Raw genomic sequence first — 955,591 nt, forward strand, 5'->3', positions numbered from 1 at the left:
AGTGATCTGTGTTCAATTCCGGCCGCTGTCTGTGAGGAGTTTGTACGTTCTCCCCGTGTGTCTGCGTGGGTTTCCTCCGGGTACTCCAGTTTCCTCCCATATTCCAAAGACGTACGGGTCAGGAGCTGTGGGCATGCTATGTTGGTGCCGGAAGAGTGGCGACACTTGCAGGCTGCCCCCAGCACATTCTCAGTAATGCAAAAAGATGCATTTCACTGTGTGTTTCAATGTACATGTGACTAATAAATAAATATCCTATATCTTATCATATCTAATGGATGGTTGATGGTTGGCATTGATTGGTGGGCCAAAGGGCCTGTTTTCGTGCTGTATTGTATCTCTCTATTGTTCTAGGACTTTTAATCATGTGCTATACCCAATCTGTGTCTGATGGCCTGTTATCTGAAAACATGACTTCTGGTCATATGGAATACACAAGGACTGTTGCGTTTACCCTATGAAGGTTGGGAGTTCCTGCTGAGAAGTTCCAGTGGTAGAAATTGAATTCTACCAGTAGCCAATAGTAACAATAAAACTCCACTAATAATTAATGTTGCTGAGACTGAGATTCCTCTCTTAACCAACAATAATGGAATGACTGTATGTAGTGGGTCATAATTGGGGTAATGCTGGTATCCCAACTGATATTGTCAGCCATAACTTGCTGACAATCATTAATAACTTATGGCACATTAATATGACAACTCTGTACCGACAGAACTTGCGGACAGTGGTTAACACATCCCTGTCCATCCCAAGCTCATCACTTCCTTCCATCCAGTCCACCTTCATGGTGTGTTGCTTCAGGAAGGCAAATAACATCATCAAGGATGCCTGCCACCTTGGCCATTCCCTTTTTTCCCTTCTGTCCTCTAGGAGAAGATACAGGAGCTTGAAAGCCTGGACAACCAGACTCAAGGACAGGCTGTGTCACCCCATTTCTGCTGCTGATTCCAAATCTATACACTCTCATGTTGTGGAGAAACTCCTGGGAATAGCCAGACTGGGAAACCAATGGCCTATTTCAGGAGACTCCCAAACAATCCTTGGGGATTGAGAACTATTGCATCTTCTCCCAACCTTGTAACAGATGTATTTTCTATGTTATTTATGAGTGCATCCATGTCTGTGCCAGTAACCTATTATTTGTCCCATTATGCCCATCTATAGATTAATCACCTTGGGAGTTTTTAATTGTGCAGGGTAAGCTCCCAGTTTCCAAATGGTTCTTCCTACCTGAAGGACAAGCTCTGCCAGCAACAATGCAAAATCAATGCTCTCAGGCACACCATAGTTTCTACAGTTGTGATGTAGTGATTGATATTCTGCTGTAACTATCTTATGTTAATAAAGCTATGAGCATCAGTTTTGGAAAGTAAAATCGATTCATCTTTTGCCATCTGCAGTACTATTTAAGAATTTGCATTTTAGACACAGGGCTTACTAGAGGCGAATTTCAAGATTTTGTGTACAATTGGATAAAACTGAGCACTTAGAATTCCTAAATTTCCAGTTAGAGAAGATGAGTGGTGTGCTGGGAGTGAATCCTCATTACTGTTGGCTTCAAGCCATCCCAAGCTTGGTGTGGATGCAGAAAAAACTCAACTCGTTCACAATACAATTCGCCCTTATCACCAGAATTGCAGCCTTGACCATATTTACAAACTTCTTCCATTTCCTGCATGTTCCTGTATCCTGTTTTGAGTGTAACAGACAAAAGTCAGGGCCAAATTATGGGTAACTGCAAAATGAACACTCACCCACTTGAAGTTGAGCTTAGGTGCCCTTGACGAACAGCGAGAAGGTTGGACAAGGTGAGAATGTTAGTCTGGGAGGTGAATGAAGATTTTTCCAACGTCCAGCTGGTTGGATGGGGGAACAGGACTGCTGTACTTTAAGAACTTTTATCATAAGATTAACAGAGATAATCAGGTTTCACTTATTTAGTAACTGAAAATTTAAAAAAAATCATAAAACTTCAGGTAACCTGAATTCTCTCTGTACGAGCCATCCATCTGTGATGACACGGTAGTGTAGCGGTTAGCGTAACGCTATTACAGTGCCAGAGATTGGGGTTCAATTCCCGCCACTGTCTGTAAGAGTTTGTACATTCTCCCTGTGTGTCTGCGTGGTTTTCCTCCGGGTGCTCTGGTTTCCTCCCACATTCCAAAGATGTACGGGTTAGGAGCTGTGGGCATGCTATGTTGGCGCCGGAAGAGTGGCGACACTTGCGGGCTGCCCCCAGCACATTCTCAGTAATGCAAAAAGACACTTTTCACTGTGTTTTTCAATGTACATGTGACTAATAAATAACTATCTTATCTTATTTATTTATTTTTCCCCTTTTTTTCTTCTGTGAGTGGAGAACATGTCCAGCTGACCTGCAGGACATGTCTTCCTGCTCTACATTTCGCAATCCCACGTTCTTTTGTCCAGGCCCTTTTGTCCATGTTCTCCCTCTCTAATGCCCCCATTTACTTATTGACCAGATAACCTTGTTTACAGCTCACTCCTATGGTCACCCCAATTTCATCTTGCCAGAGATATTCCCCCTCCCTCGCCCTCTCTGTTGCTTAACAAGTTTCTTTTCTCTCCTTCTTGGTTCTGAGGAACGGTCTTCAACCTGGAACGTTCACACTGGTTCTCTTCCCACTGATGTGGCCTGACGTGGTAATTGGTTTATTATGGTCACATGAACCGAGATAAAGTGAAACGCTTTTATTTGCATGTCATCCAGACAGTTCATTCCATGCAGAAGTACTTTGAGGTAGTACAAAAGGGGAAAAAAAACAGAATGCAGAATATAGTGTTACAGTTACAGAGAAACCGCAGTGCAGGTAGACAATAAGGTGCAATTGACAAGCTAGATTGGAAGATCAAGAGTTCACCTTTATTGTATAAGAGCTCTCTTCAAGAATCTGATGACAGCAGGACAGAAGCTATCCTTGAGCCTAATGGTACGTATTCTCAAGCCTTTGTATCTTCTGCCCAATGGAAGGGGGAGAAGAGAGAATGACCAGAGTGGGAGGGTCCTTGATTATGTCCTTAATTATGTTGGCTGCTTTCCTGAGGCAGAGTATTTCCAGCATTTTCTGTCTTTATTCATTGAGCCATGGTCAGAGCCAAGGTTGGGTACAACAAAAGTAAAGAAGAACTGAAAGCAGAACATTGATTACATGACAGCAGAAAATGGTAAACAGTTAGAATGCAAAGTGTTTCAAGTTGAAAAAAAGGGGAAGGGATGTGGAGGACAAAAGGAATGTCTGTGGTGGGGTGGTGAGCAAGAAAGACTTAATTGTGAAAATAATGGTGGTGCTGGCCAGGAGAAGTAGCAGAAGGCCATTCAGCCCCTCGTACTTTACTATTCAATAAGATCATAGTTGATTGTTTACCTCTGCTACTTACTGCACTAACCCCTATCACCTGATTTCCTTAATATCTAAATGTCTATTGATCTTAGTCCTGAATATACTCGGCCACTGAGGTTCCACAGCTCTTGAACAGAAAATTCCAAACATTCTCCATGCCTTGGGTAAAGGAATTTCTTCTCATCTTTGTCCTAAATGGCTAACCATCTTATTTTGAGACAGTGATTCCCTGATTCTGGGTACCTCAGCCAGGAGAAATTGTACCTTCTCATGGTATCACTTCTCTCCCTCCTAAACTCAAGACAGCATCAGCCCAGGCTGCCAATTTCTCCTCAGACAACAAACCCACTAAACTAGAAATCAATCTGGTGAACCTTCGCTCTACTCCCTCTATCACAAGCATAAATATCTAGGACATGGAGACCAGATACAGATATAGAGTCATGCAGCACAGAAACATGCCCTGCAGCCCCCTGACTCTACACTGACCATTGTATTGTGGAGGTTGTGGCTGTCACGTGACAACACTGCCCCCACCTGGTCGGATGACAGCACTGCCCCTACTTGGTCGGAAGACACACCACTGTCAATCAAGGTTTGGCTCCACCCCCACCCATCTGGGCACACTTGACCATTGGTCCTTTTAAGCACCTTTGTACCTGGCACACTTGACCATTGGCCCTCTTGAACTACCTGGGCTGGACCACCCCCAGCCCTCCAGCACCATAAGGAGTGCCGCATGTGCTTGGTTCTCTCTCTTTGTCTCTGAGGGATGCCCTGTTGGTAAGCTGTGAACTGTTTAAGAGAAGTTAGTTAAGGACCACTGGGAGCATAGAGGCATGCCTTCACTGAGTCAAGGGGGGTGGCGGGTAACGTATTGCTTTTCCTTGATTGTTTGTACCCAGTTCTTTGTGTGTATGTGTGTGTGTGTGTGTGTGTGTGTGTGTGTGTGTTTTACCCTTGTTGCAATTTTCCCATGCTCACTATCACCTGTGTGAGAGTGTGAGTGTGAGTGTGTGTGTGTGTGTTGTGTGTGTGTTGTTCCCGTTATCCTTTCCCTGCGTTTGTCTTTGTAAATAAAATCCTTCCCTGCCAGACTGTGTTCGGAGTGCTTTACTTTTGAGACCTCAGACTTGTCTCACAACAACCATCAAGCACCCATTTACACTAACCGTACACTAATCCCTTTTCAGTCTCTCCACATTTCCATCAACTTACTCCAGATTCTATCACTCACCTACACACTAGGAGCAATTTACAGTAGCCAATTATCTTACATTTTTGGGATGTGAGATGAAGCCCACAAAGTCACAGGGAGAACATGCAAACTCCACACAGACAGTGGGGCAGGTCAGGTTTGAACCTGGGACTCTGGAGCTGTGAGGCTGCAGCTCTACCAGCTGCACCAACGTGCTGCCCTGAGCCTCACAAAACCTCTAAGTAACTAGAGCAAAGTACCTCTGTTCATATTCAAATCCTCTTGTATGAAAGACCTACATGCCATTTACTTTCCTAATTGTTTGGTGAACCTTAATATTAACTTCAGTGTCAGAGAGTTGTACAGCCCAGAAATGGGCCCTTCTGCCCACCACATCCACGCTTATCTTTTTGCTGATCTGTACTGATCCCATTTGCCCACATTAGGACCATATCCTTCTATATCTTGCCTATTTAAGTGTGTGTCTAAATGTCTCTTAACCTTAGTAGTGCAAGGTTCATGGACACCCAGCTTCCTCTGCACACCTTCCAATCTGTCTCTGTTTGAAACATGCTTCGCCTTTCAATTTTTTCCTATCAAAGCAGATGACATCATATTTTTCCAGATCATATTCCATCTGCCGTGTCCTTGCCTAGTCACTCAGCCTGTCTATATCCCCCTGAAGCCTCTCTGTACAGCCCACACTGCCACCTGGCATTGTATCAGGTGCCGAAGTCTCCTTTATCACTGAGCTCTCTGAAGGATCTAATCTGAAAATACAAGTGGGAAGAGAAAATAACATGCTGGAGCTATAAGATACAAGACAGTGTCGAGTCATTGATCCACACAGCACAGAAACAGCCCCTTCACCCTACCATGTTTATGCTGACCATCAAATAGCTGATGAAGTCCTGATGAAGGGTCTCGGCCCGAAACGCCAACTATTTATTTCCATCCATGGATGCTGCCTGACCTGCTGAGTTCCTCCAGCATGTTTTGTGTATTGCTCCAGATTCCAGCATCTGCAGATTTTCTTGCATTGCTGTCTCTACTAATCCCATTTACCAGCACTTGGTCTGTAGCCTTCAATGCCTTGGCAATTCAAATGCTCATCCAGATGCTTTTTATATGTTGTGAGAATACCTATCTCCGTCACCTTCTCACGCAGTGTGTTCCAGATTGCAGACACGAGAGACTGCAGTTGGAATCTGGAGCAACAAACAATCTGGACTGATTCAGGGTTTCAACCCAAAACACCAACAATTCCTTTCCTCCCACAGATGCTGCTCGACCCGCTGAGTTCCTCCAGCAGATTGTTCCAGATTGTGAGCAGCATCTGAGTGAAAAAGTTCTTCCTCAAATCCCCTCCAACCTTTTTACCCGTCACCTTAAACCAATGCACTCTGGTTTTAGGTGTCTCCATTATGGCGAAAAGTTTTTTATTATCTGTGTCCCTCTAATCTATATACCTCTATGAAGTCACCCCTCAGCCTTCTCCATTCTAAAGAAAACAAACCCAGCCTCTCAGTTACTGCAAATCTGAAAAATAAGAGAAACCAAATTCAGAATGGGTGATCACTTTGCAGAACACTTCTGTTCAGTCTAGATCTGTTCTGTTCAGGTTGAAACCCTGCATCAGTCCAGATTGTTCAGCGATCTAGTTTCCAGTTGACTTTAATTTTCCAACCCACCCCCATTGTGACCTCTCTACCTTTGGCCACATGATAAACAGGGAAACTGAAGACGGTGACTGAGGAAGGGATACTGGAGGACATGGCATGGAGCCATAATGGTTAAGTCCAGAGGCCTGAACTACAATTCCAGAGTTACAAGTTCAAATCCCACCAGGGATTTAAATTCAGGTAATTAAGTAAGTCTGGAATAAAATGCAAGTAATGATAACTGTGAAATTAATGGATTTGTAGCGGCTGCTACTGCGATGCGAAAGTAAGACACTAGTCGATGAGCTGCAGAACAAAACTGATTTATTTTCCCGCCTTGCGCGAGCCTTTTAGGAGGAACAGTTCCTGCCCACCGAAAACGGAAATGATGTATGCGCTACATCATCAAACTTTTCCTGCGCTTGGGTTCTCCCCATCGCTCGGGGAAAACGAAGGTCCAGCGCCATCTTGGGCCTCACCACTCCGATGACGCGCGACCCGACCGCCGAGCCGGTTCTCTTGCTCGGACCGTGAGTCGCTACAGATTATCATTTAACAACCCATCTGAGTGACTGATGTCCTTCCGGGAAGGAAATCTGCTATCCTGACCTGGTCTGGCCTGTGTGTAATGCCAGACCCACCAATAGATGCCTCTGAGGCAGTCTAGAATAGATAAAAATGTTGGTCTTGCCAGTGACATAACATCCTATCGCAAATAGATATAAGTATGTGTGTATATTGAAGCCTGAAAGAATTATAAGAGGACAAATGTTGTCAAAAGAAACAATTGTGCAAGACAGAGGCTTTAGGAAAGAAGGGATCCGTTTCCATTTCCTACTTATCTTTGAAGGGAAAGTAACAAATGCCCATTGGGAACCCCAGCAGAGCCTGACATTTAACAGAATGTTGGATTGTTGTCTGTGATTTCTTTTTGTAATCAAGAAGGGATATTACATGTATGGAAAGCTGTCATTGCGTGAGGCAATAAGAGGCAGGGTTTGGCCACATGAATCACAAAGGATATTCATCTTGCTTGCAACCGTCAGCACATTCTTCAAGTTAATGCATGCTTCCCAGGAAACTGTCACAACGTCTCCATTTTACCAAGTGATTCCAAGGGGAAATCAAATGCATGGCACCAGAACATCAGTTGAATGTGGATATAATGAAGTGTGCACCTTTGACAAGTATTATTAGAGCCCACAATGCTGAAGTAGTCCTTCAGGGATGGGATGCTTTGCAATACAACTCAAGTGTTTGAAGGATTTTTCTCTTTTACCATAGATTGATTCAGAGCAAATTCCCAAATGGACTAAAGAAACTATTAAGTGATGTCAGAGCAACAGCCAGCAGCACTCAATGTTTTTTAAGTCCGCAAGAATAATTCATTAGGCTCTAATGAGAAGAAGTAAAATTGCAAATATACTTAAGGACTTGCCTAAGATGCAAGATTGCAGGAAGTGCTGAATATGCAATATCAGGTTTCTCCTGCAATGGCCTGGATCCTCCTAATTGCTCTCACTTTCAGGGTCTCTGATCTCATTCTCAGCTGTTCTCAAGGTCTCTGATTTCTATCTCATTCACTCTCCACCCTGGCGTCTCCTGGGTCTCTAGCCTCGGCCATTCTCAGGAACTCTGTCACACCCAGGGCTTCTGGCCTCCATCCCAGCTGCCACAGGCTCTTTGACCTCCATCTTGACCATTCTTGGAGTGACTTCCTTCTTGGCCACTCCTTCTGTCTCTTGCCTCTGTGCAGAGCATTTCTGGTTTCCATCTTGCCCTTTCCTGGTGTCCATTCCAGCTACTCAGAATCTTTGGCCTTCTAAAGGTCAAAGCCCCTCCATCTAAGCCCCTCTTGTGTTGTCCTTCCTCCATATGGGCCATTCCCAGGTTCTCTGACTCCATTGGTCCCAGGAATATCTGATCCCCCACCAGGATGCCTCTGACCTCCATCGGCCCCAGGGATGTCTGAATTCCCACCAGGATGTCTCTGACCTCCGTGGGATACCAGGAATATATGATCCCCCACCAGGATGTAACTGACCTCCATGGGACACCAGGAATATCTGATTCCCACCAAGATGTCTCTGACCTCCATGTGACACCAGGGATGTCTGATCTCCCACCAGGATGTCTCTGATCTCCATCGGCCACCAAGAATATCTGATGCCCACCAGGATGTCACTGACCTCCATTGGCTACCAGGGATGTCTGATCTCCCACCAGGATATTTACCTTCTGTCCATTCACCCCAGAATCACCTGTTCCTGCAGCAGAACCCACAAATCAATAAAAATAAATGCTTATAGTGTAGCTGGTGGTATATTGACATGGATAGAAGATTGGCTGGCTAATAGGAAACAGAGATTCAGCATGGATGGTTCTTTTTCTGGTTGTCAAGATATAACAAGTTGTTCTCCACTTTTTACAATTTATAAAGATGATTTGAATGAAGTCACCAAAAGTATGAATACTAAATTTGATGATGACACAAAGATAAGATAAAATATCTTAGTGACATGTACATCGAAACACACAGTGAAATGCATCTTTTACGTAGAGTGTTCTGGGGGCAGCCCACAAGTGTTGCCACTCTTCCGGCGCCAACATAGCATGCCCACAACTTCCTAACCCGTACGTCTTTGGAATGTGGGAGGAAGCCAGAGCACCCAGAGGAAACCCACGCAGACACGGGAAGAACGTACAAACTCCTTACAGACAGCCGCCAGAATTGAACCCGGGTCACTGGTGCTGTAATAGCGTTACGCTAACTGCTACACTACCGTGCCTGCCTACAGGCTGGTTAGCCTTACATCAGTGGTAGGGAAGTTGTTGGAGAAGATTCTGAGGGACAGGATTTATGTTCCCTTGGAAAGAAATGGACTGAGGAGTCTGCATAGTTTAGTGCAGGGAAGGTAGGTAGGGAAGTAAATTTTGAAGAGGACTTAAGGAGATTACAAAGAGGTAAAGATAACTAAGGAAGGAATAGGTACCCTCAGGTACCAGAGCGGTAATCTATGCCTGGAGCCGGGGATATGAACAAGATCCTAACTGAATACTTCTCTTTGGTATTCTCCAGGGAGAACGACATGGAGGCTGGACAGTTCGGGGAGATTTATGCTGATATTCTGTAACATGTCTGTATTAGGAAGGAGGAAGTGCTGGAAATATTGGAGCACATTAGGGTTGGTAAGTACCAGGGCCAGATGGGATCTATCTCAGGATGCTAAGGGAGGAGATTTCTGGGGCCTGCTGGACCATGTTTAGCCATGGGTGAAGTACCAAGAGGCTGGAGGACAGCTCCCTTTGTTCAAAAAGGGCATTAGGGATAAGCCTGGAAGCTACAGGCTGGTTAGCCTTACATCAGTGGTAGGGAAGTTGTTGGAGGAGATTCTGAGGGACAGGATTTACATTCACTTGGAAAGACATGGACTGAGAAGTCAGCACAGTTTAGTGCAGGGAAGATTATGTCTCAAAAATCTGACTGAGGTTTTTGAGGAGGAAACCAATGAGATCAATGAAGTAGGACAGTAGATATTGTCTATCTGGAATGTGGTATAGTTCTTTAAACTTTAAAACTTTACTTACACTTTATTTATACAGCATGGTAACAGGGCCTTCCAGCTCAACAAGTCCATGCCGCCCTTTAAACCCATATTAACCTACTAACCCATATGTCTTTGGAATGTGAGAGGAAACCGGAGCACCCGGAGGAAACCCACGCAGACACGGGGAGAACGTACAAACTCCTTACAAACAGCGGCCGGAATTGAACCCGGGTCGTTTGCACTGTAATAGCGTCACACTAACCGCTACACTACCGTGCATGGGAGGCTGGTCCAGAAGGTTAAGGCACAAGAGATCCAAAGTGTGTTGGCAAACTGGATCCAAAATTGATTGGGTGATAGGAGGCAGAGGGTAGTGCTGCAAAGGCATTTTTCTGACTGGAAATCTATAACAAGTGGCGTACTGCAGGGACTGGTGCTGGGTCCATTGTGGTTTGAAATATATATATTATTAGTAAGTTTGACATAAAAATTGGTGGAGTTGTAAATAGCAAAGAAGGTTGTTCGAAGATACAGTAGGACATAGGTCAGCTGGAAAGTCAGGCGGAGTAATGGCAGCTGGAACCTATTCTAGACAAGTGTGAGGTAATGCACTTAGGGAGGTCAAATTCTTGAAGGACACATAAAGTAAAAGGTAGGGACTTTGGGAGTATTAATATACAGAGAGACCTTGGGGTGCAAGTCCATAACTCCCTGAAACTGGAGACACAGGTGGATAGGGCAGTGAAAAAGACATCTAGTGTGCTTGCTTTCATAGGCCAAGGCATTGAGTACAAGAGTTGGTATTGGTATTGGTTTATTATTGTCACTTGTACCGAGGTACAGTGAAAAACTTGTCTTGCATACAGATCATACAGGTCAATTCATTACACAGTGCAGTTACACTGAGTTAGTACAGAGTGCACTAAGGTAGTACAGGTAAAAACAATGACAGTACAGAGTAAAGTGTCACAGCTACAGAGAAAGTGCAATGCAATAAGGTGCAAGGTCACAACAAGGTAGATCGTGAGGTCAGAGTCCACCTCATCGTATAAGGGAACCGTTCAATAGTCTTATCGTAGTGGGATAGAAGCTGTCCTTGAGCCTGGTGGTACGTGCCCTCAGGCTCCTGTATCTTCTACCTGATGGAAGAAGAGAGAAGAGAGAATGAGAGAATGAGAGGGTGGGTGGGGTCTTTGATTATGGGATGTCATGTGCAATTGTACGACACATTGATTAGACCCCACTTACAGTATTGTATACAGTTCTGGTCAGCACATTACAGGAAAGATGTGGTAGCAATAGAGAGAGTGCAGAATTGATTCACCTGGATATTGCCTGGAATGGAGGGCTCTAGTTAGAGGGAGAGATTGGATTGGTTGGGTTTATTTTCACTGGAAAGTAGGAGGCTGAGGGGTGACCTTATAGAGGTTTACAAAATTATGAGGAACATAAGTAGGATAAGTAGTCAGAATATTTTTCCAAGGGCAAAGGAGTCTAGAGGGCACAGGTTTAATGTGAGGGGGAAGAAATTTGAAGGCGATCTGAGGGGTAGGTTTTTCACACAGAGGATGGTGAATATTTGGAATGGGCAGCCAGGGGAGGTAATGGATGTAGATATGATTACAACACTTAAAAGGCATTTGGATAGCTAAGTGAGTGGGCAAAGGTCTGGCACATAGAGTATAATGTGGGAAAAAGTGCAATTGTCCAAGATTGCTGCTATGACATTCTAAAGATGTAGTAAGCAGAGTCACTAGTGAAGGCTTGAAAGACTGCAACACAGCCACTATACAAGCATAGGATAAAAGATGTACAACTTGATTAACCATCCCTCTCCAAAATTCAGCTAGATTGGTATTGGTTTATTATTATCACTTGTACTGAGGTACAGTGAAAAGCTTGTCTTACAAACCGATCAGACAGGTCAATTTATTACACAGTGCAGTTACATTGAGTTAATACAAAGTGCATTGATGTAGTACAGGTAAAAACTGTAACAGTACAGAGAAAAGTGTCACAGCTACAGAGAAAAGTGTCACAGCTACCACAGCAGATCCAAACCAATTCCCAGTTCCAATCCACCTGAAATCCAGTGGAGTCTGGGGTGTAAGAACTAACATTACGTAGGTAGTCAGTCAGCTTCTGGTGGTTCTGTAGGTGACGTACTTCAAATAGCTTTTAAGAGACAATTATACAGACACATTAATGTGCAGGGACTGAAGGGATATGGATCATGTGCAGTCAGAAGAGATTTAGTTTAATTTGGCATAGAGTTCAGCACAGACATTGTGGGCCGAAGGGCCTGTTTCTGTGGTGTACTGTTCGATGAACTGAGTTCTATGTTCCATGTTCTAAATACCATGCACAGGGCCAGCAAGGGATTCAGGGTTAGTGCAGGAAATGGCACTCAGGTAACAGACCAGCCAGGATTTTATTGAATGACAGAGCAGGTATGAGGCACCTAGTGGCTGACTCCCACTGCTATTTCTTACATCTTATGTTCAACCACACTCCACCAGCCTTTGCTCTTTGCTGTGGGTGATTCAAAGGACCATGCTGAAGAAGACAGCTAGGAAAGAGAACTAAGGACAGTTAGGGAAAGACAGGGAATAAAATTAATTGCATCATTGGAAGGGGCTCAATGAGGCCATAGAATGACAAGCCAGCTCATTTCCATGCATTACCTGACCAACTGCGATTGCAAACTTCTTGGATATTGGATTTCATTCAGCAGCAGGATCACAATGGGTGTAACCAACGGGAGACAACAATCTACATACGCTGATAGAATTGTGCCTGGTGTTCCACTCTGCTGCTGAACTTGATGTGGCACAGACCTATCAAAGCAAAGTCTCTGTGACCCCTGTTCACTACAGCTGTTTCCTGACTGAAATTTTCTGCAGGTGCCTGAAGGACGCAGTCAACATCTAAGGTTAGTTCTTTTCACTCTGTTACCATGGCTGAAAGTACAATGCCAGTCAGGGTCCTTGACTGAGCGTCTGCTTCTCAGAATTTCCAGTGCAGGAGAGGTCATTTGGCCCATTGTGGCTTTTCTAGTACAGTGTCCATCCACCTTGGCCCCTCTGGAGAAAATGACTCAGAAATAGCAAAATAAATAAAAACAGAAAATGCTGGAAACACTCAGCAGGTTAGGTTCATCTGTGGGAAGAGAAACACTGTTTGTGTTTCAGGTCGAAGACCTTTTTTTGCAGAGTAGAGCTTCTTCAGGTTAGGCATTCTGGAATTCAACAAGTAAGTGAAAATCAAAAAAAAAACTGAAGATGCAGGAAATCTAAAATAAAGTTGATGAGCACCTGAACTCTGGTACATATCAAAAGGATTTAAAAAATAATTATAAAAATGGAAACCATGAGCAACATTTTTTTGAATGCATAACCCAGTAAAAGATAGGAGGAAGCAAGTTAGTACAACTTTAAGGATGATATTGTAGCGACTCACTGTCCGGTCAGGCAAACCGGCTCGGCAGTCGGGTCGCGTGGTGTCGGAGCGACGAGGCCCAAGATGGCGGCGGGCCTCGTCTTTCCCGAGCGACAGGGAGAACCCGCGCGCTGGAAAGACTTGATGACATAGTACTTATGTCATCGCCGGTTGCATTGGGCGGGAACAGTCTCCCTTAAAAGGCCCGCGCAAGGCGGGAAAATAAACCAGTTCTTGTTTGACAATCCTCCGACTAGCGTCTTGTTTTATTTCGTGGTAGCAACCGCTACAATATCATATATAAAGTCAGTATTCCAAGCGTAGCTTAAATTTCCAATATAAATGTAGCCTCTTACATTATCTAGCTAATAACGTATTTGTTAAATATAGAGTTCCCAAATAGCATGCCTGATAAAGGATGGTCTCCTTGTTGACCATTTCTTGATGACTTAACTCAGTCCCCAAGCTTAGAGATACTGTCTGAGCAACAGTAAGCTCTTTTGACCTCAATGTCCTCTCCTACCAATCGTCTTCCAATATGTCCAGCAAAGTGGATCTGCTTCCTTTTTACAAACTTCCCCAGCTCCACAAATATCTCTTAATTTTTAAACCCCTGGCAGCTTTTTTGAACAACTAGTTTGTTGCTGGTGTTGTTGTCACAATGTGCATGTAATGTCAAGCCTGAGTAAATTTGCAAGAACGTCTTTCATTGTTACATAACTAGTAAAAGAAAAATCCCCAGTAGTGATGCGTTTGTGTTCCAGAATCTTTCATGCACCGGGGGAATGGTGGCTCCCTGCTAGTGTTAATATACAGAATAACTTGCTTAAAATGTACATTTAAAAACAAACATAGCTCTGGTGCACAGAACCATTTCTTGTCATTAATCTTTGGGTCATAATTGACTTAGCGATGATGGCAATTGATTTTCTCATTGGATTTTGGAACTAGCAATGAAGCAGAAAGGTCAGCTTTGGGGTAAACACTTCGAGGCAATTGGTGATGGCTATCCCAAGTTTTCTTAAGGCTGCACAGGGCTTACAAGGTGATGAATAATAAGCAGCAGATGTGTGGTTAACACACATGGAATCCATTGACTTTGTTAGCTCCAGGAATGAGAAGAAATATCTATGGAAAAAGTGTAATACACACAAGGTAACAAGTAGTCACTATAAGAGACATATAATTGTATTTGAAGATATTAGGAAACTAAAAGAGAAAAGGTTATTTCTTATTATTTCCTTACCTGTGGTGAAATGGAAGGTCAATGCTACTGAACAGAAGTAACATTTACCATGAATAGGCAGGCACGGTAGTGTAGCGGTTAGCGTAACACTATTACAGTGCCAGCGACCCGGGTTCAATTCCCGCCGCTGTGTGTAAGGAGCTTGTACGTTCTCCCCGTGTCTGCGTGGATTTCCTCTGGGTGCTCCGGTTTCCCCCCACATTCCAAGGACGTACGGGTTAGGAAGTTGTGGGCGTGCTATATTGGCGCCGGAAGCGTGGCGACACTTGTGGGCTGCCCCCAGAACACCCTACGCAAAAGATGCATTTCACTGTGTGTTTCAATGTACATGTGACCAGTAAAGATATCTTATCTTATCTAAAGGTAGCCCTTGTATATGGCCTCAATTTTTAACCATCATTAAAAGCTATTCTACAAGCTATTCATCCAGAGATGAAATCCCAATCCTGGAAACCCCAATTTAACAGAGACTTTTATTCCCCCTATTTAATTGTTGTGCTTTGAATGAAGTGGAAGAATTTGTAAACCAAGTAGTTGGTTCTAATTAGTGGAGCCAGGTACTTACCACAAGGCTGATTCATGAATTTTCAGAATTGTTACAAAAGCACATATTGACAGGGAGAACGTCATTGGCTGTTTCTTTGAGTCCTCTTCAAAATGCCAACTTCCCAACAAGTAAACAAATTGAGCTCTGGAGATAATTTTTCTCCAAATCTGTTTTGGAGCTAACCACTCAATTGGCTGCCTCAGCGAAATTCAATCTCTAGATCCAAGCTCTGCTTTGAACTCTAAGCACTGTGTAGATGGAGCTTGACTTTCCTGATCTCTGCTCTCAACCCTGTAAGTCACACAAATGTCAAAATGATATAACCAGCCCTTTGTAAAACTGAGATGTTTCCAAAAGCAACTACTGTAGTAAAAGCAGAGAGGGACAGCTTATGGAAAGCTTCAAGTTAGCAGCAGCTTAATGCTTCGGTACAATGAGAGTGCAGTGTTTAAAATACTGGAACTAGCAAACTAGAGGCTGTCTTGATAATCCAGATGTATGTGCTCAAATCCCACAAATACAGAAGATGGGAATTTAATCTGTTAAGGAAAAAGGAATTCTAGACTATAAAAAGCTTCAGTGAGCATGAAACTGACAGATTGTCATAAATATCCAATAGGCTCACTAATGTCTCTTGAACGAAACCTGACCTATATGTGACTCCAGACCCATACAACAAAGCAGTGTTTACTGTTAAATGTCCACTAAAATTTCCCAGTAAAACAACTCAGTTCAAGGGCAATCAAGAATGGCGTTAAAAAACAACCTTGCCAAATACACTGATCCCATGAATTAATTAAAATCTTATTCTTTATTCTGCTTATTTATCTATATTATGGAAAGAATTGTGGCTGTTAGTGCTAAACATATATCAAAGTACCGAAAATGAAAGTCTACAGTTTCAATGCTTACAGTGATCAGGGTTGTTCTTTCCCTTGTGTCTACCTGTCCTGAACCATTAGGTCCCTGTAGTTCCTGCACTCCAAGATATAGCCTTCATACAGCAGCAGATGTATGACTTTTGCACATGGAATCCACCTACTTTGTTAGCTAGAGGACTGAGAAGAAACATCTACCATACTGTCCATCTGGAGTCAGGAGCTGGCAGTGCCCTTCTGGTCGACTTCCCTTGCTTCTGAGTAACCTGATAGCTAATCCCACTGAGATCAACAACCTGAGACAGACCACAGACTGGATCCAAGGTTTAGCAATAGCTTTTATCGACAGAGTATTCTGCAAATCATCTTACTGTTAATGTGGACTGACAAAGGATCTCCTAATAAGTGGCGAGGAGTTATTTCTTAAGAGACTATCAATGGTGAATTCTCTTAGAGGTTTTTTCAGTCTTTCTCTCCACCTATCCCAAGCAGTCTAAGACACTGGATTAAGCCTTCAATCTCCACGGAGGCATGTGTTTGAATCCTACCACTGCCAGATGGGTTAATTTGATGTGTCTTGAAATGATCTGTCTGGAATGGCATGCAAAACAGAGCTTATCTCGGTATATGTGACAATAATAAACCAATTACCAATTACTAATTACAAGCTTCTTGGAGCCAATCTACAGGACTAATGGGAAATTGTTTAACCTATGTCACTCCTACTCCCACAGAAGTAATGTCATCCCAACCTCAGTAGTTGAACTGCAGTATGCAGACGATGCCAGCATTTGCATGCATTTAGAGGCCTCACTCATTCGTCAATCATTCACTGAAGCATATGAGAAAATGGGACATACACTCCACATCTATCAAATAAAGGTTCTCTGCCAACCTGCCGCCACTGTACAATACTGTCCTCCAACAATAAAGATTCTCAATGAGACCCTGGAAGGTGCGAGCCACCTCTCAGTGAAGGCCGACATCGGTGAGGGAACTCACTGTCTCCTTCAGAGCACCAGCACAGTCTTTGGCCATCTGTGTGAAGATCGAGACCTCACACCTGGCACAAAGCTCGAGGCATACAAGAAGCAGTGATCCCTGCCCTTCTGTACCCTACTGACCTACTGAGATGTGGACTACCTACCACCTCAAAGCACTGGAGATATATCACCAATAAAGTCCTTCAGATCCACTGGCAGGATAGGTAGATCAACTTCTGACCCCTTCTCCCAGGCACCAAAGTCCTAATTGTACTCAGTCCACCCCAATGAACGTGCCTGACCCTAGTGTCCCGAAACAGATACTTTGTCCAAGCTTTGTCATGAGAAGAGATTACCAGGCGGACAGAAGAAAAAATCAAGAATGTCCCCAATCCACTGGGAAATTCAAGGCCCATGACCACTCAAAGTGGAAAATAAGTGGGTTGGCATTGAGAACTTTCAGTCCATGCATCAGGTGAACACAGAAACCCAGTGTAAATAAGACCATAAGGTATAGGAGCATGGGTAGGCCATTCGGCCCATCGAGTCTGCTCTACCATTCAATCATGGCTGATATTTTTTTTCAATCCCATTCTCCCAACTTCTCCCCGTGACTCTTAACCCCCTTACCCATCAAGAACCTATGAATCTCTGCCTTAAATACACCAAATGACCTGGCCTCCACAGCTCTCCGTGGCAACAAATTCCACAGACTCACCACCCTCTGGCTGAAGAAATTCCTCCTCATCTCAGTTTTAAAGGGAATTTATTTTGAGGCTGTGCCCTCGGATCTTAGACTCTCCCACTAATGGAAACATCCCATCTATGTCAACATTATCTAGGCCTTTCAGTATTCAGTAGGTTTCAATGAGATTCCCACCTCATCCTTCTGAACTCCATCGAGTACAGGCCCAGAGACATCAAACATTCCTCATACCTTTAATTCCTGGGATCATTCTTGAGAAGCTCCTCTGGACCCTCTCCAACACCAGCACATCCTTCCTTAGATATGGGGCCCAAAATTGTTCACAATACTCCAAATGCAGTCTGACCAATGCAGATGCAGAATGAGTCCACTGACTCCCAATCTGCCCATCCTCCCCATCTCCTGTCCCTCCTGTGGCCCTCCTCAAAACCCACAGAACCAGAGAAGAATCAGGTCATCCTCAATCTTGAGGAACCACCTAAGAGTGAGAGGAAGAAGAGGAGTGGGTAATCCAATTGGTTTTGACCAGGGGGCATGAAGACTGAACGTGACCTTGTTTGACCTCTGGTCTGCGCTGTCACCTGACATCAGGTGGAGAAGCAGCTGGGGTGCAAGGACAAGCACATCCAACTCACCCGTGAGTGAAGGATATCAGCCGTGCACATTGCTGACAGAACATAAGTGTTCCGCAAAATGGTTGCCTGGTCTGCACTTGGTCTCGCCAATGTAGGGGAGGCCACGTTGAGAGCAGGGAATGCAGTAGACGAGGTTGGAGGAGGTGCAAGCTCCCAGTTCCGTGTCATTTCAGTTAACCCACGCCCCCGTGCACCTTTCTCGCTCCTTCTGGTCCAGCCAGGTTCTCTCACCTCCCTCTCTCCAAACTCCCCTCCCCCCCCCCCCAAAGCCACCAGTCGTCCAGTTTTCCTCCCCTCTCTCACCTTATTCCATCCTGCTTATCACCCACACACTTAACCTACTGAGTCTCCAATCCCCTCCCCCAACTGGTTCCACCTGCCCATCTCCCCTCCCTTATCTGGTTCCACTTTTGACCTTCCTTACTTCTCCGATTCCAGTATCCACAACCTCTCCACTTATCACCTCCCGGCCCCGGTCTCTACCTTCACCCTCCTCCTCCCCCACCCGGCCCCATCTGCCCATCATCTCCGTCTTCACCTGGTTCCAGCCTCCAGCTCTAGCCTCACCCCTTCTCCTCACCTCTTTCTACTGGCTACCTCCCTCCTACACCCTCCGTCCTAATGAGAGGTCTTGACCCGAAATGTCGACCGTCCCTCTGCCTCTACAGATGCTGCCTGACTCGCTGAATTCCTCATGCAATATCTTTTTTTGCTCTGTATATCTTTATCTACATTTCCACTATAATGCCAGCAAGGGTCTTTTATTGATCACCTGCACTACTTAACACGATTGCCCACCTGAAGCTGACATGCTCAGGGTAGCAGGATGATATTAACATATTACTTACATATAAATTGCTCCATGTATCACAAGTTGTGGAATTTTAGATTCAAATTGTTCTTTGAAGTGTACAGTATAGTACTGTCCTGTAACCAACACTGAAAGCTCACAGCTGTTCACACTCTCATGTAGAGTAACAGCGCCATCCTGTGTTATGCTTCTCTGATTTTTTTTTCACTTTATTTTCGCTGAAACCCTGGATGATCGAATGTTTGTGTAAACAGTGCAGTCTTAAGTTTAGTTAATATACATGTAATTTAAGAGTGAAAAGTAATTCTTCTTGCCTCACTACACGGCAGTTAACTTTGTAGATGACACCAATGCTGCAGGGACAATGTATGGAACACAATGTGAGTTAGTCCTGTCTATCAGCACCCTCTACTGTTCACTGCTAACTGACTGTTATTGCGAAACAGTGATGCCACAAAGGAACAGAAATAGCAGAAAAATGGGAATGAAATGAGAGTATACTTTTTGCATAATCTGTTCACACTTAGGAAACTCCAATGCACAGGATCGCAAGAGGCTACAGAGAGTGGTGGACTCAGCCAGTTCCATCATGGGTACAGCTCTCCCCACCATCAAGGACATCTACAAGAGGCGATGTCCCACAAAGGTGACATCCATCGTCAGGGATCCCCACCACCTGGGCCATGCCCTCTTCTCAGTGCTGCCATCAGGCAGGAGGTACAGGAGCCTGAAGACCCACACCTCAAGGTTCGGCAACAGCTTCTTCCCCACTGCCATCAGGTTCTTGATCTGACCTGAAAAACCTTAACACTACCTTGGATCATATTTCTTTGTCATTATGTTTATATTGTTGTTTATTTTGCACCTGTGTAAGTTATGTATAATTTATGTTAACTTATGTTAACTTACGTTTGTCAAGTTTGTAATGTACTGTAATGTTGCAAAAAGCTAATTTTCATGGCGTTTATACCCTGAGCATGTATGTATGTCTATGACAACACAGAACACTTCAGCACAGGAACTGGCCTTTCAGCCCATAATATTGTGCTGAACTAATTAAACTAGTAATTAAAAGCCTACTAAACTAGTCCCTGCGTACACAATGTCCATATCCCTCCATTTTCTGCACACTCATGTGCCTATCTAAGAGCCTCTTAAATGCCTCTATTGTACTTGCCTCCATTACCACCCCTGGCAGCGCATCCCAGGCACCCACCCATCTCTGTGCAAAAAAAAACTTACCCCCCCTCACCTTAAATGCATGCCCTCCAGTATTCGACATTTCGACCCTGAGAAAAAGATACTGTCTATCTATGCCTCTCATAATCTTATGAACTATCATGCCTCCATTCAGCCTCCGCCTCTCCAGAGAAAACAACCCATGTTTGTCTAACCTCTCCTCACAGCACATACCCTCTAATCCAGGCAGCGTCCTGGTAAACCTCTTCTGCAACCTCTCCAAAGCCTCCACATCTTTCCCATAATGGGGTGACCAGAAATGAATGCAATACTCCAGGTATGGCCTAATCAGAGTTTTATAAAGCTGCGACATAACTTCCTGACTCTTGAATAACAAAAAAACTTGAAATTGAGTTTGTTTTAAAGAATTAGGTGGTTGCTTGTCTTATACTTTGATACTTATTTCTCATATTTCATTACCACATGGGAGGAGGCGACCCAGCTCAACAAGTCTCTGCTGGTTCTCTGAACAATCACATCAATCCCTGTAACCAATTTGCTTTTACTTTCCCATCAACTCCACCTTCATTCTCCCACTAGGCACCTTCACAATTTATAATAGTCAATTAAACTACCAACCAGCACATCTTCTGCGACGTGGAGGGAGACTGGGACATGCCAGGGAAACCCAGGCCATCGTGGTAGAACATGCAGGCTTCACCTAGGCAGCATCAGAGGTCAGGATTGGACTCAGTGAACTTAGGGGTGAAATCAGAAATCAGTGGGTTGTGGAGATCTCAAGAACTCTCTACCCAAAGGCTGTTCAGGTTTGGGCAATAGTACATTGCAAAATTGAGACTGACAAGTTTTAATTTGGCCCAGAACAAGTTGATTTATGTTTCAGTATCTATCATTTACTTCCTAAGTTAATGTAGGTACTTATAAAAGAACTTGGACTATGTAAAGCAGAATTTCTTATAGTGGTTTCCACTACAGAGCCAGACAGACCCTGACAGCTCCCCGTGGATGAACTGGGAGATCCACTCCCTACTGACGTCGAGAACTGCTACATTCCAATCAGGTGACCCTGACCTTTACAAGAAATCGAGATGCAACCTCTGTAAAGCTATGAGAGATGTCAAGAGACAATACCAATTCAAAATAGAGTCCCAGACCAGCCGCCAGTTGTGGCAGGGCTTACGTTCTATAACAGGCTACAAAACAATCAGGCAGCATAGTTAACAACAGCACATCCCTTCCCGATGAGGTTAACACATTCTATGCACGTTTTGAACAGAAGGGGAGTGGATTGTCACCACCCACCCTGACAGCCTCCAATGCAACTGAACCCATGTTCACCACTGAGGACATAAGATCAGTCTTCCGGAGAGTGAACTCAAGGAAAGCATCTGGCCCGGATGGTGTCCCTGGCCGTGTGCTCAGATCTTGTGCTGATCAGCTGGCGGGGCTATTTGCAGACATTTTTAATCTCTCCCTGCTTCAATCTGAGGTTCCCACCTGTTTTAAGAAGACCGCTGTCATCCTGGTACCTAAGAAAAACAAGGTAACATGCCTCAATGACTCCTGACCAGTCGCTCTGACATCCATCATCATGAAGTGTTTTGAGAGGCTGGTCATGGCACACATCAACTCCAGCCTCCCAGAAAACCTCAACCCACTGCAATTTGTCAACCGCTGAAGCAGGTCTACAGTGGACGCCATCTCCCTGGCCCTATACTCATCTCAGGAGCATCTGGACAGTAAAGACACCTACATTAGACTATTGTTTATTGACTACAGCTCCGTTTTCAACACTATAATTCCAAGCAAACTCATCACCAAACTCTGAGACCTGGGACTCAACACCTCCCTCTGCAACTGGATCCTTGACTTCCTGACCAACAGACCGCAATCAGTGAGGAGAGGCAGCAATACCTCCAGCACAATTATTCTCAACACTGGTGCCCCACAAGGCTGCGTCCTCAGCCTTCTACTCTACTCCCTATACACTCACGACTGCGTGGCCAGATTCTGCTCTAACTCCATCTACAAGTTTGCAGATGATACCACCGTAGTAGGCTGTATCTCAAATAACGATGAGTTGGAGAGCAGGAAGGAGATAGAGAGTTAGTGACATGGTGTCATTACATCAACCTTTCCCTCAATGTCAGCAGAACAAAAGAGCTGGTCATTGACTTCAGGAAAGGAGGTGGTGTACATGCACCTGTCTACATCAATGGTGCTGAGGTCAGAGGGTTGACAACTTCAAGTTCCTAGGAGTGAACGTCACAAATAGCCTGTCCTGGTCCAACCATGTAGCCGCCTTGGCCAAGAAGGTTCACCAGCGCCTCTACTTCCTCAGGAGGCAAAAGAAATTTGGCATGTCCCCTTTGACACTCACCAACTTTTATCGATGTACCATAGAAAGCATCCTATCTGGATGCATCATGGCTTGGTATGGCAACTGCTCTGCCTGGGACTGCAAGAAACTTCAGAGAGTTGTGGACACAGCCCAGTGCATCATGGAAACCAGCCTCCCCTCCATGGACTCTGTCTATACCTCTCACTGCCTTGGTGAAGCAGCCAGCACAATCAAAGACCCCACCCACCCGGGTCATTCTCTCTTCTCTCCTCTTCAATCAGGCAGAAGATACGGGAGTCTGAGGGCACATACCACCAGGCTCAAGGACAGCTTCCATCCCACTGCTTTAAGACTATTTAACGGTTCCCTTATATGATAAGATGGACCTGTGACCTCACAATCTACCTTGTTATGAGCTTGCACCTTATTGTCTACCTGCACTGCACTTTCTCTGTATTGTTATTGTTTTAACCCTGTATTACCTCACCGCACTGTGTAATGAATTGATCTGTATGAACGGTATGCAAGACAAGTTTTTCACTGTACCTCGGTACAAATGACAATAATAAACCAATAAACCAATAACCAGTAACCAATAATCAATGCATCAGCAGCAGAGAGAGCAACTGGCCACATGCCACAATTCTTACAATGGTACCAACCAAAAATACAGATGTCACTGAAGGCATGGTATATTTTGGTGTCACAGAGTGAAATCCAAATAACTGTTGTCTTGAATGAGTCTTTGCTGTTGGCTCTGCATTTTTGAGCATCGTTGTATCTCTGCTTTAATATTGCTTGGCTGTCTAATATCTATTTATACTGAATCATCACTAACTCTTAGCGTTTCAATGCCCTGCTTATGTCCACACTAACTATCTTGCAACTGAGAATGTTCAACTCTGGAGTTTTTCCTCAGCTGAGAGTTTGGCACCAGCATGTTCTCTCTTTTGTACCTTTGTTAATACATCCTTAACACTACAGTGTCCAAAATCACCCCACAATATCCTAGACGCTGACCAATGCTAATTTAAAATGTCTTTTGATCATACAGTAAAATGTTTGAGATGTAACTTGGTACTTAACCAGATTCATTAATTATCACCTTTCAGAAACTTTTAACACAGTATCAATTATCATTCAGTGAACCTATTTTCTTCATATATATAGGCAGTCATTCTAGTAATTGAAGTATAAAATCCATGGCTGCTTTGCTAACATGTTGGAGGTGTCTTCATAATAACTTCATGTACAAATGAATTTTTTTCCTTGCATTCATTTCCTGTTCCAGCACATTTTACTTTGCATTTACTTTCAGTAGTCGCTATTCATGATTAAATATGAACATTCAGCTGCCATCAATCTCTTTAAAAACATTTTCTCCATTATGTGTCACAGTGACAAAACTAGACATGGTGAGCAGGCTTCCAAATATTGCAATGACAACCATTTGCCGCATAGATTATAAATAATGTGATCAAAAACAGGCCCTTGTTTGCAACCTCCTCCACAAACACAGGAAGAGAAAACCTCACATGGGCTAATGAATAGGTTATACTTTGAAGAAGGGAATAGTATAAATATTTCCATTTGGGTAACCAGTTCCAGTACTGGATGCTCCCAAATTACACTCCAAGCTGAGTAATGCTCCCTTCACGCTGCACAAACAATGTACTGGGAATGTCTCAATCTCAAGAGCAGTATTACAATTTCTCATTGCTACTTGAGACACCAAGTGTCGCTGATTTTGCATTTAAATTTGTTTGCAGAGTAGGCGGTTTTGGATTTGTTTCTTCTCTTAGCCCCTTGGAGAAGGTAGGAGATTCCAGGGTATTGACCCAGCAGCAATGAAGGAATTATGTGCATCAGGATGGGGAGTGACCTGGAGGGGAAAATGGAGAATTTGGTTCTTCCTATTTACCCTTTCTTGGCATCTCAGTTTTATACACCTCAATTGTATCTCCTCGGCTACCTGCTCCAGCCTATTCAATTTCTCCCCATAGCTTCTTTTTTGCTCCTGACAATATCCTCATCCATCTTCCCTGGACCCTGACCAGCATAGTAACATCTATCTTATAACGCAGCAACTGGTAAATTGGTTTATTATTGTCACATGTACCGAGGTACAGTGTAAAACTTTGTTTCGCATGTCATCCATACAGATCATTTCATCACATCAGTCCAATGAGGTAGTACAAGTGAAAATAACAGAATGCAGAATAAAGTGTTGCAGCTACAGAGAAAGTACAGTGAGGTCAAGAGTCCATCTTATGGTACAAGGACACTGTTCAATAGCCTCATAATAGCGGGATAGAAGCTGTCCTTGAGCCTGGTGGTGCGTGCTTTCAGCTTAGAGAGAATGTCTGGGGGTGGATCTTTGATGATGCTGGCTGCTTTACCGAGGCAGTGAGAAGTATAGACAGAGTCATTGGAGGGGAGGCTGGTTTCCGTGATATGCTGAGCTGTGTGCACAACTCTGACCACACAGTGTATAACTGGAACTGTACCCTAACTAGTGTTGTATACAATTCAAGCACAACTTCTCTGCTCTTATATTCCATGCCTTAGCTGATAAAGGAAACCATCTGGTGTGCCTTTTTAACCACCTTATTGGTCAGGCCTGCTTCCTTTACAGATCAGTGGGCATACTCTCCAAGTTCCCTCTATTGCTCCACACCACTCAACATCCTCCCATTTTCTGTGCATTTCCTTGCCTTGTTGCGCATTCCCTTACACTCTCTGGATTAAACTCAATTTTTTTCTTTTCAATCCAAATGATCAAACCATTTACACCTTACTGCTGTCTAATGCTTTAATCATGTCAAATATATGGTTAATTTTTGTATTATCTAAAAACTTTTTCCATGTCCCCAACATTAGAAAGAGCAAGGGACCAAGTACTGACCACTGTGGAATCCCACAAGTTAACAGCTTTCTCGTCACAAGATCACTCGTCAACCAATATCCCCTTTGCTTCATGCTGTTGAGCCAATCATGGATCCAGTTTGCCACCCTTCCTTGGATCCTAGAGGCTTTTATGCTTTTGACCAGACTGTCAAAAGCCTTAGTAAAATTCACGTAGGATACATCAAATGCATTGCTCTCATTGATCCTTTATTACCTCACTAAAACATTCAGATAAACTATTCAGACATGACCTTCCCTTAATCTCCAAGAATATATTAAATCAAACTTGTCAATCCTTTTTATGAGCCTTTGAATCATGTTAATGGTTCCGAATTTGCAATTACCATGAGAAAAAAAAAGGTGCTTGCTGCTGACCTTATAGGAATGCAAGAATTTAAGAAAATCAGAGCAGACTATGCTACCTGGCCCTTCAAAACTAACCCATATTCAGTGTGATCACAGCTGATCTGTCCCAGGTCTCATCTCTTCTGTGCCAGTTCCCGAGAGTTCTCAATTCCCTGATCTTTCAAAAATATCTCTACTTCCCCTTTAAAAAGTCCCAATGATCCAGCCACCACACTCTCCTGGGAATTTCAACACCAACTGCAAGAGGTTCCGATGCACCCATTTTAAATATCTGCTCCCTAGTCTTGTAACTATGTCTCTTTGTTCAAGATTCTCCCCCAAATGGAAGCCCCTTGGCATCTAACCTGTCATGCCTACTTATGTATTTCCCACAAAAACCTGTCAAGCTCTATGGGAATCACAAAATAAACAGAAAATGCTAGAAATACTGAGCATCTGTGGAAAGAGAAACTGAGTTAATGTTTCAGGTCAAAGCCTCCTTGCTAGAACTAGGGAAATGAAAAAAAAAGTTAATTTTAAGCTTCAGCAAAGTCGGTAGAGCGATAAACAGGGCAAAGGGAATATTTCTGATAGGGTAAGACTGGGGTTACCCTGGGAGTAAGCTGTTGATGTTATCTGATTAACAGGTTAATGAGGGCAGCTGGAGAGAGAGAGAGAGGACCAAAGGAATGTAGAAGCTGTGAAATGCAGATATTTTTTCAGCTGCAGAGAGATTACTAAATATTATAGATACAAATCACAACAGGAAAGACAGCCCTGTTTATAGAATGCAATGCCAAGCAGAGCTTATTTCAGAGACTTTTCCTCTTTGTTTAATAAATTAAGAAACTCAACCAGTAGGCAGAAAAGAACACAATATGTTCCAGAGTTCCTGAATATCCATCTACATATGAATGCCCTGAAATCCATTCTTCTGAATCTAGTGATCACCATATTTTGATTTGGTGGCTGAGGTGGTGGGAGTAGAGAAAGGGAACACAGTTGGCATCAAGGTCAGTTATCGATAATACAGGATTTGTTATTCTCATGAAATTTCATTAATTTGAAACGTTAACTATTTTTCTCTCCATGGATGCTACCTCACCTGCTGAATATTTCCAACACCCTTGTTTTTATTCAGGAGTTTCTTTTTTTTTTCAAATAACTCCCCATCTGGCAAAATAAGCCATGAAACCATCTTCAGCTTATGAAGGCAACACTGATTTGTTTGAAAAGGTGAAAATAAAAAAACCCCACAAAGATCAGAATTATGAAGCAATTTAAAAATGAAATAAAACAATATTTATAGCTTTGTACATTGATACACCTGCAGCAAATAAGACAGAGATTTCACAAATGTAACTGGCTTGGGAAGGAACCCAATTTCACATACACACACCCACAACAGATGAGGAAAACATCACACTAAATTTGATGTACATAATAGATTTTAAAAGCATATTTTCCAACTATATACAACACATGCAAAGCAGATGGACAATAATCTTGAATCATTTTATTTCCCCAAGTAATTAAAAAGGACGAAGGAATATTGATCACATCTTAACTTTCTAAAGTCAGTGAATGGTTCCCACACATTTCCAACCAGCACTGATATACTCAATAACTTAAAGTCAAGACAAGACATCTTTATTAGTTACATGTACATCGAAACACACAATGAAATGCATCTTTTGTGTAGAGTGTTCTGGGGGCAGCCCGCAAGTGTCGCCACGCTTCCGGCACCAACATAGCATGCCCACAGCTCCTAACCTGTATGTCTTTGGAATGTGGGAGGAAGCCGGATGACCCAGAGGAAACCCACGCAGACACGGGGAGAACGTACAAACTCCTTACAGACAGTGGCTGGAATTGAACCTGGTCTCTGGTGCTGTAATAGTGTTACACTAACCACTACACTTTATTTAAAGTGTATTTACATCTTTATTTACATCATTATTTAAAGATGATTTATGTTCTAATAATATAGGCTAGAACCCAAGTGTAGCTGATAGATTCTAACCTTTAGCACTGTGACCAACATGAACTGATTCATGGAATACCAATTTTTATTTAAAAAGTTATTTCCAAAACATTGTCCAAGGTAATTTGACATTATTTGCCCCACTACCAGTTCCTTTCATCTTGCACCATCATCCCATTTTATAATTTAATTTCTCCCACCTGTTCAGACCTCCCCTTTTGTTCTCCCCTCCCAAATTCCCAGCACCATTTATACCTGTTTATCTAACTTTTCCCAGATCTCATAAAACTTATGAACTGAAATAATTCTGTTTGTCTCTCCAAAGATGCTGCTTGCACTGCTGTGTGTTTCAAGTATTTCGCACTTTATTTCATAGTATCACTGTCACGGGTATGGAAGAAATTTAAAAAGCATTTTGCCTTAAGAATGCCCAGTTACAACTGATCTGCTACAAATGGCACCAAGCATCTTTACCTGTATTAGGTAAGAGGGTGCAATGCACTGTCCAATTAAACCTTTATTTTTTAAATTAAACTTTATTTTGAAGCTTAGTTAGTACAAACAAGTTCAAAACAGTTCAGAAGGCTATTTTGAGCTCATGGGCAGTGGGGGAAGGGGTATTTTGATGCTGAAAGCTATACCCAGCCTCTAATTTAATTTGGTCTCCAGAAAATTCAGTCCATAGCATCTCTTTTTATTTGCACTTCCCCTTTTAAAGCAAAATGCTTCAAAAGGTTCAGAAGTTTCAATAAAGGAATCAGAATCAGACTTATTATCACTGACATATAATTTGAAATTTGTTGTTTTGCGGCAGCAGTGCAGTGCAAAGACACCGTACATCTATAGAAATTTGTAAGAGCCTTTGGTGACATACCAAATCTCCTCAAACTCCTAATGAAGTAGAGCCACTGGCATGCCTTCTTCGTGATTGCATTAATGTGTTGGGCCCAGCATAGATCCTCTTGAGAAGTTGACGGCCAGGAACTTGAAGCTGCTCACCCTTTCCACAGCTGACCCTCAATGAGGACTGGTGTGGGTTCTCCTGACTTCCCCTTCCACAATCAGTTCCTTGGTCTTCCTGATGTTGAGTGCAAGGTGGTTGGTGCGACACCACTCAACCAGCCCATCTATCTCACTCCTGTAAGCCTCCTCATTGTCATCTGAGATTCTACCACCAGTGGTTTCATCAGCGAATTTATAGATGGTGTTTGAGCTATGCATAGTCACACAGTTGTCACGAACCAGCAACAAAAGAAACACACTGAGCATGATTCAGTGTTAAAAACTTTTATTAATTACTACTTATGATAATACGTAAAATAAAAGTAAAAATGTTAGTATGTTAGAGTTCAAAAATGTTAAACCTTGAACGTTAACCCCAAAACTAAACTCGTTGTGTGTGTGTGTGACAAAGTCCCAAACTCCAAATTCTGGAATGGTTCTTAAAGTTCAGTTCTGCAAGCCATAAGGTGAAACATGAGCAAGGGCTTCTTCAACAACCACCATTGTCAGAAGATAAGACGTAGATGTAGAGAACATAGGGAGAGTAAATACGAAATCCAAATGTTCCACGATGGAACCCAAACGACACTTCAGGGTTTACTCGGTAGTGACTTCCTCACCCCGAAAAGCATCCGAATCGTGGTGGTCCACACACAAATACCTGTTTCCTTCTACAGGTCAGCAACAAAGTGAACTCCACCGGATTACTTCCAACTTCCATACATGGATTTCAGTGGCAAACACAGTTATTGTTTCTCATCCATCGATAGAGAAAACAAGCAGGCTGGTGTCTCTCTCCCTTCTCTCTCTCTCTCCTTCTTCTAACTTCTACAACGTCATTATGTCCTTTATCTTCTATTGACGTAAGCACGCCCCACACACACATACACACACACTCTCTATCTTAAAGGGACTTTCACTGAGTCTGTAACACAGTCATGAGTGTAGAGCAGTGGGCTATGCACACATCCTTGTGGTGCGCCTCTGTTAATAGTCAACAAGGAGATGTTATTGCTGATCTGCACTGACTGTGGTCTCTCTATAAGGAAGTTGAGGATCGAGAACAGAGGCCCAGGTTTTGAAGCTTGGTTATTAGTACTGAGGGAATGATGGTGTTGAACGGTGAGCTGTAATCGATAAATAGCAGCCTGACGTATATTTTGCTGATGTCTAGGTGCTCCAAAGCAGAGTGGAGAGCCAGTGAGATTGCATCGGTTGTAGACCTGTTATGGAAGTAGGCGAATTGCAGTAAGTCCAGGTCCTTGCTCAGGCAGGAGTTAATTCTAGCCATAACCAATCTCTTGAAGCACATCACAGTAGATGAGTGCTACTGGGTGAGGCAGCTCACCCTCCTCTTCTTGGGCACTGGAATGATTGCTGCCCGTTTGAAGCAGGTGGGAACCTCTGACTGCAGCAGTGAGAGGTTGAAGATGTCCTTAACACTCCAGCCAGTTGGTTGGCACATTTTCAGTACCCTGCCAGGTACACCGTCAGGGCCTGATGCCTTGTGAGGGTTCACCCTCTTGAAGGATGTTCTGACATCGGCCTCCGAGACAGAGATTACCGGGTCATCGGATGCTGTGGGGATTCGCACAGGTGTAGTGTTATTCTCCCTTTCAAAGCGTGCATAAAAGGCATTGAGCTCATCGGGGAGTGAAGCATCACTGCCATTTATACTGTTAGGTTTCACCTTGTAGGAAGTAATGGCATGCAAACCCTGCCACGGCTGTCGTGCATCCGATTGTGTCTCTAGCTTCAATTGGAATTACCTTTTCACTGTCACGCTGGCCTTCCGTACGTCATACCTGGACTTCTAGGGTTCTGGATCGCTGGTCTTGAACGCCACAGATCTAGCGCTCAGCAGACTGCGAATCTCCTGGTTCATCCAGGGCTTCTGATTTGGGAGAACTCAGCACGTCCTCGAAGGCACACACTCGTCCATGCAGGTCTTGATGAAGTCAGTGACGGCTGTGGCATATTCATTCAGATCCGAGGATGAATCCCTGAATATGGTCCAGTCCACTGATTCAAAGCAGCCCTGTAAACAGTCCTCCACCTCGACCAGACCTTCACAGTCCTCACCACTGATGCTGTGGTCCTCAGTCTCTGCCTATATGCTGGGAGTAGAAATACAGCCATGTGACCAGACTTGCCAAAGTGTGGGCATGGGATGGCATGGTAGGTGCTCTTGATGGTTGTGCAACACTGATCAAGTGTGTTGGCTCCTCTCATTCTGCAGGTGACGTGTTGGTAGCAATTGGTCAGAGACTTCAAGTTAGCCTGGTTGAAGTCGCCAGCGATGATCAGGAAGGCAGGCATCAGGGTGCGCTGTCTCAAGATTGATTATGGTGCTCAGCTCCCTCGGTGCCAGCTTGACATTTTCCAGGGGTGGAATGTACACCGCTACCGGGATGACGATCGAAGATTTTCAGTTAGAGGATCAAAATTATGCATCATGCTTGACTTCTCTTAAACATTAAGGAATTAATTTCTTTTTTCTACAATGGTTATGTGGGCAGAGTGAGAAGGATATGTAGAAGCCCTAATTAAGAAAGAAAATAGAGAAGTCTACAAACTGCCCTACCATTTCTGTATGTCAAGACCCAAAAATAATGACTCATTACTTTAAGACCCAGCTTTCCACTGACTGGGACAAGGTTTTCTGATCTTTCTCCAGGCATTGTTCTATTTCTACTTGGTTGCCCTTTAAAGATTTAGTGAATTATTGTTAAGTGTAGTAATAGGGTCAATTACTGGACATTTTAGCCATTTCCAGCATTAATTGTTTGTAATAATTCAGTTTAGGACCTTACTACACAGTAACTCCATGCAAATTAAAACCTGTGGATACTGGGTCGGCAGGAATGAGTTTGTGCAATAAAAATATCATGTCCAAGAAAACTCGATCCAGAACCTGAGGGTACTTTCTCAGAATAAGGTGGCAGCCACTTAAAAATGAGAAATTCTTCCGAGTGTTGAGTCTTTGGAACTTTTTGCCATAGAGATCTATGGATGAGGACAGTGAAGATAACAGTAACTACAGCTTTGAATGTAGTTCAAATCGTCAAAAATAATTTTGAATGTACATCAGTAAATCACATAACTTTAAATTTGTGCATCATCCTAGTCTCCAAGAGCCAAGGAATGATCTGCTTAGAAAACCCTACATGTATGATAGTGTTCACATACAAAAGATGTGAAGAGATAATGTAATATCCCTTCTGGGCAGACTATCAGCTCCACTGTTGCTTTAAGAAATGAAGGAAACAGTTTAGGTGCTTGTGTGTATAGTTTTAATAGGTCACAATTTTACATACCATGCTTATATTTGAATCCATCAAAAAAGAAATCAGCTACACCAGAGACAGACTTCACTTTTTAAATAACATGCACTAATAGGTGGGAAGACCTTCTTCATATTCCACATACAGCAATGACCAAGCACAATCTGGAATCAAAAGCTGCGAGTGAATCTGCCCTTTTGTGGGATCCACAGCACGAACAGTTTTTGTTTAAAAAGTCAAAATTGCTTCCCCAACCATTAATATAACAAAGTGAATACTGTACTCTTATTTCACAGACTTCCACAAAAATCTTCAGTCTTGGATATGGAAGTTACTCTGTTGCTCGTATTATGAGCCATGTCTTAAGTGGGGTTTCCTTCAAGTAAATTACACCCACTTTGCAATACACTTGGCACCTGAAATTTAAATCTAACAACATTATGAGGGAGTGCTGATCACTGCTATGGTGCAAGTGCGAGGTGCAGTCATTTGCACAATCAAAATATCTTTGAACAGACCAAATTTTAAAATATTTGATCCTCATAAGGCAACTTTTATAAAATGCCCTCTTGAAATTTCAAGTACACTATAAAATACTCACCTAAAATATGAGCCTGAACCATTTGCCCAATACCCCCCCTCCCTCTGCCCAGAACTTTTAGATTAATTGCTTCTAAAGTGACCACAAATTGTGTCCTTTCACAGCACACCTTTAATGATTAGTATGGAGAAAGGAGGTTTCTGTCTGCCCTGACCACAATAGTGTTATGTCTTCAATAAAAGACTCAAATTGCCTGGCCCGTTTCTGCTACTGCACATCAAATACTTGTGCTTCACACTCTGGGGACAACTCTTGTTGCATATATTGTAGACTCTGGTTTTCTCTGAATGACAGATCACAATTTAGTGTTCCTCTTTCGTTCCCAACGCTTCCTGGGAGCATAAAATACACGTCTGCAGTCTATGCACCAACATACAAATAAACGATGTATCTAATAGGGTTTCCCTTATATGTATATGAGGATTTGCAAAATTTCCAAAATGTATTCCAAACTGGGTTCATTAGTTTTTCTAATGTACCCACCATGTACTACTCAGCAAAGGCAGCAGTGATACTATGATACCACTGACAATAGCAGCTTTGTGCTAGTAATTAGACAGCCTTTTTGGTGGCCTGACTTTCTTTAGAGTACCAAAATAAGAAGGCCCTTTCAAAGTTTAGAAACCACTTGGTACTATACGCCGACATTAAATACTGTACTAGTATAGAAAACATCAACTTTGCTAGAGATCAGAGGATATTTAAAAAACATGTGCAGTTATTCTGAACAGAGTAATTTTATCCTATACCATTTTAAAACCTCACACATATACAAAGTTAGTTCGAGTTCTTCTCTGATCATTCCTACAAAGTGCAACGATGACAATGGTGAGACTGATTGCATTGCAGCAACGTACGCGAGTACGAGCGCAGTATGGAGCAGGGGAGAAGCACCGGTCAGCAGCAGCGAACGTTCGGCCGAACTGGTGGGAGTTCTGGTGGAATTTCAGGCTCTGGCTGTAGTGACAGGATGCTGTTTGATAACTCGCGCTTGGGTACTTCAGGCATCTGAAAGTTTGGGTAGGGTAAAACATTACAATTCTTTAAGTTTCAGATATCAAAAGAGAACACAGATAAAAGATGAACGTAGATTCCAGAAAACTAACTTTATACAATGTTCCATGTGCTTTGTGATTTCAAAGCAATTTTCCCCAAGTTAAAAAGACTATCAGTCAACATAAACACCAAAACAAATCCAATGCATTTATGGGATGCAAGACAAACACATGGAGTACAAAATGGAAGGCAGTGTTAATGGGGTTAGATGAAGAGATGCTGGAGGAAGCTTATGTGAAGCACTAATACCAACGAGGAGGTTGCCAGTGTGTTATCTACAATACTGCACAGGGTACAATGTGGAAAACGGTGATTTGCAACAATTTTCATTGTTGGCTATTCCCCATTGCTTTAAATTGCCTATTTACATAATCAGACAACAGCTGTCGCTTCTGCTGCTGGAAGTTATGCTCAGTGTACCAAAGATGCCAAGTTTGAGTGGGTTGTTGTCAGTGGTAATGTCACGAGATCTTAGAAAAACAGATAATTATTGATTGAAATCATACTATATTGTTTTTCCTATTTATAAGCACATCTATCACTAATGTTGAAACATGCACCATTTATTAGATTATCTTTTCTTTTCCAAACAAATTCAAAGAAAGAAATAGAAGTGTTTTGGAGTTGCTGCCATGTATAAAATACTACCACAGAAGTATGCTACAGAACAATCCATGACACTTGCTATTGACTTGAAAGAAGCCATTCACAGATGTTTAGCAATCCTTGGGATGAGGATTTCTTTTCCCATGACGCTTACTGTCAGGGATTAGTTCAAAGGGATCACAAGTGTTCAACAGCTGGAATGTTAGCAAGCTGGTCTGCAGCCAGACACATCAAGGAATTCTCAGATAGCAAGCCAGGAAGGAAAAAGTACAATTTTTATTCAGTATACTAAGCATGCTACAGAGCACTAAGTAAAGATTGGAAGCAGCACATGATTAATGTAGGAGCTGAAATATCAATACATTTTGAAGTATATCCGAGGGAACTGTAGAACTGAGGGAATAAGATTAGGAATTTTGAGAAGCCGTATCAGTCACAGAAGTGTAGCGGTTAGCATAACACTATTACAGCACCAGCGACTCGGGTTCAATTCCAGCTGCTGCCTGTAAGGAGTGTGAACATTCTCCTGTGACTGTGTGGGTTTCCTCCGAGTGCTCCGGTTTCCTCCCACATTCCAAAGATATATGGATTAGGAAGTTGTGGGCATGCTATGTTGGCGCCGGAAATGTGGTGACACTTGCGGGCTGCCCCCAGAACACACTACAAGATGCATTTCACTGTGTTTTGATGTACATGTGACAAAGAAATCTTATAAGACAATACATCAATAATAAAAAAAACCTCTTGCAGAGAAAAAAAATCAAGATTTTGTTACATATTTCACAGCCAGTCTGGTTCATAAATAGCTTATGTCGTCATCAATTCAAATGATTACCCTTCATTCCACTGGAGTAGGCTGCAAAACACTGCAAACCCTCCAACAGCAGGAGTCATTCATTACAGCAACTTTGGGATTTCCATCTTGTGTGGAATGTACAAAAAATCCCAATATCGCTGTCAGTTCATGAGGTAATGATGCAGAAAGTATTGTTCTATTTAATTAAATCTACAAAATGTTATAGCTTAGTCCATGTTTACACACCAATTTTGGGCATTTTTATTCATTCCCAGGAAGTGGGCAATTGCAAGATCTGTCCTTAAAATGTCATCTAGAATCACATGGTCCTTGTGCTGAAGGTAGTTCAACAATGTTTTTATACAAGGATTGCCAAGATTTTGATCTTTGACAACGAGGGAAAAGTAATTAAGTCAGGATTGTGTGCGACTTAGCAGGGAACTTGCAGGTGTGTTGCCATCCCCATGGTCCTATTGCTCTTAGAGTCTTACAGTATGGAAATAGGCCCTTCGGCCCAACTTGTCCATGCCAACTGTGTTGCCCAGTGAGCTAGTCCCATCTGCCTGCATTTGGCCCATAGCCCTCTAAACCTCTCCTATCCATGTACTTATCTAAATGGCTTTTAAATGTTGCTAATGTACCCGCCTCAACCACTATTTCTGGCAGCTCATTCCAAATACGCACCACCCTTTGTGTGAAAGCTGCTGCCCCTGATATCCCTTTTAAATCTCTTGCCTCTGACCTTAAACTTATGTCCTCTTGTTTTTAAGCACCTCCTTCGTGGGAAAAAGACTATGTGCTTTCACCCTGTCTATGCCCCTCATGCTTTTATATACATCTATCAGGTCACCCCTCAATCTCAGGGAATTCCAGGGAATAAAGTCCTAGTCTATGCAACCTCTCCTTGTAACTCAAGCCTCCCAAGACCAGGCAACATCCTGATAAATCTTTTCTGCACTCTTTCTAGTTTAATAACAGCTTTCCTATAACAGGGTGACCAAAACTGTAATACTCCAAGTGATAAAAAATAAGGAACAGGTACTCCTTGATATTTCCAGCAACATATTCCATTATCTGCTGATGAGACAGGCTCCAGTGCAATGAGATATCTTTATAGGTCACATGTACATTGAAACACACAGTGAAATGCATCTTTTTGCAGAGTGTTCTGGGGGCAGCCCACAAGTGTTGCCACACTTCCGGCACCAACATAGCATGCCCACAACTCCTAACCTGTATGTCTTTGGAATGTGGGAGGAAACCGGAGCACCCGGAGGAAACCCACACAGACATGGGGAGAACATATAAACTCCTTAGATAGCGGCTGGAATTGAACCCAGGTTGCTGGCGCTGTATTAGCGTTACGCTAACTGCTACATACTTGCCCTTCTAGATGGAAGACTGGGTTTGGAAGGTGGTGCCGATGAAGCCTTGATCATTTGCTGCTCTGGTACATGATACAGACATGCTGTGCTTGTGATGTGGTGGTGTGTGTATGTAGCGGTAGTGTGGATGGTATACCAAAAAAAAGCAGCTTAGGCCTGCATGGTACTGAGTTTCTTTAATGTTGTTGGTGCTGATTTATCCAGCTGTTTGAAAGCATCCATTACACTCTTAACTAGAGCTTTTCAGATCGCAGAAAGCTTCTGGGGAAATAAAGTAGTGAGGTGGTGGTTAGTCTCTCTTTTTGGAGAATGCCACTGCCTAGAACTCATGGTGTGAATGTACTCATCATTTATCAACATGTTTTTGAATATTATCCAGGCTTTTTTTGATTGCACAGATGTACTACATCATTACCTGAGGAACTAGAAAAGGGAATTCAGCTATTTTCCCATGTTTGAAATAACGGTGTAGAGAGGTCAGGAGTGGCCCTGGCAGAATCCAAAATGAGTGCCGGTGGACAGACTTTGGTGAGTAAGTACTTTTTGATATTACCGTCATCAACACATTCCATTATCTGCTGATAGACAGGCTCCAGAGCAATAACTAGTCAGATTTAATTTGTCCTGACCAAAGATTTCTCAGTAATCCCTTTCACTAATTCCTCCCTACTCTCCCTAATTACAACAATTTAAGAGGCATTTGGACAGGTACTTGGATAGGAAAGAGAGAGAGGGGGCCTGGTGCGGTCAAATGGGATTGGCGTAGATAGGCATAATGGTCAGCAATGGATGAGTTGAGCTGAAGAGCCCCCTTTAGTGCTGTACAACTCTATGATTCTGACTTAGTGATAGAAGCCAGTTTTGTAGCTATACTAGAACAGCTAATTATAGTGATATATCTATACTAGCTTTAGCACTACAGCTGGAATGTTGATGGAGCCCATGGTTTCTGTTCTATCAATGCACACAGTCATTTCTTCACATCAGAAGGCACAGTGAAATGAGTAGAGCTGCTGCCTTGCAGTGGTAGAGACCTGGGTTCAATCCTGACTACTGGTGCTGTCACTGTGGAGTTTGCATGTTCTCCCCCTCACTGGTTGGGTTTCCTTTGGGCCATCTGCTTTCCTCCCACATCCCAAAGAGATGTACTGGCAGGCTAATTGGCCGCTGTAAATTGCCCCTCGTGTGTAGGTGAGAGGTAGAATCTGGTGGGGGAGCTGACGAGAAAGTGGGAGAATAAAAGAAATGGGATTAATGTAGGATTAGAGTAAATGATTGGTTGATGATGGGTATGGACTTGGTGGACTGAACAGCCTGTTTCAGTGCTGTATCTTTCCATGACCATATCACGTGAGGTGAATGTGACTAATGACTGCCTTTTATGATGTAGAGGATCTCAGCAAGAATCACTTCTGCTGGGCTCTGACATTGCCCTGGATGAGGATGTTCTTGAAGTTTCCTCCTCCATTTAATTACCGCAACTACTTATGATTGGTGTTGTCAGGAACGATATTTATAATGCGACATTGCTAACTTCTTAAGTGACATAGTCTCAATTGGCCTTGAATTACACATGAAAGACCACAAATTCTACAGTAGACTTTGATGTTCAAAAGCTTTGTTCTTCGTTCAGAATGAACTTGCCTTATTTAAGATGTCATCCACAAGCTTCAAAAATATCTCACTGACATTGTAGTTGTCCTTTGCACTAGCTTCACAAAAACGCATCCCAGTTATCTGCAGGGCAAACTGAGGAAATTAAGAGAAATGTTCATTTTTGTCTTTAAATTATTTCACGATAAATAAATAAGGGGTATTATAAGCAAATTACAAAAGTATATGCACAGAGCAAGTCAAACATATTAGGAGGAAAAATATGAATTACATAAGAGTTTTGGTGCAACATTATTTTATGAGGATCTGGTTACCTCAGATCCTTATATCAGGAATTAAGCTTATTTTTTTAAAATTTATTTCAGAGCACGTGGATTTAAGCTTATTTTTTAAAAATTTATTTCAGAGCACGTGGATGTCACTCTTGTGGTCAGCATTTATTGTCCATCCCCAATTGACTCCAGAATGGAGTAGCAGCTTGAGAGTCATTTCAGAGGAGAGTTAAGAGTCAACCATATTTCTACGGATCGGGAGCCACAAGTAGACCAGATTGATTTAAGGATTTTCATCCCCAAAGGATATTAGTGAAGATGCTTTTTATGACAATTCAGCAGTTTTTTTTATTATGATTACTGATGCTAGTTTCTTATTCCAGATGTACTAATTACTTGAATTTAATTTCCTCAGTTGGGCTTCAAATTCATGCCCCTGGATCAATGGTCTACACCTGTGGAGACCTGTCCAGTAACCTAACCACAGTGGTATCAATACCCTCTTCCCCATCATATTCTTTATAATATTCTGATAATACTGGGAGTCATTTCATGAAAAGTCAAATTTCTTTAACATTTCTAAGACAATAAAAAAAATCCAATTGCATGTATTTAATGTGCAATGTACTTATATTTACAGATCAACATCACACTAAGAGGCACTGGATTCAGGAGATAAGTGCGAGTGAGTAGTCAGAACATTGCCAGACGTAAATGGAGATGGGTAAAACAATGCACATAGGAAGAAGGAATACTTGACAGATATACTCCAGGAATAGCCATGGATTGACTTAACATGCAGTGTATTGGATCAGAGAGCAGTAATTATTAAAGCTAATACAACAATGAATAACAGTCAGAATAGTAGAACATTAATCACTTTGTAACTGCATCATCCATGAAAGAAATTATCTTATCGAAGTGTACAAAACTTCTGAGGATGACAAAGTACTGTCTGCAATACAACTTAAAATGCAGATGTAGAATAGTGCACAAAGATAGCAAAAGAGAAACTTGACATTGATAGTTATAAGTTATGCATATCGCATAAAGAGACTAGATGAATACCCTAGAATACTAAAATGAAAACATTCTCTCTCTTGATCAAACCAGCCAAATAGCCTTCCTGAACCTGCGACCAACATGGCCTACTCAATCTTTGCTATCCAAGTACCAGAGACTTGTGACTAACTCCTCATCGTTACAGTCTGAGCAAGAGTTCTTCAAAAATACTTTGAACACTATTACCATTTAAAGTTCTACTTCATGAGAGGGCCATATTCCTTGATTATTTCTTACCTTTTCTCCCTGTTGGCGAGTGATTGCTCGGTCAACTTCACAATCTAGTTTATTTCCCACTAACAGAAGCTCTGCATCCTCTGAAGCATACTTTGCAACACAACAAAGTTAAAAAAAAACAATTAAGAGCAGTTAAAAGGTTATGTGATGTACAGATGGACTACACTTTAGACATTTGGTCAAAAAGCTTGATCTGTATGAACAGTATGCAAGACAAGTTTTTCACTGTACCTCAGGATGTGGAGGTGTTGGAAAGGGTGCAGAGGAGCTTTACCAGGATGCTGCCTGGATTAGAGAGTATGCATTATGAGGAGAGCTCCTTTAGAGCTAGGGCTGTTCTCATTGGAGAGAAAGAGGATGAGGGGAGACATGATAGAGGTATACAAGATATTGAGAGGAATAGAATGGACAGCCAGCGCCTCTTTCCCAGGGCACCAATGCTCAAAACAAGAGGACATGGCTTTAAGGTAATGGGTGGGAAGTTTAAGGGAGACGTCAGAGGGAGGTTTTTCACCCAGAGTGTGGTTGGTGCATGGAATGCGCTGCCTGGGGTGATGGTGGAGGCTGATACATTGGACAAGTTCAAGAGATTGTTAGATAAGCATATGGAGGAATTTAAGATAGAGGGATATGTGGGAAGAAGGGGTTAGGTAGTCTTAGGTGTGGTTTGAAGGGCAGCACAACATGGTGGGGCGAAGGGCCTGTATTGTGCTGTATTGTTCTATGGTTCTACGGTTCAGTACAAGTGACAATAATAAACCAATACCAATAATTCCAGAATTAACAACATTAGAACCTCAATAACAGTTTGCCTCCCCTTCCTTTTAAATTTTGTGGCAACCCTGCCACTGAATATCAATAGTGTAAGTACAGGGCACATTCACTTAGTTGAAGTTACCATTGACACCATCCCAATTCACTAAATAAAAATTTTTATTCCCCTGCCTATTTTAGCATAAATTCTGGAAATCTGAAATAAAAACAGAAAAATGCTCAAAAGCTTAGCAGGTCAGGCAACAAAAGAGAGAGTTGAAATATGTGGTCAAAGACCCTTTGTCAGAACGGAGGAGAGAAACCAAGTTAGTATCAAGCTGTAGGAAGGATGTGGGAGGGATGGGCAGGATAAAGGGAGAGACTGGGGTTGCACTGGCCATGTTGTAAATGAGGTCATTTAGTTGATGGGCTAATAGGGGCAGTGAAGAAGGGAGAACATGATCCTTTGTTCATAAAAGCTATAAAATGTGGGGATAAAGAATGAGAAAACAGACAAAGACAACTCTGAACTTCCTATTACCTGTCACCTTAATTCTACATCCCACTCCAACTCTGACTCACCTGTCTGTGGCCTCCTGCAATGTTTTAAGGCAGCAGAATGCACACTTGAGGAACAGCATCCTACTTTGCACCTGGGTGTGTTGCAGCCTTCCAGGCTCAATGTAGAACTCTACAACTTCAGGTAACTTGCTTTTGATGTCCGTATCAGAATGGGCCAGGTCATCTATCTTGTGATATTGGCTCAGTTTTTCCCCTCTCCAAAAGCGTAGGCCTCCATTTTGCAACTCTCACCTTTCTTCCTGTTCTCACTTTCTAATTTCCCTCATTAAACTATCGGCCAGATGACCTTGTTTACAGCTTATCCCCATGGCAACCCTGGCATCATCCTATCAGAGATATTTCCTGTCCTACCCATTCCTCCCAAATCCTCCCTGCAGATTGATACTAACTTGGTTTCTCTCCTTCCCAGTTTTGACAAAGGGTCTACAACCTGAAACATTAATTCCATTCCTCTTTCTACAGATGCTGCCTGACCTAATGAGTATTTCCAGCATTTTGTTTTGTTTTACCCTCTGTGAGATGGGTTTCCTCCAGTGCAACAATTTCTTTCCATGTCTCAAAGATGTGTTGATAGGTTAATTGTCTACTGCAAATCACCCTTAGTGTAGGTAGGTGACAGGAGAATACGACTACCACAGAGCAAATAATTATGCATCAATAATCATTTCAATCATCAGGTAGGTGTTGTACCCAACCACTATGATTGGGAAAAAAAAGGAATCTATCCATTCATGAGGTCTAAACTTATCTCAGAAAGCAAGGTTGAAAGGTCCATAAAAGTTCCAAACTAGAGGCTATAAACATCCCATACAAAACTACCAACTACTTCTGAATTAACTGCAGTTTTACTTGACTCAATGGATGGGATAGAAAATATTGCATTCATGAAGAAAACAATGAATTATCCTGTACATGAATAAGTAGATAGATACGCTGCGAAGAGTGAACACAATTCCAATTCTGCATGCATAAAATGAAAACCATTTGCTGCTCTCACCTGCTATACTAGTAAAAATGTGACCATCAGAATAGCCTCATTCTACAGAATGTTGGAGAGGGTAAAGAGAATAAGAACTTCACATTTAAGACCATCTTTTATATCCAAACCACAGAGACCATCCTATATGTGTGGTCACAGGTCTGAATTTAGTAAAATCTCTTTGGCTATGACAACAGTCAATATAGCTGTGTTTCCCCCCCTCCCTCCCCAATAAAAAACAAAGGGCTTTACATCTGGCATTAAGATAACTTGCAGGGCAAGTAGTGGTTCATTTATTAAAAAAACACAACAGAAAATGCAATTGCATACCATTTTACAGCTCAAATAAAACAAAGCAAGTTTGCTATTGCAGAATAGATAGTCCAGCCCAAGATTTTTTTGGAAGCAGCTGGAATCAAAGTATATTAAAGCCAGATTCAGCCAGAATAAATACTGGACTTTTACAAATTCTCTGGAAATTTACAAATCCTTAACTTGGTACTAAAACTGATATAAATTTTAAGATACTTTGGATTAACACTTCAAAGAACTTGTACAATATCATCTTCATTACCTTGTCGATCATTTTCATCCATTTGGGTACATCTTCAAATGTTTCTTTTTTTGTAATGTCATATACCAAGATTATTCCTTTGGCACTCCTGTAGTATGCTGAAGTAATGCTGTTGAATCTCTCCTGCCCTGCAGTATCCCTGAGGAAAAAGTGTGATTTAAGAAGTTAAGAATCTTTACAAGGTCCGACACAATGAAGCACATTCATTATAGTACATGTCCAGTTGGTTGTTTTTGCCCTGCCACCACCTAGTTATGTCAGTAATCCAGGACTCCAAAACAGAGATCTACACAGTGGGTTTAATAAAATAACCTTGGTCAAAAAAGTACTTAAACTACATACTCAGCAGCTGGTAAATGCCAGCCTGTTACGTATGGAGAATATAACAAACAGGGGCAATTGAATATATTGTCAAGACTGAATGGATCTTTTTTGATTAAATTATTACAGCACCAATGCCCAAATAACCATCAGCTATAAATAATGAAGTTGGACAGGAAAGCGGCCAGTTGTATGTAATTCAGAAAAGTGTGAGTTAATAGATTTAAGGAGATCCAACAAGCCAATGGAATATATAACAAATGACAGGATATTTTTGTGGAGGAAAAAAAGGAATGTATATCCAACTATTCTTAAAGACAGCGTGACTATTTAATTAGATGGTTAAAAAAGGCATCCAGGATGTTTTCCTTTATTTGCCGAAATATGGTATTAAGTGCTGAAAGGTTATTCTACAACTGTAAAGTTAAGGTACAGCTTGAATAATGTACCCATTTCTGATAACCACGTCACAGGAAAGATATAATTTGGTTAAGGAACATGCAAAGCAGATTTACAAGGATGCTGCCAAATTTTAGCCAAGAGGAACACTTGGACAAGCTAGGGTTGTTACGTTTGGAATAGAGGTGGCTGAGGGAAGATTTAATTGAGGTATATAAAATCTCATAATAAAATTTAAATCCCCCAGCACAAGAGTCAAAAAATTGGTCAAAGGATTACAAGGGAGATAGGAAAAGTAGAGGTTTAAAAGACTATTTATATGTGTACTTAATGAGCCATGAACTACAGGAGTACAGACCTGCTGCTGGAAGATGGAATTAGAAGGTCAGCTGTTTATTGACTAGGACAGACCTGATGGGCTGAATGGCCTTCCCAGGTCAAATTTTTCCGATTCTATAAAAGGAGCTGCAATGTTATGTATTACTGATCTTTTTGGTTAAAATATCCAAATAGTTCAGTAACTTTTATTTCGATCTGGATGGGGCAGGTGAATAACCACAAGTCATATCACAAATAACATCAAACTCACAATACAGCTTGAATAAAGTAGTACATTTTACCTCCACATGCTCCAGTAGAAACAGTGCTATTATTTGCCAGCCTCTTGCAGCCAGATCTTAAGAGTCACACAGATGTGGGATGAGAACACACAGACAGTTAGAAATTAGACTACTGTTAACTGGAGACTATGGATGAGAAAGGAATCTCAGAGTAGTGCTGCAATCCAAAGCCAAAATCCTGCTGGGAAGTGGGGTGGGTGGAGTGGAGTGTTAGTAAGCTTTTTTTTATCATTCACAAGAGTTCATGAAAACAAAGACAACTGACAACAAACCATGTGTCACACAGACTATCTGCCACAACATCTGCATTATTCATTCTCACTGATGGAACAGTATGGCAGCCAGATGTAGTTTAGAAATACTGAAATCCTACGTACCATATATTAGTACACACAGCAGCAGCGGTCCTACAGGCTTATTAAATGCTTTGTGTTAAATAAGACCAAGGAAAATTTCCTGTAACACTCAATGTTGGCACAGGTGGTTTATACTCTGAGAACGTCAAGACAGATGTTTGTTTTCTATTGCTTGCAAATCCTTGCATTTTGAATACTATTTACTCCTATTGAAATGAAAAAAATATTTGCACAAATCAAATGCATTATCTGATAATTGGAATTACACGGCATGAATTAACGTTGCTTTCCAGCTTAGAAAATTGAATAAAGATACTACTTTAATTAGCAGGATTGACACTAATTGAAGACAGATTATTTTAAGTTGCTATTTCAAGTTCTTACACTACAGGCTGCTGCCAGTCTGCTTTAGTAGAAATGCCACGTGTCACAGATGTAATGTTTCTGCTACAAGTTGTAATAATCATTTATTTTCCCCTCCCAAAACACAGGCAAAATTACAGGAAAAGGTCCAGTGGACACCCAGGGGACCAGAACAAAAGGAGTGATTTAGCCTTGTGGCTGATCAGAGATGCAATCAAGGCAACTGGAAAATGAATCGCCCAATGCAGTCTCAATAGTGGGATGATAGTCCTGGGCTAGAGAAATAACGTGGAAAAGCCCTGTGAAGGGATGGTAAGAACATAGTGAACAGAACGTTTAGCATAAATAAGATCTGTCCAATAACATTTCAATATTTCTGTGTCTTGACTCTTTCAAATGACAAAAGTAGCCAATATAAAGAAAATTGGTTAAGGTAAAAACAAAACTAGAGTTTTAAAAATCTCGATAAGAATTATGCAATGAAGGTTAAAAAGATAAAAATCTAAATTAAATCGACATTGTGCAAAGGCTAGAGTTTTTTTTAACAATGTGTTTTGAAATTCCAATTGAACCCAAAGTGTACTGGATGAGATACTTCACAAAACATTACTGCAGATCCTTACTAGAAGTGGAAAACCAGCCTATGCCAAGGATGAGATTGCAAGTGAAATTTCAAGTCAGAGGCAACAGGAATATGCACAACAGTTGGAAATGCGTTGGTCACTTACCAGATTTGTAATCTAATTTTCTTCCCTCTTAGCTCTATTGTTTTGATTTTAAAATCAACACCTATAAACAAATACAGTAAAAGGAAAAGGAGGAATAAGCAGCAAAAGCAAATACAAAGTTGAATTCAAAAAGCAAAAAGCAAACATTTCCGACAGGATATATAGCACTCTGTAAAAGCAAACTTTCATATCACAGGAAAAGAATAGGGAAAGATAGGCTGCCCAAACATGAGGGGATACTGTAACTTTCTGCACATATGCTATGTGTGAGTGAACCGAACACAATATTGTGCATTAAATATTTTAGTAACATTTGCCAAACAAATCACAACATACTACCAGCACATTACACGGATAGGCCAGTAAAAGAAATATACAGTGCATTTGCAGACTAGCACATTACAGTGGTCACTTGTCATGGTCAAAACCATAACATACTATGCTTCTCACCCACATTTACCTTGGAGAAGGACATTGAAGCTAGTGACTTCAGGGGAAGGACCAGTGATATCCTGGAGTATACCAACATTATGAAGGAAATGGTTTTGGAGGTCTTGCAATGTAGAAAGGTGGATAAAAGAGGATTTTTTTTTCCAATTTGGAAAGGCAACTGAATAAGGACAGTCAGCATGGCTTTGTGCATGGGAAATATTGTCTTACGAATGTGATTGAGTTTGTTTTTGAAGAGGTGACCAAGGGGATTGATGAAGGCAGTGCGGTAGACATTGTCTACATGGATTTTAGCAAGGTCTTTGACAAGGTTCTGCATGGTAGGCTGGTATGCAAGGTTAGATCACATGGGATCCAGGGTGAGCTCAACTGGCTTGGTGGAAGGAGTCAGTGGGTGGTAATGGGAGAGCTGTTTTTCAGACTGAGGCCTGTGACCAGTGGTGTGCTACAGGGATCAGTGCTCGTCATACATATTAAAGATCTGGATAAGAGTGTAGGTGGCATGATTAGTAAGTTTGAAGATGACACCAACATTAGCAGTATAGTGTACAGTGAAGAAAGTGTCTAAGGTTACAATGGGATCCAGATCGACTGGGAATGTGGGCAAGGGAATGGCTGATGGTATTTAACTCAGAAGTACAAAGTGATGCATTTTGGGAATACTCTTCTAGGCTGGTTACTGTCCTTTCGGTCCACCTTGAATTTCATTTGCTTTGTCACAAATGCAACTTCCAAGGTGATCTGCATATTCATTTTGCAAAACAATTTTTATACAGGAGTCCTTAATGTGCTCTAGAACATGATGCATGTGTTGCAGCAAATAATTACAGTATCCTTCTGAAGTAAATGAACACCCATAGCAGGAAAGAGCCAAACCCAAGTGAAATGATGTGCAGTTGTCACAAGATAGCCAAGAAACAAACAAATAAAATGATCATGTATCCAAGTTTCAAAGTTGAAATGTTGCGTTAAATATAAAGAACTGCCTTTTTATTGCACAAGACCCATTAACTTCATAGCTACTACTTATCTCAAATGGTTAGGTTAGAGAGATACAGAACAGAAACTGAGTCTCCACTGACCATCAGGCACCCATTTAGACTAATCCCATTTTTTTATTCTACCCACATTTTCATCAACTGCATCCAAATACTACCACTTACCTACAGACTAGAGGCAATTTACAGTGGCTAATTAACATATCAACCTGCATGTCACTGGGATATGGGAGGAAACTGGAGCACCCGGAGGAAACTCACACAGTCACAGGTGAACTGGCAAGCTCCACACATACAAGACCCGAGGTCTGGATTGAACCCAGGTCTGTCACTGAGACAGCGACTCCACTAGCTGCACCATTGTGTCACCCATTGCAATACAGCAACTTTATGATAAGAAAATACCAGTGGGAAATGAGTTTTAATCACACAAAGCTTGCTCAGACATATGGGCAAATTAAATTAGCAGCATTAAAAAGTTGCCCTCAAGTAATATGTTACAAATGAAATACTTCCATATGGTATCTACACTCAACATCAATAAAGCTTGCAACATGGAACCAGAGAAAAACTGAGAATAACGCGAAAATCAGTGAACAGTCATACCTGACATACAGGAAGGTGGTTGCGATTATCATAGGCCAAGCATCTTTACTCCAGAACATTTGTTAAGAGTTCCAGAGGACACAACCCATCCATCTACAAAGATTTCATTAATAATCTTACCTCCATAATTTAAGCATTGGGAGTGGAGCTATTCACCAACTATTCCAAAGGTCCTTTTATAAATGTTTCAATAAAACACCAACTCCTTCATGTTCAGCTTCAGAAAGCAACCTACATATCAACAGGCTTGTTGATGTCAAGAGGCAGATAACAATTAAGCCATGTTAAGAACAAGGCAAAAACCATCTTCAAACAATTTCACGTGTGTCATAATTGCTAAAACATCACCAACATCCTGGTTTTGAACAACAGGCAGATGATAATCTGTACCATAATATCAAGGGGGTTGTAATAGCTGTCATCTTGCCTTCTGATCCTGTAGTGCTTCTCCAATACATGTGTGATAGGATATCATCATTTACCTGGATGGTTGCAGCTCTGGCACTGAACTCCTTTGGTACTGACATATACACACCATGTGCTATCAAGAAGATGTATTGAAAAAACTCACCAAGGTTACTTTGATGATATCTCAACAACTAAAGACAACAAGAGCCAAGACAATGGGAACACCAACCATTACAAGTTCTTTTCTACATTATACACTACCCTGATGAAACCATGGTAATGTTCCTTCATTGTTGCAAAACTGAAATCCTTGAATTCCTTACCCATCACCACAGAGGAAACAACACACCAGAAATACAGCAATTAAGAAATGCCACAATCACGTTCAAACAGGCTTGAGCAAGAAATATAATATTGCAACCAAGTCCTTCAAGAATATCAATCTGTGAATCAAAGGCATAATTAAAATACTGTAACATAGTCAAGCGACAGTGAGGTTACTATACACTAACTAATGGTTGCAGCATGGAAGCAGACCATTCGGCCTGTCACATCCATACTAGCACTGTACAAGGGCAACCCAGCCAGGTGCATGTTTGCCTTCCTCTCCCCATAGTCTTGCAAATTCTTCCCATTCAGGTACTTACCCAGTTTCCTCTAGAACAGTACAACTAAATCGGGCTCTACAAAAACCACTCACTGTATAAAAATGCTCTCCCTCATGTCATTTTTGGTTAATTTGCCAATCACCCTCACTCTATGTCCCTGGCTCTTGACTATTCTCTTCAGGATTTTAAAAACTTCCATCAGATCTCCTAGCAACATCATCTGTACCAAGGAGAAGCACCTCAGCTTCTCTGGTCTCTCACATAACTGATGTCTCCCATCTCCGGAATCATTTCAGTAAATTCCTTCTGTATCCCCTCTAAAGCTTTTACCTCTTTGCTAAAGTGTTGTGTTCAAAACTGGATATAGAATTCCAGTTGTGGCCAAACCAGTATTTGATAAGTGTCAATTATTACTTCTATGCTCTTGTTCTCTATGCCTCCCAAGCCCAAGATCTCAAATGCCATTTTGAATGACCTTCTCAACCAGCCCTGCTATGCTCACATAACGGAATCACAGAGTGGTTAACAGCACAGGTGGTCATTGTGTCTACGTCAGCTCTCTACCAGACCTACTCACCAGTTTCAGTACCTCTATCCTTTTCTCCATAGCCTTGCAAATTTTTCTTCATACATTTCACCTGAAGAACAATGGAAGCTGCATCCACCACATCTGCAGAAAATGCCTTTCAGATTCTAACAAAATGCCGAGTAAATAGGTTTTTCCTTATGTCACTCGTAATTCTCTTCCCCTTTACACTGGTGACCTCTAGTCCTCAACCTCTCTACCAAAGGGAACAGCCTCCCACTATCCACATCATTCCTATTTTATAAACTTCTCCTAAATCTACTTTCTTTCCCCAAAAGAAATAGCCCAAGCCTCTCTGTAATGCCTTCTGGATTTTCATTTATATTGGTGGCTATTCTTTTCTTGCAAACACCTTGCCTCTTATTTTAATTTTCACTTTCTGTCCATTTCTTTTATAATCAGCCTGGTTCACACCGGAATTTGCACCTGTCATAAAAAGCCTTTTATTCTGCTTTATCCACCACTGCAATTTTGTCCCTTCCTTGCTTCATCAACCTCAGATGCATCTCTTTTGATTTATCCACCAAGTGCTGCTAGCCTTTCTAGAATCTCCCGTTTTAAAATCAATTTTGGCCCATCCAGAAATCTCATCTACATCTTCTGTTGCCGAGTCTCCAGCAGTATAATTTTCCTTGGTGAAGATTGATGTAATGTACTCATTTAGCAACACAGACATGTCCTTTGCCTCCATGCATATTTCCTTTGTCTCTGACTGGCTGCCTTACAACTTCTTCTGTTCACATTTCTACAGAGTATGTTTTATACATGCTGCCAGTCTTTTCTCTCTCATTAATTACAACCTTGTTTTCTTTTTGACTTCCTCTCTGAACTTTCTGCAACCAGCCTAGTACTCACTTGTATTGACAACCTGCTATCAATTATATGCTCTATTTTCTGCTCTGTTTTGCTCTCAAGCATTTTGGGTATTCAGAAAGTTTTCTTTAAAATTCTTACTCTTCTCCCTTACGGTAAAGTACATAGATTATGGATGACCATTTCTATCTTAAAGGCACCCCATTGTTCAATTACATTTTTGCCTGCCAAATTTTGTTTCCAATTAACCCAGGCCAGGTCTGTTCCCATCCCATTGAAACTGGCCCTTCATCAGTTAACTTTTTTTTACCTTAGAGTTGTCTCTATCCATTTTCCATTGCTTTTTTAAACCATATAATGTTATGATTGCAGTTTCCAATCCATTGTCCACTGATGCTTGCTCCACCTGGCCTGCCTCATTTCCCAGAACCAAGTTCACCACTCTCACCTTCTCAATAGGCTAAAAATATACTAATCAAGAATGTTTTCCTGAACACACTTCAGACCTCCTCTCCCACTTTTCCCCTTGCATTATTGTTCTCCTTATATTTGGATGGTTGAAGTCCCTCAGCAGCAAGATTTGATGGATTCTACAATTTCCCTGCAAATTTGCTCACCAATACCCTTCTCATTAATTGGTGGCCTTTAGAACAATTCCTGTAGTGTAAGTGTATCTTTATTCTTTGCTTAATTCTAAAAAGATTCATTTTATCCTCTCTCCAGCATTGCAACGTGATCCATAATAATGCCATTTCCTCTTCGTCTTCATCCCTTTCCTGAACACATCCTGCTCTTAAGTCATATATGCTATTGTCATGACATTGCAATCTCACATGGTTAGCTGCATGAGCAACTAACGCTGTTTTATACAATTTTTGCATTAACATACATTGCAACATAAACCTTAAACATTCTTGCCCTGTCCAAAATCTTTGTTATGTGTTCTAGTGCTACTTGTATCTCCTTTTCACACCCTTTTTTCTTTTTCGATGTTACCTTCAAGGGCTTAACTTCTGCCAAATCAACTTAAACCTCCCGCCAATGTACCAGTGAACCTTCCCACAGGGACGAATGGCTCAGCCTTATTGAGATGCAAACTCTAAGTGATGCCAATATGCATTTTCTCCATGGGTATTAATTATAAATCAGTGCAGCAAACTAACTCTCCACAATGCAACCCACTCACCAAATACGTTTGAAAGATCACATTGCTTCAAATAGTTAAGTACATATAACTGTGAATCCTTACTATTCGAGACATCAGAATTTACTCCTCTAATTAGTTTGCAATGTAATTATTTCTGCACACACAGGCACCTACTACTCCACCATTTTTGTCAGACTTAAGATTGTAAGTTTATTGTACACCTTTCCAGATATTGGAAATAAAGGCACAGAACACTTTTTTTCCCAACCCCACTCTTTTATTCATTTGTTGCTGTATAGCCTCTCAAGGAAAACGTCGACTCTGAATTAAGTCAAAGATAAGAGACTGAAGATCCTGGAACCTGGAGCAAAAATAAAAATTGCTGGAGGAACTCAGATGGACTGACGAAGGGTCTCGACCCAAAACGTCGACTGTCCATTTCCCTCTACAGATGCTGCCTAACCAGCTGAGTTCCTCCAGCAGTTTGTTTTTTGAAGTGATCATTCTCTAAAAACACAAGAAGAATGTCAGGCAAAGACCTATCACAGCACTCCTAATCAAGTCATATTTTACAGGCTACGTGCAAGCTCAACTGTACATCGCGAAGTCTATGAAGGGGGTCTACCAAAAAAGTGCAACCCCTCCAGTTATACAATTCTGGCAATGGGAAGAGGTACTTAAACATTAACAAAGGAGTACATGAGCGAATAAGTCATGATGAATCTTTATAAAACACTAGTACAGGCTCAACTGGAATACCGCGTCCAGTTCTGGGTGCTACACTTTAGACAAGATGCAAAGACATTGAAACTATTTCAGGAACGAGGGACTTCAGTTATGTGGACAGGTCAGAGAAGCTGGGGATATTCTCCTCAGAACAAAGCAGGTGTGGAGAGGATCTGAAAAAATAATGTTTTTATGGCAGAAGCATTAAGATCCACAGATTATAGAATAAAGGATTGGCAAAAGAACCAGAACTATCACAAGGAAGTTAATAAAATACAGTGAGTAGTTTGGGTGTGGGATGCATTGACAGCACAGTAGTGGAGGCAGTTTTAATTGCAACGTTCAAAGGGAGCTGGATAAGTATCAGAACAGTAAAGAATTTGTAGCTTGTTGCTTCAACTGTACTGAGATTCTGTAACAGCACACTAAGCATATAAGCACTTAATTCAGACTTTTTCCCACCCCTTTCCTTCTTTCATCTCTTAGAAACAGCAGATGCAAGTGGATGACTGACCTAGGGTTATGCAATTGGAGTTTAATTTAAGTCACAATTTGATAATATTTGTTACAAACCATGCTCTAAAATGTGATTTTATGTTTGCAGCATTAAGTTGCTTTAGTTACTACAATGGACAAACCTACCTCCTGCCCTCCTTGATCAGAGAATAGTCTAAAAATCACGGCTGCAAATTATGGGTCAAATTTAACAAAAGTAAAAAAAAATTACAAAGTACACCTTAGCTTTCTGTTTAGGAAAATCTGGAGCTGCTCTTAATAAAGAAAAATTTTAATCAGTACTGAGTGTTCTAATAAAAAGCAGGAATGGGTGCAGCAAAGAGAGATCTGATAACTTCTAGAACAATAAAAAAAATTGTGGCTAACTACAAGCAAAAATTACAAACCACGTTCTACCATGCTACAGGAAGGATGTGATTAACCTAGCCAGGGTGCAGAAAAGCTTCACAAGAATGCTGCCTGGACTGGAGGGACTGACTTATGAGGAGAGATTGGATAGGCTGGGACTGTCTTCCCTGGAGCAAAGGAGGCTGAGGGGTGACATTATAGAGGTTTATAAAATTATGAGCAGCATAGATAGTCACGGTCTTTTTCTCAGGATAGGGGTGTCCAAAACTAGAGGGCATAAGTTTAAGGTGAGAGGGGAAAGGTTTAAAGGAGATCTGAAGAGCAAGATTTTCCACACAGAAGGTGGTGGGTATATGGAACAAGCTTCGAGAAGAGGATGAAGAGGCAAGTACAATTACAACATTTAAAAGACATTTGGACAGGTACATGGATAGTAAAGGTTTCAAGGGATATAGGCTAAATGCAGGCAAACAGGATGAGTGTAGACAGGCATCTTGGTCGGCATGGATGAGTTGAGCCGACATACCTGTTCCCATGTTGTATGAATCTACTCAATCTATTCTATAAGTAATTGAGTAAAGTTTTTTTTTAAAAATGGCAAAAACCGAAATTCCAAATTTTCAAGGGATGCTGTTACAGACCATAATGGAGCACCAGGAAGAGAAGCAACATCAGTGGAGTTAATGAACAGCAAAATGAAAAAATGATCCTTCATTGGTATCGGTTAGATTTGCTTAGATTCTTGGTCAGATCCTATGGGAAATATTACATTCAAAGATATATTGTAAGGGTTATCACAGAAATTCACAAACATGGTTTAGGGCTAAAGGCCAATGCCATGAGGACAAGTTTGTTTAAAAAAAATTAAGACAATCTAATCAAGATGTATAAACTGTTAAAGGGATCCAATAAGGCAGATAGTCAAATCATTTCATCTGAGTAAAGCTGTTATAATGCTAACTTGAGCTAAGCCTTTTAAATGAAATCATAAAGGCATTTTCACACAGGGGAAATGCAATGGAGAAACTAAACGCAGATTGATTGATCACTTTGTGGCGCACCTACACTCATCCCACGAGGTAATCCTGAGCTTCCCATTACAAGCCACTTTAATTTTCAATCCCACTCCTATTCCAAACCATCTGTCTGCAACCTCCTCCACTGCCATAATGAGGTTCAACGTAAACTAGAGGAACAACATCTTATGTTTGGGCATTTTGCAATTTTCTGAAAAGAACACTGAATTTTCCAACTTCAGGTAAACTTCTCTCTCATTTCTCATTATCATGCTTGTGTCTCTTTCTCACCTCATTTCTATAAAATGCCTTCCTAACAGTCAGTTCTGATGCTCCTCATCACTTGACCTGTTTTAACCAATTTGCATTTCATCCAGTCCAGACATAGCATCTCAATCCAAAATATCGACTGTCCATTTGCCTCCACAGATGCTGCTTAACTGGTTGAGTTCTTCCAGCATTTCTGTTGTTGGTTCAGATTCCAGCATCAGCCGTTTTGTTTGTTTTCCGGAACCCACACTATCTTGGTCTGAGAATGCTAACTCAAATGATATTTGCAAGATGGGGATTGTGGGGGAGAGGGGGGCGGTGGTGGTGGAAGGGAGAGAATCAGAAATATTGGACATAAATTGTAAGTCGTTCAACATGGAAAATGATCAAATTGGATTATCACAAATAATCCCACCACATGCACTTCCAGCTTGCAATGGTGTTGTCATGTCTGTCCCCTTTTGCATCCACTGCATATACGAATTCCATTGTGGGTAATCCAACTCATTTCATTCCCAAGCTAACGAGGTCCAACACCATTTATTTTAGTTTTTGTTGAAATTCTTTTATGATCTTGGCCCTCCCAACCCAAAGCCTCTAGCAACCCTACAATGCACAGAGAACAGCATCTTTCTAACTCAGCTGTGGATCATTTGGTCGCATCTCACCTCTGAATCAACAGAATCCTAGCTCAAGTCTTACTTCTGAAACAACCACCAACGTTTGATGATGCACTGCCTGAGATACCAGCTTTCAGAAGAAATGTTGGACCAAGGCACGTTTTGCTCTCTTGGGTGGATGTGGAAAAAGCCCAGGACACTACTTCAAAGAGTAGTGGAATTATTCCCAATATGCTGAGTTAACATTATGAAAAAAATTGCAAGTTGATGTATTGACAGGCCTTGTACTCATTCCTCCTACATCATAACTTTTAAATACAAGGGCAATCACTACTGGCAATGATTCTGATGCCTTTTTCACAAATATGTGGTCTTCATTTCTACTATTTCCATCAAGGGATAACCCAGCCCTTCATCGATTTATCCTTTTGTTCTATTTCCTGCCTCAATTTGCTTAAGCCCTATTGCCCCTTTGACTTTGACGCAAACACCAACCACACACATTAGCTCTTTATACTGAATGTAGTATTTCCAGAATTGTTTTTTTCCCATTTATTGGGGACCAATAATACATCCACCACTGCCCCGAGCCAAAATATCTGATGTTCAAAATGCAGTACAGAATAACCATTTTAACGATTATATATTGCACAACATAATTACACTTAACCACTGAACTTGCGTGACTTTAATATTTTCAGTGCCTTGAATGCTGCAGCACAATCCTGGGCTTGGAAGTTCGTTTTGCTGGCAAACTTGCAACCACATGGGATTGTGTAGTCTGAGCGCATCCAGCATACCTCATTTTCCAGATCGAATTAGTGCCATTCAATCTGTTTACAGAATAGCAAATATGCTACTTCAACAGCTGTTTTAATCAGACACTGTGATTTGGTAATTGTGAAGTGTAAAGACTCCTAATACAAGTATGTTTATATTAAGACATGACAACTTTAATTAGGCCTTTGTTGACTCCAAAGTACTGCGCTAATTTTTCAATGTCAACAGTGAAACTTTTCAGCTGCCTTTCCAGCAATCTTACAGGTTGAGCGTGAGCTAAATAATTTTTCAATGGTGATCAATCCCAACAAATTAAAGGAGAAAGATGGGAGAATATGCATGATTTCTATCCCTAGAACTGCACACCAGCTTCCTGCACAGTGCTGATAAATTATAACTCAACAAATTTGTCACCTTGTGCAGTAGTGCATTATTTCCAGCAGTCAGTGAAGAACTGCTGTCTTGTTTTACTCTGATCACACCAAGGATGATGTTTCAAAACATAGAATCTGAAGTAGGCGCATAGGCTTACACAATGTCATGACCAGCAAGCACGGTGCTCTCCCCAACTTTCAATCAGCTCACAAAAATCAAATGATCCGAGGAGTTGAAGTTCTGGTGGCCTGGGAGGATGGAAGAGGGCAATCTGAGTCTGACCAACAAAACAAAAGAGTTCAAGTTGATAAGCTATTTCTATAAAATAAATGGGCCATGCAAGTCTTTGAGACGGCAGCCTCATCTTGGATGTGGAATAAACATTTCCTTCACTAATACTAGCAACATCCAGAAAGGTGTGCAATAACCTCTACTATACAAGCATATACTTGTACAGGATAAACCGTTTCAACCTGAAAAGCTAATTCAGTTTCTCATTCCACAGAGCCTGACCTACTGAGTGTTTCCAGCACCGTGTTTTTATTTACAGCATCTACAGTTTCTCTTTGATTTTCTAGATAGTACTTGTTGCTTTCACATACTCAATAATATCTTCTGATCCCAGTCCATCCATTAGCTCTTTACATAGAAGCTCAAACTACAATATTAATCAGAAAAGTTTGATTCAAAAATAATTGCCTGAAAATCCATTCATTAGGAGTAATTTGAAAAAAAATTAATAAATTACTTGTCAGATTTGCAAATAACCATCTTCCCCACACTTCAATATCCAAGGTACAAGTTGCAGTGAAGCTGCTAGCAGATCAGGCCCACGTAGAGTATTTTGAGAGGAGCAGTGGAAAGAAAGAAAGGTAACAAAAGACCAATGGCAGGGAGGAAAGGTGACCACTGAGTGAGAAAGAGAGGGAATAATTGCCTGCAGACCTCTGACCAGAATGGTGACAGAAGTAGAGAATAGAAGAGGATCACAAGAAGGGTTGACCCAAAATGTTGACTGCCCATTTCCCTCCATCGATGCTGCCTAACCCACTGAATTCCTCCAGCAGTTTGGTTTTTTTGCTCCAGATTGCAGCATCTGCAGCCTCTTATCTCTCCTGGACCACAAGACTGTCAGACTCCAAGCTAATGAGGCAGTGACAACAGGAAGGCAGAATCCTCAGACTAGAATGACAGGAGGAGAGGGGTCCAGAGAAGTGTCAGACTCCTGGCTTGTGACTGGGGACTACAGGAAATCCAGCCAGCCTATCCAGGGTAAGTGGAGTTAAAAAGGACCAGCACTCCTGGTTAACATCCTGGTGGTATTTGGGGGAGGGGGGGTGGTGAATGCCGTTGGGAGTGGTGGGTGGGTGGGTGGGTGGAGAGGGGAGAGGGATCTTGGGTGGGGAGGGGGATCTTGGGAGTAGTGGGAGAAGGGGGGGGTCTTGGGAGGGGTGGGGAGGGGAAGGGGGGGGGTCTTGGGAGGGGTGGGGAGGGGAAGGGGGGGGTCTTGGGAGGGGTGGGGAGGGGAAGGGGGGGGTCTTGGGAGGGGTGGGGAGGGGAAGGGGGGGTCTTGGGAGGGGTGGGGAGGGGAAGGGGGGGTCTTGGGAGGGGTGGGGAGGGGAAGGGGGGGTCTTGGGAGGGGTGGGGAGGGGAAGGGGGGGTCTTGGGAGGGGTGGGGAGGGGAAGGGGGGGTCTTGGGAGGGGAAGGGGGGGTCTTGGGAGGGGAAGGGGGGGTCTTGGGAGGGGAAGGGGGGGTCTTGGGAGGGGAAGGGGGGGTCTTGGGAGGGGAAGGGGGGGTCTTGGGAGGAGTGGGGAGGGGAAGGGGGGTCTTGGGAGGGGTGGGGAGGGGAAGGGGGGGTCTTGGGGGGGTGGGGAGGGGAAGGGGGGGTCTTGGGGGGGTGGGGAGGGGAAGAGGGGGTCTTGGGGGGAGTGGGGAAGGAAGCACAGCAGTCCCAGCCAGGCTGGGAACGCCTGTAAGATCAACAACCCGTCAATAAGCAGAGTTTGGGCCGGAGAAACAGCAAGGCCCGCGGCCCAGCTGCCTCCCTCCCTCCCACCTTTCCCTCTCCACATACCGACGGTGGATTTGCAGGCCTCGCTGAACGTGTCGTCCGTGAAGCGCTCCATCAGGCTGGTCTTGCCCACGCCGCGGCTGCCGATGATGATCACCTGCAGCTTGTAGTCGGCCGGCCTAGGCGGCTGCCTCCTGCGGCGGGAGTTGGCCGGGCTCGGCGAGGCCCCGCTGCTCGACAGGCTGTTGGCCGACACCGACCTGGAGTTGGCACTCAGCCCCCCGCCCCCGCCGACCCCCTTCCTCCGTGGCACGGCTGCCCGCTCCATCGGCCGCCCCCGCTCTCAACCACCCCCAGCCCTTCCTTCCGCCAACAACAAACCACCCCAGGCTGACCGTCCGCACTCTTCCAGTATCCCACGAGGCACCGCGAGGGTTATCTGACGTCATGCACACTGCTCATTAATATTAATTAACAAGGCCACGCCCCAATTTGGGAGGTTGGTGGAAATTCAATGAAATGATAGTAAGAGTGTTTTTCCCAGGGTAGAAATGTCTAATACTAGAGGACATAGTTTTAAGGTGAGGGGGTGGGGGGAAAGTTTAAAGGAGATTTACAGGATAAGTTTTTTTACACAGAGAGTGGTGGGTGCCTGGAGTACACTGCCAAGGGTAGACGTGGAGGGAGATAGGATAGTGTTGTTTAAGAGGCATTTGGACAGACACACGTACATCAAAACACACAGTGAAATACACCTTTTTTGCCTAGAGTGTTCTGGGGGCAGCCTGCAAGTGTTGCCACGCTGCCGGCGCCAACATAGCACGCCCACAACTTCCTAACCCGTACATCTTTGGAATGGAGGGATATGGATCACGTGCTGGCAGATATATTGAGTCTAATTTGGCTTCGGTTGGCCCAGACATTGTGGGCTGAAGAGGCTGTTCCTGTCAGTACTGTTCTGTGTTCTGTACGGAAGGGATCCAAACGAGCTGGATCCTGACAAATAAGGCAGCACTTGTGGAGATAAAACTTGACCGAACACATCATGTTGGAGGTCTTTATCAGAAATGCCAAAAGGCATTTAGAAGGAAGTAATTTGTCGGACTGTTGGGAAGAAGCAGGGAATGGGACTGAGTACAAAATGCCGATAATTTGGCATCCTTGAGACTTTGGTCATGCTGCATTAGCAGAATATCCACACTATTGGATATTACTTCTATTAATACACAAATACATTTATTTCATTTTTTTATAGTATAATATTTTTAATTCATTCAACGGATGTGGGCTTCACAGGCTGAGCCAGCATTTAATTCCTCGTTCCTAATTGCCCTTGAGAAGTTGAGGTGTTTTCTTGAACTGCTCCAATCCTTGAGGTGAGGATATACCTACAACGTTGTTAGGGAGGGAGTTCCACGATTTTGACCCAGCGAAGGTGAAGGAATGGCGATATACTTCCAAGCGCGGAAGTTGTGTGGCTTGGAGGGAAACTTCCAGGTGGTGGTGCTCCCATGGTTGTGCTGCCTTTGTCCTACTAGCTGTTAGAGGTCATGGATTTGGAAGATGCAGTCTAAAGAGTCTTGGTGAGGTGCTGCATTACATCCTGTATATGGTGCAAACTGCTTCCACTCTGCGTCAGTGTTGGAATGAGTGAATTGTGGATGTAGTGCCTCAAGTGGGTGCTATGTCCTGTATGGTGTCGAGCTTCTTGCGTGTTGTTGAAGCTGCATTCATTCAGATAAGTGGAGAGTATTCCGTGACACTTCTAACTTGAGCCTTGTAGATGGTAGACAGGTCTTGGGGAGTTAGGAGGTGAGTTACTCACCACAGAATTCCTATCTTCTGACCTGCTCTTGTAGCCACATTGTGTATATGGCTACTCTAGTTCAGCTTCTGGTCAATGGTAACCCCCAGGATATTGATAGTGGTGAATTCGGTAATGCCATTGAATGTCAGTGGGTGATAGCTGGATTTTCTCTTGTTGGACATTGTCATTACCTGGTGGGTTTAAAGAGAGCAGGAAACATATAAGTGCTCCAGATTGTGGCTCCAGCTGCAGTTTCCTGATCCCACTTTCCTGACCCCGGGCGTTCGGGACCCCAACCCCAAATCAGGCAACACAGAACACAAACAAAAATGCATTACCTAACTGCCACATGAACTCACTCTACCCAGAGACACTTCTTTTGTTCACTCCATCATATTCTCTGCTACTGAAAATTGACTTGTTTTCTCTCTTTCCCAGTTCTGACAAAGAGCTTTGGACCTGAGACATTAACTCTGTTTCTCTTTCCCTGGGTGCTGCCTGACCTGCTGAGTGTGTCTGGCACTTTCTCTTTTATTTCAGCTTTCCAGCATCTGCAGGTTGTTTTTGTTTCTCCTGCTGTGCTGTTCTGATTCAAAAACTGGGAACTCCTAGTACTGGTGATCTATGGAGATGGACTGCTGCTGTTGTGAAAGGTGGCAGGAGTAGTGAACCTCAGGTTTGTCATTCCATGAATACCAATGGTTGGCTGATTCGTTGATAAGCAGATCAAAGAGGCAGCATTAGAAATATTGTGGCCGTTGGTGTTGGACTCTAGTATTTAGGTACCGTATGCTCCTTCCACTTACTGTCACCTGAGCTAGAGATTTTGCTTCCACAATGAACAAACAGTGTTCATGTTGTTGAACCAAATGAGAGGCTACTCAGGTGATGATTTATGTTGGACATCTCTACTCATCAGTCTGACTCTCATAAGTGACGTGAGCTTTATCTCTTCCAAGGAGTTTGAGGCAGTTACCCGAATAGAGTAATATCTGGCAAGGAAGGGATGAAGTCTGAGATGTAGTGGTATGATCCTAAGAGAGTGGACAAAAAGAACCATCATGTTCTTGACTCTGCCTGCACAACCCTAATCCTACCTCAGCAATGGAACACTACAGACGACCTCAGATATCTTGGACTTGAATCCAATTGTGTCTTTGTTATTTTTTTGCACTAAGATCTTGTGTTTGCGTAGTCTTTTTTTCTTTTTTCACTGTATGGTATAATTTTATGTATAATTTATATTTTGTGTGTCGTCTGTCCCTACATGCCTGTGATGCTGCTGCAAGCAAGTTTTTCATTGGATGTCACAATAGACTCGACTTATATTGGTGAAAGGGGAGACAAGTATTCATAATCTGTGATCTTGACCTAACCACAGCCCCATTAATCGTTGTGAAGGGTTGTTTGTACATATGTTATCGTTACAGGTGCCCCCAAGATGCTAAAGGAAGAAATGGTTGGTGTGCCACCTTTATGGTCATTATCAGGTTTTTGTACTACATGTAGTATTACTCTTCAATTCTGGAGTGAACGCATTGCTAGTCAGTGGCAGTGACACCTTCTCAAATGTGGCACATAACAATTGTGGGTAGGTTTCCTGGCAGAGGAACCACGAGCTGACAATTCACTGTCTGAGCCAAGCTAAATTCCTTCCTTCCTAGTGACTTCCCCAGCCAAAGCTCTTTGCGTTATAAGTTCCATCCACCCAACGTAGGTCTTATGCCACTACTGCTCCAATACGTAAAATATTCAAAATAGCACAAAAGTTGGGTCAGAAGCACTAATTTTTTTCATTCTCAGGATTTGTTGCATGCCTTTAGTAACCTGATGTAATGGTTTGCTCTAATTGAGTAGTTTGCTGGAGGGTAGTTAAGAAGCAATCACAGTGGTGTGGGACTGGTGTTGCATAAAAACCATAATGGTAAGCATCATGGATTTCCTTCCCTAAAAGACATTACAGAGCCAGCTGTGTTTTTATGACATTCTGACAGGTTTATGGTTGTTTTTATGGAACCACCTTTTTATTTCCAGCCTTTTATTCTATGGTTAATGGATCCCTCTACCTATGCTTATTGTCCCAGACACCAAAGTTATATTTTGAGCACCTTATGGCTGATGTAATTACTGTCACTTATTTCTTATAGTAGCACTTAATAATAACTCTTGGACTCAGAGAAGAAGACAAGCTGTGCTTTTTCCCTCTCAACACATCAAAGCCATTATCTTTAGCTTGCAAAGTCTATTGTTCTGATATGCAATGAATTTTGACAGTTAACCCTTATCTCCCCAGGATGTCCAACATATACTCTTTGTTGAAAAACACTATGATGCTGGAGGAACTCAGCTGGCCAGGCAGCATCCATGGAGAGAAGCAGGTGGTCAACGTTTTGGGTCAGGAGCCTTCTTAAGATAGGAAAAGGGGAAGCCCAGTATATAGGAGGGAAAAGCAGAGCAGTGAAAGGTGGACAAAAGTGGGGAGGCGGGGTGGGCACAGGGAGGTGATAGGTAGATGCAGGTAAGAGATAGTGAGAGGCAGGTGCGGGGGAGGGGAAAAGAGGGGCTAGGAAAGGGAAGAAGGGAAGAAGCATGGTGGGGGGGAAGAGGGGGTTTGTGGGGAAGGTGGGGTGGGGATTACCTTAGGAGGGAGAATTCAACATTCATCCCGTTAGGCTGCAAGGTTCCAAGACGGAAAATGAGGTGCTGTTCCTCCAGTTTGCGCTTGGAATTTTTCCGGCAGTGGAGGAGGCCGAGGACTGACATATCAGTGATAGTGTGGGAGGGGGAGTTGAAGTGACTGGCAACTGGAAGATGCAGGTCGCGGTTACGGTTACGGACAGAACGCAGGTGTTCTGTGAAACTCCCCTGCCATGCCCCACCCACCATGCTTCTCTTCTTCCCTTTCCTAGTCCCTTTTTTTTCCCTCTCTCTTTTTACCTTTGACCCATCCCCCAGTAGATCTGCTCTCCCCTCCCCCACACCTGCCTATCACTATCTCTTACCTGCGTCTACCTATCACCACCTCACCTCCCCTCTTTTGTCCACCTATCACTGCTCTGCTTCTCCCTCCTATATATTGGTTCCCCTTTTCCTATCTTCAGTCCTGAAGAAGGGTCCTGACTCGAAATGTTGACTGCCTTCTTTTCTCCACGGATGCTGCCTGGCCTGCTGAGTTCCTCCAGCATCATCGTGTTTTTCATCTAGATTCCAGTATCTGTAGTCCTTTGTTTCTCCTATATACTCTTTGTTCATGATTCTGAATGAAAATCCTATCATGAGAATTGAAGGGGTAAGTCTTCATCCTTGTCACCTGGCCACTAACCTGATTTTAATTCTTCAGTGTGTTGGAAATAAAGTGGATTCTTTAATAGCCCATCTCCTCCAGGTTATACTGAAGGTGATGAAGATAAAAATTTACCATAAACTTCATTATCATATTCATTAATATAGCATTTGTATATCATCTCAAATAACCAAACTAAAAGGGAATGCATTTTCTGAATCATCAATATTTTAGTTCTTGGGAAACAACGAAGACAAAGGGACTGTCTGTGATAGGTTGGAGACCAAGTTTGTTCAGGTGACACAAGATTTTTGAAGCTGGTTAATAGATGAATGAGAACAATTAGAGATTAAATAAAAACAAAAGTGTATGCAGAAACTGTGAGAGGCAGGACACTGCAGTTGCTGGAAAGTTGAAGTGAAGGGGAAAGCTGGAAATACTCAGCAGTTCAGGAAACATCTGCAGAGAGAGAAAAACTGAGTTAAGAAGCATGACCCCATATCAGAACTGGTCACAACCAGGAAGAAGTCATCGTTTGAAATTGTTGAATTAAATAGAGTCCCATGAGCTGCAACATGACCAGATGGAAGGTCAAATGCTGATCTTTGAGCTTACATTGGTCAAGCCAACAGAATAGTGTCTGGTTTCAGAATAGCACCAGGCAATCTGGTAGTTAATTACTGTGCTGTTCAATTTGATCTTGACTATCCATTGGTAAATATTGTTGGTAAATAGAGAAGAACCATTATTTCATGTCAAAAATCTGATTGGGGAAGGAAAAACACTGGTCATAGTTCGGATTTTGAAGTTTGTTTTATCACCAATGAAAATTTATTAATGGATGCACACCAATACATTTAAGAATCAGATTTATTATCACTAACTTATATGACGTGAAATTTGTTGTTTTGCGGCAGCAGTACAGTGCAAAGACATAAAAGTACTATAAATTACAAAAATAAATAAATACAAAAAAAAGGAAATAACAAGGTAGTGCTGATGTCTTCATTGACTGTTCAGAAATCTGATGGCAAAGGGGAAGAAGCTGTTTCTGAATTGTTGAGTGTGGGTCTTCAGGCTCCTGTACCTCCTCCTCAATGGTAGTAACAGGAAGAGGGCATGCCCTGTATTGTGAAGGTCCTTAGTGATGGATGCCGCCTCCTTGAGGCACCACCTCTTGTAGATGACCTCGATGGTGGGGAGGGTTGTGCCCGTGATGGAGCTGGCTGAGTCTACAACCCTCTGTAGCCTCTTGCAATCCTGTGCATTGGAGCATCCACACCAGCTGGTGATGTAACCAGTCACCATACATCTATAGAAATTTGTAAGAGTCTTTGGTGATACACCAAATCCCCTCAAGCTCCTAATGATGTAGAGCCTTCTTCATGATTGCATCAATGTGTTGGGCTCAGGATAGATTCTCCAAGATGTTGAAGCTGCTCATCCTTTCCACCACTGACCCCTCAATGAGGACTGGTGTGTGTTCTCTGACTTCCCCTATATTTGGAAGAAAATGGGGAAGGTTTAGGTTAATCTTTAGCCAAGAGATTAGCATCAGGTTTCTCAGATTCACTGCCTTAAGATCTAGATAATGGGAAGAAAAAAGCAAACTGCTGGAGGAACTCAGCGGGTTGGGCAGCATCTGCGGAGGGAAATGGACGGTTGATGCTTTTGGACAAGACCCTTCACCTGGACTGTCCAGACTTGCAGCCCAGATGAAGGGTCTCAATCCAAAATGCTGACTCTCCATTTCCCTCCACAGATGCTGCCTGACCCACTGAGTTCTTCAGCAGTTTGATTTTTGCTCCAGATTCCAGCATCTGCAGTCTCTTGTGCCTCCCAATAAGATGAACTTCTTTGCCTCCATCAACTTCTTATTGATGATGACAACGTCACTGTCGGACAAATCACAGATTTACTGTTGAAAGTATCCAACAGGTTGCATCATGGTGGAACAGCAATTCAAATGCACAGGATTGTAAGGGGCTGTAGAGAGTAGTGTACTCTACTACTGTGCCACATCATGGGTACATCCCTCCCCACCACTGGTAGTACCTACAGGAGGCGTTGCCTCAAGAAGGCAACATTCATCATCAAAGATCCCCACCATCTGGATCATGACATCTTTTCACAGCTACCATCAGGCAGGAGGTACAGAAGCCTGAAGTCCCACCCCACCAGGTTCAAGAAGAGTTTCTTCCCTTCAACTGTTCTTTTCTTGAACCAACTGGCATAACCCTAATCACTAGAGTTTACCAACACTATGACCACTTTGATCAATTTGCACTAAAACGGACTTTTTTTTGTTCTAATTATGTTCTTTCTTGTAAAAAATGTGTATAATTTATGTTTAATTTATATATTTCTTGTGAAAGCTTCTTATCTGATGCTATGTGCCTGTGATGCTGCTGCAAAGTTCTTCACTGCACCTGTGCACACATGTACTTGTGCATATGACAATAAACTCAACTTTGACTTTAACTTTTGATGTGAAATGTGGATGTCACCTGCAAAACAGGCATTTATTGTTCTTCCCCATTTTCCCTGAATGGATCAGGTAGTTTAAGAGTCAACCACATTTGTCTGTTTGGAACCGCTCAAGAGACAGACCGGACAAGGATGGCAGATTAACCCCATAAAGGACATTACTGAACCAGATTGGTGTCAAGTTTGGCTCCCACTGAGACTCCAGGTGCTCTGGTTTCCTCCCACATCCCAAAGGTCTGCAGTTGGCAATGGTCAATGTTGAATCAATGAGGAGCGAGCCTGTCTCTGTGTTGTATCTCTTCATGACTCTGTGATTTTAAAATATGAAAAATAAACACTTAACAACTTTTTCCTCCTATCTCTGGTTCAGGAATCCCCATTGAAATGACTAATGCAATGCCGGGGAGCTCAACAAGACTGGACACAACTGATGGACTCCGCTCGGTGTCCAGCAATGGAGCAAAGTAAAGTTGGACTTGCATCTGTTACTTAGCACAAGTCCAGGTTTTCCTTACCTGACGGCAACTGATTCAGAGAACATAGAACAGTACAGCACAGGAATAATAGAAATAGCATGATCAATTTTCTAACTCAAAGTTGATCCTTGCAAAGTATTCAAATAACTCCATTTATTTTAATTTATTTTCTCATTGATTTGTGTAGATTATGATTAAAGTTGCACTTGACTAGCTATATTATCTAAAAATACTTTTTGCATAGGGGCAGGACCTATGTACCAGCTTAGAGTAGACCTTGATCTGATGAGACGCATTAGGACTAGTGACACAGCTGGAAAGAACATCATCCAATTGAGTCATTTTGCAGCTGGGGTTGCAAGATTTGCTCTACATGGACCGGCCCTTTAAAACAGGTGCCCAACATTAGAAAAGAGTGTCAATTAACCTTCAGTGTTTGTAAGCCAAGTTTTTTCTCAATGGACAGTCTAGAATTTCTATGGATCTTCCAGCTGTCTAAAAGTGAATAAACCATTCACAGAAGTTTCATATTAGAACACTTAAAGAAGTGGAGGCTTGTGAGGCCAAGACTGTTTATTGTATTCAATATAGAAACCATAGAACCATAGAAAAACTACAGCACAGAAAACAGGCCATTCGGCCCTTCTAGTCTGTGCTGAAACATTATTTGGCTAGTCCCATTTACCTGCCCCCAGCCCATACCCCTCCAGACCTCTCTCGTCCATGTATCTATCCAATTTACTCTTAAAAGTTAAGAGCGAGCCCGCATTTACCACATCAGATGGCAGCCCATTCCACATTTCCACCACTCTTTGAGTGAAGAAGTTCCTTCTAATGTTCCCCCTAAACCTTTCCCCTTTCACCCTAAAGCCATGTACTCTCATACTTATCTCTCCTAATCTAGGTGGAAAGAGCCTACTTGCATTAACCCTGTCTATGCCCCACATCATTTTATAAACCTCTATCATATCTCCCCTCATTCTTCTCCGCTCCAAGGAATAAAGTCCTAACATGATCAATCTTTCCTTATAACTCAACTCCTGAAGACCTGGCAACATTCTTGTAAATCTCCTCTGCACTCTTTCAATCTTACTGACATCCTTCCTGTAGTTCGGCGACCAGAACTGCGCACAATATTCTAAATTTGGTCTTACCAATGACTTATACAACCTCACCAAAACATTCCAACTCCCATACTCAATACTTTGATTTATAAATGCCAGGATGCCAAAAGCCTTCTTTACAACCCTGTCTACCTGTGACTCTACTTTCAAGGAATTATGTATCTGAACTCCCAGATCCCTTTGTTCCTCCGCACTCCTCAGTGCCCTACCATTTACTGTGTATGTCCTCCCTTGATTTGTCCTTCCAAAATGCAACACCTCACACTTGTCTGCATTAAATTCCATCTGCCATTTTCTGGACCATTTTTCCATTTGGTCCAGATCCCTCTGCAAGCTTTGAAAGCCTTCCTCGCTGTCCAGTACACCTCCAATCTTAGTGTCATCCGCAAATTTACTAATCCGATTTACCACATTATTGTCTAGATCATTGATATATACAACAAACAACAATGGCCCCGACACAGATCCCTGAGGCACACCACTAGTCACAGGCCTCCAATCTGAGAAACAACCATCCACAACCACTATCTGTCTTCTCCCACTCAGTTAATTTCGAATCCAGTTTACAACCTTTCCATGGATACCCATTGACTGAACCTTCTGAACTAATCTCCCATGTGGTACCTTGTCAAAGGCCTTACTAAAGTCCATGTAGACAACATCCACAGCCTTACCTTCATCTACTTTCTTAGTGACCTCCTCAAAAGACTCCACAACATTCCTTAAACACGATCTACCACGCACAAAGCCATGCTGACTATCCTTAATCAACCCTTGGCTGTCCAAATACTTATATGTCCTATCTCTCACAACACCTTCCAATAATTTACCCACTACTGATGTCAGGCTCACTGGTCTGTAATTACCCGGTTTACTCTTCAAGCCTTTCTTAAACAATGGAACAACATGAGCTATCCTCCAGTCCTCTGGCACTGCACCCGTGGCTAAGGACATTTTAAATATATCTGCCAGGGCCCCTGCAATTTCTACACTAGTCTCTCTCAAGGTCCAAGGAAATATCTTGTCAGGCCCTGGGGATTTATCTACCTTTATTCGTTGTAAAGCATCAAGTACCTCCTCCTTTTTAATCTCTATATGTTCCATGACACCAGTGCTTGTTTCCCTTCCTTCCATATCCACGATGCCAGTTTCCTGAGTAAATACTGATGCAAAAAACTGTTTAAGACCTCCTCCATCTCCTGAGACTCCACGCATATACGATCACTCTGATCTTCTAGGGGACCAATTCTGTCTCTTACTATCCTTTTGCTCTTAATATACTTGTAGAAACCCTTTGGGTTTACCTTCACATTATCTGCCAAAGCAGCCTCATGTCTTCTTTTTGCCTTCCTGATTTCCTTTTTTAGTATTTTCTTACACTTCCTATACTCTTCAAGTACCTCATTTGGAAAGCCAACTCTGTATGTAAACCAAAAGGATGCCAATATTTTTAAGGGCCTCATAGGGAATATATAAGCATTTTAATAAGCAGAATAAACATTTTAATATTTAAAAATTGCTCAAATTAATTGAAAAAATATCCTTGAGAAGGTTGATGCCCTCATCCAATCCTCATCTTTGCTAACACAAGAAAATAGGTGCAGGAGTTGTCAATCAGACCCTTCAATCCTGCTCCACCATTTAATATGATCATGGCTGATCTATTCTATGTTCATCTCCTCCTCTGTGACATTTCTCCAAACTCTTCTTTTCCTCGATCTATCAAATAATTATCCATCTCCACTTTGAATACTTGACCTAGCTCCACACCCGCCAGGGCAGAGAATTCCAGAGATTCATTGCCCTACACAGGAAAAAATTTCTACGCACCTCAGTTCTAAATGACCGGCCCCCTATCTTGTTGGATGTTCCCTTGTTTGATACCCTCTCAATGGTGGAAACATCCCAACGTCTATCCTGTCAAGCCCCCTTAGGATCTTATATGTTTGAATAAGGTCACCCCTTATTCTTATACAGGCCCAAACTATTTAGTGTCTCTACGCAGGATCACACTCTCATCCCAGGAATTAGCCTGGTGAATCTCCAATGTTACTACATCCTTTGTTAGGTAAGGGGACCAAATCTGTATGCAGTATTCCAGGTGTGGCCTCATCAACAGCCTGTATAATTGCAACAAAACTTCCCTATTTTTAAACTCCAATCCCTTTGCAATGAAGGCCGAAATGCTGATCACTCATTTGCAGTCTCTCTCCGTTTAGATTATAATCTGCCTTTTGATTTTTCTTCCCAAAGTACGTGACCTCATATATATCCCCACCATTAAACTCCATTGCAATAGGTGAGGCAGGGAGATAGGCAGATGGAGTGAGGGAAGAGTGGAGGATAGTACAAGAAGATGGGAGGTGAGTGTTGCAAAGGGCTGCAGATGGTGGAATCTGATGGGAGAGGAAGGTGGAGCTTGGAACCAAATAAGGGAGGTGGGGAGGGCAGATGGGAACAGCGGGGGGAGGGGACCCAGTGGGAGGGGTGTGTGGGGGACGGACAGATGGAGTGGGTGGAGGAGGGGAAAGAAACAGGGTGATGGAAGGGGGTGATTTGGGTGTAGGAGAAACTGGGTAGATCAGGAGGAGGGAGTGGGGGCAGGAGTACGATGGAGACACAAGAGACTGCAGATGCTGGAATCTGGAGCAGCAAACAATCTGCTGGAGGAACTTAGCAGGCTGAGCAGCGTCTGTGGGAGGAAAGGAATCATCAACGTTTCAGGTCGAAACAGTCCTGATGCAGGGTTTTGACCCGAAACGTTGACAATTCCTTTCCTCTCACAGATGCTGCTCCAACAGATTGTTTATTGCAGTAGTACAGTTGGTTATACCTTCAGCAAGCCTTTGGAGGGATCTCTTTTCCCTGAACATTACAGAGAAGCAATTTCTTGGGTATCAAGAAGAATATCATATCAAAAGTTATGCCACTTGCAATGGCCATAACTCAAGGTTCATTCTAGGACATCAGGACAGCAATATCCATGGCAGAAAAAGTCAGGAATAATGACTCTTAAGCTTGATGCCACTGGATCGTTACAGGCTGGAGTTGGTGACATTGCATAGATTGCTGAGCAGCATTATATCAGAAATTCACCGAGGTTCTCATCTTTGGAAGAAACACCTATATTACTTCTCAATGGTCAGAACAAAGTCGGGCAAGAGAGGCACAAGAGACTGCAGATGCTGGATGTCTGGAGCAACGCACAAAGCACTGGAGGAACTCAGCAGGTCAGGCAGCATCTATGGAGGGAAGTGGACAATTGACATTTCATCTACTCTACTTCAGATGCTCCAGGAGCCAAAGTGCTACCTCGACACCCACCTTGTTCTGCTTGCTCTCCATGAGCGGACTGCTACAATTCTCAGTGGATGAGGGTACCACTTCATGAGCTTTCATCCTGTTAGCAACTCCAGTAAGTTGGTTGTGCAGTTCTGTACCTGACTTAGCCTAAGCCAATACTCTGTACCACTTCTACAGGCCTTCATGTCTCAGGCTGGCTATCAGGTGTCATCAGTTAATTGCTGCATTCAGAGTTATGACTATATCAGCAACCCAGACACATATAGTGCACATCTACATTGAGAGCCATGCTCCCAACATTAATATTATTGAGCAGACCATCAGCACATTTCATTGCCTGGATCATTGGGAGAACCTTGTATTTCATACCTTAACAAGTAACTAGCTCCAAGGATGCAAGAAGTTGGGAGGGAATGGAAGAATACAATATAAACATCATAATCTTTAACCAACCTTACTGTACTGTGGGACCAGGCCTCATCTGAACGGCAAGGAGCAAGAGAATGTGCAGCAATAGAAACATCACTTTTTATAAATATGAATATCAGTACCTTGATATTTGGGCAGCGTGGAGGGTACAATAGAACATATGACTCAGAATCATAGAATGGTTACAGCATAGAAGGACACCGTTTGGCTCATTGTGTCCGTGTGAGCTCTCTGTCAGAGTTCGACCCTCAGCCACTTCTCCGGAGCCTTGCAAACTTTTTACCCTGTACTTGTTCATTTCCTTCTTGAAGGCCACCATGGAATATGGCTCCACTGCACCAGCAAGCAGTGCATTCCAAGTTCCAACTACATGCTGCATAAAAAACGTTTTCATCATTAATTCTTTTCCTCTTTATCTTGTACTTATGATCTCTTGTCTTCAACCCTGTCACCAATGGGAAATGACCTCCCACTATCCACTCAGTCCAGACCCCTCATCATTTTAAATACTCCGATCAAATCTCCCAAAGAAAAAGGTCCCAGCTTCTCCAATCTATTCCTGTAATTGTAGTCCCTCATCACCATTATCATCTATCTCCTCTGGACCCCGTCCATTACCTCCAAGTCCTCCAGCTCCAAGGTTTTCAGAGTAGCTAAATAAAAAGGCACCAAATTACAATAAAAGTGTGAAGTGATACACTTCGGGAGATCGAATTTGAAGGCAGAATACAAGGTTAATGGCAGGACTCTTAGCAGGGTGGAGGAACAGAGGGATCTTGGGGTTCACGTCCATAGATCCCTCAAGGTTGCCACACAAGGTGATAGGGTTGTTAAGAAAGCGTATGGAGTGTTGGCCTTCATTAGTCAGGGTATTGAGTTTAAGAGCCGCGAGGTGATGTTGCAGCCTTATAGAACTCTGGTCAGACCACACTTGGAGTATTGTGTTCCGTTCTGGTCGCCTCATTATAGGAAGAATGTGGAAGCTTTAGAGAGGGTGCAGAGGAGATTTGCCAGGATGTTGCCTGGATTGGAGAGCATGTCTTATGAGGATAGGTTGAGTGAGCTAGGGCTTTTCTCTTTGGAGAGAAGGAGGATGAGAGGTGACTCGATAGAGGTGCACAAGATGATAAGAGGCATAGGTCGAGTGGACAGTCAGAGACTTGGATTTGGCGGTGATGTCTCTACTTTCATAGAAGCTTAAGGAGATTTGGCATGTCACCAAATACCCTCACAAACTTCTGCAGATGCGTTGTATCCTGACTGGCTGCGTCATGGCCTGGTACAGCGATTCCAATGCACAGGAACGCAAGAGGCTGCAGAGAGTAGTGAATACAGCCTGATCCGTCATAGGCACAGCCTTCCTCACCACTGACAGCATCTACAGGAGGAACTGCCTCAAGAAGGCAGCATCTATCATCAAGGATTCCACCATCCTGGTCATGCCCCCTTCTCCCTGCTACCATTGGGCAGGAGGTACAGAAGCCTGAAGTCGCACACCATCATGTTCAGGAACAGCAACTTTCCTACAACCATCTTGAACTGACCTGCACAACCCTAACCCTACCTTAGCAGTGAAACACTACGGGCCACCTCTTGTACTACCATGGACTTGGGTCTGATTGTGTTTTTTGCACTAAGGTCTTGTTTTCACAGTCTTTTTTTCTCTCTCTCTTCACTGTCTTGTATAGTTTATGTATAATTTATATTCTGTGTGTTGTCTGTACCCAAGCGCCTGCGATACTCCTGAAAGCAAGTTTTTCATTGTATCTGTACCTCACCATACTTATGCATTTGACAATAAACTCGACTTGACTTGATATCCAAATTTTATTGCCTCACAGTATTGAGGGATTAAAAATAAAAAGACACTTTTTTTCGCATTTTATGTTTATTTATTTTTTCCCACATAAATACTGTTCGAGCAAATTCTATTCAGTATCTCATATTTTCTGGTAGTGAGGTGAATTCCGTAAGGGCACATTTCCATAACCCAAATGGCCATAACGTGGGGTTGCCTGTTTTGATGACTGCATTCATGGGGAAGTGGCTCCTGGGATATGGGAAATGGTCCACATTTTTCAGAGTTTCATTGTGGATCTTTATAGTCAGTGTTGTGCAGATGTGAAATGTAAACCACCTTCTCTTGTATCCTTCAGTGAATGAATCAGCAATGACATGGAGCCCAGTTCACATACACAAGCATTGACTGTGACTGGCGGAGATCGTGGTTCTGGAGTGGTCGTGACATAGATTGAATTTAACAATGAATTGTTGATTATCTAACCTCATATTCAAGTATTATACAATGCTACATTCTATTCTATGAACACAAAAAGACACTAGAAAATAGGAGCAGGAGTAAACCACCAGGCCTATTCAAGCCTGCCCCGCCATTCAACATGATCGTGGCTGATCTACGTTGCTCTTCTGTGCCAGTTCCCCATAACCCTCAATTCCTCGCTTTCAAATACTTACCAATCTCCACCTTAAACGTCTCTAGTGATCTGGCTTCCACCTCCCTCCAGGGAAGAAATTTCTATACCCCTCAGTTTTAAATGACCAGCCCTTTATTTTATAACTATGTCCCCTAGTTCATGCCTCTCCCACTAGTGAGAACATCTCAAAATCTAACCTACGGTAGTGTAGCAGTTAGCGTAACGCTATTACAGCGCCAGCGACCTGGGTTCAATTCCCGCTGCTATATGTAAGGAGTTTGTACGTTCTCCCCATGTCTGTGTTGGTTTCCTCCGGGTGCTCCGGTTTCCTCCCACATTCCAAAGACGTATGGGTTAGGAAGTTGTGGGCATGCTATGTTGGTGCCAGAAGTGTGGTGACTCTACACAAAAGATGCATTTCACTGTGTGTTTCAATATACATGTGACTAATAAAGATATCTTATCTTATCTTTTCTTACCAAGCCCCTTAGAATCTTTGGATCTGCAGAGCTTTTGATGCATTGTAGACATTGAATGAGCTTGAATTTGGTGTGGCATTGTGTGGATGAGACTCTGGAAGGGCAGCAAGTGAAACAAAACAAGAGTTATGATTCACATCCCAATGACTCATTGGGAAGAGCCAGGAAAGGGAATTCACACAATGTGAGAAAGTGAGAGCATTAAGAGTGACTAGCAAATATGACATACAGAAGTGGAATGTTGGTGGGTTAGCGGTATAGCCACAGTCTAAAAATAGAGGACATAGATTTAAGATGGGAGGGGAAACATTTAAAGGAGATTTGAGGGGGAAATTTTCCACACAGAGGATGATGGGTACACAGAACAAGCTGTCATAGGAGGTGGTAAAAACAGTTATAATCACAGCATTTAAAAAGCATTTGGACAGGTCCATGAATTGGAAAGGAATAGAGGGATATGGGCCAAATGCAGGAAAATGGGATTAGTGTGGATAGATACCTAAGTCAGTATGGAGGAGTTGGGCTGAGGGGCCTGTTTCCATGCTGTGCGACACAATGAACCTATGACTCTACCATTAGTGCAGCTCTGCAGATGCGATATCATGTACAACTTGAAGGAAAGGTCAGAAGTGTCCATGTCAACAAATGGTTGCAGAGGGAGTCAGATCAGAACATGTTGAAGAAATTTGTGATGACAGATTTATTCCAGAAGTGGACATGAAAGCAAATATTGAAGGAGGGAGACAAGTCAATGGTGTTAAGTGAGAATGTCACAGTTTCTTCAGATTAAAAAGTAATAACAATCCCAGAGTTCAAAACACAGTTCAAAAGTTCTAAGAGAAAGGTTATCAGAGAAAACCAGTTAACAGATTGAACCTGTAATTGCTAAATGTATGTGAAAGAGAGAAAACAGTTGTATGCAGACATATGAATAAATCATATGAGTCATCAATATAATGGGCCAGAACATGCTTGGCTTGGCTCACACCTCACAGTTGCACCCCCGTGACTGCACATATCCTAAGGTCCTGCTCCCATTGTTCCCACAGTGGTTTTGCAAGGTCTAACACGTCGCATGTGGTGACTTCGTTGCAAGTGGCAGCAAACTAGGCCTCACCCACAGACTGCCCTGATGACTTCCTGACAGCTGAGTCCACAGAAGTCCAGGACATTCTGCCATGTAGACTGCAGTTAACCAATGGTTCTCTACAGGACTGCCAGTTAGTTGGCAGTGAGTTCTGGCCCATTGATAGCATCATACATGAGACACAGGCACATATGTTAGAAGTTGTTAGTCTGCAATGAGGTATACAGTTTTTTGGTGACAGTCTTTTTCCCAGGGTGGGGGAGTTTAAGGCAAGAGGGAAAAGATTTAAAGGCGACCTGAGGGACAACATTTTCACACAGAGAGTGGTGGATATGTGGAATGAGCTGCCAGAGGAAATGGTAGAGGCAGGAACCAATGCAACGTTTAAAAGCCATTTGGACAGGTACATGAAACATAGAAACATAGAAAACATACAGCACAATACAGGCCCTTCGGCCCACAAAGTTGTGCTGGACATGTCCCCACCTTAGAAATTACTAGGCTTACCTATAGAGGGCTCCATGTACCTATCTAAGCTCCATGTACCTATCCAAAAGTCTCTTAAAAGATCCTATCGTATCTGCCTCCACCACCGTTGCCGGTAGCCCATTCCATGCACTCACCACTCTCTGAGTAAAAAACTTACCCCTGACATATACTCTGTACCTACTCTCCAGCACCTTAAACCTGTGTCCTCTTGTGGCAACCATTTCAGCCCTGAGTAAAAGCCTATGACTATCCACATGATCAATGCCTCTCATCATCTTATACACCTTTATCAGGTCACCTCTGGGTCATCTCTGAATAGGAAGGGCTTAGAGGGATATGGACCAACTGCAGGCAAATGACACCAGCTCGGATAGGGCCTGTTTCCATGCTGTATAACTATGATTCTATGACACTATGCATCCTTACTCTGAATCTTCTTTTGTCTTGTAACACCTCAAGACTGGTTCACAGATAGCCTGCACATACACCACAGACCTTCCTCGTATGAGTGGGGTCACTGACCTAGAATAAAAAGGAAAATGGTTCACTTAATCTTAAGTTTTAAAATCTTACTTTGTGTTTCTAAGTACATTAATTTTTAAACATTTAAAAGATATTTTTATTGTTTTAATTATTAAAGCAGTTTTTAAATGTGTCCAGGGTGTTCCAGTGGTGGGATCTCAGGATGTGGTGCCTGAGGCTTGGTTACCATTCACTGCCCGCTTCACCTCTCAGGGCCAACTCACAGGTATGAGGGCCGGGGGAGCTGGATCACATATGTGCAAACTCTGTGAGCAGCCAGAAACAGAAAATGCTGGAAACACTCAGCAAGGTCAGGCGGCATAGAGCAGGGTGGAAATTGACAGCAGAAGTAACAAAGTTGTCACGTTCTGCATTTGTGTAGGAGGTAGCACCGACACGGTAGTCGATGTACTGGAAATAGAATTGAAGAAGTGGGCCCTGAAGCAAAGACTGTCCCAGGTATCCCTCAGGAAGACAGATGTAGCTTGGGTCCTTGAGAGTGCCCATTGCTATACCTTCCATCTGGAGAAAATGGATGGAGTTGAAGGACAAGTTATTCAGTGTGAGAACACGTTCAGCCAAGGGAATGAGTGTGTCAGTGGAGGGGATCTTGTTGGGCCTCTGTGCAAGGAAGAAGTGGAGGGCCTTAGAACATGAGACAGAGGGGTAGAAAGGTTGTACCTCCATGGTGAAGATGAGTTGGTTAGGACTAGGGAATCAGAAACTGTCAAATTGGTGAAGAGCAGCAGAAGAGTCACGGATGTAAGTGGACCAGGGTTGAAAAAATGCAGTCAAGGCAGGACAGAATAAGTTCAGTGGGGCATGAGCAGGTTAAAATAAAGGGTCGGCTCTACAGTCCTCTTTGTGGATCTCGGGCAGGAGGTAGAAGCAGGCAGTGCGAGCAGGGACAGTCTAAATCTGGAAGCTGTGCGGGGATCTCCTGAGCAAATGAGTTCTGTGATCTGATAATCGGTGGAAGGGTCACGGTCCAGAGGAAGGTGTGAAATCTAACCTGCTGAGTGTTACCAGCATTTTCTGTTTTTGTTTCAGATTCCTAGCAGTTTGTCTGATTTACTGGGCTGTCAGCTCAGGTCTCAGCTAAATCACTGGATGAGTATTTAGAAGCCTGTAGACTACTAATCTGAAGCCAGGAATTTGAATCTCACCATGGCAGCTGGGGAACTTAAATACAAATAACTCAATAAATCTGGAATGATAAGTTAGCAGTACAGTGATACAGCTAGTAGAGCTGATGCCTCATGAATCCAGCTACCTCCGTACAGAGAGTCGTGCAGTGCTGGTCTGAGGAAGCAGATGAGCTCCTACATGACTGCTTTGAGGCAGTGGACATGTTCAAAGACTCAGCTGCCAGCCTTGATGAGTATGCCACCACCATCACAGACTTTATCAGCAAGTGTGTGGAGCACTGTGTACCAAAGAGGACAATACGGGTGTTCCCAAACAAGAAACCATGGATGAACCGGGAGATCCACTCCCTGCTGAAGGAGAGGACTGCTGCACACAAATCTGGTGATCCTGATCTGTACAAGAAATCGAGGTATGACCTTCAGAAAGCTATCAAGGATGCCAAGAGGCAATACCAACCGTCAGTTATGGCAGGGCTTACATGCCATGACAGGCTATGAGACGAAGTCAGGCTGCATAGCTAACAACAGCGCATCCCTTCCTGATGAACTTAACGCATTCTATGCGCGTTTTGAACAAAAGGGAAGTGGATTGTCACCATCCACCCTGACAGCCACCAACGCAGCTGAACCTGTGATCACAGTGGAGGATGTAAGATCAGTCTTCCGGAGAGTGAACACGAGGAAAGCACTTGGCCCAGATGGTGTCCCAAGCTGTGTGCTAAAATCTTGTGCTGATCAGCTGGCAGAAGTATTTGCGGACATATTCAACCCCTCCCTGCTTCAATCTCAGGTTCCCTCCTGTTTTAAGAAGACCACTATCATCCCGGTACCAAAGAAAAGCAAGGTAATGTTGCCTCAATGACTACCGACCAATGGCTCTGACATCCACCATCATGAAGTGCTTTGAGAGGTTGTTCATGGCATGCATCAACTCCGGCCTCCCAGACAACCTGGACCCATTGCAATTCGCCTAATGGCGAAACAGGTATATGGTGGATGCCATCTCCCTGGCCCTACATTCAGCTCTGGAGCATCTGGGCAGTAAAGACGCATACGTTAGACTATTGTTTATTGACTACAGCTCTGCCTTCAATACAATAATTCCAAGCAAGCTTGTCATCAAACTCCGAGACCTGGGACTCAACACCTCCCTCTGTAACTGGATCCTTGACTTTCTAACAAACAGACTGCAATCAGTGAGGATAGGCAGCAATACCTCCGGCACGATTATTCTCAACACTGGTGCCCCACAAGGCTGCGTCCTCAGCCCTCTACTTTACTCACTATACACTCATGACTGTGTGGCCAGATTCTGCTCTAACTCCATCTACAAGTTTGCAGATGATACCACCGTTGTAGGCCGTATCTCAAACAGCGATGAGTCAGAGTACAGGAAGGAGATAGAGAGCTTAGTGGAATGGTGTCATGACAACAACCTTTCCCTCAATGTCAACAAAACAAAAGAGCTGGTCATTGACTTCAGGAAAGGGGGCAGTGTACATGCACCTGTCTACATCAATGGTGTCGAGGTCGAGAGGGTTGAGAGCTTCAAGTTCCTGGGCGTGAACATCACCAACAGCCTGTCCTGGTCAAATCACGTTGATGCCATGGCCAAGAAAGCTCACCAGTGCCTCTACTTCCTCAGGAGGCTATGGAAATTTGGTTTGTCCCCTTTGACTCTCACCAGCTTTTACCGATGCACCATAGAAAGCATCCTATCTGGATGTATCACGGCTTGGTACGGCAACTGCTCTGCCCAGGACCACAAGAAGCTGCAGAGAGTTGTGGACACAGCCCAGTGCTTCACGGACACCAGCCTCCCCTCCTTGGACTCTGTCTTTACCTCTCATTGTCTTGGTGTAGCAGCCAGCATAATCAAGGCCCCACCCACCCGGGACACTCTCCCTTCTCTCCTCTTCCATTGGGTAGAAAATACAGGAGCCCGAGGGCACGTACCACCAGGCTTAAGGACAGCTTCTACCCCACTGTGATAAGACTATTGAATAGTTCCCTTATACAATGAGACGGACTATGACCTCACGATCTATTTTGTTGTGACCTTGCACCTTATTGCACTGCACTTTCTCTGTAGCTGTGACACTTTACTCTGTACTGTTATTGTTTTTACCTGTACTACTTCAATGCACTCTGTACTAACTCAATGTAACTGCACTGTGTAATGAATTGACCTGTATGATCGGTTTGTAAGACAAGTTTTTCACTGTACCTCGGTACAAGTGACAATAAACCAATACCAATACTGGCTTCCAGCGGCTTCTGTGTGGAGTCTACATGTTCTCCTGTAACTGTGTGTGGATTTCCTTTAAGTGCTCTGGTTTCCTCTAACATCCTAAAAATTTACCGGTTGGTAGGTTAACTGGTCACTGCAAGTTATCCTTACTTTGTAGATGAGTGGTAGAATCTGGGGGAAGTTGATGGGAATGTAGGGAGAATAAAATGGGTGAGGATAGGATTAGTGTAAAAATGGATGGCATGGACTTCGAGTCATAGAGTCAGGTATGATACAGCACAGAAACAGGCCCTTCAGCCTAACTGGTCCATGCCAACCAAGATGCCCACCTAAGCTAGTCCCATTTGCTCGTGTTTGACCCATAACCTTCTAAACTGTTCCTATCCATGTACCTTTCCAATTGTCTTCTAAAAGTTGTTACTGTACTTGGTGGGCTAAAGGGCGTTTCTGTGCTATATTCCTCCATATGACTTCATGACGCTATATATTGGCCACCGTGAAATGACTAGAGAGTGATAAAAGCACATCTAGTTCTCTAAAACCCTTCAAGGAAGGAAATCTGCCATCTTTTACCTGAGTCTGGACACTACTGGACACTGAAGGACTGGGCCCTGAGTAACAGCCTCTCAAACGCTTCACAGGTGTCTGACTTGTGCGTGTCCCAAACTTACAGCAGAGCGACGGACAATTAATTTGCTCTGAAACGATCTCAGTTCAAGGGCCTTTAAGACTTAGCAATTAATGCTTACCTAACCGGCTGAGTCACATCCCCTGAATGAGTAAAATAAAACTTCCAACAAAGTTTGGGCAACAGGGGCAGAGCAGCTTCAAGGAAATTTCAGTCCTTATGCCTTTGAGAAAAGAAGTTATGAAAAATGCAGAAGAACGAAAAGTCATTGAAATACTGTGGGAAGCAAGCATCATGATATATCAGTTGGAGCACAGTTTCCAATTTAATAACTAATCAGAGTCACCCTAGAAGATAAGATATATTGATGTCATCTATCCTTATTTCATGTTGAACTTAAAACTGACCCCACAGAGAATAATTACGTCCCATCAGATTGTGTTTGAATTAGTGCAAAGTATCCACCTGCTTTGTTAAAATCAGCTGGACAGCAACAGCAAACTCTTAGCAAAAGGCAGGTCATACTGGACGATAACAGAGGATGCTTAAACACTGCAACCTAACACTGAACATGGGGTATTAACACTGACACAAATCATTAATGGGCGGCACATTCTAAGGTGCTGACGGATGGACTGAAGCTTGGAGCAGACGCTACAAAAGCTCTGTGGGGAAGGACCACAGACTAGGGACCAGCTGGACACTGAAGGACTGATCCTGTGTAATAGCCTCTCAAATGCTTCACAGGTGCATTATTTAAGGAGAAAATATGAATGGTGTTGAAGCATTGTAAGAGAATGTATTGAATCGATGGTACAATGAATGGAGAGGATGACGCTTTCTGATTTTACTGACTGTTCATACATTATAAATTAAGTGCACTTTTGAAATAAAAATAGTCAATAGGTGGCAGCAGAGGATCACAGACCACTGCTTGAGTACTGTGTACAGTTCTGGTCTCAGGGAGACTGATTGTTCTGGAGAGAGTGGTATTAGGATGTTTTCCTTGAAACAGGGGAGGCTGAGGGAAGACAATGAAATTATGTATAAGATTATGAAGGGCCTAAAAAGGAAGAACTTTCCTCAGCAGAGGGTCAAATCCATGGGGTGGCACAGTGGCCCAGCTAGTAGTTTGTACGTTCTCCCCGTGTCTGTGTGGGTTTCCTGCGGGTGCTCTGGTTTCCTCCTACATTCCAAAGACGTACAGGTTAGGAAGTTGTGGGCATGCTATGTTGGCGCCGGAAGCGTGGCGACACTTGCGGGCTGCCCCCAGAACCCTCTACGCAAAAGATGCATTTCATTGTGTGTTTCGATGTACATGTGACTAATAAAGGTATCTTATCTTTCACAGCACCACCTCCGGTTCTGTCTGTGTGAAGTCTGCATGCTCTTCCTGTGACCGTGTGGGTTTCCTCTGGGTACACCAGTTGCATCCCACATCCCAAAGATGTGCAGGTAGTAGGTTAATTCGCTGCTATAAGTTGCCCCTTGTGAAGATGTTTATTGGTTATTGGTTTATTATTGTCACTTGTACCGAGGTACAGTGAAAAAACTTGTCTTGCTTACCGTTCATACAGATCAATTCATTACACAGTGCATTGAGGTAGTACAGGGTAAAAACAATAACAGAATACAGAGTAAAGTGTCACAGCTACAGGGAAGTGCATTGCAGGTAGACAATAAGGTGCAAGGTCACAACAGATGGGGGGTAGACTCTGATGGGAATATGAGGAGAATAGGTTACAGGGAAAATTAGTGGCAGAGTGGGAATGCTCTGAGAGCCAACATAGACTCGATGGGTGAAATGCTGTAAGAAAATACGGAAGAGTAATTGTTAAAAGATGAGGAGGGAGATATTAAGTGTGTGGAGGGACAAGGGAACTTTGGATTATACATCCACATATCTTTAAAGGCAGCAGGCCAGGCCAATAAGATGGTTAAAACAGTACAGTATATGGGATATTTTCCTTTATTAGCCGTGACAGCAGGGAGTTGTGCTGTATACAACACTAGTTAGACACAAATAAATATTGTGCATAGTTGCGTCACCATAATAAGGGAAAGTTGCTATTGTACCAGAGAGCGTGCAGAGGAGTTTTACATGGAAAATTTAAACAATGAGGAAAGATTAAATAAGCTTGTTTTGTTTTTTCTGAAACTGAGGCAACTGAGGGAAATGAAATTCAGAGGGTCCTATTTCCTTTAAGAAAAGGGTTACAAAACTGGTGGGAGGGGAGATGAAAAAAGTACTTTTCACCCAGAGGGTGGTCAGTGCCTGAAACATGGTAGAAATAGAAACCCTCATCATGCTTAAGTAAAGCTTATGTGTGTACTTGTAGAGTCATGACCCGTGGGGCAACAGAGCAGTGCCAAAACATTAGGCATTTGGTCAAGAGCTCTTTTCCAACCAGCATGGGAATAATGGCCTGCATGGTATCCTTCTATGTGCTATATTTTCTGCAATTCTGCTTCCGTGATTCACAGACCAGAGACTGCACAAAGCATAGCAATGGCAACTGGCTCTGCGGATGCTTTACAAAAATGAGCACCTTATTAAACAGTGTAATTAAGAAATACAAAGGAAGTACTGTGCTTCACATTCTCTCACAAAATAAGAGCCACAGAACAATGCATTTTCAAAGTAAAGGACGAAAGTGCTTTGTATTTGCGATGTGATACTTGTAATGTAGGGAATATGTAATGGCAGTCAATTTGTGCACAGCAAGTTGCCACAAACAAGCAAGTGGCAATGGTGAGGAAATTTATTTTAGAGATTTTATTTATATTGAACTTATCATGTCGAATTTTGTATTATGAAAAAGTTGTTTGCAACCAATAGAGTAGATTGTTCAGTGCAGTCACTGTTATGATGCAGTGAATTTGTGCACAGTGAGGTTTCACTTGCAGCAGTAACAGTGTTGTCTGATGGATTAACACACAAAGTGTTGGAGGAACTCAGCAGGTCAGGCAGTGTCTATGGAGGGAAATGGACAGTTTTTGCTTTTGTTTGTTCATTTAGATTTCTTCGGAGTGTTTTAATATATTTTAAAGTGTTTGAGTGTTTTTAAGTTCATTAGGTGAGGCAGATGATGCTAACGGCACTCTGCTTTAAGAATAAGCTTTGGGCATATTTGTGAAATGGTTAGCAATGTCAGTCATCAGTCTAGTGATATGAAAGCTATAAGAGTCAACATCAAGCATAAATGCATAGAATTTTGTGAATCTTTGTCCAAACTGCAGGCTGCATCTGTGTTTACTCCTGGGTTGAATTTCTACGGCAGTTGGCAGAGAGCTCAAAAAGATTTTGACTCCGGGTGGATGACGCAGATATAACAGCAAGGCAAAGCCAGGCAAATGATGACCCAGAATGGGGGAAAAAAGAGGTGTTTCCATCTCTGCGTACTTTACTGGACTTATGTTAAGATATATCCATCAAGAGACTGTTCAACAAATTTTCTTATCCATTGACTGGGGTGGAAAGAGAATGGAATGGAACATGACTGACATAAACGGCAATAAAAGCACTGCTTAAAAGGTAATGCAAAAAAACAAAGCAATTTACAATAGCTGACTTACAATTTAAGTAAGAAAATAAACCACATGCTCTTGTCTGTTCTTTTGGGGTCAGAAATCATTGTCAAACTTAATGAGATTGTACCAAATTCCACTGTTTGCTATTGCTACAAAGCATTAACCTGTTTCTTTTAAACCAATCCATAATTCATAATATCAACATACCTATAAAATTCATCATTCTTAACAGATTATAGATATAACTAGAGAACAGGAATAATATAACCTGGAGCACAGAAACATAGATCATTAAAAGTGGGAATGAGGACAAAAAGAAACATAAAATGGTAGCTCATATGACGGTCACTAGTTATCAGTGGTACATTGGAACAGTGGCTATGTTTCAGAAAATAGTAATTCTGAGGCCTGGACTAATGATCCAATGACATGACTTCAAACCCCACTGTAGAAGCTGTGAAAATATATTCAGTTAATTCAATAGTTTTGTTTCAGTATTGGTGTCCATAGAAATGTAAAAACCCATCTGGTTCACAAATGTTTTTCAGTAAAGGAAATCTGATTTTCCTTACCCAGTCTGTTCTTAGAGGTGACCAGGCTCACCAATGTGGTTGACACTTAACTGTCCCCCTTGGAATAGGTCAGCAAGTTACTCAGAACAGTGGTTGTGACAAAATTACATAATTGTTAACAACACAGGAGGCTATTCAAGCTGTGGAATACGTTCCAGCTCTGCAAAAGGGAACACAAGAAATTCTGCAGATGCTGGAATCTGGAGCAATACACAAAAAGTGCTGGAGGAACTCAGCAGGTCAGACAGCATCCATGGAGGGAAATAAACAGTCGACGTTTCGGGCCGAGACCCTTCATCAGGACTGGAAAGGAAGAGGGCAGAACCAGAATAAGGAGGTGGAGGGAGGGGGAGGAGCACACGCAGGCAGGTGATAGGTGAGTTCAGGTGATAGGTGAGTCCAGGTGATAGGTGAGTCCAGGTGAGAGGGGGAAGGTAGGTGGGTGGGGGAGGGGGAGAAGATGTAATAAGCTGAGAGATGATAGATAGAAGAGGCAAAGGGCTGAAGAAGAAGGAATCCAGTAGGAGAGGGAAATTCAGCTTGTCCCACTTCCCTGTCCTCTCCCATAGCCCTGAAAATTCATTCCTTTTGAAGACTCACTCAGCTACCTTCTGAATGCCACCCTTGAATCTATGTACAGTGCTACCCTTGACACTGCATTCCAGAGCCTAATTACTTGCTGTGTAAAAAAAAATTCTTCAAGCACTTTTGGATTCCTCATGAAAATCTAAAAAGACTGCAGATGCAGGAAATCTGAAATAAAAACAGAAAATGCTAAAAAAGCTCAGTAAGTCAGGCAGCATCTGTGGAAAGGGAAACAGTTAACGTTTCAGGTTGAAGACCCTTCATCAGAACTGAGAGAGAGAAAGGAAATTAGTTCAGGTAGCAGAGAAGGTGGGAGAGGGCAGTTTTATTTCAGGTTTCCAGCAACTGCAGGTTTTTTTATTTTCCATCATTTTCTGTTTTTATTTGCGTCCTCCAGAGTGGTACTAGAGGGTTGGAGGATGGCAAATGTTGTTCCCTTGTTCAGAAAAGGTAATCGGGATAATCCTGGGAATTATAGAGCATATAGCAGTGTGGAGGAACAGAGGGATCTTGGGTTCCAAGTCCATAGATCCCTCAAAGTTGCTGCGCAATTTGACAGGGTGGTTAAGAAGGTTATGGTGTACTGGCCTTCATTAATCAGGGGATTGAGTTTAAGAGCTGCAAGCTAATATTGCAACTCTATAATACTCTGGTTAGACCACACTTAGAGTATTGTGTTCAGTTCTGGTCACCTCATTACAGGAAGGATATGGAAGCTTTAGAGAGGGTGCAGAGGAGATTTACCAGGATGCTGCCTGGATTAGAGAACATACCTTATGAGGAAAGGCTAAGCGACCTAAGGCTTTTCTCTTTGGAGTGACACAGGATGAGAGGCGACTTGATAGAGGTGTATAAGATTATGAAGTGCATAGGTAGAGTGGACAGCCAGCACCTTATCCCCAGGGTGGCAATGGCCAATACCAGAGGACGTCAGTCTAAGGTCAGAGGAGGAAAGCTTAGGGGAGATGTCAGAGGTAGGTTTTTTACACTGTGAGTGGTGGGTGCCTGGAACGCACTGCTGGGGATGGTGGTACAATAGGGACATTTAAGAGACTCTTAGATAGGCACACGGATGTAAGAAAAATGGGGGGTTATGGACTGTGTAAGGAGGGGAGGGTTAGATTGATCATGGAGTTGGTGCTTATAAGGTCAGCACAACATTGTGGGCCGAAGGGCCCATACTGTGCTGTACTGCTCCAGTTCTATATGTTCTTTTTGGAATTCCTGATGTCACTTTTGGGTTAGAGATTGGCATTAGGTACTGGCCTTGACAGCACTGCCATGAATGAGTAAAAACAAGTAATTATGTCATATTGAATTGGGTTCAAACATTTGTTAGATCACAGTTGGAACATGTTATGTAGCTTTGAGGATTGTACTCCACAAATGATATTAGACTCTAATACCATTTTGAAGACCCTACATCATCATCCATGCTGAGCAGCTCACACAAAAATTAATGCCTATGGTTTTATAATAAGCTGTCTGTTTTATGTAAGGCATCATTTGTGCGTGGGAGTGGTTGTAGGGCATGTGGGGTTCTTGGCAATAAGCCAAATAGTCATCCTCTATAACCACTCCCATATATTTAGTGGCAATGGCTGTCTCAGTTCAGTGCACTGTGGATCACTACTGTAACAAATATCTTTGAAGAGCACTCATGGACTAAATGATTTATCTACACCTAATGCTCACTGCCAGCAGCCATATCTGAACAGCAGAGTGAACAATTACCCTGATCTCTTTGCAAACTGGAAAAAAATACATCATAATTAGTTATGAATTTTTTTTAGATTGTTTATTCCTTAATGTTTGAATCTAGCAATAGATCATATCATTTGATGGGTTGATAATAGATTAAGCTACTGCCATATTAACTCCAACTGTGCCTTCCACTTGTAGTCCATTGTAACTTTACCCTTACTGCTCTGAAATGTATTGCTTTCTCAGCTGCAGTTTGCCAGATGGAAGAACCAGCCTTCTTTGGAAAAACAACCAAGCACACACAATTTAATTCAGTAAGACTGTGAAAATCAGTAAGTGGTGTATCATGCACTCCAGTTCAAAACTTGTAGGATTCTTGGCTGGGTTTATAACTCAGCAGTGGATTAATTTGGGATCAGCACTAAATGTCAGCACAGGTTTTGATGCTTATATAGCTAATGATACTCCACTTCATGTCCCAGGAAACTCGGCATTGAGCTGCAATGAATATTTAAGGGGTAGGCTGCTTACTATTCTCTCCTAAACTGGAGAACAAGGCGTAGGAATGAAAACAGAACGTAGAACGGTACAGTACAGGAACAGGCCCTTTTGTCCACAATGTTGTGCTGAACCAATTAAACTAGTAATTAAAAGCCCAACTAAACCAGTCCTTTCTACAGAAGCAAGTCCATATCCATTCATGTGCCTATCTCAGAGCCTGTTCTACACCGCTATCATATTTGTCTCCACCACCAACCCAGGCAGCGCATTCCAGGCACCCACCACTGTCTGTGTAAAAAAACCTGCCCCACACATCTCCTTTGAACTTTCTCCCTCTCACCTTAAATGCATGCCCTCTAGTATTAGCCAGTTAAGAGGATAAGAAAGCTACCTCATTTGCAGTGCAGTTAGAAAAGGTAACTTTAAATTATGTCTTCATTGATGTTGGTGTAAATTTAATTCAGCTGTTGTTTTGAATAGAGAACGTCCTTTCAAGGTAACCAGTTGATCAGACAAGTAACTAATGAAGAGATGGCATTTTGCTTTCCTGGCTAGAGAGAATAATGAACCTGGATAGATCTGTAACCCCAGGGAAGTGAGATCTGTAATTAGGAGATGATGGTGGTCAGGAAAAGGTTTTCTACACACACAGCTTTAAGAGTTTGCGAGCAGCTTGAGGCACATTTTATTCTTTGGATCTGACAGTAGGAAGCCTTGCTAAACTGAAGTCTGTAAAAAAATATAAATAGAACAAAGCAAGGAAGTTACAAACATCAGGGAAAGGGTGGGGTACAGAGACAGGAACAGAAACAAATATGTGAATCATGATATAGTAAATAAACATAAACTAAGCACAATGAAGCTACCAATAAACAAATGTCTGTGGATAATGCCCTTACTCCAAGTGCTCCCTACCAAAAAGCACTTTTGAAACATCTTCATTATAAAGAGGCATAGATAGGGTGGATAGATTCTTTATCCCATGATGGGGGTATCAAAAGCAAGAGGGCATAGGTTTAAGGTGAGAGAGAGGAGATTTAAAAGGGATCTGATCGGAAAGTTTTTCACACAGAATTTGGTTGATTTCTGGAATGCGTTGCCAGGATCATAGTCATGTAGCTACAGAGCACAGAAACAGGCCCTTCAACCCATTGAATCTGAACTGACCATGAACCACCCATTTACACCAATCCCATATTTTTCTTCTCCCCAAACTCCCCTCAACTCTCCCCAGATTCTACCACTCACCTACACACCAGGGAAATTTTCAGTGGCCAATTTAGCCTACCGACCCACGTGTTTTGGGATGTGGGAGGAAACCAGAGCACCTGGAGGAAACCCAAGCAGTCACAGGGAGAACATTCAAACTCCACGCAGACAGCACCAAAGGTCTGGATTGAACTCAGTTCTCTGGTGTTGTGAGGGCGTGGCTCTGCCAGCTTGCACCACTGTGCTGTGAGGAGGTGGTCAATCAGATACAGTCACAATGTTTAAGAGACGCTTAGACAGGCACTTGAATAGGCAAGGCATAGAAGGATCCAGACGGAGACACAGGAGACTGCAGATGCCGGAATCTGGAGCAACAAACAATCTGCTGGAGGAACTCAGCGGGTCGTGCAGCATCTGTGGGGGTGGGGTGGGGAAGGAATTGTCGATGTTTTTTGTTGAAACCCTGCATTGGGACTCAGACCCAATGTGCGCAAATGGAATCAGTGTAGATGGGCAAAAAGGTCAGCATGGACATATGCGTCAAAGGGCCTGTTTCTGTACTGTACAACTCTATGAATTTATGACATGGTTCAAGAAGACAGCTCAGAAAATAAACATCGGTCCTGCCAACCACACCTCAGAATTATCTTGTGTATAAATAATAACATACCTTTATTAAGAGACAATGATAATTATCAAATCATTTCTCAGTTTGAGAAAATGTTTCATTCATGCCATAGTAGTCCTTATACTTCAGTCCCCCTTTCCTCTGCACCGTGTTTGCGTGATTACAGCAGGATGCATCTACCTGGATACAAAATGCTGGAGGAACTCAGCAGGTCAGGCAGCATCTATGGAGGGAAATGAGCAGTCGACATTTCGAGCTGAGACCCTTCATCGGGACTCTATGACATGGTTCATTTCTTGATGAGTCCTATTCAGTCCTGATGAAGGATCTTGGCCTGAAAAATCGACCATTCATTTCCCTCCTTAGATGCTGCCTGACCTGCTGAGTTCCTCTAGCATTTTGTGTGTGTTGCTCCAGATTTCCAGCATCTGCAGAATCTCTTGTGTCTGCATCCACCTGGATTCATTTTTCCACTATCCTGGGTGGTTTGGGGGAAAATCTAAAGTTGCTTGACTCTGGTATCACATGTTACTGATGTATTGGCTGTTTGGAACAGCAAATATTCCCAGTTGTCTTTCTTTGCCCTTTGAGGTTAAGACTGGTCAGCCAGCTGTTTACAGTTTGAACCGAATTGCTTTGCTGACTTCCAGCTATTGATTATCTATAGTCATTTTCAAATGCTTATCTGGGATTATTTTTCATTTGGAAACTTGCTTTGAGTTTTAAACTGAAGCGTGTTTCTCTCAGCAATGACACTGAGAGCTCATAGTTACTGCTCTGTTACTATCTTTACATTTCATATAGAAGACTTGAGGCAAAGGCAATACACCTAGCATCAGTGGTGGTTGGCCAGAATCACTGTGGGCTATCTTGTATGCAGGGGAGTAGAGACTGGTATGTGTTGCATAACAACATAGTGTTTTTCAGCCTCTTAAACCTGTTCTGTTATTCAATGATGTTATGACAGACCTCAACATCAGGTCCATTTACTTGACCTAGTTCTATTTCCAGTCCATCAGTTTAATTTGGAAAGTTTCATCTGGCCACCTAGAGCTTTTCCAAGGAGTCAAGGAATCTATTGGCACAGAAGGAGGCCATAATTTGTCCAAGCCGTCTCTTTAATGATTGAAACCCACTTCACTGTTTGTTCCCCAGAGCTGTAACTTTTCTTTCCTTTCAAACATTTATCTGACTCCATTTTGAAAGTACTGTTGCAAAATTGTGCAGTACAGAAACAGGCCATATAGGTCTAACAGGTTTATGCTCAATGGAGTCTCCTTCATTTGCTTTCCATCGAACCTTATCAGGATATCTTTCCATTTATTTCTTCATCATATTTTTATCTGGGTTTCACAAATGTTTCTGTGCTATTCATATCAAATACTCCTTGTTAGGAACTTTCCATATCCAAACCACTCTCTGGTTAAAGATGTTGCCTCTAAATTTCTTATTAAATGTCAATGTTATATTTAATGACCTCAGGTTCAGGTCTCCCACACAAGTTCTTTAAGTCTACTCAATCATAATCTTCCCTAACCACAAAGATCTGTATCAGGCCACCCCACTGCCTTCCTTTCTCTAAACAAACAAAATACAGCCTGTTCAATCTCTACTGACATGCATTTCCTTTTAGGTCTGGTATCGCCTGTGTAAATCTTTTCTGCACCTGCCTCTATATCCTTCTATAGTGCATCCTGGAAGATAATGTTTGATCAACAATCCTCTTGCATCCATTCAGAAATACCATGTTTATTGACTTTACTGTGTGGTTTCCTGAATCAGTTTGAACTTTTAAGATAATCCAAAATTGAATCTCTTGCCACTGCCTTACAGGTAGTACTTTTTGATTGTACTATGGAAGTTTTATGAATGTCATATCTGGTTCTGGTGCTGTGTTAGTGGTTATTGAGCCAAAGTCTAGGCCACTGTTTTTTATATCAGAAAGCACAGTTGTCCCAATGCTTTCCCAGGGGTAATCAGTTCATTTATAACTACTGTGTCACAGTCCATTTAATTGTACAGGAAATTATCAATTTTGCTCAGATGTCATTTATGTGGATTTTTGAAAGTCAATGTACACATCACTTCATCAGGGAGCACAGTCAAGTTAGTCAAACAAATCCATGCTGGACTTTGTTTATTGGCCCATACTTTTCCAAGAATCTATTAACTTTGTCCAAGATTATTGTTCTTAAAGGTTTCCTCATCATGGATGTCAGGCTGACTGGACTGGATTATCCCTTGTTCCTTTTTTAAATGGTAGTGTAACATTTGCAATCCTTCAGTGCTCTGGCACCATCCCAAAAATATGGCAACACAGTGGAGTTTGTTTGTGTCAGGTGGGAGAATAATGTGGAGAGAATTCTTGATTTCCATTGCCCTCTGCTCAAATTCACTGCAAAATGACCTGCCTCTGATTTTAAGTTTAAACCTTCTGTCTGTGGAGTTTCCCACCAAAATCATTTCCATCCTAACAAATTTTTGTAAAGGTTTTGAAAATAACACTACCCCAACAACCCAGCAAACCCCATTCACCTCACCTACACCTTCTAACTTCAAATTCATCCATCTTCATCATTTATTCATTTAAATCCTGTTGATCGTCTGTCCTGCCCAAGGCCAAGCTACCTTCCTGATGACCATTGCCATGTACACTGACTGAGGTCTGACCATGTACTAAATAATAATCATGCCTGTATAGCTGCCATATCTGCAATGGGACTGTTAATTTCAACCCCATGTCCAGTTTATCCTCTGAAAACATTTTTTTTTCCTTTAAATGTGTATCTAACCCCTCTGAATTGTGTTGATCATCTCTGCTTCAGCAGTTACTTATGGGAATAAGTACTTCATTGAAATAATTCTAATAGACATCACTTCCTTGCATTGAAAGCCAGGCTCCTTAAGGGAAAAGCTAACATATCATTACTCCCTTAGATTACTTCTTGCACCAATGCACTAAATTCTCTTTATTTCATGTGCACGATCACCTTGACCTAGGTTGGCGATACACACATTTTACAGGCAAAAGTGTGCTTATGAGTCAATACATTGGGTGACTTGCAAGTACACATCCCACCCCTGCACTCTGCCCATCCTCTCCTGTGAAGTTAGTAAAGACTCCTGTAAGAAGTTGCTGGCATGGACTTGCAACGGTTATTCATCAAAGAAGGGGTCCATTTGACCCATTTAGAATAAGGAGGCTGGAGAATCTAGTACCATGGAATAGACCAGGAAATGTTGACTGTCCATTTCCCTCCACAGATACTGCTTGACCTGCTGAGTTCCTCCATCTTTTTGTGTGTTGCTGTCTCTTGTGTCTCCATTAGGGAATAGTGTCACAGTAACAGATTGTTTAGGACTGAGAACGTTCTTCCAGCTGAGAGTTGTAAATATTTGGAATCGTCTCCCTCAGATGCCTGTAGATGCTCAGTCACTGAGTACATTCAAGGCCAAAAGTGTGACCACTAATGGAGGCAGGAGATAATGCCATCAGGCAGAAAAATAGATGAGGCACAGGGTCAGCCATGGTCTTAGTGAATGGTGGAGCAGCTGTAGGGGCCTAATTTATGGCTGCACCTAATTCTTGCGTATTATGTTCTTATCATGTCTGTGCAGCTACCGTCCCTTCCATGGGCTGAAAACTTCAATCCAATGTTCATATCATCCTCTGCAACCTTTACCATTTTTTCCTTCAAGTGCTGATCTAATCCCTCTGAAATGTCACAATCAGCTTTGCTTCAACGGTTACTTATGGTAATAAAGAAAATTCTAATAATTCCTTCCAGTGAAATGTCTTGCATGAATATTTCTAACTTTCCATCCGCCTTTGTTTCTTTGACCCACCAGCCATTTAGAAATAAGTTTTCATTTTTTATATCCTTTTCTTTTACCCACTTGTAGTATCGCTTTACAATGTACAGGGAATTTTCGGAGTCTTTTTAAAATGCTGGCATGACTGTTCACACCTGCATCTGTCACTGAGGTGAATTCCTAACTCTTGGGGACTCCAGGACAGTCCATGGGCAGACAATGAAAGTAGCATGACCAGCTCTCAAACACCCTTGCAACACATGTGTTCTTGTTACTGATGCCACTGCTGATATAATGTTTGTTTAGAAAGGATAGGTGGATGCTACTTCGTGCAAATGTATTGCAGGAAGGACCAATCAGAGATGCAATAGACATTTTGTTCTATTTATTTGGCAGGATAAAGATTACAATGCTTCTTGATGAGAACTAGTTCCCATTTCTTTGTCCTTTAGATCATCTTTCAGACTTACACATCAATGGGTCTTGGTGATGAGCTTTTAACAATAATTTGCTACAGTGTTTGACATATTACACTAAAAAAAGGTATTATTCTTGATGAAAAAGAGTGGCGAGAAAGACTTTCAGTGAATGATTCAGCCTCAGAATGCTATAAGGAACAGCAGGTGACCTGACTGAGTGAGAGCTGGAAGTAGTGCCATTATACCTTCTATTCTGGTACACTGATGTGCTTTGTTCCTGGCACTTGAAAATAAAATACACTTGACATTACAATAAAGCAATCACAAAGGTTTCTTGATGAAGTGCAATTACCAGAGCCACAGGCTCTACACTTACCCTCACTGGGCTATGACGTGGAGACGCTTTTGCCATTGTGTTAAGCTTCTATAGAGTGCCCTATGTGCAGATACAACAACTTTACAGAACTGCACCTCTAAATCCATCCAAATGATCAAATTTTGCCTCTGCTGGATCTGCAAAAATCTTCATGTTAAGATTATACCAAGATCAAGAGTTGGGACATCATGTTACAGGTGTAGAAAATATTGGTAAGACAACACCTGGAGTATTGTGTACAGTTCTGTTCACCATACTATAGGAAGGACATAATTATACTGGAGGGGGTACAGAAAAGATTCACAAGGATGTTGCCAGGACTGGACGACTTGAGTTATAAGGAGAGACTGGATAGCCTGAGACTGTTTTCCTTGTAGTGAAAGAGGCTAAGGGGTGACCTTATGGAGGTTTATAAAATCATGAGGGACACAGATAAGATGGATTGTCACAGGGTAGGGGAGTATAAGACTAGAGGCAGAGATTTAAGGTGAGAGGGAAAAGATTTAAAGGGGATCTGAGGGGAAACATTTTCAAAGTCAAGGTCAAAGTCGAATTTATTGTCATCTGCACAAGTACATGTGTGCACAGGTGCAATGAAAAACTTACTTGCAGCAGTATCACAGGCACATAGCATCATAAAAGCAGCATTCACAAGAAAAACATAAATTAAACATAAATTTTGTACAATATTTACAAAAAATATCACAATTAGAACAGCAAAAATGGAAGTCCGTTGTAGTGTAACGTTATCAAAGTGGTCACAGTGTTGCTATACTGAGGTAGTGATTAGGGTTGTGCCGGTTGGTTCAAGAACCAAATGGTTCTTGAATCAACCAACCAACCAAAAGAGAAGTAGCTGTTCCTGAATCTGGTGGTGTGGGACCTCAGGCTTCTGTACCTCCTGCCCGATGGTAGCTGCGAGAAGATGGCTTGGCACAGATGGTGGGGATCTTTGATGATAGATGTTGCCTTCTTGAGGCAGCACCTCCTGTAGATACTACTGATGGTGGGGAGGGATGTGCTGGTGATGTATTGGGCTGAGTCCACTACTCTCTGCAGCTTCTTATGTTGGTATTGGTATTGGTTTATTATTATCACTTGTACCAAGGTACAGTGAAAAGCTTGTCTTACAAACCGATCGAACAGGTCAATTCATTACACAGTGCAGATACATTGAGTTAGTACAGAGTGCATTGATGTAGTACAGGTAAAAACAATAACAGTAAAGTGTCACAGCTACAGAGAAAGTGCAGTGCAATAAGGTGCAAGGTCACAACAAGGTAGATCGTGAGGTCATAGTCCATCTCATTGTATAAGAGAACCGTTCAATAGTCTTATCACAGTGGGGTAGAAGCAGTCCTTAAGCCTGGTGGTACTTGCCCTTAGGCTCCTGTATCTTCTACCTGATGGAAGAGGAGAGAAGGGAGAACGTCCCGGGTGGGTGGGATCTTTGATTATGCTGGCTGCTTCACCAAGACAACAAGAGGTAAAGATAGAGTCCAAGGAGGGGAGGTTGGTGTCCGTGATGTGCTGGGCTATGTCCACAACTCTCTGCAGTTTCTTGAAGTCCTGGGCAGAGCAGTTGCCGTACCAAGCCATGATACGTCCAGATAGGGTGCTTTCTATGGTGTATCTGTAAAAGTTGGTGAGAGTCAAAGGGGACAAACCAAATTTCTTTAGCCTCCTGAGGAAGAAAAGGCACTGGTGATCTTTCTTGGCCATGGCTTCTGCGTGATTTGACCAGGACAGGCTGTTGGTGATGTTCACTCCAGGAACTTGAAGCTTTCAACCCTCTTGACCTCAGCACCATTGATGTAGACAGGAGCATGTACACTGCCCCCTTTCCTGAAGTCAATGACCAGCTCTTTTGTTGACATTGAGGGAAAGGTTGTTGTCATGACACCATTCCACTAAGCTCTCTATCTCCTTCCTGTACTTTGACTCATCGCTGTTTGAGATACAGCCTACAACGGTGGTATCATCTGCAAACTTGTAGATGGAGTTAGAGCAGAATCTGACCACACAGTCATGAGTGTATATGGAGTAGAGTAGAGGGCTGAGGACACAGCCTTGTGGGGCACCAGTGTTGAGAATTCCTGTGCATTTGAATTGCCGTACCAGACCATGATGCAACCAGTCAGGATACTTGTTAGAGTGTTTGGTGATACGCTGAAGTTTCTTAACCTTCTAAGGAAGTAAAGACGCTGGGGCACCTTCTTTGTGATTGCATCTATGTTTTGGGTCCAGGACAGATTACCCGAAATGTTAACGCCCAGGAAGTTAAAGCTGCTCACTCTCTCCACCGCCGATCCCGCAATGTAGATTGGCGCGTGTTTGCCTTCATTCCCCTTCCTGAAGTCAACAATCAGCTCTTTATTTCTACTGACGTTGAGCGAGAGGTTGTTGTTGTGGCACCACTCACCCACGTGTTAGTGCAATATGACATTGCAGCTGTGCTTAGCCATACAGTCATGTGTATACAGGGAGTAGAGCAGGGGGCTAAGCATGCAGCCTTGAAGTGCACCTGTGTTAATGGTCAGCGAGGAGGAGATGTTGTTACCAGTCCTCACTGATTGAGGTCTGCCGATGAGGAAGTCGAGTATCCAGTTGCAGAGGGAGGTACTGAGGCCCGGGTCTTGAAGCTTGATGATAAGTTTGGATGGAATGATTGTGTTGAATGCTGAGCTGTCGTCAATGAACAGCAGCCTGACCTATGTGTTCCTGTTGTCCATGGGTATGTGGAACAAGCTACCAGAGGAAGTGGTAGCGGTCGGTACAATTATAAGGTTTAAAAGATATTTGGGCAGGTACATGGAAAGGAAAAGTTTATAGGGATATGGGCCAAATGCAGGCAAATGGGACTAGTTCAGGAACGCACCTTGGTTGGCATGGATGAGTTGGGCCGAAGGGCCTGGTTCCATGTTGTATAACTCTATGATTCTATGCAAATCAAGATCCTGTAAAAATTGTTGAGGAAGTGTTGGTAGTAGATTAGGATTAGTTCATTCATGTCAAGGCTATCTTTTCCATCCTTTGCACTGGTTTATCATATTAATTGAAATACTTATTAATTTTAGGTGGTACAGATTATCACAGCTTGCTTACTTGTAATAAACAATGAATACTAAAACTCAGAACAGCATCAGTTTTGCTTTCTGAAATATAAGAACAAAACAAAGAAGAGCTAATGGCCTAGAAATTTGTCTGCATTACACCAGATTAACATGTATTTTGCAAACAAAAATCACTTTAATCAATTTGGTGCCCACTTGTCAGTAAGTTAATGTATGGATTTATTAGTATGAGATTTATGAATCAGTATGATGTCAATAGCAGTGCAAGGCCCAAAATCATTTCTGGTGAGATCTTGCAACTACATCAGTCTTTTATAGAACACAGAACATGGAACAATACAGCACTGGACAGGCTAACTGGCCCACCATGTTGTGCCGATCTTGATGCCATTTTATACTAAATGTCCTCCTCCTGGGTATCATCCATTTCTCTCCATACGCTTCATATTCATGTGTCTATCTAAAACCCTTTTAGACTCCACCAGATTGCCTGCTTCCATTACAACCCGGTTACCCATTCGAGGCACCTACCATTCTCTGTGGAAAAAACTTGCCCCTCATGTTGCCTTTATACATCCCCCCTCTAACCTTAAACGCATTAATAGTGATAGGTGTTCCTCTCTAATGGAAGTAGCTGCCAGAGGAAGTGGTTGAGGCAGGTACAATAACAACATTTAAAAGATGTTTGGACAGGTACATGGATAGGAAAGGTTTAGAGGGATATGGGCCAACATGAGCAAATGGGACCAGCCTAGATGATGGGACTAGCCTAGATGGGCATCTTGGTTGGCACAGATGAGTTGGGCTGAAGGGTCTGTTTCTGTGCTGTGCTGTATTACTCTCTGACTTCACGATTCTCAAAAGAGTCAGCCTTTAATAGCATTGAAGGCTCAAAATGAACATTATTTCTGGTGTCAGAGATATTACTCCTGTAGTCATAGATAAAGTGCTGCACAAATCTCTGCAAAGCAACTGGCTCAAAGTTGGATCTCAGTCACCAATCCCCTAAATGGTTTTTATTCAAAGTATAGTGACCAGCAATGCCAGAATAAATCTGACAAAAAAAGATACGGTTTCATGTTCTCACAGTTTGGTGTGGCAACTGCTCTGCCCAAAACCACAAGAAATTGCAGAGAGTTGTGAACATAGCCCAGTCCATCACGAAAACCAGCCTCCCCTCCATTAACTCCGTCTAAACTTCCTGCTGGCTTGGGAAAGCAGCCAACATAATCAAAGACTGCTCCCACCACAGACTCATTCCCACCACAGACCATTTTCTCTCTTCTCCACCACCCCCCCCCCCCCACCCCACCTTCCGTCAGGCAGAAGATACAAAAGCTTCAGAACACGTGCCACCAGGCTCAAGGACAACTTCTACCCTGCTGTTGTAAGACTCTTGTATGGACTTCTTATACTATAAAGATGAACTCTTGATCTCTCAGTCTACCTTGTCATGGCCCTTGCACTTTATTTGTCTACCTGTACTGCACCTTTGCTGTAACTGTAACCCTATGTTCTGCATTCTGTTATTGCTTTCTTTTTGTATTACCTTGATGTACTTATGTATGGAATGATCCGGCTGGATGGCATACAGACAAAGCTTTTCACTGTATCTCGCTACATGTGACAATAATAAACCAATTGCCAATTACCAGGTGAGAAATGAATAAACAAACAGGAGAAAGACATTTCACAAAAAAAAGTTTGGGACCTAAAAGCGTCTCCACTCAGGCTTCAGGAAATCAACGTTACCTGCAGGAGCAATGTCCATACAGGATACCCTTCCACAAGATAATTGTGGCTCATACCTGTAGCCTCTGAAAACCATAAGTACAAACTTACCCAAGTACAGGCATTGCTCTCAAAGTCAGAATTATCCTTCCTTGTCTTGGGATCCTTGCAGAGACTGCCTCTGCCACAATATAATGCTTTGCTGCTCACTTCTGCAATGCAGAGTCAAAATAAGCTCAACTGCCATGATGGAAAGCTATGATTTTTGGTCAATGCACCTTTTGCATTCACACCTGAAAGGAGCATTTGGTTGAAGTGCAAGGGACCCAAAAGTGCCGGTATTCATGGAAGACACTCTTGTCCTTGCAGGCAATCTCCTGCCATGTGTGTCTTTTACACAAGGATGCTGCCTCCTGCCTGCAGTGTTCTTCAGAAGCCTGTGCAGGTTCTCCTGCCCTATGGGGAGGGACTCTGATGCCTCCATCCTAATTCCCCGTCTGCAGATGCTGAAAGCCGGAGCTAAAAACAAGCTGCTGGAGTTCCTTCCAGATGTCAGAGCTGTGAGGAAAGGTGTTACAAACACTGGAAGTCTGATCTCTATCATCTGTTCTTCCTGAAGCAGAATGAACTCACCAAGCTCAGTTTTGGAACTAGCACTGATGAATTTTGCAGTTTTTTTATAGCTTTTTAAAACACTATTTTAGAAGGCTGCTAATACATTTCTAATGCTGGAAAAATGTGTGGGCAAATTTATAGGCCTTTATCTTAGAGTGCTTGTTCCGTTACATATGTTGTTACTGGTAATAACACATCACCTAGTAAGACTGGAAACGATCCTGATAAGAATTTAGAGGAGGGACTTTATAGTTGACCAGTAACAAGTCAACCAGGAAGCTGACAGAATGTAGAACAGGAGACAGAGGAAAGGATGGAGCTTCGGCTAAAAGGAACCCACATTTTCCCCTGTAATTGGGCAACTGAGATGGTGGATATGATTAATACACTAGTTGCCATGGGGTTCACCAGGACTAAACCAAAGCACACAAATAAAAACTGTTAAGAAACAAAGATTCAGAGGCATAGGGTTGGTGAGAGGAGAAATGAGAAGTGAGAGACAGAGAGAAGGCAGGTAGAGAAGTCAGAATGAACTATCCTTGAGATGAATTCTTTGAATAACTACTGAGCCCTCCGCAATGTGCTGTGATACCAAAATATACATTCCATATATATCATTGCTTACCTCATGCAATTTTGGCATAATGTTAGCTTGGCTCTGATTCTATTAGAATGTCAATTACAATGTTGGAGAAACAAAGGAATGCAGATGCTGGAATCTAGATGAAAAAACAACAAGATGCTGGAGGAACTCAACAGGCTAGGCAGCACCCATGGAGAAAAACAGATGACTGTTTTTCTCCACGGATGCTGCCTGGCCTGCTGAGTTCCTTCAGCATCTTGTGGCTTTTTTCATCAATCCGAATGCTGTTGTCAATCAAATTCTGAATTAAGATTAAGAGTCACAGAGAGGTGCAGCACAGAAATAGGCCCTTTGGCTCACTGAGTCCATGGTAACCGTCACATCACCCATTTATACCAATCCTACATTAATCCCATTTTTTATTCTCCTTACATTCTCATCAACTCCTCCCCAGATTCTATCACTCACCTGCACACTGAGGCCAATTTGTAGTGGCCAATTAACCTACCAACCCTCACATCTTTGGGATGTTGGATGAAACAGAGCATCTGGAGGAAACCCAGCAGACACAGGGAGGACATGCAAACTCCATACAGACAGCACCCGAGGTCAGGATTGAACCGGTCAGGATTTCTGGCACTGCAAGGAAGCGGCCCTACTAGTTGTGCCACTGTGCTGCCGTTTTAAGTGTAAATCTTTCAGTAATAAGTGTGGTACTGAAGATATGACTTTAGTTGCAAATGAAAATGTTATAAAGGATGTTGGGACACTGGGATTCTTCAAACGCGGTGTGAAGGGTGAGGCAGATGAACACAACATTGGCCTTGCTTCTGTTATCCTCCATTTCGAACAAACAGTATTTTGACATTCACTGCACCCTCTCATGTGATTCACAGCCACTTCTTTCAATGTGTTATGAAAATTTATTCTTATTGAACTGGTTTGTCCAACTAGGCAGTTAGAATTTTTGATGATGAGAAAGTGAGGATACAATATGCTCCTCTTTAGAGTGGAGGTAAGTGTTCTCAGTCAAGCAATAGAGTCATAGAGTCATAGAATTTCACAGCATGGAAACAGGCCAATGTGTCCATACTGACCAATATATTTTATCATCACTTTTAAACTTGGGAGTGGCAGATAGAAGCTGGCTGTGTTCCTATTCCTACTGGCATTCCAGAGATCCCAATGTACTGCACTTGTAGTGAACAGATTTCTCCACTTAACATGTAAACAAGAAAGCAACATAGCTGAAAGACTTTCAGGTTTGCTGTTTCAAGTGAAACAATGAAAGTATTTGAAATTAACACCAATAAGTTTGCAGGAAATGTTGTCCAGGAGTAACTTCCTCCGTGCACATTGTGGGACTGAGCTGTGATGTCTTCCAGATAGGGCTTTCATATTGACGTTCCTCATATATTCTGGCATGCCATTCATGGCCATAACTTATTTTTAAGCATGGACTCCATCTCCATGTGCCCTTATATTGTGATCCTATTGGACAGGAGAATCATATAATGTGCCTGCTTTGCAACAATATAATAGTGTCACAGAGAGACATTCAGTTTACAGTGCATCTTAGAGACTCAACATGTAACTAGCCTGTGTACTGTCCTATAAATAATACTCCAACTCTTTGGCTACCCATGTATATATGCTGTCTCTCAAAGCATTCATGAAGACACTACAATAGTTGCCTGGAACGGGAATGGAATTTGTGCCAATGGAGAGATATTCCAGCAGAATGTAAAGTTGGGAGAAAGTTGGGGAAGAAAATATATATTGATGCATAAAATGGAGATACAAGAGATTCTGCAGATGCTGGAATCTGGAACAATACACACAAGATGCTGGAGGAACTCAGCAGGTCAGGCAACATCTATGGAGAGAAATAAACAGTTGATGTTTCGAGTCATAAAAATTATTTTGTCTCCCCAGTTGTTGCTATATTGCTTAATAAATGGCTGAAATCTAGGATTAATTAAGTAATCAGCTGATCAACTGGATTGAATAGGGTATTTATTTATGTATCAGTATCAATGTCGAAGAGTAAACTCACATCATTGCTACCAGTAAATCAATGCCCTATATAGTTTTAACTTTGACCACTCATTGACCCTATGCACTAACAGCTTGTGCCAACTGCAATCAGATAAGAAAAAATATTATGGCAAGGAAGTATTGCACAATGAAATGTCTGGGACATGTTTCTATCATCTCCGTATTCTGAAATTTCTTTGAAAAATTATTTTGGTTCTGGATGTGGGAGAATTACAAGCAAAGGTATCAAAGATTGATCCTCCTAAAAAATCCATTAGGCTCAGACTTCACCAAATGTTCATATTAGTGGCATTTCTCCTGGATTGCTTCAAGACACTTATGCGAATGCACAATACTTAAGGGGAGTTCAGTATTTTTCAGTCAAGGTGAACGACACACAGACATGGAAAATGTTAAATCTTATTATTTAAGAGAGAATAGCTGATAAGGCTTAGAAGTGAAAGCTGCTGCAATGTTATGTCTGTGTGTGTGTGTGTGTGTGTGTGTGTGTGTGTGTGTGTGGGGGGGGGGGGGGTATTTATGCTTATGTCTTTCTGTAGGTGGTCCGTGTATGTGTATGTCTGTTTGAGTCTGTGTATAGTATTTCTGTGAGCTTGCGTACCTCTGCATTTATGTTCATCTATCTCTCGATTGTTCAGTGACAGTAGTTGGGGACATCTTTCCTAGTTCCTCCTCAACTCTTTAAATGTTATTAAAGCTGTTACTTCAAAGTTGTTAAATAATGTGGCCAGGCATGAGGTTCATCAAATTAGAGAATCATGGCTTGTTATAACACCAGAGGATCAACCCACAAAGATATTTTGAGTTATTGGCCTTTCATTAATTATGATGAAATGTTATTGACCTGAAATGTTAATTCTGTCCCTTTCTCCCCAGATGCTGTCTGACCTGTGAGTATTTCCAGCATATTCTGGTTTTATTTCAGATCTGCAGCATCTGCAATATTTTGCTTTTGATGTGTTCATTTTCCGCAAAACAAACTAAAGCTCCACTAATCTGACACCCTTTGGATTTTGGTGCTGCCAAACTGGCAGATTCCAGACTATTGGATATTACTCCTATTAATATTCCAACACATTTTTAATTCACTATTTTTGATGTTACTTGGTTGTAAAATAGGTTTTCCAGTGAACCAGTGAGTTTAAAAGGAGCATTGTAAACAGAGTCCCAGTGAGCTTAAAGGGAGCATGAGAAGTAAAACCCTTTGAGTCCAAAGGCATTTTGGAAAAGGGAGTGTGGGAAACAGGGCCCTGATGTGTTTAGTGGAACTAAAACCTGGTGACCCAAGTGTCGAACCATTGGGATTTCTGAACAACTAGATACCAGATTATTAGAGTTTTATTTTATGATCTATCTCCAATAAGAGCACTCTCGAGGTGGAGTGGGAGGTTGATGGGGGCTGGTGTGTGTCCAATGCTGCTTCAGTAAATAAGGTAGCAAGATTCAAGAAACTGATGCGTCGTTATTAATGGTCTTTTGACAGATGTCAAAAACTACCTTTCTGACAAAGTACACTGAAGACTTTACTATTGTTATTATATTGCTGTGGCAATTTCAATTGTTGTATGCCTGCTGCTGGACCCAATAAACACATTGTTTGCAGATCTACCAACATGCTTTTTGACAGTTCAATCCATCAAGGTAGTTACACAGGAGTCCAGAAGATTAATTTAGAGGAGATGAGAAACCATCTGTTTGTTAATGGACTGTTTGTAAGGTTGGAAACAAGAGTGAAGCTGAAGCAGTGTGTGTAGTAAGACATATCCAGGAGGGAGAAACAAGGTTTGTTTTCCTTTTTACCGCTGGACAATTTTACAAGGGAAATAATATACCTCAAAATAAAGTTTTCTTATTGTAATGACTATCTAAAGAAAGCTTCATTTGTCAACTTCAAAAATCACAGAAACTCCCACCGTTTATGAATTAGTACGAGACAGGGGTTCATATATCCGAATAGACCATTCGACCTCTGAGTCCACGTTGACTTCCAGCAGAGCAACCCTGTAAGTTCAATTTTTCTTTGTCTTATTTCCCCATAGTTCTGCAACTTTTTCTCTTTCACATGCCCATTAACTCTTCTTTTAGTTCCTTTGTCCTTTACCTGCACCAGGGGGAACTTATAGTGGCTAATTGGGCAGGCACAGTAGTGTAACAGTTAGCGTAATGCTATTACAGTGCCAGCAACCTGGGTTCAATTCCAGCTAGTCTGTAAGGAGTTTGTACCTTCTCCCTGTGTCTGTGTGGGTTTCCTCCAGGTGCTCCGGTTTCCTCCCATGTTCCAAAGACGCACGGGTTAGGAAGTTGTGGGCATGCTATGTTGGCACCGGAAGCGTGGCGACACTTGCGGGCTGCCCCCAGAACATTCTACATGAAAGATGCATTTCACTGTGTGTTTCAATGTACGTGTGACTAATAAAGAAATCAAATCAAATCAAATCTTAATTGATCTGCAAGTACAGCTTTGGGATGTGGGAGGAAACCCACATGGAAAACATACAAACTCTACACAGACAGCATCCAAGGTCAATATTGAACTCTGAAGCCAGAGCCTCATGTGCGCCATTCATCGGCCACAAACAAATAAAACTGGAAAGGAGCAGAAAAAGGGGCAAAAATGGAAGGAGCAGACAGATTAACTTTTGGAGGTATAATGCTGAAGGGACCTATAAAATAAATTCTTGAGCTAGAAGTGTATGATTTATCACCCTAACTTGACACTGACATGAAATCAATCCCTTGTAGAAAGCAGTTTCATGTCAATATGGGCCCAGAACCTGCAATTTGGCATGGTTTATCAAGCACACTAACAGCAAGGCATCTAGTGCGTAAGATGTCAGAGGGACCAGAGAAACTTGGGATATTCTCCTTGGAATAGAGAAGGTTAAATGAAGATTTGACAGAGGTGTTCAAAATCTTTTGTTTTGTACCTTTAGTAAATGAAGAGGAAACGTAATAAAGCCAAAACCAGGGGCATTGACTTCAGATAATTTAGGTCACTTAAGAATTACCACAACATGAAAGAAAACAAAAGTTGCAATGCTGTTATGATCTGCAGCATCCTGCCTGTAAGGAGGAGTAGTAAACTGTGAGGAGTACAGCAATAGGCTTTAAGGAGATATAGATAGGTTGATGGGATGGGCAGATAGGTGGCAGATGAAATTTAATGCTGAGAAATATGAAATGTGACATTTTGGTTGAAAGAATGAGAAACTTATCAATGAATGTAACAAACAAGAAGCTGGGTGAATTCAGTGGGTCAGGCAGCATTTGTGGAGGGTCTCGACCTGAAACGTTGACTGTCCATTTCCCTACACAGATACTGCCTGACCTGCTGAGTTCCTCCAGCACTTTGTTTTTGCTCCAGATTCCAGCATCTGCAGACTTCTGTGTCTCTACCTATGGATGTAACCTGATCTATGAGGTTTCTTAAAATTCACTCCCAGCACAGAAATGTAGCAAGGCCAGCTTTTATTGCCCCTGGACCAAGGAGTCTTGTAGGGCATTTCAGCAGTTTCTCTTGTTCCTATCAATTCTAATCATGGAAGCAGTGGCCTAGAAATTGGATTTTACCCATCTTTGGTGCTCTATATATGTGTTGTTTGTCCTAATGCCAAATCAGAAGTCACCACAAGAAACTGCAAAATTGGGACATCTGCTTTGAGATAGTGATTTTTATTGTGATTTATTCCATTTAAGGGACATTAACTCCCAACCTGTTTCATACATACTGCTGCTTATGAGGTAGACACAGCCACAGCAGCAGCAAACACATACTGATTCAAGGTAAATGGATCAGCACTGTTAAAGTGATCTCTCTAGGAAGCTAAAATAGAGGTGTATTCAAATGGTTGAGTGGAGAGAGTGCAAAAAATGGGAGCAGGAGGATGATAAGAAGGGGATAATGAGAAGGGGCTAACAATGTAAGGATTTCACAATGGAACCCACCCCCAACCTCAGCCCCCAGCTACAGGAAGGCATAGAAGCCCAATCTGTTCAAAGGTCTGACAGCAATCAAGTTTTATAGAAATAAAAATTACAAAGGATTATTTCAAACATAAAAATTATACCCCTGAGCAACACTGTACATTGCACAGGTTTCACTACCTTCAGCCTTGTTGAAGTGTGTGTTCATTACACAGGCTGTTAATCACAACATTTTGATCTATTATCTGCCATTCTGGGAATAAAATGACATCATTACATGTACAAACTGTGATGGAGAAATGATATCAGCTTCAGGCTGAATCACCACAGGAAGTGCCTGGTCTAATTTCCTGATGGACAGGTCTCCATCAGGAAATGTGTGCAGTCATCGCAAATCATGACCAAAACCACTTGCACTGTGCTACTTAAGCATAAAAATCAACTAAAAATGGCTTTTCTATAATTCAGTTTCAAAGCTAGTTTCTTCTTACTTGGACACATCAAAGCTCTTTGTCAATGTTCACTTTATTGGGCAATGTTGAGTGATTTTAGACAACAGACAATAGACAATAGGAGCAGAAGTAGACCATTCGGCCCTTCGAGTCTGCACCGCCATTTTGAGATCATGGCTGATCCTCAACAATCAATATTTTATATTTAGTCTCCTCACAACCCAGATGAATTAAATCACATTCAATTAGTATGGCATCTGAGGTCACCAAAGTCAGCATTGTAGCAGGAGCCTGTGTTGTGTATGGCTCAGACTGGACAGCAGGTATTCTGTTGATAGCGCAGAGATTTGAGGATGAAAATCTAGGCTGGCACTCCGGTGTGGGTCTGAGAGAATGCTGTACCGACAGGTGCCATCTTTCAAATGAGGCATGAAACTCCTATTGCTTTACCAGGGGAATGTAAAAGATCGTAGTGAATCATTGGAAAGAGTGAGGGAGGCAACCCCACTTTTTTGGCCAACGTTTATTTCTCACTCAACACTATTCATACACAATATTTGGTCATTATCACTCTGCTGCTTGTGAGAGGTCGCTATTCACAAACTTTCTATGTCATTTCTTACTTTATAACAATGACCACACTTCAAAAGCTTCCCATTAGCTATAAAGTGATTTGACATTTCTTGAAAAGGTCAGGGAAGGAGCTATAAGAATGCAAGTTCTTTATTTCTTCATTAGACCCAATAGTTTTATCTATCAGTTTGCATACAGGTGACCACTGCGTTAAGGGAGGAGGGTGTTGTGCTCCTAGATAATGGGCTTAGATATTGCGATTTTCTGTAATGCAAACCTGCAGCATCTGCGCATGCATCAAGAAACATGGTTGAAGAAAAAAATTGTGCTGATTAAATTACTTTTTCTTCATGTTAATTGCATGAGTGTGAATCTTATTCTGTATCTCGAATTTTTGGGTAGTGTTTTCTGAATTTTGTGAGGACGAATTTATGTAACCTGAACAGCTGTAACATGGGGGTTGCCTGTATTATAGGTGACAAGAGTTACCCACTTTAACAAAGGCATTCATTTTGATTTTTGACATTTTTCAAAGGCTACCATTGTCAAATAATCAAAAGAGAGCTTCCCGTGGTAAGGTATCGTGACCAAAATTCCAAGCAGAAGTCCAGGATGTTTTTATTGCAGTTTGGTGAGCAAAGCACAAAGTAACTCAGAACAGAGTTAGATGATACATATCTAATATACTTTTCAAGGAAAGATGAGATGTTATGGCAACTGATGTTATATTGAATAGGGGTGAATGGAATTGTGGCCTTTACTATTCTTGGGGAGGATAGCAGAAGGTTGGATATTAAAATCCAAAGGGTTCAGGCTGTCTTCAGCTACTCTGGCCTGTACATGACTCCAGACTCAACAAGGTAGATAACTTTCAGTGAATAACAAATAAGATACTGGAAGAACTTAGCGGGTCAGGCAGCATCTGTGCAGGAAAATGGACAGTTGATGTTTGGGTTGAGACCCTTGATCTGGACGCTTTATCAAGCTGAAGGGTCTCAACCAAAATGTCGACTGTCCTTTTCCCTCCACAGATGCTGCCCGACCCACTGAGTTCCTCCAGCATTTTGTTTGTTGCTCTACCTTTCAGGATCTGCAGTCTCTTGTGTCTCTAACCTTCAGTGAACTTCTTCAGTTCAGTAACCATTAGGAAGGGACAAAGGGGAGCATTGCCATTGATGTCCACATCCCATGGTTGCTTAAATTAAAAAAAAACAGAGGGAGAAAGAAAGGAGTGCAAGTTAACTTACAGCACTGTACTTTAGACAAGATCAGGTTTAACAAGGGGGAAGTTGAGAGGCTGCAACACAGGCCATTAGAAAAGATACCGAGTGACTCAAGTTGTTTGGATAGAGCACAGAACAAACTGCTGGAGAAACTCAATGGGTCAAACAGCACCTGTGGAGGCAAAGGGATGGTTGATGTTTTGGGTCAAGACCCCATATCAGGAGTCAGCCTGAAATGTCTCCCATGTTTTTGCCTCCACAGAGGTTGCTTGACCCATTGAGTTCTTCCAGTGGTTTGTTTTTGTTTCCATTGTTTGGATAGAGACTGATTGAAGGAGTGCCAGAAATGTGCTCTTCACACAGTGATTCAATTTGTTTCTCTTTCTTTTCTATTGACACCCACACTATCATAAGCATGCATGTCTATTTATATTTAAGATGGCAGGGGATTTTTGTAACTGATCCACTGAGAATTTTGATAAGATAGCCTAATAGGAAAATTCTGCAGTTAACAATCTTCTACTGCAGTTCAGACGTCATAATTTATTTATGTATAACTTATATTCTGTATGTTGTTGTCTGAATCTATGCACGGGATGCTGCTGCAAGCAAGTTTTTCATTGTACCTGTATCTCACCGTACTTGTTCACATGACAATAAACTTGAATTGATTTAAAAGCTTGGAATCTACTTCAAGCTAATGGGTCTGGGCAGACTCCAATAACTTATTCCGACTAAACAAGTGTTTTTATCTTAGAGGGATGTGAAATGCTACATACCATTTGAATGGGACAGTTTCGCAATTTTGATGCTTTACTGATGAAAATTGAGATCTAAGCTCCTCATGATTACTCAGAGCTAAATGTATAAATACTGATTTTAAGTTTCTTATGCTCACAAGTTTAACAAGTACATGAGGTGACAGAAAAGGTGATGTTATGCCTGGTGCAAACATTCCAAATAATCTTTTTCTGGCTTGCCCTCCAGAAATGTTTATTCAGATCTTAGCTGTTTTCCTTAAAACTTTATCTAAGTTTAAAAAACTTCGAATAAACTTACTGTTTCTGGATAGCATATGAAGTTGAATGCTGGAAAGGCTAGTTTGTAACGTGTTGGGAGCTCAAGGAATATCGAGGGCTGGTTAAAGAAAAAAGAGTATTTGGCAGGTATAGGAATCTCAACACAATGAATGCCTTCAGGTGTATCGGAAGTGTAGTGGGAGAGTTAAAAGAGGGCAAAGAAGGTGCATGAAATTTCATTGGCAAACAAGATTAAGGAAAATCCCGAAGTATATGTATATTAAGGGCAAGGAGGAAAGTGTGGGGCCCATTAGGGACCAAAATGGCATTCGTTGAGTGGAGCCAGAGGATGTACATGAGGTCTTAAGTTCTTGTCTGTATCTAGCAAGGAAAAAGTCATTGTAGTTGGAGAATTCAGGGAGAAGGGCGGTGAGATCCTAGAACATATTATTATTGAAAAGGAGGAGGTGTTAGATGACTTAGCAGGGTTAAATGTGGAATAGTCTGCAGAGCTTGATAAGATGTACCCTAAGCTCTAATGGGAGGCAAGGGGGAGATTGGTGAAGCAGGAAAGAGATTTTTAAATCTTTGTTGGCCACAGATGAGGTACCACATGATTGGATGTCAGTAAATCTGGTACACTTGTTCAAGTAGGGCAGCAGGGAATTATAGGCCTGTGAATATAATTTAGTGGTAGGGATGTTATTGGAAAAAATACTTTGAGGGGCAGGATTAATATGCACTTGGAAAGGCAGGCATTAATAAAAGTCAGCATGGTTTTGTTAGGCAGAAATCTTGTCTGAATAATTTGAATGATTTTTTTTGGAAGGAATAAAAAATGCATTGATAAGGGCAGTGTGGTTAATGTAGGCTACATGGACTTCAGTAAGGCCTTCGACCAAGGCCCCTCATGAGAGACTAGTCCAAAAGATTAGAGCCCATGGGATCCAAGTCAAGTTGGCAAATTGGACCCAAAGTTGGTTTGGTAACTGGAGGTAGAGAGTAATGGTGGAGGGTTGTTTTTGTGATTGGAAACCTGTGAATAGCAGTGTATGATAGGGATTCGTAATGAGTCCCTTGCTGTTCATTATATACATGATCGACTTAGATGTGAAACATTACCCTGCACTTACTGGGAATCAGATTCAGAATCAGAATCAGGTTTATTATCACTGCCTTATAATGATGTGAAATTTGTTGTTTTGCGGCAACAGTACAGTGCAAAGACATAAAATTACTATAAATTATAAAATAAATAAATAGTGCAAAAAAGGAATAATGAAGTAGTGGTCATGAGTTCATGGACCATTCAGAAATCTGATGGTGGAGAGGAAGAAGCTGTTCCTAAATCACTGAGTGTGGGTCTTCAGGCTCCTGTACCTCCTCCCCAATGGTAGTAACCAGAAGGGGGCATGTCCAGGATGGTGAAGATCCTTAGTCATGGATGCCACCTTTTTGAGCCACCACTTCTTGACGATGTCCTCGATGGTGGGGAGGGTTGTGCCCGTGATGGAGCTGGCTGATTCTACAACCCTCTGCAACCCCTTGTGATCCTGTGCATTGGAGCCTCCACACCAGGCTGTGATGCAACCAGTCAGAATGCTCTCCATCGTACATGTGTAGAAATTTGCAAGAGTCTTTGGTGACATACCAAATCTCCTCAAACTCCTAATGAAGTAGAGCTGCTGGCATGCCTTCTCCATGATTGCATCAATGTATTGGGCCCAGGATAGATCTTCCAAGATGTTGACGCCCAGGAACTTGAAGCTGCTCACCCTTTCTACCGCTGACCCATCGATGAAGACTGATGTGTGTTCTCCTGACTTCCCCTTCCTGAAGTCCACAATTAATTCCTTGGTCTTGCTGATGTTGAGAGCGAGGTTGTTGTTACAACACCACTCAACCAGTCGATTTACCTTACTCCTGCACGCCTCCTCATCGCCATCTGAGATTCTACCAACAACAGTGGTGTTATCAGTGAATTTGGTGTTTGAGATATTGCTGTAATTTGTTTCGTCCACTCATCAAACAGACCGAATGAAAAAGGTAATTGTAATATCCATTCAGGTGAAGCAAACTAGAGCAGCATAAATTATTCGGCAAGTTTTCAAGATTCACTGATCAGTTTTATCTCTTTATCCTTTGAACTTGCCTCCTCGGTAATTTTCATGAGGCAGAGTTGTTTCTGTATTGTTACACCAGAAGAAGGAAATACTCCATAATTGTAGCAGGCTTATGGGTGCAAGGATCTGTAGTGGGATCTGATAAAAGTGAGTGGGCCATACCTTGTTGGTTGATATATGCATCAATAATGATGCGTACCATTATTTTTCCTCAAAGCTGTGTCTCATTCACTTTATGCCATTCAGCTTTATATCTTTGTGCCCCCAGAGCCTACTGTTTTTATCCTCACTAAATGAGTATAGTATACTAATGTTATAATGCCACAGTCAAGAGATGGACCAGAGCTTACTGCAGGAACTGGAGCTCAACATATCTTCTGGACTTAGACTTTAATTGAGCAGTTCAGTTCAACTTTATTTACAGCTGACTTAAAATTAATTCCATAATATAGTTAATCAAATTCATTACCTCTTCAAAAATCTCCATGCAACCTTTGCTTCTACATCCATGCCATTTATTTCAGCTGTCTGGTGAGCTCTTTGATGGAGGCAGATAGCAGGACCTTCAATGTTCAGGTGACTTTTTATCAAGTTAATCAACATCTTTAATACTTGGGATAATAATCATTGCTCTTTGATTTTGACCTAAGCATTAGCTACAATTGAGTCCTGGCATGCAACTTTGCTTCAGGTGGGCTACATACTGCAAGTTAAAGGGTGTCAGGCCAAATCAAATTCATATAGATATCTTAATAAACGAGATTAAATAGGTGTGTACAAAGTAATTAAGTAAATTAATTTTGGCTTCCTTTACACTCTTCAGGTGGGTATGCATGTGATTTACACAGCCATAGGCAGACAATCATTTTTGGTTCACAGGCAAGTGTTGTCTACCTGGAGAATACTGACTATTCCACATTGACATAATATGTCATCCAGAATCCAGGATCTATAAACAGGTGATTGTGCACTATTAAAGGAAACGTGAATATTTGGGAGTGCTCTTTCCACATAGGAAGGAACATTCATGATGTGTGATGGTGAAGTCAAAGTTCTCCACAGGGTAGTACGGAATGAGAATATTAGTGGTCAGTGCAAAGACTCAAGGGCAGAAATATTATCTGTCTCCAGGAGTCTACTATCTTGCCAGAAATGCACTGTCAATCATTATTTTTTCTTCAAATAGTTTTTTTTCTTCAATGATCACTTCTACATGACCATAAAGTTCAGAGGAAAGGCAAAATCTGTAACTTGATTAGTAATAATTTTGAGAGTACATTAGCATATCTCACAGGAAGTGTTGCACTTTTAACTTAGGAAGAGCAGATTTGATGACAGATTGGAAAACAAATACACTGGCTTTCCAGAAAGCTTCCTGTTAAATAATAATGTTTGTTTAAGAAATGGAGAGGAAGCGTGGCACAACTAAGATAAAAGAAGGGCATAAGTGGGACGTGACTGAATCTGCAGCCTGCAACATGGCGGGAAACTCCATTTACTCCATTACTCCATTTGATTTGTTCTTGACAGGAAGCAACTTGATAAGTATTTATTGTCCAGGGATACAGGAGTGTATGGGAGAGAGGAAGTGTAAACCACCAAAGGTGGATGGAAGAATGCATGTGTAACACATGAACTTCATAGGGTGTACCTTCCCACAGGTTGTAAGGGCATGAGATAAATCAGAATCTTGTTGAGAATGGTTGATTGGAAGGTCAGACAACTGCAAAGGAGTGTGTCAACACATGGACGGAAATAATTATGTTCTCACATTGTTTACTTTCACCTTTGTCCTGGCAATACAACATGACATATCCTTGATAAACTCCTTTACTTTGTTTTACTGTGAGGATCTTCAACTTACTCTTTAAACCAGCAGTAATTGAACAAGGATCTGCTGGGTGATTTTTATACACTTGTGTATCTGACGTCAATGCATTCATGAGCATCTGGTTTAAGTGGCTCACTCCTCCTGCTGGGACCTTACATGCTACTGAGAGTGAGGATGTTTCACAAGTTCTGTTTCATTGGGTGGGGAAGTGGACCAGTGTTTGAAAATAATAAAAAATTACATAGGCTGGAAATCTGAAAGAAAAAAGAAAACAGTGGGAGAACTCAGCAGGTTAGGCAGGATCTGTGGATAGAGAAATAGAGTTAATGTTTCAGGTTGAAGACCCTTAATAGGAACTGGAAATATGATAAAACAAGTTAGTTCTGTTGCAAAGAGGGTGGGGGATGGACGGATAGAACAAAGGGAACATATCTGTTAAGGTTAGGTCGGGATTGCCCAGGTGATTACAATACTTACAGAGCCATCTAGTTAATAGATTAATGAGGGAAGTCAGAGAGAGAAAGTGAGAGAGAGAGAAAGAATAAACAAACAAAGGGACACGATAAAATAGGTCAGGACTTGCTGAATCTGAAACCAGAAGGAGAGTGCAGCAGAACTGGACCATCACACCCTCATCCCACACCAGAAGGGTCTGATGGACCCCTACATCTTCCTTTAACAGGATCCCAACCAGTTTCCCTCCACCAACACACTCATTCACCTCGTTAAACTTGTTCTCACATCGAACAACTTCTTCAACTCTGCTCACTTTCTCCAGATCAAAACTGTAACTATGGGAAATAGCAAGGGTCCAAGCTATCCTGTATCCCAGCCTTTCTTTCAGTCCCACTCAAGCCCCCTCAGTCAATTCTTTTTCCAGTACATCAATGACTATATTTGGTGCGGGTTCCTGCAATCATAGGTAACTTCAGCATTTCATTACTTTTTTTGCCAATATCCACCTTATTCTCACTTTCGAATGGTCAATCTTTTCCCTTTCCTTTCTGGATCCCTCTGTCTCCATCTCATGGGATAGATTACCAACCAATATTTATCAGAAGCCCACAGACACCCACAGCTATCTTAACTATATTTCCTCCCACCCTGCTTCCTATAAACATTTCATCCCATTCTCCCATTTCTTCCTTCTCTGTTGTATCTGCTCTGATGATGAGACTTTCCCTACAGGTGCCTCCGAGATATCCTTCTTTTCCTTAACCGTGGCTTCTCCTCTTCCACAGAGGAAGAGGACTTGACAAGATGATAAGAGGCATAGATCGAGTGGACAGTCAGAGACTTTTTCCCAGGGCGACAATGGCTAACATGAGGGGACATAATTTTAAGGTGATTGGAGGAAGGTATAAGGGGGATGTCAGGGGTAAGTTTTTTTTACACAGAGAGTGGTGGGTGCGTGGAACTCACTGCTGGCAGAGGTTGTGGGGCAGATACATTCGGGACATTTAAGAGACTCTTAGACACACGAATGATAGAAAAATAGGGAGCTATGTGGGAGGGAAGGGTTAGATAGATCTCAGAGCAGGATAAAATGTCGGAACAACATTGTGGGCCGAAGGGCCTGCACTATGCTGTAGTGTTCCATGTTCTATGTTCTAGAACCATGGGGTTCTCCCGGTCCTTACCTACCAACCCATCAGCCTCCATGTTCAACAGTTTACAATTACCATCATCACCAACAAGATTTCACAAACAAACACATCTTCCCCTCCCTTCCCTTCAAGGATTCTGAAGCGGCTATTCCCTTTGCAACTCCCTGGTTGGCTCTTCCATCTCCACCAACCACTGCCCCTTGCAAAGCATCTTACCGTGCAATTGCAGGAGATTTGAGGCCTTTTTCGCTTTGTCTGTACCAACTATCCAGGGACCTAAATGGTCTTCCAGTTGAAGCAGAGATTTACTTGCATTGTTTCCAATCTAGTTTAATGCATTTGGTGCTCTTGATGCATTCTCTTCTACACAGGAGAAACCAAATGCAGATTGGGTGACCTCTTTGCAGGGCATGTCTGTTCAATCCATCAGGGTGATCCTGAGATTCCAGTTGCCTGTCACTTTAATCCCCTATCCCACTCCCACTCTAATTTCAATGAGGCCCAATGTAAGCTTGAGGAACAACATGTCACCTTCTGTCTGTGTATATTCAGGACTCAGTATTGAAATCAATAAATTTGGCGAACTCGTGCTCTAAGTTTGTGTCAGAGCTGGTCAGTTCTGTTTGTAAGGGTATCCATCTGATATATTAACTCAGTTTTTCTCTCTCCACCAACATTGCCTGTTTTGCTGGCCATTCTCAGCGTTCTTCTTTTGTTTTCTGGTTCGGCAAAAACTCTGACCTGTATCTCACAGCTTTGACATGTCCCTTTATTTATTTTCTCATCCAGTCTAACATTCCTCATTAATTTATCACCCAAATGTCTCTGCAAACATTGGAAACACCTGAGTAACTCTGGCCTCAGATAGAGATATTCCCTTTCTCCACTGCGACCCTCCTCCTCTTTCTCTGTGACTTAAAACTAACTTGTTTTCTGTTTCCCAGTTCTGATGAATCATCCTGCATCTGAAGCATTAACTCTGTTTCTCTTTCCGCAGATGCTGACCAACCTGCTGGGTGTTTCCAAGATTCAGTTTTTATTTCAGGAGCAGTGTACCCTTGAACTAGCAATCCCCTCAGTTGCATGGAAGACAGCACTGGATCTTTATCCCCACATAATCAAAGTTCCTGCTCCCAATTTTCTGCTGAACTTGCTTTATTTCACCAACTAGATGCACATCAGGTGTGTGCAACTATACACTTAAAATGAAGTTCGTTTCTTCATGAATTTCACTTTTTTCGGCTATTTTGATAGCAATTGATTTTTTTTGAAGCTAATTATGCTGGAAATTATGATGACAACATTTGGATTTAGTTTTGCTGCTAAGGTTGATATTGAGAAGGAAGCCTACAGATATTTCCTGATAATCAACAGTGAACGATGATGGAAAGAGATCATTGATTACATTGTAATAGTTAATCCCCACTGTGTCTGCAGGAGTTAGTTACTTGGAGTGTACTGGCACTGTTACTCATCATCAGCAAGAACCCCACATTTCCAAATTTGAATAATAGCCCTTCCTCCTCCAAATAGAAAATGAAACATACGTAAAACATGAGACCATCATCCATCTCCTTTTGGTGTGTGCTGCCACAAGGTCTGGAAAGGTATGCAGTGGTCTTTGTCAAGATTCAGTCTGAGCATCTTTGTAAGGCAGGACTCTCTCTGCTCTGTGGGCTGTTCCCAGTCATGAGAACAGCAAGTTAGTTGCTGTTGGGCCAGAGTTACACAAGTGCTTCCAATGTTTGCAGAGACATTTGTTTGGTATATTAATGAAGAATGTTATACTGGATGAGAAAATAATCAAAGCTGTGAAATACAGGTCAGTGATACATATCATCTTGTGTTAATTCTCATTTATCCTTTATTTCAGATGATTTGCACCCACTTCCTGTTACCTGCATCCTGTTTATATTTGGATTCATAGGTTAATAGAGTTATACAGCGCAGAAACAGGTCCTTGGCCCATTTCATTCATATGGGCCTATCTAAGCTAGTCCCATTTGTGTGTGTTTGGTACATATTTCTCTAAACCTTTCTTATCCATGTACCTGTCTAAATGTTTTTTAAACGTTGTAGTTGTACCCGCCTCTACCACCTCCTCCGGCAGCTCGTTTTACATACTCACCAGAGGCAAAACTTGCCCCTCAGATACCCTTTAAGTCTTTCCCCTCTCACTTTAAACCTATGCCCCTAGTTTTAGACTCCCCTCCCCTGGGAAAACGCCTGTGATTATCCACCTCATCTGTGCCCCTCATGATTTTATAAACCTCTACGTCATCCGTCAGTCTCCTTCACTCCAGGGAAAACAGTCCCAGACTCTCCAATGTCTCCTTATAACTCAAGCCTTCAAGTTCTAGTCTCCTTAAACAGTTTTCGTTTCCATTCTCCGCGGTCTGCTCCCATTTATGGTGACAGCCTTCAGCTCCACTTTCTGCATAAAGGACAGACGGCAGGAGGTTTAATCAACTTTCTCTGCCTGGGCTATTGTTAATCTAAGTCGTGCACCTTGGAACCTCCTGTGTTCTTGCTTCCTGCCCAGGAATAAATCACAAGGCCTCTCGTTACCACGTTCTTTCCTACCCACCACACTGTGAGGCTCATGAAAATAGTACCAGGTGTGACATTTCCATTCCATTTTGCACTTTGAATTCCAGAAAATCGTGCTCTGAAATTTGTAAAAGGCTGCAAATTAATTACTTCATCTCTGAGTCACAAAGAATAATGGAATAATGAACAAGGTGCCAATTCCTCTATAACTATTGCTGTGGGCATTATCTCTGCTGCTTTAATTTTTTTCACTCATTCATTCACTCTGCCAGTCACTCAGCCATATCTCATTCATTCATGTAATCAAAGAGTAATCACACTACCAAATGAGGCTATTCAGCCCAACTTGTCCATTTTGGCTCTGTGGAGCATCAAGTCAGTCACATCCCCAATTCTATCCCCATAGCTCTGAATAAGCACTCATTCGGTCAGTCACTCAATCTCCTTTGAACTTTTGCCCTCTCACCATACCAGAGGTTGTGCATCTAAGGTGAGAGGGGGTAAGTTCAAAGGAGATGTGTGGGGCAAGTTTTTTTTACACAGAGAGTGGTGGGTGCCTGGAATGCGCTGCTGGGGGTGGTGGTGGAGGAGGCAGATACGATAGGGGCATTCAAGGGGCTCTTAGGCACATGAATGTGTGGGAAATGGAAAGGCATGGATATTGTGTAGGCAGAAGGGATTAGTTTAGTTGGGCATTTGATTAGTAATTTAATTAGTTTGATACAACATTGTGGGCCAAAGGGCCTGTTCCTGTGCCGTGCTGTTCTATGTTCTACTCCCCCAGATCTATTCACTTAATCATTCATTCATTCCTCATCCAGTCACTCAATTATTTACCTGTTCATTCACTCACTCAGGGTTGGATGAAGAGCAGGTGTGGTGAATCAATGGGCAGGTGGGATTATAGTCAGTGACTGAAAGTCAAAATTTACCCGAGTGGTTCCAATAAATCTGAGATGCACTTCAGATCCAAATGTGTTTCTCAGTCTCTGTCCCAAATGTCTCTCCCGCTCTCTGCAGTTCTGGATACCATCAATGAACATAAGCTCGAATGACCAGTCACATTTCTTCAACATGGAACACAGGTGAGAACACAAAAGCAGATTTCTTTGAAGGTTGAAAATAAGAATGATAATGTGGAAAATAAAAACAGCAAAAGAAGCTGCAATATCTGGAATAAAAACACAAAATGCTGGACTTACTCAACAGGTGAAGGAGCCTCCATGGAAAGAGAAACACATTCAACGTTTTAGGTCGATGAACCATTGTTGATTCTGTTTCTCTTCATACAGATGCTACCTGACAGCATTTTTAGTTTTTATGTCTTAGTGACAGGAAGGGTGAGATGTAATGAGGAAAAGTCTTTCTTGTAATGGAAATTATCTTGATGCTCTTTGGTGCTCCAGCTGTTGAAATTGTATACCATAAAGGCTTTGCATGTCTACATAAACAAAGCTTGATACTCAAGGGGTGGAGTGTCTACTGATGACCTCCATTAGTCTTTCAAGATAAGCCTTCTGTTTCTCTTTGAAAATTACTGGAATAATGTACATCTATAAACTGTGTTACCACTAACTTTCTCATATCTAGCTTGAGTTTGTATTTACCATCCAGTTTTCCAGCTCTTTCAAACACATTTACAGATTTATCTGGCAGCTGCTTCTTGCTGAATGTATAATTTGTCACTCGTAACCTGTATTCCCATTATGTTCTTGATAAGTTATCAGTTCTATTTAATGGGCTCCATGGCTACCAGGGATTGGCACATACTCTGATCAAATACAACAAACTCTACATTTTCCTCTTCGCATTCTTTCATATTCATCTTGCATTGGTACAGGAGTGCTATATTTGTATGATTTTGTCTCTTTAGGTTTTGTCAGGGATGATATGACATGTTACACCCTCTCTACCTGGAGCTCTATTGCCCTTGATTTTACTTCCACGGTAGCGAAGATCTGTGTTGCATACGTGGCCTCCTCTACTATGTTCATGTTTCCAGTTCCAATTGGGCCTGGTCTGATATTGCTGCGTTGATCTGATCATACTCTCCCTCAGATGTCTCACATAAGATCAAAGGAACTGTAGTCAGCTTGTGCGAACTAGCCTTGTCCCTTTACTAAAGCCCTTCCACTTGCAACAAGCCTTCTTTCCTTTACACTGGGATAAAAATTGATTTATTTTTTTAACAATAATGGCATTTCTTCTCCTTGCTCTTTGTTTCGCCATCTGTCATTCATGCTAATTCACGCTAGGTGTAAACATCACCAATAGCTTGCAGTGGTCCAACCATATTGACACCATGGCCAAGAAAGTGCACCAGCGCCTCTACTTCCTCAGAAGGCTAAGAACATTTGGCATGTCCCCTTTGACCCTCACCAGTTTTTATAGGTGCACTATAGAAAGCATCCTGTCTGAAAGAATCACAGCTTGGTGTGGCGACTGTTCTGCCCACGATTGCAAGAAATTGCAGAGAGTTGTGGATACAACTCAGTCCATTACAAAAACCAGCCTCCCCTCCATGGGCTCTGTCTACACTTCTTTCTGCCTCAGTAAAGCAGCCGATATAATCAAAGACCCCACCCACCTGAGTCATTCTCTCTTCTCCCCCTTTCCATTGGGCAGAAGATACAAAAACTTTAAAACATCCACGACCAGGCTCAAGGACAGCTTCTATTCCGCTGTTATAAGACTATTGAACAGACTTCTTGTACAATAAAGATGAACTCTTGACCTCACAATCTACCTTGTTATGGTCCTTGCACCTTATTGTCTACCTGCACTGCACTTTTGCTGTAACTATAACAATATATTCTGTTATTGCTTTTCCCTTTTACTACCTCGATGTACTTGTGAAATAATCTGTATGGATGGCATACAAAACAAAAACTTTTCACTGTATCTTGGTATATGTGACAGCAATAAATCAAGACTAATACCAATAGTACTATTTATGTTGGCTGTCTTTTTCATTAGGAAATGGTCCTGGATATAACCTCAAATGTCTGAGTATGTTTTAACCTAGCTCTGGAAGTCTGATGGTGCTGACTTTGTTATAGTTAAGACCAGGGACTAAATTTTGAATTTTATCTGGCCTGGATTGGTCACTGATCCACTATATTTACCCCAAAATGCCAATGTAAAGAGTAGCTGGGGAGAAGACATGGTTTGAACAGTGGTGAATTGTGACAAATGGTTGTTTGGGGAAGAAGAATTGAAAGAAGAACCTGGAGCATTCTGTAACAAATCTTAGGCAGACTGCAAATTAGATAAATGGTTCCATGGCTGTAACTTCACTACATATTTATCGAACAGAATTATTTCCTAATTATCATCTTCTTAAATTCCAAACATTAATCTAAAACAATATGGTATTTGAAAACATTGCAAAGTATTGACTAATAAACTTATTCTAGATGAGATTGGAACATCTTATTCTGTGATCCATTGTTTGAGGAAATGGACCATGGCTTTGAATTATATATTTTCATTAACAATGCTACAGCAGCAAGACAACAGAAAGGGGAAGATGTAGCACCAGCAAAGAACATCCAGAATGCTGGTCTGATAATTCTTTATTGCACGATCAATTACTGTAATACAAGATAAACAAAAAGTTAACAATATCATTCTGTGGACAATACTAAGGTTTCGGGAAAAATGATTGTCACTCACTGTGCTTCACAAAAGGAGTTTTCTTCATGAATAAATAATCAGATGCTTCATAAATATTTACAATATAAACAAATGAAGAAAAAAAAGCTTTGGCTCATTCATTGAGGGTCCGACGAATTTCTGGCTTTTGCTGTTGTTATAGCTGCACTCAGCAATTATTCTTAAGTTGACAAGCTGATGGGTAACAATCACAACAAAAGGAAAGGAAAACTTTCACACATACAAATGGTCCATTAAGTCTATATAAGCCACATACACTAAATGTTATTGTTTTTAATATAAGGATTATAAAGGTAACCAGGGACTGTATTCTCCACAAAATTGAAATGCATACTGTGCCTCGAACAGCAGCGTGTTCAGTGACCCAGTACAAGCAATTGAATTCCTCATTAGAAGTTGACTAACACCAGAGCTAACTGATAACACTGATACTATTAAATCCTTATCAGTGGGTAACACTGAAATATTGGTCTGTTTAAATCTATTTATATTAAGCCAAGGAGTCAGTGCTAATACCGAGTTGTCTTGAGGGAAGAAAGCTTTATTCTATCCTTTTCCTTCTCTGCAGCCATTTTCTCATTTCGTCACTTTTGTTTCAAAGTGGTTTCTAAAGGTGTGGAAGATCACTATCACAGTGTCTTTCCTCTTCATTCATAACAGAGAACAGAAATGCAGGAAAACATTGAACGTCGAACACTTCATACGAAAGTAAGGAAGGACATGAGCAACATTTGTTTGTCTACTTAAATCTACTCCTTTAAATATGATCAATTAACTTTATAATTTATAGCTCAATCGCTACAACACCCACCCTAGTACATAGCAGCCTTCCTTCCTCGGGTTGTGGTACAGATAGAGAAGAGAGCGTTTGGCTTGGTATGGCAACATTATAGTTAAGTGACTGGATTGACATTCGGAAGCTTGGACCACTGAGTCTGGATGTGTTCAAATACCATCCAGCTCTGCATAAGAACATCAGTGATCAGTCAGACAGGCACAATGAAGGAGAAACACATCAGTGTCCCACTTTCATTGACATATGATTGGTGACTTGGTGCAGTGTTTGCTCATTGTTTAACAATGAGTGAGAAAGCCCTGGTCAAATGGTGAACTTTTCTGCACCAGAGAGGGCGTGAGCACCGCGCACATTGATGATGTCGTCACATGCATGAGAGATGTTGCAGAAATGGCACTTGCAAAAATCACCCTTGGGAGTGCCCAGTCCAATTTATTGGTGGGTTACAATGGGCTTACTTGTGTTAAAACATACACAAGTCATTTTTTATATCCATTTTACAAAAAAAAGAGCGCAAATTGGTGCAATTTCAGGACATTGGAGCTTGACATTCTGAACACTACAGAGCACCATTGCTGCTGCTTCAGAATGCTGTATGTTAAACTTGCTGGTTAATGTGAGGTTCTCACACTTCCAAATTTCCCCATGACAAAGAAGGAGACCAGTCAGCCCGTCGAGTCTATGTTGGCTGTCAGAGCAATCCCATTCTCCCACATTTTCCCTGCAGCATATTTTCTCCCTCCTGTCTATTAGCTCCGCTCAAATTCCCTTACCACTCATTTACACTGGGGATAATTTACAGGGACCAATTAAGCTACAAACCACCACCCATCTACACAAGGGACAATTTACAGAAATTAACTGATCTAGAAACTGCAGCACTGGGAGTGGGGGTGAATCTCTGCTGTCATAAGGAGGAAGTGCAAACTCCCCAGTGACAGCATCAGAAGTCAGGATTGCACCTTAGTCACTGGGGCAGTGAAACAGCGGCATTACCTACACCAATGCTGTGCTGCTCAGGTTAACTTGAGAACATCAAAATCTTTCATCAAAATAGTAACTTTAATGTAGGAAAATACTTCAACACTCCACAAGGGAGACAAATCATTGAAAAACAAGATGACACTGAACCAACCAGGACAGATGGCCAAAAATCTGGCCAAATAGTTTGGTCTCAGAAACTTTCTGAAAGAGGAAATGGAGAGTTAGCAGATGTATGGTCGATGGCTTGTTTTCAGTGAGGACGTGGGCAGCAGAAGTTGGATGAGTTCAAGTTTATATCGGGTGGGAAATAAGGAGGCCAGCCATGAGGACACTGGAAAAGCTCAAACTGGAGATGAGAACAGAGCAGATAAGTGCTTTAGCAGCAGATTGGTTGAGGCAGGTGTGAAGACAAGCTATATAACGGAGATGGACGAAGGTGTACTTGTGAGGGACACAGTATTGGGATTGGAAGCTTAACTCAGGGTTGGATAGGACACCAAGATACAAAGTCTGGTTCTGCCATTAACAGTAGTCTGGGAGGGGATGGAATTAAGATCTCAGGAATGGAGTTAATGACTGACATGAATTCCTGCTGATCCATAGCCTTTGCTGATGAATTTCATACTCCAGGATTAGTTGGATTCCTGCTTGCTGCCCATTCAGCACCAGCCACTGGCAAGGGGAACACGTTATGGGGGACAAGAGTTCGGGTGGCATAGGGCAGGTGTTTTAAAATGATGCTTACACAAAATGCTCAGGCCCTCTTATTTATCCTCATTTGTGGCAACTTACAAGTCAGGATCTCAACCCACGTGTCCAGTTGGAACAATAAACAGCTTTTATCAGTGAGATTGGTGATTAACAATTCAACCATTGGATTTATATCTGCCCCCCCCACCCCCCTGCATCCCCCACCTGTCATATCTGTCCACCATTTAGGAATTCAAAGAGGGTTAGAAATCTGAAGTTCACTCTCCCAATAGTCTGTGGAGGGTAGGCCAATTTCAATTTTTTGGCATTTCTTTTGGATACAGTGATGTAGGGATTCACTGGAGGCAAAACACAGATAAGCTGAGATCTAATTGAATGGGTGGACTGAGCTGAAGTGACTGAATTTGTAAATTGCGCTGATGTAGAATCTTTAATGCAAGGAAAAACTTCAAACTGTTTCTCAAAGAACATGAAGTTGGAGGTTGGAGAGAGAAAGAAAAACAGAATTAAGTATAATATTATGAAGGAAGATTGGATTTAAAAGGAGCTAGCTAGAAATGGTGACTGTAGTTTATAATGTACTGTAAAAAGCTAATTTTCATGTCATTTATATCTTGTGTATGTAGGTCCATAAAAATAAACTTTAACTTGAAATGTATAATAATTAAGACTTAAAGACTCAATGTCTTTTCAACTAGAATCATTCATGTAATAAATAAAATGATTCCAAGTGACTGGAGAGTACTTGAAGATTTTTTTACATAGGTAAGAAATGGAACAGCTCCTGGTCAGTGAGTGAGAGTCAGGGAGGAGACTGTCTCAGACTAAAGGGAGGATTATGGTTGGAAAAGATTTAGAAAAGTATTTAGGGCTTGAGTTTAATGGATTAACTTTTGCTCTTGGCATTAGTCAACTCCTCTGGACTGTCAGTAAAATACTTTGCATTTAAAAAAATTATTGTGCTCTTTAGTTACAACAGCTAACTAACAATATTTTGAATAATGTGTATACATTTACTATGAATATCAATTTTATTTTAAATATTAAACAGCTACAGTATAGAGAGCTGGTGGATTAAAGTAAATGTTTGGCAGTGCAAGCAGATTTTTACAGTCTCTCTCTCTCTTTCTCTGAACTCCCAGAAGGGACCCAGTGAGTGGAATAAAAACTAAGGAGAAGCATTGGCTTGTAGAACTGATGGCTGATGACGTGAAGCTCTCTCATCACAGTTTACCAGGAATCAGGGAGTTGCTTTCTCAATGTGGACGGGATGGGTCTTGTCAGCTGCCACAGTATCTGCTAAATCTCGATCAACCGGAATTCAAGCATTCAATCGCCACCTCATAGCAGAACTTGTACTGATCCTGAAAGACAAACGTGAAGTAAGTATACCAACAAAATCCTTTTCTTTTTTTTATAATTGACTCCTTTTTAATGGAATGCATGGACTAATGGATCAAGAGGGTAAGTTTTCTTTATTCCGAGTATGGGCGTTGCTGGCAAAGCCAGCATTTCATGCCCATCCCAACTGCCTTTGATAAGACAGCTAAAATAGTGGGAAGGTATGTGTATAGTTCATGTCAGTGCAAAATGATTCTGTTAATGAGTATCTTCATGACAGAGATCGAAGTGAATCATAGGATATGGGGTGAGTGCAGAAAAGTGGCAGTGAGGTAACAGATTGGCCATGATCTTATTGATTGGCAGAGCAGGGTTCTTCTTCTATTTCTAATTGACAGGGTAAATGCTGAGACTTTATCTCCTTAGAATGGAGAATCCGGAACTAAGTCTTGGGGTAAGGAGTTGGCCATTTAGGAATGAGTTGGATTGCAATTCTTTGGAGTTCTCTACCTCAGAGGAGTTTAGTTACTCAGTTTTATTGCATATTCAAGGCTGGGATTGATACGTGTTTGGACACTAGGAATGAATGGATATGGGGACTGGATGGGAAAATAGATCTTATTGAGTGGCAGAAAAGGCTCAGTGAGAATAGGGTCCTGATGCAGGGTTTCGACCCAAAACATTGACAATTCCTTTCTTCCCACAGATGCTGCTCAACCTGCTGAGTTCCTCCAGCAGATTGTCTGCTGCTCAGTTAGCCTATCATTGCTCCTGTTCCCTGATCCTGTCATCGAGGAAAATGTTCATGGAACCACTTCACATGTGTTCCTAATATAAGCTGGACAATGGACCAAAATTTTAATGGCAGCTATTATAATGAAAGAGGGCAGAATAAAGGACAACCATCCCCAACCCTAACTGTCCCAAAGTGAGATATAGCCCATTTGATGAGAATAACTGTTCCCTGAAAACTCTGTGTAGAATTGGGTTCTTATCATCTCCTCCTGTTGGGCTTTCTGCTGAGCCAGCACAGAACTTACAAGGAATGTAGAGGGATTCCCACTGGGAATTCTAAGCTGGATGTGTAATTATAGTGCCAAGCGATGAATGGATGAATGGTCGGTGTTTGTTATCTGTGAGTTAAACATCGCAGTGTAGTTGGCTTGCACTTACCAGCAGGTCAACCATATTGGGCTTGTTGTTTCGCAGTGTCTTCACAGCGTGGAACACATCTACTGCCCGCTGATGCCGCAACATTTCACATACAATACTGATTGCACAGAATGCTCCACTGCGCCCTCCACCATTCCTGCAGTGTTTGGACATGATTTAATGCTCAGGCCACAATTATATCACAATCAAGATCCAAACATGCACGCGCGCGCACACACACACACACACAAAGATCTAAAATGATTCACTCCTTAGCCCACTCTCCTCTTCATCTCCACAGTCTCTTTGATAGGACATAACCTTTAGAGGCTGTAATGCAGTGGAGTAATAGGTGGGAGGGATTAACCCTGGGAGTCCTCAATACCTCCTCCAAACCCCATGAAGTCTCATGGTATTAGGTCAAATATGGACAAGGAAACCTCCACATGATCCATGCATGCCCTCCTTCAGCTGATGAATCCATGCTCCTCCATGCTGAACATGACTTGGAATTACTGAGAGATCTCAGAAAGGGGAATTAATATTTGTCATCAAGAATGATTCAGTAGCACCACCATGGAACAGGCTGGGTGAGTTCTGGACATAGCCGTGAGAAGGGCTTGTGTCAGGCAACGTGAGGGCTAACACAAGTGATAGACATACTGTACCCTGTCCTTATGCCTTTTGACAGTACTGTAAATTCCCACATGTTGTGAAGATGGTGTGCATTATTATTGAATGACAGGGCATGTTTGAGGGGCCTGGTGGTCAACACCTGCTTCAATTTTCTTGCCTTCTTGTGATGGGATGAAGCAAATGAAAACGCACACAACAGAAAAAGAGTGGGCCACACCAGTCATGATCTCATTAAGTGACAGGGTATCCATGTTCAAGAGAAAGGGCATAAAATAGAACCCATTACTGGAGGCCATATCTGAAGAGTTAGATGCTAACAAGAAATGGGATTCTGAGATTTGGAGCAAGCTCAGCTGTGAGAAAATAAATAATGCTAATTAAATGAGGAAAGGAAAGTAATGGCAGAGGCAGCAGGAAATTTCTTCCACACTGACTCAAAAGTTAAGCCAGTCTTCACTTTTCCAAGCAGGCGCTCCCATTTCCCACACCATGTGTTACTTGAGTGAGGCTGGCTCTGCAATGCTAAGCCCTGACACATTTCTGTGCAGGTTTGTGCTGATGACTCACTGCCACTAGGCTTCAGGCAGCACAAACTAATTGCATGCAGTCAGCAAACAGTGTGATTACTTCCATTACATTAACCTAAACCGGAGTCAGATCCAATCCCAGAGATGTGAGATCATTCTGTGCTCCTCCACCTCCAGTGAGAAAACTACATTTGGTGGGAGCACAATGAGTCACTTGGCTAATGGATTTTCAGGTGTATAATCAAGATGTTGCCCTTTCAAACAAAGCTTCTGTCAAATTATTTAAATAACTCCCAAAAGTGAGCCTATTATTCAAAGTAAACTGTTACAAACCGCAAAGTCCGAGCCTTTCAAGGGGAAAAATGGAAAGATTTATCAGGCACTATAGTAAACAATTAAGTCTAAACCAGGATCATCAATCTTTGTACCACAGTATTACATCCACCTTTATGGTGAATTCAATTTGTTTGATGCACTTTCCATAGCATTTAATAAAGTACAAATTATCAGAGAGAAATGAGTGTGAACTTACAGACAGTGTACAACCGTGCGACCCTCCCCACCGTCGTACTCCTCCTGCCATTTTTCCACCTGTCTGATGAGTTTCAGGAAGGAACGTTTGGAGACGGGATTGTCTCGATACATGGGCCATCCCAGAAACTGGAACTGCTGCACCATCCTATAGCCATCTTGAGGCTGAATGGACACAAAGGGAAATAAATATCGTTAACTAACCTGAACTAACTGTTAACCTTACTGAGCTCTCTAAGGTTATCATTTATTTTGTGTGTCAACCCCTTTCTATTTTCCGAGAGGAGAACATAAATATGTTCTTTTCCCATCCGCTGGACTCCAAATAAACTTGAGAACAATGACAGATTTTCTTTAAGCAAGTCTAAAGCAAAAATTTTAACGACATACCCCTTTACTGTCTCTATCAGAAATATGTAAAGCAAAATACTGTGAGGAATCTAAACTAAAACAGTAAATGTGGGAAAGGTAGTTCTGTTAAGGGAGACAGGGAAAATTAATGTTTTGGGTAGATGGGCTTTCATCAGAATTGGGAAAAACTATTGATAAACAAGACCAAAATGCAGAAAATGGGGAAGTGAGAACAAAATGATATGTGATTGGGAACAACAGAGATGAGATTAAGTAGGAATTAGGGTTTCCTGTATTTAACCCTATCACAGATCTTTCCCCATATCTTCATCTCCCCTTCCCACTTTCTCTGCATTTCATGACATGTCTCATCTCTAACTTTTTCCAATTCAGGCGAAAAGCCATGGACCTGAAACATTAACTTGACTTCTCTCGCCAGACATTCTGCCTGACTTGCTGAGTATTTACTATCAATATTAGGAGATATTTAATACTTTCCATCAGCAAAATGCATCAATTACTGTTCAACTAACACTTTGTTGGAAGCTGAAATGAAATATTAACACTATTTGTATTAAAAGGAGATTTTGATGGAATGCGAGATAATGAGAAAGACCCAAGGTGAGTGGTGTTTACCAGAGCAAAACACAGTTGATTGCAACAACAGTGTGATTGACAGGCTGTCTGGCCAATTACGTCAGCTGGGATTGTTGCTATGAAACCTTAACCATCATTTGCTTTTCCTGAAGTGACCAAGCTTTGGGAGATGATCGGGAAAATTCTGATCACCAGAATCATCCTGTCATCCCCAATCCATATCCCCCATGGGTCTGCCCCACTTTCTCTTAAAGGCAATGACCAGAGCAGTCATTAGTCCTCCAGAATATCTTGTTTTAAATTCCAATCTATTCTTCTGCTAATATAACAGACCTAATTTATTTCACTGAGCTAGTCACTGGGAGGATGGATTTACAAATTGACAATTACAAAGCTGTCCTTTCACATGAAACTACTGTTAAAACTGAATCAGTTAAATGCCTCCTAATTACATGACAATATTGTTCAAATTGAGAAAAAATAACATTGGTAAGAGTGGTGATTGAGATCTGCCTGCTCAACCCCGGCCACATCAATAATGAAGAGGTTATAAATGTATCCTGCACCACTGTAGTTAGATTCTTTCTTCATTAAACAATTAGCACGTTATAAAACAACAGAATTTTTCCATACAGTAGCTCCCTTTTGTAATATTTCCACTTAGTCTAAATATTTTAACAAACCAGCGTTGATGTTCAGTAGCTATAATAAGCTTATGACAAAATGTTAGTAATGTGTGGAAAAAAAAGTGCATTTTATGCTTTTTAAATGGTATTTTTAACACAATGCTTAATTTAGAGCTATAGATCAAGGCATGATTATGTATTAAAATTGAAGATGTTTCAGGCTGTAAGTACTATCCAGTAAGGCTGTTGAGATATGCGGATTCACAGGACTGACAGATACTCATTCTTCTCCTCAGCACCCTCAAGTTACTGTCAAGTGCTAGTGAGGAATCTAAAGCTCAATGTTTAGATATGGTGAGTGGAATTCAAAAGGGCTTCTGAAGATTTTAATTGATTGTTTTCTCTCAGCGTGACACAAAGCAGCTCCTTACCCTGGCTGCATTGTATATTCGGAATATTCTGCTGATTATGTCCTCCTCGAGGTCAGCTGACACAAACTCCACCTGGAGGGGTCCATGCCGATGGACACCATTTTCCGGCCAGTACTGAGGACAAAGCTGGTTGGAAAGATAATCAACATTTAGGTCCACAAGCTACTACTACAAAACATTTGCACTTTAAGAGAAAACCCAGTGTTGCAATGTGCTCCACACATAATGAACTGCTTTGTTAATTTACTTTGGTTACAAAGGTAAATGTGGCAATTGTTCCATAGCCAAGACTTAATAAATGCTAGATGTTTGTTGAAGGCTTTGAGGGAGAGCTTTAGAATGTATCACTGGGGATGCCACTGCTTGTCTTTAAGAATTTCCAAAGACATCTGAACCTCAGTGATTCATTTTCAATGGATAATATGATGCACAATGTGGCACTGATCCTTGGGGGTAATTGATGGGATATGAAGTGGTGAATATTGACTGATAATATTGACACATGATATACAAAGTACTCTTGCTTTGGTCACTATATTGTAATCTCCAATGCCATATTTACATAACAGGGTGTCACTGAAGATTGCGATACCTCTGACAGCAATGTAGGAACTTGTGAAGCCATGATCATGTCTGCAGCCTCAGGAGATGGCAAGGGAAGTAGAACGTTAGCAGCCACCTCTGGTGGCAAGCTGCCATCATCTGAGGTCACATGCATGTTGAGCAATCACTCAGATGTACAAATCAATAATAGCTGGCTGGCGAAAACTGGCCTCTGACATTAGGGGAAACCAGTGGGTGAAAGGTTAAAGGCATGGAAATGACATAGACAAATGTAGATATTGGCAGCTGCTTTTGTGCTTCCTCAGTGTGAATGACATAGAGTCCAGAATTCCCGATGTATTGTTTCCATTAGAAACGGATCCACACTGTGAACTAGCCACTCATGGTGCAAGTTAATATTTTCCCCTTCACACACTCAAAATAGTACTCCCAGAGCTGCAGATTAAGGACTGTATTAATGTGCTAGTCAATACTACACATGTGGTGAATTTTGCCAGGGCCTCTTCTACAAATGTAGTCTAGTTAAAAAATCTTACAGCTGTCGCTGTTACAGAAAATCTCTAACCCATCTGTCTGGACCTGATCCAAACTTCATCCCCTGATATAAAAGGGCAGTGATCCCATATGCCGAACTTTCATTGAAATGCTGTGGCCAAATGATAACTGAGCAGAACGAATACAGTGAAACTCAGGTCAATAGTGGCCTTCCCTATTTAGGAGCAGATTATTGTTATTTGCTTGTGGTTCTGGTTCCACGGTTTCCTGAGGCATTTTACTCCATTGCGATCTCAGTGCAACAATCCCCCATACATCCACTAGAGTTCAGTAGCACTATTTCCAGATCTGGTACTTCAGTAACACCAGGCTTTGGATAATAATGTCACTGCAGGTCACAGAGTGCAGCAGTGAAGGCGGATTAGAAATATTATGATTCATGTTTGCTGCCAGGCCAAAATGGCTGGTCTCTCGAGGGTGGTCAAAGACTTTAAACTGGGCCAAACTATGACTTTTAGAACGTGTTTATTAGTTACAACCTCAGACATCCAGTTCACAACAGTTCAAAGCACATTTCACAAATGAGCAAGTTAATGGTCCTAAAAAGAATTTGTTCTACTTCACTCTTAAGAGAGGCTAAGTGAATAAGTACTTCCTATCAGAGTGATAAAGGGGAAAAATAGGTGAGACTGAAGAACCAACATTTAAAATCAACATTTTTTATTTGACTGTGCAAAACCTGGCCGCTTTTAGGTCATTAGAGCTATCTCTGCAACTAATTGAAGAACATGAGTATGTTCATTGATGTTTATTGCCTGCTGAAGTGTGCTTTTATCTGTCCCTCACACAGCTCTGGTAGTTTGCTTCCTAATACTGAAGCAGACAAATCAACTTTCATGGTGCTCCCTGTTGGCAACTTTCAATCTCCTGCTATAACCTTTGCAGAAGCTGAGTAGCTTCCCTGAAGTCATGCATTGAAATAGCACTTGACGAAATGTTACCCCAACATCCTTTATTCAAAGTCAAGGTTTCTTTGCTGGGGTGAGTTGGATTTTCTGATAATTGAATCTGGCATTGGAGGCTCTGTGCCAGGACTGCCTACTGAGCCTGTTTTATTTCTTTCCCCATGTCGGTGAGTAAACGTTTCTTTAAAATATGAGAGTACGCAGCATTGATGTTTCAAAGCCATTATAACCACCTACATCTATATCAGACTGACACCATACTGACTGTGTGCCAAACCTAATGATATTTATAAATCAACTGAGGCAGAGGGGCATGACAAAACTGGAGAGATTCAATGGCTATGAGTGGACACACAGTGGTGCAGCCAATAGAGCTGCTGCCTCACAGCTCCAGTGACTCTGGTTCAATCCTGCGGGTGCTGTCTGTGTGCAGTTCGCACGTTCTCTCTCTGACTGCATGGGTTTCCTCCAGGTGCTCCGGTTTCCTCCCACATCCAAAGATGTGTGAGTTGGCAGGCTGATTGGCCACTGTAAATTGGCCCTAGTGATTGGTGAGTGCTGGATAAAAGATGGTATTAATGTAGGATTAGTGTATATGGGTGGTTGATGGTCAATGTGAACTTGGAGGGCCAAAGTGCCTGTTTCCATGCTGTATCTCTCGATAAAACAAGGGTCAAATCTTAAAGGAAAATCAAACTCTCTGAATTCCTGTGCCTTTGCTGCTTTGTGAATCGTAGTTATGACATTGCTTGCTTTTGAAATTTTTACCATTCAGACCTGATAATCTGGACCTCAATTCAGTAATCAGACCAAAACATTTTCAATAATAGGTTTAGGCAAAGTGTCCTTAAGAATATCCTCTGCAGTTCCTCAGTTATTGAACTCAATTTCTTTTTAAGCTTATTCACAACCTTGCAGAAAGCTTTACACTGATGACACTCATTTTCTTTCAATCCTGCAAATATCAGGCACACAATAGATAGTGGAAAATGTTCTTTTACACCACTACTGTCAAATAGAATTTGGAGGAATTAAATATGCTTCCAAGAGCCTCTTGGGTAGCAGTGCTCAAAGGAGTTTATGAAACACCATCCGAAATAGGGAGTATTAAAAAATATGTGGAGGTTCTGCCACAACATCCCCTCAATAGTCCAAGTCTGCATAATCTGAACTAACAGCTGTCCAACAGTTTCAAGAAAGTTAACAACTCCCAAAAAAAAATGACCAGGTATTGGATGAGGCCATGATGTTGTACAGAAGGGCTCAGGCCAGTTATAACTAAAGCTGTAGATGTACATAATATTTAACGTCTGATGTAATTGGGGCAGAAAACCTTCAGATTATTGTGTAAATTATGTGGTATTCACTATTTCAATTGCACCATTGACTGTAAAGCAATTTTCGATATTTTGTGGTCATGAACACTGTACAAATTTGTTTCTTTTGTTTGACTTTCTTTATCTTTGTTCCTATCAATGCATAGCTTTGCACAATTTTTTAAGTATTTACCTCCAGGTTCTATGTAATCTGAACAGCTAACCACAATAGCATACGCACTTTGCAGGTGAATCTTGATGGTGAAGATACTACCACTGGCACTTATGTAAAACTGGCCTGTAATCTATACTGATTTGATGCGTTGGAAAGGTCATGGATTTGAAACTTGATTGCACAGATGCTCCCTGATTTGGTGAGAATTTCCCATGGCTTTTATTGCTTTATGCAGACACATACCTGTGCAGGGTCCACATCATTCAGCATGACAATTGATGTGCAGTGATAGTCCAACACCAATCTCCAGAAGTCCTTCACAGTGTTTGGTAATGGATGTTGGGTAACAATGAAGGCTGAAGGCTGCTTATAGCTCTGAAAATGTGAACAAGGAATTAGACTGACAGGGCAGAGTAGGTGGTTCCAGTTCTGATGAAACATTAACCTTGGTTCTCTCTCCTCAACTGTTACCTGATCAACTGAGAATTTCCAGCATTTTCTGCTTTCATTTTAGATGATCCCAGTCCTCAGCTATTAGCAACACACATCAGGAAACCAATGGTCAGCATATTCCTAATTTGCTAATGTCCGCAGACAGCAAACCAAGGTGTTCTTCAGCACTCTTGGACCTTCCTGAACTGAGCAGTCAAACCAGGAAGCTTCCAATTTTGTGTTTGTTAATCCCAGCTGGATTAACAAACACTAATTGGCACAGGGGCAAATGCTGTTGGTCTGTCTAAACAAGTAAAATAAGATAAGATTTCTTTATTAGTCACATGTATATCGAAACGCACAGTGAAATGCATCTTTTTTGTGTAGAGTGTTCTGGGGGCAGCCCACAAGTGTCGCCACGCTTCCAGCACCAACATAGCATGCCCACAACTTCCCAACCCGTACGTCTTTGGAATGTGGGAGGAAACTGGAGCACCCGGAGGAAACCCACACAGTCACGGAGAGAACGTACAAACTCCTTACAGACAGTGGCTAGAATTGAACCCAAATTCACTGGCGCTGTAATAGCGTTACGCTAACTGCTACACTACTGTGCCTGACAGTTCCTCCTCACAACTATTGGGCTTAAATACCATGGAAATGTTGTGTGTGTGATCACCTCATGGCTCATATCCAAGTTTCAGTGACAGAGAGAGACTGTAATTCTGACGAAGGGTCTCAGTCCTGAAATGTTAACCGTTTCTCTTTCCACAGATGCCGACTGACCTGCTGAGTTTTTATTAAAGACTGGAGCATGAATGGCGGTAGAGGCTGATGAAGTACATTTACTTATACAGTGTGTGCAGGAATTTACTACTGTAGCCACACTGGGAGAGGCAGTAATTTCAGTTGGACAACATACCTGCAAAGGACCTGCATCCATAGCATATGAATTGCTAATTCAGGTGCTATTGTATCATGAGTAATGGGATTAATTCAACACTTTACTTCAAATTAAATATTCAATGAAAAAATAAAAACTGAAGCCTAGAAATTTGATTTGATCCTTTGTTGACATGTTCAACAATTGTTGCATTTCAGACCAGTGGCCAGTTAGGCCCTCATAAAAATAATCAGGTCATTGGCTGAAACAAAAATCTGACACAATTTTAGGATTGTGTTAAATGGGACCTACATGGTTCCTGATGGGACAACAAGCAATTTAATGTATCTGCACCAATTTGTTGTGCACCAACAACGGCAGGCACGGTAGTGTAGCAGTTAGCGTAACGCTATTACAGCGCCAGCGACCCGGTTCAATTCCCGCCGCTGTCTGTAAGGAGTTTGTACGTTCTCCCCATGTCTGCGTAGGTTTCCTCCGGGTGCTCCGGTCTCCTCCCACATTTCAAAGACGTACGGGGTAGGAAGCTGTGGGCATGCTATGTTGGCGCCGGAAGCGTGGCGACACTTGCGGGCTGCCCCCAGAACACTCTATGCAAAAGATGCATTTCGCTGTGTGTTTTGATGTACATGTGACCAATAAAGATATCTTATCTTAGGATGGTCTCCCATTAAAGGCACACTCCCCATGGCAACCAGAGTTCCACAACACACACAGTGGCTACCATGGAGGGGAGGGAGAGGGAAGGAAAGAGGGGAGAGAGCATCCAGATTCATGTGGAATGCCACAGAAATCCTGGAAATACATGCTATTATGATGACCAAGAGTGCAGTCCTGAGAACCCATTGCACAGCCTTTGGCTGCATCCTTGTAAGGAATCCAATGTGGGGGCCTACTGGAGGACTGGGAGGTGGGGAGACTAAGAGAAGCATCTAACCAGAGGACTCAGCAAGGTCCCTGACAAGGCAAAACACTTTCGGGCTTGCCTCGCCAAAAGCAGGAGATAACAAGGGATGTGGAGGAATCTTGCAGGGGGTTGCGTGGAGCCAGGAGACTGTGACCCTCTCTCCAGATCTCATGGACACTTCTTCACTGGGGATTCCCTCACACATCTGGTTCAGCTGACAGCCACCCTGAAGGCAAGGATGGAGGCCACAAGTATCTTGTTGCTATGGAGACCTGCCCTGATCCATTTAGAGGTCTGCTCTCGGCCACACTGGAGTAGCCTGAAGCTCTAAAGAAGCAGTGTTATGCCACCATGATGTCTTCATGTCTTCACGGAGAAGAAAGATGCCATTTGTGAGTAGACTGCTGTTCTCAATGGACATGGAAAGGTCCCCTTCAGCAGCTCGTCATTCTGCAGGACCAAAGGGAAGATGCACGCTGGCAGTAAGCTGTTCCACATGAGCAGAGAGATGCTGTGTGTTAACACATTGTACTGCTGCATGAATAAGGAGATACTTCATGTCAGCATGTTATTCTCCTGAGATATATACCGCTAGGCTCAAGGACAGCTTCTATCCCGCTGTTATAAGACTCTTTAATGGACCTCTTGTACAATAACGATGAACTCTTGATCTCTCAATCTACCTCATAATTGCCCTTTCACTTTATCTGTCTACCTGCACTGCACTTCCTCTGTAACCTTAACACTATATTCTGCATTCTGTTATTGCTTTTCCTTTTGTACTACTTCGATGTACTTAAGTTTGGAATGATCTTTCTGCATGGCGTGCAAAACAAGGCTTTTCATTGTATCTCGGTACATGTGATATTAATAAACCAATTACCAGTCACCAATATGGGACACAGGAACTTGTCTCTCTCCTGCAATCTAACCTGTGTAGTCGATCTGATTTCCAGACATCCACCATTACATATGCAATATGTTCTCAAAAAATACTCACATCCATTAGGGCAGCGTTGATGTAATTGCTGCTCTCGCCATCTATAGTGATCAGGAATGGAAGACACCTGTCTGGTGGAAGGACATCCATGCATCGATTCTTCTCGTGGTTCCGGGGCAGCAGGGCTATACTGCAGTCCTCAACTCGGAGCGTTGGGGTCACCATATTAAGAGTCTGAAAGAGGAAGATTGTAGAATGTTTTCTTATTTACCTGAAACCTGAGAGTTAATGGATTAAGGTGAACTCATTTTGACTGTTCCCTTTGTCAATATTTCCCTTGATATTGGCCATACCTATTCATGTACGAGACCACCCTAAAGGTATTGCCTCTTGTGTCAGGGCATTGATTTTATCATTAACATCAGTATCATTATTGCTGGAGGCTTTATGAATGTGGCATTTGAACTGTGTGTTCATTCAACATAGGGCAGGCATGGTAGTGTAGCGGTTAGCGAAATGCTTTACAGCGCCAGTGACCCGGGTTCAAATCTGGCCACTGTCTGTAAGGAGTATGTACATTCTCCCCGTGTCTGTGTGGGTTTCCTCCTGGTGCTCCGGTTTCCTCCCTCATTCCAAAGACGTACGGGTTAGGAAGTTGTGGGCATGTTATGTTGGCGCCGGAAGCGTGGCGACACTTGCGGGCTGCCCCCAGAACACTCTACGCAAGAGAAGATGCATTTCACTGTGTGTTTCGATGTACATGTGACTAATAAAGATATCTTATATCATATTCAAACTTTAGGCTTTATAATTGCTCACAGTTAACCTCCAGTGCCGCTATGGATTGAGTTTTGGTCTTTGAAGTTTGCTTTATAATATTTTCTCTCTCATTTGAAAACTCCCCACATCAACCATTTTCATCAAACCTGGGAAGTCGACAAGTGTGGACTGAAGTGACCGATCCATCAAGCTTGCCTCAACTTCCCTCCATGGCTGATCTATTTTAATGAAGTAAACAGGGGCATGGTGTTACACAGCTTTTGAATTACCCAGACTAACAACCAAGAGAGAGATGCAAAAGACTGCAGACACTGGAATCTGGAGCAACAAACAAGAAGCTGGAGTAACTCAGTGGGTCAGGCAGCATCTGTGGAGGGAAATGGACAGTCGGCGTTTTAGATTGAGACCCCTCATCTGGACTGTCCAGAGATCTGGGTTCAAATCCCACCACAGCAGCTGTGGAATTTAACTTCAGTTAAAAAGATGGAACATGAACAACAATGTCTTAGAAATGACGAGCACAAGAACTACTGGATTGTCGTAAAAACCCATCTAGTTCACGAATGCTCTTCGGAGAGGAAATCTGCTATCCCATATATGAGACTCTGGACATATTTCACCTGGTTAAGTCGCAAGGGGCCTAGTAAGCCATTCAGTTGTAGATGGTGACTCAACACCACGTTCTCAATGGGCATTTAGGGATGGGCAATAAATACTTGTCTTACCAGCAATGCCCAGAACCCCAAAATGACTTGTAATTGATAGTTAATGTTTCAGGTCGAAGACCCTTCGTCAGATCTCAGTTCTGAGGATGGGTCTTCAATCTTAGACATTAGCTGTTTCCCTTCCCACAGTTGTTGACTGACCTGCTGAGTATCTTCAGCATTTTCTGTTTTTATTTTAGATTTCCAGCATCTACAGTTTTTTTGTGATTTGTAATTAATTGACGATGTTTCGGATGGGCAAGCATCCTGTTTTCTTTGTCCAGTGGTAGCAAAAAGGGGAGCGTTATTCACTTGCAGTGAGATAGACCCAATTTGATTCAAAGTGTGTGAGCTATTCAGGGGTATAAGATTGCAATAAATAGCCATGTATTAATGGGCTTTTGACCTGAATCAACCCAAAGCAAAACAAGTCCAAATGTATCCTATCCGCACCTGGTGGTGACTTTCAGCTGCACATAAGTAGAGATTGAGAAGTATTCCTCCACTCCTTCTGAGGGAAAATCTCCCATCCCATCCCAGCAGATTTTAAATATTTAAAAGGACATTCAATAATCCTTGGAGATATGGGGTGTTTTGATTAGTTTTGAACATGCATGCATTCCATTTTATAAAAAAACCCTCTGTACTGTGAGAAATGTTGGAAAATGACTTTGCATACCCTATACTCCTCCTTTATCTGCGAAGAATTAGTTTGTGGCTCCAATTTATTCATCTCATAATAAGCAGACCTGAGCTGAGAGGCAGGAATTGCTGTGTCTCCACACAGACAAGCTTCTAGTATGGCATCATGGATGAATACATACTGTTCCTGTTGAGTTAGAGGAGAGAACAGTCAATTTTCAATCAAAGTGGAATCAATAAATGTGCAGGAATTAAAGATTGAGAAAGGTTTTCACAGCTGTACTTTTGAGCATGAGGTTTAATGATTTCTTGCTGAGTGAGATGTAATTCATATCACACCACATACTCAAAATTGCTTTGAGAGAAACACGAATTAGTGGCAATGTTTCTGGTTGGGAAAGGCATTTTCTGACCTCTGTAATGGTGCATATATCTGAGTGGTGAATTTCTTTGGATGCAATATTGTTAAGGGCATTAACTCAAAAATAGCTGGGCTGAGGTTGTTCCTTGAGGTAAAACATGAAACGAATCCCACTTCAAATCCACCTAGGAGGCAGGAAGAATGAAAAGTAGCCAATGCATTCACTGGAAATGGGTTGGTCTTGTCAATGTCATCATGAGGCTGCTCGTCTGACTGGTTGCATCATGGCATGGTGCAGCAATTCCAATGCACAGGAACGCAAGGGGTGGCAGAGAATAGTGGACACAACCCGGTCCATAAATGGCACAGCCCTCCCAACCATTGATAGCATCTACGGGAGGCGCTGCCTCAAGAAGGCGGCATCTATTATCAAAGATCCTCACAGCTACCATCGGGCAGGAGGTACAGAAGTCTGAAGTCCCACACCATGAGGTTCAGGAACAGCTACTTTCCTACAACTAACAGGTTCTTGAACCGACGTGCACAATCCTAACCCTACCTCAGCAACAGAACACTGCGGACCACCTCTTGCACTACCACGGGCTTGTCTCTGATTGTGCCCTTTTTTGCACTAATATCTTGCTTTTGCACAGTTCTTTTCTCTCTCTTCACTGTCTTGAATAATTTATGTTTAATTTATACTCTGTGTGTTGCCTGTGATGCTACTGCAAGCAAGTTTTTCATTGTACCTGTACCCCACTGTAGTTGTGCACATGAGAATAAACTTGACTTGACTTGACTTGACTTGACTTAACAGCTTTTCTTGTTGAAAATGGCTGGTTGTGTAACCTGAACCTCAGGAAACGGTCTGAGAAGCGATGAATTCATGAGGTGACTTCCTTTTGTGTGGATCAGAAGTTCATCCTCCAGGCCAACTAGTGACACATTACATCATACCCACACATCCATCAAAACTTCTGCTTCCCCCATTCCCCACCCATTTGTCTTTCCGATCATTGCTGATGTCTGACCCTTGTGATCAAGCCTCCTTCACCATGACACAGAACTCTATGTGCTTCAGATATTCCACTCATCTTCATCCCAGTAGTACCTGACCTCGCCCACTAAACCCAGCACTCAGAAGTTCCTCATTAGGAGGATGCCCCTTCCTACTAATTCCATGTTCTCACTCACGACCCAAATCACCCACCCGTTCCCATGGGCTAACTGGTCTTTATGCTTCCAACCTGGCCAATTAAAGGTAGGAACCCTTCAAAACTGAATGAAATAAACCTGCAAGTGTTTTCTGTAGGACATCTGCAGACCCAAATTTTTGGGGCTCCTGATTCTGTGAAAGGATCCAATCCCTGCCCAGAATCCTTCTCCGGGCAATGATCCAGGCCCGAGCGACAAAATGGGAAAAGTGCTTCAGGCACCAGCATTGACAGCCCTCATAGGATACTGTTACTCAGCTGTGTGGCTTTGTGTGTTGTGGGGAAGGGGACCCCCACTATTCTGTTCCCTCTCCATCCCAACCCCTATGCATTCCAGCGTTTGGTTGGTTGATGTCATGCAGGATCATGGAGATCCCATCATGGAGGCAATAGACACTTCGTCCCCTTTACACTTAACTTCTGAGAGGAGATTTGGTTAGGGAATGTTGGAATTAAGGGCGACCACTCTTTAAAAGATCACTTGGAATCCGTACCTCTGTCTGGACCATGTTGACCCTGCGTGATCGCAGTTCTCTGACACAGTTGTAGATATCGACAACCCCTTCTCTCTCTGCCATGTCCAACATGATGTCAATGACTATGAAGCACCCTGTCCTTCCTGCTCCAGCACTGAAAGACAGAGAATTAATATCATTGGACCATCTGCCACAACCTGCCAGAAACACTCACATATTGAATGTAATAGAATTATCCATTTTTACATTTCTTAGATACTGCACTGTCCATGAATGGAATATAATTTATGTCAGACTAAATCACCTTGGGTCTGTTAATGTTCTGCATTAATTTAGATATTGTCAGATAGGCACAATTCTTTATTGCTTAACCCTCCTCTCATCTATAATGTTTCTTTGGAAAATTAAGTCTGTGTGGCCACCTGAAATCAATCATATATAAAAAATAAAGTTGTGCATTTATATTGCACCTTACACGACCTCAAACTTTCCTGAAGTGTTTTATAGCCGTGGATATTTTTCTGACATGGGATTGTAATGTGGTTGATGCAGCTGGTATTTCCCACACAAATGAAGTCCAACAAACTGTAATGAGGCCTAAAATTGGACAAGTTGTGATGTTAGTTGCAGGAAATAAAGGATAGGGTGAAGAAAGAGAGAAAGAAAAATAGAGCAAACAGGAGAGAAAGGCAGAAGGAAAAAAAGAAGAAAGATAAATAATCACAGGGATATATGAAAAGGAAATAGGAGTAGGCCATTCAGCCCTCATGCCTGCTCTGCTATTCAGTAAGGTCCTGGCTGATCTATAACTCAGAATCAGATTTATTATTACTAACTTTTATGACATGAAATTTGTTGTTTTGCAGCTGCAGTACAGTGCAGAGACATAAGATTACAAAAATAAATAAATAATGCAAAAAAAAAGGAATAATGAGGTAGTGTTCATGAGTTCATGGTCATTCAGAAATCTGATGGTGGATGGGAAGTGGCTATTTCTGAATCATTGAGTGTGAGCACCACTTTCCTGCACTAACCCATATTACTTTACTTATTACCTTTTAACATCTAAAAATCTATCGAGCTCTGAAAGTAAGAGAGAAAGTAAGAAAGAAAGAGAGGAAGAAAAATGTATGTCTGGAGCCTCGCTTAAATGTCTCATCCAAGGAATGACACCCATTACGGAGCACTGGCCCCTCAAAAGATGGACTTTCAGTCCAGATTTTTGTGTTCAAGTCTCTGGTACACAACAGTCAGATCACTGGGAGAATTCCCTTGGTCTTTTTTGAAAATCACTCTAGGATATATTAAATCCGCCTGAAAGGACCCAAAAGGTTGGGTTTAATTGTTTGCTGAAGTGTAAGACAAGATTCAAGCCTTTGGTGTCTAAATCTTTACCATCAGTCTCAGGTGGATCAAGACAAAACCTTCGAAAAGGCAACGAAGTTGAGACAAATTCATAACGTGACACAGTGCAAGATCTTTAGGATGAGTAGTAATGTAAATAAAGTCCTTCTCATTTGAATAATTACTAATTGGAGCACAATACCAGTTTTATGCTCAGTCATCAACTTGAAAGCACACAATACTTAGGACCGAACTAAGATGAAAGTAATCACATTACTGCATCCATATTATTGAAAATGTCAAAATTGAGGTTACTGGGTTTTGATAGATGAGATTATTAAGGGATATGGAACAAAGCCTGGAAATTGTACTGAATGATGGAATTGAGTGGGCTGAATCAACTACCTCGTCCTTGTGTACTAATGAGATTGCACCTACCTGCAATGTACCACAATAGGTCCAGCACCTGCTGGATTCTTTGTCTTTACACGTCGAACAAAACCCAGGAGCCCTGTAGCATGATATGGAACACCATGGTCTGGCCAGCCAGTGAAGTGGAGCTGCCTGATCTCTCGTATCTCATGGGCACCCCTCTGTTAAAAAGATGGGAGGAAACGTCTCCTTAAGAACCGTAGACACACAGGTGGAAAGTGCAGACACACAGCGAGGTGCAACATAAATTTGGAAGTCACCAACAATACTGTAAAGCGAATTTCCCATCTTCTGAAAATGGTCAAACGTAGAATCACAGAACTTTACGGCACAAACTGAAGCTGGTTTTCCCACTATGCCCATTCCGGTCCAATGAAGTACAGAGATCAATCCCTTGTCCCAGCTCTCGATCTGCGGCCTTGTAGGTTCCTTTAATGTGATGAGAATTTCTGCCTCCAACACCTTTTTAAGCAGGGAGTTCCTGACCCCTAATACTCTTTGAGTGAAAATCTTTTTTCTCTTTAGTCCTTCAACCTATTGCCTTAAATTTATATTCCACAGTTGTTGACCTTTTTATTCTGGGAAACAGGCCATCCCTATTCACCATATATAGATCTCTTGCCTGTTCCAAAGATAACAACCCCAGTACAGACAATCTTTAGTCATAATTAAAATTTTCAATCCCTGGCAACATTCTCATAAATCTCTGCAGCTGCTTTGGAGCTATCACATACTTCCTGGAAAGTGGTTACCAGAACTGCATGCAATAGTTTATGGTCTAACATATTTTATGCAATCCCAATATAAATTCTCTGCTCTTGTTCTCCGTACCTTGGTCTATAATGGAATATATCTTCTCTGGCACTCCATCTACCACCCCAAAGATTTACTCAAAATATATATCTGCCCAAACATATATCACCAGTGCAAAGTACCTGCAGGTGTACCATACAGAAAATGCTTTGCAGTTACATGCCCAGGTTACTCCGACAGTATCTCCCAAACCTCTACACCGAGATGGACAAGGGCAGCGGGCATATAGGAAAACCACCAACCGCAAACCACACACACGTTCACTTGAAAATATATCACCATTCATTCATCGACAGTTGGTGTAGATCTTGGAAATACAATATCACTGGAGAGTCCCTTCACCAGAATGACTGCAGTGGTCCAAGAAAGTGATGAACCACCACCTTCTCAAGAACAATAGGGAATAGGCAATAAGTGCTGATTTGGCCAGTGACACTCACATCCCAAGAATTAATAATGAATCAATACCTTCTTAACCACTGTCTTGTTACCTATGGGGATTTGTGGACATCCCCTGGTATAGTAAACATTGCATTATAAAAGGTCACATGGGGATAACTGAAAGTGATGGGTGTAATTGGGCGGTGCGGGCTTGTTGGGTTGGAAGGGCCTGTTACCATGCTGTATAAATAAATTTTAAAAGCTTTGTATGTAGGTGGCAAAAATTCACACTGAGACAGGTAAAATGAGACAGAAATTCATCTCACATGCACTGTAACCCAACTTCAAGGTGCCTTGATTAAATGGTGGCAAAATCATAAGCTTTCTCCTTGGAAACCACAAACTATTATGTGGAAAGAAACAAACTATAACAGCTTTAAAATATATTAAAGATTTAAACTCTTCTCTCCCAATCGACAACGTACAGCCACTCCCTCTCAGATGTGAACTATACCAGAAAAAGTTTATTTTAATTTTAAAAAATGGTGCAAAGCTGAAATAAAATCAGAAAATACTGGAGACACTCAGCATGTCGGGCAGCGAAAGAGAAAGAGAGTTAACATTTCAAGACCCTTCATCAGAGCTGTTGCCCTTTGAATAATCAGCAATTACTGTCATTCTCAATCCATTGCTGAGGAACAAAAGAGTTGTCCAAACATGATGCTTCAAGTGGGGCTCTAGCTCTTGGGCAACACTAGACCATGAATTAATTTCAGCAATGGAATGGCCTCAAGTTTGACATAAAGCATTTTCCTTACCTTCTCCACTGCAAATGTTCTGATGACATATTCTGCTAACAGTTCTGTCTCAATGAGAGTTACTTTGATGTCTCTGTAGATTTCTGTATCATCAGGCCAATACTTGCAGCACTTCACCTGTTAACCAAGAGCAGTATCAACGTAATCAGCAATTGGAGATATGTTCTCTTTATATAGCGATATTAGAAGGCATAATTAAAAGAGCTTGTTCACACAGATGAAGAAAGCAAAGTTATCTTCAGAAAAAAAACTGAAGCAATGTCTTGTTACTGTTTCAGCTTTTTTTATTAAAATAGACACAACCCTATCACTTCCTTCACTTCTAATATTGCTGCTGAACTTACCTCTTGACTATTTTAAGCTGCTTTTCTGAATTGCTTTTGCAGAATTGTGAAATTGCCCTGCAAATTTTCCACATAAGCTACAGTGCCGAACGCCTGTAGAGAATTCATGCGGTGCACCTGAATAGCAAACACATCTTCCTACTGAGCTGCTGAGTCCTGACATTATTCAGAAGGAAGCACTGACCCCTACATTAGTATTCCTGCTCTAGTCACTGAACTTCAATGATGTGAAAAGTGGCAGTTTAACTGAGATTTCAATTGACGGCCATTACTTCAACGTAAACCCATATACCGCTGGCCTTCAGATGAACATGTAATTACCTGATAATTTTCAATCCATTGCTTAGAAATAATGGAAATGCCCAAACATGATGCTACAGACGAGACAAACTATAGGTGGTGTACAGTACTGGCCATAAATAGCTTTCACTAACATGAGATGATCGCAAATTTGAGATTAAGAGGGTATGTTAATTATCATTTTAAGCATAAAAGTTTGAAGTGCTCATCATTGACCAGCAATGCATATTGGTAGCACATTTTACTTGGAACTTTCTTTCTACATATGTCTCTTCTTCTTCTTTGAAGGGGGAACAAAATGAGAATTTCAGTACAGCAAACCAACCTTTTCTGCATTCTCGGGAGAAGCTATTCTGTTTAATAATACTTCCAGGAATGGATAAATCTGATTAATAAAGAGAACATTCTTCATGGATGACTTCTGTTATTAGATCAAGAGGGTCTACCACGGATATACTTCAAATCTCCTTTCCTTTATACTGGAAGGTCACAGTCTTTTCAGCAGTGCTTAAAATCTTTAAGTGATGGCCATGTTGAGCTTTTAAAAGAACATTTTGTCTTTTATTTCTGGCACCAATTGTGTCTGTAATCTCTTTCCACTGCTGGGTGAATCTCAACTATTAGAAGTTCCTAGATCTTCACATGTTGTTTTTTGGCATCCAATTACCTGGCTTTCTGGCCAAGTGCAACTGCAACAGCAGGTTGAATATAAATTCTACCCTATAAAAGTTGTCTGTAAGTCTGGTGCATTCTGCCTGTGACAGAAAAAGGTACCGTATCTCATAAGATACTCTAGGTCTAATGATAATCATGTTCCCTCAGTTTCCTTTTAGATGAATAGACACAAGGCAAATATCAGTGCAAGCGGGAAAAGTGCTGGTGCACTGATAGCAGCAGGTAGAAATGCAGACATGAAGTTAAGAAAGTGCACAACCTTTCACAACAGAGTTTTCCTTGTGTCAACTTAGGAAAAGCTCACAAACCAGTTTGCAGGAAGTTATCAAAGAAGCTTTGGTACCAAGATACATATACAAGGTACATATAAGGAGATATTCAGGCAGCTAGGCAGGTTTGGAGTGTTTTAAAGGAGAAAAATGAAGCCTAGGATGGGAACAGCATGGGTTTAACAGCAGAAGCAGTGCTTGACTTGAAGGAATACAGGGCTGGAGAAGGTCCAAAAGATAATGAAGGATGAAGTCATGAATGAATTTATGAACAAGAAAGAGAATTTTAAATTCAAGGTCAGGGGTGAATGGGACGGTGTGTTTTGAGGTGGAAGCTTGAGTAGCAAGTTAATAGAAGGTGGAAGATATGAGGCTGGACAGGAGCATGGAATAGTCATGTCCAGAGACAGGTGTGAATTTTGGCAGCAGATGACCTGAGGTGCAGCAAAGTTCAATGACGTTATAGAGATGGAAATAGATGGCCTTAATAATGATGCAGATAAGTGCTTGGAAGCTCAAGTACAAAATTATGTCCACGTTAGATGTGTCTCAACTGACTTTTAATCATGTTGACAACCATTTTTTTAACCAATTACTCTGAGAAAATGAAATGTGGGCACACCCTCTTGGCCTCAAGGATTTTACATTTCTTGGTTTTTGTTAAGATTAACAACAATGCGAACTTTTTGCTTTAGATTATGGTTTCAGTTTTGCTCATGTGAATATGGGGTCAGACCCTCTTGTAGAAATAAGAGTGATTCTACTGTCATTGAAGTGTAAGGCAGAGAGCAACTTCCAGCAGCCACACATGCAGTTAGATGCAGGAATCAGGCATTGCCTGGCCCAAGTGGCCTTGCTCCTCTGGAAACTAGGCAATGTCTATATCCTGGTGAAACACTCACCACTCCTGTAACAGCCTGAAGCTCCTGCTGTATGCCCACTAAACAAGCTGGGAAAGGTTTGGGACTGTACATTTTATCCTAAGTAAATTTTTAACATGATGAGTCTTAATTAATGATAAACACCCTCCCCAGCATTGAAAATGATATTTTTCTGGGTGCAGAACATCATTCTTTCATATATTAATTATCGTTGGAGATTTTTAATGAATCACATTTTTTAAATGATCCCTCCCTTTCATAAGATACCTTTATTGGTCACATGTACATCGAAACACACAGTTAAATGCATCTTTTTGCGTAATGTCCTGGGGGCAGCCCGCAAGTGCTGCCACGCTTCCGGCGCCAACATAGCATGCCCACAACTTCCTAACCCGTACGTCTTTGGAATGTGGGAGGAAACCGGAGCACCCGGAAGAAACCCATGCAGACACAGGGAGAACATACAAACTCCTTATAGACAGTGGCCGGAGTTGAACCCGGGTCGCTGGTGCTGTAAGGCATTACGCTAACCGCTACACTACCTTGCCTGCCCAGATCCCTCTTTTATTACAACTTGTTCTCCCTCTTTCCCTTTTACTTTCTGCACCTGTTTTGATATTGAAGTAAATATCTAAATGGGCTTGATCCGGGGTCTCTGCTGCTCATTAATAATTCTTCAATCGGATTGGTGAAGGAGAGAATTATTTGTCTTGTCCGTACAAGGCTCAGATCCCCTGTGTAAGGTGTTACACTGAAATGACTCTCTGAAGTCCAGTGTAAAAGCTCCTGCAGATATGATTGTAATGAATGCCTGATTTTACTATTGGGTGCAAGATCAGGCCCAGAATAATATAAATATACATACCTATTATAAACCCACAGCACAGTTTGAATCTCTTTAGGTACATTATATTAAAAGGATGTAGAACTTACTGACCAATATAAGAGATCTATAGGTAGAGTAACTGAAGCAACGACTGTTGATGCATTTTATCCTTTAGGACAATTGTTAAGAATTGTATGGGAGTTGCCATTTTAAGTAGAATAGCTTCCACGGGATTATAATGGCATGGTCAATATCCTAAATAGAGGCAGTTTATTGGGCAACAATTTCCTCTTTAATTATTTCACTGGGCAAAGCAAGATGACCGTACAAAAGGAGAAGTATACCGGTTACCTTTTAAACTCTCCAAATACTGTAAACTACCTCCAATTGATTACTTCATGTGTAATGGATGAAGAAAGGGAGACTGGGAAAGTCTGATAAGGTGCCTCACATTATTACATGTAGGTTTAAATCACAATTCAATGCACTTACCCTTTGATACACAGCTGCTAACAGAGCAGTCACAAACTCTTCCTCCCCACCCCCACACTCCACAGCCAAACCTGGCTGATGCCAATTTAAAGCAGCAAATTGCCATCAGCATATTGATTACCACAAAAGATTTCATTAATGTTTCATTAGAATGCTGCTGGCAGTGATCCAACAAATAAGATGCCTTTGTTAATTAGGTGATTACATTTTAATTTTTGAACAAATTACAGCCATGAAAATAAAAAATGAGAATCCATGTTCTCTATCCTTTCTAATTGACTTTGCCTTGCTCGTCATCTCCTGCCAAAGATCGACCACCCTTGCTGCTGTTTCTAAATACCTTGCTCTTTAACTTATGGATTTGACCATTAATCATGATTCAACTCCATTGTAAAAGACGTGTGTTGGGAATTAGGCAATGTCTCAAAACACAGACACACAATCTCTATGATCACAGGCGCACAGAGGCACAGATGCCAACATATGTGGGAATGCACACACATACAGAAACAGTGACACACATATACAGAGAGACATGAGTGTGTGCACACGCACACATATACAGTTTCTCACACACGCACACAAGACTGCACACACACAAAACACATTCATGCACACACATACTTACCCAGACACAATCACACACACACACACACACACACTAACACACAAGCACTGATAGATAAATATGCACACTCAAACACCTAAACCTACAATATAAAAATGGAAAAAGAAGCACATTTATCTGGTGAAAAAAACACTTGTAGTATGAGGTTTAAAAAAATGAATCAGAAAATTTTGGAAAGGCCCATAAGGTTAAAACAATTTCTATGAGACAGACAGATTAATATTTTAAAACCTGTTAGGGAATCATAGAAGTACAGCTCAGAGAAAGGCAATTTGACCATCGTGTCAGTGCCTGTTCTAGCTTTTCAACTGAAGCTATCTCGTGTAATCCCATTTCCCAACCCTTTTGGAAAATGCACAGGTTGTCGAGGTTTTTCCCTGAGACCAATACACTGAAAAGGTCAAAATCATTTCTCTCATCATCAAGTGATCCCTTGCACAAGTGAAAGAAAGAAGTACAAAACTGAGAAGATTTATGTTTTAAAAAGAGACAGTTATGCTGGCAAGGCTAAGGTGAGGGTAGGTACTGGCAGACGTGCTTGGGGTATTGGCCAATCGCTGATTTTTACAAGCTTAAGAAGAAAAGAAATAGAAGCAGAAGAAGCTTGCTCCATCCCTGAGTAAGAGCATGACTGATCTTTGACCTGGTGGTACTTTTCCACACTAACACCATATCCTTTGATTCCCTTAACATACATAAGATCTATCAATCTCTGCTAGCTAAAGTTAGGGTGCAGTAGTCCACAATGTCATGACTGGTGCTTCTTGCATAAGAAGAGTCGTGTCTGAGTAGAATGGCAAGGTATAAAGTCAAAGGCAGCTCTCAGTGTCTCCTGTCCCCTGAGTTGGTGTATTGTGCCTTCTGAGACTCCTGAGTCTTAAAAAAGGGATGGACTTTGACTGTAGCTCCACACCCAATACTAATTGCCATCAATCGATATAATCTATATTAACAACAATAACGGCAATGTGAAGATAGTTAGAAAGCAAATTGTGAGGAAGGCCCAAAGACTCTGCAGAGGATTAAGAACAGGCTAAGCGAGTAGACAAAAAAAATGATAGTTGGAGTTTAAAGGGGAGAAATATAAGATTAACCACTTCAGTAGAATGAACAAAAAAAATCTGTAAGTGTTACTTAAACACTGTGAGACTACTGAATGCTGCTGCTCAGAGACCTTAGCAGTGACTCATACAAGAACTACAGAAAGTCAGCATGCAGGTACAGCAATTAATGGCATTATTGCAAGAAGAGTACCAAAGTCTTGCCACAAATGAAGTAAAGCAATTTTCGTAAAACAACATCCAGAGTACTGAGTACAGTTTTTGTCCCACGTAAAAAAGGATATACTTGCCTTTGAGGTAATGTAGGGAAGGTTCATCAGAGTGATTCCTGGGATGAGGGCATTGCCCAGTAGGGAAAGATTGAGCAGAATGTTAAAGTTCTACCTAAACTGCAGGAAGAACTTCAAAACATATTCAGCTGTACTGCAGGCAAGACATTTGTGGAAAGATAATATTTCTTTCAATTAGTTGCTGTAACTTGTAAAGTCAGTGGGGATTTTCATTTCTTGGAGAAGAAGAGGGGAAAACAGTTTAAACTACATCAACATTTTTAAAAACATTTAAGTTGTGCAATTAAGTCATGTGTGCGGAAAGTTTTACCTCAGTAACTTGCTGCTTTCTCAATGCACGTCCATTGCACTACTGTTTAATGCACCAATCCAGGGACGATGGGGTTGGCTCACAGAATCTTATGTAGATATTGGTGAGTCTGGGAGCTGGGATTGGGTAGGCAGAGGACGAGCCCTGGCAGTGGATAAGAAGGAGATAGCATACCCCGGACCGAGCAGCAGAGATGGAGTTCTGAGACACCCAAAGTGGCAGCATGCTGGATAGTCCAGCCAAGGCAGTAGAATCCTGATATTGTGGAATCCTTATTTATCGTAATTTATGCAGGGTCTTAAGAATGGGCTTCTACTGTGTAGAGTTTAGAAGAATAGGATGTGATCTTATTGAAATGTGTAAGATTCTTGCTGGGGTTGGCAGATCTGATGCTGCAAGGAAGTGTCCCATCACAGGAGTGGAAGCACAATTTCAGAATAAGACTGACTTAAGGAGGATTTCGTTTCTTTCAGAGTGCTGTGAACCTCTGCAATTCTCTATCTCACAGAGTATGGATTTTAAGTCGTTTAGTATATTCAAGGCTGAGATCGATTTTTAGATTGGGGGAATCAAAGGTTATGGGGATCAGGCAAGTTCTGATCAGCCATGGCCTTCCTGAATGGTGAAATAGGCTCAAGGAGCTAACTGGTCTGTTCCAGCTCCCAGTTCTCAAGTTCTAAATAATTAAATTAAAAATATAAAAGAGATCAATAGAACTAGTTCCCTTCCAATTTTTTATAGCCAGAGGAGATGGATTCAGATAAAAATATTTGACAGAGAGTGCACAAAGGAAACAAAACTTCAGATCTGCAAAGGTTGCTATCTAGTCATGCATTAAAATAACTAAGGTATATGGAAGGCATTTCACAAGGAAAAAAAGGGGAAGGTTTTAATATAATTATCCATGGTACTTTCTGATGGTACATTTTGCATGTAGATTAAATTCACTCAGCATTGTCAGACACAGTACAGGACTAAAAATTCAGAAGTCTCTTTCTAAGTAGATAAGACCATAAGATAAAGGAGCAGAATTAGGCCACTCAGTCCATCTACTCTGCTCTGTCATTCAATTATGGCTGATTTTTTTCAACCCCACTATCAGTCTCTGCCTTAAATACACCCAATGACTTGGCCTCCACAGCCCTCTGTGGCAACGAATTCCACAGATTCACCACCCTCTGGCTGAAGAAATTTCTCATCTCAGTTTTAAAGGGACGTCCCTTATTCTGAGGGTGTGCCCTCGGATCCTAGACTCTCCTACAAATGGAAGCATCCTCTCCATGTCCACTCTATCCAGGCCTTCCAGTATCCAGTAGGTTTCAATGAGCTCTCCCTCATCCTTCTGAATTGCACTGAGTACAGGCCCAGAGACATCAAACATTCCTCATAGGTTAAGCCTTTTATTCCTGGGGTCATTCTTGTGAACCTCCTCTGGACCCTCTCCAGGGCCAGCACATCCTTCCTTAGATATGGGGCTCAAAATTGCTCACAATATTCCAAATGCAGTCTGACCAGCGCCTTAAAAAGCCTCAGCAGTACATCCATGCCCCTTTATCCCCACTCTCTGACTTCTGCCAGTCAGCCAATTTTCTATCCTTGCTGGTACCTTGCCTCTAACACCCATCTTGTTTAGCAGCCTTTTGTGAGGCACCTTGTCAAAGGCCTTCTGAAAATCCATGTAAGTAACATCCACCGACTCTCCTTTGTCGAACCTGTTTGTTACCTCCTCAAAGAATTCCAACAGATTTGTCAAGCAAGATCTCACCTTCACGAAACAGGGGAGATCTTACCTTCACCAACAGGGGAGATCTTGCCGAAACTGAATAAACAAGTAAAAACAGAAAATGCTGGTCTTGAATGGAATAAATATATCATTTAAAAAGTCTGTAATGAACGTTACATTGCTACTACTGTGAAAAAGAGAAATTTATTAAAAAACTGCTCAGAATGACATAGAACAGGAACAAGCCATTAGGCATAATTGTTTGCAGTCCCGACAGGCCTTGGAATTGGAATTAGTTTATTATTGTCACATGTACCGAGGTACAGTGAAAAACTTGTCCTGCATACCGTTCGTACAGCTCAACACCAGTGCATTGAAGTAGTACAAGGTAAAACAATAACAAAATGCAGAATAAACTGTAACAGCTACAGAGAAAGTGCAGTGCAGGTAGACAATAAGGTGCAAGGTCATAATGAGGTAGACTGTGAGATCAAGAGTCAATCTTGTTGTGCTAGGGAACCATTCATTAGTCTTATAACCATGGGATGGAAGCTGTCCTTCAGCCTGATGGCACATTCTCAGGCTTTTGTATCTTCTGCTGAATGGGAGGGGGGAGAAGAGAGAATGTCCAGGGTGGGTGGGTCTTTGATTATGCTGGCTGCTTTACTGAGGCAGCGAGAAGTGTGGACAGAGTCCATGGGCGGTGGGGGGAGGTGGGGGAGGCTGGTTTCCATGATGTCCTGGGCTGTGTCCAAAACCCTCTGCAGTTTCTTGAGGTCACAGGCAGAGCAGTTGGCATACCAAGCAGTGATGCATCTGGACAGGATGCTTTCTATGGTCCAGCAATAAAAATTGGTGAGGGTCAAAGGGGACAAGCCTGCTCCTCATTCTAATTATCTTTAACTACTCTGCTACATTCTCTTCCTGACTCCTTTCCATATTGCAATATCTCATCCAAAGACCTGCAGTGACTTCGGCTTCAACGCTCTACTCTAGAATCTCATCCCTCTCTCTGTAAAGGAATTCTTCCCCATTCCACCTTTTAGGCTAGTAATGACTACTTTCTATCAGAAGCTGCTTGAAATACTCTGCAGGTCAGGCAGCATCTGTGCAGAGTGAAACTGCAAATGTTTATAAAAAACGCAAAAAAGTCAGAGATTTAAATATTAAGTTGCAGAGATAAAATAGCCTTGAATGGAATACGTTGACAGGGAACTCTATCTCTGTTCTGTCTGGAGGGAGGTGAGGTGAGAGCAGAAGTCTGAGAAAAGGAGGAAACGTGAGAGAGAGCTCCGTCAACCACAGTAGAAGGGAAGCCATGTTCTGAAAAAGGAGGACATTTCAGATGTCCTGGAATGAAAGGTCTCATCTTGTGAGCAGATATGGCAGAGGAGGAGAAACTGGGAGAAATGGATGGCATCCTTATGAGAGACAGGGTGGGAAGAGGTGTAGTCTGGGTAGCTGTGGCAGTCAGTGAGTTTATAGTAAATGTCAGTGGATAGTTGCTCCCCCGAGATGGAAACAGAGAGATCCAAGAAAGGGAGAGAAGTGTCAGAATAGTCCAAGTGAATTTGAGAGCAGAGTGGAAGTTGGTAGTGGAGGTGATAAAATCGATGTTCTGCTCAGGTGCAGGAAGCAGCACCAATGCAGTCATTGATGTAGCAGAGAAAGAGTTTGGGAGTGGTACTAGAGAAGGATTGGAACAACGACTGTCCCACGTAGCCAATGAAAAGACAGATGCAGCTGGGACTCATGTGAGTGCCTATGGCTGCACCTTTGATTTGTAGGAAGTGGGAGGAGTCAAAAGAGAAGTTGTTTCGGGTAAGAACAAGTTCAGTCGGGGGAGGACAGCGTTGATGGAAGGGGACTAGTTGGATCTTTGTTACAGAAGGAAGCAGAGGGCTTCAAGACCTTCTTGATGGGGGATGGTAGGTGGTGGGGGAGTGGAGAAGTTGAGGCAGTAGATATCGCGATGGCAATTGGAGATGAAAAGGTGAAGAGTGGGTAAAAGGCCCGAGGGGGGGGTTCCGAGAGGAAGGAGTGTTGGAGACATGAGAAAGGGTCATCAGTGGGGGGTGAAAACTCTTTGCCAAAGAAGTAGGCATGGAGGCTGAGGCGACGGAAGAAGAACTTGACATCATGATGGACTCTGGTTTATTACTGGTATTGGTTCATTATTGTCACTTGTACCAAGGTACAGTGAAAACTTGTCTTGCATACCGATCGTACAGATCAATTCATTACACAGTGCATTGAGGTAGTACAGAGTAAAAACAGTAACAGAATACAGAGTAAAGTGTCACAGCTACAGGGAAGTGTGTCTCCATTTTCATGGTCCATGTGTCTTAAAGTATTTGTGCGATTCTGAGAGATTGTCTGTAAAAGCTGTCACAGTGAAAGATGGAGTTTCAAACCAAAACTAATGTTTGAGCCTATAGCACTGAGTTCATCACACAACGTGGCTAATTTCTCAGTTGGAAAATTCTTGGCCTCTGTTCACTCTGTCAATGAAAATAAAATACTAATGGCTTCCCTGTGGCTTTAAGTCTGTTGGGTTGTATGGAATTTCATTCCTCTGTGCTGGGTTAATCTTTCTCAACTAATGAGCTTCTTCCAGGAATAACGAAAATAGAGCTTTCTTTGAATGCCGTTGCCACATTTGGGAGCTGGCTGACAGACTCAGCTGGTGGAGCAGCCAAGCACACTCTTTACATCGCCACTCTACTACCACTGAAATAAAGGTTTTGAGTTTGCTGACATCTGTGGCAGTGTGGGCATCTCAAGGCAACAGATGCTGGTCTGGAAAACCGACATGCTCGAGTTCTGATTAGGGACAACAAGGTTTCCCGACTTGCTTCCAAAAACTCACTTAAATTTCACGGTGCAGGCCCTTGGTCAGGGGAAGTGGTCTGGGATGGAAGAGAGAGGCTAGACTTCAAGAGATTGCAGAGATAAGGAAGGACAGAGTGGGGATTTAAATTCAATCATCAGAAACAAAGCAACAAGATCCCTTAAACCTATTCCACCATTTAATAAGATCCAGGTCCATACAACTGCCCTTTCTCCAGAATCCTTAATATTGTTTGGTTAACAAAAATCCATGAATCTAATTTAAAGTTAACAACCGAGTTCACATCAATTGTTGTTTGCAGACAGGATAATAAATTTCTACTACCTGCTACATGCAGAACTGCTTCCTAACTTCAGTCCTGAAAGGCCTGGTTGCAAGGTTCACACTGTTGTCTGAGGCCTAATCTCTCCAAACAGTGGAGACAGTTTCTCTCCATTTGTCCCAACTGTTCCACATAATAGCTTCAGTACTTCAACCAAATCACCCCACCTTCTAAATCCTAAGGAATACAATCCTCATTGGTGCAATTTATCCTCATTATTTAACCCCGATATAATTCCGGTACGTCTTCCTTCAAGGCCCATCTACCTTCCCTAAGAGCTGGCGCCAAGAACTACTCACAGTGCTCCAGGTGTATCAGGATTAAATCTGAGGTATTGGGCAACCAAGGGCCAGTGTGGATCAGTGAAGACAAGGTGGTGAATAAGACTTGGTAGGGTACAGGATGGGAGGTACAGGATAGGTTGTACAGTATGTGAGGTATAGGATGCAAGGCTTCATACACAATTGAATATTGCTCTTCAGTTTGTCACACGGCACCTGGTTTTCTGAGCATTGAAGATCCTTGAGTACAAAGGTTGGGAGGTCATGGTGTGGTTATACAAGACGCTGGTGAGGCCGCACTTGGAGTATTGCGTTCAGTTTTGCTCACCCTCCTATAGGAAAGATGTTCTTAAACTGGAAAGAATGCAGAAATGATTTACAAGGATGTTGCCAGGTCTTGAGGGACTGAGTTATAGGGAGAGGTTGGACAGGCTAGGTAGTGTAGCGGTTAGTGTAACGCTGTTACAGCGCCAGTGACCCGAGTTCAATTCCGGCCACTGTCTGTTAGGAGTTTGTACATTCTCCCCGTGTCTGCGTGGGTTTCCTCCAAGTGCTCCGGTTTCCTCCCACATTCCAAAGATGCACGGCTTAGGAAGTTGTGAGTAGGCTGTGTTGGCACCGGAAGCGTGGCGACACTTGTGGGCTGCCCTCAGAACACTTGACACAAAAGATGCATTTCACTGTGTTTCAATGTATATGTGACTAATAAAGAAATCTTATCTTTATTCCTTGGAGCATAGGAAACTGAGAGGTGATCTTATAGATAAAATCATGTGTATAAAATCATGAGGGGGATAGATAGGGTAAATACACTCTGTCTTTTTCCCCAGGGTTGGGGAATCAAGAACTAGAGGGCATAGATTTAAGGTGAGAGGGGAAAGATTTAATAGGAACTTGAAGGGCAACTTTTTTTACACAGAGGGTGGTATGTATATGGAATGAACTGCCAGAGGAAGTGGTTGAGGCAGGTACAAAACAACTTTTCAAAGATAGTTGGAGATGTACATAGATAGGAAAGGTTTAGAAGGTTATGGGCCAAACACTGGCAAATGGGACTAGCTTGGATGGGGCATTCTGGACCAGTTAGACCCAAGGGCCTGTTTCTATGCTATATGACTCTGTGACTCCTTGACCCTCCAGACCAATGTCTTCCGTATAAAAGGAGATCTTTTATTCAATGTACTTGTACCTAAATATTCCCAGAGTCACAAGACACCTGAGTAATTATTCAGGCAATGGGGGTCCAATAAGCCTTAATTAGACACCTCAAGTTACCACGGACCTGAAGCACAAAGAGACTCTGGTAAGTAATAACAAAAAGACAGCTTTTTTTTTGAGACATGCCAGTTCACTGTCTCAACAGACAGCCAGCCAACCCTCAGCCATCCATTAAATTAAATATATTTTACTGCTAAACATATTGAAAAGTCATTAAGTAAAATTGCCACTTGTGTTTTTGCGATTCAGAGCAATGGGAGGGTTGGCAAAAGCAGCAGATGGATCTCTGTTAATAGCACATCAGAGGTTTTAATCCTATTACAAGCAGGGCAGATGTGAGCAGCTACATGATATGCCATTGTAGAACTAGTTTATCGGGTAGGTTCATCAGAGGAAAACAGTCAAAACACAGCTTTCCTGTGACTTTGATATCAGGGATAGGGAGGGCAGTCTGGATCTGGGAAAACAATTCCTTTACTGGCAGCACAAAAGGAGGGAACAGAGCCCAAATTCAAGCGGAGCTTCTTGGTAAAGATAAGCAGTGACATGTGAACCAAAGACCTTTCTGTGGCTCTTGAATCCTCTGTAGTAGGCACACACTTATCTGGAGTAAGGTGAGTGGAGAATGCTTAAGTTATAATGATTAAAAATTGCTTTGGGAGTGAACGTGCTACAGGGAGCTCACAGCAGATTTTTTTGTTTATGCACTGGTTACTTATTTATTCATTTGCAAGATGTAAATATCACTGGCAACGCTGCCATTAATTATGATCTTAAACAGAGGAGACCTAAGAGTCAAGAATCATACATCAGCTGGACCAGTTAAGGACAGCAGATTCCATTGCTGAATCACATCAGCCTACCTGGTAGGTGGGTTTCCAAAGTAATCTGATGGTTTCATGGGCACCATTATTGAGACTAACTTAAAAAAAAGATTTATTGAATTATTTGAATTTAAATTCCCCAGCTACTAAGGTGGGATTTGGGTTCATGTCTTCAGTCCAGTGCTATTCAATAATTTAACTGCAATATTACCACACCCCTGCTTCTATCTCCTATCCAGTGACATCGACACTGTGGATATTGAGAGCTCATTCTTACATCCGTTGCACTCTGTGGTCAAATGCTCATGGTCAGAGCTCAGGCCTAGAACCAAGGCCTTGGTGCCTAACATCCCAGGAACCAACGGCCATCGGGTCATAGAACACTACGGCACAGAACCAGGCCCTTCAGCCCATCTAGTCCATGCCGGCCTGGCCTTCTGCCTAGTCCCATCTACCTGGACCAGAGCCCACCTTACCTCTCTCATCCATGCACCTATCCAAACTTCTCTTAAATGTTACAATCAGTGAAAGAAATCACTCTGCCCCATCCAGTGAAAATGAAGCCATAACAAGTCTCTCAAGAAGATTCATTTCACGTTCAGGCACACTCACCCTTCCAACTTCCACCAGGTTTGTCACCATGACAATGGTAGCAGAATTTTCTTGCCAAATCATCCTCCAGAAATCGTAGACTGTTTCTTGCATTGGTCCTGCACACAGATTAAAAGATCCCAAGCATCAGTACAAGATAAAAAATACATTCAGACAGAAACTTATTCTAAACTTTTATTCTATATTCTGAGTAACTAAAATAGCAACTAAGACAGCAATCTCACTGGCCACATTCCAGTCTCTGAAGTGATTGGATTTTCACTGTAAAAGATTCTAGAGGTAAAAGCTGACTTAATTTATGAATATTTGAAAATATGAATTAGAATCAGGAGTTGGCACATGGCTCCTGAAGCCTGTTCCGCCATTTAATAAAATCACAACAGATCTAATTATAACTTCAATTCCAGGCTCAAGGACAGCTTCTATCCCACTGTTATAAGACTATTGAACAGTTCCCTAGTACAATAAGATGGACTCTTGACCTCACAATCTACCTCGTTATGACCTTGCACCTTATCGTCTACCTGCACTGCACTTTCTCTGTAGCTGTGACACTTTATTCTGCATTCTGTATTGTTTTACCTTGTACTACCTCAATGCACTATGTAATGAATTGATCTGTATGAACGGTATGCAAGACAACTTTGTCACTCTACCTCGGTACAAGTGACAATAATAATAAACCAATTCCAATTCCACATTCCTGTCCACTCCCTGTAACCTTTCACCCTTATTTATCTACCTCTGATAAAGATCCTGCTCTCATCTCCCATTGTGAGAAAGGGTTTGAAGGACTCTCACTCATCTCTGTCTTGGATTTATAAATTGTGACCCTAATTCTAGACTCTCCCACAAGAGGAAACATCCTTTCCGCGTTCATCCTGTCAAGATCCCTCAGGGTCTTGTGTGCTTCATAACTCCCCTCTCATTCTTCTAAACTTCAGCGTGTACAACCATAACCTGCCCAACCTTTTCTCACAAGACAACCTGTATTTCCAGGGATTTGTTCAGTAAACCTTCTTGAAATTGTTTCCAACATCTTTCCTTAAACAAGACCAGTATAGATGTGGTTTCATCAGTGCCCTACATAACTGAAGCATAATCTCCCTACTTTTGTATTCAATTCCCCTAGTAATAAACAAAGATAAACATATAGAACAGTACAGCACAGGAACAGGCCCTTCGGCCCATGATGTCTGTACCGAGCACAATACCAACTTCAGACTGAACTTCTGCCTTCACATGATCCATATCCCTCCATTCCCTGCATGTTATTGTCTATCTGAAAGCCTTTTAAATGCCACTATTATGTTTGCTTCCACCACTACCCCTGGCAGCCTGTTCCAGGCACCTACCAATCTCTGTGTAAAAAAAAAACTTGCCCTGTACATCTCCTTTAAACTTTCCCCCTCTCACCTTAAATACGTGTCCTCTTTTATCTGATATTTCTACCCTGGGAAAAAGACTCTGCCTGTCTACCCTATCAATGCCTCTCATAATTCTGTAAACTTCTTTCAGATCTCCCCTCAGCTTCCAGCACTCCAGAAAAAACAACCCAAGTTTGTCCAAGCTCTCCTTACATGCAAGATAATATTTGGTTAACTTTCCTAATCATTCACTGTACTTACATACAAGCCTTCTACAAATCATTCATTAGGATACTCAAATCCCTCAGGAATCTCTCACCCCACTCACTTATTCCACCTATTTCCTTTTGTAGTCTCTTTATGCCCATGTTATGACTTATGTTCCTATCTCTAATTGCACCATCAGCAAATTAAGCAACTAGATCTTTGGTCCATACATCCAAATAAGCAATGTGATTAAGCAATTTAATTCTTAACATTGTGCATTTCAATGAAAAAAATTCAATTAAAGACATATTATAGCACCATATTTATGAGAATGATCCCCACATGTTGCACCAAATATTTAAAGATTAAGAAATGCAAATGGGTCAATAACCAGGAAGCACAGTCTATAGTTGGTCACAGGATTAGAGGGGAAATGAGGGAAGATTATTCACCCATAAGGTGTTCGAGGTCTGGAACTCACTGCCTGAGAGGCATTTAAATGGCGCTTGGATGAAAAATTGTGACCTGCAGTTGAAGGATCAAGTGGAAAGTGGAATTAGTTTTTCTCAACCAGAAACAATCATGACAGGATGAGTTGCCCCCTTGAGTGTTGTAAATTTTCTATGATCTTATGACTATGCTTGATCATTTTTCACCTTAATAGACAAAAACTTTCCCATCAAATCATTAAATAAATTTGAGACATAAAATATTCACATTGATAAAGAAATAATGATGTTGCTGTTCTATGCCCTTATTCTGAATTTGTCACTCCATTAGGGAGCTGAGTCCAAGCATGGATCTAAATGCCTGCCATTCATGTTGAGCTTTGACACTGGAGGTACTTTTGCCAACTGATATAGGTGTAAATTAAGGGACCATGTCATAGGAAATCACAAACGGAGCAAACCTAAGGGCACAATGTTATGGGATCATCATTTTAAGAGCTCCACCTGTTCGTCTCCATCAATATTTCCCTCACCATTAGATATATTTGAGTGGGAAAAGACTCACAGGGAGAATGGATCAATTGCATTGTTGCATTAATCACAGAATTATTCAACAGTAGGGTCTCTAGGACCTCTGTGGAAGTGTGGTCTCCTCAAAGAGCTTCTTCTTCTGGTTCTGAGACTTGCCTTGATCCAGAGCCTTCAATCTAAATTTCCACCTCCTCAATTCAAGCAGGTCTGTATCAACGTTCGATACCACCAAAAGGAACCTGAAAGTGCCATGTGATCCATAACAGAGCGCAATCCATGGAAACATTTGAATTCTGTTGAACTCCATAAAAGCAAAGTTCTGAAGCTCTTTCTCCTTCCACAATTTTCCACCATTTTGTGCTGGTTCAATGCCTCTCCAGAGCTCTCATTAGCAGCTTGTCTCTGCTGTTTGATCCCAAAACTGGTTACACTGAAGTAAACTTAATCTTTGGTGCCTTGCTTTCAATTGAAGCATACTACCTCTTGAAATATTAATGCTTTACTTTCTGCCCAGAATTGATGGAAATGAATGGTTTTGAAAGCATTTTTCCTTTAATGTTGCACTTAATAAGTATTACAAAAATAACATGTTAATCAGTTCCACCCAGGCTGTCTGTGAAATTACTTTCATACTGTTATCTTTAACAAGTTCTTTGATTTTTTTATACAAAAAAGAAACTGATTGATTCAGTTTCTTTGTCATGCTTTTTCTGCATTCCTTCATTAGTATTCATCCCCTCTGTTATTTTAACATAAGATAGACATTAAAGTAATCTCTGTCCCTTTGTTCTGTTCCCTGGCAGCCATTCCTGCTCTTTGTTGATGCTGCAAAGCTGCTTTCCTTGGAAGCAATTTGACAACATGTAGGGTCACTGGCGATCTAGACTGTTCCTGTTTATTTTGGCACTTGGACTTTCGAAGTGTTCCAGCATTGTGATACCTGAACAGGCACTCAAATGGGATGAAGTATCGTTCCCTTTGCGGATACAACGAAGATCGTAATATAAGGTTCCATAGTGCTAGTTGGCAGTGATGCCTGTTAGAAGGTTGTAAATTCAAGCCTCGGAATAGGACGTTTACATGAGATTGACTGCTGTTGACTGCAGAAGCAGCAGCATACCACACTGATGAAGGTACCACCACTCAGCTGGAAGAACAAAGGCACCTTCGAATGTTTTTCCACAGATTGTTAAATCCAATAGCACAGTTTAATAAACTGGTATAACAGATACTTCCCTTAATTATAGAGTCATAGAGTCAGATGGCACAGAAACAGGCCCTTCGGCCCAACAGGTCCATGACAACCAAGATGCCCATCTAAAGTAGTCCTATTTGCCCATGCTTGACCCAAATCCCTCTAAACCATTCATATCAGTGTACCTGTCCAAATGTCTTTTGAAAGGTAATATTGTGCCCGCCTCAACCACTTCCTCTGGCAAGTTCGTTTCATACACGCACTGACCTCTGCATGAAGAAGTTGCCCCTCTGCATGAAGAAGTCGCCCTTCATGTCTTTCACCTGTCACAAACCTATGCCCTCTAGTTCTTGATTCCCCAACCCTGGGAAAAAGACTGAGTGCATTCACCCTATCTCTGCACCTCATGATTTTATACACCTCTATAAGCTCAGCCAAAATACAGAAAATAAGAGCTTGGAGGTTATGCTAGAAATGTATGCACAATGGTTTGACCACATTGCAGGATAGACGCGATTGCACGAAAGAGAGTGCAGAAGACATTTAGGAGGATATTGTCAGGACTGATAAGTTTTAGTAAAAGCAAAGATTAAATGGACCAGTGGAAAACAAATAAAATTGCAGGTACTGGAATCTGAAACAAAAATAGAAAATGCTGGAAAATCTCTGCTAATCAAGCAGTATCTGTGGAAAGAGAAACCAGTCAATGTTTCACATGAGGCACCTGTTTTAGATGGCTCAATGTTGTTTTCTTTGGAAGAGAGATGGCTGAATGGAGACTTAATTGAAGTGTGTTAACTTCTGAGGGGCTTCGATTAAATAAGAAGGACTTATTGGCTGAGAAGCCAAAAACCAGGAGGCACGGAATGGAAGCTATCGGTAGAAGGATTAGAGGAGACAAGGAAAATAAATTCTCCTTGGAAAGCAACTTAACTTGCATTAAACATCTCTGAAAGGATGGTCGAGGCAGAAACCCTCATCACACTTAAAGACCATTGATCCACAGGGTTGACAGAAGTTCTGTCAGAAAATGGGATGAGGCTGGGAAGCCCTCTTTTGATTGGCAAGGACATGATGGGACAAACTGTCTTCTCGTGCAGCATAAACTTTCTGAGGATCCATCTGCCCCCCCAGGTGGCTATCAAGAATGTCACTATATGTAAATAACTCCTTTAACCAACAACATTAGAAACAGTTTAATTGTCCTTGAGACCTTGCTGTGCCCACATTTCCCTACATCAGTGAAGTGATCGTATATCAGTAAAGGAATCATGAAGCCATTTTTTCAAAGGATGTACAGTCTGTCTACAAGAGGCTTTTGGTACGCTGGCCTTCATCAGTCAGGGCATTGAGTATAAAAGCTGGGTGGTCATGGTGCAGTTGTACAGGACGCTGGTGAGATTGCACTTGGAATATTGTGTTCCGTTTTGGTCATCCTGCTATAGGAAAGATGTTATTAAACTGGAAAGAATGTGGAAAAGATTTACAAGGAGGTTGCCAGGACTTGAGGGACAGAGTTATAGGGAAAGGTTGGACAGGCTAGGACTTTATTCCTTGGAGTGTAGGAGACTGAGAAATGATTTTATAGAAGTGTACAAAATCATAAGGGGGCATGGATTGGGTGAATGTACTCAGTATTTTCCCCAGGGCTGTGGAATTAAGAACTAGAGGGCATACTGTAGGTTTAAGGTGAGAGGGGAAAGATTTAATAGGAACTTGAGAGGCACATTTTTTACACAAAGGGTGGTATGTGGAATGAGCTGTCAGAGGAAGTTGTTGATGCAGGTACATTAACAACTTTTAAAAAACAGGTGCATGGATAGGCAAGGTTGAAAAGGTTAGGGGCCAAACACTGGCAATTGGGACTAGCTTGGATGGGGCATCCTGGTCAGCATGGACCAGTTGGGCCGAAGGGTCTGTTTCCTTGCTGTATGACTCAATGTACACACTAAGTGGAGAATATGAAGGATGGATCACTGGGGCTTTTGTCACATTTATAACTTCAGCATGGTCTATTGCTAAAACAGGAGAGACAGAGGTACACATCTATCTATTCATTTACATTTTGCAAAGATGGATTAATTCTGCATTCACCCACACCAAATGTGAAAAAGGTCAATTGATACAAGAAATACCATTGGGCTGGAGCTCACCCTGTATCACAGAAAACTAGACATGGCAATTACAGTGAGTGGAATGTCAGGAGACTTGAATCTCATGAAGTATAATATCTGATGTTTAGGACACCACTTGTATTCCAAGCTCAGCAGGCGAACATTCACCATTCACCTTTAATTATTTTAAGCCCTGCAAGCATTTTGGAGTTGAAAAATAAATTGTCACTGTATCATTTACATTCACTTTCCATCTCCAGATCTGTGACTCCAATAGTTGACTTTACATATGCAAATTGGCTACATTTATATTATGAAGTGCTGGTAGTTTTTTACCCTAATTAAGAACTATTTTGTTTAAATTGCTTTCAGGAAACAAATTATGCCACAGCACATTACTTGTTAAATGTCATGCATGCCTGATTTCATACATTTCCCGGGGATACATAACAACAATCTACAGTAAATTACACTAATGACTACCATATGTGCTCCTGCTCAATGAGAAAGCAACACTTGCATTTATATAGTGCCTTTAACAAACTCACGATGTCACAAAGTTCTTTACAATTAAGCAAAAGGTTTTGAAGTGTAGTTACTATTGTAATGTAGGAAATGCCTCAGCATTAAGTGAAAGGAGGTACTGGCCAGATTATCTGTTTTAATGTTAATTGAATTAAATATTGGTCAGGATTTTGCATTCACCTGAGAAAGCAGATAATGCTTTGATTTAACAGCATCACAGATAGAGCAGCAGTCCTTCAGCACTGCACCATAGTGTTAATAAGGATAAGTGAGTGACTGCTGAGCTGTACCATGATATATTTTAATGATAGTTAAACTGCTTTGACAATGTACCCCATCAGGTAGTTGCTGTCTATGGCACTGGTGGTCAATATGATCTTGTGAAGGGCCAGTCAGATTTAATATGTTAAAGATACTATATAAATGCAAGCACTTATAGCGACGGCATCAAAGTGGCATATTATGCCCCCTAAAGGGGCTTGGGTCCAAGCTACCATCAACCACTGTTTTGAGTTGTTATTCACAATGGACATCCATCTGTTTCCATGTTGGTGCCAAATAGCTACAATTGTGACTTTCAAGCAGTTACTTTGTGACTTCCAATTAACTTCTGATGCTTATCTAATGGCCATGGTGCAGCAGAGGCTTTGTATTCCCGACCTCGCGTCGTCTTTAGTGGTTACCCCGTCCCCGATATTGATAAAAGGTCCAGAACATATTTGCCATGTCTAACCTTTGAATTTTCAGCAGTGAGAAAAGTTTGGTATGTTGTGGCCTAACTTTAAGAATAATTTAAGAAATAGAGATTTACAAGCAACATTGATGTTTTTAAATGTACAAATGAAAATATGCATCACAGTAACTTCTGGAACATGTCTGGTGTCCAACAAGAATTATTTAAAGAAGGAAAATCTAGTGAGAGTTCTTCCTGCTCTAATTACTCACTTTTTTATTAACAGGTTTCTTGGCATAAAAAGAAATTTTTGAGTTACTATTATATTTTACTATTAATAAAGGACAGCACTTATAAAAAAATTCTGTCCCTAGACTTTCACTGAGATTTTATGAGCATGGCTGAACAGAAGCAGACTTGCAACTTAATCAGCTCCATACTGAACTACATCTGGAAACTAGCCTGGTGTTTGATGGGTGTTTAATAACCTACAGGCAAAAATGTTCCTGGCAGAGGTGAGCTGCCTGTGGTCCCCACGCACCAACCTGCTAAGCCCACATTAATGTTGTGTGGATCCCGCAGCATGCTCTTTATAAATCTCATTATGTGCTGGGACCAGAACAAGCCCTGCTACAGGGACACTTAAAAAAAGGTTTGTCATCTGGTAAAACCACGCCCCATGCTTGGCCAGCTGTCAAAATTTCCAAATCTTAAATATTTCTGAATGCCTCTGAAATTTAGAAACATTCAGAAACTATTCAAAACCAATCAATTGCTTGTTTGAATTATTAATATTTAAAAACATCATTTAAAAAGCTTAAAACACTAGAGAACACTTGAAACAATGTATAAATTAATTACAACTTGCCTTTCTCCCTTGCACCCATCCTTCTCCATTTAAGTGGATTCGCCGTTCCTGCACTGCAATAAACTGGTTCAGTTACAGCGCAAGTGCTGGGAATTGCAGGAAATTGTCACCCCATCACTGGACTCGGGGGGGGGGGGGGGGGGGGGGCGCGGGGAGTCCCTCGGCAGTCTGTAACCAGCCAAGCCCCAGCGAACCCCTATCAGGAAGTCTGGGATTCTCGTGTTCATGCATGCTTGCGCAGAAGTTACAAGTTTCGTGACAACGAAGTTGGGAAATGCCAGAAATATCTTGTAGAACTCAGTATCTTGTCAGGAACATCATCCCACTGTAAGTGCCAGTGCAGAGCCCAGCAGATCCAACAGACCAACTGACTGTTTCTGCAGTCAATTTGATTATCAGTGAGCTGCTGTGCTGAGTGACCTGCTTCTTCACCTTCGGTAACTGGGTCTAAAGTCTTGCGAGGATATTGGTCACTGGTTGTAGCAATGTTAACTCTAGTGAAACAGAATATGCTGATGTGAGTACAACCAGTAGCTCTCATGCATACAACCCTTGTGTTCAGATAGAGACACAAGAGACAGCAGATGCAGGAATCTGGAGCAACAAACAATCTGCTGGAGGAGATCCATCCTGATGCAGGGTTTCGACCCAGAATATCGACAATTCCTTTCCCCCCACAGATGCTGCTCGACCCGTTGAGTTCCTCTAGCAGCTTGTTTGTTACTAGTGTTCAAAGATAGATTTACCCCAGGTGAAACCAGAGGCAAGTTAACAGACTTATAGATTCATAGAGAGGTATAACACACAAATAGGCCCTTTGGCCACTGAGTCTGCAATGACCACCAACCACCCACATACACTGATCCTATATTCATCCCATGTCTTATTTTGCCCGCATTCTTGAAGATAAGATATCTTTATTAGTCACATGTACATCGAAACACACAGTGAAATGCATCTTTTGCTTACAGTGTTCTGGGGGCAGCCCGCACAAGTGTTGCCACCCTTCCGGCACCAACATTGCATGCCTACAGCTTCTTAACCCGTACGTCTTTGGAATGTGGGAGGAAACCGGAGCACCCAGAGGAAACCCATGCAGACACGGGGGGAACGTACAAACTCCTTACAGACGGTGGCCGGAATCGAACCCGGGTCGCTGGTGCTGTAATAGCGTTACGCTAACCGCTACACTACCATGCCTGCCCTCGCCTCCATCCAGATTCTATCATTCACCTACACACTGGGACAATTTATAGTTGCCAATTAACTTACCAACTGCATCTTAGCAACGACTGATTTTATCCAATTTTCAATCATTAGTTTAATAAACTGATACTGAGATTAAAGAATGATGAGTCTGTGCTTATAAAGGAAAGCACAACACATTACGCTTTATATTACAATTGTGTCTGGAATACCAAACTACAATGGTGTATGAGCACACAATACTAAGAAGGGCACGAAAACAGATTGGGTGTGGGGAGGCAAAATATACGTCCCTAGTTTGTAGCAATTGGCAGAACAGTTTGAGAAAGTGGTTAAAGAAAAACATGGAACGTTGGTCTTTAGGCATCGAGAACAAGAGCAAGAACGTCAAGATGAACCTTTATAACACACTGGCTTGGCCACAGCTAGGGTATTGTGTCCGTTTCTGAGCACTTCACTTGGGAAAAACGTAAATGCTTTGGAAAGGACGCGGAAGACATTTACAAGGATGATTCCAGGGATGAAGGGCTTTAAAAATGTGGATGGACTAGAGAAGCTGGGATTGTTTTCCTTGGAACAGAAGAGCTGAAAAGGGGTAACAAACAAGATGCTGCAGGAACTCAACGGGTGAGGCAGCATCTGTGGAGGGAAATGGACAGCTCTGAAAAAGGGATCTGATAGAGGTATTCAAAATCATAAAGAATTATAGATGGAGAGAAATATATTCCCATTTGTGTAAGGGTCAAGGTCCAGCAGGCATAGATGAAGCTGATAACAAAATAAAACTGATATGAAGAAAATTGTTATGGAACAGCGAGTGATTCGGGTTTGGAAGGCACTGCCAAGGGTAGCAGTGGGGGCAGATTCAATTAGCATTCAAAAGAGAGCTAGATAAGTATTTGAAAGGAAAGAATTTGCAAGGATGTGGGGCTAGGGTGGTTAGAGTGGGACGTTAGATTGCTTCTACATTGAGCCATTGGTGAAGCATTTTAACATGTTCAGTTCTAATTGATTTGCTTCTGCATAGCTTTCCATTTTATTCAATGTTCCCAACAATGCGGACCAGTATGACGAAAGTCTCTGGTGCTAAACTGGTACTGTCATGGGACACCTAATGGTGAATCTATGTCACAGAGTAAAATGAAAGACCAGAGCTGGCTTATATAATGCAGTGATTTGACATGTAAGACACAAGGCACTGGAATTAGACTCCGCCTACGTTATTTGTTTCTCTAGTTTTCAATATCAATCCCCAAGTTGTTGCAAAATTCCCACTCCTGCTGCCTGCAGAGAAAATTTGATAGAAATCTTATCGGTTAACATGACTAATGAATGTGTAAATAATGTCTCTATTAAAAAGTGGATGGAGAGCTTTCAAATATTGTTAGCCACCATGACTACAAGAAGCAATCTACTCATAAAATAATCCAATTAAGGGTGATTTTGGTTGCTCTGAAGTTTATGCTGTTGTTGCCAGATTACGCTGACATTGCAAACCAGATATGCACCAATGTGATTGACTCTTAACTGCCCCCTCTATTTAGGGGCAATTGGGGATGCACAATACGTGCTGGTATGTCCACATCCCATGAACAAGTAAATAAATGAAAAAGACAGCATCAGAGCAAAACAAAGACAGACTAATAAACATGCTTGGGAGAACTGGGCTACAGAGTACTTTGTTGTAGCTTTCACCTCTGGGTCCTGTGTTGCAATCCAGCCCAGACTAATGGGTGTATCATCAAAAACGCTGTCACCTTTGTGTATTAACAGCTGGTGATTCAATCCATGTGTCAACTTGTCAGCTTTTTATAACAATAACAGTGAGGGTAGAACTTGTCAGTCTGTCAGGAGGTTGGAACTGAAGACCGTTTGAAGCAACCCTTTCTACCATGATTCGTTGTGCACAAATTTCAGGCAGCAAAATTTTAAAATGAGTTGATGATTTCTGAGATTAGAGTTACAGATGTGCTTACTCAATGCTTGTCTACAAAGAAGTCTACATGACAAGTGAGCTGTTAAAATGCAGCTTTTAAAAGCTTTTAACTCCCTTCAAAGGAGTTTTCACAGGCATGTTCAATTGAAGATTTATTTTCATTCAAGGCTAGTTGCAGCCATTTTTTTAAAACAGAGCAGACTTCTAGGCTAAGAATGTGTCTTCTATTTGGGTATTCCTAACAATTCACCTCTAGAATTGATGGCACAGAAACAAAATATACATCAGGGTTAAACAGTTCGTGATATACTGTGCTGATGCTGCAAAAAATCTAATTTTCATACCATTTGTACCCTGTGTATGTATGCCAATGACAATAAACCTGAACTTTTACTTGATTTAAAAGTTACTGAGGTTCCTTTCATGGTTTATTCCCCACTTTACACTCCAGCTAATTTCTTGGTATGTCTCTCTCTACCTACTTTTTCTCACCCTTTGGCATGTGCACTTCTTCATTCCTGGTCGCCAGCCACTGAACTTGTGCCGCAGTGCTGGGAGAAGAGCAAACAACTGTGACTGAAGTAATTAAATGCTACACATCAAAGGCAGACACTCTGTTTGATTAAAGCGACAACTTCATCATCCTCTGAACATCACGATGCCCAGGCTGACGTCCAGGTCTGCTGGCATTATTTCCACCAGGTAGCGGGAGTCATCCATTCGCTCTCCGGACCTGCTCCACAACTCACGATCATGGCTCATCACCCACTTCCGTACCCTGTTCCTTCTTTCTCCCCTTATCCCTGCACCCCTTGAGCACTAAGAAATATATTCCCTCTCTCCTAAATGGATAGGAAACAGTTGGAGGGATATGGGCCAAATGCTGGCAAATGGGACTAGCTTAGATGGGCATCTTGGTCGGTGAGGACGAGATGGGCCAAAGGGCCTGTTTCCGTGCTGCATTACTCAATGACTCTAAATATATTTAATGCCTCCAATGCTGTTTGTGATGGGAGATTCCACAGGTTTACACCCTCTCAGTGAAGAAATTTCTCTTCTTTTCAGCTCTAAATGGCATACCCAAGAACTTGAGAAACAAATAAAGCAGGAAGAGCCGAACTCCAGTGCCTTGTGTCTTTACACAGCAAATAACTGCATGAAGTAAGCCTGCTCCAGTCTCTCGTTTGACACCTTGATGTGGATTCACATCCTAAGGCTGTGACCTCTGGTTCTGGACTCTCAGCTGTTGGGAACATTCCTGTATCTAGTCTGCCACGACTGTTAAGAGTTTTATAACATGAGGTCCTCTCTCATTCTTCTATACTCCAGTGAGTTTAGGCCTAACTGACCCAAATCTCTCCTTAAATATCAGCCCTGTCATCATGGTAAGTTGTTGTTGCACCCCCCCCCCCCCCCCATGGTAAGAATGCAGTATCTCTCTGCTACTAGAAATGTTCTAGAGTTTTTGACTCCTCTGCTTAACTGCGTGTCAACTTACTATCACACAGGAGGCCACTCCCCTCATTGGGTCCATGCCAGCTCCCAGCAGAGCAATCCCATCGTCTCATTCCTCCTCTCCTTACTTTCCCTGTAGTCCTGCAAATTATTCTCTCTCACACGCCTTTCACCCGATTCATTTGCAATTTACCTTACACTGAGGGGTAATTTGCGTTAACCTATTTACATGAACCAATCAGCATGTCATTGCGACGTGGGAGAAAACTCACACAGTCACAGGGAAAATGTGAAAACTCCAAGCAGCCAGACCTCAAGGTCAGGATCAAACCCAGTGACTGGAGCTTTGGGGCAGGTTCATTAACTGCCGCATCACCGTGCCACCTTTAAACTTGCTCCCCGCTTAACAGGTTGTGATATCTGTTAACACAATTATTTTCAACTGCATACAATATACTTTTTCTCTCTGCTTCCTGCTTAATGGAGTACTAGAACACCTCCTTCCACTTGCTTCCAGAGCTTATGCAGTCCTGATCTGGCATTCACATTTTCCATTGTGCTTTTTCTTAAGGAGCACTATTTACTTAACAGTTGTTTCAGAAGCACATTGACAGAGCCAATAAAACATCTGTTTGCTGAGGCAGGTAGACATGCTCTTAGGATCTGTGCTAATGAGATGAATCTGTTGTCTCAATAAAACACTCTCATTAACTATGTCTGAATAGCAAGACAGATCTCATGGGTCTCCCCATGGGGTTGCCAGTGAGAAAGTAATCTGTGAAAAGCTGCACTCATCTATGGTACAGAGAAGCAGATGCCTGAGAGACATCAAGATATCTTTTCCTGTTGTTAATCCATGTCAGAAACTCTACAGCTATGTTAAGGATTGCACTTGTTTTATCATCTACCTCAGAAAATGGCGAGCTGTGATTACTTTGACTGAGAGTTTCCAAATTTGCCTGTGTTCTGATGCTGTTGGAATCCTAGGACTGAGTTTGCTTGTCTTGTATGCTGGGAGGGTTAAGTGGGACCGGCTAACTGTGCAAGTAGTGGAGAGGAATCAAGAGACTGAGAACTGGGAGTGGACTCCCAGGGGCTAATTTCCTTCAGAGCCCCAGTGCCCCGCTCTTCTGGTGAGCTGAAGTATTTGTATCCATTTCATCCATGAACCTTGTTAAAATTCAGCTTTGAAGTAAAAATAATTGAAATGAACATGGCTTGCTGAAGTTTATCCTAGCTTTGGACTTCTTGGTGTGTTTGTTTAGAATGGACTCAAGGGAAGTCTCAGAACTGAAGGAACTCATAAATATTTGTTTAAAAGTTTTTACTGCAATGTTTATATTATCCATTTGGTCCAGTGTTTTTGGTGGGACAATTTTTTCCAGGGTTTGGATATTTTAATTAAAATATCAATAGAAATGGGAAACTCATGGTGGCTAATTTGCCCCTCCTTGAAGTTCTAATTGAACGCAAGAAGTTAAAACAGTCAAACCTGAATTTGTAGCACAGGCCAGCTATCTAATAAATGGTGCTGTTGGCTCATTTTATTTCACCAGATCTCTTGAAGAGGGCCAATATATGTTGTACTCAGGTTCTGCATATAGGGCGTTGTCTGGCCATCTGCCTGTGTAGCGTAATGCTCTCCTCTAGATAAAGTTTCCTGAGGGTAAACCTTGTCAAACATGCTGCATACACCAGCATGTTCTCTTTCTCAATGACCAAAGAGCGAATCAGGGACGACACGTCTTCTGCCACTTACCCCTACACTAACTCTGGGCTCTGAGGCATTCCTAATTTCCATCATTCCACCACTGATGGCTCTGCCTTCACCCAAGCCTTGGAATACCCTCCCGAATCCTTGTCACTGCTTCTTTCTTCACCTTGGTTACTCCTTAAATTCATACCCTTTGACTGGCCATTTGGTTGGCTGTTCCAATATCACTTTATGTGAAATCCCTGGGGAAGTTTAACCATGTTACGTAAATGCATATTGCATTTGCACATGACAGGAATGTACATGCATTTGTATATGCACATGAATTTGTCTGTGTGTTCATCTTTGTCTGTGACCATTTGGCACCTTATAATGGCTTCAGGGTCTCTCTAAGAACTGAAAGTTAATTTTAATGCCCAATCATTGTTCTGAGGTCAGCAAACAGCATGAGATAAGTTTGTTTATGATCTCACTAGGTAAAGGAGGAAGGTGACTTGGATGACAGATGGAGCTTTTTGGACAATATATTTCATGCATTGCAGGGCCGTGGAGAAATACTGATGCAATAAATGGACCCACCAACACCAAAGCACATGGGAATGTCAAGCTGGAGACACTTTTCTTAATCCAGAGGTGAGCATGCTACTGACTGGGATCAGTTTACAACCTGAATACAGCCGCGAGTTTGTGAAATCTGTGTTCCAAAGACGCATGTTTAATCTGAGCATTACGGTATCATTATTGTGTGGCTGAGATGAAAGGGGTGGAAATGTCATGATAAGTTATCTTGTTCCCAACAGAAATAACACCTTGATCACAGATTAGAGTATAACTTCACCTTGCCGTTGTCTTGCAAACCAGTACTAGACTGAAAGTCAGCCCAGGGGTTTTAATAAATCCTAGCATACCACAGAAATGGCAACACACTAATGAACAGGTAATTATGTAACTCCCCAGTCTATTAAAACCAGATTGCAAGTCTATTACCACTGATTACATTTGCCAATTTCAGCTACATCCATTTACATTTGTGCATCAAGACTTTGTGTTAACAAGAACTCAATAAAAATTGTGAAACAATTAGATGTCATTGAGTAGAACTCCAGGGAAATTCTGTGCTATGGTTTGAGCAAGGATGATGAATGAGTACAATGTCATTTGAGCAACTTTCCAGACCAACTAGGCTGTCAGTTTCACCCTTCATTCAGAAACTGCTGTTGTGACCAGAATGCTGGTGCTTTATTTTCCCTGAGTGACTCATCTCCTGACTCGCCAAAGCCTTTCCACTATCGACAAGGCACAGGTCAAGAGTGCAAAGGAATACTCTGCACCTACCTGGATGAGTACAGTTTCATCCATACTCAAATCTGTCCAGGCCATTTGATTGGTACCTTATTCATTATCTTAACCATTAATTCCTTGTCACACTGATACACTATCGTTACAGCATGTGCCATCTGAAAAATGCACTGTTTTAACTGTCAAATCCCTTCTACGTCACTTCCTAAATCTACAACCTCCACCAGCATGAAGGACAAGGGCAGAAGGCATATGGAAACGCCACAGCTTGTAGGCTTCCTTCGGGTCACACTCCATCCTCACTTGGAAATATACCGTCACTACTTTATTGCTTCTGGAGCCAAATCCTGGAACTTCCTGCCCAATAGTATTATGGGAGTCCCTTCAGCTGAGGAACTGATGTTGTTCAAAAGGGGTGCTGATCTTTCTGCCAAAACATCCATCCCATAAATGAATTAAAACATTATTTGCCACCCCACCCCCTCACCTACAATCTCCACCTCATGTGTTTCTGACCTTTTATATTACAGAAACTTCACTGCAGAAATCTGATGTAAAAATAGAAAATAGTGAAGTTCACAGAAAAATACACAGCAGGTCACAGAGTACCCCAAGCATTAGTCTGGCTCCCATGTTCCAGTTACTGATCTACCTGCTGTGCATTATGGCATCTTCTACTTCTGTTTGAAATTCACCACTTATTCTTTCTCATCAACCCCACAACCCGACCCTGCATGTGACAAAAACCATGGAGTCTCCACATCAAATTTATTGCCTGCGCTGTGACAATGCTTCCCCTTAATTCTCCACGGCAGCATCACTCTGTCAGATTTATTCAGAGTAGCACTCTGACTGGACTTGGCTGAAAACAGATTAATGAAGTGAGAAATTAACACTTGACAGATTTAGCACACTGATGCTTTGGTTTGATTTGGATATTGTGCAGAGTGACGTTGTGGTTTAACTCAGAATTATTAGGTTGATGCCATGGCTTAACTATGATTTATTACAGAATAATGGTGAGGATGAACTTGAATTTATTGTGGTGGGATCTCGTGACTAGATAGAGATTTACGAGAGAGTGACACTGTGGGACAATTCAATTAATTACCAGTGACCGCTGGGACAAAGAGTTAAGGCCCAGATTTTGCAGAAAAATGTTAGAATTTCAGTATAAAACCATGAGCAACTTTGGGATTTCCATGTAAGTGTGGGAGTACACACAGTGGTCAGTGACTTACCGCCGTTTGCCCAAATTTGCTCCAATGTTGTACACCTCCTGCAGCCCAGTGCAGAAACAGGAAGCTCAGCAGATTCCCTGCCCCTTTGTATTTCTATGGCAGGGACGGCTGTAAGTGCATTAACTTTTTCCTTAATTGTTTGAGCATCTTGAAATATTTATAAATATTTAGGAATTCTGTTTCTTTAAGATTTTAGAATCTTTATTTATCTAAAAGAGAGTTTGTTGAAGTTTGACTGTTTATAATAGTTTTTGAATGTTTCTGAATGTACTTGCATGGCAGAAACATTCGGGCTATTTGATGGCAATCTAATTGGGGTATGGCTTGGCCTTATTGAGGATGGAGTTTATTTTGCCCATATGTTGCCGAAAGCCATGTCAATGAACAAGAAGACCACAAAATAGGGCAGTGAGCTGCTTCCCAACTATGTGTTCCTGCTGGAGAACTACATTGGATAATTCTGTACATCATTGATCAGTGGCGATCAATTACAGATTAACAACATTCGGGAAAGGTGATTCAAAAAGTGATAATGCTGGAAATAATCTCCGGAGTGTTGGAGGTTGAGGGGAGACCTGATAGAAGTTTATAACATTATGAGAGGCATAGACAGAGTAGACAGCTGGTATCTTTTTCCCCAGGATGGAAATGTCTATTACTGGAGGGCATGGTGAGAGGGGTTAAGTTCAAAGAAGATGTGCGGGGCAAGTTTTTGACACAGAGAGTGGTGGGTGCCTGTAATGTGCTGCCAGGGGTGGTGGTGGAGGCAGATATGATAGGCATTTCAGTGGCTCTTAGATAGACACATGGATATGCAGAGAATGGAGGGATACGGACCATGTGCAGGCAGAAGGGATTAGTTTAATTAGGTGTCATTAGTTTAATTTGTTTGGCATCATATTGTGGGCCGAAGGGCCTGTTCCTATCCTGCACAGTTCTATGTTCTATGATCAGCAGTTTAGGCACCTGCTGAGAGTGACCGGTGTAAAGATTTCAGGTCAGTGACCTTCCCTCAGAAACCAGGACGAAGAAGCAACTTTCAGGATGTAGGAATACGAGCAGATGGTGGGGATGAGAGGGAACGGAAGGAAAGCTCTATGACAAGGTGGTAGGCAGAACCAAAAGCTACTTTTTTGCCCTTTCAAACTTTGTCAATTCTTGGGGGATGTTAATGTTTATCCGGATCTTTCTTCCTCATCCCTGTCCATCTGATTCCATGCCTTCCTCCAATCTAAACTGTTTCTGTGTTTTCACTAATCCTTCTGACCTCCTTTTTCCAAAACTGACAAAAATCAGCCCCTGCTGATCTCCTTGCTTCAACCCCTAACATCCCCCTCCGGGGTAACGTGATATTGAGCTTTTCTCCTGCCACCTTTCGCTCGTGGAATCTTCACTCTTCCTGATTTATCCAGTACTGACCACCCACCCTCCATGAATCCTTTCACTCTGAATGTTGGTTAACTGGGATGTCTGCATTTCACTGGGATGACTCAACTCTGTTCCCACTCTGAATCTGCAGCACTCATTCAATTTGCTCATTGGGCTATTGCTGTTATCTAGCAGAGGTTGAATGCAAATTTTATAACACCTACTTGTATCTCCCCAGATCATGACTCCATTACTGAACACAAGGTCATAGTTTCCCAGGTGCCACTCCTCTCGTCTGCTCTGGAGATCTTCCCACCTCTAATATCAAACATGTTTAGCCAATTTCTGCTTCCTTCCTGGGATCCACAAGCAGAGCTGCTCCAGTGTACCCAATGTTTCAACATGTCCTTGGCTGTTTCTCTTTCTGCCTTGACTATTTTTTTCTCCCATTGTCTATAAAACATTGACAACACTTCAAGCATCTTCTGCGGACTTTAATAGTTTCCTATTCCTAATCATGTCAGGGCGCAATACCTCTAGTCTCCTATCCCTTACCAGGATGATCTGAGGACTTTCCGATAATCTCTTCCTTGAACAGAGGTCCAAAAAGTTGCCATCTTCTAATCTCCTCCTTTGCCTGGTTAAATTTGTTCTCATGTTGAGAAACCTCTCCTTTGATTCCAATGACCTTCTCCAAAAAAGATTGCCAAGGATGCAAGTTGTGTTTGCATCTTTGAGGGTTATATGGAACATTCTTTGCTCCAGTCCTACTCAAGTCCTCTCACCCTCCTTGTTCCTGATATACTGATTCTGCATCTTGTGCCATTTACTGCTCTCACCCTGAGGTGGAAAATTTCACCACCCCTGCTGCAAATTTCCATCGTCCTCACCTTTCCTTCCTTGACTTCCCTGCTTCCGTTTTCATGGTTAGGTTAGCGATCAATATCTTCAATGAACTCGACTTCCCCAGCTGCCTTGACTACACTTCCTCCCATCCCACTTCTTGCAAGGGTTCCCTTCCATTCCGAGCGTTTCTCCATCTTAGTCACATCTGCTTTGATGATGGCACCTTCCTTACAGTGCTTCCAATATACCTTCCTTTTCTCTCAACTGACAACCCCCTTCACTGTTGTTCACAGTGTGTGTGGCTGTGCCCCTTCCACTCCCTCCCTCCTCTTTCCCTTTCTACCAGGACAATATTCCCATGATCATCTTCATCATCTATCCACCAGCCTCCATTATCCTCTGGCATTCCTAACATGATGTGGCCACTAAAGTCACTTCTTTTGTCCTTCCCCTTTCAGTGTTCCAAAGGGACTGCTTCCCTAGCAACTCCTCACGTTTACTCCCATGTCCAAGCTTCCTTCTCCTGAGATCTTCAAAGATGCCATTGGCTCCTGTGATCACTTTTCATTCTCTTCAATTCCATCCAGTCCATAGGAGTTGGAGTTAGCCAAATGGCCCTCCTCATTTGTGCTGTCATTAATAAGATCCTAGTTTCTTCCACACTCTCTCCACCTTTCAGGCAAATCCCCATATCACTGATTCCCCTTGACTGCAAAAATATAACACGCTCAAGCTTGAGAATACTCAATGAATGAGCACTCACAGGAATTGGGATTGAACATTCCAACCCTCTGTGTAAAAGAATTTCTCAATCATTCCTAAATAGTTGATCTCTTACTCTAAGACTATGCCCATTGGTTTTAAACAGGAAATGACCACTCAGCATTTACCCTGTTTATCCTTCTTGAAATTCTACATGTGCCATTATCCTCAGTCTCATTGAGTCATAGAGTTATACAGCACGGAAACAGGCCCTTTGACCCAACTAGTTCATGCCAACCAAGATGCCCCATTCAGGCTAGTCCCATTTGCCAGTGTTTGGCCCATAACCTTCTAAACCTTCCCTGTCCATGTACCTGGCCAAATGTCTTTTAAAAGTTGTTATTGTACCTGCCTCAACCACTTCCTCTGGCAGCTCGTTCCACATGGATACCAACCTTAGTGTAAAAAAGTTGCCCCTCATGTTCCTCATAAAGCTTTCCCCTTTCATCTTAAACCTGTGCAACCTAGTTCTTGATACCCCAACTCTGGGAAAAAGACTGAGTGCATTCACCTCATCGATGCTCCTCAAAGGTGTACACTGTGTGGTTGATGGTAGGGATGCAGGCAACAGGAAGGTAACAAGTGTTGATTATACAAGGGACTTTGAGTCCCTTTGACAGCAATAGTGCATAGTTTTGGTCCCCTTTAAAAATGGATGTACTAGTGGAGGGTGTCCAGAAGAGCTTCTCCAAGCAAATTCCTAGGATAAAAGGGTTGACTTATCTTTGGAATTTAGAAGAATGAGGGGTGATCTTATTGGTATCAGCTGATCTCACTCATCTCTCCTCATATGATGATCCATAATTGGAATCAACCTAACAAACATACACAAAAGCAGGTAAGTCTTACCTGGGGTGCAGAGGCCAGTGTTGCAGCAAGTTCTCCAGGTGTGGCCTCACTGAAGCTCTAAACAATTGCAGCAAGAATTCCTAGCTCTTGTACTCAGATTCCCTTGCAATAAAAGGCCAACATACCAAATGCCTTCTAATTGCATGCTAGACTTTTCGAATGTATTTACTTTCTGCACTTTGTTTGCCGGCACGCCTGATCCCTCTGAATCCCGGCAGTTAATGGTTTCTGCTTTGCCATCCAACCAGGGGGGTCCAACACTGACTTTATCTCTTCCCCTCTCTCTCAGAGTGGGGGGAAGAAGGGGGATGGTAGCAGAGAAGGGAGAATGAGGAAAAGGACCACAACATTTCTTGCTCAATGTCACATTTATCTTACACTGCTGTTGAAAAAAGCCATTCTGAAGCAGCAGCCCAAATATCCCAGAAATTAAAGAACTCCACGTTGTTTGAAAAGCTTCTGTACTGTCAACATAACGCATGCTGCACTTCCCTTTTTACATGTTGATGAGTAGCCAAGTCTATGTAAAATATGTACATTGTCTGGTATGTAGCCTGATTTTGCTTACTCATATAGATGAATGTATCACTTACAGAGGTTTATATACTTGCTTACCTTGTGTGGCGATATAGTGGTTCGGTCTGTGATAGCCCTAAAAGAGCAAATAAGAGCTTAGTAAGATAATGTAGGAATTCCTGTCAAGAGAGCTTTTATTTGTTCTAATACAGTCATATCATAAAAGTGTTGAGAATCAAAACAATTGAAAATTGCCAAAATGCTTCTGAAGAAAAAAAATTGCAAACAGACTCATTTTCTGTAGCTCAACAGGCTGGAAATCAGATATGTTCAGATGCTGGTTAATCTCTTTTATATTTTTCAGGAATTTCTCTTTTTATATTTATAAATCTAAAGGTATATACATATATTTTTTTTATTTTCAAAGATGGGACTTGTTTCTATCTAGTCGATAGCATCTGATTTGCAGAAAGGTGAGCCTGTTGCTTTATTTCTTCCTCCCAATCCCACTGTAACCACCCTACCTTCGACCTCCTACTTTGCTCCGAGAAGCTCAGTGTAAGCCTGAAGAGTAGCACCTGGGCACATTGCAATTCTCGACGCTCAATCATGAATTCAGCAATTTCAATAACCAGCTTTTTCTGTTTGTATCAGAACTGGCCAGCACAGTTGTAAGTTCATCAGCCTGTAACTCAGGTTTTCTCTCTCTACAGATGCAATCTGGCCTGCTGAGTACCTCTGGCATTTTTGGTTTTTGCTTCGGATTTCAAGCATCCGTGTTTTTTTTTTGCTTTTCCAATTCGATATAGGACCAGAAAGCAAACTAGAGTCCTTCTAATTCCCTGCTACTTGGTGATTATTGGTTATTGATTATCTTTCAAATAAAGCCAAAAATAAGACTATTAATTTCTGTTGCATTAAACATAAGTCTAGGGGGAGAAAGTTGCCTTTGGCCATGAGTATTAAAGGCATGTGAGAGTATCACCCAGCAGTTGTGTAGACCTCAATGGTTGGTTTCCATTGCCTCTAATCAACTGAATGCACAGAAGGTGAATTCAACTGCCAGGTGATACTCTTGTATGTCTTTGATGTGAGCAACCAAAGACAAATGTCTCCCCTGTCCTTTTGTCATTGGGAAACCATCATTAAAATACTACAGATTCTTTCCATATGAACCCTTCATTATTAATATTAATAATAAACTTTAGAAGGTACCTCATACCTGATGACTTTTCAATGTTTAAAAATTGAGATAACCATGTTCCACACATGCAGTTAACCAGCCCAATAATTACTTCTCAGAACTTCGGACAGATGTATTGCATGGGGGTGGGGGTGTATGCAATTCAGAGTACAATCCTTGTTTTGTACATGCTGAAGCCATTTGCTTCCACTGGTTTACATGAGCCTTCACAAAATTACTTTAAGAGACGTCATCACTGTGAAATAAACTGAAAAATCCATATCTTTCAGTACCAGCTTCAGGCACTCTCAGGCTAGGTAGAAGATGGATTGGATGCAAAATAATATTCTCCAATAATGGATAAAGAATTCTTCTGGTCAACATTACAGAACAATACACTACTTCCACATCTCTGTTCTTTCAGAAAGTAGTTACAATTCCATGAAAAGCTGTGAACCAGAATGATCAACAATGAATTTACATTCTTACATAAGGCAATCACGGGTATTCGTTGCCTCTTGGGGCTCAACCTTACTTAAAAGAACCCCCTGTGGCACAATAATTCAACCCACAGCTCAGGATAAAGGGTATCTGCTAGAAATTGACCAATCAATAGTCTGATTCTGACAGCCACATTGTCACTGAACAAAACTGCCTTTAATTAACATTAAACCAGGAGCCTCTCTTTGTGAAATCACAGAATGGCAGGTGCGGGAAAAGCAAATGTCATGCTGGGAAGAGCGTGACACGCTGTTCAGAGACTTTTAAGTTGTTAGCAGAGTAAAAGGAGTTTTAATCTGCCTTTGTTCCATGTCCCACCTGATCTGGGAACATACATGTAAAAGAGTTCTCTATTCACCTACACTGGCCCTTAATTAGCTGAAGAATACCTCGAAGATACACCCCAGCTTTTAGCCACTTACTTCCACGTAGTTTGCATTAATGTAATCAGAATTTGAGTCACCCTCCAATGGTTGCAGTCTGACCCGAGAATGATCATCTGAAGAAGAAAACAGCCATCGTTGGTTATTAAATAAATATCACAGACCTTAAGAAGATTCAAAGTAGGTCGTGCCCACTTTTGGTTCAAAGTGAAAGAAATGAGATGGAGTTAAGGAGCATCGAGTCTCCCATTTATCAGGCATTATTGCTGACAGTTCAGATCCAAGTACCGTTGGCCCAGACATCTTCCACAACCTTTGCCTCTCCATCAAAACTCCAAATCCCAAACCCACATCCACCACCTCCCAATTAAACTTTGAGCTGGGAATGGACCCAGGAATTCTCCCCCAACCTCCTCACTCACAACTCTCAAACATCAGAACAGACTGAGAGAAGTTACAGTCACGACAACACACTCAACTTGGAGGTATGTGGTAATGGGTAATTGGTTTATTATTGTCACATGTACTGAGATACAGTGGAAAGCTTTTGTTTGCATGTCATCCAGACAGATCATTCCATACAGACGCACATCAAGATCACGCAAACGAAAAAAACAGAATGCAGAATACAGTGTTACAGTTACAGGGTAAGTGCAGAGCGGGTAGACAAAGTTCAAGGCCATGATGAGGTAGACTGAGAGAGCAAGAGTTCATCTTTAGCATTTAAGAGATCTATTCAAGAGCCTTATAACAGCAAGACAGAAGCTGTCCTTGAGCCTGGTGGTACGTGTTCTCAAGCTTTTGTGTCTTTTGCCCAATGGGAGGGAGGAGAAGTGAGAATGACCAGGGTGGGAGGGATCTTCGATTATTTTGGCTGCTTTCCAGAGGAAGTGGAAAGTGTAGACACAGTCAATGGATGGGAGGCTAGTTTTCGTGATGGACTGAGCTGTGTTCATAACTCTCAGTAATTTCTTTGGGTCTTGGGCAGAGCAGTTGCCGTACCAAGCTGTGATGTATCCAAATAGGATGCTTTCTATGATGCATCTGTAAAAATTGGTGAGAGTCATGGGGACAGGCTGAAAGCTTTTTTAAAGACTTCAAGTGACACATTAAGATTCTTGCTGTAATGGCAGAATGGAGAATTTCCAAAAGGATTCACTGCAGCTTAGTGATGAACTGAAAATGTGGCAGATCATTCCACAAGGAAAGAATTCATGCATTTTCTGTCTGTTACTCAACAAATATTCCCTTGCTCCAACATGTTGACTACCAATACATAAATGGCACAGGGATCTTCAGAGATTTATCATCCCACAAGGAATAACCTCTGCAACTCTGCAATACTTTGGAGGCTAGCAGGACCCAGCTTCCTCTGTGAAACCCCTAACAGCCACATTTCTGGGCACATTTATAAATGGATGGAGAAGAAAGTCTACAGGCAGTACGGAGCTCAACAGATAGTTGCAGGAGCAGGAATGAGTAAGTTCTTGGATTTGGCAGTGAATACTATCAAGTTCAGCAAAGTGCTGAAAGCTAACTCCAAATCATACATTGCATGTGTTTGTTTGTATTTATTCACTCATGGGATAGGGACATGACTTGGGATACTGGGATTTATTATCCATCCATGTAGGTTTCTGAACCAAAGTGAGCATTAAGACAACATCATACTGTTGGCTCTGGAGTTATTTATAGGCCATTTCCTTATAAATTATTTCCTTATCTGAAGGCCACAGTGAACCAAGTGGAGTTTTGCAACAATCCAGTAGTTTCATGGTCACCCTAAGTGATGAAATAATTTTAAAAAATCTAGATGTATTTAATTCCTTAAATTTAAATTCCCCAGCTACTGTAGTGGGATTCAAACTCACATCTCTGAGTCAGTGGCCTTTGACTATCAGCCCAATAACTTCTCCGCTACTCTATTGTGCCACACCACACACCAAACTGCATCCTTCCATTGCAGATGACAGCTGGAGGGACTCATTCTGGTCATACCCACACAAAGCTGTCATTATGAACAAGCAATACACAAAAAGTGCTGGAGCGACTTAGCAGGTCAGGCAGCATCCATGGAGGGAAATAAACAGTCGACGTTTTGGGCCGAAACCCTTCACCAGGACTGGAAAGGAAGAGAGCAGAAGCCAGGATAAGAAGGTGGGGGGAGGGGGAGGAGCACACACAGGCAGGTGATAGGTGAGTTCAGGTGATAGGCGAGTCCAGGTGATAGGCGAGTCCAGGTGAGAGGGGGTAAGTAGGTGGGTTGGGGGGGGGGGGTAAGATGTAATAAACTGAGAGGTAGCAGAGGCAAAGGGCTGGAGAAGAAGGAATCCAGTAGGAGAGGGCAGTGGACCATGGAATAACAGATGGAGGAGGATGAACAAGTCCAGCAGGTCATAAGGAAGATGCCTGAATTCTTTATCCCAAAGAACCCTGCTCAGTGCTTGCTTGGTTTGTCTCCTGGAGAGACGAGGGGACCACTCGTCATTGGCAAGAAGGCACAGGTTCCCCCGAGAAGATAGTGGACCTCTGTTGGCATAGCATGGACTATAAGTCTACCACCAAGGACAGAGAAAATGGAGAAAAAACAAAAGGTTCTGGTATTGCTAAGTCCTGGTATTCTCATCTAAAAAGAGGTGGCAACCTCATCAGTTTCTGCTATAACCAGGGGCGTTACTGTTTCTACACGAAACAAAATGTGACTGAATGTTGCTGCAAAGCTCTGAATTCTATTTACATATAGACAACATTGCTGATAGGGGAAAAGAACCAATATAAATCTGGAAGTTCTCTGTGCATGACACAGGGAAGTGGATCGGGCCTTCAATAACTAATCTGCATGTCAAACGCACAAATCATCCAATGACGTGCACCAACCAGTTTTATCACAGCGATGGCCTTCACAATTTTACAGCCTCTTCATATCAGAAGAAATAATGGTGATGCAATTACAAGAGTTGTCCTACCTTAATTCAATTTTAAACAAATGTACTTGATATCCTTGATATGAGGTATTGTAAAGTTAGCTATTAAACAAGGAAATAGGAAGAACAATTGGAGGTGAAGATTAATATATATGGGCAAGTGTAAAATATTGCTTGTAGGAAGGAGAGAAATAGTAGAATAATTAAACAAGTCACTGAAAGAGATCTGAGGATATGAATTGTCATGAAACACAAATGGGTAGAAATCGATTCTCATTCTGCTCATTTTCCTGGGCAAAAAATGGGGTAAAAGTCATCATCATGTGGAAACAAGCCTTGAATTTCCCCAAATGCAGCATAATAACAAATTCTTTTCTGCACCTTTTCAATTTCAATAAAATTATTTGGTCTTTTAAGCGGCATAGTTATCTTTTATGTAAAAGTTCATTCACATTGCTTGTAAGACTGTGAATGTGGCTGTGCGGCTAATTGCTAAACCTCAACAAATCATGGTGGGGAAAGAAGCCAACCTTACATAAGCACCATATCTCATTTAGTCAATTGAGCGGCGAAAATGTGGAACTCCTTACCACTAGGATTAACTGAAGTAAATAAGGAGAGGCTGGACAGGCATAGGAGATAAGAGGGAATAAAGGAATACACTGATAGATTTTACTCAGGAAAAAGAGGAAACTGAAGTGTGGAATAACATCAGTAGGTTTTGGATGGGTGGAATGGCCTTCCCCTCTGCCATTCTATAAATTGACTTGTAATCACTGTGGATCTTTGTGAACTGGCTCATTATTTGTGACTTTTGCACACATTTTTCAGCCTCTTGTTTGACTGAGTTACTAGTAGGGGTGTGTGTGTGTGAGAGAGAGAGAGAGGGAGGGAGGGAGGGAGAGAGAGACAGAGAGAGAGAGAGAGAGAGAGAGAGAGGATACTACACTTCCCTACAGTATTGGGTTCTTTGACATATATAGAGTACCTCCTCCTCACTTTTCCCTGCAGATTCTAAGCATCATTTGTCAGCCTGACTGCACGTGCAACTATTAGCCACAATGTCCTTCTCCCCTTTTTTCTTCAAAGAATGTTCAATACATGTGATTGAAAATAAACTTCATTAATTCTACATGATTTGCATCAGCTTCGATGAATCCCTTCCCTTCCTTGCTGGTCCTTTTCAAGTTCTCTCATAAGTACTAGTAGTCTATAGTATATGCAAGGATATTGGTAATAACTCACATCTCTGGGTCAATGGTCTAAGCTTTGACTATTCGTCCAATAACTTTACCACTACGCTATTGCACTATTATAACAGAGGCATTGGTAAGAGTCTTGTAGTGGGATAAGGGTGGAATTAGGGTTTAAGACTAATGACCAGATAGAGGGATGGGAACTGTCCTTTTCATTCTGTATCCTGTGTAGGGTAAAACAAATTAAGGTCCACAACCCAGACTTTGCAGCTGCGTCATCCAGTGGAAGTTGACGAGGTGAAACAGGATGGATGGACTCCTGTAAGTTGTCAACAGAAGAGTATTGACAAAGCAGTGCTTCAAAGGCAAAAATGGGCGTGGGGACGGGGGGGGAGGAGTTGATATTTGAGAGAAGGGAGGTTGGCAGGGTTAGTGTAATCAACAGAAACAATAGTTTTCTCTTTTAATTGACCCTTCCACTTGCTATATTGAAGCTCTGACAACTCAGGCTTACGATAACACCACTCTGCTTCTTTTTCTCTACAGAGGAGAAGTGCTTTGAGACTGATGAGTTGGCATCTCACAGCTGGATAAAGACAAGTGTGCGGCCACAGGCAAATGAAGCAAGAGATCTACCAAAGATAACAGACACTGGGCTGCAAATGGCCTCAGGCATTTATAGTTAGCACCAATACAAGAGACATGAGATGAATAATCAAAAAGCTTAAAACTTTGTATGCTCTGAGGAGTAACTCAAACTAAGATCAGTCAGCAAAGTCACAGCTGTGTTGCTGCTTTTATGATGTACTGTAACCTTTATCAGGAGTGGGGATCACTTTCCAGAAGGAGTAGTACTCACAAGCAATGATATTCCCATATCTGTTTTTCATCCTGTTTTCATCTTTCTTGGCAGAATCCCATGCGGCAGACTGTCCTTCGTAGAAACTCTGGAACAGACAAAAAAAATTGAATGTTATAATTAGTGAGAGTGTTCACAAAGGACATGTAATTTTGAGATTTTAAGAAAGGAACACGGTAGACACAAAGACTGCAATAATTGCACCGAGTTCCAGTTCTGCACGGACAGCATTTTGCATGGAAAGGAATTGTAAAAATATCAACTTTGTATCACAGGAGACACGAGAGACTGAAGACGCTGGAACCTGCAGCAAACAACAAACTGCTGGAGGAATGTGACGAGTCAATAGCATCCACGGAGGTGAAAAAATGGTTGATGTTTCAGGTTGTATCAGGACAGAGTGCAGAGGCAAAATGGCCAGTATAAGGAGGAGAGGGTGAATGGTGAGACAGGGGCCAGTGGGCAATTAGTGGTCTGAGGAGGGGTGGAGGGCAGATAGAGCCAGGTAGGGAAGGGGCAGGGTGGAGTATTTTTAGCCTTTTCTGTTTTTATTTTTGATTTCCAGCAACTGCATTTTTTAAATTTTCAATGTATACTTACTTACTCAGTAAGCCACTGATAACGTGAGCTAGAAGAATTCAGACTGCCACTTTAAAAGCTTACTGGATTTTAGTACAACAGCATTTGGTGAAATGTTTGCTTTACAGTCATCAAAGCCAACGCAAACATCGTCTTAAATTCAATCTATACAATGCATCATGAGAGTCAAGCTCTTGCCTCTATGGCAATGTGTTTGGTCCTAAGGGAACTTTTCATGAGCTGACAGATTCTTCAAGCATGAAATAGTTTTATTTCTCCTCAGAGAATGCGTGGTATTTCTGTGCAAAGTGTGCTTTTTCAAAATCGTTTGTTGCCAGATCTTCTTTCGTTTGATTCACAACATAAAACAAAAATTAAGGCAGAAGCAGCCACCACACTGCAATTTTAATTAGGATAAAAGGGAAAAGTTATAAAAGCTAGAAATCTGTATTGAAGTGGAAAATTGTGTAAATATTGGGAGCTACATTTGACAACTCCCCACAACCTGTGCAATAAACTGGAAGGTTAATCACCTGCCCTTTCTAGTGCTGACAAATATAGACCATAAGATATAGGAGCAGAATTAGGCCATTCAGCCCATTGAGTCTGCTCCGTCATTCAATCATGGCTGACTTTTTTCAACCCCATTCTTCCGCCTTCTCCCTGTAACCATTAACCCCCTTGTCAATGAAGAACCTATCAATCTCTGCCTTAAATGCACCTAATGGCTTGGTCTCCAGAGCCTTCTGTGGCAATGAATTCCACAGATTCACCACCCTCTGGCAGAAGAAATCCCTCTTCATCTCAGTTCTAAAGGGACGCCCCTTTATTCTGAGGCTGTGCCCTCAGATCCTAGACTCTCCTACTAATGGAAACATCCTCTCCATGTCCACTCTGTCTAGGCCTCTCAGTACCTGGTGGGTTTCAATGAGAACCTCCCCCCCATCCTCTGAACTCCATCGAGTACAGGCCCAGAGCCATCAAACCTCCTGATATGTTAAAGCCTTTCATTCCAAGCATCATTCTTGTGAACCTCCTCTGGACCATCTCCAGGGCCAGCACATCCTTCCTTAGATACGGGTCCCAAAATATCATCTGACTTGTACAATGGGTAGCCAATCTCATTGGCCTGTTATCCCCCAGGGATCAATTATTTTAAAAAAAACACTAGGGCTAGTGCATTGTGCATTGGACATCTTCTTAGATGAATATGTCTTATCATTTACCTACTTTGCAGCAGTAGTAGTAACTGGAACAGTTAAACTAGAAGAGGAATTTCAGGAGTGACGTGTTCACAGTCTGGGCATTTTAAGTGATCAGTCTTGTTGACAACCATTACTATTTGTTGACTTCCATTGTTAGCACCACTTACAGAAGACATTGCAAATGCATCATTAAGTGAAGCCGCAAGACCACCCTGTAGGCACTGAGTTCAGACACTGTAACATTGCTCCTAACCCAGTTGACTTTGCAAAGTCCTCTTCACAAAATCTGGGGACTGGTGTAAAAATTGAGAGAGCTGTCAAGAATTGCACATACAGGTCGTCATTTCAGAGATTAGACAAGCAACAGTCTGGCATAGTTGTATTCACTGAATCATGCTATCATGATGCTTCCACACACCCTGTTCCACCAGCAATACAGGCCTACCAGAAGAGACTATACAACGGTGTGCAGCTGGCAGTCCTCAACATTGACTCTGGACTCCATTAAGTCTCGTGATATAATATGAAACATGGGCAATGAAACCTCCTCCTGATCACCATCTACAGCAATCCTTCAAATAGCAAGGCCACAAGATGTATTCTGGGTGGGGAGCTTCAATGTCTATCACCAAGAGTGACTTGGTAGTACCACCTCTGCACTGAGTGGCTTAGTAGAACCACCACTGACTGAGTTGGCAGAAAATTGGAATTAAATGAACTAACATAAGGGATAAACCTACTTGACCTTGTGCTCACCAATTTACCTGTCCCAGATTGCTCATGTCCATGACTGCATTGCGAGGAATGACCACCACACACACCTCGTGGAGATTAGTCCCACCTTCAGATTGAAGGCACCCTCCATTAGGTTTTGAGGCAAGACAGTTGTGCTCAGAACACATCTGGAAGCTTGAAACTGAACATCCATGAGGTGACGTGGAGACCACCACAATGCATAACTTCCTTGCCTGACGTATCCCTCACTCTACTATTTCAATCAAGCCAGGGAATCAACACCAATTCAGCGTGAGGTTCTGGGAGGTGCACTTGTAAATGAGGTGCCAACCTGACACTTCAACACAGGACTACATGCATACTAAAGAGCAAAAGCAGCATGCAACACACAGGGCTAAGTGATCTCAGAACTAATGGATCAGATCAAAGTGCTGGAGTCTTGCATACATTGAAAGCATCTTATCCAATTGCATCACAGCTTGGTACAACAACTGCTCTGCCCAAGATCGCAAGAAATTGCAGAGAGTTGTGAACACAGCCCAATTCATCATGCAAACCAACACCACCACCCACCCGTGCCCCCCCCCCCCCCCCCATCCATTGACTCTGTCTACACTTCCCAATGCCTCGGGAAAGAAGCCAACATAATCAAGGACCCCTCCCCACCCCACCCCCAAGTCATTCTCTCTTCTCCCCCTTCCCATTGGTCAGAAGATACAAAAGCTTGAGGTCATGTCCCACCAGGCTCAAGGACAGTTTCTATCCCACTGTTGTTAGAGTCATGAACAGACCTCTTATATACTAAAGATCTACCTCGTCATGGCCCTTGCACTTTATTTGACTACCTGTACTGAATTTTCTCTGTAACTGTAACACTATATTCTGCATTTTTTTCCTTTTTGTACTACCTTGATGTACTTATGTATCGAATTATCTGTCTGGATGGCACACAAACAAAGCTTTTCACTGTATCTCGGTACATGTAACAATAACAAACTAATTACCAGTTGCCAATTACATTGTCATGAAAGGTGGTAGACAGTTAATCAGTTCATGGAAGGATGCTGCTCTAAAACTTCTTTATTCTTAATATTGGTTGGGTCCATCATAAGGTGAAGACAAATCTGAAGCATTTACAACCACGTTCAGCCAGAAGTCCTCACTGGATGATCCATTTCAGCTCTGTCTGAGATCCTGCCAACATAGAAGCCAGTCTTCAGCCAATTCGATTCCTTCCATGTGTTTCATGAAATGGTTGAGAGCCCAACATACAGAAAAGCTTGTGGGACCAGACAACATCGCTGCTGTAGCACTGGAGACTGGCAATCCAGAACAAGCTGCACCTCTAGCCAAATGGAATCTACTTCGACAATGTGGAAAATTGCCCAGGTATGTCCTGTTCATAATAAGCAGCACAAATCCCATCCAGCTAATGATAGCACATTCACTCAGCAAGATAATAGAAGATGTCGTTTATGTTATTCTCCAATCACCTGCTCACTGATGCCCAGTTTGTGTTTCACCAGGACCACTTGGCTCCAGACCTCACCACAACCTTGGTCCAAATATGAACCAGAGCTAAATTCCAGAGATGAACAAAGAGTCACTGCTCCTGCCATCAAATCAGCATGTGACTGACTGAGTGTAGCATCATATTGTTATATACAGTACACCAGGGTGCAATGAACTTCCTTGTACACATGCCAGATTTCATAAACAAGCACCAAGACCTCACTTGGCTGCCAGTGAGAGGGGCCCTAGAGGAACAAAGGACTACAGATACTGGAATCTGGATGAAAAACACTATGATGCTGGAGGAACTCAGCAGGCCAGGCAACATCTGTGGAGAAAAGCAGGCGGTCAACATTTCGGGTCAGGACTGAAGAAGGCCCTCCCTTCAGGCCCTCCCTGTCAGACCCTTCATGCACAGTCAAGGCCTCAATCCCACTGCACGCTTGGACAAACACCATGATATCCACGGCCTGAACCCCTGATGACCTCCAATGGTCAAACCTCACCTTTTAAGCTGATCCCCTGTCACAAACTGCCACACCCCATCAGGCCTGATCCTCTGATGACCGAAGTCCCCCAGTATGTTCCTGCTCTCGTCCCCAAGAGACCAATTATCCTTTGGATAAATTGAACCTCACCCCCTACTACAATCCTCTAGGCCTCATTCAGGCTTCCTTCCTCTGACCCCCTGGACCTGTTCTTGGTCCTGGGCAGTGTAATCCCAATTCATTAGAGTATCTTGGGCACTGCTAAAGCTTGCAGTGAAAGAACCATGGACTTTGTGTCCACTGCTGGTTTAAATGTTGATGAAAATGACAAAAATGTACACTGAAACATTGCAAGAACTTCAGTTATGAACACGGATTGGTTCCTCATTAAGTCTAATATTTTTTCCACACAGAAAATCTTTTAAAAGCTGGTCTACCTAAGAAAACAAGGATAATTTGAAGACTCTTCTGAACTGGATGCACTGGCACGACCTTGCAATTCCCACCTTACTATCTTTTTTGTGATTTCAATCTTAAATCAATTTAACTCACATCTCAGAAAACATGGGGGACGTGCAGGAGGATGGGACTAATTTGATGACTGATGGTACTACAGAGTACCAGCACAGTCTCATGGGCTAAACAGCCTCTGTCTGCGCTGTAGCAAGTAAATGATTCTCTGACATCAGTTCTAAAATTCCCTCTTCCTTCAGTCGGGACATTTTTGTTCGGACAGCACTGAGAAAATTAGCAGGAGTCTGGACCTCAAGATATGGTGCAGCGCAAAAGCCCTTTTGCATAGTTGCAACAAGAAAAGGAATTGAAAATGAAATGCATTTGTGCCTTTTGCTTTCACCCAAAACTGTAACTTGCCACTTGCTGAGGATGATCAAGGTTTTACTTTATTCGGAACAAAAGGTGTTGAGATGGCTCCATATGAAGGCCTTTCAATAAACTGCATGAAGGAAAAAAACCCTCAGGCAAAACTGAGGCTAAAACTGTGCTGTTCTGAAACTGAATATTCATTTCACCCCCACAGAGGCTATGTAGCCAATACTGATAATTATTTCTAATTATGTTGATGTAAATCTAAACAAATCAGAACCGATTATATCAGTTTAGGCTTTTATCTTCTGTCCCTCACTAATTTGCTGTCAAAGGCCTTGTTGGAGTTTTTACAAATTCTTGCATGTTTCAGAAAGAATTCAGTGTTTTCAACAGTGAAACTTGGGAATATACTTTCCCATCTGATACGGCAACGTAAGTACAAACATTTGTTTCTTAAGACCTTAGTAACTCTTTCTGAACTGTACCATCTTTTCCAGTTCCTTTCTACAACTAGAAATCAATTCCCCATCTACTTGCCCACTGTGTTCCCAAGTATAAAGTGAAAGCTTCAACTGAGATATGCCACTCAGATTCATAAAAGTAAAGCTTCTCAGATACCAAAAAAAACGGTAATAGACTTTATGTTAAGTTGAAGAAGATCTAAAAGACACATTGTCTGGTCCAACTTACTTTTAAATAGCAAATCTGTTTTACTTTTTCTTTAAGAATTTATAAGATCCCCTCAGTTGCATCAAAGGATGTCATTGTTACAGAGGAAGTCTAACGAGAGTTCCTGGGTTTGCTGAATGAGAAGAGATTGAATAGACTAGGACTACTTAGAGGAATGCATGGAAATCTCATCAAAACTATCGGGGCTGCACTGAATTGATGCAGGGAAGATTTTTAAGATAGGAAGAGTATCTATAGATATTTTGAAAAGGGAGTGTTAACATTGCAGGTGTTCTAATGGAAAATGAGTTTGGGGAATTACTGATGTAGAAATAGATGACAGTTGAACTAAATAGGTAAGTTGCGTCAGTCTTCATTATAGAAGATACAAGTAACATGCTGGAAATGGGAAAAATCAGGAATTGGGAGAGAGGGAGAGCTCAAAAAAATTACAATAACCAGGGAAGTGAAACTGACAAATAATTGGAGCTATGGGAAGTCAAGTCTTCGGGTTCTCATTGTCTTCATCTTGGAGTTTTACGAGAACTGGCTGATGAGTGTTGTGTGTTGTTTTTAGTTTTACAAAATTCCCTCGATTTGGGGACGGTTCCATTAGATGGGCAAATAGCTAATTAATTTGTTTGTTTAAAAGGGAGAGAGGCAAAAAGGCCAGTTAGTTTAACAAACAATCTGCTGGAGGAACACAGCAGTTAAGCAGCATCTGCGGGGGGGGGGGTGGGGTGGTGGTGGTGGGGTGGCAGGGTGGGGGTGGGAAGGGGATTGTCGGTGTTTCAGGTCTAAACCCTGCACCAGGATGGACAAATCCTTCCCTCCCCCTAGATGCTGCTCGACCTGCTGAGTTCCTCCAGCAGATTGTTCGTTGATCCAGGTCCCAGCATCTGCAGTCTCTTGCGTTGCCAGTTAGTTTAGCATTAGTCACAGGTAAAAAATTAGAAGCTATTAGTAAAGGCATAATAGAAGGTCACTCAGTAAAAGTCAAATTAATGAGGCAATCTCAGCATGGCTATATGTAAGGGAAATCATGTCTGACCAGTTTATTGTTCTTTGAAGAAACAATATGTACCATGGAAAGAGAGGAGCCATAGACATTCAATACTTAGATTTGCAGAAAGCATTTGTTAAGGTGATATATTAAAGGTTATTGCAGAAAATTAAAAATTATGGTGTAAGAGGTAACATTTTGGTGTGGATAGAAGAATGCTTGACTAACAGGAAACAGAGAGTAGGCAGCAATGGATATTTTTCTGCTTGGCAAGATGTTATGAGTAGTGTGCCATGGTGCTGGTGTCTCAACTTTTTATAACTTTTGGTAACTAAGTAATTCAGATGAAGGCATCAAAGGCTTGGTTGCAAAATTTGCTGATGATGCTAAGATAGACAGGGGTGTACATTTTGAAGACATAAGGAGGCTATGAAGGGATACAAAGAACATAGAACGTTACAGCGCAGTACAGGCCCTCAGCCCATGATATTGTGCCGACATTTTATCCTGCTCAAAGATCCATCTAACCCTTCCCTTCCACATAGCCCTCCATTTTTTTTATCATTCATGAGCCTATCTAAGACTCTCTTAAATGTCCCTAATGTATCTGCCCCCACAACCTCTGCCAGCAGTGCATTAAATTCTGGCCGCTGTCTGTAAGGAGTTTGTGCGTTCTCCCCATGTCTGCGTAGGTTTCTTCCGGGTGCTCTGGTTTCCTCCCACATTCCAAAAAAAACATACAGGTCAGGAAGTTGTGGGCATGCTATGTTGGCGCCGGAAGCGTGGCAACACTTGCGGGCTGCCCCCAGGACACTCTACACAAAAAGATGCATTTCACTGTGTGGTTCGATGTACATGTGACTAATAAAGATATCTTATCTTACCCACCACTCTCTGTGTAAAGATCTTACCTCCGACATCCCCCCTATACCTTCCTCCAATCACCTTAAAATTATGCACCCTTGTGTTAGCCATTGTCTCTGACTGTCCACTTGATCTATGCCTCTTATCATCTTGCACACCTCTATCAAGTCACCTCTCATCCTCCTTCGCTCCAAAGGGAAAAGCCCTAGCTCACTCAACCTATCCTCATAAGGCATGCTCTCCAATCCAGGCAGCATCCTGGTAAATCTCCTCTGCACCCTCTCTAAAGCTTCCACATCCTTTCTGTAATGAGGTGACCAGAACTGAACACAATACTCCAAGTGTGGTCTAACCAGAGTTCTATAGAGCTGCAACATTACCTCACGGATCTTGAACTCAATACCCCGACTAACGAAGGCCAACACACCATACGCCTTCTTAACAACCCTATCAACCTGTACGGCAACCTTGAGGGATCTATGGATGTGGGATATAGATTAATGAAGATCAGGCAAAAGGAATATATGGCTGAATAGCAGTGGAAGCAAATCATACTTGACCCTGAGGGACTGCCTAAAAAGAGGTGAAGAAGATAGCAGAAAGTAAGTATATAGGTTTTCTGACATCGGTCTGGAACACAAGAATGCAAGAAAATAGGAGCAGGGGCCTGCCCCAACATTTCATATGATCATGCCTGATCTATGTTGGTTTCAGCTCCTCTTCTGTGTCATTTTACTAAACTCTCTATTCCTTGATCTTTTAATTATTTATCCACCTCCACTTTAAGTACTTCTGCTGATCCAGCTTCCACCAGGTCCCATATCTGGAGAAGGACAGGAGGTCCCCTAGACATAACAACAAAGTAAGGAGAAGCAGGACTTGACCAACCACCCAATGTATCATTCAATATGATCATAACTGATCTTTTACTTAAGTGCTACTTTCCTGGACTTGGCTAATATCCCTTGATTTCCCATCTAAAGATCAGTCAACATCTATCTTGAATGTAAATTGGTAAATTGGTTTATTACTGCCACATGTACAGAGGTAGAGTTAAAAAAGTTGTTTTGCATACCGTTCATACAGATCAATTCATTACACCAGTGTATTGAGGTAGTACAAGGTAAATCAATAACAGAATACAGAATAAAGTGTGACAGTTACAGTGAAGGTGCGGTGCAGGTAGACAATAAGGTGCAAGTCTATAACAAGCTAGGTTGTGAGGTCAAGAGTCCATCTTAACATACTAGGGGACCATTCAATGCAGGAGAGAAGCTGTCCTTGAGCCTTGACAGTTTCTTGTGGAAGGGGGCAGAGCAGTTGCCATTCCAATCTGCGATGTGTCCAGAAAGGATACTTTCTATGGTGCATTGATAAAAATTGGTGAGGTCAGAGGGGACATGCCAAATTCCTTTAGCCTCCTGAGGAAGTAGAGGTGCTGGCGAGCTTTCTTGGCTGTGTCATCTACGTGGTTGGACCTGGACAAGCTATTGATGATGTACACTTCTAGGAGCTTGAAGCTCTCAACACTCTCAATGTCATCATTGAAAAGGCCTCCACAGCACTTTTGGGGAGAGAATTCCAAAGATTCACTGTTCACTGGGTGACAAAATGTCTTCTCATTTCTGTCCTGAATGGTCAACATTTTATTCTGTGACTGTGTCCCATGGTCCATCCAGGGGAAACATCATCTACTCTGTCAAGCTGTTAAGATGTTAGGGACAGTGAAAAGCCAGTGGGGGCTGAAAGCTATTGTGGTCAATGCCAGGTATCCAAGCCCAAGGACCTGAATATAGTGTGGGGGGGGGGGGGGGTTAATAACCTGACACATGTAGAAAAGATCAATGAGCACATCTTCAACTAATGAATACATTAGTTTGCCTGAGTGATCAATTCACCATACTCACTTCACTTCATTTTTTACCAATCAGGATACATAACTGACCTGTGTCTGCTTCATTTGAACCTCACTCTGAGCACAGTCTCACATCATATTTCATAACGTGTACACCCCATGTAACCATTTAACCATAGGAGTCACCCAGCAGACAAATAGATTGCACTGACATATTTCCCTCTCTTGGAGAAGAAGATCGCACATAAAGCAGGCAATATGAGCAACCAAAGGTCATGAGGTGCATCAACATGCTCCAATCTCATGGCCCATTATCAGAAGGTCCATGTCTGGGGCGATGGGCAGTGGTGGGACTGAGACTATCAATGAAAAGGGGAAGTTTGTACTAATCCTCCTACATACACACCCTTCTTCCTCATCCACAATCAACAACTGAATCACAAGTTGCAGAAGGTATCAATGCAATCCAATTTTGGAAGTACAATGCCGATGTGCTGCTATGTGGAGCATTTAGTGCATGGAATTGAGGAACAACATCTGTTCCCTCATTGATATCTGAATTGCTTTGTATTTTTAAGTTCTGCCATAAAACGTAAACCAAAAACTTTGATTTGCAGAATTAAATCTTGGTTCTTTGATTTAATATCTCCCTGCATCAATGCTAAGGTCCTTTGTGACCTAGTAGTGAAATTTCTTTAATCTTTAAAGCTTTCATTAACTGTCATATTTATCAATACAATTTTCACCACTTCTTGTTTGATTTAATTATTCATTGTAAGGAGACATCCAAACTTCAATCATGGATTTGTGTTCAAGAATCATAAAAGAATTTTCTCTGAAATATTTACCAGATAAAAATATATGTGAGTTTTTTAAAAGTGAAATAGAGAGAGGTCAGGGCCAACGTTTTCCTATAATGAGTGGCCCAGGGAATCCTGATGTTAAGGGATATCAGACGTTTGATAAATCGTTTGAAGAATATGGTATGTATTGAGTACTGAAAATGAGGGGGGGGGAGCCTTCAGGAGTACAGAGAATGTAGGAGGATGCTTGAAAATAAATTAGGAGGGCAAAGAGAGGCCATAAAATATCACTGGTATATAAGATTAAGGAAAATCCAAGGGATGTTAAGAGGGTAACCAGAGAAAGAGTGAGACCCGTTAGGGACCAAAATAATAATCTGTGCAGGGAGCCAGATTATTATTTTTCATCTGTATTCACCAAAGAGAAAAATATTGTAGTTGGAGATTTCAGTTTGAATGGTGAAATTCTACAGCGGGTAAAGGGGATAAGACTAGATGGGTAACTTGGTTGGCCTAGACGAGTTGGGCCAAAGGGCCTGTTTCCATGCTGTATTACTCCATGACTCTATGAGATGGGCAAAAAGGTTGGCATGAATATGGTGGGACGAAGGGTCTATTTCTGTGCTCAGTGACTAATCCATTCAAATGGGATTAGTAAAGATGGGCATCTTGGTCAGCATGGACAAGTTGGGCCAAAGGGCCTGTTTCCATGCTGTATAACTCTAAGGATTTATGAATGGGGCTAGTATGGATTGGTAGTTGATGGTTGGCATAGACATGGTGGCTGTAGGGCCTGTTTCTGTGCTGTATGACTATGACTCTATAACATACTGCAGTTTGTGGATTTACAAATGACCATTCTCAAATATGTATTAAAATATCCTCTGACAGTTGTGCTGTCAACCTGGGTAAGCAGCAAATGTCCATAATTCAAAGGTGTTGAGAAGCAAAAGATGAGATCAACTAGAGAACAGAGGAAAGGGACTAGGATTGTAGAGGAAAGGTTTCAAGGTATACCTCTCGAGAGGGTTGAGAGCTTCAAGTTCCGAGGAGTGAACATCACCAATAGCCTGTCCAGGTCCATGCATGTAGATGTCACAGCCAAGAAGGCATACAAGTGCCTCTACTTCCGCAGGAGGCTAAAGAAATTTGGCACGTCCCCTTTGACATTCACCAATTTTTATCGATGCACCATAGAAAGCATCCTATCTGGATGTATCATGGTTTGGTACGGCAACTACTCTGCCCGGAACCGCAAGAAACTGCAGAGAGTTGTGGACACAGCTCAGCACATCATGAAAACCAGCCTCCCCTCCATGGGCTGTCTACACTTCTCGCTACCCCAGTAAAGCAGCCAGCATGATCAAAGACCCCACCCACCCCAGATATTCCCCCTTCTCCCCTCTCCCATAGGGCAGAAGACACAAAAGTCTGAAAGCACATACCACCAGGCTCAAGGACAACTTCTATCCCACTGTTATAAGACTATTGAACAGTTCCCTAGTACAATAAAATGGACTCTTGACTTCACAATCTACCTCGTTATGACCTTGCACCTTATTGTCTACCTGCGCTGCACTTTCTCTGTCGCTGTGACACTTTATTCTGCATTCTGTATTGTTTTACCTTGTATTACCTCAATGCACTGTGTAATGAATTGATCTGTATGAACGGTATGCAAGACAAGTATTTTACTGTCTCTCGGTACAAGTGACAATAATAAACCAATTCCAATTCCAATCTCACAACCAGGCTGAATGAAGTGGAATGAAGTAGAATTTAGGGCCAAGGGAGAGATGCAGCACAGTGATGCAGCTTGTAGATCTGCTGCCTCAAGGTTCGAGCAAACTGGGTTCATTCCTAATCTCTGCTGTCTGTGTGGAGGTTGCACGTTATCCCTGTGATTGTGCAGATTTCCACTGGAAACTCCGGCTTCCTCCCGTCCTCAAGATGTGCAGGTCAATGTGCTAATTTGCCACTGTCAATCACCTGTTGCATTTCAATGAATGGTAGAGTCTGTGGGGAATTGATGAGAGTGTTGGGGAGAATAAAATGTGTTTAGTGCAGGATTAATGAGCATGTGTGCATAATGGTCAGCATGCATTTGGTGGACTGAAGGGCCTGTTTCCACACTGAATGACTCTATAAGTTATACTTCTGGACTTTAAATTTTTCACAGGACTCATTTGGACAAGGAGATGCTCAGGAATGGAAAAGTGACAGCATGGTTGTGTAGGGGCAGGCACGTTAGTGTAGCGGTTAGTGTAACGCTATTACAGCGCCAGTGACCCGGGTTCAATTCCGACCACTGAGTGTAAGGAGTTTGTACGTTCTCCCCATGTCTGCGTGGGTTTCCTGCGGGTGCTCCAGTTTCCTCTCACATTCCAAAGATTTACGGGTTAGGAAGTTGTGGGCATGCTATGTTGGCGCCAGAAGCGTGGCGACACTTGCGGGCTGCCCCCAGAACACTCTATGCAAAAGATGTATTTCACTGTGTGTTTCGATGTACGTGTGACTAATAAAGATACCTTATCTTATCTAATTAAAAATATAACCAACAGTTCATTACACGCATCACATCGTCAACATGCGTCTCCAATTGCTTTGCATTCGATCAATTACTCCTTGTACACAGTAAGGTCCCACAGACAGCAAATCGAATGGATAACCAATGTAATTGGTTGAGGGCTGAACATTGTCCAGAATGCTGAGAGAATTTCCTGCTTTTTCTCTTTCAACGTCCTCTCTTACACTTTTAATATTTGGTTCAGAAAACCTTTGGCCTTAGAGCACTTCCTCAGAACATATTGTTATGTCATGTACTAGGCAGGGATGTAAGTTCAAATGTGGGGCATGATGAGACAATTGTTAAGATATTCTCAGCAATTTCTCACTTGATTTTAAGTTATTTTGCTTTAGGAAGAAATAAAATATTGTGTAGACCATGCTGGATAATAATTTGGACTTTACTCTGCTTCAAGCCAATAGGCCTCTGCTCATGTCTGGTTTGAACAATCATTTCAAGTTAACTTTTTTTTGGTTATCTATTGAGGCATAATAATAAAAAAGTGAACAAAGATTGCACTCAATGTCAGCAGTTTTCATTGGAACAAACTGTGGGCTCGGTGAAATACAACGCTTGCACTTTATTGTTGCATCCAGATAAATCAATTGGACCCTTCCAAATTATTCTATGGTCTTATGAAAGGAGTATTGAGTGCAGGCAGTGTAAAGGAGGATTGTTGGAGGAAGGGGTGTGAGAGAAGTTCATTCAGAAACCCATGAATAGTTTTGTCATGGGTTGCCGTTCAAATCTTCTCTTCCCTCATTTGACAATAGTGATTTTTCTGCCATGACAAAAACTTTCCACATTTGATTCTTCTGATCAGCGTTCAGTTTTTCCCATTCTACAGCAGGGTCGCCAAACTCAGTGCTATTTATAAGGATCAATGGGTGAGTCAGCAACACCACTGCAGTGCTTTGAATGGCATGCTCAGTAGTATTCGTTGGAAAGCATCTGGCCACCAAGCAGACACAATTAAGTCTTTAGCCTGAGCTTGATTCAAGGCTTTTGTTAATAATTTAAATCACCATAATATCAAGGGCACTGATCTATGTGCCTGCTTCTCCAATTCATGTTCTTGTCAAACAAAGATTGTACTGTAAAACTCCACAGCAACATTAGGGTGACACAGTGGTGCAGCTGGTACAGCTACAGCCTCATGCCACCAGAGACCCAGGTTCAATCCTGACCTCTTGTGCTGTCTGTCTGGAGTTTGCGCATTCTCCCTATGATCACGTGGGTTTCCTCCGAGTGCTCAAGTTTCCCTCCACACCTCAAAGACATATGGGTTGGTAGGTTAATGGCCACTGTAAATTGTCCCAGTGTGTAGGTGAGTGGTAGAAACTGTGGGGGGAATTAATTAAGGATGGTTGGTGCGGAATCTTTGGGCCAAGGATTCTGTTTCTGTGCTGTACTTCTCTATAACTCTATAACTTCAGCAACTTAATACCTTATTAATTCTCCATCTACAAAAACTGGCATTGGAAACGTACAACCACTATTACTAGAATCAACAGCTCAACAGGACATAAAATAGCTTGACAGCAAAAAAAAGAGATTTATATTTTCATGTCCTTACCATCCTTACCATCTATCATCCTAGGAATTAGCTTGGTGAATATTTTTTGGACTGCCTCCAAAGCTGCTATATCATTTCTTAAATAAGGGGACCAAAGCAGTACACAATATTCCAAAGGTGGCTTCACCAACACCCTATGCAATTGCTTCTCTTTGCTTCTCTATTTCCAAACTCCAATCCCTTCCAGTAAAGGCCAATATGCCATTTGCCTTCTTAACAACTTGTTGCACCAAAGACAATTGGACAAGTACATGGATAGGAAAGGTTAGAAGGTTATGGGCCAAACGCTGGCAAATGGGACTAGCTTGGATGGGCACCTTGGTTGGCACGGACCAGCTGGGCTGAAGGGCCTGTTTCCGTGCTGTATGACTGTGACCAGCCTGCTAACTTTTTGTGATTCATGCACAAGAATACGCAGGCCTAGAACCATAGAACACTACAGCACAGAAAACAGGCCATTCAGCCCTTCTAGTCCGTGACGAAACTTTATTTCGCTAGTTCCATTGACCTGCACCCAGTCCATAACCCTCCAGACTTCGCCCATCCATGTATCTATCCAATTTATTCTTAAAATTTAAGAGTGAGCCCACATCTACCACCTCAGATGGTAGCTTGTTTCACACTCCCACCACTCTCTGAGTGAAGAAGTTCCCCCTCATGTTCCCCCTAAACCTTTCCCCCTTCACCCTAAAGCCATGTCCTCTCGTACTTATCTCTCCTAATCTAAGTGGAAAGAACCTACTCGCATTAACTCTGTCTATACCTCTCATAATTTTGCAAACCTCTATCAAATCTCCCCTCATTCTTCTACGGTCCAAGGAATAAAGTCCTAACCTGTTCAATCCTTCCCTGTAACTCAACTCCTGAAGACCCGGCAACTGATATCCTTCCTATAGTTAGGTGACCAGAACTGCACACAATACTCCAAATTTGGCCTCACCAATGTCTTATACAACATCACCATAACATCCCAACTCCTATACTCAATACTTTGCTTTATGAATGCCAGGATGCCAAAAGCCTTCTTTACAACCCTGTCTACCTGTGACGCCACTTTCAGGGAATTATGTATCTGAACTCCCAGATCCCTTTGTTCCTCCGCACGCCTCAGTGCCCTACCATTTACTGTGTATGTCCTACCTTGAATTGTCCTTCCAAAATGCAACATCTCGCACGTGTCTGCATTAAATTCCATCTGCCATTTTCTGGCCCATTTTTCTAGTTGGTCCAGATCCCTCTGCAAGCCTCTGGACTTTACTCAGTTAAATCTCTCAGTTAAGATAATAATCTGCCTTTTGATTTCTCTTAACGAAGTGCATAACTTCACACATTCCCACATTAAATTCCATTTGCCAAGTTTTCACCCACTCACTCAACCTATCTATATCCTATTGCAATCACGATATCCTCATTGCAACATGTCCTTCCACCTATTTTTATATCATCGTCAAACTTGATTATCTTATATTTTGCTTCCTCCTCCAGGCCATTAATATAAATAGTAGGTAACTGAGAATTTATCTCTGAGGTACTCGAGTAGTTATATCCTTCCAGCCTGAAAAAAGGCATTTACCCTGACCATCTGTCTTCTGTGTGATAACCAGACTTCAATCCATGCCAGCATACATCCCCAATACCGTAAACTCTATCTTTGAACCAGCCTCTTAAGTGGCACCTTGTCAAATGTCGCAGGGAAATCTAAATACACTACTTGTACAGGTTCCTTTCTATCAACTCTGTTTGTTATATGCAATATTCTGTCTTCTCTTGCAAGGCAATGGGATTAGAAGAAGTGATGGGATGACTGGAATAATTATTAGGAGCCAGCACAGATACAATTCACTGAATGTCTTCCTTTGGTGCCATATGTCTGTTGATTCTTCCAAGAGTCCTCTTTAGCTTGGTTTATATTTTGCCAAAGTTGATAAATGCAAGAGAGGTATATGGGTTCTGAATAACAAATTGGCAGAGAAGTGCATTGTAATAAAGAGCCCATTCAGAATATACAAGCACAAGAAAAGAAGATGCAGAGTTGATGTTAGCAAAGAACGATCCATTTTTTTTAGAGAAGATAAAGCATTTTCTGTATTGATACAATCACAAAGCACCTCAGGTCAACAGTTCAACTGCATAATCCCTGTTATCATGCGACATTCAGAGATGTTTTTGTTTCCCTTGTCCTAGAAAAGATACACAAATCATTCACAATGAACTGCAAACCATCTGAAGTCTGATACACAGCAATCTACTTGTTTGTTGCGATAATATTCGTGCATACACACACACACACACACAAATCTCACAAGAAAACATTAATCAACACAATGCAGCAGTTGTGCTATGTTGGTACCACACCTTGTCTCACAGACTGCTGAGAATAAGGAAAGTCAGATAACAGCCATTGCAAGAATGAATCCTTTGATCCTGTGATTAGGATCATTTCAGAGCAGAGATGTCAGAATTTGATCTAATTTTTATCATCTCTCCTGAACCCATTGGAATGTCTTCTATTGGATGCTACGTTTCTAGTAGGGCAGGGAAGGACTCGTGCCTACCATCCAGATGCTCCTAATTGTAATTCTGATCTGAAACCATGCAGGTGGGAGCAGTGCACTGGGGAGCAAAAGATTGGCTGGATCAGGCTTGGGCAGGTGGATGGGAAATGTTGAAGTGTTTGAGAAAATTATTGGCAGGATCACAAGAAGTCCCCAGGCAGGTCCAACAAGTGGTTAAGGTAAATGCACATTGGCCTTTATTGTAAAGGGGTTGGGGTGTAAGAATAGGGAGGTTTTATTACAATAGTACGGGATGTTGATGAGGCCACATCTCGAATAGTGTGCACAGTTTTAGTCTCTTTACCTAAAAAAGAACAAGGTAGCATAGGGGGCAGTCCAAAGGAGATTCACCAGGTCAACTCCTGGGATGAGAGGGTTGTTCTATCAAGAGAGACTGGACAGTTTGGACGCTGTATTCTTTGGAGTTCAGAAGAATGAGGGGTAACTTATTCAAACACATAAGTGGGGCTTGACAGGATAGATGTTGGGGGCTTGATGGTGTTGCTGTTAAGATATTTTTACTTGTGGGAGAGTCACAAACCAGTGGATGTAGTTACAAAATAAGGGGCCGGTTATTTAAAACTGAGGTGTGTAGAAATTTCTTCTCTCAGAGGGAAGTGAATCACTGGAATTATCTGCCCCTGAGGGTGGTTCATTTGATATATTTAAGATGAAGATAGATAAACCAGTGGCTCTGACATCCACCATCATGAAGTGCTTTGAGAGGTTGTTCATGGCACGCATCAACTCCAGCCTACCAGACAACCTGGACCCATTGCAATTCACCTATCGGCGAAACAAGTCTACAGTGGATGCCATCTCCCTGGCCCCACACTCAGCTCTGGAGCATCTGGACAGTAAAGACACATACGTTAGACTATTGTTTATTGACTACAGCTCTGCCTTCAATACAATAATTCCAAGCAAGCTTGTCACCAAACTCCAAGACCTCGGACTCAACACCTCCCTCTGTAACTGGATCCTTGATTTTCTAACAAACAGACTGCAGTCAGTGAGGATAGGCAACAATACCTCCAGCACGATTATTCTCAACACTGGTGCCCCACAAGGCTACATCCTCAGCCCTCTACTCTACTCCCTATACACTCACGACTGTGTGGCCAGATTCTGCTCTAACTCCATCTACAAGTTTGCAGATGATACCACCGTTGTAGGCCGTATCTCAAACAGCGATGAGTCGGAGTACAGGAAGGAGATAGAGAGCTTAGTGGAATGATGTCATGACAACAACCTTTCCCCCAATGTCAACAAAACAAAAGAGCTGGTCATTGACTTCAGGAAAGGGGGCGGTGTACATTTACCTGCCTACATCAATGGTGCCGAGGTCGAGAGGGTTGACAGCTTCAAGTTCCTGGGAGTGAACTCAGAATTCTCTCTTCTCTCCTCTTCCATCGGGTAGAAGATATAGGAGCCTGAGGGCACGTACCACCAGACTCAAGGACAGCTTCTACTCCACTGTGATAAAACTATTGAACAGTTCCCTTACACAATGAGATGGACTATGACCTCGCGATCTACCTTGTGACCTTGCACCTTATTGCACTGCAATTTCTCTGTAGCTGTGACACTTCACTCTGTACTGTTATTGTTTTTACCTGTACTACATCAATGCACTCTGTACTAACTCATTGTAACTGCACTGTGTAATGAATTGACCTGTATGATCGGTTTGTAAGACAAGCTTTTCACTGTACCTTGGTACAAGTGACAATAATAAACCAATACCAATACCAAATATTTGAAAGATCAAGAAATTGAGGGTTATGGGGAACTGGCACAGAAGAGTTGAGGCCAGCATAGATCAGCCACGATCACATATGGCAGGGCAGACAAGGAGCCTGGTATAAAATAAAATGCTCCTATTTTATTGTGTTGTGTTCTTGAGAAGATATTCTTGATACTAATGTAATAGGTGCAATGCCGAAAGTCAACAGACAACCACAGACCTCTCCTCATTCATATTTCCCAGCGTGTCCACTGATGAATGAAGTGTAGTCAAAAAGCACTGAACAGCAGTTTCTGATTCACTGAGGGCAAGTGGCAGGAAATACTCTGGTGGCCTTACATGTGTCTTCCAAAATTATTGTTAACTTATATTCATCCACTAACACATGAATGTGCATTTCAGACGCAAGGAGTGCCCACTAGAAAGTTGGGATAAGGCAGATCAGATTCCTGAGGAATTTTCCATCTGCACTTTGTCTATTATGAGGATGTTGCCAGGACTAGAGGGCCTGAGAGGTTGGCCAGGCTAAGTCTTTATTCCTTGCAACCTGGGAGAATGAGGGGTGATCTCATAGAAGTTTATAAAATCATGAGGGTCATTAGATAAGGTGGATGGTAACAGTCTTTTCCCCATGGTAGGGGAGTCTAAAACTAGGGGGCATAGGTTTGGAGGGGAAAGATTTAAAAGGGACTTGAGGGGCAACTTTTTCGCGCAGAGGGTGGTGAGTATATGGAACGAGCTGCCAGAGGAAGTGGTTGAGGCAGGTACAATAGTACCATCTAAGAAGCACTTGGATAGGTAGATGAAGGGGCAAGGCTTAGAGGGATATGGGCTGAATGCAGGAAATTGGCACTAGATGGGTGGGCACCATACTTGGCATGGACATGTTGGGCCGAAGGGTCTGTATCTGTGCTGTATTGCTCTGTGACTCCTTTGAAAAATCAGTAGGGAGGGACAAGTGTAAAACCTAACTATTAGCTAGTGTTGGGGCACAGTTCCACATCAGCTCTATGACTCCAATTTTTTTTCCTTTCCCTTTTTTTCCCTCAGCCCACCGGTTCCCATCACCCCATCTCTTTCCTCTCTCGCGTCCTCTCGATCTGCCCATCACCCACATATTCCTCCCACTGGTTCTCTTCCCCACCTCCTTCGTTCTACTCCACTCTCCTCTCCTATCAGATTCCGTCTTCTTCAGCCCTTTGTCACTTCTACCTTCCACCTCCCAGCTTCTTCCATCATTCCCACTTCCCCCCTCCCCCACCTGCCTATCACCCTCCTCACCTGGATCCATCTATCACACCCTCACACCACCCCCCCCCCCCAAACCCCACCCTCCCGGCTCTTCCTCCATCCCTTCCTCCCACCTTTTTATACTGGCTATCTCGCCTCTCTCTTTCCAGTCCTGATGAAGGGTCTCAACCTGAAATGTCGACTGTCCATTTCCCTCCATAGATGATTCCTGACTCGCTGAGTTCCTCCGGCTTTTTGTGTGTTGCTCCAGATTTCAGGCATCTGCAGTCTCTTCTGTCTTCTATACTCCATGCCCTGACTGATGAAGACCAGCATGCCAAAAGTTTTCTTCACCACTCTGTGTACCTGCAATGTCACTTTCAGGGAACCACGTACGTGTACTCCTAGGTCCCTCTGTTCTACAACAGCCCCCGGTGTCAAAGTCAAGTTTACTGTCATGTGCACAAGTACATGTATGCACGGATGAAAAACTTACTTACAGCAGCATCACAGGCACACAACATCAGATATATAACGTTCACAAGGAAAATATAAATTAACAACATAAATTATACAAAATTATACAAGAAAGAACATAACTAGATCAAAAAATACCAATGTCCATTGTAGTGCAAAATTGGTCAAAGTGGTCGTAGTGTTGCTATACTGAGGTAGTGATTAGGGTTGTGCCGGTTGGTTCAAGAGCTGGACGTTTGAAGGGAAGTAGCTGTTCTTGCTATACTGCCTTTTAGCCTGCTGTCTCGGAACAACCTTACTACAAGCTCACTTGTTCAACCAAAAACTGTGGCTGAGGAAAAATGCCTTGCAGTTTATTATTATTAAGTAATTGGTCAAAATATCCTGTTTGCCTGCAAACAAAACATCATGCCTTTGCGTGTGCTCCCATGCTCCTTTATTCACAGTGCTAATGGAAAGCTCATCTGCAATGCAAATGCTTTTCACCTTACCTTCCTTGATATGAAGGGAACACCCCCCCATACTAATGAAACTGGTCAAGGTTGTCCAACAGAAAGCACTCTTGAAAGTGGGGAGAGGGAAACTGAGATCAGGGAAGACCCCAGGTAGCCCCATGGTACTTGGAGCAGCATCTGCAGTTTTAGTGGTTTACAATGAAACTTAAAGAATAAACCTTATTTGGAATCCTCTGGCCACATTCTTGTGGTTTGGCAATTATTTTTAATTTCTTAATTTTTTTAGAATCTGGGCATTGCCAGCCGGGTCAGCATTTATTGCCCATCCCTAACTGCTCTTGAGAAGATAGTGGCTATTCACTTTGTTGAACCACGGTTGTCCTTTTGGTGAAGGTACCACGACAGAGCTGTGGTGTTGGGAGTTCCAGGATTTAGACCCAGACACAAGGAAGGAATGGCAATATATTTCCAAGTGACTGAGAGGGATTCTGCATGTGGTGGTCTCCATGCACCTGAGGCCCTATCTTTCTTGATGTTAGGGATCAGGGGTTTGGTAGCTAGTAGCTTAGATGTGTCGTCGTGGCTATCCCTCAAGGTCGAGGATGATGGTCTTCATTCCGTTGATCTATTTATGGGCTCTCAAGTGAGTAGCCCACAGAGCGAAGACGCCTGTGCGTGTATTTGTTTACCGTGTACTTGATGTTGCACTACAAAAGGCACACGATACTTCACAAGTCAACCAACTGATGGATGTGTTGCAGCCTTTATCCTCCTTCACAGCTGTTGAGTTCAAAATAACTTTGTCCACCTGTTCCACCGGTGAGGTCTTGTAGTAATGAGTAAATGCAGGTCAATTGTAGATAATACACACTGCAGCCACCAAACACTGGTGGTTGAATACTCAGGGCGATGGATGGGATATTAATCAAGAAGGCTGCTTTGTCTTGGATGGTATCAAGTTTCTTGAAAGTTCTTGGCATTTAACTCATGCAGACGTTGTGTTTTATTGTTAATAGTCCCTGTAAAATTGGTAGCAATGCCACAGACTGAAACAGGGATTCATGATGTTGCTACACAAGCTGTGCTGATGAACATCAGTAAATCCCATTACCCCATCCATATCCTTTCCAAATGTTACCATGACACTGTTCCTGAAACATAACCATTCTCTCACCTTGTTAGTCGATGAAATAAATCAAGGACCCCTCTTACTCCAGTCATTCACTTTCCTCCCTCTCCCATTGGGCAGGAGATACAAAAGCTTGAAAACGCATACCACTAGATTCAAGGACAGCTTCTATCTCACTGTTATCAGACTTTTGAATGGAGCTCTCATATGTTAAAGATGAACTCTTGATCTCCCAATCTACCCCGTCATGGCCCTTGCGTTTTATTTGTTTACTTGCACTTCACTGTCTCTGTAGCTGCAACATTATATTCTGCATTCTGGTTTTTTCACTGCCTCAATGTACTTATGTATGTCTTCACCTGCCTGGGTAGCACACAGACAAAAGCTTTTCACTGTATCTCAGTATATGTGACAATAATAAACCAATGGCAAAACCAATAAGGTAATGGAATGAAAAACAGAAAATGCTAGAAATGCTCAGCAGGTCATGTAGCATTTTTGGAAAGAGAAACAGAGTTGATGTTTCAGGTCAAAGAGCCTTTGCCTCGTTCCCAATTCTGACGGGAGGTCTTCAACCCGAAACATTAACTCTGTTTCTCTTTCCACTGATATTGCCTGACCTGCTGAGTGTTTCCATCATTTTCTGTTCTTATTTCAGATTTCCAGCATCTACAGTTTCTTAATTTTACCTGAAAGAATAGAACCTAATGCCAATAAAACAAAGCAGGTTAACTTAACTGGCGTCAGCAAAAATAAAACAAAATGATGCTCTTGGGCTCAGGAAACCTTCTCCTGTTCTGATCTTGTTATGCAGAGGAAATGGACTGAAGCAAGCAAACAACTCTTTGGAAAATGGTTTTAAAATGATTTGCCGTAATTCGTTGAAAAAAGCTCCACACACCCTGAGATCTGCCTGCAGGACACTTATCCTTAAGTGATAACTAGATAACTCATACTGTTCATTTAAGACGATTTATTATTTCATCCATGAACACACTCCAGCAATCAGACAGTCATCGTACATGACACAGAAAAGATTCTCTTAAGCCCAAGAGTGCTACCTCTCTTGCTCACTCATGGATGATGAAAGCCTCACTATCATTTTCCTTCCCCAATCCATGAGATTGAATCCTGTCAAACTCTTGATCTTAAAGTATAAACAAATAAGGTGATGTGAAATGCCAAAAGTGAATGTCATCATTCATTAAAGAGCAGTTGCTCAAACTAAAAGATTATAATCAGTGTAGAAAGGTGTTTAGGGATATATTATTGTGGTTGTCATTTCTCTGCAGATGACGCTGACACTGATCAGTTCAAACAGGAAAGACTAATAAGCCGTCACAAAACATTGAATTTTATTTATAACTATACCAAATGTCTCAACTAAAATTAAAGATTACAAGTGGCAGACCGCCAATCGCAAGTTCTTGACAAGAGACATTTAAATTTTGGAATATGTTTTGAAAGTTCTTCAAAAAGGATTGGGTGACAAAATTTAGCTACAAAGAATGAAAAGAGCAAGTAGTTCAAGTGAATTGTTCCATCCTGGGTTAGAAAGAAAGACCTGCATCTCAGCAGCACCTTCCACATCGCTTTCAGGACATCCAAATGCACTTTGCACCAACAAAGTACCTTTGAAGTGTAACTACTTTCGGAAATGCTGCAGCCAATGTGTACACAACTGGTTCACACAAATAACAATGTGATAATGACCAGGTAGTCCATCTCAGTAATGTTAATGGATGAATAACCATTGGACAGGACTCCAGGAATAACTCCCCTGCTTTTCTTCAAAATAGTGCTGTGGGACCCTTTGCACTCAACTAGTTGAGCAGCAAGGTTACGATACACTTTTATGAAACATTGGTTAGGCCAGGGTACAGTTCTGGTTACCACTCTATAGGAAGGGTGTGATTGCAATGGAGAGGGTGCAGGGCAGATTCACCAGGACGTTGCTTGGTATGAAGTATGTCAGTTATGAGAAGAGACTGGATAGATTGGGTTTGTTTCCCTTGGAGCGCAGGAGGCTGGGGGACCTGATAGAGGTATACAAAATAATGAGAGGCACTGATAAGATAGATAGTAGGAAATCTTTCTCCATAGCAAAGGTGTCTAAAACCAAGGGGCATAGGTTTAGAGTGAGAGGTAAGAGGTTAGAGAGGACCTGAGAAAGAACATTTTCATCCAGAGGGTGGTTAGAACCTGGAATGCATTGCATGAGTGGGTAATGAAGGCAGGTTCTCTCACAAAATGTAATAATTATACAGACATGCACTGAATTGCCAAGGCATCGAAGGCTGGCAACTTTAGTAGCTTTACCACTGGAAGAGGATCTCAGAAAAGGAAAGCAACACTTTTTAATATACTCTCTCCTCTTGCCCTTTAGAAATGCAGGAATGGTGATCATACCAACTCCTTAGCCTAAAGAAATATGACCCGTATTCATGATAGAGAAGGCAATTTGAAATAATGGGCTGGAGTAATGACATCCAAGGAGGGTTCTCCTTTAACAGATGCATCACTGCTTAGAGTTAAAGATCAGTTATTTTTATACACATCAGCAGATAAGGTAAAATAAATGTTTCCAGTTGATAAATATCAGTGCCACTGAGTGCCAGTAATTAGTCAACTCTGAAAATTCTATCATGCACTCTGCAGCGTCTTTTCACTATAAGGAAAGAGCAGCACTTGTTGCTCTCTGCATGTGTTTATTGACTTGAACAAGGCAATATTGGAAGGTATTGTTAGTGATATTGCAGAATATTCTGACCTTGAGCTGAAATTGGGTTCAGTAAAGGTAATGTGAATGAAGGTTTGATAATAATATTGAAAGTCAGCGTCTCTAATGTTCTGAATATTGACTTCAGTTTAATATGGGTGAGAAGCTGCACTGATTCCTCCTCTCATTTCAGAAGAAAAATCACAGAAATTTACAGCACAACAGGAGGCTGTTTAGCCCATTGTGACTGTGCTAGCTTTTTGGATGAGCTATCCAATTAGTTCCTACCTTTTTCCTTCAGCTTTTTAGAATCCCTCCTTCCCCCCACCCCCACCCCAATCAAGTCCAATCCACTTTGGAAAAGTGTTATCAACTCTGTTTCAACTACAATACATTCCATAACAGGTCAAAAGACAACCTCCCCATTAGCTCTTGCAATTTAAGTCTGTATCCTTCAGTTACTGGTCATTCTGCTACTACATAAAGGTAAGTGTAGCGGTTAGCGTAACACTATTACAGTGCCAGCAACCCGGGTTCAATTCTGGCCGCTGTCTGTAAGGAGTTTGCATGTTCTCTCCGTGTCTGTGTGGGTTTCCTCCGGGTGCACTGGTTTCCTCCCACATTCCAAAGATGTACGGGTTAGGAAGTTGTGGGCATGCTACGTTGGCGTCAGAAGTGTGGCGACACTTGTGGGCTGCCCCCAGAACACTCTACGCAAAAGATGCATTTCACTGTGTGTTTCGATGTACATGTGACTAATAAAGATATCTTATTTTAAACACAGTGAATGAAAGAGAGAAAGCCCCCAATAATTTAGCCCTTGAAAGTCAGACACCAGGGAACAGTAAAACCAACCAGCCTCTCCTGCACAAATTAGACATTGGATCATAAGATGTAGGCTGAAAGATTGGTAAGGAACCTGTCAGTCAAGCATGTTAGCATTTTAGTCTTACACTTGAAGTTCATGAGCTCAGACCTAATCTTACTCAGTTTTCCACTCCGATGATTTGTTGATACTGTTTCTCTCTCCATGGATGCTGAATGACCTGCTGATCGTTTCTGCTTTTATCTCAGACACATTTGACGCACCAATGAAGTGCAGAGGGAGAGCTCCAGTAGCCATTAATATTGGGCAGGATACCAGGTCAACTCCCTTCCAATAACATCCAAAGTATGCTTTACATCGACCAGGGAGGGAAGATGGAGCCTTGATTTAACACCACATCCAAAAGTAGAAGAGTTACGAGGATGATTCCTGGAATGAAAGGGCTTACATATGAGGAGCGTTTGTTGGCTCTTGGACTGCTTGGACTGTATTCACTGGAATACAGAAGAACGAGAGGGAACCTCATAGAAACATATTGAATGTTGAAAGGACTGGACAGAGTAGATGTGGCTAAGTTGTTTCCCTTGGTGGGTGAGTCCAGGACAAGAGGGCACAATCTTAGAATTAGAGGGTACCCATTTAGAACAGAGATGAGGAGAAACTTCTTTAGCTAGAGGGTCGTGGATTTATGGAATTCATTGCCACATACAGCTGTGGAGGCCCGATCATTGGGGGTGTTTAAGGAAGAGATTGATAGGTATCTAATTAGTCAGGGTATCAAGGGATATGGGAAAAGGCTGGGAATTGGGGCTAGATGGGAGAATATTTTAGCTCATGGTGAAGTGGCGGAGCAGACTCGATGGGCTGAATGGCTTACTTCAGCTCCTTTGTCTTGTGATCTTGTGATAACAGTGCAGCATTCTGACAGCAATGCACAAAAGCACTGGTCTGGATAGTATTCTCAAGCCTTTGGATAAGCACAGTGGCACAATAGTTAGTGCACACAGTTCCAGCGACCCAGGTTCGATTCTGATCTTGGATGCTGTGTGGAATTTGCATGTTCTCCCTCTGACTATATGGGTTTCCCCCAGCTGCTCCGGTTTCTTCCCATATCCCAAAGACATGGGTGTATACTAATTTATTTCTACAAATTGCCCCTAATGTAGGCAGGAGCATCAGGAAAAGCTGATGGGCATGTGAGGGAGAATAGATTACAGGGAAATAATTGGGTAATGAAACCAATGGGAATGCCCTGAGAGACAGCACACTCATTGGGCCCAATGGCCTCCTTCTTGGTCATAAGGAAATATGATAACATGATTAACAGACTTGCCATGTTTCAGAAGGGATGTCAAATTGAAGGCCCCTTTTACTCTGATAGGTGAAAGTTAAAGATCCCATTGCTTTATTAAAAAAAACATTGTGGTTCTGGCTGCTTTTTTGTGATTTTCCTTCTTATAAAAGAATATTTCTTTAAGAAAGCTTTGATGAACTCAACACTGTCAAGTGGGGAATTGCAGCAGTCAATTTGCAAACATCCAGATTCAACAAACAGCAATGATGAACATGACCTGAGTCTGATTTTATTAACCTTTGTCCATTAATGTTGCATGCAATGCTGGGGCAAACCCCTTCCAAAGTACCAATGGTATTATTTACATCCTCCAGTGAGGGTTAGTGGAGCTTTGATTTAACACCACATCCAAAAGTGAATGTGCTGCCAGGGGTGGCAGTGGAGACAAATACAGTAGAGGCGTTTAAGACAGATCGGCACATGAATGTGCAGAGAATGGAGGGGTTTGGAAATTCTGTACACAGAAGGGATTAGTTTATTTAGATGTTTAATTACTGTTTTAATTAGTTCGGCACAAAATTGTGGGCTGAAGGGCTGTTTCTGTGCTGTACTGTTCTGTGTTCTATGATAGAGCAGCATTCTGACATTACTGCATGAAAACATTGGCCTGGATTACACCCTCAAGCCTCTGGAGAGGAATTTGATCCAATGATCTTCTGGCAGAAGCAGGAGCCTTGTGTTTTAAGCCAAGACTGATGAAGGAGCAGCCAGCTGCCTCAGTTGGGTAGAGCACTGAAAGACTAAAGAGGTGAAAAAAATGTCAGAGACTCCCCCACCTTGTCGAGAACAGAAGCCAAAGGATGGAGAGATAGTGGATTGAAAAGCAGAGAACCTACGTTCACTCTGGATCAAACCTTGATTAGACCACACTTAGAGTACCATGTACAGTTCTGTTCTCCATATTATGGAAAGGATATAGGGGCACAAGAAGGAAGGATTTACAAGAATGATACCAGAAATACAAGACGATATGTATCAGGAAAGGGTAAACAGTTCCTTTCTCTCAAGAAGGGAAGCCTGAAAGTTGATCTAATAAAGGTATTTAAAATACTCAAATGTTTTGATAGAATGAATGTAAAGAGAATGTTTCTACTTGTGGGGGAAAAGCACAATCAGAGTCCATCAATTTAAGACCAATTTAAAACCAAGAAATCCAGAAGGGAATTCAGAGTAATCTTCTTCACAGAAAGAGCAGGGAGAATGAGGAACTCGCTTTCACAGTCAGTGACTGAAGTAAATAGTGGAGATGCATTTTAGGACCTTATGCAGAGTTTCAACTCAAAATGTCGACAACTCCTTTCCTCCCACAAATGCTGCTCGACCCACTGAGTTCTTCCAGTAGATTCTTTGTTGCTCCAGATTCCAGCACCTGCAGTCTCTTGTGGCTCCATTCAAGGACCAGTTGAACAAGCATATGAGGGATGAGGGGAAAGAGAGGTACACTGATAGATTTAAATGAGAAATGCTAGTAGGAGGCCTAGTGGATCATTCACTGTATATCCTATGTAATCCTATGGAACTAAGTTATCCCTTTCATGATTGCAATATCCTGCCTTAAGTATGAAGAATGGTAATTTGAAAGTGTTGGAAAAAGTATTTGTGGAATTGTCCATAGTAATACTCAGTCCTTCGCCCACAGTAAGAAAAAAATATTGTAAGCATAAAGAGATAAATAATGTACTTAAGAGGCTTCTTTCCTTTATTACAGCAGCTTGTTCAGTGATGTACAAATGCATCTCTGCAACAGCTTCCCACTGCTCCCACTGATTAATTATAAAGCTCTTACTTCTCACTTTCAGTCTGAGAAGATGTGATCTACACACTGACACATTACTGAACACAATGCATTTTGTTGCTGGTAAGTCACTGTCAGTCTGCACTTGAAATCTCATTGATTTCCATGTGAGGCTTGTCATGTTTGCTAAGTGTAGATCATCTTTCAGTGCCAAAGTAACAGCTGTATCATGTTTAGTGCAACTAATCGTTATTCTCTGCTGGCATTGACCTCCCTCTGAGGCTGTTTTGATTTGCAGTATAATTGCAGCCGTCTGTGAGGTATATCTCTTATTTTGCATACCTTTATTAGTTTAGTGCATTCTTAGAACAAAGAACTGTGCAGCACAGGAACAGGCTCTTCAGCTCGTGATGTCTGTGTCGACCATGATGCTAATTAAACCAATCCCATCTGCCTGCACATGATCCATATCCCTCCATTCCCTGCCCATCCATGTGCCTGTCTAAATGCCTCTTAAATGCTACTACTGGATTTGCTTCCACCACTACCCCTGACAATGTGTTCCTTTAAACTTTCTCCCTCTCACCTTAAATTTATGCCCTCTAGTATTTGACATTTCCACCCTGGGAAAAAGTTAACCCTATCTTTGCCTCTCATAATGTTATAAACTTCTATCAGGTCTCCCCTCAGCCTCTGATGCTCCAGAGAAAACCTCTCCTTATAGCTAATTTGTCCAACCTCTCCTTATAGCTAATTCTCTCTAATCTAAGCAACATCATGGTGCACCTCTTCTGTACCCTCTCCAAAGCCACCACATCCTTCCTACAATGTATTGTGGTGACCAGAAGTGCACAATACTCCAAATGTGGCCTAATCAGAGTTTTATACAGCTGCAACATGACTTCCCAACTTTTATACTCAATGCCTCGACCAATGAAGGCAAGCATGCCGTACACCTTCTTTATCACCCTATCTATTTGTGTTGCAACTTTCAGGGAGCTATGGTCTTGCACCCCAAGATCCCTCTGTACATCAATGCTCCTAAGGGTCCTGCTATTTATTGTATACTTTCCTACTGGATTTGACCTCCCAAAGTGCAACACCTTACATTTGTCCAGATTAACCTCCATCTGGCAATTCTCTGTCCATACTTCTGAATGATCTATATCTTGCTGTATTCTCTGACAACTTTGCTCACTATCTGCAACCCTGCCAATTTTTGTGATATCTGAAAAGTTTCTAATCAGCTCACCTACATTTTTGTCCAAATCATTTACATATGTAACAAACAAAAGAGGTCCCGGCACTGACCCCTGTGGAACACCACAGGTCACACCCCTCCACCTTTCCCTCGAGCTCCTGTTCTATCCTCATCCATAATTATCTTAAAACTTATAGAATTATGATCACTGTTCCTAAAATGCTCTCCCACTGAAACTCTGATCACCTGACAAGGCTCATTTCCCAATACAAGCTCTAGTATGGCCCGTTCCCTGGTAGGACTATACAGGTACTTGTCAATAAGCCCTCTTGGATGCACCTAACAAATTCTGCCCCATCTAAGCCTCTGGCACTAAGGTGGTCCCAGTCAATTTTGGGGACATCAAAAAGTCACCCACTACAACGACATTGTTGCTTTCACATTTTTGCATAATCTGTCTACATATCTGATCCTCTATCTCCCGCTGGCTCTTGGGAGGCCTGTACTTTAAACCCATCATAATGATTGTACCTTTCTTATTCCTGAACTCTCCCCATATTACCTCACTGGATAGTAATATAATATAAACTGGCCTGCCACTGCCCAGTTAAGAAGCAGTGAAGTAAGCAGCAAATTCACTACTTTATGGATCTGCCAAAACTGCCCAGCTTTGCCAGTGCATTGGGGGTAAGGAGCAAATTTACTCAAAGGTCCACTAGATTTACTCCCGTTCAACTCTAAAAGAGTAAGTTTTACAAAGGCCCTTTACCAACATAGGCCTTGTGGGGTGACCAAACTCCTTGGACTGGTATGGATTCAGCAGGAATGAAAGACAAATCTATCGGAGTGCGATGAGAAACCTGAGAGGGAAATTGCCTGGGCAACAAAAGAAATGTGTTTTAAAATCATTTTAATTACTGGTGGTAAATATATCAGACAAGGGAAGAATTATCCAATTGTGTTGCATGAAGTGCATTCACCTTCTGATTTCACAGAAGGGTGGTGAGTTATGAGCATGGACATGTTAGGCAGTTGGTGGCATAAGTGTATACAGTTGGTTGGGATTGGAATGTGGGTCACTTGGAAATTATGTGCTAAAAGCTCCAGGAATGTGTCCAATCAGTGCATTTTGCAAAAATTACAGATGGACTCACAGAGAGCAGAGAAGTAATTTTCCAGTGCGCACCAAGTATATGTCAGGTTGCCATCTGTGCCAAGCAGTGGAAACTTCCCCAATTAAGTCACATGTGCATTTACACTCAGAAACACAGATTATACAAACATAAATCGCTGTAAATAACAACACTGTGCAGTCGGGTGAGTTAAATACCAGCCCTTCCACTCTGAGGCCTATCTTCAAATCAAGCTCACACTCAAGCTTGCTGCTGTTATCTAATGCACCACTAAAAACTGCTTTGAATCAAGCTCAAAATTCCCTGGCCCACTTAAGGAATGGTATTTGGAGAAATGGGAGTAAAACCCCCCTATGTTGTATCCACTAAATTTGCTTCCATTCATATGTTACCATTTTGCAAGTATAGTGTGTGCAACAGAAGTGAATATGGGGTCTCCCCAGGGCAGGACATAGTGAATGGCAGGGCCCTGGGGAGTGTTGTTGGACCCAGAGACCAAGGTGTACAAGTACATAGCTCCCTGAAAGTGACAACACAGGGTGGTGAAGAAGGGGTATGCCATGCTTGCTTTCATCTGCCAAGGCATTGAGTACACATCGGATGTCACATTACAGCTGTGCAAAGCGTTGGTTAGGCCACACTTCAAGTATTGTGTGCAGTTCTGATCACCACACTACAGGAAAGATGTGCTTAAGCTAGAGAGGGTGGAGAAAAGATTCACAAGGCTGTTGCCTGGATTGGAGGGCTTGAGTTATAAGGAGAGATTGGATGGGCTGAGTCTGTTTTCCCTGCAGCAAAGAAGGCTGAAAGGCGACATGATAGAGGTATATAAAATTGTCATAGACATAGATAGGGTAGATAGCCAGAGTCTGTTTCCCATGGTAGGGATGTCCAAAACTAGAAGGCATAGGTTTAAAGTGAGAGGGAAGAGGTTTGTAGGGTATCTGAGGGGTAAATTTTTCACATAAAGAGTAGTTGGTGTCTGGAATGAGCTGCTGGAGGAGGTGGTGGAGGCAGGAACAGTCACGACATTTAAGAAGCATCTGGTGAGGTACTTGAGTGAACAGGGCATAGAGGGATATGGAGTTAATGCAGGCAAGTGGGATTAGCATAGATGGGGAATGATGGTTGGCATTGATGCTGTGGGCTGAAGGGCCTGTTCCTATGGTGTACGATTTTATAGCTGTATGTTTTTCGTTGTGGAGAGAGAGAGAGATAGAGGGAGTGAGAGAGGGAGCGAGAGGGAGATAGAGGGAGTGAGAGAGAGAATGGGAGAGGGAGAGACGTTTTGTATTAACTGTGCTGTACCTCTTCTGAGCGTTCTTGGTGTTCAATGCTGATACTGGCCATACCATATTGAAAAGTTTCTGTTCTTTGCAACACATAAATTAAGTGGATAAGGGGGTGTCTTTGAAACTGATGTGTGAGGCTGTTAAACTGTAGAGCCTATCCAACTATTGCTTCACATTAGATTAAGCGAGCATGAAGAATAACACAAGTCACATTTCTTCCTTCCTAATCGCCGGTCTTACCTCATACTCCTCCTTGAACCCATAACCTTCGGAACATTTCATCTGTGTAATGTGCTGCAGCAGGTCTGCGACTCGAATGGCTGGGTGAAGCTGCCCTGTTTGGTATGGCACGTCCACAGGTTCTCGTTTCTTGTAGGGGTGGGGCTGTGCCAAGTTGCTGGCCTCATTGTTGACAGTGTGATTTTCATCTACATGCAGACAACAAAATACATTAGCTCTCCCTCAGCTGGACTGGTTTGTAAAAGCTTCACTTTCCAAGTAAATTAGATTCAATTGCAATTAATCAAGCAATGTGAATTGTTTTGAAAGGTATTTTTAAAGCTGCAGTATGATAGCCATTCCCAAAAACCACAAAGAAGGTTGATAGTAAAAAGTTTCCGTGATCAAAAGAGAATTTCTCCAATTAATACTTCTTATTAATAACACCTATTATGTTGGCCAAATTGATTTCAGAGTTCATAGAATCATAGATCATAACTTAACAGACGCATAGTGACAGAGGATTCTGGTCTAGTAATCCAGAGACCTCATGAATCAAAGGCAAGAACTCAATGCCTGGAAATTCATCCCTCATCCATAAAGTATGTGCAGTGTGGTTCTTTGCCTCTGAAGTTTAATTGCATTGACTTCAATCAAAATAATCTTTGGAAGCAGTGTGTAAATTTTTGCCCCTATTACATGTTTAACCTAATATTACTGACCTAGATAAAATTTTAGACCCACATCCTTTCGTAGATGTTGTGGAGTCTAAATTTAATTAAATGACCTGGAATAAAATTTTAGCTTCACGGTAACAATGAAGCTGTTGGATTTTGTAACAATACAGCTATCCTTTACAAATGAAAATTGTCCTTAATCACTCAGGCCTTGGTGTGAATACAGACCCACAACAATATCTTGGACTCTTAATTGACTTCTAAGTGGCTTACCACCATCTTCCCAGCGCTATTAAGAATGGGTGATAAGTGTGGCCATTCTCAGTGATTTCCATACCCCAGGAAGGAATTAAAAGTAAATGTTCATTCTGTAACATGTTAGGGATAGAAGAGTGTTATCAAAATACCGAGAGCAAGGGAAGCAATTCAGTGTTTCTTAAAATAGGGATTGGTAGTGGAGGAGATTGGGAATGGAGTAAAGAAGTGGAGCATATGGATCGTGCATACACTCAGTGTGGGATAGCTGTCAATGCACTGAACGGCTCCTGTTTTCCCACTTTCTTTTAATCTTAGCTATGGATCAGCTGAAGTGCTGAGACCACACTCAGAGCTCATTGTTTTCCATTGTAAAAGCACAGTTGAGGTGAACTCTGATACTTCTTACAGCTGGAGAAACTGCCTGTTTGTATATTTAACTTACACTTCATGCACAAAACTACTGCAAATGCTGGAAATCTGAAAAAAAATAACATTCTGGAAATACTCAGCATGTCAGGCAGCATCTGTGGAGAGAGAAGCAACGTTCTTTTCACTCTCGCCTGCATCATAGAAATTTGATGAAGCTACTTGAAAAGGACCAGCAAAAACAAGTCGGCATCATCACGGATGGAAGAGAGACAACTGTAAAACGCACATGACGTGTCCAAATCCAGGCAAATGAGACTAGCTGAGATAGACATTTTGGTCGGCATGGATGAGTTGGACCGAAGGTCCTGTTTCTGTGTGACTTCATGACTCTATGTCTCTCAAAAATTGTTCTCTAAATAAAAACTGTGCTTGAGTCAGCTTTGATTTGTTTAAAGGGAACATATATTTCATTTTTTGCATGCTCAAAAATTTGTACTGCATGACTTTCTGGGGCATCTATAACATACGACAGCTTTAAAATACTACAATCGCTGTAAAATCTCTGTAAAATGTATCTCCTCCTTAAGGCCATGCTATTCATTAAACAGGGTACATTTCTTGGACAAGGTGACCACCTATGGTCAGAAATATTTAATGTTCATCACAAAGGCATAAGAAAAGACATGGAAATGATATGTTCCTGAATTAAAATGAAATCCAGGTCTAGAAATTATTAATTCTTTTAATTTAAAGGGATCTAGAAGCAAATAAAAATAAATCAACATTTCTCTCCAGCTGAACGAAATACACTCAAGGAACGTAGTTGTAATCTTTAGGCAAGGCCAATTTATTTCCAATTGCAAAAGAAAAAACAATCAATCTTGCAATTGCAACAGATTCTAACACATTTCTTAAGGCCAGTTTGTAAATAGGTTTTAATTTCCAGCCTTGATTTCATTAAAAAAAGTATTACAGCAAGCCATAATAGTGCACATCAGGAATGAGGATGAGATGTTCAATGCTACTCCAAGTTTAGCTTAAAAAAAAAGTTTACAATGAAAAGGCCAGGCACAAAAATTATTCAATAGAATATAAAATGGCAAATGCAAGAGGTAATCCATCTTGGGAAGGGTAAGGTGTGTGGTGGAGGTAGGAGGTGAAAGGATCGGTGGAGGAAAGTGGGGGAAAGGGCAGAGAGGGTTAATGTCTTGAATAATTGCTTTGCATGCCACATAATCAATGGCTTTATGGATTGTCACACAGGGCATGAAATGCTATATGTCAACTGCCATGCAAGTCAACACACAACAGAACTGGCCAGAATTGGGTGAGCTACGCAATGTGCCTGTGGTACAGGGCAAACAAGAAACTTACCATTTATTGGCACTTTTTTTAATATAGATATATAACAGGTTAATGTGGAGAAGGAGAAAAGGAGAAAAGGAAACAGGGCATAAGCAACAGTATTGTGAACATTGTAAAATATATGTAAAAATTAATTTTATATCATTTTGTTTTTAAAATTGTACAGTTCTTAACTAGTTCAGTAAACTAATCACATAATAGATTATATTACAGTTGGTTTGATTTTTCAATTTGCTGCTTTTTAAATTGAACACGTCACTGGGGTGCTTTACACTACAATAGTTATGCCCGGATAAGTCAACTTGATTGAAGGACAGAAGAGTGTCCAAATAGTTAGCTGGCAGGAATATCCTTTAACCTGATATGATTTGGATCTCGGTACAAATCGATGGGAACTGTTATGGGACTAGTGACACGGGGGACATTGCATTACAATTCCAATAGCAAGTCATGCTCAATTCTCTTAAACCAACCATGCTCAGATTCAATACTTCCACCTTTGACCAAATAAACTGAGAAAAAAGAACAGCTGTTTAAAATAAGAGAAATAAGATCTCTGTTTCCAAGGGAATGTTGCTTATTTTAAATTTAATCTGAATTATCGGTTCAAGATAACGTCAATTGTAAGGTGACAATTGCGTGCATTTGCTTCTCGGGTTTTCTGCCCCTAAATTCCCCTTTCTCTCTGGAAGAGTGGGCTCCTGTTGGAATGTGATCCCATGGGTGCCAACAACTTTCTGGTAGTTAAACAAGCTGTCATTCTTCATGTGTGAGTGTTGGCGAGCATCACAGCTGAACCGAGCTTATCCTCACAGGACATCCGTGGAATCATAGCATGGTTACGCCAGAGAAGGAGACTAATCAGCCCATCAAGTCCGTTCAGGCTCCTGGTCGAGCAATCCCATCAGTCCCATTCTCCAGCTCTTTCCCCATGATTTGCTCATTGTCTGCAAATTATTCTCTCTCATATGCCTACTCAATTCCCTTTAGAAAAGCCTTAAATGCAGGTGCACACATGTGCACTTTTTCAGCAGGTGAATGGATGGGACAAACAAGGAGGGGTTTGGACAGAAGGCAGTGGTCAGGAGCAGGAACCCCGGCTGATTTTTCTCCTCCTGGACCCATTTGTCGCACCCTTTCCTTTCACCCTATCCAAGACCAGCTAACTCAGCACAGACCCGGTACCAAACTTGGGAACTTCCTGGGCTATTTGATTGATAATGAACATCTCGTGTGAGAAGTGAGTGAAATTAATTTCTCTTATGCCATGTAACAAATGAGACACAACGTACTGAACCAATTTATTTCATCTTACAAATGCACAAAAACTCCGGATGCTGAAAATCTGAAATCAAAACAGAAAATACTGGGAATAGTTCAGATCATTGGCCTGAAATGTTATCTTTCTCCAGCAGATTCTGCCTGACTTGCTGAGTATTTCCAGCATTTTATGTTTTTGATTTATTTCATCTGCTTGACTTGCGGTAAACTGGGAAAAAGTAAGAAAGGTCCTCACCTAATATTGCTGTTGGCACGAAAGGATCTGCTGACCAGGCATTAAGTAGAACCAAGACACAAGGTGGTACCAAACCAGAGAAAAAACTAAAGTTAGTTTCCATCTTAATTTTCTGCATAGCATTTATATCTTAAATATTTATTAGAACACTATTAATGAATTAAAAACTGGTGACAAAGTAGTTAACTTTACATGATCGGATTTGTATACATCAACCTAAAATATCTGAAGTAATGGATACCTAAGAGTGATTTCATGGATTAATTGAAAGGCTTGGAAGTTGTAAATGCAGAATCTTTAATCTTTGAATTAATAAACCAGGCAGGAGTCTATCCTCCATCTGTAGTTTATATGGGCAGCAGTGGTTTATTGGGCATGATTACAATGCAGTAATCTAATCAAGCACAAACACTGATCTGAATATGATGGTGTGTGTGAAGTTCAATTTAAGATGTTGAATCAGAGAGTTGCAGTTTTTATAAATTTAGCTATTTTGAAGTGAAGGACAAGGAGAAAATACATAGAGGCTAATAAGTTAAATGTGAAGAATTGAATATAGAATTGAATTGGCTCATGGACATTTTCTATGTCCATTTAAAACATGCACTTAAAAGCTAGACAATACTGTTGGCAAAATTAGTAAGCAGATGTTATTTTGATGGAGGAAATACTTCATCAAATTAACACCACTATTAAAATATTAGAGACAGAGATATATGAATTCCTCGAGTTTATTGATTAATGAACCCAACAGTTAATTTGCATCCAATAGAAAATAATAACTAATAGTCTGCTCTGTGTCTCCATGTTTGATGTCTTTCACAAAAATATGATTGAAAGATCTAATGTTATCACTTTGCATTTGTTATCTTCAATTATCTTCAATTTATCATTTGGAAATTTTGCTTTCAAATAAATATGCTGTTGCCAACACAACAGCAGTTGCTATATTGGTTGGAACTTCAGGAAGCTCTGAGGATATACTCAATATTTTTGCTGAGAAATTCATTCCTAATTGGTGGTACAAAATGTGCCATATACCGATGCCAGTGCATTGTATTCTGCCTCCGAAGTATATTCCAAAGTTTTCGATAGAATAAGAACATAAGAAATAGGAGCAGGATTAGGCCATCTGGCCTGTCGAGCCTGCTCCGCCATTCAACAAGATCACGGCTGATCTGGCCATGGACTCAGCTCCACCCACCTGCCTTTTCCACATGATCCTTAATTCCCCTACTATGCAAATTGTAGAATGTGTTTCGGAGGCATACTCAACTTGCCAAAGTTGCTATATGGTGTGTTTAATACTTCTGACTCGAGATGAATTTCTAGGCAAAGCCCTTTATTTCTCTTCTTCTTGTATAGTTATGGACTGTCTAGCAGCTCTAACTGTTATGCTCCAATTTCATCAGCATCCTTGCCTTAACTGTGTGATAACAGTAAAAGAGCTTATCATTTAGTTTCCTTCAGTCCCCTCTAATTTTCTCCCCTCTTCTTTACTGACTCTTCATGGCGTGCAGTTCCACGAGCATCAGTAGTACTTTGGTTCCTCATCGAAGTGATTATTGTCCATGTTTATGCCAAGGAGATGAATGTCAGCAGGCTACTTTACCAAAAGGATCAAGCGTGAAGTATGACATCCACAATTGTGCATTTACTAGGAGGGAGGATTGAATAGCAATCAGGAGCAGGAGCCCAGGATGTTCTTTCACCCTCCCTAACCCACAGCACCTCTAACACCAACCCAACTAATGATAGATGGAATGACACAGTTCAAATGACAAACCGAACTTCACAAACGATTGTTTATGAAACTCTGATATGAAATTAAATAAATACAATCCACGTGATAGAACTGCAATATGAGCCCACCTTAATGAATCTATGAATCCGGTGAGGTATTGGAACTTTTCAATGATAATGCATGAAATTCCTCAGCCTTCCATGTATTTAAACTTACATCTTGACAGCCCTTTACATTATAAATTTATGTGTTCACAGTTATATAGAATTTGAAGTTAAAACCTTCACTTATAAAGCAAAGCCTTGCCAAGGTGCTTCCCAAAAGGGTTATCTAATAAAACAAGGAGATACATCAGGAGATCTTATGGCAGGTGACCAAAGTGTCTTAAAGGGATAAATAAAATCAGAGGGGCTTTGGGAGTCAGTTCCAGAGTCCCAGTCTAACAATCTAATCACTCTAACATTGAACATGTCTCCCAACGTTACAGTGGGGAGTTAGACGGGGGCACATCAGCCATGAGCATATTGAATGGGAGGGCAGGCTTGAGGGGCAAAGTGCCCTTTTTTCTGCCCCTACATTCTTACATTCTTATATTCAGGGATGATCAAGAGGCCAGACTTTGAGAAGAGTAGATACTTCAGAGACAACTTGAACCAGAGAGGGACTTGAAAACAAGGATGAGAATTTTAAGATGCAGCTTATCAGGAAATCCTGTAAGACAGGGCGTTCCCAAGGCTGACTGTTCCAGACATTTGAAGGTTGCTTCAATGCACCACCAGTATATTTGATAAGTTTAGTTGTCGAATGAGTTTCATTTCACCTCTGCTGCCCTTGGTTGGCATGTGTAATCAGCCTTGGTGATGTACTATCACATTTGTCTTCTTGATTGCATTTACAGCTCCCTATCCTTCTTCAAACTGATGATTTTCTTAAAACTTCAGGAAAATAGGCATTTACACTGCATGATTCTATAATAGGCTTCACATAAATGTCTACAAAGACATAAAAATAATGCTTAGTTGGTAACATAGGGCATAATGAGCGTTTAGTGATGACTTTGATGGTCATTGGTTCTACAGAACTGTGGTGCCCTTTCACTATATCATAAGTCATTAAGTAGTGTAAAGGTTGAATTATCTGACCCAGATGAAGAATGGAATTGTGGTCTGTTGCATATTAAATGGGCAGCATATTAGCTGGTACTAGAAACATTCTTGGTCCTGACTGGCAGAGAGTCAAATATGTGTTAAAATTGAAGAGTATGGTGAGTTCAATGGCCTCTAACTGTGCTGTGATAACTGCAACCTTCCTCACGAAACTCAGCTTCCTTAAGTATTGCTATCATTATCGGTAGCCATGTCCAACGGAGAACATATACTGTAGAGTGGAGTGCTGGCGATTTGCAACACGCCACTCATTCCTACTGATTGAACAAGATATCCAGTCTTGTAAGAATCCACTTCTCTATGAAGCACTGGAGAAACCACATCCTTGTCTTCCCCGCTATGTCTTGGTGATTAACTGCAGCTCAGTATTATATAGAAGGCAAGAACAATAGCAGGTTTGCAAGTGAACCATAAAAATGGCAAGATCAATGCTACTCTTGTTTTCTTTCTCTGCTGGTGCAGCCCAGCCATAGCCAAAAAAACCTAGAACACGGGGTAAAAAACATTGACTCAAGTTGCCTTTAAATGAGTATGCTTTTCTCCCTGAAGCCTCTCCCTTAAGGATGGCCCATGTGTATGAGAGCATGGATGTCAGTGACACAGCACTTCAGTAAATGGTATGGCTCTGCCTTAGGATACATAATGTGACTTGTTACCTCCAACATCACTTGAATTGAGTGCAAAAGCACATCAGCAATAGTCCTGACTACCATATGTATTGTCTGTGTCAAGGACAGGCGTAGGCAGCAAGTACTATGCCTCTAATCGCGTGACGGCTGCCTCCAACAACGCAGTCCTGGAATAATTTACACTAACATCAATTTCTGCAGTTATATATCTAACACTAAAGCTGAATTATAAAGTAATATTCAGAGCCAGGATGGCTGTGAGCTCTGCTGAAGGCTCTCACATATGGAACCCTTCCTGACTTGCTGTGTCTTTGCGTTTCAGAGTTTATTTTTTATTGCCCACCGCATTCCTCATTCCCACCCACCCCACCTTTGTTTCTGTTTTACATGATTGGCCGGTTTGGTACTGAGCTGTACTCAGAAACTTTGACGAAGGATTAAGTTCCATATAGGTTAAGTTCCTGGAAAAGTATCCAGAGTACTGGACGATTGGCCAAAGACATGTTGGGATCTTATCATACAATCTACTGAATTTAAATTGTTAATTAAATAATCTGGAATAAAGAAAGTACCAGTAATGATGATGATGAAACTCTCAGAATAATCATAAAAACCTACTCAGTCACTCAGTCCCAGGGCAACTGTGGATGGGTAATAAATGTGGCCTTGCCAGCCATGTTCATATGCAATGAAAAAAATAAGCAAAAATTACGACTGTTCAAAGACAGTAAATGGTAAAAGGATAAATGAGAAAGCGGTCACCTAGCAGCACCATGCTTGGGTTGTAAAGGACCATTGCATGCAAGAAGAAAAATTCCGATGAGATGCAACGACTTGTACTGGAGAGGACAGAAGGAACCAGTTTTGGTTCATGATGCAATGTGATATGAAGCCAAGATGTCAACTGGAGATCCGTAATTAAAAGTCACAATGTGGGGGAGGAGGGGGTAGAATGCAATGTTTTGGAAAGAATTAAGAACAATAAGCAAAAAAAAATAGAATTTGTTGCATTTCAAATCAAGAAAGAACATATTGATGTATTAATATAGTGTTTTCCAACTTATTACAGTATTGACAATAAGGCATGTTGTAAAAATCCACAGGGCACTTAGTCTACTGATATACAACCTACATTATAAAGGATTAACAGATCAGGATGTGACAATCCCTGTGCTGCTGGGGCTAGGAAGGATGAAGTGACTTGCTTCCTGTGCAGTGTTTATGAGTGCAGATGTAGAAGTTGACACTCTGAAATTAATTTCTTATTGCTATGAGAGCAGGAGATGTGCTGGCAATAATGCCACACATATCTATACTGGCTCCAAATGGAATAAAACATTCCAAGGTACTTCACAGAGGCACAATCATAGAAATATTGACACAAAGTGTAAGAAATCGGGATTACCATAGAACCGAAGAACCATAGAACAATACAGCACAATACAGGCCCTTCGGCCCACCATGTTGTGCCGCCCTTCAAACCACACCTAAGACTATCTAACGCCTTCCTCCCACATATCCCTCGAACTTAAATTCTTCCATATGCTTACTTATTACTAAAGGCTGCACTTGATAGCATGCTTTAGATGACTGTAATTCAGCCGTCAGTCAAGTCTGGGTGGCACAGTGGTGCAGCTCGTAGTGCTGCTGCCTCACAGCAGAGGGCGGGGTTCAATCCTGATCTTGGGGGCTGTCTGCGTGGAGTTTGCATGTTCTTCCTGTGGCCACGTGGGTATCCTCCGGGTACTCCAGTTTCCTCCCACATCCCAAAGACATGCAATTGGTAGGCTAATTGGCCACTACAAATTGCCCCTAGTGTGTAGGTGAGTGGTAGAATCTGGGGGGAAGTGATGTGGGGAAAATTAAGACGGGATTAATGATTAATGTAGGATTAGTGTAAACAGGTGATTGATGGTCGCCATGGACTCGATGGGCTGAAGGGCCTGTTTCCATGCTGTATGTCTCCAATACTAGCAGCAACCAGAAATGTCTGGTGTGGATTTTATGGGCATAATTTATATGTAAATATCCTGTACTCATTGCATGTTTCTGGAATCTTTACTGGGAGAAGTCACTGCAGTTTGTTTCAACTGCTCTTCGCATGGACTGCTTACTGAGTTGACTGCTGCATATTACACTGCTTTGAGCTACCTGGCACACCCACCTCCAAATCATCGGCTGACAGAGGGCTGGCCCTAAATCGTCTGATTAGGAAATGTGACTTAAAGCATAGTACGTGAAAAGAGGGCCAAGATCCAAAGGAGGAGAAAGCAGTGAAAATGACACTCCTCAAAAATTATATCCAGGCCCAAGGTTTTAATTGTATGTCCTAATATCCCTTGTTTTTATGTTAATTTTTGTTTATTCTGTGTCTGTAATGTGCCATAGAATGCTGTCACCTATTAAGCATGCTGTAAAAATAAAGTATCTTTTAATCTATCCTGGCACAAATCCAGAATTTACAAGTAGGAAATCATGTGGATAAAAACATACAAGCCTTTGTTCTGGGTCACTCGACTGTAGGTCTCCTTGGGTTCAAAGTGGCCCATTCTAATTATACTTAAACCCTAGTGACAAATTATGTGGATGTACTCCCACTGTGTTCCTAGCAGACGAGGTCTAATGCATAGTGGGCATCTGGTACTAAAATTAACCTCAGTGACAATGGGAGAGTAAAGACAAAAGTTATCATGCAGGGTTGCTGTTGCCTTACCCTACTGTCTTCTCTCCTACAAGTTCACTGAAGACAACAGGATTGGGTTTGCTGTGTTGCCCCTATTCTTCCAATTTCTTGCCAATATTCTGGATTTAAATCTGCAATGAATGTGGTATGGTAGCATGGTGGCTAACACAAACACCTAAATTGGTAATCCAGAGCCAAGAGTTCAAATCCCACCACATCAGTTAGGGGGTTTTAAATGGAGATAATTAAATTAATTTTGGAACTAGAAAGTGAGGATCAATAATGGTGACCATGAAAACTACTGGATTTACAGAAAAACCCAACTGGTTCACTAAATGTACTTCAGGAGAGGAAATCTGCCAACTTTACCCAATGTAGCCCATGTGTGATTCCAGACAGCTAAATGCATGATTCTGAATTCTTCTCTGAAATGGCTTAACAAGCCACACCATTCAAGCGTAATTAGGAACGGCCAAAGCAAACTGACCCTTGCCAGCGAGTGGTCACATCCTTGAATGAATATGTAAAAAGGGTATCAAAAAGCTAACTAATGTCTAGGGATCTGTATCCACAGTATTAAATGTAAGATGTTGTTTTCACCAAAGGATGGGAAAATAGGAGCGGGGAATAATTTTAAGGAACAGTTTGGAAATTGTAGTTTGCTGCTACCCTTGTTATAGTAAATATATGGAAAATCTGGCCCTGGGAGAGCCTTTACTACTTGTTCATTGATAGTTATGCCTCACCGTTACTGTACCTGGATGCATGTGATTATAGATGAAAACAGCATCATTATTTTGAAGGCACTTATCCTAATGGACAGATTGTCAGCATGGAACAAAACACAGCTTAAAGAGCATTATTCTAAACAGGATGATGTTGCACACTGTATTATGCACAAGGAGGAAGAAATACGAAGAACTGGAGGGTTTGAATTGTGCATGCGGTGAAATCAAAACAAGTCTTTGTGCCGCTTGTAAAATCAAAACAGGCTTGTATCCAGGAGACAAGCTTTTGTTGCTAATGGGAGCATCAAGGGGAAGTAGGTGGTCAGTAACATCAGCTCATAAAATATGTCAACATCTTCTGGAATTACTCTCTACAACTTAAGGCCATCAGTCAGAAATATAAATATTTCTATATATTTTCTTTTAACTAATATTTCCATTGGCACTTCCAGTAAAATTCATTTGAATTCCCTCAAAAAAGGGAATTATTCTCAGGAATAAATTAATTCTTTCTTATCCATTGGAAAATAACTGGATGTCCTGAAATTTGCAATTGACAAAGGACTAGAGTTCATTGGGAAGATCTTGACTTTGAGAAAAATGAGTGATTGCAACAATGCAAAAATCAGGAGAGATGTTGGATTGCTGATGAATTGTTGTACCCATCTCAGAAAAAGTCCATCTCCACACCAAGAAACTTCTGTCTGCATTTTCTAATCCCAGTAACTTCCTTTGGTTCCCTCGATGGCTTGAGCCCATCCAACCAACACAATAGGTCCCTGTTTCATTCCCTCTGAGCTCATCTCAGCCGGTGAGGCGATTAGTGCATGATACTTCACCCCAGAGTCCAGTGGGGAGGGGGAAGACATAAAATCAGCCAACGTCCTGCTCCTGACTTCTATCAGTTTCCCTGCTGGAACGTGTGGACAGCAGGTGAGGATAGGATTTAGCTCACCTGTGAGGATCTCAAGTGATTGTATCAGAAGGCTAATCAATCAATGCTCACACAACAAAGAACACTGAACACATTCACACGTGAACAATGGTCACTTGATTGAAGCACCATAAAACTGTGCCTTGGAGGAGAGAAAGCTTAAGTGGAGTTTTAAAAATAACAACACAGTCTCTTATCATTTTAGCTGTTGGATGCTAAGTGCCCCATTTTCAGCAACATTAAAGCAACCTGAAACTATATGGACCTGGGCTACACCTTATATTTATACCACTCATTAAAGACTGGGAAGAGGAGAAAAACCTTCTCTCAAAAGGATAAGGATCTTTAACCCAGGAAGTTGTGGAAGCTGCCTTCAAGAACAAGATAGATTCTTAAACTGCATGGGTAGGTATGTGGCATCGATGCCTAATCAGATCAGCCATGACTGTGCATGGCAAATCAGGCTCGAGAGGGTGTATGACCTTCTCCTGCCTTTACTTCTTATATTTATCTGGGAACTTTAGAGGTTTTTGTTTTGCAACTGTACCTGCAAAATCAATAAATGATAAATTCGTTTTAAAAGATGTTCAAAAGTGAAGTACAAATGGAATACATTAGGCACAGCAGCAAGATGCGATTGATTTTTCCAACCATTACGCCATCAGCATTGGTAATATGGTTGCTTGTGGGCGATCTAGTCAGTTATTGTTTGATTTATGGATTATACCTCACCATGGGCAGTGACAATTTCCACAGAAACCCACAAGTGGACCAAAACTTGGCTGCTAGGTTGCGGGAGAGATTTGAGCGACTCTTGACTTGTTCTAGCCCCCCCTTCACTGGGAACATCTGACTTGTCTACTGGATGTACTTGCTAATTATTGCAAGAGAAATAATTCTTGAAACTCCAACGGAATAGAAATATGAAGTCCTACAAAGCTCTGACTGAAAAGTTAAAAATCACACTGACATAAACAAGGACATTTTACAAATGTGCACACATTATAACAGCAAGCAACTCAGCTACCTGGATAGTAGGAATTCTGCATTCCTGGGCTCTTCAGTGTATTTGTCTTCACAGTAAATGAAGATGGTGAGGACATGGCTGAAGGAAAATGCGAAAGAGTTGTTCAGTGATTTACAAAAATTGGGAGCAACCTCATCGAAAGATGCAAAAAGTGCCAATCAACCACCATATATTTAAATAACCTTACATCAATCCCATTTTTTAATTCCCCCTGCATTCTCATCAACTCCCTCTGATTGGTACCGCTCACCTGCACACCAGGGGAAATCTACAGTGACCAATTAGCCAATCAATCAGCATGTCTTTGGGATATGGGAGGAAACTGGAACACCCAGAGGAAACCCACATGGTCACAACTTCACACAGACAGCACAGGAAATCAGGATTGAACCTGGGTCTCTGGCGCTGTGACACAGCAGCTCCACCAGAGCACCACAGTGCCTTGCTAATTAGGCAATGGAATATCTTCTTAACTCACCTCTTCCATTCACATTATGTGTATCCATGAAGGAGAAAGCCTCGTCACAGTTAGTTCCTTGCTCAGTAAAACTCTTGTCCATTGAATTTACCATCACCGTCATCTCTTGCCGGGTACTGCTCAGGGTATCCTTTCGCTTCTTCGCTAGTTTTCTTGAAATATTAAGAGGGCATAACAAAGAACATTAATTTTTCATGAAACATGGAAAAATAATTTGTCTTGTAAATTGAAGGTATCTGAATTACCAATCTATGGTGTAAATTCCCAGAGAGACTTTTTACATTTGCTCAATGCCGAAAATAACTGTGATCTTACTGAATTTGGGACTCTTAAAAAAAAAACCTCTGTACTTATCATGAATGCCTTGAAAAAACAGGAAATGATCCTTTTAATTCTGGACACCCAAGATGCATGGTCAACAAAATAAAATAACATTAAATGGAGGTAAAAACTACTGTAAGGCGTGTGAATAATACAAATGTGCATTCACTTATGTTCATTTATGTTACAAACTGCTTCAACAAGCTCATAATAACTCCAATTACTTTGGACAAGGTAAACATTGAGGATTACTGAATATCAAGCCCATATTACATCCAAACATTTGATATGAGCAATTAGGAAATTGATCCTTGGATCCAAAATGACTATTAGGAAGGATGTCAAGAACTTGGTAAATTGGTTTATTATTGTCACATATAACTTTGTTTCACATGCCATCCATACAAATTATTTCATCACATCAGTACATTGAGATTGGGAATTGCAATAACCAAATACAGAATAGTGTTCAGTTATAGAGAAAGTGCAGTGCAGGCAGACAATAAGGTGCAAGGCCACGACGAGGTAGATTGTGAGGTCAAGAGTCCATCTTATCTTACAAGGGGACCATTCAATAGTCTTAAGATAACTTAAAGATCTAGTTACGAGAAGGGTAGTTGTGATGTGGAGAGATGATGGCATTCTATTTTGACCAGGGATTTCACATCGGTGTTGAAGATCATGCATGGTTTTGATGAAGTATGAAGAGAAAATGTTTTCACTGGAAGGAAGGTCAGTAATCACAAGACACAAGTCTAAATTGAGATCAAGGAAACTTCTCCATAAAGAATTTGATTGTACTGTGGACAACCTGTCAATTTCCACAGACAGTGGAAAGCCAGCTGTATTGACTGCAGTTCTACTCAGCCACATGTGTCTACATGTGTGCAGTCCTGTTTCTTAGCAAATGTTTTTCATCAAGGTCAACATGGTGTTCCATAGGCATCTTTTGGACACATGGAAAATGGTCATTTTACTGCCTGGAAAATTGACACACTGATGATTGATTTCTACCCCAATCCTCTCCAGTTTGGCCTACATTAACTAAGAGGCCACAAAGTGGTTAGATTACTTGATTAGCAAATCTAAAATCTTTGCCAATAAATGGAGACTAAGTACAAATCCCAGCCTGGGAATTTAATTTCAGTTAATTGAATAAATCTATCATTTTATTTACAGAGTAGTTAAAAAATCATTAATTCTGATGGCATAACCATTGGATTGTCATTAAAACGCATCTGGTTCACTAATGGCCTTTGGGAAGGAAAGTCTGTTGACCAAGTACAAAAGTATAAGAGTTGCAACTGTTGCATGTTACAACTGTACAAGATGTTGGTGAAACCACACTTGGAGTATTGTGTGCAGGTCTGGTCACCTAGCTACAGGTAGGATATCATTAAGCTGGAAACAGTGCAAAAAAGATTGCAGCAAGTATGGTACGAGGCCTGGGGGACTTGAGTTATAAAGAAAGACTGGACAGGCTGGGGCTTTTTTCCCTGGAGCAGAGGAGGCAGAGGGGTGACCTTATGGAGCTATATAAAATATTGAGGGGCATAGATAGGTGAATGGTCTTTTTCCCAGGGTAGGAGAGTCTAAAATTAGAGGGCATTGATTTAAGATGAGAGGGGAAAGATTTAAAGGGAACCTGAGGGGCAACTGTTTTCTGGACAGAGGGTGGTGGGTATGTGGAACGAGCTGGCAGAAGAAATGGTAAAGTCAGGTACAATTACAATGTTTAAAAGACATTTGGACAGGCACATGGGTAGGAAAGATGTAGAGGGATATTGGGCAAACACAGGCAAATGGGAATAGCACAGGTAGGCAACTTGGTCAGCATGGATGAGTTGGGTCAAAGGGCCTAATTTCATGCTGTATAACTCTATCACTCTTATCCAGGCTGACCGATATGTCAGAGGCACCCAATGCCGTGAAGCTATACTGCCCTCAAAAATGGCACCAGCAGGCCCTCCAAGATAGAGAACTCCAAAGGTTCACCACAGTCTGAGTGAAGAAACCTTTCCCTATCTCACTCATAGACAGCCTTATTCTCAAACTATGCCCCTTGGTCCTACCTCCTTAGTTGAGGAAATGATCCTTCCTGTATCTACCCCCTCAAACTCTTTCAGAATTTTGTATGCTTCATTAAGATGACCTCTAATTCTTTTAAACTCTAAAGAATACAGTCACAGTCTACCCAATCTCTTGTTATTTGGCAAATATATCATCCTACTTTCACTAATCATTCACTAAACTAGTTTAGTGAATCTTCATTACACTCCCTCTAATACAGCCTTTCTTCTTTCTTTTTCAATCTTTTTATTAATTTTCAAATTAATACGGATTAATACATATAACATCGGTAATTATACCTGTAATACAAAGAGATCGGGAGGACAATCATGACATATATAGTCATAAAGAATAAAAAATATATTCTAGGCCCCACGGTTTCTTAGTAAACGAATATATTACAAAAAAAAATCAAAAAGAAAAAGAAAAAGATTTATTACATAAAAAAACCCAAATCAAAAAATATTATAAATAATAAAATGAAACAAACTAAAAAAAAATTTCAAAAGAAAAGAAAAACTGGACTGATATTTCTCGATGAACAAAGAGCATTATTATGTCGTCAACTCTGCTCGTCTATGTTCAAAGATTATCGAAAAGGGATCTATATCATATGAAAATATTGAATGAATGGACTCCAAACTTCCTCAAATTTAAGCGGAGAATCAACAGTGCTACTCCTAGTTTTTTCTAAGTTTAAACATGATATAGTTTGAGAAAACCATTGAAAAGTAGTGGGAGGTATCAGCTTTCCTTCTGTCGGGAGACCAAATCTGGACCTAATGCACCAGGTGTGGTCTCACCAAGGCCCTTTAAAATTACAATAACGCTTCATTTCTCCTGTAATTAAAACCACTGGTAATAAAATCTACGATTCTATTTGCCCTCCCAATAGCTTCCAGCGTCTACACATTGGCCTTCAGTGACTTACATACAAGCACACGTATTATTATTTTTTTTATTATTATTGGTTTATTATTGTCACGTGTACCAAGATACAGTGAAAAGCTTTTGTTTGTGTGTCATCCAGACAGATCATGCCATACATAAGTACATTGAGGTATTAAAAAGAAAAATAGAATTCATAACTTTTCCTTAGAACATCAGCACTACCCAATCTTTCACCACTTTACGAATGTTCTTCTGTTATGTGTACCAAAATGGATGACCTGACACGTTTCCACATTATTTTCCATCTTTCATGTTCTCGTCCAATCATTCGTCCTGTCCATATCCCTTTGAAACCTCTTCATAACCTCCTCCATTCTCACTTCATATCATCAGTAAACTTGGATATATGTCATGTGGTTTTCTGAGCCAATTTGTTGATATGGATTATGAATAGCTACGGGCCAAGCTGTGTGTGGCAACCCACTACTCACAGTCTGCCAACCTGAGAAGGAACCGAGTTTTGAACAAATGGTGAAATGTTTTACCTCACGAGCAACGATGATAGTGCCAAAATCAGATGGGCTTCAGCTGTTGAAGGAAGAGGGCACATCGCCCCTTTAATAGAGAAACTCATGAAGTATAACAATTACAGCCTTGCCAAAAGTCACTCACATCTTGAGAATAAGCTAAAAAGAACAAGGTGCACTCTTAAAGCATTGTCAAAATAATCAGTTTTAATGATCTACAAATTAATTCCAATGTTAGAAAACATTTTGCTGCATTTTTTGCAAAGCTTTAGTAGCCAACTTGCCTGCACCAAATATTATCTGGACCGATTTCCTTTTGTAGAATATTCAATGAAGGATTTTGTATAAACTTCTATATTAAAAAAGATTTACAGCATTTTTTTCTTCCAGTCTATTTGTAAACCCAAAGAATTCTTTCAAACATAAAAGTCAATTTGAATCACTGATCGAACAAAAATGAAAACTTGCTGAATAGTTACCCAAGCCTATAAATTTTTTCCTTGTATTAAATCTCTTCTGCATATTCCATCACAAATTAGTTCCACAGCAACTGAGTGGTTTGGGTTATATTTTTTTTCATATCTCAACAGTAAATGATTTAGAGGGAGCTAGAGCTGAATAATAGCATTTTGTAATCTTCAGGACTCATTTAAAAACCGCAATTCCCAATAGCTGCTTTGCTATAATAGTTTGGACTGACAAGTATAGGTTAAACTTGCTGATATCTTGATTTAAATCAATTCTACTTTTTAAGAGATTGCAACTGAAGTGCTCTTGAATTGTGATTGAAATTTTCCTAGTATAGCAGGCTTTTCAATATTTCCTTGATTGATTTCCTGACCTTTTTATAAAATAAATACCCCCACTCATTCACAATTCATACAGTACAGAAACAAATAGATAAAGATATATGCACACATACATATACGTGGGCAGTGCACAACTCACACACCGTACAAACCCACACTCAAGGTCGTACGCAAGCTGTTATACAAACCCAAATTCACAGACATATCCACGCACCTATTGAAATCCAAACCACGCACAAACCCACATTCAAATATATCCCCATGCACCAACATAATCCCACCAACACACACCTATTTTCTTTCACAAACCTATACTCAAAAATACATCTCCGCTGCTACACAAACCCACGCTCACCCACCTTAAAAGCATACTCAGACACCAACACAAAAGGAAGCAAGCACCCAGACATCAAACCACTCCCATCAACAGCTGCACCCCTACATAGATAGAGATTCATACATATTTCCAGGCATCTCCTCAATCTGAACTAACATACCTATTCAAACCCAAACACTCACATATACCTATAGATCAGTGGCTGTGAAGTACTTCAGGTTGTCCAGAGGTTGTATAAAGCACTTAAATACATGGAATTCTTTTTCTTTCTGGTCATGTTACCACCTTTCTTATCTCAAATGCTCATTGCTCCTTTGATGTTTCCTCACTCATTCCCCTTGCTGTGAAATGATATTATCAGTATCCTAGCCCAGAAACCACTTGCCAGAAACATAACCTGACACCTCTCAGAATTACCAATGGCAAGAGGACTCCCTTCCTGGCCCTCAACAGTACCTTTGGTCTCCTCAACATATGGGATGAACCTCCCATATTTATTTACTATCTAGAAGGACAAGGGCAGCAAGCAGATGGGAACACCAGCACTTCTTGACCCAGTCCCTTTGAGTCATGTGCTATCCTGATTGTGAAATATATTGGCCTTCCTTCATCATTATTGGGCAAATTAATCCCTCAGTCCAATCACCAAAATGTATTTTCTGGTCACCATCACACAGCTGCTTGTGGAACCTTACTGTGTGTGCATTGTCTCTCATGTTCCCTGCAGTATAACAATGACTACACTTCAAAAAATACTTTGTGGAAGTACTTGGTGACACCTTGATGGTAAAGATGCCATATAAATCCAACTCTGTGTTCTGGGTGCTGGGAGTATCTTCACTACACTAGACAGCAGTGACCAAAAAGAAGATGGGCAATTAGTGCCAGTAATTGTCAGCAATTCTCTCATCCGGACTCTCACATTGCTTTTCACTTTCTTGCATGCTACAGTATTAGAGAGGGGTGCAGAGATTTATGAGCATGCAGCCTGGGTTGAAATGTATAATTACATTAAGAGGCTAACTAAGCTGGAGAGGTTTCTCTAGATAAACATTGGGGTGGGAAGGAGGTGTGTGATTTAATTGAGGGGTGTAATATAATCAGAACCTGAATGGTGTGATCTTCTTGGTGGATGGAGACTATTCCATCCCACTCCTTGGTGAGACCGACAAGGCTTCAGGAACCAGGAAGGGAGTCCTTGTAGCTGGTATTTCTAAAAGGGGTCCAGTTATGTCTCTAGGTCAGTAGTCACCTCCAGGATGTTGATAATGTTCTTTTAGAGAGTGAATAGGTTGAGAGCTCAACAAACAGGGGACATGCTTTTAATGATGAAATGATAGAAAGGAGTTCAGGAAAACAGCTTTCACTCAGCAAGTCGTGGGATTCTGGAAATGACTGCCTTCAATGGCGATAGAGGCAGAAACCCTCACCACAGTTAAAAAAGACCTGGATGACTCCTTGAAGTGCATAACCCATAAGACGTTGGACCAAGAACTGGGATTAACCTCGTCCATGTTTAGCCAGCATGCTGCACCATAACTTTCTGTGATTGAATTGAAGTTATCACACAGTTTCCTGCTCTAATTCTATCTTCCTAGATCTCTAAGTCAAGAGATTTCTTCCTTCATTTCTCCCAGGTTATTGCTTTTCAACAACAATGGTGGAGAATGCAAAATCATCATGTCCTGCTTTACCTTGTCCTCTCCTGCTCTTTTCAGAATGTCCAGCACAATGCCTTTTAAATTCCCCAGCTTTCTCAACCAAAAAAGATACACATCTATACAAAACCATGGATGAAATATTCATCCTCAGCTCTACACTTCTGTATGCCTGTACAAATTATGACAATAATGGATGACCTCATAATTAATTCTATAGCACTGAAACACTAAGATATATTTATTCATTTAAACAGAATTTGCATTCATTATGGCACATAATTTCTGTTGGGTAAAGCTGCCATCTAATGTAAAAAACGCAACAGGAAGCTAACAGATTAAGCAATGTATAATTTATGTGTAAGAGAAGTAGCTTTTAATGCTTTAGTTCATACTGCCTTCAATGTATATTACACTACCCATGGTAGCAATAATCATGCTTACCTCTTTAAGTTAATTGTAGAATTAATATTCTGGGCTCAATGAAAAAATGAGAAGTTCTGATGCAATTATTTAATTCCAAATAAAAGCAAACGATTAAGTAAGACATTTTTAAGGTGTCTTGGTGTGTGAGGATTTTATGCAACATAATTTTGAATTTTAGTTTTAACGTAGTAAACTAGTTTCTTATGTCAAACTAATGGCTTGGAAAACATATTTCCTGCTCCTCAGCAGACATGAAGAGAGGTCCCAGCATGCAAGAGTTCTGGACCATTGATCTAAACACATGAGTTTGAAACCCACCATGGCAGCTGGGGAATTAAAATTCAGAAAATTAAATAAATGTAGAGTCATAGCATTATGCGACACAGGAATGGGACCTTCAGCCCACTGAATCCATGCTGATAGTTTTTCCCCTCTACACTAATCCTACTTGCCTGCATTACTTGCCTGCCTTTCCAATTCAAGTGTCTGTCTAAATGCCTCTTAAACTTTGTGTTTGTATCTGATTCCACTACTTCCTCTGGCAGGGCATTCCTGATATCGTTCACACTCTGTGTAAAAATGTCCATTCTTACTCAACCTGACCAATATGTCCAGAACTCTTGCATGCTGTGCTCCCTGGTCCTAGACTCTCCCACTACTGGAAACATTCTCTCCATGTCCACTCTGTCCAGGACTTTCAATATTTGGAAGGTTTCAATGAGATCCCCCCTCATCCTTCTAAACTCCAGTGAGTACAGGCCCAGAGCCATCAAACGGGCTTCATATGTTAACCCTTTCATATGTGTCTGACCAACAACTTGTAAAGTCTCAGCATTACATTCTTGCTGTTATATTCTATATCCTCTGAAATGAATGCTAACATTGCATTTGCCTTCCTTACTACCAACACAACCTATAGTTAACCTTTAGGGAATCCTGCACTAGGACTCCCAAGTCCCTTTGCACCTCCGATTTCTGAATTCGCTCCCCATTTAGAAAATAGTCTATGTCTTTATTCCTTCTGCTAAAGTGCATGACCATACACTTCCCTACACAATACAGAAAGTACAGGAAGGAAATCAAAGTGGTAATTTGCAAAGCAAAGTAAAGGCATGATAAAATATTGGCAATTAAAAGCAAGAAAATCCAAAGATGTTTTGTAAGTTAAAAAAGAGCCAGAAGATTGCCATGAAAAGTGCGAGACATTTAAGGATCAAAAAAGATGATCAAAAAATGGAGTGTGCTTAAATGATTCCAAATGATTTTTTAGTGATTGTTTTCACAAGAGATGGGGATGTTGCTGACATTGTAGTTAAAGCAAATGAGTGTCAAATGGAGTAAATGGTAAAAAGTACACTGAGGGGTATATTGCCTTTGAAAATGGATAAATTGTCAGGTTCAGACAAAATATATCCCATGCTTCTTATAACAGCATGGGAGGAAATTGCAAAGGCTCCAATTACAATTTTTCAATTTTTCTTGGCTACAAGGGTGATGCTGGAGGATTGGAGGTCTGCTAATGTTGCACTGTTGTTTAAAAAAGGAGGTAGGAATTAATCAATAGGGCAGTTAGTTTGGCGACAATGGCAGGGAAATTACAGGAATCCATTCTAAGGGACAGTGAAAGACTTCATTAAGAAATGTGTAGATTAACTACTGTCAATCAGCATAGTTTTGCCAACAGAAGATTGTGTCTGACTGACTTTATTGAATTCTTTCAGGAGGACCAGTGAGGGGAGTACATTTGACATAGTCTACAGGGATGTTAGCATGACTTTTGACAAGGTACCATTTGGAAGGCTGGTTAAAAAAAAAATCCATGTGATCCAAGGGACAGAGACAGACTGGTTCCGAAATTGGCTCAGTGGTAGAAAGCAAAGGGCAATGTTCTGCGGGTGATCTTGTGCCTGGAAAGCTGTCATTAGTGGGGTTCCATAGGGCCATCACTCTTTGTAACAAGTATTAATAGATTAGACATAATTGTGGGAGGCATGACACTGTGACACTTTACTTTGTACTGTTACTGTTTTTACCTGTACTACCTCAATGCACTCTGTACTAACTCAATGTAACTGCACTGTGTAATGAATTGATCTGTACGAATGGTACGCAAGACAAGTTTTTCACTGTACTTCAGTACAGGTTACAATAATAAACCAATACCAATACCAATAAAAGGTTTACAGAAGCTCCAAAAGTTGGCCATGTGATTGACAATGAGAAGACTGCAGGAAGATAGGAAACAGAATCGGAGAAGTGTGAGTTATTGCTTTTGGGCAGGTGCAACAAGGTGAAAGGATGGACAATAAATGGAAGGACGTTGAATGGTGTGGAGCAACGGAAGGACCTTGTATTGTCTTTCCATAAATTCTTAAAGGTAATAGGATAGGTCATTATAGTGAATTAAAAGTCATATGAGACATTTTCCTTCACTGGATATGACAGCAGAGAGATTTGAGTAAAACTGCGGGCAATTCTGGTTAGACCACAGCTTGAGTACTGCGCACAGTTCTCGTCCTCACACTTCAGGAAAGGTTGGTATTGGTATTGGTTTATTTTTGTCACATGTACCGAAGTACAGTGAAAAACTGGTCTTGCATACCGTTCGTACAGATCAACTCATTACACAGTGCATTGTGGTAGTACAGGGTATAAACAATAACAGAATGCAGAGTAAAGTGTCACAGCTACAGGGAAGTACATTGCAGATAGACAATAAGGTGCAAAGTCATAACAAGGTAGATTGTGAGGTCAAGAGTCCATCTCATCGTATAAGGGAACAGTTCAATAGTCTTATCACAGTGGGATAGAAGCTGTCCTTGAGTCTGGCGGTATGTGCCTTCAGGTTCCTGTATCTCCTGCCTAATGGGAGAGGGGAGAAGAGAGAATATCCTGTGTGGGTGGGGTCTTTGATTATGCTGGCTACTTCATCAAGGCAGCGAGAGGTATAGACAGAGTCCATGGAGGGGAGGCTGGTTTCCGTGATGTGCTGGGCTGTGTCCACAACTCTCTGCATTTTTTTGGGTCCTGGGCAGAGCAGTTGTCATACCAAGCTGTGATGCATCCAGATAGGATGCTTTCTATGGTGCATCGATAAAAGTTGGTGAGTGTCAAAGGGGACATCCAAATTTCTTTAGCCTCCTGAGGAAGTAGAGGAGCTGGTGAGCTTTCTTGGCCATGACGTCTATGTGGTTGGACCCAGACAGGCTATTGGTGACGTTCACTCCCAGGAACTTGAATCTCTCAAACCTCACTGGAGAGGGTGTAGAGGAGATTTAATACACTGCTAATCTTCTGAGCATTTCCTGCAGCTCTGGCTGACATTTCACAGCCTTAATGTGTCCCTTTGTTTGTTTCCTCTCTCTCACTGCTTTCAATCTATCAACAGCTTATCTTCATTGCAACCTTGGTCTCACCCTATCAGAGATATTCCATTTGTTCTATTCACCTCTCTCCCCCTTCGTCAGCAAATTAAAACTAATTTGTTTACTCTGATACAGGGACTTCAACCTCAAACATCAGCTCTGCTTCTCTTTCCCCAGATGCTGCCTGACCTGCTGTGTGTTTCCAACATTTTCTGTTTTAATAACTAAAAAATGCCACCCATGCTAGCAATATGTACATCCTGAAAAATGGGAAGTCAGAGCTCATGAGCCTCCTGTACATATCTTCAATGTCTAAGTAGGGAGGCACAAAACTACGGTGGGAACAGGTATGGAGCAACTCGGGGAGAGGGGCGTTTCTCAATTTTCAATGATGTGAGGCGATAATGGAATAGAAAAAAAGGAATTAGACAACCAAGCAATGGAGTATGGGAATCTTGGCCCAAGCAGAGCTGAGAAGTAAGACAGGGAGCTTGGGAGAGCTGTCAGAATGAATTGTGGACCCCAGTAGCATGGCTAGTCCTAATAATTCATGGTGGACTCCTTTAGAAGGGAGTGGAGCAGAGTAACAATTGAATGTTTGGGCAGCTCTTAGATTGGGGAAAGAATCAATCAGAGTCTGGAGATGAAGCTCGTGCCCTCAACAGCAGCGATTCCGGACTCAGAATACCTGGGCCAGTTTGGGTAAAGAACAGTGGTCAGGGTCAGTGTCTTTATGTTATTGTATCCATTTTAAGAAAGAAGACCGTGCTTGTTACTCTTTTAGGAACACTGGACAGGTTGCAAGCACGTGCAGTTGCTAATGTCAGGCAGTAAAGGTGCAGCCATTATCTCAATTTTACTGAGCAGCCATGTGGAAGCTTAATCACTAAAACAGGAGCTAACTTATCAGAATTTACAACAGGCAAGATAGGTTTAATTAATGGGACAAGGATGGAATATAGTGTCTGAATATTGTCAACCAATTTTGGGTTTTGAAATAATGCAGAAGGTGCTGGAAACACTCAACAGGTCAGGCAGCGTTTGTGGATAGAGGAACAATGTTTCAGGTCAATGACCTTTCATTAATATTTTCCGTTTCAATTTCAAGTTTCCGGCATGTGCAGTTTTTCATGTCTCACCTTGGGGCTTTGGATAGTTTATGATGCTCATCTTTGACTTATCAACAATATTAGAAACTTTCTATGATGTTACAAACAGATTTGGTACAAGATTATAGTCAGGATTTTTACTGAGTCACAGTTAGACAGATGGACAGTGGATTGATTGATTGACAGATAGAGAGATATTCCATTGATTTTTCGTCTTATTTTGGTTATTCAACCTCAAAGACAAATGAGTTATTAGAATTGATGCTGTTTAAGACAATTTTCTTTCTCTTCCTCTATTTGGACCCTCTTCTCCCTCATCTCAATAGTCTGGCCAAAACTGAGAAGGAATTATGAGGAACATCCTCTCTGTACGATACTGTACATTTATACAGCAAAACAGAGCACCATATTGCTTTACTGTTGCTTTTTCAGAACTTGTTATGTAAATGCGAGCTTATATCCATGCACAGAATATTCAGAAATGCCACAAGCACTTTCCAAAATGTTCCTGACTTATTGGAGAACCAGAATGGGTAGTGAACCTGCAGTGAAAGCTTTCACACACTTGGCAGATACTGGATTGTTAAAGACAAAACTGAAGTGAAGCTAAGCTATCAACCTAATATCAAAATTCCTGGGTCACATAATCATGCAGCGAAATTGGTTTAACCTCAATGCTCTTTTTCAAATGAAAGATTCTTTAGCTGTGCCTTAAAAAAGAATTACATTAGCTCTACAATAATGAAATCTGCTTCATTTCACTTGTGAGAAGCTGTGGATAATTCCAGTGTTCAGGAGTTCCAGGTGCTGCAGTAATTTGAATATCAGAGTAAGGCAAATGATACTTTCTATCATCAGCCCAGCACCCCGAACTCCAAACCCTTCATGTACCTTTTGCAGATTTCATGCTGATTGTGATAGCAGATTTGGACCTATTTCCATTTCTATTATCAGAGTACCTCGGTCTCAATCTTAACCACAACTTGAATGACAAGGTTACCATTAACACGCACCTAGATCCCCTGTGAATGACAGCAACCATTCAGGGACAACTTATCTAATGGGGAGCTGTGATTGCTAAGAATTGGATTTGGATTTCCAAACGTGACTTAACACTGAAGCCATGCAACTTGCAGACTGGGGAGATTTTCATCCTATTAAGCTGTCTGATGTGAACCCATGCCCTGGAGGAATAAAGCCACTGCCCAAATGCACTACACCAACATCTCATCCAATCATCATATTAGAAATATAATTTGAGAAAAACTGCACTAAATTAAACAGACAGCCTTTTATTTCGAGTTGTATGATTAAAGAACCCCAACCTTAATCTGACACCACCTGGCCAGAAACTCCACAATCAGACCTTAAGTAGACAATTGGCTGCAAACTCACATCCCAGTGTGTCTAAGTGCATATTGCAGGAATAATGAGCAATGTAGCAAATAATATATTAGACTGTGAAAGCCATAACAGTAGCATCATTAACCCTTTGACCTCTTGTTCTTATCCTACGATATGTTCATCACTTAAACAAAGTGAAGAGATAAATTGATGCTTTAGGATTATTTCACTAATCTGTTGAGCAATGCAATGCCTGATGAATCAGATGTGAGGTCCTTTTCTCCTCAGCTGCCAGGGATGTGGATGTTCCTCAACCTTGGAATTACCTACATTCACCTTCCTCCAGGCAAACCAAACAGTTGTCTTGACCCTGCAACCGCCACTTGCCCCTCATACATGGTACATTTCTATGACTTTTTTAAGAAGCATAATTTATCATCAACCAACATTTTGTTCTGGTTGATTAATTCCAGTTGACTTTTCACATGCCAAGTATATCGTAAAGTGAAAAGCCTTTGCACCTTTTAAACTATTAAAAACAAAAATGGCACCCCTGGGCACTAAACCGGCTCATTGCCCCTTCACTGCAGCCTTTTTACCAGCTGGGCCTTTTTAACTGCATCATATGTACTAATTTGTGAATTGTTACACTTTGGTCCAACTTGTATTGATTTACATTTAGAAAATGTTCTGGAATATTTCTTTGTATTAATAAATATTGATTAGAACATGGCAGTTATACTAATCTCAATAATTGTGGACATGAAGTTACTGTATCATGATCCACAAATGTCCTTCAGGGAAGGAAAATTGTCATCCTTACCCACGATTGTCCTGCAGAATAAAACAGGGGACTCAGTGGGTCAAGCAGCATCTATGGAGGGAAATGGGACAGTCGATGATTTGGGTTGAGACCCTTCCTCTGGACTGAAAGATAGAGGGGAGATAGCCAGTGTAAAAAGGAGGAGGGAAGGGGTGGAGCAAGAGCTGGCAGGTGATAGGTGGATCCAGGTGAAGTGAGTTGATAGGCAGATGGGGGAGGGGAGGGTGGGAATCGCGCCAGAAGTTGGGAGGTGATAGGTTGAAGTGACAAAGGACCGAAGATGATGGAGTCTGATAGGAGAGGATGGTGGACCGTGTAATATAGGGAGGGAGGTGGGGGGGGGGGGGTAGATAGGACCAGTGGGGGAGGGGAACCGGGAGGGGTGAGTGTGTGGGTGATGAGCAGATGGGGAGGGTGGAAGAGGGGAAAGAGACAAGGTGATGGGGGGGGCAGCTAAGTAGATCAGGAGGAGAGAGAAAAGGGACAGAGGGGAAGCAGTATTGCATCTGGTGCTCCCAATGTGGCTTCCTCTACATTGGTGAGACCGGATGCGGACTGGGTGACCACTTCACCAAGCACCTGCGCTCCATCCGCCGTAGTTGTCTGGATCTCCCGGCTGACAGCCATTTTAATTCTTCTCCCCATTCCCACACCGACATGTCTGTCCTCCATCTCATCTACTGCCAAGATAAGGCTAAATACAAACGAGAGGAACAGCACCTCATATTCCGCCTGGGTAGTCTACAACCCGATGGCATGAACATTGAATTATCCAACTTCTGGTAAACTGCTCCCCCTCTGTCCCTTTTCTCTCTCCTCCTGATCTATCCAGCCAGTTCTTGCCTCACCCCTTTCCTCCACCTTTTTATTCTGTCTATCCCCCCTCTATCTTTCAGTCCAAATGAAGGTTCTCGATTTGAAACATCGGCTGACCATTTCCCTCCATAGATGCTGCCTGACCTGCTGAGTTCCTCCAGCTTTTTATGTGTCAAACCAGAGCTTATCCTACTAATGCACTGGGTTAACTCTGGCTAGTATATTTATGCACTAAGCCACTTGCAGAAACAAAGTCCCAAACTATATGAATGAAAAAAGTTAAAACAATGAGCTATCACATTTCAGACTCTTGTTACATTTAACCCTGCAGTGCAATATCTGAACTGGCTTCTTGATCGAGTAACTTGTAAGTTAGAATTGCAGATTGATGCTGTTATGGTGACAGATGTTTTCATTAATTCTGGGAACTCTTAGCATGTGTCAGGTTAAGCAGAGCAAGCGTGAAAAATGGGCTGTTCTGCGTCCTGAGAGAAAAGCACCAGAATGTAACATCACCTGCATTTTTATTTCCCCACCTTAACCCAGACTCTGCGATAACTCATCATTTCACCCGACTACTTCATAGGATTCCATTTGTCACTGCCAACTTCAGTCTGCTTCAGTTATGTTGAGCCGAAAGCTCAGAGCAGGAATCCTCTCCTCTGCGACATGGAGGGCAAGCTAGAGATAAACTAGCCTGCTTTATAATGCATCAAACCACAGGCCCTGAGGTCCCAATGTTGTTGTAGCAGGCAAAACACCATGAATATAATGAAACACACCATCCTACAAAGGACTGGGAAAAATAAATCACTTTACTTTTCCTGCTAATGAATGGATCTTATTAACGTTGTAGAAGGAGGTAATTCTAACTGCTTTTACTGTTCCTGCACCTGGGGCTTTCAGGTTGCAAGTATAGGACAATCTCTCAGTCAGAAGCGCATGCTGGTTAGCAGTCACTCAATTTTCCTACCATAAGGAATGAGGAATGGAAAACTGAGCAAATGCCATCAGGATGCAGTCTTTCACTCCGCATGAAAAAATAAAAAGATGGAAAATTGGAAGTTGACACAAGCGATGGTGGAATCTGGAGCAAAAAACAAACCGGTGGAAGAACTCAGCATGTCAGGCAGCATCTGGGAAGGCAGAGGAATGGGTGACGTTTCAGGTGAAAACCCTGCATCAGCACTGAGAATGTAGAGGGGAGACAGTCTGTACAAAGAGGTGAGAGGGAGGGGTGAGACACAGGGCTGGTAGGTGATAGGTGGTCCACGTGAAGGAGGGGGATGATAGGCAGATTCAGCCCAGGGGGGAGGAGAAGGGGTAATGTAGGTGATAAGTGGGACTGGATAAGGGAGGGATGATGGGCAGATGGATCAAGGTGGAGGAGGGCACAGGCAAGGTGATCCAAAGGAGAAGAAACCGAGGAAGATAGGAATATGGGTGATGGGCAGATGAAACTAGGTGGAGGAGGGGAACGAGTCTTTGTAATGGTGGGATGGGGGGGGTGGTTAGAGGGATGGAAAAGGTGAATAGAGCAATAGAGAACCCGGGTGGACTGGTGGGAGTGGGAAAGGTACACAGGGGGTGTGGGTAACCTGACATTAGAAAATTCAATGGTCATACCATTAGGTTGCAGGCTACCCAGGTGGAATGTGAGATGCTGCTCTTGTAGTTGGTGTTTGGCCTCACCATGGCGGTGGAGAAGGCCAAGGACAGATGGATCAGTGTGGGAAGCTCTGAAACTAACTAAAGAAAGCAAACAATATCACACTGATACAAATTCATAATTCACTACGTTAATTGTAATTTAATCAGAGGCAATTTTGTTCCTGAGGCCATGGGTTATGAGTTTGAATCTTGCCCAAAGCCTAAGCTGACACTCTACATAGGGATGACCGCACTGTTGGGGTTACTGACTTTCGGCTGAGCCATTAAACTCCGGTGCCATGGAAGATCCCATGACTGCTTCAGAGAAGATCAGGGGAGTTTTTCACAGTGTTCTGGATAATATTAATCCCTTGTTCTATATCACCAAAACAGATTCCGGGCTTATTATTACATTTATGCACATGGGAGCAAGCTTGCTTCAAAGTGGTACCCACATTTAATTAAATTAAAGAAATAGAGGACTGCAGATGTTGGAATCTAGCTGAAAAACACGATGATGCTGGAGGAACACAGCAGGCCAGGCAGCATCCGTGGAGAAAAGCAGGCAGTCAACATTTCGGGTCAGGACCCTTCTTCAGGACTGAAGATAGGAAAAGGGGAAGCCCAGTATATAGGATGGAAAAGCAGAGCAGTGATAGGTGGACAAAAGAGGGAGGCGGGGTGAGCACAAGGTGGTGATATATAGATGCGTTGGTAGCTGTGAGGGGGGAAGATCTTCTGAGGTGATGAGGTCAGTGATGGTGTGGGAGATAATGTGCTGGTGATCCTTGGTGGGGTCATAGTTCAGGGATAGGTAGGAGGAAGTGTCTGAGAGATCGAGAGCATCTATCACCACCTTGTGCCCACTCTGCATCCCCTTTTTTGTCCACCTATCACTGCTCTGCTTTTCCCTCCTATATTTTGGGCTCCTCTTTTCCTATCTTCAGTCCTGAAGAAGGGTCCTGACCCAAAATGTTGACTGCCTGCTTTTCTCCACGGATGCTGCCTGGCCTGCTGAGTTCCTCCAGCAACATCGTGTTTATTATATCAAAACTGTGTAATACTTTAAAAATACTTTGGCTGGCTGTGACATCCTTGGTTGCCTTTTCTTTACAAAGCATTGTTGAATTTTATCGATCAGAGTTATTAGAATAGGGCTACACTTATGCTTAAAACATTTTCTGAGACTGAGAAATGATTTTCTCGTTTTCTCAGCTTCAGAAAATGTTTTTAAAAGTGGTCTTTATGAGTAAATTTAAAAAGAGAAAATTCTCTTTTTAAGTTCACTCATAAAGGCCACTTTTAAAACCAACCTGACTTCATTTGACATGCCACTGAAATTCTTGCTGCAACTTGCCAAATAGCAACTCGAATTTAGAATACTCACAAGGCAAACAATGGATCCAATTCAGCTCACATACGAAGCTACAGAAAAATGTATTAACTGCAAAAAGCAAGCACACTTCTGGCAGTCACAACAGTTGCAATTGTGGTGCAGACACTAGTCCTATTTGGACAGTTGTATTTAAGAAGGATTGATGCCAGCAGTCTGCTGTAGAAAGGAATCACAGAGGTGTATATATTACATGTACATTATTATGGATTTTTATAGTTGGTTAGGATCTGAACTTGAAGCATTAACTGTTTTTCTTTCCACAGATGCTGCCTGACCTGCTGAGTGTTTCTATCCTTTACTGTTTTTATTTTAGGTGCCAGGACATCTGGTCTCAGTAACTGTGAAACTAGCACACTTACCAGCCTTCTACAAAAAGGAGAACAATTGTCAACTCCCATCAAACAAACAACTCAGAATTCAAATAGGAGCAAATGGAGAGCCTACAGACAAGTTAACATATTAAATTGCCACTTTACGGGAAACAAGGCAATATTGAGTCAATTCTCTTGTTCAATTGTTCACATTAATGACAGATTTCAAACTGAAGAAAAATATCTAATTCCAAATTATTTATTCTTCATTCATTCTTTTCTGAAAAAGGACAGTTTACTCTTTCCAACTCCATACTGGCTAATATACACTAGCCTTCATTGTATTAGAAACAAGACAGAAACTATTGAGCCCCAAAGAGGATAGACTAAGTGAGCAAAAATAGTGCAAAGGATAAATAGTTGAGGAAATCTCTTCAAAGTGGAAAACATGATATGATCCACTGAAAGTCAATGGACCAAATTGTCCTGGACCCAGCCTCCACGTTCTTTATTCATATGTGGAGTGATAAACAAGCTAACTCTCAGACCTAAAGGCAAAACACACTCTGAGTGGGCCTCATGAGTATAAGTACATTTAAAAACTATCAATGTGGATTTAACTGATGTAACAAGGGAGAATAAAACAGCAACAAATAATTAAAATAAGAAAATAAAGAACAAAACACTTCCCTATGCTTGCTCTTCTCTACAGGGTTGGAACCTTATTCAGATGAATGGTATTATACTCCAGCCCTCCCTGCTAAAGGCCGAGGACTGGATGTGCTGGATCTGGATCCTCTCTATCCTAGTGGGTTCAGCAGTTAAGCAGGCAGTCAAATGACCCAGGATCTCATCTCCAGGGCACCTTGGACTTCTGTGTGTGCAGACATCTGAAATTTCCTGAGGTGCGAAAAGCCAGTTCAGAACCACTGGCACAATTCAGTCCATTGAAGATAATAATTTTGTAATTTGTTTTCTTGAGGTAATACTGATATGGTAGCATTTAACAACCATCTCCAGTTGCTCTGTGGGCTCTATGAATTAATCACATTGCAGATAATTGAGGTCACATATGGACCAGACACAGTGGAATGTGGAATGGTTAGCAAGCAAAACTTCTTTCTCCGAATGATGTTTGAAATATATGAAGCAAGGCAAAAATATCAAAGCATTGGAGTTATTCAATGTATAATGGAATAATCAGTATATTAACGTCAAGGCTCATCAATAAGCTAAATGGTCTTTTCTAACACTCAGTTTTACTTACTTTCTAAATTGTAGAATCATTATTACAGCATTGAAGGAGGCCATTCAGTCCATTGAGTTTGTGATGGCTCTAAGTACAATGAGTTCATTTGTCCCATTCTCATGCTCTTCCACAGCCCTGGAAACTAGATTCCCACTGGTTTCTGTCAAGTTTCCTTCAGGAGCTCTGACTGACAATGTTTCACTATACTTAAAGCCAATGAATTCTAACTTTCCCATATACAAGGTTTTCTCTTTCATCCTCCTTGCGTCCTTTTGCCAAAACATGTGCCCCCTGTTGATTGAACCAGATGGTAATGGGAACAGCACTCCTCCATTTATTCATGATCTTCCACGCTTCTATCCAATCAACTTTCCGCTTTTTGTTCCAAGGAGAACAACCCCAGCTTCATCCCATCTGAAATCCCTCACCCCTGGACCAATCCAGTAAATGGGACATTTCTGACCCTCTCTGGGATATTCACAACTTCCCCTAAAGTGGAATGGTCAAACTGGGTGTAACACACAAGTTGTGTCCTAATCAGTGCTTTGCTCTGATTCAATATAACCTCCCTGCTTTTGCCTTTATTTATCAATCCCATGCTTTACTAAACCACTTCCTCAAGGTACCCTGCATGTTACCTTAACTGTGCAGTAATCTATGGCCTTCCAAATAAGAAAAAGACTAAAAGATCTTAGAGGGGTTCATAAGATCATGAGGGGCATGGACAGGGTCAATGCGCACAGTCTTTTTTTCTCAGGGTTGGGGAATCAAGAATGAAAGGACATAGGTCTAAGGTGAGAGGGGAAAGATTTAATAGGAACCTGAGGGGCAACTTTTTCACCCAGAGGATGGTCAGTATATGGAATGAGCTGCCAGTGAAGTGGTTGAGGCAGATACATTAATAACATTTAAAAGGTAATTGGACAAGTACATGGATGGGAAAGGTTTAAAGGGATATGGGCCAAATGCGGGCAAATGTGACAAACTTAGATGGGAATCTTGGTCAGCATGGACCAATTGGGCCAAAGGGTCCACTTCTGTGTTGTATTACTCAATGACTCCAATTTACAAAGGACACAGTTGTCAATGGGGCAAATAATCTTACATTGTCCACAGATTTTGTATATCACAAATGAAAATAATGCAAGATTAACTGCCAGTTATATATGGTAGCAGGAAGAAAGCAGGGCCATTTCTAGCTCAGCAAGGATGCAAGTGGATATAATTTACTACTGGTAATATTTTCTATTTGGTAAGAACAGCTGGAACACATCAGTGGAAGGAGAATGGAGTCATAATACCTCCCGCTTCTGCTATTTTCTATGAGTTGTGTAATAAATCACTCCAGCACGACCATAAAACAAATAAATGTACCTATCAAAAATACCCCATGGTGCTGCTGACAAGAAGTGAAGAACTGCTATGTACTCAATGACATGTAATTTTTTTGTTACTGAATATTTGACAGAAAATTGTGGAAACATTATTATTACGTGTTTGTTGAAAGACCATCTATGATTTAACCAATGTAATTTTTACAGCCTTCAAAGTTTCTGAGAGGAGAACAGTGAAAAGGCAGATGGAAAGATACATCTACGTCCAGAATAAGCGACAGATAGATACAGAGCAAACAAAGTCGCTGCACAAAAATATCATCATGTGCAACAAGTAGATAGTAGATAGACAAAGCAAAATGGTACAATGGTCATATAGAAAAAATGACTTAACTGGCAAGGGAATTGTAACTGATAACTGTACATGCGTTATACTATTCATACATTTTTATAAAGTAAAAGAGAGTACAACTCACATTCGAGTACAGCATATTGCATTTCTTAGAAATACCTCAAAATGCTTTTGGGCTAATCCTTCCCTTTTGCAGAAGTAGATGGTACTATCAGTGTTAATTACCCAGTCCTACTTGCCTTCATTTAATACAACTGCACAACCAGCCAGGTAATTTCAAAGAACAGTTAAGAGCCAGCCAGACTGATTGGAACTGGACTGCTGAGTAGGTTAGATCGGGCAAGGATAGTTTGGGTTTCTACAACTATTCAATACATTCATGGTCACTTTAACTGGTAACAGATTTTCATTTATGGATGTTTTTACAATTGAATTCAAAATCTTACAGTTCCAAAGTGGGAGTTGAACTCACGTTGTCCCAATGTCAGATGTGGCTCAGTAGATGGTGTTTTTGCATCTGAGTCAGAAGGTTGTGGGTTCGAAGTCCTACTCTAGTGACTTGGATGCAGAAAGCCATCTGGCACTCTGGTGCAGTACTGGGGACATGCTGCACTGTTGAAGGTGCCATCTTCCAGTAAATCATGGCTCTGTCTGCTCTCTCAGGTGGATGCAAGGAATCCCATGGCACTATTCCGAAGGAGGACTGGGGAGTTCTCTCCGTTGTACTGGCCAACATTTATCAATATCCCGAGATCATATCTGGTAATTATCATTTTGTTGTTTGCAAGAGCTTGTTGTATGCAAAATGGCTGTTGCATTTTCTACATTCAACCAGTGAGCATGCTTCAAAATTACTTACTTGGCTATAAATCGCATTGGAATATCCTGAGGGTGACATGAAGGGCACTGTATAAATGCAGATAAGAAACAAAAATGCTGAAGATACTCAGCAGATCAAGCAGCATCTATGGAATGAGAACGTGATGAAAGGTGATCAGTCTGAAATATTTACTTTGCTTCTCTCTCAACAGATGCTGCCTGACCTGCTGAGTATTTCCAGTGCTTTTTGTTATGCTAGCTTTCCAGCATCTGCTTTTTTTTTATTTTCAACTACTACTTTTTTTTTGTGTTGAATTATTGGTTGGACCCAGTCTATTACCAGCCACTACACCAGAGTAATTAATGGCTCCACACACATTGAATTATTTTGATGGGCATTTTGTGGTGTTACATCTGCAAACTTACAGACAGCAAACCAGGATGACACAAAGCAACAGCTACAGCTATCCAGTAAAATGATCAGGAGAACAGCTGTTCATGAGAGGGTTACTGACTGCTGTTATTATGGTTAAGACAAATATTTTGAGGGGTTTGGGACTTCAAGCAGGAAAGTGCATTTGTATTCATTAATCCTCTTCACCTTCACAATGCAAACCTAATCCCAGCCAATTTCCCTCATTTTCTTTTGCACCAAGAAATAGGAGAAAGAGGATATTGAATCTGAACAAAGGCTTTCAACTATTCTCCATTTATAAAGCACTATAAATGTTTGGGGATTTACTGTTTAAACCATGATAACCGAAGCTTGTACCCCGATACTCGGAATCCTAATACTTCATCCTTACAGATTTTAATTCCATTCCATTGAAAGCAGGTTCGCATGACACCTTGCATTGAATGCTCAGCAATTCAGATTTAATTGTCAAATTAACCTTTTCTCTCCATATCTCCAGTGTGCTCAAGATCTTTTTAAATATCATTTGGCCATGAATAAAAACTCTGCTTCGCTGGCTATTTTTGTGAAGATTTATAGCCTGTACCATTCAAAACTGGTCTAATCTATCCAACATAAATGTTACCGTTCAAATTTGGGCTTGCAGAAGACTCTTCACTGGAAATGGATTGAGTTGCGAAGGACATGTTCAATTATTTTCAGGGTTAGCAAGTGGGTTGGTTTACAACGCCCAACTTTCTTGAAGTTATGCACCACCAAGAATTCCTTGCATATTCCTTGCACATATCCTTGCATCCTTATATGCAAGAATACCTTGCACACAAGAATTCCTTACATATATTAATGCATCTCCAGACTTTACCCACTGGATCCACCCTTCCCCCCATCTGCCTCTGGTTCCATCTACCCCTCTACCTCTCCCCTGATGGTTCTCATTATCAGCTCACTTGTCAGATTCCAATGCTGGTTGCCTTTGTGTTCCTGCTTATCACCCTCCTAGCTGTCTCCATCCTTATCTCCGTGCCCTCCCCCCCTCCAACCTGGCTCCATTTGCCTTTTACTTGTCTGCCTCCACCTGTCATCCACCTGCCCCTCCCCTACCTGGCTGCATATGCCCGCCATCCTTCACACTTCCTCGCTCCACCAATCACCCACTTGCCCCTGTCTCCCCCCCTCCCCCTCTCCCCTTTAAACTGGCCACCTCCCCTCTCCACTCTCAATCCTGGTGCAGGGTTCCGACACGAAATGTCGACAATTCCTTTCCCCCCACAGATGCCGCTCGACCTGTTGAGTCCCTCCAGCAGATTGTTTGTTGCTCCAGATTCCAGCATCTGCAGTCTCTTGTGTCTGCATTATCTTTGAAAAAAACTTTATTTATGCAGCACAGTAACAGGCTCTTCCGGCCCAATGAGTCCATGCCACCCATTTAAACCCATGTTAACCTACTAACGCGTACGTCTTTGAAATGTGGGAGGAGACCGGAGCACCCGGAGGAAACCCACGGGGAGAATGTAAAAACTCCCTACAGGCAGCGACGGGAATTGAACCTCGATTGCTGGCACTGTTATCTCACCATGCTAACCGCTATGCTCCCGTGCTGCCCATCCTTCACTCTCATTGACTTGTGAATCACAAGTTTAGCATTGCTTAATCAGATTTGCATTATGCTTCCTCCAAATCTATGTAAAGCCGTATTAAGGCTCCTGAACTCTTCCTTAATCTTTTTTTTAAATGTGGTGGAACTTAAATCTGTAGAACCACAGTAAAACTCTAATAAGCCAGCACGCTTGGGACTTTGGTAGTGATGGACTGGCAGAATTCCTGGACTATTAGATGTTATTTCAACACATGTTTAATTCACTTTCATTTTAAGATGTTACACAGTACTATAGTAAGTTTTCTGGTGAACCCGGTAAGTTTAAAGGGAGCATGTGAAACAGAGGCCCGGTGAGGCTAAAGGGGCCAAGGGAAATGGGACCCCAGTGGGTTTAAAGGGAGAGTGGAAAATGGGATCATAGTGAGTTTAAAGGAAGCATGGGAAACGGGGCCCTGGTAAGTGGAAGGGAGTACGGGAGATGGGACCCCAGTGAGTTTGAAGGGACCAAAGAAAATGAGACACTGATGAGTTTGAAGGGAGCACAGGAAACAACATCCAGTGAGCCAGATGCTGAACCATCGGGATTTCCAAATGGATGGATCACAGATTATCAGAGTTTTACTGTATTAGTTCTTAACAGAAGCAATGTCTGCATTCATGTAGCACCTCTCACAGCCTCAGGTCATCCCAGAGTATTTAACAGTTAATGAAATATTTTGTCGTTTATTGTCACTGTAATGCAGAGTTCAATTTGTATACAGCAAGCTCTGGTATTGTGACATAGACTGAAGATTAAATATTTACAGGAACACCAGGGATAACTCCCCGGATCAGGAGTGGCATAGTGGCACAGCTAGTTGTGTTGCTACCTCAGTGACCCAGGTTCAATCCTGACCTCTGGTGCTGTCTGCATGGAGTTTGTATGTTCTCCCTGCAACCATGTGGGTTTCTTCCAGATGCTCTGGTTTTCTCCCACATTCCAAAGATGTGCAGATTAGTAGAACCATAGAACACTACAGCACAGAAAACAGGCCATTCAGCCCTTCTAGTCTGTGCCGAAACATTATTCCGCTAGTCCCATTTACCTGCACCCAGTCCATAACCCTCCAGACCTCTCCCATCCATGTATCTATCCAATTTATTCTTAAAACTTAAGATTGAGCCCACATTTACTACATCAGATGGCAGCCCGTTCCACACTCCCACCACTCTTTGAGTGAAGAAGTTCCCCCTAATGTTCCCCCTAAACCTTTCCCCTTTCACCCTAAAGCCACGTCCTCTCGTACTTATCTCTCCTAATCTTGGTGGAAAGAGCCTACTCGCATTAACTCTGTCTATACCCCTCATCATTTTGTAAACCTCTATCAAATCTCCCCTCATTCTTCTCCGGTCCAAGGAATAAAGTCCTAACCTGTTCAATCTTTCCCTGTAACTCAACTCCTTAAGACCCGGCAACATTCTAGTAAATCTCCTCTGCACTCTTTCAATCTTACTGACATCCTTCCTATAGTTAGGTGACCAGAACTGCACACAATACTCCAAATTTGGCCTCACCAATGTCTTATACAACTTCACCATAACATCCCAACTCCTATACTCAATACTTTGATTTATAAATGCCAGGATGCCAAAAGCCTTTTTTACAACCCTGTCTACCTGTGACGCCACTTTCAGGGAATTATGTATCTGAACTCCCAGATCCCTTTGTTCCTCCGCACTCCTCAGTGCCCTACCATTTACTGTGTATGTCCTCCCTTGATTTGTCCTTCCAAAATGCAACACCTCACACTTGTCTGCATTAAATTCCATCTGCCATTTTCTGGACCATTTTTCCAGTTGGTTCAGATCCCTCTGCAAGCTTTGAAAGCCTTCCTCGCTGACCACTACGCTTCCAATCTCAGTGTCATCAGCAAACTTGCTGATCCAATTTACCATGTTATCATCTAGATCACTGATATAGACAACAAACAACAATGGACCCAGCACAGATCCCTGAGGCACACCACTAGTCACAGGCCTCCAGTCTGAGAAACAATCATCCACTACCACTCTCTGTCTTCTCCCACACAGCCAATTTCGAATCCAGTTTACAACTTTTCCATGGATACCTAGTGTCTGAACCTTCTGAACTAACCTCCCATGTGGGACCTTGTTAAAGGCCTTACTAAGGTCCATGTATACAACATCCACAGCCTTTCCTTCATCTACTTTCTTGGTAATCTCCTCAAAAAACTCTACAAGATTTGTTAAACACGATCTACCATGCACAAAGCCATGCTGAGCGTAGGTTAATTAGCCACTGTAAATTGCCTCCAGTGCATTGGTAAGTGATAAAATGTTTGGGGAGCTGAACGGAATGTGGGGACAATAAAATGGGTTTAGTGGAGGTAAGTGGGTGCTTGATGGTGGGCCAAGGGGCCTGGTTCTATGCTTTGTGACTCTCCTGCTCTTCTCCTGTGGAGAACAGGCAGGACCTAGGTGTGGGGCACAGTAACATAATGGTTAACTTACAGGTCCAGCAGTCAGAGGTCTGGATCAGAGATCCAGAGACATGAGTTTGAATTCCAACATATCCGATAATTAAAATAATCTGGAATCTTTAACTAAAGCTAGTTTCAGTAATAGTAACCATGCAATTACTGGATTCTGGGATTATTGGAAAATCCCATCTTGTTTACCAGTATCTTTCAACGAAGGAAATTTTCCATCCTGACTTGGCCTGGCCTAAGTGACTCCAGACCTACCAACATGGTTGACTCTAATCTACATCTTCAGTTCAGAAGCGATTAGGAATGAGCATTAAATGTTGACAAATCCAGTGATAATCACACCATGGGTGTTCTTCTCGTCTCTACTGCACTGGAGCATCAGCCTAAAATTGTATGTCTGGTCTCTGGTGCGGGATTCAAATCCACAACACTGGGAGAAATATTAACCGAGGCAAGACCAATACTTGATTGGAAAATTTGAGGACTCATTTGAAACACAAAGCGAGCAGAGTGGGAGTGTAGGAATATCTGAGTGCCAGTCACTGTCTGGCATGATAAAAACATACAGCTTCATGAGAAATGTTCAGCTTATGTGTATTTAGTTAATAAAAGGCCATAGAAATATAAAGATGTTGCTATCATTCTTTCTGGAAGTGTCCTATTAGTGGGCATGTTATTCACATATTTAGGTTACTTTTGGCCAATGGTATCCCCTATATTACAACAGATGGAACAACAGGGCTCATCTTTGCAACAAGATTCCTAATCCTAATTTTTACAATTGCTTTAGTCAGGAGTAAAGGTTCTGCCATTATGTTATTTTTTGTCTTCTTCCTGGATTCCTGCTGTGTCAACATCAGGACTCCTTGTGCTCTCTCTTCCTTTTACTCTTTTCTGGAGATCAAAACCAGGAATTCTTAGCCTCAGTCAATCTTTTCTTTCTTCTAAGATTTGCAGGTTGTTAAAAGCTAAGCTTAAGTACATTAGAAATCAGAATAGCTCATTTGCTCCTTCGAGCCTGCTCCGTCATTAAATGAGATCATGGCTGATCCTGTGTCTTATCCAGCTCAGTACCCAGAGCTCCTGATTCCCCTGATGCCCAAAAATCTGTTAAGCTCAGCTTTTGGTTTACTTAACAGCTGAACATCTTCAGCACTCTGGGACTGAGAACTCTGAAGATACACAGCCCCCTGCATAAAAAAATTTCAAGGCGGTTGATCCCTTATCCTGGTACCATGCTTCCTTGTTCTAGACTTTCCACCCAGAGGAATCCCCACTCACTCTGTCAATTCCTATCAGTCTGGTACATCCACACAAAATCACCTAACCCTACAGAGCAATCACCTGTAGAGCCATCTTACTCACTCTCATCTCAGAAGACTACCTCAATATCTCTGGAATTAACCGAATGTATCTCTATTGCATTGCCACCAAGCTAAGTATTAGGAATTTCTCCCTTCGGAACACTAGAAGTCCAGTAAAATATTGCATAACAGCAAAAATGAACAAAGTGCTTTGCTTTCATTAATGCAATAATGCAATGGTCGTCAGACAAACACTGCACCTCTCCAACATTTCCACGTTTTCTGGAACTTGAATATGTTTCACCAGCAACATTACAGAAGCTTTGTGAACACAACAGGATTGTCAAAATTCCACAAAAGGAATCAAAGTATTAGCAGAACAGGAAAGATTACATTACAAAATGCATCACCCATTCTCAAAGAACTATTAATAATGTTATTACACACTCTACACAAGGTCTTTGCTGGAAGATGAGGAAATTAACATTACTGAATCATCTATTCCAAAATACCTATGGACACTCTCATGTGTCTTTATTTCCTAATGATATAGGACGTCATTGGCCCATTGAGTTTATGCTGGCTCTCAGATTTCATTCACCTTCTTATTTCCCAGAACCTGTTTTTAATCAGGTATGCCACAAACACCCCAGATTCTCCCAATGCCCCTACACAAGGGAAGATTTACAGTAGCCAGTTGACCTTTAGAACGTGGGAAGAAACAGGAGCATCCACAAGAAACCCAAGCAGGCAGAGGAAGAATATACAAACTCTACAGAGATAGCATCTGAGATCAGGATCGAACCTGGGTCACTGGAGCTGTGGGGCATCACCTCCACTTGAAGCACCACTGTATCACTTTGCTCATAGAACATAGAACAGTACAGCACAGGAACAGGCCTTTCAGCCCATGACGTTGTGCCAAACTAGTTAAGCTAATAATGCATAACTAGACTAATCCCTTCTGCCTGCACACGGTCCATATCCCTACATTCTCTGCATATTCATGTGCCCATCTAAGAGCCTCTTAAACATCTCTATCATATCTGCCTCCACAACCATCCCTGGCTGTGTATTCCAGGCATCCACCACTCTCTGTGCAACAAGCTTGCCCCGCATTTCTTCTTTGAACTTTCCCTCACTCACCTTAAATGCATGCCCCTAGTATTGGACATTTCGACCCTCAGATAAAGATACCAGCTGCCTACTCTTTATCAATGCCTCTCATAAATTTATCAGGTCTCCTCTCAGCTTCTGTCGCTCCATAAAAAAACAATCTTAGTTTGCCCAACCTCTCCTTATAGCACATTTCCTCTAATCTAGGCAGCATCCTGGTAAACCTCTTCAGCATCCTGCCTATAATGGGGCAACCATAATTGAATACAATGCTCCTGACTCTTCAACTCAATGCCTGGACTAATAAAGGCAAGCATGCCATACACCTTCATTACCACCCTATCGACTTCTGCAGCCACTTTTAGGGAGCTATGGATGATCATCTAATTGTTGCAATCTGCCCTGCCTTTCACATCGACTATTCTTTTGGTAATGCAAGGAAAGCCAATTGCATTGTAGTTCAGGAAATAATTTGTCACTTAATGGCAAAATGCTTTCCCAACAGGTCCCATGGTGCAGTTTCCTGTGAGCCTCAGTCGGACATGACCAGACTCCAACGTTGAAAAAAAAACAATAACTTTCGCTGAGTTCTCATCAGGAATAGACGAAGCTGGTGCTGCAGTGAGGAAATTTCCGATTCTTTCTCATGGTTCCTTCAATGTGGTGATTTCCTAAAAATAGTCAACTTTTGTGCCATGAACAGCAACAACAGCTTTGATTGCTAGAGCATCTTTAACATGGCAAAACAACCCAAGGTGCTTCATGGGTGTATTAAGAAAGAAAAATTGGTAGAACAGATTGTGTGTTGTGTGTGTCTTGTGTGTGTGTGCCTGTGTATTTGTGTGTGTGTGTGTGTGTGTGGGTGTGCATGTGTGTGTGGGGGGGGATGGTTGTAGAGGACGGGGGAGGGAAGGGAGGTTGAATTTTCCAAAAGGCTCTTGAGAGGAGTGCAATAGATGGAGTGATGATGATATTCAGGGATAAGCAGACAGTCAGCATTAGAGGACCATCAGGTGTAGGTCTGGGAGAGATTACAGAGGAAGGATGAGACCACAGAGAGATTTGAAAACAGGGATTAGGATGCTCCCTGGATTGGAGGGTATGAGCTATAAGGAGAAGTTGGACAGACTCTGGAGCTTTGGAGGCTGAGGGGAGACCTGATAGAAGTTCATAAAATTATGAGAGGCATTGATCGGGTAGACAATGAGAATCTTTTTCAAATAGAATAAATGTTAGAGGACATGCATTTAAAGTGAGAGGGGGAAAGTTTATAGGAGATGTGCAGGGCAAGAATTTTTGCACAAAGCGTGACAGGTGCCTGGAATGGCTGGCAGGTGTGCCGGTGGAAGCAGACACGATGGTGGCATTTAAGAGGCTTTTAGACAGATGTATGAATTTGCAGGGAATGGAGGTACAGGGATCAAGAAACTTAGTTTAATTTGGCATCCTGCTCGTCACAGACATCATGGACCCTTGCTATGCATCCTTTGCTTCTTCCATTCCTTTGCTTCTATGTTTTCTGTTCTATGTTAGAATATCAAAAGTGAGGGCTTGGCTAAGCAGAAGGCAATGGAAGGTCACCAAGCAAAGGGGTAATAGGTGAAGAAAATATTGGTGTGGGTTAAGACATGGACAGAATATCTTGAATTATCTTGCATTTACAGAAAATAGAATAAGGGAGAGACAAGTTCGGGGCTAGCAAAGGCGTGGATGAGGGTTTCAGTGCCAGGCGAATGCATCAGTGGAGTCAGGTGATGTTACAGAGGTTGAAATAGCTGGTCCTGGTGATGGTATGGATATGAAATCCAAAACTCATCGGCACAAATGTGGCACTACGGTTGCAAACAGAAGGTACAGCAAAATATCGTGCAATTAAATGAAAGATATTTACCAATTCAGTTTTTCAAGAGTTTTACAAGAGACCGCAGATACTGGAATCTGGAGCAGCACAGAAACTGCTGGAGGAACTGAGCGGGTCAGGCAGCATCAATGGAGGGAAATGGACAGTCGACATTTCGGGTTGAGACCCTTCATCTGAAACATCGACTACCCATTTCTCTCCATAGATGCTGCCTGACCCACTGAGTTCCTCCAGCATCCTTAAAAATGGAGCTACTCAGCCATTTATGAGAGTTGCCCTTTATATCTATGGACGTGCTTGCTCTGCAGCTCACAAAGACTGGGAATAAAAAATCACAGCAAAATGTAAGAAAGCTGAGAACTGAAAAGAGCACAGAATTAACTGACAATCCAATTGAAAGCAGCACAAAAGAGCCTCAATGATATCAGTCCAGAAGGGAAACAATAATCCTTAAAATAAGGAGTACAGAGAATCAATTGTGATGCCCAGGCAGATCTATTTTAGAGCTCTTAACAGCCAAGTTGACCTTTTCAAATTTCTCTCTTGCGAATAGGAGATCTTGTCTCTTACCAGATATTAATTTTTGCAGTTCTGAGATAAAAGGGATTCACTTCACTGAGGTTCAATGAACACTTTTCCCACATTCATTCATCTGGAAATGAAACAGCCACCACTGTTGTAACAACTTGCCCAATTATACCAGTTATGGAAGTCTTCATAGAAGTGTACAGGACGTAAGGAGCTAGTTGCCTTGTGATTAGGGCAAGACTTTTGTATGAAACAAAATCAGTCATTTTATGTTCAAGTGATTGAACATTCACATTTGTCAGTGTAATAAAGGTTGCAAAGTACTCACAGGCCATACAACCAAAGGCATTCTTGAACTGAGGAATCACGTAAACACTGGGCCATTTATCATCCTAGGAACTTGGTGGAACCATGAATTTGATGCGAAGAGGCTACAACCTTGGAGCCAGGGGAACATTATCCAACAATTAAAAGGAGGGCTTGCAGGTGAGCACAGAGGCTGGATCTTTGGAGGAGCTGATCGTTACGCAGAGCCTTGTGATGATCAGACTGTGGAGGTAGTGGGGAAACTGGAGATTGAAGTGGGGGAGGCTGGAGGGGATGAGGGCAGTGTCATTCACAATTTTGGAGCTACTGCCTTAACAATGTAGACTGGGCTTTTTTCAGGACATGGTGGGGCTGACTGTCTAAATCAACGCTGATCCATTTCCTGCAATTGGAATTTGGAACACATGATGGACTCCTGGTAGAATTATAAGTTCTTAACCTCTTGTAACATTGCAGCCAACTTCAATCACTGATTAAGTACGTCTCGTCTTCTGAACACACTGCAGTGCCTCAGGCAGAAAACTGACTTCTGCCCTAGCTTCCTGTTCTCTTCTCACCTGAGGGCGCTGGATATGCACAGTGGGGCCATCAGCATTCAGAAGCAGGGGCAGGTTTACTTTCTCAGTGCACAGTTTGATGATTCAAGTTTGGTTTTACTTTGGCTACTTATGGTGTTGGTAATGCTCCTTAACCATTTTTCGATAATGATTTCAAATTTCCAGCCTAGTTTGTTCATTATAATGCTTCAGGAAGACTAATATTATTGTCAAGGATGCCTGCAACCCTGGCCACTTCCTCTTCTCTCTTCCACCTTCTGGGAGGATACAGGAGATTGAAAGCTCGGATATCCAGACGTAAGAACAGCTTCTTCCCCAATGCTAGCAGATGCTGAACCAATCACCTTTTTCACATCCCCTTCCCACGTTCCCTTACTCTTAATTCTACCTCTCTCGGTTATTCCGTTAATGTCACTTTAGCATTTCTTTTTGCACTACTATCTTTGCACCTTTCTGTTGTTTTGTGCTTGTTGTTGTATTTATTGTTGTATTTATTATTACTGCCATGTTTACTGCTTACTCTGTGAGCTTCATTGAATCCTGGTGTATAAACTAATCTGCAATCTGTTGAGATAACTTCAATTCGTCTTCCCATCTGGTATCATCCCTTTGTCCGAGATTTCTGTAAAACCTCATTGAGTATGACACCAAGTGACTCTGCACCCTTCTAGTTTCCTTTGAATACTAGTTCTGATGAAGATCCACGTCTGAAATGATTGCCTTTCATTTCTCTTTGTACAGTACATGCAACACAGTTAGCTGTAACCAGCCTGTGACCCTCCCCAAAAGGATGAGGGAAATGCAATTCATGGACCTTGACAGCTGGTCACCAGGGACATTAGAGCAACTGAGCAGCTTCCTGAAGAGGCTGAGGAGAAGCAGACCTCCTGGAAGGCCCTAAGCTACCTGTGTACTCAACAGCCGCTCAAGCGTTAAAATGGGGATGTGCCACAATACCCAAGACCAGTAGGGAGAAGCAGACCACCCAACATGTTGCAGTCTTCCTACAGCTTCATTATGGGCTATACACAGTTTGGGATCTTGCCAAAGTAAACTCACAACCTATATTTTGAACCCCTCAATGGAAAGGTCCATGAACATAAGATTTCTTTTTAACAAATGCTAATTGACTTGCAACTTTTTTTCAGAACAGTAAAACTCTGATAATTCAGCACCATCAGGATTATGTGTTGATGGACTGGCTGACTTTCTGGACTATTGGATAATCCTCCATTTAATACTCCAACTTGCTTTTAATTCTTTTTTTGATGTTGCACAATAGTATAATATATTTTCCAGTGAATTTCATAAATTTAAAGGAAGTAGAAAACAGGACTGCAGTGAATTTAAAGGGTCTGTTGCACAAAATAATCAATGAGCTTATGGGGAGCTAAAACAAACTGCTAGAGGAACTCAGTGGGTCAGGCAGCAACTGTAGAAGGAAATGGACAGTCCACGTTTCGAGCCGAAACCCTTCATCTGAGCTGAAAGAGTAGAGGGGAGATAGCCAGTAATAAAGAGGTGAGGGGAAGGGGTGGAGCAAGGGGTGGCAAGTGATAGGTGGATCCAGGTGTCGAGGGCTGGTAGGCAGATGGAGGAGGGAAGAGTGGAAATAGCGACAGAGGCTGGGAGGTGAGAGGTGGAGGGGACAAAGGGCTGCAGATGATGGAATTTGACAGGAAGGGGAAGGAAGGTGGAGCGTGGAACTAAGTAAGGGAGGTGGGGAGGGCAGATGGGAACAGCGGGGGGAGGGGACCCAGTGGGAGGGGTGCGTGGGGAATGGGCAGATGGAGGGTGGAGGAGGGGAAAGAAAGAGGGTGATGGAGGGGCAGGAGCAGGGGTTGGAGAGGGGGTGGGTTGGCTGTGTTAGGAGGAAATGTGTGGACCAGAAGGAGAGAGATAGGATCAGAGGATTTAGAGGTTACCTGAAACTGGAGAATTCAATGTTCATGCCTTCGGGTTACATAGAAACCTAAAAAAACCGACAGCAGAATACAGGCCCTTCAGCCCACAAAGTTGTGCCAAACATGTCCCTACCTTAGAAATGACTAGGCTTATCCATAGCCCTCTATTTTTCTAAGCTCCATGTACCTATCCAAAAGTCTCTTAAACGAGCCTATCGTATCCGCCTCCACCACCGTTGCCGGTAGCCCATTCCACGCACTCGCCACTCTCTGAGTAAAAAACTTACCGCTGACATCTCCTCTGTACCTACTCCCCAGCACCTTAAACCTGTGTCCTCTTGTGGCAAACATTTCAGCTCTGGGGAAAAAGCCTCTGACTATCCACACGATCAATGCCTCTTATCATCTTATACACCTCTGATAGATTCCCCCATTCCCCCACTGACCTGACCGTCCTCGGCCTCCTCCACTGCCAGGGTGAGGCCAAATGCAAACAAGAAGAACAGCACCTTTTATTCCGCCTGGGTAGTCCACAACGACAGAGCGACGGAGGATGAGAGGTGACCTGATAAAGGGCAATGGCCAGCAACCTGGAGCTCCAGATGGCCATAGCGGATGGAGTGCAGGTGCTCAGCAACAGGAAGCGGGACTCCATTGAGCTTAAAGGGAGCACGGGAAATGGGGACCTTTGTGAGACTGAAGAGAGTGTGGGGAATGGGGCTTGCGAGCCAGATGCCAAACCAATCAGATTTCCAAACGATCAGATAGCGTGATATCTGAGCACCACTCGAAAACCACTTACATCTTCTTTGGTATGTTATCTTTGTGTAATTTTTATGCTGATAAAATAATAAATGGATTCTGCTGGGGAGAATTTGCTTCAACTCAATATCAATGAAGAAACAGCTGGGTGACAATTGCTTAAAGTGGGTTGGAGAAGATCCAGATGGAGAAGATGGCTGCACGGTAGTGTAGAGGTTAGCATAATGCTATTACAGCGCCAGTGACCTGGGTTCAATTCCCGCTGCTGCCTGTAAGGAGTTTGTACTTTCTCCCCGTGTCTGCGTGGGTTTCCTCCGGGTGCTCTGGTTTCCTCCCACGTTCCAAAGACGTACAGGTTAGGAAGTTGTGGGCGTGCTATGTCGGCACCGGAAGAGTGGCGACATTTGCAGGCTGCCCCCAGCACATTCTCAGTAACGCAAAAGGACGTATTTCACTGTGTGTTTCGATGTACATGTGACTAATAAATAAATATCTTAATATCTTATATCACTTCACCTACTAAATGTTTCACCAAAATTACTTAAGCACAATTTGAAGATGTATGGGAAGATTAATTAGATTTTCAAATACCAGTGGCAATGATTTTTATACCGCATTTCCTGTCTCTATTCAGTTTTTTTATTATTTACTGCTTATCCTGATTCATGAAATATTTGCAGTCATCTTGTAGCAGCCGTTACCAGAAATGGCAACGTATTCAAAATGTTTGCTTCATTTCAGTACAAAGAAATCACTCGTCATTTTCTACCTGAAAGATCAAAGACTGTTACTTAGATTGTTAGGGCACTTTAAGGCAAGTTGTTTCCTCATGCTATTTGCTTTTTAAAGTTAACTTGATTGCTCTTCTGTTTATTACAAGCTGGAAACCAACTAAATATTCACCATCACCATGCCTCTAGTGCAAAAATCATCAGCACCAAATTCTCCTCAACAGAATCCATTTGTCATTTTATTAGCATAAAAATAACATTCCAAAGAGGACATAAATGATTTTCGCATGAATGCAAAATGATACAACTCTGCTAATTTGAGTAGGGGCACTTTTTGAAGAGGGATGCGCAGATAAACTAATCATGTCAATGTAGATCTATAGGATTGTCACAGAGAGAAATGTACAAGCCTTGCTGCAATTAATGCAATTTTTCTTTACAAGCTATACCAGTAGAATTTAATTAATGCTTTCATCCAATATGTCTATTTGAAACACTGGAAAGTGATAGCTTTGCTATTTTTCTATGAATAGAGTTTCCAAACAGTGAAGGTTACCAATTCTGACACTAACCTGACTTGACAGTAAGCAAGGAGCTATTATCTGCAACAAGATTTTAATTTACTTCCTCTTTCTGGTTTTAATGGATTTTTCTAGAAATTTGCTCCTGCAGTGAAGATATTCATTAACTTCTTCTATTTATTAATTCTATTTTTACATGGCTTGCAACTTTCCCCACATCAAACAATTTATCATTATAACTTATAAAAAGTAGATCCAACAATATATTCTGGAACAACACATATAGTTGTATCCCCCCAGAAAACTAATAATACCTTAAAAATACATCAGCACAATCAACAGCTGAAAGGTTGAGTGATTGTCTCACTTGACCTCTTTCTTAAACTGTACACAACGCCAAACCATGGACAATATCAGCTGTTAAACAGCCATTTAAAAATAAACTAGCTCACAAAATACGACAAGGCTGGCACTTATTCATCGCTGGTTTCCCTGGAAGAGCACCTTGCTAAACTAGTGCAGTTTGTATGGTCTTCTATCTCTAAATGGAGGTAGTCCGGTATTTTGATAAAGCAATGATGAAGGAATCATGGCATATAACTAAACCGCAACTGCGTGTGACTTGAAGGGGATCTTGAAGCTGAGTATCCATGACACTACTTCCAATGTCCCTCAAGGTAGGGGTTATTGGGCATTGAGAGGTCCTGTCAAAAATTGTTGATCTCCCGCAGTAAATCCTATGGATAGATCATACCGTAGCCACGGTACATCAGAGATGTTAAAGTTGGTGAATGAAGCATCAGTTAGTTAGGATCTAGATATCACAAAGATTGAATTAAATTGGATGAACACTGGTAGGTGAGGTATTTTGGATCTCAGGTGGAAGCTGAGAAGGATCGTCCACACTCTATCCCTGTCTGTAGATGTTACAACCTCAGTAGATCTGTTCTGAGCACTGTCATTGTTAGGGTCAGCTTCTTCCTGTTGACTTTTTTCTGTTCACCACTAGATGTGGGATACCCTTCAAAAGTTTAACCTGATTCATTAATTGTGGGATGTCCTTGTTCCTGCTACAACTTACCCTTAATGTTTCGGGGATGTCTAGTTTTTGTATAACTGATCCTAAGTGTTTCCTATTAAATATTTTAAATATTGAGGAATTGTTATGGACAACTGGCATAGAAGAGGAGTTGGGGTCAGCATAGATCAACCATGATCATTTTGAATAGTGGGGCAAGCTTGAGAGGTTGAGTGGCCTATTCCTGCTTCTGTTTTTTTTCTGTTCTTATGTACTTAACAGATGGAATTTTCCATGTATATGCTGGAGAAGGACTTCCAAATTCCCTCACTTTTGCAAGTAGAACACCTCCATAAAACTGTCATCCACTCCTCAATGAGTTCTTTCTTTTCTCATGCTGGTCCTGGCATTTACCCCATGTTAAATCAAGTGTTCACAAAGTTACTCGCTCTTAACTGATGCTTTCCCACAACCTTAATACCATGGCCATGAATTTGTGATAAGAATAACAGTGAAGCTATCGGTGTTTATTGATAAATGGAGAACATCATCTTCTGAAGTACATGTGCAGTTAAACACAAAATCTAGAAATTACACGTGATGATTCCTTATTCCTTCAGGAACATGCTGCTTTGGGCTTCCCTGGCATAATCTGTTGAAGCCAATAAAGTTATGAGAACCTAAAACTATTCTGACTGCAAAAGACATTGACAAAATTACCCTTTGTGGAATGAGGCATAATAGGGTTTCTAATGGCTTATTAAGCTGCAGTTACTGGCTAACCACCTCTCTGACCTTAAAGCTCTAGCATCATTTGTGTTGACTGTCATTCCCTCAGATAAATATTTCAAAAATTCCATGCTTTCTTAAAATCATTACAAAATTATTTTGTACTTTTGAATTTATGAAACTTCACTTACTTTATTTTAATTTCAGCCTTGTAAAATGCTTAAAATGTTAATTCAATATATTCACAGAGCCAAGGTCACCACAACTTCAGTCAGCAAGCTACAGTACACAGAATCACAGAAGTACAGTATGGAAACAGGCCCTTCAGCCCACCAAGTCTGCACCAACCCTTCTCCCATTTACACTAATCCTACATTAATCCAATTTTTTTTTTATTCTCCCCACATTCTCATCAACAGATTCTACCTCTCATCCACACACTAGGGACAAGTTACAGAAGAAAATTAACCTACTAATTTGCATGTATTTCAGATGTGGGAGAAAAGCCATGCAGTCATAGGGAGAATGTGCAAACTCCATACAGATAGCACCTGAGGTCAGGCTTGAACACGGGTCTCCAGAGTTGAGAGGCAGCAGCTCCATGAGCCGTGCATAGCTAAAACTTGCACGAGCTGACTGGAAGCACACAGAAGCCCAGTGCAAATGGTGGAAGGACTGCACCACTCCCAAAGTGCCCACCCACCCACTCGTGTCAAACAACTCCTGCCCCACCAGTGGCAAAGTCTGTGAGTCCATACTGGCCTCATCAGCCACCTCAGAATGGCAGTGGAAGCAAGTTTACCCTTAATCCTGAGGGGCTGCCCAACAAGGCAGAAGAATTGTGTCTAGTGGTGTGCCGCAGGGATCGGTGTTGGGTCCGTTGATGTTTATCACCCATATTAATGATCTAGATGATAATGTGGTGAACTGGATCGGAAAATTTGGGGATGACACCAAGATTAGGGGCGTAGTGGACAGCGAAGAAGGCTATCAAAGCTTGCAGTGTGATCTTGACTAACTGGGAAAGTGGGCGGAAAAATGGCAGACGGAACTTAATGCAGACAAGTGTGAGGTGATGCACTTTAGGAGGACAAACCAGGGTAGGACTTACACAGTGAACAGTAGGGCTCAGAGGTGCGTGGTAGATCAGAGGAACCTGGGCATACAGGTCCATAGTTCCTTGAAAGTGGCGTCACAGGTAGATAGGGTTGTAAAGGGAGCTTTTGGTACATTGGCCTTCATAAATCAGGGCACTGAGTACAGGAGTCGGCATGTAATGTTGAAGTTGTACAAGACGTTGGTGAGGCTGAATTTAGAGTATTGTGTGCATTTCTGGTCATCTACCTACAGGAAAGATATCAATAAGCTTGAAAGAGGGCAGAGAAAATATACAAGGATGTTGCCGGGACTTGAGGACCTGAGTTATAGGGAAAGGTTGAATAGGTTAGGACTTTATTCCCTGGAGTCCCTAGAGGTATACAAAATTATTAGGGATATCAATAGGGTGAATGCATGCAGGCTTTTTCCCCTGAGGCTGGGTGAGACTAGAACTAGAGGACATAGTTTTAGGGTGAAAGGTGAAATACATAAGTGGAATCCGAGGGGAAACCTTCACTCAGAGGGTGGTGCGAGTGTGGAACGAGCTGCCAGAAGAAGTGGCAGATGCAGGTTCAATTGTAACATTTAAGAGAGGTTTGGATAGGTACATAGATGGGAGGAGTTTGGAGGGATATGGTCCAGGTGCAGGTATATGGGACTAGGCAGACGATCAGGTCAGCACGGACTAGATGGACCGAAGGGCCTGTTTCTGTGCTGTTGTACACTATGACTAAAGTGATTTGTTTGAGTCAGTCACTGAATGCGTGAAGCCATTGTTAATATTAGGATCTCTTTGTTGGACAAGATTTTGGTCTTCAGCATACTTATTTCAAATAGGCACAATGATTACGTTAGGGCGATTAAGAATAGTTATATCGGAAATAATTTCTGTATCCACCTATTTAAATAAGTAATTCATTCATAAATAGACCCTGGTGAGGTCCATTACCACTGCCTTTTTGCTTTGTTCTGTACATTATCCTCAGATAAATTGTAAACCTGTTGAATTGTAAAGTGTAAATTGTAATCCTGTTTTGGAAATAAACCTTGGCCCAATGAATCTGATTTGACAAACTTGTTTATTGTTAGATGCTTATTTAATATTATTATGAAGAGAGAAGAGGAAAAGTATGAATAAAATTATCTGGAATATAAAAAACTGTTTGATAAATTTTACTGAAGCAACTAAATAAGGAAAATTACTTTCTGTTTTTGTCTCATGAAGGAATGTCTACAGTTCTCACTCTCTGGTTATTACTTGCACAAGTCGGTTTGTACTGAATAAAATTTCATGATGTTTGTGGAAATAGAAAGGTATATTCATTTATATGATGAGCTTCTGAGTAAGTAACAAGAAGGTACATTTAACATATGAAACTTCCCACAAGCATTATCCTTCAACATAAGCAGATAAAGGAATAGAAGAGAAAAGAGGTTTACGGAGAGAATTCCAGAGCCCTGGACCGAAGAAACTGAATGGACAACTGCCAGTGGTGAAACAATTAAATATGCGGTTGCATAAGAAATCAGATCTGGAACACAGGGACCTTGGAGAGTAATATGTTTCAGAGAGAGTTGTGCAATACTGGAACAAAGATTTCTTCTTCAGATGAAATAAAAATACTCCATTGTCTCAAACAGCTTGTACATTTTAAGGTCAATAAAAGGCAACTAATTATTTAGTCTCTTGATTTACATATTTCCTTTCCACATAGAAGGAGGCCATTTTAGCCCAGTGAATGAATGTTGGCTCACAGAGCAATTCCATTTCCTGCAACCTAATCTTCCCAATATTCCCATCAACTCCCACCAGAACCTATCACTCACCTAAATACCAGGGGCGATTAACCTGGCAGCCACCAAGTCTTTGGAATATGGGAGGAAACTGGAGCACCCTGGGGAAACACACAGGGTCACAAATAGAATGTGCAAACTCCAGACAGACAGCACCACAAGTCAGGATTGAACCAGGCTGCTTGAGCTGTGAGGCAGCAACTAAACTAACTATGCTCCTGTGCTGCCCATAGGAATATGGGAAATCTACATTGTTGCTATACTGTGCAAACCTTACATATATAGCTTGTCTCTAAACATGAGTACATAATTCAGTGCTTAAATTTCTCTATGTAATGAAAAGATAATACTAAATCAGATTTATTAAGTTTCAAATGTATTAAATGCAACAAATATCATTTGTTTTATTCAAAGCACTTGATTACTATATGCTTGTGATCAAGATAAAACATTTCAACTGCAATTGCTTTTGTTGTATGTCCTACTTTCATTAATGTTTTTGCACAGACCGGATGTATCTGCCTAAAGCTATAAGCCCAGATTTACGCTGATGTTGTCAATTCATATTTGGATTGTTTCTGAGTCTCAAAGTCAGGTGCTCAGTCATTCACGCAAAATATAATGGAGACACAAGAGACTGTAGGTGCTGGAAAATGGAGCAAGTTGCTGGAGGAGCTCAGCAAGTCAAGTGGCATCTGTGTAGGCAAAGGAACAGTCGATGTTTCAGGTCGGGACCCTACATCAGGACTGAGAGTGGAAAGGCGTGATAGCCATTATAAGGAGGGGATGAGCTGGCAAGCAATAGGTTGGTATGCAGACGAAGCCAGGTGGCAGAGAGAGGACAAGAGGCACCTCCTCCAGCCTTGTCTATTGCATTCGGTGCTCTCGATGTGGCCTCCTTTACATCAGCGAGACCAAGCGCAGACTAGGCAACTGTTATGCTGAGCACCTGCACTCTGACCGCAATGGCCATCTCAAGCTGAAATGTACTAAATTGGACTTTGTTCTGTTCTACTTGTGTTCTTTCTTGTAAAAATTAAGTATAATTTATGTTTAATTTGTGTTTCTCTTGTGAATGCTGCTTATCTGATGCTCTGTGCTTGTGATGTGGCTGCAAGCAAGTTTTTCATTGCACCTGTGCATACATGCACTTGTGCATATGACAATAAAATATGCAAAGAACATGTATGCACAGGTGCAAATGTTTTTGAATTTTTACTTTGAAGCTCCCAGTTACGAGCCATTTTGCCTCTCCTCCCCACTCCCACAGCGACCTGTCTGTCCTCGGCGTCCTCCACGACCAGGGTGTGACCAAACACAAACCAGAGGGACAGCACCTCGTATCGTCTACAACCCGATGGCATTAACATTGAATTCTCCACCTCCTCTGTTCCTTTCTCTCTCCACCTGATCCACCAGGGTGCTCTCACACACATCCCTCTTTCCAACCTCCCCACCTCCATCCCCCTGTTACCCAGTTCCCTTTCCCTCCCCCACCTGGTTCCGTCCTCCCATCGCCCACACACCCCTCCCACTGTGTCCCATGTACCCACCATCCCTCCTTTATCTGGTTCCATTTTCCTTTCTTATCAGATTCAATAATCTGCAGCCTTTTGTTGTCTCCACGTCACCTCCCAGCCTCTGTTGCTATCTCCACCCCTTCCTCCCCCTCCTCACTCCATCTGCCCTTCACCTGGATCCATCAATCACCTGCCAGCTCCTGCCTCCCCCCTCCCCCTCACCTCTTTCTATCGACTGTCTGCCCTTTCGACTGTCAGTCCCGATGCAGGAACTCAACCCGAAACATCCCACTTACCTCCACAGATGCTGCCCGACCTGCTGAGCTCCTCCAGCAGCGTGTGATTTACTGCACAAAACGCAAGACTTCTGTGAAGGGGCGGGGTGGAGGGGCAGGCGTAAGATATTTCACCGACGAGCACATGGAGACCAATTGACATTAATTATCCACAACAGTTATTAGTTCAGGGTCAGGTTGCCATCATAACCTGCCACGAAGACGTCAGCTGGAAATTTGCTCCCTTTCCACAGTTAGCTCAGTGGAGCAGGGGCAGCTACAAGGAGATTTCTGGCCCTTATCTCTCCAAGCATGAGGGAGCACAGGAAGCACTTCCTCTGCACAGAGAGGGTACTAATGTATCTTTTCGTCGATTATATTATTTGCTGAATATACATTTTGAAACCTTTATTCTCTAAAGACACTTGAGTTGAACTGCACCATACCAATACCTGCATTTCTGTAATTCCACCCTAATTATTACTACTATTACCACCCTAATGTTCACATGTTACCTGGCTCCAAAGCTAGTGATGCCTGCCCTGTCATGTTTCCAGTGGGATTTTCCCCACTGAGGAGACATACCAGGTGATGTTTCACCACTCCTAAGAACCCAAAGAGTTGTGGACACAGCTCAGCACATCACAAAAACCAGCCTCCCCTAAGAGAAAAATAGAGGGCTATGTGGGAGGGAAGGGTTAGGTAGATCTTAGAGCAGGGTAAAATGTCGGCACAACATTGTGGGCTGAAGGGCCTGTACTGTGCTGTAGTGTTTTACGTTCTATGTTCTATGTTCCATGGATTCTGTCTACACTTCTAGCTGCCTTGGTAAACCAGCCAACATAATCAAGGACTCCTCCCAGCCTGGATATTCTCCTTTCTCACCCTTCCCATCGGGCAGGAGATACAAAAGCCTGGAAGCTTGTACAACCAGGCTGAAGGACAGCTTCTATCCCACTGTTATAAGACTATTGAACGGTCCCCTAGTACGATAAGATGGACTCTTGACCTGACAATCTACCTCGTCATGGCCTTGCACCTTATTGTCTGCCTGCACTGGTATCGGTATGGGTATTAGCATTGGTTTATTATTGTCACTTGTACCGAGGTACAGTGAAAAACTTGTCTTGCATACTGTTCGTACAGATCAATTCATTACACAGTGCATTGAGGTAGTACAGGGTAAAAACAATAACAGAATACAGAGTAAAGTGTCACAGCTATAGGGAAGTGCAGCACTTTCTTTGTAACTGTAACACTTTATTTTGCATTCTGATATTGCTTTTCCCTTGTATTACCTCGATGTACTGATGTGATAGTCATCTGTGTGGATGGTGTGCAAAACAAAGTTTTTCACTGTACCTCAGTACATGTGACAATAATAAACCAATTTACCAATTTTTACCTCCAGAGTCTTTGAGTATTAGTGTCCATTGGCTCTTCTATGCTTTCCTCGCAATCTTTGCTGAATCTTAGCTGATGTTAATCAGCTATTTCCTACTGTTGTTGAAAGTTGGATCTGACTCAGTTTTCTCACTTGAGGCTTGCTCACTTCGCACTTAGATTCCTCTCTGACTCCCACTCCTTGACCAAACCTGTTTAATCTGAACAACTAACCATATTAGGCTCTCAGTCATTGCCACTAAAATTTTGAAATAGCACCAGAACTCACAATAAAAGGACTGGATGGAGGAGTGGGTAGTGGGGCAGCAAAATACTGGGATTAATATCAATGGGAATATCAACCACCATTGAAGGAGAAAAGCTGCCAAGTGGCTTCAGTCTTGAGTAGGAAAGAAATGCTCGCGCACCGGATTCCTCATTAATATAGTTCAATAAGGGGGCAGAGAACTCAGCGAGTGGACGAAGTTCAAAACCGTTCAGGATCGAATGCCCTTTAAATTTCTTCTCATGCAGGCTAACGTAAGGGGGAAATTGCTTCTAAATCTAACCAGCCTTTCATCCAGATACATGCTCTCCCCATCTGAGATGTTCAACAGGAAAATTAATCAGCTGCAGGTGTTTATAAGAAAAAAAGTCTTTCAGTCCTTTCTGATGGTCTTTACTCTGAAAGACTAAAGGCAACGCTTCAAAACTGCATGAGACCATTCTGAAAACTAAAAGCTCAATCCAATTATAATCGGTCTTTCACAGCATCATAAATTACTTAGCCAGCCTGTCTTGGATCGTACAGATAACAGGGACAGGTGGAGGAATGATTTGTCACCCGGACACCTACAGCTCATCATTTTATGTTTTACAGCAGGCTAGATTTGAAAATAAGTGCCAAGAAATTCTTGGGGGATTTATGCAGTTGGGATTGAAAGCCAGACAATAGTCCAAGCTGAAATCTCAAGGCTTTACACACAAGTACTCCTCTGTCCAAATGCTGCCACTATGGACTGAAATTTAAGTGCAAGCCTACAGACAAAAAAAAATTGACAAGCCTTTTGGCATCACTGCTTTTAATAACAATCCATTCTCAATAAAAATCTGTTCAAAAGAATTAACACCCAAATCAAATGACATTTCAGGCAAGCTAAAACAGTGATGATTATTGAAGGAACACAGTCACTTCATTCCTTTTGTTTAAAAGGAATTAATCAGTTTCTAAACTCAACCATTAATTTTACAATCGTTTTGCTTCTGTTGCTTTGATGAGTATTTCTGCCTGAGCTGAGAATATTAATAGCACAGAGAGGAAATTTGTTCTTAGAAGACATTGGGTTTAAACCTTTGGTGCCTGGCCAGAAATCTGGCCCAGCAAATCACCCAGCTGTTATGGCACACAGCCAATTTTCATCCCATTGAATTCAGCAGAATAGAAATCAGACTAGTTCGAGAACAAATGGAGCATCTCTTCAGCAGGTGGTGAATGTAAAAACATATTTCACCCTGCCTGGTAGTGGAACAGAATCGATGGCACGATCAAAACCAAAACTTCTTTAGAAGGGAGTTAATATCAAGGGTCCAAAATGGAGCAAACTTCTAGACATACACAAAAAGACAGGTCAACTGCTTCCCACCAAGACAAATCCCTTCCTTCCTTCCTTACTCCTTCGAGCACATCTGCTCCCCACAAACCAGGGTGGGAATCCACACACAACCTCTAACACAGCGTTGTGCAGTTACACATTACCAAAATCAGGCAAACAAGGCTCAAAGAGCAAAATAACTCTGGCCTCCAAGTGCACGGGTATCACACGCCCTGCACCCACTGTTCAACCTGACCTGCACCTCAAGTTAAATCGCCTCTCACATCACCAGTCACCCACCCAGTCAACGGCCCCCTGTGAGAAGGTCTCTTAATGGTCCCATGTTAATTGGCTCCACAGCAAGTGGAGGGGAGACTGTGACTCCCCATTGAGGGGAGACTGTGACTCGGTAGTTCTGAGCTTAGGCCACTAGGCGGTGCAGTGAGCTACCTTCATGTCAACTTTCCATGAACAACCATTTTGCTGTCATTTATCCTTTGGTTACTCTAATTTTCAATGTCAAAACTTAAGGTTTTAAATAGTTCTAAAATATAAATAAGTTACATATATCACCATTATGTGATTAAACATCACAATTAACTATTATAACTGTAGTTTTCTACATTGAAAGCTGTGAGGTCAAAGGTTACGCTCTTTCCTTGAGTTGGGAGATGTGGGTTCATGACATACAACACAGGAGGCCGATCCACCCATCATGCCTGTACTGGTCCATTGAAAGAGCTGTTCAAAAAACCCCTCTCCCTCAACTTTCCCCATTAACCTGCGAGTGTTTCAAGAAATTTGTCTTCAGTGACTAAACTGGGAATGCTGTAGCTGCCTCATGTGCCCTGTCTCTAAAGTCAGTGGAACCAAAAACAAAGTGTAGCTCCTATTATATACTGTGCATATGGCACATACAGCTCAGAAGCCACGGAAAGAGATTGTTTGGACTCTGTGCCTTTGCTATGTCCTTGCAGAGCCAAAATCATAAGATATCTTTATTAGTCACACGTACATCGAAACACACAGTGAAATGCATCTTTTTGCGTAGATTGTTCTGGGGGCAGCCCGCAAGTGTCGCCACACTTCCGGTGCCAACGTAGCATGCCCACAACTTCCTAACCCTTACGTCTTCGGAGAACGTACAAACTCCTTACAGACAGCGGCTGGAATTGAACCTGGTCGCTGGCGCCCTACTGCCCTGCAAATCAACCCATCAGAGACATTCCCTTTGTCCTGGCCATCTCTCCTCCACTCTTGCTGCAACTTAAAACTAACATGCTTTCTCCCTTGGGTCTTTGAACTGAACAGTTCACTCTGTTTCTCTTATAACAGATGCTGCCAGACCTGCTGAATATTTCCAACATTTTTTGTTTTGTATTCAAATCTGCCATGGCAGCTAAGCTTCTTAAATCCAGTTGGTTAAAGACATCTGAAATTAAAAAACTGGAATATAAAGGATGAAGGTGAAACTTAAGATCAGACTGTTGTAATAACTTGTCTGGATCCCAAATGCTTTTTTTTTTGAGAAGGAAAGCTGCTGACCTTAACCAAATACCAGAGGACATGCATTTAAGGTGAGACGGGAGAAGTTTAAGAGGGATGTACGGGGCAAGTTTTTTACACTGAGAGTGGCGAGTGTCTGCAATTGGGCTGCCAGGGGTGGTGGTGGAAGCAGATACGATAGTGGCATTTAACGGGCTTCTTAGATAAACACATGAATATGCAGGGAGTGGAGGGATATGGATCATGTGCAGTCAGAAGAGATTTAATTTAATTTGGCATCGTGTTCAATGTAGACATCGTGGGCCGAAGGGCCTGTTCCTGTGCTGTACTGTTCTATGTTCTTAAACAGTCTGGTCTCCAGGTGCCTTGACACTCACAGTGATGTGGTTGGTTCTCAAATTCCAACTAAAGTGGTTGAGAAGTTTATTTTAGAGGGAACTAGTCAGTTTAAGGTTACTCAAGGATAAGACCATAAGCCATAGGAGCAGAATTAGGCTTTTCGGCCCATTGAGTCTGCTCCACCACTTGATTATAGCTGATTTATTTTTCCGTCTCACCCCCATTCTCCTGCCTTCTCCCCATAACCTTTGATGCCCTTACTAATCAAGAACCTATCAACCTCCTCTCTAAATATACCCAATGACTTGGCTTCCACAGCAATCAGTGGCAATGTATTCCACAGATTCACCACCCTCTGGCTGAAGAAATTCCTCCTCATGGATGGAGAAAAAATGCTTGTGTCATTACCCACACACTAAAAATGAATTAAAAATATGGTTGTATGTAGATTGCGCAAGGCATGCTATGTCTTGATTGGTTCTTTCCCCTGTCTGTGTTTTTACTTGGGAAGTAGGGGTCAGAAAAAAACATTTTCCACAAATATTTTAAACTTTTGAACACCAATGATACCAGCAACATCTGTTAACATCTGTTAATCATTTGACTACTAAACTGAGGACCATTGCCTGTTCACATTAACCTGTGGAAACTCTTTGCTATTTTAATGGGTTAATGAAAGAAGCACTTTGAACCTGATCAGTAAACCTATAATTAAGGAGCCCACTCCAGTTTAGGAATAACAAATGTTGTGAAACAGAATAAGGGAGAATAAAATAAAGAAGATTCAATAAGGCTACAGTAGAACCACAGTAAAACTCCACTAATCGGGCACCATCAGAACTTTGGTGGTGCTGGACTGACTGATTTTCTAGACTATTGAATATTATTCCTATTAATAGACTTATACACTTATAATTCACTTTTTTTATTTTACATTGCATTATAATAAATTTTCCAGTGAAGCAGGTGAGTTTAAAAAGTGTGTGGGAAGCAGGGCCCCAGTGGGCTTAAAGGGGGCCCAGTGTATTTAACATGGGTGTGGGAAAGAGACCCTGTCGAGGTAAAGTGAGTGTGGGAACAGCCCCCACCTGAGTTTAAAGTAAGTGTAAGATTTCTTGTGAATGTTGCTTGTATGATGCAATGTGCCTGTGATGCTGCTGCAAGTAAGTTTTTCATTGCACCTGTGCAGACATGGACTTGTACATATGACAATAAACTCAATTTAGAGTGGGGCCCCTGTGTGTTTATGAACACCTGATTTATGTGCAGCTCAAGGAGTGTTTGGGAGACTAGAGGGATGGATTTGCCAGCTGCTGCAGGACTGGAAGTGACGGTTCTTGACACCAGCTGGAATTTTGTCACATTAAGCCCAAGAAGAATACATTCTAGTTAACATGTTGATATCCATTTTGTGAATCTAGGGACACCCCAGTGAGGTTAAAGTGAGCGTGGGAATGCGGCTCCAATGAGCCAGATGCTGAACCTTCCAGATTTCCGAACAACAGGATAGTGGACCATTGGAGTTTTACTGCACTAAGGAATGAAGACTGTGTGTGCTTAAGATGAGATGCAGAGAGCAGAGCACAAACCTGTTAACGTGGAAACATCAACGGCAGATCATATTGGCATTTGTAAGACATTAACTAAAGCTTTTAACTGCTCTTCGAAATAATAAATCTTAATCTGACTGTGATTCAACCAGCAGTGATATCTGGAGCATGACTGCACTCAGTTCAATTGTCTTGAGAATATAAATGAATAAGGAGGCATGGTCGTGACTCTTTCAGTCAGTGCCTAATCAGAGCTGTGCTGAGCAGAAATGGTCCAAGTAGAGACACCAACACATTGATGCAATCACGAAGAGGCACGTCAGTGGACGTACACTGGAGAGCACTCTGACTGGTTGCATCACTGCCTGGTATGGGAGCTCCAATGCGCAAGATTGCAAGAGGCTGCAGGGGGTTGTAGACTCAGCCAGCTCCATCATGGGCACAACCCTCCCCACCATCGAGGACATCTTCAAGAGGCGGTGCCTCAGGAAGGTGGCATCCATCACTAAGGACCGTCACCATCAGGGACATGTCCTCTTCCTGTTACTACCATAAGGGAGGAGGTACAGGAGCCTGAAGACCCAGACTCAATGATTTAGGAACAGCTTCTTCCCTTCCGCCATCAGATTTCTGAATCATCCATGAACCCATGAATACTACCTTGTTATTCCATTTTTTGCACTATTTATTTTGTAATTATAGTAATTTTATGTCTTTGCACTGTGCTGCTGTTGCAAAACAACAAACTTCATTACATATAATTCAGTGATAATAAACCTGATTCTGATTCCGCACAAGAGAGGAGATAACCAGAGTGCAGCTACTGTCTGCCCGAGGATTGTTCAGAGGAATTCCAAATATAGTCGGTGAAACTAACATGTAAGTGACACAACTAGTAAACAAATGGGTGGAATGCAGGAACAAGAAAGGGACCTTCTTCCCTTCATTGGTTCCACCGTTCAGTTAGATAGTTGCCGATCCATTTGAATGGTCGCTGGGTTTAAAAAATGGAGCTCTCCACCCAGCAATAATGTGGGAAGGCCTGTAGCAGCAATTTGAGAAGGCGACTCACCTCCACCTTCTCAAGGTCAAATACGGATGGTCAATAAATGTTGGCTTTGCCTGCAGTACCCAGATCTGGTAAATGAACAAAAATAATCTGCCTACCTATCTTGGTTCTGTAACCCCTAATATCCTTATCAACTGCACTAAACATTTTCAACCGATATTGCTTCAGTGGCATAGGGGCAGGAATTCCAGATTACCACAAACCTGTAAAGAAGTGTCTCCTGACACCAACCCTAAACAGCCTCGCTCAAATTTTAAGGTTCTGCTCTTGTTCTAACTCCTACCAGAGGAAGAAGGTACTTTCCACCTTTGCAAAAAGCACATGTATTCATCTTAAACTCATATTAAATCACAGTGTAAGCTGCAAATTCAGTCATATCCAATGAAAACATTATGGGAGTAATTTTCATCTGCACAATCCGGGGAAAGGGGAGGGCAGGGTGATCTAGCGGTGTGCAATCCCCACTTGATTTTCATTCCAATACGTGAATGGAAATCAAGTAGGGATTGATTTCAATGAGTGAAAACTGACGTTATGCAGGGCTTCCAATCCATTTGGGAAGAATACCCCTGCTGCTATATCCAACCCACTCCCCTTGATTCAAGGATGTCCATGATATATTGTGTTGGTTTGCCTGAGAAGACACAAAATTAATCTAATTTTATTTAGCTATCAATTTTTCAAACCAATTGCAGCATATTCTATTTGTGAACAAGGTCCTGACTGGTAACATGGTAAAGACAGGACATTGTATAATTCTTTGGGAAAAGATGACAAATGTTGCATTTGGTAGTGCTCTTCTATAAGCTTAGTGGATCAATTGCATTACTTATCAAGCTGGCAAGAATATGCATATTGCAGTAAACAAACCTAAAATATAGTTGAAGAAACAAAACAACTTCATTATCTCCTTGCCATGCACCAATCTATAATGTCCATTCACAACATCAGAGTGTTCGCATTATGCGATGGTGCAGCTTCACTGCAGAGTTATTAGTGGCATCAGAATCTCATTTGTTGTGAGGTGAGTTTTATTACTGGCAAAAACCTCATAGTGGACTCCTGGGTATCTGATGATATGTCAAGTGTGCTGCAACCTTGCAAAGAAAATATTGCTTTAATTTCCTTTTCAAATAAACTAACAAAAATAAAAATAACAAAGTAGACTTGATTGCACTTTATCCCTACTCCAGAATCTGGACACATGACTGAGTAACGAAATGGATCCCAGCCACCAGCGCCTGTTTCCGAATTCTCCCGATCACCCTTCAAATCACCTCACGTTTGCCCTTTGTTTTTTTTTTATTTGCACTTACTGATGGGTTTTAAGTTAGATTCCACTACAAAAGCTAGACTTTAGTGATGAATCTGTGGCTGTTTAACACTACATGTTAGCTCTTGTCTATCATAGGAACATTTCCCTGCACCTGTCTTTTGAACAAAGAATATTCTGATCCAGAAAGGCCTATTTCATCATTTGTTTATGGAAGTGAATATTTAGTAAACCATTTCCAATCACTTTCCTTTCTTTTCCTTTTTCAATGCTTCATTTTCCCCTGCATTGTGGCTATGTGGTTACACTGTGAATGACTTTCTCCATGTAGTGATAATCTTCCCTTATTCATAATATAAAAATAGCACTTTTCAACACACCCTTAATGCTCTTTTCTCTGTCATGTGGAAAGGTCTCAGGTACCCTGTCAAAACCTTGGGCTTTGTCTTTCTTGCAGCAGATTCCTGAAACCTGAAGTTTCCTTTCATTTTCCGGTTTTATTTTTCTCAAGCTGAAGATCCATTAACCTGACTGCATCTTGTTTGAGAGTGAGTCCTGACAACAGGATAATAGACAGCAAGATTATTGTGGTTGAGCCCCTTACCAGTAGCAGAAACCCTTACCTTTAGCATTTCTCTTCAACCATTTGCTTTTTGCAAATTTCTACCTCAGTATAGCCACACGATGATCACTTTGCACTACAATGGACTTTGTCTTCTTTGTTCTAATTGTATTCTTTCTTGTAAAAATTGTGTATAATTTATATTTAATTTATGTTTTTTTCTTGTGAATGCTGCTTATCTGACACTTTGTGCCTGTGGTGCTGCTGCAAGTAAGTTTTTCATTGCACCTGTGCATACTTATATTTGTTCATATGACAATAAACTCAACTTTGACTTTGATACATGGATACAGTGAGAATGACACATTAAGCCTCATGATTTCAGATTGATGACTCAGTTTGATAATGAAAAAATACTTACACTCTAAACCAGAGAGCAACAGAATCTCTCTGCTAAAACCATGCAAGGTCAACAACATCATTAATTAATACAAAAAAATAGGAAATGCTGGAAGTACCCAGCAGATCAAGCAGCATCCATGAGGAGAGAAACAGAGAGGGTTTTTCAAGTCAAGAACTCCTTCATCAGAACAGTTTGGTGAATATTTAGTGATATATTTAGGGTGGCACCATGGTGCATCTGGTAGAGCTGCTGCCTCACAGCGCCAGAGACCCAGGTTCAATTCTGACCTTGGGTGCTGTCTCTGTGGAGTATGCACATTCTCCCCGTGATGCATGAGTTTCCTTGAGGTGCTCTGGTTTCCTCCCACATCCCAAAGACATGTGGGTCAGTTGGTTAATTGTCCATTGTAACTTGCCCCTAGTCTGTAGGTGACAGTTTGAGAGGAATGTGGAGATTAATGTAGCATTAATGTAAATGGGAGGTTGATAGTTGGAACAGACTCAGTGGGCTGAAGGGCCTCTTTCTGTGCTGTATTTCTCTATGACTCTCTACGACTCGAAACCATTTGTAATCATTGTCATCTCTTTCCCTTTCTCAATACTTATAAGTTTCGATGAAGGGCCCTTGACCTTAAATATGTGTTTCCCACTTCACAGACAATGACCGACCTGCTGGCTGCTTCCAGCATTCTCTGTTCTTCTTTCGGATTTCCAGTATCAGCAGTTTTGTTTTTTGTTGCAATTCCTTAATTAACATCAACAGGTCTACAAAATTTGGCAAAAATTTTAGTCCAAAACATTCCAGCATGGTTTGCTGCTTTTGCATACGGATCTTAGATTGTACATTAAGGCAATTAAAAAATCAGATAGCAAAGCTGGAAAACAAAAATGTGAATGAAACAAATGTTTTGCATGAAAAAGAATGGATAAAAGCATGGAGCAGTTCATTATCAAAGCAGTTACTTACAGGTAATAAGTGTAGGACTGAGAGCTTCTTCTGCCAGGTGAGATGGTTGAAGGATTTAGGCAGGTGGGAAAGGATGGAATGAAAGGAAAAGAAAAGCAAATATTAATGAATTAAAAGAAAATCTAAATTAATTCCTTCCTAATAAAATATATTAAAAAGCAGTGGTGGTTGAAGCTTAAGTGAAGGTACATAAGTATGACAGCAGATTCAAAACAATACAATGTATATATTCTAATATTCTGAAAAAAAGATATCGAGGTTTAATAACTTACATATCCTTCCCTGAAATCTTTGGTTAGGCCACACTTGGAGTATTGCGTGCAATTCTGGTCGCCCCATTACAAGAAGGATGTGGAGGGTACGGAAAGGGTGCAGAAGAGGTTTACCAGGAAGCTGCCTGGATTAGAGGGTATGAGCTATAAGGAGGGGTTGCATAAACTTGGGTTGTTTTCAGCGGAGCATCGGAATCTGAGGGGAGACCTGATAGGAGTTTGTAAATTATGAGAGGCACAGATCAGGTAGACATTCCGAATCTTTTTCCCAGAGTAGAAACGTCAAGTGCTAGATGACCTGCATTTAAGGTGAAAGGGGGAAAGTCTAAAGGAGATGTGTGGGACAAGTTTTCTTAAACAGAGAGTGTTGGGTGCCTGGAACAGGCTGCCAGGGGTGGTGGTGGAAGCAGAACCGATAGTGGTATTTAAGAGGCTGTTAGATAGATACATGATTATTCATGGAATGGAGGGATATGGATCATGTGCAGGCAGAAGAGATTTAGTTTAATTTGGCATCATGTTCAGTACAGACATCTTGGGCTGAAGGGCCTGTCCGTGTGCTGTACTGGTCTATGTTCTATGAATGGTAGATGATAAACAGTGAGGTGGGGAATAAAGTGGAAGGACTAGCATGGGGAGGTGTGAATCCGTTGACCATGACCTGACGCCCAGCATTGTACACCTAAACCTTTTTCTCTCATCTTGACCACAGATTGAGGCAATTGATGGAGTGAGGGAGCTGGATTAAATGCTGAGAGTCAGCTCATTAATGCCACTAAACGTAGCTGAATCTGAATTTTCCATAATAATCACTGCTGCAGAGACATTAAGCAAGGGTTCATTTAACCCATGCCTTAGATGGATGGATTTGGCAAGTCCTATTAATTTCTGTTAAAATAGTTGGCACTGAACAGCATTAGATTATAAACCTGTTCAAAATGAGGAAATTTTTTTGGCATCAGTATTTCCAAGAAACAATGGAAGAATCAATGTGGGAAAGCTCTTTCCAAATTTACAGAAGGTGGAGGTGACATCAAGCAGCATATGAAGAAAGAGGCCTTTCCCTGCTCTGAGTGGGAGTCACCAACTAATGGTTGTGGTAACTTCTTGAAGAGTGGGCAGGAGTAAATGACGACACAGAGATTGCCTTGTACTTTCTAGTGTGTGGCTAGGGGAGAAATTTGTGTATGGCAACCGGCATTGATTTCTGTGTGAGAATATTAGCTGCCAGTTGTATTTGTCTCCACAAGTGCTATTCCAGCAACTTCAAAGGAAGTTAATGTGTGGAGGTGATGTCCATGGTAGCCAATGCTCTGGCACATATTTAGGGCTAGTGACTAAAGGTGACTTTCTAGATGTCCAGCAACCTGAGAATAAAGTAGCATTAGTGATACAAGTCCACCTGAATTTATCAATGTATTCAAAAAAGAGCAGCAAAATACTGCTGAAAATCAGAAATAAAAATTCAGTGGGTGAGACATGATATGTGGAGAGACAAGAAGTGTTATTAACAATTTCTTTCAGGCCATCACTCAGAAATGTTAACTTCATTCATCTCTCTACACATCTTGCCTGATCTTCGTGCTTTCAGCATTTTCTGGTTTATTATAAATTTAATTTAAACATTCTGGTTGTGAAATTCCACAGTGGTTCCTGGTCATCGAAATTTGGATGGAAGCTTCCATAGGTGGAATGAAATAAAAACCTGGACTCCTCTGCTCCGTAGGGCTTATGGGCAAATTGAAAAGGGTCAATTGAAAAGGGTAAAACTGGGATTAATTGTCTTTGTTCAGGAAAGGGTGCTTGAGAGGGTGGAACCAAAGTGAGCAAATGGAAGATCATCTGATAAGCACCAAGAAAAGCTCAGGGGGTCTGAATGGCTTGTTTCTGCTCCTATGTTCATTAGGTAGCTGCCATTATAGTCTTTAGCCCATGCTGTGTTATACCATGATTAATGTCAAAGACAATATCCAGCTATTTTGTTCCTGAAGTTTCACTTTCTTATTTGAACTCATCTGACCTCTGAATATCACACCAAGGAATCAGCTTTAGAAGAAGTGAGTACAGCCGTTTCTAAGCTTTCATAACATAATGGATGGAAATCTCATCCATCTTAAATTGACGTCTTTGGTTAACATACCTTTCACCATAGGACTGATATACTCATAAACTTCACAAGTACAAATCAACTACTCTAGTTTGCATTACTTCCTGGGTTTTGCTTTAGTTTGATTTCTTGCACTGCTTTTTTTTGAGGGTAATTTTTATGCTTATTGTATCACCCCTCCATTACACAATCTTTAGCTAAGAATATGAATTATGTATCTTCCTCAAGAAACTCTGGTAGCATCAGGAGAGGTCTGCATTGCATTTGGCGCTATCTATTACATTGTTACATGGAAAATCACTAAAGTTTAACTTGCATCCTTCTACTCTGTGCTGTCAGTCCGCCAGCCAGAAAATACTCAATTATTATTACTTATTGTCATAATTTAGTTTCTTGTCCCTGAGATGCCAATTGTCCTGTTGTAGTCAGCTGATGTTCAATGCAATGAATAATACAAAGGATCACTGCAATAATTATTAAGGGTTCTTGAATTAGTTAGCTCAAAATAACAAATAAATATTTCTTTCCAAGAATAAACTAAATACCAACAATGAACTGCAACATTGGAATTACTATTCCAATTTATTTTCTGCAAAGAAAAGGTGAAACTCTCTGACTGCACAAAAGAGTCAGTGGTTCATGAAGAGACTAGTCAAGTTCACAAATTATGAAGTTTTGTGATGCCCAGTGACTCTGTCATTGAAGTCATAACATGACAGGCAAGCCTCATATAATAAAGGAGTGGTCTGAATCTCCACGTGGTTGAGATAAATATTTGGATCTTCTGGTGACTTTATGAAATGCTTACACACCGGTTTCCAAAGTCATGTTTTACATTATTTTGTTATTTGTGTGCACACTGTAATCACTCTTCATGGGAACCTGTGTCAAAATTGGTGTAACCAGATGAGCAACCATGAAAACAATTGTCTGCTCATTCCAGCATCAGTCCAAAAGGTAAAGGACAATGCAGTAGAAGTCTCACTCACTTGGTTTCCAGATAACTTCACCGCATCTTCCAGTGACGTTTTCATTAAATTATGTCTACAATTGGGTCATCCACATAATATATCAACAAGGCAGCCAGATATGACATCACTTTGGAACTGCACCACTTAGCCCATCTGGAGAAACCTCAGTCTCACAACTCCCTCAGTCCCAGGGCAAAAGGAGGTTCAACAACCTCAGCAGAAGAAGCAAGGTAACAGACTAAGCACTCTTCCTTGCTCTGTAGACTACTTCAAGCTTTTAAAATGACACACAGAACAAACGCTTCAGAAACATATAACAGCAGCAGGAGATTTCTTAACCCAGGATTTTGCACAATGCCCACCTGTAAGAATATAGGAACTTAATTCCTCAAGTCTATTCTGCCATTTAATCAAATCATGGCTGATTTGTACCTTCGTCCCATCTGAAATAACTGGACATAACCTTAGGATAAGGGATTGACCTTGTAGTATCCAGAGGAGGGTAAATTTCCACACGTTGAAAATTGTAAGTCTTAGGGATTCTATAGTTCTAAGGGTTGTGCGTGTAGAGACATTTAAGGTCAGGGCTGATGAGTCTCGGATGCTTCCCTTATTGTTCTTGTTGTCCCTCCATCCTTTCTCAACATCTTAAAGCCTGTTTATCTCAGCCTTACCTGGTCCTAAAGAACAGCCTTTGGCCTGAAACACTGACTTCGGTTCTCTCTTCACAGATGCCGCCTGGCCTGCTGAGCATTTTCAGTTGTATTTCAGATTCTGCAGCATCTGCAGCATTTTGATTATGGATTATTGTTTAATTTACTGCCATTCCTCTTCCAGGGATGCCCGCCTTGCAAAAGTTCTGGTCCTCTCTCCAAAGGGAAGTCCATTTGTCTCATTTACCTTGTTTACTTACCTTGGTTTCTGTTTCCCTTCTTGTCCTTGAAGAGATATCTCACTACTTTGTCACAGGTTATTTTCTTTGTGTTTTCTCTGACCCCTGCACCCCTTTGTACATATCTTTATAAACTGCGTAACAGCAACGTTTCCAGTACAGATGATGTCAGCAAAGTGAAACCTTGACACCGTTTCTCTCTCTACAGATGCTACCTGACCTGCAGGGTACATCCAGCACCTCCTGTTTTTATTTCAGATTTTTGCTTCTAGTTTCTCTAGCCTGAAAGAAACAACATCTTGGCATCTGTACTCTGTCAATTCTGTTCAGAGCCACATGGTGCACTATTCCTTTGTGAGGCATTTGTGTGAACTGGGCTGATTATATTTGCATGTGAGGTTGGGGTTTATATTTAGCAGGGTGCACCCTCTTCATACACCTACAGCCTAACTCTATTTTGCTCTGTCCTCTGACATACAAGCTCACATGGTCTTCCTCCTAAGGAACGTCAAAGCTGGTGCTTGAGACCAAGGAAAATGTGACACTCTTAAGTCTGTAGGCTGATAAAAAGCACAAAGAAAATGCTCTTAAAATTGCAGCAGAAGTTGCAAAATTGTCTGTGTCAGGATGTGTTCACTTTTAACTGCATTGGTTGAAACTTGGAAGCAGTTGACGCTCGTAAATTTCATTCGAGGTTACCTATCCCAACTGAAGCAGTAGATGTTCCTGGAAGCGTCGCTCACATCATCTTCTGCCTCTAAATGCTCATACCTTAACACATTCCCCACATCCTGTTATGCAGAAGATTAACTCTGTTTCATTTTCCACAGATACTACCCGCCCTGCCGAGTGTATCCAATATGACTTGCTTTGACAGCCGGTCAACTGGTCATCTGCCATGACTAAACTCATTTTCCACATCAGCTGGGAAAGCCATCAGTCTTCATTGCCTCTTTGAACAATTCTCAATTGGCAGTCCCCATTGCCTTCCACATCCAATGTTTTTCAAATCAGGAGACTAGAGACTTTTGAAACATACATCTTAAAAATAGAGTGCATAATGCTAGTGGATTTTTCAGCATAAGTTGATTGAAAATCATTTTAAGCCGGTGTAGGTCATATTTACAACCATTTTCAGGAGAGCACTCCTCTTGTTAAATGCCATTGCAATTTCCTGATGTGATTTCAACATCAGTGTCACGTGAGTACTGTTAGGGCACGTTCTCCCAGAAGTACCCGTGGGTAGTCACTCCCAGGGCAGCATGGTACCATGCTGAGCTAGAAGGTCTGACAAGAAGCAAAATACTTCCAGACATTCTCAGCCTAACCCCCACCCCTGAGCACTAAACATTCCCATGATTTCCAGTCTATCCCAGGGTAACAATGGCTAACATGAGGGGACGTCATTTTAAGGTGATTGGAGGAAGGTATAAGGGGGATGTCAGGGGTAAGTTTTTTACACAGAGAGTGGTGGGTGCGTGGAACACACTGCCGGCATGATGTGTGGGGGCATGTACATTAGGGACATTTAAGAGACCCTTAGATAGACACACGAATGATAGAGAAATGGGGGCGATGTGGGAGGGAAGGGTTAGATAGATATTAGAGCAGGATAAAATGTTGGCACAACATTGTGGGCCAAAGGGCCTGTACTGTGTTGTAATGTTCTATGTTCTATGCTCTATCCCGATTCCCAGACCTGTGCCCTCAATGTTCCTACCGTTCTCTTCCCCCTGTCTCCATAATCCTTGCTACCACTGCCCCATCCCTCCATATCTGCTCCCTAGCCCTCTGAAACCATCTGTTAGAAAATGTTGGCCTTGTTGAACCCACCTTTGTCCAAATTCTGGGTCAATGTCCCCCACCATATGTGACTATCAGGAGTGTCTCCCTCCGCACCCACTCAACACAAGAGAGTGCTGCTAATGTTGGTAGGTAACCAGTCCAAGGCCTCTCCCTCACCCCAGACTCCTGCTCCATGACTGACCACTTGAACCAACCCACAGGAGGAGAACTGATAGCAACGGGAGAACAGCCCAAGCTGTCATTGTTGCACCAACTAAACACCACCCTCAGACAATGTTTCACGTGCATTGGAATTTCTAGGCAGCTGCACGTAACATCCCCTGTGCTTTTTCTCCTGCGTTGCTCACACCAATGTCCTGAAGATTAGGCTTAAAGGCCTGGAGATTAACAGAAGGTCCCAAGAGGCTGTCCACACCAGGTATGGTGACTTGGACTGAAAGAACAGGCCTGCAGAAATTCTGGGCTCCACTTAGTTGTATACAAGTGGAGTCATTCTGGACTTGGACCACAGATCAAGTGAATGACCATGAAAGTGGGGATTGCAGGAGAGGTACTTTAATGCAGTCATGTAAATCCCTGGGCTGTTTAGACAAAGCCAGTGCAATGACCACAGAGATTGGTAACACTGTGGTGAGCCCTGCTGCCATTCTAAAATAACAAGCTCTACTTTTGCAAGATAAAACTCGCTCCCCTATCCCTCATTCTTTAAGTAAACTGTACATCCAGTGAATAGGGAACAGATTTGTGACTCTTAATGATATAACCTGAGTAAATCTTGTCCATATATACTCAAGGCTTCAAACTACTACCTTCTAATCAAATTATTCTAGCTTGGCTTCATTCATCTTTCTTTTAAACTGTTCTTATCAACCTTGATAGGTTTATGCATCATCCCACTTGCTGCCTTAGGCTTCTCAATAAAAAAACTCAATAAACTGTATTCAGCCTCAGCAAAGAAAAACTAATCGGAAGGGGTTAAAATAGTTAATCTTTTTTTATCACAGACGACCAATCAAAATCTAAACTGTGGACACATTTACATAGGTCACATTCTAAGTTCATTTGGCAAGTATGGTGAGTTTTACTTGACCACAGAGCCAGATACTCTTTGATAAGGGCAGTAATCCACTCTACCTTAAATATCAGTATCTTCCTTCGAGTTGTCTCTGCAGCTCACCCCTCACAATTAATTTGAAACTGCAGGGGATCAAACATGATGTATTAAAGTGAAGAGGACAATGTACACATGAGGACTTGGCTGCATGGAAGTGTCTTGAGGTTAGGACATTTAGAAAATGGTGTTTGCTATGTGATGTTTATTGGGTTCTCTTTGAAACACATTTGGAAAACAACTGTGGCGTATTTCACAGATTGTATTGAAAAGCCTTGTTAATTTCACAGTCACATGAACTCCCCTGGAGTCATTTTCCTTAAGAAGCACTCCAACCTCTGATTCTGTCCAAGACACAATCAGGCACAGCATTCATAAAACATTGACCTCAGATATCTTCCTCTTTGCACCTTTATTCATACTTTAGACATTGTGGTACCATAATGGTTATTTCTGCATCTCACTGACATTTCTTTCAAAATGCTGAACCTTTAATTGAGACTAGTTTCAGATGAGCTGTATTGCTATGGTAATATACAGTGCGCCACCATTTCCAATTAGAACAATGTATTTTTAGATGAGTTTTTTTGTGAGAGCTAATTGGGGTGATCACACAGCCCACCAATACCATATGATCCAGGCAAGAAAATTTCCTACTTTAGGGATTGGGCACTGCTTTGTATAATTATGTTATTACTGAGCACGGATGCAATATTGTGAATCGACATGGCTTGTGATTGTATTCTGATGGTAGCCCTGACGGCTGGCAGTAACACTGCACTTTGTAGGGTAGTAGAAACAATGCTGTTTTCTGCAGTGATTTAAACCATGTACAGCTTTCAATCTATGTACAATATGGGTGTAACATATACATGTATATCAAAGACAAATTTCCACTCTATGAAGTCATTTCTCATTGCGTGCAGTCCCTTGAGTTTTATCAACATTCTGGGGGCTTATTTTGTAATTTTTGAATGCTTTTTTTCCTTAAAAATATAAAATTTGGGGATGCACATATTTACTTTCCATAAGAGATATTAGTGATTGCTTTTTAATAGAGGGAACCAATCACTGAAATTACTAGCAACGAATGCAAAGGAATTTCTATGGATGCACTGCGGTGTTAGAACAGCACTAAGACAGGGTTAGTGTGAAGTAATAGAATTCATCTCGCTATGGTTGCATTGCTCTTTCTTTCCTTTTTGCCCCACATACCTCTTCTTCATGATCAACACAATGCCGAGGAAAATGATGACAAACAGAAGAATTCCAGCTATAACCCCGGCGATCTTCACTGTGTGGTCTGTCTGTTTCTCCGGCTCTTCAGCGCTCGGTTTACGAGTCGCACTTCCTGAAAGGCAGTGAATTCACACAGGAGGAAGATTAAAGAAGCAAGATGCCCACACTCTCTTCCACTTTTACCTGCAACATATAAATCTCTATGCACGTTAAAGACTAAGGAAATGAATCCTGGCCTTGAGAGTTCGCTACACATGTGATCACATCAATAGGGTCACATTAGTTAGAAATAGTTGTGTGGTACTTTGGCAGACATACTAAATCATTCATTTCAAATTTTAGCTTGTGTGTTAAAATAAATGCTTGTGCATTCACCTTTAAGCAACATAAACAAGGTCACTAGATCTTATACAAATAACATATTTTTGTTGATGGCTCTTTCTCTGGGCTGAATTTCATTGGGGAATGTAATGCTGTAGAAAGGCAAGGTAAAACAGACAATGTCGTTTGGCCATTTCAATGTTTTTTTTCCATAAAACTTATCAACCCACAACCGGCAGTTAACCTTCAACAGTTCCACATTAACTGTCATTTCTATACCTGAATACAGTTGAATGAGAAAAGAATAAATCCTCTATCTACTGTTGATTGGCTAGGACTTAACCCTCAAATATATTCTATTAAAAAAGAGTAATTTTTTTCACCAGTTGCTCCAGTGGTTGAAAGAGTGAGATAAGCTTATTTGCCATGCATTCCATCCCCATTGTTTCTTTTAGACAATATAGTCCCTTCCATCTTTTAGAATTCCAAATTGTGGCCACATTTTGCACGCAAATAGCTACATCCGAGCTACTTATTCATAACCCAGGCAACCACCGAATGATTTGAGTCCTGGCAGAAACATTTAATATCTGCCTGAATGAGATAACTAGCAGGGAGCATCTTGGCACATTGGAGCTTTCTTTATCAACTATTACTTGTACTGTTTTCTGTGCAGTGTGAAGGAATGTCAGAATAGCATTTGCTGAAATACCCCTTCCCTCAGAATCAGTTGATGAAAGTGTGTGGGGGAGGGCTCATATATATTTTTCCCCCCAATATTGAATTTGACTCACTCCCTCCCATCCCCACTGACTCCTTTTCCATGATGGTATCCTAGCATGATGCATCAGGGTAAAGGGCCATTCAGTTCACTGTGTTTGTGCTATCTCTTTGCCAGATGCTTCCAATTAGTTCCACTCTCTTGCTCTTACCCCACATTGCCTGTAATATTCATGCCTTCAAGTGTTTGCCCTGTTTTTATTTGAAAGTTGCTATGAAATCTGCTAAAAACCTGCTTTCAGGCAGTACAGATCCCAATGCTCTATAAGGAAAATTACTTTGCCAATCACCTGGAGGTTTGGTCATTTCTCCATTATTTCTTGTTAAAACACTACTATATAACTTATCCAAGTTTTCTCACTGTTAGGCAACTTATTATTGCTATGTTATTATATTGTTATCATTTATTAGCTTATTCTATTAGACAGATTGTACTGGATTCTGACCATAATTTTCAATTGCTTGCATTATATCCCACCCCTCTGTAAATTTCAGTGAAGCTCTACAATCATTTTCCCTTTCTCCTATGTAGGTTTTTGTCAAAACAGGGCCAGCTTTATCCAAGTGTGAACCAAGATACTGGGCACCGAGGGAATATTTAACTAAGGGCATCAACACTAGTCTGAGCCCATCCTCAAACTGGGCAGCATGTCAACAGAGGTCTGTGATAGTGGGGGAACCTGTCCTACTTTTCTGTTTCTTAGTTAGGGATAGAAAGATGTCGCTAAAGTGGATCTGAACGGGACTTGGCTAATGTGACCACTTACTGCATGTGGCAAATTAAATCCTCTTCTGCCTGCGAATGTGGAAACCCAGATCAAATAGTACACCATATCATCACACCCTGCCCTTGGTATGAATTTTGAGGGAGATATCTTTGAGGGAAACTCTATCTCTGGAAAGGCCATGCCGTGGTTTAAAAATCTCAAATCCATTTATAAATGTTGCTCCATTCAAATGGAAGAAAATCTTATATACCGGCAAGATTAATGTAAGTGATTATATTTTGCCTATTCTTTGAAGTCGACAATATATTGGCCCAAAAGCGAAAGAACTTTCCATTTTCAGTTAATTTGCTTAAACAATATATTCAGAATGAGTTAATTTTTGCATCAATCCATCCTGATATTGTAGGAAAAGCAAAGAAATATTGCCAGTCATTTGTTTCAATAAACTATCATAGAACATTCTTACACCCTGCACAATATGTAGGCTCTTAATATTTTCACATTACTGTGCAGTGTCATAGCTTGGATAACCATGGTTGAAATGACAAATTTATCTCACAAATACAAGAAAAAGAGGAGCAATAAATCTTAAATGACACCGGAGAGCATTAAAATGCATTTGGTTTGTGTTGCAGAAGGTACGAAAGTCTGTTTCAGTTTACATCAGGCTCCTGTGAGACAGATAAACCTGACCCTCTGCAACTGTGCCTATAGAGGAGCACAAGATTAAAATATAAAGCAGTTCTGACTTCACCCAGCATTTCAGGACAGCGGAGAGAAATTAACAATTGCCAAAAATTTTGCTCGGAAGAGTTTAGGTTTAGATGAAATACCACTTCTATCAAACAAAGTAATGCCTTTCAAGCAATTTGAGGCTTCCCACACCAAGTGTTGCATACAATAATTTGATCAAGGTGTTGCATTAAAAGTACTCCAATATAATTGTATTTTACATATTCTATGCACTGTTTATGGCTTGTTTTATTTGGACCTTATTTTCATGTTGGCTCTGGTGCCACTTAAGTTTTGCATTTTCCTCTTGCCCATGTTTGTGTTTTGTCAACACTGAACCATTCAGGTTCACCCAGAAGTCTTTACAAGGCCATTCGTGCTTCAGACTTTGCCACCAACCACTGTCATTCTGGTACCTGTTACCCCCTGATCATTCTCACTCCTCAGAGTACTTATTCATTGAAAAATTTATACAGTAATTTTCCACCTCGACCTTAACCTCCGCACAAATGACTTGGAAAGAGGAGAAAGCCCATGCATGCTGATCAAAATAATTCTTTTGTTCATATTTTTCATCATTATCTAGTCACATTTGGGTGAACTACCAACAGATTAAAGGCCTGCAGGACAGTCCATTCCAGGTAGACATTTTCCTCAGCAAATTGTTCATGTGAAATTTGGCAAGCAATGTAAATATATAAAGGTGCTAAACTACTAATCCCATGACACCCTTTGATACACTTAAAAGTTGTTAATTGGATCCATGTATTGGTTGACCTTCCAGTGAGATTCTTGCAAAACAGGGAAAAAAAGGACTTCCCACCTTTCACAACCTCAGGATGCTTTAAACCCAACAAAGCCATTCTGTAGCATGGTCGCTGTTGTTGTGTAGGAAAAACAACAGCCAATGTGCGCACAGCAAGATCCCACAAATAGCAATGTGATGATAACCAGGTAATCAGTTTATAGTGATTGTGGTCGAGAGATACACGTTGGCAAGGCCATCTGGGATATCTCCCCTGTCCTTCAAAGTAATGCAATGGGATACTTTACGTCCACCAGAGAGGGCAGACAAAGCCTCAGTTTAACCGCTCATGTCCTCCAAAGACAATACTCGGCTGGAACATCAGCCAACCTCCTGTGTTCAAACCTTTGGAGTGGGACTTAAACTAACAATCTTCTTCCCCTTGGCGATTTGCTACCACTGAGCTACAATTGATAATTGCATAGCTTTAGATATAAGAAAATGCATGAATGAGAAACAGCCAATTAACTGGCAGTGTAATATAGATTTCCTCCCAAAAAAAGCTGCCAAAATTTTTGATGACTTATAAAATCAGATTACACTTACAATTCCTAAGCTCTATTTTAAATTGGCCAATAAACCCACCAGTTAATATGGTGCAAAGTCACAGGTGCCAGCAGGGCTTCTTTACAGGAATGAACTAAGATTACTCGAGGCATTACCACTGTTTATAGGGTAGCAGATGAGAAATCTCTATCCTAAACTGAGAGGACATTTTGTGGCCAAAGGTCTGGAAATGGATGTGGTATGCCCACATTTGAAAAGTCTACTCTGTAAAGACCTCAAAATGGAAAATGGTCATTCACTGAGGGACTTGAAGTGTCTGTTGAGCAAAGTATGCTCTGGTGCATCAAAGCCCCACCCCTCTACTTTGTTGTAACTCAATCAGCACAATACTACACTCATGGAGGTACGAACACAGTGTGATTTTCAAAATTCTTGATCTATTTGTGCCCAAAGTATTCAAATCGTCCCATGATTGACTGTCCGGTAGGCCAACGTAATAATCTTTTTCAAGGAACTATGCACAAGCAAAGATAACTTTGGGGGAGAAATTTGCCTCTGGTCACCAGTGCTAAACATGCAACAAAACTGGTTCACTCACACCTGCATGTTTATTGCCTTCAGTGGAACTGGATGCAGAAAGCAGTGCAACTGGGGACCGTTTCTTGCACGTGCATTTGGGGTTGACAACTAAAGACTAATTTCTCCACCATAGTATTTCTCTGTCCAGTCACGAGTTAGTGTAAGGTCAGGGTAGTCATACATCTACGCACACCAGGCCCAATGAGTCATTCACAGACAAAATGCAATATGAAAGCATGCAGTGAAGAGATATCCTAAGTGTGTGGGTTAGTTGCAGACTCCTAAGGTTGGGGTGAATGTCAGGAGTGAGAACAAAATGAGCTTGCTGTGTGGAAGGTAACAGAGCAAGAAAAATTAAACCTCAGAAACTGAAGGGAGAGAGTGAGTGACGAAGAGGCAAAAAAGAAAGGCACTATGACTGGTCTGTAGTTGAACATCTGACCTGTTAGTTGGTTGTCGCCTGGAGCGGGGGCGATGCGAATGTATGGTGTTGTAAGCTGAGTCACAATTATCGCAGCTAAGGCAAAGGAAGATTTCCAGGTCAGCATGCATGAGAAAAAAAGCCAGACTGAAGCTAGACTAGCAACAAGAATTACTCAGCGTCCATACTCCTACATACATGTTACTACATTTCTCTCTCAAAGAAAGTGAGTGTTACAGACAATGCAACTCATTTTGTTGATAACCCATTTCTCTTGCACAGAAAATAATTTAAACTCTTACATTAATTTATTAACCCATAAAGAACTGCATTGCTTCCAGAAAATATTCAAGGCAAAAGAAATAATTGCTCAGTTTATATCATGGCTTACCTTTATGCAGCTTCTATACAAAACAATGTGACTGATTATTGGTCATTTTCATTTAGATACATCTCTCCTCTAGATACTCTTTTCTGACTATTCCTCACTGGGGAAATGTCTGTTCATCTGCACTCCAATTAAAAACCAAGCAAGGGTGGTTCGTATTCACCAGACCTCAAATTTCTCTCCCCCTTCAATAAGGGTAGTGATTTGCTTCCCTGCTCTTCCTTAGCATCTTCCCTTCTCAACTCACCCAAAATCACTGAGTCTGGTGACCTTTTCCCTCTATCCCTCATTGCATTATATCTTCCAGGAGCCTTTCATTACTTTGTTCTGCTCGGGAGTTCTCTATGCAAACTGAATGGACACATAGACTTGGATGTGCTAATAATATATTGATGGACTTAAATAGTGCACACCATCATTAATGCATAACTCTCGCACCATGAATTGGATAATTTTCAAGGTTCCACTGTCAGATTCATGAAAGTGATACCTCACCCTCAACATCCTACAAGATATATACCCCAGGAAGTTACATCCAATAAATTATAGAATTAGTCCCCTTTAACTATGTGATAACTGTTACTCAATGAAAATCAATCAGACTGGCTCAGAAAGTGAATGATACAACTGAAGTCTCTCATTCTTTCAGATCAAGAATTGTTAAAGAGCTTCAAAATGTTAATATATTAACTTTTTTCCTTTATGTTTTTCCTTTGAAGCAAATGTTTCTGACCCTTTATTTCTCTGGACTTGGTTTTACATTGAATTCACCCATTTGGAATGATCCTCCCAAGTTTTCACACTCCTAAATCTCATCTTGTCCAGTAGCTCACTAAGGTGCAAGATGCCGTAATGCCCTCACTATGAAGATCTTCTCTTGAGCTTCCAGCATTTAACAGGCCAAAGCACCCTTGAACTGCAGACTGCAGGAAGTAGTTTAACCATACCCAGCCAGTGTGAGGCATCCTGCCCAGTAAATTCCTGCTCACAACTTGGATGATCATGGGCATTACCCCATATCCTTTTAGTCAATACATTATGATATCACATGCCCTTTAAATCTTTCCCCTCTCATCTTAAACTGATGTCCTCTAGGTTTAGACTCCTCTACCCTGGAAAAAAGACTCTGTGCATTCACCTTATCTATGCTTCTCATGATTCAATATAATTGGAATCTATTTTCCCCCTTATCTCCTACAAGTCAGCTCCTCAAAAGATCTTCCACTCCACTGTGGGATGGGTTCTTCAGCTCATTGTTTTTATCCAGGCTGTTAATTTTACTCTATGAGTCGCAGTTCAAGAGGTGATTTTCAGTGAAATGCAGCCTTGTGGCCATGTGTAGTGAACAGATTCCTCCTAATTATGTCACTGATGGATTGATTGACCAGCCCTGAGACACACAGACACTTCAAACTACTGAGCTGCTGTCTCAACACCTTGAGATTTAAAACATACTACTGTGTGAATTTGAACAATGCTGGATGAGAAATCAAATGCTTCGGAAGCAATTTATTTTTCCACCTGGGTTAATTCCACTTTGAGGTAAAAGATGCTTGGCAATATGCAGTGGGGTTCTGCATTTCATGGACCACACCAGCACTAAATAGATTTGTTAATTGACCTAGCAGGACTGATAGCATTGTGCAAGGACGGGGAATTTTGAAATGACACCATGCAAACTTACTGACATATCATGGGTACAGCAGTCAATCCAGATTTAAGCTATTGTCACATCAAGCCACTTACTTTTAACACAATTCACACAAAAATTATGAAATGACTAGTTTAATTTTTTCTGATGTAATTTAAGGCTGTCTATCTGATCACAGACCCTATTTAGAATACTCCATGAAACAGCCATGCCTTTCAGCCCATTCTCCCTCCCTCCCTAGAACATGCTCATCTTTGGAAGGATATACTTTCATGGGGACACTAACTGGTTTGCAGTAACTCACCCAAATTGCTGTTTACCTGTGGAAAATCTTGGACATGACTGGTCTCAATGTCTGATTGGGATTCTCCCAGTTATCAGAGGAAACAGGATAAATAGTGCAATGTGTTTATCAGTCTGTGGCTCACCTGCTCACCATCTGTGAAAATTCACTGTTCACATTGCACGTGCCTTATTTAATCATGGAAGATTGCACTGAAAGCTGATTTTCTCCAGGCCTTATGTGCACACAACCCTTAGAATGAATGTATGCACTGGCTGAGACTAAATGCATCCAGTCTACCGTAACTGTCACTGCTGAGGTCATGTAACACACCAGGGTGCTAGGACAAAATTATAAGTCCTGCTTGGTTTGGTATTATGCTAGCCTCTGGTTACACCCACTAAACTTAAAGGCTAACAAATATCATCAGTAAACCCAAAAGAGTTGGTGAAATGTTAGAACTAAGAACTGAATTTCAGCAGCCAAGTTGAGGGATTCTAATTGCAATCTATTTCAGGATTCAGAAGTGCAGATTTTTCAGCTTAAAAGCGGTCCTTTGAGGGTTAATAAAATCACATTAAGTAGATATTTAAGAACAATGAAAGTAATAGAAGCAGAGAAAAAGTCTTCTTAGAATCCATTGGATCACTGATACCAGACTGTACATGAAGATTAATTGAAGTGGGGCAGATTGCTGTTATACAAAGAGCAACTGCCATAGTATTAGTTTTTAGAATCACTTTCAGAACCCCAAAAGTAATTTAAAATAAATAACATTTTCAAATAGAATGTTTGTTGAAACATTAATAGTTGCCTAAATAAGTTGATAAAAGCAGAGATGCAAATTTGACTAATGTAACAAAGCAGCATCAAGAAATATGGGAAACATTTTTTTAAAGTTTTAAAGTAATAATGCATTTATGCCAAAAGCAAATGGTTATATCAGGATTCTGGCTGTCTAGAATTTTACATACTTTGCATATCTTTTTAGCCAGAAATAACTGGAATGCTCTGACAGTGGAATAAAAGAGGGGACAGCCAAGACATACCTTTTGTAGCCACCCTGACGCAGTCAATTTTGGTTTCCTGTTTCAAATAAAGAGGAAAGATGTAATTTCTGTTCTTCAGCTAAAATAAACATAACTTCATCATCATTTCTATTTACAATCCATCGATAAGATTGACTTGGAGGTAAAGCAACGTGTTTGGTCACTTATTAGCAAAAGCTCTCAGCAAATTCAGCATGTATCCCAGTCACTGACAATTGGAATGAAATGTACTTGGCATTTCAGATAAATACTTCAGTTAACATTTATCTGCACAGCGGAAGAAATTAATTGGCAAAGGCAGCAAGCAGTCTTCAATTCAACAATACGTTGACCTTGAGTGCTGCAGAGCAAGCCTCAATAACATATCTGACATTTTTTTCAAGAAAAAAAATCAATGGTGCTTCAGGCTTTGGCATTGTCACAGCAATGTTAAGAGGAAGCCATTGCATTGCATGGCAAAGCCACCTCTAAATCATATAAACGGGCAAAGTTCTTTTACACAGAACATTGAAGAAAGAGTTCATTCAGTCCATCATAATCATGCTGGTCAAAGACTCAGTTCTTTGGGATGTTCTCACTGCCTCACTATATCCTTGTGGGTTACGGCTTCTCATCTGCTCACCTAAATGTGGGGAAGGTTTCGCTCCACCACCTTTGCAGGCTGTGCAAAGGAGACCCGCCACTGCATGGCTGAAAAAAAAATACTTAACTATCCCCTAATTATTCCATTAATTAACTTAAATCCATCTCAGTCTTTCTGCCAAATGAAAAAGATCCCTCTTGTTCACCTGTAAAGCATTATGACAAATATCAGCCATTATGACAAATAAGGTAGATAAAGGGAAAGATGTTATTTCTGTTCTTCAGCTGAAGTAAACATAACCATGAACAAATCTACTTGCAATATTATTTGACTGTATTTCATAATGCTTCCTTCAATAAAGGAAATTCACAAGGCAACAGACAAGCACTAGCTGTTGCTTTGAGTTAGTTTTGAATACATGTACAGTATTGGCATTGGTATTGGTTTATTATTGTCACTTGTACCAAGGTACAGTGAAAAACTTGTCTTGCATACTGTTCGTACAGATCAATTCATTACACAGTGCAGATACATTGAGGTAGTACAGATAAAAACAATAACAGAGTACAGAATAAAGTGTCACAGCTACAGGGAAGTGCACTGCAGGTAGACAATAAGGTGCAAGGTCACAACAAGGTAGATTGCGAGGTCATAGTCCATCTCATTGTATAAGGGAACCATTCAATAGTGGGGTAGAAGCTGCCTTTGAGCCTTGTGGTATGTGCCCTCAGGCTCCTGTATCTTCTGCCTGATGGGAGAGGAGAGAAGAGAGAATGTCCCGGGTGGGTGGGGTCTTTGATTATGTTGGCTGCTTCACCAACGCAGTGAGAGGTATAGACAGAGTCCATGGAGGGGAGGCTGGTTTCCGTGATGCGCTGGGCTGTGTCCACAACTCTCTGCAGTTTCTTGCAGTCCTGGGCAGAGCAGTTGCCATACCAAGCCATGATACACCTAGATAGGATGCTTTCTATGGTGCATTGATAAAAGTTGGTGAGTGTCAAAGGGGACATGCCAAATTTCTTTAGCCTCCTGAGGAAGTAGAGGCACTGGTGAGCTTTCTTGGCCATGGTGTCTACGTGGTTGGACCAGGACAGGCTATTGGTGATGTTCACTGCTAGGAACTTGAAGCTCTCAACCCTCTCAAGCTCAGCACCATTGATGTAGACAAGTACATGTACACTGCCCCCTTTTCTGAAGTCAATGACCAGCTCTTTTGTTTTGCTGACATTGAGGGAAAGGTTGTTGTCAGTGAAGTTTTGGATAGAAGAAAGTAAGTGTTCAGAATTAATTAACCTATGTCCATAAGAATGAAAGGAACTAATGAAGGCCATTCAACCCATCCCATTTACTCTTTCCAAATATGTTGTATCACAAGATCTAGCTGAATCGCTCTGTCTACAGAGATGTTGCAAAGTTACCCCCTGGGATTTTGACCCTGCTCTCAAATAAAAGAAGACACCATAGTTCATATGTAACTATATACTATGGACCAGATTTGCTGAGAAACATATTGGCATAGTCCAAACCATTTCAAAATCATATTATTTAATATAATTTTCAAATCCGTATTATTTGATGAGTTATATGTGCTTTGGTTAAAGTTTTATTATGACATTGGTTTCCATGATCAGGCTTGCTAAATATGCATTGCTTTTCTGTAGCTCTATTGCAGAAAGGCTTCACAAAGAAAGGGTAGCTGTGAGTAACAAAGTCTTATAGATTTACTTTAAGAATTCTCATTGTGGATATTGATAAAGATCTGGATAAAGAATGAAGTTGGAAGTCATTACGTGTTCAATTTACAAAGGCTCCTGAGAATTGGAATGGTTTACCTCTTTGGATTATGTCAACTACAGGGACTGTGGAAAAACATAAAAATCAGAAAGCATAAAATTAGCATTCATGGAGGGAATAAGACGAGTCATTATGTGGTCTGAGCCCTAAAAGGTGGCTGAATATGGTGAGGGAAGGGGAAAAAGTGGGGAAGGAACATACAATACAAAGAAGAAATGCGAATGGAATAAGTATTGGGTGAAGTGACAGATCATCGCTTATACATTGGGCAATGGGAGGCCTGACTAAGAAAAAGGGACAATCAGTAAACACAGAACTGTCCTATAGATTGGAAATAAAGCAAAATCAGAAAGCATGCTAGGCTTATCGGTTCTAAAAAGGGGCAGCACAAATTAATGATGCTTCTGCAGCCAAAACGTGGTAATATATCCCTCTTCAAATTGCATACCAATACTCTCTGATTCTGAACCAGTACTAATTAGCTGCTGTATATGAATAATGTTTGTGTATAAGGTCTGAAGTTAATGATTGAGGGTCAGAACAGAAGGCTACAGAGGGCCCAGCCAATAGATCCCAGATCGTATGTTGAGCTTCGTGGAATAGTTGGTCAGAGCAGGAGTTAAAGTTTCAAGACACAAAGAGGCTAGGGATGTACTTGTGGACAGAATAAGAAGTATATGTCAAAGTGACCTCCTAATTTACATCTGCTCCCACAGTGTACAGACTATGATAAAATCAGACAGCCGGGCAAAGGATAGAATACCACTCTTTAGTTGGTCTCAGGCTTTTATTCAGTGAGACAAGAATTTTATGCTGTGCAGCCCCTGGGGAAGCTCACATCCCTCATCCTAAGTCTGCTCCCATATAAATGGATATGAGAGAGTCCCCAGCTGGTAGACACAGCATGAATACAACTGGCACCAGTTGCTATAAATCATGGGGACTGCACAGTGAGCACAGAGTTCAGTGTAATAAATTGAAGGCATGTATAAATTGAAAGACTTGCATTTATATAATACCTTTCACCAAAGAATCTCAAAACACTTTACAACCAATGAATGAAGATCAGCATTACCGTCAGGTCTTGAGAAACAAAAACACATCAGAAAAATGCAATTGTAAAAGTGAATTAACATTATCCAAAAATAATTTCCTAAACATTAAAATTCAATGCGATTTATCTAGAAGTGCATCAAAAGGAACAGTATTTTCTTTCAGTGTCTCTGCAGATCTGGGGAACGCTGATAGGCAATTGCTTTTAAGTTTAAACTACTTTTCCAGAAATATTTACCCTTTATATTTGGAGAAGAAAAGGGAGATGAAAATAAATATATACTTAATCTGTCACAAACGGATATGCTTCAGAGATTTTTAATTAGTCTGTCTTTAAGAATTGTTTTTCCTTTGCTTTGGAAGTTGCGTAAATTCTTTTTATGCCTCACATCAATCCTCCTTTTCACCAAACCTTAACCTAATCAAGGAAAATCCGAATTGACTAAGTATCCTAGTTCCCATCTCCTCCCATGGAACTCAGTTGAAGTTGATGCAACTGAGAAGAAAAAAAAATTGGGCGGTTAATATTCTCGCAACAGCTTGGTGACCACAGATGAATTTTTATCGAAGTAGTAAAACTCATTTGTGTATTGTTATTTACCTTCATGTATGTGTCAAAGGCTATGAGGTTGAAAAAAGCCTACGTATAGTGGCTAGTGCTGCTTCTGGCATTTTACCTGGAGTTGTCACATGATGAAGAACATGTCCACTGTGTCTCTAGATGGACAGAATCAATTGCATAATTCAGGGAGTAGTTCTTCACCCACTGAAAGAGGTCAATTGAGGAGAACCCTGGAAATGATTTTCCTTGTGGTAGGTAGCAGGGAGATCCTCTATAGTTAACAAAGTCTCTTCACAGGTACCAATTATGGCAGATGTCAGGGCAATCCATAAACTATGGACACTTATTGACCCCTGTAAGCTGGGAGTTTAAAGGTTCACTGTGAAGTGCTGTTTGATGAGAACCACCTTTGACATTGAACTTCAAGCAGCATGCAGCAGTTTGATTGAGACAATAGAGAGGATTAAATGGTGGTTAGCCCATGAGTCATTGGTACCTGTCATGGCGCAGGTGAAGTGGACATCTTTCTGGTCCCTGACATGGGTGATGATACATCTGTGCTTGGATTGGGTTATTGCCAATGAGCTCCCTTGATTGTCTCCTTGATGAAATGGCATTTGTTATAAATAGACCTTACTCCAAGCATTTTCTTAGGAGAAGGACCCCAATGGCATGAACAATCCCTACATTTGGGATGGTATTGAGAACATCAAGGCCATGCATTGGGAACACACAAAGGCCCTGCACATGTAGTGAAAGGAGTGCATTACCTCACAAACTAGCCACCTGGTTGGTCCACCAGCTACCTCCTGCCCCACCTGTGAAAGAATCAGTCGTCCCAATTTGGCTTCATTAGTTACCTCAAAACCCATAAAACCAGATTGGAAGAAAGTTAACCTGGAACCCAAGGGACTGTCTGAGAATAAGATCAAGATTGTTATGTGCTCTTCTGTGTCTATTACAGCTATCAAGATTGACATAACTGCCTCTAAGATGTCTTTGCCCAAAGATGCTGACAACCTGAAATTACTTTCAGATAAAAATAGCTACATAGTGTGACAGAGCCATCCAGAGTGCAGGTGAATGGGCAATTCACCAGTCAGTCAGTCAGTTTGTGAAATGTCTACGGAACGGCTTTTTGGAACAACTTGTTGATGAGTCCACCAGGGGATCGGCTGTTTTGGATTGGGTGCTGTGTAATGAGCTGGAGGTGATTAGGGAACCAAAGGTAAAGGAACCATTAGGAACTAGTGATCACAATATGATTGAGTTCAGTTTCAAATTTGAGAAGGAGAAGCTGATAACTGGTGTATCGATATTTCAGTAGAACAAAGGAAATTACAGTGGCATGAGAGAGGAGCTGACCCAAATTGATTGGAAGAGTAAGCTAGCTGGAGGGATGGCAGAGCAGAAATGGAAGGAATTTCAACAAGGAATAAGGAAAATGCAGGATAGATATATTCCGAGAAAAAAGGTTTTGAATGGAAAAAAAGGCACAAATGTGGATAATGAGAGAGGTGAAGGCTAAAATAAGAGCAAAAGGGAGGGCATGCAAGGAATCAAGGATTAGTGGGAAAACAGAAGACTGGGAAACTTTTAAAAACCTGCAGAAAGAAACTAAGAAGGTCATTAGGAAAGAAAAGATGAATTATGAAAGGAAGTTGGCAGATAACATTCGAAAGGATACTAAGAGTTTTTTTAAATATATGAAGAGTAAAAGAGAGACACGGGTTGATATAGGACCAATCGATAAAAGTGAGGGAGAGATTATAATGGATGATAAAGAGATGGCAGAGGAACTAAATGAGTATCTTGCATTAGTCTTCACTGTGGAGGACATCAGCAATATACAGGATAGTCAGGGGTCTCAAGGGATGGAACTGAGTTCAGTTAAGATTACTAGAGAGAAGGTGCTACGGAAGCTAAATGGACTAAAGACAGATAAGTCTCCCAGACTGGATGAGGTGCATCCCTGGGTTCTGAAGGAGGAGGCTTTAGAGATTGCGGAAGCACAGGTGATAATTTTCCAGGAATCGATAGACTCTGGCATGGTTCCGGAGGACTGGAGGGTTGCAAATGTAGTTCCGCTGTATAAGAAAGGTGGGAGGCAGCATAAAGGAAATTACAGACCTATTAGTCTGACATCAGTGGTGGGAAAGTTATTAGAATCGATCCTCAAGGATGAGGTTATGGAATACCTAGAGGTGCAAGGCAAGATAGGCCTAAGCCAGCATGGTTTTGTGAAGGGAAGATCCTGCCTGACCAACCTATTGGAGTTTTTTGAGGAAATCTCAGGTAAGGTGGATAAGGGAGAGGCAGTAGATGTTGTGTATTTAGACTTTCAAAAGGCCTTCGACAAGGTGCCGCACAAGAGGCTGATTACTAAGATGAGAGGTCATGGAATTACAGGTAGGATAACAGAATGGGTGGAGCATTGGCTGGTTGGCAGAAAACAAAGGGTGGGAATAAAAGGATCCTGTTCTGGTTGGCTACCGGTTACTAGTGGTGTTCTGCAGGGGTTGGTGTTGAGGCCACTTCTTTTTACTCTGTACATTAACAATGTGGATGATGGAGTAAATGGTTTTGTGGCTAAGTTTGCAGACGACACCAAGATAGGTGGAGGAGTAGGGAGCATTGAGCAGACAGGAAGGTTGCAGAGAGACCTAGATAGTTTAGCAGAATGGGCAAGGAAATGGCAGATGAGATTCAATGTTGAGAAACATGTGCCGTTGTACACTTTGGAAACAGAAATAAACGGGCAGATTATTATCTAGAAGGGGAGAAAATTCAAAGGACAGAAGTACAAAGGGACCTGGGGGTACTCGTGCAGGATACCCTAAAGGTTAACCACTAGGTCGAATCGGCAATAAGGAGAGCGAATGCTATGTTGGCATTCATTTTGAGAGGTACAGTGTATAAAAGTAGGGAGGTGTTGATGAGGCTCTATGGGGCACTAGTGAGGCCTCATTTGGAATACTGTGTGCAGTTTGGGCCCCATATCTTAGGAAAGCATGTGCTGATGTTGGAGAGGGTTCAGAGGAGATTTACGAGGATGATTCCCGGAATGAAAGGGCTTGCATATGATGAGCATTTGTCGGCTCTTGGACTGTACTCACTGGAGTACAGAAGAATGAGAGGGGACCTCATAGAGACATTTAAAATGTTGACGGGACTGGACAGAGTAGATGTGGCCAAGCTGTTTTTCTTGGTGGGTGAGTCCAAGACCAGAGGGCACAATCTTAGAATTAGAGGGTACAGGTTTAAAACAGAGATGAGGAGAAATTTCTTTAGCCAGAGGGTAGTGAATTTATGGAATTCTTTGCCATGTACAGCAGTGGAGGCCCGATCATTGGAGGCATTTAAGGAGGAGATAAATAGGTATCTAATTAGTCAAGGTATCAAGGGATATGGGGATAAGGCCAGAAATTGGGGCTAGAAAGGAATAGTGTTTTGTTTTTTTTCCTTTAGCTCATGGAGCAGACTTTTTCCCCCATTTTTCATTTCTTTTTCTTTTTCCCTTTCTTTTTTCTTTTTCCTTTTCTTTTCTTTGGAGCAGACTCAATGGGCTGAATGGCCTACTTCTGCTCCCTTGTCTTGTGATCTTGTGAAGCTTGGTGGCCACACAAAAACTCCATTATTCTCGGTATGTCTTTACTGAGAGAAGTTGCAGCACTTCCTGTTTTCACCACCATTTTCTCAGTAAATTGTTATTGCTGTTGACGAGACATAGCCTGCCTCACCTCCAGCTTATCAGTAAATACGTGTGAATGTTATCAATTAGTTGAAACATTTGAGGGGCAGATCCGTGAAGGCAAAGGGATAGTGGACGTTTTGGGTTGAAACTCTGCATCAGGATCCCATGTGCTTTATCTTCTAGATCGGCCTACCAAAAGGGGCATGTTGAATGCTTTACTGAAGTCCACATAGACAACATCCACTGCTCTACCCTTATCAACCAACTTTGTCACATCGTTAAAGAACTCAGTCAAGTTTGTAACATTTCCCTCGCATAAAGCCATGTTGACTAATTCCAATAAGTTCATGATTTTCCATATATGAGTAAATCCTATCCTTAAAAATCTTCTCTAATAATTTCCCTACCACTGATGTAAGGCTCACTAACCTATAATTTGTTGGATTTTCCCTATTGCCCTTCTTAAAAAAAGGAACAACATTCTTCAGTCTTCTGGGAGCTCACCTGAGGCCAAAGAGGATACAAAGATCTTTGTCAATGTCTTAGCAATCTCCTCTCTTGGCTCCTTCAATAACCTGGGATAGATCCCATCCGGCCCTGGGGACTTATCCATCTTAATGCTCTTCAAGAAACCCGACACCACCTTCTTCTTGATATCAGCATGCCCTAGAGTATCAACATACCCCTCCCTGATCTCACTGACCTCAATGTCCTTCTCCTTGGGGACCACCAATGGAAAATACTCATTTAGTACCTCACCCATTTCCTCTGGCTCCAGGCATAAATTCCCTCCTTTGTCCTTGCGAGGTCCTACTCTTTTTTGTAGTTGCACTCTTTTTAATGTATGTATAAAATGCCTTGGGATTTTCCTTCATCCTTCTTGCAAGGATATTTCATGGCTCCTTTTAGCCCTGTATAAGTTCTTTCCTGCTTCCTCTGTATTCCTTAAAGGACCTGTCTGATTTCAGTTTCCTAAACATTATATATGCTTCCTTCTTTTTGACTAAATTTACAACTTCATCCAAGGTGCCTGAACTTTGCCTTTGTTTTTCTTCCTCACAGGAGCATGGTAGTCCTGAATTCTAGTCAGCTGGCCTTTAACTGACTCTCAGATGTCAAAAGTGGGATTACCTAATAACAGCCTTTCCCCTGAGGTCCAGGCTTATCCTTATCCATAACTATCTTAAAACATGCAAAGTTATGATCAGTGTTCCAAAAATGCTCTCCCACTGAAACTCCGATCAGCTGGACAGGCTCATTTCCCAATACAAGGTTTAGTATGGTCTCTTCCCTGGTTTACTGAAGAAATTGTCATAGGTTTCTCTGAAGAGACGATTAGTTTTGAATCACATACCCTGCCCCCAATTGACAAGAATGGGTAGGAGTTATCTTCTGGAACATTTCACAGGTCAGGCAGAAGTCCAACACCAAAGGACCAAACAAAACATTTCCCTTTGGACAACACCCTCAAGCTCGAACCACAGGAGATCTTTAGTTGATCCTAAGAAGTGCTCATTAAATTGCCCAAGAACAACCCGCAGTGCAGTAGGAGTGATTGGCTTCAATACAAAGACATTTTTCCATTTTTACTTGGAAACAAATGTGCAAACATTAAGTAGATACAAATACGGGCATCAGTGGGTATTTTATTAGTTCCTAACACTTGCAAATATGGACACTTACCCCATTGGCTTTGCTCACTGCTTGAAAGTAAATGCTGTAACTCTTATGCGGGAGGAGTGGAGCATTCCAGTAGCCACCATACGTTTTGTTATCTCCAATGGTAAATGGCTGGGCCACTTTGAGGGCTGTTGGTGGAAATTCAGCAGCAAAATAATGAGGGGAGTCTGAAATAGAGATGTTCTGGTAGGTGATGGGAATAAAGTAGCAGTCCAGAACGTCTGTGGCCTTCTTTGTCCTATGTGGGCGCTCTTCTTCCACAATGACCTGGTAGACACTGAAAAAGAAACAGGAGGAAACTTGAACCTGCACATTATCAAGCAACTGAAACAACCTTAGCACTGTCTTTTTTGAGGAGAACAACTCCTTTCTCATGGACACAAGAAACTGCAGATGCCAGAATCTGGAACAACAAATAGGAACAACGCTGGAGGAACTCAGCTGGTTGAGCAGCATCTGTGCAGGGAGAGGAATTGATGATGTTTCAGTTTGAAACCCTGCATCAAGACTCCTTGACCCGCTGAGTTCCTCCGGCAGATTGTTTGTTGCTCCTTCCACGTAGATGCAAGCTTGCTATGAAGTTCAAATTTGATCCATGTTTTGTGATTTTAGCCTATTTTTCCAAGAAAAGGACTTTGGTTCAACTTGCACTAAAAAAATGTTTACTTTGGATTAAATCTAGCTCTCAAGACATTAAGTTTAACAGAGAAAGCAGAAAACAGATATGTCGTAAATCTGTTAACAGCTAAATGGATCAGTATATTACTATTCAACATTGCTTCGAACTAGGACATTAATCGTCAGGCTCCATTCCAGAGGGCTATGAATGTTCATTTGGTGAGTATATTCAAGGTTGAGATTAATAATTTATTTTTGGACACCAATGTATTCAAGAAATATTTCAATTAGGTGGCAAATGGATTTGGGGATTAGGATCATCATTACTTTGCACAACAGTGGACCAGGCTAAAGAAGCTGGCTGGCTTAACCCGTCTTCTATCTCTTATATTATTAGTACATTCATGTCATTCTTGGTGGTCCCATTTATTCTGAGAACAGTAAAAACTTGTGCTGGAAATTTCTGGGACTCTGAAACATCTGATGTTCTTGAAGACCGCTGAGTCTTAAAATTTTTCTTCAAATCTTATTAGGTTAAGCACAACTTGGCTTGCAAAATTAGCTGAAATGAGTGCAAAGAGTCAATGCCAATGAAAGCACAGAACGTAGACCATATATCTTATTTAAGCCTTTCATTAGTTTACTGATGTTATGAAGATTAAAGATCGAAGCCATCAAACCTTAATTTATGCCACATTTTAAAAAAGTTATAATTGTGGAAACTTTTCTCTTTTTATTAATATGGATTCTGAAACCATTAAAAAAACATTCAAAGATATGGGAAATGAATCTTCCATCAAAAGTGGAACATGTTCAGCTTTTATGTAAGTACAAAGCCAGGGAAAATAGGTCTGGGAAAGAACAAACAGCAGGGACCTATGATCAAGTAATGGTGGGATTGAGCTGGGTTGGTGACGAAAACGATGAAGGTGCTCGAGAAAATGAGGTGAGAATGGGACAGATGTAAAAATTGGCCTTGAGGATGTGTGAATGATTACAGAAAATAGCAGGGGGAGTGAAGTGTGGAAACTACAAGGCATAAGTCAAAGGAGCAGATGTAGGCCGTATGGCATGTCAAATGTGTTTCACCATTCAAAAAGGCATGTTTGATCTGACCTTTGGTCTGAACTCCACTTTCCTGAACGATCCTCATAATTGTTGTTCCTTCACCATTACTGGGTCAACGCTCTAGAAGTCCCTCCCTAACAGCATTGTGAGTGTACCCACAGCTCAAGGACTGCAATGGTTCAAGAAGGCATCTCACCGCCACCTTCTCAAGGGCAATTAGAGATGGGCAATTAAGTGCTGGCTCAACTTGCAAAGCCCACATCCCTCGAACGAATAAAATAAAAACCCTTCTTTTGCCTTGGTCCACAAATTTGTGTTTTTCATGTATACACTTAATGGTTCAGTACCCATGACCCAATGAGAGAAGAAATCCCTTTTTATCTCAATGTTAAACAGATAGATGTTTATCCTGAGATGATGGCCCTAATCTAGTTTCCCCCACCAGGAGAAACATCCTCATGGTTAAGCCTCCATGGAATCACCCACTTCTCAATAAAAATGCTTCAAATTCTTCTCATCTCCAGAGAAGAGAATATTTCATTGTCATCTGTGAATGTGGAGACAGGTGCACCCCAGCGATGCCAAACCATTCTGCTGGTCAAGAGCCCACACAAGGCACCAGCTCTCAGTTTGTCCCATGCAAAAACTAACAAGATGATGCAGTAAGCATATTATTCAGCAAAAGGAAAAGCAGGTTGACTGAATATCTTTTTGTAGAGAGCAAACCATTCAGCCAAGCAACAAGTTGAGCTGGGCAGGCTACCAATGAACCTCCTTCGTCTTTTTCAGGTATTTATCTCAGTCTTACTCTCCCAGAGGTAATCACACCTCTGCGCTTAACATCTCCCATTCATCATTGGGTTAAAATGCAAAAAGGCCCAGGGGGGAATTAAGAACTTTTTTGTATATCAGGTGATTTTTTACTTCCATTGCTTTTTTGGGAGAGATGCTAAATGAATCACTGTTGCTCACTTCATGAGTAACACTCAGCCTCACTGTCTCAATGACATCCTTCTCTGGTCAGTTTGCTAATGGAACCCACTTGCACAGGAAGAGTAAACTGTGTAAATTCTGATGGGATTGCCTTGGGTATGTCACCTAGAATTATAGGCTTCCTCGAGAAATCAAAATGCCTTCAGCTGATTTTATCTAAGTTGTGCTTAACCTAAACATCAGGCAAAAGATACAAAAGCTCAAGGACAGCTTCTATCCCACTGTTATAAGACTATTGAATGGTTCCCCAGTACGATAATATGAACTCTTGACCTCACAATCTACTTCGCTATTACCTTGCACCTTATTGTCTGCCTGCACTGCACTTTCTCTGTAACTGTAACACTTCATTCTGCATTCTGTTATTGTTTTCCCTTGTACTATCTCAAAACACTGTTGTAATGAAATGATCTGTCTGAACAGTATACAAGACAAGTTTTTCACGGTACCTCAGAACACATGACAATAATAAACCAATTTACCAATAAGATTTGATGAACAATTTTAAGACTCAGCTGTCCTGAGGAACATCAGATATTTCAGTGACCTAGAAATTTCCAGCTCCAGTTTTTGCTGTTCTCAGAATAAATTTCACCATGAATGGCATAAATGGGCTAATAATATACGAGAGAGAAGACGGGTTAAGCCAACCAGCTCTTTTAGCCTGGTCCACTGTTGCGCAAGGTAATTACGATCCTACACCTCAAATCCTCCTGCTGTAATATAATGGCACTGTCAGAATATAACCATATTTGCTGGGTTTATTAATTTTATATCTTCCATACAACATATCTGTGCAGGGAAAAGGGCAAAAGAAAATCCAGATCATTTGTATAACAAATGGTGAAAACCAGCATTCATGACAACAGTGTGAACAAAATCCCAGCGATCCTTGGAAAATGAACCATACAAAATATGAATCAGAGTTAATCACGCCAGATTGGCCACCCTATGGTGTGATTCCCCTTGAACTGACGACTAGACGAGACAACTCAGAAAACCCACACAATGTTATGGACCAGAACTGGCCTATCCATATTAATTGCACTGCAGACCAGTACTGGGAGAAATGGCATCACACTGTGAAACAGAACAGTTTGCCCCAGGTATACCGCATTGCACAGATAAACCAAAACACGTACACTGCTGATGAGAACTCTTCCCTCCTCCATCTTCCAATCACCCCCCCTCACGTGGATCCACCTATCGTTCGCCAGCTCCTGCTCCACCCTTTCCCCTCACCTCATTATACTGGCTATCCCTTCGGTCCATTAAATCCACGCTGACCATCAACCACTCATTAAACCCACCCACGATGTTGAGTCTGCTTGATGGCCTTATGATGTTTCAAATGTCCTTAATAATGGATCCCAACATTTTCCCAATGACAAAATGTTGGGCCAACTAGCTTATAATTTCCTGCACTCGCTCTCCCTCCTTTCATGAATAATGGTTTTACAATTGCAGTTTCCTAATTCAATTCCCAATTCAGGGAATTTTGTCGGATTACTATCACTATCACTATCTCTGCAGCTACTTACCTTAAAATCCTAATATGCAAGCCAATGGATCCAGGGGACTTGTTGGATATCACCCCCATTAGTTTACTTATTACTTTTTCTCTGGTGGTACAGACTGTTTAGTTTCCTCCCTTCCATTGCCCTTTCATTATCTATTATTATTGGGTTGTTCTTTGTGATTATACTGTGAAAATTGATCCAAAATAATTATTTAGAATCTCTGCCATTTCTCTATTTTCCATTATTACTTCCCCATTCTTAGTCTACACACTTTAGTGAGGACCTGCTCTATTCTGGTAAACCACACCGTACTGTTGAACAAAACTAGCCGACTCAAATAACTGAGATACACTATCGACTAGTAGGGCTGCAATCAGATAAACCACACTGTACAGTGCACCTGAACTAATCCACCAAGATAAATGACACCATACTGCAGACTACAACTGCTCTACCCAGGTAAATCTGATTTATTTTACTGTTAACAGTTCAGCCACCACAGAAATACTTCCTGCAAAAGGTTAGCAATGAAAAATTAAGTTGATTTTTTTCCAAATGGGCAAAAACCTGTTCAAAATTAAAACGTGGGTTTCTGTCAATGAAATAAGCTACTTCTTAATTTGTAAACAGCATCTCACTCAGGCTTATTTTTCATCAGTGTGGCTATTATGGAGGATGTCTTGTATCTATTGTGATGGGCAGTGCCCAACAATTTCTAATGAACATTTCAAACAATGACACATGTCCATTGCATGAGAGATTTGGCAACAAACATTGCAGATATTTTTTAGTAGGCAGCTGTCTAAAGGATTATTTGCAGCATCCTACAGTTTCCTATCACCATTCATATCTCATATCTATTTACTATGTAATAATTTAAGTATGTGAAGGTCAAACTTCCCATTTTCCTTTTATGCTCAGTTGAGAAAGGGAACAACATAAAAAGATGCTTGAGATTTCTGCACGTCATTGTCACACATACAAGGTGTAACTTGCTCCATAGTCCAATCATTTCAAAGGTGTTAGCATTTGCTTCATTACACCTCTCCTGATGGCAGTATCCCAGATTATTTGTTCGGAGTGAATGGGTTTTCATTAACTAGATTCTGGGATTTTATTTATGTTAAATCCATTAAGTTTCTACCTTGACTTACTTTAAAGTTCTCCTCTACTGCTAGCATTTTGTCCTCCTTCTTTGGATACAAAGCCATAATTAAACCCATTTACAGGTGCTGTTGGCAAGCTGTTGAACATTTCATGCTATTTCTAATTGACTCTAAGCAGGTGGTGATGAGCTGCCTTATTGAACTACTGTCATCCATGTGGCAAAGATACTTCCATAGTGCTGTTGGGTAAGGAATTTCAGGACTTAGATCCAGTGGCAATGAAGGAACAATGATAACGTTCCAAAGAAGGTTGATGTGTGACTCAGAGGGAAACCTGTACGTCATGCATTTCTCATGCTCCTGCTTCTCTTGACCTTCTCAGTGCAGGGAGTTGTGGGATTGGGAGATGCCATCAAAAGTCTTGGACTCAGGAATATTTCACATGCGCTCTGTCAAAGGTGACCATTTTGCAGAACGCCTGCGCTCTGTTAAACTTTACATTGGTGAGACAAAATGCAGGCTAGGTGACCATTTCGCCGAACACCTGCGCTCTGTCAGGACCTTGCTCACATTTCACCTGTCTTTCATGGTCTACATTCCCCCTTACCACAATCTTTCTCTTAATATATTTGTGAATGCTTTTGTTGTTAGATTTGATTATAGTTTTCAAGTTTTTTTTAAATATTCCTTTAATCAGTTCAATAATCTCTTTATAGCTCTCCCAGTCAGGGAAATTTCCACTTCTCCTTACATTTGTGTAAACTCCCTAATGATATTGTTATTTTACCTCATTTGTTCACTATGGTCATCTAAATAGGCTAGTAGAGCCTTCATTGGGCAGGTTACAGTTCTGTACGATAATAAAATCTGTGAATTCTCATTGTTTGCCAGTAAGTTTACCCATTGACTGTTAAATGAAGTCAGTTTCTTTTTCAATCCTTCAAAGTTTACATTATTGATAGTCATAGAACAATGCAGCACAGATACAGGCCCTTTGGCCCAACCAGTCCATGCCGACCACAGTGCCCACTCAACTCATTCCAATTTCCTGCATTCGGCCCATATCTCTCCAAGCCCCGCCCCTCCAAGTGCTTCTTAAATGATACTATTGTACCTGTCTTAACCACTTCCTTTGGCAGCTCATTCCATATACTCACCACCCTCTGCGTGAAAAAGTTGTCCCTCAGGTCCCCTCTCATCCTAAACCTATATCTCCTCGTTTTGGACTCCCCTACCCTGGAGAAAAGACTGTTACCATTCACCTTATCTGTGCCTCTCATAATTCTAAACACTTCTATAAGGTTGCCCCTCATTCTCCTTTATTCCAAGGAATAAAGACCTAGCCTGGCCAATCTCTCCCTATAACTCAGGCCTTCTAGTCCTGGCAACATCCTCGTAAATCTTCTCTGCACTCTTTCCAGTTTAACCACGCCTTTTCTTTCATAGTGTGACCGAAACTGTACACAGTACTCCAGGTGTGGCCTCACCAATGACTTATACGACTGCAACATAATGTCCCAACTCCCATACTGAGTGCCCTAACTGATGATATTTAAAACGTTGTGCTTTTGATGCTTATTCTCAAATCTAACATCAAATGCAATATTACTTTTCGCTTTATTTGCAAGATGCTCCACTATCAAGAATTTTGTCCCAAATACATTCGGGAAGTTATTTATCTTTTCTACTTCCAATGTTATTTTTCCAATCCATACAAAAATTAAAATGTCTCATTCTAAACATATAACTTTGCAGCCTTGGTCTCTCTACATTTCTCTATTGATGAGCAGGTCTGAAGGAAGATTGTAGGAGTGTATTTTCAACCCTGGGGAAAAGATACTGGCTGTCTACTCTATCTATGCCTCTCATAATCTCATAAACCTCTATCAGATCTCCCCTCAGCCTCTGCCGCTCCAGAGAGAACAGCCTAAGTTTGTCCAACCATTCCTCATAGCACATGCCCTCTAATCTAGGCAGCCTCTTGGTAAAATTCTTCTGCACCTTCTCCAAAGCCTCGACATCCTTCCTATAATGGGGCAACCAGAACTGAATGCAATACTCCAGATGCGGCCTAACTAAAGTTTTATAAAGCTGCAGAATAACTTCCTGACTCTTGAACTCAATGTCTCGACTAATGAAGGCAAGCATGCCATATGCCTTTACCGCTGTATCAACCTGTGTAGCCACTTTCAGGGAGCTATGAACTTGGACCCCAAGATCCCTTTACTATCTCTTTACATTTGATCCCCCAAGGTGCAACACTTCACATTTGGCTGGGTTCAACTCCATCTGCCATTTCTCCGCCCATATCTGTAACTGATAATAACCCACTGTATCCTTTGCCAGTCTTCTATGCTATCCACAACACCACCAATCTTCGTATCATCTGCAAACTTACTAACCTGCCATTGTACATTTTCATCCAGGTCATTTATATACATCACAAACAGCAGAGGTCCCAGTACGGATCCATGAGGAACACCACTAGTCACAGACCACCAGCTAGAATAAGTCCCATTGACCACCACCCTCTGTCTTCTGCGGGCAAGCCTGTTCTGAATCCAAATGGCCAATTCACCGTGGGTCCCATGCATCTTAATCTTCTTGGTGAGCCTCCTATGAGAGACCTTGTCAAACACCTTACTAAAATCCATGTAGACAACATCCACAGCTCTACCTTCATCAATCACCCTCGTCACCTCGTCAAAAAACTCAATCAAGTTAATAAGGCACGACGTGCCCTGCACAAAGCCATGTTGGCTGTCCTTAATTAGTTTGGTTTTCCAAATGCTCATAAATCCTATCCCTAAGAATCTTCTCCAGTAATTTCCCTACCACTGACATGACACTAACCGGTCTATAGTTTCCAGGATTATCCCTGTCTCCCTTCTTGAGTTCACAGGCAACTTCCCAAAAAAAAAGCTGTCATCATATGTTAGATTATTCCCATGGTATTTGACCATAGAGTGTGGGGAGTAGTGAAGAAAATCAGAGAAATGCTATTCCTTCTAGTTCAGAAAGTTATTTTAAAATGAGGAAAATAGAATTAATATTATCAATCAAATCTGGTGTTAACACAATCTGCTGAATAGAAGCTGAAAATAGAAAACCAAGACGTCTTAATTTCTTTTGGACCAATTCAGTGTTTTTTTTGACATTTTTTGCTTTAATGTTGGAAGCCTTGCATTTGTGGATTTTATTTTGTTATTTCTAGACCTTATTGGACCAGAATGAACTGTCTGCAGGCATCAACTCCTTGTGGTTTGCCCCTTGGCTTCACTTAGTGTTCAAGGTGATGCAGCTCCCAGCACACAGCTGGTGTCATTGCTGTGGTCATCCTGTAGGGGTGGAGCAGTCCATGAGTGGCAAGCAAGGAACAGGTGCTGGAAACTAAGGCCCCACCCACAGACCACCCTCATGGCCTTCTCGCAGCTTGAGTTGCCAAAGGTCTTTTAGTTGTTTCCAAGTGCCTTTGCTAATTAGAGGCATTTAGAAAAATTAATAAAAAATTAAGACATAATCAGTTCTCTAAAGGACCAATTTAAATGGCAAATTATGTAAAAGCATCATCATTCAATGAAACAAAGTTTAAGATGAATGACACTTGCCTTCACTCTTCTTTTTAACGAACAACACACAAAGTGCTGGAGGAACTCAGTGGGTCAGGCAGCATCTATGGAGGGATATGGACAGTTGACCCTCCACGAATGCTGCCTGACCCACTGAGTTCCTCCAGTGATTTGTGTGTTGCTCCAGATTCCAGCATCTGCAATCTGTTGTGTCTCCTATTTTAATGGTGGCTGGCAGCCCTCTCCAAGTGCATGGGGCTGTGCAAGAAATACCAGCTACAGAGTGCATCCCGCCCCTAAATTGGGCAGTCCGGGAGGTCCTTCTCTATTTCAGTGCTGATCTTCACAGGCATTGAAGTCTGCAACACACTGATGCAGGTTGCAGCTGTCCAGCTGTTCTCACCAGAACCACCAGCTGTGGTCAACCAATTAAACACTTCTCATTCTGGGTATCACCATTTCAGCATTAAAAAAGGAATAAAATGGCAAAAGAACAGTTTGATGCATATATCAGTTATGAGACAGCATCAGTCCTGTTATAAAATGCATATCAATGGATTTAATATTTATCATCAATATACACAGGGTGAAATGTGTCTTTAAACATCTAGACATTCATTGGATCAGTGCAGACTACACATTTTGGTATATTGGATATCTGGCACAGAGTATAACAGCAAAACCGAATATGGAATTTCTCAAGAGAAATAAAGGACTGCAGATGCTGGAATCTAGATGAAAAACACGATGATGCTGGAGGAACTCAGCAGGCCAGGCAGCATCCATGGAGAAAAGCAGGCAGTCAACGTTTTGGGTCCTGACCCAAAACATTAACCGCCTGCTTTTCTCTATGGATGCTGCCTGGCCTGCTGAGTTCCTCCAGCATCAACGTGTTTTTCATGGGATTTCTCAAGCTCAATACTGTAAAAGACTAAATCCATTGCTAAAGGTGAACATGTCCAGGTTCATAACTGGGATCCCTATTGATGTTAATTCAGATCTTTTGATGTGTTGGGTTCAATACTTCCTTTGAGCCAGTTTCTCTGGTGATATGATCCGTAGGTCACTCAGCACAAACTAAGAAATAAACATTGGTCTTTCAGGCCTGTATTCATTGCTGGCCTGAGTTTTAGGAATTAAAAGGCTCAGGAAAGAATCACTGACCCATTTGTAGCGTACACAGCAGCCTGAATAAACAAAAAAGTGCTTGAGTGATTTCAGGCTTAGTGTTGCAAGCCAAGCAATGAGAGTGAGGAGCATTCACTACAACTCCTCTTCAAAGGGACTGCTGCTTGAAAAGCTTTGAAAATCTTAAAAAACACACTCCAGATGAGATGAGAAGAAATGTACTCTTATACTTGTAAATGTTATGGTAAACAGAAACTGTTTTTGTGCAAAATTTATTCAGAAATTAGCATCGCACTTCAGATGAACTTCAGCATTTCAAACAGTAGTTTAGTACCAACACATTTCATTTTCCCCTTTAGATATGATCTCCAGATCATATGAATGCGACCTAGGGCAGTGAAATGTCCCTGGAAAGCAGTTTTGCTTTTTCCCCGAGGAAAACAAATGCAGTGAAGAGAAGCTGAAAAGTTTAATAAGAGTAAAGCTTGTCTATAAATCAAGTCGTTTTCTCCATGAGGTCAGAAACAGAAACAGAAACAGAATCAGCATCAGATTTATCATCACTGACTTGTATGACGTGAAATTTGTTGTTTCACAGTTGTTTAGTGTGCATGATTAGCATTTTGCGCTGCTCCGCAGGATAGCTCAATACCCTCAGTAATGCCCATCTGGGATTCCCAATGCAATAACCAAATCACAGGCTTTCCTGACATATAGAGACAAATCCTACAGCTCGCTAGCTGGTGGCTCCATGTTAGCTGCAGTGTGAGGGTCAGCTCGTGCCCGATTTCTGCCCCCGCCCATTGCCAGGGACGTGTTGGAGGTCAGAGGCTGGTGCTAGAGGTCAGTGGCCAGTGCATCCAACCTGAAGGGTCCCAACCCGAAACATCGACGGCCCATTTCCCTTCATAGATGCTGCCTGACCTGCTGAGTTCCTCCAGTGCTTTCTGAGTTGCTCTGGATTCCAGCACCTGCAGTCTCTTGAGTCTCCATCCAACCTCTCCTGATAGTTTATATATTTTTAAAGTAAAATATTATTCCTACTCTGCTGCTCCGTAGCACAATCCCATTCATTTGAAACGTTAACTGTTTCACTTGCCACAGATGTTGCCTGACCTGCCCAATGTTTTCTAGAGTTTTCCAGCAAAAATGTATAACATTTTACAGTTTTAATTATTATTACTGTTTGATTACTTAAATCCCTTTGAGGTGTGTTTAACTGTCTGGTCATCCACAACAGTGGGGTCCGAAGACCAAGGAGCAAGTGGCCACGGGAATGCTGGGGAGAGAGAGCAGGAATGGTGGACAGATCAAACAGGACTAGGCCCATGAAATCACTCTCTTGCTTCAGTGCTGAGCTCACCAACACTGGTGAGGGACCTTGGTGTTCAGGTACATGGTTCCCTGAAAGCAGAGTCATAGGTAGACAGGGTGGTGAAGATGGCTTTTGGCATGCTGGTCTTCATCAGTCAGGGTACTGAGTATAGAAGGTGGGAGGTCATGGTGCAAGACACTGGTGAGGCCACACTTGGAGTACAGTGTTCAGTTTTAGTCACCCTGCTATAGCAAAGATGTTATTAAACTGGAAGGAGTGCAGGAAAGATTTACAAGGATGTTGTCGGGACCTGAGGAACTCAGTTATGGAGAGAGGTGGAGCACTTGGACTCTCTCATTGGCGTAGGAGAATGAGGGATGAACTTATATTGAGGTGTGTAAATCATGAGGGGCATAGATAGGGTGAAAGCACGCAGTCTTTTTCCCAGGGTTGGGGAATCAAGAAATGGAGTACATAGGTTTAAGGTGAGAGGGAAAAGATTTAATAGGAACTTGAGGGAGAATTTTTTTTTACACAGAGGGTGGTATGTATGTTGCATGAGCTGCCAGAGGAAGTGGTTGAGTCAGTACATTAACAGTATTTAAAAGGCACTTGGACAGGTACATGGATAGAGGGATAGGGGCCAAATGAGGGCAAATGGGATTAGTTTAGATGGGAATCTTGATTGGCATGGAGCAGTTGGGCTGAAGGAATACACAAGAAGTGCTGGAGGAACTCAGCAGGTCAGGCAGCATCTATGGAGGGAAATAAACAGTTGACGTTTCGGGCCGAGACCCTTCATCAGGACTGGAAAGGAAAAGGGCAGAAGCCGGAATAAGAAGGCGGGGGGAGGGGGAGGAGCACACACAGGCAGGGGATAGGTGAGTTCAGATGATAGGCGAGTCCAGGTGAGAGGGGGAAGGTAGGTGGGTGGGGGAGGGGGAGAAGATGTAATAAGCTATCCCCTGCCCGAAACGGCCCGAAGTGTTGACTGTTTATTTCCCTCCATGGATGCTGCCTGACCTGCTGAGTTCCTCCAGCACTTTTTGTGTATTGCTCCAGATCCCAGCATCTGCAGAATCTCTTGTGTCTCAGCTGGGCTGAAGGGTCTGTTTCTATGCTGTATGAGTCTATGACAGTTCACAATGACAGCTTATCAATTAGCCTTAGCTTTCGCATCATTGAAATGTTGCACACAATGGCATCCAGTGACTATTGTTTTATACAGGTAGATAAAGGATAGCATTCACAATGGCTGTACCAGACTTTTTTAAAATCACCTTTTCTTTGATGCAATGGTTATAATACAGGCAACCCCCCCTGTAACGCAGGGATCACCTGCATATAGTTTCCATTGACTTGAATATATGAAAGGTAAAATTTGCATATTTTCTGATCATTTATTTACAGTAGAGTGGGGCAGCTAGTAGAACCACTGTTTCACTGTGCCAGAGACCTGGGTTCGATCCTGACCTCCGGTCCTGTGTGTGTGCAGTTGACATGTTCTCCCTGAGACCACCTGGGTTTTCTCCAGATGCTCCGGTTTCCAAAGACGTGTAGGCTGGTAGGTTAATTGGCCACTGTAAATTACCCACAGTGTGTAAGCAAGTGGTGGAGTAGGGGAAGAGTTGATAAAAATGTGGGGAGAATGAAAAAATTAGGATAAATATAAGATTAGTGTAAATGGGTGGTTAATGGTGGGCGTGGACTGGGTGGGCCAAAGGGCCTGCTTTTGTGCTGCATTTCCCTATAACTCCATGACTCTGTCACCCAAAGCATCGCAAACTCAATGTAAATTGACTATAAATTTAGGTGGCCAAAGCAGTGGGACCCCAATGACTATTTTGAGTGTGGCTCTTCACAGGAGATGTTCCTGAGGCCCAAATCAAAAATATACCTTTCCTGAGGTTGGGCTCAGGAACGCATTGCAGAGATTTGAGGAGTGGCAGAGTGGGAAGGTGAGGGGATGGAGGAGCAGCAGTTGGTGTTGCTGGGTGGGGGGTGGAATCAGAGCAAGAGGCCAACAGCTTGTGAGGATTGGGGGTAAAACAGTGGGGGTTGGGATATTCAGACCAGGGTGGGGTGGAGACTGGGTCAGAGTTGGGGGTTAGGGTGAGAGGGTTGTCTAGGAGGTTGGTAACTTATTTTCTCACGTTACAGATCTTCTAATTCGGCATTGTGGATTTAAGACCACATTGAACTAATGGTTCCCAAGAACGAATGCCCTAGTTCCTGTTTGGTACTCTGAAATGAGCTCATGGCGACCCACGCACCCTTAATGCGCAAATCGCAACAAGAATGCAAGAATGACTGCCTGGTTCAATTTTCCCAATGAGTCCAATGCAGATCCGGAAAGAGTCACAATCAGGGTGTAAAAGATTTTCAGTTGAACAGCGCTGAAGGAAACCAAAACTATCAAAATAATTTCAAGGCATATACAAGCTGAATTCTTAACACCAATGTCTATAATTAGCATATAACAAACCATCAATTGGTGTTAACAGGTAAGAAGCAAACACTAGACCCAAGGGAAAATTTGGCTCTTCTTCAAAGTAATTCCAAGCTATAGTTTTGTTCAGCTGAATCTCCAACAATCCAACACAGAAATGTTGACCGTGGATCCAGATATGGGACGAAGATGCAGGACTCAAACCATGGCTTCGGATGCAGGAATGGGGCTGATCTCAGAAGCTTCAGACTCAGAGAGATGAGAAGAACTGGATCAGGCTAGCACTGGTTAAATTGTACCTGCATTAACAATTTTCTACAGAATTTTGATTGTATAGGTATTGACGTTGGGGAGCAATCTGAGAAAATTAACTCACTGTTCTGATAATAATATTGTCAAATGATATGGTACAAATTTTCTACCTTATCATTAGAAGTTGCCAGACAACTGAGGTTTTTTATTTCTTATTTCGGTGAGTTAGGACTGGAGACTAAAGTTCTAACAGCAAATACTCAGGGCTCAAGACAGCATTTACAGAGATGGTAACAGAGTAAATCTTTCATCAGAACTGCATATTGTTATGGATGGAATGAACCTTGTGCAAGCAAAGGGGCAAGGAAAGGCAAAGGGAGGGAGGTAGGAGAACAGAAGGAAGGTTTGTGGTAGGATGGAAAGCATAGGTTTGATTGATCCACCTTTTATTTCTTAGCCCATCACTACATCCTTCCTCATCTATTTTAATAATTAAGCACTCCTTCCCTCTATCTCACCAGAAATCTAAAGGAATTAGGAGACATAGGGATAGGACAGGAAAGTGGCAGTCTTACAGGAGCAGACTCAAAGGGGAGCACATACGTCCCACTCCTACTCCTGACTTTTCTGTTGTTATTCCTCCACGGCTACTGAAATTTCCAACATCTGCTGTCTTTTTCTTTTCTGTTTCAGAGTCTTAGGAACAAACTGTCTGGCACCAGCAGTTTGGTATTGGCATTGGTTTGTTCTTGTCACATGCACTGAGATACAGAGAAAAGCTTTTGTTTCGCATGCCATTCAGACAGATCATGCCATACATAAGTACATTGAGGCAGCAAAGAGAAACCAGAACGCAGCGTCTACAGAATTTCTTGTGTCTCCGTGTTGCAGAATATCATGTTGGAGTTACAGAGAAAATGCAGTGCAGGTGGACAAATAAAGTGCAAGGGTCCACAGCAAGGTAGATTGGGAGGTCAAGAGTTCATCTTTTAGTGTATGAGAGGTCCATTCAAGAGTCTAATAACAGCGGGAGAGAAGCTGTCCTTGAGTCTGGTGGTTCATGCTCTCAGGCTTTTGTATCTTCTGCCTGACGAGAGAGGGGAGAAGAGAGAACAATCGGGATGGGAGGGGTCCTTCATTATGTTGGCTGCTTTCCTGAGGCAGCAGGAAGTGTAGACAGAGTGAATGGAGACAATAGTCTTGTACTGGGATTGGCCTGATGACACGTCATTGATTAGTACAAATGCGCAAGGTCAACACTACGTGGACCACGATTGATGTTTGATGGACTTAAATCTTCTGTTGACATCTCAACTGCCCCTTTGCCAGTCTAATGCTATTTGGCTGCTCTTCAGCACTGCCTCCCACTGATCCCTCCTCATATAGCTCTGGCATGGCTGAAAATGGCCCAACAGAGGAGTAGGTCTTGAATGTGTTGTACTTATAAAAGATATGGCTTAACTACATGCTCATTTGTAACCACAAGCTTCTGTTGAAAGCACAGACTCATTTCAGCCAAGAAATCTGTAACCTTCTGTGCAAGCAAGAGATGCAGTGCTTCAGTACACAATGCACTATTTTCCACTAAGACTTTGGAGGAAACTGACACACAGAAGCCAGCTTATCTCCCAGGCATTCCCCTACTCTGACTCTCCCCCATTACTCAACACTGCACTCCACTACTCCCCAAAGCCTTCCCCTCCACCATTCCCCGAACACTGCCTCCCCACCATTCCCCAACATTCCCCCATTCCCTAACACAGCCCGCTCACCATTCCCCAACTCTGCCATCCCACCTGCCTTCCCACCATTCCCCAAACTTCCTGCCACACCGATCCCCCCACCCTGTCTCCCTCCCACTCCTCCACTGCTGCCTTGCAGGGTTGGGCTGTTGGAACGGGACTCTATAATGGTGCAGCTGCAGCTACCTTCCTTGCTGCTCCCCTGACTGCCCAGTGATCTTGGCCCTGCTTCTGATGGCCCACTCACCTTGGCTCTACTTCTCCACCACCCCTCTGAGGGCCTGTAAATTCTCCCTGATCGTACAGGAGGAATAAGTCACGAGCTGGTGCAGTAGGATCTTCCAGCTGAGAAGTCTCTGCTTGTGCACGGGATGCGAAGTTTGGGCAGCTAGCAGCATAAGCAGCACTGTGGAAGTTGTCACAGCTGGCTTACACCAGTGCCTATACTGCTCTCTGGGACTTCCATATGGATATGGGGGTAATTCCCAACACAGTTGCAAGCATTTCCATGGAAAACCTACCTCTTGAACATGGGGCAATTTTAGACTAAACAACTTACTAGGAAGGATTCAAGGCAGGATAAGCATGACCAAGGCATAGAAGACTCTGGACCTAATGTGGGTGAATGGGATTAGTGTAGGCGGGTACAATGGTTGGCATGGACGTGATGGACTGAAGGGCCTGTTTCAGTGCTGTGCAACTCTATGACTCTCTAGGGATTCTGCATCTTCTCCCTTTGGGAGAAAGAAGACCCAGTCAGCACTCTTTGAAGGGGAAATACAATGGCTCAGGTAGAAGCCATGAATTGATCTGTAGTGCAAACTAAATTGATTAAGTTTCAAATTCCCTAACTTCTTTTTATAAGATATCTTTATTAGTCACATGTACATCGAAACACACAGTGAAATGCATCTTTTGCATAGAGTGTTCTGGGGGCAGCCCACAAGTGTTGCCGCGTTTCCGGTGCCAACATAGCATGCCCATGACTTCCTAACCCATACGTCTTTGAAATGTGGGAGGAAACCAGAGCACCTGGAGGAAACCCACGCAGACACGGGGAGAACATACAAACTCCTTACAGCCAGTGGCCAGAATTGAACTCGGGTCGCTAGCGCTTGTAATAGCGTTATGCTAACTGCTACACTACCGTGCCTGCCCCACTACACCACTGTGCCTGCCTTCCATCTTTACACATTAACCAATGACAAGTTACTTACAACAATATGGAAATAGTGAATATTTTCCTAGAAATTCAATTGTGTAATGCTACTTCTTTAACTTTCAGGAAATTGAAGATCAATTATTTCCTTGAGTGAAACATGAAAATCTGACTGACACTTGTGAGTATCTGTCACCCTTGCACCCCTGCTACGAATTCCATGTGAGGGGTTTATGGGATGGTATAATTGATAAGATATGTATTTATTAGTCACATGTACATCGAAACACACAGTGAAATGCGTCTTTTGTGTTACTGAGAATGTGCTGGGCGCAGCCCGCAAGTGTCGTTACTCTTCCGACACCAACATAGCATGCCCACAACTCCTAACCTGTACGTCTTTAGAACATAGAACACTACAGCACAGTACAGGCCCTTCGGCCCACAATGTTGTGCCGACATTTTATCCTGCTCTAAGATCTATCTAACTTTTCCCTCCCACATAGCCCCCTATTTTTCTATCATTCATGTGTCTTTGGAATGTGGGAGGAAACTGGAGCACCCGGAGGAAACTCACGCAGACACGGGGAGGACGTACAAGCTCCTTACAGACAGCGGCAGAACTGAATCCGGGTCGCTGGCACAGTAATAGCATTACGCTAACTGCTACACTACCATGTGTCTGCCATGGAATAATACAAAATACAAAACGCTCCTTTCGGAGTTTACAGGGGAACTTGGGAGATGAAAGATGAAAACTTTCAGGAAAATGAGGAATACACACAAAATGCCGGAGGAAGTCAGCAAATCAGGCAGCATCTATGGAGAGAAATAAACAGTTGATGTTTCGGGTTGAGACCCTTCATCCATCACCTGCAGAATCTCTTGTGTCTCAGGAAAATGAGGGCCTTCCATTATCTGCTAACAACGTGCCTTTCATCCTTCTGGGCTCCCACTCCTACTGCACTTTTAACCTCCTACCACCCACCTGCACCAACATTGCATGGTTCTCCCATGTCCAATGCCCTTGCTGCTCAATCTGTCACTCCCCTTCACCCCCAGTAAGCCAAAACTCTGGTGGCATTCTGATTTTCACCAACCCCCTCTTCCACACTATCCAAATGTGAGTGCCAATATACCAATCCATGCACTCAATGGCCGTTTCCAAATATGACTACAGGTATCCTGGTTCCCCCATCCCAACCGTCTACCACCTATGCAGACCAAAGTTCAAGGTCCTCACCACCCCCATCTCCTGGGTACAACACTGGCTCAATGGGACCTGTGACTGCCAGCCCTTCCTTATCTGGTCTCTGAACCAAGTGGGAAATTTACAATGAAACCCAGTCAACTACATCTGAATTTTTGAGATTAGGTCCCATTGAAGTTTACAGTAGAAGTCCAGGAGCTAAAACAGTCCTTCGCCTCCCACTGCTATGCCCCTTTCTTGTGTCCATATAGGATGTACTTAAATTTCTGGGCCATCATCCTTCAAATTTCCAAAGTACACATTCTATGTCCTTTATCTCTACATTTCCAGTTTAGATTTAAGCCTGAAATGTAGTCAGCTTTGAGCTGCCTCAAAGCAGCTGTCTAAAAGCCCCAGGTAGTGACATTTTGATGAACAGCATGTGCTCTTATTATAGAACAAAGGGGAAAAGATGTCCATCTGCTGCCACTGAAAATAAATCGGATTTACGCTCCTTGGTATGTTTAGGAGTAGTGCTTTCTATTTTAGAGCTTAGTGCTAAATTTTGCCATGTTCGTAAAGAAAATGTGTTGGCACTGTTTTAAACTGAAAGACTGTAAACCAGTTGATGCCAGGAAACATCAATCTATTTCTTTTCAATGTCAACCAGATGGATTCCCACCCACAACTAAACATGGAAGAACATACTGTGTTGGTCATTTGCAGTGAGCTGTGAATCTGAATCTAGTTTTTAACTTGCTTCAAATGTGAACAATGAAGTCTGGCATAAATACAGTCCACATTATAGCTCCTCTTTGTTCAGTTCAGTGCTCTTGTGGCTTATTAGGTGCAAACAATCTAAAATTCAGCACCTCCAGGACTTCACTGGTGCTGGATTTCCAGAAGATTGGATGCTATTTTTCTTTCACATGTTAAACAGTGGTTTCAGAAATTCTTCAGAGAAACTAGTGAGTTTAAAAGAAGCAGGGAAATTGAGTGCTGATGAGTTTAAAGGGAGTGTGGGAAACAGCACACAGTTTCAGCTTGCAAGTATCTACCTGTACATTTCAGCACAAGTTGAGACATACAAGCATTTCTGTCCCCAGTTTTGGCTGCACAGCTGGTCCACACTCCAGACCCTGGCTCTGGCTACAAACAAACCCACGTTCCTGACCCCCAATGTCCCCGACGCCAATCGCAGTCCTGGCTGCAAACCCACACTTCCACTAATACACAGCCGACCTTGAGAGGACTTAGTGTACTAATGAGTGAGCCAGTTGCTGAATGATTGGGACTTCTGAACAATCAGGTACTGGATTATTGGAGCTTTACTACATTTGACTTTGATTTTCTGTGCATTCTTAAATTTCATAGGTCGCAATTGTTTTTCATTGAATCCTTTAGAAGCCAAATACATGGTCTTTCGAAATACCAATTTTCAAGGATATTGCCGGCTCATAGAGACAACTAGAAATTCAATGTAGATAATATCATCAATCAAAACACTTCAATGGACTTAAAAGTGATTGCCTTATATTTAACAAGTATTCATGTCCATGTAAGTACTTGTATGTTAAGTATAACATTTAGTGAAGACCACAATATTCATAGCCTAAACCAACCTTGCAAATTCCATTACATTTGGATTGATTTCAACAATTAATTTGTTTGTAAGTCCTTGGAGCAATGGTTATTCCACTCCAAAGCCATGAGAACATTCAATATGACATTTTAAGAAATACCTCAAACATTGTCTTATGCAGTTTGCAATCAAAGTTCACCTAAGGCTTTATGTTGATGTGGGGAAGGGGGAGGGTGGGTGAGTTGTGTCTGTTCAGATGTAAGCAATGCCATATTATTTCAAGCCAAGTCCCATCTAAAGGCAAGAGGGACATGAAAATGCCATCTGTAAGTGTGACATTTGATCAAGGAAACCCAAATGTAGAAAGAACTTACATTTAAAAATCATATTTCATACGCTCTTCATTCCTTTTTATCTATTGTCACTAGTATAACCTGGTGAAAATATTGACAAGGATACCAGAAAAGACAGGGTTGGGGTGTGGATAAATGTGTTAGAAGTTCATTTTCTGCTAAATCCATGCTTGTAATAATGCAGCATGTTGAACTACACTTCGAAAATTTGGTTTCATTGAAGTCTTGAATTTCCAAGTTGGAGTTCAATATGTAATTTTCTATATCACTCATATAGTACATCAACAGAGGGTGAATTTTAATCTCTGAATATGAGACAAGATTTCTTTATTAGTCACATGTACATTGAACCACACAGTGAAATGCATCTTTTGTGGTTCTGGGGGCAGCCCGCAAGTGTCACCACGCTTCTGGCGCCAACATAGCATGGCCCCCACCCCTGTCTTTTCTGGTATCCTTGTCAATATTTTCACCAGGTTATACTAGTGACAATAGTTAAAAAGGAATGAAGAGCATATGAAATATGATTTTTACATATGGAATACTCTCTAGTATTTCATGACCTTACCTGTACACTAATGTATGGGCATTAACTAGATTCTGGTTAAATACTATAAACATGAATACAGCTAAGAAATGCACTCCTACTGGTTGCTTTTTGTAAAAAAAATAAGCAACTTTGGTAATAATTCCATGCTCCAAATATATGAAATCTTTATTGATCAACACTACATATTATGGAGAAGATCTCAGATACATATTTGGAAGGCCATATACACTCTGAGAAATACCCAAAAATGAACTTAACTATCAGGGGACTTGCATGGGTAAATTATATCTAATTTGGCAATATCTTAAATGGTAAGGTTAAAGCTATTAAAATTCTCGCACCGTTAGTATTCAGTATTTGTGACTTTAATTCCTCACTGTCCCTTCATTATTGGGATTAAATCAGTCATAGGTTCCAATGGAATATTACCTATATATTGTAAATGGGCTTTGTGCTCCTTCAACCATAACTCATTACAGAGAACTTTCACTGCATCAATAACTCACCATTGCCCTTTTGGTACAGCTCAATACTCTGCCTACTGTTTAGTGATAAAATCTGATACAATAAAATATTAATTATGACTGAAAGGCTGCACTGGAAATATGAACTCAATTATGGCTCACATATTGTGAAGAAAGGGCAAGGTAAAAAAAGAAGCCTTATGGTTTTAGAGGACCCAATATATAAAAGAGTTCTCAAAGATTAGAATTGGATCTGTCTCATTTTTTTTAAGAGTTTAACAGCACACTGTGGATTTGATGGAATTTTACAGCAAAGTTACTTTCTGCCCTAATTAATACTTAACTCAGGAATTTTCTACATAAACTTCATCTATTCTCGCCTTTCTATATTTAGTGAATGTAGAAATCGCAAGCTTTGAAGCAAAAACTTACAATTGGCTTAGACTGGTCTTGACACCGCAGATCCCGTTGAATCATACATTTCTTACAACCTGTGCAGCTCCCTGGGGCTGATAGCTGGTAGCTTACGGCAATGAAATAACAGGAATCATTGTCAATGCTCTGGGCAAGCAAATACACAAAGCACGAAGGAAGTGAGGTGCGATCAAGTCTACTCATTCACCGCAGTTAACTATTGCCTGATTTTGTTTCTGTAACGGTGATACTATGCTGAAGTTGCCTCATTTCACATCTCTTTTCAGTCTGGTTTTATGCAGAGTGCATTAAATCATGAAAGTTGTTTGTGACAGATAGGTTCAGAGGATGGGGATTTGTTCCCAAGACACATTTATATTTGGTTTATAGGAGCAAGTAAAGCTCATGGGGACTGATCTAGGTTCTATGTCAGAACCATAGTGCTGCATCCTTATAGCTGTACACGATCCAGTCAACTGCTCCTGGAAGTGTTAAAATCAAAAACATTTGAAGGTTTCACTTCAGCTGCAATATTTGTGTCCCAGCGATCTGGGCAAATGGAGATCTATTCCTATCCATGCATGTTAATATAGCCGTTAAATTGAGTGAAATAAATAGGCTATCAGCTACACTAAATTGCACAGAGAGGAATTTAATGCGAACATGGTAACCAGATTGCCAGCAATAGAATGACTAGTTTTTAAGTCCTGTTCTTATTACAAAACAGAAAATTATGAATACCAACTGTGCAAATTAATTTTATTTGAATCAATCATCAATGGACAGTGCAATGACACATGGATCCTCTTCTCTACCCTATAGAGGCTTCAGGGAGTAGCTGCCCTCATTGTTAATACACTGTGATGATTATACTTCCCATCACCTCCCACCTATGTTGTGGCTAAGTCATTTTTGTTTCATTTATTCATTTCTGCAAGTGCCCATTCCCAAGTGCCCAAAAGAAGATGGTGGGGAGCTACCTTCTTGAGCCACTTCAGTCCTTTCAGCGAAGGCACTTTCATAATGTTGTTGGAAAGGAGTTCCAGGATTTAGATCGATGACAATTAAGGGCTGGTGATACACTTCCAAGTCAGGATGGTGTGCGACTTGGAGGGAAACAGGAGTTGGTGATAGTCCGTTGAGCCTGAAGCCCTTAGTGGCAGAGGTTGTGCGTTTGAGAGGTTCTCATAGTCATAGTGGAAAAAGGACAGTTGGCCCATCTCTTCCTCACCTACCAGTGGGCACCCATCCATATTAATTCCATCTTCAAGCACTTGGCCCATCGCCTTCTTTGCCTGGTTAATTCAAGTTCTCTGTCAGAGTGGCCTAGCAAGCAGCCATAGTGCATTGTGTAGATGGTGCACACCACAGCCACAGTGCATCGATAGTGGATGGAATAAATGTTTAGTATGCTGGAGACGGTGCCATGAAGTGGGCTGCTTTGACCTGGATGGTGTCGAGCTATGAATGTTTAGTGTGCTGGTGAGAGTGCCATGAAGTGGGCTGCTTTGACCTGGATGGTGTCGAGCTATGAATGTTTAGTGTGCTGGTGAGAGTGCCATGAAGTGGGCTGCTTTCACCTGGATGGTGTCGAGCTATGAATGTTTAGTGTGCTGGTGAGAGTGCCATGAAGTGGGCTGCTTTGACCTGGATGGTGTCGAGCTATGAATGTTTAGTGTGCTGGTGAGAGTGCCATGAAGTGGGCTGCTTTGACCTGGATGGTGTCGAGCTATGAATGTTTAGTGTGCTGGTGAGAGTGCCATGAAATGGGCTGCTTTCACCTGGATGGTGGCAAATGGAAAGTATTACATCACACACCTGTCTTGTGCCTTCTAGGTGGTGTAAAGATTTTGGAGCGAAAGTTTAACAAAACTTTCTGGTACTCCAAGCAGTAGCTGCTTACAAACATTGTGGGAAATACAACTTTGCTGCTGATTTTAATAAGCATAGCTACTGACCATTTCTGGAACTAACTGTGTGCTACTGCAGGCACAGTCTTCAAGCACATTACCTGAAAAATAGAATGCTTGCAGACCAACAGTGCACTCGAACCTGTTATCTTTGCTTCCACAACCTCAGCCACATGACCTTTCTTACTCAATTCTGGGGTTGGTTACACACCAGAAAACTAGGACTCTCCCAGATAGCTGCAGGAGAGTAGCTATCAGCAGCACAGGTATAATGAGCTGACTGGACTTCTTCTGTGCTTGTATTTCTGTGATGTCTGTTTTCTCATTCCACTCTGTCACTTTACGGAAACTATTGTGACATTTCCCTGCTCTCGGTGTCTATAGGGTAAAATTGTGAGAGTCACGTTTCTACTGCTGTCATTATTATTTCTACAAAATACATCAGCTTGCAAGGATCCTTGTAAAATATTTATTGATTGAATCATTATGTAGATTGGGTGATTTCCCAATACTAGGTGCAATTAAACTGGAATGTTCTATCTGCTTCTCAATTACTGCATTTTATAATTAAAAGAGTAATATTGTAGGGGAAGAGAGATGCAACAAACACAACAGAAAATAACATTAGGGTTGAGTACAGAGTTGGACTGAAAAATGAGTGCAGAACTGAACGAAAAATTGTAAAGGTGAATGGAATATCATTCTGTACAATTTGCTGCTGTTAGGCAGCACACTGAGAAAAGTATCAGAACTTTTATAGAGAATAGTATTCACCGCTAAAAAATATAAACTACAAGGAGTAATAAATCAATTGGAATTTGCAATTATTTTGAGCTTGCCCCTGGTTGCTTAAAAGGGCAGATACAATTGAATGAGAATTGGAATAGACTTGTCTAAGCTGTAAAGTTCTCAGAATTAATTTTTAATTTTGTGTGTGTCTATTATAGTCATCTGAGGTATCTGTGATCCTAAGCATGTTACCAAAAAAGGAACCAATGATTCCAATGAAACCAACCAATGGCTGGTTCAATTGCTTTCAACCGTACCTCCGAATCAGAAAACAATGGGTTCAAGCCCAAATTCCTACCACTCTGCCTAACATTTAGAACTCAAAAATAAACTAATTATTCATTCATCTCATTGTTGGGATTTGGCAGTGTTTACAGTAGCTACCTTATATGCTTATATGCTTACACAATAACAATGTATATTTTCCTTATATGCTTACACAATAAAAATGTATATTTTCCTTATTTCTGTATTCTCCTCCAATTTTATGACCCTCCCTGATGTCTGCTCTCCTCCAGTTTTGTTCACCTTACCACTAGCAGTGTGTCTACATTCTCCAATTCCTTCCTGGGCATTCTCTGTCTCTCTTGCATCTTTTAAGTTGCACTTTAAAACCCAACTCTTTAACCAAGCTTTTGCATCAACTCTACTATCTTTCTTTGTGGATTGCTGTCAAATTCTATTTGATAATGTTCCCAGGCATGATATAAGTACAATCTACTATTCTTCTTATCATTGTTGTATTCGGTGTATGGTCCACTAAAATGAGGCAGCAAGGTTGCTAAACTAGACAGTGTCTTTTAGTGGTTCGAAATTTGCAACGAGAAACACTGATGGTTTATGTCCGTACCTCAACACTGTCTGGTGAGATGCAGTGCATGCCTAATTACATAAAGTACAAATAGCCTGAAGGTAGTGCATGAATTAGATGTAAAAGGTCAAGACTGCTGAGAGCTGCCAGTCGCATCATTACCTGCAAACCTTATCTACCTCTTTCCAGTACTGTTCAGATGCCAGAAGATACACCTGGCTCGGTACTTTTATTTAACTTCACCCCTTTCCACCACCAAAATCCAGTATTTAAAAAGGTTCTTTCCCTTCTCCTCTACAGTTTCCTAAAGTGCAAGGATCCTAAATGACAAAAATTACCAGCAACAGATAATGCAGTTGGTAAACCAAATTAATTTCTCGAGAGAGATCCTGTGATCCAGGCTGACACCAATTAGATACTGCAATCGTGCCCTGCCAGATATATTTCACTATTCAGATTAAGAGTTGACAACCAATTATCTGGTTTTGATATGGCCTTGACTGAATTGTGACCCAGAAAACAGATTTGTTTTTTATATACTTTGACAGAAAAGGACTTCTTTTCAATTTCAACGGTTGAAGAAGAGCATTTAAATCTCATTTCTGGGCTTTTAATGTTAATCATTGAACCTCTTACATATCACTGCCATTGATCTCCAGAACATGTAGCATTAACTCACCAGAGGATATTTCTATGTCCCTGCTGCCTTGCTACTTTTAAAGGTCTAGTAGACCGATACTGCCTGATCCCTACATGCTCACTTTCAGAGCAGCAGAATAATTGTCTTTTAGATTTTAAATGAATTGGGAAAAGCATACAGCACAGGCTACTAAAGGAACATTTTCCATAATCACCCAAATCCCACTGCAAGGACCAGTGGAATATTTCATGCTTGATTCTATTTGATTGGGGTCAAGGTTTACAGGGTTTTAAATGCCTTTTAATTCTACCTTCTCTACTAACTTTTTTCAGAAAATAGGATAAGACATGCCTTTCACTGTCTGATGATGTGCTCAGAATCTTAATAGTGTCAGTCTATTCAAATAGTATAGGTGTCCTAACAGTAGCTTTGTTTTATTCAGGAAAGAAGTTCCAAGAACGTTGTAGACCTCAGTGAAGGTAGAGACCAACAAAGAACAAGACTGTCGCATTTAGAGCTTTTATTAGTTTAAGGTGCTGAATGAATGATTCTACCTGGCCAACACCTGATATCCACCCCTCTTCCTGCCCCCTGCCCCCTCCCCTCCCACCCCACCCCCTCTCCCTCACTCCCTCTTCCCCCCGCCCTCTCTCCCTCACTCCCTCTCCCCCCCGCCCCCTCTCCCCCATACCAAAACACACCTTCATTCAGCATCACTTATGCACACTCTGTGCCATCAAGAAGGAGCTCAGTACACTGGGCATGGCAATGCTAATGGGCCCCAATGACATCCCAGCAGTTAATAAGATATCTTTATTAGTCACATGTACATCGAAACACACAGTGAAATTCATCTTTTGCGTAGAGTGTTCTGGGGGCAGCCCACAAGTGTCGCCACGCTTCTGGTGCCAAAATAGCATGCCCACAACTTCCTAACCTGTACGTCTTTGGAATATGGGAGGAAACCGGAGCACCTGGATGAAGAACTGCCTTGTTGGCTGTTTATGTACAATTACAACAATCTAACAGTTTGGAAAACTGCCTGGGTTCATCCTGCCAAAAATTGCAGGGAAAATACAAAACACCCAATTAGAATTATCACCCAATTATATTATCATATGAAAAGTCATTAGGCTTATCAACTCTCTGCCAGCTTCTCAGTGGGCAAAATGATCAGTCCCATGCCCTTCCCCTTTGCTCACAGCCCTGCAAATTATTTTCCCTTCCATGCCATCCAATTCCACCTTGAAAGCCATGATTAATTTTCTTAATGAACTGATTGAAAGAAGAAACAAGAGTGGCTTGTCACTGTTTTGCTGTTACTGACAACATTCTATCACTCGTGCTGGGGGTTACTAACCAAATGTGGGTCAAGGGAGGGGGTGGGACAGTAGTTTCATGCTAATGTTTTAATTTTCTAGTTGACTGGGTAAGTAGGAATGCAATAAATATGGATGTTAAACAGTGCATGTGAAGGAATGGGAGTGTCAGATAATAGCACGGGTTCCTGTGCTTTATAGATCACAATGGTCCATGTGCACCATATAGTATGGGTGATGACAGATGTGGGTTCCTAATGCTGCACAGATCATTTTGAAGACCGTGTGATGATATCCTGACAGTAATAACATAAATGAGACAACATGGGTGCAGCCACTCAATGCAGAATAATTCAGTGTGAGGTGATTGTCCAGCTGTAAGTAGTTTAGACTGTCAGTTCAATTTCAGAACAAATGAGTGATCTCTGTGCATACAAGGGAAGGGCTGGCGATAATTAGACTTATCAGAGCTAATTAAGCTGCTGTAATAAAAATTAAATGCTTTGTCAAACAAAACAAAATGACGATTAGAACTGTATAGTGAGAACAAATGAAGCTAATGTAACAATTTGACACAAAATATTTCAAATTTAAAAAGGACACATATTACAATTTTTGGAAAAAACATTTAAGTGTGTGTATCAAAGTAAGAAAGACTGACAACTTCTGCTCTCTCCTCGCTATACCTGAAATTTACCCAACTGGACAGTTTTATCCAACTGCACTCCAGGAGAATGTGAAGGTCCTGCACTGGGTGCATAAAAGATTGAGCAGAGTGTCCCTGGGGTGAGGGATTTCTGTTGTATGGAGAGATCAGAGGAGCTGGTATAGTTCACCTGCTGGCAGAGAATGTTGAAAGCTGTTCAAAATCATCAAGGGTTTAGACAAAGTGAAGAACGAGAAACTGTTCCCAATGGTACACGGAGAACAGATTTAGAGTCAATAAGTGATACAGCATGGAAACAGGCTCCCCAGCCCACCAAGTCTGTGCTGACCATCAACCATCCATTTGCATTAATCCAACGTTAATCCCTTTTTATTCTCCCCACATTCTGACCAACTCCCTCCAGATTCTGCCACTGACCCACATACCATGGGCAATTTACAGTGGAAAATTAACCTCACAATCTGCACATCTTTGGGATGTGGGAGGAAACTAGAGCACCTGAAGGAAACCCACATAGTCACAGTGAAAACACGTAAATTCCACACTGACAGCCTCAGAGTAATTGGTAAAAGAACCAAGGGTGTCAAGAAGAAAACCGCTTTTACACAGGGTAGCATTGATCTACTTGATCTGCCTGAAAGGGTAGTGCAAGCAGATTTAACAGTGGCTTCCAAGAGGAAATTGAATTAAAAGTTGAGTAAAAAAATATAGGCCTATGATGAACCATCTGGGGATTGGATTCCACTGGACTTCTCTTTCAGAAAGGTGCCACTAAGTTAATAAGGCAAATAGCCTCCTTGTGTGCTGCAGTAATCCTATGATTCTAATTACAGTCATTGTTACACTGTAGAAAATACAACAGCTAATTGGTACACAGCAAGGGCCCAGTAACATCACAAGATAATGACCAGATATTCATTTTTGAGGTTTTGATTGGGGGACAAATGTGGACCATGATTGCAGGGATAATTCCCATGCTCTTCTTCAAAATAGGATCTTGTGATCTTTCTCCTCAACAGAGTCATAGAGTTATACAGCAAGAAGACAGGCCCTTTGGCCCAACTCATCCATGCTGACCAAAATGCCTATCTGAGCTAGTCCCATTTGCCTGCATTTAGCACATATCCCTCTGAGCCTTTCCTATCCATGTACCTGTCCAAATGTCTCTTAAACATTGTAATTGTACCCATGTCTACCACTTCTTTTAGCAGCTCACTCCACTTACCCACCACCCCCTGTGTGAAAAGGTTGTCCCTTGGGTGCTCTTGAAATCTTTCCCCTCTAATCTTAATCTTTTCCCTCTCATCAATCTGAGAAAAAAAGACAGCTTTGGTTTAACCTGTCACTCAAAAGTCTGCACTTTCAATGCGACAGCACTCCCTCAGTACTGCACTCAAGTGCCAGTCCGGAATATGGGTTTAAGGCTCTGTAATGTTATTGAATTTAAGGCCACATAATATAGGAGCAACAGTAGATCATTTGATCCGTAGAGCCTGCTTTCCCATTCAGTAGACTGTGGCTGATAGCTTTCCCACAATGCTTTCTCAATACTGAGCATCAGAAATAGAACAGTGTTACATTAAGCATTGCTAAGTTGATAGCAGGAAAATGCAAAGAATTTATTTTTTAAACAATGGCACTAAATGCAGTATTTAGTACCTGACTGTGCATTTAATTCAACTCCTGGAATTTGGGTCCATTGACCTCAACAGAACTAATCTTTGGTAGTGCTTTACAATATATTGGCATCCAAGGATGAATATTGTCAATATGTCAGATGCTCTGTTCACTATCACTGGTATTGCACTGTCACTTTCACCAACAGTTGGTTGGGGAACATATGATATCAGTTGCCATTTCCAATGGATGATCCCAGAAGTGTCAGCACATATTGGTACTGGTATTGGTTTATCTTTGTCACATGTACATTGGTAAATTGGTTTATTATTGTCACATGTACCAAGGTACAGTGAAAGACTTTGTTTTGCATGCCATCCATACCGATCATTTCATTACAACAGTGCATTGAGGTAGTGCAAGGGAAAACAATAACAGAATGCAGAATGAAGTGTTACAGTTACAGAGAAAGTGCAGTGCAGGTAGACAATAAGGTGCAAGGTCATGATGAGGTAGATTGTGAGGCAACAGTCCATCTTATTGTAGTTGGGAACCATTCAATAGTCTTATAACAGTGGGATAGGAGCTGTCCTTGAACCTGGTGGTAAGTGCTTTCAGGCTTTTGTATCTTCTGCTCAATGGGAGGGGGAAGAAGAGAGAATGTACCAAGATACGGTGAAAAGCTTTTGTTTGCATACCATCCAGAATGATCATAAGCACATTAAGTAGCAGAAAGGAAAATCAGAATAAACTGTTACAGTTACAGAGAAGGTGCAGTGCAGGCAAACAAATAAAGTGCAAAGGCCACAATGAGGTAGATTGGAAAATCAAGAGTTCATCTTTTATTGTATAAGAGGTTCTGTTCAAGAGTTCAATAACAATGGGATAGAAGCTGTCCTTGAGCCTGGTGATACATGCTCTCAAGTTTTTGTGTCTTCTGCCCAATGGGATAGGGGAGAAGAGAGAATGACTGGGCCGGGAGCGGTCCTTGATTGTGTTGGTTGCTTTCCCGAGGCAGCAGGAAGTGTAGACAGAGTCAATAGAGGGAAGGCTGGTTTGCAAGATGAATTGGGGTGGGTGCCAGTGAAACTGCTTTCCATTCATTTCTGATATTCTATTACCACAATAATTCAGGGATTGGCATGGGAAAGGCTACATTGCTTTTCATTCATTCACAATGTCGCTCAGAGTGGGGTAAAATTTATTTTATTTATTTATTAGTCACATGTGCATCGAAACACACAGTAAAATGCATCTTTTGCGTAGGATGTGCTGGGGGGCAGCTCGCAAGTGTCGCCACGCTTCTGGCGCCAACATAGCGTGCCCACAACTTCCTAGCCTGTACATCTTCGGAATGTGGGAGAAAACCGGAGAACCCAGAGGAAACCCACGCAGTCACGGGGAGAATGTACAAACTCCTTACAGACAGCGGTGGAAATGAACCCGGGTCGCTGGCGCTGTAATAGTGTTACACTAACCGCTACACTACCGTGCCTGCCCTAAAGAACTCAACTCTGCCAGGACTCGAACCTGGAACCTTTGAATCACTTCAACTGCTGGAAGTCCAATGCACTATCCATTGTGCCACAGAGCCTGGAAATACCTCACCATGATGTACTGGGGGGGATTCTAGACATCCCCCTGCTGTTGGGGTAGAGGCACCTGTGGCAATGGAGAGAGTTTTACTCTGCACTTTTTCTACCATGCAGAATCATTCTGCTGAATGAGAAAGAAATCCCATTTCTTCAGCACTTACACTCACCCTTCACTTTGATGAACACTACCAAAAAAATAAAGTACATTTACACATTAATAAGATGACAGTGGTGGAGCACTGCAATTTTCCACTAATCTGCTACAGATTAAATTCCAATAATTTCACGTGGCAGCAGCAAGTTAGTCATTCAATAACAATGTCACCACACATCAACGGAATGGAGCTACTTAGTGTGATATCAGCCATGACACATGCTGTCAATGACACATTTTTTGACCTTCAACAGGTGACAATCCAATGGATCAGAAGTTTTCTCTTGTTGTAGAGAACACACTTTAGTAATCAAAGATAATGGGAGCATGGGAGTGACCATGATATTAGCTCGGTTGAATCAGGGAGTAAATAATTCTTTTATCATCACTCACACTCTATGGTTGTCACTTTTTTCGAATGACATTGAAGGAGGCCATTATGCCGATCATTCCAGGCTGTATTCCCAGTAGAACCATCAGTCCTGTCCCCCTCTCATGTCCCTGTATATTTGCGACTTATTCTCTTTCACATGCCCACTCCCCTTTGATTCCTTTCCCTCTTACCGACAGAAGGAAAATCTATGGAGGTTAATTAACCTACCACTATGTCTTTGGGAGGAAACCAAAGGATGGTATGGAAATCTCCATGGTCTAAGGTTGAAGTGCACACTCCATATAGACAGCACCTGGGGACAGGCTCGAACCTGGGTCCCCGGAGCTGAAAGTCAGCAGCACTAACTGCTGCACCACTGAGCTGCCCTCTTTGATATAATGACAATTCCTTCAAAACTGCACAATAGTCACTACCAAAGCAATTAGAGAAAGTAATGAATGGGCCTGGGGTGCTGCTCACAGAATTCAGAGGACACCATCCTCAATAGGAACAAAGCTTGAGCCAGTTCTAATCACTGCCTGAGTTCTGTGATGGGATCCAGAGAACATGTTCAATGGAGGCGTTGGTCACAGTGAATCTTAGCACACCTGGTCTTACCTCACCTACCTCGTAACAGGCCACTGATCTCCAGAGGTTGAACATATATTATTGCTTGAGTATCAATGTGCAAGTTCTATCACTGGTTTTGACAACTCTTAAAGTTAGTTTATCTGGATAGAGTGGATGTGGGGAGGACGTTTCTGTTAGTAGGAGAGTCTGCGATCTGAGGGCACAGCCTCAGAATAAAGGGAAGTCCCTTCAGAACTGAGATCAGGAGGAATTTCCTCAGCCAGAGGGTGGTGAATCTGTGGAATTCACTGCCACAGAGGGCTGAGGCCAAGTCATTGGGTGTATTTAAGGCAGAGATTGATAGGTTCTTGATTGGTAAGGGGGTTAACGGTTACGGGGAGAAGGTGGGAAAACGGGGTTAAAAAAAAACAACCGTGATTGAATGGTGGGCCAATGGAACAGTACAACTTGATGGGCTGAATGGCCTAATTCTGCTCCAATATCTTGTGGTCTTATAGACCTATGCTCCTGTATCATATGGACTCTGTGCTTAGCTGTAATTCTAATTAATTTTAGGGAAGGTGAGACTGATTGTGGCTAGATGTTTACTGTAATTTCCTGAAGTAGCAGTGGGTTGGTGGAGGGGCTGGTGAGGAACAGTTCATTGTGTAGGTTCATGACGTTCAGAAAATAATCTTTGGTTTCTACAAGGGGGTAATGGTAGACATGAAGGAACTGGCATGGCTCAATGGGCTAAGTTGACTCTGCCATAATAAGAGGTCTGGTTGGGGCAGTGACAGGTGGGATGGTGACAAAGGCCCCATCTTCAGCCTAAACCTCCAGAAGCATTTTGGAAATTGCTAAGGACTTTCCACTCGGGAATGGGAAGAGTGCCCTGTGTTTCACCAAGTTACAGAAAGAAAGAACCTGCCCACGATCAGTTCCGTGTCATGAGTAGGGATGTTAATGTATCAGTATGACAATCCCGGGTTAAAATAAAACCACAAGACTCGTCACTGAGGCCAGCACATGAATGAAGATCAGATGGAAGTGATGCCAGAGGTTGACCTGAGGTTAAACTTTCATGAAAAGAGGGACAGAAGAGCACCTCAATGGCAAATCCTAGCCACAGAACTTTTACTAATGGCAAATCCTAGCCACAGAACTTTTACTTTATTCAAATCATCAACACTTGATCCCAGAGGAGAAAGTAAGCCAGTGTGGACCGATAATGTGTACTGGCAAAAAGGGGGCCGGTGCAATCAACTTGTTAGCAATGTGACCTTACTGATAAATTACTTTCAGCCCTGCTAGATCCAAATTTAAAATAATCCTTAATTTTCTGTTTATTCCAAATACTGAACAAATTGAATATAATTGATACATTGCCAAATGACAGCTGGATGCAGCAATGTAATTTGAATATTTAATTAATGTATGAAGTTATATTATATTAATTGTTTTCTGTTGTCCTGGGTTTGATGGAATGCTTGAATGAGAGGAGGTGCAAAGTTGTACAAAGACTACTTTTTTAACACTCTGTGGAAGTGAAATACAGAGAAAATCTTTGCAGTAAGAGGATTTTCAGAACTTCGCTGCAGAGTTTCAGAAATGTGCACTGCCTCCCCATCCATCAGCACCGCAAGACAAAATATCCCAGGACTAGAAAGCAATCTACATACTTGCTGTATTCAGCAATTTTCACCTCATGTTTTACCTAATCCTGAAACCTGAGGTTATTGGTTGTTCGATTCTTCAGGAAATTACAAAAATGTTGCCAGTACTTGAGGGACTGAGTTGTAGAGAGAGGTTGGACAGGTTAGGACTCTCTTCCTTGGAGCATAGGGCACTGAGAGGTGATCTTATAGAGATCATGAGGGGCATACATAGGATAAATGCACTCAGTCTTTTGCCCAGGGTTGGGGAATGAAGAGTGAGAAGGCATAGGTTTAAGCTGAGGGGGGAAAGATTTAATAGGAACTTGAGGAGCAACTTTTTATACAGTGGGTGGTGCGTATAGAGTCATAGAGCAATACAGCACAGATACAGGCCCTTTGGCCCAGCCAGTCCATGCCGACCACATTGCCCACCCAGCTAGTCCCAAATTCCTGCGTTCGGCCCATATCTCTCCAAGCCCCGCCCATCCAACTGCTTGTCCCTGTCTCAACCACTTCCTCTGGCAGCTCATTCCATATACTCACCACCCTCTGTGTGAAAAAGTTGCCCCTCAGGTCCCTTTTAAATCTTTCCCCTCTCACCCTAATCCTATGCCCCCTAGTTTTAGATTCCTCTACCCTGGGGAAAAGACTGTTACCGTCCACCTCATCTATGCTTCTCATAATTTTAAACATTTCTGTAAGGTCGCCCCTCACTCTCCTACATTCCAAGGAATAAAGACCTAGCCTGGCCAACCTCTCCCTACAACTCAGGCCTTCGAGTCCTGGCAACATCCTCGTAAATCTTTTCTGCACTGTTTCTGGTTTAACCATGTCTTTCCTGTAACAGGGTGACCAAAACTGCACACAGTACTCCATGTGGCCTCACCAACAACTTATACAACTGCAACTTAATGTTCCAGCTCCCATATTCAATGCCCTGACAGATGAAGGCCGGTGTGCTAAGTGCCTTTTTCACCACCCTGTCTACCTGTGACACCGCTTTCAATGAACTATGCACTTGAACTGGTCGGTCCCTCTGTTCCGTTACACTTTCTAGTCCCCTGCCATTCATAGTACAAGTCCTATGCTGGTTTGACTTTCCAAAATGCATCACCTCTCACTTATCTGTATTGAAATCCATTTACCAACCCTCAGCCCACTTCCAAAACTGATCAAGGTTCCCCTGCAATCTACGATAACCTTCACTCTCAGCAACACCTCCTAATTTTGCGTCATCCACAAACTTACTGATCAAGCCTTGTGCATTCGCATCTAAATCACTTATATAAGTAACGAATAACAAGAGTTCCATGGAAATAGAGAAACATGGATCCCAAGGATGCCATGTATATGGAAAGAGCTCCCAGAGGAAGTGGTTGAGGCAGATACAATAACAACTTTTAAAAGAAATTTGGACAGGTAATGAATAGGGATGGTTTATAAGGATATAGGCCAAACTTGGGTAAATGGGACTAGCTTGGATGGGCATTCAACCAGTTTCCTTGCCTGTTTCCATGCAGTACGACTCTCTAACTCTCTGACTCTAAATTAATAGATATCGGGTTAGTGCAGGAAAATAGAGCTGAGTGTGGTAGGCACAAGGGCCTGAATGTCCTACTCCTGCTTTTATTTTTTATGTAACCGAATGCCGCACAATACTGCAAGACATCAAGGAATTCCTTGGATTGGAGGAAAATCCAAGAAGACCCTGCAAGAAGAGGAAAAATAGTTAAAACAACATATCTGTAGCTTTGGTGGGAGAGAGAAGTTCATGGGGAAATGACCATAATGGCCACAGTAAAGAGAGAGGGATTGTGATGAGGAGGGAGGGAGGGAGAGGGTGAGAGAGGGAGGGAGAGGGTGGGACAGGGAGGGAGAGGGAGGGAGAGGGAGGGAGAGGGAGGGAGAGGGAGAGGGAGAACAAGGATAGAGACCAGAGAGGAGGAGAGGATATCACTCAAATAGCTGTTTTCTTGCATCCTTACCTAGAAAAGAGCTTCACCGAATATAGCAGCATTAGTTACATGAATAGACATTTACGGGAGGTAATAAGTAGCTGTTATCTAATTGACTCAGATGTGGAATTTATTGCACTGACTAGAACTGTTTATCCAAAAGCTACCAGCACTTGAACAAAAGAACATGAACACTTATTGCCATCCTTGAGGTCAGCTATTGCCATAGCAACACACACCATAATATTCGTCACTCAGTTCTCTTTGTGTCGGAACCACAAAGAATGCACAACACAATATGTAGCTGACAAAATCAAACATCTTCATGCTGAGCTACCTCCAAGTTTTATATCAGGTTGGCTTGCGACTGTGTAACACACAGCAGAATGTCACAGGTTCTGGATCTACCCTGAGGTAGTAGATCCAAGCTTGAGGTTGCAGTAGGAGTCCAACTAATGATCTCAGCAGTCTTACCTACAATGACGAAAATCAGTTGTGTTGGACCTGATTGCTATCAAGCCCCAGTTGGAAAATCCAGTGAATGAATACTGTTGCCAACAGCTGAGTGGTCAAGTCATACATTAAATTTAGCCATGTGTCAACTTCAAAATTCTCATCCCTCTGTTCAAGTTCCTAACTAGTCTCTCTGTCCCTTTCTCTGTAAACTCATGGAGTCATTGAGTCATACAGCATGGAAACAGGTCCTTGTCCTAACTCGTCCATGCCGACCAAGTTGCCCATCTAAGCTGGTCCTATTTGCCCACACAACTAAATGCTCTCTCTGCCCCTTTCTCTGTAAATTCCTCCAGCTCTACAGCTTTCTGATCTCTCCCAACATTCTGCCCTCTTGAGCACCTTGAATACACAATGCTTCACCATTGGGGCTGATTCCTAAGCTCTGGAATTCCATCCCCTAAACCTTTCTCCTTCTCTACCACTCTCCTCTCCATGAAGATGCTCAATAATGACTGCCTCCTTGATCAAGCATTTATTGCTTTTCTCTTGCAATCGAATACTTCATATGATATTCCTCAAGGACTGCTAAATACCTGGACATGCTGTTTGACCATGGCCCTTCAGGCCAAACCATTGCTGCGACATACTACACTAACATTCCCTTGCAACTCCAGCTTCCCTTTCCTTGCTTTCAAATAATTTGGGGAAAATATCTGTATTGTCATAGATCATAGATTGAGTTTATAGAGTCATACAGCCCAGAAACAGGCCCTTTGGCCCACCAATCCATGCTGACCATTAAACACCCATTTACAGGAATCTTATGCTAGTCCCATTTTATTCTCCCTGCACTCCCTTCAGTTCCCCATGAATTCTAGTGCCCACCTACATGGTAAAGACAATTTACAATGGCCAATTAACCAACCAATCTGATTGTCTTTGGAATGTGGGAGAAAACCGGACAACCTGGAGGAAACGCAAGCGGTCACAAGGAGGATGTGCAAACTCCACACAGACAGCACCTGAGGCCAGGACTGAACCCAGGTTAAGGGAGTGGTAGGGCAGCAGTTCGACTAACTGCGCCATCGTTTGTCCTGATTATCTTGTTTTATATCAACGAATAATTTTTAGAAAATCAGATGAAGGCACTTAGGCTGTACATGTTACTGAGCTGATAGGAGGATGGATCCTCACCTGAAAACACCTTCATAACAGGACCAAGAAATTGAACAGGGAACTCAGTAAACCCAAAAAGTGGCAAGAACATGGGTCTTGCTACCACAGAGAGTGGTTGAAGCAAATAGTTTAGCTGCATTTGAATGGTAGTTGGGCAAGCAGACAAGGTAAAAGGGAATAGGGAAGCTGATAGATTTAGTGGAAGAAAGACCAAAGAGGCTTTAATGGAGTATAAGTGCCTCATGACATGTGACATGACAATGTGTTTGGGCTCAATGACTGTTCCTGTACCCTATGTCCCATCCAAGCCAATGCAGTGACCTAACATTACCTCTCAATTATAGTGACCTTTTACATGATGGGGGCCATTTTCAGGATAGTCAATCCTGTTTAATTCACTCTTTACACTGGTGATTGCCTGCATTAGTACAGATATTTCCAGTACTTTTTTGGTCATGAATATAACATGTTCACCATTTATGAGGTTAGCCACAGAAGTTAATGAAAAGATAGTTCTTGTAAAGAAATGTGCAAATAAGCAATTGATATTGGAGGAAATTGAGCATAGATTTAAAATGTGGTGCCTTAAAAATCTATAACTAATCAACACAGTAAGGTTGGTGGATGCACTCCAAGTTAGCAGGAAGTTTCCCAGCTCAACAATGACCACTTTTGGAAGGGACTGCTGATTGGTTTATTATTTTCACATGTACGAAGAGACAGTGAAAGCTTTTGTCTGACATTAAAAGTCACCCCTGCCAATGTGAGTCTGGGATGACATCTAGGCCAGACCAGGTGAGAACAGAAGATTTCCTTTCCCCATCTCTGCTAGGCGGCCACTGTGAGTAGGGGTGATATTAGGTCATTACAGAGACTTACATCAGACATGTGGCACGGAAGCAGACATTTGTACTCCATTAAAGCTCCCTCTGACTTTCCTCCAACAAATCAGATAGGCTTTAGTGGCATAAAAAGAAAAAAGAAGTTGGAAACACATAGCAGATCAGGCAGCATCTTTGGAGAGAGAAACAGCTAACATTGTTAACACCAGTTAACATTTCTGGTCCAGGATTCTGTATCAGAAGTGACAATTCAACACTCCTCTGTCTCGATTACTGATACTGTCAGCTTCTGGATTCAGATTTATTGAATTATCTGAATTTATAGTTGCAGCTGTTGTGATGGGTTTGAACTCATGTCTCCAGACCAATATCCCAGGACTTACTTAACCATCATTCGACCATTCCATGTGGGTTTTATCAGTTAACATCCCAAATGTGCTCTCTGTGGCATTGTCACTCATCCTTAGAAGAGCCAGAGGAAGGTGGAATGAGGTTACCAGAGAAGATTCCTAGCCAAGACACTACTGCTGGTTTAGTTCAGAAAGAAACTCAATGGAACTCACAGACATTGAGTTCACTCAGTCAAAAGAAGAAAACAACTTATACTTCTATAACACCTCTAGTGACCTCAGAACACCTTAATACACTTCACAGCTGCAAAAATAATATTAACATCTTTCTGTGTCAATACATGGAGATACGGCAGCCAAATATACAATGCAAGCTCCCAAGTGCTATGAAGATAAATTGTTTCACTGTTGTTGGTGGACAACTGCTCTGCTTTTCTTCCAGAAAATGAAATGAGATCCTTTTAGTTCAGCTGAGTGAACAGCCCTCAGTTTGAGGTCTCACACACAACAGTGTGGTACTTCCTTGCTATAGCACCAAGTTGGATGATCAAGTTTCCCCTGTACTTCTGCTATAGAATCGTTGGAACAATCGCAACAGCCCCAGATACACTGCGAATTGGTTATACCGTCTTCCAAAGATTTTCACAACTGTTCTAGCCAAGTTCTAACTGGCAATGAGTTTAAGTCTCTGGAGTGGTGCATTGTGGCTTCACAGGTAGTGGTGGTGCCTAACAACACTAGCGACCTAGGTTCAATCCTGACCTGTGGTGCTCTTGGTACGGTGTTTGCATGTGTACCCTGTGACCTGTGGCTTTCGCCTGAATGCGATGGTTTCCTCCCATGTGGCTGGTTGTTATTGTAAATTATCCCTGGTGTAGGTGGATCAGGGTGGAGCAGATGGGCATATGAGAAAGAACGGATTACAGGGAAATAGATGAGGAAATGAACATGAACATGATATAATTGCTCAGCATCGTCTCAAGGGGTTGAATGGCTCCTTCTATATCATAAGGAAATATGAATATAAACCTGTCTCAGAACTGATTGCTATGTCTGAATCAAGATTGGCACCTTTGATCATTCACCAGCAACCTTAAATATGTTTAACCTTTTCCTTTTCTCCCCAGTTCTCCCTGCTTATACTCATTTAAGAGAAGTGTTGAACTTTGGTTAAGTGCTGGAATTCTGATCAATAAGCTGGCAGCAATTACTTTGTCCTGCATGCTTGAGGAGCAGAACTAAAGTTGCATTGTAAGAATGCCACAGGATCGATAAGAAAGCTATCCTCACTGAAGAGAGATTTAAAAATGAATTGAGATAAATTTGAAAGGCAAGAAGAGATGGGGTTTAAAAAGAGCCAATTTACTTATTGATTGACAGCAAAGATGCTGAGTGCAAGGCTGTGTCCTGTTATCATCACCATCAATGTAAAGGCTAGGGAAGTGAAAAGAAGAATGAAGTTCTAATAACTGGACCAGAATCATGCTGTTTATACTGGAGGCTTGAATTTCTCTTATGGTACGTATTGTATGTTTGGGCTAGGGACAGATGTGTCAAAGGTGTAGGGATAGAAATTCATCCTTGGATGAAATTTTTCAGATTTTTCAGATATATAAAGAGTAAAAGAGAGGCAAGAGTGGACATTGGACCACTGGAAAATGACGCTGGAGAAGTAGTAATGAGGAACAAAGAAACGGCGGGTGAACTGAATGAGTATTTTGCGTCAGTCTTCACTGTTGAAGACACCAGCAACATGCCAGAAATTCGAGAAAGTCAGGTGCAGAAGTGAGTGCAGTCACTATTATTAAGGAGAAGGTGCTTGGGAAGCTGAAAGTTCTGAAGATGGATAAGTCTCCTGGACCAGATGGACTACACCCCATGTTTCTGAAAGAGGTAGCTGAAGAAATTGTGGAGGCATTAGTAGTGATCTTTCAGAATCACCAGATTCAGGAATTGTTCCAGAGGACTGGAAAATCATAAATGTCACTTCACTCTTTAAGAAGGGAGGGAGGCAAAAGACAGGAAATTATAGGCTGATTAGCCTGACTTCAGTAGTTGGTATGATTTTAGCGTCCATTATTAAGGATGAGGTTTTGGGGTACTTGGAGAAATACATGATAAAATAGGCCGGTCAGCATGGTTTCATTAAGAGGAGATCTTGCCTGACAAATCTGTCGGAGTTCTTTGAGGAAGTAACAGGCAGAATAGACAAAAAGTTAATGGATGTTGTTTACTTGGATTTTCAGAAGGCCTTTGACAAGGTGCCGCACATGAGGCTGATAAACAAGATAGGAGCCCATGGTATTACAGGAAAGGTACTAGCATGGATAGAAGATTACCTGACTGGCAGAAGGCAAAGAGTGGGAATAAAAGGGTCCTTTTCTGGTTGGGTGCTGGTGATTAGTGGTGTTCCGCAGGGGTCGGTGGGTCCGTTATATGTTGATGATCTGGATGACAGAATTGATGGCTTTGTGGCCAGGTTTGCAGATTATATAAAGATAGGTGGAGGGGCAGGTATTGTTGAGGAAGCAGGGAATCTGCAGAAGGACTTGAACAGGTTGGGAAAATGGGCAAAGAAGTGGCAGATGGAATACAGCTTAGGGAAGTGTATGGTCATGCACTTTGGTAGAAGGAATAAAGACGTAGACCATTTTCTAATTGGGGAGCAAATTCAAAAATCAGAGGTACAAAGGGACTTGGGAGTCCTGGTGCAGGATTCCCTAAAGTTTAATTTGCAGGTTGAGTCAGTAGTAAGGCAGGCAAATGCAATGTTAGCATTCATTTCGAGAGGACTAGAATATAAAAGCAAGAATGTAATGCTGAGGCTTTATAAGGCATTGGTCAGACCACATTTGGAGTATTGTGAGCAGTTTTGGGCCCCATATCCAAGGAATGATACGCTGGCATTGGAGAAGGTCCAGAGGACGTTTATGAGAATGATCCCAAGGATGAAAGGATTAATGTATGAGGAGCATTTGATGGCTCTGGGCCCGCACTTACCAGAGTTTAGGAGGATGAGGGGAAATCTCATTGAAACCTACCAAATATTGAAAGGCCTGGATGGAATGGACATGGAGAGGATGTTTCCAGCAGTGGGAGAGTTCAGGACCAGAGGGCACAGCCTCAGAATAGAAGAACGTCCCTTTCAAACAGAGATGAGGAGGAATTTCTTTAGCCAGAGGGTGATGAATCTGTCGAATTTATTGCCACAGACGGCTGTGGAGGCCAAGTCATTGGGTGTATTTAAAGCGGAGGTTGATAGGTTCTTGATTAGTCAAGACACCAAAGGTCACGGGGAGAAAGCTGGAGAATGGGTTGGAGAGGGAAAAATAAATCAGCCATGATCGAATGGCGGAGCAGACTCGATAGGTTGAATGACCTAATTCTGCTCCTATGTCTTATGGTCTTATATATTCTTGCAGAGAATGTGCATTCTAGTAGCAGCTGCACATTGTATGAGGTGACCAAAATTCCATTGGCTTTGACGGATCTGAATTTTGGAAGCATAGAAGAACATCCATCCATTACATTACAGTTAGCACAAACAAACAAGGATGGTTTGTTTGCGTGGAAAGCTTTGAATTGTTAGGAACTTGACCTCACTGCCTTGAGCGAGCAGAACGTGGCATGAACGCTCCTGGGTTAAGGCACTGAGAAAAACTTGGGACCTACACCAACAAGAACAATTTGCATTGATTACAGCACCTTAAAATGTCCCAGGAATGAACACTAGCAAGGGAATAATCCCTGGGGTCTTGGCCAACAATTATACCTCAACCCCCATTGGGTTCTTGATAATATGGACAGGATGGGCTAAACAGTCCATTTCTGTGCTGCATGCCTCTATAACTCTGTGTACCATTATTATTAAGAGAATACCTGGTCATTAGCACATTAATAACAATGGATGCTTGTTCTATGCAAAATGATTGCTCCATTTCCTTCATTACAATGATAATTACACATTCATGAGCATTTCACTAGGTGTAAACTATTCCAGGAGGTCATGAAGGTACAGCACAAGTGTAAGGCTTTGATTTCCCTTCTAAGGCTCACTATCTCTCCCCATAGCTAACCTGTATGTCGTGTTCGAGCAAGCCTGGAGGCAAAATAACTGCAGAGAAGTCATTCTCCCCATATAGTCTTCACAAGTCCACAGATCAATCAACAGTTTGCTCATTACTAAGATATTACTTAAGCCATTCACTGGGATTTTAGGTAGATACACTTTACTAAGGACGGTCACTAGCTGCTGCTTGGACTGAGTGGATGGTATATGTATACAAACGGATGATTTACCCTCACTCCTTTTTAGTGTGCACCTTGCCCCTGCTCATGTGTTCATGAACAAATACATCAGAAAGGTTACAACAGAAAATGAAAAATGTGTATATACGTCTACAAACTGGTGAGAATAATAATGTTGGAAAAAGTTCTAGAAGCCAAATTTTGCAACCATTGTTTTCTAAAGCTTCTTAAGGGACCTGCAATTTGGCACCAGATATTCTAATACAACTTTGATATATAGACAAGTGACTGAACTTGTCCAGTTATAGTTATTCTTTGAATAACAGTTATCATCATAAGTAATTGCTTTATATTATTTTGTTCATATATCTTTGATATTATGGTTTAAAGTCTTTCAGTGTAATTCTTTCTAGTTCACACTACAATGTTTGAGAATTGTCAATTCAAACTGCAAAGAATACATTTTTCTTGTATCCACCTTCCTTTCATGAGGATACATTCTATTTATTAGTGTCCATAGAGGTTAACCACATTCTGACAGAGTTAAAACTGTGGGAACCACAATTCTGCCTGGAGTAACAGCTCCATTTTATTGTAGAATCATAGAATTGTTGCACAGGAGACCGTTCCACTTATCAAATCTGTACATGGTCTTAGTGGAACAATCCCATCAGCCCCTTACTCACTCTTTCCTCATAACTCTGCAAATTAATCTCTCTCAAGTTTGTATCCTCTCTTTCTCCCAAGTTCTTTCATTGGCATCGATTGGCTCTGTTTCCAGCAACCTAACAGGCAGTGAGTTTCAGATGATAACCGTTTTCTGCTTAAGAAAAACTTTTACCTTAAATCTTTTGCCCAGAATTTTAAATCTGTGTCCTCTGGACCTTAAGCCATCTGCTAATGGGGAGAATTACCACTACCCCATCTAAACAGTCCTGATCTTGTAGAACAATCCCAACATCTCAATTCTCACTTATAGCTGAAATCCTTGATCCCTAGATGCATACTAGTAAATCCTTTCCAAATCACCTCTTCATATCCTCCCTAAAATTACGTGGCCAGAATTGGATGTAATACTCCACTTGTGGCCAATCTAGTGTTTTATAAAGATTCAGTAAAACCTCTCTGCTTTTGTACTCCATGTCTCTACGAAGCTTCATTGACCACTCTCTCAGTATGTCCAGCCATTTTCAAGGGCTTATGCACAACTACAGCCAGGACCTCTGTTCCTGTACACCCTTTAGAACTTTGTCTTTTAGTCTTTATTATCTCTCCTTATTCTTTCTGTCAAAGTATATCACTTCACACTTCTCCATATTAAGTTTCATCTGATCATCAACCTGAAAGTTTTGGACTGTTTCTCACTCTCCACAGTTAGTCCCTGGCCTGCTGAGTATCTCCTGTATTTTCTGCTTTTACCTCTTAAGCCAGTAGTCTGCTTGTTCCACCACTTTATCTGTGTTCTCTTTCAGTCTATTACTAGTCCTCCTCTCTGTTGACCACATTTCTAAGTTTTGTCTCATCTGCACTTGTGAAATGTGTACCTTACACACCCATGTTTAAGTCACTAGTAAATATCAGGTAAAGCAGTGCCCCCAGTCCTGACCCTGGTAAAACCACTGTTTCCCATTCACAAGCGTGATTTACGAGTGTCCACCACTACTCTTCCTTTATGACAAGTTTTTGATTTACTGCTACTGAACCTTTAATCCTGTGTATATCAATATCCATAACCACATTTTTGTGTGGGATTTTATCAAATACCCTTTCAAAATCCATGCAGAAGACATTTACTGTATCTTGTCATGAGCTTACTCTGTTACCTCATCAAAAATCCTATCTATTTAGTCTGTCAGGATTTGCCTTCAACTAATCCATTCCTGCTCTCCTTTAGCAGTTCCTTCAAGTGCTCACTAATAATTTCCCTGATTACTATTTAACCAACTAATATTGTACCATTTGATCAAGCCAATTCCCATTGCTTCTCCATACACAGTGGAGTGCTGGCTTGTGGAAGTCGAATGGAATCCTTCCATGTAGGCGACAGGTCCATTGTTTCAGTCTGTATTAATAAGCTTGGCTGGCTAATCATTTAATCAGCCTCCCCCAGCATCATTTCAAGTGTCATATCACCTGGATCAATTTGTTTCCAAGTTTATTCCACCAGGAACTTTGTACTGGAGACATTTCAAGCCAGCTAACTAGCTAGTTATCAGACAAATAACTAGAAAAAAGTGCAAGCTTTTGTTCAATGGACAGCAAGTACCAGAAATTACTCAGGGTTAGTGTGACGAATGGTGTGCCTCGTCATATCGAAGTGCATCATTTTGACTGTGGCATGAGCATACAGCATGCCTTGAGCCAATTATTATTTCAGCATGATTGCCTTTGGCGCTTTGGAGACTGCAATCATGGGCTGAATTAAAGCTTTGTCAAACTATAGGATAGGTTATGCTGTCAGAAGCACTCAGAAGGTCTTTAGCATTAATATATGAATCCCATTTAGCAGCTCTCCCAGAAACATCTGAAACTTCTGGAGACAAACCTGCAAGTCTGGGAGGGGACTACTGTCTGACCAGAGGATCCATTAATGGCATAGGTTGTCCTCAAATAGAGGAACCCATTGATTGTCACACACGCATTTTGATCCATTGCATTGACTATTTGGGATTAAGGATTAATATCAAAACATTTCATAAAATCTCTTCACCCCCAGTATAGAAAGATAAGAAACAACACCAATTGCTAACCAGAATTTTCTTCCCAATGTAATAACATCTACAAGCAAGCCATGTATTATTTCTTCTACCTGACAGGTGCACCTCTGCTCTGGGCCGGCTTCAGCAGAACAGTCACAGTGCTGTCGGTCTGGTTCAATGGCGTATCATAGTCATATGCGGGCATGGATGGTGCTGGAAAATGGAACAATGAAACATCTATATTGTCAATGTTTTACATTATGAAAGTTTCTCACATACAGAATTTGAAAGCAGTTCATCATTATTCCCACCAGCAGATGATAAAATCACAATAGTGCAAAATGCAAACCTGTGCTCAATAACTTTGCAATCATAACTACCCTGATAATGATGGCAGACTTATTACAAGCACCAGAAAACAAATAATGGAGTTGGAAATAACTGAAAACTGTAATGCATAAACTAGAGGATGGAACACAGTGAACTTTGGTGCCTTTCTTTACTGCTGTGCTTTGATCTACATCCAAACCCTGTGAGCATGCTTCATAGAGCACTGAGTGGCTGCAATCCTCTACTCAGTATCAGAGTCAAAGTTTGAGGGTGGCATCATAAATTTTAAGAGGAGTGTTTCCTCTAGTTGTAATAAATTGTCACACCAGAACAAGGGTTATGAAGGGCATAGATAGGGTAGATAGTAGAAGCTTCTCCCCAGGTGACTAAAATCAGAGGGCATAGCTTTAGACTAAGGGGCAAAAAGGTTTAGACTAACCATAAGACCATAATATCATAAGATATAGGAGCAGAGTTAGGCCATTTGGCCCATCATGTCTGCTCTAGCATTTAATCATTGCTGATTTCTTTTAACCCCATTCTCCCACCTTCTCCCCATAACCCTTAACCCTCTTACCAATCAAGAACCTATCAAACTCTTCCTTAAATACACCCAATGACTTGGCTTCCAAAGCCCTCTGTGGCAAAGAATTCCACAGATTCACCACCCTCTGGCTAAAGAAATTCCTCCTCATCTCAGTTTTAAAGGGACATCCCTTTATTCTGAGGCTGTGCACTCAGATCCTAGACTCTCCTACCACTGGAAACATCTTCGCCATGTCCACTCTACCCAGGCCCTTTCAGTATCTGCTAGGCTTCAATGAGACTCCCCCCCCCCCCCCATCCTTCTGCACTCCATCAAGTACAGGCGCAGAGACATCAAACGCCCCTCATATGTTTAGAGGTGATCTGAGCAGGCACTTTTTTACCTTGAGGGTGTTTGGAGTCTGGAATGTGCTACTTAAGTGACTGCTGGAAGCTTAAGAAGTACCTGGAAAATGGGATTGGTGTAGATGGGTATTTGATGATCGGCATAGGTCTCATGGGCCAAAGAGGCTGTTTCTGGGCTGTATGACTATGACACAGAAACACACCTCATGTTAAAATATTCATAATAGTTATGCAAACCTTCTTTATACTAGCTGTTATGTAATGAACCAGGTCAGGTGACAGAACTATTGGTGGGTGAGCATTTGGGGGACAGCTACCACTGCTCAATAACCTTTAGCATTGTCATGGATAGGGATAGGAGCAAAGAGGACGGGAAGATATTTAACTGGGGAAAGGCGAATTATGAGGCTATAAGGTGAGAACTTGGGAGTGTAAACTGGGGTGACATTTTGGAAGGGAAATGTGCTATAGAGATGTGGTCGATGTTCAGGGATCTCTTGCAGGATGTTAGGGATAAATTTATCCTGGTGAGGCAGAGAAGAAATGGCAGGGTGAAGGAACCATGGGTGACAAGAGAGGTGGAAAAACTAGTTAGGAAGAAGGCGGCAGCATACATAAGGTGTAAGCAGCAAGGATCAGACAGGGCTTGTGAGGAATATAGAGTAGCAAGGAGGGAACTTAAGAAGGGTCTGAGGAGAGCAAGAAGGGGACATGAAAAGGCTTTGGCCAGTAGGATTAAGGAGAATCCCATGGCTTTTTACTCGTACGTGAAGAGCAGAAGGATGGCTCGAGTAAAGGCAGGTCCAATTAAAGAAAAAGGTGGGAAGCTGTGCCTGGAAGCTGTGGAAGTGGGTGAGGTTCTCAATGAATACTTCTCTTCAGTATTCACCAAGGAGAGGGGTCTTGATGACGCTGAGGACAGTGTTGGTAAGGGTAATGTTCTACAGATTGTAGATATCAAGAGAAAGGATGCGTTGGAGCTGTTAGAAAATATTAGGACGGATAAGTCCCCGGGACCTCACGGAATATTCCCCAGGCTGCTTCGGAAGGCTAAGGAGGAGATTGCTGAACCGTTGGCTAGGATCTTTGAGTCCTCGTTGTCCACGGGGATGGTACCGGAGGATTGGAGGGTGGCAAATGTTGTCCCCTTATGTAAAAAAGGTAGTAGGGATCGTCCAGGGAATTACAGACCAGTGAGTCTAACGTCTGTGGTGGGTAAGCTGTTAGAAAGGATTCTAAGAGATAGGATCTATGATCATTTAGAGAATCATGGACTGATTAGGGACAGCCAGCATGGATTTGTGAAGGGAAGATCTTGCTTCACAAGCCTGATAGGGTTCTTTGAGGAGGTGACCAGGAAGATTGATGAGGGTAGTGCAGTAGATGTGGTCTACGTGGATTTTAGTAAGGCGTTTGACAAGGTTCCGCATGGTAGGCTTCTTCAGAAGGTCAGAGGCCAAGGGATCCAGGGAAGCTTGGCCATGTGGATTCAGAATTGGCTTGCCTGTAGAAAGCAGAGGGTTGTGGTGGAGGGAGTGCATTCGGATTGGAGGGCTGTGACTAGTGGTGTCCCACAAGGATCGGTTCTGGGACCTCTACTTTTTGTGATATTTATTAATGACTTAGATGAGGGGGTGGAAGGGTGGGTTAGCAAGTTTGCAGATGACACAAAGATCGGTGGTGTTGTGGACAGTGTGGAGGGCTGTCGAAGCTGACAGAAGGATATTGATAGGATGCAGAGCTGGGCTGACAAGTGGCAGATGGAGTTCAATCCGGAGAAGTGTGAAGTGGTACACTTTGAAAGGACACACTCCAAGGTGAAATACAAGGTAAATGGCAGGATTCTGGGCAGTGTAGAGGAGCAGAGGGATCTGGGGGTTCATATCCACAGATCACTGAAAGTTGCCACACAGGTGGATAGGGTAGTTAAGAAAGCTTATGGGGTGTTAGCTTTCATAAGTCGTGGGATCGAGTTTAAGAGCTGCGAAGTAATGATGCAGCCTTACAAAACTCTGGTTAGACCACACTTAGAGTACTGTGTCCAGATCTGGTCGCCTCATTATAGGAAGGATGTGGAGGCATTGGAGAGGCTGCAGAGGAGATTTACCAGGATGCTGCCTGGATTAGAAAGTATGGATTATGAGAAGAGACTAAAGGACCTAGAGCTTTACTCATTGGAGAGGAGAGACATGATAGAGGTATACAAAATATTAAGAGGATTAGATAGAGTGGACAGCCAGCGCCTCTTTTCCAGGGCACCAATGCTCAATACAAGAGGGCATGGCTTTAAGGTAATGGGGAGGAAGTTCAAGGGAGAAGTCAGAGGGAGGTTTTTCACCCAGAGAGTGGTTGGTGCATGGAATGCACTGCCTGGGGTGGTGGTGGAGGCTGATACATTGGTCAAGTTCAAGAGATTGTTAGATAAGCATATGGAGGAATTTAAGATAGAGGGATATGTGGGAGGAAGGGGTTAGTTAGTCTTAGGAGTGGTTTGAAGGTCAGCACAACATGGTGGGCGAAGGGCCTGTATTGTGCTGTATTGTTCTATGCTCTATGTTATTTTTCTGTTTCACATTCCAAACTGACGGACATTCTCTCAAGCACATTTCAGAACAATCGGTACTCAGAGTAACATGCTCTTGAAAACAACTATGATTCTCTCTTAACACACCTACAGTCATTTAGTTTCCCTGGTGTAAGATATCCAGTCACTGTTTTTCCCCAGATAACAAACCCCCAGTTGATTTCAATGTAATTGATGTCAAAGGGCTAATAAGAAGTTACTGTATAACATAGACTGCATTTTCTTTATAGTTAGTTCTGTAGAGTCAGGAAATTCCCTTCCATAAAATTAATTTGGAACACTGAAGTAATTTTATTCTGTAAAAATGCACTGGGTTGCAATAAGTAACTATACAATTTGGATTAAAGGGATATATCATGACTTTCTACTTTAGACATCTCTGCACCTTAAATGTTTTGCCTTGTACAATTTCAGCTGAAATGCTTCATAGGAATAAAACTACCTTGACAGCCTCCACATGTCGCATAACAGCAAGTTGCAAATTAGTAAAGTGGGCCGAAGGGCCTGTTTTGTGCTGTATGGTTCTATGGTTCTAGTAAATAATTGCAAGAATGAAAACTGCTGATTTAAATGTTTAAGGAAAATTCCAGGTCTGTCAATGTTTTCATAACTACCTTCCCAGGAGAGAGTTCAATTAAAAGGCTGATGCGAATTTGCAAGGAACCCAGGGTTTCAATGATTCCAAATGCACCTTGAAAGTATGAAGTGACTAGATTGTAAATTATTTCATCACAGTAAGGTGTGACAAATCAAACAGTTTGCAATAAACTATTGCTTTGACAGTTTTGTTTGAAAAATCTTCAATGCCATCTCCTTCTTGGAATATAAGAACATAAGAAAAAGGAGTGGACCACTTGGCACCTCAAGCCTGCTCCGCTATTCAGTAAGATGGCTGATCTGATCATAGCTTTAAATCCACTTTCCTGCTTCTTCTCCATAATTCTTAATTCCCCTTTATTTCAAAATCCTTTCTGTCACAGCCTTGAATGCATTCAATGCCTCATCTTCCACAGGACAAGAATTCCAACAATTCACAACTTCCTGAGGGAAAGGGACCTCATTACCTGTGTCTTAAATGGTCAGCCCTTCATTCTCCCTGCTCTGTATTCTCCCACAAGGGGAAACTTCTTTTCAGCATCCCCCTGCCAAATTCCATCAACATTTTACACTGCAAAACTCTGATAATCCAGCACATTTGGGACTATTAGATATTACTCCTAATAACACCCCCAAAAGACTTTTATTTCACTTTTTTTTACATGTTATACAGAGATAGAATAAATTTTTCAGTGAACTTAGTAAGTTTAAAGAGAGCAGGAAACATACAGGCACTCCAGATCCTGGTTCTGGCCACAACCCTACCCACGGTCCTGACCCCGCCGTGTTCCCGACCTTGGCAGATCAAGTCCACAGTCCAGACCCCAGTACTAGCTGCACACCCCACTCTCACACTGGACTCCTATCTTACACCTTAGACTAATAAAATAAGCTAGATGCCAAATCATTGGGATCTCCAAACATCTGGGTACCTATCAGAGTTTTACTGTAATTCAATGAGATGGTCCCACTTACCCGCATTTGGCCCATATCTTTCTAAGCCTTTCCCATATACATATGTACCTGGTTCAACTGTCTTTTAAAAGTTGTTATTATACCTGCCTCAGCCACTTCCTTTAGTAGTGTATTCCTTATATGTACCACCCTCTATGCAAAAAAGTTGCCCCTCAAGTTCCTATTAAATCTTTCCCCACTCGTGTTAAACCTATGCCCTCTAGTTCTTGATTCCCTCTCATTCTTTTAAAGTCCAATGAGTATCGGTTCTCAAGTTTTCTTCATAACTCCTTTACCCTATAAATTAACCTGGTAATTCTTCCTTGAACTGCCTCTGATATAATAAGGACATCTCTCCTTAAATAAGGAGAAGAAAACTGTGCAGTGCTCCAGATATGGTTTCACTAAAGCAGTGTACAGTCTCAGCAGGAGTTCTATCCCACTTGCAATAAAGGCCATCACTGCATCACCTTCCTCTTGAGCTGAGTAAGAGGAGATCAGGTCCTTTGGCTATGTTGTCCAAGTGGCCACATTTTGTTGGTATGCACAGCCAGTGAGAGTGAGCAGTGTATTCTATTAGGGGCTTAATTGGCATGGTTAATCCTTTTCTGAACACAAATCTCACTTGAATGCACTTGCACAGCAGGAGTTGCTGAAAGTGATTATAAGAAGGAATGCTGATTTGTTATCCCCTCTCTCCTGAACCTAAGGTTCCTGTAAAATATACTTGGGTGACCTGTATGTTGAAGCCAATTGTGAGGTCATCATATTTGTTGACAATGGAAAAAGTAGAGGCTAATAAAGACAGAGATGTAGTAAAAGATCTGCAACAGGGTTTAAATTGGTTATGTAATTGCACAGACATGTGGTCAATCAACTATAACACTGATAAATGTAAAATATCACACAAACATTGAAGAGAAAATATGCTGCACATAAATCAGGCTCAGGGACAGTAATGGTTATGTTACAAGACTTGCAATCTGGACTAATAATCTGACAGAACACGAGTTCAAATCCTATTTTGGGCAGTTCTGCTATTTGTGATTCATTCTAAAAATTGTTTATGTTCTGCTTTTTTCAAAGGCAGAGCCATCACAAGCACTTGAGCTACTGTGAAATAAATGAAAGCAAGAATGCAAAAAGGTAAGACTCCCCAAAGTCCCTCTAAATTCAAAAGTAAAGATCTTCAACTCTAACTTTCCCACTCCTGGAATCAAACTCACTGTATGTAATTCCAACTTGATGTTATGTAGAGATGAACAATATCCATTTTCCTCTATGGATTCACAAACACACCTAATTGTTTTAAATGTTCACATAATTTCTCCCGTCTCTCAAAGCTATGGTTCCTGTAAAATATACATTGGTCACCTGCACTTGAAGCCGGTTGTGAAGTTGTTACATTTGTTGACTGGCAAATGGGACTACCTTTGATGGGGGGTATCTTGGTCGGCATGGACCAGTTGGGCCGAAGGGCCTGTTTCCGTGCTGTATCACCCTATGACTCAATGAATAGAATAGACATCCAAGCAGGAAATTATAAAATGAAACATTCTCCTCAACATTTAAAACTGATTTCAAGTGTAGCAGTTATTCGTTGTGGATTTTTGCCAGAGATAGACTTTATCAACAGTTGGCACATTTGAATATTTAACAGCTTTTATTAGGGAGGTAAATTTTTGCAATTGTGAGTTTACAATATATTTGCAGGGTTGGTATGCAGTGTAGCTTTAAGTTATCTCTAACTCTGTTCCAACAATATACCTGATCTCCTGCACATTAGGAAAACGTAGCAACCAAAGTCACTTTGGATCCACAGCCTTTAATTCTAATTCAGTGTGTGAACATGATCAGTTTGACAGTCATCCCCACTTCTCCCTATCCAGAGTGACACTGACTGTACAGCACAGGTTCATGCTCCACTCTGAATCTCCTTCCACTCTTCTTCATTTAGCCCTATCAACATGTCCTTCTATTCCTTTCTCACTAATTCACATCCCTATGCTACTTGCTTTGACTAATCCTAGTGGTCACATGATCCACATTTCAATTACTCTGCTGAATTCCCCATGGAACTTGGAGGGGACCAGCTTGTATTTATGGTTCTTTAGACCATAGAACGTAGACCAGAACAGCACAGGAATAGGCCCTTTGGCCCATGATATCTTTACTGACCATGAAGACAATTTAAACCAAGCCAGAACGTACATAGGGAATGGCAGGAACCTGGGGAATACCATTTTGCTACATATTCCCTGAAAATGGCAACACAGGTAGCCAAAATGGTAAAGAAGACATATTGCATGCCTACAATCATCGGCCGAGGCACTGAGTACGAGTGTTGAGACATCGTGAATGTTGCCAGGGCTGGAGGGGGTGTTATAGGAGAGATTGGATAGGCTGGGACTGCTTACCCTGGAGTGAAGGAGGGTGAGGTGTGACCTTTTTGAGATTTCTAAAATTATGACTATCTACCCTATGTATGCCCCTCATAATTTTAGAAACCTCAGAAAGGTCACCCCTCTGAGTGTTTTTCCCATGGTAGGAGAGTCTAAAACTGGAGGGCATAGGTTTAAGATGAGATGGGATCTGAGGGGCAGGTTTGTCACACAGAGGGTGGTGAGTATATGGAATGAGTTCCAAGAGGAAAGGCAGAGGAGGGACAATTGCAATATTTAAGAGGCATCTGGACCGGTAAGTGGATAGGAAAGGTTTAAAAGGATATGGGCTAAACTCAGGCAAATGTGATTAGTGTAGGTATACATCTTGGTCAGCATGGATGAGTTGGGCTGAAGGGCCTGTTTCCCTGCTGTGTAACTCTATGAATCTCTGTGAAGTAATATGGCGCCTTGGTGAGACACACCTGAGATATTGTCCAGAGGTCTGATCTCCACATCAATGATCTACTTTTGATGAAGGGAGTACAACAAAGGTTCACAAAATTGATTCTTGGTTTGAGAAAGAACTATGAGGAGAGATGAAGCAGACTGGAACAATGCCTGTTTCGAAGAATGAGAGTTGATCTCATGGAAACACAAATGGAGCGATGAAGAGAGGCAGAGTTTCCTCTGCTTGGAGTGTCTAAAATGGAGTTACAGCCTCAAAGTAATGTTCAGCTATTCAGGACATTTCTCCACCTGAGGGTTGTAAACACTCTACGCAAATGGGTCGTGGAGCCACTGAGTATATTCAAGACAGGGACCAAAAGATTTCTAAATATTAAGAGGATCAAGGAATATGGATTTAGAGCAGGAAAATGGCACTGAGATAAAATATCAGCAGTGATTTCATTGAACAGCAGAGCAGGCACGATGGGCCAAATGGTCCCCTCTCACGTCTATTCCTCATGTTATGTTTTTACCTTCTCAATGCCCTGTGTTATCATTCAGAATAAAGCAACACAATGGCCAGCATATACTGTATACCCTATCCATTTTAAGCAAAGATAAATTGTACATTCATCATCCAACCAAACACCCTCAGACAACTTGTTTTACATCCTTGTTGAGAACCAGATAGGAAATATTCAAAATATAAGACTGAGGCTTGCTGTATTTCTTTCCCAGGATTTTGTTTTAATGTAAAACAAAACAGAAAGTGCTGGAATTACTCAACGATTCAGGCTGTAACTGTGGAGGGAGAAACAGAGTTAATATTTTGGGTCGATGCATCAGCAGTATTTTGCATTATAGATCCTCTGAAAGTCTGAACCTTAAACATTTTTCTTCCCTCTCAAACAGCATGCTTACTCAGATTATAATCAGCAGAAATGCATTATGAGAATGTGTTGGGATGCCCATACCTGATATCTTTGTGGTGAACGACTTCGTGACGGGGAGCCCACAGCCTTTGACAGTGCTGGCCCGGAGGGTAAATGAATAGGTTGTTCCTGGGTGCAAGCCAACAAACAAGTGGTGGGTCTCATTTCCTAACTTGAACACTCGACCACTTTGGTTCGATAAGTCAATCTCAGGCTCAAAGGAACTGATGGCATTGTAGGAGACCTGTTGGAGAGTTATAAGAGAGAGAAGTGATAAAATAGCTGTGGAGATGAGAAGAGATTGTATCATTATCCAGTAAACCCTCTTGATGTATGCTCTGTCAGGATTCTGATATTGCATTTCTGCAAAACCTAGAATCAAATGTGCAGAATGTAGGGCATGGCAATAACCCTAATAAATTATTACTAATACATATGCAGGCCTATTTTCAAAGTAGACAGAATAGTTCAAGGTTCCCCTTTAAAAAACCTTGCAGTTACTTGATGTGGTTGTGTCAAATTCCAAATGCACAATTGGTGTATTTTTTATTCTTTGTCCAGTCTTAGAATAGATGTAAGACGATGGCCAGCAGAGGTCATTTCATAGATCAAGATGGTTAAATGACTGATTTAACATCTTTGCACTTCCAGGTAATGAGCAAACTATCAGAATTTGATCTTGCTGAACAGCTAGCACCCATTGAGGAAAAATGATATCTCTACAGTAACAATGACAGTTAATACAGGTCCAAACAGCAATAGTTTTCCAAGGCAAGTACGTCTTAAAATCACTTTCGATACAAAGGTCTATTTAATCACATTTCAAAAAGTATTGGCAGGTTCAATCTTTGCCCTTTGCATTTATCTTTTTTTCTGTGGAAATGACTTTCGAGCCAATTTTGTTCCAAGCATGTAACTGAATCTGCAAAAAGATTTGTTAATGCAGCAATAGAGCAAAGTGTTTCACATTTTGACAGATTATCTCCTTCCTTCATGTCCTGAAAATGAATTTAACTTAATTGAAAATTAAAATGGGTGGAGATGAATAACAGGTGGTGTTTTAACACCATCTATTTCCTATTTGACTTCTGGTAGGTCATAATTTCATGAAGGGTAATGTGCAAGGCTGCTTCACATCACAGTACAATTAAGAAGGTGCATGTATCGGTGTATCTGTATTATATGCATCTGTTTAACGTATCCCTTCAAAGGTTATTGTTAAATTGGTATTGGAATAGGCTCATTATTGTCACTTGTACTGAGGTACAGTGAAAAACTTGTCTTGCATACCATTCATACAGATCAGTTCATTACATAGTGCATTGAGGTAGTACTGGGTAAAACAATAACAGAATACAGAATAAAGTGTCACAGCTACAGAGGAAGTGCAGTGCAAGGTCATAACGAAGTAGATTGTGAGGACAAGATTCCATCTTATTGTACTAGGGAACCGTTCAATAGTCTAACGTAGGAGTCTTTACTCTCCAGATGCTCCAGAGATGAGTGTAGGGCCAGGGAGATGACATCCACTGCAGACCTGTTTTGGCAGTAGGCGAATTGCAGTGGGTCGAGGGTGTCTGGGAGGCTGGAGTTAATGTGTGCCATGACCAGCCTCTCGAAGCACTTCATGATGGTGGATGTCAGAGCCACTGGTTGGTAGTCATTAAGGTATGTTACCTTGTTTTTCATAGGTACAGGGAGGACAGCGGTCTTCTTAAAACAGGTGGGAACCTCAGATTTAAGCGGAGAGAGGTTAAATATGTCTGTAAATACCCCCACCAGCTGATCAGCACAAGATCTGAGCACACCGCCAGGGACATCATCCGGGCCAGATGCTTTCCATAGGTTCACTCTCCGGAAGACTGGTCTTATGTCCTCAATGGTGACCATGAGTTCAGGTGCATTGGAGGCTGTCAGGGTGCATTAAACTCATCGGGAAGGGATGCACTGTTGTTGGCAATGCTGCCCGGCTTCGTTTTGTAGCCTAATTGTCCTCTTTGGTACACAGTCCTCCACACACTTGCTAATAAAGTCCGTGACAGTGGTGACCTACTCATCTATGTTGGCAGCTGAGTCTTTGAACTTGGACCAGTTCACTGACTCAAAGCAGTTGCGTAGAAGCTCATCTATTTCCTTAGACCAGCACTGTACGACTTTCTGTACTGGATCCTCCCGTTTCAGTTTCTGTTTGTATGCAGGGAGGAAGAGCACAGCCTAGTGGTCTGATTTACCAAAGTGAGGGTGGGGGGTGGCTCGGAAGGCAGCTTTGATGGTTGTATAGCAATGGTTAAGGGTGTTTTGGTCCCTGGTGGAGCAGGAGATGTGCTGGTAGTAATTTGGTAACACACTCTTGAGGTTGGCCTGGTTGAAGTCACCTGCAATAATCCCGTTTCAAGGCTGTTGACCACAGAGTATAGTTCATTGAGTGCAGGCTTCATGTCTGTCTGGGGTGGGATGCAGACTGCCATCAGGAAGTGAACTCCCGTGGCAGGTAGTATATGCAACACTTCACCTTTAGATATTCCAGGCTAGGTGAGCAGGAGCTCACCAGGACTGTCATATCTGAGCACCACAAGTTATTGATTAAGAAGCAGACCCTCCCACCTCTAACTTTGCCCGAGGACGCTGTGCAGTCCATTCGGTGGATTGAGAAGCCCTCAGGTTGTATGGCACAGTCAGGTGACAGTCACAAATTCCTGCAAATACCCCTGATTTCATGGCTCTGAGCTGGCCTTGGAACAGTGCTTACTTTTTCATATATTAACTCTTTCTAGTGAGCAGACGCAGGCTACTTTGTTGAGCATGGCACCACAAGTGGTAGCAACATTATGCCCCCTCAACATAAGCACTCATTGCACTCGGAGGTGAATGTGTAGAGGTCAGTAAAAGGAGTCCCAATAGTTTACCTTCCCTCTTTATTCCTGAAACCAAATGCACTTGCCCAGCTGCAAATTACAGATCAAGCACAAAAATTTGGGATCTAGTTACTAGCTCAGTCACCTGGAAATTCATTCTTTATTCATAACCATACCACCAGGTTCAGGAACAGCTACTTTCCTGCAACCATCAGGTTCTTGAACCAACCTGGACAACCTTAATCTGACCTCAGCAACAGAAAACTACTGAGCATCTATGACTCTATGACTTCTTGCACTACCATTGACGTGTTTCTAATTGTGTTTTTGCACTCATCTTGTCTTGCAGTCTTTTTCTTCACTATCTTGTGTAATTTATGGACAATTTATCTTCTGTGTGTTGTCTGAATCTTCATGCCTGTGATGCTGCTGCAAGCAAATTTTTCATTAGCCTGTACTTGTGCGCATGACAATAAACTCGACTTTAGACTTAAGACTCAAATCAAAGAAACATCAGTGCATTCTGATCCACCTCTGAAATTCAGTCTTATCTATTTGGTTAAAACAAGTATATTACATTTGACATTCTGAAATTCATCTTTGGCTGCTAGTGCTGGATGCATGGGAGATTCTTAGCCATTAATTGTATTTGTCTCTGTTCATTTGGTTCCATTGGCTTCATGGAACTGAACACCAAGAACTTAACAATACTCTTGCAGGTGTTTAGCTTCAGTGACCAAAGACTGCCGACATTTATACATTTTTTTAAATCTTCTGTTTTATTTTTCTGAAGTCATGAAGTATGTGCAGGAAACACAAAATAACAAGGCAATGTCAAAGAAAACAAATGCAGTGTTCGCACATAAAGAAACAGAGCAAAAAGGTGCAGTCAACACGAGTAAAGTCAGTATAAACGTGCTACAACATGGGGTACTTCTTTCATAGGTTCAAATAACAGAGGCTTCCTCAGTTGTTACTGTTTCATTCATCAACAGGACCAGACAACTTGTCACAGTGCAAGCGCTTAGGATTGAATACTAATTTTCAAAAAAACAGTGGGATGCAGTGATGTGGGATGTTGCCAAGTAAACTGTTAGAGTCTGAACAATTCTTGTTCTGCCCAGTGTTAATTTTAATGAAAGTGGATGAGGGGGCAGGTACCTATCTACTTGCAGTATGCAGGCAAGTCATTTCAATATTAAAATAAAGTTGTGCGCCTTCATTTAGCTGAAGGTAGATGAGAGAGAGAAACACCTTGAGGGATGTGGCTTTGCAGAATGGCTTGTGGGGCAGGAAGAGCAGGAGGACCTTCAGATCCAACAGGCTATCTGCAAAGTCTACCACACCCCCACCATTTGCCTTGACCATCATTTATCCCCAGCCTAGTGGTGCCCAGATCCTGATCTGAGAACCCTTTGCCCCTCTCCTATCCAATCTAGACCTCCAGCGCCTTCCATCTCCAATGCTCCTGTGCACACTTTGACCAAGAAAGCACACCAATGCCTCTACTTCCTCAGAAGGCATGTTCCCAATGACTCTTACCACAGAAAGCATCCTATCCGGATGCATCACAGCTTGATATGGCAACTACTCTGTTCAAAACCGGAAGAAATTACAGAGAGTTGAGAATGCAGCCCAGTCTATCACACAAACCAGCCTCCCATACATTGACTCCATCTACACTTCCCACTGCCTCAGGAAAGCAGCCAACATAATCCAGGACACCTCTCACCCCACTTATTCTCTCCTCTCCCCCTCCCATTGGGCAGAAGATACAAAAGCTTGAGAGCATGTACTACCAGACTCAGAATCAGAATCAGATTTATTATCACTGACTTATACGTTGTGAAATTTGTTGTTTTGCAGCAGTAGTACAGTGCAAAGACATAAAATTACCATAAATTACAAAATAAATAAATAGTGCAAAACAAAGAACAAAGTACTGTTCATGAGTTCATGGACCATTCAGAAATCTGATAGCGGAGGGGACAAAGCTGTTCCTAAATCATTGAATGTGGGTTTTCAGGCTCCTGTACCTCCTCCTCGATGGTAGTAATAAAAAGAAGGCATGTCCTGGATGGTGAGGGTCCTTAGTGATGGATGCTGCCTTCTTGAGGCACCGTCTCTTGAAGATGTCCTCGATGGTGAGGAGGGTTGTGCCTGTGATGGAGCTGGCTGAGTCTATAACCCTCTACAGCCTCCTGTGCACTGGAGCCTCCATACCAGGCTGTGATGCAACCAGTAAGGATCCTCTCCACTGTACATCTATAGAAATTTGTTAGAGCCTTTGGTGTCATACCAAATCTCCTCAAACTCCTAATGAAGGAGAGCCACTGTCATGTCTTCTTTGTGATTGTATTAATGCTTTGGGCCCAGGATAGATCCTACGAGATGTTGACGCCCAGGAACTTGAAGCTGCTCACCCTTTATCCCACTTTTATCAGACTCTTGAATGGATCTTTCATATACTAAAAGATGAACTCCTAATCTACCTCGTCATGGCTCTTGTGCTTTATTTGTCCACCTGCATTGCACTTTCTCTGTAACTGCAATACTATATTTTGCATTCTGTTTTCTTTTTACTACCTCAATGTACTGATGTATGGATAGCATGCAAAACAAAGTTTTTCACTGTATCTCGGTACATGTGACAATGATAAACTAATACCAATACCAACACCCCACATTGTCACATGGTTTTTTGCACTTCTCTAATACACGTAATAATTCTCTTACACTTTGCTCGTGAAGCCTGAAAGTTTTCTAGCCTGCTTATGGGTGGGAAACCCTGTGCAAACAAAATACAGTGGGCCTGCAATTAAATTTTGTGGGATATTTGGTGATCCTACTTTTCCAGATCTACACCCCCACTGCAGAGTAAATCAACAACACCTTCACACAGAGGACTCGCCTCCAGGTTAAAATCTAGGCCCCAAGCAAAAGGCATTCAGAGAGCACCAATAGCTCACACACCCGAAATATTTGAAAGGCATCCTGTGGAAATGCAACAAATTAAAATTAAATTGGATCCCCTGAACAAATAACTGGAGAATTAGGGCTTTAATGTGTGGCAACATGGAGTGTTACAACACTTACTGGACCAATGTGTTCAGATATAAAACAGACAGATGGCCATCTGATAATTTGCCAGCCAAAGGAACACAGTGAAGTAGACCCTGTCAGCAATTTTTTTATTGACTGCCCAAGAAAGTAATTTGAACAAAATAAAGTCATAAGTTATGCAAGTGTTGAAGTGCCTAACCTTCAGGATGGTGGACCCTAAATGTATGAAATTATATTTATAATTTGATGAATTTCTAATTTCAGCAGTTTTGCTTAGGGATGAGGAAAGGATGGAGCAATGGTGTGAAGAAATGTTCCCCTTCCCTGCACATAGAGTCTGAGAGGGGGAAAAAATCAAGCAGCACGTGCAGGGGTGCTGATATATTGTCACAAGTTTTGCACTGGTGATGACTGGAGATGACTTTCCATTCTGCAAAATTTAACAAGCAAGAAGCGGGTGGATTGTACAGGCGGTAGAGGGGAGGATGGGTGCAAGAGAAGGAAATCGTGATGATGGGACCCCACCCAGTATTTCAAAACAACGTTCGTCACCATAAGAGGTTCTTCCACTTACATTCTGTGTAAAGGGCTGAAAAGATTATAACTGGTAATCTGTAATTTGAACCTGAGTGCATGTATGTTGGGTTGGAGATCAATTATCAGTTCCATTTATGCGTTTCCACTTCCACACAAAGTTCTGATTATTTCCCTTGGGACCCGTAAGAGTTATAAGGCACGGTTTCTCTTTGTGGGAAAGCGTCCAGGAAAGAGCCCTGAGAAATGAGTTATGCCTGCAGTCAATAAACTGTCATTGCAAGACTCACATCAACACATGTCAGATGCATTTCAAATCTACCACCATAAACTACAATCCCACCTGAGTTTGAAACAATCAGTCTTATTGCCTGCTGTAAAACTGTGTACGATTCCAAAGAGAGATAAAATGTGCCCTCACTTAGTAACAAATATAAAACTGGCCCCAACACAATGGTTTATCACTGTGCCCTTCGCATTTGGAATCTGGAATCAATCAATGTCAGACTTGTGGGATGAAACATTTTCTGTGGCATTCTCAGCCACGAGGGCACTGTATGAAATAAGTGCGGATGGCTTTAGTACGCTCTAGTGAGCACAAGTTTATGGCATGAAGCCCTAATTCATAGCAAAGCTGCCCATCCCATTCAGAGAGTCCACGAGGACAGCGGCCGTATAAAGTGGAACAATTAACAATGGTGCATTGGTGAGAGATGCATTGAAAGAGCCTGAGTGTGGTGCAGACTACATGTTCTGCCTGACCAAATATCAATGTGGGCCTGGTGATTACTGTGCTCTTAAATTCGACTTTGCAATGGCAGCACAGGGTGAGTCATACCTTATTGTTACTTCTCTCCACATGGTAGCTCTGAAAGTGGAGTTCCTCCATCTTCCCTTCAACATGTGACCCCATGCAAGCATATGTCAAATGCCCCCTGCAGAATTAAGTATAATTGGTATATAATGCCCCTCTTTACAGTTTAAATACTTCTTATTCTAATAATAAAGCTGCAGCCTTGCACTTTTGGAAACAATGGCCCAGAATTTTACGGAGCTGGTCATCCTGCAGTGATCCCTATTAGTCCTCTCACCATTTAGCTGTGAAATATTTTGACCTGTAAATTGCTGGGAGAGCAAACTGAAAGTGGCATGGAAAGGACAATGGAGTGTGATGATTGATGGGACCATCAATTTACTTAACCAATGAAATCAAAGGATTAGAAAATAAACAGAAGAACAACAGAAGATGTAATACAGTGGAGACACAAGAGACTGCAGATGCTGGAATCTGGAGCAATAAAAAATCTGCTGGAGGAACTCAGTGGGTTGAGCAGTGGGGGGAAAGGAATTGTCCCCTAAATTCAGGGCAGTTCCCAAAGTTCAGAAATAGAGTGAATTGGCAACCAATCAGATACAGCAAGAGAAATAAACTGAGGGAAATAAAAGCTGAATTAAGAGAAAGAATAAAAAGAGATAGAGGGAATTATGAGAAAAAAGATTATATATCAAAATATTTCCGAGAACAACTGACTTCCAATAATAGCGAGACTCCAAGATTTTGATTGTTTCTTTTCTGAGCCAGAGAGGTTATCCGATGTTGAAGGACATTAACTCTCCTTACTAAAATGGTACCTATACTGAAATGTAAAAATCCTAGCTTTTACAGCAAGTTTCATTGGTCATTAGTATGCAAAAGTGGAAACTTCATGGAGATTTGGAGGTGAGCTCCTGCTCTCATGAGGCTAATGGCAGAGCGGCAATTTGTGGTGACTCCCAACTCAAAGGATATCTCTTCCCTGTCGCATATTCCTGGATGATTTACACATCAAGGGGCCCAAACTCCCTTGACCATTGCTACACAACCATCAAAGACGCCTAACGAGCCACCCCCACCCACACTTTGATAAATCAGACCACCAGGCTGTGCTCTTTCTCCCTGCGTACAAACAAAAGATGAAACGTGAGGATCCAGTACAGAGAGTCGTACAGTGCTGGTCTGAGGAAACAGATGGGTTTCTATGCAACTGCTTTGAGTTGGTGGACTGGTCCATGTTCAATGACTCAGTAGCCAGCTGAGTATGTCATCACCATCATGACTTTATCAGGTGTATTGATGACTGTACCAAAGAGGACAATCAGGGTGTTCCCAAACCAGAAACCATGGATGAACTGGGAGATCCACTCCCCAATGAAGTCGAGGATTGCGGTGCTCAAATCAGATGATTCTGACCTATGCAAGAAATTGAGATACAACCTCCATAAAGCTATCAGGAATGCCAAAGACAAAACCAGTCCAAAACTGAGTCCCAGACCAGCCGTCAGTTGTGGCAGGGCTTACATGCTACAAAGGGCTACAAAACAAAGTAGGGCAGCATTGCTGACAACAGCGCATTCCCTTCCCGATGAGCTTAATGCATTCTATGCATGTTTTGAACAGAAGGGTGTTGGAATGTCACCACCCACCCCACAGCCTCCAATGCACCCGAACGCACAGTCACCATTGCGGATGTAAGATCAGTCTTCTGGAGAGTGAATCCGCAGAAAACAGCTGGTCCGGATGGTGTCCCTGGCCATGTCCTCAGATCCTGTACAGATCAGCAGGCGGGGGTATTTGCAGACATTTTTAACCTGTTCCTGCTTCAATCTGAGGTTCCCCCCGCTTTAAGAAGACCACTATCATCCCTGTAACTATGAAAAACAAGGTAATGTGCCTTAACGAATACTGACCGGTGGCTCTGACATCCATCATCATGAAGTGCTTTGAGAGGCTGGTCATGGCACGCATCAACTCCAGCCCCCAGACAACCTCGACACACTGCAATTCACCTACCCCTGAAACAGGTCTATGGCAGATACCATCTCCCAGGCCCTACACTCATCTCTGGAGCATCTGGACAGTAAAGGCACCTACGTTAGACTATTGATTCTTCGGTGCTGTAATTCCAAGCAAACTTATCACCAAACTCCGAGACCTGGCACTCAACACCTTCCTCTGCAACTGGATCCTTGACTTTCTGACCAACAGACCACAATCAGTAGGGATAGGCAGCAACACCTCCGCCACGATTCTCCTCAACACTGGTGCCACACAAGGCTGCATCCTCAGCCCCCTACTCTACTCCCTATATACTCGTGACTGTGTGGCCGGATTCTGCTCTAACTCCACTTGCAAGTTTGCAGATGGTACCACCACAGTGGGCCGTATCTCAAATAATGATGAGTCGGAGTACAGGAAGGAGAAAGAGAGCTTAGTCAGATGGTGTCATGACAACAACCTTTCCCTGAATGTCAACAAAAGAGCTGGTCACTGACTTCAGGAAGGGGGGTGGTGCACATGCTCCTGTTTACATCAACGGTGCTGAGGTTGAGAGGGTTGAGAGCTTCAAGTTCCTAGGAGTGAACATCACCAATAGCCTGGCCTCGTCCAACCATGTTGATGCCATGGCCAAGAAAGCTCACCAGCGCCTCTGCTTCCTCAGGAGACTAAAGAAATTTGGCATGTCCCCTTTGACCCTCACCAATTTTTATCGATGCACCATAGAAAGCATCCTATCCAGATGCATCACAGCTTGGTATGGCATCTGCTCTGCCCGTGACCGCAAGAAACTTCAGAGAGTTGTGGTCACAGCTCAGCACATCACGGAAACCAGCCTCCCCTCCATGGACTCTGTCTATACCTCTCGCTGCCTCGGTAAAGCAGCCAGCATAATCAAAGACCACAGCCACCTCGGACATTCTCTTTTCTCCTCTCTCCCATCAGGCAGAAGATACAAGAGCCTGAAAGTACGTACCACCAGGGTCAAGGACGGCTTCTATCCCACTGTTGTAAGACTATTGAACAGTTCCCTAGTACGATAAGATGGACTCTTGACCTTACAATCTACCTTGTTATGACCTTGTACCTTATTATCTGCCTGCACTGCACTTTCTCTGTAACTGTAACACTTAATTCTGCATTCTGTTATTATTTTCCCTTGTACTACCTCAATGCACTGTGTAATGAATTGGTCTGTATGAACAGTATGCAAGACAAGATTTTCACTGTACCTCAGTACATGTGACAATAGTAAACCAATTTAGAAATAGCCTGTGCATGTTAAATTTCCCACAATCACCCCAACACATCCTGAACAAGAGTTTAATGCTGCGCACAGTAAAGGATTTGCTGTTAACAAACTGTTTCTTGGAACAAGCATTATGTTAAAGGGCTGTTCCCCATATTTTGTTCACATTTTTTCCCCAAAAGCTGTGTGATAACTGCAGTGCACACGTTCAGGATGTGCAGAATTACTGGGAGTAGTCTCTCTGCTTGCTTACTGACTCTAAGAGCATTAGTACACACTAGAGTACACACATTAGTACACATTAGAACAACAGTACCTCTCTAACCCAGATCTTTAATATTAAGATGAACAAGCCGGCAGACCCATAGGAACGACATTACCTGTCAGTACTCTCCCAAGTCAAAACCCACCCTGTTCGAAATATGTCACATTCCTTCATTGTCACTGGGTCTAAATCCTGGAAATCCCCACCCAACCACACTGTGGGGTGCACCTTCACTTAAGGACTGCAGCTTTTCAAACAGATGGCTAACCACCGCCTTCTTAGGGGTTAACAATAAATACCGGCCTTGCTAGTAACACCCACATTCACTAAATATGTTTTAAAGAATGAGGATGATACGCAGACATGCGATGTTCAGCATTTTGTGGAAAGTCTTCCACTGCAGATGGTGAGGTTTAGCGATATTCTATTAGTCGCACTGTCTCTGGAGTGATGATATTCGACATGGCATCACCACACTCCTGTCACCCTTTATGAAACTCGCTGTGTGTGCGGTCAAAATAGAAGGGGCTGCTTTGCAGCGATGCCTCTTGGCAATATTTTGCACTTTTCCTCCTTCAGTGGAGCATTCCAAAAGGTATAACATTTCCTAACAAGATCTGCCCCTTCAGCGAGAAGTGATTTCTGCCTGCCTTCCCACACTACAGCTCTGGACAATGCCCCGGTGACCACCAAGTAGGAGCAAGCAAAAGTGACCCTTTGTTCATTGAAACTCTTCCTTACCAGTGAGCACTATGAGGGATCATCTACACAACTAACTCAAGCAGAAGCATACTCACTGACCACAGAAATATTCAGTCGAAATGGGTTATGCGCAACTTCATTAATGTCATCTTTAAGAGTACTGTTGAAGAAAGCTTGGTTGCATTCATCATTTTTATTCAAGATAAAAAAAAATTATATGGGAAATTGTAGACAATAGAATGGGTGGGCTGCCTTATGAGGGAAGGTTGGACAAGGTAGGTTGGAGTTTTAGAAAAGTGAGAGGGGACTTGATTGAAACATTTAAGATTCTGTGGGGTCTTGATAAAGTGAATGTGGAAAAGCAAAGGACTGCAGATGCTGGAATCTAGATGAAAAACACAATGCCGCTGAAGGAACTCAGCAGGCCAGGCAGCATCCGTGGAGAAAAGCAGGCGGTCGACGTTTCGGGTCAGGACCCTTCTTCAGGACTGAAGATAGAAAAAGGGGAAGCCCAATATATAGGAGGGAAAAGCGGACCAGTGATAGGTGGACAGAAGAGGGGAGGCGGGGTGGGCATAGGGTGGTGATTGGTAGATGTAGGTAAGAGATAGTGATGGGCAGGTGTGGGGGAGGAGGGGAGAGCAGATCCACAGGGGGATGGGTCAAAGTTAAGAAGAAAGAGGAAAAAAAGATTGAAAAAAATGGGGCTAGGAATGGGAAGAGGAGAAGAAGCACAGTGGGGGGTGGTTGTGGGGAAGGTGGGTGGGGGTTCCCTAAAGTGGGAGAATTCAATGTTCATGCCGTTAGGCTGCAAGGTTTCAAGACGGAAAGTGAGGTGCTGTTCCTCCAGTCTGCACTTGGAATTCTCCTGGCAGTGGAGGAGGCCAGTGATATCAGTGATAGTGTGGGAGGGGGAGTTGAAGTGACTGGCAATGGGGAAATACAGATCCCAGTTACAGACAGGGAATGTGGAGAAGATGTTTTGTCCTGTGGGAGAATCTAGAACTAGGGGTTGCTGTCTACAACAAAAGGAGTCATCCCTTTAATGCTGAGAATAAGAGAATTTTTTTCTCTCAGAGGATTGTGAGCCTTTGGAACTCTCTTCCTCAAAGGGCAGAATTTTTAATATTTTTAAGACAGAGGTATTTAAATTCTTTATTAAGCAGGGACTTGAAGGTCACCAAAGGTAGAAGAAGGCAGAGTTGAAGTTACAATCAGATCAGCAATGATCTTATTAGAGTAAAAACTCTGTTATGGTTACCGAGTGGTCAGTATATGGAATGAGCTGCCAGAGGAAGTGGTTGAGGCAGGTACATTAACAACATTTAAAAAGTACTTGGACAGATACATGGATAGGAAAGGTTTAGAGGGATATGGGCCAAACGCAGGCAAATAGGACCAGCTTAGATGGGAATCTTGGTCGGCATGAACCAGTTGGACCAAAGGGCCTGTTTCCATGCTGTATGACTCTAATTGGTCACACTCAACACTTCGGTGGTGTTGGACTATTGGATATTATTTTGTTAATACTCCAACACACTTTTGATTCACTTTTTAAAAAGGATGTTACACAGTAACATTTCAGTGAACCTGGTAAGTGACAAGGGAGAGCACACAACAGTGAGTTTAAAGGGAATGTGGGAATCGGGGCCCCACTGAGTGGATGGGGACTGTGGGAATCGGGGCCCCAGTGAGTGGATGGGGACTGTGGGAACCAGGACCCAGATGAATTGAAATTGCAAACTATCACCTGATGAGCCAGATGTCAAACCACTGGGATTTCTAAATGGTGTGAGAGCAAATTCCCTGAGTTTTACACGGTCCAGCAAGCTTCAGGGGATGAGTGCCCTCCTCCTACTGCCAAATTGGCAATGTCCATGTCTTTGTAATTTTCCTGACTGTTAAGACCTTTTAGTTCTCTACAAGAAAATGTGGTTTGATACTGCTGTCGGCCAGATTAAATCTACAAAATAGTTGGAATTAATTATCTTGGGAAGGTCTTAACAGGGCTTCACATATCACTTTTATGTTACAGTACTTCAGAGTCAACGGTTTATTTAATAGGGCTGTCTCGAAAAGACCAATATGTACCTTACAAATTTATAATTTGTCACAACTTAATTTACATTAAGAGGAACATAGTAAGATTCATGCCTTCAAGTCTCTTCTGCTACTTCATTAGATCACTGATGCTCAGAATCTTAACTCTATTTATCTAATTTGATTTCACTTCACATAATGCCTCACCTATACTGTATTTAAGAGGCATTTAGACAGATACATGAACATGAAGGGAATGGAGGGATATGAATTAGTTTAATTGGGCATCATGGTCAGCACAGACATAGTGGGCCAAAGGGCCTGTTCCTGTGCTGTACTGTTCTATGTTCTAAACAAATCTGTCAATCTCTGCTTTGAAATGTTTAATTGACTAAGAATCCACAGCCTGTCAGGGTTCAGCATCCCATATCCCCATTGGTTTTTGTATGAAGAAGCTTTCGCTGACGTAACCACTGAAATCCCCACTCTGTCAAGTTAGAATGGGGCCTTTACTGACCAAATAGCATCTCTTTACCTCGTGAATCAAAATGCTCAGAAATGACTCAAATCACTTAACCAAAGATTCACTTCTGTTACATAGTATTCTTAAGGGGGAGGGTGAGCAGCCAGAAGTCATGGTGCACATTGGATAGGAGCTGACATTATGGGAAAGTATTTAATTGGGGGAGAGCAAATTACAATGGTATTAGGCAGAAACTTGGGAGTGTAAATTGGGAACAGATGTTCTCTGGTAAATGCACTGCAGAAATGTGGAGGTTATTTAGGAAACACTTGCATAGGGTCCTAGATAGGTTTGTCCCACTGAGACAAGGAAAGGATGGTAGGGTGAAGGAACCATGGTTAACAGGAGAGGTGGAAGGTTTAGTCAAGAGGAAGAAGGAAGCTTATTTAAGGTTTAGGAAGCAAAAATCAATTAGAGCTCTTGTGAGTTATAAGGTAGCCAGGAAGGAACTTAAGAGGGGATGTAGGAGAGCTAGAAGGGGCATGAGAAGGTCTTGGCAAGTAGGATTAAGAAAATCCCTAAGGCATGCTACACGTATGTGAGGAACAAGAGGATGACTAGGGTGAGGGTAGGACCTCTCAGCGATAAGGTGGGGGGGGGGGTGGAATGTGTCTGGAGGTGAAGGGAGTAGGGGAGGTCCTGAATGTATACTTTGCTTCAGTGTTCACCAAGGAGAGGGACTTAGACGAAGGGGAGATTAGCATAGAACAGGCAAATTTGTTGGAGCATGTTGAGGTTAAGAAATAAGCAGTGCTGGAACTACTAAAAAGCATTAGGATAGATAAGTCCCTGGGGTCGGATAGGATATACCCCACGGTACTATGGGAAATGAGGGAAGAGATTGCTGGAGTGTTAACAATGATTTTTGAGTCCTTCCTGGCCACAGGAGTGGTACCAGAGGATTGGAGGATGACAAACCTTGTTCCATTGTTCAAGAAAGGTAAAAGGGATAATCCTGGGAATTATAGACCAGTTAGTCCTACATCAGTAGTGGGCAAGCTATTGGAGAGGATACTCAGGGACAAGATTTTTGAGCATTTGGAGATGCATAGTCTTATAAGGGGTAATCAACATGGCTTTGTGAAGGGCAGGTTGTGCCTCATAAGCCTAATAGAATTTTTCGAGGAAGTGACAAGACAGATTGCTGAAGGTAGAGCGGTGAATGTGGTATAAATGGATTTTAGCAATGCATTTGACAAGGTTCCCTATGGTAGGTTCATCCAGAAGGTCATGAGATATTGGATCCATGGAAAATTAGCTGAGTGGATTCGGAATTGGCTTGCCCACAGAAGGCAAAGGGTGGCTGTAGAAGGGGACTATTCGACCTGGAGGTCGGTGACTAGTGGTGCTCTGCAGGGACCCCTGCTCTTTGTGATTTTTATAAATGACTTAGATGAAGAGGTGGAAGGGTGGGTTGGTAAGTTTGCAGATGACACGAAGGTTGGTGGTGTAGTAGACAGTGCAGAAGGTTATTGATAGGATGCAGAGCTGGGCAGAGAAGTGGTAGATCCAGAGAAGTGTGAAGTGATACACTTTGGAAGATCTAACTTGAAGGCAGAGTACATGGTGAATGACAGAATTCTTAGCAGTGTGGAGGAACAGAGAGATCTTGGGGTTCTAGTACATAGATCCCTCAAAGTTGCCGCACAAGTGTGGCAAGGTGGTTAAAAAGGCAGATGGTGTGCTGGCCTTCATTAGCCGGAGGATTGAGTTCAAGAGCAGAGAGGTAATGTTGCAGCTCTGTAAGACCCTGGTTAGACCACATCTGGAATATTGTGTTCAGTTCTGGTTGCCAGACTATAGGAAGAATATGGAAGCTTTGGAAAGGGTGCAGAGGAGATTTACAATAATGCTGCCTGGACTGGAGAACACATCTTATGAGGAGAGGCTGAGCAAGTTAGGGCTTTTCTCCTTGGAGAGGCGGAGGATGAGAGGAGACTTGATAGAGGGGAATAAGATTATGAGAGGCATAGACAGAGTGGACAGCCAGCATCTTTTCCCCAGGGCAGTAATGGCTAATACTGGAGGTCACCCGTTTAAAGTGTGTGGAGGAAAGTTCAGGGGAGATGTCAGAGGGAGGTTTTTAACACAGAGAGTGGTGGGTTCCTGAAATGCACTGCCAGGTGGGGGAGGGGTGGTGGTGGAAGGGGCTGATAAGATAGGGTCAATTAAGAGACTCTTAGATAGGCACATGGATGAAAATAAAATAGAGGGTTATGGGAGGTGAATCAGAGATGGGGATAGGTAGAATGTGGATAAGGTTTATATAGGTCGGCACAACATCATGGGCCGAAGGGCCTGTACTGTGCTCTATTGTTCAATGTTCTAGATAAACAAGGGAATGGTTCCAAGTTACTCCAGTGCAGATACAACACTGGCATCTACCTGACAACATAGGCAATTGCCCAGGTCTGTCCTGTGACAAAAAAAGACAAGTCAAATCTGACCAATTATCATCCTTTCAGACTATCCTCAGGCACTTATTCGTCAACTCAAATTGTGTTCTACTTGGATCATTTAGCTCCTGACTTCATTAAAGCCTTGTTCTAAGCATCAAGGCAGTGATTGAGTGTAGCAACAATAACAACATTTGACTAGTGACTGGTGTGACTAGTGGTGTGCCGCAGGGGTCAGTGTTGGGACCCTTGTTGTTTGTTATTTATATAAATGACATGGATGCGAATGCACAAGGCTTGATCAGTAAGTTTGCAGATGACATGAAATTAGGAGGTGTTGTTGGTAGTGAAGAAGGTTATAGGGGGTAGTTACAGGTACAAGGTTACAGTAGATTACAGAGGGATCTTGATCAGTTAGGCAAGTGGGCCAAGGAGTGACAAATGGAAGGTGATGCATTTTGGAAAGTGAAACCAGCCGTAAGACTTTTACTATGAACAGTAGGACACTAGGAATATAATGGAACAGAAGGACCTAGGAGTACAAGTGCATAGTTTGTTGAAAGCAGCATCACAGATAGACAGGGTGGTGAATTATTGAAATGTTTAAAATTATGAGAGGCATAGATAAGGTGGATGGTAACAGTTTTTAACCCAGGGTAGGGGAGGCCAAAACTAGGAGGCATAAGTTTAGGGTGAGGGGGAAAGATTTAAAAGGGACCTGAGGGGCAACTTTTTCATGCAAAGGATATTGGTATTGGTTTATTATTGTCACTTGTACTGAGGTACAGTGAAAAGTTTGTCTTGTATACCGATCGTACAGGTCAATTCATAACACAGTGCATTGAGGTAGTACAGGGTAAAACAATACAGAGTGCTGAGTAAAGTGTCAGAGCTACAGGGAAGTGCATTGCAGGTAGACAATAAGGTGCCAGGTGCAAGGGTGGTGAGTATATGGAATGAGCTGCCAGAAGAAGTGGTTGAGGCAGGTACAAGAGTACTATTTAAGAAACACTTGGATGGGTACATGGAGGGGCGGTGCTTGGAGGGATATGGGCTGAACGCAGGAAATTGGGACTAGTTGGGTGGGCACCATGGTCAGCATGGACTGGTTGGGCAGAAGGGTCTGTATCCATGCTGTATTGCTCCATGACTCTCTAACACTAAAAGACATTTGGGCTAGGACATGGATAGTGGGGGTTTACAGGGATGTGGGCCAAATGCAGGCAAATGGGACTAGCTTGGGACTAACACCATTGTTGGCATGGATGAGTTGGGCTGAAGGGACTATTTCCATGCTGTATTACTCTCTGACTCTAGTATCAAGAAGCCATTGTTAAACTGTAGTCAATGGGAATCAGATGAGATGTCCCATTGGTTCGAAACATACCTGGCCCATAGATAGCTGACTGTGGTTGCTGGAGGCCAATTCTCACAGCCCTACGACATCACTGCAGGAGATCTAGGCACAACCATTTTCAGTTGTTCTGTCAATGAACTCCTTCCATTATTAGGTCAAAAAGGGAGACTCCCATTGATAACTACAGCATACAATTCCATTCCCATATTTTTTATTTCCTTGCAACTTTTCTGGAGACCATTGAACCAATTGAGTCTTCGCTGGATCTCAGATCAATCCCTTCAAACCTATTCTCCCACTTATTTTTCCACAGTCTATCCAGTCTTACATTCCCACTGGCTCTTCCTGATTCTCCTACCACTCACCTATGCTTGGGGTAATTTACCAAATAACCTACCAACCGACACTTCTCTGGTATGTGGGAGGAGACTGGAGCATTCAGGACAAACTATGCAGTCAAGAGAACATACAAATCCCACCAAGACAGCACCTGATATCAGGATCAAACCCAGGTCAATGGAGCTGTGGGATACCTAGCACTATTTACTGCACCACTGATTAGTTCTGATAAGTGGCATGTACCATTGTTACAGAAGTGCAAGGCAATGGCCATCTCTAGCTATTGGAAAACCACCAATGTGGTACACTTATTCAAAAATGGTTGGAAGCAAAAAGCAGATAACTATGGGCCGATTAGCTAACATTTATTATTGGAGGAGCATTAGAATCATTTATTAAGGATGTAATAGCAGAACATTTGGAAAGCCATAATGTGAGTCAGCATGGCTTCTTGAAAGATAAATTTACAACAAATGTATTTTTTGAGGAAATATCACCCAGAGTAAATAGAGGGGAAGTTGATAGCGAGCAACCAGTAGATGTAATTATATTTGGATTTTCAAAAGGCTTTCAACAAGGTGCCACACATAAGGTTACTTTGCAAGATGAGCGCTCATGATAATGGATAAAGTATTGGTTAATTCGCAGGGAACAGCGAGTAGGGATAAAGAGACCTCTTTTAGGTTGACAGTCTGTAACTAGTGGGTGTGGCTGGAATCACTGCTGGTAACACAGCAATTTACAATATATATTAGTGACTTAGAGGAAGGAACCAAATGGACTGCACCCAAATTTACAGATGACACAAGGGTAAGGGGGAGGCAAGCTGTGAGGAGCACACAAACAATTTAGATATTGATATGCTAAATTGGATAAAAGATTGACAAATGAAGGAAAACGTGATGTTCACTTTGGAAGGAAGAATGATGAACAGATTATTACTTAAATAAAGACTGCAGAAGGCTGCAGCACAGAAGTTTTATTTTGAGCCCTTGTACATAACACACAGAAAGCTAGCGTAGAGTGCAGCAGGTAAACAGGAAGCCTAATGGAATGCTGGCTTTAACTTCATGGAGCTGGAGTATAGAGGCAGGGTACTCTACCTCTACAACTATACAGGCACTAGTGAAGTCTAGTTTAGTTCCCTTATTTAAGGAAAAAATAGATTATCATTGGAGACAGTTCAGAGAAGGTTCACTAGAAAAATTTCAGGTATGGAGGGATTGTCTTATGAGGAAAAATTGAACAGGTTGGGCCTGTACTCACTAGAGTTTAGATGAATGGAAGGGAATCTTCTTGAAATAAATGAGATTCTTTGGAGGCTTGACAGAATAAATGCTCAGATGATGTTTCTCCTCATGAACAAATCTAGGACCAGAGGACATGGCCACAGAGGGTGTTGATATAAGACTGAGATAAAGGAGAATTTCTCTTCTCAAAGGGTTGTGGGTCTTTGGAATTGATTGATAAGATATCTTTATTAGTCACATGTACATCGAAATACACAGTGAAATACATCTTTTGTGTAGAGTGTTCTGGGGGCAGCCCACAAGTGTTGCCACGCTTCTGGCACCAAAATAGCATGCCCACAGCTTCCTAACCAGTACGTCTTTGGAATGTGGGAGGAAACCGGAGCACCCAGAGAAAACCCATGCAGACATGGGGAGAACGTACAAATTCCTTACAGACAGTGGCCGAATTGAACCCGGGTCGCTGGCACTGTAAGGCGTTACACTAACCGCTACACCACTGTGCCTGCCTGTCCACTGCCGTGCCTGCGTTTCTGAAAGCTGCAGTGGCTGAATCCTTAAATATATTCAAAGCTGAGATAGATGCTTCTTCAATCAGTAGGGGATTGGGTGGGAACATGGACTTCAGGATCAGTCAGGATCTATTGAATGCTGGAGCAGGCTTGAGGGATCAAATGGCCTGCTCCTGTTTTCACTTCTTATGATCATATTAGTTTTTATTTCAGATTTCCAGAATCATATTTTTGTTGAGAATTAAATTTCAGAGATTACCAAGGCATGAGGTGCTTTCTGAATCGAATCCATTACACAATTGAGCTACAGTTAGTTTTGTGAGGAATCTAAAAGATCATTTAAACAGACAAATCTTTTTTTAAAACTCATTTTACAGGATGTAGGTGTCACTGTCAGGGCCAGTATTTAATACCTATCCATAAATCTGTCAGAGAGCCATCAGAAACAATGCTGCCAGTTCACATGAGGCTTGGAAACATCTCCTAACATGATGCTCTTACAACTGGCTAGGATACCCTCTACTGTGTTTAGTTCAAGCCATTTCCCAAATCAAAACCACAACAGCATTCCCTATATAAGAGAAATATCTTAAGAAAAAAATATTTTTTTCAAAAGTGAATCGAATTAGAGAATTAAATATACACCATTATTGTGTATATTAGTAAAATTAAGACAAAGAAGTGCTCAGATAAAAAGGGGGCAATATACCATATTTACTTGCATAAAACAAACTGCTGGAGGAACTCAGTGGGTCAGGCAGCATCTGTGGAGGCAAAGGGATAGTTGACGTATTGGGTTGAGACCTGCATCAGGACCTCCAGCAGTTTGTTATTTGCTCCAGATTCCAGTATCTGCAGTTTCTTGTGTCTCTACTCTAATTTATCTATTGAGAGGCATTGCTGACAAGGCTGGCATTTATTGTCTATCCCCAGTTGCCTCCTGGGTCATTCTACAGGTCAGTTAAGGATCAATGACACAAGTGGATCTGGAGTCACGTATAGTCTAGACCGGTTTCCTTCCCTGAAGGGTACTCGTAAGACAGATACATTTTTTATGATGATCCAGTGGTTACAAGGTCACTCCTACTGATGCTAGACACTTATTCATTCCAGCTTTATTTAATTACTTGAATTTAAATTTCCCAGCTGCTTTGGGAGGTTTCAAACTCGTTGCCTCCTTATCAGTAACCCAGGCCTTAGAATACTAATCCAATAATTTAACCATTATGCAACCTCTTTCCATGCAACTAAAGGCAGGCAGCAATAAATATAAAACATATTAAATATATCCATATAAATGTAGGTTGGCAATATTCAGTTTACATAAATATAGAGGAGGACCAATATATATCTATGCTGACAAATGGAGGGGAAATACTCTGTTTATATAAGTAAATGTATAAATTTACATTTGTAGCTCTAACGAAACTCTGTTGAATGTGTGTGTGTGTGTGTGTGTGTGTGTGTGTGTGTGTTGGAGCAACTTAGTAAGAGCTACATGGACTTGGGCAATCAAGACAACAGTTCTGTTTCATCATTTCTGAGCTCTTCTTCACTGAATTTTATCAATTCTTTGAAGAATAATGTGTTTCGACAGTAAAGACCGTTGACATGATTGCTTTGGAGAAGTTACTGAGCTGAACAGGTTGGTACATCTGTTGTCTACTTTCACTGATGAGCTGGAGGAACAGGACGATGAGAGGACATCCAAAGTGACTTCATTGTTTTTGACTGCTTTGTGATGGATTAATCTGTCAACATAATCCAGTTTTAGCAAATCTGCTCATTTATATTGCAGTAGCAACTCGGGAAAAGGTCCACACATGGTAAAAAACACATGTGTGCCTGTGGGAGCAGTCCAACAACTGAACCATTTCTGACCAGCCTAAATGATAGTGACAATAGCTGTTTACTTTTGCTTCTAATGGTACCCTGTAAATAGACCCCTGCCTGACACAGAGTGCAATGCTGCCGACAGACCTTCTTTCACAACACCACAAAGCATTTTATTGCCAATGCAATACATTTCCTGAATTGCAATCACTGTTCCAATATAGAAAATGCAAAGGCCTATTTATACTCAACAAACTCCCAAACAGCCGTATGATAATGACCAGATAATCTGTTTTTCTCAGCTGTGTTGTTTAGTGGGATATATACCGATCATGTTTCTCTACAAAATATTACCATGGGATCTTTAACATGAGGGTGCAGGTGTGGCTTCAATTTAACATCATCCTGAAGAAAGAATTGCGAGCAAGCAGTACTCCACCAGCAGAGAGTCAGCCTAGATTTTCATGCTCTTGGAGTGGAATTAGAACTGAAACCCAGAGCTTTCTGAGTTGGAGGCAGCAGTGATAGCAACTTAGTCACAGCTGACAACACACAGAAGCAATAATAAAAAGTAATAAGTTACTCACTTCCCATGTATAGCTAACTGGAAATTCAGATATGTCTATTTTGAAGTATTGAGTAATGTTGAATATGAGAAACAGTTGTTAGGCATGTAAGTTTGTCCTCCAATCACAAGCTATCTCCATTTGTTCTTCAATCTTTTTGTTTTTTTTATAAAATGGTAAGGTGAAAGGCAGAATGTGCAAATCACTTGCAAATCACAAAAAAAACTGCTGGAAATCTGAAACAAAAGTAGAAAATACTGGAAACACTCAGCAGGTCAGGCAGCATCTGTGGAGAGACGAATGGTTAATGTTTCTGGTTGAAGACCTTCAGTTAGAACACTGATTATCAATTGTGCTTTACTCCTTTTGACTATTGCTTATTGGCCATCTGCCTAAATGATGCATAATCTGAGTACAAAATAGCTTGGAAACATTATAACCGATGAGTGATGGAGGGTGGTTAATGTGGCCGGTTCGACCAATGGAAGGAACCACTCCAGACCATCAGGAGCCCAACCAAAAACAAGCATGTCCAACAACACTTGTCATGGCAGTGGATAAGAACCATCCAATCATGCTCCAGAAGAAATGACTCTGTATCACTTTAATGTGCAAATCAACATTCATATCAACCAAATTTAATGCCTCACAGACAATAGACAAGCTGAGAACCTGTGTCAGCCACAGCTCAGTGGATGACCCTCTGCCTTTACCTCAGTTGAGTGTAAGTTCATGTCCCATTCTAGAAAATGAAGCACCATCATCCAGGCTGATGCTCCAAGGTGGTTGAACTGTCAGAGGCTCCTTCCTTTCAATATCTTAATTACTTTTTTTTCAATAAGGCAGATGAGTTAACTCCTTTGTTCTGGCCAATATCTATCTCTCAATCAACATCACTAAGACTAACTATTTGATCATTAGAATTCTGTGATTGGAGGCAGCTTGCTCAGAGAAATTGATTGTGCATTTTTTACATTACAATGGTGATTCGAAGATTTCACTGGCTGGAAGGCAGTTTGGGACTGTTTCTAAGAGGAGCAATGTAAATGCAAAACTGTCTGTCTATTTTTCTTGGACTGGGTCTCTTCCGTTCATGCCAAAATTCCAAACAAAATAAGGGGAAGACTGTAAAACTTCACACTGAAATGGTGATGAATGCTTGTTAGTGTACCCGCGAAGTGCATTTGTCAGCAATATGTGAATGTATTAAAATTACCAGCCAGTTGAAATAACGTTGAGTAGTCACAGCTGTTAGTGATTTCTGCCTTGAGTCACTGTTAAAGTAAAAAAACCTTTATTGAAATTCAATTTTTAGGATCCAGCCTTTGTTGACAAAACCAGCACTAATTGCCCTTGAGAAGGTGGTGGTGAGCCATCTTCCTGAACTACTGCAGTCCTTTGGTGAAGGTCTTTCCACTGCGAGTCCCAAGATTTTGACCCAGCAATGATGAAGGAATGGAGATATAATTCCAAATCAGGATGGTGTGCAACTTGGAAGGGAACTTGCATACGGTGGTGTTCCTATGCACCTGCAGCTCTTGTCCTAGGTGAGAGGTGTAGCCAGTTTGAGAGGTGCTGACACAGTAGTCTGAGTGAGAAACTGCCATGCATTTTGTAGATGGTATGCACTGTAGCCTCTGTGCACTAATGGTGGAGGGAATGAATGTTTAGGGTGATGGATGGACTGCCAGTCAAGTCAGCTGCTTTATCCTGGTTAGTGCAAAGGAATTGGGGTGGCAGGAGTTGAGTCATTCACCCCAGGAGAACCACTTGAATCACTGCAATCCTTCATCAAAAGGACTCTACATATTCAAGAAGATGGTTCATCACCACCATCTCAAGGGCAATTAGTGTTGGTCTTGTTAACAAAGCTTAGTTCCCAGAAATAAATTACAATGAAGATTCTTTACCAAGTGGTCTACAGCAGAAGTCACTAACCACTTAACGTTGTTCTGGTCAATGGCAACCTACAGAATATTGATGGGTTATGTCACTGAATGCCAAGAGTAGATAGTTAGACATCATCTACAAAAGGCACTGCCTTCAAGAAGGCTGCATCCATCGTCAAAGATCACCACCATCCAGGTCACACCCTCCTCTCACGGCTACCATCAGACAGGAGCTACAGAAACCTTAAGTCCCACACTTTCAGGTTTCTTCTTCTCAAGTGTCTTCTTAAGATGCAGGCAAGCAACAAACCTTGCCCAGTGCGAGCCAACTGAATGTAATTAGGGCCACAATGCTGGAGAAATTGGGCTGGAGGTGATGCTGTCATCAGTTTGTGTATCTAGCCAACAGATTTGGAGGATTTGTGGAGAGAGTGCTGATGGTTCTTCTGCAGTTTACCTTCGTCTCAGGAGTATACAGGAGGGCAAGAGTTACTGATGTCCAGTAGATAATGAGCTTTGTGTCAGGTTTAAAGTCTAGATCTTCAAACATTCTTTTCCTCAAATGGCCAAAGATTGTGCTGGTGTACTTAAGGTGACAATGAATTTCATCATTGATGTCAATATCTATCCTCACTGGGAGGTGGCTCTCAAGATATGAAAGGTCATCAATATAAAGGTCTCATCATCAGGGACTTTACTAGTGGAGGGGGATGGTGTTATACATTGTGGATTAGTCAGTACAGGACATTTGTTTTGTGAATGTTAAGTGTGAGACCCATTTTCTCATGTGCTTCATTCTAGGAGTCAACAAAGTCTTGGGTGTCAGTCTGAATCTCTGTTGCCATGAATTCTTGTGCTGAGTTTCTCTGATGAAAAAGGACATTGGTTATGAAATGACCTTACTCCAAGCATTTTGTCAGGAGGACTCCACAAGAGTTGTCCTTCCTTACCATTCTCAATTCCATCTTTTCTGACCCCAGTGTTGAAGTCACCCAGCAGGATCAGTTTGTCTCCGTTTGGTTCAGGCCAGGGTGTACTCAAGGTCGAACTAGAAGTCCTCCTTGGCCCCATCCATAGCTTCCATATGGGGCATATGCACTGATGAGTATGCTGGCTCCATGTTGGAGTGAACTCAAGGATCATGAGATGCTCACAGGGGAAGTTGCTGAGGTACCAGATCAGTCTTTATGGTGAATCATGAAAACAGTGTCCTTCTTCAATTTCCACCTTGTACTTTAAACTGGCTGTCTCCTTCCTGTTATCTCTCATTCACGGTGGCAATGTCATAGAACATAGAACAGTGCAGCACAAGAACAGGCCCTCTGGCCCATGATGTTATGCTAAACTAATTAAACTTGTAATTAAATGCCTGAGTACACTAATCCCTTCTTCCTACACAATGTCCATATCCCTTCATTCTCTGCACAAACCTAAGAGCCTTTATTGTATTTGCCTCCACTACCAACGCTGGCAGCGCATTCCAGGTACCCACCACTCTGTGTAAAAAAAATTTACCCCGCACATATTCTTTGAACTTACCTCCCTCACCTTAAATGCATGCCCTCTGGTATTAGACATTTTGACCCTGGTATGTCAATGTCAAAGCATCTGGGTTTTCAGGCTAATTTAAACAAGGTTTGAGTTCCTGGCAGCTAATACTCCTAATCCAGGAACCATCCTGGTGAACCTCTTCTGCACCCTCTCCAAAGCCTCCACACATTCTTGCTGTGACTGCATGGGTTTCCTCCCAGTGCTCCAGTTTCCTCCCATGTTCCAAAGACCTGTGGGTTGGTAGGTTAAACAACCACTGTAAATTGCCCCTGTTGTGCAGGTGGCTGGTAGAATCTGAGGGAAGATGATGTGAGTGTGGAGAGAGTAAAATGGGAGTCGTCTAGCATTAATGGAAATGGGAGCTTGAGAGTCAGTATGAACTTTGTGAGCCGAAGGGCCTGTTATTGTGCTATTTCAATTTCAATATCCTTAAAGATCTCGAATGTCTCAATTATCCATCTCAGTCTCTACCTCCACTCAACATTTTATAACATTGATACAAAAATCAATATAAAGAATAGATTTTAGACAGAATTCTTTCCACCTTTTTGTTTGCACTTTAGTCTTGAACGAGAAGTAGACAAAAGCTTATTATTGGAAGAGATACAATTGAAAATAAAGATGAAATGCTGAGCAAGGGAACAGTTGTCACTCTGAGCTCATTAATCCTGCAATCCCATAATGATTTGATGAGCAAAAGGTCTTCGGATAATCTAATAATACCAATCTATTTTCTGTCATGTACTTCAAATGGTTTTCCAGGTTTTACAGTGGGATCAAAGAAGTCTTTGGAGCAGGCACTCTTGGAATCTGAATTGGAATTTGTTTATTATTGTCACTCATATCGAGGTACAGTGAAAAACCATTCATACAGATCAATTCATTACACGGTGCATTGAGGTAGTACAAGGAAAAACAATACAGAATGCAGAATAAAGTGTCACAGCTACCAAGAAAGTGCAGTGCAGGTGGACAATAAGGTACAAGGTCATAATGAGGTAGATTGTGAGGTCGAGTCTATCTTATCGTATAGGGAACCTTCTTGGTGTGATCATTATTAGTTGAGGACTCCAAGTGAAGTTTGAGGCACTGAAAATAGAAGCACCTGGATGGGTGATATTGTCAATCTGTATGGGACTGACCAAAGCAATGAAGGACACAAGGCTATGCTGGGTCACAGCACCACCAGGATACAGAGGTGTGAAAGAGACAGTCAGCATTTGTGAACATACAGGCTGTCAAACATCCATGGGACTGGTGGGGTGGAGTAAGGATAAGATTTATGAAGATCCCTTTGGCCACTAGTTTCTCACAGTGTGAATTCAGGTGAATGATTTGGATGTGGATGGGGGAGGCATGATCAGTAAATATGCAGAAGACATGAAGATTGGTGGAATTGACAGAGTGGAGTGTAGTCTTAGGCTACAGGGTGATATTGATGTGTTGGTGAAATAGGCTGAGAGATGGGGTGAAGTTTAACCCTTAGAAATGAGAGGTGATGCATTTTGGGAGTACGAATGAGGCTGGGGTATACACCATGAATGGCCCTAGGGAGTAATGAGGAATGGAGGGACCTTGGTGGACAAGATCCTTGAAGGTGGCAGCACAGGCAGGTAATGTGATTTAGAAGGCATGTGGGATATTGGCTTTCATTAGTTGGGGCACTGACTACAAGAGCAGTGGGGGTTTATGTTCCAACCTTCTAAAACTTTGATCAGACCTCAGCTGGAGTATTGCGTACAGTTCTGTCAGCACACTATAGGAAGTATGTGATAACACTGGAGAGGGTGCAGAGGAGGTTCATCAGGATGTTGCCTGGGATGGAGCGGTTCATTTATGAGGAGAGACTGGAGAGGCTAGGACTGTTCTCCCGAGAGTGGAATAGTTTAAGAGGGGGCATGATTGAGGTATATAAGATTATGAGCGATATGGACAGATTAGACCCCAGGAAACCTTTCCCAGATGTAGATAAAACTAGAGGCCATAGATTTAGTCAGGGAGAAGAGATTTGAGGGGATCTGAGGAGGACCTTTTCCACCCAGAGAGTGGTGAGTACCTGGAATATACGGCCTGAGAGATTGGTGAAAGCAGAACCGCTGACAGGATTTAAGTAGTATCTACATGAGCATTTGAATCATGTAGGCATAGAAGGCTATGGGCAAAGTGCTGGAAGATGGAGATAATATGGACAGGTGCCCATTGGTCAGCATGGACGTGGTGGATCGAATGGCCTGTTTCCATGCTATATAGCTCTATGACATATTGAGACTGAGCTCCTGGAGCCAGACATCAATGGTTTAATGATGCATCCCTGCAAACATCGTCAGTCTCCAGCCCTGAGGAGGCAGAAGGAAGCATCTGGTGTAAACTCATTGACTTTCAGAAAGCACTAACTGGCAGCCAGACTGGAATTAGCTGGCATTTCTTGAAGGAATGACTCAACTCCACCAAAGACCTGTAACTGGGGATCTTGTGTGTATTTTGCTTGACCATGTTAGAAAAGATGTCACCTGACCCCGAGTAAAATTGCCCATGCAATTTATTCAAAAAGTCAATCTGGACCGATCTATAATCAAGATCAAGTGATAGTTTTGAGGTGGCTCTGTCCTCCAGCTGAGGCCCACAGAAAACATGCTTTTGACTGCAGGACCTTTACAAGGCAAAGAGAAATAATGCTAACTAACACTGTTCCTTGGAGACACAAGAGACTGCAGATGCTAGAATCTGGAGCCACAAACCATCTGCAGGAGGAACTCAGCGGGTCGAGCTACATCTTGGAGGGAAAGGAGTTGCTGACATTTCAAGTGGAGACCCTGCATCAGTCCAGATGCAGGACCTGAAATGTTGACAATTCCTCTCTGCCTCTATAGATACTGTTTGACCCACTGAATTCCTTCAGCTGATGGTTTTTTTGCTTAAGCTGATACTTCATTGGATTCAATGCCATGCCTGGTGCCCAGGGCTCTTGCCACATGATTTCCACAACTGGCAACAATGCATGCTTGTTAAATCACACGAGGGGCAGGTGAGTTGAGACATTTATTACTGTGCAACTGGAATTTGTAAATCCATCATTAAACTAAACGTTGGCTCTTGCTACATAAATTCTGCCTATCAGAAGCCAGGATTTTAAAAAATGTATTATCTTTAGGATCACCAACAGTGACATAAATTAGCACTAACTTCAACAGCCACAGTTTCCCTGTGCCTTTACCATTGTTTAATAGTTTTATTCACATCAATGACATCAAAGCAAAAGGTATCAAAGAGTTACTGAGTGTACCAGAACAAGGAAGCTGAATCATTGTCAGCAGAGATGTGACCATTAAACCAGTCTGTTTTACTTTATCTGTTAATTCGTTTTCCTCAAACTAACTCTTCCTGTTCAGGTGACCTCTCCAGATTACTAATCATGTTTTACAGACTTACAATCAGTTTGTGTCAAATTCTATATCCTTTATTGTAACAATGGTGCTACTGCATTTATGCTAAATGTACCATAGATTTTCTTCAAATGAGAATTGAATAAGATAAGGCAATATTGGAACTGATATGACATGGAATGAATTCAATGGACAGTTGAATAATAAGATAATTAAATAATAAGAGCCTAAGAACAGAACAAAATAGGAAAAGGAGTAGGTTAATTGTTCTTATTCCTGCCCCAGAATTCAATACGAACATGGCTGCTATGCCCCAGACCTCAGCTGTGCCAGTTCCCCATAGCCCTCAATTCTCTGATCCTTCAAAAACTTATCTACTTGCTAGTCAGCCCCCGTGACCAAATGCAGTTTTTGCGTGAGTTAAGAAAATCAGGATAACAGTTCCAAGAGATTCATGTGTCATTCAGTCCCACATGTTAAAATTAAAGCTGCTATTCTTATTTATGTTTCTGTTATAAATTCTACCATTCAGATGGATATTTCCGATATGTTGCAGTTACAGCCTCCCGTCATTGGTGGCACTGCTGTGTCTACACTGGAGGTGAGCACAATTATTCAGTTTACCAGTGTGACTAACTGAATCTTTACATTGGCAAATGTAAACAGGAGAGAATGAAAGAAAGTGCACACAGAAGCAGTATGTTTCAATATTATGGATAGCAGTGCAAAAAATAATCTTACTAAACAACCTTGTCCCCAGAGAAAAAGACACCAGAATAAAATTATTTATGGGATATTTATCCTTTCAATTTCCACCCTTTTTCTGTGAAGGCACTGAGTTCGGTTGCATTATGGTCCCATGTGACAAATGGTCCCCAGTGGTTGCTTAAAAGTAAACTCAGGTCTTCAATACCAGTATGCACTTGATTGTAACTCCAGTGAAGCCAATTAGCTAGCCACTTTGTGTGAGATATAGAATTATAAACTGCAAAATTGAGCAAACATAAAATAATATATAGTCTTACCTCATAAAGCGTGATGATACCAAATGTTTCAATCGGCTCTTTCCATTGTAGATATATCTTCTCCTCAAAGGTGCTTCCTTGCACTGAGTCTTTTGGGATTGCACCAGGCACTAACAGACAGACATTAAAAAAAAGTCAGTAGAGAGAATAATAGATTTTCTCTATCTACTTGACAGGAATATAGCAGCTTCAGGTCCATAATGGCAGGTAATGGTGTGTAACCTTCACTCATTGTGACTGACAGCTCAACCTGCAGAGTTGAGTTTCTTGACCTACATCTACATGGTGCTTAGCAACACAGAGGGGTGTGGAATTTCAGAAGCAAACTGGCACAAAAAGGGGGCATAGCCCCTCTGACACTTGCTGGATAACTCGTAACTGATTTGGCAACAGCCACGCTCCACATTATTGGGATAGATTAAAGTCCTTGAGGAACAGAATTCTAGATATACAACTTCCTTGAAGAAAAGTCTTTTCTACTTGGAGGAAACAGATGCACATATGAAGAACCATTGTATCGTAACTTCTTTTTGCTGCATATGGACCCATTGTGGATTGGTCTTTTAAATGTCAAGTTATGATGTAATGTGGTTGTTAGCAAAAGATTGGCCCATCCAATGAGAGGGGCAGTTGCAATATGGACACAAAAATGTCTTGGGAACAAAAAGCAGCAAGGATATCCAAAATGGAGGTAAATAGACTGTGAAGTTTTCAGAATTAGTTTTGAAGTTTTCAGAAGATGCAGCTTGGAAACAAATAATTAAAAGGGTGGCAATAGACTTCAGGAGGAAAGGAGCAGGCACATGTTAGATAAAATCGATAGGAAGGAGTAGCATTAATATCAACTAAATGGTGCAATCTTAAAGAGGATGCAGGAACACAGGGACCTGGTAGTACACAGAGGGAGACCTGGTAGTGAATATACACAGAGAGACACTAGGTAGTGGATGTAACAGATCTTGGGTGGAAGGCCAAAACTGCAGGATTATGGTGTTGGAGTAAATTCAACCACAGGTGCTCAAACAACCACCACCTTTGCTGTAAAATTCTATGTGTAAAGATAAAGCATCCTTGACTTTAGTAATGGAGGCACTGGGTAAAAACGTAAGGAAGTTATGCTGAAAGGCAGCCGGAGTATGGTGCACAATTCTGGGCACCACACTTCAGGAATTAGGTCAAGCCTGAGTGAGAATGCCAAAATGTTTCACAAGAATGTTACCAGGGATGAGGGGATATCGCTATGTAGAGAAAAGGCAGGGTTGTTCTCCACAGAACAGATGATTAAAGGAATTTTGATAGAGACGTTCAAAATTATGAAGCACTTTGCTCGAGTAAATAGGGAGACACCTTCCATCAGCAGAAGGGCTAATAACCAGAGGCCACTATTTTAAAATGGCTGGCAAAAGAGTTGAAGGTGACATGAGGAAATATATTTCACATAGTGAGCTGTAGTGAACTGGACTGCACTGCCCGAATAGGCAGATTTAATAGTAACTTTCAAATGGGAATTGGATAGATACTGGTATGGATGATAAAACTGCAGGGCTATGGGGGGGGGGGGGGGGTGGAAAGAGCAGGGAATTAAAAGTAATTGGAAAGGCAATATTGAAACATCTCTCATAGCCATAATGGGTTGAATGGCTTTCTTCTCTGTAATAAAGAAGCTTACACCAGAAGTTGCTAGTGGAAGATATCTTGAGTATATTGGAATTAGCAAAGTTTAAATGTTTTTATTGGTTCTCCTGCAGAATTCTCATGGATAATGGAAGGAGAGAAGAGGAATGGTAATCTATGTGACCTTCACTTGGAATCCATGCTTGGAGGTCCTCAAAGCACAAGACAGAAGACATTGTCCAGTTGGTGATTGGTGAGATTATGTGGAGGGAGCCCAGAGAAAGCAGTTGAGGTGTGTACAATAATGACATTTAAGAGATATTTGGATAAGTATATAGATAGAAAAGGTTAAAAGGGATGTGGGCCAAACACGGGCAAATTCCTAGCTTAGGTGGACACCTTGGTCGACATGGATGAGTTGGGCCGAAGGGCCTGTTTCCATGCTGTACTACTCTATGACTCTCTGATTCTATGTTGTATAGCATTCAGGAAAGGGGTAATATTGTCCATGATCATAGTTAGGTGGTCATCTATGTGACTTCAAAGGATAAGTAATGTGTTACGAAGAATACAAAGACAACATAAGAACATAAGAAATAGGAGTGGGCAATTTGATCTCTCAAACCTTCTTCACCATTCAATATGATCGTGTCTGCTGCTTTACCTCTGGAAACATTGGTCTTGATAACTTCAGAGGAAAAAAGCCTTTGGTTTAGATGAGTTTAGAACCTATAGCTATCCAATCTTGGAAAGTGAACCAAATTCTTCAAGGATTTAATGGAGTGTGTAGACTATTTCCGAAAGACTGAATATCTGATCGGGGAAAAAAACATTGTCAAAAGTAGGTTACGATAAGAAGAATTTGAATACCGCTTTAATATCTACCATTTTCAGACCACACAAAGTGTGATTCAACTGTCAAAATGTCAACTAGCAGTAGCAGTGGCTTAATATTAGCTGAGTGCTAGAAAAGGCTGACTCAGTAAGATGTAGAAAGTGCTTGTTAACAGAAGTTAATCCAAATTGACTTGCATAAAAAATTATTGGCTGCATCGAAGAAAAACAGAATCCTGAAAATACTCAGAAGTCAGTCAACTCTTAAAGAGAGTAAATCTGGCTGTGATTCTGTGGCTCGTCCAGCATGCACAAGCCAACATCCTATTAAGAATTTGACAGGAGGGGTGGGACCCAGATAGTCATGTTGAGGCCACGTGTCAGGGTTTCTGAGACAGTCTGTTTGGAAAAAGGCTGTGACCTCCCAAAACAAGGTACCAAAGGATTAAGGAAATGAGGAATTCAACAAGAATCTGGCTTAAATCTGGCAATGGTCCACTTGGTGAGTTTAACAACACGCACACCTGCAAGAACACATGAGGCAGGGTTTATTTTCAGAATATTCAATTCTGTTCCCTTCTTTAAAGGGAGCCAGACTAAGACATTTTACTGGTGGAGGCGGGTCATGTAGCCAAGACCTCCTAAGAAAAAAACTGCAGATGATAGAAGTCTGAAATAAAATCAGAAAATACTGAAAGCATTCAGCCAGTCAGACAGCATCTGTGGAAAGAGAAACAGAGTTAATGTTTCAAGTCAAAGTGTATTGACAGATGGTCTTCAGCCTGACACGTTAGCTCTGTTTCTCTTTCCGTACATGCTGTCTGACTTGCTGCTTGTAGCAAACAATGAAGATGTATCGGACTTTCCAGCCATTAGGAGAAGATGGACCTATCAGACACATGCACTATAGAAAGCATCCTATCCGATGCATCACAGCTTGGTACGTCAACTGTTCTGCCCAGGACCCCAAGAAATTGCAGGGAGTTGTGATCGCAGCCCAGTCCATCACGCGAATCAGCTTCCCTCCTCTGATTCCATCTAGATGTCCTGCTGCCTTGGCAAAGCAGGCAACATGATCAAGAACCCCTCCCACCTCTGTCATTCTCTCTTCTCCTCCCTCCCACCAGGCAGAAGACACAAAAGCTTGAAAGCACGTACCACCAGGTCAAGGACAGTTTCTATCCCACAGTTATCAGACTCTTAATGGACCTCTCATATGCTAAAGATTAACTCTTGATCTCCCAGTCTCTCTCACTGTCGTCCTGGCACTTGATATGTTGACCTGCACTGCACCTTCTCTGTAGCTGCACCACCATATTTCACTGAGTGTTGCTCCAGATTTCCAGCACCTGTAGTCTTTCTTGTGACACATTCTGTTTTTTGTGTTACTACCTCAATGTGCTGATGTATGGCATGATCTGCCTGGAAGGCACACAAATAAAAGCTGTTCCCTGTATCTTAGTACAGGTGACAATAATAAACCAGTACCAATAACAACACAACCCCTCTTCTGCAAGTTCCTGGCAGCAGACATCTATTTGACCCTGAATTTTTGGATGGCTGGAGCACCATAATGTTTGCAGCTAACTAGAACTCCAGTTGAACCCCCCCAGTCACTGAGATTTGGTCCCCTGATATTTGGGCACGGAACCCAGAAGTATATCCAATATGTGGAAGTAAAATTAACAGGAAAGTTGGGAAAGGAGAGAAAAGCAATGAATAAATATTAGCAAATAAAATTAACATAAATCCATAGGTACTCTGTGAGCACATAATGTCACATTGTCGAGCGAAGAGTGAGCTCGCGGAGAACCCAAATGCGGTGCACTGGTACGAGACTGGAGTCGGGATACCTCCTCAGAACCAAACGCAGGCAGCAACCGGAAGGAATCTTGACTCGGGGCTTTGAGGTGGGGTCCCAACACGAAAACTGGATATCCTAAGAGGAACAGTGAAACTGGGACTGCTCTAGAGTTGACAGCTCTAAGCAGCCAAGAGACAAAGTATACCCAAAGGTTGACCAGTCTGGTAGCTAGGGAGATCAACGTATCCATGTTGGTTGTCTCATCTCATGCCGCCACCTCATCCTTTATCCTGTTGCAGAGGCCTTGCCAAAAAAAAAAAACCCTAGAGAGCCACTGATGGGGCTCAGGTGTGTGTTGTTATGCGATTAGTGGTGCATGGAATCCATGTGCTGCACAACGAGGCACCATCAATGGAACTGAATCAAGGGCCAGCACTTGGAACCATGACATATAAAGTACAACAGATGATTTAAGGGAATGTCAGGGTCTATTAAGGAACTGAAAGATTGCCCAAGGAAGCAGAGAATGTAGGTAACATTCCTAATGAATACTCTGAGGCTCTCTTCACAAAAGAGGGACGTGACATTGATGCTGATGCTAAGGCTGATGACTGCAGTAAATTGGATGGGATAAACACTGTGAAAGCAATTATAAGCTTTTACATGTTTGAAAATGGATAGATCATCAGACCCAGATGAAGTATATCCTAGGCTGTTGAAAGAAACAATGGATGAAATTGTAAAGGCTCTCATTATAATTCTTCAATATCCCTTGACTATAAGTATTGTGCCAGAGGATTGGAGGACTGCTAACATTATACTGTTCTTTAAAAAGGGAGGCAGGGATAAATCAACTAATTGCTGATAACTCTGGAAGGTCAGCAAATTAGTGGAGTTTGCTCTAAGGGACAGTGTAAGGCTTCATTTAGAAAAGCACATTAATCAGAGACAGTTGGCACAAATTTGTTAAGAAAAGATGGTCTCTAACTAATCTGATTGAATTTTTGAGGAGGGAGCAAGGAGGTGGATGTGGTCAGAGTGTCTGATGTGATCTATGTGGATTTTTAGCAAAGCTTTTGACCAGGGAAAGTAGCAAATTGGATCCAAAATTAGCTTAGTGGTAGGAAACTAAGAGTAATCTTTGACAGTGCTGTGTTGACTGGAAAACTATTACCAGTGGGTTTCAGAGGGCTTGGTACTTGGTCCCTTACTTTCTGTAATATATATTAATGATTCTACCTAAATGTAGAAGCTGCAATAAGTAAGATTGCTGATGGTACAACAATTAGCTGTGTGTTTGACAGAGAGGAGGAAGGTTGCAGAATGCTGGAAAGTCAATGGACAGAGAAGTGGAAAATGGGATTTAATCCAGTGAAATGTGAGGTAATGCATTTGAGAAAGTGCCTCAAGGCAAGGGCATATACAACAAATGGCAGGGTATTGAATGATGTCAACTAACAGACCCTGACTGTATGTCCTTGAAGTCAACAGACCAGGTCAATGCTTACAACCGAGTAGAATGCTTCCTATTATTAGCCAATAGCTAGAATGTAAGGGCAAGCAGAATATAACGTTAGTCCACAGTCTAAGTACTGTGTATACTTCTGGTCATCACACTGGACAGGATGCAGAGGAGATTTACAAGGAGGTTGCTGGAACTGGACAATTGTACCTATGGAGAAATAATGGATAAATTCAGCTTGTTTCATTGGAACAAAGGGACTGAGAAGAGACATTATAAAATTGAGGGTCCCAGATAAGAGTAATTAGGAAAGATCTATAACCCTTTGCAGAGAAGTCAAAAACAAGACAGCATACATTTGAAGTTATTGGTACACTAGTACCTTTGCTTGGTATGCAAGTTACATTCCAAGGATCCAAGTGAAAATGGAATCAACACTAAAAAGGATCATGATAGTATTATATATAGAGGGGTACATCACTGACAGTGGTGTTGGGCCAGGAACTTAGCACAGATCCAGCAATGAATTACACCAGCACTCAGCGTAGAGAGGTTCCCTGTGAATCCTCAAGTTGTGGGGACTGGAGGCAGCGATGAGGCCACTCAGTATGTGGCCAGAGCCAGAGCTACAGCCTGGGTGACTCGTTGAGTGTGAGCTTTGGCTGAGGACTGGCAGCGTCTGCTCCACGTGTTGACAGGCCACCTAATAATGCAGTCTTTCTCATCACTTCCTGTTGGATGAGTCATAGAGTCATACAGTGGAGAAACAAGCCCTTCAGCCCATTGTGTCCATACCAGCCATCAAGTACCACTTCCCCACACATCTCCAGTAAGCTGCTTTGTGAACTATTTTAGGGTGTTCTGCCATTTAAAAGATGCTCCTGTTGTGGAAATCTGAGACTTTGTGACTCTAGAGAGCAAATCTTATGAGGATCTGGATCAGAGATCAGGGCAATAAAAATGGAAGATAAGATATCTTTATTCATCACACGTACATTGAAACACACAGTGAAATACATCTTTTGCGTAGAGTGTTCTGGGGGTGCCGCACTTCAGGCACCAACATACCATGCCCACAACTTCCTAACCCGTACATCTTTGGAATGTGGGAGGACACCGGAGCACACCGGAGGAAACCCATGCAGACACGGGGAGAACGTATAAACTCCTTACAGACAGCGGCCGGAATTGAACCCAGGCCGCTGGTGCTGTAATAGCGTTACGCCAACCACTACACTACCGTAGACTTGCATTTACTAAGTACCTTTCACGTGTCTTTGATGATATCCCCAAGTACTTTACACCCAATGAAATATTTCAGGAGTGCGGTCACTATTGTAGGAAGCACAGTGGCAAGTTTGGAAAGTAATGTCCCACAACAACGATGCAATAATAATTAGAAAATCTTATTTTGCACTGGTAGATGAGGGGAAAATTATTGGCCAGCTCACCAGGAAAAACTCCCCTTCTCTTCCAAATATTATCATGGGATCTTTTACATCTAGTGAAGAGACAGAAATCATCATGCCAAATTTCACCACATAATAATTCTCTAAACCTTGCTCCCTTCTGATGAATCTCTGTGTTGGAAGCAGAGCTGTATAAACTCTATCTTTTTAATCATAGAAGGAGGCCATTCAACCCATCATGTTTACGTTGGCTCTCTGAAAGAGTGGTCCAATTAATCCCACTGCTCTGCTCTTTCCTCACATCCCTGCAATATTTCTTTTCCAAGCATACATTCAAGCCCCTTCTGAAAGCTGCTATTATAGCTGCAGTGTACACCTCAAAATGTTCCTGTATTTCTGATGAGAATGGGATTTGAAATCATTAGTTAGAAGTTACAGGAGCAATGTTTGTTGGAATTAAAAATTCACAAACAAAACAGGTGCTGTGGAATTGGACCCGTGGCATTGGCACAAACAGGGAACCCCCCACTGCCAACGGTCAGTGAAGCTAATAACAAGCAGATGGTTATTAGAAATAGGATTGTAGGCAGTCTCTTGTGGAGTACACTGCTGCCCTAACATGTCTGTGCTTCAGTATCATAGCCTGAGAGAATCTGGCTGGAAACTGTCTCTATTGAAGTTAGAAATGTGCATCAGCCAGAGGACATGTTCCAAAATTACATTTCTGTTTACTTTCCAAGCCCTCACAAATATGTGAGACATGAAAACCAGCACCAATCCTACTTGACGTACTCCCGTTGAAGTCAACTAGACCAAAAGTTGGGAAGTGAGTACAGCCAGGGGTTGACACATTTGCAGCCATTCAGCAATGGCAACCAAAGGCAAATTATATTGCCAATACTTTGTTTAAACTACACAATCACACGGACCTATGTGTTTGCTATTTAGGTTCATTGTTTTTCTTTTATTTTTCAATTCCTTTGCAGCAGTTTCCCAAAGGTGCTGCATCATACTGAGATAGGGTTCCCTGCTGCTTACCACAGTCTGGTACTTCAGTATATCACCTACCCTTTCTCTTGTCAACATTTGCCATTAATTCTCTTACAAACTCCAATAACCCAGTACCCTTGCTAGTGCCGCACCAGCAGATTTTCTGAAGTATTAGAAGTTACTCCTATTAATATTCAAGCAGGCTTTATTTCCTCTTCTTTGCCTGTTAAATAGCTGTATAATAAATTTTCTAGTGAATCTGCTGAGATCTTAAAGGGAGCAGGAAATGTATAAGCACCCTGAACCCCAACTCGGCCACAAATCTAACCATGTTCTTGACTTCTGGTACCCTGTAGCCCTGTCTCTGTCTCTGGCCCACAATTTGGATCCTGTCCCTGGCTGTACAACCCGCTTGCATTCTGAACCTTCAGCTCACATTCTGGGCTAATGAGTGAGCCAGACGCTGGATCATTAGGATTTCTGATCAATTGGACGCCTCATTATTGGAGTTCTACTTTGGATAGGTAGTGTTAAACGGGGCACCAATCCAGATAGATTAAGTGAATGGGGAAACATTTTGGTAGATGGCATAAAGTGTGGTAACATGTGAGGAAACTTTCACAACCTTCACTCCCAGTTGAGGTGTGGTCCCATCAGCAACCATTTCCCAAACCCAAGTGGGCACTATTTGTGTGTGACTCTTTGAATATGCGCATCAAAGTAGGATCGTTTCCAGTCCTCATCTGATGACCTAGCAATTACACTTCCAAAGGAACCCAAACCAATCACTTTCTTCATCTTACCACAGGAACCTTTTGGTTTAACCAACATAACACAGCAATGCACTTGAAGCCGATTTGGTATTGTGGTTCAACCGCACACCAGTGGGTGAATAAAATGTTGAATGATATTTCAAATTTTTAGGTATGCTTTGTTGCTCAGTCAAGCTGTCAGTCATTCCTCAACTTGTATTACTCTTGCCTCAGTCAAAAGATGGTGGGACCAAGCCCCACTCCAGAGATCAAGGTTGCAATTCAGTCCAGTGTGGAGGGTTTACTGCACTGTCAGAGGTGTCATCTTACAATGCAATGTTAAACCAAGGCCCCACCTGCCCTCACAGGCATTCAAAAGAAATCCCATGAGACTATATCGAAGAGTTCTCCTAACATTCTAACCAATACTTACTCCTCTGTCAACAGTTTGAAGCAGATTATCTGGCCATTATCACACTCGTATTTCCTACATTGCAAGAGTTACTAAACCTCAAAAGTTGTAAGGTGACACAAGAGACTGCAGATGCTGGGATCTGGAGCCACGCACAAAAAGCTGGAGGAACTCAGATCCAGTCGAGATGAAGGGTCTCGACCCAAAATGTCGACTGCCCATTTATCTCCACAGATGATGCCTGACCTGCTGAGTTCCTCCAGCTTTTTGTGTGTTGCTCAGAAGCTGTAAGATGTTTTGGAATATTTTGCATTGTGAAACTAACTACATAAATGCAAGCTGAAAATGCTGGAAGCACTCAACAGGGCAGGCAGAATCTGTGGGGAGAGAAACAATGTTAACATTTCAGGTCGAGGTGGCGAAGGGTCTTCAGTCTGAGACATTAGCTCTGTTTCTCTTCCCACAGATGCTGCTTGACCTTCTGAGTGTCTCCAGCAATTTCTGTTTTTATTCCAAATTTCCAGCATCTACATTTTCTTTGTTTTTGGATAAAAACTAGGGCAGGCATGGTAGTGTAGCGGTTAGCATAGCGCTATTACAGCGTCAGTGACCCAGGTTCAATTCTGGCCACTGTCTGTAAGGAGTTTGTACATCCTCCCCGTGTGTCTGTGTGGGTTTCCTCCGGATGCTCCGGTTTCCTCCCACATTCCAAAGACGTACGGGTTAGGCAGTTGTGGGCATACGTGCCGGAAGCGTGGCGACATTTGTGGGCTGCCCGCACAACACTCTATACAAAAGATGCATTTCACTGTGTGTTTTGATGTACATCTAACCAATAAAGATATCTTATCTATATCTTATCTTAACTGCAAACCTTTAAGTCATTATCTATTACTATTGATGGTGGATGAAGAGTCATACCTGATGGCTCTGTCGTACTGTTGCATTGAAATTTACAGTGTTTCTGTAAAGAAGGCCTCAAGAAAAATCAACCACAAACCCAATGCAAAATATGTTTGTGCATGTATGGATATGTCTGTACATTTCATGAGGGTGTCAGTGAGAGTCATATTACACACCTTACATATACAAACATATTTGTGTGTTATGAATCTGGAGAGCCTTAATTCTAACCCTGAACTGTTATTTCAGGCTCTGGGTTGCTTAGCTCATGCCTTGGAGCTAGTTTGTGCAGAATGAATCAAATCCAATCAGTATTCCAGCATGGGGTTGGTTTTCATCTGTATTGCCCTGGTGCTAATCTGACAAAGTGATAACCCTGCGATTATAGACATTCCTGCTTCAGCACTCTACACAGGGCATGATCCCCTCCATCAGATTACTGCCAGGCAGTGAAGATAAAAATCCACCCCCTTCCATCCACTACATCAACAGTCCGTTCACCAGCTTAAACATTCATTGTATCAAATATTCACATCACATTGCTGCTGTGTGCACCAGCTACAGGTATTGGTCTTGGTTTATTATTGTCACGTTTACCGAGATACAGTGAAAAGCTCTTGTTTGCGTGCCATCCAGACAGAGATCACGCCATACATAAGTATATTGAGGTTGTAAAAAGAGAAACAGATTGCAGAATTTAGTGTTGTAGCTACAGAGAAAGCGCAGTGCAGGTAAACAAATAAAATGCAAGGGCCACGACGAGGTAGATTGGGAGATCAAGATTTCACCTTTAGCTTAAGAGAGGTCCATTCAAGAGTTTGATAACAGCAGGATAGAAGCTGTCCTTGAGTCCAGTGGCACGTGCTTTCAAGCTTTTGTATCTTCTGCCCAGTGGGAGAGGGGAGAAGAGAGAATGACCGGGGTGGGAGGGGTTCTTGATTATGTTGCCTGCTTTCAGGCAGCGGGAAGTGTAGACACAGTCAGTGGAGGGGAGGGTGTTTTTTGTGATGGACTGGGCTGCGTGCACAACTCTCTGCAGTTTCTTGCAGTCTTGGGCAGAGCAGCTGCCATACCAAGCTGTGATGCATCCGGATAGGATGCTTTCTGTGGTGCATCTGTAAAAATTGATAAGAGTCATTGGGAATATGCCAAATTTCCTTAGCCTTCTGAGAAAGTAGAGGTCCTGGTGTGCTTTCTTGGCTGTAGTGTCACGTGGCTAGACCAGGACAGATTGTTGATGATATTTACACCTAGAACTTGAAGCTCTCATCACCTCACCAATACTTCTTTTGCACTACCTCAAAATCTGTGACCTGTGCAGTGGAGGCATTTCTACTACTGAACATTTTTTTCCTGTAATGAAACAGGTTGTGTCCAGCAAAGATTGGATCTAACACATATTGCAGAGAATTGCACGGCGTGTAGCACTGAAGCAAGGCCTTCTGATTATCTCATCAGTTCTGGTGGCCATATTCAATGCAAATCTTTTTAAAGATTTGAAATAATGATTAAACTCAGGCTTGCTTCACCTGAGACCTTGGAGGAGATTTTAACCGTCAATGGGTCTCTTTAGGGAATACACTGGTTTTCATTAGTTTGCCCACAGAGGTAAAGGCCAGAGTAAAGAGGCTGCAGGCCTATGCCAAAATCTGGCCACCTCATGCCTCCAGCTGGCAATCAGGCCCTGGGGTTCACAGTAGAAGGGGAGGTGATGAGGGAGCTGAGGAATCTGTACCTTTACTTGTGTAGCCTAACATCTTCTTGATCTCAAACTACATACAGGTAATGGGCCCACAAAAGCCGGCTACTTCCACTGGCAATACAAAAGAAAGCTCACAAATTAAACTCCAATGACCCCATCCATCTCTAATCTTCCTCTTGGGAAAGATGGAGTCACTTCCTCACTGAGGGCAGAGTTAAAATAACAATTGTGATAAGGTTCTTGAGGTAGTATGAAATTATTCAAAGACTTATGTTTCTCAGTAAACCATCACAAATCACTTCATTAGGTAGACAGTCAGGATCTTTCTCCCAGGGTAGAACTGTCAAATACTAGAGGCTATAGCTTAAAGGTGACAGGTGGAAGGTTAAAAGGGGATGTGCGGGGCAAGTTTTTTTACACAGAGAGTGGTAGGTTCCTGCAATGGCCTGCCAGGGGTGGTGGTGGAAGCAGATACGATGGTGGTGTTTAAGAGGTTTCAGATAGACACATGACTATGCAGGGAATGGAGGGATATGGATCATGTGCAGGCAGAAGGGATTTGTTTAATTCGGGCTGTTCCTGTGCTGTACTGTTCTATGTTCTATCTGGCGACTCTGAGGCATTTGTCTTTGCCACCTACCCAGAAGCTAGGTTAATATCAAAGGTAGCTAGATCCAGGCGGAACATGAGAGAGTGAATCACAGGGTATACAGGGTTAAAGTTGAGTCCTACATACTGGGGCTGGGTATTTTGAACATTGCCATCAATCACAATTAACGTTCAAGCTTCCACAATACCACGTCAAATTTATTGCTTACCATCCTCGTCTGTCTGGATCACAAGCTCCTCACTTTCTTTTCTCCCCTCTGAGTTCATCAGGACCAGTTTCACACTGACATTGGTATATGGTGAGAGACCGCGCAGTGTGTACTGTGGAGGAGAATGCCCAGTGTCTTGGCAGACTTCTTCGCCCACGTGTTCTTGATCTCCCACCACGTACCGGTAATGAACCGTGAGGTTAAAGCTGTGGCAGCGGGTCACATTGTAACCAAACGGCTCCCAGCGGATTGTGATTTGTCTCGACTTGATCTCCATAACTTCCACGTTCCTTGGCCCATGCATGGGATCTTTTGAAAGGAAAGAAAACATCTAGCTTTAGTCCAGAAAATGCAGTTTCGGAAAAGATTTCATCTGTGCTAGGAAATCATAAGCCTTTAATACGGATCATCTTTATGATTATGTTCAACAGAGAACAACAGGTAAACTTATTCATTTGATTTGTATGTATGAACTAATCCACTATATTCTCCAATAAGGTTCAAAGTCTTATCTAGGAGTCTTTAAATATTCATAGACTGATGTTCCTCAGTAAATCATCACAATTCACTTTACACTCACTTACGCTGTGTTTGGGAAGAAGACAGTAAAGAACATAAGAAATAGAAGCACCAGTAGGCCATTTGGCCCCTTGTGCTTGCTCTGGCATTTGACTAGCACATGACTGGTCTGCTACTTGAACTCCACTTTCCTGCACCAATCCCAGATCCCTCAATTCTCTTAATGTTTGGGAGAAATTAAAGGTCAATCACCATGTGTTTGTTTTTGCATACCTGATCACAATTAATTTAGGAATGCTATTGGTTTGTCTCTTTTGGGTTCAGCCCCCTTGAATGGATGTGGCAGAACCATTAAAACACATAGGTTCAGTCCCTGCTTTGTGATGAACTTCCAGTCTCAAACAGGGCAGCAGTGTGGGCAGTTTGGCTTCAGCAGCCTTGGCCTAGCGGTGGGAGTACTAACCAAGACTTCTGATTGATAGAGACACAAGAGACTGCAGATGCTGGAATCTGGAGCAACAGACAAGATGCTGGAGGAACTCAACAGGTCAGGCAGCATGGGTGGCGGGAAATGGACAGTCAATGTGACATCTGGACAAGATGAGGGGTCTTGACCCGAAATGTCGACTGTCCATTTCTCTCCACAGATGCTGTCTAACATGCTGAGCTCCTCCAGTATCTTGTTTGTTACTCCTGACTGATTCCAGTGTCCTGTTGAAAGTGAAGATGTGGGTTTTGGGTAAGAAACAGATCTGTCACTGGCATGAAGCTGCTGAGATTGAATAGAGGAAGTGGTTGAGGCAGGTACATGAACAACATTTAAAAGTACTTGAACAGGTACATGGATAGGAAAGGTTTAGAGGGATATTTGCCAAACATGGGCAAATGGGACTAGCTTAGATGGGCATCTTGATTGGCATGGACCAGTTGGGCTGCAAGGCCTGTTTCCATGCTGTATGACTCTCCGACTCTATTCTCTTGACACTCACTGTCAAGCCTCCCCATATAAATTGTGACCCTTCTGAGGGTTGAAGAACTGTATTCCTGAATGAAGATATTACCTTTGGGGGAAAACAGAAGCCTGCTGGGAGCTAAGGGAGTGGTATTGGTTGATACCAAGAGACAAGCACTTTTTCAGAATAACAGAAGAAAGGGATAGACATGTAAAAGAGGTAAAACTTACTAAAAAAAATTTTGTAGATCTTACTGTGAATCTACAAGGCAAATTGCCCTGCTGAGCTCCTCCCATCACCTTCCCTCCATTCCAGTTCATGACTGATGACGTATAATGTTGTTCTTCCCCGGGAGCTGGTCAGACCAGCAATCACGGACCCCACAGAGTGTCTTGCAAAGCTAACCCAGCAATGCAACAGGATGTCCTTTGCACTTGACCAAATATCATTCAATCCGCCTGCTTTTACCCCCAGATAATACAACTGGTAAGTCAGTAACAGTCTCCGTGCAGTTAAGTAAAACCAGCATTTCACACAAAATGTTGAAGCAGATGCTTGCTTGTCATCAGAAAGATCTTAAACTAATGATGACAAGTAGCTAGGTTAGCCCCAACAACAGCTTTGTGGATTAGGTGCAGGAAGGTGGATGAGGAAGAAGTTATTAGGCTCTGTGTGAGCTTCAGCCCCAGTAAATACCATCTAATATTCAATTATATTTCTGTCAAAAGCCATCATCCTGATTAAACAACATGTTCTAACCTACCATTGATCCTGAGCTGAAAACATCAATTTTTGATACTGATAATGTATTACAGAATTTCATATTTTCATACTTGTGAAGATGTATTATTTGATTATTAATGGCATAGATATGGAGGACATTGACTTTAAATGTCTTTATGTAATGCACAGCCACATGTTTTGAAAAACTGATCTTCAAAGATTGAAAAGGAAATTCCAGTCAACACAAACATTTTCTTTTATAACTGCATTACGTAGAGGAAAGAGAATACAAGTATAAATGAATTCAAATATCTTAACTTTTTCTTATTTTGAAACAGTTAGCTGTAGGGCATCAAAATCATCTGTGACAGTGACAGACAGTAATCATTTACAATGGGTCATGCATGAGAAAGCATATTTGTGAGGGGAATACATCAACTAAATGGTCTTGATCGATGTTCAGTCGTACTCAAGCATGTACCAGGCTTTTGTACAAACTTGTATTTTACATTTTCATTGACCTGGTTGACAAAATATACCTGTAGGGAAATAAAAAGCCTTCTGTATATTCATTTAAAGGAACACAGCCCCAAGTCAATCAATGGAGTGTTTTAGATTGTGCTCATTTGCTGGCTTGTAGATAATTACTTTGAGACTGTGAACCAAATAACACTGGTTGACATTAAACAGAAAAAGAAGTGTTTGTAGTCAGCTGAGTGGAGTTGCTTTTTCAACAGACTCGACTTTGTGGGGCTTAATATTATATACGATCACTTGTGCAATGAAGAACAAATCTTGGCCTTGCAAGGGATCTTCTCTTTGTGAGAAGAGTGCATATAAATGTACTTCTAAGACGAGTAGAGCTGCTCTGGATTACTGTGGGTAAGCAGGGGCTTTGTGTGCTTTCATATTGCATACAAATACTGGCACAAACAATATTTTGTGGACTGTTTTCTAAGCCTTATTCAATACTTGGGCTAAATAGAATTTATTTTCAAATCTTCTCCTCACAACAAACCACTTGAAAGAAAAAGTTCCCAAAACACAACAGAGAGAAGGAACATTTTTAAATGAGAGAAGTTGCTGCAGCTGTTTGTGTAAAGGACAGTTACATAAAAAAAGTTATCTGAATTACATAAGAAACTCATTAAAGTATAAAATTCTAGCATGATAGCAATCGTCTAAATAATTATGCTACTGAGAAAATATAATTTGAGAATTAGATCCTTACAGGTTTTTAGTAATACTCTTTCAGTATCCATTTTAATTGGTGTACAAATATTGTCATCAACATAAATTATTTGGGTAGAACTGATGAACAATCTGGCAACAAGAACACAAACTGTTTTCTGTTATATTTGGCACTGCTTAACTCTAAGGTAAATTAGAACATTTAGTGCTCAATAATAAATGGAAAAACATTGCACAGGCACTAAACACTATGAATTTCCAATGAATGCTACGCAGCAACAGTTGTTCAATTAATTCTCAATCCTTGACTCCTTCAACCCTTGCACATCACTCCAGAATTGCTCTTTACTGTTCCAATTATCTTCTCATTTGGGACAATGGCCCAGAAATGCTGGGTTGTTTTGCATTGATTAGAATATTCAACAAGGGTCTTGGTGGGCTATGGTATGAGCTTAGTGGGCCAAAGGGCAGGTTACTGTGGTGTATGACTCTGCCACACTTTCTGGCATTGATGTGCCATGATTTGGAATATTTCAGGAGAACTTGGACCACACTGTTCTGGGATATCTATCATTAGACATGTCCTGTACAATGTGGGCTTACACCTGAAATGTTGCCTTGAGATGGCCACATGATTAGTGATGTATTTCCTCACATCCTCAGGTTATCTCCCCACACACCAGAACAGACCTCCCACCAGCCACTCCTAATCTTCTGATCTGTGCCACCCTCCAACCCCATGATTTCTGTCCAGATGAAGGGTCTCGACCTGAAACATTGATTGTCCATCCTCCACAGATGCTGCCTGACCCACTGAGTTCCTCCAGCAATTTGTTTGTTAGAATGAACAAGAATGGTGCAGTTGTGGTGGCTCATTTGGGTCAATGTCCCATCACATAAACCTTCAATGGCAACAGAACAGGCTGTGATCAAGACCACAAGATCACAAGACAAAGTGGCAGAAGCAGGCCATTCGGCCCATTGAGTCTGCTCCATGAGCTAAACTAAACTATTCCTATCACGCCCCAATTCCCGGCCTTTTCCCTATATCCCTTGATACCTTGACTAATTAGATACCTATCAATCTCCTCCTTAAACACCCCCAATGATCGGGCCTCCACAGCTGTATGTGGCAAGGAATTCCATAAATCCAGCCTATGATCTGGGATTGAGGTCATCAGAGGTCGATAATTAGGGTCTGGGGTGGGGTTGGGATTGTGAACAGGGACCAGCAGAATGCTGTGGAAGTGGGGGGAGGGTGTGTGTGGATGGAGGTAATTGGAGAGTGAGAGCTTGTTGTGGCTGAGTAAGAGGTTGGAGGACAAGAAATTGAGCCGGGTTTTTCTTGAGTGGGGGGTGCAGCAGTGGGAATGGAGGGGACAGATCGTTGTGGCATGTCAAGGGGAAGAAGTCATGGAAACCCAAGAGACTGCAGATTCTGGAATATGGAGCAACAAACAAATTGCTGGAGGAACTCAGCAGGTCGGGCAGCAGCTGTGGAGGGAAATGGACAGTCAAGGTTTCAGGTTCGAGATCCTTCATCTGGACAGAAATCATGGGGTTGGAGGGTGGCACAGATCATTGAGGGGAGAGTCAGAAGATCAGGGGCGGCTGGTGGGGATTCTGTTCTGGTGTGTGGGGAGATAGCCTGAGGATGTGAGGAAATACGTCACTAATCATGTGGCCATCTCAAGGCAATATTGCAGGTGTAAGCCCACATTGTACAGGACATGTCTAATGACAGATATCCCAGAACAATGTGGTCCAAGTTCTCCTGCAATATTCGAAATGAAATTCATGGCACATCAATGCCAGAAAGTGTGGCAGTCATACACCACAGTCACCTGCCCTTTGGCACTAAGCTCATGTCATGGCCCACTAAGTCCCTGGTTGAACATTCCAATCAACGCAAAACAACCCAGAATTAGTTACCACCATGTTTGACTCTGGAAAAGAATCCATTCTAAATTGGGTAATGCTGAAGGCATAACAGCATCATGCGACTGAATGTCTGGGCTAACACCCGAAGTTGGGATCAAACAGGAAAAGGTTCAAACAAAATGGCTTCATTGCTTTGGAAATATGGAAACAGGAGCTGAACTGACTGAAGTTTTCACAATAATGAAAGGGATTAACAAGTCTTGGTACAAGCAAGCTGTTCACTGTTGATGCAAAGTTCAGAGGTCATAAATTAGTAATAAAAAGGGAAGTCAACTGGAAGATTTCCACCCACAGGATAACTTTGTAGAATAACTTGCCAGAGATACTAATATACAAAAGTATATGGACAATTGAGTCTGAAATTCCCTTTCTAGATGACAGCACTACGCAAGTGCAAAAGTATCGACTACAGATCGTACTTTCCTCTGCACAAGTAGTTCCATTGAAATCAGTGTCCAGAGGTAAGGAGCTGACACATTAGCAGCTAAAGCCAAATTTGTCTGCAAAATTTCTGGAGGGGACAGTGAGGGAGATGTAAAGTAGATCTTTTGAACAAGTGACAGGGACACAGGGTGTACTGTTCTAGAAATTTGATTGATGTTATTTCTTGTATTTTGAAGCTTTGTCTTTCTTTGCACCATTTTATTTAGAAACAGGCACTGGTCACACAAATTCTTGAGGAGTTGTGGTGTGCAACAATGAATAAACAATTACAAAGCTACAACAGCACAGTGGATGGAGAAAGCTCATTTATTTTCCCTGCTAGAACACAGGCTTAATTATAACGTGCAGCACACAACACCAGCCACAGACCAATTGCCTTGCGGCAATGAGAATTAATGACAGGGTGACCAACCTTTCCTCTTACTTGTCTGCCTTAAATAATCAGTCATAACATTCAAAATATAAGAAAAGGAAAAGAAAACAAATTGTTTTCCTGGTTGAAAGAGGCAGAGGAAGCAGTGGTACATTGATAGGAGAGCAGAGAGCTACAGCATTCCTTTCCCTCTGCTCATCATTGAGAGGCACTCCAGCTATTGAACTGGATAACATTTCTGGCCAGTAACAGCTTAATGCAATAGCCATGACAGGGGCAGACCTGATCTGTACAGGCACGTTAGTGTAGGGGCAGCCACGGTAGTGTAGGGGCAGACACGGTAGTGTAGCAGTTAGCACTATTACAGCACCAGCGACCTGAGTTCAATTCCAGCCACTGTCTGTAAGGAGTTTGTGCGTTCTCCCCATGTCTGCGTGGGTTTCCTCCGGGTGCTCCGGTTTCCTCCCACATTCCAAAGACGTACTGGTTAGGAAGTTGTGGGCATGCTATGTTAGCATCAGAAGCATGGGGATACTTGCGGGCTGCCCCCAGAACATTCTATGCAAAAGATGCATTTCACTGTGTGTTTCGATGTACATGTGACTAATAAAGAAATTTTATCTTATCTAATCTAACTCTATTACCAAATTCCCCTGCAAGTTTGCAGATGATACCACCGTTGTAGGCCATATCTCAAACAGCGATGAGTCGGAGTACAGGAAGGAGATAGAGAGCTCAGTGGAATGGTGTCATGACAACAACCTTTTCCTTAATGTCAACAAACAAAGGAGCTGATCATTGACTTCAGGAAAGGGGGCGGTGTACATACACCTGTCTTCATCAATGGTGCTGAGGTCGAGAGGGTTGAGAGCTTCAAGTTCCTGGGAGTGAACATCGCCAACAGCCTGTCATGGTCAAATCAAGTACAGTAGATGCCACGGCCAAGAAAACTCACCAGCACCTCTACTTCCTCAGGAGGCTAAAGAAATTTGGTTTGTCCCCTTTGACTCTCACCAACTTTTACTGATGCTCCATAGAAAGCATCCTATCTGGATGTATCACGGCTTGGCATGACAACTGCTCTGCCCAGGGCTGCAAGAAACTGCAGAGGGTTGTGGACACAGCCCAGCGCATCACGGACACCAGCCCCCCCTCCTTGGACTCCCCTCCAGTCTTTACCTCTTGCTGTCTTGGTGTAGCAGCCAGCATAATCAAAGACCCCACCCACCCCGGTCATTCTCTCTTCTCTCCTCTTCGATCGGGTAGAAGATACAGGAGCCTGACGGCACGTACTACCAGACTTAAGGGCAGCTTCTACCCCACTGTGATAAGACTATTGAACAGTTCCCTAATACAATGATGGACTATGACCTCACGATCTACCTTGTTGTGACCTTGTACCTTATTGCACTGCACTTTCTCTGTAGCTGTGACACTTTACTCTGTACTGTTATTGTTTTTACCTATACTACCTCAATGCACTCTGTACTAACTCAATGTAACTGCACTGTGTAATGAATTGACCTGTACGATCAGTATGTAAGACAAGTTTTTCATTGTACCTCAGTACAAGTGACAATAATAAACCAATACCAATACCAGTGTCTCAATTGCTACTTATATGACCTGTTGTTGTGACTTTGTTCATTTGCTGCCAATTAGAAAGCAGGAGAGCTCTAGCGTCATGACCCCATTTGGACCTGCTCTGAGAGTTCCCAGACTCCATTCACATAGGAACATCAAAACCACCATAAAGAGTCTTGAACCCAGGCTCAGAAGGTGGGGAAGACAGTGCTAATCAGGTCTACTATTCTCATTGTGGCCAGGCGACAGCTGTTTCTTTGCTCTCCATCTGTCACCTGTCACGGTCTTTGCCTTGCAATGTATCATCCCATGATAGGTACAATAGAAGAACTATCAGGTTTTCTTTCCATTTATCAGATATGGGACAGCTCCAGGTAGCTCAGCGGTCAGTCCTGGTTAATCTAAAATCACTTTAATTTGTCTGTGCAACAGAACATAAATCACATCATTAACCACAAAGTAATCACAAAGTTCTAATCATACTGTGCATTTTTAGAAGACTGTGTTAAGTCTACATATAAATCATCTTGAACAATACATTTTATTGAGAATACCAGTTGGAATTGATGATAAACAGCCAAGTTGCCCAGAGCATACGTAAAAATATGATGCCCCAGTTATTATTTTAAGGAAGTTATGAAGTATAAGGATAAAAATGGATCTACTCGACTATGAAGTAACACACCAAGGATAATGCATGGACTGTGGAGGGATAACAGTCTGGCTCATTTCCCATAATAATGAAGTCTCAGTTATCTTTTGTGGAGGGAGGTTTAGAATCAGGGTCTTGGTGATCAGCAGGGGGATCAAATGGTGATTGGCAATCTAATGGTGTTTGAGGGAGGGGTCCCAAAGCTGGACGGAGTGGGCCTGGAGTTGGACATGAGGGGGGGTTGTCTGGTGGTGGTCAGGAGTATTTTATGCTGATCAGAGGATAGTCAAATGCCGATGATGTAGAGGAAGGTTCATGGTTGGCGGGGGGGGGGGGGGGGGGGTGGTGGGGTGGAATCTGATGCATTGGTGGGAGACATTAAATATGCATGGAAGGATAGCAAAATTAGGGAAGCTTTATCTTTATCTTGCTCCCTGTTCCTGAAATCCTATAAACTACCTTGTAGCCTTCTCACCTGCTTTCATCTTCCAGTTTCACAAGGCCCAAGAAAACTGATCACTGCAAGGTAAGACAAATCCACCATTGAAGTGACGGCAGAGTGCCTTATTATGATATCTACATGACCAGTCCACCTTCCAGGGACCTGCCTCTTGTCCTGCCTCCATTATGACCAATCAAGGGCATGTTTGAGGGGTCTGAGTCCTGATTCAGAGATTTTTGTATTTTCTTCTGACATAAATGCAACCCCTCCAGCTACAGTATCATGTGAAATGATCACATATCTTCTTCCTGCCACCTAATAAGAATCCAGTGAAAACTCCAGGATATCAAGGATGCATTATAATATGCATCATTTACAAAGATCAGAAGTAGAGATTTGGTAAGGAGGATGACTCATCTCAGCTAGTTCAATCTTCTGCAGAAACAAATTGTTCCACTATCAAAGCATCTAACTGGCTTTTGAATTATTCCAGACTTCTTTGCCTTCAACACCACAGCTCTAAACTTATTAATCACTCCTTGCATTATTGAGTCGATTTTCCTTTCTGATGGTGCTTGGAATTAATGGCCTAGATTCTGGTGGTAGTTGCTGGTTTCTGATTAGATCCGCCTGACTTTACCCATTTAATTGCCAGCAAGCCAGGACTTCCATGCATGCATGGTCAAGCACAGGAGTCCCAAAACTCATGTGCTTGACCACTGTTTAACACTGATACTGTTTCTCTTCCCACGGATGTGGCCTGACCTGCTGAGTATTTCCAGCATCTTCCGAGATCAAGCTGCAATATGAATAACCCCAAAAGGTTTCAGCCCTTTTACTCTGGACCAACTGATGAGCTCTGAATCAGCACTGAACAATTATCGTGACATCAGTTAGTAAGCAGGTCATACGACAAAGGTAAGATTGCTCTTGAGAGTTCTTACAGATCTGATCATGATGAAGCTTTAAGAAGTCTGTTGCTTCATTTCATTAAGTTGTATTGATATTTTCTTAGGCTTAAATAAAACATTGGTTTCTCTTTAGACCAAATCTCAACTGCACTCATTATTTATAAAGTGGAGTCAAAATATTTAACATGCTTGGAGGTTATTTCAAAAGGTTCTTTGGCTGTTTAAGTTTTCCAGGTATGTTGTCTGAGATTAATTTTTCATTTATTACTGATTACCCACTACTGAAATGCCGAAAGGGAAACTGAGGTGGGATGGAAGAAAATCCATGGGGAGCACAAACACCAACAAAGGCAAGTTGGGCCAAATGGTCTGCTTCTGAAATTTTGATGGGATTCCACAAAACTTCCATTTATGCCCACTGGTTTTATCTTTTCTCACTTTTTAGTAATATTTTTCAATTTCTTTCTTTGGATCATTGAATATTTTCAGTGCAATCTCCCTTCAATAACTTTTCGACAAAAAGCAAACTTTTGTATGTTTCCTTCTAAAGTGGTTCAGAATCAGTCTGGCTTCCTTTCCCTTCCCGCTTAATGTCAACTTTTCCTTTTGGGAATCAAAACTGAAGACTGCGGGGCTGATTCCACAAACAAGTAGGGCCAAAAGACATGGAATTCACAGGATGCATTGCAGCCTCTAACTTTACTTCCACTCATTTAAGTCAATGGGAAGTCAGAAGCTCCTGCCTTCTCTTTAACCACTCTGGACTCTTAAATTGGGAAATCATATTAAGAGACACAAAGGAGAAACATACAGATGCAAAAAAAACATGTGAAGCCATCTGATGAGTTCCAAATCACCATAACACCTGTTAGTAGACGGCTCAGGTGACCCAAGGTCAAATAACCCCTTAGTTCGAGAAAATTTGCAGGGATCTGACAATGGTGAAGCTTTAAGGAGTCTGCTTCCTTCATTTCATGTGTTGATGTTTTCTTGTGCTGGTGGGAGTTCACGATAGGTCAGCCAATATCTGGGCAATGAGCAGAACCCTGGTGAGTTGGGGTAAGGTTTTGGATTGTAAGACAGGTAATCATTTTAATGGACTAAATTAATGAAGGGAGGAGGACATCCAATTAAAAAGGAACACCAGTGCGGAAATGTATGGAAGACTGGCATTCATTATGGAGAATTTATGGATTCCAGTGTGGTGTCAACCTTTTCCCTTGTTATGGCTCTGGTGGTCTCATTGGGGGAGTAACTCAGCTTTGATTCTTTGTGCACTTCATTGTCTTCAAATATGCAAACAGACAATACCTTAACGCTAATGGTCAGATAAATTTCTCAGCCAATTTTTTCTGTTCTAATATCAGATCAGCACCATAAAGCTTTTCTCTCAATGGCCCCCACCTTTCTTCAAGTCTCAGCACCTTTGGATATCTGAGTGTTTTTCTCCTTTGATGCTCTTCCCTATTGCCTGACTATAGTCCTCAGCTTGAAACAGAATAAATGTCAGTCAACCTGAATCCAACTCACTGATGCCTCGTCCCTTTCTTGTTTGCTTCTACTGCTTTGTTTACCCATCTTTCAACATTTAGGCTCTAAAGCGGCTTGCGCCTAAAATGTCACCCTGCCTTTTCTCTCTCCATGACACAGGCTGGGCTGTTGCATCCTTCTAACCTTCTTGGACTTTGGTATTCTATACTTAATCCAGCTAATGAATTATAAAGCTGTAGCATAGATTCTGCAAGCTATATTGAGAGTGCTGAAATAAATTAATTCATTGACAACAGTGCTACTGACTCCATTATAATATATATGTATTCCTATACACACTTGATACCAGCATTCCTCTTGAAGGAGATTCCACTATTTTAGTTTTGAGCTCTCTCTCTCTCTCTCTTTTTCTCTCTAATGTGCAGACTCAATGGCACTCTGTGACTTTTCCAATTAAAAGAACACCATTCCACACATCTCCACACCAGCTTCACTCAGCTCCAAGAAACATTTCCTGATGTCCCCAGGATATCTTAGTCTTAAGATGACTTTACTTCAAACTTTTCTTCCTTAAAATGTGTTCATGTAAATTGCCTGAGATCAAACAATAATCACATTGGATCCTTCCCTTTCCAACTGTGCCAATGGAGATTGTGGTATGGGGAAATATATTATTCGTAGTAGCTCCCAACCTGCAATCTTTACAGCCTTAAAGGACAAGGAGAGCAGGCACATCAGAAGTACCCCCTGCAAGTTCCTCTCTCAGTAATGCACCATTCCCAATTTGGAAATAAATCCTTCATCAACACTGGAGTCTACATTTTGAATCTCCTACTGAACCTTCAACAGATGGCAGTGGCTTAAAAGAGCAGCTCTTCATCAACTTCTCAAGGGCAATTAGAGCTGGTCTTGTCAGGATGCCCACATTCTGTAAATGAATAAAAATTAATGTGCGGAGAGTAAGTACCATCAGTCATGTGTCTAATGTTGAAATCAAAGATGAATTTCTCCCCTTACTTTGTTTCTATTCCATTGTAATGGATTACATGATTAATTTTCCTCATGTTTAAGGAAAGGCACAAAATATAGCTTTTTCAATGTGACACCAATCTCAAACACCATTGGGCTTGTTCTACACATATTTAGAGTGACACGGAAGGAGGACATTCAGCCCATCAGATCCAGGCCAGATCCCAAGGGCATAATCCCATTTATCTCTTTTTCCTCATTTCCCTGCATCCCTGTAGCTTATTGTCTCCCACACATACCCATCAACTCCCCTTTGATTCCTCCTGCCATTACCCACACTTCCCTGGTTTCCCTCTCCCAACTTTCTTAAACGGCAGAGTGATGTGTGTAATTTTCCAATCTAAAGGAATAATCCCAGGATCAAGTCAATTCCTGTTCAATTCTGGAAACATGAAAAGCAGTCACTGCAAAGGCAAATTTAAATCCCAGTTCCTCTAACTTCTCCAAAATATTAAAGCCTAGTTCATGAACATAACAGAGCAATGAGTATCAGCAAGCAAACTCTTGTTAACCAAAGGAACTTCAAGAAGCTATCTACTGCATCCTTGAGACAACTCGTCTTGCAAATATCATCAAAAGGCAGCTCACTGACATCACTGGAGAAACAGTGGCATTGCAGTATACACTTGGATATTAGAAGCAACAGTATTACAGAACTAATATGGAGATAATTCTAAAACATTAAGCAGCCTCTTAATGTAGTAGTTCTTTATTACAACACTACATCAATGTTCAAATAATGTTGCCCTCAACCAATGCTGCCTAAAGCACGATGTTTTCAAGCACACTTTCACAAATGGCTTGGTTAATTGTCTCACTTGCATCAATTACACAATCAATTTGGTACATTTCAAAACAACACAAATATTTAAACGGTTCTCACAGCACAATAAAACATGATCAGCTTGTCACACAAATCACTTCAATTTCATGGGGGAGAAATCACACTATCTCCAAGCTGCTACCAGGGAGCTTTTTGGGCATTGCACCTCAGCTGAAACTAAACCGTTTTTGTCAAGTTGCACTAAAAGTTTTAGAAGGGGCACTTTATTGTTTGTTTTACACCAGCAACAAAATGGCAATTGCTGGCGAAAGTTTAAAGACACTAGCTCTTCCTCTCGGTGACAGAACAATGATCGGTAGCTAGGATACATTCCATCTGTTATTATGATGAACAGAGACATGGAAAGTAACAGATAACTAAGTACTTGAATGTACCATGAAGCAATGGCTTCTAATGAATATTTATTGCCAAGTACTTTGCATAACTACCCACTAGGTACAGGCACAATTAACATTGGGTAATTGTGTCATTAGTCAGTCTCACAATGTAATAGTACTGTGTGCCAATATCGCAGATTAATAAATGGATTCTTAGCACGTGACTGCCAGCTCAGGCCATTCAATATCGTATTTGTCAGCTAATTTAAAATTAATGCTGTCGCACAGGCATCTATCACAGGGCTTTGAAAGTTATAGCACTGAGAAAATAGTTGAAGTTCAGAATAAAATTCTGGATGAGAATAACTTTGTCGTAAAATGTTTTTTTGTCATCTGGTTGCTTTTGTGACCTTCAAAGTTATGATATTCAAGTTGCACAATAACAGCAATTTAATTCCGCAATTGCTGAGGTCCCACTCAGTAAATCCCAACCATATGCAAATGCCTTAGGGCCAAATACTGACTGGTGTTGAGATGGGTTAATCTCAGCCAAGTACTGCAAATTGTTCTTAGTCCCCTTGGGCTAAGGAAAAGTATATTGATTAAGATGCTGCTTGCTATCCCAGTGACTCCTGCTAGAAACAAGGCATGGGCATGAGAGATGCGGGCAGCAACAGAACTAGCTCCATGACAAGCCAAAAGATCAGCATCCATTTTAATGAATGGCAAGCAAAGCTCATGGTAAATTGGTTTTCCATTGTCACGTGTACTGAGGTACAGTGAAAAACTTTGTTTTGCATGCCATGCATACAGATCATTTCATCACATTAGTACATCAAGGGAGTACAAGGGAAAAGCAATAACAGAATGTAAAATATTGTGTGACAGTGACAGAGAAAGTGTACTGCAAGCAAATAATAAGGTGCAAGGCCATGATGAGGTAGATTGTGAGGTCAAAATTCCATTTTATCATACAAGAGGTCCATTCAATAGTCTTATAACAGCGGGATAGAAGCTGTCCTTCAACCTGGTGCTACTGTCTTCAGGCTTTTGTACCTTTTGCCCAATGGGAGAGGGGAGAAGAGAGAATGTCCAGGGTGGGAGGGGTCTTTGATTATGTTGGCTATTTTACCAAGGCAGCAAAAAGTGTAGACAGAGTCCATGGAGGGGAGGCTGTTTTCTGTGATGTACTGAGCTGTGTCCACAACTCTCTGCAGTTTCTTGTGGTCCCAGGCAGAGCAGTTGCCATACCAAGCCATGATGCATCCGGATAGGATGCTTTCTATGGTGCATCAATAAAAATTGGTGAGGGTCAATGGGAACATGCCGAATGTGTTTAGCTCCTGAGGAAGTAGAGGCGCTGGTGAGCTTTCTTGGCCATAGCATCTCCATGGTTGGACCAGGACATGCTTTTGGTGATGTTTACTCCTAGGAACTTGAAGCTCTCAACCACCTCGACCTCAGTATCACTGACGTAAGCAGGAGCGTGTGCACTGCCTCACTTCCTGAAACAGCTCATGGAACTGTACCCCTGACTGAACAGGTTTATAGATTCAAGAAAGGAGGATAAGAAATTCAAGGAAGAACCTCAATATCAATGATCAGCTGCATTCTATAATGTTTGTTCAATATTTAGATACTTAGTTATCTCTTTATAAAGGTCATGAACATTGTGTGAGCCAACCACCCAGTCAGTTACTCAGCTTGGTTCATGTTCAGAGATGTTATGGGGAGAGATTGGAAACGCTAGGTTTGTTTTCCCTAGAGAGAAGGAGACTGGTTGGGGGGGGAGGGGGTGACCTGATAGAAATTTATAAGATTATTAGTGACATAGCTAGGTAGATATTTCAAATCTTTTCCCCATGGTAAGGGTGTAGGGGGCACGGTTTTAAGGTGAGAGGTAGAACGTTTAAAGGGGATCTGAGCGGTAGGTTTTTTACACAGAGAGTGGCTGCCAGTGGAGGAGGAGGAATCAGATACAAATACTATATTTAAGAGGCAATTAGACAGACACTTAAATAGGAAAGACATACAAGGATACAATCCTAATGCGGGCAAATGGGATTACTGTTGATGGGCAAAAAGGTTGGGATAGACATGGTGAGATGAAGAACCCCCTCCCTGCTGTACAACTCTATCACTCCTCACAGTAAGATTTATGAATGAGGTTGTACTGTTCACTAGATCTCAACTTGCCCTGTAACCATACAAAGACTTTGTTAGGAATTACACTGCCTCAACTCTGAAAGGGCTGAGCCTTTGACTTCCTGCGATTCCAAACACAATTGCCACAGTGCAGAGAGGCCATGAACAAGCCAGTCAGCCCTAAACCTGACGGTAATATTCCCTTACGTACTTATCATACCCCCTTACATACCTATCCATACCCCTTACATACCGATCCATGCCCCCTTACATACCTATCCCATATCCCTTACATACCTATCTCATAGCCCTTACATACCTATTCATACCCCCTTACATACATATCCATGCCCCCTTACATACCTATCCCATACCCCCTTACATACCGATCCATGCCCCCTTACATACCTATCCATGCCCCCTTACATACCTATTCATACCCCCTTACATACATATCCATGCCCCCTTACATACCTATCCCATACCCCCTTACATACCGATCCATGCCCCCTTACATACCTATCCATGCCCCCTTACATACCTATCCCATACCCCCTTACATACCGATCCATGCCCCCTTACATACCTATCCATGCCCCCTTACATACCTATCCATACCCCCTTACATACCGATCCATGCCCCCTTACATATCTATCCATACCCCCTCACATACACATCCATGCCCCCTTACATACTTATCCATACCCCCTTATATACCTATCATAACCCCTTACATACCTATCCATACCCCTTACATACTTATCCATACCCCCTTACATATCTATCCATGCCCCCTTACATACCTATCCCATACCCCTTGCATACCGATCCATGCCCCCTTACATACCGATCCATGCCCCCTTACATATCTATCCATACCCCCTCACATACACATCCATGCCCCCTTACATACTTATCCATACCCCCTTATATACCTATCATAACCCCTTACATACCTATCCATACCCCTTACATACTTATCCATACCCCCTTACATATCTATCCATGCCCCCTTACATACCTATCCCATACCCCTTACATACCGATCCATGCCCCCTTACATACCTATCCATACCCCTTTACATATACATCCATACCCCTTACATACCTATCGATACCCCCTTACATACATATCCATGCCCCCTTACATACCTATCCATACCCCCTTACATACATATTTATACCCCTTACGTACCTATCCATACCCCCTTATATACCTATCATAACCCCTTACATACCTATTCATACCCCCTTACATACATATCCATGCCCCCTTACATACCCATCCATGCCCCCTTACATACCCATCCATGCTCCCTTACATACCTATCCCATACTCCTTACATACCTCTCCATGCCCCCTTACATACCTATCCCATAGCCCTTACATACCTATCCACACCCCATAACATACATACCTATCCATACCACTTACATACCTCTCTAATTCCTGTTTGAGAGGAACAATTGAAACTGTATTCTTGTAATTTATTTCTTCATGGCACTTACTGTCCTTCCTTAATTATGCCCTAAATTGAGTGGATTGTTAAACCATTTCAGGGTGTAGTTAAAGGGCAACCTCTAGAGTGTTTTTTACTGTCTCCATTTGGTTCATAATGGGTCTAGAGTAGACAGTGAAGAACATTGATGAACCAAATGGAGTTTTGCAGCTTTGTGATTTGTGGCATTACTTGAATTTAAATTTCCCAGAAGCCATGATGGGTCTGGAACTCACATCGCTGGATCAATGGTCCAGGCTTCTGCTTTACCTGTACTATAACTCAATTATTGCACTGCCATAGACTCACCATTGTACACTCTTATAGGCTGTGAGTTCCAGATCACGATGACCAACTGCATGAAAACACATTTCTTCATGTCACCCTCTTGTTAGCAATTCCTCCTTCACAACTTCCACCAGCTCCATCGAGATTCCACCACCAGACACATCTTCCCCTCCACTTCCCTTTGAAGGGGCCATCCCTTTCATGACTCTCTAGCCTGCTCTTCCCTCTCCATCAACCACTCCCCATCTTATGACACTTTCCCACCTAGCTCCAAAGAACTTGCTTAATCCATCTGGGTCATGTCACCATGGTCTGCAATTCACTGCCCCTTACATGTAAGGGTGCATAATGGTGAGACTATGGCAGCATAATGACTGAGTTACTGTGCAGGTAGTGCAGCAACTTGAGTTCCAGTCCCACCATAGCAGCTAGGAACTGTAAATTCAAGTTATGTCACAAATCTGGCATAACGAGCTAGTTGCAAAAATCCTTCTGGTTCATAGATGTCCTTCACTGTCTGCTCTAGACCTACCATTGTGGTTCCCTTTCAACTACCCTCTGCAATGTCTTAACAATTCATTCAACTTAGGGCAAAATTAGGGAAGGACAATAAGTTCCAGCCTTGGTAGTGATGTCCACATCTCATGAATAAATAAATTAAAAAATACAGAATTAAATAGGAATTGGATAGTTATGTAAGGACCATTTCTGTTGTAAGTCATCCATCTGTGATATTGGCTCAGTTGTTCTCTCTCCATTAGAACTACCTGACCAGCTCAGCATGTCCTACATCCCTGCTACTTACAACACAATACGCTGCTTTGTTTGTATTATCACCCTCTCTCTGCCCCTATTAACCCATTTGACAGTAGGACCTCCACAACTTATCCCCATGGCAACCCTGGCCTCACCCTATCACAGATATTCCCTTTGACCTATTCATCATTCCTCCCACCTTCTCCGCAACTTAAAACTAACTTGGTTTTCTCTCTTTCCCAGTTTGCATAAAGGGTCTTCGACCTGAAATTCTATCTCTCTTCCCATGGATGCCACCTGATCAGCTGTGTGTTTCCAACACATTTTGTTTTTACTTTAGCCTTTAGAAAGGGTTTCTCTTTCCTCAATTAGTCTGGACCATTGGTGAACTTAACAGTGCCCTCAGATCACCTCTCACCTTTCTCTGCTCCAGGGAGACCAATGTCATTTTCCCTTTGGCCATCACATTGGCTACTTGGCTGCACGTTAATGACTAAGAAACCAATGGTATTCCTAGGTTTTAAAGCCAGGGTAGGACCCAACTAGAGCTGAATAGAATGAAAAATTCCAGTGGATGAAGACTCAAAGAGCCTTAAGTTCATATTCTACAAGTTGTCCTGTCAAATGAAGGCAAAGTGCAAGCAGAGATTGGCAAAACATTTAAGAAGGACATAGACGAGCATTTGAATCACCAAGACGTTGAAATGGGCCATGGGCTGGAAAATGGGGTCTGTGTAGATATCTGCATGGACATGGTGGGCTGTGGGATTTATTTCCCATCTGTATGACTCTGAGACAAGCTTTTTAGCTGCAAATCTGGAATTGCAATATAATTGCAGCTAAATTCAGAGCCATAGTATTCCCAGACTAATTGTACTGCACAGAGTGGGTTTATGTAAAGCAGCTTAGGTTTTGTGTGTGCACACACACTGTGCAGAATCAATTGGTTATAAAGTTGACTTCAATTGACTTGCAGGCAGTGGTGAGGAACAGACTCCAACAGGTAGCCAGGCTCTGATCTGCTCCTCACTGATGTACAATGGCAAACTGGGAAAAGTAAAGTTTGTAAAATTCCTGGAGGTTGCAGCAGAACTTGCGAAGTTTTCAGACTTCACTATTCAATGTTAGCAGACAAAGCTAGCTCCCCAGTAATAGGGAAATGAATCAAATGCCAGCAGTGAGACACCTTCTTCCAAACTGGAGCAGGTGGAGATAGGTTGAGTGAGCTTGGGCTTTTCTCTGTGGAGAGAAGGAGGATAAGAGGTGACGATAGAGGTGTACAAGATGATAAGAGGCATAGATTGAGTGGAAAGTCAGAAACATTTTCCCCAGGGCGACAATGGCTAACACGAGGGGACATAATTTTAAGGTGATTGGAGGAAGGTATAAGGGGGATGTCAGGGGTAAGTTTTTTACAGAGAGAGTGGTGGGTGCATGGAACGCATTGCCGGCAGAGGTTGTGGGGGCAGATACATTAGGGGCATTTAAGAGACTCTTAGATAGACACATGAATGATAGAAAAATAGGGGGGCTATGTGGGAGGGAAGGGTTAGATAGATCTTAGAGCAGGATAAAATGTCAGCACAACATTGTGGGCCGAAGGGCCTGTACTGTGCTGTAGTGTTCTGTGTTCTATGTTCTAGGTGACTGGCAGGGGAGGACCAGCTATCCATCAGGCTTGTCCTGCATCGGAAGGGCTGGAGCTTGCAGTCTGGTTCATTGCAAACTGTCCCAATCCCCACCACTTCCATTGCCCAGGTTTATGTCATCTCCTTAAAACAACACAAAACATCCAAGACCTAAAATAGAAACATTCCCCTTCCAACCCAGGTGCACAAAACCAGGCCAGCAGATTAAACGGCATCTGTAGCAACCTTCAATCTCTGTAGTACAGCTCTCTTTTGAAAATACAGAGATTCAACGCACAAAGATTGCTCAATGTAGGATAAGATGGGTTCTTGACCTCACAATCTACCTCGTTATGACTTTGCACCTTATCGTCTACCTGCACTGCACTTTCTCTGTAGCTGTGACTCTTTATTCTGCATTCTGTATTGTTCTACCCTGTACTACCTCAATGCACTGTGTAATGAATTGATCTGCATGAACGGTATGCAAGACAAGTTTTTCACTGTACCTTGGAACAAGTGACAATAATAAACCAATTTCAGTTCCAAGATCCAGCTTGCAATGTATTTCAGAGTACCAGTACTGTCCCAGGACAGCTTAATTCCATACAAGATAGAAGAAAGCTATTTGGCCCTTCGAGTCTATGACGGTTCACAGAGCAATCCCATTTTCCCACTAAATTTCCCTATAACCTCTTCTCCCTACATTCCTATCAATGTCCCCCAGATGCTACTACTTACCTGTACACTAGGGGTAATTTACAGTGGTCAATTAACCTACCAACCTGTTCATCTTTTGGGATGTGGGAGGAAACCGAGGCACCTGTAGGAAACTCACCTGGTCACAGGGAGAATTTGCGGACAGTACCGGAGGTCAGATTTGAATCCGGGTCGCAGGTGCTGTGAGGCAGCAGCAGGTCTGCTTGCTGCACCACTGTGTCATCCAATATCAACTCTATCCCTACTCTTGTACATGTAAAAGTGTCATCTGATCCAACCCCAATCTGTGAAACGTGTAATCCGGCTATATGTAGACTATCCAGCCCACACTCTTGTGAATTCTAAAGCCTATTCTTCAGTCGATTCCACAGACAGTGTGCTCCACTCTTTATGACAGTTCTTGTCCTGTCATGCGGTTTCTGGATCAGGGAGAGGCCACACCAAGACATAAAGGAAATATGGGGATGAACCTAAATAAAAGTTCTCCTGCCGTCCACTAGAACCGTGAAAGAAGAGCTGCAGACATTCCAGAGAAACGGTGTGGACGAGTTTTCTCCTGAATTTCTGCCAATATTAGCATGGGTGAACACAAGAATATGAACTGGAAGTCATCACCCACCCCATCTGATATTTTAGAAAATCCGTGTGTGTCTGAAGCAGACCCAGATCTAATTTCCATTTCCCTTCAAAGTTCTTGAATGGGAAAGGAATTTTTCTCAAGGTTCGGAAAGAACATTACACTGTTGCCTTTCAACAATGGCTAACGGGTTCTCTTTACAGAAGGGTGCATTAAATTGACTGTCGAATAGATATATTGTCAGATATAAATGCTGGTGGATCTTTTAATATGCAGCCTCGCTAATCCTCTTTTGTACAATTTATTTATTTTTGTAACTTATGGTAATTTTTATGTCTTGTACTGTACTTTTGCCGCAAAACAACAAATTTCACGACATATGTCAGTGATAAAAAACTGATTCTGATTCTGTTCTGCTAAATGACATTAGCAGCATGTGAAATGTACACCAATACAGTCCTGCACAAAGGCACAAAATCAAGCAAGGTCTCAGTAGTTTGTACCAGAGAAGTACAAGCTGCAGCAATAATTCTGCTTCATACATGTAAAAAACCGTCTGTTTCTAGCTCTTCACCATTTCACCGACATGGTGACAAGGTCTGCTCTTTACTAGTTTACTTTCTGACCTTACATGGAATTCACCACAAGTGGATAATTGCAACTAAATGTCAACTGCTTTCACCTTCCCCGCTCACTCAAAGACTAATGGAATTCTTCTTTCCAGTTAACAACAGTGAGGGAGACAGAACAGCTCCAACAGGTCTCATCATTGTCGAGAGTGCAGTGAGAGGCTTCGTTCGGGAATAAAAGCCGCATTCGAGCCCATGGAGCCTGACCCAATGCAAATTTGCTGCTGCTGCTCAGAATTCTCTCAGCATTTCCTGTCTTCCTTTCAAAGGCGTCTTCAATGGCAATGTCAGCCCAGCTTCCGGCAGTAAAACCCTGTCGTGATGCAGAAGAATGCTTCAGCCTGGTTTCCAGCCCCTGGCACTTTTCGTTCCACATTTAATCTTCACTCCTATAGATTGAGCTTTGTTTTTCCAGAAGGGAATGAAATGGGACAAGAAACAAAAGCAGCGTTCCGATCAATTCTCATTTCAGGTTCAATTTGCAGCACAATCTTGCGGAACTTTACACTTTAAATTCCATTACAACAATCAGTGTTATTTTGGATGCTCAAATTTGAGCACCCAGGTGGCTTATTTTCAAAGTGCCGTGGTCAAGAGTTGAGAGCAGATTAAAGCTTTTCTGTGCTCCCTCTAAATAAGTATTATAATTTCTGACTTAAAAATTGCACATTTTGTTCAATTATTGTGAAGTGTGTTATTACTGCACAGGGAATTTTTTGATATTACCAAAGCCCATTTTGGGAATCAAGAGATTATAAAGGCTTATTAACGTAGACAGAATCTTTTCAGGATTTCTGTTCTCCTTTTAACTATACATAAATTCCATCAAAGTCATGCAATACTCCATGTGGTCGAATAAATATTTGTGCTGCCAAAGAAACTATGTTTATTATGACACAGGGATTTGGAATTTGATCTTATTCCCTGTTTGTATGAAACCAACTGCAAAGCAAAGTTTTTCTGTTGCTCAGTGCATGTTTCGCCAACATACTTCAGTGAAATCTGTACACATGCACCTTCATAATGCTCTTTAATCTGAATTAAACACTCATTTTGTACAAACTGTACCAAAATAAACAAGTAAACAAGCCAAACGTTTCAGCCTCCACAAGTTTAACAGAGGAACAGGATGTTCAGCAGAAATGCTTTGTAATGGAAAATGTTTGCAGGAGACATCTGGATTCTCTCCATTTTCAAGTAAAATGAGGTCAAAGTTTCAAAATCAATGTACTGTTTGATATTAGTCTGAGCCCATATTGGATACAGAGGAAAAATGGAGGAAGGAAAAGCAAATATTAATAGTTTTGTATAGTATTTTATGGTATCAGCTGCATTTTTTCACTTACAATACAAAGCGTAATATACTTATTTATCAAATTTGTACCAAATTAATATCAGAATAAACATATTCTGGCTAATTTGTGTTAAACTTAGTTCATATGTGTCTTGTCTGACAGCATTAATTTGTTCACTCAATTTACTCCTACCATTGTTGTTGTTAGTACTGTACTGTGGTTCAGAATCACAAACAACATACAATAGAGGAAATGGAAGCAGAAGCAGACCACACAGCCACTTTTGTTGCTCCATCATTCAAGAGGATCACGTCTGATCTTGTCCCTTTAGTCCCCTTTGCTTCCTGACTCCCATATCTACTGACAGGTGTGGGGATCCGGAAGCAAAGAGTTGTCTAAGCACCTGTCAATCTCATCTCAGAATGTAATAAGAAACTGAGCGTCCACTCAGGTAGAGAATTCCAAAGATGCACAAGCCCTTTTCATAAAAATATTTCTCCCCATCTCATTGCTGAGTGGCTGACCCCCGTTATCGTGAGACTATGCCCCCCCGTTCTAGACTCTCCAGTCTGAAAAAAATTAGCCTCTTGGCATCTATCCTGTCAATCCCTTTCAGAATCTTGTGTGCCTCAAAGACAAATATCTATTCCTGTGCTGACAGATGCCTTTGTGCAGCTCAAGTGCACTCAAGAGGAGCGGTTCACTTGCCCATGATTAGGTTTTCTTAAGAACCTGCCAACTCTGCTAAATCTACAGCTACTTCTCCCATCTATACTGCTGCTTTGAGTCACTTCGATGCATTTGCTAGCATAAAAACGATTTGGAATTTGATCTTATTCCCTGTTTATATGAAACTGATTGCAAAGCAAGGTTTTTCTGTTGCTCAATGCATGTTTCACCAACATGCTTCAGTGGTACCTGTACACACGTACTTCATAATGCTCTTTGGTGTCTGTTTAATCTGAACTAAAAACTCATGTTGTACAAACTGTACCAAAATGAGCTTTAAGCAGTAAGCAAGCCAAGCATTTCCCTTCTGCTGGAAGTTTAACAGTGGAACAGAACATTCAGCAGAATGGTTCAAGGCTTGGAATATTTTAGTTACCTGTGCACTCTATCAAAGATATCACTTCTGGTTCAAACTAGAGGGGCTGAGCAATCCAGAAGAACTCGACAGCTCACCCACATCAAGAAGCTAAAACGCTTCTTAACTGATTCTGAATTCTTACCTTTGCAGTCCCTCTTGAAGATTTATTCAGCTAACAACCACTTTTCAAATGAAAGAAATTTTCTAAAAATTCTAACTTTGCCCTTTTCCTCATTCAGACTTGGACTGTAACAGTCTAGTCTGCCTTCTGCTGTGTTACTTGTTACTTCTTTTATGTCTATAACATCGCCTTTGTGTGTCCTTGCTACAAAACAACAAAACCCAAACTTCCCCTCGTGATTCAGGCTTCTGACACAAATCCTCAGCTTTACAATTCATTTCTGAACTATGATAAGGACTTGAAAGTCTGCCTTGATTATGAATGACTAATTTTGCATAGGGTAGTTGGCAAAGAACATTTGGCCCAATTACAGCATGCTCGTCCAACTCGCTCAACCCTTCTGTCTTTGGTTCCTGTTCCTTTGCATTTCTTTATACTATCATTAAGCACAATTCTTCTGTGGATTTCCTGTGTGTGACAGCCCTGCAACCCTGAATTCACCATCCTTCTAATCTTGGTCTATTTAGGCATTCACGTCATGGGCCCCTCCTTTGACTGGCCTGAACCCATCCTCTCGAATTCACCCTCAAAAACCCATTCACCCACTCCGCCTTCAACATTCATTACTTTAGCTGAGCTCTTCCACCCAAACCCCACCCCGGCCCCAAACCATCACCCAGTTCTGATGAAAACGATCATGGGTTTGAAATGTTAGTGCTGCTTCCCTCTCCACAGATGCTGCCTGACCTGCTGAGTATCTCCAACATTTTCTGTTTTTATTTCAGGTTTCTAGCATATGCATTCTTGTTTTGCTTTTTGATCCATGTTGACTTGGGGCCCAGCTTTCATTCACACCTCTAGGAAATGCCTTGAAACATTTTTCAACCCGAAGAATCAGTGAGTTTTGATTGTAACAACCTACAAGTAAAGCGATTCACTAAAATTTATTTTTCAGGATCTTGATTAAAAAAAAACCTCCTTATGAACATTAGGCATCCCTCATCCCATTGTTTTAATCATGGTAGATAAATCTGTTGGTGAGTACACTGTCCAATATTGTTCAGAAACTGGGTTAGAAGTTGACCCCATCTGATAAACTGAAAACCTCCTCTTGCTGGTCCCTGAAAGGTTCTTATCTGAAAAGTTTCAACTACAACACATCCAAGCACAGAGCATAATATCAGCCATAATTCAACATAAAATTACTATTAGATTGGTGAATCACTCTGGTGCAGCTGAGATTCCTCTCCTGCAGGTTGGATTAAGGCAAAACGTTATTCTGTAACTGAACTGACAGTTTGTGATGGAAATACCCAGTGATATTGGGGGCATAATCCTTAATTTCAGGTGTAAGTCTTCACCAATCCTGCCAGACACTAATTCCCACATAAAGTTAACTTGAAAAGTTACGGTTGCTATATAAACACAGATGTGGATTTTTACTGGGTGGATGCTTTCCAAGTGCTGACCTATTCTTGTCATGTACCCAATGGTGGTCACAATGTGATTGGTCTGTTTTTGAAGAAGGCATCATTAACACTGGGCCTACATGGGAAGTGTAAAGCTTCTGTCAGTACAACGGCCCTGGGTCACTGTGCTACAGGGCTGCCTGGTGGGACAAATCCATTTTAAGGACAGTTTGATGCTGGGGCTCATCATAGGAAGTCGATGGGGGGGGGGGGGGAATGTTATGGGGAGAATTCAGTACATACAAAACCAAAATATGAATCTTTGGGATTTTCTACCCAAGAGGGCAGTGGTTGTTCAGTTGTTCAGTACTTTCAAGAATGTGATTGGTTCTCAGACATTAAGGGAATCAAGTGATATGGAGATTATGTGGAGTGAACATAAAAAAAAAGGAGCAGGAGTAGACCATTTGGCTGCTCAGGCCTGCTGTATTATTCAGCAAAATCCTGGATGACCTTCTACCAAAACACATTTCCCTATATCACATCCCCTGATGCCTTTAATATACAGAAATCTATTGATCTCTGTTTTGAATGCAGTCAATCGGTTTGGCTCCACAGCCCTCCTGGCTAGAGAAATGCAAAGATTCACTCTCTCACTGAATGAAGATATTTCTCTTCATCTCAATCTTAAATGGCTTACCCTTACTTTGAGAATGTGACCCCCTGGTTCTGAACTCCTCAGCTAGGGGAAGCATGTTCCTTGTATCCAACTTCCACAGTACTGACTCTCTAAGAATTTTGTACATTCGTTCCAAACTTTGAAGAGTACAGGTCTTCTCTACTCATATGACAAACTTGGTATTGGTATTGGTTTATTATTGTCACTTGTACCGAGGTACAGTGAAAAACTTGTCTTACATACCGATCATACAGATCAATTCATTGCACAGTGCAGTGACATCAAGTTAGTACAGAGTGCATTGATGTAGTACAGGTAAAAAAAAACAATAACAGTACAGAGTAAAGTGTCACAGCTACAGAGAAAGTGCAGTGCAATAAGGTGCAAGGTCACAATAAGGTAGATCGTGAGGTCATGAAGTCATAGGTCATAGTCCATCTCATTGTATAAGGGAACTGTTCAATAGTCTTATCACAGTGGAGTAGAAGCTGTCCTTAAGTCTGGTGGTACGTGCCCTCAGGCTCCTGTATCTTCTACCCGATGGAAGAGGAGAGAAGAGAGAATGTCCCAGGTGGGTGGGGTCTTTGATTATGCTGACTGCTACACCAAGACAACGAGAGGTAAAGACAGAGTCCAAGGAGGGGAGACTGGTGTCCGTAATGCGCTGGGCTGTGTCCACAACTCTCTGCAGCTTCTTGCAGCCTTGGGCAGAGCAGTTGCCGTACCAAGCCATGACACATCCTAATAGGATGCTTTCTATGGTGCATCGATAAAAGTTACCAGTCTGCTGAAACTTCACTGCACTCCCTATGTAGCAAGTGTCAGTTTCTTTAGGAAAGACAACCAAAATTGTACACAGTACTCCAGGTGTAGCCTCACCGAGGACCTATGTGATCAATATACAACATCTTGATGAGATAAGATATCTTTATTTGTCACATGTATATCAAAACACACAGTGAAATACATCTTTTTCTTTATTGATTTGGGGGGCAGCCTGCAAGTGTCGCCATGCTTCTGGCACCAACATAGCATACCCACAACTTCCAGACCTGTACGTCTTTGGAATGTGGGAGGAAACCGGAGCACTCGGAGGAAACCCACGCCGACACGGGGAGACCATACAAACTCCTTACAGACAGCGGCCGGAATTGAACCTGGGTCGCTGGCGCTGTAAAGCATTACGCTAACCGCTACACTACCGTGCCTTCACTCCTTACCCAAATCTTCTTGCAAACAACACCACCATATCATTTACCCTTTTAATTGATTGCTTCACTTGTATATTAGTCTTCAGAAACTTGTATTCAAGGATCCCTTTGAACATCAACATGTCTCCATCTCTCTCCATTTATCAAACACTCAGCATTTTGTTTATTCCTATGGAAGTGGATGGGCTCACACTTTTCACTCTGTCCTCCATCACCACTCCCCCACACACACACTTGTAAGCACACCCCCATCCCTGCTCTTGCCCACTCACAACTTGTCTATATCCCCTTGAAACCTCATTCTATCCTCATCATTATTCACACTCCTACTTAATTTCATGTCATCAACAAACTTGGAGATGTTACAGTTGATCCTTGCAGCCAAACTGCTGAGATAGATTGTGCAAAGTTGGGACCCATGCAGTATCCTACTGGTCAAGACTTGCCAACCTGAGAAGAACCCACTTATTCATCGTTTTCTATTAGTTAACCAGTAAAATCCAAACTAGCATATTATCCCTAACCTTGTTCACCAATCCCTTGTGTGGAACCATATGAAAAACCTTCTGAAAATCCAAATACACCCTGTCCACAGGTTCTCTCTCATCCACTATACTAACACCCTTGCAAAGAACTCCAGAAGATAGTCAAACATGATTTCCCTTCCATAAATCCATGTTGCGTCTCCTCAATGAAATCATTGGTGGTGGAGGTCAAAGTTATTGAACGGTGAAGCTGGTTGGCCAACACCTGCTCCAAATTCTTATGTCGTTCCTATGGAGACTAGACTCTTCCAGGTCATACTGAAATAAAGAAGTACTTCGGACCACTTCAGTTGGCCCACCAGCCTAAGCTCAGCCCAACACTCACACCCACCAGCCAGGAGAGTCAAGTCAAGTTGCATTTATTGTCATATGTACAAGTGCATGTAAGATAAGATATCTTTATTAGTAACATGTACATCGAAACACACAGTGAAATACATCTTTTTGTGTAGTGATTTGGGGGCAGCCCACAAGTGTCGCCACACTTCCGGCGCCAACATAGCATGCCCACAACTTCCTAACCTGTACATCTTTGGAATGTTGGAGGCACTGTCATAAGGCATGGACCAACTGGTCCATTCAATAACGATGGTGGCTACAGAAATGGCAGCGATGGGCCAATGATTCACTGGGTGCTGGGGATGATGGACATTTACTGCCAGCTGGGAGCTCTCAGCAGATCCCTGTGTGTATCTGTGCCATGAATTAAAGCAAGTGTTGAGAAGAGTTTGAAGAAACTAATCTGGAGACGGGTGCCTCTTCAACCAGAGCACCGGAGGAAACCCACACAGACACGGAGAACGTATAAACTCCTCAAAAACAGTGGCCAGATTTGAACCCAGGTCACTAGCGCTGTAAAGTGTTAACGCTAACCGCTACACTACTGTGCCTGGAAAACTGACCTGCGGCAGCATCAGAGCCACACAACATCAGAGACACAACACTCACAAGAAAAACATAAATTATACACAACTTTTACAAGAACGAACACAGTTAGAAAAAAAAATAAATGGTCCACTGTAGTGTAAAGTAGTCATAGTGTTGCTCTACTGAGGTAGTGATTAAGGTTGTGCTTAAGTTCCAGAGAACGTCATTAAACCCCCTACTTAAGTAAGTCAACCAGTTGCTTCAAGTAGCCATCAGGCTGCCACTCCCACAGGCCCTGAAAGAAGAACAGAAAACTGTCGTAAGGCATGGACCAACTGGTCCATTCAATAACGGTGGTGGCTACAGAAATGGCAGCGATGGGCCAATGATTCACTGGGTGCTGGGGATGATGGACATTTACTGCCAGCTGGGAGCTCTCAGCGGATCCCTGTGTGTATCTGTGCCATGAATTAAAGCAAGTGTTGAGAAGAGTTTGAAGACACTAATCTGGAGACGGGTGCCTCTTCAACATCTTAATCTTTCACCCCAACCTTTGGAGAAAATTAATGATTTCCATAATTTGAGCAGCTTTGGTGGGGATGGGACCACTGAAGCTGAAGATATGCTCAGCTCCAGTCAACCTCAAACTCCACTTCCATTCTGCTGGAGATGGTGAAGGAGCAGACTTCTCACTTCTCCCCCTCCCTCACTATGGCCTGCCCTTGTGATTTTCACCTTTCAGATCGACAATGCTCTCAAAACAATGGCAGGAAAACTGGGCAGAACTGGCCTGTCCGACACAAACAGTAAAGGCTGGTTAGCTGAAATTGTTGGATTCAGTATTGAGTTCCAAGGGCTGCAACTTGTTGCACATTTCAAACAGGTTCCTTTGTTTCAGATTTACAGCAACTCTGATTCTGCCTTTCACAGTTCCAGCATATCTTTCTTTAACTGCCCTCATTTATTTACCAACTATATGGTTCCAGAAGCATTGTGTTACCTGGTCAACCTTGGTATCCTCCCTATTCTAGACATTTCCTTTTCCTCCCTATCTCCACACCTTCTCGGCAACTTATAACACACTTGTTTTCTCACTTTTTCAGTTCTGATGAAGGATCAGTGACCCAGATTGTTAAATAAACACAGAAAATGCTGGAAACACTCTGCAGATCGGGCACAACATTGCAGCTTAAAGACCCTTCGTCAGAACTGGGAAAGAGAGAAAACAAATTTAAGTTGCAGAGATGGTAGAGGAAAGGTGGAAAGGCCAAAGAGGATATAGAGAGGGAGAGGGTGCAGAGGAGATTCACTGTATGTTGCTTAGACTGGAGGACGTTTATTATAAAGAGAGATTTGATAGGCTGAGCTTGTCTCCCCTGGAGCAAAGGAGGCTGCAGCGTGACCTGAGAGAGGTAAATAAAATTATGAGAGGCATAGACAGGGTAGATATTTAAAATATTTTTTTCCCATGGTAGAGGTATCAAAATCAAGAGGGCATAGGTTTAAGGTGAGAGGGAGGGTATTTAAAGGGGATCTCAGGTGGTAGAGGCAGATTCAATCATGATGCTTAAGTGGCATTTAGACAGGCACTTGGGTAGGCAAGGCATTACTGTAGATGAGGAAAATAGTCAGCATGGACGTGATGGGCCGAAGGGCCCATTTCTGTTCCCTGCAACTACATGGCTCTAAAGGGACTATTTCTGCAAAGGTGAGGCAGGGTCGCCACAGGGTTAAGGAAAGAGATGTGGCTATAGAAGCGAGTTTGGTCAACAACTTATCAACCGCATGGAAACCATTGAGGGTGAACAAAGCAAAAGTGACGCACAGAAATCCTGTCGGAGACTGGAGCAGAATTTCTTCAAGAATAGCATTCCTGAAAGAGGGGTGGTAGTGAATTCAACAGTAAGTGTAAATGAAAAGAAAACTGCAGATGCTAAAAATCTGAAATAAAAACAGAAAATGCTGGAAACACTCAGCAAGTCAGGCAGATCTGTGGAATGAGAAATAAAGTAAACGCTTTGGGTCATAGACCCTTCATCAGAACTGGGAAAGAGAGAAAACAACCCAAAATGTTACGATTCTCTCTGCACAGATGCTGCCTGACCTCTGAGTGTTTCCAGCACCATCTGCTGTAAGCTCAAGTTTCCATCTTTATGCTTTTTATCCACATTGCACTCCTGATACAATAATTATTTTGGGGTTGACTTCTAAATTCTGCCCCTTCTGCCCCACAACATGACTTCTTTTGAGGAGGCATTTACCTTGTACACTGAATGTGAATATTTCCGCACTTAACACACTGTTATTCCTGAATTCATTGGTCCAACATTGGAAAGAAGAGAAATTTAAAGATCATTTGCCGTAGCTGAGAACAAAACAATACAAAACCTGGCCTTGAATTTAATGATGCCTGCAATCTTATACAGAACATTATGAATTCTTCAGCCCTTGTTCTATGCAGCAGGACCGTGACAATTGTTCCGGTGTTATATTCGGGAAAGCTCACCTTTCAAGTTCTTTCACCCCTGGGTTCAACTTTCAGAGATTACTTCTGAAGAGAGCAAAGAACAGAGTTCACTGTTTTTTTTTGCAAAATCCAATCCATCTCTACATTTGAAATCCAAATCATTTTTGAGGGATGCTGGGAATTGCAGAGTTTTTTTTTAATAATGATAGGCTCCCTAAAGGAAACTAATTTAAACCAATCTGAAATAGTCAAAATAGCACCATTTTAATTCAGCATGAATCACTTCAAAGGCAAAGAGACCATCCACTTTACAGGAGTTAACCATGGTGACAGTGACACCACTGACCTTCATCTTTGCTCCCTGCATCATTAAAATTTGATTTGAATTTCAAGATGGCACAAAAAGCATTGCAGTGCTCTGTTTATATTAAATTGCCAGAAGCAGCCCCAGCTCACAGGTGGCAATTCTGCGGTATAAATCAGAAGCTTCCACGATCACTCAGACACAATCTGAGAGGTGAATTTTACTGGTGCAGCTGTTAGACCAGCACTGGCAGCAGCACATACAAACAGCGTCTGGGAACTGCTACCTCAACCCACCCGACAAGTCACTGATGTGATATGAATGCTCTGTGAGAACTTGCCCTTTCCAAACAAGCCTGATAATAGGGAAGCACAACAGCAGAATACATAAGTTTGCAACAGCTACAGCAGAGGTGACCAAGAGGTCCTGTTTTAGGTGCTGCTGGGAAACTTGGACCCAAATTGCACCAGTTTTGAATGACTTTGGGGTTCAATTCATTATTATTTATGAATCTGCCATCAGCTAACATAACTGAGAAATGTCTTAAGTTGTAAATTTTTTTTTCAGTTTTGCTTCAAAATATTCCTTGATGTTTCTAAGAGTGGTAGTTGGTGCAGCCTGATTAATGCTACTGAAGATGATTTAAAACAATTTAATCTAGTGTCAATACACCACCTGTGAACAGCCTCAATTTAAATGACTGAAAATTATTCCTAAAATACCTCAGGATCTTTTTCTGACCATGCTGAGATGCCAGTAATCAATTTAAAAGAATGCTATGTTTTTGAAAATATCACAGAGCCCAATAGTGCCCATAGGACTGGCCTGCAAACAGGCACAATCAGTCAAAATGTGCAATAATAATTATTCACATTGGTGGTGTGGCCAGTCACGTGGACAGGGTCTGCTGAGAGCACAATGTTTTTAAAACCGGCACAGATTTTGGGAGCTCGATTTATACCAACTAAAAGTACAATTGAAATTACAATAATATTGATTGCAGTCTTTCACTCTAATTATGCTCATTTTTGGCGGGTTATGCACTGGTGATGCTAAGCAGAAACTCTGCCTGCTCCACTGTTGTTACACTGTGACATTGCATCAAAGCAAATGCAATTTTATTGCTTAATACTAAAAGCCTTTCCTAAAGCAATTTTGTCCAAAATATACCTAAACAATGTTAGATTGTTTGTTTTAATGGAGCTGACATGGTGATCTTACACTGGTCAGTTCCTCTTGAGGTTTTAGCATGACTGAAAAGCTCTCATCTGACACTGTGCCATAATTAGAGGCCAACATCCATCTGCACCCTCATGTTGCCAGGGTGAAACATGATCAGGAAGTGAGCTTTAAGAAATGGCTGGTGGCCTGTGAATCAGTGGGCCCTGAAAGAGGAATGTTACGATTGGACCATTAAGTGAAATGACTGTCTTCCAGGATGCATATTTAGACTTCCTGCAAGAGGTGCTAATGCATGAAGTAACCAATTTTGGGCTCAGTACCAGAGCTACTGGGATGGTGGTTGCTAGAAATCTCTTTACTTTCTTTCATCTCTGTTCTGATCCAGGTTTTAGGTACATTACAAACATACTAATTCTGAAAGGTTGTTGAGCTTGGTTTTATTCCTATGCAATCTGCCTTTGTGGAAGGGTATAAATGTTAATGTAATGGGGTCATGTAACAGGTATAAAGAAAACACAAAGGATGCCATTTCAACAGCCTGAGACACAAGAGACTGCAGATGCTGGAATGTGGAGCAACTAACAATCTGCTGAAGGAACTCAGCGGGTCGAGCAGCACCTAAATGGCGACAATTCCTTTCCTCCCAAAGATGCTGCTCGACCCACTGAGTTCCTCCAGCAGATTGTTTGTTGCTCCAGAGATGAAGTCTGAGATCACTTCCAAAGTTTTGGTGGAGTTTTAGCAAAATGATCCTACAAGATCCCACAACAGCAAGGTCCCACAAATATCCAAGTTATATCGCCTCAGTGAAATGCTGAAAATTCTCAGCAGTGAAGGCACTATCCCCGGAGAATGATTGAAGAATTGACGTCACCCAGGGCACCAGGTACAGCTCCATTGATAGCATTTGTTGCATCCATCTGGGTGAGCAGATAGTACTTCAGTTTTATGTTTCATCTGAAAGGTGTGCCCTGACAGTGCACCACTTCCTCAATTTTGCACTGGAGTGCCTCTTTAAATGTTTTCTCATATTTTCTTATGACACGAAGGAAGCTGTTCGATCCATTGAGTCTATGCCAGCTCTCCAAACAATCCCACTCTCCAACTTATTCCTGGAAACTATTCTATCTTACATACATTTTAACTCCTCCTCATTCTCCTACCACTCACCTACACTAGGAGTAATTTACAGTGGGCAGTTAACCCACTAACCAGCTTGTCTTTGGGATGAGGGAGGAAACTGGAGCACCCAGAGGAAACCAGTGCTATCAAAGGGACAACGTGTAAACTCCACACAGCCAGGAGCAGAGGTCAGGATCAAACCCGGGCTACCAGACTTGTGAGACAGCAAAACTACTTGCTGCACCACTGTGCTATCCTTTATTTGACAAGAAAATGCACTGTTCAAGCTGGACCATTGCAGAAGTCACAAGCCTCCCAGCAGCCAGTCTCAGGTAAGCTGCCTGAAATTCCGATGAAGCCTGCGGATTAGTTCTATTGATCCATTGGCTTCCTGCTTTGGAAGCACAATGGTGTATCTGCATTTACATAATGCTGAAGGACAGCCTTCCCATGTGTGCCTTCTGGCATTTAAGCAAGAAATGAATTTGCTGCTTTTTGAGATGGTCAAGAGTTTAAATCCGAACAGCACTTTAAAGGCTATCACTTACTTGAAGGGTTAGGCAATCTGTCGTATGGTTTTCCTCCACACTGCCTCAGGAAAGTTCAGTTTGTTGGAAAAACAAACGGGAAAATAAAGTGGAATGTGGCTGTATTTCAAGTGGATAGGTTTAAAATATTTTCTTAACTACTATTGTCTCCAAGAAACTGTTGGTTATATTAAGCTATAAGTCAAAACAGCAAACTCATTAGATAAGTGTAGGAATAGCAGAAATGGATACTCGATGGTTGGTGCAGATTTGATGGGATGAAGGGTCTGTTACTGTGCTGTATCAACAACAAGCATTAGGGCCACCATCTCCCCACCATAAAGTTGCAGGTCTCCACCGGCACCATCAACACTTCTGGGCAAATGTCCACCTGCTGATCTCTCAGATGGAAAGTTAGTCCATGTCATTTAAAATGTGGCTGAGGATTTAGAATAACCTTGCCTCCTTGTTTGTTGAAGTAGGCACATTTTGGACTGACACCAAAACTGGCCTGCAGTTAAAATTTGCTCTAAAAAAAGTGAATGATTCCTCATTCTGGAATATGTGAGAGGTGGAGACCAGTTTTGGGAGAGTTGGAGGAATGAACAAGGGAACCAAGTTACAAGGGGCTAGTCTGAGGTACATAGAAAGTTCTTCCCTCACAGGGCAGTGAATCTCTGGAATTATCTGAGGGTGGTGGAGGCCAGATCATTAGAAATATTTAAGGAGGAGATAGATATATATTTGAAAGATAGAGAAATTGAGGCTTTTGAGGAACTGACACAGAAGAGAAGTTGAGGCCAGCATAAACCAGCCATGATCATATGGAATGGAGGGGCAGGTTTGAGGGTCCCAGTGACCTACTCTTGTGGGGGCAAGTATTTAAGCATAAGGAGGATCACTTCAACCATGACATCCTCCTATTTGTGCCGATGAAGAGTAGATGAAATATTGGAGGACTGACAATGTCTGCTGAATTGAAACCCAGTAGGAATCGGCATCTTCAGAAGAAGGACAAAGCCCGGGGCACTACAATCATCCCCTTGAAGTGACAGATGCATAAGGAGCTCTGATATGCATCCAAAAGACAATCAATTTAAGATTTTGGGGAAAAAGAAGCATTAGAAGTAGACAGCTTTTGAACATTCATCCATAAGGTTCTAATTAATGATGCCACTGTTTCCAAACTGACGTCACTCTACATAATAAACACTTCAAGAAATCTTAATATTATGAAGCTCAGATGATTCAAAGCTTCTGAAGCTGTCTGCTCCCTTTCAAAATGAGCTCCTATTTTCTTAATTTTATGCAATCCTGTTGACTGCAGTCACCCCTGTAATGGCTTGAAAAATGAACTGCACACTTTCATATCACCTTCTGCATTATGATTGAGAAGATTTACATTGATGCATTGCTGCGCGCTTTGTGCTGTGATCTGAATTTAGCAAACATATGCACTTCATAAAACATGAAGGGCTGCTTGGAGTCAGCATCATCTTTCACAGTCTGGCTGTTCTCATAAAATGTTAGTTTGGTAGTTGTCCAAAATACTCAAGCTGGAATTGTTTATGGAACATCTCAGCTAAACCCCACAATAGTAGTTTGCAACGGTGGCTCAAAACTCCACCACTTCCTCCCTAGATCTCTATATCTATTTCCTCCTTGTTAGGTATCCCTTAAAACCCATCAAGTTTCTGATCCTTGACTCCTTGGTGTCAATTGCTGTTTGATAACACACCTGTTGGACAGATATGGCAGTGTAGCGGTTAGCATAACGCTATTACAGTGCCAGCGACCTGTGTTCAATTCCAGCCGCTGTCTGTAAGGAGTTTGTACGTTCTCCCCGTGACTGCGTGGGTTTCCTCCAAGTACTCCGGTTTCCTCCCACATTCCAAAGACATACGGGTTAGGAAGTTGTGGGCATGCTATGTTGGCGCCGGAAGCATGGCGACACTTGCGGGCTGCCCCCAGAACATTCTATGCAAAAGATGCATTTCACAGTGTGTTTCAATGTACATGTGACTAATAAGGAAATCTTATCTGTATAGCACCTTGGGTCATTCCACTGTGTGGGATGGGCTGTATAAACAACAGGCATTGCTTTCGGTATCTGTTTGGAAGATGGTCATATAATAAAAATGTGATTTTCAGTACACCCCAGAAACTTAAGGTTTGCCTTTCGTTCACTGTACTGCACAGCTTGTGAGGATTACAGAGTTTTGCAATAATCCCAGATTTCAACTTTTGTTTACCTCCTCTCACTGAACCAAACTCCAATCCACTTATCATGATCCCTGGGCGACTGACCTGCTGCCAAATGACAATCCTATAATCATCTCATCTCCCTCTGCTTCATAACCTCCTCCTACATTTACTGCAATCCTCTCTCCACCATGATGGACATGATTCCCTGAAAGTGGCTTTACAGGTAGACAGGGTGGTGAACAAGACTTTTGGCGTGCTGGCCTTAGTCAGCCAGGGCAGTGAGTATAGAAGTTCAGATGTTACATTGTAGTTGTACAAGACGTTGGTGAGGTCGCGTTTGGAATACTGTGTTCCGTTTTGGTCTCCCTGCTATAGGAAAGAGGCCATTAAGCTGGAAAGAGTGCAGAGGAGATTTACGAGGATGTTGCTGGGACTTAAGGGACTGAGTTATGGAGAGAGGTTGAATAAGTTGGGACTTTATTCATTGGAGCGCAGGAGAATGAAAGGTGATATTATAGAGGTTTATAAAATCATGAGGGGCATAGATAGGGTGAATGCGCACTGTCCTTTTCCCAGGGATGGGGAATCAACAACTAGAGGACATAGGTTTAGGGTGGAAGGGGTTTAATAGGAACCTGGGGGGCAGCCTTTTCACCCGTAGGGTGGTCCGTATATGAAATGAGCTGCCAGAGGAAGTGGTTGAGGCAGGTAAATTAACAACATTTGGAAGGCACTTGGACAGGTACATAGATAAGAAAAGTCTGGAGGGATATGGGCCAATGCAGGCAAATGGGACCAGCTTAGATGGGAATCTTGGTCGGCATGGACCAGTTAGGCCAAAGGGCCTGTTTCATGCTGCTATGATTCTATGATGCTCTCTTCTTTTCCTATGCTGTTCCTTCATCCAACACACTGCCCAAAAGGTTCTCTGTGCAATCCACTGTGCTGGGGGATCACAGCTGAGAGGTCTTTCTGTATGTTGAAGTGTGCAAGATGTTTTTGCCTTCTGCATTATAAAGCATCACTGTCAGGTAAATCTGCACAAACTTAGCATCGTCTCCTCTAGGCAGTGACGTTTTAATATACCTTTTCTACACCAGACAGACCAGCCAACATTGACTGAAGTACTGAATTCAGACACTGCAAATGACCTGTCACAAACACCTGAGGTCTGGTGTCTAAGTTGGTAGAGCTGTCAAGCAAGCTTAAGAGACTCTTGGATAGGCACATGAATATGCAGAGAAGGGAGGGATATGGTCAACGTGTGGGGAAGAGGGATTATATTAATTAGGAGTCATTGGTTTAATTAGTTCGGCACAACATCGTGGGCCGATGGGCGTGTCTTGTGCTGTACTGCTCTATGTAACAGCCTATCAAAGTCGTACTCATGGAATCATACTTAGAGACAATATGCCAGACTTCTTGGTACGCCTTGTCCCAACAGTAGGGACAGACCCACCAGAGATGGTGGTACAGTTGTATACAAGCAGGGGGGAGAAGCCCTGGGAGTCATCAACACTGACTCCAGACGCCATGGAATCTCATGGCATCAGATCAAGTGTGGGAAAGGAAACCCTCCCGTTACCACCTCCCATCCTCCCTCAGCTGATGATTCAGTGTTCTACACTGATGGCACAGAATGTTCTGGGGGACTTCAATGCTCAACACTAGGAGTAGCTCAGTAGCACCACCACCGACCGAGCTGGCCAAGTGCCGAAGGAAATGGCTGCCAGTTTGGATTGGTGACGGATAGCAAGTGAACCAACAGGAGGGATACTTTGCTTGACCTCGTCCTCACCAGTCTATCTGTGACAGGTGCATCTGTCCAAGATATCATTGGTAAACGTGGTCACTGCACAGTCCTCATGGAGACAAACTCCTCTTTTCGCAGTGAGTACGCAGTCCATCGAGTTGTGTAGCATCAAAATTATGCTGCATGGGATAGACTCAGGACAGATCTGGCAACTAAAACTGGGCATCCATGCTGTGGACCATCGGAATTGTACACCAATGTATAACCTCATGGCTTGGCATATCCTTCACTCTTAGCAGGTCAGGGGATTAACCCTGGTTAAATGGGGAATGGAGAAGGACATGCCAGGAGCAGACTTTGCATGCTAAACAGCAAAAACAGCAGGCACTATGCAGTTACCAGTCTCACATTCAATGGATGAGATCAAAGCTCTGACACATCTAGTTATAAATAGTGGGAGAAGGGGCCAAGAACATTCCTATTCTCAATGATGGTGGGGTTTGATGAATAGGAACTAATATTGATTTCTTTTCCCCTCCTGACTCTGTTGCCATTGGAAACTGACTACATCATTCAGACCCCAGATTCTTACCTGAACACTGGGACACCAAAGCAAGATCTAAGGGGTCCAATTTTCAGATGGACCTGTTTATGGGAAAGTGACTTGCCAGCTCTACACCTGCGTAAATCTGCACACATTCACAAAATACTTGTCAATCATGTGATGCTAATTGCCATCTTTGGATACAAATAGGTAGCATGTGCTGGATGGGAATTGTACCCCATTGTAAGGGGAAGCACTAGCACTTATGTTGCTAGGTATTGGGTTGGATCATGCTGGATCTGATTCATGGCTCACACCTATCCCCTGCCTTGCTAACCTTTTGCAATTGCTTGCCTCCCATTGACCCATGCGCTCATTATCATGGCCTCCCATGAGCAAAGCAGTTTGCAAGCAGTGACCAGACATCTCTGGATGGAGACACAAGAGACTGCGGATGCTGGAATCTGGAGCAAAAAGCAAACTGCTGGAGGAACTCAGTGGCTCAAGCAGCATCTGTAAAGGCAAACAGATGTATGGGTGTTGCATTCTGAGACTCTGCAATAGCCCTGACAGCCTTTGACAGTGTCTGCTGATATTACTTTAAATAATTAATAAAAGTAAAATTAGCTATATCTTGCCTTTTTGATTAGAATTGGCAAACCCATCTAAATGAACAGAGCTGCACCAGAACCTCTAAACACGGTTGAATAAAGCTGAGGAGCCCAGTAAGAAGCACATTTGGGCACATGACCTCCAGCGAATTGCGCTACAGTGCACAAGAATGTGCCAACTCTCTTCAGATTATCCAGCTTGCCATCCAGCCCACTGCCACACAGTCACCTTCAGCCGAGATAGACAGTTATGAATGGACCTGCCAGTGGTTGACAGGTGCCAGTTGTCAAATGCATTGTAATTGCTTTAGATGTTTAAAAAAAAAGTGAATGTGAAATTTAAAGGCCAGTGATTAAGTGAAAACACTGTGCTGCTCAGAAAAGTACAGATGTAGAAATTGTTCTGGGACTGTCTTGCAAGTCTTACAATCTAGGATTGACCATCCATTATAAGCAGAAGCTGATATTTATTTCGATTGACTGTACCCAAGACAAATTTCTCCCCCACTGTTCCTTTGAGAGATAACCTTTTGTTAAATGCTTGGCATCAGTGTATTGATCTTATACATGCAATGTCTGCATTTGGAAAGATCTGTGCTACAGTTTCAAAGAAAAGCAATTATTACTGATTAAAAGTGAATTGATTTACCTTTCCATGGAGATGTTAGTATAGCTAACGTAGTGTTGCATGTAAAGCATTTGTTTTCTGCGTTAAATCCCATTTGTATCCCGAAATACTATAATATTTAGGGGGAAGATTTTCATGAGCAACCTTCTCTCATTTATTAAGTTAACAGCCTTCTCTGTGAAACTGAAACTACTCTCCATCATTATAGCACATCCTCCAACTGTTGCATTGGAAAATATGACAATCAGATGCATATGTAGCATTGAATATAGATGGGGCCAGCTGTCAGAATGTAAGAAATAGTGTGAGATACGTGTCATATGCATTGTGCCTGATACAGAATGATTATTGACAGATCTGCACGCTTTCAAGAAAGTAAACCATATAGATCCAACACACTTTCTTCAGCATTCCACGCCAAGGGGCAGCACTTTCTTTCTGTCAAATGGATAATTAACCTTCTAACCTGTCGTGTGGATGACTGGGAGAACCTGGGGGCAGTTGGTGGGAATGTGGGAAGAATGGAATGGCATTAGTGTAAGATTAATGTTGATGCTCGATTTGTCAGCGTAGACCCAGTGGTCCAAAGGATCTGTTTTCATGCCGTATGACGCTCTAAACGTGTTTGTAATTTCACCAAATGTAGCAATTGGACCAATTCTTCTCATTGGTTCAGTCAGGGAAGAGCTCATGGAGAGAGAGGAACTTCTTCAGCAGAGAGCGCCTCACCAAGGCACTGCCAGAGGTCAGGTCATGAAGTCAATACTGGCACAGGTGGTAAATTATTCAGGAAAGGAATGATGGAAGGGATTAGGTACTTGGAAGTGGAGGGAGGAATAGGAAGAAGGTTCTTCAGAGAAAGTGAGAGAAAACAGCACAAAACATCTTCAAACTGATTGGCCTTTTCATGGTTATGAAAGTTACTTTGTGGGAAGAGATTTGAGTCAGATTTTTTTTTAGTTATTCCTTCACATGTTCACATGCTGATGTTACTGGCAAAGCCAGCATTTATTGCTTATCCCCAACTGACTCCCGTGAAGATGATGAGCTGACTTCTTGAACCACTGCAGTCCATCAAAAATGTATTTATTGTTCACCCTGTAAGCTAATGCCAGCAGAAGCAGAGATAGAACTGTGGCATCGTCAGTCCCAGAACTTGAGGAGATGGAGGTTCAAATGCAATTTCATAACTAACCTTCTTAACCTTCATGGGAAGTTAATTCCTCTAATAAGTGGAGATTAAGTTGTTGTCAGTATTAGTCTGGTATCTTGAAACGTTACACACTGCAATTATAATTTGAGGCTGCTATGTTGGGAGCCATGAAATGTGACGTCACCAAGAATAACATAAATAAATTCAGCTCTAGGTGCCTGGCACAATAAACAAGATGAGACAATCATCGTGAGACTTTCACCTTGCAGAATCTGATTTATGGAAAGTTCAGTTTTAGTTACGATTGGTGCCTGAACATCTGTTTGCCACATTACAGTTCCATACATGTAAACAGCAGGGCAGAAATTGCCAAGTCTTTGATCAGTTTTTGACAATCATCCAGCATTTCCTCAGAGTGATGCAAACACTGAGGTCAAATATGAGCCAGACAAATAATACTGAGCAGGATAATGGTAGAGGGCTTTGGAAGTACATCCTGTTTCCTTCACACTGCCTGACTGTTGGGCACAGCATTGTACCTCTCAAAGAAAAAAACTCAACGCCTCATGTTGTGGGAAAATACAAGGGTTATAAATGACCAAATAGATAAAGATGCAGAACAATGGATGGGTGGGTGAATTAAATCCTAATCATCTCAGTTAAATGTTTGGAACATTACAGACAGATATTGGGCTGGATTCTATAATTAGTGGTGAAGCAATGGCACTCACTAAGTTACAACATTTCAGCAACAAATCCTTCACCACAATGCCAATGTTGATGGGTGTCATGATGTAACAGAAGCCCAACCAAAACAAGTCTGGGTTGGCCCAATGCAATTTCAGTCCATCTGGCTTAACATAAGGATAGCCTAATTCAAGATTTAGGTCTCTAAAACTGGAGAGCAAAGGTTTAGGGTAAAAGGTAAAGGGTTAGAAGGGATATGAGGGAAAATCTTTTTCATTCAGAGGGTGTTTGGAATCTGGAACACATTGCCTGTAAAGATAGTGGAGGCAAGTACCCCACAACATTCAAGAAGTATTTAGATAAGCACTTGAATTGCCCAGGCATAGAAGGCTATGGACCAGGTGTTGGTAAATGGGATTGGTACACATGGATAACAATGAGGGGAACCTTAGAAAGTTAAGGAGAAAGGGCAAGTGCAGGGCAGTGAAACGGGTACTGATAAACAGAGACAGCGTTATATAAACACAACAGTACAATGCCAATTAGAGTCAAATCAGAGAAAAACTTAAAAAGACTAAACTGAGACTTCTTTATTTGAATGCATGCAGTATCTACGAGACAGATTAATTCAGAGAACAAATAGAAATAAATGATATAATACTTGGTTATACTTGGAGACTTGGTTGCAAAGGGACCAAAGTTGGGAAGTGAGTATTCCAGGATGCTTGACTTTTGGAAGGTATGAATGTGGAAAAGGAGGAATGGTAGCTATGACTGGGATCAAGGCAGTGGAAAGAAGGGACCATGGCTTGGAGAATCGAGAAGTGGAGCTATGAAACAAGGGAAAGAAAGTATTGCTGGAAGTTATACATGTTCATCTTCTTATGCAGCGCCTTGGGCTTGAGGACGATTTGCTTCCACTCCAGCTTAGCGCGTTCTGAAGCAGTTAATGAAGCCAATGTGGGAACCACAGACAATTGTATAGTTGGGGAAGGAGGTGGGTGGGGAGTTAGTGAAGTGGTCTGCCCTTTCTGTGGCTCATGTAAAGCTCCAGTGTGTTTCCAATGCATGGCCTTGATCTGCTCCTTCTCCATTTTGAGTGTTCATAGGCTAGGGATTCCCAGAAGTCAGTGGGGTTGCCGTATTTTTTCAAGGAGGCTTTGAGCATATCCTTGAATTCTTTCCCCTCAACCTGGTAACCTCGTCCTGTGACAGAGCTCAGAAGAGAGCATAGCATCTGTTTCAGGAGTCTGGTGTTGGACCTGCGAACAACATCACCTACCCAATGGAGCCAAATGGGTGTCAACTTCAGCCTCAATGCCAGGGATGCTGCCCTTAGAGCAGATACTGATATTAATTCACTTATCTTTCCAGTGAATTTGGTGGATAATAAACAGGAGTAATAACGCAAGGCATCGTTTATAACAAAAAAAAATCAGAGGTACACGTGCCAAAGGTCCCTGCTTCAATCTCAGGTTCCCACCTGTTTTAAGAAGACCACTATCATCCCGATACCGAAGAAAAGCAAGGTAACATGCCTCAATGACTACCGACCAGTCACTCTGACATCCACCATCATAAAGTGCTTTGAGAGGTTGGTCATGGCACGCATCAACTCCAGCCTCCCAGACAATCTTGACCCACTGCAATTCGCCTATCGCTGAAGCAGTTCTACAGCAGATGTCATCTCCCTGGCCCTACACTCAGCTCTGGAGCATCTGGACAGTAAAGAAACCTACGTTATAGTATTGTTTATTGACTACAGCTCTGTCTTCAATACAATAATCCCAAGCAGGTTTGGCACCAAACTCTGAGACCTAGGACTCAACACCTCCCTCTGTAACTGGATCCTTGACTTTCTAACCAACAGACCGCAATCAGTGAGGATAGGCAGCAATACCTCTGGCACAATTATTCTCAACACTGGTGGCCCACAAGGCTGCGTCTTCAGCCCTCTACTCTAATCCCTATACACTCATGACTGTGTGGCCAGATTCTGCTCTAATTCCATCTGCAAGTTTGCAGATGATACCACTGTTATAGGCCGTTATCTCAAACAGCGATGAGTCGGAGTACAGGAAGGAGATAGAAAGCTTAGTGGAATGGTGTCATGACAACAACCTCTCCCTCAATGTCAACAAAACAATAGAGCTGGTCATTGACTTCAGGAAAGGGGGCGGTGTACATGCACCTGTCTACATCAATGGTGCTGAGGTCGAAAGGGTTGAGAGCTTCAAGTTCCTGGGAGTAAAAATCACCAACAGCCTGTCCTGGTCAAATCACATAGATGCCACGGCCAAGAAAGCTCACCAGCGCCTCTACTTACTCAGGAGGCTAAAGAAATTCGGTTTGTTCCCTTTGACTCTCCCCAACTTTTACCAATGCACCATAGAAAGCATCCTATCTGGATGTATCACGGCTTGGTACAGCACCTGCTCTGCCCAGGACTGCAAGAAACTGCAGAGAGTTGTGGACACAGCCCAGCGCATCACGGACACCAGCCTCCCCTCCATGGACTCTGTCTTTACCTCTCACTGTCTTGGTGAAGCAGCCAGCATAATCAAAGACCCCACCCACCGGGGTCATTCTCTCTTCTCTCCTCTTCCATCAGGTAGAAGATACAGGAACCTGAGGGCACGTACCACCAGACTTAAGGGCAGCTTCTACCCCACTGTGATAAGACTATTGAATGGTTCCTTTATACAATGAGCTGGACTATGACCTCACGATCTACCTTGTTGTGACCTTACACCTTATTGCACTGCACTTTCACTGTAGCTGTGACACTTTACTCTGTACTGTTATTGTTTTTACCTGTACTACATCAATGAACTCTGTACTAACTCAATGTAACTGCACTGTGTAATGAATTGACCTGTACAATCGGTATGCAAGACAAGTTTTTCACTGTACCTTGGTACAAGTGACAATAATAAACCAATACGAATATCAATACAGTAATCATGGGGAACTTCAACCTTACACATAGACTGAGCAGGCCATGTTAACAGTAATAGTGTGGTGACCGAGTTATGAAGTGTGCTAGAGATGGTTTACTTGGTCAGTATATTAAAGAACCAATGACAGCGTAGCTTTAAGGTGAGCGGGGGAATGTTTAAAGGGGATGTGCAAGGCAAGTTTTTTTTCACACAGTATGTGGTAAGTGCCTGGAACACACTGCCAGGGGTGGGAGTGGAAACAGATACAACAGTGGTGTTTAGAAAGGCACGTCGATATGCAGGGAATTGAGGGATAGGATCATGTGCCGGCAGAAAGGATTAATTCAGCATCATGCTCAGCTCAGACATTGTGGGCCGAAGGGCCTGTTTCTGTGCTGTATTGTTCATTGTTCTATGTTCCATGAGGGAACATGCTATTTCAGATCTAATATTGTGCAGTTGGAAAGGGGTAAGGAATCCTTAGGAAAGAGTGATCAAACACAATAGAATTTGATATGCAACTGAAAGATCCAGTTCAAATGGAACCAGAGTCTCAAGTCTAAATAAAGGTATGAGGTGTGAGCTGGCCATGTAGACTGGGAAACATTAGAACAATATAAGAAATTAGAAAATAGGAGCACGAATAGACTCAAGCTTATCGCACTACTCAATCATGGTTGATCTGCCTCGGGCCTAATCTTCTCCTCTGTGCTGGTTCCCGATGGCCCTCATTTCCCTGATCTTTCAAAAATGCATCTCCTTCCTCTTTAAATAGCCCCAAAGATCCAGTCTCCGCAACCTTCTGGGATGCAGAATTCCAGAGATTCTGCGAGAAGAAGTTCTCACACACCTTCAGTTTTAACTGTCTCCTAAACTTGTAACTGTTTAAAAGGTATGACAGTAAATGAGCAATGGCCAACATTTTAAAAGTACATAGTTTATTAGAGGCACAGTGTTGCAGCTTTTTGAGCTGCTGCCTCACAGCTCTAGCCACCCAGATTCAATCCTGACCTCCAGTGCTGTCTGTATGAAGTTTGCACATTCTTCCTGAGATTGTATGGGTTTCCCCTGGGTGTTCTGGTTTCCTCCTACATCCTGAAGATGTGCCAGTCATTAGCTGGCCACTGCACATTGCCCGCAACATGTAGGTGAGTGGTAGAATCAGTGTAAATGGGTGCTTGATTGTTGGCACAGACTCAATGGAGAATATGACTCCAAGGCTCAATGACTCTAAACATATATCCCAGTAAGGCACAAAATCCCAGAAGGAGTAGTGGTTCCCCCTGTGGCTAACAAGAGAAGTTAATGACAGATCAAAGTCTCATAACATTATCAAAAAGAACAGTAAGCCTAAGGACTGGTATTAATTCAGACTTCAGCAAAGGAGGACCAAAAAATTATTCAGGGAAGGAAAGACAGAATACAAGAATAATCTAGTGAGAAAATAAAAACAAGCCAATCACTTCAATGGCTAGGTAAAAAGGAAAAGATTAGTAAAATTTAATGTGGCTCACTTGCAAACTGAGGCAGGAGGAACGACACTGGGGAATGAAGATATTGAGGAGAAATTAAACAAATATTTTGTTTGTCTTCATAGAAGATGACCAAGCTAAATGAGGAGCTGAAAGAAACTAACTTTAGGAAATAAATGATATTGGAAAAATTAATTGGACTAAATCCCCAGAACCTAATGACCTGCATTCCAATATTCTGAAAGAGGTGACTATGGAGATGGGGGATACACTAGTTGTCATCTTCCAAAATTTTATAGACTCTAGAACGGCTTCCAGAGATTGAAAAGTAGAAAATATCCACTCATTATTTAAGGTGGTAGGAAATAATGCTACAATCTATTGTTTAAGGAATACTGACAGGGCACTGAGAAATATTACTAGCATTGGCAGAGTCAACTTGGAGCTTTACCAAACTTTTAAGATTGCTTTTGAGGGTGCGATTGTAATAGAAGAATTGAAGCGAAGGTTCACAAGATTGATTTCTCGAATGGGTCGTTTGTCCTGTGAGGAGAGATTAAGCAGATGGGGCCTGCACTATGTAACTTAGGAGGATTGGTGTTTTCACTGAAACATGCAAAGTTCTTCAGAATCTTGTAGGGTAGATGCAGTGATCATGTTTTCCCTCGCTGGAGTGTATACTCCAGGGGTATAGAACCAGTGGTCTTAGTATCAAAATAAGGGGTCAGCCATTTTAGACAAAGATGAGAAGAAATTCTCAGAGAGTGGTGTTTCTTTGGAATCCACTATCAGACAAGCTGTGGAGGCACATTCAAGATAGAGCTTGATAGATTTTTAGATATTAAGGGAGTCAAAGGGCATGGGGTCACAGCAGGAAAATTGTGCTGAAGTAGAATTGATCTCATTGAATGGAAGGGCTGAATGGTCAACTCCTGCTTCTATTTGTATATTGAGGTGGCTGCAATGAACATAAATTTAACTAGCAAACCAGAAAGGTGGGAACCAGTGTTATGAGGTTAGACTGAACAATTTACAGTCACTCTGAGTAAGTCCAAAGTAATGGTGGAATGGAGCAGATAAATCCATAGTGTGCGACCAAAGTTAATAACGTTGGGAGATCAGATTGCAGCACATTCAGCTGGAGGGCAATCATCCATCATGAAATGCCTCAGCTCAAAACCTGGAGGAGCACCCCCTCCAGCAGCTGTGTAACACCATTTCATCTCCATTTCATCCAGGGAGACAGATTAATGCCATCTGCAATGAAATGATGGATGGATTTATGGTATGGGTCTGTGTCCAGAACAAACAGGATTGAATCTCCCAAAATTCATTTCACATAATGTGGGCCTGTGCCGAGCAGATTGGAAACTGATGCAAGACACACGATGTTTGCAATGCAAGGTTATCATGGGTTGGTGTATATAAGCCAGGTAAATTTACTGACAAAAATCTTCAGTATATGAAAAGTTGAATGATTTTAAGTTTGATTTCTCTTTACTGCAGTGTCCCTCTTTATTGCAATGTAGGATCAGTAGTACACACTGTTACTGTACACACTGCCATTGTACACCCAGCCACTGTATACACTGTCACTTTACACAGTGCCACTATACACACTGCTATTGTACACTCAGCCACTGTACACACTACACTGTACGCCCTACACAGTACACACTGCCACTCTTCACACTGCCACTGTACACACTGCCACTGTACATACTGCCACTGTACATACTGCCAGTGTACACAGTGCCATTGTACAGTGGCATGCAAAAGTTTGGGCACCCCTGGTCAAAATTTCTGTTACTGTGAATAGCTAAGTGAGTGAAAGATGACCAGATTTCCAAAAGGCATAAAGTTAAAGATGACACATTTCTTTAATATTTTAAGCAAGATTACTTTTTTATTTCCATCTTTTACATACCTTTGCTCATTGCAGCCAAAAGGTTCTATTTTGACTTTATCAGTCCACAGGACTTGTTTCCAAAATGCATCAGGCTTCTTTAGATGTTCCTTCGCAAACTTCTGACACTGAATTTTGTGGTAAGGACACTGGAAAGTTTGAAGAAAAAAGGGTGCAGAATTTCATGAAAAGAACACCTCTCCAACTGTTAAGCACGGGGGTGGATTGATCGTGCTTTGGGCTTGTGTTGCAGCCAGTGGCATGGGGAACATTTCAGTGGTAGAGGGAAGAATGAATTCAATTAAATACCAGCAAATTCTGGAAGCAAACATCACACCGTCTGTAAAAAAGCTGAAGATGAAAATAGGATGGCTTCTACAACAGGATAACGATCCTAAACACACTTCAAAATCCACAATGGACTACCTCAAGAGGCACAAGCTGAAGGTTTTGCCATGGCCCCCACAGTCCCCCGACCTAAACATCATCGACAATCTGTGGATAGACCTCAAAAGAGCAGTGCATGCAAGACAGCCCAAGAATCTCACAGAACTGGAAGCCTTTTGCAAGGAAGAATGGGCGAAAATCCCCCAAACAAGAATTGAAAGAGTCTTAGCTGGCTACAGAAAGCATTTACAAGCTGTGATATTTGCCAAAGGGGGTGTTACTAAGTATTGACCATGCAGGGTGCCCAAACTTTTGCCTCGGGCCCTTTTCCTTTTTTGTTATTTTGAAACTGTAAAAGATGGAAATAAAAAAGTAACCTTGCTTAAAATATTAAAGAAATGTGTCATCTTTAACTTCATCCCTTTTGGAAATCAGGTCATCTTTCACTCACTTAGCTATTCACAGTAACAGAAATTTTGACCAGGGGTGCCCAAACTTTTGCATGCCACTGTACATATTGCCATGTACACATTGTTACTGTGTTGTGGTTGAAAGATGTTGAAAGACTACCAGGGTTCATTCGCATACTCCTGAGCAAAGTCAAGGCCTCAAAGTGAGGGTCCCTTTTAGAACAAAGTTCCTGGTTAGTGTTATTTACCCAGAATTTGGACCAGTTGTACCCCCTGTACCAATGACCTTGCCATTATATACATACTTTATGGTCTCCTCCCCAAAGCCTCTTGCTTTAGTTCCTCAGTTATATTCTCCTTTGCTGGACTTTTCACTTCTCTTCTCGGATCTCATTACCTTAGGGTTTCCAGCTCTGGTTTGAATTATTTCTGGGTGAACAGTCATGGTCTCTTTTCTCTTGAGAGAAAAAGCCAGAGGGTGACCGAACAGATATGTATCACATAGGATTACTCAGAAGTCTTTGAAATTATGTTGATACAGTGAACACAGAGAACATATTTCCACTTGTAGTGAAGAGCATGACTGGGAGCCATTGCTATAAAATGGGGAATTCACACAAAGCCTCTTCACCAAAAGGACACTGGAATTATGGAACTCAAGTGGAATAATTGGGATTGATTTAAAGGGACAGTGGACAAGCAAATAAAGGAATAGGGGGATTCACTGATAGACCTGGATGAGGAAAAACAGGAGGCTCGAAAGGAGCATAAATACCAACATGAACTTGTTGGGCCAAATGCCCTGTTTCTGTGACGTATATACTACATGATCCTACAGAGCTTTCACTGCATCATCTCCAATGGTCCCATCCAGTAAAATAGCTTTACACCCAATCATAACTATTAAATAAAATGTACAAAGAAAATAAACATGTTTTTCTTTCAGTGGCCTGAAGCATTTGCCCACAGTTCAGAAGAGAACTGTCAGCAAAGTGCTCCTCACGGATCAACGTATTCTGTACTTCTAACAGAATCCATAGCTATTAGCAAAGTGTCTTCATCATAATTATTAGCAGCAATCCCTAAAGGATCGGATCAGTTTCTTCACAAAAGGTGATGAGAGATAAGGAAATGGTTTACAATAACAATCCATTCAGTGCAATTAGTCTGTGCTGACGTTTGCACTCCACACTAAACTTTATCTTACCCTACATAACACAGTGAGTTTTATATCTGAGTCCAGTCCAACAGCAATGTGGATGACTCTTAACTCTTGGCTTTGGGTTGTTGCATGGCTTCTGACCTTTGAATCATTTTCTCCCAGAGGGTAGTAAATCTTTGGAATTCTCTGCCCCTGGAGGTGGTGGAGACCAGACCGTTAGATACTTTCAAGGTGTAGATAAACAAATCTTTGAAAGATTGAGGAATTGAGGCATATGAGGAAATGGCATAGAAGAAGAGTTGAGGCTGGCATAGATCAGCCATGATCACATGGAATGGTGGGGCAGGCTTGAGGGGCCTAGTGGCCTACCTCTGCTCCTGAATTCTTGTGTCCTTTTTTTTCTACGTGTCAGCTTTATGCCCAGTTATGACAGGCCTATCCAGAAAGGCCAAACTCATCAGAGCATGGTCACCGAGCTGTACGAGAAGGTAAGTGAAGATAAATGGTTTGTTTATTTGGTTTAATTAAAATTAATGTCTTTAGTTAATTCATAATAAATTGAATTTCTAATTAAATTTAACATTTACATCAGAATAATTTCAATTTATTTTAATTACTTAAGTATATTTCAGTTGTTTTTAAATGTCTCTTATTATCAGAGTTATTTAGTAACTGATAAAGTGACCTATCGCAGGTGAGCTGTCAAAAGACCATCTCGCTGTCTGGGCTCGGGCCCTGCATCTGTTGCCTGGGGCCTAGCTGCCACTCAGAGGGCACTCCCCTTTGCAGTTGGCCAGGGCAATGAGGCCTCAAGGTCCTTGGGAGCCAGTGGCAGCAGAGGATAGTATGACTGCAGTAATATGTGGGAGGGTTGCACTCAAGGAGCAGGTTGCTCAAGCACAATCTGGTCTGATTTCTCTACGATCTTGCTCCTTGGCTGCTTGCAGTTGTTTCCAGGGGATTATTTCTCAATCCCTCGCAACTCCAAGGAGTCTGACTTTACCTCAATCCCTGTTTCCTTTGCTTTCCACTTCCTGATGTAATCTGCAAGCTCTTGTGGCTTAATAGTCCTCTGTGTTCTCCTCTCTATTAACCAACAACAATTTCAACATCGCCATTTCACTGCAGAATCTGCTGCTCAAGACCAGCCTTTTCCTCGTGGATGTTATTCACTTTTAAAATCCAAATGCAGCAATGTCTTATCACTATTCCTCTACTTTCTGCATCTTATTTTACACCATTTAATCATCAGTAAGTTTTTCACTCATTTTTGTCAACAAGACAACATTGCTAGGTTGGATTATTTTGAAATGTTCTCTGTCCTTTATCTGGTACATGCCTTAATTTCTTGCCACGTTTTATCACATGCTTCCCCAATTGTTTGATGTCTATTTTCCAGTCTGCTGCTTCTTGTTAGTCCAGAATTATAATTGCTTTTATTATTACCAGGTGCTGAGGTTTGACATGGCTGTAAATCTAGCAGAATCCGTAGCTATTAGCAAAACGTCTGCATTGTAATTATCAGCAGGATCATATCAGCTTCTTCACAAAGGGTGATGGAAGATAAGAAGTGGTTTATATGAAGGATACAGCATAACAACAGGGCATTCAGCCCAACTAGTTTGTGCTTCATACAAGCCTCATCCTACTCCATCCAACCTGATTTAACATCTTCTAGGGAAGATCCGAGGGCGCAGCCTCAGAATAAAGGGATGTCCCTTTAAAATTGGGAACGTCCCAGATGAGGAGGAGTTTCTTCAGCCAGAGGGCAGTGAATCTGTGGAATTTGTTGCCACAGGGAGCTGTTGATGCCAAGTCATTGGGTGTATTTAAGACAGAGATTGATAGGTTCCTGATTAGTAAGGGGTTTAAGAGTTATGGGGAGAAGACGAGAATATGGGGTTGAAAAAAAAACAGCCATGATTAAATGGTGGAGCAGACTTGATGGGCTGAATGGCCTAATTCTGCTCCTATGTCTTATGGTCTTATGGGAGGAAGTTTGCACCATTAATTCTCAAAGTGATTCCATTCCACAGCAATGTGTTGGACTCTTAATTCTTAGCTGTGGATTGGCAGGTGGCATTCTCACCTTTGGGTGATAACATTCTAAGTCAATGCCCAATCCAAAGACTTCAGAACATTGGGAATTAAGAATTAGGACCAGAAGTGGCTCAAAGAGTATCTGAAGCCCACTCCACCAATCTATAAGATCATGTCTGCTCTCCTTGTTGGCCTCAACTTCACTTCCCTGGTTGATCACCACAACCCACAATCACACGATATTTCAAGCATCTTTCTACTTTTGAGAACAACATTCCAGGCTTGTACTCCCAGCGTGCACTACTCAGGGAGTACTGCCCAGCCAAAGATACTGTCTTTTGGATGGGAAAATAAACTGTGCTTTCAGATGGATATAACGGATCTGATGGCACCATTTCAAAAAGCAAGGAGATTGTGCTAATATCCAATACTTATCCCTCCATTAAAGTAAAACAGGAGTATTGGGGCTCTTTATGCTGTGCATAAATTGGGACATTCTGAAAAGTAAATGTTATATAAATACAAGTTTCTTTCTTTTACCCTCTAAAAAGGCTGAATAAGCCAATTTTGTTTCATTCATTTAGAGAATGTGGATATTGCTGGTGATGCTGGCATTTATTGACCATCCCCCTATATCTTCCTCAGCTGAATGAGAAGTTAGCATAAATATGTTGGTGGGCCTGCAAATCCATAAAAGCCAGACTAGATAAGGGTGGCAGATTTCTTTCCCAGAAGGGCTTTAGGGATACCTCAACTATCATGGTCACCATAACGGTGACTCACTTTTCATAGTTCATTTAGTTGTTTGGATTTAAATTCCCAATGTCATGGCGAGATTTAACCTCAAGTTCCCAGATCAATGTTCTGAGCTCTGGTGGCTGGTCCAGTAACTTAACCACTAAAATACTGCACTTAATTCAAGTGCAGTTGGGACTGGGCAATGGAGACACAAGAGACCGCAGATGCTGGAATCTGGAACAACAAACAATCTGCTGGATCAAGCAGCGGATCTCAGCGGATCGAGCAGCATCTGTGGAAGGAAAGGAATTGTCAACGTTTTGGGTCAAAACCCTGCTCCAGGATTAGGCAATAAATGCTGATTCCTCCAGTAATCCCATGAATGAATAAAAAGTAGGCAAAACCTTCTATTTTTTTTGTTCTCATGCACATGCTGAGCACTCCCTTTAATGCATTTAATTTAAATTTGGGGATGTCTCCAAATCAGAAGCAGAGAGAAAGAACTTTAGTAATAGCCATTAGGTATTAAAATATGTACAGTGAAAGAACGTAGGTTAATACTTTATCTGGATATCTAGCACTTCCCAATTTTATATCAAATTAAGAATAGGTGTATTTACTTTCCTTAAACAATGGGGAGACATTTGTTTCCAGTGCACTGATTGAGTAGGAGGTGGTGTATGCTGGAGTCTGATTTTCCTCCAACATGTCCTGTCTCTAGAGAAGGAAGCTTGTCTGTGTTGTGCACTCCAGCAACTGATCAGAGGCCTTGTGGAAGCTCATTAATTGACAGGTACTTCCAACATTGCCCAGGGCTCCCAGAATTCTCAAGATAACAGGACCTCTCTTGTAAAGGCAGCACTTACATTTCCAGGCCAGAGAACAAAATAATATTGACTCCTCAGAGGTTTGGAACCAACAAGGAATGCTTCCTGAAATATTATGAATTGGCTAGGGTAAGCAACTCTGGTTTGTTATATTTTTGGAAGTATCCATCACATGACCTCCTGCCTTCCATTATCCTGCACCAATAATAAGTAAAAGTGCTGAAAGGTTTTTTTTTGTACACTTACATACAGACTCAGAGAAACAGAAGCGGAAGTCATAAAATCCCTCAAGCATGCTCTGTCATTTCGGACTGGTCCTGTAACTCAATCCCCTGACAAGTCCGGTGTCATGGAAAGGATGTACTCAAAGCCTCCATAAAGGAATGTAGCATTCACGTTGAATCCTGGGATTCTCTGGCCCATGACCACTCAAAGTGGAGAAGGGGCATTTGGAATGGTTTTGAAAACCTTAAGTCCCTTGCTAGCATAGTGGGAGTTGAACTCATGCTTTGCTTCAATGGCCCACAACTCTGGGAACTGGTCCAGTCACTTAAAACCGCCATTCCCCCATTGGATTGGGTTCCCAGTGATGGCTTCAGTGAATAAGTGCCATTTGAATAGCAGCTAAGGAACCAAATTAAATCAGAGTATTTGAGTAGTATGAGATACTTCCCAAAGCAAATATCAAAATTTCTTGCAAAGGTGGGACATTAAAGGTCTCATGAGTCATGAGGAGGCTCAGGAGTAGCCTAAGCTACTTACATAGGGTTACAAAATGATGGGCGTGTTGAAGCCCACACTTGGTGCAATCCATTTGAATAAGATAATGGAGACTGTGAAACCACTTCTGGAGAAGGCACTGCCTTCCAAACGGGGAGAAAGTTTTAAACATTGGAAAGAAGAAGTGCACTTGCAATGTTTCCTGTTTGATAATTCCCTGTTACCACACTGGTGCCATTAGGCAACTCCCACTGCAGTGTGATAACACAGCATTCAGAAGGCTGACTCACCCCCTCTTTGCTGCTGAAACTTCACCATGTTCATCACTCTGCAGCACCAACTCCACACAGAGCCAAACAAAGCGCCATTTCCCAACCTCATTCGGCAGCCAGCTGGGAACTTTAAAGGACACCTCAGCTTGTGCTTCCATTAACTATTTGCGGCAACACTTTAGCTCAATAGCTAAAACGATGAATGCAAGATGGAGAGACAACCCCACAGATTGGATGCTTAATCCAGACATTAATTTAGATGAAGCAATCCAATCATAAATCCTTTGATGGGCTGACACAGGATTATATGAAGAACAGGTTCGGACCGCTGTGACTCTCGGTGCTGGAAGACTGAGGTACTCTGATAGAAACATAGAAAAACAGGAGCCATTCAGTCCTTTGAACATGCTCCATCATTAAATATGACCGTGGCTGATCATCCAAATTTGACACTCTTTTCCAGCTTTCTCTCCATATCCCGTGATTCCCCCTAGTCCTTTGAAAATTATCCAACTGATTCTTGAATATACTTAATGATTTGGCTTTAACTTATTTCTGTGGCAGAGAATTCTGCAGGTTCATGGTTCTGTGGGAGAAGAAATTTCTCCTCATCTCAGTGTTAAACAGCTTATCTCTTATTCTTAGTCTGTGGCCTCTGATCCTGGACTCCTAGGTCATTGGGAACATCCTTCCTGCATCTAATCTGTCCAGTCCCATTGGAATTTTCCATCAGATCCTCAGTCAACCTTCTAATATAAGCCTAATTGATCCAATCTCTCTTCATACGTCAGTCCTGCCATCCCAGGGATCAGTCTGGGGTCACATTGGAGCACACCAACCAGGACAGACTCAGATTCACTCAGTGTCCGACTTAAGGAGGAATGTTGGAATTGGCAGCAAAGACTCGCGTGTGCGTGTGTGCGTGTGCCTGTGTGTGTGTGCGTGCGCATGTGTGCATGCATGTGCGTGCGTGTGCATCTGTGTGTACGTGTGCGTGTGTGTGCACATGCATGCATATATCTGTGTGTGCATGCCTGTGTGTGTGTATGCGTGCATGTCTGTGTGTGTGCACATGCATGCCTGTGTGTGTGCACATGCATGCATATATCTGTGTGTGCATGCCTGTGTGTGTGTGTATGCGTGCATGTCTGTGTGTGTGTGTGCACATGTGTGTGTACTCTATGTGTATGAGTGCCTATGTGTAGACATCAATATAGATTTTACCACAGCAGCTGAGGAATTTAGATTCAAATAATTGTACAAATCTGAATAAAAAGCTAGTGTCAGTAGCTGTGACTACCAGACTTCTGGATTGCATAAGTCTATTTGTCTCATTGGTGCCCTTTAGGAAAGGACATCTGTTGCCCTGACCTGGGCTGGTCCAGATGACTCCCAGTAGTATGCTTGACTCTTAACTGCTTCTGAGGTTCAAGGGCAGAAAAAAAATGCTGAAACACTCAGCAAGACAGTCGGCAGCTGTGGAACAGTCATCTTTTCAGGCCAGGGTCACTTCACCAAAACTGGAAACATGAGAGGACATGCATATTTTAAGTTGCAAAAGGCAGGGGAAGGGTTTGGGGGACAGGATGAGGAATGAATAAGTAATCCTGAGATGAATGGAGACTGAGGTTGTCTGGGTAACATAATTACTTTCAATGCCTGTGTTAGAGAGAGAAAGGAAACAAGGAACATGTTGGAAGTGTGAGATGCAGAGCACAGCATTCCCTCTTCACCCCTCCCCCTCTCAGCAAGTTCTTCCTTCTCCAGTCCTGACAAAGGGTCCCTGACCTGAAATCTGAAGCAACAAACAATCTGCTGGAGAAACTCAATGGGTCGACCAGCATCAGTGGGGTTGGGTGGGGAGGAATTGTTGACATTTCGGGTCAAAACCCTGCATCAGGACTGAGAACTGAAACAAACAAAGTTCTCACCTGACAGCTGGACTCACCAACAATACAGCACTGGAGTTTTGTGTTTAAGTGTCAGAAAGTGGGACATGAACCAGAACAAGAATCGAAATATTTAGAGCATATAATATCTCAAACCATCATATCCCTGGTCACAATCAAAGGGACTCCAGTCGGTGCTCTGCTTTTGCAAAGGTATTGGTATTGGTATTGGTAACATTCATGAATCCTACAATTCTTTCTCAAAAACAATGGTACCATTTGACCAATCAAGTCAATGCTCGCTCACAGAGCAATCCAATCAATCCAATTCACCATCTTATTTCCTTACAACACATTCTTTCCCCAATTAGTCTGATTCCATTTACCATTCCCACAAGGGGTAATTAACAGCAGCCAATTCATCTATCAACCTGCTCATCTTTGGGACATGGGAGGACATTGGACTACCTATGGGAAACCCAGATGGTCACAGGGAGAATGTGCAATCTCCACACGGACAGCAGCTGAGGTCAGGATCAGACCTGGGTCGCTGGAGCTGTGAGAAATGGCTTTTCAGCTGCACCACTGTGCCCCTTTCAATACGGTGATCAGTCATAACTGGGCTAACTGCTATGTTACAAGCTGCGATCCCATGGCCCACCGGGAAAAATAAAGCTTCAGACAGGCAAGGTTTCAGGAAAGGGATGAAAGGCAATAGGAGCAAAAAACAAACTGCTGGAGGAACTCAGCGGGTCAGGCAGCATCTGTAGAGGGAAGTGGAGAGCTGATGGTTTGGATCGAGACTCTTCGTCTGGACTGAAAGGTAGAGGGGAGATAGCCAGTGTAAAGAGGTGAGGGGTAGCGGTGGAGCCAGAGCTGATGAGCAATAGGTGGATCCAGGTGAGGACGGGTGATGGGCAGATGGAGGAGGGAAGGGTGGGGATAGTGACAGAGGTGGAGGCAACAAAGGGCTGCTGATGTCGGAATCTGATGGGAGAGGAAGGTGGAGTGTGGAACCAAATATGGGAGGCGGGGAGGGCAGATGGGAACAGTGGGGGGAGGGGACCCAGTGGGAGGGGTGTGTGGGGGACGGGCAGATGGAGGGTGGAGGAGGGGAAAGAAACAGGGTGATGGGGACTGGGGTGGGTGCAGGAGGAACTGGGTAGATCAGGAAGAGAGAGAAAAGGGACAGACGGGGATCAGGTTGGAATTGGAATTGGTTTATTGTTGTCACTTGTACTGAGGTACAGTGAAAAACGTGTCTTGCATACCGTTCGTACAGATCAATTCATTACACAGTGCGTTGAGGTAGGACAAGGTAAAACAACACAGAATGCCGAGTAAAGTGTCACAGCTACAGAGAAAGTGCAGTGCAGGTAGACAATAAGGTGCAAGGTCAGAATGAGGTAGATTGTGAGGTCAAGAGTACATCTTATCATACCAGGGAACCATTCAATAGGTAACCTGAAATTGGAGGATTAAATGGTTATGAAAGACATTAGGCTTGCGTGAGATGCAGTAACCGGCCAGTTCCGCATCAGTCAAAAACTAACAAGCATGAACTTGAGTTTTTTTTTTCCCTCTGACAGCAACACTTCAATCTATGGCTGGCTATAAGCAAAAGACGACCACATCAGAAATGTTCTGCATGCCCACTTGCTCACAAGTGCTTGTTAAGAAAGTGAGGTAACGCCTCACCTGCCTTGTCCTTGGCCAAGGGCACCTATTGTGTGCTGCTGCAGCTACGATGATGCATCATTCGCCCAAAGTTCAGACTACTAGCTTTGAAGGTGATGGTAAGAAAGAGGAAAATAGTTCAAGCAGAGTATCACTTAGTATGTCTGAGAGTTTGGAGGAAAGTGTGCCACAATTTATTGAGCACTGCAGTGTTAAAAAAAAGGGAAACAATTGCTTGAGTCTAATATCCTAAGGTCTCATTCTCAAACTAGTCCAGTACAGCAGATGTCTTGAGCTGCCTCAGGCAAAGGAAGCTTAATGTTCTGTGACAAGGAAAATACAAAACCAGCATTTCCTCATTGCCACCCACTGACATGATTTGTGCTGCTAGTTTTTATACTGAAATATATCATCGCAATCTATCTGTTTAAGCTTTCTATATTTTGCTTCAGTCATTATACAGAGTATTAACTTCCAAAAAACAACCCACAGCAGCACTGTAAGTATAGCTTTGGTTATCTAATCCTGCGACTGACTTTTTGATGAAAAAGGTCTACTTGGGGCTAGGATCAGTTCTGTAAAACAGCAGGTGAACAGTAACTGTTAAAATAGCGATCTATTTCGACTTCCCCAATCAACAAACGAGGAAAGGCACTGGCTGATGTCTCAGCTATGTCAACCTACCGTCCAGGCTCTGCTGTGTTAATGGAGCTCCACAGCTACATCCTGACAAACAGGTCCATTCGGCATTGAGGGAAGATAAAAATTATACTGGCATTGTGGGAGGTATTATTACCACTAATCAAAATCCTATAATTCGATGATATGAGACAGTAAGTGTAAGCTCCCTCATCACTCTCTGAAGGATTTGAAAGGCCATATGAACCGCTTTGAGAAAAGTACCTTTCCTTTGCTGCCCTCTGTAATATTTACACCTTAACAAACACTGAAATGCTGTGACCCTGAGCTTCCGGTTGCCTGCCCCTTTAATTCACCATCCCACTCCCACTCTAACTTTCTGTCTTTGGCCTCCTGCACTATTACAACGAGATCCAACTGAAGCTTGAGGAACAGCACCTCATCTTCTTTCTTGGCATGCCGCAGCCTTCAGGAATCAATATTGAATCCTCCAACTTTAAGTAGTGCACTCTTTCTTTCTGTCTGTATCAGAACTAGCCCTTTCTGCCCATCGTCATTATCTTTCTTAGATCACCAACTCAAACATCAGCAAAAATAACCTTTCCCTATATACATTATAAAAACTCCTTAACATTTTTTTATCTTAGCCTTCTGAAGACCATCAGTTGACCCCTATAACTAAAGTTTTTTTTTCATTATTCATGTGTTTTATACCCTATCTTGGGTAAGACTCTCCAACAACAAATTGCATTTATATAACAACATGTAGTTGTCTCTATGTGTCTTATTAGACAAAGTTTGACACCAAGACACATATAATGACCAAAAGCTCCATCAAAGGGGAGGTTTTAAAGGAGAACAGAGGAGAGAAGGAGACATTTAGGGAGGGAATTCCAGAGCTTAGGGCTTGTCAGCTGCAGGTGTTGATGAGTGATAAATATTGGAACATTCAAGAGGATAGAATTGAAAGGAAATAGAGATTTTATAGAAGTAGGGGAGATTACAGAAATGGGAAGGATTGAGGCCAGGGGAAGTATAGTTTTGCAGATTCTGTACCCTCTGCGGTTCTTAACCCAGACTTTTTAATTATGTATCCATCCACTGTTAAACAATGTGCAACTACCTCCATTATTCCTTCGTCTTGCCTCTTCCTTTTTGTCAAAACAAACTGTGTTAGGGGTTCCCCATCCAGTATTGGCTGAGTAAACACAGCAACTGATAAGGTAAGATTACAGTACATTGGCTGCATTTACCTGTTGTAACCGACCACTTTTGCAATGATTATAAAATCATACAGCACAGCAAAAGACCTATCAATCCACTGCATCCATGCCAAACAAGCACCCAAGCACTCAATGCACTCTGTACTATCTCCTCAATACACTCTGTACTAACCCTGTACTAACTCAATGTAACTGCACTGTGTAATGAATTGACCTGTACGATCTGTATGCAAGACCAGTTTTTTTTACTGTACCTCAGTACAAGTGACAATAATAAACCAATACCAATACCATTTACACTAAGCCTACATGAATCCTATTTTATTCTCCCCACATTCCCATCAACTCCACCCAAATTCTACCAGTCACCTATACACTAGGGGCAATCTACAATGGCCAATTAACCTACCTACCACATGTCTTTGGGATGTAAGGGGAAGCTAAAACACCTGAAAGAATCTCAATCAGTCACAGGGAGAACGTGCTCCATACAGACAGCACCCAAGGTTAGGATTGAGCCTAGGTTAAAACAGTTAATTGGTAATGGGCAATATGGCCATATTTACCTGGTCATTAGCACATCATGGTTTGTGGGGCTTGCTGTGTCCGATTTGGCGGCATTAGCTCACAACATGAAAACCATTGATTCTGTCTACACTTTCCACTGCCTCGGGAAAGCAGCCAACATAATAATCAAAGACCCCTCCCACCCCAGTCATTCTCTCGTCTCTCCCCTTCTGTCAGGAAAAAAATACAAAAGCTTCAAAACACACACACCAGGCTCAAGGACAGCTTCTATCCACCTGTTTTAAGACTTTTTAATGGACCTCTTGTACAATACAGATGCACTCTTGACCTCTCAGTCTACCTTGTCATGGCCCTTGCACTTTATTTGTCTTCCTACACTGCACGTTCTCTGTAGCTGTAACACTATATTCTGCATTCAGTTATTGTTTTTCCTTTTGTACCACCTCGATGTATTTATATATGGAATGATCTGTCTAGATAGCATGCAAGCAAAGCTTTTCACTGTATCTTGGTACATGTGACAATAATGAACTCATTACTAATTACGCCAAAAGTACTTCATTGTCCATAAAGCATTTTGACAGATCTTGGCATTGTGAAGGAGCTTTTTAAATACAAGATTTTTCTTTTTTCTTTGTGGTGAACACTGCCCATTTCTGAGTGCAGTTTCACTAGAATTTAAGGATGAGAAATAACCTTGAGCTATAGGATTCTGAGGAGGTCTCGTGGGGTGTTTGCTGAAAGGCTGTTTCCCTTACAGGAGAATCTGAAACTAGAGATACCACCTCAGGGTAAGCAGTCAGTCATTGACACTGTCATTAGCGCATCATGGTTTGTGGTGATGAAGATGATGAAACATCTCCTTTCTAAGAGGTGTGAGAGACCTTGGACTTTCCCACACGGCTACAATAGACAAATTTTTGGACATCAAAGTAATCAGAAGATACAGGGATTGACGGTTAGGCACAGATACAATCTTAATGAACAGCAAAGGGCAAATTAGCCAACAACATCTACTACTTTCCATAATCCACAGGGAATTTTTGGGCAGGATTGCTGGGGATCAAATCCAGAACTTCCCTGTTTTCTATGATTTCTATTCCAAACTGGACAATAGAATCACCAATAGAACTATCAAGGGAAGCAAGGACAAATTCTACATTGTCCACATACACAGAACTGGAAAGAATGTTACTTACATTACAAAGGAGGCCTTGAGAAGTCTCATTCACTATAATAACTGTAGCAAATTCTGTATCCATCACCCAGACACTAACATTTCTGTAAACTTAACTGAAAATTTCAATTTGCACTGCTGCCTTGAAATAGTCCACACATCCACAGTGTAACTGCCCCTGAGGGAGAAATACACTCCTCTCTGCAGCTGATATACGGGAGTGATGAGTCACAATTTACACTCACAAAGGCACTTGTGTAACCAGTCAGTCAAGATTCAAAATAAAACAAAAAGTGAGAAGTATAAAATTCAATGTTTTTTTTCTCCATCTAACTTAGAACCATTAGCTATTGCTCCTGCAGTGATTGAGGTCAGTGGCAGTAGGTTGGGAGGCATATGTGAATTTTTTTAAGCTCTCCGGGGCTTTCTGATCCAGCTGTTTGCTGCCTGATCTGCAGACTGTCTGTGTGAAAGGGGATGATTTGAAGTTTCAAAGATAATACTCCAAAATAAACTAGTCAGGGCCTATGACATGCAGTCCTTTCTGAAGCAGAAAAGAAATGACAGTGGATGTTATTTGATTGATAAGATCCCTTCACATTTGTAGCACTAAGGACTGAGGGCTACTTATCAAGTTTTAAATACTTTATATGGTTGTTTATATTTTTTTCCCATTGTTTCCAAGTTCCTCCGATCTTTGGAGACATTTGGAAACAGTGAGAAGACCTTTGACTGCCCTAGTGGTCAGAAGGCTACCAGGGACATCCCAGCACAAAAGCAATACTCTGGTATCTTTCCCATAACAGTAAGATTGACACAAATTGTAATTTTCATAAATTAAAACCGGATGATAAATTTCAGGGCTAATGTGGCAGAGTGATTGGTTCATTGATGAGATGCAACTTGCCATTTGTTCAGGTTTTGGCAGGATCATTCTAAGCCCAGATAAGGCCCAGTCTCAGCTTTCTAGCTAATTAAGGATGGCACAGTGACTCATCAGGGAGCTGCAAGGAATGCTGTTGCCTGTCTGGGTTCAAATCTGACCTCCAGTTCTGTCTGTATGGAATGTGCACATTCTCTTTGTGACCACGTGGGTTTCCCTCGAGAGCTCCAGTTTCCTCTCACATCCCAAACATATGCAGGTTGGTAGGTTAATTGGTTACTGTAACTCACCCCTGGTATATGGTGGAAGAATCAGGATTGAGTCGATGTGTATGTGAGAGAGAATAGCAATAGGGAAATAAATTGGGATGGGATTAATGGACCTGCTCTGACACTGGAAAAGACTTGATGGGCCAAATAGCCTCCTTCTGTGTCAATAGAAAGTATGAAAATATGACATGCCACATGTGTAGACATCTTCATGATTGGTTTCAATAAGAGTAAACAGAATCTGGATTAGATAGATTAAACAGTGGGCACAGAGTTAAGATGTTGGGCAATAAATACAGGGGGACTGTGAATGGCTCTCTTTAAATGGAGTTCGTTATGGTCTCAATCCCACTGTCTCTGAGGGTGAAGGGAACAGGAGCCAATCAGGGCTTTCAAAAGGGAATTGGACAGGAGCAACAAACAATCTGCTGGAGGAACTCAGCGGGTCGAGCAGCATCTGTGGGAGGAAAGGAATTGTCGCCGCCTCAGGTCAAAACCCCGCATCAGTAGGATGCAGGATTTGCTGCATTCATTCATGGGATGCAGAGATTACAGGAGAAATTAGCATTTATTGGCCAATCCTAATGCAGGCTTTCAACCCAAAACGTCGACAATTCCTTTCCTCTCACAGATACTGCTCGACCCGCTGAGTTCCTCCAGCAGATTGTTTGTTCCTCCAGATGCCAGCATCTGCAGTCTCTTGTGTCGGAATTGGACTGGCACTTGAGAGAGAGAGAGAACTATGGGGGAAAGAGGAGGATTGGAACTGATGGGATTGCTGCACCAGGCAGCGAAACAGGGTCAGTGGGTGAATGGGTCCATAAAGATCCTACAATTCTACATCTTACAGGGCAAGGGGCTTTCAGCCCGAGCTTCCTTGCCAATTAAAAAGCTCTCAGGCTCAATTTCAAAAGGGAATTGGACAGGAGCTCAATTTCAGTTCTCAGTCAGTGTTCCACAGTCTTATAGCCAACTGTACATCAAGCACTCATGTGTAATTTCTGCCTCTACCTCTCTTACAGGGAGTGAATTCTGGAGCCCTACCACATTCTGGGGGGTCAGAAAATCTCCTCAGGCCACTAATCCTCCGAATGATTCTGTGATCATAAATTCCTGAGCTCTCTGCTAAGGGTAATGGATCCTTCCTTTCTGCTCTATCAAGGCCTCTCAGTTTTTATACACAACAATTAAATGCAAAGTAAACACACACAGCAAATCTTTTCATCATAGCTAAAGCTCTCCAATTATGGCAAAGTCCTCATATTTACAAACTGAATACCAGAAAACAGTTACGTATCATTGCCCTCACAAACAGTTGACATTGGCCTAACACAGGAAATTCTAATCAGATTTTAATTTTAAACACTAGCTAAGCCCAATTTCCTTTGCTTTGTAAAGGGAAAGGATATTAACAGAAATTGTAGTAAATAGAATTGATTGTGGTGAATTTACCAGAAGAGCCATTCATGCTGTTCTACTAAATACGATGGTCTCAACATTTGACACAGCCTTTACATTACCCAAATATTGAGCCTCCACTGTGCATATCCATCAGTAATACTTTAAGCACTTACCTAAGTGTCATCTTGACATGGAGAGAGGTAATACAGGTGTAAAATTGACCAAATGTGAACCTTGACTGATACAATATAATTCGAACTAATGAATATTTGTCTTCAGTCAGCATCAAAGTGTTAAGTAGAACAAAGTGTAAACCATCTTGGAGAACAAATCCCCTTGTCTTCGTAATTTATACTGCAGTAGGCTTGAAGTGGCTTGTGTTAAGTTTCCTCACTTATTCTCGAGGTTGTCTTGCCTCCATCAAGAAATCAAGAGTGATGAGAAATTTCCTAAATGATTCATATTCCTGGTCTCTACCATTCTCATATTTATCTTTCCTGTGTGTTTTTTAAAGGCATAATGATAAATGGCTGAATCCAAAACTTAATAATATTTCCCTGTGTATTATGGCCTGGAATCATATTACCAAAAATTAAGTATCGATTTTCAAATCTTGGCAAAGGGTATAAAAGACATCTCTGCTGTGTGGCCACATGACAATGACGGATTACTATTGGAAGCACTGTCTCACAACTTCACTACAGACATCAGCTGTGGCTCAGTAGCAGCACATTTACCTGTGTCAGAAGGTTATTGGTTTATTTCACTCTCCAGAGAGCCGAGCACCATCTTAGAATCTCTACTAACGTACTAACCATGCTATCTTTTGGGTGAGACATTAAACAGAGGTACTGCCCGTCCTCTGAGCTGGATGCAAAAGATTTTATGGCTCTATTTTGATAGGCCATTGGTCTTGTGTCCTGACTGACATTTGTCAATCAACCATTGAGAAAAAGTTCTGGGGCCTTGCAGTCCACCAGTTGGCTGCTACATTTTCCAGTGATTGCACAGAAAAAGCATTATTTGTTTTGGGTAGCACAGTGACACAGCTAGGAGAGCTGCTGCCTCACAGCGCCAGAGACCTGGGTTTAATCCTGACCTCAAGTGCTGTCTGTGTGGAGTTTGCACGTTCTCGCTGTGTCTGCGGGACTTTCCTCCGGGTACTCTGGTTTCCTTCCACATCCCAAAGACACGTGGGTTGGTTGGTTAATTGGCCACAGTAAATTGCCTCTAGTGCTTTGGTGAATAGTAGAATCTGGAACGGCTGATAAAAATGAGAAGTGAATGAATAAATGGGATTAATGTAGGATTGGTGTAACTGGGTGTTTCATGGTTAACTTGGAGTCAGTGGACTGAAGGGTCTGTTTCCGTGCTGTATCTCTCTATTTTGGTTATGTACGAATGTCATTATATTTATTTTGTATATCCTGTGTATATATGCCTAAGATAATGAACTTGAACTTGAACTTGAAGTGCTTGCCCAAATCCTGGGTTCATTAACTTTTCTCAAGTCAATCGGCAATATGGGATCTATCCCAAGTTATTGAGAGAGGCAAGAGAGGAGATTGCTGGGGTCTTGACAGAGATCTTTGTATCTTCTGTAGCCACAGGCTACAGTGGCAGGGAAGCTAATGGAGAGGATTCGCAGGGATAAGATTCACTGGCATTTGGAAAAGAAAGGACTTATTAGGGATAATCAGCATGGCTTTGTGCAGGGGAGGTCACATCTTACGAACTTGAGTTTTTTGCGGAGGTGACAAAGATGATTAATGAGGGTAAGGCAGTGGATGTTGTCTACATGGATTTGACAAGATCATGGTAGACCGATCCAGAAGATTAGGACACATGGGATCCATGGGGACTTGGTAGATTAGATTCAAAATTGGCTTGGCATAGAAGGCAGAAAGTAGTGGTAGAGAGGTGTTTCTCTGACTGGAGTTCTGCAAGGATCTGTGCCGGGGTCTCTGTTGTTCGTGATATATATAAATGATTTGGACAAAAGTACAGATTAGTTGATTAGCAAGCTTGCAGATGACACAAAAATTGCTGGAGTTGTTGAAAGTGAGGAAAGCTGTCAAAGGATACAGCAGGGTATAGATCAATTGGAGATATGGCAGATAGAGTTTAATCCGGACAAGTCTGAGGTGTTGCACTTTCGGAGATTAAATGTAAGGGAAAAGTATACAGTAAATGGCAGGATCCCATGGTGGGCCGAAGGGCCTGTTTTGTGCTGTATGGTTCTATCCCGAGGAGCATTGATGTACAGAAGGATCTTGAGGTGCAAGTCCATAGCTCTGTGAAAGTGGCAACACAAGTAGATTGAGTGGTAAAGAAGGTGTACGGCATGCTTTCCTTCATCAGTTGGGGCATTGAGTATGAAACTTAAGAAGTCATTTTGCAGCTGTATAAAACTTTGGTTGGACCACATTTGGAGTATTGTGTGCAGTTCTGGTTGCTGCATTACATTACAGGAAGGATGTAGAGGCTTTGGAGAAGGTTGAGAAGAGGTGCATCGGGATGTTGCCTGGATTCGACAGCATTAGTGATAAGGAGAGGCTGGATAATCTTGGACTGTTTTCCCTGGAGCGTCGGAGGCTGAGGGAAGATCTGATAGAAGTTTATAAAATTATGAGAGGCATAGATAGGATAGATAGTCAAAGTCTTGTTCTCAGGGTGGTAATGTCAAATACTAGAGGACATAGCTTTCACAAGATCACAAGACAAGGGAGCAGAAGTAGGCCATTCAGCCCATCAAGTCTGCTCCAAAGAAAAGGAGAAAAGAAAAAGAAATGAGAAATTTGGGGGGGGGGGGGGGGGGGGCGAGGACAAAAAAAAGCACCTAACTCCAATTTCCGGCCTTATCCCCATATCCCTTGATACCCCGACTATTTAGATATCTATCTATCTCTTCCTTAAACACCTCCAATGATCTGGCCTCCACTGCTGTACCTGGCAAGGAATTCCACAAATTCACCACCCTCTGACTAAAGAAATTTCTCCTCATCTCTGTTTTAAACCTGTACCCTCTAATTCTAAGATTGTGCCCTCTGGTCCTGGACTCACCCACCAAGGGAAACAGCTTGACCACATCTACTCTGTCCAGTCCTTTCAACATTTTAAATGTCTCTATGAGGTCCCCTCTCATTCTTCTGTACTCCAGCGAGTACAGTCCAAATACCGACAAATACTCATCATATGTAAACCCTTGCATTCCGGGAATCATCCTCGTAAATCTCCTCTGAACCCTCTCCAACATCAGCACATCTTTCCTAAGATATGGGGCCCAAAACTGCGCACAGTATTCCAAATGAGGCCTCACTAGTGCCCCATAGAGCCTCATCAACACTTCCTTACTTTTATACATTATACCTCTAAAAATGAATGCCAACATAGCATTCGCTTTCTTTACCACCGATCCAACCTGGTGGTTAACCTTTAAGGTATCCTGCACAAGTACCCCCAAGTCCCTTTGTACTTCTGTATTTTGAATTTTCTCTCCTTCTAGATAATAATCTGCCCGTTTATTTCTGTTTCCAAAGTGTACAACGGCACATTTCTCAACATTGAATCTCATCTGCCATTTCCTTGCCCATTCTGCTAAACTATCTAGGTCTCTCTGCAACCTTCTTGTCTCCTCAATACTCTCTACTCCTCCACCTATCTTGGTGTCATCCACAAACTTAGCCACAAAACCATTTACTCCATCATCCAAATCGTTAACATACAAGGTAAAAAGAAGCAGCCCCAACACCGACCCCTGCAGAACACCACTAGTAACCGGTGGCCAACCAGAACGAAATCCTTTTATTCCCACCCTTTGCTTCCTGCCAACCAGCCAATGCTCCACCCATTCTGTTATCCTACCTGTAATTCCATGACCTCTCATCTTAGTAATCAGCCTCTTGTGCGGCACCTTGTCGAAGGCCTTTTGAAAGTCTAAATACACAACATCTACTGCCTCTCCCTTATCCACCCTACCTGTGATTTCTTCAAAAAACTCCAATAGGTTGGTCAGGCAGGAACTTCCCTTCACAAAAGCATGTTGGCTACGACCTATCTTACCTTGCACCTCTAGGTATTCCAAAACCTCATCCTTGAGGATCGATTCCAATAACTTTCTCACCACTGATGTCAGACTAATAGGTTTGTAATTTCCTGTATGCTGCCTCCCACCTTTCTTATACAGCGGAACTACATTTGCGACCCTCCAGTCCTCCGGAACCATGCCGGAGTCTATCGATTCCTGGAAAATTATCACTAATGCCTCCGTTATCTCTAAAGCCACCTCCTTCAGAACCCAGGGATACACCTCATCCAGTCTGGGAGACTTATCAGTCTTTAGCCCATCTAGTTTTCCTAGCACCTTCTCTCTAGTAATCTTAACTGAACTCAGTTCCATTCCGTGAGACCCCAGACTATCTGGTATATTGCTGATGTCCTCCACAGTGAAGACTGATGCAAAATATTCATGTAGTTCTTCTGCCATCTCTTTATCATCCATTATAATCTCTCCTGCACTGTTATTGATTGGTCCTATATCAACCCGTGTCTCTCTTTTACTCCTTATATATTTAAAAAAACTCTTAGTATCCTTTCGAATGTTATTTGCCAACTTCCTTTCATAATTCATCTTTTCTTTCCTAACGACCTTCTTAGTTTCTTTCTGCAGGTTTTTAAAAGTTTCCCAGTCTTCTGTTTTCCCACTAATTTTTGCTTCCTTGTATGCCCTCCCTTTTGCTTTTATTTTAGCCTTCACCTCTCTCGTTATCCACATCTGTGCCTTTTTTCCATTCAAAATCTTCTTTCTTCTTGGAATATATCTATCCTGCATCTTCCTTATTACTTGTAGAAATTCCGTCCATTTCTGCTCCGCCGTCCCTCCAGCTAGCTTACTCTTCCAATCAATTTGGGCCAACTCCTCTCTCATACTACTGTAATTTCCTTTGTTCCACTGAAATATCGATACACCAGTTATCAGCTTCTCCTTCTCAGATTTGAAACTGAACTCAATCATATTGTGATCACTAGTTCCCAATGGTTCCTTTACCTTTAGTTCCCTAATCACCTCCGGTTCGTTACACAGCACCCAATCCAAAACAGCCGATCCCCTGGTGGGCTCATCAACAAGTTGCTCCAAAAAACTGTCCCATAGACATTCCACAAACTCACTCTCCTGAGATCTACTGTCTTGCTAGATTTCCCAGTCCACCTTCATGTTAAGATCCCCCATAATTATCTTCACATTGTCACTCTGGCACGCTTTTTCTATTTCAAACTGCAACTTATCGTCCACTTCCTGACTGCTTGGAGGTGAGAGGGGGAAAGTTTAAAGAAGATTTATGAGGCAAGTATTTTTACAGAGAGTGGTAGGTGCCTGGAACATGCTCTGGGGAGATGATGGAAGCAGATACGATAACAACGTTTAAAGAGGCATTTAGACAGGCACGTGAACATGCATGGAGTGGAGGGATATAGATCATGGGGTCAGGAAGATGGGATTAGTTTAATGGCAACATGGTCGGCACAGACATTGTGGGCCAAAGGGCCTTTTCCTGTGCTGTACTGTTTTATATTCTATATCCTAATATTTGCAGTTTGTGTAGATGACTTGCCTGTTGTGTTGTGCAGCAGGAATCTGACAATCTGTTTTGTAACAGGCTTCTGTTTTGTGAGGAAAGCATTTGGCAACTGTTCATTGGCGTGTTCTGATCTTAGAACTTAAATGAGAAACCCAGGTGTCAGTTGCATCTCAAGCAGTAACACACGTCTACTGACTCAGAAAGCTGTGGGTTCAAATCCCACGAAAAAGACTTAAGCTACGAAGATCTAGACTTACAATTCACTGCAGTACTGCGAGATTGCTGCCCTGCTGATTGTCCTGCCTTTTGGAATGAGCTGCTAAATTGAGGACACGCCTCCTCTTAAGAGGGCATGTTAAAGATTCCAGTGAATTACTTCACAGAACAATAGTGGTCTCATTTCCCAGTCAACATTTATCCCATTGCCAATACCTATCCCTCAACCAATCTCACCAACATCAGATGATTTGGTCATTAGCATGTTGCTGTTTGTGGGAGCTTGCTGGGTACAAACGGGTTGGCGTGGCAACATTACACAGCAGCAAGTACGCATCAAAAGCAATTCATTAGTATTTTGTGCGTGTTGCTCCAGATTCCAGCATTTGCAGAATCTCTTGTGTCTCATTAGCAGTCAAGTTCTCTGAGACATCCTGAGGCCAAGAAAGGTGTATAAATGAAAGTTCCTTCTTCAATCTCACGCTATAGGACAAGACACATATGCTGCCATCCTGCTGACTTTGAAGACTCAGCACTGAACATTACCGTCACACTACTAATTGGTGCAGCTCATCAGTAGTGCATCTCCCACTGGAAAGGCAGTGAATCCAAAAGAGTTAACCTAATGTTATTTAAACAGGACTGATGATCAGTGCAGAACAGCTTTGTCAAGGCAAGATATATCCAGAGAAGCATTCTAAGTGCATCAAAGTATTTTTATAAACTGGGTATTAAAAATAGCCAACTTGCAACTTTCTGTACTACATCCAATTTAATGATTCATTTCACAATTCAATCAAAACAGAAACACTCAGCGGGAACATAAATGGCTTGGCTCGCAGTTGTACAAAATGTGACTCTTTCCAGTGAAAATTATACATCGGCTTGATTTCACTGTGAACACTGATGGGTGGGGGGTTGTTGGGGATTGTTATGATAAGCTGTTTTGCAAGACCTTTAGTATGTTTGTCACAGATGGTGTTGCATGTTTCAAACAGCTTTTCTGTCGTACCTGAACCAAAAATTCTGTACAATGATTAAATAAACGATGGATTAATGAACACTGACATGTGTAATGTCAGTTCTGGGTGCAGAGAAATTCTGTGCAGTGTCAATGAATGAAAAAAATCATAAACTGGAAATTCTGTGCAGGATTCTGCACAGTGTCAACAAATCAGAAGTTTTTACATGGGAATTCTTTATGGAAGTTCTGTATGAATGAGGGGGAGGGGAGAGATTCACCATATAGGAATTTTGTATGGGAACACAGTGTGTGGTGTCAATTGACGAGAAAATCAAGGATTGGAATTCTGTTTAAGGTTTCTGTGCAAAGTCAACAAGCGAGCATGAGATGTTAAAAACAGAAAATGCAGCAAACTCTCAGCTCATCGGGCAGCATCCACAGAAAGTAAAACAGCGTTAATGTTTCAGGTCGTAGATTCTTCGTCCCTGCAAATAGATGCCTTAGGGTGAACTGTCTCGGACCTGAAATGTTAACTCATTCTCTCTCTCCACAGATGTTGTCCGACCTACTGAATATTCCAACAGTTTTTGTTGTTATTTCAGATCTCCAGCACCTGCATCTTTCTTTTGATTTTCAGCGTGAGATTTTATGAGAGAGTCTGTGCAGTGTTAATGAACGAGGAGGACTACTAATGGAAATTCTACATTGGAATGAAGTGATGGGAAGGCACTACACTGGAATTGGTGTTGGTATTGGTATTGGTTTATTATTGTCACTTGTACCAAGGTACAGTGAAATGAGAGTTCTGTGTAGAGACAGTGAAAGTCAAAGTTAAGTTTATTGTCATATGCACAAGTACATGTGTGCACAGGTGCAGCGAAAAACTTACTTGCAGCAGCATCACAGGCACATAGCATCAGATAAGCAGCATTCACAAGAAAAACATAAAGTAAACATAAATTATACTCAATTTTTACAAGAAAGAACACAATTAGTATAACAAAAAAACAAAGTTAATTGTAATGCAAAGTGACCTAAGCGGTCATAGTATTGCAATACTGAACGTTGTAATGATTGAAGAGAATTCTGCATTGTGTCAATGAATGAGAGGAAGATTATTTCTGGGAATTCCACACAGAGTCAATAAACGAGGAGAAGATTTTATACATGGTATTCTTTACAGCAAATGCGGGTAAATTTTTGGTAATGTCAGTGAATGAGGGAAAGATTGTACTTGGAGATTTTGTATCAGAATTCTGTGTAGTGTCCATGAATATGAAGAGTATTGTCGGTTGGAATGCTGTATCTGAATGCTCTGTATTGTCAATGAATGAGGGGGAATTTTATACGGAAATTCTATGCAGTGTTGATGAAAGGGAAGCGAATTGTGATGCTGGAACTGTGTGTAGTATTTGTGAAACAATTTGGCATTCTAGGAAATCCATGATCAGGGGATATGTGCATTTACCTGCATCATTGAACTCCATTTTCCACTTTCATTGAAGAGTGCCAGCCTCTACACAGGAATAAATGACCACACCCATCAAATCAAGCACAGTCCATAATAACCCTCCAACATCTTCTACCATCTCTTGCGTGCAGTTTTCCACCAAGTGTCAAACCTCCACATGGTATTTTCCCATCCGAGAGGGCTTCATTTTTGAAGCATCCTTGATGTTGTTTGGAACGTGTTAAAATCACTGGTTCTTAAAAGGCTCAAAGAGAAGGCTATAATCTGGAAATAAAAATAAGGATTTACGAAGCATTCCCAGGTGCCAGCAGTAACAATTCCCACTATTTTTATCCGCAGGTTGCAGCAATCAGTGGAGAGCCCATACATCAGGTGCTGTGTTGTAGCAAAGGTCTTCTACAATATAAAAGCAGGTTTTCAGCTATGGGGTATCATGCCTTCCTTCTAACCTAGATTACTGAATGTCAGTCACTCCCCACTGCTTGAAAGTGTAACAAAGCAATTAATTTGCTCCCAACACTCATGCCTTAAGTTCACTGGAAACACTTCTGGACAATGTTACAATGAGTGAAAATTAATGATAAGAATATACAGGAGTCATATTACCTTGACAGCTAGAAAAAAGTCATCATATCTTGAGCTCAGTCATTATATTTTCACACTTACAATGAGCAGAGCCTCAGAATTATTTCTTCTGTGACAGTAAGTTGTAAGTTAAAACAGTGCTTCTGGGCTACACATTATGCTAGCTTTCAAAGCATAGATATAAAAGCCTGATTAATCATTTCTCTGCTCATTTATATTGAAGATATGTATTGGAATATTATGATTTCTGCTGAGATTCCCATATCTTTTTGAAGTATTTCTGTGAATCCTGATTTTATGTACCTACTTGACTTCCTTTCTCTTCAAAGAAATTCAGAACTTCATGTCTCGGCAAATAAAAGCGTGGCTGTTGAAGGTGGCATAGTAAAAATCTGCAAAATATCTCAGAGGCTTGAAGTACTGGATAAGATTATGGTGAGGGGCAAAGTCACGGAGGGGTTTGAAAACAAGAACTGGAATTTTTAAGCCAAGCTATCGATACATCCTATACAGAGAATCCCCTCCTTTCCCTTGCATACAAAACTTCTATGAAGAATTCCCATTTAAAATCTTCTCACATGATGATGCTGTGCAGAATTCCTGCACAGAGTTCTGGTATATGATTTTATCATTCATTGACACTGCACAGAATTTTCATACACACAGAACTGACATTACACATGTCAGTGTTCATTAATCCAATGCTTATTTAATCATTATACAGAATTTTTAAACCAAGCCTGAAAACCACTTTAAGCCAGTGTGTTGAGTACTGATGGGTAAGGGTGCCTGTTGTGATACATGCAGCAGGCTTTTGCTTGAGCAGAAACAATGGAAACCAAATGCTGTGTACAGTCTACCACTGACGCTGATCACGTGCTTCAGCTTCCATCTGGTCTAGAACAAGTGGTCAAGCAGAAACCACAGTTCTAAAGAGATGAAGGATTGTCAGGCTCATGTCCTAACAGCCTAACGATCGTGTGAAATGTAACTTTCCTCTTTTAGTTGCTGGTAGAAGTGGCTTGCTGCAATCACTTGCCACCATACTCATTCTGCATTGCAGAATATATCGTGTCATGGGGCATCTTGTTAATGGGAATGTTCCTTTTAAAGTAGGTAATTATGTGGATAAGTGCAGTTAAAAGTAAATTATGTGAAGCAGGAGGAAAGCACTCTGTCGAGCTTCACCAAACTCCACTTGTACTTCCCCTATTTCTTGATGTGCTGCAGTTCGTTCGTTCATTTCCTCAACAACACTATGGATCTAGTTATTACTTTTTTTTATTAGTGATCCAGTATGAGGACATCTTTGGCAAAGCCAGCATTTATTACCCAACCCTAATTACCCTTGAGAAGGTGGTGGTGAACTTCCTTCTTGAACCACAGCAGTCCTTCTGGTGAAGACACTCCCATGGTGCTGTCCTGCAGGAGATCAAGGATTTAGACCCAGTGATGCGAATGAACGGCAATACATTTCCAAGTCAGGATAGTGTGTAACAAAAAATCTGCTCGAGCGACTCAGCGGGTCGAGCAGCATCTGTGGGGGGAAAGGAATTACCGATGTTTCGTGTTGAACTCTCTGCATCAGGTTTGATGTTGATGCTGTTCAACCCCCTCAATTCCTCCGTCAGATTGTTTGTTGCTCCAGATTCCAGCATCCGCACTCTCTTGAAAAACACGATGATGCTGGAGGAACTCAGTAGGCCAGGCAGCATCCATGGAGAAAAGCAGGCGGTCAATGTTTCGGGTCGTTGACCACCTTCAGAAACGTTGATCACCTGCTTTTCTCCACGGATGCTGCCTGGCTTGCTGAGTTCCTCCAGCATCATCGTGTTTTTCATCTAGATTCTAGCATCTGCAGTCCTTTGTTTCTCTGCATTCTCTTATTTCTCGAGGATGGCATGTAATTTGGTGGTGGAATTCTTACATGCCTGCTGCCTTGTCCTCCTTAGAGGTAGAGTTTCCTGGTTTGGGAGGTGCTCTCAGAGAAGCCTGTGTGAGTAATTGCAGTGCATTCTGTGGATGGTGCACACTGTAGCCATGATGCGCCAGTAGTGGATGGAATGAATGTTCAGGGTGGTGGATGGGGAGCCTGGATCGTGTCAGGCTTTGAGTGTGGTTGGATCTGCACTCATCCATTCATATGGAGAGTATTTCACCACAGGAGGCATTTGGAAAAATTGTGTAGAGGGAATCAAGACTGCCACCGCAGGAAAAGTAATTGAAACTAAACCATGGGCATACTAGAAAGCATAACGCTATTACAGCACCAGCAACCTGGGTTCAATTCCCGCTGCTGCCTGTAACGAGTTTGTATGTTCTCCCCGGGTCTGCATGGGTTTCCTCCGGGTGCTCCGGTTTCCTCCCACATTCCAAAGACGTACAGGTTAGGAGCTGTGGGCATGCTATGTTGGCGCCGGAAGAGTGGCGACACTTGCGGGCTACCCCCAGCACATTCTTAGCAACACAAAAAGACATATTTCCCTGTGTGTTTCAATGTACAGGAAGTCCCCGGGTTACGAACGAGTTCCGTTTCTGAGACTGTTCGTAACCCAATTTTGTATGTAACTCAGAACAGAGTCCACGCATGCGCACTTGGGCCAGGGATCGCGGCCGTGCATGGCCCCAGCCGCACATACGCACTTGGCCCGGGGTTGCGCCAAAGAAGGTGTACCGCCGCCGTGGTCGGATCGGGGGCCGAGCCTGCTTACGAACCGACCATGAAGGTCGGTTCATAAGTACGGGCGTTCGTAAGTCGGGGACTTCCTGTACATGTGACTAATAAATAAATAAATAAATAAATAGAATGAAGAGGGCAGAGGTAAACATACCAAAGGTAAATATAAGTCTGATTTCAGGCAACTTTCCTTTGCAAAAGGAGTGATAATGGACTCAGAGATAGATTATAGAAATTGAAAAACGTGCCAACATTATAAATAAACAAGCATGGACTGGGAGGACTTTACAGCCTTTCATAGTAAATCAGTATGATGAGATACTTTCCACCTCTTGGATAATTTCAACTGGCATTACAATAGTGAAACTACTGGATTAGCATCTGGAAACCTGGACCACAGATGCACAGATGTGAGTTGGAATTCCAATCTAGCTGAACTACAAGAGGCATTTAAATTCAAGTACTTATTAAATATGGATTTGCAAAGTTATTATTAGAAACAGTTTCACATGAAATTGGTGGATTTACATAGAAACCCAACTGCTTTAAGAAAATCCATCAGTGAAGGAAATTTGTTATCCTCACTTAGTCTGTCTATGTAACTCCAATCCCAGTCCGGGTAGTTGACTCTTCAAGACAATTAGGGATTGGCAATGCATGTCAGCCTTGTCAATATCATCCCATAAATGAATATGTTAAAACAAAACACATTCAAAGAGCTAACAACACCCGGGGGAAGTAATGCACTTGATTGACTCCTGTCCATCAGCTCAAAACATCTCCTCCCTCCAGCATTCCATGGCAACTCAATGTTTTATTGACAGGGCACAAGGCAGCAAAAGAATTCTTGGCAGAATCACCAATCCCACGACCTCGCCAAAGGAGAGGGCAACACGTACATGGAAACACCACCGTCTCCAAGATCCCTTACAACTTACGCACCAACCTGACTGAGAGAAATCAGCATTCTTGTGCACACACGGCCACTATTTCATAGCATGCCTGTGCACCTACTACCTCTGTTCATCCAAGTGGTGGAGGATGCATGTTGGTGGGTTGTTACAGCATATCCAGTGCTGATCAAGTAATCCTTCTTGTCCCCAATACTGTTGAGCTTTTTGAGTATATATTGCAGGTAGTATTTGTCACTATATTAAACAACATTGCAGTGAGCTTATTGTTTGAAGTGACAGACTATTCCCACTAATAGAGCTGCTTATTATAACTGGTAATTAGTGAATTATAGCAGTCCTAATTTTCATATTACTTCAACCTTGAATTTTACTTCTTTATCAGTAACCCAGGCAATTGAACTGTGTGACCAAGTGTTACTGCAATTCAGAGTGAGTCCAATCAACAAAACAATAGAATTGATTAATGCCATTGGAATTGGTTAAGAGATCAGCTCTCAGCTGCTTATACTGAAGATTGGATGTTCTGATGTTATATGCACCTGAGAGGAGAGGAAAGAAAAAGAGATAAATAGAAACAAATAAATCAAGAAAAACGAGAACACAAGAGAGAGAAGATAATCTCAACATATTAGACAATAAAAATTCTTGAGGAGAAAAAGAGGCCATTTGGCCCAATGTGTCCATACTAGCTCTTCCAGAGCAACTCACTTGTTCCACACCCAATCCTTCTCCACAGCCTTGCAAATAATTCTTCACCAGATATTTATCCAAATCCCTCTGGAAGGCCGTAGTGGAACCTGTCTCCATTACATATGCAGGCAATGCATTCCAAATTCCAACCAGTGCAGAAGAAGAATTTCTTCATGTCGCTATTAATTCTCTTCTCTTTTACTTTATACCTGCGACCTCTGGGTCGCACCCACCTGAGGGAGCCCCTCTAGGCCCCTCCACCTGAGGGAGCAGCCTCCCATTGTCCAGTCTGACCAGTCTCCCATCATTTTATATATTTCTGTCAGGTCTCCTCTCAGCCTTCTCTTCTCCAAAGAAAACAACCCCATCCTCTTTAATCTGTTCTTTAAACTATAGTGCCTCATCCCAAGAACTATTCTCATTAATTTTTTCTGGACCCACTCTAGCACCTTCACATTCTTCCTACAATATAGCAACCAGGAATGAATACAATACTATACTTGAGGCCACACCAGCATTTTATGGTTCAGCAAACTTTTACACTCTATGCCTCTATAGATAAAGCCGAAAAATGTATAACGCTTATTAACCGCTTACATTGATTTATGTATCCATTCCCCCAGGTCTCTCTGCCCCTTACTCATTTTTAGAACAGGATCCTTTGTTCAAAAGACACAAGAGATGCTGGAATCTGGAGCAACAAACAATCTGCTGGAAGAACTCAGCGGGTCGAGCAACATCTGTGGGCGGTAAGGAATTGTCAATGTTTCGGGTTGAAACCTGATGCAGGGTTTCGACCCGAAATGTCAACAATTCCTTTCCTCCCACAGATGCTGCTTGACCCGCTGAGTTCCTCCAGCAGATTGTTTGTTGATCCTTTATCCTATATTGCCTCTCCTCATTCTTTCTACTAGAATGCATCATCATAAATTTCTCTGCATTCAACCTCATCTGTGTTGTGCCTGCCCTTTCTACCAGCCTGTTTGTATCCTGCTGCAATTTATCACAAAGTGGTCTTCACCGTACAGCCAAACTTGTGTCATCTGCAAACTTAGAAATAGTGGCTTGCATCTCCGAGAGTTGTGGACACAGCCCAGCACATCACGGAAACCAGCCTCCCCTCCATGGACTCTTGTCTATACCTCTTGCTGCCTTGGTGAAGCAGCCAGCATAATCAAAGACCCCACCCACCCGGGTCATTCTCTCTTCTCTCCTCTCCCATCAGGCAGAAATACAGGAGCCTGATGGCACATACCACAGGATCAAGGACAGCTTCTGTCCCACTGAGATAAGACTATTGAATGGTTCCCTTATATGATGAGATGGACTCTTGACCTCACAATCTACCTTGTTATGACCTTGCACCTTATTGTCTATCTGCAATGCTCTTCCCTGCAGCTGTGACACTTTATTCTGCATTCTGTTATTGTTTTTACCTGTACTACCTTAATGCACTCTGTACTAACTCAATGTATCTGCACTGTGTAATGAATTGATCTGTACGAACGGTACGCAAGACAAGTTTTTCACTGTACCTCGGTACAAGTGACAATGATAAACCAATCCCAATACCAATAATGCAAATAAAGAGAAATAATGTCTCTAGCTAAACCCTGGAGGATGCCACTATTTGCCTTCCTCCAGTCAAAAGACCATTTACTATGACCCTCTGTTGTCTGTTACTTATCCGGTTTCATCTCCATACTATCAAAGTCCTTTTATCCCATGTGCTTCAACTTTGCTGATAAACATGTTATGTGGGACCTTATCAAAAGCCACTGGAAGTCCATGTACACCACATAAACTCCCTTATACTCATAAATCCTATCTGTTACCTCACCAAAAAATTCCATCAAATCGATTAAACATGATCTGCCCTTAACAAATCCATGCTGGTTTGCCTTAATTAATTCATTTTCTTCCAGTTGACTTCTAATCCTGTGCCAGATCATTGTTACTCAAAGCTCTCCAATCACTGAGGTTAAACTGCCTTGCCTATAGTTGTTAGGCTTATCCTTAACACTTTCTTGACAAGGGAGTAACATTTGCTACTCCCCAGCCCTCTGGCAGCACCCCATTCATCCAAAGATTATAATCAGTGCTTCCGCAATATCCTCCTGTTATTACCTTCAAAATCCTAGGATGCATCCCACTTGGTTCTGGAGAGTCACCGATTCTAAGGTAAGCCAACTTTTCTAATACGTTCATTTCATTAAGTTTTAATCTATCTAGTGCCTCCATTAATAGGCCCATGGAACACTTTTGGATTTCCACTTAGGCTGGCAGCTAATCTTTTCTCATATATTCCCTGACTCTCTCCTATTTTAGTTTTCATTTCCCCTCTAATTCTTTTCGAACCAGGCTAGTTCTCTCTGGGATTTACAATTCAATACTTGCCAGAAGTGGTCTTTAGTGTTTTATCTTCTTCTGTATCTCCTTCGCCATTCAAGGAGCTCTGGATTTGTTTGTTCTTTCTCATTGAATACATCTCACCTATACCTGAAACATCTCCTCCTTAAAGGCAGCCAGATGTTCTGTTCAAGCTTTGCCTGTAATTGGTTTATCATTGTCACATGTACCGAGGTACAGTGAAAAACTTTGTTTTGCATGCCATCCATACAGATCATTTCAAAACATAAATACATCGAGGTAGTACAAAGGGCCACGATGAGGTAGATTGTGTAATCAAGAGTTCATCTTTATCGTACAAAAGGTCAGTTCATTTATGTGGGCCAGATCCACTCTCATCCTTTGAAATTAACCTTCCTCTAATTAATTAACTCTACTTTGTATTGTTCCTCATTTTCTGTAGCTAACCTTAAACTATTTCCTAAATACTCCCCTACCAAACTTAGTTCACGTAACCTATCTCTTTTCCTAAATACTCCCCTACCAAACTTAGTTCACGTAACCTATCTCTTTTCCTAGAACCAGCTCCAGCAATGCCTTCTTCCTCACTGGATCAAACACATACTGCTCCAGAGAATTATACTGGACACATTGATCTGATGTCACAATGACATAATAAGAGAGGGGAAAGGGATAAAAAGGACAAGATATCTTCTAATTCCTGTTTAGAACAAAGTTACTCAGTTTGAGTGTTTATCCAAATGCAGCTTTGTATCCTTTCTTATTCATTTTTCCATTTTTTGCTCTGGCTTTTCTGGTACTTGTAACTGATAGCTGAAAGAGTTAACTGTTCCCTTTCTGTTGTCATTCTTAAGGTTGAGAGGTTGAGTAAATAGTTATTTTCTGTTTCTTGCTTGGTCACACACATTTGTGACACTTCAGTTGCTCCGGGTTAAATGTAACACAGTTGAAAAGTGCAGTATTACAGAACTGTTCTGATGCTCCACTGAATTCCTTGATCCAAATGCAACTATTGAATCCTGTTTTTGCCTAAACAGACAAAAACAGTATGAAATAAATACTGTTGAAAGCTTACTTACTGAACACTTTTATTGTTTCTGTTTTTCTTTTTTTTTTGAGCCATTTAAGATGATTAGAGTCATAGAGTCATACAGAACGGAAATGGGACCTTCAGTCCAACTAGTCCTGGTTGACCAAGATGCCCATCTAAGCTAGTCATACTTGCCCACGTTTGACCTTTCCTATCCATGCACCTGTCCAAATGCACCTGTTAATGTACTTGCCTCAACCACTTCCTCAGGCAGCTCATTCAGATATATAGACCACCCTCTGCATGAAGAAATTGCCCCTCGGGTCCCTTTTAAATCTTTCACCTCTCACCTTAAGCCTATGCCCTCTAGTTCGAGACTCCCTAACCCTGGGAAAATTACTGAGTGCATTCACCCTGTTAATGCCCCTCATGATTTTATACACCTCTATAAGATCACGCCTCAGTCTCCAATGCTCCAACGAATAAAGTCCTAGCCTGACCGACCTCTCCCTATAACACAGTCCCTCAAGTCCTTGCAACATCCTCATAAACCTCCTCTGCACCCTTTCCAGCTTAATGGCATTTCTCCTATAGCAGGCTGACCAAAACTGAACACAGTACCCCAAGTGCAGACTCACCAACATCTTGTACAACTGCAACATAACATCCCAACTTGTATGCTCAATGCCCTGATTGATGAAGGCCAGCGTGCCAAAAGCCTTCTTCAGCACCCTTTCTACCTGCGACACCCCTTCTGGGGAACCATGTCCTTGTACTCCCAGGTCTCTCTGTTCTACAACACTCCTCAGGCCCTACCATTCACTGTGGAAGTCCTACCCTGGTTTGACTTCCCAAAATGCAACACCTCGCACTTATCCAAATTAAACTTCATTTGCCACTCCATGGCCCACTTACCCAGCTGATAAAGATCCCGCTGTAATCCCTGATAACCTCCTTAAGGCCTTTTCAGATGGTAGATGGAGAAAAGAAAAGCTCCTCTCATGGGAGAACCCAGGACAGGGGGTATTACTTTAAGAGTAGATTACATAACAGGAAATAAAAGGCTGTCCTTCTGAAAATACAGTTGATATTGTCATAGTAAGTAGGTTCTAAGGAAGGGGTGGCTCACATGCATGTAATAGGAGATTCATGGATATTTGGCAGCAAAGGATACTAAGAGCTACAGGATCAATTCAGGTAGATGTAGTCCAGCCATGTTCCAATTATATCAGGCTCAAGAGGCAGAATGGCCTCTGTTTTTATGTTCCTGTGACCAATAGATACAGAACCAGAGGAGAGTGCAACTGCTGTCAAGGTTGCAACAACATTACTACATCTCAGCACCCTAATACCACTACTTATCTCTGATCAGCAAGAAAGAAATAAATTAAAAGTCCAAATCACTTCCTCGCTACGCTAAACAACAGTGTGGTCGTAGGGGAGTTATCTTTAATTAGCATATTGTGCAAAGAGTGTAAAGCTTTCTGAATAGGCTTAAAAATTGAAATTGATGATACCATCTAATGCCAGAAATGTAATTGCCAGAGTCAATTCATATTTGAATTTAAAAAATCCAAATTGGATTCCACCAGGTCTTTGTGCCATGCATTATAACATATATTGAGCAGGTTACCCTGTCGGCTCAAGTGGTAAGTGCAGCGGCTGGTATTGAACGCAGCCATTCAGATCAGAAAGATTCCCAAATGTGGTTCCCAACTGCCTGAGAAGGTGCTGGAGGCTGGTAGTCTCACAGCATTTAAGAAGCACCTGGATGACACTTGAATCACCATTGTATAGCAGGTTTTGGACCAGGTAAATGGGATTAATAGAGATAGATACATGATGGTCAGTATGGGCGTAGGGCCCATTTCTGTGGTCTATGTATTAGGAGAAGGAGTTGCCATCTGTTCCTTTCAGCCTGCTCCACAACCCATCAAGATCATGGCTGATCTACTGACTTAATTTTCCTGCATTATCCCCATATCACTTGTTTCAGTGAACATCCAGAAACCTATTGATGTCTGTTTTGAATGAACTTAATGGCTGAGGCGCCAAAGCCCTCCACAGTAGAGATGCCCAAATAAAATTCTCCTCACCTCAGTCCTAAATGGTTTATCCCTTATTCTAAGGCTGTGATCCCTGGTTCTAGACTTGTTAGCCAAGGGAAACATCTTCCCAGCATTCAGCCTTAGTTATGACCCTCTAAGAAAATACAGGTCTAGTCTCTTCCATTTCTCCTCATATGCTAAACCTGCCACCCAGTCTAGTGAATCATTATTGTACTCCCTTTATGGCAAGCAAACTCTTTTTTTAGGCAAGGAGACCAAAACTGTACACAAAATTCCAAAGATCCTATGTAAATACAGTGACATTCTTACTCTATCTTATTGCTGATCTTCACTAAGTTAAATTAATTTGCGATATACTCTTCCCCATCGTTGTTCTGTAACCCCAGTTGGACAGCACCCCTATATTAATGACAGATGAGCACAGGTTCGTACTCAGTTGAAAAGCCCCTGCAGGAACATACGGTACCTTTAACATAAAAAGCCAGTTGCCAGATCCAGCCACAGATGGTATTTGACAAAAGGTCAATAGTATTAGGGTAGATACTTTAGGGAGAAGAGGCCGAATCAGGGATAACCGCCAATCAAGGAGAAATGAAAATAGAAGGTGTGGAGGGGTTACAATTAGAGGAGAGCAGAGATTTTACGGTGGGGTGGAGGGAGTGGTTGGAGGCTGTGGATCTGCAGGAAGTTATGGAGATTGGCAAAGGTGGGCTATGGAATGATTTAAAGTCAATGAAGAGACCAGGGGTAAGTAAACCAGTGAGCTCAGAGGTGCTCAACATTAAGTAGCCAACCAAAACTCACATGTTAACAATGGCCACTTAATAGAGCAGTAACTGGTGGGATCCCAGACGGGAGAGAAGAGGAAAATTGAGGAACTTTGCTTTTACTCTAACCTAAAGTACCAATTCTACTTTGCAGGAAAGAAATCACTGAGGCATTTTTCCCTGAACGTACTGGTCTCTTTGTCTCATCAGGATCATTTGCTTCTCTCCACTACTACTGTCGGGAGATGTAGGCCACATGTGGGTTATGGATCATCTTTGTTTAGTTATCTGCCAGCAGATAGCACTAATGGACTTGTATGCACCAGCTGCAAGCTGTAAAATCTGAACTTTGGTCAGTCAAAGAGAGGCTTCATATAAACCATTTGTATAAATTAATTGCACCGGCTGTCAAATACGTAAATTGCTGCGTAGTAACAGACAAAACTAGGAATGGAATTCCAAATGAAAAATGAACTGGCTCAGTGGTTCACTGAAATACTTTAATCACTTGCTAGTTTGAACCAAGCCAATAGGTTTCTTTGACTTGTTTATGATTATGAGGAACAAACAATTTAAGACACTTGAACAACTTGCTAAGTGTGAGCCATTCTCTGCTGCACTCAGTTGGCAGGACTTGCAGTTCTGAGCCAGAAGATTATAAGTTCCCCATTCATTCTCCCTGTGACCATATGATTTCCCCTGGCTGCACTTCTTTCCTCCCACAATCCAAACGAGGGTCGGTAGGGGTAGGTAACTGAGGGGTAGAACCTCGGGGATAGTTGATAGGAATGTGGAGAGAATCAAATGTGTTAAGGTAAGATTGGTGTAAAATGGGTGCTTGATGGTTGGCATGGACTCAGTGGGATGAAGGGTTTGTTTCCATCTATATCTCTTTATGGCTTCATGACTCTAACTGAAAATGTAAGTTGACACTTCAGTGCAGTACTGAGAGAGTTGTACTGTGAGAGGTGATGTCTTTCAAATGGCATAAATAATTCATAGCACCATTTGGAAAAGGAGCATAAGAGCAGAACAAATCTTGGGACGCCTTACCAAGGACCCTTTTCCTCAATGGTCGGAACAACTTGCTGAACACAACTGGATTGGATGCCTAGGGAACAGCAAGCAAAGACGACAAGAACAAAATTATATACCCTACGAAAAGAAGAATGCTTTACCATAAACCTGGTGAAATTGGAGCATGCCGGTGATGTAGCTAGATCACCACCTACAGATGTCTGGAGATAAATATCTGCAATCACAATATAAGAATTTAAGCGATCATCTGAAAGTATTAAATGCATCTTGAAGTTCTATCAGAAAATGTAAAGGAGTGCACAACTCACAATGGTAAGGCTACTTACTGATGAGTTAACTGAGAAAGCTTATCAGGTCAGTAAACTTTATGGACTTTTGGAAGACATAAGAACATTAGAAGATCAGAAATAGAAGCAGGAGGTGGCTATTGAGCCCCTTGTGCTTACTCTGCCATTCAATATGATTATGCCTTATTTTTTACCTTAGCACTACTTTCCTGCACTAATCCCTTGTCCCTTGATTCCCTTGATATCTAATATCTGCAGATCTCTATCTTGAATATACTCAGCAACTGAGCTCCACAACCCTCTTGGGGAGTAAATTGCAAAGATTTATTACTCTCTGGTCTCTTAACATCTCTGTCTTGAATGACCAACCCCATTTTTTGAGACTGAGACCCTGAGTCCTGGACATCCCAACCAGGGAACACCAATCCTACACCTACCTTATAAAGTCCCTTAAGAAACTTGGTACATTTTAATGAGATCACTTCTCATCCTTTGAATACAAGACACATGACTTATCAAAAACCTAACCATGCCAGGAATCACTTGGTGAGTCTTTGCCACACTCTCTATCACAAGTATATCCTTCCTTAGGTATGGAGACCAGACTTGTACACAATACTCCAGATTCACAAGGATTCTAAATAATTGCTACTCAAGTTCTTAAATCCTCTTGCAATAAAGGCCAACATTTTGTTTGCATTCCTAACTGATTGTTGAACCTATATCTTAGTTTTCAGTGTACAAGAACACCCAGGTCGCTCTGAACCCCAAGAACTTTTCATCTTTTACCATTCAAAAAAAACTCCATTTCTCTCATTTTTTCACAAAAATGGATATCCCCACATTTTGCCTTGTTGGATATTATCTGCTATCTCCTTGCCCATTCACTTAGCCTGTCTATATCTTACTGAAGCCTCTCTGCATCTTCTTCATAGCCCCACTGCCACCGAGCTTTGTATCATTTTCAATATACACACACCATATTAAGAAATTAAAGTGCATGAATCTCTGGAATGGGTGGTGAGCCTCTGAAATTCTCTGCCCCAGTGGGTTGTGAAGGTTAACTTATTGGTGGCACTTTAAAGAGAAAGTAGATAAATATTCACAGGATGATGGAATTGAGAGTTATAAGGAACTGACATAGGAGAGGAGTTGAGGCCTAGGGCAGATCAGCCATGATGGCAGGGCAAGTGATTGAGGAGCGAAGTGTTCTGTTCCTGCTTCTGTTTCTTATGTTCTTATACTTTCATGAAATTTGGGGGACATTGTGAATGGGATGCAAAATTGGCCCAGTAGGGGGCATAGCCTTGTGGTGCATGAGCTTTCTGAAGAACTGGAAAGCGGTTGAGTCCATTTGTGTTGGGTCCATTACTTTTTTCTGCTTTTTTTAATGACCAAGATTAGGATGTACAGAACAGCACTGGAGAGTTTGCAGCTGAAGTGACAAATTAATGATAATGAGAACTGTAACCAGGGGCAGAAATTATGGTGATGTGAGCAAGACACAACAGATTGCAGAGAGATGTGAAATGATATGGTTTGGAAGGTCTACCAAATTAAAATAAAATGCCAAATAAATGGCATGACTTTAAAAGCATGTATTCTTATGTCTAAATCCATAGCAAGAGGCAAAACAAATTCATAAAGTCGTTAAAAAAACATTTAGGTAACTGGGATTTCAAATATAGGAACAGAATATAAAAACAGATCAATCGTGGTAGAATTTAATAAATCACCTGAGCTGGCAAACACAGCAGATAAGATAAAAGGTACTTGGAAAGGATTACTATAGGAAGGATGTGGAGGCTTTCGAGGGGTTGCAGAAGAGGTTTACCAGGATGCTGCCTGGATTAGAGGGTATGGAGAGGTTGGACAAACTTGGATTGTTTTCTCTGGAGCAGCGGAGCCTGAGGGAAGACCTGATAGAAGTTTATAAGATTAAGAGAGGCAGAGATAGAGTAGACAGCTGGTATCTTTTTCCCAGGGTTCAAGTGTCTAATACTAGAGGGCATGCATTTAAGGTGAGAGGGGGTAAGTTCAAAGGAGATGTGCGGGCAAGTTTTTTACACAGAGATTGGTGGGTGCCAGGAACGTACTGCCAGGGGTGGTGGTGGAGGCAAATATGATAGGGGTGTTCAAGAGGCTCTTTGATAGGCACATGAATATGCAGAAATATGGACTTTGTGTAGGCAGAAGGGATTAGTTTAGTTAGGTGTTTAATTACCAGCTTAATTAGTTCGTCACAACATTGTGGGCCAAAGGATCTGCACCGCTCTATGATCACAGATGAGTTATCAGGGATAAAGGACTTCACTTTTGAGAAGAGGATGGAAAAGTTAGCTCTGACCTCCTTGGAACAGAAAAGGCGAAGGGGTGACCAAATAAAGGTTTCAAGATGAAATGAGATTCTCATGAAGTGGAGGAAAGGAAGCTATCCTCTCTGCCAGATGAGTCAATGACCCGAGATCATAGTTCAAAATCAAGATCTCGAGGGGAGATGAAGAGAAACTTAGTTGCTTTCAGAGGGCTGTCAGGATATGGGGTGAATTTAATTCCTTATATCATTGTGGAAGAAAGATGGATACCTAATTGACAATGAAGAATTTTCTGAGTTGTAGATAAAATGTAGGAATGTTGGGCCAATCACACTGCTCTCCTAAAGAGCTAGCAGAGGTAGCAAGGGCCGAGTAGCCTCTTCTACTTTCGCATTATTCAATGAGTTTAAAAGTTGGTACCCCCAACCCTCATCCCCCCCCCAATAAACAGCAAGCAAGATCAGCCTGTGTGCATGAAGAATGATTTAATTAATCTCAACAGCAAACAACTGGAATATTATTCAGCTATCATAGCTGGGGAACTCAGAGACTCTGACATTGGCGTTGCTGCCTTAAGGCAGATATGAGGGTCAGCAGACAGCCAGCTCAAGGAATCATGCAGTGGGTCTACCTTCCTCCAGATTCCAAACACCGAGCTCTGTTAGGGCAAGAGAATAACAGGATGGAGGGAACGTTTCAAGAATGTTCTCAAATCCTCATGGAGTTCCCTCGCTCTGCCCATTATAAATGGAGAAGGAGCAGATGGGACGGCACTGAGAACCTCGAGTATCTTTGGGAGCATGCTGAAGCCTAGCAAAAACACAGGAAGGGATCCACCACCTCTCATACCACCCACTCAGTTAAACAAGCATTTCCAGCCCTACCTCCAACAGCCTGCAGACCCCACATTAGCTTCATCAGCCACCTGAGCACCCAGAGAAACAAAGTGGAACCAAGTCATCCTTGACCCTAAGGGACAGCATAGGAAAAAGTGGGAGAGGAAGAAATTTAATTTATTGGTCTCAAAATTGATCCATGCAGGATTCAGGAGATTGTTAGTCCATCCATGCATCAGCATAGTGAGCAAGTAGTTATGCATTCCCCTTACTATTAGGAAATGGCAAACTTTAACTACATCTGAACCAGGATGTACCAAACCAGGCCCTTTGCTTGTGCAGTTAAAATACTCAATATCTGCTTGATTCTCTGAATCCAATGTTGTTTTCTTCCCTGAAGGAGCCAGAGCCTTCACTGAATGCATGCAGGGAAAACAGCCTCATACACCACAGCCCAAGCTCTGACCTTCCAGTTGCTTTCTATCATCCTCCAATCCCTGCATCCCCAGACCCACACTCCCTCACCTTTCAATTCTCGGACTCAGATCTCCGATTCCATTTCCCTGAACCCTGGAACCGCTCAGCTGACAAGATGTGGCCTCATTTTCTGTCAGATTTGACCAACAGAGATGGTCCCACCACCAGACCAATGGTACCTGATGTCAGGTTACAGGTTCCTGGGGCTCCTGTAACCTGACTGCTCTAACACAGGGTGTGCACTCCATCTTCACAAGAGCTTTAAAAGGAATGAGACTATATGAGTATGATATAGTTACAGGTTCCTGGGGCTCCTGTAACCTGACTGCTCTAACACAGGGTGTGCACTCCATCTTCACAAGAGCTTTAAAAGGAATGAGACTATATGAGTATGACTGGCCATAAATGTGTATAAGTTGAACAGAAAGACTGGAGATTAATTCATCAAGTACTATTGGTGCTGTTTATTGAAGATGACTCCAAACACTGATTGAATTCAAAAGTGATGGATTCAGAGTAAAATATTTTAATGCTCTCAATAAGTAGTGAATTCTTGTCCAGAAAATAGCTTATTTATAATGCTGAATATCTCAGTTAAACTACCGTGGTAACCAAATTTTATGCAAAGCAAGAGGAAGTAAGATTAATACGAATGCAGCCTTTGTAATATAAAATTACTGATATTAAATTAATAAAGTGGGACTACTTGAAGAAGGCTGGTGCAAAAATAAGGAGCATGGGGAGATTTTGGGAAGGAAATGGAGGTTAAAGAGGAGGTAATTGGCTTGATCTCCAGTTCCTGATTGCCACACCTTTGATGCATATATCTATGGAAATAAGCTACAGCGGATCCAGTTATGACACAAGGAAAATGCCAGTGGTGGAAAACTTTGGAAACCATAGCCTAGATATTAGATTGTAGTGTGAGGGCGGCATGGTAGTGTAGCGGTTAGCGTAACGCTATTACAGCGCCAGCGACCCAGGTTCAATTCCCACCGCTATGTGTAAGGAGTTTGTACGTTCTCCCTGTGTCTGCATGGGTTTCCACCAGGTGCTCCATTTTCCTCCCACATTTCAAAGACGTACAGGTTAGGAGCTGTGGGCATGCTACGTTGGTGCGGGAACAGTGGCGACACTTGCAGGCTGCCCCCAGCGCATTCTCAGTAATGCAAAAAGACGCATTTCACTGTGTGTTTCGATGTACATGTGACTAATAAATAAATATCTTATCTGATCTTATCTTATCTTATTTATTTTAGCACTACACAATTGAAAATAACATATCTTTATTAGTCACATGTACATCAAAACACACAGTGAAATGCATCTTTTTGTGTAGAGTGTTCTGGGGGCAGCCCGCAAGTGTTGCCACGCTTCCGGTGCCAACATAGCGTGTCCACAACTTCCTAACCCGTACATCTTTGGAATGTCGGAGGAAATCGGAGCACCCGGAGGAAACCCATGCAGACACGGGGAGAACGTACAAACTCCTTACAGACAGCAGTGGGAATTGAACCCTGGTTGCTGGCATTGTAATAGCATTACGCTAACCACTACACCACTGTGCCTTAAGAAGCAAAGAAACATCTTCAGCACATAGCTATCACAAACCACTCTCACATTACTCCTGCAGTATTCCTCTACACATCATTAAGAGCTCATCACTGGTTTATTATCTGTTTTACATTTATATAGCACCTTGAATGTGTTAAATGCCTTGTGTCATTTCACATAAGTGCAATCAAGCAAAATTTGTCATTGAACCACAGCAGAAGACCAGTCACCAAAAGCCTGGCTGAAGATAGGTTTTAAGTCATTTCTATGGACAGCTTAAATACTGCGGTTTAAAAGAAAACTCATTTGAATTTCTGTTAAGGAAGTTGTGCAATTTTTCTCCCTTTAAAGAATATGTCAGAATTCCTATTACTTAATGATCATAATTTAATGGGTCTGTTAACCCACTATTTTTATAATTATTTTCCTCGAATATTTTTAATTATTTCTAAGTGCTTATATGTGTTTAATTTTAACATTTTTTTTACTTGTTTAATCTTTGCTTCAATCAATTGCATCAATTTTAATAGCTTTTAAAATGTCTTTGAATGTCAGAAACATTTAAAAACTATTAAGATGATTTATCAGTTTACTGTCAGCAAAGTTCCACCCCCAGGTTTGCCAGCAATGAAAGGCTGTTGGGGATATTGTGGGGGTGAGGCCTCTGTACCATGCCACCAGACAGCCTATTGACTGCTAGGATTTTGCTACCTAGCTTAGAGGAATATAGAGTTACTAAGACAGGCTTTCCACATCCATCTTAGTAAACATAGGCATTCAGGAACTGTAGGTGGTGATTCTAGGCAACAGGCCCAGTCCAGCCCAACCTGGCCATCTGTGCATCCCAAATTCTCACTGGGTCATCCCACACCAACATGAAAGACCCTGGAATTTCAAGTGCAAGTTATTCTTCAGGACTCAGTGAATTTTTGCAACCACTTGTACTGGTCCAACAAAGAGCCACACGCACCCTGCTCACTAAACTGGCTGTGACTCTGATTGCATCATGTAGCGGTTAATGTAATGCCTTATAGCGCCAGCGACCCGGGTTCAAATCCGGCCACTGTCTGTATGGAGTTTGAACGTTCTCCCCATGTCTGCATGGGTTTCCTCCGGGTGCTCCAGTTTCCTCCCACATTCCAAAGATGTATGGGTTAGGAAGTTGTGGGCATGCTATGTTGGCGCCAGAAGCGTGGCAACACTTGCGGGCTGCCCCCAGAGCACTACACAAAAAGATGCATTTCACTGTGTGTTTCGATGTACATGTGACTTATAAAGATATCTTTTCTATGATAAGGTTCCATTAATTCTCTCTGCTGGTGAACCTTCAGAGAGGAAGAAATCAGGGCTGGGAAATAAATACTAGCCAAACCAGCAAAACCTGAGAAATAAAATTTTAAAAATTCATATTAAGCAAGGGTTTTACTTTAGGCTCAACAACACACAAAAAATTACTAGTTATTTATAAAATGTAAGTATTTCTGTCCAGATTTTCTAAGTAATTTAAAAGCAGGTCACACTCAGATTGGTTATTTTAATAAATCCAGTGCATCAAAAAATTTGTTTTTAATGCAAGGGAGTGAGGATACAAGAATAATACACAAGAAGTGCTGGAGGAACTCAGCAGGTCAGGCAGCATCCATGGAGGGAAATAAACAGTTGACGTTTCAGGCCGAGACCCTTCATCAGGACTGGAAAGGAAGAGGGCAGAAGCCAGAATAAGAAGGTGGTGGGAGGGGGAGGAGCACACACAGGCAGGGGATAGGTGAGCTCAGGTGATATTCCTGTGGCTCCCTTCCCCCACCTTGATGACCTGCCCAACTCCTCTCCTCCCCCCCACCCCCCAATCCTTTATTCCATGGTCCACTGCCCTCTCCTACCGGATTCCTTTTTCTTCAGCCCTTGGCCTCTTCTATCTCCTCTCAGCTTATTACATCTTCTCCCTCTCCCCCACCCACCTACCATCCCCCTCTCACCTGAATGATGAAAGGGTTAACTTATGAGGAGCGTTTGATGGCTCTGGGCCTGTACTCACTGGAGTTTAGAAGGATGAGGGGGGATTTCATTGAAACCTACTGAATATTGAAAGGCCTGGATAGAGTGGACGTGGAGAGAATGTTTCCAGTAGTGGGAGAGTCTAGGACCCGAGGGCACAGCCTCAGAATAGAAGGACTTCCCTTTAGAACAGAGATGAAGAGGAATTTCTTTTGCCAGAGAGTGGTGAATCTGTGGAATTCATTGCCACAGACAGCTGTGGAGGCCAAGTCATTGGGTATATTTAAAGCAGAGGTCGATAGGTTCTTGATTAGTAAGGGTGTCAAAGGTTACGGGGCAAAGGTAGGAGAATGGGGTTGAGAGGGAAAAATAAACCATGATCGAATGGCGGAGCAGACTCGATGGGCAAAATGGCCTAATTCTGCTCCTATGTCTAATGGTCAGCCCAGTTTTTTGACACTTGGATCTCTGGAGCAGGACTTGAACACACCATGTTCTGGCTCAGAGGTTAGAGTACAAAGTGCTAGAGCTGAACTTTGGACCCAAAGCCCTAAGTAGAAATTTCCACAAATGCTTACAAACTTGTCTCATTATGTCAATTCCCACACATGAAGAATACTTCAATATTATTCTCACCAGATCACATTTTCCACTTATTTTATGCAAAGCATTCAATTTAACAAGTGCCAGCAGCTGGGCTTAAAAAGTACAATGCATTTTAATAAGCACAATGAATCTTAATTGTTCAAAATTGCTCAGGCTATAACATTCTGTAAACCTTAGCAGATGGCCAACAGTCACCATTTATTCTGCAGCAGCAAGCAAATGCTGACACTTTCTCTGGCCACCACATCACATTATCAATATGATGACACCACAATCCATTTTATTAAAAAACAATTTGCGTTTAATGCTGTACTACACTTCTGTCCATCATTTAGCATTGTAATCAAACACATTCAGTCCTGCCATTTACTACTACGATTTTGTTTGCATTTGCAGCTAATGGCACCAAAAAACTAAAGGAAAACTGAAGGATGCACTGCAGCAACTCATCAAGGCTCTGTAGACAGCACCTTCCATACCCATGACCTCGAGCAGCTAGAAGGACAAGGGCAGCAAAAGTATGGAAACACTGCACCAAGCCACACACCATCCTGACTTGGAAGTATATCGCTGTTCCTTCACCGTCACTGGGTCAAAGTCCTGGAATAGTCTCCCCAACAGCATTATGGGTATAAGAACATCTCAAGGTCTACAGTGATTGAAGAATTCACTACCAACTTCTCAAGGACAACTAGGGATGGGCAATGAAATGTTGGCTCAGCCTGTGAAGCCCACATCCCTTGAATAAATATTAAAAAAATGACAAGTGCTGGAAGTTCAGTGTTCATTGGAAACTGGTTGCTTCTAAACTTTTGTCGAAGTGAGGAAAATAACAGCTTATTTGCGTAATTTTCTCACTTGGTAAAGTGAGAAAAGTCTTTTCATGATAAAATTTTTCCATTATCTACAAGGCATAAGCCGAAATGTACTGGAATACCCTCAAATTGCCTGGAGCTGTCAGAACATTCAAAATGCTCACGCCACACAGGACACAGTGGACCTTTGACTGACATCCCACCCGCTAAACAGTCATTAACGATGGCTGCAGTGTGTAACATCCACAAAATGCATTGCAGCAACTTGACAAGGCAGCTTTACCAACATCTCCTAAGCCCATCACCTCAAAGGGCACGGTCAGCAGGTGCATTGGGACACCACCACCAGCAAGTTCCCATTCATGTCATATATCCTGATGTGGAAATATAACACAATTTCTTCGTCACTGTTGGGTCAACATCCTGGAACTTTCAACCAAATAACACTGTTGCAGATGATTTATGGAGCAGAGTCTGGCTTCCTGGCCTGAGACCGAGTGGACTAGATTATGTGTGCCATGTTTGGGTCAGGGAAGGTGTATATTTGATGTTGGATCAGTGTGGGGAATGGATGAAGTTCTCGGCACTAGGTTGGGTTTGCACTGAGTTTTAAATGTGTGCCCAAGCTGGCTTCCACTGTATCTTGGTAAATGTGACAGTACCACAGAAAGCATCCTATCTGGATACATCACAGCTTGGTACCACAACTGCTCTGCTCAGGACCGCAAGAAACTGCAGAGAGTTGTGGACACAGCCTAGCACATCACGGAAACCAGCCTCCCCTCCTTGGACTCTGTCTTTACCTCTCGCTGCCTTGGTGAAGCTGCCAGCATAATCAAAGACCCCACCCACCCGGGTCATTCTCTCTTCTCCCCTTTCCCATCAGCCAGAAGATACAGGAACCTAAGGGCACATACCACCAGGTTCAAGGACAACTTCTATCCCATGGTGAATGGTTGAACGGTTCCCTTATATGATGAGATGGACTCTGACTTCACAATCTACCTTGTTGTGACCTTGCACCTTATTGTCTACCTGCACTGCATTTCCTCTGTAGCTGTGACACTTTACTCTGTACTGCTATTGTTTTTACCTGTACTACCTCAATGCACTCTGTACTAATGCAATGTAATTGCATTGTGTAATGAATTGATCTGTACGATCGCTATGCAAGACAAGTTTTTCACTGTACCTCAGTACAAGTGACAATAATAAACCAATACCAATATGATAATAAATGAATAAACCAGTACTCCAGCAGTTCAAGAATGCACATCACCACTAGGTGATGCACAAGGGCGATTGGGGTTGGTACTAAAATGATGGCCTTGCCAGGGCCTCTGCAGGCCAGGAATGAATTAAAAGATCTGAAACCTTCTGATCCTGGATTACCACATCACCTTCCGTCCTTCATTCATTACACCCTCATCCTCTGTCTTCCTGGTTCCCTTGTTGCCTTCAGGAGCCTCCTGAACACCACAGGGTTGATTTCTCTCCTCACTGAATGGGTCATCTGATGGAACAGCTTTAGCAGCCTTTATAGAACTAATGTTATTATGATTGCATTGAAACAGTGGCACAATCTCCAGGCATTGAAAGCACATTGGATTGGTGGGTAAATCACTGGACTGCCATCCTGAGGCCTGAACCATTGACCGAGGAACATGAGTTTGAAACCCATCTTGGAAGCTAGGGAAATTTAACTTGAGATAATTAAAATAATGATCTGGAATCAAAAAGCTCAAATCAGAAAAGGTGACATTTAAATTACTGGATAATTGTTAAAAACCCTTCTGTGTCACTAATGTCCTCCAGGGAAGGAAATCTGTCAGTCTTTTCTTGTTTGGACTATTCGTGACTCCAGACTCATCAATGTCATAGATAGAATCAGCATAGATACAGGCCCTTTAGCCCACTGAGTCTGTGCACCATCAACCACCCATTTGAACTAATCCTAAATTTATTCCCAGTTTTTATTCTCCCCACATTCTCGTCATCTCCCCCCAGATTTTGCCACTCACCTACACACAGGGGGCAATTTGCAGTGGTCAATTATCCAACCAATCTGCATGTCTTTGATATGTGGGAGGAAACTGGGAGCACCTGAAGAAAACCCCTCAGGCTGCTGACTTTTAAATAATAGATGCTGACATTATCCATGACATCCACATTCCATAAGGAATAAATAAAAAAAAGTTACTCAATGTCAAAGTTGATAACAAACTTGTCCATGTCATAAGGTGGTGGGTCTGAGTCCCACACTGAATCCTGAGCACAATCTCCGGGCTGCATTGTCAGAAATATTTTCATACAACTCCTTACTGCTTTCTCAAGTAATCCCACTGGGACCAGTTCAAAGAAGAGAAAGTGAGCCATTCTCAGTATCCAGACTAATATTTATCCTTCAATTTTTATTAATAAAAGAAAATTCTCTGGTGTTTACTTCATTTCTAGTTGTGATGAAATAGGCAATTGCTTCCTCTGTTACAATATATTTCAAAAGTTCTTTGTTGGTTGTAAAGTGCTTTGGGACATCATAATGCCATGAAGAGTGCTATTTAAATGCATGTCTTTTCAATCTCCTGTTTGTAAATTACTCAGAAACTTCATAGCCTCAGTTTTGTGATCCTGCCAAATGTTGGTTTAGAACTTGGTTAATCCTCCCTCCACAGCTCAGAGAACACTGAACTCTATAATGTACATCTCATACCTTTTCAATTAGTTTACAACACAGGGCAAAGTTGGCCAAGCAAACCTCGCAATGCACAAGGCTAAATGGGGAGCACCTCTGTGGGAGCAGCTTTTAAAGGACTGAAGTTCACCAAAGAATGTCGTGGTTGAGGAAAGCAAAGACATTGATCATAAAGAAAAGAACTTTATGAGAAATATTTGGCGTCGATTGTGCTCCTGAGGATTGAGGGAGATAGCCTTCCCTTGGGAAGAGAGCCGCTATCAGTTAATTGGAATTAGGGGTGGAGGAAACACAGTCTGAATCAATGCAATCTTAACTTTCATGCACTTAAGAAATATGGGTAGAGGTGTGTTATGTATTGTGTGGGTCAAAAGTATAAAGTGGTAACATATGCTTGATTGGTACTCCATCTACCACCCGAACAAACTTCCTCTCCACCAGCAGTGCACAGCGGCTACACGGTGTACCGTGCATTGTAGTTTCTCACCCAGGAGCGCCTTGCAACCTGAAGCTTCTACCACCAAACAGGACAAGGGAACACTACGACCTGCAGGATCACCTCCAAGTCACACGATATACATCGTTGTTCCTTCGTTGTCATTGGGTCTAAATCCTGGAACTCCCAACTCAACAGCACCATGGAAGTACCTTCACCAGAAGGACTTCAGTGGTTCAAGAAGGCAACTCACTACCACCATCAGAAGGGCAATTAAGGATGGGAGATCAATGCCAGCCATTCCAGCAATGCCCAGATCCCAGGGAGTGAATAACTGCCCACTTTAAGAGTTAATCCCTGCAGGCTCATCAATAATTACTCAAATACTCAAGTTTGTTCTCCAGTGGTGGGTCTACTGGCAAAGGTCCAAACAACATTGGAGCAAACCCTATGATGTGGAACCCAAAAACCCTCTAGTATTGGCACATACATGGAGCAAGATGGAAATTGTCCCTTTAGCTTTATATTTCACCTTAAGATTGAGTTTGTGCAGTTTTCCTGGAGTAAACTATTAATATCATTCATCCACATTTTAGATTACATCCCAGTCTTAAAATTACAACTTTTTAAAAACTATAAATGGTTAATTACCAGGCTGCCAACTTCCATTATCAGAAAGGAACATATGCCATTGAATTTGATATCAAAGGATGAAAAGACAATAAAACACATTTACACATCAGTGTCACAACCTGTTATTATACATCTTCTGTAATTTGAAACCAATTTGTAGTAATTTCTTTGCATAACAATTATTGAGGCATATTTCAAGGAAGGGAGGGAAAAAGATCGAGAGTATATGTCCATTTGCTATCACTGTACACAGCTCTCTTCCAGCCACAAATACTGTATTATCCAAGGATGGTTGAGAACCATTAGGATTATTAACTGCCCAATAGGTTGCATTTGCAGTTTGAATGTGGTTTGCAGGGCCCTTGGGTGTGTAGTTTTAAACGTGCAATTATCACTGTAATTAAACAGGTGCAATGATTCTCATCATAAACGACTGCTGCTACAGATTCCACAGAACCTCTATTGAAGATGGAGAATTTTATTCGTCCCTAACTTAATTGCTTTGCCATTACCTTATCAGCATCACACAACCCCTTAAGCCAGTTATTAAATTGTCACGTGTTGCACGATGACCAATGCCTTCATCACAACTCAAGTTTATAAACAAAAATAAAATCTGTAATGGTGTGTGGCAAGCAATCTTCTTCCCATAACCCGAGGGATTTTTGAATTTTGCTTTGCTCAATTTTGTGACTCCTTTAAACCTAACTCATGAGGTTAATAACATGACTCACATCATTATCGAGATAAAGCTGCCTTGACCACAAGAAAATGCTGCACTGCCTTGAAAATTCAGTAGGCATCTGCACTCCCCATAAGATATTAACGTGCTTGTCATTTTCATCAATTGTTGCCAATACTGTGTGAAACTGACCGTGATTTCTGGAATTCAAGTATTGCGTTGGGAGGGGGCACAGGAGGGGGAGGGGGAGGGTTGGGTGAAGCATATCCCAGCAGCACCTCAAGCAGGTGAAGTCATCGGTTCTTCAGCCCACTGAGTCCATGCCAAGCAGCAAACACCCATTTACACTAATCCTACAGTAATCCCATTTTACTCTCCCCACATTCTCATCAACTTCCCTCACATTCTAGCACTCACTCTAGCTGGATGTATCACGACTTGGTACGGCAACTACTCTGCCCAGGACCGCAAGAAACTGCAGAGAGTTGAGGACACAGCCCAGCACATCACGGACACCAGCCTCCCCTCCATGGACTCTGTCTTTACTTCTTGCCGTCTTGGTGAAGCAGCCAGCATAATCAAGACACCACCCACCCAGGTCATTCTCTCTTCTCTCCTCTTCCATCAGATAGAAGATACACGAGCCTGAGGGCATGTACCACCAGGCTCAAGGACAGCTTCTACCCCACTGTGATAAGACTATTGAACGGTTCCCTTATATGATGAGATGGACTATGACCTCATGATCTACCTTGTTGTGACCTTGTACCTTATTGCACTGCACTTTCTCTGTAGCTGTGACACTTTGTACTGTTACTGTTTTTACCTGTACTACATCAATGCACTTTGTACTAACTCAATGTAACTGCACTGTGTAATGAATTGACCTGTACGATCAGTATGCAAGACAAGTTTTTCACTGTACCTCGGTACAAGTGACAATAATAAACCAATACCAATACCAATATCCACATGTCAGGGACAATTTACAGTGTCCAATTATCCGACCAGACCTACACGCCTTTGGGATGTGAGAGGAAGCCAGGTTATCTGGAGGAATTCCATATGGCCACAGGGAAAACGTGCAATCTCCACACCAGAGGTCAGGATTGAAACCAGGTAACTGAACTTGTGAGGCAGCAGCCCTACTAGCTGGCATTGGGAGAGAAAAAGCTACACTAAGTTATGCACTGATCCTTCAAAGGGTCTAAAGGCATGACATAAAATACTGAGGCATCATTATGAGATCAACCACCATGTGCTAGTCATGGCGAGTAGCCATCTTTATTTCCCATTTATTTTCTCAAAGGCATTGCTAACATAAGATTACAAAAGCTTATATGCAGAGCTCTAGCAGTTGAGGATCACAATTGGCCCTGGCAATATACATCAAATGGACAATACACTACAGGAAGGACTAACTGCACTAGAAATTCACCATGATGTTGCCTGGGATGAAACATTTCATAGTCACAGAAAGGTACAGAATAGAAACAGGCTTTTCGGCCCACAGTATCTATGCAACCATCAGGCCTATCCATTCTAATCCCACTTGCCTGCAATAATTCCATATTCCTCTATCCCTTGGTCATTCAAGTGCCTGTCCAGATGCTTCTTGTTACCGCTCCCGCCTCCTCTGGCAGTTTATTCTAGATACCAACTACTCTTTGTGTGAAAAGTTTACCCCTCAGATTGCCTTTAAACCTCCTCCCTCTCACCCTAAACCCATGCCCTCTTGTTTTAGACACCCCTACTGAGGAAGTAAAGGGTTGAAAACTGTAACCATACCTAGCTATCATACATATCATAGCTGATAGAAAAAATACCTCACAAGCAAGAGCACACAAGCTGCTGACTCAATGGATAAGCTGTTAATTACTGTGTCCGGAACCTTGGTTTCAGTCCCGTTATGCGAGACAATAGGGGTACTGGGTGCAACAAACAACGAGTGGGAAGCTTGTCCTAAACAATGAGGGGTGATACCTGTCTTTGAATTTCTTGATTATAACTCAATTATGCTGGACATTAGGTGTGATGTCTGTCTCGGGATCTCTGTGGCTTGACCGAAACTTGCGGCGCCGCATGAATTAAGTGTGCGTGACAATATCTGTATAAATTTCTGTCTGCTCCTTTGTACGGAGAGACCTCGGGAAGCGACTCTTAACGAGTGCTGAAGAGACCTCTCCTTAGCGGTGCACTGCTAATAAATGCATTTTATCGAATCGACCTCGTGGCACTGTGTTACTTTACAGCAGACAGAAGTGAAAACTTAATTTCGAGACGACACTACCATAGGAAACAGACACTGGCTATCTACTCTTTCTATGCCTCCCATTATTTTATATTTGTCTATCATGTCACCCCTCAGCCTTGTTCGCTCCGGGGAAAACAGACCCAGCCTATCCAATCCCCTCTAATAACTCAGGCCCTCCAATCCAATCAAAATCTTTGTGAATCTTTTCTGCACCCTCTCTAGCTTAATCACGTCTGTCCTGTGACGGAGTGTCCCATTGTGTTTCGGTTATGAGGAGAGAATAAATAGCCTGGAGACACAAGACACAAAATGCAGATTAGAGGAACGATACCTCATATTCCTTCTTGGTAGTCTCTAACCTGACGGCATCAACATCAATTTCTCTAACTTTCGGTAACCACTCCCCTCTGTTCCCCGCACCTCTGGCCCCATTCCCCCTTCTCTTTCCCCTCCCTGATAACCTGCCCATCACCCACACCTTCCTCCCTCTGGTTCCCCACCTCCTTCCCTTTATTCCCATGGTCCTTGGCCCTCTCCGCTCAGATTCCATCTTCTTCAGCCCTTTGCCTCTTCCACCTATCACCTCCCAGCTTCTCACATCATTCCCACTGCCCCCTCCCTTCCCCACCCACCTACCTTCCCCCTCTCACCTGGATTCACCTTTCACCTACCAGCTCGTGCTCCTCCCCCTCCCCCGACCTTCTTATTCTGGCCTCTGCCCTCTTCCTGATGAAGGGTCTAGGCCGAAACGTCAACTGCTCACATCCTGCCATAGATCCTGCCTGACCTGCTGATTTCCTCCAGCAATTTTTTGTGTGTTGCTTTAAATAGGCTGGATTTGTTCTCCTTGGAGCAGAGGAGTCTAAGGAGAAACCTGATCAAGATATGCAAAACTATGAGGGCACAGATAGGGTGGATGGTGAGAAACTTCTCCCCATGATGGAGACATCTAAAACCAGAGGCTTAAAGTGAGGAGTAAGAGGGTTAGAAGGGATCCAAAGAAGATTTTTTTTTGTACCTAGTGGATGGTTGCAATCTGGAAAGTGCTGTCTGCATGCGTGGTGGGGGCAGAGATAAAAGTATCTGGATGAGCAGTTGAATTGCAAAGGAATAGAAGGCCACGGACCAAGTGCTGGTAAATGGGATTAGTTTGGATGGGGACTTGATATGTACATGGGGGGCTGAAGAGACTCTATGACTATGGTGCAACTAGATGGATTTGTCTGAGGGCTCACACAGTCCTTGGTGTTACGAGCTGGGTTACTATTGGTGAATGTCCCTTTAAGATAGAGCATAGTGGTGTGTGTGTGTGTGTGTGTGTGTGTCTGTCTGTCTGTCTGTCTGTCTGTCTGTCTGTGTGTTGGGCATGGTTACGACAACAGAAGATAAAGGACGTAATGACATTTTTGAAGCAGTCAGTCAGAATCAGTTGGAGGAGAGAGACACCAGCCTGCTAGTCTCTATCGATGGATGAAAAACTAACTGTGCCTGTCACTACAATCCACATATGGAGTTTTGGAGTAATCCGGTGGAGTCCACTTTGTCGTTAACCTGTAGAGGGAAACAGGTATTTGTGTGGACGGCCACATCTCGGATGCTTTTCGGGGTGGCAGATACTTCGGAACAAAGCAGTGGAGTTCACTTTGTTGTTGACCTGTAGAAGGAAACAGGTATTTGTGTGGATGGCCACGATTCAAGTGCCTTTCAGGGTGAGGAAGATGCGGTGGAGTGATCACTGCTGACTAAACACTGAGGTGTCTCTTGGGTTCCAAAGTGGAACATTTGGATTTCGTAATTACTCTCAATTTTCTCTCTATGTTTTGTCTTCAGTCAACAGTGGTTGTTGAAGAAGCCTTTGCTCACATTTCACCTTATGGCTTGCTGAACTGAACTTTAAGAACCACTAAGAACATTAAGAACCAAACTTGGAGTTTGGGAATTTGCCACACACGTACTTCAAGTTTAGTTTTTGGGGTTAATGCTTAAGATTTAACATTTTTACTTCTAACAATCTAACATTTTTATTTTTATTTTTCTTATTATCATAGGTAGTTATTAATAAAGTTGTTTTAAACACTTATACATGACTCGGAGTGTTTCTTTTGTTGCTGGTTCGTACCATTGGCTTGTCAGTAAAATTTGCCAGCATGCCCAATTGGGTCAAGCCTTCCACAAGATGTTTGAGCTATTTAACCAGTGGAACAGAATTCTTCCACTGCACCCATTAGGGTTAATTCACACATCTGGGCTCTGGGAAGGAAGAATGTTAGTAGCTTAGCAGCAGTTCGGACACCAATGCCTGGAATGGGTAGGTTGTCAGCTGAGGAAAGGTTAAACAGGCTCGGCTTACATCTGCTGGAGTTTAGAAGAGTCGGGGGAAACTTGATTGAAACATGAAAGATCCAGAGGGGTTTTGACAAGGTGGATGCTCTGGGCTGCTTGGAATGAATGTTATTGCTTATTGTTGAGAGGTTGAATACAGAGGTAGGGAGGTTATACTTCAGTTATGTTGGGCATTGGTGAGACCATTTCAGGAATACTGTGTGTGGTATTGGTCTCCTTATTTAAGGAAGGATGTAAGTGCCTTAGCAGCAGTTCAGACACCAATGCCTGGATTGGGTGGGTTGTCAGACAAGGAAAGGTTAAACAGGGTCAGCTTACGTCTGCTGGAATTTAGAAGAGTCAGAGGGAACTTGATTGAAACTTGAAAGATCCTGAGGGGTCTTGACAGAGTGGATGTTTTGTCTTGTGGAAGAATCTAGAACCAGGGGTCACTGTTTAAGAATAAAGTGTCACCCATTTAAAAGTGAGATGCGGCAATTTTTTTTCTCTCAGGTTGATACCTTGATCAAGGTTGTGAACCTTTGTACATCTCTTCATTAAAGGGTGGCAGAAGCAGAGTCGCTGAATATTTTAAGGCTGAGGTAGATCGGTTCTTGAGAAGCAAGGGGGTGAAAGGTTACCATATGTAGGCAGGAATGCAGAGTTGAGGTTCCAATCAGATGGTCATGTTCTTATTAAATGATGGAGCCAAGTAGCCTACTCCTACCCCATTTGTGTGATTTGTACGTAATTAAATTAGAGAGGGTCAAGAAAAGATTCACTGAATGGGAGGGCTTGAGTTATCAGGATAGATTGGACAGGCAATAGCCTTGTGAATTTGTTTTCCCCGGAGCAAAGGAGGCTGAGAGGTGGCGGGAAATGCAGCACAACTAACTGATGCTACTTTGTTGCCCCTTCAGTGCTGCAACTGAGATAAACTTCTGCCAGAAGTTCCTAATGTGTGCAATCAGTCAGTTACTGCCTTTTAAATATTTTTCTTTAAATTACTGTCCCAATTTCCCCTTCACCCTCAAAACTGTGAACACAATGCAGCTCCAGTGATAGTTCTTTCATCTTCTTAACAGACAATCTCTCAGGGCCAAGGACAGCTTGCATTCATGATATTGAACAGGCTCTATAATTTACCTTCTCTGCAATGTGATCAGGCCATTGGGCAAACCCAACCAAAGTGTCAGCCATTCACATGAATGGTGATTTGCATCTGAACCCAGGCTACATGCTCTCCCTACAGCACCATTTTCAACAGCTCTTACAGTCACCTCTCAGCATCAGTTTCAAGAAAGAACATAGATCCTTGCATTTAGGTTTACACTGGCAGATCAGATGTTGAAGAACCATTGCACTGACATTTCCTGCAAAGATCGCATGCTTGGGAAATCACAATGAATGAAAAGTGCATGATATTAACACACCTCAGAAGCATCACTGTTGTGTTAAATATTTGAGGTGTCCACAATAAATGGCTCTCCTTTGTAACAGGACAATGCAAAGCCATCTTCTTTAGGTTATTACTGAATAAACATAGAATATAGAACATAGAACATTACAGCACAGTACAGGCCCTTCGGCCCACAATGTTGTGCCGACATTTTATCCTGCTCAATTATCTCTCTAACCCTTCCCTCCCATTTCTCTATCATTCATGTGTCTAAGAGTCTCTTAAATGTATCTGCCTAATGTATCTGCCCCCACCACCTCTGCCTGCAGTATGTTCCACACACCCACCACTCTCTGTGTAAAAAACTTACCTCTGACATCCCCCTTATAACTTCCTCCAATCACCTTAAAATTATGTCCCCCCGTGTTAGCCATTTTCGCCCTGAGAAAAAGCCTCTGACTGTCCACTCGGTCTATGCCTCTTATCATCTTGTGCACCTCTATCAAGTCACCTCTCATCCTCCTTCTCTCCAAAGAGAAAAGCCCTAGCTCGCTCAACCTAACCTCATAAGACATGCTCTCCAATCCAGGCAGCATCCTGGTAAATCTCCTCTGCACCCTCTCTAAAGCTTCCACATCCTTCTCATAATGAGGCAACCAGAACTGAACACAACATAAAAGTAAATGAATAGTTGAAGAATCTAAATGAATTTCTGTTTGCTGGAGACTCACGATAAAAATGAAATTAATCTTGGTGGTCAGCATGGTGCACATAACCTAGCAATGCCTTATAGCACAGGACATATATAGATAGCATGTTGTGTAATTTTGTAAAAGTAGACCCATGAGTGTATACATGAAATCAGATGTATATAACACTAGTTACGTGGACCCGTGCATTCTGTCGACGCTGACTGAACAATGTTGTTATATATACCCAGCCATATTGTGCCATACTATACATGGAGTCAGACATACTGGACAGCATCATACAGGCAGAACCAGCTATACTGTGTAGCACTGTGTACAAATGAAAGCAGGAAATGGTGGACATAGCAGGTCAGACAGCATCAGTGGAAAGAGAAGTAATTTTTCATCAGGACCTGTCACTGCTTGACCTACAGAATATCTTCAATATTTTCTGTTCTTACTTCAGATTTCCAGCAGCTACAGTTTTTTACTCCGTGCACAAATAGTTGAGCATGTTGTTCTGTGTTGCACATACAGATTCGTTTCTACAGACTTATGTTTTGCAGTGCTGTGTATACAGAACCGGATACACTGTACACCAATGTATATCTTGAACCATGTTATACAGCATTCTCATTGTCTATGTCTAACAAACTGCATTTGCCAATGAGAAAGTGGATGATCAAAATCTCTTTTCAACTAAATTTCTGCTCAATGTCTTAAACTGTCCGATAATGATGCTGATATGTGACAAAACTGAGGGAAAAACAGCCTGTTTCTTTTTTTGATTAAATTTCCAGAAAGCACATTATTCCAGCTGTAGCGATACCATCTTCACTATGTCCATCTGTGATCAGCCAGTTCACCATTTAATCGAACTTTAGACTCATGTCCGACTGCACCAGGTGTTGCCTTAAATCCTGAGCATCAGTGATCTAAGGCAAGTATGGGTGGAATATTAGATGAGGAAACAAATGACCAAGATTAACCTCATGCAGGACTCAAAGAGCTGTTGCCACAATGTTACACAATGGCCCATATATCTCTCATGAAAGCACCTATATAAAACTAGTATGTGGTAGATCTGCATTAATCCCTTGGGCAATGGCACAGCCAAAAGAGGGCTAGTCCTCACAAGAATGTTTTAAAGTAGAAATGAAGTCTTTTTTCCCCCATTCTAATGAGAGATCATCAAATGTTTATGTATTAACAATGAAGTCTTTGCATCCTTTATTCTTTTCCTACTATTTCTCATACTGATAGTCACATTCTTGAAAACTAAGCATGGCGTGATCCAAACATTGCTTTAGTGTTCTCTTAAATATTCTTAAGCCTTCTAGTTGGGTAGCGTCCAGCTCCATCCTATCAATTTTATGACTTAAATAAAGCCACTCCCACTTGTCAATTGTTATTCGCAAACAATACTTCTATCATTGCGCTTTGATTTGCTTGCCAATGTAGTCCTTGGCAATTCTGCAGCAATTCTTCCACAGCTGTCAAAAACTGATACCATTTCATCCTTTTCCTCAGGACTTACCTCCGCACTTTGTTTTCATTTTAAGGGCAGGGCCAGGAGCTCCCCTTCCACCTTCACCAGGTCGGGTGAGCAGCACCCGGATTTCATACTCCGTGTCAGGATCCAAGTGGCCAATTTTGTACTGATGGCTGTCTACCGGCTGTATGTCGGCCCAGCTCCCGGAGGTGCTGCGGTAATCGATGTCACGTTGGATGATCGGCCCATCGCCACTAATGGAGTTTGCGTTAAGCTGGATCCACAGGTAAGTAGCGCCAACAGAATTAAGCTGAGGTGGGGCGATTGGAGTCGGTGGATCTGTGAAAGTAAAGTTTAACAATATTCATTATATTACCACATATCTCATTTTGAAGCACCTGTAAAAAATTAATAGGTGGTAGATCTCCATTAATCCCTTGGGCAATGGCACATCTAAAAGACAGAGGTACGCCTTACAAGAATGTTTTAAAGTGGAAATCAAGTCATTTTTTCCCCCTTCTAATGAGAGATCATCAACTTAAATGTTGATGTATTAACATTGAATTCTCCATGTCCTTTATTTCTCATACCAATAATTACATTCTTAAAAACTAAGCATTGTGTGATTCAAATATTGCTTTACTCTTCTCATAATTACCCTTAAGCTTTCCAATTTGGTGGGATCCAGCCCCATCCTATCAATTTCATTACTTAAGTAAAGCCACTCACACTTGTCAATTGTTATCCACAAACAATACCTCCATCTTTGCACTTTGATTTGCTTGCCAATGTAGTCCTCAGCAGTTCTGTAGAAAATCCCACATACAGTGGTACTTATATATCAATATGGAAGTTTTTACAAAATGCGTTCATGAACATAAAAGATGACATTAACTTGGTAAATTGGTAAATTATTGTCACATGTACCAAGGCACAGTGAAAAATTTTGCTTTGCATGCCATCCATAGAGATCATTTCATTACAACAGTGCATTGAGGTAGTACAAAGGAAAACAAAGGAATACAGAATAAGTTACAGTTACAGAGAAAGTGGAGTGCAGGTAGACAATAAGGTGCAAGGCCACAACGAGGTAGATTGTGAGGTCAAGAATCCATCTTATCGTACTAAGGGACCATTCAATGGTCTTATAACAATGGGATAGAAGCTGTCCTTGAGCCTGGTGGTATGTGCTTTCAGAATTTTATATCTTCTGCCCAATGGGAGGGGGGAGAAGAGAGATCATCTGGGGTGGGTGGGGTCTTTGATTATGTTGGCTGCTTTACCGAGGCAGCAAGAAGTATAGACAGAGTCCATGGAGGGGAGGCTGGTTTTTGTGATGTGCTGAGCTGTGTCCACAACCTTCTACAGTTTCTTGCGATCTCGGGCAGAGCAGTTGCCATACCAAGCTGTGATGCATCCAGATAGAATGCTTTCTATGGTGCATCAATATGGTGTATTGTAACTTCTACTAAGCATTATAACACTGACTTGTTTGGAAGGAAAAGCAAAACAACATGGATGAAAAGCAACAAGCCTTCAAATAAGAAAATTGTTGGTTCAAGCCCTATGTGGAACCTGAGTATATTATTTAGAAGAACATTTCATTATTATTCATGACCTAAGTGACAAATTTCAAATAAGATATTAAGTAAAACAAAGCAAACGCATTCCATTAAGGTCTGGAGTTGATGTCTTGCAAATTTCAGATTCAAATCCAAGAATTTAAATAGAAAGGACTGACAAAAGGAGAGGAAATTCTCAAAACCAATAACTCTCTCAGAACCAGGAATGGAAATCTCAGGAACTTGTCTGCTGTTTGTTCCCAGCACTGCACTGTAGCCCAGCAGACTTCCAAATGGACACAGATTGGCTTTGGCAGACCGTCATTTGAATGGGGGCTGCTGTGTTCACACAAATTTTTATCTGGCACAGGTTCAGGGACAGATTTCCCACCCTGAGAGTTGGAAAATCCATGGAAGATCATTTGGCTCCAGGAGGCATCTATTGCAGCAACACAGGGGCAATCAGCAGGACAAGACCAATGTCAGTGTGGGAAAGTGGGATTTGTTTGGGGATACCAGGACAAGTTTAGCACTGGTTTTGTGGTGGAAGTTCTGCCCTCTGCCTCTCAGAACGATTGATCACTATTTGCACTATTGATTCAGAGGCATGAGTTTTGAATCTCACTTTAGCAGATGGGGAAGTTAAATTTGAACGATTAGGTAAATGTGAAATTAATCGCTGGTCTCAGTAACGGTGACCATGAAACTACTGGACTGTGGTTAAAAAGCCATCTGGTTCACCAGTGTCTGTCAGGTCAGGAAATTTGCCATTCATTACCCTGCCTGACCTACTTATGACCGAAACCCACAGCAATGTGATTGGCTTGTAACTGCCCACAAATGAATCAATTAGGGAAATCTGGGATGGGCAGTAATCATTTCAGGTGAAGCCCATGTCTGGTGATCAAAGTAATGGGAATGGATACCTCCCAGAACAAAAACTGGGAAGAATCACATTCCAGAAGCAAAAATAAAAACTTACAAATTGGAGTAGGAGATATTAAAACATGAGTGTAAAGCTGCTCTCATCCAGCAGTGGAAAGTGAAACCTCACTTTGGAATAATAAATATTTTAAACTCTGTGTTCCATAACATCTAATTATGTCCTGACGCAACAACGGAAACTTCAATCCCAACTACCGGGAACCTTTAGTAACCATAAACTCATAAGAGAATCCATGCATTGTTCTCATGATAACATTATCGATCAAAAACCCCCAAGTATGACATGATTAATCATACGGTATCATGCACTTGATTTTAACGGTAAGCCAGTCAGTGCATTCGTTAAGAATCTTCATTCAGTTGAAGTATTCCTTTGACTTTGAATGAATGTCAGTTCCAACCATGATGTCATGAATTAAATTTGACTATAATACCAAAATGCACCAAATAACATTGAACGTGCAGTCTAAGCAACTACAGGGTGCTTAGGGTGAAAACAAAGTTATTCTAATACAATTCATGCCTGAAATAACTTTTTTTTTCAAATGCAAGGACCAGATAGCTTTGGGTGCAGAGCAAAAATTGGAAGTGCATCAAATAATTGCTTATTTCCTGATCATTTGACAATCATATCCATTATATTTCATCCATATAATGCTAAGGATTGCTTTCTGAATTCAGGAAACCAAGTGCTGTTAGACCACCTCTTAGGATGCAAATTAGGTCCTGCAGAAAAGCCTGCAGAGCCAAACAGTTACATCAATTAATCCTCAATGTAACAGCGATTTGAAATAGACTGTGGTTTATTAGTTTCCATCCCCAGAGGCTAGGCTTTGATTTGCACTGTGGTCCACGTGCAATGAAGGCAAGCGACATTCTTTCTCCACAGGAGCTTGCTGCCCATACACTTGTGAAGCCTTGCTTTGCTCTGAAGTCCAAACCATTGAGCAGAGAAAATAGCACAGCTAACAATGCCTGATACTGGCCTGTTTAATACCAGTACTTTTAATTGTAATCTAAATGCAACATCTCATCTCCAAATTGCAAAGACTACCTTCTAACAATGCAGCTTATAATTTTTACCCTGTGTTAAAAAAAAGATGCAGTTGATAAAAATCAGTTATTACTTCTCCCTACCTGCTTTGTTGAATTCAGCACCTTAATAGCTTTGAGAAGAGAGGATTTGAAATAATTACTTTTTTTTAAAGTTTTGCACCATTAATATTGAAAGTCACTGATTTATTCTCCATGGGCAATGTAATCACGTCAAACTTTATTAAAAATAGAAGGAAGAACGCTGGAACTGTAATGCAACATTGGCCTAAAAAATCTCATCTCTAGAATATAACCTTGTTTAAATGTGGTGATAAAATATTTTTAATTTCCCAATTGCTCAGGATAATATAACCCACATTATATATTGGTGCTCAAATGCTAATTAAAGTGCTCCAATGCCAAATCACTCACAATGCCCCAAAAGTAAATGTTTTGGGGCAGAGAGATGGGGAGGGGAAGATCATTGATCATGCAAGTGATTTCACTGCATTAAGACCAGATTGTATATAAAATTTATTTCCTCATCTCAAATACACTTCAGTAGTTCACATGCGATGAAATGATCTTAGCTATTAAATGATCTAATTCTCCACTTGAAGGAATCTGCACGTCTGTGTAACAGGAAGAATGGCTAGATATTCCAGACAAGGAAAAGGTAGATACATGCCAAGATGTACAGAGCAGAAAAAACCAATCAGTCTTGGTAAAGGGGAATGGAAAGCAAAAAGGAAGTGACAATTGACCAAGTCAGAACCCCAAGTAAAACTGAAATTGGAAAGTAGAAACCAGTGTGAAGGAGATTCAACAGACTAAACCCTGCGATCAAAGGCTTGTCCTAGCAAGAGAGGCAAGACAGTTTGGATTTATATTCCTTGAAGTTTTGGTGTGACCTTATTCAAACATATGAGATCTTTGACAGGGTAGACGTTGATATGTTTTCACAAGTGGGAGGGTCACAAACAAGGGAACATAGTTACAAAAATAAGGGGCCAGTCATTCAAAACTGAGGTGCTTAGAAACTTCTCTCAGGGGGTGGTGAATCTCTGGAATTGTCTTCCCCAGAGGGTGGGTGGAGGCCAGATCATTAGAAATACTTAAGATGGGAGATAGATAAATATTTGAAATTGAGAGTTGTGGGGAACCGGCACAGTTGAGCAGCAGAGATCAGCCATGATCATACTGAATGGTGAGGCAGGCTTGAGGAGCCGAGGGGCCAAGTGGCCTACTCCTGCTCCTGCTTTCTTGTGTGCTGGATTAAGTTCAGGATACACAGATATTCGGATTTTTAATGAATTAGTAATGTTACTAAGAATGTCATTCCAACATGTTTAGTTTTATTTGTTGTTTATACTAATACATGTATAAATCTGGAGTGGTTTTTTGTGTTTATGAGTTCTGAGTCATCACGTTAAATTGATCTAATACATCCATTCATTCCATACAATCTCTACTCCCTCTAATGTATTAAACAACAACGGACAGCAACCAGCAAATAGGCAGGACTTGGTCGTTTAATTTCCTTGAAACTATGCACTGAAAGTTGTTGTAGATGAAGATTGGATAAAGTGCAGTGCCCTCAATGTTGTATCTGGGACCTGGGGGAATCAGGCAAACAACTGTAGAATGTCTCATCAATCAGACTGAAGGGCTAAAAGCTCAACACTGCAGAGCCTGAGCCAGGAACTGTAAGTTTGGAAAGCGAATTTAATATCAAATCAGATGCAGAAAGCACACTAAAGAGCAGGGAGGAAAGACTGGATTAGGGGAAAACAAAAAATACAAAGACGAAGTTTCAAAGATTGTCCCTTAAGATCTTTAACAATTAATATAACTGAAGGAATGAGTCAACACGTGTTAAAAATTAATTGCCAATTCCAGAAAGGTTCGTGATCAGTGGAAAAGGACACTTTTAAGTGGATGAATTGAAACATTCTGCAGTTTGGTGCGTACCTATGATATCAGTCCAGGCATTTCATGCCTTTCACAATATTTGAATGAAAAGCCAGCCCAATGAAGTGCTTTCCTCGAGAAGTTGAAGACAGAACACTGAAATATGGATAGCAACATCCAAACACTTACTGAAGAGGCTCTGCAACTTACACATAAACAACAGTGTGCACTTTAGCCTTGTTATTTTGGCAGTAATCTCAGGCCCAAGTTGAACTTGCTCCAGTGAACAAAGAAAAGAAGCAAATTATTTAGTTACAGTCATACTGCTAAAGCTTCATCATGTGGTCACTAGGGGGCAGCACTAAGCAAAACCAGTTTCCATGACAACTACAATTTCATTATGTTTTAAAAAGAGTTAACACTGACAGAGTATTTGATATATATTTATAAAATTACTGTGTTGATCCATAAGGCAGGCATTCCAAGAAGCACAGAGCTGTTCATTTTACCTCTTGGCTTGGTTCTTCCTGGTGAAAAAGGGGTTTGGGAAATGCTGGTGAGCTCTGCATTGTATGAAGTCTGTAAACTTATAAGACATCTTTACTAGTCACACGTACATCGAAACATACAGTGAAATGCATCATTGCGTAGAGTGCTCTGGGGGAAGCCCGTAAGTGTCGCCACGCTTCTGGCACCAACATAGCATGCCCACAACTTCCTAACCCGTACATCTTTGGAATGTGGGAGGAAACCGTGCACGCATGCGCTCCTGTGCAAATGCATGAGATTTACAACCACAGGCCAGTGATTAACAATAGAAGACTAACTGAAAAGTCAAAATGCCCAGATAGTTCAATTGTAAAGATCACAAGCAGAGGTAGGGACTAGGAAATCTGAAATCCACTGGTAATTTATGACCTTAACTCATGCCAGAAAATAAGGTATGTGCACACCAAAACTTTAGCATTGGACAGAAGTTCCTAAAGTGTTCGTTTTTCTTACATTTTCTTTTGGTCTCAGCTTTTTTCCTTCTCTTAATCTGTTTGTTCATTCCTTCTATTTTTCAGAATCCAATCTGACTCTAATCCACCCTATTCCATGTACTTTAACTTGAAAGGTTACTAGTTAAGCAGATGACTGTCAGCCCTGACCATCATGCAGCCCGTATGTCCTGATCACTTCGCCATTCACACTACAATCTGCCAGTTGGATTATCCAATTCATGGTGCGCACCGTGAACTGCTCAGCCCCAGCAATTTCTGGGCCATTGTTTCAATGTCATTTCAAGCTTTGACAACCAACTTATAAGAAACTTCTTGTAAATGCACCGACAAGGACTCCCTACTCCATAATTTCACACAGAAGACCTTGAATGTATCAAATCTTTTTGGTGTAACAAGTCACACTCTGCTTCACCACTCTAATCTTCCTGCCTGACTGACAGGATTAATTTAGGTCACCCACCGTACAGATGGTACTCCACTCATCCACATTGGACTGACCCTAGAAATTTTTTCTTAATCCCTGACTTTACAGTTTGATCCAAAACTTTACCTTCCTTGAACCTAATAAGCAGGCTCAACCTTCCAATAATCCGCTTCCTTCTTAGATAAGCACATTCTGTTCCGCTGCTTATAACCTTCAGGACACTCAAATGTTCTTTAAAACATTTAATAAATGGAAGGGATTCAACAAAAGCTCATTAATTTAATTCTTTCCCGATATGCCCAATCAATTCTCAGCTGTAGGTTATGGTTCTCTTTTCATTCAGTTGGTGGTGACACCACTAGACAAAGAGGTAGCCTACAATGAGAAAGTAAGTGAGTGCACCAACAAGTCACCTGGATTAGTCAGAGATAAAAGTGTCATTTCAATCTGGGCACCTGACAGGAATGAAGGGGTTTGGAAACAAAATGAACACAAAAGAATATGAATCAACTTCTCTTAAGCTTGCCTCTTCCATTCACATAGGTGTTCTTCCAAATAGTGAAATCTCCTCCTCACACTGTCTCTGACAGCCAGGGTTAACAGTTTGTCTTTTTTTCAAAGAATCATTCTTGCACAAAACAAGTGCTGGTATTATGCCAAGCTGTCAAGCAGATAGAATGTATCTATTAAACTGTGACTTTCCTCCACATCAGTCCAACTGTTTATTCATGAGGCAAGCTACTCTGCATTTCTGATAAACCTTGCGGTTTTGAACATATGAAAAGAAATTGGAACCTGGGCCCAATTCAAACCTTTGAGTTAAAAATGCAGGAAAATGCCTGAACAAATTAACAAACAGGTTTAGCAGTGCTTCTGAGCTTTGATGCATCACATCAATAACCGAGCTAGGTGTATTTCAGTGTTGCTCAATCCCGATTACACACAGAGTTCAGTTAGTTGTTTGTGACTAACTCTAACAATGAATGTTAGTAACACAAAAATGTGAGTTATACGCAACGTGCATTTGACCCTTTGAGTCAGAACAAATAGAGCTTTGTCAAATGTTCTGAAGCACATCATCCATGCTTGTATCCATGTTGTGTTCTGCTCCAAGTCAAGTCCTTATTCAATCCTCACACACGAGATTACTGGGTCACTTACTCGGGGATGAGAAGCTGAAGTGGTTTCCATTTATTTTTGTCTTTTCTTTTTATCTTTTGAGAACCTTCTTCCAGCAGAGCTGCACAATGGCTAAATAAAGAACACCAATCGTACTATGTGATGGATGGTGTAGGCGGGTCAACTATCTCCTTTGGACATCACAGTGGATATCAATCCAGTGATTACAGCTACAGCTCTCCCCTCTGTCTGCTGTGATGGCCTGGAGTTGGGGTGAGAGATGCACCCAACTTCTGACTCGGAGGCCTGGATATTACCACTTTCTAACAGACACTGCAAGATGCCTCGGGAGGGGGAGGTTGCGATTCTCAGTCCACAGTAAATGCTAGAGAAATAATGAGAGTTCAGCAACCACCAAAGCATGCAATCTGTGCAGAAGAAAATTTTCAATTCTTCAGAAATTGCTGGATGAAATTTTAGCCACGAGACATATATATATTACAAATGAAAAACCTCTCAAAATTTGAGTTCAGTTTTTTTTTACATTATAGATTCATAGCATCAAAAACCCTTTGATAAGTATATCCCTAATGGCAAATACCAGATTCAAACTCAGGGAGACAGATATTTGCAATCCAACAGAAAGAACAGAATTATGACAAAGTACTCAATCTAAATCTCAAATAAAAGCAGAAGGTTTTGGAAATACTCCACAACATCTGGAGAGAGAGAGAAACAGAATAATATTTCAGCTTCATCAGAACTGAGGACAGTTGGAAATCAAACCTATTTTCAGTTGATGAGAAAGGGGGAAGAAGTACAGTGAACCTAGGGAATGTCCATAATAGGGGGAAACCATCACGGGCACAACCCTCTCCACCATCAAGAGCATCTTCAAGGGCTGGTGCCTCAAGAAGGCGGCATCCATCGTTAAGGACCATCACCATCCAGGACATGCCCTCTTCATGTTACTACCACAGGGAGGAGGTACAGGAGCCTGAAGACCCACAATCAATGTTTCAGGAACAGCTTCTTCCCCACTGCCATCAGATTTCTGAATGGTCCATGAACCCATGAACTCTACCTCATTATTCCACTTTTGCAATATTTATTTATTTTTGTGACTTATGGTGATTTTTATGTCTTGCACTGTACTGCTGCCGCAAAACAGCAAATTTCCCTACATATGTCATTGATAGTAAACCTGATTCTGATTCTGAGACCAAGAGAAAGACAAGTGTTGTTGGTGACAGTTAAAAGAGGGCAGTGCAGTTTGTTAATCAGAGCTAATCTGTCTGGAGGAGGTGTAGATAGAAGGAGATGAATGAAAATAGAAGAAAGGGAAAGAAAAGAGAAAAACAATGCTGAGTTACACAACATTATAGATATTAGAAATCTGAAAACAAAGGGTGCTAGAAATACTCAGCAGGTCAGGCAGCATCTCTGCAGGGAAAATGTAGACTTGACAGGTCAATGACCTTTCATAGAGTCAGCCAGCTATGAAACACACACAGAAGACTGGTTATGTCACGCTAATGCAGCGCCAGAGACCCAGGTTCAATTCTGGCCACTGTCTGTAAGGAGTTTGTATGTTCTCCCCGTGTCTGCGTGAGTTTCCTCCGGGTGCTCCGGTTTCCTCCCACATTCCAAAGACGTACGGGTTAGGAAATTGTGGGCATGCTATGTTGGCACCGAAAACGAGGCGACACTTGCCGGCTGTCCCCAGAACACTCTACACAAAAGATGCATTTCACTGTGTGTTTCAATGTACATGTGACTAATAAAACTATCTTATCTTCTCTCTGAAATCATTGAATTTAATGTTGAGCCTTGACAATTGTATTTTGCCAAGTCTGAGATGAGGGACTGTTCCTTTGGCCTCTTGTACTCTTATTTGGGTGAGGTTGGGGAAAGCGTAGGATGAATTCTCAATACATGGCAATAGCTAGAAAAATAATGATGAGTGCACAGTAGTCACCAAAGAACGCAATATGTGCTGAAGAAAGCAACTGGAAGATCAAGGTCACCATATGACAAGCACTAAACAGAGTCCATGTACAAGTGAATCGCAGCTTCACCTGCAGCGAGTCATTGGGTCATGGAAATTGCCTGTCACTTTAATTATCCAGTGTTGTCTGGTAATACTCAGACTCTATGACAGCGCCAATTGAGCCTGGCAAAGCTCAGCTCCCTGTCCTAGTAACAAAAACAGTCTGGCTTTTAACACAGACAGGCTGTGTGTGTATAGTCATTTACATCTTTCAGATGGTATGTTAAACCAAGGCTCTGTTTTAAATGAAACTAAATTAAATTTGTAATTTGCACCTCTTTTGTTGAGTTTTGTTCACTTGTCCTACCCTTCCACGATTGTAAAATTATGACAATCCACAGACTCGGGACTTTGCTGATTCTAGACTGTCCAATTGTCCAACAGACGCACGGTAGCGTAGTGGTTAGTGCAACGCTATTACAGCGCCAGCGATCAGGGTTCGATTCCCGTCGCTGTCTGTAAGGAGTTTGTACGTTCTCCCGTGTCTGCATGGGTTTCCTCCGGGTGCTCCGGTTTCCTCCCACATTCCAAAGACATATGGGTAGGTTAATATGGGTTTAAAAAATGGGCGGCGCGGACTCATTGGGCCAGAAGGGCCTGTTACCACGCTGTAAATAAAATTTAAAATTTAAAAATTTAATTTTAAAAAAAATTCACTTTTTTTCGGATGTTACATAGTAGTGTAATAAATTTTCCAGGAAAACTGGTAATTTTAAACAGAGAGTAGGAAACGTGGCCCTGGTGAGTTTAAATAGAGCATGGAAATGGGGCCTGAGTGTGTTTAAAAGCTATGTGGGAAGTGGGCCCCTATTTGTTTAAAGGGAGGGTGGAATCTAGGGTCCCAGTGAGTTTAAAAGTATAGGAACAAGGGCCCCAGAATGGAAGCATGGGAATTGAGATTTCAGAGCATTAACAGGAGTATGGGGATCAGTACCTGGTGAGCCAGGTGCCAAATCATTGGGATTTCTAAATGATCTGACAGAGAGTTATTAGCATTTTGCCGTACATGTTTGATAATCCTGTGAAACTTGATGGGGGTGTTTTGCTGTATTAGTGTGTGTTGTCAGAATTGTGTCATGTGGATAGAAATGAACTCATGATCCAGTAAAGCTGGCTTTGTTCAACTCCTCTTACAATAAATAAAGGCCTCTATAACAGATAATGGCGGCATCCATCATTAAGGACCATCACCACCCAGGACATGCCCTCTTCATGTTACTACCATCAGCGAGGAGGTATAGGAGCCTGAAGACCCACACTCAACATTTCAGGAACAGCTTCTTCCCCTCTGCCATCAGATTTCTGAACAGTCCATGAACCCATGAAAACTACCTCATTATTCCGTTTTTGCACTATTTATTTATTTTTGAAACTTATAGTTATTTTTATGTCTTTATGTCTTGCACTGTACTGCTGCCGCAAAACAACAAATTTCACGACATAAGTCAGTGACAATAAACCTGATTCTGATTCTGAACCTCAGAATGTATTGCAAGTTGTTAGTTGGACCTTGTACTCAAATTTGCTGTGGTGTTTCCTTCATTCTTTAAAAGCACTTCATTGCCCATAAACAGCCTGGGACATCCTGAAGATGTGAAATGCACAATATAAATGCAAGTCCTTCTTTATGTGTCTTAAATTCAAGCACCATGAGGGAATTCTGAAGCAAGCACGGGGAATGTAAAGTGAAAGGCTGCAGGCCATTTGATGAATTTACTTTTTAATCCAATTAGTCAGAAGTTTCTGAAACAAACAATTCTTATTATTTGTTGGCACCAAAGCTTTTTGAGAGGAATTATAGAGTAATTTGTAATCTGGATAAAATGTCATCATGAAAGGCAGGTGTGGCTTGGAAACTTTTGAGCCACTGAGATTTGACACGCAATCCTCAAAATGACCATGTGATCCAGAAAAGGTGAAGAATGGGAAGGGGATGGCCACGTGCATGAAAATGACAAATTCCGTTCCGTAAACATGAGTTAGGAGTTCAGGCAGAACATTTGCTGCAACCTGTTCAGTTCATGTCAGAGAAAGAATAGGCCATTCATATCCTCAATTAGACAGAGACAGTTGCACAGTGGCGCAGATAGTAGAACTGCTGTCTCACACCTCGGGCAACCCAAGTTTAATCTCAATGTCCGGTGCTGTCTACATGGAGTTTGTACCTGCTCTCTGTTGCTGCATGGATTTTCCCAGGTGCTCCAGTTTCCTCCCTTATCCCCAAAGCATGTGGATTGGTAGGTTAATTGACCACTGAAAATTGCCATTTAGTGTTTAGACGTAGTAGAATCTAGGGGTACTTGAGGGGAATTTGGGGAGAACGAAATGGGATAATTGTAGGATTCGTGTAAATGGGCGATTGATGACCAGCATGCACTCGATGGGCCAATGCACCTCTTTCTTTGGTGTATGATTCTACCACCTCTATAACACATTGATGGGGCTGGGGTGGCACCCATGGTCCTCCTCCCCTCCCACCCACCCGCCCCACCTCCTCTTCAGTTAAGGCCATTAAGGATCTGTGAATGAGCACTTAGAATATTTGTGTTTAAAGGACTCCTCCCTAAGAGGTCAAATCTAAATTCCCACACACTTCTTTGCAATTGGATCATGGCTCACTGAAACTCAGTCAGTGTCCTCGTTCCACATACTGTTCACTTTACCAATCCCCATCTTGAAAACAAATTGGCCTTGTATCCTGAGCCAGTCTGGTTGGGTGGGTTTGAGGTAAGTAAAGTAGGGGTTTTCAGATTTCCCCTGACACAAGAGATTCTGCAGATGCTGGAATCTGGAGCAACACACACAAAATGCTGGAGCAACTCGGCAGGTCAGGGAACATCTATGGAAGGAAATAAACAGTCGATGTTTCAGGTCGAGACCCTTCATCAGGACGCAACCTTCTACATTAGAGACTGCGACTGACCTCATTCCTAAATAGCCCAACAGTGATTTTAACATTGTACCCTTTCATAGCCCCTTACCGATGTGAACAGTTCCTTTCTATCTGCTCCTTAATCATGCTAAACACTTCAATTAGGTCTCTCCTCAAGCTTCTAAATTCAAGAGAATACAAGTCAGTTTTATGCTCCCAAGTGTCCTTAATTTAACCTTTTAAGCTCTGTGCTATCAAAATAAAATTATTTTCCCTTTGCCAAACAGTTCACAAAATAGGCCTCAGATCTGAAGTTGCCTTTAAACAGTGGTTGAAGAATAAAGTCTATTTAAATTATTTTTGCCTGCAGAATGTTGTACTGGTTTATATGCTGCTCTTGGCTTCCATGATGTTTGCAGAAGCATACCCTTTTACAATGAATTTGTTGATACATACAGTTATAGGAGTCTTACATATTCAAGGTCACGCTTCTGTACACCTCCAGTATCTGTACCCAAATCCAAATGACCCTTCAGACCCACTCTCTTGCATACTGGACTTGTCTCTGGGGGAATGAGGGCTATCTGCCTTTCAAAGGACAGCACACTGTTTACTGTTTGTTTTGAGATGATTTATTTCTTGCTATAGTGAAGCAATCATTGCCACTACCATCGTGTGGATAAAGCATCTATGAGACACCTGCCAGAACAGAGACCTGAAGGCAAGAGTGTTCAATTTGTTGCAAAAACACATTGTCTCCCGAAGGGTTATACTTTGGTAAAGAAACCATCTATCTTGAAACTTTCATCCAAGCAGCAGGCACTAGGTTGGTTTCCACAGTAAGAGCCAATTTCAGAAATGCATTTGCACTGCTGACTTCTGCCCTCTGTCCTAGATTTTGCTACTCTGATTAGTTTATGATATGGATATACACAGCACATATTCCCAACACTAAAATTGCAATAAACTTCCCTGTGGATGGAACAGAAAAGAAGAATGGATCTCCTCATCCAATCTTTAATACTTTAAACAAATGCAAGTCAATAGCTCTCAGCAAAGTTGTAACTTGGCAGCGCCTACGAGGTTCTCACTGATGGTAACATAAAGAAGCAACGCATAAGTTGAGGGTGTAAATTAGTTTAAGTGGTGTCTGATATTGAGGAACATTTGGAAATTAATCTTTAAAAAGGTGGACGTTTGGGAATTGATTTGCAAATTGGTGGAGTTGTGGAGAGCAAAAGAGATTGTCAAAGGATTCAGCAGGATAGCGATCAGTTGGAAATTTGGGTGGAGAATTGACAGATGAAGTTTAATCCAGACAAATGATGCATTCTGGGAGGTCAAATGCAAAAGGAAAGTACACAGTAAATGGCAGGACCCTTAAAAGCACTGATGTACAGAGGGGTTTTGGGGTGCAAGTCCATACCTCCCTGAAAGTGACAACACAGGTAGAGTGAATGGTAAAGAAGGCATGTGGCATGCTTGTGTTCATCGTTTGGGGCACTGAGTATAAAAGTTGGGAAGTCATGTCGCAACTGGATAAAACTTTTTGTTTGGCTACATTTGGAGTATTATGTGTAGTTCTGGCTGCCACACTGTAGGAAGGATGTGGAGCTTTGGAGAGGTGCAGAAGAGCTTCACCGGGATATGGCCTTGTTTGGAGTGTATTAGTATAAGGAGAGGTTGGACAAACTTGGAGGCTGAGGGGAGACATGATATATAAAATTATGAGAGGCATAGATAGGGTAGAAAGTCAGAGTCCTTCCTGGATGAAAATGTCAAATACTACAGAGCATACGTTTAAGGTGAGAGGAGGCAAGTTTAAAGGAGATTTGCGAGGCAAGTATTTTTACATGGAGAATGGTGGGTGCCTGGAACACGCTGCCAAGGGAGGTGGTGTAGGCAGATATGATACCAATGTTTCAGAGGCATTGAGACAAACAAATGAACAAACAGGGAATAGAGGGAAATGGTTCAGGTGCAGGCAGATAGGATTAGTTTAGATTGGCATCTTTATTGGGCCAAAGGTCCTGTTCCTGTGCTGTTCTGTTCTATGTTCTGTTTTCTATGTCCTATGTTCCTGAAACGTTCTAAGGCGTGGGTTTCCTCTGGGTGCTCCGGTTTCCTCCCACATCCCAATGATGTGTGGGCCAGTAGGTTAATTAGCCACTGTGCGTTGCCCCTAGTGTGAAGATGAGTGGTGGAATCTGATGTGGAGGAGTTGATGAAATTGTGGGGAGAGTATAAATTGGGATTAATGTAGGAGTAGTACACATGGAAGGTTGATGGTTGGCGTGGACTCAGTGGCTGAAGGACCTGCTTCAATGCTGTATCTTTCTTTGTCTCTATGACAGATTTTCACGGTTGGCAGCTGGACATTAAATATTCTTCCAGTCTTGCTGTACAGAAGGAAATTGAACGACCGAGACGGACAGACTTTCCACCCATTCATTTAAACTGACAGAAAACTGGGTAGACTCCAGGATTTGGGTACAGATACTGGAGATGTATGGAATCATGATCTTGAATATGTGACCCAACTCAGCCAAGTAACTCTCCTGAATCCTGTCCGGTTAATAAGATCAGATATCTTTATTAGTCACATATGCATCAAAACACACAGTGAAATGAATCTTTTGTGTATCTTATCTTATCTTATAGAGTGTTCTGGGGCCAGCTCGCAAGAGTTGCCATGCTTCCGGTGCCAACATAACATGCCCACAACTTCCTAACCCATACGCCTTTGGGATGCGGGAGGAAATCGGAGCACCTGGAGGAAATCCACACAGACACAGGGAGAACATACAAACTCCATACAGACAGTGGCCGGAATTGAACCAGGGTTGCTGGCGCTGTAATAGCATTACACTAACCGTTGCACTACCATGCCTGCCCAATGCCCCAACACAAAAAAATAGGGGACCATCCATTTCTCCCAGAGCAACTCGACTGGCTTGTGTTGTTTACTGCAATCTTCAGCCAGTTGGAAATTTTTACAGATGCCCTTTTAATTAGAAGTGGAACATATTGTGATATAATTCTTGATTAAATGTCCCAATGGAAAAGCTTTATACACTTTTTAACTGTTCTCTAATCTGCTGTGGATTTGCTGTCACATTTGCACCTGTTCCATATGATCCATTTGTTTGCTCTTGCCTTCAAGTTGTAACAAGGTTTTCAGAAAGAAGCATCCTAACTAATTACCTGGAAATCAGAACCTAATACACCCTGGGGAGGATTCCACCTTTATTTTGCTGTTCTCATTTCAAAAAATGTAATTGGAATTTGCCTATCACATCCTTGCTCCAAACTGATTACTTCCTTTTTGCCTCAATCTGAAATAAAATGACTATATTATCTTAATGATATCTATTGGGACTCCAGGGATTGCTGGATGAATGCTTCTCTCTGTAGGCTAGGCTGAAAATAAACACCAATCAGCTGGTGAACCCAGTGGAATTTTACACTGAAGTATGAAGCTTAGCAAAAGCCTGAGGAATAGCACCTCATCCTTTTCTTAAAGTAATGCATTTCTGAGCAATTTTATCAAACAGATGGGGAATAAAAAGACAGATTCCCGTTTCAGAGTCCATCTCTTGTGTCATCCTATGTTAGTTTACATTACTTGTCAGCAAATCACCCCACTTCATCCCAGGCATAAATATTGAACCACATTGGTAGAGAATAGAAGCTGTGCCATCCATTAAACAGATCGGGTACCTTGGACTTGGTCACCTGTGCACACAGCGAGGTGCAGTCAATGAGGTGTACTGCAAGCTTGGCCCTAAATCTGCATGTGATGGGATTAGTTGCCTGTCAAACCTCAACATCCAGCTTTAGCCTATAGCTTTCTTGATGGGGCTTGCCTTAGCCACTTGGAAAAGCATCTTACGTCCCTTCTTCTACTGTAAGTGAAATGTAAATCCATTCCTCAGGAACAATGGTACTTTTTTCTCTTTGTAAGTACACCTGAAGATGAACTGGGCTCCCACACACCCACCTTAAATGTCACTACTCAATATGTGACTTATGAACAGTAACATAGACATCCCAGTCCCAGGAGTCAATGAAAGAACAAAGGCATAGGACAGCACTGGAGGTGTTGCAAGTGGAAACATGGAAATGAGGGCATTACAGGCCAATATGTCTACCTTTGAAGAGAGTGGAAACTACCATCTTCATGCTGAATGTTTGCAGGCTTGCAGTTGACCATGGGATGTGGTTTTATACTCCCTGTTTGCAGCTGAGTTCTAAGGGCAGAGTACATTCCATTGGCAACCCACTGCTGAGTGGAACAGCCAACGAGGACAATTCCGCCAATGTTGCAATGGGATCAGAGGTGCAAAACCTATAGGAGGCAGTCTTATATTTAAAAAGATTTTCCTCATTGCCAGACCCCAAAAGAGATTTTGGTGGAAAAGGTGGGAGAGGGTAGGTAGTCTTTGCTTATGTTCTAGCATTTTATTTAGGCTAAGACAGAAATCAAATAAGAATGGCAGCCCAAGTAATGAGGGAAACGGTCACTTAATGCCTGTACCACCATTGCTCCATGGCTAACAGCGGTGCTCCCTGGAAACATAGAACAGTACAGCACTGGACAGGCCATTCAGACCACAATGTTGTGCCGATTTTGATGCTGATTTATACTAAATGTCCTCCTCCTGTGTATCAGCCATATCCTTCCATTCCCTTCATATTCATATATCTATCTAAAAGCCTCTTAAACTCCACCAAACCACCTGATTCCACTACTATCCCTGGTAACCCATCCCAGGCACCTATCACTTTCTGCGTAAAAAACTTGCCCCTCATATCACCTTTAAACTTCCCCCCTCTAACCTTAAAAGCATGTCCTCTGGTGTTTGACATTCATACCCTGGGGAAAAGATTCTGACTATCTACCCCATCTATGCCTCTCATGATTTTAAAAACTCCAACAACCCAAGTTTGTCCAACCTTTCCTTATAGCTCATACCCTCTAATCCAGGCAGCATCCTGGTAAACCTCTTCTGCACCCCCTTCACAGTCTCTATATCCTTCCTATAATGTGGCGACCAGAACTGCACACAATATTCCAAGTGCGGTCTGACTAAAGTTTTATATAGCTGCAGCATGACTTCCTTACTCTTATATTCAACACCCCAACAATGAAGGCAAGCATGACATTCACCTACTTTACCACCTTATCCACTTGCGTAGCCATTTTCAGTGAAGTGTGGACCTGGACCCCAAGATCCCTCCGTACCTCAATGCTACTAAGGGGCCCCACCATTAACTGTGTACTTTCTCCTTTCATTTGACCTCCTAAAGTGCAACACCTTACACTTGCCCTGATTAAATTCTGAATCATGGCATATTATTACCTTCTTCTTGGAAGAGATAGCAAAGACCTTCTGGGAGACACAAGAGACTGCAGATGCTGGAATCTGGAGCAACAAACAATCTGCTGGAAGAACTCAGTGGGTCAAGCCGCACCTATTGGTGGGGGGGGGGGGGGGGAATTGTCGATGTTTTGCATTGAAACCCTGCATCAGGACCTTCTGTGAGATGTGCAACTGTATCTCAACCCAAGAGAATGACATTTGAAGGGGTAGAGAAAGAGGAAACGAGAAAAACTAGGACACAGGAAAAAATATTGCAGGAAACAAAACAATTTACCAAATCGGAGAGATCTGATAGCAGAGCAAAAATATTGCCATGCTAAAAGTGTACAGCAGGTGTTTTACATGGTGATGACCAGTCATGGCATACATATTGATTCCTCTGTGATTTTCTATGTATGTATTCGAAACAACAACAGATACATAAATCTTCGAGAAAGGACAATGGCAGCATGTTTCCAGCAATTATGTTCCAAGAAGAAATTGAATATGTATTGAACAATGCAGCTGGTGTTTATTTTCCTTAATAAAAACACGGCATGAAACTTGGCTGTGAGGATCTTAACATTTATTTTCCATCTTGTTATTGATTCATTTTTGTTCCAAAAACTGATCAAGTTACAGAGTGTACGTTACAATGTGTTCAGACTTTAAAATGTTTACAGGCCAAATAATAGGGATAGAATATCAGGGGCAGTGGAATCGGTGAGCTGCTACAGAATGAAATAATAGGAAGAGTCACTGCAAAATCTTTTCATACCTAACACCACGGACAACTCCAGGCCGAGATATTATGAGCCCATTTTTGCATTTTAACTGCATTTTTCAAAAACCAACTTAGCTACAATCAATAAATAAAATAAAACCTTTATTCCCTACTGGATTTATTAGTATGTACCTTGGACCAGGATTTGCAGTCAGGATGACACCAAAACTGACAGCTCACCATCACTCCTGTTTATACTGACAGCAACTTCTGCCACAATGAATTCTGGAAATCTAGAAGGTGATGTCAGTGATAACCTGTTCCTCTGCAGGATCCACAGTTGCAATCTTTACCAAGACAAATCAGCACAGAATTAGTAACCTGATTTGCACTCCTAATCTTTATACATGATTCTTGCTTTGATGAAACTTCTTGTTCAATGAGGTGTAACTGAGTCTTTAATAACTCACTAAGTCACAGTGCTGAACAGTTTCTCTAAAACAATAATTTTATGGATGTGTGAACTGTTTACCTCTACAATCTGTGATAAAGTGCCAAGATTTTTTTTTAAAACTTTTTTTATTGGCATAGGTTTAAGGTGAGAGGTAGGAGGTTTAGAGGGGATCTAAGGGGGAGTATTTCTCACACAAAGTGGTTGGAATGCAGAATGTGCTGCCTTGAGGAGGTGGTGGAGGCAAATACCCTTACATTTAAGAAGCATCTAGACAAGCACTTGAATTGCCAAGGCACAGAAGGCTACAGTCCAAATGCGGGTGAACAGTATAGATGGATGCAATGGTGGGTGTGGATGTGGTGGGCCAGAGGTCCTGTCCTTGTGCTGTCTGACTCTATCACTTCATGACTCTATTACACACCAAAATATCACAGCTTCTATCTTAATTCTATGAGGATGCAAATTACTCAATGTGAATGACTTCGGATGTGTGGATCGATCTGAGAAGCTGGGGTTGTTCTGGGAAAAGAATTAGAGCTATTTTAAAATTGTAATAAACACAGATGGAGTAGGTATTGGTATTGGTATTGGTTTATGAGATGGACTCTGACCTCACGATCGACCTTGTTGACCTTGCACCTTATTGCACTGCACTTTCTCCGTAGCTGTGACACTTTACTCTGTACTGTTATTGTTTTTACCTGTACTACATCAACGCACTCTGTACTAACTCAATGTAACTGCACTGTGTAATGAATTAACCTGTACAATTGGTATGCAAGACAAGTTTTTCACTGTACTTTGGTACAAGTGACAGTAATAAACCAATACCAATACCAGGTAGAGAGGGACTGTTCCCATTGGCAGAGGAGTCAAGAACTGAGGGACAGAGAATGAAGATAATCGGCAAGAGTGATATGAGGATTTCCGTTATGCATTGAGAGGTTAGAGTCTGGAATGCACTGCCAGTGGTAACAGTAGAAGCTGATTTAATTGTAGCATTGAAAAGTGAGTTTGATAAGTGTCTGAAAGGAAAGAATTTGCAGCGCTGTAGGGAAGACAAGTTGGATTGCTCCTACATGGAGCTGGAGAGACATGATGGACTGAATGGCATTCTTCCACGTTAGAACCATTCAATGATTGTAAGATTCTGTAGATGAACCCAGACTAAAAGCCATAGGCTGGGTTTATTCTCACTGGAAAGTAGGAGGCTGAAGGGTGACCTTATTGAGGTTTACGAGGGGCATAGATAGGATAGACAGTCTTTTTCCCAGATTAGAGGAGTCTAGAACTAGAGAGCACAGCCTTAACGTGAGTGGGGAGAAATTTAAAGGAGATGTGAGGGGTAAATTGTTCACACAGAGGGTGGTGGTTATCTGGTATGAACTGTCAGAGGAGGTGGTGGAGGCAGCTACAATTGCAATATTTAAGAGGCATTCAGACAGGCACTTAGATTGGAAAGGTGTAGAATGATATAGACCTAATGCAGGCAAATAGGTTTAGCATAGACAGACATCACAGTAGGCTTGGAGAAGGTGGTCAAAAGGAGGCGATACTGTGCTATATGATTCAATGATTCCATGCTGTTCTAAGATTCTATTTTATTACAGGAAGGATGTGGAAACTTTGAAAAGGGTACAGAAGAGGTTTACTAGGATGCGGCCTGGATTAGAGACTATGAGCTATAAGGAGAGTTAGACAAATTTGAGTTGTCTTCTCCGGAGTGTTCGAGGCTGAGGGGAGTTAGAAGTTTATAAAATTATGAGAGGCATAGAGAGAGTAGACAGTCAGAATCTTTTTTCCCCATGGTATAAATGTCAAATACTAGAGGACATGCACTTAAGGTGAGGGGGAGAATTTAAAGGGGATGTGTGGGGCAAGTTTTTTACACAGAGAGTGGTGGGGCTGTCAGGGTGGTGGTGGAAGCAAATACGTGCAATAGTGGCTTTTCAGAGGATTTTAGATAGATATACGAATATGCAGGTAATGGAGGGATATGGGTCATGTGCAGGCAGAAGAGATTTAGTTTGATTTGACATCGTGTTCGGTGCAGACATTGTGGGTGCAGACATTGTGGGCTGAAGGGCCTCTTCCTGTGCTGTACTGTTCTATGTTCTATGCTCTGATTCAAGTGTGAATTGATGCAATGGACTCCATTGCATTAATTCACCCTTGAATCAGAGCATAGAACACAGAACTCCATCGCATCTCAATACTTGCCACTAACCCCACCATCCGGGGTAACAGTATAACACAATATATATGATATTCCTCTTTCTATTTGTTGATTGATCCTCTGTAAAGACATGTTAATTTGCAGCACCACATCTCTGCACCTCTAGTTCTTCAATGCCATCCATAAAATACATAATCAACTCCAATGAAAAACAATGAATGGCTCCCAAGTAACTAGGTAGACTACAAAGTAGGCAAATATATGGTATCGTACCTGGGGAGTGGCGAATACTATCTCATTTTGAGAGGTATTTATCTTGTTCCTTATCTTCAGATCTGCACCCACCACATAATACTCCCAAGGACCTCTCTGTTACAACAGCTTCAACATGGAATGGGAAAAGACTATTTCTTCATTGGAAACTGTACAACTATTTCTAATGTATTCAAAAATTTTAAAAAATGTAGGTGCTGGAAGTCTGAAAGAAAAATAGAAAATGCTGGGAATATTCAGCAGTTCGGGAAGCATCTAGTTAATATTTAAGGTCAAAGACCCTTTTGTCAGAGCTTCAACCTGAAACATTATTTCTCTTTGCACAGATGCAGCCTGACCTCCTCAATGTATCCAGGATTTCTGTTTTACTTCTATCTTGTGTTGATGGAGTCATGCAGTCACTCAGCACTGAAAAGGCCCTTAAGCCCATACATCCATGTTGACTGTATTCTTCCCTCTGGAGGTAACTTGCACAGGGTTTCTCTGTGCTCCCTTGAAGATTAATCACACAAATCACCACGAGAACTATCATTATATATTCCCAGCCTTTCCACAGACCTGTTAATTCCATGTTCTTGGCATTGACGTGCCACAGACAGCTTCCTGTTAACTCTAATTTTGCTTTGGCAGTAATCTTTAATTACATACCCAACCAGCTATTCCCAAAATTCTTTTAAAAGGGGTTAAGTAATGCAACCATAATGCTTTTTTGGCTGAGAATCCATTCCATGTGTTCAAGATGAAACGCCATTGACCCCAAATCTTAGCCCTGTTCTCTCAGCACAAATCCTTCTGAATGTCCTCCAGCAGCTTCTGTTTTTATTCAATACTTATTTGTTTGAAATTCCTTCTAATTTCAAGTTTTGCTTGAAGCCTATTTTCTACATTGTACCCTCTAATTTGGTGCTGACAGTCCAGATTAAGTAACCTGCATATATTTTAAGTAACCAATCCTCTGTGGTTGTAAATCTGAGTAAAATTTACCTACATTTACTTCTCTCTCCCAACTTCAACCTTCCTTTCAAGTGTTGGGTTAGAGCTATACTCACAGGTATCTTCCTGTTCCACATGTGAGTTTAGTGTCCGTGGGTTATACATACATGCATGTAAGGCATCCCAGTGGAACTCTGTTCCAACCTCCTGCAATAGTGCTTTCTTCAAAATTGTAATACAGCAAAATGAGGAGTTAATTAGCCAATTCCTGACTTTCTGAACCCAAGGATGCTGAATTAAGGTGCAGGTTTCTGACCAGCTAACTCAGCTCAATAAATTCCAGGAATTGTCAGGTGTTAATCTTTGGGGTTTATAGAACATAGAACGTAGAACATTATGATGTTGTGCCAACAATTTATCCTGCTCTAATATCTATCTAACCCTTCCCTTCCACATAGCCCTCCATTTCTCTATCATTCATGTGTCTATCTAAGAGTGTCTTAAATGTCCCTAATGTATCTGCCCCTACACACACCCACCACTCTCTGTGTAAAAAACTTACTCCTGACATCCCCCTTATATCTTCCTCCAATCACCTTAAAATTATGTCCCCTCATATTAGCCATTTTTGCCCTGGGAAAAAGTTTTTGACTGTCCACTCGATCTATGCCTCTTATCATCTTGTACACCTCTATCAAGTCACCTCTCATCCTCCTTCTCTCCAAAGAGAAAAGCCCTAGCTCACTCAATCTATCCTCATAAGACATGCTCTCCAATCCAGGCAGCATCCTGGTAAATCTCCTCTGCACCTTCTCTAAAGCTTCCACATCCTTCCTATAATGAGGTGACCAGAACTGAACACAATACTCCAAGTGTGGTCTGACCAGAGTTCTATAGAGCTGCAACATCATCTTGCAGCTCTTGAACTCAATACCCCGACTAATGAAGGCCAACACTCCATACGCCTTCTTAACAACCCTATCGACCTGCGTGGCAACCTTGAGGGATCTATGGATGTGGACCCCAAGATCCCTCTGTTCCTCCACACTGCCAAGAGTCCTGCCATTAACCTTGTATTCTGCCTTCAGATTCGATCTCCTGAAGTGCGTCACTTCACACTTATCTGGGTTGAACTCCATCTGCCACTTCTCAGCCCAGGTCTGCATTCTATCAATATCCTGTTGTAATCTACAGCAACCTTTTACACTATCCACAACACCACCAACCTTTGTATCATCAGCAAACTTACTAACCCACCCTTCCACATCCTCACCCAAGTCATTTATAAAAATCACAAAGAGCAGGGGTCCCAGAACAGATCCTTGCGGAACACCACTGGTCACCGACCTCCAGGCAGAATACAGTCCATCTACCACCACCCTCTGTCTTCCATGAGCGAGCTAATTCTGAATCCACACAGCCAAGTTTCCCTGGATCCCACGGGAAACTGGATTTCTGAGCAGTGAGTGGGGGGTGGCAGTGAGGGATGCTGGAGGAGGCATTGGAGTTTCAGGTCTCAAGCGTTTAAACAACTTGAACGATTTGCAAATGTCTATATGTTTACTGCAAACATGGCCCAATGTTATATCATTACTGATAGAAGAATATTTGTATCAATATAGTCTTCCCATTATAATTCAAAATCACTTCCACAGTGTTAACTGACAACTAATTTTAGCTAACCTTAAATTGAGTTTCTTAATTCAAATTACTGAGTGAGCATTTTTGCACACATAAGAAAAGATAAGAAAAGATACCTTTATTAATCACATGTACATCGAAACACACAGTGAAATGCATCTTTTGCGTAGAGTGTTCCGGGGGCAGCCCGCAAGTGTCGCCACGCTTCCGGCGCCAACATAGCGTGCCTACAACTTCCTAACCCATACGTCTTTGGAATGTGGGAGGAAACCGGAGCACCCGGAGGAAACCCACACAGACACAGGGAGAACATACAAACTCCTTACAGACAGTGGGCAGAATTGAACCCGGGTCACTGGCGCTGTAATAGCGTTACGCGAACTGCTACACTGGCTGAGATGGTTATAGATGGCATTGCAAACTGTTTCAGCATATTCCAACATGAAAAGCTATGAAAGAAATTGCATTTAATCTACAACACAGAAAGAGCACAATAGGACATAAGAAACAGAAGCAGGAGTAGGCAATTCAACCCTCTAGCCTGCTCCACCATTCAATAAGATCATATTGGATCCAGCTGGTGCATTCCTTACACCTCACCATCTCACCCTGTCTGTGAATCCTTCTTTTTCTTTCTCTCTAATGAGCTTACCAATCTTCTCTTTAAGTGCTTCTGCAGCACTCATCTCAACTGTTCCCTGGCAGTGATTTCACTTCTCTGGATAAATAAGTTTTCCTTGCGTTTCCGATTGGAATTTTTGGGTGACTCTTTTATACTTATGAGGAGCATCTGATCAAATTCAAGGAAATATGACTGGCTTCTGTATACATTGTGTGAAGTCTCTACAACCAGAAACATCATAAGAGTCATAGAGCACAGAAAACAGGCCTTTCGGCCCATCTGGTCCATGCTGACCAAAATTCCCATCTAAGCTCGTCCCATTTGCCCGTGTCTGGCCCATATCCCTTTCAGCCTTTCCTATCCATGTACCTGTCCGAGTACCTCTTAAATGTTGTTAATGTACCTGCCTCAACCCCTTTCTCAGGCATTTCGTTCCATATACTGACCATTCTTTGGGTGAAAAGGTTGCCCCTCAGGTTCCTATTAAATCTCTCCCCTCTTGCCATCAACCTATATTCTCTACTTTTAGACTCCCCTACCCTGGGAAAAAGACAGTGACCATCCAACTTATCTATGCGCCTCATAATTTTACACATCTCTATTTTACACACCCCTCATTCTCCTAAGTTCCAATGAAAAAAGTCCCAACCTATTCAACCTCTCTCCATAACTCAGTGCCTTGAGTCCCAGCAACATCCTCATACATCTCCTCTGCACTCTTTCCAGCTTAATGGAATCTTTCCTACAGCAGGTCATCATCTCTAACATTATTTCACAGCTTGATAGGCTAATGTAAAATCTTCCATTATGTTAATTACCCATATCTATTTTTATTTTCTGAATTACATTGTATTCTCTCCTATTTACTTGAGGAAAGCATCCTCAAGGTACAGGAAAAAAACCACCTCTCAGGGATGAGGAGGTAAACACACCAGGCAAGTTTCAATTAAAGCAAAAAACTGCAGATGCCAGAAATCCAAAATAAAAATCGAAAATACTCAGCGGGTCAAACAGCATCCAAGAGGCAAGAAACAGAGCAGACATTTCAGGATGGGGACCCAGTGTTAGAAATGGAAAATTGAGAAAATAAGCATGTTCGGCAAGGATGGGGAGTGAATGTCTTTGACAGAGTAGCTCCCAAGATGATAATTCATTTAAAACTCATTACTGGAAACAGCAGAGAAAAAAAGAGATAAACTGAAGCAGAAAAATATTCATATCTGCGGAGAGAGAGAAAAAAGGTAATCAACTGAAATTGCTAACTTCAGTACTTATTCCCAAAGGCTGCAATGAACAAGGACTGAAGATGAGATGTTTACATTGGGCATCATCAGAGCAATAGAGGAGGGTGAAGACCAAGAGAGCAGTGTAAGAGTGGAATGTAGAACTGAAGTGTTAGGAGACTGGAAGTTTAGAGTTGTCCTTGCAGTCTGACTGGAGGTGTCCTGCAGGGCAGTCGTCCAATCTGGGTTTCGTTTCTCCAGTGCAGTGGAGGCCACGGTGTGAGAACCAAATGCGGCACACTAAATTGTAAGGGAATTTAGCCACTAATCATTTTACCCCCCATCACTCATTGGCTGCCTTCTAGTGAACACATAGAGATAAAAATGATAGGCAACTTAGCATAGCACTCTGTTGTCATCTGGCATCCTTATCCATACTCATTCCATCTGGAGACCCTGGACGGCAATCAGGACCATTGTTTATTTCAGTAAAGGTGCAATATAATTATTCATGATCTGCCCCATCTTAACAGAAGGAGGAAGCCAGAACATGAATTCATGCTTCAAAGTATATTACAGCAAATGCAATCCTTACAAGGTGCACTAAATGTTGTAAAGAAGGAAATACCATCCTTAAGTATTGTAAATACGGGACTGGGTAGACCCCAGGGAGCCACATGAGTGGCATCGGTGCTGTGTTTTTTATATAAAAAGTAACATCAACGATTGATCTGTACAAGAATGTAAAGGCTTGCACTGTTTTATAATTGTACATAGTTTGTCTTTTATTATGAATAAAGTTTATTTTGATTTAAAAAAGAAGGAAATACGATCTGACATCTCACAGCAGATGGCCCTTCTGTAGAATTAATGCTAATTTCCATGTTGCACTTAGCCCATTAAGTCATTCAAAGGTGTGGAGATTTCATGTTCTCATTAAACCACCTCCTGTAATAGTAACTATTTTGTGAAATCAAAGACACTTAAAGAAAAACACCAAGCAACGCATATTTACATAACACCTTTAACAAAGCCAAATATCCCACAATGCTTCATGAATCAATACATCATGTAAAAATACGGGTTTCTTTGGGTACTCTGGTTTGCTCTTCACATCCCTAGAGGTGCAGATTGGTGGATTAATTGACCACTGCAAATGCCCCCAAGTGTGAGGGTGAGTGGTAGAATCTGGGGAGTGACAAGACTGTGTGGAGAATAAGAAAGGATTAGTGTAGCATTAGTATGGACCCAGTGGGCCGAAGGGCCATGTCCATAATCGGTGACTCCATGACTTGAACATAAGTGGCAACAACCCATCACTCCCAGATGAGATCAATGCCTTTTATGCACGTTTTGACAGGGAGAACTCTAACACGTCCACACCAGCCCCCTCATCTCCGGATAACCCTGCAATCTCAGTCTCTGAAGCCAACGTCCAGGCATCCTTCCAAAGGGTGAATCCATGAAAGGCGTCTGGTCCAGATGGTGTACCTGGCTGAGTACTAAAGATCTGTGTGGACCAACTGGCTGGAGTATTCATGGACATATTCAACCTGTTGCTTCTGCGGTGAGGTTGAACGTGTCTGAGACTTTGAGTTTTTTTTTTGTTCTAATTGTGTTCTTTCTTGTAAAAATTGTGTATAATTTATGTTTAATTTATATTGTTCTTGTGAATGCTGCATGTATGATGCTCTGTGCCTGTGATACTGCTGCAAGTAAGTTTTTCATTGCACCTGTGCATACATGTACTTGTGCATGTGACAATAAACTTTGACTTTGACAAGGTTGAGAACTTTAACAACTTAAATCTGAGAGACTGGAGATGTACTTGTCAGAACTTTATGCACAAAATCCTGGTTTTCAATCCACCCACACAACTTACGATCAGACTGACCCAACATGTGATGCACATTTAGTCTCTCATCAATGTATAGAAATGAGCTCTGTCAACATTATTTAAATACATGCAGTATTCTAAAAGTTTGAATGTGCTATGAACACACCACACACGGGGCAGGCTCCCATTATGGGACACCTGCACCAGCCTGTTTGGAATCATACTAATTGTATTGCTGGCCTATTAACTGCAAGTAGAATTATACCCTTGAGCTGTTCCATCAGTCTCAAGTGTTGTGAGTTACCCCAGTTGAAGGCTTAGGGAAATGGTAGCATTATATCTGCCTTGCATGCTGCATGTTTCTTGCTTCACTGAAAGGCCAAGGCTTATCCCATTGCCATTACAGTCATCCAGCAACTGAATCAACCCTTTCACCCTCGGAGTCCACACTGACTGTGATGTACTCACTTACTTTAATTTTAAATTCATCCCATTTTATTCTCCCTACATTCTCATCAATTCCCATCAGAGTCTACCACTCACCTACAAACTAGGGGCAATTTACAGTGGCCAATTAACCTGCCAACCTGCACATCTTGCAGGTTGAGTCTGTACTAAGGAAGGCAAATGCGATGTTAGCATTCATTTTGAGAGGACTAGAACATAAAAGCAAGGGCATACTGCTGAGGCTTTATAAGCAAGGGCATACTGCTGAGGCTTTATTGGTCAGACCGCATTTGGAATATGGGGAGCAATTTTGGGCCCCGTATCTAAGGAAAGATGTGCCATCCCTGGAGAGGATCCAGAGGAGGTTCACAAGAATGATTGCAGAAAGGAAAGGCTTAACATATGAGGAGCCTTTGATGTCTCTGGGCCAGTACTCAATGGAGTTCAGAAGGATGAGGGGGGATCTCATTGAAACCTACTGGATACTGGAAGGCCTGGATAGAGTGGGCATGGAGAGGATGTTTCCATCAGTAGGAGAGTCTAGGATCTGAGGGCACAGCCTCAGAATAAAGGAATGTCTCTTTAAAACTGAGATGAGTAGGAACATCTTCAGCCAGAGGGTGGTGAATCTGTGGAATTCATTGCCACAGACGACTGTGCAGACCAAGTCATTGGGTATATTTAAGGCAGAGATTGATAGATTCTTGATTGGTAAGGGGGTTAAGGATTACAGAGAGAAGGCAGGAGGATGGGGTTGAAAAAAATCAACCATGATTGAATGGCGGAGCAGACTCAATGGGCCAAATGGCCTAATTCTTCTCCTCTATCTTGCTATCTTAGGTGGGAGGAAACCATTGCAGTCATTGGGAGAATATTCATACTCTACACAGACAGTGCCCAAGGTTAGGATTGAACCCAGGTCTCTGGAGCTTTGAGGCAGTGGCTCTACAACCTGTGCCACTGTGTCACGGAAGACAAATGTTGCTCTATATAGAAGTGGAAGTGATGCCCTTCTCCATCACCAACCTCCTCTCCCCTCTCTCTCTACCACCAACCTCCTCCTAACCCTCTCCCCAATAAAAAGCCAACAGAGGAGCCAAATCTGTGCAAATGCATGTTGCTATGGTGCAATTCTATTCATTCTCCATCACAAACCTCTATTTCTACACACTGGGAAAGAAAAACATACTTCTCCTGTCCTGAAATGTGAAGGGCCAAGATGAAGCAGAGGTTAATTGACTACTGCAGATCACCCTTCCCCGCTTCCCCCAACTAAATGAGATGAAGAATCAAAGCAATCAAGCACGTTGCCAATGCGTTAGGTTTATAAAGCTTCGTGAGGCTTTATTTAGGCTATACTTAAAAGCTATCTCAAATCCAATTTGTGATGTATGCTGATTAGCACCAAGGGTGGGCATCTTTAATTTAGTTGAAACAAATTCCTGATGATCCGATGTACACGAATACTTGATTTTACCACTTACTTGGATGTCACTCCTGCAGCAGGTCTCAACTGGCCAATAACCAAACTACTCTTGACATTCAAGGGAGCAATAACCTTAGGAAACAAAATACAGTCAAAACAAACCGCACCAGTCCTTTCCAACAAAGGTTTATTATCAACACACTTCCACCACGGCATATTATACTGTCCTCTTACATCTTACAGAACTGCCAGACTTCCCGTCACTCTCCCACAGACAGCCATGCCTCCATCTACCTGGGTCTTACGGTCTGAAATTTCCATTCTAAACCTCTCCATTTCTCTACTGTGCTTTCTTCCAAAACATTCTTTTTAAAAACCCACCAGCTTGAGTCATACAGCACGGGAAAAGATTTCTTCTGCCCACCGAGTCCACATTGACCATCAAGCACCTGTTTACTAATCCTCCATTAATACCATTTTTATATTCTCCCCACATTCTCATCAACTCCGCCAGATTCTACCACTCTCCTATACACTAGGGGGCAATTTACATGTTGTTGGGATGTGGGAGGAAATCAGAAAACCACAGGGAGAACTTGCAAACTCCACACAGACAGCACCCACAGTCAGGATTGAACCCGGGTCTCTTGAGCTGTGATGCAGCGGGTCTGCTAACTGCGCCATCGTGGTGTCCTAACTAGATTGGGTGGCAGAGTGGGAAGTGTTATCTACTGATGCGTCTGTGCAGTATTTTGGGATGTTTTATTCTGTTGTGGTAAAAGTAGCTTCTTGCTGATTGCGTGACAGAAATAAAATGAAAAGTTGGCAAAGCACAAGTACAGCTGTGTGACTGTTTGCACAGAGTCTCTATTGATATACGAAGCAGCTGATCCATGCCTAAGTATAGTTCCAGGACTGTCACTATAGAAGCAAGTTGTGGTAAACTATAACTCAGTTCCTGACAATGTACAAAATACGTAAGAACAGATTTTTTTTTCCTTTGGAAGAGAAAAGCAGGAAATGCTGAGTGTAGATTTAATTGAGATATATATAATAACAAATGATCCAGATAGAGTGCACAGGAGAACTCTATACCATAAGCACGAATGTCAATAACCGCAGGGTAAATATTGGTAAATATTTTAGAATCAGACTCAGGTTTAGTATGATTGACATATGTTGTGAAGTTTGTTGTTTGCGGCAACAGTACACTGCAAAACATAAAAATTACTTTAAGTTACAAAAATAAATAAATAGTGCAAAAGAGGAATAACTCACAGGTTCATGAACTGTTCAGAAATCTGATGGTGGAGGGGAAAAAGCTGTTCCTAAACCATTATTTAACAGTAATTTAAACAATTAAACCATATTTAGGGCAATTGGTAGCAATAAAGTGGAGGTGAGGAATATTTTCACTTGGGGTGGGAAGGTGTCAGGAATTCACTGCCATGAAATTCTGATTATTTGCTCAGTGATCTCTGTGGAAATACGTTTCACTGCTTCATCAGAAATTCCAAACTCTTCCTTCCTGTATAACGATTTTGGTTATGGACAATATAACAGAAGAGGAAAGGGACATAAATGTAAACTAACCTTTCACAATCAACTCTGCGTAGTTGGACACCCCGGAGCCTCTGTCTGACTCAATCACGCAACGATAATGGTCTGTGTCCCTCCGCATGGTGTTGACCACCATGAAGGTAGCTACGAATCGACGGTGGTTCAACACCTTGGTCTCCTTCATGGGCGTGTCATTTCCATTGCGCCGCTGGGGAGGACAACAGTATAAGATGACATGTTAATGGAGGATACACTCATTCCACAGGCAGCCATGAAATCCCTGACAATACTACAATGATGTTCGGTGCCAAGTAGAAATTGCTCACTGGAGAGACCGTTGGTTGGCCAACTTTAACTGAGTTCGCCCATCAGGTAATTGATAAGATGGAGTGAAATGTAAGTGTCATTCTAATCACGACTGAGAGTAATATCAGAGGGGGTAGATTACCAATGTTAACCCAACACTGCAAGTACCTCACTTCCAAACCTTATTTTAAAATTAGATAAGATTTCTTTATTAGTCGCACGTCCATTGAAACACACAGTGAAATGCTGCATCTTTTGCATAGAATATTCTGGGGGCAGCCCGCAAGTGTCACCACGCTTCCGGTGCCAACATAGCATGCCCACAACTTCCTAACCCGTATACCTTTGGAATGTGGGAGGAAACCAGAGCACCCTGAGGAAACCCACGCAGACACGGGGAGAACATACAAACTCCTTACAGACAGCGGCAGGAATTGAACCTGGGTCGGTGGTGCTGTAATAGCGTTACGCTAGCCGCTACACTAGTGAGTGAGTTCAGTTCCAGAAAGATGCAAGAATTGCTTGTTGGGAAACCACAAGACAAACATTGCAAGCAGGGGGTGGCACAGTGGCAAACTGGTAGAACTGCCATCTCACAGCTCCAGCAACCTGAGTTCAATCCTGACCTCTGGTACTGTCTGTATGGAGTTTGCATGTTCTCACTGTGCCTGCGTGGGTTCCTCCGGGTACGCCAGTTTCCTCCCACGTCCCAAAGATGTGTGGGTTGGTAGGTTAATTGGCCAATGTAAACTACCCCTAGTGTGTGGATAGGCGGTAAAATCTGAGGGGAGTTAATCCGAGTGTTGTAAGAATGAAAAAGATGGGATAGGGTAGGATTAGTGTAAATGGGTACCTGAAGGTCAGCACAGACTTGATGGGCCAACAGGCCTGTTTCCACGCTGTGTCTGTCTAGGACCATGTTACTGAAAGCCCATTATAAGTGTGAATGCATTCTCCCAAAATTTACCACAACTCTCATTCTAGCCTTAAGGTACAGTATGTGCAAATGGCATTAAGGGTGCTGTGACAAGGTTAACAGACCAATGATACTATGGTCTTGGATCAGCAGAGATCACAGTACCAGCAATCTGGAGCTCGGACTGAATTTCTGCTCAGAGCCCAGCATGGCACCTGGGAATTTTGAACTCTATTAACTAACTACATGCAGAATAAAAAGTTGCTATCAATAATGGTGATCATGAAATCACCAGATTGTGGTAAAAATTCATTTGGTTGTTCAATGTTGGAATTGGAATTGGTTTATTATTGTCACATGTGAGTATTGTCACTTATTATCACAGATACAGTGAAAAGCTTGTCTTGCATACCATTCATACAGATCAATTCATTACACAGAGCATTGAGGTAGTACAAAGTAAAACAATACAGAATGCAGAATGAAGTGTCACAGCTACAGAGGAAGTGCAGTGGCGGGTGGACAATTAGGTGCAAGATCATAAAGAGGTAGATTATGAGGTCAAGAGTCCATCTTATCATACTAGGGGACCATTCAATAGTCTTATAACAATGGGGTAGAAGCTGTTCTTGAGCCCGGTGGTACATGCTTTTAGGCTTCTGTATTTTCTGCCCGATGGGAGAGGGGAGAAAAGAGAATGTCCGGGTGGATGGGGTCTTTGATTATGCTGGCTGCTTTACTGAGGCAGCGAAAAGTGTAGACAGAGTTCATGCAGGGGAGGCTGTTTTTCGTGAAGTACTGTGCTGTGTCCACAGATCTCTGCAGATGCTTGCAGTCATGGGAAGAGCAGTTGCCATACCAAACCGTGATGCATCCGGATGTTCTTGAGTGAAGGAAGTCTACTGTCCTTTCCCAAGAACAAGAAAGCAAGAAAATAGGAGCAGGCGTTGGCTACTCGGCCCCTCAAGCCTGCCCCACCATTCAATATGATCATGGCTGATCAACCTGAGGCTTCACCTCCTCTCTTGTGACAAATCCACATAGCCCCCCAAGCCTCTAATTATCTTGCTCCACTTTAAATATTTTGAACAAATTAGCCTCCACAATCCTCTGGGGCAGAGAACCATCGAGACTGACCGTCCTTTGCGAGAAGAGCAGACCTCTCAATCTATATTAAATGTGACTCCAAAACTACAACAAAATGGTTTACTCTTAATTACTCTCTGATGAAGACTAATAAGCCACTCAGTTCAAGGGCCATTATGAATTGGCAGTAAGTGTTGGCCTTGAAGGAATAAAGTGAAAAACAGTGACATTGTACTTCTGTTTCATGGTCTTATTGACTGGAAAGGGGTACCCTTTATTCCTGCCCTTTATACCTTTAAATAATGCTCACAGTTCACAGTCAGTAAAGGAAATTCCTTTCATTTATTGATGTATAGAATATGAACACAGCTGTCAAGATCTTCATTTACTTTCCACCACTAACTGCTCCTGAACTGAGCAAGTTAAGAGCAAACCACATTGATGGGGATGGAGTCACATATAGACCAGACCAGTACTGATGCAGTATTTTGAGCCAAAACGCCGACAGTTCCTTCCCCCTACAGATGCTGCTTGACCCACTGATTTCCTCCAGCAGATTGTGTGTTTCTCCAGATTCCAGCATCTGCAGTCACTTTTGTCTCCAGGTAATGCGGGCTACTTTTTCTGTCCTGAGTCTTCTATTTAGCTTCTTGAATTTAAATTCCTCAGCAGGCCTGATAGGGATTAAACTCATGCCCTTCGGTTAAATTGGTAAATTGGTTTATTATTGTCATATATACTGAGGTACAGTGAAAAACTTTGCTTTGTATTGCCATCCATCCAGACCATTTCATTACAACAGAGCATTGAGGTAGTACAAGGGAAAACAATAACAGAATGCAGAATAAAGCGTTACAGTTACAGAGAAAGTGAAGTGCAGCAAAAAATAAGGTGCAAAACTATAACGAGATAGATTGTGAGATCAAAAGTCCACCTTATCGTACTAGGGGACTGTTCAATAGTCTTACAACAGCGGGATAGAAGCTGTCCTTGAGCCCAGTGGCACGTGCTTTCAGGTTTTCGTATCTTCTGCCCTATGGGAGGGAGGAGAAGAGAGAATATCTGGGGTGGGTGGGGTTCTTTGATTATGCTGGCTGCTTTACCAAGGCAGCGAGAAGTATAGACAGAGTCCATGGAGAACTCTGGCTGGTTTCCGTTATGTGCTGAGCTGTGTCCACAACTCTCTGCAGTTTCTTGCAGTCCCGGGCAGAGCAGTTGCCATACCAATCCATGATGCATCCGGATAGGATGCTTCATATGATGCATTGATAAAAATTGGTGAGGGTTAAAGGGGACATGCCAAACTATCTTTAGCCTCCTGAGGAAGCAGAGGCACTGGTGAGCTTTCTTGGCCGTGGCATCTGTGTGGTTGGAGCAGGATAGGCTATTGGTGGTGTTCACTCCTGGGTACTTGAAGCTTTTGACCTCAGCACTGTCAATGTAAACAGGAGAGTGTGCACTGCCCCCCTTCCTGAAGTCAGTGACCAGTTCTTTTGTTTTGCTGACATTGAGGGAAAGGTTGTTGTCGTAATGCCATGTCACTGGGCTCTCTTTCTCCTTCCTGTACTCTGACTCATTGTTATTTGAGATTCGGCCCACTGCGATGGTGTGATCTGCAAACTTGTAGATGGAGTTAGAGCAGAATCTGGCCACGCAGTCATGAGTATATAGGGAGTAAAGTAGAGGGCTGAGGACACAGCCTTGTGGGGCACCAGTGCTGAGGATAATTGTGGCGGAGGTATTGTTGCCTATCCTCACTGATTGTGGTCTTTTGGTCAGGAAATCAAGGGTCCAGTTGCAAAGGGAGGTGTTGAGTCCCAGATCTTGGGAGTTTGGAGATGAGTTTGCTTGGAATTATAGTGTTGAAGGTGGAGCTGTAGTCAATAAACAATAGTCTAACGTAGGTGTCTTTACTGTCCAGATGCTCCAGTGATGAGTGTAGGGCCAGGGAGATGGTGTCTGCCTTGGGCTTCTTTCGGTGGTTGTGAATTGCAGTGGCTCGAGGTTGTTTGGGAGGCTGGAGCTGACGTGTGCCACGACCAGCCTTTCGAAGCACTTCATGACAGTGGATGTCAGAGCCTCTAGGCAGTGGAGGCACGTTGCCTTATTTTTCTTAGGTATGAAGATGATTGTGGCCTTCTTCAAGCAGGTGGGACCCTCACAATGGTCCTTTGGATATTAGCCCAGTAAGTTAAGCTCTATACTACTTGCAGGTTGTGCCGTTGTCTTGGAGCTAAACAAGACTTGATTCAGCCACAGGCTCCTGCTCCTGATCACTATTTAAGAATCCCTGCTTCTCCTTGTTCCACATGCTTCAACACTGGTTATGACAATTAGGCTTGGTTGTGATGTCTGTGTTCGGGCTGCCTTGTGACACTGATTAGCAAAGTTCACAGACAACTAATAGCCACTTGGCTGAGATAACAAAGAGCACCTGGAGCTCATGCAGTCATAGCCCAGCAAGGAGCTAATGCCTTGCAAAGAGAGGGCAGAGTAAGGCAAAGGGAAAATAATTGTTCATGAAGCAAAACCTCTTGGGAATTTTTCACAGCTCACATTTGTCTCATGAGTGAAAATGCAGGTGAAATTAAAAATATATTTGTGGAAAGAGAAATTGAGATGTTTCAAATGAAACATCATCAGAACCAGGAAACAGAAAATAAATTGCAGAGAGTGGGAGAGGGATGCGTGGAACACTGGGAATATCTCTGATAATAGTGAGGTCAAGCTGTAAAAGGGGCCATCCAGTTGATGGGTTCTGCCACCTTCAACAAGGTTCCATCACTGGACACATTCCCCCCTCTCCTCCCTTAACAGCACTTTGCAGGGACAATTCCCTTCACAATTCCACAGTCTGCTCTTCCATTTCCAATCACTCCCCTTCTATTGCAAGTGTAGGAGATGCAACACCTGCCCATCTATCTTTTCACTCCCCACCATACAGGAATCCAAACCTTCCTTCCAGGTGAAGCAGTGATTCAGCTGCATTCCTTCCAACCTAGTGCACTGCATTCAGTGTTCACAATGTGGTCTCTTCTACCCTGGAAAAACCAAATCCAAGTTGGGTGACTGCTTTGTGTTCATTCCATGGAGGTGACTTTGACCTTCTGGTTGCCTGCCACTTTCTATCCCACTCCCATTCTGACCTATCTGCCTGTGGCCTCCTGCACTGTGACAACGAGGTCCAACACAAGCTTGAGGAACAAGCTTGAGGTTACCAAGAAAGTAGATGAAGGAAAGGCTGTGGATGTTGTCTACATGGACCTTAGTAAGGCCTTTGACAAGCTCCCACATGGGATGTTAGTTCAGAAGGTTCAGACACTAGGTATCCATGGAGAGGTTGTAAACTGGATTCGAAATTGGCTGTGTGGGAGAAGACAGAGAGTGGTAGAGGATGATTATTTCTCAGACTGGAGGCCTGTGACTAGTGGTGTGCCTCAGAGATCTGTGCTGGGTCCATTGTTGTTCGTTGTCTATATCAATGATCTAGATGATAACGTGGTAAATTGGATCAGCAAGTTTGCTAATGACACTAAGATTGGAGGCGTAGTGGACAGCGAGGAAGGCTTTCAAAGCTTGCAGAGGGATCTGGACCAACTGGAAAAATGGGCCAGAAAATGGCAGATGGAATTTAATGCAGACAAGTGTGAGGTGTTGCATTTTGGAAGGACAAATCAAGGGAGGACATACACAGTAAATGGTAGGGCACTGAGGAGTGCGGAGGAACAAAGGGATCTGGGAGTTCAGATACATAATTCCTTGAAAGTAGAGTCACAGGTAGACAGGGTTGTAAAGAAGGCTTTTGGCATCCTGGCATTTATAAATCAAAGTATTGAGTATAGGAGTTGGGATGTTATGGTGAGGTTGTATAAGACATTGGTGAGGCCAAATTTGGAGTATTGTGTGCAGTTCTGGTCACCTAACTATAGGAAGGATATCAGTGGCCAGGTCTTCAGGAGTTGAGTTACAGGGAAAGATTGAACAGGTTAGGACTTTATTCCTTGGAGCGTAGAAGAACGAGGGGAGATTTGATAGAGGTTTACAGAATTATGAGGGGTACAGACAGAGTAAATGCGAGTAGCCTCTTTCCACCTAGATTAGGAGAGATAAGTACGAGAGGACATGGCTTTAGAGTGAAAGGGGAAAGATTTAGGGGGAACATTAGGGGGAACTTCTTCACTCAGAGAGTGGTGGGAGTGTGGAATGAGCTGCCATCTGACGTGGTAAATGCCGGCTCACTCTTAAGTTTTAGGAATAAATTGGATAGATACATGGATGGAAGAGGTCTGGAGGGTTATGGACTGGGTGCAGGTCAATGGGACTAGTGGACTAAAGTTTTGGCACAGACTAGAAGGGCCAAATGGCCTGTTTTCTGCGCTGTAGTGTTCCATGGTTCTATGGTTCTAACAGAACCCATCTTCTGTCGAGGCATGTCGCAGGAGTTTGGATTCAGTACTGAATTCTACAACATCAGGTGCAGGCCAGTCCATCTGTAATATTGTCTATCCTCCTCTCTCCATTAGCACAACCTGACCTGTTGGGCATGACCTCCAGCTATGCATTTGCAACTTTTCATTCTCTAAGTGGCTTCATTTCATTTAAAAATATATTAATTTTCATTACAAATACTTGCATTTGCTCTAAATTTTCCTCTGGTACACCTTAAATCTTCACAGGTTTGGTATGCTGCATAACCTGAAACTGTCCTTACACATACCTGGTATCTGTCAGGACATACACATGTCCTGACCAATAGCAGGTATCACTCAGCAGTAGCACCGTTGTCTTTGAGTCAGAAGGGATTTGGTTCAAGTCCTGCCCTGGTACGTAAGCCCACCATATTGGGTAACAATTTAGTACAGTGCTGATTGCGTGTTGGACATGCCATCTCTTACATGATGCACTGAACCATGGAAGTACCTTCTCTGTCTGATGGATATAAAAGATCCTGTGGAACTATTGGGAGGAAGAGCATTGGAGTTATTCCTCGTGGCCAGCCTGATATACAGCCAACATTCAAAAATGTTTCCAACATTCAAAAATACTTAAACTAGAATTGCAAGGGGGTGGGAACCAGGGCGGCAGGACAAGAAGTGGAGAGGCTGTGGGGAAAGTAGGTGTTAACACTCCAAGCAAAAATGGAAACCAAAAGGTTGAGCATGGTGGGACTAATGCTCTGAGTTGCGTCTATTTCAATGCAAGGAGTATTGTAGGTAAGACAGATGATCTTAGAGCATTGTTCTGTACATGGAATTATGATGTTGTAGCCATTGTATCCGTGATGATGTGGACCCACCCACTTGGATCATTCTCTCTTCTCTTCTCTCCCATCATGGAGAAGATACAGGAGCCTGAGGGGACATACCACCAGGCTCAAGGACAGCTTCTATCCCACGGTGATAAGACTATTGAACGGTTCCCTTATACAATGACATAAACTCTTGACCTCAAAATCTACCTTGTTTGACTTTGCACCTTATTGTCTACCTGCACTGCACTTCCCCGTAGCTGCGACACTACTCTGTATTCTGTTATTGTTTATACCTTGTACTACCTCAACGCAGTGTAATGAATTGATCTGTACGAACGGTATGCAAGACAAGTTTTTCACTGTACCTTGGTACAAGCGACAATAATAAACCAATACCAATTAGTGAGACTTGGTTGCAGGAGGGACAGGGCTGGCAGCTCAATGTTTCAGACATGATAGGGGGAAGGTACTAAAGGGGGAGGAGTGGCATTACTCATCAGGGAAAATGTCATGGCAGTGCTCAGAGAGGACATACTGAAGGGCTCGACTACTGAGGCAATCTGGGTGGAAATGAGGAATAAAGATGTGACGACCACGTTAATGGGACTATATTATAGACCTCCCAATAGTCAGCAGGATTTAGAGGAGCAAATTTGTAGACAGATAGCAGACAGTTGTAGGAAATATAAAGTTGTGATAATAGGTGATTTTAATTTTCCACATATTGACTGGGACTCCCATACTTGAAAAGGACTGGATGGGATAGAGTTTGTCAAATATGTTCAGGAAACTTTCCTTATTAATATGTAGAGGTCCCAACCAGAGAGATACTGGATCTCCTCTTAGGAAATGAGACAGGACAGGTGACAGAAGTGAGTGCAGGGGAACATTTTGGATCTAGTGATCATAATTCCATTAGTTTCAAGATAATTATGTAAATATAAGTGGTCCTAGGGTTAAGATTCTAAAATGGAGGAAGGCCAATTTTGAAGGCATCAAATGGGATCTGGCAGGTGTGCATTGGGATAGGTTGTTTTCTGCAAAGAGATGCTTGGTAAGTGGGAGGCCTTCAAAAGTGAAATATTGAGAGTACAGAATCTGTATCTGTCTATAGAACTGAGGAAAAAGCATAGTGAGGTCATGGACTGTATTCAGATTATGGAAGAGAAGGTACTCGCTGTCTTGAGGCAAATTAGGGTGGATAAATCCCCAGGCCCTGACAAGGTGTCCCATCGGACCTTGTGGGAGGCTAGTGCAGAAATTGCAGGGGCCCTGGAAGAAATATTTGGAACATCTTTGCCATGAGTGAGGTGCCAGAGGACTGGAGGATAGCTAATGTTGTTCTGTTGTTTAAGGAAGGCTCTAAGAATAAGCTGGGAAATTATAGGCTGGTGAGCCTGACGTCAGTTGTGGGTAAATTATTGCAAGGTATTCTGAGATCCATAATTCCTTGAAAGTGGCATCACAGGTAGATAGCGTCGTAAAGAAAGCTTTTGGCACATTGGCCTTCATAAATCAGGGCATTGAGTACAGGAGCAGGGATGTTATGTTGAAGTTATATAAGATGTTGGTGAGGCTGAATTTAGAGTATTGTGTGCAAGAAAAATACCAATAAGCTGGAAAGAGTACAGAGAAAATTTACATGGATGTTGATGGGACTTGAGGACCTGAGTTATAGGGAAAGGTTGAATAGGTTTGGACTTTATTCCCTGGTGCACAGGAGAATGAGGGGAGATCTTATAAAAGCATACAAAATTATGAGGGGTATAGATAGGGTGAATGCATGCAGGCTTTTTCCTCTCAGGTTGGGTGAGACTAGAACTAGAGGTCATAGGTTTAGGGTGAAAGGTGAAATATTTAAGGGGCATCTGAGGGGGAACAACTTCACTCAGAGGGTGGTGCAAGTGTGGAATGAGCTGCCAGTGGAAGTGGTGGAGTGGATGCAGGTTCAATTGTAACACTTAAGAGAAGTTTGAATAGGTGCATGGATGAGAGAGGTTATGGAGGGCTATGGTCCGGGTGCAGGTAGATGGGACTAGGCAGATCAGGTGGCATATCTAGATGGGCCAAAGGGCCTGTTTCTGTGCTGTAGTGTTCTATGGCCAATTGTGATAACAATAATAATAATAATAATATTTATTTATTAGTCACACGTGCATCGACACACACAGTGAAATGCGTCTTTTTTGCATTAACAACCAACACAGTCTGAGAATGTGCTGGGGGCAGCCCGCAAGTGTCGCCACGCTTCTGGCGCCAACATAGCATGCCCACAACTTCCTAACCCGTACGTCTTTGGAATGTGGGAGGAAACCGGAGCACCCGGAGGAAACCTATGCAGTCACTGGGAGAATGTACAAACTCTACAGACAGCGGCGGGAATTGAACCTGGGTCGCTGGTGCTGTAATAGCATTATGCTAACCGCTACACTACCATGCTTGCTATGTGCAGTGTTGCTGTCCTATTTCCTACTCTGCATCATTGATTACATTCCAATACTTCATGACTGTGTTCATGAAGGGAGCATCGTAAATGTAAATCTTCTACCATTAGATGCCAATGTACAGTGATCAGGACTAATCCTTTGTTTTATTTCTCCTCCTTAACTTAAAGGATGTGAAATTAACTGAGAGCCTACCAGGAACAGAGACACAAGAGACTACAGATGCTGGTATCTGGAGCAACAAACAATCTGCTGGAGGAACTCAGTAGGTCCAGCAGCATCAGTGGGAGGAAAGGAAGTGTAGACATTTTGGGTCGAATCCCTGCATCCGCAGTCCTAATACAAGGTTTCAATCCGAAATATCGAGAGCTCCTTTCCCCCCACTGATGCTGCTTGACCTGCTGAATTCCTCCAGCAGATTGTTTGTTGCTACCAGGAATAGAATCTGAAACATTTACGTGAATTTTAAACATAAACTTGTAAGATGATTCAAGTCCATGTAAGATGAACTTGAATCTAATAGACAAATTGAGTAAATGTACTGCAAATGAGACTCAGAGGAATCTAAAAGCACGTAAATAATAAAAAAAAGTTAACATTTACATCAATTGGTTCTCTCCTTGCAACAAAATGCTCACTTGTGCCAAATAGGTTTTTAGAGCAAAGTACCTGTTACCTTTCCCTTTTCCTGCTGGTTTTTCCCTGTGTATATTTCAACATTGTTCAATGATTACCAGCCACTTGCTGCTTCGAAAAAGCGTGTCAGATTGACGGGTTATGTAATGAGGCTGTAGCATCTGCTTCATTACTCTAACTACCAATGCTCTGAGACAGACTTAAATGCCAATTTCTAAAATTTCCACCAGTTGATATCTTAAAAATAGAAGGTAAGTTTATAAAATTTTATTTTTCCATTAATCTAAAATACTTAAAAGTATATCTTTCTTTAAACCACAAGGGTTACAATTCAATCCAATTTATGTCAAAATTTGTAATGTGTACATCTGATGTGACAGCTACACTATAAGTGTGACTGCTGACTAATGTTTTGACCTGTTTTCTTCCCATTGCTCCCTCTCCTGAAGATATTGATTTGTTGCTAGGACACGGTCCCACAAATGCTCTATAACCTTTGGTCACACCTCTCCAGTGTCCCTGCTGAATACACACTGTGCATTTACAAGAATGGTGCTAGGGATCAGAGGCTTCTGTCTTATGAAGAGACTGGAGCTATTGGGACAATTTTCCTGAAGAAGAGATTTAATGAGGTACTCAAAATGATGAAGATTGTTTCTAAGTATCTAGGAGAAATGATTTCTACTTGTAAAGGGGTGCAATGGAGACAAGGTTCAAGATAATCAGAAATAAGTTCTGGGAGAGCTGAACATTTTTTACACAGTGTGTTATTGTAGTCTGAAATCCAAGCCCTGAAAGAGTACAGGGAGCAAATTCTAACAGTAATTATATATAAAAAAATGGATCTATACTGAAGAGTGAATATTTGCAGTGCTCTGTGGAGAGAGCAAGGAGTGGGATCAATTGTATAGATCTTTCCAAAAGATAGCTCAGACATAATGGGCAAATGGACTCCCTCTGTGTGCTGCAATATTCGAGCACCCTAACCAAGTGGCTAAAATTCCTGGCATGCTATTGGAGTCCAATAAAAACCCTCATCTAGATAACAAAAAGACCAGCACCATCACTTGCTGTTACTTCACTGAAACCTCCAGCTCACTTGACGTTCTTTTGCGTGGGCTTCCAGACATGGAAGTTGTGCTTGTGAGAAACAAATTCCATTCCACAGCAAAAGCTTGCTGAGCCACTTCTGAGCTGTCTCATTGCTGCAGTCAAAAATGCAAGGTTGCACTGGTCAGGAAGGGGCTGAGCTGAGGCTGGCATGCATCATTCTAGCTGAGAGTTCTCTTCTGTAGGCTTCCAGACATGGAAGTTGTGCTTGTGAGAAACAAATTCCATTCCACAGCAAAAGCTTGCTGAGCCACTTCTGAGCTGTCTCATTGCTGCGGTCAAAAATGCAAGGTTGCACTGGTCAGGAAGGGGCTGAGCTGAGGCTGGCATGCATCATTCTAGCTGAGAGTTCTCTTCTGTAGGAAATGGGTCAGATGCAACACCTTTCTTGGAAGAGCGAATTGGAAATAAAAAGAGTGCAATTGTGCTGAAGCTCACAGCAGTATTTATTTGTGAGACTCTCAACTTCTGAGTGCATAATTACCAGAAGCTACTCTATAAAAACAAAAGATTACTGGGTAGGGAACATGATTTTACATTACAATTGTGGTAATAATTTATATTTAATGGAAAAAGAGAAAATATTGAAAATGCACAGCAGATCAGGCACCATTTGTGGAGAGAGAAAAATCATTAGTTTTACATTGACAACATCTCATCACAACTTTCTGACGAACATTTATTGACGTGTATCGCTTTACAGCGCCAGCAACCCGGGTTCAATTCTGGCCGCTGTCTGTAAGGAATATGTACGTTCTCCCTGTGTCTGTGTGGGTTTCCTCCGGGTGCTCCGGTTTCCTCCCACATTCCAAAAGACTTACAAGTTAGGAAGTTGTGGGCATGCTATGTTGGCGCCGGAAGCACGGCAACACTTGCAGGCTGCTCCCAGAACACTCTACACAAAAGATGCCTTTCACTGTGTGTTTCGATGTACATGACTAATAAAGATATCTCATCTTATCTTATCTTATCTAAAACTTTACCTCTGTTTATCTCTCTCTCTATAGATGCTACCTGACCTGCTGAGGATTTCATGTGTTTTCTGGTTTTACTTCACATTTGCAGCAGCCGCAATATTTTGCTCCAATATCTGTTTGGTTTATGATGTTTTTCATTACCTGAAGCCAAAGTTTGTCAGTGAAGGAAGTTTGCCCGTTTGCCATGCACTGGAAAGTGGCATTCTGCCCCGCGTTAACCTCCACATTCTGCAGGCGAAGGAAATGGGGAGATTTTGCTAAGATGAAAAGAAAAGAAAGATTGTTAATGATTTGAGAAAAACATTCACAATACAGCACTGCAATGTACGATACATCAATTAATTTACAAGCTCAATGTACTCATAAAGTTATGCTATGAATTTAAATACTGTCAGGCAATATCTATGAAATTATAATTCTATGAAACTTCAATCACATTCCATTCTCCATAGATGTTGCCTAACTTGCCAAGTGTTTCCCAGCATTTTCTGATTTTATTTCTGATTTCTGGCTATTTTGGCTATTGTTTAATTTATAGTCTTACCTCAGTAACACACAGTTGATTAGCACAATAAATTACAAGTAACAGTAGTGTAGCAGTTAGCGCAATGCTATTACAGCAGCAGCGACCCAAGTTCAATTCCCACCACTGTCTGTAAGGAGTTTGTATGTTCTTCCCACGTCTGCGTGGGTTTCCTACGGGTGCTCCGGTCTCCTCCCATGTTCCAAAGACGTACAGGTTAGGAAGTTGTGAATATGCTATGTTAGCGCCAGAAGCGTGGTGACAGTTGCGGGCTGCCCCCAGAACACTCTACGCAAAAGATGCATTTCACTGTGTGTTTCGAAGTACATGTGACTAATAAATAAATATCAAATATCAAATACCTAGAGCAGCAAGAAAAGTACAGGATATCACATCCAAAAGGATCTCTGCCACATCTGTATGCATGGTTTATTTGTACTGCAGCACAAGGGGCATTTATCATTGAAGACCAAGTGGAGGCAGGAATGTGACAATCTCTATACTGTGGATAAGCACTGACCACTAAGTCAGAGTTCACGTTTTGGTGAAACTGTGGTGTGAAGAGAACTAATTCATAAATGTAAACCTCAAGATAAAAATACAGGAAGGCTAACTTTCCAATCCTACAAAAACAGCAAGGCCAAGGAGCAGCAATGAATTGATGTCCCTTGACTTAGCCAAGGATTGACCAGGCAAGGTCAGCTTCATTAGGCAGTCACAATCCAGCTAGCATTGGGTCTTCCAGCAGAAGCTTCCAGTTACAGCTGAGCTGCTCCTTGAGGCTGCTGCTTTCGTCCTTTTGGGGAAAATCACAAAGTTAAAACCCAGAGAGCTTGCTGCTGGTTCAGAGGGAGGTGCTTCTGGATAAAAGGATGGAAGGGAGAGCGGAAAGGGAGGAAGGAAACATGGTTGGAAAGGAAGAATAGAGGAAGGGAGGATTAGAAAGGAAGTAAGAAGAATTGAAAAAGAGGGAGAGATGGTTGGGGAAAGTAAAAAGAAAGAATGGTTACAGAAGAGATGGGGAAGATTGAAAAGGAAAGAGAGAAGAAGGGTAGAGATGGACAAGGTCCCATATGGGAAAACTGGTCCAAAAGATTAGAGCCCACAGCATCCAGGGCAAACTGGATCCAAAACTGGCTTGGGAGAAGGAAACAGAGGGTGATGGTAGAGGGTTGCTTTTGTGATTGGATGCCTGTGACTAGTGGTGTCCCACAAGAATCAGTGCCGGGACCCTTGCTGTTTGTTAGAAAGTGAATGACACAGATGTGGATAAAAGGAGGCAAGATCAGTGAGTCTGCGGATTACACAAGGATTGGCAGAGTTGTTGATAGTGTGAAAGCTAGTCTGATGCTGCAGAGAGATATTGATGTGTTGTTGAAATGGGCTGAAAATGGCAGGTGGAGTTTAACCCAGACAAATTTGAGGTGCTGCACTTTGGGAGCACTAATGAGCTTGGAATGTCCACCATGAATGATAGGGTCTTAGGATGTATCAAGGAACAGAGGGACAAGTGCATAGATCCTTGAAGGTGGCAATACAGTTAGACAATGTGATTAGGAGGGCTTATAAGATACTGGCCTCCATTAGTCGGGAGGTAGGGAAGTTATGCTCCAACTTTATAAAACCTTGGTCAGACCTCAGCTGAGGTACTGACTGCATGCAATTCTGGTCACCAAGATGTTAGGGATTATTAGGCATGGGACACCTTTCAGGAGTTATGGAATAAGAGGGGTGGCTAGATAATTCAAACGAGCAACGTACACAAACTGCTGGAGGAATTCAGCAGGTCAGGCAGCATCCGTGGAGGGAAATAAACAGTTGACGTTTTGGGCTGAGACCCTTCATCAGGACTGGAAAGAAAGAGGGCAGAAGCCAGAATAAGAAGGTGGAGGAAGGGGGAGGAGCACACGCAGTCAGGAAATAGGTGAGTTCAGGTGACTGTTTATTTCCCTCCATAGATGCTGCCTGACCTGTTGAGTTCCCTCAGCACTTTTTGTGTATTATGTTAATAGAAGCAGTTGCCTTGTCAATTTCCAAAACAAATTTCTTAAGTGGCCTCTCCATATTGAGATATACAAAATTATGAGGAATATAGATAGGGTAGACTGCAGGAAACTTTTCCCCATATCAGCGATGGATAAAACTAGGAGACATAGGTTTAGGGTAAGGGGGAAGAGATTCAGAGGGGATATGTGAGGAAACCTTCTTCACCCAGATGATGGTAAGTGCCTGGAACTCACTGCCTGAGAAACAAATTGAAGCTACATCGGTGACTGCATTTAAGAAGAGTCTAAATGAGCACTTGAATGGTTTAGGCCTAGAGGGCTATGGACCAAGTGTGGGAGATGGGATTAATAAGGAAGGGTGCCCACTGGTCAGTGTGGACGAGGTGAGACAAATGGCCTGCTTCCATGCTGTGTGATTCTATGAGAAACAGAGGGTTGTAATTATAAAATAGATGGTTGTAAAACTGGTTGCATGGGAGAGCTATAAAAACAATAGAAGGATGGAAAGTAAGGAGGATTAGAAAAGATGAACAAGTGGAAGGAGGAAAGGAAAAGAAACGAATGAATGTGCATTGATTACTGTGTTTGTAACTCCACAGTGGCTTCCTGAAAAGCATGTGTCCAAGGCTGCATTAAACGATCACAATATCAGAATTAAAGTAGGTGATCACAGGAGGTCTTTTAGCGTTAGACAAGGCAGTGTCTTTTTTAAATACCAAGAAAATTATACATCACACAAAGCATTTCCTCGAAGCCAATTAGCACAGACCTGCCTAGTTCATTCTGAGCTTCATATAAGTGCCAATATATATTACAGAAAGCCACACGTTATCACTGCTGCATTGAACTGCATCTAACATTAACATCTCAATGGCACTTTGCCAACAGAGTATTGTGACACAAGAATGACAACTTCAATTTAAAACCACTCTTAACACATTAAAAAAACGTCAAGACAATTCACATGGAGATTAGCTAACAAAGTTTGACATTGAACCAGATGAGGAGATATCAGGAGGAGAGGTGACCAATGAGGCTGTTTCCAGGATCACCTTGGAGGAGAGGACAGGGACAGAGAGCCAGAGAGGTTGAGGAGAGACTGGTGTCAGACTAAGGGTGGAAACATACAGGAGAGTATCACCTTCACTCACTTCCACCCATCTTTCCAATCTACATAAATATCTGGATCTTGAAAAAGTTGGACACTTTTCAAATGACACAGAAGTAAAAATACAGCACCTAAAAATAGAGTTATAGAGTCATAGGGTTATACAACACGGAAACATAGGGTTATACAACACGGAAACAGGCCCTTTGGCCCACCTCATCCATGCCGATCAGGGTGCCAACCTGAGCTAGTCAAATTTGTCTGCATTTGGCCCATATCCCATATAGCAGACGGGCACGGTAGTGTAGCGGTTAGTGTAATGCTATTACAGTGCCAGCAACCCGGGTTCAATTCCAGCCGCTGTCTGTAAGGAGTTTGTACATTCTCCGTGTCTGTGTGGGTTTCCTCTGGGTGCTACGGTTTCCTCCCACATTCCAGATGCATACGGGTTAGGAAGTTGTGGGCATGCTATGTTGGTGCCAGAAGCGTGGCGACACTTGCGGGCTGTCCCCAGAACACTCTACGCAAAAGGTGCATTTCACTGTGTGTTTTGACGTGCATTTGACTAATAAAGAAATCTTATCTTATCCCTCTAAACCTTTCCTATCCATTTACCTGTCAAAATGTCTTTTAAACATTGTAATTATACCCGCCTCTACCACTTCCTCTGGCAGCTTGTTCCATATACCCACCACCCTCCGTGTAAAAACTTGCCCCTCAGGTCCCCTTTAAATCTTTTCCCTCCCAGTTTGAACCCACGTTCTCTAGTTTTAGACTCCCCTATACCCTGGGAAAAAGACTAGAACCATCCACCTTATCTGTGCCTCTCATAATATTATAAATCTCCCTCTCCCTCTTTCACTCCAGGGATGACCTTATAGAGATTTATAAAATTATGAGGGGCATAGAAAGGTGGATGGTCACAGCCCATCCTATCCATCCTCATAACTTAAGCCCTCCAATCCTGGCAACATCATTGTGAATTTTTTCCGCACCTGCTCTACCTTACTCACATCCTTCCTACAGTACGGCAACCGGATCTACACAAAATACTCCAAGTATGGTCTCACCAATTTCTTGTACAGCTGTACTCAAGGCCCCGACTGATAAAGCAAGTATGTCATATTCCTTCTTCATCACACTGTCTAACTGTGTCGCCACTTTCAGGGAACTATGTACTTGTGCTCCTCAGTCTCTCTGTTCTACAACACTTCCCAGAGCCCAATCATTCACGGTGTATGTCCTGCCCTGGTTTATCTTCCCAAAATGCATCACTTCACACTTGACTAAGTTAGATTCCATCTGCCATTGTCTTTCCCCACTTTCCCAGTGGATCTAGGTCCTGCTGTAACCTTAGATGACCTTTTCACTGTCTGCTGCACCACCAGTTTTGGTGTCATCTGAAAACTTACTAATCATGCCAGCTCATTCTCATTCAAATCATTAATATGTCTGACAAACAATATTAAACATATGATTTGCATGTTGCAGTTTAACACCAGTACTAGGCAACCATGAGCAATTCCGTGATCAGTTGTGTGGGTAATATTGGCCAAAAAGGTAAACATGCACTCCCCACCTTCACGGCTCTTCTTCAGGTGTTTTCATGAGATATTTAATATCCACCTGAATAGCTGCAACAGGCTGGTTGAGATTCAACTTAGCACATGATCCATGGATCAATCCAATAACAATGAAATTCCACATCTGGAAATGCCACAGGAGGCCTGCTTGATATACACGGGGAGAGTCTATTATAAATATTCATATTACTAGTCCACAACATTCCACATATGCTTAACTGTATGGAAGTCTGTGGGCTGGAAGTGTGCAGTGTTGAGGTACTCCTTGGTATTAGGTCGCTCATTTGAGATCAAGAAAAGGAACACTTAATAGCTATGAATTTTTGAAATCCTCCAGAGAATAGTGAGAGCTCAGTTGTTCAGAGCTGAGAGATTTTTAGGGGAGTCATTGGTCATGAGAACAGGCAGGAAAGTAAGGTTAACGTCAAAGATCAGATAAGCCAATTCAGAGCTGGTCGTATGACCAACTCCTGCTTCTGTTTATCTTCACATATTGGGTTCCTCCTTGACTTGCATTGTGCATAGACACAGGAGACCTTTTTCCAGTGACATACAAGCCTTGAAATTGGATTTCACACATGTATGTCACACTAAATGTGTGTTGTTTGTCAAATCAGAGGTCACAAATGCTAGAGATACTCAACGAATCAGGCAACATCTGTGGGAAAAGAAAACAAGCAACAGTTCTGATGAAAGGTCATTGACCCAAAGTATTAACCCTGTTACTCTGCCCACAAATCTCCTCACCCCCCTTCCCCACAACTCCCCTCCCGCGACATGCTTCTTCTCTTCTTCCCTTTCCTAGCCTATCTCTCTTTTTTCCTACCCTTTTTTAACTTTCTCTCCTTAGCTTTGACCCATCTCCTGGTGGATCTGCTCTCCCCCGCACCTGCCTATCACCTGCATCTACCTATCACCACCCTGTGCCCACCCCACCTCCCCTCTTTTGTCCACCTATCACTGCTCTGCTTTTCCCTCCTATATATTGGGCTTCCCCTTTTCCTATCTTCAGTCCTGAAGAGAAAGGGTTCTGACCCAAAACGTTGACCGCCTGCTTTTCTCCACGGATGCTGCCTGGCCTGCTGAGTTCCTCCAGCATCATAGTGTTTTTCATCTAGATTCCAGCATCTACAGTCCTTTATTTCTTTTGATGCTGCATGACCTGTTGGGTGTTTCCACCATTTTCTGTCTTTATTTGAAACATTGTGGAATTAGGGCTTCCTTGCTTTAAGAAAGTGTTATCATTACTTACTCCCTGCAAGAGATGTTAAGTCTCAGCCGGTGTATTTCACACACAAACTACTGCTCGTCAGGCAAGCAGCAAGAATCGTCCACTGACCCAAGGCAAATGAGTTAGCGCTGTTAAAGTAACACCTCCATGGCAAAAAAAGAAAGCAGTGGAGGTGAGTACATGGATGGTAACGGTGCATGGGTCTCCTGGGGCAGATATCTTTAAGCAGAGAGTGGGTCGAATGCAATCTATGGCTGTAGGTGGGCTCAGACCCCAGGATCAGTACCAGCAGAGGGCTCACATATCAAGGAATCCGTGAGCTGCAGCTGCCAGTTCATAAAAGACTGGATCTGTACAGAGGGCTGCTAGTAATGAACTTGTGTGTAAGTAAAAATTAGAAGGCATAATTTTCAACATAAAAACAATATCCTGGGGGTTGGAGAATTGTTTTAAATCAAGCAAACTTCACTGCTGTAAGCTAAAGCAACAGTAATGTAGCCCTTGTCGAACCGTGCATTAATTACATGGACCATTAATTGTGACCTTTGATTCTCTGACTTCATGATCTACCTTGTTGTGACCTTGCACCTTATTGCAGTGCACTTTCTCTGTAGCTGTGACACTTTACTCTGTACTGTTATTGTTTTTACCTGTACTACCTCAATGCACTCTGTACTAACTCAATGTAACTGCACTGTGTAATGAATTGACCTTGCACCTTATTGCAGTGCACTTTCTCTGTAGCTGTGACACTTTACTCTGTACTGTTATTGTTTTTACCTGTACTACCTCAATGCACTCTGTACTAACTCAATGTAACTGCACTGTGTAATGAATTGACCTGTACGATCGGTATGCAAGACAAGTTTTTCACTGTACCTCAGTACAAGTGACAATAATAAACCAATACCAATACGCACTTTGATGACATCACTAAGTGCACAAAATATGATAGGCAAATTACATCAGCATTAGGGTGAAGTACAACAGGAAACACGCAGTCCATTTTCCCAATGGGCAAGATTTCACCAGCCAATGAGTGCAAATCTAGAAAAACATGCATAAGATCACATGCTTTTTTTGAACAAAAATATGCGCAAATGGATTCTAAAATCCAATTTCTGTACTACAAAATTGAACTCTCAACAAGCAATCTCACCTACTACCTCAGATTGCATTTTGATCACGCTTTAAACTTGACTCAAAAGCATTCCTGATTGCTTTATGTTCCAGACCTGATCGAAACACCCAAAATAGAGGGGCGCTTAAAATCTGAAAGGACAGCAGTAACGTGAGGTGGACATCAAGGAATGTATATTTCCTTCAGACAGTGGAGCCACACGTAAATAAACTGGGGGCAATTGGAAGAATTATCCATGGAATAAGAGTTGCATTTTAATTATTTATTGACATGGATGTCAATGGAAAGGCTAGCAATTATTACCCATCCCCGATTCCCTTAAGCTTGGGGCTTACAGGGGAGTTAAGAGTCATCCATGTTTCTAACCCTAACCCACAGCAAAGACCAGATAAGGATGACAGAACTCCTTATCCAAGATACATTAGGGAATCATTTGGATTTACAGCAGCAATTCAAAAAGAAGAGGACAGACATTAAAGGGAGGAGGAAAGAGTTGAAAAGGGGATCTGGGACACCACCTGGGACATGCCCTCTTTTCGTTACTACCATCAGGGAGGAGGTACAGGAGCCTGAAGACCCACACTCAACGATTTAGGAACAGCTTACCAGAGCCTGAACACTCACATTCACTGATTTAGGAACAGCTTCTTCCCCTCCGGCATCAGATTTCTGAACGGTCCATGAACCCATGAACACTACCTCATTATTCCTTTTTATTTATTTTGTAATTTATAGTAATTTTTTGTCTTTGCACTGTACCGCTGCCGCAAAACAACACGTTTCATGACATATAAGTCAGCGATGATAAACCTGATTCTGATTCTGATTCTGATTTTGATTCTGATCTGAGGGGATTTTTATTTATACACAGAGAGTGATTATTATTTGGAACACACTGCCAGATGAGGTGCTGCAGTCAGATATAATCACCACATTTAAGAGACATTTAGACAAACACTTAAATCAGCACGGCATGGAAGGATACAAGTCTGATATGGGCAAATGGGATTAATGAAGATGGGCAGAGAGATAGCCATGGATATGGTGGGCCAGGGGCCTGTTTCTGTGCTGTATGACTCTATGATTCAGGAGCTTCATGATCATCACCACTGAGGATTCCAGCTGTGTTCAATTAATTAAAAGTTAAGTTCACAAGCTATCATATCTTTGGATCTTTACTCCATGTAACTGTTGTTCTTCAATTCAAATTGAGATGAGAGTTTCAAATATTAAGGTGCTGTCAGACCAGGAAACATGGATTGAGGGCTGGTGGAGTATAATCGACCATAATCAATCACACTTCTTACAGGTAGGCAAATTGAATCTGAAATCTCTGTCATTCGATTGCCCACAACAACATTGAGTGTTGGCAATACTGGAAATCACACCCAAACACATCAAAAATATTTAGCACATTGTCCTGTGATCTATCGCGCTACCCAGCTTCTTTCTTTCTATCAGGGAATATTCAGGCTTAAAAACCAAGCTCACTGACCAAGGATAGTCCAGTCTATTCCCAGGAACATGGAATAGGCCTGGATTAAACTTTTTTACAACCTGTTGACTGAATGGATTGCATTACAAATCCATTGTACACAACCTCTGAATCTTGCCACTGTTGGGATTCTCCATCAGAAATTATGTCAGGCATAAAATAAGTGAGGGTGGGCATATTATAATGACAGGGAAATGGTACACGAGATCAAAAGTCACATTAACTTGTCAATATGCTTTGCATCCCTGACATCCACAAAGGCAGGGGGTACATGTAATTTAAACTCTTTTGGAAGAATTGATCATGGGGTTATTGATTTATATTCCAGATCTGTGATGAGCTGAAATTTAAATAGAGCCATGTGATCATACTATTCAACCTGGACCCTTATCTCAACCAGGACTGGTTGTCACATCCATGCAGCAAGCATAAATCATTGAAAACGGTGGATCAAACCTGCATCTGATCCACTGCCAGATAGTGTGGCAATCTATATCACTCCAGTCTGTTTTGTAAAATATATCTACAGTAGCTCTTAATATAAGTGCAATACAGTTAAATTTCCTTTGCTTTTCAGATCTTGAAAATGATTGTCTCTCTTGTTTAAGTTGGATAATCAGATGATGTTACTGAGATGGAAATGAGTGGTTCAATGAAGAGGTGAATATGAGTTCAGGAGTTCATCTCAGGGCCAAATACAATACCAAGATTGTGAACACTCTGGTTCAGTTGTTGGGAAGATACTGGAATCTGAGGTCAGGAGTCTGAGCTTGTGGCAGGGACCAAAGACGATGTCTTCCATCTTCCCAATGTTCACCCAGTGGATATCTCTGCAGAATGGCCTGACCTGCCTGGCATTCCCTACAACTCTGCATTTGCAGCTTTTACATTCCTTTGTTGCAGCTTCCTCTCTCTAACCACTGTCCTCTCACAGTTTGTAAGTTACTTTGTGTTCTCCCTCTTTCACACTTTGCCGTTTAATGTCAGCCAGATGACTTCATCAACAGTTTATCCCCATGGATAACTTGCCTTCTGTGATATTTCCTTGCCCTATCTGTCCTTCCCCACCTTCTCTGTTACTTAAAACTAACTTGTTTTCTTTCTTTCCTAATTCTGACAAAGGATCTTCAACCCAAATTGTTAACTCTGCTTCTGTCCCCACAGACGCTGCTCAACCTGCTGAGTGTTTTCAAATGTTTCTGCTTTGATTTGGAAAATTTCTTTTTTTCTGGTACTGGATGGTGTTGGAATCCACATGTAAACATACACTGAGGCAAGGAGACCCCAGAGGTAATGGCAAGCACAGGATAAGAGAAACCATTGCAGGTGTTCTGCCTGTAAAAGTAAGAACAAGAACCAAGCCACTGCCATCTCCTTTAGCTGAAAACGGTGAAGAGAGATTGGATCAAAGGGGTTGAAAAACACCCTCGGCCACTTGTGCTTCATGGTAATACGTACTAGCCGCTCTGCACTGTATTACACCTTGGAAATTCTATTTCATGCATTTCAAATAGGCCAAATTATAGCAGCCCAGAGACTGCAGCCTGTACTATTTATGCAAGAGTGACAGGGGGATGAGGCTCTATCGCTACAATTTTACGCAGAGCAACTGCCTTCTACCCCAGCATGCTTCTCCTGCGCTGTCAAACCTGAGATTAGGCCTCTAGGCAAACGAAGCTATGTCTACTGGAGGTTGGCAGCTGCAACTCCATATGGAATGAAAATTAACAGCAGCCTTGACATCCAGGCCAATCTGTCATCTCATCCTGGATGTCAAAGCCAGTGACAATCCTGCCATGCTAGCTGTCAGTGAAATTATGGTCAATGATTCAGACAGTCATTGAGGTTGAGTCTGTCATTACTTTTGACCAAGTCATCTGCTTCATATCCCAGTCTAACATTTTCTTTGGTCACATTCCTATGAAGTGCCTTGGGATGTTTTACTAATTAAAGATGTTACATAAATACAAGATGCCATTGGCACAGTCAGTTTATATTCAAAGGCTGGGTTTCAAGCCCTTTGCAATAGACTTGTAACACAACACTTGCAATTGCTCTGAAGTGGTGCTACCCAAAAAGGGGGCTCTCAGGAACAGTTTATTATCCACCCTCAATGGACAACCGATCTTTCAGCTTCACCTGTGTTATTATCCCATTTTAGATCCAGAGTTGGCAAATGGCAGACAATCCGAGCCACAATGGGGTCTGCTGAAGGGTTCTAGACCTGAAAAGTTAACTGTTTCTCTTTCCACAGATGCTGCCTGACCTACAGATTGCTTCTGATGTAAGCTGGTTTTACTATCCTGCCCGCAGTGACCTCTCCTTGTATTCCCAGATTGGGCATTCACTAATAAATGGTAAAAAGACAAAATGCTGGTATCAGTCAGCAGGTCAGGCAACAACTGTGGAAAGAAACACAGAGTTAACGTTTCATGTCAAATAACCTTCATATTGTGCCTTATATCTGTCTAATATACCATGAGGAGCCATGGATGCACAGTGGTACAGCTAGTAGAGCCACTGCCTCACAGATCTAGAGATTCAGGTTCAATCCTGACCTCCGGAACTACCTGTGTGGACTTTGCACATTCTCCCTATGACTGCGTGAGTTTCATCTGGGTCCTCTGATTTCCTCCTGCATCCCAAAGATGGGCAGATTGGTCAGTGATGTGGCCACCGGAAATTGACCCCAGTCCTTAGGTGAGTCAACCTGGGAGGACATTGATGAGAATGTGGGGATATAAAAGATAGGATTAATGTGGGATTAGTGTAAGTGGGTGGTTGGCACGGACTTGCTGAGCAGAGGGTCTTGTTTCCGGTTTCCCAGCTGTGTGACTCACATCTGTTTTCTCCTCAAGGACCACAAATTGCAGTAATAATTGGCCAGTTCAGCAAATAAATTAATTGGTAAATTGGTTTATTGTTGCCACATGTACCGAGGTACAGTGAAAAACTTTGTTTTGCATGCCATCCATACAGATCATTTCATTACAACCAGTGCATTGAGGTAGTGCAAGGGAAAATAATAAGGGAAAAGGGCAGGCAGGGTAGTGTAGCGGTTAGCGTAACGCTATTACAGAGCCAGTGACCAGGGTTCAATTCCGGCTGCTGTCTGTAAGGAATTTGTACGTTCTCCCCGTGTCTGTGTGGGTTTCCTCCGGGTACTCTGGTTTCCTCCCACATTCCAAAGACATATGGGTTAGGAAGTTGTGGCCATGCTATGTTGGCGCAAGAAGTGTGGTGACACTTGCAGGCTGCCCCCAGAACACTCCATGCAAAAGGATGCATTTCACCATGTGTTTTGATGTACATGTGACTAATAAAGATACCTTAAGGTCTTAATCTTAATGACAGAATGTGGAATAAAGTGTTAGAGTTACAGAGAAAGTGCAGTGCGGGCAGACAATATGGTGCAAGGCCATAACGAGGTAGATTGTGAGGTCAAGAGTCCATCTTATCATACTAGGGGACGGTTCAATAGTCTTATAATAGCAGGGTAGAAGCTGTCCTTGAGCCTGGTAGTACGTGCTTTAAGGCTTTTGTGTCTTCTGCCCAATGGGGGGGGGGGGGGGGGGGGGGGAGAAGAGAGAATGTCCAGGATGGGTGAGGTCACTGGAGAATACTTGAGTTGCATCAGATTCTGGAGCTCCTGAACTTTAAAATGCCACCATTGGCACCCTTTATGAAAGGATGTGAGGATTGGGTGGACGCAGCAATGCTGGTGGACGTGGCTAATGATTCCTGAAGGATTGACTTGCTCTTCTGGGCACAGGATGTTTCCCCAATTTATCCGTCTTGCACATGCCACCAAGGATGAAACAGACCACTAGGAGCCAGAAAGTGACCACATCCCTTTCAGTACTTCTTGTCCTTACCCAGCATGCAGAAGCTCAACCCACAAGGCTCCAGGCATTCTCAGAAGTATCCGTTCATAGCTTCATTTCATAATAAAGTTTAAATATTTTGGCTTCATTGATTTAAATATCATTTGCATGGCATTCCTAGACTAACAAACCCTCAAAATGGATAGTAAATAGTCAAAGGTGCCAAGGGAAATTAAAATCTATAAAGCACTCACAATTAACATGCAGACTTCAGACAATATAGGTGAAAAGTCTCTCTATGAAATATGATCCATCATGACTCATATTTCATACAAGGCAAATGAAATTAATATAATGCTGATAGCTATGAGATAACAGATACAATCCTTTGGTAATAAAACTTCCCATTGGGAGTTACCTATATGAAAATCATCTTAATAAATAGCAGTTAACATGGTTTCAGCCCAGTCTCTCTCTTTTTTTTGGAAAGTTATATCCCAAAGGCAGTAGAATGTCACATGTAACATTCCTACAATTCCTGAAAATATTTCATGAGGTTTCACAAATCCTCTAGTAGTAAATATCAGAAAGGCTTTGACCTGAAGAGTGGAGACAGTGGGCACCAGTGAGGACAGTTCTATTGGGATGGGAGGATGCAGTTTGTAGAGTTCTCAAGGGATCTAACCCTAGTCTACGTAAATCACCTGAATTCAGAAAGGTACGTGGGGCATGGTAGTGTAGAAGTTAGCATAACGCTATCACAGCTCCAGCGACCTGGGTTCAATTCCCACCGCTTTCTGTTAGGAGCTTGTACGTTCTCCCCGCGTCTGCATGGGTTTCCTCTGGGTGCTCCGGTTTCCTCCCACATTCCAAAGACGTACGGGTTAGGAAGTTGTGGGCATGCTATGTTGACTCCAGAAGTGTGGTGACATTTGCAGGCTGCCCCCAGAACACTCTACACAAAAGATGCATTTCACTGTGTGTTTCGATGTACATGTGACTAATAAGGATATCTCATCTTATTTTCTAACTTAAGGAAATTGCAAATATTCTAAATTGAGATGGATTACAATGGGGAAACTAACCTCTGAATTTCAAAGAAGCAACTACATTTTAGTAGGTCCTAGACTATGTAGAAAGTGAGCCGGCTATAACGCATGAAATTCAAAACAGAAAAATTAGATGACAACTAAAAATGGAGGAGTGGGAGGGGTGGTGTGAAACTATGACTTTCTTGGTGTTAGCTACAGAGAGAGATTTAAAAATAGGAATTTTCTCAAGGATTCTGAAGACTGATTCTTCTGATTAATTTCTCAGTGTGCTCCCTCCCTCCCTGAACATCATGCCCCAAGCTACATTCCAGCATCATTAGTACTTGGTCAGCATGCCACACAACTGGCCATCCTTCAGCCTCTATACAGGCAGGGGATGTCAACAGGGTATTTGACTGTCAGAGTGATCACTTCGACCACCTACACCTTCCACCTTTATTTTTGCACATTTCTAGCTCAGGCCTCCAGCTGGTGATCAGAAGCAAGAAGCACAGTTAGCTGTTCCCTTTCCTGGCCCAGTGGTATTGAGGCCAATTATACAATCCTACCTTAAATAACATCAAATCTTTTCAGGCATTTCTGTTACTAATAGATAATTCTCCATATTTATTTGTTACAGTGTTGGCTCTGGCTCAGTTGGAGCTCTCTCATGATTGGAAGACAGCGGATTCATGTCCTACTCTGTATCCTGAACAATGTAAGAAATAAGAGCAGGAATAGGACATTTGGCATATTTGAGCTTGCTCCACTATTCATCAAGATCATGGTTGATCTTCTACTTTTGCTCCATTTTCCATCCCTGATTCCTTTAAAATCACAAGAAGTCTGGAGTGTCACTCCTTGGGGTACTAGGGGAGTGCTGCACTGTTGGAGATGTCTTCTTTCTAATGAGAAATTAACCCAAGGTCCCATTTGCAGTTCCAGATAGAAACAAAAGGATCCCATGAGATGAATTCACTTTGGTGGTTGTTGTGCATAGGTGTGCAGCTGTGTTTCCTACATTACAATAGCAACAACATTTCTAATCTGCCTTAACTTCCATAAATATCCAAAGATGTCACATAAATGCAAATGTCTGCTGTTTACAAGCACTATCGCTATCAGCTTTTCACACTGAAGTTGTGCATTTTCTTGGAAGGTGTGCACACTCTATTCTCCAGGGTTTTTTTTAAGCAATGAGCTGGAAGAGGACATCAATATTGATGTATTTTTCTCCACCCCCAGAGAACACCATCCTCTACAGAGTGATTAACTCCTCATCTGAAAAACAAACAGCCACTAAATCCCTGCAGCTAGATATAGACAGAATCATCAGTGAGGTGACAAATGGTGCTGTTTTCATTGAGAGTGGGATCAGGTCAATACCTCTGCTGAGAAAGATTGACTGTGAGGTTGTCCACCCATCCCTCGACCTGTCAAAGTACTGAGCTCCCTTCAGCTGAAACAGTTAAGTTTAGTCCAGGGATACAACATACACAGATTCAAATGCAGTGTGACACACAATGGTTTGAGGGCAACACAATGGTTATACACCTTAAGTGCTATTGAAGTACTGGCCAATGTACTACAGCTAGGATGTGGGTGCACTGGAGTGGGTGCAGAGGAGATTTACAAGGATGAGAACATGAGAGATAGAAGCAAAATTAGGTCATTCAGTCTTTCACACCTGTTCCACCATTAAGATCATGGCGAATCAGAGGCACTTTCCCACATTGCCCCCATATCCTTTGATTCCTTAATGATCAAAAATCTATCGATCTCTGTCTTGACAACCAAGTCTCCACAGCCCTCTTGGGTTGCTGGCTTGCCACACTCTGGCTGAAGAAGTTTCTTCTCATCTCAGTCCTGCATGGCCAACTCCTTATTCTGAGACTCTGGCCTCTGGTTCTAGACATTGCATCTAGGGGAAGCATCATTGCTGGATTCACTTTGACAAGCCCCTTCTGAATTTTGCATGTTTCAATGAGATCACTTTTCACTCTTCTAAACTCCAGAGAGCATAGGCCCAGACAGCTTAATCTCTCCTCATAGGATTAACCCCACATAATCCTCATTGCAAGTACATCCTTCATAAGGTAAGCAGACCAAACTTGTACATAGTTTGCCAGGTGCGGTCTCACCAGCGTTCAATATTATTGCAGTGAAACATCTGTCTTGCACTCCTACACTCTTACAATAAAGGTCAACATATTGTTTGCCATCCCAATTGATTGCTGAACCTGCATGTTAGGTCTCTGTGACTTGGACAACCCAAATCAGGTACCACTGCATGGTGGCTTTCAATCTCTCACCATTTAAAAAAATACTTCACCTTTCTAATTTTTCTGCCAAAGTGGATGAACTCACATTTTTTCCACATTATATTCTATCTGCCTTGTCATCACCCAGTCACTTAGGCTCTCTATGTCCTCTTAGTTACTCTGCCACTGATCTTAGTTTCATCAGCAAACTCGGGTATAAAACACTTGGTCCACTTTTCCAAATCATTAATATAGATTGTGAACCACTGGGGACAAACTGATCATGGCAGCACCCAAGTAGTCACAGCCTCCCATCCTAAAATAACCACTTATTCCTACTCTCTGTTTTCTGTCCATTAACCAATCCTCAGTCAATGTAAACGTATTACACCCAACAATTATGCTCTAATTTTCTTTCGCAATCTTTTGTGTGGCACCTTATCAAAGGCCTGCTGAAGGTTTACAAACAACATTTCTACTGGTTGCCCCTTCTTTTGCTGTTTCCAACTAAAAAAAACAGATATTCCAAACATAATTTCCCTTTTGTAAAAAGCATTGACACTGTCCAATCCTTAAGTGCCCAGACACCACATCCCTAATATTAGATTCCAGCAATTACCCTATCTTTTGTATCCATTTGTTACTTTCCAATGTGTGGGAACCATTTTAGAACCTACAGAATTCTGGAAGCAGGCAACTAGTGCATCCACTGTCTCCATCTTTCAAGACATTGCCATGCTGGTCATTGAGTCCCGGGCATTCCTGGGGCAGGCACGGTAGTGAAGGGGCAGACATGGTTGTGTAGGGGCAGGCACGAGAGTGTAGGGGCAGGCACAGTAGTGTAGCGGTTAGCGTAATGCTTTACAGCGCCAGCGACCCAGGTTCAATTCCGGCCGCTGTCTGTAAGGAGTTTGTACGTTCTCCCCGTGACTACGTGGGTTTCCTCCGGGTGCTCCGGTTTCCTCCCACATTCCAAAAACATACGGGTTAGGAAGTTGTGGGCATGCTATGTTGGCACCAGAAGCGTGGCAACACTTGTGGGCTGCCCCCAGAACACTCTACGCAAAAGATGCATTTCACTGTGTGTTTCGATGTACATGTGACTAATGAAGAAACCTTAGCTTATTATTTTCAGTCCCATTCATTTCTCCAGCACTAACTGCATACTCATTGTATTTTGCCTGAGCTCTTCAAGCACTCTAGCCCTGTTGTTCTACCATATTTCCAAGAGTTTTCTCTGTCTTCTTCCGCAAAGATAGAAATAAAATATTTGTTTGATTTTCATCCCATTTCCTTATTCCCAATACAATTTCTCTCTTAGACTTTAAGGGACCAATATTAACTTTTGCTGATCTTTTACTTTTTACATATCCACTGAAACTAATGCAGTCCGTTTTTATGCTTCTCACTAGAATACACTCTTGTTCTACTTCCTCTTTCTCTATCAGTTTGTTGCTTTCTGAAACTTTCCCAACCCTCAGGTTCAATGTTCTTTATGGAAAAATTATAAGCCTTTTCCTTTGATCTAATACTTTTTTTCTTAGCCACAGCTGGACCACTTCTCCGAGTGTGATCTCTGCATTAACCCTTTAAACGCTGACAATTGCTCATTTACCGCCATAACTTTTAATATAGTTCCCCACCCTACCATCGCCAACTCACACTTCACACCTTAACCATCGTCTTTGATCTTAACATCCTTATTTCAATCTGTATATAAAATACTTTGACAATTTGATCACTCTTTCTTGAAGGCCACTTAACTACTAGATTATTAATTAACCCTTGCCATTGGGAAAATTGTCACTGTGTAAACAGATTGGAATAAGCGAGGGTTATTTTCTTCAGAGGAGGCTGAGGGGGAGGTGTATTAAGGTGTATTAAATTATGGGGGCCTAGATAGAGTAAAAAGGAAGGATCTATTTCTCTTAGCAGAGGTGTCAAAAAGAAGTGAATAGGGATCTCAAGTAACTGGTTGAAGGATTAGAGGGGAGATGAGAAAATATGTTTTACTCAGAGGGTGCAGGAATTTAAATCTTGCTATTTGAACAAGAGGTAGAGGCAGAAACCCTGATCATAATTAAACAGTTACATGGACGTGTACTTGAAGAACTGTGACCTGTCGGGCTATGGAGTGAGGGCTGAAATGTGAGATTGGGCTGAGTAACTTTATTATGACCAGTACTGAAATAATGGGCCAAATGGCCTCCTTCTCCATCACAACTCTTCTATAATTCAATGATTTCTCCGATGACCCAGGTTCAACCCTTACCCCTGGTGCTGCTTGTATGTGCATTCTCCCTGCAACTGAAAGGGCTCAAATGGCCCACACATGTACCTAATTTTTAACTTCAAATGATATTGTGGGATCCTAATTTGTATATGGGACGTGGAAATCATTGTCAAGGTGGAATCACAAACAAGCCAGAGCTGGAAAGGACAGCAGATTTTCTTCCCTAGAAGACATTATTGAACCAAATGCATGTTTATGTAGTCACCAGTTGCCTGCTTTTCATTCCAGATTTATTTTCCAAGCTATCATCATGGGATTCAAACCCTACCCCTGTGGATCAATAGTCCAGGTCTTCAGACACTGACCCGGTGACTAGATGTCTGTGTCTATCTTACAGAATAGACTCAGGACTTGTTTTCCTGTCTCATGTGTATGAGAGAGGCAGTGCACAGTAATTCTTGTTTTTATATGGTGTGAGAGTTGGGGGACTTACTTTTGGAATTCAAATATTTATTCCAGATTTCTAAAGTGAATCTTACATTGTGTTAATTAAAATAACAAATCTGGAGTCTGCAGGCAGCAAATAAACATAGAAAGAAATATTATCTGTCACCCTTGAGTGAGTGACGTGCTGTGACTAATGATGATGATAGGTGAATAAAAGGAGAGACATGGTCAGCTGATGGCAGTGCATACAGAATACAGGAAAGGCCATGTACTTCAACTCTGAACAATGTTGAAGATACTGCATTCCTTCCAAATTGTCCTTGCAGGTTTGATAATCTACTTACACCACATGAAGATTAACAAGGATTCTTTTTGAATATATTTTACTGTAATTGGATTCCTTTCCCTAATCTTTTTTTGTATTAGGAAATGAGCTACTATAATCTGACAAAATGAAAGTTTTCAGTGATACCAGATGTAAACAAATTAGCCCCTGCGCAAGTGTGGTGTCTTTGTGCATACAAGCGCACACTTGGTCGATATAGAAACATGTGGACACAAATACATAAAGACACACACACTTGATCTGTGCACACATGGAAATAATCTCATGTATAAACTTACAAAAATACGCTTGATTTAGTTACAGGCTCAGTACATACACACATTCTCAACTGATACAACAGATACACACATGATACACACACACATTTGATATAAACAGAGGAAGACAATATGTCTACATTCAGGCATCATGCAATAATCACACACACACACACACACATACACACACACACGTAAATTAAATATGGAAACACACAAACATTACACTTACACATTCAATACGATCACATAAACTCAAAATTACATAAATATACAAGATACAGACAGGTGTACTCATTCAGTGCATGCACAAAATGATCGTGCAACAGTGATGTCTATGTCGTACGAACACATAAAGATGCCACAAGTTGATTTCAAACACATCAACGTGCACATGTACTAAACGTCTGAGAGCATTACCTTTAGCTTCCAAGACTTGAATTAATGCTCACTTACGAGACAAACAGTGGCACCATTCATAACTAAACACCTAATTTGCCACCTAAACTAAGCTGAACAGCTGCTGATTATACAGAAAGCTGTTTTACACTATGCTTTCAGTGTTGAAAGTGTCATCCACTCCAACTAACTCAAAAAATGAGCAGAGACGTGGCAATGGAGCTTTCTGCAGGACTTGAGTTTATGTTAAATTACAAGATGTGCATGGATGAGAAAAAGCCTTTGGTTGATTTTAACTTATTTGTCCAGTAAGGTTCCCTCTCCCCCATACTGGCCCAGTGAGCACATTCAAATGGCAGACTAGCTTGTTCTTGGAGTGGAATTAAAGGATGTGATGAAAAGGTGGGGAAGGCAATTACTATTTTAGGAAGTTAAGTTTGATTTGAATGAAGTCACTAAATTTGTCAATGATACTAAGATAGGTAGGAAAGTAAGCTGTAGAGGATGCTACAAACAGATATAGATATGTGAAGTGAGTGGGCAAAGATCTGGAAAATGGAGTATAATGTGGGAAAATACACACAATTATCCATTTTAGTAGGGATAATAAAATAGGTGCATATTATCTAAATGGTGAGAAGTTACAGAGCTTTGAGATGAAGAACAATCTAGACGTTCTTCTGCATTGTTAACAGAAGGTCCACAGGCAGGTACAGCAAGTAATTAGGAAAGTTTATAGATTATTATTGTATGTTATTAGGGGAATCAAATGCAAAAAGTAGGGAAGTTGTGCTTCGGTTATATAGGGCATTGGTGAAACCACATCTGGAGTACTGTGCAGAGCACTGGTCTCATTTAAGAAAAGATGTAAATATGCTGACAGGAGTTCAGATAGGTTTACTAGTCTAGGACCTGGAATGGTGGGTTGTCTCATAAGGAAAGATTAGAACATAGAACATAATAGCACAGTACAGGCCTTTCGGCCCATGATGTTGTGCCAACATTTTATCCTGCTCTAAGATCTATCTAACCCTTCCCTCCCACATAGCCCTCCATTTCTCTATCATTCATATGTCTAAGGGTCTCTTAAATGTCCCTAATGTATCTGCCCCCACAACCTCTGTCAGCAGTGCGTTCCACACACCCACCACTCTCTATGTAAAAAAACTTACCTCTGAAATCCCCCTTATATCTTCCTCCAATCACCTTAAAATTATGCCCCCTCGTATTCAACCTCGGAAAAAGTCTCTGACTGTCCACTCGACCTATGCCTCTTATCATCTTGTACACCTCTATCAAGTCATTTCTCATCCTCCTTCTCTCCAAAGAGAAACGCCCAAGCTCACTCAACCTATCCTCATAAGGCAAGATTGGACAGACTAAACTTGTATCTACTGGAACTCAGAAGAATGGGAGGCGACTTGACTGAAACATACTCGATCCTGAGGGGACCTGACAGTATGGAAATGGAGAAGATGTTCCCATTTTTGGAAGAATCTAGAAGTAAGGGCACTGTTTAAAAATAACCTATTTAGGACAGGGATGAGGTGAAATTTTCTCTCTCAGAAACACATGAGCCTCAGGAACTTTCTTCCTCAAAAGGCAGTGGAAGCAGAGTCTTCTGGGGATTTTTAAGGCAGAGGTAGATAGACACTTGATAAGCAAGAGATTGAAAGGTTACCGTGGATAGATGAGAATGCGGAGTTGAGTTTACAATCAGATCAGCTGTGATCTTAATGATTGGCAGAGCAGGCCTGAGAGACAAAGTGCCTACTCCTGCTCCCAATTTGTACGATTGTTTGCTGAGCATAATGGCAAATTCCTGCTTGGAATGTAAGCTTTATTCCAGTGAGAACTGAAGGACAGAAAGCCAACCAGCTTAACAGAGAAATAAACAAAAAAGAAAGATGGGCAATAAGAAGCAAGACCAAAGAGTTAAACAGATCAGGAATGAGAAATGACAGACCAGACAGAGAAATGCAAGAAAATAAGACATTCTGAAGGCATATCAAAGATACAAAATAGAAACTAGAAGTCTGAGGCTCACAAGAAGATGTGAAGAAAAAATAGCCCAGAAGAATGGCTGATAAACCATGCTAAGACAAGTATTAGGGTAAATCTATCACAGTTCCATGCCACAGTTAGTACATATTGAAAAATAACATTTTTCCACTGCTGATGGGCAGCCTGGCAGAATTTATTCTTGTATGTAATCATAATTCACTTTCTATTGAGCTATTGTGTTAGAGCATTTATGGTGCTTGGTTGCAGAGAATGGGGATGAAATGTGCAGAGTAGGCAGTTTTGTAGCTCTCATCATCAGAAACCTGTGAATTGGTTGAGTGCTTTGTTTATGCTTAAAATAGAGAGCATTCACTTTATTGGAATTGCCTGCATCCTGTATCAAATCCCATAACCTTGTCTGCACTGTGGGTCCATCAGCACCTTACATATTTGTTAACATACACTTTCTGAGTGCCTGGATAAATAAAAGGCTACCATCTATCACAACACATTAAATTCAACATTGTTTTCCTATCCCATTTCTGAACTTGGCTGATAAATCAAGTAATTATTGCTGCTGCTGCTTCATATGCATTGGTAAACCCTGCTCCAGCTTCTAAAGCAAACCGATGGCGTCAGCTGCAAATATTTATTAGCCAGTGATTAATTTTTTACAGATATACTGTTGACACCATTATAGATTATTTATTTGCTGTGGATTTGTTATGTAAGTTACTCTTGGCAGTTTGGCAGCAAATTTCATTTAACTGGAAATTGTCTGCTGGCAGGTTTTTTAACAACACTTAGGCTGAGAAAATTGGTTAAGTAGGCACTTGGTGGACTGGTGGATGCACTGATAATGGCACCTTGTTATCAAGAGTTAGGCGTGAGGTCAGTATTATGTGTCATACGGGTGGGATGGAGGTCCTCACTCTGTGCCAGAGTACAAGGGCCCCAGTAATGTGACTCAGCTTGTAATCCAAAGGCCCATCGGTGAAGTGGGCAGGTACAGAGCAGGTGAAACTTAACACAAAGAAGTGCCAAATAATTATGTTTCATAAGAAGGCCAAAAGAGAGGCAAAATAAACTAAATAGTTCAATTTTAAAAGAGGTGCAGTAAAACTCCGATAACATGGCACAGCTTGGACTTTGGTGGTGCAGGACTTTCCAGACTATTGGATGTTATTCATATTAGCATCCCAACACATCAATTCACTTTTTGCAATGTTACACACTATTAAAGTAAATTTACAAGCGAACCCGGTGACCTTAAAGAGAGTGGGGGAATCGCAGCCCCAGGGAGCTGAATGGGAGTCTAAGACCCAAATCCCCAGACAGTTGGAATGGAGCATGGAGTCAGGGCACTGGTGAGTGTGAAAAGAGTGAGGGAATTAGGGCCCCAGGGAGTGAGAGAGAACTGGAGTCCAGTGAGTGAGAACTGGGGCCAAGGTGAGTGAGAACTGGGGTCCAGTGAGGGAGAATCAGGGCCTTGGTGAGTGGGAGCTGGGGCCCCGGTGAGTAGGAACTGGGGTCCCAGTGTGTGGGAACTGGGGTGCCGGTGGGTGGGAACTGGGGTCCAGTGAGGGAGAACTGGAGCCAAGGTGAGTGAGAACTGGGGTCTCAGTGAGTGGGAACTGGGGTCCAGTGAGTGGGAACTGGGGCCCCCATGAATGAGAACTGGGGCTCTGGTAAGCCAGAACAGAACATGGGAGCAGGGCCCCAGTGAGTCACAAACAAATGCAGGATCCAGGGCCTCGGTGAGTTTAATGGAACGTGAGATTTGAGGCCCCATTGAGTCAGAAGGGATCTCAGGCCTAGGTAAGTTGTCAAGGAACATGGGATCTGAGGCCTCGGTGAATGGGAAGAGAGCATGGAATCGGGGCCCTAGTGAGTTGGAAGGAATGTGGGATCTAGGTCCCCATAGGGTAGGAAGGAAGAGCAGGAGCCAAGGTCCAGGTGAGTTGAAGGGGAGCTACAAACATCACCTGGTAAGTTAGATGCTAAACCTTCAGTATTTCTGAATAGTCACATAGTTGTAAAGTACAGAAACAGGCCCTTCAGCCCACCATGTCCATGTATTTGTCTATACTAGTCCTATTTACCCGCATTTGCTCCATAGCCTTCTATGCCTTGGTGACTCAAGTGCTTGTCTGGATGCTTTTTAAATGTTATGAGTGTACCTGCCTCAAACACTTCCTCAGGCAGCACGTTCCAGATACCAACCACTCTGTGGGGAAAAAATCCCCCTCAGATCCTCTCTAAACCTCCCAGCTCTAACTTTATACCTGTGTCCTATTGTATTAGAGCCTCCACCACTGGAAAAAAGACTCTTACTATCTGCCCTATCTATCTCCTCCGTAATTTTGTGTATTTAGTCCGATAGCAGATTATCAGAATTTTGTTGTGCTGGAATAATGACTTGGTGGAACACAGCCTTAGAAATGGTGGGACAAGTTGACCAGACTGTTTTTCAAAACAAAGGGGATTCACCACTGCAAAGACAACCACAGACTACAAAAGTATGGGAGTTTTGCTCAAACTTCATAAAATATTAGTCATGCCTCAGCTACAGTATTGCCAGTTTTAGACACCCTACTGTAGGAGGGACGTCAAAGTGCTAAATGATTACAAGAGGGGAGTCAGTTACCTGGAGAGACTGGAGAATCTAAAATCGTTCTGCTTAAAACAGAGAAGTTTAAGAATTGTTTAACATAATTATGGGGTTTGATGAAGTAATTAGGGGAAAATGTTTCCTGAGGCAGAGAATTCAGTCACCAAAGGCCTCAATCTTGGCAACAGAACCAGAAATGGGAAGAGGCAACATTTTATTTTGTAAAGCATGTTTTGGGGATCTGGAATAAACTACTATTCTTGGAACAATGGTTGAAGCAAATTCAATCAAAGGGATTTTGAATAAATGCTTTAAGTGGAAAAAAGGGCGGCACGGTAGTGTAGCGGTTAGCATAACGCTATTACAGTACCAGCGACCTGGGTTCAATTCCGCCACTGTCAGTAAGGGGTTTGTACGTTCTCCCCGTGACTGCATGGGTGTCCTCCGGGTGCTCCAGTTTCCTCCCACATTCCAAAGACGTACGGGTTAGGAAGTTGTAGGCATGCTATGTTGGTGTGGCGACACTTGCGGGCTGCCCCCAGCACATTCTCAGACTGTGTTGGTTGTTAATGCAAAAAAACACATTTCACTGAGTGTTTCGATGTACATGTGACTAATAAATAGATATTTTTATTAAATTATTATAATCTGTCAAGGTGCAAACCAGGAAAATAGAAATAAAGGGATTTCAAAGAAGCGGCATACGTTGAATGGCCACTTTCTACAGTGTATAATTCTGTGCAGGCAACTTTTGCAGAGAGAGAACCAAGAGTTAACAGTTGAGGTCAATGACTTTTCATCGTGGCTCAGATGAAAGACCATTGGCCTAATACATTAATTCTGTTAATGTTGTCTGATCTGCTGAATATTTCCAGCATTTCTGTTTTTATTTTACATTTGCAACATCTGCAGTATCATATAAATCCATCATGTTCTCAAGTGATTTCTGGTAAAGTTTTTGCATGTCTGGTGAAAGTCTAAAAATGGGACACCAAGTTTCAAAAGGATTCAGCGTAACAAAGAAAATACTAATGTGTAGCAGTAACTAGTTGGTGCCAAGCCTGAATGTTGAGGTCAGGCATTGATTTGAATTGGGGTCTATTTCTACAACAGACACAAATTCACATTGCAAATGTGCTTAGGTATTTGTGGCAAGGTGATATGGATCAGATAAAGCTTAGACCATCATTAATAGGCAGGACTTGCCTTAGCCTTTGTTTGTTATGGATCATTCAACTCCAGCAATCTTCAAAAAATGCTTTTGTATCTACATTTTTAACCCTCATTTATTCTCCTTCTGAGAACCTCTCCTCTTCAGTTTGAAATCTGCCAATATGATTTTGAAGAATGCCTATAAAATCAACACCAAGGCTGTATGGCCTGAAAGAAGTCAAGCGTTCAGCTTAATGGTGCTGGGCTTTTTACACAGCTGAATGCACCTCCACTGGTGTCAATTTCAGAACTGAGTGAATTGTCCACAGATTGGAACAGGCTTTCCACAATTAAAAGCATCACAGATGGGGATGTCACAGCAGTACTGGCAGCCCCTGACATTAGTACCATTGTTAAGGAGGAAGGAAGCAGAGACAAATCTGTTTTGCGTATAAGGGAACCTGAATACCTACCATAGCTTTAGACGCTGGAATAAGGCAAAAGGAACCTGTCAACAGGTTGTGTAAAAGTTATTAAATAGAAGTTGAATTTTCTGTAGGATAAATATCACTCTACAGATAGCAGAATATAGAGTTTTGAAACACACATAAAGGTTGATTTTTAATAAAACATAAATTGCCAAAATACTCAGTGAATCAAGCGTCACCTGAGAGACTGACACAGAGTTAATGTTTCAGGTTACTGAGCTTTCAGATGCTACATGACCTTGAGTGTTACCTCAAGTCATCTGCAATAGGGAACTTGGTGTCCCATTTCAACATCTGCAGTATCTTAATTATGTAAGCTCATTTTTTTGTCTGATCAGACCGATAAAGGGACATTTTATGCTCCAAATACACTTGTTGAATATATATAGTTTCTTCATTTGTACATTAGTTAGTTGGCCCTGGGAAGATTGGATCCTGGCTTGGACGTATGGTTAAAGAGACAGACACACACCATCAAATTTATCTCTCCCTGTCATCTGCGGAGGCAAGTAGATAATTAACAATTTCTTCTTGGCCAGAGAAACAATTCTATGCCACCCTCTGATGCCAAGATGAAGCACACAAACAAATGTATTTTCTCTCTGAGCTTGTCAGTTCTTGGACTAATTGGGAGTAGGTTTTGACCACTACATAGCTCTAAAATCCAGACAAGAAATATATGTGACAATTGAATACCAACAAAGGTACCAACCACTGGCATTAAGAATCTTGCTGACACTGTCAACATCTCAGCTCTGGCAACCTTGAGTTAATTCTGCCTGAAGTGGATTAGACAGCGCACAGATTCATGATTTCTCTACAACACTGTGGACTGCTGAAGGAATTCCTAGTAGCGGGGCCACATGTCAAGCAGGCACTGGTGAAGGAGATGTTTTTCAAAGTGACACCCCAGTATCACCCTACAGGTGACCAGAGAGAGCCATGAAGACTGCAGGTTCAGACAGTCTTGCATATTAAATAAATAAATATGACAATCTCGTAATCCACAACATTGAAGAGCCATTTCCTTTCCTAGGATCACTGTGCAGCCAACAATCATCTCACTTCCTTTTCATACTGGGATGACAGTTAGAAGCAGCCCTAAATTAGGTTTGTGACATTCACATTATTTAGTCACCATGGGGAAGAACCAGGGTTAATATCGGTCAGATAATTTGTTTTTCCTGTTTATGTCAGAACTGCCCAGTTCTGCTGTAATATTTAATACTAACCCAACTTTTCTCTCTCCACAGACACTGCCTTAAGTGCTGGGCATTTCCAACATCCTCCTTTTGCATTTGGTTTCAGAAAGGTTCTGACCTGCATGTCACAACTTAACGTGTCCCTTCGTTTGTTGTTCTCTCTCTCTCTCTCTAACTGCATGCATTAATCTGTCAACATTAGGATCACCTGGGCAACCCCCTTTGCATCTTAAAAGATATTGCTTTTTCATTTTCCCTTGATGAAAAGTCTCCGACATGCCCTCTTCTTGTTACTACCATCAGGGAGGAGGTACAGGAACCTGAAGACCCACACTCAATGTTTCAGGAACAGCTTCTTCCCCTCCGCCATCAGACTTCTGAACGGTCCATGAACCCATGAACACTACCTCGTCATTCATCTTTTGCATGATTTATTTTTGCAATTTATAGATTTTTATGTCTTTGCACTGTGCTGCTGCCGCAAAACAACAAATTTCACGTCATTGATTCTGATTCTCTTTCCATAGACGATACCCAACTTACCATGTGTTTACAGCATTTTCTGTTTTCCAGCATTTGCAGTTCATTGATTTTCCATTAATATTGGTCACCAACTGTACTGGAAGTACATTTTTAACATAAGTATATTACTTGGTCAGAGCTTTTATTTTGGGCAGCAAATTAATTTATACAGGGGCAACGGTAGGGAGTCACAGATAACAAATGGGGTTGAATGTGTAGACAAGTAAAAGATAACTGAGCACGTTGGTTCAAATGACAAACTTATTAGTGATTTTTGAGAATATAATGAGGTGAATGAAGAGGAATTGATAGAGGTAGTATATTTGGATTTACGTATGGCATAAAATGAAGTGCCACATGAAAGGTTATCACCCAAGATAAAAGAGCTCAAAACACTTGGGGTATTCCTTAACATGGATAGATGATTGATCAAGCAGGGTGCCACCAGAATCAGTGTTTGTGCCTCAACTGCTTACAATCTGTGTCATTGACTAAAGTGAAAGGACTGTCGCCAAATTTCCCACCTAAGGTAGGAAAGCAAGTTCCACATTATATTCCATTTGCTCACCTATCTATATCCCTTTGCAAGCAAGATGTGTCTTCCCAAATTGCTTTTGTAGGAAGAACAGAAAAGCAGAACATTACTTAAAACACAGACTACGAACTGCTGCTGTACACAGAGATCTGACTGTCATTATTAAATGCAGAAAATCAGCATTCAGGTACAGCAAGTAAGCCAAATGGACTGTTGGCCTTTATCGCAAAGGAGAAGCAGTACAAAACTGGAGAAATGCTGCTGCAACAGTCCAGGGTGTTGGTAAGATCACACACAGAACATTGCATGTAGTTTTGGTCTCCTTTTTTAAGAAGGGATTTATTTGCAGAATCAGAGTCAGATTTATTATCACTGCCTTCTGACATTAAATTTGTTGCAGGACAGTGCAAAGTCATAAAATTACTATAAATTACAAAATAAGTAAATAGTGCAAAAAAAAGGAATAATGAGGTAGTGTTTATGGGTTCATGGACTGTGCAGGAATCTGATGGCGGAGGGGAAGAAGCTGTTCCTGAAACATTGAGTGTGGGTCTTCAGGCTCCTGTACCTCCTCCCTGATGGTAGTAACAAGAAGAGGGTGTGTCCTGGATGGTGAGGATCCCTAATGATGGATGCCACCTTCTTGAGGCACCTCATCTTGAAGATGTCCTCGATGGTGGGAAGGGGTGTGCCCATGATGGAGCTGGCTGAGTCCACAACCCTTTGCAGCCTCTTATGATCCTGTGCATTGGAGGCTCCATACCAGGTGGCGATGCCACCAGTCAGAATGCTCTCCACCGTACATCAATAGAAATTTGTAAGAGTCTTCAGTAACATACCAAATCTCCTCAAACTCCTAATGAAGTACAGCCACTGGCGTGCCTTCTTCATGATTGCATCAATGTATTGGGCCCAGGACAGCTCTGGAGGCAATTCAAACAACGTTCACCAGGTTAATTTCTGGGGGTTGACTAATGAGAAAAGATTAAGCAGTTTGGGCCTGTGCTCATTGGAGTTACGAATGTGAAATTGAATGTTAAGTGTTAATGAACATTGAATTCTGCAGGGGGAGAGAGCTTGACAACAGTGAAGCCAAAAGGATGCTTCTCCAAGTGGAGTTACCTAGAAGGAGGAGATATAATTTCAGAATAAAGTATCATTCATTTAAGATAGAGATGAAAAGGAATTTCTTCACTCAGAGACTGGAATTCTCTACTTCAAAGAGCCCTAGAGGCAGAATCATTGAATAGATTCAAAGTTGAGCTGGAACAGTTTCAGATTTATATGTGTGATGAGGAGCCATCAAGTGAGTGAAGCTGTGGCCAAGACCAGAGCAGCCATGATCTTACTGAATGGCAGAGCAAGCTCGAAGCAGCAATATGGCCTGCTCCTGCTCCTATTCCTTATGGTCTTCTAGATGCTAGTGTTCTGCACTGCTGCTTCACAAGTTCATTGGAGCATTTACAGAAATACTGTCTGTAAGACTTAGCAGCATTGTTCCTCTCAGATCCACTGGCAGGCCATTAGCAACAGGACAGGAGAAAGCCATTTAACTCTGGAGTCTGTTCCACAATTCAATGGGCTCATGGCTAATCTGTGGCGAAAGTTCATACGTCTGCCTTCCTCCTTATCCCTCGATAATTTTAGTCGATAACAACCTAACAATCTCAGAATTAAAATTAACAACCGACCAGCATTAATTGCTGTTTACAGAAAGGATTCCGAAGTTTGTTTAGAAGCATTCTCTAACTTCACTCCTGAAACAGCTGGCTTTTAATTTCAGCCTCCACCTCCTGGTCCTAGATTCATAGAACATAGAACGCTGCAGCACAGTACAGGCCCTTCAGCCCACAATGTTGTGCCGACATTTTATCCTGCTCCAAGATCTATCTAACCCTTCCCTCCCACATAGCCCCCTATGTTTCTGTCCTTCATGTGTCTATCTAAGAGTCTCTTAAATGTCTCCTAACGTATCTGCCCCCACAACCTCTGCCGGCAGTGTGTTCTGCGCACCCACCACTCTCTGTGTAAAAAACTTACCCCGGACATCCCCTTTATACCTTCCTCCAGTCACCTTAAAATTATGTCCCCTCGTGTCAGTCATCGTCACCCTGGGAAAAAGTCTCTGGCTAACCACTCGATCTATGCCTCTTATCATCTTGTGCACCTCTATCAAGTCACCTCTCATCCTCCTTCTCTCCGAAGAGAAAAGCCCTAGCTCACTCAACCTATCCTCATAAGACATGCTCTCCAATCCAGGCAACATCCTGGTAAATCTACTCTGCACCCTCTCTAAAGCTTCCACATCCTTTCTATAAAGAGGTGACCAGAACTGAGCACAATACTCCAAGCAGAAATGTGTTTTTACCTGCTCTATCAGTTAATACCTCAAAATATTGAATGATAGATTCGTCACCAAAACAATTGCTGATCAGCATAACAATATTCAGAGACTAAAAAAGAAATTGTACATCAAGGTAGGCCATCTGTTTAAATAATAAGAGTTTGAGAGAGCTGCCTGCTCATTTCCTGAGTAAACATTAGTACACTGGAGTCTAGTTCATTAACAAAGTTCCTCCCTGGCAGGATTCTGGCACAAGCAGTCTAAAGATATTGGCATCAGTACAGCCATTCCTCAATGTACAAGCGGGATACATTTCTGGAAAATGTTTTGTTAAGTGAAATTTTGTAAATTGACAAAGCTGGGCAAAAGGCATCATGGGTATTTCAACACAATATATTCCTGAGCACAGAGTGTGGCACACTATATTATAGTGAAAAACAGCTTCACAAATTGAAGATGCATACCCCCAAAGAGTCAATGGCATTTTGACAAAATTTTGTAAATCAAGAGTCTGTAAATTGAAAATGCAGAGATTCAGAAGTAGTATAAAGCCTGCTTCTGTGATCTAAATCCCACTCTCCCAATTCCAATACAACCTTGCAAGACTGAGAAAAGACATATTCTATTACTCCTAATTTTCACGTCGGTGAGCTTGTCTCTATAGAATGACCAGACAATCATTCGGTGATACACAGGCATAAGCATTACTTTCAACCAGGTAAAGGTCGTCACCATGAAGCTGAAAAAGGACACTTTGCAAAATGTCCAAAATAATGTTCTAACCACTACATCAATTTGAATGAAATACTCCATCCATTAACTATCATCTCTTCAAACTTATGATTTGTCCTTTATGGACTTTTACTGCCACTCAATCAAACAGTCCATTGCCTCTGTAATTCTGAAAGGTGCTGGTGAATGTATACCCCATGTTACAACAGCTATATGGGTTAAGTATTGCTTCCTTTAAAACTAGAGTGACTTCAGTCCTGAAATTAAAATGCTTTTGGATGACACACAAGCTCACAATTCTAACTATGATAAACACAGAATACGCTGGGAAAACTCAACACACCAGACAACATCTGAAGGCTAAGGAACAGATTTGACATTTCACGTCACTGAAGTTTAATCATAAAACTTCGGCTGTTGAGTACTTCCAACATTTCTATTTATATTTCAGATTTCCTCTATCTGTAATATTTTTCATTAAAATGGAAACTTTGAGATTGCAATACTAAGTAAATTGATATATCTGGAAGATAAAACAATTATGTGCATATTCGTACATAGGATTCCATTTTATTTCACAAGACTTTAAGCTCCATAATGTCACATCCAACAAATTCCAACTGCACCATATTTTGGGGTCTTCCTTCACTTAAGGAAAGGTTAAAAGTTGATTGTTCCCAGAATATTTTAGGGTCAGTTCTGTCAGAGCAATTCCAGCTTAGTGTTAGCTATGATTGCAGGATGTGCTAAAATTGTGTCAGTTTTTTATAGTGTGACATGCGTTAGTGGGGAGGTAAGAATGGGACAATGGTAGGAAAAAAACGACAGAAGCTCACACCCACTATTTTAAAAGGAAATACATTGTTTCTGGTGCACGCGTCACAATAACAATTGTCAGGACACATTTTCCTGATGACTAAAATATCCAGTTTTTTTCCTTAAGATATTATAGAAGTTTCAAGAGTGGAAAGAAGGAACAACCGGTTTCACCTGTGGACAGGAACAGAGAACCGTCCTGAATTATTTATTTCTTTGCAATGTTTACTGCTAAGTAAGCATAGTCGGAAAAATGCTAGAATCTTCAGTTAAGAAGTGGCAGCAATGCGCTGGAAAGATAATAATAGCACTGGGCAAAGTCGACACCATCTCTCATCGCTAGATGCTGAATTTGTACAAAGTAATCTGTTACTTACTGCATGGGTGTCCTTGGATCTTCACTTCATCGATGGCAATGTACCCAGGCTGACCTGATGTGACTGCTTCAAATACAACCTGCAAGAAATGAAATAATTTTTTTCGATGAAACTTGATACCACAGGTATGCAAGTGCTACTCTGCGTTCATAAAGCTGTGAAGCCAAAAAGAATAGTAGAATCAACTCACTCAGGATTACTAAGTGTCAATAATAGTAAAATATTATTTATTTTGCACATCCATCATACCAAACTAACCATGTGCTGGTGTATTCAGGCCAAATCATGTCCAGAGCTCTTCTCTATCAACAGTCCCCAGCCAGTCCCACTCACAGTACCTGTTGAGAAAATAGCCTAACAATTCCCACCCCATGACAATACCTGAGGTGTGGAAGTAACTTTCATTACTTGGAGAAGCTATATAACATGATCGATATGTACATCCTCTGGGATCAATGTTGAATGAAGTGCGGCATATTGAAAAAAGCTCATTCATTCAAATTAGTGAGACGACACTTGCATGCTTGCTGCCCTGAAGATGTACAAACCTAGGTTACTGAGGCAGGATATACTACCAGATACACTTCATTCAATGACATCTTCACCAATGACTTTGCTTTACCCAGATGCATTAACAATTATGATTGAAGTGGCAATTATATATGTATTCGTACGCTAGCATGCAAATCATATTCCTCACGCATAGAATAAAAAGCTTCAAAATTCAAAATCAGCCAGGACCCCTCTTCATGATTAGCTTTTCTTGCTGACAACAGGACAAGAATTGATCAAGTTCAGTTGTGACATCCCCTTGGTAAATTGACAACTATCAAAGCATCCCCAAGATGGGGTGCTGGGGGTACCTGCCACAAGACTTGACTTTTAGTGGGTGACCAAAAAAAAAGGGACTTTTAAAAATAAAATAAAAACCAAGAAAAATGCAAAACTGGCTACCAATTACCCACCATCTATTTTACCTTATTGTCCAAAGTATCAAGACTATGGCCTGTCTACAAGCAATAGAAGGATCACAGGATCTCTTGAGACAGTTCTGCTATTCAACAAATCATGACTGATCCTTTGCCTTATCCATTTTGCAGTCTGATTCCATAATCCTCCTTTCTACTTCAGTCCTGGAATCTCAGGTTTAAATATACTCAGTGAATGAGCCTATGGGTTCTATAGGTTTGCAAACCTGCGTAAAGAAAATTCTCCTCCTAAATTGGCAACCCTCATCCTGGGACAATGCTCCAGCCACAGAAAAGAGCCTCTTGGCGTCCACTCTCTCAATCTGAAAATCTCAGTGAGATCACCTCTCATTCTGTTCAGAGGATAAGCCCTTCATCCCAGGAATCGGACACTGCTCTGAATTCAAGAGCAAATATAGGGAGAGCCAAACTGCACACAGTTCAGATCCTTTTTAAAGAATTTGGAAAACATTGATGCTAAAAAAGCACCTACAGCAAATCTGGAATCAGTTCCTTCTAGACTTGGTTAAATCAGGTGGTAATTTCCAGCAGCATCATTTGGGTAGTAATTGGAACAAAATGCCCCAACAACAATTTGATTTTCATCCCATCGAAGGTGAAAACCATTTGCTGTTAATGTCCAATTTTTAAGTATTTTGTTGCAATTCTTCTTTGATTACATTTTCATACCTTCTGATGTCAGGTCATTGACCTGAAACACTAACCCTGTCCGTGTCTCCCACTACACAGATGCTGCTGAAACTGCCACATATTTCCAGCTTTTCATGATTGTCACGATAGAGGATAGAACATCAAACAGTACAGCACAGGAACAGGCCCTTCAGCCCATTTATCTGTGCTAACCATGACGTCGATTTAAAATGCACTTCTGCCTGCACATAGTCAAACTCCTTCTATTCCCTGCCCATTGGAACATAGAACAGCACAGCAAAGCAACAGGCCCTTCAGCCCACAATGTTGTACCAGACTAATTAAACTAGCAATTAAATGATTGAACTAATCTCTTCTGCTCGCATGATGTCCATATCGCTCCATGTTCTGCACATTCATGTGCCTAACGAAGAGCCTCTTAAATGCCTCTATCGCATTTGCCTCTACCACCACCCCTGGCAGCGCATTCCAGGCACCCACCACTCTCTGTGTAAAAGAAACTTGACCCACACATCTCCTTTGAACTTACCCCCTCTCACCTTAAATGCATGCCCTCTAGTATTTGACATTTCGATCCTAGGAAAAAGACTCTTGACTGTCTACCCTGTCTGTGCCTTTCATCATTTTATGTAGTTTTCTCAGGTCATCCTTCAGCCTCTGATTCTCCACAGAAAACAATCCAAGTTGGTCCAACTTGGTATTGGTATTGGTTATATATTGTCACATGTACTGAGATACAGTGAAAGGCTTTTGTTTGCGTACCATCCAGACAGATCTCCCATACATAATTACATTGAGATAGTATAAAGAAAACAGAATGCAGAATATAGTGTTGCAGTTATAGAGAAAGTATAAGATACGATATCTTTATTAGTCACATATACATCGAAACACACAGTGAAATGATCTTTTGCATAGAGTGTTCTAGGGACAGCCCACAAGTGTCGCCACGCTTCCAGTGCAAACATAGCATGCCCACAACTTCCTAACCCGTATGTCTTTGGAATGTGGGAGGAAACCGGAGCACCCAGAGGAAACCCACACAGACACGGGGAGAACATACAAACTCCTTACAGACAGCGGCGGGAATTGAACCCGGGTCACTGGCGCTATAATAGCGTTACGCTAACCACTACACTAAGTGCAGTGCAAGTAGACAGATAAAGTGCAAGGGCCATGACGATGTAAACTGGGAGATCAGAGTTCAAGAGTTCATCTTTTAGCATATGAAAGGCTGGTTCAAGCTTCTGATAACAGTGGGACTGAAGCTGTCCTCGAGTCTGGTGGTACGTGCTCTCAGGCTTTAGTATCTCCTGCCCAATGGGAGAGGGGAGAAGAGAGAATGATCGGGATGGAGAGGTGGTCCTTGATTATGGGTGCTTTCCTGAGGCAACGTGAAGTCTAGACAGAGTCAACAGAAGGGAAGATGGTTTGTATGATGGTCTGGGCTGCATTCACAACTCTCTGAAAGTTCACCTTATAGCCAATTCTCTCTTAATCCAGGAAGTACCCTAATGATCTCAGGAGATTATGGTTTGCTATGAGATATGGACATGGAGGATTTTGAATTACTTTCCAGAGAGCTTCTACATTTGGATAAAAACGGGTTCCGTTTTTACAAACATCCCTAAGTCGATTTGTCTGTAAATTGGAAAATACACAAAAAAAAATCACTCAATATGGTAACTGTAATTCCACAGGATTGTAATGAGTGGCATGAAAAGTGCATACGACTGATAAGAAAGAACAATTACTAAAAGTGGAGAAAGAGAGGAAACTAGTTCTGCCGTTCATAGGAATGAATATATGTACGTATGTCAGACTTCTGAATTTAATATTATGGGAGCTCGTTTTGATGTAGGGGTGTCCATAAGTCAGGCGTTCTTAGCCTGGGAACCACCTGTTTCGTGATCTACACTGTAGTTTCCTGTCCTAGACTCCAGCTGGGTGAAAAATAATACAGCAGTTTTTTGCCCTTGTGAGTGTATGATTGACGAGTGAACTGATCACTGATTGGGTGATCTGGTTGCCCTAATTCTACTGTTGCTAGAAAGATTCTGAACCAGGATGGTATGTGATCCTTACAGGGCTGCCAGCAGCATGAATGATCAAGAAACAGTAAAGGATCGAAGAAACATAGCATGCTGAACTACACTGTCAAGTACTCCTGGCCCTCAGCCTCCACTGAACACAGATAAGTGGAGGAGAAGTCATCCTTGATATTAAGGGACTGACTAAGAAGAGAACAGCAGTTTTAAACAGAGAAAATTTTACAATAACCACATCAGCCAATGGATGAAACAATGGAATAAAAACAGAAAATACAGGAAATACTCAGTATGCCAGGTAGCATCTGTGGAGAGGGAAACAGAGTTAATGCTACAGGTCGACAATCTTTCAGCAGAACCAGGAAAAGTTAAAGATCAATAAGTTTTAAAGCTGAGACTAAAGACACAGAGAATCAAAACTAAACAAGCCTCAGGACCAGGCTGATCATTTAAGATGAAGGTGGCTAATAAAAAAGAGATTAATGCTTGACAGAGCGTGTGCACTGGTAGAGCTGATAAAGAATTTAAAGCATATGAGCAAAAAGGCCTCCTTTCTTATCACCGTGGCTCAGCGATAGATCGTTGCTGATATCAAAACAGAATCCCAGGCCTGCTGTAACATGGTCCATGACTCCTACTTCTCAATTATAGTGAAGTCACCTGAAGCTATGCAGAAAAATGCATGACTTCTGCAGAGAACACTGCACCCGCTAAAGAGGAAACTCTCCCCTTAGGGACTGGTTCAATTAACCTGCAGCTTGATCTTTTGGTGTAATGAATGAGTAATTTATAAGGTTGACACATGAATCTCATTTCAGATTCAAGGAAACTGCCAAGTGGAGGGACTACTGATCCATTACTGGTAAATTTCACAGAATGATTACAGTTTGGAAGGAGGCCATTCGGCCCACAGACACCGTACAGATTCTGTGTAAGAGAAATCTAGCTTGACCCACTCTCTCTCTACAGCCCTGCAAATTCATTCCTCTCAGATACTCTCCCACTACTCCTCCTGCGGTAGTGCATTCCACCCACCCCCTCCAACCCCAAACCACTCACTGTGTAAAGAAAAAAATCATATCACTTTTGGCTCTTTTGATAATTACCTTCATTATTTAGTCCCTTTTCTTGACCATTGGGAACAGTGTCTCTCCAACTACACTCGCTCTAGATCTCTTATGATTTGAAATATCCCTGTTAGATCCCCTCACAACCACCTCTGTTCCAAACAGAATGGTCCACAACTCCCAGATAGGTGAAGTCCCTCAGTCCGAGTACCAGTTGTAAAGTTCTTCTGTACCTTCTCTAAAGCCTTCACATGATTTCGAAAACAAGATGCACAAAATTGGAGAAAGTATTCCAGGAGTGGTTGGATCAGTATTTCATCAAAGGTTCATCATGACTTTCTTGCTCTTGTATCCTACATAAGTCCTTCTAAAACCCAGTATCATGAATGCTTTCTCAATTCACCTGCCACTTTCAACAAGTAAGGTACATATACATATAAATCACTCTGCTCTTGTATCTCTAGGAGCCCTTTAAGAATCGTGTATTCCAATATATGTTACTTCTTCTCATTTTCCTCCCAAGGTGCAGCACCTCACACATCTCAACGTTCATTGCACCTGCCACCTGCCTGCCCATTCCACCAGCCTGTTTATGTCTCGAGTTCAATTACTGTCCTCCTCACCATTCACTGTGCCACCCAGTTCTGTGTCATCTGCAAACTTGGAAGCTGGAACCTTTATATCCATGTCAGTAGTAAGGAAAGCAAATGTAAAGTTAACATTCATTTCAAGAGAACTAGAATATAAAATCAAGGAGGTAATTCTGAGGTTTTATAAGGCATTGGTCAGACCATATTTGGAGTATTGTGAGCAGTTTTGGGTCCCATATCTGACGAAGGATGTGCTGGCATCGGAGAGGGTCCAGAGGAGGTTTACGAGAATGATCCTGGGAACGAAAGGGTTAATGCATGAGGAGCATTTGATGGCTCTAGGCCTGTACTCACTGGATTTAGAAGGATGAGGGCGGATCTCATTGAAATCTACTGAATATTGAAAGGCCTGGATAGAGTGGACATGGAGAGGATGTTTCCAGTAGTGGGAGAGTCTAGGACCAGAGGGCACAGCCTCAGAATAGAAGGACGTCCCTCTAGAACAGGAGGAATTTCTTCAGCCAGAGGGTGGTGAATCTGTGGAATTCATTGCCAATGACAGCTGAGGCCAAGTCACTGGCTATATTTAAAGCGGAGGTTGACAGCTTCTTGATTAGTAGGGGTGTCAAAGGTTACAGGGAGAAGGCAGGAGAATGGGGTTGAGAGGGGAAAAATAAATCAGCCATGATCGAATGGCGGAGCAGACTTGATGGGCCGAATGGCCTAATTCTGCTCCTATGTTTTATGGTCTAAGTTCAACTCAGAACAAAAGAAATAGAAGAAAGAGTAGGTCATTCAGCTCTTCATGACCATTTGCCCATTCAGTGAGATCTTGGTTGACTTTTTTACCTCAGTGCCACTTTTCTGCACGAATCCCATATCCCTAGCTTCCCTTTATGTCTAAAAACCTATCAGCAACTGAGAAGCCATTGCCTTCTTAGGAAATGAATTCCAAAGATTCACTACCCTCTAAGTGAAGACATTTCTTCTCATCTCAGTCTTCATTTTGAGACAAAACCAACTGATCTGGATGCCTTGGCCATGGAAGCATCACCCTGGCATTTACCCTGTCAAGCCCTGTGGGAGTAGTGGGTGGAGCAATGGCACAGCAGTTACTCCAGCAATCCCACAGCGCCAGCGATCCAGCTTTGGTCACAACTTCCAGTACTACCTGTATGGAGTTTGCACATTCTCCCTGTTACCACATGGATTTCCCCTGGGTGCTCCCACTTCCCCCCATACTCCAAAAACGTGCTGGTTGGTAGGTTATTCAGCTGTTGTATATTACTCCTACTGTAGTAAATAATGGAAAAATTAGTGGGGAGCTGATCATGAGGTTTACAGAAAAATAAGTGGGCAAATAGAATTGATGAGCTTGCCTGCAGAGACTTGATCACCTCTCACTCTCCTAAACTCCAAAAGCATAAGACTTCCTTGCTTCATCTTTCCTCATATAACACATGCCTCAGCACTTTTTTGCACAGTCTTTGTTGGTTCTGCAGAGATCGGAGCTGTCCTAAGTAGTTGGATGTAGTCTCACTTAGGCCCTTTATAATGCAGTAAGGTGTCTTCTCTCTTGTACTCAAATCTGCTTGCAATAAAGACCATAGGCCTTCCTAATTGTACATTAACTTTCAGTAAAAGGGCACCCAGATTCTGCAGAACACTAACATCTTAAAAAATACAAAATGGATGACCTCACCTTTTTCCAATTTATGTTCCATTTTCCATGTCCTTGCCCATTCCCTGTATCTGTATCCCTGAGGCCTCTCTACATTTTGCTCACAACACACACTGCCATCCAGCTTTGAATCATCAAAAATTAAATATATTACACTTGCTCCACTCGATATAGATTGTGAACAACTAGACCCAGTACTGAGTCCTGCAGCACGCCACTAGTCACAACCTCCCAACTTGAAAATGACCTGTTTATTCCATGGCCTTCAATCTTGATGACAAGCACATTGTGTGGCACCTTATGATGTGCCTTTGGAAAGTCCACTTATCAACCACATTTTCCTCACTGACCCTCCCTGTTACTCTGCCATAAGCACTATCTAGTTAGACAAGATTTGTCTTCACCAAATCCATGCTGGAATTCTTTAATCAATTGACACTTGTCCAAGTGACTATTACTTCTGTCCCTAGTTATTATTTGAAGAACTTTCCCACCACTAAGGTTAAAATGACTGATCCCTAGTAGCTGGGTGTATCTCTTCACCCTTTTTTTGAACAAGGGTGTTAACATTTCCTATTTTCCAATCCTCGGGCACCACCTGATAGATTTTGGGCAGAGCATCTGCAATTTCCTCCCTTTCTTCCCTCAGCAACCTGGATGTAAGTCCTTTCTAGTAACTTAACATTAATGAATTGGAGGGACTCGTTACCAAGCAGTTGGAACTTATCTCAGCATTGCTGAATGACTGGTTTCAAATCGTTCCTCCATGTTAACAGACTTGTGACAATGCCACCATTGAAATCTTCATTGGCATTTTGTTTAAAATCAAAATTTATCACTTTGTCTCCTCACCTCTCTCTTTGCTTCCCTCTTTTTTGGCCTCCTACCCCATCCTCTGAGCTGGGTTGATCCGAGATAGAGGACTTTAATGTTCTTCTGTTTATTAGGCTGTCATCAAACTCAGGTTCAACCAAATGACAAAGAAGAGACAAAATTAAAATGTCCATGCTGAAAGGACACAGGAGGCTAAGACTGTTTTCAGGGTTCCAGTGTTGTCCGCAGGAAAAAGCTAAAAATCAGACCTTTTCCACCCTTACCAGGATGGCTTGGTCCTTGGCCTGCACTGATCTGATTGTCAACAACTGGAGCAGAAAATGGAATGCACAGTTGACCTCCTTGTCTTAACCTGCTCCCTTCTCCTGCCAGATTTAATCAGTGGGCTTCTTGATTAGCTACCATCAAAACAACCAGAGGCCATGCTATGATTAGTAATTAACATGAAAATCTTCACAACCCAATCAGCACATGACCTAAGACCCAAATTTAAATTAGAAAAAAAGCATTGAAAAAATACTTTAAAATTAGCTTCTGATTAATGTAGAACTAATTTGTAAATTTGCCTGCATCATGTAATTTAACCTAAAAATGTTTCCTAAACTTGAGGCAGAAAACACAAATGCAGATTAGAAAGGAGCACAGTTACAGGGAGAGGGAAGACAAATTCATTCCTGTTAACCCCTGCCCCAAATAATCTTCACTCAATTATCAGCCAAGTGATGGGAGGTGCATCAAGCAGCATGAACAGTAATCTGAAAATGCCGGAAAAACTCAGCAAAGTTAGGCAGCAATTGTGGAAACAGAAACAGTTGATGTTTCAGCTCGAAGACCATATGTCAGAGCTGGTGAAGAGAGAAAGTATCCTGTTTGATCTCAGCTTGGTAAGGCAACTGCTCTACTCTTGAGCAATTGAACCTACAGAGAGTGGTAAACACTGCCCAGTCCATCACAGACTCATCACTTCCTTCCATTCAGTCCATCTTCATGGTCACTGCAATCAGGAATGCTAATCTTTGCACTAAAATGGACGTTTTTTTTTGTTCTAAATGTATTTTTTTGTAAAAATTGTGTATAATTCGTTTAACCTATGTTTTTCTTGTGAACTCTACTTACATGATGCTATGTGTCCGTGATGCTGCTGCAAATAAGTTTTTCTTTGCACCTGTGCATTCATGTACTTGTGCACATGACAATAAACTCGACTATGACTAATAGTATCATGAAGGATGCCTGCCACCTTGGCCATTCTCTTTCCTCTCTCTTCTACCTTCTAGGAGAAGATACAGGAGCTTGAAAGCCCGGATATCCAGACTTAAGAACAGCTTCTTCCTCACTCCTATCACACTGCTGAACCAATCATCTCTTTCACATCTCCTTCCTGGTGGGGCTGACATGTTCCCAGACTGTTAATTCTACTGCTCTTGGTTATTCCATTATTGTCACTTTAGCATTTCTTTTTACACTACTTCAGTTTGCACAACAGTTTTTGCACCATTCTGTTGTTTTTGCACTCATTGTTGTATTTATTATTACGATATATGCTGGTTACTCTGTGAGCTTCATGCGAGCAAGGAATTTCATAGCACCCTGGTGTATATGACAGTAAACTAATCTGAATGGGAATGTGAATCTGATCTGAAAACAAGTTAATTTTAAATTGCCTTCCCTGATAGGGCAAGGCCATTTCAATAAGGTATTGACCAAACCAATTTCCACATCTGGCTCTAACCTGTCAGATACATCCCTTTGTCCCATCCACCTCTGCAACATCAAACTAACTTTCTTCCCCGGTCTGAGGAAGGGTCTTTGACCTGAAATGTTAACTCTGTTCTTCTTTCCACAGATGCTGTCTTGACCTATAGAATGTTTCCAGCATTTTGTGTTTCTCTTTCAGATTTCCAGCATGTGCAGTTATTTTGATTTGCATTCAGAATAACCTGGTCACTAATGCTCAGTTTGGGTTCTTCCAGTAATATTTGACTTCCGGCATTATTACAGCTTTGTCCAAAAGTAGGTAACAGAACTGAATTCCAGTGGTGAGATGATAGTAACTGCTTTGGATATCGAGGCAGCATTTGGTCAAGTGTGCCTTGAGGAAGCCCCGATGAAAATGAAGTTAATGGGGATAATGGGGAAATTCACCACAGCCTGAGTGACATCCAGCACAAAGAAAGATGATGATGGTTCTGGATGCCAATCAAATCAGCCTCGGGACAGTGACCTGGCCCGGTAACTTCAGCAGTTTTATCAATGATACCCTTTCTATTATCAGGTCAAAGGATGGGAGTTGGGTGCCTCACCTCCTGACTCCCTAAGGCATCAATAGAAAAGAAACAATGTTCCATTTGGCTCCAATGTTCCTTTGTCCAAGTGAACATTGGCAATGGTTTCAAAAGAAGCCTGAAACAGAAAACACTTCAACATTTGGAAGTCGACGCAGCATTTATTGATTACAATCCTTTCGGAAAGTATTCATTCAATCAAGTACTTTTCCTGAATATCTCTTCCACATATCCAAGGTTCTTTATGGTGTAAGATATATTATCTTAGCTTAAGCTTGCATATTTTACAGCAGTGCCCATGAAATCTGTGTTTACTATGCTAGTTCAATAGCTTATTTCATCTTGAAGTCCTTCCAGACACTTGTACCACATCTCCTCTTCGTCTTATCTTCTTCAGTGAAAGGCTATGTATGTATTAATAGTAACAAATGTTTGCTAAAAACAATCACACATTCGCGTTTTTGGGCATTAAAATGTTTGAAAAAGCCCGATCTCAGACAGGAAGTTTTCTTCACTAATTGTCTGAACAGCAGGATAGCATGAGGTTTGATGGAAATTAATTTGCTTTGTGCTTTTATCCAAAACTGTGATTGCTAATTAGCAAGTCATTCATTCGTATTTCGAAGCTGTGTTGCATGAGTTGTTGAGCTGTGAGAAAACATTTGTTCTGAGCTCTTTTCTGATTCCCTTGCTAACAAACAAGGCTCATCTCTGAGAAATCTTGCTAATAGTTCCGTCTCTATGGAGTCTTTGTTTAATAATACTGATTTCCTGGTTCCTAGCCAGAGTCTGATCTGCATTGTTGAGGGACTGATTGAGGATGCGACAAAATTTGAGTCACTGTTCAAATAACTGGTTACAATGTGTCAAGTAAATAACCTCCGTACTGTAGTACAGCGGCCTGTCATGGATGCACCAATTCAGTAACAAGTACTTGCTAGATAATGGAAATTCTGTCCTGTCATTTTTCGAGAGGTAAGTTTTATCTTTTGAGTGGGTCATTGGCTGCTTCCTAGATTGTTCCTGTTATCAGTCTAGAGACCCACCGTTAACCAAGCTGTCTTCTCCTTCCTTCACTAAAAACCCTGAGACATCGCCATGTTTCCTCTCATGTTATGATGTTATTGAACAAGACAACACAAAATTGCAAAAGCAAAGGTATTGTCTGAACTGTGGCTGGCTGCACCAAATTGTGGCTGTTTAAGTAGTTAGCCAACAACTGGAGACCAAGGTGCTTTCATAGAGTCATACAGTCACAGAGTTAGACAGCACAGAAACAGGCCATTTGGCCTGTTTCAACCAAGATGTCTACTCCAGCTGGTCCCATTTGTCTGCATTTGATAAAATTGACTCTGCCTTCACAATCTACCTCGTTATGACCTTGCACCTTATTGTCTACCTGCACTGTACTTCCCCTGTAGCTGTTACACTTTATTCTACATTCTGTTATTGTTTTACCTTGTACTACCTTAATGCACTGTGTAATGAATTGATCTGTATGAACAGTATGCAAGACAAGTTTTTCACTGTACCTCAGTACATGTGACAATAATAAACTAATTCTAATTCCAATTCCATCTGGCCCATATCCCTCTAGACCTCTCCTATCCAAGCACCTGTCTTCCCCTTTTCCTATCTTCAGTCCAGAAGAAGGGTCCTGACCCGAAAAGTTGACTGCCTGCTTTTCTCCATGGATGCTGCCTGGCCTGCTAAGTTCCTCCAGCATCATCGTGTTTTTCATCTCGATTCCGGCATCTGCAGTCCTTTGTTTCTCTACCTGTCTAAAGGTATTTTAAACATTGTAACTGTATCAGCCTCAACAGCTTCCTTTGGCAGCTCGTTCCATATAGACACCACCCTCTGTGTGAAAAGCTTGCCCTTCAGATCCCTTTTAAATCTTTTCCCTCTCACCTTAAATCTACCTCTAGTTTTAGACTCCCCTATGCTGACGAAAAGCCTGTGGTCATCCACCTTATCTATATCCCTCATGATTTTATAGACCTCAACAAGATCACCCTCTGCCTCCTATGCTCCGGCAGCATGTCACAATCATGTCCAGGAATACACCTACAGAGTCATCAATGCACACCCAGATGCAGCATTCAACTCTAGCTCTGGCTCAGTCAGTAGCAGTCTCACCTCGTTACTCTGAAGTCTGTGGGTTCAAGCCCCCCTCCAGTGACTTGACCACCAAAATCTCAGCTGCTGCTGCTGTGCAGATCAGACCCTGTCTATGTTCTGGGGTGAACATGAAAGATTCCTGAGTGTGAGTTCAAAGAGCGGGTGACTTGGTCAATATTTATTGCTCAACCAACATTTTTGAAAACAGATTATCTGGTCATGATTGCATGCTGTTTGTGTGAACTGATTATTTGCATGTTTCTGCGGTTAATGTCAAAAGCTGTATTACTAACAGCACTTCAAAAATACTTCCTTGGCTATAAAGCAATCAAGGCCACAAATTGTGCTTTATAATCACAAGATCTTTTACATTGTTTGTCCAGCAGTGTCTTCAGGTATCCACGTGGCAATCAGACTACCTTGGCCTACATGAACAGGTGCTGCATGAATATAACATCAGGAAGGATAGAGTCATAGTGTCATAGAGAGACAGGGCACAGAAACAGGCCCATCCGCCCACCAAGTCCACGTTGACCATCGACAATCCATTTACACTAATCCTACATTAATTCCATTTTATTCTCCCCACATTCTCATCAACTCTCCCAGATTCTACCACTAACCTGTACACTAGGGAGAATTGACAGTGGCCAATTAATTGACCAATCCACATGTCTTTGGGAGGTGGGAGGAAACCAGAGTACTCGGGGGTGACCCATGTGGTCACAGCGAGAATGTGCAAACTCTACGCAGACAGAATGCAAGGTCAAGATTGAACCCGGGTCTCTGGCACCACGAGGCAGTGACTCTGCTACCTGTGCCACTGTGAAGCCAAATAATTTTTCAAATGTAGTTCTATCAGGACTCTGCAATAGTTTAAAAGTGCAAGTAACATAGAATTTATAAGCATGAACATTTCACCTTAAACAATGCACAATATCATTGCTCAGCATCTGTCATTATACATTCCAGGGGGAATAAGAAAGATTTGCTTAATTGGTATTGGTTTATTACTGGTATTGGTTTATTATTATCACTTGTACTGAGGTACGGTGAAAATTTTGTCTTGCATACCAATCGTACAGGTCAATTCATTACACAGTGCATTGAGGTAGTACAGGGTAAAACAATACAGAATGCAGAATAAAGTGTCACAGCTACAGAGGAAGTGCAGTGCAGATAATTTAAAGGCCTACAAGCTTCCATGTTTATAAAATGTCAAATGAGATTGAACAAAGCATCAGCTATTAAAACAACTCATAAAACCATTGACAACAAACATTTATTGTGCCTTGGTGGGTAAGAGACCTTCAGTGAGATGGCAGATATTCAGAATGGAGCTTTTTCAAGTGCCTTTTAAGAAGGAGGATGAGGAGACTGGTTTCTAGTTACCTCCTGCAAGAGATTTGAGGATGGATGCAGAATGAAGACGGTATCAGCCTCATCCATTCGTGGGAGGAGAGCAGGTCAATATTCATTTTCTAGGCTGATGCATCAAGAATCACCAGTAAAGTTCTCAAGGCTGCCCAGCAACTGTGAAATTACACTCCAGCATGTGGGCGGCACCTTGAGAAGTGGAAAAGAAAGGACCTGAGGAGAAAAACTTCAAGATATATAAATATCGCGAAGCTAATGTGAAACCTATTATAGAGGCAGCAATCCACTTTCCAATTCGTCAAACAAACAGTTCTTTTCTCATTCTCACGTCACTGGAACCAATAAATTGGCTTATGTCCTTGTGTTGCACTCATAGCTACATGGGTTCAAAAACAACCTGCATTTACACAGTGCCTTTACTGTAGAAAAGTATGACAGAAATATTATCAGACAAAAACAGGCATGAGCTTGTTAGGAGAGCTGACTCAGGGCCATAAAGAGGGAACAGGACATACAAAGGCAAAGGTTTAGGGGGGGGGCACTCGGGAGCGTGGGGTGAGGGGGAGAATGGGGATGTGCAAGAGAGAAATCACAAAGAGATTTCAATACAAGGATGAGCTGTGACACTTTACTCTGTATTGTTATTGTTTTTACCCGTACTACCTCAATGCAGTCTGTACTAACTCAATGTAACTGCACTGTGTAATGAATTGGCCTGTACGATCGGTATGCAAGACAAGTTTTTCACTGTACCTCGGTACAAGTGACAATGATAAACCAATACTAAAAGCCCTTACTTATCTTCTGCACGATGGGTACGTCCTGTTATATACTTTGGGTCAGGTTTAAGGTTATGCTTTTCTGTGACATTGCAGATGGTTTCTCACATATTTTCCTCTGGCTTCTCCCTTCAGTTAGTTGCAGAGTTTATTCATGTGACTAGAGATCTCTGAGTGATTTTTCTGGTTGATTGGTCACACCATGATTTTGGAAATTGCAGCTCATCTGATAGTCCATGAACTACACTTGAAATATCGCTGGTTTCTGACAACATCACAGAATCATAGAGTTAGACACCACAGAAACAGGCCCTTCGGCCCAACTCGTCCATGCTGACCAAGATGCCAATCTGAGCTAGTCCCATTTGCCTGCATTTGGCCCATATCCCTCTAAACTTTCCCTATCCATGTACCTGTCCAAATGTCTTTTAAACATTGTAATTGCATCTGCCTCTACAACTTCCTCTGGCAGCTCATTCCATACGGTATATTGAGTATATTGGTATTGGTGGTGAGTATATTGGTATTGGTATTATAAACTAATGCCAATAACAATACCAATATACTCACCACCCTCTGTGTGAAATAACCTGCCCCTCAGGTCCCCTTTAAATCTTTCCCCCGTCACCTTAAAACTATGCCCTCTATAGCTTTACATTTCCCTACCCTGGGAGAAAGACTGTGAGCATCCACCCTATCTATGCCCCTCATATTTTTATGAGCCTCTATAAAATCACCCCTCAGCCTCCCTCGCTTCAGGGAAAACAGTCCCAGCCTATCCAGTCTCTCCTTACAACTCAAGTCCTCCAAACCTGGCAGCTCCCTGTGAATTTTTTCTGTACCTTCTCTAGCTTAATCACATCCTTCCTATAGTATGGTGACCAGAACTGCACACAATACCTGAAGTGCTGTCTCACCAACGTCTTCTACAGCTGTAACATGACGGCCCAACTCTTATACCCAGTGACTCAACCGATGAAGGCCAGCGTGCCTCAAGCCCTCTTCACCACCCTGTCTAACCATGTCGCCAGGACACAATTTATACAACGCAAGGTCCCAAGAGCAGCAAGGAGGTAAGTAACTAATTACAGTATTGCAATGGTGTCCATGGAAGAATGGCCTTTTGTCAGATCACAGTGAATTCTTGACATAGAACCTCCATCCATTTAAACCTTCAGCTTAAATCTTCAACCAAAAGTTGGCATCTCAGCACCTTCAACAGCGTGGAACCAAAAGTAGTGGGCCACACCTAATTCATCTTATCTGACTCTCTTACTCTTTCCTGCATTCAGTGCTCCCAGCATCTTTTGATATCACATGAAACTAAGTGAACCAGCTGACTGCTAGCTTCTGTGATGGCGGAGATCTCAGATGTACCATCCACTTACCACTTCTGGCAGTGAGGCTTCAGTCTTGCCTTTGTCTTCATGTACTGTGCTGCAACATTGTTGAGGATGGGGATGCTCTTGGAGCCTATTAGCTACTTAACTGTCCAGCACCATCGACAACTAGATTTGGCACAACTGCTGAGCTTTGGTCTGGTATGCTCTGTCAGTAGCCTGCTGATAGTACTTTTGCTTAGCTCCTTCAGCAGGTTGGCACCTCACACAAATAATGAACCTAGTGGTACAGTGGCACTGTTAGTAGATCTGCTACTTTGCAAAGTCAGAGGCCCAGGTTCAATCCTGATCTTGGATGTTGTCTGTGTGGAGCTTGCATGATCTCCCCATGACCACCTGGGTTTGCTGCGGGTGCTGTGGTCTCCTCTCTCATCCCAAAGACGTGTGGGTTGATAGGTTAATTGGAGACTATAAACTGGCCCAGGTCATAGAGCTGTACAGCAAGGAAAGAGCCCAACTAATCCATGCTGACTAAGGTGCCTTTCTAAACTAGCTCCATCTGCCTGCATTTGGCCCTTATCCCTCTAAACCTTTCCTATTCATGAACCTGTCCAAATGTCTTTTAAATGATGCAGTTGTACCTGCCTCTACCACTTCCTCTGGCAGCTCATTCCATATACACAGCATTCCCTGTGTGGAAAAACTTCCACTTCAGGCCCCCTATAAATCTTTCCCCTTTCACCTTCAACCCATGCCCTCCAGTTTTAGTCACCCCTGCCCTGGGAAAGAGACTGTGACAATCTATATTATCTATGCCCCTCATGATTTTATAAACCTGTAAAAGGTCACTCCTTGGCTTCCTTCACTCCAGTGAAAACAGTCCCAACTTATCTCCTCATAACTTAAGCTCTCAAGTCTCAGTAATATCCTTGTGAATCCTTTTTGCACCCTCTCTAGCTTAATCACGTCCTTCCTACAGAATGGCAACCAGAACTGCACATAATATTCCAGGTACCATCTCACCAATGTCTTGTACAGCTGTAACAGTGACATCCCGACTCTTGTGCTCAATGCCCCGTACGATAAAGGCGAGCATGTTATATGCCTTCTTCACCACCTTGTCTACCTGTGTCACCATTTCTGGGGAACTATGTACTTGAACCCCAGCTATGTCTGTTCTCCAACACTCCCCAGGGCCCTCTCGTTCACTGTGTATGTCCTGCCCTGATTTAACCTCCCAAAATGCATCACTTTGCATTTGTCCAAGTTAAATTGCATCTGCCATTCCTTTGCCCACTTTCCCAGTTGATCCTGTTCTAGCCTTTGATATCCTTCTTCAGATTCACCACACCACCAACGTGGGTGTCATCTGCAAACTTAGTAATCATGCCACCTACATTCTCATCGAAACCTTTCATATATATGACAATTGTGGAGGTGAGTGGTAGAATCTGGGGGGAGTTGATGGAAGTGTGGTGAGAACAAAATATAGGATGAATGTAGGATTGGTGTACAGTGGCATGCAAAAGTTTGGGCACCCCTGGTCAAAATTTCTGTTACTGTGAATAGCTAAGAGAGTAAAAGATGACCTGATTTCCAAAAGGCACAAAGTTAAAGATGACACATTTCTTTAATATTTTAAGCAAGATTACTTTTTTATTTCCATCTTTCACAGTTTCAAAATAACAAAAAAGAATAAGGGCCCGAAGCAAAAGTTTAGGCACCCTGCATGGTCAGTACTTAGTAAAACCCCCTTTGGCAAGTATCACAGCTTGTAAACGCATTCTGCAGCCAGCTAAGAGTCTCTCAGTTCTTGTTTGGGGGATTTTTGCCCATTCTTCCTTGCAAACAACTTCTCGATCTGTGAGATTCTTGGGCCATCTTGCATGCACTGCTCTTTTGAGGTCTATCCACAGATTTTTGATTTGCAAGGAAGAATGGGCAAAAATCCCCCAAACAAGAATTGAAAGACTCTTAGCTGGCTACAGAAAGCGTTTACAAGCTGTGATATTTGCCAAAGGGGGTGTGAAGTACTGACCATGCAGGGTGCCCAAACTTTTGCTTCAGGCCCTTTTTCTTTTTTGTTATTTTGAAACTGTAAAAGATGGAAATAAAAAAGTAATCTTGCTTAAAATATTAAAGAAATGTGTCATCTTTAACTTTGTGCCTTTTGGAAATCAGGTCATCTTTTACTCTCTTAGCTATTCACAGTAACAGAAATTTTGACCAGGGGTGCCCAAACTTTTGCATGCCACTGTAAATGGGCGGTTGATGGTTGGTGTGGGGTCGATGGGCCAAAGGGCCTGTTTCCATGCTGCATCCCCTTTTGACCATGACTCTAATGGCTGGTGCTGCCCTTCCACACTCCTCATTTACCCAGAGCCAGTTCCTTGCCCTGGTGGAGTGGGACTATGTAGGACATGAGCTTACAGAGTATGGTGCTATACAATTCTGCTGTTGCTGATGGCCCTATATTGAACTGCAGGCTCCGTTCCAAGTCTCTCCCATTCTGTGCAAGGTGATAAGACCACCGAACAATCTTCTCCACAAAAACTGTTCAGTGCAGTCTCCTACTAGTATTGTCATGGGAGATGTAATTGCTATGGGTAGTTTGATTGTTCATATTTCCTCTTGATATAGAAGGCCAATTGGCCCATCAAATCCATGCTGGCTCACTACTTTCAGCAGAACCAGCCTGCCAGCTATGTTTTGCAGCCTGCTCAGTATTAGAGGTGCAACTGAGCCAGTCTAAGTCAAGGAAGGCACACCGGCATCTTTACTTTCTTAGGAGGTTAAGGAGGTTCAGCTTGTTTATTTTATTGGTTTCTTATTGTCACTTGTACTGAGGTACAGTGAAAAGCTTGTCTTACAAACCGATCATACAGGTCAATTCATTACACAGTGCAGTTACATTGAGTTAGTACAGAGTCCATTGATGTAGTACAGGTAAAAACAATAACAGTACAGAGTAAAGTGTCACAGCTACAGAGAAAGTGCAGTGCAATAAGGTGCAAGTTCACAACAAGGTAGGTCGTGAGGTCATAGTCCATCTCATTGTATAAGGGAACAGTTCAATAGTCTTATCACAGTGGGGTAGAAGCTGTCCTTAAGTTTGGTGGTACGTGTCCTCAGGCTCCTGTATCTTCCACCCAATGGAAGAGGAGAGAAGAGAGAATGTCCCGGGTGGGTGGGGTCTTTGATTATGCTGGCTGCTTCACCAAGACAACGAGAGGTAAAGACAGAGTCCAAGGAGGGGAGGCTGGTGTCCGTGATGCTCTGGGCACAGAACACTCCAACAAACTTCTACAGATGTACTGTTGAAAGTATCCTGTCTGGTTGCATCATGGTCCATTTCGGTAATTCGAAAGCTCAGGAACATAGGAAGCTGCAGAAAGTAGTGGACTTGACCCAGTACATCACGGGCACATCCGTCCCCACCATCTGCAGTATTTACAGGAGGCGTTGTCTCAAGAAGACAACATCCATCATTAACGATCCCCACCATGCGGGTCATGCCATCTTCTCGCACCTACCTTTGGGCAGGAGGTACAGAAGCCTTAAGTCCCACACCACCAGGTTCAGGAACAGCTACTTCCCTTCAACCATTCGGTTCTTGAACCGACTGGCACAATGCTAATCGCTACACTTTAGCAACACTGTGACCACTTTGATTACTTTGCACTAAAATAGACTTCGTTTTTTTTCTAGTTGTGTTCTTTCTTGTAAAAATTGTGTATAATTTATGTCTATGTTTTTCTTGTGAATGCTGCTTATATGAAGCTATGTACTTGTGATGCTGCTGCAAGTAAGCTTTTCATTGTACCTGTGCATACATGTATTTGTGCATATGACAATAAACTTGACCTTGACTTTATTTGGACATTGAAGTCCTTCACCCTGTGTATATTCTGGGCCCTTTCGTTGCTCCTTCCAAGAAGTGCTCAATACATAGGAGCACTGGACAGTAAGTAGCAATCAGGAAGAAGTTTCTTTGTCTGTGATTCACCTAACACCAGAAGACGTGGTGAGCTCATCGACTACTGACATTCTCGTTAAAAAACGATTAAACTTTTGAATGCATTTAGGAAATTACAACATGCTATTTCCTGAAACATGTTTAGTTTTGTAAAACCCCTGAACTACTGGATCCCGTCAATTCCTTTGGAAAAATAAAGCTTGTTTTTGAAGCCCTGAAGATCTGAGCTCTGTAAATTTCAGGGGTCACCTGACAGTCAAAAAACTTGTGAAGCAATTCAGGGTTTTGCAATTTTTTTGCAGGAACGTGGTGGAGATGAAACAGACCTGAATCACTCTAATAAATCAGTCTGTTGGAGAGACAGGCAGGAACTGCTTGTTGAAAAGTGAGATTAGTGTGGAATCCAAACTGTCAGAGCAAGAAGACAAATCATGGGCATAATCACTCTTTTGTTAGCTCAAATCTTCTTGTGAAAATATTTGGCAACCTTATCAGTCAGGTAATGCAGCCTCTCCAGGTTACTCGCGAACTGCAACATGGAATTTTAGCCTGCAAGATGCATGACATCACATTCATTAGGCTGACTCCCTACTTCCGTGTGAGCAAGTTAAAATGAAAATTGTGTTCATGGAAGTTATGTTGATTCTATAGAAACACTGCTTAGGGCTCAATTAAGATAACTTTATTAGTCACATGAACATTGAAACACACAGTGAAATACATCTTTTTGCGAAGAACGTTCTGGGGGCAGCCCGCAAGTGTCGCCACGCTTCCGGCACCAACATAGCATGCCCACAACTTCCTAACCTGTATGTCTTTGGAATGTGGGAGGAAACTGGAGAACCCGGAGGAAACCCACACAGACACGGGGAGAACGTACAAACTCCTTGCAGACAGAGGTGGGATTTGAACCCGGGTCGCTGGCGCCGTAAAGTGTTACACTAACCACTACACTACCGTGACTGTTGTGTCCATTTCTGGCCTCTGGTATTTTTCCCAGGGTCAAAATGTCTAATACTGGAGGACGTGCAATTAAGTTGAGAGGGGTAAAGTTCAAAGGAGATGTGCAGAGCAAGTTTTGTTTCACACAGAGACTGGTGGGTAATACTAGAAAAACAAAAGGACTGCAGATGCTGGAATCTGGATGAAAAACACGATGATGCTGGAGGAACTCAGCAGGCCAGGCAGCATCCGTGGAAAAAAGCAGGCGGTCAGCACTTCGGGTCAGGACCCTTCTTCAGGACTGAAGATAGGAAAAGGGGAAGCCCAATATATAGGAGGGAAAAGCAGAGCAGTGATAGGTGGACAAAAGAGGAGAGGCGGGGTGGGCACAGGGTGGTGATAGGTAGATGCAGGTAAGAGATAGTGACAGGCAGGTGTGGGGGAGAAGGGGAGAGCAGATCCACCGGGGGATGGGTCAAAGGTAAGGAGGAAAAAAGGATAGAAAAAAGAGAGATAGGCTGGAAAAGTTAAGCCTGGAATGCGCTGCCAGGAGTGGTGGTAGAGGCAGATATGAAAGAGGCGTTTAAGAGACTCATAGATAGGCACATGAATATGTGCTGCACTGTGCTATGTTCTATGTAACACTTTAGGGAGGATGTGATGATGAAGGAAAGATTTACCAGAATACTTCCAGGAATGAAACATAAAAACAGATAACGCCGAAAACTTTCAGCAAGCAACTGTGGAAAAGGAAACACAGTTAAGGTCTCAAGTCCAAAGAATCTTGGACCAGAAACATTCTCTTCCTCTCTTTCCAAAGATGCTGCCTGATCTGTTGAGTGTTTCCAGCACTTTCTATTTGAATTCCAGATTTCCAACACTGGCAGTTTTTTTTTAATCTTCATTTATCAGGGGTGAGGAATTTCAGCAATAAAGTTACTCTGTAGAAACTCGTCCTGTTCTCCTTGGAGTGAAGATTGAGAAGAGGTTTGATCAAGGTGAATGGGGTAGATGAAGTAGCTAAAGGAAAACTGCTCCTGTTAGCAGTTGGTTCAAGGACTGGACACACAGATTAAAAATTCTGAACAAGAGGCAAATGGGAATTGAGGAAAAATGCAGAGAGTAATGAATGAAGATATGGAATTTTCTGTCTGTAAAGGTGGCTTAAGCAGAATCAATCACTGTCTTCAAAGGGGAATTGAATAGGAATTGAGGGAGAACAGCTGGCAAGGCAATGGTGAAGGAACAGGGAACAAAACTGAAGGAATTGCTTTACAAGGAATCATCATAGAATCGATGGGCTGAATTATCTCGTGACAGAACTATTCCAGGATTCTACGAGATGTTAATCCAGCCACGTTTAGTGTATGCTGTCTTGATCAGCATACCACTGCCTCTGGGAGGTAAATTCATCAATTAACAGAAGAAGCAGCCTTGGTTTATTTTCAACTGCCAATAAGCTTGCTTGTGTCAAAGCCAGTTAACATCAAGGGGCACAACGTTCTAATTATGTGTCACCAATCACCTCTGTAACCTTGCTAATCACGTATTTGTGGTATTGCTAGATCCATAAAAGTTGGCAAACTGCAGGGTGTTAATTCAACAGTCAAAAAAAAACTCTGTATTAATAAATTCCAGCAGCAGCCTGGAACTAAGAAGCAAGGTTTAACAGCCAGACATTTGACCTCAAGCCCATGTTGAAAAATATAATGTTCTGGCAGGTTAATAGCTTTTTGTGGCCTTATTTTCACCTTTGATCAGCTATTACTCACTATATCCACAGGCCATGTTTTTTTGCCATTAATACCCCTGCAAAAATAAGAATATATGGCAGCTCTCCGGCTGAAGATTTATGCAGTGAAAACAGTGGAGAAAATACCTTCTGATTTCTGCCAGTGAGGTGACTGTGTAAGTGCAAAGAACAATGCTCGGCTCAGCAATACATGTGGAGGCATAAATGTGATGAGGATTGTCATTCAAACCTGAAGCTATTTTGCAGTCATCTCTTCCTTTACTTTGGGAACCTTAGTTTTTTAATTTACGTTCGCAGGTTGATGTTGTGAGATTAAATCCCTCCGCAACAAGTTGAATTTTAGCCTTTATAATGTTGAATGGTCACTGTTTCCTTGCTAAAGCGGGAAGCAGGATACAATTCCCTCACTTTCCCCATTTCAGAGTAAGCAAAATCATTCATCATTGTTCTGGTAACTTGTAGAACAATGGGAGAAAATAAAACAACCTGTTCGCTAATGTTTGATTTTATTTATCTATTAATTAATTTTTCAGAACATGGTCTTTATTGGCAAGGGCAGTGTCCAAACTGCCTGTTAAAATTATGGTGGTGATGCATTGGTTTTAATGTTCCAAAATTCCTAGATTCAGGGTTGATTCCATTTGGTTGGAAAATAGCAAATTGATTCCCTTTATTCAAAAAGGGAAAGAAATAGAACAGGAAACTACAGCCAGATATTTTAACATCTGCCACTGAGAAAAAGTCATAAGTAGCGAGATAAGTAACAAATTTGCACGCGAGGCTTTACAGTCGGACTCTCAGTAAAATTCAAGGTAATCAGACAGAGTAAATGTGGTTTGACGAAAGAGATATCATGTTCAACCAATTTACTGGAGTACTTTGAAGAAGTAACATGTTCCGTGGATATAGGGGAGCCAGTGGGTGCACTATAATTGGATTTCCAGAAGGCATTTGATAAGGTGTTACATTGAAGATAATTGTGGAAAATAAAAAAAATCATGGAGGTAATCCTTTGGCATGTAGAGGACATTGGCTGGCCATCAGGAAACAGAGAGCAGAAATAGACAGTTTTATAAATTGATCTTTTTCTGATTGGCAAGATGTAATGAGTGGTAGCCAAAGGGGTCTCATCCTTTTACAACATAGAACAGCACAGGAACAGGCCCTTCAGCCCACAGTGCCTGCGCCAAACACGATGCCAAATTGAACTAATTCTCATCTGCCTGTACATAATCCATATCCCTCCATTCCCTGCATATCCATGTGTCTATCTAACACCCTCCTAAACATCAGTATCGTATCTTCTTCCACCACTCTCCCCCTGGCAGCACATTCCAGGCACCCACCACTCTGTAAAAAAAAACTTGCCCCACACATCTCCTTTAAACTTTCCCCCTCTCACCTTAAATGCATGCCCTCTAGTACTTGACATTTCTATCCTGGGAAAAAAAGATTCTAATTGTCTAATATAACAAATACAAATAACTTAGATGAAGGCAACGAAGATATGCTTGCTAAATTTGCTAAAGGCACAAATGTAGGTAGGAAGATCTGAAGAAGACAGAGAGACTATGAAGGGACATATACAAGCTAAATGAGTGGGCAAAACACTGGTAAATGGAATTTAATATGAGAACATGCAAAGTTGGCCATTGGGCAAGTAAAGCATATTGCTCAATACCGTAAGACACTGCAGAACTCTGAGATGTGGGGAGGATCTGGGTGCCCTAATTCAAGATTCAATGAAAGGTTTATATGTAGGTACAGCAAATAATGAGAAAGGCTAACAGGATGTGGTTGATTATTATGAGGGGAAATGAATACAGAATCAGGGAGGTTATTCTGGGCATTAGTGAGATCATGCCCAGAATACTGTGTACAGTATTGATCTCCGTACTTAGGGAAGGGTGTAAATATACATGAAGCAGTTCAGGAAAGGTTTACAGGAATGACAATTGGAATGGGAGAGCTGACTTAGGAGGAAAGTTTGGACGGCTTAGGCTCGTATCTGCTGGAGTTTGGAAGAGTGAGTGAAGCCTTGACTGAAACATGTATGATCCTGAGTGTGTGAAATCAAGAATAAGGGGTCATTGTTGAAAAATAAGGGACAGCCCCTTTAACAACTTAGAAACCAGCTATGTTATGGGGGGAGCAGGTGATGGGGGTGTGGGTAGCTAAAATTTCCCTCCAATATTTTCTCCGTGTAATTCTGCCTTCAGCCACATGGAGGTACCTCAGAGCACTACTTGGGATGGTCAGAATTACTGAGGAAGCTGAGCAAGAGCTGAAACATCAGCACTATGGGCTCATGGCTGGGGAGAATCAGGTCACTGTTTATCCCCAACACTCTTCATCAGTCAACAATGCAGGGGTCAACATAATCATCCCACACAGGAAATCCAAATCATTCCCCATCTGACTGACCTCAGTCATGCCCATTAAAAGGAATAATTGCAGCAGTTTGTTTCTGTTCAATGAACATTCTGGCCCCAGACTGACCATTTCACCATGTACTCAGCCTAATTCCATTGGCTGGTCAAAGGATTTCCATCATTGAACAATTTATCAAGTTGCAACAATTTAAGAGCAGCAAAAACAAGCCCATTTACTCATTGTTGAGTGGATCCTGAGTTACTTTGCTTCACAACTAGGCTCCTGTAAATGGAGTTGATGAAAGGAGCTCTGTGCTCTGCAGTTTCTTTCTTACGCCAACTAATTCTCACAGCAGGCACGCACTCAACTGATTCTTGGAATGGACAGACAGAGAAAAAAAATTACAATTGCACATTGGCTGATATGTGTTAATAGGTTATAACCCAGTTTCCCAGCTACATATAAATTATCCAGAATCCTTATTTGTGTTACTGCACATTTTTCAAGCTGTTACTCCATTCTTAATAAGGATTGGTTGAAAGATCAGTTACATGTGAAAATATAGTATTGGTGCAGTTCGTTTTAAAGTGTCAATGCAAGTGAATAAAAGCATGGAAAGTGTGACCCATATTGGAAGGATGGGTTTCAGTAATGCCAAAGGGAGCATGAAGCTCAGGAAGATGATCTGAATTCTAGGAGATCTTTATACTTGTCCTTTTCTGAAGGTATTTGCTCATGCAGTGTTCAGTTGCTAAGCCATCAATATCACATGGAAGGCCAGACTATATCATACAGGGTGGAAGGGTCAATAGCATAATTACTTAGTTATTAAGACCAGAAATCCAGATGCTTGGACAGATGATCTGGAGAATTGGGTTCTAATGTCACCATATTTAAAACAGAAAACACTGGAAAAACTCAGCAGGTCAGGCAGCATCTGTGGAATGAGAAACAGTTAAGGTTTCAGGTTGAAGACCCTTTGGTCATTGTTACTGAGACTTGTTTCTTTTTAAAAATTTTAGATTTATTTAATTACCTGAATATAAACTTTCAGCAATCATCATGGGTCTTCAACCTAAAACATTTCTCTTTCCACAGATGCTGTCTGACCTGCTGTGTTTTTCCAGCACTTCCTGTTTTTATTTCAGATTTCCGCATCCGCTGATTTCTTTTTTATTTTCAAATCTCACCATAGCAACCAGGGAATTTAAACTGAATTAAGTAAATTCTGGGATCAAATGATAAGTAAATGCTAGTAGGAACCATGAAACTTTGGTAATATTGTAAAACTATCTGGTTCACTAATATTCTCAAGGGAATTAAATCTAAAAGCCCCAAACTTGCAGCAATGTGTACAATTCACTATTGTCCTCTGAAATACATCGTAAGCTACTCAATTAAAGGCCAATAAACAGCAACCTCCCTTGCGAGGTTACATCCTTTTACTTATTTGTTCGTAATGTCACTGGCAAGCCCAGTATTCAATGTCCATCTGTAACTGCCTCTTGAATTGAGTGGCAATCTCAGAGCCAACCACTGCACCAGGGTCTGGAATCACAAATAGGTTGCACCAAGCATAGAAGGGCAGTGGATGGAGGTGTTTGTGATTGTCCAACAACTCTGTGGTTACCATTCCTGAGATTTGCTTCTTTACTTGAATTTAAATTTTCCAGCCGTCATCATGGAATTGGAACATGTCTTCTAGCCAACAACCAGGGGCCCTGGGTAATGAGTTCAGTAACTTACCCACAACACCACAAATGAATAATAGATAAACACAAGTATTTTTCAGTACCCTTAAGTCCAACCACCCCTGATTGTTATGAAAGGATAGCTTCCTACTGGGATGGTACTGGGTGGTTAATGAGAACACTGGCTGATTTTTATTCTCTTATACCCAAGTTAACTAAAATTCAATAGTCTTAATATTGTGAGAACAACTACCTCATTGCAGACCAAGCTTTTTTTTAAGCTATTTAAAGTTTATTATTTAAATTGTTAAAAGATATCAACCCACATCTTGAAAACTTTTGAGAAATTCAAGCAAGATAAAGGCAAATGTTATATATACAGTACCTGATAGAAATTTGGCCAGAAAGTGCTTATGGCCAACTCTGCTCTATTCCAGCTTCTTGTTGTCATTCCAGACACATTCCAGATTGGGTTCCCGAGGGGTCCGTCATTGACCTTCACATAAACGTTTAGCAACCCAGGGTTGGCCCCTTCCTTGCCAGATAAGAAGTAATGGAAATCAATGCAGTGTGTATCATTCTCCTTCAGTTTTGACAGTAAAAGATGTGCTTTTTGTCCTGCCTGGCGTCCAGAGGTGTTAACCATCACAAAGGACCCTGTGTGTAAGAGACAGAATTTGAAGCTCATTAGAGAGTGCTGTCTATAAATTCAATGTGCATTAAGAACAAACAAATTGCTACAAATCCTGTCAGAAGCCAAATGATAAAAATCACTCCACATTGAAAAGCAGCTTATTATACTCTGTTTGCAAGTCCATTAAGTTCTTTATAGCAGTGTACCAGTGCTGGATCAATATGTTAAGCATAATAACATCATCATATTTGATTCCTTTTCTGCTGTAGGCATTGACTCACTCTGGCTGTAATTAGATGGATACTGGCAATCTGGATAATCACCCAAATTACATTTTAGTCAAAACTGAAAAACAATATATAATCAGCACATATAGCTAATTCATAATAAGGATTAGATTAGTCTGTAAATATCAAACTTTCCCAGTTATGGCAAAAAGTCTTTGACCTGAAATATTAACTCTGTTTCTCTTCCCACAGATGCAGTCTGACCTGTTGAGGGTTTCCAGCATCTGCAGTTTTTTTTATTTTTCCAGAATGCCTTCAATAAGGAATGCACCATCCATCCATAACTGACCACTACCAATGGAGATAAATGCCTTCTGGCTGAAGTCTTTATCAGTGGCATCAGGAATGTAAACAGAAAGTACATTTAGTAAAGAGTTTTTTATGCTCAAAACTCCATTTTATAGGTGAAAGGCAGCTTGCAGAATCTGTTGTAATGGGTGAAATCTGTTGAATATCAACAAACCTCAGCTCAAACCTCTGAGGTCATACCCATTGACATTACAGATGCAGCCTTGGCTACTGCTAATCTTCCATAAATATATCCATCTGCTTGGCAACCACATATTTGTCTTTCCTGTACTTGGAATGATAACTTATGTTCTGTAATCCATTTCCCGGAATGTTGAATTGATACAAGTCAGCCATAAAGCCAAGACTGAACGTCAGAGAGATGGAGAAGTAATGGCCTTTCGACAGAAGCCAAGCCCATTACAATGAAGATGGAGAAGAAACAGACACAACTATCAACCTACGACTGAAAACAACAGTTGCAATTGAGATGAAGAGGGAAATGAAGTAGTGGACAGGGAAATATCAATGAGCAATTATATGGACTTCCAGAACAAGACTGTTGGCAAAAGGAGAAGATCGTGTAATTAAGGCAAAGCATTGTCCTTTGGGGTTGGGCAGTGGGCGACGAGGAAGAGTGGGCAGGCACTGACAGTGGCAAAATTTCCGAAGTGGGGATACACAAAGTTTTATGTTAGAGCTGTAAATACACACAAGGTTTATATATGAGATGGATATGTAGTTTTCTATCCCATTGTCTTAGTTCATGGATGACACAAAGGTTGTTGTGGATGGATTCATTAAAACTACACAGCAATAGTCAGATTAAATGACTGGGCAAACCTACAGCAAATTGGCTTTCTATGAATGTAGATGTGTTTCATACAAGGAACAGACCCTTTGACCCATACAGACAGAACCTGGGTCACTGAAACTCTGCGGCAGCTGTACTACCTGCTGCACTCCTGTGCCATCCCATAGCCCGCAAGTGTTACTCTGACATTAATTCCTGTGATAAAATCTGCCAAATGTAATACTTGGCATTTAAAATTTTAATTCCTGGCACAGAATCAGCAGCTGATGCCTTGCTCATCATATACCAGGAAAGAAATGATCTATTAATCACAAATACCTCTCTTCCTGTTCCTCTTTTGCATTTAGGTATTTTGGATCTAAGTGGACCTAAATCTGTGTTCTCCACCCTCCATCTCCACTCCCTCCCCCCACCCCCAAGACCCAACACTACTTATTGGCCCTTTGTTTGCCAGATTGAATCTTTTTCAGAAATGATTACCATTGCTTGCATAGGGATGTGGGTTTAACAAGAGAAGCACAATTAATGGATATGCTGATGTCACAATCCAAATGACACTGGGTGTTGACATGCCTTCAGCAGCAGTGCAGAACTACCAATAATAAACCAACAACTCATCTTGCAGACGACATGGTTTTCCTTTCCACTCGAGAAAAAATGGATAGAAAAGGTTTAGAGGGATATGGGCCAAACAACAGGCAAATGTGACGAGCTTGGTCGGCATGGACGAGTTGGGCCAAAGGGCCTGTTTCTGTGTTGCATGACTCTATGAATCGAAAAAGTCAGGTTATCAATTTGGCTGAGTTGAAGATGTACTCCAGTAAATGCCAAGATCGTCACATTACTGTTTCTTTTAGCTTCATCAGGTTCCATACCTTTGCTGAATAGCTATGTTTGGGTAATGCTTAACACATCAATGGAAAAATAGATTTTTTCATTCCTTCCTTCAATTTTCTCTCCCCAGTTTTGATGATGGCCTTACTCGAGTGTGGATCGATAGTAACATCTCCCCCTCGCTGACTATCAACACAGGCGCACCTCAAGGATGCGTGCTTATCCCACCGCTCTACTCTCCCTACATTCATGACTGTGTGGCTAGGCACAGCTGAAATTCAGTCTATAAATTTGTCGATGACACCACTGTTATTGGGAGAACCTCAGATGGCGATGAGGAGGCGTACAGGAGTGGGATAGATCGACTGGTTGAGTGGTGTCACAACAACAACCTCGCACTCAACATCAGCAAGACCAAGGAGTTGATTGTGGACTTCAGGAAGGGGAAGTTGGGAAAACACACACCAGTCTTCATTGAGGGGTGAGCAGCTTCAAGTTCTTGGGCGTCAACATCTCAGAAGATCTATCTTGGGCCCAACACATTGATGCAATCACGAAGAAGGCACGCCAGCGGCTCTACTTCATTTGGAGCCTGAGGAGATTTGATATGTCACCAAAGACGCTTGCAAATTTCTACAGACATACGGTGGAGAGCATCACCGCCTCTTCACGTTACTACCTTCGGGGAAGAGATACAGAAGCCTGAAGACCTACATTCAATGTTTCAAGAACAGCTTCTTCCCCTCCGCCATCAGATTTCTGAACGGTCCATGAACACTAACTCTTTATTCCTCGTTTGAACTATTTATTTTTGTAACTTACAGTAATTTTTATGTCTTTTTGTCTTGCACTGTACTGTTGCCGTAAAACAACAAATTTCACGACATGGGTCAATGATAATAAATCTGATTCTGATTCTGACAATCCTCTCTTTAAGAAAGAGCTTTTAGAGTAAAGTTTTGTTTGTTATTTAAAAAGAGCAATAAAAGGGAGATCATGTTGTTCTCAAATGAACACATCACTGGATAACGTACAGGAATAAACAAGAGACCACAAGAAAATCGAAGCAAGAGTAGGCCATCTCGCTCTTCAACTCAACCATCCATATTCAATGTGATCATGGCAGATGTACACTGGCCTCAACTTCTCTTCTGTGCTAGTTCTCCACGGCCATCAATTCCTTGATATTACAAGAGTTATCTACCTCCACCTTAAATATCTCTAAATATCTGGCCTTTGCAACCCTCTGGGGTAGAGAATTTCAAAGATTCATCATTCTCTGCAAAAAGAAATTTCTACACACCTGTGTTTTAAGTGACCAGCTCCTTATCTTGTAACTATGTTCCCTCATCTGAGACTCTTCCACTAATGAAAACATTTCAAAATTTGATCCTCTCATACCTCCTCAGGATCTGACATGCCTCAGTAAGATCACATCTCGTTCTTCTAAACTCCAAAGAATACAGATCCAACCTGTTTAACTTCTCTTGATAGGACAAACCCCTGTCTGATTGTAAAGAACGTATAACCTTCCCGTCTGAGATCCAGCAATCCCTATGCCAGGGATCAAATCTTGAAACTTAAATCTTCTTGGACAGTACATTTTGGTCACACAGTAGAGATGAAGATTCCAAATGAATATGAATCCATCACGATTTGACTTACATTGGACACAATGAAACAGCTCTGTTGTACATTGAGCAAGTACAGTCTCATTTAACAAGTTCAAATAAGTTAAACAGATGATAGCTCAGGGACATGTATCATTGTGGGAGCATAATCAGTACATGGTCTGACATGGTTCAAAGTGGAAGACCACCAAAATTTTCCTAGATCAATTAGGAATGATCTGGGAAAATTTACTAACACTCTCAGAACAAAGGTCCATGTTATAGCTCTGCTGTTTATGCCATGGTTAGATTATTGTTGTCCTACTTTAAAGATGTCAAGGCCAAAAATGAGGTGCAGATTTGTTCTTATACTAGAGACTAGAAGCTTTTCTTATCAGGAGATAGCAGACGAACAGAATTTTTCATAATAATGCAGAAACAGTGTAATAAAAAAATTGGTAGATATATTCAAAATTATGAATAGTGTAATTAATGTCACTGGTTAATGAATTGGAAAGAGGACATAACTTTATGATTGTTTAAAAAACAAAGTCAGGTTGGGAGATAAATACAAATTCTGATGCTGAAAACCTGAAATAGAAGCATAAAATGCTGAAAATATTCAGCAGGTACAAAAGTTTCAGACCTGAAAAGTTAACTCTCTCTTTCCAAAGGTGCTGCCTGATCTGCTGAGTGTAAGAGATGTATATCCCAGAACACCAATATAAACATATTGTTAGGACTTGGTATACTTCACCAGAAGGATTGGTGAAGGAGAACCCCTTAGTTTCACAGCAATGCTGCTTGACCTCCTGACTATTCCCAGCATTTTCTGTTTTTATTTCAGACGCAATTTGATTGCATTTCTTCCAGTGCAGTGTGTTGTGTTTGGTGCTCTTCTACATTTGAGAAAGCAAATAGATATTGGGCAACACATCCGTTCAATCCACAAATGTGACCCCGAGCTTCCAGTTGCATTTTACCTGAATACTCCACCCATTTCTGCTCTGACTTCTCTGTCTTTACTCTTCCCCAGTGTTCCAACAAAGCCCAACAGCATTCTCTCCTCCATTGCAACTCTGCTTCGATCTGAGGTTCTCACCTGCTTTGAGAAGACCACTATCATCTCAGTGCCTAAGAAAAACAAGGTAACGTGCCTCAGTGACTATCGCCCAGTGGCTCTGACATCCACCATCATGAAGTATTTCAAGACGCTGGTCATGGCACGCATTAACTCCAGCCTCCCAGACAACCATGACCCACTGCAATTTGCCTACCAATGAAATAGGTCTACGGCCGATGTCATCTCCATGGCCCTACACTCATCGCTGAAGTATCTGGACAGCAGATGCATCTACATTAGACTATTGACTACAGCTCCGCCTTCAATGCTATAATTCCAAGCAAACTCATCACCAAACTCCGAGACCTGGGACTCAAAGCCTCCCTTTGCAACTGGATCCTTGACTTCCTGACCTACAGACCACAATCAGTAAGGATAGGCAGTAACATCTCCACCACGGTTATTCTCAACACTGCTGCCCCACAAGGCTGCGTCCTCCCTATACACTCATAACTGTGTGGCCAGATTCTGTCTTAACTCCATCTGCAAGTTTGCAGGTGACACCACCATAGTGGGCTGAAACTCAAATAACGATGAATTGGAGTACAGGAAGGATGATAAAAGACCTGGTCATTGACTTCAGGAAGTTGGGGGGTGGGGGTGGTGGTGGTGGAGGTGGAGTGTACATGCTCCTGTCTACATCAACAGTGCTGAGATCAAGAGGGTTGACAGCATCAAGTTCTGAGGAGTGAACATCACCAATAGGCTATCCTGCTCCAACCACATAGACGCCACAGCCAAGGAAGTTCACCAGCACCTCTACTTCCTCAAGAGGCTGAAGAAATTTGGCATTGTCCCTATCGACCCTCACCAATTTTTATCGTTGCACCACAGAAAGCATCCTATCTGGATGCATGACGGCTTGGCATGGCAACTGCTCTGCCCGGGACTGCAAGAAACTGCAGAGAGTTGTGGACACAACTCAGCACATCATAGAAACCAGCTTGCCCTCCATGGATTCTGTCTATATTTCTCACTGCCTCGGTAAATCAGCCAACATAATCAAAGACCCCACCCACCCTGGACATTCTCACTTCTCGCCGCTCCCATCGGGCAGAAGATACAAAAGCCGAAAAGCACATACCATCAGGCACAAGGACAGCTTCTATCCCGCTGTTATAAGATGATTGAATGGTTCCCTAGTACGATAAGATGGACTCTTGACTTCACAATCTACCTCGTTATGAATTTGCACCTAATTGTCTGCCTGCACTGAACTTTCTCTGTAGCTGTGACACTTTATTCTACATTCTATATTGTTCTACCTTATATCACCTCAATGCACTGTGTAATGAATTGATCTGAATGAATGGTATGTAAGACAAGTTTTTCACTGTACCTTGGTACATGTGGCAATAATAAACCAATTCCAATATTATGTTCAACAATTTCAGATAATCAGCCTTTCCTGTTTGTGTCAGAACTGGCCACTTGCATTGTAAGATCATCCACCTGTAACATTAACACAGTCTTTCTTTCTCCTCAGTGGTCCCTGACCTGTTGGGCCTTTCCAGCATTCCCTTTTACTTGAGATTTCCAGCAAAATCTACATTTCTGCACCTCATAGATAGACATGTGATTGTCTTCATTCATCTTCCTCTGTTTGAACTCCTCCAGACAGATCAGTTATGATCATCAAGTATTCATTTCCCTCTCTGAGATGGCACCCAAGTCAATGGTCTTACCTGGACAGCCTTGTCTCCACCCTATCACAGACATTACCTTTGTTCTCTTTCCCCCTCTCCCTCTCTGCAACCTAAAACATACTTGTGTTCTCACTTTTCCAGTTCTGACGAAGAGTCATTGATTTCAAACATTAACTTCATTTCCCTCTCCACAGATGCTGCCTGACCTGAGATCATCTTCATTATTTTCTGTTTTTATTTCAGCTTCACGTATTTGAAGAAGAACAATGTTAAGGGATGTGAAGAATGGTTAGGGAATTGCTCAACGTGAGAGCTGGCAAACACACGCTTGATGTCAATGCAGAATACCTGGGTGGAGATGCCTGGAAGTTCAGACTAAACAAACAGTTGAACTATTACTGTTTACTACACTGATCCTCTTGGATCTTACAATGAATTCCTCCTGATAGCCAGATGAATATTTACTAAGCTCAAGTATTCTACCTCAAGAAGTTCAGATTCTGAAAGCAAGATGTATTCAGCTAATGTGGATATTTGTTTAAAGCTGCACTTCCTTCTCAATGTTTTCCCTGTCAGAATAACTTCACTTTACAATGCACATTAATTTTCTGAGCTGCCCCAATTACCCCAGTGGGAAAAAAATAAATGCTTTTAATTTAACCCAGTGGTTGCCACAGGATTTTCTGAGGTAGATGCTCAGGTGAAGGCACAATCACAAACTTTATGCTGATTCTGGAAGTTATCAGAAAATGCTGTTCATGATGTAATTTATGAAGCTTATGAAAATAAAACTGCCCAAGCAGAGACAAATATTCAGTTCACATTTCACTTGCAAAAGGGAAAAGACAAGGAGAGAAACAAATTAACTAAAAATAAGTATTACAACCCCCTGCCCAAAACACAAGTTTATGACAAATAACTCAATGCACCTGTGGTGCAATGTCCTGTGGAAAATGAAGCTTAGAGGCCACACTGCATGGAAACATGAAGATCTTCCATCACTATGCTAGATGAGGAACCATCAAAAGTAACAGATTGGTCTAAACAAATGCAGGGTTGATTGGCTAAAAATGGTTCAGCAAAAGCAAAGTACTAGGGATTCTGGACAAGCATTTGTGGAGATAGAAACTGGGGTAACAATTCCAGTCAATGACCCTTCATCATGGCCTGGAGTATTTCTCAGTATTTCCAGCCTTTTCTGTTTTATATTACAAGCTTTATTGCACAAGTTTACTCTTAACTGATCAGAATTGGAATGTTTGCAGTATCTGGTTTGCATCAACACTATTTTTAAAGGGGCCTTACTTCCCCTTGGATGTCAAGTGTTTGGCTTCTTCAGTTGATGAATCTTCATTGTATAATTCAGAGTATTATGGTGTTTGGATCTTAAATGCAATCTTCAGAGACTCATGGTGGAACATGGATAATGCACGTTGCCTAACAGGGCTAAATAATGTCCTGAAAGGAATAGCAGCTGCAATACAAAAAATGCTTTAAGGAGGTTCCTGGGGAGGTCTTTAATGAATACTTTGCTTCAGTATTCACCAGAGAGAGAGACCTTGATGTTTGTGAGGATGGTGTACGATAGGCTGATACGCTAAGGCATGTCAACGTGAGGAAAGAGGATGTGCTGGAACTTTTGAAAAAAATTAGGATAGATAAGTCACTGGGGCTGGACAGGATACATCCAAGGTTATTATGAGAAGCAAGGGAAGAGATTGCTGCACCTTTGGCGATGATCTTTGCATCCTCACTGGCCACAGGAGTAGTGCCAGATGATTGGAGGGTGGCAAATGTTGTTCCTTTGTTTAAGAAAGGGAGTAGGGATAACCCTGGGAATTCTTTGAGGATGTGACAAAGCACATTGATGAAGGTAGAGCAGTGGATATGGTGTACATGGATTTTAATCAGGCGTTTTTGATAAGGTTCCTCATGGAAGGCTTATTCAGAAAGTCAGGAGGCATGGGGTTCAGGGAAACTTGGCTGTGTGGATTCAGAATTGGCTCACTCATAGAAGACAAGAGGGTGGTGGTAGATGGAGCGTATTCTGCCTGGAGGTCGATGACCGGTGGTGTTCCGCAGGGATCTGTTCTGGGACTCCTGCTCTTTGTGATTTTTATAAATGACTTGGATGAGGATGTGGAAGGGTGGGTTAGTAAGCTTGCTGATGATACAAAGGTTGGTGGTGTTGTGGATAGTGTAGAAGGATGCTGTAGATTACAACAGGATATTGATAGAATGCAGAGCTGGGCTGAGAAGCGGCAGATGGTGTTCAACCCAGAAAATCTTGAAGTGTGAAGTGATACAGAATACAAGGTTGATGGCAGGACTCTTAGCAGTGTGGAGGAATAGAGGGATCTTGGTGTCCATGTCCATAGATCTCTCAAGGTCGATAGGGGTGTTAAGAAGGGGTATGGAGTGTTGGCCTTCATTAGTCAGGTATTGAGTTCAAGAGCCGCGAGGTAATGTTGCAGCTCTATAGAACTCTGGTTAGACCACACTTGGAGTATTGTGTTCAGTTCTGGTTGCCTCATTATAGGAAGGATGTGGAAGCTTTAGAGAGGGTGCAGAGGAGATTTACCAGGTTGCTGCCTGGATTGGAGAGCATGTCTTATGAGGATAGATTGAGCGGACTAGGGCTTTTCTCTTTGGAGAGGAGGAGGATGAGAGGTGACTTGATAGAGGTGTACAAGATGATAAGAGGCATAGATCGAGTGGACAGTCAGAGACTTTTTCCCAGGGCGACAATGGCTAACGTGAGGGGACATAATTTTAAGGTGATTGGAGGAAGATATAAGGGGGATGTCAGCGGTAAGTTTTTTTTTACACAGGGAATGGTGGGTGCGTGGAACGCACTGCCTGCAGAAGTTGTGGGGGCAGATACATTAGGGACATTTAAGAGACTCTTAGATAGACACATGAATGATAGAGAAATGGAGGGCTATGTGGGAGGGAAGGGTTAGATAGATCTTGGAGCAGGATAAATTGTTGGCACAACATTGTGGGCCGAAGGGCCTGTACTGTGCTGTAATGTTCTATGTTCTATATTATAAAGCTAGTTTTTTGGAGCCTTTAAGGCACAAGTGCTGTTCCTGAATTTGTACAAACACATGGCAAGTTACCTGATGACCCAAATTTGCCACTTCCTTAATTCATTTCCCTCTTCCAGATTCTACCACTGAGCCACTTCAGTTGGGAGCTGTTCCATATTGAACTGGTCCAGAACTAGCAGGTTGCCCATCTGAGGTGGGGGTAGGGGGAGTTGGAAGATTTAAATGAGCTCTGTGACCCAAATGGCAGTGTAAGAATAAAAAGTGATCCCAGCCTTGTCACCAGGTCAGCTTCCACATTATGTTCAGGTAACAAAGTCCAAGGCACTTTCTATGAGTTGCAATGTTAGCATTCATTTCAAGAGGACTAGAATATAAAAGCAAGGATATAATGCTGAGGCTTTATCGGGTGTTGGTCAGACCACATTTGGAGTATTGTGAGCAGTTTTGGGACCTTTATCTAAGCAAGGATGTGCTGGCATTGGAGAGAGTCCAGAGGAGGTTTATAAGATTGATTCCAGAAATGAAAGGGTTAACATATGAGGAGTATTTGACGGCACAGGGCCTGTACTCACTGGTGCTTAGAAGGATGAGGGGGGATCTTATTGAAACCTACCAAATATTGAAAAGCTTGGATAGAGTGGACGTGGAGAGGATGTTCCCAGTAGTGGGAGCATCCAGGACCAGAGGACACAGCCGCAGAATAGAAGGACATCTCTTTATAACAGAGATAAGGAGGAAACTCTTTAGCCAGAGGATGGTGAATCTGTGGAATTCATTGCCACAGACGGCTGTGGAGGCCAAGTCGTTGGGTGTATTTAAGGGGGATGTTGATAGGTTCTTGATTAGTAAGGGTGTCAAAGGTTACGGGGAGAAGGCAGGAGAATGGGGTTGAGAGGGAAAAATAAATCAGCCATGATTGAATGGCAGAGCGGACTTGATGGGCTAAATGGCCTAATTCTGCTCCTCTGTTTTATGGTCTTCTGGAGTTATGTTGTTCCAGTGTCCTGAGGAAATGAGTTAATGGAGAGCAGAGAGTTTTCCCTCAATGCTATGACTGCCACACCAATTGAGGAAATTTTAGCATTAGAAAGGTGTTGAAATCTGCTCCTCAGAGACATGAAGATTTGTGTAATTGTATTCCTTCAGAATCTTAGGCTGTACAACTTCCTGCCAACTACAGCATTGAGGAAGTGTAAGATATTCCTTGGTGTCAACCATTCACATAGTTTCAGCTAACGCGCACTGTTATTTAATCGCTGTGTTACTGTGCTTCTGTGTAATTAATTTTAAATACTTATTTGGTTTTAAACTGAATGTAACAATTTTACTACAAGATATTTTCTCTGGAGAGGCAAGCAGAGTGCACAGCCCACGTAACCCTCAGTGAGGCAAAAGACAAAGTGTCAAAGTGTCAGCCACCTTGCCACTGTTCACAGGAGACATGAATCCTCTTCTAAAATCCTATCTGTTGGGAATAAAATGCTGGGAAAATCAGCAAATTGCAACAATTATTGTGGACTTCGATGCTGAATGAGTCCTTTCCTGGATATTCATACGGATAAATAACCCTTTTCCATGTGCTGTTACATAGCAAAAGCAGGATGAGTGGAATGGACATTGGTGCTGTATTGTTCAATGGTCAATCTCAAGTTTAGGTTTCTGAGTATCCTCCAATCACTGTTAAAATTACAAGTTGCTTCCCTTAAGGTCTGGCTAAATTCATCCCAAATTGGTCTTGGGAGTCTCACAGGCAAATCCTTTGGATGGACAAATCAGGTTCCTCTGATGTGCATGGGAGCACAGTTACAATCTTAGGACAGCAAGTTCTCCAGCCTGGGTCAGCACGACCAAAGAGGAAATGGTTGGGTTTGAGTTTATTTTTGTGTAGCTGGAAGGAGCAGGAATACTCCACCATCAACCACAAAAACAACCTGGCCACTTCCACCTCAGGACCATCCTCTCTGCACCCAATCCCCAGTGAATCCCCACACTGTCCCATCTTAACAACACACCACCCAACATCCTGAGTTTGGTGAAGGTTGAGTGAAGGACACTTGCAACCTACTTGCAGTCTGACAGGTCTAAGTTACCAAAGCCTGTTCCGAAATGCAGGTTCGTCTCAACCAGTCAAAACTACTGGGCTGTCAGAAGTCCACCAGCTAGCCCCTTGAACTAACACAACGTCTACTTTATTGTGCAATATGGGATCGCCAATCCCTCAAACATGTCTTGGAGTTTCCAGGGACCCAGATGCAAATAACCAGGGAAGGAATGTCAAAGGGGATTAATACTAAATATTCCATTTTGATATTCTTTCAACATTCTAAAGTTTATAGTGATAAAAAAAAATTAGAAACAGGAATAAAAGCTTAATCGACTTGGCTCTGAAATTCATGTGAGGACACCTCCATGTATATGTCTGGCCAAGCTTGACAGCCCTCCTATTCAATGCCACCCAGTTGAAGAATTATATTTGTTACTAATAAAGTAAATAGATTGCACATAAACCAGGAAATATAGATTGATGCTTTCCACTGGACATATTGCTCAAATATTAACACAGGATTATGTCAAAGAGATAGGTTAAAACCTTCTTACTGATCTGCAATCAATGCTAATGACTTTATCTTGTATTATTTTTTTACTGTTCATTCTGTGCCCTTACTTTTGGTATTGACAGCAACATCAGGCTAGCTGCACTAAATCAAAAACTTGACAAAGCATACAGCTTCATTAGAAGTGTTTACAATTTTGTTTTAGAAGGAATCGCCTAGAGGAGCACGATTAGGATGTTAATGTAATAATACATTTTAGGTGCTTTTATTGTGTGTTCAAGCTTGTTCAGTACAAGTTGTGGTGAAATATTTGTGGCTACAACCTTTGTATCCTATATCCCCATCAATTAGTATGCACAACTATTGTCAGTAAATTTAAAACTCAACAATAAGAAAGATAAATGGAACTTCCTTTTTATGTAATTCAGTTCCTAGTATTGCTAGGTAGAAATTGAACACTCTCTTAATTATTTGAAAATTACAGAAGTTCTTCACAGTTGCAAAGATTCTTAAAACGCACCCTCAATGCTCCTGAATAACCTCATCAAAACAGATCATATTTGTCCTGCACTTCTCAAATGGAATTATGTCCTGCCCTTCACCCAAGTTCCCTGATGATAAAACAATCACAATAAAGCTTCTATGAAAATGCACAATTAAAAAAAAAGCCCCATCAAATAATAATCCCATACAATCCACTGAAAACATCTGTAATTCAATCAATGAAGTATTCTATCGTGAAGTTAAAGAAAATGATCATAGCTGACTTCACATGAAATGAGGGGACAGTCTCAATTTGATAAAAGAAATTTAAAATGAAGGATTAGAGAGCTGCTGATTTTATTTAGTAAATGAAAATATGAGTCAAATATAATCTCCCTGTCAGCCACAGAATGAAAATCGGATCCCCTTGGGAAATGCCCTGTCTTCATTCCATAAGGCAGCACAATTCATGTAGTTTTGCAGTTAATTGCCATATTACATGTTTTTCTTCATTCTTGTTGACTGATATCTTGTCAACCAATTCACTGGGAACAAGTCTATCCCTGTATCATTTACACAGCATGGTTTCTATTCTGGGGCCATTCCACTTTTGCATCCTTTTATAATACAATTGGTCCCAAGTGTATTCAATAATGGCTGAGACAGATTAATGATCATTAGATCATAAACCTTACACACTGTAAAAATGCAGGTTGATGATTGTGTCTCTGGAGCATTGTAAGGAAGCTTGGAGCACGTTGTCCTAGGAGTAATAGTCACTCGGCATGCCTGGGACAACCAGGCTTTGCAACTGCAGTGCCAGTCGAAGACACCTACCAGATGAGTCAGTTACTTCCCTCCATACCTTTCAAGTCCGTCTCCATCCCACACTTATCCCAGCTTACCTCCATTACTCCAAGACCCAACACTCCCAATTCACCCCCAAAGATTTCCAGACCAGTCCTCTGACACCCAAAATCAGCCAAATCCCATTCAGTTACACCTGGATACCGGAACCTTGGGTGCTAAGGAATATTTCAATGCAGGGTCATTGGCACCCTGGTGTGGTACCAATGTGGGGCCCCTCATATGATGCACTGGAATTTCTGAGCCTCTATCTTAACAGCCCCTCCTGATATCCATTTATTATGACACCAGAGAAGGCCATTTGTCCCATGGGGCCATGCCAGCTCCCAACAAAGCAATCTCATTCAGTCCCATTCCTCCCTCCTCATTTCCCTGTGGTCCTGCAACTTGATCACTTTCACATGCCTGTCAATCTCCTTTGATTTCTCTACCACTTGCAGCAGCCAGTTTAACCTACCAACATGCCTTTAGGACGTGGGAAGAGACTGGAGCACTGGAGGGAAACCCGCACAGTCACAGGGAGAATGTGCAGGCGGCACCCAAGCTCAGGACTGAATGCAGGTCCCTGGAGCAGCGAGGCAGCAGCACTAACTGCTGCACCGTGCTACACTCCTCTGATTATGCTTCCATGAAGTATATACTGACGTATATAGAACATACTGTCTGTGCCAAGCATGATGCAAAATTAAACTAATTCCTTCTGCCTGCACGTGCTCCATAACCCTCCATTCCCTACAATGTTCATGTGCCTGTCTAAAAGCCTCTTGAACACCACTGTCACTTCAGCTTCCACCACCACCCCTGGCACCTACTCTTTGTGTAAAATAACTTGCCCCAGTGATGGTGCATTTCCATAATTAACAGCTGTTACATCATCATTGACGAGCAAAAGTACAAGACTCACGTTGAGGAAATATGCACAGTAGCCTGGGCTGGCTGCGGCTGAACAAAGTTACATCAGTGGTCTTAACATGTTTAAAAACAGGATCTCTCGAGGAAATGGCATGGCAATCCAACACTTATCTCTTTACCTTTACTCTACTTGACACGTCTCAGCTAACAGATTGAAGTATTGACTCATGTTGTAGGAACCTCTATAGCCCATGGTGCCAAACATGAAGCTGTGCAAAATGTAGTGGAAAGCCTTTGTGACATGTTAGTAAGCCAGAGGCAGCACTCAGTTACTTCAGTAATTTACTCCAATTCCTCTTTTCTTTTCCTGCATCTGACTTAAGGCAGTAATAACGCAGAAGTGTTTTGTCATATTTACAGGAGTTATTACAGGAATTAAAACATGCCAGGGAGCTTAAGAACAGCATTTCGTCAGGGTCGGAGTTAAAATACAAATGTTACAGGACTCAGAATGAACTCAAGTGACCTGCAGTATTTCAAGGGTAAACATTTGCAGTTATGTTCCTGGATGCTCTTTTAACAAATGAATGGGTTTGAGGTTTAGGAGATTTAAGTTGCCATGGAAAAGCTAAAATCAAACAACATAAATCAAATTCCTATGAAATGAGTCATATTTGACTAACAACTCTCCGGAGTCCAGCTTGGTGTATAGGGTATTCTTTCTTTCAGTCTGAAGAACATAAAACATTTGCTACAGATTTCCTCCACATTGCAAACACTGTTTAGTTACAGATCACAGCTTCTGGACTTGGAATGGTTGGAGATTAACAGAACATTTCTCTATGAAATGCCAGCCTCTGCCCTTTGTGTTAAGCAGAGACCACCCTTTATGAGGGACTGGTGTACCATTATTCACGTGTAAAATTCCAGCCACTAAGCACCTATTGCCCCTGTTTGGCAGGCATGCTGCACATTTTCCAAATAGTTCAGACCTGCCACGCATTTCTACAATTCTACGAGTCCCCATAATAATTATATTGATTCACTTTTTTTAGGATCTGGGCATCACTGGCAATTCATTACGCATTTCTAAGTGCGCTTGAACTGAAGTTAGGAGTCTACTGCATTGGAGTCACATATGTGCCAGAGAGGTAAGAATGTAACAAACAAGGTGGATAAAGGGCAATCAGCAGATATAGTGTATTTGGATTTCCAGAAAGCAGTCAGTACGATGTCACACATGATAAAAGTGCACAGGATTGGGAATAATACATCGGCATGGAAAGGTAATTATAAGATATCTTTATTAGTCACATGTACATTGAAACACAGTGAAATACATCTTCTGTGTAGTGTGTTCTGGGGGCAGCCCTCAAGTGTCGCCACGATTCCGGCACCAACATAGCATGCCCACAACTTCCAAACCCATACATCTTTGGAATGTGGGAAGAAACCGGAGTACCCAGAGGAAACCCATGCAGACACGGGGAGAACGTACAAACTCCTTACAGACAGTGGCCAGATTTGAACCGGGGTCAATGGCGCTGTAAAGCATTATGCTAACCTCTACACTACTATGTCTGTTAGCTAACTAACAGAAAACTGAGTTGGGATAAATGAGTCACTTTCAAATTGGCATTCAGTAACAAGTAGGGTGCCACAGGGCTCAGTGCTGGGGCTTCAACTACTTATAATCTACACTGATGATTTGGATGGAAGGACCAAGGGTACTCTAACCAAATTTGCTGATGATCCAAGGATAGGTGAGTTAGCAAGAGGTGAGGAGGACACAATGAGCCTGCAAAGGGATCAGGACAGGACAAGTGAGTGGGAAAGAAGATGGACAATTGCGTTTAATGTGAGAAACTGTGAAATTATCCACTCTGGAAGGGAGAATATAAAAGCAAATTATCATTTAACTGGAGTGAAACTCTCAAATGTTGTAGTACAAAGGGATCTGGGTATCCGAGTACATGAAACACAGAAAGTTACCATGCATATATACAGCAAGAAATAAGGAAGACTTAATTGATTTGCAATTGGTCTGGGGTATAAAAATAGGGAAGTTTTGATGAAATTTTATAGTGTGATGGTAAGGCCATGCCTGGAGTACTACATACTGTACAATTAGGCTTCCATTTTTAAGGAATGATATACTTGCATTGGAGATGGTGCAGAGAAGTTCACCAGGTTGATTCCTGGAACGAAGGGATTGATGAAGAAAGGTTGAGTAAGTTGGGCCTATACTTATTGGAGCTCAAAAAAATGAGAGGTGATTTTATGAAACATATGAGATTCAGAGAGGGATGGATAGAGTGGATGCTGAGAGGACGTTTCCCCTGGTGGCGGTATCTGGAAATCAGGGCCACAGTTTTAGAATAAGGGGTCACCTACTTCAGGGGCAGATAAGGAGGAATTTCTTCTTTCAGAGGGTTGTAAATCTTAGGAACTCTCTATCCGAAGCTGTGTGGGCAGTCATTGAATATATTTGAAGCAGAGGTGGAAAGATACTTGAAGGGACTAGAAAGACCGGGAGTCGAGGGGTGTGGGGAGAAAGTGGGAAAGTGATATTGTGGCCAACATTGGATCAGCCATGATCTATTCAACATGGAACACAGAACATAGAACATTACAGCACAGTACAGGCCCTTCGGCCCACGATGTTGTGCTAACCTTGACTGGAGGAACAAGCTACAGGAGCCAATTGACTTCCCTGCTCCTATTTTGCACCTTCTTATTGCAGTTTTACTGAACAGAGTCAGTTTTTACAACACTGATGGTTTTGTGGTTTTTGCTAAAGGCTAGTTTGTTTTTCAATTCCAGATTAATAAATTAACTTTAATTTCACAGCTACCACAGTGGGATTATGAACTTGGGTCTCTAGATTGCTAGTCCAGTCATTTAACCTCTGTGCAACCACAGTTATCTGAGATTCTGATAGTGTCTTGGGCCTCACCCTCAGGTGCAGGGATTGAACCTTGCCTTCCATTGTACCCAATTTTCTACCCCATTCTGTCTACACTCATATGAAGCATAATCATCTGGCTATAAAACTGAAAAGTACAACTCGAACCACAACCACCACAGATGAATATGGCTTTAAGCAAATATACTATTGTGCATCATCCTAGAGGAGACAGTTACAATTATTGCAAAGAGGAAAAGCACAGAATATCACACAATAGAGCTTTGCAGTGATTAGGTCTGAAGGCAGTACAGCAGAATTTGTTAAAAGATTTCTTTGTGGCAGTGATTCAAGTAGCATCTGTGAAGAAGTGACCAACACATCCTCAATGCCAGGAAGTACCCTTGACTCTACCTCTACATTATTTGGCCTCTATAATAATATTCAGCTCCCAGGAAGATGCAATTGGTAAGAGCAAGACAGCAACTGTAGAAAGGTTGACAGGACTGGAACAAGAGAGTGTGTCTAAAAGAGTGCCCAGAACATGTTCTCTGGCCTTCCCTTTCATTCTTACACCCAAAGTCCGATGAGTGATGGTTTTGCTTCCATCAGTTGGTTGCTCATGCCCTCCAAGACTGCAGCCACCCAATGATCATTACCACTCACCCCTCTTTAGGGCATTTCCCCCCCATCCATCCATCCTTCCCTGCCTTTTCTTCTTCCACTCCATGTTTCTTTAAACTTGCTCAGTTCTCAATACGGTCAGATTCCAGGCACTGTGGGTGCAGGTTTGCAAGCCACTCTGTCAGTGGCTGACTCATCGTAAAACCCTGAACATTCTGTCTGGTGACACAGTGGAATAAGAAGCAACAGTCCCAATATTGTCCCATAAGTTGGTACCTGCACTGGAGCCTCCAGCTGTGATACACGGCCTTGGAAAATTCTGCTCTCAACAACCTCCTGAAATGTTTGATAAGGAAGGTTGGCCTTTGGCCAAATGTGTCCATACCAGCCCTGTCCATACTGGCCCCAGTTTGCTTCCCTCCTTTCCTATGTAAAATGACTTAATATATTAAGTTGATTCTTGTGAGTAGTTCAGGGTGTTTTATGTGGAGCAGTTGTGAAGGATTGGTCTACACTCATTGGAATTTAGAACAATGAAGCATGTATGATTCTTTGAAAGAATGGCAAAGTAGGTGCTGGTTCTGCAGGTTGGAGAGTCAAGAAACAGGGATCATTGTTTCAGGGCAACAGGGGAACTATTTCGACTGAGATGAGAAGGAATTACTTTATTAGCAGGTTCTGAATCTTTGGAATTCTCTGCCTCAGAGGGAAGTGAATGTTCAGTCACTGAATGAATTTGAGACCGAGAGCAACAGATTTTTTATAAGTAATGTGGATCAAGGGATATGCAGCCAGGCAGGAAGGTGGGATTGAGGGAGGGAATCACATTGAACAGTGCAGCAAGCCCCTGACACTGTGTGGCCTACTGACGCTCCTTAACTTACTACATCATCCTTTCCTTCATTACGTTTCTAGGAGGTTCACAACTGCTGTTGTCAAGATACTTGGAATGAGGTGATTTCTCAGCTAATTCATTAGATGACGCTGTTCTGGGAATCTACACATAAACTCGAGACACAAACAATACTGCAGATGCTGGAAATCTGGAGCAATACACAAAAAGTGCTGGAGGAACTCAGCAGGTCAGGCAGCATCCATGGAGGGAAATAAACAGTCGACGTTTGGGGCTGAGACTCTTCATCAGGACTGGAAAGGAAGAGGGCAGAAGTCAGAATAAGGTAGGGGGAGGGGGAGGAGAAGCACACACTGGCAGGTGATAGGTAAGTTCCGGTGATAGGCGAGTCCAGGTGAGAGGGGGATGGCAGGTGGGCCGGGGAGGGGGACAAGATTTAAAAAGCTGAGAGGTGATAGGGAGACGAGGCAAAGGGCTGAAGGAGGAGGAATCTGGTAGGAGAGGGTAGTGGACCATGGAATAAAGGATGGGGGAGGGGAGGAGAGGAGATGGGCATGTCATCAAGGCAGGGGAAGGGAGCCACAGGAATAAGGGAAGACAAGGGAGTCGGGGGGGGAGGAAGATAGAAAAAGAAGGGGTGGGGTAACCAGGAGATAGAGAAATCGATGTTGAGGCCATCAGGTTGGAGACTCCCAAGGCGGAATATGAGGTGTTTTTCCTCCAACCTGCACATAAACTCATTGCCTGCCCATTAAATGCACCCACCACTCCTCACTAGTAGCCACTTAGAAAAATGGGCAAGCAAGCCCAATTTGCCAAACATTTCAAGTCACACAAGAAAAATACTGTTTAGATGCACGTCAGTATATCTGCCACTGATGAAGGCAACTATTGGACATGACGCAGTTGCTTCCATTTTCTATTGACTGTGAAGATTTCCCAATGGGTTATATTCAGTATTTTCACAGCCCTGTTGAGATGTTATCAGCAGTTAGTGATAAATTCCAGTATAAGTGCTGACATAATGCTGATGCTATTAGTGAGATCTCAGCATTCAAAATGCCAAAATACCAGGATTTATGACCTGTGAAATTGGACTTCCAGGAACTGACAGTCAATAAGGGATAGGAGCCAACACTGCAGAACCATGCATGTATTATCTGTGGGTTTCTTTGGTGCGACTGTACGTACAATCACTCAGAGTAGACAGAGCTATTGAAGGCAGCCATCCTCTAACTGAAAAGCAATGTCCAGTACAACAATGCATCAAGGTCATACCATGTGTCATCAGTTCTGAAAGATACACCTACACTTAGAAAGGTGTACAAAGGTATACAACAGTCAGATACATTGGTGGAAAGCAGCCTTTTGTTGGATCCTCACAGGACTTTCTTTTGATGCAAAAGTCAAATCCAGTCCCCTGAATCCTCAGGGGTAGAGAGTTCTACAGATTCACAGCTCTCCTGGAGAAGAAATTCCTCCTTGTTTCAGTTATAAATAGCCAGTTCCTGATCCTGAAATGATGCATTGTCAGCCTTCCAACATCCTCTCTGCATGGCCCACAGATTCTCATGTTTCAATGAGATCACCACTCATTTCTTCCAAGCGCTGACAGTATTGGCCAGTTCTGTTCCTACTGATCTTTGGACGACAACACTCTCTTCCCTGGAGTCAGTCATAAGCCTTTGCTGCCTCCAAGACAAATATATCGTTCCATAAAAGAAAATTAAATTATGCACAGTGATGCAAACATGATCTTGGGCGTAGTGTCACTAAAATCCCACATTGTTGTAACAAGAGAGGAATGTGATGAAATACCCTCCATTTGCCTGGATGGGTGCTGTTGGAGCTCTCCAGAAGCTCAACACTCATCCACCTTAAATATTCACTCCTTCTGCTACCAGTGCACAGTGGCTACAGTACGTACCAGATACAAAATGTGCTATAGTTACACACCTGAACTACTCCAACACCACCCATGACCCCCAACGCCAAAGAGGACGAGGACAAGAACAGACAAGGGCAGCAGGGTGCATGGGAACACCATTATCTGCAGGTTCACCTCCACCATCCTGACTTAGAAATACATCACTGCTGCTTCATTGTCTCCAAGTCAAAATCCTGGAACTTCCTACCCAACAGTATTATGGATGTACCTTTATTAGAAAGGCTGCAGCAGTTCACCACCACCATCTTAGTGTTAGTTTGCAATGGACAATAAGTGCTGGCCTTACCAACAACAGCTAGATCAGGGCAGGCACGGTAGTGTAGCGGTTACCATAACGCTATTACAGCGCCAGCGACTCTGGTTCAATTCCAGCCACTGTCTGTAAGGAGTCTGTATGTTCTCCCCGTATCTGCATGGGTTTCCTCCAGGTGCTCCGGTTTCCTCCCACATTCCAAAGATGTACGGGTTAGGAAGTTGTGGGCATGCTATGTTGGCTCCAGAAGCGTGGCGATACTTACAGGCTGCCCCCAGAACACTCTATGCCAAAGATACATTTCACTGTGTGTTCCGATGTACATGTGACTAATAAAGATATCTTATCTTATCTAGATCCCACAATAAATGAATAAAAACAAAAACAAGGCTGCCATTCTTTTGTGCTCTATCCCTTTGCAATAAAGGTTGACATTCAACACATACGCAAAGATACGTTTCACTGTGTGTTTCAATGTACATGTGACTAATAAAGAAATCTTATCTTACTCATGATCTGTTGTACATACATAGTGACTTTTTCTTTCTTGTACAAGGATACTCAGAATTCTTCAAACCGCAGCATTTAGTAATTTCACATTAATTAATATTCTGCCTCTCTCTATTCCAAAGTGAATAATCTGACATGTGCAGCATTTTGTGAGGAATTTTCAATGCAGCAAAAGCCAGCACCTTTTGCAGCATTAGAAACAGTGCGGCTCTGTTACTGGACCAACACCTGGAGGCCTGGCTCATTGAGCGGAAGGCATGAGATTGAAGCCCAGAGTCACTGCCAAGAAATTAAAATTTAGGTCATCAAATAAATCTGGAATGAACAAGTTAACATCAGTAAATCTGACCATGAAGCCACTTGATTGTTATAAATATTAACATTTGGTTCGCTGATGGGAACTAAACCTGCCTTCTTACCCTGATATGGACTGTGTGTGTTTCCAGAGCCAATCTGACTGCCTTTTCATTTTGGGGTGGGACATCTATGCTGTCCTTACCAGTGACATCCACATTCAGTGAACAAGTAATCAACCACAGGTATCTCCTTCTACGCCACTTTGACTGATGCTATAAATGTAACCCTTTTCTCTGTCATGTGTCCATCAAGCTTCCTCCCAAATGCACCAAGCTACATTGCAACAATGCTTTAGGCAAAGGGGTTTCTTCATGCTTGAAATCACAGGTGAGCAGATTATTGGGAGCGAGGGTATGAACACCCAGTAAACCTTTTACCATAAAAGTCCTGCCCTTGGATACCAAATGATGCTGCAAAATAAGATTGGATTTCTATCTTGGTACAGCAACATTAAGCTGGGGAAGGAAACTTTAATCCTCACGGGTTCAACTTGTTCACCATCTGTACCGACAAGCAAGCTCTAAGGGTCAACTTTCTCTCTACTTGAATTGACTCTTCCAACCAGGGGAGGGCAGTGTTAGGTACATGGTAATTGGTTATAATGCCCCCAAAGGACTTGTGAAACTGCTTAGCATAGCACTTCCACGGACATGACCCAACTTAACCAATGGAATTTTTATAGATCCCAAAATGATGATGTCAACATTTCATAAATATGCATCATAATTCCTCTCTATTATCTATTTGTATTGTAAATAGCTGGATCGAATTAGATGTTTTTATCGACACATTCCTGGATGTGGACATCACCAGCAATGCCAGCATTTATTGTACATCCCTGATTAGATCAGAAGTTAAACATAAACCAGACCAGGTAAGGATGGCAGACTTCCTGGAGGATATTATTGAACCAACTTGTTTTTAACAACAATTTTATGGTTGCATGATTATCATTCCTAAGATGAATATATTTTTTTAAAAAAACAAGATTTATTCAATTACTTGCATTTAAATTCCCCAGCTGTTTTGGCGGGATGTGAACTCATCTTTCTGGATCACTGGTCCACAACGCTGACTAATAATTCAGTCAATTAACCACTTCACTACCAATGCTAGTACATTATCAGCAAAACAGTATCTCTTCCAAGTGAAAAATCATCCAACTGTTATTACATTATCAAGTGTCTCTCTGACCCTAATTTAAATGTTTGCAACCCAAATTAGCTGTGATCTGAAGGTAGGAAACTGTTGACTTAGCAGCTGACATCAGGATTGGACTTAAACCAAGTCATCGTCATCAATAGCTACATTCAGGCGAGAAGGTAAACGAAGAAAGGAGTCAATGTTTTCAGCAGGGAAGGGAATGGAAGAGACCACAAGAACATCGGAGCAAGAGTAGGCCCCCAGACCCTTCAAACCTGCCCTGCTATTCGATATGAGCATGGCTGGTCTACACTGATCTCAATTCCTCCGGTGATAAAATCAAGGTGGAAAAGAAAAAGATTAAGAAGGATTCTCTGCTCCATTTCACTGCTCCATAAGACCATAAGATAGAGGAGAAGAATTGGGCCATTCGGTCCATCAAGTCTGCTCCACCATTCAATCATGGCTGATTTTTTTTCAACCCCATTCTCCAACCTTCTCCCTGTAACCCACATCCCCCTTACCAATCAAGAACCAATCAACCTCTGCCTTAAATACACCTAATGATTTGGCCTCCACAGCCCTCTGTGGCAACAAATTCCACAGATTCACCACCATCCCCTGGCTGAAGAAATTCCTCCTCATCTCAGTTTTAAAGCGACGTCCCCTCGGATCTTAGACTCTCCTACTAATGGAAACATCCTCTCCATGTCCACTCTATCCAGGCCTGTTCCCAGTAATCCAAAGAAACTGCCTGGTCAACTCCTTCCTGAATATCCAACTTCACTGGTAGTGAAAAGTTGGTGAACACAAAGTAATGTGCTATGTTAGAGCTGCAATGTCACTCACTCAACAGCACTGTGCACAGGCATAGGCAGGATAGCTCACTCTCCCCAGTGCACCCTGAATTAAATAAGTAATATTATGCCCTGTTGTTGAATCTGAAATAAGTTCCACATTGTAGCAGATGGCCCAGATATCTGGAACACAACATTTCTTCACCTTCCACTCCCACTGCAGCGAATCATCATTCTCAGATGTTGGGGATATTTCTGGAATCAGTGTATGACACAGAACTTACAGGACAGAAACAGCCTATTCAGCTCAACTACTCAGTACTGGTGCTTAAGCTTCACAAAAGCTTCCTCCCGCCTTGCTCCCTCTACTTCCTCAGGAGGCTAAAGAAATTCGGTTTGTTCCCTTCGGCACTCACCAACTTTTATCGATGCACCATAGAAAGCATCCTAAATGGATGAATCATGGCTTGGTATGGCAACCGCTCTGCCCAGGACCGCAAGAAACTGCGGAGAGTTGTAAACACAGCTCAGCGCATCACGGAAACCAGCCTCCCCTCCTTGGACTCTTGTCTATACCTCTCGCTGCCTTGGTGAAGCAGCCAGCATAATCAAAGACGCCACCCACCCGAGTCATTCTCTCTTCTCTCCTCTTCCATCAGGTAGAAGATACAGGAGCCTGAGGGCATGTACCACCAGGCTTAAGGACAGTTTCTGTCACACTGTGATAAGACTATTGAACAGTTCCCTTATACGATGAGATGGACTATGACCTCACAATCTACCTTGTTGTGACCTTGCACCTTATAGCACTGCACTTTCTCTGTAGCTGTGACACTTTACTCTATACTGTTATTGTTCTTACCTGTACTACATCAATGCACTCTGTACTGACTCAATGTAACTGCACTGTGTAATGAATTGACCTGTACGATCGGTATGCAAGACAAGTTTTTCGCTGTACCTCGGTACAAGTGACAATAATAAACCAATACCAGTACTGATACCAATACAGTCAGTTACCATTGACCACAGTATCATGGCTTTTTGTTTATCCCTAAAAGTTATCATTGCCATTAAGAGTGTTTATCCTGTCATTACCACATTGCTGTTTATGGAATCTTGCTGTGTAAAACTTGGCTGTCCTGCTTCCTGAGTTATCAAATGATGCATATTTCCTATTATAAAGAGATTGGACAACAAATCTGAGTTTTAAAATCAAAATCATGGAGGCAACCAAAAGAAATTTCAGTTTTCACATCATGAGATGTACGTAGTGACCTGGAATTCTTATCTGATTAGAGCAAAGGTAATCATTACAGTCTCAAAATGATTGGGCAAATACTGAAGGAAAATATTGGCAGGGTTATTGGGCAGAGAATGGGGCTCAGTGGACAATTCTTTAAAAGGGCATGTTTAGCCATGATGGGCCAAATGACCTTCTTCTAGGCTGTGTCAATCTATGATCCCATGGCTCTCAAATAGCCTAGGGCATAGAGATATGGCCTTATAGAGAAAAGCATCATAGAATCATACAGCAGAGAAGCAAGCCTTCAGCGCACCAAGTCCTCACCAACCATCAAGTACTCATTTACTCTAGTTCTACGCTAATTTCCTTGAAGCTGTTCAATTGTCCACGGTCATCCATGACTAGATGTGACTGGGCTACCAAGCTTTAATCTGATCCACTGGCTGTGAAATCATATAGATCTTTTATTTCACACTGGTTCTGCTGCTGAACTTGCCAGGAGTCCTGCATTGCAGCTTCACATTGCTGGCACCTCATTATTTTTAGATATGCCTGACGCTACTCCTCGCAAGTCCTTCTGCGCTCCTCATTGAACCAGGGTTCATTCCCTGGCTTGGTGGTAATAGTAGAATGTGGTTTGTGTCAGGCCTTAAAATTACAGATTGGGGTGGTGCTGCTGATGTCTCACAGTATCTCATGGACGCAGAGGTTTAGCTGCCAGATTTGTTCTGATCTTTCCCATTTAGCACAATTGCAGTGCCGCACATCACAATGGATGGTGACAATCTCTGGTGAGAAGACGGGACTTTGTTTCCACAGCGACTGAGCAGTGATCACGTCTACTAATGCTGTCATAGACGGATGCACCCGCCGCATGTAGTTGGTGAGAATGAAGCCAAGTAGGTTCATCCTTCATGTTCAACACACACAAAATACTGGAGGAACTCAGCAGGTCGCAGCATCTATGGAGGGAAATGGACAGTCGACGTTTCGGGTCGAGACTCTTCATCAGGACGAGGGTCTCAACCCGAAATGTCAACTGCTTATTTCCCTCCATAGATGCTGCCTGACCTGCTGAGTTCCGTCAGCATTTTGTGTGTGTTGCTCCAGATTCCAACACCTGCAGCATCTCTTGTGTCACCCCTCATGTTGGTTTGCTCACTACCTGCCAAAGACCCAGAGTGCCAGCTCTATCCTTCAGGTCTCGGCCAGCTTGGTGTGTTGTGATGCTACTGAGCCACTCTTGGTGATGGATATTGAAGTCCCCCACCCCATAGTACATTCTGTGTCATTACTACTTTCAGTGCTGTTTAATGTTGTTCAACAAGTTCACCACCAACTATGGGAGGGCATTTGGTGGTAATCCTCAAGTTTCCTTGCCAGTGTTTGAACTAATGTCATAAAACTTGAAGTCCACATTAAAGACTATCTTATCCTATCCTATCCTGACCCACCCATCTATTACCATGCCACCACCTCTGGTGTGTCTGTTCTGCTGATGGGTCAAGACGTGCCCAGAATTGTAATGGAGAAGATTGGCACATTGTCTGCAAGGTATGATTCTGCCAGTTTGACTATGTCAGTTCATTGCTTAAAGGATCTGTGGGATAGCTCTCCCAGTTTAGACAGCAGTCCCCATCTGTTGTAAGGTTGAGCAAGTTGGACTCTGCCATGTCTGAATTCAATGCCTTGGTCTATACCAGGAGGCCTGTCCAGATTTGTTCTTTCTCTGTTTAAACGTAATTAGCACAAAATGGAACTAATTAATAAACACAATTAGTATAAGTAGAAATAATGAAATAGCCATGTTTTAAAATGATTGATTATAACCAATGAACACTAGCCAAAGAGATAATATTTACACAGTCCCAGTTTAGTAGTCATATTGCATTTGCTAATGAACAGCAGCTTCTCAAATCAACAGATACATAAATTGGTGCAGTGTGTGCAGACAACCATCCAATCCAAAGACACACTGGGACACAACACTGAAGTGGATGGTCAGTTTTGAAGGTGAATGTGCTGCAGTGATTATGCCACCAATGCCAGGACTATAAACAGACAGAGGGAGAGTCTGAGCACTTTCGCATACCCAGCGTGATCTTCCTCCCAACTTCTTTGGTGAGGCAAGAGCTGTTCTACAGAAACAATCCAATCCTTCTGATTGTTTCAGAAGAAATCCAGGTTTTTTTCATTACAGGTCTAATCATTCGTGAGGCTGAATACTGGTTGTTCTCCAGGCTATTTCCCTTGGGTGGTCTGGCTGACAGATGAACCAGACCCTCGAGCTGAACATCTGCCACAGATCGTGCCTTTGCTTGGCAGCCTCCTGATAACAGGCGACCACAAATCCTAGAAGATGTGCCCTGCTGGTCACACGCCACTATCCATAGTACGAGAAGCATGTCAACTTCTTATAAGGGAAGCTGCTGACTCACTGATGAATAGAATGGCAAGCCGCCAGACTAATCTGGCCACTTCCCATCTACTTTTTAAATCAGCTTTAAATGAGCAGGGTTGGCTAGGGTACCAGATGCAATAAGCATCTTTATAAATGCTAACTTACTTTTAGATAAATCTTCAGCAGACAAGTCTATGCAAGCAAGTCTGACCCTTGGCCTCCAACTCCCCCCGCAAAAGACAAGAACAACTAAAAGAACCTTGGTTACTAAGAAACAGAACGGTTCCAAACAATTATCTGTCTTCTATCAATAAAGAGAAAAAGACAGCCTGGTATATAATTTACTCTGTTCTGTTCTGTTAGAACATGATTGCTGAATATGCTTTTGCATTGCAATTACCTTACACTTGAGAAAACAATTGATTGCTTGCAAATGTAAATAATATTGTACTTATTACTGAATTTATTTCATGACTGGTGACAGAAGCTTCTCCTTGCTTGTCAGGGAGAGCATTTTACTTTGTTACATTAATACTACCTGCAATGATTCTTTTTCTTGAATCAAAGTGGCTCCCCAGAATTTTACATCAAGTCTCCCAATGCTAGTCAGGAGGCAATTGTGTTTTGCAGTGCACTTTTGTTGTTCGCTGAGGTCTTTTCTCGAACTGAGACTCCATAATTTGTTGGACTGCTTCTACTTCACCCCCTGTGGAGCCTCTGTGGGCTCAATTTGTGATTATTCCACTTTGCTGAGGCCAATTCCAAGGGGTGCAATCCAGCACTTCAGACAGGTGTGAAAACCGAAAGTGCTGGCAATGCTCAGCAGGTCAGGCAGCTCTTGTGGAGAGAGAAACAGAGTTAATGTTTCGGGTGGATGCCCTTTCATCAGAACTGTGATGAAGAGTGAGAAAACAAGTTTGTTTTAATAGAAAGAAAAGGGAATACATAGAATCACAGAGTTACACAGCTGGGAAACAAGCCCGTTGGTCCAACTCGTCCATGCTGACCAAGATGCATATCAACACGAATCACATTTCTCTGCATTTGGTCTCATAGCCCTCTAAATCTTTCCTGTCCATGAACCTATCCAAATACCTTAAATGTTGTAATTGTACCTGCCTCCCGTGAAAGGGTGAAGATCGTGGTTTCACTGGGACAACTTATGGGTCCATCTTATATCAAGCTGTCTTCACCACCTTTCCCCCACCGTACAATACAAAACACACTTACTTTCTCACTTTTCCCAATTTTGATGAAAGGTCGTCAAACTGAAACATTAACTCTGCTTCACTTTCCCAGATGCCACCTGACCTGCTGAGTATTTCTAGCACTCTCTGTTTTTATTCCAGATCTCCAGCCCCTGTGGTATTTTGATTTTCGGTTACGACAGGGAGTCAGCCCCTTGTATTTGAAGGCATAAGTCTGGTTTTACTAGTTAGCAGTTAGTTACTTCTGGAACAAGGCACCCATTTTGATGACTGAACAGAGCCACAGCAAGGAACAAGACAAATTATTGCCAACCAATCCCACGTCATTCAGACTGCCAAGCTAAAGTATTCGCGAGCATGGAATGGGACCAGGGTAATTTTCCACATGCTATCACGACACAACACTGGCCATGTAGATTAGGCCAAATATAGAAACCACCACACTTCCAATTCCTTCTGCAATTAGAATGGAACTGCCTCTAAAATGGGAGGCCAGTCTCAAAATGACGCAGCAAGTTTATTTTTCCTGTATCTTATAGTGAGTTCAAGCCTGGTCTCAGGGAGAAATCCCATTCATCCCCTCCATAATTCCCTCCAACATACTTTGATATTCCCCTACACCATAGCAACGATAACAGGCTTCTGTGAACTTGCTGGGGTCTAACTGATAGCATTGAACCAAGTAACCAGGACCAGATAGTTACAGCTTCTTCTGGCTGGAGTCAGCCTGACAACCACCTCAGTAAAGCAGATGCATCACCTTAAGATTTAAGAGCCACAACCAATTTATATGCAGCTAGAAACCCAATTAACCCCCTTTGTCATTATTAATTAAGAAGCACAAGAGATAGCTCTCCCAGGATGCTAGAGGTTGTTGGCCTGCAAGATAATGCTTTAACATACCTACTTGACCTTTCCTTGGTAAAGGGTCCGTGGGGAAACTATCCAATGGCAGACAATTAATCTTCAGTCATAACGTGGTTCCAGACCATTTTAATGGAGCATTAAAGACATACTGAATGATACATTTAATTGTGTAATTACTTTTTACAACAATCTGAAGAAGGTGACATCCATTTCTGATGTCACGGACCTGCTAATATTTACTAAAACCAATTGTCTCTTTTTTTTTACTTCGTTAAATTTACAATGGGTCCAAGTAATAACATGACTTAATTTTCATTGCACAATGAATTGTATTCAGTGGTCTTAACGACTTGCTTCATCCTGTCATTGGGATTAATAATTTGATATCAAGAAAGGTTTGATTCACTTTCAGTGTGTGACTACACTGCAGTTCGTTGTGTTAAGGTGGTAATTCCATCACTAGATCAGAGTCTGTGATATTACATTATTATAGAAATAAAGGTTATTTCAAATGAGTATCAGATCTGCACAACATTACACATTCATCAAGCACGAACGGGCTCTCACCCTTTCACTCACTGAAGTGTTTAAATACAAAATGGTCACACGGTGAGGGGGAGGAATAGTAACAGTTCAATGAATAGTTAAAGCTATTGTATTCTACCAAACAGTATCCTCTCATTTATGTTGGTTTTGTGGAAAAGGTTAAATATACCATATGAGTCATAAGGTGTCACCTACCTTCAAGGGAAGTGACATTGTCTATTCACCCTTGCTCGGATGGCTTGGTAAAGTACTTAATGTTTAACTGAGTCACATGTAAGTGGCAGAATAGAATCGCTCTGAGACCGAGCATAAACTCAACTGACTAACTGGCATAAACAAATATATGAAATTTCTGATTAAAACTAAGAGGCCAGATTGCTACCAGCTGAACCGCAGGTGAACTGTGACAAATCAGCTCAGTCAAGATCCATTACCCATCTAAAATCTTTCAGAGTTAGATGTACAATACTTGTAACCAGATGCCAGAGAAGGGAATTGAAGATTATATTGTCAGTCTGAGGGACTTAGGAAGACAATGTGATCTCAGATCATTCTTGGGCAGAACAATGAAAGGCAGATAATGTGTGGGTTAAGTACAGGGAGAATATAAACTAATCTCATTTACGTGCAAGACCTTATTCTTAGAAGGCATCTGGAATTGTAACTTTGATGGAAACAGCACTGAGAAACATGGAGTTTCACTCTTCTCAAGGTGCAGTTGCAAGTTTATTAGGCAGGAATGGTGGTGTCTGCCTTGTTTTCTCCATCAAGTCCTGATCATCTGGGCACTTAGGAGAGTTTTGGTTAGAATTCCAAAAGCCACAGAAACCTGAGAGTGAGGAAATTTGTTACTGCAAAAGGCAGGGGGCCCCATTACTGACGTCAAACCTCAGAGCTTCTGTCTGCCTACTTAGAGCAGCCTGCTGTTATAATTGTAGTAAAATTGGACTTTTACACCAGTCTGCGAAGTAAACAGAACATGGCAGACATAGAGAATTACAATCCACAGTTTGCTCAGAGGCAGGGAAATATAGCCACCAAGTATAACCAGAGAGGTGAATACAACTGAAGCTGACAATGATATTGGGAATGCACATTGAATGGTATTTCTGACAGAGCTGCCAACAATGAGGAAAGTCTGCAATAAGTCCACAACCACCATTCCAACAAGTGGATGTCATAAGGATGAAGCAGCAGCAGTCTCTCAGCACAGCCGTTCCGTGATTTATGGAAATTACATGTTCCTCAAAAAAAAAATTTGATTAAGCAAAGTTTCATAAACTGCAAATGCTGGGAAAAATGCATTGTTAGAATTTTGGTACAATGTATTCCTATGCATGGAGAGTGGTGCACTATTCATTACAGCACAAAATAGCTTCACAAATTTAAAATACATACCCCCAAAGAGTCAATGGCATTATAACAAAAACTAGTAAATCAAATGTGTACAAGTCAAGGAATACCTGTAATGGGGCAGCATGTTCACAGGCATAACTTTGGACAAGTCCTGCTGATGGAAAGTGATGTCCTTGCTCCAAAGAAGTGTTACAAAAGCTTGGAGAAACCATGTGCACCATGGTCAAAGGTAACATGGAGGCTGAACTGCTGATAACTGTAGCAGACTGCACCAAAATATTGACAGCGTTGAGTGGGGACTGGTTTAGACACTTGGGGATAACCTATTCAGCTTCAGCTCAACGTTCAGTGGAGCAGGAACAGATTAGGAGTGAATACACACAACCAGTTGCTCTGCCTTTGTGGGAAGAGGCAGCCACCCAGACAAACCCTTGGTGAAAACAAAGATAGAGCCCAGGCAGATCTGTAGCTCAAACACAAGTCAATATGTTTGAGCATGTACCAGTTTAAACTGATGGGTGTTGACTTATCAGTGTGGATATGTTTAAACAGCATTGTTCAATTTCCTTTTATTGAGGGAATGTAGTGTGGTGAATATCTACTACCTGTGAAGGAAAACTGCTCCCTTAGACCTGGCCGCTGCCACTACAGAGGAGACTGTATCACACGTCTTTGTACCATGTTTGCAATTGAAGATCAACTGCTACAGCCAACAGTTGTCTTCACTTGATGTTCCATGTCTAAATGAGTGGACGAGGGATAGTGATTCTTATCTCCAGAGACCAGTTCAGAAGAATGCAAAATACATGACAAACATGAAGCAATTTCTGGAAATGAACAGGAAGCTCTCAGGTTTGACCATCATCCATCTGATCTCATCAGGAATGGGAATGTCACAAATGGCCACAATAAAGAAAAAATAATATCTTATTTTTTATAAAGGGCCTTTTAAATCATAGAACATAGAACGTTACAGCACAGTACAAGCCCTTTGACCCACAATGTTCTGCTGACATTTTATCCTGCTCTAAGATCTATCTAACCCTTCCCTCCCACATGGCCCTCCATTTTTCTATCATTCATGTGCCTAAGAGTCTCTTAAATGTCCCTAATGTATCTGCCCCCACCACCTCTGCCGGCAGTGTGTTCCATGCACCCATCACTCTCTGTGTAAAAAAAAACTTACCTCTGACATCCCCCTTATACCTTCCTCCAATCACCTTAAAATTATGTCCCCTCCTGTTAGCCATTTTCACCCTGCGAAAAAGTCTCTGACTGTCCACTCGATCTATGCCTCTCATCATCTTGTACACCTCTATCAAGTCACCTCTCATCCTCCTTCTCTCTTAAGAGAAAAGCCCTAGCTCGCTCAACCTAACCTCATAAGACATGCTCTCCAATCCAGGCAGAATCCTGGTAAATCTCCTCTGCAACCTCTCTAAAGCTTCCACATCCTTCCTGTAATGAGGCGACCAGAACGGAACACAATACTCCAAGTGTGGTCTAACCGGAGTTCTATAGACCTGCAACATCACCTCATAGCTCTTGAAGTCAATACCCCGACTAATGAAGGTCGACACACCATACGCCTTCTTAACAACCTTATCAACCTGCACGGCAACCTTGAGGGATCTATGGACGTAGACCCCAAGATTCCTCTGTTACTCCACATCAGTTTTATCATCTATTCTAACAATAAGAATAAGATACGGGAGACAAAATCCACTTTGAACACCTTGCACTACAATGGACTTTTTTTGTTCCATTTGTGTTCTTTGTGTATAAGTTATGTTTTTCTTGTGAATGCTGTATACCTAATGCTTTGTGCCTGTGACGCTGCTGCAAGTAAGTTTTTCATTGCACCTGTGCACACATGTACTTGTGCGTGTGACAATAAACACAACTTTGACTTTGGCAAAAGAGGTTGCAGACGCCGGAATCTGGAGCAACAAACAATCTGCTGGAGGAACTCAGCGGATCAAGCAACTTCTGTGAGGGAATGGAATTGTCTATGTTTCGGGTTGAAACCCTGCATCAGGACTGAGAGTGGAGAGAGACGATGGCCAGTATAAAGAGAAGAGGGGGGAGTGGTGAGACAGGGGCCAGAAGGTGATTGGTGGACTGACTCTCACTCAGTTACCTCTTAGTGATCTCTACTTGAAAATACATGTTTTTGGAAGTTGAGTAAGGGTGAAGGAATGGGTTCCACTCACCTTCCCTCCATTACAACATTAACAGGCTTCTATATAAGGAACTGCCTTTGGCTTACTGAAGTAAGACAGACGGTCACCATCTACAGAACAACATTGTAGCAAGTATGACTACCTTCAGGAGGTCCACTGGAAGACCAGTACTGAAGACCATGCAATGCCAATGTACAGAAAGAAGCCATTCAGCCCAACAGTCCTGTGCCAGTTCTGTGATAGAACGGTTAGGTTCATTTCCCTGCTCCTTTCTCAGTGAAACATAGATAGTGTTAAATGAATGAGTCTGACAGCTGGTGCAGTGCACTCCTGGCTGCCAGCATGTCAGAGGGATGATTATCTGTTGAAGGGGAGAACAAGTAGAGCATTTAAATTTTGTCATTAATTTGACTTTAACAGAGAACAGAAGACATTCCCACATTGACATGCATTCATAGCTGCCAGTGCCACCAACCCAGCTGTAATTAGTTAATATATCAGCTATTTCCACAAACAACTAATTGTACTTGAAACTGAAACCACTGCACTGGGACTGCAACATTGAGCTCACTCATTAAGTCCTTTGCCCCGTGACAAATTGTGTTGGAATAAATTCAAAATATTAACTATCCCTAAGGTTTCAAATATTGACAGATGCAGTGAGGGTATTGACAAACTCAAGTGAAGAAGTTAGGCCAACAACAATGAACACTACCAAGGTAGAAAAATTAACAACAGACATAAGGTAAATGAAAGAATATGTGATGTCATGCAAAGTTTTTCAATAAATCTCTAAATTGCAGGTGTATTTCTGGAGTAATAACAGAATGTGAATAGGGAAACACCGGATTATGAATGAGTATCCTTTACTGGCCAATGTTAATGAGATTCTTCATTGTAGATTGCCTGATAAACTCATGAACGAGGTTCCGCACTGTGTTCTGAAGTTAACTGTACGAGAAGGTATTTTGTTGCTCTTCAGCCATTTCATGTGGCAGTAAGTTAAAAACTGGTAGGTTTTTTTCAGCTTACTATCTTGTCCAAGTCCAGATACCCTTATCAACCTATTGATTTCTGAAATGTTGCCACCTCATCTTGTGGTTTAACAGTGAGAGTACATGAGTGATTCACAGAGCTACAGAAGTGTAGGCAAGTTAGATTAATTGGATAGCTGTGCCAAAGAGCCAAAACAGAGAAGTGGGATGAATGGCCTCCATTTATTCTGTACCATTCTGGGATTCCATGGTGTGCTCAAGATCTCAGACTTTGCTAGCTTCCAGAAATCAAAAAAAAGACTGCAATGCTCAAAAGATTCTTTTGACGAGTCCCTAATCCCAACATGAAGAACAGTGCAGATCAAACTCAATTGCTGCTCTGTCTCTTCAAAAAGGATTGAAGTCAGCAGTATCTTGAACACTCTGCAGATTTATCATTATGTCGCTTGTGAGATTTATTGCCAATATGCTAGATTTTTCCCCATGTGTACTTTGTCTACACCTTGTGATCAAACTCTCAATGACAACATTGAGAAAAGAAACATTTTCCCAGAGTAAGGTTTTGAAGAAAGATTAACTCCATTTCTCTTTCCACGGATGCTGTCATACCTGCTGAGCACTTCCAGCACTTTCTCTCTTTTATTCCCAGCCTGTGATTAACCGATGCAGTCATGCTGCATAGACTCATAGAAGAAAGTGAAGATAATCTGAGATTAAGAAAATTTGAATTTATGAAGTGCTCTTCATAGCTGTGGGTCATCACAATCCATAAAGCCCAGAGAATGGTCACTGTTATAAAAAATATAGCAGCCAATTTGCCTTAAAAGCCACTATCAGAACTGCAGGCTCAGTCATTGGGTCTCTTCAAAACAGGGGATGGGGAACAGTGCAGGGTAATAGAGCTGAGGTAGAAGATCAGCCACTATCTTGATGAATAACAGAGTAGGCTTCAAGGGGTAGATAGCCTGTGCCTGAACCTTTTTCTTATGTACTTTGGGTTCCAATGTTCTCCTTTATTTCAGATTTCCAGCAATTGCAACTTTCTGCATCTCACAGGTCCAGCCTTTTCTTTCTCCGTCATCTGTCCTCGTTCGTATCCTTTTATTTCATCCCTTCCAGACAGATCAGGTGTGAAGGACAAGCGTTCACCACCTTCTCAGGCAAATACCACCATCTTTTGTTCGTTCCGTTTCTCTTGGTCCCACCCCCATCACAGACGTTCCCTTTCGTTCTCTTCACTCTATCTGCTCTTCGACACTTTGAAACATTTCTAACTTCTAGTTTTGATGGAAATAGTCAATATATTTCTCTCTCCACAGATGCAGCCTGACCACCTGAATATTTCCAGCATTTTCTGGTTTTGTTTCTTATTTCCTGTATCTGCATACTTACTGAAACTAAAATTTTCTTTTTACTTTGACAAGAGGGCTCCCAAATGAGCGATGGTGACATGAGTAGTTATTAACTGTACCAGAACAAGACATCTTATGCTGTTGTCCTATAATACAGGATAAGGTTAGACGTAATTCATACGTTAAATCTGAGAGTTGATGATACCTGAGTATCCTTGGGGCCACTCAATAAGATTCAAAAGATATTCAGCATCACAAATGATGCCCAATTTGTGTTTTGAACAACTCATTCCCTCTACAGGTGACCCCAAGTTACGGCCTTTCGGGTAACAGAAATTCGCCCTTATAGAATTCATAAATCATTGCTCAAAAATTTAAGATACTAAATAAAATTTGATCTCACAGAATTTAAGTAATAAAAGATAAATAAATAAACAGAATTTTTTTTCAACTTGCTTTTCTTGATGCATACTCAGATGACGTGGCTTCGCATTATGGAGGATCACGGTACAAACTGTTTTCCAGGAATGCAAACCCCCTCGTAAACGTGCAGGTCACCTGTACTCATCAAAATTCATTTCTCTCTGCTTGGGATTAAAAGTCACCTCAAAAGGCCAAAAGTATTGGTATTGGTTTATTATTATCACTTGTACCGAGGTACAGTGAAAAACTTGTCTTGCATACCGATCACACAGGTCAGTTCATTACACAGTCCAGATACATTGGGTTAGTACAGAGTGCATTGAGGTAGTACAGATAAAAACAATAACAGTACAAAGTAAAGTGTAACAGCTACAGAGAAAGTGCACTGCAGTAAGGTGCAAGGTCACAACAAGGTAGATCGTGAGGTCATAGTCCATCTCATCGTATAAGGGAACTGTTCAATAGTTCTATCACAGTGGGGTAGAAGCTGTCCTCGAGCCTGGTGCTATGTGCCTTCAGGCTCCAGTATCTTCTACCTGATGGAAAAGGAGAGAAGAGAGAATGACCCAAGTGGGTGGGGTCTTTGATTATGCTGGCTGCTTCACCAAGGCAGCGAGAGGTAAAGACAGAGTCCAGAGTCCATGGAGGGGAGGCTGGTTTCTGGTTTCAAACACCCTTGCTGACTGCAGCCTCAGAGGTCCTGGAGACAGGCTTGGGTTCTGGTTTTAGGGATGGAGTCAAATCTCAATCCTCCGGACTACTGAAACATTGAATATATTTCATCCACTTGACAATGGAGGCATAGAAGCTTCTGAAGAATCTCAAGCGGGGTAGTATCATCTCCTGGACTGTTCTTGGCAAAGTGTTTCTTAATGGGATTCTATAATTGGGGCTTAGCCTCTAATTTTATTTGCAGACCCTGGTATTCTTTCTTCTTTTAATGTATTCTGATAAAGCCTCCCGTTAACTTTAATAAAGCCTCCCGTTAACTTAGTAGTGGGACCAATATATAGCTTGGCGCAATGTTAAATTGTTATTATTTATATCTGGTTTTGCCTGTTAAACAAAAGCAATGTATCCCAATACTTGATCCATAAGGTTTTAAAGAGGCTCATCATTGTCTCTTGGTTTTATTTTTAAGAGGGAAGCTTTTGATAATAATCTTTTTTAAGAAGTTTATAAGATTACGGGAGGCATAGATGGAATAGAGAGCCAGCATCTTTTCCCCAGGGTTGAAATATCTAATACTAGAGGCCATGCATTTAAAGCGAGAGGGGATAGGTTCAAAGGAGATGTGCAGGACAAGTTTTTTTTTACAAAGAGAGTGGTGGGTGCCTGGAATGTGTCGCCAGGGGTGGTGGTGGAGGCAAGTACGATAGAGGCATTTAAGAGACTCTTAGATTGGCACATGAATTGCAGAGAATGGAGGGATATGGATATTGCGTAGGCAGAAGGGATTAGTTTAGTTAGGCGTTTAATTACTAGTTTAACTAGTTTGGCACAATTAGGCCCCAGTCCTCAACTCAATGACATGAGTGAACTGGCAGTGCCCATTGGGATTCCAGTTTTGGCTTGCCCTCCTTGCACATTCTAGCCCTTGGATAACTCTCGAAGCATTAGAGGATGGAGGAAGGAACATGGGCTAGTGAAGACCCCCAGATGCGCTGTGGAGTTTGGAGAAGCCGCGCGTCAAAGGCCAAAATAACCTCAGCAGGGGAGCATTTGAGAAAGATTTTACTCCAATCTCGGGAGCCTTCACACATTTCTCCATAACTGAAAGAATTGCACTTGCATACATTTCTGTTTGATGCAATATTGGAAAGAATTCCTGCTGAAATCCTGACTGGCTCCCATTTCCTTGTATTCTCATTATCACTCCATTTTGTAGGTCATAGAATTTCAGTTCTCACAGAAAAGCACTGTGGAATGCAATCCCAAAATGCCAATAAAAAAAATCTAATACTCTAATGTAATAAAAAGTAATTTAACTTACTCCATTGCCATGAAGTGGCGACCTTAGTTCAAGCCCTTCATTCAGAGTTCATTGCAGTCTTCATGACTTTGACTTGTCAGCGATTTTGTGGCTAAGTCAGCTTTTGTTTTTTTTTAAAAACTGCTTGTCAGCTTCTCCAGGTTGGGATCCATATAACATTGTTTGAGGGTCTTACTTTCCGACTATTTCCTTTAATCCATTCATTAATCACAATTTCCATTCCAAGACTAATTATATCACATCACATTTTGGACTTTGCTGTGTCCCCTCTTTTGGTTGCAATGATTCCAGCAAATTACAGGACTGGGAAATTAACTTTTACTGCAGTGTGTATTTTCAGTGTTTCTAAACTATCTTCTGGATTTCAAAGGTAGTCTTGGCTGCCATTAGGACAGGATTTGATACTATGGTGGCACTTGGCTCCATAAATTTTAGTATTAAAACGTTTCCATGTGGGAGTCCATTGCAAGTACTGGCAATCGCCTCCAAATAATCACACACTCTTGGGAACCTCCTGTCCTAACTCTTGAAAGTTTGTGCCTGCTCTCTTATAACACACAATATTTCATTACCACACAACAGAAATAACATGCTAATAGGGGACTGAACTCAGGGGCAGCACAGTGGCGAAGCTAGTCAGACTGTTGTCTCAAGCAATCTGGGTTGATCCTTACTCCCAGTCTTGCCTGTGTGGAGTTTGCATGTTCTCCCCCTGACTACATGGGCTTCCTCTGAGTTCTCCGGTTTCCTCTCTCAAATGTGCTGGCTGGTAGCCGAGTCGGCCACTGTAAATTGCCTCCAGCATGTAGGTGAGTGGCAGAATCTGGGAGGAGTTAATGGGAAATAAAATGGGATTAGGGTGGGATTAGTGTAAATGGGTTTGCATAGACCCAGTGGGCTGAAAGGCCTGTTTCTGTGATATATGATTCTTTGACTCTAATTACGAATAGGCTGAGAGCTGATTATTTTTTGAGACCCTCATTATGTATCTCATAGATGCACTGGGGTACAGTACTCCCAGGGTAATAACAAATGGCATAAGCATCGCGATGGAAGGTTAGCATCCTGGCTCAGCTGAGACCTAAAATGAAAGGAATTTAACAGAAAATTCACTGGACAAATACTGTGGTTATAAGAGCAACTCAGAGGCTGGGTATTCTATTGCAAATGACTCACCTCCTGACCCTCCAAAGACTTTCCACTGGCTACAAGACGAGAGTTGAAAGTGTGATTGAATGCTGTCCAGCATTCTGTAAGAGTGCAACTCCCACAACACTTAAATCCTTACATGATCCACATTAAATCAAATACTTAATTGGAATCACCCCTGCAGCCCCACCACCACCTGAAATATTTAATGCCTCCACAAAAGGCTCACTGTGGCTGCAATGTGTGCAAACTACAAGGTGCCCTGTAACAACCTATCACAGCTCCTTCAACAGCACCTTCCCAACCCTGGAGACATCCAGAAGGACAAGCAGAGACATGAGGAAACACCACCATCCCAAAGTCACATACCACCTGGACGTGGAGACAGATTGATGTTCCTTCAGCATTATCGCATTTACGTCCTGGGATTTCTTACCCAATGGAAGCTTTAGAGAGGGTGCAGAAGAGATTTACCAGGACACTGCCTGGATTGGAGAGCACATCTTATGAAGATAGATTGAGTGAGCTGGGGCTTTTCTCTTTGGAGAGGAGGAGGATGAGAGGTGAACTTGATAGAGGTGTACAAGATGATAAGAGGCATAGATCGAGTGGACAGTCAGAGACTTTTTCCCAGGGTGAAAATGGCTAACACGAAGGGCCATCATTTTAAGGTGATTGGAGGAAGATATAAGGGGGATGTCAGGGGTAAGTTTTTTTTACACAGAGAGTGGTGGGTGCATGGAACACACTGCCGGCAGAAGTTGTGGAGGCAGATACATTAGGGACATTTAAGAGACTCTTAGATAGCCACATGAATGATAGGGAAATGGAGGGCTATGTGGAAGGGAAGGGTTTGATAGATCTTAGAGCAGGATAAAATATCGACACAACATCGTGGGCCGAAGGGCCTGTACTGTGCTGTAATGTTCTATGACACTGTGGGAGTACCATCACCAGATGGACTGCACTAGAGCAACAAAATGGCTCCTTGTTCTGTGCTGAATTGGCCAAGTTCAAATTGTGGGTGATGACAGAGGGCCAACAATTGATGCCAAAATCCCTTGGATAAGGAAAGAGGGGCAAACAGACCAGGGCTTTCACTGCTGACTTGTAGTGATTCTATTTTTAAAAAAGCATTATGGTAGAAATAAGTAATTACAAAAGAACTTGTTGGTACCAGACCTTCTCACACCCAATGCTCCTAATGGATACAGTAAGAGAGAAACTAAGTCCCTCATACTGGGAAAATCTCAGGATTTATCCACCATCTCTGTCAACTGCCTTCAGCACTTTGGAGAAAGAAAGACGTGCCCTTGAAAACTTAACATAACAAGGTTCTAAAGACTTCAGTAATGGAAGAGCATTTACAGAGGAAAGGAGAAAAAGTTTCAGGGTTGAATTTCCTTCAGGTTCCCTGTTCAACCACTAACTGCCTGAAGGGAAGTGGCCATGAATTTAACAGTACGAAGGTATCAGTAAGTAGCAGAAGATCCAGGGAAGGAGGAAACAAAGGGCAAAATGAACCATTTGAAATCTTTCTCAGGGCTTCTGTCTGTCCTTCACCAGCAGAATGGTGAACTGTATACAGCCGAAACCCAACAATATTAGTTGTGATGATCTCTGAACAAAACGGCCAAATTGCTTCTATTATGATTATAGATAAAGGATCCTTTGACCCATCAAGTAAAAGATAGCTCTATTTTCTATTGTTTTTTATTGGTGTAAGGGAAAAGGTATCAGAGCCTTGGCGCAATAGCATAAGAGAAGGTAGAGACTTACAATGATGCTGTTAGACTCGGAAAACTTAAGCCCAGTACATTGACCGGTTAGGCGAGGGTTTGAAAGGGAAGAATCTAAGAGAAGATTTAATCGAGATGCATAAAATTAGACAAAGTGATTACAGAGAAACTATCTACATTGCCAGAGAGATCAGGACAGATAAAGGGAGAAGGATTAGAAGGGGATTCAGGAGAACTTTTTTTCACCATGACCAGCAGAAAGCTGGAATTCACTCTTTAAGAAGAGTAGCAAAGCCAGTAACCTTCATAACTTCTGCGGTTAACCAGAGAATTACAGACCAAAATCAGCCATCACATTCAGGTGGATAGCTCTATTCAAGTTGACAAGGATCGAAAGGTTTCTTTGTGATTCTATTTAGTAGTCAAATCTCTTTCACCGTCTCTTTCCAAGACCTGTCTTGGGGGCACTGACAGAAAATCAGGAAATTCAGAATTGAAGGGAAACAGTCGAGGCCCAAAGACCAATTTCAGGTGGTCTTTGGCTTCACATTTTCCAATATACGTGAGATGCACACCAAATGGTTAAATGGGCATGTAGCAGTTTAACCTTTTATGAAGCTTCTCTTTGTTGAAGATTGATTTCAGATGCTTCAAAACCTCAGACAGACCTTATTGTCAACAACAGGCCTGAAAACACTCTGAGTAATCGGAATGGTTTACCGGGACAAACAAAATTTAGAATGTAGTACCGAAAATAAAGGAACAAAGTTGCCACTCAAAGTTCAAGATACTAGTCAAAAGCCACAGGAAGAACAATGAAGAGGGCAATTGTTGAAAAATACATAAAATAATCAAAATGGACATTTAGTGAACAAAGTCAAGACTGCTGAAAAATTAGACAACAGATGTAGTCAATTCAAGGCAGTAAAATGCCTCAAAATTAATTCCAAACACAGGAATAGCTTGTCATCAAGATACGCACTGGAAGTTAATCACTTAGCCTGAACAAGTGGTCAAGAGGCTGACAGATCACACAGAAGAGAACTTCAACTCTCAACTGCCTGAAAATACAAATGTCAATGATGCGCATCGTACTCTCATTTACCTGCGAGGGCTATTAACCGTGAAGATCAACCCCCGGACAAGGTTGCAGATAACGTCAACCTCCTGAAGTTAAAACTTCATGGCATGAGTGGTTTTAATTCCAGAAAAGTTGTAGCACAAGATTTCCTCGAGCAATTACAACTGATTCCTGGCTACCTGGTTGCCAGAGAACATTACATTTGACTTATATAACGTTTCACACTTAACTTATTGTGTTATTTAGTACCTAAGGTGGAAGTAGATAAATTTTTTTAACTGGAGGAATTGAAGGTTATGGAAACTGGCACAGAAGAGGAGCTGAGGCCAGCATAGATCAGCCATGATCATATTGAATGGTGGGGCAGGCTTGTGGGGCCTGGTGACCTACTGCTGCTCCTACTTTCTTCTGATGTGCTGGTATTGGTAATTGGTTTATTATTGTCACTCGTACCGAGGTACAGTGAAAAACTTGTCTTACAAAACCGATCGTACAGGTCAATTCATTACACAGTGCAGTTACATTGAGTCAGTACAAGATGCATTGATGTAGTACAGGTAAAACAATAACAGTACAGAGTAAAAGTGTCACAGCTACAGAGAAAGTGCAGTGCAATAAGGTGCAAGGTCACAACAAAGGTAGATTGTGAGGTCATAGTCCATCTCATTGTATAAGGGAACTGTTCAACAGTCTTATCACAGTGGGGTAGAAGGTGTCCTTAAACCTGGTGGTACATGCCCTCAGGCTCCTGTATCTTCTACCTGATTGAAGAGGAGAGAAGAGAGAATGTCCCAGGTGGGTGGGGTCTTTGATTATGCTGGCTGCTTCACCAAGACAACGAGAGGTAAAGACAAGGAGGGGAGGCTGATGTCCGTAATGCACAGGGCTGAGTCCACAACTCTCTGCAGTTTCTTGCGGTCCTGGGCAGAGCAGTTGCCGTACCAAGCCGTGATACATCCAGATAGGATGCTTTCTATGGTGCATCGGTAAAAGTTGGTGAGAGTCAAAAGGGACAAACCAAGTTTCTTTAGCCTCCTGAGGAAGTAGAGGCGCTGGTGAGCTTTCTTGACCGTGGCTTCTACGTGCTTTGACCAGGACAGGCTGTTGGTGACGTTCACTCACAGGAACTTGAAGCTATCAACCCTCTCGACCTCAGGATACGCAGATTGTTCTCATCTTACTTAGAGTTGGGTAAGCTGTCTACAACCGAAATATTGGCCATAATGTTATTTATGAAATCATCCTTCAACAAGTGTGGAATCTTAGCTCAGTAGAAGCACTCTTGAGCCTGACAGCTGCAGGTTCAAAGCCAGTTTCAGAAGTTGGGTGTATCAGCTGATACGTATTTCAGGTCAGTGATGGAGGAGCTGGGATAGAACTTTATCGTTGTTTACCTGCAATAGATACGCAATAAAGCTGCTGGCTTGCACTGCAGTCTTCTTTTGAAATCTAGTTCTGTTCAATGCAATAAGCTGGGATTGGTGCATTGACAGGTATACCATAGAACCATACAGCACAAAACAGGCCTTTCGGCCCACCATGTTGTGCCGTTGCAGATAGAAATCCTGCTTAATAATAACCCAGCTACTTCAAACTTGGAGAAGTCTGCAGCATTGATGGGATCACAACCTTTCTTCCCAATTGGACTGGATACTTCGAAAAGCAAAAATTGCAGAAATCAGAAAATAAAGACAGTAAAATGCTGGAGAGAAACAGAATTAATGTGTCAGGTCAGTAACCTTTCAACAGCTACTTCCCCTGGTTGAAGTAATGGATCGGAACAAGTCAGTTCAGAAAAATAAAGGAGCAAGTCGGTGAAGGAAAAATAATGAAAGAAGAACCCAGTGCTCCATTTGGTCATCAACAATTTCTGCTGGCAAAAGTAATTGATGATCATATAAACAGGTAATGGTGTTATTTGCTTCTCAAGTTGCTAGAGATTGAGTGAAAAGTCTTTTATGAGCAATAGTAAACTTCCCATGGTCATCACATCTGATATTGATGTTAACACATGAACCAAATCCATTTCTACAAGATATTGTTGCCTGACCCTATAATGTGCCAAAAAATAATTTAAGCAGTAGATCATAAAAACAAGAATATATAAAAAAAAATTGTTGATCAATTTTCTCTTTTGGTTTATTAGGCGATTCTCCATTTACCCTCTAAAATTGAAAAGAGACTTCAATAAATTTGAGTCTGCTGATATGATAAAGCAAGCATTCACTGCATTCCCCAGATTATTGGATAAGAGACTGTTTCATAGATGGGAGAAGTGATTTTGAATCTCAGTAATGCTCTGAGTCTTTGGATATTAAGACTGCATTTAAAAGTCAATGTAGGCTCAACACCTGGGGTTCAATTGGGCACTAGAAGTGAGCAGAATGGGACTTCCTGGGATGTCCTAAAGTGAGAGTGGATCATTCCATCTTTACCTGATTGCAGTTAGTTTTGGTTCATGATAATGCACCTTATAGACTGAGTCACAATGTCATTGACCAAGACCCACTCTAGCATCTGTGCAGATAATCTCAGTTGGCTCCTGAGGGAGTGTTTTATGGATGAGGTGTTAAACCAGGTTTCAGCTGCCCTTTCAAATGGAGCCCGTGACAATTCACTCTTGTGCCAGAGCCAGCATTCTTCCCTCAAGAAGTACCATTAAATTTGTTTAACTGGCCTTTCTTATCTTATTGTTTATTTTAATTTGTTAGACAAAAAACCAGCATAGTATTTCCCATTATTATGAAAGTAACCACACTTCAAAGGAAGTGGATTGGCTACAAGGTGTTTTATGTCAGTCCTGATGCTCTGAAAGTCACTATATAAATGAAACATCTTCCTTTCTTTATCTTTGCTGCGTAAATGTTGTAGCCATTCAACACTGTGCCTACCCACTCCTCTTTTGCAATGTGATTCATTTGATATAAACCAGCTTGGCCTTCTCCCCCTGTCCCTGTTAACCATTTTCTTACCAAGGAGTAACAATCCTCCCCAGCTCCCTCCAACAACACCGCTAGTTGTTTTTCTCACAGGGTGTGGGTGTCACTAGTAAGGCCAGTATTTATTGTCCATCCTTGAGAAGAAGAGGGTAAGCTGCCTCCTTGAAATGCTGCCATTCCTCAGGTGAAGGTACTCCCACAGGGCTACTGCTGAGGGAGCTCCAGGAGTTAAACCCGGTGACAATGAAGGACCAGAGAGTTGTGACCACATCGGGATGGTGTGACTCACAAAAGAACCTCCATCCCACCTCGAATAAAATAAGAATCAAATCACCCCACCTCACATTTTTAAACGCCCACCCACTGTCTTTGTTCCTCCACTACTGTTTGACACCACAATGTTGACCTGTTACCCACTCTGTGGGTTGGGCCTCACAAGGTTCTGTGCCCTGGCAAAGCACTGTGAATACGTTCACATGGCCCGCCGATGTAAATGCGTAGACTCTCGATCTCAGTACTGCTGATTGGCATAAATGGATTAAAAATATTTACCACAGTTCTTTGATAGCTGAGAAGTTAAAAGCTGTCGTCAGAGGAGTTGCAAGGTGAACGTTTCAACTAATACAGCCTGGTTCACACTTGGTAGGTAATACAAAGCACTGACTCTCAATCTTTCCATGAATTTGCAATGCACAGCAGTTTTATTTGTGAATGTTTAAATGGATACTTGAATTAATTGAATGATTATCACAGTAAAAGCACTGTGGCAGATGAGCCTGGCTGCAGGTACACATGCAGCAGTGGCAGGTCCCAACACTGCTTCTCTGATAAAGTGCCCTCTTCCGATATTCCCTTTGTCATCTCCACCTATCACCTCCCAGCCTCTGTTGCTTTTTCCACTCCTCCCTCCTTCATCACCCTCCCCCCTCACCTGGATCCACCTATCACTTACCTGCTCTTGCTTCATCCCTTCCCTCCACCTCTTCATACTGGCTATCTCCCCTCTACTCTCAGTCCAGATGAAGGGTCTCGACCCGAAACGTCAACTGTCTATTTCCCTCCATAGATGCTGCCTGACCCGCTGAGTTCCTCCAGCTTTTTGTTTGTTGCTCCAGATTCCAGCATCTGCAGTTTCTTGTGCCTCCAACATTCATCTCTCAGTAAAGGATTCATAGGATCCAGGTTGCCCAGATGTTAGAGTCATTGACACTAACAGCATTGAAACAGGCCCTTCAGCCCGATGTATTCATTGAGCAGGGGCATGTGAGTTTGTGTTGAACCTCTTTCTCTTCTGCTTCATCCTATTCTGCTCCTGATTCAGAATAAAAACCGTTACATGGAACTCCCTGAGATCTACAACACAGAATCAAGCCACTCATGCCAACTGGCCTAAGGCAGTGTTTATTATCCAAGCTTCTCCCATTCTAATTCTGTCTCTTCCCTCAACACCAGCTCACAGCTCCAGTGACTGGTTTGCAATGTTCGCCCTGTGACCACTTGAGTTTCCTTTGGGTACACCAGCTTCCTCCCAAATCCCAAAGACATGTGGGTTGGTAGGTTAATTGGCCACTGTAAATTGTCCCCAATGTATAGGTGAGTGGTAGAGTATGGGGGGGGGGGGGTGTTGATGGCAATGTGGGGAGAATAAAATAGATTAGCATAGGATTAATGTAAAATTGGTCAGCATGGATTTGGTGGGCCAAAAGGCCTGCTTCCATGCTGCATCTCTCTAATATATGATTGTATGACCACCACCTTTCTCCCAGAGATATGCAAGAATATTAGAACTTATGAAGTAGGAAAAGTATTCAACACAGCCCCAGAATGATCATGGATGATCCTGTGCCTCAAGTCTATGTTGCTGACCACTCCCCACAAATTATACATACCTCTGATTCACAGAGGTTCCAAAAATCTTTGGATCTGAAATGTAAATATAAATCAGTAAGGAAATCTATACTTGGAGTGGAATTAAGTCTGAGGTGGAAGACTACTAATAGGAATGGCTCTGCTCCTTAAGAATACCTGCCAGTCTTAGCTGAAACAAAAATGGCCAGGAAATGCAAGATTTTCATTGCACCAGAAACCTAAACCATATTCTGAAAAAAAACAGGGAAGCAGCAAGAACACTGAGGAATTCTGTCAAAGGAAAATGTGTTGCTGATTTCTGACTGTGACCCATATTATTTGAGTGTCACCCTAATAACAAAACACATCCCAAGAGTCAGGTGGGATTGCGGTGTAGAGCAAGAGTGCCCTGGCTCGGTACAACTTGACCTCTTCTCATCCGCTGCGAATAAAAGCTTTGGAAGTGAACAACGCAGTTTATTTTAGCTTTGAACAATACTTCGTTTCATTTATTATGGACACCAATCAGAAGCTTCCATTCAAATTCTGAAAACATTTCTCATCTTTTTACAATGAATTCTTACCATGTCTGAAATTTGAGCCTCTAACAACAAAAGCTATTTTGTTTCATTGGATGTGCAGATAAACATCATGCCATGCCTGGGTTCAAATGAGAGGCCAACTGTCCAAGCATTGTGAAATGTCACAGACATCAGTATCAGGTTGTTACTGTCTTCTCAAAGTGGTTGAACGGTCACTCACACATCTCCCCAAACCACAACGTCCATGTCTTACTTCAAATTAAACAGCGACAAAAGGACTCTGGGCATGGATTCAGACTGGGAAACAGTAACAATATCTTCGAGCCCAGCTTCATTTAACACTGCTGTCGTGTGAAAAATAAACTTCAAGCTAAGCTAGTGAAAATAAAAGCCCTGGGAACAGCTTGACGATCAACTGGATGGCACAATGATACATTTCTGGATTGTCCATCACACCACCAGATTAGTTATCCATTATTGAAGCAAGTATGGTACATTCAATGGAGGAAGCACAACCAACTTGTCTATTGCAATGTTTAGTAAGGTTCACTAATAAGTACATGAGGGCTTTGAATCAGAAGGGACTGTAAATTCATTATGCTGGCTCAGTCATCAGAGCATACAATGTTTATATTTCCCTAAACTATCCATTTAGCATAGAGAAAACTATATACATTGCAGAGTGGAGACACAAGAGACCGCGGATACTGGAATCTGGAGCTACACACAAAAAGCTGGAGGAACTCAGCAGGTCAGGCAGCATCTGTGGAGGGAGATGGACAGTCAACATTTCAGGTCAAGACCCATCATCTGGGCTGAGAGTTAGAGAGGAGATAGCCAGTATAAAAAGATGGAAGGAAGGGGTGGAGCAAGAGTTGGCAGATGATAGGTAGATCCAGGTGAGGAAAGGTGATAGGCAGATGGGGGAGGGGAGAGTGGGAATAGTGCCAGAAGCTGGCAGGTGATAGGTAGGAATGACAAAGGGCTGAAGAAGATATGATGGATGAAGAAGAAGATGGTGGCGCATGGAATCAAAGGAGGGAAGTAGGGCGGGCAGATGGGAACAGCAGGGAAGGGGAGCCAATGGGAGGATTGTGTGGGTGATGGGCAAATGGGGAGGGTGGAGGAGGGGAAAGAGACAGGGTGATGGGAGCTTGGTAGATCAGGAGGAGAGAGAAAAGGGGCAGTGGGGAGTAGTTTACCGGACATTGGAGAATTCAATGTAATGTCGCTGGATTGTAGACTACTCAGGCAGAACACATTGCAGAGTATTCAGAATATTTATATGCCTACCATTAAACCCTGGTCCAATGAAGAAAATCTTTGAGCTAGCCATATTGCAATAGAGGGACAAGTGTCCCCCATGGGATATATATACACTTGTGGGTCCATTCACAGCCATTGATAGACCAGAAGAAAAAGTCCTCCACTGTACTCGAGTTACTTTAAGGGTCCTTGGGATCCTCAGTACTTTCCAATCTCATCTGCATTTTGACCTTGATTTTCTCCATTTACACACCACAAACATCATCAGTATAAGTATTGGTGAGAAACTTTGCTTCATCCCTGCAAGATTTGGCTCCTTAAGAATTCCTTAAGAAGTGATGAACAGGAGCTCCACCATTCACTAGCAGCAGGTCAAAAAAGGTAACAATCAATCTTTACAAACTTGGCCATGAAAAAGGGGAAATGGCCACAAAAAAGCATTCCACTGTTGCAAGCATGATCTTCCTCCCTACAGTGCATTAATAAAACTGTCCATTGCATTCAAAGTGTTTTCAAATACAATTAAACTGAAAGATTCTGCAGCAGTGCAATGCAAATTAATCTTCACATGTCAGAGGTTCAACCATAGTCATTATGGCTAATTATGAATCTGACACAAGTGCCTAATTGTCATTTAGCTTTGTGAATATGAAGGCATTTACTTGCAATGAGCTTCAGTTTTAATTTATTGCAGGGATGCTCTGAAACCTTTGTGGAGGGGGTAAACACACTAAATGGTATATGGACAGCAATTCTACCAATTGCAACCTATTCTCCAGCCCTAGGACGGAATTAGTAAAAGGGAATTCAGAAGGATTAGGTTCAAGATTCCAATGTACAAGACGTTGTTTTCTGCTGCTTTGAGGGAATGTGCATTGTGCAGTGCACAAGCCACATACCAACCTGAATTGGAAGTCATATCTCCAGTCTTTTCTTGTGGCTGGGTCTAAATCCTGGAACTCCCTACCCAATCGCACGAGAACACCTCCACTAGAAGGAATGCAACCATGTAAGAAGACAGCTCACCACCACCTTCTGAAGGACTTCTACGGATAGAGAATAAATGCTGGCCTCACAGGCGATCCCTACATCCTGAAAATGATATACAAGTAGGAAGGACTCATATCATAACTGTGAACATGATTACATCTAAGGAAGGAAAGACAACGACCACTTGGACCATTTCAAGAGTCTCGTCAACAAGCCTAACTACCTATACCAAAGAAATCATTATTACAATTTCTCCTTCCTATCCCTGAAGCTATCAAAACTGTTCCAGAAGAACACTATAATCAACAAACAGCGTCAGCTCTCCCAATACCTTTCTATTACAGGTTATATCTTTGCGTCTCTGGAACTTGGTAAATAAAACTTTGACAAATAAGATTAAGATAATCAGCACAAGAATAAATGGGAGAGGGTACCAGATTTTTTCCTAGGCAAGGTAGGAAATAAAGTGTCCAATCAGGAACAGTGGCAGAATCGATGATAGTTACAGTCGAACTGGCAGCTGGCATACGCAGCCTCAGAAGTTCAAGTCGTGAGGTCAAACCTGTTTTCATTCACCCAGAAAACTCAGTGGGGATGTAATGATTACGACAGGAAGGTAGAAAAATTAACTAGTGCTTGAAAGGATTATTGCTCCTGTCGTTCGACACAGGATAATTATGCTTTTGTGCATTGCTCAAAGTTTAGGATCTCCAATAATTAAAGCAGGCTCCTCAGGAACTCTATGTTTTGAAATTAGAGATAAGCCCTCTACAGAAAGCAGTTTGGAATATATTTAACTGTACTAATAATATTTATAGCAGAATTTATCCAGTAGATATCTAATTAATTTATCTCTGTTTTCACTTATGCATGGTTTGCTTGTCTGCATGTTGAGATCTGTTTTCACTGAGGAGTTGTTGGTTTTGGGATGATTTCAGTTTGAAGGATTACAAGCTTGAAGATCACTCTGAACTTTATAACTTTAATAAAGGGAAACTTGCTTTTCAGTCTGTCCCACAAGTGTCTCTAGCTCCAAACCAAAGTGATTGATTCTTAACAGCTCTGTGAAGTGGAAAGAAAAGCCATTGTCATATCAGATCTAAGGCAATGGTATACCACTGTCTTCTGAGGACAGCTAAGGATGAAGAATAAATATTGTCCAGTGATGCACATACCTTGACAATGAATGAAGAACAAAACAGAGATAATTGAAGCAGAATGATCATAGTGTTGCACAGAGCTTTATGCCAAAATAATATGATGTTGTTGGAACTTTTTTTGCAGGATGTAAAAGTTCTGTATTTGTCTGAATTGGAACAATATTGCTTCAGACGATACCTGACAGAAACCTCAATCCTTTTTCTGCAAGGTTATGAGAATAAAGCTTCCCTTTGCCAGATTACTTTAAAATGGATACTTGATAGATTCAGGACAATGTATAAAAGTTCCTAACTGTAACAGGATGAAACTAATAAGTGACAAGTAATATTTACTTCACTGAAGTTCCAGACAATGAGTATCTTTAACAACAGATCGTCTAACAACCCTACCCTTGATTTTCAATGGCATTACCTTTCTAAGTCCCCCAGCATCAGCATCCTGGGAGTCACCATTCACCAGAACCACAACAGGACTGGACAGTTCAGTAAATGCCATGGATACAAAAGCAGGTCAGAGGCAGGTATCCTGTGGCAAATGACTCATCCCCTAAGACCCCAAGTTCTCTCCTGCACCTACAGGTCAGGAGTGTAATGGAATGCTGTCCACTCATCTGGATGAATACAGTTCCAATAACTCTCAAGAAACTTGACACAATCCAGGACAAAGCAGCCCAATTAATTGGCACCCCCATCGACCACTCCAAATATTCATTCCTTCCACTACAAGTGCACAGTGACTATTGCGTTTACCATCTACAAAATGCACTGCAGTGGTTCACCTCTGACAGCTCCTCCCAACCCTATTACCCGCACCATCAAGGACAGGGTAGCAGGCGCATGGGAACACTACCAGCTCCAGGTTCCCCTCAGGTTGCAGACCATCCTGATTTGGAATTCTTTCACCAGTCCTTCGTTGTTGCTGAATCTAAATCCTGGAACTCACTCCCAAGCGCAGCATAGGAGTACCTTCACAAGGAGGATTGCCGCAGTTGGAGAATGTAACTCACCGCCACCTTCTCAACCGCAATTAAGGACGGGTGATAAATGGTGGCCTCGTCAGTAATGCCCAGATCCTGAAAGATTAATATAAAAACAACAATGTGCCTGCAGACAGCACCACTTAACTGGCTGTTACTTAAAGAATGTTGGAAACGTGGCTGTTAATATGCACACAGCAAGGTCTTGCAAGTAGCAGTACGATAATAATCACATCATCTAAGTGATGTTGGCTCAGGGATAAATACAGTGGCATGCAAAAGTTTGGGCAACCCTGGTCAAAATTTCTATTACTGTGAATAGTTAAGTGAGCAGAAGATGAACTGATCTCCAAAAGTCATAAAGTTAAAGATGAAACATTCTTTTCAACATTTTAAGATTAGTGTATTATTTTTGTTTTGTACAATTTAGAGTGAAAAAAAGAAAGGAGCACCATGCAAAAGTTTGAGCACCCCAAGAGATTTGAGCTCTCAGCTAACTTTTACAAAGGTCTCAGACCTTCATTAGCTTGTTCGGGCTATGGCTTGTTCACAGTCATCGTTAGGAAAGGCCAGGTGATGCAAATTTCAAAGCTTTATAAATACCCTGACTCCTCAAACCTTGTTCCAACAATCAGCAGCCATGGGCTCCTCTAAGCAGCTGCCTAGCACACTGAAAATGAAAATAAATGATGCCCACAAAGCAGGAGAAGGCTATAAGAAGATAGCAAAGCATTTTCAGGTAGCCGTTTCCTCAGTTCGTAATGTAATTAAGAAATGGCAGTTAACAGGAATGGTGGAGGTCAAGTTGAGGCTTGGAAGATCAAGAAAACTTCCCGAGAGAACTGCTCGTAGGATTGCTAGAAAGGCAAATCAAAACCCCCGTTTGACTGCAAAAGACCTTCAGGAAGATTTAGCAGACTCTGGAGTGGTAGTGCACTGTTCTACTGTGCAGCGACACCTGCACAAATATGACCTTCATGGAAGAGTCATCAGAAGAAAACCTTTCCTGCGTCCTCACCACAAAATTCAGCGTCAGAAGTTTGCAAAGGAACATCTAAACAAGCCTGATGCATTTTGGAAACAAGTCCTGTGGACTGATGAATTTAAAATAGAACTTTTTGGCCACAATGAGCAAAGGTAAGTTGGGAGAAAAAAGGGTGCAGAATTTTATGAAAAGAACACCTCTCCAACTGTTAAGCACGGGGGTGGATCGATTGTGCTTTGGGCTTGTGTTGCAGCCAGTGGCATGGGAAACATTTCACTGGTAGAGGAAGAATGAATTCAATTAAATACCAGCAAATTCTGGAAGCAAACATCACACCATCTGTAAAAAAAGCTGAAGATGAAAAGAGAATGGCTTCTACAACAGGATAACGATCCTAAACACACCTCAAAATCCACAATGGACTACCTCAAGAGGCGCAAGCTGAAAATTTCGCCATGGCCCTCACAGTCCCCTGACCTAAACATCATGGAAAATCTGTGGATAGACCTCAAAAGAGCAGTGCATGCAAGACGGCCCAAGAATCTCACAGAACTAGAAGACATTTGCAAGGAAGAATGGGCAAAAATCCCCCAAACAAGAAATGAAAGACTCTAAGCTGGCTACAAAAAGCGTTCACAAGCTGTGATACTTTCCAAAGGGGGTGTTACTAAGTACTGACCATGCAGGGTGCCCAAACTTTTACTTTGGGCCCTTTTCCTTTGTTGTTATTTTGAAACTGTAAAAGATGGAAATAAAAAAGTAATCTTGCTTAAAATATTAAAGAAATGTGTCATCTTTAACTTTATGCCTTTTGGAAATCAGGTCATCTTTTACTCGCTTAGCTATTCACAGTAACAGAAATTTTGGCCAGGGGTGCCCAAACTTTTGCATGCCACTCTATGTGTCAGGAGAACTTCCCTGCAGTCCATTCAGATGGTGCTCTGAAATCTTTTACAACGACTTGAGGGGGTAGAGGGGCTTTGGTTTAATATCTCACCTGAAAGACAGCACCGCACTTCCTCAGCGTACAGAACCAGCAGCGCCCCCTCAGCGTACAGAAACAGCAGCGCCCCCTCAGCGTACAGAAACAGCAGCGCCCCCTCAATGCTACACTGGAGTTTCAACCTGGATGTTATGCTTTTGAGCCTAGAATGAGGCTTGAACTTACAACCTTGGAGCCTCGCTCTGAATTAAAGCTGAGCATTGAATAAATACTTTGCACTCCAAGAGAAGTGAATATAGAAATTACAGCAGCATTTCAAACTGTATCTTCACTCCTCCCACCACGAACATAAACACAAAGAAACACTCAGCCCTGTATTTCCCCATTGCTTTCTTAAACTATGTACTTCATGCAATATCATTGTTGCCACTTGATAACCAGTGCTCTGTCCAAGCACAATTGGCTTTGGGATAACAAGTCAGCAACTCATTCAATTTTGCTCTCTAGCTCCACCCCATTCAGAAGGTAACTGGCCTTTGCTGGTGACTTCCTTAGAACAGCTTAGCAAAATCAGCTTTTCTAGGAATACACCCAGTAGCCCTTGCTAACCTTATGAGCAAGCACCTGAGTCATTGTATTTGGTCCCACTAGCACCCGAAGCTTCAACGGTCTAACAATACATTCCTACAACATAAGAGATGTAATCTAGATCAAAGAAAGAAAATGTTTAAACCAACGACTGTGGGCCAACAATATATGAATTCACAGAGGCAAATCATTGCTGAAATGCAGCAGGTTATATCCTCCTGGAGAGTCTATGAACTGGTTGCCTTGCCACTTTATTCCTGATAACATCACACACAAGCAATATAGTGGTCACTCCATCATGATCCTTGACCTGACATTTTCTATCAGCATGTGTTAAGCAAGAAAGGATTGCCTAACATTTTTTTGAGAGAACAAGGGTTTTCTTTAAAAGGAAGCAGTCAAAATGCAGGAGGAAATGTCATTTCCAACTCTATAACAATGCTCTCCTTCTTCCCAGCTTATTGCCACGCCTCAAGCTTATATAAAACAGCAAAGAAATAATAAAGCCTCATTTATTCACAGCCAATTTCTGTAATCTCTCTCTCTCTCTCTCAAAGACAAATTCGATGTCAGCCCTTGTTGCTTTTTCATAGGTTATGTCAGGTAGATCTGCCCTTTCTGAAACAAACAGAGTCACCACACCACAGGCCTGATTGTACACTCGTTTTTACTTTCTGAAAAGTAACAGGGGTTTAGGTCTACAGACGTGGAGGCATTCAGCAGCTCCATACCTTGGCTGACCTAACCTTTGGAAATTTCCCCCAGACAAAGTATTATGCCAAGATGGAAACAATGGGCCAGAATTTCCAGTCAGCAGAAAAGAGTTGATCTCAAAGAAACCTGTCTACCATGATCTTGATTTGTAGATTTTCCCCTTTTCCGATGCAAGTTATAATTCCAATGTCACCTTATAGGGGATTTGTGGCAGTGAAGTTATCAAGTAGGCAATGCAGCCAATTGGACAGAATAATTCTCACACAGTGCTGACCAGGAAATAAAAAGGCTGTTGCTTAGGAATTCATCTCTAGTCACTATTATTAAGTACACTTTATAGCTGCAAGAGCATGTTGCACTCTGGCTCCAAAATTTATTTCACTCCCTTCAATGGAATGAATTTCAGAAGCCTCCCTTTGCACCTGGATCCTTGACTTCCTGACCAACAGACCGCAATCAGTGAGGATAGGCAGGAGCACCTCCAGCATGATTATTCCCAACGCTAGTGCCCCACAAGGCTGCGTCCTCAGCCCCCTACTCTACTCCTGTTTACATCAATGGTGCTGAGGTTGAGAGTGTTGCACCTGTCCTGGTCCAACCACATAGACACCATGGCCAAGAAAGCTCACCAGCACCTCTACTTCCTCAGGAGGCTAAAGAAATTTGACATGTCCTATTTGACCCACACCAATTTTATTCGATGCACCATAGAAAGCATCCTATCCAGATCCATCACGGCTTGGTATGGCAACTGCTCTGCCTGTGACCACAAGAAAACTGCAGAGAGTTGTGGACACAGCTCAGCACATCATGGAAACCAGCCTCCCCTCCATGGATTCTGTCCACACTTCTCACTGCCTCGGTAAAGCAGCCGGCATAATCAAAGATTGGTATTGGTATTGGTATATTATTGTCACTTGTACCGAGGTACAGTGAAAAGCTTGTCTTACAAACTGATCGTACAGGTCAATTCATTACACAGTGCAGTTACATTGAGTTAGTACAGAGTGCATTGAGGTAGTACAGGTAAAAACAATAACAGTACAGAGTAAAGTGTCACAGCTACAGAGAAAGTGCAGTGCAATAAGGTGCAAGGTCACAACAACCCCACCCACCCCAAACATTCTCTGAAAGCACAAAAGCCTGTCATTAAGCACCAGGCTTAATGACAGCTTCTATCCCATTGTTATAAGACTACTGAATGGTTCCCTAGTTTGATAAAATGCAATCTTGACTCACAATCTACCTCGTTATGACCTTGCACCTTATTTGTCTACCTGCACTGCACTTTCTCTGTAACTGTAAAACTTTATTCTGCATTCTGTTATTGTTTCCCCTTGTACTATCTCAATGCACTGTTGTAATGAAATGATCTGTCTGAACAGTATGCAAGACAAGTTTTTCACTGTACTTTGGTACATGTGACAATAATAAACCAATTTACCAAGCTGAAGACAAATGCTGGCCCAACTCTGTGGCACTTTTAATGTTACTGACCAAAAAGATCGAGAGATATGCATGAGATTAAGGTAGAAACTAAAATAGTAACTTTAAAAAACGTGTAAGCTTACTCAGTCAGTTACACTATTTTCATATCATTCTGAGGGCAATGAGACTGCACACAAAGTCAGTTTCTCAGGCTGAGAGAAGGTGCTCCACAGTCATTTTGTTAAAAACATAGTTACACCTCATTCAGTAAGGCTCAATGTTCCCAGTGGCTTTATAGCAAAATCATTTAAAGGTGAAATAAATTTAAAAACTGCATTTTGCAGGAATTCTGAAATAAAATCAAAAACTGATCAAAACACTCAGTAGGTCAGGTGGTGTGTGTGGGAAAGAAAAATAGGAAAACTGGATAGAAACACTCTGTAGGTCAGGCAGCATCTGGAGAATGAGAAATGTTTCAAGCCCAAGACCCTTGGGCAGAACTGAGAAGGAGAGAAAATAGGTTAGTTTTCAGTAGCAGAGAAGATGGGTGAGGAATGGTGGAACAAATCTCAGATAGGCTGAGGCCAAATAAGCTAATGTCGCATTTAGAATCACATTATGTTTCTTTGTCTGTGAGATGTGTTGCTCATAGCAAGGCTGCTGGACTTTTATTAAAAAAGAAAAACAGGTTCCATTTCAGTTCACTTGTGGCAATGAACCAATCAAGCAGACTTCATCAGAACGAGAAGCGTGAGAAAACAAGTTAGATTTAAGTGGGGGAGAAATGGTAAAACAAAAAGGAACATCTCTAAAAGGACAAGGTTAAGATTGCCTCAGTGATCCCAATATTTACAGAGCCAAATGGTTAATAGATTAATGAGGGAAGTTGGAGAGAGAATAAATAAACAGAGGGACTTTTTAAAACTGTGAAATGCAGGTCAGAGCTGTTGATGAAACCTGAAACCAAAAGGAGAACGTTGATGTTCTGCACATCAGAGAGTGCCTGTGGAGAGAAAAACTGGACAACCTTACAGCAGAACTGGACAGTCTGATATAAACAGAAAAAGCAAGTTTCCTAAAGTTGCTAAATTTGACATCGAGTCCCAATTGCTGCAACGTGACCAGATAGATGAAGAGCTGCTATTCCACAAACTTGCATTGGGTCTTGCTGGAACAGTGCAGGAAGCCAGAGGAGCCCATAGGCCAGAGTGGGAGCAAGATGGAGAATTAAAGTGACAGGCAATTCAAAGCTTGGTGTCACCACTTTGGACAGAATGTAGGTGTTCCACAAAGTGGTCAGTCTACCTCCATTTGGTTTATCCACTGTAGAGAAGACCACATCCCGAGTGCAGAATGCAGTACACTAGATTGGAAGAAATGCAAGAAAATAACCGTTTCACCTGGAAGAACTGTTTTGGTCCTCTGTCTATACCTCTCACTGTCTTGGTGAAACAGCCAGCATAATCAAAGACCCCACCCATCTGGGTCACTCTCTCTTCTCCCCTCTCCCATCAGGCAGAAGATACAGGAGCCTGAGGGCAGATACCACCAGGCTCAAGGACAGCTTCTATCCCACGGTGACAAGACTATTGAATGGCATTGACCTTATACAATGAGATGGACTCTTGACCTCACAATCTACCTTGTTATGACCTTGCACCTTATTGTCTACCTGCAATGCACTTCCCTGTAGCTGTGACACTTTACTCTGTATTCTGTATTGTTTTACCCTGTACTACCTCAATGCACTGTGTACGATCTGTACGAACGGTATGAAAGACAAGTTTTTCACTGTACCTTGGTACAAGTGACAATTATATACCAATACCTCAATGGTGGGAAGGGATGGGATAAGAGACCAGGTGATGCCTCTCTTGTAGTTGTATGGAAAAGTGGCAGTGGGAAGGGAGTGGTTGGAGGTAGAAGGGCAGACCAGGGAACCACAAAGGGAATCATCCCTTCAGAATGCTCAAAGGGTTGGGACGGGAGGGAAAGATGTGTCTGATGGTGAAACATCTTTGAAGGTGATGGAAATTGTGAAAAATGACCTTTAGAATGCTGAGGTCAGTGAGGAAGCAGGTGAGAATGAGGGGTACTCCATCCACATTCTGGCCAGGAGGAGAGGGTGTGAGAGCAGAGATGTGGGAAATAGATGAGAAGCGGTTGGAGGAGTTCGTAGGGAAGCCACAGTTAAGATAATGGGAAGACATCTCAGAGGCATCTGTTTAGAAACTCTTGTCATCAGACCAGATACAATGGAGATGGAGGAACTGGAAGAATGGAATGGAATCCTTACAGGAAAGTAAGGTGGCAGGAAGTTTATTCAATATAATCTTGGGGGTCAATGGGCATGTAATGGATATAGGTTGCTAATTTGTCCCTGGAGATCGAGAAATCCAGAAAGGATGCTCTCTGGAACCCTCTCGGTAACTTAAAACCAACTTGCTTTCTCACTTCCCTGGTTCTGATGAAGGGTCTTCGACCTGAAACGTTAACTCTGCTTCTCTTTCTACAGATGCTGCCTGACCTGATGAGTCCTTGCAGCATTTTATGCTACAAAGAAGTTAAAGCTCACTCTAATTCGAGGTTGATCGAAGATGTGAAGACTGAAGGGCACACCAAGTGGAGAAGCAACATATCGCTGACAGCAGTTTCCAGATTTTCCCTGTTAATTGCAGACACTGGACAATACTAGAAAACAAATAAAACTGCAGATGTTGATTCTGAAACGAAAACAGAAATGCTGGAAGAACTCAGCCTGTCAAGCAAAATTTGTGGAAAGAGAAACCAGTCAACATTGTGGGTTAGTGACCCTACCTATGGTTTCTCTTTCCACAGATGCTATTTGACTGGCTGAATTCTTCCAGCATTTCAGTTTTTGTTTTATTGGAAGGCGCCGTCAGTTTCAGATCAATGATAGCAAATGCTGTCTGCTTCATTGTTATTGCAACCTCAAATCCCAGGTTTCTGATCTCTTTAAAAGTAGACTTTACTGATATTTTATCCCTGTATTCTGTTTGTTACATCTTTAGTGCTGTACAGATGCTGAAAGCTCTGTGGCCCTGTAATTAGCATATTTACCCTCTTACACTTTTATCCTTGATTTCAAGTTGTTTAATCAGTAGATACATTATACAGTAGCTACAACTAATGGTGCCACTGTTAAATGGTGTTGGTATTTTAATAATTAACATGTCTTTATTTTTGGAGCTCCCCTAATGATCTAGCAGGTAAATAGTTTCAGTGAGGACTGGGAAGTCTCAGTGCTGAACTGAATTAGCTGAAGCCATTGGCTTCACTGCACCAGTGCTGGGAGGGGCAAGTCAGGAGGAAATCGATTCTGGTGCCTGCTTACAATTGGTATTTCAAGCTGCCCTCCTCAGTAGACACAAGGTAAAAATCAGATGGGCTTTGAACACTTAGGGTTAGAAATGCACAGTTGCTTTCGAGTGCTAACCGTGCATCTATTATAGCGGCTGCATGTTATACAGCTTTTCCAAAAATTGGCTCCACTGAAGATGCTGTCCAGGTTTAAATATGATAATGGTCCCAAGGTCAAGACTCTGCCCACATTCATAGAACCTTTCCCAACATGAATTTGTGTTCTGAATTATAAAATTGAGAATAAAGCATACATTAACTTCTTGTAAACTGCAAACCACTCCATTTATTATTGCATGGAGCAATTTAGAGGAATAGTCAGCCACAAAACAGATTCCCATTGACCTTATCTTTTAATTGACTCCTTCCATGTTATTTGCAAGGGTACTTTAATGTGATTCCATAGATTACTTCTGGTGAAGTATGAATGTTGTACAAATGCTTTACCATAACATTAGATAAGGGACCAACAAGGACGGGCCTTGACAGAATAAAAATAGTAATCTTTACTTCTAATGTGATATCCTCTGCATTACAGCATCATATTCTAAAGGAAACATCAACTAGCGATTTTTATTAGTTAAACCTGAACTAAATGCAGAGGATGCTTAAAATATATGAACCTCACTTTCCAAAAGTGGATATGGATAAGTGTGCTGTGGGGTCGGTTTTCCCCAGTTAGTTTAATTAACAGAGGTGAAACACAAATACGATTAAGCAGACATTGAATATACACAAGCATCAAAAACATGCTCGGGCTATTTTAACCCTCAGAGTCGCATTTAAGGAACAACATTGCCTCGTGTAATCAAGGTTTACTTCATCGTTTGAATATATTGTCCATAAGAACAACGGATTATTTCCTATTAACACAGTGTGTGTTTACTTACCATAACCATAGAACCATAGAACAATACAGCACAATACAGGCCCTTCAGCCCACCATGTTGTGCCGACCTTTAAACCACACCTATCTAACCCCTTCCTCCCACATATACTCCTATTTTAAATTCCGCCATATGCTTATCTAACAATCTCTTGAACTTGACCAACGTATCTGCCTCCACCTCTACCCCAGGCAGTGCATTCCATGCACCAACCACTCTCTGGGTGAAAAACCTTCCTCTGATATCTCCCTTGAACTTCCCACCCATTACTTTAAAGCTATGCCCTCTTGTATTGAGCATTGGTGCCCTGGGAAAGAGGCGCTGGCTGTCCACTCTATCTATTCCTCTTAATATTTTGTATACTTCTATCAAGTCTCCTCTCATCCTCCTTCTCTCCAAAGAGTAAAGCCCTAGCTCCCTTAGTCTCTCCTCACAATCCATACTCTCCAATCCAGGCAGCATCCTGGTAAATCTCCTCTGCACCCTCTCCAATGCCTCCACATCCTTCCTATAATGAGGTGACCAGAACTGGACACAGTACTCTAAGTGTGGTCTAACCAGAGTTTTGTAGAGTTGCATCATTACCTCGTGGCTCTTAAACTCGATCCCATGACTTATGAAAGCCAACATCCCATAAGCTTTCTTAACTACCCTATCCACCTGTGAGGCAACTTTCAGTGATCTGTGGATATGAACCCCCTCTGCTCCTCCACACTCCCCAGAATCCTGCCATTAACCTTGTACTCCACCTTGGAGTTAGTCCTTCCAAAGTATACCACCTCACACTTCTCCAGATTGAACTCCATCTGCCACTTCTCAGCCCAGCTCTGCATCTTATCAATATCCCTCTGCAAGTTTCGACAGCCCTCCACACTATCCACAACACCACCGACCTTTGTGTCGTCTGCAAACTTGCTAACCCACCCTTCTACCCGCTCATCCAAGTCATTAATAAATATCACAAAAAGTAGAGGTCCCAGAACCGAGCCTTGTGGGACACCACTAGTCACAGCCCTCCAATCCGAATGCACTCCGTCCACCACAACCCTTTGCTTTCTACAGGCAAGCCAATTCTGAATCCACATGGCCAAGCCTCCCTGGATCCCATGCCCTCTGACCTTCCGAAGAAGCCTACCATGTGGAACCTTGTCAAACACCTTACTAAAATTCATGTAGACCACATCTACTGCACTACCCTCATCAATCTTCTTGGTCACCTCCTCAAAGAACCCTATCAGGCTTGTGAGACATGATCTTCCCTTCACAAAGCCATGCTGGCTGTTCCTAATCAGTCCATGATTCTCTAAATGCTCATAGATCCTATCTCTTAGAACCCCTTCCAACAGCTTGCCCACCACATTCAAAAGCTCTACATGTACATCCCTATACAACAGCTGACCATCAGAAAATCTGCTGGGCAACTTAATCACCTATTGGCTACCTGACTTAATTTTCAAGCAGGCCTTTCAATGGACAATCAATACTCCCTACCTAAACAGGCAAGAGGTGGTCTAAGTATGCAGGTGGATTCCTATTCTGCTTGTAATCGCAGTTTTAACGTCCAAATGCTTGGAGCATCCACCATTCATGCTGGTCCTGTGGGGAAGGAACAGACTGACTCAAGGAAGGATGTTAAAGCTTGATACTCTTTCTATTCTCTCGTACACTTAAAGATGAATTCTTGATCTCCAGTCTATCTTGTCATGGCCCTTGCACTTTATTTGTCTACCTGCACTCCCCTCTCTCTGTAACTGTAACACTATATTCTACATTCTTTTTTTCCTTTTAACTACTTCAACGTACTGTTGTATGGAATGATCTGACTGGATGGCATGCAAATCAAAGCTTTTCACTGTATCTCAGTACAGGTGATAACAATAAACCAATTCTAATTCAACTAGTTTCCTGGTCACTTGATTTTCTTTGGGATTATCACAGCAGTCATAGTGAATTTCATGGGAAACTTGGCCTCATTCATATGGATAGCTTTGAGGTGCATTGACCTGAGGACCAAAAGGTACCCAAAAAGAGGCAGGCACAAGGCCATAAAACGAGAGGACCAAAAGAAAAAGAGTCCAGACAGAAGTAAAATGTTATTACAAACTTAAACAGTTCATTGCCTAAACCAGAATCTTTTAATAATTAATTGATGTGAAGCAGCATTAATCTTGTTGTAGTGATTTTATTGCAAAGGACATGTGTCAGTCAAACACAGAAGGAAAGAAATTAAACTCTTGAGTGTTCCATATTTTCCAGCATAGTCAATTAATTGATTTGAAGTGTCAGTGGTGTGTTGGACATGAATGAATGCAATAGTACACACTGCTCTGAACTAGGAGAAGGTTGTTCATTTATTTCTCCATCAACAGTCAGCCGTTGGACTAGCTCATCTGCTCCATCTCCACATTAAAATTCTGCCGCCACACTCTCGGATACATTGCTACCACCATTAATCTTTACTCCTGTCTTCATTATCAGACCCAAAAAATTGTTTTATAAAATTACAGTCACTCAATGGGTTGCCATGTACTGGCTCCAAATATTAAACATAACTTACTTGCGGAGTCAGAAGTAATCAAAGACGGATGTTATCTGGTGTCTTATGCTGATTACTAACCGCTGGAATACAGCAGTGACCTATCAATGTCAGGGTAATTCTAAGTTAGGAAGTCTGTGAGATGAGGGAAGGAGCACTCTCTTCACACACAAGCCTCAGTTATAGGTAAAATATAACATGCTGGAAGTACTCAACAGATCAGGCAGTGTCTGTGGAGAGAGAAGCAGAGTTAACATTTCAGGTCTGATGAAAAGTCATTGATCCGAAACACTAACTGGGCAGCCCAAAAATTGGAGCAATTAGCTCCAGTGAGATTAAGTACGAAGTGCTTGCTGCAGGTCCTTTGGTCCAAAAAAAGCTTCAAATTTTCCCCTCCCTTCCTAAAATTAACTTATTCCAGGGGATTGTGGTGATGCCTTTTCCAAGCATCCATTATTCCCAGGTAAAGCAACACATGGAATGTCAGTGAGTTTTCCAAATTGCTCAACTTCCCCCAGTCTTGCAACTTTACAAGATCCTGCACTTTCCTGTTTCTGCTCTCTCTCTCTCACTCTTTAAACCATTCCTTAGAACTTACTTCCTTGACTAAGTTTCTGGTCATCTGACTTGCTATTTCCCTATGTAATTAGGCATAAAATTTTGTTTCATAAGTGAACTGTGAAGAACCTCAGGATGTTTTACAAAATAAAAGATGCTTTATAAATAGAAGCATGTCTTGTTTTCGGATATTCTGACCTGAAGTTCACATGTGTACCAACAGAAGACAGGTCACTTTGGTAGATTATGTACCTCCACCCACCTCCCTCCCCCTCTTGTCCCCTCATCATGTTCCCTATCTAGTGGTGTTGAGTGCAACAGCTATACTGGTTGAGGAGAGACTAAGAATTAACCCCACTCTTACCTTTGTGCCATCTGGTAGTCAACTCTTCTTTCCCAAAACCTATCTGTAGAAAATATCTAAGCCTCGTCTATTTAGCTTGAAATCCTTTGAGGTGAAGCAGCAAAGCAATACAGCAAATCATATCAAAAATACAGAGAAATAATTCCCAAGCAACATTTAAATGGCATTTAGAACACTTAATGAGATTTTAAACCTTTTATCTGAATATAGTGGACATGCTTGCACAATTAAAAATCCATCTAAACCTGCCCAATTAATTTAAAAAGCCTCAGTGGTTGATTAATGGAGGTTAATAGAATTAACCTTCCATAGACTTAGACTTATAACCTTCTCCAGTTCTCATTAGATAGACTTTGTGTAGAGTTTTCTTAGTTTGAAACACATTATTTTCACTTAATTTTCAATGGAAATTGTCGTCCCAGGAGCTCCTCAGTTGACCAGTGTTACTGCCTGCATTCCCCATCAATTTGTATCACACCTAGCACTGCTAATTACTGATTTTGCTCAATGACACTCCTTCATGCCATTCTATACTTCCTTCTCCTGGCACTGTTTGACTCTCCACCTGGCCACCAATCACACCTTGATGCCAAATTATACCTCCACTACCATTAAATTGGCCCATAATTGTGTATAATTTATGTTTAATTTATGTTTTTCTTGTGAATGTTGCTTATCTGATGCTATGTGCCTGTGATGCTGCTGCAAGTAAGCTTTTCATTGCACCTGTGCACACATGTACTTGTGCAGATGACAATAAACTCGACTTTGATAATTACTCCACTGCAAATGTTTCCCCTGTCATCTCTTTTATACTTCTTCCCATTTCCTATGTTGTTGAATGTTCTTGTTTCATCAATAGGGGGGAAGAGAGGAGAGAACATTTTAAAAAGGCAGGAGAAAACATTTGTTATTTCAATAATATTTTGGTTTCCCCGAGTACCAACATTTCACTCAAGTGCCCATAATGCACATAAGTGCCTGGAAAGTGAGTGTGAGCAAGTTGTCCACCATTCAAGATAGATTTTTGGGCATTCAGGTAATCAAGGAACACAGGATCACAGCAGGAAAGTGATGTTGATGTAAAAGATCGGTCATGATTTTATTGAATGCCGGAGCAAGCACAAGGGGCCAAACAACCTACTCGCACTTTTATTCCGTGTTCTTCTGAGCTTATCATGTTCAGATAAAATCTCATTGCCAAGACATTCTGCCCTTGAGGTGGCTGCAGTAGAGATCACAAGATCATCACAAGATCACAAGACAAGGGAGCAGAAGCAGGCCATTCGGCCCATTGAGTCTGCTCCAAAGAAAAGGGGGAAAAAAGAAAAAAGAAATTATAAATGGGGGGGGGGGGGGAGATGTCTGCTCCATGAGCAGAAAACAAAACTATTCTAACACCAATTTCCAGCCTTATCCCCATATCCCTTGATACCTTGACTAATTAGATATCTATCTCCTCCTTAAACACCTCCAATGATCTGGCCTCCACTGCTGTACCTGGCAAGGAATTCCATAAATTCACTACCCTCTGGCTAAAGAAATTTCTCCTCATCTCTGTTTTAAACCTGTACCCTCTGATTCTAAGATTGCGCCCTCTGGTCCTGGACTCACCCACCAAGGGAAACAGCTTGGCCACATCTATTCTGTCCAGTCCTTGCAACATTTTAAATGTTTCTATGAGGTCCCTTCTCATTCTTCTGTCCTCCAGTGAGTACAGTCCAAGAGCCGACAAACACTCATCACATGTAAGCACTTTCATTCCAGAAATCATCCTCGTAAATCTCCTCTGAACCCTCTCCAACATCAGCACATCCTTCCTAAGATATGGGGCCCAAAACTGAGCACAGTATTCCAAATGAGGCCTCAATAGTGCGCCGTAGAGCCTCATCAACATTTCCTTACTTTTGTACACTATACCTCTCGAAATGAATGCCAACATAGCATTTGCTTTCCTTACCACCGATCTGACCTGGTGGTTGACCTTTAGGGTATCCTGCACGAGTACCCCTGTCCCTTTGTACTTCTGTACTTTTAATTTTCTCCCCTTCTAGATAATAATCTGCCCGTTTATTTCTGTTTCCAAAGTGTACAACTGCACATTTCTCAACATTGATTCTCATCTGCCATTTCCTTGCCCATTCTCCTAAACTATCTAGGTCTCTCTGCAACCTACCTGTCTCCTCAATACTCCCTACTCCTCCACCTATCTTGGTGTCATCTGCAAACTTAGCCACAAAACCATTTACTCCAAATCATTAACATACAGAGTAAAAAGAAGCGGCCCCAAACACCGACCCCTGCGGAACACCACTAGTAACTGGTAGCCAACCAGAACAGGATCCTTTTATTCCCACCCTTTGCTTTCTGCCTACCAGCCAATGCTCCACCCATTCTATTATCCTACCTGTAATTCCATGTCCTCTCATTTTAGTAATCAGCCTCTTGTGCAGCACCTTGTTGAAGGTCTTTTGAAAGTCTAACTACACAACATCTACAACCTCTCCCTTATCCACCCTACCTGAGATTTCCTCAAAAAACTCCAATAGGTTGGTCAGGCAATACTGACAATGAGACAGTCAATGAGACAGTCAGGTAATGAGACAGTCATCCATCTCCTTCAGGAATGTGTGTTGCCCACAGCTGGAAAGACATACCACAGATTTCGTGGAGGTTCACCCCAAAGAGCTACACGTTCTACCGGCTGTTCCCAAACACAGATAAACATCAACTGCTGCTGAAAGAATATCAGGTCAGAGACAGAACTTACAGACTGGCATATCCCTAGGTCTAGGGCTATGTGCTGAGAGGTAAAGGCTCAAAGGAAAAGGCCAATTTTAAGGCCCTCTTGCCATTACACCCTCTGAGGCTGAAATCTATGCAAGACCCCTCTGAATGTATGGTCATACTCTATGTAAAAGAAAAAAATGAATCGATGACATGCTAATGTAATGTGAGCCTTGTCCACAAGAGGAATGTTCTGCCCTGTACAGTGAGTAGTGATATATGAATAGACTGCATTATATATTTGCAATTTTTATGAATAAATATACTTAAAAAATGGAGCTCATCACATTCAATCCCAATTTTATACTAATTCAGTGTTTTTTCCAGGAAGATTCAACCTGCTGGAAGCACAGTAGAAATTCAGGAGCTGCCACTCATAGGCACTTCTACCCATCAATATTAAAATAATGAAGGCATATCCAAGTTTGAAGTTGTTTGCAAAACTTTGAGCAGGACTCCTCTAAGATATCTTTTTATTAGTCACATGTACATTGAAACACACAGTGAAATGCATCTTTTGCGTAGAGTGTTCTGGGGGCAGCCCGCAAGTGTCGCCACTCTTCCAGTGCCAACATAGCATGCCCACAACTTCCTAACCCATATGTCTTTGGAATGTGGGAGGAAACCAGAGCACCCGGAGGAAATCCACGCAGTCACGGGGAGAATGTACAAACTCCTTACAGACAGCGGCGGGAATTGAACCCGGGTCGCTGGCGCTGTGATAGCATTACAATGGCAATCAGGAGTAACAACACTAGCTAATTATTTTCTCTGCCCTCCCGTGCCTGGAGATTCTAAGGACAGAATGAAGATCCTCTGAAATCAACTAATTCAACACAGGGCATAGATCAAACTTGCGACTTTCTCAACACCATGAAGTTCAGTCACTTGGCAAGTGTTGTGTTTACCTGTTGAGCATTTTGCAGTTGTCTTTTTGGCTTTGAATGAAAATTTTTATCTCTATTTTTCAATTTACATCATTTTTTCACAAGCTTATAAACCTCACCATTTGTAACACAGGTCTAGGCATGTCCAGGCAGTGAGTAGTATCATGCCGTACATATTCAGATCTAAAAGAGCAGCCTTCGTCCAGGAGCTGCTAATGTTGCTTGCTAAACTTATTTAACTCATGATGTAATCAAGTCAAGGGCTAAGTCAAATGCGAAACAGTTGAAGGGATTCAAATTGTTAGGCTGATGGCGTGAAAGGAAAAGATGAAAAGTAGTTTACAAGGGATACGTCCATCAAGAGCAATAACCCATCCATAGGAGGTTAATTACCCTCAACAGTTAAAGACTTCTCATTGCATTACTCAAATATTGGAGCACAACCAAATAGCGGCCCTTACTATGCCACCATGAACCATGCCTCTTCAGTCCTCAGGGGACCTGGTAAATGAGCTGATTTACAGTAATATGCTTATCCAGGTAATATGGGAATGTTAATTACAATACAGAGCATTATCCTTTGTGGCAATTGTTACCCCTCATCTCAAGAAGGCACCAACTCTTGCAGAAGTATCTCATGTAGGTACGACAAATCAATCTGCTGGAGGAACTCACCAGGTCGAGCAGCATCTGTGGCAGGAAAGGAATTAATATTTCAGATCGAAACCCTGCATCAGGACTGGCTCAGTGTTTTGACCTGAAACGTCGATAACTCCTTTCCTCCCGCAGATGCTGCTCGACCCGCTGAGCTCCTCCAGCAGATTGTTTATTGCTCCAGATTTCAGCATCTGCAGTCTCTTGTGTCTCTTATCTCATGTAAATATGCAACTCAGAAAAGATTTGTCAAGCCATTTAACTCAGAGGAGGGTGTCACCAGCATCCACAGTTTCAACAGATAGCTATTGGAACAGTGGCTTTCTGTCATTTCCTTTCTCCATTAAAATAGAAAATTTGATCTCAATTACAACACCTCAGTAAACCATCCAATGGTGTGAGATCATTGACATGAATTGTTACCAGTATTTCTCTCTCTGAAGATGCTGCCTGACCTGCTGAGCATTTCCATCACTTGTTTTTATTTCAGATTTTCATCATCCATGGTATTTTACTTTTACGATCCCATAACATTAGTCAGGGCAACCTTTTGCAGAACAGCACACAAGTTATCTGTTGTCCCCACCAATTTTTTTTCCCCTCAGAGTCATAGAGCAACACAGCACGGATACAGACTCTTCGGCCCAATGAGTCCATGCTGACCACAGTGGCCACCCGGCTAGTCCCAATTTCCTGCATTCAGCCCATATCCCTCCAAGCCCTGCCCCTCCATGTACCTATCCAAGTGCTTCTTAAATGATACTATTGTAGCTGCCTCAACCACTTCCTCTGGCAGCTCGTTCCATATATTCACCACCTTCTGTGTGGAAAAAGTTGCCCCTCAGGTCCCTTTTAAATCTTTCCCTTCTCAATCAACATCACCAAAATTAATTATCTAATTGTTATTGCCCTGCCATCTGAGGGAGTTTACTGTACGTTCTGTCACGAAAACAGTGCAATTCTGTTGTACTGTTAAATCCAAGCTAGTAAGAAATGTTTCTCACATCATCATGAAGCTTCTGTGTCACTGTGAGATCCACCATCTCAAAGAAACTTCATGCAAGAGAATCTGGAAGGCTATGCATCAAACACAGAGACTTCTGTACTCTTGTTTCTGATGTACATCCCTGGATAGCTAGCCCCACTAAATTTGCCCAGTAGAGACAAGCAGAGGGAGCACAACACAAAGTCGTAATTATTTATTCATCAAAGCCCTTCTAAAAAGCTTCCAGAAGCACCACATTCAATATATTGATGGTCATTTTTCTCTCTCAGATTTAACTTAGGTACTATAACTTAAGATGCCTTTAAGACAACTTCTTTTTCCAGCCATTAATGGAGCCTCTGTTCATTCTGATACACTCGAATGCTTCTCCTGCAACATTTTACCCTTTTATTTCTTAATTTCCCCCAAGGTTTCTTCTTATTGTAACAGTTGCAGAGTACAATTTTTGTAGCAATTGGCAATTTTTGGGTACTTTGGTCAAGCTGCCATTGACAGTGCTGGCTGGTTACTTGACGATGGAAGCTTCGTGAAGTGAAAGCCATCATCCACCTTGAGGCAAACCAAACCATGAATGACCCCGTCTCCACCTAATTTCTCTCACAAAGAGTATCCTTAACATTAATTATTGTCATTTAGGTGAAAGGCTGGGTCGTCTGGCTAGACTTGATGACTCACTCATAATAGAAAACATACTATTAACTTCATCATCACATTTGGTGGATTCTACGACAGTTTACTCCCCAAACAGTAAAGGTAAAAGTAGCCCATAATATGTTTTCTATGAGGGGCTTTTCTTCCCCATTGACCACACTGCTATGCCCAACTGCAGCAACCCCTTCTGCACAGCTAATGTACAACAGGCAGAGTTAGATGGAGGTGATGGAGGAGAAACCTTTCATGACCTATATGGCTTCATTCCATCCACTTTCCTCTTTTTTTATTAATTGGATTGAATTCTGTCCCATTATATTAGTTAAATAACCTGAGCTCTGGAACCATCTTTAGATTGGTCGTAAAGGCCCCATTTTGTACCTTGCATTCCAATTTCTTATTCAATCTAACGACACAAGTTCCCAAATTCCATAGCCAAAGACATATTTCCCAAGCAATACGTTCAGCTTCAACTCCTCAATAAACCAGTGAAGTTGGCGTTTTTGATTTTTGATCTTCTAAAACACCGAGGTAAACCAAGTCTCCCTGGGGATTTGGAGAGCAACATGTAGTCACCCAATGGGCTTGAGCCAAGTCAAATTGATTCAAACTACTTTTGAAGTGGTTTTAATTGAAAACTGCTTTTCAATTTGTTCTGGGTCATTTTGACCCAAGATACACAGTCTCCATGGTGCTGAAGCTACAAGCCTAGTTACCAATGGATTCTAAGCTCTTTTCTCTCTGGAGTAATACTAACAATACAAAAAGGTACAAACCAGAAGAAATACAACAGAACAAGCAGAGGAGAAACATGTTACTTCAGTGGCTTGCTAATGGCACTTTCCATTAGTTTTGCAGCAGACAACAACCCAATAATGGCTTGTCCAATTGGCCATATTGCTTAAGTGTGTATAACCCATCCTAGGACAACAGTAATTACCCAAGCATTACCTCAGCAGTAGGGGTCAGTAATGAGCAACCACTATCAGAATCAAGATCAGGTTTATTATCACTGTCTTATATGATGTGAAATTTGTTGTTCTGCAGCAGCAGTACAGTGCAACAACATAAAACTACTCTAAACTACAAAATAAATAAGAAGTACAAAACAAAAGGAATAATGAGGTCGCATTCATGGACCATTCAGAAATCTGATGACAGAGGGGAAGAAGCTGTTCCTGAATTGCTGTGTGTGGGTCTTCAGGCTCCTGTCCCTTATGGTAGTAATGAGAAGAGGGCATGTCCTGGATGGTGAGGGTCGTAAAGGATGGATGCCGCCTTCTTGAGGCACCGCCTCTTGAAGATGTCCTCAGTGGTGGGGAGAGTTGTGCCCGTGATGGAGCTGGCTGAGTCAACAACCCTCTGCAGCCTCTTGTGATCCTGTGCATTGGATCCTCCATACCAGGCTGTGGTGCAACCAATCAGAATGCTCTCCACCGTACAACCGTAAAAATTTAGAGTCTTTGGTGACATACCAAATCTCCTCAAACTCCTAACGAAGTAGAGCCATTGGCGTGCCTTCTTCGTGATTGCATTAATGTGTTGGGCCCTGATCAGATCCTTGGAGATGTTGATGCCCAGCAACTTGAAGCTGCTCACCCTTCAATGAAGACTGGTGTGTGTTCTCCTGACTTCCCCTTCCTGAAGTCCACAATCAATTCCTTGGTCTTGTTGATGTTGAGTGCGAGGTTGTTGTTGCAACACCACTCAACCAGCCGATCTATCTCACTCCTGTATGCCACCTCACTGCCATCTGAGATTTTACCCACAACAATGTTGTCACCTGTGAATTTACAAATGGTTTTTGAGCTGTGCCTAGCCACACAGTCATGAGGGTAGAGAGAATAGAGCAGTGGGCTAAGCACGCATCCATGAGGTGTGCCTGTGTTGATTGTCAGCGAGGAGGAGATGTTATCACTGATCTGTACTGACTGTGGTCTTCTGATGAGGGAGTTGAGGATTCAGTTGCACAGGGAGGTACAGAGGCCCAGGTTTAGAAGCCTGGTGAGTAGTACTGAGGGGATGATGGTATTGAACACCGAGCTGTAATGCTGTGATCTAGGTGCTCTAAAGCAGAGTGAAGAGCCAGTGAGATTGCGTCCACTGTAGACCTGTTGCAGCATTAGGCGAATTGCAGCAGGTCCAGGTCCTTGCTCAGGCAGGAGTTAATTCTAGCACTAATCAACCTCTTGAAGTACTTAATTACAGTAGATGTGAGTGCTACCAGTCGATAGTCATTGAGGCAGCTCACCTTGGTCTTCTTGGGCAATAGTCTGATTCCTGCCCTTTTGAAACAGGTTGGTAACTCAGACCGCAGCAGTGAGAGGTTGAAGATGTCCTTGAACACTCCTGCCAGTTGGTTGGCATGGATTTTCAGTACTCAGCCAGGTACACCATCAGTGTACCTTTATTGAGAGGTATCATTGAGGAATCCTGAAGGTTCAGTAAACATTGAAGAATTTACTCACTAAACCAGAGGTCCTTAAGCACAAAACTCCACTCAGCCAACATCCAGAAAAGTTATTTTTCTCAATCCTTAGAATGCTTGAATGTTGGCCAAAAAAAATGGACATTTCATTTACAGAGAAAAAATGAATGAGAAAATTTCTGAATGCAAATGGAGGGAAGTTAACACATCTCATTAAGTGACAGAGATCTCCACTAGGAAGATGTTTTTAAGGTATGCTCATAGCACAGAGTTCTGAAAGAACAACATCCTCTCGAACACTAAGCCCAGAATGCCTCAGAAATCAAAAACACAGTTGAGCAGAATTTAAAGGGCAGAAATTAGACAAACAGTTCAGCTCTGTGCAGACAAGAGACAACCCAATCAATTATTTAAATCACAATCCAATTAAATGGACTGGGGTAACTACTGTGTAAATGTTTTAAGGTGTTCAAAACTGCATTAATGATGTGCAAAATAAAATTGTAACCTGATCCTTCATTCCCTATCTTCTACCTACCCATTCTAGTCCTGCCACCTAATCAGTACTTTTGTGGATATTGGACAGGAATTCTCACTGGAATTATCCTCATTCATTCTTTCTAACCTGGTAATTGAAAGCATTTCCATTTGCAAGTAACGTCATGTGTAAGAAACAAGCAGGACTTAAAGTTTGTCTTTTTTTCTGCAAAACATCAAAACTCCAGGACTCTCTATGCCACTCTGTCTTTTCTCGCTCAGATTATCTATTCGACATCAAAACTTGAACTAGATGTGGTTTAGTTAAGATTACTGTCGATCCTCATCTTCTCCCCACCTCGTCACAACCTTAGATGTACCATTGGTCATGATCCTGCTAAGTGAAACTGTAACCAGTTTTCCCCCCTCTAGGTGAATTGGTCTCTATGGATTTTTCATGCAGCCCCAAAGCTCTCAACTAAAAATCCCTTTCCCCTCAGCCAGACTTGATCTTTCAAAGTATTCCTTTGAACTTCAAGTTCACTGCATCCCACTCAACCTTTTCAGTCTGAGATACTGTTTTGAACAACATACCTTCAGAGCATTATTAATTTACATTTCTCTTCACAATGATATCCTTAAATTAATAATGGTGACATTTTGTAAATAACTGGATACAAGTCAATTACTGAGCAAAGAAACTCAGGGAGTATCAATGTTCTGGATTACAATTTACAACTGGATTAAAAGCTCAGAAACCCAGTAAGTGAGAAAGTGAGTGTAACAATCAAAACAATGTGCACATGGCTACATAAAAGCTGTCTGGGGAAAGGTTGTAGTAAGAGGGGTTGTAGTAAGGGATGCATCCACTGGCGATATTAACTGTGCCTTCCCTTTGGACATGAGCATCCCTCAGTGTTATTCCATTCTGGGGGAGTTAGTCCATAGCTTCGAGCTGACTGGGCAGTTTTCCCAGTTCAATACCATTGGTCTTTCCCTGATATTATCAGCTGAATTGGCAATCAAAGGCACCCTCAAAAAAAGGCAAGAATAGCTGGCCGAAGGTTAAGTAGAGGTTAAGTCAAGTAAGTGTAGCAGCAAAGTCAGGCAAAGCCAGGATAATGAACATAGTTTGAAGTGTATTTATTTTATAAGAGATCAAAACACACAGTGAAATGCATCTTTTGTGTAGAGTGTTCTGGGGGCAGCCCACAAGTGTTGCCACACTTCTGGCGCCAACATAGTATGCTAACAGCTTCCTAACCCGTACACCTTTGGAATGTGGGAGGGAACCGGAGCACCGGAGGAAACCCACACAGACACGGGGAGAACATACAAACTCCTTACAGACAGCAGCTGGAATTGAACCTGGGTCACTGGAGCTGTAATAGTGTTACACTAACCACTACACTACCGTGCCTTTAAAGCAAGGAGTACAATGGGTAAGGCAAATGAATTTAGAATCTGGATTAGTTTAAGATAGGCTTAAGATCCAAGGTGAGAGATTTAAAAGGGACATCAAGGGCAGCTTCTTCATGCAAAGGGTGGTGCATGTTTGGAATGAGCTGCCAGAAATAGTGGTTGAGGCGGGCACATTAGCAACATTTAAAAGCCATCCAGATAAGTGCCTGGATAGGAGAAGTTTAGAGGGCCATGGGTCAAACCTGGGCAGATGGGACTAGCTCGCTGGGCAACACAGTTGGTCTGGACCAGTTGGGCTGAAGGGCCTGATTTCATATTGTATGACTCCAGTATATGGAACTATGATATCGTAGCCATCATAGAAACTCGGTTGTGAGAGAAGCAAGACTGGAAATTCAATATTCCAGGGTACAGATGTTTTAGATGTGTCAGAGAGGGATGTAAAAGGGGACAGGTGATTACTGATTAGAGAGAATGTTACAGCTGCCCCAAGAGAGAACAACTTGAAGGGCTCATCCAGTGAAATCATATAAGTAGAACTCAGGGACAAGAAAGGTGCAATCACTATGATGGGATTATACTATAGGCTTCCCAATAACCAACAGAAGCTGGAGGAACAGATATGTAGGCAGATCATGGAAACACGTAAAAACAACAGGGCTATTGCAGTGGATTATTTTAACTTCCTGCTTTAACTTCCCAAAATGCATCACTTCACACTCGTCCGAGTTAAATTCCATCTGCCCTTCCTTGGCCCACTTTCCCAGTTGATCTAGATCCTGTTGCAACTTTAGACAGCCTTCTTCACTCTCCACTGCACCACCAATTTTAGTGTCATCTGAAAACTTACTGATCATGCCACCTTCATTCTTATCCAAATTTTCAACGTACATGACAAACAGAGCACCCAGAACTGATCCCTGTGGCACACCACTGGTCACATGCCTCCATCTGAGAAACAACCCTCCACTACCACCCTCTGCCTCCAATCACCAAGTCAATTTTGTATCCAATTGCTAATACAACCTGGATCCCATGTGTTCTAACTTTCCAGACCAGCCTACCACACGGGACCTTGTCAAAGGCCTTGTTAAAGTCCATGCGGACAACATCCACCACCCTGCTCCCATCAATCCACTTGGTCTTCAGATAAACTCAAATGAATTCATGAGACATGATTTCTCATACACAAAGCCTTGCTGACTATCCCTAATCAGTCCATGCTTGTCCAAATGCAAATAAATCCTGTCCCTCAGAATCCCTTCCAATAAATTTCACATCACTGACGTAAGGCTCACCAACCTGTAGTTCCCTGGCTTATCCTGCTGCCCTTCTTCAATAAAGGCACAACATTAACTATCCTCCAGTCTTCCGGTACCTCACCCGTGACTAAAAAAGACACAAAAATCTCTGCTAAGGCCCCGACAATCTCTTCCCTCGCTTTTTATAACATCCTATGATACACCTGGTCAGGCTCTGGGGATTTATCCACCTTTATGCATTTCAGGACCTCCAACATCTCCTCCTTTGTAATGTTGATATGCCCCAGAGTATCACTGTTGCCTCCCCTGAACTCAGTAGCTTCCATGTACTTCTCCATGAGTAAATACACACAAGAAGTATTCATTCATAGGGCAGGCACGGTAGTGTAGCAGTTAGTGTAAGGCTTTACAGTGCCAGCGACCCGGGTTCAATTCCCGCTGCTGTCTGTAAGGAGTTTGTATGTTCTCCCCACGTCTGTATGGGTTTCCTCCGGGTGCTCTGGTTTCCTCCCACGTTCCAAAGACGTACGGGTTAGGGAGTTATGGGCATGCTACACTGGCGCCGGAAGCGCGGCAACACTTGCGGGCTGCCCTCAGAACACTCTATGCAAAAAGATGCATTTCACTGTGTGTTTCGATGTACATGACTAATAAAGATACCCTATCTTATTTAAGACCTCCCCCATTCCCTGCAGTTCCACACATAGATCACCACACTGACCTCTAAGGGAACCAACACTCTCCATGGCTACCCTTTTGGTCTTAATATACTTACAGGGTCTTTTAGGATTCTCCTTTCTTGTCTGCTACAGATATCTCATGGCCCCATCAGAGGAAGTGGGTGAGGTCCTTTTACTTGTGAGGGTGTGGTTTAATTTGACATCATGGTCAACACAGATACGGTGGGTCTATCTTTCAATGTTTAAAGTTGTTGGTTTTACTAGACTGTCTCGCAAGGCTTAAGATAAATGAGTAATGTAAACAGCACAATTAACAAGGAATGGACTCACCAGAAAAATATCTGGGGACATTCCAGCTTTACAATACTGATTGTACTGATAGAGGCTTCCACATATGATTTAGACCTCTGCCTTTACAGCCACAATTTGGCATGTATTCATAAAGTGACAGCATTCTCTCGCAATGGTACTTACTGACACACCACAAATCCCAGTCACGCTGCTCTCGTTTCACTATGTGCAAATTAAACAAAACGTCCACGCCACATGATCTTTACTCTGAAATGAATTTCATATCGGACCAAAACAGAATAAATGTGCCCAAATGGTACAAGTTATAGCTTATTTGTAATGCCTGCAAATGACGTGAGATTCATTCTTACATATTGGAATGATAAATGCTGGGGACACAAGAGTCTGCAGACGCTGGAATCTGGAGCAAGCAACAAACTGCTGGAGGAGCTCAGTGGGTCAGGCAGCATCTGTGGAGGCAAAGGGATAGTCGACGTTTTGGGTCGAGAAACTGATGCAGGGTCTCGACCCAAAACGTTGACTATCCCTTTGCCTCCACAGATGCTGCCTGACCCGCTGAGTTCCTCCAGCAGCTTGTTTCTTGCTGCTAATAAATCTTGGAGCAATGGGCAATATACAAACTCAAGGGAAGGGCACATGTGAAAAATGCATCATGTCCGTTTGTTTGAGATGCACCAGTCTATATGGATGGGCTATGCAGTCATTTATGACATGCTTGTGACTGTCAGCAGCAGCATTGCAAACATACATAGGGCCAAGATTTAGGGCCCAAACCAAAATACAACAACAAACTGACTTGATCGGTCTAGAAACTACTCTTAATAAAATTGTCCTTGTTAGCTTTGCACATGGCTGTTTCTGAGCTGATTCTGTGATTCATATGTAATTTGACTATGGAAGACATTACAAACCTTACACAAATGGGAACCTTGTGACAGCACAAATTCGCTCTCCATCTCTTGAGGACAGAATTAATCATTATTTTTAAACTGTAGCTAATTATTTTGGGTCAGGACACACCTCATGGTTCAGTTAGCTTGCTCCAATTTTGTTGCCTGCTCTCCAGAAGGCTCTGATCTTGCTGGAAATACAGAACTATCACACCATTTATCCCACCACACCAAATCTTACAGGAAGCCCAGACAAGAAGTGCAAGTTAATTATTTAAAACAAAAAGTATTTGATAGATAGTCAAACTGAATCTTATCAAGACCCCTTGTCCACATCACACACTTACTGAACAAGAATCAACATGGACTATATTCAGTAATACCAAAACAACCAGCTAGGTTGAGATAAAGTAACTATTCTCAGTCCAAGTTACCAACTGACTAGGATCATCTTGGAATCATTGGACAGGGTTTTTCATTGGTAATAACAGCAGAACTATTGGCATTTGCTACTATTGCACAGAGATGTCTACCTCAATATAGAAATTCCAAGATGCTCTCAGTAATTCAGCCAAAGGATGTTGTGTATGTGTCCTTTGCTGATGGAATCAGGGAAATCTTTTCAACTGATGAAAAGATGAAAATATTTATGAACCAGTCTCAGTGATGGTGGAGGCAGAACCCCTCACATTTAAAAATGAGCACTGGAAGAGGTCAGTCACGTATTGAGAGATAGGGAGCAATCCATTGTTATTCAGCACAGTCATTCTGGGCTGAACAACCTCCTTCTGTGCCATTAGTTTCTATGATTCTGAAGAGGCTCATGTAAAGCACATACGAATGAAATAAGATAATCAAGTAACAACATGAAAAGAAGTAACATTCCCATTTAACTTCACAGCAGCAAAAGTTATATTCACCAGCATGGGGTTCAAATAAATGGAGTTTTTATCACTTGAATATCAAGAAGTAGAAACTAAGTCATGTATCTGAACATTAACTTAAAATTTATCTCTACGTTTCCAATAATGAAACAAACCTGTTGGTATCCATGGATCCATAAAAGGCTTCACTATTGTGTTTACTTGATCCCAGTCAAGGTCGCTGTCTTCAAGCCTTTGGCTGTACCCACAAACACTGAACGGTTCGTCAAAGGAGCAGCTTCCTGCAGAACCAAAAGGAAAGAAAAATGAACAAAAAGAAATCCATTTCAATTTAGAAAGCATTCATTCATATCTTTTTAGTCAGAGATTTTTTAATTAAAATTCCTTTTGATGAAATGACTAGGCAGCCCTTCCTTCACTCTGAATAGTCTGCTAAACTGGAATACAACAAAAGTCATCTTTAATGCATTGCCTCAAATAAGAAGACCAATCTTCACACTTTTCAACGTACAGGATTTTCAAGGCCATTGAGATCCTGTCTCAATTAATTTTATGAAACACAGGAGCTGAGTAAAAAGTTATTACATTTTTTAAATAGGATTAGCCAAGACGTGATGTTTATCCATAAAGTGTGAGGATTCATTCTTACTTTCCAATCTCTTGCTGTGTTATTTTTGAATTTGTGTCAGTCAACAACACTGAAGCAATAAGGGCAGATCAGAAGGGAGGGTTGGAAAAAGATGTTAAACAGCTACATCACTGGTGAAAGGTGTTCTGATCCAAGTCATTGACCTGGACGGTTATCTCTGTTTCTGTCTTCATTGATGCAGTCTTGCCTGCTCGGTACTTCCAACATTCTGGTTTTACTTCAGATTTCCAGCAGCTGCAGTGTTGAGCTTTTATGCTGCCAGTTCACTCATGGGTCCTGGATTTAAAGATATCCCAGCCTGTTTGAAGGTACAGCATTTCCTCTTCTCCTCCAATGTGGATTATACAGATATTTGGTGAAATGAATCTAGAAGACTAAATACAGAGGCTTAAGGACAAAGCTACAGACAGTGGTGGATCAGTTGGCACTGAAGGGCTTAATACATTCTTAAGCTGCCAAGTGTGCACTAAAAAGGAAGTATTTTCTTCTAGCTTTAGTTAACTTGCAGGAATGTGAGAGGTTTTCCTCACTGCATTGTCTTAGATCTCAAATTTGTTACAGCTGAGCAAGAATAATCAATTCTAAACCATCAGTTAACCTACTTAATGGACAGATAAGTGTTACTTATTGAAGAGATGTAAGGGCTAACAAGCCTTATTTCAAGGAAAAGGCTGAAATATGCAATATGGATCACTGTCAGTTATCACTGTCTTCTCCAGTACATATAGGTATGGATATTACCATATATGGGCACAAATGGTGACTACGCATCAAATTTGACCTGGGCAACACAGTTAGTAGAGTGGCTGACTTACAGCTCCAGCAGTCAGGGTTCAGTCCTGACCTCCAATGCGGTCTGTGTGGAGTTTGCACATTGTTCATGTGAGTGTGTGGGTGCTCCAGTTTCCTCCCTCATCCCAAAGGAGTGTGGCTCGGTAGATTAATTGGCTACTGCCCCTACTGTATAGGTGAGTGGTAGAATCGAGAGGGAAGTTGAGGGGAATGTGGGGAGAATGAAATTCGACTGGTGTAAAATTGGGTTCTTGATGGTAGGGCAGAATTGATGGGCCAAAAGGCCTGTTTCTATGCTGTATGAACTATGACCTTAAAAATTCCATACACCAGTATTGTTAAACTTAATTTAAGTAGTATCATAGGTTCAGGGCTATTATTACAGGCGGTAGTAATACCCCTGAAACTAGTAGCCCTATTACTTTATCAGCAGGTCTACAAGTGACCTTCAGGCTACAGTCCAACCCTCAGAATAAGTAAAACACTAGCAATTACTAGATGTATTTAACTTGTTTTGTTGAATGAATTAGATTATTGTTGGCCAAATGATGATAGAAGCACCCAAAGGTTCACAAGAAACTGACCAAGGAAACCAAGGCCATTAATCAAATTAAACAGTGCTAATTGGTAGGAAAGACCAGTAAAATTCCAAGCAAAATTGAGGCAACCTTGCAGGATTATTCTGCAGCACATCCTACCAAAATGGAACCACGTAGAAGCAGTAAATAGGAAAAAAAATAACATGACAGAATAACGGTCTCTGAGATAAGTTCAATAAAAACAGTTTGAATAGAAGGAAATTAATGATGTGCAAGAATTAAGTAAACCTTCTTGTTAGACATAAACTGCTACTTAGCAATCACTTCACAACCAAAGGATCTGTTCATGCATTAATATGTTGGAAATATTTACTCCTGAGGATGTGTGGGAGTATGGGCAAAAGTTAATGTGCACTCAATTTGTTAACATTTAAACCATTTAAATGATGCTTTTCATGTGCCCGACAACTTGTACGGGCAAGCAGTTCCTTCATGCTCTTCAATCCAAAATATGATATGGTCTGCAAAGTATCAGGTGCACCATACTTTAGGAAACGTATTGTGCCCCACTACATTTGGATGCACCACGGCAACACTTACAGGCAGTTGTTGAAACCAGCACAACATCTTGAATCAAATCACAAATTAATTCAGCAAGTAAACCAAATGGTTAAAGTGCATTTGATTGGTTAATATTTTCAGATGGTTCAATAACAAAAGTGAAATTCACTTTGATAATACTCTCGGCCCTATCAATAATATCCAATGATATCAGCTAATAGATATTAGCTCATATTGGCCCAGCACATAGATGCAATCACAAGGAAGGTGCGCCAGCGTCTTTACTTTCTGAGGAGGTTCCGCTTGTCACCATACACTTTAACAAACTTCTCCAGAAAGTATCCTGACTGGTTGAATCATAGTCTTGTCCAGCAATTCAAATGCACAGGAACGTAAGAAGCTGCAGAGAGTAGTGGACTCTATCCAATACATCACGGGCACATCCATCCCCACCATCAGTGGTATCCACCAGAGGCGCTGCCTCAAGAAGGCAATATCTATCATCAAAGATCCCCACTATCCTGGCCATGCCATCTTCTCGCAGCTACCATCAGGCAGAAGGTACAGAAGCCTGAAGTCCCACACCAACACATTCAAGAACAGCTATTTCCCTTCAACCATTTGGTTCACAAACCTAATCACTACAGTTTAGCAACATCATGACCACTTTGATCACTTTGCACTAAAATTAACTTTGTTTTTTTTTGTTCTAATTGTGTTCTTTCTTGTAAAATTGTGTATAATTTATGTTTAATTTGTTCTTCTTGTGAATGCTGCTTATCTGATGCTAAGTGCCCGTGATGCTGCTGCAAGTAAGTTTTTCATTGCATCCGTGCACACGTGTATTTGTGCATATAATAAACTTGACTTTGACTTTGTGCTTGTCTTTAAGTTCACAAAACCACTGGAAAACTATATGTAATGATAATTGTTTAAAACCTATTATACTTGCAAAATGATCTACTGTTTTTGCTATTGAGCAGGCACAACATAGAGCATTAACATGGACTATCAAGTCCACTTAATCACCACAGTCTAAGCTAATATTGTCTAACTCCATTGCTATGTTGACCAATTGGCCAGTGTGCACTTGGACCGCTGTTTGAGGCAGATGGTACTTATGTCAGTTATGTACCTAAGGCAGATGACTGGCAATGTGATGATGGTGCCCTGCAATGGTGTGGGGAAGAACCCAAGTTCAAGCAGCAAACTTTCCCGAAGTACCTATAGGCTCAAATCAGCAGATGAAGGTTGGAGCACGTGCTGCCACCTGGCTCAGTTAAGGCTCTCTGGTGGCTCCCAACATACATCAGCCTCAACCCAGGCTCTCAGGACAGACTGATTCAGAGCAGGGTTCTCTCTCTTATCTCTGTGAAAGCTGATTCTCTTGCTTGACCCTGTCATTTTATTGGGGTCTTGGCCTTCCCTTTCGCTGGCCTTGGTGCACAGCCTTTAGCAGATGATCCTAAACAACGTAGCCCAACTAGTCAGACCAACGACCATCAAGCACGGTCTGCAGAGACTGTGGGCTGGTCCTCTCAAGGCTCACTGCTGGCCCCCAGTGACACCAAGGACGTTTAGGATGTTTCTGAGACATCGAAGGTGGAACTTGTTCAGTTCATGCTCCTGCTCGGCCCAGCTCTCAAAACCGAACACAAGAGTACCAAGGATACAAGCCAGATAGACAGATACCTTTGTGTTTGGGTTAAACCGTTTATTGTGCTAGACATGACATAAGTTTGCCAAAGGCCTAAGAGGCTTTGCTGATTTTCACAACAGCTTGTCTATCAAGGTTAAGTGGGAGGTGAGACAAGAGTGTAAATGTGATAAACTCTGTCCAGAATTTCATTTGATTTTGGGTGGGATCTTAGCACACTGTGAGATAATTGTTGTCTTCATGATACTGATTGCCCTGCAGAACTTATTGTGTGCATCAGAGAACTTGAATCAACCCTTTGTTAATTGGCTTCTTACTGAGTTCCTCCAACCAGGTTGGAATAAATCAAAGCCAGTTTCACAGAACCATGGTACATTATCAGCTAAGAAGGTACATTATCAGCCTCTTGTATGATTTGGTCTCTGTTCTATTTTGATCCTCATACTTTAAAAAATTGTTTTATATGTGCTACAAACAATCTGCTGGAGGAATTCAGCAGATCAAGCAGCATCTGTGGGGGGAAAGAATCAGTCAATGTTTCAGGTTGAAACCCAGCAGGAGGACTAATTTTATACGTACTAATAGATAGCCAATGGGGCCATGGGTAACTACTGGGTAGCTGCAGTGTGGTTGGGCACACTGCAGACCCTCCCCCCCCACACAAACACCCCCACCCTGTAAATGGGCAGCATGGTGAAGCAGCAAATGAAGCTGCTGCCTTGTAGCTTCAGCAACTTTTACCTCAGGTGCTGCCTGTGTGGAGTTTGCATGTTTCCTCTGGGTGCTTGGTTTCCTCTCACGTCCTAAAGACAGGCAGGTTGATAGCTAACTAGCCACTGTAATTTGACCCTAGTGTTGGTGGGTAGAAAAGCATAGGGGGAGCTGATGGAAATGTGGGGATCCCTCCCCCTCCTCATCCCCCTCAGTTTCCTCCACACCTCAACTCCCTGCCCTCTTCCCTCATCCCTCTCTTTCTCCTCACCCACCCTCCAGTTTCTTCTTCTGGATATCCCTTAGTGAGAGCTCCCCCCTCCTCCAATTACCACTGTTCCACATCTCCAGGGCGACTCCTTGAATGCTGATCACCCATTGTCCAAACTCTTGGTCTCAGCAGGTTCTGGTGATCATCTATAACACTGACCAGCTGACCAGGTGGCGAGGCTGGTGGACTGGTGCTCAGTCAACAATCTCTCCTTGAACATGGACAAAACAAGAGAGATGACTGTGGATTTTGGAAAGGCTTAGGCCTACCACTTACCCCTGTGCATCAATGGCATCATTGTACAGAGAGACAGCTGTTATAAGTTCTTGGGAATACATATAGCAGACGACCTGTCCTGCTCAACTAAAATCTCCTCCCTCGCCAAGAAGGCACAGCAGCGTCTCCACTTTTTACGGCGGCTGATAAGAGCAAACCTGCCCTCCCCCACCCTCACCACATTCTACAGGGGTACCATTGAGAGTGTCCTGACCAGCTGCATCTCTGCCTGGTACAGTAACTGTAACATCTCTGACCATAAGTCTTTGCAGAGAATTGCGAGTACAGCGAGAAAGATCATTGGAGTACCTCTTCCCTCCATCTCAGATATTTACAATACAAGATGCACACGTAAGGTTTACAGAATCATAGACGACCCTTCTCATCCCTCCCGCGACCTATTTGTCCCACTGTCGTCTGGCAAGTGGTACCGGAGCATCTGGGCCAGAACTACTAGATTGCTCAACAGTTTTATCCCCCAGGCTGTCAGGCTCCTGAATACCCTGGTAGACAAATACCGCGTCAAAAGCCCTGGTTTGCACAACAGCATATAAGAACTTTGGCTGCTGCTGAACATGTTTATACAGTTAGTACAACACACTGAGCTTTGTATTTCTCTTCGTCCAACTCGGTTTTGCACTAACTCTGCACTAAATTTGTATTTTGTATATACTGTTTTTTTACACTATTTGTACCTGCACAATTTTTTTTTGTTTTTTGTTTGTGTTTGTTGTATGTCTTCAGTTCTACGTATGTCCTCTGTTGTGTGAGTCTGGGGGAAACGACATTTCCTTCCGCCATGTGTTTTTTAGCATGGATGAATGACAATAAAGTAACTCGAACTTGTCTCTGTTTCTCTCTTCACAAATGCTGCGGTTTCTATTTTTATTTCAGATTTTTGGCTTCTGCAGCATTTTGCTTTAGTGACCACTGGACTATTGGACTGTTATAAAATCTCATTTTGTTCAGTAATGCTTTTATCGAAGGTTGATCTTAAATCTGCAGCAACATAGTTAAGTCTTAACTGCCTCTGAAATGAATGACAAGGGGAATACAAGGACAAGTAACAAACGGTGGCTTAGCCAGTTACATCCACATGCCATGAACAAGTGAATAGAAAATAGGCCATCGATTTCACAGAAATAAACTTTCAAAGCCACAAAAGGAATCATCACTCCGAAGATAAGCAGCTAAGGGAGCTCTGATTTAACTAAACTGATCTGGACAAATTGGCTGCTTAAGGTGAAGTGTTCAAATATCAGTGAATGCATGTTGTTGCAAATTAAAAGTTAATGCTAGGAAGTGGGTGAAATTGGTTTTCCATAAAAGGTAAATGACTTGGCCATAGGTTGCCATGGAGACAAGAGCAATGGTTTTTAAATGCATTCCTGGAGACAGAGGGAATGGAAGAAACGATAAGTACGTAGAGAGGTAAAGTGGAGGTCTGTTTACATTGCAACTGCACCAATGCAGCAGAGTGGGTCTTGGTTGTACTTAAACTCAAAGCTGCAACAGACATGTAGTTGAGATTGCAAGTCAGGACTCAATATGACGCTGAAGTAAAAAAGCACAGGAAAGGGTGTCTCACTCTGATTTAGGCCTTGCATCATACAAGTTAATAACCAAATTCTGTTTAGCATTGTTGCTAATCGTGGAGCGTAAACACACCCTGATCTTATTCAAAAATGACTTCCGTTCAAAAACATTGTTCCTATGCAGCAGAGACCTTTGAATGTGCGATTTAGCTTTGAATGTAGGATTTCCTGCAAGAGATTTTTTGCTTCAGGATTTGAATGGTAAGCGGTTTATAATTTAGGGCTGTCTTTTTTAAAAATTTTTTAAAATTTTATTTACAGCGTGGTAACAGGCCCTTCCAGCCCAACGAGTCCGTGCCGCCCATTTGAAACCCAAATTAACCAACCCGTACGTCTTTGGAATGTGGGAGGAAACCAGAGCACCCAGAGGAAACCCACGCAGACATGGGAGAACGTACAAACTCCTTACAGACAGTGACGGGAATCGAACCCCAATCACTGGCGCTGTAATAGCATCGCGCTAACCGCTATGCTACCGTGCCACCATGGCCTACCGTGCTGCTGCTTGGGAGAACTGGCTTTTTAAACACTGCAATTCTTCCAAAGTAGATCTGAACGGTGAATTTATTTAGTCAGAGGATGTAGGCATCACTGGAAAGGCTGGTGTTTATCCATCCCAATTACCCCCTGAGCTCATTATTTTCCTAGACCATTGGCTTGTCTGGAGTCACATACAAGCCATGTATGGTAGCAGACAGGGTTTTATTTTTAACTATTCTGTAGCTTCACCATTACTAGTTTTTTTTTATTCCCAGATGTACTTAATTGCTTGAATTTAAATCCACCGGGTCCTCTGGGAGTAAATGAACTCAAATCTCCAGATCTGAAGTTCTAATTCTATTTAGGAAAGACATATGCATACAAAGGCCAACTGAAATTTGGACAGTGTTTCCATAAGCAACAGGAGATGTTCAGATCAAAGGCACCTTGACCTGAAACATTGACTCTGTTTCTCTTTTCACAGATACTGCCTGACCTGTAGGGTGTCTGCAGCATCGTAAAATGGATGGATTTTGTTAACAAGGCCATTAAAGGATATGGTGGAAAGGATTTAGGTCATAGATCAGCCATGATCTCACTGAAGATTCAACAAGAGCCAAAAGGCTAATTGGCCTACTCCTGCTCCTATATTGAGGGAAACCAAATGCTTGTGTACAAGCAGAGAAGGATAATCCAAGGAGGAATTGCCATCAGAACATTATTTTTAGTGGCCCTAATTAATTAGTAACATTGACTGGCATCAGATAATAATCAGTCTCCCTGCCTGTGGCAAGCTGAAACTTGATATTCCATGACGTGCCATAGTTAATCTGCAAATAAGTAATTATGTTGGTCAGAGAATTATAACTGTTGGGACTGTGATTTTCTGTACACATTTTGTATGGATATTACAATGAATACAAATCAATACACTAAAAACACAATATAAAATGACACGGATAGAATAAGCACAGAAACGTTGTTCAAAGGAGGCCATTTGGCCCATAATATCTGAACCTGCACTATCCATGGCCTACTAAATGTTTATTATTGAATTTGTAGTCTACTCCCTTTATCACTATGAACCCACTTCCATCTTTCTTTAATTGAGAATTTTTCATGTTTTAAGAAAGTTCTAATTGTTTTGTTTGTTCCTTTGATAATGATCTTCTAGTTATGCTTTTAGCTCACAAACTGACTGATTAGAGGAAACAGATTAGTGTTATTTATCATCAAAGTTCCTCATAATTGTGAATACTATCAGATCCCTTCTTAACCCTGCTCCATTATGATTGTCTTCTCTCATGTCTAAACCTCATCCCTGGTATCATTCTGGAAAATCTCAATGAGCAGCGATTTTGATTTCCTTCTCATAGACACTTGTCCAAAATGACACCTAATCTAAGTGCACTGCCAAATGGTTTGTATACATTTGATGTTCAGTCTCGAAAGAAGCTGTAGAAGCATTTTCAGGTTTGCCCATGAAATGGTTCATAGTGCACACTGCCAGTTTCAAGATGGCTAAGTGACCATTTTTAGCCTAATGATGTACCACTCTGACATGGAGACACAAGAGACTGCAGAGGGTGAAATCTTGGGAGCAACGCACAAAATGCTGGAGGAACTCAACACGTCAGGCAGCATCTATGAAGGGAAATAGACATTCGATGTTTCCGGTTGAGACCCTTCATCTGGACTGAAAGATAGAGGGGAGATAGCCGGTATAAAGAGGTGGAGGAAAGGGGTGTTGCAAGAGCTATGGGAGACCACTCTGACCTGAAAACATTGTCCTCGTAAATGAAGACTGTGAGCTTCAGGCTTCTAACATCATTGAACACAAAATCTTCAGTTATTTTCCATTGTAGGAGTGACGTGGCAGCAGAGTTCAGAATTGGGGGAATTCAGCAGAGAATGTATGGAAGCAAGATTACAGATGGGGGATGTGAGATTAGGCTCAATGGTCATCTGACTCAATGGGCTGCTCTCTCACCTCCGGGTGAGAAGACCAAGGATTCATGTCCCACTTAAGAAACCTAGGGACCTAATTCAGTTTGACAGTATCTGGTTCTGTCCTATATTTATCCTGTAGCCATCCTCACTAAAAGGTGGTTGGGAATGTAACTTGTCTTCAGTTTTATGTGTAAAATGCACGACATAGTAATTTATGCACGTGGAAGTCAGCATTAAAAACTGACCACCGCTAGCATTTGGTGTAGAAAACAACGGATGAATTGCTATCTCTTCATTGTGTTACTTTTATTATAGGATCTTGTGAAATTTAGCTGCTGTATTTGTTGTAACAGAAACAAAGTATTCCAACCCCATAGCTCCCTGAAAGTGGCCGCACAAATCGACAGGATTGTGTATGGCATGCTTTCCTTTATTAGTCGAAGCACTGAATTCAAGAATTGGGAAGTCATGTTGCAGCTTTATAAAACTCTGGTTCGGATGCATCTGGAGTATTGTATTCAATTCTGGTCCCCCCAATTCTGGTCTACCTGCACTGCACTTCCTCTTTAACTGTGACACTTTACTCTGTACTGTTATTGTTTTTACCTGTGCTACCTCAATGCACTCTGTACTAACTCAATGTAACTGCACTGTGTAATGAATTGACCTGTATGATCAAGAGATTGTCACCTCAGTACAAGTGACAATAATAAACCAATACCATAACAGGAAGGACATGGAGAGGGTGCAGAAGCAGTTTATCAGGATGCTGCCTGGATTAGAGGGCATGTGCTATAACAAGAGGTTGGACGAACTAGGGTTGTTTTCTCTGGAGTGGGAGACCCAATAGAAGTTTATAAAGCATATGTAGAGTAGACATCTTTTTCACAGGGTTGACATGTCTAATACTAGAGGGCACGCATTTGAGAGGGGGAAAGGTCAAAGGAGATGTGGGAGGCAAGTTTTTTTTTACACAGAGAATGGTGGGTGCCTGGAAGGCACGGCCACAGGTGGTGGTGGTGGTGGCAGATACAATAGAGGCATTTAAGAAGCTCTTAGATAGGCACATGGATATGCAGAGAATGGAGGGATATGGACCATGTGCAAGCAGAAGGGATTAGCTGTCATTAGCTCAAGTAGTTCGGCACAACATTGTGGATGAAGGGCCTGTTCCTGTGCTGTACTGTTCTATGTTCTATGGACAACTCTTCAGAGATATTTCATTGGCTCCAAAGTGCTGTGAGGTGGCTGAGATCATGCAGTTTTCATGCAAAAGGAAATGAAAATGAAAGAAGAATTGTGGATGCTGGAAGGTCACACAGCAGGTCAGGCAGCATCTGTGGAAAGAGAAACAGTTTACATTTCAGACAGACCTTGAAACTTTAAATCTATTGCTCTCTCTCGATAAATGCTGTACAGCCTGTTGAGTGTTTCCAACATTTTCTGTTCTTATTATGTATGAGGAAGACTTTCTTTTTAATAAGAAAGGAATCAAACTCAAGTTTTGAAATGACCTTGCGTAACTAAATTTCAGTGGCTAATAACTTGTAGCAGCTCCTGTTCAAAATTTCAATTACATCCAAAATATCTCAGCAACGTCATCCACTCTTGGCCTGTCAAATAGATGTGTCCACTGAAAGATCTCAGGCTCATGTCAGCTGAGACAAGTCTTTGTGGTCAGCAGAACTGGCTTGTTGAGACAGGAAGGTGAGGTATAAATTTGACAAGAATATTTCGATGAATTAATAGGACTTGATTGCTCATTACTTGTCAGAATTGTAAAATACTTCATTACAGTGATTCCATTTGTGAATTCACTTCCACACAAAGAAACAACCAGTATTGAAGAAGATAATACACTTAAGCAATGAAACAAGAAAGTGAATTATCAAAAACAGAATACTGATAGAAAAATACAAAGCTATTTTATTCTCAGATTTTGACTGACCTCCCAAGTACAGATGTTTGGTTTGGTTGGTTAATTGGCCAATGTAAATTGCCCTCAGTGTGTAGAGTAAGTGGTAGAATCTGGGGGGGCGGGGGGGGGGGGGGGAGTTGCTAGGAATGATGGGAGAGTAAAAAATGGGAGTAATGTAGGATATGTGTCAATGAGTGATTGATGGAGTGCAGAGTCAATGGACCAAAGAACCTGTTTCCATGCCGTATTTCTCTATGACTTGCTGATTCCTCTTGTTCACAGTTCTTATTGCTTTGAGATGGATTGAGACTAAAAGGTGTGGAGGTATGGCAGGATTTTGGAGTGCATACCCATCAATCCCTCAAGGCAGCAGGACAGCTGGGTTAAGGAGGCATGATTCTTTTCCAAGGAAAAGAGTAACAAGGGCATGCTGGTACTGCAGAAAACTACAAGGCCACACTTAGAACACTGTGAACAGACCTGGTCCACATAACATAACAACAAGGATGATAGAGAGGCTTCAGTGAAAGTTTAAAGGGATTCTGCCAGGGATAGGAAAGGTTAACTATGAGGAAAGATCAAGTCAAATTTTTTAAGGGTAGCAAGGACAAGCCAGAGAACTACAGGCTGGTCAGCCTGACATCAGTAGTGGGGAATTCTGAGGGACAAGATCTACCAGAATTTGGACAGACAGAGTCTGATTAGGAGGAGTCAGCATAGCTTTGTGTGTGGAAAGTCGTGCTTGATGAATCTTTAAGAGTTTTTTGAAGAGGTAACCAAAAAGGTAGATGAGGGTAGGGCAGTGGATGTCGTCTATTTGGACTTTAGCAAGTCCTTTGACAAGGTCCCGCATGGTAGGCTGGCCTGGAAAGTTCAGTCCCATGGAATCCAAGGATAGCTAGTTGGGTGGATTCAAAATCGGCTCGGAGGTAGGAAGCAGAGGGTGGTGGTTGAAGATTGTTTCTTGGAATGGAGGCTGGAGACTAGAGGTGTGCCGCAGGGGTCGGTGTTGGGACCCCCTTGTTATTTATTTATATAAATGATTTGGATGCGAATGCACAAGGCTTGATCAGTAAGTTTGCAGATGACACGAAATTAGGAGGTGTTGTTGATAGTGAAGAAGGTTATCGTAGATTACAGGGGGATCTTGATCAGTTTGGGAAGTGGACTGAGGAGTGGCAAATGGATTTCAATACAGATAAGTGTAAGTGATGCATTTTGGAAAGTTAAACCAGCGTAGGACTATGAGTGGTAGGGCACTAGGGAGTGTAATGGAACAGAGGGACCTCGGATTACACTGCATAGTTCATTGAAAGCAGCATCACAGGTAGACAGGGTGGTGAAAATGGCATTTAGTACACTGTCCTTCATCAGTCAGGGCATAGAGAACAGGAGTTGGGACATTATGTTGCAGTTGTATAAGTCATTGGTGAGACCACACTTGGTGCACTGTGTACAGTTTTGGTCACCCTGTTATCGGAAAGACGTGGTTAAACTGGAAAGAGTGCAGAAAAGATTTACAAGGACGTTGCCAGGACTGGAGGGCCTGAGTTATAGGCAGAGGCTGGCCAGGGTAGGATGAGAATGAGGGGCAACCTTATAGAGATACTTAAAATTATGAAAGGCATAGATAAGGTGGATGATAACCATCTTTTTCCCAGGGTAGGGGAGTCCAAAACTGCGGGGCATAGTCTAGGGTGAGAGGGGAAAGATTTAAAAGGGACCTGAGGGGCAATTTTTTCACACAGAGGGTGGTGACTATATGAAACGAGCTGCCAGAGGAAGTGATTGAGGCAGGTAAAATAGTATCATTTAAGGTACATGGTGGGGCAGGGATTAGAGGGAAATGGGCCAAACACAGGAACTTGGGTGGGCACCGTGGTCAGCATGGACTGGTTGGGCCAAAGGGCCTGTATCCATGCTATATTGCTCCATGACTCTAAGTCAAGTTTATTGTCCATATGCACAAAGTATAGTGAGGTACAATACAATGAAAAACTTGTTTGCAGCAGCATTACAAGTACGCAGATTCAGACAACAAACGAAACATAAATTATACATAAATTATATCAGACAGTGAAGAAGAAAAAGACTTTGCAAAACAAGACATTAGCACAAAAAAACACATCAGAGACAAGTCTATGGTCGTGCAGGAGGCAGCCCGTACTGTTCCATTGCTGAGGTAAGGTTAGGGTTGTGCAATTGGTTTCAAGAACCTGATGGTTGCAGGAAAGTAGCTGTTCCTGACCCCGGTGGTGTGGAACTGGTTGTTTGCTTTAGGATACAGCAGCCAAAAGGAGATGGAATTGGGATGTACAGGTTGAGTGAATAGCAGAGATGTCAATAACTAGGGAGCAAAGATTTAAGAAGAACAAGGAATTAGAGATGGATTAAGGAATTTTGTTTCATGCTCAAAGTCTGGAATAGGCTGCCCAAGAAGGATGGTGGAAGAACAACCTTTCATCACACTTACAATACTTGAATACACCGAAGACCACAAGGCAACGTAGCTTGAGCCAGAAAGTGAGATTAGTCTCCATAGCTTTTTTCATCTAGCATAGACACAATGGGCTGAGTAGCCTCTGTCTTTGCCTCAAAATTTCCATGATTCATCAATTGAAATTGAAATAAATGTTGTTACGGGGAATTGCAGAGAAGCCAAGCCATGGAGCTGCTGAGGTCAGGTCAATCTTTACCCTGGAGCTTCAGTCAAATACCCTTGCATCTCAAAGTGAAAACTTCCCCAAGGTAATTATGTGATTTGCATAAAGTCTATGTTAAGATAGTAGACCATGGCTAAGGGCAAAATGACCTGTTCGCACTCTAGCTTCTGATATTCTATCCAATGGTTGGTCGTTTTAAGTGTAAAGTGTCAAGTGGAGTGGAACATGAATCCTGTAAATTCTTGGCAATTGCATAAGTTTGTCAGTGCTTGAGCAAAAATGACCACGTTTGCGTAGCGATGCAAATTGGAAGGCTATTAATACACCAGCAACTTCATTGCTACAGAAGGTAAGAAATTACACTGATTCACGGCAAGAGATGGGGACTAATTTGAAGGCTCCTTCAGAAAGCTGATGGGCCTAATAGATTCCTTCTGTGACATATCCTTCCTTATTTCATGCACATACAAAGATGTTACACTGTACGTTGTACAGCTGCTTCATTTTCCTTTGATTTGCAGGGAGCTTTCTGCGCAGTTAGTTCGTGTCAATCAGTAAAAATGGATTTGATGGAAGAGCATGCCAAAGAAGTTTTAAATAACAGGAAAGCTTGGGTCAGCTGCAGTACGTACTGAAGTTGATCAGCTCCAGGAGTGCAGAAAACTAATGGAAAAAGTGACTTCTGACATACAGAGGGACACAGGGCTGACAGCATGATGAAGTAGCTATATGTGGCATACTCAGGCTAACATAGCTCAAGATTTAGCTAATATTGCACCTTTCATTATCTCATGAAGCAGTGTGGTCACCTTGTTAATGAAAGAATTGTGACAGCCAATCTGTGCAAAGCAAGATTCCACAACCCACAAGCAATCAAGACCAAATAAATCTGTTTAATGCGATGTTAGTTACAGGACAGATACTAGACATTTTTAACATCCAGCCAAAAGTGCATATGAAGCTTTGGTTTAATTTTTCAGCAGGAAGAAGATAGGTACAGCAGCAATGCACTCCCTCCGTACTTCACTCAACAATCCACCAAAATTTCACGCCAGTGGGTGGGGACTTGAATGCACAACCTTCTGCCTTAAAGCTGAGAGAGTTCCAAGTGAACCATGGCTGGCAACATATTTACTGTTATTGAGTAGAGGAAATTAAGTCTCAGTGATCATCCAATTCAAACAGGCTTGTGCATTTGCTGTCCTGACAATAACATACATTAAAAATTATAGAGCTCCAAGAATGACTGTATGTGGCGCAATAAATGGAATCTCCATTTTGGATCATCAGTAACTCACACACTCAGATTATTGCTCCACTCCTGTTGCAGACTTTCGAGAAGTGGTTTACTAATCCTTAGATTATCAACACTGTGCAATTTACATTCCCGGAGGTGCTCCAATAGTGAGTAGTTTGAGACTAGATTTGTTGATCAGAAAACCTTCTTCAAGCACTAACCAGGAATTAAGAAAGCTCCTTTCCAGTCCACACCAACAGTTTGAATGCTCAGCCCATCCTCCACCAGAACTCAGAGGCCTTCCTACCAACTGTAGTTCCTACCATGTCAGGTGGTACTTTATGATCCCACCTCATTGGACAATCCCCCAACAGTGATACTCATTTACTCTCCTACATTTGCTATGGGTACTGGAAATTAACCTAATGACCAGTCACACTGCTTCCTCGATGTAAGAGGCATATTTTGCCATGTTTAGGACCAAATGACAAAACAACTCACAGCCAGGGTAGTCTGAACCTACATGCCTGTGATGCTGCTTCAAGCAAGTTTTACATTGTACCTGCACCTCACTGTACTTGTGGACATGACAATAAACTCAATTTGACTTGAAGTCTTTACCTTGAGCTACATGAAAGTTATTTCCATCTTTACTACGGGGTCTCAGTCTATTGGGATATTAACTAATCACTGACTCTGTGAAAAATTTCCTCTGGCTGACTCCATTTAAATGATTTTAACTTCAGCCTAAACCAATAGTAATTCTTTCAGACTCGCTGTGTGGCTGATTCAAGAAATGAACTGAGCTGAGAATAAGGTTTTTTAAAAAATGTGAAAGGGTTGGATGGGATAAATGTTTTCACTTAGAGGGCAGGAAGCTTTGTAAGGTTGTGATGGGTGGGGTGGATAGTCAAGGAGGGGCATGGACCCTCCAATAATCACCTGAAGAAATAAGTATTACATGAGGTTATGGAAATGCACTCAAATATTCTCCCTGTAAGATTAAAGACACAGACAGATGTGCCTCTAGAATCCAACAAATTTAAATTCAAGTCTCTGCTTGTGGAGAATTCCACAAGTAGTGGCTATAAATAAGATAAAAATTCAACAGTGACTTGTTTACTGAAAGAGTAGCGAGAATGTGAACTTGATAGCACAAGGAGAAGGTGAGGCAAGTGCTGTTGATTGCTGTCGATGAACTTAAGGAGGCTTGGCAGGTGTAATTTTTCAGAAGTAAACACCAGTAAATATCCATTTTTGCCTTGCGTTCAGAGTCAACCAAAATATATTTCCATCATTAGTAATCAGAATTAATTAATAAATCGACCATCAGACAAACCTTTTAAAATGGAGCAGATGACTCCTGGCTTGCTGGATCGAGTAAACTTTGCAGATCAGTGACCGTTACCAAGGACCTAAGATTTTTTTGTATTTTTCTATGTTTTATTTGTACAAATGTAACGCAACTACCAAATCAAGTCTGATTTACAGATGGTAAGATGAATATTATTTGTTTATGCATATTGACTTTTCATATGCTGACAGGTGATTACGTACAAAGGTTTTAATGGTCTACTCTCCTTGATAAATTGTCTGTCCCATACTCCTAATGTTGTGCAATACTGAAAACTCAAATCAATAAAAATGGAAATAACTGCCTGAAAATAACTTATTTTATCTGTCAAAATTATTAAAACTGAAAAATTAAATTCTGCCGAGCTAACAGTTAAAGGATAGTCAGATAACTACTTGAGGGTGAAAGGAATAGAAAAAAGATTGAGCTGATTGGATAGATGAAGAACAGTAGGTATGGGTACATTTAGGTATCAATGGCAATATTGACTGCTGACCTAATATCAAATAGAATATTTCTTCATTAACTTTCATTTACATGACACCAGAGTATTTGGTGGTCAAACATAGAATAAAACCAAAATGGTATCAACTTGCCCAACACACTACTACTACCACCACCACCCCCTGCCCCACCCCCCTTAAGATGCACTGGTCTAGGACCTAGCCACAAGCTCACATATAAGGTGCCACAATGAGTAACAGTGAGAAACTCTATTGTGGGAGACATAATTTTAGCATGACCCCATCATCGCAAACCCCTTCCTGCAACTCCCCCCGCAGCAACCTCATCCACAGCCTCAGCTGAGATAGTGTAACTCAGCGCACATTGAGATTTTGGACAGGTAGCTGCTTGAAGGCAATGAATTATCCAGGAAGTCCGTCATCATTTACACCCCTGAATAGGACCAAACAAAAGAGTAAAGTATAAAGAAAGAAAGCTAACTTCCAGTAGCAGCCACGCATAACTGGGTCAGCCCAATACTTTTTGATATGGAGAGATGAAGCTTGCAAAAGGACACTCAAAGAAGAGTCAGTGTTCTTCCCATCATTATTCTATTATGGAGGGGCAGTGACATGGATATTAAAGTAATAATGTGACCATCACAGATTGCAGTAAAAGAGCTCACAGTGTACATTACAGCCCGAGGACTGCTTAAATCCTTGTCATTTTCTATTAATAATTTTCTCCTTCGATATTTGTCTTCATCAACTCCAGATTCGGCACTGTAAAAGTCTCCAAAGTTTCTCCCATTAGACCTTAGACTTCACTATAAAAGAAACAAGTTAGATTTCTACCTTGATAAAACACTGCACTGTTAATTGTTTTCTAATAGTTGCTGCAAAGAACTCTGACCACTCTCAAGTTCATCAGTTTACATTCTGTAAGTTAATACTTTGAAAACAGAATCACAAAATGAGAAAGCATTTCAGTTCACAAGATTAAAACTATTATCTTGCATCTGAGGTAATTTTTTCAAAGCATTTTTCACTGCCAATTTCTAGATGTAATTGGCAAATGCTCATAAGTTCTTATTTTAACCAATGACTTGTTCAATTCTTTTCTCGGAATACGGAGGCAGCTCATGAATTGCTGCAAATTGCTTTTGCTCCCTTTTTGATATTAAAATCAATGGCTTCTGGAATGAATATTTTTTTTCCCTCATAGAACCCACAGAGAAATGCAAATGTCATGAAAATTTCATTCATTCATTACTTTGGCCTTCAAGAGTTTTACCTTTCTGTCCCCCTGATAAATGTAATTTGCAGTGACCTTTTCTATCACCCATTAAAATTCATGCAGTGGCAGGGACTTTTTAAAAGTGGCAAAGCAATGACAGGAAGATGGGGTTGCAATAACAAATTCCGCTGGCTCAGGTGACCATATGTACCATTTATTGCACTACTGAGCCACACAGAACCACAGGGTCATTGCTCAGTCTGTCACGAATCGCCAGGATTGCTGTACTAAACTTCCATGGGTGCTCTTCTCTGACAACCGTGGTCCAGTGGGAAGCTCCCTCACTTTGTGTCGGGGAACTCCCAAGTCCAATTCCCATCCCAGCCAGTTAAACATGTCTTCTTCACTGGCACCCAGGTACAGGAGTGAACAGGTTCCATCCTGTTGAAGTTACAAGCAAACTGCTGGAGGAACTCAGTGGGCCGAGCAGCATCTGTAGGGAAGAAGGAATTGTTGACATTTTGGGTCCGAGGCAGGGTTTCAACCCGAAACGTCAACAATTCATCTCCCCCCACAGATGCTGCTCAACCCTCTGAGTTCCTCCAGTACATTGTTTGCTGTCCACATTCCAGTATCTGCAGTCTCTTGTGTCTATACCCTCTTTAAGTTGTTGACTTTCAGACAAAATGTTAAACTAAAACCCTCTTGGGTGCGAGAGAATGGTTCCGTGGCACTATTCATGTGTCTCCTCAGTCTCCTTCCCAATATTTATTGCTCAAACAACAGCACTGAAAAACTGAAAACTGCTCATCAGTACACTGTTGCTTGTGGGAGCTTGCTGTGTACAAGCCATCTTCCACATCTGTAATTGTGGGAGCTTGCTGTGTACAAGCCATCTTCCACATCTGTATATTGTGGGAGCTTGCTGTGTACAAACTGACTGCCTCATCTAAAATTCTGGGAGTTAGCTGTGTACAAGCCATCTGCCACATCTGTAATTGTGGGAGCTTGCTGTGTACAACCCATCTGCCACATCTGTATACTGTGGGAGTTTGCTGTGTACAAACTGACTGTCACATCTGTAATTGTGGGAGCTTGCTGTGTACAACCCATCTGCCACATCTGTATACTGTGGGAGTTTGCTGTGTACAATCTGACTGCCACATCTGTACATCGTGAGAGCTCACTGTACACAAGCTAACTGTCACACCTGTACATTGTGGGAGCTTGCTGTGTAGAGTCTGGCTGCCGCACTGAGTGATCTACCTGAAACCTACAAATTGTTTACAAGGCAAGAACGACTGGATGAGGGGAGGATGTTTCCCCTTGCTGAGGCATCTAGAATGAGGGTACACAGATTTAGGACTGAGTTGAGGCAAAATTTCTTCACCCAATGAGTGGAGAACCAATGCAATTTGCTACCAGGGAGAGCCAAAGTGCCCAAGTCGCTGAATATTTTTATGAAGGGAATAAGATACATTTCTTGGCACCAAAGGAAACCAGGGGTATGGGGATATAATATTGAAATAAATGATTAGCTGTGATTTTATTGCACGCTCAAAGGCTCAATTGTCCTATTCCTGCTCAAACTTTCTACATTTCACACCTGTATAGTATGGAAGGTCACAGAGTACAAACTGACCGCAATGTTATCATTTTGATTATACAGAAATGACAGTAGCAGCTTTGCGATATCCTGAGGCAGAACAGACACTATATAAATGACCTGCTGAGTGTTTGCAGCACTTTCTATTTTTATTTCAACTTTCCAGCATCTGCAGGTTTTTGACTTTCACTTTTTCTGTTTTCACCTCAACTCCCCATAGCCTTCTGGGTCCCCACTAATGAAAGGCTTGTGCATGGTTGCCACATGAGGACAGGATTGACTGTGATTCTCTCAGCAATGACGCACCCAGTTCTCCATCAAGGTTTATAAAACAACTTGTGATGGGTCAGCCAGCAGCTGCCAAATAGTTGGTACATTCAGTGCAAGTAGGGGAACAAAACCCTCGAGCTGCCGCCACCTGACAGAACATTAAATGTACACCAACACCCCTTTGCTTTTTGGTCTTCTGCCTACTCAGCTTTATCAGTCTTGCAAGTGCCTTTTAGCTTCCACACAGCGAACCACAAGAGTGCTTTTTGCTCAATCATCCTCCGCAGTGCTAGTCGTTTAAATGAACATCTTGTCTTTGTGTTTCCCAGAGGACAGAAACCACAAAGCAATCTCAGGTAATTTAAAACCAACGTCTGATGACTTCTCCATCCACTGTCTGTTTAAACCCAAAATCTTAATGCTAAATTCATTTGGGAAATGCCAGACAGCTTTAGCTGAATTCTGCACTGCCAGTCCCCATTGGAAGTCAGAGCATGGATTGATTGTGTCCACTGTGGCTGTCAGCTTTCGCACTTTCAGACAGATTGAAAAAGTCATTCTCAATATTGTCACTAATCTGAAAAGGCAGTGCTCTCTCTGATTGTGATAAATAAATGCTTGAAGCCTGATTTCCATGGTTAATCTTTTTCCATTTATTCAATCGCTTTTCCAGCTGTTTCCTCGCATACCCTCAACCCAGCCAGGACACAAAGGCCCAGATAAAGGATAAGCCATCTTTTATTCTTTCTAAGTCCCATATCTGCAGGTCGCCCCTTTATCATTCTGTAATAATGACTGGCTTTCAAATCTTGTTTGCTTTCCCTAAAATTACGTTCTGCAAATCAACTGAATGCCACAAAATGCAGTGCAACCTGCTATAAAGGTCATTATTCCCTGAAGAAAACAGGCATCATTGATAATAACAAGAATTGCTTCCATTTACACAGCACCTCCAACATAATAAATGATTCAAGGCACTTCACAGGAGAGTTAGCAAACGAAATTTGGCACGGAGCATGGAGATAGATAATAGATCAGGTGACCAAAATTTTGGTCAAACTAGTAGACTTTAATTAGCTAATTAATCAGTAGGAACTCTGTTGGGACAGATCTTAGAGTCACGGAGACATACACAAGCCCTTCAGCGCACCGAGTCCACTCTGACCATCTACAACCTACTAAACCACCCATTTCTATTCCCCTTGGATGGCTGACTGTCTGCTCTTGGACCACACTGTCTCTTCCTTTGAGTTCCTGGGTGTAGTCTTCTGCTGAGACCCTGGCCCAGGGCAGTGTAATGCAGAGTCAGGGCTCTTTGGGCTGGCTGCACACACAGAACGGCTTTGATAGCCAGTCGGGCTGTGCTTCTCGTGTGACAGACTGTCAAATTCACAAACATTCCAAAATCACCCAAGACCTGCTTAAAAATAAAAAGGATGCTAAGTTAAAGTCATAAAATATAGTCTTTAAAAATTACGACTAAAATGGATACACCTAACAACAGATAAACAAAGCTATTTAAATCAATTAAAGGTGTTACTCATCTTTCTCCCAGAAGCCTATTTCTCCATTCATTCGAATGGGGGCTGCTGTACTTGCACCGAGTTTACAGTGGTACAGGTTCAGTGGGCAGATTTCCCAGACTGAGAGCTGGAAGTTAGCCACACTGTGGTAAACTCCATGAGCACAGGTGTCCTGATCCACATCAACTTACTCTCAGTCATATTCCAGTTATGGACTGACCTGCCATTACTGGGGAATATATCAATGAGTGTTGGGGAATCAAGAAATGTTGGGGGATCAAGAACTTTCCCGTGGTTATGGAATCAAGAACTAGAGGGCACAGGTTTAAGTTGAGGGGGTGAGATTTAATAGGAACTTGAAGGGCAACTTTTTCACCCAGAGAGCCGTCAGTATATGGAATGAGCTGCCAGAGGAGGTGGTTGAAGCAGGAACATTAACAACATTTAAAAGACACTTGGACAGATACCTGGATAGGAAAGGTTTAGAGGGATATGGGTCAAACACGGGCAAATGGGACCAGCTGAGACGGGCACCTTGGTCTGCCAAAGGGCCTGTTTCTGTGCTGTATAACTCCATGACTGTAAAATGGCCATTCTTTACATATGAGACTGGACAATGAATTGGTCATGCCAACCACTTGATGGCAAGCATCATGGCTACATATCTGACTCTCAAGCCCTTCTGGTGATCACTATGAGACAGTGACTATGACTGAGAAGCATATATCATCCACTCCTTCCTTTGTCGAGTTTGATCAGTACAATTATTCCAGCATCACTCTTACCAAGATCAAACAACTTATCATGGTCTGAGGTTTGAACCTAGATCAACAATCCACAATCAAAGCTTTAACTCAAATGAGCTGATCAGGGTAATTGGTATTAATATGATCTCATGAGTCTCCTCATAACCCTGATCACCCCAACTTCTCCCTGTTCTTTACGACCCTCTCATCAATTCTCAGCTACCTCCCACTTTTGATTCTTCTTAAGAATTTATTTCTGCCTGTCTCTTTCTCACGATGATGATCCTACTTGTCTTTCCAACCTACAATCTATTCCATTTTTCTGGGTATTTTGTAAGGTTAAATAATCCACAACTTTAAATAATGTGCTTCACAACTTAGCCGCCAACAGGTTTCTCAGCATCGTTGCTGAACTTATAATCATGCTGTCTACGTCTGTATATTTCCGCTGCTCAGTTACTTGGCCAATCATAGAATAAATGGAGAGCCAGCAATAACTTACACACTAATCGAAAAGCACTTTAATGCTTCACTCCCACTTGCCTCTCTGTCTTTGTTCTCTTACACAGCTCCAACAAAACCCAATGTACGCTGAAGGCACAGAATCTCGTCTTCCAGTTATAGACCTCAGGATTCAACTCTGAATTCAATAATTTCAGATAACTGACCTTTCCGATCTGGATCAGAACTCAATGGTTCTGATGAAAGGTCACCAATCTGCAATGGTACTTCTGCTCCTCTCTCCACAGATGCTGCCTGACCTGCTGAGTGTTTCTAGTCTTCTAGCCTTTCCGAGTGTTTCTAGCCTTTCCCTCCAGAGTTTTCTGCAGCTGCTCAGTGATATCTTTAACCCCAACAGCAGGGGGACAATGTACCACCCTGGCATCACCAATGTGAAATGTGTGTCTGCTCCCCTTACACATCACTTGACACACTGTGTTTCCAACATCTCTTGTTTTATGTTCATGTTTGATTAACTTTATCGTGCTTTATTTCAAGGGTGAATTAAAACAGTGGAGTTGATATCGTACATATATATTTCGGAAGGCATTTCATAAAGCTCCAAGTAATAGGTTTGTTAGCAAAACTGAGAGATATGAAGTGGTGATGTTCTTAGGTTTGGAGCGAGGACATCTTCAAGAGGCTGTTCCTCAAGAAGGCTACATTCATCACTAAGGACCCTCATCATCAGGGACATGCCCTCTTCTTGTTACTACCATCGGCGAGGTGGTACAGAAGCTTGAAGACCCACACTCAATGATTCAGGAACAACTTCTTCCCCCTGCCATCAGATTTCTGAACAGTCCATGAACTCATGAACACCACCTCGTTATTCCTTCGTTAGTGCACTATTTATTTTTGTAATTTTATGTCTTTGCACTGTACTGCTGCTGCAAACAACGAATTTCACATCATGTAAGTCAGTGATAATAAATCTGATTCTGATTCTGATCCTGAATAGAATGGTGTATCCATTGGGCTCGATACTGGGACCACCACGGTTCCTGAAATACAGTAATGATTTGGATTTGATGGTCGAGGAAACAACTCCGAATGTGGCACAAGACTAGGAAATGGAGCCAACAGTGAAGAAGACGTCATTGGACTTCATAAGAAAACAAGCACACTTGTGGCAGGTGAGTGTGAGGTGAAACATTTGTGGTGCAAAAGCAAAGTGAGAAAATACTAACCAAATGATACAATTTGCAAGTGGCTGCAAGAGGAGTCCATGTTTTGCACAAATCCTTGTAGGTGTCAGGGCAGGTTAACAAAGCAGTTAATATTGCTCAAGTACCGTGAGACACCTTAAATCACATCATTGCACTGCACACTATAGGAAGGATATGCTGCTGCTACAGTGGGCCCAGAGGAGATTTCCAAGTACCTTACCAGGGCTGGAGAATTATAATTGTGAGGAGAGACTGTTTAGACTGTGGTGGTTTTCTTTGGAAGATTTAGTTGCGAGACCTAGAAAGAGTCAACAGGGATTACATATTTCCCTTGGTAATGAGGTCAGTAGTACAGGGCAGATTTAATTTAAGTGGTGGAAAGATCAGCGGTTGAGGAAAAGGAATTCCAACTGAAGAGCGTTGGGGGTCTGGAGCTCACTGCATGAAAGGGTAGTGGAGGCAGAAACCCTGCTTGCATTTCAAATGCACTCGGATGAACTTTACTTTAAACTTTATTTATACGCCACGGTAACAGGCCCTTACGGCCCAATGAGATCGTGCCACCCATTTAATCCCATGTTAACTTACCCGTATGTCTTTGGAATGCAGGGGGAAAGCCAGAGCACCCGGAGGAAACCCACGCAGACACGGGGAGAATGTACAAACTCCTTACAGACAGCAACGGGAATTGAACCCCGATCGCTGACACTGTAATAGTGTCACGTTAACCCACTATTAGGTTACACAACAAGGAGTAACACGAGTGGCACCATTGTTAGCTGGTTTGGACACAATGGGCTGAATGGCCTCCATTCTGTGCTATACATCTCCGATTTTATAATCTGTAGAAGAAGGTACAAGCTTCAAATCCACCTACACTGAGTGAGACCATCAGGAACTTCCTGCAGGCCCAAGAGGATACTTGTGTTGTTTGCAAAGGTGCTTATCTGGCTTGAAGACGGATTGGTGTGGGAGGTGAAAAAAGCAGGAGTAAATCTCCAATCAACTGCAGAAAGGAACAGAAAAGTGCAAGGTTCATGACAATCAGTGCACAGACGAACACAGAATTTCATTTCTAACCAGAGTAACGTTCAGGTACCTGTCTGTGAATTAATGCAAACTAATTGAGATTCTTCAGCCCATCTCAGAACTTTTAAAACTAATAAATAAAAGTATGCCAAGAAAGTACAAACAAAGCACATCATTTTATAAATATCCTAGATATTTCTTCCACACTTCCTTAAACTTGGAAGGAGACCATTTCATCCCATCGAGTCTATGCCAGTTCACAGAGCAATTCCATTCCCTCACTGATTTTTTTCCATGTAACCGATTCTTTGCAAATTCCCATCAATCCCACCCTCATCTCTTCAGATCCTACCAATTACCTACACACTACTGATCATTTACAGTGGTCAATTAACCTACCCACTGATACAACTTTGGGATGTGGGAGGAAAACAGAGCACCCAGAGGAAACACATGCAGTCACAGGGAGGACATGCAAACTCCACACAGACAGCACCCAAGGTCAGCACTGAACCCTGGCCACTGGAGTTGTGTTGTTGATTTCTATTTCAGAGACCCCATGCATTGCTATCAGATGTTTAATAGACCTGGCAGAAATAATTTCAGTTTACAAGAAAGTATACAAACACATTAGAAGTTAGGTTTACAGAAACTTTTTATACAGAGTGATTCACCCAAAACTGAGCAGAATCCACTATCAGTAACTCAGACATGTGGTCACCCAGGTTTTATTTATAGTCACACATTCTGACTTCATTGAAAGAGCAGTCCATATTTTCCTCTTAATTTTCAGTGAATTTGTTAAGTTCTTGATTGGTCCATCTGGAACATTGGTCCATGCAACTGCATGGAATTAGCAGACCAGCTGGTGTTGCTCAGTATCCCAGATTAATCCCCTGACCCTGCTACAAGCAACAAAGAATAGGATGGCACAGGTGTGCAGCTGGCAGAGTTGCTGCCTCACAGCTCCAGCGACCTGGGTTCAATGCTGAGCTCGGGTGCTGTCTATGTGGAGTTTGCACTTTCTCCCCGTGATTATGCGGGTTTCCTCTGGGTGCCCAGGTTTCCCCCCACATCTCAAAGACGTGCCAGTTGGTAGGTTAACTGACCACCACAAATTACCTGCAGTGCATGGGTAATGGATGAAATCTGAAGGGGGGAGGTTGGGATTGATGAGAAGATGGGGAGAATCTGTTACTTAGAAAAACTTAGTGAAGGAATGGAATTGCTCTGTGAAGCAGCTTAGACTCAATGGGCAGAAATGACTCCATCTAAGTTGTAAGGAAGTGTGGAATAAATTCCAAGGGTATTTTGAAAATAAAATTGTCAATGCACCATAGAAAGCATCCTATCTGGATGCGTCATGGCTTGGTACAGCAACTGCTCTGCCCAGAACCGGAAGAAACTGCAGAGAGCTGTGGACACAGCCCAGCACGTCACAGAAACCAGCCTCCCCTCCATGGACTCTGTCTTTACTTTTCGTTGTCTTGGTGAAGCAGCCAGCATAATCAAAGACCCCACCCACCCTAGTCATTCTCTCTTCTCTCCTCTCCCATCAGGTAGAAGATACAGGAGCCTGAGGGCATGTACCACCAGACTTAAGGACAGCTTCTATCCCACTGTGATAAGACTATTGAACAGTTCCCTTATACAATGAGATGGACTATGACCTCACGATCTACCTTGTTGTGACTTTGCACCTTATTGTCCACCTGCACTGCACTTTCTCTGTAGCTGTGACACTTTACTCTGTACTGTTATTGTTTTTACCTGTACTACCTCAATGCACTCTGTACTAACTCAATGTAACTGCACTGTGTAATGAATTGACCTGTACGATTGGTATGCAAGACAAGTTTTTCACTGTACCTCGGTACAAGTGACAATAATAAACCAATACCAATAATGTGCTTTGTTTGCACTTTCATTGCCTACTTATATTTATTTGTTTTGAAAATCTTGGCTGAAGAACTCGTTCCATTGAATAGGAGCAGTCGGAGCTAGGAGTCTTGTGCTAAAACCTTCGGGCGGCACGGTAGCGTAGCGGTTAGCGCAACACTATTACAGCGCCAGCGATTGGGGTTCGATTCCCATCGCTGTCTGTAAGGAGTTTGTATGTTCTCCCATGTCTGCATGGGTTTCCTCCGGGTGCTCCGGTTTCCTCCCACGTTCCAAAGACGTATGGATAGGTTAATTTGGGTTTTGAAATGGGCGGCGTGGACTCATTGGGCTGGAAGGGCCTGTTACCACGCTGTAAATAAAATTTAATTTAATTTAATTTAAAACACATCTGACAAGAACAGGCAATGCTACTGCTGCTGTCCTGTGAGCAACCTGCCCCAATATGCTGCAACACTGCAGGTGTGAGTGGAGCTGGTTTCTGTCTGTTAGGGGATTCCACACACAAAGGAGAGAGATATTGCTTCTGCTGGACATCTGAAAGATAAGACGTAAATACTCAGCACCATCTGTTGAGTATTTCTAATATCTTTATTAACATAAGAAATAGAAGCTCGAATAGGCTATTCAGCCCCTAGCATCTGCTGTGTCAGACAATAAGATGGTCTACTTCAGCACCATTATTTGGCACTGACCCCACACCTCTTGATGCCCTTAAAATCTAAGAATGCATCCATCACTTTACTGAGTATGATTTGAGTCTCCACAGCCTTCAGGATATAGAATTCCAAACATTCACTCCCCTCTGTGTGAAGAAATTTGGCCTCTGTCTTGAAATAGCTGATCTCATATTTTGAGACAGTGACCCCTGGTTCTAGTCACCCCAGTCAGGGGAAGCATCAACTCCAGATCTACCCTTCATAGGTTCTGTACATTTCAATGAGATTAGCTCCTCATTCCTCTAAATTCTCATGAGTATTGGCCCAGGCTGTTTAATCTCTTCTCATGTGATAAACCAGCCATCCCAGGATTAAGTCTGGTGAACAAATTTCAGACATGTTTCAGGTAAGAAACATGAGTCATTTCAAGCAATAACTTACCTTGGTGAGCAAAAAAGCAAAGAAAGACTTACATTTATATAGCATCTTTCACATTCCTTACAATGAACCTTGAAAACGCTTTACAGCCAATGAAGTAATGTTAAAGCGTTATCAATGCTGTAATGTAGGAAACAAGGCAATCAATTTTGCACAGCAAGATCCAAATGTGATTAATGACCAGATAATCTACTTTTTTTGAAGTGATGTTTGTTGACGGATAAATACTGGCCAAAGCTTCAACCATAACAGCAGTCCCCACGATTCTTCAAGATAGTTCCATTGTACGTCCACCTGAGAGGGCAAACTGGACCTTAGTTTAACTTCTCAGCTCATCTCCAATAAAGCTGCACTCCCTCAGTACTGGAAAGCCAGCCCAGATTGGACCATATCTTTCAGAGAGAGCAAGAAGTTGTCTAGGTTAGCCTGAAAGCTAAAGAATGAACTTTTTCTGTCTCTCAAAATGTTTACCAGTTCATAATATTAGTCAGTCACTGCTGGGTGTCAAAGAATCAAAGCACTCAGAGCCCAGGAATGGGTCAGTCAGAGATCATAACTGCAGCATTCAGAAGTAGAGTTACTTTCCACTTGGTAATATTAATCAGACTTTACAATACAGCTGCTGCAAAGGTTAAGTGGTGCGAGATTATCTCCCACTGAGTGGTCCACATTGCTTGACTACATTAAGGCTTTTCCTGACAAAAAGGAGAAATTTATTTGTAGCTTTGCAAACTGTGCGGCACAATTGGTGAATTCACTGTCTTGGACCCAAGGACATTCTCAGCACTGTTAATATTTCTATGTTCATGTCCAACAATGCAAATTGCTTCCATTTCTTTTTCTCTTAAAAAGAACCTCTTCAATGTCCACAAGAAAACACAGCATTGGGCTTCAAGAAGAAACAAGAGCAGAAGCCAGTCAGCCCTTCAAGCCCGTTCAGCTGTTCAACAAGACCATGGGCTGATCCAGTCTTGACCATAACACTACTCTCCTGCTCTCACTTCATACCCTTTGACTTATAATGCATTTTAATGTGAGTTTTGAGCTGATTTCCCCAAAACAGGCAAAATGGCAGCCACTCTTAAATTGTGATAGATGTGCACATTAAGTTTTGAATTTTGATGCAAAATCTCAATAACTCATTCAGCATGGTTCCAAGTGAATACTCTGTCAACCAACACTCCATGTTTACCATAATCTGCAACAATTTGACATTTTACATTTGTGATAAGGAGCTGACTGCCTCAAACAATTTGCAAAAAGTCCCCTGTGACATGTGCATTATGTCACACAATTTACATTTCCCCATTCAGAAGGCCTAGTGAAAAATCTTTCAACAATTCAATGTTGCACAAAACAGAAATAAAGTGTAGTTTCTTCTGCTGACTTGAGCATTTTAAGCTGCTGCAGCTTTCTCACAGTGCCGGCTGCCTATGTTTGATAATACTTATAATACCTCGGATAAACTACCAAAGTTAGCCATTGCTTAAAGATTATCTTTTCTTACACTAACCCATAGCGTAATATTCTCCCTCAAGACAACCATCTTACCAGGTTATATGCTTTTGGATCAGCTGTTGAAGGACAGGAATTATTTCTTGCTCAGTGCAGTTTCTAACATTGCTTTTCCCACAAGCATCGTGAGAGGTGGTGGTGTATCACAGGCACCCATTTAGGTCGGTGCAGAGATGAGTTATACTGCTAACGCCTGGAAAATGGAGCTCAGTGTATATGAGCCACCCACCAGCATCCCAACAATGATTTAACAAAACAAAGAGCCAATAGTGCACTGGCATGGATGGCAAATTAATGAAGTCTCACCTTTACTGCAAAGTTAATGATACAATTAGTCGACTAAATTCACACTGATTGGCTATTTTCAAATTTTATTTGCTTTATTCAAAACATTGGTGACCAAAATGAGTGTTTGATTGTGGAATTGGTAGTGGGGCGGAGGGAGACCCAAAAGATAAATTGTTATTTTTTTAAATCTTCTTTGTAGGGCAAGGAGGAGCCTGGTGCACAGGTCTAACCTGCCATAATCTCACCCAGTGAACCCCCATACGCAAATCACCATGAGATCCCCATCGAATGAGGAAGCAGTCATTCTCATTGAATACAGGGCTTGATGGAGGTAGATGCGAGGACTATGTTTCCCTTGGCTGGGATGTCTTGAACAAGGGATCTCAGTCTCACAATAGAGGGATAGCTGTTCAGAACATAGGTGAGAAGAAATTTCTTCTCTCAAAGGGTGCTGAATCTTTGGAATTCCTACTTATTTGTTATGGCACAGAATGAGACCATTGCTGAATGGTAACTTAGAACGTAGAACATAGAAACTACAGCACAGTACACGCCCTTTGGCCCACAATGTTGTGCCGACATTTTATCCTGCTCTAAGATCGAACTAACCCTTCCCTCCCACATAGCCCCCTATTTTTCTATCATTCATGTGTCTATCTAAGAGTCCCTAATGTATCTGCCCCCACACCTCAGCCGGCAGTGCGTTCCTCGCACCCACCACTCTCTGTGTAAAAAACTTACCCCTGATATTCCCCTTATACCTTCCTCCAATCACCTTAAAATTATGTCCCCTCGTGTTAGCCATTGTTGCCCTGAGAAAAAGTCTCTGACTGTCCACTTGATCTATGCCTCTTATCATCTTGTACACCTCTATCAAGTCACCTCTCATCCTCCTTCTCTCCAAAGAGAAAAGCCCTAACTCGCTCAACCTATCCTCATAAAACAGATGAGAGGGGACTTCAACCAGCACAGAGATGAAAAGAAGGCAATAAGACTGATTATGACGAGAAAGATAGAATGAGCCATAATTCAAGTGATGTGTCATCCATGCTGGCTCCCAGCTTAAGAATCCCATCAGTCCCATTCCCGATCTCCTTAATTCTCTGCACTCCCGGTGCAACTTGTTCTCTCTCACACCTGCCCATCAACTCCCCTTTGATTCTTTTTGCCACCTACCTTCACAGAGGGGTAGTTTGACAGTGGCCCTTTCTGCACATCTCGGATGTGGGAGGAAACCAGAGGATTAGGCAGAAGCCCACGTGGTCACAGGGAAAACATGCAGACACCACGCACACAGCACGCGAAGATCAGATCAAATCTGGGTCACTGTAACTGAGATAGCAGCACTGCCTGCTGCCATTATGCCACCCAAGAGGACTCTGGAGGCTCAGTGACTAAGTATATTCAAGAAAGATACTGGAAGTTTTTTTTAGATATTAAGGTCAGTGCAGGAATGTGGCACTGAAGTAGAAAATCAGTTGTGATCTTCTTGAATGGTAAAGCAATAAGCAATTGAAATTAAAAGAAAGATCTTCTCCAATGTTATTGAGAAAGGATGCGCAGTTTGGAATTAAGACTTCCAATCAGAGTACGGTACTGCTTGTATTCCTTATATTCCTACCAGGTCCTGCACGGTAGTGTAGCGGTTAGCATAACACTTTACAGCGCCAGTGACCCCGGTTCGATTCCGGCCGCTGTCTGTAAGGAGTTTGTATGTTCTCCCCGTGTCCGTGTGGGTTTCCTCTGGGTGCTCTAGTTTCCTCCCACATTCCAAAGACGTACGGGTTAGGAAGTTGTGGGCATGTTATGTTGGCACCGGAAGTGTGGTGACACTTGCGGGCTGCCCCCAGAACACTCTACGCAAAAGATGTATTTCACTATGTGTTTCGATGTACATGTGACCAATAAAGAAATCTTATCTTATCTCTTAATGGAGAGGTTTCCAAACCATCAGAATTTTCACTGCTGTGGGTGGGGAGTTGGGGGGTGGGGAGGCAGGGGAGTTGGGAGTGGGTGACTGATTTTAATTGAGAGCCAGGAAATAAAAGCTCAGAGTGCCACCGACAAGCTGAAAATTAAATGGAAGGGTGACAGATGAGAGGGTGCTTCAACCAGCACAGAGAAACGCAGGAGGTGATAAGACTGATTATGATGAGAAAGAAGACAGAATGACACATAATTCAAGTGATGTCTGGCAAGTAGTTCACAGATAGCTGTCGGCAAAAGTTGTTCGATTATATCTCTTCAGCAAAGTTTTTTTATTGCTGTCTAAAAAGGTTTTTGGATTATGGTTGTCGAGGAACATTGACAGTGATAGATCAAGATACAGGCAAAATAAATATATGTCTCCATCACGTTCTTGAATACTGAGAGCTGAACTGAATATTTTTAAGAGGTGACTGCAGTGGCAGGCAAGGAGTTGTCTGTGGACGTTAATTACATGGATTTTGATAAAGGCTTTTGATAAAGTCTGCCATAAGATACACATTCAGTTAAAAGTGAAATTCTTGGAAGTGACCTGGCTAGGAAAGTGGCTGAACAACAGGTAACAGCGGGGTTAATGGACAGGTATTCAAACTGGCAGCATACAGCTCACAATGCTCCCTGGGAATTTTGGGTGGCAGAGTGGTGCCGCAGGTAGGGCTGCTGTTTTATTGTTCCAGTAACCAGGTTCAATCCCGACCTTTGGTGCTGTCTGCATGTTCCCCTTTGACCATGTGGGTTTGTCCCAAGTGTTGCAGTTTCCCAACTGACATGTTGGTGGGTAGGTTAATTGACTACTGTAAATTATACCTGGTGTAGGTGAGTAGTAGGTTCATGGGCAAGTGAGGGAGAAGTGGCACAAAAAACAAACTGCTGGAGGAACTCAGTGGGTCAGGCAGCATCTGTAGAGCAAAATGGGCGGTCGACATTTCAGGTCGAGACCCTTCATCTGGACTGGTCTCGACCTGAAACGTCAGCTGTCCATTTCCCTCTACAGATGCCACCTGACCCATTAAGTTCCTCCAGCAGTTTGTTTTTCCTTCCAGATTCCAGCATCTGAAGTCTCTTGTATTACCTGAGAGAGAATAGGTTACTGGGAAATAAGTGGGGGAATGGAATTGATGAAACTGCTCTGAGACCTAGCATAGACTTGAAGGGCTGAACAGCCTCCTTCTGTGCTGTGAGGAATTATAAATTTGAAATCGGAGGTGGGGCCGCAACTATTCATATATTCACAAGAAGCTAGTTAGAAAATGGGATACTTAATTTCTTTTCATAACAACAAGTTAGAGTGCACAGTCTATGGTACATAAGAACATAAGAACTCCTGACTCTATGTCAGTCAGTATTCCTTGTCATTATTATACAAATAGACATTTATACACCAATAAGCAACTGAAATTAAAAGAAACGACTATTCTTCTCCAATACTGTTGAGAAAAGAATTCAAGACTTCCAACTAGTGTATACTATTGGGCACACTTGTCTGCAGATTAATTGTACTATAGATTCTGGGTAAACTTGGCTCATTTTTAGTTAATTTCCATGGAAGTTTGCAGCAGTTGGAGGAAGAATCATACATCAGCAGTTGGCTCCATTCCTGTAGTTTAGTGTGCCTCAGAGAGCTACTTTAGCCCATACTGACAGATAGAGTGAGATAAACCTTCATTCCCCTACTCTCGTCCACCAGCTTACTTTGTACAACACTACCAATGACACTAGTTTCCCAAACTGACCTTTCTTTTATGTGATCTCAGAGATGAGTCATTTTAGTTAGATATTAGAAAGACTACAGCACAGGAAAAGGCCATTTAAAACCACTGTTCCTGTGCTGGCTCTTTGAGAGAGCTGCCTAATTAGTCCCACACCCCTGCTCTTTCCCTGGAGCCAGTCTTGTGACCTAAACACACTCCCATAAAGAACTATCTCAATTTATTTCACTTGGCATCTTTTCAGCCGACAGTGTAAGGAGACTAATGTGCCATTAGTCAGGGCTGTATTTAAACTCTGGTTCCTGAGGAGGAAAGAGATTATCACTCAATCTTTTGAGTGACTAACATTGTATATTCTGAGGTAAACGAAGAACCAATGAATAACAATATACAGCAAAGCACCAAGGGCTGGAAGATTTCACTGATAACAAGTCTTTGATGGTTTACTTTCCAGTTTTGGTGAGTTGAAGAAGATTCTCGTGAGGAATTCTACTCTAGATATTATGGTGTTATTGTATCGTCAAGTGCCGACCAATATGCATGTATAATACATGTTGTCTGATGGCTTACCTGCAATGCAGTTCCTGAGCACAGGGTTTTGTTAGCTGGTTCTTTAAATTGTTGCAAATTTGTCCTTCATAAAAATGTAAACCGATTTCTCTTGGGACTTATTTCATCCAGTTAAAACTCAAATACCAGTTCTTTTCAGTTATTTAATACTCACCCCTCTATAAACTTCAGCTGAGGAAAATTTTCAAAGCATTTTGCATTTAGACAGAATCTGGAAGTACACCTCTTGTGAATTCATAGAGTCTTAGAGTCATATGCAAGGAAACAGGCCCTTCGGCCCAACAAGCCCATACCGACCATCAAGCAACCATTTCTTACATCCTTACAAACCCGGCCAAGTTAATATGGCACAAATACAGTGGGCCACTGAACGGGAGAAAGGTAAGTAGAACAACAAGCAATCTGCTGGAGGAACTCAGCAGGCCCAGCAGCATCTGTGGAAGAAAAGGAACTGTCAACATTTCGGGTCAAAACCCTGCATCAGTTTCGATCCGAAACGTCGACAATTCCTTTCCTCCTACAGATGCTGTTCGACCCACTGAGTTCCTCCAGCAGATTGTTTGTTGCTCCAGATTCCAGCATCTGCAGTCTCTTGTGCCTCAAAAAGTTAGGTAGAGTTATTTCAATATGAATTGAGTTAATTTTCAATTACCTTAAGTTTGTGTATATTCCTTATTTCACAAAGTAGCCCAAAACATATCATCTTTTAATACGTACTCAGTGCAGATGAGTAATTTCTACCTACTTAATCATACTTCGATTACAAGGCAATGCTGATTCAGTCTAGAATCTGGAAATCTGTAATTTAATTTGACCCCCAAATGAAATTCTCATAAGTGAAATGTCAAAGAATCCCAGGCAAGAAATAAGAAACTGCCCTCTGTTAAAATAATCATTCTTCCACAATGGTGTTTCTTTTTCCATTTTAACGTTAAGGTTGTGGGTGAAGATCCAAAGGTGAAGAAGTAATGAAAGTCTGTTGAAGCAGCAAGTTACTGCGGACTTGAATGCAGAACGTGTGAGTGGTGGATGTAATTCAATAATTACTTTCAAAAGGGGATCAGTATTTAAAGAGGACAAGATTACAGGGTTTTAGGGTACAGCAGGTGTGGGACTAACTACACAGCTTCTTCAAAAGGCCAGCACAGGAACAATGGCTCAGGTGGCCTATTCCTGTGCGATAGTCTTTCTAACATCCACAAGCCACGAGCCAGAAGTGCAATGGAATACTCTCCCTTTCTCTGAATAAGTGCAGCTCCAACAACACTCGAGGAGTTTGACAGCATCCAGAACAAAACAGCCCAGTTGATTGATACCCTATCCACCATTTTAACTCACTCCCTCCACCACCAGTGTAACATAGCTGCTGCGTGGGCCGTTCGCAAAATTCCATTTAGATCCTTGCTGAAGCTATTCCAACAGCATGCCCCAAACCCGTACCCCTCTACCCTCAAGAGGACAACTGGAGCAATGACATGGAAACACGGACTCTTCTCCAAATCGCACGCCATCCAGACTAGAAAGTATATCACTGTTCCCTCATCATCATTGGCCTTGTCCTAGAACTCCTTACCCAACAGTACTGTGAATGTACCTTCACCAGACCAAGAAATGTGACCCACCACCACCTCCTCAAGGGCAAATGGGAATGGGCAATAAATGACTTTGCTATTGATGTTCACATCCCATAAAAGGAATAATAAAGTTTCATGGTGTGCTCGTGTTTCTGCTCTTCACTTCCCTCTCTTATTCTTCCGAAGCTCTAGCCCCTTCCTCGTATCTCTGCCACTTATCTCAGTATCTCAGTTCTCCATCAGTCTCACCTCACATTTCCACCACATTCCTCGTTCTCCCTCAGAAGAACTTTCTTCAGCCTCAAGCTGCTAATCTAGAACTTCAGGAGTTCAGGCCCAACTATCCTCAGCACCCTCTTCAATAACCTGCACCACCTTAGAGTGAGGTATGGTGCAGTTTTTCTCACCAGTACTCAGAGGGATTATTGTTACCCAATGTCCGTCCCTATATTTCCACCGCTTTACTCTATTACTGCCTAAATTCCATTTTGCTTGAATATAGGGATCACCCTAGTCAATGTCACAGGGTACAAAGTTCTTTGTCCTTTGTGGACTAAGGACACAATGCATGACCCACTCCATTCCCCTCAACATTACTATCATTTATAGATTCAGCAATCCATCCTTCTCCTGCACACTACCTGAATCATACCACTCTTTCATGGCTCCATTATTAGTTATACACATCTCCACAACAGAGGCCTCTCCTTCTATCCCACTAAAATTATCACCTCTAGCATTCCCCAAAGTTTCAGAGCTGGGCTACTTTCTCATTTAGATCCCATTTTTCAGTGGTGAGCTCCACAAGCATGTGATCAGCTCTTATAAGTATGCCAAAATACTCAGCTTTATCACTCTTCTTCACTCCCTGCTCGTCAATATACTAGTTGGTGACCAGCAATTCAAGATTAAAGCAATGTTAATCCAGTCCCATTTGATTCCATGTTGCTGTCTGTTTCCCTCCTAGTTATCATTCATCCATGCCTGGTCACCTTCAGGCTAGACATCTGTGTACCAACTTTCCATCTTACATACCATCCAACTCATCCCACCAACATTAAGTCCTGCATGCATAATAACCCTGTCATACTTCCCACCTCTCAGTACACTGATTTCAAAATGCGTTTGAATTGCTGAAATTGGCAGTGGGGTGACATAACATACTCAATAATAGACCAGACTTCAGTGGGGAAGAAAATTGACTGAGCTGTAAAACCAAGTCATTTTTGTCCATGCCCAAGACCAACTCCATTCCTTGCCTGTTTACAAGCCATGCCACACCATATCTCTGCAACCTGTAGGTCTACTTCACAAAATCTGCTCTAACATATCTGATTCATTTCTTCTCTGCTTCAGCAGATTGCTCATGAAGTCTTCAATCATTGCACTTCGGTGCTATGGAATTTTTTTCCAAATCCCTCTTCCTCTCCTTTCAAAAACTACCAGGCCTTCAATCATCTCTCCGAACTCTGGTTCTGACTCCCACTCACCTTCTCACTTCCCATCTCACTGCATGAAAGTCTCTACCTAAGTGAATTGGTGCTGATAGTATTGTTTATTGATGTCAAGCACAGCAGATCATTTATCACTCTGCTTGAAGGTCATGCATTATACTAAACTAGTTAGCATGTGTATTTGTGACTAATAATGATTGCGCAGTGACTGGGGTTCACAATCATTAACATTTGTGTTGTAAAATATCTTGTTTTGTGAAGTAAGATAAAAGCCTATTAAATCATGGTGCATGGTACAAGCTGTCAGCATTAATACGGTTGTACTTTGGAGCAGTACTTCAGCAATTTGTTAATTAAGGTGCTTCTCGACATTTAAAAACAACAGGACCCTTTCTGGGGTAGCTTAATTAATTCATTACTCACCGTGACAGAATAGTTATTTAAGTAAAATTAATTTAATTAGTTTTTATGTCAACATCAGTTGACAAGGTGTGACACCACAAAGGTCATTTCTTTCCTTTGACAAGTCACCTGTGTTTCCTTAATTTTCCCTCCTTGCTTCCAAGAACTTCCTCACGTTGGGATATAGTGCGACAGGGCTTGGCTCTGCTCTGGTATCTTCCCACACCAGATATCAATCAATTACTCTGTCCTGAGATAAATACAACTGAGGGCAATTGCAAGGACCACCACTCTTGTGCACTCTCTGGTAGAGGTATTACTGTACGATGGATAGGTGTGGAAATGGCAGCACATGGATAAAAATAGAGAATATTATTATCTCTAGATTAAATCAGTTCCAATCCGACTGCTGATCCATCTGTGTGGTCTTACTAGAAAGTTAAAACTGCATAGAGGGATATGGACAAACAGAGTCAGTGGACCAGAACATGGCAAGGGGAATACAATGTGGAAAAATGTAAGACCATCCACTCAGAGTACCAAAGAGAAAAGCAGGATAAGTTAAATGATGAGAGATTAGGTAGTGTTGGTGCTCAAGGGATTGTTTGTAGCCATGTTACTGAAAGCCAACATACAGGTACAACAATCGACCAGGTGGTCAAATGATATGTTCGCTTTTATCATGAGAGAGTTTGATTACAAGATTGAGGCAGTCTTACTGCAATTGGACTGAATCTTGGTGAGACCTCACCTGAGTACTGTGTATAATTTTGGTTTCCTTACCTAAAAGGTTATGTACTTGCCATGTAGGGAGTACAGCAAAGATTCATCAGACTGGTTCCATGGGTGGAGGGTTTGTCATATAGAGGAAGACTGAACCAACTGGGACTGTATCTCTGGAGTTTAGAGGAATGAAAGGAGCTCTTATCAAAACTTACAATATTGTTAAAGGGCTTGAACTGGCCAGAGGCAGAGAGGATGATCTCTGACTGACAAGTCTAGGATCAGAGAGCACAGTCTGAGAATACGGGGTTTAGGATTGAGATGAGGAGAAATTTCTTCACTCAGAGATTGTGAAGGTTTGGAATTCTTCCCCATGCACCCCCCCCCCCCCCCCCAGATGGCTATGGAGATAAGTTGTTGTGTTCATTCAAAACATCGATTGGACACTAAAGGAGTCAGGGAGTCAGGGATCTGGGGATGGTGCTGAGGTGGATGGTTAGTCACAATCTAATGAATGGCAGAGCAGGCTGACAGGACCAGAGGACCTGCTCCTGCTCCAATTTCTCATGTAAAACTGAGATCTAAAAACGTCCATTTTACAGATAAGCTAACGTTGATTCACTGTGATTGCTCTTGAAAATAACTCATTAATTCATCAAAGAATGGGGAAACGTAGAAAAATAAAGGCAATGACTTTATTTGTCTGTAGTTCAGTACAGACTTCAATTATGCAATTATCGTCGGACAGAACTGGCACTACTGATAACCTGTCCACAATAGCGTCTCAGGCCAAACCAGGGACTACGTGAAGAAATCAGTTTGCCAACAACTACACAAAGGGACCAGCTAGCTGCAAAACATTCTGCAAAAGAGGTACTGGTCTCAGACTGAAGCTTGCACTATAATAGAATTATTAAGCTCTCCCTTAATAATAATTGGCATTGACCTTTGTCCACACTCCACTTCATGCTCATTATTCCCAATGAAACGAACAGAGTAATGAAAATTTTTCACCTGTAAATTGCTTTAGTGCTTGCTGCACATCAACCGGAGAGGTATGGAGTCAGACGTAATGGAAATGCATCAAATTTCCACTTTGCCACTTAAAGATATTGAGCCGGATGGGAAGCCAGTGGCAATGTGAGTTTGAGCATGTCCCAGAACTCTGTTCCTGCGCGTTGCAGTGTGGAAGTACGGAACACGCTGGAGGTCAGTACATGGGGCCCTCCTGCTCTGTTCTTGGATCAGTTGTGGAGCACAACATCCAGGCCTGAGATCGATAAAGTGCATAACTGGCCCCTCAGCTTTACCCCACTCACACTGGTATATTTAGTGCCATCCCATTCGTTTAAAAGGTAGATGAAGCTAGGTGTTTTCTTTTCCCTTTATTTTATTTAATATTCCTGTTTTAGTTAATTTATCTGTAAAATATGTTTTCAAATAAATTTCAAATATTATTTGTATGTACTTCCTACAGTGTGGTGACCAGAACCGAAAGCAGAACTCCAGTTGAGGCATAACCAAAGTTTTATAAAGTTGGAGAAAAACCACCCTGCTTTTGTATTAAGTCCCCAACTAATGAAGGCCAGTATCCCTTATGCCTTCCTATCCACATTATCTACTTACGCTGCCACCTTCTCTGGACTTGTACTTCAAGTCCCTGACCCTATCCTTCATGGTATGTGTCCTAGCCTCATTAGTATTCCCAAAATGCATCACTTCAATTTATTTGCCTTGAACTCCATCTGCCATCTCTCAGCCCATTTTACCAGCACATCAATATCATTCTGTAGGCTAAGCATTCCCTCCACACTATCCATGACTCCACCATCTTCTTGTCATCCATGATCATGCCTTCTGCATCCACATCTAAATCATTCATGTTTATTACAAACAGCAAAAGTCCCAGCTCCAGTCTCCAAGACACACACAACCAATCACTAAAACAACCTTCTACCATCATCCCCTAACCTGAAACATTACCTCTGTTTCTCTCCACAGATGTTGCCTGATCTGATGAGTATTTCCAGCACTCTCTGTTTTTATTTCAGATTTCCATCATCTACAGTATTTTATTTTTGCCGACCCAGCGACCTTTTCTCGTCATATATTTTTGTGTGATTATGACTGGCTTTTTAATAATAAAGTGGTATGCAGAGACAAATTATCGTTGTGGGAGAGAATTACAGCAGTGACTAAATTTCAACCTTATTTAATTGGTTGTGAAAGGCATTAGGAAGTAAAAGGCACTGCACAGATGCAAATTTTTCTCTTCTCTGTGTTTATATTGGATTGACTTAGTTGTTCAGAATGTAATAAGATGAAACAGCAGATGTGGGCTCCATAGCCTCACAAACCTCCTCCGCCATTCAGTAACTTCATGGCTGCAACCTCTGCCTCATCTGCTTTTCCATCTGACCACAATTTCTCTTGACTTTCTTACAGCCCAAAAACATGGGATTTTCAGCCTTGAATATGCTCAATGTCTGATAAACCACAGTGTTCCAGAATAGATAATTCCTTCTTTTCTCAGTGGCTGACCCATTATGGCATGGTGGTGTTGCTTCCACACCCCAGAGATCTGAGTTTGATCCAGACCTTGGGTATCATCTGTTCTCCTAGTGATCGTGTGGATTTCTCCAGGTAAACTGGCTTCGACATCCCAAAAAAGTATTGGAAGGTTAACTGGCTACTGTAAATTGCCACTAATGCAGGTAAATGGGAAAAGAATCAAATGGGGAGTGAATGGGCAGATAAGATATCAGTTTTAGGGAAATAAAATGGTGAATGACACTGATGGGATCACTGCATAGACTAAATGATCTCCTTCTGTGTCATAATATCATGTGGAGACTGTGGATGTCCCCTTTAGAATAAAGGCACTCAAGGTTGTTGGTTGCTGGAAACAGTCAGCAGGTCAGGCAGCATCTGTGGAAAGAACTAGTTAAACTTTCAGGTTAGGGACCAAATGCTCCCTGATCTGCAGAGTTTTTCCAGCATTTTCTGTTTTTATTTCGGATTTCCAGCATCTGTGTTTTTTTTTGACTTGCATTTATAAATTTGTGTAGTGACCGGAAAGGGAATGGAGCAAAAAAAAATCCTGCTGTAACTCTTTCTGTAAATATCAATGTCCATGTGTCCAATGAGAATATTCCCCAGAAATCCATCCTGGCTGTTTGACTGCATGAAGTGGAGGAGAGAGAACTCACAGCCATGGCTGCCCCACCTCTCTGCTTGCCTGTCACTAAAATCAGGCTCTGAAGAGGCTGGAAACTTAAGCCGTAGTATTGGTCATAATGATGTCACTGCTCTTGGACTAAAGTGACTGGTGGAACATTTAAATGACACAAGCTTTGCATGCCTTTCCTTGTATTTACAGAACCAATTATAATCTTTATTGACTGAGTAATGATTTTTTTTTACTGTGACTTGATTCCCCAACAGAATAGTTATTCAGATAAATGTGTTGTGTTTATAAATAATGATATGTATTTTAACTGTAATGAAGTTTATTCAACTGTGTTTATATTTTATTATCAATATCATTTAATTAACTGCTCCCTCATTTTGCTGCAATACATTGATTTGCCAAGAATTAGCTTATCAAATTCAGCTTTTGCAGTTAGATTAATAAAGCCCAAATATTTTACTCTATATTTAATGATTTTTCCCATTTGCATTAATTAGCCATTTAATTAATGAAATCGGATTTTAAAAGCTGTTGCATGGCAGCACTTTCCAAAACATATTTATCCTTGACAGATATGGATCCACAGGGGCACAATTATTGTGACTGGAAATCAGAAATCACTTTAAAAAATCTGGCAGACTCAAGTTATACTGCACTGCTGTACACAAGGGAACTCAGGGGCCAAACAAGAGTGGCATAACTCCAAATGGTGACATCAGGACCTTCCATAGTGTTAATATCTGTGTCTTTGCTAACATTTTCTTTGTTAAGAGAGTCTGCTGAGCCTCTGTGCTGGCACTCTCAGCACTGAGTCAGAGAGTTAAAGGTTCAAACCCCACTCCGGGCATCTGAATGCAAATTCTCAGCTGACAAGCTAGTGCAGTACTGAAGGAGTGCAGCACTGTTTGGAGGTGCAATCTTTCAAATCAGATGTTAAGCTCAAGCCTTCTTTTCTTTCTTAGACAGATACTTAAAAGATCTTTTGCCATTATTTTTTTAAGAGTAGGTGAGTATGTCTGATGTTTTGACCATTAATAGGGCAGGCACAGTAGCGTAGCGGTTAGCGTAACGTTATTACAGCGCCAGCGACCCGGATTCAATTCTGGCCACTGTAAGGAATTTGTACATTCTCCCTGTGTCTGCGTGTGTTTCCTCCAGGTGCTCCAGTTTCCTCCCACATTCCAAAGACGTATTGGTTAGGAAGTTGTGGGCATGCTACATTGGTGCCGGAAGCGTGGCGACACTTGCAGGCTACCCCCAGAACATTCTACGCAAAGAAGCATTTCACTGTGTTTCAATGTACATATGACTAATAAAGAAATCTTATATTATCTAATTGTCCCTTGCTCAACTTGACTCAGCAGATGTAAAATTAAAAAAATGGCTTGCTGGAAATACTTAGCGAGTCAAGCAGAATCTGTGGAGAAAGAGAATTAACGTTTTGGGTCGATGACCTTTCAACAGAACCGAAAAAAGTTGGAAATCAAACAAGTTTTAAGCTGCAGGGAGAAGGGAGGGGCAAGGGAGAACAACGGAAATGTCCATGATACGAGACCGGGGAGAATGACCTGTGGTCAACACCTCAAAATCGAGAAGGGAAACAGAAACCAAGGTGAAAGAGACAAAGAGAAATCCCACCGAGGAGAGGAGCAGTACTTCTGCAAGGCGTGTACTCTTGGAAGAGAAATGGCATTGAATTAAACTGATGAGCAGTTCAGTGGAGCAGGTAGTGAAGCCACAGCCTCACAGCACCAGAGACCCGGGTTCAATCCTGACCTTGTATGCTGTCTGTGTGGAGTTGGCTCATTCTCCTTGTCACCACATGGGTTTCTTCCAGGTGCTCTGGTTTCCTCCCATAATCCCAAAGATGTGTGGGTTGGTAGGTTAATTGGCAACTATAAATTACCCCTACAGTGACAGAATATGGGGGGAGTTAATGAGAATGTGGGGGAGAATAAAAATGTGGATTACTGTGGGATTAGTGTAAATGGGTGGTTGACGGTTGGTTCAGACTTGGTAAACCAAAGGGCATGTTTCCGTGCTGTACCTCTCTATGACTCTATGGTGTTGTTACTACATAACTGTTTGGGAAGCTTGCTGCACACGTTTGCTACTGTGCTTCTATTTTACAACAGTGACTACTGTTCATTGTAAAGCATTTTGGAACAGCCTGAAAGAGACATTCTGAAAGGCACATTAAAGGAGCTGTACAAAAATAAGTTCTTTCCTTTCTCAAAGGATTAAAAGTAAAACTAAAAATCACACAGACAATCCAACAGATTTCCTAGGCCCTTTATAAACTTGATTACATATCATGTGACTACTCACTATCGGACTTAACATTGTAGATTGTGAGACCTGGTTGTGTTCAAGTTGATTTCATTGGTTAAAAACATAAAATTGTGAAGTAATATTAGTAGATAAACAAATGAACAAAGCAATGGCAACTGGATTTAAATATAAGTGAGGTCTCACTTTGACCTAAAGAAGATTACACTCAGTATCTTATAGAAGCTGAAAACTCATAAGCAAATTTATTGATCTGTAATCCAACAATCCATGCAGAAGGATCATTAAAATGTCAGAGATACAGAAAATAATCAGAGAGCCTAATAGGTTGCTGATACCTCTCTCCAATATACAGGAGGTCAGAAGTTATGTTGCAGCCATATAAAACCCTGTTTACTTAGACCAGACCTGGAGCTGTTGGTCTTGGAAGGGGAGGGGTAAATTGCAAAGGACACATTGCATAAACTAAGGGTGAATTCCCCTGAATCTAGCAGATTAAGACAACTGATTGAAGCTTCCAAGATACTACATGGAGCTGATAGGCTGATAGACACTATTTCTGCTGAATGAGGAATCTAGGAGTGGGGAACACTGCTGAAAAATCAAAGTCAGGCAATCCAGGAGTAAATTTAGTGTGTAGACATTTGGAACTTTCTTCCCAAAATGGTATTTTATGGCACTTGTTAACTTTAAATCGAAGACTGATGGGTACAGAGTTAGGTCACAGATCACAAGACAAGGGAGCAGAAGCAGGCCATTCGGCCCATCGAGTCTGCTCCAAGGAAAAGGGAAAAAGAAATGGGGTGGGAAAAAAAGAAGAAAAGAAAAAGAAAAAAAAAAGAAAAAAAAACTATTCTAATCCCATTTTCCAGCCTTATCCCCATATCCCTTGATACCCTGACTATTTAGATATCTGTCTATCTCCTCCTTGAATACCCCCACTGATCTGGCCTCCACTGCTGTGCGTGGCAAGGAGTTCCACAATTTCACCACCCTCTGGGTAAAGAAATTTCTCCTCATCTCTGTCTTGAAACTGTACCCTCTAATTCTAAGATTGTGCCCTCTGGTCCTGGACACACCCACCAAGGGAAACAGCCTAGCCACATCTACTCTATCCTTACCTGTCAACATTTTAAATGTCGCTACGAGGTCCCCTCTCATCCTTCTGTACTCCAGCGAGTACAGTCCAAGAGCCGACAAACGCTCATCATACTTAAGCCCTTTCATTCCCGGAATCATTCTCGTAAATCTCCTCTGAACCCTCTCCAACGTCAGCACATCCTTCCTAAGATGTGGGGCCCAAAACTGCGCACAGTATTCCAAATGAGGCCTCACTAGCGCCCCGTAGAGCCTCATCAACACTTCCTTACTTTTATACACTATACCTCTCGAGATGAATGCCAACATAGCATTCGCTTTCTTAACCACTGATCCAACCTGGTGGTTAACTTTTAAGGTATCTTGTACGAGTACCCCCAAGTCCCTTTGTACTACCGCACTATCAATCTTCTCTCCTTCTAGATAATAATCTACCCGCTTATTTCTGCTTCCAAAGTGTACAACTGCACATTTCTCAACATTGAATCTCATCTGCCATTTCCTTGCCCATTCTCCTAAACTGTCTAGGTCCCTCTGCATTCTTTCTATTTCCTCTATGCTCCCTACTCCTCCACTTATCTTGGTGTCATCCGCAAACTTAGCCACACAACCATTTATTCCATCATCCAAATCATTGATGTACAAGGTAAAAAGGAACGGCCCCAACACCGACCCCTGCGGCACACCACTAGTAACCGGTAACCAACCAGAACGAGATCCTTTTATTTCCACCCTTTGCTTCCTGCCAACCAGCCAATGCTCCACCCATTTTGCTACCCTGCCCATAATTCCATGACCTCTCATCTTATTAATCAGTCTTTTGTGAGGCACCTTATCGAAGGCCTTTTGAAAGTCTAAATACACAACGTCTACCGCCTCTCCCTTATCCACCCTACCTGTGATTTCTTCAAAAAACTCCAATAGGTTGGTCAGACAGGACCTCCCCTTCACAAAACCATGTTGACTAGGTCCAATCTTGCCTTGCGCCTCTAGGTATTCGGTAACCTCCTCCTTGAGGATAGACTCCAATAATTTTCCCACCACTGACGTCAGACTAATAGGTCTGTAATTGCCTTTGTGCTGCCTCCCACCTTTCTTATACAACGGCTCCAGATCCCTCACCATTTCACTGAATGATGGAACAGGCCCCAGGGGCTGAATGATAAAATAAGATATTTATTTATTAGTCACACATACATCGAAACACATAGTAAAATGTGCCTTTTTGCATTACTGAGAACGTGCTGGGGGCAGCTGCAAGTGTTGCCGTTCTTCCGGCACCAACACAGCATGCCCACAGCTCCTAACCTGTACGTCTTTGGAATGTGGGAGGAAACCAGAGCACCCAGAGGAAACCCACGCAGACAGGGAGAACGTACAAACTCCTTGCAGACAGCGGCAGAATGGAACCGGGGTCACTGGTGCTGTAATAGCGTTATGCTAACCGCCACACTACCTAACAATGACCACAGCACAGAGGCAGCTCACTGACAGCCAAGTATACTTGATGCACCCTCAGTAATGAAGGGAGTTACATAAATGTGAGCTATATCTGTATAACAATCAGTCTCATGCAACTAATCCTGAAGCAAATCAGAACTGAAGTTATTTCGTAATGGCAGAATTTAGGTAAAGAATTTGGTTTGAAAATAGTAAAAATGTAATTTGGAATTTTTAATAGTGATTCATATCCTGAACTTGGAATTTTCCTGTGACATTTGAGTAAAAGTCACTGGCCCCTGTCTCTCAGTGAGTTTAACCAGGACCTGGGAGTGATCTGTGGGAGTAGCGAACAGTATACATATTTGGACTCGGAAAGACTGTCAGGAAACCACTGCACCTCCTTCACTGACCTTACTGTGGGGTATGCGGCACTGAGCTAAGTGATCAGGCGTGATCTCATTGAACGGCAGAGTAGATATAAGGGGCCAAGTGGCCTTTTCCTGTTTCCTTTTCTTCAGTTCTTTTGTTATTACCAGTGAGTTATGGATGCCAGCCTCTGCTTCAGAGCCAGCTCACCAGTTGTGGTGGTGGCGGCGACAAAATTGGTAGGCTAATACATCAGCAGTTGTCCCAAGAGGACAAGGAAAGGTGGGGTGGATAATGAGGAGGGGTTCAACATGGGGCCTCTGCTGTTAAAAACAATTGCATCAAAGTTTAACAGCCCAACAGATCTCTGGCAATGTTGACGTTCCGCATAACTATCTCTCTTCATCTGACCCTGCTACCCATATACTTCTACTTATTTCTCTGTCATTTACCAGACCACCTTTCCTTTCAATCCACCGATGTTATTCGCCCAGCCAATTCCTGTGGTAATGAGTTGTTAATCCTCACCGCTCTCTGCAGCACTCGGTACAAACTGATTCCCAGTTTCAGAGTGGGTCCTAAAAGTGATCCATTCCCTGTGACCTCTAATGAAAATGTTAACTGGGTCTAACATCTGGTTTTGGAAGTCACTTGAGACCCCTCTAGTCTCCTAATCCATAAAATCAGCAGGTTTGCTTCTACCACCTTAGGTACATGAAGTTACTTCCCTAAACTGGATACATGGACATGAGGAAGCATCTCCCTCTCCCAGTTGAAACTGCAGGATCATTTAATTCCTACATCTTAGAATCATGGATCGTTTATCACACTGAAGAAAGCCATTCACGTTTTGTGTGCGTGCCCAGCCTAATCTTGTTTTCCAGCACCTGGTTCATACACATCCACCCTATGAACCTGCAGTAAGATCACTATTGTTAATCCTTCCGTAGGCAACCTCTTGTAACCTGGTAGGCATCAGGAAAATCAAGAGCACTAAAAAGCGTACAGCTACAGACACTGACCAACAAAGAACAATAAGGCTGGATGAAATTGAAACCATATATTTTGTACACAACAGATTCCAGAAGTACTTCTAAGCTGCAAATCTAACCTCAGGGTTCGTTTGTTGATTATAAATCTCTTGAGCTTTGCCCTCATGATTTGTGTTATATTCGGAATCCCTCAATTAGATTACCACTTTCTAACGACTCCCAGGTTTTATCCCTTAATCTTCTATAAGTCAATATTTCCTGCTCAGTGTGTCATATTGTGGTATTTATGTTCACTCTGCACTGATCTGCAACACACTAGTTCAAAGTCAATGGTGTGAGGAAACTTTAAATGGTTAAAATTGTTAAAATGGTTAAAAATGCTACAGTGGTTAAAATTGGTATTTGGTTCCATATCAAATATTAGTGAATCAGCACCGACATTACACTCACCTACTTTTTCCTATTGAAGACAATTTGGGGGAATCTAAAGTAAGTAATTTGTTATTGTCAACTCTGAGTTCTTACTGCAAACTAGATACCATTCCAACTTCATGTGAGATCACCTCAATCTCTGAGATGTTGATTGGAGATTCTCCCTTGGGAGGGGGCGGCGGGGGGGGAAGTCTATGAAGAGGGCCATAGAGAGATGGAGGAATTTCTTCTCCCAGAGGTTCGTGGATCTTTGGCATTCTCTAGCAGTGGATATGAGTCACTGAGTATATCCAAGAGAGAGGGGGGAGATTTTTGGACTATACAGGAATCAAGGGCCATGGGGAATCGGCAGAAAAATGGAGTTTGAGGCCACGATAGGATCTGCTATGACAAGCCCTCCCCACCATTGACAGCATCTGCATGGGGCGCTGCCTCAAGAAGCCGACATCTATCATCAATGATCGCCACCATCTGGGTCATGCTCTTTTCTCACTGCTACCATTGGGCAGAAGGTACAGAAGCCTGAAGTCCCACCCCACCAGGTACAGGAACAGCTACTTTCCTACAACCATCGAGTTCTTGAACCGACCTGCACAACCTTAATTCTACCTCAGCAACAGAACACTAAGGACCACCTCTTGCACTACTGTGCACTTGTCTCTGATTTTGTTTGCACTAATATCTTGTTTTGTACAGTTTTGCATGTCCTGAAGAAGGGTCCTGACCTGAAAGGTTGACCGCCTGCTTTTCTCCGCGGATGCTGCCTGGCCTGCTAAGTTCCTCCAGCATCATTGTGTTTTTCATCTCTATTCCAGCATCTGCTGTCCTTTGTTTCTCTTGGGTTACATGGTGCACTCCTGCTCCTTTTGCTTATGTTCTTATTAGCCTCCCAATAACCACAGAAAAACAGTATTCCAAGTGAGAACATGTATACAAACCACACTTGAATATAGTGATCTAGTCAATTGAATTAGTCAATTGATTTAATAGGAGAATCAGTTCTTTGCTGACATTAAAATTGGGCTGGCAAATTCATTTGGGTGAGTGGTTGAATTTTCACTGGCAAGTCAGACATTGTTGATTAGAATTCCGATCCTGAATGTAAGATTCTTTGTGTCTGGCCTCACACAACAAGTATTTGCAAGGAGTCAACTTTCTCTGCACGAAAAGGAGTAACCTGCACACAAAGCACTCTCACACCAAGAAGCATATTATTTTCCTTTATCATCCAAGGAAGGTGCTTTGAACTGTTATTTGAACAGGCTTTTTTTCATATTATTCCTGGCATTTTACAGCCACCTACCTCACAGCAAAGCAAAGCTTAATGCAATGATTGGGGTTGATGACAGAAGACTATTTGGCTTTCACAGATCTGCAATGTCCCATCTCTTTGCCCTTTCCTCATGCCTTTCCTTGAGGTCTCCATTGTGTCCAACAGTTCTGACTCCAACGTATAAACTATCAAACAATGCTCACATAGAAATTATCCTTCCTTCTTATTCGCATGGACAGAGTTTGTAGGAATCCATTGGAGGGTAGTTATATGCCACCAAGGGCAAACATAAACTGCCATTGCATGCTGACAAACTTTCCATGTAAAACTTGCTGGAAGCCTTTTGTCACATTGTACATGCTTACCTCTTTTGATTTAACAGGGCCAAGAGTAGACCATTCATCCTTTTAGTTGGTTCTATTCCAGAGTGCAGCACTGCATCATAACAGCAGTGATCTGCCTTAGTTCTATAACCTTCTCCTCTTACCTAACCAAAACTCGTCAGTCCCAGTTTTTAAATTAAAATAGATGGTAACAACTCTTCGATAGCTCATTCTGAGTAACTGAACCCATGAATCCAAGGGTTTAAGCTCTGATTTACAGCACAGTGGTGCACATAGAAGAGCTGCTGCCTCACAGCTCCAGCAGCCCAGGTTCAAGGCTGATATCTGATGCTGTCTGTGTGGAACTTGCACATTCTCCCTGTGATCTGCTTGATGTCAGCATGCTTGCATTGGGCCAAAGGGGCTGCTTCCATGCTGTTTCACTCTATGATAAACGAGGCAGGAATGAAAGAGACATCAATGGGAACAGGCAGCAAATCCCCAACTCCTTGGTACACAGAGGTGACTTTTGCAACTGAGCAACACTTCTACAGTGGCTCCAGGCCTCAGAGAGATCTGAATACAGATGGGCAAATGTGAACCTCAGAGTACTCAGATCACAGAGCAACAATGATTTTACTTGAAGAAAATCCAGAACTGCAGATGCTGTAAGCCTGAAACACAAACAGAAAATGCTGGAAATATTCAGCAGGTCAGGCAGCATCTGTGGAAAGAGAAACAGCATTAATGCTTCAGGTTGAAGAACCTTTGTCAGAACGTGGCTGAATGGATCTACTTTATGACAGTGACTACACTCAGCTGTTGACCACTTTGAGGCATTCTGAAAGGGATGCCAAAGGTGCTCCATAAATGGAAGTCTTTTTTTTATTCCAGATATCAGCTGGGGTGTATAACAGATGATTACTATGGCCCCATTATTTTATACTACATTAAGCACAGAAGAAATTTCAACTTGCAATGATAACTCATATTTGGACTCTCCTTACCATGTTTGTTGCCACAATTATTACATATTCTGTGTGCAAGAATGGAAAGGATAATTACAATGTAAGCAATGTTTAGCAGTTGAAACAATGCAGTTGGGAAGAAGGTTTTCTTTGATTTTCTCTGATTTTCTAGCTCAGAACATGCAAGAAAGGATAACTACATGGCAAGTGATGGAAGTGCAGTTGTCTCTCTCAATAAATATATATAGACAATCAAAGAGAAGACATTTCTATCAACACCATCTCTCTGCTGCCCGGCATCATTAGGGAACAGACATAAAAATAGAAAATATTTTACTCCTGAACCTCAACTTGGAGTTCTTTTTGCAGTGAGCTTTAGAATGAAGTCTTTAGTAGATCTTAAACCAGGAAATGCTGAAAATACTCAAGTGGTCAAGAGACATTCTGTGGACGGAAGGAAAAACTGAGTTTACATTTCAGTTCAACGACCTTTCATCATACCTGAAATGTTTTTTTTCTCTCTCTCTCTCTCTCTCTCTCTCTCTCTCTCTCTCTCTCGCTCTCTCTCTCTCTCTCTCTCTCTCTCTCTCTCTCTCTCTCTCTCCTCCCCCCCCACCCCCCCCCCCCAGATCCTGCCTGACCTGCTCAGTAAATCTAGCAGTTGCAGTTTTTATTTCAGATTTCCAACATCTGCAGTTTTTTTGATTTTCTTTCTTTGGTAGATCTGATGATTAGTAAAATCTCAACACAAAATAAACACCCTCAGCCACAGTTATGTCAGAAATTATGCCATAGTGCTGGAACTAATTCCCTTGATGCCTGTCATCCTTTGTTCCTCTGCATTAGGCAATGTTTAAGATGTCTTGGTTTCACTACGGAGCTCCTTACTGTAGTATGTCAACTACCGCAGGCATAGCTGTACCCTTAAAGCAGGGCAAGGACCACATTGCCAATGGTGCCTTTGGTGCCTATCATCAGTGCTTCTATTTGAATGGCTGGTGGAGGGCTGCAGACCTTCAGTGTGAAAGACTGCAGGCAGCCTTGGAAAATGAGCTTGAGCAGCCCTGGGCCTGGAAACCCCACCTCCATAGGAACCTTGCAGCCTAACGGCATGAACATTGAATTCTCCCACTTTAAGTAATCCCCACACCCCTTCCCCGCAACATCTCCCCCAACCGTACCTCTTCTTTTCTTCCCATTCCTAGCCTATCGCTTTTTCTACCCCTTTTTCCCCCTTTCTCTCCTTAACTCTGACCCATCCCCCAGTGGATCTGTTCTCCCCACCTCCCCTGAACCTGACTGTCACTATCTCATACCTGCATCCACCTATCACCACCCTGTGCCCACCCTGCCTCCCCACTTTTGTCCACCTATCACTGCTCTGCTTTTCCCTCTTCTAGACTGGGCTTCCCCTTTACCTATCTTCAGTCCTGAAAGAAGGGTCCTGACTCAAAACGTTGACTGCCTGCTTTTCTCCACAGATGCTGCCTGGCCTGCTGAGTTCCTCCAGCATCATCGTGTTTTTCATCTAGATTCCAGCATCTGCAGTCCTTTGTTTCACCATAAGACTACTGCTAGCCTGAGATAACTGGCTGGCAGACGGCAGCAATGACACAGGTGGAGTGATGCACAATCACATTGAAGCACATAAAATTCTTATTGGTCATGACTGGGTAACTGCTTGAAGGATTTTTCTTCTAGCTGGAATGCTTAGAACCAAGGGCTACGGTCTCAAAATAATTGGGAAATGAGATGAAATTTCTTCATACAGAGATAGTAAGTGTTTGAAATTCTCTGTCCAAAAGGGCTGTGGAGGCTCAGTCCCAGATCGATAGATTTTTAGAGTTAAGAGCATCAAATGATACGGGATGAGTGCAGGGAACTGGTGCATGGTGATGGAGCAGGTGTGAGGGGGCCAATGCTTCTATCTGTTCTGTTCTTTTGTATGAATGTTGTCGTCCTGAGAGAGGACAGCTGGCTCATGTCCCACAGGGCTAATGCAATTGCCCCAGGGAGGCCCTTTGCCATTGCTGATAATCTGTTGGAGAACAAATTGATGGACTATGCCGGTACACTGTAAGGCCCACTGAACATGGTAACTACAAGCTTTCGAAACAGCAGACCGAGCATGCTGACCTTATAGCTTCCATTACAACACTCTGACATCTGTGGAAGCTGTCTGTACTCGAGAGGAAGCTACGGGCACTCTAACAAGTTGCCAGCAGCAAGGTGGTGCGCATTACACTGGACGGGTGTGGGATACCTGAAGATCGCAACCCCTGTGCCCATCTCTATGAGCTGGCCAAAACTGATTGCTCATAACCGACAAATCCTAGGTCCGCTCCTCAAGGCACAATAGTCTTGTGTCTATCAAGGACGTAAAACAGAGAGAAAGTTGGCTTAACAGGTCCATCTTCACACATAAGAACATCAGGAATCAAAGCAGGAATGGGCCATACATCTGCTTAACTTTCTCTGCCATTCAGTCTGTTTGTGTCTGATCCTGCACTTCCTCATCCCCATAAACTGTAATTCCCTGGTCATCTTGTCCAAAATCTATTGAACTCAATCTTCTTAAAGATGAGGAATATAATTATAACAATTTACACTCCATATAAAACAAATCTCCTGATTTTAACCCTAAACGTCAAATTCCTTATTCGAAGGCAATTCTCCTAGTTGTAGATTCTCCATTTAGAAGAAGCAGCTTCTCACCATCCATCCTCTGAATACTTCTTTGAAATCTGGTATATCTTAATGTGACGTCTCATTCTTCGAAACCCAAATATGCAGAAGCCAATCTCTCTCTTCTCTTTCCAGAAATAAATCATGAATTTATACTGTACAAGGTGAATATATTCTTCTCCAGGTACGGAGTCCAAAACTGAACACAATTCTCCAAATAGCCTTGTACTACCTCAGCAAGGCTTCCTTACTGCAGTACTCCAATGCTCTTGCAATAAAAATAAACACACATTTTGCCTCAATGCACACCATTTACTAGTTTCTCACCATTTTAAAAAAATCTGCTTTTCTATTCTTCCAACCAAAGTGTATAACCTCATATTTTCCCACTTTATACTCAAAAAATTAATTTGAATGAGCCACATCTTTTGACCGATGTGCTTGTTACTGCAAGTGATCATTTACGACTGTCTACTAATGTGTGGGTGCACATGACCGTGCAAATTTGGAGCAGGACTAAGCCACAGCCCCTTGAGCATGCTTCACCATTCACTAAGATCATGATTCAGCTGATTATAACTTCAGATCCACACATCCTCTTGCTTATCAAGAATCCATCCACCTCAGCCTTAATAATCTTCAAAGACTCTGCTCCTACTGCCCTTCTGAGGAAAACAGTTCCAGACTGATGACTCACTGAGAGAGAATCTTTTGCGTCATCTCTGGGTTTCCCCCAAATGCTTTGGTTCCATCCCAAATCCCAAAGACTAAATAGTTTAATAGGTGAATTGGTCACTAAATTGCCCCATGTCTTGGTGCATGGTAGAATCTAGGGAGAGTTGATGGGAATGTGGGGAAAATTAAAAATAGGATCAATGTAGGATTGGTGTAAGTGGGTAGTTGATGATTGGCAAGGACTTCATGGGTGAAAGGGCCTGTTTTCATGCTGTATGACTCCATAACTCAGTCTTAAATGGACAACACCTATTAGCAATAGACAGGATCACTCAGAATGACTTATCCTAATCACTGCAACTGTTATTCCTACCGTACCCTGATGTGAATTAGTGCTCACAAGAATGAAAACAAAAAAATTAGCTGATAAACATGGAATTGGATCAGTTTCAAATGTCAGCCCTTACACAAAATGTATTCTTTAATCAAAAAATAAAAATAATACATCATTTTATTGTAGTTCTGGCAAGTTTATATTGAAGAGTTGATCAAAAAACATTGATAAACATCTTAAGGCTTTTAAGTCTCTTAGAAACCAATGAATTTAAAACCAATATTTTCAATGAAAGTCATCCAGAAATCTTAATGTGTCCTCTGAAATCCTGCAAGATATCTTCGAATATTGTTGAAAGGTTCGAGCAATCCAGCTCATCTCCCAATGGTATCTTACAGGCAAATAATTGAGTAGAATTAGTACAGGGTTTAGTTGGGCCTGCAAGAAATTATGTTGCAAAATCCAATTTTATTGTCAGATCCTCAGTCACATTATCACACAAAACTAATTTAATATTGATTTGTTGCAGATTACTACAATTGCTGAAGATTGTGTCTACCTTATTGTGCATGGAAATAAAACCCTCACTCATAAACCATCACAGTTCCCTGGGTATCTGTACACACTATCCACACTGCCTCTGTACCCCTGCCAAACATCAGGTTCGCATGTCTGATGCTTAATAGGTGGGGTTTAATCCTGAGCACCTTTGCACAGCAATGATTATTTTTATTGCTTGGTCAGTGAGATAAGCAGATTCTGTTAATATATTGTTCCCCTGGGAGCTGCACTCATTTTACAAACTCCACTTGAGAAAGCCCATGGCAAATCAATCCTTCCCCATTTAATGAACTGCTGTATTTAACCTGCATCCATTACCTATGATAAAGGCAGACAACCATGTAGTGAATAAAATCTATAGTGCCAGACTCCATGAAGCACTGAACTGCATCTCCCACTCTTCATATTCAGATGATTTCTCATTTGTCTTAATCTCTCCTTGTCTCTTTCATCTGCCACCTGTTTGAAAGGAAAACTCTAAGGCAGACAAACTCTTAACATAGGCAGATTATAAGTAAAATTCCTTCATTCCTGCTCTCAGATTTCCTCCTCGGCACCACCTCAATGGTTGGTCATCTCAGCAAACCTGAGGTACGATCAGTCATACCGTCCACACACACACAGAAACAGGCCCTTCGGCCCATCGCGTGTGCTGGCTATCAAGCACCCTCTTACACTCGTCCCATTTTTATTCTCACCTACTCCCCCAGATTCTACTATTCATCTACATACTGTGGTCAATTTACAATGGACAATTAACCTACCAACCCGTGCATCATTGCGATGTGGGAGGAAACCAGAGCACTTGGAGGAACCATCCACTTTCAAAGAGAAAATGTGCAAACTTCACCCAGTCAGCAGCAGAGGTCAGGATTGAACCCAGGTCGCTGGAGCTATGAGGCAGTGGCTCTGTGCCACCCACCAAGTAAGGCTGACATCAGAGTGAGACACAATTACTGCTGGCTCTCAGCTCACTGAAGCACTGAACTGCATCTCGCAACTCTTTGGTATTCTCTTCTATATCTCTTACTTGAACCAAGTGATCTATATGTACAATTCTGATGGCGTTTTCTATTTCCTTAAGCTATATCTTTGTACTGCACATCGCAATGATCACTGAAACCTTCCAATTCCAAGTGTCAGATTTGTTAGGTGGTGTTAACACTCAAACTCTATTATGTTGTTTAAATTGTTTCTCTCCATGATCTGAGTCATAATTTCACTTCTATCTCAACAGCCTCTCTTACACTCTCCCGTCAAGATTTGGCTAAAGCAAGCCCAGCTGTGTTCTGAGGCTTCTACCGACTCAGTCAGAGTGTAACCCATTGTGGAATGTGGTGCCATATTGTAGTTTAGTGAAAGTTTTGTTACTCAATGTCTCATTGATAAAGTTGAGCACCCCCTACAACATCAATTTCCACAGAATTTTTTAAATCACAGGCCTTCCCACCTCACTGTTGATACCTGATGATATAGTAAAATGTGTTTGCTTAATAACATTTTGTTTCAAAGAGTGTTCACACGGAAATGAACAAAACTGAAGCTGATCCAGCAAATATTGGAAGAATTCACACACGGTTCTGATGAATGGGTCAAGAACCTCAAGTCAAGGGCTGTCTACAAGTTCCCAGGTGAAGATTAAAGACTCAGAAAATCTGTGATAGGTTATTTGGCTCTCACCATTTAAGGTGAGCGAGGCAAGTTTTTTTTACACAGAGAGTGCTGGGTGCCTGGAATGCGCTGCCAGAGGTGGTGGTGGAGGCAGATACAATAGAGGTGTTTAAAAGGCTCTCAGATAGGCACATGAATGTGCAGAGAATGGAGGGATATGGACATTGTGTAGGCAGAAGGGATTAGTTTAGTTAGGCATTTTATTACTAGTTTAATTAGTTCAGCACAACATTGTGGGCCGAAGGGCCTGTTCTATGTTCCTAACTCTATAAATAATGTGAATAATGAGACTTGGAGTGCAGACAACTCCTCACCTGTTAGCACACAAAATGTTCCTGGGAACCTGGTGCTAAGCTATTTCTTTGGGGCAACACAGTGGCACAGATAGTAAAGCTGCCCCTTGTGTTGAGATGAGTGGTCACAAAAAATGGGATGAACACAGGATTAGTGTAAATGGGTGGTTGATAGTCAGTGCCTGTTTCTGTGCTTACCTTTGACCCATCCCCCAGTAGATCTGCTCTCCCCTCCTCCCCCGCACCTGCCTATCACTATCTCTTACCTGCATCTACCTATCACCACCTTGTGCCCACCCCGCCTCCCCTCTTTTGTCCACCTATCACTGCTCTGCTTTTCCCTCCTATTTATTGGGCTTCCCTTTTTCCTATCTTCAGTCCTGAAGAAGAGTCCTGACCTGAAACGTTGACTGTCTGCTTTTCTCCACGGATGCTGCCTGGCCTGCTGAGTTCCTCCAGCATCATCGTGTTTATCACCCCAGTTTCTGTGGTATATCTCTGTATGACTCCCTAACTCCCTGTGTGAATTAGCTCTTCAAAATGGGGAATGGACTGTAGTGCATGTATATGTGTGATGTATACACACATGGTGCAATGTGGTTAGAGTCGAAAAAATATGATGCACATGTTTGAGCAGTTCTCGATGTCTCAGCATGATTCTTAATATTATCTGCACTACCCACAATTAGAAAAAGTACCATGTGCATTCGCATGTACACTATATGACTTAACTGGCTGCAAAATCTTTTGGGGCAGAGGAAAATATGCATTCAGACTTCCTTTTCCTTTCCTAATGATCAAGCTCCCATCCCAAACTCAGTGTTACATTTGTGAAAATTAACTTTAAACTAGCAAGAGATTTTTAGTTTGGTTCCAGGAAGAGTCCTTGCAAGCCACACCTTCCCATCCATGAACTAATGACACTGGAGTTAATTCTGGCTGATGGACAGCACAACCTCAGGGACTTAAAACGGTGAAGGGAGAATAAGTGAATGATTGAAAAGGTTCCTTGTTCCACTGAAATGAATGCTGTCAGCCTGGCCTAAATGCCTATGGTAATACCTGCCCACAATCCCAGGGATCTGTATTTAACTGATGACACAGGTCTCATTGCAGATTCAGAACACAAGAACAAAGACTCTGTCATAAAAGTTCGCTACTCAGTGTTAATGTCACTGTGTTGTTTTTCCAAAGTGAAAGCTGATTTTGTGCAATTTGTCAAAATGTTAAGTAAACACCGCAAAGAGAGTGCAGAAAATAAATTTTAGTATCACTTATTTATAGACAAGAGCAAAATATTCTGCACTAACTTGTGGGCTTAGTAGTGGTCAGGATATATTTTGTTAGCTGAACAATGCAAAAAAGAATTCCCCCCTCCCCTATCTGGTTCTCCTTCCATCTGCCAGTCACCTCTCCCCTAATGCTTCCTATTCTCCCCTCCTTTACTTATCAGAGTCCACACAGGTAGCCCTTTGTGTTCCTGCTTGTCGTCCTCCAGCAGCTGTCTCCAACTTTCACACTCCCTTCCTTCCACCTCGCTCCAACTGCCTTCCATTATTTTCGCTCTCATTATCCGCCTCCATCTATCATCCACCTGCCACCGTCTCCCAACTCCACCCCTACTCCCCTCCCCTACCTGGCACAACCTGCCTGACGTCTTTCACCCCTCCTCAGTCCACCACTCACCTCAGACTCCTGCCTCACCACTCCCACTCTCCCCTTTATACCAGCCATCTTGCCTCCCCACTCTTAGTCCTGATGCAGGGTTTCAACCCAAAACGTCGGCCTTTGACTCTCACCAACTTTTACCGACGCACCATAGAAAGCATCCTACCTGGATGTATCACGGCTTGGTACAGCAACTGCTCTGCCCAGGACCACAAGAAACTGCAGAGAGTTGTGGACACAGCCCAGCGCATCACGGACACCAGCCTCCCCTCCTTGGACTCTGTCTTTACCTCTCATTGTCTTGGCGAAGCAGCCAGCATAATCAAAGACCCCACCCACCTGGGACATTCTCTCTTCTCTCCTCTTCCATCGGGTAGAAAATACAGGAGCCTGAAGGCACGTACCACCAGACTTAAGGACAGCTTCTACCCCACTGTGATAAGACTATTGAACGGTTCCCTTATACAATGAGATGGACTATGACTTCACAATCTTCCTTGTTGTGACCTTGCACCTTATTGCACTGCAATTTCTCTGTAGCTGTGACACTTTACTCTGTACTGTTATTGTTTTTACCTGTACTACATCAATGCACTCTACTAACTCAATGTAACTGCACTGTGTAATGAATTGACCTGTACAATCAGTATGCAAGACAAGTTTTTCACTGTACCTCAGTACAAGTGACAATAATAAACCAATACCAAATACCAATTCCTTCCCTCCACAGATGCTGTTCGATCCGCTGAGTTCCTCCAGCAGATTGTTTGTTGCAAAAAACAATTCCCTGTATTTCATCCTAAACAAAGGCCTTGCAAAAAAAAAAGAAAACGAAAAGTGCAATAGAAAGCGGCTGTTGTTAATTTGGATCGGACTGTGAGAGCATAGATAATGACATAACCAAGAAAACAATGGGAAGAATTCTTCCCACCTCTGGTGGAAACCGGAGTTTGGTAGGGGAAGAGGGATAGTTAAAATGGAGTGAACTCTTTGCTCCATCTGCCTACTGTCACTTTAAAATGGCTGATTTGGTTTTGCCCATGTGGAACCTGCTTGAATTGGGCAGGTACCTCAAATATTGACTGAGTCAGTAGAAGCCTCAGAACACGGATGAGCTTACTTTAGCCAAATCTTGAGGGTAGTGTGTAAGAGAAGCTGTTGAGACAGAAGTGAAATTATGACTCAGATCATTCAGTCCAGATGAAGGGCCTCGACCTGAAACATCGACTGACCATTTCCCTCCCTAGGTGCTGCCTGACCTGCTGAGTCCCTCCAGCTTTTTGTCAGATGATGTCTAACCTGGTCAGCACTTATGTTTTCACCACAGGTAATATTGAACTTTTTGAGGATAATCTTGGCTACCTTTCTTCACTTTTGAGGTGTGAATCTCAAGAAGTTCCCTCCTGTGATTCCCAAAGGGCGAACTTCTGGTTTACCAGATTTGATTGAAGCACATTGTTTTAGTTAGTTGGAACTCAGTGCTACATCATTCCATAAATTCATCCAACCAGCCTTGATAAATAATTCCATTGCCTGCAGCCAGGATGAATTCACATTGTTTTAAAATGCCAATGTTTAAAGATAATTAATTTACTAAATCCATCACGTAGAGAAACAAAATCATGAAACACAGCATGAGATGATGACAAGCAAACAGAGTACTGTTTAAAAAGAGTGGAAATGGGATGAACAAGTGGGAGCATGACTTAATGGCTCTTAGCAGCACTGAGCTGAGGCAGAGAAGCTGTGATCTACTGATGCTCTGTGAAGGCAAAGTGAAGGTAAGTGCATGGCAAACTGTGAACTTTGCCATAATTTATTGTGTTAAAAGCTTGCTCACGCCATGTCTTAGACTGCTGCATGGTAAAATCATTTCTCAACATTCAAATACAGATGAGTTTGAAACTTTTCCAAGTCCAATAAACAGAAAATGAATTAAAAGTATTTAAAACAATTCTATACAAAAATGTCTAATCTCGTGCACAGATAAATAAGAGTAGGTGCATGTCAGTAATTTAAAGCTGGAATGTAATTTCACAGCTCCAGCAATGTGCATCAGCAGCTTTCACAAACTGCGAGGCGATTTCAGCCCTGAATAAGATTGCTCTTACCAGGTAGTCGATGAGGGTTATGTCCGTGAAAGCTGAGTCATGCAGACCTGGGGGAAGGTTTCCTTGTTCTAATATTTGGAGGGAAATCATAAACTAATCTGTGGAAGGTTCTGAAAATGTCACAGTGGTAAGAGACAGAGGAAATCAATTCCTCCGTCCAACTCCGATGTCCGCTGCCTGTATTATGTGGTAATGTGGACCTTTCAAGTGGGTGGAAGGGTTGCTGCTGGTTGCTTGTAATGCAGCAATGCAGAGTTGTGGTTACAGCTTATTGAACAGCAGAAAAGGTTTGAGGGGCTGCCTATCCCTGCACCTAATACATATACTTTGTAGGTATGTTGGCATATTCAAATGCTTTAACCAAAAATACCATGTACAAGAGGCACTTTTTAAAAATAAAAATTCTGTGTCAGATGAGCATGAGACAAGATAAGGTTAATCTTCAACGATAATAAGACATAGGAGCAGAATTAGACCATTCGGCCCATTGAGTCTGCTCCACCATTCGATCATGGCTGATTTATTTTTCCCTCTCAACCCCATTCTCCTGCCTTCTCACCATAACCTTTGACACTCTTACTAATCAAGAACCAATCATCCTCCGCTTTAAATATACCCAATGACTTGGTCTCCACAGCCGTCTGTGGCAATGAATTCCACAGATTCATCGCCCTCTGGCTAAAGAAATTCCTCCTCATCTCTGGTCTAAAGGGACATCTTTCTATTCTGAGGCTGTGCTCTCCGGTCCTAGGCTCTCCCACTACTGGAAACATCCTCTCCACGTCCACTCTATCCAGGCCTTTCAATATTCAGTAGGTTTCAAATGAGATCCCTCCCTCATCCTTCTAACCTCAACTCTTGGCCTGTACTTGCTCTTCATACGTTAACCCTTTAATTCCCGGGATCATTCTTGTAAACCTCCTCTGGACCCTCTCCAATGCCAGCATATCTTTCCTTCGATACGGGGTCCGAAATTGCTCACAATACTCCAAACGAAAGTCTTCTGGCTCTCTATGTTATTACAGGCCAGGGATACTCAACGCGTGGTCCACTTGCCTACCTCTGATCTTCTCGACTCTCCCTGCAGCCTCCACCTCCTAACCTCACCCTTGCCCTTTTGCATCTCTTCGGTACAACTCCCAATCCCCAGTCCTTGGCCAAGGGCTCATGGACCTCAGCCAATAGCTTGCCTCTGTTGTCACAGCTGAGCATGGACCCAGCTTCTGGGAGTTGATTTTCTGGGCACAGTCTGGAAGCACCACATTAATTTATTCACCCAAAATTAATCTAAAACAAATCGCCTGTCTTCCATGCCTTGCCCCTGCCATGGCTCTTCTGTCCCTGGTGTTATCAGGGGACGTGACTGCCACAGTAACCAGAGAGTATCTGGAGAGTCATGGAATCATACAGCATAGAAACGGGCCCATTGGTCCATAATCCTACACTGATCCCATTTTATTCTCCCCATTTTCCCATCAAGTTACTCCGGATTCTACCATTCACCTACATGCAAATTACAGTGGCCAATTAACCTACCAACCCGCACCTCTTTGGAATATTGGAGGAGACCAAAGCACCTGCAGGAAGTCCACGCGCTCACAGGCGATGTGTAAACCCCGCAATGTAAGTACTTGAGAACAGGATTGAACCCAAGTCAATGGAGCTGTGAGGCAGCTGTTTTACTAACTGTACTGCTCCATGCTGACCCTCAGTGCTGCTCTGGTATCCCAACTTGACACAAGAAGGGAAGGAAAAGAAAATGGAGGCCAAAGGGAGTCAACCTCCAATCTGCTTTGAGTTAGCTGCACCAGCTTGGCTGCCGATAGAGACACAAGAGACTGCAGATGTTGTAATCTGGAGCAAAAAACAAATGGCCTGGAGGTACTCAGCAGGTCAGGCAGAACCTGTGGAGGCAAAGGGATGGTCGATGTTTCAGGTCGAGATCCTGCAAGACCTGATGGCCAAACATGCTGCCCAGAACAGTCCTCTCTCTGGATTACTGCCCAGACACCCCTCAAGAGACATGAATTAGCTGGAGAAAAAAATTCTGCTATTGAGTTTCATAGTTATCAAGCTCACTAGCGCCTCTACTTCCTCAGGAGGCTAAAGAAATTTGGCATGTCTCCTTTGACACTCACCAACTTTTATCGATGCACCATAGAAAGCATCCTATCTGGATGCGTCATGGCTTGGTATGGCAACTGCTCTGCCCGGGACCGCAAGAAACTGCAGAGAGTTGTGGACACAGCCCAGCACGTCACGGAAACCAGCCTCCCCTCCACAGACTCTGTCTGTGCCTCTCGCTGTCTTGGTGAAGCAGCCAGCATAGTCAAAGACCCCACCCACCCGGGTCATTCTCTCTGCTCCCCTCTCCCATCAGGCGGAAGATACAGGACCCTGAGGACACATACAACCAGGCTCAAGGACAGCTTTTATCCCACTGTGATAAGACTATTGAATGGGTCCATTATACGATGAGATGGACTCTTGACCTCACAATCTACCTTGTTATGACCTTGCACCTTATTGTCTGCCTGCAATGCACTTCCTCTGTAGCTGTGACACTCTACTCTGTATTCTGTTATTGCTTTTAACCTGTACTACCTCAATGTACTGTGTAATGAATTGATCTGTATGAATGGTATGCAAGACAAGTTTTTCACTGTACCTCGGTACAAGTGACAATAATAAACCAATACCAATAATTTGAGGGAAATAAGACTTGCATTAAGTAAAAGCTTTCCAAATACTTTGCACAACCAGTGAAGAACATTTTGGGAAATGCAGCAGCCAGTTTGTGCACAGTAAGCTCCCACAGTACTTGATGGGTTGGCACAGAAGAATATTGAGCAGGCCACCAGGGCTCTCCTGCTCTTCTTTAAAATGGTAGAGAGAGAGAGAAGAGGTAGGACCTCAGCTCTACGTCCTGTCCATCTCTGTTAGTCCAGAACTCTGTCTTTCAACTCATTTCCTTTTCTGTTCAGGTCTCTGGTGTATATGTTGAATCCAAAATCTTCAGGCTCAAAGGTAACTGTACAACCAACTTAGCCACTGGTCATACCATGTGTTTGGGGATGGCATTAGCAAGCAGTCTGTATCCATGCACTCAACAGGGAGCCAATACCTTCTGACCTTTAGTAAGCAAACAAACAAAGTTTTTGCAAAGCCTTGGTTTCATGTAAAGATCACAGGTGAACAAGTCCTGCCATCTGTAACTTTAATGAAAAATTCACTTTAAAATTATCAACAGGAGGAGTTTCAGCAACCTGAGCTGTGGGTCTCAGAAGCCATTTATTTGTTTAGCATTATCTTTTCTTTCCACTTATCTACATTCATATATTTTCTTTCCTGCTGATTTGTAAATATTCAATGTAAAAAATACATGGCATTGATGGTAAGAAACCATTGTACACAAGGTCTTCTGCAAAAAATAACTGAAGAGAAACTATGTTTCAGAAAGAAACACAAACACACACGCACACACACACACACACACACACACACACACACACACACACACACACACACACACACACACACAGTCTCCTCAGGCAGTCCCTCAGGATCCAGGGTGACTTGCTTCCACTCCCGTTCTGAGATGACTGAAGAGGCCAGTGCGGGAAAAGGCAGGGAGTGCCCGATGTGGTGGTCAGGTGGGTAGTTTGTGAGGTGATCCTTCTTCTGCACAGGACTTCCGTGTGCTCCCAACGCATGGCCTCAAAGTTCTCAACACCATCCTGAATGTTTCTTCTCCACTTCCACCAACCGTGGGTCAAGGATTCCCAAGAGTCAGTGGGAATGTTTCATATTTTCAAGCATGCAATGAGCATATTCTTGAATTGTCCACCTGGTAACCTCTTTCTATGACAGAGCTTGGAATAGAGCATCTGTTTCAGGAGTTCAGAATGTAAAGCCCATATCCTCACATGCTTCAGTGAATGAGTTGATGATGGATTAGAGCTTGGTTTCTGAGCATGTGCAAATGCAAGCGTATCTGTGTACTCTAGCTCAGTAACTGAGGTTCGGATGACCTAGTTCTGTAGTGTAGTTGCTGTGAGGTGGCCATTAGCTCTGAATATTAGCTCCACTTCTGCAAGACCCTTGTTGAAGGTGAGGTATAGCACTGAATGGCGAAAGATTGAGAAGAGTGTTAAGTCCATGAAGCAGCCTTGTTTGACACCACCTATTCCACCTATCACTTGCCAGTTCTTGTCCCACCTCTTCCCTCCATCTTTATATACTGGCTATTTCTCTTCTATCTTTCAGTCCAGAGGAAGGGTCTTGACCTGAAACGTTGACTGTCCGTTTCCCTCCACAGATGCTGCCTGACCCATTGAGTTCTTCCAGCTTTCTGTGTGTTGCTCCAGATTCCAGTATCTGCAGTTGTGTCTTCACCATGATTGGCTGTGTTATCGATCCATTGGTTAGTATCATGGCTTGCACATCATCATGAAGTAAACATACAAAGGTGACACATTCTATAGGTAACCAGATTTGAGGAGGATGTTCTGTAGTCCCTCCTGATTGAGGGAGTCAAAAGTTTTAGTGAGGTAGAAAAAGGCTATTTTTAGTGGTGGTATTGCTTCCTGCATTTTTTTTGGAGTTATCACAAGGTGAATATCCTGTCCACTGTGTCTGTAGATAGACAGAATCCACACTGTGATTCTGAAACCAGCTCCTCAGCCACTGGGTGAGGCAGTTGAGGAGGACCCTGCTGATGGTTTTCTCTGTGGAAGACAGCAAGAAGAACCTTCTGTAGTTACCACAGCTGCTCTTGTCTCCCTTCTTGAAGAAGTTAATGATTACAGCATCTCTGACGTCCATGATATATCCTCCTCTTCCCACATGTGAACAATGATATTGTGGATTCAGAATTGAAGTTCTTCACCGTCAAGTTTTAGGACTTCAGCAGGGATACTGTGTGCTCCTAAGACATTAACTTTCAATTGGACTATTGCATGTTCAACATCTAACAAATCAGAAGTAGCAGCAAAGCTTGACCAAATAGATGGCTGTGGGATGGAATCAAGGGTGTTCACATCGAGGACAGAGTGGGAGTTCAGAATGTCTTCAAACTGTTCCATCCACAGGTGTTGACTGTCTCTTTTTGTCCCTGATGAATTCACTCCCATTCTTGACTCTCAGTGGGTAGGGTCTTGCACAGTTTGTCTCTCTCTGGACCAGGATTTCTTCAAGACAGGAGCAGAATTCCTCCTTGTCTTCATCCAAAGCTATGACTGTGGCATGTTGTTTCCATACTGGAGTAGGTTGAAGGGTCATAAGGTATTCTCTGAACTTCTAGACTGGCACATATATAATGCACATATACCTCACTCTATGAAGACAGCATTCCTCTTAGCACACGCACACACACACACACACACACACACACACTCTAAAAGGCTTAACCTTCCACTTCCTACCAATGATAATGTTTTAAGAAGTGGTTTTATTATATATTTAAATTTCCAATTGTGCAAAGTCACAAGTGGCTGGAATGTTTTATCTCACCGTGCTTGGCTGCTGGAAATTGCTTAACTGGACTACATGCTGTGTTTGTGTGGCAAGGCTAAAAGGCAATCTAGATTTTTACATGCTTTTAATTTGCACAGAGCATGCAAGTGTTTGCTATGGGAGGCCAGAGATCATGGAGTGATTTAGAATAAAATAACAAATGGCTTCCATGAGCCTGTGAACCAATTAAATGTTTCCCTTTCACAACATGCTGTTACACTTCATTTTACTGATTGTCTATGAAGATTGCCCTGGAACACAGAGGGCATGGCACAGCTACTTTCTAAAGGAATGAAGACTATTTGAGGGAATTAAACCTCAATCGTCATTGGCTCATTCAGTCTTGAGATTTCTTCATATTTATTCATTTATTGTCCACTGCTAACTGCCCTTGAAAAAGTGGTGGTGTCCTGAACAGCTGCAGCTCTTCTTGTGAAGGTACTCTCTCAGTGCTGCAAGGAAGGGAGTTCCAGGAGTTAGACCCAGCAGTGATGAAGGACTAGCGATATATTTCCAAGTCAGCATACTGTGCGACCTGGAGGGAACCCTACAGATTCTGGTACTCCACAGCTGAAGAACTTGTCCACGGTAGTGTAGCAGTTAGTATAACGCTTTACAGCGCCAGCGACCCGGGTTCAAATCCGGCCACTGTCTGTAAAGAGTTTGTACGTTCTCCCCATGTCTGCATGGGTTTCCTCCGGGTGCTTCAGTTTCCTCCCACATTCCAAAGACGTACAAGTTAGGAAGTTGTGGGCATGCTATGTTGGTGCCGGAAGCGTGGCGACACTTGGGGGCTGCCCCCAGAACATTCTAAGCAAAAAGGTGCATTTCACCGTGTGTATCGATGTACATGTGACTAATAAAGATATCTTATCTTATCTTGAAGGTACACGTTGCGATTTTGAGCGATGTCTCAGAGTAGTCTATGTAAGTAACTGCAGGGAATTTTGTAAATGGAATTCACTGCAGCCAATGTCTGCTTCACAACATAATCCAGATAGACCCACCCAGGACGGTGAGTGGACATGGTTGGCCAAGGATATGTTTCTCTGCTGTATGACTCTGATCCTTCTGAAGGGGTGGCTGCTCGAGTTCTGGCTGCACTTCAGCCCGACACTGCTGATCTACGATCAACCGGTGCGGAGGGGGGTGGGTCAGTGGGGGATCTCCTCGTGGGTCTTCTCCTGGGCCTGGCCAAGCCGACCATCCATGGGTCCAGGCGGCAGGCAGCCAAGGGTTCCGGCCGGTCCACCTGCCTGCCTGTCTTCCGGGATTACGTCTGCACGCGGGTGTCCTTGGACAGGGAGCACGCGGCATCCACGGGCACCCTGGTTGAGTTCCGCCATCGGTGGGCCCCTCAGGGGATCACATGCATCGTGGACGGTGAAAATGTGATTCTTCTCTGAAGTGTTGTGTATGCCTTTAGTGGGTGTTTTTCTCTCCTGTGTTGCATGTGCGTTTAGCGGGTGTTAGTTAGCATTATTGCTGTAGTTATGTAGATGCATAGTTTGTTTTCTTGTTTTCTTCTCCTTTCTGTATTAGTTGCAGTATTTTGACACCGGTTGTCCTTTTGTAGTGCTTTTAGCTAATAAACATTTATATTTAAAAAAAATTACTCTGATCCCATGGCAGAATTAAAGGCATATTTCATTGTTGGAGGTACCTCCTTTTGATGAGATATTAAACCTAGGCTCTGTCTGCCCTCTCAAGTTGACATAAAAGATTTCATGCTGACATTTTATCAAGAACAGAGAGTTCTCCTTTAGAATCAATTATTCTTATCATTACCCCCATGTTGTTTGTGGCCCCTTACTGTGCATAAACTGATTGCTGTGTTTCATGCGTACATTGTAATAATGGCTGCATTTTAAATATACACCACAGGGTGTGTGTATCTTGGGATGTCCAGATAATGGGAAGGCCTCGGGGGAAACAAACAGCTTAATTTTTCCAGCAAAAAACAAATTGCTGGAGAAATCAGTGGGTCAGGAGGCGTCAGTGAAGGCAAAGGGATAGTTGACGTTTCAGTCCAGATGCAGGGTCTTGACCCACAACATCGATTATTCCTTGGCCTCCGCAGATGCTGCCTGACCCGCTGAGTTCCTCCAGCAGTTTGTTCCGTGCTCCAGATCCTAGCATTTGCAGTCTCTTGTGTCTCCATCTTACTTTTCTAATTTGGCCAGCAACATTTAAAACACCACATTGAAACAGATGTCCAAGTTACTTAGTCCATACATTCATGGCATAATCCTTGGAATTAAAAGTCAACCTTCTTTCCTTCTTTGGTCAGTTTTCACCCTTCTTCACTCCTCTGCTGAAGGTGATGTGCAGATCTACTGGGTGATGGGCTCCTTCAAGTATTTCCCAATAGAATGATATTTGCCTGGAAAGTGTGGAGTTGGTGGTGCATCCAGGCTTGATCTCACATATCTCCAATGAAGGTCATTGTTAGCAATCAGGAATGGTGACCAATTCACAACCCAGAGGCACTGACATTGAAGTCAAATTACCCCCATAATCAGATCAAGTAACTTTTGACCATTGACATCATTTATAGACTACCCCTAATATTGGTCGGACTAGAATGGTAAGAATTGGTAGTTTCTACCCAACTTGTTATGGTTCAGATGGTTGTTCTCCTGCCTCCAAATCTGAAAGATGTAGGTATGCAAACCACTTTATAGAACAATGGTTAATGCCAATCCTCCAATGAAGGAGTGCTACACTGTTGGAGGTACCTTCCTTTGGTGAGGTATCAAACTGATGTTCTCTCTCTTCTCAGGTGGATGTATGATCCCATGGCACTGCTTTGAAAGTAGGTGAGTGTTTACATAGGACATGTGGCACAGAAATAGGCCATTCTGCACAATTAGTCCACACTGGCATTTATGCTCCACCCAAGCCCCTTTTCTTAAAGTTTTTTAAACTTTATTTATACAGCACGGTAACAGGCCCTTCCAGCCCGGCAAGTCCGCACCACCCATTTAAACCCATGTTAACCTACCCATATGTCTTTGAAATGTGGAAGAAAACTGGAGCACCCGGAGGAAACCCACGCAGACATGGGGAGAACATACAAACTACTTACAGACAGCGACGGGAATTGAACCCCGATTGATGGCACTGCAATAGCATTATGATAACCACTACACTACCGTGCCGCCCTTTCTTTCCACATTTAGATCTATCAATGCAACTCTCCATTCACTTCTCCCTGATTTGCTTGTCCAGCATCCCCTCAAATGTATCATTAAGATTCACCTCAGCTACTCCCTGTGACCACATGTTCTTTGAGTGAAGACAGTTCTTCTGAATTCTTATTGGATTACTTGGTGATGGCCTCCAGCTATGTTCCATGAGTGGAAACATTATCTCTGTATCAAAACCTTTCATCACTTTAAAAATCTCTATTAGATCAGCCCTCGGCCTTCTTTTCTCAAGAGACCTGAGATCCAGTCTGTTCATCCCTTCCAGATATGTACACCCTTGCATTTCCAGTATCGACCTCACAGATCTTACCGGCACTCTTTCCAGTGCTTCTATATCTTTTTTTAAACCAGAACAGCCGCAGTGTGATCTAACTGAAGTTCAGAGCAGGATTAGCATAATTTCCCTAATTTTCAATTCCATCCCTCTAAAAATAAACTTTAGTACCTGGTTTGCTTCTTTTTAATGGCCTTGCTAACTTGCACTTTCCAAGTAATAAATGACCCCTGTTCTTCCTTCCAAAATGTACCATCTCTCAGTTATGTCTCTTGAACTTCACTTGCCAATTATCTGCTCAGTTTACCAAACTCTTCCTGTAATATGTTGCAGTCCTCCTCATTAATGACGATGCCTTCCATCCCCAATTTGCAAGTGTGCTTTTGGTTTCACAGTCTAAATCATGAGTGGACATTGAGAACATCAGCGTCCTAGCACTGAACCTTATGGAACACCACTCTCCACTTTTTTCCATTGTGAATAGCCACCCTATAATCCTACTGTCATGGATTCACAGAGTTGTACAGCACAGAAATGGGCCCTTCAGCCCAACATGTTCAATGACAACCTTTTTGCCCATCTACACTAATCTCATTTGCCCACTTTAGGTCCATCTTCCTTTATGCCTTGCCTACTTAAATGCCAGTCTCAAATGCAGTGGTTGCACCTGATTCCACCACCTCCTCCGGCAGCGAGTTCCAGATATCAACCACTGTCTGTGTAAACAAAACTTTCCTGTCAAATCCCCTTTAAAACTGCTACCTCTCACCTTAAACTGATGCCCTCTTGTTTTTGATAACTGTACAATGGGAAAAAGATTGTGACTATCTACTCTTTTATAATTAATATAATTATGCCTTTATAATTATATAAAGCCTTTATATAATAATTTATATAATGCCTTTATAATTTTATAATGATGCCTTTTATAATTTTACCTAACTTTATCAGGTCACCCCTCAGCCTCCCTCATTCCAGGGAAGACAAACACAGCCTATCTAATCTCTCCCTGTAACTAAAGTCCTCCAATCCAGGCAACATCCTGATGAATCTCCTCTGCAATCTCTCCAGCACAACCACATCCTTCCAATATCATGGGAACCAGAACTACACATAATTCTCCAAGTGCGATCTGACCAATATTGTATAAAGTTGCAACATAATTTTTATATTCTATGGCTTGACCTTTGAAGGCAAGCATGCCATATGCCTTCTTCACAACCCTGTTGACCTGTGTTACCCCTTTCAGGGAACTGTGGACTTGAACCCCAAGATCTCTCTGTTCATCAACATTCCTCAGCACCCTACCATTTACAGTATATGTCCAACCCTTATTAGACTTCACAAAATGCATCATATCTTGCACTTGTTGAATTAAATTCTATCTGCCATCTTTCCATCTGATCTCTATCCTGCTGCAGCCTCAGACGACCTACATCACAATCCACAACACCGCCAACTTTCATGTCATCCATGAACTTACTAAATTCATGTCCTATCTACTTTCTGTGTTGAAACCAGCCAGCTATCCAAATCCTAGGGTTTCTATTATTTTTCCCACCATCAACTTCAAGCTGTTACGCCATGTTACGCCTATATTGATCCTCTATCGACAAAATCAAAATATCTGGTCCTGATCACTTTACTGTTTGTGAGATCTCACTGTACACAAACTGGCTGTTGCATATAATAGCTGCACTTCAAATGCATTGCATTGAGTTCGGGTAGTGAGGGGTGCCATGTAAATGTAAGTTTTTCCTTTTTGGCAACTGCCAGTGCATCATTCCACATGGACAGATGTTTCTGGATCCATTAAAAAAGGATGGATTTGACACAACAGGAACCAGATCATATTGTGGAGCAGTTTCCATTGATTGTTCTCCACATCCAGTGGGTTAATTGTGCAGGATAAATTGACTTACAGAACAACCTTTCATAACGGAAACTGCATGCAAGTATATTTGTGATAAAAGGCATCAAGCTCTAGTTAGGTGAAATGACAGTGAAGAGAATATTTTCTTTGAAAAGAAATCCTTTTGCTTGTTCAAAATTAATGTCACTTCCAACATTGTAAAGCAAGTACTGTCGAAATAGCACAGCTGCAGATTGAATCAGGATTCAATTCTCAAAGGTCTTGGTCTCCTCTTTCTTCTGTAATCCACAGGCTTCTAAGGTCCAACTTGGCTTCAAATAACTGTTACTTGATTTCTCTTGGCTCCTTTCCTACTCTTTCAAAACTTGCTTCAGCCTATTAAATTGGCATTTTACATTCTGTCCCCAGTACTTGGTAAAATGAACACCATGATTTAATTCTTTGTACTTTATATTTTTACAAGTCTCAATTTTTTCGGAAGCCAGAATGCTGTCCTTGATCAGTGAGCACAAATAATAATGACTCTTGCTTCAGTTCAGTAAAATAGTACATCTATTCAGTTGTTGCCAATCACGAATGGATTCAGGACTGAATAAGCTTGTGTCAGTGAGGTTTGGGTTAGAAGTTAGGCAGCCTTTAAATGAATCCAAAGTTGCCTGTGAATTGGATGCACACAGAGGGACTGTAAGAACTCGTGGAGCACATGCACTGATTTTTTTTATGGATTATGTAAAGCATGGGTCCCCATTGAGTTTTTAACCTCCAATAAAATTCATTGCAGAGTGCACATGAGACATGAGAAGCTTGATCTAAATGTGTTGTAAGGAGTTTTCCCATAAAAGACAAATTCTTGTTCTCCCAGTCTACCTCGTCGTGGCCCTTGCACCTTCTTTGTCTCCCTGAAGAGTGCATTTTCTCTGTAACTGTAACACTATATTCTACATTCTGTTTTCCTTTATATTACTTCAATATACTTACGTATGGGATGATCTGTCTGGATGGCACGCAAACAAAAGCTTTTCATTGTATTTCAGTACATATGACAATAATAAACGAAACCTAATACATTGTTGCTGCCCAGGGAACATTTGGTCACATGACATGATCTTTACAGGGGTGACGGCCCTAACGTCATAATTATTGTTCACCATCTATATTACATCAAACGTTTCCTTTCTTTAAGTACAATTGATTCAACGTATTTACAATTATAATCAAACCACAAGTTGGCACATTCTGCCATCTTCCTAATGGGGCTGATGTTATTATTTTTGAATTGTGAACCCAATAGATTTTGTTGAGTAACATCCATCTCCACACTCAATAGTGTTGTCTCATCTTGACTCTCAACAGAAATATTACCTTCTTTCTCATCTTGAACAATCGTGAGAGTCATCTTTCAACTCACAGTCTTCTTCACTATCCTACCAGGAATCATGCTCTGGCAAAACGTAGTCCAAACAGACATTCTGGAATTTCTTATCAATCTACACAGGAATATTCTAAGAACAATATAACTCCATTTTTTCCCCAATGTCCTGACTTCACCACGATGCTATCAAGCTACAGATTCAGGTACCGTTGGATAAAGTCATTGCAAGTAACGTGCATCTGTAAGGGCGTTCATTTCAACAATAACTGGGGGGAAATATCCCTGCAGCTTTTACAGCTCAAACAAAGCAAGAAGTTAAGTTTAATTATGCAATCTGGAATGCAGCATAAAAGGATCACATCATAAAAAGGATAAGGACATTAAAATGAGGAAACAGCCTATTCAGCCCAATAAATCCATTTTGGCAATTACCATCCAAGTGTGTAAAAAGCTGAAATCACATTTACCCATCCTGTTCCAAATACCCCTGTACACTTTACATTTTCCATTAAATCTTGAATACTGATGATGCTTCTGACTCGTAGCGAATCCTGGAAGTGAATTCCAAAGCCAACTGATCTCCTTGTTAAGAAGATTTGACAACCTACTGTTCTAACTCACTTAAAGGAAGAAGTCTTGAGCACATGTACAGGGCGTTAGACAAACTGCTTGCCACCTTGCAGTAACATTTGAAAGATGCTTTCTCTCCAGTGTAATAATACCGTCCCTCAGATTCGTCAGTTGTTGAGGATTTTGTCTGAAGCTTTATGCTCCATATTTTCTAGCAATCACAATTACAATTCAAAGAAGTGCATAACTATATGACAAGAGTGAAGGAGTCTTGCCCTTTGTAAAATGGCATTTTTATTCACTCTCCTGGTTCTTTTTGTTTGTCCTACAATATAATTTCTGATAGCAATATCCACCTACACAGAGCTTTACATCACAGCTCAAACACAATATGTATGAAAGAAAAATTTCACAAAACTGCACGCAGGAGAAATCCTCAAAATCAACCTCTAGAACTACTGTGCAATGTTAAGCCAAAAATATAATTATTCAAAAGTAAGCTTTACAAATTACCAAATTAACAGGCGTAGCTGAACCACAGTGTTGTACATTCATGAATATTTCTCTTTGTCCCTAAACCAATACCAATTTTTGATTTTTCCCTCAATTTATAGCGATTCAATTGAAATCTCATGCTGTTCCATCATTAGTTCATGCTTTGCCCCATTTTCCCTCCAACACTCATCAGTCTGGTATCTTCCATACCGGATTGTTATCCAAAGTAATGACAAAATAATTCCCTCAGTAGGTTTTGTCATCCTGTGCCAGCAAGAATGCAATGACATGAAGGAAGAATACTCCAGGACATACAAAATGCAATGATGAGGATAGCTTACACAGCTTTGGTTACATTTGGCCAGGCACGGTAGTGTAGCGGTTAGCGTAACGTTATTACAGCGCCAGCGACCTGGGTTCAATTCCGGCCGCTGTCTGTAAGGAGTTTGTACGTTCTCCCCGTGTCTGCATAGGTTTCCTCTGGGTGCTCCAGTTTCCTCCCACATTCCAAAGATGTACAGGTTAGGAAATTGTGGGCATGCTATGTTGGCGCCGGAAGCGCGGCGACACTTGCGGGTTGCCCCCAGAACACTCTACGCAAAACACTGTGTCGATGTACATGTGACTAATAAAGAAGTCTTTTCTTATCTGCCTCGAAACTGATCCAGGCTCAGTAGTGTTAAACGCAATATACAGTAGCAGCAGAGCATTGTAACTCAAATTCAAAGTTCAGAAGCAGAGCACAACGCATTACAGTTGCTGCAGAGCTTCTTTAGTGCAACTGGCCAGGGATGAATTTCTAAGCAAATGTACTTACTGCACTAAAACAAGCCACTTTCCCCTTAGGCGGTCCCCATGTTTCTACTGCCCACCTTCTTCATTACTCCCATTAATGGCCTTCTGTTCTCTTCTCCCCTTAAGGCAATTGCACAGGCATGAAGGCAACATTGGCTAAAAATGGATTGGGAAAGTAGACGAACAGTTAAGAGGCAGACATTTAAGGGATTTTTAAAATAATACTCCACAAAGATTTTGGGCTGGATTGTACTTGACCAGGGCTGTGCCTCCTGCTCACTCCCCAGCACCATCCCAATGGCTGGACTTTGCTACTGGGGCACTGTGGGACAAATCCTGCTCTGGACCTCACTGCTGCAACCACCCTGCAGAGTGGAGTGAACAGTAACTCAGCCTCAGGCAGCTCATCCTCAAGCCCTGACTGCAGACTCTCTTGATGATGGTTTGACAGCTCATGCGCTCAAAGGCTCTTTCTAACTGGCTCATGGCAGTGGAGGTACTACATTAGCATGGTTATAGGATTGTTTTCTAACAGTTAGCCAGAGGTGGGATAATAGATTACTTCCAGTTTGTCAATTGGAAACTAATGGGGTGACAAAGGAAATATTCTGGATCCTCAAATGTTTACAATCTAGGTTAGTGACTTAAACAAAGGGACACAGAGTGTGGCCAAATTGTCTATGATATCAATATAGGTTGGAAAGCAAGTTGTGAAGAGGTCACCAAATATCTGCAAAGGTTAAGTAAATAACCATAAGTTTGGCATATGGAACATACTGTGCAAAAATACAAGGTTATCCACTTCGGGAAGAAGAATAGAAAATCAAAATCTGTTTAAATAGAGGATATACAAAGATCTCTCTGTACAAATGGTGCTCTACAGAGGCCTGGGCGACCTTGTTAACATACAAGAAGTGCTGGAAATTCAGAAGGCAATCGTTTCCCCTTGGCTGGGTTTATGCATGTGAATATATGCAGCAGAGTTTTATTGGGCATGGATATCCAGGGAATTGGAACAAGGACAGGTAAATGGAGTTGAAGTCTGATCAGATTGGTCAAATGGAATGGCAGGAGAACCTCGAGAGGCTGAGTGGCCTCTTCCTATTCCCGTAATTTAGGTATATCACCTTATCACATTTCATTTGTAACAAAGTGTGTCTTTCTTTCAATCACAGACTGTATCCTGACAATGTAACAACCTCTGTGTTCACAGTTTTGCGAATGTATTATTGTCTTTGGAAAAACACCAATAAATCATAACTGAAGATTTGTTGAACAACTCTCTTTTTTTGTTTAAGTTTGCCTTGAAATGATTTGCCCTGTCCTTTAAGCAAAGAATATAAAAGCAAGGACTGATGTTCATTTGCATGAGCCATCAGTTATGCCACCATGTGTGTAGTTTTGGGAACCCCATTACAAAAAGGATATCAGGCTGATGTGAAGGAGAAGGATTCACTTGCAACAATACCAGAAATAATAAGTTATAGCAACAGAGAGAGATACCAACCTGAGCTTTGTTTACTGGAACAAAGGAAAGGATTTTGTTTTCATTATTTATGGAATGTAGTTGCCTTTGGTAAGGCCATCATTTATTGTCCCTCCTTATTTTCCATTGATATGCAGAGGTAGTTAAGAATCATGTTAAGAGTCACATAAAAGCCAGGTTGGTAAATGCAGCAGAATTCCTTCTCTAAGTGAACTAGATGGTTTTTTATAACAACCTTGTAATTCATGGTTACCCTTCCCAATTCCAGTAATTTTCTCCAGATTTATTTAATTACTCACATTTAAATTTTGCAGCTGAAAAGGTGTAATTCAAACTTCTATCTTGGTTTTGGGTCTCTCATCCAGTCACTTAACCATTATGCTTCCATTCCCATTACACTTGCAAAGATATGAAAAGTCTTATGAGGGTAAATATTTTTTCCACTAGTTGCTGAATCTGTAAGAGCACAAACTCAGGTTTATCATCAGGAGAAAGGGAGTGGGTGTTATTTGACAGAGGCAGGGCAAAGGGGTTATGGGAGTTGAAGACAAGAGGAGGTGGAAAACTACTTATTTTTTTTTATCCTGGGGAAATTAATGCAAGGAGCATAATACCATGTGGAAGGGAAGCAAGATCAAGGCCACAAAGGAACTGAAGAGACATTTTGTTACCCAGAGAGTGGTTAGAATGCAGAATGAGAGTAAATAAGAGGGAATCATGGATGATAACAAGGAGAAGCTGGATATATACAAGGAGAAAGAACAGAGGATTTATGCTACTCAGGTTGGAAGGATAAGATAAGATATCTTTATTCGTCACATGTACATCAAAACACACAGTGAAATGCATCTTTTGTGTAGTGTTCTGGGGGCAGCCCGCAAGTATCACCACACTTCCAGTGCCAACATAGCATGCCCACAACTTCCTAACCCGTACTTCTTTTGGAATGTGGGAGGAAACCGGAGCACCAGGAGGAAACCCACACAGACACGGGGAGAATGTACAAACTCCTTACAGACAGTGGCCAGATTTGAACCCAGGTCGCTGGCGCTGTAAGGCATTACGCTAACCGCTACACTACTGTGGAGAGGTATAGTTGGAGACTCACCTGGGACAGTGAAAGCAGGAGAGCTCAGCTGACCTAAATGGTCCACTTCAGTGTAGCACTTTAAACATAGTACCTCAGTGAGAAAATTAGGTTACATAACTAGCTGAGGGTCAGTAAGGTCATGGTTGGCTGAATGGTCTCCAAGTATATCTTAATTTCCAGAAGTAAGCTAGCAAAAGAAATATATCTGTGTTTTTGCAAGTTATAGTTTAAATTGAATGACAGCATGTTCCCATTTAAAGTTCTTCTACCACCATTCATCAATCGGAGTAAAACAGTTTTGGGTGCACTCCAGTGTAAAAGTGACAATGTAACTTGGGCCCTGCTCAACACCCCAAGAAGGTTTGCTACTTGGGTTGGAAGGGTTCATTTTAATTGAAATGCAATACATATCCAGCCTTAAATCTAAACAAAAAACTATCACATAAAAAATGTTACCTACTTGGCAATGTTCAAAGTCTGCATTATTTTCAAAGCCCTAGAGAACCAGATTTAGTTCTTCACGTCCAGTAGGATGGCAGCAGCTGTTCTCACCTGGAGTGGTTCATTGGAAAGCAGCTCTTTAAAGAGCAATACCAATTGGCTCCTCTTCCACTCCTGAATGCCAATGGGACTAAAATGGAGCTGGGAATCCCCACTGATGTCTATGTTCAAGCAGAACTCAGATTATATTCACATTCAGAGCACATCTTGGAATGACAATCCAGGATTGGAAAAGAAATAAAGTGGTATAACCACCAGGGAGCTGCTCAACGAGGAGATCCATAACTATGCTCTTGAAACACACCAAAACCTGATCAGCAAAGCTCCTAAGCAAATCTCTAATGTACTCTTTTCACATTTCTATTTCTGCTGGGGCATTTGCCAATGAAGCATCAAAATAGGAAACCACCAAGCATACATTGATAAAAACACATGGGGATCCTACGTATATCATTGGATCCCAATTAGCTCACAATATCAAGGCTCTTGTCCAAGTCTGGCAGATGCTGGCAAAATTGGCTCAGTTAAACCTGCTACAAAATGAGATTGGGAACAATAATTAGTCATTCAATTTTAGTATCATTTTTGACCAGTTTTCCCTTTGAATGACATTCAATATTCTTGAGCAGTTGATATCAGATGCTTATTTAATTGTTTTTTTTCTACAAATTATAAAACTGTCAACCTACAGTACTCTTCTAAAAATAATCTTGTGAAACACAACAAAGAGAGTACCTTTTTGTGTACTACTTGTCACATCTTGTTATGGCAGCCAGCCCAATGTTAAAAGAAACAAGTGTATTAAACTTCCATACATCAACTTTGCAGATCAAGTTTTTCACTCAACCATTTCAAATCCATTTAAAAAGGAAACTTACTCACAATCTGCCTGCCAGGAGTCAAGCAGTTACAAAAGACTTTTTATAACTAATAGTAATTAATAAGATAGCTCATTTATGGAGACTTCACAAGACAATGGACTAAATGACCCTCTTCTGTGCCATAATGCTCAAGGATTCCAGTGGTCACATTAGTGTGAATATCTTCTTGTTCAGTCTGCTGGTGTTGAATTCTAAAAATATTTTGATTTAATTAGTTTAATCATGAGGATATATTACAGGAAGAATGTTGTGGGTGTTATTGAGCCAAGCACAGTGAAGGAATTCATAATTAATCATGCGCATTTCAAAGTATGTTTCATTTAAGCAGCAAATACAAAATCAGCTACCTTGTATTGCGTGGTCCATTTTTCGATGTACATGTGACTAATAAATAAATATCAAATGCTCTCCATGACCAAAACATGCTCAGAGAAAGCAAAAGAACTTTTCATAACTCTGTGATTTCCCGCTTCTCACCACAGGCACAAACTTAATTCAGGAACAGCATCAGAGGCTCTGGATCAACACCTCAATGGGAAGTTCAAACAGCGTAACGCTATTACAGCGCCAGCGACCCGGGTTCAATTCCGGCCACTGTCTGTAAGGAGCTTGTACGTTCTCCCCGTGTCTGCGTGGGTTTCCTCCAGGTGCTCCAGTTTCCACCCACATTCCAAAGACGTACGGGTAAGGAAGTTGTGGGCATGCTATGTTGGCGCCAGAAGCATGGTGACACTTGTGGGCTGTCCCCAGAACACTCTACGCAAAAGATGCATTTCACTGTGTGTTTCAATGTACATGTGACTAATAAAGGTATTTTTTCTTATCTTATCTCAATTGGCTTTTCAGAATACTCATTTATGGGATGTGTGGCTGCAGACAGGGCCAGCATTTATTGTTCATCCCCAATTGACTTTGAGAAGGTGTTTGTGAGCCAGGTTCCAGAGCTGCTGCATTCCTTCTGGTGCTGGTACTCCTACAGTGTTGCATGGCAGCAGGTTTCAGGATTTGGACCCAATGATGATGGAGGAACGCAAAACAATTCTAAGTTAGCCTGACTTGGTGGAGAACCTGTGTTGAGAATATGTGCCGGCTGATATTGTCCTTTGTGGTGGCAGAGTGTGTTCTCAGACTGTGGGAGCTATACTCTAGAGACAAGTCTGGCAAGTGGGAGGCTTTTAAAAGTGAGGCAGGGAGAGTTCAGGGCCAATATGTTCCTGTTTGAGTGAAGGGCAAGGCTGGCAGGATTAGGGAACCTTGGTTGATTCAGGATATTGAGGCATTGGTCAGGAAAAGGGAGGAGGCTTATGTCAGGTATAGGCAGCTGGGATCAAGTGAATCCCTTGAGTTGTATAAGGAATGTAAAAATACACAAGAGAACAAAAAGGAGAGATGAAATATCCTTGGCAGATAAGGTGAAGGAGAATCCTTAGATATTCCACATTAAGAGCGAAGAGTAACTAGAGTGAGAACAGGTCCCCTTAAGGATCAGTGGGATTGTCTATGTGGAGACCCACAGGAAATGGGAAAGGTCTAATGACCGCACGTGTTCAGAATGACTCCCCCATAGATCAGCAATCCTCCTGCAACCACAAAAGAGGGTAGCTTGAACCTCCTCTACATAAAATGAAGCCAATATGAGACTTCTATAAAGTTCAAACCATCCACAGAATAAGTTTTTTGCTGCGGCTGATATTTTTTTGTGCAACAGAATTAAAGCTTTAGCCATGCATTTCACATGGATTTACTTTTGCTGGGCACAGATGCTACGTTCCAAGAAACACTTCGTGCCTTACCCATGCCCTTGCTTCAACAGTGACTCTATACAAGAACCATGACTTTTATTTATGCACTGCCTTTAACAGCAGAAAACATCCCACAGTGCTTCACAGGAATGTTAATAAACAAAATCTGGCACCGTGATATTAGGAGATATCAAAGAGGCTGATTTTAAGCAGAACTCTAAGGGAGGAGAGAGGTGTAGAAGACAGAATGGTTTTAGGGAGGGGATTCCCAGCCTTAAGTTCCAGGCAACTCCACATAGGGTGGAGCATTTAAAATGGGGAATGTGCAAGGGCCTAGTGTTAGTGGAACGCAGAGGACTGGAAGAGAATAGAACAATAGGAAGAGACAGGGCCAAGGAGGTAAGTACATTGTGAAAGGCCTCAGAGACTGTTCTGATCTTGTTTCCACACAGTGGGTTCACCAGACGTCAATCTCACCGCAAATAGAACCATAAATATGTTCTCGAGCAATTTCTTTTTGTTAACCTCTGAGAAGGTGGTGGATCTCTGGAAGTCTCTGCCCAAAGGGGTGTGGAGGTTAGTTCATTGCAGGAGTTTACAGTGGGGGTAGATAAATTTTTGAAAAAATGGGGAACTGCTATCCGTGGGGTACTGGCGCAGAAGAAAAGTTGAAGCCCAAGGAAGATAGCCATGATCATATTAGATGACGTGGCGGGCTTGAGGGGCCAGGTGACCACTCCTGTTCCTATCTTCTTAAGTTCCCGTGTTCCTGTGGAGCCTTTATAACCAAAAGTGCAAAGCAAACTATTTGAATCTCGGAGCGTGGCATAATAAGGATTTAAAGTGGTTTGACCCTGTGCTGCATTAAATATATCAAAACTGCTACCTCAGAGATTATGACAGTGCAAATGTACCTGAAGAGAATAAAAATCCCTTAGGATTGAATTGCATGTCTCTGCAAATGGAACAAGCGGTAATAAATCCAATCTGACAGCTATTCAGAGACTCAGCAATATTCAATCAAATGTTTTTAAAGTCAGTTCCATACAAGTCAAGCATGGGTTCCCTGGAGATTTATTAGACATTTACCCTGAAACTTGTAATCACTCACCCCTGCTGTTGAAAACACATTTGCATAACAGAGTGTGCCAGTTTTAAAAACTAGCCACCACTTTAAGAAGCCACTGGCCTTCAATGCGTGTATCACGTAACAAAAACATCTCCAGGTTTGAATGCGCACCATTTAATTAAAAAGAGTACAACCTCTGTTGGGCCTTTGGGAAGTAGACCACTGATCATAAAGAGTATAGAATGGAGAACATGGTTTATCAGGATGCAGTGTTTAAATAATGCAAGGTTTAAATTTAGCAGCCTAAAGATTGTTGGAGAGATGGAAGTCTAAAGAAACAGAGAATCATAGAAATATGGAAAAGTACAGCATAAGAACAGGCTCTTCAGCCCACCATGTCTGTGCCTACCATGAACCCAATCCAAACTAATCCCATCTGCCTGCATATAAGAGAAGATAAAATAAGATATCTTATTAGTCACATGTACATTGAAACACACAGTGAATGCATCTTTTTGCGTGGAGTGTTCTGGGGGCAGCCCTCAAGTGTTGCCACACTACCAGCGCCAACATAGCATGCCCACAACTTCCTAACCTGTACGTCTTTGGAATGTGGGAGGAAACCGGAGCACCCGGAAGAGACCCACGCAGACATACAAACTCCTTACAGACAGTGACCAGAATTGAACCCGGGTCGCTAGTGCTGTAAAACGTTACACTAACCACTACACTACTGTGCCCGTTCATGTGTCTCTCTGTACATGTCTCTTAAACATTGCTATCATATCTGCTTCTACCAACTCCCCTGGCAGGGCATCCCAGGCATCTACAACTCTGTGTAAAAACACTTGCATCGCACATCTCCTTTAAACTTTCCTCCTCTCACCTTAAACCTATGCCCTCTAGTGTTTGATATTTCCAACCTGGAAACAGGACTCTGACTATCTACGCTATCTATGCCTCTCATAATATTGTATACTTCCATCAAGTCACCCCTTGTTAGGGATTCAGGAGTTATGGAATTATGTGAATATAGCAGATATTAATTCAAACGAGAATCAGTCTTCAGTTCTTAATGTAAATTGCAAGCAGTAATCTGTCTGAAGTTAAAAGCACAGCTTTGTAAACAAACAGCACTGTCTACAGAGCATGGGCTACTAGCCCACAGCAGGGGGCTGGCTACTCAAGGGATATGGTTTACAAAGTGAGGTGACCATGAGATGTTCTTGTCTGCATAAACTGAACGTAAGACAATGGGTTTATGTTAATTGGCCTACATCAGAACAGGCAACACTGGCTAAATTATTTTGTACCATTGTGACAGAGCTCATGGAAGCTTGCAGACCAGACTGATGTTATCACCAAGCACATCAAACATGGTCACAGGCATATTTGCTCTATTAGTAGTTGGGATATTTGTGTACTCAGAGAGTCAGCCCTCACAACATTAACTTTGGGTGTCTGGGATCTCTGTCCTCAGAAGCTTTTAGACCATCCATGTGAATTGCTTTGTCCCAGCAATGGTGTTTGAACATTCAGGGGTAACTCAATGAGTTATATTCCATTGTAACTCAATGGAAGCACTGTCAGACTCAAAATATTGAAGTAAATGATGTCATTGTAGCTATTGAAATTGTATTGAATCAACTGCTGTTACCTTTGATCTTAAAAGAGTATAAAAATTTGATTTACTCTGAGTTTGGGAGACTCTACCGAGAGGGTCTCCAGGGAAATGCCTGCTTGTCGGGATGAATAAAGATTTTTACATCACCAGCTTCAGTGTCTCTCCGGTGAATCACAGTCATAACACCCCTCAGGCTCTGACGCTCCAGAGAGAACAATCCCAAGTTTGACCGACCTCTCCTTACAGCTCATATACTCCAAACAGGCAACATACTGGCGAAGCTCTTCTATATCCTCCCCAAAGTCTCCACATGCTTCTCACAGTGTGGCTACCAGAACTGCACACAATACTCTGAGTGTGGCCTAACCAAACTTTTATACAACTGCAGTATGATTCCCAACTTTTATACTCAATGCCCCTCCCTTGCTGCTCTCAGTATCCTGAGGTAGATCCCATCAGGCCCTGGGAACTTATCCATCTTAACGTTTCCCAAGATACCCAAAACCTCCTCCTTCTTAATATTGACATGCCCTAGAATATCAACGTACCCCTCCCTAATCTCACCACCATACTTTTCCTTCTCCTTGGTGAATACCGATGCAAAGTACTCATTAAGGACCTCACCCACTTCCTCTGGCTCCCTTTTACTTTCCCTCCTTTGTCCTTGGGTGGACCGACCCTTTCCTTAGCTACCCTCTTACTCCTAATATATGTATAAAATGCCTTAGGATTCTCCTTAATCCTACGCGCCAAGGACATTTCATGGCCCCTTTTAATCACACTAATTTCTTGGTTAAGTTCTTTCCCGCTTCCTTTATATTCCTCAATGGCCCTGTTTTATTTCAGCTTCCTAAATATTACATATGTACCTTTTCCTTATTAACTAAACTTACAATATCTCTGGTCAACCAAGGTTCCTGAACCTTGCCATCCTTATTGTTCATCCTCACAGGAACAAGCTGATCCTGAACTCAAATCAACTGTCCTTTAAAAGACTCCCACAGATCAGATGTGGATTTACCCTCATACAATTGCCCCCAATCTACATTCTCCACTTCCCAGCTAATACTGTTGTAATTAGCCTTCCCCCAAATCAGCACTTTCACCTGAGGACCTGAGGACTTATCCTTATTCATAACTATCTTATGGAATTATGCTCACTGTTTCTAACATGTTCCCCCACTGAAACTTCAATCACCAGGCCAGGCTCATTCCTCAATAGAAGGTCAAAGGTAGTGAGAATTTTGAGGTTTTTTGAAATAAGGAGACAAACAGTATTATGAAAGAGCTAGCTTGCATTGATATATATTTTTTCACATCCCAATGTATTTTAAACAATAACATTTTGAGTGTAATATGCTTTTGGGACAAGAATGCAACCATGTTGTGCAAATCAAAGTCCCACAAGCTAAAATTGATGTAATGACCAGTTTATTTTTAAATAATATTGCTAAAGTAAAGGGGAAATAGTTTGCATTTATGTCTCTAATACCTTGAATCTGTCTGGATTCTCTTGCAATATTGCTAAGGGACAAGAGCATGGTTACATCTCAGTTAGCTCAGTGCTGCACTTTAGTCTTATCCCAGATTAGGTAGTCCAGCTGCTGAATGAGGAGTGCAACCACAACCTTCAGATGAGAGACAAATGCTGGCACGGTAGTGTAGCAGTTAGCATAACGCTTTACAGCACCAGTGTCCTGGGTTCAATTCTGCCCGTTGTCTGTAAGGAGTTTGTACATTCTCCCCGTGTCTGCGTGGGTTTTCTCTGGGTGCTCCGGTTTCCTCCCACTTTCCAAAAGACATACGGGTTAGGAAGTTGCGGGCATTCTATGTTGGTGCTGGAAATGTGGCGACACTTGCAGGCTGCCCGCGGAACACTCTACGCAAAAGGATGCATTTCACTGTGTGTTTCTATGTACATGTGACTAATAAAGATATCTTTTCTTACCACTAAGCCAAAGATGAGAGCCTTATGAGTTTTGGCCTCAATGTGTTGAGAATGCAAGGAGAAAAGAACAGGAATAAAGGCTTATTTTCAGAAAATGAGGAACAAAAATGGAATTGGAGACACAAGGGACTGCAGATGCTGGAATCTGGAGCAACACACAATCTGCTGGAGGAACTCAGCGGGTCGAGCAGCATCCGTGGGAGGAAAGGAATTATTGATGTTTCGGGTTGAAACCCTGCATCAGGTCCTGATATGTGGACAGGAGACATGCAAGACTGGAAATCTGCAGCAACACACAAAAGAGCTGGAGGAAATCTGGTTCCTTTCCTCCCACAGATGCTGCTCGACCCACTGAGTTACTCCCACAGATCATTTGTTGCACAAGAAAGGAATTCTCCAGAAGAGCAATGACTGGAAAAACAGTTTCAATAAAACAGGAATAAAGAAGCAGTTACATAGTGGAAAAGCAAAAAGCTGCAGATGTTGGAAGTATGAAATAAAAACAGAAAATGCCAGAAATACTTTGTAGGTCAGGCAGCCATTGTGGAATGAGAAACAGAATTAGTATTTCAGAACTCATGAAGGATTATTGACATGAAATATTAATTTTGTTCTTAAGAATGTCATTGACCTGGAAAGTTAACTACTTTCTCCACAGATGCTGCCTGACTTGCTGAGATTTATATAGTGTCCTTCTTACATATTTATCATACCCCAAAGTACTTCGTACCTGATAAATTACTTTTCAAATTTACTCAGTACTGTTATATAATATGGATGAATTAATATTTTCAATGATTTAATGAATGTTAAGCATCCATCTTAAATTATCTTTCCTGATTAAAATGCAATAATATTAATTTTAAATAGTGTTAATGCTAACAGGCTCCATGGGAAAAAGTGTTGATTATGTTTTCTAAATGCTGATATTATCTTCCACTTATCTTCTTGTGCAGTGGTTCTCCAGGGGCACTCATTAGTGGAGGGTGCAATCTGTTCACAGCTTTTGTATTTAATGCTGTAAAACCGGCCACTGAATCATGTGATCCAGAGAGTCAGACAACGATGAAGAAACATAAGTGAAGCTGGGATATTCTTGGAATAGGTTGTGCAGTGCATGCTTGGGCAATAGAGCAACTGCTATTTGAGAGGGAACGGCTGTGTACAGTGAAGTTGTTATGACAGGATGGCCATTAAGGCAAGGCATGCATTCCATAAATCTGAAGATCAAAATCCTTAAAAGACAATTTAAAAAGTTCCATCTGCATATGGAAGCTAAGATGGTAGGACTTGACAGGAAGACCTAAATATATAACTAACAATGGGTGAATAACCATAGAAGCTGCTAGCCGGGAAAACAGGATGTCAAGCTATTGTTACATATATATAGCAAGGCTGCTAGGACAACATATCTTCTGTACAGAAGAATGGAATAGCACTAGTCTCAAGTTTTAGAGTACCATAAATGCAAAATAAAAATCCAATATATTTCATAACGGAGGCAGTTAGGGAAAAAATGCCCTAAGAGGCTTGCAAAGAGAAAACGCTTAGTAAGATTTAGAAAGAGTAGTAGAGATTATCCAGGAATCTTTAAAGAGGAAGGTTGGGGTGAAAAACAAATAAAACTGCTGGAATCTGAAACAAAAACAGAAGACGCTGGAAGAACCAGGCCAGTCAAGCTCTGCAGAAAAGGAAACTGGTCAATGTTTTGAGTCAGCGACCCTTCCTCAGAACTGGGGTGTAGAGTGGAGGGCTTAGAGTTTTCAAAGCAGAGCTGGAGGCAGGAGTGAGGTTTAAGACAAAAGCCTATTTGGAGGTAGGTTAAGACAGATCAAGTGATAAGGAGCATGAGTACTGACTGCTAGGAAGACATTTTAGAGAAAGGGACAGAAGCATGACGATGGGAAATGATGAGAGAGCAGTTTGTTCCAACAGGAAAGGAAACAAATTGGTGGAACTGAGAGCTGCTATGTGAAAGGGAATGTACTGCTGTAAAATATTGCACAGCTGGGCAGAGCAGACATGGTGCTGACGTACTTTGGTACAGAGAGTGAAGCTCAGTCAGGAAGGATGAAAGGATGATGGGATGTGACTTAGTATTCAAAGAGATATGAGCAATTACATTCAGCAAAACTTGAGCTTACAAAGAATGAAGGATAACAACCAGTTGGAAATACACTGGTTATAATGTTATAATTAGAACATAGAACATTACAGCACAGTACGGGCCCTTCAGGCCACAATGTTGTGCCGACACTTTATCCTACTCTAAGGTCTATCTAACCCTTCTCTCCCACATAGCCCTCCATTTCTCCATCATTCATGTGTCTACCTAAGAGTCTCTTAAATGTCCCTAATGTATCTGACCCCACAACCTCTGCCGGCAGTGCGTTCCACGCACCCACCACTCTCAGTGTGAAAAACTTACCCCTGACACCCCCCTTATACCTTCCTCCAATCACCTTAAAATTATGCCCCCTCATGTTAGCCATTTTCACCCTGGGAAAAATAATTGTTTAGTATGAGAGAGTCTTGGGCCAGCAACAGGCGATGTTGCACAGATTGAAAAAAATAGGTCTGGGTGATGGACAAATGCTTTTCCTTGATCATCTGGCCAATTTCAGGAAATGGCTGGATTTTGGATCTTGTGTGCAAAAAGATTCATTGGAACAATGCAATATCACCATTCTCCATCATCGAAGAGAAGCTGTGCTTCAAACTACCATGTGAAGATATCCCAGTCACTGAAGCATTTACAAAATAAACCTGAACGTCCATCTGCCTTTCATCAGTTTGATTGATTCTCATCCAAGCACTAAACAGAGGGCTGTGAGAAACCACAACAATTCTCAATGGTGCTGCAAAGTGGTTAAGGTCCTGGAAAGATTCCAATTATGCATAAATTCCTTTAAAGAACTACAACTGAGAAGGGCAATGGCAGATGTCACAGGGACACCCACTGCTTCGACATCTCTTCATCATGACCTTTCAGTTAAGTTGTGATGGAAAAAATCTGCTTGTTGTTCCGTTGTTAGATTAATTCTCACCAGACACCACAGCTGGGGAAGTGGATTATGCAGCCACTTAATACTTGGTGGCACAATATGCTGGTGACATTCCAGCTCAATTCTTCATGCCACTACACCCCAAATGTCTGCTACAATGCCATTGACTCTCCTTGTAACCAGACAATAATATTGAAAGAGGTCTGAAAACAGGAAAGGCAAAGAAGGAATAGAGGTTGATCAGGGTTCTGCTTCCGACAACTGGATGGCCAGGTTTTAATCTTCATTATCATTTCTCCATTCAACAGATGGCTGTTGTCTCCTGAAAATACTAAAGTGTCTCTCACTGATGTACAGCGAGACCAACACCCCAACCTAGTTTATCACACAGTCCAATGCTGTGCCAACATTTCTATTGCATTTCAAATACAAAAATTTCCAGCATGGAATCTAAGATATCAAATTATTCTTTTAATTTTTGGCTGTTGTCCACGAGGATTAGCACCAAGCTCAGTCTTTTAATTTATTATTTAACTCTCCTTGTCTTTTTCAAATACTCTTGCACCATGAGAAGTTATGCAGGCTTTCTCTTGCACTCAGTTTCAAGCAGCATGAAGTCTAATTTGCTTTTCAAAATATACAGCTGAAGACTAATCTTAAATAATCAGTTTGCCTCGACTCCTTTGTTCTTTCACACTCATCCAGGCTCTCAATTTGACAACTGCTGAAAGAACTTACTGACAACTGGTCAACATTGGCATGGAGCCAACCCCTTTCAAGAAAGGAGGTCACACTCAGACTGTGAAGGGCACAGGATCCTGCCAATTAAGGTCACGCGCAGCGTATCCTCCCTCTACTCTGCTCATATTTCAGGCTCTCTAAAATCATGGAGGGCTCATTAAGCAGCTTAGTGGCATAATTAAAGTCAGCATACCACTGGCGATTCAGCACCGTGAATGTGCAGTTTGATGCAAATGCAAACCAACCACTTGGGTTCAATCCCTGGCTTATGTTGAGTTTTAGTGGTTGCATCGTAACTTCCCCTAAGCCAAGGCTAGGAAACTCAGTCAGTATTTCTGTCCCAATCAAGAATCAGTGTCTTCTACCTTGGGAGTCTCCAACCTGATGGCCTCAACATCAATTTCTCTAACTTTTTCTTCCCCTCCCCCACTTTGTCTTCCCTTATTCCTGTGGCTCCCTTCCCCCGCCTTGATGACCTGCCCATCTCCTCTCCTCCCCTCCCCCATCCTCTATTCCAAGGCCCACTGCCCTCTCCTACCAGATTCCACCTCCTTCGGCTCTCTGCCTCTTCTACCTATCACCTCTCAGCTTATTACATCTTCTCCCCCTCCCCCACCCACCTACCTTCCCCCCTCACCTGGACTCACCTATCACCTGAACTCACCTATCCCCTGCCTGTGTGTGCTCTTCCCCCTCCCCCCACCTTCTTATTCTGGCTTCTGCCCTCTTCCTTTCCAGTCCCGATGAAGGGTCTTGGCCGGAAACATCGACTGTTTATTTCCCTCCATGGAAGCTGCCTGACCTGCTGAGTTCCTCCAGTACTTTTTGTGTATTGCTCCAGATTTCAGCATCTGCAGAATTTCTTGTGTACCAGTGTCTTCTGCTGGGCAATGAATGTGTGCCCACACTGGGGAGAGGGCATCATCAGCCTGATGATTGAATCATCCTCCACCAAGTGCATCTTCCCATCCGTATTTCCTTAAGACAGAGATGGAGACCATTTGGCCCATCAAGTCTATGCTGACTCTCAGAGCAATCCCATCCTCACGCTAATTTTCCCTGTAGCCCAGTCTCCTTACATTCACATCAACATCTCCCACTTACCGACACACTCGTGACAATTTACAGTGGCCGGTTAACTAACTGACCAGCACGTCTTTGGGATGTGGGAAGAAACTGGAGGGTTCAGAGGAAGCCCATGTGGTCACAGGGATAAGATATCTTTATTGGTCACATGTACGTTGAGACACACAGTGATATGCATCTTTTGCGTAGTGTTCTGGGGGCAGCCCGCAAGTGACGCCACGCTTCCAGTGCCAACATAGCATGCCCACGACTTCCAAACCTGTACATCTTTGGAATGAGGGAGGAAACCGGAGCACCCGGAGGAAACTCACGCAGACACGGGGAGAACGTACAAACTCCTTACAGACAGTGGTCGGAATTGAACCCGGGTCACTGGCGCTGTAATAGCATTAAGCTAACCGCTACACTACCGTGCCTGAGCCACACAGCACCCAAAACCTGGGTTGTTGGAGCTGTGAAGCAGAAATAATTTTTTTCCTTTCTGTCTTACTGTGCCACTCCCTGTCCCAGCGCCAGCACTTCCCCTTCAGAATCCTCAGTAAATGCTTTTGCACCTCCTCAATGACACTTGCTGGAGACTGGCTGGTTTTTAATGGAATGAGATATGACTATACTGTGTCCTGAGACAAGTTGGCATTAAGGGGAGGGGGTGAAGCGGGGGCTGAGGGATTTGCAAGGAAATGGAGTTACAGTGGTGTGAGAAAAAAATTGCAAGTCTTCTGTAACTGGATGTTGCTGCTTCAACAATCTAGCGTTCCTTTTAGGTTATAGTAAGCATATTACAAAGAAATATAGTCATGAATAAAGTACTGGTGATCAATAGATGTTATTTAAAAATAAGCTCATGTCTTTAAAAGTTGTTTATTAAATTATTCCTCTTGCTGGAAGTGATCATGGATAAGTGCTCTGATGATTAAATTAGATAAATACTGTTTAATCACATTCATAAATTTACTGGTGGAATTATTAACAGAGGAACCTTCCATTGTGTGATATAACAATGATACATATTTTAACTGGGTTAATTGCTATATTAATAAACAGAAAAGTCAAACTTCTTAAGTATCTATCCATTTATATTGACAGGGGTATTTTCTGTGTTATATATTTGAAGGTAAGTATATCTGTAAATCTCTTTTCCAAGCGCCACCAACCATCAATTAACAAAGGTGCCCTTAAGATTTCTAAACTCCAATCACTTGATCGGGATTATCTCATTAATTAGCTAAACACTGATTAGTCTGCCACAGGAACAGCCTTTACCCAAATAACACATGGAAGGTTGATTCTATAGTCAGGACAATTGGTTTACAGAGACAAAATAAGTCAGATTTTGTTTTTAATTACATTGGATGCCAGGAGTGCTACTGGTGATTTTGGGATTGCATTCCACAAATTTGTCCTTTTATAATTAGAGTAATTGTTTTAAAGAAACTAAATAAGACAAGGTTGTTTTTACTCCATGGATTTTCTGTAATTCTGACCAACAATTTGGAAGTTTTAAAGCAGTCACTTATCTACACTGCAGCAAAAGCATTTGGACGTGCACAAATAATGTTTCTGTTATCTTGTCAATGATCTGGTCTTGATGAAAAGTGACGACAGTCCCTCAAACAGACCACTGGAAGACAGCCAAAATATCACAAGGTTAAACTGGAAGCAATTTCTGGCTTGTTGAATAGTACTGAAGGATTAAGGGTTAACAAGCCACTTTTCAAAGCCAACTCTGTTTATAGGAAGGTCCTGAAGAATGAAGTTGTGTCCCTATCCTCCAATAAAGTCAGTAATTGGAAGCTAACCTCCTTAATTCTTGTTCCACTTGACTTAACTGCCTGCTGGCTAGTATGAATTAATCATACAGGTGGAATGTGGTTTCCATGTGGTGTGTGAAGTTGATGCTTTTTATTAAACACTCATGCATAATGATGTGTGGTAATCTTCTTCGACACCAGAATGCAGAATGACATGACCTAGAAGAGTATGTCTGTTCCTTCCTAGCTGCCATTTAGTGCATTTCATTTAGTGTCTGGTCTGACAAAGGAAGTTAGGTCTGCATCCCTCCTTCCTGAATGAAAAGTTACCACACCAAGGGAAAGGAAACTCTCATTGATCTTTGACTGATTGTATTTCCTGGAGCACTTGTATTGCTCCAGAATCTACTGCATTCAAGGTGCCTTATTTCATTAATATTTGTGACTTTAAAATGGTTGAAGTAGTCACACACAAATTGGTATTTTGAATCATACCATATATTCAAGTGTCCTTTGCGTTTTTCAGACTCTTGGATTCTGAATTGTTTCTGATTATTAATAAATTTCCAAAAGGTGCAGAGAATATTATCTAGAGAACCAATTCTTGCCTTCTATTTAGGTTGCAAGCTTTCTGGTTATACACAGACTGCAGATCATCAAGCTAACAGAAGCCCAGCATGGGATGAAATTGGTAAATCATTTTAATTGCAGGATTAAGATGTCCCAATGACTTCCTGGCCAAATTACAGCTGCTATTGTGGTGCTGAATTTGACCAAGAGGGAAGTCCTAGGTTCCAGCCAAAGCTCTGAGCTCGCAAAGACGTTACCTTTGGGAATATTGGCAAGGCAGCAGTAATCAGCCTCAGCAGGCTGGGCAAAGATAGGGGAGTGGGAAAAGTTCCTTCTACCAGTGCTATTGCTACTACACCTTGGTGATTGGTGTAGGAGTAACATACTAGCATATGAATTGGAAGTTGACCATTTGGCCCCAGAAGCCTGTTCTGCCATTTCACAAGATTTAATTGCAACTTCAGTAACCTTTCACCTCACCCCTAACTTTTCAATCAAGAATCTATATCTTTGTCTGAAAAGTATTCAAAGACTCTGCTTCCACTGCCCTTTGATGAAGAGAGTTCCAAATGCTCAAGTGCTTCTGAGAGACAAATTTTGCCCCATCTCTGTATTAAATGGTGACTGCTTATTTATAAATATTGACCACCAGTTCTAGAATCTCCCATGTGGAAAAATACACACCTCATCCACCTTGTCAAGACCCCTCAGGATCAAGTTACTTCTCTCTCTTCTAAACTCAAGCAGATACAAGCCTGACCTGTCCAACCTTTCCTCATAAGACAACTCACCAATTCCCCAGGGTTTAGTCAGGTAAACCTTCCCTGAAGTGCTTCCAGTGCATTAACATTCGTCCTTAAATGGGGAGAGCAATACTGCTCAATAGTATTCTAAATGTGGTCTTACTGGTACCCTGAAGAAATAAAACATAATTTCCCTACTTTTGGACTGAATTCCTCTTGCAATAAAAGATAATGTTGTGTTGGCTTTCCTAACTATTTGCTGTACCTGCAAACTAGCCTTCTGTGAATCATTCACCTGGACAGCAAGATCCCTCTTCATCTCAGAGCTCTGTAATCTACAATTTAAATAACATGCTTTTTAAATCTTTTTCCTGCCAAAATGGAAAATTTCATGTTTCACATAATGTACTCCATTTGCCAGATCTTTGCCAATTCACTTAACCTATCTATACCTCTTTGTAGCCTCGATATGTCCTCTTCACCACTTACTTTCCCACCTATCTTTGTGCTGTCTTTGTGAAGAGGGTTGACTCACAATTCCAAGTGTTCTCTTTCCCTTCCTGTAAGGAAATTCTTTTTCTTTCTTTTCATTGGAGATGCAAGAGACTGCAGATGCTGGAACCTGGAGCAACAAAAAATCTGCTGGAGGAACTCAGCGGGCCGAGCAGCATCTGTGGAGGGAAAGGGATTGTTGACGTTTTGGGTCAAAATCTTAATTTCAGTCCTGATGCAGGGCTTCAACCTGAAACATCAACAATTCCTTTCCCCCCACTGATGCTGCTCAACCTGCTGAGTTCCTCCAGCAGATTGCTTGTTGCTTTCTTTTCATTCATGACCTTCCTCTGTTTTAGCTTCTCCCTGCAGTGGGTTACAACTGATTTGCCAGAGGGGTGCTACAGATGCAGCACTCAACGTGTTCCATGGACTGTACCCATAACTCACTTGCCCTTTATCCATCTAATAAATCTCTGTTATCTGAGTGGCAAATTGACATTCTGCAATGTCTCCCATTTCCACTATCTAATATCTACCAAGTACACCTTAAATGAACAAACTACGTAAAAGTATAGTGACTGTTAAACTAAATTAGGTCACAACAGTGCAGGCAATTGGGCAGCGTGCAAGCCAGAGTGTGAGAACCACTGCTCTCGGCCAACACCCGATACCAGCCACAAGGGAAATTGCAGGCGTCTTTGCATCACATCGCTTCTTAGGCCCAACACATTGATGCAGTCAGAAGAAGGCATACCAGCAGCTCTACTTCATGAGGAGCTTGAAGAGATTTGGTATGTCACCAAAGACTCTTGCAAATTTCTACAGATATATGGTGGAGAGCATTCTGACTGGTCACGTCACCGCGTAGTATGGAGGCTCCAATGTGCAGGAACACAAGAGGCTGCAGAGGGTTGTAGACTCAGCCAGCTCCATCACGGGCACAACCCCCCCTGCCATCGAAAACATCTTCAAGAGGTGGTGGCTCAAGAAGGCGGCATCCATCATTAAAGACCCTCACCACCTGGGACATGCACTCTTCACATTATTAGCATCGGGGAGGAGGTACAGGACCCTGAAGACCCACACTCAATGTTTCAGGAACAGCTTCTTCCCCTCTGCCATCAGATTTCCGAACAGTCCATGAAAACTACCTCATTATTCCTCTTTTGCATTATTTATTTATTTTTGTAACTTCTTAGTAATTTTTAAGTCTTTATGTCTTGCACTGTACTGCTGCCATAAAACAACATATTTCACGACATATGTCAGTGATAATAATCCTGATTCTGATTCTTGATGCAACCTGTACAATGTTAATGTCAATGACAAACTGGAGCGAACCACTGTGAGAAAATGTTAACAGTGCTGGTGATCCAAAACAAAATCAGAAAACGTTGGACATGCATAGCAGGTCAGTCAAGGACGAAAAATAGATTGTGGCTTAGCTGGGACCCATCATCCGGGCTACAACAACAAAGCCACCCTGCTGAAATTTTACAACAGGAGCGTTGACTGATCTTTTTCGTTCGATTGCTAACTGTAACTGCAGTGAAACTTCTCTGCTGTATGGATCTGATTTGGTTGATAGGGAACACTGTATATCAGTCATGGCATTAATTATTCAAGCAAATTGGCCTTTGCAATTTCTAATAATGTGAAAATCAAATACAACATACTTATTACTCCAGCAAAAATGAAACAAAAGTAAGTCTCCTGATGCACTCTATATATCCCAATGTTTGTCGTTTAAACAGCTTGTGCAATAATGGAAAAATAACAATGTTCCACAAGTAAGGTGTGTTGTCATTTCTCATCAGACAGTAGGTTCCATGCAGAACGGATTGAGACAGTGAAGGCCAGGGCACAAAAAAACAGGAATGAAAATGTCAGCAGTTTGAGAAAACTGTTAAATGGCAGAGAGTGCCTGGTTGGCGTGTTTGCTTACCCATGTGCTCTCTGTCTCTCTAAATCTGTCACTTTAAAGGACAAGGAACCTCAGGAGAAAGCTCTACCCTAAGTCAGCACTAAGTGGCACACCATCATGTCTCAACCTGCCTCGGGCAAATGCATGCCTGTCATTCTGTTGCCTTCTCTGCAATCTGCCCTCTGTCATGGTAAAACATGACCAGAGCTACGCGATATAACTAGTGGCCTTCAATATGCCAAGCAAGGCAGTTTGCAAATGTTAAGCTCCAGAAGTAAGATCTTGTCATTCTGCTGTACTGCTGTACACCCCAAACTGATCTGGTGTCAATGCTACTAAAGGTCACCTTCTCCATTGAGATGATAGTGGTTTCAGCTGATGATCACATATACCACTAAAGCTATTTTCCATGCTTTGTGGTTTTATTTTTTTTACTCAGCCTGTGAAATAGCATTTGTCTCAAGTCAGAATCAGAATCAGGTTTACTATCACTGACATATGTTGTGAAATTTGTTGTTTTGCGGCAGCAGTACAGTGCAAGACATAAAGACATAAAAATTACTGTAAGTTACAAAAATAAATAAATAGTGCAAAAGAGGAATAATGAGGTTGTGTTCATGGTTCATGGACCGTTCAGAAATCTGATGGTGGAGGGGAAGAAGCTGTTCCTAAAAGAAGAGAAACAAAGGACTGCAGATGCTGGAATCTAGGTGAAAAACACTATGATGCTGGAGGAACGTTGGGTGTGGGTCTTCAGGCTCCTGTACCTCCTCCCCGATGGTAGTAACGTGAAGAGGACATGTACTGGATGGTGAGGGTCCTTAATGATGGATGTCATCTTCTTGAGGCACTGCATCTTGAAGATGTCCTCGATGGCGGGGAGGGTAGTGCCCTGTCCTATTCAATGTTTTTAAAAACTTTTTATATTTTCCTCAATAATCTTCCTCTGGTAATTTAAATCTGCATTATTGTCCTTTAGGAGAACCATCCAGCTGACTCATTTCACTGCTCTATCTTCTGTCTTGCATTCCTTAACTCAGGACCAATGGGGCCAAATGTGGAGCCTTCGTTGGGGATCCATGCTGACAGGCACAGGGCTGTGTTGGAGCTGGAACTTCCAAGACAAGTTTGGCTCATCTATTCACCAGATAAACTCAATGAGTCACCTGAGCAACATTACCAATATCCTTTAGGTGGGAATTCCGTGGAGTTGCCTGGATGTGCATCGTATTGCATGGTGATGTGACATGCAAATCATGATCGCTGTTCAAAGAACAGACCAAAAACTGGGGACCAGTGAAGGGAGTAATGATATCAGGTCCCCACATCTGATGAATCCAGTCATTCAGAACATTGTTTCATGAGAACAATGGCAGGGCTAGAAAAATACACAAAAAGCTGGAGGAACTCAGCAGGTCAGGCAGCATCTACGGAGGAAAATGGAGGGTCTCAACAGATGAAAAAGCCTCAAACAAATGAAACCCTCAAAAGATGAAGGGTCTCAACCCGAATCGTCGACTGACCATTTCCCTCCATAGGTGCTGCCTGACCTGCTGAGTTCCTCCAGCTTTTTGTGGGTTGCTCCAGATTCCAGCATCTGAAGTTTCTTGTGACTCCAAGGGGCTAGAATAGCTGAATTACGAGATAATGTTGCAGAGATTAACCTTATTTTCTCAAGAAGAAAGAATTCAGGGAGGACAGATAGAAACTTTTTACTTCAGGAATGAAGTATTTTATTCATATCACACATATTACTCATAATATATATTTTACATGTATATAGATAGAGATAGTGACATACAGGCCAGACCAGTAAAGCCAGCACATTGATGAAAATCCAGTAGTTAATATTCCACCATTACTACTACAAGCCTCTTCTTTAAACTTTCTGCCTTATTCAATTATTTGAATTTAAATTCAGCATCTGCTGTGATGGGATTCAAACTCACACCTCTGAATCAATGGTCCAAGCCCCTGGATGGTGCCCAACCACAGTGTTACTGGAGCCACAGGTTGGCAAAGAACCCTAGAGATGTCTGAACCTTAACATCTGAGCTGCGGTGGTCAGGAGCTGGTATCAGGAAGCAGTTCTTCACACAAAGGAGAGAGAAACTCGCTCCTCAAGCTGCAAACTGGGAATGATAGCTTAATAATAGGCATAGCTCTGTTATACTATGGGATAAAGTTAGCCCTGATCTAACAGAATGGGGGTAAATACACAAGAGGACTATTATGTTACAAGCAACAGAAAATGCTTGAAACACTCAGCAGGTCAAGCATCATCTACGAGAAGAGAAGAGAGTTAATATTTCAGATTCAGAATCTTCCTTCTCTCTTCCCACAGGTGCTGTTTCCAATATTTTCTGCTTTTGTTTCAGATTTCCAGCATCTGCAGTTTTTCTTTATTTTTAGACAACTGCTGTTCCTGGGTTCCTGTGCACTTGTTCACATAAGACCATAAGAATTAGGCCATTCAGCCCATCGAGTCTGCCCCACGATTCAATTATAACTAATTTTTTGAATCCCATTCTCCCTGTAACCTTTAACCCCCTTACCAATCAAGAACCTATCAATCTCTGTCTTAAATACACCCAATGACTTGCCCTCCACAGCCCTCTGTTGCAGTGAATTCCACAGACTCACCACCGTCTGGCTGAAGAAATTTGTCCTCAATGTTTGTGGAGTAAGGTGAGAACATGATTGAACTGAAGTCTGATCAGTCAAAGAATTTCTGGAAATTATGAACTTATGAAAATTACCAGGACTTCAGGAACTAGCAGGTGAAACCCAATTCCAGGGTTCCTCTTCACCAGTTCTCTTTGCATTCAAGTTGAAAGGTCTCCAAGAATAATGAGGGGGGTTACTCTGCTGCCCATTTGGAATAAACCAGCTCCTATTCTGTGAGGACCCCAAACCTAGGGCTAGGGGGTTGGGGGTGAGGCAGTGTGGGGTAGTGAAGATCCTCTGTGTTTCAAGGATTCACAGTAAGACACAGACGATCATAAAACTACAATGTAAATAACCCTGAACTGAACTGATTGATAAATGGGCCACACTGAAGACAAACTTGTTTGGTTAAATTGCCAAGGATGTGACAAATATTGTTTTGAGAATTTCTCATTAATTAACCATGATTCCTCCTGCGTTGCTAAATTTAAAAAGAAAGCATTACTTTGGATAGCAACTTTTGAAATTGATGGTTTCGAAAACAAATTGAATAAAGACAGTGTGGGGAAAGGACCTTCAAACAATAATAGATGTCATTGACAATGTCCTCAATCTGTGTTTTGAGGCAGTTTAAAATGCTGGTAAAATTCTGGGATATATAACAGGAGCAATGAAACATGTGCCCACTGGGATGATACCAGAACACCACAGTTCACTGGGCACATTACACTTGGAGAACAGCATAACACTCTGCATACAAAAGAGACGTGTGAGAATTAGCATGGGTTTAAAGAAAGACAACAAAACTAGTTGATTTACTGTAGTGCCCAGGTTCTCATAGAGTCATTGAATTGTACAGCACAGAAATTTTCGGCCCATCTCTTCCAATGCCAACTGTGATGTCTTTCTATTCTACTCCCATTTTACTGCATTAGGTCCGTATCCCTCTATGTCTTTCCTATCCATATACCTGTCCAAATGCTTTTTAAACATAGTAATTGTATCTGCCTCTTCCAGCTCATTCCATATATTCACCACCCTGGTGTGAACAACTTATCCCTCAGATCTCCTTTAAATTATCCCCTCTCACCTAAACCTGTGTCCTCTCATCCTAGACTCCCTTCACTAGGAAAAAAGATTCTATCTCTCTATATCCCTCATAATTTTATAAACCTCTATAAATTCATCCCTCAGTCTCCTATGTTCCAGTGAGAATAATCCCAGATTATCCAATCTCTCTTTATAACTACAGCCTTCCATTTCAGCCAACATCCTGGTTAATCTCTTCTGCACTCGCACTATTGATACCACATCCTTCTTGTAGTGTGGTCACCAGAACCATATACAATATTCCAAATACGTTCTCATCAAAGTTTTGTGCAGCTGCAACAGTCTCTGTTTGACTGTCATGCTTAGCAAACTCGCATGTTTATTCCAATAGCTCCTCCAAACTGACTATGGAAACTTCTGTAAACAATAGAACATAGAACAGCACAGCACAGGAACAAGGACTTCAGCCCATGATGGTGTGCTGAACAAATTAAACTAATGATGACCAATTAACTTAATCACTTCTGCTTGCAGCTGGACCCTATCCCTCCATTCTCTGCACATTCATGTGCCCATCGAAGAGCTTCTTAAACACCTCAATCATATCTGCCTCCACTACCATCCCTGGGAGCACATTCCAGGTACCCACCACTCTCTACGTAAAAGAACTTGTCTTGCACATCTCCTTTCAACTTTCCCCCTCTTACCTTAAATGCATATCCTCAAGCATTAGAAATTTCGACCTTGGGAGAAAGATACTGACTGTCTATCTCTTGTCTCTCATAATTTTATAAACTTCTATCAGGTCTCCCCTCTGCCTCCACTGCCCAGAGAAAACAACCCTAGTTTGTCCAACCTCTTCTTATAGCATATGCCCTCTAATCTAGGCAGCATCCTGATAAACCTCTTCTGCACCCTCTCCAAAGCCTCCACCCCTTCCTATAATGGAGTGACCAGAACTGAATGCAGTACTCCAGATGTGGCCTAACCAGAGCTTTATAAAGCTGCAACATAACTTCCTGACTCTTGAACTCAGTGCCTCAACTAATAAAGGCAAGCATGCCATATGCCTTCTTTACCACCCTATCAACTTGTGCAGCCATTTTCAGGAGCTATGGATTTGGACCCCAAGATCCCTCTGTACATCAACACTGTAAACAATGTGACGCAAGAAGCAGTCAGTGTACTAAAAAGGTGACAGCCTTAAGGGATAACTCCCTTTTTGATTACCAGTACTACAGATACTGCATCAATGAAAGGAAGTTAAAGAGCTTGAAAGTCTATACTGGTACATTCCAGGCTGCAGGAGTACGTGCTGAGGGATGCACTGAAGCTGGGTGCAGCCAACACAAAGGCTCGGTGGGGAAGGACTACAGTTTTGGGTTCTTCTGCCACTGGAGAGGGAGGGGCGCAGTCAAGCGAGAAAGCCCCTAAATATTGTAAATACAGGACTGGGTAGCCCCCAGGGAGCCACACATGTGGCATCAGTGCTGTTTTTTTATATAAAAAGGTAACACTAATGAATGATCTGTACAAGAATGTAAAGGCTTGCACTGTTTTATAATGGTATATAGTTTGTCTTTTATTATGAAAAAGTTTATTTTGGTTAAAAAAAAGAGAAAGTCTATACAAGACAGCAATGGAAAAACCTTGATGATGGATTAGAAAAAAGTGACAGTATTTGGATAAGGTAAATACTAACATAAAAGGAAAAACCATGGATGCTGCAAACTTGAAATTTAAAAAAAACTGAAATGAAAATGCTGAAAATACTCAGCAGGTCAGGCATTATCTATGGAGAGAGAAAAAGAGATAACATTTCAGGTCCTAATGAAAGGTCACTGACCTTTCTTTCTCCTAAACTGCTGTGTTTATTTAAAGTGACTCCAGAGCTGTGCTTTAAAATGAGACATGAAGGTAAGACTGGAGGTCATGCCTACACATAAAATGAAATAGCTCAAGGTCCTTTGACAAAGAAGAAAAAGCACTATTCAAACTCAGAATTGGATTGATTCACCATTTTCAAGATCACAGGCAACCGGTGCATTCTCCCTACCCATTTCTTTCTTGATCGTGAAAAACGAAAGTGGGCTTGCTCTGTGTGATATGAGAGATTCTGTATTTTGGAGAAGTCTATCCAGTTCTGATCAGCACAAGGAATTGTACAAAGGTCTCAAACAGGTTACTGAAAAGATTCACTGGAACAGGTCCAAGGATATTTTAGCTATACAGTTAGGTTGGAGAAATTGGCAATGTTCTTTTTGGAGCAAAGGGGAGATGTGATGAAGAGCAGTTTAGGTAGGATACATAGAGGAAGGCTGTCCCATTACTACACTAATGAAGAACCAAGGCACACAGTTAGAGTCATACAGTTGTAGAGCACAGAAAAAGGCTCTTTGGCCCAATCTGTCCATGCTGACCATGAGCTAATTCCATTTGCTTGCATTTGGCCCATAGCCCTCTGAACCATTCCTATCCATGTACCTGTCCAAATGTCTTTTAAGCCTTGTAATTGCACCTATCTCTACCACTTCCTCTGGCAGCTCATTCCACATACCCACCACCCTCTGTGTGAAAAACTTGCCCGTCAGGTCCCCTTTAAATCTTTCCCCTCTCAGCTCAACCCAACGCCCTCGAGTTTTAGACTCGCCTATCCCGGGAAAAAGACTGTGACCATTTACCTCATCAATGCTCTTCCTGATTTTGTAAACCTCTATGAGGTCACCCCTCAGCCTCCTCTTCTATGGGGAAAACAGTCCCAGCCTATCTCGTCACTCCTTATAATCAAGCCCTCTAATCCAGGCAACATCCTTGTGAAGCTTCTCTGCACCCTCTCCAGTTTAATCACATCCTTCCATTTGACTGGAAAGTTTTAATCAGTTTCTAGTCACATTGTTACAAACAGACCAACTTCTGGGGAAGATTGGTCTCACATGCAGCGAGTTAACATGAGACCTATCCCAAAACTGTGATTTTCAGCCATGAACCAGAGTCCTTTGCAGGAGTAAGATGCAATAATGTGACACTCCAGGTTCACTTGTACCACACAGGAAATCTGACTGGATTACAGTTGTGCAGGTCAGCCATTTCCTGGATCAGTGGTGTGGGTAAAGCACCATTCATTGAGCAACATTCATTTTGATTGTTACCATGAAAATTGGCTTATTTTGATGCAAAGTGCATCTGCAATCACAACCCAACCACTTTTACAAACCTCTGCTTGTTCAGCCTGATGCAAGGAAGCCAATTCAAGTCACTCACCTTTCAGTTATATGCTGACTGAGTCTCCTTTGGGTCCTGTACAACAAGCTCATGACCCTCATTTTCCCTCAACTACCAACACCTGAATCACCTGTCTACCATTCTCTTCAAACCCCCAACCATCTACCGATACCCTATGTCACAGACCCTGATCACCAAACCACCCACCTCCCCTACCCCTGACCAGCGATTGCCAGTCCCAGTGCCGGTAACCAACACCCGACATACCCTCCCCATCTTCAATGATGACCCTCCACCCATGTCTATGGGTGTCAATTCCCTGTGGCCTCCCAGACACGGCCTGAACAGACCTGATATACTTCTGTGTGCTCTGCACTGGTACAGTATGTGTCTACAAGAAATGGCTTTTCCTTGTAGACACAAGAACCTGTAGATGTTGGAATCTGGAGCAACAAACAATCTGCTGGAGGAACTCAGCGGGTTGAGCAGCATCTGTGGGAGGAAAGGAACTGTCGACGTTTCAAGTCGAAACCCTGCATCAAGACTCAGAGTCAGCAGTCCTGATGTAGGCTTTCAACCCAGAATGTTGACAATTCCTTTCCTCCCACAGATGCTGCTCGACCCGCTGAGTCCCTCCAGCAGATTGTTTGTTGCTTGGCCTTTCCTTGTGTAAGGCTGATTCAGTAGCACCCATTTCATGGGCCTCAGACATGAGTGAAGTGGAGATGGCACACCATGCGATGGCCAATAAACACAATGCAAGCAGCAAGGAAATTCCAAGCACACGTATCAAAAATGTTTACCTGTGGCAAGGAAACCCATTGCCAAGTTTTCTCTTTCATAAGGACACCAGAACATTTTCAACTGACAAGCGTCTTTCACAGAGCTCTTGGCTGTAGGAGTTTACAAGTGTTTCTCTCCCTCAAGTTTGCTTGAATTCCCAGGGAGGTCCTTGAAAACCTCCGTGAAAACCTTTCACTGTTGCTTTGAATTCTGGCATAACCCAACTTCCACGGAGATTGCTTTGCCTTTCTCTGTGTTACTCGATCTCGGACTCTGCCTGGAGCTCAAAGTGCTGAATGTGGGTTGGACTTTACACTTCGTCACAGAGAGTTAGAGATTTGTACAGCACAGAAACAGACCCTTTGGTCCATCATGTTCATACTGACCTTTTTGCCCACCTACACTAATCCCAGTTGCCTGCATTAAGACTGTATCCTTCCATGCCTTGTCTTTTTGTCATTGACATAGTATTTTTCAAAAATTTAACACCACCAAAAATACTTGTCTCTGCAACGCCATATGCACTCTGAACAAAAATATTTAAAACTATGTATAGTTTTGCCTCCAAAGCATGCGACTCAAATAAAATAAGGTTCACCAAGCACCCCTCATAATTTAATGGTATTTATCTCTCCAGGGCAATCAGTGACCTTTCTGACCAAGGTGTTCAACCTGGCATGTAACATAAGGATTAGGAGAAAGGCCATAGTCATGCATGCTTGCTCCACTGTTCAAAAAGGGCATGGCTGAATTCCGACAGTAACTCCACTACCTCTATGTCACTCGATTCCTTAGTGCTGAAACGTCTGCCTCAACGATGAAAATTGAAAAACTGCAGCAGCTAGAAATCTGAAACTACAACAGAAAATGCCGAACCCACTCAGTGGATCAAGCAGCATCTGCTAAAAGAGAAACAGAGTTAATGTTTCAGGTCTAGGACCCTTCATCAGAACTGAAAACAAACACGTTGCTTTCCAGTGGCAGAGAAGGTGGAAGAGGGATGTGAAGAGCAAAGGGGATCTCTCTAATCGGGTCAATGGGGGCAGTTACAAGCTTCTTTGTCTGTGCAATATGTTGTTACTGGCAAGGCTGTGAGACATGGCCAGACTACACAAACAGACTAAGAAAAACTGAGCCAAGATGGTAACAGACAGAGGTGGCCAGTTCTGATACCTATAGAAAGAATTACCCAAGTTGGAGAATGCAATACTGAGTCTGGGGAGGAAGATGCAACATGCTCAGACAGAAGCTGTGGTGTTGTTCCTCAAGCTTGCCTTGGTTCTCGTTCTAACAGTTCATGAGGCCACAGAAGAAAGACCAGAGTGTGAGGAGGATGGCAATCAGGGTCACTGCTGCGGACTGACCTCTGGTGCCCTGCAAAGTCAACCTGTGTTTGTTTTCTCCAAATGAATTCCAACAGTCTCACCTGTACTCCTACTGCAACACCTACACTAAATGTTGTGGTAGAAAAGCAGCATTTCAGAATCCCAACTCACAAATAAATTTTGTGTTGTTAGTTTGAGCATGAGCTTAAACTAAAAATCTTTTCTTGAAAGAGGCAAATGAACAAAAGACAATGATGGAGACCATCAAGGTGACTTAGCTGTTTGCTCACACTTTGCCAACACTGCTGGTTGGACAGATGGGAAACAGCAGAGGCAGGATAAGCATTGATATGGCATCTTTCACAGCCTCCGGATTTTCCAAAGCGCTTCACAGCCAACGAAGTACTTCTGAAATGTAATCACTGTTCTAATGCAGAGACGTACAATCAATTTTCACACAGCAAGGTTCAATGGCAATGAGAAAATCTACCTTTTAGTATTGTTAGTTGAGGAGCTCATGGTGCCGAGGGAAAAGGGGATAGTTCTGCTCCTATTCATAAAATGCTGCCATGAAATCCTTTACACCCATAAAGTAATGGAGTCAAACAGCACTGAAACAGGCCCTTCGGCCCACCATGTCTATGCTGACCATCAAGTACCTATCTATGCTGAATGCACCTGAGGCTCAACAACTCATCCAAAACATGCACCTGTAGCAGTGTAGGAGCAACCTCAATACTACCTAGGAGTGTAAACCCAGATTATGGGTTTGAATCATTAAGCTTTTTGATTAAGAATGATATTTTGCATTTGTTTATTTTCAAATAAAGCTAAGAAGAAATCTTCTCCTTATGTATTAATATACATTACATTACATTTGGAGTATATTGCATTAAGACACCAGCACCCTATACTTCTCTCTCTTATGGTTACTGTTAGAACCCAGCAAGCTAAGGCATCATAGAAAGACAGGATTAAGGACTAGAAGTGACAACAGGATTTGGAATTATTCTGTAGTAATAATGCTTTTAAGAGCATTATCTCCAGCATTTGTAACTGATCAGAAGAATATGCCACAGCGAAGATGCACGAGTCAAAATAAATCCGAATTAGCCACGACTATCAGTTTTGTCCAACTACTGAAAATGACAAGCTGTGACAAAACCTTTCCACTGGTTATAAGGCCACTGAACAGAAAATGTTTCAAAAAACAAAGCGTCAGAAATCTGAGGTACAAAATGAAAGTGCTGAAAACTCTCAGTGGGTCACAGAGATTTTACTTTAAACTTTATTTATACAGCACGGTTACAGGCCCTTCCAGCCCAATGAGTCTGCGCCGCCCAATTAAACCCATGTTAACCTACTAACCCATACGTCTTTGGAATGTGGGAGGAAACCAGAGCACCCAGAGGAAGCCCATGCAGTCCCAGGGAGAACGTACAAGCTCCTTACAGACAGCGGCAGGAATTCTTCCCTGATCATTGGCGCTGTGATAGCATTATGCTAACAGCTACACTGCTGTACCGTGCCGATTTTGTTGAGAAAGAGGCAAGATTAACAATTCAGGTCTCATGATACTTCATCTGTACCCAAGAAATGTTTCAAAGTACAATTCCAGAAACAACCAAGTCACTAAGAGATCAGGCATAGAATTTATCTTGACAGCTCAAAGCAAAACAAACATTATTGAGATACAGTATTAACATAAACTGGTTTGCATCCAAAGAGATGAATGTTCCATATCTCATACTTTGATATGAAATAGAAAGCAGCCATTTGACCGATAGAGTCTATGCCAGCTCTCAGACCAATACCATCATTTCCCCTGCATTTCCCTGTCACCTATCTTCTCTCACATAACCATAAACTAAGCATGAGATTGCACTGAAGAAGGTGCGGAGGAGATTCACTAGTTATGAGGTTAGACTGGCTATACTTGTTTTTTCTTTGGGGCAGAAGGGGGGGTCTGATAGATGTATACAACATCTTGAGAGGCACAGATAGGTTTGACAGAAAGAAACTTTCCCCTTTAGCAGAGGTGACAAAGACCAGAGGGCATAGGTTTAAATTAGGGAGTAGGAGGTTTTTAAGGGATCTGAAGAAGAAGTTTTTTTACCCAGAGAATGGTTGCAGTCTGGAACATACTGCTTGAGTGGATGTGGAGGCAGGTACTCTCACATTATTTAAGAAGTATCTGGAAAGAGCTCTTGAATCACCAATGCAGAGAAGACCATGGGCCAAATGCTAGAAACCGGGATTAGTATAAATAGGACTTGATGATTTGACACAGGCTAATGGGCCTGTTTCTATGCTGCATGACCTTATGACTCTAACTCTATCCTATCCTCCTAACATCCACTTACACCAGAGGTAATTTATAACTTCTGGATTAAATTCCATCTGCCACCACTCTGCCCAACTTACCAACTGATCTATGTTCCACTGTATCTTTACAACCTTCTTCACTATCTGCAACTCCACCAATTGTTGGATTGTCTGCAAACTTACTAATCATACCCCTTACTTTCTCATCCACGTCCTTTATATGCATTACAAACAATAAAGTTCCCAGCACAATCCCTATGGTATACCACTTGTTAAAGATCTTCAGATGGAAAAACATTCAGTCAAAGTCAAAGTTGAGTTTATTGTCATATAAAAAAGTGCATGTATGCAGAGGTGCAATGAAAAAGTTACTTGCAGCAGCATCACAGGCACATAGTATATAAGCAGCATTCACAAGAAAAACATAAACATATATTATACACAATTTTTACAAGAAAAAAAAACACAATTAGAACCAAAAAAAAAGCAAAGTCCATTTTAGTGCAAAGTGATCAGAGTGGTCATAGTGTTGCTAAACTGTCATGGCAATTAGGGTTTTTCTGGTTGGCAAAAGAACTTGAATGGTTGAAAGAAAGTAGCTGTTCTTAAACCTGGTGGTGTGGGACTTCAGGCTTCTGTACCTCATGCCCGATGGTAGCTGCGAAAAGATGGCACAGCCCAGATGGTGGAGATCCCTGATGATGGATGTTGCCTACTCAAGGCAGCGCCTCCTGTAGATACTACCAATCTGTCCATCCACCACTACCACCCTCTGCCTCCTACCCCAGCCAATTTTGGATCCAGTTCTCCAACATGTGTCAGATCCCCAGTGCCTTAACCTCCTGGACCAGCCTACCATGCAGGACCTTGTCAAAAGCCTTACTAAAGTCCATATAGACAACATCTACCACCCTGCCTTCATCAACCTCCTTGGCTACCTCCTCAAAAAAATTCAATCTCTCCTGTACAAAACCGTACTGACTTCTCCTAATTAGTCCCAGCCTATCCAAGTGAACATAAATCCTGTCATTCTTTCCCATCTAAACCCCTTGCACTTAAGCAATCCCAGTCAATACTGGGAAAGTTAAAATCCCCTACTACTACAACTCTATTGTTTTTATACCCTTCTGTGATCCAGCTACATATCTGGTCTTCTAATCCCTGCTAACTATTGGGAGGCCTACAGTGTAACCCCATCAGAGTGACCAACCCTTTCTTATTGCTAAGGTTAACCTAAATAGCCTCACTGCCAGTCCCTCCAGGATACCTTGCCCGAGTATGGCCATAATGCTCTCCCAGATCAGCAGTGCAACAACCCCTTCCCTTTTGCCCATTTGCACCCCTCCTCTGTCATGCCTAACCTTTACCTGAACCTTGAACATTGAGCTGCCAATCCTCCCCTTCCCTCAACAATATTTCCATGATTGCAGCAATATCATAATTTCATGTGCTGATCCATGCTCTCAGCTCATCTGCATTACCTGCGAAGCTCCTTTCATTAAAGTAAATACGGTTAAGCCTCCTGGCCCTCTCATGCTTCTGCCTACTCTTGTCACTGGACTTGCCTGCTCTGTTCTCTACATATGAGTCAGCCTCTTTACCTGTTGCGCTGTCATTTTGGATCCCACCCTCCTGCTTCACAAGGTTGAACCTTCCCAAGTAACATTAGCAAACCTCCCTGCATGGATATTGACCCCCCTCCAGTTCAGGTGCAATCCACCCTTCTTGTACAGGTCACCCCTGCCCCAGAAGAAATCTTGATGATCTAAAAACCTGAAGCCCTCCCTCCTGCACCAGTTCTCTAGCCATGTATTTATCTGTCTTGTCTTCCTATTTGTATACACCTGAACCAAGATGAAAGTTGGATCAAACACATTGAAATAAGCCAGAAGCAAAGATTTCTTCCCCAAAAGATTTTGGTGATCCAGATGGATTTTTATGACAATCCACAATCTGTGGCTGCTGTTAATAAGTCTACATTTTTGTTCATTTCCAGATTTATTTAATTACTTGAATTTAAGTTCCCCGACTACCTCAAAGGGATTTGAACTCATGACTCTTGATAAATGGTCTTGAGTTCTAGCTGTTGATCCAGTAACTTTGCTAACATATGTTGTAATCTGCTCAGGTGTAAAGGGGCAGCCAATCACTCTGGCTTTCTCCATCTGCAATGAAAAGGGAAGAATCTATTCATGGAGGTAGAGGGCTTGGCTGAGGCTAACTGCACTCAAAGTGGTTAAATCCCCTGGTCCAGATGGGATCCATCCTACATTGCAAGAGGGGATCTGCAGAGGCCCTAGTCACTGACAAATACCTACAAATTCCGCAATGGTGCCTAAGGACCAGAAAATTGCAAAAGTTACATTTTTTCTCAAAAAAGGGAGTAGGAATAAATCAAGTAACTACAGAGCAGTCAGTTTAATTGCAGTAATGGGGAAAGTTCCAGAAACAATCAGGTACAGATTTAGCAGTCATTTGAACAAATGCGGATTGATTGGTGAAATGGATTGTTAAAAGCAAATCATGTCAAGTTAAATTGATGGAGTTTCTTGATGAAGTAACAGAAAGGGTCAGTGAGGGACATACAATTGATATATATCCAAAAAGCACTTGACTAGATGCCATGAAGTGGGCTTATTATGAAGGTTAAAGCCCATGGAATAAAAGTAACAGGAAACAGTGTATTGTTGTTTCTTAGACTGGAGGGAGATATACAGTAGAGTTCCTGGGGTCAACTCTACATCACTCTTTTTCTTAATATATATTGATGAATTGGATTTGGGTATACAGGGCACAATCTCCAAATATGCAGCTTACACAAGACTTGAAGGCATAGTAAACTGTGGATAGGACTAGACTTCAAGGGGCTACAAACAGGTCAGTGGAATGGGAGATCAGTGGCAGATGAAATTTATTGTCGAGAATGTGGGCTACGTGGGAGGGAAGTGATAGATAGATATCAGAGCAGGATAAAATGTCAGCACAACATTGTGGGCCGAAGGGCCTGTACTGTGCTGTAATGTTCTATGTCCTACGTTCTAAGTCTGAAATGTTTTATTTTAGTAGAAAGAATGAGACGCAGCAATATAAATCAGAGGATGGAATTCTAAATCAGCAAGAGATCAGGGCTTAAATGTATAGTTCATTAAAAGTAGCAGAGCACATTGAGAAATGGGTTAAAAAAGTCATATGGGATCCTGGGTTTTGCAGAGGAATAGAGTACTGGAGCAAAGGAGGTTGTCAGGGGATTTGGTGGAAGCATATAGGGTGAAGGCAGAGAGACTAAAGAGAAACTGTTTCCACTGGTGGAGGCGACAGAGAATAACGGTGATTCGTGGTTTTGGTTTACTTGGTTTTGGTTTATTATTACTGCCACTTGTACCAAGGTACAGTGAAAAACTTGTCTTGCATACCGTTCATACAGATCAATTCATTACACGGTGCGTTGAGGTAGTACAAGGTAAAACAATACAGAATGCAGAGTAAAGTTTTACAGCTACTGAGAAAGTGCAGTGCAGTGGTAGAACCTAATGTGGTAGGAGGGAAAGTGCTTTTACACAGTGAATGAATAGTGTTTGGAATACATTGCTGAGAGTAGCAGTTAGGGTAGCTTCAACTGTAGGGTTCAGAAGGGAGCTGGTTAAGTATCTGAAAGGAAAGAACTTTCAGGATTATGACACAAGGCTGGCGGAGTGAGACTTGGCTGCGTTGCTCTTATGTTGAGTCAACATTGACGTGACAGGTTAAATGGCCTCCTTCTACGCTGGGACCATTTTGTGAATCATGTGAATGATCCAAAATAATTCACGGAGACACAAGAGACTGCAGATGCTGGAATCTGAGCAACACACAAACTACTGGAGGAACTCAGCGGGTCAGGCAGCATTTGTGGAGGGAAATGGACAGTTGATGTTTCGGGTTTTACCAGGATGCTGCCTGGATTGGAGAGCATGTCTTATGAGGATAGGTTGAGTGAGCTAGGGCTTTTCTCTTTGGAGAGAAGGAGGATGAGAGGTGACTTGATAGAGGTGTACAAGATGATAAGAGGCATAGATCGAGTGGACAGTCAGAGACTTTTTCCCAAGGCAACAATGGCTAACACGAGGGGGCGTAATTTTAAGGTGACTGGAGGAAGGTATAAGGGGGATGTCAGAGGTAAGTTTTTTTTTACACAGAGAGTGGTAGGTGCATGGAATGCACTGCCAGCAGAGGTTGTGGGGGCAGATATATTAGGGACATTTAAGAGACTCTTAGATAGCCACATGAATGATAGAGAAATGGAGGGCTATGTGGGAGGGAAGGGTTAGGTAGATCTTGGAGCAGGATAAAATGTCGGCACAACATCGTGGGCTGAAGGGTCTGTACTGTGCTGTAATGTTCTATGTTGAGACCCTTCATCTGGACAATGTGTGTGTGTGTTTCATGTGTGTGTGGGTTTGCATGCACATATGTGCATGCATGTGTATGCATTTGTGCACACCTAACAAATTTTTTTTTCTTCTGTTCCCTTCCAGAAGCTGCTGGGTTTTGTGCGGTATCGGTTAACAGGTGCTGATTACAATTAGTATCTTGCCTGAGCAGTCATCTGAGTAAGTGACAGCAAACTATAATGTTAAATGGTTCAGAGTCAAGCCTAATCCTGCCTTCATTTCACATTTCAGCAAGGACAGCACAGAGGAACACAGCTGTCCCCTCTCCTGGCCAGGAGCACTGAAACCACCTACTAAAGGAACAAAGGCCAAGAACCAAGGTCAAAATCTTCTAATGTCAGTTCACATGGTAGAGCAGAGTTAGCCAATGAGACAATAAGCCAAGTCAGAACTCAAAATGAAAGAGTTATAGAATCAGAGAATGATTATAGCACAGGAGAGAGACATGTGCCCATCAAGTCCATGCTGGTTGCCTGTGCAGCAATCCAGCCAATCCCTCGCTCCTGTACTATCCCCGTAAGTCCCGCAAATTTCAAAAGCCATGATTGATTCTGCACCACTTTTAAAGGCAGCAAAATCCAGAATCATAACTATACACTTCAGTTTTCCACTGAAAACCGAGCAGGAACACCTTGAAGAGCTTGGCAAGAAAGAGTTAACACCAATTCTAATGCCCTGGGTTGACCTCCTAATTGACATTTGTGTCATGATTAGTCTGGAAAAAGACCACAGTACAGCGCACAGTAAATATAGTTTCAGTCCACCACTTTGGAGTCATTGGCAAGACAGCTCTCTCCATTATTGGTTCCACACTTCCCTCTCTGTTGTGCTGAACTCCAAGAAGTACACGAACTTCCTGGAAACCCACAATAACAATAATAAAAGTCCTGTTACTGTACCCAGCCATGGCAGTGCTTTCCATAACTCTATGGGGAACTGTTATGCATTACTGTTTGCTCAAAGAGTTTGCCATACTTGTGTGCTGTAAAATGACAGGGGCAGGCTTTCCTGTTAGTGCTGCTACAGCAGATGAGATAATGGGACTCTAGAAACACATAGAAGAAAATGTATATCATTTCTGAACATTTAATATAAGCAGTGAAAATAAATAAAAGCCATTAATGCTCTGTTGCTTCTGAAAATTTCGTCATCGCCAAGGTTAAACTGACTGATCTTTTACCTCAGTCCCACTTTCCTACACTAACTCCATATCTCTTGATATCTTCAATGCCTAAAAATCTATCAGTCTCTGTCTTAATTGTACTCAGTGATGGAACCTCCATTGCCCTCTGGAGGAGAGAATTCCAAAGGTACACAACACACTGGATTAAGAAATTTCTTCTCAGCCCTTACCTGAATAGCCGACTTCTTATTTTGAGATTGCGAATTCTGGTTCTGAACACCCCAGCCAGAGTAACAACAAATCTGAATCTTCCCGGAAAAGGCGTGTGAGAATTTTATGTTTCAGTGAGATTACCTCTGAGAGTGTGGGCCCAGTCTTGTTACACTTCTTCATCTACCATGCTTCTGCCCACTCATTCCACCTGAAAAAGTTCCTTGAAGCTTCTTTGCTTCCTCCTCACAATTCACAATCCCACCTGGTTTTACATCACTGGTAAACTTCAAAATATCGTATTTTGTTCCCTTATCCAAATTAATATATATTACAAACAGCTGAGGCACTGATTGCTGTGGTACCCCACTGGTCACCATCTGTCACCCCAAAAAAGGCCCCTTTAAAGTCATAGAGTTGAAACTGGCCCGTCAGCACACAGCATCAATGCTGACCATCATGCCTATCTATGATAATCCCACTTGCCTGAATGAATCCCATATACCTCTACTCCCTGCTCATTCAAGAACCTTAATTAAGACACCTCTTGAATGCTGTTACTGCCCATGCCTCCACCACCTCATCTGGCAGCTCATTCCAGACACCATTTATTCTTACTCTCCCTTTCCCACCAACTAATCTTCAATCCCCAAACATTACCCCCAATACCATGAGCTTTGATTTTACACACCAACCAGTTATGTGGGGCTTAATCAAATGCTTTTTGAAACTCCAAATACAACAATTCCCCTGGTTTTCCCTTATCTTTTCTAACAGTTACATCCTCAAAAAAACAATACGTTTGTCAAACACAATTTCCCTTCCAGTAATCCATATTGAATTTGTCTAATCCTGTTGATATTTTCCAAGTGTCCTGTCGTCCTATTTTTTATAATAGTCTCTATCATTTTCCCCACTACAGACCAGTCTGTGGTTTCCTGTTTCCTCTCTCCTTCCTTTATTAAATATTGGGGTTACATTTGCCACCTTCCAATCTTCAGGAACTATTCCATAATCTATCCTGGAAAACAATAATCAATGCATTCACTATTTCCACAGCCTCATTATAGGAAGGATGTGGAAGCGTTGGAAAGGGTGCAGAGGAGATTTACCAGGATGCTGCCTGGATTGGAGGGTATGGATTATGAGGAGAGACTAAGGGAGCTAGGGCTTTACCCTTTGGAGAGAAGGAGGATGAAGGGAGACATGATAGAGGTATATAAAATATTAAGAGGAATAGATGGAGTGGACAGCCAGCACTTCTTTCCCAGGGCACCAATGCTCAATACAAGGGGACATGGCTTTAAAGTAATGGGTGGGAAGTTCAAGGGAGATATCAGAGGAAGGTTTTTCACCCAGAGAGTGAAACACCTTGACATGCATGTTCTCAGGCCCTGAGGATTCATCACTTTCAGTACCATTAATTTCTCTGGCATTATTCTCTGATAATCTGACACGCTTGGAACATTGGTGGTGCTGGGGTAGCAGATTTTCTGGACTATTGGATGTTGCACCCCCAAAACATTTTAATTCACTTTTTTTAGATGTTGCAGTGTATTATAATAAATTTCCCAGTGAATCCTGCAAGTTTAGAGGGAACAGTATCCTGGACTGTCCAAAGCAAGTGCAGGAACCAGGGCCACAGTGAGTTGAATGGGAAAGCAGGAACCACGGCCCTGGTGAATTGGAAGGGAGCACAGCCAACATTACAAGGTGAGCCACATGCCAAACCATTGGGATTTCCAGAGTTTTACTGATGTACTCATTTTCTTTAGTTCCTCACCTTCATTAGAGTCTTGTTCCCTGCAATATTACTTGTGTACTCTTCTGTGAAAAGCGAATCAAATTGTTTGTCTAATCTGCCATTTCCCTGTTTACCAATTATGAATTCCCCCACTTCTGACTGCAGGGGACCTATACTTGACTTCATGTTTTTTTCAATAAACATTTGTAGAAGTCTTTACAGCCCACTCTTATATTTACCTCCATGTGCTATTTTAATTCTCTTAAATTCTCTGCTGAAATTTAAACTGTTCCCAATCCTCAGATTTGCTACTCTGTCTGCAAATCTTATTCAACACCTCCTTGGGTCACTTTTCCTTTTGTAGTTTTCCGCCAGAGATGAATGTATAACTGTCGGACTTCCTGCATTAATTCCTTAAATGTTACCCATTGCTTGTAAAGTGCCAGAGAAACTTTTTAACTCAATGTTGGAAACAGAATCTCTTTTTCATTCAGTTATTGAAACTTGGCCATTGCTGGCAAGGCCAATCTTTATTGGTAATCCCTAAATGCCCTTGAAAAGGTCATGGTAAACTGCATTCTTGAACCGACCAGCACAGCCCTAACCCTACCTCAGCACCGGAACACTACAGACCACCTCTTGCACTACCATAGAACCATAGAACTATACAGCACAATACAGGCCCTTCAGCCCACCATGTTGTGCCGACCTTTAAACCATGCCTAAGACTATCTAACCCCTTCCTCCCACATATCCCCCTATTTTAAATTCCTCCATATGATTATCTAACAACCTCTTGAACTTGACCAATGTATCTGCCTCCACCACTATCCCAGGCAGCGCATTCCATGCACTGCCACTCTCCGGGTGAAAAACCTTCCTCTGATATCTCCCTTGAACTTCCCACCCATTACTTTAAAGCCATGTCCCCTTGTATTGAGCATTGGTACCCTGGGAAAGAGGCGCTGGCTGTCTACTCTATCTATTCCTCTTAATATTTTATATACCTCTATCATGTCTCCCCTCATCCTCCTTCTCTCCAAAGAGTAAAGCCCTAGCTCCCTTAGTCTCTCCTCATAATCCATACTCTCTAATCCAGGCAGCATCCTGGTAAATCTCCTCTGCACCCTTTCCAACGCTTCCACATCCTTCCTATAATGAGACGACCAGAAGTGGACACAGTACTCTAAGTGTGGTCTAACCAGAGTTTTGTAAAGCTGCATCATTACCTCGCAGCTCTTAAACTCGATCCCATGACTTATGAAAGCTAACATCCCATAAGCTTTCTTAACTACCCTATCCACCTGTGAGGCAACTTTCAGTGATCTGTGGATATGAACCCCCAGATCCCTCTGCTCCTCTACACTACCCAAAATCCTGCCATTAGCCTTGTACTCCACCTTGGAATTTGTCCTTCCAAAGTGTACCACCTCACACTTCTCTGGATTGAACTCCATGGACTTGTCTCTAATTGTGTTTCTTTTTGCACCGATGTCTTGTTTTGCACAGTGTTTACTTTACCATCTTGTATAATTTATGTATAATTTATGTTCTATGTGTTGTCTGAACCCACATACCTGTGATGCTAAACACGATGATGCTGGAGGAACTCAGCAGGGCAGGCAGCATCCGTGGAGAAAAGCAGGTGGTCAATGTTTCGGGTGGGGACCCTTCTTCAGGACTGAAGCTAGGAAAAGGGGAAGCCCATTATATAGGAGGGAAAAGCAGAGCAGTGATAGATGGACAAAACTGGGAAGGCAGGGTGGGCACAAGGTGGTGATAGGTAGGTGTGGGGGAGGAGGGGAGAGCAGATCCACTGGGGGATGGGTCAAAGGTAAGAAGAAAGAGCAAAGAAGGAGGCTCAGAAAGGGAAGAAGAGAAGAAGCATGGTGGGGGGGGGGTGGGTGGGGGTGGGGGGTTGTGGGGAAGGTGGGGTGGGGATTACCTCAAGTGGGAGAATTCAATAATCATGCTGTTAGGCTGCTAGGTTCCAAGATGGAAAATGAGGTGCTGTTCCTCCAGTTTGCCTTGGACTTCTCCTGGCAATGGAGGAGGCCGAGGACTGTCATATCAATGATAGAGTGGGAAGGGGAGTTGAAGTGACTGGCAATGGAGAGATGCAGGTCGCAGTTTCGGACAGAGCGCAGGTGTTCTGCGAAACGGTCACCTAGTCTGCGTTTGGTCTCGCCAATGTGATGCTGCTGCAAGCAAGTTTTTCATTATACCTGTACCTCACCATTCTTGCGCACATGAAAATAAACTTGACTCGAGAGGGAGTTCTAGGAGTTAAACCCAGTGACAATGAAGGACTGGCAATATATTTTCAAGCGGGATGGGTGTTGACTTGGTGAGGTGCCTGCACCCTTTGTCCTTTCTGATGATAGAGGATGTAGATTTGGAAGATGCTATCAGAGAAGCCAAGGTGAGTAACAGCTATGCATTTTGTAGATGACACACACCATAGGAACAATCTGTTCCCCTTCACAGAGGAATCAAAAGTCTGTGTTATTCCACAAGTGTAAGATTCAACTTCAGCTGAGGTGCTCAGTGGAGGGAGCTGGATCAGTGCACAGCCGGTTTTAGCTAAGGAAGAAAACAACAAAATGTTTTGCATCCACCAGTATTTCCACCAGCATGGCTTATTGTAAACTGACTAAAAATTAGGTGATATTTGGTGGACGATTTCAATGGTTTTTCTTTTGAGAATTGCTGTTAAGAGCAGGCATGCCACTTATCGATTATCTCGGCATTCCATCAGATAGATTCCGTTAAATTTTCACCCCCTCCACCCACCCACCCATCTCCAAACCCCACAAGTCTCAGCTGCATGGTGGAAAGAGCCCTGTGAACTACAATAAGGCTGCCTTTAAAATGACTTTCTTGGCATTGTGACATTGTCTCTGGAAAATTATGGTAATTAATAGACTTGTGAAGCTGTCAAGACCTTTGTTGTCTCATGTGCCACAAATGGACTGTATCAGCACAGTTTAAAAAAAAGGGTTACTTTGTGTTTAACCTGAAAAACCGTTAAAATCCATCACAGTACACAAAAATATGAGCAGTCAATTAAGTGGGAGAAGATAAAGATCCTATATTTTATACAGTCTCAGCCACAGAATAAAATTTCCAATTTATGTAAAAATAATGTCAATAAACTCACTTCACCCTCCCCACAGTTCCAGCCAATAACTGTCATGCTGTGGGTCACAGTCCTCTATAATTTACGTCAAACATAATAAATGCAATTCATTTGCATAACACCTATTCTTTTCTTTCCACCATGGGGGCGACTAAGTGCAACCCCAGAGAGCTGTCAGGACAACCAGATGTTATCAGCCTGTGAAGGAACGTGATGGATTAATACGCACCACAATGAAACTATCAGACCAGCCCTTTGCTCTCATTTGGAATGCCTCTCAGCTCGTAACACCCTTGTCTCAGTAATTAGCAGTGGCAGCAGTTCATTTATCCATCCACTTCCTGATGTGGCACTTTCAACTGTACGGCAGACAATAGACAATTATGCAGTGAAATCTCTGGTTAAGTCCACCAACCCATTAGTGGGAGTGCTGTTAAAGACCACAGGTGACAAAACTGTGCTGGCATTTTCACAGATAGTCAAACAATTCAAGGCGAATGCCATTACCCTTTTAATGATACTGTGCAACACAAAGGTGCAACATGTCAATATTAATAGCACCATGCAAAACTATTGCCTGAGTAGGCCATAGATTTACAGTCACTTGTAGCTCCATTAGGCTCATTAAAGTTGTTTTTACTACCCTCAAATGGACTTGCATTAGCAAATGCAGAAATTATCTACAGATTCAAAAAAGGTGGACATTATTTACAAGAACCATCAATTTATTCAGTCTAAACTCAGATGTAAGTGGAAATATTCCTGCTAAAACAACATTTTTTGCATATAATTTTAGTTCACCATAAAAATAATTTTAAAATATTTGCTCAGGGTTAGCAGGTCTGAGATAACTGTGCCCATTTTTGTTGTGACTTATGGGATGTGTTAGAATTGAGAAGGCAATGACTTACATGAAAATATATTGAGAAACAAACAAGATACTGGGGTAAACAAATAAAAATCTGTGTACTTTTATTTAATGTGTTAGGCTTGACTCATTGATAGCAGTCTCACCTCTGTGAGACGTTCATGGTTCCAAAGTTCCACTCATAGACTTAAGCACACAATTTAGGCTGATATTTCAGTCCTATATCAAGGGAGTCCTGCACGTTCAGAGCTGTCATATCAAGCCAAGGTTATACCTACCCTCTAGGATGGACGTATAAAGTAGTCCCAACGGATCATTTTAAAAAAATCCATTAAAGCCAAATGCCACCTCGTCAGTCTATTCTGAATTAGCCCCAAAGTGATAAAAGTATCTTCAGCAGAGTTATCAAGCGGCACATGTCAATAACATGATTGTAGATGGTCTAGTTGGGTACTGATGTTCCACTCCAACCCTAGTGTGGATTACAGTATGAAGTCAGTGTGACTGGCCTTGCTAACAATCCAGCATTTGACATCCAAGAGCTGAGGTAAAATTGAATTCTTTGAGAATCAGGAAGAAGGTACTTCACTGCCCAGACATTAGATCTGTCCCCTGCACAAAGAAAGTTGGCTGTGGTTTTTAGAGGTCAATCTTTCCAGTGACAGGACATCACTGCAAGAGTTCTCCAGGGCAATGTTGTACACACAATCAGCTTTCACAGATTCATCACTGACCTTCCTTTCATTATCAATAGTGGGGATGTTTACTGATGATTACTTGTGATGAAAAAAAGTATAATTCCAATTCCACAGATACTGACACAATCTATCCCCATATGTATCAAGATCTGGACGATATTCCCTTGCCAACAATCCAGCATTTGACATCCAAAAGCGAAGGTAAAATTGAAGTCAATGAGAATCAGGGAGAAGGTTCTTCACTGCCCAGACATTAGATCTGTGCCCTGCACAAAGAAAGTTGGCTGTGGTTTTTAGAGGTCAGTCTTTCCAATGATAGGGCATCGTGCATAGAGTTGATGCAGAAAATAACATTCACCAACACAAGGCGACATTCAGACATGGGCCAATAAATAGCAAGTAACATTCGTTCCACAGAAGTACCAGGCAAAGAACAAGTCCAATAAATGAGACACTAACGACCTCTTGACATTCAATGGCATTACCATTGGGGGTGGGGGGTGTCCTCTCCATCAACACATCTGGGTGGGAGGGTCATCACTAACCAGAAACTGGATCAGCCACATATATACTGTAGCCACAAGGGCAGGTCAGAAGCTGGATCTCCTGTGACATTGGCTCTCTTTCTGAATCCCCAAAGGCACAATTCAGGATTACTTCAGCTCCAGCAACAAGCTTGACAGAATCCAGAATAAAGCAGTTGGCTCGACTGGCACCCAATCCACCACCTTATACACTGGCAGCATCCACCACCTTATACACTGGCAGCAGTGTGTACTGAATAGAATGCATTATAGTCACTCATCAAGCCTAGTCCAAACAGCACCTTCAACCCTCTGTACTATTCTGAATATATTAATAATTTCTTGGCAGTTGCAGATACTATTGGAACAGGGCCCATGTATTGCCTTCATGTGATATTGAAGACCCAGCTCCTCACTGCAAGCTCCCATTGTCTGCTGGTCTGATCAATACTCACCAACTGTCAGTATTGATCAGACCAAGATCATCACACATTTGTACATTTCCCTCTCATTACCTTGGTACTTGAGGTTATGTTCATATCAAAGACTCGGATCAAACAACTGAAGAAAGAAAGCGTGTCTCTTCCTCACACTATTTTTGATTTACTATTATGAGAAGTCCATAATCAACACTATTGTCCATCGGTGTTTCAAGCTTAAATGCTTTGCTTTGTTTAGAACAGTACAGGGCAGGAACAGGCCCTTCAGCCTACGATGTTGGGCCAAAACTAGTTAAGCTAATGACACCTAATTAAACTAAACCCTTCTGCCTGCACATGGTCCATATCCCTCCATTTCTCTGCATATACAGGAGCCTGAGGGGCACATACCACCAGGCTCAAGGACAGCTTCTATCCCACTGTGATAAGGCTATTGAATGGTTCCCTATATGTTGAGATGGACTCTTGACCTCACAATCTGCCTTGTTGTGACCTTGCACCTTATTGCCTACATGCAATGCACTTCCCTGTAGCTGTGACACTTTACTCTGTACTTTGTTATTGTTTTGTTTTACCTGTACTACCTCATTCCACTCTGTACTAACTCACGTAACTGCACTGTGCAATGAACTGATCTATATGAACGGTATGCAAGGCAAGTTTTTTGCTGTACCTCGGTACAAGTGACAATAATAAACCAATACCATACCATATTAATGCTCTTAAACTCTGCCTTATTGTACCTGCCTCCACCACCACCCCTGGCAGCGCATTTCAGGCACCCACCACTCTTTGCATAAAAACTTGCCCGCACATTTCTTTTGAACTTTCCCCCTCTCACCTTAAATGCATGTCCTCTAGTATTGGACATTTCGACCCTGGGATAAAGATACCAGCTGTGTACTCTGTTTGTGCCTCTTGTAATCTCATAAACTTCTATCAGGTCTCCCCTCAGACCTCTGCCACTCCAGAGAAAACAACCTTAGTTTGTCCAACCTCTCCTTATAGCTCATAGAACCATAGAACCATACAGCACAAAACAGGCCCTTCAGCCCACCTAGTTGTGCCGTCCATCAGACCACCCTCACACTACCTAACCCATTCCTCGCGCATATCCCTCTATCTCACGTTCCTCCATATGCCTATCCAACAAGCTCTTGAACCTGTTCAATGTATCTGCCTCCACCACCACCCCAGGCAGTGCATTCCATGCACCAACCACTCTTTGGGTGAAAAACCTCCCTCTGACATCTCCCCTGAACATCCCACTAATAAACCTAAAGCCATGACCTCTCGTCTTGAGCATTGGTGCCCTGGGAAGGAGGCGCTGACTGTCTACTCTATCTATTCCTCTCAATATTTTATATACCCCTATCGTGTCTCCTCTCATCCTCCTCCTTTCCAGTGAATAAAGCCCTAGCACCTTAAGCCTCTCCTCATATTCAATACTCTCCAATCCAGGCAGCATCCTGGTAAATCTCCGCTGCACCCTCTCCAATACCTCCACATCCTTCCCATAATGAGGCGACCAGAACTGAACACAGTACTCTAAGTGTGGTCTAACTAGAGTTCTATAGAGCTGCAACATCACCTCGCGGCTCTTAAACTCATTCTCGCGACTTATGAAAGCCAACATCCCATTGGCCTTCTTAACTGCTCTTTCCACCTCTCAGGCAACTTTCAATGAACTGTGAATATGAACCCCCAGATCCCTCTGCTCCTCCACACTGCCAAGTACCTTGCCATTTACCCTGTACTCTGCCCTGGAGTTTGTCCTTCCAAAGTGTACCACCTCACACTTCTCCGGATTGAACTCCTTCTGCCACTTGTCAGCCCAGCTCTGCATCCTATCAATATCCCTCTGTAAGCTCCGACAGCCCTCCACACTATCCACAACACCGCATATCTTAGTGTCGTCTGCAAACTTACTAACCCAGCCCTCCACCCCCTCATCTAAGTCATCTAGAAATATCACAAAAAGTAGAGGTCCCAGAACTGATCCCTGCGGGACACCACTAGTCACTGCCTTCCAATCCGAGGGCACTCCTTCCACCACAACCCTCTGCTTTCTACATGCAAGCCAATTCCTAATCCACACAGCCAAGCTTCCTTGGATCCCTTGGCCTCTGACCTTCTGAAGAAGCCTACCATGAGGAACCTTATCAATGCCTTACTAAAATCCATGTAAACCACATCCACCGCACTGCCCTCATCAATCTTCCTGGTCACCTCCTCAAAGAACTCTATCAGGCTTGTGAGGCAAGATCTTCCCTTCACAAAGCAATGCTGGCTGTCCCTAAACAGTCCATGATACTCAAGGTGTTCATAAATCCTATCCCTTAGAATCCTTTCTAACAGCTTACCCACCACAGACGTGAGAATCATCGGTCTATAATTCCCTGGCCTATCCCTATTACCTTTTTTGAACAAGGGGACCACATTCGCAACCCTCCAATCCTCCGGCACCACCCACGTAGACAACGAGGACTCAAAGATCCTTACCAGCAGTTCAGCAATCTCCTCCCTGGACTCTCAAAGCAGCCTGGGGAAAATCCCATCAGATCCCTGCAGATTTATCTGTCTTAATACCACTTAACAACTTCAACACATCCTCTCTCTTGATATCAACAACCTCGAGAACATTACCCCTACCAGCACTCCCTTCCGCATCATTAAGACGCCTCTCCCTGGTGAATACCGAAGAGAAGTACTCATTGAGAACTTCTCCCACTTCCGCCGCCTCCAGGCAAATTCTCCCACATTTGTACTTAATCGGACCTACCTTCACCCGAGCCATCCTCCTACCCTTCACGTACTTCAAAAAGGCCTTAGGATTTTCCTTAACCCTACTCGCCAAAGCCTTTTCATGTCCTCTTCAAGCTCTCCTCAGCCCTTTCTGAAGTTTCTTCCTTGCTCCCCTATGTTCCTCACGGGCCCTGTCTGAACCTTGCTGCTTATACCTCACGTATGCTACCTTCTTCTCCTAACAAGTCGTTCCACCTCTCTCGTCACCCACGTTCCTTCACCCTGCCATTCCTTCTCTGCCTCACCGGGACATATTTATCCCTAACATCCTGCATAAGAGTCCCTGAACATCGACCACATCTCCATGGTACATTTTCCTTCAAAAAGGACATCCCAATTTACACTCCCAAGTTCTCTCCTTATAGCCTCGTAGTTCGCCCTTCCCCAATTGAAAAACCTCTTGTCCTCTCTGCACCTGTCCCTGTCCATGACGATTTTAAAGGTTATGGAGCAATGGTCCTGTCCCCCCTCTAATCGAGGCAGCATCCTGGTAAACCTCTTCTGCACCCTCTCCAAAGCCACCACGTTTTTCCTGTAACAGAAATTGAATGCAATACTCCTCATGTGCCTAACCAGGGTTTTATAAATCTGAAACCTAACTTCCTGACTCTTGAACTCTACTTATACGCAATGTGCTAAAATGCAATCTTCACTCTTCATCCTCGTGTTAGAGTCACACATCATTCCCCTCCAGTAGATTAAAGATCCAAATAACTTGATAAATTTATGATTTTTAATGGTTATTAATATGTTGGTCACCATTATGAGGAAAGTCTTTACAAAAGGTTCAAATGAGGAACATGAAGGAAGGACATTGAGACAGGTGGCACAGATGCACTTAATGTGAAGCTAGGTAACTACATGAGGCAGAAAGCAATAAAGTACAAGCTGTTAGGTTTAACTTACAAAAGGGGAAAAGGCTCACGTAAAATACAAACTGTAAAATGTACGCATTGGGTGAATGAGTTTCTTCCATGTTGGGGATGAGAGTCGAAGAATCAGAGTGTCAGACAGGACAAAAACAAGCCATTCGGCCCATCATGTTGATGTTGACCATCCAGTATCTATCGATATGGATACCATTTACCAGAACTAGGTCCATAGACTATTATGCCCCAGCAATTCAAATGCTTGTCCAGATGTTTCTTGAATATTGTGAGTGTCTCTGCTTCCACCACCCATCAGGCAGCACATCTGGATAGAAGAATTCTTCCTCAGATCCCCTCTAAACCTTGTACCCTTCACCTTAAATAGGCAAAAGTTTCTTACTGTCTACGCCTCTCCTGATTTTGTACACCGCCATCAGGTTACCCCTTCAGCCTCCTTTGCTCCACAGAAAACAAACCTAGCCGACTCATAACACTTTCCTCAGATATGAAACATTCCAGTCCAGGCAACATGTTGATGAATCTCCTCTGCACCCACTCCAATGTAATCATGTTCTTCCTATAGACCTTGTTGCCTAAAAATTCATCCCAGTCAGTAGTGCTAAATGCACTCAGTGGTAGGGACTTCAGACAGTACTTTGCATCCAAATACATTCTGCTACTATGTGGCAAGTTTAAATCCATCAATCAGGAATGAATGTCAAAATATATGGAATGAATTCATCATAGCAAGGCTGCTCCAATGCATGAAAATCTTGGGTTTAACTCTTTGCCATTATCTTTCATATTGGAAGAAGATGACCAAAAGAAAACTATTGACTCAGAAGTCAGTCTCTCACTTATGTAACTCTATAATTCAACAGTCCCTCAAGGGTAATTCTACAATCTTCTACTCTGAAAGATAAGGCAGTTCATAGGATTGGATGTAGGCTTTTTATCTCTGTGACCTTGATTCAGCTTCAGCCCCAATTGCATATCGTTTCCCAATGGAAGGGTCTGATAGGAAATAAATTAGGAGAATCCCAGTCTATTTCCATATCTCAAAACTGTTTCCCATGCCTCAGTGGCAGCAACAGCTTTCAATAAGTGAGATAAGGGATTTATAACACAGCCATCCAGAAACTGGTTCCCGAATGGTGCAGGGTTTACATTCCACCACCAGCAGCACCGCCATCACCCCCATGTGACATAATGTTCTACATCACTCAGGTCACCACGCAATGGTCTCAGTGCTCAGTAAAATTAGGTGGAGATGTGCTTTACTCAACACCTAGAGGAGGCCCTAAATCTGTTCAGATTTGTGATGTAGCTGATCAATGGACTAATGGTCTATTCCAGATTTGACAGTCTCCAATTTCATGCATACGACACTGGGATCTTTCCTGCTGATGTGCAATTCACTCTTTGTCAGCACCAATTACATCAGCAGGCTCCAGGTCTGTGTTAAGCACTGCCCTTTGGTGCTTAAACGCTAAACATTGAAAGATTGGTAACCAATAAAGAGGTGAATCAATTCATTCAGTACTGTGAAGAAATAGAGACATGAATCTAGCAACGTAAGCGGGAATTTCCACATTTGGAGCACGTTTTGATTCTGGTGGCCATACATGGCTCGCGGCATCGCTCTTCGACCCTGCCATCTGTGGAGCATGCATGCTGTTCCCCAGACACAAGAGATTCTGCAGATGCTGGAATCTGGAGCAACACACACAAAATGCTGGCAGAACTCAGCAGGTCAGGCAGCACCTATGGAGGGAAATAAACAGTTAATGTTTCAGGTTGGGCTTTGATGAAGGGCCTTGACCTAAAATGTCAACTGTTTATTTCCCTCCATAGATGCTGCCTGACCTGCTGAGTTCCTCTAGCATTTTGTGTGTGGTGCTGTTCCCCAAATGCATTGAGTTCTGAAGTTCAACTGCTTGTTACCTGGATGCAAGATCCCCAGCAATGGAAGAGAACAAAATGTCAGAAGACAATTCACCCTGGGCAATAGCAGGGACTTGGGAGCTGATTAGATGCAAGTTGTTGGGACTGGAGACATCCAAGCAAGAGAAAGAAATGTAATTTGCCAAGCCAAAAATAACTCATTGAAAATGTCATGAAGTCAAACTCCTCAGGAAAAAGAAGCACTCTGATCCTTTTCTCAAGGTCTCAGGTGAGCTGAATCAATGAAGCCACACTCTTCTTTCACAACTCATCCCACAGAACAGAGTGGGGTTATCCAAGAGCAGAGCCCTTGGTTAAACAGCTTTCTGCTTGATTTAAGGCTGGCACTGTGGAAGCGATAATCAGGTGCTATTTTGGGCCTCTGGGTTTGTATATCCAGCTAATATTTATCAAAGCCATTGGATACAATGCCATGGAATATTCCACATCCTATTCACAGAAGTGTCTCAGCTGGTGGAAGTAAGAAATCACTTCTTTCAAAACAGGTCGAAAGAGATTTGATTATTCATAACATGTGCCTTAATTTCAAAGCTCTTGCCTCTTGTTTACATTGCATGGATTCTAGAATCACAGTAAATTTATGACGTAGGAGGCTATTGAACTTATTCTTACCTGAAAGGCTTAAGGTAAAAGCTTAACTTTGGATATGATCCACACTAGATTTGATTTCCGTCAAGTAATGACATTATTATATGAGTGACTAGATTCCAGTGAATAACACGATAAGCATTAATAATGGAGAAATAATAGGAGTAATATCCAATAATCCAGATAATTTGCTATTCTGGCACCACCAGACCTTAAGGTGTTGGATTATCAGAGTTTTACTTTTTCACAGAATCATCAGAGCACAGAAATGGTTCATTTGTTCGTCAAGTCCATTTCAGCTCCTTCTCAAGAAACTTCTGTTCCTCTGCAACTTATTTTACACTAAGTGCCTAATCAATGCCTTTTGAAAGCCCTGATTGACTCTACTCAACCGCTCTTTCAGGTACTAAGTTCCAGATCATCACCACTCTCTGAAAAAAATTGATTCTCCTCATGTCCCCGTGCATCTTTTCCTTTACAAATCTACGTCCTCTGGTTCTTGAACCATCTGCTAATGGAAGCAACTTCTTTCTACTTACCTGGTCTAAATCCATCATGATCTTGTTCACCTCTATCAAATCTCCTCTCAACCCACTTTACTCCAAGGAGAACCCTGCCTTCTCCAGACCTCATTTGTAGCTGAAATCTTTCATTCCCAGGAAAGTTCCAGTTAACCATCCTTCACATCCTTCCACAAAATAGGTAACCAGAATTGGACACAACACTTAGGTGCTGTCCAAGCAGTTTGTTCTAATGATTCAACATAACCCTTTGTTCCCCATGTCTATTTATGATGCTCAGGATCCCATTTGTCTTACTGACTCCTCTTTCAACATGTCTTGCCACTTTCAAAGATGAACAGACTTCAGGAAAGTAGCATTTAGCTTACATTGTCTCTCCTTACTTACGTATCACTTCACACTTCCCTGCTAATTTAATACACCACTTGCCTACCTATTCTGTCAGCCTATCTATGTCCCCTGCCAGTTTGTTCTAGTACTTTACCCTACCTCCAAGCACAGTGTCTGCTACAAGCTTTCATATATTATCTCATGCATCCATACACAACTCAATTACATCTATCAAAACAAATGCATTGGTCCTGGCACTGACCCCTGGGAGCACTGTTGCCATAAATCCTCCACAATTCTCTGCTTTCTGCCCTTCAGTCTTGCTGTCACTCATCCTTTTATTCCATGGGCCTCAATTTTGCAAAGTGGTTTTCATGTGGGACATTGCCAAAGGTCTTCTGAAAATCTATCCTGGCATCATTTACTTTCATCAACAACTGTTATCTCACCAAAAAAATCATTCTGGTGATCAGACTTGATTAGCCTTTAACAGATCAATGCAAGTTTCTGTAAACACCTATTAAGCTACACAAACAAAACACTGGAGGAACTAGCTATTTCCCCTCTATCTTTCAGTCGAGATGAAGGCCCTCGAACCAAAATGCCAACCGTTTCCCTCCACAGATGCTTGGAATTGGAATTAGTCTATTATTGTCACATGTACTGAGGTACAGTGAAAAACTTGTCCTGCATACCGTTCATACAGATCAATTCATTACACAGTGCATTGAGGTAGTACAAGGTAAAACAATAACACAATGCAGAACAAAGTGTAACAGCTACAGAGAAAGTGCAGTGCAGGTAGACAATAAGGTGCAAGGTAATAATGAGATAGATCGTGAGATCAAGAGTCCATCTAATCGTCCTAGACAGTCTTATAACAGCTGTCCTTGAGCCTGGTGGTGCATGCTTTCAGGCTTTTACATCTTCTGGCCGCTGAGTTACTCCAGCATTTTGTTTGTTGCTCCACATTCCAGCATCTACAGTCTCTTATGTCTCCTATTAATGTACACACCATAGAGGTAAAACTGATGGCTTGTAGTTGCCTGGCATTTTCTTACCCCTTTGTCAACAACAGAATTATGTTTCCCATTTTCCAATCTCCTGGCACCTCCGCTGTCTGGGGAGGCATGGCAGGTCCTTTTGCAATCTCCACCCTGACTTTCCTCAGCAATCTAGGGAATCATCCCATCCAGATCGGGTGATTTATTGAGTTATCTTAAGCACAGCCAGCCTTTCTAACACAACCTCATTATCAATTTTCACCTCTTTTATGAGCTCCATTACCCCTTCTTCTATCAAGATACTGGCAGCATCCTCTTCCTGGTAAAGATTGATACAACATTAACTACTTCAGCCCTGCCTTCCACCTTCGTTCATAGATTTGGTCACTAATCGAACGCATTCCTCCTTCTACTACTGCTTAGTATTCACATCCAGATGCTTATAGAAAACTTTTGAGCTCCTTTTTATATTAAGTGCAGTGCTATTCTCATATTTTTTCTTTGCCTGTCATTTTTTTTTCCTTTTCACCTCCCCTGTCAGCTTACTATATTCAGCCTAGTTCTCACTTGAATTGTTCACCTGACATGCATCATACACCCACTTTTTTGTTTCATAATATTCTCTGACTCTCTGTGGCAAACTATTGTGACTAATCAGTTTATGCACATAGATGAAAGGTGATTTTTTTGCCCATTTTTCTCATGAAGTGATGGTTTCAACCTTTTCATTTCCATGGATACTGGATGCCTTCTAGTTACCGTGATGCTGAAGTCAGCTGTGAGGCCATTACATTGAAGCCTTGACCTGTCCTCCCTGGATGTCTATTCCCACAATTCAAGTTCTGATAAGCATTCAGGAGCAGGATCTCCAGCTGATGTTCCTCACTCACCCAGAGGTTCTGCCACCAATGAAAGCAGCATCACCACCATCACTTCACTGGACACTTGATGAAGTTTGAATTCTTCGTGATCTGTGCATCTCAGCTCTATATAGCTATCTAGGGAAAAATGGTGTCGACTTTATAAGACCTCATAGAGGTATATAAAATCATGAGAGGCATGGATAGGGTCAATGCACACAGTCAAGGGAACCAAAAACTAAAAGGCATAGGTTTAAGGTGAAACCTTAAGGGGAAAGATTTAAAAGTGACCTGAGAGGCAATTTCATCACGCAGAGGTTGGAATGAGCTGCCAGAGAAAGTGGTTGAGACAGGTACAATGATATGTAAAAGACATTTGGACATGTATATGGATAAGCAAGTTTGAGAGGGATACAGGTCAAACACAGGCAAATGGGACTTAGGTGGGCATCTTGGTCAGCATGGACGAGTTGGGCTGAAGGGCCTGTTTCTGTGCTGTATTACTCTATGACTCTATGACCTCATTCAGGTTTTCTACCCAAGATTTCTGTACTGGTTTAGTGGATCCCTACCGGTCACTGGGTCAAAAGTTGGAAACTCAGTGCACTCCAGAACCCAACTATCACTGTGGTCCAGATATTCGTTTAAAAGCAAGCAGTTCTGCCAGATTTTACCTACCTATCTGAGCGGTTATATCCAGATAACTGGGAGTCCTCAGCTTCCATACAGCCAATCACCAATCTCCGTATGTAACTGAGTGGGGGAGCACAAGTCTCTGCATATTTTTAGTACTTCTGCTGGAAAAGCCGCCCACTTGTACAATTCATCAGACCCATTCATTTCAAATGGAAGAGAGGGATGCAGGCAGAAGCACAAGAACAAGGTAATTTCCTTTTTGATTTGATTTGAACAAATTTAGTTGGTTTCGATTGGTTCCTAATGTTTCAAAAAATGTAATTGTTTTCATCTGAAAATATTTTAATTGCATGTCAAAAGTTTTTGAATCCTCAGTGGGAGACACAAGAGACTGCAGATGCTGGAATGTGGAGCAACAAACAATCTCTGGAGGAACTCAATGGGTCGAGCAGCATCTGTGGGGGGAAAGGAATTGTCAACATTTTGGGTCAAAACCCTGCATCAGGACTGAGAGTGGGGAGGAGAGAAAGTCAGTATAAAGCGGTGAGACTGAGGGCCAGGGGTGATTGGTGGACTGAAGGTAGGGGGGGTGAAAACGATGGGCAGATCGAGCCACAGAGGAGAGGAGGAAGGGAGGAGTTGGGAGACTGAGGCAGGTGGATGATAGATGAGGCAGACAAAAAAAACCACAAGGGGAACTGACTGTCTACCCTCTCCACTCTCAGTCCTGATGCATGGTTTTGACCCAAAATGTCGACAATCCTTTCCCCCCACAGATGATGCTCAACCCACTAAGTTCCTCCAGTGGATTGTTAGTTGCTTAGAATGTCAAACATTCCATAGACATTCAGCCACCAACTTCACCAGCTCTCAAAGTGATTCTGAGAATGGGCTTGCCAGGAAAGCGGGCGCTGAACTGAACTGAATGTCCTCTTTGACCCAATGATGAGTCTTGTGCCATTGAACCAATGCTGAGGTCTTGGCTAAATGGCCTGGTGGAGATTTATATAGTTTCCAACATAGTCCACCAGATAGCCCAGCAACTTTTCAAGAAGAGTTGACTCACACAGATCAGGAAGAATTCACCTTGATTTATAACAGGAAGGTTTATAATTGTAAAGCTGACCAGCCAGCTTCCTGGAGGAAGACTATGTCACACTATTGCCACTTCTGCTCTGAGAGCTTAACATAAAAGCAATTGCAGCATATATTAAAATTTAACAGGGTAATTCTCCTGGAACATTTAGCCAATTCTTATCCTTCAACTAACATCACAAGACAATGATTTCATTGGATTTATCTCATGGTGTGTGCAGGACCTAAACTGGTAAATTTCTGAGGTATGATACAGTATAAAAGCAAGCATTTCTTTCCTTCTGAAAGTTTCCTTCCCTTTTGCACATATTCATGGTAAAAGTACACTGCAAACCCCCCCACCACCCCACTGACTGATTTTCAATTTATAAAACGACAAAGTGAATATTTCATGTCGATACACCCAGCTTGTAAAATACCTGTGGTGATTTCAAAGTGACAGAAAGTGCTTAAAAATTGTGCAGTGCTAAAATTGGATATACTCAACAAAGATGACCACAGGTTGCCAGAAGCATGGCCAATAATCCTGGATTTGCTCCCATTGAGCAGTACTTCCCACGTACATCATTGAACAAACCTGACCAGTCAACATGCCTGTAACATGCAATGAGAGTTGGAGGGCTGAGTACTTATTCCTAACAAAATGAGGTTTGATTAGATCTCGTAACAGTTCAAACCGTATGAAGAGTCAACAAGCTCTGAATAGAAAACATTACTTACATTACTGAGACTAAAGGAAGGAAGTTCAGGTAGATTTATTTGCAAAAGTGCACCTTATCCTATGTGATATCCACACACCCAGAACATTTCCACTGCAGTTGTGCCATTGGAACAGGTAGACAGGTGAGATTCTGGAGGATGGCTGGTGCCTTTAGCAGCGTCTCAATAAAGAGTTGGAAAGTTGGTTTATTATTATCACATGTACCGAAGTATAGTGATAAACTTTGTTTTGCATGCCAGCCATACAGATCATTTCATCACCTCGGTGCATTGAGGTGGTACAGGGAAAACAATAACAGAATGCAGAATAAAGTGTTACAGTTACAGAGAAAGTTGCAGTGCAGACAATAAGGTTCAAGGCCATGACGAGGTAGATTGTGAGGTCAAGAGTCCATTTTATCGTACTAGGGGACCATTCAATAGTCTATAACAGTGGGATAGAAGCTGTCCTTGAGTCTGGTGGTACGTGCTTTCAGGCTTTTGTACCTTCTGCCCAATTGGGGTGGGGCGGGGGGGGGGGAAGAAGAGGGAATGTCCAGGGTGGGTGGGGCCTTTGATTATGTTGGCTGCTTTACCTAGGCAGCAAGAAGTGTAGACAGAGTCCATGGAGGGAGCAAGACTGGAGTGGACAGAGTCAACTCCATGAAGAGGGGAAGAGTGGACAGGAGGAAAGAATGCAAGTTAAAGGAAGGAAGAAAGCCTCAGGGCCTGTTCCGTAAGTAGTATGTATTCTTTTACTGTGTTTCTCCAATTCAATACACACTTTTTTGCTTGAGCAACAAGAATAGGATAACTTTCCTCTAAACCATGAAGTAGACATTGAGAAGGAAGAGGGAGCTGAGAGGGTTCTGAGTGAATGGATAGTGTGAGGTATTTTGATGTACTGAACAGGAGGCTTTTAGTGGGGGAGGGGGTGGTTAGCTGAGAGGGAAGGCTGAATGAAATCACACACACAGGCATTTTTCCACTCCTCATTACTGAAGTGGAAGCAGGTCATCTGTGATCTTGAGTACTAAAGAAGAATCAGGATGTGTGCTGTTGCTCACCAGATCAGTCTACATCAATCTAGTAAAAATCACTCTCAGACGAGTAAATGCAAGACGCCTCATTGCCCAGCGTATTTCTTCATGAAATGTTATTAGAAACTCTGTTACTAAAAAAGATTTTGTTCCAAGTACCTGTCCTTGGGAAGAGCTCAATGAACTGAATCTCTGAAACGAATATTAATTTTATTGGTTCTCCTCCCCCTCTTCATAGCTGGAAAGAGTTCCTCTGGTTCTGCCAGCCATTCGATTTTCTCAGCCAGTGCTTCTACATATAATTTTTATTGCCATTTCCAGGCAGGTATTCTGTGGAAGCTAGACAGAGGTTTATGTGTGTTAGGGGAAGCAGTTTTGTGTTCATAAAGCTCGCATGATGTGCTTGGATATTTTATTGTCTATAAAAGTATACTGAGGATAGGAAGAAATTGATATCACTTATCACAATATTTAATTGCCACTAAGTTCAGACGTTTAAAAAGTGCTATGTGGAATCAAAGATAAGATAATATAAGGCAAGCAAAGTCGTCCTTTACCATGTCAGTATGGAGGGAGATTTGAAGAGACAAGATAAGTAATGAATCGTGCAGTTGAACAACGAAATGGGTAGTTCAAAGTGCAAGAGAAAACTTTAAATGTTCTCATTTCCCCACAGATGCCAACTCAACAGCCGAGTCCCTCCAGCACCTTCTGTTTTTACTTCCAACCTTTGAAATCTGCTGCATTTTGCTTTTGTGGGGGCGTAACTTATTTGCACGAAAGGTTGTGAGCCTGTGGGATTCATGAACAGAGCTGTTGATTGCAACTGAAAAGGTGCCAACATGAAATATTGACAGTTGGCTCGAGACATTCAACATATAGAATGAAAGAGAACATCCATAAACACATTAAGGAGTAGGTTATTCAGTGCCTCTCGACTGCTCCACCATTCAATAAGATCATAGCTGACTTTCTACCTCAGCAGTACATTTCCTGCACTAACCCTACATCCCTTGATTTGCTTAATATTTAAAATGCATTGATTTCTGTCCTGAATATACTTAGATAGATAATTACAATTCAGCTTGGGAGAGGAAAGTTCTTCTCACTTTATCCTGACCAGCCATCCCTTTACTTTAAGTCTGTGATGCTTGCCTCTACGCAGTCCAGCCAGGGGAAACATCTCACCACTCCCCTTCTCCCCTTTATACTGGCCATCTCGCCTCCACACTCTCAGTCCTGATGCAGGCTTTCAACCCAAAACATCAACAATTCCTTTCCCCCCCACAGATGCTGCTCGACCCACTGAGCTCCTCCAGCAGATTGCTTGTTGCTCCATATTCCAGCATGTACAGTCTCATGTGTCTCCAGGGGAAACATCAATTGCCTTGTGAAGCCCCCATAAGAGTTTTGTATGTTTCAATGAGATCATCTTAAATTCCAGAGATTACAAATCTGGTCTGCTTAACCTCTCCTCATACATAAACCTGCCCTCCCTGGAATCAATCCGGTGAATCTTCGTTGCACTCCCTCTATCACAGGGAAATCTCTCCTTAAGCAGGGAGAGCAGATTTGTACATAATATTCCAGATGCAGCCTCACCAAGGCCCTTTATAACTGGAACAAGACATCTCAACACCTGAACTCAAATCCACTTGCAATTTTCCTTCTTAATGGCTTGCAGTAGCTGTAATTTGAAGATGGAAATGGTAAACTGAGCTCAATGTTGCCATTTCAGTAAGGAAAACAAACATCTTAATAGTTTTATGAGGAGGTGCAGAAGGAGGCCATTTGATCCATTATGTTGTGGTTGGCTCTTTGTTAAAGCAATCTCTAACTACTGCAACAATTATTCAGATGGTTTGATGAAAGGGCTTGGAGCAGGGAGGCAACTTGACTGAGGACAATGGCAGTGAAAAGAATAAACACCAACGTGCACAGGTTGGGTCTATTACCACGTTTTAATTTCTATCTAATTGCATGTATCCCTGGGACATTTCATTCAGAATAGGGAATGATTACTTTGAAGGGAAGAAGGTATATTTCATTTGCTCTGAGAGTGATTTTGAGAGCTGATGAAACTTGAGTGAGTGTGCAGTTGTTTTAATGTGTACTGATTCAATGGGCTAGATCACACAAATCCCACCCAACCTTTGCAGTCAACACATGGACTTATCTTGAAACCAAACCAAAGGTTCTGTGGACATCAGTGGCAACCTTAAACCTACAATAAAACTCCTTTGTCAGTCCAAAGGCCACTTTATCCTCAAATGTACATTTCCTCATTTTCATTAAACTGTATGGGGCTAAATTAACAATCCCACTCAATTAGCAGGTTGCATTCTGCCTGCTGTTTTCAATGATTGCCGTATGCTGCCAGCCTGATGCCACTGATTTCTGGGTGCACACATCAGCAGGGATCCGGTGGCTATCGCTGCATTAAATAAAGGCATTCGGCATGTTTTAAGAGAGATGTGTGTTCTGGCTACATTTTGAGAAGTCATTGAACATGTGGGAAAGCCTGCAACTTGATTTCAAAGAAAAACACTGCAGGTCTGGTAGAAAAGCTCGAGAGCAGTGACAAACTTTTTCAGCTGGATAGGTGTCAGCTGACAACAGGAGGAAAAAGCGATTATAGGTCAATGCTGGGACTGATGTTCCATTATGTGATGCAGGAAAATGTTCAATGAAATAAAAACAGAAAATGATGGAAATACGCAGCAGGTCAAGCAGCATCTGTGGAGAGAGAAGAAGTAATGTTTCAGATGGATGGCTTTTCATCAGAACTGGGAAAAGTTTAGAAATGAAATAAGGAGAGAAGTGCCCTTGTTTCATTTCTAACTTAACCCAATTTTGAGGATAAGCCATCAACCTAAACATTAATTCTGTTTCTCTTTTGAAAAATGCTGCCCAACCTGGTGAGCATTTCTAGCATTTTGCTTTTTCACTTCAGACTTCCAGCATGTGCAGCATTTTGCTTAAGAAATTTAATGATCTGACCTGACTTGTTACAGTGAGTGAGTGAATCTTCAACTGGAACATCTGACAAATTGTGGATACAACTCACCACATCACGGAAACCAGCCTCCCCTCCACGTCTACACTTCTCTCTGCCTCAGTAGAACAGTCAACATAATCAAAGACCCTACCCACCCCGGACATTCTCTCTTCTCCCCCTCCCATGGGGGCAGAAGACACAAAAGCCTGAAACCACATACCCACCAGACTCCAGGACAGCTTCTATTCTTCTGTTATAAGACAATTGAACAGTCCCCTCGTATGATAAGATGGACTCTTGACTTCACAATCTATTTTGTCATGACCTTGCACCTTATTGTCTGCCTGCACTGCACTTTCTCTGCAACTGTAACACTTTATTCTGCATCATTTTTTTCCCTTGTACTACCTCAATACACTGCTGTAATGAATTGATCTGTATGGACAGCATGCAAAACAAGTTTTTCACTGTACCTTGGTACATGTGACAATAATAAAGCAATTCCAGTTCCAATGGCACCACATGCCTCTTCAAATGCTCAATTCACTGGAACCTGCAACAATTGCCACCACATAATTTTACCATAATGACAGGCGACCCTAGGATCACCTAAACATCATCAATTTTCCACCCCACCACAATTCTGACCACATTGTCTTTGACATCCTTCGCTATTCCAACAAAGCCTAACGTAAACTGGAGGAACAGCACCTCATCTTCAATTATCACAACTCAATTCTGAATTGAACAATTTCAGATAGCCAGCTTTTCCAGTTTGTGTTATCTACTCCTTGATAGATGTGGAGTAAATCCACTTGGCTGGAGACGGGAGACACAAGAGACTGCAGATGCTGGAATCCGAAGCAACAAATAGTCTGCTGCAGGAACTCAGAAAGTCAAACAGCGTCAGTGGGGGGGGGAAGGAATTGTCGACGTTTCAGGTCGAAACCTTGCATCAGGACTGAGAGTGGAGAGGCGAGGTGGCCGGTATAAAGAGAAGGGGAGTGGTGGGAAAGGAGTCCGATCGGTGGACTGAGGAGGGGTGTAAGATGACAGGCAGTTTATACCATGTAGGGGAGGGGAGAAGAGGTGGCATTGGGAGACGGTGGCGGGTGAATGATAGAGGCAGACAAAGAGAGAGAGAGAGAAAGAGGAAAAAGGAAAGAAAACAGATGGAGAGAGGCGTGGGGAGGGGAGTGTGAAGTTTGGACACAGCTGTTGGAGGGAGATAAGCAGGAACACAAAGGGCTCCGATAAGCAAAGGAGATGAGAATGGGAAGAGGGGACAGAGGTGATTGGCAGATGGAATCAGAACCAGATAGTGGGGGAAACCTGCGGGTGAACTCTGTGTGTGTGTGTGTGTGTGTGTGTGTGTGTGTGTGTGCGCGCGTGCGTGTTTGTGTGTGTGTGTGTGTGTGTGTGCATGCGCGTGCGTGTTTGTGCGTGCGTGCGTGCGTGCGTGCGTGTGTGTCTAGTGGGTGGATAGTTAGAGACTCCATTTCCTGTGTTGGTGAGGATCTCCAGAGGAAGCCAAGATCGACAATCTATTTGGTACATCTGGCTGAATTTAGTGAGAATCCTTCAGCCTTGTCCTGAAGACTCACATGCAGGGCTCCACCGTTAGAGAGGGTGGGGATGTTCTTGGAACATCCTCCTCCAGTGAGCTAGTTAATCGTCCATCACCATTCACAACTACGAGGGGCATGACTGCAGAACTTACAGGTATATCTGTACACTGGTTGTGACATTGCTTAGCTCTGTCTATTGCATTGTTGGTTTTTCCTGTCTAACACATGTGTGGTCCTGTGTCACAGTTTCATTGGGCTGTGACCTCATTCTCAGGAATGCCGATGCTGTAGCATCACACAAAGTGCTGGATCTATGGAGGGAAATAAACAGTCGATAATTCGGGTCGAGACCCTTCATCAGGACTGGCAAGGAAGAGGGCAGAAGCCAGAATAAGGAGGTTGGGGGAGGGGGAGGAGCACAGGCTGGCAGGTGATAGGTGAGTCCAGGTGTGAGAGGGAAGGTAGGTGGGTGGGGGAGGAGGGATGAAAGGGAGTGATGCAAGAAGCTGAGAGATGATAGGTGGAAGAGACAAAAGGGCTGAAGAAGAAGGAATCTGGTAGCAGAGGACAGTAGCCCATGGAATAAAGGGGTGGGGAATAGGAGGAAGGTAGTGGGCAGGTCATGAGGGCAGGGCAGGGGAAAGAGGAGGAGTGAGGAGGCTACAGGAATGAGGGAAAACAAAAGGGGGAAAGGGGGAATAAAGGGGGGGGGAGAAAACAAGAAGGGAGGGGTTACTGGAAGTTAGAAAAATCGATGTTGAGGCCGTCAGGTTGGAGACTTCCAAGGTGGAATATGAGGTGTTGTTCCTCCAACCTGTGTCTGGCCTCAACATGGCAGTAGAGGAGGCCGTGGATAGACAAGTCAGTGTGGGAATGGGAAGTGGAATTAAAGTGGCTGGCCACCGGGAGATCCTGGCTGTTGCAGCGGACGGAGCCAAGGTGCTCGACGAAGCAGTCACCAAATCCGCGTCGGGTCTCATCAATGTAGAAGAGGCCGCACAGGGAGCACCGGATGCAATAAATGACACCCTTGGACTCACAGATGAAGCACTGCCTCACCTAGAAGGACTGTCTGGGGTCCTCTCATTCTTGTGGCCCCCTCACCCCTTCTTTCCCCTCCCCCACCCTCATGACCTGCCCACTACCTCCCTCCTATTCCTCACCTCCTTCCCTTTATTCCATGGTCCCATGTCCACTCCTATGAGATTCCTTCTTCTTCGACCCTTTGCCTCTTTTACTCTTCACCTGTCAGCGTCTTGCATCACTCCCTTTCATCCCCCTTCCCCACTCACCTACCTTCTCCCTCTCACCTGGACTCACCTATCACCTGCCAGCCTGTGCACCTCCCCCTCCCCTGACCTTTTTATTCCGGCTTCTGCCCTCTTCCTTTCCAGTCCTGATGAAGGGTCTCGGCCCGAAACGTCGACTGGTTATTTCCCTCCATGGATGCTGCCTGACCTGCTGAGTTCCTCCAGCACTTTGTGTGTGTTGCTCCAGATTTCAGCACCTGCAGAACCTCTTGTGTCTCCACTAAGTGCTGGAGGAACTCAGCAGGTCAGGTAGCATCTATGGAGGGAAATAAACAGTCTTCATTTCAGGTCAAGACCCTTCATCTGGACTAACAAATAGAGGGGGGATAGCCAGTATAAAAATGCGAAGGGAAGGGATAGAGAAAGAGCCGGCAGGTGATTGGTGGATCCAGGTGAGGGGGGGAGTTGATAGGCAGATGGGGGAGGGCAGAGTGGGAATGGTGTCAGAAGCTGGAATAGGTAGAAGTGACATAGGGTTAAAGATGATGCGAGTCTGGTAGGACAGGACGGTGGAGCATGGAATAAAGGGAGGGAGGTGGGGAGGGCAGGACACATGACTGTAGTAGTGAGTCTGGGTGACCACGTGGTCGAAGAGTCAGAGAGCAGACACCACAGAGGGGGAGCAGTGAGAAATGGTCTCACAGAGGTCCCAATGAGAGGAGGTAAACTTCAACCATGTGCTCACCCAGATTCATTACTACAGCACGGGCCGCTCCTGGTGCTATCAAGGTATGCCTGATGTTGTTCCCAGCATGCCCTTCTGTACAGTGAACCAAGATGGATGTTTATAGTAAAGTGAGGGAATGGCAGGCCTTGATGTTATTGATTGGGGTGGTGCACATTCATCTACTGCTGATGGTCACTCGCCAACCAACAGCCTGACACAGTTATATTCACAGAATCATATGTACAAACGATGTGCCAGATCACGCTGTTACAATCTCCGTGCATGTCTTGTCCTATCGGCAGGTCAGATCCACTAGAATCGGTGGCAGAGGGCTGGTGTCTCATGAATGCTCGGTTTTGAGCTGCCGAATCTGTTTCTGTCTGTCCCACATCACATTTGTGGTGCCACTCAATCCAAGGGAGAGTGCCCTCAGTGTGAAGGTGGGACCTTGTCTCCACAAGGACAGTTCAGATAAGGGATACGCTACTTGGCCTCATCCTAACTGTGGCACAGTTAGTGAGGATGAGGCCAAGTAATGTATCTCTAGTGTTGGCTGAAACATTCTCACTGAATTCAGCCATGTCCTTCAATCAGGCAGCTTGGTCTGTGGTGGTGCTACAAAGCCTCTCTTGATGTTGGACAATGAAGTCCCCCACCCAGAGTACATTCTGTTGCCTTCTTATTTTCAGATCTTCATCCAAGTGTAGTTCAACATGGAGCAGCACTGACTCATCAGCTGAGGAAGGACATTAGGTGGTAATCAGGATTTTTCCCTACCCATGTTTGACCTTATGCCATGACAATTCATGGGATATGGAGTAAATGTTGGAAACTACAAAGGCTACTCCCTCCCACTAACCCTCTGCCACCATTTCTAGTGGGTCTGACCTGCCGACAGGTCAAGGCATACACGGGGATTGTAACGGCGTGATCCGGCACATCATTTGTAAGTATGATTCTGTGAGTACAACTGTGTCAGGCTGCTGGTTGACTAGTCTGTTGGGCAACTGTCTCAAATAGATCCCAGACCACCAGATGTTCGTGGGGAGGACTTTGCAAGGTCAACTGGGCTGCAAGCAACTTTGCCATGTCTGAGTTTAGTGCCCAGGTCAATGCAGGTGGTCTGTCTGGTTTCATTCTTGCTGTTTAACTGTAGTAATACAACAGGGGGGCTTGCTAATCCACCTCAGAGGGAAGTTAAGAGTCATCTCATGAGATGGGTCTGGAGTCACATGCGTAAGGATGGCAGATTTCCTTCCCTGAATAACATTAGTGAACCAGGTGCATTTTTACAAAAACCCATTAGATTTGTGGTCATCATTACTAAGAACTAGTTGTTGTTTTCTTCAAATTATTAACTGGATTTAAATTCCACAGCTGGCTTGGTGGGATTTGAACTAAGGTCTTTAGATTGTTAGCCCAACCCTCTGAACTAACAGCCCAAAGATTTAACCACTGTACCTAAAATCTGGAATCCTCCTTGACAGTGGAGAAAGAGAAAAAAGACAATGAAGATGAAGAGATACCATCATTTAATTTTGCACCTGAAATCTGTGGTGATGTGATCAATACAGAATTAGTTCAATTTAGAGAGGCTTCAATTTTGTTTTATTAAAGAGCAGATCTTTCTTGTCAATAACAAGTAAAACTGCCTTCTGGCTTTTCACACACAGCGTGACGTATGTTGCTGGCTACAATCAGTCCGCAGACTGGTCCTCTCGCATTATAAGGGCAAGGTTAGAGAAGAGATCTACAAATATCAATCCAGTGGGAAGGGTGACAGGGTGGGGGTTAAGTATGCAAAACCCTCAGAGCATTTACAACATTAGTGTAGCCAAGAGAGTATCTGGAACGTGTAGTACAAGAACAGTGGAGGGACATGAGTCAGATGTGGAGGTGGGGTGGGGGTTTTCAGGTAAAAAGGAATTTGCCCCCAACCATATCCAATTAATCAATTAGCACATAATGATGTTGGGGTGTGGTTGCTGAGCAAGAAGGGATTCCCCCAATCCTTCCCCACCATCTCATTAAGCACATTAAGGACACATTCAATTGTGCATGTAATACACACTCACACACACACTCACACACACACACACACACACACAATGTGTACAGGTTTAAATCACCCCTCCAGAATCAGTCAAATTTAAGCCACCCAAGTCAGTGCGCACAGGAGAGATGGGGGAAAATAACAAAAATAAATCAAATATTGGTAAGATTTTAACATGATCAGAATCAATACCCAGCAAACTTATCACTGTTCTTTGTATGTCACTGTAACTCTCATGTAAAAGAAGTTGTTAGGATTTCAGTGTAATCCCTGGAGGATATGATTCTGTGTATGCAGTGAACCCCCCCCGCCAAAGGCCGACAGGTTTTATTATTTATTCCTTTGTGGACTACACTGTCAGATACTTGTCACATCCTTACAGCTCTGAATTATTTATTTCCCAATTTTTATGCAAGTCCCTTGGCAGCGATATAGACTGGAAGGATTTTAGCTGTTTGATGTTTTATCTCCTCAAGTGACTTAAGACGGTACAAACCAGCCAATAGTTAAACAGAACTGCCCCAGTTCTATTAGCCGCAAAGACCTGCCCATTCGAACTGCTAAGTAATCCTCTAAGAGCCTAGAGATAAATTCAGGCATGAAAGCAACTGTTAGGAACTTGACAACATCCAAACTGTTCCCATTTAATCCAGCTCCCAAGGTGGAGAATAATTATAAGTAAACATATGCCTTCATTATTTGCTTTGGTGATCTCTAATACCCAATCTCGTACACACAAAAAAAATTTATAGCCAAGGATTAAATGCAATCGTTGCTGGATTTTATACATCTTTGAAATAGAAAAATGTATTTGCTGTGGAGATTGCTACATATATTGCCTTTCAGTTCCATTTTCTCACAAACACCATTCTGCTCAAATGAATTTTTTGTAACATAAACATTGTATTTAATCGTTTATATGAGAAAACACCCTCCTAAGCTTTGAAAGACTCTGGAGATTTTCCTAATATATTGGTGTGTGAGCGCACTAAACAGAAATACCTGGCAGTACAGGAGCTGCATGCATTGTTGTGATAAATAGGATTTCAAACCTTTTCTCAAAAACATGGAGATGGAGATTTACTACAAGCTGTAGTATCCAATGTCAAATCATCATTTAAAGCAACAATGCCCTTTATATTTATGTACCAACTTTAGGTTAATTTTCTAATTAATTGGCAAATTAAAATGATCCAATTGGTCAAAAGATGGGGAGATCATTGCTTAGTCAATTCAACAGAATTTAAGCTTCTTATAAGATAATGGGAGTAATTCTAACTTGTGTCAATATTGAGATATTGCATCAATTGAATTTTTCTATTTCCCTCATTTTCATTGTAACACATGTGATATTGACTGTCTTACCCCATTGTTCTATTAAAATTCCTCTCAACATGTTTTTGTTATAAACAAAATAAATAAGTTTCCTTTCTTTCAATAAGCTCCTGGTGCATGTTTCATTACTGAGCATCATTTTTTGAATTTATAATGCACAGACTTTAAAATATCACCTGGCAAGTTCATTTGCAGATCACTAGGTAAACAAAAGAACATAAAAATGCAGGAAACAAAGTATGAGTAGGCCCTCATATTTGCTTCATTATTCAATAAGAGCAAGGTGGAACTTTTACCTCAGCACCACTCTCCTGTACTAACTCCTTTGATTCCCTTAATACCTAAAAATTGACCTATCTCTGTCCTGAATATGACTGAACTTCCACAGCCCTCTTGGGCAGTCAATTCCAAAGATTCACTGACCTCAAAGTGAAGAAACTTCATCTCATTTCTCTCCAATGATCCCTGACTCTAGACACTCAACCAGGAGAAATATTTTCCCTACATCTGGCTTGTCACAGCCAGTAAGATTTTTTTTTGTTTCAATTAAGTCACTTTTTTTTAGGGTCCTGTGACTATAGACTGAAACAAGTTACCTTGTGGAGGTAAATTCAATGCTGCTTATCATTAATTTGTTATTTACAACCAATCATCCTGTGGTAATCCATTTCCAACTCCTGTGCCAGCATCTCAACCTTGCTCTTTTTTCAACAGGAGTTCTCTTTCTGGCATATCGTTACACTTTACAAGTGCTTGAATCACATTGCACTACAAGTTATAGTATCCAATGTCAATCGCGGCTATTTCAAACATTTTAATCTGTGGCAAAGTTCCTCACTGGGGTTCAGAACATTGTCAAAAAATGTTCACAGTTTCACAGGCCATGTAGCTGATGTTTCCTTGGAAACCTAAATTCTGTTTCAGCCATTTACCCCATTCCTTTGTGAACTGTTTTGTTTTATCCCCTCTTTCTAAGGAATCAATATTCTCCTCCTGTCTTCACCACTGCTAATCTCAACCCTGTTGTTGCAAACTAAACCAAACTGTTTCCAACTCAAAGGTCAGGTATGACCCTGAGCTAAACTTCTGCTCTCACAATCTCATCATTGCAAAATTACCATAACAACACTCTGACTCAGTCCATCACCCTAAAACTTCCTCTTGTGTCCTTGTGACTCCCCTCCTCAATTAATTTGAAGCTCTCCTGGCCAATTCCTATCTTCCTCCCACTTTAAACCAAGTTCATTCAATAGCCAGCTACCAGGATCCCAACTATCACCAAACCCACTCCTCCATCACCTCTCTGCTCTATAACCTCACTGACTGACTGTCCCCCAATTCCTTGAATTCAAACTCCTCTGCTTGCACTTAAACCATTGCAGACTTTGTCCTCTGTGACTTCCCCTAATCCTACTGACTCCTCCCAGAGTCCCTTACCCTGAGCTGCCTGTTATCACAGATGTCAGAGCCCTCAGCCAACAGTTTATGGCTGGCAGCCTATTGGCCTTAATGGAGATGAGTCCAGCTCCTTGCAGAATGCACCCTATCATTTTTAGGAAAACATTAACCTGCTATTAATGGCAGATTTATAATCCTTAATATCCCAAATATCAAATGCCAGTTGCACAAGCAATTCCAAATATCTTCAAACCTCCGTCTATAGAAATGGTTCCTAATTTCTTTTGCTATTACAGTGACAATGATCAAAACTTTCCTACAGTCTGGAACTGTTGGAATACAGGAGCAGAATTAAAACCCTTACTTCCTCCAAGGGGAGTGGTATCAAAAAAAGCTGCTATAAAAGAAGGTAATGCAGAAAAATATATCAAAAGAGTTTTCAAAGTGAGGCTTTAAAAACCTTGCTGATAAACATCTTAGTAATCTAGCTGAGCCACTATTGTGCATCAGCTTGTTTGTAGCTTGACATCATTCTCTGTCACAATACAACCATGCTGAGGCATTGAAGGCAGAGGATGTACTGATTGTAAGTTGTGGGCCACACAGGAAGAAGGGCTTTCAGTGGCACTGGGGCATTCATGTTAGACAGTGCAGACAATGATGTTGGAACAATTGGTTTGCTGTCAGAAAACTTAAAAAGACTCATTATCAGTCATCCTTCTGATGCCACTCAGAATTCACTAGATAACTATCCCTTTTATAAAGGGGAGTGGAGGCTGGTAGCAGAATGGGCAAAAGCAGTGGTTAGTGGGCTTTGTGATAAACAGATAGAATTATAGATTGCAATCCCCAAACAATGGTAAAAATTCCTGGAAAAATCCAAGAATATAAATGAGACGAGTTATTCAATCACAGAAAGGCACAACTATAAATAGGCAAGAGTTGAGGAATATAAGGTGGAAGAAAAAGAAAATCAAACAACTGCAGATGGAAATCTGAAATAAAAGACAGACAATGCTGGACACAGCAGGTCAGACAGCGTCTGTGGAAAGAGAAACAACTAACGTTTTAGGTCAATGGCACCACTTCAGAACTGGTAAATGGTCATTGACTGGTTATTAACTGCTTCTCTTTCCACAGGTGCTGGCTGACTTAGAACATAAAATATAGTATTACAGTACAGTACAGGTTCTTCGGCCCACAATGTTGTGCCGACATTTTAGCCTGCTCTAAGATCTATCTAACCCTTCCCTCCCACATAGCCCCCCATTTCTCTATCATTCATGTGTCTATCTAAGAGTCTCTTAAATGTCCCTAATGTATCTGCCCCCACAACCTCTGCTGGCAGTGCGTTCCACGCGCCCACCACTCTCTGTGTAAAAAACCTTACCTCTGACATCCCCCTTATACTTTCCTCCAATCACCTTAAAATTATTTCCCCTCGTGTTAGCCATTGTCGTCCTGGGAAAAAGTCTCTGACTGTCCACTCGATCTATGCCTCTTATCATCTTGGACATGTTGAGCATTTCCCAGCATTTTCCATTTCCATATACAAACAGAAGAAGTAGGAGCAGGAATAGACCATAACGGCTCCTCCAACCAGTGATGCTGTTCAATAAAATCAGGGCTGATCTGATTGTGTCCTCTGGTCCACTTTCCTGCCTGGTTCTTCCGATCCATGGCTCCCCTAAAAACTTCAGTTCAACTTCACTGTGAGGAATGAAGGGGTTTCAGTTCTGCTCACATACTTCAATGACCCCAAGATGTTGATGGCCGAGGTAGTGAGAGTGGTTTGTGAGAAAATTTAGATGGCAATAGCAATCAAAATATGAACCCTAGGATGTCCAAAATATAAACAAAATGGAGCTTATTTCTAAACCAGCAGCCATCAACACTGAGGAGTCAAGATGAAGGGTTTCCAATACTAAATTGTAGCTTATGGCTCTTGCTCTCTTCTGATGGACCCTGCAGCCAAAAAACAATGGAAAGGCATTGAATGGACCAAATGCTAATGCATTAATGACTGGCAACTGGCTGTGACACCAAGGCAGGCAGATGCAGTTTGACATTAATGGAGAGATTTGCCTGTGGTCATGCACCAAGGAAAAAAATAGAGCCACCTGCCTCTTGCCTTCAACTTGGTAATCAGATGTCAGACAAGATTAATTAGCAGCCTGCAGTTTTTCTGTTTTCCATTGATGGGTAAGATGCATCTCCATAATGTGAGGAAACGTTAATGCTGTTTGCAAATCAGGTCGACATTGAGGGAAGCATTTTTTTATTGCTAGTGCTAGCTGTGCTCTGCCTGCCTGTGCAATTTCTTTCTACTCAGATGCTTTACATTTTAAATACTCTGAAAAGGGAACAACTGAAATCACTTAATTGGTCATTGTGCCAACCTTTGGCTTTATCTCATAACAGCACAAAACACACTGGGATTTTTGGAGTATCCCTCAGGGCTCCTGATGGCCTGATCAATGAACGCACACCATTCCAGTATGAGGATTAACCCACATTCAGCCAAGCTGACTTCACTGTCATCCTCTTGAGTCACAGCTGAGGGTTACAGTGGACGTGTTACTCCTGGAGCGAGATACTTTCCGGCAAATACCGCAAATTAGATTTATGACCTTGCCCATCCGATCATTTTATTTTCATGTTGCAAATTGCTAAAAGTGCAAAGCAGACACAGAGTTACAAGGGATATCTGGGATTTCACAAAGGTAGGGTCTATGAGTCCGTTCTCTTAGCTGAGTGAATCTGAGAACACAAAATGAAAATGAGCGAATGGTGGAGAAGGAAATAAGGTGAATCAAAATCAAATTAGTTAGAGAAAGTGAAATGAAGAGAGGGAAAGGAACAGTATATTTCAAAAAAAAGAGAAAAAAAGAAACAGAAAGGGAAAATGAGAATAAAATATAAATTTTAGAAACCTCAAGGGTCAAATTACTCCTTGCAAACACACTGTTTCATTATTCTTCTAAGTATCCATGGTTGAATGGCATATTGAGACCACAAACCATCACAGTGACAGCATTTTTATGGCATGATTTCCCAGCTCTCAGTGGCTGTGGTGAAATTAATTCACATTGAAAGTATAAATCTGGCAATTTCAGAGGACACAATGGGGAATCTCAGGATAAGGTCCTTTTATTAGTTTTGGTGAAAGTAAGCATGGAAGGTGGCAAATAGCCCAACAGATCTCTTCCTCACTACACACTGCTGGTGGAGGTTGGGGGAAGTGGTGTACACATTAATGATAACAAGTGCAGTGACTTCACCATTATTTCTCCAGCAGTTTCTGGAGGTGAACATCTCCACTCTTGATTCCTCCTTGCTGGAATGCTGTACATTACTAGATATGGCCATCCTACCAATGCTTCAACAGTTCAAATCACCTGCAGTGCCCTCCATCAAGACATGAACTTGAGAAATGGCCAGAGGGATTATGGAAGAAAAATCAAGGGAGTCTCACTATAATGGGTCAGACACCTCATAGAATGGAGAGGGCTTCGAAGTCAATAAGAATTCTGGGATGATCAGCTGCAAGCAGGAAATTAATATTATTGGGAAAGAAAGATTGTGAAAAGCTTCTGGAAGGAGATGTGAAAGCAGATGATTATCAGCTTTAATGAAGGAACGTATCCAGAAAGTTAAACTATCTTTCTAATTCCGTTGGGCTACAGGTTCTCTTTTCAATTCAGATTTTCAGCATTGGACCAAGTGCTGGTACATGGCATTGGCACAGATAGGAACTTGATGGTCAGCATGGGAGTGGTGGGCCAAAGGGCCTGTTTCTGTACTGTATGGCTCTATGATTCTATGGTCTTCTATCACAAAACTTTCTGCATTGTTTCTACTGTTGCCTAAAATCCTATTAAGTTTAAACTTTTCATCACATTAATCCAGCATTTTATCTACAAATAATGGAATTCTTGGCATGACAACATTCAGAATGAAAACAATGAATAGATATAATGTAAGATAAGATATTTATTTATTAGTCACACGTACATCGAAACACATAGCGAAATGCGTCTTTTTGCGTTACTGAGAATGTGCTGGGGGCAGTCCGCAAGTGTTGCCACACTTCCGGCGCCAACATAGCGTGCCCACAGCTCCTAACCTGTAAACGTCTTTGGAATGTGGGAGGAAACTGTTGCACCCGGAGGAAACCCACACAGACAAAGGGAGAACGTACAAACTCCTTACAGACAGTGGCCGGAATTGAATCCGGGTCATGGACAGGAAGCTTCTCACATCAATGGGCACTTTCCTAGGTCTGAACTGATTGGCATTTCTCATGTTTCCATGTTTCTGGGCATTTCTCATGTTTCCGGGAATTTCTCATGTTTCCATGTTTCTCACTTTTCCTTATTTCACAGAAGAATGCCATTCAGCTCATCAAGTCAATGCCAGCTCTAAGAGCACTCCCATCAGTCCCATTCCTTCGCACCTCCCTGCAACCCTGTTCTCTCTCACATACCCATCAACTCCCCTATGATTCTCCTACACCCACTGACAAAAGGGGTAAGTTACAGTTGCCAATTAAACTACCAGCACCCCTTTGGGACATGGGAAGAAACCAAAGCACCCAGAGGGAGACCAGTATAATCACAGGGAGTACCTCCATACTCCACCTAAACAGAACCTGAGATCTGGCTTGAACCCTGGTCACTAGAGTTGTACAGCAGCAGCACTACCTACTGTTCCACTGTGCTACCTACAGGATACAGTCAAGGGTAGGGGAGTCTAGAAGTAGAGGGTATAGGTTTGAGGTGGGAGGGGAAAGATTTAAAAGGGATCTGAGGGGCAAGTTCTTCACACGGAGCTTGGTGGGTTTATGGAACGAGCTGCCAGAGGAAGTGCTCGACATGGGTACAATTACAAAGACATTTAGACATGTACGTAGATAGGAAAGGTTTAGAGGGAGATGGGTCAAATGCAAAGAAATGAGACCAGCTCAAGTAGACAACTTGATTGCATGGGCGCGTCAGGCCAAAGGGCATGTTTCCACGTTGTATAACTTCATGAATATAATATTTTGGGTACATGAACAGTGGTCTTGATATTGTCATTCTTGCCATTCAATTATAGAGACCAAGAAGTACAATTGAAACAGGAGTGTATTTGCAAGGAGTAATTTGTCCCTCAAAGTTTCTAACAGTTCTATTTTATTCTCACCATATTAGACAGAAGTATCAGATCAGGTTGGAATGTGATGGCTCCTGTTGTTGAAGAGCAGGCACTATTCTATGTCTTGATTCACAAATGCAAAATGGCCATTGGCAGTGAAGGTGATAATATTGTGCCCTGGCAGGGTAGGTAACCTTCAGAGGCAGGTAGAGAGCTGGATGAACTAAAATCATTCTAAACTACTTGTGATGTGGGGACACAGCCTTTTGCAGTTGCCTCTTCTAATAAATTGTTATTAGTGAACAAGAAGGCTATTTTCTTCAACAAATGTCACTTTTGAACCTGATAATGTTTTCCCACGAAGCGGACACTTGATCCAATCAATTGGGTTGCATGCAATAACTTATTTATAAAGAAGATAAATATAGAACAATATACAGCTGGTGGAGGGACGGGGCACTTACATGACTGTAACACTATCTGATGAAGTCATAAACCGCAAGAACAATGTTCAAGCAATTAACAAAGTCATTAGATCACTCTTCGAGTATGTTATAACTCTGTCCCTGCCAGATGTTTCACTTATAAACAGTTAACTCCATCTGTAAAGGTTTAAGAATCATGCCGGTAGAGCAGACAATAGCCTTTCATCTCAGGGACCACGGGATGCATCCAGCCCAGGCTGATGGGATGACAGAATCTTCCATCTGCCACAGTAAGTAACCTACTAAAATTAGTCTTGTCAGTCTTAATCCAGCTGCTGCTAGACAGGTTTACAGCACAAAATCTTCCACCAATAAAGCACTAATTTACACTAATTTGCTCAGGGAGGTTACTGATGTTTGTGTGGGAAATGGAACAATATTACATTGGTGCAGTGCAATGGGTCTCTAATAAGAATAGACCAAGATTTATTCTGTTATGGCAACAATGGGAACTGTGCTTTGCACCTACTTTGACTTGGAACTTCTTGATGTTGAGAATAAGAGTCTGATGTAGATATGTTCTGTTAAGATTCTGAGTACAAAGTTCACACAGAAAAAAGTACTGGTTGAATCTTTATATGGCTGCATTTCAATTGATGCACTTGTCAACGCTGTCTCTGCTGGCTGGATGTAGCACAGTAGGAATCTCTTCATAAAGTTTCTGTTCGCTAGCTGAATATATCTTATTCCTTTCCCCTATTAAGTATAAAGTCAGACTTGGTGGTATGTTTGATATTTTAAAGAGTTCATAAGCCATTGTAGTCTCTTTGTGAATACAGACTCCTCAGCTGTGAACATCAGGAAGAAATTGTAAAGCTACTTGTATTTGTAGAAGGAATGTTCACCGGGGAGAGGAGCTTTCTTATCATGAACCGTAAAGGCATGGTATGTACTCCATTCCAATGAACACCACTCAGGGCTATATTAGTTATGTTAGGAATACAGTGGTGTGTCAAATCTAAAGCAAAAAGTGCAAAATTATTTACTTTATGATTCAAAGTGATTATGCTCTTATCAATGCACCATAGAAAGCATCCTACCTGGATGTATCACAGCTTGGTATGGCAACTGCTCTGCCCGTTACTGCAAGAAACTACAGAGAATTGTGGACATAGCCCAGCACATCACAGAAACCACCTTCCCCTCCACGGACTCTGTCTATACCTCTCGCTGTCTCGGCGAAGCAGCCAGCATAATCAAAGACCTCACCAACCTGGAACATTCTCTCTTCTCCCCTCTCCCATCAGGCAGAAGATACAGGAGCCTGAGGGCACATAACACCAGGCTCAAGGACAGCTTCTATCCCACTGTTATAAGACTATTGAATGGTTCCCTCATACGATAAGATGGACTCTTGACCTCACAATCTACCTTGTCATGACCTTGCACCTTATTGTCTACCTGCACTGCACTTGCCTGTAGCTGTGACACTTTACTCTGTATTCTGTTATTGTTTTACCCTGTACTATCTCAATGCACTGTGTAATGAATTGATCTGTATGAACGGTATGCAAGACAAAATTTTCACTGCACCTCAGTATAATATTATAATTATAATAAACCAATACCAATGATGTTAAAATCCATTTAAATTGCCAAATTTAAATTGCAAATTTCCAAATTATTTCTCAAAATAGTGATGTTCCCCAAAGGTAACATTTTAAACCAGACAAATTATTTCTCTTAGATATACGTACAGTAGTCAATGATTTAAGGCACCTCTACTATCCTACTGATCAGAATGTTCCTGGGTCCAGATGCTCATTTATGTCAAAGTTGCAAATTGCCAAATACATGATAATGGAGGACAGTACAATTGTTCTCACAGTCCACGGTAAAGGAAAGAGATTATCCATTCTTGATCACTGTCCACTAAGCTCCTGTTGATAAAACAAACTGTGATGTCTTCCACAGTCAAAGCCACACATAAGGAATTAGGCAACCCTACACCATAGGAAGAGGCTGTTCAAACCATGATGCCTACATCAGCTCTTAAGAAGAACCATCCCAGACCCTCTCCCCCAGTCTTCCCCTGTGGCGTTGGAAGTACTTCCATTTTAAGGGTATGACCACAGAGAAATATAAAAAGAAACTTCTGACATGTTGTTCCCAGAATACAAGGCATATTTTAGGTATCAATTCAGACTACTTTCCTTTTTAAAGTACAAATTGGTAAAAACCCAAAATATTTAACATAGCTTCTCATACTTTTGAACACAGGTGGCTTTGTCAGCAGGACTTGGTGATCTCAGATGCAGACTGCTTTCCAAAAATTTATGGTGCGTTGCTAAACCAACATTAGGGCAGAGTTTGCACAGTGCGGTATTGATAAGCAGCCTGAACATATTACTGTGCTTCCACGCTCTTCCAGCTTTTTATAGATTCTCTGTATATTGGATATGTCTGGCAATTTAACTTTCTTCCTATTCAACACACATATGCTTTAAGCAACTAGTAATACAGGCTGTTTACTTCCCATAACAAGACTCAGTTTGGTTGAATAAAGGATCTTTGGGAAAGGACAGCGGGGCGTCCTGTTCTTGTGTGCAGGGCTGCCTGCTTATGTTGGACATATTCCCGAATGCTTCATCGCTTGATCACCTCCCTTGAACTGGCCCGCCACAGCTGCCCTGCTATTGGCTACCTATCACTCCATCACACATCAGTCAACAGCTCTTCATGTCATGGTTGGAAGATCCTTCACTGTCCATCAAACCACTTTTATTCCCATCTCCAATGTGAATATAATGTGATAAACAGAAAGTTTCAAACAAAATGCAATAGAGATCACAGCTTCTATTTAAGTTCACCTCTTTTAGTGATTTTCCTCCTGGATTTATCCCAAAACTGTCTCAGAAATTAATCTTTAATTCTGGGAGGCTGGAGCAGCCCTCCTTGGACGGATGACGGATTTGCAGATGGATAACATGAACTGAAGTTCTGACTGACGTTCCCGCCCCTGATCCAAGACACGCTGAGCTCTTTGGTTAACCCCCACACTCACTGATCCTGTTGACCGGAGTTGACTGGATCAGGTTTGAGATCAGCACACTGGACACACACTGACTCACACAACTCAGTGCCAGACCAGCCAATGTATTTGCCAATGGAATCACTGGAAAAAACACTCTTTTAGAATCAGGATCAAGTTCTTTAGCAAAGAACCAACCACGTCAATTACATTAGTGCACACCCCCCATGAAAACGGCTTGTGAGGCACTTTACCCGGCTCCTTCGGAGAGGATTCCCCTGCTACCTACAAAGGTACATTTATCCCCAATATAACTTGAGTTTGAAAACATCCCGTTTTCACTTAGGTGGTTATGAATACTGCCTGTGTTCTCTTTTCTTTCCATTTACAGCTTTAGTGGGAAATGCAAACATTTCTTGCTATTGCAGGTTAAATGTTTAAATATTGACTGAAAGCCATTGCTTACCAGTGCGGAAGAGGATGTGCAAGGATAACATCTGTCCTGATAATAACGTCGGTATGAGTCATATTAAATCCTTGTGGCACCATTAAACAGTGCACCTGAACATGCAATGCAAATGTACAATTTCACACCTTTTATATTCATTACTGATGTTGCACTTCAGTTATCCTACAGTCTGACATAAAACTCTTTTGTATGGATGCTAATAGGTTATTGTAACTCACATATCTTTAAGCCAATGTAAAGTTGCACCAAAAGGCAATGTCCAACTCTGCATTTACATGGCAACATCCTTACTTTCTTATTCTCATTCTCCTCTGCCAGTAATACCACATTTTCACATCCATAATCTCATCATCCTACCTCCAGTAAAGCTGTTGTAATGCCTTCTGCACCTGTGTTATAATTTTTCAACTAAACATTAGCAAACATTAAAAGAAAATTCTTCAAACAAAATGGAACAGAACTGTGCCCTTGATCAATGTGCTAACTGTGTAATAAAGTAACAAATACTCATTGTGTCTCTCTTCCAAAGTTTGGTTCCCTTGATTTCAATGGAGCCAAATTTTAAAAGCAGAGTACAAGACACTTATCTCGCACCTCACAAATGCAATTGAGGGTGAATTTTTATCCCTACATTTTGTTGGACCTTTTCTCCCAGATTAACACCAGGAAGAGTCCTGGAAATTATTTTTTTTCATTCCCAGAGAATCCAGGGTCATCATGTTAGGTTGACAACCGTCCAAAACCTCCTTTCTAACCTACCTTACAAAAAATAAAATTAAGCAATACAAGTTACACTCAACCCTCATAAAAAGGCCCATGCTGAATAGGTATTTGTTTTTCGTTATCATGCATTAGAATGCTGAAAGAGTTACAGTTGTTGAGAGATAATTACTTCCTCTAGGCAGGAGCCAGGAAAAGCAAAACATATTGAATGATATCGTTAGGGCGAGGGTTCATGTTAAGCTTAGGGAAGGGGCATGGCACAGCATTTTAATGATGTTTATAAACAGAAGGCACTGAAATAATTTACAATATGGTACTCTAATTTCTTTTAGAGAGTATAATTACTTTGTTACAGCAATAGCACATCACTTGTACATCAGATAATGGTTTCCTTTTAAGATAGTTTCTTACGCCAGTAATGCCACAGCTACTAAGGCCTTTACAATTTCACAGTGAAGGGGAAATCTCTAAATGCATGCACGTACCTTTGCTGCAGTGAACTTGTGCCTTTGAGGAACTCTGAAGAAAAGGACAGGGATAATCAGTGCAAGGAAACAAATGGCATCTTCCTGCAACTGACCCCCAGAAGAAAGAGAAGGATATGACTTTGTAAAAGTAGAAAGAAGGAGGCAGGATGGTGAACAGGTAAAGTCCATCAGCTCCCAGTTACATACTGAGAGTAAAATATCCTTTCATGACATTGCAGACTTACCAACAATCTAATCTAATCAAAGAGAAAAAAACAATATTATAAATAATAAAGACTTAAGAAGATTAGTTAACAGGAAATCAATCTTAACAGAATGACAACACTCAGCCTGTTTATTTTTATTTGCAGTGTCCTCCGCTAGGGTAGTATTGGTGGTCTGAGATGGAACAGAACACTGGGTCAATTGTAAGTACTCCCATTGAGTGGCAAACATACGAAGATTGCCTTCTCAACTATTCTGCTCATTACAAACACACTTAATTTCTCGCTGAAGTCAATGAAGAGGAAGGTTTGACGGGATGAAAATCAGCAGCAAATCCACTGTCCATCCCTTTCCCACCTGATGTGAACAGTTAAAATTGGACCCAACTTCCTGAGTCTCATTGTAATTGAGCTGCTGTTGTAGTTGGCAGAGAAACACAGGTCAAAGGCCATCAAAGGTCAGCACTGCTTAATGGTGGCACCAGTGGTAACCTCTGAATGTAAAGAAACAGAACTTTATAGGCACTAATTGTGTCAAATGTAGAATTAGTTGATCTACAATGACTCCCATTGGAATAACATGTTTTTAAAGTTCCCACTCTTTTTTCAAACTTCTCTGTAACTTCACTCCTGTTTACCTAGGTGATCTCCTCCAGGTCTATAAATCTTAAATGTGCTCTTCCTGTCTCTTGATCATCTCCAAATGTAATTGTTTCCGTGTTGGTAATCTTACCTTCATTTCACACAACACCAAGGTCAGGAATCCACCCCAGGTGATCTCCTCCAGGTCTATAAATCTTAAATGTGCTCTTCCTGTCTCTTGATCATCTCCAAATGTAATTGTTTCCGTGTTGGTAATCTTACCTTCATTTCACACAACACCAAGGTCAGGAATCCACCCCAAACCTCTCCACCTCTCTCTCCCATTTTAAGACAATCCTTAAAACCTACCTTTTTGAACAAATCTTTGATCAAATGCCCTAATCCTACCATGTGGCTCAGTGCAAGTTTTGTTTGGAAGGCTTCTCTGAGGTACTTTGAGTGGTTTAACTACAAAGATGCAATGCGGATCTGGTTGTCGAAGGATATGGAGGTTTTTGAGAGGGTGCAGAAGAGGTTCACCAGGATGTTACTTGGATTAGAGTATTAGCTTTCAGGAGACATTGGAGAAACTTGGGTTGTTTTCTCAGGAGCGAAGGAGGCTGAGGGTTGACCTGATGTATATAAAATTATGAGAGGTATAGATAGGGTGGAGGGCCAGGATCTTTTTCCCAAGATGCAAATGTCAAATACTAGGGCCATAGGCTTAAGGTGAGAGGGGGAAAGTCTAAAGAAGATTTATGAGGCAAGTTTTTTTAGACAGAGGGTGGTAGGTGCCTGGAATTCACTGCCAGGGGAGGTGATAGAAGCAGACATGGTAGCAACATTTCATATGCATTTAGACAGACACATGAAGAGGCAGGGAATAGAGAGGTATGGATTTTGTGCAGGCAGATGGGATTAGTTTAGATTAGGGTCATGGTTAGTACAGACATCATGAGGCAAAGGGCCTGTTTCTGTGATGTATTGTTTTATGTTCTGTGTTGTTCTGTTCAGGTAAAGAATTAAATGATTGCCATAATTGTGAATGGGACAATTAATTGCAGTTCAGGTAACCACTGTGGACAGGTAATCAGTTTGATCAAAGTCATCCTGGTAATTAAATGTCATCTAACAAAAATATTCTTGTAGAGCTAAAAGGAATTTTGATTTAAAAACATGGAACTGAAATTGAGATTCAGCAGGAGCACAAGATGGGCCACAGCATATCAACTGTGTTGAAACTCACTGACCCCAATGAAAAGGCAACCAGAGTGAGGTGTACAATGAGGAGCTGATCTCCAGCCCCGTGCTTGGTGCCCTGCCAAAATTACCCATCTCATTGAATGGGATGCTCACCTCATGAGCTGGGCAGTTACTGGCTCACAACACTTTCTGGCTACTTCAGAGTTGCTTTTCCCTATCTCTGCTATTAGTTCAGTGCACCTGCTGCTTTAATACCAAGCAACCTCCCAGGCTCAGTCAATCCCAAGTTAACAAGTCTAACCATGGTGGGTCACTTTCCTTGTTGGATAAGAATGAGAGTGTGACCGATGATGCTCCCATAGTTGAACAACCCACCAGTATACATCATGCTGATTTACAATTTACCACATTGGCCCGATGCCGGGTATAATTTATACCTGCCACATATAATTTATAACAGAACCAGGGCATTGAGCCAACAGTCTAAACAGGTGTTAGATTCCACACATGCATCCTCCTACTCCACTAACTTTTCTCACTCTATCCATATCTCCTTCCCTTTCCCCCTCATGCACTAATTCAGCATTTGCGTCAGTGATTCCACGTGATCGGGAGCCACCTTCTAACCATTCTCTGGGAAAAGACGTTCCTCCTGAATTCCTCCCTGTTTGAATTATTGACCACATCATATTCATGGACACTTCTCATCCAATAAGTGGAAGTCCCGCCCCTCTGCCCCAACTGAAATGTCACGGGGGGGGGGACCACAGGGGGTTGCACTTGCAGCTCTGAACGCATTACGTGGGTTACATCCACACAATTGACTTCCCACTCTCCCTGTACAGAGTGCTTTATATCTGTTATCTGACAGTGAGGCACTGTGAATCAATATTCCGTAATATAGCTCTCTTCAACATTGTCAAATAAGCAAACTAAGTAAACGGTTAAAAAAAACTCCAGGTCACAACAGAGTGCTGATCACATCACAGGTCTGGTCTAGCAACCCTATCTGAAATATAAGGACTCTCATCCAATCACCTCTCAATCTTCACTCTTCCAGAGAAGGAATCCCCAGTCTGCTCAATAGACGAGACAAGGTATCTTTATTAGTCACATGTACATCGAAACACACAGTGAAATGCATCATTTGCATTGAATGTTCTGGGGGCAGCCCACAAGTGTCACCACTCTTCCAGCGCCAACGTAGCATGCCCACAACATAGCATGCCCACAACTTCCTAACCCGTATGTCTTTGGAATGTGGGAGGAAACTGGAGCACCTGGAGGAAACCAATGCAGTCATGGGGAGAACGTACAAACTCCTTACAGACAGTGGCCAGAATTGAACCCAGATCTCCGTAATAGCGTTACGCTAACCGCTACACTACCATGCCTGCCCTTAGGAATAGTAAAGGGAAAAAATAACTGGTAGAAGTTGTCTATTGGCCACCAAATAATAACATTACAGTGGCACAGGCAATAAACCAAGAAATAGATGAAGCAGAGGATGCGGAGAATCTACAGCGAGATATAGATAGGTTAAGTGAATGGGCAAGAGTCTGGCAGATGGAGTACAATATCGGTATTTTCCTATTGATTGGTATCTCTCAATTCTGTCGTGACTGATCTGTGGTAGATGTCAGTGCCTTGGAACAAGCAGAATCTTATAATATGCAGAAGGAGCCTATGTAGTCTACAGGTTCCATGCTAAGCTCCCAGGCGGAGCAATCCCATATGTCCCATACATTCTCTCTTTATTTCCCTGTACCTCTGCAACTGATTCTCTCTCACACATAACCATCAACTCAGCTTCAAGTCTTTATGCCATTAACCTACACTAAGAGGTAATTGTAGCAGCATCTCTTTTGGGGTGTGGAAGGAAACCAGAACAGTCACAGAATCCACCCAGTCAGAGGGAGAAAGCATAAAGTCCACACAGATGACACTCAAGGTCAGGATTGAACCCAGACACTTGGAGCTGTAAGGCAGCAGTACTAACTGCCACACCATCGTGCTACCCAAAGTTCAAGGGAAAGAAACAAAAGAGCTGTAGGAAAACATTACCCTGATCAAAAGCTCCCCATGGTAGCAAAGTCATAACAACTTTGATAATTCCACACAAAATCACAACAACTTTACAGAATCAGCCAACTGCACAGAAAACTTGGAACAATGACTTAGGTGCATGCCAGTGTCATTACTTCACAACTCAGAATTAGAAAAAAAGACAATGCTTCTAAGAAAAAGGTAGGCAATAATTTAGCTAGTTGTAATGAGTTGTGTTGGTATTAGTAGGTGTCAGGGGGAGCTCTCTGATACAGAATGTACTGTTGGATAAAGAACTGGTCTCACCCCAGAATGCAAGTGTGGAAGTCTGTTTTCTTCTTGCTGCTAACGATAAGCATTATTTCTGATGTGTTGCTAATTGCACCAACTCTAAACTCTCCTTTACCCTACACCAACTGGCAATATTAACAAGGCTTCTTCAACAACATCCTCCAAACCAATAAGCTCTACCACCTGGAAAGAGGCGAACAGCAGTCACATAAGATTGTCACCATGTGTGGGTTCCGCTGCAAATCGCACACTATCCTGGTTATTCATTGTTCTCCTCCCTACCTAGCAACACCATGGGAGTGCTTTCACTAGAAGAACCGCCGTTATTTGTGCCTTCATCTATACTCCCCAGTCCACCAAAAAATACCGATCAAAATCACATTGTAACTTAAACCAATCCCTCTGAGAATGACTGGTCAGGTAGGAGTCCCAAACCTTTACCAAATTACAGTATAAAAACAAAAATCCATGATTACACCGCAAAAGCTTACAGCACAGGAGGTCATTCAGCCCAACGTGTCTGTGTCTGCTCTTTGCCAAAGCCATAATTAAACAAACTGACTCTCTGTAGTCTTGAACCTTAATTTGTTTCTCTTAATTAGTGCCTTTCCCTTAAAAGATCCAACGTGTCTGCCTCAACTACATAAGGCAAAACACTCAAAGCTCCAACACAACTTTTAAAATGATAATCTATCAGATTTCTTAATACACAAAATACAAAATACTTTTCTCCAGTTAATCCTGCCAAAATTCTGCATAATTTTAAAAATCTTTATTAAATCCCTCCTTAATCTTCTTCGTCCCAGTGGAAACTACATCTGTATTTCAGGTCTTTCCATGTGACTGAAGTTTCTTAATCTTTTCTTTTGACCTGGTGAGTTTTGCCATGTATTTCCCATAGCATTAATATCTTCCTCTAATGGGCCACCCAAGGCTGAACACGGATCCTTTTACCATGGCTTTGCTTTGTACACATTTGTTATTGCTCTTTTACTGACATATACAGTGCACAATATTTTTCTGTAAAACTATTTATTTACTTGACTTGCACTTTCGGTCCCTAGGTCTTTCTACTTTCTATTATTTTCCCTCTATGTCCACACTATTTAAACTCTAATGCAAATATTGGTAATAAAATCACATGAAATCCTTTAACCCAACTTTTATTAAGGTCTGAGCTCATTATTTATATGTTTTAAATACAGAAGAATCTGCTGCTATTATTACTGGGCACAATGAGGCTATAAACATGCACATTCTGGTCTACAAGCCATTGAACCACACTGCTGCCAACAGCTGTACACTAATACTTACCGTTCTACAATAACTGGCTTGTGGGATTTATCCTACAAGCCAAATGCCACAACAAGGAATAAAACTCACAGTCCCACACACCATACTGACAAAATAAACTGACATTATTTGCCAAAGTATATAAGATTATAAGAGGCATAGACAGGGTAAATAGTTAAAACCTTTTCCCATGGTAGGGAAAGACAGGAAGGCATAGTTTTAAGGTGAGAGGTGGAAGATGTAAAGGGGATCTTAGGGGTAAGTTCTTTTTACATAGAAAGTGGCTGATATCTGGAACATGCTGCCAGAGGAGGCGGAATCACATACAATTTCTACATTTTGGAGGCCTGTAGACAGATACTTAAGTAGGCAAGGCAAAGAAGGATATGGTCCTAATACAGGCAAATGGGATTAGTGCAGACAGGCAAAAAGGTTGGCATGAACGTGAGGGATGCAGGGGGGCATGTTTCTGTGCTGTACAACTCTATCACTCTAAAGTGGTCAAAAGACAAATAAATGTTAAAATTAATACAGATTATATATAAGATTGAATTTCAGTTTTGATATTTAGATGATATTTGCAGATCACTTGTGCTGTGCCCTAGTTCACATTTAATCACATTGACTCAAATAAATTAGATTATACCCTCATATCTGTTTCCTGGCTACCTATTTTTCTGCCATGGAAACTTTCAAATCTAACCTTTGGTGAGAGAAGAAATTAAACTTCTCCCACTCAGATAGCTCAAAGTCTAGGGCTTCAAAAGGCTCTCACTCTAAATTCAGAACCAGCATGGGGCAAAGTAGAGGAGCAGGTGGATGGATTGAGACTGCCTTTGGAATGAGCCCTCATACTTGACCTAAAACACTGGCTGTGAAAAACACAAATGTCTTTGTTTAAAGAGATCAGCAGAGGTGCACTGACTGCTGGAGATGGACTGCACACAAAACAGTGGCTGCACACTAATTAGCTACTTGTTACACAGATTCAAACCAACAATCACATTTCTGAGCGACATACTGGCATGTGATCCCAATTCATAGAAAAGGGAAGTAACCGTGTGCATCTCCCCCGCAATGAGACATGCTTATCACCTTCTCACCTCTGTCTAATCAACTTACAAGGGAATGAAAGTTCAGCAATTAAGGTAAAAGTTGGTAACAAACAGTAATGGTTCATTCTCCTCCCACACATGCCCTTTGTCAGCCACAGACATGTAAAAAATCTCAGAATCATTTGTACAGTCAAAACCAAAATAACTTCAAGGCCGTAATAATGACCAAATTTGTCAACAGGTGAAAGAATATTTCCTTTGGTCATCAGTTCTATTGAAATTCCAAATGCCTTCAAAAGTAGGCATTGGTGGTTTCTCTAGAAAAACGATGCCTGAGGAATTCATCCTGCAATTATTCACGGTTCCCTGTGACATTCCTTTCCAGGACAAAGGCAAGGCATTCTGTGGGGAGATCCTTACACAGAATTTCTACATTTATTTTCCCTCACCTTTTTCCTTTTGGATTTCAGATTCTGAATATTCATAGCAGTTCATTTTTTGCAAATGTTGTTCTCAGTGGAGAGAGGAAATAATGGTGCTGACATTTTCTTTCTCTTAATTTATTCGTGGACTGCCAGTCAATAAGTATGCTTAAGATTGAGGTTGATAGAGTTTGGGGCTCTTAATGGGATTGAGGGAGAGGACCAGCCTTTGACACAGTTTAGTGGAGCAGGCCTGAAGGGACAACTAATTTATTCCTGCTCCCATTGTTCAAGTTCTTAGAATCTACCCAAGTGTATTAAGTGTAACAATCTGTACTTAAGACTTTCCTGTGTATGTGCTGTAAGGTCATTCAGACTGCTCAAAATTTAAAGATGGTGCAATAGACTGCCTTCAACTTCCTTTTTTTTAAAGATCCCATTTAATGATAGGTAGTCAGCAGAACACCGGAGGGACAGTCCGGCTCCAGCTGCTCTCTCTCAAGTGTGAAAATGCCCCCACATTCAAGCAATGCAGAAGTAAATATCACGTCCTCCCAAGACACATCAGGGTGAACAACAGACCACTGAAAACAGTCCCTAGTTCACATTCACAAAACAGTCAGAGCAAGGCACTTCAAGAACTGGATCAAGTATTATGATCAACGCAGGGAAAGGTGTGAAGATGGATGGAAGAGATGGTTGTGTGACACCTGGGCTCTTTTGGCTAATCATTGGTGAACTGTGTTCATATTACAAACTGCCAGAACTGAGATGATAACGTAGTCTGCGCTGGGGACATTGTGTGCAGTTCTGGTCACCTAACTATAGGAAGAGTGTCAGTAGGATTGAAAGAATGCAGAGGAGATTTACTAGAATGTTACCGGGTCTTCAGGAGTTGAGTTACAGGGAAAGACTGAACAGGTTAGGACTTTATTCCTTGGAGCGTAGAAGAATGAGGGGAGATTTGATAGAGGTTTACAAAATTATGAGGGGCATAGACAGAGTTAATGCAAGTAGGCTCCTCCCACCTAGATTAGGAGAGATAAGTATGAGAGGACATGGCTTTAGGGTGAAAGGAGAAAGGTTTAGGGGGAACATTAGGGGGAGCTTCTTCACTCAGAGAGTGGTGGGAGTGTGGAATGGGCTGCCATCTGATGTAGTAAATGCGGGCTCACTCTTAAGTTTTAAGAACAAATTGGATAGATACATGGATGGGAGAGGTCTGGAGGGTTACGGACTGGGTGCAGGTAAATGGGACGCAGAATAACATTTCAGCACAGACTAGAAGGGTCGAATGGCCTGTTTTCTGTGCTGTAGTGTTCTATGGTTCTATGGTTCTATTTAGAACATAGAACATAGACATTGAACATAGAACAGTACAGCGCAGAAACAGGTCCTTCCACCCACGATGTCTGTGCTGATCATGAAGCCAATCTAAGCTACACATCTACCTGCACATGGTCTATATCCCTCAATTCCGTGCCTAGCCATGCCTAAATGCCTCTTAGATTTGGCAAGACCCTTGTGAAAAGCATCTCTCTATCAAGGATTCCCAATCGCCCAAGCAGTCAATGCCTGCCTCCCTCCACTCTGCTGGCAGGTGGGGCTGTTAGTGCTGAATGGAGACATCCCTCTTGTGGCCTTCCTCATCAACCTGCTCCTCTTCAGTCAGCACCTCGTGTTCCTTGGGCTCCTTGGTGTCCTTCCTCCACCATGGGCTGTTGTCTTTGTTATACAGCACATCAATGAAGTCTCCATGCCCGCTGGCTATGTACTCAGAGTGCCCCAGACTCACGCAGGAACTAGAATCTCACTTTCAGAAGACCAGTGGTGTTTTCCACACTTGCATGGCACTCACTGCTGTAGTTGGAGTGTGAGTTAGTGCGAGGATCCATCTCTACAGGCAGTGCTGGCAACAGGAAATGTCTGGTCCCTGAGGATGAAGGCTCCCCAGAAACATGGCCTTGATCATCAGGAAGTTCTTCTAATGATCAGCAACCACCTGAATATTGAGGAAGTTGAAACCATCCTTTTTCAAGAACACATCCAGTGTTATAGGAGCCCTTATGCAAACGGGCAGGCACAGTAGTGTAGCGGTTAGCGTAACGCTTTACAGCCCCAGCGACCCAGGTTCAATTCCGGCCACTGTCTGTAAGGAGTTTGTATGTTCTCCCCGTGTCTGTGTGGGTTTCCTCCGGGTGCTCCGGTTTCCTCCCACATTCCAAAGACATACGGGTAAGGAAGTTGTGGGCATGCTATGTTGGTGCCGAAAGTGTGGCGACACTTGCGGGCTGCCCCCAGAACACTCTACGCAAAAGATGCATTTCACTGTGTGTTTCGATGTATGTGTGACTAATAAAGATATCTTATCTTATCTTATAAGTGTGTCTTATCTTATCTTATACAGTAAGTGTGGTCAATGGCTGGTGGACTTATGGGAAGTTGGCAAGACACTTCAACTTGTCTGAAATTAAGTTCCACGGCTACTGTTGTGCTATTTGAATTTACACCTCCTGATCAATAGTCAACAAGAGGTGATCTAATTGAAGTGAACAATATTCTTAAGCGATCTTACATGGTTGATGCTTCCACTGGCTGAGGTTCACAGTCTCAAAATAAGGGATGGCCACTCAGGACAGAGGTGAGCAGAAATTCCTTCGCTCATTGTGTCAGAGAGTCATAGAGCAATACAGCACAAATACAGGCCCTTTGGCCCAACCAGTCCATGCCGACCACAGTGCCCACTTAACTAGTCCCAATTTCCTGCATTCAGTCCATTTCCCAAAGAAAAATCTTTGGAATTCTCTGCAGAAGAGGGCTGTGCACGCTTTATTGCTCAGTATATTCAATACAGAGGTTGAAAGATTTTCAGATATTAAGGGAATTATTAGATATGGGGTTAGTGCTGAGGAAAGAGATCAGGAGAGATCCTATTCCAGCTTCTATTCCTGTATACTAGTTCAATAACACTACCAGTACATTTTAAAAAACCAATTATAATCTGGTGTTTTATCCGAATGTCCATTCCTCATGGACAAGCCTATATGGTGTCCATTGACCATAAGATATAGGAGCAGAATTAGGCCATTCAGCCCATCAAGTCTGCTCCGCCATTCAATCATGGCCGATTATTTTCAACCTCATTGTTTTGCCTTCTCCCCATAACCTTAACTCTTTTACCAGTCAAGAACCTCTCAACCTCTGCCTTAAATACACCTGAAAACTATGCCTCCATAGCCCTCTGTGGCAACGAATTGCACAGATTCACCACCTTCTGGCTGAAGAAATCCCTCCTCATCTCAGTTTTAAAGGGACATCCCTTTCTTCTGAGGCTGTGCCCTCGGATCCTAAAATCCGAGATAATCTTCTCAGTAGAGTTTTTAAGCAGTCCCTTGATCCCAGATCCTGGCCTTAGTGTCAATAGTTGAGCATTTTCTGGCATTAACTATCGAGAAAAGACTCATGGGTGGTTTGCCATTTCCCTCTGTCCACAGCCCAGCAATATAGCATCCCACCTGGCTCAATACAAACCAGGAACCCAGCCACAAATACTCAAAGTTCACACTGGCTATGATCCTCACTGGACAGTTGTGCCTTCCAGTTGAGTCATAGGAAACCTTTCCCATTTTAATTTCCAACCAAACGTTGTATGATATATTTTAAAAGAAATAATTACTGGCAGATATGACTGACACTACACAGACATGGTTTCAGTAGCTACACGTTATGGTTTACAATCCAGGTAAAGGAGCTTGTAGGGAGATTCTGGCAGATGCCATATTGCCTGTAAATCTTTTGAGAGCTAATTCTCTCCAAATTCCCTCCAAAACTAAGGCATTTCTGAAATGAATGAAATAAAAATTTGTTTCTGGTGCAGCTGTTGCTGGAACTGTGTGCAGAGTATGGAAGGAGGGAGCAGATGAACTTGAATTAATCCAGGATTGCTCTATAAAGAGCCAGCACAAATGCAAGAGGCCAAATGCCCTCCTGTACTGCAATGATTCCATCATGACATCATTCGAAAGCTTGTAGCGTTGCAGGTGTTCTCAAAGACTGGAAGAGTTTGTTTTTGGGACTCAAAGGGTTTGAACTGTCAGGGGAATAGAAGCGCATAGCACTGTGCCAAAAAACAGGAAAGCACTCAGTGCTGACTCAAACTTTGTGCCCTGTAAAACAATGCAAGGCCCTGACCAACACTGATTGACATTGTAATGTGAAAGGAAGTCAGACTAGGGACATAATGAAAATACAAAACAGGGAACAGCAGTGGTGTATTTTAAGTTACTTATGCGACAGGGTTTATTATAAAGGAAGTGCAGGGTGGGGTAGCAGGGCCTCAGTCCTTGAACCAGAACTATAAACTGCTCTGCTGGTCCAAAAGCTTCTTTGCAATGAGACCTCAGCTTTCAAATGACATCTGACTGTCTCGTATGGGTGTCTGATATAAAAACAGGCAATGCTGGAAATACTCAGTAGGTCAGACGTCATCTGTGGAGAGCAAAACAGACTTACTGCTTCAGGTGCATGGCTTTGCATCAAAAGGCCATCAATCTGCAATGTTCACTCCAGTCTACTGTTGTTTGTGATATATATGAATGACTTGGATGTAAATGTAGACAGGTGGGTCACGAAGTTTGCAGAAGACACAAAGATTGGTGGAGTTGTGGACAGTGGAGAAGGTTGTTAAAGGATAAAGCAAAATATACATCAATTACAGATATGGGCAGAGAAGTGGCAGATGGAGTTCAATCCGGGCAAGTGTGAAGTGTTGCACTTTGGGAGGTCAAATGTAAGGGGAAAGTTTACAGTTAATGGCGGGACCCTTAATAGCTTAACAACAACAGTACAAAGGGATCTTGGGGTCCAAGTTCATAGGCCCTTGAAAGTGGCCACACAAGTAAATAAGGGCATATGGCATGCTTGCCTTCATTGGTCGGGCCACTGAGTATTAAAGTAAGGAAGTCATGTTGCAGCGATATAAGATTTTAGTTAGGTGACACTTGGGAGTATTGTGTGCAATTCTGGTCACCCCATTACAGGAAGGATATGGAGGTTCTGGAAAGGATACAAAAAAGGTTTACCAGGATGCTGCCTGGATTAGAGGGTATGAGCTATAAGGAGAGGTTGGACAAACTTGGGTTGTTTTCTCTGGATCATCAGAGGCTGAGGGGAGACCTGATGAAAGTTTATAAAATTCTGAGAGGTATAGATAGGGTAGACAGTCAGAATCTTTTCCTAGGGTAGAAAAGTCAAAAACTCAAAGGTGAGAGGGAAAACCTTAAAGATGTGTGGGGCAAGTTTTTTAAACCAAGAGTGGTAGGTGCCTGGAACAGGCTGTCAGGGTTAGTGGTGGAAGCAGATACAATAGAGGTGTTTAAGGTGTTTTTAGACAGACCCATGAACATGCAGGGAATGGAGGGATATGGATCATGTGCAGGCAGAAAAGGTTTAGTTTAATTTGGCATTGTGTTTGGTACAGATGTCATGGGCCACAGGGCCTGTTCCTGTGCTGCACTGTTCTGTGTTCTCTTTTCTACTCCCTAGATGCTGCTGGATGGTTATTCCCAGCATTGCCTGTTTTTTTTATTTCACATTTCCAGCATCTGCGGTATTTTGCTCTTGCTTTCAAATGGACATTTGCTGTTTAGTCAGTATTAAATAGATGGCCAAAGAGAACAAATGGTTGTTGGAATCCAATCCTAGCTTGAAGGTTAAAGGTAAAAGGAGCCAGACAGACTATAAAAGCCTTTCAGAACTACTGAGTAATTTTCCTTCAGTGAGCGTTATACAGAAGATACACGTGGAGATTGAATGTTCTGACAGCCATGCATGCTAGAGCACCAACCATTACATCTGAAATACCCTGAGAGTATTGAGACACCCTCTGTATTACATGTATCAATGCAGCAATTTATTTCTGCTGTATTTGGCAATAGCTTAAAGCTAAAATGTGTACGCTAAAAAAGTACACTTTGTAGCATAATTATTCATTCATTGCTACTCTTCTAAAATATTTCTCTAATAAAAATGCTACCTTTTTAGTAAGCTCATATGTCATGATCAGTAAATGACATCCAGCAGTTAACTTGACCATGTATGTCATAAAAATGTGAGCACAATTCTACATTTCAACAGACTAGAATCATTCTAACAATTGGTTTTCTGCTGCTGTTAAAAAACCTAAAGCTACAAGACAAACAATGAAGGGAAGTTACATGAGTAACTCTACTTTCCTTCTAAATCTGGCGCACATGGAAACTTTGCTTTTAAGACTAAAACACTTGCATAGCATCTCTGTGGGTCTTCATTGGTTACATTAGTTGAATAAAATTATGCTAATTTGGAAGCACCACCGAAGTCAATGTGTCTCCCAGCTTTTTGTTTTGTCACCTTCCTTCTCTTTTAGGGATATGTGCACTCTATAACTGGTGCAAGTCAAACTGACTGGAGATACCAATCAATTAGAGCTTCAATTACCAACACCATCCCTGCACCACTCCCCCACCTCAAAGCCAACCACCTACAATCTCATCTGAACCATTCAACTGAATGATCATACTACAGTATTTCTGCGGGTTGAAGGAAAATTGTCCAGGGTAATACATCCTGAATAATACAGTACCATCACAAACTGCTTAAAAGGCTCAAGTCGTCAGATACAGGTCTGGGAACAAGCTCACTCTTGTCATCTCAGCAACTTGGACACATCTGGGGGAGAGAGCGAGTCATTTACAAGGATGCTTTTACAGGAAGCGGTGGGATAATAAGATAAAGTTATTTAGAGTGCTGTTCAGCCTGCCCTGGTCAGCTCCTTCTTCCTTCTCAGGATGTCCCTAGAGCTCAAGGATGACTTATTTCCACTCCAGATTTGAAGAAAGGTTCCTGTGTGTGAATCCTGTTAAATTGGGTTGCCATAGGCTTGACACGGAGGGGTTTTGGTCTAGTGGCAAGGAGCGCATATAGATGTACACAGAGACACATATACACACAGGCACAGACACAGACATACACACACACACACACACACACACACACGTGCTCTTGTGCACACCCTCTTACTTGGTGTACCTCCCCCTTCCAAATCCTCTCTCCTTCCATTTCCTGCCTCCTTCCCTCCCTCCTTACCTCTCCTTTTACATCCCACTCCCTCTTCATTCACCCTTTTATCTCAACTCCTTCGCCTTTCACTCAGCACCCCCACCCCCACCACTGGCACCTTCCCCCTTCGTTCAATCATCTCCCTCTGACCACTGACCCCACCCACCTTGCTCCCCCTTCGCGTGCTCTCACTCTCATCTCCCTCCACTTCACACCTCTTTCCCCTCAGCTCTCTTCACTCCCACCCCTTTCCCTCATCTCCCCATCTCAGCTCCCAGCTGCCTCCCCACCCTCAGTGTCCTCTCCCTCTCGTTTCTCCCTCCATCTCCACTCCCTAACAGGCAAACCCGCCCCACCCTCCAGCGACTGACCACTCACTCTCTGTACCACCCCAGAACTCTGTCACCAATGTCTCTTCCCTTTCTTTCACTGGGTGTTAACAGTTTTAATTAAACTGCTCATTTCTGAGCGCAGTGTGGGTGGCTGTTCACCTCAACAGCTCGCTCTCCAGCTGACATGCCAACTCACTGCAGAGAGGGATCGTCTCAATCCCTTTGGGATGTAGTGAAAATTTCAGGTCAGTGTAAGTGCTCTTAAAAAGTACATCTCTCCCTCTCTTGCTCAATTTAATCTTCAGTCTGTTTTATATTACTAACCAGCATAACGGTTCCCTTATACTATGAGATGGACTCTGACCTCACGATCTACCTTGTTGTGACCTTGCACCTTATTGCACTGCACTTTCTCTGTAGCTGTGACACTTTACTCTGTACTGTTATTGTTTTTACCTGTACTACCTCAATACACTCTGTACTACCTCAATGTATCTGTACTGTGTAATGAATTGACCTGTACCATCGGTATGCAAGACAAGTTTTTCACTGTACCTCGGTACAAGTGACAATAATAAACCAACACCAATACCTTTTCCTATTAATATTAAACATCACCGGGACCCCAGCTCAGAACTAAGTCCTGGCACTAAAATGTGGGTGGCAGTTCGCAGTACACCCTCAGTAGTGCAGAAGCAGTGAGCAGGGCGCACCACCGCTGACTCTGAACCCAATACATCGATGCGATTGATTTTACGAGATGATCCAGCGGCAGGTACCGGCCAAGCAAACTTGAAGTTGGGTGTTTCACAATGAGATCGCCAACTCCCAACCAAGTTAGAGAACCTTTGGCACACTTTCCCGGACTAGAGTGAAATGAGGTAACTGTTTTCTTTTTTTCTGAAGCCACCGATATTTCTTGCGTCTCTGTACAATCACAGTCTGATCAGATGTTTCCATCCAACCTGTCTAACAGCGAGTTGAGAGCCCCTCTTCCTATTTCTGTAATCAGACCAGCACAGAATTTGAAACCAATCTGTGTGCCAAATGTCTCCAGTTTGCTACACAATAAGCTACTGGACACGACGCCGCCGTTTTACAAATTCGTTGCTCGGGGCCTTACAATAAAGCATCGTTTTTGTTTTATTTTTGGCACGGCAACCGGTTGCACCTGTGCTGTGCAGAGAAGGAAACGGGAAGCGACGAGAGCGTCCCATTATTCTGCAGCCTTATATGCGGTGCGTTAGGGACTCCGTGTGTACAACAGCAGGATAGCGCCGGATCCACTCGCTCAACAAGCACCGAACTCGCTCCGCGGTTTCTACATTAAGGACTGCTTCAGCTCTCGCTCGAGTCCAACAGCAAGGGTTTGGGACCCGTCACACACACATTAACCGTACAAGTTCTGCTCTCCGTTTCATGCCCGCTGTTTTTATTCGCCACTTCTGCCTTGAAGCTGTAGCTTCGGATTAAGGTTTGACTGGAAACTCAAACCTAGGTTTCAGATCTCAGTCTTCCCCGCATCGCGGAGAGAGGGGGAATCCCCAAATCTCTTTTTGGACCAAAAGATGGGTCCACCCTACCCTACCGTCCCTTTGCGAAATGATTCAGGGTTCCTCTGCCCCTGCCCTCCCCTTTGTCCTGCAATTGTAATTCAGTTCTCCCTCAGTCACCTCTACTGAAAAAGCCCCTAGAACCCTGCACTCCCGCTCCGGACATCCACTTTCAATTCCAATCGTCGCGTCTGTTTAAGGAGCCAAGTGCAGTTATATAAGTTAAGATCTGTCAAGCCAAGTCTGGGAGCACCACACTTCAGTTACCCGACTCCGCCAACACACCCTATCCCCATCCCAATGTCACCCCGACTCCCAAAAGAAGTCTTCATGTAATCACTTTTCCCCTAATGTCCAACGTTTTCTTGGATTCTGAAAACACCAGTTTGCAATTCCTTTAAGCTCCACTGACTGTGGGGATGGAGCCGTGTAAAAAAAATTCCCTGTTATTTCCTGCAAAGCTCTGACCCCTTGTGACGCCTGTGCGGATCCCACACACGGGGGTGGGGAGCTGTGGTCAGCCGGAGAGACCCCCGGTTTGCGGACTCTGGAAAGCATCCAGTGCCCATAGCGGACGATAAATAACAACTTCGTGGGGCGAAGCCGCCCGAGATTAAAACTTTGCCGCCGCTTCATCGAGAAGTCTCGGAGCCCGAGGCGACAGCGAGCCGTGGGGAGCAGGAACAAGTTGGTCTCCGAGAGCCGAGTGTAAACAAGATCCCAAGTCCAGACACACCCGCGCAAGCAAAGGGTGCAAAAGAAAACTGTCTCAATGCAAAAACCAAATAAAAAAGAATCCTCGCCAGCGATAAACGCAACTGACGCTTTGAAACATAAGTCATAACAAGGCAACGAGTCAGAGTTAAGAGTGTCACGAATGGGAGAACGGGACAGGAGGCTTTCAGGGCTTTGGTGGGCAGATTAAGTTTCTTTAAGGATAGGGAGGGGGTATTTGCAGTTCAGAGGGTTGGGGGTAAGTCGGACAATCTTATGGGACCGTAAACGGTTGGAAGCAGGGGAGTATCCAGAACTGAAGATCGCAAGGCTCGGGACAGGGGAAAACGGGGTCCAAGGGATGGGGGAAGAAGGTGTCTGGATGGGGTCCCGGGAATGGTGGTGGGGATGGGGGGACAGGGGGGAGAAGTTGCTGGACGGGGGTCCCAGAGATGGGCAGGAAAGGGGCAGCTTTGGGGTGCTGGCGTTTTCAGGACGTAAGGCTGACACACTCACTGGGGCACAACGTGGGCTCCCGCTTACCTGCAATCGTCTGTCCTCCAACTCTTTGCAAAAGGTTCAGTCCCACCAGAAGGTAACTTAGAAACCGCTCCATCCTTCCCACCGCAAACTCCCCCAGGACAAAGAGCGGACCCCACACAGCCGAGGGGTCCCAGACAACTCGGCGGGGGTGGGTGTTCTCAGACAGGCAGCCGGGGTCCCAGACACTGAGCCGGGGGTCCCGGACACCCAGCGGGGGTCCCAGGCAGGCAGCCGGGCTCCCAGAATCCAACCCTTTGATTTCCTTCCCTTCTCGTTTCTTTTCCAAGTTAAATTCCTCTCGCGTTCAGCTCTTTTTCCACTACTTCGGGTTACTTGGCTCTGACAAGACTGGCCGGGAAAGCGCTGACGTCGGGGGGGGGGGGGGGGGGGAGGCGCGCTCCTGCTTCCCGTGGAGCGCGCGGGCTGCTCCAGGCTCCCGAGGTAGGGAGCGCGCACAGTCGTGGCTGTCTGCGGGCGCGGCTGTGTATGCCAGGCGGCGCTCGTCCCCGCTCTCTCTCTCTCTCTCTCTCCTCTCTCTCTCTCTCTCGCACACACACACACTGCTCCCCCAATAAACTAACCGGCGCTTGGTGACCACAGGGGGGTACGAGAGATTGCACCAAGCTAGACAGAGAGAGAGGGGGGGGGGGGAGAGAGGGGGGGGGGGGAGAGAGAGAGGGGGGGGAGAGAGAGAGGGGGGGGGAGAGAGAGAGGGGGGGGGAGAGAGAGAGGGGGGGGGGAGAGAGAGTGCGGTGGGAGAAGAGGTGAGAGGGAGAGAGCAAGGTGGGAAGGGGAGGGAGAGGTGGGAAGGGGAAGTAGAGGCTGGGGAAGTGAGAGGGGAAAGGAAGTGAGATGGAGGGTTTGGGGAGGGTGGAGGTAGGAATGAGGGTGGGGGAGAAAAGAGGCGTTGTTAGAGGACTGAGAGGCAAGGGAGACGGAGAGAGAGAGAGAGAGAGAAGTGTTGACAGTAGGGAAGGAGGGAAGCTAGGAAAGAAGGAAGAGTTGGAAGGCTGGCCTGTGGAAGGGAAGCAGCAACAGAGCTTCCTGAATCAAAGCCCGAATCAGCCCGCAGCAGTCAGTACTTCCATCCCAAGGCAAGCGGTGGACTTGATGAGTTCCACAGGAGCTGTGTAACAGGGCACAGAGTACATGGACAGTTACATTGCAATTTATCTCCCAGGCTTGGCATTAGTCTTTTCCTTATAACAAAATATTTGGAGTCCTCTGTAACAGGGCTCTCTAAAGCCCTACTCGTTGTGATGATGTCGGGGCCACCCCAGCTGAAAAGCAGAAACACAGTGCAGATTCCAGAAATCAGAACATTGGGAATCATCCTCTTATTCTCCTTGCAAGACACAGCAACTCCCCAGCCCAGCATGATCTCCGCTGACTGCTGGTGAGGCTCAAGGCCTGCCTGCCAACACTGGACTAAAGTTACACACTCACCACCACAGTATAATATACACTTTCAAGCAACAGATGTCTGTTTGGTTAGCTACGTAGCTATTTGTGTATCTATGGTGAGGACAAGCAACATTTTAAACCAAGCTTGGGCGACAGGTCTGACTCACAAGTAAGACAGTCTTAGCTTGAATGGGCCACTTAACCTATTTTTTAATTCAGGTGATTTTTTTTCTTTGCTTTTTGTTTGACCTTAAATTTTGTAAACAGCAGCAACTGGCAGTCTTGTATCGAGCACAGATTGGCTGGGAGGTGAATAAAACTGCTTCAGTTTGACTCAGGCCAGGAGATGCATCAATCGCTGCCCACAGAAGAGAAGAAACTGGGACATGACTGTTTTGGCAGGTTGTCTGATTTGAGAATACTTGGCTCGGTGTTTGTCTGGGAGTCTCAGCAATCATGAAGGGCTTCTTATTTCGACTTACCCAGGTCAATATCTCTGCCAGCCATCATATCTTGAAAGGCACCCAAATATTATCATTATTAAAAATAAAAAACAAAAGATGTTTTTCTACACAGAGGGTGGTGGGTACCTGGAATCTGCTGCCAGGGGTGGTGGTGGAGGCAGATACAATAGAGGCATTTAAGAGGCTCTTCGATAGGCACATGGATATGCAGAGAATGGAGGGATATGGACCATGTGCAGGCAGAAGGGATTAGTTTAATTAGGTGTCATTAGCTTAATTAGTTTGGCACAACATTGTGGGCCAAAGGGCCTGTTCCTGTGCTGTACTGCACTGTTCTATGTTCTAAACACAAGATGTAATCTGATCATTAGGATGGTTGCTTGATGCAAGACAGCATAGTTTGTTACTAAGGTTTGGGTCATCAGAAAACAGAATATTTTCCCTTGTGACTGAAAGAGGTACAACTGCTCCCCTGATCAGGAATGGCAATCCTCTAGCACTGAGTTGAAGCCTCCAAGAATTAAGTTTCTCTATGTTTCTTTCAGTAATCTTGGAGCAAAATAGTTGCACATTAATTTTAGAAAAATACAGGAGATGATGGGAAGGAGGTTGCTTGATGGAAAGGAATCATCCAGCCTTGTAATGAAGAATATGTTCACTTTCCAGTTGGTGTGGGAAGATAATGAGAATATGTGTGCGCAGGGAAACCAAACATTGGAACATGGGAGAGGGTAGCTGGACGTGTAGGCTTATATCTGGTCATTGTTGGCAACCCAGCCACCCACCAATGCCTAACACTGATTCTCGTCTTCTCTCACAATAGTGGAAGACAGGTATGTGGGTAACATTTAGTTCAGTTTAATTTACTAGGAATAACTTTGGCAAATATCAATCATGAGCCATTTCATTGAGCATTTATTCCTGTGAGCCCTGGCAATACAACAACATTTACAGATTGACTTCAAATAAAAAAAGGCCAGATGCACTTCACAAATCTAGAGGGAAGAAAAAGGAAGGGAGAGATTAAAGGACTGAAATCTTGTTTGAGAGGTAGCTTTTGAATTGTGTTATAATATTGGGAAATTAAGTTGGATCGAGTTGATAGATGGATTTAAAAACCAAAGGGCAGTGTTTCTCAACCTAATTTGAATGGCAAATGTTTCCCCTGCAACATTCCTTAAAGCAGTTTGCGATGTGTCGCCACACTCTGGCGCCATCTTGCCAGTACCACCATCGGTCACAACGTTCAAATATAATTTCACTCTAGTAGCACAGTGGCTCAGCTGCACCTCACAGCTCCAGAGACCCGGGTTCAATCCCCACCTCCAGTGTTATCCGTGTGGAGTTTGCCGGTTCTTCCAGTGACTGTGTGGGCTTCCTCCTGTTTCTTACCACATCCCAAAGACATGTGGGCTGGTGGGTTAATTGGCCACTGTAAATTGCCCCTAGTGTGTAGGTGAGTTGTAGAATCTGGGGGGCAGTTGATGGGAATGTAGGAAGAATAAAATGAGGTTAGAGTAAATGGATGTTTGATGGTTGGCACAGACACGGTGGGTCAAAGGGCCTGTCTCCGTACTGTATCTCTTAAACACCCTGGTTATGGCCACACAAACCTCACAAAAAGTAAGTCAATTTTTCCATTAATCTTAACATGTTTTTTCTTTTGTTATAATTTCCCTCCTGTGAAAGCAGAGCTGGGCGTGTTGCTAAAGTTAATACATTGGTTTATGCATTGTAAGCAGGGTAGGCACACAAACTATCCTCTCTGCTTTACCTAGGGAACAGAAGATTCAACAAACACGTGCAGGCAGATCTAGAGGAATTGGCAGCAGCCACACCAGCCTCCTGAATGTAGTTCTCAATGCTGTCATACAAGCTTCCTGCTAAATTGGTTTCACGCTGTACATGGAATCCTAAAGGCACAGAAGGAGGCTATTTGACCACCAGCCCAATCCCAGCCCTTTAAAAGAATTATCCAATTGGTCTCCATCTCCTGACCTTTCACCGTAAACGTGAAATTTTTCATTTGCAAGTAAATATCCTCTTCTATCCTGATGAGGTTGGCTTTTACAGATGATGCGTTTCAGATCATTACAACTTAAATAAAATCTTCCCATTTCTCCTTGGGATTTTTGGCAGCCTTTTACTTCAGAGGTTGGCAGACCTCTCTACTAAATTTAAGTTAAAATCCTGCCACCAGTCTCCCAGTAAACCAAGGGTAAAGAAGTGTCTGTGCAGAGTTTCATTGTCAACTTGGACACACGTAATTCTTATGCTCCATCAGTTGCAAAGAGCATCATGAGAGAGCGGAATGTCAGGAGAGGCAACTCGCCTAACCTGGAAGTAGCCACACCTGGGACTCCACAACCGACCTCAGTATTCTTCAGCTCTGAAGAAGGTAATCAACCGGGTTTGCATTCGTGGTTATTCCTAATTGATCTTAATTGAAAATGTGGATGAGGGAACAGTGGCAGTCCAGAAGTATAACCATGTGTGATAGAGCTTAGTGTGAAAACACCAATGAAATGATTCATTGCCACCACCATTGCCCCCAAAAATCTGAAGGCAAACATCATCATTTTCTCAGAGAGAACTGACAAGAGATTCTTATTGAGATTGATACTGTTTTTCTAAGACAGAATCTTAGAATGGAATGAGCTCTGTCCTACTTTAGAATATAGACCTTTCCTCAACCTTTTTCAACATGCTTTTTGTCTAACCTCTGTAGAGTCTCAACTCTTATCACAAGTTGAGTTTGGCAAGTTTGCAACTTGTAGGAGAGTATTCAACCTATTGAGTCTATGCCAGTTCTCAGTGCAATCCCAACAATTCCATTCCCCGTCTTATTTATGTGAGGCCTATTGTCTTACACACACCCAAAACTACCCTACTGATGCTCCCACTAGCTACCGACACTTGGGTTAATTCATGGTAGTCAATTAACCCACCAACCAGCACATGTTTGGGATGTGCAAGGAAACTGGAGCAGTGGTGGGAAACCCAGTCAGTCACAGGGAGAAAGTGCAAACTCTACGCAGACAGTGGAAACTCTACACAGGGCAGGATTGAATGCAAGAGACACTACCTCCTGCCACACTGTGCCTCCTTTCATTCCTTAAATCACCTAATAGAGTTTGCAACCTAAATAGAGAAGTCACTTATGTTAAATATCCCTATTTAAGTGAAACAACAGTCTGTCAAGAGCCTCCTAAACACTGTTCCAAAGACTGGTCCACACAGGATGCATCTTAGGTTGCTGAGGGACATATGGGAGGAAATTGTAGAGACCCTGCCTTTATCTTCCACTCATTTATAGATTCAGGCATCATCACCAAGGACTGAAAAACTGCAAAAGTTATGTTCTCATTCTAAGCACGATGCAGAGTTAAACCCAATACCTACAGACCGGTCAGTTTAACCTCTGATGACAGGTCTTTGACTTGATATGTTAGCCCTGCTTCTCTTTCCACAGATGCAGCCTGACCTGCTGAGTGCTTCCAACATTTTCTGTTTTTAGTTCTGATTTCCCACATACACAGTTATTTTTATTTTCATTTTGAGTTTATCGTCGGTGGTGGAGAAAGTTCCAGAAATAATAGTCAGGAACAGAATTAGCAGATAGCAGGAGAGGCGGGGAAGTGTGGGAGTGCGGTGAGCGAAGAGCAGAGAGGTTTCTGTGGGTGTAATTGATATAAAAATCAAGTCCTTTTACTGGACAGGAACCCAGATCCAAGCTACACTGTGAATTTCCTTCTTCGGCCAACTTGGAAAATGACGTTTTATACTCCGCAACGACTGGCTTTTTCTTAGTGAATGTCTTGGTGCAAATGAAATCCAACTCAAGCCAAGCAACATGGCCAGATGAATCACAATGAGTCAGTCACTGATGCTAGAGTGCTGCTGATGGTGTAGTTCTTTACCATGGATGTCCGTGACTTGGAACATTGGTTGGATGCAAATAGACTACAAACTACATGCACATCATCAAAAATGTGAAAACCTATGCAAGCATCACCCGTTTGCCTCTCTGCAGAGACTTGAGCAGAAAAATCCAGGCCAACACACCAGTTTAATACTGACAATGTACTACACTATCAGAGATAGCTTCTAATATATGATTTAACCAAGACCCTCTCTGCTCATTTATTACAAAGAAGAGCAGTGTAATTATCTCCAATGAACTGGCCCATTTTAATCCTTCAATCAGCCTCACGGGGTGAAGGAAGAGTCCACTCCCAGCTCAGAGGAAGGGTCTCTGACCCAAAAGGTTAACTGGTTTCTCTTTTCACAGATGTTGACTAGCTGAGTTCTTCTAGCATTCCTGTTTTGGTTTCACTTAAGAACAGATTCATCACACTGATACTTGTTGGAGCTCTCGAAGCACAATATGGCTCTCATAATTTCTTATACTTCGACGTGACTTCAACAGTGACAGGGCTTCAGAAGTACATTATTGGCTGTAAGGGAATGTGAAAGATGCTGGAAAGTTAATTATGGTGCTGTGAAGTCAAAAAGGAAATAGGAGAGGCTGAGAGAGAATGAGAAATCTCCAGCAGCAGAAATAAAAGAGGATTCAGAAATATTCTTTGGGAACGTGCACTGGGAAAGAATTGTAGGGGGAAAAGTTGCACTGATCAATTGGTAAATTAGTTTATTATTGTCACATGTACTGAGGTACAGTGAAAAACTTTGTTTTGCATGCCATCCATACAGATCATCTCATTACAACAGTGCATTGAGGTAGTGCAAGGGAAAAAAATAACAGAATGCAGAATAAAGTGTTACAGTTACAGAGAAAGTGCAGTGCAGGAAGACAATAAGTTGCAAGGCCATAACAAGGTAGATTGTTTGGTCAAGAGTCCATCTCATCATACTAGGGGACCAATCAATAGTCTTATAACAATGGGATAGAAGCTGTCCTTGAGCCTGGTGGTACATGCTTTAAGGCTTTTGTACTTTCTGCCCAATGGGAGGAGGGAGAAGAGAGAATGTCCGGAGTGGGTGGGGTCTTTGATTATGTTGACTGCTTTCCTGAGGCAGTGAGAAGTATAGACAGAGTCCATGGAAGGGAGGCTGGTTTCTGTGATGTGCTAAGCTGGGTCCACAACTCTCTCCAGTTTCTTGCAGTCCCGGGCAGAGCAGTTGCCATACCAAGCCGTGATGCATCCAGATGGGATGTTTTAAAATAAGTGAAAGTCAAAGGGGACATAAAAATTTCTTTAGCCTCCTGAGGAAGTAGAGGTGCTGGTGTGCTTTCTTGGTCATGGCATCTACGTGGTTGGATCAGGACAGGCTATTGGTGATATTCACACCTAGGAACTTGAAACTTTCAACCCTCTTGACCTCAGTACCGTTGATAAGAGCATGTGCACAGAGACTACAGTGGAAATCCACTCATGGAAGTGGATGGCAAGGCTGAGATATGAAATAAGTATTTTATTTCAGTGTTCACCAAGGAAGAAAATGCTGCTGGATTATCAGTGAGGAAGATATGTTGACATTCTGGATGAGTTAAAATTAATAAAGAGGCGGCACTGTGCTTAAAATGGACAAACCACCTGGTCCAGATGGCCTGCACCCTTTGGTCCCTATGGTAAGGGAGCAAATTGCGGAGGTCCTGCCCGTAATCTCCTAACATCTACAGATTCAGTAATGGTTCCCAAGGAACGGAAAGTTGCAAATGTTACAAAAAGATGAGGATGAAACTAGTAACTGCAGATCAGTCAGTTTAACCTTGATAGTGGAAAAAGTTCCAGAAATAATAATTAGGGGTAGAATTAACAGTTGTTTGGTCAAGTGCGGATTGATTAGAAAAAGCCAGTAAGGACTTCCAGAAGACAAAGTGCGTCTGACTAACTTGGAGTTTTTTGCTGAAGTGACATAGAGGGCCAATGAGGGAAATGCAGTTAAGGTAATATACATGGACTTCGAAAAGACATTTGGTAAGATGCTACATAAAAAGCTTGTCATCAGCGTTGAAGAACATGGAGAAAAAGAGGCTGCAGTGGCATGGATAGAAAATTAGTTAAGTAATAGGAAACAGATCATAGTGATAGATTGTTTTTCAGACTGAGGAAGGTGTACAATAGAGTTTCCCAGGGACTGGTAACAGGACCACAGCATTTTATAATATTTATCAATGGTTTGGACATGAGTAGAAAGGACACAATTTCCAAATGTCTGGATGACAAAAGCCTTGAAGGGGTAGTGAACTGTGATGAGACAGAGGGAAACTGGTGGAATGGGCAGATAGATGGCAGATGAAATGTAACGCTGAGAAATGCGATACAGTCAGGTAGGAAGAATGAGAAAGAGGCATGAATATAAAAAGGAGCAAAAGAACAGAGAGATATATACACATAGTTTGTGAAAATTGTGAAGCAGGTTGATATGGGCTTTCTAAATAGCGGCACAGAATACAAGAATGACGAAGATATGATGAACCTTTGCAAAACACTAGTTCAGCTACAGATGGAGTGCTGAGTCCAATTCTGGACAACACACTTTAGCAAAGCTGTGAAGGCTTTAGAGAAGGTGCAGATTTATTAAAATGATCCCAGGAATGTGGGACTTTGGTTAAGCGGATAGACTAGACAAGCTGTTGTCACTGAAGCAGAGTGGTTGAAAAGAGGATCTTAGAGGCATTTAAGATTAGGAAGGGCATGGATAGAGCACATAGAGTGAAACCTAGTCTCCCTCTCTTTTTTTCTACCCCTTTTTTTTCTTTTCTCTCCTTACCTTTGACCCATCCCCCGGTGGATCTGCTCTCCCCTCCTCCCTCGCACCTATCACTATCTCTTACCTGCATCTACCTATCACCACCTTGTGCCCACCCCACCTCCCCTCTTTTGTCCACCTATCACTGCTCTGCTTTTCCCTCCTATATATTGGGCTTCCCCTTTTCCTATCTTCAGTCCTGAAGAAGGGCCCTGACCCAAAACGTTGACCGCCTGTTTTTCTCCACGGATACTGCCTGGCCTGCTGAGTTCCTCCACCATCATCGTGTTTTCATTCTAGATTCCAGCATCTGCAGTCCTTTATTTCTCTCAGTCAATACCTCAGACCTGACCCAAAACTTGCAGTCTACTGGGCAACAGTGATCCCTGCCCTCCTTTGGATATCTGGAGAAGCTACAGAGCAGGCATGTCAAGGCAGTTGAAAGACACCATCAGCACTGTTTCTGCAAAATCCTCCAAATTCACTAGAAGGATAAGTGAACTGACAACCGACATTAAGATAAATTTGGACAGGTACATGGATAGGAAAGGTTTAGAGGGATATGGGCCAAATGCAGGCAGGTGGGACTAGCTTAAATGGGCATCTTGGTCATCATGGACAAGTTAGGCTGTAGGGCCTGTTCCCGTGCTGTATGACTCTATGACTCTCCCAGGCCAACTATCCTGAGTTGTCCGCAGCACTGAGACCTTAATTACACTCAATCAGCTCCTTTGGGTAAGCCACATCACCCACATGCCCGACATCAGACTCCTGAAACACGCACTCTATTCCGAGCGCAGCCACGGGAGGAGCTTGCCGAGTGGACGGAGGCAAAGATTGAAGAATGTGCTCAAAACCTCCTTGAAGAAGTGCAATATTCCCAGACTCTGGCCTAAGACTGCTCAAAGCGTGGGAGGAGCATTCACGTGGCCTTGGGAGCACGCAGAAGTGGGAGGAGCATAATACCTCACAAACTACCCACACACCCACCCCCTCAGCCACTTCCCACCCCATCTACAGAAGGGGCTGTGGTTACTACATTATTCTCATCAGCCACCTTGTAACCCACTAAAACAGAGTGGAAGCAAATCATCCTCGATCCCAAGGGACTGCCCAAGAAGAAGGGTGTCTGTGTGTGTGTGAATGCCACTGTCTGCGTGTGTGCCTATTAAATGGGGAAAAAACTGCATATCTTTCTGTGTCAACACACACAAGAGGTGCTGGAGAAACTCAGCAGGTCAGGCAGCATCTATAGAGGGAAATAATAATTATAGCTAGGGCTCTTTTCTTTGGACAGAAGGAGGATGAGAGGTGACTTGATAGAGGTGTACAGGATGATGAGGCATAGATCGAGTGGAGACTTTTTCCCAGGGCGACAATGGCTAACACAAGGGGCACCATCTTAAGGTGATTGGAGGAAGGTATAAGGGGGATATCAGGGGTAAGTTTTTTTTACACAGAGAGCGGTGGGTGCGTGGAACGCACTGCCGGCAGAAGTTGTGGGGGCAGCTACATTAGGGACATTTAAGAGACTCTTAGATGGACACATGAATGATGGAGAAATGGAGGGCCATGTGGGAGGGAAGGGTTAGATAGATCTTAGAGCAGGATAAAATGTTGGCACAACATTGTGGGCTGAAGGGCCTGTACTGTGCTGTAACGTTCTGTGTGGGGAAATAATAATGTGTTTCTCTTTCTGTGTGTCGCCTGTATGATGTGTCTACTTGGCTTTGTGGATGGCAGCAAGCAAATGTGTTAATATTATGAAACAAAGACAGAACATGATGGAGGAACTCAGCCAGTTGGGCAGCTTCTGGGGTAAGAAAAACCAGTTAACGTTTCCTCAGAACTGGGGGAAGAGAGGCGGGTTTGTTCACATCACCCAGACACAGGAGACTGCAGATGCTGGAATCTGGAGCAACACACAGGACGCTGGAGGAACTCAGCGGGTCAGGCGGCATCTGCAGAGGGAGATGGACAGTCGACCCGCTGAGCTCCTCCAGCGCCTTGTTTGTTGTTCATACAAGAGCCTGCTCCACTTTGATGAATCTTCCTGGGCAATGCAGTACGTTCCGGGAAAAATCCTCCCGCGGAACATTCCCCTCGCTCCGTATGAAGGCCACAAACAGATTCACTCAGCAAGGGTGGCGCGGCTTAAATCGGCAATACCAGCGAGTTCCGAATGGGGACCCCACCAGACACGCTCCTGCGTTGCATTGCAATAAACTTGTAGAAATTATTAGAGAAAAATGCAAATATATTTATCGATTCTGTATTGTCAAAAATGGCTTTTCAGAACATGTAATTATGCCAGATACTGCACTGAATGACAAGGACACTGGGCGAAGGATAGTCTGAAGTTCTGCTTAAAATAGATGGCCCGAACGGCCTCTGTCTCGCTCTCTCTGTGGATAGGGTCCGTTGCAACTCACTGCCTGCCTTGCAACCGCTGGAATGACAAATATTGAGCAGACAAAATTGACCCATACCACGCTGGGGAGTTACTTCGTTTTAGTTTCGCCACCAAACTACAAAGCAGTTTCTGCACGGATGGCGCCAACTGGATGGAAACGTCAGTAACAGCAACCGCCACACTAAAGCTCTGGGGTCCTCTGAATTAATCAGTCAATTAACCTCACAATCAGTCACACGGTATGCAGGGTGAAGCTGTTGCAAAAAAGCCAGTTTAAACGCACACAGGCAGCTGACTGGGACCCGGAGCTGCCGTGTTTGTCAGTAAACCCTGCGATCTGAACTCTTGCTGGGGTTCACCGTGCGGGGTTTACAGTGGAAGGAACGCCGGCGGGCCGACAGTGCTCCCTGCTGCTGAGATATAGAAACGCAGTGAGACCATAAACCGGGCAAGTCAGCGCCATGGGCTGCTGCTTCCCAAAGTCTCTGCTTTACATCCAGTTGGAGGATGGCGCAGTATCAACATCATAAGATAAAAAGGGCAGGGTGGCATTGTGGTTAAGTTAATGGACCAGTCCAAATTGATTGATCATCAGTCGAGCAATATATTCAGATATCTCCAGAACAGCTGGAAAGTATAAATTCAATCAACTAAATAAAATTTGAAAGCTGTATAACCTGAAAGCATCCTTGTTTAAGACCATCCCTCTGATGCTCTCTGCCACACTGACAGACTCCAGTTCCTCGGTCCCCATTGGCGCGTCTTTACCTTGTACATATATTACTCTACACACCCATCCCACATCAGAAGGCAGCATCTATCATCAAGGATCCCCACTATCCTCTTCTTGCTGCCCTCCTCTCACTGCTACCATCAGGCAGGAGGTACAGAAGCCTGAGGTCCCACACCATCAGGTCAGGAACAGCTACTTTCCTTCAACCATCAGGTTCTTGAACTGACCTGTGCAACTTTAACCCTACCTCAGCAATGGAACAGTACGGACCACCTCTTGCACTCCCACGGACTTGTCTCTGATTGTGTCCTTTTTTTTGCACAACACAAGGCACTGGAGGAACTCAGCAGGTCAGGCAGCATCTAAGGAGGGAAATGAACAATTGATGTTTCAGGTTGAGACCCTCTGGTCCACATGGAGGGTCTCAACCCGAAATATCAACAGTCCATTTCCCTCCATAGATGCTGCCTGACCCGCTGAGTTCCTCCAGCACCTTGCAAGTTGCTCCAGGTTCCAGAGATCTGCAGTATCTTACATCTCCTTGTTTTTGCACTTCTTTTCTTTCTCTTCAATGTCCTGTGTAATTTATATTCTGTATGTTGTTCAAGCAAGTTTTTCATTGTACCTGTACCTCACCGTACTTGTGCACATGATAATGAACTTGGGTTGGATGGTCTGAAGGCCCTCTGCTTCTTCCTAGAACAGAGGAACAACCTCACTCTTCCCCAGTTCTTCTGAAACATTGATTCTGTTTCTCTTTCCACAGATGCCACCTCACCTACTTAGTGTTTCCAGAATTTTTTGTTTTGCTGTTAAAAAAAAACCCTCCTGGTTCAGTGTCCTTTGAAGAAGGAAATTTGCCTTCTTTATCTAAAATGGCCCACACTTGACTCCAAGTCTGTGACAACGTGTTGAGTTCTAAGTACCCCTTAAATAGTATAAAGGCCTACACAGTTCAAAGGGAATTAGGGAAAGGCAGGGTTTTTTTTTTCCAAATTTATTCCTCCACATCCACATTCTGTGAATTAATTGAAAAAGCTTCCTCTCTGATTGGTTTACCATGTCGTTGTCAATGCCACCAGTAGGGACTGCTGCAGAAAGAGAAATCGCTGAAAACAGTCAGCAGGTCAGGAAGCATCTGTGGAAAGAGAAACAGTCAATGTTTTGGGTCTGCAATTCTTTGTCAGAAATTCCTAATAATTTAGTGTTAAGTTTTTTTTATAGAATCAAATATCTTAAATAAGAGGTGTAGGGCTCCCTTTTGTGAGTAACATTTTTCCGAAATGTTCCTTTAGCATTAACTTAAGGAAGACATGCTGATAGGTTTGAATGTGTGTATGATTCTATGGGCATTCAGTACTGTCCACTGACGTATCCAAGTGATAATTATTCATGTGGGAACCCTGACAGTGAGCACTGATGGACATCACTGCCAAGCACGATTCCGTTCCTGTCCTACATTTGCAACTACACCCACATGTCAGGAGTTGTTGCTTGTCAGTAAATTGTAGTAAATCTTTCTGATTGCCTTCTGTCAAACTGGGGGTAAACTGTACTAGTGATTGAATGCTGTACTATACACCACTTGTGAAGTTTGGCTGCTGTGAATTCAATGTGTGTTTAATGCAAGCAACCAAAGACACATTTCTACCCTGGCCTATTTTAAGTGAGACTGTAAGCTGAGGCCCTGTCATGAGTGGACTTGAAAGGTTACATGACATTCTACCAAAGAACATCGGAGATTTCGTGGTGATCTGGTGAATCTGACAACCAATGTAACTAAAAGCCTATCTGGTCATCATTTCATTGCTACTTATAGAACCTGGCTGGGTGCAAAGTGACTGCTGTGTTTCCCACAATGAAAGAAGGACCATTGAGCAGATGGACAGGCAAATGGATAGGAAAGGTTTGGAAGTTAGGGGCCAACTGCCGGCAAATGGGACTAGCTTGGATGGGGCATCTTGGTCAGCATGGACCAGTTGGGCTGAAGGGCCTGTTTCCGGGCTGTATGTCTCTATAACCACTCATTGACTGTATATAATGGGCTGCCTATTACTTTGGGGCATTTTAAGGTTAGGAAAGATCCCAAAGCAATTCAGCCTAGTCAGTAACAGCAAATGCTTTCTACAGAAGCAACAGTGCATTGTACTCTGCCTCCAAAGTTCAATTCCATTGGAGGTCAGGAGAACTGAGTCTACAACCCGCTGCAGCTTCTTGCGACCCTGTACATTGGAGTCTCCATACCAGGCAGTGATGCAACCAGTCAGAATGCTTTCCACCGTACATCTATCGAAATTTTTAAGTCTTTGGTGACGTACCAAATCTCCTCAAACTCCTAACAAAGTATAGCCGTTGGCATGCCTTCTTTGTGATCGCACCAATGTGTTGATCCTCGGAGATGTTGGCACGCAGGAACTTAAAGCAGCTCACCCTTTCCACCGCTGACCCCTCAATGAGGAATGGTGCGTGTTCTCCTGACTTCCGGGACATGCCCTCTTCTCGTTACTACCATCAGGGAGGAGGTACAGGAGCCTGAAGACCCACACTCAACGATTCAGGAACAGCTTCTTCCCCTCCACCATCAGATTTCCGAATGGTCCATGAACCCATAAACACTACCTCGTTATTGCCATTGTCTGCACTATTTATTTATTCTGTAATTTATGGTAATTTTATGTCTTTGCACTGTACTGCTGCCGCAAAACAACAAATTTCACGTCATTATAAGACAGTGATAATAAACCTGATTCTGATTCTGAGTTAAGAAGCTGCAAGTAACAGATCAGGAGTGAATTTTGAGGCAAAGTGCTTTTGCACAGACTTGATATAGCAGCTCAGTGATAAACATGTTGAGCTAGTGCAGAGATGTGAGGAGAACATTTTTCCATTTTTTTTAATGCTACCGAAGAGCATATTGTCTGAGGAAAAGTAATTAATCAAATTGCATTTATTCCGGCTCACAGGTCATGGCCAGTCATCAAAAATCCATTAATCCAATTTGCTTTGTTACAGGGCAACATGCATGATACAATAATTAATGATGCAAGCACAGCACAAACACGATCGCAGAGGCTGCACACTTAATTTTTGCAGCCCCTGATGTGTGGCTTTGAGTTTAGTGATGATGCATTCAATTTTAATTTTGAAATGGGACCTTTCATCACCAAAGGGTGTCCCTCAGCTCTTCACAACTAATAAATTATTTTGAATTGTTGCTGAGAAGGACACAGACAATTTGCATGCAGCAATATCCAACAAACAGCAAATACACTATTTCATCGAATGGTGGAGTCAAGTGCTCAATTTAACACCTCGGATGAAAAGCGTCATCTCAAATGCAACATTGCACCAAAGGCTAAGGTGATGTGTGTAATTCACTGGAGTGTTGCTTGAACCCACAACCTTCTGACTCATGGTTGAGAAGACAACTACTGAACCAAGACTGATTAAGACCAAGTTGGAACAGATGTTGGAAATTTTTAAAAACTGCCAATGATGGAAATCTGAAATAAAACAGAAAATGCTGGAAACACTCGGCAGGTCAGGCAGCATCTGTGGAAAGAGAAACAGAGTGAATAGTCCTCAGATTGAAGGCCCTTAATCAAAGGTGAGAATTTAAGTTGCAGAGAGGGTAGAAAGGACAGAGGGAGTATGCTGCGGCCAGGGCTACGGAGGTGTTTCTACTGCTTGATACCTGGTTGATACAGAGGGTTGTAGACTCAGCCAGTTCCATCACAGGCACAACCCTCCCCACCATCAAGGACATATTCAAGAGGGGGTGCCTCAAGAAGGCAGCATCCATCACTAAGGACCCTCACCATCCAGAACATGCCCTCCTCACATTACTACCATCAGGGAGGAGGTACAGGAGTCTGAAGACCCACATTTAATGATTCAGGAACAACTTCTTCCCCTCTGCCATCAGATTTCTGAATGGTCCATGAACACTACCTCGTTATTCCTTCTTTTGCACTATTTATTTATTTTGTAATTTATAGAAATGTTAAGTATTTGTACTGTACTGCTGCCGCAAACAATTTTGTGACATACAGGTCAGTGATAGTAAACCTGATTCTGATTGATAGATTAATGACAGCAGTTCGACAAAGGGACATGATAAATCTCTGAAATGCAAATCAGGGCTGTTGCTGAGACTTGAAACCAAAAGCAGAATGCTGGAAATGCCCTGCAGAACAGACAGTGTCTCTGGAGAGAGAAAGACTGAGTTAATATGACAGATAGATAGCCTTGTAGCAGGACCAGCCAGCTTTGATACAAACAGGAAAAAAAGCAAGGCCTTTCCAGATTTTAACCAGATTTTAACCAGTGCTCTGGCCTGCGTTGCACAACTTTAATGTGTCTCCTTCCTTGTTCTCTCTTTCTATCTCGATGACTCAGTAATCTGTCAACCAGACATCCCCCTGAGCAGCGGAATCACCCGAGCAGACATTGCTCAACCTTGGTGAGAGATTGGTCCTTTTGGTCCCTTTCCATTCACTCTTAAACTTAACTTATTTTCTCTTTTTCCCAGTCCTGATAAAGGGTTGCAGGTGGTACAAAAGTTGGTGGCACTGTGGATTATGTAGAAGATTGCCAAAGGATACAGCGGGATATAGATCTGCTGCAGGTATGGGCGGAGAAATGGCAGATGGAGTTTAACCTGGGCAAGTGCAAGGTGTTGCACTTCGGGAGAGCAAATGTCAAGAGAAAGTATACAGTTAATGGCAGGACCCTTAACAGCATTAATGTAGAGAGTGATCTTGGGGTCCAAGTCCATAGCTCCCTGAAAGTGGCTGCACAGGTTGATAAAGGAGGCGTATAGCTTCTATTAGTCAAGGCACCGAGTTCAAGAGTCAGGAATTTATGTGCCGCTTTATAAAGCTCTGGTTGGGCCACATCTAGAGTAATGCATTCAATTCTGGCTGCCTCATTACAGGAAGGATGTGGAGGCTTTGGAGAGGGTGCAGAAGAGGTTTGCCAGGATGCTGCCTGGATTAGAGGGCATGTGCTATAAGGAGAGGTTGGACAAACATGGGTTGTTTTCTCTGGGCAGCAGAGAGACCTGATAGAGGTTTATAAGTTTATGAGAGGCATAGATGGAGTGGACAGGTGATACCTTTTTCCCAGGATTGAAATATCTAATACCAGAGGGCATGCATTTAAGGTGAGAGGGGGAAAGTTCAAAGGAGATGTGCGGGGCAAGTTTTTTTTACACAGAGAGTGGTGGGTGCCTGGAAGGCACTGCCAGGGGTAGTGGTGGAGGCAGATACAATGGAGGCATTTAAGAAGCTCTGAGATAGGCACATGAATATGCAGGGCATGGAGGGATATGGACCATGTGCAGGCAGAAGGGATTAGTTTAATTAGGCATCATTAGTTTAATTTGGCACAACACTGTTGGCAAATGGCCTGCTCTTGTGCTAAACTGTTCTATGTTTTCAACCTGAAACATGAACTGTTTCTCTTTCTACAGGCGCTGCCTGACCTGCTGAGTATTTACACCCTTTTCGTTTTTTTCAAAGCAGGAACAAAGATACACTTGCAGACTTCCCAGCAAGGGTCAGTAGAAGACAGTCATGACAAGGACTGGCTGATTTCCTTCTTGCTGAGAGAAAAAAAACAGGTTGTTACAAAAAAAATCTGGTTGATCAATCTCCTTCAGGAAAGGAAATTGGCCATTCTTACCTGGCCTGGACTACATGTGGCACCAATGTGGTTGACTCTAAAATACCTTCTGAAGTGGTTGAATAGAATCAGTATGTTGAAAAAGAAATAATAAAAACAGACTGACCCCCTGGCACCAAATTCAGAGACAACAAAGTGGCTCCCAGCCCAGCTGAATTTGCAAAGTTCTCCCCACAAGCATATGGGGACTGCTGTCCCATTGGTTAGTCGAGCCACGGCCTTTGTCATCCTCCCTCACTCTACCATCACTGTCAGCCCAGGGGATTGACCTTGGTTCAATAAGGAGTGGAGAAGGATCGAGAGCACTGTACACAGTAAAGGCTTTGGGAGCAGGCAACAACCTGACCCCAGAACTAGCTGCATCTTTAGCCTAGCCATTCCAATAGAGTTACAATGCTACCATCCATATGAAAATGTAGAAAATTGGTATGCGCTAGACTTACATTAAAATGAGGTGCCTGGTGAAGCTGCAACCCATGGCTGTGTACGTGCGAAGTAACTAAAGCAGTACAAGATAAGACAAGATTTCTTTATTAGTCACATGTACATCGAAACACACAGTGAAATGTATCCTTTGCGTAGAGTGTTCTGGGGGCTGCCCGCAAGTGTCACCACACTTCTGGTGCCAACATGGCATGCCCTCAATTTCCTAACCCGTACGTCTTTGGAAAGTGGGAGGAAACTGGAGCACCCGGAGGAAACCCACGCAGTCACGGAGAGAACGTACAAACTTCTTACAGACAGCGGCGGGAATTGTACCCAGGTCTCTGGCACTGTAATAGCATTACGCTAACCGCTATACTACCATGCCTGCCCTAGAGATAGATAGAGCTGAGCAATCTCACAAGCAACAGATCAGATCAAAGCTCTTCAATCCTACCACATCCAATCCTGAATGGTGATACACAATTTAGACTACAAGAGATTGAGAGAGACCAGGAAAGGGGATGATTGGCTTGGCCATGATCTTATTGAATGGTGGAGTAAGTTCGAGGAACAGATTCGGAAATTTTACTGAACAGCTAACAGGAGCAGGAAGAGGATCCATACTCAACTATGGCAGGACCCAGCATGTGGGTGATAAGGTCAGGGCCGAAACAGTCATGTCATGTTCAACCAGAAATGGATGATTCATCTCAGCTTCCCCCTGAGATCCCCAGCACCACAGAATCAAGAAATTGATTCACTCCACCTGGATTCAAGAAACATCTGAGAACACTGGATACCACAAAGGCTAAGGGACCAAAGATGGTCCCAGCTCCGGTACTGACGATCTATGATCCAGAACTAGCTGTGAATCCAGCCAAACTGTCCCTGTACAGTTACCATGGTGGCATCTACCTACAATGGGGAAAGTTACCCAGGTATGTCTTGTTCACAAAATGCAGGAGAAATCCAATCCACTTACAGCCCAATAGGTCTACTCTCAATCATCTTCAAAGTGATTGAAGGTGCCATTAGCAGTGATACCAAGATAGTCTGTTTGGGTTTCTCCAGGTCCACACTACTACAGATCTCATTGATCCAAACATGGATCAAAGAACTGAATTCCAGAGGTGAACTGAGGATGATGGCCCTTGATATCAAGGCAGCATTTGGCCAAGTCTAACACTAAGGTACCTGGTAAAACTAAGGCCAATTATCATCTAGGGCAAAACACTCCAGTGGTTGGAGTCATACCTTGTGCAATGAAAGATGGTGCCATTGTTGGAGGTTAATCATCCCAGCCCCAGAACATCACTGTAGGGCAGTGTTATTATCTTCAGCTGCTTCATCGATGACCTTCCTTCCATTATAAACTCAGAAGTGGGGCTGTTCAGTCATGACTGCAAAATGTTCAATTTCATTCACAACTCTTCAGGAAATGAAGCTGTCTCGGGCCACATGAAGCAAGACCTGGACAATATTCACCTTGAATAAATGCCAGATGCTGACCAGCTCCAACTGGAGAGTCCAGATAGCTTTCCTTGATCTTCAATGGCTTTACCATTGCCAAGTCCTCCATTATCAACATCTGGACATCATCATTGACCGGAACCTTAACTGGAGCAGCCACATAAATACCGTGTCTACAAAAGCAGCTCAGAGGCCAGATATCCTGCACTGTGTAACTTACCTCTTGACACTCTAAGGTCTTCCCAACATCTAGAAGGCACAGGTCAGGAGTATGATGAAATATTCTTCCCTTACCTGGACGAGTGCAGTTCCAACAACACTCAAACTTGACACCATCCAGGACAAAGCAGCTCATTTGATTCGTGCCTCACCTACCACCGTAATTATTCATTTCCTCTACCTCTGGCACATGGTGGTTACAGGATATACCACCTTCAAAGTGCGCTTCTGCTACTTGCTCAGTCTACTCCAACAACACCTCCCAAACTCATGAACTGTACCATTAAGAAGGATAAGGGACATGGGACTCTACATCAGAACACCATCACCTGCAGGTTCCCCTCCAAGTCACATAACACCTTGACTGGGAAATGCATCACTGTTCTTTTCTTGTCTTTGGGTCTAAATCCTGGAACTCCCTGCCCAACAGTACTATTGGAGTACCTTCACCAGAAGGATTACAGTAGTTCAAGAAGGCAGTTCACTGTCTCCTAAGGGTTATTAAGGTGGGCAATAAATACTAGTCTTGCTAGCGATGTCCAAATCACACAAACTAAATAAAAATGATAATATGTCCAGATGATATCAGCCAAGTCGACAAAGGCTAAGAACCTTCTGTTCCCTGTGTCTCCGATTTGTACGCTATTTAGAAACTGAACAATCAAGCACTTTCAATGTTATTATATACTTCTTGTAATTTCTATGCAAACAAAATTACATCTTAAACAACACGTACAAAATGCTGGAGGAACTCAACGGGTCAGGTAGCATGACCCACTGAGTTCCTCCAGCATTTTGTGTGTGTTGCTCCAGATTGCCAGCATCTGCAGTCTCTCTTGTGTCCACATCATCTTTAAATGCTACAACAAAATGCAAACTCTGTGGTAGGTTGTTGGTTGTTCAGAAGTGAAGTAGTTTGGATCTAAAGTCAGTCCAAAAAAACATTTTTTGTATTTCTTTTCATGCTTCATCATCCCATAAGATTAGAATTAATGGTTACCAAGTGTCTACAAATACCTATTTGATAAGCAGAGGGCTTCAAAAATTTAACTACAGAGTACACCAGTAATTTGCACTGTGCTTTGGAACTTGGGTTCTGCAGTAAGCACCATTTAGGAAACTGTCAATTTTACTCCATAGTAAAGATTCTGAGTAACAGTATACATTTTATGAGTTTACTTTGCCTTACCTTTTCTCCTACTCCCTCCTAAAGGCACAGTCTCAGACTAGAATGTGTATCAGGATTCCTGGATGTCACAATTAGCACCTAGACAGTTATCACCTGTTTAGGAGTGAGTCTGGAGAGTGTTTATTTTGCCATAGAAACCATCACAATCAACTCTAATTCTTTTCTCAGCTGCCATATAAATTTGTATGCTTTGCTGCTGGGGTCATTGGGTAGTGATCAAAAGACATTAAAATTTCCTTTCCTTTCCTTGTATGAGAGAAATGTCATTTGGTTTCAACTATTCAACTGATGAGTATATTCATCAAGTGATTCCATTTGGGGCAGCATTGTTTTTTGTTAATAATATTAAATCTCCACAGATGTCAATTCTTCTAGAATGAGGCTAGCTACCAAGAGTGTGGAAACGAGGAGACAGTGGTTTTAAAACCCAGACTGGAAAATGTGAAAATGAATTCAATAAATCTGGTAATTTATGGATGACCTCTGAAAATTGTATGGAAAATTGTTTGAATGTTGTAAAAATTTGTTTGATTTTTTTTATTCCCTTTAGGGAATAAACTTGAAAGCCCACCTAGCCCAGGCTAGACATAACTCCAACAGTTCACTATGTAGTTGGTTCAATTGCTTCAGGGTATTTAGTTGAGGATAATAAATGCTCTCATTCCCAGGTTGCCCCCACAGTAAGAACACTTAAAACAAAATCTTCCCCTCCGTCCTGTTTAGTCCTAATCACTGGTATAGACTGTTCCAGCACACATTAGCAACCCGCCAATAGCAAAACATTTTCTTGACTTCCCAATGGTTCAGACATAAGGTCAACAATTCCAGCTATGAAAATCCAAAGTTTGATCCCTGATTGTTCACCCTCTCCCTTTTTCCATCATTCCCACTGGTACATCTCCCATCCCATACACTTGAATCACATCTAGTCTTGTTGCTCACTGTCAACTCTTGTTGGACCATATCAGGCACTGTAACAATTCCCTAATTTAGATGGTGCCTGGTGAGCATTTACTTCACCTTGACCAATATGGCAAAGGGCACATTCCTTGCAACTTTGCCCAAGAGATGTGTAGAAAGCAAAGCTGTGAACTCTCATAATTTGACTGTATCCAGGGTTTTTCAGACCCATTTTTAGATGGGGAATTCATTCAAGCGCTGAATATTTCACACCTCATGTTGTTATCTCTGATGTTGCTTTCTCTTTGTTGCACATTTCCCTGTGGTTTGGCTGGAACAGCACCAGACTCCCAGTGCCTCTGTAATACTGCCTTCCAGAATTTCTCTGTGATGCTCCCACAGCTGTAACAGTTGCACGTGTTTGCAATATTGTGCATTGAACCGATTTTTCAAGATGTTTGTGACAAGTACTGATGCTTCAGTGTTTCAGTAATGTATTGCAAGGAAATCAACAGTTGGAGCACACCAACTGGGACATAAAGAGAGATAAGATCTTTGAAGTTGGAAGTGGAATAATCCTTGTTAAGTTTAGAATGAGAATAGATAATAAAATATCTGTTTAAATTATCTTAAATTGTATTTTGAAAGAAAAATTTAATTATTACAGAGCTATAACCACAAGGGATTAGAAATGGTTTCTCATCACTTTCACTTTAATGTCCTGTTTATTTCTTGTGATGTTTTTAATCCATCTGTGTGGCATCATGCTGTGATGGTACTTTTGTCACATTATCTTAATTAATCTTACTTCCCTTTCTGCATTTTGTTCTTTCTCTCTGTATAAGATGTCTATGGGAACTTGAGGGCAAATTTTCTAATCTCATCATTACTAATCTGGGTCCTAACAGTTGTGACTTTAATACTCCTTGCAATGGAAGCAAGTCAAATGCACACAAGGCAGGAATTTAAGAAGACAAGGGGAGATAAAAGCAGTCTCATAAAGCCTGCTCTGCCATTCTGTAAGGTTGTGCCCAATGTTGCAGCCCAAGTACACTTTCTTGCCTGATTCGCATATGCCCTGATTCCTGTAATGTTTTCTATAACGGACATCATTTAGTTTATTGTCTGATAAAGGGAACTCTGAAAGCAGTGGTGAGTTATCACTCCTTTTGATTGCTGCTTGCTCCATTTTTGGCTCCAGGCAGCGTGCCAGCATCCCCACCCCACCCCCAGAAGCCTTCCCACTGGGCAACTTGCCAGCAGGTACAATCTGCCTCTCAAACTACCATAAAGAGCGGTGGCTTCTATCTGTCCTTTGGACCACCAGATGTCGTTCAATAAGATCCTGGTTGATTTTTACTTCAGTACCACTTCCCTGAATATCTCTTGACTCCCACAATACCTGCTAATCTATTGATTTCTTCTCTACTGATCCATGGTTCTATTGATGGTTGAGGGTTTCAGCAGCAGATGTGCTGAGCTGAGGGAATGTCGGTCATTGTTGTGGGTGGGTAATGGGTTGTCTTCATGGTGGAGTGTGTATGTACGATAGCAGGATAGAATGTTCAAAGTTGAGGGCCTCTTTGGATGATTTCAGGACTTTATGTCAAATCAAGTCATGGAAATCATGAATGAGATGGATATCCTCAATTGACAATTCACAGCTTGGCCATATTGAACAACAGGTATTGGAGCACAGACACAAAGTGAACTTCAATGTCCACCAGCAGATGTGGTTGGAAATCTTACCAACCAAGCAGAATCCTGAAGAATGTTCCTGTTTGTACTCGCATCAGGTGACGAGGGAGTAAGGTCAAAAATATTTCAGCTTGATCTCATCATCCTTAACTTATCTCTTGCAATCATTGCACACTCATTCAATAATAAACCACATTAGTAAAAGCCAACAGATGTCACTGCCCAAAGCTGGACAGAGCGTTGCTATGGAGCATTAATAGAAATAGAGCTGTAAGTCACCTGATGCTCTAGTGCTGTGGTTTAGCACATACTTCCTCACAGCTAGCAAGCTCTGATATCAATCTTGGTTTAATTGGGAAGCTCAGAAACAATATTTGACATATCTTAGCATGAGGCAGCAATGTAGTGAGCTACAACGGAGGATTTGCTACATGGAATCAGTATCCAGGTACCTGGGCCATTGACTTGTTTGGTTCTTAGAACTTGGGAAATCTAAGTTCAATGTCCAAAATAAAAACTCAGTATCAATAATAGTGACTGTGAAACTAACATTTTCATGAAACTAAAAAAAAGACACAAAAGTAATATTCTCCAGATTACTCATAAAAATGGACTATTTAACTGAGTCTGTAGACAATAGCTGGGAATGGAGGTAGGTCCTGGGGAGAGGATATTTAGCAAGTTAAATGGAAAGGACAAAGTGATAATACAGGGTAGCCAAGTGATAACCAGCGTCTGTCAGGAAGGGAGACAACATACAAATATATGAATGTCCACCCAATTATAGTCAGAGCAGGGAAAAATTAGAAAAAAGTTCTTTATCTTATCACAGAGAGCATTCATAACAAGACAGATGAATTAGTGGCATAAACAAATATAAAACATGATCTAAAAGTCATAACAGAAATGTGTTTGCCAAGTGACCAAGGTTAGGAATTAAATATTCCAAAATACTTTGAGAAGAGAAAGGCAAAATGGAAAAGAAGGTGAAGCAGCTCTTACATTAAATAATGGTAATAAAGATAGTGGAGAGTAGCTCAGAAAATCAATGTCAAGTTAGTTTGGGTGGGGCAAAGAAACAGCAGACAACATTGGTGGGATTGTATATAGGCCCCCAAACAGTAGTGAGTATGCAGGCCTGGTATAAAACACAATATTAGAGGTGCATTTGGCAAGGATAATGCAATAATCTGCATTTAGACAGGGAAAATTAAATTGGTAGGAATATTGGGAAGGATAAATTCTTGGAGTTTAAGTGGGATGGTTTTCTGCTTCAGTATGTTGAGGAACTGATGAGGGAACAGGCTATTTTAGATCCAGAAAGGCAATATGAGTACGGTATAAGTAGTGAACTGTTAGCTAGGGCACCATTAGAGAAAAGGGATTGTAATATGGCAGGATTTTTTTATAAAAATTAAAATTGGTTTATTTGAAACTGAAACCAAAGTCTTAAATCTGACTTTGAAGCAGACTATGAAAGCATGAGATGTAAACTGGCTGTAGTGGACTGGGAAACTGCATTAAAAGACACAACAGTAAAAATGTGTTGGCTAATATATTAAAGGATGAATACATGGCTGACAAGGAGAAAATAACAGAACCAGTGGTCCATGTGAGTTTAACAAGAGAATGTAAAGACAGTATTGCTTCAAAGGAAAATGCTTATAAATGAAAATCAAGGCACTAGAAACCTAAAATTAAAAACAGAAAATGCTGGAAATACTCAGCAGATCAGGCTGCTTCAGTGAGAAGAGAAACAGAGTTAATGGTTCAGGTTGAAGACCCTTTGTCAGAACTGAGAAGGAGACAAAAGAAGCTCATTAAACTGGTTGAAAGGTTGAAGCTTGTTAAAAGGCTTATAACGTTGACAAAAGGAGTTTAAAGCTTGAGCTGAAAGAATTCAACAAAGGAGATAAGAGAAGGGAAAGTGGAGTATGAGATTAGGTTAACAAGAAATCTAAATACTGATTCTAAAAATTTGTATGGATAAGTTAAAAGGAAAAAATTTGGTAACATTAATGTGGGTCATTTATGGAAATCATTGCCACATACAGCTGTGGAGGCCCAATCATTGGGGGTGTTTAAGGAGGAGATTGATAGGTATCTAATTAGTCAAGGTGTCAAGGGAAATGGGGAAAAGGCTGGGAATTGGGGCTAGATGGGAGAATAGTTTAGCTCATGGTGAGGTAGCGGAGCAGACTCGATGGGCCAAGTGGCCTACTTCTGCTCCTTTGTCTTGTGATCTTGTAGGTCCCCTTGTATACTGAGACAGGAGAAATTATCTCAGAGGATGAGAAAATGGCAGAGAAATCAAATATGTTGCATCTCTCTATAAGGAAGAAGACAGAAATAGTGGAGAAATGCAACCTTAGGGTGAGTGAGGATCTCAAGGTAATTAATATTTGTTTTTTTTAAGATGTACTGAGGAAAGAGTAGCAAGAAATTAATGGGAGATGGCAATGGCAGCAGCAGATCCACTGGTTATCATCTTCCAGAATTTCTGGCATAATTCCCACAGATTGGAAGGTAGAAAATGTAACCCGGCTATTTAAGAAAGGAGGCAGAGAGATAAGGAGAGCAATTGACCAGTTAGCCTGACTCCAGTAGTGGGAAAATGCTGGAATCCATCATTAAGGAAGTGGTAACACTGCACTTAGAAAATAATGATGGGCTTGGGCAGAATCATCGTGGATTTATGAAAGGGAGGTCATGTTTAACAAGATTTTTGTGGTTGTAATCACAAAATAATAGGTGAGGATAAACCAGTTGATTTGGTGTATTTGGACATTCAGAAGATCTTTGATGAGGTGCTGCTTAAGAGATTATTGATGAAAATTAAAGGACACAGTTTTGGGGGTAATATGTTGACTTGGATTGAGGATTAGTTAACAAGCTGAAATCAAAGGGTAGGACTAAATGGGTCACTTTCAAGTTGGGAGGCTGTGGGTGTCACAGGGATCAGCGCTGAGGCCTTAACTCTTCACATCCCGTAATGATGATTTGGATGGGACGATGAAGTGTTTGCTAATGATAAAAAGCTGGGTGGCAGTGTGGGTTGTGAGGAAGATATCAAGAAGCTACAGGGTTTAGGGATGGATTAAGTGATTAGTTGATGGCATATAATTTGGTAAAATATGAGGTCATCCATTATTGACTACTGATACAGACACAGTAGATGGACCAGAAGAAATAGTAGATGAATAGAGCTTTGCTCATCTGCAATTGTGTGGAAGCTTACCTCACAGTTTGGGATGGTATCATTCAGGGACAGCATGTAAATGAATTGGAGAGAGCAAGTCCATGTTATTTTCAAACTGATATCACAGCTCAGTCACACCATCGCTTTTTGGGATCCAAAGGGAGGAATGTCATATCTTTATGATAATAAATGCAGCATTCAACCCAGTGGGACTGCTCTTGTTTACTAAAATCATCCTGTTCCATTTTCTGAATCTTTACTCAACACATTTTCTCACCATTCTTTAATACACACAAAAAAAAGTATTTTTCTTCATATTAAATATTTCGGTTAACTAGGCACCTATGACCTTCCGGCGATCCTCAACATTATTATTTTGTTGAAAAATAATATAATTGTAACTTTATCCAGTGAGCTGACATTGTTGGTATGAGGAATTGGATTTAAAATACAACTTTCTGATTAACAATGAGCAATAGTGTGGTCGATTAAAATAGTCATGAACCATTAGTTGCAAAAATTAGCTAGTTAGGCACAACAATTACACAAGTAAAAAATATTACGGTTAAACATGAAGCACCCCTAATATATGCAAAGCTGCTTTCACACTATTTGAGAATAGTGGCTTTCTGACAGTTGACATTTGATTCACTCGTGCAAGTCTTTTCACAGTTTATGTAATTTCATGGGGATGTTTGAGACGAATGAAAAATACTTCACCAATTTTTTATGAAATCACTCTCCAATAAATATTCCCACGGGGATTTTAATAAATTATTACCTGTATGAAAAATTCACCAGTGTACAACCATCATGAATCTAACCCCTTCAGAAACCGACCTTGGAAGGGATTACTTTGCTGTTGAAGTCGCTTTAGAGAACACATCCCTATGACAAACCTCAATCAAGGCAATTGAAATTAAGTTCACAACAAGACCCTAGAAAATGTGGATAACTTTTCATATCTCCGGAGCCATCTCTCAGTGAAGGCAGACATTGATGATGAAATCTACCATCACCTTCAATGTGCTGTGACAGCCTTTGGTTAATTGAGGAAAAGGATGTTTGAAGATCAAAACCTTGGATCTTCTATGGAACTCATTGTCCACCAGGCAGTAGTGATTCCTACCCTCCTATGCGCTTCTGAGATGTGGACTATCTACGGACATGACCAGGCACTGGAAAATTACCACCAAACCTGTCTCTACCAAATCCTACATATTCACTGTAAGGATAAGCAAACCAGCAACTGCAGGATCTGCCTGGCCAACATCCCCAGCATTGAAGTCCTAGTCAATCATAGTCAGCTCTGTTAGGCAGGCCACTTTGCTCACATACCTGACACCAGACTCCCGAGAAAGACATTCTATTCTAGCTCTGTCATTGGAGGAGATTATCAGGTGGACAGAGAAAAATATTCAAGGATGCATTCAAAGCTTCCTTGAAAAGAGTGCAACATCTCCACTGACTCCTGAGAACCTCCGGACTATGACTTTCTAAATTGGAGAAGGACCATTTAGGATGGCATTGAGGCCATGCATCAGGAGCTCACAGAAGCCCTGCATAAGTGGCAGAAGGAGTGAACCACCTCACAGACTATTCATCTGCTGGCATCATCAGCTATTCCCTGTTCCATCTGTGGAAAGATGTTCCCATATCAGCATCATTATTGACATTAGAAGACACAAAACTGGAATGGAGGTAAATCATCTTCGATTCTATCTAAGGATAAGATCTCAAACATGTTAGTATGTTTGAGATCTTGCAGGTTTTCCTTTCCATCAGTATGTCTCTAATGAAATCAAGGTTGTCTCAACAATTTTCTCTTTTTAATTTCTAACCCTAGATCTAGGAATTATCTGTGTTCTTTTCTTTCAGCCTTTTCTTATGCATTGAAATCTTACAAAAAAGACAAGCAGAAACAATGGAGGTTATTTGCTGCATATAGCCTATTATTTCCATTGAGAGCTTTGATCCTTAAATCAATATTTCAGCCAGTTCTTTATCCAGCCACTGTTTTGCCTTTCTGTAACTGTATTGCATGTGGGATTTATCAAAGGTTCTCTGGAATAACACTAATGAGATTTTCATCAGCTGCTTGAGATGTCACCTGCTCAGGAAAGATCAAAGATAGTGATTGGTCAGCAGTTTCTTCTTCTAAAACATTTATTGTTATTTACTGATAATTTCCAGACAGAAAATGTCTCACTTTTTTTCTAATGATTTTTCTTTTTATTCTTTTTCTAGTAGTACAGACACTTTTTTTTGGATAGTTAAGGCCAACCAACATATGGTGGGCCTGGAGTTAAATATAAACCAGGTGAACTGGGTTCATAAAGGGCAATAATGAACCAGTGGTGTTCCTTTAACCATGATCTAGCCGCTTTTGGGAACATTCTTTGTTTTCAACTAATGGATAACCAACATTTTTTAAATTAGTCTAAAATTTCACTGGATTAGGATTCACAAACATCTTCCTGGCTAATTCCATAAGTACTACGGCACCACAACATATATTTTGTCATATATTCATGTAAAACTTATGAATTTTTCATAACTTGGATTGACTTAGACGGTTAGTGTCCTAAATTGCATTCAATATTCCAATGCAGCCTCACTTGTGGTCTGTAAAACTCCCAGAAGCTCCCATGTTCTATCTCTACTCTGTACTAAATTGGGGAATCTCATTTGGGGTTGTAATGGAAGCATATAATTGGTGCCATAATTTCAATGACCCTGCTGTAAATGGAAAAAAAAACTCATCTAGAATTCCAATTTTGGATTTCTATCCACTGATCTATCCTGGGAGTCATGCTTAAATAGATTTTTGGGGTCAGGTTGCAGTATAATGTTCCAAAAGGTCAAAAGGATTGGAAGCAATCAAAGTCTTTACATGAAGAATACAGTTTTCACTGAGGAAGCAGACAGCTGCTAATTTCCAGTTATTTTTATACAAGTCAGCCATTCAGAGGTCAACAAAAGGTTGTTTTATGAGCAGGCATGGTTGCTGTCGCAAACCCTTTGTGCACCTGGGTCATGGATGTCAAACAATAGCCAAATTGAAAATTAATTTTCATTAAAGCCATTTGATGAGATCACAAGTGACAAGAGTGAAGCTTGCATAGGTTGTAAAAGGCATCAGTGCTTTGCAGCATGATCTACATGTTGACAGAGAGGAGACACAAGAGACTGCAGATACTGGAATCTGGAGCAACACACAGAGCACTGGAGGAACTCGGCGGGTCAGGCAGCATCTATGAAGGGAAATGGACAGTCGACGTTTCAGGTCAAGACCCTTAATAGTCCAGATGAAAGGTCTCAACCCAAAACATCGACTGTTCATTTTCCTCCATTGATGCTGCCTGACCCACTGAGTTCTTCCAGCATTTTGTGACCTACATATTTATTGTTATTCCCTACTATCTGTTGCTTTGAGTACAGCCTGTTTATCAGGAGACCATAAGAAATGGAAGCAGGAGTGGATCATCTGGTCATTCAAAACTGCTCTGCTATTGTAACATGATGCGGAAGACATGCATTATTTATGGGTCAATCTCTTCTGGACGAGACTTCTCCAGAGTCTCTCCACCCACCCTCAAATTCCTTGGTCCATTTCTAACACTTCTCTCCCCTGTTTTGATCTGTCTCCATCTCAGGAGACGAGACTATCCACTGCCATCCACTGCAAACCCACCGACTCCCACAGCCACCTTGACTACACCTCCTCTCACCCTGTCACTTGTAAGGATGCCATTCCCTTTTCTTGGTTTCTCTGTCTCCGCCACATCTGTTCTCGAGATGAGCCTTCCACTCCAGAACAGCTGAGATGTCCTCCTTTTCCAGAAGGTGGTGTTTTCCCCCACCTACACCCTCCCCACACCATTATTGATGGACCCCTCACCCACATCTCCTCCATTTCCCACACTTCTGCTCTTACCCCATCCCCCACCCCAACACATCACTCTTTGCAACTTCCACCAGCTACAACACGATCCCACCACCAGCTACACTGTGATCCCACCACCAGCCGCATCTTTCCCTCCTCACCACTTTCTGCTTTGCGAAGGGACCACACTCTCTGTGACTCCCTGGTCTGCTCATCCCTTCCCACCCACCCCTCAACCCTCCCCACGCACTTTAGCTTGTGTAACCCCTGTCCCTTCGCCTCCTCCCTCACCACCATCCAGGGCCCTAAACAGCCTTTCCAGGTTAGGCAGACATTCACACGCAAATCCTCCAGCCTTGTTTATTGCATTTTGTGCCCCTCCCCCCATGTGGCCTCTTCTACATCAGTGAGACCAGACGCAAACTGGGCGATCGCTTCACCGAGCACCTGTGCTCCGTCTGCCAGGGCTGTCCAGAGCTCTCGGTTGCTAGCCATTTTAATTCTCCTCCCCATTCCCACACTGACCTCTCTGTCCTCACCCTCCTCCATGGCCAGGGTGAGGCTAAATGCATCCAGAGGAACAACATCTCATATTCTGCCTGGGTAGTCCACCACACAACCGCATAAACATTGAATCCTCCAACTTCCAGTAAACTGCTCCCCTTCTGTCCTTTTTTTCCCACTCCTCTTGATCTACCCAGTTCTTCCTACACTCACCCCAGTCCCCATCACCCTGTTTCTTTCCCCTCCTCCACCCACTCCATCTGCCTGTCCCCCACACACCCCTCGCACTAGTTCCCATCTGCCCTCCCCACACCCCTCCCACTATTCCACGCTCCACCTTCCTCTCCTCCATCATCTTCAGCCCTTTGTCGCTTCCACCTATCACCTCCCAACTTCTGTTGCTATTCCCGCTCTCTCCTCCTCCATCTGCCCATCTCCCCTCCTCACCTGGCTCCACCTACTGCTTGCTAGCTCTTGCTCCACCCCTTCCCTGCACCTTCTTATTCTGGCTACCTCCTCCCCATCTTTCAGTCCAGATGAAGGGTCTCAATCCGATTATGTCGACTGTCCATTTCCCTCTACAGATGCTGCCTGACCCGTTGAGTTCCTTCAGCATCTTGTGTATGCTTCTCCAGAGCTACCTACATTGCTTCGCTCAATAGAGTCATCTCCACTACACACTGCATTTGACACTTTTAAAAAGGATACTGCTGCTGACCCAGATAGTTGGAGGTTGTTAAAATGGACAAGATGGTTTTAGTTCACACTGTGGGATGTCTCACTGGGGAGAGGAATTACAACTGCCCTCTTCAGGGGGATATCATAGAGATTTTATACCCTTTTGATCATTGTGATCTTTCAACTCCTGGTAGGGAAAGCTGTGATATGCTCTGTCTGCTTTTGCTGTCAGCACTCACATGTGAATAATGGGAACTTGGGTGAAGTATCAGTGATGCTTGGCAGCTGTGTAATTATGTGCCATTGATGTCTGAAAAAGATAAAGTGGCAAAAAAAACTCTATGTTTCTCTATCATCAGGAACTCAAACTGAAGGCCTTTTGGTGCAATGGTGCACCGAGGTTTAAAACAGAAAAATAAGTAGTCAGGGTAATTAGGAGAGCTATCAAATTTGTGTTTTTGTGCATTGAATATTCTGGCAAGGGGGACGGAATGAACCCCCTGAAGCTTTCCACAATTTTAGAGAGAATTCAGGTGCCGCAAGTAATTGAGAAAGCTAAGGGGAACTGACTACAAAAGAAGGCAGTTGCTGTTTCCATTACATAGAGTGAAAATGAATACTGTGTACTGTATTGGTCTCAGTATTTAGGGTAGAATATTAATGCAATGCAGTTACTGGACTAATATCTCTAATTGGTGGGAATATCTAATTAGGGGGGATGTCAGAGGTAAGTTTTTTACGCAAGACAGGTGGGTGCATGGAACGCACTGCCAGCAGATACGTTAGGGACATTTAAGCAACTCTTAGATAGGCACATGAATGATAGAAAAATAGAGGGCCATGTGGGAGGGAAGGGTTAGATAGATCTTAGAGCAGGATAAAATGTCAGCTCAACATCGTGGGCTGAAGGGCCTGTACTGTTCTATATTCTAAAATCGTTGATAACACCACATCTTGAATACTGTGTGCTGTACTGGTCTCAGTATTTAGGGAAGAATATTAATGCAATTGAAGCAGTTACTGGACTAATAACTCTAATTGGTGGGAATTATGTGGAAAGGTTGGATATCACGGGAGTTTAGAAGAGAGAGGGTACTTGATCAATTGCGGAAGATCCTGAGAGGTCTTGACAGGGTGGATGTGGAGAAGATGTTTCCTCTTGCAGGAGAATCTTGAACTACAGGTTGCTGCTTAAAAATAAGGAGTGACCCATTGAAGGCAAAGCTGAGGCAACGGTTTTCTCTCAGCGGATTGTGTGTTTTTGGAACCCACTTTGTCAAAGAGTAATGGAAGCAGAGTCTTTGAATATTTTTAAGGCAGAAGGAGACAGATTATTGGTAATTATTATGGCTACATAGGAATGTGGAGCTAAAATTACAATCAGGCCAGCCATGATCTAATTAAATGATCGAGTAGGCTTGAGGGGCTGAGTGGCCTGTGGCCTCCTCGACATTGGTGAGACCAAAGGCTGACTGGGTGACTGTTTCGCAGAACACCTGCGCTCTGTCCGTAACCGCGAAATGCATCTTCCTGTTGCCGGTCACTTTAACTCCCCCTCCCACACTATCACTGGCATGTCAGTCATCGGCCTCCTCCACTGCCAGGAGAATTCCAAGCGCAAACTGTAGGAACAGCACCTCAGTTTCCATCTTGGAACCTTGAAGCCTAACAACATGAATATTGAATTCTCAAGTAACCCCCCCCTTCCCCACCACAACCCCATCGCCCCACCCCCACCTCCATGCTTCTTCTCTTCTTCTTTTTCTGAGCCTCTCTCTCTTTTTTCTACCTTTTTTTTCCTTTCTCTCCTTACCTTTGACCCATCCCCCGGTGGATCTGCTCTCCCCTCCTCCCCACACCTGCCTATCACTATCTCTTACCTGCATCTACCTATCACCACCTTGTGCCCACCCCGCCTCCCCTCTTTTTTCCACCTATCACTGCTCTGCTTTTCCCTCCTGTATATTGGGCTCCCCCTTTTCCTTCTTCAGTCCCGAGGAAGGGTTCTGACCTGAAACGTTGACCGCCTTCTTTTCTCCACGGATGCTGCCTGGCCTGCTGAGTTCCTCCAGAATCATAATGTTTTTCATCTAGATTCCAGCATCTGCAGCCTTTTAGTTCTCTGGCCTATTCCTGCTCCTAGTTGGTATGTTTGTATGTAACCATGCAATGAGTCCTGAGGATTGATTTTGTTTTCTTTCCTGGCCAACTAACTTCAGGGCAGCTGAGACACAAGATGGGTTGATGAGGTGTTACTTCAATCCTCACTCTAACAGTATATTTCGGAACATGGAACAGTGCAGCGCAGGAACAGGCCCTTCGACCCACCCTGTTTGTGCCAACCATGATGACAGTCTAACTAATTCCATCTGCTGCCACATGCCCTCTATCCCTCCGTTCCCTGCCTGTTGATGTGCTTGTCTAAATGCCTCGTAAACATTGCTGTCATATCTGCTTCCACCACTTCCCCGCAGTGCATTCCGGGCACCTATGCTCTCCGTGCAAAAAAAAACGTGTCTCTCACCTCTTTTAAACTTTCCACCTTTCATCTTCAACCTATGTCCTCTAGTATTTGGCATTTCCACCCTGGGAAGAGTAGTAGTTTATTCTGCCATTCAGTGAGATCATCAGTGACCAGTAAAATCCCTCCACATGTCTGGTTTTTTCCACATTTCAATTCAAAACTTTATTTATCAAAAAAATCAATCAATTCAAAATTAACAATAACGGTTTGCAGAAGAGATTTCCGAAGTTCTACCAACCATGGATCTTGAAGTGTCTTCTATGTTCTCTCCTGGAAGATGTGGCTCTAATTTTTAGATTATATTCCCCAGTCTTAGAATTCCAAACTGGTGGAAATAGTTTCTGTCTATCCACCCACTCAGTTCCTCTTAATGAAAACTATAACGTATATAATGACATACTATAACTCATAACCTAGCATTCCAAAATCCAAAGGATTCAATCCTAATTTGTGTGAACCTTTGGAATCGAGGTATGATTTTTGTAAATTTACATTCCATTTCCTGCAAGACCAATCTATCCTTCTTACGGGGTGGTTTTAAGAACTACTTCAGGTAAGATCTAACTCAGCCTTTGTAAAGCTACAACATGACTGACATGTACGTAAGGAAAACATTTTTTTGCAATGAGTGGATACCACCAGGGGTTGTATTGGAGGCATATTTAAATGTAACATTCAAAAGGGAGCTGGATATGCATCCGAAAGGAAAGAATTTGCATAAAATGGGGATAAGGTGGGCAAATGGGAGTAGCTCAATTGCTCTTTCATAGACCTGGTGCAGACTTAAATTGTATGGCCTCCTTCCATCCCATAAGTATTCTGTGATTTGCACTGTAGCACTTGTATCTAAAGACCAACATTTCATTTTTATTATTTTCCTTACCTGTCCTTGACACTCTAATGGTCGATACTCATGCACTCAAGTCCCTTTGCTTCTGACTTTCATTTACCAGTAGTTAGTTCTTATTTATACAGTGCTACCTATCAATGGCTCATTGGCATTTTGACTCTCTGTTGAATCAACTAATTGATTAATAAATGCAGTTTATCATTGGGGTCTAATGCAGATTCCTGTGTATTACTAGTCACATCCTGCCAAATGCAAAACCTTCCCACTTTCCTATTTTCTGTCTCTTGACTCTCAGCCAGTTTCAAATAAGGTCATTAATTTCCCTTCAATTCTAAAAGCTTTAATTTCCACAGTGGAAGATTTTGCTGTTGCCTTCTGAACAAACAACATTCTCCTGTCCGCTTGCTTAGTCTTATCTTCAAAACATTTTATAGGTTTATCAGTCTTGGACCTGTCCTTCCCAAATCCATGCTATTTTTCTCTGATCAATTTTCAAGGTCTTCAGTTACTTTGTTCCTAACTATGGGGGGAGAAATTTGGCTTTGGTTGCCAACACTAAATAAGTTGAGGCTATTAAATGGCTGGTTGTGTCACATTTTGTCTATGAGTTCCTTTAAAGCCATTATTTAGAAGGATGTATATTGCAGATGTGTGACTAAGAAAGGTTTCGAGGCAAAGAGTACCTTGATCTCTCAAAATCTGTTGAACCCCTGGAAAGGTGGAAAGGCCCAAATATATTCTCATGCAGATGATTGGTCACATTATGCAAGACTGCACAAAACAAAATGTATTAAACATGTGAACAAAAAAATTAAATGTGCCTGTTTTGGGAGGGAGAAATGCATGTGTTTGTCCATTGCATATTTTCTGAATGAGAGAGGGTATGGCAATGAGGGTGCTGTCCATGAATTGCTTTCTGCATGACCCCAAGTTATCAGATGGAACACAGAAGTCACAAGGCCTATGATGAAATTAGTATCAAATACTTGCTTACTTCCAGAAAGCACTCTGCAAACCACGCAACTCCTTAATATAACATTTGTAAGATTGAAAAAAAACTGTTTTTTGAATTTACTCTGTCTTTGAATGTCTCGACAAGGTAAGTTCAGCTTTCTAAGACAAGCCTTTGCAAACTCATTCTCTTCATGGTACACATAGGTTGTGACTCAAAGTAAGGTAATCTGTATGCATGAACTCATTCTCTTCATGGTACACATAGGTTGTGACTCAAAGTAAAATAATCTGTGTGCATCATCTGTATGCTTCACAGCTAAACAGCCCATTTTGAAATCTGCAACCTAACTCTCCAGATGTTTAGTGAGAAATTAGTCAGTCGTTGTCTCGTTTGGGTTTTAAATATTCAAAGAGAGATTCAAGCCCCTCTTCTACAAGATCCGGCAGTGGTTTAGCTAATGGGTTGCATTTGACATGAAGCCCTGTGTCCAGTGAATGGCAGGCAATCCTTTCTAACTCTGTCAACATGGGAAGATTTGTGGGAAGATTCTCAATGTCATTATAGTTCACGTTGAGCAGTTTAAGGGGCTGCATCAAACAGATGGACTTGGGCAGGAATCGAAGCCTGTTTCGTTCAGCGATAAATATCCTCATGCTTTCCAGCTGTCCAACGCTTTCGGAAATGCTCTCGATCCTGTTGCAGCCTATGTGCAGGAAAGTTAACCTTCTCATCCTGTAAATGCACATGGGTAATTGGACAAAACGATTGTTGCTTAAGTTGAGCTTTTCCAGTTTCTTCAGCTCTTCCAAGTTCTCAGGGAGAGAGGAGATCATGTTGTGGGAGAGGCTGAGCACTTGCAACCTCTTACAGTGACCCAGTTCAGATGGGACTTCCTTGAGGCAATTCCAGTCAGCAAATAAAACCTTCAGCTTCTTCAACATTCCAATTTCCTTTGGCAGAGCAGCCAACTGATTCCCCAATAAATTCAGTATGACTAAATTCTGAAGTTTCTCAATGCCAGGGCTAATGCTGAGGAGGAAATTATGTGACATGTTTAGTTTCTCTACTTCAGTTACCTGCCAAATAATATTTGGGATTTCTGTCATTTCCATCATTGCTAACAACAGAGAGTTTTGGCCATAAACAGTCTTCAGTTGGTTCCTCAGTTCAGCAATCAACAGTGCCTTCTCTTCTTCTGAAGTTATTACCCCTTTCCTCTTTATTGATTTCCTTAGCTCTTCTTTGGAAGTGTTCCTTGACACACAAACTCCCATCCTTACTTTCTAAGGTTGGTATATAATTTCTTCCAAGGTTACGTATCGGTGACCTATAAAATTAAAGTTGACAGAGTTCAAAATAATACGTACCTGCCTGAAGCAAGCAAAGTCGACAGGGCAATTTAAGAAGTCAACAAATATGCCAATTGTATGATACTGGCAGTATTGAACTTTGGATTTAGATTGGATTTGAGACAAACTCTGCAATGTGATTTCAGTATGAGCCTATAAGCACAGGGAACAACCTGAAAGGAGGGAAGTAGACAAAGGTGCTGAACTCATAAGGAGATGTTTCTGACAGGACAACTACTACAGAGGAACTTGCTCCTCATGTGTATGGCTACATTACAAGGAAAAAGCAGCTTTGAGGTTGCCTTGGTATGATAATTAGTGTAGTCATAGCATGGTAGTATGAACGTTATGATTCCATTCTTAAATCTCTAATGAATGTCTAAACTGCTTAAATCTAGGCCTAAGACTTTATTTTACTTCCACCATGGAATGCCCGTTGGAAGTGCTGGGACAACTGGAGAAAGACGGGAGTGTGACTATTGCTAATACCTCTGCTTTCACACTGATCAGGTCACTTTGAAAGTATGGGGAGTGGAAATATTATCTTTGGAGCTGGTTCCCATATGCTTTTAACTTGCTGCACTAACCACCACCCTCTACCAACCCATCAAGTACTGCAGAGCCAAAGAGTATGAAGTGAACCTCTGTCCTCCCACTCCCACTCTGAGGAGGAGTTACAGCCTGAGACATTTAGATCCCAGGGGTCAGCATCAGGAACTTAATTACCAGCCTCCAATCCTCCATATCTCCCCCTCTATCTGCTGTGGACTGCTTTCTTGGGGTAATAGGGAGTGGGAATAGATTTGCATTAAATGGACATTATTAGAGCACTCTGTGTGGTAATTCTTTGTGTTATTGTTCAGCTCTATTCCATTTTGTTAATTGGTGAGAATTTCTCAATGTTTTTGGGTGGTTATTGGTCAAAGTTGAATTTGATGATCCTGCTAAAGCTTGGAGCAGTGAATCAGTGAGCTGCTGCCATATGTCATTGCACTGCTGATATCTGCCACACTCGTTTTTACCTCTGAAATGTTCCCATTGAATGGAAATTATGGGATGTTATCACTTTTAGCATAGTGGAACTGGCAAGGTTTTGTCCACATGCCGAAAATTCCTGAACCCATTCCTGATATGTAGTATGTCTGATAGATTTCAGACATACTACATATGAAGAATGGGTTCAGAAATTTTTGACATGGAGGCAAATCCTATGGGATAACATCCCACAATTTCTAGGCCCTTTGGGTGTAAATGTGATGATAATGGACAAAGACAACAGCTCCTTTATTGGTGCTGCCTATTTACCCTTATGAATGTCAACCCTATTAATATTCTGCCTCTGCTCCAGGTATCTCGGATAAAACAAGAAATGGGACTCATATCGGACTCTCAATGTGAGAAAAGACCAAGAACTATCCTCTTCAGTTGTAACAGGTAATTATTTGTAAGGCAAAGTTAGATAGATATTTGATAAGCAAATGTGTGGAAATGTTATGGTGGAGGTAGACAGGAATGCAGAACTGAGGTTACAATTAGATCAGCCATGTTCTTATTAAACTCTGGTTAGACCACACTTAGAGTACTGTGTCCCGATCTGGTCGCCTCATTATAGGAAGGATGTGGAAGCGTTGGAAAGGGTGCAGAGGAGATTTACCAGAATGCTGCCTGGATTGGAGAGTATGGATTATGCGGAGAGACTAAGGGAGCTAGAGCTCTACTCATTGGAGAGAAGGAGGATGAGGGGAGACATGATAGAGGTATACAAAATATTAAGAGGAATAGATAGAGCGGACCGCCAGCGTCTCTTTTCCAGGGCACCAATGCTCAATACAAGAGGGCATGTCTTTAAGGTAATGGGCAGGAAGTTCAAGGGAGATATCAGAGGAAGGTGTTTCACCCAGAGAGCCTGGGGGTGGTGGTGGAGGCTGATACATTGGTCAAGTTCAAGAGATTATTAGATAATCATATGGAGGAATTTAAAATAGGGGGATATGTGGGAGGGGGTTAGATAGTCTTAGGCGTGGTTTAAAGGTCGGCACAACATGATGGGCTGAAGGGCCTGTATTGTACTGTATTGTTCTATGGTTCTATGGTTAAACAGTAAAGCAAGGAGGTCATGTGACCTACTCCTGCTTCTATTTCTCATGTTCATGTGTACATGTATTTTACTATTCTGACAGTCAATTAGTTCAGAATCTGGGTCTTTGGTAGACTAGTCAATGGAGACTATTGCCACAATTAGTTAAAGGTAATTGAATTGTTAACAAATTATGATAATTAATTAGTCAACAACAGACCCAGTCACGTTGAAAGGTCTATCCCAATGATAGAGGACCCTGGAACTAAAGGTGCAATCACACTATACTCACTATATTAATATGAAAAAAGAATGTTCCCTGATACATAAACTGTTTCCCCCTCCACAGATCCTGTCTGATCTGATAGGTACTTTTGGTATTTTTATTTCAGATTTCTATTTCCTGATACTGGCTTTATCTGAAAGACATCATTCGGTATGGTTTGGTGATTGGGCTCAAACACAAAAAAGTCTTTGATCTCATAGCAGTTCCACAAAATAAAAATGTGCTGCATTACGAACAATTAAACCTAGCCTGGGGCTCATAAGTGGAACATGATAAATTATTCATAAAATATTCCTGTTAATCAGTGTGTAGCAGTTATGTTCCTCTCCAATTTTACAACTAGATTACACATTTTAGTTATTGTTTCATTAAATATGTTAACACTTTAAAATATTATCTCAGTCATGCAATGCACTTTACACAACAGAATAAAACAAACCTAGAGACATGAGGAAATAATGTCATCAGAAAAGGAAGCAAATGTGAGTGATTAGTAAATGATCTGCTTTTTATTGATTAGTCATACAATCACTTACAGTTTCCACTGCCCTCGATAATTATTGATGGTATTTCACCCGTTATTCTGTCCTGCCTGGGGTGTCCCAGTAGAATCCAAACTGCAGAATGTTGTGACATCCAAACCTATGTTGCAATAGATCTGCCACAATAACTCTGGGTTTATCGGGTGATAATCATTGGTGCCCAGTGATTCTCTATCCCTTTTGTGAAAGATGTGGAAATATCTAACTGTGTTAAAGTTGGAACATAAAAAGTAATCTCGAGTCATTGAAGTAACAGCATTGGAGGAGACGATTCAGCTTCTGTCATCCATTTGGTCATTAGAAGAAATAAAAGTAGACCACACAACATCTCAAGCCTGATCCATCGTTCAATACGATCATAGTTGAACTGATCTCAGCAGCAACTCTTCTCTCTGGTCTATTCTCCATAACTCGTGGCTCACCTAAGATCTAAAAATCAGTCTAACTTCGCTTTGAACACTCTTAATGACACATCCACAACTCCATGAGGTGGAGAACTGCAAAGGTTCACAGTCTTTGAGAGAAAAAAAAATTCTCCCTTTGTCTCATTCTTAAAAGTGCAATGCTGAGACAATGCCCTGAGTTCTAGATTCTCTCACCAGAGGAAACATTATACATTTTAATAAGATCACCACTCTTTCTTCTGACCTCCCGAGAGTATAGACCCAATGTTCTTAATCTTTCCTCATGAGATAAACTGTCTTATCAAGAACCAAAATGCTGAACCTTCTCTGCACTACCTCCAAGAGAAGTATATCCTCCCTAAAATCAGAGTTAATTCCTTGTAAAGCATTTTGGGATGTCCTGAAAGGGATGTGGATGACACTGTATAAATGCAACATTTTCTTCCATTCCATAAGTAATTGGTCCAAATTGGCACATCCTGAAGCAAATTGGTGCCTAATTTTTCAGGAAAGGGACTTGGATTTGCATTTGATTTTTAACTGTAGGGTGTCTTTGAAGAAAAGCTGCTTTCCCTATGAAATTAAAATAATTTTTTTTTGTTGCTCTGATAACATAACTGAAGTTGGTAAATTGGTTTATTATTGTCACATGTACCGAGGTACAGTGAAAAACTTTGTTTTGCATGCCGTCCATACAGATCATCACATCAGTGCATTGAGGTAGTACAAGGGACAATAATAACATAATGCGGAATAAAGTGTTACAGTTACAGAGAAAGTGCAGTGCAGGCAGACAATAAGGTGTATCTTATCATACTAGGGGAGCATTCGAAGTTCTTATAACAGTGGCATAGAAGCTGTCCTTGATCCTGGTGGTACGTGCTTTCAGACTTTTGTATCTTCTGTCCAATGGGAGGAGGGAGAAGAGAGAATGTCTGAGATGGGTGGGGTCTTTGATTATGCTGGCTGCTTTACTGAGGCAGCGAGAAGTGTAGACAGAGTTCATGGAGGGGAGGCTGGTTTCTATGATGTGCTGAGCTGTGTCCACAACTCTCTGCAGTTTCCTGCAGCCTCAGGGAGAGCAATTGCTATACCAAACTGTGGTGTATCCGGATAGGATGCTTCATGGTGCAGCTATAAAGCTTGGTGAGGGCCAAACTTCTTTAGCCTCCTGAGGAAGCAGAGGTGCTGGTGTGCCTCTACTTGAAGTTTGCTACACAATTGCAGTAAAACCTTCTTACTTTTGTATTAAATCCTCCTTGCCACAAAGGCAACCATTCTGTAGGAGGACACCAAGACACTGCAACAGTCCAAGTTGGAGAACTTCAGCAAAATGGAGGGATTAGAGAAGCTGAGAGTGGATTCCTTGGGGCAGAGGGGAGGTTAAGAGATTTCATAGATGTGTTAAAAATCATAAGGAGTATTCAATAATCTCGCACCATTTAGATAATATCCTGTCTTTCTACTCTTTCTGTTACTTACAATGGGAGTCTATTCAGCCCACTGAGTCCATGCCAGCTCCCAACAAAGCAACCCCATCAGTACCATTACTGCTCTCCTGCTTTTCCTGTAGGCCTGCAACTTATTCTCTCTCACATGCCCATCAACACCCATTTAGTTTTTTTATGCCATTTACCCATACTACAGGACACCCAATTAACCCCTCAGCGCATCATTGGGATGTGGGAGAAAGCCCGAGCAAAAACCCACAGGGTCACAGAGAGAACATGCAAACCGCACCCTGGCTCCACCTGAGGTCAGGATCGAACCTGACTCCCGCAGTTGTGGTGCAGCAGCACCAACCACAAACCACCATCAAAATGAATGACCTCAACTATTTCAACAGGTGCACTCATCTCCTGTTTCCCTGTAGCCCGGTATTTTCCTTACTTTCAAGTGTTTATCCAGTTCCTGTTTTGAAGTTGCTCTTTCAGACAATTTAATTAAAATTGGAATAATTTACTACTCCAAAAATATTATTTCCTCTTGTTGTCTGTGGAGTATTTGCCAATCACCTGAAATCTATGTCATTTGGTTGCTGACCCTCTACATAATTGAAGTTCTCCATCTTTGGTACTATTCCAGTGATCTCTGGTATGCCTTCTTGAAGTGCAGTGCCCAGATCTGGCTCTATAGATCTGGGTCCTCAAAAATAGCCCAGAGGAGCAACAAAAATTGTATTATTAATTTATATTGCATCTTTCAGGAATCCCAAAATGCTTCAAAACTAGTCAAGTACTTTTGTAGTGTAGTCACTGTTGTAATGGCAGAAACCAGGTTCAAGGACAGCTTCTATCCCGCTGTTATAAGACTCTTGAACAGACCTCTTATACGATGAAGATGAACTCTTGATCTCTCAATCTACCTCGGCATGGCCCTTACACCTTATTGTCTGCCTGCACTGCACTTTCTCTGTAACTGCAACACTATAGTCTGCATTCTGTTATTGTTTTTTTTCCCTTTTTGGCTACCTCAATGTACTTGGAATGATCTGTCTGGATGGCATGCAAAGAAAAGCTTTTTCACTGTATCTCAGTACATGTGACAATAATAACCCAATTACCAATTACCCAATTACCCAATTGACGACTTCATCATCACGTGCTGCATGCCACACAGTCTAGCAAACCACAGACAGCAGGTGGTAGATGTCCCTCTCCCCAAGGGATTCTGTCTCCTCCATGAGAATCAGTGTGTGTTTCCTGGTGACTGCCCATGCAGAGTGTGCCTTCAAGCTCTGACTCCATTCTCTGAACGCAGCACAATAAAGTGTTGGGAGATGCACAACATTGGTTGACGTCCTAACAGGAACTGCACAGATCCTGTTTTAGCTCTTGTTTTTGGGTGTAAACCACACTAACTCCTTTCCAAATCGGATTTTGACCAAAGTCATTGCATTTTTTGGACAGTGGATTGGATATTAGCATATTTCTCACTATTTTGGCTCACTAAAAATGGGAATGATCCAGCTTCTTGGGATATGCTTTATCATTGAACCAGATTTCTGCCCTTGTTTAAAAAAAAATCCTGATCTGGTGTGAGTGGGAGGTTCTTCAATGGATCAAATACCTGGAATGGATGGTTAGAAGACTCTTGGAGCATATTTGTGTCAGGAGCTTCCTCCACTCCTGAGTCACAGGGCTACTATGAGTGTCGCAGTAACCTCAGCTAAAAATGCGGAACAAGAACAGACTCAATAAAACCCCCGGTCAGGCTCTGCTCATGAGAAAGACCTGTTTATTTGCCAGAAAGAGAGAGAACTGCTGGGAGAAAGTTTTGCTGAACAGAATCCAATTGCAAAAAGTTACGTATCAATTTCTGTGACACATACCAGTGTTCAGGAGATAATTCAATGTTAAAACAGAGATACAGAATAATGGAATCTCAGAGAATTTCAGTTCTTCAGCACCAACTTTTAGTGTTTTAGTAAAATCTTAACCAACATGCCTTGATTCTAATATTATACAGGGGTGATTTAAAATGTTTGATACTTTAAAAACTACATGTAACCCTGCATCAAGTCGTGATGGAGATTTGTTTACAGTAATGTTGGAAAAAATTGCTGATTAACAACATTTATGACACTCAAAACAGTATTTAAATCAATAAGATAAAAATCCGAACAGTAATGTCATTTTCTGAATATAATGCAGGTACTTACAATGAATAAAATCAAGTCTTCTTGCTGAGCTCTGCACGCCAAAGAGTGCATCGTTTTTGTGTAATTGCTGACGAGGTCAGTTAAAGTGACACCAAATCTCAGAGTACAGCTGCTTCTGTCACTTGGCTTTATATCAGGGCATCAGGACTTCTGGTATACAAATAGATCACTCATATTGCACAGTAGATTTTCTGAGGTTTGTCTTCATATTGCTTTACTTTTTGAATTAAAGAAGCAGCACTTACAATACACTTGAAACTCTTGAGCACTAAAACTCGCTTGTTTTCTTATTATTGGTCAATCTGAACAAAATTCATTTTGAGTTTCACCCGACAGGAATCTAGAGTAAAGAAAGGATAATTTATGAATTAATCATTATTAGGCAGTCTGGCCCTTATTATGAGCTAACAACATAGCAAACAAACAATGAGTAAGATCAAGCAACGTTTGCAAATATATGGTATTTCTTCTTTTTCTTCTCAGGCAGTCTCTTGGGATCGAGGATGATTTGCTTCCACTCTGGTTTTGTGGGTTGTGAGGGGGTAGATGAGGTCAATGTTGGAACCACACAGTATTATCTGAATAATGACCTGCACATTTTATCATACTTTGCCTTTAGCTTTTAAAGATTAACATGGCATGATTTAGTTGTATGCTTTACAACACTAAAGACTTTTGTAACATTATAGAGTGTGGAGCAGGTTGCACTGATTTAATTGATGTATGTTTCTTTTACACAATTCATTGGTGAATTGTACAATCCACTAATGCCAAATCATTGAATCCTTGAACTGTTACAGCACTAATGACCAGTCAGCCCATCAAGTCTGTGCCTGTTCCTGGTAGAGCAATCCCATTGGCTCCCTCCTCCTGCTCTTTCCCCAGAGCGTTGCAAAATGCTACTCAATGTCTATCCAACCCCTTTTGAAGGTATTGATTGATACTTTTTCCATCATGTCCCCTCACTCGCAGGCAATGAATTCCAGATCATAAGTCCTCTAAGTTTTAAAAAAAATTTCCTCATATCCCCTTGTATCATGTGCCCATATTTTAAATCTGTGCCCCTTGGCCCACAGGAATATTTCTCTCCATCTAGATCCTCCATGCTTTTATCAAATGCCCTGCTTTCCTTACTCTAAAGAGAACAATCCCAGCCACTCTAATCTAATGCTATAACTCAGTTTCCTCAGAATTAATTTTTCCTGTGGTTTCTCTAGATCCTGATGACCAGTGCTAGACACAATACTTCAAAATTTAGAATATCTTATATTGCACTGTGCGAACCTCACTTTCCTTTATATTATTGGGACAGAAGTGGAGAGATGAACCACTATTGCCAGTGCTCCTCTGAAAGTGACAAATTAATCTGAATAAGTGTGTTGGAGTGTGAACAGTGCATTTGCTTTGTTTGCAATGTGATATCCTTGGTCAAAACAGCACAATGCTGTCAACGGTTATGTGACTCACTGCAGCCTTACTCTGGTGCAGTAGTGACTCTGACTTCAGGATTCATTATCCAACATAAACTCATGGGACGAAAGTTTCTATGGCTGATGCTGTATTTCCAAGTGAGGACATAATAAGATGTGCAAGAAAGGGAAAATGAATGCAAATGTATTAGTCAAATTCCTTTAGAAATGTGCTCGGAGAAAGAGATTGGAATTTAGTTTCTTTAAGGCAAATCTAATGAGTCTATAAATAAGAAAAGCAAAACTTTCAATTAAAAAGCACCTCTCATGAACTCGGGACATCCAAAATACTTTTCAGCCAAATTAAGGGCATTTTCTTCGAAGAGCGGTCACTATGGTGATAAGGAAGCCCAACAGTTACTTGCATACAGGAAGCTCACACAAAGAGCAGTGTGATAATGACCAGATAAATTGACAATAAGGAAATGGCACAATTGCTAATTTGTGTCACGCAGCAGAAGAAGACAGCAAAATACCCAGTAGCGCAAGAGAATCTAAAATTAATCCAACTGAATTCAATATAGGTTTAAAAATAGTAATGGAGAAAATGATGGGGGATAAGAGATGAATATCCACCACCTGGCAGTTTCAATCCTGCTGTAATAAAAGAAAGAGGTGAGAAAATTCCCCATGTGCTTGTCAGAAATGTCCACAGCCCAGGAATTGTGTGTTTAACGGGTAAATTCCAGATGTTGTGAGGAGGTTATGGGAACCTGCCGTCAAGGACATGACAGGTGACAAGTACAAGATGATTAAAAATATTCAGCCAGAGTCCGTAAAGGGCAGCTCATGTCTGACTAATCTGGTTTAAATTTTCAAAAAGGTCCGTGATGGTGAAAAGGAGAAGGCTTGTGGATGTAAAAGAAAGCTAGGACATAGATATAGTGACGCATTCAAAGTATTTTAACACACAGTCACTGCCATAATGCAGCAAAACATATGATCCAATTTATACATGGAGAATCTCCCAGACAGCAGTAAGACACATGACCATATAATTAGTGATTGGTTGAGGGAAGAATCCATAATAATAAGAAAAAGTCACCTGCTTTTTTTGAATATGGTTGAGGGATCTTTCATGTCCATTTAAGAAGGTAAGTGTCATGTTTAACATTGTATCCAAAAGACAGATTCTCCTACATTGACATACTTCCTCATTATTGCATTCAGATACCTGCCTGGATGATGTGTTCATGTATATTATCTGGAGACACAAGAGACAGCAGATGATGGAATCTGGAGCAAAATACAAACTGCTGGAGGAATTCAGCAGATCAGGCAGCATCAATCAAAGTTTCAGGTCGAGACCTTTCATCTGGACATATTGTCTATTTGGATTCTCAGAGGCCATTTGAAAAGGTCCAAGAAATTATCAGCAAAAATAAAAGCCCACAGAACTGGTCTTAATCATGTAATTGATTGTGAGGGAGAGGCCAGAGTGTAGATGATCCTACTGAAACATGTAAGTTCCTAAGAGGGCACGACAGGGGAAATGTCCAGATGTTTTCATCAGTGGGAGAGTCTTGAAAGAAGGGGCATAACTTCAAGATAAAGGGCCAGTCATTTAAAACTGAGGTAGATAGAAATTTCTTCTTGCAGAAGGTGGTGAATCTCTGGAATTCTCTGTCGCAGAAAGTCGTGGAGGTGAGTTCATTAGCAGTATTTAAAACGGAGGTAGATACATTTTTGGAAGATCGTGGTATTGAGGGCTATGGGGCTCTGGCACAGTGGAAGCATTGAGGCCTGGGATAAATCAGCCATGATCATATTGAATGGTGAGGCAGCATGGTCTACTCCTGCTCCCATTTTCTTGTGTTCTTGTGTGGGTAAGGGGATGGTATTCTAATGGGCAGGAAGTGATAGCTGGAAGGCCCAGAGACCTGGACAGGGATCTCAGCTTTTTACCACGGACATCAGAAACTGGAGTAATAAAAAGATAGTTGTAAATCCAAATTTGCTGACACCAGCTTAGAAACTTCAGTAATGTAACATTTCAGAGGAAACTTTAAAGATTGTGATAATACATTTCAATGTGAGGAATTGCTAAGTCATACATTTGAAGCCAAGAATGATGTATCAGTATATTTTCTAAGTGACAAATTGTTAGTTATGAAAGAGCAAAGGATTTTCGGTATCCAGTAAACAAACCACTAAATACTGGTACACATGCAAAATCAAGCTAAAACGATATTGTCCTTTCTTATGGGGGCAGGGTAATTAAAAAGAGAAGTTGAACAGTTGTACAAAACCATGGTAGGGCATCATCTGGGCTAGATTTCTGTGTTTAGTTTTGGACACCACACAACAGGGAGAAGATATTTAACATTGGCAGGGGGAAAATGCACATTGAATTGAAAAATACTAGGCATAAAGGATTAATTATGAGAAAATTAAGATCTTTATGAGTCACATGTACATCGAAACACACAGCAAAATGCATCTTTGTGTAGAGTGTTCTGGGGGCAGCCCACAAGTATCGCCGTGCTTCTGGTGCCAACATCACATTACATAATTCAACAGGATAAAGATTTAGTTTAGAATGGTGAGGGGTGATGCAATTGTGGCTTTAAAATCAAGAAAGGACTTTTTTAGGATAGGCATCAACTGGTTTCTCTGGAGGGAGAATCCAAAACAAGGGACAAAATGTCAAATTTAGAAATATAGCAATTAAAAGGAAATTGGGAACTTGACATGAGGCCATGGAGTCAATGAGTCAAGTGTGAGATTGGCAGACTTTTAGTTTGGTAGGAGTTGCAAGATGTGAAGTAAACAGAAGAAGTCTTAGGTGGTCACTTGGGATCAAGGATGACTTAAAACAAATAACACCGAGGTATGGATCAATCATGATCTGATTGAGAAGTGAAAAAGGATCCCTATCTGTCTTGGGGCAAATTTTGCTTATAGAGTCAATGGGTCCAACTGGAAATGTTAGTACTCAGCTGTTAATTCTTGAACTTTAAAGAACTTTAAAGGTATTTAAAGAGGAGCTAAATAAATCTTTGAAAGGTCAAGGAATTGAAGGCAATGAGGAACTGGAACAGAATAGAGTTGAGGCCTGGGGCAGAGCAGCCGTGATTGCCTGCACATGTGCTGTCGATCAGAGGAGACTGAGTCCTACTGATTATAGTGGCATTCTACCTGTCACTATGCTCCATCACTGGATTCTGCATATACTGTCCTAGGTCAGACCTGGCATACAATCTGAGGCCCCACTGATTTCATTTAAGAGGCATTTAAGGGACATGTAAGAGACTCTTAGATGGACACATGATGATAGAAAAATAGGGGGCTATGTGGGAGGGAAGGGTTAGATAGATCTTAGAGCAGGATAAAATGTAGGCACAACATTGTGGGCCAAAGGGCCTGTACTGTGCTGTAGTGTTCTATGTTCTAATGGGGATTTTAGGCCTGTTCATTAGAAGACAAAGGGAAAAGTAAGTCCATAAAATCATTTTACATTTGTATATTTCTCAATGTTTTTAAAATTCGCATTACTAAAGCAATTGCGTTAATTTTTTGTAATCATTTACTTCAATTTTAATGTTTTTTTTAACTGCCTCTGAATGTCAGGGACATTTAAAAACTCTTAAAATCCTTGACAGTTTTACCTCCTTTTGAAGTCCGTCAGTGGCATTCATGCCTTCCGCATGTGGGGAAGTGGAAAGTGTGCAGGAGGAGTGGCCGAGATTAGGGCCCAGCACAATCCATAGAACATAGAACAGTACGGCATTAGACAGGCCATTCAGCCCACCATGTTGAGCCAGTCTTGATGCCAGTCCATCCCATTGTCTTTTCCGGTTCCAATGTTGGTTCAGGGATGGAATATCAAATAATCTCCCCTCCATTTCCCTGAAACACTGAGGCCAATTCAACCCCTATTTCTGCTGCAAATGAGATCATATAATTTAGTGTGGACAGGGGAATGCATGTGGGATAGATCCACTCCAGGCAATCATAGAACATAGAAACGTGCAGTGCAGGAACCTGCCCTTCAGCCCACGATGTCCTAGCCAACCATGATGCCAAGTTAAACTAAACCTATCTGCCTGCACATAGTCCATATCCCTCCGTTCCCTGAATGTTCATGTGCCTGACTAAATGCCTTTTAAACACCACAATCAATACTGCTTCACCACCACCCTGGCAGCACATTCTAGGCACCCACCACTCTGTGTAAAAACAAAAAAACATGCCACTCACATCTCCTTTAAACTCCGCCCCCCCCCCCCCCACCTTAAAGCTATGTCCTCTAGTATCTGATGTCTCTACCCTGGGCAAAAGACTCTGACCATCTACTCTAACTATGTCTCTCATAATTTTATATACATCTAGCAGATCTCCCCTCAACCTCTGACGCTCCAGGGAAAACAATCCAAGTTTGCCCAATCTCTCTGTGTAGCTAATACTCTCTAATCCAGGCAGCATCCTGGTGAACCTCTTCTGCATCCTCTCTGAAACTTCCACATCCACAGAACCAATGAGAACACCCGAAAAGGTATAATTTAACAAGATATAGAACACAGAACAGTACAGCACAGGAACAGGCCCTTCAGCCCACGATGTCTGTGCTGATATGGTTGTGATGCAGTATGTACTATGAAATGGACTGTGGTTACTTGCCCAGACTACTCTGACAGCATCTCTCAAACCCCATCAATTCAGAGCACATGGTGAAACAGAAAGAGATGTGGAAGGCTATTAGCATGTGTGCAACTGATTTATTCAACTTGTTATCTACACAGTGTATGTGTGCATATATATATCATACCAATACATCAGACATTTCTGGGCACCCTTCTGGTTTTCCCCTTTTGGAAAGGAAGAGTGATGGACTTATTCACATTATTTACATATTTAAGTTATTCACAGGTTTTTGCAAACCTCTGGTCTTTTCAATGGAACTGGTGTTGTTGGCATCATATCCACTTGACTTGAGGAAGGTGTTACTTCTTGACTCAGTTCAGTTTCTTCCAAAGTCCCCACTGGATCACTTTCTGGAATACATTCTTAATCACATAAATCTGCAATATTCTCTCGCAAGTCAGTCACAGGAATTAAGTTATTTATGTGCGTACTTCTGATTTTAAGGCCTATTTTCATTAGATATCTCTTTGTACCACATACTTCAATTACCATTCCAACATCTCATTTGAGTGTCAGATTTCAAAGTGGTGTTAACACTCAAACTCTATCATGCTGTTTAAATTGTTTCTCTTCATGACTGAGCCATAATTTCATTTCTATCTCAACTCCTACTCAATTGTTCTGAGGCTTCTTTGTTAGTTACTCAGCAGTATTGTTATTGTTGCAGAATCGAGTGTTATTCTGTGGTCTCACAAGAAATTTGCTAATCTGTGTCTTATTGGCAAACTTGAGTGCTCCTGTAATAGCTGTGTCTTCAATGCTACTTTGACAGTTCGCACTAATCTATCAGCCATCTCGTTTGACAGTGGATGATCAAGTGACATAAGTGTGTGAATAGTACCATTTTGTTTCATAAAGCACTCAGATAAAAATGTACAAAGCTGAGGATCATTATCTGAGACTAAGTCTTATGGTAAGTCATGACGAGAGAAAATAGATCTTAATTTTTCTATTCAGTACTGTTGCAGTACTGAATGCAACATATTTCACGTCGATCTAGCTTGAATGACTATCCATGAGCGCTGAATACCATCAATCCCCTTCTCACAATAATCAGCATGTGTACATCAGAAAGATCTCATTGGCTATTAATTGGTGATTAGTCTATTATTTTCAGATGTACTGACAGACAGTGAAAAAGTTAGTTTTGCATGCCATCCAGACAGATCATTCCAAACATAAGAACATCAAGGTAGTAAAAAAAGGAAAAGCAACAACGGAATGCAGAATATAGTGTTACAGTTACAGAGAAAGTGCACTGCAGGTTGACAAATAAGGTGGAAGGGCCATGATGAGGTACATTGACAGATCAAGAGTTCATCTTGATCACACAAGAAGTCCATTCAAGAGTCTTGTAACAGCAGAACAGAAACTGTCCTTGAGCCTTGTTGTGCATGTTTTCAAGCTTTTGTGCCTTCTGCCCGATGGAAGGGGGAAGAGAATGACCGGGGTGGGAGGGGTCTTTGATTATATCAGACGCTTTCCCAAGGCAGCAGGAAGTGTTAACCAAGTCAATGGAGGGGAAGCTGGTTTTCATGATAGTTCGTGATTACCAGCTCTGGTAAGGGGATTTTTTTGCTGGCTTTACTCATAAATATGTTTTCAAGATCTTTATCCAATCTAAGCCAATAAACAAAACTTCGAGATTGGGGGTAAGTTCAAAGGAGATGTGTGTGGCAAGATTTTTTACACAGAGAATGATGGGTGCCTGGAATGCACTGCCAGGGGTCACAGTGGAGGCAAATACGATAGAGGCATTTAAGAGCCTCTCAGATAGGCACACGAATTGCAGAGAATGGAAGGATATGGACGTTGTGTAGGCAGAAGGGATTAGTTTGGTTAGGCATTTGATTTATAGTTTAATTAGTTCAGCACAACATCGTGGGCCAAAGGGCCTGTTCCTGTTCTACATTCTATGTTCTAAATTGTCTTCATGCTTACAAAGCAGAATGTCCAACATGAGGCTTGTTTAAAGTTTATCTTCTCAGCACCCTTGGATGATAGCTCTGCATTGCCATTCAAAACAACTTTGTTCCATCAAGAACTCATGTCATCAGTTCTAGTATGGTCTCATGTCTTCACAGATGCTGTCTGACCTGAGAGAATTTCCAACATTTTCTGTTTTATTTCAAATCATCGCTTCCTGTGATATATACATAGCCACTAGGTGGAGCAGGATGGTCCACTTGAATTTCACTCTTAAGACATTTTAGGGTGGTTAGTCTCACAAGACGAACCCAGCAGTGAATATCTCACATTTATATTGTTTATTACCCATTAAGCATTCTGGAAAAGTAAGATTCAAAAAAATGGTGTATGTTTTCAAGGAGAGGATGTCATTCTATTTGTATCAGGTAGCGTAGTGGTTAGCGCGACGCTATTACAGCGCCAGCGATCGGGGTTCGATTCCCATCGCTGTCTGTAAGGAGTTTGTACGTTCTCCCGTGTCTGTGTGGGTTTCCTCCGGGAGCTCCAGTTTCCTCCCACATTCCAAAGACGTACAGGTAGGTTAATTTGGGTTCAAAATGGGCGGAGCAGACTCGTTGGGCCGGAAGGGCCTGTTCCAACGCTTCAAATAAAATTTAAAAATTAGCAGCTGACCAGTGTATGTGATAATGCCATTCATTTGAGAAGAAAGTATTTTGTGGGGCCTTTATAATGGACGGCTATACAATATAACCAACAATTACTGTCCTGTCCATTTTTGTAGAGGTAAATATTATATATATTTTAAATATTAAACAATTATTCAGAGAACACTGACAACACTCCTTCTACCATATTGAATTACACATTAATACTTGGATGAGCACATGATGTGTTGTGACCGACAAGAACACAAACTGAAGGGTGGAAAGTAGGGAAAAGTTTGGTCGTGTTTTTTCTTCTGTGGTGTAAATTTTGGTGATTATATGACTTGGTGATCATGGTTGCAACTTAGAAAATGCAGGAAAAAAAATAAAACTATAGATGACAGAATATGAAGCAAAACCAGAAAATGTTTGAAGAACCCAACCAGTCAAGCAGCATCTGTGGAAAGAGAAACCAGTTAAAGTCTCAGGTCAGTGATGCTGCCTCAGAAAATGCAGGAGATATTTTGCTTATGCGTAATATCTAGTATGCACTTACTTAGTATGTATAACCAAACAAAAAATAATAATCATTTCTATTAGTTTTTCAATGATGAATCTCATTATGAATTCAAACCATAGGAACATGGCCAAATATGTGGAATGCCACCTCCAAAAAACATCAGGAAAACCTGTGTTTCTTTGACATTACCTCACAAAACAACACTTGATGAATAGCCCAGTAGCTTAAGCAGAGATCCAAGGTGTAGAATGGTAAGAGCAGGAAGCCATGCAAGAACTCTAAGAATTAGCTGGGCTACACTAGAGTACTGTGTACAGTTCTGCTCACCCCACGTCATGAAGCTTGTGAAGGCCTTAGATAAAATGTAGAAGAGCTTTATGACAATATTGTCAGGCCTGGGGAATTGTGTTGTGAGGAGAAAATGAAAGGGCTGGGGTTACTTCCCTTGGAACAAATGAGATCAATGGGAGATTTAATTAAGGTATGCAAAATTATGAGAGGTCTAGTCAGAGCGATCAAGACGGTCGTTGGAGGAGAACTCCAAAACTAAGAACAGATTTAAGTGAATTAGTGGCAGAATTAAAAGTAACATGAGGAATAACAGGGGTTCTAGAACTCAATGCCAAAGAGCATGGTCCAGCAGAAATGCTTATTATATTTAGCGGTGTTTGGATCAGCACCTGAAGACTATAATATACAAGGATAAGGCAAGAATTGGGAAGTGGAAGTAAGCACTAATTAGCTCCATTTTTTAGCAGGCAGGTACACAATGGACTGAGTGACCTCCTTCCATGCTGTAAATTTCTATGACTAACATCTCCTGCATAGTTTCTTTTACTGCCATTCAATTCATCCCACATTCTATGGTCACTCTGTGTCCCTTTCTCACAATCTCTAAATCAGTATCATTCTTGCCACCAGAATATGTACAAGCAGATTCCTGTTTAATGATGCCGCATAATGCAATTTTGAATCAATTTTATGACAGTCAAGGATAATTGAATTTGTCTTGTCAGAATTTAAATAAATGTAGAATTAGTGATGTGAATTGTGCAGTGCCACCAAATTAAATAATAGGCAGTTCTTGAAGAAATGACCTTTGATTCTGAGTTGGGCTGTGATTTTCTGAGGTGTGCTGTCAGAGCACGAGACTGTCTGCTCACAAATGCAGAATACTAATCTTAAGTGATCATAATGAGTAATGAATGCTTTGGTGTGATTGCTATTGATTTGACTGAATTCCAACCTTCAATAGAAATCTGAGGTTTCATAGTTTAAATTTAAATTACATAAAAACAAACTACTTGACCCAAAACCTGTCGTCAACACCTCATCTCACTCTAATTACACTATCCCATTTTCTTTTAAAGTGTCCAGCGCCAGTTAAACTCAGCGATCCTCATCACCCTCAGAAGGTGCTGAAGGTGAGGATTATACCAGGTAAGGTTTATACCAGGTAAGGTTAATAACAACATTTAAAAGACACTTGGACAGGTAGATGGATAGGAAAGTTTTATAGGGATATGGGTCAAATGTGGGCAAATGGGATTAGCTTAGATGGGCATCTTGGTTGGCAAGGGTGAGTTGGGCTGAAGGGCCCGTTTTGGTGCTGTATTACTCTGTGACTCCATGATTGGTCTTAAGCTACTGGAGCCATGGCCAACTTACATGGTTGGAGAGAGTGCAGTTCAGTGTCAACAATTTTGGTGTATCGCTGACGACAGATATATAGGCTGCTTGGAGAAGAACAGGAGTTTTCTGTCTCTTAAAGACATTGGGCCAGTTTGCATTCTAACCAGTCTGTCCTTCACATTTACCGCTCATGGAAGACTCACAACAGCAGTTTACCTTTTGTCCCAATGTTCTGCCAGCCTTGTTGCCACAACTATCCTGTGAGGCAGAGCATTCTACAAACAGCAATAAACAGATAAGATATCTTTATTAGTCACATGTACATCAAAATACACAGTGAAATGCATCTTTTGTGTAGAGTGTTCTGGGGGCAGCCCACAAGTGTCGCCACGCTTCCGGCGCCAACATGGCATGCCCACAACTTCCTAACCCGTACGACTTTTTTTGGAATGTGGGAGTAAACCAGAGTACCCGGAGGAAACCCACGCAAACGTGGGGAGAACGTACAAACTCCTTACAGACAGTGGCCAGAATTGAACCCGGGTCGCTGGCGTTGTAAAGCATTACGCTAACCGCTACACTACCGTGCCTGCAAGTCTACAATACAAGTGTAGATACAAGAGACTGCAGATGCTGGAATCTGGAGCAACAAACAATCTGTTGGAGGAACTCAGCGGGTCGAGCAGCATCTGTAGGAGGAAAGGAATTGTCGACGTTTCAGTATCCTGATGCAGGGATTCGACCGGAAACGATGACGGCTGTCAAGGGTTTTGTCAATTATGGTAGAGGAGATACCATTGTTCAAGAAGAAGGAAGACATCTCAGAAACACTTGAGGGCTGCTCATTGAGGCAAACACAAAAGATCCCATGGCATCCTGGACAATATTATTCCATCACTCAACATCACCAAATGGATTATCGGGTCATAATTACATGGCTTTTTTTATAGTGGGGATTTGCTGTATAGAAATTGACTGCTGCGTTTTCTATATTGCAACAGTAATTGCACTTCATTATCACTTCATTGTTTGTCAAGTGCCTTGCAATATACTGAAAGTTGCAAATCTGTTTTCAATTCCTTGTCTACATTTAGACCCCAGTCCTCAGAGACCTCAAAGATGATATTAACACGGTCATCTTTAAGAAAGGAAGCAAATCCAACTGCAGTAACTAGGGTTTGGGATGGATAGAGGAGGGTTCTCCCCGCTGTCTGTCAAAGAAAAATACCACACTGAAACAGGCCCACCAAAGCTGTGCTGACCATCAACCACCCATTTACACTAATTCAATATTAATCCCATTCTCATAAAATTCTATCAACTTTCCCCAGATTCTACCATTCACCTACACACTGGGGGCAATTTGCAGTGGCCAATCGACACACTGACTAACACATCTATGGGATGTAGGAGAAAACCCCAGCTCCCAGAGGACACCCGCATGGTCACAGGAAGAAAATGCAAACTTCACCCAGACAGGACCTGAGGTCAGTATTGAACCCAGGCCTCTGGTTCTGCAAGGCAGCAGCTCTACTGGCTGCACCACTGTGCCACCAAATCATTACCAGAGTCCTGCTCAAACACCTCCTCCCAGGGACCAAGACATTGTTCCCTGAATCACAGTGTAGATTCAGTCCATCTAGATGCACAGTGGACATAATTTTCACCCTGTGAAAGCTCCAAGAGAAACATAGGGATCAAGACTATCCAATACAAGGGAGTCTTCATCAGCTTCAGCCACCTACAGAAATTCATTTCCATCCTGCGTTTATCGACACGATAGATCCAATCTCAGTTTCTCAAGGTTGTGGGATTTAATATTTCTCACTATCAGGAATAGTAGGACTTCTAGCCTCAATAGTGGAGTGGCAGTATGGAGACGATGTCTGCACATGTATACATTCAGAGGCTGCTCTAAGCTATCAGAGGAGAGTATGGGCTTTACACCAAACATCAGCAAGACAAAGGTCTTTTACCAATCTGTTCCTGCTGCAGTGAGATCCTGTTCAATGTGGACCACTGTCCATTTCTCCAGTACTACCTCTCAGCAAAAGTAGACATCAACTATGAAATTAAACCATCACCTTCAATGGGCCAGCTGAGCCTTTGGCCTTCTGAGCAGCAGGGAAGTTCAAGACCTTAAACTAGCCCAAAACTTATTGTCCTCTGGGCATCACCATATTGCTTCTGAGACCTGGCCTACCTAAAGCAGCATCTCAAGGCACTGGAAAGATACCACCAAAGATCTCTCTACAAATTCCCCCAAATTCACTAGAAGGGCAGGCAAACCATTGTCAGTGTCCCACCCCAGGCCAACACCCTCAGAATTGAGGCCCTAATTACACTCAGTTGGCTCCATTGCACAGGCCACATTATTCTCACACCTGACCTCCTCTACTCAGATATTCCATTCTGAACTCTATTGTGGATAAAGATAACCAGGTGGACAGAGGAAAAGATTCAAGGATTGTAAGGCACAAGACATTTGAGGCATGTATGGTTAGCGTGATGCTATTACAGTGCCAGCAACCCAGGTCCAATTCTGGCCACTCTCTGTAAGGAGTTTGTACATTTTCCCCGTGTTTGTGTGGGTTTCCTCCGGTGCTCCGGTTTCCTCCAACATTCCAAAGACATATGGGTTAGGAAGTTGTGGGCATGCCATGTTGGCGCCGGAAGCGTGGCAACACCTGCAGGCTGCCCCCAGAACACTCTACGCAAAAGATATGTGTGTTTCCATGTACATATGACTAATAAAGAAATCTTATCTTCTCAACTGAATCCAAAATTGGCTTGGTAACAAGAGGCAGAAGGTAGTGGTGATCAACACAGGTAAGTGGACAGTCGACGTTTTGGGTCAAGGCCCTTCACCTGCACTGAAAGATAGGAGAGAGATAACCAGTATAAAAAGTTGGAGGGAAGGGGTGGAGCAAGAGCTGGCAGGTGATAGGTGGATCCAGGTGAGGGGGTGGTGATAGCCAGATGGGGGAAGGGAGAGTGGAAATAGTGCCAGATGCTGGGAGGTGACAATAGGTGGATCCAGCTGAGGACAGCTCTTGCTTCACCCCTTCCTTCCTCCTTTTTATACTGGCTATCTCTCCCCTCTGTCTCTCTGTCTTTCAGTCCCGATGAAGGGTCTCAACCCAAAACGTCAACTGTCCATTTCCCTCTATTGATGCTGCCTGATCCGCTGAGTTGCTCCAGGTTCCAGCCCCTGCAGTCTCTTGTGTCTCCAGAAACTTAAAGGAGATATGAGCGATATGTCTTCCACACAGAGATTGTTAGTTATCTGAAAAGAGCTGCCAGAGGAGGTAAATTGGTAAATAGATTGGTAAATTGGTTTATTATTGTCACGTGTACCGAGATACATTGCATACCATCCATACAGATCATTTCATCACGTCAGTACATCGTGGTAGTAGAAGGGAAAAGCAACAACAGAATTAAGGATATAGTGTTGCAGTCACAGAGAAAGTGCCATGCATGCAGATGATAAGGTACAAGGCCGTAACGAGGTAGATTGTCAGGTCAAGAGTCTATCTTATCATATAAGAGGTCCATTCAATAGTCTTATAACAGCAGGATAGAAGCCGTTACAACATTTAAAGGGCATTTGGACAGGTACTAGGATAGGAGAGGAGCAGAGGGTTACAGGCCGAATGCAGGCAAATGGGATTAGCATAGATAGGCATCATGTTCAGCATGGACGAGGTGGGCTGAAAGGGCCTATTTCTCCGCTGTATGATTCTATGATCTTCTCAAAGCTCCTGTTGAAAAAATGCTGCATTGTCGTTTACTCCTTGGAATTGCTGGCCTATGACTGCTTGAAGTAGAGAAGAAGCATTTGGGACGGCAATGAGGCCTTCAAGTGGGCAAGGAAGACAGGGTTGAGAGCAGAAGGAGCAAACTGCCCAATCGCCTGTCCCATCAGGCACCTGTTGTCCCTTCTGCGGAAGAAACTGTTTCACATTGCCTTCATCAGTCATCTCAAAACTCGCAGAACCAGAGGAACTACCTCAGAAGTAAGAAAGGAGAACGGAATATATTGTTCAACTCGACTACCTTCAGGGAGGAGGTACAGGAGCCTGAAGACCCACAATCAAGGCTTCTTCCCCCCTGCCATCAGATTTCTGAATGGTCCATGAACCCACGAACACTACCTCGGAATTCTTTTTTTGCACTATTTATTTATTTTTGTAATTTATGGCAATTTTACGTCTTTGCACTGTACTTCTGCCGCAAAACGACAAATTTCACGTCATATGTCAGTGATAGTAAATCTGATTCTGAGATAGGCCGAGCAAGTTGCTCAACTGATAAGAGCATTGTTGATGTTCATCATCAATAGTGATGATCAGTAGTGGTATTGATTAGAAGCACAACCAATCCCCTTCACCAGAACATTAATTGTATCCTTAGCAACATTACAGTTGTGTTAAGAGAAACCAACACTGATCACGGATTAAACTCAGCAACCCCCTTCCTGAGGTAGACTAATCCAATCTTACATGGATGAAATGAAAAAGAATTTGTCATGAAAAAGATTTAACTTCTCCCCACCCATCTCATCTCTCCAGCACTTCCTAAGTGAGACAGCACTGATTTATCATAGATTTATCTGACTGACTGAGTCAGAGTTAACTAATTTACATTCATTTTAAAGCTAATTAATTACAGATAGTGATACTTTGAGCAAATGCTGTTCAGAATTCCTCAATTAGTTTTCAACACTTGATTGCATCACAGTTCTGTGCAATGTTGAATTAAATTTTTACAAATTAATCTGTTTCCATTGTCTAAAGGCTGATTTGTGAAGTGTTGTCCATCGGTATATTGTTAATTTAAACAAGATCAAAGAGTGCATCAGATGCCATTACTAATCCATACAATGAGTCAAAGGTTTTACTTTTGTCTCAGTCTTTGGATCAGTAAACCAAGTGCCCTGGATGTGCCTTTAGCTTTTCCAGTACTCCAAGGATATATTTTTGTGCTGGGGATTTTACTTAATTTTGGTCTTTGTGCCTGTATTCTTCTCTAGCTTTCAGATTAACTTCCTTGACTCTACTTTATAAGGTTCAATGAAAATGTCTAGACCAGATTGTCAGTGAAAAATTGTGATGGAGCTCCCTTGCGGACCCTGCTTATGGTGACAAAGACTCTTTAATTCTTAATCGGTAAAGAAGCAGTGAAGCTTCACTTAGTCCTTACCACCCCACCCCAGCCCCTTTGAGGATCTAACAGCAGAGAAAGAGGCCATTTAGCTCATCATGTGAGTGCTGGCTGTTTGAAAGAATTATCCCACTCCTCTGCTCTCCCCCTATAACCGTGCAAATTGCTCCCTTTGAAATATTCATCTAATTCCATTTTAAAACTTACTACCATCCTGTTTGGCAGAGTGTTATTTAAAAAAAGCTCCCTTTAACTGTAGATCTCAACTAATCTCTCAATTAACCCCTTTCACCTGCTTGGGCTCTTGCTGAGTGTTTGTAGTCCTGTATATTTCAGCATCCTTTAGTTTCTGATGTAAAAGCGGTATTTAAATACACGTTCCCATACTTAAAGCCCATTAAACACTAATAAAATCTGACACAGTGATATGATACAAAACCACAGAAGGAACTTCCACACAACACTAGCAGCTAGAACCAGGCAAAAATCCAATTTCTCCCAGAAGTCTGGATCTCATGATAAGGTTGCTTGGAGTTCCTCACACTTTCAATGCCATTCTGTTATTATTGGTACCCTCTCTAGAAAAGACCGTCATTTGGTGGAATACTCATTCATGAGTTCAGCCTGGTACAATAAATACATGTCATGTTTTTCCTTAACCCTTCTCTACTGACGTAGTGTACACTTCCAATGGCCAGCCTTAAGTCTTACTGGCCCCAATGGGAATCATCTCAACAGCTGCTGACCAAACATTTTAGTCTGATGGAGCATGGAGGAGGCAATGGATGGAAAACCATGTTGATAAGAAAAAAATTGATTGGAGATCTAAGGGCAGTCATGGTAGTGTAGCGGTTAGTGTAACACTTCACAGCGCCAGCGACCCAGGTTCAATTCTGGCCACTGTCTGTAAGGAGTTTGTACGTTCTCCCCACGTTTGCGTGGGTTTCCTCCGGGTACTCTGGTTTACTCCCACATTCCAAAAACATGCAGGTTAGGAAGTTGTGGGCATGCTATGTTGGTGCCAGAAGCGTGGCGACACTTGCGGCTGCCCCCAAAAAGATGCATTTCACTGTGTGTTTCAATGTACGTGTGACTAATAAAGATATCTTATTTTACCTTAGTGATGGAGTTCACTGACTTCACTCTTGAGCAGAGGAACTCTTGTTGTCATTTAGCCCATTGGTACGATCATGTTAGACCTTAACATCTTATTGCATTAAATGGGAGATGGAGAAAAGCATTAACTGTGAATGCAGAGAAGAAATTCAGACAATTCTCCACTCCTATCCATGGTAGGAGTCCATGGAGCTACACTGGAAGCGATGAACTGTCTGTCAGAACTCAGAATAAGATACCAGATCACTGACCAACAGCAGACTGTGCAAACTAGAATCATGAAACTGCACATTAGGAAACAGTGGCTTCCACATGTCACTAGTTGAGGGTCAAGATTTCACCTGCATCACTGTGCAAATTCATTGCAACCTCCAAATAGTTGGAGGGCCTTATTTAGTGGTTGTCTTATTTGCGACAGAAGTTGCATATATTTGACAATGATCTTACTAACATTACAAGTAATGTAATGAAGAGACCAATCCAGTTACTTCATGGAGCATAAATATGGGCACTATACCTTGGTACTTATGTTAATGAAAGTAGCTCCTTATCCAATGACATACTCATATATCTTGGTACCATGGTTCCCCCATCATTAACTCATAAGTATAATGGCATTTAGATGTAAAGAGAATTCATTGCATAATTTATCCTGTGCTATTAATCCTGCTAGTGTTTAACTCTTCACCTGTGATTTCTAAAGATTACAACTATAAAATTATAACAATGACCACACTTAAAAGCACTACATTGGCTGTAAAGCACTTTGGGACATCCTAAGGCTGGGAAGGCACCACATGAATGCAAGTGTTTCTCTTTTTTATAACACTTGGAAGAATGCCCGAGAAGTGTGGCATAATGGTGCCATAAGGTGTATATAGTAACTTTGTTAGTAAGCAATCTATTCAACTCTATTCCCCTTAATTGCTTTCCCAATATGATTTGAATCAAGGTGACTTAGAACTGCTGTAAGTGATAAAATGGCAGACACTGGAGTGCCGCACAGATGTTAAATCTGCTAGCGTCTGCATTGCAAATACATCCAAATCAGAGATAAAAAGGTTAATTAGTTCTCTTGACTTTAAGTCAAATATATTAGCCAAACAGCATTTAAAATGGTTGCTTTTTTAAAAAAAAATTCCCCTCGAGACTGAAGCAAGTGGGAAGCTGACATTCTCTGCAGGGCCCTCTGATACTTTCTGATGGACCCTCTGAAAGACCCTCTGAAGAACCACCTGAAGGACTGTTTAACACTCTCTGAAGGACCCTCTGAGACCTTCCGCGCACTCACAAATTTTTCCAGAGTTCCATCTGTCTAACTCACCCAATATCACCTCCAGTTCTGTGTGTGCATAGTCAGGAATGTAACTGTTTCTGTGCTAACATCTTTTATCATTGATCTTGAGATTCCAATTTACATTCTTTTCCCATTCTCTTCAGGTCAACTTTAGAACCATTTTATATGGTCAGGAGGTGAACCTGCTGTTGACAGGTTTTCCTTCTGTCATTGTAATGCTTCCTTTCATTGGTGAGGCAAAAGACAGAAGGACTCAGGTATATTAGTGAATAAATTTAAATGAGCTGCCAAGCTTAATTGGGATATAAAGCTCCTGTTTTGTGGCGGAGCTGCCTCCCTCTTGTCCTAAGGCTTCCAATTCAATGGAATCTGCTCAATTTACATTCCAGGTACATCAGCACAAAAGATAAAAACAGTACAGACACTAGACTGTGTACATTGACAGGGGAAAGACCGGAGGTGAGGAAAGGTACTTGAAAATTCTAATTTACAAAATAGGTTTCTGACTGTCAAATATTGCAATTATAGCCAGAGACTGTCCATCAGTAGGAAAACCCCACCACTCTCCTGTCCAGGCCTATTATGCACATACCCTGATCCAGAAACAAAACTTTAACAGCCACAAGAAGTTGCTACTCATAGTTCTTTTCATATTCAGCATTAACAAAGTATGTCAGGAATACTGTCCTCTTGTCGGATAACTGCAGCTCGTAAACCATCTTGTACAGAGCAACATATGTGTTTGGCATTATCAGCTCATGAGAATTTTAATCCCTCTGTTACTGGCACACCATGGCTGCAGTCTGTACTAGCAGCAGAATGCACTACAGCAATTCACCAAGGGTTTTTCACCAGCATCTTCCATACTCACAAGCTTTGTTAACTAGAAGGGTACAGGAGGTGTGACAGACAGGCACAAGTAGAACTGTTGCCTCACGGCTCTAATAACCTAATGACCAATGACCAAAACTAATATGGCAGGGGGATGGGAATCCATGCAGAAAGACAGAGGGAAGCAGAGACCAGAGCAAAAGTTAGAAAAGAGAAAAGTAAGAGTGGAGCACAAAAAACACAAAGGACACAAAGGTTACTAGATTCTAAAAGGACAATGAGTGTAAGGGCACTTTATCTGAATGCCCGCAGTATTCGAAACAAGTGAACTTGTGGCACAAATCAATACAAAGGGGTATGATTTAGTGGCCATTACAGAAACGTGGTTGCAGGGTGGAGGTGATTGGGAATTAAATATGCAAGGGTATCAGGTAATACGGAAAGATAGGCAGGAAGGTAAGGGAGGTGGGGTAGCGCTCTTAATTAAGAATGAGATCAGGGTGATAGTGAGAGATGATATAAGATCTAAGGAGCAGAATGTTGAGTCCATCTGGGTAGAGATTAGGAATAGTAAAGGGAAAAAAATCACTGGTAGGAGTTGTCTATAGGCCACTGAATAATAACATTAGAGTGGCATGGGCAATAAACCAAGAAATATTTAATGTATGTAAGAACAGAACGGCAGATGTCATGGGGGACTTTAACTTCCACATAGAATGGGCGAATCAAGTTGGTCGAGACAGTCTTGAGGAGAACTTTATAGAATGCATCCGTGATAGCTTTCTTGAACAGCATGTTGGTGAACCTACAAGGGAAAATGCTGTCTTAGATCTGGTCCTGTGCAATGAGACAGGCAAAATTAATGATCTTGTAGTTAGGAATCCTCCTGGAAAAAGTGATCACAGTATGATTGAATTTCTCATACAAATGGAGGGTGAAATAGTTCGATCTAAAACCAGTGTATTATGCCTAAACAAGGGAGACTACAATGGTATGAAGGAGGGGTTGGCTAGCGTAGAATGGGAACACAGACTATATGGTGGGTCAGTTGAAGAACAGTGGAAGACTTTCAAAGAGTTTTTTCATGGTGCTCAACAAAAGTATATTCCAGTTAAAAACAAGGACAGTAAGGGTGGGGAGAGCCAGCCTTGGATAACTAAGGAAATAAAAGAAGGCATCAAGCTAAAAGCTCATGCATACAAAGTTGCCAAGAGTAGTGGGAAACTGGAAGATTGGAAAAACTTTAAAAAGCAACAAAGAACCACGAAGCAAGCAATAAGGAAAGGGAAGATAGATTATGAAAGTAAACTGGCACAAAATATAAAAACAGATAGTAAAAGTTTCCATAATTATATAAAGCAGGAAAGGCTGACTAAAGTGAACGTAGGTCCCTTGGAAGATGAGAAGGCAGAATTAATATTGGGCAATGTGGAAATGGCCGAGGCCTTGAACGACTATTGGATGGCCGCCAACTTGAACAGTGGAGGACACGTCTAACATGCCAAAGAGAGATGTTATGGATGCAATGGGAAGTGAGGAACTCGATACAATCGCTATCACTAAAGAGGTAGTGATGAACAAACTAGTGGGCCTGAAGGTAGACAAGTCCCCAGGTCCTGATGGGATGCATCCCAGGTATCAAAAGATATAGTGGAAGTTATAGTAGAGGCGTTTGTGATAATTTACCAAAATTCTCTGGATTCTGGGCAGGTCCTGGAGGATTGGAACGCAGAGAATGTTACACCAGTAGGCAAAAGGTAGGTAACTATAGGCCAGTTAGCTTAATGTCTGTATTCAGGAAAATGCTTGAAGCTATCATTAAGGAAGAAATAGTGAGACATCTGAATAGAAGTGGTTCTATCAGGCAGATGCAGCATGGATTCAGGAAGGGCAGGTCCTGTTTGACAAACTTACTGGAGTTCTTTGATGACATAATGAGCACAGTGGATAGAGGGGAACAGGTGGATGTTATGTACTTGAATTTCCAGAAGGTGTCCGACAAAGTGTCGCATAAAAGACCTTATCCATAAGATGTGTGTTATTATGTGTTGTTATGTAGTTAGCATAGGGCGGCACGGTAGCATAGCGGTTAGCGCGACGTTATTACAGTGCCAGCGATCAGGGTTCTATTCCCGTCGCTGTCTGTAAGGAGTTTGTATGTTCTCCTGTGTCTGCGTGGGTTTCTTCTGGGTGCTCTGGTTTCCTCCCACATTGCAAAGAGGTACAAGTAGGTTAATTGGGTTTAAAATGGGCGGCGCGGACTCATTGGGCTGGAAGGGCCTGTCACCACGCTGTAAATAAAATTTTTTAAAAACTACAGTTCCCAGCAGGCAATGCAAGGGATCACATGGGGGAGCAGGAAGTGGCTGGAAAGGGCGGGAAAAGCCAGCCAGCCTGGTGTTGTAAGTCTGTGCAGTCTGTTGTTTTGTATTTTCAATAAATGTTCAGATGTTAAATCCACGCCAAGTTCGTCTCGTGATGAAGAACAAACATAACATGGTGTCAGAAGTTGGTGTGAGGTCTGAACAAGGAAAGTAAATGAATACTGTGTACAATTGAGAAAGAGACTCAGTGAGTATGAAAGAAAAGCTGTAAAAAGACGGAGAAAAAGCCGGCCGGCGTGGCGAAGGAGCACATTGTTCCTGAAGTTCAGCAGTCACCGGATTTGCCGAGAGAGATTCAAGTGAGAGGCCAAGAGTTCCCGCTATGGATAAGCTAAGTCCTCCCAAGCCTATGCAGTTTACTGGCAATCTAGCCGATAATTGGAAACGCTTCAAACAGCGATTCAACATATATTTAGATGCTAGTGGAGTGGGAAGGAACGATGAAAAATTGAAAGCGTCTATTTTTCCGCACGTGATTGGCACAGATACTCTGGGCATCTATAACAGCTTTCAAATTGATGAGACAGTTTTTGAGTTGGGCACCTTGATGGAAAAATTTGAGGAGTATTTTATCCCAAGTAAAAACATCACATTTGAAAGATATAAATTCTTTTCCTGTGATCAGAAACAAGGTGTTAGCTTCAACCAATACTTAGCTGAGCTTCACACACTGAATAAGTCTTGTGAATTTGGAGATTTGAGAAACTCACTAGTTAAAGACAGAATAGTTTGTAGAATTCCAGATAATGGACTCAGAGAAAGACTGTTGCGTGAAAAAGATTTGACCCTGGAAAAGGCGGTGAATATGTGTAGGTCAGCAGAAACCACACGAGCACAAGCTAAGGAGCTGTACAGAGCAGACACAACAGTACATGCTGTGAAAACAGAGAAACAGCTCCCAAGGCGTTTCCGAAAGCAATAGCAAATCAAAGAGGAAGGCTCAAACAGCAAGTGCAGCAGATGTGGAGGTAAACACATTCCAAAGATGTGCCCTGCTTATGGGAAGTCCTGCAATACCTGTGGGAAGAAGAATCACTTTGCAAGGTGCTGTAAAACTGGGGCTAACAAGAGAAAGGTGCACACAGTTGATGAGAAAATGGAGGAATTCTTTGTGGATTCTGTACAGACTGTGGCAGCTGGTAAAACAGAATGGATTGTTCCAGTAACTGTGAATGAGACAATAATTCCATTCAAGCTTGACACCAGAGCTCAGGTGAATCTGTTATCCATGGATGATTATAAGACTCTCACAGTAAAGAGTAAGATTTACCCTGTGAAGTTAAAAGTGACAGGCTACACTGGAGAGAACATTCCAGTAAAAGGGGGCGGTATGGTGACCTTTAAGCTCAAGAGGCAGCACTTAAAATCACAGCTACTGATTGTAGAAAAGAGAGTACAGCCAATATTAGGTCTGAGTGCATGTGAAAAGCTCAACCTAGTGAAAAGAGTTTTCATAGTAGCTTCACATACCAAAGATGACCACACACTCATGGAAGAGTATGCAGATGTCTTTGAGGGGCTCAGATGCTTACCTGTTGTACACAAAATTCACATAAATGAGACAATGGCTCCTGTTGTCCATGCATGCAGGAAAGTTCCATTTCAACTTAGAGATAAACTTAAACAAGAACTAGCATGCATGGAACGAATGAATGTCATACAGAAAATTGAAGAACCAACAGATTGGGTGAGTTCACTGGTCATTGTGCAAAAGAAAAATGGAGTATTACGGATATGTCTAGACCAAAGAGATCTCAATGAAGCCATAAAGAGAGAGCATTTTAAATTGGCCAACACGGGAGGAGATCATGTCCTGGTTTTCAGGTGCCAAATGCTCGACGTATCATCTGGGTTTTGGCAGATGAAGCTTGATGAGGCAAGTTCGAGACTGTGTACTTTTAACACACCACGGGGAAGATATTGCTATCTTCAGCTGCCATATGGGATTCTGTCCACACCAGAAATCTATCATAAAACCATCCACATGGTTTTCAAGGGCATACCTGGTGTTGAAACCATGATGGATGACATCACCATCTGGGGGTCCACCAAGGAGGAACATGATACTCGACTGAGACAAGTGCTTGACGTGACAAGGAATGTCAATTTGAAATTAAATAAAGAGAAATGTGAGTTTGGTGTGAAGACACTGACCTTCTTAGGAGATGTCATATCTGAAGGGGGAGTGAAGCCTGACCCAAGGAAGACGTCAGCCATTAAAAACATGGAGAGGCCTCAAAACAAAGAGGAGGTGAGATGCTTCTTAGGGATGGTGACTTACCTGGCTAAGTTCATCCCTCGACTGTCAACAGTGTCAGCACCACTTAGGTCACTCCTTGAGCAATAAAATGAACGGATTTGGTCTCATGAACAAGAAGAGTGTTTCCAGACATTGAAAAGGGTCCTAACTGAAGAGCCTGTGCTTAAGTTTTATGATCCAGAAGGGTGTATCAGGATATCAGCTGATGTGTCCCAGCATGGCCTGGGATCAGTACTACTGCAGCAGCATGATGGCACATGGCAACCTGTGGCCTATGCATCAAAGGCTTTAACAAGTGCGGAAGCCAACTATGCACAAATAGAGAAAGAACTTCTCGCCACTACATATGCATGTGAAAGGTCCCATCAGTACATCTATGGGCAAGCTATTGAAGTGGAGACCGACTATAAACCATTAGTCTCAATTATGTCCAAACCACTGAATGACTGTCCCATGAGGACACAGCGCATGTTGATAAGGCTGCAGAAATATGATGTGAAGATGATCTACACACCGGGAAAATATATGTTTGCTGCTGATGCTCTGTCTCGAGCAGTCGACAAGACAGAAAAGAGAGACCAACAGGTTACTGCAGATATACAGGCCTATGTTGACATGATTGTCACCTCTCTTCCAGTTTCTCCGGATAGAACAGAGCAGATTAGGAAAGCAGCAGAGGCAGATGAAACAATGAAAGTACTCAAGAATACAATATGGAAAGGATGGCCAGCAGCAAAGGATGACTGTCCATTGTGTATTCGGGATTATTGGGCATGCAGAGCTGAACTGTCAGTAGTGAAAGATATGGACTTCAAAGGGAACAGGTTTGTGATTCCAGTGTCACTACGCAAAGAGATGCTCCAGAAGATACACTAAGGGCATCTTGGGGAGGAAAAATGTAAACGTAGAGCATGTGAAGTGATGTACTGGCCAAGAATAAACCAAGACATCAGCCGGACTACTGCTTCATGTGAAATATGCCTTACCTACAGACCAAAGCAGCAAGCAGAACCACTTACACCACACCTGCGGAAACAAGTACCAGACCAAAAAGGATGATAAAACCACGTCAGAGACTAATTGAAAGCTGCTGAGTGGACAAGGGTTCTTGGCAGGTTTATAAGGACAAAGTATTGTGTTTGTTTTTTTTCTTTAAAGGGGGAAGATGTGTTATTATGTGTTGTTATGTAGTTATAATAAAGAACTACAGTTCCCAGCAGGCAATGCAAGGGGTCACATGGGGGAACAGGAAGTGGCTGGAAAGGGCGGGAAAAGCCAGCCAGCCTGGTGTTGTAAGTCTGTGCAGTCTGTTGTTTTGTATTTTCAATAAATGTTCAGATGTTAAACCCACACCAAGTTTGTCTCATGATGAAGAACAAACATAACAATAAGGATGCATGGAGTTGGGGGTAATGTATTAGCATCATTAGAGAATTGGTTAACCAACAGAAGGGAGAGAGTTGTGATAACTGGATGTTTCTCTCATTGGCAATCAGTGGTGAGCGGGGTGCCACAGGGGTCAGTGCCGGGCCCGCAACTCTTCATGATATACATTAACAATTTGGAAGTGGGGACTGAGTGTAGCATATCTAAGTTTGCTGATGACACTAAATTGAGTGGAAAAGCAAATTGTACTGAGGATGTGAAGAGTCTGCAGAGAGCTATAGATAGGTTAAGTGAGTGGGCAAGGGTCTGTCAGATGGAGTATAATGTTGGTAAATGTGAGGTCATTCACTTTGGAAGGAAAAATAGAAGATCAGATTATTATCTAAGTGGTGAAAGATTGCAGCATGCTGTTGTGCAGAGGGATTTGGGAATGCTTGTGCATGAATCGTGAAAGGTTGGTTTGCAGGTTATCAGGGAAGCAAATGGAATGTTGGCCTTCATTGCTAGAGGGATTGAATTTAAGAGCAAGGAGGTTATGCAGCAACTGTACAGGGTACTGGTGAGGCTGCACCTGGTGTACTGCATGCAGTTCTGGTCTCCTTACTTGAGGAAAGATGTACTGGCTTTGGAGGTGGTGCAGGGGAGGTTCACTTGTTTGATTCTGGAGGTGAGGGGGGTAGCCTATGAGGAGAGATTGAGACACCTGGGACTATACTTGCTGGAATACAGAATAATAAGAGGGGATCTTACAGAAACACATAAAATTAAGAAAAGGATAGATAAGATAGAGGCAGGAAGGTTGTTTCCACTGGTAGGCAAGACTAGAACTAGGGGACATAGTCTCAAGATTCGGGAGAATAGATTTAGGACAGAGATGAGGAGAAACTGCTTTTCCCAGAGAGTAGTGAATCCTTGGAATTCTCTGCACAGGGAAGCAGTAGAAGCTACCTCATTAAATATATTTAAGACACAGATAGATTTTTGCATAGTAGGGGAATTAAGGGTTATGGTGAAAAGGCAGGTAGGTGGATCTGAGTCCACTGCCAGATCAATCATGATCTTATTGAATGGCAGAGCAGAATCGATGGGCCAGATGGCCTACTCCTGCTCCTATTTCTTATGTTGCTATGACCCAGACTCAAGCCTGATCTCTGTTGCTGTCTGTGTGCACATTCTCCCTGTCACCACATGGTTTACATCCAAGTGCTCTAGTTTGCTCCAGCATCTCAAAGATGTGCAGGTTGGTAGATTTATTAGCAATCTGCTTATTGTAAGACACCAATAAGTCTACCGGTCACTCCAGTTTTGACCTATCAGAGACATCCCCCTCCACCACCCTCCCTGCTGCTTAATGAACTTTCTTTTCTCTCCTTCCCAGTTCTGATGAAGTATCTTTGACCTGAAACATTAACTCTGTCTCCCTTCCCACAGATGCAGCCTGACCTGCCAAGTATTTCCAGCATTTTCTGTTTTCATTTTAGATTTTGCAGCATCAGCAGTTTTTTTTATTTTCATTTACTGTAAGTTGCCTGGTCATGAGAGAATACGGGGGGAGTTGATGGAGATGTGGGGAGAATAAAATGGGAGTATTGTGGGATTAGTGTGAATGGGTATTTGAGGTCGGCACGGACACAGCGAACCAAAGGTCTGTTTGACAATGTCAAGTGGACAAATATTAGTCAAGGAGATAAGGAAGAACTCCCCTGCTTTTCTTGAAAATGGAGGCATATGAGTTTTTTACATTGTGCCTAAGAAGTGCAAATAGTGACGACGATTAATATCCTATCAGAAATGATGGAGCACCCTCTCAGTGTTCTACTGGAAAGTCAGTTTAGCTGCCTAGTGTGCTCAGTTCTCCGGTATGAATCCACAACCTTCTGAGTCCAAGGTGAGAGTGTTACCCCTAACCAAGGTAGCTGCTTTCAGAGGTTCCAAGAGGTTCCACTAGTACCTCCATGGAAATAGATGTCACAACAGTAAATATAAAAGGCAGCTCAGGCCAACCTTTTCCCCTGTCCACATAGGTTGACCATAAAGCTTTTCAATCACTGACACTTATGGTCTTTCCATAGTTTCACAGGTAGATCCAGAGAATGAAAGATGTTCACAAGATGAAGAGGGAAGAGGGCTGTGGTAGTGGTTTTAGATTGCCAACATAGATACAAGGGGGTAAATGTCTTCTGCCTGTGCCTTAACTTCGGTAGTGGTGGGACACCATGTCTACTGTATGAGCACAACTGTCTGTTGCCCAGTGTTATAGAATCATAAAAGGGTAGATTTCACACTACCCTGGGGGACATTAAAGAACTGTTACCTCAAAGATTCTGAAACGCAGACAAGGCATGAGTTGCATCCTTTTGCAATTTTGCTACTTGTCATCAGTACTTTGAAGATTAAATAACATTAATAAAAACAGAATTATTATCACTAAAGTCTTTAATAGTCTACAAATTTAAATAACCGTCAATAGATCTTCCGCACTCTTTTAACACAGGGTGACACATCCTGTGAAATCATTGCAATTATAATATCAGATATTGCACTCTGGATTAATTAGCCAGTTAATGCACAGACACAACTCTTTGCATTATTCAGTACGTACTACAGTCTGTGTATTAACCAATTTAACATCTGCAGAAAATGGAGTTTAACAATCGACTATCAACAATAAGCAGTTTCATTACTAGCACATGCAAAAGGCTCACTAGAAAATGGGTGTATGGGTATTTTTTCTCTGAGGAACTATGTTCAATGTATTGTTAATCGCACTTTCTAGTGCACTTTATCAGTGTTACTTAACTAACTTAAGTGAAAGAGTTATTTTGTCTATGCTATTGTGTCACCAAATGTCACAACTAAGGTGCTAGCCCAAGAAAATCAGGTGATAAAGTATATCATAGCATCATTACATAAATAGGGGAAATGTCTCTAATCCAACTTTTTTTTTAAATTAAGGAATCATCAACCTATCTGCTGTCTTTAATAAAGGGATGACGCATTCTGTAGAATTATTGCAATTATTCTGTTAAATGCTGGTGTCTGTGGATTAGGTGGTTAATACATAAACAGAACTCTTTGCATTATCCTGTATGTTATGCAGTCTGTTTATTATCCCATGTAACCATGGAGTTTTGTGGCAGTGAGTGGCAATGCTTCCAACGCGTGCTGCTGATGGAAGTGGTTCACGATAGTGACTTAGAGTCATGATTACCCAGTATGTGCTTTCCTACTTGAACTTTTAAACACAATAATTTTAGGGCTCTACATTCTCCTTATAGCCACAGAACTGAGGTGTAAGTGTGCAGTCAAGATCAATTCCTGTTCAAGCAGTACAAGACCTGGTCTTGGCCAGTGAACTTATCCAAGGTCAGAATACTTCAAAGGGACCCAGAATACAACTGTTAACTCACTGACTGTAAATTACTTTGAAAATACAGCTTCAGGATATAATGAAGATGTCCCAGTACTGTAGTTAGTTATGTGAAAACAAGAGGATTTGATTAATTAATTTTCCAGAACACTCCATCTACAGAGATGTTTTTTTTCTGCTGAGTCAGTGAAGCCTTGTAATCATTACTTGCTTAAGACATATACTTTGTTAATTTTTAAGTCAGAGTTGAAAGACAGTTGGGTACTTCGTACAGGTTTAATGGTCCTTTGAGTTCATGCTGAACCATTACACACCTGATGTCTGCCCTGATAAAGGGTCTCATTATTTTTTTAAGACGCAGACAGAGGCCCATCAGCCCATTACGTCAGTGCTGACTCTCAAAACAATCTCATCAGTCCCATTCCCACACTTACTCACTGGGACTCATTTCCTCAAAAGGCAGCGGAAGTCTTTGAATATGTTTAATACAGAAATACACAGATTCTTGATAAGCAAGGGGCTGATTTTAGCTATGTTAGGACCTGCCTTGCTTTGCCATTCCCGCAGGATCGAGGGTGACTTACTTCCACTCTGCTTTTATGTGTTGTGAGGTGGCTATTGAGGCCAATGTGGAAACTGCAGACCCTTCCACAGGTGGGGCAGGAAGTGGCTGATGGAGTGGGTGTGTGGGTAGTTTGTGAAATGGTCTGCTCCTTCCACTACTTACACAGGGCTTCTGAATATGGACTCAAAATTCCCAATATCATCCCAAGTGCTGCTTCTCCACCTTAAGTGACCATGGGCTGGAGATCCCCAGTAATCAGAGAAGATGTTCCATTTCTTCAAGGAGGCTTAAAGCACATCCTTGAATCTTTTCATCAGATCACAACATAACTCGGGTTAGAGGGTCTGTTTGGGACTCTGTTGTTGGGCATGCAGCCTGTCCAACATGGTATAACCAGAACCACAAACTTGGGATAGGACACTGACATTGGTTCACTTATCCTTCCAGTGAACTTGGAGGTTTATGAGGGCCAGTATTTTTCCGTAAGCTTGCGGAACTTGCTGTAGGTGGTCCAGGTTTCAGAACCATGTTGGCGGGTGGGGCTCACCACTACCCAATACACCATGATCCCAATTTAGTTAAGAACCCTGAAAGAGAAGGATTCGTCAGGATTCTATTCTGTTTTCCTTCCAATGGCTCCTGCTAGGAATGCAACTCTCCAGCCCCACAACCTCCTGGGATCTCTTACTCCTCTAATTCTGCCCTCTTGCAGAGTCTTGATTTCATTTTCCTGCCTCTGACAACCTTGACATCAGCTGACTTTGTCCTAACCTCTGGAATTCTTTCCCAAATCCCCTCCAATTTTTAACTCATTTGGTCACTTGCCCTGGTTCTCCTATAGAACCATAGAACACTACAGCACAGAAAACAGGCCATTCGGACCTTCTAGTCTGTGCCAAAACTTTATTCCACTAGTCCCATTGACCTGGACCCAGTCCATAACCCCCCAGACCTCTCCCAGCCATGTATCTATCCAATTATGTATGTCGAATTTTGTTTGATTTAGCTATTCTCAGGTACCTTTGGATACTTTACATTATAGACAGCAAAACCTTTTACTTTTATAGTGCCTATAACAATTTAAAGTTTCGCAAGATCTTCAGAAGAACTTTATCATACACTTTAAAGAAGAATTCCTGTGCTGTAATGTTCTAGGTTGTATGATCTATGTTGTTAAATATGTCCAGGAAGATGATTAAAAAGTTAGGTTAAAGAGTTAAGCTTTAAGAAACCTCTTAAAGGATGAAAGAGACAGAAAGGAGGAAAGGTGTAGGAAAGGAATTCCAGAGTTTAGGACTTTGGCAGATAACAGTGGAGTAATCAAATTTGAGGATGGCCAGAATTAAAAGAATGCAAGTATATCAGAGAATAGGAGGAGTGGAGAAGATTACAGAGATAAGAAGTTAAACATTATGCAGGAATCTGAAAATAATGCTGAAAAATTCAAAGGCATTGCCTAACCAGCAGCTATTTGAGGTAAGCAGGTTTTGAGGTAAGCAAGCCCAGGGCTGATTGATGAACATGGGCAATGGTGTTTTGGTAGCCTCAGGTTTACGGAGGGTAGAATAAAATACAAGTTGTTGCCATTGGAATCAGAATTGGCTGTGATATCCCGTGGGATCAAATAGCTTGCTCACTTTAGAAAGAATGATTGGATCAAGGTAGGGCTCTAAAACCCTTGTGAGTAATTAATGTCTTGAAGTGGGGTGCAAGAAATTTAACCAAAGAAGGGCAAGAAGGAAGGGCAAAAGAACAAGCCTTGGACTGATTCCGAGTTCTGGTCTAAACTTGCCTTAAGGAAGGTTGTTTGTTTTACCTTTGTGTCCTTATCCTTACTGAGCAGTCCCTTGGGTTGGGGAGGAATTGCTTCTAACCTAGTTCAGAAGAGGGGAAGATACCTGCGCCTGAATTCTTTTAATCCACACCATTGGACTCGACAGAGTAAAGTCTTGTTCCAATGACAAGGAGGTCCAAGACAATTAGAGACAAGGCCCTTCTGCGGATGTGGTCCACACACACACGCACACGCGTGCGTGCGCGCGCGCGCACACACACACACACACACACACACAAACACACACCTTAAGCACACACAAGCGCACTCTGACCACATGCACAAACACACATGACCTTACCCACATCCTTTGATCTCCTCCACTACCTCTCCCTGCACTGCTCCCCACCCAAAGTTCCTGGTCATCCATCCACCTGCCTCTGCCTCCTCCCGCCCTTGATCCACTTCCCATTCAGTCCCCTTGCCCTTCACTCACCCTTTCTCCCTCTTAGCCCCTTCCCTATGCCTTTCTCTTGATTCCCCCACTCTTCAACCCCCACCCCCAGCCCAGCCTCTGACCCTGGTCACCAACTGTTGATCAATCACCCTATCCCTGACCACTGTTCAGGGCCACTCCCTGATTGCCTATCACCCTACTGCTCCCTCCGCCCACCCCAACCCATCCCACGTTGGCCCAGTCCCAGCAGCTGCACTGCCCGAAGACTGCAGCCCAGTCCAGATCCCAAAAAACCTCAGGAGAATCCTTCACTGTCCTGTCCAGTGCTGCCTGATATTGGCCTCTCCTGTAGGATAAATCTGCTTCCATTGTCCAGGAACTCACCTGTCAGGACCAACCCACCTTGCAGAACACTGACAGACAGTCCCCTTGGTCTACTTACGGGATGTGGCAAACCCAGCATTTATTACCCATCCCTAAATGCCCTTGAGAAGATGGTAATTAGCTGCATTTTAGAACTACTGCAATCCATCTGGTGATGGTACTCCCAGTAAACTGTTGGGTGGGGAACACAATGGTTTAGACTCAGAGACAATAAAGGAAACACAACAGTCAGGATAGTGCAGCCAAAAACAAACTGCTGGAGGAACTGAGTGGGGCAAGCAGCTGGGGGTGGAAAGGAATTGTCGACATTTAGGGTCAAGCCCCTGCATCAGGACAATCAGGATAGCGGGTGGTGTGATGGTGCCCTAAGGTCATAGATGGGAATAATAAACCAGGATCTCATTTCTAATCAGAATGCCTCAAGCTACATATGCGTGTATTTTTTTGACAACACCACCACCTGGAAATTGCCCTTCGAGCCACACACCATCCTGGCATGGAAATATATCACCGTTCCTTCACTGTCACTGGGTCAAAATCTTGGAACTCCCTCCCTGAGGATATTGTGGGTACATCCACACCTCAAGGACTGCAGATGTTCAAGAAGGCAGCTCACCATCACCTTCTCAAGGCCAATTAGTGATGGGCAATTAAATGCAAAGCCCACATCCCTTGAACAAGCAAAACAGATCACTCCTTGTTTTCTCATAAGCTGTAATCACTGTTTGGTGGTCACCACCTTGTCTCACGTTAATAAATGATCATTTGGAATTTGCCCATATATGGAGCTACAGGAGTAGTAAGGAAAGATAAACATTGTTGAAAGGGAAATTGCAACATTAGGAAGAATTAAGCATGGAGACCACATTAAACATCACCCCATGAGACAAAAGGCGTGCAGAACAAAGGGAGAGAAATCTGCCACATTAAACAGGAAAAACGGAAATCAGTAAATGTGCAACATAAGGAAGGCATGTAGACATCACAAAAATCAAAAGGAAATAAACAACATTAAAATAAAGCTTGTTTACTGTTGAGAAGAGAATCAGAGGGAGAGACTAACTGAGTAAATTATACCAAAAAAGGGCTTTAGCACATCACAGCAGTGTTAGGTAATACACAAGGATCAGGTTCAATGTTATGAGTAAACCAATTATATATAGAAATAAACAGAATTACTGTAGAGATACAAGCAATAAGCAAAACTTGATTCAAATCCAGAGATATCCTGATGGAAGGTTTCAGTAAAACAGGGCAATAAAAGTAGATAAGAATGAGTTTGAATTGATAAACTTAAAAATTAATTGCTGGTTACCATGGAGATTCAAGAACATTGCTTCATATTCATGTAAAAATTTATAGTGCTGCTCTGTAGAAATACAAGATAACAAAGGCCCATAACCTGTCTTATCAACTGACAAAAGTACATACTCCACCACCTCACTTTAATTCAGCTTAATTGCCATAACTCCCATTTATGGACTGCTGGTAATAATGGCACTGCTTCTGATATATACAGATATTTCTGGCTCCCTGTTATGACTTTACCTATAAGCAGAAATGTCCTTTCATTATCAACCTCGTCAAATCCCTTCATTATCTTGAAAATCCCTATTGTCCTCTTCACTCTTTTCTTTCCTGGAGAAAAGTCCTCAGGCTGCTGAACCTTACCCGAGCAGCAGCTATATCTTCTATGTTCTGCCATTGTTCTGTTGAATCTATTTTGCATCTTCTTCAATGGGCTCTTTATCCTTTTTCAATATGATGATCAGAATTGGTCACATTTTATCCAATGTGGTTTAACCACAGTTCCACAGGGGTATACCATAACTTTGCTACTTTTCAATTCTCTTTGTAGAATTGATAAGTGGTACTTGGTTCATTATTGTCACATATACTGAGATACAGTGAAAAGTTTTGTTTGCATGCCATCCAGACAGATCAGTCCCTACATAAGCACATCGAGGAAGTACAAAAGGAAAACAAAAACAGAATACAGAATGTAGAGTTAAAGTAACAGAGGAAGTGCAGTGCAGGCAAACAAATAAGGTGCAAGGGCCACGATGTAGTAGACTGAGAGATCAAGAGTTCATCTTTATCGTATAAGAGGTCCGTTCGAGGGTCCAGAGAAATCAGCTTCAATCCATCTTGCATTTTATGGTACTATTATGGACTGCATCACTACTTTTGGTAATGTGTTTGTCTATTTCAAATGGGAAGGGGATTAAAATTTGTTTGACTTCTGCCTCTACTTTTCTCACATTTATCTTCCCTTCCCTGGCTCTGCATGGCAATTCCATCTCCCTCTATTTGCCTCGCAACTTAGTTTCTCTCTCACACATTCTAACCGTGTATCTGTCCCCTTCACCACCGCCACTCACGTTGTTTCTCTTTTCTTTTACCTCCTGCTTCACTCATTTGTGCTTTTCTGCCTCTGTAGTGCTTTCATTGTTTTGTTAAGTCAGTACACGTTCTTTTTAAGAAAACTGGGCATTTTTCCTATCAAACTGTGTATAGTTCTGAGCATGTCCAGTACCTCGGTGTGGTAATAAAGAAAGCAGCCATGTGTTCTGCACGGGGCAGTAGAATTTGTCTAATTCATTACGCACATCAAAGGCTAACCAGTGGCAGTTTACTGTCTTCAGACCACCCTATACAATCCTTCAATTCCTCCACCTACTTCTTTCATCTTTTTCACTCATCCTTTTCTGAGCTTTGTTTTTGTTAATCGCTTTCTTATTCTGTTTGTTCTCTTGATGCTTGTTAGTTCCATTTACCTTTGTCCCTTTCCTATTCCACTTTCTCAAGGACAGCTTCTATGCCGCTGTTAAAAGGCTATTGAATGGTACGGTGAGATGGACTCTTGACCTCACAATCTACCTTGTTATGACCTTGCACCTTATTGTCTGCCTGCTCTGCACTTCCTCTGTAACTAGAACATGAACATAGAACACTACAGCACAGGACAACAATGTTGTGCCGACACCTTATCCTGCTCTAAGATCTATCTAACCCTTCCCTCCACACATAGCCCTCCATTTTTCTATCATTCATGTGTCTATCTAAGAGCCTCTTAAATGTCCCTGATGTATCTGCCCCCACGACCTCTGCCGGCAGTGCGTTCCATGCACCCACCACTCTCTGTGTAAAAATCTTACCCCTGACATCCCCCTTATACCTTCCTCCAATCACCTTAAAATTATGTCCCTTCGCGTTAGCCATTGTCGCACTGGCTGTCCACTCGATCTATGCCTCTTATCATCTTGTGCACCTCTATCAAATCACCTCTCATCCTCCTTCTCTCCAAAGAGAAAAGCCCTCGCTCACTCAACCTATCCTCATAAGACATGATCTCCAATCCAGGCAGCATCCTGGTAAATCTCCTCTGTAGCATTCTGTTATTGGTTTCCCCTGTACTACCTCAATGCACTGTTGTAATGAAATGATCTGTATGGATGGCATGACAGTTACAGAGAAAGTGCAGTGCAGGCAGACAATAAGGTGCAAGGTCATAACAAGGTAGATTGTGAGGTCAAGAGTCCATCTTATTGTACAAGGGAACCGTCCAATAGTCCTATAACAGTGGGATAGAAGTTGTCCTTGAGCCTGGTGGTACGTACTTCCAGGCTTTTGTATCTTCTGCCCAATGGGAAAGAGGAGATGAGAGAATGTCCGAGGTGGGTGGGTCTTTGATTATGCTGGCTGCTTTACTGAGGCAGCGGGAAGTATAGACAGAGTCCATGGAGGGGAAGCTGGTTTCCGTGATGAGCTGAACTGTGTCCACAACTCTCTGCAGTTTCTTGCAGTCACGGGCAGAGCAGTTGCCGCAACAAGCCATGATGCATCTAGATAGGATCCTTTTTATGGTGCATCAATAAAAATTTAGGATCACTTCTCACTCTTCTAAACTCCAGAGAGTATAGCCTGATCTACCCAATCCTTCCTCATGGTATAGTTTTAGAGACCGTTTTGGGATCTTCAAAGATGTGCTTGGTAAACCCTGTCTTCAAAGCCACATCTACCTTAGAGCCTATTTGAGTGAATTGGGTGCTACAAATGAAAAGCAGTCACAAAATGCACAACAGCAGAAGTAACTGACTGGCTGAGTTGAATTATGCTCACTTCTCACATCATTACCTCTGCTCTCCACCAAGTTCATTCCTATTTCTCCCCTAGATGCTGTCATAAATACAGGACAGTTTCCATATATACTGTGATGCCCAGCTCCATCTGCCACCATACTTCTTGACCCTTCCACTGTGTTTAAGTTTCTAGGCTGTTTGTCTGATTGCTGCATGGGATGGGGAGGAATTTCTTCCAGCTAAATATTAGAAAGAACAAATCCATTGACTTCAGTCCCTACCATTGTTACCTCATCTTTGACTCCATCTGAGTGGAACCACGTTAATTGAATCCAAGATGGTCACCTCTGAGAATCTTTATTTCCCCCTCTGTAACATTTCCTGACTCCAGCTGTGAGCCAGCTTATCTGCTACTGAAACCTTCATCCGAATCTCTGTTTTCTTTAGACTTGATTAGTCTAACTCATTCTTGGTCAATTTCCCTTGATCCACCCTCCATAAACTTGAGATATTCCGTAAAACTCTACTGTGTTAGTTCAGTTCACTCTGTTTCTCTCATCTACCACCCCTATGTATGTTGGCTCCATATTCAACAATGCATTGACGTTAATATTTTTATCTATGCTTTCATATTCTGGCCTGTACCTTCCTTGGCTCCAGTAAATCTGACCACCTTAGACCATTAACATAGCCCATGGCTATGGGCCTGGAACTCCCTTCTTAAATACTTTCTTACATTTACTTTGACCAATCCTTTTTCATAGGCTCTCAAATCTCACTATGAGGCTCAGTATTTATTTTTATTTAAAAGCACTTCTGTGGAGCACTTTGAGAATTTTTCGGATCACATCCAAGATATCCTGAAGGGGGAGGGAGAACAGCCTGAGGTCGTGGTACATATTGGTACCAACGAAGTAGGTAGGGAAAGGAATGAGGTCCTGAAAAGAGACTATAGAGAATTAGGAAGGAAGTTGAGAAGCAGGACCTCAAAGGTAGCAATTTCCAGATTACTGCCTGTGCTAAGCGACAGTGGGTATAGGAATAGAATGAGGAGGAGGTTAAGTGCGTGGTTGAGGGATTGGAGTAAGGAGCAGGGATTCAGTTTTCTGGATCATTGGGGCCTCTTTTGTGGCAGATATGACCTGTTCAAAGAGGACGGGTTGCACTTGAATCCCAGGGGGACCGACATACTGGCGGGGAGGTTTGCTAAGGCTACTGGGGAGAGTTTAAACTAGAATTGTTGGGGGGTGGGATCCGTACTAGAGAGACTGGGGAAGAGGTGTCTGGCTCAAACAGAGGAGGCTAGGAGTAAGTACCATAGGCAGGTGATAGAGAAGGGACGTGTTCAGACAGGCTTGAGATGTGTCTATTTTAACACAAGGAGTGTTGTGAACAAGGCGGATGAGCTTAGAGCTTGGATCGATACTTGGAGCTATGATGTGGTGGCCATTACGGAGACTTGGATGGCTCCAGGGCTGGAATGGTTGATTCAGGTGCCAGGTTTTAGATGTTTCAGGAAGGATAGGGAGGGAGGCAAGAGAGGTGGGGCACTGTTGATCAGAGATAGTGTCACGGCTGCTGAAAAGGTGGACGCTGTGGAGGGATTGTCTACGGAGTCTCTGTGAGCGGAGGTTAGGAACAGGAAGGGGTCAATAACTGTGCTGGGTGTTTTTTACAGGCCGCCCAATAGTGACAGGGTTCTTGAGGAGCAGATAGGGAAGCAGATCCTAGAAAGGTGTGAGAATGTTGTGATGGGGGATTTTAATTTCCCAAACATCGATTGGCATCTCCAGACAGTGAGGGGTTTAGATGGGGTAGAGTTTGTTAGGTGTGTTCAGGAAGGGTTCTTGACACAGTATGTAGGTAGACCTAGAAGAGGAGAGGCTGTGCTTGATTTGGTATTGGGTAATGAACCTGGTCAGGTGTCAGATCTCTCAGTGGGTGAACATTTTGGTGATAGGGATCATAATTCTACCTCCTTTACGTTAACACTGGAGAGGGATAGGAACAGACAGGCTAGCAAGGTGTTTACTTGGAGTAAAGGGAATTATGAGGCTCTCAGGCAGGAAATTGGAAGATTAAATTGGGAACAGATGTTCTCCGGGAAAAGTACGGAAGATATGTGGCAAATATTCAGGGGATATTTGTGTGGAGCTCTGCATAGACATGTTCTGATGAGACAGGGGAGTCATGATAGGATACAGGAACCATGGTATATGAAGGCTATAATAAATCTAGTCAAAAGGAAAAGAAAAGCATACAAAAGGCACAGAGAGCTAGGTAACGTTAGAGATCTGGAGGAGTACAAGGCTAAAAGGAAGGAACTTAAGAAAGAGATTAGGAGAGCCAGAAGGGGACATGAGAAGGCCTTGGTGGGCAGGATTAAGGAAAACCCCAAGGTGTTCTACAAGTATGTGAAGAGTAAGAGGATGAGATCTGAAAGGATAGGGCCTATCAAGTGCAGCAGTGGGAAAGTGTGTATGGATCTGAAGAAATAGTGGAGGTATTTAATGAATACATCAGTATTCACCACGGGAGAAGATCTGGGGGATTGTAGTGGGGATTTGCAGTGGCCTGAAAAGCTTGAGCATGTAGATATTAGAAAAGAGGTGGTACTGAAACTTTTGGAAAGCATCAAGTTAGATAAGTCGCCAGGACCGGATGAGATGTACCCCAGGTTGCTGTGGGAGGTGAGGAAGGAGATTGCGGAGCCTCTGACGATGATCTTTGCGTTGTCTGTGGAGACGGGAGTGGTTCCCGAAGATTGGAGGGTTGCAGATGTTGTTCCCTTATTCAAGAAGGGGAGTAAGGATAGACCAGGAAATTATAGACTGGTGAGTCTTACCTCAGTGGTTGGTAAGCTGATGGAGAAGTCCTGAGAGACAGGATTTATGAACATTTGGAGAGGTATGATATGATTAGGAATAGTCAGCATGGCTTTGTCAAGGGCAGGTCCTGCCTTACGAGCCTGATTGAATTTTTTGAGGATGTGACTAAGCACATTAATGAAGGGAGAGCAGTAGATGTAGTGTATATGGATTTCAGCAAAGTGTTTGATAAGGTACCCCATGCGAGGCTTATGGAGAAGGTGAGGAGACATGGGATCCAAGGGGACATTGCAGTGTGGATCCAGAACTGGCTGGCCCACAGAAGGCAAAGAGTCATTGTTGAAGGGTCGTATTCTGAGTGGAGGTCAGTGACCAGTGGTGTACCTCAGGGATCTGTACTGGGACCCTTACTATTTGTGATTTTTATAAATGACCTGGATGAGGAAGTGGAGGGGTGGGTTAGTAAGTTTGCGGATGACACAAAGGTTGGGGGTGTTGTGGATAGTTTGGAGGGCTATCAGAGGTTACAGAGGGACATGGATAGGATGCAGAGTTGGGCTGAGAAGTGGCAGATGCAGTTCAACCCAGATAAGTGTGAAGTGGTTCATTTTGGTAGGTCAAATATGTTGGTGGAATATAGTATTAATGGTAGGACTCTTGGCAGTGTGGAGGATCAGAGGGATCTTGGGGTCCTTGTCCATAGGACGCTCAAAGCAGCTGTGCAGGTTGACTCTGTGGTTAAGAAGGCATATGGTGTATTGTCCTTCATCAATCGGGGAATTGAATTTAGGAGTCGTGAGGTATTGTTGTAGCTATATAGGTCCCTGGTCAGACCCCACTTGGAGTATTGTGCTCAGTTCTGGTCGCCTCACTACAGGAAAGGTGTGGAAGCCATAGAGAGGGTACAGAGGAGATTTACAAGGATGCTGCCTGGAATGCGGAGCATGCCTTATGAAAGCAGGTTGAAGGAACTTGGCCTTTTCTCCTTGGAGAGAAGGAGGATGAGGTGTATAAATGATGAGAGGTATTGATAGGGTAGATAGTCAGAGGCTTTTCCCCAGGGCTGAATTGGTGACCACAAGAGGACATAGGTTTAAGGTGCTGGGGAGTAGGTATAGAGGAGATGTCAGGGGTAAGTTTTTTACTCAGAGAGTGGTGAGTGCATGGAATGGGCTGCCAGAAACGGTGGTGGAGGCTGATACGATAGGGTCTTTCAAGAGGCTGTTAGATAGGTACACGGAGCTGAGTAAAATAGAGGGCTATGGGTAAGCCTAGTAATTTCTAGGGTAGGGACATGTTCAGCACAGCTTTGTGGGCCGAAGGGGCCTGAATTGTGCTGTAATTGTTCTATGTTCTATGTTCTAATTTATTGCATTAAAGGCAGAACGTGAATTAAATTGTTGTTGTTGAGAGTCAGAGGAACAGTATCAAGATGGATAAAGAATGGCAAATCATTAGTTAACAATGGATCATACTGAAGGTGAGGAGGGAGCCAAGGGTATAGAAATTACACTCTGGATATGAGCTGGAAAATGATTACTGAAGCATTTACTTTTGAAGTTGGAGAGAATTCTGAATGACATTTTTATGACAATTGTTTACTCAAAAGAACCTTCAGGTTTTTATGCAATTTGGGCCAATTCTTCCTCTTCTTCCCCTCCACCATCAGATTTCTCAATGACCCCATGAACCCATGAACCCATGAACACTACCTCAATGAACCCATGAACACTACCTCATTATTCCATTTTTTGTGGAATTCCATTTAAATTTCCATTTAAATAGTGCAATTTATTTATTTTTGTAATTTACAGTAATTTTATGTCTTTGCACTGAACTGCCACCACAAAACAACAAATTTCATGTCACATAAGTCAGTGATAATAAATCTGATTCTGGTTCAATTCTGGGCAAAGAGTTTTCAAATTGGAAAATTGGTAAATTTGAAAACTCTTTTGCCTAGATTTGAATCAGAATTGCTCTAAGTTTTACTGCTACTTTATGCACCCTGTGCTGTTAAGGTGCTTCTGCCAAGCCTTCATATTTGTGTAAGAAAATCAAAAAAATCTGCAGATGCTGAAAATCTGAAATAAAAGAACAGAAAATGCTGGAAATGCTCAGCAGGTCGGGCAGCATCTGTGGGAAGAGAAACAGAATTAATCTTTCAAGTTGAATAACTCTGATGAAGGGACTAAGAGTTCTGATGAAGGGTCTTCAACGAATCTCTTTCCACAGATGCTGCCTGACCTGCTGAGTATTTCCAGCATTTTCCGTGTTTACTTGTGTGTCCTGTTGCCGATTGGTGAGCTGACAGTTGTCGAATTGTACTTGACCCTACCCATGAATTTCTGGTTTACGGGGTGGGAAAGCTACCACTGAGCCATTGCTAATACTTAATCAAATCTCACTGACAGTTTTGCAGTAACCATGTGTGATAAGGATCTGATCTCTCCTGCAATATTTGGAGCTAAGCATTTCAACTTGAAGTGACTTGGCATAAACTACCATTTAAATAACTTCTAGGATAAATGGCACATTGAAATTTGAGAAATCCTAGTCCCGTTCTAAAGAAAACACACCAGCACCTCTACTCCCTCAGAAGGCTAAGGAAATTCACCATGTCCTCGATGACCCTCACCAATTTTTACGGATGTAGCACAGAAAGCATCCTATCCAGATGCATCACTGCTTGGTATGACAACTGATCTGCCCAAGACTACAAGAAATTGCAGAGTTGTGAACATAGCCCAGTCCATCACTAAAACCAGCCTCCCCTCCATGGATTCTGTCTACACTTCCTGCTGCCCTGGGGAAGCAGCCAACGTAATCAAGGATCCCTCCCACCCTGGTCATTATCTCTTCTTCCCCCTTCCACTGGGCAGAAGATACAAAAGCCTGAGAACTCAGCCAATTGTAGACTCAGCCAGCTCCGTCACAGGCACAACCCTCCCCACCATCAAGGACATCTTCAAGAGGCGGTGCCTCAAGAAGGCGGCATCCATCGCTAAGGACCCTCACCATCCGGAACATGCCCTCTTCTCGTTACTACCATCGGGGAGGAGGTACAGGAGCCTGAAGACCCACACCCAATGATTCAGGAACAGCTTCTTCCCCCCCACCATCAGATTTCTGAATGGTCCATAAACCCATGAACACTACCTTGTCATTCATTCTTTTTTGCACTATTTATTTATTCATGTCTTTGCACTGCACTGCTGCTGCAAAACAACAAATTTCACGACATCTAAGTCAGTGATAATAAACCTGATTCTGATTCTGACAGATACCACCAGGCTCAAGGATAGCTTCTACCTTGCTGTTGTAAGATTCTTGAATGGTCCTCAATAAAGGTGAAATTTTGATCTCTCAATTGACCTCGTCATGGCCTTTGCACGTTATTTGTCTCCTTACACTACACTTTCTCTGTATCTGTAGCACTATATTCTGCATGCTTTTCCCTTGTGCTATCTCAATATACTTATGTTTTGAAATGATCTGTATGATTGGCATGCAAAACAAAGTTTTTTCACTGTATCTGAGTACATGTGACAATAATAATGAACTAAACCATTCTGTTTTATTTTACTTTTGTACTACCTAAGTGTACTGTATCACCGTACCTCGGTTCATGTGACAATCATAAGTCAATGACCAATTACTACCGAGATTAAAGAATGAATGAGCGATTACATTTATTGAAGCACTCATTTTCCAGGGTTGTGGTACACGCAGCAAACTTTCAGCTCATCAGAGCCCGTGAGTCTGGCGCTTTCAGAAATAGTTAACTGCACAATTTAAAAAAAGTTGAAGCGGATAATTTCGGGCTGATAGAAATGACTGTCAGGTATATGAACTGCAGCGGGGCTGGTTCGGGCTGTCTCTACCCTTGATCTCTAAGGTGTTTTATTGCTCTTTATGTGTCAATCACAGCCTTTGTGTGCGAGAAGGGAAGGGGTGGAAGAACGATAAGCCGATACTATTGTCTAAAGTTTTAAAGCCCCTTTGCACTGTGCAT

At 42.1% G+C, this 955,591-nt stretch overlaps 3 protein-coding genes and 1 non-coding gene across 10 annotated transcripts; all 4 read right to left on the reverse strand.

Moving 5' to 3' along the window:
• Positions 1-32,077: 32,077 nt before the first annotated feature.
• Positions 32,078-58,106, reverse strand: rab12 (RAB12, member RAS oncogene family). The gene is made up of 6 exons (XM_052023508.1): positions 57,729-58,106; positions 45,387-45,447; positions 42,600-42,738; positions 39,712-39,801; positions 38,171-38,275; positions 32,078-33,691 (listed from the first exon to the last, which is right to left on the reverse strand). Exons 1-6 carry the CDS (start codon positions 57,991-57,993, stop codon positions 33,581-33,583), a joined length of 771 nt encoding a protein of 256 aa, XP_051879468.1. The 5' UTR covers positions 57,994-58,106; the 3' UTR covers positions 32,078-33,580.
• A 64,586-nt stretch (positions 58,107-122,692) lies between these two features.
• On the reverse strand, positions 122,693-868,955 carry LOC127574151 (receptor-type tyrosine-protein phosphatase mu-like). Of its 7 annotated transcripts, XM_052022906.1 has the most exons (34): positions 868,606-868,955; positions 697,341-697,466; positions 618,150-618,421; positions 591,268-591,346; positions 558,741-558,856; positions 545,907-546,081; positions 514,318-514,611; positions 407,806-408,114; positions 395,106-395,215; positions 365,001-365,202; positions 355,950-356,052; positions 310,543-310,816; positions 301,174-301,210; positions 297,824-297,898; positions 292,906-293,041; positions 284,532-284,561; positions 231,736-231,887; positions 231,258-231,335; positions 222,347-222,373; positions 218,183-218,370; positions 185,407-185,494; positions 180,467-180,543; positions 178,460-178,496; positions 157,240-157,337; positions 143,333-143,449; positions 141,327-141,481; positions 139,563-139,698; positions 137,531-137,680; positions 135,428-135,601; positions 132,431-132,562; positions 128,673-128,798; positions 126,669-126,832; positions 124,995-125,130; positions 122,693-123,844 (listed from the first exon to the last, which is right to left on the reverse strand). In XM_052022906.1, the coding sequence occupies exons 1-34, from the start codon at positions 868,676-868,678 to the stop codon at positions 123,791-123,793; spliced, it is 4,500 nt and encodes a 1,499-aa protein (XP_051878866.1). In that variant the 5' UTR covers positions 868,679-868,955; the 3' UTR covers positions 122,693-123,790. The 7 variants fall into 7 exon arrangements, with proteins under 7 accessions (XP_051878866.1, XP_051878870.1, XP_051878868.1 ...); XM_052022910.1 differs by lacking the exon at positions 297,824-297,898 and having other exon boundaries at positions 868,606-868,946; XM_052022908.1 differs by lacking the exon at positions 284,532-284,561 and having other exon boundaries at positions 868,606-868,946.
• On the reverse strand, positions 341,273-341,357 carry trnag-ucc (transfer RNA glycine (anticodon UCC)). The gene is given in 2 exon segments: positions 341,273-341,308; positions 341,321-341,357. It is a non-coding gene; the product is annotated as a tRNA-Gly (tRNA).
• A 35,938-nt stretch (positions 868,956-904,893) lies between the features above and the next one.
• LOC127574439 (leucine-rich repeat-containing protein 30-like) lies at positions 904,894-905,793 on the reverse strand. The gene has a single exon (XM_052023454.1). It carries the CDS (start codon positions 905,791-905,793, stop codon positions 904,894-904,896), a length of 900 nt encoding a protein of 299 aa, XP_051879414.1.
• Between the last annotated feature and the right edge of the window lie 49,798 nt (positions 905,794-955,591).

This window comes from Pristis pectinata, chromosome 9 (assembly GCF_009764475.1).
Source record: "Pristis pectinata isolate sPriPec2 chromosome 9, sPriPec2.1.pri, whole genome shotgun sequence".
NCBI classification, from domain to species: Eukaryota; Metazoa; Chordata; class Chondrichthyes; order Rhinopristiformes; family Pristidae; genus Pristis; species Pristis pectinata.

Bases quoted from the DNA above. Each gene is read 5' to 3' on its own strand.
- rab12 (XM_052023508.1), bottom strand. From the start codon at position 57,993: ATGGAGCGGGCAGCCGTGCCACGGAGGAAGGGGGTCGGCGGGGGCGGG. The intron at 42,739-45,386 runs GTAAGTGACCAA...CTTTTTCCTCAG, and splicing joins AAAATTAGATTACAAATCTG to GGATACTGCAGGGCAGGAGA. The intron at 39,802-42,599 runs GTAATGAAGATG...TGTGTTGCAAAG, and splicing joins GGATGAAAATGATCGACAAG to TATGCTTCAGAGGATGCAGA.
- LOC127574151 (XM_052022906.1), bottom strand. From the start codon at position 868,678: ATGGAGCGGTTTCTAAGTTACCTTCTGGTGGGACTGAACCTTTTGCAA. The intron at 395,216-407,805 runs GTAAGCAATAAA...TCTGTCTGTTAG, and splicing joins GATCCAGACAGACGAGGATG to TGCCTGGTGCAATCCCAAAA. The intron at 137,681-139,562 runs GTACGGATTCCA...CTAACTCAACAG, and splicing joins TCAACATGGTCCAGACAGAG to GAACAGTATGTATTCATCCA.
- LOC127574439 (XM_052023454.1), bottom strand. From the start codon at position 905,793: ATGGGAGTTTGTGTGTCAAGGAACACTTCCAAAGAAGAGCTAAGGAAA.